At 47.0% G+C, this 1153433-nt stretch overlaps 4 protein-coding genes across 7 annotated transcripts; 3 read left to right on the top strand and 1 right to left on the bottom strand.

The window, feature by feature from the left end:
- Window positions 1-169373: 169373 nt before the first annotated feature.
- Window positions 169374-251135, top strand: sp4 (sp4 transcription factor). Of its 3 annotated transcripts, XR_005460687.1 has the most exons (7): window positions 169374-169571; window positions 169897-169979; window positions 170367-172047; window positions 213825-214062; window positions 220824-221023; window positions 245968-246066; window positions 248604-248737. XR_005460687.1 is itself a non-coding variant. In XM_038797436.1 (6 exons), exons 1-6 carry the CDS (start codon window positions 169565-169567, stop codon window positions 248852-248854), a joined length of 2460 nt encoding a protein of 819 aa, XP_038653364.1. In that variant the 5' UTR covers window positions 169381-169564; the 3' UTR covers window positions 248855-251135. The 3 variants fall into 3 exon arrangements, 2 of the variants coding, with proteins under 2 accessions (XP_038653364.1, XP_038653365.1); XM_038797436.1 differs by lacking the exon at window positions 245968-246066 and having other exon boundaries at window positions 169381-169571; window positions 248604-251135; XM_038797437.1 differs by lacking the exons at window positions 169374-169571; window positions 245968-246066 and adding an exon at window positions 169657-169690 and having other exon boundaries at window positions 248604-251135.
- Window positions 251136-322331: 71196 nt separating this feature from the next.
- On the top strand, window positions 322332-945000 carry LOC119966149 (dynein heavy chain 11, axonemal-like). Of its 2 annotated transcripts, XM_038797431.1 has the most exons (82): window positions 322332-322843; window positions 328314-328457; window positions 333972-334174; window positions 344418-344607; window positions 344773-344872; window positions 349527-349738; window positions 358774-359007; window positions 364543-364710; window positions 395834-395950; window positions 404342-404479; window positions 407362-407486; window positions 421313-421508; window positions 429216-429320; window positions 444909-445304; window positions 456469-456801; window positions 461894-462148; window positions 470608-470777; window positions 471702-471924; window positions 473092-473208; window positions 473346-473432; window positions 475589-475747; window positions 476056-476139; window positions 489715-489873; window positions 497629-497751; window positions 503149-503271; window positions 513636-513860; window positions 520511-520602; window positions 524039-524165; window positions 528114-528266; window positions 535190-535423; window positions 562310-562441; window positions 564524-564684; window positions 578355-578511; window positions 578754-578899; window positions 578990-579106; window positions 583092-583230; window positions 584817-584909; window positions 586676-586870; window positions 592413-592490; window positions 626765-626897; window positions 631005-631132; window positions 639299-639447; window positions 644973-645123; window positions 648140-648271; window positions 654869-655042; window positions 663553-663757; window positions 664891-665056; window positions 667936-668038; window positions 676359-676598; window positions 690647-690808; window positions 694164-694357; window positions 698150-698312; window positions 707811-707934; window positions 714868-715010; window positions 723886-724047; window positions 732993-733226; window positions 734033-734179; window positions 737729-737842; window positions 743993-744136; window positions 761901-762083; window positions 784879-784980; window positions 789293-789427; window positions 811999-812172; window positions 815260-815495; window positions 815622-815744; window positions 834892-835096; window positions 836280-836444; window positions 845216-845356; window positions 851890-852060; window positions 854524-854646; window positions 857278-857471; window positions 866747-866895; window positions 870821-870948; window positions 874729-874956; window positions 876118-876309; window positions 908750-908869; window positions 928705-928947; window positions 934765-934947; window positions 935471-935586; window positions 936747-936859; window positions 943105-943245; window positions 944332-945000. In XM_038797431.1, the coding sequence occupies exons 1-82, from the start codon at window positions 322619-322621 to the stop codon at window positions 944577-944579; spliced, it is 13416 nt and encodes a 4471-aa protein (XP_038653359.1). In that variant the 5' UTR covers window positions 322332-322618; the 3' UTR covers window positions 944580-945000. The 2 variants fall into 2 exon arrangements, with proteins under 2 accessions (XP_038653359.1, XP_038653360.1); XM_038797432.1 differs by lacking the exons at window positions 429216-429320; window positions 444909-445304 and having other exon boundaries at window positions 322333-322843.
- LOC119966151 (60S acidic ribosomal protein P1-like) lies at window positions 872097-872405 on the top strand. Its single transcript, XM_038797435.1, has one exon. The coding sequence runs from the start codon at window positions 872097-872099 to the stop codon at window positions 872403-872405; it is 309 nt and encodes a 102-aa protein (XP_038653363.1).
- On the bottom strand, window positions 944884-964524 carry cdca7b (cell division cycle associated 7b). The gene is made up of 11 exons (XM_038797433.1): window positions 964419-964524; window positions 962467-962571; window positions 957804-957923; window positions 955159-955293; window positions 953913-954188; window positions 951716-951790; window positions 950647-950832; window positions 950267-950395; window positions 949076-949225; window positions 947531-947667; window positions 944884-945648 (listed from the first exon to the last, which is right to left on the bottom strand). The coding sequence occupies exons 2-11, from the start codon at window positions 962569-962571 to the stop codon at window positions 945621-945623; spliced, it is 1341 nt and encodes a 446-aa protein (XP_038653361.1). The 5' UTR covers window positions 964419-964524; the 3' UTR covers window positions 944884-945620.
- Window positions 964525-1153433: the final 188909 nt, after the last annotated feature.

Here is a 1153433-nt window from a genome sequence, read left to right as displayed (position 1 = left end):
ATTCACATCTATTCCAGCCGTGTTGGTTGTGGACTCTGTCACCCCTACCCCCCACGTCCCCAACCCCCCCCCCCCCCCCCCCCCCCCCCCGGTCAAGGGCGTCACGATGGACTTCGGTGAATTTCGCCCATTATATCGGGAAAGTGGTGTGAAAGTGCACAACACGGCTGACGCCATTGTAACTGTGGCGCAATCTTGATGGCGGGCACGCACTAGAAAAAATAGCGCGCTCCGGACGTCGACCATTTTGCGCACGTGCATGACCAGTTTGCGCATGACGTCAAGAGTGTCATGATGTGCATGGGTTGTGGCCACACCCACCCAAGAAAAAAAATACCCAGCCTTTCACAAAGGCTGCGCGAAGTGCAGCAGACTAAATCAATTTGTCTCGCAGTACAGAATATCGATAAAATATCAACAAAGAGCTGTACAAGAAGTTTGCAGCATGAAACAAGAAGTAAATTTAACCAACTCTGAAAATAAAGCGGATAAACTGACATTGTCGAAGATCAATGAGATTTGGAAGATATATTCGGGTTAAATGATTCATTCTGTAATGACAGAGTTGAAAGTGTAGACAAAGGTCCACAGGAAATTTCCAAAGCTAAAAATTTAACATCAATCACGACCAATCAAGATGATTGGGCAATTCAGAAAAAGATGGATGGAACTGAAAAACAAATGGAATTGCATATAGGTGCGACATCGGATATCTGTAATCTGACAGATGATGAGCCAGATGAGGAAGTTTATGAAGGTCTATTTACTTTACTTGGCAGTAGTGACAAGATGATCACAAGTAGCATACAGGCTGTGCAGGACAACGCGAGAAGACAGTTCTCAGCTGGACTGTGCAGAGGCTGACAATGAGAGTGCAACAGTGAAAAATCAGTTGAGAGCACATCAATTGTGAACAGCCAACAGGAAACGGGAGACATCTTGGAGAAGTTGACTCCAGATGAGAAGCACAAGACTACGAAAGATAAAACAGAGAAGCCAAAGGGAACTGATCTTGACCACAAAAAGAGTAACTGCAGAGCAACAGATTTTGAAACCATAGAACAACCAGCCAACGCATTGCAATTCAATGACCATTAAGTGTTGGGACTTGCAGTCACACTTGACAAACCATGCAGGATAGAAAGCAATCCAGATAGCAACCGAGCAAGGGACTGCAGGACATTGTTTGAAGAAAATCTACCATCCGTGATAGCACAGACAGACGTGTGTGTCAACTGTACCAAGTTCACGTATGATGAAGCTAATGCCAGGAGGAAACAGAGGAAGCAAAAACATCATTCCAACAGTTAGAACAGTTGGTACTTGCTGAAAAAACAGAAAGCAAACCGTTTTTTCAGGCAAAGGAGACAAGAAATCAACACCACAAGCACAGAAAAAAGACCACTTCAGACAACAAAGACGGTTCAACAGTGGAATCAGTCAAAAACCTGATCGATTGAATTGATGATTAGCTGGTTAAGTATTTCCACAATGAATACTGAGGATGGACTCAGTTTACGAACTGTAAAAAGTTGAAAAAATTGTTAATACGTAACCATATTCATTCACCTGTATAAGAGCATACATTGCTTACCATGTATAAATGTTTGTAATGATGTGCAAACATTTTCAAAGAATGGGGGATGGAACAATATGTATATTGTTAGGAATACAAAGGGTTAACAATTTGACCTTAATACTTCTCACCAACTGATGGAGATAAGGAGCAGTCATTCAAATGTCATGTGACCCCTGGGATTCTAGGAGAAGGTGCTTCGGCTTGAGATAGATTAGATGCATTGTGTAGAGTTCTGTATTTAGAGATATCGGGCGGGATTCTCCCAACAGGAGTCTAAGTGCCAACGCCGGAGTAAAAACCGGAGTGCTTTACTCTGGCGCGGTACCCATTCCCAGACCCCTATTCTGTGGCCTCCGTGGGGCTGGCAGGGCGTGGTGCGATTTGCGGAGGCGGAGCCTCGGCACGGTGTCGGAGATGTAAAAGACGTGGCGCCTTGTGTCCCGCGCATGCGCAGTTGGGCCAGCTCAATCCTGTGCATGCGCAGTTGCGCCACGCCATCCTGCGCATGCGCGGGGAACTTCTTATGCGCGCCAGCCCCGACCCAACATGGGGTCGGTGTTCAGGGGCCGGCCACGCGGTAAGTAGTCCCGGGGGGGGAGAGGCCGGCCCGCCGATTGGTGGGCCCCAATCGCAGGCCAGACCCCATCGGAGGCCCCCCCTCCCGGTGAAGGAGATCCCTCCACCCACCGAGCGTTCCCGCAGAGTTGCCGCCAGCAGCGACAAGGGGTGACCGGCGCCGGCGGGACTCTGTCGTGTCGGAGCGGCCGCTCGGCCCATCCAGGCCAGACAATCGGCGGCCCCATCAATTCCAGCAGCCGGCGCCGCACCAAACGCACCGGCGCAAATGGTGCCAATTCTCCGCACCTCGGAGAATCGCTCGCCGGCCCGAAGCGGAGCTCGGAGAATCACCCCCATCGTATTATTTAATTTAATAATTTATACCTTGTGATTTGTTCAAGTCATAAGACCATAAGACATAGGAGCAGAATTAGGCCACTCAGCCCATCGAGTGCTCCGCCAAATAATCATGGCTAATATTTTTCTCAACCCCATTCTCCTGTCTTTTACCCCACAACCCCTGATCCCCTTATTAATCAAGAACCTATCTATCTGCTTCACAGCTCCAGGGTCCCAGGTTCGATTCCCGGCTGGGTCACTGTCTGTGTGGAGTCTGCACGTCCTCCCCGTGTGTGCGTGGGTTTCCTCCGGGTGCTCCGGTTTCCTCCCACAGTCCAAAGATGTGCAGGTTAGGTGGATTGGCCATGCTAAATTGCCCGTAGTGTAAGGTTAATGGGGGGATTGTTGGGTTACGGGTATACGGGTTACGTGGGTTTAAGTAGGGTGATCATTGCTCGGCACAACATCGAGGGCCGAAGGGCCTGTTCTGTGCTGTACTGTTCTATGTTCTATGTTCTATGTTCTATCTCTGTCTTAAAGGCACTCAGTAATTTGGCCGTCACAGCCTTCTGTGGCAAAGAGTTCCACAGATTCACCACCCTCTGGCTGAATAAATTCCTCCTCACTTCTATTTTAAAGGATTGTCCCTCCAGTCTGAGATTGTGCCCCCTGGTTCTAGTTTTTCCTATGAGTGGAAACATCCTCTCCAAGCCCACTCTATCTAGGCCTTGCAGTATCCTGTAAGTTCCAATAAGATCTCCCCTCATCTTTCTAAACTCCAACGGGTACAGACCCAGAGTCCTGAACCGTTCTTCATATGACAAGCTTTTCATTCCAGGGATCATTCTTTTGAACCTCCTCTGGACCCTTTCCAAGGCCAGCACATCGTTCCTTAGATATGGGGCCCAAAACTGCTCACAATACTCAAAATCAGGTCTGACCAGAGCCTTATACAGCCTCAGAATTACATCCCTGCTCTTGTACTCTCGCCCTCTCGCATGAATGCTAACATTGCATTCTTATTTAAGTAGTGTAAATAAATCAGCTTTGTTCATTTTCTTAGCTTGATATTCTTTGTTCAACACGATGTTCTCAAGACATCCTGATAGACACAACAGAGAACATCACAGGAGGGGCTGCAAACTCCTGGCCATGAATACAAATAAAATGAGTCTGAAAGACATATTGCATTGTCATGTTCATGTAATCCAGGGATCTTGTCTAGACATTGAATTCCGGTTCTAATTTGCATGATACATAAAATTATCTGCTAATTTTCATGGTCTGACATTTAGTAAATAACAACAGTTGTGGCAACATAAAGGAATTTTCAAATTCTGATTAATACCAACAATGGGATCATCCTGATTAACTCCAGGGCCTGAGCCTTGCGCTCGTCGAGCACTTGCAATCGGCAGGCCTAGAAAGGGACATGCATGCGCTTGTGGCCACAATGGGACTCTGACCATGAGTTCACACGAGCTGGCCAATTAACAGGCAGCCCGTGTGAAACATGTGCTGAGAAAGACTGGGCTTAGGGGGGTGGCCGGAAGGGGGCGGACACCAAGCGATTTGAGAGTGAGGGTGGGTTTTTCCAGTGAGCTCCCTGACAGCTGCTGTGGACAGCAGCCTCAGAGAGCTGCAGAATTTTAATAATGAATTCAGCTCTAACAATTATTGCAACCTGTGTCAACACTGCAAAAATCAAGCACCTGACAGCAGACCTCACAGCTCCTCAGTCCACAAATATCTACTATGTTGTACGTCACCGTGGATTTTCTATCCCACCCTGGAACGTGCTTGTTGCCAAAAAGGTGAAGGTCGCCTAGTCGTTTGGCTCAACCGCCAACCGTAAAAGTCAAAGGGCCATATCATTTTATTAAAACAGTAAACATATATACAAGGGCCAAACGGTACAAACACTAATTTTGTGTTGGAGAAACAGGGTACCCTCCCCTCAGTACCAATGTACGGGGCGTGGGAGTGGGAGGGGGGGGGGGGGGGGGGGAGTGGATACTCTGATTATTAAACCAGTTCACAACACGTTTCTACAAAAAACAAATGGTACAAGCACTAACCTTTGCACTGGAGAGACCAGATATCCTCGCCTATGTACCAACAGAAGGAAAAGGAAGGGGGTGGTGGGGAGAGAGGGGAAAGGAGAGTGGTGGGGAGGGAGGGAGTTGGGGTGTTGGGGGAGGGGGGCCCAATAGGGCTCTGCCTGAACTATCTACGGAGGCAGAAAAATAAAAGAACCTTCAATTATGATGTGCCAGGTTCCAAGTAAAATCACAATCATTGTCTCCTTAAAGGGTTTAATTGCCTGCTTAATTGGAAGCACACCCGTCGACCATAATTGGACGCGGGTGTAGTAACATCGGGACACTCGCCCAATGTCTTCTCGTGCGATTCGTGCACTTCCAGGTCGGGCGTACGTCCACTCAATCAACGTAAAATTCTAGCCCAGATAAATCTTTAAGAGGTTGCTTTCAAACATTATCAGTCAAATAAGAACAACTACTGGCTATTCACATTGGGAAGTATTAGCCCAAGCCTAATGTTTTTAGCACTTGTAAAACGCTGTAATTTTCAAAAGAATATAAGCAGCATATGCATTTTATCAAGCTGTCAACTTGTGACAAATTGCATAAGAAAGTGGCAGGAACTCATTAACATTTTATAGCTGTTCTCCAACATTCAGAACAATCCTTTAACCAACTGCAGCACTGTGTTTAATGATGCTGGATGTATTTCTGCCAACAATCTGCATTGCAAACTATGAGTGCAGCTTCCAAGCAGATTCCTGATTTTTTTTCTTTCTAAAAAGGTACATCATTCAAAAAGTATCAAATATAATTACGATTACGTGTTCAGATACAACAGTCTCAACTCCCTAATATTTTACTCTCGCTATCTTTATTTAAATAAATACTTGAAAAATGTGCAGAGTTGTGAGGAAAGAGATGAAAGTGAGTCTGATTGTATAGCACATTCAAAGAGCTGGCACAGGTATAATGGGCCAAATGGCCTCTTTCTGAGCTGCTAATTCCTCTGATTCTATCTCTGAGCGGATGTCAATATCTTTATATATCCATTCCTTCAGAAGAAGTACACTGTAGCAAGGCAAATTGTAGGTGCTGCTCTTGTTCATTGATACATCCACATCTAAGATCCTTTGGGGCCTTTTACATATGTGCCGAGCAGCAGAGAGTTGCATTGCTTTTGTGTGTCAAAAAAAAACATGGAAACAAAGGCCTCAGCTCCTGAAATAAATGTTATATAGATAATGCAAGTAGTTTAACACTTCACAATAAGGTCAGGCAATTTAGAAGATTACATGTTACGATGCCATATCTGAAGTAAATGAAAATGAAACCTCCCATAATTCTCATTTTACACAAACATGCTTGTTTTCTTTGACCATTCTGCACAGCATCCAACAGAGGGAGCTATTATCTTACACAACACGTATATATTATTTGGTTTCCTTTGCGGGAAAACAGAATGCAATCTTTCTACCTCCTCGAGACAGTTTGCACCCAACCAGATTGACCAAATCAAAGCCACATCTTTCTGATGAAAGTAGAGGGCCTTAGAGAAATTAATTTGGGTAGTTTCTGGTATGCATAAGTTCACATCATCACACTGTCTATAATTTGTCAATCTTGTTTACAGATATGACAATAATAGTTTGTGTGAAAAGCAAAAAGTTCACACAATTGCAGCGGAATAATAATTTCTTGCTCTGTTATAAATCATTTTGCAGCAATATTGCAATGGGCGAGTTTCCCTGCCAGCTCCCCCCCCCCCCCCCCCCCCCCCCCCCCGCGCCGCAGTATGCTTCTCAGTGGTGGAAGGCAGCCTGGGGGGGAGTGCTGTCAGTGGGACTGGAATATCCCACCAACATGAGCAGCCGGAAGATCTCACCCAATATAATAACCCTCCTTCTGCAAAAAAAAAGTCTTTTTGCATCAACCCAATTATTAACTAAAGAAAATTTGTAATCAACTGTTAGAAATTAAATACGCAGTTCTGAAGTTAAAACTCTTTTATACCTTGTTTTATTTTCTCAAGAAACATTGGATGGGATTTACCGGCCAGCCCGCCACTGTTTTTCCGGCGGCGTGGGCGACCCCGCCAGTGGGATTTACCGACCTCGTCATTGTCAACAGGATTTGCCAGTGACTGCGACCCTCATTGCCGGCGTGGGACCGGAATATCCTGCCGGCGTCAACAGCCGGTAGATTGCTCACATTATTCACGGTATTGATCAGTGGTAAAATGGTGTGCTTCCATTTTGTGGAGATGGTATTCATCATTTTGAGTGGTGAGTTTTCACCCTGGACTGGCGATGGTGTGCATGTGCTCCTCGTGTTGTAGGAGTTATGCTTTTATGTTGCTAATGTTGTTTCGTTTGTTAATGATTTTATTGATGTTGCACCATTTTTTGATGCTGCTGTAGAAGTCGTCTCAATTGTTCTTGATGTTGTTGCTGTTTTTGATGGTCTTTCTTGCTTCACCAGGTCGTGAGGTGGTCGAAAATGCACCCTGTTTCTTCTCATTTGCTTCCCAGTGAAGTCTTGATGATGTTGATCTTGGATTCTCAGCTTCATCAGCAAAGGAAATAGGGGGCTTTAGTGAAATTAATTTGGGTAGTTTCAGATATGCATAAATTCACACCATCACACGGTCTATAATTTCTGCACTAAAATAGTCAATCTTGTTTAATGAGATTAATAGTTTGTTTTCAAAATGGAATCCGGTGCATATACAGTTTAACCTCTCAACAGCTCAGGCAAGGATTGCACGGGCGAGATTCTCCCATATGGGGAGAAATCGTAAGGCTGGCGTCAAATCCGGGCGGGTTTGACGCCAGCCCCCCCTTCCCGACCGGGAACCGATTCTGGTCCCCGGTCGGGGCTAGCAGCCCGACGCCGTAAACTCCGGCATCACGGGCTTAATGAATTTCGTTAAGCCCGCTTGCCAGAGTTAGCGCCGGCTGACGCGTCATATGACGTCAGCCGCGCATGCGCGGATTGGAAGACTCCAACCCGCGCATACGCGGATGACGTCATCGCGCATTTGCGCGAAACCCGCGCATGCGCGGGCCGGGATGCCCCTCAGCCGCCCCGCGAATGGATACTGCGGGGCGGCGGAAGGACAAATAGTGCGCGGGCAGCGGGCCCGCTGCCCGCGATTGGTGCCCACCGATCGCGGGCCCATGGCACCCTTGGCACGGCCGTGGTACTGCCGTGCCAATCGGTGCCATGGTTATAAAAGCGAGTGTTTACGGCCGTTTTTACGAACGGCCAGACCAGGTGTGTTTGCCGTTCGTAAAAACATCCGTAAAGGGCTGGGAACTCAGCCCATCCATCAGCTGTGAATCGCTGCCGGCCGTAAAAAAATGGCGGCAGCGATTCGTGTCGGGAGTTGGGCGTGGGGTGGGGAGAATAGCGGGAGGGCGTCGGAACAGCGTGGCCGTAAAATTTTACGAGCCACGCTATTCTCCGCACCGTCGGGAGTGCGGAGAATCTCGCCCCACATGTTTGAAGTGTTAATTTCCATCTACCTGTGCATCAGTCATTTGTTGTCTTACTTGTACCTGGTTAGTTGGAGAGTGTATTTTGCTTAGCAGGGTTGTATTGTACTTTCTGCCTTTAGTAGCTCTGCAAGTGATTTCACATCAACCTTGAAGGGTGTAGCTTTGAGTAACAATAAGAAAATTTTAGGTTTTCCTGTGGGTTCTCAGCACTTTATGAGGGTCCTCTTGATTGATGGCGACACATCTTTCTATGAAACCATGTCCCAGAACCACAGACTTTTGACAGTGCAGAAAGAGGCCATTTGGTCCATTTATCTGCACCAGTTCTCCAAACGAGCATCATGACGTTTCCATTCCCCTGTCTTTTTCCTGTGCATTATTTCTATTCAAATAATCATCTAATGCCCTCTTGAATGCCTCGATTGAACCTGCCTCTGCCATACTTCCAGGCAATGCATTCTAGACCCAAACCACTCACTGTGTGAAAAAGGTTTTTCTCACATCACATTTGCTTCTTTTGCAAATCACTTTAAATCTTGCCCACTCGTTCTTGACCCTTTTATGAGTGGGAACAGTTTCTCCCTATCTACTCTGTTCAGCTCCCTCATAATTTTGAACATCCTGACCTAATCTCCTTAGTCTTCTTCTCTCAGAGGAGAAAAATCCCAATCTCTCCAATCTATCCACATAACTGAAGTTTCTCAACCCTGGAACCATTTTTGTAAACCTCATCTGCACTTTCTCCAATGCATTCACAGCATTCATGTAGTGTGGCATCCAAAACTGCCCGCAATACTCCATCTGAGGTCTAACAATTGTCTTGTATAAGTTCAGCATAACTGCCTTGCTCTTATATTGTATGTCTAGTAATAAAGCCCAGAATGCTGTATGATTTATTTACTGCTCTCGATACCAGTCCTGCCAACTTGAATGATCGATGCTCAAATGCACCCAGGTCCCTCTGCTCCTTCCACCTTTTAGCATTTTACCCCTTACTTTACACTGTCTCTCCATGTTCTTCTGAGCAAAATGCATCACCTCACACTTCTCCGTATTGAAATTCACCTGCTACCTATCTGCCCACTCCACCAACTTGTCAATGTCCTTTTGAAGCTCCACACTGTCCTCTTCACAGTTTACAACACTTCCAAGTTTTGTATCATCTGAAAAATATAAAATTGTCCCCTGCACACCAAGGTTTGATCATCAACATATATCAGGAGACATTCACCTGAGGAAGGAGCTGCACTCCGAAAGCTCGTGTTTGAATCAAACCTGCTGGACTTTAACCTGGTGTTGTAAGACTTCTTACTGTGCTCACCCCAGTCCAACGCCGGCATCTCCACATCATATATCAGGAGAAGCAAGGGTCCCAATACCGACCACTGGAAAACTCCACTACAAACCTTCCTCCAGCCTGAAAAACATTCATTGACCATTACTCTGCTTCCTATTATTCAGCCAATTCTGTATCCATGTTTCTATTGTTCCTTTTATTCCAATAGTTACAACTTTTCTCACAAGGTTGACACTCTATCAAATGCCTTTTGAAAGTCCATGTATACCACATCAGCAGCAGTACCCTCATCGATCCTTTCTGTTACCTCCTCAAAAAGCTCCAGCAAGTTAGCTAAACATGATTTCCCCTTTAGAAATCTATGCCATCTCTTTCGAACCAACACAAAGTTTTCCATATGATAACTAATTCTATCCCGAACCATTGTTTCTAGAAGCTTGCCCACTACTGTAACCAACTGGCCTGTAATTTCTGGGGCTATCCTTGCAACCTTTTCTGAACAAGGGTGTAATATTTGCAGCTCTTCATTCCTCTGTCACCTCCCCCGAGTCGAGAGAAGACTGGAAGATGATGGCAAGTGTCCATGCAATTTCTATTTTCACTTCCTTCAATATCCTTGGATGCATCTCATCTGACCCCAGTGCCTTGTCACCTTTTAGTACAGTCTATTCAACGATGCCTCCTCATCAGTTTTAAACCCTTCCATGGATGGAGTTTCTTTGTTTGTTACCATTGTCTGGGTAGCATCTACCTCCTTGGTAAAGACGGACGAAGGTATTCATTTAGGGCGACATGCAAGCATAGTGGTTAGCACTGCTGCCTCACAGCATCAGGGACCCGGGTGACTGTCTGTGTTGAGTTTGTATGTTCTCCCCGTGTCTGCATGGGTTTCCTCCGGGTGCTCAGATTTCCTCCCACAGTCCAAAGATGTGCAGGTTAGGTGGGATTACGGAGATAAGGCGGGGAAGTGGGCCTAGGTAGGTGCTCTTTCAGAGGATTGTTGCAGACTCAATGGGCTGAATGGCCTCCTTCTACACTGTAAGAATTCTATGGATTTTAATACCTCAGCCATGCCCCCAGCGTCAGTATGTAAATTCCCTTTTAGGTTGCTACTTTGCTCTATTCCTCTTTTTACCACCCTTGTATTATTTAGAACAAAGAACAAAGAAAAGCACAGAAACAGGCACTTCGGCCCTCCATGCCTGTGTCGATCATGCTGCCCAATTACACTACAATCTTCTACACTTCCTGGGTCCAGATCTCTCTATTCCCATCCTATTCATGTATTTGTCACGATGCCCCTTAAATGTCACTATCGCCCCTGCTTCCACCACCTCCTCCGGCAGCGAGTTCCAGGCACCCACTACCCTCTGTGTAAAAAACTTGCCTTGTACATCTCCTCTAAACCTTGCCCCTCGCACCTTAAACCTATAGCCCAGTAATTGACCCCTCTACCCTGGGGAAAAGTCTCTAACTATCCACTCTGTCCATGCCCCTCATAATTTTGTAGACCTCTATCAGGTCGCCCCTCAACCTCCTTTGTTCCAGTGAGAACAAACCAAGTTTATTCAACCCCTCCTCATAGCTAATGCCCTCCATACCAGGCAACATCCTGGTAAACCTCTATTGCACCCTCTCTAAAGCCTCCACATCCTTCTGGTAGTGTGGCGACCAGAATTGAACACTATACTCCAAGTGTGGCTGAACTAAGGTTCTGTATAGCTGCAACATGGCTTGCCAATTTTTATACTCAATTCCCCGGCCAATGAAGGCAAGCATGCCGTATGCCTTCCTGACTACCTTCTCCACCTGTGTTGCCCTTTTCAGTGACCTGCGGAACTGTACACCAAGATCTCTCTGACTGTCAATACTCTTGAGGGTTCTACCATTCACTGTATATTCCCTACCTGTATTAGACCTTCCAAAATGCATTATCTCACATTTGTCCGGATTAAACTCCATCTGCCATCTCGCCGCCCACGTCTCCAAACAATCTAAATCCTGCTGTATCCTCTGACAGTCCTCATCGCTATCCGCAATTCCACCAACCTTTGTGTCGTCTGCAAACTTACCAATCAGACCAGTTACATTTTCCTCCAAATCATTTATATATACTACGAACAGCAAAGGTCCCAGCACTGATCGCTGCAGAACACCACTAGTCACAGCCTCCAATCAGAAAAGCACCCTTCCATTGCTACTCTTTGCCTTCTATGACCTAGCCAGTTCGGTATCCATTTTGCCAGCTAATCTCTGATCCCGTGTGACTTCACCTTTTGTACCAGTCTGCCATGAGGGACCTTGTCAAAGGCCTTACTGAAGTCCATATCAACAACATCCACTGCCCTACCTGCATCAATCATTTTTGTGACCTCCTCGAAAAATTCTGTCAAGTTAGTGAGACACAACCTCGTCTTCACAAAACCGTGCTGCCTCTCGTTAATACGACCCCTTGCTTCCAAATGGGAGTAGATCCTGTCTCAAAGAATTCTCTCCAGTAATTTCCCTACCACTGATGTAAGATTCACCGGCCTGTAGTTCCCTGGATTATCCTTGCTACCCTTCTTAAACAAAGGAACAACATTGGCTATTCTCCAGTCTTCTGGGACATCACCTGAAGACAGTGAGGATCCAAAGATTTCTGTAAAAGCCTCAGCAATTTCCTCGCTAGCCTCCTTCAGTATTCTGGGGTAGATCCCATCAGGCCCTGGGGACTTATCTACCTTAATATTTTACAAGATGCCCAACGCCTCGTCTTTTTGGATCTCAATGTGACCCAGGCTATCTACACACCCTTCTCCAGACTCAACATCCACCTATTCCTTCTCTTTGGTGAATACTGATGCAAAGTATTAATTTCGTACCTCGCCCATTTCCTCTGGCTCCACATATAGATTCCCTCCCCTGTCCGTCAGTGGGCCAACCCTTTCCCTTGCTACCCTCTTGCTTTTTATGTACGTGTAAAAAGCCTTGGGATTTTCCTTAACACTATTTTCCAATGACTTTACGTGATCCCTTCTAGCTCTCCTGACTCCTTGCTTAAGTTCCTTCCTACTTTCCTTATATTCCACACAGGCTTCGTCTGTTCCCAGCCTTCTAGCCCTGACAAATGCCTCCTTTTTCTTTTTGATGAGGCCTATACTTATATGCCTATAGAAGATTTTGGCATGCCCCTTTATGTTGGCTGCCAGTCTTTGCACCTTCTGTATTCAAACTGATTCTCAATAGTATGGATTCTCAACTGGATTGGTTTGCCCTACTTTTCCCTTTTGAATGAATATACTTCGACTGTACCATTTCTTTTTTGGAGGTGGTCCATTGTTCAGCTACAGTTTCCCCACTCACCATTCATTCCAATCTAACTGGCCCAGCTCCATTCTTGTCCCATTGAAGTCGGCTCTCCACCAGTTAATTATTTGAACTCTGGATTGCCTGTTATCCTTTTCTGTCATCATCCTAAACCGCATGATACAATGTCATTGTTTCCTACATTTTTCCCCACTGACACTTGATCTACATGGTCCACCTCATTTTCAAGCACTAGGTCCAACAGTGCATCCTTTTTTGTTGGACTGGACATATATTGTTGGAAAGAAAACTCTTTCAGACAATCTCGGAACCTTTGCCCCTCTCCACCCTTTACAATACCATTGTCCCAGTTTACATTTGGATAGTTGAAGTCCCACATTAAAACTGCTCTATAATGTTTGCATCTACTGGCAGGTAGGCTGGAGGATTGAACTTCCACAGTCCTCTTGGGTAGAAAATTCCATGATTCACCACACTCTAAAAGATGTAATTCCTCCTCATCTCAGTTTTAAATTACCTATCCCTTTTCTGACATGGGGCAGGATTTTCCACAACCTGACATAAATCTCAGTTTTTCATATAGATCACTACTCACCTGCTGCTCCCCCAGGCTACTTATGCTATTTAGTGTTATTTAACGGCTTCTACTTTACCCCTTCATGGATTATTACTCCTGTATTGCATAAAATTGCATTTCAGAAACAACACTGGTTATTTAAATACCCTGACCTCAAATATTAAGGCAGGAGTAGTACCACATGCTAGATTGGGTAGAAGATCATGATCCTGGTATAACACTGGCACTGAGAGTTCATTTTCAAGGCAACTGTTGCATGAACACAATTCTGTTTTTGAAACGTTGACCAGATGTAAATAAGCAAAATTATTGAGAAGGCTTGCTTCATGGAGGATGAAAAGACTAGGAAAGGCTGTTTCAGTTAGAAATATTGAAATTGAAGGTTCAGGTAGAATGAGAGTAACAGGATGAAGAACAATGCACATGGAGGAAAAGAAGGAACAACATGAATTCTAGGCCTAGAAGAAGGAGAAACAGCGCCACCAAAAGGCCAAGGAGGATGAGAAAGTACACTGCAATGCTGTTGAACAGGCAGAGAAACATGCATCAGCTTTGAGTTCAGTAATCAAGACGCTGGGCTATGGGCCCCACCATGTTATTAAATTGAATCTGATTTTATATTTTGAAGGGAGAAATGATGTTGAGAGGTTTATATGGCCATTTGAATTATTAGCCAATCACCATAATTGGATCAAAAGAGAACAGGTCAGCTGAATGCGACTTTGATAAGCAGAAATTTTCTTGTGGTCATTTTTCATGTTAACCCTGTAAAGATTATAAATATTGATCTTATGATATAACAGCTAAAGCATTCAGTCTGTTCAGTACATTTAAAGAAATGGTTTAAATGGGCTGGTTTAGCACCAGGGCTAAATCGCTAGCTTTAAAAGCAGACCAAGGCAGGCCAGCAGCACGGTTCAATTCCCGTACCAGCCTCACCGAACAGGTGCCGGAATGTGGCGACTAGGGACTTTTCACAGTAACTTTGTTTGAAGCCTACTTGTGACAATAAGCGATTTTCATTTCATCAATCCAAAAGGTGCATTCGCTTACAAAGCAAATATGTAGCAGATCATGAAAGTCTCTGGTTAAGGGTTAAGGGACAGATATGTTGAAAAGTTCCAGGTAATTTAAGAAACTTGTTACTTGATCAGGAATGTAAAATTCTCAAGACGTTAGACAAACGTTGTTCATTGGGGCAGGTAGAACATCAGATCCTTTTTCATCACATGGATGAACTGCTCATTGAGTTAGTTGTTTATGTCAGACAGGCTGGTTAGAGTAGTGCAGAGAAACCCAAATATCTCAAGACAATGAAATCAGATGTTTCAGATGTTATGGGCCAGGGTTTAGAAACTCCAAAGTGTATTATGAAGCTCACCTGACCATAACTTTTATGTTGAATTTGGCTAGGGTGAGCACAAGAGCCTTCTCTTCAGGTGTGATTCATCAGACTTCCTAGGCGCTTTTATCAAAATAAACTTTATTGTAAGAATGTAGTTAACATATATAAAACACAGCAATAATTTGTTATCAATTACAAACATAAAGAAAACACAACAGCTGCAGTAATCTATGCATATAACTCTTAATGAATCCCTCTTAGTAGCTGTTCCAATTAGTACAAAATCCAATAAACCAAAACCCTTTTCATGGGCGTGGCCCAGCACACTGTAACCTCACTTGAATGGGACTGGTCTTTTCCCTGAGATCCAATCTCCAACCAGGAGATTCAAAACTCCTTCCAGAGTCTATCTTTAAAGTTACCGAAGCAGTTTGCCACACCCAATGTGCTTTCAGTTCCCTGGAATAGCTTTAAAATGAAAACAGGGAAACACTACTTCTCTTCTGTAGTCCAAAGCAACAAACCAAAACTGAAATCCAAAAACTAAACCGCCTCTCACCTGACAGCACAGACCAACTCCACCCACAAATGACATCACTGAAGCCGTGCTACAATCATGTGGTAAGACAAAACCTTTCTTTTTTTTTTTAAATTTAGAGTACCCAATGATTTTTTCCAATTAAGGAGCAATTTAGAGTGGCCAATCCACCTATCCTGCACATCTTTGGGTTGTGGGGGTGAAACCCACACAGACACGGGGAGAACGTGCAAACTCCACACGGACAGTGACCCAGGGCCGGGATTCGAACCCAGGTCCTCAGCGCTGTAGCAGCAATGTTAACCACTGTGCCACCGTGCTGCCCTTCAAAATCTTTCTTAAAGCGACACTCACATGACACCTCCCCCCAAGAAAAAAAACCCATCAACTTTAAAGATGGTTTCATTTTTGAAACCTTTTCACTTGCCCATTACTAACTCTTGACAATAAACATACATACATTTTATAAAATCAAAACAGGCAAACATTTACAGTAATGTAGTCCATTTCAGTTCTTTGTCTTCCACCATCGAACCTTCTTCTCATTATCACATTCGTGACAAAGCATCGGCTATTACCTTTTCCTATCCTGCCACATGTATAAGTTTTAAATTAAATGGCTGTAATAATAGACTCCATTGAAACAGTCTGGCATTTTAAATCTTGAATTTCTCCAAAAACGTCAATGGATTATGATCAGTATATACAATTGTTTCAGATGAATTGCTGGTAGCATAAATGTTAAAATGTTGCAAAGCCAGCACCAAGCTCAAAGTCTCCTTTTCAATTGTCAAATACTTCCTCTGATGATCATTTAATTTTTTGTAAAAATACCCAACTATTACTTTGTCGTCTTCTTGCAAGAGCACGGCACCTACACTCTCATCACTCGCATCGATAGCCAACTTGAATGTTTTTGTATAATTTGGGGCAGCCAACACAGGAGCAGGCCAGCAAATGCCTGTTGACATTCTGCCGTTAACTGAAATTTGCTACGCTTCTTCAGCAAGTCCGTCAGTGGAGCAATCACACTGCTGAAATTCGGCACAAATGTACGCTAAAAGAAATCTCATTATTTCCCTTCATGTCAAGGTTATTGGGAACTCCCCAATAATTTTTGTTTTCACATCCCGTGGGACCATTTGTCCATGCCCAATTGTATGGCCAAGGAACGTGACTTGGGCCTTTCCAAATTCACTTTTGGCTAGGTTTACCACCAAACCCACCTCCTGAAGTCGATCGAATATCTCCATCAGATGCTTCAAATGTTTTTTCCATGTCTGACTAAAAATCACCAGATCGTCTATGTACACCACACAATTAGCTAATCCTGAAATTACTTTGTTAGTTAACCGTTGAAATGGGGCGCCTTTCATGCCAAATGGCATAACGTTAAATTGGTATAAACCATTTGAATTCACAAAAGCTGAAATCTCCTTCGCCCTTTCGGATAAAGGGACCTGCCATTAACCTTTGAGTAAATCCAGTTTGGTGATAAAAGCTGATTGTCCCACTTTCTCAATGCAGTCCTCCAGCCGTGGGATAAGATAGGAGTCTGTTTTTGTAACTGCATTTAGTTTTCTATTGTCCACACACAATCGTTGGGTGCCGACCAGTTTCGGTACCATCACGATGGGTGAGCTCCACTCACTGCAACCCACTTCAATTATGCCATTTTTAAGCATACTTTAAATTTCCTTTTGAACCTGTGCCAATTTTAGAGGGTTAAGTCTATGTGGATATTGTTTAATTGGAACAGCATTTCCCACATCTACATCATGTATAACCATTTCAGTACTTCCACTTATCTCCACAAATTTGCCCATGTGATATTAACCCTTTCAGGTCAGTTTGTTTCCCTTTGGAAGGTTAACTCAATACTTTATCCCAATTTTTAAGAACATCCTCGTTATCCAATTTAATTTGAGGAATGTCACATTCAGAGTCATCTGGATTTGGTTGTTTACCTTGAGTCATAATCACTAAAACCTCTTCCTTTTGCTCCCCTTTCCTTTCAAATACCTTTTCAGCATATTCACAGGACACACTCGGTGAGTTTTCCTTCTATCTGGCGTTCTTACCAAATAATTTACCTCACTTAATTTCCTTTCAATCTGATAAGGTCCACAAAACCTTGCTTTTAAATGTTCACCTACCACTGGTAACAATACTAAAACTTTATCTCCATTGGCAAAACTATGAACTTTTGCTTTCTTGTCCACTTTATGTTCCGCTTTCTGTTTCATCACATGCTGTTGTCATGTGAGAGTACCTTTAAGAAATGGGTTGTTTATAAATGGGTGTGTATACTGTATAAATATCTGTAGTGAGAGTACCTTTAAGAAATGGGTGTTTATTGCTGCAGTGTTGTCAGAGAGGGGGTGGAGCTGGGTTGTCTGTCGGCTTTTTACTTTCGCTTTAAGTTTTTTGCTGCAGGGTGGGTTTGGTTTCATTTTAGTTTTGGAGACGCTGAAATCACAGCAGGATGAGTGTGAATTTCTGCAAGCTTATGAGTGTCCATTTTCTGATTTCAACGTGGCAACTGATCTCAGTAGTGAAGTTAAACCCGAGGTGCTTCAGTTAAAGGTTTTGTTTTAAGTCTTATGGATGTTAAAAGAAAGCTCAAGGATTTATTAGTGTTGTATTCTTTGGGAGTTGTATTTGAATTAATGGTTGCTACAATGTTCACTGTATGTTTTAAAAAGGTTACTAGAGTTCATAGAATAAACATTGTTTTGCTTTAAAAAATACTTTTCCATTTCTGCTGTACCCACACCTGTAGAGTGGGCCGTGTGCTCCCCATACCACAATCTATTAAAAGTTGTGGGTCAGGTGAACTCCATGATACACTTTGAGGTTCTCTAAACCCGAGCCCATAACAAATTTTAGTCGACTCTGGATGCCTTTGATGTTGCGCAGCAAAGTTGGAAACAGTACGCACAATGGATGTGTTACTATTTCCGGGCAAAAAACATCACCAGAAACAAGCGCCAGGTGGTCATTTTGCTCACTGCCTGCGGCCCGTATACGGTTGGGGTAATTAGGAGCCTTACGTACCCAGCTGTGCCAGACAACAAAACGTTTGATGAACTTGTGACCTTAGTGGGGCAACAGTTTAACCCAACCCCATCCAGGATAGTCCAGCGTTACCGGTTTAACACCGCTGAGAGGACCCCAGGAGAATCACTTGCAGAGTTTCTATCCAGGCTATGCAGGATGGCAGAGTACTGTGACTATGGTGAGACCTTGTCAGAAATGTTACGCGACCGTTTGGTTTGCGGTATTAACAATGCGGCCACCCAGACAAAGTTGTTAGCTGAGCCAACATGGACTTTTCAACATTTTGATAAAAGCGCCTAGGAAGTCTGATGAATCACACCTGAAGAGAAGGCTCTTGTGCTCACCCTAGCCAAATTCAACATAAAAGTTATGGTCAGGTGAGCTTCATAATACACTTTGGAGTTTCTAAACCCTGGCCCATAACATCTGAAACATCTGATTTCATTGTCTTGAGATATTTGGGTTTCTCTGCACTACTCTAACCAGCCTGTCTGACATAAACAACTAACTCAATGAGCAGTTCATCCATGTGATGAAAAAGGATCTGATGTTCTACCTGCCCCAATGAGCAACGTTTGTCTAACGTCTTGAGAATTTTACATTCCTGATCAAGTAACAAGTTTCTTAAATTATTTTAATACTTCAAATAGTATTATCCCGAGAGAGCGCAGAACCGGGAGTGCAGGAGCTACAGGGAATGTGGGTGCACGCCTTGGGGTGCAATCCCTTCCGTCCAAAAGCATCTCCCCGCATCCCTGCCGTACCTTGGGCGAGGCGACGTCTGGATCGACGCCAGTGGCTACCGAACGTTCCTCCCCGAAGGGAGCTGTCTCCAGAACCGATGGATGAGGAGCCGGCCTTCGGGGCGCCAGAGGCGCCATCGATCCGACAGAAACTGGGGCCAGCCCAGGCGCCATATCTTCCATTTGGATGAACCTGCGGTGACTACTCCCAAGGATGTGGAGATGGAGGACGACTGTCTGCAGCTGCATTGTGTGGCAGCTCCCCATGTGGCCCCCATTAAGGTGACAGTACGGGTCAATGGTCTCCCGCATGAGATGGAGTTGGACACTGGCGCAGCGGTCTCCGTGATCGCCCAGAAGACATTCGACCGCATCAAGCAGGATATACAGACCCTTACATTAACCAACACACAGGCCAGGTTGGCCACCTACACAGGGCAACCATTGGACATTGCAGGAACTACGATGACCCCTGTTGTTTATGGACGCCAAGAGGGATGTTTCCCACTTATCATGGTGCGCAGCCATGGGCCCAGCCTGTTGGGCCGGGACTGATTGCGCCATTTGTGGCTGCACATCATCCAAACAGGTTCTGGAGGGTTGACGGAGGTATGAGGACAGTACCCAGATGTATTTCAGCCCGGTTTGGGGAAAATAAAAGGGGCCGTAGCCCGTATCCAAGTCGAACCAGGAGCCACGCCGCGCTATTTCCGGGTGCGCCCGGTGCCTTACGCCTTGCTCAAGAAGGTAGAAGGGGAGCTCACTCATTTGGAGTCCTTGGGTATTATCAGGCCCGTCAGTTTCACTGACTGGGTAGCGCTAATTGTACCTGTAATGAAGCCAGATGCCACAGTTCGCTTGTGCAGCGACTATAAACTTACCGTGAATACGGCTTCCCGGCTCGACCGATATCCAATGCCACACATAGAGGATCTCTACGCGAAGCTTGCAGGCGGACTCTCATTCACAAAATTAGATATGAGTCACGCCTACCTACAGTTGGAGCTGGACTCTGCCTCCCGGCCATATGTAACTATTAATACACACCGGGGCCTGTATGAATATACACGGTTTCCCTTTGGGGTATCCTCTGCCTGCGCTATCTTTCAACGCGTCATGGAGGGCATCTTGAGAGGTTTACCGCATGTCACTGTCTATTTAGACGACATTTTGATTACAGGGGCGTCGGAGCAGGAACATTTGGAAAATTTGGAGGCTGTCTGTTATACCGTCAATTCACTATTAGACCGTGGGAACGAGTGAATATATGGTTTTCTTATCCAGGAACTCGCCTGCCAGTGTCTGCTCTACAAATGAGTGCCACCCATTTGATGGCCGGCCTATATATCACCCCGGTGAGGGTGGAGCCAGAGGCGGAGCCAACCGGGGTTCCAGTACAAGGTCATAGGTCACAGCACTATACAGACAGCATATTTAGGTGAATACATTCACCCCCTGTTAAAAAAATCAAGTCTACTGGGGGTGACGTGGGGGTCATCAAATATTCAGTCTGTCCGGAGGCCGGATAGTTCTTTTAGACCTCCTCAGCTCTGATGATACGGCAGGCACAGTTTTTGCAGGTGGTGACTCCGGGGGGGGGGGGTGTTATCTGGAGTTTGAGCTTCAGTCCGGCGTGTCGGAGGCGGTTGAGGGGTGGGGGTGGGGGGGGGAGGGGGGGTGGCGGCACTGCAGGCTCGGGACAGGACAGGAGACCCAGGGAGGCGTAAGGTCGCTAAGGGTGGCGGTCGGCAGCGGTGAGGGGGGCACGTTAGCAGGGGAACCAGCTGGCACTCGGTCCTGTCGGGAGACCGTATCTTGCCGTCCGTCCTGGTGCGCGACGTAGGCGTACTGGGGGTTGACGTGCAGCAGCTGGACCCTCTCGACCAGGGGATCGGTCTTATGGCTCCTCGTGTGTTTTCGGAGAAGGACAGGTCCCGGAGTTGTCAGCCAGGATGGAAGCGAGACGGCAGAGATGGACTTCCTGGGGAAGACAAACAAACAGTCATGACGGGTCTCGCTCGTGGCTGTGCAGAGGAGTGATCTAATGGAGTGGAGGGCATTGGGGAGGACCTCCTGCCAGCGGGGGATCGGGAGACTTCTACGTCAGAGGGCAAGAAGGACTGTCGCGTTCTCCCTCTCCACCTGCCCGTTTCCCTGTCAGGTTTGGCTCGTAGTCCTGCTGGAGGCGATGCCTTTGCTGAGCAGGTACTGACAGCTCATGAATGATGTGCCCCGGTCGCTGTGAACGTACGCAGGGAAACCGAACAGTGTGAAGATGCTGTGCAGGGCCTTATAACCGTGGCCGAGGTCATGTCAGGACAGGGGACATCGAAGGGGAAGCGGGAGTACTCATCGACGGTTAGGAAGTACACAATACGGTTGATGGAGGGGAGGGGCCCTTTGAAGTCAATACTGAGGCGTCGAAGGGGCGGGAGGCCTTCACCAGGTGGGCCTTGTCTGGCCGGTAGAAGTGCGTTTTGCACTCCGCGCAGACTTGGCAGTCCCTGGTCATGGCCTTGACCTCCTCGGTGGAGTAGGGCAGATTGCGGTCCTTAATGAAGTGGATAAGCTGGGTGACCCCCGGGTTACAGAGGTCATCGTGGATAGCCCGAAGTCGGCTATCTTGCGTGCTGGCGCATGTGCCGCAGGACAGGGCATCAGGGGGCTCATTGAGCTTCCCAGGACGATACTTCATATCGTAATTGTAGGTAGAGAGTTCGATCCTCCACTTCAAGATTTTGTCATTCTTAATTTTGCCCAGTTGTGCGTTGTCAAACATAAAGGCTACAAAACCATTGGTCGGTGACAAGAGTGAACTCCTATCGGCTAGGTAGTGCCTCCAGTGCCGCACGGCTTCCACTATGGCTTGTGCTTCCTTCTCGAGCAAGGTGTGTCGGATTTCAGACATGTAGAGGGTTCTAGAGAAAAAGGCTACCGGCCTGCCTGCCTGGGTGAGGGTGGCGGCCAGGTCGACATCTGATGCATCGCAATCTACCTGGAAGGGGACGGACCAGTCCACCGCGTGCATTGCGGCCTTAATAATGTCGGCCTTGATGCAGCTGAAGGCCGAGCAGGCCTCAGCCGTCAGGGGAAATGTGGTGGTTTTGATAAGTGGACGGGCTTTGTCCACATAGTTGGGGACCCACTGGGCACAGTAGGAGAACAGCCACAGGCATCGTTTGAGGGCCTTGAGGCTGTGGGGAGGGGGAAGTTCCATGAGGAGGTGCATACGGTCGGGGTCGGGCCCTAGGTCTCCGTTATCCACGACGTAACCGAGGACAGCCAGTCGGGTAGTGGGGAAACGCACTTCTCTTGATTATATGTGAGGTTGAGGCATTGGGCGGCCTGGAGGAACCTCTGAAGGTTGACGTCGTGGTCGTGCTGGTCATGGCCGCAGATGGTAACATTGTCCAAGTGTGGGTATGCAGCCTGCAACCCGTACTGGTCCACCATTCGGTCCATCGTTCTCTGAAAAACCGAGACCCCGTTAGTGACACCGAAAGGGACCCTGAGGAAGTGGAAGAGTAGGCCGGCTGCTTCAAAAGCAGTGTAGTGGCGCTCTTCCAGGCGGATTGGGAGCTGGTGGTAGGCAGACTTCAGATCGACCGTTGAGAACACCCGGTACTGTGCGATCTGGTTGACTATCTCCGCTGAGCGGGGAAGGGGTACGCATCCAGTTGTGTGAACCAGTTAATGGTCTGGCTGTAGTCCGTAACCATCCGATTCTTTTCCCCGGTCCGGACGACCACCACTTGTGCTCTCCAGGGGCTGTTGCTGGCCTCGATGATCCCTTCCTTCAACAGTCGCTGGACCTCCGACTTGATAAAAATCATGTCTTGTGAACTCTACCGCCTATTCCTGGTGGCGACGGGATTACAGTCGGGAGTGAGGTTCGCAAAGAGTGAAGGGGAGGAGACTTTGAGGGTCACGAGGCTGCACACTGTGAGGGGGGCAAGGGTCCGCCGAACTGTAGGGTCAGGCTTCGGTGACTGCATTGGAAGTCTCATCCAAGCAGTAGGGGGGTGCAGAGGTGAGGGAGGACGTAGAGCTTAAAACGGGCGTACTCGGCGCCCTGCATCGCGAGGTTAACAATACAGTACCCCCGGATCTGGACCGAATGAGACCCGGAGGAAAGGGAGATTGTTTGGGAGGCTGGATAGGTGTGGAGGGAGCAGTGCCTTACCGTGTCAGGGTGAACGAAGCTCTCCGTGCTCCCGGAGTCGAAAAGACAGGGGGTCTCGTGCCCGTTGACCCGGACGACCATCATCGAATTTTTCAGGTGCTTTGGCTGCGACTGATCAGGGTGACTGCGCCAAGCTGTGGGTAGCCTGTGTGGTCGGCGGTATCACAAAATGGCGGCCCCCACGAGTCGCATGTTTCAGGCTGGGTTGAAGATGGCGACCAAGATGGCCGCCCCCATCGGTCACACGTGTCGGCCGGAGTTGGAGCCGGCGGCCAAGATGGCGGCCCCCATGAATGTCGCACGCGGCTGATGACGCGTCTGAAGGAGTGTTCAGACCCTGGCCGCAGAAGTAGCACTGCGGTGCCCCGGTCTGGATGGGCAGCCGCGCGGCACAGGCCTGTGATGTAGTCGGGTCCGATGGGGGCCGCGATGATGGTGTCCATGAGGGGTTCGCCAGGTCCACAGGAAATGCACTGAGGTTTTTATAGGCCACCTCTAACGCGGTGGCTAGTTTTACCGTGTCCCGCAGGTCAGTGGTCCCGTTTTCCAGCAGGCGCTGCCTGATATAGTTCGATTAGACCCCAGCCACGTTAGTGTCCTGGATCTGTAGCTTCATGTGCTCTTCCGCTGTCACATCCCAATAGTTGCAGTTCCTTGCAAATAGGGTCAGGTTTTCCAGCTACTCGTCCAGCGATTCCCCGACGCCTTGACGGCGACTAGTGAGGAGGTGTAACGCGTTTACGGGTTTCACGAAATGCGCTTTGAGGGTCGCCACCACCGCCTCGTATGTGGCAGCTTTCTCTATCATCACGGAGATTTGATGGTTCATCCGTGCGTGGAGGAGTCGCAGCTTGAGGGTTTCAGAGGGAGGCGTTGCGGAGGAGTTGAGGTAGGCCTCAAAACAGCGAAGCCAATGTTCAAAGATCTCTTTGGCTTCTGTTGCTCGCGCGTCAAGCTCGAGTTTATCTGGCTTGAGAGCGGCTTCCATGGTGCTGTCTCTGGATAATAAATTGTTATACCGTCAATTCACTATGAGACCCAGAGAACGAGTGAACATAAGGCTTTATTATCCAGGAACTTGCCTGCCTGTGTCTGCTGTACAAATAAGTGCCGCCCATAGGTGGCCGGTCTATATATCGTCCTGGTGAGGGCGGAGCCAGAGGCGGAGTCCACTGGGGTTGCTGTACAATGTCATAGGTCACGGCACTATACAGACAGCATACTTAGGTGAATACATTCAGCACACTGTCCTTAGACGCTTTTCAGAGGCTGGAGTCCGTTAACGTCGCACAAAGTGCGTCTTTCAGGCGAAGGAAGTAGTCTACCTGGGTTATCGGGTGGACCACGAAGGTTTGCACCCCGTCGCAGGGACGGTGCACGCAATTCAACAGACCCCCGCTCCGACTGACACTTCGCATCTTTGTTCTTTTCTCGGCCTCATAAATTATTCCAGGAAGTTCCTCCCCAATCTGGCAACTACGCTGGCCCCGTTGCACCTTCTGCTAAAGAATCACACCTGAGTTTGGGGTCAGCCGCAAGAAACCCACTTTTCGGCAGGTAAAACAACAATTGTCGTCGTCTGGGTTACTAACCCACTATGATCCTGGAAAGCCTTTGCTCATCACATGTGATGCATCCCCGTATGGTATTGGGGCCATCCTGTCCCACAAGATGGAGAACGGGGCCGAGCGGCCAATAGCTTTCGCCTCCCGCACATTGACTGCAGCGGAAAAGAAATACGCGCAGATCGAGAAGGAGGGCCTGGTGGTGGTCTTTGCAGTGAAACGCTTCCACCAGTATATGTATGGCCGCCACTTCAGTATTGTGACTGATTATAAGCCTCTGCTGAGAATTTTACGAGAGGATCAGCCAATACTGCCCATTGCTTCCGCACAGATCCAGAGCTGGGTTTTGTTGTTCGCTGCCTACGAGTATTCTCTGGAGCATAAACTAGGGACCCAGATAGCAAATGCCGATGCACTGAACCGATTGCCTTTGTCGACTGGCCCCGTGTCGACCTCCACAACCGGTGAAGTGGTTTCAACCTAAATTTTGTGGACACCTTGCCTGTCACGGCATCACAGATCCGTGAGTGGACCCAGACGGAGCCAGTCCTGTCAAAGGTTCAGCACATAGTCCTGTATGGAGGGCAGCATAGACAGCTCCCAGGCTAGTTGCGGGCATTTTCCTCCAAGCTGTCAGAATTTAGCGTGGAAGACGATATCCTCTTGTGGGGGACGCGTGTGATTGTCCCGGAAAAAGGACAGGAGCCGATACTGAGAGACTTGCACAATGGGCATCCAGGTGTGACCAAAATGAAAATGTTGGCCCGGAGTTATGTCTGGTGGCCAGGCCTCGACACCAACATTGAGAAGGTGGCCCAAAACTGCTCCATTTGCCAGGAGCATTCCGCTGGTCGCGCCCCTACATCACTGGGAATGGCTTGGGTGCATTTGCATGCGAATCTTGCCGGCCCTTTTCAAGGATCCATGTTCCTTCTATCAAGCGATGCCCAGTCTAAATGGTTAGAGGTGCATAAGATGGGCAGCACGGTGGCGTAGTGGGTTAGCCCTGCTGTCGCATGGCGCAGAGGTCCCAGGTTCGATCCCAGCCCTGGGTCACTGTCCGTGTGGAGTTTGCACATTCGCCCCGTGTCTGCGTGGGTTTCACTCCCACAACCCAAAGATGTGCAGGGTAGGTGGATTGGCCAAGCTAAATTGTCCCTTAATTGGAAAAAAATGATTGGGTACTCTAACTTAAAAAAAAACAGAGGTGCATAAGATGGTAGGTACAACGTCCTGCGCAACAATTGAGAAGATGCGTTTGTCTTTCAGTACGCATGGACTCTCCGAGGTGCTGGTCACGGAAAACGACACTCCGTTAACAAGTGAGGAGTTTGCGCGGTTCATGAAGATGAACGGCATACACCATATCCGTGATGTGTTGGGCAGGTTGGTTCGATGTGGACTGCACTTGATGCAGGAAAGCTAGAAACAGACGTCTAACACTGGAGAAGATCCAACACTGTTTTTTCAACGATAGAACTGATATACATGTTCATCTGTGGGTCGACACTATACTGAACTGACTGGAGACTTTGTATTAGCCTGACCAGACTTACTAGCTATCGCATGGTGTTTGCTTTTGGACTCTGTCTGTCCAGAGAGAGCGGGAAACCTAGTGCCCTCTGGCTTTATAGTGGTAGTGTCCTGTCTGGTGATTGGCTGTACTATGTTGTTTGCTTATTGGTCGTCCTGTATGTCATTCACTGCCTGGCTGCACCTCATTATATACATGAGTGGATATTATGACATCTCTCCTTTTTTTTTAGATAAATAAATACTAGGGTGTGTGAGCGTATATATATATATGCCTGACTATATATAAAAGGTGTCTAGATGAACATATATATGTAGGAAGGTGTCAATCGTGCAGACACATGGCAAACGAAACAATATTTACAGAGGTTAAATCAATGAAGTCACAAAATGTACAAGTGTTCAGTTTATAAATTTAGTCTTTGTGGTGGGCGACGAATTCTTGTCGATCACCGCAGAGGTGGATCAGAAGCCGCCTGCACTTGGATAGGCGGGTTCACTGCCATCATGGTGGTCGCGTGGGCTGGCAGGATTGCTGGTAGATCGGTATGGGAGCGTGCCCATCCCATCGAATACACCATGGTACTGCGTGATAATGTCATCTATGGCAGCTTGCAAGTTTCCATCAGGCGAGGCCGTTGCCGGTGATGATGACATGGTGTGGACTTGCTGAACCAGGTTCAGGAGCTTGCGGGCTGTGTCAGGCCCGACGATTTCAAACCGCAGCGTTGCCTTGATTGCCTTGTTGGATACCCCTAGTTGACACGGGCCACTGGCAGCTATGGCATTGCCATTGTAGTCAAGGAGCTGGCAGGCCGGTGAAAGAATACTTGGTCTGGCGCAGATGGTATCGAGGTCGGATTTTGAGATGAGGTTCGCCATTGCGCCGGTGTCCAGTTTAAACCGGATGCGAGCCTTGTTAACTGTGAGGACAGCACACCACTTGTCGTCGGGATCCACACTGAGGTTTGAAAGGCGTTTCACCGTTGTGGTGGAAGGCAGCGCTTGCGTCGTTATGATGCCCACCCACTTTGGGGACTTGAGGCAGTCAGCATCAGGGTCCGTTGGGCTGTCGGGATCGGAATCTGGCATGCCTTCCTGTATTGAGCGGACACTTCTGCGCCACAGCTGGGATCGCTGGCTGCTGAGCGGTTTAGCAGATCTGCAAAGGGCTGCGTAGTGGCCAAGCTTGCCACACTGGAGACATCGACATGCTTTTGCCAGACATTGCCGCTTTACTTGGGCGGAGCCACAATTCGGGCACGTCATGACGCCGACGTCAGCGCGTTCCGTGTGCCATTGCGCATGCGCAGTACAGTTGGTCGACATACGCATCTGCGCAGTCGGGTTGTCGGTCTCATTGTCCACTCAGTCGTGGCGCGCATGCGAGGGACCCAGGAAAAGCACGCGAAACAGCCACTCTCCTCGATGCTCAGGCCCTGCATTTGTGCGATGGCCTGCACCCGTTCTGCCTCATGGGAGGCCAGCTTTGCAGTCTCTGCCGCCCTGATGTGGGAGTAACGATTCTTAGCATGCTCATGGACAACGCACATCTCGATAGCGACAGGGAGGGTCAACTGTTTGACTTTCAGGAGCTGCTGCCGAAGGGAGTCGGAGTGGACCCCGAAAACGATCCCGGATCATGGAATCAGCCGTCGAGTCATAGTTACATGATTGCGCTAGGATGCAGAGATGGGTCAAGAAGGACTGAAAAGTGCTTCCTTACCCTGAAGTCTCTGCTGGAAGATGTACTGTTCAAAACTCTCATTCACCTCAATGTCGCAGTGGCTGTCGAACTTCAGCAGCACTGTTTTGAATTTTGTTTTGTCTTCGCTTTCAGCCAACATAAGGGAGTTGTAGATGTGGGTGGCGTGGTCCCCGGCTGTGGAGAGAAATAGCGCGATCTTCCTGGCATCCGATGCGGATTCGAGGTCGGAGGCCTCGATGTACAAGAGGAACTTTTGCTTGCAGATCTTCCAATTGGCGCCGAAGATGTGGAGCTGCGGAGGAGGCTGGATGTTTTCCATTTCGCTGGATGGCTGCTTGCTGGTCAATGCTGATTCACTCGAGGTAGGTCTGTCAAGATCAGTACCACTCTGGTACCATGAAGTGTTTGGCAGGTTGGCTCGATGTGAACTGCACTTGATGCAGGGAAGCTAGAAGCAGACGTCTAACACTGGAGAAGATCCAACACTGTTTTATTCAACAATAGAACTGATATACATGTTCAGCTGTGGGTCGACACTATACTGAACTGACTGGAGACCTTGTATTAGCCTGACCAGACTTACTAGCTATCGCGTGGTGTTTGCACTGGCTAGCTCGTGGACTCTGACTGTCTCAGTGGCTGGAACTCGAGAGAGCGGGAAACCTAGTGCCCTCTGGCTTTATATTGGAAGTGTCCTGTCTAGTGATTGGCTGCACTGCTTTGTGTGCTTATTGGTCGTCCTGTATGTCAATCACTGCCTGTCTGCCGCTCATTATATACATGAGTGGATATTATGACAATCCGCACCGCTCCATATCACCCGGAGTCCAATGGGTTAGCAGAGCGCACAGTGCAGACATTCAAATGGGCCCTAAAGAAGCAGTCTTCCGGGTATATGGACACGAGACTGGCTCATTTTTTGTTTTCATACAGGGCCACTCCACATGCGGTGACTGGGGTAACTCCCGCGTAACTCCTAATGGGCCGAGAGACTTCGTACCCGCCTGAGCATGGTTTTCCCGGACATTGGCGCAAAAGTACGCCACACACAAGAACGGCAGGGACATGGCCTTTCTCGGCACGACCGATTCGGCAGTTTGCGCCCGGTGACCCAGTGTTCATTCAAAATTTAGCTGGTGGTGCCCATTGGTTCCTTGGCGTTATCTTTTGCTGGATGGGCCCTATATCTTACCAGGTGCAAGCCCAGGGTCGTCTCCAGCTCAAGCGGTCCAGAAGACCGTTTCTTCCAAAGATTCCCCGCCCCGGAGCTCACATCTACAGCCACAGAGACCAGGCACAGTGGAGAGTACTCCTCAAAATCTTCCTCTGGTGCTTCACTCAAAGCCTGCGCAGGTTGTTGCAAAACCGCGTGGAGATAGGGACGCCGAGATAACGGAGGCAGTGGACTCCGACTCCGGGATAGAGACACAGGATGCCTCAGAGAGGGAGTCTTCGGGCCCACGGGCCATGGATGTACAACCATTACACTGTTCATCACGGAAACGCTGTTTTCCGTCTCGTGACACGCCGCCCGATCCAGCGCCTCATGCAAATGGTGTCCGGCCTGTGGCAAAACGAGTCCAACGCCCTCCTTCGCCAGAGCCTTCGGTGGATTCCTTGGACTTGGGGGGGGGGGGGGGGGGGGGGGAGAGGAGGGATGTTATAACCTGCCTGCTTACCACTGGCTGGGGACTAATGGCAATCCCACAATCCTTAGGGAGTATGAGCTTCCAAATGAGGGGGGCGGAGAAATCATTAGCAGGTCCCTGCATAAATAAAGCTGGCCAGTATGGAACCAGCTAGAGAGTAGTGAGCAGCAAGGGAGTTACTGCTGCTGTTGTATATATCTATATATGTTATTGTAAATAAATGTTATTTCTTTCCATTCTCGTGCTGGATTCTTCGTGGCCCTCATAAAACACATGCACACTCTCGTCCGTCTCTCCCTTTCTCTCACACACACAGTCACGTCTCTTTCTCTCACACACACATACTCACGTCTCTCTCTCTCACAAGCACAGACACACTCATGTACTCTCTCACACACACCCACGACTCTTTCTCCTTCATACCCACACACGTCTCCCACACACACACATACTCATGTCTCTCTCACAAGCACACACACTCATGTACTCTCTCTCTCATACACACACACACTCACGTCTGTCTCTCACACACACAGACACACACACACTCACGTCTGTCTTTCTCACACACACATCTCTCTCCCACACACACGCGCACCCACTTGTCTCACTCACTCACACTCACCCCTCTCACACACACTCAACCTCTCTCATACACTCAGCCCTCTCTCTCATTCACATTCACATCTCTCTCACACACACTCATATCTTCCTCTCTCTCTCTCTCTCACACGTACTCACCCATCTATCTCACAATCAACCCTCTCTCTCTTATCCCTCTATCAGTCACACATCTCTCTCTCACAAACTCACCCCACTGTCTCTCTCATGCTCACCCCCCTCTCACTCAACCCCTTCTCTCACACACACACTCACGACTCTCTCTCTCTCACACACACTCACGACTCTCTCTCTCACACACACACTCACGACTCTCTCACACATGCACACACACTCACGTCTCTCTCTCTCACACGCACACTCACGACTCTCTCTCACACACACTCACGACTCTCTCTCACACACACTCACGACTCTCTCTCTCTCACACACACACTCACATCTCTCTCACACACACTCTCACTCTCTCTCACACACGCTCCCTCCCTCTTTCACACACACACTCTCACCTCTCTCTCTCACACACACACTCACTCTCTCTCACACACACACACTCACTTTCTCACACACACTCTCACTCACTCTCACACACACTCTCAGTCCCTCTTTCACACACACACTCTCACTCTCTCTCACACACGCACACGCTCATGTCTCTCACTCTTTCTCTCACACACATTCACGTCTCTCTCTCTCTCTCACACACACACACGCACAAGCTCACATCTCTCACTCTCTGTCTCACACACACACATCCTCACATCTCTCTCACAAGAAGACACACACTCATGTACTCTCTCTCACACACATACCTCACGGCTCTCCACAGACTAGCGTCTCTCTCTCTCTCTCACACACACACTCACGTCTCCCTGTCTCTCACATGCACAGACTCACATCTCTCTCTCACACGCACACACTTGTCTTTCTCTCTCTCTCACTCACACTCACTGGTGGTATGAATGGGAGCACTGCCATTGGTGCAGAGCACTGGTATCCCATTGGCTCTGGATGGTCATGTGCCTCTCATCTGATTGGCTGGGACTAGTCATGTGACTGCTCACCAATTGGTCGAGAGGCAAGTAGACCCCGCCTCTGAGGTGGGGTATAAGTACCCAGAGTTCCCGGCGGTCGGCCTTTCTCTGTAGTTGACCACCGGGCTAACAACTAGCTGATTAAAGTCAAAGTTTGGATCTTCATCGTGCCTCGCGTCCAATTGATGGTACATCAATTTAATCAGCTAGAATTGTGAAATGGAGCTACGCATCAAGCCTGACTGCCTCCGTATCAGCCCGCATGCTTCAAATGCGCCTGCAATCTTTAAACATTGGCAGGCGTGTGTCAACAGTTACCTGACAACTGCAGCCAGCAAACCCTCCAAGGAGCAGAAACTCCACATCCTCCACTCATGCGTGGGCATGGCGGTATATTCAATGATTGAGGATGAAAATGATTATGACGCGGCCATGGATATTCTGAGAGGACATTTTCTCCGGCCGGTCAACGAAGTATACGCACGGCATCTCCTGACTACTAGACAATAGTTCCCTGGTGAGTCACTCGACGAGTTTTACCAGGCCCTCACGGCTCTGGGGAGAATGTGCGCCTGTCCCCAAGTTTCTGCGACAGAGCACATGGAACTTATACTCAGAGACGCTTACGTTGCCGGCATGCAATCCTCCTCTATCCGCCAACAATTGCTGGAGAAGAACGCCCTCAGCCTAGCTGAGGCTCGGACCCTCGCAACCTCCCTAGAGGTCGCCAACCTGAGCGCCCACGAATACGCCCCCGGCTGCGCAGCAACCCCCTGGACATCGTGGCACGCGCCACCTCCGTCCTCCGCTGACCCAGACCCCCCCCAGGCCTGCGCTGCAGGACGCTCCAACAAGCTAACGGGGCCCCGCTGCTATTTTTGTGGCCTCTCCAAACACCCCCGCCCGCGCTGCCCGGCCCGCTCTGCTCTGTGTAAGAGCTGCGGGAAGAAGGGCCATTACGCTGTGGTCTGCCAGATCAAGTCGGTCGCTGCTGTTCCGCGTAGCGACCGCGGATCGCCCCCCGGGCCCTCCCAGGGCCCAGCGCTGTGCACCGACCTCTCCGGCCCGCCTCCCGGCCCCCGCAACAGGTCCACGGTCCTCCAGACCCCCGCTCCCGGCTGCCCCGACCGGCCCGCAGACGCCGCTGACACTGCCCCCAGATGCCACGAGGTTCCCACGGGCGCCGCCATCTTGGGTTCCGGACGCCACGTGCGGGTCATGGGCGCCGCCATCTTGGGGCCCCGGGTCCATGTGCAGGTCCTGGGCGCCGCCATCTTGGGACCCCGATTCCACGTGCGGGCCGTGGGCGCCGCCATCTTGGGCCAACACGGAAGCCCTGCTAGCGATTACTCTGCCACCGAGGATGATCTGGAACTCTCACCACGACTTGCTTCCATCAAGTTCGACCAGTCGCGACCACGCACACTCGCCAAGACTATGACAACGATCCAGCTCAACGGACATGAGACGAAATGCCTACTGGATCCGGGAGCATGGAAGGTTTCGTCCACCCCGACACGGTAAGACGCGCTCCCCATCCACCCAAGCATAAGATCAATTTGGCCTCGGGTCCGCACTCCGTCCAGATCACCGGGTGCTGCATAGCGGACCCCACGGTCCAGGAGAGGGTTTTCAAAAACTACAAACTTCTCATTCTCCCCCGTCTATGCGCTCCGCACTCTTGGGCCTGGATTTCCAGTGCAACCTGCAGAGCTTGACCTTCCAATTTGGCGGCCCTATTCCCCCCCTTACTGTCTGCAGCCTCGCATCCCTCAAAGTGGACCCCCCTTCCTTGTTTGCTAATCTCACCCCAGATTGTAAACCTGTCGCCACTAGGAGCAGACGATACAGTGCCCAGGACCGGACCTTCATCGGGTCCGATGTCCAGAGGCTCCTGAAGGAAGGAGTCATCGAGGCCAGCAACAGTCCCTGGCGAGCCCAAGTGCTGGTAGTTCGGACTGGGGAGAAAAACCGGATGGTCATTGATTACAGTCAGACCATCAACAGGTTTACGCAGTTGGACGCGTATCCTCTCCCCCGTATTTCCGACCTGGTTAACAGGATCGCGAAGTACAAAATCTTTTCCACGGTGGATCGTAAGTCTGCCTACCACCAGCTCCCCATCTGCGTGAGTGACCGCAAGTACCCCGCGTTTGAGGCAGATGGGCGCCTCTACCACTTCCTCAGGGTTCCATTCGGTGTCACAAATGGGGTCTCGGTCTTCCAACGGGAGATGGACCGAATGGTCGACAAGCACGGGTTTCGGGCCACCTTCCCGTACCTCGATAATGTCACCATCTGCGGCCACGACCAGCAGGACTATGACATCAACCTTCAAAAATTCCTCCGAACCACGAAACTCCTTAATTTAACCTGCAATAAAGATAAGTGCGTGTTTAGCACCGACCGCCTAGACATCCTTGGCTACGTAGTGCGGAACGGAGTGATAGGCCCCGATCCCGAACGCATGCGCCCCCTGATGGAACTTCCTCTCCCCAACTCCCTCAAATCTGTCAAATCCCTCAAACGCTGCCTGGGCTTCTTCTCCTATTACGCCCAGTGGGTCCCCAACTACGCCGACAAAGCCCGGCCCCTCATCCAGTCCACCTCCTTTCCCCTATCGATGGAGGCCCACCAGGCCTTTAGCCGCATCAAAGCGGATATCGCAAAGGCCACGATGCATGCTATCGACGAGTCCCTCCCATTCCAGGTCGAGAGCAACGCCTCTGACGTAGCTCTGGCGGCCACCCTGAACCAAGCGGGCAGATCCGTGGCCTTCTTCTCCCGGACCCTCTACGCTTCCGAAATCCGCCACTCCTCGGTGGAAAAGGAAGCACAGGCCATAGTCGAAGCTGTGCGATACTGGAGGCACTATCTGGCCGGCAAAAGGTTTACCCTCCTCACAGACCAACGGTCAGTGGCTTTCATGTTCGATAATGCACAGAGGGGCAAGATCAAGAACGACAATATCTTGCGGTGGCGGATCGAGTTGTCCACGTACAACTACGATATCTTGTATCGTCCTGGGAAGCTCAATGAGCCTCCTGATGCCCTATCCCGCGGTACCTGCGCCAGCACGCAGATTGACCGCCTCCGCTCCCTCCACACGCACCTCTGCCATCCAGGGGTTAACCGTTTTTACCACTTTATTAAGACCCGCAACCTGCCCTACTCCGCCGAGGAAGTCAGGACCGTCACCAGGGACTGCCACGCCTGCGCCGAATGCAAACCGCACTTCTACCGCCCCGAACGAGCGCATCTGATCAAGGCGTCCCGCCCCTTCGAACATCTCAGTATAGACTTCAAGGGTCCCCTCCCCTCCAACAACCGTAACACATATTTCTTGAGTGTTATCGACGAGTACTCCCGCTTCCCTTTCGCTATCCCCTGTCCCGACATGACCACAACAACCGTCATTAAGGCTCTCCTCTCCATCTTCTCCCTGCTCGGTTACCCCGCGTACATCCACAGCGACCGGGGTCCTCCTTTATGAGTGACGAACGGCGTCAATTCCTGCTCAGCAGGGGCATCGCCTCTAGCAGGACGACCAGTTATAACCCCCGGGGTAACGGTCAGGTCGAGCGGGAGATTGGCACCATCTGGAAGAACATCCTGCTGGCCCTACGGTCCAGAGATCTCCCTATCCCCCGTTGGCAAAAGGTCATCCCCGACGCCCTCCATTCAATCCAGTCTCTCCTCTGTACTACCACTAATCAAACACCTCATGAACGTCTTCTTGTTTTCCCTAGGAAGTCGTCCTCACGATCCCCTCTCCCGACCTGGCTGGCCACCCCCGGGCCCACCTTGCTCCGGAAGCATGTGCGGGTGCACAAGTCTGACCCGTTGGTTGAGCGAGTCCAGTTACTCCACGCCAACCCGCAATATGCGTATGTGGAGTATCCCGACGGTCGGCAGGATACGGTCTCGCTTCGGGACCTGGCACCTGCCGGCGTGCGGCCTTCTCCTCCATCAACACCCCCCCCCCAACCCCAATTCCCCCCAGCGTCCCCTGCACCCCACGACCCAGCACACAGACCCCCTCTTCCCGATGACAGCATCTCCACCACCGGCCTGGGGTACGGAGACACATCTACGACCGACGCTCCCGGAGGCAAGGACGACCATCGGCCCGACGTCACCGGCTCCACTGCGACGGTCCTCGAGAACACCACGGGCACCCGACAGGCTGATCGTGTCCATCTGATGCAGCCATGGGACTTTATTGGACTCTATTGTAATTTTTTTTGCATCCTAATGTAGTTAGTATTGTTCATTTTTCTACGAGCCAGTGGCAGCCCACATCTTCTCGAATGTCTCTACTCATACCACCAGTCCTCGGACCGCCCCCCCCCCCCTCTCTCTCTTCCCCTTACAACACCCCCCCGCCTTCTTTCTCCACAAGGGGTGAATGTGGTGGTGTGAATGGGAGCACTGCCATTGGTGCAGAGCATTGGTATCCCATTGGCTCTGGCTGGTCATGTGCCTCTCGTCTGATTGGCTGGGACTAGTCATGTGACTGCTCACTAATTGGTCGAGAGGCAAGTAGACCCCGCCTCCAAGGCGGGGTATAAGTACCCAGAGTTCCCGGCGGTCGGCCTTTCTCTGTAGTTGACCACCGGGCTAACAACTAGCTGATTAAAGTCAAAGTTTGGATCTTCATCGTGCCTCGCGTCCAATTGATGGTACATCACTCACCCCTCTCACACACTCAGCCTCTCTTTCACGCACCCCGACATTCGCATCTCTCTCACACACACTTATGTCTTCCTCTCTCTCCTCTCTCTCCTCTCTCTCTCACACTACTCAACCTTCTCTCTCACTCACCCCTCTCTCAGACTCACTCACTCTCACGCGCTCTCACCCCTCTCTCTCTCACACTCACCCATCTTTCTCACACACACTCACCCCATTGTCTCACACACACTCACCCCCTCTCTCTCACACACTCACCCCCCTCTCTCATACATTCTCAACCTTCTCTCACACTCACCCCACTCTCACATACACTCACCCCCTCTCTCACATACACTCACCCCCTCTCTCACACACACTCACCCCCTCTCTCTCACACACTCACCCTGTCTCTCATACATTCTCATCCTTCTCTCACACTCACCCCACTCTCACATACACTCACCCCCTCTCTCACACACACTCACCCATCTTTTTCACACTCACTCACACGGCTTCAACGTCCATTCTGATGCCCAGTCTGAGTTCTGCACTGATATCCACTCCGACGTTTGCTCCAGATTCTGTTCCAAGACCCGCTCCAACACCCGGGCCAGAATTTTCCAGTCATTGCGAATCACTTTTCGTGCCGGTATCGCACCCCCGCCCAGAGGTTTCCTGGCATCATGCTTCAATGGGAAATCCCATTGACAAGTAGTGGGAGTATAGAATCCTGATGCCAGCGAACTGCGTGCTGCCAGGAAACATGCACTGGTGTTGGGAGAATCCAGCCCCTGCTCTGCCCATCACGCTGCTGACCACACTCGCTCAGATATGGAGATTTGAGTTTCATACTGTTCCCAGCTCGTCCAATCAGAGGCTCGCTTCTGGCTTCCTACCGCATACCCTGGGAGGCTCCCACGGACCACGTGGGTTCCTTGGACCCTAGTTTGGGAACCCCTGTCCTATGTAATCCAAACTTTCAGTAGTATATGACACAGTTTCACTGGACTACAATGGGCAGCACCATCACACCAATATGTCCAAAATGAGTGTAACATTCCCATGGCAGCACGGTGGCCTAGTGGTTAGCACAGCTGCCTCACGGCACTGAGGTCCCAGGTTCGATCCCGGCTCTGGGTCACTGTCCATGTGAAGTTTGCACATTCTCCCCGTGTCTGCGTGGGTTTCGCCCCCACAACCCAAAAATGTGCAGAGTAGGTGGATTGGCCATGCTAAATTGCCCCTTAATTGGAAAAAATAAATGGGTAATCTAAATTTATTTTTAAAAAATGAGTGTAACATTCCCAACAAATAACCTTGGAGTAGGATTTCTGCAGGTTTTCCCAATCTTCCACCATTACCTCAGCAGTTATTTTAGAGAAATATATATATTTAACAATTGCCACCATTTCTCCAAGCTATGATGGAAGATCAATAGAGCCCTCTGGGAAATTACTGATTCAATTCAGTGATAAAAAATAAAGTTAAAGCCTACTTTTTCAACATTTATCCAATTTTCCAAATATATCAGTGACTTCTTCACCTTTATAAGTTGCGAAACAGGGTGAACAACTGTAATTCAGACTGAAGAGAAGCACACAATGGTGTTTCCTGGAGGAGGCATCAGGACCAATATTCTATTTAGATTTATATAAATGATCTGTACTTGGGCACCTTCTTCTTGAGTTCTCTGCCTGAAGGCAGATCCTTGGCAATCATTCATCTAAGCATGCCAGAACTTGGAGTTGGTGTCGGAGCAGAACTCACAGCAGGCAATGGAGCAGAACTCAGAGTGGGCATCGGAGCAGAACTTGGAGTGGCCCTTGGAGTGGGTTGAGTGTGTGCGAGAGAGGGGGGTGAGAAAGTGAGAGAGGTAGGTGAATCTACCTGAGCTAGTACGAGCATGCTGTTAGTGTTAATCTGAACCACATGTCAGCCATCTAAGAAAATCGGTATTTGGGCATAAAGGGTATAATTTCAAAGTTTGCAGATGACACAAAACTGAGAAACTCAGTAAACAGTGTGGGGCATAGCGCAGGAAGACACATAGCAGATTAAATTTAACCCAGAGAGAATTGTGAAGTGATACATCTTGATAGGAAGACTGAAGAGAGACAGTAAAAACTAAATTATGCAGTTTTACAAGGGGTACTGGAACAGAGAGGCCTGGGGTTGTACTTTCCAAATCATTACAAGGTGGTAGGACAAGGTGAGAGGGCTGCTAAAAACATGCAGGATCCAGGCCTTATAAAAGGAGGCATGAAGTACGAAAGCAAGGAACCTTTCTAAATCACTGGTTAAGTCCCAGCTGGAGTATTCCCTATTCTGAGCATCACACTTTGGAGAAGATATGGGGCGAGATTCTCTGGCCTCCCTGCAGCGTGTCTCTCAACGGTGGGAGGTGACCCACTGTTGGCCAGCGGCGGTATCCTCTGGTCCCTCTGCTGTCAATGGGATTTCCCATTGTATCCACCCCATGCTGCCTGGAAACCCACGGCGGGGATACGCTGTCAGCAGGACCAGGAGGTTCCCCCGGCATGAACCCCTTAGAGACTGTGCCGGGCAGATTTACATGATTGGTACTGGGGATGAAGGATAAACCAGAAAATCGGAACACTGTTCCCTTCAGAACAGAGAAGGCTGGGGAGATATTTGATAGAGATGTTCTGATGTGACCATCAATTCACTAGACACACGATTGGAAGTAAACTGGTTTTAATAGTCTTACAACTGAGCCAGCCTGCGACCAGAGGAACTGAGAGCAGGCTTACGGCTGCAGCACTTTATACATCTGGTTAGTGGGAGGATCCATGGGTGGAGCCATGGGCGGAGCCAAGGGTGGAGCCCTGTACAAGCTCCTCATCTCCCCCTATGGGCAGAGCCGCGCAACGGCTCACATACAGAGCACACAAGGACATAATACAACGCAATGCAATACAGTGTGAATTACGATGCAGTATAATTCACCACATGTTCAAAATGGTGAAGTGGTTGGAAAGAGTAGATAAGGAGAAACTGCTTACAGTGGCAGAAGGGTAAGTAACCAAAGGACATAGGTTTAAGGTATTTGCAAAAGAATCATGAATGCAGCAGGCAGAAATATATTTTACACAATGTACTTCCTGGCAGGGTGATTGAAATGAAAGTAGATTCAAAAATAACTTTCAAAAGACGGTTGCATAAAAATGTAAAGGGGAAACATCTGCAGGATTCTGGAGAAAGAGAGGGGAATGGAATGATCTGCGTAGATTTTTCAAAGAGTCCCACTTACATTGGGCTGAATTATGTGCTGTCTGATTCTAAAAGGAGCATAGAGAGCAGATATTGCATTAACTCTGGAAGTCAGCTCACTTCAATAATTATCATATACTCTCTGCACTGACTGGCACAAGCATGGAAAGCAAGCTGGATATGTAAGTGTAGGATATGAAGTAAGATCAGCAGATCTTAAAGGGACGCCCCTTTGTGATAAGGCAAAAGCAAGAATACATTCCCATATCGTGCATCCTCACTGACACAGAATGGAAGGTATTCAGGCACTTTTCAGTAGTTTAAAATATCCTATGAAAGTATTTTCATGTTTACAGGGCAGACTTCGTTCACAGAACAAAAATAAGTCTCTGAAGTCACGCATACATTTTACAAATTAGAACCAACAAGTACACTCCAGCAATCTGCCAACCACTTGCATGCTCTCTGCTCATGGAATCTACCAGCAAATGAAGGGGTGGATTTCATGAATTAGCACTCCTGCTGCAACACTTTGCTCAACAGAAGCATATATCAGGGCAAAACAGGCGGGGTCAAGGAATAAATTAAATTAAAGAAGAGGCAGGCACAAATTCAAATTGGAGCTTATGATATGGTAGTCATTGACTGAGACATGACCAGGGGATAGTCAGGACTGTGAACTTGATATACCAGGTTGTAAGATTTACAGGATGGATAGGGAAAATTGCAGAGGGGAAGTAAGTTTACTGACTAAAAACAGAATCAATGCATTGGGGAGAGAGGATATAACAAAGGGAAAGCATCCAATCGAGTCCTTGTGGGTAGAACTGAAGAACGTAAAAGGATTTAAAACTGTTATAGGCGTGTATAGATCCTGTAGCCATCTGGGATGGCCACTTATAGAACATAGAACAGTACAGCACAGAACAGGCCCTTCAGCCCTCGATTTGTGCCGAGCAATGATCACCCTACTCAAACCCACGTATCCACCCTATACCCGTAACCCAACAACCCCCCCCCCCCTCCCAAACTTACTTTTTTAGAACACTACGGGCAATTTAGCATGGCCAATCCACCTAACCCGCACATCTTTTGACTGTGGGAGGAAACCGGAGCACCCGGAGGAAACCCACGCACACACGGGGAGGACGTGCAGACTCCGCACAGACAGTGACCCAGCCAGGAACCGAACCTGGGACCCTGGAGCTGTGAAGCATTTATGCTAGCCACCATGCTATCGTGCTGCCCTTACAACGAAGAACTTACAACCAAGAACAGAGAAGGTCACAAAACTAAGCGGGAAAAATGGACAGTGCAAGGTTCAGGCAGGCTCAGAGCCTGAATGTATGTTTGCGAGTGAGGAATCCAAACGGTATCGAAACCCCCAACCGATTAGCATTTGATGGCCCATCTCCGCCAGACAAAGAAGACATTTTACAGTCCCAGACATTTTGGCACCACTCCCTGTACTAAGGAAGCATAAGCAACAGGGTCAATGACCGTTTGGGACACACCCAGCCACCAAGGCACCATTTATTGGTTCAAATCGAACACAATGATCAGGAATCACACAATTAGTGGGGTCCAAACTGAAGGACCGCCCAAAAGAGCGCGAAAACCCCCAAGAATAAAAAGAGAGTCCACCATGTGTTCGGCCTCTCTTGGACCTGGTGTTCCGGCAATGTCCACTTCCAATTGCAGCACGACCAGAAGCAAGTTCAAGTTCAACGTCCGCTACCAGACGGATGAGCCCAGTTGAGCAGCAGTTACTTCTACAGACCCGATAGATACAGAATTGAACAACGGCCACTGTTCCTCTGACCTAAGCCGGGTGCCTGAAGTTAAGTACAGGTTGTCATAGTCAACAGATGTAGTTTAACTAGTAGTGTTAATGTTTCATGATTAATTGTGTGTAAATAAAGTACCCTTGACCTTGAACCAACTAACTAGTGTTTGGCTCTTTGATCGATAGCCGGTTGAACCTTGTGGTGGTATCATTTGATGCCTGGCGACTCTGATCATTAGAATATTGATATCCAAAGGATGAGGGAAACCTCACTGTATATTTACAGTAGGTAAAAAAAGGCAACAATCCCCTGGTGGAAGCTTGGAAGTGCTAGATTGTATAAACACAGAAATTAGGCAAGAGTGCGACAAAGGCCAAAGTATTAATGGGAAATTTTAACTTTAACATAGGTTAGGAGAGGCAGTCAAGCACCTGTCAGAAAGGTAGTGAATTTCTGGAGTGTGTGTCAGGGATAATTTCCTGCAGCAATATGTCCTGGATGCAACGACGCGACAAGCAATATTGGACTCAGTAATGAGTAATGATCATGATTTAATGAGTAACCTAATTGTGCATAAACATTTATCAAATAGTGACCATAACATGATCGAGTTCAATGTAATGTTTGAAAGTGAAAAGCACAAATATAGAAATTTAGATTTAGGCAAGGCCGACATTAATGAGATGAGACGGAGGCTGTCCACAGTAAACTTGGAAGATCTGTGCATGGGTAAAATAACTGAAAAACAGTGGAAGATGTTTTAAGAAACATTTAACACAATGCAGAACCAGTTTAGACCCTCTGAGAGGGGAAAGCTGCACTTCAGAGAAAAAACAGCCATGGGGAACTGAAGAGATAAGTGACAGCATAAAACTAAATAAAGGGCTTACAAAAATGCAAAAAACAGCACAGATCTTAGCGATCGAGAAAGATACAAAGATCAGCAAAGGGCCACAAAGCAGCTTATAAGAGCCTCTGAAAGGGATTATAAAAGGAAACTTGTAAGTGACATCAAAATCAATCAGAATTTTAATAATTACATAAAAGGAAAGAGTATATTTGCCCGGTAAAAACTGAAAGTGGGGATATTGTCAATGGGGAAATGACAGATATGTTGAAGAATTACTTTGCCTCCATATTTACAGTGGAACAGGAGGATGGCTTGCCGAAGTCACAAGGAAATTAATAGTGGATTAACATGAGTAAAACATGGATAATGAGGAAATTAATAGAACTAAAGAGTGACAAATCCCCAGGACCTGACAGTTTCTATCCGAGGGTGTTAAAGGAAGTAGGGGAGCAGATTGTAGATGCCCGGACTATAATCTTTCAAAGTTCCCTGGATTCAGGAGTCATCCCTCTGGATTGGAAAATTGCTCCTGTCACTTCGCTTTTTAAGAAGGGTGAAAAAGGAAAACCAGTGATTAGAGACCAATTAGCCTAACCTCTGTGGTGGGGGAATTGATGACAGGTAGGTCCTGCCTGACAAACCTCATTGAATTTTTTGAAGAAGTGACTAAGGTAGTAGACAGAGGAATGTCGATGGATGTTATTTATATGGACTTCCAGAAGGCATTTGATAAAGTCCCATATAAGAGACTGTTAACAAAGGTGGAAGCCCACGGAATTGAGGGAAAATTATTGACATGGCTGGGAAATTGGTTGAGTGGCAGGCGACAGAAAATAGAGATAATGGGCAGGTACTCAAATTGGCAAGATGTGACTAGTGGTGTCCCAAAAGGATCTGTGCTCAGGCCTCAATTGTTCACATTATTCATTGGCGACTTGGATAATGGTATAGAAAGTGATAGACCCAAAATTGCTGATGTCACAAAGTTGGGTGACACTGTAGACAACAGCATGAAATGACAAAGGGTTTTCAAAAGATTAAGTGAATGGGCAAAACTGTGGATTTCAATGTAAGTGTGAGGTTATCTATTTTGCACCACAAAAACGATAGATCAGGGTACTTTCTAGATGGTATGAAGCTAAATTCAGTGGGTGTCCAAAAAGACCTGGTGCATAAATATTTAAAATGCCACAGACAAGTGGAGATAGTAATCGAGAAGGCTAATGGAATGCTGGCCTTTATATCAAGAGGACAAAAGTATAACGGCACAGAATTTATGCTGCAGCTTTGCAAAACCCCTGGTTAGACCCCATTTTCACTACTGTGGGCAGATCTGGGCACCACGCCTTCGGAAGGATAGATTAACCTTGGAGGGAGCGCAACGTAGGTTTGCAAGAATGATACCTAGACTTCAGGGGTTAAGTTATGATGAGCAATTATGCAAATTAGGTCTGTTTTCTCTAGAATTTAGAAGGTTAAGGGGTGATCTGATCGATGACTTCAAGATATTAACAGGAAAAGATAGAGTAGGTAAAGACAAACCATTTTCACTGGTTGGAGATTCTAGAACTAGGGGACATAGTCTAAAGATTAGGGCCAGACTGTTCTGGCAGGGTGTTAGGAAGCATTTCTACACACAAAGTGTATTAAAGGTTTGGAACTCTCTTTTACAAACAGCAGTTGATGCTAGATCAGTTGTTAAATTTAAATCTGAGATAGATAAATAATTGTTAAGCAAAGGTATAAAGGGATAATGACCAATGGTAGATATATGGAGTTAGGCCACAGATCAGCCATGATCTTATTGAATGGCGGAGAATATTCAAGGGACTGAATGGCCAACTACTGTTCCCATGCTTCTATAATTTCCTTCACACCTTAATTAACAGTATATGCTCCTCTCACATATAAGCCAGAATCACTAATTGATAACCATTATGGATCACCATTTTGAAATGATGGGGAAGCTTGAGTGCTCCAGCGATCCCTTGAGCAATGTTGTCAAGAGTTTCTTGCTTCTGGTAGGGCTGTGCATGGTGGCAAGGTCAGGGTGAGGTGTCAGATAACAGTCCAAGAAGTCCTCAATGGCAAAATAGGCAAAGGACGACCATATGTCTCGCCATCAGGAGAAGGCTGCAATGGCAAGGTGGTCCCGGTCATCATTGTTCAACATATCACCAAAGTCTGATCACAATCCCATCAAGATTGTATGGAGAATAATGGCACCCAAAAGTCCCCATGTTAAACAAAGTCATGCACAGGCTTCTACTAGGGTCCATTTGCCAAGTCCTGTGGCAATATAACATTAGCAACAGAAACAGACCTGTGAACCTGGGAGACCCGAGGCAACATTTGCACACAAGTACAGATGCAGGAAAGTCATAGGATATCTGTGTTGGAACAGAAGTTTCTTTGGAAAGCAGTATCTGTAACTGAGCAGACTTTTTCAGGATATCATCTGCTCATCCCAAATCAATACACTACCATCATCAGTGCTTATGCCCTGTCTCTTGACTCTTCACACCCCAAAATCACTCTTCTGGGGAACTTTAATGCCAGGGTTGACCGTAATTCTGATGTCTGGATAGGAACCACTGTGGAAAACGGGGTGGGAAAATCCAATGCAAATAGTTTCCTTCTGCTGGCAAAGTGTATTCAGCATGGTCTCATTATAAAAAACATCCACTTCCGCCAGGAGGAAAATACAAAACCACATGGAGACATCCTAGAAGAATACACTGGCACCTCCTGGATTATATCATTGATCAAGTCAAAGTTCAAAGTGATATCTGTATCCATGCCAGGGACTGATTCCTATAGGACAGATCATCAACTTGTTCAATCGGTGAGGAATATCCACCTTGTACCAAGACATCACAAAAACCAAAAATAGAAAAGGAAGAAAATCAATGTCTCAGCTTTAAAGCAGCCCGAAGGAAGAGAGGAACTCCAATTGCAGCTCATGACCAATTTGGAAAATCTTCACACATCGAACTCAATTTCGGAAGAGTGGAATCAAATACCATCAGCTGAAACTAGACTCTTGTGCCCAGGTCATTGGATTTGAGCAACACCATCATCAGGACTGGTTTGATTAAAACAATTAAATACATGACCTCCTGGAACAAAACGAGCAGCTTTCATTACCTTGTAGAATAGCCCAAGGCTGTGAGTGAAGAAGACAGCATTCCAACAGCTGATACCTGAAGACAAATCCAGAAGATGAAGAACAAGTGGTGGGAGGAGAACAACCGAAAGATCCAGCATAATGCTGACCGTCATGGCGTGCAAAGATTCTTTGAAGCCACCAGGCCCATTTATAGACCAAGGTCAAATGGACAAAACCCAGTTTGCTCACATGTTTGTGCCTCTCTTCTTCAGGATGACAATGGTATTTATCAACACTGAGAAGAATATTTCCAGCAACTCCTGAACTGGGGATTAACAATGGCAACTCATACTGTCCAGATTATCCCACAGAGCCTTGTGGTAGAATCCATGGGTGCACCATTGATAGGGGAGCTGCAACAAGCAATCAAACAGGTAAAATACAACAAAGCCTGTGGCCTTGATAGTATTCCAGCTGAGGTCTTCAGGGCTGGTTGGCCTTTGCACTCATCCTACGGATTTGGGACTTCAAAAGTGTAACAATTGTAACTGGCTTCAAGAAGGGAGATAAATCACACTCTGGAAACTTATATCAAGATATTTCCCTCTTTTCCATAGCAGTGAAATCCTGATACATATTCTTTCCTGTATTGCCTACTCCCTGTGGCTGAGGACATTTCAGAAAAGCAGTGTGGCGACAGACTCCCAGAGGAACCTTTGAAATGGTCTTTGTTGCCAGACCACTTCAAAAGAAAATGTCTAGAACAACACCAGTAAATCTTAACTGCATTCATTGACCTGCCCAAAGCAGTTGACTCAGTAAATCGTGAGGTTTTTTGGATTGTGCTCCAGGGATTTGGATGTCCAAAAAATGTCATCATAATTCTGAAATTACTTCATTATCCATAGAATACCTACAGAGCAAAAGGAGACCATTTGACCCATCGAGTCTGCATTGACCCTCTGAAAGAGCACCCGATCCCACTTCCCTGCCCTATCCCAGTAACCCCATCTAACCTGCACATCTTTGAACTGTGGGAAGAAACTGGAGCACCCGGAAGAAACCCACGCAGACACGGGGAGAACGCGCAAACTCCACACAGTCACCCAAGGTTGGAATTAAACCCGTGTCCCTGGCGCTGTGAGGCAGCAATGATACGACTGTCTTGAGTAGGAGATCTGAAACAGGTGTCTTCAAAATCTGGACCAGTGTCAAACAATGCTGTGTGATAGCCCTCATATTATTTACAATCGACCTAACAATGGCTATTCACCTCATCAAAGATCAACTGCCCTCTGGTGTAAGTATTAAATACCACCTAAATGGAAAACTCTTTAACCTCAGTTGCCGCCATGCCAAAACTAAGCTGACCACCTTTGACAATCATAAGCTAAAGTTAGCTGATGATTGCAGTGTAGTTGCCCACTTCTCATCAGATTTGCAAGCCACGTTGATTTATTCATTTCTGCACACAAGAGACTCGGCCTATCCTTTGAGTGTTGCCAAAACAAAACCCATGTATCAACCTAGACCTGGTCCAGCAAATATTCCACCTCCCTTATATCTTGAAGAAAATAATCTAGGGGTAACACGGCGGCGCAGTGGTTAGCACTGCTGTCTCACGGTGCCGAGGTCCCAGGTTCGATGCCTGCTCTAGGTCACTGTCTGTGTGGAGTTTGCACATTCTCCCCATGTTTGCATGGGTTTCGCCCCCACACCCCAAAAATGTGCAGGGTAGGTGGTTTGGCCACGCTAAATTGTCCCTAACTTGGAAAAAATGAATTGGGTAATCTAAAGTTATTTTTTTTTAAATACAAGATGAGAATCTGGAATCTATTAAGCATGTCCCATACCTCGGCAGTCACCTCACTAAAACGGCCACCCTTGATTAGGATAGTCAACACCGGACCTGCCGAGTCAGCTCAGCTTTCAACAAACTGCAGCATCAAGTGTTTGATAGCAAAGACCCCTGCAAGTCAACAGAGGTCCTAGTATACAGAGCAGTCCTGTCACCACACTCCTATACTAGAAGGGGACCCAGTCTGTGTATCAGCAACACACAAGAGCGTTAGAGAAATTCCACCAGCAATGCCATTGCCGCATCCTCTGGATTCAATCAGAGGACGATCAAACAAACACTAGTGTCCTTCTTATAGCCAGCTCCACACGCATTCAGGCAAAACTCCTATGATGGACTGGACACTGTTCCATGATGTCCAGAAGGTGTCTCTCCCATCCCCGCAAGGTCCTGTTTTCTCAACTCTCAGTGTTTCAGGGAAAGACAAGGAAGATTTTACAAAGATGCTCTGAAGCTCTCCCAGAAGTGCAGTAGCAATGATGTCAATGACTGGGCAGAGCTTACTACCAACCACAGAAAATGGCGACAACTTGTCCATCAGGTTACATCACTCTTAGGAGTACAAAAGCATTAATGTTGGGGTAGAGTGGTGGCAGAGAAAGAAAGAAAAGGAAGCAAATCCTGGGCCCTGGATCTCATTATCTCGTGGGATGTCCTGACCCATGTGCTCAAAAACCTTTGGGTCAAGAATCTGTCTGTTAAGTCACGTGAACACCCATAGCTGGAACACGTCGCCATCCGAGGGTCAGACGACGGCTTCCGCAAAACATGGGAGCCATTCACCCAATTGTTCCGGGACCTGTTGGTGACCAACAAACAAGCAGAAGAATAGCCAGGTAGCCAGGAACCAGGGGAAAGTAGCCAAAGCATGAGAGGGAGAGATAGACCGGAAGTAGGGGGTGGGGGAACAGCTATATCTAAGAGGAAGGGAAGGTGAACCACAGGGGGGTAGGGCAGAAGCGGGGGGACGGGGGAAGAGGGAAGAGACAGGGAACAATAGAGGAGACCCAGGGACGTGGGGGGAGGAGGGGGGAGGCAGGGAAACGTTAACAAACTTGGTATCCACAGGAACAATGAAAAAGGAGAACACAGGCGGAAGACAGGAGGGCCGGCTGAAGTGGAAGTGAGCACGAGATGACAACGGCAGCGAAATCCATCCGGGAGAAGCAAGAGACAACACCAACATCATATCCTGTGTACATAACGGCAAATATACTTTGTTCAAAAACTCAATAAAAAACATTTATATAAAATAGTTGGAACACGCAACCTGAGTAAACATCATCCTCGAATGGATGGCCAGCCGACAACAGCAACTAATTGATAAATTCTATCCAAGTCTCAGATCTAAGCATCGTGTTACACTAATTTGAACTTGCGCCGGGCGTCCTGCCATGTCTGGGGACAAATATGGTGAAATCCATTGGCTATATCTGTGCAGTGACCTTTGCCTGTCTACCAAAAATATAGATTACAATAGAGAGAGTGTGTTAGGGCAGCACGGTGGCGCAGTGGTTAGCATTGCTGTCTCAGGGCGCCGAGGTCCCTGGTTCGATTCTGGGTCACTGTCTGTGTGGAATTTGCACATTCTCCCCGTGTTTGCGTGGGTTTCACCCCACAACCCAAAGATATGCAGGTTAAATGGATTGGCCACGCTAAATTGCCCCTTAATTGGAAAAAATGAATTGGGCATGCTAAATTCTTTAAAAAAAAGAGTGAGTACTCCCAAACCATTTGCAATGAAATTTCCAGTGGCAGAGGTCCTTTGTCAGTATATCTATAAGTTTTAGTGTGTAATGAATGTTCTCATTGGGTGAGAACATTTCTCATTTCTCATTAAAAATACATTGGGTGAAATTGTAGTCCAATCTGTTATGGGCCAGGGCTTAGAAACCCCAAAGTGTATTCTGAAGTTCACCTGACCTACAACCTTTATGTTGAATTTGGCTAGGATGAGCACAAAAGCCTTCACATAGGTGTGATTCATCAGATTTCCTCAACACTTTAATCAAAACAAGGTTTATTCTAAGACTATAGATAACATACATATATATATATATAAACACAGCAATTTCTTTTTACAATTACAAACATAAATATACCACACAGCGACAGTAATCTATGTATAACACTTAATGAATTCCTCCTTAGCTGTTCCAATTCAATAACAAAATCCAACTAAACCAAAGCCCATTTTCAAAAGCGTGGCCCAGCACACTCTATTCTCACTTGAATGGGACTGGTCCTTTTCCTGCAATTCTGATACAGTTCCAAAGAACAGATTCAAACTTCTTCCGGAAAACAACTATATCTTTAAAGTTACCAAGGTAGGTAGCCACAACCAATGTGCTTTTTACTGGAACTGCTTTTTAAAATGAAAACAGAGAAAAACACTTATTTCTCCTTCTGCAGTCCAAAGCAGTCAAACTGAAACTGAAACCCCTTCTCACTTCAAAGCCACAGCTCAATGTGCTACAAGTCACATGATACAAGACTAAACCTTTCTTAAAGGGACACTCACATGACAAATCGCAGAAGGTAGGCCAGCAGTGGGCCAGGTTCCTGAAAGGTATAGGGATTGCTTTGCAGTAGCTTATTAACTCAGCCTCCTACTTAGCATTCCACTTAGTGGTTTCCCACCCAATCAGGGTAGGCGAGCATGATGACAATTCACATCTGTCAAAGGATTTCTATTTAGGGGCTGGTATAGCACAGTGGGCTCAGCAGCTGGCTTGTAATGCAGAACAAGGCCAGCAGCACGGGTTCAATTTCCGTACCTGCCTCCCTGAACAGGCGCTGGAATGTGGCAACTAGGGGCTTTTCACAGTAACTTCATTGAAGCCTACTTGTGACAATAAGCAATTATTATTAGTTATAAAGGGATCCCAGCAGAAGCTGCAATTCATCAATTCCCCAAGTGTCAGCACACAGTCCAGAACAATGATGATGGACTACCAATGGGTGAAGGTCACCATCCAGCTCTCTCACACACCCCTGGACATAATGTTGCAGGCAATAAGGAACTGCAGAGACGTGTTATTCCAGACGGACGGGAGAAATAAACCAGCATCACAGAGATGTAGCTGGAAGTTGCAGAGAAGGTGAGCAGCAAGAATGTGGCCCTGGTGGACACAGTACCAAATAGATTCAATGAATGTATTCAGACAGAAAAGGTGAGTGGCAAGGCACTTTCACCCCACACTCTGGCTTATCCAATCTTCTCCTGAACAGCACTCTTCACACTGACACACATTGCACAGCCACTCACTTTTTTCTCTCTGGGCACCTCCACGCATTACCATCTGAACAGACAACACCAAGGCTCACCCTCAGTCTATTGACATCCCATACCATCCCTCACAGTCACCATCTACGAATGTCATTCCATCCTCTCCACATTCACAACTCTCTGCTTTCTCTTTGTGCAGAAGAGACCGTAGAACTCCACAGAGAGACAGAGAAGCAGGGATGGCCCTCCAGGGATAACCACCCTGCCTGTTGCAGAGTCTGACACATCGGAAATAATTTGAGTTACGGTGTGCCTGGCCATTGGGGGTGGAAAGTTGGGGATCTCCCAGACAGCTGGGAGTGGAAAATATTGCAAGAAGTCAAAGTTGCGTTTTACGCTGATCTGAAAACTTGCTGCCATCGGCAGCTCTAACTCAATTGACATGCCTAGAGTCTAACTACACAAGCAATTAAGCCTACTCAAGCACCACTTGGGTATGTGAGTGCCACTGATTGCTGCTGAACAGTTAGTTAACCATTGGCACACTTGACTTCCATAAATGGCTAACTGCCATGGTGTGCCTGCACCACTGGCTGACCAAGCTAGCAATTACATTCCCTTAGACAGTTGGAAATGGCGTACTTCTCGAAAGAGAGCGCTCCTAACCCTTGGCTGTGTGATGAAGTGCGTATTGGCAAGTGACTCTCATAGATCAAATTGAGTGCAAGACTAGAGTGAAGCTTTGAACAATCCCTGCTTCTGAGATGAGAGCTAAGGATTAAAACTGTGTCCTCTCGGTCATGTGGTGTGGGGCAAGGGTGATGTGCAGACTTGCCCGACCATGCAAGTGAAGGACTGGGCATCAATTTGATGGTCAGGACATGACTCAACTTTTCCTGCATGAAGACAAGTGGAGAGAATGTAAGCAGGAGTTGTGCCAGGGCAGATAATTGTGATGCCTGATTGTTTGGATGGTGAGTGGGACCATCGGGGTGATAAAGAGCCCACCCAATGAGATGAAGATGTGTGCGTTAGAGTAATTGATGGTGTACCTTGTGCTGGCAGTGGGTGAGATCCCTGTGGATGTGTGATTCGTGTGTGACTTTGTGAGTTTAGGGTGATGAGAAGAGTGACTTACAATGGAAGAACAGAGGGGATCATTCATCCTCTTCCTACACTGGATGGCTGTCCTCTTGCACTGCCACCGCCTCCTAAGCTGCAATGGTGACCTTGCTGGCTGGTTTCCTTCCTGTGTCTGGGCAGAGGACATCACATCGTGCGCTAATGCATCCAAGAGTCTCTCCACAGAGGCATCCTAAAGCTTGGGGGTGGCTCTTTTGGCATCCATCACTTCTTGGTGACCTACAAGGCATGGCTGGTGCTGGGGTGGCTTTTAAATGTGCTGCTCCAATGAGTTCAGCACCAAGGGTGGGCAAATCACAGACCAACGATACAGCATGGAACCCATGAATGAAACTTTTTGGCACTAAGCACTGCATTATATGGCAGGAAAAACTGCCAGTGTCATTTGTGGATTCAATATCACTAGTAGCCCTTTACTGTGAGTCGTGGAAGGGTGTAGAAATTGTCACTTGATAATTCAATAGGTTTCTGTTTGAGGTTCATCCCCATGACAATCAGATTACATAGACATGTCTCTGAGCTAGTGTGTTTCCTGAATGTACATTTTAAAAATCTAAGTCAAAGAAGACAATGTAAAACATAACCATCTAGTAAAGTTCAGCTTGGATAACAGTATAATTGACAGACCTGGCAAACACTAGTGTGCGATAGATTATGAAAACCTGCAGATGTCATTAAGAGACCCTGAAGGGGGTTGGAGGAAAATAAATTAGGACTGCGGTGACTTTAATGGCCACTAGGAATGCATAGCCACCTGGTCCACAGGGAAGGAAATCTTGGTCCAGCTGGTGGCAAATGTCAGCAACGACTTGCCATGGGAGTCTCAGTCTCTTATTCTACCATGTCAAGGTTTGTGGTCCTCCGCCTGTGCATCCTGTGCTGAACTGCTGAGAGTATCTGAGGAGCTCTGTGTCCAACCCCTTTCTCCTGTACAGTATGCAGCCAAGAAGAAGGCAGTTGCTGCTGTTGCTCCACTTGTTCCTCATTAAGGATCCAAAGTAGAGCTGCATAAACTGTTCTCATGTTGCTGAAAAGGCTGACAGCAGAAAAATGCAGAGCAAAGTGCATAAAAGGTTGCAGAAATTACCTCCAAATTGTTGGAAATCAACCGCAATGTGATGAAAACACATTCTCAAACAATTCCTGTCAGCAAAATCCTTTCACTTGGGCAAATAAACATCTGTCCTGGATCAGTATTTGAAGGCTTTCCAGCCTGTCAATTTCACAGCTCTACTTTCCAATGTTGTTTGGTGGTTTCAATGGAAAAGTGATGAAGGAATTCACCCTGGTTAGGGTATCTTTTAACAGTGTTTTACATATGAGCTCTGCTCTTGGCAAAAGTCTGGTATGTATCCCCTGCTATTGTTTCAAAGGCTATAGGAATAGAAGTTTATGCCATCTAAAAATGTGGTCACTTTGAAAGCTACAGGCAGAATCAGCCATTTCAGGGAATTGCCGAGAGATCTGATTCATGATTCACCAGTGGCTGCCTCATTAATGAGGAGTGAGGAAAATGGCAGATCTCCTCAGATATGTCTGAAGTAGCACGACTTAATCCATAGACATAGGTAGCTGTGACAAGGCAGCATCCCTCTGTGCTCTACCGGCTATTCCCAGGAACGCACTTCGAGGCGAATATCAACTGTTGCTGCAGGACCATCAACTTGGTGGAAGATACTCTTTGGTCTGTCTGAAACTGATTGGTCTTTCAAAAACTGTCCATGACTGAGTGTTGCAGACTTGTGCATTCCAAGGTCCAGGACTGTGTGCTGAGGGACACGCAGTGGTTTGGGGCAACCTCCTCGATGGCTCAATGGGAAAAGGACATGATCTAAGGTCCACATGCCATTGTATACCAAGAGGCTGGAAATACTGCAAAACCCCTCAGACATATCTTTGCCAATGAATGTAATTTGTAAAAATCATTTATAATTGTATTGAGGTACCTCAGGAGTGCCACATGCTGTTTGGAAAAAACTTGAACTACACTGAACTAATGGTAATTTTTTTTTAAATGTTCATATGACGTGAGTGTCACTGGCTAGGCGAGTATTTTATGCTCATCCATTTCTTTTGAGAAGGCAGTGGTCAGCCACTTTTTGAACAGCAATCTAAGTAGTGTTGGTACACCCAAAGTGATGTCAGAGAGGGAGTTCCAGGATTTTGACCTAGCGATAGTGAAGAAACGGTGATATATTTCCAAGTCAGGATGGCGTGCAGCTTGGAGGGGGATTTGCACGTGGTGGTCATCCCATGCATCTGTTGCCCTTATCTTCCAGGTGGTAGAGGTTCAGGTTTGCAAAGTGCTGTCAAAGGAGCCTCAGAGAGTTTCTGCAGTGCATCGTGCAGTTGGTACACACTGCTGCTTCAGTGGGTCAGTGGTAGAGGAAATGTATGTTTAATGTGGTGGATGGGGTGCCAATCTAATGGGCTGCTTTGTCTTTGATGGTGTTGAACTATTATTGGTGCTGCACTCAGGCAGGCAAGTGGATAGTATTCTATCACACTCCTGACTGGTGCCTTGTATATGGTGGGCAGGCTTTGGGAAGTCAGGAGGTGAGCTACTCTCTGCAGATTTCCAGCCTCTGATCTGCTCTTGCAGCGTCAGTATTTATATGACTAATCCAGTTCAATTTCTCGTCAATGGTAACCCGCAAGATGTCGATACAGGGGGATTCAATGATGCTGGTTTACAATGGGGCTGGTTTAGCACACTGGGCTAAATCGCTGGCTTTGAAAGCAGACCAAGGCAGGCCAGCAGCACAGTTCAATTCCCGTACCAGCCTCCCCGAACAGGCGCCGGAATGTGGCGACTAGGGGCTTTTCACAGTAACTTCATTGAAGCCTACTCGTGACAATAAGCTATTTTCATTTTCATTTCATGATCCATTTAAATGAATACTTAACAACTTGTATTCCTGTTATGCCACACAAAGGAAATATTGAAAGGAAACTGAGGTGTATGAACTGGTCTCAAAGGGCTGTGTGTGCGTAGGTAAGAAACGGGCTGGATTATGTATCCCTGATCATCCAATCAGTGCTCACAGCATTTCCAAACAGATAATTTTCAGAAATAATATTTATTGGCAAATCCGTGGCTTGTGTTAAAAAAGTTAAAGCATTTTGTTCTAAGATATTTCCAAGGGTTCTCAGCTGCTAACCAATGGAAACATAAGAAAGGGTTATTACATAATTTTAGTTTTCAAAGTTTACAGACACATAGATCATAGCATCAAAATTAACCATATACTACTGAAATAATGAAATCCCATTCACATTAAGACATTACATCACAATGCTGCAAGTCAAAAAAATGGAAAATGAAGTGAATTCATATGTCAAATGAGGCTCATCAGATGTTATATTGTTGAATCCTTCAAAAGTGAAATGTCAGAAATGTTAACATACCATAACTGACAGTTAAAGCAAAATACAGAAGACAGGCTGAAGAGTTGACTGAAATCAGAATTATGCTAATCAAAACAGCAATGCTGCTTACCCAAACACTTTAGCATAGGAACTACTGATGTTAACTGGTCTATACAAATTGGTGCAGGCGGGGGTGGTGGTGGGTGGAATGGACAGTTGGCTTGTGATGCAGAGCGAGGCCAACAACGAGGGTTCAATTCCTGTACCAACTGAGGTTATTCATGAAGGCCCACCTTCTCAACCTTCCCCCTTGCCTGAGGTGTGGTGATCCTCAGGTTAACTCATCCCAGATCAGCTCTCCCCCTCAAAGAGGAAAGCAACCTATTGTCGTCTGGGACCATGGCGACTTTACTTACTTTACTAATTGGGGGAATTATGCTTCACTTTATTTGACCAGCACAAAGTAAAGGCTCCAATCAATGATTCAATTGGGGATCCGAAGTGGCAGCAGAGAGCACAGGGTCTCACTCTATGCAGATGACCTGCTCCTCTACATTTCGGACCCACAAAGCAGCATGGACGGAATCATCGCGCTCCTGAAAGAGTTTGCCGCCTTCTCGGGCTACAAACTCAACATGAGCAAAAGCGAGATCTTCCCAGTACACCCACAAGTATGGGGGGGGGGGCAGCATTAATGGGACTGTCGTTTAAACAAGCCCGACACAAATTCCACTACCTGGAGATCCAAATAGCACATGACTGGAAAGGGATCCACAAATGGAACCTCACCAGTCTGACGGAGGAAGTAAAAAAGGACCTGCAAAGATTGAACACACTTCCACTCTCTCTCGCGGGGAGAGACCAGGTGATCAAAATGAATGTACTGCCCGGGTACCTCTTCCTACTTAGATCCATTCCGATCTACATCCCCAAGGCCTTTTTCAAAGCAGTAGACAAACTAATCATGGTGTTCGTATGGGGGAGGTAAGAATGCTAGGATCCCAAAGAAGGTCCGACAAAAAACAAAATCCAGGGTGGGATTCTACAATTCTACCATTGGGCCCCGACAGCCGAGCGAATAAGGGAATGGATCAAGGAGCAAGAAGCCGAGTGGGTGCACGCGGAAGAGGCCTCCTGCATGGGGACCTCCCTTCGGGCCCTCGCCACGGCGGCACTCCCATCCCCACCCAAAAAGCACTCCAGCAGCCCGATGGTGATAGCCACCATCCAGTCCTGGAACCAACTATGGCAGCAATTTGGCCTGACCAAAATATCAGACAAAGCTCCCATCTGCAACAACCATAGGTTCACACCAGCGTTGACTGACACCACCTTCAAAACGTGGGGACAGGACGGAGGGATACTGATAGTCAGGGACCTATACACGGACGGCAGGATCATAACACTGGACGAACTGACAGAGAAATTCCAGCTAGCCAGGGGGAACAACCTAAGGTACCTGCAACTCAAAAACCTCCTACGAAAGGAGACAAGGACATACCCACAACTGCCACGACAGATAGTACGCAAGCATTCTAGATAAAGGAAGCTGTAGCGACATGTCTGACCGACTGGTAGAATGGGCCGACACCGTACTGGACGCAACAAGAATGAAATGGAAGGAGGACCTGGTGATTGAAATAAGGTGGGGACTCTGGAGCGAAGCACTGCATAGGGTCAACTCCACCTCCACGTGCGCAAGGCTCAGCCTGACACAACTAAAAGTGGTACATAGAGCCCACTTAACAAGATTCCGCATGAGGTTCTTCCCGGAGGTGGAGGATATATGTGAACGGTGCCAAGGAGGCCTGGCCAACCACGCCCACATGGTCTGGTCTTGCCCCAGACTTGCGGGGTACTGGACAGCCTTCTTTGAGGCAATGTCCAAAGTGGTGGGGATGAGGGTGGAGCCATGCCCAAACATGGCGGTCTTCGGGGTATCAGACCAGCCAGATCTATTCCTGGGCAGAAGGGCAGATGCCCTTGCCTTTGCCTCTCTGATCGCCCACTGTAGAATCCTGCTCGGCTGGGGTCAGCAGCACCACCCAAAGCTGCAGACCGGCTGTCTGACCTCTCAGAATCTCTACAAATGGAGAAAATAAAATTTGCTATCCGAGGGTCAGAAGACGGCTTCCACATAATGTGGGAGCCATTCACCCAACTGTTCCGGGAACTGTTTGTGTCCAACGAACAAGCTGAAGAATAGCCAGGTAGCCAAGAAACAGGAGAAAGTAGCCAAGGCATGAGAGAGAGAGATAGACCAGGAGAGGGGGGGGGGGGGGGGGGGGGGGGGGGGGGGGGGGGGACAGCTAAACGTAAGAGGAAAGAAAGACGAACCACAAGAGGGGGAGGGGGCGGGGGGGGGGGGGGAGTGAAGAAACAGGGAACAATAGAGGAGAACCAGGGAGGTGGGGGGGGGGGGGGGGAGGCAGGGAAATGATAGCTGGAAGGAGGGCACAGGAAACGATAACAAACTTGGCATCTACAGGAATAGAGAGCAAGGAGAATCCAGGCGAAAGACGGGACGAACGGCTGAAGTGGAGGTGAGTGCGAGACGACAACGACAGCGAAAGCTGTCCGGGAGAAGCAAGTGACAACATCAACACCAGACCCATTCGAGTATTGCCCTCTGTAATTGTTTCTCCGGCATCCAAATGTATACCTACCTCCCCAGTCCCCCCCCCCCCCCCCCCACCCACAAACAGATGCCTATTTATGTGTTGTAAATAATATTGCCTATTGTACAGAGTTGCCGCTGTTGAGCTGGTGTATAATACCTGACCAGTTACTTTATTTTATTTTTTATTTATTATTACTTTTTTTTTGGTATGTTTGTCTGTGCCCTTCTCTTCTATATATATATATACATACTTTTTCTGTGTACATAATGGTAAATATACTTTGTTCAAAAACCCAATAAAAAATATTTTTAAACAATAAACAATCTATGACTTCATTCCAGGCAAAGTGTGCTACACACTGTCACAGTCAGGTAATCAAGGGTGTAGAGCAGTAAACCTCAATACCGCCATAATTCAGGTGGAACCTGAATTACAGGTAATTTCACAAAGGGATGGTATGTAAATATACAACATGAGAAGGCTGGAGATAAGTCCTGGTGGATCATTTGAGTTGATCCTGTCGGTGCACGGGGAACCATTGAAAGATGTATTCTGACTACAGTGGGATTGGAATGAATAAAACCATGACGGAAGAAGGAGGGTCCTCCTGTTTCAGAGGCTGGAGTGAGGTTAACAGGTATAAGGAGGAATAAAATACTATACCACTGATGGCTTTGATCACAGCAATCTCATTGCACTGTGCGGTGAATGTATTCACCTAAGTATGAATTGTCTGTATAGTGCTGTGACCTATGACCAGGAAATGATAATACGGTCTACTTCCAGGTATTGTACTGGAACCCCAATGGGCTCCACCTCTGGCTCCGCCCTCCCCGGGGCGATATATAAACCGGCCACCTGTGGGTGGCACGCATTTGTACAGCAGACACAGGCAGGCGAGTTCCTGGATAATAAAGCCTTATGTTCACTCGTTCTCAAAGTATCGCAGTGAATTGATGGTATATCACACTGGGAAGGACACAAACTGGAGTGTAGCAATGCGAATAGGCAGAGATGTGAGAGGGGAAAACAGCTATTATGACAATGCCTTCACAAGAGAGCAAAAGAATCTTCGAAAAGTAGAGGATATTAAGGTGGCACATTTGTCAGAAAGGTCCAGACTGGAGCTTTTCACAAAGGATGTAACAATAGTGGTTTTGAAAAGTTAAAACAATGCCTTTGTAAAATATACAGATATTTGAGCATAAAGGTGATAAATTCAGTTTAGAGCTCTATTTAAACAAATCAACAAAAATAAGTATAAGGAACATGTACATATATTTAAGAGGCCACGCATGAATTTTTTTTAAATTGTGATTTACTATCATTTAAAATTTCAGCATGGATGGATGTTGCACAGGAACAGCAACAGGTTGCATCTATATATTTTTTTAAGGGGAGATTTATCATGTCCAATCCACCTAACCTGCACATCTTTGTGTTGTGGGGGTGAGACCCATGCAGACACGGGGAGAATATGCAAACTCCACACGGACGGTTACCCGGGGCCGGGATCAAACCTGGGTCCTCGGCACCGTGAGGCATCAGTGCTAACCACTGCGCCACTATGCCGCCCTAAGTTGCATTTATATAACATTAACTGGTATAAAATGGCATTACAGAAAGGGTCAACTAATATATTTCAAATTTATATTTCCAAATGAGGTATCCTCAAGATTTCAATATACTTTGACCTATGGTTTTTATTATCCTTATCAGTATAATTTGGATGCGTAGCTAGGAAAATTCATCGGAAAAATGGGACTACGAAGTGTTTCCGGAAAAAATAGTTTCTGTTATGTTTTCAGTCTGGACAAAATTGAAGGAATTCATGTAGTAGGCTGCTTAATGAGAAGGGAGGAACAATGAATCCTCAGTGGGGACGCCTCTGAAACTCTTGATTCCTTGTTCATCTGGGTCCCATTAAAAATAACAGAACATTTCTGTGTTGGCTAAATGAGCATAACAAAGACATTGCGTTGTCTTGGCTGCCTGCGGAGACAATGGTGCATAACTCCCTGTCCTTTTACAGACTTAAATTGTCCACCGCACATGTGCGGCACGGCCAACCAGAAGTGTCGATGCACGGGCATGCATGCTGGCAGCGTGCCACCTTTAAACTCCCAGTCTGGCTTTTTTCACCTGCTTTCCTTCCACTGCTTTACTGAACGAGCTGTATTAAAAATCCTGGGACAGCGCTAACTTGCCAGCTTGACCCGACATTAGGTAAGTTTTTACACTTCTTTATTTGCGTTTTTTTTGCAGTCTAGAATCACCGAGCAGCATTTTTTGGTACGTTAATGTTTTATATTATTAGCTTTTAGTGTTTTTAAATATGTTTAAAATGTAAATAAAGTGAAAGGAAGATTTTTTTTTCGAACTTTGGATTGTCATGAGGCTGTTAATTCCATTAAAATGTATTTTACTGCTTAAACTGATTTTGGAGTCACAGAAAGCGAAAGAAAGATTTATTTTACTTTGGTTTGTCATGAGGATGTTGTTCCATTAAAAGAACTAAAATGGATAGAATGGGTTCAGAGTGTATGTAATCTTTGGCAATCACTCACTAACGAGTCTGATTGTCCAGCTAAGATACTCCGTGTTACGGTCATGGGTTCTGTGGGTCCTTGCGTGGCTGATGAACCGGATCCAAGAGCTGCATCTTCAATCGCTCAGTTGCCAGGTGTTCCCAAAAGTTGGGATTGGACCGCGGATTCAAGATCAGGGTATTCCTTTCTCAGGCTCCCTTTCTGGGCCTACTCTTGCCGTTGGGTATTCCCGAAGAATTGTGTCCCTTCAATCAGGTGGTTTCTCCGAGTAGGTCTCTTCTGAGCAAGGGTCTCCCAGGCATTGACGTCTGTATTCCATTTGTCAGGGCAGGCCCAAGGTACCGGCAACTCGGGCAGTCGCCCAGGGCGCCATGTGCTAGGGGGCGCCAGAGACTCGGGTCCCGCGCATGCGCAGTTGGGCCGGTGCCAACCAGCGCATGCGCGGTGGCCGCCCTCCCCAGGGCGGCCCCCTCCGGCCGCCCCCCCCCTCCGGCCGCCCCCCTCCCTCCGGCCGCCCCCCCCCTCCGGCCGCCCCCCCCCCCCTCCGACCGCCCCCCCCCTCCGTCCTCCCCTCCGTCCCCGCCCCCGCCCCCTGCCCGCCTCGGCCCCCCCCCCTCGGCGCCCCCCCCCTCGGCCCCCCCCTCGGCCCCGCCCCCCCGGCCCCCAGCCCCCCCCCCGGCCCCACCCCCCTCGGCCCCGCCCCCCCCAGCCCCCCCCCCGGCCCCACCCCCCCGAAGGGCGCTGAAGTTCAGCTTGCCCGGGGCGCCAGCAACCCTAGGGCCGGCGCTGCCATTTGTTGAGGTAAGCCTTCAAGGTGTCTTTGAATATCTTCCTTTGTCCTCCTCTTTTTCGGGATCCTTTCTTGAGCTGGGTGAAGAAGAGTTGCTTTGGCAGTCGGGACTCTGACATCCTAAGCACAAGGGCGGCCAGCGGAGTTGGTTTCGGCTGATCACAGCCTCGATACTGGTGCTATTGACTCCTTCAAGGACACTAATGTTAGCACGCCTGTCCTCCCAGCTGATTCAGAGCTAAAGTACATTTAGATTTTGCAATGTGTTTTAAGCTCTCTTGTTTAAGAGTTTCCCTGGTATAATGTTCATCCTCACAAGCCTCAGTGATTACTTCAAATGCTTTAACAAAGTTTAATGCCTTAGTTGACTTATGCAACCCTCCGATAAGCTAATATGAACTATCTCTCTGACAGACATTGCAGATGTCTGCATTGTAGTCATGCGTCACCTCCACTGGGGCATCATGCTTATAGCTTGGCTTGTTAAAATTTTTGAATTTCTTTTGAGGCTTCGACATTGGAGCAGTGATCAAGAGAGAAGAGTCAGGCTACATCTCCAGCTGGGTAGGAAACTAATTAATTTCCCACCTCTAAGAGTGTACAGGCAAAGGACATCCCAAAATGATGTCAGAGGATATATATTCCAGGATACTGTACTTCAGTAGCTGCTTCTTTCGGACTTTGAGCTGGTAAAATTAACAATAAATATGACTAAACCCACTCTCCCGCCTCATCTCACTCCATCCCTCTCTTTCCTTCCCCGGTTCCCTCCCCTCCCATTTACAAATAGACAGAACCATTGTGTCTATGTGGAAAAATATATTTTCTTGACTGTTGTGTTTGGGTGATAAAATATATTTTATTGCAAGAAATGTGTAAAAGTTGAGGTTATCATTCCACAAAATGTCATTGTTCAGCTGATAAAATAATAATCTTTATTGTCACAAGTAGGCTTACATTAACACTGCAGTGAAATTACTGTGAAAAGCCCCTGTCGCCACATTCCGCCACCTGTTCGGGTTCAGAGAGGGAGAATTCAGAATGTCCAAATGACCTAACAGCACATCTTTTGGAACTTCTGGGAGGAGACCGGAGCATCCGGAGGAAACCCACGCAGACACTGCGAGAACGTGCAGACTCCACACAGACAGTGACCAAGGCCTGGAATCCAACCTGGAACCCTGGAGCTGTGAAGCAACAGTGCACCCCACTGTGCTGCCCTTAAGCATTAAGTTAAATGTTAATGTTAACTGGTTTGGCATTTAGATAATTAGTTTTGTTAATAAATGTTTCCATTAAACTTTACAAGCTTCTACAAATGTCTTACTGAAACATCAAAACACAACATTTAATTATGAGATAATTATAAATGAATAGGATAATTGAAGTAAACAAGGCAGAAGTATAATAACATGGGTAACATGGTAGCATACTGGTGAGCACTGCTGGCTCACAACACCAGAGACCTGTGTCAATTTGGACCTTGGATGACTGTGTGGTGTTTGTACGTTCTCCCCATGTCTGCATGGGTTTCCTCTGGGTGCTTTGGATTCCTCCCACAGACAAACAAGGGCAGGTTAGGTGAATTGGCTTTGCTAAATTGCCTCTTAGTGTCCAAATGTTAGGTGGGATTATGGGGGTAGGACATGAGCGTAGGGCTGAGCAGGGTGCTCTTTCAGAGCAGTGCAGGCTCGATGGACTGAATGGCTTTTTTCTGCAGTGTAGAGATTCTATGATTCTATAAAAAAACAATAACAACAGCAATGCCTGTATAAAAGAAAAACTGTTTTAAAATCTTCTATATACCTTATAAACACTTATAAAACTTATCTTCAACATAAATCTGCAGTTTAAATGCCTGCCCTCAATGGACGTCCTGTGGCTGCTGCATCATAAATGGTTGTGACTAAATCAAAACTGCACCATGCTGCAGCCTGCAGAGACTGTCGCGCTGGAGGCCCGAGGCTGCCGCTGGAACAGGAAAGTTCATTACGATTTCTGAGCGCAGTTTTCTCTTCAGTATCGGCAGGCCGCGGCTTTCCACCAATACCCGGAAGTTACGGACCAATGTTTCCGGTGGAATGAGACACAAAATTCTTCTAGAAAAGAAATTGGACAACCCCTGACGTTGAGCCACTCCAGATTGGCCAAGGTTCAGGAAAATAATGGCTCTGTCTTTATTATGTTCCTTCTGCTGACAAAGGAAACTAAGTGGTAGAAATGTCTTACCTATTTCAGTTGAGAGGGAGTTACATCTGCATCTGTCCCAAAGTCTTTTGTACCAATTTATTTATTTATTTTTTTAAATTTAGAGTACCCAATTATTTTGTTTTTTTTCCAATTTAGGCGCAATTTAGTGCAGCTAATCCACCAAATCTGCACATATTTGTGTTGTGGGGGTGAAACCTACGCAGTCATGTGCTATCCATTGCGCCACATGCTGCCCTTTTTGCAACAATTTGTGAGGAGATTTTATAAAACCGTTTCAAAATAACCCATGAGGATTCTCCGTTCAATTGGGACTTTTTAAAATTTAAGAGTACCCAATTCTTTTTTTTGCAATTAAGGGGCAATTTAGCGTGACCAAATTCACCTACACTGCACATCTTTTTGCGTTGTGGGGGTAAGACCCATGCAGGCACGGGGAGAATGTGCAAACTCCACACGGACAGTGACCCGGGGCCGGGATCGAATCCAGGTCCTCAGCACCGTGAGGCATCATTATTAAGGATTGGAGGAATTTTATTCAGAAACAGAGGACAGAAGGGAACTTAAGTGGTAGCTTTATCCAGTGGGATCCTAAAGTCTGTTCTAATTTTGCCAAGTATATTTTGATCCATAAAGATACACTGGATGATAACTTCAATACTGCCAATAATGGAGATAATACAGACTGTTCAGGAAGTTCCAAGACCGAAGGGAGTAGAATTCTACCCAAGGATAACCATTGTAACCATAACGGTAATAATCCAAATGTTGTCAGGATTCATCATCCTATGGATTAATTAACATGGATTCCTTGCAAAGATGTTTTTAAATATGATAAAGTTTTTTTTTTAAATCTACAATTTAATTATCTTATTAACTTCTTTGACCATCTGCAGTAAATGTGAGAAATGTTGCTTGTTATTATGCTAAATGTGAAGAAAAAAGACAAGCCGACCATATGAAAGCATTCCTATTTTCAATCTGAAAAATTAAATCTCAAAATGTTCTTAGCCAGCAGAAAAGCCTTCTTCTTGCTGCAGTGCATAATACAAAAAGATTCAAAGGTAGGAAGTCCATGTGGTCCCGAGTTGAAGCACAACTCTGATTGGAACGAGAGCTTAATGTTATGGGCCAGGGTTGCAAGAACCCAAAGTGTATCATGGAGTTCACCTGACGCACAACTTTTAATAGAGTGTGGTTATGGGAAGCATCTGCAGGTGTGATGCAACAGAGTTCTACAGTACTTTTAAATTAAAACAATGTTTATTTATGAAACCAGTTGACACTTTATAAACCCACAGTAAACATCTTCACAACTATCAACACCAATAAATCCCACAAAGAATACAGTACTCTATAAGCAACTCTTAATCTTTCCTTGCAACATCCCTAAGACAAAAAAAAAACCTTTTTACAGAAAGACATAAGGTTTAACGTCTCTACAGAAACAGGTATTATTTTTAAATCACCAAAGGATCAGGAGACAGTCTTTCGATTGCAGAGAGAGAGACTAATACACCCCACTTGCTGTGACTGCAACTATCCAGCTCTCAAAACGAAACTAAAAACACACCCTGCAGCAGACAGCCCAAAGCAAAAGTAAAAGCAGACAGACGGCCCAGCTCCACCCACTCTCTGACATCACTGCAGCCATCCGATAAACACCCATTTCTTAAAGGTACACCCTCTCCAACTATTTTATAAACACCCATTTCTTAAAAGTTACTCTCACATGACATTAAATACAAAGATTTCCACACCATTCACGTTATAATTAGCAACTAAAACGAACAGGCAAATATCCGGGAAAGGGTCTGCTAATGTAATAGAGTAGGGTTTTCCTGGAAATCAGCAAATTCCAATGGCAGGCGGGAAAAGCTGTGTTGAAGCTGCCAACAGCAATTCGGCTTTTTCCGTTATATAGTTCAACATTTAATGCCAAAGATTTTAATCCACGGCTTGCATGCCATATCGCTGGCGGAGTGGCCTTTGATCCACCTCGGCGTTGCAATTATCAGGGTGCTACATTTAAAGGCCATCCCCCGTGCACAGCAGCCACACTTCATAGGTCGCCGGGAAGTGCTGGCTGCCAAGAAATCTGCTCCGAAATTCTGTCACACCTCTCTGGAGAGACTCTCAATGCTGTCGAGGCCCATTGTGATGTTAACTACCCATGCCCAGGACGGAAACCTAGCGGCAAGGGCACAAACCCAGAATGGGAGGTTGTGACAGCAGTCATGAGTGCCAACATCCTACAGAAGAAAACAGCCATCCAGTGCAAAAAGAGGATGATTGATCAACTCTGTGCTGCCAGGGTATGTCGCTCTTCTCATCATTCTCAACTCACATATCCATAACACATCCACAGGAAGCTCACACACTGCCAGCTCGAGGGACGTCACCACTTGCTCTCCAACACACATTTACATCTCCCTGGCTGGTCGTGTCCTCATCACCTCCCTAGTCCAACTCATCATCCACATATATCAGGCATTCTTATCATCTGCCCTGGCTCGTGGCCTGCTTACACTCTACCCATCTGTATTCATGCAGCAGAAGCTTCCACACAAGAGGGGGAGAGATCCCAGATGGGTGGAGGGATGTCAGAACTCAAGGTCCTCATGGCCTTTGAGGACAGAAGCATCCAGCTGGCCGGGAAGGAAATTTACCGTTCCCGTGCTGATGGTGAGGTTGGTGGCAATAATCCAAGTGAGAATCCAACACTGCAACATCCATCAGACACGTTTCCTGTTTCCAATCACCCCTAACATGTATTGACAACCTCTCTTTTCACTCGCAGGCACATCTGGGAAGCAGCCCAGGGAGACCACCAACCAGGTCCTCAACTCCTGCTTTAACAGCCGCACAGAGGAGGGGTTCATGGATCCCAATATCAAAGAACCATCACAGCGTTCACCCACACCCTCCACCAGCACAGACACACACACCCACATACCTTTGTGGGACCTATGTCCGGAGTAGCCTCAGGGTCGCAATCTGTTGGGCAGATCACACTTTTAGATCCGATAAAGTTGGAGACGGGAACATCCCAGGGTGTCGGCATTCAGAGGATTGCTAGAGGCCAGGATTCTGCTGAGTCCCAGTCAGATGAGGAGCATCTGGATTCTGTCATGCCTCAGTTGCTGGACTCCAAAGACAAACTGGAGAAAATCAGGAGGCGATATCTCAGTTGATTGTGGCAAAACTGCAACACACCAAGGTCAACACAGCAGCTAGGGTGGCGGCTGCCATGGGGACCTTGGAGCAAGACATTTGTCCTGCACTTCAGTAGGACATGCATTTCATGGAGCAGGCGGCTGCTAGAATTCATGAGTCCCAATGCCAGCGGACGGCAGGGCTCCTTGAGCTCATTCCAGCTATCATTCTATTTCAAGAAGAAAGGCAGAGGCCCTCGGGTACCCACAGAGAGGAGGACTAGCTGTTGTACACCCCTGGGCCATCCATCGAGGTGTCTCAGAAAGTCGCCCGGCCATCGGAATCCTCTCTTCCTGTGACTGCTTCAGCTCCAGCTCTCCAGACCGCGGAGGATGACACTTCCACACAGCAGGACCATGAAAGCATGCTGGGCTCTCCAGGTCTCAGCCCTCCAGGGGACACCCACCAAGGTCATCACAGACAACAGGCCATGTCAGACAGCATGCTGCCTCCACCTTCGCTGTGGATGTTGGGGGTGCACCAAGATGTGGCGGCAGGGTTCAAAAATGAAGACGCTCTAGTGGCACAGTGTAGCGATGCATGTTAAGCTCTTGTACATAACGTTCATGTCTGTAAAACTCTCACTAATTGCACCGTTTCAATGGCTCCTTGCGCGGATGAGCTGTGTTCCTATAATCCCAACCTGAAAACTTGATTCCTGTACAAGAAAAAGGCAGAGTGCTGAGTCCAGCTCTTCCTCCATCTGCTTTGAACTCCATCACCCTCTGCGTTTGGAGAGTCACTGAAGGCCGTGATCAGGGGTGAGAGAATCGCTTATAAAGCACAATGGAGCACAATTTACAAAAGATGTGAAAGGTCCTCTCTGGGGACTGCCTTTCACACTCTTTCCCCTTGGTATCTGTGGCCATTAGCACCCAGTTTCCCTGGGTTTCTGTGGCTATAACTCATCTTTCATTCTCACTCCACAGTATAAATATTTCCCACTTTCTCTGTCTGTTAGCTTTGACAAAGAGTCATCGGACTCGAAACGTTAGCTTTTTTCTCTCCCTACAGATGCTGCCAGACTTGCTGAGATTTTCCAGCATTTTCCCTTTCGGAAATTATATCTCCTCTGCAATGTACATACTTAATGTATGCCTCTTTTCAAACCCTCAATTGTTCCCTTATGTCTTTATTCATCCTGCTAGGTTTAGTTTGTTCTCTCTTTTGTTATATTTCTTTGTTGCAGCAAAGGGAAAAGGTATGGAGGTGCCCACACTCTGGATTCTTGTAAAACGCGATTAAGACCATAATGCCCAGACTTCCGGTGACGGGGATATGCTGAGCGGGCGCACGGAAGGTAGCTCTCCTCCTCCTCCGAAGAACGTGAAAATATGCTCTTTTATTAAAAAAAGCCCGCTAAAACAGTGGAAAAATTATCCCCTCACCATCCCTAACAACAGCACAAGAGACAATGCCGAGCAACAATAACCCCAGAGGCCGCAAAGAAACAAAAAGCGGCAGAAACCAGGAGAACAAGCAGTCAAGACGGCGGACACACGAGGTGACGAAGGGCCAGCCACACCAGAACTAGAGGGACCAGCAAGTCACACACGGGCTCCCCCCTCACCAGAGGGTGGATGGAGGAAGTTCCTCACTAGAGAGCTGAAGGAGTTCAAGGAAGAAATCAAGACCGACATTAAAGGTGCGGTCAAGGTGACAGTCATGGAGGTCCTGGCTACCATACAGGTGGCCCCGGACAAGGCAAAAAGACATCTGGAGGCCCAGGGGAACAACATCAAGGAACTGGAAAAAGCCTCAACAGATCAGAGTGACAGGATCGCCGCCCTAGAGGTGAAAATAGCGCGATTGGTGGCGAGGCAAGGAAGTCTGAAAGGGAAAACAGAGGATCAAGAGAACTGGTCATGGCTAAGGATAGTGGGCCTGCCGAAAGGAACTATGTGGCCCAGATGTTGGGTACCTGGTGGGAAGGGACAACTTCCCCAACCTGCCAGAAATAGACAGAGCCCACCAGTCACTAAGGCCGAAACCCAAGGCCAGAGAGCAGCCAAGGGCAATAATCGTCAAATTGCACCATACCTGGACCAGGAGAGAATCCTGCACTGGGCCAAACAAACAGACTGGGAGGGACACCAGATCAAGATATATCAGGACATTGGGGCAGACCAGGCCAAACGTTGGTGGAATTCAACAGAGCGAAGGCAACATTGTACAAGAGGAAAATTAAGTTTGGGATGCTGCACCCGGCCAAACTCTGGGTCACATTCCAGGGCAGGGAACACTTTTTCACAACCCCTGTGGACACGGACAAATTTGTCCTGGAGAACAGGCTGGAAAAACAGCAACAAAGACAGCGGCGAAAAGATCACCCAAAGGGACTGAAATTATCTGAGAGTCACTTTGCGCTGGACTGCACCGCCTCACTCTGAACTTGGGAACCAAAACGTAGGAAGAAAGGGGGAGAGGGCAGCGTTGCACAGGAGAGGCTGAACCACATAGCGGGTGAAGGGTAGGCTCATAACGAATCCCAGGAAGAGGGCCACAACACGAGCGGAAAAGCTAGAGCCAGGAGGCACGAGTGAAGGGGGGTTGCAGTGCAATTCCCGCAGAGGAAGGAGCACCTGGCAACGGGGGGCGGGGGAGGGGAGGGGGGTGGGTGGGGGGGGGCTACGCACCACTAGAAGGGGGATAGCTAGGGGGTAAACATGGGAGGGGGAGTGGGGGGGGGGGACAATAATAGCATGGGGTGGCAGAAAACAAGGGGGGAAATAGAATCATAGGAGAAATGTAGGGACAAGGGGAGGGGAGGACAATAGGGAGCCTACAACAGGCCACACGTGGTGACATGGAACAAAATGGCAGCAAGCAGCCACTTTGAAGGTCCCAAAATGAAGGGAACCCAAGGAGTGCAGGGCTGACCCACATGGTGTACACACATTTGGTGAGTACAGTGACTGCAGCCATTTTGGATGTCCCTTAACAAAGGGAAACCCCGGAGTGCAGGGGCGCATCCACAAGATTAGTATGGTTAATCCCGCAGGAGGGGGGGGGGGGGACAAAAACCCTGCATCAGAATAGTCGTCTGGAACGCCAGGGGATTTAACGTCCCTGTAAAAAGATCCAAAGTCTTCGCCCACCTGAAAAGAATGAAAGCGACATAGTATTCCTCCAAGAGGCACACCTGAGGGAGAAGGACCGATTGCAGGTAAGAAAGGGCTGGGTGAGACTGACGTACCATTCGTCCTGTGGGACGAGAGCGGAGGGGGTAGCTATACTACTTAACAAGGGAACAGCATTTATCGTGACGAGGATGGTTACAGACCCAGGGGGTGGTACGTCATGGTAAGCGGTGTCCTGGAAGGGACACCAGTGGTCCTGGTCAACGTGTATGCTCCCAACTGGGACGGCAAGGAGTTTATAAAAAGACCATGGTGGAAATCCCCAACATAAATACCCACCAACTAATCATGAGAGGGGGGGGGCTTTAACTGTGTACAGGACCCATGGACAGACGGATCAAATCCAGAATTGGCGAAAACATCAAATATGGCAAAAGAATGAAGTGCATTAATGGAGCAGATGGGGGTTGTGGACCCACGCAAGTTCTCACACCCAGGGGAGAAGGAGTTCTCCTTCTTCTCCCAACTATACTGGGTAAACTCGCATGTCAACTTTTTCGTAGTGAGGAAATCTGTACTTCCAGGGATAGTTGTAGTGGAATATTCAAGGATCGTATTCTCTGACCACGCTCCACACTACATGGATGTGAGGTTGGTGTGGTGATCACAAGTTAACCAGATGCAACACAACTGAGCGACCACTAGAGGGAGCACGGGAGAGCCAGATAAATAGATCAGGACAGGAAGTGAGGACACACTCTTCACAGCAGGGGGGCTGGTAAGCAGGACACACAGCAAGCAAAGCTGGTAGTTAGCACTGGAAGGTAGTTCTAGGTCGAGCTCTGGAAACTGAACGAACCCACAATAAAGCATCTTCTCCACACTTGAGACTGCGAGCTTTATTAAGACACGAGGAACAACACATGGTACCTAGGAGTGATTTCAGACGCTTATGACAGGACAACTCAGCTGCAGATACAGAAAGCACAAAATGGCATGGAAATCTCCTACTGGACATTTGACTGGGGAAGACATCGCTAATTCGAGGATGTGGCATGGATACCCACCTCAGCTGGACACGACTGGTAATGTAAGAAATGTCTGGAAAAGGTTTAAACAAATGTTCGATTTTTATCTCATAGCTAATGATGTTGCAGAAGCCTCAGACAAAATTAAAATAGTAATTCTCATCGAAGGGCCTGTCAATAGGAAAGTGTATAATGGATTTAAACACTCAAAAGGTGAAGACAGGAACAGCTTACAAACGTTACTAAACAAATTTGAAGAGTACTGTGAGAAATTTGAACAGCAAGGCATGCTCACAGTCCAACCTGCACAGAGACTGAGTGATGCAAGACTTAAAAAATCACAAAAAGATCAGGAAATCGCGAATGCACAGTACAGATCAAAAAGAAGAAATAACATGAATTTTTCACAAAGCCAAAACGCTGAAATCCAGTCCAGATCGGAAAGAAAAGGTAACTTACAACTTTTAGAAAGAAAAAACGCTGAAATCCGCGATAAAATGGCGTCGGAGCACATTTTGCAGTCTCTGGTAAGCAAAGAACTACAAATCGCGTCTGCGCATGCGCCGGAACCGGAAGTTGCGCATGCGCCGGAACCGGAAGTCGCGCATGCGCCGGAACCGGAAGTCGCGCATGCGCAGTTTACAAAAGATCGCGTCGCGGATAGTTATGCGCATGCGCAAGCCGCGCATGCGCAGTCAAAAAAAGTCGTCGTCGCGGACCGTCATGCGCATGCGCAAGCCGCGCATGCGCAATGGACACCGAACCGCACAAGGAAAGAAAGCCGATTTGCGCATGTGCAAGTCGTTCCTACGCGTGACGTCATGACGTCTGAGAATCCTGACCACGCCCACTTAAAAGGGAAATGCCCGAAAATTGAAAACAAGACACTTAAAGTGGTAAAACCAAATTTTCTTGCCTCAGAACACAGAAAAACGCCTGAACTTAAACCAACAGTGAAAAACAACTTGCACAAAACCTTAGAAAACGCTGCCTTCACCACACACAGTGAAGCGAACAAAAAGAATTCCGAAACAACAAAAGATGATTTGTTTTTCGACGATTACCTCTCAGACCTGACTGGGTCAGTCGGATATGCTTATCACAGCATCAGCGACACGGTCGCAAAGCACAACACGAACCAACTCGTGGTAGATGAATCCAACCAAGATGATTTGGTTTTCAAAGAATACTACTCAGACATGGCTGAGTCAGTCGGATATGCTTATCACAACATCAGCGACACGGTCGCAAAGTTCAACACGAATCAACTCGTGGTAGAAGAATCCAACCAGGATGATTTGGTTTTCGGAGAATACTACTCAGACACAGCTGAGTCAGTCGGATATGCTTATCACAGCATCAGCGACACGGTCGCAAAGTTCAACACGAATCAACTCGTGGTAGAAGAAGCCAACGAAGATGAAATGGGTTTCAAAGAATACTACTCAGACATGGAGGAGTTATTTGGACATGCTGATCACAGCATCAGCGACACCGTTGCAAAGCTCAACACGACTCTACTCATGGTGGATGAATCCAACACCATGGTGCCATGGCAGCTCGTCGATACATTGGATGACAGCAATACCCAAGACGAAGACGACGCCACACAGAGAGCACAGGAAGACTCCACGGAGCGAGCGATGACAGGCTCCACAGTGCGAGTGATGAAAGACGCCAACAGGGATGCAAGCAAACACTCCCGGGCGGACACCAAGCATGAACAAGACCATGAAGGTAAACCCGCTGTACCTGAGCAACCGCAAGCAGACTATGAAAGTCTACCAAGCTCACAGGAACAAGAAGAAAGAGCGGACTATGAAAGTCCAACACGCTCACAGGAACAAGAAGAAAAAGCAGACTATGAAAGTCCAACACGCTCACAGGAACAAGAAGCAAGAGCAGACTATGAAAGTCCAACACGCTCACAGGAACAAGAAGAAAAAGCAGACTATGAAAGTCCAACACGCTCACAGGAACAAGAAGCAAGAGCAGACTATGAAAGTCCAACACGCTCACAGGAACAAGAAGAAAGAGCGGACTATGAAAGTCCAACACGCTCACAGGAACAAGAAGAAGACAATGCACCTCTGCCCACTGCAGGCGAAGACGTTGACAAGGTGATCACACTCAACGTACAGGATCACAGTGAGACTGACAGTTCTCAGCTTGTCTGTACCGAAGCACAGAGCGAAAACAGTGACAAGGTGCTCGCACTCGACGTACAGGATCACAGTGAGACTGACAGTTCTCAGCTTGTCTGTACCGAAGCACAGAGCGAAAACAGTGACAAGGTGCTCGCACTCGACGTACCGGATCACAGTGAGACTGACAGTTCTCAGCTTGTCTGTACAGAAGCACAGAGTCGGGCCACCCAACAGTCCAGAGAGACGATGCCGAAAGAAAACATGCAGATTTTGACTCCAGAAGAGGAGCACCTGGAGCCCAGAGAGACAACGCCAAAAGAAACCATGCAGATTCTGACTCCAGAAGAGGAGCACCTGGAGTCCAGAGACATCAAACAAAAAGAAACCATGCAGATTTTGACTCCAGAACAGGAGCACCTGGAGTCCAGTGAGATAACATCAACAGAAATCATGAAGATTTTAACTCCAGAAGCGGAGCACCAAGAGTCTAGAGAGACCACGTCAACTGAAATCATGCAGATTTGGACTCCAGAAGAGGAGCGCCGAGAGTCCACAGACACCGCGTCCAATGTAATCGAGAAGACTTTGACTCCGGAAGACGAGCACCAAGAAAGCAAAGATGCGGAATCCAATTCTCCACAACTGATTGATGTCACCTGCACCGATGCAACATCAGATCATTCGCACCACTCGCGAGACGGAATGCTCAATGACTCAAATTATCCACTCGGGACACTCATAGAGTATAACAAGAAAAACAAAAGTCAAAAGAAACACAGCAAGAACAAAAACAACATGAAGCGCGACAAGACCAACAACAATAGCAAGAAGCACAGCAGAAACGAGAACGACAACAGCAAGAAGAAAAGCAACATGAAGCGCAACAAGACAAACAACAACGTCAGGCACAAAGATAGCGACAACGACAGAGGCAGAAACAACAAGAATGGCAACAAACACAACAAAGTCAGGAACAAAGATAGCGACAACGACAGAGACAGAAACAACAAGAATGGCAACAAACACAACAAAGTCAGGAGCAAAGATAGCAACAACAACAAAGACGGAAACGACAAAAACAGCGACAAGTACGGCAACGGAAACAACAAAAACAGGAACGACAGAAACAACAGCAATGAAACAACGACTTGTACACAATGGCAAAGCACACCAGCATCCAAGGCGGATGAGACAATAAATCAACACCACAAGCACAGAAAAAAGTCCATGCCAGTCAACATCAGTGATGTGACCATGCAGACACCTCGGGATGACGCATTGGGTACTTAAGATAACAAGGAACACCAACAACATTCACAGCGGACTTGCAATATCAATATCACCACGTCATCAACAACAAAAAGAAAAAAAAAGCTCTGAACAAATTCATCAAGTTTGGACTCATAAATGTTTTTATTAAGATTGGACATATAAATACATTGGCTTTGTTAACTAAGGCAATAGCATCATCACTTGTATAGATACGCATATCATAAGTTACTGTTTTGTATAAAATTTCTTTAATGATGTACAGAAACTATGTAATGAGAAAAAGGGGGATGTGGTGATCGTAGATTGACCAGATCAAAAAAAAAAAAAAACAACAGAGCAAACACGAGCGGGAGAGCTATAAATACACTGGGACAGGATGTACAATTTTCTTTAACGATGTTCAGAAAATATGTTAAGAGAAAAAGGGGGATGTGGTGATCACAAGTTAACCAGATGCAACACAACTGAGCGACCACTAGAGGGAGCACGGGAGAGCCAGATAAATAGATCAGGACAGGAAGTGAGGACACACTCTTCACAGCAGGGGGGCTGGTAAGCAGGACACACAGCAAGCAAAGCTGGTAGTTAGCACTGGAAGGTAGTTCTAGGTCGAGCTCTGGAAACTGAACGAACCCACAATAAAGCATCTTCTCCACACTTGAGACTGCGAGCTTTATTAAGACACGAGGAACAACACAGTTGGAGACGGGCCATGCCCCAATAGAGATTGGACACGGCCCTCCTTATCAATAAGGCATTTTGTCAGAACATATAACAGGCCATAGACGGGTACACCATCAATAACCAGAATGGAGAGGTTTCGCTCTCTGCGTTCAGAGAGTCCCTGAAGGCCGTGATCAGGGGTGAGATAATCGTTTATAAAGCACAAGAGACAGGCTAAACAGGTGGCTAGGCAACAACTGGTCGACTCCATACTGAGGTGGACCAGGGATACTCCGAGGCTCCGACCCTAGAGCTACCAGCAGAGAGGAAAAAGCTACAAATGGACTTTGACCTGCTCTTCACTAGGATAGCAGTGACCAGCTCTGCAAGACATGGGGGTCCTCCTACAAACACAGAGACAAAGCCAGCCGCCTGCTGGCTCACCACCTGAGAAATAGGCAGCCACGAGGGAAAGAGGACCAGATGGGTTTTGTCAAGGGTAGACAGATGATATTGAACATCAGGCGCCTACTGAGAGTGATAATAATCCCACCCGGGGAGAGAACACCAGATCATCTCCCTGGACGCAGAAAAGGCCTTCGACAGAGTCATATGGAAGTGTCTCATGGCGGTACTGGGGCGTTTTGAGCTTGGAGCAGGGTTCATTGCCTGTACAGCGCTCCCACAGCGAGCGAGTGGACTAACACCACCAGTTCTAAATACTTCCAGCTGCATAGGGGCACAAGGCAGGGATGCCCACTGTCCCTGCTCCTATTCACCTTGGCAATAGAACCACTGGCGATCCCCCTCAAATCGGCAAAGAATTGGAAGGAGATCCAGAGAGGGGGCAGAGAGTACAGAGTCTCGCTCTATGCGGATAACCTGCTGCTCTACATCTCGGGCCCCCAAAACAGCATGAAGGGGATCTTGATTCTCCTGAAAGAGTTGGTGCCTTCTCAGACGACAAACACAACTTGAATCCGCAAGGGAGAGGGGCAGCACCGGTGAGATTGCCATTTAAACAAGTCCAAAACAAATTCCACTACCTGGGGATCCAAATTGCCCACGACTGGAAACGGATCCACAAATGGAACCTGACAAGTCTGGTCGAGGAAGTAAAGAAACACCTGCAGAGGTGGGACACATTCCCACTCTCCCTGGTGGGGAGAGTGCAGACGATCAGGATGAACGTGCTGCCCAGCTTCCTCTTCCTGCTCAGATCCATCCCGATCTACATCCCCAAGGCCTTTTTCACCACAATAGACAAATGGTATTTGTCGTGAAGGGGGGGGGGGGGGGGGGGGGGGGGGGGAGAATAACCCAAAAATCCCCAACATGGTTCTACAGAGAAAGAGAAGCATGGGAGACATGGCGCTCCCAAACCTGCAATACTCACACTGCCCACAGCAGAAAGAGTGAGGGGATGGGTAAGGGAGCCGGGAGCAGAATGGATAAGGATAGAGGAGCATTCCTGCAGAATAATGTCCCTCCAGGCCCTTCCCTCAGCAACACTCCATCCCCGCCCGCCAACCACTCTATAAGCCCAGTGGTAGTAACCACATCACTCATGGAACCAGCTAAGAAACCACCAAAGAAGCACTTTGGTCTGACGGAAATGTCCATCATGGCCCCCATCTGTAACAACCACAGGTTCACGCCAGCCACACTGGAGGCCACCTTTAAGAGGTGGAGACAGGTAGGGGGCTTTTCCACAGACGGCAGACGAGCGACGTTAAAGGAACTGATGGAAAAGTTGCAACTGCCCAACGGGAACGAACTACGATATTTACAAATCAAAAACTTCTTCCGCAGGGAGCTGATGTCATACCCATGGACACCGAGACACTCAATGATAGAGGAACTATTGTATGCGGCCACCTAGATGGGAGGAACTGCGGCACATTTCCCGCTGGACGAGGCACAGTGAAAATGGGAAGAAGAACCTGGGATAGAAATAGGGTGGAGACTCTCAAGTGAAGCACTGAACAGGACACCTTCACATGAGCAAGGCTAAACCTAATGCAGCTGAAAGTGGTACACAGAGTGCACTATCTAGAACACAAATGAGCAGGTTCTTCTTGGAGGTGGAGGACAAATGTGAACAGTGCCAGGGAGGCCCAGCCAACCACACCCACATATTCTGGGCGTGCCCCAGACTTGTCAGGTTCTGGACAGCCTTCTCTGAGGCAATGTCCAAGGTTGTGGGGGTAAAGGTGGAGCCAAGCCTGAAGTGGCAATCTTCGGGGTAACAGACCAGCCAGAACTATTCATGGGGAGGGGGCCAACGCCATTGCCTCCCTAATCCAGGGCCTGTTTGTAGCCAACACCCAATCGAGCGGGGGGGGGGGGGGGGGGGGGGGAGAAGCAGACGTGCCATGGTTAGCAAAAGGAAGAGGAGGGGGTGGAGAAGCAAAGGAGGATGTGGGCGGGTGGGTTTAAAACTCACAACAAGACCATGGGACGAGAAAGGCACAGACGTAGGGGATAAACCCAAGGGCAAAAAGAAGACTAGGGGGCATAGCAGCAAACAAGCAAGCAGAAGCCAGGGCAACAGCAGGCCATGCAGTGGAAACTGGCTGGTCAAATAAAATACACAGCCACCAAAGAGAGACGAGCAGGCAACTGTAAAGATGTACAGCGGATCTAGTCTGTTCACACTCGGGGGAAACTTGTTTAACTTTCTTCTTCTTTCTCAGTAACACTATTGGTAAATTTCCTTGTTTTCCTATAACATGTATCTCCTTTGGTTCTTTTTCTGCACAAAATAGAACCGCATCTTGATTGCATTCTGTAAAACACTAATCGCGGGTACATTAACTTAATGTGCGAGCGAGAAAATATGTAACTAGAAAATGAATTGTCAAATGTAAAATATGAAAATCCAATAAAAACATTTTTTTAAAACACGATAAGAGGTTTATTAAGGTGTTACTCATACAATCAAGATATTGATCTTCCCAAAGCTCACCTAAACATTCCGCTGACGTCACTGCACATCAGCAAGAATGTATTCCCAGGTACATAACCTCCTCCCTCTTTACTTCATTAATGCAATGACAACAATTAACATTTATACAACAGATCCCCTGATATATTATTTCTATACACATATACAATTCAATAAGACAGTATGGTGGATGTAGATCATAGGTCATGGAATTTACAGTGCAGAAGGAGGCCATTCGACCCATCAGGTCTGCACAGGCCCTTGGAAAGAGCACCCCATTTAAGCCCACACCTCCATTCTATTTACTGTAACCCAGTAAATCACCTAACCTTTTGGACACTAAGGGCAATTTAGTATGACCAATTCATCTAAGCTGCACATCTTTGGATTGCGGGAGGAAACCAGAGCACCCGGAGGAAACCCACGCAGACATGGGAAGAACATACAAACTCCACACAGTCACCCAGGGCCGGAATTGAACCCAGTTCCCTGGAACTGTGAGGCAGCAGTGCTAACCACTGTGCCACCGTGACTATTCTACTTCAACAAAAAATACTGAACAATCTCAGCAGACCTGACAGCATCTGTGGAGAGAGAAGACATTTTGAGCCTGGCTACCTATTTGCCAAAGCTAGAGAGGACTGGAAATAGGGTCAGATTTATACTGTTGTGAGGGCTGGAGGTGCGAGGAGCAATGGGGCTGGATAGAGGGCCATGGATAGTTGGAGATTGACAAAGAAGCTTTTTTGATTTGTTCATAGAACATAGGCCTGGTAGGCTGTGCCAGCATTTATTGCCCATCCCTAATTGCCCTTGAAGAGGCAGTTAAGAGTCAACCACATTGCTGTGGATCTGGAGTCGCATGTAGGCCAGACCAGGTAAGGACAGCAGATTTCCTTCCCTAAAGGACATCAGTGAACCAGGTGGATTTTTACGACAATCGACAATGGTTTCACGGTCATCAGTAGCCGATGCTAGCCCCTCACCATTAGCGGAATCAGTGCGGGGGTAGCGCCTATTCTTCTGTCCTGGAACTCCACGGATCGTCCATTGGCGTCAGCACTTAAACTCAGGAACGGAAAGTCCAGCCCCATATCTGTAAATCCCATCCAAAACCCCTTCAACCCCAGACAGACCCAAAACATATAAACATGGTTCGCCGGCCCCCGCCGTACACCACCCATACCTATCCTCCACCCCTGAAAAGAACTAACTCATCCTGGACACCACCACGTGGGCCCGGTGCACCACTTTAAACTGGATGAGATTTAGTCTTGCACATGACGAGGATGCATTAACCCTCTGCAAAGCCTCAGACCATACTCCAGCCCCCTGCGTGCCCCCAGCTCTACTTCCCACTTACACCTAATTAATTGGGAATATCTCACTTTCCACATGTTGAGTTTATACCCTGAAAAGAGACCTAACTCCCCCAAAATCCCCACGATCCTGTCAAAACTCCAGACAAGGACCAGAATATACAGCAGGAGATCATCCGCATACAAAGAAACTCGGTGTCCCCCTCCTCACTCAATACCGCTCCACTCCCTCGAGACTCTGAGCGCCATTGCCAAGGGTCAATCAGAGGGAAAAGAGCAGGGGGGAAAGCAGACACCCCTGCTTTGTCCCCTGGTGCAATCCAAAGTAATCTGAGCTGACCATGTTATACTGAACACTCGCCTTAGGCGCCTTATACAAGAGCCGAACCCAGTCCACTCTGCCCAAACCCAAACTGCCCCAGCACCTCCAATAAGCACGCCCACTCCATCCGATCGAAAGCTTTCTCTACATCCATTGCCACAACCACTTCCACTTCTCGGACCTCCGAGGGCATTACAATGACATTCAATAACCTCCAGACATTCATAGACAGCTGCTGCCCCTTTACAAATCTCATCTGGTCCTCATCTATCACCCCAGGCACACAATCCTCTACCCACATCGCCAGTACCTTTGTCAGCAAATTAGCATTTACATTCAACAATGAAATCAAGTGATACATCCCACAGTGCTCTGGATTCTTGTTTTTCTTTAAAATGAGTGATATTGAAGCTTGAGACAACGTAGGAGACAGCTCACCCCCACCATCGAATCATTATACATCTCGATTAACAGGGGCCCCAGCTCTGACTTAAACTTCTTATAGAACTCAGCTGGGAATCCATCCAGACCCGGGGCCTTCCCCGTCTGCATTAACCTCATGCAATCCTTTACCTCCCTCAGCTCAATTTGGGCCCCCTATCCCTTCACCTTCGCCTCCACCACCCTCAGGAACTCCAGCCCATCCAAACACCGCCTCAGACCCCCATCCCCTACGGAGGCTCCAGGCGTTACAATTTCTGGTAAAAAAAACCTCAAACACCCCATCCGCCTCCTCTGGCTCTGACACCACCATATCCCCGCCATTTCTCATCCTCCCAATTTCCTTTGCTGCTGCCTGCCTCCTCAACTGCTGCGCAAGCATCCTGCCGGCTTTCTACCCACATTCATATGTTGCCCCCTTGGCTCTGCACAGCTGCCCCACCACATTTCCCGTGGACAGAAACCCAAACCCCACCTGGAGCCTCTGCCTCTCCTTCAACAGCACCTCCTCCTCTCAGAATACACAAACCTAAACCTCTCAGTCCTCTCCCCCCCTCCCCTTGTGTGCCCAGACCGAGAGAAACTCCCCCCTTACCACCGCCTTCAGCAGCTCCCACAACATGGAGACAGAAACCTCCCCCATCAAATCCTGCTCCACGTAGTAACGGATAGTCACCCCTATCTTCCCATAAACCTCCTTATCCACCAATAATCCCGCGGCCAACTTCCACTGAAACTCCCCTTTGCCACCCACAAATCCACCCAATGCAGCACATGGTTAGACACCACTATCGCTGAATACACCGATCCAACCAGCCCTGCCAACAGTGCCTTATTCACCACAAAGAACTCAATCCTGGAGCACACCTGGTTTTGCGAGAAGTACAAAAATTCCTTTGTCTTCAGCCTCTCAAACTGCCACGGGTCTGCCCCTCCCATAAAACCCAGCAGCTCCTTTGCCATGGCTGACACCCTCAGGGTCTCGGACACGATTGGTCCATTCTAGGATCCCGCCTCCATAATCAGCCAGTGCATGTCCAGGTTCAGAATCTTTGCCTACACTGGCAAAGAGGGCTGGTTTAGCACAGAGGACAAAACAGCTGGCTTGTAATGCAGAACAATGCCAGCAGCGCGGGCTCAATTGCCGTACCGGCCTCCCCGAACAGGCGCCGGAATTTGGCGACGAGGGGCTTTTCACAGTAACTTCATTGAAGCCTACTTGTGACAATAAGCGATTATTATTATTATTATACCCACCTTAAAAACTTCACAACGACCCACTTTTGCGCATACACATTCACCAGCACCACGGACGCACCTGCCAACTTCCCACTCACCATCACAAACCTACCACCAGCATTTATCGCTACACTTTCCACCTCAAAAGCCACCCTCTTATTGATCAACTCTGCCATGCCATGCCATGCCCCCCCATCTTTATATCCAACCCCGAATGGAATACCTGCCACACCTACCACTTCCTCAACCTCGCCCAGTCCTCCATCTTCAAATGCTTCTCCTGAGTAAACATGTTCGCCTTCAAACCTGTAAATTGAGCGAAAACGCGAGACCTCTTAATCGGCCCATAAAGTTCCACGTAATCAACCGGCTCGGGGGTCTCCCCCTCCACTATGAGCCATAGCCAGTGGTGTGCAGGGGGGGGGGGGGGGGGGGGGGTGACGGTGCATTGGCCCCGGGCATCCATTGGATGGGGGCATCCAATCAGAGAAGGAAATAATTTTTTTTTTTAATTTAGATTACCCAATTATTTTTTTTAATTAAGGGGCAATTTAGCGTGGCCAATCCACCTACTCTGCACATTTTTTGGGTTGTGGGGGTGAAACCCACGCAGACACGGGGAGAATGTGCAAACTCCACACGGACAGTGACCCAGAGCCGGGATCGAACCTGGGACCTCAGTTCCGTGAGGCGGTTGTGCTAACCACTAGGCCACCGTGCCGCCCCAGAGAAGGAAATAAGATAGTAATTTTAAAATTTCAGCGGTGATAAATCAATTTTTGGAGGCTCACCACACTGCAGAGGCAGTTGTTAGCCCTTTATTCCTTTAACATGGTGTACCCTTTCTGTCTAGAGAAAATGGTGCTTCTCCCCATCCCCCCACACGCATGCGCATGATGTACGTGGTGCAACCATCAAAAGCAACAAGCAGACGTGGCTGTTCGTTCCTGCGTTTCCTCGAGTCATAACTCATCTTTTCTTCAGCTTTTTGTGCATCTAGATTAGTTCTTTTACCTACTCAGGTCAGTGAATAGCTCTAGAACGGGTGCAACTACGTTTTTTATAGGTTTTTTGGTGATATTTAATGAAATATTTACGTGGGATGTAGTAAGAGTGAAGCCTGGATGATCAGAGGACTGCTGTGGCATTTAATCTCGGAATAGGAGACATTTATTCCTTAACATGCTAATATTCTAATACAGATACCACTAATTTGCAAGTCTATGATATAAATTGCACAAAATTATCAGTGGAGAATCAGTGTGAAATAATTTGATACGAAGGAACAAAGAAATGAAATATGGTTTATCCGTCTGCAACTGACCGATTGTTTACCATTTTCTTCCCATTTTCTCATGCGTCTTACGGTTTTTGAGATAGAAAATGAAATGTTACGAGTATTTCGTGTACAACCGAGTGGAGCACAGAACAGGAAAAAAAAGAGGGCCAGAGTCGAAGAAGAGTCCCATCAAAGAGGGGCATTAGATGCATGGATAAAAAGAAGTAAAGAAGAAGTAGGAGAACCTGGAGAAATAAAAGATGATGTGGGTGCAGAGAAGGATTTTTCTGATACGGATTCAGCTCGGTCAGAACATAATACTCTCTCCTCAGTCTCGTTGTCAGGATGATGATCCATGTGAAGAAAATAAAGAAGATTTTAGCATATTTTTGCAAAGAAGCGATTTTGGCTGTTTGAAGAAACCGATTCCAGATCATTTGAAGATGACAATATTACAACATGGCCCTGAAAGATATCAGAATAAAAGTGGTCCATTTGCTGAGAAGGATGGGAGATCATTTTCCAAACAGTGGTTTGATAAAGTTTCCACAAACGGAGAAATTGTGGGGAGAAAATGGTTGTTATACTCTCCATATCGGAAAGCATGCTACTGTTTTGTTTGCTTTTTGTTTTCAAAGGAGTATTTGTCGTCTGTGTCAAACTTTGGAAAGGAAGACGGTTTCTCCACTTGGAGAAAATTAAATCCAAGAATACCTGACCATGAGAAAAGCCCTTCTCATAGAGCTCACATGAGGGAATACCTGAACCTCGTAGTTCGACTCCATCATTCAACTACGATAGATGCTGAACTTCAACAGCAAATGTCTGCTGAAAAGAAAAGGTGGAAAGCTATAACTGAACGGATTGTCGAGGTTATATCCTTTCTGGCAAAACAGAATCTGGCCTATCGTGGACATCGAGGAGAAGGAATATCTGGGTTATCAGAGCCAGGGGAGACAGTCAGTGAAAATACAGGAAACTTTCTAGCAACAATCAGACTTTTGGCCAAATATGATGACATCTTAGCAAAACACTTGCAGAGAGGGAAAGAGAAACCAAAAAGTGTCACCTACTTGTCCAACAGAATTCAAAACGAAATAATCAATCTTCTTGGTGAAACTGTCAAGAAAAATATAATTTCCGAAATTAAGGACGCAAAATATTTTAGCATAATGCTGGATTCAACTCCAGATATCTCCCATGAAGATCAGGTTTCTGAAATTCTGCGTTACGTTCATATTGATGAAAACAGAAAAGTAGAAATATAGGAGACATTTCTGGGATTTTTTCAAGTCAACAAGAAAGATGCAGTCAGCCTGGTAAATAAAATTCAGGAAAAATTGGAAGAAGACAAAATTTCCATGAATGACTATCGTGGTCAAGCATATGATAACGCAGCAGTTATGGCTGGAGTGAGAGGAGGTGTTCAACAAAAAATTCTTGAAGTTAACCCAAAAGCTGTGTTTGTGAACTGCGAGAACCACAGCCTCAATTTGGCCTGTGTCCATGCAAGTGAGGTGCAACCTGTTGTTGTTACATTTTTTGGCATTCTAGATAAACTCTTTACTTTTTTTTCTTCATCTACTTCTCGTTGGGAAGTGTTAAAATAATTTGTCACTCGGACTGTGAAAAGACAGTGTGACACAAGATGGAGTTCCAGCCATGATGCTGTGCAAGTAATCCACGAAGAGTGTGACAACGTTATTGCAAGCCTTCAACACCTGCTGGAAGGAGAATTTTCAAGGGAAACTAAATCTGATGCAGGATCGCTACTGAACTCTATTCAACAGTTCCCGTTTATAGCTTTATTAAATTTTTGGTACTCAGTTTTATCATCAGTGGAGAAAGTCTCAAAACGTTTGCAGGATCCGAAAATGGGGTTCCATGAAGCTTCTTGTGATCTGAGAGGACTTATTCATATCTTGAATGTGAAGAATGACAAAATTATCCACAATGCAATAGATTTAGCCAATGAATATTGTGAAAATTGGGGAATACAAATTGCACGAACAAAGAGAAAAAGAATAATGCCTGGAGAGACAGCAAGAGATAGTGGACTGACGGCACAAGAAGAAATGAATAGAGTAATGGTAGAGATTGTGAACAGATTAAAAACTGAAATTGAAGACCGCAGTGTCCGTCTTCAAAGACTCAGTGACCGATTTTCTTTTCTTCTGAACTTGAATTCAGTAGTGATTGAAGATGAACAAGAAAGAGAGAAATTAAAAAAGGAATGTTCAGACTTTGCAAATTATTATGACAATGATGTGGTTGCAATTCAGTTATATGACAAAATTATTGATTTTGTGATGCTCCTTCGAGCTGGAGGGAATAGAGTTCCCCCGGATCCTAAAGATGCTCTGGAGTCTTTACTGCAGTATGGGAGGGATGTCTTTCCGACGCAGTGTGTTTCATACAGATTACTGCTTACAATCGCATTTTCAGTCGCAAGCTGTGAAAGGTCATTTTCAAAACTGAAATTAATAAAAACATATCTGAGGTCTTCTATGTCACAGGAGCGACTGACCAACCTGGCTTTAATAAGGATTGAAAAATAATTTCTCACAGCTGATGTAAAAAGTGAAGTAGTTCAGGTGTTTTGTGACAGGAGGTATCATTTGGGGAAAAGAACTTAATAAATTTGATTGATTTATATTAAAATCGAATAAAGCGTTTATTTCATGTTTCATCTGTGTTTATATATTCAAAATGTTTTCCTTTCTCATAATATTTCTCAGTATATTAGGCCTTATACTTGAGTCTTTGGGGCATACAATCAAGATTTGCCCCGGGCATCACCAGACCTCTGCACGCCACTGGCCATAGCCTCTCTTTACCCAGCTCCTCCAGGTCCACATCTTGCTCACCCTCTGAGCCTCCCCGTGATGTCCGCCATCATCGCCCCTTAACCAACTGCACCACACCAACTCCGCCCATGCCAGCATCACCCTCCCCATCCCCTCCTCCATAAACAAAGAAACAAAAAACCAACCCACCCCACCCCCTCTCCCCCACACCCTCCCATGTCTCCAACCCCCACCGCACTCCTGTTAACTAGCCTACTTGCTAGCATGCTGGCCCCCACTCAAGATAACCATCTTAGCCCCTTCCCCTCTACCACCCCTCACCCGCAATTTCCCCAAAACAGTTGAACACACTCACCTAATCCACACCCACACATGGGAAATACAACAATCCACCCGGCATACACACCTGCATTCCCCATACTGGCATCTCCAAAGTTCAAGCCTCCTCGTCCATGGTCTCTCATAAAATTACTCACCTCCTCCAGCATATCAAAATAAAATTCCTGATTCATATAATCATAGAATTTACAGTGCAGAAGGAGTTTATTCTGGTACGTGACTCATAGACGATCAGGATACAGAACCGTGAATTTCACACCTTTCTTGGGGCCTCCTTGACCCTGTTGAACCCAGCGAGCCACCTGGCCCACTCTGTACACAAGTCCTGGTAGATATGCACCTCATTTCCTTCCCAGGTGCATTCTCTCGTCTCCCTCGCCCATCGCAAAATCCTCTCTTTGTCCAGAAACCGATGCAACCACACCACCATCACCCTCGGCTGCTCCACCGCCTTCAGCCTCGTCCTCAATTGCCCTGCACGCTCGATCCACCTCGAGGGGGCGGTCAAAGACCCCCACCCCCACAAACTTCTCAAACATCTTTATCACATACTTTGTAGACTGTGTTCCTTCAATTCCTGCAGGCAGTCCCACAATCCAAAATTCTGCTTCCCGGAGCGATTCTCCAGGTCCTCCACCTTCTCCCTCAGCCACTTCTGGCCCCCTACTATGAGCACCAACTCTGCTTCCAATGAGGCCAATTGGTCCTCATGATCCACCACCGACTTGGGCAGCACGGTAGCACAGTGGTTAGCACAGTTGCTTCACAACTCCAGGGTCCCAGGTTCGATTCCCGGGCTGGTTCATTCTCTGTGTGGAGTCTGAACGTTCTCCCCGTGTCTGCGTGGGTTTCCTCCGGGTGCTCGGGTTTCCTCCCACAATCCAAAGATGTGCAGGTTAGGTGGATTAGCCATGCTAAATTGCCCTTAGTGTCCTAAAAGGTTGGGTAGGGTTACGGGGATAGGGCGGAGGTGTGGGCTTAAGTAGGGTGCTCTTTCCAAGGGCCGTTGCAGATTCGATGGACCAAATGGCCTCCTTTTGCACTGTAAATTCTATGATTCTATGACTCCTCCACCTTCTGGAGCGTCGAACTCTGCACCTCAGCCTTTGCTCCACTCTTTCAATGGCCGATCTGTTCGGCTCCACCACCTTAGCCAGATCCTCCAAAGCCTCTTGCCTCGGTTGCTGGAACTTGCCATACAAAAAGTCCACCAATTGCTTGGTAGACCACCGGGCAGCCCACAACGCCCATATTTCCCTCTGTCGCACTCCACAAATCCTCCCGGCCAGGCTGCTGCCCCTTGCTCATTACACTCCTCACTTGGTACGCCATAAACCGTCCCCACTAGCGGAGGATTCCTGTCTCTCGCTGTCCATGCACTTTACACCAACAAACACCCCCTATAGTGGATGAAAAGGACCAAACAGCTCCACCTTGAGATGAATCCACCAATGGGCGACCACTCACTCCATGGCTGCCACCGGAGGTCTATGTCTGAGTATTTCAACATTTTGCCTGAGTAGTGGCCCGTGCAGAGTCAACAGATTTCAAAATCCCCGTTGTCCACAGCCCGTGGATCTTCGCCATGTGCATAGCCCCTGCAACCCAGACCCCATTCACTTCAACACAAGCAAGTTTCTCCGACTGTCGGTCTTCCTACTCACAGTTGCTGTCGAAAACATTTGTTAACATCAGTAGCAGTGCTTTGCCTGCATCGGTGTCTGTGCGCGCAAGCCTGATCCCAAGAATCTTTCATTGTTTCCAATGCTATCCCACAATTAGCCGACGAAAATCGTGTTTCCAGCGATATCCTCATAATCCTCGTCGCCAGTTTTCTCTCCTGTTATATTTCTTTGTCGCCGCATGGAGAAAATGTATGGAGGTGTCCACACTCTGGATTCTTGTAAAATATGATGAGAGGTTTATTCAGGGTGTTGCTCAATTCAATCAAGATGGTGATCTGCTCAAAGCCCGCGCAAACACTGCTGATGTCACTACACCTCACATGATGCAGAAGCAGCAACAATGTATCCTTTTACATAACACCTTTTAACAGAACCTATTTTTCCTTGCATTCTGTTGAACACTCTTTTAAATGTTTCTCATTATTGTTCTACATCGTTGCTTGCCATTATTGTTCCCCGCTTTATTTTCCCAAGTTCTGTTCTCAGTCCCTCAAGATCAGTTTTTCTCCAATTTATTAACTTGGTCCCTACTATGTCTAGTTCCTTCCAATGCATGGCCACCTGCCCTGTTTTATTACGGGCACTGGCGGGATTTTGCAGTCCCGCCTATTGTGGGACCAGAAAGTCCCACCCAAAGTCAACAAACTCTCCTTATTCTGTTGTCATTAATGTCCTCCCTTACTTTATTCTTTCCTGCGCCTTCCTGCCCTGTTTTGATTATGATTAGCTTGCTTGCATTTCTTGTGGATCCCTCCACTCATTTTGCGTCTGTAAAATAGTATTAAACTGCGGCAAGAAGTTTGATCACTTCACATAAGTGGCGAGTGACTTTGTCTCCAAATGGCATTTATTACTAGCTGCACTACTGGCCTGATTGTGCTCCGTACACCACACCACCATCACTCACGACTCTGAGCACATATTTATTGCTTCATCTCACCCTTCCACATTTAGCATCTTCACAAGCTTCACACCCACGTCTCACAGCTTGCACACACTGCCAGCTATTCATCTGTGATGGCCACATCACCCAAACACATTTCACCACATTTAGAGAACAAAGAACAAGGAGAACAAAGAAAAGTACAGCATAGGAACAGACCCTTCGGCCCTCCAAGCCTGTGTCAATCATGATGCCCTAACTAAAAAAATAGAACAATTTACTGACACATTTTTCTCAGTTTTGCAGGACGAGATGATGCATGGCCGCACACAGCATGAACTAACTGACAGGGAATTGGCAGTGTTCCCTCAAACTTTTGTCCGTTACGCGTGGATGGCTTGTTGCATTCTGTCGTCCCTTTAATACTGATGAACAGCTGTGCATCTTAAAGGGAATGCTGTTAATGCACAGCCTGTTAGCTCCCATGGCAGTGTGTTCTTGGTTACTGCACAGCTCCTGTGCAGCAGGAGGATTGGAGATCGGCAGGGTTGCATGCGTTTACCCCAATAGCAGAGATGATACTTTTATTTTAAAATAATTTTTATTGAGAAATTTTGATTTTATACAACAATAACGCACCTTAGTAAAATACCGAAAATAACAATAATATTAACAATCATATACATTCGCCCCATCCCCATGAACAACCCAGCATTTTAACAACAACGCAAATTAACACACTATAAAGTTACAGAATAAACACTACAATAATGCACCCCCCCCCCCGGGTTGCTGCTGCTATTGACCCAGTTACCTATCTCTGAGCCAGGAAGTCCAGAAAAGGCTGCCATCGTTTATAGAACCCTTGTATTGATCCTCTCAGGGCAAATTTGACCTTTTTCAATTTTATAAATCCCGCCATGTCACTGATCCAGGTCTCCACGCTTGGGGGCCTTGCATCCTTCCATTGTAACAGAATCCTTCGACGGGCTACTAGGGACGCAAAGGCCAGGACACCGGCCTCTTTCACCTCCTGCACTCCCGGCTCCACCCCAACCCCAAAAATCGCGAGTCCCCACCCTTGGTTTGACCCTGGATCCAACCACCCTCGACACCGTCCCCGCCACCCCCTTCCAGAATTCTTCCAGTGCTGGGCATGCCCAGAACATATGGGCGTGGTTCGCAGGACTCCCCGAACATCTGGTGCACCTGTCCTCACCCCCGAAGAACCTACTCATCCTAGTCCCGGACATATGGGCCCGGTGCAGCACCTTAAATTGGATGAGACTAAGCCTCGCACATGAGGAGGAGGAGTTGACTCTCTCCAAGGCCTCCGCCCAAGTCCCATCCTCTATCTGCTCCCCGAGTTCCTCCTCCCATGCAGAGATGATACTTGCCATCATTGAAATAACCATGACCAAAGTATGTGATCATTGGAGGGGCTGAAAACATTGAAGGTGACTGTGTACTTATACCAAATGGCCCTTCTCACATCCAATATAATGATAATAATAATTGATTATTGTCACAAGTAGGCTTCAATGAAGTTACTGTGAAAAGCCCCTAGTCGCCACATTTCGGCGCCTGTTCAGGGAGGCCGGTACGGGAATTTAACCCGCGCTGCTGTCCTTTTTCTGCATTACATGCCAGCTGTTTAGCCCACTGTGCTAAACCAGCCCCTCAATATTTCCCTCATCTTACAATCTTGCAATCTCTTTTCATATACAAACTCCAAATGGTCTTTGAATGCACCTCTTGGTTTCCCTGTCCCCCCCACACCGCATCCCTATGTTATGTCACCATCCTTTCAGACATGCATGAACTGCTACCTGGCCAGGCAGTGGTGGAAGAACAGGAAGACATTAATAAGATGAAACACTGGATTCTCCGGTCCCCAGCCACATGCTTCCCAGCAGCAGGAGGAGTTGTGCCATGCACTGGTGCTGGGGTTCTCTGTTTCCGCCCCTTGCCAATGGGATTTCCTGTTGGAGACACCCCGCACTGCCAGGAAACTTGCGGGCGGGAGTACGTTGCCAGTAGGACCAGAGACTCCCGCCGCCAGCGAATGGTCGGAGGATTCCAGGTACTGTCACTCACTCTCACACTTGCAATTAGCATTACACGCTGACTGACATCATGATCTGCCTACTCTGCTTACTTCCGACGTGTGCTCCCAGTGCCCACACAAATAATCTCACCAAAATGGGGTAAGGCACAACAGCACCAAATCTGTGGGCACACTTGATATTACATTAGTAGCACTGAAAATACGTGACCGAATTATTCTGTGAGAGAAATTTTGAATTAAGAAATGCAGGACAAAGCGTTATAAACAATACTACTTGACAAATGTTCTTTGGAGCTACAAGAAATAGTACTGATGTGTTACTCCTTGAAAGACACCTGCAATTAAGGCTTGATGCACGAGCCTTCACCATTGCATTTCTGTTTTAATTTATTTCTTATTGGCATTTTTACCCCCTCCTCTGCTTGGCTATTCTAGTCATCGGTGTGCACACTGAGGACTCTTTGCAGCTGCAGTTAAGACACTGAGGAAAAGTAACTTGCTCGTGCCTGATTTTTGGACACTCTGGGAGACTTTATAACCTCAAAATCACATCCACAGTGCCCATGCACACTTGTGGGCACGAATCACACAGACCACATGTTGGTGAGGATGTTGGCATACACGCAGTGAATATTTGCAGTGAACAAAACAGCAAGATCATGATGCCAAGCAGCATGCAACATTGTTTAGCCATTAGCAATGCCATTTGAGTTCAGTACTCCAGTTAGCTCCCCTCTTAACCTCACAGAGTGTTAAGGAACAAGAAGGAACCTCTAAATAGTGCTATTTAAATGGATCATCATATATTTAAAAGTTGGGAGCAGCATGTAGCGCAGTGGTTAGCACTGGGACTGCGGTGCTCAGGACCCAGGTTCGAATCCTGGATCTGGGTCACTGTCCGTGTGGATTTTGCACAATATTCTCCCCATGTCTGCGTGGGTTTCACCCCCACAACCCAAAATATGTGCATGTTCGGTGGATTGGCCACGCTAAATTGCCCCTTAATTGGAAAAAAAATTGGTTCTTCTAAATTTATATTAAAAAAACTATTTAAAAGTTAGTTGCTAGTTGATTTATTCTGCCTATTTCACAATTCTACAAGTGTTTGCTGCTTTCTCTAGTTTCCTCAAGTTTCAAAGGTTTCCAGATAGTGACGTGGCAGGTCCTTAATGACTTCTTTCTGACTTCAAAGCTTCTGCACAAATCTGTTGCTCCCAGCTATGAGTGCACGAGCAAGCATTCTCTTTGGAATGCAGTATGACTTGGAGAATGAACAGAAGCAACAAGAAGCAGGACAAGTGTCTGGAAGAAGGGCGGGAGAAGGAAAGAATCAAGGGCATCCAGCAGGAAGCCATAACCACCCAGAGTGTTCAAGGTAGAACTTTCCTAATTCAACCTCAATGAGGAACGATGTACGAGACATCTGTGCTGCAGCAAGGGCATCCTCAACAAAATTTGCAACCTGACACAAATATCAGACTACTGGAGGGTTGTGAAACGCTGCAAGCCCCTTTTCACACTGTAGTCTACAGCCATTATGGCAGCAGTCAGAGCTTTCATTTTCTCCCCCAATTTAGTTTGGAGACCCCGGAGGTGGGAGAGGATTAGACTGTAATTTCCCCTTGAGAACTTCATGATTGTAAAATGTTTTTCCAAGATCTCAACAGTATGTTTGATAAATTCGAGGTGCAGTATGGGCTTTGTCGTACTTGCATGCTACTCCTGTCTGTTGTTGGACTTTGGTGAAATCTGCCGTGGCTACATAGAAAAACTTTGCTTTTCTTCATGGCAGCCCTCTACTCTTCATTTTCCTTCAAATAAAGAAAGCACGATTGACTGCCTTAAAAGGAGTAATTGTGAGAGTTTCTGCATAACTGTTGGTCCACGTTGAATTTTTAAAAATCATATAAGGTTCAGCATTGTAATGCAAGGCCTGGATGGATGGTGCTGGTGTGGAGCCTCACCCATTGGACATTCATAACAGGAATTCCCTGCGACATCCTATGCCTGGAAAGATTTTCCCAACATCTGTGGCCAACAAGCATGGCCTCATGCCAATAGTGCACATTCAGAAACTGAATCCTGATGGCTTCAGCTTTTCTTACAGCCTTTCTCTTAACACCTGTTTCATCTGGGAAAGATAATACATTGCTTCAGCGTTGTTTCTACAACAATATAAGAACCACCGCTCCTCCTTTTAAACATTCAATCTGGCTCCTTGTTTAATCCCATGATTTAAGCACATTAGTAGTCAAACTTCATTTTAACCCAGCAGCAATTGTGGTTAGGAAAAATTCAGCGAGTGCTACAACACACTCAGCATTGCCACTCCTGTCATACTCCATTAGCATCAACATCATGCTTTCCACTAACAGCAATTTCCAGGCTGTCGAAAACATAACATGTCCTGAAGAGGTGAATATTCACACACCAATCTATTTTTCAAATTCTGTTGGATATGAGTGAATAATATATATGATATGATAATGATAGGATATTCACTGACCCTGGAAATCAACCATCAGTCTGCACAAACAGGTCAGGCAGAGGCAAAGCAATGAATATCTCCTGCCTTATAAACCACGTACAATCCTTTCACCTGAACTATTTTGCCTTCGGCAAACAATGCTGCGTGAAATGTGTCAGGTGGTGTTTCAAAGCTGTTTGACTCTGCTTTTCTTCCTGCATGAAGAGGGCTACGTTATAATTTTAATCTGAACATATGGCCATTTGCTTAATTTATTATACTGTGCCAGATCAACAGATGGTCTGAAATTACTACACAAAGCACTTCTTCTTATTGTGTTATTAAGGGAAAATAATTTGCGGTTTGCTGCACGCGTCATCTTGGGTATGTGGAACATTTAAAGGTTTCGAGTGTGAATTAGTTTTATCAGCAAAATCCAGGTGAAATCACCCGAACAAACACAAAAAGATTGTGGAAACTTCAGTGTAGACTACATTCTGCACTTTTACGCTAGTTTAAAAATGAGGTTGTCCAACACCAGATCAAAATAGTGAGGTTGCTTATTTTTCATTAATTGCGCCCTTTTCATAGAATCCCTACAATGCTGAAAGAAGCCATTTGGCCCTTCGAATCTGCACCAACCCTCCAGAAAAGCACCTTACCCAGGCCCACTGCCCGCCCTATCCCGTAACCCCATCTAATCTGCACATCTTTGGACACTAAGGGGCAATGTTAGCATGGCCAATCCACCTAACCTGCACATCTTTGGACTGTGGGAGTAAACCAGAGCAGGCAGAGAATGTGCAGACTCCACACAGCCACCCAAGGCCGGAATTGAACCTGGGTCCATGGTGCTGGGCCCAGGTTAATGCCCTTGGGACATCGGTTCAAATCCCACCACAGCAGCCAGTGAAAATTAAAATTCCATTAATTAATAAAAATCTGGAAAATAAAGTTTGTCTTCGTAACGATGACCATGAAGCTATCGTCAATTGTTGTAAAAGCAGGGGCGGCACGGTGGTGCAGTGGTTAGCACTACTGCCTCATGGCGCCTAGGACCCGGGTGCGATCCCGGCCCTGGGTCGCTGTCCATGTGGAATTTGCACATTCGCCCCCTGTCTTCGTGGGTCTCACCCCCACAACCCAAAGATGTGCTGGTTAGGTGGATTGGCCATGCTAAATTTCCCCTTAATTGGATAAAAATAATTGGGTACTCTACATTTATTTTTTTAAATTGTTATAAAAGCCTACCTGGTTCACTCATGCCTTTTAGGGAAGTAAATCTGCCATCCTTACCTGGTCTGGCCTACATGTGACTCCTGACCCACAGCAGTGTGGTTGATTCTTAACTGTCTTCTGAAATGACCCAGCTAGCTCCTCAATTGTTTCAAACGATGAAAGAAAAGTAAAAAAGGAATTAAACCGATGGACAACCGGGTATTGACTTAAGCACCAAAGAAAAATAATGGCACATCCAATCCTGCAAAATCCTTACTAACATCTGGATGCTTGTGCAAAATTTGGGAGAGCTGTCCCACAGACTATTCAGGCAACAGCCTCCAATACCCCAGGCACCATCTTCACCATTATGGAGTATGTCCAGCCTCACTGGCAGATATAGAGTTGGGAGGGAGTTTCCCTGGGAGGCCTCAGTATTGACTCAGGTTTCCGTGAAGTCATGGAGTCGTTTGGAGTATTGTGTTCAGTTCTGGGCATCTAATTTCAGGAAGGATGTTAAAGTCCTGGAGAGAGTGCAGAGGAGATTTACTAGAATGATACCAGGAATGAGGAATTTTAGGTACAAGGAGAGATTGGAGAAATTGGGCTTGTTCTACTTGGAGCAGAGAAGACTAAGAGGTAACCTATATGGGTGTTCAAAATGATGAACAATTTTGACAGGGTAAAGAAAGATATTCTATTTCCACTAGGGGTCACAATTTTAATATGGCCAACAAGAGAGCGAGGAGTGAGATGAGGAGAAACTTCTTTACCCGGAGAGTTGTTGGGGTTTGGAATGTGCTGCCTGGAAGAGTGGTGGAAGTGGATTCTATAGGAGGTTTCAAAAGAGAATTGGATATATATTTGAAAGTGATTAATTTAGAGGGCTACGGAGATAGGGCTGTGGAATGGGACTAGCTAGTTGGGAGCAGGTGCCGATACGATGGGCCACAGGGCCTTTTTCTGTGTTGTAAATAACAATGAATAATGGTGGACAATTAAACAAATGACAGGAGGAAAGGCTCTATAAACACTCCCATCTTCAATGATGAGGAACCCAATACAAAAGAAAAGGATGAAGCATTTAAAACCATCTTCAGCTAGACATATTGAGTGGATGATCCATTTTGACCTGCTCTTAAGTCCCCAGCATCAAAGATGTCAGAGCTCAGCCAAGTGTGGCATCAAGGAGCCCTGTCAAAATTGAAGTCAAGAGGAAACAGGGGGAAAACTCGCCAGTGGTTAGAGTCATACCTAGCCCAAAGCAAGATGGCTGTGGTTATTGGAAGCCAATCAACTCAGCCCTGGAACATCGCTGCAGGAGTTCCTCAGGGCAGTGTCCAATGCCCAACCATCTTCAGCTGCTTCATCATTAACTGTCCCTCAATCATGATGTTCGCTTATAATTGCACCATCTCCATCACTGACACACAGTGGTAGCACTATGTGATATCTATAAGATGCACTACAGCTCCTTTGACAGCACCTTTAAAACCATTGGCCTCTAACACGTAGTTGGACAAGGGCAACAGATGCATGGGACTGCCACCACCTGCAAGTTCTCGCCCAAGCCATTCACCATCCTGATTTGAAATGATATCGCCATTCCTTCATTGTCGCTGGATCAAAATTGTGGAACTCACCCCCCCCCCCCCAACAGCAAGGTGGATATACCTGCACCAAATGAACTGCAGCGGTTCAAGAAGCTGACTCACCACCACCTCTTCAAGGACAATTAGGGTTTGCAATGAATATTGGTCTCGACAGCGACATCCACATCCCATTACAGAATAAAATAAAACTTCATATTTTTCTTCAGCTGGGGCATTTCCATGGAGGATGTAGTGCTCCTCATGCCTTTCTCATGAGGGATTTCTGCTGTTTGCTCACGCACTGGCAAGGCGTGTTATCTGTCATGGTGGAGCAGAAACCTCCTGCTCTTACTGGCTGCCACGAATGGATTAGCAGATTGATTATCAACTACTTGGCTGCGTCATGGACAATCCTCCCATGGGCAAAAATCCAAGAGTGGGAATTTTAGTAACTTGAGGAAGCCGGCAAAGATTGTGCATTAATTTATTTTAACTATATATACAAAGGACTACGTGAAGCAGCATCTCGCGCCCAGTAAAATCCTTGCAGGGAGGACTAATCTGTCTCGGCCCTGCTTTGGGCCAGCTTTTATATCAGTACATAAGGAGCCCCAGACGGGTAGCCTCCGCCCCCTCGCTGGGGAGCTCATATTCGACAAGTTCCATGGGGAGATCAATAATGGTTTCCCCGTGGTCATTGTGGGGGTTATGACAGAATTTGAACACAGCAACTTCTAGCTCAGATGTAGGTGCGCTACCCACTGGACCACAAGACAGTCTCTTATGTGGTACTTCCAGAAGGGAAAAGGAAAGAATTTATATATAACCTTTCATGATTACCAGCTGTCACAAAGTACTTTGCAGCCAATGAACTTTCGAAGAGATAATTTCTTGAGAGATTATTATTATTATAATTATTGCCAGGACACTAGGGGTAACTCCCTTGCTCTTCTTCAAAATAATGTCATGTGTTCTTCTACATCCACTTAAGCAGGTAGATGGGCCTTGGTTTACATCTCACAGACATAGACATAGAATTTACAGTGCAGAAAGAGGCCAGATAGCCCACCAAGTCCACACCGGAAAGGCCAACACACCTAAGCCCATGCCTCCATTCTATCCCCGTAACCCAGTAACCCCACCTAACATTTTGAACACTCTGGGAAATTTAGTATGGCCAATCCACCTAACCTGCACATCTTTGGACTGGGGGAGAAAACCGGAGCACCCAGAGGAAACCCATGCCGACACAAGGAGAACATGCAGACTCCGCGCAGACAGTGACCCAAGCCGGGAATTGAACCTGGGACCCTGGAGCTGGGAAGCCATAGTGTTAACCACTATGCTACCGTGCAGCCCTCATCTCATCTGAAAGACAGCACCTCTGTCAGTGCAGCACTCCCTCTGTTCTGTTTTGGAGTGTCCCACTTGATTTTCTTTGAGCTCAAGCCCTGAGTGGGATATGAACCTGACGCAGTGATAGGTGTGCAACTGATTGAGCCATGGCTGACAATGATGGAGCACTGAAAGACCAAGATTAGTTGTATATGTAGTCCGTCTGTTTGAGGGTCTTGATAACGTGGTCAACTGCACAAGAAAGTTCTGTCTGATTATCGGGATTATCTTGTGGAGTCGAGGTAATGATCTGTGTGAGAATTTGGAAGGGATGGGTGCTGTTAACTTGTTCCACTTCCAACTTGTTATGAAGTTGTGTTATGTAAAATATTAATTTATAATGTAATTGGCTGGATATATGTTACTTTGTAATGTCATCAGCTGGATATATATATGTATTGAACATTTTTTGAAGGAGGCCATTCGGCGAAGGATATGTGCTGCCTTATGGACACAGTCTATGGAGTGCTCAGAGAGAGGTCGTGTGATCCAACCCTTGGTGAAAAGGTGCTGGATTTAAAAGAGTCAGAAACAGACTGCCACATCACAACATCTCGCTTTCTTCTAAAACCTCTCTTATCAAAGCTGAGCTGCTTGTGGTTTGAAAACAAAAACCCAGAAGACCTCATTGCCACAAACCAAGAGATCTTAAAGTGGAGTTCTGAATCAATCAACCACAACCGCAGATTGACTGCCCATTGTGGAAAGGAACCCTTCAGCTGTAAACCTCTGGACAATCTGTGAATAATTTGTTTTCTGACTTGTTACTTGTCCAAGCTTTTGAGATCTAATATTTTGCAGAGTTTTATTTCTTTGTGTATGCTTGGGGAAGTTGTGGGGAGGGGGATGGGGAGGATCAGTATTGTATGTGTACTGTTTCTGTAAAGTGGATAGTTGTACATATTTGTACATTTTCAATTGTTTCTTCTCTCTCATATAAAACTGCAGTATCATCCCTCTCCTCAAAAAGAATCCTTGAGCCCACACTCCTTGCAAACTATTCCCCAATCTCCAACCTCACTTTCTAAGCCACTACCATACCACCCCGTCTTTCCCACTGTGGTGATATGCATCACTATAAATACACAAGGGGTTAATGTAAATACATGCCTAGATAGACACCAGAGGGAGCACCAGAGACATGACACACAGACATTCAACCAATAGATCAGTTAGATAGGACACAACCAATGGCCATTCACGATACACACAGTGGTGACACTACCACAGGGGGGCATTACACCAACCCATATAAAAGGACACCACACATGATCTTCCTCTTTCCAGTGGAGACACTCAGTGCGTACACAGGGTTGATTCAACACATCACACCTACCACCACGTGGATTGCAGCAGACTGGTTTGTCAGTCTGAGTAGCTATAAGAGGATTAACAGTAGAGTCGAACCTGAGTAGGAGAATTGTAAATAGTTCAATAAATGTGTTGAAGTTATCTCCACGTCTGAACCTTCCTTTGGCAGCGTGCACATCAAGGAGGCCGCTTATGCTACGCCAAGAGCATAGACACCCACACTACCCCAACCCCAGCATCCCACCATCTCCCACACCACCACCACAACCCGCGATCCTATCATGTATCATGCATTGTGTCTTGCAGGATCACCTGGCAACAAGGCGGGCCCTTCTAGTGGTTCTGCTCCCGGCCAACTCCAGGACATGTCCAGCGATGAGGCAGCACCGAACAGTGACACGAGCCACCAAAAGCCAGCTTGTGACATCCCGGAGCACCAGTCCAGGGTTGACATGGTGGCACAGTGGTTAGCACTGCTGCCTCACAGCACCAGGGAGACGAGTTAATTCAGGCCTTGGGTGACTGTGGAGTTTGCACGTTCTCCCCATGTCTGCGTGGGTTTCCTCCGGGTGCCCGAGTTTCCTCCCACCGTCCAAAGATGTGCAGGTTAGGTGGATTGGACATGATAAATTGCCCCTTAGTGTCCAAAAATATTAGATGGGATTACTGGGTTACGGGGATAGGGTTGGGGCATGGGCCTAGGTAGGGCACTCTTTCCAAGAGCCAGTGCAGACTTGATGAGCCAAATGGCCTTCTTCTGCACTGTAGACATTCTATGATTCTATAGCACTAACTTCCCGTCACAGCTGTCTCCCACACCCTTCACCATCCCAAAGGCACTCACCTCGGTTGGGCACTTTAGTGAAGAGTTTCCTGGGGCACTACCTCGTGCTCACCACACACATGCAATGGTACATTAGGTAGATGTAGTAACCCCAGAGGAGGCGGACAGTTAGAGGGCACCTGACCCCAATGACTAGCCGCCATCCAGACGGGTCTCAGACATCTGGAATGGGCGGTCCGGATGACATAGTCCTTGGCAGACACAGAGCAAGGGACCACATGAAGGGTTGTCTGCGATCATTCAGCACCTGCAGATGCAGTTGGAGGAGTCCAACCAACTGCAGGGGCAGGAGGTGGTGCCAACTATGCGTGCCACCGAGGCCAACACTGCAGGAGTGACGATCACAGTGGTGGCCTTGCAGGGTGAAGGTAGCTGCCATGGGTCAGGATGCCCAAGGCCTGAGGCATTCTGTGCGGGCTGTGGCTGAGGCACAGGACAGGGCTGCCCAGTCACAGGCAGCTATGTACCAGGGTCACATGGATATTGCAGTGGTGCTCCAGAGCTCTGCCCAGTCACAATGGACAGTGGCTGGGGGTCTCGACGGCATTGCCCAGGCACTGGCTGACCTGAGCCAGTCACAAAAGGACGTGGCACAGTCCCAGAGGGAAGTGGCCCAGTCCCTGTGCTCCATGGCTGCGAGCATTGAGACCCTGGTCAAGACGAGAGCGGGCCTCCAGGACTGGCAGTGCCAGGTGGAGGGGAAGCCCCCAGAGCACACTTCGGCCGGATGCCTGTCGCATTGGGACCATCAGGTACCCTGAGGGAGGAGGAGGTGAGGGGGCCTGTGCTGGTGGCCCCCGCAGGGGAGGTGCTGGATCATTTCAGCGCTTAGACTCCCCCCTCCTGTCCCCGGTGCATCCATTGGGCAGCGTGCATCTGATGGGCAGCAGGCAGAACAAGGTGGGCACCATGCCACCTGGGGCACCTGAAAGACTGCTGGGCCCATCAGGCCCGGTTGCTCCAGAGGACAGCACCAAGGTAGACCCAGGTCACAGGGCGGTAATTGCAGCAGGCCACCTCTACCCTGATATATCACATGGGGATCCACCTAGACGTAGCATTAGGGCCCATAAGGCCAGAAAGTTAGATACCAGTTAAGTTGGCATGGGTGCAACACACAGGACTGGGGCACAGTCCTGTAGAACCACTTGTGCACAAACGTTTCAATCTGCCTCGGTGCTCTGTCAGCAGGGTCTGAGGAATGGGCTGGGGTGGCTGCAGAGAGGGCTTGAGGAAAGTGTGGCCGTTGGAGGTGGGCACAGGCTGAAACCTCCAGGTCAGCCACCGTGAACTGCCCCGGTACCCGGCCCCACTCCCATGCATCTCCACCCCAATGCTCCCCACACTCCACCTCCGCCAACCCAAGGGTTCAGTGGAACCATGTGATGGAATGGCCAGCTCACATGCAGGGATCTCCCAGGTGGACGGTGGAAAGTGCAGCAGTCAGATGTTTTCAAACAATGCGGAGCATCAGAGCTCATCATAGAGCAGGTCGTCATCATCCTCCACACCATGGACCATACACATTGCTATTGCCAACTCAGGGCCTTTCCTAGTGAGGCAGGTGGGAAGCATGGAGGGGGTTGCTTCCGGGGAGGGGGCGTGGGTTGGAGGAGGGTGGGTGGTCATGGAAGGAGGCAGTCAGCTGGGGTGAGGGGGGTTGTGGGTTTGGGATGGGATGTTCGAGCCGCCATCAGCCAGACGTCCCCTAGTCGCCACTCTGGAGGTGATCAGAGTGTCCCATACATGCCGGCCCAGGTGCACACGTTGTGCGGCCTCCTGTGCCTGACCAGGCCCCATGTCCTGCTCATCCTCGTCCTTCCCCGCATCCTCCTCGTCGGACGAGGTTTGGCATTCAACTCCCTCCTCCAGCATGTCGCTCCTCTGCTGCACAATGTTGTGGAGGACACAGCAGGCCACCACAATGTGGGAGACTTTCCTAGTGCTTTATTGGAGGGCCCCTCCAGAGCGACATAGGCACCTCAAACGCATTTTCAAGACACCGATGCACCACTCCAACACGGCCCTCGTCGGGGCATGGGCCTCGTTGTAGCAGGCCTCCGCGTTGGTCTGCGGCCTCCGGATAGGCATCATCAGCCATGACCACACGGATACCCCACGGTTGCCCAGGAGCCATTCCCTTACCTGGAGGTGCACCTCAAAGGTATCGGGAACCATTGAGTGTGCCAGGATGAAGGAGTCACACACACTGCCTGGGTATCGGGCACAGATGTGTATCTCGTGATCACACACTATCTGCATATTCATTAAGTTGAACTCCTTTCGGTTCATGAAGACCACCCCCTCATGTACCGGAGCTCGTAGGGGGATATGCGTCCCATCAATCACCCCCAGAACACGGGACATCCCAGCGATGGCGGCAAACCCCACTGTCCGGTGGCTGGCATTACCAATGCCAGCAGTACTCTCTGCAGGTCCCATCCACCGAGCGGATGGCACCCGGTTGGAGGGTGGGGCTTGGGGGTGGTAGTGCGGCGGAAGGATGAGTTGGGAGTGGGGTGGATTCACCCATATGGCCAGTGTCGCTCTATGCAACCACGGGCCATGGTTGGCGGCCAGTGAAGTGCGTAGTGGAGTGGTAGCAAGATGGCTACCTCGCAGGCCATGGTTATGGCAGTCCGTTCCTGGACACCCCAACCCCACAGGCCATCCCCTGGTCACCCTCCGCTACTACAACCCGGCCCTGGTAGACGTCCCCCCACCCCCAGTCAGCCATGCCAGAGGCAGGACCAGCAGCTCATGGTCACACCTCTGGGAAGATGACCTACCCCCATTCTCTCGCTCAGCAGCTACTGTACCAGCTTCCCGATTATTATTAAAACCACAAGTGAACCTCACCATCGGTAATTCCTCCTGGCAGAGGTGGAGCATTGCGGGAGCCCCGGAGAATACAGGGGCGGGCCCGTTATTGATTTGCCAACGGCGTTTACTGTACTTGCAGCGTAGAATGCATTCACGTCGCTGTCAAGGCAGCGGAGCATGGCATTCCACCGGGCGCCCGGCGCTGTCGAGGCAGCGTAGCATGGCATTCCACCGGGTGCCCGGCGCTGTCGAGGCAGCGGAGCATGGCATTCCACCAGGCGCCCGCGCTGTCGAGGCAGCGGAGCATGGCATTCCACCGGGCGCCCGGCGGTGTCGAGGCAGCGGAGCATGGCATTCCACCGGACGCCCGGGCGCTGGCGAGGCAGTGGAGCATGGCATTCCACCGGGCGCCCGGCGCTGGCCTAGACTTTCGGCTGATTCTCCTCCCAAGCATGGTTCCCGATTCGAGCATCAGCCGACGGAGGATCCTTCCTGAGATCTTGCCAACGCTGTTGTTCTTTGTCCTAGCATGCACCAAAACCCATTTATCTGTCACCCTGTGCTCAGAGACCTGCACTGGGTCCCAGTCAAGCAATGTCTTGCTTTTGAAATTGTCATCCTTGATTTCAATTCTCTCCATGTGCCCATCCCACCTCCCTACCTCACTTTCCTGCTTTACGACACTTGTTAGATCCTTCCTCTTTGTCCTTGTCCAAGCCTTTGTTCATCTGACTTAATATCTCCCTCTGTGGCTCGTTGTTATATTTTGTGTTATAGTGCTCCTGTGAAGTGCCTTAGGATGTTTTACTATATTAAAGGCACTACATAAAGATATGTTGTTGTTGTAATGTAGGTCAGTGAATGGAATTAAGTGTGTTAGGAAATGGACAGCAGTATTTTGGATGATAAAGTTTATGAAGGATAGAAAGTGGGAGGCCAAACAAGAGTTGTTAGATTGAGAGGTAAAATAGTAAGTTACACAGTTCTGGAAAACTTTGGAGTGAGGGGGTTCTCCATCGTACCCAACCTATGAATGAAGTAGGCAGTGAACTACTATTAAAACATGTTTCTGATGAGATTTCCTACTGTTTGGGTCCATGTGACAGCCATCTTCTGCATGCCACTCATGTCTACTTGGTCTGAAGCTTCTTCTGCTGAGCTTTGAGTATTGAATTCCGGGGCCAAATGGCAGGCCTTGCATCAGTATTTAAAAAGTGTAAGTGGCAGAAAAATAGGGTGATAAAAACCATCTGACTCATGAAAAATAAGTCCAAGGATGTTCTCACATACCCTTCAAACTTTGCCCAACCAAATTTGCCAGAGTTGGGGAGGTGGGGTTGCTGGCTGAAGGATTGGAGCTGAGGCATTGGAGGGGACAGGAGGGAAGAACTAGAAAAATATGTACCTTCTTATATCTTGCATCCTTCAGTTGCTTTTTACATTAAAAAAAACATGCAACTCCCTCTTCAATTTGCTGATACACACTGGGTGGGATTTTCCTCAGCTGCTGTGTATTGGCTGATACACACTGGGTGGGATTTTCCTCAGCTGCTGTGTATTGGCTGATACACACTGGGTGGGATTTTCCTCAGCTGCTGTGTATTGGCTGATACACACTGGGTGGGATTTTCCTCAGCTGCTGTGTATTGGCTGATACACACTGGGTGGGAATTTCCTCAGCTGCTGTGTATTGGCTGATGGGTTTGATGGTTGTGAGTGGGTGGAATTGAGGAAAACGAGAAGAAAAAGTAGTCAGACCGGTATCCTGATGTGTCTCCAGCTAACCTGGCGGCAGGTTAGTGGAGAAGTCGGGAACCCCCATGGCTGCAGTGGGAAGGCAGTTGATGCCTTTAAGGAGCAATTCAGAGAGATTTTCCCAGTGGAATTCCTCTTTCCCAACAGCGGAACAGACCTCATGTTTTGCCTCCAGCCCAGCAGTTGGGGATAGGCAAGAGCACAGCAGGAGGGACTGTAAGGCTCCAAGGCTTTGATCAGTTGCAGTGAATAGCTGCCGACATGCCCAGGCAGAGAGCAGCCCTTCTGCCAGAGGGTACTGGCATTGATTGACAGGTGAGTCCAACTCAGGGACTTTCAGCCTTTCACTCACATTCAGCTGTACTTCCTGCTGCCAGTCTGTACCGCTGTGTTATGAACAATGCATATTTTTTAAGGTGAATATATTTAATTTTGTGTGTTAAGAAAGATTAAATGGTCGGTTACATTTAAGTTGAAACAAATTGATCAATCCTTCTTGTGTTAGCCTTTCAGGGTTCCAAATGCAGACAAATTACGCTCAGATGAAGATTCTCTGGCTGCAGGTTGATAACCACACGTGGAATTTCAGTCAAGGCAGGGAGAGAATGATTTAGAGCAAACTCCCTTCTCAGCTTATTCCCCAAAACACACCGATTTCAAAAACCGCAGGTCCAAAACTTTAAATCTTGTCTCTTTCATATGATTTCCAGTAACTCACTAGCCTTCACCCAGTCTCTTTCCCCATCGATTAAAAAGATTGACGTTGAAAAGAAACAGCTCTTCTCCGTCAAGTACCATGCTGGTCAGATCATTTCTTGCAAAAGGCATGCTTGGTGACAATTCCAAGTTCAACTTATAAACTTTTTCAAAAAAAGTCAGCATCCAAGTGCCCAGATAATACAATGTCTCTTATGGGGACTGTAATGATATGCATGAGAAATTCTGTATGTTAACATGTCTCTCCATTTTTTAAAATACATTTTTTGAAAGATATCGGGCTGGAATCTCCACACCCCGACGCCAAAATCACGTACGGCGCGGGGCAGAGAATCTACTTTCGCGCATGGAATCGGGACCGGCGGCTGGTCCCCGATTCTCCGGCCCCCGAAAAGCGGCGTACCTGGGAAGTACGCCGCGCCACGTATCCCCTGCCTGCGACCGTTGCCAGAGGCCCGCCCCGCTATTCTCCGCCCCCCCGACCGGCCAAAGTCCCGACGGCGTGGATCTAATGTGGTCCTGCTGTTCGGGATATTCGAGTGGCGACTGCAGACTCAGAGGGCTGGAGGGGCCTTCTACGGGACCGGGCTATTTTTGGGTGGGAGGTCCCGGTCAGGCACGCGGCCGATCAGGGGCACTATTGAGGTGGTCCAGCTCCGCGGTCTGAGTCCGCCATGGAGCACGGTACGGCCGCTGCCGTGCGCATGGGCGGCCTCTGACCCGGAAGTGCGGGGGCCCGTATCCTCAGCTACAGTTAATAGATTCACGATTGGTCCCTGCTAGCCCTCTGCAGGGCTATGAATAGGTGACCTTTTCACGCCAGTTTTTCTGGCGTGGGAACATAGGGAGCAATTCTCCGCTCCCACGCCGGGTGGGAGAATCGCGGGAGGGCCGCTCTGGCACCCCCCGCGATTCTCCCCCCCCCAAATGGCGTGTCGCGATTTGCGACATCGCAACACGCCACTCGGAGAATCGCGGGCTGCCGTTTTTCACATCGACCCGCGATTCTCCAACCCCGGATGGGCCGAGCGGCCTGACGACCCCGACGGGTTCACGCCGGCGGCAACCACACCTGGTTGCTGCCGGCATGAACATGGCGCCTAAAGCTGGTTTGTGGCCTGTTGGCGGGTGGAGAGGGGAGTGAGCACCACGACCGTGCTCGGGAGCAGACTGGCCCACAATCGGTGCCCACCGATCGTCGGGCCGGCGTCTCAAAGGGACGCACTCTTTCCCCTCTGCCGCCCCGCAAGATCAAGCCGCCACGTCTTGCGGGGCAGCGGAGGGGAAGACGGCAACCGTGCATGCGCGGGTTTGAGCCGTCATCCGTCGTGACGTCAGCCGCGCATGCGCAGATTGGAGCTGGCCAACCTGCGCATGTGTGGCTAACGTCAGTAGGCTCGCCGGCCGCGTCATTCTCGGCGCGCCGGGCCTTGACGCCAGTGACAAGGCCACGCGGCCGAGATTTACGGCACGGCCCGCCCCGCTATTCTCCGCCCCCCCGACCGGCCCTCCTAGCCCCCCGGGGGGGGGGGGGATAGGGGGCAAGGAGCGGCCTCCGATGCCGTCATGAACCTCTCCGGGTTTCACGACGGCGTCGGGCCTTGCAGAGAATTCCGCCCATAGTCCCTGAAACAGAGAATCCACCCCATGGTTCTAACAATATATACATTTCAATTATATTTTATCACTTGAAGTTAAAAAGTTAAAAAGATGGGTTAAAAGCTCAGTGATTATGGGGATTGTAATGATATGCATGAGAAATTCTGTATGTTAACATGTCAGACCTCCAACCAGCAGGTGGCGGTTGGGATGTACCACGTGACACTGCAGCCTCGAGGAGTCTGGGGTTAGAAGTCATAGTGAATAGTTATGTTTAGAGTTAGCTTTCATATTCTAGTTATTAACAGTTAATAGTTGAGTCGTATTAGCATTGTTTTCTTCCCACGTTATTGTAATTTAATAAATCTTTAACTAGACATGAACTAGATGTTCTCTGGTGCACTGACTAAATCACTGGAACGGACTAGAACATAACAGGGATGAAGACACAAAGGAGAAAAAATCTGTACTGTTGCTTAGTGACAATGGTCCAAGGGCAGGCACAGGGAAAAATAACAGAAGTGGGTTCAGTGTGTGTCAGAGTGCAGACAGGGATTTTCAGCTCTCGAAGAAGAAAATAATATAAGGCTTTTAGGACAGTAATTGATTGAATGGTCAATATCAAACTCATCAAAGTGATCGGTTTAGCTGAGGTGCTACTGGAAGACCGAGTTCCGAGTACAGTTCTTGGGTGTCTCGGAGAGAGATACGAGATGGGTGAAAAGCATCAAATGAATGCTCAGGAATTGACTGGAAGAAACCCGTTTGCAACTATGCCAGTCTCAAGCAAGAAGCCTGTGTGTCAGGCTAGTGTTAACTCTTCACTGGTTCATGTGTCTGAAAAGATATTGCTGGGGTGAAAATTTAGTGAATATTTGAGTCATCTTGTGTTTGTATTAAGATTTTTTTCAACCACTGTCTGGTGTAATATAGTTCATTTTTAATAAATGTTTTATTCTCTCTGTAAAAAGTTCATTTGCAGACACCAGTGAATTTGTTTAGTAAATTTTTTCCAGTTTCTAAAAGGAGTTAGGATTTATCCAGCCAGTTTTCACTATGGGATCCGACTTGTCCAGTATTAACATTACCCAGGATCATAACAAAGTGGGGGCTCTTGTGGCATCAAAAATCCTTGAATTTAAGTGGGACCCTTAAAGAACAAATACGTGGAGGTACTGGGCTTAGGATCAGGATTTGCTGAGAAGTATATTACACTGGTTGGAACTCAAAAACGGCTTTGACTGTTGTTCAGAAATTTCTGGGAGTAGAAACTGTAACAGTAAATTATTTGAATTACTTGACTAAGACTAAACTGAGAGATTTAGCAGATAAATTGAAGGTAGAAATAAATGCAGTATTTGTAAGGATGGTATGGTTAATATAATTACCCAGCATTTAGAATTAACAGAAGAGAAACCGGAAATTAATGTATCACAGCTAGAGTTAGCTAAACTTTAGTTGCAAATGAAGCAATTCGAAATAGAAAAGGAAAAAGAACTGAAGCAGCTTGAGATAGAAGTAGAGAAAAGTAAAAGCTTGGACTTCAGAGGGAGAACGGAGAACAAAAGGAAAACGAAAGAGAAAAGGAAATAGAAGGGAATTTAAAAGTTTAAAATTAGAAAAGGAAGAAAAAGAAATAAAAATGTGAAAGCTTGAGCGAGTTTCAGAGAGGACGAATTCAGACTGCGTCCGGCGCAATCTGGATCATACCCGCACTGGGCGTGATCCAGATAATCATATCAATGAACCTGCAGGCTTATTTAAATATGTGTGGCCTGTTTGAGGCTGCAGTTTTCTGGCTCCCGGGAGTCACCGGCGATGCTTCACCCGGGCACCGATTAGTACTGGTCTCCACAAGTGGAGACCAGGTGTGATGGCCACTACTCTGGGTCATTGGAGGCCATTGGAGCCCCCTGGGTGATTGGTGACAGGAAAGGGCTGTGCCCTGGCACTCTTCCTGATGCCTGAACACCCTGGCAATGCCAGCCTGGTACTGCTGGTGTGCCAGGTTGGCACTCCATAGTGTATGGGGCACTGCCTGGGTGCCCAGTTGGCATTGCCAGGGTGATAGGGTACCAGTTTGGCACTGCCAAGGGCAGGGCCCTGATGGGGCCATGCTCCTGAAATGGAGGGTGAAGGGTGAGGGGTGAAGGAGGAGTCCTGAAAGGGGGAGCTGAAAGGGGGAGGGCGGGAGTGAAAGCGACTCAGCAACCACAAGCAGGGTAAGCTCATTTAGGGTGGGGAATGGTGTGGGTGTCCATGTCTTCAGAGGGTTGTAGTGATCTGTACATCTGTACCTACTTCGGCACATACACCAGGGATTGCAGCACAGATGTAACAGCCACAGCACCACTAGAGGGCAGCATCAGAGACGGGTATAAAGGGTCGAGCCCAAGGCAGGATCCGCCTCTTTGAGAAGCACAGAGCTAGGGAGCAGCAGCAGACAGAGACAGCTCAGCATAGGCAGTTTACCTTAGTCTCACTGGTCATACCTCTTGACTGTTTTACATCTAGTTCAGCTCTGTAAGCAGAACAAACCCTTTGAATAAAGTGTTTGTGTTAACTGTAAGTCTACAATGGCAGCACGGTGGCAGAGTGGTTAGCACTGCTGCCTCACGGCGCCGAGGTCCCAGGTTCGATCCGGGCTCTGGGTCACTGTCCGTGTGGAGTTTGCACATTCTCCCCGTGTCTGCGTGGGTTTCGCCCCCCACAACCCCAAAGATGTGCAGAACAACTGGATTGCCCCTGAATTGGAAAAAATAAATTGGGTACTCTAAATTTAAAAAAAAAACTGTAAGTCTACAGTCTTCATTCAGACTCAGAGAATAACATATGGTACCAGGAGTGATTTCAGCAAGCTAGCTAGACACCAGCAAGAGAAGAGGACTTAAACCAGACATTCGACCACGGAAGGCCTCGCAGCATTCGGACCCTTCAGATACCAATCGGCACGATGGACCCAATCCTACCTCCACGCCTGCTCAAGACCACTGGTAATATGCATTCCAATTGGAAACTTTTAATACAACAGTTCAAAATATATCTAGAAGCTAAGGATCTAACCTCAGCGTCTGATGCCAGGAAGGTAGCCTTGCTCTTATCCCTGGCTGGGCCGCAGGAATTAGAAATATATAATTCCTTTACCTACCTGGCAGGGGAGGACAAGGGCAAGCTGGAAATAATCATCAAAAAATTTGAAACCCACTGTCAATCTGAAGTCAATGAGATATTTGAAAGATTCAAGTTCACCAGGCGCTTGCAAAAACCGGGAGAATCTTTCAGCAGTTTTGTAACTGATTTAAAATTACTAGCTCAATCCTGCAACTTTGAAAACCTCAGTGACTCCCTCATCAGAGACCAGATAGTCAATGGTATATTTGATGAGGGACTTATTAAAACAAAAAGACCTAACCCTAGAAACAGCCATGAAAAGAAGAATATGAGGAGTTTACTTACTGGGACCAAGACCTTCACCACGAGGCCGTGCCCATCAAAATGGTGGCCCAGGCTTCCAGAAGACGCTCCTCGAACGGCAATCCCGCGCGCACGAACCTGGATGCAGGCCACACGCATGCGCAGTTCTCCCGAAGATTTGACCTGGAAGAAAGGCCTACTGTGCATGCGCGAGCGTGGAGGGACAGCGTCATGACGTGTCCCCGCTGCGGACATGCCTACTTAAAAGGGCAATGTCCAGCTTCTGGAAAACAATGTTTAAAGTGTGGCAAATACAATCACTTTGCCTCACAGTGCAGAGCTGCACTGCTAATGAAGACAACTAGACAGAAACACATGAACTTCAATGTAAAAAGCATAGATTCAACGGAGCACAAAAAACCCAATGATAAGTATTCCTCGGATGAGGACAACCTCGCTGGCAACAACTCGCTTGTTGTGGACACGATCGAGACAATCGAGGAACATGACGCAACAATCGCCAGGCCTCACCCGGTCAACAGCATTGATTCCAGCAGTGAGTGGACTGCGACTGTGCAAGTCAATGACTTTCCATTAGTCTTCAAGCTTGACGCTGGGGCCTCAGCTCACCTCTTCACTAGCAAGGATCTCCATTCGATTCCAGGAAACCATGAAATAATACCCGCTGCATATCGGCTGATGGACTACAACGGCAATCAGATCGCCTCAAAGGGATTGTGCCATCTCCGGGTGGACAGCAAGACGATACGCAAGCAGCTACGATTCGAGATTGTAGATGACAACAAATCATCACCATTAGGCGCTCAGGCCTGCAAAGGCCTGCGGCTGGTGCAGCGCATTTACATGCACACCTCGGATCCATCAAGTCTGGAAGCTAAAATCCACAGCATGCTATAAGAATACCCCGACGTATTCAAAGGCATGGGCACCTTACCCTGTCAATACAAAATCATGCTGAAGACAGACGCCAAACAAGTCATTCAGCCGCCCAGGAGGGTTCCAACTCCACTGCGGGAGAAGTTAAAAGCGGAACTCAACAGACTGCAGTCACAAGGCTTAATATCACGAGTCACACAGCCGGCTGACTGGGTTAGCTCCATTGTCTGTGTTAAGAAACCTTCTGGAGATCTTCGTATATGCATAGACCCGAAGGACCTGAACCAGAACATTTGCCGGGAACACTACCCCATCCCCAAGCGTGAAGAGATCACATCTGAGATGGCGAATGTTCGTATCTTTACCAAACTCGACGCCTCGCAGGGGTTTTGGCAGATACAGCTCGATAACTCGAGCAGATTACTATGTACGTTCAACACGCCATTTGGACGTTTCTGCTTCAATCGCATGCTCTTTGGCATTATCTCTGCGTCAGAGATTTTCCACAGGATAATGAAGCAAATGATCGAGGGCATTGAGGGTGTCAGAGTCTATGTGGATGACATTATCCTATGGCCCACCACTGAAGAAGAACACCTCTGTCGTCTGAAGAAGGTGTTTCAGAGGATTCATAAATATTGTTTGAAACTGAACCAGGAAAAACACACATTTGCGAAGGAGTCTGTAACCTTTTTGGTTGAGACCATATCATCTCAGGGTGTCAGCCCTGATGAAGCAAAAATCGTTGCAATGTGGACCATGAAGACGCCACACGACAAGCAGGCGATGCTACGATTTCTGGGCTTTGTCAACTTCCTCGGCAGGTTCATCCCAAACCTCGGATGAGGACAACCTCTCTTGCGACAACTCGCTTGTGGACACGATCGAGACAATCGAGGAACATGACGCAACAATCACCACGCCTCACCCGGTCAACAGCATTGATTCCAGCAGTGAGTGGACTGTGACTGTGCAAGTCAATGACTTTCCATTAGTCTTCAAGCTTGACACTGGGGCCTCTTCACTAGCAACGGCAGCTTTACGCAATCTCCTACAAAAGACCACTGCGTTTGAGTGGACACAACGTCACCAAAATGAATGGGTGGAACTCAAACAGCAAGTAACGAGGGCACTGACCCTTGCTTTCTTTGATGCAACCGGACCCACCAAGATCTCCACTGACGCCAGCCAGGATGGGATTGGCGCCGTTCTCCTCCAACAAGATGACCAGTCTGACTGGGTCCCGGTGGCATGCGCGTCCAGGGCCACGACCCCAACTGAGTACAGGTATGCACAGATCGAAAAAGAATGTCTCGGATTCCTCACTGGGATTCTGAAGTTCCATGACTATGTGTACGGCCTGCCCACGTTCATAGTGGAGACCGGCCACAGACCGTTGGTCCAAATCATAGAGAAGGATCTAAATGACATGACACCTCGTCTGCAGCGCATCATGATGAAGCTGTGAAGGTATGATTTCACCCTAGTATACACCCCGGGACGAGACCTTGCCATTGCCGACGCACTGTCCCGATCAATTGGCACTGACAACGCACTATCCGCCCCGATCAGGCGAATCGAGGCCCAAACACAGTTATGCATGGAGAATTTGCCTGCTTTGGATGAGAAGCTTTGCCTAATCTGACAGGAGATGCAGAAAGACGTAACCTTACGGAGGGTGCTGCACCTACTCCAGCACAGTTGGACGAGGGGACAATGTCCACAATTTCAGAATGTCAAGTCAGAACTGATTGAAGTTGACGGCCTGCTGCTACGCAATGCGCAGATTGTGATTCAGGCCATGCTCCGTGCCAAGATGCTACGTAAGATTCATGAAGGCCACCTAGGCATTGAGAAATGCAAAAGGCGAGCACGACAGGCTGTGTACTGCCCGGCATCAATCAAGACATAACGGACATGGTCATGACATGTGACATCTGTCAAAGACATCAACCCGCACAGTGTAAAGAACCACTGCTGCAACATGAACTCACAATGGCGCCATGGACAAAAGTGGGCATTGACCTATTTCATGCCACAGGGCGTGATTACGTCTTGATCATGGACTATTACTCAAACTATCCGGAGGTACTGAAACTCCATGATCTCACGTCTTCATCTGTCATCAAGGCGTGCAAGGAGACATTCGCGTGAGGTAATGTCAGATAATGGTCCCTGCTTCGCGAGCTGGGAATGGAAAGAGTTCTCAGACTGATACAGCTTCCTTCATGTAACGTCCAGTCTGTGCTACCCACAGTTAAATGGGAAAGTGGAAAAGGGTGTCCACATTGTTAAACGGCTTATTAGCAAGGCAACAGATTCACGCTCGGACATCAACCTGGCGCTGTTATCCTACCGAGCAACCCCATTGAGCTCAGGACTGTCGCCAGCGCAAATGCTCTTTGGCAGGAACATCCGGACAACCCTACCGGCGATTCAATTCCGAGACCCCAATAACGCTCTGGTACTCGACAAAATGCGGGTACTACACTCCAAACAAAAACAATACTACGATCAACATGTGATCCACTCAAGCCACTGGACATGGGCGACATCGTCAGGATCAGGGAACCAGAAGGCAGATGGTCTGAGCCAGCCACAGTGATCAGGCAGGAGGTACCGCGGTCCTACATTGTCAAATCGTCGGTGAGAGTACTCTTTCGCCGTAACCGCCGGGATCTGTTAATGCTTCGGCCTACAACGCTGGTGTTTCCCACACTGGACTTGACCAAGTCCATTAATCCACAGGACGTTCCTAGCCAGACAACATCAGACAGTACTCTTGATGACATCAAACCGTCATCCCCACCTCCACCGTTACGACGCTCCAGCAGAAGCCGTAAGGCACCCGACCGGCTGGATGTGTGACGACACTTCAACACACCCACACGACGAATATGAATATTTCTAACAATGGACTCATAACACTGTTATTTATTTCTGTAAGAAGTCTTCCAACACCAGGTTAAAGTCAAACAGGTTTGTTTCAAACACGAGTTTTCGGAGCGCAGCTCCTTCCTCCTTCAGCTGAGGAAGGAGCTGCGCTCCGAAAGCTCGTGTTTGAAACAAATCTGTTGGACTTTAACCTGGTGTTGGAAGACTTCTTACGGTGCTTACCCCAGTCCAATGCCGGCATCTCCACATCACAATTATTTCTGTATTACTTTATCATTTTCGCAGTGTGCAGATTTGCTTATTCTCACCACTTGTTCTGTACAGTTTTCTTGCGGTCAGTTTAGGAAACATATCAAATCAAAAGGGGGGGGGGGAAACGTAGTGATCTGTACATCTGTACATACATCTGCACATACACCAGGGATTGCAGCACAGATGTAACAGCCACAGCACCACTAGAGGGCAGCATCAGAGACGGGTATAAAGGGTCGAGCCCAAGGTAGGACCTGCCTCTTTGAGAAGCACAGAGCAGCAGCGCACAGAGACAGCTCAGCATAGGCAGTTTACCTTAGTTTCACTGGCCATACCTCTTGACTGTTTTACATCTAGTTGGGCTCTGGAAGCAGAACGAACCCTTTGAATAAAGTGTTCGTGTTAACTGTAAGTCTACAGTCTTCATTCAGACTTAGAGAATAACTTAAGGGTCACATTGTCAGTGAATAAGGGGTGTGGGACACCCTCAAGCTCACACTGAGATTGGGGAACCCTTTCAAAATGGCGCCCCAATCTCTGAGGAGCTGGTGTGGCCGGCGAGTTTAACTCCCCACTGCTGAAGAAATGTCTAAGTGTGGGCTTGACCAGAGAGAAACTCCCCAAACCCCCAAAAAATGACAAAGTGGGCACCATTTAATGGAAATGAAACAGAGTCAAATGTCGAGCGTGGTTAGCCGATTGTTTCCCGGTACTGGCAGCACCGAGTTCGACCCTGTCAAACTCAGCCAAAATGACACTTAAGGCAGGATCTACTTATGCACTTACACCATTACCTCGTCAACGGTCCAGGACAGGGTGCTTGCTACTGTAAGATGCTTCAGCTGTGGCTGGGACAACACCAGCTGCCTTTGCCAGCGCACTTGTCTCTCCACAGCCACCAGCCCCACCCAGGGCATGGGATTGCCATAGAGATGACAGTAGAAGGGCGCCAGACCTCCCACTGGAAGGCCTACAGGAAATAGACCAGCTCTTCCGATAAATGCGAGCACTAGTGTTTCATAAGGCTCCAGTTGGTCACTGTTGACCCCAGGTCTCTCTACTACGTTCAGATCTGTAGTCTATTACTATTCATTTAATATTTTCAGTGTTTATTTCTCTTCTTCAGTCTCATCTCCTTGGATTTGTCTGCCTTAAGCAACATTTTCCACTTGTTACTCCAATCTTCAATATTTCCAGGTGCCGCATTATTTGTTGTGTTTTTATCCTGTTATTTGTAATTACACTAGTTTTATAATGATTCCCACTAACAAATAATTTAGGTATATCACTGCATTTTATAAGGCTCCTTTCACAGCACAGAGACCCATTTGACAAGAGTGCAGATCAGATAATCAAGCACCATGGCCGATACACTCAAATCATAATACTCTAGATATGTGGTAATTGTTTCAATCATTGGAATAGTATAGCAATTGTTAGGATCAAGGCAAGAATAGTAACTTTCTTTTAAAAAGGAAATCTTCAATACACCGTTATTTACTGAAAGAATGAAACCACAAGATTCCATGGTTTAAAGCATATTTTACTGTACAAGAGTCAAACAAAGCAAACACTAAATAGTATCTTGGATAACCACCTATACTCTGAAAGACATAAACAAAAGTTAAACATGAATTAGGAGACACATTGAAATCAATTATAATCAATAGATTACAAAATAAATGCCAGATATAGCTAAGACAGATATTTAAAATTAGTTTAACAGTCTACTCAGCATATATGTGTCATCAATCACAGTTACAAGATCCTTCAAAACTATCTCTTCCTCACAAAGAATTCAAGCTCCTCTGCTTATTGGATGTAACCTGATCCCTGGCTAACAGCGCAAAACTAACCCCAGTTTCACAGCCACACTCCAAATCAAAAATTGTTAAGTCTGCCTAACCTCCTCAACTCTGTTTACCAGATAGCATAGATCCACTATTGTTATCTTTCAGTAACAAAACAGCAGCAACAACTGTATGTTTGTCTATTATTAGCTTCTGGATCAAGCCTCCATCTTCTTCAGTCTGCCTGTACTGCACTATTGTATTCATCAACTCAGCTCTGATGGCTCTGTGTCCTTCTATATGGTTTCACTCAGTTTCAGTTTTCCTAGAAGTTTTAATTTCCAATGTCAATCTTAGTTTCCTTAGAACTTGGGAGGGTCAGTTTTCTTTCTCAGTTTCCCTTTTCAATTAGGATCTGTCACAAAAAACACAAGCTTTGAAACCATGTATTCCATCACACATTTTAATTTAAAGACAAAAATAGGAGCACTAATACAATCAAACAGTACTCCCATGAGATTCATGGAGTGCATGGATAAGTCACGTCACCAATTGTGAGAATGTAGTAATGCAACTCGATTTACTTAATTCCCTGACAAGATTTCCCCCAGTAAAGCTAGATTACTGAGATTTCCTCAGCAGACTGATCGTACAATTTTGAGTCAGTGGGATATTAGTTGAGTTCATCTGCCATTGTTAAGTTTGCTTTTTGCCAGGCCAGCTTAATTAATAGGGAACTACACTAATGTAGAACACTTCATCAAGTAGAGGATGGACCACGGAAGTAAGGAAATGAATGAGAAATTGATTGTCAGCTTTCCCATCTCATATTGATCTCCTGTTGTGTTGGCCCATAATAGTCATGACAGCTGCTGTAGACACCTCAGTAATTTGATTCCGATGCTTGTCTACCAAAGGACAACGTGTCTCAGCAAAATAAATCTTCTAGAGGAAAATATAACGTAAAATATTTGTTATATATACACAGGAAATAAGAATTCTGTAATATGGTGCAGCTGAAAAATAAATTAAAATAATTAATACTAAACAAAAACAATTTTAATGTTCTTAACTATTTTATTTTAAAATAAATCCCCACACACAAGACAAGTTTATATTTTACATAAAACAACATGAACGCACAATAGTTTATCTGACTAATATTCCTTGCCCTCCCCAAAGTGGCTGGTCTTGTTTCCTTACAAAATATAAGTGTCTAATAGAGTGGGCTACCTACTATGTTTGATTCTGATTGTGATCAGCGAGGGAATAGTCTGAACCAGGCCACTCCAATCTTGAGGGAGACACCCAAAGTCCACAGACATGGCGCCAAGTCGTTCCCCGTTACTCCCCCCCCCCCCCCCACTCACACCCTCACCACCCACCCCACCCCCACCCCCACCCCCCCGGGCCTGGCAGCCACCCCCCAGCAAGCCCAACAATTTTAGTGAGTTCTAAAAACTTTTCTTACCTTCTCACTCACCCTCAACAGTCATGGCACCATGCTCCACTTGTAAATATCAATGTGCACCCACGTGATTTTCGCCTAAGAGAAGCAGAGCATCGCGGAAGGGTGAAGCATGAAGTGTCCAGGCACAATTGAAATTTAAGTCTATGCAAATGACGGTTTTGAATGGAACTTTGCTGTCGCCGCCAGCAAGGAACCGGATTGTCAGAATTGCCACCGGGCGCAAACCTCGATTTCTAGATTACCCCCAATTCTCTGCCTGATGATGATTCACATTTCCAACATCACGAAGCGGAGAATCCAGCCCAAAATAAGAAGTTTTCGAAGAACAACTGGAAAAAAGTCACTTATGTATTTAAAGTTGTTGAAAAATTATATTTTCTTAGCATCTGCATCTGATTTCGGCATAACGATAAACTAATCCCTTCATCAACACAGCTTTATAATTTGTGTTTTCTTTAACAAGAAAGAGATAATCTTATCACAGCTCAACTATAATGAGGTTGGACAAAGAATAAACAGAAGAAAATAGGAGTTATATCTTAACTGAGGCGATACGAGGCTGTTGAATTTCTAATTAGAGGAAACTGGTGCTAGAGGGTGGGTCGAAATTGAATATTTTATGCAATTTTAATAATTGATTTTTACATTTTTCTTTTAAATTCTGTCTAACAGCCCACAGAATGACAAGAAGTTAACATAAATTCCAATTCTTTAGTCATAAACATCATTTCTACATTACCCAACACAACCAAATTAAGCTTTTGTAGGGATTTTATTTATATATTAAGCTTATGTTTAACTGATTTGTTAAAATTTGGGATGGTTTTCATGTTGAGCATGACTGTTATTTTTATTTAATCATCTTTAAATTAATGTCTTGGCATAGACTGTACTCTGGAGGCTTTGTGACTTGGAAATTATTATCACAATTTACTCATTATAACTGGGTTGTATTGGAGACACTTAACAAGATTCTATGTATATAGCACCTTTAATACAGTAAAAACATTCCAAGGTGCTTTCCAGGTGAATTATCAAAGAGATTTGGTACCAAGCTTCATGAGAAGATGTTTGTGCAGATGACCAAAGGTTCTGTTCTAAACATAGGTTTTTGAGGGACAGAGCAGTTTAGGATCGGAATTCCAAAGATGTTTTAGCCCATCACACAAGACATCTTACATATTGCCTTGACTTGATTGTGTGGGACCTATTTCTCAACTGTAGGTGTATACAATTATTATGTTTCAGAGAAGACATCCCTGCTGATGGAATAACACGTGATCTGCAGTGACATCCGCAGAGTGTTTTACACAGACTTTCAGTTCTCCATTTTAGATTGTATGAGCAACATCTAATAATCCTCTCATCACGTTTGTAAAAAATCCAAGTGTGTGGCACCTCCATATCTTTTCTTTTTGTGCTGCTCAGAGATCATAACAAAAGAGAAAACTGGCGACAAGGATTGAGGCACAAAAACAAAATGGCTGAAACAAAAAAAAAGTCAGAAAGGAAAGTGGAGGCGGTGTTGTGTGCGGAGAAATGATTCTCGGGTCTGGACTCACATGTCATGAGATGCATTGAAGGTTTAAAAAAATTGAAACAATCGTGAGCAAGCAGTTTGAAAACTTGCTTGCCGTTGAAATGGGTAGAGTCGAAGGCTGCAGGAACCATGCGCATGGCGAAGTGAAACGGGGTGCGGGAACGGGGATTCAAAAGTCTTCAAACATTCTACAGGCCGCTACTCAGGAAAACTACAGTCAGGCAAAAAAGGAAAATTCTAAGCTGCATTGTGGATAAAGGGATCGTTTGTGCCATTCATCCATAGAGTCGGGAGGAAGGAAGTTGGTTGAAGTATGGGCTCCAGGAGTATGGTATCCGGAATGGGGGAAAAACAGACGCTAGGGGTGCATTTGATGAAGACTGTGAGACTTGGAACTCATATGAAGAGAGATTCCAATTAAATCTCATCGCGAATCAAACAGCAAGATACCTTAATGTTGCAACATTTCTCAGTTCAGTAGGGCATAAAACCTAATGGTGCTGCAAAACGTAGTCCATTCAGCAAAACGGGAGAAAAGACCTCTCTCAAACTAATGAAGATTTTAGAAGTGCATTTCTCCCCAACACCATTGCTGATTATAGAAAAGTTTTAGTTCCACCGCTGTAGTCAGGGAGAAGGTTAAAGCATTTTACAATTCGTAGGTACTGTAAGAATGTTGGTTAAAAGGATCATATTGCCAAAGCATGCTAGGCTCAGCAAACTTCACCAATATCAAAGAAAAAAAGCACATCTCAACAGACTAGTCATGCCTGTAAGTTTGTAGACAAAGTTGAAGACCACTCAGGAGATGATGTGCCCGAACAACATCAGGAGCTGAAACTAGGCATCTTGTCAGTACAGGGAGATCTACAACACTTCTGGTCATTCCCAAAACATGATGGTAACCAGATTAAAATGGAAGTGGATACGGGTGCAGCTGTATCATTGACCTGTGACAATTTATCATCTGAAGTGAAGCATCTGCCTTTAAAAACATCGTAAGAAGTCTTATAACATCAGGTTAAAGTCCAACAGGTTTGTTTCAAACACTAGCTTTCAGAGCACTGCTCCTTCCTCACCTCAGGAAGGAGCTGCGCTCCGAAAGCTCGTGTTTGAAACAAACCTGTTGGACTTTAACCTGGTGTTGTAAGACTTCTTACTGTGCTCACCCCAGTCCAATGCTGGCATCTCCACATCATGGCTGACATTTAAAAACATCAAACATTATCCTAAGGACGTTTACAGAAGAGGTTGTACCATTATTGAAAGGATACATTTTGGTAAAGGTGGAAGTAAATGGACAAACAGTGGAGTTGTAACTCAACTGGGGAGCAGTGAATCAACTAATGGATTCAAAAAATGACCTACGACAACTTCTGGAGAATTATGAAAAGGTATTTGAAGATTCGCTGACCTCAATGACTGGAGTTTAAGTTCAACTCAAAATTAAGCCAGACAGTAGACCAAAATGTCTCAAAGCTAGAACCATACCTTATCCCATCCAGCTAAAGATCGAAGAACTAGTCCAAACAGGAATAATTTAACCAATTGCTACAAGTGAATGGACAACACCAATTGTTCCTGTATTAAAACACGATGGCTCAGTGAGAACATGTGGTGATTTTTATAATAATAATAATCTTTATTATTGTCACAAGTAGGCTTACATTAACACTGCAATGAAGTTACTGTGAAAATCCCCTATTTCCCACACTCCAGCGCCTGTTCGGGTACACTGAGGGAGAATTCAGAAGGTCCAATTCTCCTAATAAACACATCTTTCGAGACTTGTGGGAGCACCTGGAGGAAACCCACGCAGACATGGGGACAACGTGCAAACTCTGCAAAGATAGTGACCCAAGCGGGAATCGAACCTGGGACCCTTGTGCTGTGAAGCAACAGTGATCACCACTGTGCTACCGTGCCGCATATTAACCCTATTAACAACTCTTAACCCGGTATTGTGTGCAGATCATTATCTACTACCAATGATTGAAGACGTATTTGTCGACTTTCTGGAGGGCAGAAATGCAGTAAAATTGATCTATCACAGGCATATTAACAAATAGTAATGTGGCTGCAAAATCACAGCCACTACTCACAGTCGTGACGCACTATTGTCTGTTTCATTATAGAAGACTTCCTTTTGGAATAACATGTGCTCCTGCTCTTTTTCAGAGGTCCTTGATTAAATTCTAATTGGGTTTAATGGGGTGTAATGTTATATAGATGACATTCTCATCATTAGTTCAAATGAACAAGAACACTTGAAGAACTTGGAAGCAACTCTAAAACATCTTAACCTCCAAGTTAAAAAGGAAAAATGCAACTTTTTCAAGACATAAATTGGGTCACATCAGCGATAAAGATGGCTTACACAAGCAACCAAAAAAGAAGACAGCGATCTTAGAAGCATCATGCTCTCAAAATCTAACACAACTGAAGTCATTTCTGGGATTGATCAATTATTATGGAAAATATGTTCTTAATTTAGCAACATGATTGAAGTCTTTACATACTTTATTATGTGCCAAACAGGTATGCCACTGGTCAGAAGAATGCAAATGTGCAAATAACAAGGTAAAATATGTCTCATTAGTCAGAGCTGTTGGCCCAAGCTGAAGTTACAACTTTCATTCAATGTGTCACCCGATGGAGTTGGTGCAGTCGTCGCGCACATGAAGCCTTCTGTTGAGGATCGACAGATAGCGTTTCCTTCACAAACTCTTCCTAGCACAGAAACAAATTAATCTCAACTGAGCATCATTTTTGAGATAAGGAGGTTCCATCACTATCTTTACGGATGTCATTTTACTCCTTTGACAGATCGTCGACCATTGATGACAAATATTTGGGCAGTATAAAGGTATTCCTTCTTTAGCAGCTAGTAGGTTACAGAGATGATGTTTGATATTTTTGGCACACATGTACGATGTAAAATATTTTGGCCAGGATTCTCCCCTACCCGGCGGGGCGGGGGGTCCCGGCGTGTTGGAGTGGCACGAACCACTCCAGCGAAGTCTCCGCACCTTTAGGGGCCAAGTCCTCACATTGAGGGGCTAGGCCCACGTTGGAGTGTTTCTCGCTCCGCCAGCTGGCATGAACAGCCTTTGGCGCCATGCCAGCCGGGGCCGAAAGGACTTCGTCAGCCGGCGTAAGTCCGCGCATGCGCCGGAGCGTCAGCGGCTGCTGACGTCATACCCGTGCATGCGCAAGGGAGGGGGTCTCTTCCGCCTCCACCATGGTGTAACCTTGGGGAAGGTGGAAGAAAAAGAGTGCCCCCACGGCACAGGCCCGCCCGCCGATCGGTGGGCCCCGATCGCGGGCCAGGCCACCGTGGGGGCACCCCCCGGGGTCACATCGTCCCGCGCCCCCCCCCCCCCCCCCAGGACCCCGGTGCCCACCCATGCCGCCTGCTCCCGCCATTAATGTAGGTGGTTTAATCCACGCCGGCGGGAGAGGCTAGTCAGTGGCGGGACTTCAGCCCATCACGGGCCGGAGAATCGCCGCGGGGGTCCGCCGACCGGCACGGCGCGATTCCTGCCCCCGCCAAATCTCGGGGGCGGAGAATTCAGGATACGGTGAGGGCAGGATTGACGCCGGCCCGGGCGATTCTCCGACCCGGCGGGGTTTCAGAGAATTCCGCCCCTTAAGTCAGAGCAACATGCAAATGCTGATGCTTTGTCAAAGTTACCCTTACAAGTCAAGGAAGATCCTGAAGAACATTTTAGCAGCATCCTGAATTTCTAGCGGGAGCAAGGGATGGGTTGGCCTTGTCAAATTTAATGAATTATTATTGGGCAGCAAATATAGCCATGGTAAGAAAGTGGGTAGTGGGGGTAAGATCAGGATGGGAGCGGATAGAGGCAGCCTCGTGTAAGGATACTAGTTTGGGAGCATTGACGGCACCTCTGTCGTTCTCGCCGGCCTGGTACACCACAAGTCCAGTAGTGGTGGCGGCTCTGAATGTGTGGGGACAGAGGCGGCGGCACCTGAGAATTGAGGGGGCCTTGATTTGGGCTCCAATCTGTGGGAATCACAGATTTGCCCTGGGGGAACTGGACAGGGAGTTTCAGGGTTGACGGTGGGCAGAGATTGAGCAGGGTGGAGATTTGTTCATGGAGGGCAGCTTCCCGGGTTTGGAAGGACTGGTGGAGGAGTATGAGTTGCCCAGCAAAATGGGTTACTTACAGGTGCGGAACTATGTGAGAAAGCAGGTGCCATCCTCTGCTGATCTGTTGCGCCCGGGGTTGCAGAACCAAGTGCTGTCGAGAACATGGATTGGAGAGGGAAAGGTGTCAGATATATATAAGGAATTGATGGATTGGGAGGGTGCCCCAATGGGAGTAGTTAAACCAAAGTGGAAGGGGGGGGGGGGGGGGTGAGCTGGAGGCTAGATTATGGGAGGAAGCTTTGAGGAGGATGAATGGGTCCTTCTCGTGAGCCAGGTTGAGTCTCATTCAATTTAAGGTAGTCCATAGGGCCCATCTGACGGTGGCTAGAATGAGTAGGTTCTTTTGAGTGGGTGGAGGATAGGTGTGGGCCATGTGCAGGGAGGGGGGCTCGCAAATCATGTTCACATGTTTTGGACCTGGCTGAAGTTGCAGGATTTTGGTGGCGGTTCGCTGGTTTCATGTCGGAAGTACTGGGGGTGAAGGTGGTCCCGAGTCCAAAATTGGCATTGTTTGTAAGACCCAGGGGTCCAGGGGGTGAGAGAGGCCGACATTCTGGCCTTTGCTTCTCTGATAGCCCGGAGACGGATCCTGTTGGGATGGAGGGACTTGGAGCATCCGAAGCCGGTGGGTATGGATGAGCGACCTCGCAGATTTCCTTCGGCTGGAGAAAATTAAATTTGCCTTAAGGGGGTCAATGGAAGGGTTCACCCGGAGATGGAAACTGTTCATTGACTTCTTCCAGGACAGTTTGGGCAGCACGGTAGCATTGTGGATAGCAAAATCGCTTCACATCTCCAGGGTCCCAGGTTTGATTCCGGCTTGGGTCACTGTCTGTGCGGAGTCTGCACATCCTCCCCGTGTGTGCGTGGGTTTCTTCCGGGTGCTCCGGTTTCCTCCCACAGTCCAAAGATGTGCAGGTTAGGTGGATTGGACATGATAAATTGCCCTTAGTGTCCAAAATTGCCCTTAGTGTTGGGTGGGGTTACTGGGTTATGGGGATAGGGTGGAGGTGTTAACCTTTCCAGGAGCCGGTGCAGACTCGATGGGCCGAATGGCCTCCTTCTGCACTGTAAATTCTACGTTTAAAAAAAAGTCAGCGGGGGACCTTGAGGTATGCTATGTTCTCCTGTTTGTTATCTGTTGGCTATCTTGTTTATCTTGGTTGTGGTTTTATTTGATGTGTATTTATAAATGCCTTAATAAAAATATTTGAAAAAAAATCCTGAATTTCTCTCTCCTGGATAATATACGTGTGACTTCATCTCAAGTTCAGCGATATACGAGAAACGATGCAGTGATGGGGAAGGTGATGGACATGGTACAAAAAGGAACAATGTAAGACGTTCTTCATAAAAATCCTGATCTCAGGCCCTACATCACAAAAAGACTTGAGTTGACAGTCCCTGCAATGGAATTTTATGACAGGGAATCCGAGTGATTATTCCTCCGTGCTTGTGTAATAAAGTCCTTGACGAACTGCATGAAGGACACCCTGGTGTGGTGACGATGAAGGAGCTGGCACGCAGTTATTTTTGGAGGCCAGGAATAGATACTCAGATTGAAGAGAAAATGAGGCAATGTCAATCCTGTGCAAAACTAAGAAACACTCCATCACTGTAACCATTATATCCGTGGGAATGGCCGACACAGGCATGACAGAGAATACACACAGACTACTGGTCCAGTGGAGGATCACATGTTCCTTGTGATTGTGGGTGCACACTCTAAATGCTGGGAGTAATAACTATGAAATCTACAATGACTAAACAAACTATTGAGAAGCTAGGCAAAATATTCACAAGATTTGGTTCACTGGAGCATGTGACAATAGTACTCAGTTCACTTCTAAGAGTTTGAGGATTACCTAAGAGGAAATGGTACACAGTACATAAAGTCAGCTCTGTACCAACCTGCAACAAATTAATTGGCTGAATGAATCATACAGCCATTTAAACATTCCATCAAGGCATCAAAGGTGATGGTACATTGGCAAGAAGAGTGAATAAATACTGGAACACCGCACGCACAACAATTCAAGAGTTCACCAGCAATGCTGCTGTTGAAAAGGAAACTGTGAGCACAGTTTGATACCAGCTGATACTTCAGAGATTATCAAACAACAACAGCAAGCACAGGCTAGGCAGGAACAGAACTCGAAAAAGTGAGTATTAACTCAATGAGTGAATGCTAGCCACAAGCCACACTACCAATGAGAAGTGGGTGTCTGTTGTTATCCCAGCAAAGACAGGTCCAATATTATACACCATACAGATAGATGATGCAAGAGTTTGGCAGCATCATCTACTGACCAACTACTAGCTTCATGAGGTGAAATCGCTGGAACTTCTCCAGAAGTATTTCCATTGGAAAACCTAAACGGTGATACTTCTGAACAGAGTCCAAACACCGAGACAAGTTCAGATTCTGTTTCTGAGGACTTTCCAATATCCACAGGGAGGGAGACTGGAGTAACATCCCAGGAAGTACCACCAACTGAAGGAAAAGAGGACACTTCCTAGGTCTCGGGTAGTCATGTTCCAAAATGTTGAATTCAACCCAAAAGAAATAGATGTCCACCTGAGAGACTGTCTTATTAAGTTGTATATATGTATACAGATAAGGCATAAGTGGGGCTGTTGTACAAATGTTAAGAAAGTTGTCATTGTATAAAAGAAGTAAAGAGGGAGGGGTATTATGCATTAGAGAATACATTGCTGCTGGTAGAACGTGATCTGGCATGATTTCACCAGAGTGTTTTGTGCGGGCTTCCAGTTCTCCATCTTTTTAAAAAATGCATATTTCTTGAAGTTTTATATAATGACACGAACAATATTACAAACAATCAACCAACAAAGCTGTAAAGGTACTGTCAAAAAGTTATAAATAAATCCCCAATAACATACACCAACTAAAACTTAAACACTACAACTAAACACCCTAACACCTGACAATGTCCAGATCCTTAAAAAAAAAAAATTGTTGCCTTTTAAGATAGAATTTCCCCACCAACCCCCTGATGGTCTCTTTAACTTTTTCTAAGTGCAGGAATGTCTTTAAATCGTCCAGCCAGGCAGATGCAATGGGCTGGATGGGAGACCTCAAGCCAATAATATTTGCCTCCGGGCTACTAGTGAGGCAAAGGCAACAACATCCACCCTGACCCCAGAGTGAAATGCTGGTATGTCTGAGACCCCAAATATGGCCACCAATGGACATATCTCGAGAGCCACCTGGAGAATCACTGATATAGTGTTGAGAAGGAAACCCAGGAGCTGGCAAGTTTAGGACAGAACTAAAACATATATGCGTGGTTAGCTGCCTCAAACAAATAACAGTCACACTTGTCCTCCACGTTTGGGAAAAATCCACTCATCCTCTCCCTGGTCAAGTGCATCCTGTGTAATACTTTGAACTGGATTAACTCAACCAGGTACAAGAGGATGTGGAGTTCACCCTGTAGAGGACTTCCCTCCAAGCTTCATCTGTAAGCACAGGACCCAACTCCCTCTCCCATCTTGCCCTCTCCCCATCCAATGGAGCGGGATCTGACTCATGAATATAGCCATACAGATCTGAAATAGAACCATTGGCAGGTTGAGCCAAGGATAAAACCTTCTTCAACAAGGAGGGGGCAGGCTAAAATAAAGTAAAACATTATGGGAAAAGTCACAAATCTTAAAAATAACGAAAGAGACTGGAATTGGGCAATTGAAATTTGTCAGCCAGTTCTTTAAAACTGGAAAATCCACCTCTGCTTTTGAGGAAGACAGTAGGAATGACTCACGACCCCCTGAGATAAAAATATTTCTCCTCATCCCTGACTTAACTGAGCAATCCCTTATTTTCAAACAATGACCCCTAGTTCTAGATTCTCTCACAAGAGAAACATCCTCTCCACATCCACCCTGTCAAGACGCCTCAGGATCTTAAAGGTTTCAAAGAGGTCACCTCTTACTCTTCTAAACTCAACTGGACAACTGTCCAATCATATTTCATAAGGTAACCTGCCCATTCCTGGTATTGGTCAAGTAAAACTTCTTACGTTGCATCTTTACTTAAATAAGGTGATCAATACGGCACAGCATACTCCAGATGTGGTCTCACCAATGCCCGCTACAATTGAAACATAACCTCATTTCTTTTGCAATCAATCTCCCACACAATAAATTACAATTTTCTATTAGCTTTCCTAATTACTTGCTTCACCTGTATTTTGTGATTCATGCACTAGGACACCCAGATCCCTCTGAATCTCAGAGCCCTTCAATTTCTTACCATTTAGAGAATAAGGTTCTTTTTTATTCTTCCTTCCAAAATGGAGAATTTCACATTTGCTCACATGATACTCCATTTGGTAGATTTTTGCCCACTCACTTAACCTCTTATGTCCTCTTCACGATTTACTTTCCCACCTATCTTTGGGTCATCAGCAAATTTAGTAACCATATCTTCAGTCCTTTCATCCAAGTTACTTATATAAATTGTAAAATGTTGAGACCCCTACACTGATCCCTCTGGCACACCACTTGTCACATCCTGCCAACCAGAAAAATACCTATTTATGCCAACTCTCTGTTTCCTGTTAGCTAGCCCAACTTCTAGGGCAGCACAGTAGCATTGTGGATAGCACAATGGCTTCACAGCTCCAGGGTACCAGGTTCGATTCCGGCTTGGGTCACTGTCTGTGCGGAGTCTGCACATCCTCCCCGTGTCTGCGTGGGTTTCCTCCGGGTGCTCCGGTTTCCTCCCACAGTCCAAAGATGTGCAGGTTAGGTGGATTCGCCATGATAAATTGCCCTTAGTGTCCAAAATTGCCCTTAGTGTTGGGTGGGGTTACTGGGTTATTGGGATAGGGTGGAGGTGTTGAACTTGGGTAGGGTGCTCTTTCCAAGAGCCGGAGCAGACTCGATGGGCCGAATGGCCTCCTTCTGCACTGTAAATTCTATGATCTATCCATGCCAATATATTACCCCCTACACCATGAGCTTTCAATTTCTGCAATGAGCTTTGATGTTGTGTCTTATCAAATGCCTTCTGGAAATCTAAGTACAGTACATCCACCTGTTCCCCTTTATCCACAGCAGATGTGATGTATTCAAAGAATTACTGTAAATTAGTTAAACATGATTTCCCTTTCACAAAACCATGTTGACTTTGTCTCAAACTTTCCTGAGGAAGGAGCAGTGCTCCGAAAGCTAGTGTTTGAAACAAACCTGTTGGACTTGAACCTGGTGTTGTAAGACTTTTTACTATCTCAAGTTTGCCATGGGGTATTAATAGAAAATTGGATCACACCAAAGCCAAGGGGGTTGACAATAGGCTACCGCTTATTAAAAGGGAAAGATGTCAAAACACCTCTCTATTTACAGACAGGTGGCGAGAGGAGTGATTAATGCTCTTTAATTTAAACCCCTCCTGTCGGTAACACTGCATTGAAGTGAAAATCAGCATCCTCTTGCAACGCAAACTGGAGGAACAACATTTCATCTTCCGGTTAGGCACGCTACAGCCTTCCAGCCTGAACATCGAATTCAACAACTTCAGGTGATCAGCTCTACCCCACCTCGACCCATTTGTTTTCATTTCATTTTAACTGTCTTTTACCATTTCTTTCTTTCTTAATATACATTTAAATTCCCCCCCCCCCCCAATCTTATCTACCTTTCCTTCCCCTTTCTCCTCTTTGCTCCCCTTCCCCTCCTCCCACATCTACAGTTCATCCTCTGATATTAGTTTCCCTGCTGTTTGACCTTTCACACCTTTGTCCTCTCTGGGGACTGCCATTAACACTCTTTCCCCTTGGGATCTGTGGCCATTAGCACCCAGTTTCCCTGGGTTTCTGTGGCTATGATTCATCTTTCATTCTCACTCCACAGTATAAATATTTCCCACTTTCTCTGTCTGTTAGCTTTGACAAAGAGTCATCGGAGTCAAAACGTTAGCTCTTTTCTCTCCCTACAGATGCTGCCAGACCTGCTGAGATTTTTCAGCATTTTCTCTTTCATTTCGGCATCCTCTTTATGATCTTACCAATTTATTTTGTCACTGCTCAAGGCAGTATCCCTTGGTCAAAACCTGATTGTGTCTGTAAAGTCCATTGAAGTATTCCTTCATGGAGTTGAGTGGATTGAAAACCGATGCTGGTTAATTGACTTCTCTGATGGTGTTGACTTCCCACAATGAGATAGACATGCAGATATGAATCAGTCCTGTAGGTGATTGCATAGAATGTCCAGCAGAAGCAGTGTAGATGGAGGCCAAGTATTCCACCTGGGCTAAGTTCCTTGTCTGTGAGGCTGGGTGGAAACAGGAGACAGAGTTATGTAATTCAGCAAGACAATATTACTTGTTCCACAAGCCTGAGGCCCATGTCACATGACGTCCACCGTCCACCAGGTTTTTTTTTTAAAATAATTTTTATTGAAAGAGTTTTTCCATACAAACATTTACCCCTACTAATTTTTAAATTATTTACAACACAATCCCTCTAGGCAAATATCCCTCCCTCGCCCGCCCTCTCGCGCGCACCAGTCCTCCCCCCCCCCCCCCCCCCCAGGCAACAACTTAACAAACAAGGCAGCCTACAGTTTCAGACATGAGCAGCGAGCAGACTTGCCCGCGTTACAGTCGTGCATGTCCCCCCACGGCCCTTGCTGCCCCCCCCCCTCCCCCCCCCCCCCTCCCTCCCCTCCCCACCCCCCCCGGGTTGCTGCTGCCACGACCCCGAACGTCTATCTCTGATCTAAAAAGTCAAGGAACGGTTGCCACCGCCTGGAGAATCCCTGTACCGACCCTCTCAGGGCAAATTTGATCCTTTCTAGCTGAATATAGCTAGCCATATCGTTAATCCAAGTTTCAACGCTTGGAGGCCTCGCGTCCTTCCATTGAATTAATATCCTTCGACTAGGGACGCAAAGGCCAGTATTCCGGCCTCCCTAGCCTCCTGTACCCCCGGTTCTACCCCGACCCCAAAGATCGCAAGCCCCCATCCTGGTTTGACCCTGGACCCCACCACCTTCGACACCGTCCTTGCCACCCCCTTCCAGAACCCTTCCAGCACCGGACATGCCCAGAACATATGCACATGGTTCGCTGGGCTTCCCAGACATCTGACACACCTGTCCTCACCCCCAAAGAACCGGCTCATCCTTGTCCCCGTCATGTGAGCTCTATGCAGCACCTTAAATTGAATGAGGCTCAGCCTCGCACACGAGGAGGAAGAATTGACCTTCTCCAGTGCATCCGCCCACGTCCCGTCTTCTATCTGCTCTCCCAGCTCCCCTTCCCACTTGGCTTTCAGCTCCTCCCCTGATGCTTCTTCCGCCTCCTGCATTATCTTGTAGATGTCTGATATCTTCCCCCCTCCGACCCAGACCCCCGAGAGTACCCTATCACTCGCCCCCTTACTGGGGAGCAGGGGAAACCCCTCCACCTGCCGCCTAGCAAATGCCTTCACTTGTAAATATCTGAACATGTTTCCCGGGGGGAGCTCAAACTTCTCCTCCAGCCCTCCCAGGCTCGCAAACCTCCCCTCTATAAACAGGTCCTTCAGCTGCCGTATGCCCACCCTGTACCAGCTCTGAAATCCCCCGTCGATGTTCCCCGGGATGAATCTATGGTTCCCTCTTATTGGCGCCGCCAACAGACCTCCCATTTCCCCCCTGTGTCGCCTCCACTGCCCCCATATCTTGAGGGTGGCCGCCACCACCGGGCTCGTGGTGTACCTCGTGGGGGGGAGCGGCCATGATGCCGTTACTAGGGCCCCCAGGCTTGTGTTGCCACAGGACGCCCTCTCCATTCGTTTCCAAGCTGCCCCCTCCCCTTCCATCATCCACTTGCGCACCATTGACACATTTGCCGCCCAGTAGTACCCCGAGAGATTGGGTAGTGCCAGCCCTCCACTGTCCCTACTCCGCTCCAAAAACACCCTCCTCACCCTTGGGGTGCCATGCGCCCACACGTAGCTCATGATGCTACTCGTCACCTTTTTGAAGAAGGCCCTAGGGAGGAAGATGGGCAAGCACTGAAATAAAAATAAGAACCTTGGGAGGACCGTCATTTTGATTGACTGCACCCTCCCTGCCAGCGACAACGGTACCATGTCCCACCTCTTAAATTCCTCCTCCATCTGTTCCACCAGCCTGGAAAAGTTCAACTTGTGGAGGGTCCCCCAGTTCCTTGCCACCTGCACCCCTAAGTACCTAAAGCTCTTTCCTGCTCGCTTGAAGGGGAGTCTCCCAATACCCTCTCCCTGGTCCCCCGGGTGTATCACAAAAACCTCGCTTTTGCCCAAATTTAGTTTGTACCCCGAAAAGTCCCCAAACTCTGCTAATAGTTCCATTATCTCCGGCATTCCCCCTTCTGGGTCTGCCACGTACAGCAGTAGATCATCCGCATACAGCGATACTCGATGTTCCTCCCCTCCCCTAGTCAGTCCTCTCCACCCCCCTGAACCCCTCAGTGCCATCGCCAACGGTTCAATCGCCAGTGCGAAAAGTAGGGGGGATAGGGGACATCCCTGCCTGGTCCCTCGGTGGAGCCCGAAATACTCCGACCTCCTCCCGTTTGTCACTACACTTGCCGTCGGGGCCGAGTAGAGCAACTTCACCCACTTAATAAACCCTTCCCCAAACCCAAACCGTTCCAACGTCTCCCACAGGTACTCCCACTCCACCCTATCGAATGCCTTCTCCGCGTCCAGCGCTACCACTATCTCAGCCTCCCCCTCCACTGCCGGCATCATAATTACATTCAGCAATCTCCGCACGTTCGTGTTGAGCTGCCGCCCCTTCACGAACCCCGTCTGGTCCTCATGGATTACCCCTGGCACACAATCCTCTATTCTAGCTGCCAGGATCTTTGCCAGCAACTTGGCATCCACGTTCAGAAGCGAGATAGGCCTGTAGGACCCGCACTGCACGGGGTCTTTATCCCGCTTCAATATCAGGGAGATCAGAGCCTGCGACATTGTCGGGGGCAGAACCCCCCCCTCTCGCGCCTCATTAAAGGCTCGTACCAGTACCGGTCCCACCAAGTCCACATTTTTCTTATAGAATTCCACCGGGAACCCATCTGGCCCCGGCGCCTTCCCCGCTTGCATCTGACCTATTCCCTTGACTAGCTCCTCTAGCCCTATTGGCACCCCCAGCCCTTCTACCAGCCCCTCCTGGACCCTTGGGAACCTCAATTTGTTTAGGAAGTCCTCCATTCCCCCTCTCCTCGTCGGCGGCTCAGACCGATACAACTCCTTGTAAAAATCCCTAAAGACCCCATTCACTTCTTGCCCCTTCTGCACTACCTTCCCGCCCCTCTCCTTCACTCCCCCAATCTCCCTAGACGCATCTCGTTTGCGAAGCTGGTGTGCCAGCATCCTGCTCGCCTTTTCCCCATACTCATAGACCGCGCCCTGTGCCCTTCTCCACTGCGTCTCTGCCTTCCTGGTGGTCAGCAGGTCGAACTTGACCTGCAGGCTGCGCCGTTCTCCCAGCAGCCCCTCCTCTGGTGCCTCCGCATATCTCCTATCCACTTCCAATAGCTCCCCCACCAGCGTCTCCCTCTCCTGCCTCTCCTTTCTTTCTCTGTGTGCCCTTATGGAGATCAGCTCTCCCCTGATCACTGCCTTCAGGGCCTCCCAGACCATCCCCACCTGCACCTCACCCGTGTCATTCAAGTCCAGATAGCTCTCAATGCTCTTCCGGACCCTTTTACACACCTCGTCGTCCGCTAACAGCCCCACATCCAGCCGCCACAGCGGGCGCTGGTCCCGCGCCTCCCCCATTTCCACATCCACCCAATGTGGTGCATGATCAGAGATCGCAATGGCCGAGTACTCAGCTTCCCGTACCCTCGGGATCAGCCCCCTGCTCAACACGAAGAAATCAATTCTGGAGTACACTCTATGGACGTGGGAGAAAAAGGAATACTCCCTCGCCCTCGGCCTACCAAACCTCCATGGGTCTACTCCTCCCATCTGCTCCATGTACCCCCTCAGCACTTCTGCCGCTGCCGGCCTCCTATTGGTCCTTGAGCTCGATCTGTCTAGCCCGGGGTCCAGCACTGTGTTAAAGTCCCCCCCCATGATCAAGCCCCCTGCCTCCAGTCCCGGAATGAGGCCCAATAGGCGCCTCATAAAACCCGCGTCATCCCAGTTCGGGGCAAATACGTTGACCATCACCACTTTCTCCCCCTGCAGCTTACCCTTCACCATCACATACCTACCCTCCTTATCCGCCACCACCTCCTCTGCCACGAACGACACCCTCTTTCCCACCAGAATCGCCACCCCCTGGTTCTTTGCGTCCAATCCAGAGTGGAACACCTGTCCCACCCACCCCCTTCTCAGGCGAACCTGGTCCACTACCTTCAAATGGGTCTCCTGTAACATTGCTACATCAGCCTTCAGTCCCTTCAGGTGTGAGAATACCCTTGATCTCTTGACCGGCCCATTCAGCCCCCTCACGTTCCAAGTGATCAGCCGGGTCGCGGGACGACCCGCCCCCTTCCCCTGCCGATTAGCCATGTCCTATTCCCTGCTCGCCCCGGGTCGACCCTCCCCTTCTGACCCGCTCCCCATGGCGATGGCCCCCTCCCCCCCACCTCTCCAGTCCTCCACTTCCCGTTTCTGGTCTTTCCAGCAGCAACCCGGTGTCCCTCCCTAACCCCCCCCCCCCCCCCCCCCCCCCCCCAGGCTAGGACCCCTCCTAGCCGCGATGTACCCTCCATCGTACTCCCGTAAGTCAGCTGGTTCACGCTGACCCGGCTGCTCCTGCCACACTCCGACTCCCCCCGGCTCGGGGGGGGGGGGGGCCTCCCCCCCCTTGCCACTCCTCCCTGGCCCCGCTCCAACGCGGGAAAGGTCGCCATTGCTAGCCACGCCCCGCACTCCTCCCCTCCCCCCTCCTCTGCCCCGCGCGCGGGAAAACAGAGGAAAGCCCGCGCTTTCGCCCTGCCACACCCCACCCCGCCATCTTCAGTTCCACCCCCGTCCCCGTCCATGCCTGTAAAGAACCCCCCCTAGGAGCCCATAACCCCGATCTGCTCTCCCCCCCGTCCCGCCTCCCCAACTTAACATTATAAATAACAGATAGATAACAAATAACAATGTACTTAACAGTCGCCCTCTACCAAACAGCATAAATAACCATAAATAACCATGAATAACCGCAATAACAATAACTAAGGGAAGTTGGCAAAGGGGGGAAAAAACATCAGAAGAAAAACCCAAAGCAAGAGTTCAAGATCCAAACAAAGAAAGAAGAAAAAAAAGGAAACCGTTCCAATAAGAGTTGCACAGTTCCGACCCAGCCGAAAAAAAAACCGCTTGTTCAGCTGAAAGTACCCGAGCGGCTACGGCCGTCAAGTATCCCCTGGGTCTAATTCGAGTCCAGTTTCTCTTCCTGTACAAAGGCCCACGCCTCCTCTGGGGACTCAAAATAGTGGTGTTGGTTCCTGTAGGTGACCCACAAGCGCGCTGGCTGCAGCATTCCGAACCTGATCCGTTTTGCATGTAGCACCGCCTTCGTCCGGTTGTACCGGGCCCGCCGCTTAGCCACCTCCGCACTCCAGTCCTGGTAGACCCTCACCGTCGAATTCTCCCACTTGCTGCTCCTTTCCCTCTTGGCCCACTCCAGCACTCTCTCACGATCGCTGAGTCGCTGGAACCGCACCAGCACCGCCCTCGGGGGCTCATTTGCTCTTGGCTTCCTAGCCATGACCCTGTAGGCCTCTTCCAGCTCCAGGGGCGAAGGGACGGCCCCTGCCCCCATCAGGGAGCTCAGCATTTCTGCTACGTATCCCGGGAGGTCTGATCCCTCCAGGCCTTCTGCCAGGCCCAAGATCCTCAGGTTCTTCCGCCTCATTCGGGTATCCAGCTCCTCAAAACGGCTCTGCCATTTCAGGTGGAGTGCCTCGTGCACCTCTACCTTTCCCACGAGGACCGTGGCCTCCTCCTCCCTCACAGTCATCTCCTGCTGCAGCTCCCGAATCGACGCCTCTTGGGTCGCCTGGGCTCCCATCAGCCTGGTGGTCGTCGCATTCATTGACTCCAAGAGCTCCATTTTCAGCTCCGTAAAGAAGCGCAGGAGAGCGGCCTGCTGCTCCTCCGCCCATTTCCTCCATTCCTCGGGTGCGCCACCGGCCGCCATTTTGGTCTTCTTCCCCCGCTTTTTTTGGGGAGCTGCTGTTCCTTTCTTTACCACCCCACTCCGGGTACCGACCATAAAGTTGGTCTGGTTCTCCTCAGGGAGCCTTCCCCCACCGGGATTTGTCCTTACAGCGCCGTTGGGGCCCTCCAATCGGCCCGAAAACACCTTTGTAGCAGGAGCCGCCAAACGTGCGACTTAGCTGGTCATAGCCGCAACCGGAAGTCCGTCCACCAGGTTTTTGACAAAGGATGTGTTTCCACCATCTGGATTTCAAAAGCTGCTAAATGTCTCGGCCATTAGGAATTTAAAGAAAGGATGTAGTGCTTTTGTCTCAGCAGATGATCCATCTCCTTCTGGCCAGTTTGGGTTATTAAATGCAGATCGCCTTTGTATAGTTTCCTTTGAAATTGGGCTGTGCAATCCATGAATGGCGTTAGTGACTTCTCAGAGAGAACGAGGTGCAAATTTTTCCAAAATTGCCAAGTAGCATCATGGGTCACAGATAGGCATAGGTTCAGCCATTGTAAAGGTATTTGTTCAGTTTTAACATTTTTGAACTAGCAATGAGCATATCTATTTATAAAAATATAGAGTGAGATCTTAGTCCCTCACAGTTATATTGATTTTAATAGCTAGTTCCTTGAAGAGGCTCCCAGGATTAAACCTTCCTTGGTGATGGTTCACAATGTGCAATGTCTCAACACACAGAGATCAGAAAGTTCTTGATCACTCCATAATCCCCTTCATTCCAAACTAGGACTCTTTTGTGACTCCTTCCTCCATTGATTGTGCAATTACAAAGGTCACAATCAAGAACCTGCAATTTTCTTAAGCAGGGGTTTTGAGCATTACATATGAAGGAGATGGATTTCCTCCCTGTTTACAGCTTTGTGTTAGTGCATAATCTGGGCAAGCAACTTTAGTGACAGGAAAACCATGCAGAAGTCGTTTCTGATGGTTTTCCGCTGTAATGTTGCATTTCCTAAGTTTACTTGTACTTTTTGTCTCCTATAAATTACCTGTGTCATGAAGCACACTGATGTTATCGATGAGGGCATGACAACTTGCAACACCGGTTCGTGGGGGTGTACAGTTTTCTCTTAGTGTGAGGAGACAAGTGAAACCCTAGTGAGAATTAATGGCCCAGTCATCGGATAACAATTATTAAAGATTACTTATTAAAGTAATGACAAATATACGTACATACCTGACTCCTTTGTTCTCACACGATTTAAAATGTATGAATTATTAAATACATACAGTTTCTATATATTGTACCCTTTATCACAAAATATATCTGCGATACCTGAACTCTTAACTTTCCCCAAACAACCTCCACATTGAATAACTAGGTATAGTTCCCACACAATACAGGGATGATACTCAAATCTAGGAATCGACTTTTTGCTGGTCCAGCGAAGGCATTTTAATACTACTATATTGAATATTTACTGCACTGCCTTGGCTCTAAGACTCAGAAGCTTGTCTGCTGTAAGCTTGGCCTTTAGGCTTGGTGGCTGGAAACTTGCGTGTCCACTATCTGAGACTGCTAGATGGTAACAACCTCTCCTGGCTTTCAGGGTCTGGGCAATTATGAAATGAAATGAAATGAAAATCGCTTATTGTCACGAGTAGGCTTCAAATGAAGTTACTGTAAAAAGCCCCTAGTCGCCACATTCCAGCGCCTGTTCGGGGAGGCTGTTACGGGAATTGAACCGTGCTGTTGACCTGCCTTGGTCTGCTTTCAAAGCCAGCGATTTAGCCCTGTGCTAAACAGCCCCAATTATACCTTTGTTATTCTTTGATGATGCCTTCTGTGTATTCGGCTGTCCCCTCTCAACTTCCTTGACTATACATTAACATATGTATATCTCAGGGATCGTCCCAATCGTTTATAATCTGTTTCTCCTCCATAAACTATTCACACTTGATTATTATCTAAACTATTGTTTTAAACTTGTTATCAGGAGACGCATGCCAATGGAGGTCCCTTTGAATAAAGTCTCCAGGCAGGCTCATGACACCTGCCAAATCTTGAGTACTGTAATTTAACTACAGTACGAAGTCTTACAACACCAGGTTAAAGTCCAACATGTTTGTTTCAAACACCAGCTTTCGGAACACTGCTCCTTTCTCAGGTCATTCTCTGAAAGCTCGTGTTTGAAACAAACCTGTTGGACTTTAACCTGGTGTTGTAAGACTTCTTACTGTGCTCACCCCAGTCCAACGCTGGCATCTCCACATTGTAATTTAACTAGGCAATAATAAGTAGTGGTGGTTCTGCAGCTTCATGTTCTCTGATTTTACACTCCCAATGCACTCAAGGTAAATTAGATTGAGATAGGGTGTAGTTGCTGCCAGGAGGAGCTGACAAAGGCAGAAGTGAGAAATTTAGGAAGCCAGGAAACGCATCTAATAATGACCCTTGTTTTTAAATTTCTGCTATTGTTCCTGCAAACGCGTATTTCTTTCATCATACTTCTGGTAGGATCAGACAAATTTGGCAGGAATAGATATGGAGTGCCTGTGAGCATACCTTGGTCTGTCATTGTCATGGAGGATGAAGTACAGAACGGAGCAGAGAAAAGTTATGCATCAGTTAAGGAGGATGCGGGCCAGCAGATATTTCTTTCCCCAAGCAACACATAGGTGTTACAGGCCATGCACGTGACTTTACTGAGAGGATAAAAATATTCGAATATAGAATAGAGTGTAGAATCCCTACAGTGCACAGTGCACAATAAATTACAATTTTCTATTAGCTTTCCTAATTACTTGCTTCACCTGTATTTTGTGATTTTTTTGTGATGGGGCACCGGTGGCACTAGTTAACGTGTATGCACCTCCACCTCAAGATCTTATCATTCTTGATCTTGCCCCGCTGCGTATTATCCTCCTGGCGGTCCTCCGGGCAGATTGGGAGCTGGTGGTATGCAGACTTCAGATCCACCGGTGAGAACACGAGGTAGTGCGCGATCTGATTCACCATGTCTGCAATCCGGGGAAGGGGGTACGCATCAAGTTGCGTAAATGGTCTGGCTGTAATCTACCACCATCTGGAACTTTTCCCCAGTCTTGAAGACCACCACCTGAGCTCTCCAGGGGCGATTACTGGCCTCGATGACTCCCTCCCGCAAGAGACGCTGGACCTCGGACCTAATAAATGCCCTGTCCTGCAGACTATACCGCCAGCTTCTGGTGGCTACTGGCTTGCAGTCGGCGGTGAGGTTAGCGAAGAGGGGAGGGGGGTCGACTTTTAGAGTTGCGAGGCTGCATACGGTGAGCGGGGGCAGGGATCCACCAAAACTAAGAGTTAGGCTCCTGAGATTGCACTGAAAATCGAGTCCTAAAAGGAGAGGGGCGCAGAGGTCTGGGAGCACGTGCAATTGAAAATTAGTATACTCGGCGCCCTGTATCGCTAAAGGTGCAGAAGTGCACCCTTGGATTTGTACTGAGTGTGGCCCAGAGGCGAGGGAGATTGTTTGTTGCATCGGGAATATCGGGAGCGAGCAGCGTCTTACCAGATCCGGGTGAATAAAACTCACGGTCCTCCCGGAGTCAAACAGGCAAGGTGTCTCGTACCCGTTAACCCGGACGGCCATCATTGAGCTCCTGAGGTGTTTGGGTCACGACTGGTCCAAGGTGACTGCACTGAGTAGAGGGTAATTGGCGGCGTGATTGCCGGTGCTGGGGTGGCCCCGCGGTGACTGTCCGGACAGGTCGTACGCGTCAAGTGGCGTAGCAGATGGTGGCCAAGGTGGCGGCCCGCGTTGATCAAGCGTGGCGGGCAGTGAGGAAGATGGCATCCAAGATGGCGGCCCCATGGATCGCACGTGGTCGGCCACATAGGGGAGGGTGGCCAAGATGGTGGCCCCCGTGAGTCGCACGTGTTGTGCGGAGTCGGAGTCGGCAGACATGCTGGCACATTACAGGGTCTGCGGGCCTGAGAGTCAGTGGATCGGGTCTGTGAGTTCGAGTGTTTAGGCTTGGCCAGGCAGACCTTGGCGAAGTGTCCTTTTCGCCCGCAGCTGCTGCAGTTCGCATTGCGGGCCGGGTATTGTTGCCGGGGATGTTGAGGCTGGCCGCAAAAATAGCAAGGTAGCCCCCATGATGAGCGGGTGGCCGAGCAGCACAGGCCTGGGGTAGTCTCTGGTCGGGGACCCACGAGGGAGTCGCGTGGTCGGCCGGGAACGCAGTGAGACTCTGAAAAGCGACCTCCAGCGAGGTTGCCAGTTTTACTGTGTCATCCAGTTCCTGGGCCCCTTTTTTGAGTAGGCGCTGCCTCACATAGCTCGATCTGACCCATGCAACTTAAACGTCTCGGACGGCGAGCTTCATGTGCTGAATGGCCGTAACGGCCTGATAGTTACAGTTGCGCGCGAGGGCATTGAGATCGCGCAGATAGTCATCCAGCGACTCCCCGGGGCGCTGGCGGTGAGTGGTGAAGATATGTCACGCGTAGACCTCGTTCACAGGCCGCACATAGATGCGTTCGAGTATTGCGAGGACCTCTGTATAGGAGGTGGCTTCGTCGAGCTGGGCAGAAATGCGATGGCTCACCCGTGCGTGGAGGAGACTCAATTTCTGTTCATCCATGACGGATGACATTAACGACGCGGAAAGGTAGGCCTTGAAACACCGAAGCAAATGTGAAAACATTTATTTCGCCTCTGTGGCCTGTGGATCGAGCTCCAGTCTGTCAGGTTTGAGGGCTTGATGAGACCATCAATTCACAAGACATGTGATTGGAAGTGAACAGTGGTTTTAATAGTCTTACAACTGAGCCTGCCTGCAACGAGATGAACTGGCAGCAGGCTCACGACTGCAGAGCTTTATACTTCTGGTTAGTGGGAGGAGCCATGGGTGGAGCCATGGGCGGAGCCAAGGGTGGAGCCCAGTACAAACTCCTCATCTCCCCCTATGGGCAGAGCTGCGTAACGGCTCGTATACAGAGCCCACAAGGACACAATACATATGATACAACACAATGTGAATTACTAGGTTTATAATTCACCACAGGGCTGACTCCATAGTAGTTCTTTAAGTTGATTAAATTGATGCGACCATCAATTCACTCGAAGACACATGTTGAAGTAAACAGTGGTTTTAATCAACTTACAACTTTGCCTGCCTGCGACTGGTACAATACTGAAGGCGGTACCGCAGGTCTGCTGCTCTTATACTTCCTCTAAAGGGCGGAGCCATGGGCGGAGCCCATACATGCTCCAACATCTCCCCCTGTGGGTGAAGCCACACAATGGCCCATAGAGGGAGCCCACAGGGTTAATAACATAGTATAACGTAATACAGTTTACTGATGAATTAACAGTATTTATACATTCACCACAGCACTACTAAAAGTGTTATATTGTTATATTATTCATAAACAGCTAGGATCTTTATTGTTGTTTGAATACATATCCCAGGGTGCCACTTCACTGTCACACTGCAGTAATATGCTGAGTATCAATGTATCAATCCACAAACCACATGGAAAAATGTAAGAAACACACTTGAATGAAACTCCAGCTTTTGGAATTTAAAGTGTGATCATTTCTAACTGATGGGAACAAGATGATATAGCATGATAGTAGTAGGGTGTCTGTGAGTAAAAACCCAAACATTTTAAACACATTTAATGCTCAATTAAGTTGAAAAATCAACCTGGTTTAATGCCAGTGAGAGAGAAAAACTGAGTGAATCATGCAAAAATAAAACGGCTGCTGCTACAGCAATAAACACACAGCTCCCCTCATGATGAATCAAGAGGCTGATAATGTCGTACAGACATTTGAGAAGTTTAAACCAATGTGCAGACTGACATTCTGTGACTCTCTAAAAGGTGTGAGTAAAGATCAAACGGTCAGCCACATCAACTTGGATGGCCTAGTAGCACGTGGTTAGCACAGTTGCTTCACAGCTTCAGGTCCCAGGTTCGATTCCCAGCTTGGGTCACTGTCTGTGCGGAGTCTGCACATTCCCACGTGTCTGCATGGATTTCCTCCGGGTGCTCCAGTTTCCTCCCAGTCCAAAGATGTACAGGTTAGGTGGATTGGCCATGCTAAATTGCCCTTCATGTCCAAAAGGGTTAGATGGGTTACTGGGTTACGGGGATAGAGTGGAGGTGTGGGCTTAGATAGGGTGATCTATCCATGTGCCTGTGCAGACTTGTTGGGCCTAATGGCCTCCTTCTGCACTGTAAATTCTATCATCTATGATCTCTATGATCTAACTTGGGCAGGAGAGCAAGGTTTAGGTTTGTTTTAATAGCTGGGTGCTGAGTGAAGCCGACAGCAAAAGCCCAGGCAAATTATTTGAAAAATCCAAACATTTCTCCAGCCAAAGTCAAATCATCAGATTTACTAATATGAATTTCAAGGTCTGAGGTAGGAATCAGGTGAGCTTGCAGACAGTTTCATAATAAGATTGAAAAATGCAACCAGGAAATGTGAATTTAAGGACACAAATGAAAAGCGAGGCTGCTTTATTCGGGGCACTGCATGCCCTGAAGTACAAATTGAATCGAGTGGAGAGGACAAGCTCGCAATATTGCAAGCTGTGGACACTTCCAGACTATGCGAAGCCATGAGTATTCAAATGAATACTCTGACTACCCAAACAGTTAGGACAAGAGAAAGGCAGCAGGGTCGATGCAGTGAAACAGTAGCAAAAGAATGCACAAAGAGAAATATGTGCAAGATCTGTAGATGAACACATAAAGGCAATGTCCCGCATATGGATCAAAATGTAGAACTTGTAGAAAGGCAAATCACTGGGAAATGATGTGCAGAACAAAGAAAGAAGATGATAAATGAGTTATCAGAGACAGAGCTCAATACCAGAGCACACAACACCATCCTGTTCAGACTAAACCAGGAGATCTTTCGTGAAAATGTGAAAGAAAATGGTTACCCAAGGAAGGGCGATCTAAAATGGAGTGACATCATACGAATGGGATTAGGGGAAACAGAGATTCGACAACCCAAATCAGAGGGACACACAAAGGAAAAGGTGTTAACTGTCTGTTTTATGTCACTGAAACAGGTGGGGCTGCTATCCTGGGGTTGAGCAGTTGTGGAGAGCTGCAACTTACTTCACTAAACCCAGAGATAAAATATGTACATATAAAGAACCATCACCTGGCACCACCACTGAAACTTTCTGAATATGTGATCCAGGGATGGTCTGATAAGACACAGCAAACACAATGCCAGGGACCCGGGTTCAATTCCAGCCTTGGGTAACTGTGTGGAGTTTGCATACTCTCTCCGTGCCTTCGTGAGTTTCCTCCGAGTGCTCGAGTTTCCTCCCTCAGTCCAAAGATGTGCGGGTTAGGTGAATTGGCCATGCTAGGTTGCCCCTTATTGTCTAAAAAGGTTACATGGGGTGACTGGGTTATGGGCATAGGGTGGGGGCGTGGGCCTAGGTCGGGTGCACTTTTAGAGGGTCAATGCAGACTTGATGGGTTGAGTGGCCTCCTACTGCACTGCAGGGTTTCTATAATTCAATCAACGATATGGCAATACTGGTCTATCAGAGGTGACATCTTACTAGAAAATGGTGTTCTGCTAGCTAGATCCAAAATAATCTTACCCAAAACGATGCAAGAAGAACTTTCTGGAAATACATGAGTGCCACATGGAAAACACAGAATTTCAGAATAACTGTTACAGCAAAAGGAGGCTATTCAGCCCATCATGTCTGCACCAGCTCATGAGCAATTAATTTCGAGCCAATACCCTGCCCTCTCCCCATAACCCTGAACAATGAATGTTTACAGCACCGAAGGAGGCCATGGAGAAGTGTAAGCTCAGGGCCAGATCAGCTGTGTGCTGGATAGGCATCTACAAAGACAGCAAAAGAATGTTGTTTCAGGACCCTGCTACAGAGGCAGAGGCAGCAGGGGGGGTTGGTGTTGCCAAACTTGTTTCATTATTATTGGGCGGCAAATGTGGACAAGGTGCTTCGGTGATGGGAAGGAGAAGGGGTAGAGTGGGTTAGGATGGAGGAGGAATCTTGTAAGGGGTCTAGTTTGAGGGCTGTAGTGACAGCATTGCCAATGGCTCCGAGTAGGTATTCAGGGAGCCCAATGGTGCAGTCCACAGTGAAGATATGGAATCAGCTGAGGAGGCATTTTAGGGTGGAAGGCATGTCGGTGCTAACGCCGCTGTGCGAGAATCATGGGTTTGAGCCGGGTGGGGATGGATAGTGTATACAGGAGGTGGAGGGAAGTGGGGCTGGTCAAGGTGAGGGATTTGTATTTGGAGGAAGGGTTCGCCAGTCTGGAGGAGATCAGGGAGAGGGTAGAGCTGCCGAGTGGTAGTGAGTTCAGGCATCTGCGGGTTAGGGACTTTGCACAAAAGGTCTGGAAGGGGTTCCCTAGATTGCCGGGATCCACCCTGCTGGAGCGACTACTGCTTCCGGATGTGGAAGGGGAGGGAAGAATTGGGGATATATATAAGTGGCTGGGGGAGCAGGGAGGCGAGCGGGTGGTGAAGATCAAGGAGAAATGGGAAGCGGAGTTGGGAATAGAGATCAATTGGGGAGTATGGAGTGAGGCACTGCAAAGGGTAAATGGGACCTCCTCTTGTGTAAAGATGAGCCTGAAACAGTTTAAGGTGGTGCACAGGGTGCATATGACTCGGGCGAGAATGAGTGGGTTCTTTCAGGGGTAGCAGATGAGTGTGAGAGGTGTGTGCGGGGGCCAGCAAATCATGCGCACATGTTTTGGGGTTGTGCAAAATTGGGAAGATTCTGGGTGGGAGTGTTCCCGATCCTAGCCAGGATAGTGGAGGAGGGAGTGGACCCGGACCCTTTGGTGCTGATATTTGGGGTTTCAGAGAAGCCGGAGCTCATGGAGAGGAGGAAGGCCGATGTCTTGGCCTTCACCTCTCTGATTGCACACCGACTAACTTTGCTGGAGTGCCGGTCGGCATCGCCACTGGGGGTAGCAGCATAGTTGGGTGACCTGTATGACTTCCTGAGGTTAGAGAAGATAAAGTATGAGTTAAGGGGCTCAGCAGGGGAGTTTGAGAAAAGGTGGGGCATGTTTGTGACCGTATTTGAGGAGCTGTTCGTCACAGGGGGGTGGGGAGGTCGGTGATGGGGGGGGGGGGGGGGGTTAAAAACGAGAAAAACCTGTACAAACTGTACAGTTGATTGTCGGGAAGAATGTTTCCCGGGGTGTTTATTTGCTCTAACCTACTTTGATACAAGTTTGAATAAAATGCATTTTAAAAAAAGAGAATGTTGTCTCCATGCAATGTATACCAGAAGTACAAAAATACACAACAGAAAGAAATGATAACTCCAGACGTCCTACGCAGCCCATGCCATACAGTGGGAGCTCATTTATTCACACACAATCGAGAATGGTATCTTATAGTTAAAGACTACTACTCAAAAGTTCCTTTTTTATCTGAAATATAAAAGATTTGAGAGCTACAACAATCACCTCAGCAGTATGTGTTGTTGGTGCTACAGAGTACTGATGAAAAAAGCGCATGGGGTGCAATCTAATGGCCGCTACAGAACAAAGTTGGTAAATGCCGGAGAGGCCTCACCGGGATCCCTGAGAGCCGCAACGCCTTGTGACATCTAACTGGATCTTGCGAGACGTCGCAATCTGGGTCCCACCCATAGTCTCACAAGACTAAGTGGGTTTAATAGAATTTACAGTGTAGAAGGAGGCCATTCGGCCCATCGAGTCAGCACCGACTCCTGGAAAGAGCACCCTACCCAAGGTTAACACCTCCCCCTATCCCCATAACCCAGTAACCCCACCCAACACTAAGGGCAATTTATCATGGCCAATCCACCTAACCTGCACATCTTTGGACTGTGGGAGGAAACCGGAGCACCCGGAGGAAACCCAGGCACACGCAGAGAATTTACAGAGAATTTACAGTGCAGAAGGAGGCCATTCGGCCCATCGAGTCTGCACCGGCTCTTGGAAAGAGCACCCCACCCAAGGTTAACACCTCCCCCTATTCCCATAACCCAGTAACCCCACCCAACACTAAGGGCAATTTTGGACACTAAGGGCAATTTATCATGGCCAATCCACCTAACCTGCACATCTTTGGATTGTGAGAGGAAACCGGAGCACCCGGAGGAAACCCACGCACACACGGGGAGGATGTGCAGACTCCGCACAGACAGTGACCCAAGCCGGAATCGAACCTGGGACCCTGGAGCTGTGAAGCGATTGTGCTATCCACAATGCTACCGTGCTGCCCCACTTGAAGAATCCACTTGAACGTGCTGACACCGGATCTAACCAGCTCCCGGAGAGCCCAGTCTGGTGCCGATTAGTACTGGTCCACACAAACGTGGATCAGGTGGAACGGCACCTGGTGGGTCTCTCAGGCCATTGGAGACCCCTGGGTGGTCAGGGACAGGGCAGGGTGGCTTCCTGGCTCTCCCTGTGGTACTGGGCACTGCCAGGCTTGCAGGAGCACTGCCAGTGTGCGAGGGCAGCAGTGCCCAGGTGCCAAGGTGGCACAACCAAGGGTCAAGACCTAAGGGGGGCCACGCCCATGAAAGGAGGGACGAGGGGGGCATGAAGGGTGGGGGAAGGGGTGATAGGGAATATGAAGGGGCCTCCTGAAATTTTGAGGGGGGTGAAGAGTGGGTCCTGAAAGGGGACGTGGGAGGGCCTGAAAAGGGGGACCCTCAGTGATCCTATAATGGGGTGCCCTCACTTGGGGGGGGGGGGGGGAGGAGGGATCTGGTGTAATACCCATGTGTGTGGGGGTGTGGGGGTGTGGGGGACCTTCAAGCTCACTTAGAGATCGGGGCACCCTTTTAAAATAGTGGCCTGATGTCCAAGAAGCCGGTCTAGCCAGCGACTTCAGCTCCCCAGTGATGAAAAAAACTTTGCAGTATGGGCTAGCCCAGATAGAAACTCCCCAGAGACAAAAAAAAAGACTAACTGTGGTTAGATAGTAGTGGGGCACTCGCCAACAGAACCGGGGAGAAACTCTCAGCCAACACGCCTGAAATGACACTTTTCTATAAAATCGCGCCCATGTTGTCTAAGTTTTTTGTTTTTGTTTTATACTCACCAGCAGAGACGCAGGAATGCCAAAGGAGCAACAATTTATACTACATGAGAAAAAGGTGATGATTGGTTGGCAAGTCAACACCGATTGGTCGAGGCATTGCCATGGAAAATACACCAGGGAACAATTGATAACCCTGCTTTTGTTTAATTTTAAAAAGCCGAGTTCCTGGACATGTTCCTTTTACCTGCAGAAGGAAGGTCCTTTCATGTAAATCCCAGAGGAAGCCAAAGACAATCAAATGGGACCCCATAGAAGCATTCTGGCTCTTTCCTACCCACTTTTAAAAAGAAACAACAATCTTATCTATCTTGGTCTCTTCTGACCACATTCCTATTACGAGCAGGTTTTGCTTGGCCAGGGGGACACCATTGCTTCCTGCTCCATCAGGGTTTTAAAGACCTGGAGCCCAATTACATAGTTGGATGCACATTAAAGAGGAATCTGCTGCCTCGGGGTAGGATCCTCAACACTGCAATTTAACAATAGTTGCTCAGATGAGGATAGCGAAGGAGCGATTTATTGGGTATTCATGGCACTTCTAGTGTTTCCTCACTAGCAGCCTTGCAGTGGAACAGGGCACTTTAAGAGACCGATCAGGTGCTAGCATCAGCCATTTGTACGGGCAAACGGGCAGTGTAACACAGCAGCCTGGAGTGTTAACATTTTCTAATAAAGTTCTCTGTTTGTGTGAACCTCTGAGGCCTGCAGACTTCATTTTGAGACCACCACATAAAAAACTGGCGATGAGGTGGGCGAACTCCATTTGTAGACACCCAAAAAGAAAAATAAATAATTAAAATCAGCAGCAGATGAAAGCTGGCGATGGCTGGGGTGGGGGGGACAAACAACAGGTTCTTGTAAAACACAAAAGGAAAACAGGCTGAGCTCGTGTTTGCCTTGTTTTGGAGAGAAAACAAGCAAGGTCATGCTATAAGTTTGTGGCACATCGTGCACACGCAGGTCCTTCCATAGTGTAAAATGGGTAGAGTTTTTGGTACCATGGGACTGCATGATGAGAATACTGTGGGCAGCGCGGTGATGCAGTGGTTAGCACTGTTGCCTCACGGCGCCAAGGTCCCAGGTTCGATCCTGGCTCTGGGTCACTGTCCGTGTGGAGTTTACACATTCTCCCCATGTTTGCATGGGTTTCGCCCCCAAAACCCAAAGATGTGCAGGGTCGGTGGATTGGCCTCTCCCGCTGCCAAGGTTTGAACAACCGCTGGTGGCAGCGGGATCGGCGGTGCAAGCGGGCCCCCGGGGTCCTGGGGGGGGCGCGGGGCGATCGGACCCCGGGGGGTGCCCCCACGGTGTCCAGGCCCGTGATCGGTGCTCACCGATCGGCGGGCGGGCCAGTGCCATGAGGGCACTATTTCTCATCCGCCGCCGCCACGGCCTCCACCATGGCGGAGGCAGAAGAGAATTCCCCAACGCACATGCGTGAACCGGCGAAGGCCTTTCGGCCAGCCCCGGCGCCGGGCGGTGGGCTTGAAAGGCCGCTGGTGCCAGTTTTGCCGCCTGTCGGCGTGGTGCCAACCGCTCCGGCGTGGGCCTAGCCCCCAAAGGTGTGGAGAATTCCGGAGTGGTTGGCGCCACGCCCCTACGCCGGGGCCCCCCGCCCCGCCGGGTAGGGGAGAATGCCGCCCATGAATTGGGTACTCTAAATTTATAAACAAAATGAGAATACAGAGCGATGGACCTCATACAGAGAGATTCAACTATTTTGTTCAAGCGAACAAGCTAACAGCAGTTATAAAAGTCCCAACTTTCCTGGGCATATAGGGGGAGAAACATTTAACGACCCCCCCACCCACCAAGGTGTCTGGTGCAGTTGAAAAAGCCAGGCACGGCGACTTCCGGTGGCTGTGATGACGTAGGAAGCCACACATTTGGGAGCTCCCAGTTTAAACGGACCTTTAGGCTCTTTTTAGAGCCCAAAACGGAAATTTTTCGACGTCTCCCGGTGGGGGAAGGTGTGCTGAACGACTTTCCCCGCAGTTCATGACTCGAACTCAGAGTGGAAAGGGGGAAAAAGCAGCAGCAGCTCCCCAGAAAAAACGGGGAAAGGGATCTAAGATGGCCACTGGCAGAGCTCCAGAGGAGTATAGGCTGTGGGCCCAGGAGCAACTAGATGTTCTCATGCGCTGCTTCACAGACTTCAAAGCTGAGGTGCTGAGCTCTCTGCAGGAAACAAACAGAAGGCTGTCAGAGATTCAGACCACCCAGGGTGCTGCCATCAAGGAGTTGCAGGCGCAGGCCACTGAACGAGAGGAGGAGGCCGTGGTCCTCGTGAGTAAGGTGGAGGGGCACGAAGCACTCCACAGGAAGTGGCAGGAACGCTTCGAGGAGCTTGATCACCGCATGAGGCGGAAAAACCTGCGGATCTTGGGCCTTGCGGAGGGGCTGGAGGGGTCGGACCTGACAACCTACGTGGCTATAATGCTGAACTCGCTAGTGGGGGCCGGGTCTCTCCATCTGCCCTTGGAGCTGGAGGGAGCGCACAGGGTGCTGGCCAGGAGGCCTAAGGAAAATGAACCCCCGCGTGCGGTGCTGGTGAGGTTCCACCGGTTCAGTGATCGGGAGTGTGTGCTGCGCTGGGCCAAGAGGGTGAAGAGCAGCAATTGGGAGAATGGGGTAGTACGGATCTACCAGGATTGGAGTGCGGAGGTGGCTAAGCGGCGGTCCGGATTTAATCGGATGAAGGAGGTGCTTTACAGGCAAAAGATAAAGTTCGGAATGTTGCAGCCTGCGCGCCTGTGGGTAACTTATTCGGACCGGCATTATTATTTCGATTCCCCGGAGGAGGCGTGGGCCTTCGTGCGGACGGAGAAACTGGACTTGAACTAGGGGTTGGGGGTTGCGGGGTCGGTTGTAATACTTTATTGCTGGTTTCTGCTGTTGCTGTGTTCTCCTTTTTTTTTGTACTTTTACAATTTTGATATGGTTATTTACGGGGGTGCTGCTGGTAGGGTCAGGAAGGAGCTGGTGGGGGCTGGGGGGACAGAGGTGAGGTGTTGTCGCCGTGGGAACTGGGTCGGGCAGGGGATGCTGGCCTGGGGCGGGCAGTCGACAGGCTATGGCTAGTCGACATGGGAGGGGGGCGGGACGCCCTCTGATCCGGTTGGTCACCTGGAATGTGAGAGGGTTGAATGGGCCAGTGAAGCGGTCAAGGGTACTGGCTCATCTGAAGGGGCTAAAGGCAGATGTGGCAATGCTTCAGGAGACCCACCTGAGGGTGGCGGACCAGGTCCGCCTGAGGAAGGGATGGGTGGGGCAGGTTTTCCACTCTGGGTTGGATGTGAAGAACCGGGGAGTGGCGATTCTGGTGGGGAAAAATGTGTTGTTTGAGGCATCGGAGGTGGTGGCGGATAAGGGGGGCAGGTATGTCATGGTTAGGGGCAGGCTACAAGGAGAGAAGGTGGTACTGGCTAGTGTGTATGCCCCAAATTGGGACGATGTGGGCTTTATGAGGCGTATGTTGGGACGGGTCCCGGATCTGGAGGCGGGAGGTCTGATCATGGGGGGGGACTTTAATACGGTGTTGGATCCTTCACTGGATCGGTCCAGCTCTAGGACGGGTAGGAGGCTGCCAACATACTGAGAGGGTTTATGGACCAGATGGGTGGGGTGGATCCATGGAGGTTTGTGAGGCCGAGGGCACGCGAGTACTCTTTCTTCTCCCACGTACATAGGGTCTACTCTCGGATAGATTTCTTCGTGGTGAGTAGGGGACTGATTCCGAGAGTGGAGGAGGCCGAGTATTCAGCCATTGCAATCTCCGACCACGCTCCGCATTGGATAGAGTTGGAGATGGGGGAGGTGCTGGACCAGCGCCCGTTGTGGCGGTTGGATGTGGGGTTCTTGGCGGAGGAGGAGGTGTGTAGGAGGGTCCGTATTGAGGGGTACCTCGAGGTGAATGATATGGGGGAGATTCAGGTGGGGGTGGTCTGGGAAGCCCTGAAGGCAGTGATTCGTGGGGAGCTGATATCCATCCGGGCACACAGGGAGAGGAGCGAGAGGAATGAGAGGGATAGACTGGTGGGAAAGATGCTGGAGGTGGACAGGAGGTATGCAGAGGCACCAGAGGAGGGACTGTTGGGGGAGAGGCGCAGCCTGCAGGCTGAATTTGATTTGCTGACCACTAGAAAGGCGGAGGCACAGTGGAGGAAGGCACAAGGGGCAGTGTACGAACATGGTGAAAAGGCGAGTAGGATGCTGCCTCATCAGCTCCGCAAGCGGGATGCGGCTAAGGAAATTGCTGGAGTGAGAGACAAGAATGGGAATGTGGTGCGGAACGGGGTAGAGGTGAATGAGGTCTTCAAGGACTTTTACGGGGAACTGTACCGGTCGGAGCCAACAGGGGAGAGGAGGGGAATGGAGAGGTTCCTTGACGGGCTTTCTTTCCTCAAGGTGCAGGAGGAGAAGGTGGAGGGGTTGGGGGCGCCGATTGAGCTGGAGGAGCTAGTTAAGGGGATCGGGCAGATGCAGTCAGGGAAGGCACCGGGGCCGGATGGGTTCCCGGTGGAATTTTATAAAACGTTTGTGGACCTAGTGGGCCCCTTGCTGGTGCGGACACTCAACGAAGCGTGGGAAGGGGGGACTTTGCTCCCGACGATGTCGCGGGCGCTGATCTCGTTAATTTTAAAGAGGGACAAGGACCCCAGCAGTGTGGTTCATACAGGCCCATATCTCTCCTCAACGTGGATGCTAAGGTGCTGGCAAAAATCCTGGCCACCAGGATAGAGGACTGTGTGCCAGGGGTTGTGCATGAGGACCAGACAAGTTTTGGGAAGGGAAGGCAGCTGAACACGAATGTGCGGAGATTGTTGAATGTCATCATGATACCGGCGATTGAGGGGGAGGCAGAGATAGTGGTGGCGCTGGATGCAGAGAAGGCCTTCGATAGAGTGGAGTGGGGGTACTTATGGGAGGTGTTGGGGAGGTTTGGATTTGGTGAAGGGTTCATTAGATGGGTAAGGCTGCTATATGAGGCCCCGATGGCATGCGTGGCCATGAATAGGAGGAGGTCGGAGTACTTCCGGCTTTACCGAGGGACCAGCCAGGGTTGCCCCCTGTCCCCCTTGTTGTTTGCACTGGCAATCGAGCCGCTGGCGATGGCGTTGAGGGATTCAGAGAGGTGGAGAGGCTTGGTGCGAGGTGGAGAGGAACATAGGGTGTCGTTGTATGCCGATGACCTGTTACTGTATGTGGCGGACCCGGTGGGAGGGATGCCGTGGGTGATGGAGCTGCTAGCTGAGTTTGGGACCTTTTCAGGTTATAAATTAAATTTAGGCAAGAGTGAGGTGTTTGTGGTGCACCCTGGAGACCAGGAGGAAGGAATTGGTAGGCTCCCGCTTAGGCGGGCAGGGGAGAGCTTTAGGTACCTGGGGGTGCAGGTGGCCAGGGACTGGGGGACTCTTCACAAGCATAATTTCACCAGACTTGTAGATCAGATGGAGGAGGAGTTCAAGAGGTGGGACATGCTGCCATTATCGTTGGCGGGGAGGGTACAGTCCGTCAAAATGACGGTGCTTCCGAGGTTCTTGTTCCTCTTTCAGTGCCTGCCCATCTTTATCCCCAGGGCCTTCTTTAGGAGAGTGACTAGCAGTATTCTGAGCTTTGTGTGGGCACATGGGACTCCGAGAGTGAAGAGGGTGCTCCTGGAGTGAGGGAGGAATAGAGGCGGGCTGGCGCTGCCCAACCTTCTGGGGTACTATTGGGCGGCCAATGTGTCAATGGTGCGTAAATGGGTGATGGAGGGGGAAAGGGCGGCGTGGAAAAGAATGGAGATGGCATCATGTAGAGGTACGAGCCGTTGCCGCTCTCCCCCAAGAGGTTTACCACGAGCCCGGTGGTGGCGGCGACCCTAAGAATCTGGGGACAGTGGAGGCGGCATAGGGGGGAAACAGGGGGCTCGATGGAGGCTCCACTGGGTGGCAACCATCGGTTCATCCCGGGGAACAAGGATGGGGGATTTAGGGGGTGGCAAAGGGCGGGCATCAGTAAATTGAGGGACCTGTTTACTGGCGGGAGGTTTGCGTGCCTGGGGAAACTGGAAGATAAATTTGGCCTTCCCCAAGGGAACATGTTCAGATACTTGCAGGTAAAGGCGTTTGCTAGGCGACAGGTAGAGGGATTCCCTTTGCTGCCCACGCAGGGGACGATGGACAGAGTGCTTTCGGGGGTGTGGGTCGGAGAGGGGAAGGTGTCTGACATCTATAAGGTAATGCAGGAGGTGGAGGAGTGGTCAGGGGAGGAGCTGAAGGCTAAATGTGAGGAGGAACTCGGGGAGCAGATAGAGGACGGGACTTGGGCGGATGCCTTGGAGAGAGTCAACTCTTCCTCCTCATGTGCGAGGCTTAGTCTCATCCAATTTAAGGTGCTGCACTGGGCCCACATGTCCGGGACTAGGATGAGTAGGTTCTTTGAGTGTGAGGATAGGTGCACTAGATGTTCGGGGAGTCCAGCAAACCACGCCCATATGTTCTGGGCATGCCCAGCACTGGAAGAATTCTGGAAGGGGGTGGCGGGGACGGTGTCGAGGGTGGTTGGATCCAGGGTCAAACCAGGGTGGGGACTCGCGATTTTTGGAGTTGCGGTAGAGCCGGGAGTGCAGGAGGCGAAAGAGGCCGGTGTCCCGGCCTTTGCGTCCCTAGTAGCCCGGCGGAGGATTTTGCTACAGTGGAAGGATGCAAGGCCCCCAAGTGTGGAGACCTGGATCAGTGACATGGCGGGATTTATAAAACTGGAAAGGGTCAAATTTGCCCTGAGAGGATCAATACAAGGGTTCTATAAACGATGGCAGCCTTTTCTGGACTTCCTGGCGCAAAGATAGGTACCTTGGTCAATAGCAGCAGCAACCCGGGGGGGGGGGGGGGGGGGGGGTGTTCCTTATTGTAGTTTCTATTCTGTAACTTTATATTGGGTTAATTTGCGTTGTTGTTAAAATGCTGTGTTGTGCATGGGGGTGGGGCGAATGTTTATGATTGTTAATATGATTGTTATTTTTGGTATTTTACTATGGTGCGTTATTCTTGTATAAATTCAAAATTTTTCAATAAAAATTATTTTTTAAAAAATGAAAAAGCCAGGCACGAAAACCTTAAAAATATTGCAGGGTCATCGCAGAAAGATCTAGATTTCATAAGCGTGACCAAGGAGTTGGTTTGATTGCACAATTTGTAGCAACCCTGAAAAGACTGGCTGAACATTACGAATTTGGGGATGTGTTAATCGCTAACATCAGAGATAGATTAGTCTGTGGTTTAAGGAGTGAAACTATTCAAAAGCGGTTATTAACCAAAATGAAAACTGATCTTTAGGAAAGTTTTGGAAGTTGCTGTATTCATGGAATTAGCAGCCAAAGAAACTCAACAGTTGCACTAGAGCACAAGAATTTACAATATGTCACATACACAAACTCACACTTGCCACATAGATGTGAAAGCACCGGGCACTCAGCAGCAGATTATTGGTGCAAAGACATCGGGCGGGATTCTCCGATTGCCGAAATCGCGATCGGCCGGAGAATCCACATTTATGCTGGAAAAAGGGGCGGCGCCGTTTTGCGATGCGTTTGCGTTTTCGTAAAAACGGCATACTCGGGGAGTACGCCGCACGCCGTATGGACGGCCTCAGGACGTCACCTGAGGCCCTCCACGATGCTCTATCCCCGATGAGCCGAGTCCCCGACGGCCAGTGGCGCGTGTCCTCACAATGTTCGGGAACCTCGCATGGCGGCTGCGGACTGTCTCAAGTGTCGCCACAGTCGGGGGTGGGGGGGGGAGCTGTTCCGCTGGGACGGGCCTTCAGCGGGGGCTGGGGGGACTGGTTGGGGATGGTCCGGGGGAGGCGAGGCTGGTTACGGGGGGGTAGTTTTTAGCAGGCCGGGCCCTTGTGCAGCCGGCGCCATGTTGCACGGTACAGCCGCTGCAGGCCGCCGCCGTGCACATGCGCGGCCATGGACCCGGCAATTCTCCGGCCATATCCACAGGTAAAGCTGGGGCTTTACGTGGCGTGGCTGTTTGTCTATCAGTGCCTCCCTGTCTTCATCCCAAGGGCCTTTTTCAAGAGGGTGAATAAAGTTATTGCGGGCTTTGTGTGGGCGGGTAAAACCCCGCGAGTGAAGAAAGTGTTGATGGTGCGCAGTCGGGGGGAGGGTGGGTTTGCGTTGCCGAACCTCTGCAATTATTACTGGGAGGCTAATATAGCCATGCTTTGGAAGTGGGTAGAGGGGGAGGGGTCGGTGTGGGAGCAAATGGAGGCGGCGTCATGTTAAGACGCAGGTTTCGGAGCACTGATAATGGCACTTCTTCTGTTCTCGCCGGCCCGATACTCCACATATCCAGTGGTGGTGGCGGCTCTGAGAATCTGGGGGCAATGGAGGAGATATAAGAGAGTGGAGGGAGCATCGGTTTGAACCCCGATTTAATCATCGGTTTGTCACCGGGTAGGCTGGGTGGTGGGTTCCGGAGATGGCAAAGGGCAGGAATTAGGAGGATGGGGAATCTATTTATAGATGGGAGCTTTCCCAGCTTGAAAGCCTTGGAGGATAAATTTCAATTGTCAGCAGGGAATGGGTTTAGGTATCTGCAGGTACTCAAAACACGGGTGGTGCCTGATGTGTTGGCTTGTGTAGGCTTGAGAGATGAACAGACACTACCAACACAGATGAAGGTTCAACTCAATTTTATTAACTACTTCTAACTAACACACGATGACTGTGGGTCTAAATAATGCTAACTTGAACTAGAGACCTAAGCCTTGTCCGAACCAGTTGATTCTCTCAGCACGTGTTGTGAGTCCGTGCTGGGCTGAATAAGTTCCTGTTACACTCAGAGGCAGCACCCAGAATGAGCGGGAACCGTGGTGCCCTCTGCATTTATAGTGTGTGTATTCTAACTAGTGATTGGCTGCGGTGTTTGTACATGTTGATTGGTCCCTGTGTGTGTCCATCACTGTGTGTCTGCACCATGATATATTGGTATATATTATGACAGTGCCTAGTCCAGAGGTGGCGATCTTTGGAGTGCTGGGAGTTCAGGTGGTAAAGGAGGACGATGTCTTAGCCTTTGTCTCCCTGGTAGCCTGGGGACAGATATTATTAATGTGGAGGGACTCAAAGTAGAGTGCAGAGACTTGGGTTAGTGATATGGCCGGGTTTCTCAGTCTTGAGAAAATAAAGTTTGCCTTAAGAGGGTCAATGTTTGGGGTCACCCGGAGGTGGCAGCCATTGATCCACTTTCTCAGGAAAAGTAAAATGTCAGCAGAAGCAGAATTCCAAAGTGGGGGGGTGGGGGGGGGGGGTGGGAGGGGGGGTGCAGATTATTGTTTTATGGTTGGGGGGGTGTGAAGATTGTGATGGGGTGGAAATGTTTATTGTGCCATGTTTATGTCGCTGTTATTGTTATTATTATACAAACTTGCAAATACCCTCATAAAAATATATATTTTTAAATATGCAGCAAATACAACTGGTTAACTACTATTTAATTCCATCCTAACTCCCTCCACATATAGACACAAGTCAGACAAACACAAATAATGATGTAAGTAAAAGAATAAGAGTCTTTGTTTCAGATGGATATCTTCCAGTACACATTTCTTCAATCTAGGCCTTCAGTTGGAGAGTCTGGTTTTCAGTCTGTAATGGTTTTCACTGTAGATTCATCCAGGTCTCAGGACCTCTCTGCAGGTTCAGAAAAATAGCAGTTAGGCAGAATTTCTGGAGAGAGACAGACAGACAGACAGGCACTCAAGAGCTGCTCCTATCAGCATCCAGGATATGACTGTCACTTCCTGCATCCTCTGAAAACCATCCCACTCGGGTCACCGCCTGTCGCTGGGCAGAACACAGCTTTGGCAACTTAATTGACCACCAGCCAACCAATCAAACCAGAAGCTAAACCTTCATGGCACAGTGTATCATTTTTCAACTTTTGAGTTCCTCACTCCCTCAGCTGCACTTAAAGATGTATGCCCATGGGCGGCATGTGGTGCAGTGGTTAGCACTGAGACTGCGGTGCTGAGGACCCTGCGTCACTGTCCATGTGGAGTTTGCACATTCTCCCCATTTCTGTGTGGGTTTCATCCCCATAACCCAAAGATGTGCAGGTTAGGTGGATCGGCCACGCTAAATTGCCCCTTAATTGGAAAAAAATAATAATTGGGTACTATGAATATATTTTTTTAAAAGATGTATGTCCATGAAATATCCATAGGTCAAAATGATAACTAGAAAGTAAAAGAAATGGGAAATAAAGGAATCAACAGGAAATGCCCTTACACAATCAACTTCGATCTTTCTTAGGTGTACTAGATTATTACAAAAGGTTTGTCCTTAATCTGGCTACCATTCTAAAACCCTTACACAATCTACTGTGTAAAATTTAAAGTGGACATGCATGGGTCAACATGACAGCATTCATGCAAGCTGAAGGGGTGCTACTCAAGTTAGAAGTCCTAACATTTTAATCCAAATTTACCCCTGAAAATAATGGGGCAGAATTCTCCGCTCCCGGGAAAAATCAGGAGGGCCTTCGTGAACTCGGCCGAGTTTCATAACGGCCTCGGAGGCCGCTCCTCGCCCCCTATTCTCCCCTCCCGGCGGGGCTAGGAGCGGCGCTCCGTAACTCTCGGCCGCGGGGGCGTCGCGCCAAGAATGACGCGGCCGGCGCGCCTAATGACGTCAGCCGCGCATGTGCAGGTTGGCCGGCTCCAACCCACGCATGCGCGGCTGGCGTCATGCCGCTGATGGCACGAACCCGCGCATGCGCGGTGGCCGTCTTTCCCCTCAGCAAGACGTGGCGGTTTGATCTTGCGGGGTGGCGGAGGGGAAAGTGCGTCCGATTTGGACGCTGGCCCGACGATCGGTGGGCATTGATCGCAGGCCTGTCCCCTCCCGAGCACAGTCGCGGTGCTCTTTCCTTGCTAGGCCACCTACAAGCCCCAAACGGGCTTCTCACTCCCGTTTCACGACGGCAGCGACCAGGTGTGTTTGCCGCTGTCGTGAAACGGCCGCGAACGACAGCGAAAAACGGCGAGCGGCGATTCTTCCGAGCCGGGGGGGGGGGGGGGGGGGAGGAGAATCGCGGGGGGCGCCAGGGGGCGTGAAATTTGTCAGGGGGCCCTCCCGCGATTCTCCCACCCGGCGTGCGGAGCGGAGAATCGCGCCCATGGAGTTGGGGCAGTAGTTTGCCACATAATGCCCACATGTGAGGAGGAACCGATAGCCTTCAGATCCAGGACCTTGAACAAGGCCAAAAGTAATTATAGTGTAAAGAAGCTTGAGGAATCATTTTTGGCATAAAAACAGTTCCACCCACCAATTCCTGCACTGGAGGAAATTCATTTTATTGACAAACCATCGTCCACTAACAATGATTTTTGTGCCAAAACGTGAATGACATCTCCAGGAGCAGGGAACGAGGAGGTTGGGGATGGAGGACGGGAGGAGCAGCGGAGGCGAGCGGGGGACGGTGGCGAGAGCCGTCCGGGAGAGGCGGGCGACAGCGGCACGCGACCCGGCCAGGTGTCGCACACTGTGGTTCTCTCGCCGGCACCCAAATGTATATTTGCCCCCCCCCCCAGTCCCCGCCACCCCTGCCTCCCCCACCCCACCCCACCCCCCGCAAACAGTTGCATACTTACGTGGTGTAAATAATTCGGCCAGATGCACAGAGCTGCCGCTGTCGAGCTGGTGCACAGTACCCCACCAGTTAGTCTATTTCATATTTTATTGTATTCTATGTTGGTGTGTGCCCTTCTCTTCTAAATATGTGTATATATATATATATATATATATATATAGATATATGTTTCTTATTCTGTGTACATAACAGTAATTATACTTTGTTCAAAAACCCAATAAAAACATTTATTTTTTAAAAAAGAGTGTAAGGGCGCGGGGGTTGGTTTTGGGTTTATTTTGTTTTGTAATGTGAGTGTTAAATGTAAAAATGTTAAAATTTGAATTAAAATATATTTTTTAAAAAAACAATGATTTTTGAATCTCATAACAAAATTCCATTAACGGCAGTGAGCTGGATGCAGAAGTCTGCATTGCTCTTGTCAGCACACAAACATGACCAAGTATTGTCAGTCAAGCCTTCATGGGAATGCAGATAGTTCATCGATAAGCAGTTTGTGTGGAACTTGACTTTAAGCAAGTAGATAACACTCCTATCACTGCAGGATAGGTTAAGCATACCAGTAATGATCCAGTGCTGTCAGAGGTCATGGGCATGGTGCTTCAAGGAAACTCTTCAGGAGAAAACCTTGCATTTTCTCACTTCAGTTGATTCTCACTCAAAAGAGAAACTGCTGGAAAATCTCAGCAGGTCTGGCAGCATTTGTAGGGAGAGCAAAGAGTCAACGTTTCGAGTCCAATAACTCAAAGTGATGCTCATTCGAAATGGCCTGAAGTTGCCATCATGAAGACAACATCATCGGAGAAAATAATTGAGAGATTGGGTGAAATCTTCAGCAGAATCAGTTACCCTGAAAAGCCCGTGAGTGATAACGGGCCACAATTCATTTTACAAGACTTTGTACACTACTTGAAGGAGAACAGAATTCAACACATCAGTCTGATCCTTATGCTCCTTCCACAAATGGCTGGCAGAACATTTTGTACAGTTGTTGGTTAACTAGATAACAAGGTTCCTTGTCCAAACACTTGAGCCAATTCCTGCTCACGTACAGGAATACTGCTCTCTCAACAACCCATGCTTCACATTGGAGAGGGTGAAATTTGCCCTAAGGGGATCGGTGCAGGGGTTCTTCAGGAGGTGGCAACCATTCCTAGATTTCCTGGCAGAACGGTAGAAAAAGGCCAGTAGCAGCAGCAACCCGGGGAGTGGAAGGGGGGGGGGGCGCGTCTCTTTGTTTTGGGTTGAAGGAACGTGCATAGTTATTCATTGTTAATGACGGTGTTAAGTTATTTCTTCTTTTTTGTATATACGGGGGGAAGGTTCGTTCTTTCTTTTCTTAGCATATTTTGTTTTTGATATTTTGTGAAAATTTGAATAAAAATTATTTTAAAAAAAAACAAAAAACAACCCATGTTTCTCCGGCGTTTCTAATGGTTAGACGTCAACTATGCACAGCATTTGATAAAACAACCAAAAACAAATTGACAAGAAAAAGCAGCAGGATCAGGTCATACGGAAGGAGAACGAGGCAAAACATTGTGTTTTTCACCAGGATCAAGATGTTCTGGCAAGGAACCAAGCTACAAGTGTAAAATGGGTACCTGCACCATTTTCAGCACAGACAGGATCAGCCTCCTACACTGTACAAACCCGAGATGATGTAATATGGATGAGACATGCAGATCAACATTTGGTGACGAGAACCAATCTGCCAGAGGCAGAACCGACAGAGTCCAAATCAAGCTGTGCCAAGAGATGACCTGGACCTTCCCGAGAACCTGACACTAATCGAACCAATTGGGGAAAGCAGTACCTCAGCTGAGAACCAAACACCAAGTCAACCTCAGAACACTACCTCAACTCCGGCTAAGATGACCACAGATGGCATCCAAACCAAGCTAAAGACACCAGAGGTTGCAGCAAGCATTAGAAGGCAGACACCTGAGGTTCGCCAACAGCCACATAGAGAACAATGACCTCCGGAGTATCTGCATATTGACTGTTGTTGTTGGTTGATTGTTCATGTTATACTGATTATTGTGTCCGGGACCTTTGATTTAAAGGTCGGGGTGGGAGAGCGGGGGGGGGGGGGGGGGGGGGGGGTGGTGGGAAATGTGTATGTGTATTCATGGAGACATGGTAGTCTCCTCACTAGCAGTCTTGCAGTGGAAAAGGGGCACTTTAAGAGATCGATCACGTGATGTCATCGGCCACTTGCGCAGGCAAATGGGCAGTGAACAGCAGCCTGGAGTGTTAACACCTTTTAATAAAGCCCTTCATTTATTTGAGGCCTACAGACTTAATTTTAAAAACACCCACTCCATGCTAATTGCCCTGCTGCTTGGTTTCTGTCAGGTGGGGGAAGGAATGAATGAGTTGAGTTGAATTGAGATATTTATTGAAGAAGAGCTCATATCATAAGAATAGGTGAGATAGATGGCTGAACAAAGTAGGAATTAAAGTGAGAGAAATGTAGGCACATGGAATTAGGACTATAGGAAGCATGAATGAGAAACACCAACTGGTCGGCTCAACAGCCAATTTCTACTGTGATTTACATGTAAATCTATGTAAGTGTAGTTCTGCTTTGTATTTTTAGCTTGTGTAACCTTTTATGCTTTCTATTAGTTGGAGCATTCTGGTCTAGAGTTACATCCACCACATAGACAGCATATTAAATCCAGTAAACTAATTACTGTGCTGTAATAATTGTTAACCTCTCAAGCACACATTAGCAAGGACCAAATACAGAAAAGATAGAGGACACTATCTGTTTGCTTGAGCCGATGATAAACTGTTAATGAATGGAAATGCTAAGGGATACAAGTGATGAGAATAATAAATTGAATAATTTATTTACTTTCAACATCAGAAGTCCATTGTCAGCAAATGCAGCCAAACTGAGGGATTATGATAAAAGTAAGTGGAACGTAAAGCTTTAAATCCAGCCTCAGAAAGCCACTCAATTTCTGCACGAGCAACATCTCAATTTTCTATCCAATCCCAAATTCGAGCTCCAAGAGAGTGAAATTGCCAGGCTGTGTTAACATCTAACTTTTAGTTGCTGCATTCATTATAAAGAACCTGCACTTAATTTATTTAAAACTTTGCATGTGCTAGGAAAGTGTTATTCTCCTCCACACTGTATGATTTTGAGTATTGAGTATCTGAGATATAGCCTCACAACCTAAACATTAATTTCAATGCTTTCCGAGAAAAAGTACATTTTTAAAAATAAACACAATGAACCAACGTACCAGGATTCATAATTTAATAACTGAAAAGTACTGACTGACTTATTACTTTATTTACAATCATTTACATTATATTATTGACAATCATGAAAAATTGCAATATGTGCCGCGTCCATGCATAAGTGGCTGTCTGCAGTCCACAAGTCAAAATTGCATATGAGAAAAATGTGAATTTAATTTTCTTGTACTCAGCTCCTCAAAGCCAATTGTAGTTTCCCTGCCATTATCCTGTCTAAACAGCTAATTCAGCAATGGCCTCGGATCAAACATGCAGCCCTTCTTTTTTTTTTTAAAATGGTTCCTTTATTCACTGCATAAACCTTTTGAAGATCGGGGAGCACGTTTGACTCATCCTAAATGAAAATTAAAATGAAATGAAAATCGCTTATTATCACGAGTAAGCTTCAATGAAGTTACGGTGAAAAGCCCCTAGTCGCCACATTCCAGCGCCTGTTCGGGGAGGCTGGTATCAGAATTGAACCGTGCTGCTGGCGGCCTGCCTTGGTCTGCTTTAAAAGCCTGCGATTTAGCCCAGTGTGCTAAACCAGCCCCTGGCTAAAATGGCCTTTGCATAATAAGGACCAAGAAGACAAGGAAACATTGCCATAGGCATCTTCTCATTAGGAAGCTTCAAGTCTATAACAGTGATAAAGGCCAAACTACCTTCTCACTTTACCAAATTTCCTATGATTTATGAGTATCATTTTTGTCACAATCAATCCAGCTGTAAGGTGGCATGGTGGCACTGTGGTTGGCACTGCTGTCTCAGGGCGCCAAGGGCCCGGGTTCAATCAGAGCCCCCGGTCACTATCCCTGTGGAGTTTGCACATTCTCCCTGTGTCTGCATTGGTCTCACCCCCACAACAAAAAGATGTGCAAGGTAGGCGGATTGGACATGATAAATTGCCCCTTGATAGGAATTTAAAAAAAGAATCAATCCAACTGTTACTAAATTAAGCAAATTACCTTAATAATTACCCAATAATAATCTTTATTGTCACAAGCAGGCTTACATTAACACTGCAATGAAGTTACTGCGAAAAGCCTACAGACGCCACATTTTGGCGTCTGTTCGGGTACACGGAGGGAGAAATCAGAATGTCCAAATTACCTCACAGCACGTCTTTCGGGACTTGTGGGAGGAAACCGGAGCACCCGGAGGAAACCCACGCAGACACAGGGAGAACTTGCAGACTCTGCACAGACAGTGGCCTAAGCCTCTCCTGACAAGGGGCGCAGGGAGACAGAAAGTGCATCAGTGTTAGGCAGTTGGAGGCTTGCAGCACAGGGGTGGGTAGCTGATGGCCTTTGTGACCAGGACATCCGGCATGGGCACTGGCAGGTGTTGCTTGTGCACATGGCCGACGAATAGGGTCCAGTTGCTCTCCGGGTGTGGGGTGGGGGGCAGGGTTATAGGTGTGTGGGACGAAGGCTAATTCTTTGACACTGTCCTGCCTACTCACCCTGGCCGCCCTGAGGTTGTGCAGTTTTTTGTGGCACTGCTGTCAAGTCCTGGTGGTAGGGCCCACGACCTGTCAATTGTGCACAGGCCTGCTGTACGGTGGCGGGTGACAACCCCCTACCCCCCGGGGGTACAGGATGGCCCGCCTCTCCTCTACGGTGCCCAGCAGGGTCTCGAGCACTGCGTCCGCGAACTGGTGTGCGACTCTCCGTGCTAATGTGTTGCTGCAGCATGTCAACCTCTCGAGTGTCAATCCCAAGCCTGGCAAATCCGACGCCGTTTTTCATTGGAATTGATCGTGCTCCATGTCAGGGAAATGAAGTTTGCGGACGACACAAAGGTTGGTGGAATTGCGGATAGTGATGAGGACTGTCAGAGGATACAGCAGGATTTAGATCGTTTGGAGACTTGGGCGCAGAGATGGCAGATGGAGTTTAATCCGGACAAATGTGAGGTAATGCATTTTGGAAGGTCTAATGCAGGTAGGGAATGCACAGTGAATGGTAGAACCCTCAAGAGTATTGACAGTCAGAGAGATCTAGGTGTACAGGTCCACAGGTCACTGAAAGGGGCAACACAGGTGGAGAAGGTAGTCAAGAAGGCATTCGGCATGCTTGCCTTCATTGGCCGGGGCATTGAGTATAAGAATTGGCAAGTCATGTTGCAGCTGTATAGAACCTTAGTTAGGCCACACTTGGAGTCTAGTGTTCAATTCTGGTCGCCACACTACCAGAAGGATGTGGAGGCTTTAGAGAGGGTGCAGAAGAGATTTACCAGGATGTTGTCTGGTATGGAGGGCATTAGCTCTGAGAAGCGGTTGAATAAACTCGGTTTGTTCTTACTGGAACGAAGGAGGTTGAGGGGTGACCTGATAGAGGTCTACAAAATTATGAGGGGCATAAACAGAGTGGATAGTCAGAGACTTTTTCCGAGGGTAGAGGGGTCAATTACTAGGGAGCATAGGTTTAAGGTGCGAGGGGCAAGGTTTAGAGGTGATGTATGAGGCACGTTTTGTACACAGAGGGTAACGGGTGCCTGGACCTCGCTGCCGAAGGAGGTGGTGGAAGCAGGGACGATAGTGACGTTTAAGGGGCATCTTGACAAATACATGAATAAGATGGGAATAGAGGGATACGGACCCTGAAAGATTTTAGTATGGATGCATGGTAGGCGCAGACTTGGAGGGCCAAAGGGCCTGTTCCAGTGCTGTACTTTTCTTTGCTCTCTTTGTTCTTTGTTGAATGCATGGCTTGATCTGATGGGTTTCTCTTTCCAGGAATTGACAAATGGTGCTTCCTCTGTCTGAGCCACCAGGTGTATTACCCAGGTGAGTGTTACAATAGGAGCAGCACGGTAGCATTGTGGATAGCACAATCCCTTCACAGCTCCAGGGTCCCAGGTTCGATTCCGGCTTGGGTCACTGTCTGTGCGGAGTCTGCACATCCTCCCCGTGTGTGCATGGGTTTCCTCCGGGTGCTCCGGTTTCCTCCCACAGTCCAAAGATGTGCAGGTTAGGTGGATTGGCCAATGAAAAATTGCCCTTAGTGTCCAAAATTGCCCTTAGTGTTGGGTGGGATTACTGGGTTATGGGGTTACTGGGTTATGGGGATAGGGTGGAGTTGTTGACCTTGGGTAGGGTGGTCTTTCCAAGAGCTGGTGCAGACTCGATGGGCTGAATGGCCTCCTTTTGCACTGTAAATTCTATGAAATAGTAATTTGTTTACTGCCTCTGTATGGACTGCTCTCCAGCTTCTACACATGGGTCTCTTTTCTGCGGGGCTTCCCGACAGGTTTCTCTTTTCTGGAGGGGGGCGGGGGCAGTCTGGGGTCTGTGGGGGCTCACTTTATTTAGCTGGTTGCTTTATGTACAGGGTCTTTGGTGGAAGTCTCTTTACTTTGGAGGTCTCGGAGGGGGGCCTAGTGTGGGTGGTGTTCGAAGGTCTTGCACTGTGCGGCGACAGGGGGAGGGTGGCCGTCGGATGGATCTTTGGGGCAACTCTCTTACCTCCTTATCCAAATGCGAGGTCCACAAGATCAGGGCCACTCTGGGAAATACCTGTAGTAAATCCCACCCACAGTTCCCGGCACAGTGGCAAGAGAATTACACGGGCCCAGAGAATATAATGTCCAGCCCCTCAGTGGATGCAAATGGGTCATTAAGACCCACTTATATCTTCCTGTTGGCACGTGGGTGTGAACCTCACTCCTACCGCCGGGGGGAGGGGGGGGGGGGGGGGCATCAGCAACCGGCGGCGAAACCTGATTCTCCGCCACATTGAGAACCCCACTACTGGCGCAAAGAATCCAGCCCAGGGTTGGGGCACATATTATCTCAATAACATTCCCCCCTTTTCACACTTACTTACCTGGTGGCTCATGTGTGATTACATCTCCATACCCATGACTAGCAAACTGTTTCTGCAATAACTGCTTGAAGCACAGTGGTTAGCACTGCTCCAGGGACCCTGGTTCAATTCCGGCTTCAGGTGACTGTCTGTGTGGAGTTTGCACATTCTCCCCGTGTCTGCGTGGGTTTCCTCCCACAGTCCAAAGATGTGCAGGTCAGGTGGATTGGCCATGCTTAATTGCCCCTTAGTGTCCAAAACGCTAGGTTGGGTTACTGGGTTATGGGGATAGGGTGGAGGCATGGGCTTAAGTAGGATTCTTTTTCCAAGGGCCGGTGCAGACTCGATGGGCCAAATGGGCCTCCTTCGGCACTGTAAATTCTATGATTCATACCTTGTACACTATGCTAAATTAAATCCAGTTCGGCTTCAATTCTAAGAACTGCAAATTGTCACAGCATGGTAAAAACTACTAACTCAGAGTCAGAAATGTCATCCCAAATGCAAATCAAGTTCAGAATAACCACTATTGTGTGACTCCAGGAGTTATTTCCAAATAAGATATCGAGTTATGTGGCAATGTAGTGCTCATGAAGTACTATTAGCAAGATCTGAATTCATCATATTGCCTACCAGTTTCAGTGTATCAATTTTTCTAGCCAGTATTCTAAAAGCTCTGCTACCAGTAAAAAGGATAGTTCATTATCGATGTTGGACACTCCTCATTGGGAGGGGCTGTCAAATTGCGTGTGTACAGGCCAGCTTTTATCACGAACGTAGGCTGGGTTAAATGTGGAACCCACTCAATTATCAAAAAAAGACATCGGATCATCCTGACTGCCATGTGTACATCTAAAAATGGAACTATTTCCAATATTTAGTGTAAAATTTAGTACACAATCATTCGTGGTTTAAGCCCTTAAGGGATAGGAGAGGTAACATACAAATGAAACTTAGTTTCATACAAAGATCAGAAGCATGCAGCAAAATGTATAGTAAATGACATGGGGGTCCAAAATTTAGGCAAAGTAATGTTCACTTGTGAACAGCGGCATAATGATAATTGTCAGGACTAACACAAATCTAACACATATAGCTTAGCTCACAGGGCTAAATCGCTGGCTTTTAAAGCCGATCAAGCAGGCCAGCAGCACAGTTCGATTCCCGTACCAGCCTCCCCGGACAGGCGCCGAATGTGGCGACTAGGGGCTTTTTACAGTAACTTCATTGAAGCCTACTCGTGACAATAAGTGATTTTCATTTAGGGGCTGTTTAGCACAGAGCTAAATCGCTGGCTTTGAAAGCAGACCAAGCAGGCCAGCAGCACGGTTCGATTCCCGTAACAGCCTCCCCGAACAGGCGCCGGAATGTGGAGACTAGGGGCTTTTCACAGTAACTTCATTGAAGCCTACTCGTGACAATAAGCGATTTTCATTTCATTCATTTTCAATCTATCTGCAAAGGGGCCAATCCTAAACATCCAACACCACCTCAGTTTTCAAATGAAAAGGTATCTTCAGAAGCATCCTGAGTTTGGTGTTGCAACCATTAAGGATTGACAATTGGGTCAAAGCAGCCTCCAAATGACTTAAACTAACCCACAGGAGCGTAAAGAGTTTGCATGTTCCTCAACCACAGCAGGGGAATTTGAAAAAAGGTGGGGGATGTTTGTGACCACGTTTGAGGAGCTGTTCATCGTGGGTGGGTGGGTGAAAAAAGAGGAAAATCTGTACAAACAGTAAACTGTTGATTGTTGGGAAGAATGTTTCCCAGGGTGTTTATTTGCTGTAACCTACTTTGAGACAAGTTTGAATAAAATGCGTTCAAAAAAAAACTTCAACCCCTGCCCCTCTACAGGAACATAATCCAAAACTGCATTCCATTCACACTTTATAGTACTGTTCTCCCAAATGTACACAGTAGTAAAACTGCCAATCATGTGCACACATATTTTGCAAAAAATCTATTTAACCAATCCCCTCTCTTATACTTTACAAAACTGGCTCCAACCCCATATGCATTACAAAACTGGCTCCAACCCCTCAAATGCATCTACATTACAAAACTGCATCCAGCTGCATTACAAAGGCACTTCCACCCACTACCACCTGCATTTTTAATTTGCATCCAACTGCATTGCAAATGTGCACCCACCTACTGCCATTTGCATTACAAAACTTCATCCTCCTACTTCCTAGGAAAGTAGGTGGATAGTAGGAAATTTGGCATGTCCACACTGATTCTTACCAACTTTTACAGATGCACCATAGAAAGCATCCCATCTTTCCCGCTGTTACCAGACCTCTAAATGACCCTCTTATGAGCTGACCTGATTAATACTACACTCCTGTATGCTTCACCCGATACTATATATTTACATTGTGTCCTTTTGTTATCCTATTATGTATTTTCTTTTCATGTATTAAATGATGTTTGAGCTGCAGGCAGAAAAATACTTTTCACTGTACCTCGATACACGTGACAATAAACAAATCCAAATCCAATTCCATCTGCATTACAAAACTGCATCCACCTACTTCCATCTGCATTACAAAACAATATCCACCCACTGCAACTCGCATTACAAAACTGCCTCCATCTGCATTACAAAACTGCATCCACCCACTTCAGAAGGTCGTGAAATGCTGATCTGAAGCAATGGAAGAGCTCCCGCGCGCCTGTTTGGAATCAGTGAACTGGTCTATATTCAAAAACTCAGCGGCCAACCTAGACATGTATGCCACTACCATCACAGACTTCAACAGTGTGTCGAGGACTGCATGCCAAAGAAGGTAGTACGTGAGTTCCCCAACCGGAAACCATGGTTTAAACGGGAGATCTACTCCCTATTGAAGTCCAGGTCTGAGGCATTCATGATGGGTGACCCTGATCTATACAAGAAATCTCGGTATGACCTCCACTAGGCTACACAGGGATGCCAAGAGACAATACCAGACTAAGCTAGAGCCCCAAACTAACACAAACTCTCATCAATTGCGGCAAGGCTTACACAATATAATGGGCTACAAAGCAAAACCAAGTAGAATCTCTGGCAACAGAGAACCCCTCCCTGATGAGCTCAATGCATTCTATGCTTGTTTTGAGCAGGAAGCCAACAAACCAATGTCACCTTCCCAAACACCCGTAACTACTGTTACAGCCTCAGAAGTTAGATCGGCCTTCTCGAAAGTGAATCCACAGAAAGCAATGGGTCCTGACGGAGTCCCTGGTCGTGCATTCAGATCCTGCGCGGAACAGCTGGCAGGTGTATTCACAGACATCTGAAGTGCTTTGAGAGGTTAGTCTTGAGGCACATCACCTCCAACCTTCCAGATTGCCTTGATCCACTGCAATTCACCTACCACCACAACTGGTCCACAGTAGATGCTATCTCCCTGGCCCTACACTCATCACTGGAGCATCTCGACAAGGACACCTATGCCAGACTCCTGTTCGTTGACTATAACTCCGCCTTTAACATCATAATCCCAGCCAAGCTCATACCAAACTCCAAAACCTGAGACTACGTTCCTCCCTCTGCAATTGGATCCTCAACTTCCTGACCCACAGACCGCACTCAGTAAGGATAAGCAATGACACCTCCTCCATGATTGTCCTCAATACTGGGGCCCTGCAAGGCTGCGTACTTAACCCCCTACTATACACCTTATACAAACAAGATGGTCACTGTTCATGTGGAGTTTGCATGTTCTCCCTGTGTTTACGTGGGTCACACCCCCACAACCCAAAGATGTGCAGGTTAGGTGGATTAGCCACGCTAAACTGCCCCTTAATTGAGGGGGAAAAAAATAATTGGGTACTTTAAATTTAAAACATAATACACACGACTGTGTGGTTAAATTCAGCACCTACTCCATCTACAATTGTGCTGATGACACAACCATAGTGGGTCGGATCTCAAACAATGATAAATCAGAGTACAGGAGGGAGATAGTGAACCTAGTGGCATGGGGCAACAAGAACAATCTCTCCCTCACTGTAAAGAAGACTTCAGGAAGCGAAGTGTCGAACATGCCCCTGCCTCTATCAATGGTGCCAGGGTGGAGATGGTTGACAGCTTTAAGTTCCTAGGTGTCCAGATCAACAATCTGTCCTAGTCCACGCATATCAATGCTACAACCAAGAATGTTCAACAGCACCTTTGCTTCCTCAGGAAATTTGGCATGTCTACAATGACTCTTTCCAATTTGTATAGATGCACCATAGAAAACATCCTATCTGGCTGTATCACAGCCTGGTATGGCAACTGCTAGGCCCAAGACCTTTAAAAACTAGAGTTGTGAACACAGCCCAGCCCATCACGCAATCCTGCCTGCCATCCATTGACTCTGTCAACATCACTATCTCGAGAAAACGGACAGCATAATCAAAGACCCCTCCTACCTGGGTTATTCTCTCTTTCAACCTCTTTCATCAGGCAGAAGGAACTTTTTTGATCAAGGGGTAATTTAGCATGGCTAATCCACCTAACCTACACTCTTTGGGTTGCGGGGGTGAGACCTGGGGCAGATGTGCCGTGAGGCAGCAGTGCTAACCACTGCGTCAGCATGCCACCCAAGGGCAGAAGAAACAAAAGTTTGAGAACACGCACCAATAGATTCAAAAACAGCTTCTTCCCTGCTGTTTCCAGAATCTTTAGTGGCCCTCTTATGGACTGAACTGATCTTTCTATGGTTCTTCTCTACAGTTGGAGCATTATATTCAGGATGCTGTACCAAAATACTTATGTTTATGTATTTACATTGTGTATTTACAGTATGTTCTGTGTTTTCATGTATGGAGTGATCTGTCCGGACTGTACGCAGGACAATACTTTTTGTGGTACCTCAGTGCACATGACAATAAACAAATCAAATTCCATTTGCATTACAAAACTGCATCCACCCATTCCATCTGCATGACAAATCTGCATCAACCCACTGTCACCTCCATTAAAAAGCTGCATCCACCTACTGTCACCTGCATTACAAAGCTGCAACCACCTACTGTCATCTGCATTATAAGACTGCACCCACCCACTGCCATCTGCATTACAAGACTGAATCCTCCTGCATTACAAACTTGCATCCACCCACTGCCATTTGTACAACTAAACTGCACCCACCCACTGTCATCTGCATTATAAAACTGCACCCACCCACCGCCTTACAAAACTGCATCCACTCAGTCATATGCATTACAAGACTGCATCCAACTGCATTACAAAAATGCATCCACTCACTGCCATTTGTACAACTAAACTGCATCCACTGTCATCTGCATTACACTGAATCCACCCATTGCCATCTGCATCACAGGACTGTATCCACTGCCATCTGCATTATAAAACTGCACCCACCCACTGTCATCTGCATTATAAAACTGCACCCAACCACTGCCGTCTGCATTACAAAACTACGTCCACCTGCATTACAAAAATGCATCCACTCACTGTCATCTGCATTACAAGACTGCATCTACCTGCATTACAAAAATGCATCACAAAATTGCATCTGTTCTTCCCTAAATCTGATCTAGAATTGAGGGGTCTCACAGAAACTTGGGAGAGACGGTCGACGAGAAACACGAAACCCTGGAAAATATAACCGTGCCTGTTTTAAATCGCGTACATGAAAACACCACCGCCCCCTGCACACAAAGCGCCGCCTTTGTTCATTTCCGCCCAGCCTACCCCGATGCAGAGGAGGAGAGGGGGGGAGGGGCAGCTCCGGGGCGGGCAGAGCGTCGACACACACACAGTCCATCCGCCCACCGCGCATGCCTGAAAGCCTGTCCTTGCCCCCCTCCTACCTGGGAGCTGTAGTTCCAGCCGCCGCCGCCGAGCCAGCTTGGCAGAGGGAGGGGAACTACATGCCCCGGCGTGCTCCGCGCACCGCCCCTGTCCGCCCCGCGCCGCAGCCCCGGAGCCAATGGGCTGGCGGCTGGAGCTGGGAAGGTCAAGTCTCCGGGTTCGCTGGCGCTGTCGCCGGGCTGGGAAGCCCCGCCTCCCACTACCATTTCCGTCAATCAAGAGGAACCTGATTATTCCGTCCTACGCAAACAGCCATTCGTGGAAAGAAAGGGCCAGCCCTGCCTTGTTCTGCCTACATTTTGTACTGGCCTTATTTTTTTTTTCTCCCCTTCTTAAGCAATGCAGAATGAGTGGTACGTAACCCTCCCTCTATCCCTCCCTCCTTTTAAAAAAAACAAGAGGGAAAAAGTCAATTTACCTTGGTGACAAGCTTTCTGCTAATTGATCAGCCTGACACCAAGAATCTACAGTAGTGAGTTGTCTGAGACAACCCTCTTTTGGGTGTTACTTTGTATCCACTGGGTCGGGTTTCAAACCACGTTTCTGTTTTTTCCCCTCCCCTCCCTTCCTGGGCAATTTGATGGCTTGATTGAGACAACTGTGAAAGTAGCGGGCAAGCCATTTAGAAAAAAAATGAACTTATCTTATTGCGATTATTTGTATTTTTTTTGTTCACAGATCAGAAGGAGGAAAGTATGGCCACCCTGACTGAAGGAGGGAAACCTGGTGAATATTTGCAAATCAAAACATCAGGCTCACAGGTAATGGAATCTCAAAATTTCAAATCAACACTTTTACAGTATGCGTGTGTTAACATTTTATTTTTACGCGTTTAGATGAAAATGCTTCCTGTGCCACAACTGCTGCTGTTGCTGAACTAATGTTACTAACCACTTGTCTGTGTTGCATTTGTACGTGAAGCCATTTTTTTCCTGCAGATCCGAGCACCTACTTCCTGATTTATATTTTTAAAATAAAATAAACTTAGCAATGCACGATTTAAAATTTGCTCTAAGCGATCGAAATGCAACTGTTTTTGTCGTTAATTGCTCTGTACTTCCTGAGTGAAGCCCCTTTTTGTGCTAATGTAAATTCACACCCACTCTTTCCTTTCTGAACCCGCCCACTGTGTGTGTCTGTGGGGGTAGGATACCCAGCCCTCTCCTCTCGCCCTGCTCGCAGCCACTTGCAGCAAGATCGGATCCCCGGGGCCTGCGGACGGGGCGGCCGCCGCCTCCAACGCCGTCCAGGGCGGGCAGCTTGTCCTCGACCAGAGCTCGGGAGTTGCGGCCCAGCAGCTGGAGCTCGTCACCGCTCAGCTCTCGGGGAACGGCTGGCAGATTATCGCCGCCGGCCCTGCACCGACGAAAGAAGGCGCGGCTCAGCAACAACAGCAGCAAGGGGCGTCGACGGCTCCCACCACCACCACCAACAACGGGACGAGTGGACAGGATGGCGCAGCAGGATCCCCCACCAAAGTCAGGCCCATCGTGTCGGCGGCCGGTCAGTATAACGTGGTGCCGGTGCAGAGTCTTTCCAACCCCACCATGGTGGTCAGCACGGCGGGGGGCTCGGGGACCTCGGCCGCCACTCTCCAGTACCAGGTCATCCCGCAGCTGCAGACGGTGGACGGGCAGCAACTGCAACTCAGCTCGGCCGGCCTCCAAGGCGACCTGCAGCACCGGCATATCCAGATCGTGTCGGCGGCGGGCGGTCAGACCATCATCGCCCCGCTCGGCTGTAGGGGCGGCGGCGGCACCTCCGGCAGTGTGGCGCTTCCCGGCAGCTCCCCTCACAACAGCAGCGGCGCCGTCCCCATCCAGATCAGGCCCGGCCTGTCCATCCCGCTGCAGCTCCAGGGAGTCAACATATCCGGCGCTCAGACTCAAATGCTCGCCACCTTGCCTATTAACATAGGGGGCGGCGTGACTCTGGCCGTGCCCATTAACAGCATGGCGGCTGGCAGCACCGGGGGAGGGTCCATCCAGATCGTCCAGCCTTCCGACGGCGGGGTCTCGAATGGGAACCAGGTCCTTTCCACGCCCAGCGCCTCTCTGAACAACACGCCCGACTCTCCGCCTCCTGCCCCGGCAGCCGCCGCGACAACCACCTCCTCCACAGCCACCTGCGTGAGCACGGCCTCCTCGGCCCTCTCCTGCAGCGCTTCCCCCCTGGTCAACTCCTCAGACGCCGCTCAATCCGTCTTCAGCAGCAACACCTCCAGCCCGGAAAACACCGAGGAGGAGTCGGCCTCCGCCGTTGTGCCCGTCTCCGAGGCAGAAGGCGCCAGCGCCGCCCAGTCCAATGGCTTGCAGAACCCGCCGGAGCAGGGGGCTCAACTCCAGCAGGTGCAGCTGGCTGTGGGACAGCAGCAGCAGCAGATCATTCAGACAATTCCCCACCATGCTCTTCAAACCATCCAAGGTACTGCGGTACAAGGCCACACTGTACAAACTGTCCAGCCGCATGCCCTGCAGAATGTTCAGCTGGCCACCTTGCAGAGCCCAACTCAGGTGATCATCAGGGCACCAAGCTTGACACCATCTGGGCAAATAAACTGGCAGACCATACAACTGCAGAACATCCAGAGCCTTTCAAATGTACAGCTGCAGAATGCTCAGCAACTAACTGTGACTCCAGTGTCCTCCAGTAACTCTGGTGAAACTGCTATTGCCCAAATTACTCCTGTAACTGTGACTGGTGGTACCATAAATTTAAGTGCTGCCCAACTTGCATCAGTTCCTAACCTCCAGACGATCAACATTGGCAGTTTGAGTTCAGGAGGACTCCAGGTGCAAGGAATACCAGTGGCCATCGCCAATCTAACAGGTATGACTTTACTTGGCAAGTATTTGTAAACCGATAATATAAATATGTAAACAGATAATATAAATGTGTAGAACGTTACTTTTAATATAGTTGTACTTGAGTTTATTTGTAGCATGTTGCAAGAGCTAATTTTCAATGTCTTTGGGTGAAGGGTAGAGGGAAAACAAAAGGTTATATATAATCTGGGAGATTGTGGTTTAGGTGTTTAAGTGACATCCCTGGGGGCCAGATATTTCTTATACTAAAGACTGCATTATATGTGCAATTATTTAAATTTTGCAGAAAATCTTTTTTCATAGTAGTTATGCACAAAATATGTTGGGGAAATAGAAAGTTGGTCAGTCTTCAGGAAAGTAAGTTTTAAGTCGTCTGTATTTGCTTTTGGTGTTTCCTATGTAGTTTATGTAGATGAACTCCTCCTCCACCTCAAATGGTGAACTTGTTCTTTTCCAAATGCTGGAACTCTGCCAGATCGCTCGCCCATATCCCTTGCCTTCGGCGGCTCAGTGTCCTGCCAGCACAGCAAAATCTGTCTCCTGGCTATCATGGAGGAAAAGGCCAACATGTCTGCCTCTCTCCCCACCTGTGCTCCTGCATCCTCCGACACTCCAAATAGTGCCACTCCCGACCCAGGGCTACCTCTATCCCCAAAATCGTTGACATTATGTCCAAAAACCTCTTCCAAAACCCCAACCTCGAACAACCCAAAACATGCGCAAATGATTCCACATTAGCTGGTTAAAGATGTCATCCAAATATGTAGCAAAACATTTTGTTGGGACTGGAGAAAAGCTGTGCATTAATTTCTGTTGCATTTAAGCTATAAAATGATGCTTTACAATACCAATTACATCAATGTATGTTAATAAAGCGAAAGTGTATATCACAGCACTTGCTCCTTTAAGTTGAATGTTTCTACATCAGTAGTGATATTTCTATTCCTGTACGTGTAACTGTTTGATAATTGTATTTTAATAATCGCTTTAGTTGCTTCTTGGCTAATGGGTTACAAGAATTGTTCTGCATGCTGAACAAAATAATAGGGTCAAGCTACAAAATTTAAAAGTGGATTCAGATCACTTAACCATCCTGATACTTCCTTGCGCCATATTTTAGTGAGAGATGCATTTACCAGTGGCAATGGTAAAGACTTCTGAGGATCAAAATCTCCAACCATTAATAATTTGCAGATTAAAATTTTCTAGGTACCTAATAAGAGGCCGTTTTAAAAGTATTCTCTTTTTACCTTATTTTCTTTTTCGAGACCATCACGTCTTCTAAACTATCAAAACTCTTTCTGCCTCGGGGCAGCGCGGTGGCCTAGTGGTTAGCACAACCGCCTCACGGCGCTGAGGTCCCAGGTTCAATCCCGGCTCTGGGTCACTGTCCGTGTGGAGTTTGCACGTTCTCCCCGTGTCTGCGTGGGTTTCGCCCCCACAACCCAAAAATGTGCAGAGTAGGTGGATTGGCCACGCTAAATTGCCCCTTAATTGGAAAAAATAATTGGCTAATCTAAATTTTAAAAAAAAAACTCTTTCTGCCTCGAGCTGGGAAATAACCAGGATAAATCTTGTTATCTGCCATGCTCGTGGAATGAATGGTGCCAGTTAATCAGACTTGCTGGTTAATGGAGGGTTGCATAATCTTTATTATTGTCACAAGTAGGCTTACATTAATACTGTAATGAAGTTACTATGAAAATTACATTGCTCTGGATACGCAAAAGGTGGTGTGTCCAAGCACGAAACCGACCCAATAATTTATTAATTTCATTGTCAAACCCAAAAATAACTTTGCACATTTACAACCTTGTTGTTGGTCCTTTTTTTGTTTGAAGAAAGTATTGTTTGAACACAAAGTCATTGGCTTTTTAAAAAGAAATAGACCTGTCAGAATTTCCAGTTACGAGAGAATTCCAATTGGTAGAGTGCCGGACAACAAGTTTACTGTACTTCCTAATACTTTATCTAGTCAAAAGACCGTTTCAAACAAGTTTTGTTTACTGAGATTTCTGTAACTCCAAATGCAAAGGAAATTGAAATCTCAACTGTCTTTTAGACTGAAGTGCGACTCGATACCTTATTTCAGCAAACTCTTTTTATTGTTGGTCAGTTACTGAATAGATTACACATACAGTAGGAAAATGTTCTAAATCCATGTTCTTTAAAGAAGAGATTAACTGTTCAGTTCACAGGTAACAGTCCCATAAGCAGTATACTAATCAAGGGGTAGAGATTATGTATTAAGCTCCTGTTTATGCTCCTAGTGCATCATAAGAAAATGTTGTTTCAGTAAAGCCCATTAGTCCTGAAGACAAAGGCAGATTGGCTCAAATTTAATGTGAGAAGCTCCTGCTCACTCATTGGATTATGCCATTTTTTAAAGGAAAAATTGCTCTATCTTGTGCCAAACTTTTAAAAACCTATTTCAAATAACCTCCTTGCAATGTAAAGACAATTATTATGCTTCCTAACCTTAAATTAGGAGGTAAATATAGATTGTGGTATTTCCCTGTTCAGTCTAGATTCCTAATAGTCCACTGAAATTGACTTTTGGGGGCTGAGGTGAAGTGAATGCATTTGTTTCAATGAACCTTGGAACCAACAAGAAGGTCCTTTTGAAAATACTGCATGATCAGTTTCTAAAAAATAAAATAGTTGTATTTGTACAGGTATTTCCATCTTTCAAGGTTTTTGTAGTATCCTCACTTTCATTTAAATCTAATTGTGTTCTCTACATTTAATAATTTCCCTGAGCACTCCGGTGAGTAAAAGCATTGCCCACTGTGGCACCAGACCATTCAGGCTGGAAAGGCCCCAGGTTAATTCTTGTGTTAATCTATATTGATACATCCAACTGTTGCTAAATATAGTATGCAAATTACAGATGTCACTTGCACATTCTGTAAGAGGCCAGCACATAGAGCATTAGTGCAGTGGATCCTTGTCCTGAAGTTACAATAGAATTTGATTTCAGAAATTCTCTCTGTGATTTGGGTGAATGTACTATCTTTTATATTGAGCCTAGAACACCTTGGGTTTGATCAGATAAGTTGATTTTCAGCAAGAAAGTAGTTTGGATGTGACACCTGCTTCGGTGATGCTTAGATAAGAAAGGATAAAATCATCCACTGTTGCTGTCCACTGATTGCTGCTGGAAAGTACAAAGTAAGTGTGTAGGATTTAGCTGAATTATTACATTTTGTACAGCTGAATAGTCTACCAAGGCTCCCATGTGTAGATTTAAGCAAAAAGGATGGTATTTAAGTAGTGTCAGATTACTGTGCACCAAGAACTTTAGCCCAACCAGCCTCTGCCTTCGGGTGAGGTGCAAAGAAACTGAGAGCATAACAGTTTCCTTTGCAGGTCAGAGATCACAAAGAAATCTCTTTTTTTTCCCGACCATTAAAATGAATCAATCTATTGTTCTTAAGGTATAAAAGAAAGTGAGTTGTTGTCTTCAAAAGCAACGGTTATTATGAGTGACATCCAAGTGTTGAGAAACAAAATAAGGATGTACTATATATACTTTCAAATTCTTAACTGTCTAGCTCTTGATTCACCTTGACATTTCCTGTGGCTACTGATAGAGTCAGTCACTTCAACCTTTTGATGCCCATGCCCTCAATAAAACCATATCTGCCACAATGGACCCCTCTCACCACTCCCTTAAGACCAAGGATGCAAACTTGAATTCTTCTTGTGGACAACATTCATTGTCAGATCTGGGTTGACTAATTAAAGCACTGTTGGGTCCTTCTCTCCTCGACTCATTCCAGAATTGCCTTGGAATGTAAAGATAGCTCTCTGCTTTTTTCCACTCCTGCTTTCCACCCCTTCACATTAAACTGCTGATCAGCCAGCTTCCCTGCCTGATCCCCAAGTTAATGGTTCCTTCTCCTCTGGTACTGGTTTCTCATCTCCCTGCAAAACTGACGCTGTTATCCACCTTTTAATTTAAAAAAAAATGTCTTTGATCTCTCTGTCCTTGCAAACTATTTCCCCATCAGCAAACTCTCTCTTGCCTCTGCCGAGTCCTTGAGTGTATATTACCTTCTAAATATGTGCCTATATTTCAGACTACTCCAGGTTTGAATTCCTCCAGTTAGGTTTCCACTTCTGCTACAGCACTGAAATTGATCTTATCAAGGTCACAAATGACATTCTCTGGGACTTTGGACATGGTAAACCATCTCTTCTCAACCTTCCTTGTCAACCTGTCTGCAGCCTTTGACATAATTGTCCATACTATCCTCCTTCAATGCCTCACCTTTTATCTTCTTGCTGAATGGGACTGTCTTTAACAGAGAATAGTACGGTACAGAAGGAAGCCATTATCTATCTCGTCCATAATATCGCCCATCTTTGCTTTTGTCTCAGCTCATTGTTGCTTAAACTCTCACCTGTAACTTTGCTTCCTCTTCACGTCTGTACACTTAACAGTGCATGGGATTGGCCGCATTCTATTGAGATGGATGGAAAACTGGTTAGCCGACAGGAAACAAAAGAGTAGGAGCAATAAGCAGGTCTTTTTCCAAGTGGTAGGCAGTGACGGCGGATAGGGTATCACCGGAATTGGTGCTAGGACCCCAGCCATTCACAATCTAAATATTTTAGATGAGACAATTAAATGTAATATAATCCAAATTTACAGATGACACAAAGCTGGGTGCAAAGGTGAGCTCTGAGGAGGATGCAGAGATGCTTCAGTGTGATTTGCACAAGCTGAATGAGTGGACAACTGCAAGCCAGATGCAGTTTATTGTGGATAAATGTGGGGTTATCCACTTTGGTAGCAAAAACAGGAAGGTAGATTATTATTTGAATGGCTATAGATTGAGAGAGGGGAATGTGCAACAATACCTGGGTGTCCTTGTACACCAGTCGCTGAAGGTAAGCATGCGGGTGCAGCAGGCAGTAAAGAAAGCAATGGTATGCCGGCCTTTATAGTGTGAGCATTCAAGTACAGGAGCAGGGATGTGTTGCTGCAGTTATACAGAGCCTTGGTGAGACCACACCCGGAATATTGTGAGCAGCTTTGGTCTCCTTATCTGAGGAGAGATGGTTCTTGCGACAGATGGAGTACAGGGAAGGTTTACCAGACTGATTGCTGGGATGGTTAGACTGATGTACAAGGAGAAAATTGAGTCGGTTAGGATTATATTCGTTGCAATTCGGAAGAATGAGTGGGGAATCTCATAGAAACCTATAAAATTCTAGGATTCGACAGGTTAGCTATAGGAAAGATGTTCTCGTTGAGGGCAAGTCCAGAACCATTCTGAGGATACTGGGTAGACCATTTAGGACTGAGATGAGGAGAAATTCCTTCACCTAGAGTGGTAAGCCTGTGGAATTCGCCACCACTGAAAGTAGTTGATACCAAAGCATTGTATGTTTTCAAGAAGAAGTTAGATAAAGCTCTTGGGGCTAAAGGAATCCAAGGATATGGTGAAAGGTGGAAACGGGCTATCGAGATGGATGATAATGAATGGCAGAGTAGGCTGAAAGGGCTGACTTTCGAGCTCCTATTTCTATGTTTCTAGTTGCACTCGATTATTCCAATGCTGTCCGGCCAGCCGCTCCTCTTTCATCCTTCATAAACTTGAACTGATCCAAACCTCTGCTACACTTTTCCTCACTCCGATCAAGTCCCATTCACCCATCACCACTGTACTCACTCATCTACATTGGCTCCTGATCATTCTCGGCCGCCTTTTTAATGGCATCAGACTTCCATGCATTTTCCCTTCCTGTTCTTGTAACCTCCCCCAGCCCTAAAACAGTCCACATCTTTGCTTTCCTGCATTTCTGATCTCTCACCCAACGCTGCTTTTAATCACATGACCACTGGTGGCTCAGTCTGCAGCTTTCTAGATTCTGAGCTCTGGCGTTCCTTCTCTCAACCTCTAAACTTTTCCCTTTCTTTAAACACTACATTAAACCTGCTTCACTGATCTATCCTAATGTCTCCTTATGTGGTTGGTCTGACATTTAATCTGCTTTTGCTCCAATAAAGCAACTTGGAATATTGTACTTTGATAAAGTTGCTATCGAGGTGCCAAGTTATAGTGCTGGTCTATTATGTAGCACGAATTGGGTATTAAAATGTTCCTAATGGACATATTCTATTGTACTATCATGAATATGTCAGTAAAAAAATCAGTTTGAAATATGATTAAAACGTTAGCTTATTCTAAATGGTTAATCAATGAAGATAATTCCTGTTGCTGGAACAAGTTAACTTGACTTGGAGCAGTGCACCCTATTTAGCAAGTGATTGTAGCTGGGTTTGTCTGCAAAATCAGACATAGTAAGTCATTATTTTCTCTTAATGGGTAAGGAAATATGTTATGTTTCCAAGTTGGATAGATGGCTCTGGTACTCCGATGGGTAAAAGAACCTGCCAGGTTTTTAAATTGAGTTATTCTAATTTCTAAGATCAAATTATCACGGGGAGTTCATTATGCAAGAATTGCAACAATAATTATTTTCAGCTGACTTAGAAACCCTTAATGGGGCAAGTAGTCCAAGGTGGATAGAACCTGCCAACCTGAAGACTTTATTATCCAAAGACCTGTCTCGAACAGGGTAATCAAACCATTGAAGATTTTGTTTCTGTTCAATATTTTTGCTTTTGATTGTTCCTTTGAAATGTAATTTAAATATTTTGGATATTTTAGTTAGAAACTCTGATATGTGTTTATTAATCCATAATTTCTGCTACCACTTCAAACTGGGTCAGGGCAGGTCTAGCAATCACAACCTGGGTAAACAGGAGGTAATGTAAGCCAATGGCAGCATTGGAATTGGAGGCACTTACCGAGTGAAGCTATAAATCCGAGCTAGCTACATGCCAAGGCAAGGTTATAGTGGCTCCATACCAATAGATAAAAGCAAAGCTCTATAGTCCAACCACATCCATTGAAAACTGTGTTGCTTGATTCTTCGGCGTCCGAAGGAGGAAGTTCCAAGAATAACCCTATTCTCAACCATGGTGCGGTCCAACATATGAATATAAAAGACAAAACTACATCCTGCCATTTGTGAAAAATAATGCAGTTGTAGGTTAAACCACCACACTTCCACTGGCAATGGCAAGTTTTATCAGTCTGCCACCCCTTCACTCTCTGTTGTCATATTGCTTCACTAAGCTCCAGCCACAATTGCAAAGCCTGAGGATGTTGCCATTTGACTCCTACCACAAACTCCACTGATTCCATCGTGCTTTATTCTTATTGTCACAGACATACAAACTGTTAGCAATCTTGGTGTCCTGTTTATCCTGGAGCGCAGCATCCAACTTTTTATCTGCTTCTTCAAAAAGACTGCCTATTCCCTCCTCTGCAATATCGCCCACTTTCTCGATTTGACACATTTGTTGGTCAAGTCTTCATTCATGCCTTTATCAGTGCACACTCTGCCATTTCACTGCTCCCCTGGCTGGCTACCCCTGAATTTATTGCATAGCAACCAGCCACTTAGTTCGACTGGTCTATACCAGTGTTTATGTTCCACAGAAGCATCCTCCCACCCTACTTCCTGTCTTTCTTTCTCTGTGTTGGTTTCTGGTCCCCTAACATCTTCAACCTCAAGACCCTTGACGCCCTCATCACTCCCCATCTCTAAACCTTTCCAGTACTACAGCGCCTCCAGAGCTTGTCATTCCTCTGTTTATGGCCTCTTACACATTCCACCTGTTTTATCCCACTATTGGTGGCCATGGAATTCCTTTCCTAAACCTATTCCAACCTGCCCCTGGTCCTTCATCTCGCCTTCTCTGCTTTTCTATCTCATTCTTATTGAACCCGGATCTGACCAAGCTTTTGGACACCCCAATGTTTTTTTTCCTTTGGTTCACCATCCATTTTTGTTTGATTACACCTCTGTAAAGTGCTTTTCTAGATTTAAAATGCTATATTTTTAAAATATAAATCTGGCGTATCCAATTCTTCTTTTCCAAATTTAGCGTGGCCAATCCACCTACCCTGCACATCATTTTGAGTTCCGGGGTGAGACCCACACAGACACTGGGAGAATATGCAAACTCCACACGGACAGTGACCCGGGGCTGGGATCGATTAAAAATGCGATATAAATGCATTATTTTGTCTTTGCTACATCTTCAATCCATAGTGCCAAGCAGTTCACTCTGTTCAGCCTCCCCTCAAAGCCCTACTATTTTCTAGCATTGTAAAATATTGTTCAGTCCATTCAGTCACAGAATCATACAGCCTGGCTGGCTCTTTTTTGTAGTTCTATCCAATCAACCCCATCCCTGGTCTTCACTTCTAACGCTATTATCTTCTGCTTTTGGCATTTATCCAGATCTCTTTTGAATGTTGCTGTTGAATCTCTTTTTACCAATCTTTCATTCCTGGTCACAACTCGCTGTGTATATATAAAAAAAAAAATCCTCCTGTCATGTCTGATTCTTTTGCCAACTGTCTTCTGAGAACTGATCCTTTTGCTGCTGAAAACGACAGTTTCTCTTTACACTATCAAAATTATTGATCATTTTGAATATTTAAATCAAATCTCCTGTTAACATTCTCTGCTTTTAAGGAGAGCAATCTAGCTTCTCCGCACAAATTGGGTCCCTCATATCCGATAGCTATATTTCTTTTGCACCCTCTTCAAGGTCTTAACATTGTGACACCTTTCTAAAGTGTGACACCCAGAATTAAGCACATTACTCTAGCTGAGGTCTTAAACAGTGTTTTGTAAAGGTTCAGCATAATATCCTTGCTTTTGTACTTTATTCTTCAAATTAGATTAACTGTTCATCAGAACAGTTCCATCGCACTTAAACATTTATGCTGTTTTTCTCCACAGCTGCTGCCTCATCTACTGAGTATTTCCACCATTTTTGGATTTTAGTGTCGATTTCTAGCATCTGCAGTTTTTTGTTTTTATTTTTAATCCAACACTCTTCTTTATTTCTTACTGAGCCTTGAAGCACATTAATCAAGAAAGTTGTACATATTTCTCCCTTTTCCTGAATACCTGTATACAGAAATATAGTTCCCAATACTTGCCTTCTTTGAGCTGGGTGTCCATTATTGCTACTATGAGAACTTGTGCACACCAATCTTATTTACACCACCTCGTATGTTGTTGCTCGTTCTGGGTGAGTGTGCTTTACACTCGATTTGGCTCTGTTTCGTTCCTTAGCTCTAGAGTCGCCAGGTATCGTTTAGATACCGCCACAAGTTTCAAGTTCAGACCAATAACTCCATACACCAGTTAGTAAGTTCAAACAAGACACGTTTATTATAATACAGTTATCTACTAATTATGCATATAAAACTACAAGACTAGGCTAATCCTACCACTAACAGGCCAATACTTATCTGGAATAAGGGAACTGCCGGATCAGGGAACAACGGCCTCTAGCTTTGTCCTGGATCCGCAGGCTTACAGTCGGTGTAGACTAAAGGGGTCAGGAGTGTTTACTCTCGTAGCGCGCGTTCTATGACACTTAACTTGATGGCGGCTGCTGACCAGGCCTCCCCTTCTCAAGGTCTTCTGCTGCACGGAGAGCGCTGGCTAAGAGGAGCTGGTCAAGAGAGCGAGCTGGGGTCGGGGTCTCTGTCTTATACCTCTCCCAGGGTCTCGCGTCCACCTGGGCGGACCCTCTATACGCTCGCAATCGATTGATTTGAATTTCCCCAATAACGGGGCAGTCCCTCGATCACTGGACGGTTCTTGGGGCTTATTGTTTTGGAGTTCTCTTGGCGCCGAGAAGTCTGGCCTTCTATTCAATGTAGCGATTTGAGTTAACTTGTTTCCATTGTACCTGGGAATCACCGGGTATTGCCTCATTAGTATATTAACTTGTTTTTTTCACAGTGCTGTCTGGTTTCTGCAGCAGTCAGAATACACCAGCGCTTTTGCAAGCTGCTTGCTTTTGCAACATGTCCATTTTCCCTGCATTCTTTGTAATCTTCCATTTTGTGTTGGGCAGTGGCCACCCCAGGTGGCTACAATGTTTACGTACATGCAATTCAGAACCATCTTGGACTGCTTCCCATTTGATCCCCTGTGTGATCTCATATTTCTGAATTTACTCCGTGTTTTTTGCCTTGCCCAATCCTATCTTCACTTTATTTCTCTTCTCTAATAGTTTATCCCCTTGCCAAATTTGTTTAACCCCTCCACCATTTGTCAATTAGAAATGGTTGTGTACACTGGACTCGAGGAGAGCTTGGGCCCTGTTGCCATCCTGACTAGTGAGGAAGACCAAAACAGAATATGTCACTCCCTTAGCTGAGCTAAGGTGCACCTCTGATGCTGCCATGTATCCAACATTTGGAAGACATCCCAAGTACGTTGCAGCACAAAAAATATGACTCAAAAAACTACAACCTGATCAATCTTCCAGCACGTTTTTGTTGCTTGTGTGAAAGGAGTCATTAGTAATCCATTAAGCACCGCCTATTCACAATAACCTGCTCATTGATGTTCATTATGGGTTTCACCAGGATTGATCAAAGAACAATACAGAACAGGAACAGGCCCTTTGCCCCTCCAAGCCTGCACCGGTCATGATACCACCCTTTGCCAAAACCCTCAGCACTTCCTTGTGCCGTATCCCTCTATACCCATCCTATCCATGTGTTTGTCAAGATGCCTTTTGAACGCTAAGATGCCCTTTGAACGCCACTAATGTATCTTCTTCCACAACCTCCCCTGGCAATGCGTTCCAGGCACTCACCACCCACTGCGTAAAAAACCTGCCTCGCACATCTCCTCTAAACTTTGCCCCACGGACCTTAAACCTATGCCCCCTGGTGACTGACCCCATCACCCTGGGAAAGAGTGCCTGCCCATCCACTCTATCCATGCCCCTCATAATCTTGTAGACCTCTTATCAAGTCACCCCTCAACCTCTGTCTTTTTAATGAAAACAGTCCAAATCTATTCAGCCTCCACATAACTAACACGCTCCAGACCAGGCAACATCCTGGTAAACCTCCTCTGCACCCTCTCCAAAGCCTTCACATCCTTCTGGTAGTGTGGCAACCAGAATTGTGCGTAATATTCCAAGTGTAGCCTTACCAAGGTTCTATACGACTGTAGCATGACTTGCCAGTTTTTATACTCTATGCCCGTCCAATGAAGGCAAGCGTTTCGTATGCTTTCTTTACTACCTTGTCCACTTGTGTTGTCACCTTCAAAGATCTGTGGACCTGCATGTCCAGATTCTCTGACTTTCTGTATTCCTAAGAGTTTTGCCATTTAGGTATATTTCCCCCCTTTTATGTTAGACCTACCAAAATGCATTACCTCACATTTGTCCAGATTAAACTCTTATTTGCCATTTCTCTGCCCAAGTGTCCAACCTATCAATGTCCTGCTGTATCCTCTGACAATCCTCAACACTATCTGCCACTCGCCAATCTTGGTGTCATCCGCGAACTTGCTAATCAAACCGGCTATATTTTCCTCCAAATCGTTTATGTACACTGCAAACAACAGAGGCCCAAGCACAGATCCCTATGGAACACAACTAGTCACAATCTTCCATTCAGAAAAACACCCTTCTACTGCTACCCTTTGCCTTCTGTGATCGAGCTAGTTCTGTCTCCATCTTGCCACCTCGCCTCTGATCCCGGGTGACTTCACCTTTTGTACCAGTCTGCCATGATGGACCTTGTCAAAGGCTTTACTGAAGTCCATGTAAACAACATCCGCCCTCTCCTCATTAATCATCTTTGTTACCTCCTCAAAAAACTTGATCAAGTTAGTGAGGCACGACCTCCCCTTCACAAAACAATGATGTTTATCGCTTATAGAACATAGAGTGCAGAAGGAGGCCATTCGTCCCATCGAGTCAGCACCAACCCACTTAAGCCCTCACTTCCACCCTATTCCCGTAACCCCATCTAACCTTTTGGACACTACGGGCAATTTAGCATGGCCAATCCACCTAACCTGCACGTCTTTGGACTGTGGGAGGAAACCGGAGCACCCGGAGGAAACCCACACAAACACAAGGCGAATGTGCAGACTCCGCACAGACAGTGACCCAGCAGGGAATCGAATCTGGGACCCTGGCGCTGTGAAGCCACAGTGCTATCCACTTGTGCTACCGTGCTCCCGTTTGTTATGAGTCCGTTTGTTTCCAAATGGTATAAATCCTGTCCCTGAGAATTCTCTCCCAACAATTTATCTACTATCGACGTGAAGCTCACCAGCCTATAGCTTCCCAGATTATCCCTGTTATCTTTCTTAAACAGCAGTACCACATTAGCTATTCTCCAGTCCTCTGGGATCAATGAGGATACAAAGAGGTCAGTCAAGGCCCCAGCAATTTCCTTCCTTGCTTCCCTCAGTATTCTGGGATAAATTCCATCCGGCCCAGGAGACTTATACACTTTAATCTTTTTTTAAAAACCCAATACCGCCTCCTCTTTGATGTTAACATGTTCCGGACTCTGACTTATGCCATCCGGATCTATGCATCATACTAACATGTTAGCATGATGCATAGATCCTGACGGTATAATTTTGTTTTTTTATTTGTTCATGGGATGTGGGTGCTGCTGACTTGTCCAGCATTTATTGCCGATCCCGAATTACCCTTGACAAGGTGCTGATGAGCCCTCTTAGGTGGTAGCCTTGGAGGCTATGGCTTAGTTTGTAGCACTCTGCCTCTGAATCACCAGGTTTAACTCCCACTGCAGGACAGAAATCAAAGCTGGCACTCCAGTGGAGTAGTGAGGGAGTATTCCGCTGTCTGAGGTCATGGAGAATAACAGGATAGAAAGAGGCCATTCAGCCATCGAGTCCATGCCAACTCTGCTTTGAACAATCCAAACATTAAACTGAGGCCCTGCCTTAACCTTCTTTATCCTTTGACCATGTTGTTCTATGGTATTTAGAAGGGTTCTGAAGATAGATGATATGACATGTGTGAATTGCATTACAGTAACTGAGTTGCTCATCATCCCTCTTTAGTCCACACCTGATCTATCTTGGTCCACTGGAAAGACGAGTCCAGATAGCTGGAGATGATCTGGAATAGAGTGGGTTACTGAGACATCTTCTGTGTCTTATCAAACTCTGCATGTTTTATAACATGGTGCTGAACTGGCTTCTAGTCTGTTGGACCTTAAATTAATCTCATCTGCCCGGTCCACTGGAATCAGCCTTCGCGTGCCAGGGTAGTCAAACCCCTAAGCCACAGAATGGAAACCCCAACAGCTATCCTCACCTGTCTTGGCTCGCCCATTGAAACGGTTCATTGGGGTGTGACCATTGTCACGTGCTAACAACTACTTGGGGCCACGGGTGAGACTGGGTGAAGATGAGGACCAACGTAAGATGACCCATAAGATCCCACATTGCACACCATTTAGCTCTTCCCGCTGGCACATAAAAGAGCCCAGGGCACTAATTCAAAGAAGGGGCCTCACGGTAGCATGGTGGTTAGCATCAATGCTTCACAGCTCCAGGGTCCCAGGTTCGATTCCCGGCTGGGTCACTGTCTGTGTGGAGTCTGCACGTCCTCCCCGTGTGTGCGTGGGTTTCCTCCGGGTGCTCCGGTTTCCTCCCACAATCCAAAGATGTGCGGGTTAGGTGGATTGGCCATGCTAAATTGCCCGTAGTGTAAGGTTAATGGGGGGATTGTTGGGTTACAGGTATACGGGTTACGTGGGTTTGAGTAGGGTGATCATTGTTCGGCACAACATTGAGGGCCGAAGGGCCTGTTCTGTGCTGTACTGTTCTATGTTCTAAGAGCAAGAGAGCTATCCTTGGTATTCTAGTCAATATTGGACCTATTTGTTAACTGTTATATGTTATTCATTGTGTGTTGCAGCTACTCTGCCAATATATTTTTTTATGATTTCACATGACGTGGATGATGCTAGCTGGACCAGCATTTTGACTAAGAGTCATCCAGACTCGAAACATTGGCTCCCTTTTCTCTCCACAGATGCTGTCAGACCTGCTGAGATTGTCCAGTATTTTCTGTTTTTGTTAGGCCAGTATTTTTATTGCCCATCCTTAATTGGCCTTGAGAAAGTGGTGGGGAACACTGCAGTCCATGTGATGTAGGTACATCCACTGCTGTTAGGGAGGGAGTTCCAGGATTTGACCCAGTGACAGTGAAGGAACCAGGTTATATTTCAAGTCGGGATATTGTTTGACTTGGAGGGGAAGTTGCAGGTAGGTGGCTGAGTTACCATACATCTGCTGCCCTTGTCCTTCTCTGGGATAGAGGTTGTGGGTTTGGATAGTGTTGTTGAAAGAGCCATGGTGAGTTGCTGCAGTGCATCTTGTAGATCGTTTACACTCCTGCCTCTTTGTTTGTCAGTGGTAGAGGAAGTGGGTCTTGAAGATTCTCTGGATGCCAATCATGCGGACTGCTTTGTCCTGGATGTTGATCCCGTGACAGTGACAATGATGGAACGGTTATATATTTCCAAGTGAGGATTGTGTGTGGCTTGGAGGGGAGTGTTGCAGGTAGTGGGGTTCCCATGTGTCTGCTGCCCATATCCTTCTCGGCCAGTGTTCTTCAAACTTTTTTTCTGGGGACCCATTTTTGCCAACCGGCCAACCTTCACGACCCACGCTGGCCGATCTGCGCGACCCACGATTTTATCTTGCCTTGTTTGCTGCTGACAAAAATGGAGGAAATGGTTTTGGGTCTCTTTGGACCTTGTACACGCTCTTCCAATGGAACCTGTTAGATGAAGGTGAATCCTTCTGGTGTCGGAAAGTATGGAGTCTCCATCTGTCCAAAGTTCTGCATTTTTTTCCTGAAACATTTTATCAAGTAAAACCTCCCCGAACTTGTAAAAAAATAAATAAATGAAAAATAATTAAGTGAATAAACCCCCCCCCCCCCCCCGGAACTTGTAAAACAAAAAGCTGCAACTCGATGGACCAAATGGCCTCGTTCTGCACTGTTGGGATTCTATGGTTTAGACATTTCTGGCTTCTTCAAGTCAGCTTTTTTTGTTGCTTCTTAGTCGGGCTAAAGCATCTTGAAATCCCCTGGACTCTAAATTTATTCCAGCAGCCACTTTGATTGTCACAATGTTCTTGACCTCACCATTGTAAGACGAGCAAGTGTTCGAACCTTGGGATGGAGAATGGGCATCTGTCAGTCCCATTCACACTGATCCTCTCCCTAAATCCAATAACACAGAATGTTAAGCTGTGATAGCACAGTAAAATATTTGTAAGTAGTGTTATCTGATTATTGCCACTGACCAAGGGTTGCCTTAAAGTTGCTTCTAGCAGAGAACTGCATCCACCAGATAATCTGGAAAATCCCAGAAAACTTGCAGAAGGCCAGGAAACAGTTATTTAGTGTCCTAATGTAAATGGCAAAAGGATCAATTTCAATTCAGAAGTATTCTGACGATGGGATTATTGTGAAACCTCAACACCAATTTGGTTGATTTCCTTAAAAATTACAGATTTTGGAAGCTGATCTGGCAAGGTGGGATGGTCTCCCTCTGTCACAGGCGGTTAAAATGAATATGTTGCTGTGATTCCTGTTTATTTTCCAATGCCTGCCGATTTTTCCTGCCAAAGACATTTCTTTTAGAGAGATTGAAGGGATGATTACCTCGTTCACATCTGGAAGATGGCCAGGATTAAAAAGGTGCTACTACAGAGAGGAAGGCAGTCAGGGGGTTTGGGTCGTCTGAATCTGATGTATTATTACTGGGCAGCGAATCTGGAGACGGTACGGAGCTGGGTCAGAGGGGTTGACTCCCAATGGGTCAGAATGGAGGAGAGTTTGGGTAGGGGGCCGGGATTGAAGGCGCTAGCCTTCCGGGAGTAATAGCTTCATTGAGAATTTGGAGGCAGTTTCGCCAGCACTTTAGGTTGAGGGCAGGGTCAAGGGGGAACCATAGATTTGAGCCAGGGAAGTGGGATGGAAATTTTCAGAGATTGGAGGAGAAAGGAATTTGGACACTAAAGGATTTGTTTCTTGGGGTCGGTTTTCAGATTGAAGGAGCTGGAAGAGAAGTATGGGCTGAAGCAGGGGGAAATATTTAGATACATGCAGGTTTGAGACTTTGCCAGAAAGGAGATATAGAGTAGAGCCGGCTTCCACATTGCTGGAGGAGGTGCTGACGAGAGGGGACTAGAGAAGGGGGTAGTATCGGCCCCCTAACACATACAGCCCACCCACCCCCCATTTTGGTAGAGGAGAAGGCATCACTGGAAGGGATCAAAGCAAAGTGGGAGGAAGAGTTGGGAGAGGGTATGGAGGAGGGGTTCTGTTGTGATGTGCTCCGGAGGGTGAATGCCTCCACCTTGTGTGCAAGGTTGGGGCTGATACAGCTGAAGGTGGTATATAGAGCACAGCTTACAAGAGCGAGGATGAGCCGGCTCTTTAAGGGGGTAGAAGATGTGTGTGAATGTTGTGGGGGAGGGGGGCGCAAACCACGTTCAGATGTTTTGGTCCTGTCCAAAGCTGGAGGATTACTGGAAAGAGGTTGTTAGGGTAATCTCTGAAGTGGTGCCTGTGAAACTGGACCCGGGCCTTCGGGAGGCCATATTCGGGGTGTCTGACCAGCTGGGGTTGGAAACGGATGCGGAGGCAGATGTTGTAGACTTCGCCTCGTCGATCGCCTGAAGGTGGATCTTGTTAGGGTGGAGATCAACCTCTCCACCCTGTGCCCTGGCGTGGCAGGGGAACCTGCTGGATTTCTTGACTCTTGAGAAGGTTAAGTTTAAACTGATGGGAAGGGTTCTACAATTCATGGACATTATTCATTATGCACTTTTGAGAATTGGATTACATTGAATATTAGGGTGTGGGGTGGGAGGGGACTATGTGTTAATGGTGACTATGGGAAATATTTAGATATATGCAGGTTTGAGACTTTGCCAGAAAGGAGATATAGAGTAGAGCCGGCTTCCACATTGCTGGAGGAGGTGCTGACGAGAGGGGACTAGAGAAGGGGGTAGTATTGGCCCCCTAACACATACAGCCCACCCACCCCCCATTTTGGTAGAGGAGAAGGCATCACTGGAAGGGATCAAAGCAAAGTGGGAGGAAGAGTTGGGAGAGGGTATGGAGGAGGGGTACCTGATTCCTTTTTGTCATTTGTTTATGTTAACATGCGGACTAATGTTTGGAGGTTTGGTGGGAGGATGGGATAGTTGTTATTGACATGTGATTCACATTGCATTCTTTATTGATTGTTGTTTATTGTTCGATGGAAATGTGAAAAAGGAGGAGAATAAAAATATATTTTTAAATAAATTACAGATTTGGTAGGGACAACAATAATAGGCATCTCTGGAATAAAATCCAATAGCTTCATAAAACCAGTAGGATCTTTCTGCAGAAAGATACAATTCTGGTATCTGATTTACAGCTCCAGGAAGTGCAGAAACAGATTCCATTAAAACAGAATTCTTCAAAGAAAATCTCTGCATGTCCCCACCAAACCACACCTCAAGGAATTCTGCAGTAGCCCGGCAAACGGACTGCATTCATACTCTCTCACAACTGTTCAATCTCTGATCACGGGGCCAGCAAGTGGATAATGCATTGAAAAGCCATTGCCTAGCCAGTTAAGTTAAGATGTGTGTTAAGGAGAGCCTTGGGGTGAAAATTGCACAATCAGGTGTAAGCTTGATTAGGCACCAATGAGAGGATGGCCACAAGCGGAGGTCTTCACCAAGTCACTGAATGTGGGCTACTTCTTGAGATGCTGGAAGTCCGATTTGTTCACAAAAGCCAGACAATGTCCAGTCTGTTTCACAGGTTAATGTGCCCAAGGCAATAAAAGACGAATACGGTGCAATTGTGTTCAGTTAAGGCATCATCAGAATCTCAGCAGCAACTAATGCAAAGAGGAGAAATGTACTCTTGGTTATTTTGTTTTTAAATGAAATATTTTCCGTGTTGAAGTGGCTAACACTTTAGGCTAGGCTTGTTAGTGTCATTCCTCTTCTCCCGTCACCAGGACTGCTGCTGTATGATTGAGATTAGGAATTGGAACACCTAGGAGGGACGACTGCCAGTAGAAGTACATTGTGCTGCCAGTTATAAGTATGTGTTGTTACATCTTTCAGATTACTGGTAACAAAAAATAGTATGTCTTTGCATTAGATAACTGGGTAACCCTTAAGTTATTGGTTATCTGTGAGGATGAACCATTGGCTCTTTCAATAGAGAATAGTAGTGGGGGAAATTATTTTTAAAAAATGGTAGAGGCTCCTACAGCATTGGTGGCCACTCCACTAACAGCTGAGATGCTCACAGGCATCCTAGTGGGGGACCTCTGAAACTGGGGCAGGTCTCTGATCACTAAAGAAGGATCAAGTGGTCGCGCATCAATGCTAACTACTGTGCTACCATGCCGCCCATTAAAGAATGTGGCATATGTGATGTACTTGGTCTTGGGACAAATGCAGGTATTCCCAGCACGGCCTCTCACTCAGTTGTAAATAGGACACTCTTTAACACTAAACCCTCGGTCTGTCCAGTCACCTCTGTTGTCTGGGTCTCTCCTCACCTTCCTGTTCATGCTCTGCCAATGCCAAACGGCTGCATTCATTGACCATGACCAGCTGATTCGGCCTATCGAGTGCACCAGCCCTTGGAAAGAGCACCCTATCCAAGCACACACCTCCACCCAATCCCCATAACCCAGTAACCCCACCTGACCTTTTTTTGGACACTAAAGGGTAATTTAGCATGGCCAATCCACCTAACGTGCACCTCTTTGGACTGTGGGAGGAAATCTGAGCATCCCGAGGAAACCCACGCTACACTGGGAGAACGTACAGACTCCACGCAGACAGTGACCCAAGCCGGGAATCAAACCTGAGACCCTGGAGCTGTGAAACGGCAGTGCTAACCACTGTGCTACAGTACTGTATACTATAACAAAGCTAAACTACCCTTCCCTGTTCAACCAACCCAAAAACCCAGCTGTTCTCTTTTCACCCTCCCCCCACAAATACAGAACAAGTAACAATCCAAAAAGAGAGATAAAGGCTAAGCACAGTCCCCATCCCCTCTGTCTTAAGTCCCATCTCTCATCTCCTTCCCAGTCCTTCGGCCTTCACCTGTCTCGAAGTCAAAGCCCCTTGAATTGCAGGTTGCCCGCCTCATCGCCGGGTAGACCACGCCAAACCTCACACCGTTACTGTAGAGTACTGCCGTCACTGCCCACTGGTTACCTGCTTTCTCGCCACTTCCATTGTCAAGTCTTGGTATATCTGAATACCAATGCCATCCCACTTCACCTCATGCCTTTGCTCCGCCCAATTCAGGGCCTTCTTAATGCAAAACTTATGAAATGAAAAAATGAAAATCACTTATTGTCACAAGTACGTTTCAAATGAAGGTACTGTGAAAAGCCCCTAGTCGCCACATTCCGGCGCATGTTCGGGGAGGCTGGTATGGGAATTGAACCGTGCTGCTGGCCTACCTTGGTCTGCTTTAAAAGCCAGCGATTTAGCCCAGTGTGCTAAACCAGCCCCTGAAAGTAAATTATAACTGCCCTTGGTGGCTCGTTTGCTGTCAGCTTGGGCTTGAGCCCCTCGGGCAGGCCCATGATTCGTCATTTCTGCTGCCTCGACCAGATCCTCCACCTTGGCTCTGTTGGCCTCCGCCACCCCACAACTCCTCGTCCATCGAGGTAAACTGGTCGCTGTCCTGGACAGAGCTTCCTTCACCCCATTCAACTTCTCTCCTTTTTCCTGTACCTCGGCTGATATCTTCGACACTGCCACCTTCACCGATGCAAGCGCTACCTCCACCCACTCCTTCATCTCAACCGTCATCTCCTTTCGCAGCACCTCCATGTGCTTAATGAACTGCCTCTCAAATTCTCCAGCCATCACCTCGGTCAGAGTTTCCACTGTGAAGGGAATGGCTCCACCCAGCGATCCAGCCTCCGCCACAGGTCCGTTCACTTGACGGCGGACGTTTGATCGTCCCCTTTCCAGTGGCTTTCTTCTGGGTCATCGACATCCATCTCCTTTCCTACGGTTGTCTTTACTTACTGGCTCACTTCCAACGTCTTCTAGCTGCTCCAAGTTGAATTTCTGCGCATTCCGGCAGTCCGCGGGAAACTGAATATTCACGAAAGGATCAAACATGACTCCTCCGTGCTGCCTCACAGTGAGGGCTTCCTCAAGAGCATGAAGTCAGGTAGGAGGTGGGGGAGGGAAGGGGCGTTGTGAATGGCGAGATGGGGGTGAATGGTCCCACGTTGCCTTCCAGTGCCCTCGAGGGGTGGGGTAGGGTCGCTTTGTTCTTCTTCAGTCGAGACGTTTTAATTCTGCCGCTATTAACACCTCCTTTAATAATGTCATTAACACTCCTTTTACCTCGTGTCCCTGACATCTTTGTCAAATCTATGCTGAGACCCCACCCGTACCTGACGTTCGATTTAGTCCCACCCTCCTCTCCAACTCGAGAACCGTCACATCTCCACCCCTCTTCAGCTCTGAAGAAGAGCCACACTGCCTCGAAAGGTGAATTCGCTCCACAGATACTGCCAGTGCCGCTGAGCTTTTTCAGCGTTTTGCGTCCACATTTTAGAAAGTTAACCCCCGAGTTAGCCCGCGTGTGCTTCGGAACGCAGACGGCGACAGAATGTCTGTCAGCGAGGGAGTGTGGAAACGCGGGAGTGCTTGCTCCCGGTCATGGGTGTCCGGGGTCCTTGGTGAGACCAGACCCGCAACGGGTTTGGTCTCCTTGCCTGAGGAAGGACGCACGTGCCCCTGAGTTGGAGCACAAAAGGTGGCTCACACCGTCCGAATACTGGGGGCGAGAGAGCTGCAACTCCTGTGAGGAGACCTATCGAGAGGAATAGGCCGAGTCCTCAAGCAAGAGTGATCTCTTCGTAACGTTTTGCATTTATTTGTTTCCGGGATGTGTGCGTCGCTAGTTAGTCCAGCATTTTTGCCCATCCCTAGTTGCCCCTTCAGAAGGTGGGGTGAGCTGCCTTCTTGAACCGCTGCGGTCCCTGAGGTGTAGGTACACCCACCGTGCTGTTAGGGAGGGAGTTCCAGGATATTGCCCCAGCGGCAGTGAAGGAACGGCGATATATTTCCAAGTTAGGGTGGGGAGTGACTGGGAGGGGAACCTCCATTGGTGGGATTCCCAGGTATCTGCTGCCCTTGTCCTTCTAGATGGTAGTAGTCGTGGGTTAGGAAGGTGCTGCCTAAGGAACCTTGGTGTGTTTCTTGCTCCAACGTGTTATGGGAAATGCTGTTACTGGAAAGTTCCTCGAGGGGAGACGCTGAGAGCATGTAACCCGGTGATTCTGGACACCTGGGGCTGGGTGGGAGTGCGGAAGGTGGCAGTTGGGCAGTGGGGGACAGCCATTTTGAGCTGCGATGCAAAATCTCTCTCTTCAGCATAGGGTTGTGAATCTTTGAGATTCCCACGGCTGGGGAGCCGTGGATGTTCCTTAACCAACCGTGTTCAGGATGGAGATTTATAAATCACCGAGGGACCCTGGGGGGAGGGGCAAAGAGCGTGGAATGTGCATTTGAGTGCAAGATCGGCCACCGACGTTCTGATTGTTTGGGGGGGGGGGGGGGGGAGAGAGAGACACGGTAGCATAGTGGTTAGTACAGTTGCTTCACAGGTTCGATTCCACATGAACTTCGGGCAGCACGGTAGCATAGTGGATAGCACTTTGGCTTCACAGCACCAGGGTCTCGGGTTCGATTCCCGCTTGGGTCACTGTCTGTGCGGAGTCTGCACGTTCTCCACCATGTCGGAGTGGGTTTCTTCCGGATGCTCCAGTTTCCTCCCACAGTCCAAAGACGTGCAAGGTTAGGTGGATTGGCCATGCTAAATTGCCCTAGTGTTAGATGGGGTTACGGGAATAGGGTGGAGGTGTGGGCTTAGGTAGGCTGCTCTTTCCAAAAGCCGGTGCAGACTCGATGGGCCGAAAGGCCTTCTTCTGCACTGTCGATTCTATGATCCCACCTTCCTTATGCCTTGCTGCACCAGCTTGTTCGAAAACTGCCCCTGAAATCACGATAAAATTCAAAAATTAGAGCCTCGAGCAGGAGCCATGTAATGAGCGACTACACCTACATGCTGTCACCAGAAGTTGCCCTATATCATGCCCTTCTACGTCTATTTGTGCGATGAGTTCATCTGCTTTATTGCAAATGTTCTGCGGATCAAGGCAGAAAAGCTTTACTCTTGTCTTTTTAACATTACATGTCCCGCTCCCAATATTTTTCACTGTGGCCCTATTTGAATCTGGCCCTTGTTTTTTCTGCCGATCATTTTCTTATTCCCCTTTCTGTCTTTTTTTGTCCTTGTTTTCTCCTTGTATAGGTTCCCATTCCCCTGCCTTTTTAGTTTAAACCTTCCCCAGCCAATCTAGCAAATACTCCCCCTAGGGCATCAGTCCTGGTCCTGGCCAGGTGTAACCTGCCAAATTGGTAACAGTTTCACCTCCCCCAGAACCGGTGCCAATGCCACAGGAATCTTAAACCCACCCTCTTACGTTATCTCTCCAGCCAGGTATTCATCTGATGTATCTTGCTATTTCTACTCTGACTAGCATGTGGCACTGGTAGTAATCCTGAGATCACTAATCCTGAGATCACTACATTGTGAGGTCTGACTTGTCCCTCATCAACTTTCTTCCTAACTCCCTATTTTCTTTTAGGACCTCATCACTTTTTTTTAAACCTATGTCATTGGTACCGACATGTACCATGACCACTGGCTGTTCACCCTCCCCCTCAAGAATGTCCCAAAACTGCTCCGAAACATCCTTGATCCCAGCACCAGGGAGGCAACATACCACCCTGGAGTCTTGTTTGCGACCACAGAAACACCTATTTATTCTCCATACAATTAAATCCTCTGTAACTATTGCATTCCCACACTTTTTATTCCTCCCCTCTGCAGCTGAACCAACCGTGGTGCAACGGGTTTGGCTGTTGCTGTTTTCCCCTGAGAGGCCATTCCCCTCAACCGTATTCAAAGCGGTATATCTGTTTTACAGGGAAATAGCCACAGGAGATTCCTGCACTGCCTGTCTAACTCTCTTGCTCTGCCTGGTGGTCACCCATTCCCTTCCTGCCTGTGGAGTCTGAGCCTGCAGTGTGGCCACCTGTCTATATGTGCAACGAGTTTGTTAAACTTGGTATTAAAACATTATTTTTACAAACAATTGTGGAGAATAACTTCGAGTTTTTTGAATGATTTTTGCAAACCTCATTTTTTTTAAAAAGTCAAAAGTTTTGAGATTTTCGGCTGTTTATTGCATCTAGTTTGGACGGGATTTGCAAACAGTCTCAGCACATGGCATTCACACAACACTCTTTCAGTGAGGTGGAGAGAAAATAATTTTTTACTTTTAATTCCTGTCCATAGTCACAGTTCTCAATTAGTATTTATCTCGGCTTACAATAAATTCAGCATTGTGTGGTTGGAAAGGAAGAAAATCAGCTGGGATTGTCAGTAACTGATATGCTTTCCTGGAAAGAGCATGGGAATATGGCTGTTATTTGCCCATGATGCCAACCACAGTTGAATTATTTGCTGGCATTCAGTAGCTCCTCTGACCAGGAAGAACATGGCATTTGAGCATGGCACTGGTCCATAACTTGCTGTCAAAATAATGGCGAGGTTGTAATGCTCCCTTGGGCGGCACTACAGCACAGTGGGTAGTACTGTTGCTTCACAGCGACAGGGTCCCCGGTTGGATTCCCAGCTTGGGTCACTGTCTGTGCAGAGTCTGAAAGTTCTCCCTGTGTCTGCGTGGGTTTCCTCCGGGTGCTCGGGTTTCCTCCCACAAGCCCGAAAGACATGCTGTTAGGTAATTTGGACATTCTGAATTCTCCCTCTGTACTTGAACAGGCGCCAGAGTGTGATGACTAGGGGCTTTTCACAGTAACCTCGTTGCAATGTTAATTAAGCCTACTTGTGACGATAAAGATTATTATTATTATTTCTCTGTAATTGCTAGAACACCTTTAGGCAAGGGCAGAAACATGATTAAATGTGGAAGTCTAAAAATTGTGGCCTGCAATGCCAACAATAGTTTTACATTTCAATGTCTGCCTCACCGTTGAAATATAATGAATAATGTGAAGTTGCTGTACTTGTGTGGGAGATGCGCACTAAACTTGCCCCAGAAAGTAAAGTCTTGCCTATTTCAGCCCAAGTATCATTTAACACTGTGAGTGGTTTAAAAGTACAGAGCTGATAAAAATTTAGAAAACCTGTAAATATTGCACCAGTTTTGAATATGAATGAAGATTACATAGAATTGTATAAAATTACATGCATTTGCTCTTGAGCTGTAATTTCTTTCAGCTCAACCAGTCCATTATGGTGCTTATCTCTACCAAAATAGTAATCCTAAACTTGTGCCTGCTGTTTCCGCATCCCTTTTATAGTTCCTGGAGTTCCCAAGTGGCACAGGATCTGTTTTATCGAGATTGGAGCAGCCCTGCAATTTTTATTTTGATTAGTTAACCTTGCTACTGTTAATAAATCTTACCAATACTAATAAACTATACCAGTAATGCTGATAAAGCCTGCCAATACTTAACACACCGTAGCAGTGATCAACCTTATTTGAAAATAATAGATAAAACCAGCTACTCGCTTGTTAATTATTATTAACACTTAACACTTTTTATTGTTTTAACCTGCCAGTTGTTTAGACTCCGTCCCTAAACAGCAATACTCACTGGCCAGTCAACTTGGCGACTTCCCTGTGATGTTACACCTCAATTTTTGTTTTTGAACCCACAGACTTTAAGGCGATGGCACTGCTCAGCTGCTCTAAATTCCTGCTCTCTATTAGCCCTGAACTCCCACTCCTTCACACTATTTAGGATGGCACAGTGGATAGCACTGCTGTCTCACAGCACCAGGGACCCGGGTACAATTCCAGCCTGGGTGACTGCCTGTGTGGCGTTTGCACGTTCTCCCATGTCTGCATCAGTTTCCTCTAGGTGCTTCGGTTTCCTCCCACAGACCAAAGATGTGCAGGTTAGGTGGATTGGCCATGCTAAATTGCCCCTTAATGCCCAATGGTTACATGGGATTACGGAGATAAGGTAGAGAGTGAGCTGAGGTGAGGTGCTCTTTCGGAGGATAGACCCAGATTGATGCGCCAAATAGCCTCCTTTTGCACTGTCAGGATTCTGTTTTATATGCTCTCCTCTCTCTCCTCTCACCTTGTATCCGTATTCCCTCATTCCAACCCTTCGCCCCTTCACGTCGTAACTTTAGTCAAAACACTCCATAATATTGATTCTGATGAAAACAGTTGCAACATCTTGAGTCATCTTTGTATTTTGTTATTTATGGCAACATCATGGTGAATCTCCACTGTGCCCTCTCTATTGCCCAAACATTGTTCCTGCAGTTTGGACCCCACAACTACACCGAGTATTTTGTGGATATAGGCTAACCATTATGGGGTGGATTTACGCAAAGTCGGGGAGACTCCTCAGACCTAATGATAGGCGGAGCTCTGATCGTGAAGTCAGGCTTCTAGTTCCAACAGATCCCTTTTTCGTCAATAAGGGAAAGGGAGCAAGGTATGGTTCACATACGATGGAAATCCGAACTCGGCAGGGCCATTTGAACTGCTGTGTCCAAAAAGACTCTATTTTCGCTGTTGCAAGGACCTTCATTGCAGGAATTACAAATTTACGAAAGAGATGCAAATGCTTATGATGGGCAGTTCGGATCTGTTGAGCTGTAAAGCCTGTATTGGTTAGAACTATAAAGAAATCTGGTCTAGCAGTTAGGATAGTTTTCGTTACATTGCCCCAAGGACTGTAATGTCATTGTGATGTTTGGCTGTTTTCCACAACCTACAATTATCCCAACCCCGGGGGTGTTGCAAGTTCACTGTTTGATTGACAACATAGAGTTTATTAAATTGGTGTGGGGTTATGAATACAAGTATGTTACATTTTATAATTAAGTATTTGAGGGTCTTTTAAACTTTTCAATGGATTCCATGAATGGGAGTATTTTTAACTATATAGTAAAGGCTGTAAAAGATAACTAGACATATTTCATTCACGTATTTTCAACATGGCTTCTGAGGTCAGCCCTTGGTGTATATTGGGTGAGGTGGCATGGAGAGTGTAAGGTAGTGTGTGTGGGGGCATGAGTTGACATGAGTCTGCATGGGGCTAGAAGGGATCATGGGAGTCATGAATTGGAATGGAAGGAGCATGGGGGTTGAGGTGATGAGAGGCAGGGGCCTAATATGTGGCAACAGGGACAAAGAGAATTGAGACGGGCCTCTTAACCAGCCCACCTGGGCATTTGGTAACCCCTGCAACAAACTCCAATCTGCATTGGGGCTATTGGGCCTGGCGACATTCTGCACCCTGTTACGACATCCTGGGCTAGTGCTTGGTCAATTCCAGCCCCACTGACCCTGGAGTCCCAATATAAGTGAATTAACCAATAATTTGTATGTTTCCCTAAACTCTTTGACCCTTGACTGCTCCAATGCATTACAGGCACCAGGTATGCCAGTGAAACAATTTTTAAAACTGTTTATTTGTAACAAGAGAAGATGCAATGTTACGGAAATAATAGAACAATGGTCTACTAATCTAACCATTTCCCAAACCCTGTCCCATCCTCCACATCGACACACAAGACAGACACATGGTGGAGATGGGAAAAGAATCGAAAATAGCAGGGATTAAAAGGGCATGAGATTAATCTTTGCTGCGGAGGTGGTAGTCTTTGTCGGCAACTATCATCTAAGGACACGAGTGTTGAAATCATCGGTTGTTTTGGATAATCGTATATTTCAATGAGATCATGCAGACTGTAAATTATCTCTGGGGAGTCACTTTCATTTGAACGACCTCCACCAGACTGGCTCTCCGTCTCACTGAGATAATATTAGAATTCTTCACCTGAGGGCTTTAAATAGATTTTCAATCAGCCCATTTTCCTGCAGGTGGTGCTAGACTGGATCCTCCCGCAGGTTTAACTGACTGCAGAGAGAAAGGTCTTTAAACACAGGCCATCGTTTGAAAGAAATGCAATTCAGCTCTCCAGCCTTTTAATCAGAAGTGAAACTTTCACAGGCTGGGCTGAAAAGTATTTTAACCGCCAGCCTTGGCTGGTAGAACCTGCCGCTTCCCAGGTTTTAATCAGAGGTTAAAATGTCGCAGGCCTGGTTGGGTAGAGGGTGTTTGAAAACTTCATCTGGTTGCTCATGATGTCTAAGCAGAACTGAAACTTGGTTCTGAAAGTGGAGCCTGTCTGTGTTTTTAGAGCATTCTGAAACCAGGCCCCCACTTAGAATCAAGAGCCCACCAAAGACCCGGATTTCAAAAAAGCAGATTGACTGGTAGCCAAGTCCATCAAAATTACATCACATGACCCTGCGACATAGCACAATGGATCGAGGGGTGTGCCTGGGCCAGTTCAAATAGCAGCTTGCAGCAGTGGGGGTGGGGAGTGCTGCCAAATGTCTGCAGTTTAAAAGCAATACCGGAATTAGAAAGGGTAACCAGACACGGACTTGAGAGGTTCCTTGAAGCTCCACCCGCCTCGCCACCCCCAGAATGGAAATCGGGTCTGCCGGGGCCCTTTTCCCCTGAGAGCCAAGAAATATTCCAAGCTGCGCTATGGGCTCTGGGAGTGAAACTCCAGCCCTGCATCTCGTCTTTCTTTCCATATAATTTCTACATAAATTTAATTTACTTGAATACCAGCTCAAACTTTGTTTTGAAGACCTTCACTGAAAAGTGTAATATATGGAAAAAAGCATTTGCCAATATTGAAGAATATAAACAAATTTGAGTGGTGAAAACCCAAGAAATTTGGAAAGGAAATGGATAGGTTTTTGGAAAAAGACATGGGTAACAGGGTTAAGGAGTGGGATCAGGATCAGTTGCTTCATTTGAAGAGCCCAGCACTGGAATAACACAGTGGGCTGAATGCCCATCTTCTGAGCTGTAATTTCTGTATTTTAATTGGCATTATGATCTGGAATGCACCACCTGAAGGGGAGAAGGAGCAGATTCAATAGTAACTTTCAAAATTGAATTCATTATATACTTTGAAAAGAAAAGATCTTTAGGGTTGCAGGGAAAGATGAAGTTTGGGGCTGATTGGTTAGCTCAAGAGAAAATGCAGTTTTTATGGCAATATCCAAACAGCACAGAAGACCCCTGTTGGCCTCGCCCCATCTCTCCGCCTATTTTTGCTAGCTTGAGCCCTGTTTGCTTTTTTGTCTATCCGTGTGTTGCAAGCAGAAATGTTTTAAGAATTCAACCCAGCAGCTGCTGTCTCCCGAAGAACAGATAAGGTGTCTATCTACACCTTTAAACTTCTTGACATTGAAACCAGAAGGACCACCTAGCTTAGCCTGGTTCCGAAGACAGTAACCTATAAGAACCGCATTGCTTTAATCTTTGCACTTAAAAAATATAGTTTACTCTGAGCAGCACAGTGGCACAGTGGTTAGTGCTGCTGCCTCACGGCGCTGAGGTCTCAGGTTCGATCCCGGCTCTGGGTCACTATCCGTGTGGAGTTTACACATTCTTACCGTGTTTGCGTGGGTTTAGCCCCCACAACCCAAAGATGTGCAGGGTAGGTGAATTGGCCATGTTAAATTGCCCCTTAATTGGAAAAAATTTATTGGGTACTCTAAATTTCTGAAAAAATAAATTTGTACATAATATATATATAAATTTACTCTATCCTCGCGTTGTAATCTATCCATGTAAATGTGAACCGTGTGTGTGTGTCTGAAAGTTGGTGCATTTTATTACTCGTATCGATTGAAGTACAATAAAAACTATAATTTTTCATTTTTAAAAAACTCTCTAGGAAACTTGTCTGTGTCTTTCCAATCATAGCACATAAACAGTTAATCATTTGCTGAATTGGCAAGCATCTCTTTCTCGCTTCAGGTGCCATGCCCTAAAAAAGCTTTGGCGACCATGGACTCCTGTGGTTGGTCATTGGCTATGTTTGGCAAGGTGATGGAGTGGTTTTCTGTTGCCTTCTGTAGATGACTGACCAGGAACCTCTCTTGCTTGTAACACCTCGGACAATGCTCGCTAAAACATCGAGGGCCGAAGAGCCTGTTCTGTAGGCATCTAAAAAGGTTTGCATAACAACCAAACCTTTTGACCACGTTGTGAACGCATCTTCCATTGCCAGCAAGTCCTGTCAGGGACTTCAATCCAGAGCTTCTGGCCCACAGATAGGGACGAAAGAATTCTTGGCAAGCACACACTTGTTTTAAAACGGTTGCAGTCCGAGGGGTAGGAAAAGAAGGGAGCCATCCTACTTCTCCTTACCTGATTGTAACAGAGTTGTCACTTAGTACATAGAACTAACAGTGCCGAAGGAGGCCATTCGGCCCATCGAGTCTGAACCTACCCACTTAAGCCCTCACTTCCACCCTATCCCCGTAACCCTATAACCCCATCTAACCTTTTTTGGTCACTAAGGGCAATTTATCATGGCCAATCCACCTAACCACATCTTTGGACTGTGGGAGGAAACAGGACCACCCGGAGGAAACCCACGCAGACACTGGGAGAACGTGCAGACTCCGCACAGACAGTGACCCAGCAGGGAATCGAACCTGGGACCCAGGCGCTGTGAAGCCATAGTGCTATCCACTTGTGCGACCGTGCCGCCCTTGTCAAAGGCTTGCTGAAATTTCATGGGCAATATGGTAGCATAGTGATTAGCACAATGGCTTCACAGCGCAAGGGTTCCAGGTTCAATTCCAGCTTGGGTCACTGTCTGTGCAGAGTCTGCACGTTCTCCCCGTGTCTGCGTGGGTTTCCTCCAGGTGCTCCGGTTTCCTCCCACAGTTCAAAGATGTGCATGGGTAGGTGGATTGTCTAAGCTAAATTCTCCTTGCGTGTCCAAAAAAGGTTAGGTAACTTTGGGTTATGGGGATAGGGTGGAAGTGTGGGGATAGGGTGGAGGTGTGGTAGGTAGGGTGCTCTTTCCAAGTGCCGGTGCAGACTCGATGAGCCGAATGGCCTCCTTCTGCATTGTAAATTCTGTGAATGCATCCGGTATATTTCACATATCCATCCTACCAATCACCACTTCAAAGAGCTTGAAAGGGTTTGTTGAGCATAGTTCCCTCCTCCCCCAGCCAAACATCCACTTTAGCTTCCTATTAATCTAGATGTTTTCATCTTCATGAACTTTTCCTGACTATTGAAACTAATTGGCCTGCAATTACCTGGGCTAACTGGTGATGTAGGTTCATGGATAAAGTGAGCTGTTTTTATTTTTTAATCTCTGATAAGCAGATGTGCCAATTGCAGATTGACCTCTCTTTTGTGTACACCAATCTTCCCTGGTGGCTCGGTGATGCAGTAGTTAGCACTGTTACCTCATGCCGCCAAGGACCCGGGTTCGATCCTGGCCCCAGGGCACTGTCTGTGTGGAGTTTGCATATTCTCCCGTGTCTGCTTGGGTTTCACCCCCACAACCCAAAGATGTGCAGGGTAGGTGGATTGGCCACGCTAAGTTGCCCCTTAATTTAAAAAAAAATCAAATCTTCTCTGCTGTTTGTCATCCTATTTTCACCATTATTCGAGCAATATGTTTATCTTGCCTGTGCTGCCCATCTTCTATACACTATAAACAGATATATCTATTTTCTATTTTTGTCTAGCGGTGGAAAATCTGATCCGCTTTTTCCTCCCCCTATTACTTTCTCCTCCACTTCTCTGGGTGATTATATGTTGAAAAATGTTGCTCTCTAGGGTACATTGTCAAAATATAATAATGTTGCTGAGTTCTCCACCTATGCAAAATCTATTATGTTAGATCAGAAATGTTTAGCAGAGAAGATTTAAGGAGACTTGGACTTGAACGAATAGAGGAGGACAGACAAAGGATGGCGAGCAGGGGTAGAACAAGAAGGGATACCACAGCCGTTAGCTATTTCATCTAGGTAGATATCATTGAATCTACATATTTTTACAAATGTCTAAGGAATAAAGAAAAACCTCCCTTGAATCTATGAAAAATCCTTCACTTTGAACAGTGGAATGAGAGTTAGTTTAAACGGAGGACAGCAAACACAATCTGTTAATTTTCATTAAAAAATATAAGTTGCTGCTATTTACTTTTCTAGCTTTTTTCATGTCTTCACAATGTCTCAAACGTGCATCAAAGCTAATGAATTTATTTAGGAATGCGCTTACGATTGTTATGTAAGCAAACATTTCAGCCAGTCTGTTTTGATGCTGTTGACGAGTGACAAATGATGGCCAGGACATTGGGAGAATTGCTCTTTGTGAATTGTAGTCTCACCAGAGAGTTTAAAAAATGGTGGATTCGGGCCCTGAGCTGATATCTGGGCCTACCGTCCCTGCCAGATGGAAAGATCTTCTGAATCTCAAGGTCAGAGTACGACTGTTGAGCCAAGTTGAGGTTTTGAGTGCATATGTCTTGCATTGTGGGGAATCTTTAAATGGGCCAATGTCCATTGTAGACTTCGCTCTCAAATAACTGAGTGCAGTTTATATAAGCCACTTGAGAGAATAGATTATGACAGCAAAGTGACTGAGCAATTCCTTACATAATTTTGCCGGTTTGAGAGAGAGAGAGAAATTAATGTTGCATTTGAGACAATTTGGCAGTTCCTGCAGATTCGGGAATCTGGTTGATTTGAGGAAATATAGAACTGAGAATTCAGCCCTAATTTTTCCAATCTGTTCACTGCAGCGGGATTTTGTGCCTAATTCTCAATCCCCGCTAGCAGCATTAGCGAGATGGACTCAAGACCCTACAGCGCCAAAAAAAATGAAGATTGGAGAAATTTGTGGAAACAAGAACAAAAAATAGGAGCATAGATGCAAATATGCAACTGGGGAGTTCCTCTGTTGTCATTTAATATCTACACACATTCCAAAACAGTCTGTTAAAGAAGATATGTGATGTCACCGCGGAGATTCATTATTTGGAGGTGTCCATGTATGGAATGGTTATAAAGAGGAGTTCAAGATTAATTTACACGAAAAGGCTATTGATTATGCAGGTGGTAATTTATCATGTACTTTTAGTTGTGTGTCCTAAAGGAACAGATTTTGGGGAAGGTGCAAAACATCTTAATTATGCCATGCATTTTTGTGTAATCCGCATTTAGCACAGTCTGAGTTAATTTCAGTGAGTTAATGAGTATTTGTAGGCATAGTGCACCTGTTACCAATTGTTTTTTTGACAGCGATGGAGAGTTAAAATTTGCAGTCATGACACGTGGAAGACCGTAACAAGGGTATCAAATTGCAAAGTGCATGTATTCATAAGAAAAGTTATCTATAGCCAGGTTTCACGTTATCTCCTTTACAAGGGCAACAGAAATCTCTCATTGAAGGCACTTCAAAATTGTTACACTACTAGCTACAAATTTCAATAAAAATATGGAGCCTACAGATTCAATGCTCAAATCTAAAAGTTATTACTCAGCAGGCAATTGGTGCAAATTTTCAGAGCTAGTGTTTCACAATGGGGGGAAAAGTCTATTCTTAGCATTGCTGTTTAGGAACTTGGCCAGCTATGAGAGCCTAGATAATATAAACCCTTAATTCCAAACCGAATTAATTTTAAATTATGTTTTACGCAAGATCAAAACACCAGGAACAAAGCGGGACTACATAATATCTTACTACTATTTATTATGGTATTGACTTGTATGAGGCAAGAAGATTCCTGTGCTTGCCTAGCTTGTATTAATCAGGTCAGTAGTAGGTTTCTTACCATTGGCTTCAGTATCCATACACTGAAGACGCTTCAGCTGTTTCTGCTGAATATATGTGATGTCCTCACTTTCAGGATTGGGTCTGGTTGTGGCAGTCTGCATGGCACAATGATGGAGAATGGTCACCTGGGTGAGGTTCTGGAGATTGTACACCTAGAACCATATGACTGGAAAATCAACAATATCCAAATAGGAGTATAGTGCCTTTAATGTTGCTTTTTTAACATTATTCACTATTCTGATCCTATTTGATGCTTGCCTAAGCTTTATTTGCCTTCTATTTTGCTTTCTACCTATCACAGTTTTGCTTCCCTACTACCTGAGCGCGCTCTCGGGTTCCCATTTCCTGCCAGTTTAGTTTTAACCCTCCCCAACATCACTGACAAACTTCCCTGTAAGGATGTTAATCCCAGTCCTGCTAAGACACCGCTCGTCCATCTTGTACAGATCCCACCTGCTCCAAAACCAGTCTCAATGCCTCCGAGATCTGATGCTCTCCCTCCTAAACTAATTCTCCAGCCATAATGGTGCAGTGGTTAGTACTGCTGCCTCACAGAGCCGAGGACCTGGGTTCGATCCCAGCCCCGGGTTACTATCCATGTGGAGTTTGCACGTTCTCCCCATGTTTGCATGGTCTCACCCCTCCAACCCAAAAAGATGTTCAGGGTAGGTGGATTGGCCATGCTAAATTGCCTCTTCATTGTAAAAAAAAAAATTGGGTACTCTAAATTTTAAAAATGAATTTGCTTGTTTCTATGCTCGCTAGCAGATAGGAAATAATCCTGAGATAGAATTATAGAATTTACAGTGCAGAAGGAGGCCATTTGGCCCATCGAGTCTGCACCGGCTCCTGGAAAGAGCACCCTACCCAATGTTAACACCTTCACCCTATCCCCATAACCCAGTCACCCCACCCAACACAAAGGGCAATTTTGGACACTTTAAGAGCAATTTATCATGGCCAATCCACCTAACCTGCACATCTTTGGACTGTGGGAGGAAACCGGAGCACCTGGAGGAAACCCACGCACACATGGGGAGGATGTGCAGACTCCACACAGACAGTGACCCAAGTCGGAATCGAACCTGGGACCCTGGAGCTGTGAAGCGATTGTGCTATCCACAATGCTACCGTGCTGCCTCGGAGATGGCGACTTTAAAGATCCTACTTTCAATCTCCTTCCTGTCTCACTGAAATCAATTTTCAAGACCTTATTCCCCTTCCTGCCTAGGTAATTCGTATCAACGTGGACCACGATGCCAGGATGTTTACCCCCTCCCAGAAGAATGGCCTGCAGCCTCTCTGACATCCTTGACCCTGGCACCAGAGAGGCAACATGCTATCCTGGAGTCACTTCTACAGCCACAGAAATGCCTGTCTGTTCTTCCAGCTAACGAACCCCTCATCAATATTGCTGGTCCCCTCTTCCTACCCTCCCTTGCAGCTGAGCCGCTTGTGGTGCCACACACTTGCTTGTGACTGCTCTTATCCAGTATTCGAAAGCAGGAAACAGATTAGCGAGCAGGACCTCGGGGGACTCTAGCACTACTTGTCAGGTTCTCCTGATGGCCCATTCCCTTTCTGCCTCCATGCTCCTAGCATGTGGTGTGACCACCTCTGCACATACTGTCCTTGTATCTCTCGGTCACATGCATGCACCACAGTGACACCAGCTGCCACTCGAGCTCCGAAGCCTGGCGCTTAAGGTTCTGCAGCTGTGTGACATTTCTTGCACACGTGATTGCCTAGCCCCGTGACCTCCCACATATTACAGAATGTGCCTTCCGTGCAACCAAGCTGTCCTGCCATGTCTTTACTTTGCTTCCATTAACGTTATTAAGCCCTTAGTAATACCGATAAATCCAAATAATACTTAACACACTTTGTTAGTTGCAATAGGCCGTATGTAATGTGCCCCGAATTCCTATGTGAACATAATTCACCATTCACTCAGTCCACATCTCACTCAGGAGTTCGCGATGGGCAAGATGCAGCCTGTGCTTGAAAAACTCAAAACAGTGTCCAACATTAGATGTGATTTTGCAATTGGATAGAATTGGTTAAATAATCCACAGTGTGCTAAGAATTACTCTGACAACCAATGTAGGATTGTCAGTCGGGCTCGTAGTGTGGCACATTTTTGTGTACTGGAAGATACATATGTTAATTTACAAGGCTCTGTTCTTTGCACACAAAAGTTGCACCTGTTTCACCTAAACAAAATAAGTAGCAACCAAAAGGGTGTTGTATATGATGAAGTTAGTACTTTTGTGAGGTTTTGTTTTTGTAAAACCATTGTTTATTTGTGAAATTTGAACCATGGTCCATTCTGTGTAATGTTGGCTGTGCATGGTCACAAGGTCATTCAGATTCAGAAATGTATATTCTGTTACAATTTTTAGGTGTCTTGGATTAATTTGAAAATCAGAAAAAATTGCAGAACTTCAATTGAATTCACTGACTCATCCCCTAGGGTAGGGTCAAACTATCTGGTTTTCATTTCAATCAGTGCTTGGCAGTTATCTGTCAGCCACCATCAACTAGTGCATTCTCAATGGCATCACCGCTACCACTCCGAGTCCACTTGCCAATCAATCAGCACTCTGTTCTCATGCAGTATAAATTGTTCCCCCTGAAGTAAGCTTTGAATAGAACATAGAACAGTACAGCACAGAACAGGCCCTTCGGCCCTCGATGTTGTGCCGAGCAATGATCACCCTACTCAAACCCATGTATCCACCCTATACCCGTAACCCAACCCTGCTTAACCTCATGCCTAAACTTGTCTTCAGCACCATCTACTACTGGATTTCTAAATTTAAAGGAAATTCCTGTTGCTGCCAAAATAAATCCGATGCTGAAATTTCCTGGATTAATTTATTTTCGAGTTTATTTTTTAAGTTTTCCAGATATCATCAGTGTCTTAAGTTTCAGTTTCACTACCTGGGGTTTAGTTTGTTCTTTTTCTTTTGGCTTCAATTTTATCTCCCCTTTTCTTCCTATCTACTCCTTCGGTGTTTGTAAAGACTGCAATGGCTGGAGGTAGTTTCTGAGACTCTGCAGAGGCTTTCTAACCTCTTGGCACCAACCCCCATCTGTGTTGTTATTGACCATTTTTTTATTGTATCAATCCCATTTAAATTTGACTCGTACACTTCTTTTCTCCCCTCGACCATTGGACTGCTTCAAACCTACACTTGAAATCTTACCACTGGGATGATCATTCCCGTTTAGAACATAGAACAGCACAGAACAGGCCCTTCGGCCCTCAATGTTGTGCCGAGCTTTGTCTGAAACCAAGATCGAGCTATTCCATTCCCTGTCACTCTGGTGTGCTCCATGTGCCTATCCAATAACAGTTTGAGTCTGTCTAAAATTTGACAATGGGCATTCTGGCAGTAAAAGTAGCAGAGGAAAATCTAAGTTGATGCATCAAATGGGCACCACAAGAATAAGCTGAGGTCTTTTATACATTTCCCTGCCAAGTTATTCTCCATTTCTCGGATTGTGCATTTGAAAATCAATACACCCAAGCAGAACTGGGGTTTAAAAACTCTTAGTTACTATTTGACTTCAGAACCATGCCTTCTGTGAATCCTTGAATGAAGTAGCATTCGATTCTTTTGACTTCTGAAGTTTTTGTAAAATCATGTAATTTTCCATGCCAGTGATTTTTTTTTTTTAAGTTTTCATGTTGCTAAATTGTCAAATCATTTCTCATTTGCAAGTGCCAAGAAAATTAAAAAACATCCAAAATGAAATGTGAGTCGAGTCAAAGGTGGAGAAGGAAAGCATTTATTTTCTTTCAGATCTAGGAAGACAGCTTGATGGTGACTCCTTGAGGGGATCAAATAATCCCAATTATCCTGCAGCATATGAACTCCAAATTTTACCAAAGCAAGACGATTGATTCAAGAAGCTAGACAGAATTAGCATCAGCTACTGATCATATCTGTCTTTACCTGTGTTATCCTCGAGGCTGCCCAATAGTGCCATGGATTTCACTGCAGCAAAGCTGGATAACACCAGCATTTTCTTATTGGCAATTTTTGTGAGAACTAAGTCGAGTTGATCCATTCTACAGTGTTCAGTCATACAAGGCAGCGGCAAATCCTTTGTTCTTGAAATGAGCGCCTGAAAAAATGTATCAAAAAGCAGCATATTGAAGACGTAACTGTAAAATAAAGTGCCTTATTTTATTCAGTAATAGCTGATCATACTTGGCATGGCTACGTTTATACAGGAATCATACTTCTGTGAGCAAACTAAACATTTTTTAAAAAATTATTCTTGCGACTCGCCCCAAATTTTCTTGTGGGGATGGAGGGTACTGGAGCTCTGTGGCAAGCTTCCTTCGTTTAGGATGTTAGTGATTGCTTTCAAATGAAATCATTGTTATTTAAAATGCAAATAGCCATAGCAAAGAAGAGAAAGAAAGGTGCTATAAATTCAAGTCTTTCACATCCATCAGATGTCCTGAAGCACTTTTGAAATGCACTAGTTACTGTAAGAAATGCAGCAGATATTTTGGATATCGCCAAATCTTAGAAACAGCAATGTGATAATGCCAGATAATCTCTTTTAGTGGTATGAACTGAGAGATAAATATTGATTAGAATACCGGGGATGATTCCCTTGCTCTTTTCCAAAACAGTGCCATGGGATCTTTCACATCCATTTTGGAGGGCAGTCACCTCTTAGCAGAGCAGAACATACTCTATTGGAGTGTCAGCATAGATCATTTTGCTGAAGTCCAGGAATGGGACTTGAATATACACACCCTCCTGACTTAGAGGTGATAGTGCTATTATTGATCCATGGTTAATGCTAAGTGGAAGTTTGATCTATTTAGTGTTTATGTTTAAAACCAAAGTTTGGGTTTGCTCATCATCTTGATGTTTCTTTTCAAAAGAATTTGGAGATATCATTGGTTATCAGGCAAATTGGCCTTTTAGTGAATACTTAAATTTCAAAAAGCTGCAATGTGTGTCAGCATGTTTTGATTAGGCACGTTTTGTGATCTCCTGGAATTTGTTGTGATTCCCTTAAGAGTTCGTAGATAAATTTTCTAGATTTTCATTCTATTGGCTCAGAATTTCTGAAGATTCGATTTTTACTTCCCGTAAGATCATATGACTAAGTGAGAGGATACACTGGGAGTCACAGTTATGCCTCACAGAATATGTTCCACAAAGAAAAAAAGGGTGGATCTCCATAATCTGCAATGCCAAAGAGCATACAAAGCGGGATGAGGGAAAAACAAAGCCCGTGCAGGATGCCAGCAGCTCAATATTGCAGAAAGTCGAGAAAGTATAGATAATTTTACCTCTGCACTGACGATGGAATCACAGAATGGTCAGAGTACAAGAGGAGGCCAATCGTCCCTTTGCACCCTTACCAGCTCTCCTATCCCCGTAGCCCTGCAAATTGTTTCTGCTCAGATGTGTATCCTTTTCCCTTTTGAAAGCCTCAGTTGAATCTGCCTCCTCCACGCTCTCAGACAGTGTATTCCGGACCTTAACTACATGATGCATAAATTAAGTTTCTGCTAATGTCGGCATTGGTTCTTTAACCAGTCACCTTAAATAAGTGCCCTTTAGTCTCTTACTCTTCCACCATTGGGAACTGTTTCTCCTTAGCTACTTTATCTAGGTCCCTCGTGATTTTGAACACCTCTATCCAATCTCCCTTGAATCTTCCCTTCTATAAGGACAATATCCCCAGCCTCTCCAATCTAGCCATTGGCTGAAGCTCCTCATTCCTGGAATCATTCGCGTGAATTGTTACTGCATCTTCTCTAAAGTCTTCCCATCCTGCTTATGATACTCCAGTTGAGGCCGTCCTAGATTTCTTAAGGTTCATCATAGCCCCATGCCCCCAGCCTGGTCGTCCCATGGGCCCAACCTGCCTTTATCCTCTTGGACGCCTTCCCTCAGTTCACAATACTTTATTGTGTCATCCACAAATATTGAAATTGTGCTATGTATACGAAAGGAATTTAGGAAACCAAAAAAAGAGGGTATGAAAAAATATTGGGAAATAAATTTGAGAAAACGAAGTACAAAGAAACCACTGCTTCACCTGGAAGGACATTTTGGGATCTTGGACGGTGAGCAGAGAGTAGATAAAAAGGCAGGTGTTAGCTCTCCTGCACGGGAAAGTGCTGTGGAAAAGGGTCAGGGTTTTTGGGTGACTGAAAAGTGGGCTAGGGTATTGTGGTGGCAACGGCAAGAGACAACCTTTCCTTTTACCTATTCTTCACATTGTCCAAGTTCCCAAGCACTCCTTCCAAGTAAATAGAACATACAGTGCCGAAGGAGGCCATTCGGCCCATCGAGACTGCACCGGCCCACTTAAGCCGTCACTTCCACCCTATCCCTGTAACCCCTCCTAACCTTTTTAATCACTTAAGGGCAATTTATCATGGCCAATCTACCTGACCTGCACGCCTTTGGACTGGGAGGAAACCAGAGCACCCGGAGGAAACCCACGCAGACACAGGGAGAACATGTAGACTCCACACAGACAGTGGCCCAACAGGGAATCGAACCTGGGACCCTGGTGCTGTAAAGCCACAGTGCTAGCCACTTGTGCTGCCTCAAATAAATTTAGAGTGCCCAATTCATTTTTCTCCCCAATTAAAGGGCATTTTAGCGTGGCCAATCCACCTACCCTGCAAAGTGCTTTCCTTGTACTTCTTTCAGTCTAGTGGCTGCTCACAATGTGGTCTCCTCTACATTGGGGAGACCAAATGCAGGTTGGTGAGTGTTCTGCAAACAAGAGCCTGAGCTTCTGCTGACTTGTCATTTTAATAATCCATCTTGCTCTCATGCTGACATCTCTACTCTCTGCCTACTGAACTATTTCAGTGAAGCTAAATGTAAGCTTCAAGAGCAGCATCTAATTTTTCAATGAGGCACTTCACAGCCTTCTTGGACTCCACATTGAGTTAAGCAGTTTCCGACTAAATTATTTTGTTTCCTTTTCCCCCCACATGTATCAGTTTTCTCCTCGCTTCTACTTCAGTCAGCACCACATCTGCTCTGGGCACATCTTTCGTTTCCTTGTTTCTTTTTTTCACCCGTCATCATTCTCTTTGGCCCCAGAAGAGCCATTCGACCTGTCACCCTTTCACAAACTTTCCTCCTGTCCTTGTCCCATCCATACCAGTTCACCGTGCCAGCCTCCCCGGACAGGCGCCGGAATGTGGCGACTAGGGGCTTTTCACAGTAACTTCATTGAAGCCTACTCGTGACAATAAGCGATTTTCATTTAATTTAATTTCATTCCTTGCTCAGAACTTTTCCCAACTCTGATGAAAGGTCACAACCCGAAATGTTGACTCTGTTTCTCTCTCCACAGATGCTGCCAGACCTGAGTTTTTCCCCAGCACTTTCTGGTTTTATTACATGTTTATATCCTTCTGCATTCTGTTGTTCCAGTGTTAAGCTACACTGGACCAGAATTTGCAGCAAAAATAATGGCAGGTTTAATGCTGCTTACCATTTACTACTGTGTAAACCTTCCAGCAACCCAGAGTGAGGATGAGATACCATGGGAATTGCTAATCACAAATTGGACGATTTGCACTTTCTTAACCTTGCAAAAACAACAGTTTGCCATTAATCTCCGTGTGAGTTACATGAAGTTGCTACATTTGAACTTTAAATGCCCATTAAACTCGCTACAGAAAGGTATGACTAGCACTTAACAGCGCAAGTCTCTTTTTAATGAGATTTGTGATTCTGCAAAGCTAATCAACCACTCCAGACCAGAGAGGAAACTGCTTAAACTGTGAAATGAAATGAAAATCGCTTATTGTCACGAGTAGGCTTCAATGAAGTTACTGTGAAAAGCCCCTAGTCGCCACATTCTGGCGCCTGTCCAGGGAGGCTGATACGGGAATCGAACCGTGCTGCTGGCCTGCTTGGTCTGCTTTAAAAGCCAGCGATTTAGCCCAATGAGCTAAATCAGCCCCTTGTAGATGTGTTCTCACATTTCGTTATTTTCTCCCTATCAAATATCTATTTCCCTTTTTCGTTTTCTGTACTGATTTGACTCTGATTCACCTTATTTCTTTTGCCACCATTTCCTGTTTCTTTCTGAATACTTAAAACTTATTGATTGAGGTCTAGCTGGACATACTCCCCCAATTTCTTTTGACAGATGTAATTTAAAAAAAGTTTACTTGCATGTTTGGAGGATGAGTTTGGCTGTTTTGTTGTCTTAACATATCCGACCACATCTGCGGTGTTTGAAAAGTCTAAGCATAAATGTGTAAATATAGAAATGGGGAAGTAATACTTCAATTGTACAAACTATTGGTCAGGTCACATATTGAAGGACTTTCGGCTTTGGCTTCTACACTTCAAGAAGATATATTGGCCTTGGAGGTGGAATGGTACAGCTATACCAGAATGATACTGGGGCTTGGGGGTTAGGTAATGGGGATAGGCTTCGAAAAACTATTTTGCATTCCCTTTAGTTTGAAAGGTATGGAGTGATCCAGTCGAGGTCTTTAAAATAATTCATTTGGGGAGAGACAGGTAAAGTCTTTCTAGCGAGGGCATTCAGAACAAGAATAATTTTGCAATTGGATCTAAGCCATTGAGATCTGAAATATATTTACTCCCATAAAGGTTGGTTTAAAAACTTAGACCTGTTTTCTCCAAAGGCTTTGATTGCTGAGTGAATAGAAATGGTCAATACTGAGATTCTTAGATTTTGTTTGGGTAAGAATATTGAGGAATTTGGAGCAACGCTAAACAGATAGAATTGGGATACTAATTGACTGTGTTCTGAGGCAGGCTCGAGGGGCTGAATGGCCTCCTCTTCCTGTGTTTGCTCTTCCATTATTGAAATTTGTATAAATACTCAATATGGTATTTAATCAATGATGCTTGTATTGTATCTAAGAGTATGGGCAATTGTTCAATTTGAAAATGACGTGCAAGTAGAAAGATTTAAGCATTAGACTATCATTAAATAGATGCTTTCTTTTTATGTACTGTTCAAATATGAAGAACAATTGGCTTTACGTGTAATGCTGTCTCACAGGTCAACACCAGACCCAGGATGGTGGAGATACAAAATGGCATCTGAAAGTACAGCCTGCAACTGTAACTCCAGTTACAGTAGCTGTTGGCAGCATTGCCAATGCTGCACTGGGCACCGTTAGCCCTAACAGCATCACCCAAGTACAGCTCCAAACAGCTAGTGAGCAGGATGTTCAGCCTGGCAAAAGGCTAAGAAGAGTTGCTTGCTCATGCCCCAACTGCAGAGATGGAGAAGGAAGGTGAGTGATGATAGTAACATTTCATTTGATATTTTTATTTTTACCACATTCCCTAATGCCTGAAATTTTAAAAGCTGTATTAAAAGTTACTTGGACTTAGTGGGTGTTCTGTAAAGCATAACACCAAAAGTTCACTTTAGCATGGAGAATGGGAAGGACTTATTTTTAAGTGGTATGTTTTCAATTTTGTTTTCGCCCCTATTTTGAAAACACCATTACAGTTTACCTTACATTTCCCTCGAGACTTATCATCAGTACCTTATTTCCCCCTAACAATAATGTGGAAATTGCATATCTAACTCGTGGTTGCAAATGCAAATTGGGGTTAAATGCAAGATGTTTGAAATGTTCCTTCTTTTCAGTCGGGGAAAAGAAAAATGGGTGTAGTTGGCAAAACTACTTCAAATCTTCAAGACTCACCTGCAGACATTGGAGTAAAATGGACTCCCAAGTATTTTTTTTTAAAAACTGGAATCATTTAGGAAACCATTTGAATTTGTAATTGAAGAGACAATGAGTCTTTAGGAAATAGATGAGCAAAGATTGAAAATGCTGTGTTGAAAGAAGCAGCAGCCCAGTTAAACTTGCTCTGTGGTCCTTCAGATGCGGAGCAGCAGTTTTCAAGTGCATGCAAATTTAATAATACTGTAGCAGAATTGGCTGAGGTTGGATTATTCTCTCAAGCAAATTATTAAATTGCATGATACCAGGAAGTAGTGAAATGTGGAATTCACAAACACAGTGAGTAGTTGAGGCAAATAGTATAGATGCATTTAAGGGGAGTTAGATAAGCATATGAGGGTGAAGGGAATAAAGGGGTATGCTGATAGCTAGATGAAGAACATAAAAACTAGGCTAAATCACTGGCTTTTAAAGCAGGCCAGCAGCACGGTTCGATTCCCGTACCAGCCTCCTCGGACAGGTGCCGGAATGTGGCGACTAGGGGCTTTTCACAGTAACTTCATTGAAGCCTACTCGTGACAAGCGATTTTCATTTCATTTCAGCAGCTCGAGCTTGCTCTGCCTTGCAGTATGATCAGGGGTGATCTCATCTCCACCTTCCTGCCCACTCCCCAGAACCCCTCATCCCTCTACAAATGAAAAGCTTATTTATATCCTCGAATTTGTTTAGTATTCTGTCATCGGCTGCACTGTGGGGCTGAGAATTCCACAGATTCACGACCATTTGAGTGAAGTTATTTCTCCTCATTTCTGTTTTAAATCTGCCACCCCTTAGCCCAAAAATATGGCCTCTCGTTCTAGAATCTCCCAACAAGGGGAACCATCCGCTCTACATCTACCCTGTCAATCCCCTTTAGCATCTTGTACCTCAATTAGATGATCTCAGGGCAGCATGGTGGCACAGTGGTTAGCACTGGGACAGAGTCGCTGAGGACCCAGGTACGAATCCCAGCCCAGGATCATTGCTGAGTGGCGTTTGCGCATTCCCCCCGTGTCTGCATGGATTTCACCCCCACAACCCAAAGGTGTGCAGGATAGGTGGATTGGACACGCTAAATTGCCCCTTAATTGGAAACATAATAATTGGATATTCTAAATTTATAATTTTTTTTAAAATTAGATCTCCTCATCCTTCTAAACTCCAGCAACTATAGGCCTAAACTGCTCAATCTCTCTTCAAAGGCGAGTCTTTCATCCTTGGAATAAATTTCTGAACTGCCTCTAATACATTTCTGTCCTTCCTCATGTAAGGGGACCAAAACTGCACAGTTCTCCAGATGCGAGTACGGATGGGAGGAGGCTCAAGTGGACCATAAATATCAGAATGGATTGATTGGGCCAAATGGCCTATTTCTGTGCAGTGTGGTCTATTTAATTGCATGCTATCATAAATTCAGATCAAAATAATTTAACTTTCAGCTGACTAAGTAGAGCTTTGAAAAATATCATGCAGCTGACTCTTTAAGCAAGAGCTGAAAAAAGCCCTGGACTTTCCTCAATCTTGATTCTAATTATTGTCAACGTCAACATCGAGTTGACTATTTGACTGGAGTCGGTACTCTTCAGACTGCTGATGGGGCCTCGCTTGGTTGAAATAAATGCTGTTAAAACCAGGTTCCATTGACTGGTGGCAGGCATGTCTTCTTGGAAGCTGTTCTCCACAAAATCCAGAAGTTTGCTTTTTTGTGGTCAGCTATTTGAAACCTATGCTTAGAGAACCTGGTGGCACTCGTGCAGACGTTGCACATAGAAACTTCAGGAAGAGAGAACAATCTGTTCAGCCCTATCAAGCCGCGCTCTGCCATTCCACTAGATTGTGGCTCACCCCATCCAGATCCTATTTTATCTGCCATTGCTCTAAATTCCCTTATAGCCTTAGCTAACAAAGATCTATCTCTGTCATGAATTGTCCTTACATTCTCACCCTTTGGAGGCAAGGTTTTTAGATATCTGGTACCCTTGGATGCACAACTTCTATTCCTTTATCCAAGTCAAAACATTTGTTATGGCACCCTGGGCTAGTGCACAGTTAATTCCAGCCCCACTTGACCGGAGTTGCAATACAGGTGAAATTAGATTTTATATTAATATCCATGGCTTTGTTTTGAGTTAAATTGACTACAGTCAGCAAGTTTGTAAAATGTAAACAATATGAATAGGAAGGAAATACAACTGGCTACCTACTGTCTGATTCCTAACTGCCCCCACCACCACCACCACGCAGACAAATAACACGGAAGAAATAAGGTGGTTGAGAGGTAGAGAAAATGTAATAAAATAAGATAAGGATCTTTGAATCAGATGGATGTCTTCCAGTTAGTTTCTTATGTTTAGGCCTCAGTTGGGTATGTTTCCTTCAGTTTGTAATCTTCACTGCAGACTCACATACAACTGGCAGCAGAGAGAGGAAGAAACACAGCTCCTTTTTCTTGAGGGTGTAGAGGCTTCTGGTTTTATCTGACAAGATAGTTTACTTTTTCTGTAGATTCTGAATTCTTTGAGTTTACAGCAAAGATATGCCATGCACTCACTACTTTTAGAACAAGAAAGCACCTCTTTCTACAAGTGCATTCCTTCTTGCAAGGCCTTATGCCCAACTCTCTCAAAGCTTCACACAAGAACCAATCGTAGACTATTGTCAGGCAGAGCACTGTCACTGGCCAACCTACAGGTTGCCAGCCAACCGATCGAACTGACATCCTCCAAACCTGGTTCTGTGATTCATCCGGCGCTGATGAATCTAGTATCTCCTCTCCGAAATACAAAACCTAGGAACACACTGCCCTGACAAGCACACTTCTGCTTAAAGGCACATTCTGGGTATGGGGCCTTGGACCAAAAATAATAAAATAAATGTGAACAAAGGAAATAAACTGGAAGGGCTCTTATTGAAAGTGAAGGAATTAATCTTCAACTGAAATGGGACCAATTTTCAAGCTTTGATTTCATGTTATGCCAACTCCGAAGAACTTTGTTTTCCTGATCTGGCTTGTTTATATGGGTTTGGAGTATTATATATTCCACTGAAGCATGAAACTTTGCTAAATATTACAAATATTACCAGGGGCTGATTTAGTTCACTGGGCTAAATCGCTGGCTTTTAAAGCAGGCCAGCAGCACGGTTCGATTCCCGTACCAGCCTCCCCGGACAGGTGCCGGAATGTGGCGACTAGGGGCTTTTCACAGTAACTTCATTGAAGCCTACTCATGACAATAAGCGATTTTCATTTCATTTTTTCATTGGTCACAATTATTACTGCTCTTCGGCATTTTAATATCTTTGTCTCCAGTGCATTGAGCAGTAGCCAATTATTAAAAGTTAACTTAGCCAATTATTAAAAGTTAACTCAGCAATCTAGTAGTGACATGCCAAAAGCTGGGAACATGACTTGCACTCTTGCTTTGGAGAGCAGAGTTCACATCTTGTATAGACTGGTTCACGCTGCTCCCTCTAGGGGGCAGATGTTGCCAATCATTGCTAATTTTGTAAAGGAAATTAAATATGCCATCGGTTTAATTTCTTAATACATGGCTGATGTATGTCGTTGAATAGGTTAATCTTGCAGTATTCCATTATGGGGATATTAGAGGAATTCGGCCGGTTTTTGGGATACAAATTGAATAAGGGAGAGAGTGGTGTCTTTGCGATCCAGGCGAGGAGGCAGAGAAGAGATTTGGTGAGATGCCATTCAAGGTGGTGGGAGGGAGCTTCGATATTTGGGTATCCAGGTGGTGCGGGAGTGGGAGCAGCTGCATAAACTGAATTTGGGGTAGCTGGTAGAACAGATGAGGGGGGACTTTCACAGGTAGGACATGCTCACATTGGTGGGGCGGATACAGACAGTGAAAATGACGGTCCTCCCGAGGTTTCTGTTTGTTTCCCAGAGCCCCTCAATTTTTATCCCAAGGCGTTCTTCAAAAAGGTGATTGCAGAGATCTCAGGATTTGTTTGAGCGGTAAAACCCCGCGGGTGAAAAAGGTGCTGCTGGAGTGAGGGGTTCATTAACTACTACTGGGCGGCAAATTCTGCGATGGTCAGGAAATGGGTAATGGGGGAGGGGTCAGTATGCGAGCAAGTGGAGACGGTGGGGGCACTGTTAACAGCAGAAATGCCGGCTCGGTACTCCACAAACCCCAATAGTAGTGGCAGCCCTGAGGGTGTGTGACAAATGTGGGGCAGCATATGTGGTTAGAGAGGGCGTTGTGTGGGCACCGATATGTGATAACCACTGGTTCGCCCTGGGGGGGGGGGGGGGGGTTGTTGGATGGGGTATTTCGGAGTTGGCAGCGTTGGGAATCTCTTTTTGATGAGGGTTTCCTGAGCTTGGAGGAGCGGGGGGAGGAGTTTGAGTTGCCAGGCCGGGGGGGGGGGGGGGTTCCGGTAAGTGCAGGTGAGGGATTTTATGCGAGGCAGCTTTCGACCTTCCCACACCTGCAGCAATGGGGACTGCAGGATAAGGTGGTATCGAGGACAGGAGTAGGAGAACGGACGGCCTCAGAAATCTTTAAATTGCTGATGGAGTGCGAGGGAGCACCAGTAGAGGAGGTGAAGAGAAAGTGGGAAATAGAGCTGGGTGGGGAGTTGCAGGCCGGGTTATGGGAGAAGGCCCTGAGGAGAATGCATCCTCGTTGTGTGCCAGGCTCCGCCTGATACAGTTTAATGTGGTCCACAGGGCATACATTTTATTTATTTTTTTAAATTAGAGTAGCCAATTATTTTTTCCCAATTAAGGGGCAGTGCATCGTGGCCAATCCACCTAACTTGCACATCTTTGGGTTCTGGGGGTGAAACCCACGTAAACAAGGGGAGAATGCAATCTCCACATGGACAGTGACCCAGGGCCAGGATTGAACCTGGAACCTCGGCACCGTGAGGCAGCAGTGCTAACCACTGCACCACCATGCTGCCCTGTCTATAGGGCACACATGACTGTGGCCTGGATGAGCAGGTTCTTTGAGGAGGTGGAGGATAAGTGTGGGTGCTGTGCAGGTGGTCCTGTGAACCATGTCGATATGTTTTGGGCATGTCTGAGGCTGAGGGATTTCTGCCTGGGGTTTGCTGACCTCATGTCAGAGGTCTTAAAAATGAGGGTGGTTCTGAATCCAGAGGTGGTGATCTTCGGTGTGGCGCTGAGACCGATGTTACCAGGGTGGAGGGACTCGGAGCCCCCGTGTAGGTTAGCGACATGGTGGGATTTCTCAGATTCGGAAAAAATTCAATTTGCCTTGAGGGGTTAATTGCATTGGTTTGCTCGGAGGTGGCAGCCGTTCATCAACTTCTTGGAGAAAGATTAAGCTATCAGCGGGGGAGGGCATGGGAGAGATGCGTAAGGATAGGAGAACCAACGGTGGGGTGGTTGGGGAAGGTGGCATTGTTTATGTAAGCCATGTTGGCTGGGGTCTGTGCCCAAGGGGTTTGTTAGTTATATTGTTGTTTTTTTTTTGTTGAAATTTGATATTTACAATTGTTAAAGTAAAAAAAAATCTCGGAGTCTTCCAAATTAAAGTCAAAAATGCCACCAATGCACGATCAGCATTTGAAACAAAGTTGTGATCCTGAAGGGAAGTAATTGTCCAAAATAAACCATATCAGCACACTGCTTTCCTGCTTTAATTCCTTTCGGAGAATGTCAAAAATGATTGAAATAAGGATTGCAAATAAACCACAAATGAAACTGGTTACGTTGTGGACTGATTATTGTTGTTGGAGTCCAAATGAGTTTATGCTGTGGCTGGCAGTTATAGGGTTCATTAAAATTGGTGTTTACCGATTTCCTTCTGAAATCCACGCATACCTCCTACAGAACATTCCCTTTGATTGTGGCCATGGCTCTGTGGTTGCCTGGTAGCAATTGATTAACAAAATAGCTAACCTATTAAAAAAACCATGCTGCCTGCCCCAATTATCACAAGTGTGTATATCCCTTATTATGGTTTCTTAACACCATCATCAGGTGGGTGGAAACTTTGCCCTACAAGGCTATCCTGGGGGCAAAGCAAACATAATGCCAGCACTCAGTATATCCAGCTCCAGGCCACACGAGCACCTGTGGGCTAGTGGTCTCTCACAGAATTTGTAGCAGGAATCTGCTGCAACAACCAAGCAGTTTTTTGTGCCACTGGAGGAACCTTACTTAATTTGAGCAATCTTTAATTGCCCTTACTTTTAATGCTTCAATTGAGAAAAAGCTGCTATTTATAATTAATTGTGGGAGCATTTTCACTGGCTTACAGAAAATGTTGGCATGCTTTGTAATTTTTCCCTTGGAATCTTCCAATTGTGATTTCTGTTTAAATAGGGGTCCAATTGAACCAGGGAAGAAGAAACAGCACATTTGTCACATGGAGGGTTGTGGAAAAGTCTATGGCAAAACCTCCCACTTACGGGCGCATCTTCGCTGGCACACTGGTGAGAGACCATTTGTGTGCAACTGGCTGTTCTGTGGTAAACGATTTACACGGAGTGACGAACTGCAGAGGCATAGAAGAACTCATACAGGTTCGTAAATTTCTCTTTGCTCAAGTAACATTCAAAACTTGGGTGTTTGAAAGTGAAAACTGAAATTAAAGCCTGTTTTCAATGTTCGAGCCTGTTCTCTCCTGGCTATCACATTCCTATAATCTGGGGAAAGATACTTTGAAAGAATGTTATTAACTCTGCTCTCGCCGATATCACTCCATAATCAGCCAATCGGAGATTTGAGTCGAGTATTAAGGGCTGTGTTCCAACACAGCCTCTTATCAAAAGGAAGAAAACATGAGTCGCTTGGAGCAGTTTTGAGGGGGCGTGAGGGCTCACAAATGTCCCAGTTGAAAGTGAACTTCCTATGAAAGTTTTGTGGTTTTAAAAACAACTTGCAGTCTTTATCACTGATTATCTCAAACTCAAAGCTAAGACTTAGGTACAGCATAACCATGCTAGTCTGAGTATACAATGTTCTCAGTGATCTAACTTTTTAATCCTTATCGCATGATTCTAATCCATTTTCTACCAGATTTCATTTAGAAGTATCAATGAATGTTTTGAAGTTCAATTCTTTAATGGAGGAATTTTGTGTGTTTCCTGTTCCGAATTAAGTTTTTATTGAGTGGACTGTAATGCCAAAAGAAGCTACTTGTGTCTGAAGTTGGTTGAAAGCTTCCTGATGCCTTTTTGTGCTAGTTGAATGTTCAAATTAGATGCATGGCTGAGACAATGTAAGCATACATGAATATTAGTTTATTGTGCTTTGAGGCAAGACATAAATCAGAGAAGCATTGCCATCTAACGAAGTATCCATTAGAATAACAGTTAACCAGTAACAGCGCAAAATTATTTTCTTGTTTATAGGAATGTTAGATACTGATGGCACTTAAAGTTTATATTGCAATCTTAAGTGCCAGCATGAAGGCACTTAATGTTCTTCTGTCTTTCCCAACAGAGAAAAAGATCAACTTCATAATCATTAGTTTGACAGGAAGATGTACATGTAATTTTGTTGTACAAATATATTGAACCTCGAGCAACATTGTATTTATATACTATATATTTTTAAGTGCACTTTTTCTTGAAGAGCTCTGACTTGTCGTTGTCAGTTCCTTGAATTCATGCAATTGGTATGCCTGCAAATTCCCCAAACGGAGCGGATCAGTCAGCATCTGAGAAGACAAGTTAGTGTTTGAGATTTAAACTGCTATTATTAGCTTTAGTTTACTGTGGTTTATAAAACCTCCTCTTATCTATGTTGTGCCTTTAACGTAATGAAATTGTTCAAAGCGTTTTACAGGAGCATTATGTACAACACCCAGTGTAGGTTAATGAGCACAAGGTGACAGGTGAAGAGGTCTTGCTGTGAGTTAAGACACAGGCAGCAGAGTTTTAGATGACCTGCAGTTTACAGAGGGTATAGTGTGAGACACCAGCCAGGAATGGTAATTGGAATGGTAAAGTCTAGAGGTAACAACGTCGTGGGAGGGTGAGCATTTCTACAGCATGATAACTGGAAATCTGTATGATTGGTCCAATTGTGTTGCCATTAGCTTTCATTCTGCTGAAAAATAGCTGAGAAAGATGTAACAATCAGTCAAAAGCACTTTCATAGAACCAGTGGAATCGAGCACCTCATTGACAGCTCCCCTTGAGGCAAGGGCAGCACAGTGGGTAGCACTGTTGCTTCGCAGCGCCAGGGTCCCAGGCTCGATTCCCGGCTTGGGTCACTGTTTGTGCGGAGTCTGCACGGTTCTCCCCGTGTCTGCGTGGGTTTCCTCCGGGAGGTCTGGTTTCCTCTCGCAAGTCCCAAAAGACGTGCTGTTAGGTGAATTGGACATTGTGAATTCTCCCTCTGTGTACCCGAACAGGCGCTGAAATGTGGTGACTAGTGGCTTTTATGTGCAAAACAGGGTTTTGTTTCCAGGCTATTTTACAAGGGCATTCCAAAATAATGGGCTGTGCTTTATTACAGGACAACCATAATGCTGCAAAGGTTTCATAGTTAACTGTTCCATTGCTCTTTTGGTGGTATTGGGATGTCGATAAATACATTGTTGAATTTAAATTATTTTATTTTCTAAATGTCTAGTGGCACCTTTTCTCCTTGTATTGCTAATAAATTGATTTCTCTCTAAAGAGAGCTGCTGATATCAATCAATATTGCTCCCTGTAGCTGAGATATCAAAAATATTTTTTAAATTGCCCTTTCTGTATTTGTTTTTGTCCATGATGTAACTATCTCCCTGTTAGTTGCTTCCTCATCCAATTTTATGCTAGTTCAGATTCGAGGAGCCTGCTGTTGCAAGATGACATCATGTTCATACAATGAAATCCATCTCTTGTTATCCCGGCACCAGATTTTGTGGGTCTACCATTCTGCTGTTCAAATGAGGAAACTGGATTTAGTGTTGTAAACAGAGGGAATGGTTTATTGATATGAAGGTGGGCATATTCTCCATTTCTATGTTGTACTACATTGGTCTCGATGTGCCCAGATTCTGTTGCTTATTAAAGTACTATCCCTTGGCTCAGAGGGCTTGAATATTTATGGAAAGGGGGCAATCAAGCGGCTGCTTTGTCCAGGATGGTGTAGAGCTTCATGTTGTTGGAGCACTCATCCAGGCAAATGGAGAGTATTCCATCACACTCCTGACTTGTGCCTTGTAGATGGTGGACAGGCTTTGGTGGTCAGGAGGTGAGTTACTCGCTGTAGGGTTCCTAGCCTTTACCTGCCCTGGTAGCCACAGTATTAATATGGCTAGTTCAGTTTATGATCAATGGTATCCTCCAGGATGTTGGTTGTGGGGGATTCAGCGATAATGCCATTGAATGTCAAGGGGCGATAGTTTGATCCTCTCTTGTAGGAAATGGTCATTGCCTGCCACTTGTGTGGCGCAAAAGTAACTTGCCATTTGTCAATCCAAGCCTGGATATTGTCCAGGTCTTGCTGCATTTGGACATCGACTATTTCACAAAGGAGTCGCGAATGGTGCTGAACATTATGCAGTCATCCGCAAACATCCCCACTTCTGACCTCATGATGGAAGGGAGGTCCGTGATGAAGCTGATGAAGCAGCTGAAGCAGGTTGGGCCCAGGACACTACCCTGAGGAACTCCTGCAGTGATGTCCTGGAGCTGAGATGATTGACCTCCAACCACCACAATCATCATCCTTTGTGCCAGGTATGACTCCAACCAGTTGAGAGATCTCCCCCTGATTCCCATTGACTCCAGTTTAGCTAGGGCGCCTTGATGCCAAACTCGGTCATATGCTGCCCTGATGTCAAGGGCAGCCACTCTCCACTCACTTCTGGCATTCAGCTCTTTTGTCCATGCTTGAACCAAGGCTGCAATGAGGTCAGGAGTTGAGTGACTCTGGCAGAACTCAAACTCAGTGCCCGTGAGCAGATAATTGCTGAGTAATAGATCAAAAACAGCTTCTTCCCTGCTGTTGCCAGACTCCTAAATGACCCTCTTATGGACTGACCTGATTAACACTACACCCCTGCATACTTCACCCGATGTCTGCGTTATGTTGTTACATTGTGTACCTTGTGTTGCCCTATTATGTATTTTCTTTTCTTTTATTTTCATGTACTTATTGATCTGTTGGGCTGCTCGCAGAAAAATACTTTTCACTGTACCTCTGTACACAGGGCAATAAACAAAATCCAATCCATCCAAGTGCCACATGATAGCACTGTTGATGACTCCTTCCATCATTTTGCTGATGGAGGGTAGACTCAATTACCCAAGAAAAATTGGCTGGGTTGGATTTGTCCTGTTTTTTGTGTACAGGACACACCTGGGCAATTTCCCACATTGCCGGGTAGATGCCAGTGTTGTAGCTGTACTGGAACAGTTTGGCTAGGGGTGCGGCAAGTCCTGGAGCAGAAGTCTTCAGTATTATTGCCGGGATATGTCTGGGCCAATAGCCGTTGCAGCATCCAGTGCCTTCAGCCGTTTCTTGATCTCATGGGAAGTGAATCATATTGGCTGAAGGCTGACATCTGAGATGCTGGGGACCTCCAAAGGAGACAGAGATGGGTCATCCACTCTGCACTACTGGCTGAAGATCGATGCAAATGCCTTGGCCTCGTCTTTTACACACATGTGCTGGGCTCCATCATTGAGGATGGGGATATTTGTGGAGCCGCCTCCTCCAGTGAGATGTTGAATTGTCCACCAACATTCCATGACTGGATGTGGCAGGACTACAGAACTCCGATCTGATGCCTTTGTTATGTAATCGCTTACTGCTTATGATGCCTATTGCTTACTGCTTATGATATTTGGCACACAAGTAGTCCTGTGTTGTAGCTTCATCAGATTGACCATTCATTTTTCGGTATGCCTGATGTTGCTCCTGGCATGCTCTCCTGCACTCTTCATTGAACCAGGGTTCATCCCCTGGCTTGGTGGTAATGTTAGAGTGGGGGATATGCCAGGCCAAGAGTTTGCAGATTCTGGCTGAGTGCAATTTTGCTGCCATTGATGGCCCACAGCGCCTCATGGATGCCCAGTCTTGAGTTGCTTGATCTGTTTAAGCTTTTATCATTTAGCATCCACCATGCCACACAACGCGATGGAGGGTATCCTCAATGTGAAGATGGGATTTTGTCTCCACAAGGACTGTGCAGTGGTCACTTCTACCGATACTGTCATGGACAGATGCATCTGCAGCAGGCAGATTGGCGAGGATGATGTCAAGTGTGTTTTTCCCTCTTGTTGGTTCCCTCACCACCTGCTGCAGTCTCAGTCTAGCAGATATGTCCTTTAGGACCTGGCTAGCTCTGTCTGTGGTCATTCAACCAAGCCACTCTTGGTAATTGTCAAGTCCCCCACCCAGAGCATGTTCTGCACCCTTGGCACCTTCAGTGCTCCCTCCAAGTAGTGGATGGTGGAATACTGATTCATCAGCTGATGGTGGCCGGTACGTGGTAATCAGCAGGAATTTTCCTTGCCCATTTTTAACCTGAAGCCATGAAACTTCATGAGATCCCGAATCGATGTTAAGAACTCCCAGGGCAATTCCCTCCCAACCGTATACCACTGTGCCATCACCTATGCTGGGTCAGTCCTGCCAGTGAGACAGAACATACCCAGGAATGGTGATAGTGGAGTCGGGGATATAGTCATACTCTCAGAATCTACTATATCTTACAGACAATGTCAGGCTGTTGATTAGCTAGTCTGTGAGACAGCTCTGCCAACTTTGACACAAGCCCCCAGATATTGGTACGAAGGACTTTGCAGGATCGGCAGGGCTGGGTTTGCTGCTGTTGTTTCCGGTGTCTGGTTCAATGCCAGGTGGTCCGTCCGGTTTCATTCTTTTTTTATGTTTTCATAGCAGTTTAATACAACTGAGTGGCTTGCTGGGCCATTTCGGAGGGCATTTAAAAGTCAACCACATTGTTGTGGGTCTGGAGTCACATGTAGACCAGACCAGGAAAGGATAGCAAATTTCACTAAACAATATTAGTGAACCAGATGGGTTTTTACGACAATCAGCAAATGATTTCGTGGTCATCATTAGTCTTTAATTCCAGATTTTTATTTTCATTTAATTTAGCTTCCTTCACCTGCCGTGGTGGGATTCGAACCTGGGTCCCCAGATCATTATCCTGGACCTTTGGATTGCTAGTCCAGTGACAATATCACTATGCCTCTACGCACGTCTTTGGGTTGTTGAGGTGAGACCCACGCAGGCACGGGGAAAATGTGCAAACTCCACACGGACAGTGTCCTGAGGTGGGATCGAACCCAGGTCCTCGGTGCCATGAGGGAGCAGTGCTAACTACTGCGTCACCATGCCGTCCTAAAGATCAAAATTTCTAAATATCCACCTGCTGCCTTTCAGATTCTCTCATCACCACCTTAAAATAAAGTATCTACTTGATAGAATTGATACCTTTTTGTTTTATTTCGTGAAACTAGTACAGCTCTAGTGCTTGAACTTGCCTCAAAGGACTTATTGCATTGCAAATTTGCATTTTGCACTTGAGTTTTAGAAATGCTTAACAAATATCCTGATTGTGCCTCCATATTCATAGATATACATGACCTAGATTTGAAGAGCTATGGCAATATGGTGGACATGATGCACGTTCTGAAATTGAACTCATAAAAGCTGTGGGCGAGCAGCAGAAAGAAACTGATCATGAAAGTTGCTGGATTGCTGAAAAGCCCAAACTGGCTTGCATGTACTGCAGGGAAAGGTACCTGCTGCCCCTAGCGGAGAATGAAATCCCTCTTCACACAGACCACTCTCCCACGTTGTGTGTCACTACCACTGTGGATGGAATAAATTGGAACAAACTTAGCGGTTCAAAATTAGACATCCATGAGACATTGTAAGTCAGCTTCAGCAGCAGAATTGTATTCAACCCCAATCTAATGTGGCTCAGTATATGTCATTACAATCAAGCCAGGGAACCAACCCTGGTTCAGTGAAGAGTGTAGAATGGGAGCACCAGCCAAACTCAAAATAGAGGTGCCAATCTGGTGAAGCTATATTACAAGACTAAATGTGTGCTCAACAACAGACATATGCAGTAGAAAAATTAAGCGATTCCTACCACCAATGGTATCAAATGGTATCACCATCAAAGTCCTCCAGTTTTACTGCATCCAGTCATGAACAATGATGGACATATAAAGAACAGATGAGAAGGAAGTTTTATGAAATTCACAATTCTCAATGATAGCGTGCGGGTACAAAAAATGAGGCTGAGGTGTGTATAACCATAGTCAGCCAGAAGTATCAAGTGAATGATGATCCATCTCCGCCTTCTGTGGCCCCACATTCACAAAAACCAGTCTTCACCCAATTTTGTTCTCTCCCATATAGTATCAAGAAATGACAGAGTAGGGTTCTGGATCCTAACCACATTCTGGCTGCAGTGCTGAGGATTGAGCTCCAGAACCAGCTGCATCTTGCCAATATGTTCCAGTAAAGCTACAACATTGGCAACTACTCGACAATGTGGAAAATTGTCCCGGTATGTGTGGTCACAAAAACTAGAACAAATCCAATCCAGCCAATTATCGTCCCATCAGTCAACTTTCTGTCATCAACAAGTGATGGAAGGTGCATCAGTAGTGCTAGCAAGTGGCATTTATTCTCCAATTAACTTGATCACTTGTGTTCGGTTTCATTTCAACCTGCATCACTTGGCTTGAGATCTCATTAGGGCATTGGTCCAAACATGGACAAAAGAGCTGAGATGAGAATAACTGCCCTTAATATCAAGGTAGAAGTTAGAGCTAAATGTTACATCAAATAGCCCTAGTAAATTTCAAGTTAATGGCTTTAAAAGCTCTCCTGGATACATTTTTAAGAATTCTGCTTTCTCTGAGCCTTTCACACTCTAACTATCCCAATTAATATTGGGGAAGTTGAAATCGCCACTATTGTTACCCTAATGTTTTTGCATTTTGCCTACACATCTGCTCTTCTATTGCCCCATGACTGTTTGAAGGCCTATAGTACACTCCCAGCAACATGATTGCCCCATTTAAAAAAAAAAACACCACCTATATGGTCTCAATTGAGGAACCTGCGAACATATTAGCCCTTCTTACTGCAGTTATTGATCGGTATTACGACACCACTTCTTTTAGAGGCCCCCGTCTCGCCTGACACTGGAATATTGAGCTGGCAGTCCTGCCCTTCCCTCAACCGTATCTCTGTGACAGCAATAATATCATACTTCCATGTGTTAATAAATATCCTCAATTTTATCAGTCTTACCTGTAAGATTCCTTGCATTAAAATAAATGCCATCCAGCCTTGCCATATACCATTATGCCTTAAAATTTCTATCTTTACTCTGCCTTCCAGACTGACTTGGTTTTCCTACTGTGTTTGGCTGTACATGGCCCACTACTCTACCTCCAAATTTTGACCCATCCCCACAGCACTAGCAAACTCTCTTTCCTCTCCTTCCCCCCCCCCCCCCCCCCCCCCCAAGGATATTGGTCCCATTTTGATTCAATTTGTACAGATCGCACCTTCCACAGAAATGGGCCCAGTGATCCATAAAACTAATCTCCTCCTCCTCCTCTTTCCCCCCTCCCCTCACCATCTCTTCAGCCATGCATCCGTCTGCTCGATTCTCCTATACCTCTACTCACTAAAACGTGGCACTGGGAGTAATCCAGAGATTACATACAATTTTGAGGTCATGCTTTTTATATATATATATATATATATATATATATAATATATATATATATATATATATATATATACACACACATCACGTGATATAACTTTCATAAGAAGCAAATACGAACTTACCTCCCCCCCCCCCCCCCCCCCCCCCCCCCACAAGTCCTCCAACATGCCCAGGTCCTTAAAGAACGAATTAATTGCAGCCATCTCTGGTAGAACCTCCCCACCAAGCCTCTGGTGGTATGCTTGACTTTCTCCAGATGCAAGACCGATATCAAGTCTTTCATCCAGGTCGATGTGTTGGGTAGAGATGGGAGGGGTCTCCAGTTGAGCAATATCCACCCCCTGGCTATTAAAGAGGCGAAGGACGAACATCCGCCCTCACTCCCGAGTAGAAAGCCAATGAGTCCAGAACCCCACATTTTTTTGGTTTTAAGGTTTTCCGCAAAACCTTGGATATTGTCAAAAGAGGCCCAGAATCCAGCAAGCTTAGGACAAAACCAAAGCACACAAAGCACATGTGTATGGTTAGCCGGTAAGTGAACAGCGGCCACACTTGTTCTCCTTTTCTTGAAAGAATCCGCTCATCCTTTCTTTAATCCAGTGGCACAAGACCGGTCTCTAATCTACTACAGTTTGATTTCGGATCAGACTGCTGTTGTAGGATTATCTGTATGTTGGCAGCCCAGTAATAAAACAGGATATTCGGAAGGGCCTCCCAATCCTCTGTCTCTCTGAAGCAGAGCGCTGTGGATTTTGGGACTCTTACCTGCCCAGACAAATGTTGATATTAATTTGTTGCCCGTAATAAAAAATGCTTGGGTAAAAAAATGGGTCCGTACACTTTTTGTTTTAAGGAGCACCAAGATTGTGGCTTAGGCCAAGGATGGGGGTAATGATCCCTTAGACGGTGAATCATTGAGCATGTCTAAAATTAATGGTAGTAGCTGCTCTGAGAACCTCTAACAAAATTTGGGTGGGAAGGCGTCAGGACCGGGAGCTTTGCCAGACTGCAGCCAACCGATACATTTCTGTATTTATTCTGGGTTTGAGGAGGGGCTTCCAGTTACCTGTTCCTGCGTTCCTCAATGGTCAAGATGTGGGTAAACCATCTAGAAACCTCATGTCTGAAATATCTGGAGGAGGCTCTGACTTACATGATTCACAGTAAAATGTACTGAAAGCTGCATTTACCTGGAGAGAGGCAAATATCAGGTTACCTTCTTGCTCCGAATCTGAGGAATTTCTCGGGAGGCTACCTGTTTCTTGAGTTGATGCGCAAGAAGACGCCTGCCTTCTTCCCACGTTCGTAGAGGTGCCCCAAGAACGTCATAACTGATGCACCACTTTGTTCATAAAGATCAATTCAAATTGCAGTTGCAAGTTTTTTCTATGCATCAGTAATTCTGGCGTTGGGGCAGCAGAATATTGGAGGTCAACTTCCAAGTTGGAGTCCACCAGCCTTTGTCATTCCTCTCTCCTTTTTCACAATGTGAGCCTTATATGAGATAATCCCCCTCCCCTCATGATGGCCTTTGGGGTTTCCCATAGAGTCGATGGAGAAATTGATTCTGTTTTGTTGAGTTGATAAAAATCTGCTATAGCAGCAGTCAATCGCTCATGGAATTTGTCATCAGACAATAAGATGGTGTCTAGTCTCCAGGGCGGACACTCAGGAGGGCCAAAATAAAAACAAAATTCAGCAAGATGAGGGGCATGGTCCAAGATGGCAATTGCTGAATATTCAGTTGTTCTCACCGAAGGGAGGAGGGATTTGACAACAAAAATCAATTCGGAGTAGGTATAGTGAACATGTGAATCATCCGATGTGAGTCTAAATCGTGGAGGGCGTTCACCGGGGAGTTTATGAAGCTCGTGTTGTCCAATTGAGAGCATAAATATTCACCAAAATAACCAGAGTATTTCCCAGTGAACCACAGATGATGATGTAGCGACCATTGGGGTCATCCATGATCCGGAATGGAGTAAATTTTACTTTTTTGTGGTTTGACCCACCCAATTTTTACGAAGCCTCATCTGGTCCTTCACCCCATTTGGTCTTTCACCCGTACGTGGGTCGCCTGTAGGAACACAACACCGGGTCCAGACCTTCCAAGTGTGCAAAAATCCTTGCCCCCTTCACTGGCCCATTCAAATCCCTCCCATTCCAGGTTATAAGGCGGAGAGTAAAACCTCTACCCCTCCCCCACCATGGTCAGTCATAATATCTGTAGTTCAGCAGACAAAAAACTTTGGAACGGCAAGGCACAATATCACCACGGCAGTAGTCTGTGCTGGTCCTAAAGCCAGACAAGTACAAATTAGTAGACAGCATCAGACTACCAACAATGCCCCCCTATTTTCTCTCTCTCTCGCTCTCTCCTCTTTCTTTTTTTCTCTTCTTCTTCTTCCTCTCCTCTCCCCCCCCCCCCCCCCCCCCCCCCCCGGTTAACCCTGCAATCCCCAACAAAGAAACCAAATGTATATAAAACCTAAACTCTCTAACACTAAAGCTAAAGCTCCCCCTCACTGAATATATGCGAGTGGGAGCTGCAGAATACCTATGCTTACAACCTCCCTTCTTTAGGCCTATCTCTCGCTTTAGCTGAGAGGCTCTCCAACAAATCATATTTTAAAAGTTTCATTAACATTATTCAAAAACAAGAATTTTGCATATAACAATCCTGTGGTAATAACTGCACTATAAGAACAATATATATATAACACTAACAAAATGAGGGAGGCAAGGGGGCACACTTCAAAAGTAATAACTTTACAGTGTAAATCAGCCTAATAAACAGCAATGATCTACCTTCTGAACATACAACAATTCAACTTTTAAACAACAATAGCGAAACATTTGTGCAGAATTCGATCCCTGTTTCGTAACAAAAGTGTTTGCCTCTACTGGAGAGCCAAAGAAGTGATCCTTTCCCTCGACCAAACTTTAAGGTGGGCCAGGTAAAGTAGCACTAACTGGATACCCTTCTTGAATAGGGCAGATTTTGCCCCATTGAACACCGCTCTTCGCTAATTCCATGCTACGGTCCTGGGAATGTCGGATTGAGTAACCCCCCCCATTTAACGTTGTGGTGCTCCCTGGCCCATAAGAGGATCTGCTATTTTACTTTGAAGTTGTGAAACCTCAAGATCATCACTCGAGGGGGTTCCTCTATAAGACGTCTTGGTCACAGCAGATCCGTGGGGGGGGGGGGTGTTTTAAGCACCTCACTCACTATTTTAGAGACCACGTCGGCTGTGAATTCTGTGGGGCTGTTGCCCTCCATTCCCCCCGGCAGACCCACAAGGCGGATGTTTTGCCTTCGAGACCTGTTCTCAAAGTCATTTACTTTATTCTTCAGAAACTTATTTACGTCCAGGACTGTAGACCAGTTCTGTTCCAGTGCCGTGATCCACTCACTGGTCAGTGAGGGCCGCCTCCATATTCTGGACTTTCACCCCATTCTTACATATTTCTATCCATCACCTGCAATTTGCTCGAGATTTGAGTTAGAGACTCGTCCACTGACCTTTTTATTTCTTCGGCCAAAATCCGATGGTGTTTTTTCAATTTGTTTGCCTCCGTGCGGCTGATGTCTTCACCTGATGGCCACAAGATCGCCTGGGGGGGGGGGGCAGGCAGAGGAGCATGCCGCCGCCATTTTTGTCTTCTGCCGACTCCAACGAAGCCTCCGAGTCTGAGCACGTTTTGGTTCCCTCCTTTTTTATTCTTGTTGCTTTTGGACATATTAAAGTACTGTGCCTTTCCCTGGTCTCCTGTTTAGTTTGTTTTTTGAAGCTAGCACTGCGCTTTGAGAGTCGGGTTGGAGCACGTGTGTCTCCCAGTGCTCGTCTTCTGCTTACATCTGCCACCGGAAGTCCAAATTCCCTAACTTCTTGCTGTAGGACCTCATCCCTCTTTTTCTGCCAATGCTGTTGGTACCAATGTTAACCCTCTCCTTTCAGAATGCCCGCAGCTGTTCAGTGACATGCTTGACCCTGGCACCAGGGAGGTAACACACCATCCTGTAATCACATCAGTAACTGCAGAAATGCCTGTCTGCATCCCTCACTATTGAGTCTCCTACAAATATTGCTCTTCCACACACTCACGCTCTTTCTCTTTTTCTCTCTCTCTCTTTCTCTTCTCTTCTCTCTCTCTCTTTCTCTTCTCTCTCTCTCTTTCTCTTCTCTCTCTCTCTTTCTCTTCTCTCTTTCTCTTCTCTCTCTCTCTCTTTCTCTTCTCTCTCTCTCTCTCTTTCTCTTCTCTCTCTCTCTCTCTCTCTTTCTCTTCTCTCTCTCTCTTTCTCTTCTCTCTCTCTCTTTCTCTTCTTTCTCTTCTCTCTCTCTCTTTATTTCCCCCCCCCCCCCCCCTCCTCCCGCCAGCCCTTACACAGCTGATCCACCCACAGTGCCGTGAACCTGTCTCTGGCTGCACTTTTCAGAACTGTCACTCACAGTTTTCCAACACAGAAAAGCAGTTCTTGAGTGAGATACATCTGGGGCTTCCCTGATTACCTGCCTGCCCCCTTCTGACTGGTGGTCACTCAATCCCCTTTGGACTGAACTCCCTTAAGCTGTGGGGTGACCATATCTAAAAACATGTCCATGAATCTGTGCCTCACTGATGCACCACTATGCCTCCAGCCAATGCTCAAGCTCCAAAACCCGGCTCTCAAGCTGGTCAAACCGGTGACTTCCTGCCAATGTGATTATCCAGACTGCATGGAACAAAGCTAAAAGTAGATCTGCACTGCAGCAGCAGATATGTATCTGGTTTTGCTGTATCCAGGTTGGAAAGTTATACAGAAGGCTCTTCATTCTGACACCAATTTCACATACCTTACTGGAAGTGCGCAAGTAGGCGTTTAGTGATGAAAAGATTGGGCCAGAGCTTGTCAGATGAGGTTGATAGGACTCCCAAAACTTGAGAACAAAAATCATGGTTGGCTTTCCAGTGCAGTGCTGTGGGCAAGCTGCAATGTTGCAGGTGCTGCCTTTTGGCTGAGAGGAGGTTAAACCAAGGTCTCATCTGCCTTTTGAGGTGGATGTAAAAGATCCCATGGCGCTGCTTCGAATAAATGCAAGTACTGAATAACTCCAGTGTCCTGGCCAATATCTATCCCTCAATAGACACCACAAACAGATTATCTGGTTTATCATATTCCTGTTTGTGGGAGTTTGCAATGCAAAACTAGTGGAAAGTGCATCAAGACGAAGGGTGGTCAGGAAAAGTATGCATTTTTTTTTCCTTTCTTGGCTGTGATACCACCTTTAGTCAAATAACACTGTTGAGTCTCGTACGTGAAGAAACGGTCCCTTGGATAAGGTATCAGAGATGATTGCTGGCTGAGGAACAGTTGCTTTTCAAGAGAGGAAGGCAGAAATTTGAACGTCCTTTTTTTTGTGTTTCTTCCTTTTGGGCAAAGCATCAGGGCACAGCACAATGTAGGATATTGTGATTACAATGCAGCCTCATCCACAATTCCTATATACTGAACAATGCTTTTAATTAAAAATGCCATATTATAGGAAAATAAAAACTTCTACAATGATCACCTTTGCCTGACTTGAGACCCCACAGTAATATCCAATGGATGAGAAAGAAGTTTCTTGATTTATGATGATCTGTTACATGGATCTTTGAGGAAAGTGGCAAATAGTCTGTCTCCTTCACAAATCCAGTTTAAGCATTTGGATGATTAGCAAAGCTCTGGAGTGGTAGCATGCGCATTATTTACACACAATTTATCGCCATGCAAGAAAATGTGCACGTCTGTTTTTATTTCTTCTTTTTGTCATTCAGCCAGACGGCTAACAGCAACTGCATAACTTCTGAACCAGTCAAGGAATGTGAAATTTAACAATGCAAAGACCAAAGGAAGTATTGAATGGGCAAATTCAATGTCAGATCATGTACAAAAGTTGTGGGGTTTTTTTACATTTTATATGTAACTTGTTTAAAAATCTCCAACAATTGAAATCTTTAGGAATGAGATCCCACACTTGTAAAAGTTGATTTTTATTGCCAGCGAAGTTGATTGACAAGAATTAACAACAGGGATCATGTTTTTGAAATGGTACTTAGACTGGTCGGCACGGTAGCACAGTGGTCAGAACTGTTGCTTCACAGTGCCAGGGTCCCAGGTTCGATTCCCGGCTTGGGTCACTGTCAGTGCAGAGTCTGCGCATTCTCCCCATGTCTGCGTGGGTTTCCTCAGGGTGCTCCTCTTTCCTCCCACAAGTCCCAAAGACCTGCTGTTAGATAATTCTCCCTCCGTGTACTCAAACAGGCGACGGAATGTGGCAACTTGGGGCTTTTCACAGTAACCTCATTGCAATGTTAATGTAAGCCTACTTGTGACAATAAAGATTATTATTATTATTCACTTTCTCTGCTGTGGTTAGTGCATATGTTAGTCAGCTTCTCATATTGTACCCTTGGTCGACATGAGCTCGTCCAAGCTCCTGGCTGTATCTTAACTCTCAAAATTGCATTCATCCATCATCTCTGTGCTTGCTGATCTACTGTGGCTCCTGGTTAAACTAATGTTTCAGTTTTAAAATTCTCATTCTTGTTTTCAGGTCTCTCTCATGCAGCCTGTCCCCATCTTTGTGACCTCCTCCAGCTGTGCAACCTTCCAAGATATTTGCTTTTTCAATTCTGGTGTTTTGAGGTTCCCTATTTTAATCACTCTACCATTCGCAGCCATCCCATCAGCTACCCGGCCATGAACTCTGAGATTACCTTGCTAATTACGCTGTTCCTGTCCCTTGCTTTCCTGCTTTTACGATGCTACTTAAGACCTACCTCTTCGACCAAACTTTTGATCACTTGTCTTTATATCTCCTCTGTTCCCTGTTGCCACATTTTGTTTTTTGTTTGATAATGCATCCACGAAACGCCTTGGGATGTTTCATTACGTTGAGCGCTGCATAAGTGCAAATTCCTGTTGTTATCTACCATGCATTCACTGCAACTTTGCAGCATTTAATACATTTCTCTGATGAGTCGGACAGCAAGATACTATTTTTGAGAAACCAACAGTGGATCAGTGCAACTTTAAGATATTTGAGTTTAACCATGCATCTGGTCCTTGCCTTTTGAAGTTGTTCTATGTTTTGTAAATAAATAACAGCAATCATCATTAGGCTCACTGTTACTTCACTGGAAAATCTGGGCCAATGCACCCCAGTGCAGCTTAACAAAACTTGATCACTAAACCAGGGACAGCCTCAAGATTCATAGAATAGAATCAGAGAATCCCTGAAGCGCAGAAGGAGGCCCCTTGGCCCATCGAGCTGCACCAACCCTCTGCAAGAGCAATGCACCATGCACACTTCCCCATCCTGTCCCAATAACCCAACCTACACACATTGTTGGACACTAAGGGGCAATTTAGCATGGCCAAGCCACCTAACCTGCACATCTTTGGACTGTGGGAGGAAACCGGAGCACCCAGAGGCAACCCATGGGGAGAAAGTGCAAACTCCACACAGTCGAGTCACCCAAGGCTGGAATTGAACCCGGCTCCCTTGTGACGCATCAGTGCTAACCATTGCCACCGTGCCACCCCAATTTGATTCACTTGATGTGATATCACTAAACAGCAACGGTACTGGAGACCACAAAGACTGAGAGCTCTGGCAACATTCACGCAATAGCATTGAAGACTTGTGCTCCAGAACAATTTGCACTCTTGGCCAAGCTATTCCAGGATAGAAACAACACTATCATCTTTCCAGCAATGTGGAAAACTGGCCGAGGTCTGCCCACAAAAAAACTTTTTGTTCGAAGATTGAACATTCAGTCTGAATTGATCTACTGTTCTAATATGGACTTTATTATTAATGATCCAGGTTTAAGAGATTTATTCCTTGTTTCACTTTAGACATTTGGTTTGCGTTTTTACAATAGAGTATGAATCAGAGTGGGTCTAAGTTGCATTCTGATCTAGTTGTGCTGACAAGTTCGTAACATTTTGTTGCTGTACAGCACTGGCCTTAATTAGCCTGGTGAATGGGCCATCGTTGCCAGTGGCATTTTGCCCAGAGAGTGTGCTTTGTTGCATCTGATAGGATGAAACATGGTAAATTATTAATTTGCCTCGGGGCACTGTATTCCAAATGCAGTCATATTTTTATTGGCTGAAGCTGGCTGACAGACATGTTGGTAATGAAAATATAGCAACCAAGTTGAATGTGTCTCCAAATAGTAGTAAGGTTCAGGCCAACAGCAGCAAATAGGATTCCATTGTCATGGGATTTGGGTTCAACCTTTATATGTTTCAATTAGAATTTGTGCATGGTACCCAGTAATTAGATGTGTAAACATAAATATTAAATCAAAAGATAGATTACAATAGATGACCTGGTGAAAGATGTCATGCGCACACAGTGAAAACGATTTGCTGCAAATTGCCAGAGAACCAGAGAATTTTGTGCTGGTTTTAAGGGTAGGGCTGTAGCAATGACTTATATTTAGAATTGACTTAATTGATTGAACATCTGTATATATAACTACTTAGTAGGTAAATTATTGGAGAGAATTCTCGGACAGGATTTATACCCATTTGGAAACAAACAGACTCATAAGCGATAGACAGCATGGCGTTGTGAAGGAGTGGTCGTTCCTCACTAACTTGATCGAGTTTTTTGAGGAGATGACAAAAATGATTGATATGGGGAGGGTGGTGGATGTTGTTTACAAGGACTTCAGTAAAGCCTTTGCCAATGTGCCTCATGGCAGACTGATGCAAAAGGTGATATCACATGAGATCAGAGGTGAGGTGGTAAGATGGATACAGAACTGGCTCGGTCACAGAAGGCAAAGGGTAGCAGTAGAAGTGTGTTTTTCTGAATGGAAGGTTGTGACTAGTGTTCCACAGGGATCTGTGCTTGGGCCTCTGTTATTTGTGGTGTGCATAAACGATTTGGAAAAAATGTAGCCGGTCCGATTAGTAAATTCGGGGATGACACCAAGGTTGGTGGAGTGGCAGATAGTGTTGAGGATTGTCAGAAGATACAGCAGGACATAGATAGGTTGGAGACTTGGGCAGAGAATTGGCAAATGGAGTTTAATCCAGACAGAGGGCAGCAGAGCAGAGCTACTGATCAGCTGTTCTGGGGAAATTTGCATACGTGCACTGCGGTCAGCCTAAGTTGAAGGTGGTTTGTGGAGAGGCTGTTGGCAAGTGACAGTTAAACCCGAAACACTTCGTGAGTGTTTCCCACCCTACCTCCTCCTCTAACCAACCCCCCCCCCACCCCACGGTGGTTGGGAAGCGGGAGCAGGGGCCTGTCGTGAAGGTGAGTGAGTGCCTTTAAATTTGCTTACCTTTCAGCGGGAGCAGGGTTTGAGGTAATATCAGGTAAGCTCTTCTTTCTTTTTCTTTTTCTTGTTTTTTTTAAAATCTAGAGGTGATGTCAGGGAAGGCAGTACAATGCTCCTCCTGCAGAATGTTTGAGGTGAGGGACGCCGTCAGTGTCCCTGCTGATTTCATCTGTGGGAAGTGCACCCAACTCCAGCTCCTCAAAAACCGTGTTAGGGACCTGGAGCTTGAGCTGGATGAACTTCGGATCATTCGGGAGGCAGAGGGGGTCATAGATAGGAGCTTCAGGGAAGTAGTTACACCAAAGACTGGAGATAGATGGGTAACTGTAAGAGGGACTGGGAAGAAGCAGTCAGTGCAGGGACCCCCTGCGGTCGTTCCCCTGAGTAACAAGTATACCGTTTTGGATACTTGTGGGGGGGACGACTTACCAGGGGTAAGCCATGGGGTACGGGCCTCTGGCACGGAGTCTGTCCCTGTTGCTCAGAAGGGAAGGGGGGAAAGGAGTAGAACATTAGTAATTGGGGACTCAATAGTCAGGGGCACAGATAGGAGATTTTGTGGGAGCGAGAGAGACTCACGTTTGGTATGTTGCCTCCCAGGTGCAAGGGTAAGTGATGTCTCGGATCGTGTTTTCCGGGTCCTTAAGGGGGAGGGGGAGCAGCCCCAAGTCGTAGTCCACATTGGCACTAACGACATAGGTAGGAAAGGGGACAAGGATGTCAGGCAGGCCTTTAGGGAGCTAGGATGGAAGCTCAGAGCGAGAACAAACAGAGTTGTTATCTCTGGGTTGTTGCCCGTGCCACGTGATAGTGAGATGAGGAATAGGGAGAGAGAGCAATTAAACACGTGGCTACAGGGATGGTGCAGGCGGGAGGGATTCAGATTTCTGGATAACTGGGGCTCTTTCTGGGGAAGGTGGGACCTCTATAGACAGGATGGTCTACATCTGAACCTGAGGGGCACCAATATCCTGGGGGGGAGATTTGTTAGTGCTCTTTGGGGGGGTTTAAACTAATTCAGCAGGGGCATGGGAACCTGGATTGTAGTTTTGGGGTACGGGAGATTGAGAGTATAGAGGTCAGGAGCACAGATTTGACTTCGCAGGAGGGTGCCAGTGTTCAGGTAGGTGGTTTGAAGTGTGTCTACTTCAATGCCAGGAGTATACGAAATAAGGTTGGGGAACTGGCAGCATGGGTTGGTACCTGGGACTTCGATGTTGTGGCCATTTCAGAGACATGGATAGAGCAGGGACAGGAATGGTTGTTGCAGGTTCCGGGGTTTAGGTGTTTTAGTAAGCTCAGAGAAGGGGGCAAAAGAGGGGGAGGTGTGGCGCTGCTAGTCAAGGACAGTATTACGGTGGCGGAAAGGATGCTAGATGGGGACTCTTCTTCCGAGGTAGTATGGGCTGAGGTTAGAAACAGGAAAGGAGAGGTCACCCTGTTGGGAGTTTTCTATAGGCCACCTAATAGTTCTAGGGATGTAGAGGAAAGGATGGCGAAGATGATTCTGGAAAAGAGCGAAAGTAACAGGGTAGTTGTTATGGGAGACTTTAACTTTCCAAATATTGACTGGAAAAGATATAGTTCGAGTACATTAGATGGGTCATTCTTTGTACAATGTGTGCAGGAGGGTTTCCTGACACAATATGTTGACAGGCCAACAAGAGGCGAGGCCACATTGGATTTGGTTTTGGGTAATGAACCAGGCCAGGTGTTAGATCTGGAGGTAGGTGAGCACTTTGGAAACAGTGACCACAATTCGGTGACCTTTACGTTAGTGATGGAAAGGGATAAGTATACCCCGCAGGGCAAGAGTTATAGCTGGGGGAAGGGCAATTATGATGCCATTAGACATGACTTAGGATGTGTTGGTTGGAGAAGTAGGCTGCAAGGGTTGGGCACACTGGATATGTGGAGCTTGTTCAAGGAACAGCTATTGCATGTTCTTGATAAGTACGTACCAGTCAGGCAGGGAGGAAGGGGTCGAGCGAGGGAACCGTGGTTTACCAAAGAAGTGGAATCTCTTGTTAAGAGGAAGAAGGAGGCCTATGTGAAGATGAGGCATGAAGTTTCAGTTGGGGCGCTTGATAGTTACAAGGAAACGAGGAAGGATCTAAAGAGAGAGCTGAGACGAGCAAGGAGGGGACATGAGAAGTCTTTGGCAGGTAGGATCAAGGAAAACCCAAAAGCTTTCTATAGGTATGTCAGGAATAAAAGAATGACTAGGGTAAGAGTAGGGCCAGTCAAGGACAGTGGTGGGAAGTTGTGTGTGGAGGCTGAGGAGATAAGCGAGATACTAAATGAATACTTTTCGTCAGTATTCACTCAAGAAAAAGATAATATTGTGGAGGAGAATGCTGAGACCCAGGCTATTAGAATAGATGGCATTGAGGTGCGTAGGGAAGAAGTGTTGGCAATTCTGGACAAGGTGAAAATAGATAAGTCCCCGGGGCCGGATGGGATTTATCCTAGGATTCTCTGGGAAGCCAGGGAAGAGATTGCTGAGCCTTTGGCTTTGATTTTTAGGTCATCATTGGCTACAGGAATAGTGCCAGAGGACTGGAGGATAGCAAATGTGGTCCCTTTGTTCAAGAAGGGGAGTAGAGATAACCCCGGTAACTATAGGCCGGTGAGCCTAACGTCTGTGGTGGGTAAAGTCTTGGAGAGGATTATAAAAGATACGATTTATAATCATCTAGATAGGAATAATATGATTAGGGACAGTCAGCATGGTTTTGTGAAGGGTAGGTCATGCCTCACAAACCTTATCGAGTTCTTTGAGAAGGTGACTGAACAGGTAGACGAGGGTAGAGCAGTTGATGTGGTGTATATGGATTTCAGTAAAGCGTTTGATAAGGTTCCCCACGGTCGGCTATTGCAGAAAATACGGAGGCTGGGGATTGATGGTGATTTAGAGATGTGGATCAGAAATTGGCTAGTTGAAAGAAGACAGAGAGTGGTAGTTGATGGGAAATGTTCAGAATGGAGTTCAGTTACGAGTGGCGTACCACAAGGATCTGTTCTGGGGCCGTTGCTGTTTGTCATTTTTATAAATGACCTAGAGGAGGGCGCAGAAGGATGGGTGAGTAAATTTGCAGACGACACTAAAGTCGGTGGAGTTGTAGACAGTGCGGAAGGATGTTGCAGGTTACAGAGGGACATAGATAAGCTGCAGAGCTGGGCTGAGAGGTGGCAAATGGAGTTTAATGTGGAGAAGTGTGAGGTGATTCACTTTGGAAAGAATAACAGAAATGTGGAATATTTGGCTAATGGTAAAATTCTTGGTAGTGTGGATGAGCAGAGGGATCTCGGTGTCCATGTACATAGATCCCTGAAAGTTGCCACCCAGGTTGATAGGGTTGTGAAGAAGGCCTATGGTGTGTTGGCCTTTATTGGTAGAGGGATTGAGTTCCGGAGCCATGAGGTCATGTTGCAGTTGTACAAAACTCTAGTACGGCCGCATTTGGAGTATTGCGTACAGTTCTGGTCGCCTCATTATAGGAAGGACGTGGAAGCTTTGGAACGGGTGCAGAGAAGATTTACCAGGATGTTGCCTGGTATGGAGGGAAAATCTTATGAGGAAAGGCTGATGGACTTGAGGTTGTTTTCGTTAGAGAGAAGAAGGTTAAGAGGTGACTTAATAGAGGCATACAAAATGATCAGAGGGTTAGATAGGGTGGACAGCGAGAGCCTTCTCCCGCGGATGGAGGTGGCTAGCACGAGGGGACATAGCCTTAAATTGAGGGGTAATAGATATAGGACAGAGGTCAGAGGTGGGTTTTTTACGCAAAGAGTGGTGAGGCCGTGGAATGCCCTACCTGCAACAGTAGTGAACACGCCAACATTGAGGGCATTTAAAAATTTATTGGATAAGCATATGGATGATAAGGGCATAGTGTAGGTTAGATGGCCTTTAGATTTTTTCCATGTCGGTGCAACATCGAGGGCCGAAGGGCCTGTACTGCGCTGTATCGTTCTATGTTCTATGTTCTAAATGTGAGGTAATGCATTTTGGTAGGTCTAACTAAGAGGGGAAATATTCCGTAAATGTAAAACTCTTAGGATATTGAAAGGCAGAGAGATTTGGGCGTGCAGGTCCACAGATCTTTGAAGGTGGCAACACAAGTTGACACCAAGGTTGGTGGAGTGGCAGATAGTGTTGAGGATTGCTACATTTTCCTCCAAATCGTTTGCACAAGTGGACACGGTAGTCGAGAAAGCATACGGATTGCTTGTCTTCATTGGATGGGGCATCAAGTATAAAAACTGGCAAGTCATGCTACAGTTGTAAAGAAACTTGTATAGCCTCACTTGGAATATTGCGCACAATTCTGGTCGCCACACTACCAGAAGGATGTAGAGGGTTGGGAGAGTGTGCAGAGGAGGTTTACCAGGACGTTGCCTGGTTTGGAGGGTGTTAACTATGTGGAGAGGCTGAATAGACTCGGGACTGTTTTCATTAGAAAGACGGAGGTTGAGAGGTGACATGATAGAGGTCTACAACATTGAGGGGCATGGATAGAGTGAATGGGCAGGCACTCTTTCCCAGGGCGGAGGGGTCAGTCACTGGGGGTATAAGTTGAAGGTCCATGGGGCAAAGCTTAGAGGAGAGGTGCGAGGCAGGATTTTTATGCAGAGGGCGGTGAGTGCCTGGAACACATTGCCGAGGGAGGGTGTGGAAGCAGATACATTAACGGCATTCAAAAGGCATCTTGATAAACATCTGGACAGAAGCAGAAAGCGAAAAGCAAATTACTGCGGATGCTGGAATCTGAAACGAAAGGGAAAACGCTGGAAAATCTCAGCAAGTCTGGCAGCATCTGTAGGGAGAGAAAAGAGCTAAGGTTTCGAGTCCGATGACTCTTTGTCAAAGCTCATATGGATAGGTTGGGTATAGAGGGATTCGGCACAAGGAAGATCTGAGGGTTTTGGCAAAGGTTGGTATTTAAACCGGTACAGGCTTGGAGGGCCAAAGGGCCTGTTCCTGTTCCTGTGGTGTTTTGTTCTTTGTCCTTTGTGATTTAGTTCAGGTTTTGCTTCCCTGCAACATACTTTCCTGAAGTTTGACTGAACCCGGTCCAATATCTGTAGATTGTTATTTTTGCCATTACATATCCCAAAATGTCAGCCAGCAAATGAACAAAAGAATAGATGAACTCAGCTAAATTAAGTATGCAGTGATATTTTCCTCCAATAGGGCAGTGGGCAAATGTTAAATATGAATGAATGGCCACTTATTTTTATTGCACTAATCGATGGCACAATATTGAGTACAAATTAAGTTTGTAATCTCATTAGGTTTTTTACGGAAGGGTGATAGTAAAAGAGATTTGGTGGGTGCATCTGCACTAAGTTTAAACATTCTTTCCATATGCTGGTTGCTTTGTATCTGGGGAAAACAAATACCATTTAGTAATTTTTATTTATTTTTGGGAATGCCAGTGCGCGGAGTTGGAGTGTAAAAGTTGGATATTTGGTGAGAATGGAAATTCTCTACTAAGTATTGGGTGAACATATCTCAAACTGAAATTTCCTTTAATATCTTGAATTTAACTCAGAACTCCTGTTTATTTGGTTTCTCCTTTAATGTTTAGTTAACAGAAACTGTGTCAGTGGCAGTTAATTGTCAGTTATAGTTGTAGATGATTACCTGAACGGGTGCTAATTAACGTGGGTAGGATGCTGAGTCTTGCTTGGGACATGGCTCAAAAAGGTAAACAGTATCAAGTGAAGCGCAGCATGGTTTTGAAAGGAGTGCATTGTAAACCCAGGGTAAAAGTTAGGAATTCGGTGAGAGGGCAAATTCAGTGCTGCTTTTTCCTCTGGTGTGTAAGTGTGTAATGTGGTTTGTGTAAGCTTGCATCAGTGTGTCTTTAAGGTTCTTCTCCAGTGTTTTAATGTTTATTGCAAGTTAATGTGTAGAAAAAGAGGACGAAGAAAGACGAACTAAATAAAAAGTATGTATAAATAATCCAGACTAAGATCTATTTTGTGTCTGAACTGCAGGATGGTGACATGGCACAGTAGCACAGTGGTTAGCACTGTTGCTTCACAGCACCAGGATACCAGGTTCCATTCCCGGCTTGAGTCACTGTCTGTGCAGAGTCTGCACGTTCTCCACGTGTCTGCGTGGGTTTCCTCCCACAAGTCCCGAAAGACGTGAATTAGGTGAATTGAACATTCTGAATTCTCCCTCTGTGTACCCGAACATGCGCCGGAATGTGGCGACAAGGGGCTTTCCACAGTAAGTTTATTGCAGTGTTAATGTAAGCATACTTGTGGCAATAAAGATTATTAATTAATGGTGGGAGTTTGTGATCGTTGTGACTGTACAGAATATCTCATATCTCTCTAACTCCGTGATCGAGCAGGAGCTGGACATAGAAACAAAAAATGCTGGAAAATCCTCGTGGGTCTGACCATATCTGTGGAGAAAGAACAGAACTAATGTTTCGAGTCTGGGTGGCTCTTCATCAGAATTGGACATACTCAGCCACAAATGAGGAGGAGTAGCATCTTTTGTTCCAGTCTTGGTCACACCTCATAGTGGCACAGAGTCAAAATGGGACTGGTACAGGGCAGCACGGCAGCTCAGTGGTTAGCACTACTGTCTCATGCGCTGAGGACACGGGTTCGATCCTGGCCCTGGGTCACACACTCTGTGGAGTTTGCACATTCTCTCCGTGTCTGTGTGGGTCTCACCCCCACAACCCAAAGATATGCAGAATAGGTAGATTGGCCACGCTAAATTACCCCTTAATTGGAAAAAAGAATTGGGTACTCTAAATTTAAAATTTTAAAAAAGAATGGGACTGGTAGGCCATTAATATACAGAGTAAGGGGAATCCAAGTTAGATGGAGAATGAGGAACTACAGAAACTGATCCTATCCCAATACACATGATAAACTTACTGCTTGTGAGCGTAAGGATAAGGAATTTCGGAAGGACAGATGTGATACGGACTATTGCACCTGGAAGGCTGTAAAGTGTGTATTTGAAAGGTGAAGTGCTGTTCCTGGAGCTTGCCTTCTGTTTAATTAGAATACTGCAGGGGCATAAGATCAGAGGTCAAAGCCAGGTGTATATAGAGATGTGGACTGGATACCATTGAACGTTGGAACAGGCTTCAGGAGCCAAATGGCTATTTATGTTCCTTAAATTTTAATAGCTTATGTCGATTCTGCTTTGCTTGAGGAACCCACCAATGGTATTTTGAGGTGAACCTTAGCTCATATGTTTTCTTTACATATGGTGTGCGTTTCCTTTTTATTTGATATTTCCTGTTGCATTCACAAGTTTTTACTGCAGGGTCAGCTTTAAACTATCGAAACTCTGGGAACAAAAGTGCTAATAATAGGCATAATAAAACGTAAAAACTTCACCTATGAGAGATATCAGAAAATAACAAATATGCAACACACTGATTTATGTTTTTTTTTCTGTTGCTCCCACCCATACTGAAGGCATTGACTTTAGCTGAGGTACAGTTGCTGACATACAGTACCCCTGACCTCCGATACCCCACTGAACTGATCATTTTTGTGGAAAGCTCAATGCTGAGGGTGAGCAGGTTATTTTATAGTAAAATCCATCATAATCAAACCCAATCCTGTATACCTCCCCATCCCCCACCCCTGTGAGCAGGCTGACCGGTTGTGGGAGAGCACATTAAATTGGGTGGTGTGATAGAAGGGTTACTGTTGCCTATTTGCCGCCTCGTGTATTTTATCAGCAACAGGGTAGGTAACAAGACAGTGAAGTTGTCTGATTAATCATGGCTGCAGGCTGGGGTTCCCCTCTTGTTTGGGCTCCTATATAAAATTTAACCCTATGTTTGCACAGGCTGGGAATTGAACTTTCTGTTTGTGGCAGTAAAGATTTGGGTATGCTGTAGATACCACCTTGGTACAGTGACACCAGTCTTTAATTTTGGGGAGATAACTCCCAAAGCTGCCTTTATTAGCTTGTATAACCTGAGTCAAGGGTATAAACAAAGTGCTTCCTTTCTACCTAAGCATCTTCCATTTCTCCTGATGAGTAGGCCTGATGAGTAACTATGTTGTTTAATATTTTAGTATAGTCAACGTACAGAGTAGTTACTTTGACTAGATTTGTGTAATTCAATCTATACAAAGTTAAGAATTTGGCATGTTGGTCCACTTTAGTGGGTCATCTTATTTTTGACCTTAAATAAAATAGATTCCAAGTATCCTCCAATTCCTCTAACCTTATGGCTTTTGTGAAGGGTCTGACAATTTTGTCTTCAACAAATTAACTATATTCAGTTTTCCGGTTTAAGTAGTGCTCACACTGTGTACCCTCCCACTCTTTATAGATTTCTTGACGCTATGGGTTTGCAGTGTCTCAAGCTAACAAATGACATGTGATTTGGATTGTGCCATTTGAAATACTAACTGCTTCAGCGAGATTACTTTTTCCAAAAGAAAGCTTTTAGAATCCATTGTTCCTCAAGAAATCCATCATTGGTGGCAGCACGGTAGCATGGTGGTTAGCATAAATGCTTCACAGCTCCAGGGTCCCAGGTTCGATTGCCGGCTGGGTCACTGTCTGTGCGGAGTCTGCACGTCCTCCCCGTGTGTGCGTGGGTTTCCTCCGGGTGCTCCGGTTTCCTCCCACAGTCCAAAGATATGCGGGTTAGGTGGATTGGCCATGCTAAATTGCCCGTAGTATCCTAAAAAAAAAGTAAGCGTGGGGTGGGGGGGTTGTTGGGTTACGGGTATAGGGTGGATACGTGGGTTTGAGTAGGGTGATCATTGCTCGGCACAACATCGAGGGCCGAAGGGCCTGTTCTGTGCTGTACTGTTCTATGTTCTATGGTGCTGCCTGGTGTTTGTTACAGCAAAATGTTTCTTTAAACCTTTTTCTCTGAAAGCATGGTAAGAAAACTCCTCAAATGTGAGAATGGCTTAGCACTATGCAATGCACTTTTCTAATAAGCAATCTAGAAAGCCTGCAGAAGGATTTTAATAAACTGACTAAACAGGAAACAATGAAGAAAATTGCTCAGACCTGCAAGTGTGTACTCATTTATTTGAGTGTGTTTATATTCATTTTTAAAAATAAATTTAGAGTACCCAATTCATTTTTTTCCAATTAAGGGGCAATTTAGTGTGGCCAATCCACCTACCCTGTACATTTTTGACTTGTGGGGCGAAACCACGCTAACACGGGGAGATTGCGCAAACTCCATACAGTGACCCAGAGCTGGAAACCTGGGACGTCGGTGCCGTGAGGCAGCAATGTTAACCACTGTGCCACCATGCTGCCCTTATATTCATTTGTTGACAAGAACTTAACCATTAGCATCGGCTTCGCCTTTCCTTTCCTCGAAAAATGGTCAGCATTGTGAAATGTGTTCCCTAAAATGTTTTTAAATTTAAAACGGGAAAAAAAAGAGTTCCACTTGTTCAATCACCATAAACCAATGGAAACAATTATGGACTGATAGAATTGTTGAATGTAATCTCTAAAATTCCCGTCTTACTTGTAATAAAAACGGAATTTGACTTAGTCACTGCAAACCTGTGCCCATGCTTCTACATAATGAAACAGCTTAGACTCTGAATCAACCTGCTTGGCAAGATAGAGTTCTTCTGTATGGTGTGAAATGCAATTGATGATTGTTAACAAAACTTTCAAAGTGGAAACAAGAGCCCCAAGTGTTTTTTTTTTCTCAAGCTGACTGAACCATTAAAAAGCCTATATGGCTGAAATATGAATTGGATTGGTTTATTGTCAAGTGTCCCGAGGTACAGTGAAAAGTATTGTTCTGCGTGCAGCTCAAACAGATCATTTCATACATGCATTGAAAATACATGATGGGGCAAACATAAAATGCACAATGTAAATGCATAGCCAGCAGGTGAAGATATGTGAAGAGATCAGATCAGTCTATAAGAGGGTTGTTTAGGAGTCTGGTAACAGCGGACTCCTAAACAACCCTCTTATAGACTGACGGACTTATGGACTGATCTGATCATAAACTTGAGTATTCTCCCCTCCTACACCAAAAAGGTCTAAGTGCAGTTGTGTTTTCTCAGGTATTCACTTTTAAAAATCTCATCTCATTTGCTTTCAGGTGAAAAGAAGTTTTCCTGCCCAGAGTGCTCGAAGCGGTTTATGAGGAGTGATCATCTTTCAAAACATGTTAAAACCCACCAGAACAAGAAAGGTGCTGCTGTTGTCCAAAGTGTTGGGAGCGCCTCACCAGACATGGAGGCATCTGTGGCAGAGGTTCTTGTGTCTCCAAGAATAGTCGCCATAACCACTGCCTCCCAGGATTCCAGTCCTACAATGCCAGCTATGGCAAATAGCATAGATGAATTCTGATATCTTTAACATGCAGCAGTCCAGATTCAGCACTTATCAGCTTATTTCAAAGAAGTAGAAACAATTTTAAAAATCAACAAGAGCGTCGTGGGCGATGAGGGGGGGGGAAGAAACAACTAGATTGCAATTCGTAACCTGTTGTATAGATTTGGATCTAACATTTTAACTGAACGAAGTAGCAATATACAAAATAGCTGTTCAGCACCTGCTGTTTATAAATTTATTGAGTATTGTGGTTTAAACAATCTGACAGTTTACCACTGTTTATTAAAAATGCCATTATTAGGATAATCCCTCTTGTAAACAAAATTGCTTGTTTGGCACTATCCAAACTAAGTCCATTGTTTAGATTTTAATTGTACAATCTTAATAAACAGACTTCTATTAATTATAGAGAGCTCTAATTATAGAGAGCAGAAAACTCAATTTAAAAACAATAAAGGTCTCAGAAAGCTTGGTTTCTACCATGTTTTGGGCAGAATGTATCTAATGGTCATAGTGTAGTAACCACATTGATTATTCTAGGATTACTGATCTTTAACAGAAAATTAGTTTCTCAACTCTCCCATCTCCAGAGTGGATGACAATCGAAATTTTAAAGTAATTCTATATACTAGAACCATTTGCTTTAACAAGTAACCAAATTACAAAGAATATATCTGAAATAAGTGGATCCAGATACATTGGTAAGTAGCTGCAATAATATAGAGAGGCTTAAGGTGATCCTATTTTGATTCAACCTCCCAGAGGATGATTTTATTCCAAGTTTTATTTACATGTGGAATAGATCTCAATTTGTTGTTGACATTTAATTGTGATGACCGTTTTTGTAGAAATCTGATGTCTGCAGCTGTTTAGTTATTGGAATAGCTTACTAGGATCCTATGTTGAAGATGTCAGCGAGGGAGAAATTGTGGATACAGGGTGGCAATAGCAACTCCTCTTGATGTCAAAAAGAAAACTACTTTTTTTTTGTGTAAAATATTTGTTTCGCAAACTTTTTCAATTAAACGTGTGCATGATTTTATTTTTTACTCCTATACTTTTTTTTCTTTCTCGTCTGTCGTTGTTTAGGCAGAATTTTGTTGATTTTTCTTAATATTTTCATGGACCAGTTAACTGTTGTTAGCCCTGCGGGAGAGGGTTCATTTTGTTCAAAACCTGCGAATTGGCTTTTATATGTGCGTGTGTATGTGTCTATCTGTTTTTTTTTCTTTTGTTTCCTAGCTCCACCTTCTAGGAATCATAAATTTATATACAGTCTGCTTTTCACAAAGCTATCCTTGCTAGGACATTCTGGAGATGGGCTAGGCACTGACTTGAGCTCGTGTCTCAGTAAATCTCTTCTTGGACACTCTTTCAGTGCTCATTCCTTTTTGTACAAATATGTTTATATCACCGACCTATTCGTGTATTTTGTTGGTCTTGATCCTTGGTACAGCTATATGAAATTATGATATATGTATAGTTCTATGAATGGTCAGTGTTGCCATTAGTAATACTTGTGGTTCCTTCTCACCCTCCTCCTCCTTCTCTCTCTCCCCCCCCCCCCCCCCCCCCCCCCCCAACCCGGAGTTACTGTCTGTTGCAAGTGGACATCGCTGTAGAAAATTACAGTTCTGAAATTTGCATCTCAGTTTTATTATTTATCACAAGTATTATTTACTTATTGTGTGCAAGGCCAGGAATGAAGGAGATGTATTTGTAGGTGCAAGTAAACTTGTCCTTTTGGGAAGCAGTAAAATATAAAATTATATATAGATTTTCATCAATATAGTCATTAACTACCGTATTGTAATTATACAGTTTGTTTCTGGCCTTGCAAAAGTACTTTTGCTTTAACTTATGTCTGCTTCCATTTGTAGTTATATAATCATGCATGTAATGATTAAAAATAAATAATTGCCCATCAAACTAAATTCTAACTTACAGATGTTTAAGAGTAAGAAGTACACAATTTGTGTAAAAATATTAAGAGGGAATATTGTTGATGGTAGTGTTTAGGGAAAAAAATTTTGGTTTTGAATATCAGACTTTCTACAACAAAATTATTAACCTGAATATTTTGTTACAATAATTCACTTGTAAATCTTTTTTTAAAATGTGTTTTCCTGGCATCACAAACTTTTAATAATGGATTCTGCCAGAATGGCCTTAAAGGCACGATTTGTTCACATTTTTATAATGCAAATTTGTATAAAAGAGTGCATTTTGTGGTGAAAAGTGTTTTTCACCTGCAGCAGAAAATTGAACTTGTCCATTAAAATATCCTTTAAGTTGAGATGCTTGTGCTTGTTATTTTATTGATTGAGTATTCCTGAAGGGAAGGTTTCATAAAGCTGTTCTTATATTTTCTTAACATTTTTATTTCTCTTTTTAGTTAAACGACAAACAAAGCCATTTATTTTTGAAATGAAATAAAGCCATTTCGTAAATGGAAAAAAATCACTTCAATGCACATCAAGAGTAAAGCCTGCAGTGCAAAATAGTATGAAGGGTGACTCTGAATATTGAGATCGAATACTTAAAGAAATGTCAATGTATTATAATAGAAATAGTCTGAAACACATTCCTTATGTTGAACCTGTTGATTCATTTATAGGTTTGGAAAAAGTAATGTCATGCCCAAGTTCCTTTTTATCAATAAGACTTTTTGTAAGTTACGTTTCTGCAATGTTACCTTTTGTTCTGCAATTATTTCCACCTTTGTTTGACTGTGACCTGGCACTGCTGCAGCTATCTGCCCCCGGTTTCCCAGCATTGCTTTTGTATGGCTGGTTGCTGTCCAGGTAATAATTCCCTCAGATTTCCTCCTACCCCACACCCTCCATTGTTGGAAAATATGGCCTCCTGCTTGGAATGAGGACTGATTGCTTTCGAACTTGAAGCAGGGTGATTTCCCCATTGCATTGGTACCAAGTATGGCTTCTTTTTCCATTTGCCTCTCTCCACGTGCAGTGTGATTATTCATGGAGCATTTGTTTTTTGGTCATCCCAATACGGTGCAGCTTATCTTTTACGATAATCCATGGGCTTGGTTTGATTCGCAATAATAAGTTAGCAAAGCTTGGAATTGTCTCTCGGTATTAAAATGGACTGCTTCGCTGTTCGTTGTAAAAGTTGAAGTAGAGCAGCTGTAATCCCAGCATTAAACTAAGTGAGAGGTTCTAACTCCAGTTGCTCAAGGGAGTTGTCATTTGTGAATTTTTGGAAGGCATATTTATATTAAATTGCATAGAATATACAGCAAACAACCAAGCCATTTAGCCCAACATGTATTTTCTGGTACTTCCCCAGGTTTCCTCCAATTCATTTAACTCCTCACAGCATTTTAAAATAGCTTTCAATTCTCCTATGTACTCCTACATTCCTTTTGAAAGCATCTCAGTTATTTGCGTCAATCATTTCCTGTGGTAGCATGTTCCACATTCTAACAACTCTGAGCAAAGAAGTTTCCTTTATTTTCCTTTTGGATTTATGAGTAAGAAACTACAGTCCAATTCGAAAATTTGCAGATTGCACTGAATTGAGGAGGGTAGTTAATAAAATGGGGAACAGCGACAAAATACAGTTGCGGAATAGGCATTTAATAGTCAAATGAATGTCAATATGGATTAATGGGAGATGAAGCATTTGTAGGAGAAATTAAAGCGATCACAAACTGGTTAAATGTCAAGATGAGATGGAGGCACTGAGGGATCTGGGGTGGCAGTGGTGTTATAGATAAATCACCTTACTGTTAATAAAGCCATTTTAAAAACAAGCACTGGTGCTCATTTCAAGAAGGGTAGAATTGGAAACTGAAATTTTATTGAACATTGATCTCCATACTGTGATGAATGTAAGCATTTCAGATTTATTATACGTACTTGGTGCAATAAGTGTTAGAAACGGTTTGGTGTATGTGACTGCTCCAGTCTTGTTTTAAGAGAAGTCCTGGTTTGAAAAGATGGGAGATAGGGGTGCAATTAAAGCATCGTAAAGGCTTGGGCTAATGGAATTTAGTTTTGATTGAGGGGTCAGAGTTTCTGTATGGGTCTGACAGGAGTCAGATCTTTTCTGTAAAGTAGTGTGAAGCGATAACTTTTTCTCAACATCTCTGTAAAGCAAGTATTCCTATATGCATTGGTGGTTAAAAGTGGATTGAGAGCAGAGATTTTTTTCCCTTATTTAAGTGAGAATAGAGATAGCAGTTGTAGGTATTGTATTCACTGTATTGAGTAGTATTGTTTAAGGGGTAGTATTGTTTAAGAGGTAATTATAAGTTTTCTCATGTGATGTTATACTGAGGTTACTTGTGGTGGTGTAAGGAGAGGACGCACACGAGGTGGCTCCCAGTGGATAACGTTTTGCCCTTTTACTTGGTGCCACGGGTTGTTTACCCCTTAAAAACTCATGAAAGTTTTCAGGGTAGAGTTCTTGCTTTGCTGAGATGCCCAGAAGAAAGAAAGCCAAGGAAGCTTTGAGCATAAACTCGTCAGTGGAGTCTGAAGCCTCTCTGGGCTCAAGGGCATGTAAGATGGCTGAGTCAGTTTATTTTTCTCTGTCCGCTCCACTAAGTATTCTGGCGAGGGTTTGACAAACACCGCCCAATCTCATCGTAGGATCTTAAAAGATCGATTGAAGAGGCCTTGGCCCCAGTTCGTGTGGTTCTGGAAAAAACTAGTAAGACTAGTCGAAGCACATGGAATCATGATTAAGAGCTTGGAGGTAGCTTTATTGGATCAAAGCGATTGGATTGCCACTCTGGAGACTGATCAGGCTTTGGTGGTGGAAACCAATAAATTGTTAGGAACCAAGCTGAATAACCCATAAAACAGGTCCAGGAGGCAGAACATTCAGATTGTGGGGTTGCTGAATGGGATCAAGGTCCGTACCACAACGGAATAATTCTCAAACATGTTCCTTAAAATGGCGAGTAAGGGTGGATTTGCATCCCTGCCTGTATTAGACTGGGCCCATCACTCACTTCAACCAAAATCCCGTTCTGATGATCCACCACATGCGGTCATCGTAAGATTTCACAGTTTTACAGAAAATAAGTGGGTTCTTCGATGGGCAAGGGAGCACCGCGATCACAAGTCGGAAAGCATTCCATTAAACTATCAGAACACAAGTGCGGAGCTAGCGAGTGAAAAGCTGTGTTAGGAGTGAAGGCTGCCCTATAAAAGAGTGGAGTCAGGTTCGGGATGGGCCATCCAGCTCGCCTCAGAGCCATTTGAGGAAAAGTTTTTTTTTATGATACTCCAGAAGATGTGAACTCTTCTGATAAAAAGGCACAAGTTGTGTGCTGTGTAATCTGGTTTACGGCTCTATTGACAGGCATGTTGTATTTTTTGTTTTTCCTTGTTCTTGGTAGGGTTCTGTTCTTAATGCCTTTAGTTGATTTGAGGTTCTTTACTTTTTGTTTTGTCACATTAATATCTGGGGAGCGATATGAGGCTGGTGAATAGCAGGAGAGGCGGAAATTAGAACCGTGGCAGGTGCCAAACAGTTTGCAATGCAACCAGCCCACTCCTATCGGCGAAAACGGGATCTTGCCATAGCGTGACAAAAAGCCAATTATCATCACTTAAGTCCTATTTTCATACAATTAAAGGGAGCCACCCCTTGTCCAACGGCATCCCATGATTAATCGGCCTCCCCAGCAAGTGGACACGCTGGCACCAATTTTTAAATTGGCACTCCTTTTTTAAAAAACGTGAACTTGGCAGACTGGCTTCTACAGGGAGCAGAGGAGGTGAGTAACCATCTTTGCTAACAGTCAAAATGAGCCCAGGGGTGCTTAGAACATAGAACACTACAGCGCAGTACGGGCCCTTCGACCCTCGATGTTGCGCCGACCTGTGAAACCATCTGAAGCCTATCTGACCTACACTATTCCATTTTCATCCATATGTCTATCCAGTGACCACTTAAATGCCCTTAAAGTTGGCGAGTCTACTACTGTTACAGGCAGGGCGTTCCACACCCTACTACTCTCTGAGTAAAGAAACTGCCTCTGCCATCTGTCCTATATCTATCACCCCTCAATTTAAAGCTATGTCCCCTCGTGTTGGTCATCACCATCCGAGGAAAAAGACTCTCACTGTCCACCCTATCTAACCCTCTGACTATCTTATATGTCTCTATTAAGTCACCTCTGGTGCTGGTTTGACACCCCAGTGCTCAGCAAAGGATGTGATGGGGGTGGGTGACCCTCCGTAGGGTTGGGCCGCCATGGGAGGGGAAGGGCAACCGCATGTGACACTACCATGTCGGCCTCTGGATCGTGTGTATCTATTTCAAGGGCAACCCTCGTCTCTACCCATCTGCCCCACCAACCACCCATAACCCTCACTGACTGCCTAGGCCTCGCCATGAAGCTGAAGGCTATTGCTATTGGGAATTGGCAGTATGGTTAAGTGAGCACTTCACGCCACTCGTGGTTTCCTGTGGTGGGCTGACACCATGTAGCATGTGGGAGTCATTGCCTAGTGTCCCAATCACACCTTGATGTATGGACGCTGTGCCTGACACTGTGAGAGGCAACACCACCTGCAGCAGTCAACATCCAAACACCCAGAAACGGAAGAGAAAATGCTGGAAAATCTCAGCAAGTCTGGCAGCATCTGTAGGGAGAGAAAAGAGCTAACGTTTCGAGTCCGATGACTCTGACAAAGACTCTTTCCTATCATTGATTTGTCTTTTCTCATTACAAGGTGACATAGATGTGCTCTACAGTCTGAAGCAACCCTTCTCCAAAGTCATACCTGTAACCGCACATAGTGAACACTGACATTGAAATGAGAGCGGGATTGAATTATGTGCCTGCTCGATTTTATTCACCTAAAAGAACTGGTTCAGTCCAATCTGAGACAAAGAAGGGGCCAGAAATCATTGGGAAGTTTTGATATTTACAACTTTAGATTGTTGATGACAAAGAATCATCGGACTCTAAACGTTAGCTCTTTTCTTTCCCTACAGATGCTGCCAGACTTGCTGAGATTTTCCAGCATTTTCTCTTCGGTTCAGATTGCAGGATCTGCAGTAATTTGCTTTTATCCAAACACCCAGGGGATGGGACGCAGCTCCAGGAGACATATCCATGGCTGGAGGGGTGGGTGAGTATCGGGGTGGGGACCAGCGCCCGTTCCACATAACGTTATGAGCGGTTGACCATGGTCTGGGGTCCGGTGAGGGGAGCCTGCTGCAACCGGGAGTGTATGGGCAGGGCGTTCTGAGGCGGAGGTTGGAGCCACTGCCATTTGTCAGTTTAACACCCTCTCCCAATGCCTTACAGATATTGAATGCGACGAGGGATTTTGGACCCAACAGAACTTTGCCTTGGTGGTGCTGCTGCTAAACCACGCGAGAGACAGTGGCAGCAGTATCAACAGATGCTCAAGGCAGTGGACCATGCGCCGGACCCTGCCCCACATCCTGCGAACCTGGCCATCCATCAGGCTAGGGAGGGACCCAGAGGGCGGGGGGGACCCTGCAATGGCCCAGGGTGTACAGGTGTCGCTGGCCATTCGAACAGATGACAGCGTGAGCCCCAGGAGGCTTGCCTCAACAAGGAAAGTGGCATCTGTGCCATGTCTTCAAAGACAGAACCCTTCCAGGGCTCGAGTGGGAGCCTGTTGGCATCTTGCAGCCCACAGGTGCATTCGACACATCACAGATGCCCTGTTTGCCCTGGCGGAAATCTATAACAACTTGGACCAAGCCCAACTGGAGGTCTGGGCATCAGATTTCTCTTCCATTGCCAGAATGCCTCCGGTCCAGGAGGTAGTGGATGGTATACATGTTGCCCTGTGCTCACCGGGTCACCTGGGAGTGCCTACGTTAACAGAAACTGATTCCAATCGCTGAACATGCAGCTTGTGTTCCACTATCACATGAAGATCATGGACGTGTGTGCATGCTTCTCAGGGCGTTTTCACGTCAGCTCATTCACAGTAACCCAATTGCAGTGTTAATGTAAGCCTACTTGTGACAATAATAAAGATTTTTAAAAGATTATCCTGGAGCAGTCGGTCATCCCTGGCCTATCTGAGAACCACACCAGGATGGGTCGTTGGCTCTTGGGGATAAGGGGTACCCGCTGAGGCCCTGGCCAATGATGTCAGTATGAGGTCCATGCATCCACCTGGGCTGTCTTAAGAGTGGTGCATCAGACTCCTTAAGATGTGCTTCCCATGCATCGACCGCTCCGGTGATGGGCTCCAGTACACTCCCTGGAGGGTCACCCGCTTTGTGATGATCTGCTGTGTCCTCGCACAGCCGCGGGGCAAGATGAAGGTTGGGGATGAATATGTGGCCATCTCTGAGGGGAATGATGGGATGAGGCACTGGAGGACCAGCTGGAGGCTGCAGGACAGGCGGCTCTCATACTCGCTCGATTCACATAGGACGTGGCCTGGTCCATCATCGCCACCTAACCAACTCCCATTTCCCATCCTCCTAGGGTCTGTGGCACATCACTCCAGGGTACTGGGACTGTCAGCGGGTCAACATTAAGGGCAGAGTGGGTGATAACCCATAGAGTGCTGACTGCCGGTGCTCCTCAATCTATGCTATAGTCTGGCCCCTGTCTGCTGAGTGCTCATTCACACCCATCACCTGCACCTGGTGTGCCTGGGAGGGAGGGGGAGTTGCCTGGAGAGATGGGCCAAGGGTCCTGGAGATCGGCCCGCATTGCAGGAGAAATGACAGACAAGTCATACTGGTTGTGCACAAGGCTGTTTAATGTGTAATACAATTCTCCACTCTCCCAAAGATGCTGCCCCACCCTCTCACCACCTACCTACCTCTCCCCCTCCCCCCACTTCCCTGGTGCCCTCGGTGATCCTTGATGTGCTTTGCCTTCCTGGCTCTACCGCTAAGTCTAGGCTTGTCCCCAGGATGCACATCAGAGGTAAAGGCAGCCAGCTGCTTATCTCATCCCGTGGTCTTTGATGCCCCTGGCGGACGTCCTCTGGTGCCCGAGGGCTTCGGCACACTTAGCGGCATATGCACATCCATTCCAGCCTGTTCCAAGTGCTGACTGAGAGACACGGCCTCAGCAGAGGGGTGGCACTCAGGGCAGCTGGTGGCCACTGTCGCCACTCCATTGGACTTGTCCGGGTTGGCACCTGCGCCCCCTCCCGGTCGGTGCCCATAGAGCCCTGGGGTTCACATTGGGTTGGAGGGGCAGCTGGTTCAAGCCCCAGCTGCCCCTGCATCATCTGACTCCGCCAGCCCTGGCGGCTCCCCGATGCACCATCGTCTCAACACCTACAATGCTCCTCAGTGATTGGGCCGTGCTCTGCAGTGCCTTTACAATGCCCACCTGAGACTGGGACAAGCTCTGCAGTGCCTCGGCCATTCCCATCTGAGAGCTGGAACCTCCTGAGGTTAGCCCTGAGTAGCATCCCCCAGCAAGTTGGATATTCTGCCGAGACCCTCAGCCACGGCCATCACTGACGCCCTATTTAATTCCAACAACACTTCTCTACTTTTATACTCAAGTCCTTTTGCAATAAGCGCTAACATTCCATTTGCCTTTTTAATTACATGCTGTACCTGCATGCAAAATTCATGAACAAAAACACCCGGATCCCTCTGCCCAGACAGATTTTGAATCTACTTTCTATTTAGATAATTTGCCTTTATATTTTTTCGACTAAAGTGGATAACTTCACACTTATCCGTCTGTAATATCTTAATCTCCTCTTCACTGCCTGCTTTCCCACCAATTTTAATATTGTTTGCAACACTCTCGCCTTCTGAATCAGACTTTTATGCGGCACCTTGTCAAACTCCTTCTGGAAGTCTAGATATACCACATCCACAGGTTCCCCATTATCCACCTTGCTGGTTACATCCTCCAAAAACTCGAGCAAGTTTGTCAAGCATGACTTGCCTTTCATAAAACCATGCTGACAATGGTGGATTGAGCGTTGTCTTTCCAAATGTTCAGTCATCTCCTCAATGATTGATTCCAGCAGCTTCCCCACCACAGAGGTCAAGCTAACTAATGGGTGGTACGGTAGCACAGTGGTTAACATTGTTACTTCACAGCGCCAGGATCCCAGGTTCGATTACCACTTGGGTCACTGTTTGTACGTTCTCCCCATGTCTGCATGGGTTTTCTCCGGGTGCTCCGGTTTCCTCCCACAAGTCCCGAAAAACATGCTTGTTAGGTCAATTGGATATTCTGAATGCTCCCTCTGTGTACCCAAACAGATGCTGTAGTGTGACAACTAGGGGGTTTTCACAGTAATTTCATTCTGTGTTAATGTAAGCCGACTTGTGATACTAATAAAGATTATTATTAACTGGTCAATAGTTTCCTACTTTCTGCCTCTCATTTCTGATTGGGGTGTCACATTAGTTTGTTTCTAATTCACTGGGGCCCTTCCAGAATCCAGGGCATTCTGAAATATCATAATCAATGCACCCACTATCTCTGCAGCCAACCCCCTTAATACCCTAGAGTGCAGGGCATCAGGTCCCTGAGACTATCTGTCTTTGATCTCATTAGTTTATTTAATACTGTCTCCCTAGTGTTGGTTATTGCATCAAGTGGTACCCCAAAGGTGAGCTGGGGAATCTCCCCCGGACCTTCACAGCTAAACTCTTAAACGACAATTCCCCAGAAGCACAAACTTTCGGTCTGTGCACCATCCAAAATTGTGATGTAAATCGCAAACTTCAGATGGTTCTGGCTGATATATCAGTAGTTACTGAGTAGGAGATTAAAACCTCTCAAATATCCAAGTACATATTGTAGACCAACCCCTCCCCCAGGGACACCACCTCACCCTGACTGACCAGGTGTCCTCCCCCAACCCCCGACCTGACTCTCATCTCCAACCCCACAACCAGAATCCCCCCCCCCCCCCGCAACTGGATAATCCCCATGGATCCTGACTTTTCTCTCCAGCCCCCCTCAACCATCAACCTGACCTCCTGCCCACTCCTCCAATGCCCAAACCACCCCATCCGATGTCTGACACCCCCCCCCCCCCAATAATGTCTGACCCACCCTCTACCACCCCCAAATCCTATCTGTCATGATATGCAGACACACACATAATGATATACAGACAAGCAGCTAATGGACACAGAGAACAGGACATGACCAATAAGCAGGGAGGACACTCGGGAGTGGGATCTGACTATAAAAGACACGAGGCACTCACACTCTGCCTCTTTCCACTGATGAACATCTAGAGAGTCAGTCAAGGGCGTTGTTACAATCTCACACCTCCACCACATAGCGAAGAGCTAGTCTGGGTCAGTCAAACAGAGTAACCACACTTAAGTTAGCAGAGAGTCGAACTCAGAGAACTGTGCTATTAGTTCAATAAACCTTATTGAACTAACTTCAAGGTCTGGAGTATCTTTCTGATCTAAGCTGCAGCCAGTGTTAGACCAGTGTACCTAACATGACACTATCCACTTATCTTAGGCACTTACCTTCTTCCTGGCCTTTCAATTTCAGGAGAACCTTTAAATTTACCTGGTTTACAGCAGATAGTGCTGTAAAAAAGGAGGCAGTGCCCTTCAATCTGACTCTACTGGACTGCATGGCTGGGTAGAACCAGCTGCGCTACCTCCATCTCTCACGGCCTGAGCTGGAAGTTTGGGCAAGGCCGACACCAGATAAATTAGGCACAGGTAACTGAGCATGGAGTGGCAACCCGATGCTGAATGCCACTCCAAGGGAGTTTAGGAAAAAACGGGCCAGGTGTCGGCCTCATCAGAAATTGGATGGAGGGAGGAATTACAACAGCGTGCGAATTGCACCGAACAGAGATTCTCCATCCGCTCGTGGACTACAGCTAATTATGGATGGACAGCTGAGGCAGGAGTAGAGTGGGGTAATGTTACAGAGGTGATGGTAAGTGGTCTTAGTGGTGGCACAAATGTGGTCAGAAGCTCATCTAGCAGTCAAATATGACACCAAAAATTGCAAACAGACTTGCTCAAGAGTCAATAGCTGCCAGAGAGAAGGATGTAACTAGTGGCTAGGGAAGAGTTTATTGTGGGGACTGAAAACAATGGCTTTAGCCTTACCAACACTGGAGGAAAGTTTTTTTTTAAAATAATTTTTATTCAAGTTTTTTAATAACAATAACAAATTTTCTCCCCGCAATTTAAAACAAACAAGGCGTGTTTCCACGCCAAAACAAAACAAGAAAAGAACTCTTTCCCCCCCCCCCAAAATAAATAATAACAAATAGCAATACAAGAAAGAAGAAAATAACATAACAAACCCACCGCCGCAAAACCCCCCCCCCCCCTAACCATCACCAAACCCCCCCCCCCCCCCGGTTGCTGCCGAGACCAACCACTCTCTACCCTTTCGCCAGGAAATCGAGAAAGGACTGCCACCGTCGAAAGAACCCCTGTACCGACCCCCTCAGGGCAAATTTCATCCTCCAACTTGATGAACCCAGCCATGTCGTTGACCCAGGTCTCCGAACTCGGGGGCCGCGTATCCCTCCACTGTAACAGAATCCTGCGCCGGGCTACTAGAGACGCAAAGGCCAGAATGCCGGCCTCTCTCGCCTCCTGCACTCCCGGCTCCGAAGCTACCCCAAAGATCGTGACCCCCAGCCCAGCTTGACCCTAGACCCGACCACTTCCGACAAAGTCCCCGCCACCCCCTTCCAAAACCTCTCCAAGGCCAGACAAGCCCAGAACATATGAGTGTGGTTTGCCGGGCCACCCGAACACCTCCCACACCTGTCTTTCCCTGCGAAAAATCGGCTCATCCTTGCCCCCGTCATGTGCGCCCTATGCAGCACCTTCAGCTGAATTAGGCTGAGCCGTGCGCAAGAGGAGGAAGAATTCACCCTCTCCAGGGCGTCCGACCACGTCCCATCCTCAATCTCTTCCCCTAGCTCTTCCTCCCATTTCGCCTTGAGCTCATCTACTGAGGCCTCCTCCTCCTCCTGCATCAGTTGGTAGATAGCCGAGATTTTCCTTCCCCGACCTACGTCCCCGAAAGCACCCTGTCCTGCACCCCCCTTGGCGGCAGCCGCGGAAACTCCTCCACCTGCCTCTTAACAAAGTCCCTGACCTGCATATACCTAAAAGCGTTCCCAGGGGGGAGGTTCCACTTCCCCACCAGCTACTCCAGAATCGCGAACTTCCCATCCAAGAAGAGGTCCCCAAACTGTCTGATGCCTGCCCTGTGCCAACTCTCAAATCCCCCACCCGTTCTCCCTGGCGCAAAACGGTGATTGCCCCGTATCGGGGCCCAAACTGAGGCCTTCACTTCCCCCCTATGCCGCCTCCACTGTCCCCAGATTTTGAGAGACGCAACCACCACCGGACTTGTGGAGTACTTTGCCAGGGGGAGCCGCCACCAAGGCCTCCAGACTCGCACCCGCACAGGATGCCACCTCCAGCCTCTTCCATGCATCACCCTCCCCTTCCGTCACCCACCTGCGAATCATCGCCATGTTCGCAACCCTATAATATCCACACAGGTTGGGCAGCGCCAGGCCCCCTACCTCCCTTCTTCGCTCCAAAAATACCCTCCTTACTCTCGGGGGCTTCCGCGCCCACACAAACCCCAGAATCGACTTATTCACCCTTCTAAAAAAAGCCTTCGGGGTCAACATGGGGAGGCACTGGAAAAGAAACAAAAACCTCGGGAGCACCATCATTTTAACCGACTGGACCCTGCCCACCAACGAGAGCGGCAGCGCGTCCCACCTCCTGAACTCCTCCTCCATCTGCTCCACCAGCCTCGAAAAGTTAAGCCTATGCATAGCCCCCCAGGTCCTAGCCACGTGGACCCCAAGATACCTAAAGCTCCCCTCAGCCCTCTTCAACGGGAGTTCCCCTATCTCCCTCTCCTGACCCCCCCGGGTGCAGGACAAACAGCTCGCTTTTCCCCACATTTAGCTTATATCCCGAAAAGTCCTCAAGTATCCTCAGCACCTCTGGCATCCCCTCAGCTGGCTCCGCGACATACAGCAGCAGATCAGCTGCATACAGCGACAACCGGTGCTCCCCCCCCCCCCCCCCCCCCCCCCCCGCACAATTCCCCTCCAACTCTTCGAGTCCCTCAGCGCCATGGCTAGGGGCTCAATTGCTAACGCGAAGGGCAGGGGAGACAAGGGGCACCCCTGCCTCGTCCCTCTGGAAAGCCGAAAGTCCTCTGACCTCCTCCCATTCGTCACCACACTCGCCACCGGGGAGCTGTACAGCAACCTCACCCAGCTGATGAACCCCTCACCAAACTCAAACCTCCCACAGGTAACTCCACTCCACCCTATCAAAAGCTTTCTCCGCATCCATGGACGCCACTATTTCTGACTCCCCAACCACCGGCGCCATCATCATAACATTCAGGAGCCTCCGCACGTTGGCATTCAATTGTCTCCCCTTTACAAACCCCGTTTGGTCCTCATGAATCACCGTCGGGACCACATCCTCCACCCTCCTGGACAGCACCTTTTCCAACAGCATGACATCTACGTTAAGGAGTGAGATCGGCCTATAAGACCCACACTGAAGGGGGTCCTTGTCCCGCTTCAGGAGCAAAGAGATATTTGCCCTGGACATCGTCGGGGGCAAAGCCCCCCCCCCCCCCCCCCCCCTCCCCCTGGCCTCATTCAGGGTCCTCACCCGATCCGGGCCCAGCAAATCAGAAAATTTCTTATAAAATTCCACCGGGAACCCGTCCGGCCCCGGAGCTTTCCCTGTCTGCATGCTTCCCAACGCCTCCACCAGCTCCTCCAACTCAATTGGGGCCCCCAAACCCTCCACCCGCTCGTCCCCTACTCTTGGGAACTCCAGCTTATCCAAAAAGCGGCCCATCCCGCCTGCTTCCCCGGGGGGTACTGCCCGATATAGCCCCTCATAAAAGGATCTGAACACCCCATTGATGTCCTTTCTACCCCGCACTAAGTTCCCACCCGCATCCGTGGCTCCCCCAATTTCTCTAGCTGCCTCCCGCTTCCGGAGCTGGTGAGCCAACATCCGGCTTGCCTTCTCCCCGTACTCATACACCGCCCCCTGTGCCCTCCTCCACTCCGCCTTACGGGTGGTTAAAATGTCAAACTCCGCTTGGAGACTGCGCCGCTCCCTCAGAAGTCCCTCCTCCGGGGTGTCTGCATATCTCCTATCCACCCTGACCATCTCCTCTACCAGCCTCTCCCTCTCGACCCTCTCCCCCCTCTCCCTGTGCGCCCAAATAGATATCAGCTCCCCTCTGACTACTGCCTTTAGCGCTTCCCAAACCATCCCAACCTGCACCTCCCCGTTGTCATTGGTTTCCAGATACCCCTTGATACCCCTACGGATCCGACCGCACACTTCCTCCTCTGCCAAAAGCCCCACATCCAGCCTCCACAGCGGGCGCTGATCCTTCCCCTCCCCCAGCTCCAGGTCCACCAAATGTGGAGCATGATCAGAAATGGCTATCGCCACATACTTGGCCCCCACCACTCTCGGGATCAGCGCCCTGCTAAGCACGAAAAAGTCAATCCGGGAGTACGCCTTATGAACATGGGAGAAAAAGGAGAACTCCCTACCCCCCGGCTTCAAAAACCTCCAAGGGTCCACCCCTTCCATCTGATCCATGAACCCCCTCAGCACCGAGGCCGCTGCCGGCCTCCTGCCCGTCCTAGACTTCAAGCTGTCCAGAACCGGATCCAGCACCGTGTTAAAGTCCCCACCCAGAATCAATCCCCCTGTCTCCAGGTCCGGGATCAGGCCCAGCATTCGCCACATGAAGCCCGCATCATCTCAGTTGGGGGCATAAACATTAACCAAGACCACCCGCTCCCCCTGAAGTCTCCCACTCACCATCACATATCGACCTGCACTATCCGCCACCACTTTGGACGCGACGAACGACAAGCTCTTACCCACCAAAATTACCACCCCACGGTTCTTTGCATCAAGCCCCGAGTGAAACACCTGTCCCACCCAACTCTTTCTTAGCCTCACCTGATCCGTATCCCTGAGGTGCGTCTCTTGGAGCATAGCCACATCCGCTCCCAGCCCCCTCAAGTGAGCCAAGACCCGGGATCGCTTCACCGGACCATTCAGCCCCCTCGCGTTCCATGTGACCAACCGAACCCGAGGGGCCGTCCCCGTCCCTCTACGCCAATCAGCCATAGCCCTTCCTCAACCCACCACGTGCCCGGGGAACCCCCCAAGCCCACTCCCCACGGTGGCAAACCCCCCTCACAACCCCCCCCCCCCCCCCCCACCATCCATTCCCTCACAGTCCCTGCAGCAACAACCCGGCACACCCCCCTCTCCTCCTCCCCCCCCTCCCAAGCTAGGGCCCCCCTAGCTGCGTTACCCCCAACATTATACTTCCGTGAGTCAGCTGACTTCTGCTGACCCCGGCTACAACCGCCATAACCACGACCCCCCCCCACCCGGATGCAACACAGCCACCAATCCCTCCCTCCCAGCGCCGGCCCTGCCCCCAATTCCTCCGGCGCGGGAAGAAAGCCCGCGCTTCCAACCCGGGCCCCGCCCCTCGACCCAACACGCGGGAAAAAGACGGACACATGACCCATCGGGACCCCAAACTACTCCCCAACCAACCAGTGGGAAAAACAAAAAAACCCACCACACTAAATAACCAACAGCCCCAAAGAAACCCCGAAAGAACCATAACTCAAATAGCAAAAACGGCGAAAACAAACAGGAAACAACCATCAGCAAACACAGCCATTATGGGCGAAAGGATACCCAAGAGGACACAGCCTCCAAGCAAAGTACATTTCCCCCCAGTCCTCAGTCCGAATCCAAGTTCTCAGCCTGGACAGAAGCCCAGGCCTCCGCAGGACAGTCAAAGTAGAGTTGGCGGTCCTTGTACATGACCCAGAGGCAAGCCAGCTGTAGAAGGCCAAACTTCACCCCCTTCCTGTGGAGCACTCCCTTCGCTCGCTTCCGGTGGCGGCAATGCGGAGCTAAGCCGCACGTTCGGCAGCTCCCGTTTTTTTTGGATTTTCGGGCTCTTTTAAGAGCCCACAACGGCGCTGTTTCTACTTTTCCCCCAAGGGGGAAACACAGCCAGTATGCCCAGCAGCCGGTGAATGGACTGGACTCACAGCGGAGCCGTTTAAGGCCTCACTGGACAAACTGATGGCGACGCAGATGGCTCAGGCCGGGGAGATTCGGGAGCTGCGGCACAAGGCCTCTGAGAATGAGGATGAGCTTTTGGGCCTGGCAGTGAAAGTAGAGTCGCACGAGGCACTGCACAAGAAATGGCAGGCGAGGATGGAGGAGATGGAGAACTGCTCCCGCCGGAAGAATCTACAGATTTTGGGCCTCTTGGAGGGGCTGGAAGGTTCGGATTTGGCGGCCTATGTGGTCTCATGTTAAACTCGCTGATGGGTGCAGGGTCGTTTCGTGGTCCCCTGGAGCTGGAAGGCGCCCATCGAGTGCTGCAGCGGAAGCCCAGGCCGAACGAACCGCCCAGGGTGGTGCTGGTCTGTTTTCACCGCTTGGTTGACCGGGAATGCGTGTTGAGGTGGGCGAAGAAAGAGAGGAGCAGCAGGTGGGAGAATACGGACGCTTGGATTTTTCGGGACTGGAGCGCGGAGGTGGCAAGGAGAAGGGCTGGCTTCAATCGAGCGAAGGGAGTGGAGGAAAGTTTTACCCGCCCAGTGCTGGATATCGATCAAGCAGTTTGTCAGTTGAGTAGCACTTGAGGAGTTAAGAGAGACGGTGTTGAGGTAGAGCTGGATTCTATCAGCTTACATGTGGAAACAGATGCGGTGTCTTGAGAGGCTACATGTAGATAAGAAACATGAAGAAGTCAAGAACAGATCTGTGGGAAATACCAGAGGTAAAGGTGCAGGGTCAAATAGAGAAGCCATTGCAAGTGATGCTCTGCATATGACTTGATACATAACTAGTGAGGGCAGTCCCACCCACCTGGATGATGGTGCAGGCGCGCTGGAGGGAGATGGTAAGGTCAACAATTTCAAGGTCAACCTGTAGACAGGTTGAGAAGGACAAGAGGGGATAGTTTACCACAGTCACAAAGGATGCCATCTGGGAATAAAACCCATTCAGTACTTTGGCAGCACGGAGGCCTGATTGTAGGGGTTCAAACATAGAATTCCTGGAAAAATGGATTTGGGAGGTTAGCACTCACGGATTTTGAAGAGGAAAAAGAAGAGGAGATAAGCTGGTCATTTTAAAGGACGAGGGAATCAAGAGAAGGGAGAGAAAGGTGGATTTGAAAGAGAGGGAGTCACTACTCGCGGAGAGTGAATTAGTAACAATATCAACTATAATGAAATTGAGGTATTTGGGGACCATGTTTATATGCTCCTTTTTGGCAGTTCTAATATTGGTGCTATTCCTATGTTCTATACATTTTTGAATGGTTAATTTTTAGTATTTAGTAGATTGTTTCTTGACTGCCTGAGTTGACTTAAACCTTTTTCAGTTAAACAATTAAACTGACTTAAATCAGTGTGATTTATCTAAAAAGATTTTCTGTTGCCTTTTAATATTTTAATTATGTAAATTAAAGGAACATTTGTAGGACAATTGATTCATCATAGGGCTGAGAGAGCTTAACCAGATCGAGGCGAACATATTGGATTGCTGTATTGTGAAAATAAATTTGTTCCTTGAATGAGCACCAAATCAGAAATCAGGTGCACTTTGAGATTTTTCTGTACAGCTCAGTATTGACAATTCAAAAATCCCTCATGATCACTGCACCAATTGCTTCTAAATGCACAAATTAATTTGCATGCCACCTAGCAGCTAAGTTTGACTTGTTTCAACATGCAGGGAAGGTCAATTATTGGAGAAAATGAGAGGTTTCTTTGATCCCTCCAGAGAGCCTGCAGGGAACTTGTCAAGCATTCTTCAAACGTAACTGCACCACTGGAATTCAACCCATATTGTTGCTCAAATCTTCACATTGAGGAAATGTTTTGTCGCATTCTAAATTATTGAAGCCATTTAAGTATTTTATTTCAAGAAATGTTGCAGGTACATTTATTTCCCTTTAAAAAGTGTTGATATTTTCATACTATATAGTAAATTTGATGTCAGATCTTGGTGTTAGGCATTCTGCTCCTTCAATGATCCCATCTTGCAGGTGTCTGGAGCCTAAAAGATTCATTCAATTATATCCCTATGGGAGATGTGGAGGAGCCTGATTAGTGTAAGAGAAACAAACGATTCTCAAAGTTAGTCTTCCATTTTGAATAAGGAATCTCTTCCAAGTGTTGATAATTTCTCCAGAGCACTATTGTTAAAAAAGAGAATTATGATCTGCCGATGGATAGATCTAAAATGTGAATAAGCAGACTTATTAGACTGAAGATATTTGATGAACAAATCTTTTTTGTTGCTTAGAGGTGTATTGTACTGATTTGGATAAAGCCGTTGATAAATTGAGGTACATTTTTGTAAAAATCAACTGCGTGATTAAGTTTGCATAGCTGAAAGTGTCTGCATTTGCACCTTAATATTTATTTAACTCTGATTGTAAATGGTCTGCAGACTTTAATTGAAACACTGGGCCCTAGAGATCATTATCATTTTGCTTGCACTCTTGATACCAATTCGGTAAAGAATAAATTATTTGTTCCTAGGCAATTTAAAATGCTTCCAAGAGGTACTTGACAGGTTTACGGGACTGACTAATAATTCCCTTGGTGAAATGATGTAAATCCTAAGAAACTGAAGAACACCAAAGGGAAAATTTGTATGCACCAATTATAGATATGAGAGAATTATTGGATGTTCATGAGGGCTGTACAACTACAAGTGAGGAAACATAGTTCCTATATTTAAAAAGCGTGATGAATGCGAATCAATCAAGTAAGAGTCTTATTAGCCTAACGTAGGTGGAATCAATGAAGGAGTAGAATGAGGATAACTGTTTAGCACCAATGTTAAAAACAAGAGGCATGTATATATATTAGGAAAGGGAATATTCTGCTTGAAGATCTCTGACATTAAAGAGCAGCAAATATATTAAATAGTGTAATTAAAAATGGAAAATTCTGGAAATACCTGGCACGTTAGTCAGCTAATGTGGAGAGAAAAGATAGGATATGGGGCTGGATTCTCCATTTCAGAGACTTAAGTGCTGACACTGTGACTGAATCAGTGGTGTTCTATGACCACGGAAACAGCGCAGGTCCTGGAGAAATTCAGGATGCGTTAATGCGCTAGTACTGGCACAACGTGGAACTAGAGCAATTCCAATGCAAAACGGGGTCCGATTCACTGGGGTCAGGATTGGCACGCGAGGCTGACAAGTTGCAGCTGCACATCAGCACTCCACTCCCCACACACACATTCCAGCCAATAAGATGGCAACCCGAAGAGTGGCACCGCAGTTCGCCGATGCGGAGCTCAAGACCCTGTTGGAATCCGTGGAGGAGAGGCGGGGCACCCTGTTTCCCGGTGTGGAAAAGGGGCTGCCACTCGCCGCCATACACCGGGCTTGGGTGCAGACGGCAAAGGCCATGAACGCTGTAGGCCTCACAGTCAGGACCCGCCAGCAGTGTTGCAAGAAGCTGCATGTCCTCCTCAAAGGGGCCACGGTGAGTAGCTGGCACCGTGCCCCAGGCACCAACACCTGTCCCACACATCAGTAACCACCTCCTCCTGCCCTCCCCCCTCCAGCCATGAGGGCGACCGAACTTCAGCCATCCGCCGGCATCTGTTTGCACCCCACCCTGCAGAACATGCCAACACACGTACCACCCACCATGTCGGGTGCCCTATTCACAATGGCCACCCACCAGTTGCCCACTCCCTATACTGCCCACATCCGACTGCCGAATCTGCATATTCTGTTTCCCATTCCCCCAGGGGAAGGCAATGCATAACCGCAGGGAGGGAAGGCTGGAGGGGGGGCCCTCACCGTCGAGGAGCGGCGGGCGCTGGACCTTTTCGCTGAGCCCAGGAAGAGGGCAGTCGCCAAGGCAAAGGTCAGCATTGGGAAATCAAGTGTACCCCCGCTGAGTTACAGTGTCCCTATGGCATGCGTGGCACCACCCCCACACCACCTCCCCAACCCGTGATCCAACCATGCGTCATGTCTTGGATGTCCTGCACAATCACCTGGAGATGAGATGGACCCTTCTGGTGTCCCCCACCCTAGGCTACAACCCCAGGACATATCCAGCGAGGAGGCAGTAACTGACAGCGATGCAAGTCCCCAACGCCAGTCCACGAAACCCTGTAACACCAGTCCGGGGAGACACCGACTTTTCGTCACTTCTCCAACACCCTCCACAATCCCAGAGAAGCTCACTTTTGGTTGGACATGTTGGTGAAGAGACTCCTGGAGCATTGTCCGGTGCGCACCATACACGTGCAGCGGTATATCAGGTCTTTTTGGAAGGAATCACAGAAAGGCAGAGTACTGGGCTAATGGTAAGATTCTTGGTAGTGTGGACGAGCAGAGAGATCTCGGTGTCCATGTCCATAGATCCCTGAAAGTTGCCACCCAGGTTGAGAGGGTTGTTAAGAAGGCGTACGGTGTGTTAGCTTTTATTGGTAGAGGAATTGAGTTTCGGAGCCACGAGGTCATGTTGCAGTTGTACAAAACCCTGGTGCGGCCGCATTTGGAGTATTGTGTGCAGTTCTGGTCGCCACATTATCGGAAGGATGTGGAAGCATTGGAAAGGGTACAGAGGAGATTCACAAGAATGTTGCCTGGTATGGAGGGAAGATCATATGAGGAAAGGCTGAAGGACTTGAGGCTGTTTTCGTTAGATAGAAGAAGGTTAAGAGGGGACTTAATTGAGGCATACAAGATGATCAGAGGATTAGATAGGGTGGACATCGAGAGCCTTTTTCCTCGGATGGTGATGTCCAGCAAGAGGGGACATAGCTTTAAATTGAGGGGAGGTAGATATAGGACAGATGTCAGAGGTAGGTTCTTTACTCAGAGAGTAGTAAAAGCGTGGACTGCCCTGCCTGCAACAGTAGTGGACTCGCCAACACTAAACGCATTCAAATGGTCATTGGACAGGCATGTGGACGATAAGGGAATAGTGTGGAGGGACTTTAGAAGGGTTTCACAGGACGGTGCAACATCGTGGGCCGAAGGGCCTGTACTGCGCTGTAATGTTCTATGTTCTATGAGGTAGGAATCCCCAAGGGGTCGAACAATATTGTGGAGGACGTAGCAGGCCACCACAATTTGGGAGACTCCTAGTGCTATATTCGAGGGCGCCTCCAGTATTGTCCAGGTATCTCCAAGACACCGATGCACCACTCAATCATGGCCCTGGTCGCAGCATGGCATCATTGTAGCGGGTCTCCACATTGGTGTGTGGTCTCCGGATAGGCCTCATCAGCCACGACCACAGCGGAAAACCCCTGTCGCCCAAGAGCCAGGCCCTCACCCGGGCGCGCTCCTTGAAGGCATTGTGCACACTGCACGGGTGTCAGACGCAGACATGGTTGCACACCATGGCGTGGGTGCCCGTTTTGTTTTGTGAAGATCACCCGCTCATGTGCCAGCGCTGGTCGGGGACTTGTGTCCCATCAATCACCCTGCTGGACGTGTTGCATCCCGGCGATGGCAGTGAACCCTGCTGCCTGGCCATCCTGGTGGGCTCGGTCCACATAGAAGCTGATATATTGTGCTGACTGGGCATACAGAGCCGCCGTGATGACATGAATGCACCTGTGCACCGAGGTCTGCAAGATCCCGAACAGGTGGGCAACACGGTAGGGAAATAGTCCAGGTGAGGGACAGGGCAGGGAAGTTCGTGGTAGCTCCGGATCAGATTAACAAGGCCTTTAAGGAATTCTATGAGAGGTTGTACAGGTCAGAGCCACCTGGGGGAGGCCGGGAGATGCAGGAATTTCTAGATGGGCTGGAGTACCCGAGGGGAGGGGACAGGGCTACATTAGAAGGAGCGATAGTGGAGCAGGAATTAAAAGATGCGATTGGGAGGATGCAGTTGGGAAAGGTGGCAGGGCCGGATGGGTTTCCGGTGGAATATTCTAAAAAATTCAAAAATAAGCTGGTACCGCTGATGGTGGGGATGTTTGAGGAGGCAATAGGGAAGGAGGTGTTACCACAAACTTTGGGGCAGGCATCGATTTCTCTGTTACTCAAGAAAGATAAGAGTCCGACGAAGTGTGGGTCAATAGGCCCATATCACTTTTAAACGTGGACGCAAAGATATTGGCGAAGGTACTGGCAGGTAGGTTGGAGGAGTGCCTCAAGAGGGTGATAGGTGAAGATCAGACGGGCTTTGTGAGAGGGAGGCAGCTCTTTTCGAACATTAGGAGGGTATTGAACATGGTTATGGTACCGGCGGAGGGGAAAGAAACAGGTGGTTGTGGCACTGGACGCTGAGAAGGCGTTTGACCGGGTAGAATGGGGGTACTTGATGGCAGTTCTGGAATGGTTTGGATTTGACCCAGATTTGTGAACTGGGTAAAGCTATTATATAAGGAGCCGGGGGCCAGTGTCCTCACAAATAACATCAGCTCGAGATAGTTTCATCTCCACCGTGGGAGTAGGCAGGGATGTCCTATGTCCCCCCTGCTGTTTGCACTCGCGATTGAGCCATTGGCCATCACATTAAGTAGTTAGGGGGTATGGAAAGGGATAGGGCAGGGGGGGATAGAGCATAGGGTGTCCTTATATACCGATGACTTATTATACATGTTGGAACCGGGAGTGTCAATAGGGGGAATATTGGAGCTGTTTCGGGTGTTTGGACCTTTCTCGGGGTAAAAATGTAATCTCGCCAAGAGTGAATATTTTCTGGTGTTGTGGCCAGGGGTGGGGGGGGGGGGCTGCCATTCCGTAGGGCAGGGACTCACTTTAGATAGCTGGGGGTGCAGGTTGCTCGAGATTGGGGGGGGGGGGTGGGGATCCGTGGCTACAATATTTCTAGTTTGGTGGGGAGGGTGAAAGCTGATCTGGCAGGGTGGGATAGTCTCCCTCTGTCACAGGTGGGTCAGGTACATGCGGTTAAAATGAGGGTGCTGCCACAGTTCCTGTTTATTTTCCAATGCCTGCCGATTTTCCTGCCAAAGGCATTTTTTAGAGAGATTGAAGGGATGGTTACCTCGTTCATATGGGGAAGGAAGGTGGCCAGAGTTAGAAAGGTGCTGCTACAGAGGGGAAGGCAGGCAGGGGGTTTGGGTCTTCCGAACCTGATGTAATATTACTGGGCGGCGAATGTGGAGAAGGTGCGGAGCTGGGTCATAGGGGTTGACTGCCAGTGGGTCAGAATGGAGGAGAGTTTGTGCAGGGGGTCGGGACTGAAAGCATTAGCAACAGCACCGTTCCCAACAGCCCCGGGGAGATACTCAGTGAGTCTGGTAATAATAGCTTCATTGAGAATTTGGAGGCGGTTTCGCCAGCACTTCAGGTTGGGGGCAGGGTCAAGGGAAATGCCGATTCGGGGGAACCATAGATTTGAGCCAGGGAAGTGGGATGGAAATTTTCAGAGATGGGAGGAGATAGGAATTAGGACACTAAAGGATTTGTTTCTTGGGGGTGGTGGGTTTGCAGGATTAAAGGAGCTGGGAGCGAAGTATCGGCTGGAGCAGGGAGAAATATTTTGATAAATGCAGGTTTGAGATTCTGCCAGAAAGGTGATACAGAGCTTCCCAGTAGAGCCGGCTTCCACATTGCTGGAGGAGGTGCTGACGACAGGGGGACTGGAGAAGGGGGTAGTGTCGGCAGCTTACGGGGCTATTTTGGAAGAGGAGAAGGTGCTGCTGGAAGAGATCAAGGCAAAGTGGGAGGAAGATTTGGGAGAGGGTATTGAGGAGGAGTTATGGTGTGAGGTGCTCCGGAGGGCGAACGCCTCCATCTCGTGTGTGAGGTTGGGGCTGATACAGCTGAAGGTGGTGTATAGAGCACACCTCACAAGGGCGAGGATGAGCCGGCTCTTTGAGGGGGTAGAAGATGTGTGTGAACGTTGCTGGGGGGGGGGGGTTGGGGGCTCAAATTTTGTTCATATGTTTTGGTCCTGTCCAAAGATGGAGGATTACTGCAAGGAGGTTTTTAGGGTAATCTCTAAAGTGGTGCACGTGAAACTGGGACCGGGCCCTCAGGAGGCCATATTCGAGGTGTCAGACCAGCTGGGGTTGGAAACGGATGTGGAGGCAGATGTTGTAGCCTTTGCCTCGTTGATCGCCTGAAGGCAGATCCTGTTAGGGTTGAGATCAACCTCTCCACCCTGTGCCCTGGTGTGGTGGGGGAACCTGCTGGAATTTTTGACACTTGAAAAGGTCAAATTTGAACTGAGAGGAAGGGTGGAGGGTTCTACAATCCATGGGCGTTATTCATTATGCACTTTCGTGAATTGGATTACATCGAACCTTAGGGGGCAGAGCTGAGAGGGTTCGGGGGAGAGGGACTGTATGTGTTAATGGTGATTATGGGTGATTCCTTTTTTTAATAAATTTAGAGTACCCAATTCATCTTTTCTAATTAAGGAGCAATTTATCGAGGCCAATCCACCTACCCTGCACATCTTTGGGTTGTGGGGGTGAAACCCACACAAACACGGGGGGGGGAATGTGCAAACTCCACACGGACAGTGACCCAGAGCCGGGATCGAACCTGGGACCTCAGCACCGTGAGGCAGCAGGGCTAACCCACTGTGTCACTGTGCTGCCTTACTATGGGGATTCCTGATTCCTTTTTGTCATTTGTTTATGTTAACATGCGGTCTAATGTCTGGGGTTTAGTGGGAGGATGGGATCGTTGTTATTGATGTGGGGATTGACATTGCATTCGTTACTCATTATTGCTTATTATTGCGTGTAAATTTGGGAGAAAATGTGAAAAAGCAGGAGAATAAAAATATTTTTTTAACAAGTACATCGTCACAGATACTTTTGAATGATCTGTAAACTGTTAAACACAAAACAGTGCAGGGCTATAGATAGGTAGTTGGTGATTCTCTGGAGCATTGAGATTGAATTTCCCACCTGAAATTGAGTAGTAAAGCAGAGGAAAACACTCTCATTTTATTGGCCCCGGTACTTGAACCGTGTGACAGGATTCAGTAGCCGCCCTCAGACCTCAACTTACCTGTTATTCGGTTTTTACCTCTGTTTGAAAATTTTCCAAAATGTCCAACAAATTAATTTAATATTTAATGGACAAGGAGATAACTGCAATGTCATTCTCTGGATAATGGTTCACCCTTTCCAAAGATGTGCAGGTTACGTGGATTGGCCCTTAGTGTTAGGTGGGGGGTGGGGGGTGGGGGGTGTGTCCCTCAAACATGTTAGGGATCACAGATTGTGCCAGTATGAAGGAGTCATGTACACTGCCCGGGTACCAGGCGCAGACGTGCAGGATCCACATCTGGTGGTCACTGACCACCTGAACGTTCATTGACTGGTACCCCTTTCGGTTGGTGTACAGGGGCCTGTTATCTGCCAGTGGCCGCAGGGTGCTCCCATTGATTACCCCCTGGACCCGAGGCATCCCGACGACGGCAGCGAACTCCGCTGCCCGGACATCCTGGTGGGCAAGGTCCACAGGGTACTGGATGTTCCCGTCCGCCAGGGCATACAGAGCATCCGTAACGGCACAGATGCACCTGTGCGCTGATGTCTTGGAGATGCCGGACAGGTCCCTACTGGGCGATTGGAAAGAACCTAACGCGTAGAGTTTGAGGGCCACCGTCACCTTGATGGCCACCGGTAGCGGGGGTCCTCCCCCATTCCCATGGGGTGTCAGGTGTGCCATCATGTGGCAGATGTGTACAACAAAGTAGACAGAAAGAAACTGTTCCTCTTGGGAGAAGGGTTGAGAACAAGGAGACAATGATTTAAGGTGGCTGGCAAAAGCACCAATGGAAACATGGGGAAAAACTTTCTTGTGCAACAAATAGTTATAATCTGGAATGCACTGCCTGAAAGCTTGGTGGCGAGATCAAAGGGCAATGAAGGGGAACCAGTTGGAATACTTTTGCAGAGAGCTGGCATTGCTTTGATGGGCTGAATGGCCTCCTCTGTACTGTAACTGTTCTAAGATTACATATTTAAACAGGTGACAAATTGATTGTTTGCCCAGAATCAGTGAGTTCTCTGATGCGCTGCTTTGGCTGACTTCCCACAGTGCAGAGTACCACTGACTGCACACATGTGGCAATCTGGACAGCCAAAAACAGTCAGGAATATTAATCAACCACTACAGCTTCCACTCATTAATACGCAGCTGGTTTGCAACAATGAAAAATGTTTTGTGCAGGTATACACAGCTGCCATGTTGCTTTCATCCTGCGACAGTCAAGCCCACTGATCTGTTCAGATCTGAAAGCAGGCTTAAGGAATGGTTGCCAGGCAACAATGTATAGCTACTGCAAACATGGTCCCACACACCTGTCAGTAACTCCAGCATCAAAGCCCAACAGCACTACAATGAATTCTACATCACCAACAGCTCTGTGATTGAACCGACCATCGGCATGCCAGGGACTCCAGAATGATCACGATTTACTGTGGTCTGCATAACGTTACACAACGGTGAGGGTTGGACCTGCAGGAAGGACATAAGAACATAAGAACATAAGAACTAGGAGCAGGAGTAGGCCATCTGGCCCCTCGAGCCTGCTCCGCCATTTAATGAGATCATGGCTGATCTTTTGTGGACTCAGCTCCACTTTCCGGCACGAACACCATAACCCTTAATCCCTTTATTCTTCATAAAACTATCTATCTTTACCTTAAAAACATGTAATGAAGGAGCCTCAACTGCTTCACTGGGCAAGGCATTCCATAGATTCACAACCCTTTGGGTGAAGAAGTTCCTCCTAAACTCAGTCCTAAATCTACTTCCTCTTATTTTGAGGCTATGTCCCCTAGTTCTGCTGTCACCCGCCAGTGGAAACAACCTGCCCGCATCTATCCTATCTATTCCCTTCATAATTTTAAATGTTTCTATAAGATCCCCCTCATCCTTCTAAATTCCAACGAGTACAGTCCCAGTCTACTCAACCTCTCCTCATAATCCAACCCCTTCAGCTCTGGGATTAACCGAGTGAATCTCCGCTGCACACCCTCCAGCGCCAATACGTCCTTTCTCAAGTAAGGAGACCAAAACTGAACACAATACTCCAGGTGTGGCCTCACTAACACCTTATACAATTGCAACATGACCTCCCTAGTCTTAAACTCCATCCTTCTAGCAATGAAGGACAAAATTCCATTTGCCTTCTTAATCACCTGTTGCACCTGTAAACCAACCTTCTGTGACTCATGCACTAGCACACCCAAGTCTCTCTGCACAGCGGCATGCGTTAATATTTTATTGTTTAAATAATAATCCCGTTTGCTGTTATTCCTACCAAAATGGATAACCTGACATTTGTCAACATTGTATTCCATCTGCCAGACCCTAGCCCATTCACTTAACCTATCCAAATCCCTCTGCAGACTTCCAGTTTCGCTTTACCACTTATCTTAGTGTCATCTGCAAACTTGGACACATTGCCCTTGGTCCCCAACTCTAAATCATCTATGTAAATTGTGAACAATTGTGGGCCCAACACGGATCCCTGAGGGACACCACTAGCTACTGATTGCCAACCAGAGAAACACCCATTAATCCCCACTCTTTGCTTTCTATTAATTAACCAATCCTCTATCCATGCTACTACTTTACCCTTAATGCCATGCATCTTTATCTTATGCAGCAACCTTTTGTGTGGCACCTTGTCAAAGGCTTTCTGGAAATCCAGATATACCACATCCATTGGCTCCCCATTATCTACTGCACTGGTAATGTCCTCAAAAAATTCCACTAAATTAGTCAGGCATGACCTGCCCTTTATGAACCCATGCTGCGTCTGCCCAATGGGACAATTTCTATCCTGATGCCTCGCTATTTCTTCCTTGATGATAGATTCCAGCATCTTCCCTACTACCGAAGTTAAGCTCACTGGCCTATAATTTCCTGCTTTCTGCCTACCTCCTTTTTTAAACAGCGGTGTCACGTTTGCTAATTTCCAATCCACCGGGACCACCCCAGAGTCTAGTGAATTTCGGTAAATTATCACTAGTGCATCTGCAATTTCCCTAGCCATCTCTTTTAGCACTCTGGGATGCATTCCATCAGGGCCAGGAGACTTGTCTACCTTTAGCCCCATTAGCTTGCCCATCACTACCTCCTCAGTGATAACAATCCTCTCAAGGTCCTCACCTGTCGTAGCCTCATTTCTATCAGTCGCTGGCATGTTATTTGTGTCTTCCACTGTGAAGACCGACCCAAAAAACCTGTTCAGTTCCTCAGCCATTTCCTCATTTCCCATTATTATAACTCCCTTTTCATCCTCTAAAGGACCAATATTTACCTTAGCCACTCTTTTTTGTTTTATATATTTGTAAAAACTTTTACTGTCTGTTTTTATATTCTGAGCAAGTTTACTCTCATACTCTATCTTACTCTTCTTTATAGCTTTTTTAGTACATTTCTGTTGCCCCCTAAAGATTTCCCAGTCCTCTAATCTCCCAGCAATCTTTGCCACTTTATATGCTTTTTCCTTCAATTTGATACTCTCCCTTATTTCCTTAGATATCCACGGTCAATTTTCCCTCTTTCGACCGTCCTTCCTTTTTGTTGGTATAAACCTTTGCTGAGCACTGTGAAAAATCGCTTGGAAGGTTCTCCACTGTTCCCCAACTGTTCCACCATAAAGTCTTAGCTCCCAGTCTACCTTAGCTAGTTCTTCTCTCATCCCCTTGTAATCTCCTTTGTTTAAACACAAAACACTAGTATTTGATTTTACTTTCTCACCCTCCATCTGTATTTTAAATTCCACCATATTGTGATCGCTCCTTCCGAGAGGATCCCTAACTATGAGATCATGAATCAATCCTGTCTCATTACACAGGACAAGATCTAGGACCGCTTGTTCCCTCGTAGGTTCCATTACATACTGTTCTAGGAAACTATCGTGGATACATTCTATAAACTCCTCCTCACGGTTGCCTTGACCGACCTGGTTAAACCAATCGACATGTAGATTAAAATCCCCCATGATAACTGCTGTACCATTTCTACATGCATCAGTTATTTCTTTGTTTATTGCCTGCCCCACCATAACGTTACTATTTGGTGGCCGATAGACTACTCCTATCAGTGACTTTTTCGCCTTACTATTCCTGATTTCCACCCAAATGGATTCAACCTTATCCTCCATAGCACCGATGTCATCCCTTACTATTGCCCGGATGTCATCCTTAAATAACAGAGCAACACCACCTCCCTTACCATCCACTCTGTCCTTCCGAATAGTTTGATACCCTCGGATATTTAACTCCCAGTCGTGACCATCCTTTAACCATGTTTCAGTAATGGCCACTAAATCATAGTCATTCACGATGATTTGTGCCATCAACTCATTAACTTTATTCCGAATACTACGAGCATTCAGGTAAAGTACACTTATGTTGGTTTTTTTACCTCTGTTTTGAATCTTAACATATCCAGTTTTATTCCTTTTGTTATTACTGGGCCTATTCACTGAGCTCCCCTCAGTCACTGTACCTTGTACTGTCGCCCTTTTAGATTTTTGACTATGTCTTCTCTGCCTTGCACTTTTCCCCTTACATCCTTTTGCTTCTGTCCCTGTTTTACTACCTTCCAACTTCCTGCATCGGTTCCCATCCCCCTGCCACATTAGTTTGGTGAAGAGCTCAGATTCCCCCAGGAAGTTTCAGAGGGGGAATTGGTGAGCACAGTTTCAGATTGTTACCAGGGTTGCCCTTATTAATGTGAAGTTTATTGAGGTTGCATCTATGGACCCATATCACTAGAAAATGCAACTGCCATTCTTCCCATCCATGACCCAACTAATGCCACCAAGCCAAAACGGTGCTGCAACCAGCCAGCAATCCCTACACCAGCCCCTACATTGGTTTCCATCAATTTGTGCCTTCCCATTCATCATTAAACACATTCAAAGACCGCGTACCATTCAGGACCCAATAACGGACAAGATGGGAAAGTGGTGAAAAAGAATAACATTACTGTGATTAAAATAAAGAACCAAAACCTGTCAAAATGTTTTATTCAGACACCCATGTGTATGTTATTGTGCAGCTACAAAGTATTGCAAAGCAACTCCAAACCCTTCTGCCCTTGTGAATAGTTTCTCACTGCCTACTATGTCTGATTCCCCCTGATTCTAACAGCTCTATCAAATCTCACAATCAGCGGGCAACACGGTGGCACAGTGGTTAGCATTGCTGCCTACGGCGCTGAGGACCCGGGTTCGAATCCCGGCCCTGGGTCACTGTCCGTGTGGAGTTTGCATATTCTCCCCGTGTCTGCGTGGGTTTCACCCCCACAACCCAAAGATGTGCAGAGTAGGTAGATTAGCCACTCTAAATTGCCCCTTAATTGGAAAAAATAATTGGGTACTCTAAATTTATAAAAAAAAATCTCACAATCAGCCAGTGACTCAATTTGTAGCACTTTTGTCAGAAGATTATGGGTTCAATTCCTGCTCCAGGACTTCAATGAAATAACTTTCGGCTGATGCTCAAGTGCAGCAGTGAGGGAATGCTGAGACATAGAACAGTACCGCACAGAACAGGCCCTTCGGCCCTCGATGTTGTGCCGAGCAATGATCTCCCTACTCAAACCCTATACCCTATCCACCCTATACCCGTAACCCTTAACCTTACTTTTAGGACACTACGGGCAATTTAGCATGGCCAATCCACCTAACCCGCACATCTTTGGACTGTGGGAGGAAACCGGAGCACCCGGAGGAAACCCACGCACACACGGGGAGGACGTGCAGACTCCACACAGACAGTGACCCAGCTGGGAATCGAACCTGGGACCCTGGAGCTGTGAAGCATTTATGCTAACCACCATTCTACCGTGCTCCCCACCATGCTACCGTGCTCCCCACCATGCTACCGTGCTCCCCACCATGCTACCGTGCTCCAGACGTTGAATCAATCTTTTAGCTGAGATGGTAAACAAGGTCTTGTTTGCTCTCTTAGGACCAAAATGGTTGTCAGGTTTCCTACATTCCAACAGTCACACCTCTTCAAAAGCATTTCATTGTTTGATTAGTGCTTTGATAAGCTTGGTGGTCATGATAGGTCCTGCAGAAATATATTTCATTTTTTCCCTCCTTTTTGCTATTTTGCACGGTGCAATCTATGTGGTTTCAGCAGAGGGAAAGGTAAGCTGTTCAGATTTTTACTGTCACTGCTGCAGTGGTGTTGGCTGACATCCTCTAAGTTTTGGAGTGCATGAGGGATCCACCAAAGATAGTTAGCATGTGGCTGCGGTCTGAGGGATGGGTTGTGAATGAGAAGTGGAAGCACCTTGAGCAGAATCTCCAATTCCATCATCCTTCCACCTACAGCACTATTAAGGCCAAGCTTCACCCAACTGCTGCTACACTGCTGGAGGGTACTTTGGTGCAGATCAGCACCTCATGGTCAGGCCAAGGTTAAGGATCTGTCAACCTGTTTAATGTGGCCGACATATTGACATCCAGCATCTCCATAGTGGTGTTGAAGGCTTATGTGGGCTCATTTTATTAAAGCACTTGGCATTCTGTGGCATTGTCTGGCCTCTCAAAGATGGGGGGTATCTATCTCTTTGAAACCCGATGAATGATACCCAAGAGTGCTATAATGAGCACCATGTGACTACCAAATGAAACTATCAGAAAGTTGCACATGTACTTTTAGGTGTCTGAACAGATCAGACGCTCCCTTCAGTATGTGTCAGCCATGGTCTGCAGAACGGTCGTAGTTTAAGACCAACAGATGTAGGAGTAGAAGTAGGCCATTCGGCCCACCAAGTCTGCTCCACCATTAAATGAGATCATGATCGATCTGATGTGATTATCCTCAACTCCACTTTCCCGCCTTATGCCCATTAGCCTTAATTTCCGAACTGATTAAAAGTCTGCCGACCTCAGCCTTGAACATACTTAATGACTTAACCTATACAGCCATCTACAGTAAAGAATTCCATAGAGTCACTACCTCTGAGACACAAAATTCCTCCTCATCTCAGTCTTAAATGAGTGACTCTTTACTCTGAGATTATGCACTCTGGTCCTTAATTCTCTCATCAGAGGAAACAACCTCTAGCATCCATTCTGTCAAGCCCCTGAAAAGGCTATGGGCTGGATTCTTCCACACCACCACCGCAGGACACAGACCATATAAAGGCCCGGTGACATCGGGTGGGAATTTCCAGTCCTCGGGCAGGCACAGCCGGAGATTCCCACCCTATATGTCTCAGGACAGTCACCTCTCATTCTTCTAAACTCCAATGAGTACTGGCCCAACCTACTCAAACTCTCCTGATAAAATCCTTCCATCCCTGGGATAAACTTAGTGAACCTTCTCTTGACATTCAATGGCATTACTATCGCTGTATCCCCCACAATTAACATCCTAGGGGGTTAGCATTGATCAAAAACTGAACTGGACTAGCCATATCAATACTGTGGCTACCAGGGCAGGTCAAATCCAGCCCCGAGTGAAAAACCAGTCTCCCCATCTATAAGGCACAAGTCATGAGTGTAATGGAATACTCTCCACTTGCCTGTATGAGTGCAGCTCCAACAACACTCAAGAAGCTCGACACCACCCAGGACAAAGTAGCCCACTTGATTGTTCCCCCTTCCACAAACATTCAATCCCTTCACCACCAACGAACAGTGGCAGCTGTGTGTACCATCTACAAGATGCACTGCAGCAACTCACCAAGGTTTCTTAGACAGCACCTTCCAAACCTATGCCCACTACCATCTAGAAGGACAAGAGCAGCAGATACCTGGGAACCCCATCACCTGGAGGTTCCCCTCCGAGTCACTCACCACCCTGACTTGGAAATATGTCGCTGTTCCTTCGCTGTCACTGGGACAAAACCCTGGAACTCCCTCCGTAACAGCACAGTGTACTACACCTCAAGGTCTGCAGCGGTTCGAGAAGGCAACTCACCACCACCTTCTGGAGGGCAACTAGGGATGGGCAATAAATGCTGGCCTAACCAGCGACACCCTTAAATGAATTAAATAAAAAACGGTGGGGGAGGGGGGGCAATACTGTGTTTGATGTCTATGTTGGTTTATATGGGGTGGGGGGGGGGGGGGGGGGGACTTTCACTGCCCCACTTTGGTGGGGGGAGAGCTGGTGATTTGGATGGGAAATCCAAAAGGGGATCAGAGGAAGAGGCGGGGTCAGCATGAGTCAGCTGACTTACGGGAGTGCAATGGGGGGGGGGGGGGGGGGGGGGGGGGAGGGGGGTTAAGCAGTTTCTTGCCCGGGGAAGGGAAGGGGTTGTGGGGGGGGGGGGGGAACTGGGTTGCTGCTGTGCTGATTGAGGGGGAGTTGATGATAAGAGGGAGAGTCGGGGTGGGGAGCCTCCGCCTGGGGGGCTGGATAGTGCGGGAGGCGCGGGCATGTGGCAGGCCTAAAATAGGAGATGGCTAGTCGGCAGGGAGGGGTAGCCCGCCGATCAGGCTGATCATGTGGAACGTGAGAGGCTCGAATGGGCCGGTCAAGAGGGCCCGGCTGTTTTCGCACTTAAAGGGGCTGAAGGCAGACGTAGCCATGCTACAGGAAACACACTTGAATATTTCCGATCAGACCAGGCTGAGGAAGGTATGGGTGGGACTGGTTTTTCACTCGGGGCTGGATGTGAAAAACAGAGGGGGTCACAATCCTGGTTAGTAAGCGGGTGGCATTTGAGGCGGTGGGTATTGTGGCGGATAAAGGGGGCCGATATGTGATGGTTTGTGACAGGGGGCCCGGGTGGTGCTGGGGAATGTGTCTGCCCCAAACTGGGACAATGCAGGGTTCATGAAGCGGATGTTGAGTCGGATCCCGGATCTGGAGGCAGGTAGTTTGATAATGCGGGGGGGGGGGGGACTTCAATACAGTTCTGGACCCGGCATTGGATCGGTCTAGATCGAGGTCGGGTAAGAGACCGGCAGTGGCTAAGGTTCTGAGGGGGTTTATGGACAAGATGGGGGGAGTGGATCCCTGGAGATTTGCTAGGCCAAGGGCGAGGGAGTTTTCCTTCTTCTCCTATGTACACCAGGCTTACTCGCGGATAGATTTTTTTCGTTGGAAACAGAGCGCTAATCCTGAGAGTGGAGGGGGTTGAGTATTCGGTCATTGCGATCTCGGACCATGCCCTGCACTGGGTGGACCTGGAGCTGGGGGAGGAGAGAGGCCAGCGCCCGCTGTGGCGAATGGACATGGAACGACTGGCGGACGAGGTCTGTGGGCGGGTCCGGGTGCATCCAAAGATATGTAGAGGCCAATGATAATGGGGAGGTGTCGATGAGTGTGGTCTGGGAGGCACTGAAGGCGGTGGTCAGGGGGGGTTCATTTCAATCAGGGCCCACAGAGAGAAGAGGGAGAGGATGGAGAGGGAGAGATTGGTGGGGGAGATACTGAGGGTGGATAGGAGATATGCGGAATCCCCTGAGGAGGGGCTGTTGAAGAAGCGCCGGAGCCTCCAGACGGAGTTTGACTTGCTAACCATGGGGAAGGCTGAGGCCCAGTTGAGGAACCTACAGGGAGCAGTGTATGAGTATGGGGAGAAGGCAAGCCGGATGTTGGCACATCAGCTGCGGAAGAGGGAGGCGGCCAGGGAGATTGGGGGAATTAGAGATAGGAGGGGGGATACGGTGCGGAGTCCAGCTAAAATAAATAAGGTCTTTAAGGACTTTTATGGTGAGTTATACGAGTTAGAACCCCCGGAGAGGGGGGGGGGGGGGGGGGGGGATGCCACAGTTCCTGGACCAACTTAGGTTCCCAAAGGTGGAGGAAGGGCGGTTAGAGGGATTGGGGGCTCCGATTGGGATGGAAGAGTTGGCTAAGGGGGTGGGGAGTATGCAGGTTGGCAAGGCTCTGGGGCTGGATGGGTTTCCCGTTGAGTTCTGCAGGAAGTTCTCGGAGCTGTTGGGGCCTGCTGTTGCTGAGAACCTTTAACGAGGTTAAGGAAAAGGGAATCCTTCCCCCGACGATGTCCCAGGCTTTGATCTCGCTTATCCTCAAGTGTGATAAGAACCCATTGCAATGCAGCTCCTATAGGCCAATTTCGCTTCTTAATGTAGATGCTAAACTGTTGGCCAAGATCCTGGCCACTAGGATTGAGGATTGTATCCTGGGAGTGATTCATGAGGATCAGACGGGGTTTGTGAAGGGCAGGCAGCTGAATACGAATGCGCGAAGGCTCCTGAATGTGATCATCATGCCCTCGGAGGTGGGGGGGGAGGGGGGGGGGGGGGGGGGACGCAGAAGTGGCAGCGGCAATGGACACGGAGAAAGCCTTTGGAGTGGACCGAGTGGAGTGGGAGTACTTGTGGGAGGTGTTAGGCAGGTTTGGGTTTGGGGAGGAATCCATAGGATGGGTCAAATTGTTGTACGAGGCCCCGGTAGCGAGTGTTTCGACGAATGTTGACTCGATGGGCTAGGTGGCCTCCTTCTGCGCTGTAAATTCTATGATAATCTATGATTAATCTAGGACAAAGGTTCGGCACAACATCGTGGGCCGAAGGGCCTGTTCTGTGCTGTATTTTTTAATGTTCTATGTTCTATGAACCGGCTGCGGTCAGAGTATTTCACGTTATATCGTGGAACGAGCCAGGGGTGCCCTTTGTCCCCCTTGCTGTTTGCCCTGGCGATTGAGCCGTCGGCCATGGCGTTGAGAGAATCCAGAAATTGGAGGGGATTGGTCCGTGGGGGGGGGGGGGGGAGGAGGAACACCACGTTTCACTGTATGCGGATGACCTGCTTTTGTATATTGCAGATCCGGTGGAGGGGATGGGGGAGGTTATGCAGATTCTTAGGGATTTCGGAAACTTCTCGGAATACAAGTTAAACGTGGGGAAAAGTGAGCTTTTTGTGGTGCATGCGAGGGGCCAGGAAAAGAGATTGGGGGAGCTACCGCTTAAGATGGTGGAGAGGAGCTTTTGGTACTTGGGTATCCAGGTAGCCAAGAGTTGGGGGGTTTTACACAAGCTTAATTTGGCGCGCCTAGTGGATCAGATGGAGGAGGACTTTAGGAGGTGGGATGTGTTGCCACTCTCCCTGGTGGGTAGGGTGCAGTCCATAAAAATGACGGTTCTCCCTAGGTTCCTGTTCGCCTTCCAGTGCCTGCCCATTCTCATCCCCAAGTCCTTCTTTAAGCGGGTAAACAGGAGTATTACGGGATTTGTGTGGGCAAATAAGACTCCATGGGTTAAGAGATTGTTCTTGGAGCGCAGTCATGAGGGGGGTGGGTTGGCACTGCCGAACATGTGCAGCTATTACTGGGCAGCGAATGTGTCTGTGATTCGGAAGTGGGTAATGGAGGGAGAGGGGACGGCATGGAAACAGCTAGAAGCGTTGTCCTGTATGAGCACTAGCTTGGGGCACTGGTGACGGCACTGTTGTCGCTTCCGCCGACGCGGTACACTACGAGCCCTGTGGTGGCGGCGACATTGAGGGTCTGGGGCAGTGGAGACGGCATAGGGGGGAGGTGGGGGCCTCAGTTTGGACCCCGATACGGAGCAATCATAGGTTCGTTCCAGGTAGGATAGATGGTGGGTTCCTAAGCTGGCATAGGGCGGAAATCAAAAGGATGGGGGACTTGTTTATTGATGGGACCTTTGCCAGTCTGAGGGCGCTGGAGGAGAAATTTGGGTTACCCACGGGGAATACCTTTAGATACATGCAGGTTCGGGCGTTCGTGAAAAAGCAGGAGGAGGGATTCCCGCTGCTGCCTGCCCGGAGGATACAGGACAAGGTGGTCTCGGACGTGTGCGTAGGGGATGGCAAGGTATCGGAAATATATCAGAAGCTGCAGGCGGCGGAGGAGATCTCGGTGGAGGAGCTGAAGGGCAGGTGGGAAGAGGAGCTGGGCGAGGAGCTGGATGAGGGCCTGTGGGCTAATGCCCTGGACAGGGTCAATTCCTCCTCATCGTGTGCCAGGCTTAACCTGATTCAGTTTAAAGTGGTGCATCGGGTGCATATGACAGAGCCGAGAATGAGTAAGTTTTTTGGGGTAGAGGACAGGTGTGTGAGGTGTTCAGGGAGCCCAGCTAATCATGCCCATGTGTTCTGGGCATGCCCGGCACTTACAGGATTTTGGAAAGGCTTTGCAGAGGCTATGTCCAAGATCTTGGGCACTCGGGTAAAACTGAGCTGGGGGATAGCGATATTTGGGGTATCGGAAGATCCGGGAGTGCAGGAGTCGAAATAGGCCGGAGTTCTGGCCTTTGCCTCCTTGGTAGCCCGGAGAAGGCTCTTGTTAATGTGGAGGGACGTGAAGCCCCCAAGCGTGGAGGCTTGGGTCAGCGATATGGCTGGGTTTCTCAGGTTGGAGAAGATAAAGTTTGCCTTGCGAGGGTCTCTGCAGGGGTTCTCCAGGCCGTGTTATGCTCCTCGTGCTCAATGTGGGAGTTCAGGGACGCGGCCGATGCCCCTGACTCCTTCATGTGCGGGAAGTGTGTCCAGCTGCAGCTCCTGTTAGACCGCATTACGGCTCTGGAGCTGCGGATGGACTCGCTTTGGAGCATCCGCGATGCTGAGGAGGTCGTGGATAACACATTCAGTGAGTTGGTCACACCGCAGATTAGGATTGGTGAGGGAGACAGGGAATGGGTGACCAAAAGGCGGAGAAAGAGCAGGAAGGCAGTGCAGGGGAGCACGGTAGCATGGTGGTTAGCATCAATGCTTCACAGCTCCAGTGTCCCAGGTTCAATTCCCGGCTGGGTCACTGTCTGTGCGGAGTCTGCACGTCCTCCCCGTGTGTGCGTGGGTTTCCTCCGGGTGCTCCGGTTTCCTCCCACAGTCCAAAGATGTGCGGGTTAGGTGGATTGACCAGGCTAAATTGCCCTTAGTGTCCTAAAAAAAATAATGTTAATGGGGGTTGTTGGGTTACTGGTATAGGGTGGATACGTGGGCTTGAGTAGGGTGATCATTGCTCGGCACAACATTGAGGGCCGAAGGGCCTGTTCTGTGCTGTACTGTTCTAATTCTAATACAGGTGTCCCCTGCGGTCATCTCCCTCCAAAACAGGTATACCATTTTGGATACTGTTGGGAGAGATGACTCAGAAGGCAGGAGCAGCCAGGCTCATGGCACCGTGGCTGGCTCTGCTGCACAGAAGGGCGTGAAAAATACTGGCAGGGCTATGGTCATAGGGGATTCAATCGTAAGGGGAGTAGACAGGCGTTTCTGTGGTCGAAAACGAGACTCCCGAATGGTATGTTGCCTCCCGGGTGCACGGGTCAGGGATGTCTCAGATCGGCCGCAGGACATACTGAAGGGGGATGGTGAACAGCCAGTTGTCGTCGTGCATGTAGGCACCAACGATACATGTAAAAAACGGGATGAGGTCCTACAATCAGAATTTAGGGAGTTAGGAGATAAGTTAAAAAGTAGGACTTCAAAGGTAGTAATCTCAGGATTGCTACCAGTGCCACGAGACAGTCAGAGTAGAAATTCAAGAATAGTCAGAATGAATACGTGGCTTGAGAGAGGTGCAGGAGGGAGGGGGGTTCAGATTTTTGGGACATTGGAACCGGTTCTGGGGGTGGTGGGACCATTACAAATCGGATGGTCTACACCTGGGCAGGACTGGAACCAATGTCCTCGGGGGTGCTTTTGCTAACACTGTTGGGGAGGTTTTAAACTAATGTGGCAGGGGGATGGGAACCAGATTAGGAAGTTAGAGGTCAGTAAAGAGGCAGCAACTAAAGCCAGTAATGTACTAGATAATAAACTCAATGTGACTAAGGAGAAGAGTAGACAGGGAAGAGATGATGAATGCAAAGGGACAGGTGGTCTGAGGTGCATTTTTTTTAATGCAATAAGTGTAGCAGGTAAGGCAGATGAATTTAGGGCTTGGATTAGTACCTGGGAATATGATGTTATTGGTATTACTGAGACTTGGTTGAGGGAAGGGCAAGACTGGCAACTAAATATCACAGGGTATAGATGCTTCAAGAGGGATAGAGAGGGAGGTAAAAGGGGTGGACGAGTTGCATTATTAGTCAGAGATGATATCATAGCTGTGATTAAGGAGGGCACGATGGAGGATTTGAGCACTGAGGCAATATGGATCGAGCTAAGAAATAGGAAGGGTGCAGTAACATTGTTGGGACTTTACTACAGGCCTCCCAAAAGCGAGCATGAAGTAGAGGTACAAATATGTAGACAGATTATAGAACAATGTAGGAGCAATAGGGTGGTTGTGATGGGAGATTTTAACTTCCCCAACATTGAATGGGACTCATGTAGTGTTGGAGGTGTAGATGAAGCAGAATTTGTAAGGAGCATCCAGGAGAGTTTTTTAGAGCAATATGTAAATAGTCTAAATCGGGAAGGGGCCATACTGGACCTGGTATTGGGGAATGATCCCGGCCAGGTGGTTGATTACTTTGGGAATAGCGATCAGAATTTTGTAAGTTTTGAATACTCATGGACAAAGGCGAGAGTGGTCCTAAAGGAAGAGTGCTAAATTGGGGAAAGGCCAAGTATAACAAAATTCGGCAGGAGCTTGGGAATGTGGATTGGGAGCAGCTGTTTAAGGGTAAATCCACATTTGAAATGTGGGAGTCTTTTAAGGAAACATTGATTAGAGTGCAGGACAGATATGTGCCTGTGAAAATGAGAGAAAATGAGGATGGATGTTTAAATACTCTAGGCCATGTCGGCATAAGGAAAGGGGAGGTTTTGGGTATTCTAAAAGGTATTAAGGTGGACAAGTCCCCAGGACCAGATGGGATCTATCCCAGGTTACTGAGAGAAATGAGGGACGCAATAGCTGGGGCCTTAACAGATATCTTTGCAGCATCCTTGAGCACCGGTGAGGTCCCGGAGGACTGGAGAATTGCTAATGTTGTCCCTTTATTAAAGAAGGGTAGCAGGGATAATCCAGGGAATTATAGACCTGTGAGCTTGACGTCAGTGGTAGGCAAACTGTTGGAGAAGATACTGAGGGATAGGATCTATTCACATTTGGAAGAAAATAGACTTATCAGTGATCGGCAGCATGGTTTTGTGTAGGTAAGGTCATGTCTTACAAACCTAATAGAATTCTTTGAGGAAGTGGCAAAGTTAATTGATGAGGGAAGGGCTGTAGATGTCATATACATGGACTTCAGTAAGGTGTTTGATAAAGTTTCCCACGGCAGGTTGATGGAAAAAGTGAAGTCGTATGGGGTTCAGGGTGTACTAGCTAGATGGATAAAGAACTGGCTGGGCAACAGGAGACAGAGAGTAGTGGTGGAAGGGAGTGTCTCAAAATGGAGAAAGGTGACTAGTGGTGTTCCACAGGGATCCGTGCTCGGACCACTGTTGTTTGTGATATACATAAATGATCTGGACGAAGGTATAGGTGGTCTGATGAGCAAGTTTGCAGATGATACTAAGATTGGTGGAGTTGCAGATGGCAAGGAATACAGCAAAATATAGATAGATTGGAGAGTTGGGCAGAGAAATGGCAGATGGAGTTCAATCCAGGCAAATGCGAGGTGATGCATTTTGGAAGATCTAATTGATCCTATATGGTCAATGGAAGAGCCCTGGGGAAAATTGATGTACAGAAAGATCTGGGAGTTCAGGTCCATTGTACCCTGAAGGTGGCAACGCAGGTCGGTAGAGTGGTCAAGGAGGCATACAGCATGCTTGCCTTCGTCGGACGGCGTATTGAGTACAAGAGTCGACAGGTCATGTTACAGTTGTATAGGACTTTGGTTAGGCCACATTTGGAATACTGCATTCAGTTCTGGTCGCCACATTACCAGAAGGATGTGGATGCTTTAGAGAGGGTGCAGAGGAGGTTCACCAGGATGTTGCCTGGTATGGAGGGTAATAGCTATGAATAAAGGTTGAGTAGATTAGGATTGTTTTCGTTGGAAAGACGGAGGTTGAGGGGGGACCTGATTGAGATTTACAAAATTATGAGAGGTATGGATAGGGTGGATAGCAACAAGCTTTTTCCAAGAGTGTCAATTACAAGGGGTCACGATTTCAAGGTGAGAGGGGGAAAGTTTAAGGGAGATGTGCGTGGAAAGTTTTTTACGCAGAGGGTGGTGGGTGCCTGGAATGCTTTGCCAGCAGAGATGGTAGAGGCGGGCACGATAGCATAATTTAAGATGTATCTGGACAGATATATGAACGGGCGGGGAACAGAGGGAAGTAGATCCTTGGAAAATAGGCGACAGGTTTAGATAAAGGATCTGGATCGGCGCAGTCTGGGGGGGCCGAAGGGCCTGTTCCTGTGCTGTAATTTTCTTTGTTCTTTGTTCTTTGTTCCTTGACTTTCTCGCGGAACGATAGGTAGAGGTCAGCAGCAGCAGCAACCGGGGGGGGGGGGGGGGGGGGGGGGGGGGGGGGGGGGGGGGGGGGGGGGGGGGTGTTGGGGGCTGTTTTGCACGTTATTTGTTCGGGGCAGATGCCCTATTTTGTTTTGTTTGTTAAATTCTTAGCTGGATAGAGGGTTAAGTGTTTTTTGTTGAAATATTGCTTTGTTTTCTTTGTATTATTCTCTTTTTTGTAGTGTTTTGTAAAAATTATTGAAAAATTTGGAATAAAAACATTAAAAAAAAAAAAAATCTTTGTCCCCAAGCCTTTTTTTTAGGAAAGTCAATGGAATGATTTCTGGGTTTGTGTGGGTAGGGAAGACCCACGGGTGCGGCGGACATTTTTGGAACGGGGACAGAGGGGTGGCTGACGTTGCTGAATTTGATAAATCTTTAGTGGGTGGCAAATATTGCGATGGTGAGGAAATGGGCTGTGGAGGATAGTCCGGTCGGGGGGGGGGGGGGGGGGGGTTGGAGGAGGTGTGTAGAGGAACAAGTTTGAAGGCTCTGTTGTTGTCGCCTCTGCAATTCTCGCCTGACAGGTACTCTGTGAGCCCAGTGGTGGTGTTGCTAGAAAAGGTGTGGGGACAGTGTAGGCAGCAGTTTGGGCTGGAGGGCATTTCGTTATGGGCCCCGATCTGCGACAACCATAGGTTTGTGCCAACCGAGCTGGACGTGACATTCCGGGGTGGTAGAAGGTGGGGATTGAGTATTTCAGGGACTTGTTTTTAGGGGGCAAATGCATGGGGCTGAAGGAGTCGGAGGAATTGTGTAAATTACCCAAGAGGGATGGTTTTAGGTACCTGCAGGTTCGGGATTTCATGAGGAGAGAGGTGCTGTCCTTCCCGGGGCTGCCAGACAAGCTGTTACCGGAGGACAAAATGGGGGAGGGATATTTATAAGGAATTGATGGAGAGGGAGGGTGCTCCGGTGGAAGGTATTAAGAGCAAGTGGGACGAGGAGCTGGGTGGGGAGGTTCAGGCTGGGATGTGGGCTTGCAGAGGGTGAACACGTCCTTATCGTGTGCTAGGTTAAGCCTCACCCAGTTTTAAGTGGTGCATAGGGCCCACATTACGGAGGCGAGGGTGAGCAGTTATTTGCGGGGGTGAAGGATAGATATGGGTGGTGCGTGGCGGGGGGGTGGGTGGAGGGTGTGTTGCCGTGGATCACGTCCACATATGTTGGGCGCGTCCAAGACTGAGGGGCTTCTGGCAGGGGTTCTCGGATGTGAATTCCGAGGTGTTGGCAGTGGGGGTGGTTCTGAGTCCTGAGGTGGCGATATTTTGTGTGTCGGAATACCCGGGCATCCGGTGGGGAGAGAGGCTGATGTGTTGGCTTTTGCCTCCCTGATAGCCCGGAGACAGATTTTGTTGGGCTGGATGGACTCAGAGCCACCAAAAGCGAGGGTGAGTGATCTGGCGGAATTCCTGAGGTTGGAGAAGGTCAAGTTCGCACTGGACGTGGAAAAACTTCATTGATTTCTCCAAAGAGATTTGAGGGGTCAACAAGGGGGAAGAGGGTGGGTTCGGGGGAGTAAGGGGGTATAAAATGGGGAAGGCAGGATGTGGTGAGATGTTGGTGTCAGGGGGTTGGGGGATCTGTGTTTGTTTGGTTGATGTGTTTTTCTGATATTCTGTATTCTGTGCATTAATGTAAAATGCCTTGAATAAAAATATTTTAAAAAAAGTAATATGTGCTATACACCACCAGCGGTACACATTACTGTCCTTGTTGTATGGTCTACTTAAGTTCCATGCACACACACCATGGAACTAATACAAAACAGTTCTGCAAAGAACTGAGGTTCTTTTTCATAGTCCTCCATTGTTCAGCATCAATAATAATAATAATCTTTATCAGTGTCACAAGTAGGCTTACATTAACACTGCAATGAAGTTACTGTGAAAAGCCCCTAGTCACCACATTCCGGCGCCTGTTCTGGTACACTGAGGGAAAATTCAGAATGTCCAATTCACCTAACAGCACGTCTTTCGGGACTTGTAGGAGGAAACCCGAGCACCCGGAGGAAACCCACGCAGTCACGGGGAAAACGTGCATACTCCACACAGACAGTGAGCCAAGCTTGGAATCAAACCCAAGTGAAGCCAAGGTGCTAACCACTGTGCTACCATATTACTATTAATCAATCACGCAACCAAAAAGGCTGCTACGCGCCGAGTAAGGTGGAAGAATGATGCAAAAGGATTATATTTGTGTAGCGTTCTCACAAAACAGAAACTTAACAATCCAACATTCTGAAAGAAATTCATGTGCATACCTTTGTGCAACTACAAATCTTTATTCTTCCTTTTCCAAGTCCTTCTGCATGGTATTTCACCTGTGGTTTCAAAAGAAGTCGAGGTAAGTTCCTCACATCCATACTTTGATGACTGAAATGCTCTTGGCCAATATCCCCTTGATTTGCGGGTACATAAGGGCCCCACCAAATACTGCTTAACCTGCATTTGTGCAAGGCCAAACTCAGCCAATGGAACATGAGGTAACAAGCGGTGCCCTGCTGGGAGAGGTTGTGGTGGGGCGAGGGGCCTGGGGGGAAGGATACAACAGCAAAGAGGTGCATATCCTTTGAGTCAAATCCCAATTTTCATGTCCCTACTTTCACCTGTAGGACATATGAAAGGGCCAATGGGAGATACTAGACATGCATGAGTACTGTGAAGATCAGAGCATTTAACATTTTCATTATGCACACGGTTATGTTTCATTTGCAGTTGACATCAAGTCAACATTAGTATTGTATGCATGTGGCAATGCAATATTTAATTACATCATCAGGTAGCTGGAAAGACCTTTTTTTGATAGCCAGGCACACCAAGATGCTACTAATTTCCAGTGACTGCTCCTCTGCACTTCCAGGCTGTCAGTTGGCTGGAAGCCGCCTCCAGTTCTCTGCTTCTCTCTCGTGCTCTCTGCATTTCTTTCCCCTGCAAGGTGGGAAAGAGGAGAACTATGAGGGAGAATAATGGCAAGTATTGAATGGATGAAGGCAGCACGGTGGCGCAAGTGGTTAGCACAGTTGCCTCACGGCGCCGAGGTCCCAGGTTCGATCCCGGCTCTGGGTCACTGTCTGTGTGGAGTTTGCACATTCTCCCCATCTTTGCGTGGGTTTTGCCCCCACAGCCCAAAAGATGTGCAGGATGGGTGAATTGGCCATGCTAAATTGCCCCTTAATCGGAAAAAATGAATTGGATACTCTAAATTTATAAGCAGAAAAATATTGAATGGATGGATGAAAAGCAGTGGTTGAAGGTGAGGGAGAGGCTTGGCATTGCATAGTAATGTAAGTGAGTGCCAGTGATGGAGAGACAGGTGGGAATATGAGCAGTTTCAGAGGTAGAGAGGGAATGGTGCACCTGCAAGGTAACTTGGTGTGAGCAGTAATGTTCTGGAGAGTCTTTGGAAGACAGAGTGAAGGGATTTGGGGTGATATGCACACCAGGATGTAGATCAATGTATCACTGCTTTCACATTTCCTGCACTGTTTGTTGAAACACTTGTGGCATTGGATCCGGGATTGGGGCACCATGCCCCTGATGCCGACCTCCATTGCCACCTCCCACCATGCCTTCTTGTTCTCACCAGCTGGGCTATTCTTCCTGCTGCTAGCGAACAAAACCTCCTCCAGGCCCCTGAAACCCCAGTGGTACATCCAGGAGTAAATAGTGAAGCGAGACACTGCCATGGACCTTCTACCTTCCATGGCAATCCTTATTTCTCTCTCCTTCAAACCTTCAATTGTTTCAACTTCCTTTAAATGGTGGAGTTGAAATTGCATCAGGCAGATAAACATCATGCCTGCTGCCATCCTACTGCATCTATCAAAATGCGTTTTGTACTTTACCTACAATGTTATCATGACATCAAATACATTCATCCTTCTCCATTCTCTTTCTGCTTTCTGGGAGGCACGTTGCTTGTGTGATGCTGTTCAATCTTCCATCACTTTATTGCACAAGCACTCTTCCTTGAGCAACAACAAAAATAACATACTGCATTACAAATTGTTGTCCAAGGTCCCAAAGATATTTCTATCTGAGACAGTGATTTATATCTACTTCTGCAATCCTCTAGTGTACTGTTGTTATGAAATGTGCGCTATGAAATGTGCATTAGATAACCGCTTTGCCATCAAGATTAACACAGACTCCAGAAGCAATATTTCTTCTGCCTTTTGCACTGGACAGTGATTTCACAAACTTCACACCTTAGCTGACTCTTTGTTTTTGCCAAATACTCTCAGAGTCTGGATAATAATAATAATCTTTATTGTCACAAGTAGGCTGACATTGCAATGAAGTTACTGTGAAAAGCCCCTTGGAGAAACTAGGGAGAAATTGTTCCCATTTGTGAAAGGATTTGGGAGGCAACGGCCCAGATTTAAAGTGTGGTAGAGGCTGATTCAATCGAAGTATTCAAAGGGGAATGAAACTTATATCTGAAAAGGGAGAATGTGTCTGTTTATTGGGGAGGGGCGGGCGGAATAGCACCAGCTGAATTGTTTATTCAGAGAGTCGGTGCAGTCATGATAGACTGAATGACCACCTGTGCTGTGAAAATTCTGTGATTCTATGAAACATATGAAGGTGACCAGATCCATTCAGCCTCTTCAGATGTCAGGGTGCAAGTTATGCACACAAAGATTCCTGTCCACCTCTCCTACCCTCAACAATGGATCATACAATCTCCTGAGAGAGGCAAATAAACATTGGGCTAATTTAAGGTCAAACCACTTGGCAATTCCTCATTAACCCCTGAAGATAATCAAAGAGGTTCGAGCAGGCTACTATGATGTGGTGACTTATCCCAATACACACAGGCCTCCTACATGTAGATGGTTCGGCTACGGTCAGGAATTCACCCAATTCCCCTTTTGAATGTTTGCAGTTAATGTACATTTGCTGCATGAGTTGGTCATTCGTTCTTGAGGTTGGAGGAATTAATTTTCTTTGTGAAAGGAAGAACCTTCTGGCATTTAACTTAGATCTGTGCTTAAATAATTTGTACTCTTATCCCCTGGTTCTCCCTAATTTCCCTAATTTCCTAACATGGATTTAATCCTTATATTGTTTTAAAGACCACAATCTAATCTGGAAGTTTAAATGAGCAACAATCTTTTGTAATAATAAGGGTCTTTAAAGTGGGCATCAGTCTAGTGGCCCTCCTTTAAATCCTTTATGGGACTTCTAAATCATCCATCTTTTCAGGGGATCAAAGTGTATTCAATAAGTTTTGACTAGTGGGGAAGATATCGAGAATCAGATTAGAAATTAGAGTGGTGCAAGTGCTATAGTTAGTGATAATAGGAACTTCAATGTAATCTGGGATAGTGTAGAGTATTCAGGAGAATTTTACTGAGCAGTACGATTTCGGTCAAGACTCAGGTGGGTCAACTGTCAGTCGGGTAGCTTTTAAGGAACACTAATCATAAGGTCGATTAGCTGTGAAAATGATTTAGAGCAATCTAGAATTTTTAAAAAACTTAGTTGGAGGAGGGCCCAATTTTAAGTAGTGGAGCACAAATCTGTCCCAAATAAATTGGAATCAAAGATTGACAGACAAAACTGTGTTAAGAACGTGGCTGATGGTAAACGCTGGATTATTCCAAATCCCTGAAGCAAAACTTGAAACAATTGCCCTCAACAGTAATTTGCAGTTTGATATACCGTGCGGAAAGTTTGGAAATCCAGAAAATTATGTCTCAGACATTTTGTGCTCATTTAAAATAAAAGAAATGTTTAATAAAATAAATAACAATAAACTCAACTAGAAGTACACTTCGCTGAAATAATGACTATGCACAATGTCACTAACTTTATCCAGTCTCAAACATCTTTATTTAATTACCTTCAGTGCTAATTCTCTCTCAACTTCCACAAGCTCTTACAGGTTTTTAAAAGCGAGATAAAGCGAGATAAAAATGGACATCAGGCCATCTCTTTGTTGTTGCTTCTGAGGCAAAACAAAACAACCTTTTTCAAGGAAGCCTTTCTTAACAGACATGGCTTGCTGGGAATTAAAACAACTATTCCTGCTATTGGCTGAGGTCTCAAACAGTTACCCTTGCATGGGTTGAATACTTCTAATATAGTTTTTCCCTTTTGATCTTCCCTCATCTGACCTAACCTCCTTAAAAGTCAAACTTAATTATCATCATTCTGTGAGTCTGCTTTTTAGAATGTAAATGCCAAATTCACATCTTGTCTCCTCTGAACCTCTAACAGCTTATTCAAACGCTTCATGTTCTATTCCCCATTGTTGTCAGCTTGCCTTAGGTGAACATTTGAGGAGGTTCAATTTTACAATAATTTTTTAAAAACATATCACCAGCAGAAAGCATCATTTCAAATGTATTGGATTCCCCTGATATTTTCAAGTCTTCACTCACTATTTATCCTGAAAAATGTAACAGAACAATAATCTACCTTTAAAGAAGTGCAGATAAGGTACATTCCCGTGAATGATAAAGTTGGGGCACCCAAAGCCCAAAACCTCGAGGTGGCAAGAGAGATAGAGTAAGATGAAGCAATAAAAAGAGGTGATATGACTGATGTCAGGTTGATAATATAAATGAGAACCAGACTGAATACAGCCAGTGAAGAAAGAAAGTGAAAAGAAAATATGAAAGGCAAAGAGAGAGCATGAGAAGATACTGGCAACTAAGATGAAAAGAAATATGTGTCCTCTTTGGGTATGTAAATAATAAAAGGGTAGTAAGAGGAGGGGTGGGGATGACTTAAGAGCAAAAAGGATACCTGCACATGGAGGTAGACAGCATGGCTGAGATACACATAAATACTCAGCATCTGACTTTACGAAGGAAGTAGATACTGCCAAACTCATTGTCAAATTGAAAGTTGTGCTACTGGATATACAAAATATTGATTACGAAGGGGCGATAGATAGGTTGGTTGTACTTAAAGTTGGGAAATCACAAAGATGGAATGCATCCAAAGATGCTGAGGAAAGTAAGAGTGGAAATTGTGGAGATACTGCCAAAATCTTCCAATCCTTCCAAGATTTAGGATGGTGCCAGAGGACTGGAGAATTGCAGGTAATTCAAACTTGTTTAAAAGAGGACGTAAGCTGCCGATTTTCCCGCCTAAAGCATTTTTTAGAGAGATTGAAGGGATGATTACCTCGTTCATGTGGGGAGGTGTTGCTCATTTTACTGGAGTGTGATTAACACGCCTCCGTTTAAAGGCCGTGTGCTTAACACTACTATGGCTCTGTATGTGTAATTATGCTCGGAGTCGCCAGGTGCCGTATTGAGACACCGTCACAAGTATATCAAGGTCAGGTTCAAAGTAATAAATCCATACACCGATTAGTAAGTCCAAACGATTGGTGTTTATTATAACAAATATAATAAATACACATGCATACGCTAAAGAGACTAACTTACTTCTAATACTAAACAACTAAATACTTATCTAGACAGGAACAGGCAAGGTCAGGGAGCAAGGCCTTCGTCCCGTTCTTGGTCTGTAACTTTCTGATTGGCAAAGTTGTCAAGGGCTAGCAAGGTCTGGATCACGTAGCGATCGTTGTGTTGGCACTTACAGTTCGATGGCTGATGCTCAACGGCCGGTGATGAAACTGGAGTCAGGATGCGATGTAACAGGTCTGGGCCGGAGTCTGGAAGCAACAGTTGGAGCAAACAGACCGAACCATGTGCGGGATCTATTCTTATAGGTCCCAGGAGGTCCAGGCCCCCTTGGGGCGGCTCCCTCATCGATTGGGTCTTTCGCAATCGATATCTTTCGAACTCCCCAATCCTAGGGTCGTTCCTCGATGGGTGGGGCGGTCCCTACGGCTCTTTGTTTTGGTTGCTTTGGCGCCATTCTGTCTGGGCGTCTATGGAAAAGTATCCATTGACACTTAAATGTTTCTATTGTACCTGAGTCTGAGCCGGGATCACCTCATTAATATGCAGATCTGTTTCCCATTTGCACCTTTGGCTGAAACTCTGCAACTCTTTGGAAACTGGTTTCTGTACGTGCAAAATGCAAAACAGTCTTCTGCAAACTGCTTGTCCTCACTATGACTGTTTTTCCCTGCAGTCTTAGCAGTTCTCCATTTTGTAGCCCAGTGTCCATCTTAGATGGCTACAGAGGGAAGGTGGCCAGAGTTAGAAAGGTGCTGCTACAGAGGGGAAGGCAGGCAGGGGGTTTGGGTCTTCCAAACCTGATGTGTTATTACTGGGTGGCGAATGTGGAGAAAATATGGAGCTGGGTCAGAGGGGTTGACTCCCAATGGGTCAGAATGGAGGAGAGTGTGTGTAGGGGGTCGGGATTGAAGGCGCTAGCAACAGCGCCGCTCCCGAGGGCCCCGGGGAGATACTCAGTGAGTCCGGTAGTAATAGATTTGTTGAGAATTTGGAGGCAGTTTCTACAGCGCTTCGGGTTGGGGCAGGGTCAAGGGAAATGCCGATTCGGGGGAACCATAGATTTGAGCCAGGGAAGCGGGATGGAAATTTTCAGAGATGGGAGGAGAAAGGAATTCCGACACTAAAAGATTTGTTTCTTGAGGGTCAGTTTACAGGATTGATGGATCTGGGACTGAAGTATGAGCTGGAGCAGGGGGAAATATTTAGCTACATGCAGGTTCGAGACTTTGCCAGAAAGGAGATACAGAGCTTCCCAGTAGAGCCGAATTCCACATTGCTGGAGGATGTTTTGCCGATAGGGGGACTGGAGAAGGGGGTAGTATCGGCAGTTTACGGGGCTGTTTTAGAAGAGGAGAAGGTGCTGCTGGAAGGGATAAAGGCAAAGTGGGAGGAAGAGTTGGAAGAGGATATGGAGGAGGGGTTCTGGTGTGAGGTGCCCTGGAGGGTGAACACTTCCACCTCATGTGCGAGGTTGAGGCTGATACAGCTGAAGGTGGTATATAGAGCACACCTCTTTAAGGGGTAGAAGATGTGTATGAATGTTGCGGGCGGGACGGGACGGGACGGGCCGCAAATCACGTTCATATGTTTTGTTCCTGTCCAAAGTTGGAGGATTACTGGAAGGAGGATTTTAGGGTTATCTCTAAAGTGGTGAAACTAGACCTGGGCCCTCAGGAGGCCATATTTGGGGTGTCGGACCAGGCGGGGTTATAAACGGGTGCGGAGGCAGATGTTGTAGCCTTCACTTGTTGATCGCCCAAAAGCGGATCCTGTTAGGGTGGAGATCGACCTCTCCACCCCTGTGCCCTGGCGTGGCGGAGCGACCTGCTGGAATTTTTGACTCTTGACAAGGTCAAATTTGAACTGAGGGGAAGGATGGAGGGGTTCTACAATTCATGGGCGTTATTCTTTATGCACTTTCGAGAATTAGATAACATCAAACATTAGTGGGGGGGGAGGGGTGCTGGGAGGGTTGGGGGGAGAGGGACTGTATGTGTTAATGGTGACTATGGATGATTCCTGATTCCTTTTTGTTATTTATTTATGTTAACATGCGGGCTAATATCTGGGGTTTGGTGGGAGGATGGGATCGTTGTTATTGATATGGGGATTGACATTGCATTCGTTACTGATTATTGTTTATTGTCGGGTGTAAATTTGGGAGAAAATGTGAGAAAAGGAGGAGAATAAAAATATTTTGAAAAACGAGAGTGTAAGGATAAACCCAGCAACTACAAGCCAGTCAGTTTAACCTTAGTGGCGGTAAAGCATTTTATAAATGATGATCTGAGACAACATTAACAGTCACTGGACAGGTCTGAATGAATTAAGGATTTGCTAAAGGCAAGTTACATTTAACAAACTTGATTGAGTCTTTTGGTGAGTAACAGAGGTAGCTGGTTAGGTTAATATGGTTGATGTGGTGCACATGGACTTTCAAAAGGTGTTTGATAATATACCAGAATAAAGTTGAAGCCCATGGAATAAAAGGAAAAGTGGCAGCATTGATATGAAGTTGGCTCAAGGAAGCAGGCAGTAGCAGAAAGGTTGTTCTTCAGGCTGGAAAAATATATACAATGGGGTTCCTCAAGGGTTTGTACAAGGAGCATTGGTTTTCTTCATATATTGATAATTTTGACTTGATGCACAGGGCAAAATTTCAAAATTGGCAGATGACACAAAATTTGGAAATATTGTGAACTGAGGAAGCTGGTGATCGTCTTCAAGAGGCTGTATGATCAAATATCTGAAGATGAAATTTCATACACAGCAATTCTAAGTAATAGCTTCTGGTAGGAATAATAATGAAATGCAATGTAATCTAAAAAGTACAATTCTAATTGGGCTGCAAGCACAGAGAGAACTGAAGGTACATGTGCACCAATCTTTGAAGATAGTAGGCAGATTGTGAAAATGTTTAAAAAGCCATATCAGATCATGGGTTTTATAAATAGAGGTATAGGTTACAAAATGAAGAAAGTTATGATGAATCTTTTTTGGTACGTTTGCATTTAACCTGTAGTGGGTCCAGTACTGGGCCCTGTGCTTTAGGTGTGAACGAGTGGGTTAAGAGACATTCCAATTAGATGTCTCATTGATGTTAAGTATCCAATAATTGACACTGATATGTAAAGAGGCTGCAGGTGGCCTTTGAGGAATGTGATGTGGTGATAGTGTTTTGTACAGAGTGTGTTCAAGGAAAATAAAGGTGTTTGTGTCAAGGAGCAGAACTCTTGAATCTTTACTCACCAGCAGCGGGAGGCTAACAATAGTAGCAAATTTAAAGGGTTGAAATATACAACTTTTCTAGAAGAAAAAAAAATTCTGCATCAACCAAGGAGTGAGTGAGATAGAAAGAAATATATATATATATGGCTGAACCTAAAATAAAGATGTCCGGATATGACTATCTGCCCTTATTTTCTGAAAGGGGATCGTACGACAAATGAAGAAGTGAAGTTGTCATGTGGACTAAGCTAACTGCCTTGGGAAAGAGGAAACAAGGTATGGCATTGGCTCTTTCTCTACCTTATGAGAGTAAAATCCAAAGTAAAGTGTTTTCTGAACTGGAATTGGAAGAGTTAGACTCAGAAAAATGTCTGGAGATTCTATTGCGTTTTATGGATACGATTTATCAAAAGGATGATTTCTTAAGTGCGTATGAAGCTGGTCAGAATTTGATAGATTCTGGAAAACAGAGGATATCTCTATTGAGGACTATATAATGGAATTTAGCAGACTATACAAAAGGCTGCACAAACACCCCCTGGAAATTCCACAACCTGTGTTTGCATTTAAATTGCTGGACTGTGTTAGAGTGTCCAATATGGATAGGCTCCTAATTTTGACAGGAGTTAAATTTGCAGATAATGATACCTTATTCAATCAGATGATAAAAGCCTTAAAGAAGTTTCTGGGGAAACATTCAATTCCTATGGCTGTTATGACAAAAATGGGTCAGTCAGCAAGAAAGCAGACTATGGAAGATACGCTACTGACAGGATGGCGAGATCGTACAGCTAGATACAGGTCACGAGAGTATGGGAGGAGATCGGGACCTGGAAATTATGAGGAGAGAAACCCATTTAAAACCTATAACAGGAGGAGAGACATGGAGGATGGTAATAGGAAAATGAACCCCAGAAATGCCCGGGGTATGATAAATCGATGTTTTCGGTGTGATTCTCAATACCATTATGCTTTCAACTGTCCAACACATTATATAGAGTGTTTGAAACTACACATGACACGGAAGAGTCGGAAGAGGAAAAAGATAGTGACCAGAAAGAAGGACTTTAACGAGCAGTTTTACTCCGGTAAAGAGAGTGCTGGTTGAAGAATCCTTCAAATGTGCTGTATTGGACAGTGTGGAATTGACTGGTTAAAATGTTACCTGGACTCTGCTGAAAATTGTAACAAGGTTAAGAATTTCAAAGTTCCACCAGTTTCAGGTTTGGGGATGATAATATTCTGAAGTCGCCGAAAAGAGTGGTGATCCTTTGCAATATTGCCGGAGTGAACTATTTCATTAACACAGATAATTTATCAAGTGAGATACCTTTGCTTCTGAGCAGACTGTCGACGAAGAAAGCACACATGAAACTGGATATGGAACAGGATAAGGCAACAGTTTTTGGAAAGATGGTGGAAAGATGCAGGAGGCCTCCTGCATGGGGACCTCCCTCCGGGCCCTCGCCATGGCAGCATTCCCATCCCCACCCAAAAAACACTCCAGTAGCCCAGTGGTGACAGCCACCCTCCAATCCTGGAACCAACTGCGGCAGCAATTTGGCCTGACCAAAATGTCGGACAAGGCTCCCATCTGCAACAACCATAGGTTCACACCAGCACTGACTGACGCCACCTTCAAAAGGTGGAGGCAGGACGGGGGGACACTGACAGTCAGGGACCTATACACGGACGACAGGATCGCAACACTGGACGAACTGACAGAGAAATTTCGGCTAGCCGGGGGGAACGAGCTACGGTACCTGCAGCTCAAAAATTTCCTACGAAAGGAGACAAGGACGTACCCACAACCGCCACAACAGACACTACTGGAAGACCTACTGGACACAAGTATCCTAGAGAAAGGGAACTGTAGCGACATGTATGACCGACTGGGAGAAAGGGACGAACCGTACTGGACGCAACAAGAATGAAATGGGAGGACGACCTGGGGATTGAGATAGGGTGGGGACTCTGGAGCGAAGCACTGCATAGGGTCAACTCAACCTCCACGTGCGCAAGGCTCAGCCTGACGCAACTAAAAGTGGTACATAGAGCCCACTTAACAAGAAACCGTATGAGTAGGTTCTTCCCGGAGGTGGAGGACAGATGTGAACGGTGCCAAAGAGGCCCGGCCAACCACGCCCACATGTTCTGGTCTTGCCCCAGACTTGTGGAGTACTGGACAGCCTTCTTCGAGGCTATGTCCAAAGTGGTGGGGGTGAGGGGGAGCCATGCCCGATAGTGGCGGTCTTCGGGGTTTCAGACCAGCCAGATCTATTCCTGGGGAGGAGGGCGGACGCCCTTGCCTTTGCCTCCCTGATCGCCTGCCATAGAATCCTGTTTGGCTGGCGGTCAGCAGCACCGCCCAGATCTGCAGACTGGCTGTCCGACCTCTCGGAATCTCTCCAGATGGAGAAAATCAAATTAGCCATCCGAGGGTCAGACGACGGCTTCCACAGAACGTGGGAGCCATTCATGCAATTGTTCCGGGACCTGTTTGTGGCCAACGAACAAGAGGAAGAATAGTCGGGTGGCCAAGAATCAGGGGTAAATGGACGGGAATCGGGGGAAGGTAGCCGGGGGGGGGGGGGGGGGGGGGGGCGGTGGGCGGGGGGGGGGGGGGGCGGGGGGGGGGGGCTATGGGTTCGTTATGGGGGTTTGATGGCTAGCTAAGGCCCAATACCAAACTGTAAATAATTGCCTATAAACATGTGCCTCGGCCATATTGGGGAATGTAAAATATGTATGCCAGCTAAAGGGGGCGGCCACAGTTGTTATTATGAAGATGTAAACCTGTAAATATACATGTTAATTTTTGCGTTTTTTTTCTTCTCTAATAATTTGTAATTTGTTGGATATAAAATATGAAAACTCAATAAAAAACATTTCAAGAAAAAAAAAGAAAAGAGAGTAATTCTAGATTGTGTAAAAATGGATAGGGACAGGAATGGGCCCACCAGCAAAATTTGTTACAGACAATGGGGGAGAATTTGCTACTGATGAGTTTAGGGATATGTGTGAAAACGTGAATATCACAGTTAAGAATATGGCTGCGGAAAGCCCATTTAGTAATGGTGTGTGTGAAAGAAACCATGCTGTAATAGATGACATGCTTCGGAAAAAGATGCGAGAGCATCTTGAAACCCATCGTACAAGGAACGCCCAGCTTCTGTCGCGATACGACGGATTCTTACAGAAACTCAGCATTCATAGACCAGTGGAACCAGGAACATTCCTCATCACAATGGACGCCTCGGCAATCTACACCAGCATCCTTCATTATTTAAAAAAAATATTTTTATCAGGTATTTGCAAGTTTTTATAATAATAACAATAACAATGACATAAACGTTGTACAATAAACATTTTTACCCCCATCCCAATTTTCACACACCCCAACCATAAAACAACAATCCGGCCCTCTCTTCCTCTTTCCCCCCCCCCCCCCCCCCCCCCCCCCCCCCCCACCCCCCACCCCCCTCTTTGGAATTTTGGAATACTGCATCTGCTGCCATTTTAATTTTCCCTGAGAAAGTCGACGAACGGCTGCCACCTCCGGGTGAACCCTACCATTGACCATCTTAAGGCGAACTTTATTTTCTCGAGACTGAGAAACGCACCCATGTCACTCACCCAGGTCTCTACACTCAGGAGCTTTGAGTCCCTCCACATTAATAAGATCCATCTCCAGGCTACCAGGGAGGCAAAGGCCAAGACGTCAGCCTCTTTCGCCCCCCTGACACTGCAAAGCTCGCTACCTCTGGACTCAGCACCACCTGTGTTTTTAGCACCTTGGACATTGTCTTAGCAAAACCCTGCCAAAACCCGCTAAGCTTCCACATGTCCAAAACATGTGGACATGATTTGCTGGGCTTCCCGCGCACCTCGCACACCTATCCTCTACCCCGAAAAACCTGCTCATCCGAGACACCGTCATGTCTGCCCGGTGGACTACCTTAAATTGTATTAGGCTAAGCCTGGCACATGATGAGGATGTATTAACCCTGCTTAGGGCATCCGCCCACAGACCAGCCTCTATCTCTCCCCCTAGCTCGTCCTCCCACTTGCCCTTATGCTCCTTCACCGGAGTTTCCTCCGCCTCCGAAAGCTCCTGGTAAATATCTGAAACCTTCCCCTCTCCCACCCAGGGACTGGAGACTACTCTGTCCTGTATCCCCAGTGGTGGCAGCAGCAGGAAGGCCGGAACCTGCCTTCTCAAGCAGGGAGAGGGGGCACCCTTGCCTCGTCCCTCGGTGTGGTTTAAAATACCCTGACCTCAGCTGGTTTGTACGCACACTCGCTACCGGTGCCTGATAGAGCAAACGTACCCAGTCAATGAAGCCCTCACCAAACCCAAACCTTCCCAGCACCTCCCACGGGTATTCCCACTCCACCCGATCAACAGCCTTCTCCATCACTACCACCACCTCCGTCTCCCCTCCTTCCAAGGGCATCATAATAACATTTAAAAGCCATCGAACATTGGCCTCGAATTGCCTGCCCATTACAAATCCTGTCTGGTCTTCCCCTATCACCTCTGGGGCACAGTCCTCTATCCTTGTAGCCAGTATCTTAGCCAGCGGTTTGGCATCCACATTCAGTAGAGAAATTGGCCTGTATGCCCCGCATTGCTCCGGATCCTTCTCCCGTTTCAGGATCAATGAAATCGAGGCCTGTGACATTGTTGGGGGGAGAACTCCCTTCTCTCTTGCTTTGTTAAATGTCCTCACCAGCAATGGGCTCAATATCTCTGAAAACGTCTTATAGAATTCCACCGGGGAGGCGTCCAGCCCCGGAGCCTAGCCCGACTGCATGCCCTTCAGCCCTTCGATTATTTCCTCAATCTCAATTGGGGCTCCCAGCCCCTCCACTAGATCCTCATCAACCCTCGGAAACCTCAACTGATCCAAAAACTGCCTCATCACCTCCAGCCCCGCCGGGGGTTCCGACTCATATAATTTACTGTAAAAGTCCTTAAACAACTCATTCACCCTCACTGGGTCCAGGACAGTATTCCCACCTCTACTCTTTACTCTCCCTAACTCACTGGCCATCTCCCTTTTTCTCAGCTGGTGTGCTAACCTTCTGCTTGCCTTTTTACTGTACTCGTAGATCGCCCCCTTACCTTTCTCAACTGTTCCACCGCTTTCCCTGTAGTCAACAGCCCAAAACCTGCCTGTAACCTCCGCTGCTCCCTCAGTAGTGCTGCAGCCGGGGCCTCCGAGTATCTCCTGTCCACCTGGAGTATCTCCTTAACTAACCTATCCCTCTCAGCCCATTCCACCTTTTCTCTGTGGGCCCGTATCGAGATTAATTCCCCTCTGACCACTGCCTTCAAAGCTTCCCAAACCATCGCTGCAGAGACCTCCCCCGTATCATTTGTTTCCAGGTAGTTCTGGATGGACTTGTTCACCCGCCCACAGATCGCTTCGTCCACTAACAACCCCACATGCAGCCTCCACAGCGGGCGCTGTCCTCTCTCCACACTAACCCGTAGATCCACCCAATGTGGGGCATGGTCTGACACTGTGATTGCCGAGTACTCAGTATCCACCACCTCCGGTATGAGCGCCTTGCTCAGAACAAAAAAGTCAATGCGAGAGTATACCTTGTGGACATGGGAGAGGAAAGAAAACTCCTTTGCCATGCAAACCTCCATGGGTCTACTCCCCCCATCGGTTCCATAAACCCCTTCAATTCCTTTGCTGCGGCTGGCATCCTCCCTGAGTTGGATTTTGACCGGTCCAATTCCAGATCAATGACTGCATTGAAATCTCCTCCCATAATCAGGTTATGTGACTCTAAGTCTGGGATCTTACCTAACACCCACTTCATAAATTCCACATCGTTCCAATTTGGAGCATATATGTTCCGAGTATCACGCGCACCCCCTCCAGTTTCCCACTCACCATTATGTACCTATCCCCCTTGTCTGACACAATTCTCCCTGCCTCGAATGCCACTCGTTTATTGATCAAGACCGCTAACCCCCCTGGTCTTTGAGTCTAGCCCTGAGTGGAATAATTGACCAACCCACCTCTTTCTCAATCTCATCTGGTCTAACCTTTAGGTGTGTCTCTTGTAACATTACCGCGTCCGCCTTCAACCCCCTCAAATGCACAAACATGTGAGCCCTTCTGTGAGTCAGCTGACCCAAGCTGACTTGAAAGCGCCCGCCCATGGCACCAAGCAGTCTGTCTCCCCATTGTTCTCTCCCCTCTCCCCCCACTTGGACACACATATTCCAAGCATCACATTCCCCAGTAAACAAACATCAGAAAAAACAATGAAAAAACCACACAAGGAGTTAAAAAACAGCCCCAGAAACCACACCCCTTCTCACCAGCTCCCGATAAGACAAAGATAACTTTAGCCATCAAAAAAGCCCCTCATTGCACATAACACTACTTATACAACCCAGCACAACAAATCACCACGACTGTACTATCCAAGGCTTCAGTATCTTTTAGTTCACCTCCAGTTTTTTTCTTTGATAAAAGTCCATACGTCGTCCAGTGTTTCAAAGTAGAAGTCCTTTCCTCATGTGTGACCCATTGACGGGCTCAGAACAACATCCTGAACTTCACCCCCTTCTTAAAGAGTGCCTTTTTTGCTCGATTAAACTCAGCTCGCCTCTTGGCCAAATCCGCGCCCAGGTCCTGATAAATGTGCAGCTCACAATTCTCCCAGTTGCTGCTCCGTTCTTTCTTGGCCCACCGCAGAACGTGTTCCTTGTCCAGGAGTCGGTGTAAACGTACCACCATCACCCTCGGCGGCTTGTTCACTCGGGGATTCTTTGCGAGGGCTCTGTGCGCTCTATCCACTTCCATGGGCCGAGGGAACGCCTCAGCCCCCATCAACTTCTCCAGCATGTTCGTCAATAGGCCCTCGCATCTGATCCCTCACTGCCTTCAGGGAGGCCGACAATTCTCAGATTCTGCCTCCTGGACCTGTTTTCCAGGTCCTCCAGCTTCTCCTGCATTCTTTTCTGGTGGTAATTCATCAACTCCACCTTGGTCTCCAGCACGGTTATGTATTCCTCGTGCTCGGACACCTTTTTCTCCACCCCTTCTGGGTCGCTCGTCTGTGGGTCTCTTGATTCTGCACCACCTGATCAATCGAAGCCTTGATTGGGTCCAGCATGTCCTTCTTAAGCTTGGCGAAGCAATCTTCAAAAAACTTCACCAGCTGCTCCGTCTACCACTGTGGCGTCTCCCCGCGGCCCTGCTTCTCCACCATGCTTTCCCGCGTTGCCAGCTCTGCTTGTATCTTCCTTATAGGACTTTGTCTTCTCACACGGCCACTTCTAGTCCAATTCTCCATACACTGGAGGGGGATTTCTCCTCACTGTCTCACTCTTCACAGATTTATCCCATAAAATCCGGAAAAAAACAGGGGAAAAAGGTCCAAAAGTCCATCACAGGCGGGAGCTATCAAATGTGCGACCTATTGCTCCATTGCTGCCACTGGAAGTTCACTAACATCCTTTATGATGACAGCATTGCTGCAACTGCCTCACTACTCAACACCGACAACTGCCAATCTCCAGACGCAATTCTGCAACTCATCCGCTTCATTCTGGATCACAATGTCTTCACATTCGACAACAAGTTCTTCATCCAGAGACATGGAACAGCCATGGGAACCAAATTAGCACCTCAATATGCCAACATCTTCATGCACAAGTTTGAACAAGACCTCCTCACCGCACAGGACCTTCAACCAACGTTATACATCAGATACATCGATGACATTTTTTTTCTTTGGACCCACGGCGAAGAATCACTGAAATGACTACACGATGACCTCAATAAGTTCCATCCCTCAATCAGACTCACCATGGACTACTCTCCAAAATCAGTTGCATTCTTGGACACACTCATTTCCATCAAGGACGGTTACCTCAGCACTTCACTTTGCCGCAAGCCCACGGATAACCTCACGATGCTCCACTTCTCCAGCTTCCACCCTAAACACATTAAAGAAGCCATCCCCTATGGATAAGCCCTCCGTATACACAGAATCTGCTCAGACGAGGAGGAGCGTAACAGGCATCTACAGACGCTGAGAGATGCCCTCGTATGAACAGGATATGGCGCTCAACTCATTGATCGACAATTCCAACTCGCCGCAGCAAAAAACCGCACCAACCTCCTCAGAAGACAAACACGGTACACAACCGACAGAGTACCCTTCATCATCCAGTACTTCCCTGGAGCGGAGAAACTACGACATCGTCTTCGCAGCCTACAACACATTATCGATGAAGACAAACATCTTGCCAAGATCATCCCCATACCCACACTACTTGCCTTCAAACAACCGCGCAACCTCAAACAAACCATTGTTTGCAGCAAACTACCCGGCCTTCAGAACAGTGACCACGACACCACACAACCCTGCCATGGCAATCTCTGCAAGACATGCCAGGTCATCGACATGGGTACCACAATTACACGTGAGAACACTATCCACCAGTTACGCGGTACATACTCGTGTGACTCGGCCAACATTGTCGACCTCATATGCTGCAGGAAAGGATGTCCCGAAATGTGGTAGATTGGCGAGACCATGCAGACGCTGCAACAACGGATGAATGGACATTGCACGGCAATCGCCAGGCAGGAATGTTCCCTTTATGTCGGAGAACACTTCAGCAGTCAAGGGCATTCAGCCTCTGATCTTTGGGTAAGCGTTCTCCAAGGCAGCCTTCAGGGCGCGCGACAATGCAGAATTGCCGAGCAGAAACTTATAGCCAAGTTCCGCACACATGAGTACGGCCTCACCGGTGACCTTGGATTCATGTCGCAATACATTCACCCCCCCCCAACATTTGCCCTGGGCTTGCGAAATCCTACCAACTGTCCTGGCTTGAGACAATTCACACCTCTTTAAATTGTGATTACCCCTCTCTCTGGATCTGTAAAGACTTAATTACCTGCAAATGCTCACATTCAAAGTAACGTCTTGCATCTTTGACTTTGTCTATATAGATGTTTCTGGAATCTACCTCTTTCCCTGAGGAAAGAGCAGTGATTCAAAACAAACCTGTTGGACTTTAACCTGGTGTTGTAGGACTTCTCACTGTGCCTACCCCAGTCCAAAGCCGACATCTCCACATCTTAAATTTATTGGACTGGAAATTGGACAGGCTAAGTTTGGTGCAACTTTACATCAGCAATCTTATTTGGACAGCATCAGCCCAATAGTAATTAGTTGTGGTCAGGTTTCACAAAAAGACGCAGTGGTTTCAAAGATGGAAAAAGAGCAACTGCGTAGTTTAATTGGGCAACTGAATTGGTTAGATAGACAGACTAGATCATACATTAGCTTTAGTGTCTTAGAGTTGAGTACAAAAATGAATGATCCTAAAGTGGAAGATCTAATGAGAGCAAATAAAGCATTGGTCAAACTAAAAATGCAGGAGTGTGTTTTGAGGTTCCCGGTTTTAGGTGATCTTAGGTACTTGAAACTCATAGTTTGTAGTGATGCGTCCTATGCAAATTTATGTGATGGGGTTTCAAGCGCAGGAGGTTTTATAATTTTTCTTTTGGAGAATGATGGTAAATTTTGCCCTCCTGTGTGGTGAAATAAAGAACATAAGGAGACTGGTCAATAGCACTATGGCCATTGGGACATTAAGCCTTGTAGAAGCAGTGGATATGGCCTTTTATACATCTCAAATATTGACAAGCATTTTGGGATTAGGGGATTTGGGTAACATACCCATTGAGTGTCAGATTGACAATAAATCCCTGTGGGAAAATGTGCACTCTACAAAAAGTGTGAATGAGAAAAGGTTAAGGATAGACATCGCAAGTTTGAAGCAGGTGTTGGACAGAGGGAAGATAGCAAAAATTAAATGGGTCGATAGTAGCTGTCAATTGTCTGATTGTTTTATGAAAAGAGGGGCTAGTTCATAGAAACTTTTGGATATTGTTAATGAAGGGCGCCTGTTTCTGTGGCTTTGTTTTTTTCTCTCCCAAAAATGAAAAAAAAAAGAGAGGTGGGGGGGGGGGGGAATTTTGTTTTCACCAAATTATTTTTTTTCACCAAGGAAGGGGAGACTGTTCAGGAATGGGTTAAGAGACATTCCAATTAAAGGTCTCATTGATGTTAAGTATCCAATAATTGACACTGCAGGTGGCCTTTGAGGAATGTGATGTGGCGATAGAGTTTTGTTCACGGAAAATAAAGGTGTTTGTGTAAAGGAGCAGAATTCTTGAATCTTTACTCAACACCAGCTGGAAACTAACATTAGGAAGCTAGCGAAGGTGTAGAAAAGATTTATGAGAATTATTCCATGGATGGGGGATATGGGGTATGAGGAGAGATTGGAAAAGCTAGGTTGTTCTCCTTCGAGAAGGTTGAGAAGAGATTTAATGGAGGTATTCAAAAAGAGATATAATGAGATATTCATATGGAGGTGCAGTGAGAGTCGATCCAGATAAACTGCTCCCATTCATGGAAAGGTCAAGAACCAGAGGACAGAGATTTATGGTGAATGGCAAAAGCACCAAAGACAACAAAATGCGAAATTATTTTACACAGCGAATAGTTAAGATCTGGAATACACAGCTTGAGAAGGTGGAGGAGGCAGGTTCATTTGAAATTTTCAAAAGGGAATTGGATACACAACTAAAGGGGGAAAAAATCACCATGCTCTGGGAAAGTGTGGGGGAAGGGAACAAGTTACTCTTGCAACAAGCCAGTGCAGATTGACCTCCATCTGTGCCGTAACTATTCACTGTTTCTTTGAAGTACTCTGAATACGCATGGTACCTTCTGTTGCTTTTATTCCCATTTTGGAATTATATTTAAAAAGCCCCTTGTGGCTTTCATACACTGTATTGCATTTCTCATTTCCGTTTGTTGGAGTTGGTCAACAGGCTGTTAAACGTATTTCTGTCAATTTGTGAACACCTAAACTCTGCTATTTGTTCTTTCTCCCACTCTTTGTTTCCTTCGGCATGTGGTGACTTGTTTTAGCCGGTGCTAATAAAAGGTACATCTCCACCCTGACAGTTTCAATTGTGCACGGTCACACCCAGAGTATTAACATTATTGTATATTTTCTGATGCTAGTTACTCTGCTGTCCATTTTCAGTCTTTCTTATTTTCATTTTAGATTTCCAGCATTTGCTGTTTTTTCATATGTCTCACTATCAGCTTTCCAGTCCTTAAACTTCTCAACTTCATGAGCATTTATGCAACATGTTGATTTTTTTTTTAGTTCTCATTGGATAATAGGGATCTGGAGGGTGAGGCAGCGGTCAAAGAAGTAGTTTACTTAGACATCATGGACCAGATTTTCTGATTCTGAGGCTAAGTGCGGAGGATCTGTGGCGTTTTACGCAGGAAAAACCGGCGACGCCCCTGCACCGATGCCAAGACCGGTGAGGGGCTAACAGCTGCGGCACGTAAAACACCCGGCCTCAACAACATAAACGGCCGGAGAATGGCTGGGTCCGTACCCGCACATGGGCACAGCGATGACCTGCAGTGGTTGTGCCGTAAAACATGGCGCCGACCATGGGCGGATCCGACCTGCCAGATAGTGCCCCCTTGGCCTCCCTCTGGCCACCATCCACCAATCCTCCCAGCCCTTGCAAAAGCCCCCCCCCTCCCCCCCGGCCAGCAGCATGGCTCCCGCTCAACTGCGGCGACGCTAGACACGGTCCTCAGCCACCACGCCGAGTTCCCGCATGGCTGAGATCACAAGTGAACCATGCCATCGGGAAGTCGACCTAACGGGGGCGGAGCATCGGGGGAGGGCCTTCAGATGACGCGCTGAGGCGAAATCACTTCTAACAGATCAGTTTTCCTAACATTTACGAATGAAAGAAGTCCCAGGGAGCTCTATTTCGAGGCTTCCTTATACAAATGAAATATATTGCATTTACGGCATGGTGGCACAGCGGTTAGCACTGCTGCCTCACTGTACCAGGTACCCAGGTTTGATTCTGGCATTGGGTGACTGTGTAGAGCTTGCACCCTCTTCCTATGCCTGCATGGGTTTCCTCTGGGTGCTCCGGTTTCCTCTCACAGTCTAAAGATATGCAGGTTAGGTGGATTGGCCATGATCAATGCATGGGTTTACAGGGTAGGGCGGGGGAGTGAGCCTAAGTAATGTAATAATATGTATATAGGTATGCCAGTGAAGAGTTAATTATTACAGCTCAGTGTAATTCAGACACTAGAGGGCACCACCAGTTCCCAGTATAAATATCAGACTTCAGGGAATCTTGGGTAGTGTTAGTAGAGGAGAAGTATTGATCACAGCTCAAGGAATAGTTTAGATTAGAGAAAGTTAGTATGAGGACATCATTAGTTAATACTAGATTATAGATGACCAACAGACTCAATCTTACTTTATTAGTAATTGTGGCTCTATAGTGTGTGCAAACTCTATTTAAATTAATCGTTATTCAATAAATTACTTTTGTTTCAATCTAAAGATTGGTGGCTTCTTTATCATCAATTCATCCCTCCATTCTGGATCACAAGGCAAAGAATAACGACATATTATCACAAAGTGTAATATAACAGATCGAGTGCTCTTTTGGAGGGTCAGTGCAGACTCAATGAGCTGAATGTCCTCCGTCTGCTCTGTAGAGATTCTATGGATATATTGTGCTTCAATTTTACATCTGATCAAGTCACCAGGAAGAGGCATAGGTCTAATGTGAGGATAACTGCTTGCTGCTCAGTGTACCCAGATGGGCTGTTTAGCACAGGGCTAATTTGCTGGCTTTGAAAGCAGGCCAGCAGCACGGTTCGATTCCCGTAACAGCCTCCCGAACAGGCGCCGGAATGTGGCGACTAGGGGCTTTTCACAGTAACTTCATTTGAAGCCTACTCGTGACAATAAGCGATTTTCATTTCATTTCATTTCATTTCATCAGAGATTGACCAAGTGAATAAATGAGCACACTGAGTTAAAGAGACAAAGAAAATGTTGGATTTGATCTCTAGTTTGTGCTATAATAATGTGTGAAAATGTTGTACTTCTCATCACTAAGTTAATGAGACATTGATCAAATTTAATATAAAGGTAATTTGTGGGAACATAACCTGTCAAGCGCCTTTCAGACTGGCGAGCAATGTGCCTTATGTCGCCTCGTGATTAATTCTTCAGTAACTATTTATTCATGAATAATTATTTCACGATTAATGGTATTGTGTGAGATATTAAAATAGTAATCCACACTCACCTATGTCCCTTCCTGGTAGCTCCATCAGGCTGAATCAGGCTGTGAGAGTCTTATGCAGTGTATGGAAAGGAAAATTGGGCATGGTCTTTAATAAACAAACAATCTGCTATTGTTTGCTTTCATAGGCAACAAAGTGGCACAATGTTAGCACTGGTGCCTCACGGCATTAGGGACCCAGGTTCAATTCCGGCCTCAGGTACTGGTCTGTGTGGAGTTTGCACGTTCTCCCTGTGTCTGTGTAGGCACCGAAGTTGGCCATTCCCTCAATGCAAAATGGAGGAACGCAAAGCTTGCAGGTTAAGATGGACAATGTTTGCAGCACAAGCAGCCAATGTGTATTCTGTCTGCTAAGAGAGCAGACAGCACCGAAACGAACATTCCGCATACTAATGAGGCAATCTCCGGGATAGTTAACATAGTAATGGAACGATCCCAGGGACAATGGACACAAATGGGGAAGTGATTGCAACAGTGTATGAGAAACCAGACACCCCGGCACCAGCGGGGTCCAAAAACAAAGCACCTGAAAGCCCACCCAGTAGCCAAGGAACAGCCTCAGTATTGGGGGGATTCAAACATATCGATTGGGAAGAGACCCAATCGATTCCCAGCAGGAAAAGGGTCCGCCCAAAAGGGCACAAAGCCCTTGGACCTATAAAAGACAGGTCCCACACTTAGTTCGTTCTCCTTGACCAGCCCTCCTCTCTGGACCAGCATTTCGACCAGCTTTGCCAAGAAGACCTTGAACGAGAGAGAGGAGAGGTTTGGGACAGCAGCCGCCAGCAAGTAAGTCTCACAACGATCGCTACCAGAGATAGACACTCCTGACCCCTTTTTAACCCATACCAACCTGAAGTCTGCAGACCAGAGCAGAGCAAGAGGCCTTGTCCCCTGATCCGGCAGTTCCCTTGAGATAAGTATTGGTTTATTTAGCGGTAGGAATAGTTTAATCCTCTTAGCGTGTGCATGGGTAGTATTATAATTGTATTATAATAAACTCAGTTGTTTGAACTTACTAATTGGTGTATGGTTTTATTGCTTTGAACTTCACCTTGAAACTTATGGTGGTATCTTAACGATACCTGGCGACTCCAGAGCTAAGTAAAGAAACAGAGCCAAATTGAGTGTTAAGAACACTCACCCAGAACGAGCAACATTGTGTGGGTTTCTTCCGGGTGCTCCAATTTCCTCCCACAATCCAAAGATGTGCAGGTTAGGTGGATCAACCATGCTAAATTGCCCCTCAGTGTCCAAAGGTATGCAGGTTAGGTGGGGTTACGGGAATGAAGTGGGATATGTGGGCGTGGGTGGGGGTGTTCTTTCCGAGGGTCAGTGCATACTCAATGGGCCGAATGGCTTCATTCTGCACTGTTGGGATTCTATGGATCAGATCATAGAATGGTTCCACCCCAGAAGGAAAACATTTGGCCCGTTATGCTGGCTCTCTGCAAGAGCTACTCATTTAGTCTCATTCAACAGCTCTTTTCCTATCCACCAGTGTGGTAGTGTGTCCCCTTTAGGGTGTGGCCTGCTCCACAGATCATGTGACCGGCTTGGGGTCAATCGCGCGGGAGAGTGTGAACCCCGGCCTGTGGGGTGTTTGCGTGGGGTCATGGGAGCAGGGCCCCAGCAGTTTGCACCAGGGAGTTGAAGCATAAGGACCTGTTGTATAGTTTTCTGTACCTGTGTTGTGACACCCTGGGCTAGTGAATGATCAATTTTAGCACACTTGACCTGGAGTTGCAACGCAAGTGAAATTAGATGTTATTTTTAAGATACCTGAGGTTCTTGGCTGGGCCCAATAAACTGTAACTTTAACAAAGGTAATATTTTCAGAAAAATGTAACTGACTATCTAATACCCCTTTCCCAACCCCGCCCCCCCCCCTTTCTAACTACCGCCACTCTCTATGTATGTACACGCACACACACACACACACAAACAGCACACACACACAGACAAACAGCACACACACACGCACACACAGACACAAACAACACAGAGGGGAAAGGGTGATTGAGAAGTAAAGAACATATTAATAAAAATAAAAGGAGAAAAGATCTTGGCAATGAGGTAAAAGGATTTGATCGCAGCCGTCAGTTGTCATGAATCAAGGGGAAAGGAAGGAAAAGTTGAGAAAGTAGAGAAGCTCCAGCAAGAGTCAGAATCGGTGGTCAGAAGCGTCGGTGCAGACTCGATGGGCTAAATGGCCTCTTTCTGTACTGTAAATTCTATGTCCAAGTCTAATAAGAGTAGCAATTTAAAATTGCGCTCACCAGTTCCCCCTCTGAAACTTCCTGGGGGAATCTGAGCTCTTCACCATGTCCTTCCTGCAGGTCCAACCCTCACTGTTGTGTAAAGTTATGCAGACCACAGTAAATCGTGATCATTCTGGAGACCCTGGCATGCCGATGGTCGGTTCAATCACATAGCTGTTGGTGATGTAGAATTCATTGTAGTGCTGTTGGGCTTTGATGCTGGAGTTTCTGACAGGTGTGTGGGACCATGTTTGCAGTAGCTATACATTGTTGCCTGGCAACCATTCCTTAAGCCTGCTTTCAGATCTGAACAGATCAGTGGGCTTGACTGTCGCAGGATGAAAGCAACATGGCAGCTGTGTATACCTGCACAAAACATTTTTTATTGTTGCAAACCAGCTGCGTATTAATGAGTGGAAGCTGTAGTGGTTGATTAATATTCCTGACTGTTTTTGGCTGGCCAGATTGCCACATGTGTGCAGTCAGTGGTACTCTGCACTGTGGGAAGTCAGCCAAAGCAGTGCATCAGAGAACCCACTCATTCTGATAGGTAACATTGCCCAAAGATTACATAACTGCTTGCCAGTGGCAAACAATCAATTTGTCACCTGTTTAAAATATTTCATATAATCAGAGAACAGGTACAGTACAGAGGAGGCCATGCAGCCCATCAAAGCAATGTCAGCTCTACAAAGGCAGCCCAGCTAGTCCCATTTTGCTGCCCTTTTCCCAGTGGCATGATTGAATTGGTCTCTCCACCAAGCTTTCAGGCAGTGCATTCCAGATTAGAACTATTTGTTGCATAAGAAGGTTTTTCCTCATGTTTCCATTGGTGCTTTTGCCAGATACCTTAAATCATTGTCTCCTTATTCTCAACCCTTCTCCCAAGAGAAACAGTGTCTGTCTACTTTGTCAGGACCCTTCCTGAAGTTGAACACCTCTATTAAATCTCCTCTGATCCTTCTCTTCTTTAAGGAGAACAAACCTGACTTCTCTACGTTACTGAATTTCCCTCACCCCTGGAACCAGTGCAGTAAATCCGTACTGCACTTTCTCTAAGGTGTCACTAAAGTGCGGTGCTCTGAATTGGGCACAATACTCCACCGTAAGATTTTCAATATCCATCTGAACATGCAGATTAGGCTTTGGCCTAACATCTCAAGGATGAAATTCGATATTCTACAAGGTCCCCACCTAATTCACTTTTGGCGATTTATACCATTTGAACTTTGACGTTTCACATTATGGTCTCCGCTCCAATCTTAAAGGTTACTTTTCATTGTAATAAGCACTACTTTCTATCACAAAGACCATTGGTGACTTTTTCAAAATTCCTTGTTGGAGGTGGAACTGCACATGCAGCAAATGCTATTTTGGAAAATTACAGATGAACTACCTGCAATGTTATGTTAATTTAAATCAATGGCCAGAAAATTTGGCAAGTGCATCCTTTTGTTTTGGCAAGCCCACTGTTTTGATATGAGGTTATGAGGTACATGTACCTTTAAGGATAAGTATCTTAAACTGCTGGTAATCATTGCCACTTCAACAAGATGTGATGTATTTGTCCTATGGCTTGTATTTTGTCCACAAACAGCAGGAGTCGGATAGTATAGTCTCGCAGCTAACTCTATTTATATACTGGATCTCCAAATAAAGTATCCACGTTATTAAAGATAATTATTATTTAAAAAAATATATTTTTTATTAAAGTTTTGCAAAATTTTTCATAATAAATAGTAATAATCCTAACACAGCAAAATAGAGTGAACATTAACATGGTGCAGAAAGAGAATATACAATAGCAATTAACTAGACGTTACCCCACGTCCCTCAGTTTGCCCACACCCTCCCAACGGAGCACTCATCCCCTCCCCCTATGGATCGCTGCTGCTGCTGATGTTTTAATTTTCCCCGAGAAGTTAACGGATGGTATTATGCCCCCGCTCAACAGCAGCAGCTCTGTACACTTGGCAAAGTTATTTACACGCATATGTAGGCATCCATTTGTGGTGTTGTCCCTTGCTTCTCCCGGACGGAGTTCACTGACGTTGTCGTCTCGTGCGCACTTCCGCTTCTGCGGCCCTCCCGTCTTCCCCGTTTTCTCTGTTCCTGTGGATGCCAAGTTGGTTAACGTTTCCCTGCCTCCCCCCTCTCCCTCCCTGGCTCTCCTCTATTGTTCCCTGTCTCTTCCCTCTATCCCCCCCTCTCCCTGCTTCTGCCCCCTCCCCCCTCCCCTGTGGTTCGCCTTTCCTTCCTCGTAGATTGAGCTGTCCCTCCCCCCCTCCCCTCTCCCGGTCTATCTCTCCCTCTCATGCTTTGGCTGCTTTCCCCTGGTTCCTGGCAACCTGGCTATTCTTCTGCTTGTTTGTTGGCCACAAACAGGTCCCGGAACAATTGGGTGAATGGCTCCCACGTTCTGTGGAAGCCGTCGTCTGACCCTCAGATGGCGAATTTGATTTTCTCCATTTGGAGAGATTCCGAGAGGTCGGACAGCCAGTCTGCAGCTTTGGGTGGTGCTGCTGACCGCCAGCCGAACAGGATTCTACGGCGGGCGATCAGGGAGGCAAAGGCAAGGGCGTCCGCCCTCCTCCCCAGGAATAGATCTGGCTGGTCTGAAACCCCGAAGACCGCCACTTTCGGGCATGGCTCCACCCTCACCCCCACCACTTTGGACATTGCCTTGAAGAAGGCTGTCCAGTACCCTGCAAGTCTGGGGCAAGACCAGAACATGTGGGCGTGGTTGGCCGGGCCTCCTTGGCACCATTCACATCTATCCTCCACCTCCGGGAAGAACATACTCATACGGGTTCTTGTTAAGTGGACTCTGTGTACCGCTTTTAGTTGACCCTGTGCAGTGCTTCGCTCCAGAGTCCCTACCCTATTTCAATCCCCAGGTCCTCCTCCCACTTCATTCTTGTTGCGTCCAGTATGGTGTCAACCCCTTCTACCAGTCGGTCGCAGATATCACTACAGTTTCCTTTATCTAGTATGCCTGCGTCCAGTAACTCTTCCAGTAGTGTCTGTCTTGGTGGTTGTGGGTATGTCCTTGTCTCCTTTCGTAGGAAGTTTTTTAGTTGCAGGTACTTTAGCTCGTTCCCCCTGGCTAGCTGGAATTTCTCTGTCAGTTCGCCCAGTGTAGCGATCCTGCCGTCCGTGTATAGGTCCCTGACTGTCAGTGTCCCTCTGTCCTGTCCCCACCTTTTGAAGGTGGCGTCAGTCAGCGCTGGTGTGAACCTATGGTTGTTGCAGATGGGAGCTTTACCTGACATTTTGGTCAGGCCAAATTGCTGCCGTAGTTGGTTCCAGGACTGGAGGGTGGCTATTACCACCGGGCTGCTGGATTGTTGTTTGGGTGAGGATGGGAGTGCCACCGTGGCGAGGGCCCGGAGGGAGGGCACCCTGTAGGAGGCCTCCTCCGTGCGCACCCATTCGGCTTCTGGCTCCTTCATCCATCCCCTTATTTGCTCGTCCGTCGCCGCCCAGTGGTAGAATTGTAGGTTTGGGAGGGCTAGCCCTCCCCTGGATTTTGTTTTTTGTAGGACCTTCTTTGAGATACTAGCATTCTTCTCTCTCTCTCTCCCCCCCCCCCCCCCCCCCATACGAACACCATGATTAGTTTGTCTAGTGCTTTGAAAAGGGCCTTGGGGATGTAGATCGGGATGGATCTGAATAGGAAGAGGTACCTGCTTTGTGGGTCCGAAATGTAGAGGAGCAGGTCATCTGCATAGAGTGAGACTCTGTGCTCTCTGCCGCCCCTTTGGATCCCCCTCCAGCTTTTTGTTGCTGTGAGCACAATTGCTAGTGGCTCGATCGCTAGAGCGAACAGCAGCAGGGACAGTGGGCATCCTTGTCTGGTGCCCCTGTGCAGCTGGAAATAGCGGGAGTTGGTGTTGTTGGTCCGTACGCTTGCCATGGGAGTGTTGTATAGGAGCTTTACCCAAACGGTGAATCCTGTTCCAAGCCCGAACTGCTCCAGTACCTCTATGAGGTATTTCCATTTGACTCTGTCGAAGGTCTTTTCTGCGTCTAGGGAGACGATCACCTCCGGTGTTCTCTCCCCGGATGGGGTAATTATCATGTTCAGCAGGCGCCTAATGTTCGAAGTAAGCTGTCTACCTTTGACAAAGCCCGTTTGGTCCTCTGCTACCACCTCTGGCACGCAGTCTTCTAGCCTTTTGGCTAGAATCTTGGCCAGTATTTTGGCATCCACGTTCAGTAGTGAGATGGGTCTGTATGGCCCACATTCCGTTGGGTCTTTGCCTTTCTTCGGTATCAGTGAGATTGAGGCCTGTGCTAGCGTGGGTGGCAGTGTGCCCTCAGCCAGCGAGTCTATGAACATCTCCCGCAGGTGCGGGGCCAGTGCTGTCGCAAATTGTTTGTAGAAGTCCGCCGGGAACCCTTCTGGTCCCGGCGCTTTCCCCGCCTGCATGGAATTAAAGATGATTATAATTATTATTATTTCATCAGTCCTTGTCCTGTGATTGAACATTTATGTCCAGGACTTAAAGCCACCTACTACTGTGTGTAAGATCCATTGGTGGTTATAGGCTCCGGGGGCATTCTTTGAAGTTTTGTTAGACATTTTGCAGTATGGTACTGTTGATCTCGGCATGTGATATTTTGTGTCTTTGATAAAAAATGAAAAACATATTAAACTGGATATTTGAAGAATTACTTTTCACCTTTCTGTCCATACATGAAAGTGAAATAATATGGTGGGCGTTTCAGAGATCTGACCCATGACCACACCATCAACACCCCCCCCCCCCCCCAGTAAGTGAAGTATGACACTACTATGAATTGCTTTCCTGTGAAGTTTCTCCAGTGCATGCAGGTTTGTTATTTACTCCTGTGATTCATTGTGTGCACAAGTGCTGCACTTTTCTACTCATTTCACTTTGGTAACATGTACTATCTTTCCTGATGTTTTTGCTTGATAATCGAGATATTTTTCAGTTAATGTATGTCTATGAGCCTGTCAAATTGACGCGCAGGTTTCATTGTTTACATTGATACAAACTGATACAATTGTAATTGTTACCAGTGCACCCCCCCTGGTCGTGTTGGTTTGATCCGGTGAGACTGTGTGGATCGAAGGCATCAACCTGAAGTGGGATTGTTCACTGGCGGAAGCGGGGAACAGAGGTGAACGAGAGAAAGGCTACATTTCTTTCCCATTCCCCAGGAAACCAGTCCAGAGCAGAGTCCGGTTCGGAGAAGTCTGAAGCCTTCTTCAGTCTGTAAAATGCGCAGCTTCAATCTGAATGAATCGGATACGCAGTGAAAATAAAAGTTGAGCTCCAATTACCTAGACAAAATATACATTTTGTTGGAAGTCTTAAGTGCCAAAAATCAAAGTGAATCAAATGGCCGAAGAAGATGAGGAAAACCATGCTGAAAGTTTCGCAGACGACGAGAGGGTGCAATACATCGCAGACTGGATTGTCTTCTCATTGAGACTGCGAGCTGACAAATGGGTCAAATTCATCGCGAGCAAAGAGAATGAAAAACTCTTGTCAGATTTTCTTGAAAGAGAGTATATGCTGGTGTGGTTTGTCAGCGCCACTGGGCTCCTTACAGCCTCCTGGGAGGTAAGAACAGTCAGTGTTTCCACCATCCGCTCGCTCTATCCGGATCAGTTAATGAAGATTAAACGTTGCAACAGGTTGTGTTTAACACCCCTTCCCCCGAGTACCTGGGAAAAACACTGAAAACAAAGTAAATTAATCTTTTCTCAACCTCTTTCACGTGGGTTAACTGTGCTGCAATGTAATAATATTGCAAATGCCACGAAAAACACGCTTTTCTCGAATAAAAATGGAGTAAGGTAAAAAAAAGTTAATGGACATAAATCCTGCTTGACAAATACGAAGCGTTGCTTTTTCTTTTTAAAAAGAGATGAAATGTTTTGGTTTCATTAAAATTGTATTTGAAGAAAATCAGCCTTAACAAGTTTCGTTAAAACTTCTAATCGAGAATTTGAATATTGCTGCAATCTATTTGCTTACAGCACCGAAACAGGCCATTCGGCCTAGCATCCTTGTACTTGTTCCACACGAGCTTCCTCCTTCACCCTTTGTATAAAACCCATCAACATATTTCCATATCCCCATCTCCCTCCTATTTATCTAGCTTCCCTTTCACTGGCATCTATGTTATTCACCGTGACTATTCTTTGGGGAAAAGTGTTTCACAGTCTAACCACTTTTTGGGTCGAGTTTTTCTCCAGAATTCTTCATTACATTTATTCGCGACTATCTCATATTTATAGCCCTTATTTATGATCGTGCTTTCAATTGGAAACCTCTCTGTGTATCCTGTCAAACTCTTTCATTATCTTGTCACCGCTCGGTTTTTTCCTCGAGAAAAGAGTTCCAACCTGGCAATCTGAATAGGTATACTCTTTGGGATACAGTATGAGTAAATTTTCCATTTTCTCCAGTACCTCTGTATTCTTTTTTAATAATATGGAGACCAGAGCTATTTACAATACCGTAAGTATAGTTCAATCAAGGTTCTGTGCAAGTTTAACTTTTCTAATTTTCAATTCGATCCCTCTGGAATTAAACCCCAATGGTTTATTTGTTAAATTGTTTTATTAATGGTGTTGCTACTTTAGTAATTTGTGTATCTATTGTTAACCGTAGATAGTGTTTAATTTATGTAGGTACTGAACATTAATTGGTGATTCATTTGAATTCCTTTAAATAGACAAAGACTGAAACTGTGGATGTTGGGTTATGCGTAGCTCTGTGTGTGCGTGTGTGTGTATATGTAAGCAATTTACTTTCTGGAGTATAAGTCTGTACATCCAGATCCCTCTGTTTCTCTACCCTATGTGCACAGTTATTTTCCAAGCAGTATGCGGCCATTATTCTTCCTATGGATATGTTCTACCTCACACTTATCTATATTTTTCAAATACGTGACTCATCTACACATTTATTCATGACTATCTGTAATTTAGTCCTTCTCTGCATTATTTTGGTGTTGTCTGCAAATTTTGAAATTTTAATTCCAATTCCCATGTCCAGTTGTTTATGTGAACAGTGAGCAACAGTGATCTGCATTGAATACCACTTTCGCCTTGAACCCCCTACTCTCTGCATTCTATTTTTTCATCCTGCTTGTTATCCATTCTATTTCTTGTTTTCTGACCCCACGTGTTCCGACCTTAGTCTTGGGTCTGCTATGTGTTTTTTTTATCTTTTGGAAGTCCAGTTTTATTAGATCTGCTACATTACCTGGATCTATCATTTTTGTCAGTTCTTTCAATCAGGTTGGTCAAGCATGACCTCTTTTGAAACCCATGCTACTACATTTTCTGTTTCTAGATATTTTTTCTATTATATATTTGATTAAGGATTCCGTTATCTTTCCTAATGCCAACCTTAAGCTAATTGGTTAATAGTGCTTTGACTTGTTCTACCTCCCTCTTTAAACGTGGGTGTCACACTTTGTCAGCCAGTCTTCTTAACAGTTCTGACAGTAATGACCTTTTATATACATATGTATGGTATAGTGTCTTCACTGTCTTTCCTTAATCGGTTAACCACACATATTAAAACTTATTTTTATTAACAAAGTAGACCAATGCCATTTTATTCATGTATGTACATGTTGTAGACACAATGGGCCAAATGACGACCTCCTGCGCCATAACAATTCTGTGATGTTCCAAATGCACTGTTACATGAACATACTATTTTCAAAATTAATTCTTTTAGACAACTTGTTTAAGGAAGGAGAAAAGATTAAACCGGGTTATTGCAGTGTGTAACTGACCAGATAAACTTGGGTGTTCAAATCCAGAAGTGACTGCTGCCATTCCTACATCAGAACAGTGACTACAATTCAGAAGTGCTTAATGGGATTTAAAGTGCTTTGAGCCATCCCGAAAGATGCTATATAAATGGAAGCTTTAAAAAAATAATTCCTGACGTGTGAGTGCAGATGGACAAAGCCTTAAAAAAAGCCAAAGGAATTGTGGATTTTATAAAATGGGGCCGTAGAATGCAAGAGTGAAGAAGTAACGATAAATTTGTACAAAACATTGATTAACATACATGTGAAGTACCATGCTGGTTGACATACATGTGGAGTACAGTACAATCTGTTGCAATGGCTGCTTTGTTATACAAGGATCAGTAAAGACATAAGCCTAGAAATTTGAGCCTAGCTGTTTGTGAATGAGGAGAGGGTCAAGTAATTGATTTGTGTTGCTGAATGGGGAAGTCTGTGCCTCTGGTTTCCTGGAGCCTGCGATTGTGCTGAGTGCGGATTGAAGGAGCTGGAGATGTGGGAGATCACAGGTGAGGTGTGGGGCTGAAGGAGATCAAGGGTTTGGAGCTGGCACCTTGGTGATCATAGGTTGGGAAAGGAGACTGGTATGGTTTGGGACTGGTGAGGGGGGTATCAGGAGTGACAATGATCAGAAGAGGAGTTAAATGTGGGGTTGTTTTCCACAATTAGGTAAGTTGCTTTGTTTATTTCAGGTTCTCTTGGGCTGGTTTCCCTGCGTGCAGTTCATAATAGCACTGGCTCCAGAAAGAGGGCAAGGCACCAGGATTAGTTTTGGATTGCTCCATTAAAGAGTTGTTGAAAACACAGTGGGATAAGTGGCCTCTTTCAGTGCTGTAAATAATCATGGTTGTAAAAATTATTAAAAGTTAAAACAACTTCAAAAGGCTAGACACAACCATAGAAATGTGACAGCTCTAAAACTTTCCTGAATATAGGCCTGATACTTGTAGTTCAAAAACGGGGCTGGAACTTGTTTTAATTTAAGCTGCAAATATATCCAAAATTTTACTACTTGTATAATGGAAACTTTTGACAGAAAATGTTAATATTCTTTATTTTTTGAGAAATTATGGGCTTTTGTGATTATTTACTGGTACTCTCTTACTCAATCTGAATGCTCCAACTAATCCAAGCACCATGATGAATTGAGGCACTCTTGTCCCTGCTCCTAGTTCATACAAGCATTCTTCACTTCTTCTGTTTTATTTATGCTGGTATTCATTCACTTCCCTCTCTTCCCTTGCTTTACATTGGAACTTTCCTCCTTCTTCCCTCCCCTTTCCTTCATGCAGACACTGTTGTCCCTGTTCCTCTCCGCTTCAAGTTGCACACTCCTCTCCACCTCACCCAACCAAGCTCCCTCCCTATATTAATGTTGACAATCATTTTCTCCACCCTCAATTCAAGTTGGCACAATTTAGGCTGATAGTCTTCTCTCCCTATCTACTGCACCCTCACTCAGCACACTTGTTCTCGCCACTTGAGTTCTCACTGGCACTCCTTTCCCTCCCTTATCCTCCTGGCACTTTCTTCTTCCGCACTGCTCCCGACTCTCACTAGACGATGCTCAAGATGATTAAATGATGGTGTACACTATATGCATAGTATAAGCTGTTGCTATAAGACCAACATTTATTGGTCTACCTTTGTTGCCTTCTTGAACTGCTGCAGGTACTCCCACAATGATATTGGGTAAGGAGTTCAAAGTTTGTGACACTGTATAAACAGCACTATATGTTTAACTTAGGACAGTGTGTGACTTGGATGTGAATTTGGAGGTGATCATGTTATCACATGCACCTGTTGCCCATCTTCTTGAAGGAGATCAAAGGCTTGTGAAATTGAAGAAGTTTAATTTACTGCAGTGTATCCTGTAGATAGTAGACAATATAGCCATTCAACAGTGCTGCAGGGATTGGATGCTCAAAGTGTGGAGGGATTGCCATTGAAGTGGGCTGCCTTGTCCTCGATGGTTGTACTTCTTGAATGCTGTTCTAGTTGCACCCATTCAGTCAAGTAGAGAGAAGTCCTACTCCTGACTCCTACTGTATAGGTGTTGGAAAGTCTATGGGGATTCAGGAACAATTTTGCTGCTAAGCTGTGTGAGTACGTGATCACAACGAAGTTTGGAAGGTACTGCGCATGCCTTGCTGAGTTAAATGACGTATGTTGCTGTGGCCGCACAAAAAAAAGCCACAGCATAGAAAAAATTGGCCGTTCACCACAACAAGATTGTAAGGGGAATATCAATCTGGAGGTGAGCCACTTTCCACAAAATACCCACCCACCGACCTTCTTTAGTTGCCTTAGTATTTATGTAGCTGGTCCAGTTTAGTATCAGTGATGAATGTCATGGGGAAGTGGTTAGATACTCCTGTTGGTGATGGTCATTTATGTGGCATGAATGTTACTTGCCGTCCAGCTCTTGCAGCTCATGGATAATGGACTGTTTCATTATCTGAAAAATAGTGAATTGAACTTAACACTGCAATCATCAGCAAACCACTTGTGTCTATAAAGCATTGTATGTGCTGCAGTAGAGTGAGATGCAGTCACTCCACCTCAGAAAGCATTTGAAAGCATCATGAGGATCTTGAAACTGGTCCATTGAGGCATGAGGAGCAAATGCAAATTAGCTCAAAAGATCAGGCAAGATGCAAGTGAACTTTTGTACTGATGCTAGGTGGTCATTGTGAATGAGTTTTAATTTGTCAAGACCAGTAAGCAGAATATTAGAGACGCCAAGCCTAAATCAGTTCTCAGCAGCACAATTGGGGAACAGCAGTTGCAGTGTCCGTGGCGCTATTGTGTACATAGAACATAGAACAGTACAGCACAGAACAGGCCCTTCGGCCCTCGATGTTGTGCCGAACAATGATCACCCTACTTAAACCCACGTAACCCGTATACCCATAACCCAACAATTCCCCCATTAACCTTACACTACGGGCAATTTAGCATGGCCAATCCACCTAACCCGCACATCTTTGGACTGTGGGAGGAAACCGGAGCACCCGGAGGAAACCCACGCAAACACGGGGAGGACGTGCAGACTCCACACAGACAGTGACCCAGCCGGGAATCGAACCTGGGACCCTGGAGCTGTGAAGCATTGATGCTAACCACCATGCTACCGTGAGGCCCCGTGAGAAGTGTAGCACATTGCACATTACAATATTTATGTTTAACAGCTGGCATGTAAAACACAATTAATTCGTGTAAGTGACAATGTCTAATCACATTTTAATTTATTTTCAGTTACCTTCAAATTTGAAAAGTAAAGTTGTTTATATAATCAAGAAAATGAGAGGTCCCATTCTAAAAGAGAATTACAGAAGAACTCTACTGTTTGGGCACCTGTCTGTAACTCCACTGAATCAAATAACCACGTTGGTTGAAGAGGTGAGTGGCTTCTCAGATAAATTAACAAAACTAGAGGAACCAAAGTGCTTCATTTAACACTCTTATGAGATTGCTCTTACCTTGGTTTTAGTACTTAGATAATTATCTTGCCAAATTGAATTTCCGCATCATAACGCTAAAAATGAAATGAAATGTACTATTTTAATTATATGGTCACAAAATCAGCAACTATTCTGGAGTGACTGAAAACCAGGTCAATTGTAGGCCCCAAAGACTGGGAAAAGGGTTGTACAGTTAAAACAGATACTCGAGCCAGCCTTCAGTTATAATGGAATCAATTTTTTAAAAAAATAGTTTTTTCTTAAATTTAGAGTACCCAATTATTTTTTTCCCAATTAAGGGGCAATTTAGTGTGGCCAATCCACCTAACCTGTACATCTTTGGGTTGTGGGGGTGAAACCCACGCAGGCACAGTGAGAATGTGTAAATTCCACACGAATAGTGGCCCAGTGCCGGGATTGAACCCGTGTCCTCAGTGCCGCGAGGCAGCAGTACTAACCATTGCGCCATTAATGGAATCAAGTTGATTGTGGGACAGTAACTGTTTTCCAGAGGTGAGATGATAATTTGAATATTTTAATTGGGCTGCTTGCCTCAAATTTCAGCAGAGTTTTACTTTTAATGCCCATGGGTCGAGTTTCCTATAGTTCAAGAAATGCAGAAGCTAAAGGGAGGAGAGAACACTGGATCCATCAGGTGTGGTGTCTTTACTTCTGGAGGTAATTAATTTCTTCCTCTTCTCCCAGGGGAAGTGATTCAAGTTTCCAAGTTAGCGCCTTTCATTTGTATGTCTGAATATTGAATGTCAGCAGGTTACTTAATTCGTGGGAGGTAGGGGAGCATACTGGTCCTGTTGTCACCTATTCTTGCATGTCAGCAGGAGTCCTTTCTCTGCCTGAGGCTAATTGTAGCACTTGCATTGCTATTCCTGGCTAAAATCTGCTAATTCAACATGGACCTGAGGTTCAACTTGGACACTTCTTGTTCTGTATAGTGCAATATCATATCAGGTAGTGCAGTGTCCCTCAGCACCTGAGGCAGTGCTCGTCTGATTTAAACCTTCTGTACACCTGAGGAGGGAGCTGCACTCCGAACGTTAGTGATTCAAAACAAACCTGTTGGACTTTTAACCTGGTGTTGTAAGACTGCTTACTGTGCTAGACTATATGACAGACATAGCATAGATTTGTTAGGAGGTGTTCTCTATGCTTGATGATTTTCCGAAAGTATATATTAATTGAACTTTTAATTTGGACAGCTGCCCACCCATCTTGTGCTGGTGCAATTGTGAGACACCTGTGTAGCAGAATGGGAGAAATTTAATTGATGCACATTAATGCAGTGTTAACAGGCCCACAGCCCCTGGAAGGGAAGGCGGAAATTGAGAATGAGACAAGTAAATATGCTTTCAAACACTCCATTGATTTGGAACTGTTCCATAACTAAAAAGAAAAAAATACTTCTACATCCTGTGTACTTCCTTTAAGCTTTGCTTTTCTTCCCCTGGCGCTACTGTTGGTGCACAGAATAGTTCATTGTGACTGAAGTCAACTGCATGACATAACTTGCACTCTGTACTGTTTACCTGGTATTAGTCACACCCTGAAGACATTTGTGGGTGGAGTGATTGAAAACACAACTCATCTCTGCGAGGTTTAATATTGAGGATAGATTTTGAGTTTGCATGTCATTGCCAGTGATGAAGTACCTAACCTACACTGAACATATATTGGAGAATTTCAGGTCTGCTGCCTATGATTTTCCAACCATTTGATTTAAGTTTAACCAATCTAAGATATAGATTGGAAAAAAAAGACAATGCAGCGGAAATAGAATGAAATCTCACCAGGAAGATTAACTGAAGCCAAAATAAAACTGAAGCTGCATTTGTACAGTACTGTCTGGATTCCAGGCAGGCAGTATCCAATTAAAACTAATTGACTGGACTGTTCATGTTCCACGCAAATATGATTATACATTTGTGCAAAACGTCTGTCCTTTAGTTCGCAGTTTCAATATTTAGACACCAGGATTAGCAACATCTGCAAAGACTGAACATTTACCCAGGATACTTTTTAAAAAGAACGTCTGAGGCCATTTTACATTTAAACAAAAACTCATTTGACACTTTTTTGGCAGTTGCATATTTTTGGTTAATTGTTCAGTTTTGGCTGCATTTCCTCGGCACTAATTCAGATTGTTTTGATCTACTGATTTGTAGCATTGCAAGACAATTGCCTATAGCTGAAACATAGCTTGCAGCACAGTGTTAATGTCAGATGCATAAACACCTGAAGCACCATGTCTTCACTGACTGTTATCTAAAGACCTTCATGTTGCAACAGACCTCTGTGCATTGGGAGCCGCCACAGAAATATACCATCGGCTCCAAGCTGATTTGGAGATGGATTTCTACATCAGAGATTGCTGGAAGGTTGGATCAGACTGGATAGCTCTTTCAGCCAGTATGGACACAGTGGGATGAATGGCCATCTCCTCTGTTGTCAGTTTTTCTATATGCAAATAAAGGACCTTACTTGTAACTTTACTTGCACTTTGAGCCAGTCAGAGGTGGTACATCATTATAAGATCGTTATGATGGGATAACAATGACAGATGCATAAACACCTGAGGCACTATGTCTGCATTGACTATTGCCTAAAGATTGCCCTGTCACAGCAGATTTGTGTGCACGGGGAAACCAATGCCAAGCAGCTCAATCCTGGTCCAGAAACCTCCAAGTTGATTCCTAACTTTGACCTCCTAGCTTCCCCCCCCATCTCCAGTCACACTCGGAGGTCCCTCAATGAGATGGCAGCCCCTCACATCAAGTTGGTCAGGGAGGGTGAGAAGTGAGGAGCATACAGAGATCCTTTAGTGTGATTTGGACAGGTTGAGAGGGCAAATGTATCTGAATGGTCAGAGAGAGGAACGTGCAACGAGACCTGGATGTTCTCGTACACCAGTCACTGAAGATAAGCATACAGGCGCAGCAGGCAGTAAAGAAGGCAAGTGTTATGCTGACCTTCATTGCGAGACAATTCAAGTACAGGAGCAGTGATGTCTTTCTGCAATTATACAGGGCTTTGGTGAGGCCACACTGGAATATTGTGTGCAGGTTTGGTCTCCTTATCTGAGGAAGGATGTTCTAACTATAGAAGGAGTGCAGCAAAGGTTTACCAGACTGATTCCTGGGGTGGCAGGACTTGCGTACGAAGAGAGATTGAATCGGTTAGGGTTGCATGCGCTGGAGTTCAGAAGAATGAGGGGGGATCTCGTAGAAAGCTATAAAGTTCTAACAGGACTAGACCGGGTAGATGTAGGAAGGATTTCCCCAATGGTGGGTGTGTCCAGAACCAGGGGGTCACAGTCTGAGGATACGGGTAGAGCATTTAGGACAGAGATGAGGAGAAATTTCTTCACCCAGAGAGTGAGTGGCCTGTGGAATTCGTTAGCACGGGAAATAGTTGAGTCCAAAACATTGTATATTTTCAAGAAGCATTTAATACAGCACTTGGGGTGAAAGGGATCAAAGGATATGGGGGAAAGTGGGATTAGGCACTTGAGTTGGATGATCAGCTCTGATTATAATGAATGGCACAGTGGGCTTGAAGGGCCGAATGGCTTCCTATTTTTTCTTTGATCTTACCCAGCCACTTTCACATTTAGCACATGAACAAACTTATACTGTAGTGCTTTCTGCATGACCACAAGGCCCAAGGACCAAAATCCCAGGCTTCTTGGACTTCCCCAATACTGCGAGCATTCTGTGGGTGAGGAGTCAAAAATGAATGCTACCGATGGGTGAGTCATCCAAAAATGAATGCTGCAGAATTTTGGGTCTTGCATATCTTAAAGAAAGTAGCCAGGAAAAGGAGGAGACAAAACCTGAGATGCTGCGGAGAGGATATGACAGTTGCAGAGAAATAGCGATTTAAAAAATGTGAGGTGAAAGGAAAAGCCAATTGAAATTCTACTTGGCATCAATCTGTTGAAAATTGCAAGGTAACAATGTCTGCCTCTTGGATGCCCAAGTGCAGCTCCCCTGACTACTTTGACACCGCTTACCTGTGAAGCTGCAGGATTTCCCACATCACCATTCTCTAGTCGTCTTATTAATGAATGTAACATTTTACGTCACTGCATTGCAATATAGTATTACAGCGAGTTAAAAATATACGTTTTGGTTATGCAAGTCATTATAAAGTGTCATTGTTTCTTACTGGCGAAATGTTTACACATAAATAGAACATTTTATTGTAGATTCATTTGATTATAAGCATCAAGCCTAAGACGTCACTTTCTTTGCTACTTGTTACAGAAGAAAAATATGCTTGTTTTCTGTTCCGCATTTTGTTTATTTAAGTTGGTGTGTCGAGTGGTAAAAGGAAATCTCAGTCTCCTACGCTAAACAAGATTGCAACATGTTGTTTCTTTATCTGGGCCAGATTCAGCTATTGGTTTTCTGTTATGAACAAAGCACAGCAAAGAGCTTGTCTGTTCCATCTGTTTTGTTTTATGCACTGGTAACCATGGAGTTAACAAGTAACTATCACCAATACAACCACAGCTAAACTGTTTTGTGGCTATTTGTTTATGCTTACAATAAAATATTGTGGAGAAGATTTATATGCTAGGAAGAGATCTGTGCGTTTGATAACGTAAAATCTCATGATGGTCACGGTTGAGATGCCAGAGTCAATAGCTATACTTGCTAGATATCTGTGTGCTCTAATGATGTAGTGGCAACTTCAATAGGTTTAAGTAAATTCATTGTGGGGTAATTTCCTGAATGCTCATTCCTGGTGTGATACCATGGGCTGAATTCTCCGCCGTTGGGATTCTGCTTTTTGATTCTAGTTCTCCGTCAGTGGGACAAGAAGATCCCACCAGCAGGAATAAATCTTTTAATAAAAAAATGCAACTCTTAAATGAGTTTCATTACAATTTTTCTCCAGCTTTTGTTCCAGTATTCTCCCCTTGTCCTGCTGTTTCAAAGGTGGAGGCCATTACTTGGGTAGAGTCAATGATGGTCCTCCAGAATCTCACCACACTCTGATCTTCACCTGAAAACCACGCACACACTGCCAGTTCTGGTCATTTGGATATGATCCAGAAGAGAAATCCTCTTATGATTATTTTTCTTCCTCGCTGTCATGTTGTAATTTGAAATCTTGCAAAAATATATTTTAAAATTCACAATCTCCTTATTAAGATCACTGAACTGCGCAGAGATCAAACCTGGGTCTGGCCAAAATGACCCAGTTACACACTAGATCCAAACTTTGGCCATAGATAAGAAAGGACAGATTACCACATCTGAAAGTGTTATGTGCTCGTCATGACAAAGAACACCAGCTATGTCATAACTAGGCTGTAATGTTTTGATACGTTTCCAGGTTTGGTCACATGTTATTATTACTTTGTAATTGTAGCACATATTATTAATGCAATCAATTAAACTAATGAATGTTCCCCTGACATTTCCTTCAGGTTTTGGTGCCAGTTCTTTCAAACAAGAGAAGCCACAGAACATGGCCACAGTTTATTTCACAAGATGTAGACCGTCATGTGGAAAATATGAGAAACCAGGTTTATGTTGTGAAAGGTCAAGCATTGGGACGGACTCTCCTGCCTATACCAAGCATCGTAGCCAGAATGGGAGGCAACAGTCAGAAACAGGGGAATGGGAACAAGTAAGGTGAAAAAGTTAAATACTTGTAACAAATGCAGGTGTTAACACTGCTCTCATACACAGTTGAAAGTGACATGTTGTTCAGTTAATTACTTTAGAACTTGCCCATCTATGTTAACCAGTAATTTAAGAAAACCAATTCATGGACACGAAATACACGCTGGGGTAGTTTTGAGTTTTGCTAGCCGTGCAGTAATGTGGATTACCTGCCCATCATAGAAATCATCCAGTTTGTTATCCAGTGTCACCAATGTCTGCACACTCTGGCCTGTTACAGATCAGGTGGTGCAATTCTAAATGAGCCCCTTTGTGTCTCATACACTGATAACTGTTCACAGGCAAATGGTCACAGCTGTCTAGGTGGGCTGCCTAATGAATGCTAAATACAAAGATCACCAGGGTGTGAGAAACTTTTTAATTGATTACATCTGCTTAAGACCTGGCCAGCTGTCTCATTGGTGAGAAAGATATCATGCTGAGTGTGGGCCTTGTTCTTTTTTATGAACAGTTCTATTAATATCAAATAACCATGTTGTTTCTCGGTGCTTTTGAAAGTATTTATGATTGGCACTTTTATTTATTCATTGAAAGATACTATTCATGGCTTGTATCAGTTAGGACATGTCCCATGTCAATGTTTCTTGAGTAATACCTTCACTGTGCTAGGTAGTTACTAGCCTTTTGGAACACAAGAATATTAGATTTCACCTAAGTAGCATCATAGGCATTGGTCCAAAGTGCAAATATTTTTTTTTCAAATTTAGAGTACCCAATTCATTTTTTCCAATTAAGGGGCAATTTAGCGTGGCTAATTGACCTAACCTGCACATCTTTGCATTGTGAGGGTGAATGTGCTAACGCCACACGGACAGTGACCCAGAGCTGGGTTCGAACCTGGGACCTCGGTGCCGTGAGCCAGCAGGGCTAACCCACTGCGCCACTATGCTTCACTTAAAGTGCAAATATGATGCCGCTGAGAACAGCTAGAATTTTGAGTTATTTTATTGTTTGAAACAGAGACTACACAAGGATCTGCAACATAGCAGCATGGTAGCATGGTGGTTAGCATAAATGCTTCACAGCTCCAGGGTCCCAGGTTCGATTCCCGGCTGGGTCACTGTCTGTGCGGAGTCTGCACGTCCTCCCCGTGTGTGCGTGGGTTTCCTCCGGTGCTCCGGTTTCCTCCCACAGTCCAAAGATGTGCGGGTTAGGTGGATTGGCCATGTTAAATTGCCCGTAGTGTCCTAAAAAAGTAAGGTTAAGGGGGGGGGTTGTTGGATTACGGGTATAGGGTGGATACGTGGGTTTGAGTAGGGTGATCATTGCTCGGCACAACATCGAGGGCCGAAGAGCCTGTTCTGTGCTGTACTGTTCTATGTTCTATAGCAAAACCTGCTATTTACTGTTGCTTCAGTTTGATTTTATTTATTGAATCTGCCCTGTAGCTCTCTACCCTAGGTAGAAGGTCTGCCAGAGTGATATATGTTTGTCAGTCAGAGAAATCAGTCGTTCCCTGTGGAATTTTTATTAATTAGTACCTATGCTTCAACGGCAGCAGCATTCAATGTTTGCCCTATGGCTAACTGGTCCAGATTACTTTGTGCATATTGCTAAATGTTGCATAATAGTGAATGTAGCCATGCTTCTCGAACCAGAGACTTGTTTTTTTTTACAGCCGATGCATTCAAAAGTGTTTAAATCATAATGTTCAGCATTTTTTGAAGCATGCACATACATTGCTTCCTACTTGCCAAATTGCTTAAATTAAACACTTAAGTCCTACCACAGAACAGGAACTCGGCTCCTACTTTGCAAGCTCAAGTGTGGTTTCTCACACCACTGTTGTGTGTCTGCTCCCCACTCCCATGCCATTCATTCCCTGCTATCTGCCCTTCCCGCTCTTTTTGCTGCTTTCTTTGGCCATTTTGGCCGTTCCCTGCTATTCACTCTGCACCTCCCAACCACTTCCGGTTTCTCCTATTCCCTTTATCCCTTTCCTCCTCAAGTGGGAGGGAATCGTGCTGGCAGGTGGACAATGGACTGGGAGCAGGAAGAGTGGCAGAGGGAGTAGTGAAAATAATATTCTTTCCTCTCTTTGTTTGCTCTCCACCATCGTTTTGTAAACAGCTTCCTGATCTTCTTCGGCGATCACTTGCTAATGAGTATGATCATCCACCTGAGACACTCCGTGTCACTGATAATTGGTTCTGTGGGTCCTTTCGTGACTGATGAGCCTTATCCTACAGACGCATCTTTGACCACACATTTAGCAGATGTTTCCACGACGCGGAATTGGTCTTGTACTCGAGGTTGCTGGCATTTCTTTCTCATGCTCTTCTTGCCGTCGGGTATTCTCAAAGAATTGTGTCCCTTCTATCAGGGGGTTCCTCAAAGTAGGTCTCTTCTGAGCAAGGGTCTCCCAGTCATTGATGTCCATGTTGCATTACTTGAGGTAAGACTTCAGAGTGTCCTTTGAAGCTCTTCCTTTGTCGTCCTCTGGCTCAGGTGCCTGCCTTGAGCTGGGCAAAGAAGATTTACTGTATCTGTCCTGTCCCAGTCAGGACTTTGGCATCCTAAATAATAATAATAAATTGCTTATTGTCACAAGTAGTCTTCAGTGAAGTTACTGTGAAAAGTCCCTAGTCGCCACATTCCGGTGCCTGTGCGGGTAGGCCGGTACGGGAATTGAACCCGCGCTGCTGTCCTTGTTCTGCATTACAAGCCAGCTGTTTAGCCCACTGTGCTAAATCAGCCCCTAAAGGCATGGCAGGCCTAGCGAGTTGGTTTTGGATGATGACCGCGATGCTGGTGCTCTTGGCATTTTCAAGCACGCTGATGTTATTACGCCTGTCCTCCCAGCTGATGCGGAGAGTCCGTCTCAGTGAGCATTGATGGTATCTCTCCAGGACAATGAGGTGGTGTCCATGTTTCTGAGCTGGGGGAGTTTTGCCTCTGTGTTTGTGTGGGGGATAGGCGGGTTCCCCGGTGCTTATATGTGGTGTGGTTTCCCTTCTCCATGTAGGGGAAGGGGTTGTTCAAGTGCTTGTGTGAGTTGGGGCAGGCCCCCTTATCCATGGCGAGGATTGTGGCCTCGTAGTATTTAAGTAAGTAAAGTAAACATTGCCTCAGATGACCGTAGGCTGCTTTGCCCTTTGAGGGGGAGAGCTGACTGGTGTTGATTTAACCTGGAGGATCACCACACCTCAGGCGAGGGCAAGGTTAAGAAGATGGAGCCTTCATGAATAACCTCAGTTGGAATGGGAATTGAACCCGCCGTGTTGGTTTTGCTCTGCATCACGAACCAGCTGTCCAGCCAACTGAGCTGAACCTGCCCCGTGGCATGTATGGGGGTAAGGGGAGAAAGGTTTTTTTCTGTAAGGGCAGAATGAGTCATTCATCTCTGCCAGCTCCATCAGGCTCTGCCCTGCCAGTGTGACGGCGTCAGAGACGCCTGCAGCATTTTCTTTCTCTCAAGTGCTGCAGTATTGGGCGAGAAAAGTGGGCTGTGCATGCAGGGAGCTGCACGTTGGTTTTCTTGCCAGAGCCATCACTTGGAGAAAATATTGGAAAATTTTGCCCTTTATATTGTCTCTTACCTAATTACCTACGTTAATCAACACTTAAAAGTGTTAGGTAAGTTGGTCTGAAACCCTCCATGTGTCTATGCTGCATGGTGTCTGGTTTTCGTGGTAAATAAAAACTTTTTAAAATGAAAAAATATTTTTATCTATAACACATGATCCTGTGCATTTTATACTTCAGTACAGTTTTATAGGTTTGTGCAGAGCAAAACCGAATGTAAAATACATTGCCTACAGAATATTTAATAGAATACCCAGGATCCAATCCAGGAAAATGTAATTGTGTAATTAAAGTCAGTCTTCCAACCTCTCCAGAAACATCTTATCCTTTTTTAGTATTATCCTTCTGATTCAGGTGAGGAGATTGCCGAATGAGCCAAGTTGCCAAGGTAAGTACACAAAAATACTGCAACAAATTCACCTGGTGTCTGGAAAGTACAGCTATACATGATGCGACCATCAATTCACACGAGAAGAGGATACTGGAAGTCTGCAGAGGGATTTGGATAGGTTAAGTGAATGGGCTCGGGTCTGGCAGATGGAATACAATGTTGACAAATGTGAGGTTATCCATTTTGGTAGGAATAACAGCAAACGGGATTATTATTTAAACGATAAAATATTAAAGCATGCCGCTGTTCAGAGAGACTTGGGTGTGCTAGTGCATGAGTCACAGAAGGTTGGTTTACAAGTGCAACAGGTGATTAAGAAGGCAAATGGAATTTTGTCCTTCATTGCTAGAGGGATGGAGTTTAAGACTAGGGAGGTTATGTTGCAATTGTATAAGGTGTTAGTGCGGCCACACCTGGAGTATTGTGTTCAGTTTTGGTCTCCTTACTTGAGAAAGGACGTACTGGCGCTGGAGGGTGTGCAGAGGAGATTCACTAGGTTAATCCCAGAGCTGAAGGGGTTGGATTATGAGGAGAGGTTGAGTAGACTGGGACTGTACTCGTTGGAATTTAGAAGGATGAGGGGGGATCTTATAGAAACATTTAAAATTATGAAGGGAATAGATAGGATAGATGCGGGCAGGTTGTTTCCACTGGCGGGTGACAGCAGAACTAGGGGGCATAGCCTCAAAATAAGGGGAAGTAGATTTAGAACTGAGTTTAGGAGGAACTTCTTCACCCAAAGGGTTGTGAATCTATGGAATTCCTTGCCCAGTGAAGCAGTTGAGGCTCCTTCATTACATGTTTTTAAGGTAAAGATAGATAGTTTTTTGAAGAATAAAGGGATTAAGGGTTATGGTGTTCGGGCCGGAAAGTGGAGCTGAGTCCACAAAAGATCAGCCATGATCTCATTGAATGGCGGAGCAGGCTCGAGGGGCCAGATGGCCTACTCTTGCTCCTAGTTCTTATGTTCTTATGAGACGAAGAGTTGAAGTGAACACTGATTTTAATCAGCTAGATCTGTGCCTGCCTGCGACTGCTCTGCACTGAGTGCTGCCTACAGGCTGCTGATCTATATACCTCACCTGAGGGGGGGCGGAGCCATAGGCAGAGCCCACAAGGGCATCAACATAATACAATACAATGTAATGCAATACAATGGTGAATGGTAGAAGTAATACATTCACAATACACATTATATGAATTTATATAGTTGTTTCATAAGTTGAACACTGTGTTCCTTGTCCAAATTAGAATGTCATCATAAGATTACATTATGTACTCAAGTTTTGTTTACATCATTCCCACCAGGGCAGGGGCCTCCCAGGATCATTAACTAATATTCAGCAGGAGTTATCTGGACAGTTTCTTTCTGCTGTTGTCCTTTTGAAATGCTGTATATAGCTCCGCGGGTCTCTTTTTTAACAAAAAAATGTTTCCAGTTGTTTGAGAGATCTGGCTGGTTGGCTGCTTAGCTGAGGGATCATTTTCTTGGTGGGAAACAACTTGAAAATGGGAGAGTGCTGTTCAGATTGATAATCAAGAATGACATTTATCTTGTGCGAATTAGACCCATGAGGTTGAGCAGATTGTGTACACAGGCTTGTGTTAATAGCCTTGGTTGTGCCTGTGGTTCCAGTGAACAGGTTAAGTTTATTTTGAACATTTGATAGGACCAGATTTCACAATAGAAATAATAGTAAATGTGTCGGCACTTGCCGTCTTGATTCCTCTGAAGCATGGAATCACTGACTGCAACGTCTAGAGTCCACACGTGCAGAAACTATTGTTAATGATTCTATGCTTCTCCATACAGCACACTATTGAAGTGCTCCTTGAATGCAAACAAGTAGAAATTGCTGTCTGGGTTTTTAATGATGTACGAAGTTCATGACTACTTTGTAAAAGCTAATTTCATGTCAGTGAAATGTCAAGTTTTTCACGATGCTAAAAGAAAACTCACCACTTTAACATTTCAATTAATGTTTGTTAATGATATTTTGTCATCTACCATAATCCATACGTATGTTCCAAACAGTTATTCCACTCTCTGTAAAATTTTAATGAAAAGTGGGGAAAAAATGTGTGCTGTTTACTTCCTAGCTTGTTGTCTGAGGCTGACATTTTTCACGTGGCGATGATTGGGTCGGGGGTGGGTGTTGGAAGGGTGTGGGAGAGCCTAGGGACTCCCCTATGGTGAGGTGGGGCTTGAGGGGCGGTCGGGGGTTGCGCTGGGAGGGATTGGGATGCCATTTTTAAATGGCTCCTGATCTCGCTACACTGAGGAGTTCCGGTGAGTGGAGCTTGCTGTTGACACAGGACCTTGTGTTCCCTGCTGAGACCCCTATCTAACTGGGGGCATGTTAAATTATGGGGTGTCTCTCAGCATTGTGAGCGATGGGAAACACCTGGCTAACAGTGCTTACTATGGAACTTTGTTCTCATTTGGTTAAATCGTGCCCTTGACTTCCTTGACTTGGCGCAGATTCAATTAACGTCAGAAAATCCACACCACAGAAGTTGCTGGATCTTTTGTGGGCAGTTTTCTTTGAGGTCACTGGCAAGTGATGTCCCGTTGCCGTGACCCCAATATCCAGGCTTGAGCTGACAAGTGGCAAGTTACATTCGCGCGACACAAGTGTCAGGCAATGATCATCTCCTACAAGAGAGGATCTAACCATTGCCCCTTGACATTCAATGGCATTACCTTTGCTGAATCTCCCACAATCAAAATCCTGGGGGTTACCTGTAATAGGTCCACGGAGGTAGAAGTCAAGTCACCAGAATTCCTTTTATTTACAAATCCAACAGCTGAACAACCATGACCATTCAGTCTGCTGTCTATACCAGGAGTGCAGAGGATCTGACACTCCCTGTTATATACACAGAAAGGGGTTCCTTGATTGGGCCACTAATCAGGGAACTCGTATTCTAATTGGCCAATCTCAATATCTGGCCTAAGTCATTACATTATCATTGATCAGAAACTGAACTGGACTAGCCACATTAATACTGTGGCTTCCAGGGCAGGTCAAAGGCTAGGAATCCTATGGCGGGTAATTCACCTCCTGACTCTGGGGTGGTCCTGGTGGATTGGAAATTAGCAAATGTGACACCACTGTTTAAAAAAGGAGGTAGGCAGAGAGCAGGAAATTATAGGCCAGTGAGCTTAACTTTGGTAGTAGGGAAGATGCTGGAATCTATCATCAAGGAAGAAATAGCGAGGCATCTGGATAGAAATTGTCCCATTGGGCAGACGCAGCATGGGTTCATAAAGGGCAGGTCGTGCCTAACTAATTTAGTGGAATTTTTTGAGGACATTACCAGTGCAGTAGATAACGGGGAGCTAATGGATGTGGTATATCTGGATTTCCAGAAAGCCTTTGACAAGGTGCCACACAAAAGGTTGCTGCATAAGATAAAGATGCATGGCATTAAGGGTAAAGTAGTAGCATGGATAGAGGATTGGTTAATTAATAGAAAGCAAAGAGTGGGGATTAGTGGGTGTTTCTCTGGTTGGCAATCAGTAGCTAGTGGTGTCCCTCAGGGATCCGTGTTGGGCCCACAATTATTCACAATTTACATAGATGATTTGGAGTTGGGGACCAAGGGCAATGTGTCCAAGTTTGCAGATGACACTAAGATGAGTGGTAAAGCGAAAAGTGCAGAGGATACTGGAAGTCTGCAGAGTGATTTGGATAGGTTAAGTGAATGGGCTAGGGTCTGGCAGATGTAATACAATGTTGACAAATGTGAGTTTATCCATTTTGGTAGGTATAACAGCAAACAGGATTATTATTTAAACGATAAAATATTAAAGCATGCCGCTGTGCAGAGAGACCTGGGTGTGCTAGTGCATGAGTCACAGAAAGTTGGTTTACAGGTGCAACAGTTGATTAAGAAGGCAAATGGAATTTTGCCCTTCATTGCTAGAGGGATGGAGTTTAAGACTAGGGAGGTTATGTTGCAATTGTATAAGGTGTTAGTGAGGCCACACCTGGAATATTGTGTTCAGTTTTGGTCTCCTTACTTGAGAAAGGACATACTGGCACTGGAGGGTGTGCAGAGGAGATTCACTAGGTTAATCCCAGATCTGAAGGGGTTGGATTATGAGGAGAGGTTGAGTAGACTGGGACTGTACTCGTTGGAATTTAGAAGGATGAGGGGGGATCTTTTAGAAACATTTAAAATTATGAAGGGAATAGATAGGATAGATGCAGGCAGGTTGTTTCCACTGGCGGGTGAAAGCAGAACTAGGGGACATAGCCTCAAAATAAGGGGAAGTAGATTTAGGACTGAGTTTAGGAGGAACTTCTTCACCCAAAGGGTTGTGAATCTATGGAATTGCTTGCCCAGTGAAGCAGTTGAGGCTCCTTCATTAAATGTTTTAAGGTAAAGATAGATAGTTTTTTGAAGAATAAAGGGATTAAGGGTTATGGTGTTCGGGCCGGAAAGTGGAGCTGAGTCCACAAAAGATCAGCCATGATCTCATTGAATGGCGGAGCAGGCTCGAGGGGCCAGATGGCCTACTCGTGCTCCTAGTTCTTATGTTCTTATGACCCCCCCAAAGCCTGTCCACCATCTGCAAGGCACAAATCAGAAGTGTAATGGAATACTCTTCACTTGCCTGGATGAGGGAAGTTCCAACAACACTCAAGAAGCTCAACACCACCCAGGCCAAAGAAGCCTGCTTGCTTGCTCTCCCTCCACCACTGACGAAACGTGGCAGCCATGTGTACCATCTACAAGATATACTGCAGTAACTCACCAAGGTTCCTTAGACAGTACCTTCCAAACTCACAACCACTATCATCTAGAAGGACAAGAGCAGCAGATACCTGGGAACCCACCACCTGGAGGTTCTCCTCCAAGTCACTTATCCTCCTGACTTGGAATTATATTGCTGCTCCTTCATTGTTGTGGGCCTACTGGGGAACCTCCTGGAACTCCCTCCCTAACAGCACAGTGGGTTTACCTACATCTCAAGGCCTGCAGTGGTTCAAGAAGGCAATTCACCACCACCTTACTTGAGATGGTCAATAAATGCTGGCCTAACCAGCGATGCCCACATTCTGTAAATGAATTAAAAAAAAAACAGAATCATGTTTTTTTCCCCCCATGTAGTTTTCCTTGCTCATTAACTTTGCTTGTCCTCTGTCTTTCCAGAACCGCATCCCTGAATGATTGTTTGGTTGCCTATACACTAACATTATTATTGAAACAAAAGCTTATGTTAAGAAACGTAGTAAAATCACACAAAAGCCAGTATATTTATTATTGTGATGCTGTACTACTAATTTACAAAAACAAAATTCAATTTTAATTTAAAAACAAGAAAGTTAAATACTTTTGTCTTTTTTTCTTCAATTTTTTTCTATTTTAATTTTACAATTACGTTTTTCTTAGTGGAAATGATTCGTCTTTTTCCCTTAATTTTAACTTGAATATGTGTTTGTTATTCCTGCCCTCCCCTCGATTCTGTTGTCCTATTTGGAGTTGGGAGCTATTTAAGAAATTTGACCTTTGGCTAAAGAAGAATCTTTTCCAGATTTCTTGGTCACCAGACGACGAAGATTGTTGTGTAATGAGTGTAGAACATCAGAAAATTGTAAGGCTACTGTAAGCTATAATATTCAGTTGCTCACTGTTAGCTGACAACAGCAACCACTGTAACCAACACAGAGAATTCTGGAAACAGTCGACAGGTCAGTCGTATCTGTGAAGAGAACAAACAAGTTAATAATTTAGGTTTTCGCTCTGTCAGAGCTGAAAGGCATTACAGATGAACAGCATTTTAACAAAACAAGAGGAATGGGAAAGTAGCACAAACACAGGACAAAGAGAGGATGGCTGGCAAAGTGCTTAAGTGTAAATCAGGAAATGATTGAATGACAGAAGTGATAAAAGCATGCAAAGATAGGAAGCAGAATGAGAAAAATCAAATAAATAAATGCCAGCCAAGAGATCGGGGTGAATTATCCGCCTCCCCGGCTGCGTGTTCCCCTGCAGGGCACCGTCGCTGGCAGAGGGATTCTCTGTTGCTGCTGCAGGCCAATGGGATTTCCCATTGTAGCTATGCCACGCTACTGGGAAACCAGTGGGCAGGGTGCGCTGCCGGCGGAACGGAAATTCCTGCTGGCGGAGAATTCATCCCAGCACTCTGTGGTGCTTTGGATTCCCTTTTAGTGGTTTAAGTGCAGTTTCAATTAATAATATTTAATGGAAGCTACATTTTTAGGGCTTTTCTGTCGCCTTTCTCCTTTGTGCACTTTAGGCTGGATCGTTATGACCGGTTAATAGTTCATCCAATTGAATCGATGGTAATCAAATGGACTCATCAAATTCAGGATGTACTGAAGAAGGATTCTTCGGAACCATTGCTGCAAGGATTAAATCCAGATCCAAAGACAGAGTTGGATTTCTGGAAGGCAAGGAAAGAAAACTTGCTGTGCATTCATGAACAAGTAAGTGCAGTACAAACATATATAATGGAGCACTTGTTGATTCTCACTTTACTTTCAACTTTCAGTCAGTACCATAAAGTGGAGAAAGTTCAGTTTCCATTGTCATAATTGTTTATGAATATGGGCAGGAAGTTAATCTTAATTTAACTCACATTCTTCTTCCAGCTTCAGGCACCAGTTGTTCGAAAAATGGCCAAAATTCTGGAAACAACAGAAAGCAGCTATTTTCCCACTTTCAAGCAAATTTTACAAGATGTTGTAGGTGGTAGGTACTGCTCTTACATTTTGTAACTAACGTGTGGAATATTTTCTAGAGCAAATATGATCAGTAGTGACTCTTAAGCAGTGTAAATATTAGTTCTAGTTTGTTGATATGATTGGTACTAAACATTTTGTATCCATGATTTTGCATTGTGTTGGTAGAAAACTCCTCCATGGGTGTGAAGTTGCCAAACTTGCCCTTTTTGTTTGAGAAAAATCTACAAAGAACACTCTTGCTCCACATTAGTTCCATACAGGCCACAATTGGCAGTTGCTAAGATGTAAGAACTTCTCAGGAGGTAAACTATTTTAAACTCGGGGTATGATATCCACAAGGATTCTGCTGAGCTCCAGCTTTTTATGCCATTTTCTACAGGATTTTGTTCAATCTTTTGTTGGCTGGATATCAAAACAAAGTCAACTCCAGAATTGTTGTTATCTTTTTAATATTATCGGAATACAGAACATTAAAACTGAATGGAGATTTTAATGTCATTGAGTTACGGACACCTGGGTCAGCAAGCAACTGCGACTAAGAGATTGGACCAGAACCATAATGTTTTAAAGTTTTAAAACGGTGTGGAAAGATCGATTTGTTCCAGGAGTGATAACATAAGAAATAGGGCTTGGTTATTTTATAAACAAGCTTTATTCATAGAAAAGAAAAAAAAAAAATTTAAACTTTTGAACTTCAACCCTAACAATAACAGATTACATGTAGTTTCTTAACCCGAACACGAGTTCCCATTAAACAGCACTTCAAAGTAACATGTAGCTCTCGTACCACTTAGGCAGGCATAGGTTCTACTTGCATTTATTAAACAATTTTTCTTTAGTTAGTGAAGTTACTCCAGAACCATCTTCGAACACCTGACTTCTCCCTGTGGCTTTTCAAATCCTTCTCCCTCTACCTGTTCAAACAAGATTCTTTATCTCTCTCACCCTCACACTTATTCTCTCTCTCTCACTCACTCTCATTCTCACTCTCATTCTCTCTTGAACCCATTATTGTCACTGTCTAACATCCCACTCCCGTTTCTACAAAAGAACAGAGCCAAGCTATTAATGTGCAACTAACCCCCATTTATGGACAAAGGAGGCCACCAGACTCTGTAATAGGGTCATGGTGGTCAAACAACAGAGTCCCAAAGAAAAACGATCTCGAGTGGATCATCCTGGCTGAGCAGGGGCACCCTATGCATTCCCATTAACGGGTTTAAGTCTGACTAAGACAATATAACTCCGGCCAGGTGTGGGCATATCCTTTTAATTCCTTGCTAGCAGCTTTTCCAAAAATTGCCTGCTTCATCTTTGATTCTATTTCTGGTCCTAAGTTCTTAATATTGCCCTCTCTCTTTTTAAATTAAGGGGCAATTTAGCATGGCCAATCCACCTAGCCTGCACATCTTTGGGTTGGGGGGGGTGAAACCCACACAAACACAGAGAGAATGTGAAAACTCCACACAGACAGTGACCCAGAGCCAGGATCGAACCTGGGACCACGGCGCCGTGAGGCAACAGTACTAACCCACTGCACCAGTGAGCTGCCCCATATATCGCCCTCTCTTAACAATTTAGTTTACCATACCAAACTGTAAAATTGAGCTGAATCTTTTAAAAAATAAATTTAGAGTACCCAATTCTTTTTTCCCCCAATTATGGGGCAATTTAGCGTGGCCAATCCACCTGCCGTGCACATATTTTTGGGTTGTATGGGTGAGACCCACGCACCCATACGCACAGTGACCTGCGGCCAGGATCGAACCTGGGTCCTCGGTGCCGTGAGGCAACAGTGCTAACCAGTGCGCCACCATGCTTCCCAAAATTGAGCTGAATCTGCAACTCAAGTTTGTTGTCTCAACTTTGCAAACATACTTAACAAACTACTGTGCTCTGAATCCTTATCAAAACAGATAAATCTGATTGCTAGGCCACTGTCTACAGAGGATTAAAACCTGTTGCCGGTCTGTAGCACTTGTTCTTATTTTAATGAAACAATTAATGTAGACTGATCTACGTCGAACTTGCTTGTGACACTGCAACTAATTCTACCAGTATGACCTATGTTACATGAAGCTTATACAATATTCATTTCATTCAAATTTATATATCATTAGGTAAGGATAGACACATATGACCATCGTCAGCTTTCCCCTTTTGATGGAGAGAGCTGACTGGTGGTGATTTAACCTGAGGATCACCACATCTCGGGCATAGGGCAAGCTGGAGAAGGCGGGGCCCTCATCAATAACCTCATGCGGTACAGGAATTGCTGATGGCCTTGCCCTGCATCATGAACCAGCTGTCTAGCCAAGTGAGCTAAACCAGCCCATTGCACATATTGGGGGGTGGGGGAGGGTTTTTTTCTTTTAGTGCAGAAGGAGGCACCCATATCATTAAAATCTAGTCATAACTGCACAAAAAAGTGTTATGAAAGTTAGCCACCGGCTGCAATAGCATCTGACTTACCTTGTGAATTAGGCACATTCAAATGGTGCCTACAGTGGTTCACCAATTTGTTCCTATGACAAAGTTGAAGCATCTTGGAAAATTAATGAACTATTATTTGATTTCCTGTGGCATAGCATGCAGTGAATTGGAGAAATGGATACCCACTTTTCTGCCTTGGATGTCTTCCATCTTGTCTTCCATTTCTGTTTCTATTTCTCGACACAGCTGGATATTTCTGTTGAGCTATTTTTGATTCTCTTCCTTACGCATCTGTTTTTTTCTGTCAGTATGACGCAGAAAGGTGCAACCAATCAAAGGCGAGAGGCTGGTCAGAAATTTGTTCAGGTAGTTAAGTCTAGAGGTAACAAGAATATATGAGGGTTTGATGAGCAGATGAGTGGAGGCAGTGGTGCACTCAGGCGATGTTATGAAGGTGGAACTTGGTGGTCTTGGTGATGACAAGAATTGTGGTAGGAAGCTCAGTTGAGCCAAGGTTGTGAACAGTCTGGTTCAGCCGTGGACAGTTGTTAGGGAGATGGAATCTGTATCTAGGGAATGCAATTTGTTGCAGGGACTTTGGTCTTCCCAATAGTCATTTGGTAGTAAAGAACTTGAGTATCGCTGAAAAACAGATCATTTCTGTTTAAAGCTTTTAATCATTCACTTGATCAAAATATTTGCAAGAATACAATGCAAGGGGAATCAGCAAATTTATACCATAAGAGAGTGCTGATCAGTTGGCAAGTGGACCCCGAGTGGTAGTGGCTTTGCCATGGAGAATGCACCAGTTGATGGCGACTGACCGCTAACTGTCAAGCATTGTTTGAAACTTAAAGCGGGCTGCTTGACTCTGGTTTGTCAAGGTATTGCCCTGAGGAATAAACCAGCAAGTGTAAATCCCTTATTTTGTGTTTCAGCTAATCATTACTGTCACCAGGCTAGTAATCCAGAACACCAGTGTAATGCTCTGGGGACCTGGATTCAAATCCCATCATGGCAGACGGTGAAATTTGAATTCAATAAAAATCTGGACTTAAAGTCTATTGATGACTATGAAAGCGTTGTCGATTGTTGGAAAAAAACATCTCATTCACTAATGTGCTTTTGGGAAGGAAATATGCCATTTTTACATGGTCTGGCCTACCTGTGACTCCAGATCCACAGCAGTGTGGTTGACTCTTAACTGTCCTTTGAAATGGCGTAGCTGCCACACAAATCAAGGTCAATTAGGATTGGGCAAAAAATGCTGTTGCCTGCGATGCCTAAATCCCATGAATTATTTTTTTTTAACGTGTCGGTGAGGTAGATATCAGTGTACAGGTGAAAAATAATGCTATGTTTTCGGATAATGTTGCCAAGGGACTACCTGTGGATGAGAAATAGGGGGCCAAGGATGGATCATTGGGGAACACCAGAGGTAATGAGCAGAAAGGAAAGCTATTCCAAGTGATATCCTGGCTCTGATAAGATCATTAAAGGTGGAACCAGGTGAATGCAGTCCAATCCAGCTGGACTCCCTTTTAATTTTCTCACAGGTAATAGAAATGAGATAACCCACATTTTGGTGTAATTTGTATTAACGTAATAGATTACATTCTCTGTTTTCTTTGGTCCCAATCTCTCTTCTTCCCCTTTCTTACCCTTCCTGTACTGTTGGTTTAATATACTTTCAAAAAGAAGAAATCTAAAGAATGCAAAATAAAAGTAACAGAGCATTTTCTTTTATGTTTTTCTGCCCCTGGCACATGGAGACATAGAGACTGATGGGCATGCATGCACATCCTCATTTTTAAGGGAACTACTTGGTATAAATATCGCCTCAGTAAAACATTTGAAATTTGCCCTCTTGTTTTCCTAATTATGTAATATTATGCAACTGGAGTAGAATTTTCTTGGAGTAAAGAGCTGACTGAAGCGTATTGATCCATCCAGGGAAACTAGGGACACTGCACATGTTCAGACTGCACAATCTAACTTCAGCCCATTGCTATGGGTAAAAATATCATGGCTCAGCACAGGCCAAAGCCTCCAATAAAAGCTTTAGTGAAGGCATTGAAAAATGCAAAAGGCAATTCTGTAGACACCTTTATTCAATATATTGCAAAATATGCATTATAATGTTTTGTTTTAACCTTCGTTGGAGCACTTTCCCCTATGCATCAGATTCATGTACTAATATGAATTTTTACTGTTGTAATTTTATTAAGCACTCGTGGAAGTCCAAGACATCGACCTCCACCTCAGACCACTGCGACGCCATATTAAAATTATGCAAGAGGGCGAACTTGCAGAGATTCTTGTGTTCATTCCAGCTCTCTTTCACACCATCTGTCTCATCTGGACCAACTCCAAATTTTATTGCATTCCTATTCGCATCATAGTTCTCCTGCAGGAATTCTGCAATTTGTTGATTGAAAAGGTAATTTTAAATAAGCGACAAATTGACTTGTAGCTTTCAATAAGCAAAGTGATGGTGATTAACAATGAAGCAATACCGTTTATTAGGCAGCTTTATTCAGTAAGACATGGTAGACTGTGGTTGTTAACAGCGATAGGTAGTCTAATGAAATCAGAAGGATTTGATCAAGTTACAAATGATTAAAAAAGAAGAAACCAATTAGCTTCCATGAATAAACAGCTAAGCAGTCATGGCTTTATTATCTTGAAATATATGATTATGGGTGAGATTCTCTGGCCCTCCCCCAGAGGCGTGTTTCTTGGTGGGCAGAGGCAGTCCGCTATTGGCCGACAGCGGAATCTTCTGATCCCGCTGCTGTCAATGGGATTTCCCATTGAATCCACCCCACGCCGCTGGGAAACCCGTGGCGACGGGGTGTCGTAGGGTTGGGGGGGGCGGGGGGGGGGGGGGGGGGGGGGGGGGAGACTCATAAGACAAGTCATATGGACTTGAAACATTAACTCTGTTTCTCTCTCCGCAGATACTGCCAGACCTGCTGAGCTTTTCCAGCATCCTGTATTTTAATTTTTTTTAGTTGTTAACAGTAGAAATGTACATTTAAAACTAATAGTTCAAATTCAAATATTTCTACTGTCTAGCAGTGGTCTGAGCTAGTTTATATAAAAATAATATTGAGTTTAATGACATATATATCTCCCTACATGTTTTAAAACCTTCCAATTTTTCCCCCATTTCTTCTTCCTTTCCCGTTGCTGGAGTGTGATTAGATTCACCGAAGTGTGAGTGTTGTTCAATGTTCTACGTTACCCTTTCCTTATAATCATGTAGAGGTATATTTCGGAATGAAACACCCTCAAGATTGAGCCCCTGGCTCATTTACTTTCCATAGCTCAGGAATAGTTAGTTTTGTTTTGGGTCCAGCACAATACAACCCCATTTTTTAAAAATTCTTTTAAAAAAATTTAGAGTACCCAATTATTTTTTCCAATTAAGGGGCAATTTAGCGTGGCCAATTCACCTAACCTGCACATCTTTGGGTTGTGGTGGTGAAACCCACGCAGACACGGGGAGAATGTGCAAACTCCACACAGACAGTGACCCACGGCCGGGATTCGAACCCGGGTCCTCAGTGCCATAGGCAACAATGCTAACCACTGTGCCACCGTGCTGCCCTATGCAACCCTATTTTAAGATTAGTTTTCCTTTGGTTTTTAATCTGTTACCAAACCAGCACAGCAAAATCTTTTGCAGTTGAGTGTGGCAAATTGAGATGTGAATTAATTAAACAGATTAATATGGTGATCCAGTAATGCTTTTGCGAGGTTTCAATGTATTTGCATTCACTGCAATTTTAAGATTGTTTTGAATGATCAGTCATCAGTGTAAGTTCCTTTATTATAGTTGACATGTTAGAATCAACATTTTCCAAACTTTGAAGACTTCAATCAGTAAAGATCAATGAGTGGAAAAATACTTTCAATCTGGGGCTGTTCTGTTGCCATGACAACCCTCACAATAGGATTGATTCTTGGATACTACTGCTGAAATTCTGTTGCAAACATGTGAAAAAAATATTTGCCTGTGCATTGTTACAGAATAAGAAAAAATAAACTCTATTGGGCAATTAAATAGGACAATGGCTTGAAGAGGTATATTTTCCCACGTTAAACATACCTTCTGCTGACTCCCTCCCATCACCAGACTGTTTTGTCAAATCCTTGAATTATACTTCAAGTGTATTTCTGCTGAGACTATCTCTCTCCTGAAATGCTTGATTCAGACGAGAATAAAATCAAATTGCTCTTGCATAATAGGGTTCCACATTGTGATTTAATTTTGATTAAAATCGCAATACACATATTCCTTAAAAATGAGCCACTTTAAAAATGTGTCAGCCAAAATAGATATATTTTCCTTCTATTATTTAGAATATTGCTTTAACAGAGTGCACACTGTTCCCAGTCCCGTTCATGAAAATCCTGTTCCTCCTAGTGGAGATTTTGTAGATGACATCTATTTTGCAATTTACTGGATAACAGTGGTGTCTTTTATATTGCCATATTATTCCAATATGATTTAGGTATTGTATGTTCATGCATATATGCCATATATCATTCACTACTGTACAACAAACAGGGTGTTGAGCAATGGTGTATCAGTCTGAAGCATATGGTGGGACCTGGAAATAAAAGCTCCAGCATTTTCAATCTGAAAGCATTTACTATTTTGAACTTCTGGAAATCGCAAGACATAATAAGATGGTGACAGTAGGCGGCTGTGAGTAAAATGGATGAGAAAAATCAACCCACATTAGTGCCAGAGAGAGAAAAAAGATTTGAGTAGGACGCCTCTGCAGCGAAGTGCATACTGCTCCAACTATGGATGACTTGGGTGATTTATGTCCGAGAGACATTTGAGAAGTTTAAACAAGAATGCAGTTTGATCGTTTTCTAAAAGACACCAACAAGGAGGGAATGGTCAGTTACAGCCTTCTGTGGGATGAGAGCATGAATAGATCTGTTTGATAACTGGGAGATCCGTGAGGATGAAAGTTAAAATCCCAACAACATGCTACAAATTTGAGGCATGATTCTCTGGCCTTGTTATGCTCACGCTCAAGCGAAACGAGGCCGGTGAATAATGGAAGGGGGCAAAACCGAGAACTGCGCCAGGCGCCAAACAGTTTGTGATGCAACAGGCCCGCTACCATAGGTGAAATCGGGATCTCATCATAGCGTGGCGAGAAACCAATTATCACCACTTCAGCCCTATTTCAATACAATTACAGAGCGACCCCATATCCAACGGCCTCCTGTCATTCAGCGGCCTGCCCAGCAAGTGGTCACGCTGGCGCTGATTAGTACACCTTTTGAAAATCGTGAACCCAGCAGAAGGGCTTCTGTGGGGAGCCGAGGAGGTGAGTAGCCATCTCTGTTCACGAGTAAAGAGCCTGGGGGCGCTAGGCTTGCCACCCCAGTGCTTGGTGGGGTTTGGCGGACCCTCGGCTGGGTGTGGTAGACTCGCTGCAGGGGTGGGCCGCTATGGGACTGTGAGTGGGGGGGGGGGAGACGCTTTGGGGGCAACCAGGGGGCAATCGCTCGCAGCACCAAATGCCACCCCGGATCGTGTGTGCCCGTTCCTGGGACAGCCCTTGTCCCTCCCATCTGCTCCATTGACCACCCATGGGCAGCACGGTAGCATAGTGGTTAGCACAGTTGCTTCACAATCCAGGGTCCCAGGTTCGATTCCCGGCTTGGGTCACTATCTGTGTGGGATCTGCACGTTCTCTCCGTGTCTGCGTGGGTTTCCTCCGGGTGCTCCGGTTTCCTACCACAGTCCGAAAGACGCGCTGTTAGGTGAATTGGCCATTCTAAATTGCCTCCTGCACCGTAAATTCTATGATTCTATAACCCTCACCGACTGCCGAGACCTCTGGCTGTGCGGCTGAAGGCTATTGCTAATAAGGAATTTGCAATCATGGTTATGTGAGCACTTCCCGCAACCCAAGTGGATTCCAGTGGATGGGCGGGCTATGTAGCATGTGGGAGTCATTACCTAGCATCCCAATCGCACCTTGATGTATCGACACCGTGCTTGAACACTGGGAGTCAACACCACACATGCAGCAACCAACATCTTAATACCAGGGGATGGGACACAGCTCCGGGGACATGTCCACAGCTGGAGGGTGGGTGAGTCCAATGGGGAGAGGGAGGTGCCTGGAGAGATGAGCCAAGGGTTCAGAGGTCGGCCGGCATTGCAAAAGAAAGTGACAGAGGCATCATACTGGTTGCACACAAAGGTGTTAATTGTTTTTGATAATTTCGCCACTCTCCTGATGGTTTTTCCCCCAACCCTTTTCCTGGTGGCCTCGGTGATCCTCAATGTGCTTTGCCTCCTAGCTCTACCACTACATCTAGGCGTATCCCCAGGATGCACATCTGTGGTGAAGGCAACCAGCTGCTTACCACGCCCCGTGGCCATCGATGTCCCTGGTGGGCATCCTCTGGAGTCTCTGAGGCTGGAGGGCCCCGGCACATTTGTCAGAGGCATATGCACAGCCGTGCCACCCTGTCCCGTGTGCTGACTCAGAGGCACGGCCTCATCAGAGGGTTGGAACTCGGGAGAGTTGGTGGACACTGTCGCCACTCAGTGGGACGGGTCTGGGTTGGCGCCTAGAACCCCTCACTCCTGGTCAGTGCCCATAGGGCCCTGGGGCCATCTTGGGATGGAGGGGAAGTTGATTCGAGCCCCGGCTGCTCCTGCATCATCTGGCTTTGCCAGCCCTGGCAGTTCCCCATGTTCAGCACCATGTGTTGATGCCCGTGGCAATGCTCCTCTGATTGAGCCATGCTCTGCAGTGTCACGGCCATGCCCATTGGAGAGTGTGACATGTCCCGTAGAACCTCATCAAGGTCAGCCTGGTACTGGGTGACATCCCCCAATGAGACCTTCTGTCAAGACCCTCAGACATGGCCGTCACCAACGGCTCCATGCCTTGGACACCTTCACTAATGTTGCCGACGTGGTGCACCAGGCTCTCCACTGTGGCTGCCACCCCAGCAATGTTGGCCTCGATGCCACACATTGCCAGCGACATCACCTGCGCCTGTAGCCTCTGGGACTCTTCCAGCGGCTATGGATCTGCTGTAGTGTCGCTGACATCCCCCTCTGAATGTCCCGGCCGCACCCTAATGTCTCCATCAGCTGTGGGATGACCTATTCCGTCATGCTGGGTCCTGGGATCCAGCAGACCTCCGACTGCTGTCTCACCTGGGGGTTCCTGCCTCCACCTGATGTACATCAGCAGCATTGTGGCGCTCACCAGAATGTGCCTCAGAAGCCTGATTACTAACGTTTCACACTGAGCTGCATGTATCTGCGCTGGTGGAGGTTTGTCATCTGTGACGTGGCCAGTGTGGTGGCATCCTTGGAAATCTCCTCCGAGGTGGCCTCCTGGGATGCTGGAGAGGGTGGCACCCAGGATGGGCCGGCACCATCGGCTGGAGGACCTGCGGGAGAATGGACATGTGGTAATTGGGAGGGTGGGTCATTCAGTGAAATGGGAGGGGAGGGAGCAAGGGTTGAGGGGTTGGAAGAGAGAGGGGTGTGTGCGCTCCCTTGGCCGGGGGGGGGGGGGGCGTTGGAGCCTACTCACTCATGAAGCCCGGTGTAGGTCATAGACCTTCCCACACTGGAGGTCCTCCTCGTCGCACTCCCTGACCTCGTCCCAGGCAGCACTGACTTTCCTATGACTGACCACCCTTGACCATCGAGGGAACAGGACATCCCTCCTGGCTCCACAGTGTCTAGCAGTCTCCCACGCCTACGTCCCCGAATCTTGGGGCTGGTCTCCTCGGCACAATTGTTGCGAGCTGGCTGGGGTTGGCCGAGTAAGTGCTGCTTGACCTTGCTACGGGGGGTGGCTGGCGAGCCTTTATTTGCGGCGAGAAGCCTGTGAGGCCTCATTAAGTGGACCAATTAACGTTGAATAACGTTGCCAGCCTTGCTGGACCGAGCGCCGGGACGCTTGCAGTAATTCCTGCTTGCTACAACATTTAGAAATCTTTCTGGAGAATTGTGCCTGGAGAAATTCAGCATTCCTCGCCAGCCAGAGTCAAAGCATTAAATCCATTGATATGAATTTGAAAGCCTGAGGCAGAAGTCAAGTGAGCCCATTGTGAGATTGAGGAACGCAGTCAGAAAATGTGAATTCAAAGAAGTGGATGAAGCCTGGTAGATCAGCTTGTTTGGGGCTCTGCACACCCTGATTGGAAAAGACAAGCTCACAAATCACACTGTAGACACTGCCAAGGCACGTGAAGGCACAGGTAAACAGATAAGATGCTGACAACCCAAACAGCTAGCTTTCAGTTAAGTCAAAGAAAAGGGAACCAAATTGATGCAGTGAACCAGCAACAAAAGAATGCACACTAGATGGAGAGGAAGATGTGCAAGAACTGTGGACGACCACTTGAGTTCACAGACGGAAAGAGATGTACCGCATATGGACCAAACTGCAGAGCTTATAGAAAGCCAAATCAGTGGGAAAAGATGTACAGAACAGAGAAAGAGGATGGTAAATGAATTATTAGAAGCAGAGCAATTGGGCGAATGAGAAAGAAAAGAAGCAGAAACACCCATACCCTGGAAGATGACAATGAGTTGAGGACATAATGGATAAATGAACCATAAAACTGTATGAAATTCCAGTATGCAACAGATCCCAGAGAGACGAAATTCTCTATTCAAATCACAAAGTAACTGAGACATAAGCCCACAACCATAAAGGTTGATGCTTGAGCACAGAGTAACATCATCCCGCTCGGACTAAACCAAAATTTGGTAGAAAATGGTTACCCAAGGAAAAATGTGCTGAAATCGAGCAATATCAAGCCAACTGAGGGGAACAGAGATTTGATAGCTCGGAACAACCCAAGTCACAAGGACGGATAAAAGAAAATAGGTTAACTGCATGTTCAATGTCATTGAAACAGATTGTTCTACTATGATAGGGTTGAGCAGTGTGAAGAGCTGGAGCTGATCTCTGTGAACCATGAGATGAAGAAGGTGACATTGAGGGTCAAGGTAATAGACCCATTGGTCCAAATGTATGCAAAGTATTTCAATGAGATGATTGGATGCTTTTGAAGGATTTGAGCTTCACCAGGAAAGTAAACAGTTACTTTTCACCTGTCTTCACGGAAGCAGATACAAAATCTCCCAGAAATGCGAGGCAACCAAGGGACTTGTGAAACTGAGGAATGAAAAGACATTAGCATTAATACAGAGGCAATACTTCAAACATTACCTGGATTGAAGGTTGATGAATCCCTTGGAGCTTCATCCTAGAGTGTTATATGGCCCGCTCAACTGGGAATTGCTTCCAATTCACACTAGCATTTGCATATCCTGAATCACGGAATGAATAGTGTCCCCCAGTGGATATGGGAATCGCACATTATTCAGTTGGGAGGATCCGGCGAGTGCATATGGCTCATTTTAAATATGCTGATCTGGAGCACGGCCAAAAGGGTGAGAGCCAGAACACGCCATCTCGTGAGGTTTGGTTGAATGTCGCAAGAAGTCTGGAGCGTTGTGAATCTCTTGAGGTCTCTCGTGAGATTCAGTGGTCTCGCCGAGTCACCAAGTCAGGCACGAAGAGGCCGGTAGATCGCCCAATTAGTCTCCCAATCTGAGAATCCATCCATCCATCCCAAGATGCTTTCCCTGGCAGGTGAGTCTAAAACCTGGGGATAGAATCTCAGGATTAAGGGGTAGCTTATTAAGCCTCAGTTAAGGATGAATGTCTTCATTCAGAGGGTGGTGAATCTTTGGAATTCCCTCCCCCAGAGGACTATGGAAGCTCAGTTATTGAACATGTTCAAGACAGAAATCAATAGATTTCTGGAGACGAATAACATCAAGGAAACAACGATAGTGCCGGAAAGTGGATTGATGATCATCCACAATCAAATTGAATGGCGGAGCAGGCTCAATGGGCCAAATGACCTCCTCCTGTTCCTGTGTGTTCCTACACCATTATTGATCCAGAGAAGAAACCAGTAATTCATGCACCATGTTTTCATTCTGCAGCTTTGCTATACAGTAGCAATAGAACTGAAAGAAAATCTTGAAAGAAAGCTCTAAGAGATGGAGAAAAGAAAGTGATTGCCAAAGTTACAGCACCTACAGATGGAGTAAATTCTATCATTGTGACAGAGAAGCCAAATGGAAGACTATGAATTTGCTTGAATTCCAAAGATCATAATCAAGTCATAGAGGAATTACTACCCTGTTCCAGCGTTGCAGGAGATCACACCATGCTACTATCTACGGAGCAGAACATTACACAACTGAGAGGACCACTGCATCTTAGTTCCAATGGGAACGAATGACCTGAATTGCAGCAGACTGCAAGCTTGGGAGTCATGCAAAGGGCTTTGAGCACTGACTTCTTCCCAACAGTCCTACCCAAGAATGCTGCTGTATGCCAGTGCATCGAGTTATCTGATAGTCCTTCCAGCTTTGAGCTGATAATTGAATTTGACATGGAAGTGGTGGACCAAGAAGTGGAAGAAACAAATCCATCTTCTGGAAAAATGAGCGTCTCTGATGTGAAGGGCACATGTTCTGAAAATGCGAATAGTAGCAGCATCGGTTGAGACAAGTGGAAATACATAACACAGTCTTACAGAGAGAGGTTTACCACCAGTGTGTGGGTTTTGAAACCAAACAAGACTGAATCTTGTGGGGGTTCCTGCAGAGTTCAGGTGAAAGAAAAAAAGATGGAAAGCCTTCACAAACTGAAGTGTCTAAGTGAGCATCATAGTGCCTAGAAGCCATTGCCTGAAGAGGTGTGTGTGAGTGTGTGAACAGAGTCCTCTGTCAACAATTCTGTGAAGTCACCTGTCATTTTAATGAGATTTTCAGAAAAGTAAGGCTATTTTGTGGCACCACATTAATTTAGTTAACCAATACTTGAAGTTGAAAGTTGCCAGGCTGAATATTCATTTCTAAATTCTGTTTATATTTGCATATATCTAAAGGTATGGTGCATGTTCTTATTCAATTAATTCACTTTGCAGTAAAATGAGAGGTGTGGGGTGGGAAGAAAGAGATAGTTCAAGCTACAAATTTCACATCATATTTAAAATCCAAATTGATTCAGATCAAAAAGTAATTAGTTACAAGCAAAGTTTATCCACTTAAAAAAAAAGTGGGGCGGCACGGTGGTGCAGTGGTTAGCTCTGCTGCCTCATGGAGCTGAGGATCCAGGTTCGATCCTGGCCCCGGGTCACTGTCCATGTGGATTTTGCACATTCTCCCCGTGTCTGCGTAGGTCTCAACCCCACAACCCAAAGATGCGTAGAGTAGGTGGATTGGCCACGCTAAATTGCCTCTTAATTGAACAAAAAAGTCATTTTGTTTCATTTAAATTGATAATATGACAGTTAGAAAATCAGGTATGTTATTATTTAGATTGGTATTCATGTTTAAAGTAAATTTCCATTGTGAATGTTCTCCCTTTCTAGGCCACGGTTTCTTTGTCACCAGAGGGACTTCTGAAAGAAGAGATTGAGGAGTCCGTGGAACGTGTGCAAATATCTGTTAAAATCTTCAAAGCTTATAAAGACTGTTTCTTGAAGCACAAAGAAAAGTTAGCAAACTATTATGCAAACTTGCAAGATTGCATCCTCTGGGACTTCCCATTATCAATGGTTTTCACACGCTTTGACAGGTTTTTAAATCGGCTACTACAACTTGAGGTAAACAAGCACTTTGTTCAATAATTACTTTTAACAATAGTAAACAATAATAATAATAATAATAATAATAATTTTATTCATGTCACAAGTAGGCTTACATTAACACTGCAATGAAGTTACTGTGAAAATCCCTGAGTCGCCACATTCCGGTGCCTGTTTGGGTACACAGAGGGACAATTCAGAATATCTAAATTATCTAACAGCTCGTTTTTCGGGACTTGTGGGAGGTAACTGGAGCACCCAGAGGAAACCCACGCAGACATGGGGAGAATGTGCAGAATCCGCACAGACAGTGACCCAAGCCAGGAATCGAACCCAGGTCCCTGGCGCTGAGAAGCAACAATGCTAACTTATGTGACATTTCAGGCTTTAATAATGTATAACAATGGCTACAGTTCCACATTTATATCGAATTGAAAACCTCCCATCTATAGACACTTTCTGTTTGTATGACCTGACTTTCCTGGCATGGGATGGATCCCAATGTTGGGACCATGTACAGGATCTGAGCCCATGCATGATGGCCTGCGGGAACCCTGCGGCAATTTTCGTGGCAACAGCTAATTATGTGGCTGCTGCCAATCTCACTGCCTAATTAAGGACACTTTCTGGCTCTCCACGTGGCCTTGGCATCGCCACTGGGTGAGGTGGTTACAACTGAGGCTTCAAGCATTTTTAAAGCTGCATTCAATTAAAGGGAACAGAGAGGGAGTAGGCTTGCCACGCAATCCTGAATCAGCCAATAGTAGGCCCTCCAGCTTTCGGCCCCATTCGGGTTGGGATGTGTCACCCTGAAGATGGGGCGAGAGGGAGAAGGTCAGGCATATCAATATCCTTTTTAAAAACGCAACAGCTGCCTAACCATTTTACTGGTGGGCAACCCCTCCAGGGTTTGGCTGGCAGGTGGATGAGACTGTGGCCTGACAGCAAGTAAGAGTCCTGGATGGGGGTCTTTCCTTGCCAGATCCATCAGTGCCCCCCCTCCCCCCACCTTCACTTCCCTCTCTGAGCCCACCAAATATGCTGGATATGGACCAAACTGATGTTGTCCACCCGTACTGTTGACTGAGAAACTGTTACATATACTAGCAGAATTCCATTGAGTCGCTTTGTCTTTTTGAAGTACATGCATAAACATCTGAATCAATGCAAATAAAGTTTGTTATTGACAGTACGTTAAATCTAGGTGACCAACTTACAGGTGATGAGAATATTCAGTGGGATGTGGCAAACAATATGGCTAGGCTAAGCAATGGATGGTGAAGCTTAATGTTTACAAAATGGGAAATATTGAGGGCTGGATTCTCTGTTCTGGATACTAAGTGCCCCGCCAGCAGAGACTCGCTCCTGGTCAATGCTGGCACTAGGATTGATGCCCAGGTGTGATTCCCTCTCTCTTACCATGCTAATGTATGCATGGAGGAGAGCTTGCTGGATTCTGAGGGAATCCCGGTATCAGGCTGCCATTTTGAGTGGGCAGCCCGATACCAAGGTCCCCAGGCCTCTGCCAAGACGGGGCATCTTCCACAGTAATAATGAGTCACCCCTTCACAGTACCGACACATGAGGGTGACCTGACCCCCTTCATAGTCCCCCCCCCCATCAGACCTCTGCCATCAGAGATAACAAGTGCTATCTGCTGTGAAAAAGAGGAAGTGAAAGCACTTGGCTGCTTTTGATGTGGTGAGAAACTGTCAATCATTGCAAGAGTCTTTCCAAGCATTTGTGGTTAGCATCAAAGCAGGGTGCTTGAGATGCATTCAAGCGTGAAGGGAAAGAGATTAACAATCCACCAAGCACCTGCCTCTGGAGTAATAAAACTGTCAATCACTGGCTAATGCAATATATTACTGTGTGAAATTGAAAGGAAGATTTGCATTTCAAAGGCTGTCAAGGCATTTGAAGTGTACTTGACTTTCCAGGAAGGCTCCCACAATTGTAAAAGCTGCTGCTTTAAACACTTTTGAAAAAAGAAAACTCCCAAATTCACAAATAACCTCCTCCCAAAAACAAGACAAAAGGCAGGGGAAATGACCCCCCCCCCCTTATAAACTTACAACTCCCAAGAAATTCCCCTTTTGGCAACAAAAAACAGCCACAACACCGACTTTTGGGGACTTAGCCCCTCAATCTCAAGCCACCTCTCAGTTCTCCTCCAACTTATGGTCCCTTATAAAGTTGTTCACCTCCTCTAAATAGTACTCATGACCGGTGAATGTTACCCAAAGTCTTGCCGGGTACAACACCCCAACATAGACTTGGCCTTGTTGAATCCCGCATGCGTCTTCGTCAGCTCCATGCCATATCCTGATAAATCCGGATGTGATTACCCTCTCATTCACAGACTTGCTTCAAACTGGCCCAATTCAGGATCTTCTCCTTGTCCACGAACTTGTGCAGCCATGCAATCATGCAATCACTACCCCCGGGTGCTTCCTTGCTCTTCGCCTTCTACCTCAAGGGCCTGTGCACCAATCCACTTCTGGGGCCTTGTCCAGCACTTTCTCCTCCACCAACCTGGCCAGCACCCTTGAAATGTACTTTGTGGCACTCGTTCCTTCCACACCCTCTATGCGGCATGGTAGCGCAGTGGTTACCACTGTGGCTTCACAGCTCCAGGGTCACAGGTTCGATTCCTGGCTTGGGTCACTTCGTGTGCGGTGTCTGCACGTTCTCCCTGTTTGTGCATGGGTTTCATCTGGGTGCTCTGATTTCCTCCCACAGTTCAAAGACGTGCAGGTTACGTAGATTGGCCATGCTAAATTGCCCTTGGTGTCCAAAAAGGTTAGGAGGGGTTGGGTTTCTGGGTTACGGGGATAGGGTGGAAGTGTGGGCTTAAGTGGGGTGGTCTTTCCAAGGGTCGGTGCAGACTCAATGGGCCAAATGGCCTCCTTCTGCATTGTAAATTCAATGTTCTACGTTCTCTGACAGGCGGACAATCTACAAGTTCTGTCATCTCAATCTATTCTTCTGCTGCTCCACCTCCTCCCACAGCGACTTGCATAGATCCCGCAAGATCTCCACCTCGACTCAAAAGACACAGTCTGATTGCTCTGGCCGGACACCACTTTTTCCACCTCACATATTGTCCCATGCGCTTCAAGGTATTCCTTCACCTGATCCAACGGCCACTGCTCCCTCAATCGCCTTCGACCAGTCTTTGTGCATCTCCTTCCTTTGCTGGCGTAATTCTTCCTTGATGAAGCTCATCAACTGCTCCATTTGAGGCTTTCCCACTGACCTCGACCCTTCCCCCTCCGCCATTCTCAAAATTAGTGCTGTGTCATCTCCTCCATATCCTTAGCCAGGTCCTAACTGTCTTCTGCGGGGACTGATGTCCAGTAAACATGACAATTTTGGGGAGAACCTGTCCTCCTACACCTTCTGCTCCATTTTTCTGCCGAAATTACCCCACTAAAATGTCCCAAAAACCAATGCCTTTGAGCCAGAACTAGCTTGTGTTTGACCACTCACTCCATGGCCGCCAACGGATGTCCGCCTCCTCTTCTGCCCCCTCCTTTGTCTCGCCTGAAGTTTCTATATCCAGGAATGTTGAGCTGTCAAACCTGCCCTTTCCTCAACCACGTCTCCATAACTACTATATCACAATTGCGCTTATCAATCGTCGCGCTTAACTCATCCGTTTTACCTCTAATACACATGGCATTAAAGTAGAGGCCATCCAGCCTTGTCTTACTCCCTTGAAACTTACTACTTTAGTATTCCCTCCAACTTGATTGCTTTTCTGTGCTATGCCGTGTCCCTATTCTGCTAACAGTCTGCGTCCCCTCCCCCTGCTGAATTAGTTTAAACTCTACTCAACGGCACGGGCAAACCCGCCAGCAAGGATGTTAGTCGCACACTGGTTTAGATGTAGACCGTTCTGCTTGTACAGACCCCACCTTCCACAAAAATGGTCCCAGTGGTCCAGGAATCTAAACCCCCTCCCTCCTGCACCAATTCTTAAACCACGCATTCATCTGTGCTATTCTCTTATTCCTGTACTCACTAGCATGTGGCACTGGGAGTAATCCAGAGATTACAACCCAAGAGTTCCTGCTTTTTGGTCTACTACCTAACTCCCTGAATTCCTGATGCAAGACCTCATCCCTCTTTCTACCTATATCATTGGCACCAGCATGTACCATGACCTCTGCCTTATCACACTTGCCCTTCAGAATGCACCGCAGCTGTTCAGTGACATCCTGGACTCTGGCATCAGGTAGGCAACAAACCATCCTAGAATCACATTGACGTAGAATCCCTTATTATTATTGTTCTTCCTTTCTTTCCCCCTTGACCCACTGCAGGGTCTACCACGTCCGGGCCATGCTTGGAAAACTTGCACCAAATCCCGCTGGGAGGATTCCCTGCTGCAGGGGTCGGTGCTAACCGGGTTGGGGGGGGGTGGGTGGGGCGTCACTCTGGCTTCCAGCCCATTAATCAGATGCAAATAGGAGCAAATCACTGATTTGCATTCTTCCAGTGATGCGGGGTGTGTAGCTCACTGGCGTGGAACCAGAGTATCGGAACAGAGTTAGCACCCAGTTTTCAGCCGACACTCCATTCTCTGCAGGATTGGATAACCTGCTACTGGTGTTGGGCAATGGAAAATCCACCTCTTAATCTTTTTTTGCAAAAAATTAATTCAGGTTGTTAAAATTACATATGCCTTTTTAAAAATAATTTAGAGTACCCAATTCATTTTTCCAATCAAGGGGCAATTTAGCATGGCCAATCCACCTACCTTGCACATCTTTGTGTTGTGGGGGCGAAACCCACGCAGACACGGGGAGAATGTGCAAACTCCACACGGACAGTGACCCAGAGCAGGTATCGAACCTGGGACCGCGGTGCCGTGAGGCAGCAATGCTAACCACTGTGCCACCGTGCTGCCCTGAAATTACATATGCCTTAATAAAATGCGTTAAAAAAAATTAATCTGGGATAAATTTAATCATGGAGAGCTCAGCTTTTTCTCACTTTGCATATATTTATGCTCTTGGCTGCGATCTTGAGCCCGCACTCACTGTCCACGGGTTTGGCGGTGAGGATGGAATAGCTTGTGAGAATTGGGAAACGCGATTCGCGCCGGAGAGAACGCATTTCCTGATTTCTTCCACCCCTTGCTGGCAATGTCCTGAGATTCGCGCCCAGAAAGGGTGTGAATCTCATTTTAATACATTTCAAAGTTTTTACCGGACACCCTGCCAAATGTGTTTAGGTTGGCGAGATTTACAACAAATTTGGCCAGACATGAGGCAGTCTAGGGGATCCTTGTGGGGAGGGGTGGGGTGCGTTGGCGCCTGGGGTTGGAGAGTTAAATGCCAGTTTTCTGTCTGAGCCTGACACTTTGCCAAATTCTGGTAAGGTTCTGTCCATTGCTTCTTTTTCTCGCTCACATGTAGAAGTGTACCTGTGAAAGTGCATACACATGCCCTCATACCTGTCGTTAACTGATGATCATTTTCAGAAGTGAATGTTTGCAGTCTGTTTGTTTAACCTGAAATGTTTGTCATGTTCTTTTTATTAAAGGATTTGTTTATTACCATGCTGGAATTCCAAAAGCTGGAAAAGCTGGAGTTTGGTGGCATGAAAGGGAAAATGCTCAGTGAAAACATTTCTAAAATGAACAATGAATTCTTGGAATGCTGTAAGGTTTTCAAGGAAAGCACCTATAATCCTCTGGATTATGAAAACACGGTAAAGATGATTATTTTTCTTTGGTCACAATTATATGCAAAGGGCAGCTTCAACTCTTGAAATGGTGTGGACCTGCAATTCCTCTACCCCAGCACCATAACTTTGAACCCAGCACCAAAACCCTTGGAGAAGTGACGGGTTGTTTCAAAGTGGTAGACAGGATAACCTCTCACCTTCCGGTTAGGCACACTACAGCCTTCCGGCCTGAACATCGAATTCAACAACTTCAGATGATCAGCCCCACCTCGACCCATTTGTTTTCATTTTCGCTGCCTTTTACCATTTCTTTCTTTCTTAATATACATTTAACGTACGCCGGCGTCAACGGGCCTCCTGGCCCAGTTATTCTCCAGATTTCAGGGGGCCATGTGCTGCTCCGGCGCCGAAAGCCGGCTCTGCACAGCCAGCACGGGTCCGCGCATGCGCGTGGTTGCCGTCTCCGCGCAACATGGCAGAGCCCTACGGTGGCCTGGCGCGGAGGAACAGAGGACCCCAGGACCCCCCCCGCCCCCCCTTCCAATGAGCATGTCCTCCGATCGGTAGCTCCCGATCGCAGGCCTGGACACCGTGGAGGCCCCCTCACGGAGTTGGATCCCCCCACCCCCCCACCAGGACGGTCCCCGCAGCCAGAATGCCGAGGTCCCGCTGGGTTGGACCATATGTGAACCATGCCGGGGGAACTCGGCAGGCACTCGGCCTGTCGAGCGTGGAGAATCGCCGCAGGGGAGAGTTGAAACCAAGTCGACGTTCGGAACTGAATGTAGAGGGAGGACAGGGAATTGTTTAAAAGATAGAACTGCCATAGCTAACTGAAAGAAAATAAATTGGCCATGGTAATACCACCAATAAACCCAACAAAACGCTGCTTGAGTAAGAAATTCAGACCAATTTAAAATCCTATACAGTTAAATGTAATTTGTAATGCTTTGAAAGAGTGGTTTTGCAACAAAAATATGTTAATTTACATTTAGCAGCCACTGCATCAATGTCACTTTGTACCAGATTTTATTTTTCTTGGAATACTGTGGATATGAAATCTCTTTCTGCGCACGAAGATCAGGATGCAATCATTGACATGCTATCATTTCTTGTAGCGGAATTGCTGCCTGGTGTTGTGAAATGTATCCACTTGTAGCAGTATTTTATGCTTTTGTGAAGTTTTGACAGATGCCCATGTAATCTTTAAAGTTAAAAATGTTCTTGTGCATTGTGCAATCAACATATTTATGCTGCTTTTGACAAACCGCGTTCAAGCATCCTCACATCGTTCTGGATTGCTTTGGAAAATTCTCAGCTTCATGGTTCCAAGATGAAGAAGATAGCTGCAGGATTTGGGCTTTGGAATTTGAGGATATTGGCAACACAGGGTTAATAAAAGCCGAAAGCGCTGGAAAGTCTCAGCAGGTCTGGCAACATCTGTGGAGAGAGAGAATCATCTGTGACTCCCTCCCAGAATCCCACCAGTTTTGGACAGGACCAGAACATGTGGACATGATTCGCAGGAGACCTGGCACATCCTGCACACTGATCAGCCACTTCTGGGAAGAATCGGCTCAGCCTTGCTGGCGTGATATGTGCTCTATGCACAACTTTAAGCTGAATAAGACTAAGTTTAGCACACAATGAGGATATGTTAATGCAATGCAATGCTTCTTCCCAAATCCAACCTCGCACCGTGCCTCCCAATTCTTCCTCCCATTTTTGCTGCATTGCCACCATCGAAACTCAACCCATCCTGCTCAATGCGGCATACACATTGGAGACCTTGCCCTCCCCAATATTATTCGCCGAGAGGAGCCTGTCCTGTAGACCCAATGTCTTTGGGAACAAACCCACCTCTTTACTCAGAAAGGCCCTTACCTGGAGGCATCTGAACTCGTTACCATTGGGCAATTGGTAAGCTTCTGTCAGCTCAGTTAGATCTGTAAACCTCCCACCCCTTAAACCAGGCATCCAATCTCTCTGGGACAAATTTATGGTTACCACAGATCAGGGCCTTTCTGGACATGCCCTCCAGGCCAAAATGTAACGGGCACAGATTCCACACCCTCAGAGTGGAAACCACCAGTGGATTTGATGCGTACATGTTCGGTGAGAATGATAGAGGAGCTGAAGCCAATGCCCTTAAGGAGGTCGCCCTACATGAGGCCTCTTCTACTCTGCATCACACCGACCTTTGATGTAACACCATTTCCGGACCATGACAACATTGGCAGCCCAGTAGTAACTCCGGAAAATTAGGAAGAACCTGGCCACCACCCCGTCTACCCCTCTCTAGACAAACTCTTTTAAATTGGGGTAATCTTCTCTGCCCACACAGCTCAGAATAAGCCTATTGAACTTTTTGGGCAGGAAGATTGGGGGATTCTGGAATACAAAAAGGAACCTTGGCAGGATCACCACCGACATTGTTTAGACTCTCCCGGACAGAGATACCCCCTCCAAAACCCCTCCACTCCCCAGATGCCTGAAGAGCCATTGCCCATGGCTCAATCGCAAAGGCGAAGAGCAGAAGGGAGAGTGGGCACCCCTGCCTCTCCCCACACTGCAAAGTGAAACACTTAGAGTTGACCCCGTTAGTGGAGATGCTTGCTTTTGGGGCTTTAAAAAAACAGTGTAACCCAGTCCACAAACCAGCCCCAGTTAGGGGCTGGTTTAGCACACTGGGCTAAATAACTGGCTTTTAAAGCAGACCAAGGCAGGCCAGCAGCACAGATCAATTCCCATACCAGCCTTCCCGAACAGGCGGTGGATGTGGCGACTAGGAGCTTTTAACAGTAACTTCATTGAAGCCTACTTCTGACAATAAGCGATTTTCATTTTCATTTCACGGATCCCTATCCTAACCCAAACCGCTCCAAAATGTCCAATAAATACACCCATTCCACTGGGTCAAATGCCATCTCGGCATCCATTAACACCACAACCTCGACCTCGCTTCCTCCTGCGGGCATCATGATTACGTCCAATAGCCTCCATATATAGTTCGCTAACAATCTACCTTTCACAAACCTGGTTTAGTCCTCTCTAACCACATCCGGCACACATCCCTCAATACGGGTACCCAAGATCTTCGCCGAAAGCTTTGCATCTACATTTAGGAGTGAAATTGGACGAAAAGATCCATATTGCTCTGGATCTTTGTCTTTTTTTGGATGAGGGAAATGGAAACAGGCGATAACGTGGGGGTGGGGGGGAGCACACCCCTTTACAGTGCTTCATTGTACATCCGCACACATTAACAGACCCAGCAATGTGCCAAAGCATTTGTAAAATTTGGCTGGGAATTCGTCCGGATGTGGGGCCTTCCCTGACTGCATCAAACTCCCACATCCCCACACCTCCCACTGACCTACTGAGGCCCCAATCCCTGCACCCTCGCCTGAAACTCCAACCCATCCAAGAATCTTTGTCTCAGTTCATCCCCTGGCGTCCATTCCGATTGGAATAGTCTCTGATAGAAGGACTCAAAAGTTTTATTAATCTCTGCTGGGTTCGTTGCTAATTTACCCCCGTCGTTCCTCAGCCTACCTATTTCCCTAGCAGGTGTCTGTTTCCTCAGTTGGTGGGTGAGCATCCTGCCAACCTTCTCCCCATATTGGTACACCAACCCCCACAGTTCTGCGCAGTTGTCGCACTGCCTTATCTGAGGTGACCAGATTAAACTCCACCTGGAGTCTCCGGCGTCCCTTCAACAGTGCCTCATCATGTGATTCCAGGCAACTGCGATCGACTGCTAAGATCGACTCCACCAATCTTGTTTGCTGCTCCCCCTCCACCCTTAGTCTGTGCGCCCGGATCGAGATGAGCTCTCGCCTAACCACAACCTTCAGTGCCTCCCACAGCACCCAGCAGAGACCGCCCCCGCCCTCGTGTCGTTCTGATCCATATAATTACAAATGGCCCCTTCCAACCTCTCATCCCTTATCCACAAGGAGACCAACATCCAGACTCCACTGGGGTCGACAAGGGGACGGCTTTTCAGCCCGCCACGCGGTCACACACCATGATTGCCAGGTACTCTGACCCCGCCACTCTACAAATCAATGTCTCATCTATAACAAAAAAAATCTATTTGAGAATAACACCTGGGAACATGTAATAAGAAAGAAAATCCCTCGTCCTAGGCCTCCCAAAGCGCCATGGAGCCACATCACCCATAAGCTGCATGAATCTCGACAGCTCCCCGGCCATCGCCAATATCCTCCAGGATCTGGGACATGAGATTGATTGATTCATTGATATTTATTGTCACATGTACCGAAGTACAGTGAAAAGTATTTTTCTGCGGCCAAGGGAACATACCCAATATGTGCAGAGTAGACAAAAGAATAATCGACAGAGTAGATTGACAAATGGTACATCAACAAATAGTGATTGGTTAAAGTGCGGAACAAGGGCCAAACAAGAACAGCATAGGGCGTCGTGAATGGTGTTCTTACAGGGAACAGATCAGTCCAAGGGAGAATCGTTGAGTCTAGTAGCTGTGGGGAAGAAGCTGTTCCTGTGTCTGCATGTGCAGGTCTTCAGACTTTTGTATTTTCTGCCTGATTGAAGGGTCTGGAAGAGGGCAAAGCCTGGATGTGACGGGTCTCTTACGATGCTGTCAGCCTTCCTGCGGGAGAGGGAGGTGTAGACAGAATCAATAGGAGGACAGCAAGCTTGTGTGATGCGTTGGGCTGAGTTCACCACACTGCAGTTTCTTGTGATCGTGGGCCAAGCAGTTGCCCTTCCAAGCTGTAATGCAGCCGGATAAGATGCTCTCTATGGCACATGTGTAGAAGTTGGTGAGAGTTGATACAGACATGCCTAATTTCTTTAGCTTCCGTAGGAAGTAGAGACATTGTTGGGCTTTCTTGGCTTTTGCATCAATGTGAGTGGACCAGGACCGGCTGTTGGCGATTGTGACCCCCAGGTACTTAAAGCTATCGTCCATCTCCACTTTGGAGATTAACAGCCACAGGAGAGGTGCCTGAAGATTGGAGGGTAGCAAATGTTGTGACCTTGTTTAAGAAGGGCTGTAGGGATAAGCCTGGGAATTACAGGTTAGCCTTACTTCTGTAGTGGACAAATGGTTAGAAGGTATTCTGAGGGACAGGATCTACAGGCATTTAGACAGGCAAGGGCTAATTAGGGAAAGTCAGCATGGCTTTATAAGGGAAAAGTCATGTCTCACCAATTTGATTGCATTTTTTGAAGGGGTTAACCAAGAAGGTAGATGAGGGCATTGCAGTTGACGTTGTCTACATGGGCTTTAGCAAGGCCTTCGACAAGATACCGCATGGTAGGTTGTTGCAAAGGGTTCAGTCTCACGGAATCCAGGGTGATGTAGCCAATTGGATACAAAATTGGCTTGGCGGCCGAAGCCAAAGGGTGGTTGTGAAGGGTGGTTTTTCAAACTGAAGGCCTGTGACCAGCGGTGTGCCTCTGGGATCGGTGCTGGGTCCACTGTTCTTTGTTATATATATTAATGATTTGGATGAGAATGTAGGAGGCATGATGAGTAAGTTTGCAGATGACACCAAGATTGGTGGCATAGTAGATAGTGAACGTTGGATTGGATTGGATTGGGTTTGTTTATTGTCACGTGTACCGAGGTACAGTGAAAAGTATTTTTCTGCAAACAGCTGAACTGATCATTAAGTATATGGGAAGAAAAGGGAATAAAAGAAAATACATAATCGGGCAACACAAGATATACAATGTAACTACATAAGCACTGGCATCGGATGAAGCATACAGGGTGTAGTGTAAATGAGGTCAGTCAATAAGAGGGTCATTTAGGAGTCTGGTGACAGTGGGGAAGAAGCTGTTTTTGAGTCTGTTTGTGCGTGTTCTCAGACTTCTGTATCTCCTGCCCGATGGAAGAAGTTGGAAGAGTGAGTAAGCTGGGTGGGAGGGATATTTAATTATGCTGCCCGCTTTCCCCTGGCAGTGGGATGTGTAGATGGAGTCAGTAGATGGGAGGTAGGTTCATGTGATGGACTGGGCGGTATTCACGACTCTCTGAAGTTTCTTGCGGTCCTGGGCCGAGCAGTTGCAATACAAGGCTGCGATGCAGACAGATAGGATGCTTTCTATGGTGCATCTGTAAAAGTTGGTAAGGGTTAATGTGGACATGCTGAATTTCCTTAGTTTCCTGAGGAAGTATAGGCGCTGTTGTGCTTTCTTGGTGATAGCGCGACGTGAGTGGACCAGGACAGACATTTGGTGATGTGCACCCCTAGGAATTTGAAACTGCTAACCATCTCCACCTCGGCCCCGTTGATGCTGACAGGGGTGTGTACAATACTTTGCTTCCTGAAGTCAATGACCAGCTCTTTAGTTTTGCTGGCATTGAGGGAGAGATTGTTGTCGTTACACCACTCCACCAGGTTCTCTATCTCCCTCCTGTATTCTGACTCGTCATTATTCGAGATCCGGCCCACTATGGTCATATCGTCAGCAAACTTGTAGATGGAGTTGGAACCAAGTTTTGCCACGTAGTCGTGTGTGTACAGGGAGTAGAGTAGGGGGCTAATCACACAGCCTTGCGGGGCCCCGGTATTGAGGACAATTGTGGAGGAGGTGTTGTTGCTCATTCTTACTGACTGTGGTCTGTTGGTCAGAAAGTCAAGGATCCAGTTGCAGAGTGGAGAGCCAAGTCCTAGGTTTTGGAGCTTTGATATGAGCTTGGCTGGGATTATGGTGTTGAAGGCGGAGCTGTAGTCACTAAATAGGAGTCTGATGTAGGAGTCCTTGTTTTCGAGATGCTCTAGGGATGAGTGTTGGGCCAGGGAAATGGCGTCTGATGTGGACCGGTTGCGACGGTATGCAAATTGAAGTGGATCAAGGCGTTTCGGGAATATGGAGGTGATGTGCTTCATGATCAGCCTCTCGAAGCACTTTATTACGACTGAAGTCAGGGCCACCGGGCGGTAGTCATTGAGGCATGTTGCCTGGTTCTTCTTTGGTACCGGTATGATGGTGGTCTTCTTGAAGCAGGTGGGGACCTCGGAGTGGAGTAGGGACAGGTTAAAGATGTCTGTGAATACCTCTGCCAGCTGGTCCGTGCAGGCTCTGAGTGCACGACCAGGGATCCCGTCCGGGCCCGTCGCCTTCCACAGGTTCACTTTCAGGAAGGCCGATCTGACTTTGGAAGCTGTGATGGTGGGTATGGGTGAATTATGGGCTGCTGGGGCACTCGACAGCGGATTGTTGGTTACCTGCTTGAACCGAGCATAGAATGCATTGAGTTCATCGGGGAGGGGTGCGCTGCTGCCAGAGATACTGCTCGGCTTCGCTTTGTAGCCTGTTATGTTGTTTAGTCCTTGCCACAACCGCTGAGAGTCTGTCTGTGACTCTCGCTTAGTTTGATATTCTCTCTTGGCATCTCAGATGGCTTTGCTTTTTTCTTGTATAGGTCAGGGTCGTCTGCCTTGAATGCCTCAGATCTGTCCTTCAGAAGGGAGTCAATCTCGCGGTTGAGCCATGGTTTCCGGTTGGGGAACGTACGTACTGCTTTCTTTGGCACACAGTCGTCCACACGTTTGCTGATGAAGTCTGTGACGGTGGTGACATACTCATTTAAGTTAGTCACTGAGTTCTTAAATATGGACCAGTCCATGTCTCTAAGCAGTCACGTAAGAGCTCTTCTGTCTCCTCGGACCAGCACTGCACAACCTTCTTAGCTGGATTCTCCCGCTTGAGAAGGTTATATAAGAGTGACCAATTGGGCCAGTGGGCCAATGAATGGCAGATGGAGTTTAATTTGGATAAATGTGAGGTGATACATTTTGGTTGATTAAATCGGGGCAGGACCTACTCAGTTAATGGTAGGGAATTGGGGAGAGTTACAGAACGAAGAGATCTAGGGGTACAGGTTCATAGCTCCTTCAAGGTGGAGTCACAGTTGGACAGGGTGGTGAAGAAGGCATTAGCATGCTAGGTTTTATTGGTCAGAATATTGAATACAGGAGTTGGGCCTCCACTGAATCCAGCCAACCCTCGTGGTCAGCGACAGACTCCTCCATTTTTTGGGCGCGATGTACCCTGAGCCTCTAAATGATGCTTAACTCTCTCCACTGCCGCCTTAATTGGAACAATGGCCCGTACCAGATCTTCAGAAGTTTACAACCCTCTGTTTCCGGAACTGGGCTGTTAAAAAGTCGACAAACTGAGCAGTAGACCATTGGGCCGGAAGAGTTGACTCTAAGCCCACCGCCATCGCGCCTTCAACCGCGCTTTCCATGGCCTTGCGTTCGAGGCTGGCTTGCAGCCACCCCCGCCCCGGTTGCTCTTTGTCCCGTGCACTCCGGACCCTGCGCAAAGAATTGCCAACACCTTCACCAGCAAGAATCAGGGGCTTGGGGCCGCATTCAAAGGTTTGACTGGCATTTATGGGCAGATAAGAGTTTCCTCTTGCAGGAGCCACCAAGTACACGGCTGCATGGTGCATGGCCATCACCGGAGGTCTACCGACCAATTCGTAACTAATTTCCGTCTTCCAACCGTTATGAGGTACTTATGGTACTTTGTCGCCAAGGTAGACATCATCCATCAGCTGTTTCCACTGCTTCCTCCTCACCCCATCCACCTAACTGAACCTTCTGGCATGACCTCACAGGAGGTCTGTCTATTTTTACCTGCCTTTTGTTCCTTACCTGTCTGTCCCCATGACCTCCAGCCCATAGGTGGAAATAAACCCAAGGCACATCCATAGGCACAACATCAACTTGGGCTTTTCGAGTACCTTTTACAGGCATTTAACAAAAGTGACATTGAGCACATATTAGGACAGGTGACAAAATCCTTGTCAAAGAGATAGGCCGGGTTTCTCCCCTACCCGGCGGTGCGGGGGGGGGGGGGGGGATCCCGGTGTGATGGAGTGGTGTGAACCACTCCCGCGTCAGGCCGCCCCAAAGGTGCGGAAGTCTCTGCACCTTTAGGGGCCAAGCCACCACCTTGAGGGGCATACGCAGGGGAAGGGGTCACTTCTGCCATGGTGAAGACCATGGCGAAGGCGGAAGGAAAAGAGTGCCCCCACGGCACTGGCCCGCCCGCCGATTGGTGGGCCCCGATCGCAGGCCAGGCCACCGTGGGGGCAGCCCCCCGGGGCCAGATCGCCCCGCGCCCCCTCCAGGACCCTGGAGCCTGCCCGTGCCGCCTGCTCCTGCCGGTAAGGTAGGTGGTTTGGTCCACGCCGGCGGGAGAGGCTTGACAGCGGCGGAACTTTGGCCCATCGTGGGCCGGAGAATCGCCGGGGGCGGGGGGAGCCCGCCGACCAGAGTGGCGCAATTCCCGCCCCCGCCGAATTTCTGGTGGCGGAGAATTTGGGACACGGCAGGGGCGGTATTGACGCCGGCCCCCAACGATTCTCCGACCTGGCGGGGGGTCGGAGAATCCCGTCCAATGTTTGGAAGGAACATCTTAAAGAGGCAGAAAGGTTGGGAGGTTGAGGGAAAGAATTCCAGAGCTTCGGTCCTGTGCCGCTGAAGGCTTGCCCACCAGTGGTGGAGACACAGGCCTTGAAATTCCTGTGAGAGTGGCATTCAGGTTGACTCTATAGGCACCTACTAAAGCTGTAGTAGCTCCCACTTTGGTAGCCACCATTGATATGTTCCCGGTGTCTTGATGGTGCAAGTCATGGACCACACTGATTAGTGAACCACTGTTTGCCCATAATCTAAACCACTTGTGTTGAAATCATCTTGATTGCCTGTTCCCTTATAATAGCTGTTTTGAAGATTGGGCCCTTGAGATTTGGGTACTTGCACTTCTCAGTTGAGGAGCATTTCTGTGCCCCTGTGGTTAAACATACAATTATATGAACATACATATAAACTAGGAGCAGGAGAAGGCCACTCGGCCCTTCTGCAATTCAAAATGATCATAGCTGATCTGCTTGTAATCTCAACTCCACGTTCTGACTTATCTGGGATAATCTTTCACCCCCTTCATATTAAAAATCTATCTAGCTCTGCCTTGAAAATATTCAAAGATTCTGCTTCTTTTGAGGAAGAAGAAAGACTCACGACCCTCTGAGAAAACAAAATTCTCTTAATTTCTACCTTAAACCCGTGACCCCTTATTTTTAAATAGTGACTCCTAATTCTAGATTCTCTGACAAGAGGAAACATCCTTTCCACATCCACCCTCAGGATCTTGTATGTTTCAATCAAGTCACCTCTTAACACTTCTAAACTCGAGCGGATACAGGCCTAGCCTGTCCAACCTTTCTTCATAAGACAACACCGCGCCCCCCCCGCAAACCCCATTTCTATTTTTTTTAAAGAATATATTTTATTGAAGAATTTGTAATTTTAACAGTTTAACATTCTTAAACAACCGAGTGGGCCGACACACGCAACAACATTAAAATAACATACCCTACTACCCCTCCCCACCCTATATCCTGATTACCTGTATATTAAGTTCCCTGTCCTTGTCTTACACTATCATGCCTCCCATTTTCCTCCACAGCCCCCCCCCCCCCCACTTAATTTTTTCCAGACTGAGAAACCCTGCCATGTCGCTGACCCATATGCCTGACTTTGGAGGCTCCGAGTCCCTCCATCTCAGCAAAATCTGTCTCCGGGCCACCATGGAGGAGAAGGCTAGGGCATCAGCCTCTCTCTCTCGGAGTCACCCTCCCTTCCAGGATCTCTGACATGACGTCCGCAAATCCCTGCGAGAATCCCCACAACTTCGGGCAAGCCCAGAACATATGCACATGATTCGCCAGGCTTCCCCCACAGCGTCCGCACCTGTCCTCCACCTCCTCAGAAAACCTACTCATCCGGGCCACAGTCATATGAGCCCTATGAACCACCTTGAACTGGATTAGGCTGAGCCTGGCACACAATGAGGATGAATGAACTCTCCTCAAGGCCTTTTCCCATATTCCGACTTCCAGCTCCCCTCCCAACTCTTCCTGCCACTTCCTCTTCACCTCCCCGATTGGGACCCCTTCCCACTCCATCAATTCCTTGTATATCTCCGAGACCCTCCCATCCCCAACTCTTGTTTTTGACATCCACCTTATCATGTAGTGCCCTCAAGGGGAGGCGAGGAAAGCCTGGAATCTGCCTCCGAACAAAGTCCCATACCTGCACCCGGCAACTCAAACTCCTCCTCTAATGCCGCCAGGCTCGGGAAACCCTCCTCAATGAAGAGATCCCCAAATCTATCAATCCCTTCTGATGCCTGCCCTCTGCGACCTCTGGAACCCACCATCCATCCTACCTGGGACAAACCTGTGATTGTTGCATATCGGGGTCCAGACCTATGCTCCCTCCACCCTCTTGTACCTCCTCCACTGTCCCCAGATCCGCAGTGTCTCCACCACCACCGGACTTGTGGAGTGTCATCCCCCCGTCCCTGTCCCCCCCATCGCCACTTCCTAATCATAGCTATGTTGGCCGCCCAGTAGTAGTTGCGAACGTTTGGCAGTGCCAAACCGGCCCCCGGACTGCGCTCCAACAGTGATCTCCTTACTCGCGGGGTCTTATTCGCCCATACAAAGTCTGTAATGATCCTACTCACCCGCTTAAAAAAGGCCTCCGGGACGAAGATGGGGAGGCACTGAAAGACAAACAAAAATCTGGGGAGGACAGTCAATTTCACAGTCTGCACCCTCCCTGCCAGTGACAGCGGGAGCATGTCCCACCTTTTAAAGTCCCCTTCCATTAGCTCCACCAACCGGGTCAGGTTGAGCCTGTGCAGGGCATCCCATTTCCTGGCCACCTGTATACCCAGGTAACTAAAACTTTTCTCTACCATCCTGAGCGGCAGCTCTTCCAGTCTCTCCTCCTGCCCCTTGGCCTGGATCACAAACAACTCGCTCTTTCCCACATTCAGTTTGTACCCTGAAAAACTACCAAAATCCCTCAGAATCCACAGAACCTCCCCCATCCCCTCCACAGCGTCCAAAATGTACAGGAGCAAATCATCCGCGTATAGCGAGACCCGATGTTCCAACTCCACCCGAACCAGTCCCCGCCAGTTCCTCGAGGCTCTCAGGGCCATAGCTAGTGGTTCTATAGCTGGGGCAAATAGTAACGGCGAGAGGGGACACCCCTGTCTCGTTCCCCGGTGAAGCTCGAAGCACCCCGACCTCAGCCGGTTTGTACATACATTTGCTACAGGCGCCTGGTACAGCAATTTCACCCAGCCAATAAAGCCCTCACCAACCCCGAACCTCCCCAGCGTTTCCCAGAGGTACTCCCACTCCACCCGGTCAAAGGCTTTCTCTGCGTCCCTCGCTGTTACCACCTCCGCCTCCCCTCCCTCTAAGGACATCATAACAATATTCAAAAGTCTCCGGACATTGGTATTGAGTTGTTTGCCTTTAATAAACCCAGTCTGGTCTTCCTCTATCACCTCTGGGACACAATCCTCAATTCTTGTGGCCAGAATCTTATCGCGCAATTTGGCATCCACGTTTAAAAGCGAAATCGGCCTGTATGACCCACAATGTTCTGGGTCCTTCCCTCGTTTAAGAATGAGTGAGATCAAAGCCTGTGACATTGTTGGGGAGAGGGTTCCTTTCTCTCTAGCCTCATTGAAGGTCCTCATCAGGAGTGGGATCAATATTTGCGAAAATTTCTTGTAGAATTCTACCTGGTAAGCATCCGGCCCCGGGGCTTTACCCGATTGCTTGCCCTCTATACGCTTGACAATCTCCTCCAATTCAATCGGGGCCCCCAGCCCCTCCACCAGGTCCTCTTCCACCTTTGGAAACCTCAACTGGTCCAAAAATTGCCTAATCCCTTCCGCTCCCGTCTGGGGCTCCGACTCGTATAGCTTACTATAGAATTCCGTAAAGACTCCGTTCACCCCCCCCCCCCCGGATCCAAACCGTGATACCCTCCTTATTCTTTACCCCCCTGGATTTCCCTGGCCACCTCCCTCTTTCGCAGTTGGTGTGCCAGCATTCTACTCGCTTTCTCCCCATCCTCATAGACTGCCCCTCCTTGCCTTCCTCAGCTGTGCTACCTCTTTCCCTGTGGTCAGCAGTTCAAACTCCTCCTGCAGACTCCGCCGCTCCCTCAGTAGCCCCTCCTCATGGGCCTCCGCATATCTCCTCCACCAGTCTCTCCCTCTCTGCTCTTTCTCTCTTTTCCCTATGGGATCGAATTGAGATGAGTTCCCCTCTGACAACTGCCTTCAGAGCCTCCCAGACCGTTGCTGCTGCTACCTCACCCGTATTGTTTGTTTCCAGCTAATCCTGGATGTTCCTGTCCTGCTAATCTGCCCACAAACCTCTTCGTCCACCAACAGCCCCACATCCAGTCTCCAGAGTGGGCGCTGCCCTCTCTCCTCACTAAGCCGCAGGTCCACCCAGTGCGGGGAATGGTCCGATACTGTGATTGCTGAGTATTCTGTCCCCGCCACCTTTGGGATCAATGCCCTGCTCAAAACAAAGAAGTCTGTGGGAATAAACCTTATGAATGTGGGAGAAAAAAGAGAACTCTTTCGCTCTTCCCTGTCCTGAACTTCGACCCGTCCAGCTCGGGGTCGATGACTGTGTTAAAGTCTCCCACCATGATCAGGTAGTGTGACTCTAAGTCTGGGATTTTGCTTAGCATGTGTCTCATAAATTCCACATCATCCCAATTCGGAGCATAGACGTTCACAAACACCACTCGGACCCCCTCCCACTTTCCACTCACCATTATATACCTGCCCCCCTTATCTGCCACAATTCTCCCAGCCTCCAATGCCACACCCTTACGGATCCTTACAGGCCCTTCGGCCCTCCAAGCCCGTGCCGTCCATGCTGACCAACTAAACTACAATCTCCTACACTTCCTAGGTCCGTATCCCTCTATTCCCATCCTATTCATGTATTTGTCAAGATGCCCCTTAAATGTCACTATCGTCCCTGCTTCCACCACTTCCTCCGGCAGCGAGTTCCAGGCACCCACTACCCTCTGAGTATAAAAACTTGCCTCGTACATCTACTCTAAACCTTGCCCCTTACACCTTAAACCTATGCCCCCTAGTAATTGACCCCTCTACCCTGGGGAAAAGCCTCTGACTATCCACCCTGTCTATGCCCCTCATAATTTGTAGACCTCTATCAGGTCGCCCCTCAACCTCCGTCGTTCCAGTGAGAACAAACAAAGTTTATTCAACTGCTCCTCATAGCTAATGCCCTCCATACCAGACAACATCCTGGTAAATCTCTTCTGCACCCTCTCTAAAGCCTCCACATCCTTCTGGTAGTGTGGCGACCAGAATTGAACACTATACTCCAAGTGTGGCCTAACTAAGGTTCTATACAGCTGCAACATGACTTGCCAATTCTTATACTCAATGCCCCGGCCAATGAAGGCAAGCATGTCGTATGCCTTCTTGACTACCTTCTCCACCTGCGTTGCCCCTTTCAGTGACCTATACACCTCGATCTCTCTGACTTTCAATACTCTTGAGGGTTCTACCATTCACTGTGTATTCCCTACCTGCATTAGACCTTCCAAAATGCATTACCTCACATTTGTCCGGATTAAACTCCATCTGCCATCTCTCCGCCCAAGTCTCCAAACGATCTAAATCCTGCTGTATCCTCTGACAGTCCTCATCGCTGTCCGCAATTCCACCAACCTTTGTGTCGTCTGCAAACTTAGTAACTCAGACCAGTTACATTTTCCTCCAAATCATTTATATACTACGAACAACAAAGGTCCCAGCACTGATCCCTGTGGAACACCACTAGTCACAGCCCTCCAATTAGAAAAGCACCCTTCCATTGCTACTCTCTGCCTTCTATGACCTAGCCAGTTCTGTATCCATCTTGCCAGCTCACCCCTGATCCCGTGTGACCTCCGCAGGTACAACATTTCTGGCTTGGTTCGAAGAATGAACGCAGATCTGGCACGGTGGGATGGTCTCCCTCTGTCACTGGCAGGTCGGGTACAGGCAGTTAAAATGAACGTGTTGCCGTGATTTCTGTTTATTTTTCAATGCCATCGATTTTCCTGCCAAAGGCTTTTTTCGAAGAGATTGAGGGAAGGATTACTTCGTTCATATGGGGAGGAAAGGTGCCAGAATTAGAAATGTGCTGCTACAGAGGGGAAGGCAGGCAGGGGGCTTGGGTCTTCCGAACCTGATGTATGACTACTGGGCTGCGAATGTGGAGAAGGAGTGGAGCTGGGTCAGAGGGGTTGTTTCCCAGTGGGTCAGAATGGAGGAGAGTCTGTGCAGGGGTCAGGATTGAAAGCACTAGCAACAGCGCCGCTCTCGATAGCCCCGGGAAAGTACTTGGGGAGTTCGGTAATAATAGCTTCATTGAGAATTTGGAGGCAGTTCTGCCAACACTTCAGGTTGGGGGTAGGGTCAAGGGAAATGCCGATTCGGGGGAACCACAGATTTGAGCCAGGAGGTGGGATGGAAATTTTCGGAAATGGGAGGAGAAGGGGATTAAGTCACTAAAAGATTTGTTTCTTGGGGGTCGGTTTGCAGGATTGAAGGAGCTGGAAGCGAAGTAGGAGTTGGAGCAGGGGGAAATGCTTAGATACATGCAGGTTCGAGATTTTGCCAGAAAGGCGATACAGAGCTTCCCAGTGAAGCAGGCCTCCACATTGCTGGAGGAGGTGCTGACGACAGGGGGACTGGAGAAGAGGGTAGTGTCAGCGGTTTATGGAGCTATTTTGGAAGAGGAGACGGCACCACTGGAAAGGATCAAAACAAAGTGGGAGGAAAACTTGGGAGACGATATGGAGGATGGATTCTGGTGTGAGGTGCTCCGGAGAGTGAATGCCTCCACCTCGTGCGCGAGGCTGAAGGTGGTATACACTGCACACCTCACGAGGGCGAAGATGAGCCGATTCTTTGAAGGAGTAGAAGATGTGTGTGAACGTTGCGCGGGGGGGGGGGGGGGGGGGGGGGGGGGGGGATCACATTTATATGTTTTGGTCCTGCCCAAAGCTGGAGGATTACTGGAAGGAGGATTTTCGGGTAATTTCTAAAGTGGTGCACGTGAAACTGGACCCGGGCCCCCGGAGTGGCCATAATCGGGGTCTCAGACCAGCCAGGGTTGGAAACGGGTGCGGAGGCAGATGTTGTAGCCTTCGCCTCATTGATTGCCCGAAGGCTGATCCTGATAGGTTGGAGAGTAACCTCTCCACCCTGTGCCCTGGCGTGGTGGGGAGACCTGTTGAAATCCTTGACTCTTGAGAAGGTTAAGTTTGAACTGAGGGGAAGGATGGAGGGTTCTACAATTCATGGGCATTATTCATTATGCACTTTCAAGAACTGGATAACATCGAACATTAGTTGGGGGTGGTGGGTGGGAGGGTTCAGGGGAAGGGGGCGGTGTGTGTTAATGGCGACTATGCGGGCTAATGTTTGGGGTTTGATGGGATCGTTGTTATTGATATGGGGATTGACATATTTGTTACTGTTTATTTATTGTTGGTGGGTGTAAATCTGGGAGAAAATGTGAAAAAGGAGAATAAATTTTTTTTTAAAAGTTCTGAGAAGCTTTAGTGAGGACCTGAAGGAAATTAAGATTAGTAAAGAAATGGTTTTGGGAAAATTAATGGGATTGAAGGTGGACAAATCTCCAGGGCCTGTTAATTTGCATCCCAGAGCACTTCAGGAAGTGGCCCTCGGCATAGTAGATCCACTGGTGGTCATTTTCCAAAATTCTTTGGACTGTGGAATTGTCCCTACAGATTGGAGGGTAGCGAATGTATCTCCGCTATTCCGAAAGGGAGGTAGAGAGAAAACCAGTGAGCCTAACATCGGTAGTGGGGAAGTTGCTGGAGTCCATTATCAAGGATTTCATAGCACGGCATTTGGAAAGCAGTGATGTAATCACACAAAATCAGCATGGATTTTGCTTGTGCATTAATCTAAGAATTGAAACTCTCAATACGCATCTTTTTTTCAACCCCGCATTGAAAATTGAGTTAAGAATAAACAAAAACATATGACCTTTTAAACCGTACACAGGAATATTTTTGATGCATAGGAAAGAAAATTCTGAGTTTTAACACTCATTACACCACTGTTATGAGTTTAGATTTATGTCCTCTCTTAAACTCACAGCTGAACCCGGGTTAATCAGTAGGAAGGATGCCCGCCATCTCTATTTAAAGCAATCATCAACTACTTGCAGGTTAGTTGCTAGTTGATTTCTTCCAGCTATAACTTTGATTTGACAAGTCTGGTGCTTTCCATAGTCTATGGTGCTTTCCATGGCTGTTTTAAGTTGTAAATGTTTACAGGGAGTGGTGCGGCCGATACAAGGACATTTTGCTGACTTCAAGGTGTCAGTACACACAGGCTGCTCCCAGACAGTGATGCACTGGCAGGCCCTCTTATTGGAATGGAGCTTGAGTGGGAGAATGAGCGGAGGCCATGCAAAGCAGCACAGGCTGCTGGAAGAGGGAAGGTGAGTGAATGGGGAGGCAGAAAGGCTCTCGCTGGGGGTTGTATCCACTCGGTGCTCAGGGAATAAGGCTGATTCCTGAACCTCTGCGAGGAACAATGTAGGTGTTGTTTTTATTCCTTATGGAAAGCTCTGCACCTGCTGCAGCTACAACTGTAACCTCATAAAGGGCAGGGACTGCATTGCCAGTGGCTAACCTTTGCTGGTGCTGTGTTAATGAAACTGCTGTGTACTATTATTGGCAGAGCTTTGATAACTTTTTCAAGGAAGGGGTGCTGAATTCTTACAGGGTCCTGCATTGTTGTAGAATCTGGAGGCCATTAGAAAAGACAGGCTTTTGAGATTCCTGCTCCCTCATTCCCATTTTTAATCTGCCTGCCTTGGCATTGCGAGTCATCATGGTCACATCTGAACTGCTATCAAGGCCACTGTTGTCTTAATTTTCTATTCTAGTGGATCCCTCCAAGTGGGAAGATGTGACACCGGTGACATCTCACAGTCCATTATTCATTGCTGCCTTTGGGAGGCCACATCGGCCTTTTATAGGAAGGAAGGGAACTTTATTGTCCAACGGACCAGAGAGAAGCAGAAAGGGAGGGCTTGTGGATTTGCCAGGCCGCTGACAGGTTCAGTGGTTCATGATGCAAATAACTTCAGAGTTGGCTCTGTGGCCTCACATGTTAATGGGAAGATGATCCATAACCACAAGACCTGCCTGTCTATCAACGCCCAGTTGGTGCGTGACCGTAATTGAAGACCTTTTCTATGGTTATCTGCTATCCTGGCATTCGTGCTGCCAACCTCAAATGGAATGTGGTGCACATTGCAACACCTGCACCCAAAAATGGGCCCTGATTCTTCTGTCACTCCTTTGTGCCTTGTCTTACCGAGTTTGGAATTTTTCTGGATTAAAATTTTTGATATTGGTTACGATCTTGTTTTGCTCTCCCCTTTCTGCCTTGAGGCTCTTTGTCATAATGACAAAGAGCTATTTTGCCTTTCTGATCAGAACTGGATCAAATATTTAAGTTGTGTCTGAGGAGAATCCTGTACATTTTGAGCACAATTGTCTCTAACTCTTCAAATTTGGTTCTATATTTCAACATTCTACTACATATGCATTTTGCACATGTTGAATACCAAGTCTGCTCCTATTCCTGATTTATTATAAGTTTTTCCTCTGATATATTGACACCATTCACCTGTCTTCATGGATTGATAAAATATGTCAATGATGGAAGAAACTGTTCATTTAATCTGACAGATGCATTCTGATTGAGAGATAAAGCAATGAAAAGTTGTAACTGTTTTGCGATTATGGGTAGCAGTTAAATAACTGAAATGTTAGTGATGAGCGATTTGAGTAATAACATTTGCATTTCCATTAAAATGTCATTTCACAATACCTCAGTATTCTATAAATGGGATTGCTATTGGGGCCGAGAAGAGGTGCGGGTTAGTGTCAGGGGTATGAAGTCGGGGAAGGCCCCTGGGCCGGATTGGTACCTGGAGGAATTTTATAAGGAATTCGCGACGGACCTGGCACCACATCTGATGGGGGTGTTTAATATAGCACTGGAGAAGGGGGAGTTGCCGGAGACAATGACGCAGGCAGGAATCCTACCAATCCCGAAAAAAGGGAAGGACACGGTGGAATGTGGGTCGTATAGACCCATATCACTATTGAATACGGATGTGAAAGTATTGACTACGTTGTTGATGGGGAGGATGCAGGACGGTGTCCCCGGGGTGGTGGCAGAAGATCAAACAGGCTTCGTGAAGGGCAGGCAGATCGCGAGTAATATAAGCCGGCTGTTGAATGTGGTGATGAATCCATCGAGGGCTCTGGTGGTGGTGTCCATGGACGCAGAGAAGACATTTGATTAGGTGGAGTGGCGGTACTTGTTTGAGGTTTTGGGAAGGATTGTGTTTGGGCCGAGATTTGTGGCATGGGTACGGTTGCTGTATGTGGCACCGAGGGTGAGGACGAATGATATGAGTTCACAAAGCTTTGGCTTACACAGGGGTATGAGGCAGGGGTGCCCGCTGTCGCCGCTGCTGTTCGAACTGGCCAAAAAGCCATTGCCGATGCTTCTCAGGGGGTCGGCGGAGTGGCGGGGGATTATGAGGGGGCAGAGGGGACATCAGGTGTCGCTCTATGCCGATGGCCTCTTGCTGTATGTTTCGGATCCGTTGGAGAGTATGGGAAAATTTATGGGCCTGCTGAGGAGGTTTCGAGGGTTCTCGGGATACATGCTGAATGTAGGGAAAAGCGAGTTATTCCCAGTGAATGAACTGGGACAGTGGGCTAATTCAGAGGTGATGCCATTTATGGTAGCGAGGGATTGGTTTAGGTATTTGGGGATTCAGGTAGCGAGGGAGTGGACGGGGCTCCATAAGTGGAACATAACGAAGCTGGTGGAGGAAGCCAGGGGGGATCTCAGCAGGTGGGATACACTGCACTTCACGTTGGCAGGGAGGGTCCAAGTGATGAAAATGAATATTCTGCCGAGGTTCTTGTTTTTCTTTTAGGCTCTCCCGATCTTTATATCAAAGGACTTTTTACGTAAAGTGGACAAGATCACCTCGGACTTTGTATCGGCGAGGAAGGTGCCCGGGGGTGGGGAGGACTCTGCTACAGAGGCAGAAGGGGGGGCGGGGGCGGCATTGCCGAACTTGCTTCATTGTTATTGGGCGGCGAATGTGGACAAGGTGCGGCGGTGGTGGGAAGGAGAAGGGGTAGAGTGGGTGTTAGGATGGAGGAGGAATCTGGTAAGGGGTCTACTTTGAGGGCTATGGTGACGGTAGCGCTGCCAATGGCTCGGAGTAGGTATTCAGGGAGCCCCGTGGTGAACATATTGAATCAGCTGAGGAGGTATTTTAGGGTGGAAGGGATGTCGGTGCTAACGCCGCTGTGCAAGAATCATGGGTTTGAGCCGGGGGGGATGGATAGTGTATACAGGAGGTGGAGGGAAGTGGGGCTAGTCAAGGTGTTGGATTTGTATTTGGAGGAAGGGTTCACCAGTCTGGAGGAGCTAAGGGAGAGGGTTGAGCTGCCGAGCGGGAGTGAGTTCAGGTATCTACAGGTTATGGACTTTGAAAGGTCTGGAGGGGGATCCGTAGGTTGCCGGGATACACCATGCTGGAGTGACTGCTGTTTCCGGATGTGAAAGAGGAGGGAAGAATTGGGGATATATACAAGTGGCTGGGGGAGTAGGGAGGTGAGCGGATGGCGAAGCTCAAGGAGAAATGAGAAGCGGAGTTGGGAGGGGAGATCAATAGGGGAGTATGGAGTGAGGCACTGCGAAGGGTAAACTGGACCTTCTCTTGTGCAAGGATGAGCCTGATACAGTTTAAGGTGGTGCACAGGGTGCATATGACTCACGGGAGAACGAGTGGCTTCTTTCAGATGAGAGTGAAAGGTGTGGGCGGGGGCAAACGAATCACACACATATGTTTTGGAGTTGTGAAAAAATGGGAAGATTCTGGGTGGGATTGTTCGCGGTCTTAGCCAGGATAGTGGAGGAGGAAGTGGACCCGGCACTTTGGTGCCGATATTTGGGGTTTCAGTGAAGCCGGAGCTCATGGAGAGGGAGAAGGCTGATGTCGTGGCCTTCGCCTCTCTGATTGCACGGCGGTGCATTTTGCTGGACTGACGATCGGCATCGCCACCGGGAGTAGCAGCATGGTTGGTTGATTGATCTGTATGACTTCCTGTGGTTAGGGAAGATAAAGTATGAGTTAAGGGGCTCAGCAGGGGGAGGGGGGTTGAGAAAAGAAGGCGAACCCTTCCTCCAAATACAAATCCCACACCTTGACCAGCCCCACTTCCCTCCACCTCCTGTATACACTATCCATCCCCCCGGCTCAAACCCATGATTCTCGCACAGCGGCGTTAGCACCGACATCCCATCCACCCTAAAATACCTCCTCAGCTGATTCAATATCTTCACCACGGGGCTCCCTGAACACTTACTCCAGGCCATTGGCAGCGCTACCGTCACCATAGCCCTCAAACTAAACCCCTCACCAGAAAAGGGGGGATGTTTGTGACCAGGGGCGGTATTCTCCCCTACCCGGCGGGGCGGGGGTCCCGGCGTATCGGAGTGGCGCCAACCACTCCGGCGTCGGGCCTCCCCAAAAGGTGCGGAATTCTCCGCACCTTTAGGGGCTAGGCCCGCGCCGGAGTGGCTCCCGCTCCGCCGACTGGCGCCAACGGCCTTTGGCGCCACGCCGGCGGGTGTCGGGGCTGGCCGAAATGCCTTCGCTGGTCGGCGTGAGTCCGCGCATGCGCCGGAATATCAGCAGCCGCTAACGTGACCACCGGCGCATGCGCGGTGGAGGGGGTCTCTTCCGCCTCCGCCATGGTGGAGGCCATGGCGGCGGCGGAAGAAAAAGAGTGCCCCCAAGGCACAGGTCCGCCCGCTGATCGGTGGGCCCCGACCGCGGGCCAGGCCACTGTGGGGGCACCCCCCGGGGTCAGATCGCCCTGCGCCGCTCCCCCCAGGACCCCGGGGTCTACTCGCGCCGCCTGCTCCCGCCAGCACAGAGGTGGTTTAAACCACGTCGTGCAGGAGAGGCCTGAGAGCGGCGGGACTTTGGGCTATCGGGGGCCGGAGAATCGCCGCCGGGGGCCCGCCGACCGGCGGGGCGCAATTCCTGCCCCCGCCGATTCCTGGGTGGCGGAGAATTCCGACCATGGCGGGGGCGGGATTTACGAAGGCCCCGGGCGATTCCCCGACCCTGTGGGGGGTCGGAGAATTCCGCCCACTGTTTGAGGAGCTGTTCATCACAGGGGGTTGTGGGAGGAGGAGGGGGTGTGTGAAAAAGGGGAAAGATCTGTACAGACGGTATAGTTGATTGTAGGGAAGTATGTTTCCCGGGATGTTTATTTGCTGTAACCTGTTTTGATACATGTCTGTAATAAAATACATTTAAAACAAAAAGAAAATAGTAAGTTAGCAAGAATTTTTCAATGTCAGTGGACTCCTGTCAAGGGGGAAAGAGGTGAAGTTGAAGACTGAATCGATGTAGATCTTCATCGATGGGCTAATTGAGTGGTATTAATCATAATGTGGGTTCTGTGGCACAGTGGGTACCGAGCCAGTCCTTGAGACAGACGTTCTGCATTTAAGTCCCTCTTGAGGGCTTGAAGGTTTTAGAAGGTGTGTTCATAACACAGCCAACCAAGTTGAGTATCAACTGCTAAATCCTTCTAACAGTGACAGATGGTGAGAGTGGGAGGAATTCCTGGTCAACCATGTGATGGAAAGAAATTGGAGCCTCCACCATCACTATTGCTCCAGACTACAACATGCATGTGAAAGTGCATTACAATAGCAACTCTGATTCCTTGGACTCGTTGAGCGGCTGATTGTTTCAGTTGGTTGGATGGTTGGTGTGGAACAGATTGGTGCCAACAGTTTGATCCTCATTCTCGCTGGGTGGATTTTGGACCTGCCTACTTGCTCTACCCTTGGTTCAGGTTGTGGCACTGTTGGTCGGACTAGCCTTTGGGCAAAGAACTCAAGAAGAACCATTATGAAGTAGTGCCATCTCAGTAGTCAAGAAAAGGAAGTCTGATGTAATATACAAGCAGTTCCACGTTAATTTACAAAAATGTTTAATAAGGTTTTTAAGAGCCCAGATTATCCCCTTATACCGCTTGCCAGTCTAGTTCTATATTCCCTATCTTTCTAATCTCCCTTTCAAATTCTTCACGACAGTTTCTATATTTTCTGTGGTTCTGATGATCGCAAGTTGCTTTGCACATTGAAGGAGAGAAATGCAACATTACTTTGCCTGTCGTTTTGGGTGAAGAATTAAGAATAATTTCAGGAGCATGTCCTATACAAAAGAATAGGACATGACATAGATGATGCTGATGGGGATTCAAAGAACATTGGAGGTTGAGCATTGATGAAAAAGAATACTAATAAAATGTAGCCACTTTAGATGCACATTGGTATTCAGAATGTCCTTCAAGTAATTAGTGAAGCCTGATTTTCTTCAGTGGGTTGAATCTTAAATCTATGTCCTACTGTAAGTGGAAACAATTTCACCTTATTTTATTTTTCAAAACTCTTCATCATTTTGAAAACCTTTACTAAGTCCATCTATTCCAGTGACAACCAATACAAGTTAGATTCCAGAAAGCTCCAGCATAGTTTACTTCCTGCAGGATTGGTGTACATAGTGGACTGAATGTAACACTATTTGCAATTACTGAGGTTGATGGTGCGACTAGCTTTGCAGTAGCACTTGAAAGCGATGCAGTTTATGACCTTTCTTCTGACACTTTGGCATGCCCTAGCAGTTCGCAATTGAATTATTTTTGTTTGGTCTGGTATCCTAGGATATGTAGACAGCACACATGAACGACTCCAGCATTACCTAGCCATGCAGAATCTAAGAAATTGTTCTCTCATTGTAAGTTTCCATTTGCATGCACCTTGCAGTAAATTATAGGAAAAATGTAAGCTTCAGGCAGATTGTTCTCCATATTCAAGAGTATGGTGGCTCGAGATGTACACTGAAGGCTTCCAGTAGTTAACAAAGGGGTTTAATGATGAAAGGTAAGGGCAGTCAAGTAACAGGCACAGAACACTATACAACAGTTCTTAACACTTCAGCTCACTGGTCCATACTGTCTGGGTCCTGCACCCAGGGCTCCGCTCAAATTCCCTATTGTCTGAGGTTCACACGCTCCCACACGATTGGCCTTGAGCCAGTCACGTAGTCTGCGGAGCCCATGCCCTTAAAGGCCCGTGCTACCACAAAGAGCATAAAGTAATTGGAATACATGTTTGCTTATGCGGGCTGAAAAAATTAACCATGACTTTAGATGACAAACTAAGAACCACTTGTAATCATGTGGCAGGGTGGACCGGAAGTGTATGCAACGTTGTCACCTGGCTCAATTTAATTTTGGGTTGGGCTATAGAAGTCTTCCCTCTGCGAGCATTTAGTGTCTAAGATGGCCTGGATGGAGATCTCAGAGGAGATTCGCAACCATGGAGTTGAGCCACAAACATGGATACAGTGCTGCAAAAATAGTCAGTGATCTGCCAGGGTAAGTGGAAATGTGGTGCTGCATTAAAGGCCTTCGCATGAGGGTATGAAGCAGTAGAACTTCACAAGTGGAGAGAGTGGCCAGTCTGAAAACTGCTTGGTCATTCTTATTACTGCATGGTAATAGACAACAGACGTGTGATGGTAGTGAATGATAAAGTATTTGGAACGTGGGACAGTAAGTGGAACATGGATGCACGAGGACAAGGTTAGGTATCTCTTGGACATGCCACAAGTCTCCGCCTTGTAATGCAGGAAAAAGAGACCTTCAGCTCCAAGCTGTGTCAGCGGAGGTACACAACAGTCGGAGACTGCTAGGAATCAGGCCTACGCTGAGCTCCAGATTGATGATGGTCCTCATATCCAAGCCATAATAAGCAGACACAGGGAGAGGAAAATCCCTCGTACGACACTTTGCATGGAAGGTGGGGGAGTCGAACTAAGCCATGAGTTCTGCCATGGCTGTGGCATGCAAGAGCATGAATTCTGCCAGGGAGAGGTTGGCAACTGCCATGGAAAACAAGGTCCCACATACAGGAAGACCTGAATTCTGTTCTGGCCATGCAATCAGTGCACCAGTGGATGGGCGAGTTGGGAATGAAGCATCCGGACCTCTTCCCAGGCGACCCTTCCCCCAGGGATACAGGGATGGAGGATACGAGAGGAAGGAGGCGAACCAGCCAACTGCCCCAGGGACAACCTTTTGACGGCATTCCCTGGATGCAAGGTCGCTTCTCATTCTCTCTGCCTCTAGCAGGCACAGCCGAGGAGGGTATTCCTGCAACTGTGCAGTAGTCACCAAGTAGGCAAGAGTCCTTAAAGCTTTGGGCCACCAGAGCATGGCAGTCAAGGTAACCATCTGTAATTGAGCATCACTCTTAGCAGCCTTCCTGCTCCTTAGCTGCGGATGTTGGTTACACATCAAGGGCTTAGGAGACAAATTAAAAGACATTTTGAGGGAACAATGGTGGCATGGATGTTGAGACACTGAGTGCGAATTACCCGATTGGGTGGTGAATCGCATGTTGGCCTATAAACAGGATGGGTGCCAGGTGGAGGTGGCAGACCCCTCGTGAGTCTGCAGTCCTGCCTCGCCGACCAAAACCGATCTCCTGCCCATAATTATGTAGATTCCATCTTTTCAATATCATTAGTGGGCTTGAGCTACGATGCTTAGCCGTCCCGCTATACTGCAGCTCCCTCGCAGTGGGAACGCCACAAGGCAAACTTTGGTGCAGGCTTTTACAAGTGCAGACATGCTGCGATGGACCCTAAGGGGGGGTCAAGGAGGTAAGCCCATTTCCCATATGCCCCTCTGCCACTTCCAGGCTGCAGACAGTGGGTCCCCAAGGGTCCTGGGTGTTGGGTGGGCTTGTGTTGGGGGAAAGGCTTTGAGCTTGGGGTGCTAACCCGGGATGGGAGTCGCGTGTCTGGACTGTGCCTTCTAGCCCTGGGCAACCTGAAGATCACTCTCCACATGGTGATATTTGGCAGCTCACAGTTCAAAATCATTATCATTGTTAGCTGTGAAAACTTTGAAGTGGCATTCTCACTTTGAACTGCTCTGCCTGACAGCTGATGAGCAGATCAGACAATTCATTGACGATACAATCCAGGAAGCGCCAAGTACTGTTCCTTGCTTCACATTTGCGCACTCATCCCATGCTTTTCACGCTGCAGCTTTACAAAGTCTCTGAGCCTTCCTAGAAAGCTCACAACACAAGGCTCTGAAATCCTTTGAAATTCATTGTATTCATTCAATTCACATTGCAATACCGTTAGTCTTTGATTGACAGCTTAGTAGTTTAGATACAGTAGGTTTGTTTAATCATATTTCCCTTTTGAATGCATCTGATGTATCCCCCCATTGATCCTATCCCCAGTGTTTATATCATCCTTGTTCTGATTGACATCTGCTGGCAACTTCAAAAATGCAAAGTACTTTCAGTTCCTTTTGCGTTTGCTAAGAGTGATCTTCAGTTGCCCAGGACTAGAGAAGCAGTCCAGACACGGGACCCCCATCCCGAGGGAAGAGTCCTGATCTCAACTCCTTGCCCCCAGCCCGTGCCCACCGAGGATCTTTGGGGGACCGTCCGTCTGCAGCTTAGCAATGGTAAAGGGGCACCATGGGCAATTGACATACCTTCTTGACCCCTCCTTGGGTTCCAATGCGCCAGGCCAGGCTGTCACTGCCAGGGACAGTGCACTGTTGGCAGTGCCAAGGGGTGGGACCTGAGGAGGGCCTTGGTTTGGTGGGGGAGTGGTGGCTGAGACGGGGTGGCCCGGGAGTGGGAGGTGTCGGTTGGGTCACCCTCATGTTTGTGTGATGTGTGTGTTGGGGGGGGGGGGTGACCTGTTATTTCCGTGCTGAGAGAGGCAGGATGCCCCGCTTTGCTGAGGAGTCGGGGATGCTCCTTTTGTCAGCGGGGAGGCGGGGGCTCACCATTTCCGTTGTGGGGGGAGGAGTCCTTCCTCTGGATGCTAGGACTGGGGTGCCCGTTAAAAATGGCACTGTGGGATCAGTAAGTACAAGCTGGCCGGCATGCTAGTCGCTCTGCATATTTTAGCATGCTAAAGGTGAGGGAATCCCATCTTGGCAACGCTCCTTAATGCCAGCGGGAAACACTCTGATTTTTCCTCTGGGGGGAACACTTAGTCTCTAAACCGGAGATTCAGGCTCACTATAAACTTGTAAATACCTTGCATCATAATTGTGTGCATCATGTAAAATTAGTTTTCGAAGTTGTGAAACTTCCAAATGTTGACACACTCGTACAAGGAACAGCAAAAGTTAACATGTTAGTACAACAAGGGATTAGGAAGACAGATGGTCTTTGTTGCCCGGGGATATATAAACGTAAAGAAATTTTGCTACAATTGAATAGGACTTTGTTGAGTAATGGGCACAGTTTTGATCTCCATATCTCATGAACATAAGAACATAAGAACTAGGAGCAGGAGTAGGCCATCTGGCCCCTCGAGCCTGCTCCGCCATTCAATTAGATCATGGCTGATCTTTTGTGGACTCAGCTCCACTTTCCGGCCCGAACACGATAACCCTTAATCCCTTTATTCTTCAAAAAACTATCTATCTTTACCTTAAAAACATGTAATGAAGGAGCCTCAACTGCTTCACTGGGCAAGGAATTCCATAGATTCACAACCCTTTGGGTGAAGAAGTTCCTCCTAAACTCAGTCCTAAATCTACTTCCCCTTATTTTGAGGCTATGTCCCCTAGTTCTGCTGTCACCCGCCAGTGGAAACAACCTGCCCGCATCTATCCTATCTATTCCCTTCATAATTTTAAATGTTTCTATAAGATCCCCCCTCATCCTTCTAAATTCCAACGAGTACAGTCCCAGTCTACTCAACCTCTCCTCATAATCCAACCCCTTCAGCTCTGGGATTAACCGAGTGAATCTCCTCTGCACACCCTCCAGTGCCAGTACGTCCTTTCTCAAGTAAGGAGACCAAAACGGAACACAATACTCCAGGTGTGGCCGCACTAACACCGTATACAATTGCAACATAACCTCCCTAGTCTTAAACTCCATCCCTCTAGCAATGAAGGACAAAATTCCATTTGCCTTCTTAATCACCTGTTGCACTTGTAAACCAACCTTCTGTGACTCATGCACTAGCACACCCAAGTCTCTCTGAACAGCGGCATGCTTTAATATTTTATTGTTTAAATAATAATCCCGTTTGCTGTTATTCCTACCAAAATGGATAACCTCACATTTGTCAACATTGTATTCCATCTGCCAGACCCTAGCCCATTCACTTAACCTATCCAAATCCCTCTGCAGACTTCCAGTTTCGCTTTACCACTTATCTTAGTGTCATCTGCAAACTTGGACACATTGCCCTTGGTCCCCAACTCCAAATCATCTATGTAAATTGTGAACAATTGTGGGCCCAACACGGATCCCTGAGGGACACCACTAGCTACTGATTGCCAACCAGAGAAACACCCATTAATCCCCACTCTTTGCTTTCTATTAATTAACCAATCCTCTATCCATGCTACTGCTTTACCCTTAACGCCATGCATCTTTATCTTATGCAGCAACCTTTTGTGTGGCACCTTGTCAAAGGCTTTCTGGAAATCCAGACACATCCATCGGCTCCCCGTTATCTACTGCACTGGTAATGTCCTCAAAAAATTCCACTAAATTAGTTAGGCATGACCTGCCCTTTACGAACCCATGCTGCGTCTGCCCAATGGGACAATTTCTATCCAGATGCCTCGCAATTTCTTCCTTGATGATAGATTCCAGCATCTTCCCTACTACCGAAGTTAAGCTCACTGGCCTATAATTTCCTGCTTTCTGCCTACCTCCTTTTTTAAACAGTGACGTCACGTTTGCTAATTTCCAATCCACCGGGACCACCCCAGAGTCTAGTGAATTTCGGTAAATTATCACGAGTGCATCTGCAATTTCCCTAGCCATCTCTTTTAGCACTCTGGGATGCATTCCATCAGGGCCAGGAGACTTGTCTACCTTTAGCCCCATTAGCTTGCCCATCAATACCTCCTTAGTGATAACAATCCTCTCAAGGTCCTCACCTGTCATAGCCTCATTTCTATCAGTCGCTGGCATGTTATTTGTGTCTTCCACTGTGAAGACCGACCCAAAAAACCTGTTCAGTTCCTCAGCCATTTCCTCATTTCCCATTATTAAAACTCCCTTCTCATCCTCTAAAGGACCAATATTTACCTTAGCCACTCTTTTTTATCTTATATATTTGTAAAAACTTTTACTGTCTGTTTTTATATTCTGAGCAAGTTTACTCTCATACTCTATCTTACTCTTCTTTATAGCTTTTTTAGTAGCTTTCTGTTGCCCCCTAAAGATTTCCCAGTCCTCTAATCTCCCAGCAATCTTTGCCACTTTATATGCTTTTCCCTTCAATTTGATACTCTCCCTTATTTCCTTAGATATCCATGGTCGATTTTCCCTCTTTCTTCCGTCTTTCCTTTTTGTTGGTATAAACCTTTGCTGAGCACTGTGAAAAATCCCTTGGAAGGTTCTCCACTGTTCCTCAACTGTTCCACCATAAAGTCTTAGCTCCCAGTCTACCTTAGCTAGTTCTCTCATCCCCTTGTAATCTCCTTTGTTTAAACACAAAACACTAGTATTTGATTTTACTTTCTCACCCTCCATCTGTATTTTAAATTCCACCATATTGTGATCGCTCCTTCCGAGAGGATCCCTAACTATGAGATCATGAATCAATCCTGTCTCATTACACAGGACAAAATCTAGGACCGCTTGTTCCCTCGTAGGTTCCATTACATACTGTTCTAGGAAACTATCGCGGATACATTCTATAAACTCCTCCTCAAGGTTGCCTTGACCGACCTGGTTAAACCAATCGACATGTAGATTAAAATCCCCCATGATAACTGCTGTACCATTTCTACATGCATCAGTTATTTCTTTATTTATTGCCTGCCCCACCATATCGTTACTATTTGGTGGCCGATAGACTACTCCTATCAGTGACTTTTTCGCCTTACTATTCCTGATTTCCACCCAAATGGATTCAACCTTATCCTCCATAGCACTGATGTCATCCATTACTATTGCCCGGATGTCATCCTTAAATAACAGAGCAACACCACCTCCCTTACCATCCACTCTGTCCTTCCGAATAGTTTGATACCCTCGGATATTTAACTCCCAGTCGTGACCATCCTTTAACCATGTTTCAGTAATGGCCACTAAATCATAGTCATTTACGATGATTTGTGCCATCAACTCTGCCATGAAGAGTATAATTGCCTTTGAGGTCACACAGTGATCACTGGATTGGTTCCTGGGAATAGAGGGTTGCCCCATGATGAGAAGCTGAGTAAATTGGACCTATTTTATCTCGAGTTCAGAAGAATAAGAGGTAATATCACTGAAACATACAATATGCTGAAAGAGATTGACAGGGCAGACACTGAGGTTGTTTCCCCTGGCTGTGCAATTTAGGACATGGACACAGTGTTTGCATAAGGGCCAGCCATTTAGGACTGAAATGAGGAAACATTTCTTCGCTGAATGTTGTGGGTGCTCCCTTGTTGTGCATCTTGATGACTGAGATCGGTAGATTTTTGATCTCTCATGGAGTTAAGGGACATGGGGAGGGTTCAAGAAAGTAAGATTGAGGCAGAAAATCAATCATGATTGTATTGAATGGTGGAACAGGTTTGAGCCAGCTGGTTTACTCTTTGTTTCTGATGTTATCCATGATTGTTACACTTATGGTTCATGTCTGACAGCAAGAAAACTTCAGAAAGATCTCATAATAAAGTCAAAGTTGAGGGTGTGGTATTAAAATGACAGTCACGGTAATGATGACAGATGAAATTGCCTGGAAGTGAACCAAAAGAACAGAATTCTAAAGTCAACAAATTATTCGAAAGGATTTAGTTTTGGTTTTTCAAAAGGTACATTGCTGCACCAGAAATATTTTTTTAACCTGCAGTGCCTCATCAAAAACAATGCTCTCGGCCACTTGGCAACATTTGTTGTCAGACATGAAGATTTGACTAAACAGAAGATTAAAAATTTCCTGCTGCATGGTTTTTGATATTGGTATTTTTGCAGTACTTTTCTAAAATAGACCATTCACTCAGTTTGGTTGTATTTTCTGACTATTATCATGCATTCTGCTTGACAGGATTTTGAGAAAGACTACCATGCATTTAAAGGAACCATTCTGGATTTTGATATGCAACTTGGGACCATTCTGTGTGCAGCATTTAAAGATTGCTCTGGTTTGGAGTCAGCTTTTAAGGTATGAATTTGTTTAAAGTTGACATGTAGAAACAATGTAAATAGACACAGACTGTTGTACTATGATTTTTTAAAAAAAGTCAAGATTTTTCTACTCTATCGCTTTGGTGTATAGATTTGTGTTTCCTTGCATTTAAAAACCAATTTGAATATTTACTTCTCATCAAAAAGGCGAATTGGGTAGATACACAATTGGATGAAGCTCATTGATAATTAGATTAGTAACTGGTGAAGAGCTTGAATAAAAAATTCATGTGATCACATTAAAAGTGCGCTAAAAGGGGCGGCATGTGGCGCAGTGGATAGCACTGGGACTAAGGGTCCAAGTTCGAATCCCGGCCCTGGGTCACTGTCCGTGTGGAGTTTGCACATTCTCCCCATGTTTGCGTGGGTTTCACCCGCACAACCCAGAGATGTGCAGGTTAGGTGGACTGGCCACGCTAAATTGCCCCTTAATTGGAAAAAAGAATTGGGTGCTCTAAATTTATATTTTTTTAAAAAGTGCGCTAAAAGTTGTGCTTGAGGAAACAAAATCCAAAATAATTATTTCAAGATGGAGAGGCAGGTGTTGGGAGCATGAATGCTGTCATCCTGGGACAGCATGTTGGTTCCTTGCCACTCTACCAACGCGGTATCTCATTAGTCATTGCAAGTGGTTGGAGAACAGATTGCTGGACTACTTAGATATCCTCCAAATCCCTTTGAAGATTGGTATCCAGAGCCATGATGGTAGCAATCTGTGGTCTAAGCTTACACGGCAACTTAAGTTGCATAACAACAGTCTGAGATTCCATTGCAGCACTCTGACTTTGTGGAAACTGCTTGTGCTGCGAAGTTGTTGAATTATCAGATTTGGACAAACAGAAATTTCCCTCTACTTAAACCTTACGAAGGTCGCAAACTGTGAACTGCATTCCTTAGCTACTGACTATATCCCCCTCCCTGGAAACCAGCTGAGGCTGAACCAGACTCTTCACAATCTTGGTGTCGTATTTAATCTTGCACTGAGCTTCTGACTGCATAGCCTCAGCGTCTCTAACTCCATCCTGACAATTCCGTACACTCTTGGATAACCGTGCACATTCCACCATAAACTGGAGGCCATCCAAAACTCTTGTTATGATGCCCATGGGGCATCATAGGGGCTAGTTTAGCACAGGGCTAAATAGCTGGCTTTTAAAGCAGACCATGGCAGGCCAACAGCGCGGGTTCAATTCCCATACCAGCCTCCCTGAACGTGGCTCCGGAATGTGGCGACTAGGGGCTTTTCACAGTAACTTCATTTGAAGCCTACTCGTGACAATAAGCGATTTTTCATTTCATTCATGTTGACCAACAAAGTAATAGTTTGTTCTGTAAATTTAGTTCTAAGGATAAGATTTCATGAATTAAAACTTTTACTTAACGATCAACATAAATTAAACATGAAGTAACAAGCACATTCTGGTGAATATGACCTATAAATTATATTTTAAATATGAGAACCTTTTAAAGAGGAGAATCAACAAAGTGTCTCAAATTTATCAGGCAGGCCACTGAGCACCCGTTCAGCCATGCAGCCCTTCAGAACTTTGGTTTCCACAGGTAGAGTGCCAGTTCCTTTCTCCACAAAGTAGTTAGCCACCAACTCCCTTCGGACAAATGCTCTCAACCAACCCGAGTCCCACAGGCATGGTCTTCACCAAAATGGCAGGCTCTGGATAATTGGCTTCTTTAAAATAAATGAAGAAGCAGCAGTAAATTTTACTGGTCATCCCTGCTCCTGGGTGCAGCCTTCAAATTTCTTCTTTAAACTACCCCAAACACAACTCTCCACAGCCTGCCTGCACCGCACTGCTGGACAATCTGAGCTTATGGCACTGTGCCCTTATCAGTTTCTACTGAAACCTGAGGTCAAATTATCATTTCCCAGACATGTGAAAGTTCAGCTTGCCTTTCAGTTGGAGACTGACAAAAGCAAAACAAAACAAAACAAAAAATACCTTGAAACCAGGGCTGGTGCAGCCAACAGAACATTTGAGCAGTCATCTGTTCAGACGACAGCTCGTACACATTTCTTACTGATTCCACAAACTGCAGATTCCATCACGCTTGACCCTACTGCCGCCCCCCTCCCCCTTGCAAAACCCCCTAACCCACCTTTGTGAGGGGCAGGGGTGGGAAAGAAAGCTTTATCATAATAAAGATTTATTTACAGCTTTTTGGAATACAGTAAATTCTTAACATAAACATATTGGGAGGGGTTCTCCAGTCCCCTAGCCGTTTGTCTCTCTGCAGTGAGCTGATCCCTGGTGGCAGGATTCTCTACTCCCCCTGCTTGGCCATTGAAGACCCCCCACACCCCCTGAAACCTGCAGGTGAGGGGGTGTGTAGAGGGGAAAAGAGAATCCTAACAGCCGGAGAATTCTGGCTATTATCAAAAAGCTTATTACATACTACACAAGTAACATTTTTCCTCTGTCATATTCACAATTAAACATGTCGTATTTTTAAAATTGGAAAGGCTTAACCAACAACAAAACCAAGCAATTTAACATTTCGGAGTTCAACTTCCACAATTTCGCAACTGCAAATTTCTTGCAAACAAGAGTTTGGCAGACTGCTGTTTGAATCACCGTTTCACCGTCTCAAAATTTCTCCCTGTAATTTTTGCATAATCTTTATAGTTTCTTCATGTTCTTTGTTAAAATATTCTACAGACTCTTTTAATGCATTCTCATATTTCACCATTTGCAGTTCTATTTGTAATATTCCATAGTTATCTCTTTTGCCTATACTGTGATCTCCTGCTCATCCTCTCTGTGGCTGCCTTCCAAAATCTGCTCAGGAAGCTGTGAAGTCAGGACCCCGGGGCAGCATCTGGGAAAGGGACAGAAGTCTTGCAATTTCTTTGGTCTGATTAATCTCATCAAGAACTGCAAAGTTGATAGCTGGCAGTCCATCTGGCCTCCGGGTACAGTCTGCTGCGAACAAACCCAAGGAGAAATTCCCACTCACATCACTGCTCATATGTTGACTTCTTCACTAACTCTCACCTCACCAATGCCTGTTGAATTTTCCCAAGATGATTACTCAGAACATAGAACATACAGTGCAGAACAAGGCCATTCGGCCCATCGAGTCTGCACCAACCCACATTAAGCCCTCACTTCCACCCTATTCCTGTAACCCAATAACTGCTCCTAACCTTTTTGCTCACTAAGGTCCAAAGTCCAAAGATGTGCGGGTTAGGTGGATTGGCCATGCTAAATTGCCCGTAGTGTCCTAAAAAGTAAGGTTAAGGGGAGGGGGGGGGGGGTTGTTGGGTTACGGGTATAGGGTGGATATGTGGGTTTCAGTAGGGTGATCATTGCTCGGCACAACATCGAGGGCCGAAGGGCCTGTTCTGTGCTGTACTGTTCTATGTTCTAAGGGCAATTCAGCATGGCCAATCCACCTAACCTGCACATTTTTGGACATTGGGAGGAAACTGGAGCACCCGGAGGAAACCCACGCACACATGGGGAGAACGTGCAGACTCCGCACAGACAGTGACCCAGCGGGGAATTGAACCTGGGACCCTGGCGCTGTGAAGCCACAGTGCTATCCACTTGTGCTACCATGCTGGTCAGATCCCATTTGGAGTATTGTGAGCAGTTTTGGGCCCCGTATCTAAGGTATGATGTGCTAGCCTTGGAGAGGGTCCAGAGGAGGTTTAGAAGAATGATCCCTGGAATGAAGAGCTTGTCATGAGGAACAGTTGAGGACTCTGGGGCTGTACTTGTTTGAGTTTAGAAGGATGAGGGGGGATCTTATTGAAACTTACAGGGTACTGCAAGGCCTGGATAGAGTGGACGTGGAGGGGATGTTTCCATTCGTAGGAAAAACTAGAACTAGAGGGCACAGCCTCAGACTGAAGGGACAATTCTGCAAACCGAGATTAGGAGCAATTTCTTCAGCCAGAGGGTGAGAATCGGTGGAACTCTTTGCCGCAGAAGGCTGTGGAGGCCAAATCACTGAGTGTCTTTAAGACAGAGGTAGATAGGTTCTTGATTAACAAGGGGATCAGGGCTTATAGGGAGAAGGCAGGAGAATGGGGATGAGAAAAGTATCAGCATGATTGAATGGCAGAGGAGACTCGATGGGCCGAGTGTCTTAATTCTGTTCCTATATCTTATGGTCTTATGGGAATGGCAAAGGAATTAAGGGTATTTATGACCAAAATGGTGGGGGTGGATCCTTGGAGGTTTCGGCACATAGGGGACAGGGAGTTTTGTACTTTCGCACATGTGTCGGGTGCATTCCTTCATAGCTTTTTTTTGTGGTGGGTAATTTGATTCTGAGGAGGTGGAATATGGGGCGATTGTGTTCTCTGACTATGTGTCACATTACGTGGATGTAAGGTTAGGCATGGGCCAGTCACAGGGATCCCAATTTGGAAGGTGAACTCGGCGCTGTTGGCGGATCAAAGGTTTTGAGAAAGATGGCTTTGGTAAATTAAGGAGTATATAGAGTTCAATCAGAATGGGGAACATAGATCTGAAGTTGCTGGCGACAGTATTGGTGAGGCATTTGGATGGCTGTGTGCCGGAGGTGGTGTCAATGGATCAGACGAGTTTTGTGAAGGGGAGGCAGCTGTCGAGTATTACCAGATGTTAATTGAATGTAGTCAAGACGTTGTCAAAGGTCAGGGTGCTGGAAGTTGTTGTAGCTTCAGATGCAGAGAAGGCATTTGATACGGTTGAGTTGAGTCACTTTTTCGAAGTTCTGGGAGGTTTGGGTTTGGGCCCAAGTTTATCTCCTCAATGAGTTTGTTACATGTGGCTCCCATGGCTAGTGTTAGGACAAATTTGTTTTCCTGCATGGCATGGACAAGGTGGGCTGAATGGCCTCTTTCTGTGCTGAACCTTGACTATGATTCTATGGTTTCCGGCTATACGGGTACGAGGCAGGGGTGCCCATTATCTCCACATCTGTTCGCATTGGCTATTGTGCTGTTGGCACTCCGGTCATCGGGGGGTGGTCAGGTATTTAAAGGGAGACAGGAAACATATTCTCGTATGCAGATGACTGGTTGTTATATATTTCAAACCCTTTGGAATGTATCAATAAGATTAAGGGTATATTGGAGTGGTTTGGCACTTTTTCAGGTTACAAATTGAATATGTCGAAAAGTGAAGTGTTTCCCTGGGGAGAGGGGCAGATTTGAGTGCCCTACCTTTTAAGCGAGCTAGGAGTAGGTCCAGACACCCAGGTATTCGGGTGGATCATGGCTGGGCCACAATGTATAAGTGGAATCTGGCTGGCTTGGTGGAGAAAGTGAAAGGGAATCTAAAGAGGTGTGATGCCCTCCCACTTTTGTTAGCTGTGCAGGTGCAGACGGTCAAGATGAACATCCTGCCAAGATTTCTTTTTATGTTTCAGTCATTCCCGATATTCCTGCCAAAAGTGCTTTTTACTGTGTGGACAAGTTAATCTCTGCTTTTGTATGGGTTGGCAGGATAACGTAGTTTTGGCGGGTGTTTCTACAAAACAATCGGCGGGTGGGGGGGGGGCTTGCGCTCCCGCACTTTAGAACAGTACAGCACAGAACAGGCCCTTCGGCCCTCGATGTTGTGCCGAGCAATGATCACCCTACTCAAACTCACGTATCCACCCTTACCCGTAACCCAACAACTCCCCCTTAACCCTACTTCTTAGGACACTACGGGCAATTTAGCATGGCCAATCCACCTAACCCGCACATCTTTGGACTGTGGGAGGAAACCGGACCACCCGGAGGAAACCCACGCACACACGGGGAGGACGTGCAGACTCCGCACAGACAGTGACCCAGCCGGGAACCGAACCTGGGACCCTGGAGCTGTGAAGCATTGATGCTAACCACTATGCTACCGTGCTGCCCCTCAATATTGTATTATTGCTGGGCGGTGAATATGGAGAGGGTCAGGCAGTGGTGGGAGGGGAGAAAAGTGCAGAGTGGGTGCAGGTGGAGGAGGCATTGCGTGTGTGGGGGGGTTGGTCTCTGGCTGCTGTTTCCGTTTGCTGCAGGGAGGTATACGGTGAGTCCAGTGGTGTCTTTATCTTAAAGGGTTGTAACCAGATGAGGTGGCATTTTGGCGTTCGGAGGGGGGGGTGGGGGTGGGGGTTGGTTTGCTGGCTCCTATTTTTTGTGATAATCATCGGTTCGCCCCGATGGATGGATGGATGGATGCCACATATAGACAATGGCAGAGGGAAGGGGTAGATCGGGTGAGGGACTTATTCGTGGAAGGAAAGTTTGCAAATGGTGGGGGTGGTTTCAGGAGAAATATGACATACCGATGGAGGGGAGGTCAGATGTGTACAGCTATGGGATGTTGTGCAGAAGGAGGTGCCCTCTTTCCCTCTGCTGCCAGAGCACACTCTGTTGGACAGGTTGTTATTGCCAGATGAGTTGGGAGGCAGGAGAATCGTGGACATCTACAGATGGCTGGTGAGCATGGTGAACGTGTGAATCGCGAAGGTAAAAAGGAGGTGGGAGGAGGAACTGCGCATGCTGTTGGGGTGGGGGGGTGGAGTGAGTTGCAGGTCAATGCAATGTCGTCTTGTACCAGGATGAGCTTGGTACAATTCAAGGTTGTGTATAGGGCACACATGATGCGGGCATGGATGAGTGGGTTCTTTGCAGAGGTAGAGGATAGGTGCGAGAGATGTGGTGGGGGACCGGCAAATCATGTCCCCATGTCTTGTCCGCGATTGGTCGGGTTCTGCACCTTGATAGTTGAAATCTTATTGTGGGGGTGGTGCTGTTACTGGACCCTCTGGTGGGGATAGCTAGGGTCTTGGAACTGTTGGAGGGAAAGGGGAGGATGTACTGGCTTTGCCAGGCTTAACACCCAGCTTCCAATTCTACTGAGATGGAGGTTGGTGGAGCCACCAAGAGTGTCGGCGTGGTTGGGGGAATGTTGCGGAATTTCTCAAGCCAAAGGAGGATGGGTTTTGGCCATGGAGATGGAGGCTGTTTGGGGACCTGTTTGGTGCCAGTGGGCGGGGTTTAAGAGGAAAAAGGGGGATAAAATGTCAACCTATGGGGATTGTTTTGCATTTGATTGTTTGTGTTTATGTTTATGTATGCCCTGGTGTGGATAAAAATACTTTAAAAAAAAAATTCTCTGACTCCTGCCCCATGTGCCTCTGAGCATGTATCACCTTCTTTGTCCCGAATAGCCCACCTCCTACTGCCCGCTTATTATTTTATATGCTGGGGGAAGATTTTTCAGTACTCTTTTGGTTAACTGCCATCCTATTCCCATATTCTCTCTTTCCTGTCAGCCTTACTTTCCTCTCCCGCTCAGCCTGAGTCGGAAGGTTGAGCGAGATAGGATCGCCTGCATTTCAGGTAAGAATTTTGGAGTAGAATAGCAAACTCGCTCAATTATCACTCCATCAGAAGTTACAGCCCATTGTATTTGGCCTGGTTCTGTGTTCAAGAATTCGCTTGAAATTCATTATGCATTTTTTTTGTTCCTTCATATTCTCCATAACTCACATCATTCACCCTGACTTTGGTTCCCTTGCCTGCCTTGTTTGTTGGAATATACCTGGAAAGGCCCTAAACCATCACTTCCTTTTATTACCTGAAAAGAAGAATGTGCAATAATAATAATCGCTTATTGTCACAAGTAGGCTTCAATGAAGTTACTGTGAAAAGCCCCTAGTTGCCACATTCCGCAGCCTGTTTGGGGAGGCTGGTATGGGAATTTAACCTGTGTTGCTGCTTTGTTCTGCATTACAAGCCAGCTATTTAGCCCAGCGTGCAAAACCAGGGTTACAGGTAGAAGGCAAGGGAGTGATACTAAGTGAATTGAATCTTCAGAGAGCCATCACAGATACGCCAGGCTGAGTGACTGTCTTCTATGCTGTATCCGTTCTATCTGTGATAGCACTCCATAGTTTGTGTGGTTTTTGCCTATATTCAAAGCAATACTGGATTAAGATTAGTACTGCTGCCTCACAGTGCCAGGGACCCGAGTTCAATTCCTTGAGTCACTGTGTGGAGTCTGCATGTTCTCCCCGTGTCTGCGTGGGTTTCTTCCGGGTGCTCCAGTTTCCCCCCACAGTCCAAAGGTGTGCCAGTTAGGTGGACTGGCCATTGTTAACGTGTGGGGTTACAGAAGTAAGGTGGGGGAGTGGTTCCAGTAGAATGCTCATTTGGAGGATCAATGCTGTCCCGATGGCCTACATGGCTGCCTTCAGCACTGTAGGGATTCTATGGAAGGTTTAAAGGGTTTTATTGTGTAGTGTTTTTAATATTGTGAAAATTGTAAAGATGAAATATACTAAGTAGCTTTAATCCCGAATTTGGTTTTATTGTATTGCAACAATTGAAAGCCAAAAATATTCATCTCCATTAATTTGTTTTCTCCCAAAGCTTCTTGCTGTCTTTGGTGTGTTTCTGGAGAGATCCAACATTAAGGAGATTTTTAGTCCCAAGTACTTCGCTCTGCTTGAGATGTTTGATGAAGAACTGGACAGATGTAAATGTTTATATGATAAGCATGTAGAACAGGTACGTTCAATAAAAAGATACTGGCTTGGATTCTCTGTTGCAGATTCTAAGTGTTCCCGCCAGCGAAAAATCAGGACTGTGTCCTGTTGACACAAGGAACGTCACCGGGATGCGATTCCCATGGCTTGATGATGCAAAAATATGTATGTCGTTGAATACGGTAGTTTCCCTGATCTTACTGGAGCCGGGCTGCCAGTTTGAACGGGCACTTTGATCCCAGGGACAGGCAGCCCCCCACCCAGTCACCCATTGACAAAGGGAGGACCCCCAGTCCCTCATCAAGGAGGTTCATCCTCCCTCCTAGCATCACAAGGAATAACGGGTCATTTCCACCCTCCTACACATGCACACATACACCACGCTGCATAAGGGTGACTTGACCCCCTCATTCTCTCTCTCTTTTTTCTCTCTCTGTCTCCCCCACCCTCCCCCTTCAGTACCCACCCCTGGCATTGCCAATGGTGCATTGTCCCTTGACACCATGGCTCTGACACCCTGGCAGTGACTCTCCAGCCTGGCACGATGGACCCCAAGTGGGGTCAAGGGGGTCAACCCATTGCACATGAAAATGAAATGAAATGAAAATCGCTTATTGTCACGAGTAGGCTTCAATGAAGTTAGTGTGAAAAGCCCCTAGTTGCCACATTCCGGCGCCTGTCCGGGGAGGCTGGTACGGGAATCGAACCGTGTTGCTGGCCTGCTTGGTCTGCTTTAAAAGCCAGCGATTTAGCCCAGTGAGCTAAGCCAGCACCTGTGCCCCTCTGCCACTGCCAGGCTGCAGAGAGAGGGTCGTCCAAGGGTCCTTGGGGTTTGGTAGGCTCTGGCTCTGGGTAAGAGGTTGACCCTGGGATCAGGCAGCCCTCTGTTCAAAATCATCATCCTTATCTGACCTGTTTAAACTCTGAAGTGGCTTTCTCACTCTAAACTGCTCTGCCTGACAGCTGATTAGCAGACCAAACAGTTCAGTGAAGAATCAAGCCAGGAACATATTTCCTTTCCTCACATCTGCTCCCTCAGCCCTGTGCTTTTGAAACTGCTGCTCTTTGAAGGTTAAGACTGTCCCCACAACATTTGAAAAGGCTTGAAAACCCCTGAGGTCCTTTGAAATGCTAAGCATTCATTACATTTCACAGTGCAGCATCTTTTTTAAAATATACCTGGAGCACCCAATTCTTTTTTTTTCCAATAAGGGGCAATTTAGCATGGCCAATTCACCTACCTTGCACATCTTCTTGGGTTGTGGGGGTGAGACCCACGCAGATACGGGGAGAATGTGCAAATTCCACACGGACAGTGCCACCCAACCTCACTTTTTCCTAACAGCAGAAAGCACTTAGCATTGTTGAAGTGGTTGACAGCTGTCAATCATAAGTAAGTGGAAGCAAAGTGATTGCTATGGACGGAGGACAGTTTAGATTATATTCTCAGGTATGAGCATGAATTACTCGTGAATATACCGCACTGCTTAAAGTTTGAAAAATGAGAATATGCGTTACAAATTAGATCCCCGTGCAAGCAATGCTACAAAGGTGGCAGCAGGACCACAGGGAATTGGTGTTCCAGCCTCATTAACTGTCAGCAAAAGTGTGGCTGCCAGTCGCAGCCCCAGAGGCAGCTTACTGCTCACTTGATGCAGTATGATTGGCCAATGTCCTGCGAAGAATTCATGACGGAGCAGTCAGGAGTGGGGTTCCTGGTAACCTGCACCGTATCTCCTATTGAACTTAACAGTCACTTTAAACTTAAACAGAAAAAAAAATATTTGCCTCGCACACACGCACACACACACACACACACACACACACACAACAGTATAAATCTGATCCTGTTTCCAGTTCTCTCCAGATTTGACAAACGTTAGCTCCCTTCTCTCTCCACAGATGCTGTCAGACCTGCTGAGATTGTCCAGTATTTTCTGTTTGTGTTTCAGATTCCAACATCCGCAGTAATTTGCTTTTATCTTTGTATTGATTAGACCACATCTGGAGTACTGATAGCAATTGTGGGCACAAACCATCGGAAGGATATAATGGCCTGCAGCACTCTAGAATTATATCTGGACTCCTGTGGATTATAAGGAGAAATTGCACAAGCTAGGGTTGTGTGCTCTGGGATTTGGAAGATTAAGGGACGATCTGATCAATGCTTTCGAGATATTAATGGGAGTAGATAGAAACTATTTCCAGTGGTTGGGGAATCTAGGAGTAGAGGTTTTACCTTCTCATAAATTAGAGCCAGAAATTTGAGGAGTTAAATTATGTGACATTTCTTCACACAAAGAATGCTAGAAATTTGGAACTTAGACAAATAGAAGTTGATGATAGATCAGTTGTAAAATTTAAAGCTAACACTTATAGATGTTAACAAAAGATTTATGGGAAATGGGTCAAAGGTGGCTATGTGAAGTCAGACCATAGATCAGTGATCTCATTCAATGGTGACACAGACTTAAGGAGCTCCTGTTCTTGTTTCTATAAGCTAAGCAGTCAGCTGCAATGAAACGTTACAAGGTCACTTGGAGTAAGTTTATGCCTTATAATTGAGTACACACACAAAATGCTGTATTCCTGTTTCAGTTGCATACCGTGGAACTCTAACCAACATGATGGGCATGTCATATTGAACTATTAGGCGTCCGTTGTATGCCTGCAACATGGTATCGTGTAATCCAATTTCCAGGCCGGTGTTTTTTTATTTTAGTTCACTTTGTTTTCTTTATGAATTGTCTGTGGGGTGTGCAATACAGTTTAAAAAACATTGGTGTAACAAATTTATTAACTAATAAAATATTTTAAAAACTAAATGAAGAATGTAGACTGTTTGGTAGGGTTTAAAGTCAGGGTTTATTTGTTTAATTGTATGTCTGTGTATCTGACAAACAGAAAGAAAAAGGTGCTGAATTATTGCACAAGAACATGCCTGCAACTTCAGGAAACTTAAAATGGGCCAAAGAACTCAAGGAAAGGATTCAGATACCATGGTCAAATTTCAGGCTCATTGATCACATGTAAGTTTCATGCATTTTATATATAAAACCAGAACATACTTGTATGTTTTGCATTGAAGATCCTTCATAAAATTTCTGTGCAATAATTTAATGTTAGGCCCCAATTTTCAGTAGCTTCCCAATTGTTTGTCTTCATTAAACAGAAATGCTGAAGAGTTAGTGTAGAGTAGGAGGGATAAATAGGCGGGTAGTGTCGATGGGAGAGGAGTGGGCTTGTGCAGTATGGTTTGATTGAAGTATTGATTTTACGTTGGTGTTTGCACATTTTTGCCTTTTTTGCTTTTTTTTTGTGGTTATCTGTAACTGTTTACAATGCCGAAAAATACCTCAATAAAATTGTTTGATTAAAAAAAAGAAATGCTGAAGAGAAAGTACATGAGTTACATGTGAATCAGTTGTATGGGAAACATTGGTCCTGATCCTCCACAGATTGTCAATCAGGACCAATGTTAAAAAAACCTCCCACTCCGAAAGTAACACTCGTACTTGGGAAAGCCTCCACTTGTAGTTGATTTATGGCAACCCAATGTGAATTGAATTGAATTTGATTGAATTTGTTTTATTGTCATGTGTACCAATGTATAGTGAAAAGTATTGTTCTGCGTACAGTCCAGATAGATGGTTCCATATATGAAAAAACATACACAATGTAAATACGTAGACACAGGCATCGGGTGAAGTATATGGAGTGTAATACTACTCAGTAGAGAGGATGTGATATCACTGCCTGACCTTTATGTGGGAGCAGCTGACTGCTTTGCCAGGAAAAGGGTGGAAGACTTTTATGGTATGATGAGGAGCAGCAAGAGCATAGTTATTGCTATTTTGTAGTTTCTGTGGGCCATCATTTACTATCGGTGCTCCAGGCATGTTAGGGTGCAGTGGGACTCAGAATTGAGGGAAAACTTTCAGGAGGAAAATTTTCTTCACTGTCCAAACAATGTGTTCAAAGACTTAAAGGTATTCACAACTAGAAGTCACACAAATAGTGCTTATACTTTCAAGAGCAGAGAGGTTGGAAGAAATGTTAATGCCCAAAAGTGGATGTGTTTGAGTCGGGTGGGAAGTAACAATGTAAATAAATTTCAAACATGAACCCACCCACCCTGATTGTGCCCACTTTGGTTTTAATGGAGGTGGGTTGGGGCACTACCAGGGAAGTGGGTATAGTGGCTGACTGGCCAACCTGCTCCCAGGGTCACTCATTTCAGTGTTTTCATGAGGCATGCCTCTGTTCCAGTCTGACGACTAGCCATCCAGGTTTTCTCAGGTAAATAATCTTACAATATTGCCTGTGAGCAAGGAAAAGCTTTCTCCTTGCCCACTCAGGAATGTTTCCAGCAACAAGACTCCATGATCCAGTGTCCTTGGCCCAAGATTGCTCCTGTCCTCCCCACCCCTCACAGGCAATGGCATAGTGGTATTGTCACTGGACAAGTCATCCAGAGACCCAGGGTTATGCTCTGCATTCAAATCCTACCATCGCAGATGAACGATGAAACCACTGTCAATTATCATGAAAACCCACCTGGTTCACCAATGTCCTTTAGGAAATCTGCCATCCTTACCTGGCCTCGTCTACATGTGATTCCAGGCAATGTGGTTGACTCTTGATTGTCCTCTGAAATAGCCTTGCAAGTCACTCGTTGTATTAAACTGCTATAAAGTCACTAAAATACGATACCAATTGGACAACCGAGCATTGACCTAGGCACTGGAAACGCTAATGTCAAACTCGATCGTGTCGGCCCTGCAAAGTCCTTCTTACTAACATCAAGGACCTTGTGCCAAAATTTGGAAAGCTGTCTCACAGACTAGTCAAGCAACAGTCTGACATTGTCACATTGACAGAATCATACCGTACACATAATGTCCCAGGCACTACCATCCCTGGGTGTGCCAGCAGAACAGACTAGCAGAGGTGGCGGCACAGTGATATACAGATGGGAAGGAGTTACACTGGGAGTCCTCAACATTGATTTTGGACCCCGTGAAGTCTTATGGCACCAGGTCAAAAATGGGCAAGGAAAACTCCTGCTGATTATCACACACTGCGACCCCACTAAGCTGATGCATCAGTACTCGTCCATGTTGACCATCTACTTGGAATCACAGGTTGGCAAGAAAACAAAAGTACTCTGGAAGGGGGGACGTCAATGTCCATCATCAAGAATGGCTTGATAGCACTACTATAGATGAAGCTGGCTGAGCCTGAAAGGACATAGCTGCTAGACTGGGTCTCTGGCAGGGAGTGAGGAAGTCAACAAGAAGGAAAAAACATCCTCACCAATGTGCCTGCTGCCGACACATCTGTCCATGATGGTACTGGTAGGAGTGACCACCACCCAGTCCTTGTGGAGATGAAGTCCCTTCTTCACACTGGGGATATCTTCCATCTTGCTAAATGGGATGGATTTTGAACAGAACCAGCAACTCAAGACTGGGCATCCACGAGGTGCTGTAGGTCATCAGCAGCAACAGAGTTGTACTCGGCCACAATCTGTAACCTCGTGGCCTGGCATATAAGACATAGGAGCAGAAATTGAACATTCGACCCATTGAGTGTGCTCCGCCATTCAATGTGAGCATGACTGATCTGATGTAATAATCCACTTTCCCGCCGTTTCCCCATAACCCTTGATTCCCTTACTGATTAAAAATCTGTCCATCACCGCCTTGAATGTACGAAACGACCCAACCTCTCCAGCTCTCTGCAGTAAAGAATTCCACAGATTCTCTACTCTGAGAGATGAAATATGTCCTCATCTCAGCCTTAAATGGGTGATCCCTTACACCGAAATATGCCCTCTTTTCCTACACTTTCGCACAAGGGGAAACAACCTCTCAGCATCTAGCCTGTCAAACCCACTGCAAATCCTATATGTCTCCATAAGGGCGCCTCTCAATTCTCTAAACTCCAATGAGTACAGGCCCAATTTACTTAATCTCTCCTCATAAGAAAATCCCTTTATACTCGGGATCAACCTTGTGAACCTTCTCTAGACGGTCTCCAATACCACTATATCTTTCCTTCGATAAGGGGATCAAAACTGTCTACAGTATTCCAGACACAAGAACAGAAAATACTGGACAATCTCAGCAGGTCTGACAGCATCTATGGAGAGAAATGGGAGCTAACGTTTCAAGTCTGGCTGACACTTTGTCAAACCTGAGATTGGCCAGTATCTGTTTTTGTTTCAGATTCCAGCATCCGCAGTAATTTTCTTTTATCTGCAGTATTGCAGGAGTGGTCCAACTAGTATCTTGTATAATTTTAGCAAGAGCCCCCCCTACTTTGGGCGAAATTCTCCCAAAACTGGAGAAATCGTCAAACTGCCGTAAAACCCGGGCGGGTTTTACGGCATCGCGCCCCTTCCCGACGGGGGACCGATTCTGGTCCCCCGTCGGGGCTAGCAGCCCGACGTCGGAGGCTCCGACAAGTCGGGCTTAACGAAAATCGTTAAGCCCGCTTGTCGGACTTAGCGCCGGCTGACGCGTCATATGACGTCAGCCGCGCATGCGCAGGTGGGAAGACTCCACCCGCGCATGCGCGGGTGACGTCATCGCGTTTTTGCGCGAAACCCGCGCATGCGCGGTCCGGGTTGCCCCTCAGCCGCCCCGCGTATTGATACTGCGGGGCGGCGGAAGGACAAATAGTGCGCGGGCATCGGGCCCGCTGCCCGCGATCGGTGGGCACCGATCGCGGGCCCATGGCACCCTTGGCACGGCCGTGGTACTGCCGTGCCAATCGGTGCCATGGTTATTTTTTTCCAGGTGGTCACGACGTTTTTACGAACGGCAGGACCAGGTGTGTTTGCCGTTCGTAAAAAAGTCGTAAAGGGCTGGGACTTCGGCCCTTCTAACAGCTGTGAATCGCTGCCGGCCGTAAAAAAACGGCGGCAGCGATTCGTGTTGGGATTTCGGCGGGGGGGGGGGGAGAATAGCGGGAGGGCGTCAAAAAAGTCGGGAAGGCCCTCCCGCTATTCTCCCACCCGTCGTGGGGGGGGGAGAATTTCGCCCTTTATACTCCATTCCCTTTGAAATAAAGGCCAATGTTTCTTTTGCCTGCTGAATTTGATTGCTAGCTTTTTGTGATTTATGCCCGAGAACTCCCAAATCCCTCTGTGCTGCAGCTTTCTGCAGTCTTTCTCCATTTAAATAATATTCAGCTCCTTTATTTTACCTACCAAAGTTTAAAACTTCACGTTTTCCTACATTATATTGCATCTGTAAAATTTTCACTTAACCAGCAAATATCCCTCTGCAGACTCGTGTGTCATCCTTATCACTTACCTTCCCACTTATGTTTATGTCATCCGCAAACCTGGCAATAGTGCATTCACGTCCCTTGTCCAAGTCATTCAGAAAGTTAATAATTGGTGCCCCAGCACTGATAATTTTGCCACTCCACTAGTTACAGGTTTCCATCCTGAAATCTCCCTCTTATCCCAACCCTCTGGCCAGGATCTTCCAATCCCAGTGCGCCACGCTATCGCTGCTAATGAAAATGGAGAATTTGGTGCTCAGCCAAATCTCCCATTCACTGCAGCCGGACTGGAGAATCCAGTTGGCATGAACGGTCGGAGAATCCGACCCTCTGTCCACTATCAGTTAGGCAATTCTCTATCCATGCCAATATACTACCCCCAATACCATGGGCTCTTATTAAATAACCTTTTGTGTGGTACCTTATCGAATGCTTTCTGCATCTACTGCTTCCCCTTTATCTATCCTACTCATTACCACCTTAAAGAATTCTAATAAATTTTCCAGGCATAATTTCCCCTTCATGAGCCATGCTGACAAATAAAAAGTATCACCGTTATTATTTCCACAGCCTCAGGCCCTTAAGAGAATATGCTCACTTGGGTCTGTCTCTTCCATTGTATATATTTAAGGAAACCCTTGCTGTTCATTTTTATATTACTTGCTATTTTGCTCTCAATTTTTACTGAGAGTGTTTTGTTTTGTGGCCATTTTTGTTTTTTAAAAACTTTCCCAATCTTCTGGCAGCTATTTAGGCATTGATACCCAGAGTGTGACAGGAAGGGACAGAGTGGAACGTCCGGTGGCGGCCGCGCGAGGGTAGGCTGCGTACTTGGCAGCTCCCGCCGCGAACGGACTAATGGGCCCTTTTTAGGAGTTTCAGCGGCTCCTCCTCGGTGAAATTCAGTGGGACAAGCAACGCTGGTAAGGTTCCCCGCTTCGGTTTATGGAGGGGACCAGGAGCAGAGCGGTAAAGCAGGCGAATGCTGAGAAGCGGGTGGGACGGGTGCGGGAACACAAAATGGCGGCCGGCTCGGATCAGGCAGCATGGGCCCAGTGGTTGCGGGAACAGCAGGAGTTTCTCAGAAGCTGTTTTGCAGACCTTAAAACAGAGATGCTGGCTCCGATGAAGGCCTCAATGGAGAAAATGGTGGAGACCCAGAAGATGCAGGTGAAGGCGATCAAGGAGATCGAGAAAAAGGTCTTGGATAACGAAGATGAAATACTGGGTCTGGCCATCAGCGTGGAGGCGCACGATGCCTTGCAGAAGAGGTGGCAGGAGAGATTGGAAGACCTTGAAAACAGGTACAGGAGGCAAAACCTGCAAATTCTGGGCCTCCCTGAGGGTGCGGCGGGGTCGGATGCGAGCGCATTTGTGACCACGTTGCTGGGGACTCTGATGGGGACGGGGGCATTTCCTCGGCCTCTGGAACTGGATGGGGCGCACAGAGTCCTCGCAAGGAAGCCCAAGACTAACGAACCACCGAGGGCTATGGTGGTACGATTCCACCGCTCTCAGACAAGGAACGTGTCTTGCGATGGGCCAAGAAGGAGTGGAGCAGCAGGTGGGAGAACAGCGTAATTCGCATATACAAGGACCTGGGATCAGAACTGGCCAAGAGGCGCGCTGGATTCAACTGGGCTATAATGGCCCTCCACAACAAAGGGGTGAAGGGCTGCTGCACCTGGCGAGGTTTTGGGTCATGTATCAAGACCGGCAGCACTACTTCGATATGCAAGACGAGGCGGGGACATTTATCAAACAGGAAAAGTTGGACTCGAGCTAAAGGACAGCCACACTTTGATGATACGCTCTGGTTGGGATGTGTAACACATGCTGTCCTAACGTAAGATTGGGAGTAATGTTAATCGTTTGAGGGGGCTGGGGAGGTGGCTGGAGGGAGCTATGTTATGTTGTTTCATTTTTTTGTTCCCTGTTTCTCTGGCCATGCTCTCTGCTTTTGTGGAATTCAGCCACAGAGGGAGGAGAGGGGCCCTATACCTAGGGCTGCTCTTCAGGCATCTGGAGCCGTTTCTTTTGTGGGACCGGGTTAGCGCCCGGGGTGTGTTTCTTGTTTCACTGGAGGGGGGGGGGGGGGGGGGGGATATTCTTTTGGGGGCTATTAAGGCGGTTAAATTGGGCTTTTCATAGGAAGAGAGGGGCCCGAATAACGAGGCAACAGGATGATCGGATTCAGAGGCGGGAGCTTCTGGTGTCAGCATGGGTCAGCTGACTCACGGAAGCGTAATGGGGGGAGAGTTAGTGTTAAGCTGGTGCTTGACTTGGGGGATTGGGATCGTGGGGCTGCTGGGCGGGGTGTGGTGGGATGCTGCTTTGCTGACAGAAGAGGAGCCAACTGTGGGGAACAGATGGAGAGTCGGGGGGTTGGGGCCTCCAGTGGGAAAGCTCGAGTAAGTGGGGGACGCGGGCTTGGGGCAGGCTGAAAAATGGGGGTGGCTAGTCGGGGGGGGGGGGGGGGGGAGAACCCCCACCCCCCATCCAGGCTGATCACATGGAATGTGAGGGGTATGAATGGGCGGGTCAAGAGGGCTCGCGTGTTCTCGCACCTAAAGCGGTTAAAGGTGGACGCAGCCATGCTACAGGAGACTCATCTTAAACTCTCAGATCAAACAAGATTGAGAAAGGGGTGAGTGGGCCAGGTGTTCCATTCGGGGCTGGATTCAAAGACCAGAGGATTAGCAATTCTGGTCAGTAAATAGGTGGCATTTGAGGCAGGGAGTAATGTGGCTGATAAAGGGGACAGATACATAATGGTGAGTGGGAAGCTACAGGGGACCCGGGTGGTGCTAGTGAACGTCTATGTCCCGAATTGGGATGACGTGGAATTCATGAGACGCATACTGGGAAAAATCCCGGACGTAGACTCACATAATTTGATCATGAGGGGTGACTTCAACACAGTATTGGACCGGTCAAAGTCCAGGTCAGGAAAGCGGCCGGCAGCAGCTAAGGAACTGAGGGGTTTCATGGAACAGATGGGGGGCATAGACCCATGGAGGTTCGCTCGGCCGAGGGTTAAGGAGTTCTCTTTTTTTCTCCCACGCCCACAAAGTTTATTCCCGTATAGTTTATTTTTGCTGTGAGCAAGGCGTTAATGCCAAAGGTGGAGGGGACGGAATACTCGTCGGCCATTGCAGTCTCTGACCATGTTCCGCACTGGGTGGACTTGCGACTTGGTGAAGAGAGAGGGCCTCGCCCACTCTGGAGGCTAGATGTGGGACTGCTAGCGGATGACGAGGTTTGTGGGCAGATAAAAAGGAACATCCAAAACTACTTGGAAACAAACGATAGGGGAGAAGTAACAGCGACTACGGTTTGGGAGGCTCTGAAGGCAGTTATTAGAGGGGAGTTAATTTCTATCAGATCCCATGGGGAGAAGAATGAAACAGTGGAGAGGGAGAGAGGCTAGTTGAGGAGGTACTCAGAGTAGACAGGAGCTACGTGGAGACCCCCGAGACGGGGCTACTGATGGAGCGCCGGAGACCCCCGAGACGGGGCTACTGATGGAGCGCCGAAGACTGCAGGCGGAGTTTGATCTGCTGACCACAGGGCAAGCGGTAGCACAGCTGAGGCAGATTAAAGGGGCAGTCTAAGAGTATGGGGAGAAAGCGAGCAGAATGCTGGCGCACCAACTTCGTAGGAGAGAGGCGGCCATGGAAATTGGGGGAGTCATGGGTAAGGAAGATAATACGGTTTTGGATCCAGAGGAGATAAACAAAGTCTTTAAGGTGTTTTATGGTAAACTGTACGAGTTAGAACCCCCAGCGGGAGGGAACGGGATGAAGCAATTTATGGACCAATTGAGGTTTCCAAAGGTGGAAGAGGATCTGGTGGAGGGACTGGGGGCCCCGATAGAGTTGGAGGAGATTGTTAAGGGCCTAGGGAGTATGCAGGCGGGCAAGGCCCCGGGGCCGGATGACTATCCTGTAGAATTCTACAATAAATTTTTCGAACTGTTGAGTCCACTCCTGCTAAGGACCTTTAACGAGGCTAAAGAGAGAGGGACCCTCCCCCCAACAATGTCACGGGCCTCGATCTCTCTCATTCTCAAATGGGAGGAAGATCCGCTACAATGTGGGTCCTACAGACTGATATCGCTCTTGAGCTTAGATGCCAAGATTCACAGAATTTACAGCGCAGAAGGAGGCCATTCGGCCCATCGAGTCTGCACCGGCTCTTGGAACGAGCACCCTACCCAAGGTCAACACCTCCACCCTATCCCCATTACCCCATAACCCAGTAACCCCACCCAACACCAAGGGCAATTTTGGACACTAAGGGCAATTTATCATGGCCAATCCACCTAACCTGCACATCTTTGGACTGTGGGAGGAAACCGGAGCACCCGGAGGAAACCCACGCACACACAGGGAGGATGTGCAGACTCCGCACAGACAGTGACCCAAGCCGGAATCGAACCTGGGACCCTGGAGCTGAGAAGCGATTGTGCTATCCACAATGCTACCGTGCTGCCCCGGGCCGCTAGAATAGAGGACTGTGTCCCGGGGTGAAAGGGGACGATTAGACAGGCTTCATTAAGGGTAGGCAATTGAACTCCAATGTACGGAGGCTCATAAACATTATTATGATGCTCTCAGAAGGAGGGGAGGCAGAAGTAGTGGCTGCGATGGATGCAGAGAATGCCTTTGACCGGGTGGAATGGGGGTACCTGTGGGAAAGGCTAAGAAGGTTTGGATTCGGTGAGGGATTCATAGAACATAGAACATAGACATATGGTGGGTCCAACTACTATATCAGGCCCGTGTACCAAGTGTATGCACGAACAGGGTGAGGTCGGAGTATTTTAGGCTTCACTGAGGGATGAGGCAGGGGTGCCACCTCTCCCCATTACTATTCGCCCTTGCAATAGAGCCGTTGGCCATAGCGCTGCGGACTTCAAAGAACTGGCGGGAGTTGGTTTGGGGCGGGGGGAAGGAGCATCGGGTCTCGCTCTATGTGGATGATCTGCTCCTGTATATTTCGGACCCACTAGAGGGGATGGGGGAGATCATGCAGATTCTGAGGGACTTCGGTAATTTTTCGGGGCACAAATTAAACGAGAAGAAAAGCGAGATGTTCGTGATCCAAGCTAAGGGGCAGGAAAAGAGACTGGGAGAGCTCCTGCTTAAGATGGTAGAAAAGTGCTTTCGGAAGCGAGGGATACAGATGCTCGAAACTGGGATGCCCACCACAAGCTTAACTTGACCCAGCTGGTAGAGCAGATGGAGGGGGACTTTAAAAGGTGGGACATGCTCCGGCTTTCTCTAGCAGGGAGGGTACAGACCGCTAAGGTGACAGTCCTCCCCAGATTTTTGTTTGTCTTACAGTGCCTTCCCTTCTTAGAACATAGAACATAGAACGATACAGCGCAGTACAGGCCCTTCGGCCCTCGATGTTGCACCGACATGGAAAAAAAAAAACTAAAGGCCATCTAACCTACACTATGCCCTTATCATCCATATGCTTATCCAATAAATTTTTAAATGCCCTCAATGTTGGCGAGTTCACTACTGTTGCAGGTAGGGCATTCCACGGCCTCACCACTCTTTGCGTAAAAAACCCACCTCTGACCTCTGTCCTATATCTATTACCCCTCAATTTAAGGCTATGTCCCCTCGTGCTAGCCACCTCCATCCGCGGGAGAAGGCTCTCGCTGTCCACCCTATCTAACCCTCTGATCATTTTGTATGCCTCTATTAAGTCACCCCTAAGTCCTTCTTTAAGCGGGTGAACAAGACAATTTTGGTATTTGTATGGGCAAATAAGACCCCGCGAATAAAGAGACTATCTGGAGCGCAGTCCGGGGGGCGGGGCGGTGATGGGCTGGCGCTGCTGAATTTTTGCAGCTACTACTGGGCGGCTAATATTGCCATGATTAGGAAATGGGTCTTGGGGGAGGGGTCGACGTAGGAGCGGTTAGAGGCGGCCTCATGTAAAGGCACCAGCTTCAGGGCACTCGTAACGGCACCTCTGGCCGGTGCGCTACTCCTCAAGTCCGGTGGTGTCGGTTGCACTAAGGATTTGGGGTCAGTGGAGAAGACACAGGGAGGTGGAGGGAGCCTCAGTTTGGACCCCGATACGCAACAACCACAGATTTGGCCCGGGCAAGATAGACGGTGGGTTTCAAAGCTGGCATAGGGCAATTATTAAAAGGATGGGGGACCTGTTTATAGATGGGACATTTCCCAGCTTGAAAACGCTGGAGGAGAAATTTGGTTACCTTGGCACATCTTTAACTATGGCTTGGGCCTCCTTTTCGACGGAGGAGTGCCGGATTTTGGAGGCATGGAGGGTGTGGGAAAAGAATGCCATGGGCCTGCCTGCCTGGTTGAGGGTGGAGGCCAGAACGACGGCTGATGCATCGCTCTCCACTTGGAATGGTAACGTCTCGTTGACCGTGTGCATCGCGGCCTTGGCAATGTTGGCCTTGATACCGTTGAAGGCCTGGTGTGCCTCGGCCGTCAGTGGAGGAAAATGGAGGATTGGATGAGTGGGTGGGCCTTGTCCACATAGTTTGGGAGCCACTGGGCGTAATACAAAAAGAACCCCAGGCACCATTTGAGGGCCTTGGGACCGTGGGGGAGGGGGAGTTCCATGAGGGGATGCATGCGATCGGGGTCGGGCCCCAGAACTCGGTTCTGGACCACATAGCTGAGGATGGCTAAGCCGTTCGTGCTGAACACGCACTTTTCCTTGTTATATGTGAGGTTGAGGAGAGTGGCGGTGTGGAGAAATTTGGCAAGATTGGCGTCATGGTCCTGCTGATCGTGGCCGCAGATGGTGACATTGTCCAGGTAAGGGAAGGTGGCCCGCAGTCCGTACCTGTCAACCATTTGGTCCATCTCCCGTTGGAAGACCGAGACCCCATTGGTGACGCCGAAGGGGACCCTAAGAAAGTGGTAAAGGCGGCCGTCTGCTTCGAACGCAGTGTATGGGCGGTCCGCCTTACGGATGGGGAGCTGGTGGTAGGCAGATTTCAGGTCCACTGTCGAGAAGACCCGGTACTGTGCAATCTGATTGACCATATCAGATATGCGTGGGAGGGGGTATGCGTTGAGCTGCGTGCACCAATTGATGGTCTGACTGTAGTCAACGACCATCCTATTTTTCTCCCCAGTTTTGACTACTACCACTTGGGCTCTCCAAGGGCTGTTGCTGGCTTCGATGATGCCTTCCCGAAGCAGCCGCTGGACTTCAGACCTGATGAAGGTCCTGTCCTGGCCACTGTACCATCTGCTCCTGGTGGCGACGGGTTTGCAATCTGGGGTTAGGTTTGCAAAAAGGGAAGGTGGGTCGCCCTTGAGGGTCGTGAGGCCGCACACAGTAAGGGGTGGTAGAGGTCCGCCGAATTTCAGGGTTAGGCTCTGGAAGATGCACTGGAAGTCCAGGCCGAGTAGCAGGGCAGCGTAGAGGTTGGGGAGGATATAGAGTGGAAGCCGCTGAACTCCACGCCCTGGACAGTGAGAGTGGCGATGCAGTACCCCCGGATCGCCACGGAGTGGGATTTGGAGGCCAGGGAGATTCTCTGATTGGCAGGATGTACCGCGAGGGATAGTGGATCATGAAATCACTCAGCAAGATGTATCTGAGTTGATGTTCCCCAAAGTTCTCCTTTAAACTGAAATTCCTCAGTCTTAATTTCTTCGCCTTTATTTACTCCTTCAGTCTTGGGGCTTTTTAATGCTAAGTTTGGTCCCACTTGATCAATTTTTCCTGATTTAGTCTTTTGCTTTTTAAAAAAACTTTAAATATGTGTCTTTGGGTGTGATTTAAACAAATGGAAACTATGTTCCATTGCGAGTGCCTGTAGTCACATGTTTCCCGGCGTTTGAGCGCCACAAAACGCTATCTAACGTGACTCCGGTTAGATACGGGGCCTCAGTGGGGAATGCATGGCCGAGTCTGCACTTAGTCCCTGCTCGCCGGAACTCCTTAGTGCAGGCAGGGATTTTTAAATGGCATTCAGATCTCTTGAGCCCACCTCCCCCGATCCCCAACTCGCTGTAAGGGGATCCCCGAGCCCTCCCTCACACCCCCACAGGGTACTTCCCCACCCGATCAGCGGCATACAAAAAATGCCAGCTTGGCAATGCCAGCCTGGCTGTGCCCCAGCCTGGTGGAACTGCCAGGGTGCCAGACTGGCACTGCCAAGGTGTACAGGTGGCACCATCGGTGCCAGGGTATCACATTGCCCAGAGGGCATGCACCTGGGGACCTCCAATCCCCTAGGAGACCCCCACAAGTGCCGTTTTGCGTGGTCCCTGTTTGTGGAGACCAGTACTGAATGGTGCTCCCCGAGGTCACCAGGGTGAAGGGAATAGATCGCAATGCCTTGGTTACCTCAGGGAACTTCTTTTTAGAGTGGGACTAGCTGTCTCACTCTACTATGCAGATTTGCCAAAAATAATCCCACCCACAATGGGCGGGCTTCACATCGCGACGTCTCACGGGATCGCGTTAGATCTCACGGGGTGTGGCGAGCTGGGCAGAGTCTCCTATCATTTACTCCGTCTCTCTGGGGCGGAGTCTCCTGTCATTTACCGGCCATGTTGAACCTCGGCACACTACATTTTGGACGCAGCGTGACTGGTAGATCTTTGTCTTGATTTTTCAGTTGGAAAAATCAATGACATTCATCTTATTACAATATTTTGTAATTTTCATTAAATGCCTGTAAAAATGAACTTCAAATTTTTTGCCTTGGCCGCTTATTTATTTATTTCTGCTCAAAGAAATTCCTTAAGCAAGAGGAAACTTTACACTCTGTAATGACGCATACAACAAGCTGGTGCTTTAAAAACCTAAAGATTGAAGTACTAAAGAATAACAGAGGGAGGCCATGGTGGGGTTCCAACCTCCACCAGGCGATAGGAACTAGGAGCAAATAATTGAAAAATGTTAATGTTCAGTTTAGAAGGCTGATATTTTTTTTAAAAAGAAAGGCAAACTGAAAAAATAAGCAATTCTACGATTTTGTTTGTCCAGTGAATCTTGGTTTTATGGCAATGAAAATATTAATAGGAGTGCAGAATGGAATATTTGCACCTTGGAAGAAATAATGGACGTGGTATTAATTTAAGAGATAAACAAGAATGATTATGGTGAAGAGATTTGAAATTTAACATGAGAAGAACTGCCTGTAAAATTACGAGCTTTTTCGTAGATTAATAGCAAATAAGTACAGATATAAACATTTGCCCAACTCAGGATTATTTTATAAAATAAATGTGTTCTCTCAGTTTTAGCTTGATAGATTAGTTTACAGATCTCCTGTACCAAGCACGATTCTCGGGTTATGATCCAAGCTGCTGCAAAGTCCCTCTGGAGCTCTGCAGCCAGCAAGCTACTTGTGCACAGGGGATTTCTGCTCTGATTGCCACTGATTTATGTTTTAGGATGAACCACAATGATACAATCAGGATTCTATAATAATCCTTGGAACTAGAATGACATTAATTCTAATTGATTATTCCTTTATAATGTTGTTGATATAAAATAAAATGAATTGGAATGAGTTTTTTGTATAATATCTCTTTAGAAATCTTGAAGGCCATGAAGCTGGGACGGTGTATCAAAAATATATGGAGATGCTAACTTTACTGGATGAGTATGAGGAACACATTTACTTGTCATGGACAAGTGGGGTCCATGAAATCTGCCAGTTCAACTTGGATCAGTCAATTATCAAGCGTAATTTTGAAACTGGTTTTCTCAGTGTGAACTTTGACCATCAGGTACAATACTGGTTAATATTCAGATTCAAATTTATTAAAATGAAGCCTGTAAAATTAGATGTTTTGAATTCATGTAAGGATTTCTTAGTTCTTCGTAACTTGGTGACCATTTATGTAGTTGCTGTGGGGTATCTGTAGGAACTCCCAGCAAAGTTACATCGGGAAAATACTGGTGTAAACTTTACCTTAGCATAACATGTTACTGGGTCAAACTTGAATTGTAGGGAGTGAAATTCACACCAGTTCCCACACAGCTCGGATGGGAAAGAATCAGGGGCGGGATTCTCCCATCGGGCGGCAAGTGCCAACGCCAGCGTACAAAAAGGGAGTGTTTTACTCCGGCGTCTCCGCCCGTTCCGCTTTTTGTTGACGGCCGCTCGGCCCATTCGGGCTGGAGAATCGGCGCGCTGGCCCATGCCAGCCCGGGCCGGAGAGTTGGCGCATGCCCCGACCGGCGCCACGCCGGCCCCAGTTGCCCGATTCTCTGCACTGCGGAGAATCACATCCCGGCATTGAGGCGATGCCCCCGGCGAGGGGGCCGGAGAATTCCACCCCAGAGGTCACACCAAAAGAATGCAGTCCATCCCCATAAAATTGGAAGAGTTTGTTTCTCAAAAGCTGCTTTAGGAACCTGCATGAGGATCTCAAACCATGGTCCACAACAAATACTGCTCTCAATGGCTATGAAGGAGGCCACTGTCAACACATTTTACAGAACAGGCTCTTTTCAGGCTCCAGGGGATCTCTGTGACAGGGAGATGCAAGGCCAGGCATACAAAGAATATTGATGCCATGTGTCATAGAGTATGCTCTTCATTACTTTATATATCATTGCCTGGGAACAGAGAGAAAGTCCCATAAAGTTAGAATGGAATTGGTGGCTTCCCCAAGAGCAATCAGTACACCCATATTTCATGCAAGTTGCTCAAAGTGCTGAAATAAAACTAGAAATTCAGTGGATGCTGACTGTGTAGGTGGAGGGTATTGTAGTTGGAGGTGTCTGCTGCCTTCAGCATTACCAGATCCACATGCTGCCTACCCTGGAGATAACACTGAAAAGCTAAGTATTTTTTAAAAGCTTGAGTATGGAGCACCTTTTTGATTGACTCTTGCATTAGATCCCCTCACAGCAAACCAATATTGCTGCTCCCTGCCATACTGCTGAGTTAATTAATAAATAAGTGAGGCTGGATGATCAATTGGCCGTGAACCTGCAACAGACTTGTTCAGGTGAATGCAGTGGATGCTACATCCGAATCACACCCTAACTTGGTCATGGTCCAATTTCTGAGTCCAAATGTTTTGAAACTGTGGTCGATTCTGATTTGTAATTAACTGAACTGAATAAAATATAGAAAGGTGTTAGAATAGAAATAACGTAGCCTCAATCTGCCAGAATTTTGCAAAAGAAGATACAGAAGCAAGAAAAAGAACACACGAAGCCTGAAAGCAATTTCCTGCAACATGTGTTTTTCTGAACTGTGTTAAGAACCCAGCTCACGTTAGATATGAGGGTATCCCAAAGCCCAGAAGGATAATTGGAACACCGGTCTTTAGTGGTATATATTTTCAATTTGAGATATTGTGAGAAAAGCTATGCAAACCAAGGAGGAACAGTCCAATCGTTTTATGATCAATTAATTAAGAATGTTTATGGACTTAACAGAAAAACACACGACAAGAAGGACTACACTGTAACAGTACACTTAACTACACTGATGGCTACGCACATGCTGTATCACATGAAGGACCCCTTTTTTTCCAGCTACCTACGTTTCCTGAACTCTGAGACACCCCTTTTTCCCAAACAACATCCAATATTATATAACTCTATGAGCTAAATCCAGCAGATAATTACCATGCACAGGTCCACGTTTGAGTAAACCATCTTCAGTTTCAACGAAGGCGTAATTTTCTTGGTTCGAGTTTTTGATTTTAACCAGCCGCCTTTCAGCAATAACTTGTTTTCGGGGAGACTGTTTTCATATAATTTACAGTGCAGAAGAAGCCATTCAGCCCAGCGAGTCTGCATCGGTCCGTGGAAAGAGCAACTCCACCCTCCCCACCCAACCTTTTTGAATACTAAGGCCAATTTGGCATGGCCAGTCTACCTAACCTGCACATCTTTGGACTGTAGGAGAAACTGGAGCACCTGGAGGAAACCCACGTAGACACGGAGAGAACGTGCAGACTCCGCACAGACAGTGACCCAAGCTGGGAATCGAACCTGGGACCCTGGAGCTTTGAAGCAACTGTGCTAACCACTGTGTTACCGTGTTGCCTTCTTTGCAGCTGGGTGTGGCTGTGATGGTAGCTGCTGCTATTGTGTCCCTTTCTCCAATTATTATGGATATATTATTCTTTCCCTTTGAAATTAACCACCCTGACAGCCCAGTTTTTAAGCATAAACGTGCCAATTCCCTTATTTCTCCACCTTGAAGTTAGCTCTTATACACCCCACTGTTTTCCCCTACTTACATAGATAGACACTTGCTTTTCTCACTGGTATGCCAATTTGCATATCAAAACATACCTTCAGACAGCTGCCCTTATCAATTCGCCTTTTTATTTTATCCCAATTTTATTTTTTAATTTTAATTTCCCCAATTCTTAACAAATTGATGAACGCCAAACAAAAACAGAAAACTGGATAAACTCAGTAGCTCAGGCAGCAAGGGCCTGTGGAGAGAGCAAAAGAGTTAATGCCACAGGTTGTTAACCTCGTACCGTACCAGAACTGGGAAATTTTAGAAATGTAATAAGTTTAAAACAAGTGAAAAGGGGAAGGGTGGGGAAAGGGGAAACTGTGACAGGGTAGAAGACAGGAAATACTCAATGCAACACGGTAGCACCGTGGTTAGCACAGTTGCCTTCACAGCTCCAAGGTCCCATGTTTGACTCCCGGCTTCGGACACCGTCTGTGCGGAGTCTGCACGTTCTCCCCGTGCCTGCGTGGGGTTCCTCCGGGTGCTCCGGTTTCCTCCCACAGTCCAAAGATGTGCAGGTTAGGTGGATTGGCCATGCTAAATTGCCCTTAGTGTCCAAAACAGTTTGGGTGGGGTTACTGGGTTAGGGTGGAGTTGTGGGCTTGGGTAGGGTGCTCTTTCCAAGGGCCGGTGCAGACTCAATGGGCCGAATGGCCTCCTTCTACACTATAAATTCTATGATTCTATGAAAATGAGTTGGTGGCGCAGTACCAAAGGGTAATGGGGTAGTGAAGAAAAACCACTAGAGGAGATGTGGATGGCAGAATGATCTGTAAAAATAAGAGAAAATCAAGAATAAATTGGAGACGGAGATTACTGTCTGAAATTGTTGAGCTTGATGCTGAGTCCTGAAGGCTGTTAAGGGTCTCATCAAATAGAATCATAGAGTTTACAGTGCAGAAGGAGGCCAATCGGCCCATTGAGTCTGCACCGGCCCTTGGAAAGAGCAGCTCACTTAAGCCCATGCCTCCACCCCATCCCCGTATCCCAGTCACCCCACCTAACCTTTTGGACACTAAGGGATAATTTAGCATGGCCAATCCACCTAGCATGCACAGCTTTGTGAGAGGAAACCTGAGCACCCGGAGGAAACCCACGCAGACACGGGAAGAAAGTGCAGACTCCGCACAGTCACCCGAGGCCAGAATTGACCCCGGATTCCTGGAGCTGTGAGTCAGCAGTGCTAACCACTGTGCCACCATGCTGCCCTTGTAGAGCAGACCTCATTGTGAACAGCAAATACTGTATAATATATTGAAAGAAGTTCAAGCTAATCGTTGTTACATCTGGAAGGAGTGTTTAGGGTTTTGCACGGTGAGGAGATAAGAGTTATAGAGTAGGTGTTTTGTCTCCTGTGCTTACATGGAAAGATGTGGTGGGAAGGGGAGGGTGCATGTACAGTAGCCTGAATTTTGAGGTTTTAATGACCTGAAACTGTCGGCGTTGCCTTAATTGCTCTGTGAAACTGACAGTAACTTCTGGCATCAACGTACTTGCAGTTAAATCCATTAATAAACACTGATTTGACATGAATTTCTATTTTATATTATGCCTGCTGTTAAAAGTTACACTTTGTTGAGTAAACCGTCACTGGGTTTTTAACAACATATTAAATCATGGATGGTCATGATGTGGAGATGCCGGCGTTGGACTGGGGTGAGCACAGTAAGAAGTCTTGCAACACCAGGTTAAAGTCCAACAGGTTTGTTTCAAACACGAGCTTTCGGAGCACTGCTCCTTCCTCAGGTGAATCTCTCTAACAGCATGAAGTAAAAATAAAAATAGAAGTCAAAACTACAGATATACACTCACCCAACTCCCCTTCCACAGTCTACAACACCTCTTCAGTCCCATTCTTCACTTCTGCCCAACCTTTCTGCCTTCACAAACGCCTCTGCCGCCTCCACGTCTCGAAATAGAAGTCACTGGCGTTGTAGGTCACCCTCAGCTTCGCTGGATACACCACTCCAAACCGCACCCCACTGTTGTACAATGCTGTCTTCACTTGTCCAAAAGCCGGTCGTCTCCTTGCCAGTTCCACCGTCAATTCCTGGTAAAATACGAACACCAGCACCAGCCCACTGCACCTCCCGGTTCTGCTTTCCCCAGTTCAAGACCTTCTCCTTCATGTGATACCTCTGAAAACAGTTGATCACAGCCCTTGGCGACTTGTCCAACTTTGGCTTAGGCCTCAGTGACTGATGAGCTTGGTCCAGTTCATACCGAGAGGATTCCTCTCCCTCCCCCATCAGTTCCTCCAACATCGTGGCAAAGTACTCTGTCGGCCTCGAGCCCTCCACCCCCTCGGGCAGGCCCACGATACTCAAATTGTGCCGCCTCGAGCGGTTTTCCAAGACATCCAGCTTTGCTCGCAGCCCCTTATTGGCCTTGACCACTTTCTGCAGCTCATCTCCCATCGAGGCGAGCTGGTCACTGTGCTGCGACATGTCCTCCTCCACTCCCTTCATCTTCTCGCCCTGCTCCCTCACCTAGACTGATGTCTTCGACACAGCCACCCTCACTGGGGCAATTGCCTCCTCCACCAACGCCTTCAATGCCACCGCCATCGCCTTTCTTCGCACCTCCATATGTTTTGCGAACTGCTTCTCCAACTGTTAAGGACATCACCTCAGTCATCTTCTCTGCCGTAAAATGCGACCCCACCCAGCAGCTCAGCCTCCACCATCTTGCCAACTCCCGGGCTGGCCCTCCCACTCGACAGCGAACCCTCACTCCCTCCCTTCACGACTGTTTTCCTTTGACTTTTTGACATTCTTTGTCTTCTTTATACTTTCCTACACCCAATCGTTCACAAATTGACCCCAGGACAGGACATTAAAACTCTTAAAAACATGCCTGAAGCAGGAGCCATCCAACATGCGCTTCCCCTCTACATGCCGCCACCGGAAGTTGTCCTTTATATTCTAACCAATGACAAGCTTCCCGCTGATTCGCATTGACTCCAGTTTTGCTGGAGGTCCTTGATGCCACACTCGGCCAAATGCTGTCTTGCTGCTAAGGACTGTCACTCTCTACCTCACCTTCACCTTCTAACTTCTATGTATTTGCATGTATATCCATACATACTAGAAATACCCTGGAAGAGAGTGGAAGCTTGATGAAGGAAATGTGAAAGAAAACTACATTTGTTCTGCTATTTCACTAGTTTCTTTAAAATTGACAAACTATTGAATAAAAACAGGAAAGAAGTCCGAGTTTTGATAAAAGCTTCCTTTGCATTGAATGACAACAGTAATCAGATCATATAAACTAATGGGCAACCATTTAATAAAAATGAATTCCAACAGCTTGTAGATCAGAAATAAAAACAGAAACCGCTGGACAAACCCAACAGGTCTGGCAACATCTGGTCCAGCCAAAGTCTGCGCCATTTTGTGTGGCCTATCGAGAAACCCAGATAGTAGGGCAGCATGGTGGCACAGTGGTTAGCTCTGTGCTTCACAGCTCCAGGGTCCCTGGTTCGATTCCCGGCTTGAGTCACTGTCTGTGTGGAGTCTGAACGTTCTCCCCATCCCATGACTGCGTGGGTTTGCTCCGTGTGCTCTGGTTTCCTCCCACAGTCCAATGCTAAATTGCTCTTAGTGTCCAAAAAAGGTTAGATGGGGTTACTGGATTATGGGGATATGGTGGCGGTGTGCGCTTGAGTAGGGTGCTCTTTTCAAGGGCTGGCGCAGGAACAATGGGCTGAATGGCTTCCTTCTGCACTGTAAATTCTATGATTCTATTCTATGCTAAATTGCCCTTAGTGTCCAAAAAGTTAAGATGGGATGACTGAGTTACGGGGATAGGATGGAGGTGTGGGCTTAAGTATGGTGCTCTTTCCAAGGGCCAGTGCAGACTCAATGGACTGCATGGCCTCCTTCTGCACTGTAAATTCTATGATAGTGGGTGGAAGTTGCCTTCAGCGGGACGGGCCAGTAAAATCCCATCCTGTGGTAGCATTTCAAGTCCAATATTTCTTCAGAGCAGCCTGCAGAACGGTATGAGCTCAGTCAAATTGTTGATCGCCAAGGTCTCCGCAGACGATAGACACCATCAACAACCAAAGTGAGATTTGCTGAAAACAATCATTATTTGGAAAATAACTTAACAGTTTAGTTACATGCTCTGTAACTTTGGACAAGCTATGTTATGGGCATGTGAATCTCCCCCCTCCATTTTTTTTATCATAGAATTTATAGTGCAGAAGGAGGCCATTCGGCCCATCGAGTCTGCACCGGCCCTTGGAAAGAGCACCCTACTTAACCCCACACCGCCACCCTATCCCCGTAACCCAGTAACCCCACCTAGTCTTTTGAACACCAAGGGGCAATTTATAAAGGCCAAATCCACCTAATCTGCACATCTTTGAATTGTGGGAAGAAACCGGAGCGCCCGGAGGAAACCCACGCAGATACGGGGAGAACGTGCACACTCCACACAGACAGTTACCCGAGGGCGGAATTGAATCCGGGACCCTGGAGCTGTGAGACAGCAGTGCTAACCACTGGGCCACCGTGCAGGGCTGGAGGAAAAGGCAAGTTGCCTCGATACAAAGCTTTCTTGATTTTATGTGTCCGGATATTGTTTTGACTGTAGAATAATCATGGATATTATCAGTAGAAAAAGAAAGGGCAACTTCGCTAATATTTTTATAGCTTTCACCAGAAACCAAAGGCTGGTTCAGGTATTTGCAATTGCAATGTCTACCTCAAGGCTCTGGGGCCTGTACCTGTGCCCTCAATTTTTAATGGCCTCAGTCTTGTATTTCTCATATTACTGCTGCGGTATTACCACTCTTTAATGATTTGGTTTATTTATTGCATATAATGAAGTGTTGATGCATTGCAGCCCCCGTGAATGGGGTCACAATTGCAGCATTTTGCCATTTGACACCCATTTTCGGGTTGCAATGATTTTAGGCCCATTGTGTTCACTTAAAAACCTCGTGGCTCCTTTATTAATTCTTTAACGCCCTGAAGTCTGATTCCTCAAGTTGACTATTTCACGGGCTTACAACACCGGGAGGCTGGGGGATTGTTCCCTGCTTTGTCCAAAAGAAGCTAATCAGCTGTAGAAATAAATAAATAGTAAAAGATTATAAAACAAACCAACTATTTAGAGATATTTACCTGTGGTGCACAATGCTGTGACATTAATTATTTAAGAATTTTCTAACTAGTTGTTGTGCAATATTTTTTGGTGGAATGTTGTGTTGCAGCTTGTTGCTGTATTGCGAGAGGTGAAGTACCTTCAGATATTGAACCAATCCGACATCCCGGAGGCAGCTGCCACCATCTTTGAAAAGAGAGAAACGTTGACCAAGGTTTGTCTTTTCCAAGAGTACTTTAACCCGTGGGAGGTCACATTTTTAATTTTAATTAATAACTCAGACATACTGACTTCCTTTGCAATAAAATGCCTTCATTCAAATTCATGATTAATTCATGTATATTTAATGCAATATCTCCTTTCAAGCAAATGTAAAAGAAGTGTTCTTCTATTTCTCTCTTGGTTTTATGTTTTAGAAAAATGTACATCACTAGCATAGGGGTAGGAAGGCCAGAATTGGGAGGCGGGGTGGTTAGCACTGCTGCCTCATGTTGCCGTGTACCCAGGTTCGATCCCGGCCCCGGGTCACTGTCCATGTGGAGTTTGCACATTCTCCCCGAGTCTGCTTGGGTCGCACCCCCACAACACAAAGATGTGCAGGGTAGGTGGATTGGGCACGCTAAATTGCCCCTTAATTGAAAAAAATTTAAAAATAAAAAAAAAGGAAGGCCTGAATTACCTCTCGTTGCATTTACGTTTAATACTGCAATTTTAAAAAATAAATTCCACACAGGCAGTGACCTGGGGCCGGGATCGAACCCGGGTCCTCTGCTCCGTGAGGCAGCAGTGCTAACCATTGCACCACCGTGCTGCTGCAACAAGGTAAGTAACTCATCTGAGCGTGGAGCCATGAAGAGAAGGAGTGAAATGAAATGAAAATCGCTTATTGTCACGAGTAGGCTTCAATGAAGTTACTGTGAAAAGCCCCTAGTCGCCACATTCCGGCGCCTGTCCGGGGACGACTGGTACGGGAATCGAACCGTGCTGCTGGCCTGCTTGGTCTGCTTTAAAAGCCTGCGATTTAGCTGAGTGAGCTAAACCAGCCCCAGCTGCTCCTCCTTACTCCTTCAGCTTACCAAAGAGCTGAAACTATCACAGACAACAAGTCTGGTAAGTGAGACACAATTTGAAATGAGTTTAAATGATGCCTCCATTAATGTGCATAGTGTTAAGTCTGCTCTCCAATGTGTTTTGACTTTGAAAACATAAAAGCTGACCTGTTTCTGCAGGAATACGGAAAACCCCACTTCACCACACATAGGCTACGGTCACAGTTGTGCTCCCATGGGCCATTGATCTGGTCAGGAGATAACGATTCCTGTTCCTCTAGCCTTGGTATTCTGCTGTGGAGGTAACTTTGCCATCTCCAGAGTTAAGGAGGTGGTGGGTGACCATTTCCTCATAGCAGAAAAAATGTACAAAAGGGCTCTGCTGTGGTTGTGTGAATGACTCGGCTCAAAGCAGAAAGTGGCTGGCTGTCCTTCAGCGACTCCACTTCTGCAGGTAACATCTTCTAGACCAATTACTTTAGCCATTGACTTCAACCGCGTCGTTGATGTGGCTCGATAGTCCGGCAGAGCGGTCACAACTGGACAGGGGCCAAAGGTAAAAGATAGCAGGATGCATGATGCCTTGAGCAACCCTGCAGATGGAACGCTGTGCAGATACACTTGGTTGAGGCCAGATTCATCTCAACTTCCTGTTTCCCAGTTAGATCCACCGATGTCAAGCCAGTGTTCTCCTCTAAGCACTGTCACCTACAGGAGGAGCAGAGGGTTGACAGAGGAACATGGAAGTTCAAGGTGTAATTGTTGACCCCAGAAAACATTGAGGAACTCAAAAGGGATTACAAATGTTGGGGAAATTTGAGTCCCTAATGCACACGCTGGGGGGAAGCAGTTAAGGTGACCATCAAGAGGATCTTCATCCTCAAAAGATGTTCAGAAGGTGAGAGTGAGAAAGACGAAAATGTCCCAACTCTAGAAAAACATGCAGAATAAACCCCTGTCTCAGCCATGAAGTGCAATATTGAGGAGGAGCTCCAAGAGGTGAAGAGCCAGCAGGCCTCACTCTTTGCTGTGGAAGCCTCCAAGATTAGGTTCTGGCCTAGAGTCTACTCCGTGGAGCCGAATGAGACCTTTTTACATTTCCTCTTCCAAAAGGTACAGAGAGAAGCCTGAAGGAAGAAAATGGCTTGGTAATGTTGTCGCAGTCTGACATGCCAAATGTCAGCTGAATTATAGGACATGAAGCCCACAGACGACGTGGCCCTTCAGTCCTTTTTTGTCTCGGAAGACAGAACATAGGAGAATCTGGACAAACCATTAACTCTAGACGAACTGTCAAAGGCTGCCAGGTTCTTCGAGACGAGTCAAACTTCCAGAAGCAATGCCTTACCTTTTGGAGTTGTTTTGACTCTATAGGACTGGATCAACCCAGGAATTGCTGTAAGTGTATGAGAGTATACTTCTGACCAAAAGCACGGCAGATTCCATGAGGAAAAGCATCATCACCATCATCTACAAATGAAATGGGAGAGGAGAGGAAGGAAATCATGAATTGATGATCGATTTCACTGTTTGACATGGAATACAGGATTCTATGGATGTTGTGTTCCACCCAAATCAGAATTGTTCTGTACCCGACAGGAATGTCTCTGATAGCCTTGTGCTAAGCAAGAATATGATCTCCTACTTACAGGACTTGGGGATTGGGGGGGGGGGGGGGGGGGGGGGGGGTGGACATCTGTCTCTGTATGTTGTGCAGGTCTGGCTCATTCCTTACTCGTGCGCCATTGTAATTACGTGAGCCGTCTTTGGAGATTGAAAATTGACAATGTCCACAGGGACATGATGTACAAACCTCTAGACAAGGTAGGGGAAATGCAACCAATGTTGCCCTCATCACGATGCCCATCTTTTGTGCAGTTGGCTCAAACTATGTGTAGACTCTTGGTAAGCAAGCATCAGTTGTCACCACTTGCTGAGGTTCTATCTGCCCCTGGTGTTGTGAAGGACACGCTTGGTCACGTTTCATTCAGTCACACCATGCCATACCATCTATGTTTATGCAGCAAAGTATCTTTGACCACAAGTTCATCAAGCAGTAGTCCGCAAGTAATGTCCTCAAGGCCATGGGAGAAAAGATGTTGTTGGACCCTGTTCGATATTCCAGGCTGGAATAAGATGCAGTGGTGTTTGTTGAGGTTCATCCTGAAAAGCCTGGTGATGCAGTTTATGGGCTGTTCCCAATGATGCGCTCCAAAACGAACTCTGAGACTGATGCTGAAGGACTATTAATATGGTGAATATGCTCTTTCGCCTGGCCGAAACTTCTTGGTCTTCAACTGCAAAGAGTTGTCCATGTCCAAATGTTGCAGGTTCGCACATTTCAGGTCCAGGACTATGCTGAGAAATGCACTAAAGCTGGGGGAAAATGCTACAAAGGTTCAATGGGGGGGGTGTTGCACGTTTTACTATGGGCGTAAAACGCGTTTATTGGAGTGTATTAACACGCCTCCGAGTTCGACGTGTGCTTAACACTGCTAGGCTCTGTTCTATGTAATTATTTAGCTCTGGAGTCGCCAGTTGCCGTATAGGCAACGTCACAAGTATTCCAAGGTCAAATTCAAAGTAATAAAGACGATACACCGATTAGTCAAGTTCAAACGATCAATATTTATTATACAGTTAATAATAAATACTCATGCACACACTAAGAGACTAAGCTATAACTAAACTTAAGCAAACAGAATACTTATCTAACAGGAACAGGCAAGGTCAGAGAACGAGGCCTTCGTCCTGGTTTTGTCTGCAGCCTTCAGCAAGCGTTCTGGCACTTGGGAGTCTAGTGGGCTTGGATCGCGTAGCGAGCGTTGAACTTACGGTTTCGGCGGCTGGTGCTCAACGGCTGGAGTCAGGATACCAGGTGTCAGTCGGAGCCGGAGCACGGGTTTAACAGACCGGACAACACGAGGTCCCTATCTTTTATAGGGGTTCCGTTGTCCTTCCCTCTTCTCGGGCGGGCTCTACCTATTGGATCAATTTCTTATCGATACTGGATTAATTCCCCAATGCGAGGGGGTCTCCGTGATGGAGGGGGCGTTTCTTATGTCCTTTTGTTTGGAGGTTTCTGGTGCCTCGATGTCTGGGTCTTGATTGGAATGTGTCCATTCAGAACCAAATGTGTCTATTGTGTGGGTGTTCAAGTCTGATGGCCTCATTAGCATGCAAAGCGTTTTGCCATTTGCACCTAGCTAAGGTCTTTTCACCTGAGCCCAAACTGGTTTCTGCTGCTGCAGAATGCAAACTGCTCTTTGCAGACTGCTGTTCTGGCTGAACTGTCTGTTTCCCAGCAGCCTTCCATTTTAGTTTGGCTCAGTGTCCATTTTGCGTGGCCAGCATGGCTACATTCCCTCCTTGTGATCCTCACAATCATACTATTGTGAAGGATCACCTATGTACTTTGCCTCCTTGTGTTCTGACCTCTTGCCAGTTCCTGTTCTACTCTGTTCTAAACTATGGGAAGAAGAGAAAAAAAATTTTAACTAACATTTCTACTTGGCCCTATGTCAAAGGGACATGCATTACTACAACTGGGAACCTCTACCTATCACTATTAACCTTAACCTTAACTTAAACATTTAATCACTCTAAAATCTTAACCATTCACACCACAACATCACACTTCCCAACTCGGCAGTCGAGTATGGAACAATATAATACATGGCTGAATTTTATTTACAGAGTGTTGTAATCAGTGAGGGGTTGAGGGGTTTGGTGGAATCCGAAGATGGGGGATTGCACTCTATAGATGGGTGAGGTGCTGGAACGAGAGGCTCTCCTCTTCCATTTCCTCAACCTGAGGGTCTGCACTAGGATGGTGAGGATCGCGATCACCAACAGTGATTCGATTATGTAGGACATGGAGTACCACGTCATGAATTTAGTACACCAGGTCTGAACCTCGCTGATCAGAGCTGAGCACTGGGGGTTTGCTGTAATGGAAACATTTACGGTGGGGGTTGTGGGGGAAACGTGTCTTGTTTCCACACATATACATATGACATTAAACAGTAATAAGTGGGCTTCCATCATTTTGCTGTTCTTCTTCTTTCTCTTCCTTCTTCCTCCGGTATTGACAATCCTGGCTTCGACCTCTGTCTCGTCCTTTGAAACCTTTGGGATCAAGCACAGTATCTGTCAATACACAGTTTAAGACCTTTACTTGTTAGTGCATCTGTCTTTCAAAACCCAATTGACCCTTTAAAATGACTGGCTAAGTCACACCCTGTGACTCCCCTCATTTTTTTTTTCAAAAAGCGAATTTAAAGACCAGCATACACCTAACAATCCTTCCTTCTGCGAGCCGTCTCGCAGGCTTTGCTGATTTACCATCCGAATGTTCCCGGATGTAAATAGCATGTGGGATGGTGGCCGAAGGGCTACCTAACGTAAAATGAAAACAAACTTGGAAACAAACATCCGAATGAGTTGCGTATGGGCCGCTACGGGTACGAGTTGGATGGGATCCCCGGGTAGGGCGTGCTGTGCCATACCCGAGCTTGGCTGACCAAGGGTTGGTTCTCAGACAGGGCGGGTCCTCAGTGCCGTTTGTCCACTGCCTGAGTAACCTGGAAAAAACGGGTACGAATGTGTTTACCATGACTTGCAGCCTCTATTTCGCCGAATAGAGGGGCACCTAAAAAAAACCAAGGGAGCCAAGATGCTCCAACTGAGGACATCACTGAAGTTCTCAGAGATATCTGCGGACAAGCTATTTGGCGTGTGGCCTTACAACTTTGGAAAAGATCTCCAATCAAACCGAAGGTCTCAAAAGTTTCGGCAGACAAGCTAACGTGTATGTGAGGTGGTCACAATCTTTTCAGCTGAAAAGAAGATGTCCATCCTCCAACTGAAACATTTACATTGCTGAAAACAAACAAAGATAAAACGAAGACAAACATACGTGCAGGTTCCATCAGAAAGGACATCGTTTCCCTCAAACGATTCCTGTCTTACATCATCTGGACACCTCACTTTGATTCTGCCTCTGTGAACAGGGTCACAAAGGGGTTGCCGTGTCGGGAGTCAGACACCGTGTCGTCCTGCTCTCCCGGATCCCACACCCTTGTGTGGATCAGGCATGCTATTTTGGAGTTGTGTGACCGGGGGTCACTCTCGTCATTGCGGACAAGTCTGTAGGAATTGTCCCTGTGCCATTGTGTAGTGTCGAGTGTGTTGTCGGGGTAGTCGGGGTCGGGTGGTGGTTCTGGGTTTTTAAGGTAAGTGACTTCCATGGGGTCACTGGAGTCGGGGTCGTAGTTGGTGCAGTGTGGGCTGTATGGCTGTGTGGTGTCGCTGTCTTCAGAGTCAGTGTCTGTCCTGCTGTCTCTGCTGTGGCAGCTTGTGGGCGTGTCGGGGCGTGGTCTGTAGTGGTCTGTGGGCGGAGTCGTGGGCGAGTCCGTTGATGAACTGGTCTGTGAGGGGGATGGTGGAAAAGTGTCTCTGGTGGGCGGGGTGAAGTGTTCTGCTGCATCCAGCAGGACATGGTGAGCATGGTTGGCCTGTGTTCCATATGCCTTTAACTGGTTTATATGGAACCACGCGGTCTTCCCATTAGGATACTTTATCCTGTAAACGGAGGGGCTAATTTTGTCCGAAATTGAGTAGGGACCGGAATATTTTGGAGCCAAAAAACTGCTGGGGTTATAAACAGATAACATTACCTGTTGCCCAACCTGGAATTCTGTGGTGTGTACGGTCTTATTGAAACAGGCAGTCCGTTGCTGTCGGCGTTTCCCTAGCTGGACTGCGGCTGCGAGCTGTGCAGACCTCACAGTCTCAACTAGATTTTTAACTGCCTTTTCATGTGTGAGGGCCGTCACTTCGGGGCTTGTCATGTCCAGTCCTAAAAGGAATTCTGTACCTTTCATAGGGCGTCCGGTCATGAGTGTGTGTGGTGTGTATCCTGTCGATGTGGAGACAGAGTTCCTTATGAACATAAGTGCAAATGGGAGCACTGAATCCCATGTGGAATTATTCTCCTGAACCATTTTCCTAAGGGTAGTTTTTAGGGTCCGATTCATGCGCTCCACAATCCCGCTGGACTGTGGATGATACGCAATATGGAAGTTCTGTTTGATTCCGAATATTGTCAGGACGTTCCTCATGACCCGTCCTGTAAAGTGAGATCCCTGGTCCGAATCGATACTTCGGGGTAAACCCCATCTCGTGAAGATGTGGTGGGTCAGGATCTTTGCAGCTGTCTTAGCTGTGTTTGTTCGCGAGGGAAATGCCTCTACCCATTTGGTAAAGGTATCTATCACCACCAGAACGTATTTATAGCCATTCCGACAAGGGGGCAATGGACCTATAAAGTCGATCTGGAGGTTTGTCCAAGGGCCGTTAACTGGGCGAGTATGCCGAAGTTGTGCCTTCTTAGAATACCTCTCCGGGTTATTCTGAGCACAAATCAGGCAATTCTCTATGTAGTGCGTTACATCATTCCTGAGATTAGGCCACCAACAGAGTTGCCTGAGGTGCCTCGTTGTTGCATCAATTCCCTGATGCCCGTGTCCGTCATGGAACAAGGCAATCATCTGATTCCTGTCCTGCTGTGGGACCACATAAAGTTGGTCCTTAATGATCACACCCTCATGTGTGGTCAGTGCGTGTTTAAAGTGCTCGTAAGCAGGCACAAAGTTTCCCTTGAAAACCTCCCTGAGGTCTCCGTCCTGTTTTTGTGCTGCCACGAGATCTTTAATATCAGTCTGTGAGACTTGGACTGCGCTCACAGGGGCGCTAGCTGGTGCGCTAGCTGGGGGGGTCCATAAGTGTCCTCTCCTGGAACCTGCCTTAGCCAACGCGTCGGCTTTTACATTCCCAGGGGGTGATGACCTATGGTGGCTTCGAACTTTTATAATGCCGAAGGTCCTGTCCTTCGCTTTCTCTAGGATATGCTGGAGTAAGGGGGCTGATGGAAGGGGTTTTCCGTCTGCGGAGACAAAACCTCGTGTCCTCCACAGGGGTAGAAAATCTGTCAAGCTATTACAGACATATAAGCTGTCTGAATATATGTCTGCTGGGCTGGGGAAAGAATCGGGGTGGTCCACTATATACGCTATGGCTGCGAGCTCTGCTGCCTGCGCGCCTAAGTGACCTGGTAACTTAAGAGCGATTTCTTCGAGAGCGCGCCCCTGCGCGTCCTCTACATAGATGCCGCATCCTGTGATACGCTCACCATTTAAAACTGTGGAGGAACCGTCTACATAAATCCTCAAGGGTCCACACGTGTCTGTGGGCTGGGGGCTTTGTTTTGGGTTCCCTATCTTCCTGGGGGGTGTTTTGGCTAAAAAGGGTCCTGTGTTATGCAGGGGAGCTACAATTTCACAGTCATGGGGCTGTCCGGGGTATTGGAGGTTGTCTGCTAAGTATGTGTGTGTGCGTGTCCGTTTTACAGTAATGTCCCGTCCTTGTAAAAGTAGGGTCCACCTAGCTGCCCTAATCTGGCTAACTGAACCGTCCTTCAGTCGACCGTCTAGTAGTAGCTGTGTGGGTGTGTGTTCGGTTAGAATGGTGATGGGGTTGAGTCCGGTGATGTATGAGAAATACTGTACTGCCCAGAAGACAGCAAGGAGGTGCCTCTCACAGGCCGAAAATCCTTGTTCTACTGGGTCTAACAGTCGGGAGGCATAAGCCACTGGTCTTAGCTGCTCGTGCCGTTCCTGAAGCAACACGGCCGAGAGGGTCAGATCGGTGCTCGCTACCTCGATTGCGTACGGTGAAAGTTGGTCGGGGACTAGCAGCGCGGGTGCTGCACTAAGGGCTTGTTTCAACTCTTCCACAGCGCCTGTATGCTGCGGAAGCCATTCCCAGGGGGCTCCTTTCTTAAGGAGGTCTGAAAGTGGGGCGGCTTTTGTCGCGAATCCGTCTATGTGGTTCCGACAATAGCCAACCAGTCCTAAAAACGACCGGAGGGCTGATACATTCTGGGGAAGGGGCAATTTGACGATCGAATCAATTCTTTTGAATTCGATCTCGCGTTTGCCGTGCGTGATGACTGATCCCAAATACATCACTTTACTTTCCAATATTTGGGCCTTTTTCGGGTTAACTTTACAGCCAATTTCAGTTAAGAGTTCCAGGAGTTCGGCCAGAAGCGAAATGTGCTCTGCCTTTGTGTCTGTCTGCAGTAGTAGGTCGTCTACATACTGTACCAGACAATCGGGTCGGGAAAATTTCTCTAATCCACTTGCCAGCTGTCGGTGGAAAATGGAGGGTGAATTGTGGAATCCCTGTGGGAGGCATGTCCACGTGTACTGCTGTGTTTTAAAAGTGAATGCGAATTTGTATTGGCACGCTTTTGCCAATGGTATTGACCAGAATCCATTACTGATGTCCAATACCGTGAAGTACTTGGCGTTGAGACCCTGCTTGAGCATGGTCTCGGGACTAGTAGCTACCGTTGGGGCTACTGCGGGGGTTACTTTGTTGAGTTCCCGATAATCGATGGTCAGACGCCATGATCCATCGGGCTTCCTCACTGGCCAAATAGGGGCATTGTTGGTGGAGGCTACCGTTCTCAGTACACCTTGGTCCAACAAGCTGCCTATAACTTTTTCTATTTCCACCTCTGCCTCGAGGGGAAATCTATACTGCTTTTGCGGTCGGGGGTCCTGTCCGGTAACATGAACTTGTCCAGTCATTCTGCCACAGTCATGACGGTGACTTGCAAATGCTGTCCTGTGTTTGTTTAGTAGGGCCTTAATTTGTCGGTCGGTGTGGAGTGTAGTCAGGTCGAATGAGTACTCTCCTACTGCGCTAATCCGATTAGCGTAGTCTCCTACTGTGAGGGTGGCTGGGGCTCTGTCTGATCTAGCCATTCGCCAGACACACTGGTTCACTGGGTCGAACGACAAGCTATGAGCGTTCATAAAATCTATCCCCAGGATGTGCTCGGCTGTCCGGGGAAGATTTACTAAAACTACGGGGTGTCTTGTGCTAATGTTCCCTAGCTGGATCGCTACGGGTGCTGTGATATGTCCCTGCTGCGAGTGTCCGGTGAACCCGCTAAGTGTGATGGTGGAGGTGGTCGGCCACGTGTCTGCGTGTGCCGTGGTTGTGGAGTTAATGGTGGTGCGGGATCCTCCTGTGTCCCACAGTAACTCTATGGGCTTCCCTTTGACTTTTGCCGTGACTACGGGCCTCCCTGATGAGTCCCATAGTGTGTCACAGACCCAAGTGGGGGAGCCCGAACACCGTCAGTTCGTCTCGTCCACATTGGTGGGTCCTGACTGTACTGCTACATTGTGGATGGGTTTTGCTTTGTTGCGGTTCAGAGTGCCTGTCTGCTGGCCTCTCTGAGATCGCTGGGGTGCTTGGCACTCTTTTGCCCAATGCCCTAACTGTCCACAGTTATAGCATTCCTGTCCTTTCTGTTGAGGGCTGCTCTTGCCTTCATTTACCCATGCGGGCTTCTGGTGCTCTCTGACTGCTTGGATATCTGCAGCAGCCTGAGCCTCTTCTGGGGATCTAACCTTTCCTTTTGCCTGAAGCGATTGCTCCCAAGCGCGGGACAATCTTTTCAGGACCCATTTTTCATTATGGGCCTCTTCTGAGGGGTCGTAACTATTGCAAGCGCTCTGTCCTGCTTCTGTTGCGTGTGAGATAATTGTGCGCGTCCACTTAACCATGTTTTCGCGGGTTAAATGCGCTCTATCTAGCTGTCCGAAAACTGCGCTGAAATGAATCCACAGCCTTCCTGCGAATGCTGTGGGGTGTTCGGATCTCTTCTGCCTGCACTTATTCAATCCTTCTACGGGGTCACCTCTATTGTACCCGATGGCATCTAAAATGGCAGTGTGCATCTCCTCTAGGCTGCCTCCTGCCACGTTTTGTGGGTCGGGGAGGGCTGCCACTACACTCTGGTCTAAGCTCAGCACGGTGAGCTTAACCTGCTCTCTCTCATCCAGGCCGTACATGGTAGCCTGCTGTTTTACTTTAGCAAAGAACTGGTGGGGGTCTGCGGTGGGGAGGAACGGAGTGATCTTTTCACAAGCGTCCCTTAGCTGGGTTACTGTTAAAGGGGTGGTGTAAGTTATGTCTGGGGCGCCTTCTGATTCGGCTTTCCTCTGTGTGGTTACGGGATTCATGGGTGCGGTTATGGTCTGAGCTGTGGGGGGTTGGGGTGCCTGTCGTTTCTGCTGAGCTGCGGGCGCACATGTTCCCTGAACATAACGCTGCGCTGTCTCGCTTAATTCCTGCCAATCTGGGGCATTTTCCCCATCTAACTGAGCTCCAAAGGTGCTTTGGAAGCCATTCTGCACCGAAAGCAGAGATTGCAGTTCCGCAATCTGTTTCCTGCATTTCGCGTGGTCAACTGTGCTTTGTCTTTGTTCGGTCGTTGCAGCGTGGAGTGCTCTCAAAGCTGCTTTGAGATCGGAACATTGCCTCTGCAATGCCTCCACCTGCTTTTCCGATTCCTGTCTTATCAGAACGGCACGTTGCACGTCCTGATAGGCTTTCTCATACTGGGTCTGGGAACTGTTCAGATGAGCTAGACAAGACTGGTGAGCCCTCTTGGCATCATCCACCTCTCTACCCTTCTCTGCCAACTTCCCTTTTAATTCCAGGTTTTCTTTCTCGATGTCCCTGACATCGACCTTACTCATTCGGTTCCTTTCCTCTAAATCTGTCCGGAGCGTCCTGATGACCTCCTCTGCGCCTCGCAACTGTGCCAAACAGGACACAATCGCCATCGGCTTGCGTGCTTTACCTAAACTCTTTTTGTGTATTTGAGAGAGGTTCTCCCACCAAGTATGACCTATACTTCCGGGACCTGTCTCCTCATTTGCACAAAACTCTTTCCAAAGGGGCCATCCCTTTCCCTGCAGATATTTGCGGAGTTCCAGCTCCCACGTGGGACACTGGCCTACCCTGCTACTGCTGCTGGTCGCTGCGACCACAAACTTTGCTGGATCCATCAGACGTTCCATTGCCTGCATGGCCATTTCCTCTGACTCTCTTTTTATAATTTGGAACAGGGGGTTGCTGGGGTGGTGTTTCGAAAAAAGGGTACGGCTTACGCTATTTTCCGTTAACAAAACTACCGAAAGTTTGTCGCAACAAAAAGCTTTCAGTTTTACCTTACAGCCCTGTTAGTACGCATGCACTAAAACACACTTCCGAATTTCGCTTATTATTTTGAACACCTTGAATACTTGTGATCTCTTTATTTCTCTGCAATTTGGAGTTCCAATTCAAATTTCAGGGTCCTGGACACTGTGGTGTTTCCACTTACAACAGGGTCCCATCAGAGTCGCCACTAAATGGTGCACGTTTTACTATGGGCGTAAAACGCGTTTATTGGAGTGTATTAACACGCCTCCGAGTTCGACGTGTGCTTAACACTGCTAGGCTCTGTTCTATGTAATTATTTAGCTCTGGAGTCGCCAGTTGCCGTATAGGCAACGTCACAAGTATTCCAAGGTCAAATTCAAAGTAATAAAGACGATACACCGATTAGTCAAGTTCAAACGATCAATATTTATTATACAGTTAATAATAAATACTCATGCACACACTAAGAGACTAAGCTATAACTAAACTTAAGCAAACAGAATACTTATCTAACAGGAACAGGCAAGGTCAGAGAACGAGGCCTTCGTCCTGGTTTTGTCTGCAGCCTTCAGCAAGCGTTCTGGCACTTGGGAGTCTAGTGGGCTTGGATCGCGTAGCGAGCGTTGAACTTACGGTTTCGGCGGCTGGTGCTCAACGGCTGGAGTCAGGATACCAGGTGTCAGTCGGAGCCGGAGCACGGGTTTAACAGACCGGACAACACGAGGTCCCTATCTTTTATAGGGGTTCCGTTGTCCTTCCCTCTTCTCAGGCGGGCTCTACCTATTGGATCAATTTCTTATCGATACTGGATTAATTCCCCAATGCGAGGGGGTCTCCGTGATGGAGGGGGCGTTTCTTATGTCCTTTTGTTTGGAGGTTTCTGGTGCCTCGATGTCTGGGTCTTGATTGGAATGTGTCCATTCAGAACCAAATGTGTCTATTGTGTGGGTGTTCAAGTCTGATGGCCTCATTAGCATGCAAAGCGTTTTGCCATTTGCACCTAGCTAAGGTCTTTTCACCTGAGCCCAAACTGGTTTCTGCTGCTGCAGAATGCAAACTGCTCTTTGCAGACTGCTGTTCTGGCTGAACTGTCTGTTTCCCAGCAGCCTTCCATTTTAGTTTGGCTCAGTGTCCATTTTGCGTGGCCAGCATGGCTACAGGGGGGGGGGAGGATATGACCGGTCTATCTGCCATGCTCTATCCAAGGGTATGGAAACTGTAAAACCCTTTGGGCAGTATCTTTGTCAAGGAATGCATATTGTAAATATCATCTGTAATTGCAATTGTATTCAGGCACCTTCGAGCATCACAGTCGGTATGAAAAGAACATGAACTGTATTGCACTTTTGGCAATATACAATTTGAACTGTTACAGAATTTAATATCTTACATTTTTATGAATGAAGAATATTTTGGGAAAATACAGTTACGTTTAGATTACAATTGGAATTGTACAGAACTTGCACAATGCAGACTCTGACCTATTCTGTAAGCAACGGAAGCAAAATAGCCCAACAAAGGTAAGTGTCAAGTTAGTTTTTGAATCCTGGAGCAGCTGGGCTGGCAAAAATCATCTAGTTGCTGCTGCCCCTTTACCCCACCCTCCAGCTAGCTGGCTCCAGGATTGATGGGTCGACTTGCCTACTTGTGCTCCTACTTCTTATGATCTATGGACACATAATAATAATTTCTATTGTCACAAGTAGGCTCAGATCAACACTGTAATGAAGTTACTGTGAAAATCTCCTAGTCGCCACATTGCGGTACCTGTTCGGGTACATCGAGGGAGAATTCAGAATGCTATTTCATCTAACAAGCACGTCTGTCAGGACTTGTGGGAGAAAACTGGAGCACCCAGAGGAAACCCACGCAGATATGGGGAGACCGTGCAGACTCCTCACAGACAGTGACCCAAGCCGGGAATCTGACCTGGGATCCTGGCTCTGTGAAGCAACAGTGCTAACCACTATGCTACTGTGCCACCCTAAGTTTGGCATCCCACAGCATTCTGCGTTTAAATGAAGCTGTGACTTCAAATGTTGCAGGAAACTCTTCAGCTGTGGCCTAAAATTTGGCTCCATGTTTTGTAAGTACATTGCATCGCTGAACTATAGAATGGTGTTGTGGATTGGGTTTCATGAATTGGCTCTCAATGCCTCTGATAAGTACTATTTGCAGCATCACCATGAGTTCAACACCCATCAGATAGGGGTCAAATGCTAGCTACCTATCACTGCTCTGGTGTGTCATGCCTGCACATGTGACTGCCTTTCTCTTCACTGTGGCTAGTCACTGATTTATCCTTTACCACTTCCATCTTGGCAAAGGCTGTATTAGAACAGTACAGCACAGAACAGGCCCTTCGGCCCTCGATGTTGTGCCGAGCAATGATCACCCTACTCAAACTCACGTATCCACCCTATACCCGTAACCCAACAACTCCCCCTTAACCGTACTTTTTTTTTAGGACACTACGGGCAATTTAGCATGGCCAATCCACCTAACCTGCACATCTTTGGACTGTGGGAGGAAACCGGAGCACCCGGAGGAAACCCACGCACATACGGGGAGGACGTGCAGACTCCGCACAGACAGTGACCTAGCCGGGAACCGAACCTGGGACCCTGGAGCTGTGAAGCATTGATGCTAACCACTATGCTACCGTGCTAATTTGGCTGAATTACCTTCTGAAACATTTTAAATGTTTGTTCCTCATTGTGACCCTTCCCTTTAATTGTTTCCATCTTTTAAAATTTCAGTCAGACATTTTGCCTCTTCTACTGCTGGTATCCCTTGAACTGTCAAAATTTTCACTGAGTTGTAAATAATTATGCAAATTAACTTAAACTAGAGAATTGAAGGCTATTTGCAATTGACTTGAGGCAAGTGTTAAATCAGTTTGAACCAAATTGGAGCCAACCCACACCTGAAGCCAGAAACCAGCTAATCTCTTTTACATTGCAGTTTGATGGATTCAGTGCTAGATTGTGGCAGCGCAAAATCTAATAATGATTGTGAGAAACAGCTGTAGCTGTTGCTACTGACTCAGGACTTCTGCTGTTTTAGCATCTTTTTTGAATAAAGCAGATTGAGATCCTGTGCTCCTCCATCCTCCTAAAGAATAATTTGGTCATCGATAAATACTACAGTATGTAAAGTTAGGTGATAAAATATATTGCTAATATATACACAGTCCGATAAAGGCACACCATCATTACAAGAAATGTTTGACAACTTTTATTTGTTTATGAACACACAAGATGTAATCATGTATCGATTCTTCATTTCCATGTGATAATACTGAAAATGGTGTGTGTTTTCACTGTCCTGCCACACCCCCGCCATTAGAAAAATGTTAAATGCCTTTCAGTGAAGATTGTACTTGAACAAATCATTTAAGAAACTGATATATGGGAATAGAATTCTGGATTAGTCATTGGTCAGGACCCACCCCACTCCCCCAAACCCCGTGGTGAGTTTTGCATGGTTCCCTGCCTTTCTGCCGGGGAACACGCTGCATGGGAAGGCCTACACTGGCAGGATCTGAAGATCCGACTGGCAGGAAGGGCTGGTAAATCCAGCTCATTGGTTTATTCATTCATACGAAAAATGCCATTCCTGCATCTGGTGGAAGGTTAATATGTGTGAAGTGTGTTGCTAATTATTGTTTATAAATGATTTAGTATGTAGGAACCATGGAGTTAATGGTGAAGTGGTACAATAAGCTGAAACAGACTGTCTTGGAAGTGGAGTTCCCACTGATATTTAATAAGCTGGAAGCCATTGACGAACAGCTGAAGGCTGCAGAGGAGACCATTACCTGGCAGAGTGAAAACTGCTGGAGCTACATTGTGCATATGAAGGACACGGTGAATGATCTGGCCAGCAGGGTTCAGAAGACAAAGGAGAATGTGGAAACTATACAAACACTTATGAAAACTTGGAGTGAGTGTGCTATGTTTACGAGGAAAGATAACAAAAAAGATTATCTGCTGAACCTGGAAGACCGAGAAGACAGAGTAGCCAAGTGGTACAAATTGATACGGGACGATGGTGTGACGATTCACACGTTGGTTGAGGTATGTCTTAAGAAAAGAATAAACTATAATGCAATAACCTTGGCAAAATATCATTGCCAGCTGAAATATTTTGTAGAAAGTTTTAATATAGTGAATGCTATATTCAATGTGCTATAACTAGAGTTCTTGATATTCAAATTCTACTGATGCAATTTTTCCAGCTATTTTTATTAAAAGTTTTTCATGTGAAGTGCACTTCCTGTTCACAAACCTACCGTCAGCTTTGGCTTGGTGATAATGTCCTCACCCTTGAATAAAAATGTAATGGGTTCAGGCCGCCCTCCAGAACCTTTAACAATTAGTGCGCGATTCTCCCAAAAAAGTTAATTTGTGGCGGATTTTTCACAGAGTTTCCCACCGGTCTGCCGGCTAGTTCCTCACTGCTATTCAACGACAAAGTCACTTTTTTGGGCCCTGGGAGGTTTCCCACCGGTTTAGTCCACACTTAGAATTTTATTTGGTACCACACACATGGACACTACCTCCCCAAGTGAGGACACCCTGCTATGGGTTTCCTGGTGGTTCTCTACCCCCCCCCCCCCCACTTCAGGCCCCCGCATGCCCCCTTACAGGCCCGTCCCCTTTAGGACCCCCACCCGTCACCCCCAGCCTCTGAGACCCTTACTTACCTGCCCTGTACAACCCCATCCTTCAAACCCCCCTTCCACCCTCCTTTCATGGGTATGGCCCCCCTCAGGTCCTGACCCTTGGCAGTGCCACTCTGGCACCCAGGCACCCTTGCACTGGCACCTGGGCAGTGCTCCTGCTGACATGGCAGCGCGACCTGATCACCTTGGCAGTGCCAGATTGGCAGTGCCAAGGTGCCAGACTGGCAGTGTCAAGGTGCCTACATTCCAGAGAGAGGGCCAGGGGGCCACCCTAGCACAGACCCTATGCACAGTTCACTGATGGCCCAGCAGACCCCCCTGGCACCGTCCCGCCTAGCCCACGTTTGCGTGGACCAGTACTGAACAGCGCCCGGCTGCAGCCTCGCTGGGGAGGCTGGTGGATCCCGTAATGCCGATGGATACTGGGTAAGTGTGGCAAATCCCGCAAGGCGTGAAGACTGCCAGGAAGCCCACGAGAGGGCTCTCCCGGCCGCACTGCTTCAAGTGAGAACGCAACATGACTGGTGGATCACACCCTATGTGATACTATGAGATGAGCTATTTTGCATTTTGTTAAGTTTTATGTTTTTACGCTGACTGTTATCGTGCATGCCCTCTCAGAAACAGCGCTGCAAGCAGAATCTACAATAATGACTTTTAAAAGGGAAGTGGATAAATATTTAAGTAGGAGGGTGGAGTTAAATTATAGCTCGTTTGGCAAGGCAACACAGACATCTATCGTCAAAATGTTACAATTCTGAGAAAATATTTGCTTATAAAATTATTTCTCCTATTCTGTTCACCCAGCTCTTGCCTTGTTGCCAGACAGCGTTTTAAAAATATATATCTTATCGTCCTGCCTCCTAACACCCATCCTAATTCTGACTCCAAATATTTCAACTTGCTGCATAGACTAAAAGGCTGAGCTCACAAGCTGAAACATTTCAGAGTTCCCTTGAGCGAGAAATATCTTAGGCCTTATCTGCATTCATGGAACATGTTGAAATTTTGCACATAATTTGAATTAAAGTCAATATAATTGATCAGCAATACAGTGGTAGCCAAATATATTAAAAGGTATGACATTTGTCCTTTAGTGAATGAATTTCAATCGTTACTGTATGATGGCATTCATTTTGTGATTTACTAAAACCTGTTGTTGATGGCTCCCTTGTGAGTAGAAATCAGTACTGTTTCTGGAACACATTGTTGTAGGTTTTGGTTTTGATAGATAATATGGAGGTGTGCAAATCCCCACCCGCCAGCCCCGCAGTGCAAAGAGGACCTGTCTCGGCCAAGTTCTTCACACATGCACCCCATATCATGTCCCACTCACATCTGCCTTGCAGCCCTGTGCAATTGGATTCCGGTCCAAACTTGAAAGATGATGTAGATCTTGATTTTTCCACACCTTTTCCACCAGTCACAGATTTTTTAAAAGCAGTAGATTCTGGACAGAAGCAGAGTTTTACATTTTTTCTAGTCTAGTCCAATGCAGAAATGTGGTCCACCAGACTCCTGAAGCAGTTGCAAAGGTGCAGCATAGTTACCATCAACAGTGTTACATTGCTGTTCCTCGTGGGCATTAACAATTACGCAATGACAGCGGCAGTGCCAAGGTCTCCCAATCAAATAAGTGAAAGAGATGAAACATTGCAGTAAGATCCTCTCTATTTTTACCTCTTGGCAGAGCACACATTTGCTTCTTCAACTCAGCAGTCTTGATCACAGCTAGATTCCCATCTCACCAAAACAAACCAGTTCTTGCCAGAGTTCCAATAGACCGCTTCTAATTCAAAAAACAGCTCGAGAATTTTTCTGTTGTTTGCTGAGGTATTTTCACTTAACCCATAAAATCAAATGTTCTCACTTTAATTAAAAATATATAGACAACAGATTGAAATATTGTAATTTTCACATGATATTTTCTTCAAAAAGTAACTTTGTTTTTTTAATATTATTTAAGATGAGATTCTAAAAGGACGTCATAGGATAAATACTGGGAGGATGTTTCCACTTGTGGGAAACTCTAGAAGTAGGGGAAACAGTTTAAGAATAAGTCCAACGCTTAAGATGCAGATGAGGAGAATTGTTTTCTCTCAAAGGGTATTAGTATGTGGCATTTTCCCTCCTGAAAGCAGTGGAGGCTGGTCATTGAATTTATTCAGGGCTGAGTAAGATAGATTATCGATAGATAGGGGAATCAAGGGTTATGGGGGGCAGACAGCAAAGAGGAATTAAGATCACATCCAGATGAGCCATGGGCGCGGGGTGTGATTCTCTTGCTATGTTGCTCTCAAGAGAATCCCAGGAGAGGCCTCCAGCGGACCCCCCCCCCACAGGCTCTGCACCTTGCGAGGTTCACCGGAGTTCCGCGAGGCGTCAGAGTTGGAACTCTGCTCAAAATGAGTGGACCAAATGATGGTTGCGGAAGTAGGTCGTAAGCCTACTTACGACCGACCTGCCCAGCATCCACCGACCTCCGTTGATTCTCTGACCTCCCCAGGGAGGCTGCAGCCAGGCGCTGATCAGTGCTGGTCCACACAAATGTTCCAGGCCCATCGGAGACTCCTGGGTGGTCAGGGTAAGTTCAGGGTGGCTCCCTGGCTCTCCCCTGGAATGCGGGCACCTTGGTACTGTCAGATGGCACCTTGTCACTGCCACCCGGTACTGCTGAGGTGCCCAGATGGCACTGTCAAACCGGTAGGAGCACTGCCTGGGTGTCAGGGTAGCAGTGCAAGGGTGCCCGAGTGTCAGGATGGCACTGCCAAGGGTCAGGGGTACCATGCCCATGAAATGAGGATGGATGGAGGTTTGAAGGGTGAGAGAGTGCAAGGTAGATAAGTAAGGGCCTCCGGGAGGTTAGGGGGTGATGGGTGGGGGTCCTTGAAGGGCGGGGGCACTGTAAAGGGGCTTGGGGGAGACTGGAGTGGGGAGAACCCCACTTGGGGGTGTGGGGTAGTGTCCATGAGTGTGGGGTAAACATTGCCCATGGGTAGGGGGTGCCGCAAGCTCACTTACAGTTTGGGGCACCCTTTCAAAATAGCGGCCCGATTTCAGTGTGGGCTAAACTGGTGAGAAACTCCCCAGGGCCAAACAATGGCTAACATACTGGACTGAAACCCCAATATTTTATATTATTTTTTAAGACCGCGCAGAAAGAATACTTCACTCAAGGAGTGAACGCACAAAGAAATAGGGATTTGGTATTTTAAAACACAATTTTATTGTTAACAAACTATTAGACTCTTCAATATCACACCCGAAAATAGCTTACAATTACCTCTTAACAATACTACTCAATACAGTAAATGCAATAAACTTAATTACTATCTCTATTCCCAATTAAACAACAAGAAACAAAAAAGGTATATCACTCAATCCCTCCCACATCCCAATGGCACAGATTAATACTTGCTTTCCAGAACCAATTTGGCTCCTGTTTGAACCCCTGCAGACTCCGGCTGATGTCTTCAAAAAGCTGTTTCAACTGGATTGTTTCAGCTTTTCCCTTGTCCTCAGACAAGTCTGCTCGGCTTTAAATACTATTACTCTTTTTAACTATGCTACTGTGAGCAAAATACCTCATTTGTGGTCCAAAAGGTTAGTCAGATCACAACTCAACTCAAAAAACTTTCTCAAACTGTCTGAATACTTTAGCTCCACCCAGCAATGATATCATCTCCCAAGGTGAAAACAAATTAACTCCCCAGGCTGAAAACACAGTGGGCTGGATACTCCGTCCCGCCGCACCCGTTTTCCAGTGCAGTGCACCCCCACCGGCAGTGGGATCCTCAGTTCCGTCACCTGGCCAATGGCATTTCCTATTGTGGGCACCCCCATGCCATCGGGAAATCCGCTGGCGTGAGTGTGCGGATGGCGAAGCGGAGGATCCTGCCGGCACAGAATCCAGCCCATAGACTCCCCCTAGTCAAAGAACAGTGCATTAGCCCAGGCTTGTTACTCTCGTTAATTTCACCTCTGGCTCCCAAAAGCTTTCTGGTCTTTCAAAACAAGATTATTTCTTAAAAACATAACTACTGCAGTCAAACACATTCTAACCCCAGGCTTTTAACCATTAAATTGCCAAATATTTATAATCCAATATATCTAAATTCCTGCATTCCTCACATTATCAAACGGCTTTGTTGGAAGCACGAAGAGGTGGTGTTGAGGTGTAGAAGAAAGCCCACAAACCTCCAAACAACTCATCTGTCTGACCCTCTGAAAACCACGTGCAGGGTGAGTGGTGCTCAATATGCAAATCATGCATAGGACCTAACACCCATCTCGGAACCCATCAAACCAGAGTAGAAGCAAGGACTGCGGAGGAAAAAGATGATGATTCTAGTAGACAATTATGGAGATTTTTTAAAAGTTCTCGTATGTGACCGTCACTGACAAGGCTGGCATCAAAAAGAATGTGGTGATGGTGAGCCTCCTCCTTAAACTGCTGTGGTCTCTGTGGTGTTAGTAAGGGAGTTCTAAAGTTTTGACACAGTGACAGTGATGAAACAGTCATTTGGTTCCAAGTCAGGATGGTGAGTGGCTTGGAGGGGAATTTGCAGGTGGTGGTGCTCCCATGCATATCTGCTGCCCTTCCAGATGGTAGAGGTCATGGTTTGGAAGGCGCTGTTGCATTAGCTTGATGTGTTCTACATTGCATCTTGTAGATGTTACCCACTGCTGCCAATGTAATGAAATGAAATGAAAATTGCTTGTTGTCACAAGTAACTTCAAATGAAGTTACTGTGAAAAGCCCCTAGTCACCACATTCCGGCGCCTGTTCGGGGAGGCTGGTACGGGAATTGAACCGTGCTGCTTGAATTGAATGTGCGTCAGTGGTGGAGGAAGTGAATGTTCAAGATGGTGGATGGGGTGCCTTTCACGAATGCTGCTTTGTCCTGGATTGGGTTGAGTTTCCTAAGGGTTGTTGGAGTCTCCTCATCCAAACAAGCGGCGAGTGTTCCATCACAGAGTGAAAGCAGAGAGTGGAGAGGATGAGGCCTGAGTGCGAAGGAACCAGTGCTACCTTGGGATTTTGCTGCAGGTGGGAATTCAGTGCAGGGACGGAAGGCGGTGCTCCTTTCTACACCCGAAAGTAGCTGTTGACGAAGCAAAAGCATTAGGTGAACTGGTAGCTGATAGTTTGGTGAGTTTGAGATTTTATCCCTCTCACCTGAGGAAGGAGCTGTGTTCCGAAAGCTAGTGATTCGAAACAAACCTGTTGGACTTTAATCTGGTGTCATAAGACTTTTACTTATCCCTCTAAATGGGAGCAGTAGTTTACATTGGTACTATAGAGATTAAATATTGCATTAAATTTATAGCTTAAATAGTTAAACTGCTCATAACTACAGTTAAGAGTTGAGTGATATTCTAAACTTGATGGCGTAATGGTATTGTCACTGGCCTATAAATCCAGAGATTCAAGGTACAGCCAATTCAAATCCGATGCAGATGGTGGAATTTCAGTCCTATAAAAGCCGAAATTAAAGATTACAAATAAGCATGAAACCATTGTCGATTGTCGTAAAAACCAGTCTGTAGCACCTGATAAGGAAATCTGCCGTCCTTACCTGGCCTGACCTATAGTGTGTAATGCCATAAGACCATAAGACATAGGAGTGGAAGTAAGGCCATTCGGCCCATCGAGTCCACTCCACCATTCAATCATGGTTGATTTCAACTCCATTTACCCGCTCTCTCCCCATAGCCCTTAATTCCTCGAGAAATCAAGAATTTATCAATTTCTGTCTTAAAGACACTCAATGTCCCGGCCTCCACCGCCCTCTGTGGCAATGAATTCCACAGACCTACCACTCTCTGGCTGAAGAAATTTCTCCTCATCTCTGTTCTAAAGTGACTCCCTTTTATTCTAAGGCTGTGCCCCCGCGTCCTAGTCTCCCCTGCTAATGGAAACAACTTCCCTACGTCCATCCTATCCAAGCCATTCATTATCTTGTACGTTTCTATTAGATCTCCCCTCAACCTCCTAAACTCCAATGAATATAATCCCACGATCCTCAGATGTTCATCGTATGTTAGGCCTACCATTCCTGGATCATCCGTGTGAATCTCCGCTGGACCCGCTCCAGTGCCAGTATGTCCTTCCTGAGGTATGGGGCCCAAAATTGCTCACAGTATTCTAAATGGGGCCTAACTAGTGCTTTATAAAGCCTCAGAAGTACATCCCTGCTTTTATATTCCAAGCCTCTTGAGATAAATGACAACATTACATTTGCTTTCTTAATTACGGACTCAACCTGCAAGTTTACCTTTAGAGAATCCTGGACTAGGACTCCCAAGTCCCTTTGCACTTTAGCATTATGAATTTTGTCACCGTTTAGAAAATAGTCCATGCCTCTATTCTTTTTTCCAAAGTGCAAGACCTCGCACTTGCCCACGTTGAATTTCATCGGCCACTTCTTGGACCATTCTCCTAAACTGTCTAAATCTTTCTGCAGCCTCCCCACCTCCTCAATACTACCTGCCCCTCCACCTATCTTTGTATCATCGGCAAACTTGGCCAGAATGCCCCCAGTCCCGTCATCTAGATCGTTAATATATAAAGAGAACAGCTGTGGCCCCAACACTGAACCCTGCGGGACACCACTTGTCACCGGTTGCCATTCCGAAAAAGAACCTTTTATCCCAACTCTCTGCCTTCTGTCTGACAGCCCTTTGAAATTTCCCAGCAAATCACTCAATTCAAGGGCAATGGGCAATTAATACTGGCCCAGCCAGTGATGCCCACATGAATACAAATAAATGAGAGCAGGATCTGTAGGGCGTATGATGGAATGGTCATTTTGTTCCAAATATCACACCAAAGTTGCAAAAAGGAATTTGTTGATCGTACCGGACTGTCTGATTAGAGAATTGATGCTGTTGGAGAGGAACTTCGAATGGGAGGGGAAGGACCCAGTGCATGGTGCATGACATAGGTAGGACTAAGAAAGAAGTTCTGTGAAGGGAGTATAAGCTTCTAGGGGCTAAATTAAAAGGAGAACCATGAAGGTAATAATCTCTGGATTAGTAATCTCTCTTGATCTCTGCAATGAGCAAATGGGAATAGGCTACATTAAATCAGAGTTGCCTGTGTGGGTCAAAGATTCATGTGGAACTCTTAAGACACTTCAGCCCAAGCCTGGCATGACTGGATGGCTTGATTCAACCCTCACTTTCTCACAAGCTAGAGCTGTCTCCAGGAGGTCTTCCACATAAATACAACACCCCAAAATCAGCTCAACATCTCTCCTTACATATCCATTTTTCCGCTTTCATCCTCAATTCTGTTGTTTTCAGCCCTTCTTTGAAGTTAAATTTTCCAATATATAAAATTTTTTAGGCCTTTCCTACTGTTCCCACTTTTGGGATTAATTAAAATTTAATAACTTTCCCTTGTTTGCTTATGATACCATTACATGACATAGGTAGGACTAATTACAAACTCATTACAAGTGCATGCATTTAGCACCTTAACGTCTTTCATCCTCAACTCTTCTGGATAAATGCTTAAGGGAAGCAAACGGAAAAGTGAAATTGAAGTCTAAGATCAACCATGCTCGTATTGCATGGCAGAGAAGGCTCAAGGGCCATATAGTGCTCTCTTGACCCTGTTTCTTGTGTTCTTATGTTCACATTCCTGACTGCACGTTATGCATGGTGGATAGACTTTCGGGAGCCAGGAGATGAGCTCATTCGCTGCAGAATTTCCAGCCTCTGACACCTGCTCTTGCAGTCACAATATTTATATGGTGGAGATTGTTAAGTTTCTGGTCAGTGGTAAACCCCAAGATGTTTACAGTGGTGTATTCAATGATAATGCTATTGAATGCCAAGGGGTGATGGTTACATTCTCTCTTGGAGATGATCACTGCCCAGCACTTGTGTGGCGTAAATGTTACTTGCCACTTCTCATCCCTGGCTTGAATGTTGTCCAGATCTTGCTGCATATGGACATGGACTGCATTAGTATCAGAATGGTCATAAATTATAATGTCCACTGCACAATCATAGAACATAGAACATAGAACGATACAGCGCAGTACAGGCCCTTCGGCCCTCGATGTTGCACCGACATGGAAAAAAACTAAAGGCCATCTAACCTACACTATGCCCTTATCATCCATATGCTTATCCAATAAATTTTTAAATGCCCTCAATGTTGGCGAGTTCACTACTGTTGCAGGTAGGGCATTCCACGGCCTCACCACTCTTTGCGTAAAAAACCCACCTCTGACCTCTGTCCTATATCTATTACCCCTCAATTTAAGGCTATGTCCCCTCGTGCTAGCCACCTCCATCCGCGGGAGAAGGCTCTCGCTGTCCACCCTATCTAACCCTCTGATCATTTTGTATGCCTCTATTAAGTCACCTCTTAACCTTCTTCTCTCTAACGAAAACAACCTCAAGTCCATCAGCCTTTCCTCATAAGATTTTCCCTCCATACCAGGCAACATCCTAGTAAATCTCCTCTGCACCCGTTCCAAAGCTTCCACGTCCTTCCTATAATGAGGTGACCAGAACTGTACGCAATACTCCAAATGCAGCCGTACTAGAGTTTTGTACAACTGCAACATGACCTCATGGCTCCGGAACTCAATCCCTCTACCACTAAAGGCCAACACACCATAGGCCTTCTTCACAACCCTATCAACCTGGGTGGCAACTTTCAGGGATCTATGTACATGGACACCGAGATCCCTCTGCTCATCCACACTACCAAGAATTTTACCATTAGCCAAATATTCCGCATTCCTGTTATTCTTTCCAAAGTGAATCACCTCACACTTCTCCACATTAAACTCCATTTGCCACCTCTCAGCCCAGCTCTGCAGCTTATCTATGTCCCTCTGTAACCTGCAACATCCTTCCGCACTGTCTACAACTCCACCGACTTTAGTGTCGTCTGCAAATTTACTCACCCATCCTTCTGCGCCCTCCTCTAGGTCATTTATAAAAATGACAAACAGCAACGGCCCCAGAACAGATCCTTGTGGTACGCCACTCGTAATCATAGGAACATAGAAAGTAGGAGCAGGAGGAGGCTATTCTGCCCTTCGAGCCTACTCTGCCATTCATTATATTCATGGCTGAAAGTCCATCTCAATAGCCTAATCCGGCTTTCCCCCTATATCCTTTGATTCCCTTTGCCCTAAGTGCTTCTTGAAAACATACAATGTTTTGGCCTCAACTACGTCCTGTGGTTACAAATTCCACAGGCCAGTAACTCTGGGTGAAGAAATGTCTCCTCAATCTCTGTCCTAAATGGCCTACCCCATATCCTCAGACTGTGACCATAAGTGTTCATAAGTGAACATCATCAAATCTGACCGAACGATGGAGAGAAGCTCATTGATGAAGCAGCTGAAGATGATTGGCCCAGGACACTACCCTGAGGAACCCCAGCAGCATTGTGCTGAGGCTGGGATAATTGGCCTCCAATCGCCAGAACTATTTCCTTTGCGCTAACCTGTGGACTCTTTTACTTCTGATTCTCATTTAATTTAATTTTACTCAGACTTGTTGATGCCACTCTCTTATCAAATGCTGCCTTAATGTCAAGGGCAGCCATTATATCCAGCACTCTTCCCCCCCCCCCCCACTCACTCTTCCCAATTTCAGCAGGTCTTGTGTCTCAGTTGTGATGGTTACATAGGCCTCAGTATTGAATACAACTTATTGGCATTCTACTTACATGCTTGTGGTTTCTGAAACACTGCAAGTTTATCTATTGCAACTGATTAGATTCCACTGCTGGGGATCTTCTCCCATTCTATTTAGAGTGCAGAACACAGGGAAAATGTACAGTGATTGCAATTATAGAGAGATTTCATATCCATTACTAATTATTTTAGTACTAAACTATTGAGGTATTGAGGTCAAATCTTTGCTTGCAATAAAGTGTCCTGCACGTTGTGAATGCACATCAAAAAATTGTGGTCCTGCTGCCAACAATTTTCTATACATTGGTTTTAATCAAATGGGAAAGATGACCTTATAACCATTACATACAAAACTACAAAATAATTAACATTTAGAAGCAACATAACACATAGAGCAGTTTTTCAAAACTCTACTCCTCAAATAAAGCTTTGACTACTGGGAGTAGAAATTGAGATTTCAAGGCTTGCCCCTATACGATTTTCTGTCCCTTTATTTTAATGAATTAAGGATGACCGGGAGTGACCCCCAAATTCACTTCCCACAGGCAAGGTTTAGTGCACAGCATGCAATTTCATAAAATTGCACCAATCATTCCAGTTAGGATGTCAATGTAGTGATGGCAAGCCAGCTTTCACTCCTCTGTTAGTTCATTTTCACCACTACAGTTTCAATATTTAAAAAAAAAATGGTATATCATGTGTTAAATGATAAATAGATCAGGATTCTAATACATCTCAGGCCCGTGACAAGTAATTCAAATTACAGTTGGTTTGACTTAACTTGAATTATGACAGGTTATTTTGTGAATGAAAAGATTAATTTTTTTTTTAAAGCCTTAGAAGACCTCAGATAATACTTTATCTTAATTTGTTTTTAATTAACAGGAGAATCTCAGACTTCTGAAAGCAGACCCAGATACTGAATCATGGAAGACCTATTTGGAGTACATTGATGACATGGTTTTAGATGGTTTCTTCAATGGTATTTCATGCTCTCTAGAGTTTTTCTTTGAGAATACTGAAGCTACTTTGAAACCTTCACCTTTGTTTGTTTCACAAATGATCTTAAATATCCCTGAAATTGTATTCAAACCTTCACTGGATAAAGATGCCGCTGATGGATTCTATGATTTAGTTGAAGAATTGATAAGTGATGTTTACAAAATGGCTGCACAGGTGAAACGAGTGGCTGATCATCTTGAGTTTGATAATTACCAGGTAATGAATATGAAATTTAATTTTAATAATAATAATAATAATAATAATAATCGCTTATTGTCACAAGTAGGCTTCAATGAAGTTACTGTGAAAAGCCCCTGGTCGCCACATTCCGCCGCCTGTTTGGGGAGGCTGGTACGGGAATTGCACCTGTGCTGCTGGCCTTGTTTTGCATTACAAGTCAGCTGTTTAGCCCACTGTGCTAAACCTGCCCCTATACAGAGAGAAAATTTGACATTTAAAAAATAATCCATGTTGTTATTCCTGATGACCACAAAACTGAAGTATACAATTCCTTGGCTTTTCTTTCTCTTAAAGTTGAATCTGCAATTTTTGACCCAAATTATTTATCTATTGCTGAAAAGCGTGGGGCGGGATTCTCCCCTACTCGGCGGGCCGGCGGTCTCGGCGGCGAGGAGTGGCGTGAACCACTCCGGCGTCGGGCCGACGGAAGGTGCGGAATCCTCCGCACCTTCAGGGGATAGGCTGGCACCGACGGGGTTGGCACTGCGGCAACCGGCGCGGAAGGGGCTTGGCACCATGCCAACTGGCGCCGAAGGGCCTCCGCCGGCTGGCGCGAGTTGGTGCATGCGCGGGAGCGCCAGCGTGTTCTGGCGCCATCCCAGCGCATGCGCAGGGGGGTTCGTCTTCGCACCGGCCATGGCGGAGGTCCACAGCAGCTGGTGCAGAGGGAAAGAGTGCCCCCACGGCACAGGCCCGCCTGCGGATCAGTGGGCCCCGATCGCGGGCCAGGCCATCTTGGGGGCACCCCCGGGGCCAGATCCCCCCGCATGCCCCTGAGGAGCCCGAAGGCTGCCCGCAGAGCCAGGTTCCGCCGGTAAGTACCAGGTCTAATTTACGCTGGCGGGACCGGCCTAAAACGGGCGGCCACTTGGCCCATCGCGGGCCGGAGAATCGCCGGGGTGTCCGTTCCCAGCGGCCGGCGCAGCGCGATTCCTGCCCCCGCCAGGAATCCTGGCGCCGGAGAATTCGGCAACCAGCGGGGGGAGGGATTTATGCTGCCCACCGGAGATTCTCCATCCCGGCAGGGGGTCGGAGAATCCCGCCGATATGTGCTGTCAAAGCTTTTCATCTTGCACACATCTGGGCTGGGATTCTCCCCTACCCTACAGGGCGGGGGAGGTCCCCGGCATGTTGGTGTGGCGTGAACCACTCCGGCATCGGGCCGCCCCAAAGGACGTCTCCGCACCTTTAGGGGCCAAGCCCTCACACTGAGGGGCTAGGCCCGCGCTGGAGTGGTTCCCGCTCTGCCGGCTGGTGTGAACGGCCTTTGGCGCCACACCAGCCGGGGCCGAATGGACTTCGCCGGCCGGCGTAGGTCCGCGCATGCGCTGGAGCGTCAGCGGCTGCTGACGTCATCCTGGTGCATGCGTAGGGGAGGGGGTCTCTTCCGCCTCCGCCATGGTGAAGACCATGGCGAAGGCGGAAGAAAAAGAGTGCCCCCACGGCACAGGCTCGCCCGCCGATTGGTGGGCCCCGATCGCGGGCCAGGCCACTGTGGGGGCACCCCCCGGGGTCAGATTGCCCTGCCCCCCCCCTCCCCCCCCTTCCCCCAAGGACCCCGGCTGGTCAGGTAGGTGTTTGATTCCGGCCGGCAGGAGAGGCTTGACAGCGGCGGGACTTCGGCCGGAGAATCGCCGCGGGGGGCCCACCGACTGGCGCGCCGCGATTCCCGCCCCCGCCGAATTTCTGGTAGCGGAGGATTCGGGACACGGTGGGGGCAGGAGAATCTCGCCCCAGATCAGAAGGAACAACAATTATACTGCATGAGTAAAGGATGCTGATTGATTGGCAAGCCGACTTTGGTTGAGGCTTTGCCATGGAGAATTCACCAGGCAAGTATTGTCTCTCAGGCTTTTGTTGAATACAAAAAGGCACACAGCCTTTCGCTGGCAGGGACAGGTTTCTGCGTATAAATATATGCAGCTTCAAGCAAACATAAGTGAGCCACATTGAGATCCTGACTGATAATCTTAAATTGCTTTGTCAGTATAATTCTTAGTACACTAGGTTGCTCAGCGAGTGTAATCACGGAATCACATCTAACATTTGCCTTTAAATTCTGAAACTAAAAACAAAGTGCTGGCAGAACTCAGCAGATCTGGCATCATCTGGGGTCAGGCAAACACAGAATTAGCATTGAGTCTAAAACTCGACTTCAGAACTGAAGAGAAGTAGAAATAGGATGGATTTTACACCATTGAAAAAGTGAGGGAGGGGGAATCAAGTGGAACAAAAGGAAAGGTCAGGGAAAGGTTAAGAGGACAGGGAGGAGATTAAATACCGAAGGTGCCATGGAACCAATGGGCAAAGGGAGTGGTAATGGTAGTAGTAAAGAGGCAAAGCATTGTCCCAGAGTAAGTGTTTATAGTGGACTAGAGGTCAGTACTGAAAGCAAAATGTGAAAACAAGGTACAAACTGGGACTTGGGGAAGAACAGAATCAAAATGGAAGAGTTGAACTCATCTGGCATTGCTCTGCCACTGGAATTCAAATACTACATTCCTTTTTTTCCAAAGCAATTACTCATTACTCAAGCCAGAAAATACATTCTGCCTATCACACAAATGAGCAATGTGTTATATGAATGTGTATGAATATACCAGTGCAATTGCTGGTTCATAGACCATGCGTCCCAAAGTCAGCTGATAGTATCAAACAGCAAGTAACTTTGGGTATTCGCAAAAGGCAGAGTGCTGATTGTACTCAACCAGCCCGTGTTTGCAAAAATCAGAACTTAAGCAATAGATGTGATTCCATGACGAGAGCACTTTTTAAACAATCCCCAGTGTGCTAAGAATTACATTAACAATCAAATTAAGGTTATCAGGGTATAAATATATGCAGCTTCAAGCAAACGTAAGTGAGCCACATTGAGAGCCTGACTGATAATCTTAAATTGCTTTGTCAGTGTAATTCTTAGTACACTAGGAGTTGCTCAGCGAGTGTAATCACGGAATTACATCTAACATTGGCATAATTGGGCTTTCAGTTTGGCTCAATTATGCTTGCTAGAAGCTATCTATGTTCGTTCGCTGAGACCTGTCCTCAGCTGACAAAAGAAACATTCTCAGGAATTGCGCCTTTAAATTAAACAAAAGCCTTGCGGGGGAGCAGCCATCCTCTGGTGCACTTGTCAACCAATCAACCCCATTTTTCTCATGCAATATAAATTGTTGTTCCACCGGAAATTTGGCATTCTTGTATCTGTCCTGATGAGTGCAAGACAAAAATCTTTGACTGCATCTCTTTTTTTCAGCAACACTCAAGTTTCTTCTATGTTAATAGGGCCTGAACCTCAAATGTTAGCTATACTGCGGCTGATCACATGGGGAAAATCTGTCCACTGTGTCTGTTATCAGAAGTCCTTGCGTCTCAATTGCGCTCGGTGCGGGGACGGAGAATGGGCGTTGATGTCAAAATTCAGCGCGACGCAGCTCCCGCGGTTCATCTGGTCACCGGAAAATAGCCACCAATTGCGCACGTGCGGTCGACGCAACGCCGGTCGGGGGTCATTGAAAGAGGGCCCCACGGCGATTCTCTACCGGCAACTGCTCGAGTTCCCGCCAGTGTGGTTCTAAAATGGTTCCACCCGGCGGGCACTCGGGGCGTAGGCTGCAGACTCAGTCCACGGCCGTCCTGGTAGGGGGCGGGGAATCCGTCACCCGGGGAGGGGAGACTCCAGGACGGCCAGGCTTGCGATTGGGGACCACCGATTGGCAGGTGCGTGCGATCTGAGGGGGGCCTATATTATCGGGCGATCCGCTGTGCGGGTCCGCCATGTTGCGCGGGGACGCCGCGCGCATGCGCAGGCCCATGGCTGGAAGTGCAGGGCCCCGTATCGGCAGGCAGAGCTATGCAGAGCACTCTGGAGCCCTGCTGGCCCCCTATGGGCTACATAATCGCTGGGCCAAGGGGACTGTTGATGCCGGCGTGAAACGCTACGGTGTTTACGCCGGCGTCAACACTTAGTTACCGTTTTGGACAATCCCGCCCATGGAATTCCATATTGAGTAAATTTGGTAGTATGTAAATTGACTGAAAAATCCGACATATTTAGATGTTCCAAATGAAATCAAGGGTGGAATTCTCCGCAATGGCCGCCGCTGTCGTGAAACCCGGAGTGTTTCACGACGGCGTCGGAGGCCGCTCCTCATCCCCTATTCTCTCTCTCTCTCTTTCTCTCTCTCTCTCTCTCTCTCTCTCTCTCTCTCTCTCTCTCTCTCTCTCTCTTCCCCCCCTCCCCCCCAGGGGGCTAGGAGCGGCGTTGCGGAGAACTCGGCCGCCGGGCCTAGGCGCTGGCGTCAAGGCCCGGTACGCCGAGAATGACACAGCTGGCGGCGCCTAATGACATCAGCCGCGCATGAGCAGGTTGGCCGGTGCCAACCCGCGCATGTGCGGTTGCCGTCTTCCCCTCCGCTGACCCACAAGACGTGGCGGCTTGATCTTGCGGGGCGGCGGAGGGGAAAGAGTGCGTCTCTTGGAGATGCCGGCCCGACGATCGGTAGGCACCGATCATGGGCCAGTCCCCTCCCGAGCACGGCCGTGGTGCTCAATCCCCTCTCTGCCCCCCACAGGCCCCAAACTCACCTTTCGCGATATGTTCACGCTGGCAGCGACCAGGTGCGGTTGCTGCCGGCGTGAACAGGTCGGGAACGGCAGGCCGCTTGGTCCATCCGGGCCGGAGAATCGCAGGTCGCCGTGAAAAACGGCGACCCACGATTATCCGAGCTGCGACACGCCATTTTGTGGGGGGGGGGGGGATGTGGGAGAATCGCGGGGGGTGCCAGAGCGGCCCTCCCACAATTCTCCCACCCGGCCTGGGGAGCGGAGAATCGCGCCCCAAGTGTTGGCCTTTTGGTTGATTTAGTTTTAATTTGTTCATGAAATATAGACACCACTGACAAATTAGTATTTATTGCTGACATTCGTTGTCTTGAGGCTGTTGAGGGTCAACCACAGAGGATGAGATTAACATTAAGACTGTTAGGTTGCTGGTCTAATATTATGACCACTAGGCTAACCATTGTGGCTGCGAGGAAAATATAAAATGGGCTGTTTCTTCACACAGAGTGACATGGAAGATATCCTTGACCTATCAGAGATACGGCAAGAGGTCATGTATAGGGTAACAGAGGTCATTAACAAAGCTGTGGAATACAAGAATTCATTTGACATACACTCTTACCTGTGGGTCGATGATAGGATAGAATTCATGAGGCAGTTCTTGCTATACAGCCATGTGTTGACTGCAGAGGAGATTGAAACTCATGCTGACGAAGGTGTTCCTGAGTGTCCCCCTACTACAGAACAGTTTAAGGAACAGGTAAGAATAACTTTTGCTAAACTATAGTCTTTATTCATATGAAAAACAATTTTTGTGAGATTGTAATATTAAAGCATAATTAAATTAAACTTCTGGGTTCCTAGTATTCCATATGTGCGCTGTGAAACACAAAACGGACCAATTGGATAGTCCTGAAAATGGATGCAGAGATCACAGTGCAAGATTTTACTTTCTGTTCATGGAATGAGTGTCATTCGCAAGGTCCAGCATTTGTTGTGTATTCCTAATTTCCCTTGAGAAAGTTAGTTTACAGTTGTCGCCTTGAATTCCTGCCGTTCCTGTATTGTAGGTACATCTACAGTGCTGTTAGGGAAGGAATTCCAGGATTTTGATCCAGCAACAGTGAAGGAGTGCTGATATACTTTCAAGTTAGGATGATTTGTAATTTGGAGGGGAATTTGCACGTGATGGTGTTCCCATGCATCTTTATACCCTTATCCTTCTTGGTAGCAGAGGGTTTAGGTTTGGAAGTGCTGTCGCAAGAGCATTGGCAAGTCACTGCAGTGCATCTTTTGGATGGGAGACACTGCTGCCAGTAATACAGCTTTGTGCTGCCTGATCATTTAGATGCTCTCTCTGCCCACCTCGTGCTAACCATGCTGTTTATTGGATGGACATATTAGCAAGGGACAATATAATTAGTGATCCGCACCATTAAAGCTAGGCTGCACTGCTTAAAGGTAGTCTGTATATCCTTACAAGGCAGACATTTTGTTGGTGTTGGTTTGGGAATCGTGGATGGAGAAAATTTGACCTGGAAAAGAGTGAGGAATGACAACAGAGGATGTGTGGCTGCAAAGGGTTTGGAGGTGGCACTGGAGGTCTTGCTGCAGGAGATGGAAAGTAGAGATATCCTGTATCTGCAGCAAGGAAATTCTCCAGTCACTGATTTAAAAAAAAAACAATTAAGCAGGTAGACTGCCAGTGCCACGAGTCAACCCTAATGGATCTGGATGCAGTGACAGAGGTTCAGCTGCACGGTGTTTTTTGAAAAATTCATTTATGGGATGTGGCCGACGCTGGTTAACAAACAAAAACAAAGAACAAAGAAAAGTACAGCACAGGAACAGGCCCTTCGGCCCTCCAAGCCCGTGCCGACCATGCTGCCCGTCTAAACTAAAATCTTCAACACTTCCTGGGTCTGTCTCCCTCTATTCCCATCCTATTCATGTATTTGTCAAGCTGCCCCTTAAACGTCACTATCGTCCCTGTTTCCACCACATCCTCCAGCAGCGAGTTCCAGGCACCCACTACCCTCTGTGTAAAAAAACCTGCCTCGTACATCACCTCTAAACCTTGCCCCTCGCACCTTAAACCTATGCCCCCTAGTAATTGACCCCTCTACCCTGGGGAAAAGCCTCTGAGTATCCACTCTGTCTATGCCCCTCATAATTTTGTAGACCTCTATCAGGTCGCCCCTCAACCTCCGTCGTTCCAGTGAGAACAAATTGAGTTTATTCAACCGCTTCTCATAGCTAATGCCCTCCATACCAAGCAACATCCTGGTAAATCTTTTCTGCACCCTCTCTAAAGCCTCCACATCCTTCTGGTAGTGTGGCGACCAGAATTGAACACTATACTCCAAGTGTGGCCTAACTAAGGTTCTATACAGCTGCAACATGACTTGCCAATTCTTATACTCAATGCCCCAGCCAATGAAGGCAAGCATGTCGTATGCCTTCTTGACTACCTTCTCCACCTGTGTTGCCCCTTTCAGTGACCTGTGGACCTGTACACCTCGATCTCTCTGACTTTCAATACTCTTGAGGGTTCTACCATTGACTGTATATTCCCTACCTGCATTAGACCTTCCAAAATACATTACCTCACATTTGGTTAGGCCAGCATTTATTGCCCATTCCTAGTTGCCCTTCAGAAGGTGTTGGGGAGTTGCCTCTTGAACCTCTGCAGTCCATGAGGTGTACGTGCACCCACTGTGCTGTTAGGGAGGGAGTTCCAGCATGTTGCCACAGCGACAGTGAAGGAATGGCGATATACTTCCTAGTCAGGGTGATGAGTGACTTGGAGGGGAACCTCCAGGGGGTGAAGAACTCTGGTATGTGCTGCTCTTGTCCTTCTAGATGGTAGTGGGTTTAGAAGGTGCTGTCTAAGGAACCTTGGTGAGTTACTGCAGTGCATCTTGTAGATGGTACACATGGCTGCCACTGCTCGTCAATGGTGCAGGGTTTGAATGTTTGTGGAAGGAGGAGCAATCAAGCGGGCTGCTTTGTCCTGAATGGTGTCAAGCTTCGTAAGTGTTGTTAGACTTGCCCAGTCTTGAGTTGCTGGATCTGTTCAAAGTCCATCCCATTTAGCACGGTGGTAGTGCCACACAATTTGATGGAGGGTATCCTTAATGTGAAGACGGGACTTTGGCACTTCTACCCACACTGTCATGGACAGATGCAGCTGCAGCAGGCAGATAGGTGGGGATGAGGTCACGTATGTTTTTCCCTCTTGTTGGTTCCCTCACCACCTGCTGCAGTCCCAGTCTAGCAGCTATGTCCTTTAGGACCCGGCTAGCTCTGTCTGTGGTGGTACAATCAAGCCACTCTTTGTGATGGATATTGAAGAGTCCCCACCCAGAGCATGTTCTGCGCCCTTGCCACCCTCCGTGCTTCCTCTAAGTGGTGTTCAACACAAATGACTACTGATTCATTAGCTGATGGTGGCTGGTACGAGGTAATCAGCAGGAGGTTTTCTTGCCCATGTTTAACCTGAAGCCATGAGACTTGATGAGGCCCAGAGTCAATGTTGAAGACTCCCTCCCAACTGTATATCACTGTGCCCCTACCTCTGTGTGCATTTACGACCCTGACCTTCCCGTGCCATTTTAACAAAAGAGCCTGCTCCCATGCCCACATGTCTGTCCTTTACCTGCTGTAATGTTCCAGTGAATCTCAACGCAAACTGGAGGAACAACATCTCATCTTCCAGTTAGGCACGCTACAGCCTTCCGGTCTCAACATCGGATTCAACAACTTCAGATGATTAGCTCTACGCGACCTCGACCCATTTGTTTTCATCCCATTTAATTTCACCTCTCTTTACCATTTCTTTCTTTCTTGTCTTTCTTTATATATATTTACCCCCCATCTTATCCACGTTTCCTTATCCCTTTCTCCCCTTTGCTTCCCCCTTCCCCTCTGCCCACATCTCCATCTGTCACAGTTTAGCCTCTGATGTTAGTTTCTCTGCTGTTTGGCCTCTCACACCTTTTGTCCTCTCTGGGGACTGCCACAAGCACTCTTTCCCCTTGCTTTCTGTAGCTATTAGCACCCCGTTTCCCTGGGTTTCTGTGGCTATGACTCACCTTTCATTCTCACTCCACAGTATAAATATTTCCCACTTTCTCTGTCTGTTAGCTTTGACAAAGAGTCATTGGACTCGAAACGTTAGCTCTTTTCTCTCCCTACAGATGCTGCCAGACCTGCTGCGATTTTCCAGCATTTTCTCTTTCGTTTCAGATTCCAGCATCCGCAGTAATTTGCTTTTTATCAGGTGATGCCTTTCCTGCTGGCCAGAATGGTGGGATTTCACCTCATTAATTATGCACAGTCAAGTTTCCCTGCGAATCATCAGGCAGGCTGGCAATTTATTTGCCTGCCCGCTGTCGGCTGGCAGGTGGTAAGGTTCTGGCGTGATATTTAAACACAAGTCCGGCACATTCACATCACCCTCCCTAGCTGACCTACCCTTGCCAGACTGTGCAGGATGTCAGTAACCCAGAGGCAAAATGCTCGCAGCCTCAAGAGGTCTGTTCCTCGATTCAACCACCCTCTGCCCTTACCCTACTTGGATCTCTACCCAGAGTATCTGGAGTCTTCGTGCATCCTGTTCCTGTAAATGAATTGGCACCCTTTGACCCCCCCTTGTTGGTGAGTTTTTTACGTAGCCTTCTTGGGGGCAGCTTCCCTCCCCTCGGTGTTCTTTTGTTTTCCATTGTTCATCATCCTCATCCATCTCCTTGTAACTCTGCCTGCCATCGTGCTCTCTCGTCATTCCACCCCTGTTCCTTGCACAGCCCTGATTCCACAGTGCCCCCCTCTTGTCATTGTCAGCACTCTCCCTCAGCTTGCACCCCATCCCCGGCCAAACTCTGTACTGTTGGAGTGAAGGGTCCATGATGAATCCCGCAGCACAGTGCTGTCCATGAAGACCAGCTTGGCACAGAGCCAGAGGGATTGAACTGGTCTGCCCCAGCAGAGTGGCGTTCAGCTCAATAGGAGTGGCACAGTGCTATGGCAGGCACGCTGTGTATACTGCACTCATCTTGAAGTCTCGAGTGAACTGAAGTCCAGCGGGCGCTATTCCCCCCACCCCCCGCTGGGTGGGAGAATCGCCGGGATGCCGCCCCGACCCCCGCACGCGATTCTCCCACCCCCCCCCCCCACCGAAACCAGCACCGCGAGAATCGCGCCGGGCCGCTCGGAGAAGCGCCGCAAACGGTGAGCGGTGATTCTCCGGATCGGATGGGCTGAGTGGCCGCTCCGACATGACAGGGCCCCGCCGGCGCTGTCCACCCCTGGTCGCTGCCGGCGGGAACTCTGCGGGAGCGCTCGGGGGGCGGCCTTTGGTGTGGGGGGGGAAGGGGGGCTCCTTCACCGGGGGCGTCCGAAGGGGTCTGGCCCGTGACCGGGGCGCACCGATCGGCGGGCCGGCCTCCCCACCCCCCGGCCTACATTCCGCCGCGGCCGGCCTCTGAACACCCACACCATATTGCATCGGGGCCGGCGCGCGTAAGATGTTCCCTGCGCATGTGCGTGGCGTGGCCCAACTGCGCATGCGCAGGATTGAGCTGCCCCAACTGTGCATGCGCGGGTTGGCGTGGCGCTCATTTGGTGCCATGCAAGGACGCTGGAGTGGCGTGAACCGCTCAAGCGCCGTGCTCGCCCCCTATGGGGGCCAGAATAGGTCATGCCCGGGCCTTTTTCATGCCGTCGTGAAACGCGATGGTGTTCACGATGGCGCGGGCATTTGGTCCGCGGAGTTGAGAATCGCCCCCAGCTTGTGCATGCCACTATTTTTTAAATGGGTCTAATGCCAACATAATTTCCCACTGCGCCACACAAGATTGGAAGGCATAATGAGATTTTGACACCCCCCCCCCGCAAAATAAAAAGACCATGTGCCGTCTCCTTCACTGAAAGTCAGCAGCCTTCCACTAGTCAAGAAGCATTCATTCATTGAGCACTGCAAAGGCACATCAGGACAGAGAAAGGTATCCAAAAGGTAGACACTAAAGGAACATACAAGAATGATTAGTAGATGTTTGAATACAACAAATACAACACGGCATGTTTGCATTTTTTACTTTTTGATTGCTTATTTTATGTCTTAGTATCGAATCCTTTAATAATCTTTGTCATCTTGGGATGCTGTGTAAATGTTTACAAAGTACAAAAACATTCATGAAATAGTTCAATTCTCCAAGAAAGGGAAAGAATTCAGAATCTCCAAGGTGGTGCAGTTGGAAAAATTAAATTGGATTGACAACTTATATAGAGGCAGAGGAGGCTATTAAGTATCTTGGGACCCTGAACAACCAATTTTCTCCAACAACCCTAATGCCATCACTCAATCCCACCAATGTTGAGCAGTTGGCGGATTTCCAGTTGCGTAGGACAAGTAGATTCCAACAGTCTGGCAGTGCATTGCCTTCTTGCTCATCTCAGACACTATGGTTGAATCAACAATGGAGGTGAAATCCAGCTTAATATCTGTAATGAACTCCAATTGGCTTTATTGGTTGGCCAATTGGAGTATGAGCTCCCTCAATGATAGCTCATTGAGGGGGCCCATTTAATCACCTGTGTATGCTTTGTGAGCAGTCTTAAATTGACTGGACTGCTAGCAGCTCTGTTTGTAGCTGCTCCTGTAATATCGTTATTGTAAATAAATATTGGTGTGGTGACGGAACTCCTGCCTCCTGTGGATTACTACAATATCTGAAATTACACCTGTGGTTTTTTCAGGATCTTCAGGCTCAATAGTACATCGCTACCCTCCTCCCACTCCCCAACACCCAGCTGCCCAGAACCATCCACTAAAGGAAGCTCATAACTGAAGAGTTAGCAAGCTCTCTATCAATACTGAATGTTAGCTCAGGTTTAGAGTGGCCTAGCTTTACTTGACATTTCTCCCTCCAGGCATGTCTGTTGTGGGTTCTCTGCCTTCTGCAGATGATGCACTCACAATCACAGACACTCTGAATAATTTTCATATGTAATTGCTGTATTGCTTATCTCAATATTAACTTGGTGAATTTGTTTTTCCTAATCTTCGAGCATACCGAGGCACAAATGTCACCCCCCCCCCCCCCCCCCCCCCCCCCCCCCCCCCTCCCCCCCCCTCTGGATGTGAACCTTCATCTCCCCCCCCCCCCCCTCTGGATGTGAACCTTCATCTTTCTCTAGTATCTCTCATACCTCTCCTCATACCCTGTCCAAGTTCAGCCTGTTCATGAGACCCAGCAGTTGCTGCTCTCGCTCCAGTGTTATTGATTACCCAACTGTCTCTCTCGCTTCAGTGTTATTGATTACCCAAATGGTCTCTGCTCAAGTGCTTCCCTGTCGTGAGTCAGCTCAGATGGAGAATTCACGAGTGTAAATCTTGACTTTGTGAAAACCAGGGGCGAAATTCTCCCATCGGGAGACTTAGGGCGGGATTCTCCGACCCCACGCAGGGTCGGAGAATTGGCGGGAAGCGGCGTGATTTCCGCTCCCGCAGGTCTCCTAATTCTCCCGCCGGTAAAAAACCGGCGTTGTGCAAATCCCGCCGGCAGCCTGTGAAAACAGCTGGCGCCGGCGGGATTTCATTTTTTAAAAACTCACCTTTAAATCTCCGGCCCGGATGGGCTGAAGTCCCGCCGCTGGGAGGCCTTCTCCCGCCGCCGAGGTGTACACCACCTCAGAAACGGCGGACTCAGCGGCGCGAGCGGGCCCCCGGGGTCCTGGGGGGGGCGGGGGGCGATCGGACCCAGGGGGGTGCCCCCACGGAAGCCTGGCCCGCGATCAAGGCCCCCCGCTCACTCCGCGGGGCAGTGCCGTGGGGGCACTCTTTCTCCTTCCGCGCCGCCACGGCCTCCGCCATGGCGGACGCGGAGGAGAACCCCGCATCGCGCATGCGCCGGCAGTGAGGTCAGCGGCCAGCTGCCGCTGACGTCACTGCCGGCGCATGCGCCGACCGCCGAAAGCCTTTCGGCCAGCCCCGCTACCGACTACGCCGGGTGTTTGCGCCAGTCTACCGGTGCAAACTGCTCCGGCGCGGGGCTGGCCCCCAAAGGTGGGGAGAATTCCCCACCTTTGGAGGAGGCGCGACCCCTGAGTGGTTGGCGCCACTCCCCTACGCCGGCACCCTCCGTCACGCCGGGTAGGGGAGAATCCCGCCCTTAAGTGCTGACGCCGGAGTGAAAACTGGAGTGTTTCAGTCCGGCGTCGGAGGCCACTCCTCGCCCCCTATTCTCCCACCCCCAGGGTCTAGGAGCGGCGCCGCGTCAATTTCGCGCGCCAGGCCTTGGCGCCGCATGAAAGCAGCGGCGCGTAAATTACGCGGCCAGCGCCGCGTAAATGACGTCACCCGCACATGAGCAGTTTGGCGGGCGTCAACCCGCGCATGCGTGGTTGCCGTCCTCCCCGCGGGTGCCCCGCAAGACATGGAGGATTGATCTTGCGGGGCGGCAGAGGAAAAGAGTGCGTCCTTTAGTGGGCACCGATCGCGGGCCAGACCCCTACTGAGCGCCCCAGGTGTTCGACCCCCCCCCACCACAGGCCGCACACTCAGCGTTCGCGCGCTGTTCACACTGGCAGCGACCAGGTGTGGTTGGCGCCGGCGTGAACCCGTCGGATTGGGCAAGCTGCTGTGCCCATACGGGCCGGAGAATCGCCACTCGCCTGCTGCAAACGGCGAGCGGCGATTCTCCGAGCGGCCTGTCGTGAAACGCGGCATGCCGTTTTGGGGGTGGGAGAATCACGTGCGGATGCCAGCGCGGTGTGGCGGGAATCGCCCGGCACTCCCGCTATTCTCCCACCCAGCGTAGGGGTCGGAGAATTGCGTCCCAGGTAAGGGTGAATAGGCAGCCAATTTTGCGTCTCCTAATTTTTATTTATTGAAGTTAATGGAAACAAAAATTGGGAGAGGACTAAAAGGGGCTGTTGATTCAATATTATCGATTTTACACTATCGGACAAAGTCAAGATGCATATCATTGTGTGGAAAATTCTAAGGCAAGCTAGTATTCCACCACTTTATAACGCAGTTAAAAATCCAGCCTGTTTTAATCAAGTTTTATTTTACAATGTTTGCAAAACTGTTTAATGATTTTGAACATAGAACATACTATGCTGCAAGTTATGGTTTGCAAGCGTAATATTCCAATGCGAGCTTAAAAGAATAGAAATTCTTTTGGTTAATTATTAACTTTGTGTTTTGTTTTACAGATTGATATCTATGAAAACCTGTATATTCAGATCAGCAAATTTGAAGACATTCGAGTCTTCGATAGTTGGTTTAGAGTTGACATTAAACCATTTAAGATGGCATTGTTAAATACGATCAAAAAATGGAGCTGGATGTTTAAAGAACACCTCATGCATTATGTTACTGATAGGTGAATAACTTCCCATTTTGGGGATTTGAAAATAAATATTTGCAGTCTACCTTCAGGGGTTCCCAGATACACTAGTTGCTCGCATTTATGTTTAATCTTATGGACTGTATTATGTTGCCCTGCTGGTCGGGGAGATTTGCTGCAATATACCAAATCATTTACTGAAGCTATAAACGAAGAGGAAAATGCACAATGTGAGATATATGTGCTTAGGTGATGGCAATTACTCAGAATTGGCTAATCAGCTTCATTTGTATTATTCCACTTTTCTGGTAAACACCCACTTTTCTGGTAAACACCCACTTTTCAGGAGGCATGGTAGCACAGTGGTTAGCGCAGTTGCTTCACAGCTCCATGGTCCCAGGTTCAATTCCCGGCTTGGGTCACGGTCTATGCGGAGTCTGCATGTTCTCCCCGTGTCTGCGTGGGTTTCCTCCAGGTGCTCCGGTTTCCTCCTACATCCAAAGATGTACAGGTTAGGTGGATTGGCCATGCTAAATTGCCCTTGGTGCCCAAAAAAAGGTTGGGTGGGGTTACTGGGTTACGGGTATAGGGAGGATGTGTGGGCGTGGGCTCTTTCCAAGGGTTGGTGCAGACTCGATGGGATGAATGGCCTCCTTCTGCACTGTAAATTCTATGATTAATAAAGCTAACATTTTACAGCGGGTAATGTTCACAAGGCCCAGGAGGGTACGACCAGCAGTGCTTAGTTATGGAACGAAAACGTCAGCTTCTAAACGACAGAACAGAATTCTGCCATTGCTGTTTGTTACTATTCTAAACAAAATCTGAAAACCATTAGACAAGGGCTGGAAGTTATAGTCCCCCATCAGAAATTTGGCAAGAGTGCACATTTTATTATGTTTTCAATTTTAACCTGTTCTCACAAGAATTAATAGTTTTTGACTTTTTCTTTCACAACAGCCTGAGTGAACTTGAAGAATTTATAAAGGTGACAGATAAGGGACTTAAGAAGAAAGTGAAAGAAGGAGACTATAATGGCCTTGTTGATATAATGGGACATCTAATGGCCGTGAGAGACAGACAGACCACCACTGATGAACTTTTCGAACCTTTAAAAGAGACAATTACTCTTCTTGAGAGTTATGAACAAAGCATTCCAGATCAAGTTTACATGCAGCTTGAGGTAGATTTTTTTTTCTTTGTTCACATATACTTTCTGTTAAGTTTATTGAGAAAACTGTATTTGATTTTAAAAAGAATGGAACTTTTGCGAAATAAAATGGCTCCTTGTTTTGATCGTTGAATTTTAACATTGGACGTTTGAAACATCCACCTCGGATTGGTGGACACATTGGGCGAAATTCTCCGACCCCCCACAGGGTCGGAGAATCGCTCGGGGCTGCCGAAAATCCCGCCCCCGCCATGGCAGAAATTCTCTGCCACCCGGGAATTGGCGGGGGCGGGAATCGCGCCGCGCTGAGCGGCGTGCCCCCTGCGGCGATTCTCCGGCCCGCGATGGGCCGAAGTCCCGCCGCTGGGAGGCCTCTCCCGCCGCCGTGGTTTGAACCACCTCTGGTGGCGGCGGGATCGGCGGCACGAGCGGGCCACCGGGGTCCTGGGGGGGCGCGGGGCGATCGGACCCCGGGGGGGTGCCCCCACGGTGGCCAGGCCCGCGATCGGGGCCCACTCTTTTTCTTCCGCCGCCGCCACGGCCTCCACCATGGCGGTGGTGGAAGAGAATCCCCAGCGCGCATGCGCCGATGGTGACGTCAGCGGCAGCTGAAGCACCGGTGCATGCACGAACCGGCGAAGGCCTTTCGGCCAGCCCCGGCGCCGGGCGTCAAAGGCCGTTGTGCCAGTTTTGGCGCCAGTCGGCGTGGTGCCAACCTCTCCGGCGCGGGCCTAGCCCCTCAATGTGAGGGCTTGGCCCCCAAAGGTGCGGAGAATTCCGCACCTTTGGGGAGGCCCGACGCCGGAGTGGTTGGCGCTACGCCGGGACCCCCCCGCCCCGCCGGGTAGGGGAGAATCCTGCCCCTCATTCCAGCAGCTGTCTTTGGATGGCCTTCAGTCCTTGAAAATAATTTTTACATTCACTGTCTGCGCAGTAACCCGGCACAGTGGGTCACTAGCCAGCTGTAGAAGCCAACCTCTCTTTGATCCACTAAAATCAATGTAACAAAAATATGGCACAGGTGGCAAAGACAATAATTATCCGCCTCCTCCACCACTGCATGTAATTCCACAGGGGCTCAACTCGTTTTTATGAATAACATTTGCTTTCAAAATGAAAGTTAAAGGAGATTCGGTGAAAGTATTTTTTGAAGCAAACAAACTGTTCAATGATCAATAGGAATTACCAGAAAAGTGGAATAATACAAAGAAGATTGCTGTTTCTGTGAAGCATGAAGTTGCAGCCCTCCAGACTGCAGAAGTGTCACTCATCAGAAAAAGATGTGTAGCATTTGATGTAAGTGAGATGTTTTTACTTCTAAAAACCATTGCAACCAAAGTTGATTTGATTCACTTTGCACTTGAAAAATCATGTAAGTCATGACATTTGAAAAACTCAGAGGGAATTGTGTATATTTCTTTTTCTTTTAACAGGCTAACCAAATAGAGTTTCGAGAAAAATTCCAAATGGAAGCACCTTTCACATTTAATTCTGTGAACCCGTATGCATTATTAGACAAGGTAAGGGCAAAGTCCTGAGAGTTTTGATGGAAACGCTCCTAAGGTTTGATATGGCATATCAAAATAGACATTATAAAGATGTCAATGGAATACACTAATGCTCTTGATATATGTTATACTGTTTGAAATATGAAGACTATAACCATATGGATGTGCTTTTCAAGGGCTGTGGTCTTTCAAGTTCATTTGCAAAATGGTAGTTATTCAAAATCTGTTTCTAAGTGATTCCACAATGAGAAGCCATTGAAAGATGCATTGTTCCAGGTCATGCCTCATGCACCTCATTTCCACATGACAGCCTATGCCAGCATTGCTCCCCTTGCTCACGTTATAAGGACCAACTTTGACACTTGTTTAGATGAGAGTAAGTAAAACGCTGTGAAAACCCATCAAGAATTTATAAGCGCTGCATTGTACTTAAATTCAGGACAGGCCATTATAACGTAAAAATTATTATTAGCAATATTAATGTATCGTTAATTACCTCCACCTGATGTGTGGTGCACACCAGATAATGTCCCAGGAGCCTCTTCAGTAACATGTCCAACTGAGCTAAGTGTCTCTGCGATGGCGGAGGGTGTTGGAGACAGTTGTGATGGGAAGTCAGTGTCGTCCCAGACTGGTGCTCCGTGGTTTCCCGGGCTGGCTTTTGGGGGTTTGCATCACTGTCTGTTGCCTCCTTGTCACTGGAATTTGCTTGGGATTGTGGGACACCAGAAGGACACCTCATCGCCAGATGATCTTGCAAGACACAGACGTGGTTGGATCACGGGGGGGGGGGGGGGGGGGGGGGGTGGTGGTGAGGGCCGTGTGGGCCGTGCCACGCATGCCATGGGGAGAGGGAAATGGAGACAAAAAGCGCACTGTCGGACACGGGCAACACAGGGAGTGGACAGCTGGTGGCCTTTGTGGCGGCTGGTAATGGGTGCTACTTTGTGGTCCAGGGTGGGGACCGCGCACACTGCCAGTGGGTAAGGACCAAAGTGCAGAATCCTTCGCACCTTCAGGGGCTAGGCTGGCGCCGGAGTGTTTGGCCAGCCAGGGCGAGTTGGCCCATGCACGGGAGCGCCAGCACGGCACAGGCCCGCCCGCGGATCGTTTGGGCCCCGTTCGCTGGCCAGGCCACCGTGGGGGCACCCCCGGGGTCAAATCCCTCCGCGTCCCCCGGGGACTCTGCAGGCCGCCCGTGGAGCCAGGTCCCGCCAGTAAGGACCTGTTGTGATTTACGCCGGCGGGACCGGCCGAAAACTGGCAGCCACTTGGCCCATCGCGGGCCGAAGAATCGGCGGCCGGGGGCCCCCTCTGCCAGCGGCCCCCGACCAGCGCGGTGCGATTCCTGCCCCCGCCAAAACCCCGGGGCTAGAGAATTCACAGCCAGCGAGGTGTCGGAGAATCCCGCCCTATATCTTTGATACCTCAAATCTGTAAGTTTCCCCCAAAATCCAAATCGAATACCCTGCTGTAGTCCCTGCAGGGATGAGACTCAAATTTGGGAACCGTCATTTTCCTGGTCCAGCGAAGACATTTTAAAACTGCTGTGTCAAATATTTACTACACTGCTGTGGTTGTAAGACTTAGAAGGCTACTTGCTTGGCCTTCAGGCTTAGTGGCTGGGAACTGGCCTGTCCACTTTCTGAGACTGCTCGATGGTAACTGCCTCTCCTGGCTTTTCCGCACCTGGGCAATTATACCTTTTTTTGTCTTTGATTATGCCTTCTGTGTTCAGCTGTCTGTCCTTCAACTTCCTTCACTCTGCATTAACATATGTATATCACAGTGACCTTCCCAATTCTTTATCATCTGTTTCTCCTCCATAAACTATTTACACTTCATTATTATCAACTGTCATTCTAAACTCGTTACTGGGAGATGCCCCTTTGCACGCTGTCTACTGCTGTCTCTAGGCAGGTTCATGACACTTTTTAAATTACTTTTTATGCTTATTATTCTTTGACAGTGGTCATGTAAATTTTCCAATCTTTGCAAATTGTTAAGCTTTCTTTTTTAAAAAAAAGTATAATGCTGCTGCACCATCAGTAACAAAAGTCAACACTGCTGTGAATTGTTCCTTCTGATTCGCTAATATTAACTCTGTGGGCAGTAGAAATAACAGTCCTGCTAGAATTCATTGAACTCTTTTCAATTCTGCCATTCAGGCGAACCAGGAGCTTAGCACCCTGGAAGAAATTACAATACAAATGCAAGAATCAGCCAACCTGTTTGAGGTGACTGTCCCGGAGTACAAGCATTTAAAACAGTGTCGCCGAGATATAGTTCTGCTCAAGCAACTCTGGGATATTATTGTATATGTAAAGGTAATGCATCCTTTTTATTCTCATGTCATTAAAAAATTTGTTTGTCATTATTTTTCTTATAGTTTTCATTCCTTTCTATTGGTACTCTTTTTCTATTCCTTCACACTGGGAAATAACACTGTTCAAGCTGACTACCCCCCCATAACAGTCATAATTAATGTTACCCTGGGACTATACAACAGGGGCTGCATTTTATCAAGGGTAAAACCAGCATGACTGTCTTTTCTTGCCATATAATGAAATATTCTACTACTTCATGAGAATGCAATTTTTAAAAAGTTTGAATGTGTATATTTTCCATTTAACAGACTAGTATTGATGACTGGACCAAGACTCAGTGGAGACAAATCAATGTGGAGCAGATGGATGTGGAGCTCAGGAGATTTGCAAAGGCAAGGCAGCTTCCTGCATAGCATTGGTGTCTTTTCTGTTTTAGCCAATTCAGCAACAGCTTAAATCTTGCTTTCTCGTGCACTAGAAACTTAAACACCAAGAGCTGTATATTGCTGTGCTGTTCTATTTCGTACAACATACAGTGCAGAAGGGGGCCATTCGGTCCATCGAGTCTGCACCAACCCACTTAAGCCCCCACGGTTAGGGGCTGTTTAGCACAGGGCTAAATCGCTGGCTTTGAAAGCAGACCAAGCAGGCCAGCAGCACGGTTCGATTCCCGTAACAGCCTTCCCGAACAGGCGCCGGAATGTGGCGACTAGGGGCGTTTCACAGTAATTTCATTTGAAGCCTACTCGTGACAATAAGCAATTTTCAATTTTCATTTTCATTCCACCCTATCCCCGAAACCCGTCCTAACCCCTCCTTACGTTTTTGGTCACTCAGGGCAATTTAGCATGGCCAAACCACCTAACCTGCACGTCTTTGGACTGTGGGAGGAAACCGGAGCACCCGGAGGAAACCCACGCAGACACGGGGAGAATGTGCAGACTCCGCACAGACAGTGACCCAGCGGGGAATCAAACCTGGGACCACTTTTCATTGTTAGGGTGTCAACCCCTTCTCTGATTGTCTGTTTACAATTCCAGTTGTGTTTGACATTGTTCCAAGGGGCTGGACAGCTTTGGAGTATTCCTGATTAAAGCTTCCTTCCTTCTCCACTCTTCCTCACTCTCTATTTTCAATTAAAATTCAAATAACTTTGATCACAGCATCATATTAATGACTACACTGTTGCTAATTAGTACTAAATCAACAGTCTCATTTGGAGGTCATAAATGTGGCAAGGGTGACACATGAAAAATTCACACTACACTGCAGCAATATTGAAGGCTCTTGTGTGCATGATTTCCTCAAGTTGCTTTCTCTTGTAAATAAATTCAAGATTTATTATCATAGAACATACAGTACAGAAGGAGGCCATTCGGCCCATCGGGTCTGCGCCGACCCACTTAAACCCTCACTTCCACCCTATCCCCGTAACCCAATAACCCTCCCAACCTTTTTGGACGCGAAAGGCAATTTAGCATGTCCAATCCACCTAACCTGCACATCTTTAGACTGTGGGAGGAAACCGGAGCACCCGGAGGAAACCCACGCAGACACGGGGAGAATGTGCAGACTCTGCACAGACAGTGACCCAGCGGGGAATTGAACCTGGGACCCTGGCGCTGTGAAGCCACAGTGCTTTCCACTTGTGCTACCGTGCTGCCCGTGTTTATGATTTGCATGGACTGCCGAAAGGAAACTGCCTTGAATTTATTTACAATGTTTCTGCATATGGAGATGAGGAAATCATTCCAAGGAAGTATTGTTGGACACACTTGAGCAGAGCAGAGGCTGTACCTCAGTAAGTCCACCCCTAGCCTGTAGACCTAGTGATCAAGTGAGATCGTGATCCATTGAATTCCTATAGTGCACAAGGAGATGAGGTCACGTGGTGGGAGTCATCCCTGGGATCTCGGACAGAGCACAAGTACTGTGTGCAGCTGTTGAGCTTGGTAATAAAATATGTTTGTTTCAAGTCTGTGGTGTCAGTGATTTGAGGAACTCCCAAAATTCCACATGGTGTCAGAAGTTGGCAGTATGGCACAAGGACTTTGCCGCATTGATCCATTCGTCTTTGATGCAAATAGTTTTGAGAAGTTCCAAAAGGAGTGGTGTCTTTACTGCAGTACTGCATTGTCTGACTAGTTGAAAAAGTGCAGGCATTCATCCTGTTGAACCTCACGAGCCCCAAAGCCGTCAAAAAATTAGAGTAGTTTGTCTTCCAGACAGAGGAGGAAAAAGAAGATAAATAATCCTGAAAATATTAGAGAGCATTTGTCCCAATCTTTCACTTAATCTTTCACTTCCGGTTGCGGCTATGCCTGGGTAGGTCACACGTTCGGCAGCTCCCGCTGTGAACGGACCTTTGGGCCCTTTTAAGGAGCCTCAACGGCACTTGGTCGACGGTGTGGGAAGACGGCAGTGAGGTTCCCCCAGCACTGTATGGAGTGGACCAGGAGCGGCGCGGTCAAAAAAGGGGCATTAGAGAAGAGAGGAGAACGGGCGTGAAAAAGCAAGATGGCGGCGGGCGGAGATCAGGCAGCGTGGGCTCAGTAGTGGTCGCAGGAGCAGCAAGAGTTTCTGAGAAGCTGCTTTGCAGGCGGAGATGTTGGCCCCTATGAAGGCGTCGATGGTAGAGACCCAGAGGATGCAGGGGACAGCGATTAAAGAGGAGCAGCAGAAGGTTTCTGATAACGAGGACGAGATCCTGGGCCTGGCGGTGAAAGTGGAGGCGCACAAGGTGCCACATAAAAATGGCAGGAGAAATTCGAGGATCTGGAGAACAGGTTGAGGAGGAAGAATTTGCGGATTCTGGGGTCTCCCTGAGGGTGGGGATGGGTCGGATGCTGGGGCGTATGTAGCTATGATGCTGAGTATGCTGATGGGCGCGGGAGCCTTCCCGAGGCCCTTGGAGCTGGATGGGGTGCACAGAGTCCTGGCGAGGAAACCGAGGGCGAATGAGCCGCCGAGAGCTGTGGTGGTGAGGTTTCACCGTTTCACCGACAGGGAGTGCGTCTTGAGATGGGCGAAGAAGGAGCAGAGCAACAGGTGGGAGAATGCTGAAATGTGCATTTACCAGGACTGGAGCGCAGAGCTGGCCAAGAAGAGGGCAGGATTCAATCGGGCCAAGGCAGTTCTCCACGGAAAGGGGGTGAAGTTTGGGCTGTTGCAGCCCGCGGGACTGTGGGTCACATATCAGAACCGACACCACTATTTTGATACGCCGGACGAGGTGTTGACCTTTATCAAAAATGAGAAGCTGGACTCAAATTAGTGGTCTGTAGCATGCTTTGGGGGATGTTGGGGAGTGGGAGGGGACGATATTTGTGTTTTCTTTCTGTATGTGTGCTGGTTTGGGAGGGGTTATTCCCTGCGTTCGGTGGGGGGAGAGTGGGCCGGGGACCCTGAGCCTCTGGGGATTGGGGCGAGGTTGCAGGAGAATGGAGCTGTGCCATAGAGGGCGGGGTCGGCCCAGGCAGGGAGCGCGGGTTTTCTTTTACCATGGGAAGGGAGGGGGCGGGGTCTGACACGGAGGGTGGTACTGGATTAGAGTCCACATTGGTTTGTAGGGGGAGTGGAGGGGGGGACTTGGGCTTTGGGGGGGAATCCAACGGGGATCGGTGGCAGAGGTGGGAGCGGCCGGGGTCAGCAGGAGTCAGCTGATTTACAGGAGTGCAATGGGGGGAGCAAGGGAGTTAAGCAATTGCTTGGCCGGGGGAGGGGGGGTTAGGGTGGGGGTACTGGGTTACTGCTGTACTGACCGAGGGGGAGCTGGAGATAAGAGCGAGAGTCAGGGCGGGGAGCCTCCGCCTGGCGGGCTGGAAAGTGCGGGAGGCGTGTGCACATGGCTGGCCTAAAAAAGGAGATGGCTAGGAGAAGGAGGGGAGGGGGGAGAGTTCCCCGATCCGGCTGATCACGTGGAATGTGAGAGGCCTAAATGGACCGGTCAAGAGGCCCCGGGTATTTGCGCACTTAAAGGGGCTGAAGGCAGCCATGTTACAGGAGAAGCATTTGAAAGTTGCGGGTCAGACCAAGCTGAGGAAGGGATGGGTAGGGCAGGTCTTTCACTCCGGGCTGGACGCGAAGAACAGCGGGGTAACAATTTTGGTGAGCAAGTGGGTGACTTTTGAGGTGGTGGGTATTGTGGCGGATAAAGGGGGCAGTTATGTGATGGTGAGTGGTAGGCTGCAGGGGGCCCGGGTGGTGCTGGTGAATGTATATGCCCCAAATTGGGACGATGCAGGGTTCATGAAGCGGATGCTAAGTCGGATCCCGGATTTGGAGGTGGGAAACCTGATTATGGGGGGAGATTTCAACACGGTACTGGACCCGGCAATAGATCGGTCTAGGTCTAGGTCGGGTAGGAGAACGGCTGACTGGGTTTATGGATCAGATGGGGGAGTGGATCCGTGGAGGTTTGCTAGGCCAAGGGCGAGAGAGTTCTCCTTTTCCCACGTGCACAAGGCCTATTCACGGATAGACTTTTTCGTGGTGAGCAGGGCACTGATCCCGAGAGTGGAGGGGACGGAGTATTTGGCCATTGCAATTTCGGATCACGTTCCGCACTGGGTGGAGCTGGAGTTAGGGGAAGAGAGGGGCCAGCACCCGCTGTGGCGCATGGACGTGGGATTGTTGGTGGATGAGGAGGTCTGTGGGCGGATCCGGGGGTGCATACAAAGGTATATGGAGGCCAATGACAATGGGGAGGTCTCGGTGAATGTGGTCTGGGAGGCGCTGAAGGCGGTGGTTAGAGGGGAGCTAATCTCCATCGGGGCTCACAGAGAAAAGAGGAGGGAGAGGGATAGATTGGTAGGAGAGATACTTAGGGTTGATGGGAGATATGCGGAATCCCCTGAGGAGGGGCTGCTGAAGGAGCGCCGGAGCCTCCAAACGGAGTTTGGCTTGTTGACGACGGGGAAAGCTGAGGCCCAGCGGAGGAAGGTACAAGGAGCAGTGTATGAATATGGGGAGAAGGCGAGTCAGATGCTGGTGTATCAGCTGCGAAGGCAGGAGGCGGCTAGAGAAATTGGGGGAATCAGGGACATGGGAGGGAATACGGTGCGGAGTCCAGCCAAAATAAATGAGGTCTTTAGGGACTTCAATGGGAACTTGGAAAAATCAGAGCCCCGGGGGGGGGGGGGGGGGGGGGGGGGATGCGGTAGTTCCTGGACCAATTGAGGTTTCTGAGGGTGGAGGAGGAGCAGGTAGAGGGTTTGGGGGCCACGATCGGGATGGAGGAGCTGGTTAAGGGGTTGGGGAGTATGCAGGCGGGCAAGGCCTTGGGGCCGGATGGGTTCCCGATTGAATTCTATTGGAAGTTCTCGGAACTGTTGGTTCCGTTGCTGTTGAGAACTTTTAACGAGGCGAGGGAAAAAGGAACTCTTCCCCCGACGGTGTTGCGGGCTCTGATCCCGCTTATTTTCAAGCGGGACAAAGACTTGCTGCAGTGTGGCTCGTATAGGCCGATTTCACTCCTCAATGTGGATGCCAAGTTTTGGCGAAGGTCCTGGCAACTAGGATTGAGGATTATGTTCCGGGAGTGATACATGAGGGTCAGACAGGATTTGTGAAGGTCAGGCAGCTGAATGCAAATGTGCGGAGGCTCCTGAATGTGATCATGATGCCCTCGGAGGGGGGAGAGGCAGAGGTGGTGACGGCAATGGAGGCGGAGAAGGCCTTTGACCGGGTGGGGTGGGAGTACCTGTGGGAGGTGCTGGGCAGGTTTGGGATTGGGGAGGGGTTCATAGGGTGGGTTAAATTGTTAAACCAGGCCCCGGTGGCGAGTGTATCGACGAACCGGTTGAGGTCAGAGTACTTTAGACTGTACCGTGGAATGAGGCAGTGGTGCCCCCTGTCCCCCCTGCTGTTTGCCTTGGCAATTGAGCCACTGGCCATGGCGCTGAGGGAGTCCAGAAGCTGGAGGGGTTTGGTCCGGGGGGTTGGGTGGGGGGGAGAAGTACCGTGTCTCACTATATGCGGATGACCTGCTTCTGTACATCGCAGATCCGGTGGAGGGGATGGGGGAGGTTATGCAGACCCTTAGGGAGTTTGGAGACTTCACGGGATACAAGCTTAATGTTGGGAAGAGCGAGCTCTTTGTGGTGCATGTGAAGGGCCAGGAAAAGAGGTTGGAGGAGCTGCCGCTCAAGATGGTGGAGAGGAGTTTTCGGTATTTGGGTATCCAGGTGGCCAAGAGTTGGGGGGGTCTGGCGTGGTTGGTGGACCAGATGGAGGAGGACTCTAGTAGGTGGGACATGCTATCACTCTCCCTAGCGGGCAGGGTGCAGTCTGTCAAGATGACAGTCCTCCCTAGGTTCTTGTTTGTGTTTCAGTGCCTGCTCATCCTCATCCCTAAGGAGGAGTATTATAGGATTTGTGTGGGTCAATAAGACCCCAAGGGTTAAGAGACTGTTCTTGGAGCGCAGTCGGGGTGGGGAGGGGGGTTGGGTGGGATGGCACTGTTGAATCTGTGCAGCTACTACTGGGCAGCGAACATGTCGATGATTCGGAAGTGGATGATGGAGGGAGAGGGTAGTTGTGTAGGTACTAGCCTGGGGGCACTGATGATGGCACCGTTGCCGCTTCAGCCGACGCGGTATACCACGAACCCGGTGGTGGCGGCGACGCTGAGGATTTGGGGGCAATGGAGGTGGAATGGGGGGAGACGGGGGCTCAGTCTGGTCCCCATTACGAAACAACCATAGGTTTGCTCCGGGCAGGATAGATGGTGGGTTCCGAAGCTGGCATCGGGCGGGAATTAGAAGGATGGGGGATTTATTCATTGACGGGCCTTTTGCCAGTCTGAGGGTACTGGAGGAGAAATTTGGGTTACCCCCAGGAAATGCATTCAGGTACATGCAGGTTCGGCTGTTGGTCAGGAAGCAAGTAGGGGAATTCCTGTTGCTGCCTGCCCGAAGGATACAGGACAGGGTGATCTCGGGCGTGTGGGTCGGAGGGGGTAAGATCTCGGAAATATACCAGGTGCTGCAGGAGGTGGAGGAAGCCTTGGTGGAGGAGCTGAAGGGCAAGTGGGAAGAGGAGCTGGATGAGGGCCTATGGGCTGACGTCCTGGGCAGGGTCAATTCCTCCTCATCTTGCGCCAGCCTCAGCCTGATCCAGTTTAAAGTGGCACACAATGCGCATATAACAGGGCCGAGGATGAGTAAGTTTTTAGGGGTGGAGGTGTTCGGGGAGCCCAGCTAACCACACCCATATGTTCTGGGCATGCCCGGCACTTACGGAGTTTTGGAAGGGCTTTGCAAAGGTTATGTCCAAGATCTTGGGCACTTGGGTAAAACTGAGCTGGGGGATAGCGATATTTGGGGTATCGGAAGATCCGGGAGTGCAGGAGTCGAAAGAGGCCGGAGTTCTGGCCTTTGCCTCCTTGGTAGCCCGGAGAAGGCTCTTGCTATTGTGGAGGGTCGTGAAGCCCCCATATGTGGAGGCCTCGGGAGCGTGGCGGGGGGGGGGGTGCTGATTTATTTTCCTCTTTGCAAAGGGCGCTTGCCCAATTTGTTTTGAGTTGGATGTTAATTTGTTAACCTGTTTAGTGTTTAGTGGGTTAAGCTATTCGGTTTGGTTGGCATGTTGCCCTTTTTTCTTTGTATTATTTTCCTTTTTGGAGTATTTTGTAAAATTATTGAAAAACTTTGAGATAGTCATGCGTTCAAATCTATGAAGCAGAAAACCGACAAGTCAATACAATCATACACATCCTAAAACTAGTGGCAAAAAAATGCCTTACAGAACTCGCTGAAGACCTAATCAAATATCACTTAGTTTGTGGAATACATATCAATTTTGTCCACCAGCAGCCTCTGTGATAAAAAAGGACTTAATGTTACAAGCAGCCATCAATATCAGTATGTTAAATGAACAACCTGAGCAATGAAGCAAAGATTTTTTGGAGGAAACCAAAGTATTTGTAGTACAGATGGTGCCTTGCTTCAACTGCAGCTGCCAGCACCCTCTGAACAAAAACAGCTTGTTTTGCATATAGCAAAAATGCAATAAATGTGGGAAATGGAACCATTTTACAAAATGCTGCAGATCCAAACCACAACAGCCATCAGCAACATGGCAGCAGCTTGATCCTTACGGTTAGAGCACCAGTAAGATGAACAACTTCAACCAAAGCAGTGAAGCTACAGAGCCAACAACAATGCTATTGCAACGGTGTTGGAAACATCACAGAAAAGAGTGAGATTTCTATCACCCTTAACACCATTAACAGCAACACCAGATTTAAAGTTAAAACCGATACTGGAGCGAAGGATAATGTACGCTGCAGCAAAAGCTTATGGGAAGTGGACCCATATGCAGCAGAAGTCTCAGTACCCAGATGCACTTTCTGGCTATGGCAGACAGACAACCCACGGTGAAGATGTGATAACCCTTCGCTCCACACACGGAAGTTTAAAGTTCCATGTAGTTGACAGGAATTGAAAGCCTTTATCAGGCCCTCGGGACAGCATTGTTATTCACAACCAGGGGTGACAGCGCAAGAATCAATCCAGTCTGGTCTTTTAGGTTCATGCCTGGATTAGTGTGAGAACTTTCATTCAGCGACTAACACACATAAGCTCTCACCCCAAAGTGTTCCAGCTGCCTGCATTTATAGGATAATCAATGTTTAACTAGCAGTTCCCGTAACAAGGTAATTATACACCGCGATTGATGGCACATTGACAGGATTGCATTGGAGCTCATTCAACTTGGTCCAGAAGTGCATGCTCTACATCTCCAAACCCCAGAAATGACAACATACCTTTTCAACTGTGACATCATTGGTAAACGACCATCTGAGAAGAGTACCAGTAGCCATGAAGCAGAAAATAATTGATGAGGAGGCAGTGGAGTAGCGGTATTGTCACTGGACTAGTAATCCACAGATAGGCCGTGATCTGGGTTTGACTCTCACCAGGGCAGATGGTGGAATTTGAATTAAATAAAAATCTGGAATTAACAGTCTAATGATGACCATGAAACGTCTGTTGATTGTTGTAAAAACCCATCTGCTTCACTAATATCCCTTAGGGAAGGACATAGGTGATCCTTACGTGGTCTGGCCTACACGTGACTCCAGACCCACGGAAATATGGTTGACTCTTAAATGCCCTCGGGGATGTGCAATAAATGCTGGCCCAGCCAACAACACCCACATCCCATAAACCAATAAGAAAAGTTACATTGAATGACGGCACCAGGTGTCATAACTCCTGTAGATGAGGCCATGGAATGGGTTTCAGCAGTATAAAAGGATGGCATGATCAGGATATGTATTGACCCAGTGCACTTGAACAAAGCACCACTCAGACCATATTATCGTATGAAGACAGTGGAACAGATGATTGCCGACATGCCAAATGCAGGTTCTGTTGGATCACATGAAATGAGAAATCCTTGAAACTAATCACAATCATGTCTTCGATAGGCATATGTTGTCTTCTTCGTATACCCTGTGGGATCTCCACTGGCAGTGAGGTCTTCCAGGGTGCAATAACTGTTTGCAGGTCAACTGTGCAAGATGTTGATGACATCCTTGTTTGGGGTTGTACAATGCAGGAATGGCTGGGCGTCTTCATCTCGTCCTTGACAAAATCAGGACAATAAAATTAAAGCTGATTCAGGGTCAACCAATTTCCTTATGTGCGCTATTTACTGCAGACTGTAGTATAAAACCTGATCCAGACATGACGATGGCTATACGACAAAGGTCATTCTCGTGGACCAGCATGCTTTACAGTGTTTCTTAGTGTGACAAATTATCTTTCTGAGGTCATCCCATGTTATATTGAGGTCACTGGACCTCTTTGCCAACTTCTCCACCAGGATGTCAAAGGTGCTGGCAAGAGCTTTCAATAGACTCAAACAGACACTCATAGACCCACTGTTGCTACAATACTTTGACATTTGATCACCTGTACTCAAATGAGCAAACTCCTCCCAGCACGGACTTCGCAGTCTGCATCCAGAATGGCAGCACAAAACAGGGCTCTTATTGACACAGACTCGTTATGCACAGATCAAAAAGGAAAGGCTTGCTTTAGTCTTTGTCTGTCAGAAATTTTAGGACTTCATATATGGTTGTCCTGCAACTGTTGAAACAGATCATCAGCCACTCATAATTATCTTCAAGAAGTCTCTTCACACTGTGTTTGGACAGCTGCAACGCATGATGCTAAAGTTGCAATGCTATAATCTCAGCATCATCTGCAAACTTGAAATGGAGCTATACTTTGCTGACGCCCTCTCCAGAGTTTAGAATTTTTTTTTTTTGGAAATGTTTTTTATTGAGTTTTCATATTTTATATCCAACAAATTACAAACTATTAGGAAAAAAAGACAAGCAAACATTGACATGTATATTTACAGGTAAGCATCTTCATAATAACAACTGTGGCCGCCCCCTTTAACCGGCATACATATTTTACATTCCCCAATATGGCCGAGGCACATGTTTGTAGGCATTTGTTTACAATTTGGTTTTGGGCTAAGAGGCAATTTATTGTGGCCAATCCACCTACCCTGCACATCTTTGTGTTGTGGGGGTGATACCCATGCAGACACAGGCAGAATGTGAAAAATCCACACGGATAGTGATCCGGGGCTGGGATTGAAACCGGATCCTCAGCTCCTTGAGGCAGTAGTGCTAACCCGCTGTGCCACCATGCTGCCCACCTCCAGAGCTTTCTTACCCACCACATATCAGGCAGATTGTGAGGAAGACACATATCATGACAATAGAGGTGCTGTCCTCTCATTTAGATCGGATTTGTTTGTTTATTGTCACGTGTACGGTACCATGAAATGCATTTTTCTGCAAGCAGCTCAAACAGATCACTTAGTACAGGGGTGGGCAAACTTTTCCGTGCAAGGGCCGCATTCAGAAATTCACAATTCACAAAGGGCCGCATAGTATATTAAGTAAAATAATTACGTCACCCGGTTATGATTCTGGGCGCCTCATATAGAACATAGAACAGTACAGCACAGAACAGGCCCTTCGGCCCTCGATGTTGTGCCAAGCAATGATCACCCTACTCAAGTCAACGTATCCACCCTATACCAGTAAGTAACCCAACAGCCCCCCCACCCATTAACCTTTAAAAAAAAAATTAAAAAAAAAAAAAAAATTATTTAAAAAAAAATTTTTTTATTTTATTTTTTTAATGACTTGGTGGGCCGCAGAAATACCTTTGGCGGGCCGCATGCGGCCCGCGGGCCGTAGTTTGCCCACCCCTGACTTAGTACATGAAAATAAAACAAAATACATAATAGGGCAACACAAGGTACACAATGTAAATACATAGGCACCGGCATCGGGTGAAGCATGCAGGAGTGTGGTATTAATCAGATCAGTCCATAAGAGGGTTGTTTAGGAGTCTGGTAACAGCGGGGAAGAAGCTGTTTTTGAGTCTGTCATGCGTGTTCTCAAACTTTTGTATCTCCTGCCCGAAGGAAGAAGTTGGAAGAATGAGTAAGCCGGGTGGGAATGGTCTTTGATTATGCTACCTGCTTTCCCCAGGCAGCGGGAGGTGTAGATAGAGTCAATGGATGGGAGGCAGGTTTGTGTGATGGACTGAGAGGTGTTCATGACTGCAGCTTCTTAGAGTCTTGGGCCGAGCAGTTGCCATTCCAGGCTGTGATGCAGTCAGATAGGATGCTTTCTATGGTGCATCTGTCAAAGTTGGTAAGAGTCAGTGTGGACATGCCAAATTTCCTTAGTTTCCTGCGGACGTATAGGCACTGTTGTACTTTCTTGGTTGTAGCATCGACGTGAGTGGACCAGGACAGATTTTTGGAGATGTGCACCCCCTAGGAATTTGAAACTGCTAACCATCTCCACCTCGGCCCCGTTGATGCTGACAGGGGTGTGTACAGTACTTTGCTTCCTGAAGTCAATGACCAGCTCTTTAGTTTTGCTGGCATTGAGGGATAGATTGTTGTCATTACACCACTCCGCTAGGTTCTCTATCTCCCTCCTGTATTCTGACTCGTCGTTTATCAAGATCCGACCCACTATGGTCGTGTTGTCAGCAAACTTGTAGATGGAGATGGAACCAAATTTTGCCACGCAGTCGTGTGTTTATAGGGAGTATAGTAGTGGGCTAAGTACGCAGCCTTGCGGGGCCTGTTATTGAGGGCTATCATGGAGGAGGTGTTGTTGTTTATTCTTACTGATTGTGGTCTGTGGGTCTGAAAGTCGAGGATCCAGTTGCAGAGTGAGGAGCCAAGTCCTAGGTTTTGGAGCTTTGATATGAGCTTGGCTGGCATTATGGTGTTGAAGGCGGAGCTGTAGTCAATAAATAGGAGTCTGATGTAGGAGTCCTTGTTTTGTTGTCGGGATGCCCCAGAGATGAGTGTAGGGCCAGGGAGATGGCATCTGCTGTGAATTCAGGAACTAAAACAGGCCTCACAGGCGGACATCACATGGACGTCACATGTAGACAATTGCATAACATCATCATGAGGGGCCCATTAGAATCCTCATGAGCTCTGCATATTCTTCGCCATCAGAGTTGGGCTGACTGTTCAGAACGGATTGATACTGTGTGGCCAGAAATTCGTAAGCCCTGCAGTACTCCAGAGGTACTACACACAACAACTACTCCAAGGGCACCCTGAGTTGGAAGCAAGCAGGTACAGGTCCATGAACGTCAACATGGAAAGAGAAATCTCCAGATGTGCACCGTGCAATGCACTCAAGCCGCAGCAAGCAAATGAACTGCAGCATCTATATGAGATCCCAGACCTCCCATGGTCGTTCATAGCAACTGACTGAGTAGAATGGTAATCGACACTTAGTTTTAGTTGATTCGTATTCTGGATGGTTTGAACTCGACTACTTGCCAAACATGACGAGTAAAACAGTCATGATCAAATTCCAGAAACACTTTGCCAAATATGGCATCTCACAGAGACTCATGACAGACAACACTCGCCAATTTGTTTCCGCTGAATTTCACAACTTTGCACACACATGGGACTTTGACCATATCACAAGCAGCCCCCTATGTCCACAGTCAATGGTTTTGTGGAAGGCTCAGCCGAAAAATGTAATGGGATCGCACAGACTACCATGCTGCACCCCTTAGTTTGTGAAATCTACCACGATAGGGCCTGTCCTCGTCAGCACAATTATCTTTTTCAGGGGAAGCCTAAAGCATATATGGGTCCTGGGTGAGTATGTGGCCATTCTGCTGGACTCCCATCTGTCTAGATTTTTGGGGTGTAAAAGTTTTCAATTCTGCTTTTTTTAAGGAACCATCTTGAAAACACATGAAAAAGCATCAGCCACCATCTCATTTTATGTGGCTATGCTGAAGATAGCAGTACAAAACATGTGCTGTAATAAATTTGGTGGTGAGCCTGTTTTGGACTTGCTTGACAAAGGTTTGCTCACCTGTAACTCAGCCCAGAATTTATCACTACTTGTAGTGTTCTGTGCTTTGGCTTAATGGGCCTAGTACCCAGATTTGACAAAAAACCCCTTGGCCTGACTGAGGTTTCTCATCGCAGACATAAACTGGCAAAATCAATCCGACTATAGCGCAACATAGTGGCATTATATACGGGCTTGGCAGAAAACAGAAAATGCATCGGCACCAGGGTGTAAATTCATTAGTTATATACTCTCAATTGACAATTAAGGTCAAAGGGAGCTCAGGTCAAATAATTGGCACAATAGGATTGTACCCCGAGTGCTGACATGCACAGGCTCAGCGAATTTAACTCAATACCTTTAGGCACAAATCAATTTCTCCCGCATTCGGCATCTTGCATAACGATCGATTTTTAGTGTTGCATGAATGTGTTTGTTTCCTATGTGCTATATATTCTTTTACATTGTTTTGCAATACAGAAGCTTTTCATTTTTCTCGTCACTCATGTGCGTGATAAAATAACCTGAGGTGTATTGTTTTTCGTAAAAAATCACATTTCATGTTGCTTTACACCTTGTGTAGGAGATCAGAATGTTAGACAAAGAAGTGCGTGCTTGGGACGTATATACCAGCCTGGAATCCACTGTAAAGAACCTGCTGACATCTCTGCGAGCAGTGACAGAATTACAAAACCCAGCCATCAGGGACAGGCACTGGTACCAGCTGATGAATTCCACTGGGGTCAGTTTGAAATAAATTACTGCAATAATTCAAGATTCTGTACTAATTTAGCCTGGAAAAAAGCTTGTTTTACTTTATATCATGGGCGGAATTCTCTGACCCCCGCTGGGTCGGAGAATCAGTGCTGCGCTGCGCAAATCGCGTCACGCCGCCCCGATGCCGGGACGGAATTCTCTGCAATGCGGAGAATCGCCGCCGGCGTGGTCGGCACGGCGCCAGTCGGGGTATACGCCGACTTCCGGGACCGGGCCGGCGCGCCGATTCTCCGGCCCGGATGGGCTGAGCGGCTGTCAACAAAATGCCGAGTCCCGCCGGCGCCGTTCTAACATCCTCTGAGCTGGCGGAACCTCGGCGTTGAAGGGTCCGGGTGCGGCCTGTGGGGGGGGGGAGGGGGGTGTCCGACCCCAGGGTGGGGGGCCTCCGTAGTGACCTGGCTCACGATCGGGGTCCACCGATCGGCAGGCCAGCCTCTCTGCCCCTCGGCCTCCTATCCTCCATGCTGGCTCCTGTAGCCCTGTGCCATTTGGCGTCGGGGCTGCTGTGGGGAAGAAGGCCACTGCACATGCACTAGTTGCCGCCTGCCCAACAGCGCATGCGCAAGTTGGCGCCGGCTCAACTGCGCATGCGCGAACCCCGCAGTGCCGGGTTCAGGCCGGGATCGGCAGCTGGGGCGGCGGAGGCCGTTCCAGCGCCGACCTAGCCCCCTGTGGGCCGTAGAATGGGGTCCCGGCATGGGCGCCGACGCCAGAGTAAAACACTCCCGTTTTTACTCCGGCTTCGGCCCTTAGCTTGGGAGAATCCCGCCCGATATTCTTGATATAAAGCCAGATCCAATGTACAAAGGACTAAATCGAAAAGATACTTAGAATTTTGTTTAAGGTCAGTCTAATGATTAAATATCTCATAATATAGTTCCTGATATCTACTTGAGGCTGAGAAAGAGTGGTCGGATTTTCGAACAGGAAAACCCGAAGCAAGAGTTTCTTGCATGTCCAGCTGTGAACTTCAGCAGAATTTTTTTGTGTTCTGGTTTCCTGCCCGAAAGCCAACCTGTATAACAGATCATGGCGGCAGGGCAGTCAGCATGAGTGTGGTGGGTCAGTGATAAAGATAATGAAGAGGTATGCTTGCAAGGCCAGGAGGAAACCTGCTGCTTGCTCCTGACCCACATGCAGTGCTGTAAATACACCTGCCTTAAGAATCTGGATCTTCTTTACTCCATTTGCCGACCCTTTTTCCCAAGCCCAACGAAGCCTGGCTGATTTTACTGGCCTGGATGGCCTTCTGCCACTTCTTTTACCAGTTCTAGCACAACCGAAAGAGCTTGAACCTTGGGGCTGCCATGCCATGGGTATCAGTTTTCTGCCTTTCCTGCTCGTCACTTCTCCCTGCCACAATAATGGTAGCTACCATCCCTTTAGATTGGGCCTACACCTTCAGATTTGCACCTTTCCACACCCTCCGCTGCTAATTGGCCACCAAACCCACCCTCCAGCCAATGAGGACCAACATGCAGGAAATTGGCATCCTGGGACTAGTTTCCCCTTGGAACTGGTGAGGACTGGGAAATTATTTTAGACTCAAAACAGAAAGTCCTGCCTGTGGTGTCCAGAAGGGAGTGTAACCAGAGCTGTAACCAGGGCAGCACGGTAGCATTGTGGATAGCACAATGGCTTCACAGCTCCAGGGTCCCAGGTTCGATTCCGGCTTGGGTCACTGTCTGTGCGGAGTCTGCACATCCTCCCCGTGTGTGCGTGGGTTTCCTCCGGGTGCTCCGGTTTCCTCCCACAGTCCAAAGATGTGCACGTTAGGTGGATTGGCCATGCTAAATTGCCCTTAGTGTCCAAAATTGCCCTTAGTGTTGGGTGGGGTTACTGGGTTATGGGGATAGGGTGGAGGTGTTGACCTTGGGTAGGATGCTCTTTCCAAGAGCCGGTGCAGACTCGATGGGCCGAATGGCCTCCTTCTGCACTGTAAATTCTATGATAATTTATATAACTATAACAAAATATCACCTTTTGTATTCCAACACCATTGAGGTAAAGACACCATTTTATTAGACTTTTGAATTATTTTTTACATAGAAGCATACATAGAAAATAGAAGCAGGAGTAGGCAATTCGACCCATCGAGCCTGCTATGCCATTCATTACGATCATAGCTTGATCATTAAATTCAATACACTGAGCCTGCCTTCTCCATATACCCCAAGAGCTATACCAATTCTTTCTTGAAACCACACAATGTTTTGGCCTCAACTACTTTCTGTGGTAGTGAATTCCACAGATGCACCACTATCCGGGTGAAGAAATTTCTCCTCACCTCAGTCCTGAAAAGTTTACACCTTATCCTCAAACTATGACCCCTAGTTCTGGACTCCCCCACCATCAGGAACATTCTTTCTGAATCTACCCTGTCTAATCCTGTTAGAATTTTACAAGGTTCTGTGAGATACTTTCTCACTCTTCTAAACGCCAGTGAATATAATCTGAACCAATTTAGTGTCTCCTTATATTACAGCCATCCCAGGAATCAACTTTCTATCCAATGTGGACAAGGTACGGCGGTGGTGGGAAGGAGAAGGGGTAGAGTGGGTTAGGATGGAGGAGGAATCTTTTAAGAGGTCTAGTTTGAGGGCTGTAGTGACAGCATTGCCAATGGCTCCGAGTAGGTATTCAGGGAGCCCAATGGTGCAGTCCACAGTGAAGATATGGAATCAGCTGAGGAAGCATTTTATGGTGGAAGGGAGGTCGGTGCTAACGCCGCTGTGCGAGAATCATTGGTTTGAACCGGGGGGGGGATGGATGGTGTATACAGGAGGTGGAGGGAAGTGGGGCTGGTCAAGGTGACGGATTTGTATTTGGAGGAAGGGTTCGCCAGTCTGGAGAAGATCAGGGAGAGAGTAGAGCTGCCGAGGGGTAGTGAGTTCAGGTATCTACAGGTTAGGGACTTTGCACAAAAGGTTTGAAAGGGGTTCCCTAGATTGCCGGGATACACCCTGCTGGAGTGACTGCTGCTTCCGGTTTGTAATAAAATGCGTTAAAAAAAACACTTTCTATCCATCTCAAGACACTACCCGCAAACCTTTGCTCTTTAACTTTACATAGTAATCTGCTATGTGGGACCTTGTCGAAAGCCTTCTGAGAGTGTAAATAAACAATGGGCAACCCAGTGGTTAGCACAGTTGCTTCACAGCTCCTGGGCCCAGGTTCGATTCCCGGCTTGGGTCACTGTCTGTGCAGAGTCTGCACATTCTCCCCGTGTCTTTGTGGGTTTCCTCCAGGTGCTTCGGTTTCCTCCCACAGTCCAAAGATATGCAGGTTAGGTGGATTGGCCATGATAAATTGCTTTGTGTCCAAAAGAGCTAGATGGGGTTACTGGGTTATGGGGATAGGGTGGAGGAGGGTGCTCTTTTTAAGGGCAGGTGCAGACTCGATGGGCCAAATGGCCTCCTTCTGCACTGTAAATTCTATGATTCTATGAACATCCACTCGTTCTCCCTGGTCAATTGTACTAATTACATCTTCAAAGAAATTTGTCAAACATGATTTCTCTTTCTTAATCCATGCTGACTTTGTCTGATCACACCACTGCTTTCCAAATGCTGTGCTATGAAATCCTTGATAATGCACTCCAGCAACTTCCCTACTAATGACGTTGGGCTCACCTGGCCTATGATTCCCTGTTTGCTCTCTCCCTTCCGTTTTGAATAGCGGGGTTATATTAGCTACCCTCTAATCTCTAGGAACCATTCCAGAGTCCAAAGAATTTTGGAAAATGACCACCAATGGATCTACTATTTCTAGGACCACTTCCTTAAGTACTCAATTCCATTAATTTCCCCAAAATCATTACTCTATGAATTCTAATTTCCTTCAGTTCCTCACTAAAGCTTTTGTTTCTCAGAACCTCCGGTACATTTTCTCTTCCTTTATGAATGGAGATTCCTCAGCCATTTCTTTGTTTCACGTTATGAATTCCCCAGTTTCTGACTGAAAGGGGCCTATATTCGTCTTTGTCAAACTTTTTCTCTTTCCATACCTTTAGAAACTTTTACAGTTAGTTTTTATGTTCCCTGATAGCTTACTTTCATATTGTATTTCCCCCTTCTTAATCAATCTCTTGGTTCACCGTTGCTGAAATTTAAATTGTTCCCAGTTCTCAGGTCTTTTGCTTTTTCTTGCTAATTTGTATGCTTCTTCTTTGACTCTAATGCTATCTCTAATTTCCTTGTAAGTCATGGTTTGGCCACAGTTCACTTTCTAGTCTTGCGACAAATAGGAATCAACAACTTTTGGAGTTCACCTATTCGCTCCTTGAATGCCTTCTATTGCCTGCCACTGTTGTTCCTTTCAGTAATGTTTCCAGGCCAACATAGTCAACTCATGTCTCATATCATCATTGAGATTCAGGATTCACTGGTCTCAGAATCAACTACCGTACTATCTACCTTGATAAAGAATTCTACCATATTATGGTCACTCATCCGCAAGGGTTCTCTCACAACTAGATTACCAACTGCTACCCAATCCAAGATGGCCTGTTCCCTTGTTGGTTCCGCAACATATTTTTTATGTGTCTACTAATTTTTATTGATTCCTGTACTTGGACCTAGAAAACACCTGATCCATTATCTTTGTCCCAAAATGAATGACCTCACAATTCCCCACATTAAATTCCATCTGCCACAGTTTTACCCAATCATTAGTCTATCAATCTATCTAGGGAAAGAATAGGGCCAGTTGTGGACCATATGGGTAATCTATGTTTGGACCCGGAATTCGTGGGTACTGTTCTCAATAAATACTCTGCATCAGTCTTCACAATGGAAAAGGACAGCGCAGGTATAGTCATCAGGGTGAAGAACTGAAATATTAGAGAAAATTAGAATGGAGAGCGAGGAGGTACAAGCAGGTTTAGTAAGTAGATAAATCCGCAGGTCCGGATGTGATGTATCCCAGGCTGTTGAGGGGAGGCAAGGGGGGAGTAATTTTCAAATGCTCTCTGGCCACAGGTGAAGTGCCAGAGGACTGCTAACATTGTCCCATTATTAAAAAAGGGAGGCGCGGATGGACCAGGAAATTATAGGACAGTCAGTGCAACCTCAGTGATGGGGAAGTTATTAGAAAGAATTTGAGGGACAGAATATATTTACACTTGGACAGATACAGATTAATTGGCAATAGTCTACATAGATTTATTAAGGGAAGGTCGTGTTTGACAAGTTCAATCAAATTTTTTGAGGTGGTAACCAGGAGTGTTGATGAAGTTAATGCCTTTGATGTGGTCTATATGGACTGTAGCAAGGCTTTTGAAAAGGGCTCCCATTGCAGACTGGTCAAGAAAGTAGGATCTCATGGGATCTAAGGCAAAGAGGCACATTGGATCCAAAATTGGCTGAGAGGCAGAAAGCAGAGGGTGATGGTACAAGTATGTTTCTCTGATTGGAAGTCTTTTTCTAGTGGGGTTCCGCAAGGCTCGGTGCTGGGGTTCTTGCTATTTGTGTCATTAATGATTTGGAATTAAATGTAGGGGGTATAATAAGTTTGTGGGTGAAACAAAAATTGGTAGGGTGGTAAATAGTGAGGAGGATAACCATTGACTGTAGGATGAGATCAATGGACTGGTCATGTTGGTAGATCAGTGGCAAATCGAATACAACCTGGAAAAATGTGAAGTAATGCATTTGGGGAGGGCTAACAAGGCAAAGGATTACATTATGGATGGTAGGACCCTGGAAAGAGCTGAAGGTCAGAGAGACCTTGGAGTGCATTTCCACAGACACCTGGAGGTGGCAGGGCAGGAAGAGAATGTAGTTAAGAAAGCATAAGGGATACTTGCTTTTATTAGCCGAGGCATAGAATACCAGAGCAGGGATAATAATAATAATCTTTATTGTCACAAGTAGGCTTACATTAACACTGCAATGAAGTTACTGTGAAAAGCCCCTAATCGCCACATTCCAGCACCTGTTAGGGTACACAGAGGGAGAATTCAGAATGTCCAAATTGTCTAACAGCACTTCTTTCGGAACTTGTGGGAGGAAACCGGAGCACCCGGAGGAAACCAACGCAGACACAGGGAGAACATGCAGACTCCACACAGACAGTGACCCAAGCATCGAACCTGGGACTGGTGGATGTCATGCTGGAACTGTATAAAATACTGGTTATGCCGCAACTGGAGTACTGTGTACAGTTTTGGTCATTACATTATAGGAAGGATGTGATTGCACTGGAGAGAGTACAGAGGAGATTTATAGGATGCTGCCTGGGCTGGAGGGTCTGACCTATGAGGAACAATTGGATAGGCTGGGGCTGTTTTCTTTGGACCAGCGGAGGTTGAGAAGGGACCTGACAGAAGTGTATAAGATTATGAGAGACATAAATAGGGTGGATCAGAAGGTACCTTTTCCATTAGTAGAGTGGTCAACAACCAGAGGCATAGATTTAAAGTAAGAGAAGTGAGGAGAAATGAGGGTAGTGAGAGTATGTCTAAAAGAATGGTTGAGTCAGAAAATCTCGTAGGCACACTCCAAAGATGTGCAGGATAGGTGGGGTATGGGGATAGGATGAGGAGTGGGCCTACGTAGGGTGCTCTTTCAGAGGATTGGTGCAGTATTAATGGACCAAATGGCCTCATTCAGCACTGTAGCAATTCTATGGTTCGAAGTATTTAGATGTTCACTTGCGCTGCCATAATCTCCAAGGCCATGGGCATCGTGCTGGAAAATGGGATTAATGTAGTCAAATCTTTGGTGACCAGCATGGACACGATGGGCCAAATAGCCTCCTTCAGTGCTGTAAACATTTTTGATTCTATGATCTCTGCTGCCAGCAACACTATTAACTGTGCTACTTAATTGGTGCCATCAGAAAATTTTGCGACATAGGTCTGTATTCCTTCATCAAAATGATTTATAAATATAATTAAATAGTCACATTCTATCAATTTGAGTATTTACCCATTCTTCCCACTGTCTAACTCTTTACGTCCTAACCACTTTCCTATCCAAGCCAACAGGTAGCCTCCCAATTCCATGAGCTCCCATTTCTGTAACCATTCATAGAACATAGAACATAGAACAGTACAGCACAGAACAGGCCCTTCGGCCCTCAATGTTGTGCCGAGCCATGATCACCCTACTCAAACCCACACTATACCCGTAACCCAACAACCCCCCCTTTAACCTTACTTTTATTAGGACACTACGGGCAATTTAGCATGGCCAATCCACCTAACCCGCACATCTTTGGACTGTGGGAGGAAACCGGAGCACCCGGAGGAAACCCACGCACACAGTGGGAGGACGTGCAGACTCCACACAGACAGTGACCCAGTCGGGAATCGAACCTGGGACCCTGGAGCTGTGAAGCATTTATGCTAACCACCATGCTACCCTGCTGCCCCAAATGTGAAACCGTACTAAGGTCCATGTAAATAACATCCATAGACATGAACACATCTACACATTTGTTACCTCTTCAAAAAGATCAATTAATTTTGTTTGAGATCACTTGCCGTTTACAAATCTACATTGACTATCTCTGATCAGCGACATTAGCCTTTATAAATATGAGAAATTGAGAAGCCATTGCATGCCAGAGCGAAACCTGCGCACTTGTTTCATTTTCTTTGCGCCTCAATAATATTTTCATGCAAAAGCTGCAGAAAAATGTCAGATAATTTTCACTATATATGTAGTGTTTGTATTTTTAATAAAGGATTGATTTTGTTTCTTACCTTGTTTTTCAGGTTACGTTTGTTATGAGTGATAATACAATCCTGGCTGATCTGTTAGCTCTGAAGTTACACAGAGTGGAAGATGAAGTCCGGAATATTGTGGACAAAGCTGTGAAGGAGTTGGGAATAGAGAAGGTTTTTGACTTTTCCATTTCTGCAAGTTTTTTTGGTTCTGGCTTAGAAAACATAGTTCAGTTCAACTGAATTTGTTCAAGAGCAAAATGGTATAAATGCTATAAATCTGAAATAAAAACTAAAAATGCTGCAAATACTCAAGGTCTTTCAGCATCTGTGGAAAGTGAAGCAGAGAAAGGGCAGAATCTTGTGCCCTCCCATGTGGCAGGTTTGGTGACAGTGTGTCAGCTAATCAGGTGGGTGGTAAGCAAGTGGACACTTGCTGTCTTACTACTTCTACCTCAGTTAAGCGGTTGGCAGGAAGGTGGTTTGAGGACTGCATCCTGCCGCTGCTGATATTAACCAAATAGTAGGTAGGGGACTAGTCACGTGGGGAGCTTGACAAGCAAGCTGTGACTTATTTATTTGCAGATTTCCATAGGGAGTCCCTTGTTCAATGGCACTTAGCGCCTGATCGAGGAACCTAGCATCGGGAAGGAGGGGACCCGCTGAGAGCCATACACCCTGCCCTTGCATGATGGCACAAGGCAAAAAGAGATGATAAAGGAACAAGTAAAGAAACAAAAGGTGTGTCTAGAGGAGGTGTAAATGTGAAAGCAGAATCACCACTGACAGCTGCCACCAAAAAGCAGCAGAAATGATGATCTGAAATGATTGAACTCAATTTTGAGTCCAGAAACCTAATCGAAGGATAAAGTGCCATTACTTCATCTTACATTGGTTTTCATTCAATGGTGTAGGAAGACGAGGATAGAAACGTGGGAGTGGAATGGAGAGTTAAAATAAAAGGCAACTTGAGGGTAGGGTCATATTTCCAAAAATAATGGTGGTGTTCTACCAAGCAATCAAAACTCAATCTGATTGAACAAAACTCAATATATGTTTGGTCTCCCCAGTGGAGAGGAGAGTCAGTGGGTTGATAGTGGATATTGGTCATAAGATTCAGCTGATCATTCTCTGCCATTTCCGAAAAGACTTTTCCCTCTGTAGCACAGGTCTTAACATAATTATTCCCAAAAGCTCCTCCCCATTTCACAACACCTTCCCACAGAAGAGCAAGAAATGCAACATCTGCCCTTTGACTTCTTTCTTTCTCACCATCCAAAGTCCCAAAAACACATTCCAGAGGAAACAGTGATTTACATGTACTTATTTCAATTTAATCTACTGTACTAACTGCTCACAATGTGGTCTCCTTTCCACTGTGTTGACTAAACTCATATTGGGTGATTCCTTTGTAATCTTGAAGGGTAACCCTGAACTTCTGGTCACATATCTTTTTAATTCACCATCCCAATTACATACTGACCTTTTTGGCCTTGGCCACCTAAACAGTTCCAGTCAAGGAACCACATCCCATCCATCAACGGGGCATTTTATAGCCTTCCAGCCTTACCATGAAGTTCGACAATTTTAGATCATAACCTCTTCTTTCTCTTTTTTTGATGTGGCGATGCCGACATTGGACTGTGATTGGCACAGTAAGAAGTCTTACGACACCAGGTTAAAGTCCAACAGGTTTGTTTCGAATAACTAGCTTTCGGAGCGCAGCTCCTGCCTCAGGTGAATGAAGAGGTGGGTTCCAGAAACACATATAGACAAGTTCAATGATGCAAGACCATACTTTGAAAGCAAATCTTTGTAGGTAATTAAGTCTTTACAGGTCCAGCTGGAGTGACTGGAGAAAAGGAAAAATCACAGGAGAGAGGGATAACTTGTGATTATCCATCTTTAACCTCGTGTTGTAAGATTTCTTACTGTTCCCTTTTTTGACATTGGTGCAGGTGTAGTTTCTGCTTTTATGCCTCCTCTCAAAATTGCTTTTCTTCCTTCACCTGCCCCATTACTATCCATTTTTGCCTTCACTCTCATTCCTATTGTAGACCTTACCCTGCCTGGTTTAAAAACAGTTACATATCCTAGCATGCCTGGTCTGCCAAAGGATCATTGACCTGAAATGTTAACTCTGTTTCTTTCTACACAGTTGTTGCCAGACCTGTATGTTTGCTCAATATTATTTTCTGGCATGCATGTCTGTTTACATAATCCAGAAAGATTTTACAGACAATTTGGTGATCTAACTCTGATGGTGCAGGCGGGAGGGATTCTGGATACCGGGGTTATTCGATGTTGTGGCCATTTCGGAGACATGGATAGAGCAGGGACAGGAATGGTTGTTGCAGGTTCCGGGGTTTAGGTGTTTTAGTAAGCTCAGAGAAAGGGGCAAAAGAGGGGGAGGTGTGGCGCTGCTAGTCAAGGACAGTATTACGGTGGCGGAAAGGATGCTAGATGGAGACTCTTCTTCCGAGGTAGTATGGGCTGAGGTTAGAAACAGGAAAGGAGAGGTCACCCTGTTGGGAGTTTTCTATAGGCCACCTAATAGTTCTAGGGATGTAGAGGAAAGGATGGCGAAGATGATTCTGGAAAAGAGCGAAAGTAACAGGGTAGTTGTTATGGGAGACTTTAACTTTCCAAATATTGACTGGAAAAGATATAGTTCGAGTACATTAGATGGGTCGTTCTTTGTACAATGTGTGCAGGAGGGTTTCCTGACACAATATGTTGACAGGCCAACAAGAGGCGAGGCCACATTGGATTTGGTTTTGGGTAATGAACCAGGCCAGGTGTTAGATCTGGAGGTAGGTGAGCACTTTGGAAACAGTGACCACAATTCGGTGACCTTTATGTTAGTGATGGAAATGGATAAGTATACCCCGCAGGGCAAGAGTTATAGCTGGGGGAAGGGCAATTATGATGCCATTAGACATGACTTAGGATGTATAGGTTGGAGAAGTAGGCTGCAAGGGTTGGGCACACTGGATATGTGGAGCTTGTTCAAGGAACAGCTATTGTGTGTTCTTGATAAGTACGTACCAGTCAGGCAGGGAGGAAGGGGTAGAGCGAGGGAACCGTGGTTACCAAAGAAGTGGAATCTCTTGTTAAGAGGAAGAAGGAGGCCTATGTGAAGATGAGGCGTGAAGTTTCAGTTGGGGCGCTTGATAGTTACAAGGAAGCGAGGAAAGGTCTAAAGAGAGAGCTAAGACGAGCAAGGAGGGGCCATGAGAATTCTTTGGCAGGTAGGATCAAGGAAAACCGAAAATCTTTCTATAGGTATGTCAGGAATAAAAGAATGACTAGGGTAAGAGTAGGGCCAGTCAAGGACAGTGGTGGGAAGTTGTGTGTGGAGGCTGAGGAGATAAGCGAGATACTAAATGAATACTTTTCGTCAGTATTCACTCAGGAAAAAGATAATATTGTGGAGGAGAATGCTGAGACCCAGGCTATTAGAATAGATGGCATTGAGGTGCGTAGGGAAGAAGTGTTGGCAATTCTGGACAAGGTGAAAATAGATAAGTCCCCGGGGCCTGATGGGATTTATCCTAGGATTCTCTGGGAAGCCAGGGAAGAGATTGCTGAGCCTTTGGCATTGATTTTTATGTCATCATTGGCTACAGGAATAGTGCCAGAGGACTGGAGGGTAGCAAATGTGGTCCCTTTGTTCAAGAAGGGGAGTAGAGATAACCCCGGTAACTATAGGCCGGTGAGCCTCACGTCTGTTGTGGGTAAAGTCTTGGAGAGGATTATAAGAGATACGATTTATAATCATCTAGATAGGAATAATATGATTAGGGATAGTCAGCATGGTTTTGTGAAGGGTAGGTCATGCCTCACAAAACCTTATCGAGTTCTTTGAGAAGGTGACTGAACAGGTAGACGAGGGTAGAGCAGTTGATGTGGTGTATATGGATTTCAGTAAAACGTTTGATAAGGTTCCCCACGGTCGGCTATTGCAGAAAATACGAAGGCTGGGGATTGAGGGTGATTTAGAGATGTGGATCAGAAATTGGCTAGTTGAAAGAAGACAGAGGGTGGTGGTTGATGGCAAATGTTCAGAATGGAATTCAGTTACGAGTGGCGTACCCCAAGGATCTGTTCTGGGGCCGTTGCTGTTTGTCATTTTTATAAATGACCTAGAGGAGGGCACAGAAGGTTGGGTGAGTAAATTTGCAGATTACACTAAAGTCGGTGGAGTTGTAGACAGTGTGGAAGGATGTTGCAGGTTACAGAGGGACATAGATAAGCTGCAGAGCTGGGCTGAGAGGTGGCAAATGGAGTTTAATGTAGAGAAGTGTGAGGTGATTCACTTTGGAAAGAAAAACAAGAATGCGGAATATTTGGCTAATGGTAAAATTCTTGGCAGTGTGGATGAGCAGAGGGATCTCGGTGTCCATGTACATAGATCCCTGAAAGTTGCCACCCAGGTTGATAGGGTTGTGAAGAAGGCCTATGGTGTGTTGGCCTTTATTGGTAGAGGGATTGAGTACCAGAGCCATGAGGTCATGTTGCAGCTGTACAAAACTCTGGTACGGCCGCATTTGGAGTATTGCGTACAGTTCTGGTCGCCTCATTATAGGAAGGACGTGGAAGCTTTGGAACGGGTGCAGAGGAGATTTACCAGGATGTTGCCTGGTATGGAGGGAAAATCTTATGAGGAAAGGCTGATGGACTTGAGGTTGTTTTCGTTAGAGAGAAGAAGGTTAAGAGGTGACTTAATAGAGGCATACAAAATGATCAGAGGGTTAGATAGGGTGGACAGTGAGAGCCTTCTCCCGCGGATGGAGGTGGCTAGCACGAGGGGACATAGCCTTTAAATTGAGGGGTAATAGATATAGGACAGATGTCAGAGGTAGGTTTTTTACGCAAAGAGTGGTGAGGCTGTGGAATGCCCTACCTGCAACAGTAGTGAACTCGCCAACATTGAGGGCATTTAAAAGTTTATTGGATAAGCATATATGGGCATAGTGTTGGTTAGATGGCCTTTAGTTTTTTTCCATGTCGGTGCAACATCGAGGGCCGAAGGGCCTGTACTGCGCTGTATCGTTCTATGTTCTATGTTGTTGACACTTCAGTTGAGGCTGGAAATTTAGTGCTGGCTTTTTACGTATTTCATGAGTCAGAAGATACTTGACATTACAAAGACTATGCAATGTTAATGCTTCTGCCTCTGGCATACCGTAACTTCAAAATACCTGCATGTGTAACAGCAGATTACTTTCTATCCAACTACCTTATACATGCTGTGGTGGAAAAAGAATAGTGGTCCTTCAAATTATTGTGATTATTGTTATTTAATGTTCTGAACTTGACTGATTAATGCTGAAGCTGGACTTGGCCTCATCGGTTCAAACAGTAAGGAAAATGTCATGACCCTACTAATTTGCTTATTTTACATGTATCTAAACGAGGAATAAAGATTTCAATTCAAGGTAGATTATGTGAACAATGAAAGATTAGAAACCATAGCAGTTAAATGGTCAATTTCAAAACTAATTCACACAATTAGATAATGCTTTTGAGCATATCTTAAATGAATATCCAATTATCTCCAATTTTCAGGTCCTCACAGAAATCAGTTACACATGGACCACGATGGAATTTTCATATGAGGAACACCATAGAACGGGTACCCCTCTGTTGAAGTTTGATGAAGAACTCATTGAAATTTTAGATGACAGCCAAGTATGATTCTCTAATATTATCTGTCTTATTGAAGCAATGCTATCACTGATGGTACAAGTGTGGTTTTTGAGGAGTATGGATGTAATTTTAACCTAACTCAAAGTCTATGGAAACTGAAACTGGATGTAAAATGGGTGACCGATCAGATTGCATCAGTTTTACCACAGGTACGTTAGGTTAAACTGACCTCCCACAGTAGAGAAATTGGACCATGCTACAACCACATTTTAGGGTGTAAAATGGAAGAATTATTACAATTTCACAGTGCACTCTGAAAATGCAAATGCATCCAATACATATTTAATTGAACAATATTTAGCTGCCTTAGGTGGTCTGCAAACCATGCATTGGTCACCTTGTATATGTTAATAAAGGACCCAATATCTGTTTCAGGACCTCTCTTAGAATTCATAATGACTGAGAGGAGCATGTACAACTCAGATTTCTGGATTCTTCTTTTTTTTTTGAAAATAATTTTTATTGGAATTTTTTACAGAAAATATAACAACAAACAATGAAATGCAACAAAATAACCCCATAATAACTGTAACACCCCCAGGACCGTATCAACGCATGTATCACATCCCCCCCTCTTCCCCAAACCCAGTGAACAACAAGAGAACTTAAAAATAAATTAAAATTAAATAAACAAACATAGTCATCGTCCCCCCCTCTTCCTGCCCCCCCCCCCCCCCATCTTCCCCCCTTCCACCCCCCGGGTTGCTGCTGCTGCTGTCCCAGTACCCTATCGTTGAGCCAGAAAGTCGAGGAAAGGTTGCCACCGCCTAAAGAACCCTTGTACCGATCCTCTCAGGGCGAATTTGACCTTCTGTAGCTTAATAAAACCCGCCATGTCATTGATCCAGGTCTCCACGCTTGGGGGCCTCGCATCCTTCCATTGTAGCAAGATCCTCCGCCGGGCTACTAGGGACGCAAAGGCCAAAACACCGGCCTCTTTCGCCTCCTGCACTCCCGGCTCCACCCCAACCCCAAAAATCGCGAGTCCCCAGCCTGGCTTGACCCTGGATCCTACCACCCTCGACACCGTCCTCGCCACCCCCTTCCAGAACTCCTTCAGTGCCGGGCATGCCCAGAACATATGGGCATGGTTCGCTGGACTCCCCGAACACCTGACACACCTGTCTTCGCCCCCAAAGAACTTACTCATCCTAGACCCGGAGATGTGGGCCCGGTGCAGCACCTTGAATTGGATAAGGCTAAGCCGCGCACATAAGGAGGAAGAGTTAACCCTCTCCAGGGCATCAGCCCATGCCCCGTCTTCGATCTGTTCCCCCAGTTCCCCCTCCCACTTAGCTTTCAGATCCTCTACTGATGCCTCCTCCACCTCCTGCATTACCTTGTAGATATCAGATATCTTCCCCTCTCCGACCCAGACCCCCGAAAGCACCCTGTCGCTCACCCCCCTCGTGGGAAGCGAAGGGAATCACTCCACCTGCCGCCTAGCAAACGCCTTTACCTGCAGATACCTGAACATGTTCCCCGGGGGGAGCCCAAATTTCTCCTCCAACGCCCCCAGGCTCGCAAACCTCCCATCAATGAACAGGTCCCTCAGCTGTCTGATACCCGCTCTGTGCCAACCCTGGAATCCCCCATCAATGTTCCCCGGGACAAACCGATGGTTCTCCCTTTAAGGAGCCTCCATCAAGCCCCCCACTTCTCCCCTATGTCGCCTCCACTGCCCCCAAATCTTGAGGGTAGCCACCACCACCAGACTCGTCGTATACCTCGTAGGAGGGAGCGGCCACGGCGCCGTTACCAGGGCCCCCAGGCTTGTATCTCCACAGGACGCCCTCTCCATCTGTTTCCATGCTGCCCCACCCCCCTCCATCACCCACTTGCGCACCATCGACACATTGGCCGCCCAATAATACCCCGAGAGGTTGGGTAACGCCAGCCCCCCCCCATCTCTACTCCACTCCAAGAAGACCCTCTTCACCCTCGGGGTCCCATGCGCCCAAACAAAGCTCATGATGCTGCTAGTCACCCTTCTAAAAAAGGCCCTAGGGATAAAGATGGGCAAACACTGAAAGAGAAACAAGAACCTCGGGAGAACCGTCATTTTGACGGACTGCACTCTACCCGCCAACGATAGCGGCACCATGTCCTACCTTTTAAATTCCTCCTCCATCTGCTCCACCAGCCTGATAAAATTAAGCTTATGGAGAGTCCCCCAACTCCTGGCCACCTGCACCCCCAGGTATCTGAAACTCTTCACTGCCCTCTTAAACGGGAGCCTCCCAATTCCCTCCTCCTGATCACCCGGGTGTACTACAAATACCTCACTCTTGCCTAAATTTAACTTATAGCCCGAGAAGCCCCCAAACTCCGCTAACAGCTCCATCACCCCCGGCATTCCCCCTTCTGGGTCCGCCACATACAACAGCAGGTTGTCCGCATACAGCGATACCCGATGTTCCTCCCACCCCGCACCAGACCCCTCCACCTCCCTGACTCCCTCAATGCCATAGCCAGAGGTTCAATTGCCAATGCAAAGAGCAAGGGGGACAGGGGGCACCCCTGCCTGGTCCCACGGTAGAGCCTAAAGTACTCCGATCTCCTTCCATTGGTAACTGCACTCGCCATCGGAGCCGCGTAGAGCAACCTCACCCATTTGATGAACCCCTCCCCGAATCCGAACCGCTCCACCACCTCCCACAGGTACCCCCACTAAACTCTATCAAACGCTTTCTCTGCATCCAGCGCCACCACTATCTCCGCCTCCCCCTCCACCGCCGGCATCATAATCACATTTAGCAATCTCTGCACATTCGTGTTGTGCTGCTGTCCCTTGACAAATCCTGTCTGATCCACATGTATCACCCCTGGCACACAGTCCTCTATCCTGGTGGCCAGGATCTTCGCCAGCAACTTAGCGTCAACATTGAGGAGCGAGATAGGCCTGTATGATCCACACTGCAAGGGGTCCTTATCCCGCTTCAGGATCAGAGAGATCAGCACCCGCGACATCGTCGGGGGCAAAGCCCCCCCCCCCCCCCCCCCCCCCCCCCCCTCCCATGACTCATTGAAGGCTCGCACCAACAGGGGGCCTACCAGATCCGCATACTTTATATAAAATTCCACCGGGAAAACCATCCGGCCCCGGCGCCTTACCTGACTGCATTTGACCAATCCCTCTGACTAGCTCCTCCAACTCTATCGGCGCCCCCAGCCCCAGGACTCCTACCCGTCCTTGAACTGGACCGGTCCAGTGGGGGATCCAGCACTGTGTTAAAGTCTCCCCCCATGATCAGGCCGCCTGCCTCCAAGTCCGGAATGCGGCCCAACAAGCGCCTCATGAAGCCAGTATCATCCCAATTCGGGGCATATACATTAACCAGCACCACCTTCTCTCCCTGCAGCCTACCCTTCACCATAATATATCTGCCCTCCTTGTCCGACACCACCTCAGCCGCCTCGAATGCCACCTTCTTCCCCACCAGAATCGCCACCCCCCGGTTCTTCGCGTCCAATCCTGAGTGAAAAACCTGCCCCACCCACCCCTTCCTCAGACGAACCTGGTCTGCCACCTTTAAGTGGGTCTCCTGGAGCATAGCCACGTCTGCCTTCAGCCCCTTCAGATGAGAAAATACCCTAGTTCTCTTAACTGGCCGATTCAGCCCCCTCACGTTCCAGGTGATGAGCCGGATCAGAGGGCAACCCGCCCCCTCCCCCGCCGGCCAACCATAGCTTATCGACTGCCCGCCCCAGGCCAGCTCGCCCCGCCCGACCCGTTCCCCTTGGCGATAACGCCTCTCCTCTACCCCCCCGGCCCACACCAGCTCCTTCCTGGCCATTCCAGCAGCAACCCGGTATTCCCCACCCCCTCCCCCCCCCCCCCAGGCTAGGACCCCTCCTAGCCGCGACGCACCCTCCATGGTACTTCCGTTAGTCAGCTGACTTCTGCTGACCCCGGCAGCTCCCGCCAAAACCCATCCCCTCCCGGCATGGGGTCATCCCCCTCTTGCCACACCTCCTTGGCACCGCTTCAGCGCGGGAAAGAAAACCAGTAGAGGCCACGCCCCCACCGCCAGCTCCACCCTCCCGCCCGGCAGCACGGGAAACCAGAGGAAAGCCCGCGCTTTCATACTGCCACACCCCACCCTTCTGACGCAGCTCCCCAAAATCCAGTTTCACCCCAACCCCCAGCCCCGTACAGAAGGGAACATAAAAAACACAAACCCCGAACATTCCCCACATAACCCACAACCATACCCAACAGACAGACCCACCCGGAAACAGAGCAGAAAAAAACCCAGCATAAAAAACACATGTCAACATTGCAAAACAGCAACAGCGAAAACAGCAACGGCCATAGTGTGTCCCCAGACCCTAGTTTGAGTCCAGCTTCTCCGCCTGTACAAAGGCCCACGTCTCCTCCGGGGACTCGAAGTAGTGGTGCCTGTCCTTATATGTCACCCACAGACGCGCAGGCTGCAGCATTCCAAATTTGACCTGCCTGGCATTCAGCACCGCCTTCGTCCGGTTGAACCCGGCCCGCCGCTTAGCCACCTCCGCACTCCAGTCCTGGTAGATTCGTACCACCGAATTCTCCCACTTGCTGCTCCTCTCTTTCTTGGCCCAGCGCAGCACACACTCCCGGTCGCTGAATCGATGGAACCGCACCAGCACCGCCCGCGGGGGTTCATTTGTCTTGGGCCTCCTGGCCAGCACTCTGTGGGCTCCCTCAAGCTCCAGGGGCAAATTGAAGGACCCCGCTCCCATCAACAAGCTCAACATCGTGGTCACATAAGACGGAAGATCCGACCCCTCCAGGTACTCCGCCAGGCCCAGGATCCTCAAATTCTTGCGCGTCGTGCCAACGTCCAGCTCCTCCAAGCGGTCTTGCCACTTTTTGTGAAGTGCCTCGTGCAACTCCACTTTCCCCATGAGGACCATGGCCTCCTCCTCCCGCTCAGCAGCCTGCTGCTGCAACTCACGAATGGACACCTCCTGGGCCGCCTGGGTCTCAAGCAGCCTGTTGGTAGTCGCATTCAGGGAGTCCAGCAACTCAGCCTTCAGCTCCGCAAAACAGCGTAGAAGAGAAGCTTGCTGCTCCTGTGCCCACTTCCACCAGTCCTCGGGTGTTCCGCCGGCCGCCATTTTGTCCTTCTTCCCCCGCTTTTCTTGGGGAGTTGCTGCAGCCTTTTCCTTTGCCCCACTCCGGGAGAGCACCATAAATTGCGGGGAATGCTCCTCCAGACACCTTCCCCCACCGGGATTTGTCGAGACAGCGCCGTTTGGGGCCCTCAAATAGGCCCAAAAGTCCTTAAGTAGCGGGAGCTGCCGAACGTGCGGTTTAGCTCCGCATAGCCGCAACCGGAAATCTCAGATTTCTGGATTCTTCAGTGGCATAACCATCGATCCTTGAAGGTGGAAGTTGCCACCTAAAGGTTTTTAGAAAATTAGCTTCAAGTTGAGCCACAGGGACTGATAACATTGCTTCCTACTTAACAGCACTCCTTGGCTTCTGACTTGTTCTGCCACATTGTTGATACGTTTTATCAAAGAATATGGAGAGACAATACATGTTGGATGGTACAATTTTAAAGGGCGTAAAAGAGCAGAGAGGCCTTGTTTATGAACTAACCTTTCAAGGTGCCAGGGTAGGTAGATAAAGCATAAAGGATTCTGGACTTTATAAATAACGGTATAGATTACAATAGCCACAATGTTATGCTAAACCTATATAAAACACCCCAGTTGGCCCAAACCGGAATAATGCATTCAATCTGTGAACTTTATACTAAACAATATGTGAAGGTTTTGGAAAGGATACAGAAGAAATCTACAAGAATGGTTCAGGAATTACAGCTATCTAGAGACACTGGAGAAGCTGCAGTGATTCTCTTAGGGGCAAAGAAGGCTGAGAGGTGATTTGATAGAGGTGTTTAAAACCACAAAGGGTTCAGATGGGGGAATCATAATGAGAAACTGTTTCCAACGGTGGATGTGCCAGCAACCAGAGGGCATATTTTAAATGATTGACAAAAGAACCAGTGAGGAAAAACATTTTTATGTAGTCGTGATTAGAAAATCTTTTTAAAAAATTTAATACAATACAAAGGAAACAAATCTGTGCAAACCAAATACAATTTACAAAACCCAAACATAAGAAATAACCCCAAAACCCAAACCCCCTTTCCCTTTTTTATTTTTGACATTTTGATTGGAATTTTAGCAGTTTTATACATAGTTTACAAAAGGTGATTATTGTGTATTTACATATGCATAGTTCTCCCCCTTCCCCGCCCCGGTGTTCCCTTGGCGTCTTGGTGTATCTTGTATTATTTGCTTGTGCCAGCTTTTCAAGACCCTCGGCCCTGTAACTAGCTTTGTCAGCCTGCTGGTTGGTCTGGACCTTTCCGCCAGAGCGGGGCGGGGGCTGGGAACTGGGGAAAGAGCAAGGAACTGGGATTGTCTGAATTTCTGCATAAAAGAGCTGATAGATGTGATGGTCTGAATGGCCTCTCCTGTATTGTTCTGTTATTTCATGATTCCTGTGTTAGCTGAAATAACTTGGAAAACCATTTGTTTTAAAAGATGCATTTTCTTGAATCGACAGTAGAGTGTATTAATGGCACTATGGGCGGAATTCTCCGCTCCCCACGCTGGGTGGCAGAATCGCAGAAGGGCTGCCACGACACGCCCCCCTGGCGCCCCCCAGGCGAATCTCCCACCCCCCCCGCTTGGAAGAATCGCCGCTCGCCGTTTTTCAGCGGAGGGGAAGACGGCAACCGTAGAGGCAAAAGTAGACATTGGGCCGCTCAGTAGAAGACATGAGTAATATCCCAACAATTCAGGAAAGTCAGGGGGCAGAGTTGAATATGGTTGCCATCACAAAGGAGAAGGTGCTAGAGAAACTAAAAGGTCTGAAAATTGATAAATCTCCGGGCCCAGATGGGCTACATCCTAGAGTTCTAAAGGAGATAGCTGAAGAAATAGTGGAGGCGTTAGTTATGATCTTTCAAAAGTCACTGGAATCAGGGAAAGTCCCAGAGGATTGGAAAATCGCTGTTGTAACCCCCCTGTTCAAGAAGGGAACAAGAAAAAAGATGGAAAATTATAGGCCAATTAGCCTAACCTCGGTTGTTGGCAAAATTCTAGAATCCATCGTTAAGGATGAGATTTCTAAATTCTTGGAAGTGCAGGGTCGGATTAGGACAAGTCAGCATGGATTTAGTAAGGCGAGGTCGTGCCTGACAAACCTGTTAGAGTTCTTTGAAGAGATAACAAATAGGTTAGACCAAGGAGAGCCAATGGATGTTATCTATCTTGACTTCCAAAAGGCCTTTGACAAGGTGCCTCACGGGAGACTGCTGAGTAAAATAAGGGCCCATGGTATTCGAGGCAAGGTACTAACATGGATTGACGATTGGCTGTCAGACAGAAGGCAGAGAGTTGGGATAAAAGGTTCTTTTTCGGAATGGCAACCGGTGACAAGTGGTGTCCCGCAGGGTTCAGTGTTGGGGCCACAGCTGTTCTCTTTATATATTAACGATCTAGATGACGGGACTGGGGGCATTCTGGCCAAGTTTGCCGATGATACAAAGATAGGTGGAGGGGCAGGTAGTATTGAGGAGGTGGGGAGGCTGCAGAAAGATTTAGACAGTTTAGGAGAATGGTCCAAGAAGTGGCTGATGAAATTCAACGTGGGCAAGTGCGAGGTCTTGCACTTTGGAAAAAAGAATAGAGGCATGGACTATTTTCTAAACGGTGACAAAATTCATAATGCTAAAGTGCAAAGGGACTTGGGAGTCCTAGTCCAGGATTCTCTAAAGGTAAACTTGCAGGTTGAGTCCGTAATTAAGAAAGCAAATGTAATGTTGTCATTTATCTCAAGAGGCTTGGAATATAAAAGCAGGGATGTACTTCTGAGGCTTTATAAAGCACTAGTTAGGCCCCATTTAGAATACTGTGAGCAATTTTGGGCCCCACACCTCAGGAAGGACATACTGGCACTGGAGCGGGTCCAGCGGAGATTCACACGGATGATCCCAGGAATGGTAGGCCTAACATACGATGAACGTCTGAGGATCGTGGGATTATATTCATTGGAGTTTAGGAGGTTGAGGGGAGATCTAATAGAAACTTACAAGATAATGAATGGCTTGGATAGGATGGACGTAGGGAAGTTGTTTCCATTAGCAGGGGAGACTAGGACGCGGGGGCACAGCCTTAGAATAAAAGGGAGTCACTTTAGAACAGAGATGAGGCGAAATTTCTTCAGCCAGAGAGTGGTAGGTCTGTGGAATTCATTGCCACAGAGGGCGGTGGAGGCTGGGACATTGAGTGTCTTTAAGACAGAAATTGATAAATTCTTGATTTCTCGAGGAATTAAGGGCTATGGGGAGAGAGCAGGTAAATGGAGTTGAAATCAACCATGATTGAATGGTGGAGTGGACTCGATGGGTCGAATGGCCTTACTTCCGCTCCTATGTCTTATGGTCTTATGGTCTTATGCGCGGGTTGGAGCCGTCAGCCACGCATGCGCGGGCTAGAGCCGGCCAACCTGCGCACGCGTGGCTGACGTCACATAGGCGCCGCCGTCGCGTCATTCTCGGCGCGCCGCCTTGACTCAAGCGTCAAGGCCCGGCGGCCGAGATTTACGGAGCGCCGCTCCTAGCCCCCCAGGTGGCGGTGAATTGGGTGCGAGAATCAGCCTCCGAGGCCGTCGTGATACTCGGCCGAGTTCACAACGGCCTTCCCGATTTATCGCGGGAGCGGAGAATTTTGCCCGAGGTGCAAGGAGCGGCCTCCGAGGCCATCGTGAAACTCGGCCGAGTTCACGACGGCCTTCCCAATTTATCGTGGGAGCGGAGAATTCCGCCCTATATGTGTCAGATCTAATTTTATAGCACCCATCAAAATAGAGGTGTGGCATTAATGTTTTCTTTTTACTTCGCTATAAGGTCTTATCCTAGACAGCTCTGTGGGTAGCATCATAGCATAGTGGTTAGCACTGTTGCTTCACAACGCCAGGCCCAGGTTCGATTCCCGGCTTGGGTCACTGTGCAGAGTCTGCACGTCCTCCCAGTGTCTGTGTGGGTTTCCTCTGGGTGCTCCGGTTTTCTCCTATAAGTCCCAAAATGCGTGCTGTGAGGTATTTTGAACATTTGGAATTCTATCTCAGTATACACGAACCGGCACCGGAGTGTGGCGACTAGGGGATTTTCACAATAATGTCATTGCAGTGTTAATGTAAGCCTTCTTGTGACACTAATAAAAGAGTATTATCTTTTAAAAACAAAATACTGAGGATGCTGGAGATCTGGGGCGGGATTCTCCAACCCGCTGCCGGGTCGGAGAATCGCTGGGGGGGGGGGCGGCGTGAATCCCGACCCGCCGCTCCGACGCCAGCTGCCGAATTCTCCGGTGCCGGTTTTTTTGGCGGGGGCGGGGATCACGTCCAGATGGTCGGGGGCAGTTGGCAGTGGCCCCCCCGGCGATTCTCCGGGCCTTGATGGGCCAAGCGGCTGCCCGTTTTCGGCCGGTCCCGCCTGCGTGAAACTGACGAGGCCCATACCGGCGGGATCTGGCTTTGAGGGCGGCTTGCAGAGTCCTCGGCGGGGCATGGGGGGATCCGGCCGTCGGGGGGGGGGGGGAATGGGGGGTGTGGTGTGGGGGTGGGGGGGGTGGGGGGGTGTGGGTGGGGTGGGTTGGGGGGGGTGTGGCTGGGGTGGGTTGGGGGGGGTGTGGGTGGGGTGGGTTGGAGGGGGGTGTGGGTGGGGTGGGTTGGGGGGTGGTGGGTGGGGTGGGTTGGGGGGGGGTGGGTGGGGTGGGTTGGGGTGGGGGGTGCCCTGCGGTGGCCTGGCCCGTGATCGGGGCCCACCGATTTGCGGGTGGGCCTGTGCTGTGGGGACACTCTTTCCCTCCGCACCAGCCTGTGTAAAGCTCCGCAATGGCCGGCACAGTGAAGAAACCCCCTGCACATGCACAGGGATCACGCCAGCAGTTCTGCGCAAGTGTGGAGGATTCCGCACCTTCCGGGCGGCCCGACGTCGGAGTGGTTGATGCCACTCTTTGGCGCCGGTACGGCACGCCCCGCTGATTGCGGGAGAATCCCGGCCCTGAAATAAAAACTCAGCAGGTCTGGCAGCATCTGTGCAGAGAGAAACAGAGTCAGCTTTTTAGAGTTCAATATGACTCTAAGAACTATTAAGTGTTCCGAAGAAGTCATCTTGAACTCAAAAGTTTAAACTTTGTTTCTCTCACCACTGATGCTGCCAGATCTACTGAGTTTTTCCAGCACCTTTTGTTTCTAACTACGTCCTCTCACCCTTGTAATATTAATCATGAATGAGAATTCCTCTTTGTTTTAGAAGTTATTTCTTCTTGCTTTCTAGGTGCAATTACAAGTTATACTACTGAGCAAATATGTGGAGTATTTTATTGAGCAAGTCTCAACCTGGCAAAAAAAGCTGACAGTGGCCGACTCTGTCATCTTTATCTGGATGGAAGTCCAGCGCACATGGTCTCACCTAGAGAGTATTTTCATTGGATCTGAGGACATTCGAAACCAACTTCCTGAAGATGCGAAGCGATTTGATGGAATAGATTTGGACTTTAAGGTTGAATTATTATTTAGTTTTGTTTAATTTTTATGGTAGTATGTCACTTTTAAAAGTCTTAAGTCTGGATTTTCCTCATTGCAATAATGCTGCCAGTAGACTAGTGGAGAATCGTTATAGCACAGAAGGAGGCCATTCGGCCCAATGTGTGTGCACTGGCTCTCTGAATGAGCGTTTCACCTAGTGCCATTTTCCTGCCTTTTCCCCGTAACCCTGCAGATTGCTTCTTTTCAAATAATCTAATTCCCTCTTTAATGCCTCCACCACACTCTCAGGCAGTGCATTCTAGTCCCAATCCAACTAACCTGCACATCTTTGGGTTGTGGGGGTGAAACCCTGGCAGACACTGGGAGAATGTGCAAACTCCACACAGACAGTGACCCAGGGCTGGGATCGAACCTGGGTCCACAGTGGCATAGGCAGCAGCGCCAACCACTGCACCACCGTGCTGAGCAACTGGTCTGTAGTTACTGGGCTTATCCTTAGCCCGTTTTTTGAACAGGGGTCTAATGTTTGCAACTTTCGAGACCTCTGGCACCTCGGAGTTGAAGGGAGACTAAACAATTATGGCCTGTGTATCTGCATTTCCACTCACTTCTCACAGCATTCTTGGATGCATCTCATCTAGTTCTGGTGCCAATCCAATCCTTATCAATTTAAACCCTTCTAGTGACTGAGTTTCCTCTTTCACCATGACTGGGATTCATCTTTTGCCTTGATATGGATGGATTCAAAGTATTCATTCAATATCTCAGCCTGCCCCATGCATCCATGTGTAAATCCCCTTTACAATGTAAGCCTATTTGTGACACTAATAAAGATTATTATTACTTCTTCTTATACCATAAGTCAAAAGAAGGCTTTGGTACTCCCTTTTATGTTGGTTGCCATCCTCTTTTCATGCTCCCTTATTTGCTTTCTCATCTCTCCTCTGAACCGAGTGTATTTAGCCTGGTATTCATACGTATTTTCTACACATTCGCTCCTTTACCTTAATTTCCACCTCCTTTTTCATCCAGGGGCCTCATAATTCCTTTGGTGGGGAACTTCAGACTCAGTTTTGGTTGACCAAAGTGAATTTGCTCTAATCAGACTAATTGGAATATTTCTGATTGGCTCGCACTGGATTCTTCCCTTTGTGAGGAGCTCACCTTCGAAGACAGGACAGAGATAATGCAGAAAGCATGCAAGGCTCGTAGTTGCTTCACTCATAAATTTCTTGTATTACAATCCCGAACTAGACTCCAACATTGGCTAGGATACCCGACAGAAACCCCAATATTTATTTTAATTTGTAAAGTTGTGAGGATGGATACTTCGCTCCATTAATGACTCCACACACAAATAGGGATATGGTTTCTTAAAACAAACTTTCTTATTACCACAGTATTAAACTAACCTTAATACCATAAAAGAACTAGCTTACACTTAACAGTTAAACAATTCTTAACAATGAAATTAAACACTTTAACTCATAAGTACTTTCTTTATCTCCAATCAAGCAAAACCCATCACAGGTCAAAAGCCATTTAGAAAACACAGGAGTAATTGCTGTATAGAGATGTCTTGGAGAGAGAGATATATCCTCCAGGAAGCAGTCTGTAGGTTCTTGGTTGTGTCAAACCACTGTTTAACTTGACAACCTTTTCCAAAAGCTGCTGTTCTGTTCACAGCCAAATCTCAACTGACTGACTCAAAACCTGACTGCTTCAGCCCTTGGCTCCTCTCATTAATTACATAACCCTTATCTCACTCAAATACCAAGACCTGATTATTTAAGTTTGACCACAATCTCTCTAATTATCTACTCCCCAAAAATCATAAAAATCCATTAGACTAGTCGTTTTACACATAAGCATGGTTTGAAATAAGGATGATATCATTTTTAAGATGCCTTAATTACCCTTTCTATAGGCACAGTTTCTACCTGGCCTTTAAACTAGGATTTTAAAAAACCTTCCTGCAGCAGATACATACATACATTAACCCACGCTTTTAACTGTTTAACTGTTAGTCTATCCATCACTGTCAGAATTCTATATGTTTCAAATATACATATAATACAATATACATCTGAAATTACTATATTCATCGAACTTAGTTTGATGAAGGGGCAAACCTAATGATGTGTAATTGTTGCTCCTTTGTGACTTGGCCAATTGGTCATCCCTGTTCAGATCTTTGCATGCAGGATATAGTTGCACACTCTCTGATAAAGAGGCGGCACGGTGGCACAGTGGTTAGCACTGTTGTTTCAAGGCACAATTTAGTTGCACACCCTCTGACAAAGGGGCGGCACGGTGCCGCAGTGGTTAGCATTGTTGCTTCACGGCGGCAGGGACCTAGGTTCAATTCCAACCTTGGGTGACTGTGTGGAATTCGCACGTTTGTATGTTCTGCTTGTGTCTGCATGGGGTGTCCGGGTGCTTCGGTTTCCTCCCATTGTCCAAAGATGTGCAGGGTAGATGGATTGGCCATGCTATATTGCCTTCAGTGTCCAAACGTTAGGCCCATCGAGTCTGTACCGACCATCTGAAAGAGCAGCCTAAACTAAGCCCACTCCTCCACCCTACCTCACAATCCCACCTGATCATTGGACACTAAGGGGCAATTTAGCATGGCCAATCCACCTAAGGTCAGAATCGAACCCAGGTTCCTGCTGTGTTAGGCAGTAGTGCTAGCCACTGTGCACCATGTCGCCTTTCTCAACACAATATTCCCACATTCCCCCCATACCCCTTGATACCTTTTTAGTCTGGAAAATCTATCTTTTTCCTTCTTAAATATATTGAGTGACTTGGCCTCCCCAGTCTTCTGTGGTAGAGAATTCCACAGGTTCACCATCCTCTGAGCGAATAACTTTCTCCTCATCTCAGTCCTAAATGGCCACCTTGTATCCTGAGACTGTGTCCCCTTGTTCTAGACTCCTCAGCGAGAGGAAATAACATCCCTGCATCCAGTCTATCCATCCCTGTCAGGATTTTATATGTTTCAAATATATACCCCCCTATTCTTTCAAATTCCAGTGGATACAGGCTCTGTCAACCAAATCTCTCCTCATGAATGAAATTAAATGAAAATCGTTTATTGTCACGAGTAGGCTTTAATGAAGTTAAAAGCCCCTAGTCGCCACATTCCGGTGCCTGTCCGGGGAGGCTGGTACGGGAGTCGAACCGTGCTGCTGGCCTGCTTGGTCTGCTTTAAAAGCCAGCGATTTAGCCTAGTGAGCTAAACCAATCCTGCCATTCCAGGAATCCATCTAGTGAATCTGCCCTCTATTGCAGGTATAGCCTTTCTAAGGGAAGGAGACCAAAACTGCGTACAATACTCCAGGTAAGATCTTACCACGGCCCTGTACAGCTGCAGTAAGACACACTTGTTCCTGTACTGAAGTCCTCTTGCAATGGAGGCCAACATACCATTTGTCTTCCTAACTGGTTGCTGTACCTGCATACGTGCTTTTAGTTACTGGTGTACTAAGACATCCACATCCCTTTTTATGTCAACCTTTTCCAATCTATCACAATTTAAATCATATTTTGCCATTCTGTTTCTCCGTCCGATGTGTCAAACTTCACATTTATCCACTTTATATTGCATCTGCCTTGTGTAAATCACCAAAATCCTCTTAACATCCTCCTCTCCACCACATTCCCACCAATTTTCATGTCATCAGCAAACGTGGAAATATTACATTTGGTTCCCTCATCCAAATCATTGACCTATGTTGTGAATATCTGAGTCCCAAGCAGTGATCCCTGTGAGACACCACTAGTCACTGCCTGCCACTTTGGAAAAAGACCCATTAATTCCTATTCTCTGTTTCCATCTGCGAACAAATTCTCAATCCATTCCAATATATTACCCCAATCCCATGTACTTTCATTTTGCACACAAACCTATTAATCAGACTTTGATGAAAAGTTTCCTGAACATCCAAATACACCATACCCTCCAATCTGGCTGGACTGTCCCAGAATCTACAGAACTCTGGAAGGTGACAACCAACAGAACTATTATTTGCATGGCCACCTCCTTTAGAAATCTGGGATCTTGATTATCAGGCCCATGGGATTTATTGGCTTTCAGTTCCATTTGTTTATCCAGCACTATTTATTAGTAATAATAATTTGCTTCAGTTCCTCCTTCTCTCACAACCCTTGATTCCTTAATGTTTCTGGGAAGTTATTGTGTCTTCCTCCATAAATACAGAACTAAAGTTGTTGTTTCAAAGACTTAAAATATTAGACAATCTTGGTCCAGTATTTTCTGTCTGCTTAGATTCCAGCATCTGCAGCAATTTGCTTTTATTAAAGTAGTTTTTTAATTGCTCTGCCATTTCCTTGTTCTCTATTGTAAATTCTCCTATTTTGGGCTGTAAAGGTCCTAATTTGTCTTCACTAATCTTTTCTTTTTATATACTCATAGAAGCTTTTACAGCCTGTTTTTATGTTAGTTGCAACTTTTCTCTCATACTCTATTTTCCCCATCTTAATTTCTTGGTCCTCCTTTGCTGAATTCTGAACTGCTCCCAATCCTCAGGTTTCCAACGTAATACTCGTGGTCGGTAGTGTCTCCTCCGACGCTCCGCCATCTGTGGCCCTACTCCCGGAAGTTCAATGGGCCCTACCTCCCTGTCCTCTGCAGGGTACTGTTCCTGGCGCGTGCAGCGGCACGCCAATGTCGCTGCTGGCTGATCGCAATCAAAAGGTCTGCCAGCCCGACTGGCTCCGTGATTCTCCAGAATCATAAACTGAAAGGAAGAAAACATCAAAGTGAGCGATGAGAAGTCCTCATAACGCCGTAATCCACAGCCCGCTCAGGATCTGGGACATCCACCCAAGCTCCCCCTTTCCATAAAGTCGCGCTCCCTCCACTATCACACAATAGCCACTTCCCTACAGTTATCCCTCTCAACTCACTTCAATGAAGTTCGTTGACCCTTGACAGCCTCAGCAGGCCATGTACTCCCCATGGGTGAGGAGCTAGGGCAGTTGAGTGCATTCACTGGGCCTGCGTTCTGACCCCATGGGGGAAACAAGAAGCTGCCCCCTATCATATCCTGAACGGGGTGACTGATGAGCGACTTTACCATAACTTCTTGCATTATGTTAATGTGACTATGAACCTTGGAGCTCAATGCTGCACACCAACCAGTGGCACGCTCAAGCATTGCAATACTGAATAAATGAGCAGAATTGACTGGTCAAGGAAGGGTCAGGGAGCTGATTAGGCAACTGGTTTCCTCTAGTCAGTGGAGGGGTATCAGTCATGATGGGATGGAGCATCGGTTGTCTCTATGTGGATGACCTACTTCCGCCTCGTGCCCCTGCTTGGTTGGGCAACTTAATGCCACTCCTACACTTGGAGAAAATTAAATTCACCATCGGGATGGATGGAGAGGTTCTGTCCAAGATAGCAACCATTTTTTTTTTTTTTAAAGGATTTAGTCACCGTCAGTTTTTTGGGGGTTTAGGTTAATTTTACTATTTAAGTTAATTATGTATTATGTGTTTTGTTTTCGTCTTACTTTTATATTGGCTTATATTTTCTTTATTCTCTAATGTTCTGCTTTCTGTTGATTATTATGAAAACATTTGAATAAGTATTTTTTTGAAAAAAGGACACTGGAAGTGCTGCCTGCAAACCAAACACCAGACACCTTTTAACCTCATGAAGGGTTGTGGGACCTGCGAGCGATCCCACCACCCAAGATTCCGAGACTGAACCCCTCTCCCCTGCTCCGGGTTCAACTTAATCAAAACACTCATCCTCTCCGCTGCTCCCTCTGCGACTGGCACCCTGGAGGGTGATGCTGACCTGAGCACTCCTCTCCCATATTCCCTTCGAAAGTGAGGTTGGCAGGTTCTTGTTTTTACAGAGCTGTTGTAAATAGTGTAAATTGTGGATAGCACAATGGCTTCACAGCTCCAGGGTCTGAGGTTCGATTCCGGCTTGGGTCACTGTCTGTGCGGAGTCTGCACATCCTCCCCGTGTGTGCGTGGGTTTCCTCCGGGTGCTCCGGTTTCCTCTCACAGTCCAAAGATGTGCAGGTTAGGTGGATTGGACATGATAAATTGCCCTTAGTGTCCAAAATTTCCCTTAGTGTTGAGTGGGGTTACTGGGTTATTGGGATAGGGTGGAGGTGTTGAACTTGGGTAGGGTGCTCTTTCCAAGAGCCGGTGCAGACTTGATGGGCCGAATGGCCTCCTTCTGCACTGTAAATTCTATGAATTCTATGATCTATAAATCACGCCGGCATGATGACATGCCAACAACCAATAATATTCATTGCGGGGGGCAGGCTTACTAATGATATTATAATGTATTAAAATTAGGTTCTGCCATTTTTCTCTTTACGCATCGGCGATGGACCTGGAATATCGGGAAAAGTGATCTCGCTGGCCAGAATTGTGTTTTCCGATTTGCGCCAAATTTTCTACCCATGTCACCATTCTTGTTGATGGCGAATACAGGCACAAATCCCTCCCCTCTCTCTTTTAATGTTCACCAGGCAGGGGTATGTCTGAAATTAGTTTTGAAGGGGGTCATATCATTACTGATGGACCTTAACCCTCATTCATCCTGTTACAATAGTTATTACTTCAAATCTAAACAATTATTGTTGCTCTCTTTTATTTTAAAAAAAGGAATTAATGTCTGAAACAGCCCAAACAAAGAATGTTATTGAAGCAACAAATAAACCAAAATTATATGAAAAACTTGAAGCTCTCCAGCAAAGGTAAGATTTTAAAAGTGCTGTGTTTAACACATTTGGCTGTGTATGCTTACATGCAGCATTGTCTATAATTTCCTGACGATCTGGACTCCTTAAACTTAAAATATAGATTATTGGAGATAATTGTTTCACCAATGAGAAATAACAGTTCTCTTCTTCAATAAAACATAATTGTTCCCCCTGATAGTCTTATGGACTGAGCTCTAAGGATACATCTGCACCACTGAAACTCTACCACTGCAAAACCAGAAATGCATTGATTACGGTGGAATGTTTGCTGGCTTGAGTCATAACTGGCACAAAAGAGGATGGTTGTGGTAGTTAGAGGCCAGTCATCTCAGCTCCAGGGCATCACTGCAGGAGTTCCTCAGGAGTAGTACCCTAGGCCCAACCATCTTCAGCTGTTTCATCAATGACCTACCTCCCACCATAAAGTTAGAAGTTGGGATTGCGCAGTCACCAGCGAACATGTTCAGCATCTCAGACACCGAAGCAGCCCATGTCAAAATGCAACGTGATCTGGACGTTACCCAGGTTTGGGCAGACAAGTGGCGAGAAACATTTGTGCCATACAAGTACCAGGCAATGACCACCTCCACAGGAGAGAATCAAATTATCGCCCCATGACATTCAATGGCATTATCATCACTCACCATTGACCAGAAACTGAACTGGACTAGTCATATAAATGCTGCAGCTCAAGAGCAGGGCAGAGACTAGAAATCCTGCAGCAAGTAACTCACCTCCTAACTCCCCAAAAACTATCCACAATCTACAAGACACAAGTCAGCAGCGTGATGGAATACTCTCTCCTTGCCTGGATGAGTGCAGCTCCAACAACACTGAAGAAGCTCAACACGATAAAGTAGCCCGCTTGATATGCTTTTTCACATAGCCCATCGACAATCATTCACTCCTTCCACCACCGATGCACAGTAGCAGCAGTGTGTACCATCTGCAAGATTAATGACAGAAGTTCACCAAGGCTCCTTAGACAGCACCTTCCAAACCCACAACCATCTAGAAGAGTAAGGGCAGCAGATACATGGGAGTTTGTGTCCAAGCCACTCACCATCCTGACTTGGAAATATATCGCCATTCCTTCAATGTCACTGGTCAAAATCCTAAAACTTCCTCCCTCGCAACACTGTCTGAGTACCTACATTACATGGATTGCAGTGGTTCATGAAAGCAGCTCACTACTACCTTCTCGAGGACAATTGGGGAAGGCAATAAGTGCATGTCCTATGTAGCACCCAAAGGAGAAGGAACTGCATTAAAGAACAGAGGAACAGAGTTAAGTTGAATGTTAACAGCTTAGAATAAGGCCATATTTGACGAAAGTAGCTGATGTAAGGAGGGTATATAAACAAGCTGATAAATGCACTGCATTTTGAATGTTATAGTTTCCAGAACCATTTTAGTAGCTTTGGGACAGAGAACACACTTCCAGTTACAGCATCAATTGTCTGATTTCTTAATCTTTTTGCATCCGTTAAATACATTATCAAACAATTTTCGAAATGCATAATAATTTTAAAAAGACATTTAAAGACGAAAAGAAAAACTAGAGATTCTGGAAGTAACAATTGGAATTAGAAATTGCTGGAAACATACTTCCAGCCTACCAGCATCTGGAAAGAGATGGGAATCTTGTTGATTCTGTTGAAGAATGGCCGTTAAAATTTTGTTTCCTTTCTTTCTGAATATTGTTAAGTCTGCTTTCCTTAATTTTTAGGGGCATTTTCCGTTTTTCTTTTAATATGTCTGAGGTAATGGGTTTCCAATCAGCTCAATAGAACTGTTCGATGAGTGTTTAACGACTAAAGACTGGGTTAACCGGACTTTGGGGAACCCTACAGCTAAAGGGACCTCAGGCATATTGACGAGTTTCGATGATTTGCTGCCCCTATTATCTCAAAATATTATTAACTCAACATGTTTTCTGGGCCCTTTTTAAAACTGTAAATTAATGACAAAGATGGTTTTCCTGTCCAGTGTGTTTGAGTGTCCTCGTGCCCAAGGACCAAGGGGAAATGAAAAAAACAGGTCTCCGTTGCTTTGGGTTATCCCATGAATTTTGGGGCTTCTCTCCAAATTGGGTGACATGCCAAATTGGGTGACAAATAGGATTCTAACAACTCGAAAGGGAACATAAGTTGGAGGACATTGTCCCTGTCTTTCAGTCTCATCTTCCTTCACATGTGCCAGAAGGGAACTGAAGGGCAAAGGCATTGGAATAACTTGGTGATGGACCTTTCATCTGGATTCAAGTAGAGCAAAATATCTGAGGGGGGGTGGCAGCAAGGCTGTGGAAGCCTAAGAAGGTAAGGAAGTACCTAGGTCTGGAAGCATTCTGCCCAGAGGCAGGTCTTCAGTGAAGTTGATTATGCATTCTAATGATCTTAACCCAAAAATATGATGGGTTTAGGTTTCTGCATATAGAATGCACTTTGGTATGCTCTGTGTACCAGTGCCCAGGGGCAGGCAAACTTGCAAACATGCCTCCTTGTTTCTCATTCTGAATCCTCAGATTCACCTGAGGAAGGAGCAGGGCTCCGAAAGCTAGTGTTTGAAACAAACCTGTTGGACTTTAACCTGGTGTTGTAAGACTTCTTACTGTTCTCATTCTGAAAGCACATATAAATAATACTCAGTCCTCACTTTGAAGGTATGGTAAAGCAATAGAATTATATTGAAAACATTTAATTGTAACTTAATAACAAATAACTTGCATTTACATAGCACCTTTCATGTCTTCAGGATATTTCAAAATATTTCACAGTTGTATCCCGCAAAAATACTTTAAAAACAAGTGTTTCTGACAAGGACATTTATTGCCCATCCCTGATTCTCCTGGAGAAGGTGGTGGTGAGCAACCTTATTGAACAGCTGTAGTCCGAGTGATACAGGTACACCTAAGCGCTGTTAGGAATGGAGTTCCCAGATTTTGGCCCAGCGACAGTGAAGGAAAGATACTATAGTTCCAAGTCAGGATGGTGTGTGGCTTGGAAGGGAACTTACAGGTAGTGTTCTTCACGTGCATCTTCTACCAATGTCTTTTGAGTTGTAGAGGTTGCGAATTTGGAAGATGCTGTCGAAGGAGCATTGGTGAGTTGCTGCACTGCATCTTGTAGGTGGTACATATAGCTGCCACTTGCCACCAGTGGTGGAGAGCGTGAATGTTTATGGTGGTGGATGGGGGTGCCGATACAGAGATTGCTTTGTACTGGGTTGTGTTGAGCTTTCTGAGTGTTTTTGTAGCTGCACTCATCCAGGCAAGTGGGGTGTATTTCATCACACCCTTGACTCGACCCTTGTAGATGTAGACAGATTTGGAGAGTTAGAAGGCTTATTGAATAGTTTTAGTATTTTTGAGATGTGGTCACAGTTCTAATCAAGGGAAATGAAAGTAAATTGAATCTCTCTTTCCCTACAGGTTAGCCCTATGTGAAAAAGCATTAGCCGAGTATCTGGAAACTAAGCGTTTAGCTTTCCCAAGATTTTACTTTGTGTCCTCGGCAGACTTACTGGATATCCTTTCCAAAGGAACTCAGCCTGGACAGGTATGCAATCAATTCATTTTGACGTTTTTACTATTAAGAAAAAACTATAAGAAAAGCTACAGAATAGTAACATTTTCTGCATTGCAAACATCAGAGGACTGATCTTGCAAGTTTGTGCAGCTTACAGTTGAGATTCCCTGCCAACAATGCACACTCGGCAAATAATTAGCATATTGAAAAATATGTCAAAGTCAAAAGTAATCCATGCAATTACTTCTAAAGAATAGATTGTTTGTAACAGGTCTGGGCCAGAGCCATTATTTCATTTTTGAAACTGCCAGCCAAGAATATTTATATAATTGAAGCATTGTTTGAACTTTTCACAGTTTGATTTCATGGCGTCAGGGAAAGGTGATGAGGGTTCAATAGGCGTTGCTCTTTTTTTGAATGTCGGTCTCCCGAGGACCGCAGTAGTATCATCCAAAAGTATCCACTGCTGAAATACAAAATTTCCAGGACTTAATAAAAGGCTAAAAATGTTTTTGTAATATTATCGTGCAAACCCTCAACAGACTTGTATCTCTCTCAACTTAAAGTCGCATTGATCCATTTATTTTGATATTAGTGAACAGGCTGGATTTAGTGTTGTCAGGCAAAGGTTTCAGTAAAACAAAAATCACCAAATATGCTAATAGATCAATGATGTGAAAATGTAAATTCTCTTGTTGTAAAAATACAATGGGCGCGATTCACCGCCCCCCACGCCGGGTGGGAGAATAGCGGGAGGGCCTCCCGACATTTTGCACGCCCCCCCGCTATTCGCCACGCCCGACCCACGCCACGAATCGGCGCTCGCCGTTTTTTTACGGCGAGCGGCGATTCTCCGAGGCCGATGGGCTGAGCGGCCGGGCCTTCACGCCCGTTTCAACACGGCAGCAAACACACCTGCTCGCTGCCCGTTTGGGGTATCTGGGGGCCCGATTGGCACGGCAGTACCACGGCCGTGCCAAGGGGGGCATAGGCCCGCGATCGTGGGCACCGATCGCGGGCCGTGCAACGGACGCACTCTTTTCCCTCCACCGCCCCGCAAGATCAAGCCGCCACGTCTTGCGGGGCGGCTGAGGGAAAAGACGGCAACTGCTCATGCGCGGGTTGGCGTTGTCCAACCTGCGCATGCGCGGCTGACGTCATCGGCCGTGTCAGCCGGCGTGACGCTTGACGTGCGGCCTTGATGACCGTCGTCAAGGCCGCGCCGCCGTGACGCACGGGGCCGCGCTCCTAGCCCCGCCCGGGGGGGAGAATCGGCCCCTGGAAGTGGGCGTGAAGGCTGCCATGGGTCACGGCCTGTCCCACGGCAGCCTTTACGATTCTCCGCATTTGCGGAGAATCTTGCCCAATGGGTGCGATCTAAAGGAAAAAGTGTCATTTGTGGTGGGTTTTGCTGGGAGTCCAGAGAGTTCCCCACCCGTATCTAATTCCACTTAGCCACTTTTTGGGGGTTTCTCACTGAGTTAGCCCATACTTCGAATTTTCTTCATCACTGGGGAGTTGAAATCCGAGGTTGGGCTGCTATTTTGAACCGGTACCCCAATTTCTAAGTGGGCAATGTCACCCCTCACATACATGGGCATTACCCAACACCCCCAAGTGAGAACACCCCACTATGGGGTCCCTGGGGACCACCACTCTTCAGGCCCACCCACAACCCCCCCCCCCCCTTCCAGGACAACCCCCCCCCCACAACCTCCCAGAGGCTCCTACCTATTTGCCCTTAATTCCCCACACTTCATACTTCCCCTACAACCTCCTTTCATGGGCCCCCCTCAGGCCCTGACCCCCAATAGGATGATCGCGGGCATCAACCGATCACAGCGAGGGAGAGACCACATTACAAAATTGTTTCAAGAGCTGGGGTGTGGGCGGCGGGGAAGAATTCTGCCCCTGCCCCCCACTCGCCACAAATTGTTCCCTCTGCCGCCTACCGCTGGCCTCGGCCCTTTAGCTGTATGGTTCCCCAAAGTCCGGTAAACCCAGTCTTTAGTCGTTAACTTTAAACGGCTCTCAAAATATGAGCAATGGAGCTTCATTTAAATATTAAAATCACTGATCCGTCTCTCCAGCACCGATTGCTCAGCTGACCCTCCATCTTCTGCAATCAATCCTGAGGTAAGTATGTTCATGGTGGAGTTGGGATTCACGGTTTTAAACCATTTTGTCTTTTCTGTCCCCTTCCAAGACCCTTTACCATCCGCCATGGGCCAACGGGGGTTACATTTTCCTGACTGAGACCCATTATACTCTCACTGACTCCAGGCTGAGCTCAACTATCTTATGACAAACTAGAAATCAAACTGAGAAACATTTTGCTCTTTCATCCAGTCTGCCTTGACCAAATGTGCTTTCAGAGGCAAATTACTTTAAAAAATATTTTCACATTATCTTCTTTATGGACAGCATTACGTTTGGTGTAGTTACTACATTCTATTATAGCATGGTTTAAATATTTGTATTAGCCTAAAACTATATATAGGTGTTGTCTGTAAACACTAGTTAGTTGCAGCTATTTGAATGGTGTGAGCACTTTCAAAACAACCATCTTTTTTACCAAGCAGGCATTGTTTGTGAATTTCTGTTCTGCCATGACAATTTAATTGTCTAAAAAATGCAAGTGCACAAGGTGGCTATTATGTTTCTAATTGTTTAGGACAGTTCCTCTGCAAAAGGTATACACTGCAGCGGTGAAATTTTGTACAATAATTAGTTTGTTATTGAAGTAAATATTTGTTTTTAGCTTTCTTCATTTATGATTGTAACAAATGGTAGCAATTTATTTTCCTCAGAATTTTGATTTTCATTATTTTGTTACTGTGATCAGATTTCGAGTTCCTGACTGCTCGCTCATGCAACAGAGCAATTCACTGAATCCACAGCCTTCTCACCTTGTATGCTGGATTTGTGCGTCAGTGCAGACCTGCCCTCATGCTTGAGCTAAAAAGCTGTGGGGATCGAGCCTGCCCATGACCTCTATGCCTGCCCCGCAACAGTGTATCACAGGGGCTGGTTTAGTACAGGGCTAAATAGTTGGTTTTTAAAGCAGACCAAGGCAAGCCAGCAGCGCGGTTCAATTCCCGTATGAGCCTCCCCGAACAGGCGCTGGAATGTGGCGACTAGGGGCTTTTCACAGTAACTTCATTTGAAGCCTACTTGTGACACTAAGCGATTTTCACTTTTTTTCATTTCACTGTAATGCTGGAGTCTGCGTTAATAATATTAAGGTGGAACCTCTGACTCTTCCTCGAAAAGAAGTCTAGCTTCCGGTCAATCAGAATGGGTCGGGGTCTCAGCCAGTGGGGCTAGGAAGATCGGGAGCCGAGTTCCAGAGACTGGGGGAAGGTTAAAGGAGGGTACCAGCGATGTACCTTGGGGATCCACAAAGGAGTTTCCCTTCCCCCTGGCCTGACACCAGCCCATGTTGCTAAGGTTGCTGGGCTTCCTGCATAGTGTGAACCTTTCTCTGTCGCAGGTACAATCCTGGCCAGGAGGGGGACTCACACCCTTAAAGGGTCATTAATTGCCTATTTAAGGGCCTTTATATGCCCAAGGGTAGCTTGGTTGCCCCTACCCCTAGTAAAATTTCAGACTGGTTGGGGAGTGGACAGGTAGGTGGGGGGAAGGCCACCTGCTGGATTTTAGGTGCCTCCCCACCTTCAAACCCTCTGACAGGGGAGTGAAAATCCAGCCTATTTTGTTGAAGAATTAGACTGCACAGTTGTCGATCTTTGTGCTGGGACAGCAGGATGAATAAATTTGCTTTTAAGAGGCTTCTACAACGTAGGCTCGGATAGCAGCATCGCTGCCTATTTTTATAACATTATAACAGCAAAAAAAAAATTGTTTCAATTAATGTTTTGCCATAAAATTGCTGACATAATGAACTACACTTTCTATCCTGAGCTTGTCTTTTTAATCCCTGAACCACTGCCTAATTTTGAAAATATTGCTCTTTAGGTTACTCGCCATCTTGCTAAACTCTTTGATAACATGGCTGATCTTAAGTTTGGAGAAGATGGAGAAAAGGAAGTAAATAAGACTGCAACAGGAATGTACAGTAAAGAGAAGGAATATGTCCCATTCCAAGCAAAGTGCAAATGCATTGGGCAGGTAAGACATAAAAGACTTGCTGTTCACAACCTACACCGGGACGCCTCAAAGCCTTTTTTGATGTCTAGTCACTGTTGTAATGCAGGAGACATGGCAGTGAATTTATTCATATCAGGGTCCCACAAATAGCGATGTGATAATGACGAGATACTCTGTGTGTTAAATGTGAATTAGTTTTTGCAATTTTTGAAAATAATTACAAGAGCACTAAATTTGTCTTTCCTTAGAGATCAGTTTATTTACAGTTAATAATAATCTTTATTATTGTCACAAGTAGGCTTAGATTAACTGTGCAATGAAGTTACTGTGAAAAGCCCCTAGTCACCACATTTCGGCGAATGGGCGGGTATAGTGAGAGAGAATTCAGAATGTCCAATTCACCTAACAAGCACGTCTTTTGGGAATTGTGGAAGGAACCTGGAGGAAACTCACGCTGACACGGGGCGAATGTGCAGACTCCGCACAGACTGTGACCAAAGCCGGGAATCGAACCCGGATCCCAGCCGCTGTGAAGCAACAGTGCTACCCACTGTGCTACCATGCATCCTATTATACCCATTATAATGGTGCCAGCAACTCCAAAAACATCCAGCAATACGCTGTGTGATCAATTAACAAACTCTTGAGAGATACAAAGAACAAGCAATGTTACAGCTGTGGAATGGAGAAAGCAAGGTATAGAAGGAACAGCATTATGTGACAATAGGTGGTATTCAAGAAAGGTGAAATGTACTGTACAATGTTGATGGGCACAACTTGAAAAAAGCGAATGTGAGAACAGGGGGACATAATGGGAGGGGACCTGTAAATACAATGTGAGAGACTTTGGACAGTCTCAATGCAATGTGAGAGACTCTGTTTTTGGAAAACTGTTGCAAAAAGGTGCCCAATTAAATAAAAAATACACACCAATGAGAAATACTGTCAATGATCTTATACCTAGACATATAGATTTCCAAGGATACATGTGTCTGTGTTTCACAAATGGTATTCTTAACCCAAATCCATTAGTCTGCTGGAATTGAAACACAAAAGTCATCTCAGGTGAATGTAACAGATGTACGACACCAGAGTAAAAATAAATAGACAAGTGAAATGGCAGCTGACAATGATTGCCAAACTTTTATGCACACCCAAAATTGGACATTTTCCGCTTTCAGTTCAAACTGTAACTATCAAAGTAGTACACATTTTGTCCCGTTATGCTTATATAAACACACTCCCATAAACTGGTTCAAATCTTTCCATGATCGCTCTAAAATATACTTTTGTAACCTATATTAATCTCTCTTCTTCAACAATTACTTTGGAGAAAAGACTAATTGTGACATGTAACAAGTGAAGATCTTTACCTTCCATGAAGTTATAATGGCGTTTACATGCTAACTAGAGATGTGCTTTCAATAACATCACTAACAGACGATGAGCAAATAAATTTCTTTCTCCCCCCCCCCCCCCCCCCCCCCCAAAACCCCTGTGTCCTTGCCAACTAGCATCCTATTTCCAACCCCTATTTACTGTCCAAGGTCATTGAATGGGCTCTCTCCTCTCAGATGCATGTTCTGTGTTTGTGGAACTTACAAAGAAAGCAACCTGTACCAAAGTCACGACTAGCATAGGAGATCGAAGATACTCTGCTCTGCTGTAAGTGATGAGATGCCCGTTTTGTGCCTGCTCCTCCTTACTGGTTCCATTTAAGTGAGATCCACAACTGAAACCAGCTTTCGATAGAATGCCTGTAGTGCAGAAGGAGGCCCATTGAGTTTGCACTGACCCTCTGAAAGAAGATCCCATCTAAGCCTGCTCCCCCACCCTATCCCTGTAACCCCACCTAACCTGCACATCCTTGGGCACTCAGGGGAACTTTTAGTATGGCCAATCTACCTGACCTGCACATCTTTTGACTGTGGGAGGAAACTGGAGCACCCAGAAAAAACCCATGCAGACACTGGGAGAATGTGCAAACTCCACACAGTTATCTGAGGCCGGAATTGGACCCGGGTCCCTGCGCAGTGCTAACCACTGGGCCATCCTCTTAGGACAGGCAGTATCACTGCTCAGCCAACTTCATGTTCACTTTGGAGCAGAAATTAAAAATCCTACAGCACCCCAAGACATTCCTTGGGTCTGCTTTTTTATTGGGGGATGGGGTGGGTGGTGGTATTAACTGAAAGTAAATAGACTGACATTCAATAAACTAGGAAAAGAGTATCATACATAGAATTTACAGTGCAGAAGGAGGCCATTCGGCCCATCGAGTCTGCACCGGCTCTTGGAAAGAGCACCCTACCCAAGGTCAACACCTCCACCCTATCCCCATAACCTAGTAACCCCACCCAACACTAAGGGCAATTTTGGACACTCAGGGCAATTTATCATGGCCAATGCACCTAACCTGCACATCTTTGGACTGTGGGAGGAAACCGGAGCACCCGGAGGAAACCCACGCACACACGGGGAGGATGTGCAGACTCTGCACAGACAGTGACCCAAGCCGGAATCGAACCTGGGACCCTGGAGCTGTGAAGCAATTGCGCTGTCCACAATGCTACCGTGCTGCCCAAATAATTTCTGATTTTCTTTGCTCTCTCTCTCTCTCTCTCTTCCCCCCCCCCCTTCACACTTCACTCTTTGTCACATCTTCCGCTGATTTTCTGTCAGACTAAGTCTTTTTCTGAAGTTTATAGAATATAAAATAAAAGATACGAAAGGCCTGAAATTAGTCGATTGTCGCATTTTCCCTGTCACACTAAGCCATACATTGGACAATCTCATTTATTAATAGCACTAAATTTTGGCACAATCAAGAATTTTTAATTTGGCCTCTTGTTTCTCAAAATTATTTGAAGAGCAGCTGCTAAGCAGAAATAAAATGAAGCCGAAGATCAATATTACACTTACGCAGCTGAGTGGGTGGCACCGATCTTTTTAAAAATTGAGTTGATAACTTCAATTATTTTATGAATAAATGCTGGCATAAGAATGTACAATGGCAGAAATTGACACATGAGGGGAGATTTTCCTGGGTCCAACTGCAGGCTCACTGGATCATATGGTTATAGCAAATTATGGGAAACTGAGGTGGATATGATACATGATTGTAAATAAAACCTGCTAAATTATCTTCACGTTTAAAGTAATGGAGTGAAAATGGGTTTGATGTTCCCAGCAGCTCCTCAAAGAACGAGGGTCAACTGTAGAAACGTAGCTTGATGTGGTGCCACCTATGTACTTCCCCCTCGGTATGGTGGACTGTCGACACTTGAGCTTCACCAGCTAGCCCCTGCTGTTCTGGGTCCGGTCCCTATTGTGCAGGGGCTTCCCTGGGCTGGCACTGATGTCCTCACCAATGGGCACTCGCGACGGCAGCAGCAGCCAGATAGACAGCTAGCATGGCAGGCTGATTTCCAAATTCCATTGGTGGGATTCTCTGTTGCCCGATGCCAAAATCGGGGCTGACGCCAGGTTGCGATGCTTCGCACCTTCCAATCGGCGTCATTGGGATGCGCACCGTGCGTAAATGCAACCCCATTGGAATGTCCTTGGCCGGCCCACCTATCATAGAACAGTACAGCACAGAACAGGCCCTTCGGCCCTCAATGTTGTGCCGAGCCATGATCACCCTACTCAAACCCACGTATGCACCCTATACCCGCAACCCAACAACCCCCCACCCCCCTTAACCATACCCTTATTAGGACACTACGGGCAATTTAGCATAGCCAATCCACCTAACCCGCACATCTTTGGACTGTGGGAGGAAACCGGAGCACCCGGAGGAAACCCACGCACACAGGGGGAGGACGTGCAGACTCCACACAGACAGTGACCCAGCCGGGAATCGAACCTGGGACCCTGGAGCTGTGAAGCATTTATGCTAACCACCATGCTACCCTGCTGCCCTGATGCACCTGTGATGCTCCACCACCGATGGGCCGTGTCCCCGACAGCGCAGGCCACGTGTGGCTGCAGGAAGGGAGAGAAGGTGTATGGATAGCGTCCAGCACCACCATACTCTGCCGAAAGCCGTGCCGCTGGCCGGGGGGCTTCTGCCAGGGGTGTGGGAGTGGCCAGGAGGTGGACTGTGGGGTCGGGGTGGGCGTATACGCTGTCCAGCATGGCTGGCGCCATTTTATGTGGGGTGGCAGGGTAGGCATACGTGCGGCTGCAGCTTGTCAGCCCTGCACATGTCACATGTGCAGCACGGGACCCGCCGATTCTCCAGCCATTTTCCGCATGTTTCATGCGGTTTCGGTGCTAGCCCCTCACCGGTAGCTTAATCGGTGAGCTTTTCGTGCCGATCTACCCGTCGCGAAATGCCACAGATCCTCCGTTAGCATAGCACTTAGCCTCAGGAATGGAGAATCGAGCCCCATTTCTTTGGGGGTGGGGGGGCGGTGGGACACAGAGACCATCATCAAGGTGATGCTTCCCTTGCCCATCCTGAAATCCCCCCCAAATTACATGATCATCCTGAGTTTGACTGCTCAACTACCTTCCTCCCCAAGACCCTTCGTGATCATGCACTTGACACTGCAGCCCTGTCCCCATCAGTTACTTGCACACAGCCCTTGATGTGCAAATCTTCTAAACTCTCCACCCATCCCTACTAAATGGGTTAATAATAATCGCTTATTGTCACAAGTAGGCTTCAATGAAGTTACTGTGAAAAGCCCCCTAGTCGCCACATTCCAGCGCCTGTTCAGGGAGGCTGGTATGGGGATTGAACCCGCGCTGATGGCCTTGTTCTGCATTACAAGCCAGCTTATCCCACTGTGCTAAACCAGCCTCTTGGTTGTGACAGCCACCAGGTTACTGGTGGCTGTCACACCAGATGTTAGCATTGGGCCCTGAGGCCCCTGTCCTGATTCTCCCAGTGGGGTCTACTGTGGGTGTCCTTAATGAATGAACCTTGTGCCTTCCCCCAGAACAGTGGTAGCTGATTGTGTGGTGGAGATTCTCATACTGTGCAGGAGTGCGGTTCTATGCTACAAGACTTGTGTGCAGGCACGTCCTACAGATGGGGGTCACTGCATGATGTGTGTCTTTGCTGGGAGTTTGGCTGCAGTGTGATGTGGAGCCTGGGTTCAACACTGAGGCTGTGAAATGTTTCATGTTTCCTGGGTGGGTCTGGGATCCATACACTCCTACCGTGATGCCAATTTGGCGCGGTTGACCTGTGGGGCCTGGAGAAATAGTCTGATCCTTAGGACTCTGTTGGCTGATAGTCTCACTAGTGAGGCTGTTACTCTGAGAGGGACTGTGTGCCAGGGAGGGTTCCAGTGCCCACTGGTGCATGTGTCCTTTGTGTGGGGTTAGCTCTGTTAATCCCCTGCTTCCACTGCTGTGGAGTTGTGCATCTGAGGAGTGCAATGAGGAATCCTAACACCTGGTGGTTCAGCGATTGAGCATGGCCAAACTCAGCCCCTTGATTTGAGTGTTGATACATGATGGTTTCCAAATGGACGAGATCAGGAGATCTCAGAGCATTTCCAGGATACTGGCAGCAGTCAACAGTTTAAATAATAAGGTGCCGAGAAGTAATACCTAAGGGGTGAGTTGCTGATCTTTTACAGCAGCAATGCGAGGTTCAGCCAAGGCACCCTGATCCCAAGAGGAACATCCCAAGTCCACACTCTAGCCACCAAGTTGGTCCCAACTAGTCCCAGAGCTCCAGACATACACCCCAACATAACCCCGAAGACAATTAGACAGGTACTTGCCTCCTAGCTCCCCCTTAAAAGCCACAGTGCCAGGACCCTATTTGTAAATACTTGCACCAAATCAAGCCTGCGAGACTCCTGGCTGGGAAGAGTGGAGCATAATGGACAGGGCGGGGTGGAAATTCAGACTACCAGCCCGTTAATCGCATTCATATTCCCGTCTGCCATAGCGTGCTTCCTACTGCTGGCGGGACTGAGTCTGTGGATGGGCCTGGCACCGACCTGGTTTTTGGGCTGAGGCGGGATTCTCAGCCTGATTGGGATTCCCAATTTTATCAGTGGGGAGCAGAGAATCCCGCCCAGAGATTTGCAGCAGATTCCCCACACTGCTTGTTTTATTTGGTTAATAAAGCGACATGAGGTTTAATCATCTGAACCATACGGGACTAGAAATCTGCAGATTGATTCTGCTAACACAAGTGTAGCTGTGCAGGTGCTGATACTGTCCGACACCTGACTTTTCCAGGTCGGGTCCATTTAATTTGAAGGCCAAGATTATTGTGGGTGTTCTCCAGAGGGAAGTAGGGGGCAGGGCATCCTTTGTCAAAGCAGCACCAGTTGTGCATGCATTCTGCCCCTGGTGAACCTGGTCAGAACAATTTTCAAATCACTACGAATTGGCCTAATTTATAAGCCTGGACCTCACTTAAGCCACCGAGCAAACCTGTTTATTCTTTTATGCTGGGGTCCAGGTCACTCAGCAATACGGTGCTTGGTGCCAAGGAAATTCAAAATGTGGGAATTCAGTCCCCTTGGGCTTCCCGTTCTGACATCGAGGGCCAACTTTGGAGAGAGTGGAAGTTGCTCCTAGATTCCTGCATAAGCTGCAAGTCAGGAATCTGAGGGTAGTCTGGCCGTTTCTGTCAGGCGTCGCGACTCGGTAAAGTTGTCTGCATCCAATTTGTGCTGCAGCTCAGTGTTTTCAATCCCAAGGTATTCATTCATTTGGTGTAAAGAAATTATTGCTAGCGATAAACATACTTCATCAAAAGTAACCTATGAATTAAACCTGCCCAAATCTATTGAGAGTTTTATGACTTGTATACCTGATGGTGTGACTAATGCAGCAGCGTAAATTAATATCCAGTGAGCTTTTAACATAAAAACCAAGGTACCACTTTTTCACCATTCTGACTACAGTTGATTTAATGCTTGCTCAGATGTTCAGATAAAAACGGTGCTTCCTCTGCTTTTTTTAAGGTTGAAACTTGGTTAAATCAATTGGAGGAAACTATGAAAGAAACTGTCCGTCATCAGATTACAGAAGCTGTCGCAGCATATGAGGAAAAACCAAGAGACCAATGGATTTTTGACTATCCAGCTCAGGTTGTGCTCACCAGCACACAAATATATTGGACCACAGATGTAGGAATTGCATTTGAAAGACTCGAGGAAGGCTACGAAACAGCACTGAAAGACTATAACAAAAAACAGGTATACAAAAATATTATATAGGGCAACAACTTGTATTTATGTGGTTCCTTTATTGCAACAGAATGTCCCAAGGTGCTTCCCAGAGGCACTATGAAGCAAAATATAACACTGAGACACACAAGGAGATATTAGGGAAGCTGTGTCGGAGAGCTTGATCAAAGACATAAGTTTAAAGAGGTCTCTTAAAGGAGGAAAATTAAGTTTTAAAAAAAGGCTGAGAGGTTTAAGGCAGGGAATTCCAGAGCATTAGGGCGTTGCTAGCTGAACATACAGGGTGAGATTTTCCAACCATATTGCGACCGGTGCAAATCCCACTATGTCGGGATAATACAGGAGTGCCAGGTTGGCACCACCAAGGGGCGGGGCCTTTGGGAACCTCATAATGGAATGTCGCTCACTTGGCCCGGGTGGGAGGGGTGATCCTAATATTTGGTGGTGTGGCGGTTTCCTGTCTGTGGCTAAGGGTTGGGATGTTATGTTGCCTCCAGGGTGTCACAATGTCCGTTTGGGAGGGGGGGGGGGGGGGGGGGGGGGGCACACTTAAATTTGAGTTTGTGGCGCCCTTTAAAAAAGGCACCCCGATCTCTGAGGAGCCAGACTGCCACCATGTTTAGGCCTGGTCCTTCTCTGTGACGGTGTAAAACACGCCCCCTTACAAAAAACTAACTGCAGGAAGATCGGGATTGTTTTGCGTCAGGACTGGCAGTGCCATTTGCACTGATTGTTGCGCTCAAAATGACACTCAGTCATTTTTTGGGAAACTTCTGCCCACAGTTATCATTGGTGGAGTGATTAAAATTGGGAACAGAATTGGAGGGTCACATATATCTTAGAGATTTTGGAGCTGCAGAAGTTGGCAGTGATAATGAGGGACAAAGTCAGGAAGGAATTTAAAACCAAGGATGAGAATTTTAATCTGAGGCTTTGCTTAACTGGGAAGCATGGCAGTGAGAACAGGGATGATAGGTGAATGGGATTTTGTGAAAGTTACGACATTAACAGCAGGGTTTTGGTTGACTTCAAGTTTATGGATGTTAGGATATGGGAGGCCGACTAAGAGTACGTAATAATCAAGCCCGGAGATTGAAGAGGCATGAATGAAGATGTCAGCATGAGGTGAGCTGAGGCATTGGTGGAGCCGGCGATGTTATGGAGGTGGAAATAGGCAATCTTAACTGGACTTGTGGATATATCATTGAAAACTCATTCTGAGTGACACCAAGGCTGCAAAGACTCTGGTTTAACCTGACGATGGTCGTCTAAGAGAGGGATGGAGCTGGGGCGAGGGAACAGTGTTTGTGGGACTGAAGACAATGGGTGGGATTCTCCCGTACCCGGCGGGGCAGGGGGTCCCGGTGGGACGAAGTGGCGTGAACCACTCCAGTGTCGGCCCGCCCCAAAGGTGCGGAATCCTCTGCACCTTCAGGGGCTAGGCCGGCGGCGGAGTGTTTGTGCCCCACCAGCCGGCGTGGAAGGCCTTTGGCGCCACGACAGCCAGGGCCGAAGGGACTCCGCCGGCCGGCAAGAGTCCGTGCATGCACGGGTGCGTCACCGGCTGCTGACGTCATCCCCACGCATGCGCATTGCGGGGGTCACCTACGCGTCGGCCATCGCGGAGGCTGACACGGCCGACACGTAGTAAAAGAGTGCCCCCATGGCACAGGTCCGCCCACCGATCAGTGGGCCCCAATCGCGAGCCAGGCCACCGTGGGGGTACCCCCCCGGGGCCAAATCGCCCCACGCCCCCCAGGACCACGGAGCCCGCCCACGCCGCTAGGTCCCGCCGGTAAGGGATCTAGTCTAATCTACGCCGGCGGGACCAGCAAAAAACCAGCGGAACTTCAGCCCATCGCGGGCCGGAGACTTCGGGCAGCCCCGGGGCCCACTGAGTCGCGCCGGGCCCCGCCACTTTCCGGGGCGGGCGGCGCGACTCACGCCTCGCCGACTTTTGGAGGGCCGGAGAATTCGACGGCCGGCAGGGGCGGGATTCACGCCGACCCCCGACAACCCGGCGGGGGGTCGTAGAAATTTAAAATGGAGTCAATGGCATTGTTGGATTTTGCAATAGTGCAAAAAATATATAATCTGGAAGTGAAAAGAGATGATTAAATGCTGGCAAATAATATGACAGGAAATAGAGCAATTTAAAAAAAAAATCTTTTTATTGGCTTTTCTCATATTGATAAACAGTTGTTACTTACATACATTACATTTTTCTGCCCCCCCCACATTGGTTTCAGCACCCTTCCTCTTCGCTTGTGGTTTCCCCATTTTCTCCCCCCCCCCCCCACTTCCCCCGGAGAAATTCCGAGAGGTCAGCGAGCCAGTCTGCAGCTTTGGGTGGTGCTGCCGATCGCCAGCCGAGGAGGATTCTCCGGCGTGCGATGAGGGAAGCGAAAGCAAGGGCGTTGGCCCCCTTCCCCATGTGTAGCTCTGGCTGCTCTGATACCCCGAAGATTGCCACTATTGGGCATGGCTTCACCCTCACCCCCACAACCTTGGACACTGCCTCGGAGAAGGCTGTCCAGAACCCAGCAAGCTTGGGGCAAGCCCAAACATGTGGGTGTGGTTGGCTGGGCCCCTCTGGCACCGTTCACATTTGTCGTCCACCGCCGGGAAGAACCTGCTCATTCGGGTTCTGGTCAGGTGTGCTCTGTGCACCACTTTGAGCTGCATTAGGCTTAGCCTTGCGCAGGAGGAGGTGGAGCTCACCCTGCTCGGTGCTTCACTCCAGATTCCCCATCCTACCTCTGTCCCCAGTTCGTCCATTTTTGTCTGGTCCCGTCCAGTGGTATTCGGGCTCTGTCCAGTAGCTGTCCGTATATTTTCCCACATAGCCCCCCCTTCTCGCTGCTTGTGCCTATCAGGTCCTCTAGTAGTGTGCTTTCTGGGGCCCCGGGGTACCCTACTGTCTCTTTGCGGAGGAAGTGTTTTATTTGGAGGTGTCTCAATTCCTGTCCTCTTGCTCGTTTCCACTTCCTTGTCAGTTCGGCCAGTGTCGCCAGTCTGCGCCCTACGTCAAAGTCCCTGACCGTCAGTGTGCCCCCATCCCGCCTCCACCTTTTGAAGGTGGTATCTAGCATGGCTGGGGGGAATCTGTGGTTGCCGCAGATGGGGGCCATAAGGGACATTTTGGCTATCCTGAAGTGTTGTCTCAACTGGGTCCACGTTCTCAGCGTGGCCGCTACCACTGGGTTCGGTGTGTACCTTATTGAGGAGGATGGGAGTGCTACTGTAGCCAGGTTCCAGAGGGTCGTTCCTTTACAGGATGCCTCCTCCATTTGTACCAATCTGTGTTGGGTTCTTGTACGCACCCCCTCACTTTTTCTGCCGTGCTGCCCAGTGGTAGTATTGTAGGTTCGGTCGAGCCAGGCCCCCTCTGACTTTCCCTCTTTGCAGTGTGGGTTTGGGAATTCTCGGGTTCTTGCCCCTCACCGCCCCGCCTTGATTAGCCTGTCTATGTTTTGGAAAAAGGCCATGGGGATGAAGATTGGGATGGATCTAAACAGGAAGAGGAACCTTGGCGGGACATTCACTTTGATCGTCTGCACTCTTTCCGCCAGGGAGAGTGGGAGTGAGCCCCATCTTTGAAGGTCTTTTCTTACTTCCTCCACCAGGCTGGTCAGGTTCCACTTGTGGATCTGTGTCCAGTCTTTGGCTATTTGGATCCCCAGGTAATGGAATCTGTTCCGGGCCGTTTTGAATGGGAGCCCCTTCAGCTCATCCCTCCCCATTTTGGGTTCACTGGGAATGTCTCGCTGTTGCCCAGGTTAAGTTTGTAGCCCGAGAAGGTTCCAAACTATTTCAGTATTTGCAGTATTGCCTTCAGTTCCTCCCGTGGCTTCTAGACATAGAGGAGCAGGTCACCTGCATGGAGTGAGACTCTGTGCTCTCTGTCTCCTCTCCAGATTCCCTTCCAGCTTTTTGCATCCCGTAAGGCTATTGCCAGGGGTTCGATCGCTAGCACGATCAAGAGTGGGGACAGGGGGCAGCCCTGTCTTGTTCTTCTCTGTAGCTGGAAGTATTCGGAGCTGGTGGTATTAGTTCGGACACTCCCTTTGGGAGCGTTGTATAGGAGCCGCTTTCCTCGTGGATAGCAGATTAAAGTCCATTTGCAGCTTTTTCCTCTTCACCAGCAGCTCTATTTTCGGGGCCTCGGAGTATTTTCTATCGACTTCCAGAATGGAGTCCACTAGCTGTTGCCTGGCCACCCTCTCTTCCCTATCTCTACTTGCCTTGTAGGCTATGACCTCTCCTCTGATCACGGCCTTCAGTGCCTCCCAAAACGTGGAGGGTGAGACCGCCTCGTTTTGGTTGTTACTAACGCAATCGCCTATGGCCTCCGGAATTTTTTGGCAGGTCTGTGTCCAGCCTCCATGTGGGGCGCTGGGCCCAGCCTGTCTCCAACCTCACATCCATATAATGTGGAGCATGGTGGGAGATAACGATTGTGGAGTAGTCAGTTCCCGTTAACCCTGGTTTTCCTCGCTGCAAAGAAGTCGATACGGGTGTATACCTTGTGCACCTGCGAAAAGAACGAGAACTCCTTTTCTCCCGAGTGCAGGAACCTCCATGGGTCCATCGCCCCCATCTGTTCCATGAAGGCCCCTAGCTCCCTAGCCATGCCAGACGTTTTCCCCGTTCTGGGGTTTGACTGGTCGGTCAGTGGGTCCAGCACGCAGTAAAAGCCACCCCCCATAATCAGTCGGTGTGTGTCAAGGTTGGGATTTCCGCCATGGTCGTCTTTATGAATTCTGAGTCGTCCCAGTTGGGAGCATACACATTTACCAGTACAACAGGTGCCCCTTCCAGGATACCCCTGACCATGACGTACCTTCCCCCTGGGTCTGTAACTGTCTTGGTTCCTGTAAACCTCGTCCATTTGCTAATTAATATTGCTACCCCCCTCACCCTCGTCAGGTAGCATGAGTGGTACGTCTGTCCCACCCAGCCCTTCCTTACCAGCAGTTGGTCCTTCTCCCTCTGGTGCGTCTCTTGCAGGTAGATTATGTCTGCTTTTAGGCTTCTTAGGTGGGTGAACACCTAATCTTTTCACTGGGCCATTGAGCCCCCTTACGTTCCAGGTAACAATCCTGGTGGGGTGTTTCTGATCCCCCGGTCCTGCGGGATCACCCATACTTACCTGGTGGACGTGTCCCTGCTCTCCAGGGTTTCCCTTTGCTCGGGGGCCATCCAAAATGGCCAGGGTCACCGCTCTCACCATGGGGTTGATTTCCCTTTGCCCAGGGGATACCCAATGTGGCCACCAGCTGTGTGTACGCCACACAGGTGCCCTTCGGGGTCTCCCTCCGCCCTGATGCCCTCTCGAGTGGCTGTTTGCGGCGCCCGCTTGGTTCCTCGCCCTGCTCCATGCCCGCTGAGGCCTACGCCTGTACTGCTTCACTATCTCACCCTTCTCTTTGCTTCTCTTTTGCTCTGCATTCTCCCCCAGATTCCTCTCCCCCCAGTCCCTGTCCCTTTGTCCCCCTGCTGCGTTCTCCCCTCCCCTTCTGCTCCCCCCTCCCCTCCTTGTGCCAGGTGCTCCCCCTCCCCTGAGAGGGGCTCCGTGACCCTCCTTCCTTCCTGCCCTCCCATGCAGACCCTCCTCGTTAGTACGGTGGCCCTCCTCCCAGTATTCGCCCAGTTCTGGCCCTGTTTAACCTTTCTCTGACTGGCCTTTGTTTCGCCCTCCTGTTTGCTTTCCTCACCCTCATTTCCTTCACTCCACTCTCTCCCCCCCCCCCCCCCCCTCCCCCATTGCATTGAGGGAGGAGACAAGCTCTGAGACAAGGCAGCACAGTCCCGCGCCAGGCATAACACACATGTGCACAGTTCATGAATCCATTGTCCTTGTTTGCAGTCTGTCCTCCGCTCTGTGTTCTGGTTTTCCCTTCCTTTTTCGTCCCCATGTCTTTTACTGTGGTTGTGTGTGCTCCTCCCCCAGATTGTTCGCTCTAACAAACTCATCAGCCGCCGCTGGGGTGTTAAAATACAGTTTTTTCCCCTCAAATGTTACCCAGAGTTTGGCCGGGAATAACATCCCAAATTTTACCTTGCTTTTGTGCAGTGCTGATTTCGCCTTGTGGAATTCAGCCATTTTTTGGCCAGGTCTGCCCCAATGCACTGATACACCCTTATGGTCTTCCCTTCTCACGTGCTCTGTTTCGTTTGCCTGTTTCGTGCGGGGGACGGGCGCCGCCATTTTGTCCATCCCCGCCATGTGCGACCAGTGGGCACACCATCTTGGATTGGCTCTGAGGACCCCGGTGCGGGTGACTACGCACCGCCCGATGACTACTCCGATCTTCTGCCACGAGTCGCATCAGTCACCTTGGACCAGTCTCGACCCCGCACCCTCTCTACGACGACGATGAAGGTCCTGCTCAACGGGCACGAAACGTGCCTGCTGGACTCCGGGAGCATGGAGAGTTTCATACACCCTGCCACGGTAAGACACTGCTCTCTTCCTGCCCATCCCGTAAAGCAAAAAATCTCCCTGACCTCTGGCTCCCACTCGGTTGAGATCAAGGGGTTTTGTATAGCGGACCACACGGTCCAGGGGAGGGAGTTTAAAAATTACAGGCTCTACGTCCTCCCCCACCTCTGCGTGGCCACACTCCTGGGGTTAGACTTCCAGTACAACCTCCAGACCCTAACATTTAAATTCGGAGGCCCTATACCTCCCCTCACTGTCTGCAGCCTCGCGACCGTCAAAGTTGATCCCCCGTCCTTGCTTGCAAACCTCACCCCTGGATTGCAAACCTGTCGCCACCAGGAGCAGACGATACAGTACCCAGGACCAGATCCTCATCAGATCCGCGGTCCAGCGGCTTCTGAAGGAAGGGGTCATGTAGGCTAGTAATAGCCCCTGGCGAGCACAAGTTCTGGTGGTAAAGACCGGGGAGAAGAATAGGATGGTCATAGACTACAGTCAGACCATCAACAGGTTTATGCAGCTGGACGCGTACCCTCTCTCCCGTATATCCGACCTGGTCAACAGGATCGCACAGTACAAGGTCTTCTCCATGGTAGACCTGAAGTCGGCCTACCACCAGCTCCCCATCCGCGCGAGCGTTCGAGGCGGACGGGCGGCTCTACCACTTTTTAAGGGTTCCCTTCGGTGTCACAAACGGGATCTCGGTCTTCCAACGAGAGATGGACCAAATGGTCGACAGATATGGTTTACGGGCAACTTTCCCATATCTCGATAATGTCACCATCTGCGGCCACGATCAGCAGGACCACGACACCAACCTCCGCAAATTCCTCCAAACCGCAAGACTGAATTCGACTTATAACAAAGAAAAATGCGTGTTTAGCACCGACCGCCTAGCCATCCTCGACTACGTAGTGCGAAATGGAGTGATAGGCCCCGACCCAGAAAGCATGCACCCCCTGATTCAGCTCCCCCTCCCTCACTGCTCCAAGGCCCTGAAGCGCTGCCTCGGGTTTTTCTCTTATTACGCTCAGTGGGTCCCCAACTACGCCGATAAAGCCCGTCCCCTCATACAAACTACCACTTTCCCCCTGTCGACGGAGGCCTGCCAGGCCTTCAGCTGCATCAAAGCGGATATATCGCAAAGGCTACGATGCGCGCCATCGACGAGTCCCTCCCCTTCCAAGTCAAGAGCGACGCGTCTGACGTAGCTCTGGCAGCCACCCTCAACCAAACGGGCAGGCCCGTGGCCGCCTTCTCGCGCACCCTCCATGCTTCCGAAATCTGCCACTCCTCGGTCGAGAAGGAAGCACAGGCCATAGTACAAGCTGTGCGGCATTGGAGGCATTACCTGGCCGGCACGAGGTTTACCCTCCAACAGACCAACGATCGATGGCCTTCATGTTCGACAATGCACAGCAGGGCAAGATAAAAAACGACAAGATCTTGCAGTGGAGGATCGAGTTATCCACCTACAACTATGCCATCTTGTATCGTCCTGGTAAGCTAAACGAGCCTCCCGATGCCGTGTCCCGCGGCACCTGTGCCAACGCACAAGTGGAACGCCTCCGAGCCCTCCATGAGGACCTCTGCCACCCGGGGGTCACCCGCTTCTTCCATTTCGTGAAGACCCGCAACCTGCCCTACTCCATCGAGGAGGTCAGGACAGTAACTAGGGAATGCCACATCTGCGCGGAGTGCAAGCCGCACTTCTACCGCCCCGAACAAGCGCATCTCATAAAGGCTTCCCGCCCCTTTGAACTCCTCAGCATGGACTTCAAAGGTCCCTCCCCTCCAACAACCGCAACACATACTTCCTCAACGTGATTGACGAGTACTCCCGTTTCCCGTTCGCCATCCCCTGCCCCGACATGACCACAACCACCATCATAAAAGCCCTACACACCATTTTCTCCCTGTTCGGATTCCCCGCTTACATACACAGCGATAGGGGGTCCTCCTTTATGAGTGACGAATTGCGTCAATTCCGGCTCAGCAAGGGCATTGCCTCAAGCAGGACGACCAGTTATAACCCCCAGGGTAACGGGCAGGTCGAGCGGGAGAATGGTACGGTCTGGAAAACCGTCCTACTGTCCCTACGGTGCAGAAATCTCCCAGTCTCCCACTGGCAGGAGGTCCTCCTAGACACCCTCCACTCCATCCGGTCTCTATTCTGCACTTCTACTAATCAAACTCCTCACGAACGCCTTCTTGTGTATGTGGAGTACCCCCCCTCCCCCCCCCCCCCCCCCCCCCCCTCCCCCCCACCGGCCGCCTAAGGGTGTTGAAACCTCCACCAAGGACCGGATCATCGCTCCCGGAGTCATGGACGCCTGCATCTCCATCAAAATGTCTGCCGAAGCTCCGTTGGTTGCAGAGGACGTCCAAGGCCCCCTATCGTCTGATCGATTCGATGTGAACTCTTAATGGAGTTTTTTTTTCCTGTCTCTGTAAACAATTACGGGCCAGTGGGCAGCTGCCGGTCGAGAGAGGTATAGTCCCATATCACTAGTCATACTACCAGTAAATTATCCCACCCGCACCGGACTACCAGTCATGGCTGGACGCCCGAGCAGTCCCCCCCCCCCCCCCCCCGCCCCGTTCCTTTCTCAACAAGGGGTGAATGTGGTAGTATGACTAGAGGTACTACGGTACCTGGGTGTGTGAGCTACCATTGGTGGAGAAGGCTTGCTGTTCATTGGCCCAAGTGTTTGCATTTCATTGGTCAGAACGCAAGGTAGCTCCACCCAGTGAGGCGGGGTATAAGAACCCGTGTTTCCCAGCAGCCGGCCTCTTTCTGTACTCGAGCTGCTGGGGAAACATCTTGTTGATTAAAGCCTTCAATTTGGACTACATCCTCGTTTCAGTAGTTATGAATGAAATGAAATGAAAATCGCTTATTGTCACAAGTAGGCTTCAAATGAAGTTACTGTGAAAAACCCCTAGTCGCCACATTCTGCCGCCTTTTCGGGGAGGCTGGTAGTTATTGATCGCGCATTATGTATTATTCTCTTTCCTTTCTGTGATCCCCCACCCTTTAAATTTGCTATTTTCCCATCTGAGTTTGCACCTGGAGCAGCTATGCAACTTGCGTTAGGCTTGAGAATTGTGTCCTCTTTGCATTGGAATTCTGACAAATTATAAAGCATTGTAAATCAAGTTAGAACTCTTCCTCCCATTAAACATTGTGAAGACCAGAACTATTGTCTTCAGCCACATCAACAAATATGTTACCTTGCCATCAATTCCACCCCTCCTTCCCTAGTGTTAAAACCCCACGAGGCCCACAGGAAAACCGTAATGGACCTCCCCGTGAGGCTCGTGGAATACGAGATTCCCCGGTAGTGATTGGAGGCCGACTCAGCTGGGGCTCATAAGATAGAGTATAAACGCTCGCCCAAGCGGGGACCGACATTCTGGTTGTCCCAACGGGAACTGTGAAATGTAAATAGTTGCTGCCCTGGGAAGACTTTATGTTAAGTTATTTCCTTTGTTATTCCTACCTCTGGCTTCATTAAACCTAGGCATTTGTCCCATGTGGAACCAAACTGTTTTTAACTTTGACATGCTATTTAAAATTGGATCACAAACACATATCCTGTGTATCATAAATGCCGCTCGCTTTCACTTCTGTAACATCACCTGTCTTCCCTCCCGCACCCCCACATGGTCTTTGGCTCCCTTGTGGATTGAAAAACTGTCTAACCTAGCCTCCACTGTGGGGTGGAGAATTCCAAAGATTACTGTCCTTCTGAGAGATTAAATTCCTATTTATCTCCACCTTAAGGGAGATCCCTTATTCTGAAATAAGGGGACCAAAATTGTACCGAGTACTCTGGTGAGCTTTCACTAACGCCCTGGACGGTTAACATTCCATGCCCCAAACAATAAAGGCCAACATTCAATTTGCCTTTCTATTTACTTGCTGTATTTACATGTTACCTTTTTATGATTCATGTACAAGGAAACCTAGGTCACTCTGTACCTGACCATTCTATGGTTTCTCTACATTTAAATAATATTTGGATTTTCTTCCTACCAAAGTGATTAACCTCATGTTTTCCCACATTATAAACCATTCACCAATTTTTTGCCCAATCATTCAACCCATCTGTATACTTTTGCAGACTCTGAGTCATCTCACAACTTGCTTTCCTACCGATCTTTGTATCATCAGCAATTTGGCTTCAATGCACTCTGTCCCTTCATCCAAGTCATTGATGTACGTCCCCAATAATTCAAATGTAAACTTCCTATTTTCATGTAAAAATTCCTTTATAGTCTTTCCCCATCCAATCGCTTTAATCTTCTCTGTCCCTACTCCCTCTAATGATGCTGCATTCTTCCAGCTCTGGCCTCTGCTGTACCCCTTTAACCTCTTTGCCCCATCATTGCCATGCTTTCAGCCTACTAGGCTGTAAATTGTTGAATTCCCTCACAAAACAGCTGCACTCTCCTCTCTTACTTAAAGACACTCCTTAAAGAACATGGGTGGAATTCTCCGACCCCCCGGGGGGTCGGTGAATCGCCTGGGGCCAGCGTCAATCCCGTCCCTGCCGTGTCCCGAATTCTCCGCTCCCCCGAGATTCGGCGGGGGCGGGAAGCGCGCCGCGCGGCGAGCCCCCGCGGCGATTCTCTGGCCCGCGATGGGCTGAAGTCCCGCCGCTGACAGACCTTTCCCGCCGACGTGGTTTAAACCACCTTTGGTACCGGTGAGATTGGTGGCGCGGGCGGGCTCCGGGCACCAAAAGCCGTTCGCGCTGGCTGGCAGAGTGGGAACCACTCCGGCACGGGCCTAGCCCCTAAAGGTGCAGAGAATTCCGCACCTTTGGGGAGGCCCGACGCCGGAGTGGTTTACGTCACTCAGTCCCGCCGGGACCTCCTGCCCCGCCGGATAAGGGAGAATCCCGGCCCATCTCTTTGGTCAAACATTTTGTTGACCATCCCATAATATTGCCTTTTTTGTTAGATTGCAGGTTTGTGAAATGCAATGAGAAGTTTTTTCTTTGTTATGAAACTACAAAAATTTAAGTTGTTAGTTGTTAAATTTAGACATAAGAACATAAGAACTAGGAGCAGGAGTAGGCCATCTGGCCCCTTGAGCCTGCTCCGCCATTCAATTAGATCATGGCTGATCTTTTGTGGACTCAGCTCCACTTTCCGGCCCGAACACCATAACCCTCAATCCCTTTATTCTTCAAAAAACTATCTATCTTTACCTTAAAAACATGTAATGAAGGAGCCTGAACTGCTTCACTGGGCAAGGAATTCCATAGATTCACAACCCTTTGGGTGAAGAAGTTCCTCCTAAACTCAGTTCTAAATCTACTTCCCCTTATTTTGAGGCTATGCCCCCTAGTTCTGCTGTCACCCGCCAGTGGAAACAACCTGCCCGCATCTATCCTATCTATTCCCTTCATAATTTTAAATGTTTCTATTAGATCCCCCCTCATCCTTCTAAATTCCAACGAGTACAGTCCCAGTCTACTCAACCTCTCCTCATAATCCAACCCCTTCAGCTCTGGGATTAACCTAGTGAATCTCCTCTGCACACCCTCCAGCGCCAGTACGTCCTTTCTCAAGTAAGGAGACCAAAACTGAACACAATACTCCAGGTGTGGCCGCACTAACACCTTATACAATTGCAACATAACCTCCCTAGTTTTAAACTCCATCCCTCTAGCAATGAAGGACAAAATTCCATTTGCCTTCTTAATCACCTGTTGCACTTGTAAACCAACCTTCTGTGACTCATGCACTAGCACACCCAAGTCTCTCTGAACAGCGGCATGCTTTAATATTTTATCGTTTAAATAATAATCCCGTTTGCTGTTATTCCTACCAAAATGGATAACCTCACATTTGTCAACATTGTATTCCATCTGCCAGACCCGAGCCCATTCACCTAACCTATCCAAATCCCTCTGCAGACTTCCAGTATCCTCTGCACTTTTCGCTTTACCACTCATCTTAGTGTCATCTGAAAACTTGGACACATTGCCCTTGGTCCCCAACTCCAAATCATCAATGTAAATTGTGAACAATTGTGGGCCCAACACGGATCCCTGAGGGACACCACTAGCTACTGATTGCCAACCAGAGAAACACCCATTTATCCCAACTCTTTGCTTTCTATTAATTAACCAATCCTCTATCCATGCTACTACTTTACCCGAAATGCCATGCATCTTTATCTTATGCAGCAACCTTTTGTGTGGCACCTTGTCAAAGGCTTTCTGGAAATCCAGATATACCACATCCATCGGCTCCCCGTTATCTACTGCACTGGTAATGTCCTCAAAAAATTCCACTAAATTAGTTAGGCATGACCTGCCTTTAACGAACCCATGCTGCGTCTGCCCAATGGGACAATTTCTATCCAGATGCCTCGCAATTTCTTCCTTGATGATAGATTCCAGCATCTTCCCTATTACCGAAGTTAAACTCACTGGCCTATAATTTCCTGCTTTCTGCCTACCTCCTTTTTTAAACAGTGGCGTCACGTTTGCTAATTTCCAATCCACCGGGACCACCCCAGAGTCTAGTGAATTTCGGTAAATTATCACTAGTGCATCTGCAATTTCCCTAGCCATCTCTTTTAGCACTCTGGGATGCATTCCATCAGGGCCAGGAGACTTGTCTACCTTTAGCCCCATTAGCTTGCCCATCACTCCCTCCTTAGTGATAACAATCCTCTCAAGGTCCTCACCTGTCATAGCCTCATTTCTATCAGTCGCTGGCATGTTATTTGTGTCTTCCACTGTGAAGACCGACCCAAAAAACATGTTCAGTTCCTCAGCCATTTCCTCATTTCCCATTATTAAAACTCCCTTCTCATCCTCTAAAGGACCAATATTTACCTTAGCCACTCTTTTTTGTCTTATATATTTGTAAAAACTTTTACTGTCTGTTTTTATATTCTGAGCAAGTTTATTCTCATACTCTATCTTACTCTTCTTTATAGCTTTTTTAGTAGCTTTCTGTTGCCCCCTAAAGATTTCCCAGTCCTCTAATCTCCCAGCAATCTTTGCCACTTTATATGCTTTTTCCTTCAATTTGATACTCTCCCTTATTTCCTTAGATATCCACGGTCGATTTTCCCTCTTTCTTCTGTCCTTCCTTTTTGTTGGTATAAACCTTTGCTGAGCACTGTGAAAAATCGCTTGGAAGGTTCTCCACTGTTCCTCAACTGTTCCACCATAAAGTCTTAGCTCCCAGTCTACCTTAGCTAGTTCTTCTCTCATCCCCTTGTAATCTCCTTTGTTTAAACACAAAACACTAGTATTTGATTTTACTTTCTCACCCTCCATCTGTATTTTAAATTCCACCATATTGTGATCGCTCCTTCCGAGAGGATCCCTAACTATGAGATCATGAATTAATCCTGTCTCATTACACAGGACAAGATCTAGGACCGCTTGTTCCCTCGTAGGTTCCATTACATACTGTTCTAGGAAACTATCGCGGATACATTCTATAAACTCCTCCTCACGGTTGCCTTGACCGACCTGGTTAAACCAATCGACATGTAGATTAAAATCCCCCATGATAACTGCTGTACCATTTCTACATGCATCAGTTATTTCTTTGTTTATTGCCTGCCCCACCATCTCGTTACTATTTGGTGGCCGATAGACTATTCCTATCAGTGACTTTTTCGCCTTACTATTCCTGATTTCCACCCAAATGGATTCAACCTTATCCTCCATAGCACCGATGTCATCCCTTACTATTGCCCGGATGTCATCCTTAAATAACAGAGCAACACCACCTCCCTTACCATCCACTCTGTCCTTCCGAATAGTTTGATACCCTCGGATATTTAACTCCCAGTCGTGACCATCCTTTAACCATGTTTCAGTAATGGCCACTAAATCATAGTCATTTACGATGATTTGTGCCACCAACTCATTTACTTTATTCCGAATACTACGAGCATTCAGGTAAAGTACACTTATGTTGGTTTTTTTACCTCTGTTTTGAATCTTAACATCTCCAGTTTTATTCCTTTTGTTATTACTGGGCCTATTCACTGTGCTCCCCTCAGTCACTGGACCTTGTACTGTCACCCTGATGGATTTCTGACTATGTCTTCTCTGCCTTGCACTTTTCCCCTTACTTCCTTTTGTTTCTGTCTTTCTATTAGCGTTGAATTCACTGCTCCCACCCTTTGAGGAATACATGCTTTGAAGAAATGCTTTCTTCCTCTCCAACAGGATTTTTGTGAGGGCCACGAAGAATCCAGCACGAGTTTTCAGGATACAAAGAAATAACATTTATTTACAATAACATATATACAGCAGCAACTCCCCTTACAGCTCACTGCTCTCTCTCTCTCTGCTGGTTCCAAACTGGCCAGCTAATTTATGCAGGGTGTCTGCTAATGATTTCTCCGCCCCCCCCTCATTGGGGAAGCTCATACTCCCACAGGATTGTGGGATTGTCATTAGTCCCCAGCCAATGGTAAGCAGGCAGATTATAACATCCCTCCCCCCTCAAAGTCCAAGTAATCCACCGAAGACCCTGGCGAAGGAGGGCGTCGGACTCGTTTTGCCGCAGGCCGGACACCATTTGCACAAGGTGCTGGATTAGGCAGCGTGTAACGAGATGGAGACCGGTGCTTCCATGATAAACGACATTCCCCCTCTGAGGTGTCTTGTGTCTCCATCTCGTAGTCAGAGTCTGCTGCCTCCATCATCTCGACGTCTTTATCTCCACGCGATTCTGTCACGACCTGCGCAGGCATTGAGTGAGGCACCAGAGGAAGATTGTGAGGAATACTTTCCATTGTGTCTGGTCTCTGCGGCTGTAGGAATGAGCTCCTGGGGCAGGCAATCTTTGGCAGGGATAGTCTTCTGGACCGAACATGGTCTACATGTTTGCGCTGGAGACGCCCCTGGGCTTGTACCTGGTAAGAGATAGGGCCCGTTTGGCGAAAGATTACGCCAGGGACCCACTGGGCACCACCAGCAAAATTCCGAACGAACACTGGGTCACTGGGCGTAAACTGCCGAATCGGCCGATGCCGAAAAAAACCATGTCCCTGCCGTTCTTGTGTGCAGCGTACTTTTGCGCCAATGTCCGGGAAAACCATGCTAAGGCGGGTGCAAAGTCTCCGGCCCATTAGGAGTTCTGCGGGAGCTACCCCAGTCACCGCATGGGAGGTGGTCCTATATGAAAACAAAAACCAAGCCAGTCTCATGTCCATCGACCCAGAAGACTGCTTCTTTAGGCCTCGTTTGAATGTCTGCACTGCGCGCTCCGCCAACCCATTTGAAGCCGGGTGGTATGGGGCAGTGCGGATATGGCGTATGCCGTTCATCTTCATGAACCTTGCAAACTCCGCACTTGTGAACGCAGTGCCATTGTCCGTGACCAGCACCTTGGGGAGGCCATGCATACTGAAAGACAAACGCATCTTCTCGATTGTTGCGCAGGACGTTGTGCCTCCCATCTTATGCACCTCTAGCCGTTTAGACTGGGCGTCGATTAATAGCAGGAACATGGATCCTTGGAAAGGGCCGGCGAAATCCGCATGCAAGTGCGCCCAAGTCCGCCCTGGCCATTCCCAGTGATGTTGGGGCGCGACCAGCGGAAGCCTCTGATGCTTCTGGCAAATGGAGCAGTTTTGGGCCACCTTCTCAATGTTGGTGTCGAGGCCTGGCCACCAGACATAACTCCGGGTCAACATTTTCATTTTGATCACACCTGGATGCCCATTGTGCAAGTCTCTCAGTATCAGCTCCTGTCCTTTATCGGGACAATCACACGCATCCCCCACAAGAGGATATCGTCTTCCACGCTAAATTCTGACAGCTTGGAGGAAAATGCCCGCAACTAGCCTGGGAGTTGTCTATGCTGCCCTCCATACAGGACTATGTGCCGAACCTTTGACAGGACTGGCTCCGTCTGGGTCCACTCACGGATCTGTGATGCCGTAACAGGCAAGGTGTCCATAAAATTTAGGGTTGCAACCACCTCACCGGTCGTGGGGGTCAACATGGGGCCGGTCGATAAAGGCAATCGGCTCAGTGCGTCGGCATTCCCTATCTGGGTTCCTGGTTTGTGTTCCAGAGAATACTCGTATGCAGCGAGCAACAAAGCCCAGCGCTGGATCCGTGCAGAAGCAATGGGCGGTATTGGCTTATCCTCTCTGAAAAGTCCCAGCAGAGGCTTATGATCAGTCACGATAGTGAAGTGGCGGCCATATACGTACTGGTGGAAACGTTTCACTGCAAAGACCACTGCCAGGCCCCCCTCCTTGATCTGCGCGTACTTTTTTTCCGCTGCTATCGGCCGCTCGGCCCCGTTCTCCATCTTGTGGGACAGGACGGCCCCAATACTATACGGGGATGCATCACATGTGACGAGCAAAGGCTTTCCAGGATCATAGTGGGTTAGTAACCCAGAAGACGACAATTGTTGTTTTACCTGCCGGAAAGCGGTTTCTTGCGGCTGACCCCAAACCCAGGTGTGATTCTTCTTTAGCAGAAGGTGCAACAGGACCAGCATAGTTGGGGAGGAACTTTCCGTAATAGTTTACGAGGCCGAGAAACGAACGAAGACGCAAAGTGGCAGTCGGGGCGGGGGCCTGTTGAATCGCGCGCACCTTCTCTGCAACGGGGTGCACCCGATAACCCAGGTAGACTACTTCCTTTGCCTGGAAAACGCACTTTGTGTGACGTAAATGGACTCCAGCCTCCGAAAAGTGTCTCAGGACAGCCTCCAAATTTTCTAAATGTTCCTGCTCCGACGACCCTGTGATCAAAATGTAATCTAAGTAAACAGCAACACGCGGTAAACCTCTCAAAATGCCCTCCATAACGCGTTGAAAAATAGCACAGGCAAAGGATACTCCAAAAGGCAAACGTGTATTAATCGTTACATATGGCCGGGAGGAAGGGTCCAGCTCCAACTGTAGGTAGGCGTGACTCACATCTAATTTTGTGAAAGAGAGTCCGCCTGCAAGCTTCGCGTAGAGATCCTCTATGTGAGGCATTGGATATCGGTCGAGTCGGGAAGCCGTATTCATTGTAAGTTCATAGTCGCCGCACAAGTGAACTGTGGCATCTGGCTTCATTACAGGTACAATTGGTGCTGCCCAGTCAGCGAAATAGACGGGCCTGATGATACCCAAAGTCTCAACGAGTGAGCTCCCCTTCTACCTTCTTGAGCAAGGCGTAAGGCACCGGGCGCGCCCGGAAATAGCGCGGCGTGGCTCCTGGTTCGACTTGGATACGGGCAACAGCCCCTTTTATTTTCCCCAAACCGGGCTGGAATACATCTGGGTATCGTCCTAGCACCTCAGTCAACCCTCCAGAAACTGTTTGGAGGATGTGCTGCCAGTGCAACCGCAAATGGCGCAACCAGTCCCGACCCAACAGGCTGGGCCCATGGCCGCGCACCACGATAAGTGGGAAACGCCCCTCCTGGCGTCCATAAACAACAGGGGTCATCGTAGTTCCTGCAATGTCCAATGGTTCCCTCGTATAGGTGGCCAACCTGGCCTGTGTGTCGGTTAATGTAAGGGTCTGTATACCCTGCTTGATGCGGTTGAATGTCCTCTGGGCGATCATGGAGACCGCTGCGCCAGTGTCCAACTCCATCTCAAGCGGGTGACCATTGACCCGTACTGTCACTTTAATGGGGGCCACACGGGGAGCTGCCACACAATGCAGCTGCAGGCAGTTATCCTCCGTCTCCACGTCCTCGGGAGTAGTCGCCGCAGTTTCATCCAAATGAAAGGTACGGCCCCTCGGCTGGCCCCAGTTTCAGTCGGAACGACGACGCCTCTGGCGCCCCCAGGACAGGCGTCCGCGACGTGGTCGGCGCCTACAAGTCTGACACGGACATGGCTCCTCATCCATTGGTTCTGGAGAAGGCTCCCTTTGGGGAGGAATGTCTGACGGTCACTGGCGTCGATCCGGACGGAAGGGGTTGCGCCCCAAGGCACGCACCTCCATTCCCTTTAGCTCCTGCACTCCTCGTTCTGCGCTCTCTTGGGACAATACTATTTGAATGGCCTGTTGAAAAGTCAATGTTGGCTCGGCTAACAACTTTCTCGGGTGGCCGCATTGTTAATACCGCAAACCAAATGGTCGCGTAACATCTCTGACAAGGTCTCACCATAGTCACAGTGCTCCACAATCCTGCGTAGCCTGGATAGAAAGTCAGCAAGGGATTGTCCTGGGGGCCTTTCAGCGGTATTAAACTAGTAACGGACTATCGTGGATGGGGTTGGGTTAAAATGTTGCCCCACTAAGTTCACAAGTTCATCAAATGTTTTGGTGTCTGGCGCAGCTGGGTACGTAAGGCTCCTAATCACCCCAAACGTATGCGGGCCGCAGGCGGTGAGCAATATGACCACCTGCCGCTCGTTTTCGGTGATGTTGTTTGCCCGGAAATAGTAACGCATCCTTTGTGCATACTGGTTCCAGCTTTCCAGCGCAGCATCAAAAACATCCAAACGTCCATACAGAGGCATGGTGTAATAGAAAACAACTTCCAACCTGTATCCAACAAAAATCCAGGGAGGTGGCTTCAGCAGTGTTGACAGCTATTCACTTTAACCCTCGTCGCCAGTTTTGTGAGGGCCACGAAGAATCCAGCACGAGTTTTCAGGATGCAAACATACATACATACATACATACATACATACATACATACATACATACATACATACATACATACATACATACATATATATATATATATATATATACAACAGCAGCAACAACTTCTCTTGCTGCCAAACTCCTCTCTCCCTGGTTCCAAACTGGCCAGCTCTATTTATGCAGGGAGTCTGCATAATGATTTCTCCGCCCCCCTCATTGGGGAAGCTCATACTCCCACAGGATTGTGGGATTATCATTAGTCCCCAGCCAATGGTAAGCAGGCAGGTTATAACAAGGATTTTGACTTTTTGCTTTTACCGTGTTCACTTTCATTGCTTCCTGTTTCTCTTCTAATGTTTGATCAAGTATCTCCTAAATCACTACCATCTCCCCTCCCAAAGCAACTGTCTCCAACTCTGACTTGTACTTCAGGAATTACAACTGGAATTCCAGATGTTTTGGATCCGCCCATGATTACAGGTATGGCCAAGCATACAAGTGTGGTGACGCTCCGGTGGTTTTCATGAATTGTCACGGGCAGTTTCTTTGAGGAATATGGAATTTCCTAGGCCCTTTAATCCCGCCCAGACTGGATTGTTGTATACTGCAATCTTTCTGCTGCTTCTTGTTTTGTGTTAATTTTGTGTAAAAATGGAAAATCTCCAATAAATAGACATTAAAAAACTATAAACCCTCCCATCCCTCTTTCTGTTAGGATTCTATGCCATGCTTCCAGTTCTTCTGTCCACATTAGATCTGTTCTGATGACACCATCTTTTTTCACTTATCCAATTGCTAAACTCTTTTATCATCTATTCTCTCCTACTTTACACGTTATCACTGACCTTCATTCTATTTCATACCTTCCTTTCCCCCATTTGTTTCCCTGCTTCTGTATTTGCTTAAAACCTGTTTCAACTCTAACTTTTGCTAGATCAAGGGCAGCACGGTGGTGCAGTGGTTAGCAATACTGCCTCACAGCGCCGAGGACCCAGGTTCTACCCCGGCACCAAGTCAGTGTGGAGTTTGCACATTCTCCCCATGTCTGGCGGCCACACCCCCGCCCCACAACCCAAAGGTGTGCATGGTAGGTGGGTTGGCCACGCTAAATTGCCCTTTAATTGGAAAAAAACAAATTGGATACTCAAGTTAAAAAAGCTTTTGCCAGTTTTGATGAAAAATTCATGAACTGAAATGTTGGGCTAGATTTTACTCTTCCCCACACCAGGAGCGGGATTCTCCCCTACCCGGCGGGGCGGGGGTCCCTGCGTAGCGGAATGGCGCCAACCACTCCAGCGTCGGGCCTCCCCAAAGGTGCGGAATTCTCCGGGTGGCGGAGAATTTCTGCCACGGCGGGGGTGGGATTTTCGGCGGCCCCGGGCGATTCTCCAGGTTTGGAAACAGGGCTATAAAATCTCCACCGCATGGTGTGAGGCAAGGTGGTGGACCTCCTTTGCTCCTTGGGCCTTTGGTCCATCCCCATCATCCCATTTAACCCTCCCACTAGACTCTTCAAATTAGCCCCCACCCCACTCTTCACCCTTGCTGGGACCCCGACCCGAATTGCTTGGGCTTTTAAAAAAATAAATTTAGATTACACAATTATTTATTTTTGTCCAATTAAGAGGCAATTTAGCGTGGCCAATCCACCTAACCTGCACATCTTTGGGTTGTGGGAGTGAAACCCATGCAGACACTGGGAGAATGTGCAAACCCCACATGGACAGTGACCCAAGGCTGAGATTCGAACCCGGATCCTCAGCACCACAGTCCCAGTGCTAACCACTGCGCCATTTTCGGCTGATGCTGCTAGGTATACAGACGGCTTTTCCTTCCAAGTTTGGGGTGGAAGTCTCCCTTTAAAGCAATTAATGCTGCTGCCGGCATTACATTTCTGCTGGGCTGCCATTATGATCGTGGGAAAGGGAGAGAGTAGGAAGCATTGCACTCAAGAAATTCAGCTATTTTTCTCTGTAGATGCTCCCAGACCTTCTAAATATTGCCAGTATTTGCTGTTGATGTCTGTATTTGCAACCCGAACACATCTGCTACAATGTGAGGGAAAATTGGAGTATCTTGGGCGCGATTGTCCTGCTATCGGCGGGCGGGCCATACTGGCGCCAAAGAGTGGCGTGAGCCACTCCGGCGTCGGGCCACCCGGAAGGTGCGGAATCCTCTGCACTTCCCGTGGCTAGGCCGGTGCTGGAGTGTTTGGCGCCGTAGGGCCTCCGCCGGCCGGCGCGAGTTGGCGCATGCGCAGGAGTGCCTGTATGTTCTGGCGCATGCGCAGAACCGCTGGCGTAATCCCTGCGCATGCGCTGGGGATTTCCTCTCCACACCGGCCGTGGCGGAGCCTAACAGAGGACAGCGCAGAGGGAAAGAGTGCCCCCATGGCACAGGCCCGCCCGCAGATTGGCGGGCCCCTATCGCGGGTCAGGCCACCGTGGAGTCCCCCCCCCAGGGCCGGATCCCCCCGCGCCCCCCCGAGGACTCTGCAGGGTATGGACCTTGTCTAATCCACGCCGGCGGGACTGGCCGAAAACGGGCGGTCGCTCGGCCCATTGCGGCCCGGAGAATCGCGGGGGAGGCCACTGCCAACGGCTTCCGACCGGAGTGGTGGGATCCTCGCCCCCGCCCAAAAACCGGCGCCGGAGAATTCGGCAGGCGGGGGCGTGATTCACGCTGCCCCCCGGCGATTCTCCGACCCGGGGGGGGGGGGGGGGGGGGGGGGGGTCGGAGAATCCCGCCCTTTGTTTATCTTGAGACCCATTTCTACTTCTGTCTTCTAGTTCTGTGTATTTTAGTTGAAAAACATTCTACTAACATTGAAATTCTACATTTCTTTTAGGCTCTTGTTTCTCTCCGTAATCATTCTTGTTCGTGCTATATTTGGAGATGGGACAGATTTTCCTATTATTCTACTAGGCATAAAGAATCACCGGGACACAGAGCAAAACAAGACTGGGAAGATAATGCCCATAGCAGGTTTTCCATCCATTTAAACTAATGGCTCAAAAATCAGCAGGCTTTATCTCTGCCCAGTTTTCTCTGCAGGTGCCCGGGCGATACTACACTCTAAGCGCAGTAATTGAAACAATTTGTGTTCAGCAGGATCATCTTCGCAACTCCAGAAGCATCTACCCTCTTTAGTCTTCACAATTAATGTTTCAATGTACTCCGTAAAGAGACAAAAGACTACCAGTAGAATTTGAGGAAAATGTAATATTTCAGAGACAAGTCGGCAATAGTTAAATTAATTGAGTTGACACATCTTCATTCGGATACCTTAATGAGAAATGATGAAAAGCTTCAATGATTGTGAAGCTGTCAGGATTATATAAGTTACATTTCTCAGAGATAATTTATGTGAGCTTTATAATTTTCTTTGAAAAAGCTTTTAAATAAAATGTTGCGCATCCTCTATCTCATTCTGTCTTTGTCCTTGTAGAGAATTTGCACTTTTCAGAGTGGATATGAGCTGTCAAAGGAAGTAAGGAGTTTGGTGATAGTCTACAAGAACATCATATTTGCTTCTTAACTACATTCAGTCTTCCAAAAGATGTCAAAATTACATGCTAATTTGCTGAATGTGCTATTCTTTTGGAATACTAAATGAAACAGACAATGTGCTTGAACTCGCAGTTGACTGAGTTTCCAGTCATTTGACAGTCTCACTGCTAAATAATTGTTCAGTATGTAAACTTCACTCTTGAAATCCATGCTCTAAAGTCAAACATATTCTCACTTTATCAGTTCCATTACCTCTTGTAAATATCTGTAACAACAAAGTATACTCAGACGTTTTGGTTATCTTTGTTACCTGCAGAAATTGTAATATATATTGTATCATAACTAAAGAGTTTTCATTTATATAGTACATTTTGCAATCTCTTAAAGCAATTTATAGTCAATCAAGACCCTTTGAAGTGCAGTTGCTGTTGTAACATAAAGAAATTAGTACAAAAATGTTGTTTTCAAAACTTTAATAAAAGTAATTTGCATAGTAAAACAGTAAGCAGGGTGGCTTGCAATAGTTACAGAGTGTCATTAGAAATTGTCTTATGCTTTCTCTGGGGTTTTTTAATAAGGTGATTAATTCCACTGTTGTCCCAGTGTAAGGATCAAAAAACAGACTGTTGTTTTTGGTTGGTAATATTATATCAGGTCCCATTTGCAAATTAATTAGACTGCACATGATTAGAAAACATTTAGATGCGGGAGAAACGTACTTGAATATGCCTGTTTGTACTCCTGTTGGTGTGGTGTAAAGATTAGGGCGGCACGGTAGCATAGTGGTTAGCACTGTTGTTTCACAGTACCAGGGACACAGGTTCAATTCTCGGCTTGAATCACTGTCTGTGCAGAGTCATAGTGTCCCTATAGTGCAGAAGGAGGCCATTCGGCCATTGGGTCTGCACCAGCCCCACACTACCTAGGCCTAATCTCCTGCCGTACTCCTACAGCCCTACCCTAAGGGGCAATTTTGCATAGGCAATTCACCTAAGCTGCATGTCTTTGGAATGTGGGAGGAAACCGGAGCGCCTGGAGGAAACCCATGCAGACATGGAGATAACGTGCAAATGCAACACAGACACCCGAGGTTGGAATTGAACCCGGGGTTCTAGCGCTGTGAGGCAGCAGTGCTAACCACTGTGCCATCGCATGGAATCTGCATGTTCTCCCCGCGTCTGCGTGGGTTTCCTCCGGGTGCTCCAGTTTCCTCCCACAAGTCCTGAAAGATGTGCTTGTTATGTGAATTGGACATTCTGAATTCTCCCTCAGTGTACCCGACATGTGCCGGAGCGTGGCAATTAGGGGATTTTCACAGTAACTTCATTGCAGTGTTGATGTAAGCCTATTTGACACACTCATAAAGATTATTATTATTACAATACTGCAAGGAAGCATTTCCGAGTTATATCACAAATCAAAATGCATAATATGGATGCAGGTTCTCGACAGTACGGTGTAACAGGTCCCAACTGGTAAGCTTGCAAATTTGACTTTAGAGCTACCAGTACCTCCATCTTCAATCCAGTGAGTTTCATATTCTTAGTTATAGTGGTGGATTATTTTTATGCAGTCGTTATAATGACTTGAAAGCCACTTAGCTGAGGAATCTGTTACTGCCCACCGGTACCAACTGGCATTGTGGGAATAAATGCAAACACATTTTGTTTCTGCATGACTTAGAAATGAACCCTTTAACATGGTATCACTGTTCCCCTAAGGTTTCTGCTGATCACCTGTAAGAGAACCCTTGTGGAAATTCCAGATAAGTCTTTTCAGCTGGAGAAATGTTCAGGCATGACTGGCGGGATTCTCTGTTTGCCGATGCCGATATTGCAAAACGCGATTGGGCAGAGAATAGGTTCCGACGGTGAAATCGTGGTGGGCGCCAATTTGACACCACATCACGATTCTCCGTCATCTCGACAGCGCCATCAATGCATTCCGGAATGCACGTACAGTGGACACCGTTTGCATATCATTAGCGGGCCTGACCCGGTATTCTCTGGGGGCCTCTGCGATGCTCTGCCTTCGATGGCCCGAGTTCCCGACGGCGCAGTTCACTTGTGTTTTTAGAAATCGTGAAACAGACTTGGTAACTGCTGAGGTAGAGAGAGGGGGTACCGAAAGTGTCCAACATCACCCTAGTTTGCTGACAGTTGTGCCGCTGGTCGGGGGGCTTCTGCCAGGGCCACGGGGAGTAGCATGAGGTGGCCAGAAGGCGGGCTGTTGGGTCGGGGTGGACAGGCACGGAACGGCATTGCCGCAGCCGGCAAGGTGGCCATGCAGCTGCGCATACCCCCCCGGGCCACCCCCCTGTGTGCCCTCTGGCCCCAGCCGACTCATCCGCTGTATGGGCATGCTCTTGCACAACCAGTGCCATCATATTGGCTGGGATGAGTGTGTGTAGGGATTATAACGTGTATATGCGGCTGCAGGTTGTCAGCCTCCCGAGTGTCAATCACAAACCTGGCGAATCGATTTTCATTGGAATCTATTGTATTCCATGTGGCGCCGGTGCTAGCTCCTTAACATAATCAGTCCAGATGTGGCACCAGTTTTGCAGTCTTGAAAATCCACAGATTCTGCGTTGGCGTCAACACTTGTTCTCAGAAACGGAGAATCCCGCCGATGGGCATTCCTATAATATAGGAGTAGGAAAACATGCAATGTAATATTTGCAATCATTGGTATGTAAGATGCCTGATAAGAATTTCTCTGGAACCTCTTCAGATGTCCTACCATATTGAATACATGCAGAACCACTGGAGAACCAGGGCTTCCCCAATTGCTCTACATTTCCACCAAAGTTACAGTAGGCGATTGAAAAAATCCTTGCGGTAATTTTGCAGAAGCAAACCATGTGTACTTTTTTTTATTGGTGTACAGAAGATACTGGTCATTTGACAAATGAAGCATGTTCAACAAGTAGGACTTCCTTCATATTTAGTTCCATAGATGTGTTATTCAGTCGACCTTTGGAGCCTTAAAGAATTCTTCCAAAAACGGGGTGTGACTGATATGCAGAGTATGAACTGTCATTGGCATCTAACACAAAGATTGGGCATGTCTTCAACTTCCGCACATCTTTGCAACATAGTCCGTACTGCATGCTTGATCCCTTGCATCCAGTTATAAGGTACCGTGAGGTAAAACATCCACTTGTTGGGTGAAAAATTGAGGCTGACTACTGTAGAGAAAAGGATTAATGTGAATAATAACTACTGAGCATGTGCATAAGGAGTCACAGTGATGTCACTCACTGAGAGAAGATGCCTGAGAAGCATCTTAGAGAGTAGTTCCAGTTATGTCTTGGTCTTATTTAACCTTTATAAATAGTATGTAAGTAAATGTGTTTTCAACAAAAGACCATTAGCTCTAACAAGATCTGGAGTAAGAAGCCAGCGAATTCTGAGGTTAAACCACGATAACAACTACTATACCATGTCATGTGAAAAACAGCATCAACTTATATGCAATACTATGAATTTTGGGACTGGGAAAATGGGATAATCTTATGTGCCAGGTTGATTTATATGTCGTAATTAACAGTATTCTGGTGAAGTCAGAGATGATGAATTCCGTGTAGAAACAGTGGAAGCACAACATCAAGCTGTTCTGCTCTGATGCTGCATGTACCATGTTACATAAAATAAGGGAAAGTTCTGGGAAAATTTATTAGAGAAATTTTCATTTTTAAAAATCATCTGTAAAATGGGCACGGCTGCTATCCAATTTTAAGCCCTTTATTTTAAATTTAACATTAAAGTTAACAATTTTGGAATAAAAATTGCCAGACAACAATCATGCCAGGAATGGAGGTGTCATTTGTCAATCTATCTGAAATCTAGCCACAAAATGAAGTTAAGTGTTGTGAACTTTCTCTGTGTTCCACCCTATCAATTATTATAACATGGTGGTTAGCATCAATGCTTCACAGCTCCAGGGTCCCAGGTTCGATTCCCGGCTGGGTCACTGTCTGTGTGGAGTCTGCACGTCCTCCCCGTGTGTGCGTGGGTTTCCTCCGGGTGCTCCGGTTTCCTCCCACAGTCCAAAGATGTGCGGGTTAGGTGGATTGGCCATGCTAAATTGCCCGTAGTGTAAGGTTAATGGGGGGATTGTTGGGTTACGGGTATACGGGTTACGTGGGTTTAAGTGGGGTGATCATTGTTCGGCACAACATTGAGGGTCGAAGGGCCTGTTCTGTGCTGTACTGTTCTATGTTCTATGTTCTATGTTCAGTTTGAAAATTCTGTTTATTTTCTACTGGTTTTCCATGCATTGAGTTCCTGTGACTAAAATGGAGTATTTATTTTTAATTTACAGGTTGTGCAGTTGAATGCTCTGATCAACATGTTGCTGGGTGAGCTGACATCAGGTGACAGGCAGAAGATTATGACTATATGCACTATAGATGTCCATGCTCGGGATGTTGTTGCAAAGCTCATTGCTCAAAAGGCATGTTATTTTTCTTTTTGTGAGGAGGTTACTTTTCTCTCATGCTCCCTTTCTTCTTGTAACCTGTGTGCTGTTCATGCATTTTTTACTAAAATATAAAACACTGCCTTTAATTAGGACATTGTGGCTTGGATTTCCGTGGAGCTCTGCCGACTCCGCGGACCTTCCAAAATGGTGTGCACAACTCCGATTCAGATGTTCCATCCCAATTTCTGATTGATCCAGTTTTTTGCCACGAGAGGAAAAGGGGAAAGGGCAACTCGCATGACGGGTAAACTAAACTCAGCTGTGCCATTTAAACTCGATGCTGAGTTCCAACAAACCCCATTTTCGCATTAGCAGGATTGTTAACCCACAATGTGGCAATTAGGAATTTTTAGAGTAGAAGTAAATGATCTTGAAAAGCAGAGAGGGACCGTAGAACTGTCAAGTTGTAAAGTTATTTAAATCCCCAGCACTAAGAAAATAAAAAATAAAAAGCATGCCTCTTGTCAGTGAGAGGTAAAATAAAATGGCCTGGCAGTTACAATAATCGTTTGTTGACATTGCCCTCAGGATTATCATTCTGTCAATATTAATACTTGGCTGATTTCCATTACCTACAATTATCCCAGCGGTGGAGGGCGGGTTATAGATTTACAGTTTAGCAGCTCGGAGGTTATTAAAGGATTATCTTTCTTTGAGTACAAGCCTGTTTTATAAGGGATTAAGTATTTGATGGGATTTAAAAGGTTTGAATGGGTTTCGTAAATGTCATTTTCAATATAGTGCAGTCTGTATTAGGACGTTGTTTTATTTCATCCCATCATAGTTCTTAAGTTCTTCCCTGGTCTGATGAATGCTGCTGAATTGACTTGGAGGGTGGAAGGGAAAAGGTTAATGGGTGGGTTGGTATGATTGGCCATCAGTTGGTATTAAGTTGGCACTGGGGTTATTGAGACCATCGGGGTGTGTGGAAAGCATGCGTTTGCATGGACGGTGGGGTGGGCCATTGAGGATGAAGGGGTGCAAGGAGTTGGCATGGAAATAGATGAGGGGAAGAGGGTTAGAGGGCCGAAAATGTATGCAGGCAACTGGGATAAAACCGCAGAGAACTAAGGCAGGCCTTTTAAACAGCCGACTCATCATTTGGCAACACCTGAGCTACCTTCGACCTGAGTCTGGAGTGTCGGCCTTGACACTCTGCCATTTTGGAAGAAAGTTCCAATGTTCTACCGCACTTGATAAAAAGAAAGGTATTCTAATTTCACTCCTGCCCTGAATGCTCTGAATCTAATTTTTAGTCCATGCCTCCTAATCCTAGGCTCCCCAACCAGCAGAAATAGTTTATCCCAATCTACCCTGTCTGTTCCCCTTACTACCTCGAAAGATTTTATTAAATCACTCTTTAACCTTGTAAATTCCAGGAAATGCAACTTTAGTTCATTTAATCACTTATTATAGCTTGGCTCTTAGAGTTAGGTTATCATTCCAGTAAATCTGCATTGCACTTTCTCCAAGCATCTGGAGGAAACCCACACAGACACGGGGAGAACGTGCAGACTCTGCACAGACAGTGACCCAGCGAGGAATCGAACCTGGGACACTGGCACTGTGAAGCCACAGTGCTACCCACTTGTGCTACCGTGCTGCCCATAAACCCGAGGTTTATGGGGACAGACAGGAAGGTGGAGTTGAAACCACAAACCAAATCAGATATGATCTTGTCATATGGCAGAGCAGGCTTGAAGGATCGAATGGCCACCTGCTCCTAGGTTCTATGTTCCAATGACTTCACATTTGCTTTCGTTGAAATCTATTTGCCATATTTTCCCCATTCGCATAATATCAATATTTCTAATTTTATATTTTCCATTTAAACTCTAAGAATGCTGATTATCTTTTTGTTGTCAGCAATTTTGGATACATGGCTACCTATTCCATCATCTTAGTCATTAGCGAATAGTTGAGACTCCACCACAGATTCAAACTAGTCACATTTTGCCTATTAATGTATCTGGCAGTTATCCCTCCTCTTTGTTTACTTCCACTCAGCCAATTTCCTCATCAGATGAACATAAATATATTTGGCTTTTCTCTCAGGTTTCGAACGCCCAAGCCTTTGCTTGGTTGTCTCAATTGCGCCATCGTTGGGACAATAACCAGAGTCACTGCTTTGTCAACATATGTGATGCTCAGTTTCAGTACTCTTATGAATATTTGGGCAACACTCCACGACTGGTGATCACCCCTCTGACTGACAGGTAAATACTACTAACTCACTTTAAACTCAAAACTTCAATCTTAGTTTAACAAATTTTTCAGATGGCAGGTGCTGCCCTCTGGCCATCCGAAAAGTTAGCGTGAACATATCTCCACCGATTCCGATTGTCCCGCAGCCAATTTACGTTCCAATTAGTGTTGATTGGCTGCAGGCGGGACTTCTGCCTCTCACACAGGAGAAAATTCCACCTTAAAGAGGAATTCAGAATTTCCAATTCATTTAGCAAGCACATCTTTCAGGATTTGTATGAGGAAACCAGAGCACCCAGAGGAAACCCAGGCAGGCACAGGGAGAACACATTTTATTCTTCTGTAAAATCTCCTTAAATGGGTGTCCTCTGATTCATGATCCTTTGCGAAGGAAAATGGTTTATCTCTATCTGTCTAGATTTCTCAATGTTCTAAATACCTTCATCAAATCTTTCTCTACTAAAGAGAACAACTCCAGCTTCTCCATCTATTCTTCTGACTGGGCGGCAAGGTGGCACAGTGGTTAGCACTGCTGCTCACAGCTCCAGGGTCCCGGTTCAATTCCAGCCTCGGGTAACTGTCTGTGTGGAGTTTGTACTTTCTCCCAGTGTCTGCATGGGTTTCCTCTGGGTGCTCTGGTTTCCTCCCACAATCCAAAGATGTGCAGGTTAAGTGATTGGCCATGTTAAATTGCCTCTTAATGTCAAAATGGTTAGGTTGGGTTACTGGATTACGGAGATATGGTGGAGTTAAGTAGGGTGCTCTTCCCAAGGGCCAGTGCAGACTCAATGGGCTAAGTTGCCTCCTGCACTATAAATGCTATCATACCAGGAACCATTCTTGTAAACCTATCCCCCGCCCACTAACGCCTTCTCATCCTTCATCAAGAGCAGTACCCGGACATGGACACAATACCCTAGCATGCTATGTCTTTGCTTACAACGCACAGGATCCCATATGCCTTTTAACCACTTTCCCATTCTGCCCTGCCACTTCAATGATTTGTGCACATTTACCTGCAGGTTTCCTTGTCCTCAACCTGTTTTATAATTGTACACTTTATACTCCCTTTCTGTATGATGTTTACTCTTTGAAAAATAATTGGGTGTTACCACAAAGTTAAACTTATGAAGTTACTTGAAAGTTAACATAATCGGGCAGCATAGTGGCTCAGTGGTTAGCACTGCTGCCTTACGGCGCCGAGGTCCCAGGTTCGATCCCGGCTCTGGGTCACTGTCCGTGTGGAGTTTGCACATTCTCCCTGTGTTTGCGTGGGTTTTGCCCCCACAACCCAAAGATGTGCAGGGTAGGTGGATTGGCCACTCTAAATTGCCCCTTAATTGGAAAAAATGAAATGGGTACTCTAAATTAAAAAAAAAGAATGTTAACATAATCCATCCAATCAACCAGTCAGGATTTAGGTGAAACCAACATGGTTGGATTTTTAGTTTTGATTAAGAATTTAATATGCTACGTAACATTACTAGTTATGCCGCAACATAAGACTGTAACAAGTGGAGAGTACTGGCCTGGATCGGGCAGGGTGGCCGGCCTGGATCGGGCGAGATGCTGGCCTGGATCGGGCAGGGTGGCCGGCCTGGATCGGGCAGGGTGGCCGGCCTGGATCGGGCAGGGTGGCCGGCCTGGATCGGGCAGGGTGGCCGGCCTGGATCGCGCAGGGTGGCTGGCCTGGATCGGGCAGGGTGGCTGGCCTGGATCGGGCAGGGTGGCTGGCCTGGATCGGGCGAGATGCTGGCCTGGATCGGGCAGGGTGGCCGGCCTGGATCGGGCAGGGTGGCCGGCCTGGATCGGGCAGGGTGGCCGGCCTGGATCGGACAGGGTGGCGGGCCTGGATCGGGCAGGGTGGCTGGCCTGGATCGGGCAGGGTGGCCGGCCTGGATCGGGCAGGGTGGCCGGCCTGGATCGGGCAGGGTGGCCGGCCTGGATCGGGCAGGGTGGCCGGCCTGGATCGGGCGAGATGCTGGCCTGGATCGGGCAGGGTGGCCGGCCTGGATCGGGCAGGGTGGCCGGCCTGGATCGGGCAGGGTGGCCGGCCTGGATCGGGCAGGGTGGCTGGCCTGGATCGGGCAGGGTGGCTGGCCTGGATCGGGCGAGATGCTGGCCTGGATCGGGCAGGGTGGCCGGCCTGGATCGGGCAGGGTGGCCGGCCTGGATCGGGCAGGGTGGCCGGCCTGGATCGGACAGGGTGGCGGGCCTGGATCGGGCAGGGTGGCCGGCCTGGATCGGGCAGGGTGGCCGGCCTGGATCGGGCAGGGTGGCCGGCCTGGATCGGGCAGGGTGGCCGGCCTGGATCGGGCAGGGTGGCCGGCCTGGATCGGGCGAGATGCTGGCCTGGATCGGGCAGGGTGGCCGGCATGGATCGGGCAGGGTGGCCGGCCTGGATCGGGCAGGGTCGCCGGCCTGGATCGGGCAGGGTGGCCGGCCTGGATCGGGCAGGGTGGCCGGCCTGGATCGGGCAGGGTGGCCGGCCTGGATCGGGCGAGATGCTGGCCTGGATCGGGCAGGGTGGCCGGCCTGGATCAGGTGGGATGGCTGGCCTGGATCAGGTGGGATGGCTGGCCTGGATTGGATGAGATGGCTGGCCTGGATTGGACAGGGTGGCCGGCCTGGATCAGGTGGGATGGCTGACATGCATGACCAGCTCTTTCTTTCTTTGTTTCTTTCACTTCTATTCCCAGTGCCTAGGTCTTGACTTCTGGAACCCCTCAGGATTGTTTGACTAGAGATTTCCTTCAGAGACCTTTTCAACCATGCATTGCAAAGAACCCTCCGAAAGTCTCTTTCTTACTATATTTTTTCATTGGTTAATGCTTTGATGGATTATTAGCGTGACCTTTTGGTCCAACAAAGATTTATTTTATCTCAAAATATCATAAGGGTGTCAAGCTCTATAACTAAACTTTGGGTTGAGCATTCCACTTTTGATGTCATTCACCTTCCGTTACTCTTTTGATCTTCATGCATATCATGTGGTCATATTGGGTCATCCTTAACTCATATCCGTAGAATCTCTACAGTGCAGAAGGAGGCCATTCGGCCATCGGGTCAGCACTGATCCTCAGAAAGAGAAATTTGCGTAGGCCCACTCCTCTGCCCTAACTCCGTAATCCCACGCATTGAGCATGGCCAATCAACCTCACCTGCACATCTTTGGACATCTTCCTTATCATCTCCAGAGCTGTCTTTCCTAGATGTGTTACATCCTCCCATAGCATTCCATCTCTGGTGCCTTACTAATTCCACATAAAGGTTTTATTTCTCTCACTATCATTTATTTGTGTTTAGGTCTGTTCATATGATTTACTAACAAACATTCACAGTGGCCATTAAGTGCAGCTGTTCTTAGTTAACATTGTTAGCTCAGTTGGCTGGACCGCTGGTTCATGATGTGGAGTGAAAGCAACAGCATGGGCTCAGGTCTCGTACCGGCTGAGGTTATTCCTCTCAACCTTGCCCCTCACCTGAGGTGTGGTGACCCTCAGGTTAAATCACCACCTGTTAGCTCTCAAATGAGCCTGTGGTTCCTCTGGGACTGTGGGGACATTTATATTTTTATACCCATCAGCTGCAGCATTGTTGTCATTGACCCTTTGTTTACAATCAAGTAAGTTATATGCAAATTTTCTTCAGCGAGTCTGTGCTGGCGTTCCTTAATTAATCCGTATTTGTCTATGTGACTTAATTTTGTCCCTCATTATCGTTTCTAAAGGTTTTCCCACTACTGAGGTTAAACTTACTAGCAATTAGTTGCTGGGTTTATTCTTGCTCCCTTTTTGAACAAAGAGTGCAACATTTGTGATTCTCCAATCCCCTGGCACCAACCTCGCATCCAAGGAGAATTGGAAAATGATGACTGGTACCTCTGCAATTTCCCACCCTCAGCATCTTCAGATGCTTCTTATCCAGTCATAGTGAATTGTCCACTATAATCAGAGCCAATCTTTCTAGCACCTCCCATTTAGGCCATTTCTACTACCTCCTGCTTTACTATGATTTGGTGGCATTTTCTTCCTCAATAAAGATGGATACAAAATACTTATTTAGTACCTCAGCCATGCCCTCAGCCTCCATGCATCAGTCTTCTTTTTGGTCTCTTAATTGGTCCCATATCCTTTTACTTCCACCTGTGGAAGATGTTTGAGTTAGCTGCCAGTCTCTTCTTATACTTTCTCTTTGCTCCTCTTATTTAGTTTTTTATCTGAAATTTCTTCCCTTGTATTATCAAACTGACACTTGTCATATGCACTCTTTACAGCTTCACCTTATTCAATATCTCTTTTTTTTATTCTTTCACGGGATGCTGGATGATAGACCAACATTTATTGTACATCCTTAATTGCCTTCGAGAAGGCGCTGGTGAACATCCAGGAAACTCTGGCTTTGATTACCTTACATTTCCCCCTCAGAGGAATGTCCTTCGATTGTACCCAAACCACCTTAAAGGCAGCCATTGTTTGATTATAGTTATGCCTTCCAATCTTTAAATCACAATTTAACTGGGAGAGGCCCACTCTCAATCTGCTGAAATTCGCCCTCCTCCAATTAAGTATTTTTACTCTAGACTGGTTATTGCCCTTTTCGACAGCTAATCTAAACCTTATGATGCTTAATGTTCCCTACATGTTCCCTACTGACACTTGATTCACTTGATTCACCTCATTACCCAGAACGTGATCTAGCAATGCTTTCTTCATTGGGACAGAAACATGCTGTCAAGAAAATTCTCCTGAACACATTTCAGAAATATTTTTCCCTCTCTGACCTTTTACACTATTACTATCCCAGTCTATATTAGGATAATTGAAGTCCCCATTGCCACTACTCTGTAGTTCTTGCACATCTCTCTGATTTTCCTTCAAATTTGTCCTCTGTATCCTTCCCATTAGTTGGTGGCCCATAGAATACACACAGAATGGCATCACTATTGGCATCACTGTTGTTTCTTAACCGTATAGATTCTGTCCTTAATTCATCCATGATGTCCTCTTTCTCCAGCACTCTAATATTCTCCCAAATGACTACTACCACCCCTTCTTCATTTTTTCCTAAACATCTTGCCGCGGATTTTTGTCTCGGGCTGAGGAAATGTGAGTCGGGCTAGTTTCCGACTTGTGATGCCCAGGCCTGCCACTGAACGCCTTTCCTTGCCATATTTTTTATCTCTGAGAGACGTGTGCTGGAAGGGCTCAGGTTTTATAAGTCGGGATATAGTACAGGAGGAGTGTGAATGCAGAGGCAGGGCGGTTAGAAGTTCACCTCAGTTCTCGGGGACAACAGCCCAGAACCCAACTGCATTTCTATGCTCCTCAAACCTCACCCCACACACTGGCCATGCACCTTTATCTCCCTATGTAACCCCATGCACCCTCTATGCACCCTCATACTCCCCATGGTCCTTTGCCTCCTGCATGCCTGACATGTGTACTCCATAGCCACTCACCCAATATCCATGATGGGCAGACCTCGGGATGCTTTTGAAATTGAAAGGGCCCTTCCTGTTGATTCCCTTATTTCCCGTTTCTTTATTTTTTGCCATTATCATTTTGATCCATGGATATTTAATGGACATATATCTTTAAGTTGAGCAGAGGAAGTGAGGAACTCAAAAGGTACAACATAGCCTTTGGACAGCAGAACTCAGACATTTTGGGTTCAGCTTTACTGGTGACTGTAGTTATTGGGCAACCAAGGGCCAAAGACTTTGGATGTCAGTTGTGTTGTGACTCTGGGACAAGTGGGGCTGGAATTGACCATGCACTAGCCCAGGTGGTCGTTACAAAATGAACATTGAAAAGTCAACTTTTAAGGGCAGCACGGTGGCCAAATGGTCAGCATTACTGCCTCACGGTGCTGAGGTCCCAGGTTCGATCCGGCCCCAGGTCACTGTCCATGTGGAGTTTGCGTGGGTTTCACCCCCACAACCCAAAGATGTGCAGGGTCGGTGGATTGGCCAAGCTAAATTGCCCCTTAATTGGAAAAAATGAATTGGGTAGTCTAAATTTATTTTTAAAAAGTTAACTTTTCACAATCTAATTGAACTGCCATTCAAATGCACTTCCTAATGAAAAAAATCTCACTCATAAAAGCCATTCAAAAATCTAAATGCACCAAAGTCAATCAATCTGTTGTAAAAACACTTCATTTACCAAATCAAAGACAGGTCATTTAGTAACCTTCTTAAACTTGATCAAAATGTAAACTTGGCCGCTGCTGATTAAATTAGTTCTGTTGCATTTGAAAACTCAGTCTAGCATTCATAATGGCCTCAGCCAACAAAATAAACCACAAAGAGTGATACTGAAAAAACAGATTGTGTTTCATTTCCACTTCAAAGCAGACTGCATGCCAATCTAGGGTGTGGAGTAGATGGTTAGATTTGTTTTGAACTTTTAACAACAGGTCATTTTTTTCAAAGTTGAAATATCTCCTGAAATTTCAGTCACAGTATTCCCAGCATATTTTTCTAGTGTTTCAAATGCATTATGATATTTTTTCCAAGGGTACTCTAATGCATCTCAATGCTTAACCAATGCTTGTCAACGTAACAGTCAATTTATCCTTTCATAACAGAGTCATATGAAGTATCATTGAAGTTAGAACATATACATTATAATATAGCATCAAATAGTGACACCTGAAGTTGTCAAAATATTTAACACTTATCTATCAGTGTTGCTGACTCCTCAGAAGCTTCACCCAGTGGTCATGAACTCTCCAACGAGGTTTTTTTTTTAGACGTTCCAACACTCACACCGACACATGAAAATATTTGTGGGGGGGGGGGAGAAAATTCAAATTCTTTGGGCTGGCAAAGACAACCTCAACCTCAAAATGACGTTGTGCTGGTTATGACACACAGCTTTCCCAACATGGGAAACAGTCACACAAAAATAGTGCAAGAGGCCTTGATGTAGTTGCATTGTCACTGGACTAGTAACCCAGAGACACAGGGTAATGCTGTGGGGACTCAATTTCAAATCTCACCAAGGCAGAAGATGAAATTTGAATTCAATGAAAAAGAAAAGCTGGACTCAAAAGTCCGATGATGACCATGAAATCATTGTCGATTGTCATAAAAACTCATCTGGTTCACTAATGTCCTTTAGGGAAGGGAATCTGCCACCCCTACCTGGTCTGGCCAACATGTGAGACAAGATCCACGGCAATGTAATTGCCTTAAACGTCCTCTGAAATGACCTAGCAAGCTACTCAGTTCATCTGAGAGTAATTGGGGATGGGCAATAAATGCTGGCCCAGCCAATGCCATCCACATCCCATGAATTAAAATGAAAAATTGAAATCAGTAGAAAAAAATTTAGGTTTTGTCCTTCCCCACCCCATTCCTGCTTATGTTACCTGGTGAAAATCTGTCTCTTTGTATCCAGAAATATTCAGTACCAAATTCTGCCTTTCGTTTGAGCCAGGTCTGTTCCCCTCATCATTATGGCAATCATGCATACAGTGATATGAGGCAGGTGTTCCTACCACTCATACTTAAATATGCTCTTTCCTTTCAAAGATGAAACTGACCTATGGTCATTAGAAAAGCACCATCACCTCTGAGAAACAAACTTCGAAGAAAGCTGGCTCAAGTTGATAACAAGGTGGACTTCCGTAGGTTATTTTAGGGTCTTCTAAAGTTGGCAACTCCACTGGTGACACTCTGACTCTGGTATTATAAACCACCTTGGCACTGAACAGGTTTTAACAAGGAATGAAGGAGAAGCTGCACATATGTAACTGCAATATCTGCATGGGTGTGTCAGAGACAACAATTGTAACTACCTGCATGTGGGCAATTCTTACTCTTCTGTGTCAGATCATGCATAGGATATACCAAACATCCACACCATTACAAAGAAAACATGTGAATGTACATGTTTCTTCCTTATGTAATGCTCGATTTCCATGTCCAGAGGTTTAGCTGATTTCCGTATAATTTAAGAATTAACAGTAGCCACCTAACTGAATTTTCCCCACATTCTGAGCTGTACACTATTTGTACCATACAGTATTTTTAAAATTAAGTAATCAATTCAAATTTTAAACCATCTTTCTTATGGGCGATATCTCAATTGATAGGAGAGATGTTCACTTTGACTCCCTATCTACTCGGATTTTACCAGGCAGTAGAAATTAACTTCTCCCTTGGCTGTTACATTTACTGGTTAAGTAGCTGTTAGCCACCTTGAAACCAACATTTCGTAGCTAAGTGAAAATCAGCCAGATGTCCAATGTCCATGCTAATGCCAAAGTGATGAAAGATTGTGACACGGGGAAAGCATGTCATTTCCTGAGGGCATTTGCTTTGTAAAGCTGGGCATTAGCATTAGTAAACCTGGAGTGAATTGGTTTAGTAATGCTTCAAGAACAGAAAATTAAGGCAGCTTTGATGTCAATTCACAAAACACGTGGTTGGAAGTGAACAGTGGTTTTAATAGTCTTACAACTGAGCCTGCCTGCGATGACATGAACTGGCAGCAGGCTCACAACTGCAGATCTTTATACTTCCAGTTAGTGGGAGGAGCCATGGGTGGAACCATGGGCGGAGCCAAGGGTGGAGCCCAGTACAAACTCCTCATCTCCCCCTATGGGCAGAGCCGCGCAACTGCTCGTATACCGAGCTTACAGAGACACAACACATACAATATAACACAGTGTGAATTACTAGGATTGTGATTCACCACATTCACCCCCTGTAAAAAAAATCAAGTCCAGCGGGGGTGATTGGTCTACAAATTGAGTCGGTCCGGTGGTCGAGTCGTCCTCTGAGATCTACAAAGCACCGGGGTTGCAGCCTCTTCTGGTGGCCGGGTGGTGGCTGTTGGCGAGGGTACCATGGCAGACTCCGGGGGTGATTCGGTCTGAGCTTCGTACCCAAGATGGCGGCCCCCATGAGTCGCACGTGGCCGGCCGCGTGGAGGGGGATTGCCAAGATGGCGGCCCCCTTGAGTCGCATGTGCCGGGTGGGGGCGGAGTCGGGGTACAGGTCGCAGCATTTCGGGGCCTGCGGGCCTGTGAGTTTTGGAAACGAGTGCTCTGGGCTGCGCGAGAGTTTGGAGAGGGGGATTTCTTCGCCAGGCAGACCCGGGCATAGTGTCCTTTGCGACCGCAGCTGCTGCAGGTCGCGTTGCGGGCCGGGCAGTACTGCCGTGGGTCCGCAAAAATGGCACACTGGGGCTGCGTAGTGGGTGGGTGGCTGCGCGGCGCAGGCCTGGGGCAGTCGCTGGTCGGGGGCCCAGGATGGGGTCGCTTGGTCCGCGGGGAACGAGGTGAGGCTGCGGAACGAGACCTCCATGGTAGTAGCCAATTCTACAGTGTCCTCCAAGTTCTGGCGCACATAGTTTGACCTGAGCCCTGCCATGTACACATCTCTGATAGCGAGCTCCATATGCTGTTCGGCTGATACAGCTTGGTAATTACAGTCCCGAGCTAAAGCTTTTAAATCCCGCAGGAATTCATCCAACGACTCCGCGGGGCGCTGGCGGCGGGTCGTAAACATGTGGCGCACGTAGACCTCGTTGATGGGCCTCACGGACATTCGATCGAGCATGACTAGGGCCTCCGTATACGAGGTAATATTGTTAAGTTGAGTAGAGGTACGGTGGCTCACCCTTGCGTGCAGTAGACTGAGTTTCTGCTCCTCTGTAGTTTCTGATGTGCTTGATTCAGCCAGGTAGGCCTTGAAACATCTGAGCCAGTGTTGAAAGATTTCTTTCGCCTCTGCAGCCTGCGGGTCGAATTCTAGTCGATCAGGTTTGAGGGCTGATTCCATCGTCGTTTTCTTCAAGTTTCCTAAGACTATTAAATTGATGTGACCATCAATTCACAAGACACGTGGTTGGAAGTGAACAGTGGTTTTAATAGTCTTACAACTGAGCCTGCCTGCGACGAGATGAACTGGCAGCAGGCTCACAACTGCAGATCCTTATACTTCCAGTTAGTGGGAGGAGCCATGGGCGGAGCCAAGGGTAGAGCACAGTACAAACTCCTCATCTCCCACTTTGGGCAGAGCTGCGCAACTGCTCGTATACCGAGCTTACAGAGACACAACACATACAATATATGTGAATTACTAGGATTGTGATTCACCACAAGCTGTTTCCATTTCTTCTTTGACTGCAGCGACAATAAAATCTGCTCTGACCTACAAGTATTGCACTGCTTACTCTCTAAGACAATAACACAGTAACACTAGATGGCAGTGTCAGTGGTTGTTACATTGCTAATTCTAAGATTTGTTGCAAGGGAATTACTGAGCTATACTTTTCTCAAATGGCAATCAGCATCAGATTGCCACTATGTGCCAATCTAATTGAGATATATAAGATGAAAAAATTAATGATAAATTAGACGTGGGGCAGATGCTTCCTCTTGTGGAGCAATGAAGAACAAGAGGTCATCGATTTAGGATTAAGGGGAGGCAGATTTAATAATAATAATAATAATCACTTATTGTCACAAGTAGGCTTCAATGAAGTTACTATGAAAAGCCCCCAGTCACCACATTCCGGCGCCTGGTCGAGGAGGCAGGTACGGGAATTGAACCCGCGCTGCTGCCTTGTTCTGCATTACAAGCCTGCTGTTTAGTCCACTGCTTTTATTTCTTCTGAATTTCAGAGTAACGATGACTGTAAAACTGGGATAACTATCCGAAGTTAACAATTTAACACACTTTGTCGGATGGTTCCCAGTGCAGCACAATTGTCCAGGGGAAGTTAGCACTTCTGGACAATTGCCAGGTAAACCCTCACCTGGTCCAAGAGGGATTCACCAGCACATCTTTGGGGTACCCTCCCAAATCTGACGCTGGGGAGCCAAGGCGTTAGGGCCCGTTACCTCTTAAACTGCCACTGACTGCAGTCATTTTCACAAGTCATGTGAAGCGTATTTCCTACATATAATCTGTAAGTGATTATAAAGGTGTTAAAGTAAACATCAGAGCAAAATAGTAAATTGTACTGAACAGGATGAATTCTATGGAGTAAATTGGATAGGAAAATAAATTGGAGCGGGACTTTAAAATAAAATATGACGATTACACAAATGGCAAAGGTCCAAATTCGTGAAAGAAAACTGTAAAGACTGATGTGAGATAGTTCTTCCTGCAATGAGGAAGCAACATGTGAAGTATATTTCTGGCCATGGTGTTGCCCGAGAATCAATTTGATAATAGGGCTGCAGTTGGTTCTTATTTATAAAATATATCGGCAATTCTTGATTCACATTTTATCTTTTATCTTGTGAGACATTACGAAAACATGTTGGTACTAATTCAAGAACATATTTAATTTTGAAGATATCCAGATAGTTATTTTCTCATAATTTATTTTTGAAGATTTTGTTTAGAGTTCCTTGGGAGAAACTAAAAAATTGTATTTCATAATTGGTCTGGAAACAGTCTGCCATCAGTGATGTATGGGAAGCACATGGACATGTTCTGCATTTAGTAATCAGAATGTCTACACAATGATTTATTGAGTAAATGTTCTCGCGAGAAATCTCTTATTATAAGTGTAATTACTTTCAAAACAAAGTTTTATTTAATCCATTTAGAACATGCCTGGCAAAAAATGACAATACAAAATAGATCTAACACAGATAAAAACATTTCAAAAAGGATTAGTGATGATAAAAGGGATAATTTTACAACATTTCACTGCTGGTATATAGCTTTATCTAGCAGTAGTGAATATGAAGAATTTGGAGGCACAGTTCTGTCCAGTAGATTATCATCTGTAGATTAGCAAATTAGTAAATACCTGTCATAAAAATAGCCCTAAAACATTTTTTGAAGATGCATGATATTTTATCAGTAGTGTCACAGAATTTTAAAAATAAATAAGTTAATGGAAGACTGAAGGCATGTATTTATCTCTGAGGAATTATTTGGTTTTATTCTATTACAAACTTTATATCTGTATGCACTTCCTGTCTGTGCTACATAATTTCCTGTTGTCAGATTTTTTGCCTCACTTGTGCCAATGTTTTGCATTATATCTTCCTGTGTTCTACATGTAGCATTGATAGTTTTGCCTATGTGAACTCACCACTTTGCTCACATAGTTTAGCCACCGGGTTTCCACAAATTGCTAAAGATGCTGTCTAAAATTTCCCTCATCTCTTTTTTATTATCAGTAAAAAATATTTTTATTGTCGAAGTAAGCGTTTAGTCAGTGTAAACTTCAAAAAAGGGGCTATTAACTATAGAAATCACAAATTTGTCCATTTTGTTATCTCTTGTGCTTTACAATTCCTTCATTAAATTTCTTAGTTGATATTGCGGCACGGAGGCGCAGTGGTTAGCACTGCTGCCTCACGGTGATGAGGACCGGGTTCGATCCCGGTTCTGGGTCACAGTCCGTGTGGAGTTTGCACATTCTCCCTGTGCCTGCGTGGGTTTCACCCCCACAACCCCAAAAAGATGCGTAGGTGGATTGGCCACGCTAAATTGCCCCTTAATTGAAATTTTAAAAATACGTTCTTAGTTTTTGCCTTTGAGACTCCCTCAAAAGCCTAGGTTTGGATTCTGACAACAATTCAGCTGAATTTATGCATTTGAAGCGTGTCTAAATTCTCAAAATCCCAGGATATACACTTTCAGTCAGTAGTTTCTTCGCAAATTATTTCGAAGTCTGAAATGACAAAATTCAAATGCTTCACTGAGATAAAATCAATGTTTGTTTTAAAAACTAAGACAAGATATACATATGTATGAATGAGTATGTGAGTTGAAAAATGTCAAGTGCACTAATCGTATGCCTGTTGTATTTCTTGTTTTGTGTTGTATAACCTTCAGAGGGTATAAATCCAACGGATTGAGAGAGGTAGAGGATTATTTGACTTCCTTCAGTTTTTGAGAAGGAAACCGTTGCATTTAAAACCAACTAATTATCCCACCTGTGTTTTTTGTGCTAATTACTAATACCTATGAGATCAAAATGAAGGAACAGAGACATAAGGCGGGGTTCTCTGGAATCGGCGCGATGGCCCAACGCCGACATCAAAAACGGCGCGAACCACTCCGGCGTTGGGCCGACCGGAAGTAGACCCCCCCACCCCACACCCGAGGACTGCCCTAGCCGACTTAGCTGCCAGGTCCCGCCATGTGGGACATGTCTAACCCACGCCGGCGGGACTGGCCAAAAACCAACGGCCGCTCGGCCCATCGGGGCCTGGAGACTTGCCCGGGGGAGGGGGAGGGGGGGGGGGGCACTGCCAACGGCCCCCAACCGGCGTGGCGTGAACCCTGACCCTGCCCGAAAAATAAGCGCCGGAGAATACAGCAGCCGGCGGCGGGGCAGAATTTGCGCCGCCCCCAGGCATTCTCCTACCCGGCAGGGGGGGTTGGATAATCCCGCCCATATTGTGTGATAAGGAGAGGGGGAGGTTGGGAATAAAGAGTTAAGATTAAGAAAAGTATAAAGACAAAGACCCCTTTTCTTTTTTGTATATCATGTTAAGTTCTTTAAGCAAAGCTTCTTTGAGGGGAACAATAGGAAGCAAACATAGGAAGGCAAAGAGAAGTCAAACATCTTACAAGCTCAGAATTAAACATTGTATGTGGCGTTGTTAAAAGCTAATGTAAAAAAATGCATCCTTTATTATACTTTTCAAGCTGTTGTTAAAATTAAGTAATTATAATGTTTTCGGTTTGAAGGTGCTATATTACCCTCACACAGTCTCTTCACTTAACCATGAGTGGAGCACCTGCAGGTCCTGCTGGGACAGGCAAAACAGAGACGACTAAAGATCTTGGGCGTGCCTTAGGTGTAATGGTGTATGTCTTCAACTGTTCTGAGCAAATGGATTATAAGGTATGTTTGCTAGTGACTGACATTGTGTGTCTAACCCATGTCTATAAAACAAAATATATGAAGACTACAACAATACAAGAGCAAAATACTGTGGATTCTGTGAAATCTGAAATAAAAACAAAGAGTGCTGGAAATGCTCAGGTCAGGCAGCAGCTATGCAGAGAAAGAGTTAACATTTCTGCAGGTCAGCAGAACCTGGTATGCATACTACTGTATATGAATTCAACTTTTGCTTTGTCCAGTCCATAGGAAATATCTACAAAGGTTTGGCACAGACTGGTGCTTGGGGCTGCTTTGATGAGTTTAATCGGATCTCCATTGAAGTTTTATCAGTTGTTGCAGTGCAGGTCAAAACAATACAAGATGCCATTAAAAACAAGAAAAAGAGGTGAACTCAAAAGAAGTAAAGAATAGTTTTGTTGTCATCATTTAATAATTAACACTAATTTAGACAGTTTATCTTATTTATTGTTTGCAGATTTGTCTTTCTTGGGGAAGAGATTTCTTTGAAACCTGCTATTGGCATATTTATAACAATGAATCCCGGTTATGCTGGTCGAACAGAGCTGCCAGAAAATCTTAAAGCACTTTTCAGGCAAGTGAAAATAGCTCTTTTGAGTACTGCTGATACAGATATCAACTCTTAAGTACTATGACAAGATCACTGAGATCTCCATTGGACGTGCTATCCTGAAGGAATCCACCCAATAACATTACTGTCTGATACATTTTAAAAACTGGCCCATATTCTGTCAGGCCGATAGGGGTCTCTCCCAATGATCGGAGAACTGTCCGGGAATCCCCATGAGTTTGTGGGACAGATCCAACATGCATTTAAATGGCCACGGTCTGGTCTTCCCCCGATTGAGATTCCTGGTGCCGGAGGTCCTGCCCACCGACAGCTGCCAGCCAACCAGAGGCTAGCAGCTCCTCATGCCACCAACAGAATCAACAGAATCAAGGGCGGGGGGTGGCTTTCAACAGTTTACACTCCCATCTATGCTGAGTCCCTTGTTTGGTTAGTTAAAAAAGAAACATTCTTTGAATTAGTCAGCAAGTGGCTAATTCACTGGCTCCAAGTGAGCGCTGTATTGGCTGCAGCTTTCTAGCTATGGAACAACCGGAAATTGAAGATCCCCTCCTGGGTCAATTGGCAGATCAGGCCTGGGGGAAGGTCCAAGAAAGGGCCAAGCACCAAGTGACAGTGGACTACAATATTTGTAGAGTACCCGAGAGGCCGCTGGCAAACCCGTCAAGGTTTTCTGGCAGCCTGCTGAGACTGAGGGAAAACTGCAATGGGCTTAGGGATAACAGGTGTTCATTGGCTCATTAATGAGCGTAATTGGCATCCTGCCGCTGGCAGCTAGGAATCTCACTTCTACCCTCCGACTTAATCAGTGGAGGTTTTGCCGCAGCTGGATATTAACGTGGGACCCCTCCCATGATTAAGTGATCCCAGCCACTATGTTTTTACTGCAGTGCGCTGTGTTCAATCCAGCCCAATATCCTTTGATAGAAATATTGGACACCAAAACACTAAATGCATCAAGTAAAAGCTGCTTTAACAAAAATAGATATAATCTTTGTGTCCAAAATATAACCTGCTTTTAATGCAAACCATGCACTTTGGGAGGTAATTTTGTCTTCCAGTGATAGTGTATCAGAGGTGATATCGGATCAGCCCCTCGTTATAAAACACTTCTGATTTCCATTTCACCGGGAGAGCTGTGAAATGGGTAGCTGATTCTCTGTTAATCAAAGTGAGAATTATTCCCTTTGAGCATTGCGTTTTGTGACTCTGAACAGAAAGACCTTTCCAGTGCATTAACATTGCTAAAAATTATATATTGAGTATTAATTGTTGATGCATTGCATTAGTCACTGGCCTTTCACCTCTCTGATTGGCGGAAGGACCATCCTCTCTGTATTCTGACTGTAAGGTTTTCACATCAGATGAACAGGGATTATGCCTGCTGCAGTTGCACTGCCATTAACTCTACAAATACTGTAGCCCACTGTCCATATGATGCTTGGATCCTCTGGATCAGCTCCAACTCCCCAGCCAGGCCTGACTGTCAACTGGCCCAGAATGATAACAGTTCTTCCACAGTTGGAAATCTGCAGTGCGGCATTCATTTGTAGCTGTAGTTTTCTGCCTACATTAAAATAAGTGTTTTGTTTCAATTAATTTGCCACTGGTTTGCCTGTATATATTATGATCCCATGTAAATCTCTAACTTGTGAGCATGACAAAAATAGATTTGTGCTAGATCATGTTCTGGCTTCCATGCACTGCTAATTAAAGGTAAACCACGCGAGGACAAATTCGGTAATGGGAACTCCTACCGCTAATTTAATAGCCAGGATTTTTAAAAGGGTTCGGTGTCCAGACCAGAGGAGGGTGGTGAGCAATTTGGTGCCGTTGACCTCGAGGCTAGATTCCTGCCATGATCCCAACTCCGAGCCCTACTAAATGGGGGTTCCTTGGGGTTGAATCAGTTAAATTTATTCCAGGCGAACATGGTAGGCTCAATGTGGGGGGAATGCGCATTTGTGGGTATCACAGACCCATAATGGTCAGCAAGCCACAGCTGCGACTACTAGACATCCCCTGAGCGTTTGCCCTTCACAGATTGCGGCCAGGCAGCTGTGGCGTTTTAAAAAAGTAAACATGCCTTCACTGGGAGTGTCATCGTGGCACAGTGGTTAGCACGTCTGCCTCATAGAGCAAGCACCCGGGTTCAATTCCAGCCTTGGCTAACTGTGTGGAGTTTGCACATTCTCCCTGTGTCTGCGTGACTTTCGTCTGGGTGCTCTGGTTTCCTCCCACAGTCCAAAGATGTGCAGTTTAGGTGGATTGGCCATGCTAAATTGCCCCTAGTGTCCAAATTATGTGCAGGTTAGGTGGGGTTATGGGTATACAGGGATAGGGCAGGGGAGTAGGCCAATGTAGGGTGCTCTTTCAGAGGGTTGGTGTAGACTCGAAGGGCTGAATGGTCTCCTTCTGCCCTGTAGAAACTCTAAAGATAGAGACTTGTCTCTATCTTTACATAGCAGCCCCCAGATTGGCCAGTGAGGCTACAGATATCCGGGTACTGGACATCCTCCCATTGGCCTTCCAGTGTCAGCAGCCTGCCTGCCAACAAATCATTTACTGCAGACTGAATGGCAATGCCACAGAAATTAGGCATTTTGAAACTCACTTTAGCACATTGAATGCTATTATATGTTAATAATGGTTACTTTAGTAAATACGGGGTAGGATTTACCGGCTACTCACGCCGGTGGGAAATTCTGGTCCCACGCCGGCGTTTCCCGGTGAAGAGGGGTACTGTCAGCGCAAAATCCTGTTGACAATGGCGGGACCGGTAGATATCGAAAAACACATGGTGGAGTGGGTGGTAAATCCCGCCCATTGTATAGAATTAATTAGATACACAACACAAAAACTTGCTATAGAATCAATTAGATAGACAACACAGAAACTTGCTGGTCGGCCCAACTACTCTTTGTTGGTGTTTATACCCAACATGGGTCTCCTCCCATTCGATCTGTCTCATCTCAGTTTTTCAGCGTATCTTTGTATTCCTTTCATCTCATATACTCGTCTAACTTCCTTCTGATAAAAACTTAATCTGTTTGCGTTGACCATTTGCTGTGGCAGCGGGTTACGCATTCTATCCATTTTCCAAGTTATTTCTCCTTATTCCCCTGTTAGTTTTTCTTGTATTTATGGCTCTAATTTCAGATTGACTCACAATTGGAAATATTGGGCGGGTTTCTCTGGTCCCCCAGCCGCGTGTTTCTCGATGGTGCGCCATTCGCTGGTGGCAGGATTCTTTCTTCCCACTGCTTGTCAATGGGAATTCCCACTGAAGCACCCCGCGCCGCTCAGAAACCCGTGGGTCAGGGTTTGCTGTCAGGGAAAAGAGAAACCCAGCGGAATTCTCTCTTTACCTACCCTAAAGATCTCAAATGGTAAAGATCTCAATCAGCGCATCCTAATTCTTATATTTTTTAGGGAAGAAAAACCCCATCAATTGTTGCAAATAATATGTCAGGTCTGATACCATTCTTGTAAAAATAAGAAATTCAACTTTCTTCAGTGATTCTGTGTCCTTTTTATAGAAAGTGCATCAAATCCACTTTTAGAACACTATGGGTGAGTTCTTCCGGCTTTTCATGCTGGCTGGATCTTCGGGTCCTGCCGATGACATACCCCTGCGGTGGGTTTCCCGGCGGTATGGGGTGGATTAAATGGGAAATCCCATTGAGAGCGCCAGGAACAGAGGAACCTGCCGCTGGCCAATGGTGGACCACTGAAAATCACGCTGCAGGGAGGCCAGAGAATCTTGTCCACTGTATATCTAACAAGTGCGAAGTTGATACTGTATTGAAATAAAGTGCATAGCATAAAGTAAACATGCAGCAACTGAGTAAATGACTCATGTATAAATGGCTTACTGAGATAGTGCATGGATATATTTGCAATATGTACAAATTCCATGGTTCCAGTTGACTGTTCGTGTGTACAGTGGACTTGCTATTAACTTTGTCTCGTGTATCTTGCTTCTTTTTAGGCCTTGTGCTATGGTCGTCCCTGATATTGAACTGATTTGCGAGATTATGCTGGTTGCTGAAGGGTTTTTAGATGCCAAATTGCTGGCCAGGAAGTTCATCACTTTATATAGTCTTTGTAAAGAGCTGCTTTCAAAACAGGTTTTTGAAAAAAATTCTTTGGCTGATACTGTTTTTCACAATCATTGTTTGCTTACAAAATCTGAAATTCAATATTTTGTGTGAAAACGCTCTGAATTTGACACGGCACGCATGTTAGAAAATCGTCTGCAATGTATACCAGAGTTTCCGATCTGTTCCAGTTGATGAGGTATCCTGCTGACGTTAGAGAGTCTGAAAATTACTTCTTTATCGTACCACATTTTAATGTGAAACCATATACATCTGATGCATATTTAGGTCAGGAATCTTTCATCCATAGTGTAACAAATCTGATAAAAGGGGCTTCACCGCACTTCTGAAATTACGATGTCAGTGTGGGAATGTGTCAGAAGCAAGTTTTGACCTAAGTCTGTACGTATTAATAGTGGTATATCCTGTCAGCAGCCATTGTAGGTTAAATCAAGATATTTTAAAGGTCAACTGACACCGTATCGTGTTTTGAAACAATTGATTTATTTAAAATACGTGCGTGACCAGAGGTCGTCACATTTGTTTTCTGTATAACATCGCCCAGAATAATGAAAGAGAGTGAGAAAATGTCATGGCAACTGCATGCTTTCATTGCCCACAATGAAGCTGTCGGTACTCATGATGTCATGTATTATAAACAGGAAATTAGATGAAGATTAAAAATTCCAAAAAGGGAAAAGATTTCCATTAGTACTAACCGCCCACCATCCTGATAATTATATAGAACTAAAATGTCAGCCTTGTCAGCAAGCATTTAAAACCAGAATTCCAGCAACAAAAGACCTCAGTCTGGCAGTGTTATTTGCTATGTCCCTGAAGTATGCTTCGGTATTTTAGGTATAAACTAATCATCAGTGGAAAAAGACTGCATGAGTGGTAGAGAAAAATAATTGCCAGTGGTGTGGAAAAGCATAAGATAACCCAGTAAGACTACATTGCTGTTTTAACTTTGAGAGAACAATACCGTCTCCCTTGAGAAATTCCTTTTTGGGTTTCCAGAGAATTATAGAATAATGTGACATCAAGCTCATATTCAATGTGCATTTTTAAAAAAAATTGTGATGGGTAACTGAGTGATACAATACATTGGAACCTTTGTTTTCCTTTTGCTGTATCCTCGTAGTGTTGAAGTCCATGATTTGTCCATATTTTGAGGACCAAATTGCAGCCCCGCTATCAGAGCAATTTGCTGAGGTGATTTCCAGTTGAGGGAAAGAGAGTTCAGAGTTATCTGTACATTATATCCTTGAAACATGAACGCTTCAGCTCTTGCCCTTCAACCACAAATTCACCAGTTTAATATGGGACTCGCTTGCTTTTCAGCATGTGAATTCCCTGGACTCTCAGTAGGTCATTTCAGGAAATTCTGTGTAAAACTGAGGTGTTCAGTCTCAGACTGGTGAGGGAGGGGGTGGCAGTGGAAGCTGGCACAGTGAGTCATGCTTCACTGCTGGACAAAAATTAAAGTTTACCACCTCTTTATTTTTCGCTTTTTGTTTGCTGCAGTATGTTTTAGAAATGCACAACAATCACAAAGAAAAAAGACAATTTGTTGCTGTTGCTTGCTCATAAGATTCACTTTGTTCCCTGTTAAGGACCATTACGACTGGGGTCTTCGTGCAGTCAAATCTGTTTTAGTTGTTGCTGGTTCCCTTAAGAGAGGTGACAAGAATAGACCAGAAGATCAGGTAATTCAAAAATTAATAAGTCATGCAGCCACATTCAGCCTATTTTAAATTCTAAATCAGCCAACAAGTTCAGAGAAATTGCAATCTTATTGGGTTGGCAGGCTTTTGTGATTTCTAGTTCATGTACTGTGATTTGGAAACAAACAATTTTGTCGTTAAGTTATTCAAGCATAAAGGTTACCTTTATTACTCTAATATTAACCCAAAGTTAAATATTGCATTTAAAACACAGTCTTGTACAAAAAAGTAAACACTTCACATATACTTGCTCCATTTTATCTTGCCCTCCATTTCTCTACTGTTCTCTCCTTGCCCTATGTTTATTCACAATTTAATTGGCATTCATAATCCAACTGATAGACTTGACCTATGTAATTTAACTTTGTCTAATCATTACACACAAATTTATACTTTACCTCAAATGTACTGCTGCCTTCTATCCAAGGTCAATCGGCCAAAAAGGTTTAAAGGTCATTTTCTTTAATTGAAAACAAGATTCCATACGCTGTGTCCAAAAATAAAATGCTGCTGCCACGTCAGCTTCTCGCATGAATGAGGCTGAATAGGCATGAGCAAGTAATTCTGCAGAGGTGCTCAAATCTTTATGCAACTTCACATACTGAAAGAAAATTACTCCAGTGGAAAATTGTTCTTTATTTTTCTGACGCCCATGATATTTAAATAAAACAAGTAGCCTGGATTGTTACACCAGCAGAACTACAGTAGGGCAGGGCTAATGTCAGTTGTAAGGTTGTGGCCCTGACCCTAGCTGATACAGGTTATGGGTCACCTAAATAATTTTTGGGGCTCTCTGGCTTCCTTTCACGCGAGGATACTCCTCGAAAGCGAGACCAGGAATTTGAACAGATGGCTAAGCAGTCCTCTCGGGAATTCAGCCTACTGCATGAAGAAACCTTTATTCTTAAGGTATGCAGAATAGAGTCCCCATAACCTACTAGGCCGGTTTGAATTATTAGTAAAAATATATTGTCATGATCTGCACTCATGCACATAATGAGATACGGGCAGGCTGTGACAGAACACCCAGTACAGCCAATCAACACATAGGACGGAACACAACCAATCACCAGGCAGAACACTAGAGGGTGGTTTCCCACTATAAAACACATGAGGCATCAGCACTCTGCCTTTTTCCACTGGCGACAACTGTAGTGACAGTTGTATATGCCAGTTAGACAAGGTGTATATGCCAGTGTCCACCCACAGCAAACTGTGTGCACTGCTCAAGAAGTTCAATAAAACGTATTGAACTAACATCAAGGTTTGGTGTCAATTTTCAAGTACAACTGCATCCAGTTGCAGTCCGTGTTACCCCAGGGTGAATAATGCAACATATATAATTTAAAATAATATATAATATATAGTATATACATATGTCTACATAGAGAGATATGGAAATATGCAAACACACAACCTGCTCATGCTATAGATGGCATTGGATATTTGGCCCTCTAAGATGTAAATACTCTCTCTGCCACCCATTGTATATTAATAAATCTGCCTTTGTTTAGGCAATAGTTGCTATGTCCTCTGTTAACTCATCTCTTCGATGAGAAATTTGGAAGTGGAAAGGATAAGTAGGGAACTGCCAGAGTACACAGGGAATAAACCTCTGCCACATTTAACCAGAATTAACCCAGCTCTCCAGCATAACTTCCAGCACAAATGTTGGGTCTTCTCTTTTTCTTGTATCACTGTGATGAAAATGACATAATTATTTTGTAACAAGTTATTTCTTTTCCAAGGTGTTAATGCGTGCTTTAAGGGATTTCAATTTACCAAAGATTGTGACAGATGATGTGCCCATTTTTATGGGACTGATTGGTGACCTGTTTCCTGCCCTGGATGTTCCTAGAAAGCGAGACCAGGAATTTGAACAGATGGTTCGGCAGTCCACTCTGGAACTCAGCTTACAGCATGAAGAAAGTTTTATTCTTAAGGTCTGAAATATTTTGTCTTAATAAAAACAACTTTTTGAACCCTTTCTTTGGTTGAACTAGGAAAATTACACAGATCGATTGGTGAATCGTGCCATGCTAAATCTGTCTGCCAAGTCACAATTTTCCTCGGATATTAGTGTTTGCATACAAATGAATAAGAGGTTAATTTCTACCTTTTTTGAAAAATCAGGTGCTGTTTAGTAATGCAGGAGAAATGACTGCAAAGCACAAGAAAGCTGTCAGTGACTATTTATTTCTGTGTTAATGTTTTTGTTTAATGTTAGAAAGAGTTGGATTTTATAGGGTCTATAAGACAGGAAACATGAATGGGTGGGGTGACTTAATTAGGTGAGAGCTGAAATTTCCCAGTGGCACTTTAAGATGCAGTGATTAAGTCAGCAGTGTGGCAGTGACAGACCTCATGCCATCCAGTATTCCATGAATACTCAATATTTAAATATTTTGTGATCATGTCCTACCTTCAAGATTAAGTCAGTGGTGCACAGGAATTTTGTGATGCCCAGTTCACAATTTTTAAAATGTGGCTTGCAGTTTTGTCTGAGGTGAGCAGTTTTCTTTGCTGAACTCTGCGGCACAAGAGAGGCGATCCAAGAGAGAACCGATTGTAGGATCGGGGGCTTGGCGGATTGAAGTCGGAATGAGCTTGGCGTCCTGGGTGTGGTGTGGGTGGTGACAGTCAGTCAAGGGAACAAAATTGAGAGGCTTAAATGGCAGAGTCAGTACTGCCCACATGTGGATCCAACACACTGGTATTTGGCAGAGGGGACATTCACACGTACATGGGGAGGTTGATTCGGTCGGGAGGCAGGTCCATTCTGAGGTTGGGATAATCAAAAGGTCATGGAAACTAACAAAAACTCTTCAGGGTTTTTAGGGGAGGGTCTAGGATCAGAAAGAGAATGATAATGGGGACCAATGTAGGCTCGGGGGGGGGAGGGAAGGCATCTCAAATTTGGGTCCACGATAATGGGGGGCGAGGGGCAGGGGTTGATGGGTTACAATTGTATAGGTTGGTGAGACTACATCTGAGTATTGTGTCCAGTTTTGGTCTCCTTATTTGAGAAAAGAAGCAGTTCAGAGGAAGCACGATCTCCCTAATGTTCCCAGCAGAGTTCTGGGTGCTCCTGATGTAGCTGGGCGTGAGTCAGCAGAACAAGGTTTGCCAGGACAACTGGCTCACTTGATGGCACTCAAAGAAAGCCGGTCACGCTAGAGTAGGGGAGGCTTGGGGGGGTTTGAGGTTCCTGGGATGGAAACTCTAACTGATTGTTGGTCTATTTCCTCCAATTTCGTACAGGTACAAAAATAGTTGCTCGTGTCGATCCTGCAGTGGCTGCCGTCACATTTCTGCTGGCAGCCGAGGCGGCCATCAAGCTGAGGAGGGACTCAGAAGGGGAGGCCAGCGATGGCCTAAGGAGTACAGGCATTGTTGCTCATTCGATGAGCTGACAGAGAGCATGTGCTGCAGAAGACTCTGTCTCAGAAGAGGGTCAGTGCGGCACCTGTGCCACGTCCTCACGGATTGGCATCCTGTGGAGGAGGACACTATCTCCCGAAGGCTGTGACGGTCCCCGATGCCTTCAGCTTTTACGTCACTGGTTCATTCCAGGGCTGGAGCAGGGGCTTGTGCGGCACTTCACAATCTGTAGCCCACAGTTGCATCCGGGAGGTGACAGATTATTTGTTTGCCCGGACATCAAACTTCATCACCGTTGATCTGGACCAGGCCCACCAAAATGCTTGGGCCACAATATTTTCTGCCATCGCCAGGATGCCCCAGGTCCAGGGGGCCATTGATCGTATGTACGTCGACCTGCGTTTACGGGGCATCAGGTAGTGCCCTATAGTAACAGGAAGGGGTTCAGATCATGTGCGACCACCGCCTCCATATCATGCACGTTTGTGCCTGTTAGCCAGGGAGTGTGCATGATAGCTACATTCTAGTGCACTCTGCGATCCACAATGTCTTCAAGAACCGACCCAGGATGACAGGTTGGCTCTTAGGGGACAAGGGATACCAGATGAGGTGATGATAATGATGCCGGTGCAGAGGTACCAGACCGATGTGGAGACCCTGTACAATGAGATCCAGCGCACCCCCTCCCCCCGGGGATTTCCCGCTTTGTGGTGGTGTGCTGTGCCCTCTACAATCTGGCACAGCAGCAGGGTGACATGCTGGAGGAGGAAGAGGAAGGTCACGCGGCCTTGTCTGAAGAGGAGGAGGCAGACCAGGACGGGCTGGAGGACGAGCCCAAGGAGGAACCGGAGGATGGAGGACAGGCGGTGTCGGCAAGGCTCCAACATGCCTGGAGGGCTAGGGAGGCCCTCCGTGTCTCCAGATCCTCGTAGGATGAGGCTATGTCCATCTGGTCAACCCCCCCTCCCATTTCCCTCTCCTTTCCCCTCCCCATTTTCCCACAACCCCCCCCCCCCCTCCCCAACCACATTGTTCCACCCTCCAAGAGTATGAAGGGTATGTGTGGCATCAGTCCAGGGTGATGGGCCTGTTGTGACACTGTCACCGGTCACTATACAAGGCAGGAGAGTGACAATAACTTTCTGTAAGGAAAGCTCTGGTGCTCCTCAGTTTCTGCAAAAGTCTGACTCCTGTCTTTCTGCCGACAGCGCACATCCCCTGAACAAGGTCTGCATTGGGGGCGTTTGATCATGGATCACTGTGCCCAGGAGGTGGGGTGGGGGAAAGTGGAGGGCAACAGGTGGTGGGGGTGCAGGCATGCCCGCTGTAAGATTAATGTGACAGAGGCTGCACATGATTCAGGTGTCACATGGTTTAATAATGAATATTTTACATTTCCATTCACCCTAACTACAGATAGTGAACCACCCAGTGCTCCTCACTCATGGTCTTGCGCTACGTCTAGGTGTGTCCCCAGGATGCACATGAGAAGTGGAGGCAGCCTGCTGCTCTCCATGCACTTTGGCCTTTGATGCCCTTGACAGATGTCCTCTGGAGGGCATGGAGCCAGAGGGCTCTGGATGACTTAACGGTGTCACCGTGCCACCCTGTTCTGCTGCTGCCCTTGAGATGCATCGGAGTCGGGACGGAGAATTCGGAAGAACTGGAGACTGCCATTGTCTCCTTGGTGGCAGGCTCCAGGTGGCCTTCAGCACTTCCTCTTCCCTGACGGTGGCCGTAGGGTCCTAGGGTCTCCACGGGTTGGGGGGCAGCTGGAGTGAGTCCTAGCGGCCTTTGAATCATCTAGCTCTGTTAAAGCTGGCGCCCCCATCGTCTATACCATGGTTCCAACGACCTCAGCAATGGTCCTCATTGACTAGTCCATGCTCTACAATGCCTCAGCAATGTCCACCTGTATCTGAGACACGTCCCTCAGCAACTGGAACCTGATGTCGAGGCCCTCAGCCATGGTCGTCACAGACTGAGCCATGCCTTGGACACCATCACTCAAAATGCAGACATGCTCCAGGTTTTCCACTGCAGTCGCCACCCTATCAGTGTTGGCCTCAGTGCTACGGATTGTCGTGGTGCAGCTCAAAACCTTTGAGACTCCTCCAAACAGCTATGCAGTCGCTGGAATGTCATTGACATCCCCTCCTGAATCTCACAGCTATGTCCTGTCATCTGCATCATCTCTGGGATAACCTTATCCAGAGATTCGGCATCTGACAGGGACCCAGCTGAGTCCTGGGATCCAGCATACCTCCGACTGCTGTCTCCCTTGGATCTTTGTGACTCAACCTGATGTACATCACCAGCTGTGTGTGCTCACCAGTTTGTGCTCCCAGAAGCCTGTCCATTAATGGCACCCACCGAGGTGTGTGTCTCTGTGTTGGTGGAAGGTAGGGGTGACAGCTGTGATGCCTCAATAGTGGTCTCCTCGGAGCTCTTCTCCAAGGTGTTCTCTTGGGGGGGGGGGGGGGGGGGGGTAGTTGGGGAGCAACTCGTCCAGCCTCATCAGATGGAGACCCTGCAAGAGAACGGACATATGGTCAGTGAAGGGAAGGATCATTTTGTCTTGACATGAACAGCTCGCTTGAGACAGGTCATCTGGGTGTAGGGGCAGTGGATCCTCACCTCTGTGGCGCAGGCCAACCTCACCATCAGTGACTGCCCTCTCCTTGGAAAACCCCGCAATTTCAAGGGCCCATTCCACATTGAGGTTGAGGTCTCAGATCTCTGGCATCCCGCCCACCGTCTTGGCCCTTTCCCACTTATTTTAGGCTATCTTCTCCTGCAGGGACAAAAAGAGGGTCAGTGGGATCTATAGCAGGTGGCATGTGTGGGCAATGCATTTGGACATGATGGGGTTGTGTTCTAGGTGCCAGAGGGTGCTGAGGGACAAGCACGAAGATCGGATGTGGGGAGGGTGTGAGGTGTCAACCATGATTTGTGGTTGTGGGGCATGGGGGAGTGATGGGAATTTAGGGGTGGCAGGCAGAACTAATGCCAGGAGAGAGGTAGTAACTTACCCTTGCAGCTCGGTGGAGGTTGTTGGCCTTTTTCTGGTTTTGGACACTCGTCCTCTTGGCCATGTTGGCTGCACTGTCAGCCACTGCCACTAAGCCGGCATTTCTGACTGTGCAGCTGGTCCTCTGAACCCCTCAGGGGAACAGGGTGGCCTGTCTTTCATTGACGATGTTGAGAAGTCTGGCCAGGTCGGCATATTCACAGTGAGGAGCAGGTCTGTGCGCTGCCATGCTTGTGTATTGACTGGGAGTGAGTGGTGAAGGGAGTGTTTAAAAGCAGCTCCTTCTCGTTAATGGCAAGAAGCTGAAGTGTGAGTCAGACGAATTAGACAGCGAGGGAGCCAGTAATGTCGAGAATGTCGTCTAGGCTACTTTTTGGCACTAAGTTCTGTTGAATACGAGCCACGATCTCGTAAACACGGTCATCAAGAAACACCTCGGCAAACACTCCCAAATTGACACTTAGAAATGTTTCCATTGAATCCCGTCCAAGATTTTCTTCTTCTGTCCCAACAATTGGCTAAACTCTAAACGTGGATGAGTCCTTATTAGTTTATGGTGTAAATGTCTCCATTTCCAACCAATGCCAGCTTGTCTGAGTGTGATTGGCAGTATTTATTTTAGGTTATTTTTAGATCCGGGCCAATTTTGTGCCTTGGGCCTTGCGTTAAGGAGAAACCGAGTCAGATTTCCAAAATGCAAACTGGATAAAAATTCTTGGGTTAAGAATTGATAAAGGGGTGTGATAAAGCACTATCGTTTCAGGTGAAAATGGGATAAAAGTTATTAAATTACAATGGCCTGCTAAAGTATTATAATATTACAGGTACAGAAACACAAAGCTTGGTTACATTGAAAAAATGAAATGAAAAATGAAAATCGCTTATTGTCACGAGTAGGCTTCAATGAAGTTACTGTGAAACGCCCCTAGTCGCCACATTCCGGCGCCTGTTCGGGGAGGCTGGTATTGCTAGATATAAGTGGAATTTTTCAAAAATAAAAATGCCAACTGGTGTATTCTTCTGACCAGTTCCTTCAGTTTAAATAATTGTTGTCAATGTTATCTTTAACCCAGGTGGTTCAGCTGGAGGAGATGTTGGCTGTCCGTCATTCAGTCTTTGTGGTTGGAAATGCTGGGACAGGAAAGAGTCAGGTGAGCATCCACCATCTGCCGAGCTGTAAGGTTACTCAAGTAACAATGGCAACATATGTTAAATAGCAGATGAACTGAATGGTGTGTTAGAAAAACTGCAAACCACCATTTGTTCCAATGCAATTTGTCGCCAATAAAGGTGTGTTGAAGTGTAGTCATTCTAGTAACATTAGGAAATCTGGCAAGCTCCCATGAACAGCGACATGATAATGGACCAGATAATCTGTTTCTTTTGATGTTGATTGACATCAGAGAGAATGCAAAATCCTTTCCTCTCCTTTGAAATAGAGCCATAGGATCCTTTATGTCCACCTGAGAGATCAGGAAGGGACTGGGTATAACATGTCGCTCCAAAAGTGGCACTTCTGACACCTCAAAACTCAGCTCTGCACTGGAGTGTCAGCCTGGATTTGTGTGCTCCGGTCTCCTGAGTGGTGAGTGGGGCAGAGTCTGCAACCATCGGTCTCAGAGGCAAGCGTGCCAGCAACTAATCCGCAACTGATTTGGTTGAGCATGGCATCAGCTTGTGGGCAACACTGTCAAGTATTGCCCATCCTGGTCCCCCGAAAACTGCTGCGTGCCTTGTGATGATGATTCTCCCACAGCTGAAGGAACAGGAAAATATTTGCAAACCAGGATGCTGTGTAATTTGGAAGGGTACCTGGAGCTGATGGTGCTCTTGTCCTTTTTAATGGTCGAGGTCACGGAAGCGATGCGTTGTGGAGGTTTGGTAAGTAGGTGCACTGCATCTCGCGACTAGTATGTACCTCAGTCAGAGCTGGTGCTGCATATTGAGCTCAGCGTCTGAGGTGTTGTTTAAGCAAACTACTTGATCTCAAACTGCGGAGGCATACTTGCAATGAAACACACAACGCTGAAGAGTGAGGCCCCAGCCAATCTCTGTGTGTGGGGGTGGGGTGGGGGAGGTGTATCCTGAGAGGTGACTGGGAACACCAAACAGAGTCCTGGTAGCTCTGAATTTGTTGATAGCCTCATTCGAATTTCTCGAGCCTGATGAGGCTATCAGCAGGCAATGCAGAACAATATTCAGGCTCTGATCGGTCCTGTTAGAGTGGGAAAACATTGTCCCTGACATTGAGAGGTAGTGGAGACTTGAGAGCAATCTGGACGGATCTCCTGATTGTCCGTTGTGAAGTTTCTGAACTTCCCATTAGTGAAACAGCAGCCAGATTTTTGACATTCAGACCTAGTGGTCTGAGGCAAAAGTGAGGTCACCTACCGTGCATCAGGGTGTGAGCCTGCAAAGCCTTCAGCAAGACCTGAGGAGGAGGTGCTGGCCAATGGCCGTCGAGGGAAACAACAGGGTGACTATTGACCTCCAGGCCAGGGCTGAGGAGTGCAGGTGGGGAAATAAACGACCAAAGAAAGAACATAGGCCGGGAGGGTCACCTGAAGAACAGGTGAGCAGCGGGAGGTGTGAGGACCAGGCAAGCGGCAACGTGATTTTCGGGCAGCAACGAGGCGACTCGACTAGAGACCAGGGTTGAGAGTGAGGAGGACGGGCAACCGGGCTGGCGAGGTCTAGGCTGCCAATCGAGGCCGAGAGTAGAGGCCAGGGCAGACCAGATAGAGCCAGTAGCAGCTAGGCAGTCTCCAGGAGCACACCAGGTCGTTGTGGCCCGGCCACCCAAACAAGAGGTGTGAACAGTCAGAAGGTGCAAGGGCCAGGCAGCCGCCAACATGGATTTTGGGGAGCAGAGGGTGGACTCGACCAGAAACAAGGGCTGAGCGTGAAGAGGGATGGACAACCGGACCAGCGAAGGTGAGAGCTGAGGCCAGGCCACAGAACCAGCAGCTGCAGCCAGGCAGCCAATGAGCCACCAGAACACCTAAAAGCTGTTCAGGAAGGCAAAGAAGCCTGCTCTTTCTGAAAATTCACATTTGTTGAAATCAAGACAGATCAGTCAGTATGAAGAGACATTTGGAATCTCGCAGTCAAAAATGCAGAAAGTTGAAGGTAAGGCAAGAGGACAAAGCTAGGCAAAATGACGGTTTGGCAGTTTACTTTAAAAGTTTGAATTATTGAGCAGTGCCCAAATTGCACATTCATCCTCAACAACAACATCCATCAAAAGTTTTGGTGACTTGTCTGATAAGTTCCACCTGCTGCTTTCTGAAGGCAACACATCGTCTGAAAAACTTGAACAAGAAATCGACTCTGAAATGGGAATGGAACTATAAGATACTGCTCAAACTCATTGTTCTGCAGCTGAAGTGAGCGCAGAAGTCTACCCTGAAAACATTGCCTTTTGGTCAAAATCTGTTCCACTGGCTATAATTGAATATTTTGTGATAAATAGACCAGAGAACATCATGGAAAATTTGAGAAAGAGTTTGAGGTTCAAGCTGAAAACAGTTTCAAAGTCTTCATGAATCCCATTTTCTGAGGGTGAAGAAAAATGGCATGACGGAAAGGAGAAATGGATTGAATTTTGTTTCAGAAATCTCTTAAAGCAGTTTACCGTAAAGTTCGCAAATTATTCATGACCCTAGTAAAGAGAAACAATCTTTTGCCGTTGGCGAATTACTGCAAAATGTTGATACAACTTTATTGAATGCTTCACTATTGTTAGCCTCAGTTAGAAATCATGAAAGTTCGAAATGACTATACCTCAGTAGAAACAAAGAAACTAACATTAACAAAGAATGCAAGTCCCTCTGGTGATAAGAAGTGTACATGACACAGGTAGTTATTTTTTAACTAAACTAGAGACAACTAAATCACTTTAAAAGGAAAAGAGAAGATTATCGTTGAGTGTCCGTATTATTTGTGACACAATAATGGTACAACTGCAGAATAGAAGTGAATCTGCGAACAAAACTGTTGAATTATTTTGTATGCTTTTCGACAACAGTTTGAATTATTTTGTATGCTTTTCGACAACAGTTTGAATTATTTTGTATGCTTTTCGACAACAGTTTGGAAGAGAATGCTAAGAGCTGCTGCATTAAGAGTCAATTGAATTCTCCCGGGAGGGCACAAATCCTTTTGAAGATGAAGTGAAACAACGCGTTCATTTAATTGATAATGATCAGCTCTGTGCTTCGAGAATTGTACAGACTTGTACATGATGGTTTGCTTGCAACCTTTCCAAATATGGAAACCATTCTGAAAATATTTTTAACAATACCTGTCACAAATGCTTCAGGTGAATATTTTTTCTCTGTGTTGAAAAGAGCGAAAAATAACCTGTGAAGTACAATCAGCCAGGAACAATTGACAAGTTCAGCAATACTGACAATTGAAATTGCATTCTCACAAGATTTTACTTACGATGATGTGATTGATGAATTTGTGAAGAAAAATGCAGAAGAAAAGCTATCTAAATTACCATGGATTGCAAACAGCTGATGAAGCAAGAAAGTCTAAAACAATCTGTCCCTTTACCATGTTTTTTAGTCTAAATTGTCTTCAAAAGAAAACATAAGCTGGTCTGATATAATGGCTGGTGATTGCGTGCAGACCGTTCTAACCGGTGAGTAACTGCCAACCCTTATCACTCTCAATACTTCTTCCGAAAGTCTCTTCTGGACAAAGAACAGACTCCTGCCAGACAGTTGCCAGCAAAACCATTGATGTTGGACCAGTCTTGGACTGGACACTCCACTTCATTTAGTATTTGCTCCTGTACTGGACATTTTCTGGCTCATTCTGTCCTGCACTGACCTGTGCTGTGATGCCCTCATATCATTTGCTGATTTCACCATCCTATTGCTCACCAGCCAGTTCCATGTTTGCTGAACTGCAGACACATATATCGCAATGTTGACCATCTCTAATGCATAGATACATCGATGATAAGAGCAGGAGGAGGCCTTTTCGCTCTTCGAAATTTATCATGATCATGGCTGATCATCGAACTCAATAGCCTAATCCTGCTTTCTCCCCATAGCCTTTGATCCCATTCGCCCCAAGTGCTTTATCTAGCCGCCTCATGAATATATTCATTGTTTTAGCATCAACTATTTCCTGTAGTAATGAATTGCAGATACAGGTAGGCTTTGATTTTAATTCAACAGGGTTGTTTCCATAAGTTAAAAAGCACTGAAGCAGTGATTTGTGTACATTTTTGCGGTTTTTGTGGCTTATGTTGTGGATTTCACTTAATCAATTACAGGTTTGTTTCCATAAGTTAAAAAGCAGTTAAGCAGTGATTTGTGTATTTTTCTGTAATTTTGTGGATTGTTTTGTGTGAGTGGAAGATGAGCATGGTCAGGAGGGCATTGGCATCATTGAGGGTTTTATTTTACATAATTTGCGGCAGGACTTGATATCATTTGGGGCAGGCTGCCATGTCACTCGAGGGTGGAGGGTGACATGCGGGACCCCGCTAAGCTGGAGAGCATAGAGCCCCCAAAAGTGCAATCCCCCTTCTGCCTGGATGAACATTCGTACAAACATACAAATTAGGAGTAGGAATCGGCCACTGTCTTTTGAGCAGGTTCCACCATTTAAGAAGATCATGGCTGATCTAATTTAAACGTCAACTTCACATTCCTGCTTACCTAAGATAACCTTTCACCCCTTTGCTTATGAAGAATCTATCTTGCTCTGCCTAAAGATATTCGAAGACTCCGCCTGAATTCTATTTTGCCGTAGAGAATTCAAGAGTCTTAGAATCATCAGAGAAAAAAAAATCCTCATCTGTCTTCAATGGGCGACCCCTAATCTTTGGATTTATATAGCAGCTTTAATGCAACAAATTATCCCAATTAGCTTCACAAGTGTGTCATTCATCAAAATTTGATATTGAGCGGCAGAAAGAGATATCGGGCTAGGTGACTAGAAACTTCATCAAATAAGTAGTTTTAAGACGCATCTTAAAAGAGGTGCAGAGGGGAGAAGTTTAAAAAGGGAGTTGCAGAACTGAGGTCCAAAGCACATGAAAAAACAATTCCCAGGAGCAAAGCAATTAAATAAAAACAGAAAATGCAGAAAACTCAGCAGGTCTGGCAGCATCTATGGAGATTGGATTGGATTGGATTGGATTTGTTTATTGTCACGTGTACCGAGGTACAGTGAAAAGTATTTTTCTGCGAACAGATCATTCAGTACATGGAAGAAAAGGGAATTAAACAAAATTCAAGAAAATACATGAGAATACATAATAGGGCAACACAAGATATACAATGTAACTACATAAGCATTGGCATCGGTTGAAGCATACAGGGTGTAGTGTTAATGAGGTCAGTCAATAAGAGGGTCATTTAGGAGTCTGGTGACAGTGGGTAAGAAGCTGTTTTTGAGTCTGTTCGTGCGTGTTCTCAGGCTTCTGAATCTCCTGCCCGATGGAAGAAGTTGGAAAAGTGAGTAAGCCGGGTGGGAGGGATCGTGGATTATGCTGCCCGCTTTCCCCCGGCAGCGGGAGGTGTAGATGGAATCAATGGATGGGAGGCAGGTTTGTGTGATGGACTGGGCAGTAGTCACGACTCTCTGAAGTTTCTTGCGGTCCTGGGTCGAGAAGTTGCCATACCAGGCTGTGATGCAGCCCGATAGGATGCTTTCTATAGTGCATCTGTAAAAGTTGGTAAGGGTTAATGTGGACATGCCGAATTTCCTTAGTTTCCTGAGGAAGTATAGGCACTGTTGTGCTTTCTTGGTGATAGCGTCGACGTGAGTGGACCAGGATAGATTTTTGGTGATGTGCACCCCTAGGAATTTGAAACTGCTAACCATCTCCACCTCGGCTCCGTTGATGCTGACAGGGGTGTGTACAGTACTTTGCTTCCTGAAGTCGATGACCAGCTCTTTAGTTTTGCTGGCATTGACAGAGAGAAACAAAGTTAATGTTTAGAGTCTGTATGACTTCTTCAGAGTGGAAGAGAGGTAGAAATGTCGTGGATTTTATGTTGTTGACAAGTGGGGAGGGGGTTGGAAGTGGAGCAAAATAGAAAAAGCAGAAGGTCAGGGATAGTTTGGAGGTCAAGAGAGATAAAATGATGAAGATGTCATGGACACAAGACAAAGGGAGTGGTAATGAGAGTATTAAAGATTGAAGTAGGTGTTAATAGTGGCATGAAGGCCAGATAGCAGAATATGTTAATAGCAGAACATGAGAACAAATTACAGATTGGCACTTGGTGAGGCTAAAAAAAAAAAATCAAAATGAAGGACAGAGTTCATGATCTGAAGTTGTTGAACTCACTATCAAGTCTGGAAGGTTCTGAAGTGCCTAATCCGAAGATGAGATGATTTTCTTGCAGTTTGCATTGGACTTCACTGGACCATTGTAACTGGCCGAGAACTGGAATGTGAGCACGAGAGCAAGTGACGACCAACAAGAAGTCTGGGGGTCATGCTTGCAGATTAATTGAAGGTGTTCTCAAAGCCGCCATCCATTCTGCGTTTAGTCTCCCCAATGTAAAAAAGACCTTGGAATTCTTTACCTCAAAGAGTTGCGATGCTCCAGTATCGAATACATTTCAGGATGGGATGGACAGATTCTTGGTCTCTGGGAATCCAGGGGTACGGGAAGTAGACCGTAAAGTGGAGTTGAAGCCCAAGATCAGACATGATCGCATTGAATGGTGAAGCAGGCTTGATGGACCATTTGATCTACTTCTCCTATCTCTTGTCTTTTCTTGTGCGTGTGAAGTTTGCACAATGGTTTACAGACGTCCCTGTGGTGCAGGGTGCCGGTAAATGCAAATTGATTGCTTTGGGGGAATTGCATGTCAACTCTGCCATGTACCAGAATAAAAAAGGGATTCACTCTATAGCTTAGGCAGCACATTATGCAGGTCAGTGCAAAGTATCCTGGCAGCAGTCAAGGGTATTTACATTCTACAGCAGCCTGCTGTACCAGCTGTATTTCAGCCACCATTAAAAGAACAAAGAGTGGCTATCAGATGTCAAGTCAATCTGCGGAAGATATGGTTAATGACTCCAGTATGCAAACAATGCATGCACAGCGTGCATGCAATGAGAGCATGCCGCCACACAAAATGTGATGGAGCTGATCAATGGCATGCTAAAGCAAATCCCACTGCTTGAACTACATTGAAGGATCCCTACACTACTCTTGCTGGGAAGATTGGTGGTGATAAGCTGTGTGCTGCACAACCGTGTCATCATTAGGCAAGAAGCTGAGGAGCAGGAGCACGTGGAGGAACAAAAGGAAAATGTGGAACAGGAGGAGGCAAGATTTCAATGTAGACATCTTCTTTCTGCCTGGGTTGTTTGTTAAGAACTAAACCAACTGGAATACCAGTAATATTCTAGCTGGAGAAATTAATGCTTTGTGGAGTTTAAAATCTTTTCATTTTTCTCAACAACTGGAAGTTCTTAAAGTGGAACAAGGAAACCATTCGAGGAAGCCATGTTTTTGATCAACCAACTGAAACCCAGAAAAGCAAGCTCCTGCATTTGGACAAAATAACATTTTTTATTTATGATTGGAAAGGGAGAAGAAGGATGCAAATCGGAGAAGGGTGAGTGAGGTAGTGGAGGGATGGGTTTAAAAAGCGAATAGGATTGCTCCTCGAGCTGCAGGTATTGAGTGATGTACTTGTGCAACTCATACAGTGCACAGTCCTGGCCTCTGAATTTCAAAAAGGACATTGAAACACTAGCGAGGAGAAAAATTAGATTAATACAAATGATATCAGAACTGAGAGGATACAACTTCAAGAAAGGCTAAGCAAGGTGGATTCTCTTTTATAGAAATTAGAAGACTGAGGTGTGACTGAATAGAGGTCTTTAAAATTATTTTTAAAAAATAATTTAATTCTAAATTTAGAGTACCCAATTCATTTTTCCAATTAAGGGGCAATTTAGTGTGGCCAATCCACCTACCCTGCACATCATTGGGCTGTGGAGGAGAAACCCATGCAAACACGGGGAGAATGTGCAAACTCCACAGGGACAGTGACTCAGAGCCGGGATCGAACCTGGGACCTCAGCGTCGTGAGGCAGCAGTGCTAACCACTGCACCACCATGCTGCCCTTGGTTCATTAAAATTATGAAGGAATTCCATCGGGTAGATGTAGGGAAGAGGTTTCCGGTTGTAGAGATCTAAAACTAGGGACATAAACATAAGATAGTCACCAATGAACCGAACAAGTAATTCATGAGAAATAGGTGCTGAGACTGTGGGCTCATTACCACCTCAAATGATTGAGGCAAATAGCATAGAAGTATTTAAGGCGGACCTGGATAAATATCTCGGAGCGACTGCAGGACATTCTGGAGGGGGAGGGTGAACAGCCAGCTGTTATGGTGCATATAGGCACCAACGATATAGGTAAAGAAAAATTGATGAGGCCCTACAAGCTGAGTTTAGGGAGTTAGGAGATAAACTAAAAAGTAGGACCTCAAGGGTAGTAATCTCAGGATTGCTACCAGTGCCACGTGCTATTCAGAGTGGGAATGTCAGGATAGATAAGATGAATATGTGGCTCGGGTGGGAGAGATTCAAATTCCTGGGACATTGGAACCGGTTCTGGGGGAAGTGAGACTAGTACAGACCTAAAGGTCTGCACCTGGGCAGGACTAGAACCAATGTCCTGGGGGAGTGTTTGCTAGTGCTGTTGGGGAGGGTTTAAACTAATATGGCAGGGGGATGGGAACCAATGCAGGAAGTCGGAGGGAAGTACAGTGGGGACACAAACAAAAGGCAGTAAGGGGAAAAATGAAAGGCAGAGAAACCAAAATCAAAAAGGGCCACAGTACACAGTACAGGGACTGTGGAGACCTCAGTGAATGGGTCCATTAAGGCTATGAGAAATGAAACATAGGGAGAGTGTACAAAACATGACCGGACAGATGGTCTGAGAAAGCAGTGCAGAGAACAAAGGAAGTCTAGATTAAACTGCATTTATTTCAATGCAAGAGGCCTGAAGGGCAAAGCAGATGACTCAGGGCATGGATAGGTACATGGCACTGGAATATTATAGCTATTAGTGAAATGTGGCAAAGGGAGGGGCAGGGCTGGCAGCTCAATGTTCCAGGCTACAGATGTAATAGGAAAGATAGAACAGAAGGTAAGAGAGGATGGGGAGTTACATTTTTGATTAGAGACAGTATCACGGCAGTACAGAGAGGGGATATATTTGAGGGTTCACCTACTGAGTCTATGTGGGTAGAACTGAAAAATAAGAAGGATGAGATCACTTTGACAGGACTGTAATATAGGCCCCCAAATAGTCAGCGGGAAATTGAGGCGCAAATATGTAAGGGGATTACAGATAGTTGTAAGAAAAAAAGGGTGGTAATAGTTGGGGACTTTAACTTTCCCACCATTGACTGGGAAAGCCATAGCATTAGGGGCTTGGATGGAGAGAAATGTGTTGAGTGTATTCAGGAGGAATTTGTCATTCAGTATGTGTATGGCCCGACTAGAGAGGGGGCAAAACTTGACCTCCTCTTGGGAAATAAGGAAGGGCAGGTGACAGAAGTGTCGGTAAGGGATCATTTTGGAACCAGTGACCATAATTCCATCAGTTTTCCATTAGCTATGGAGAATGATAGGTCTGGCCCAAAAGTTAAAAGTATAAATTGGAGCAAGGCCAATTTTGATGGTATTAGACAGGAACTTTCAAAAGTTGAGTGGGAGAGTCTGTTGGCAGGCAAAGGGATGTCTGGTAAGTGGGAGGATTTCAAAAGTGTGTTAACCAGCGTTCAATGTAAGCACATTCCTTTTAGAGTGAAGGGCAAGGCTGGTAGAAGTACGGAACCCTGGATGACTTGGGATATTGAGGCCCTGGTTAAAAAGAAGAAGGACTATGGATGCAGAGGCAGCTGGGATCAAGTGGATCCCTTGAGGAGTATAGAGGTTGTTGGAATAGAGTTAAGAGAGAAATCAGGAGGGCAAAAAGGGGACATGAGATTACTTTGGCAGATAAGGCAAAGGAGAATCCCAAGAGCTTCTACAAATATATGAAAGGCAAAAGAGTAATAGGGAGAGAGTAGGGCCTCTTAAGGATGTACAAGGTCATCTATACCCGGATCCACAAGAGATGGGTGAGATCCTAAATCAATATTTCTTATCGGTATTTACTGTTGAGAAAAGCATGGATGTTAGGGAACTTGGGGAAATAAATAGTGATGTCTTGAGAAATGTACATATTACAGAGAAAGAGATGCTGGAAGTCTTAAGCGCATCTAGGTAGATAGCCAGGACCTGATGAAATGTATCCCAGGAAATTGTGGGAGGCGAGGGAGGAAATTGCGGGGCCCCTAGAAGAGATATTTGAATCGCCGACAGCCACAGGAGAGATGCCTGAAGATTGGAGGGTAGCAAATGTTGTGCCTTTGTTTAAGAAGAGCCTCAGGGAAAAGCCTGGGAGCTACAGACCGGTGAGCCTAACGTCTGTGGTGGATACGTTGTTAGAAGGTATCCTGAGAGACAGGATCTACAGGCATTTAGAGAGGCAAGGACTGATTAGAGACAGTTAGCATGGCTTTGTGAGTAGAAATTTATGTCTCACGAATTTGATTGAGATTTTTGAAGGGGTCACCAAGAGGGTAAATTTGGCGTTGCCTACATGGACTTTAGCAAGGCCTTTGACAAAGTAGGTTGTTGCATAAGGTTAAATCTCACAGGATCCAGGGTGAGGTAACCAATCGGATACAAAATTGGCTTGACGACAGAAGACAAAGGGTGGTTGTCGAGAGCTGTTTTTCAACTGGGGGCCTGTGACCAGCGGAGTGCATCAGGGATCAGTACTGGGTCCACTGTTATTTGTTATTTATATTAATGATTTGGATGAGAATTTAGGAGGCATGGTTAGTAAGTTTGCAGTTGACACTCAAGATTGGTGGTATAGTGGACAGTGAAGAAGGTTATATAAAATTGCAATGGGATCTTGGTCAATTGGGCCAGTTGGCCGATGAATGCCAGATGGAGTTTAATTTAGATAAATGTGAGGTGATGCATTTTGGTAGATCGAATCAGGGCAGGACCTACTCAGTTAATGGTAGAGTGTTGTGGAGAGTTAAAGAACAAAGAGATCTAGGAGTACAGGTTCATAGCTCTTTGAAAGTGGAGTCGCAGGTGGACAGGGTGGTGAATAAGGCATTCAGCATGCTTGGTTTCATTCGTCAGAATATTGAATACAGGAGTTGGAAGTCTTGTTGAAGTTGTACAACTTGTAAGGCCACACTTGGGATATTATAGAAAGAATATTATTAAACTAGAAAGAGTGAATCACTTCCAGTTGCGGTGATGCGGAGCTAAGCCGCACGTTCGGCAGCTCCCGCTATCAAAGGACTTTCGGGCCTGTTTCAGGGCCCCAAACGGCGCTGTTTCGACGATTCCCGGTGGGGGAAGGTGCTTGGAGGAACATTCCCATCCCCAGAAAAAGCGGGGGAAGGATGACAAAATGGCGGCCGGCGGAGCACCCGAGAATTGGTGGAAGTGGGCGCATGAACAGCAAGCTGCTCTTCTGCGCTGTTTTGCGGAGCTGAAGGCTGAGTTGCTGGACTCCCTGAAGGCGACTACCAGCAAGCTGCTTGAGACCCAGACAGCCCAGGGGGCAGCCATTCAGGAGTTGCAGCAGCAGGCCGCTGATCGGGAGGAGGAGGCCGTGGTCCTCATGGGGAAGGTGGAGATGCACGAGGCACAAAAAGTGGCAAGACCGCTTGGAGGAGCTGGACATTCATACGAGGCGGAAGAATTTGAGGATCCTGGGCCTGGCGAAGGGGCTGGAGGGGTCGGATCTACCGTCCTATGTGGCCACGATGCTGAATTCGTTGGTGGGGGCGGGGTCCTTCCATCTGCCCCTGGAGCTTGAGGGAGCCCACAGAGTGCTGGCCAGGAGGCCCAAGACAAATGAACCCCCGCGGGCGGTGCTGGTGCAGTTCCATCGGTTCAGTGACCGGGAGTGTGTGCTGCGCTGGGCCAAGAAAGAGAGGAGCAGCAAGTGGGAGAACTCGGTAGTGCGAATCTACCAGGACTGGAGTGCGGAGGTGGCTAAGCGGCGGGCCGGGTTTAACCGGATGAAGGCGGTGCTGCATAACAAGCAGGTTAAATTTGGAATGCTGCAGCCTGCGCATCTGTGGGTAACATATAAGGACCGGCATTACTACTTCGAGTCCCCGGAGGAGGCGTGTGCCATTGTGCAGCCGGAGAAGCTGGACTCGAACTATGGTTTGGGGGCTGTGGGGTCTTGTGTTATTGCCGTTTTTGCTGTTGCTGTTTTTGTAATTTTGATATGTTTTTACTATGCTGGTTCTTGCTCTGTTTCCGGGTGGTTCTGTTGGGTATGGTTTTGTGTTATGTGGGGGATGTTGGCGGTTTGTTTTTTTTCTGTACGGGGCTAGGGGATGGGGTGGAGCTGGAATTTGGGAGCTGCGTCAGAAGGGTGGGGTGGGGCAGTGTGAAAGCGCGGGCTTTCCTCTGGTTTCCCGCACTGCGGGGTGGAGCTGGTGGTGGGGGCGTGGCCTCTACTGGTTTCTTCCCGCGCTGGAGCGGTGCCAAGGAGGAGTGGCAGGAGGGGGGATGACCCCATGTCGGGAGGGGTCGGGTTTTGGCGTGAGTTGCCGGGGTCATCAGAAGTCAGCTGACTCACGGAAGTACCATGGAGGGTGCTAGCCGTGGAGGGGGGATACCGGGTTGCTGCTGGAATGGCCAGGAAGGAGCTGGTGTGGGCCGGGGGGGGGTAGAGGAGAGGTGCTATCGTCATGGGGAACGGGTCGGGCGGGGTGTGCTGGCCTGGGGCGAGCAGTCGATGAGCTATGGCTAGTCGGCGGGGGAGGGGGGCGGGGTGCCCTCTGATCCGGCTGATCACCTGGAACGTGAGGGGACTGAAGGGGCCGGTTAAGTGGGCTAGGGTATTTTCTCATTTGAAGGGGCTGAAGGTGAACGTGGCTATGCTCCAGGAGACCCACCTGAAGGTGGCGGACCAGGTTCGTCTGAGGAAGGGGTGGGTGGGACAGGTTTTTCATTCAGGATTAGATGCGAAGAACCGGGGGGTGGCGATTCTGGTGGGGAAGAGGGTGGCGTTCAAGGCGTCTGAGGTGGTGGCGGACAAGGAGGGCAGGTTTGTTATGGTGAAGGGTAGGCTGCAGGGAGAGAAGGTGGTGCTGGTAAACGTGTATGCCCCGAATTGGATTGACGCTGGCTTTATGAGGCGTACGTTGGGCCGCATTCCGGACCTGGAGGCGGGGGGCCTGATCATGGGGGGAGACTTTAACACGGTGCTAGATCCCCCACTAGACCAGTCCAGTTCAAGGATGGGTAGGAGGCCGGCGGCGGCCAAGGTGCTGAGGGGGTTTATGGACCAGATGGGAGGGGTGGATCCCTGGAGGTTTGGGAGGCCGAGGGCGTGGAAGTATTAATTTTTCTCCCATGTGCATAGGGTTTACTCCCGAATAGATTTTTTCGTTTTGAGCAGGGGATTGATCCCGAGGGTGGAGGAGGCCGAGTATTCGGCCATAGCAATTTCAGACCATGCTCTGCACTGGATCGATCTGGAGATGGGGGAGGTGCGGGACCAGCGCCCGCTGTGGCGTCTGGACGTGGGGTTGCTGGCTGATGAGGAGGTGTGTAGGAGGGTCCGGGGAAGTATTTAGGGGTACCTTGAGGCCAACGATACGGGGGAGGTCCGGGTGGGGATGGTTTGGGAGGCTCTGAAGGCAGTGATCCGGGGGGAGCTGATTTCCATCCGGGCCCATAGGGAAAGGAGGGAGAGGGAGAGATTGGTGGGGGAGCTCCTGGACGTGGATAGGAGGTACGCGGGGGCCCCGGAGGAGGGATTGTTGGGGGAACGGCGTAGCTTGCAGGCCAAGTTCGACTTGCTGACCACCAGAAAGGTGGAGACACAGTGGAGGAAGGCGCAAGGTGCGGTTTCTGAGTATGGGGAGAAGGCGAGCAGGATGCTGGCCCATCAGCTCCGCAGGCGGGATGCGGCTAGGGAAATTGGTGGAGTGATGGTTAAGGGTGGGAATGTGGTGCGGAAGGGGGCAGAGGTGAACGAGGTCTTTAGGGACTTTTACGAGGAACTGTACCGGTCGGAGCCACCGGTGGGGGGAGTGGGGGGGGATGGAGAGCTTCATGAAGAGGCTACGTTTCCCAAAGGTGCAGGAGGAGCTGGTGGAGGGGCTGGGGCGCCGATTGAGTTGGAGGAACTAGTCAGGGGGATTGGTTAAATGCAGTCAGGGAAGGCGCCGGGGCCGGATGGGTCCCGGTGGAATTTTATAAAAAGTATGCGGACCTGGTGGGCCCCCTGTTGGTGCGAGCCTTCAATGAGGCATGGGAGGGGGGGGGGGGGGGGGGGGGGGGGGGCTTTGCCCCCGACGATGTCACAGGTGCTGATTTCTTTGATCCTGAAGCGGGATAAGGACCCCCTGCAGCGTGGATCATACAGGCCAATCTCGCTCCTCAATGTGGATGCTAAGTTGCTGGCGAAGATCCTGGCCACCAGGTTAGAGGACTGTGTGCCAGGGGTGATACATGAGGATCAGACAGGATTTGCCAAGGGAAGACAGCTTAACACGAATGTGCGGAGGTTGTTAAATGTTATTATGATGCCGGCGGTTGAGGGGGAGGCAGAGATAGTGGTGGCGCTAGATGCAGAGAAGGCCTTTGATAGATTTGAGTGAGGGTACCTGTGGGAGGTGCTGGAGAGGTTTGGATTTGGGGCGGGGTTCATCAAATGGGTGAGGTTGCTTTATGAGGCCCCGATGGCGAGTGTAGCTACTAATGGAAGGAGGTCAGAGTACTTCAGGCTCTACCGTGGGACCAGGCAGGGGTGCCCCCTGTCCCCCTTGCTCTTTGCACTGGCAATTGAACCTCTGGCTATGGCGTTGAGGGAGTCGGGGAGGTGGAGGGGTCTGGTGCGGGGTGGGGAGGAACATCGGGTATCGCTGTATGCGGACGACCTGCTGCTGTATGTGGCGGACCCAGTGGGGGGAATGTCGGGGGTGATGGAGCTGTTGGCTGAGTTTGGGGGCTTCTCAGGCTATAAGCTGAATCTGGGTAAGAGCGAGGTATTTGTAGTGCACCCGGGTGATCAGGAGGAGGGAATTTGTAGGCTCCCGTTTAAGAGGGCAGTGAAGAGTTTTAGGTACCTGGGGGTGCAGGTGGCCAGGAGTTGGGGGACTCTCCACAAGCTTAATTTTACCAGGCTTGTGGAGCAGATGGAGGAGGAATTTAAAAGGTGGGACATGGTGCCGCTATTGCTGGCGGGTAGAGTGCAGTCCGTCAAAATGACGGTGCTCCCGAGGTTCTTGTTCCTTTTTCAGTGCCTGCCCATCCTTACCCCTGGGGCCTTTTTTAGGAGGGTGACTAGCAGCATTATGAGCTTTGTTTGGGCGCATGGGACCCCGAGGGTGAGGAGGGTCTTCTTGGAGCGGGGCAGAGATGGTGGGGGGCTGGCGTTACCCAACCTCTCGGGGTATTATTGGGCGGCCAATGTGTCGATGTGCGCAAGTGGGTGATGGAGGGGAAGTGGGCAGCATGGAAAAGGTTGGAGATGGCGTCCTGTGGAGGCACAAGCCTGGGGGCCCTGGTAACGGCGCCGTTGCCGCTCCCTCCTACGAGGTATACCACGAGTCCGGTGGTGGCGGCTACACTCAAGATTTGGGGGCAGTGGAGGCGACATAGGGGGGAAGTGGGGGGCTCGGTGGAGGCTCCGCTAAGGGGGAACCATCGGTTTGTCCCGGGGAACATCAATGGGGGGTTCCTGGGGTGGCACAGAGCGGGCATCAGAAAGCTGAGGGACCTGTTCATTGACGGGAGGTTTGCGAGCCTGGGAGAGTTGGAGGAGAAATTTGAGCTCTCCTCGGGGAACATGTTCAGGTACCTGCAGGTAAAGGCGTTTGCTAGGCGGCAGGTGGAGGGATTCCCTTTGCTGCCCGCGAGGGGGGTGAGGGACAGGGTGCTTTCGGGGGTCTGGATCGGGGATGGGAAGGTATCTGATATCTACAAGGTAATGCAGGAGGTGGAGGAGGCGTCAGTAGAGGAGCTAAAGGCTAAGTGGGAGGGAGAGCTGGGGGAGCTGATCGAGGATGGGACATGGGCGAATGCCTTGGAGAGGGTTAACTCTTCCTCATGTGCGCGGCTTAGCCTCATCCAATTCAAGGTGCTGCACCGGGCCCACATGTCCGGGTCTAGGATGACTAGGTTCTTTGGTGGTGAAGACAGGTGTGTCAGGTGTTCGGGGAGTCCAGCGAACCATGCCCATATGTTCTGGGCATGCCCAGCACTGGAGGAGTTCTGGAAGGGGGTGGCGAGGATGGTGTCGAGGGTGGTAGGATCCAGGGTCAAGCTAGGCTGGGGACTCGCGATTTTTGGGGTTGCGGTGGAGCCGGGAGTGCAGGAGGCAAGAGAGGCCGGTGTTTTGGCCTTTGCGTCCCTAGTAGCCCGGCGGAGGATCTTGCTACAGTGGAAGGATGCAAGACCCCCAAGCGTGGAGACCTGGATCAATGACATGGCGGGTTTTATTAAGCTGGAGAAGGTCAAATTCGCCCTGAGAGGATCAGTACAAGGGTTCTTTAGGCGGTGGCAGCCTTTCCTCGACTTTCTGGCTCAGCGATAGGGAACTAGGTCATCAGCAGCAGCAACCCGGGGTGAGGGGGGGAAAAAGGGGGTGTTGACTATGTTTATTTTATTTAATTTATTTTCAAGTTCTCTTGTTGTTTACCGGGGGGGGGGGGGGGGGGGCTCGATATAGGCGCTGCTACGGTCTTGGGGGGTGTTATGCTTATTATGTTGTTTTATCGCTGTTTATTACTGTTTGTTGTTATATATTTTGTGAAAAATTTTCAATAAAAATTATTTAAAAAAAACAAAAAACTAGAAAGAGTGCAGAAAAGACTTACTAGGATGCTACCGGGACTTGATGGTTTGAGTTATAAGGAGAGGCTGGATAGACTGGGACTTTTTTCCCTGAGGCGTAGGAAGCCTTGGGATGATCTTATTGAGGTCTATAAAGTAATGAGGGGCATAGATAAGGAAGATAGTCAATATCTTTTCCCAAAGGTAGGGGAGTTTAAAACTAGAGGGCATAGGTTTAAGGTGAGAGGGGAGATATACAAAAGGGTCCAGAGGGACCCTTTTTTCACACACAGGGTGGTGAGTGTCTGGAACGAGTTGCCAGAGGCAGGAGTAGGAACGGGTACAATTTTGTCTTTTAGAAAGCATTTACACAATTATTTTGGTAAGATGGGTATAGAGATATGGGCCAAATGCGGGTAGTTGGGACTAGCTTATGGTAAAAACTGGGTGGCATGGATAAGTTAGGTCGAAGGGCCTAAACCTAAATGCTGTAAACCTCTATGGCCCTTTAAGTAAAGAAATAGAATGGAATGGTGACAGAATGAGATTAATAGAGTGACCGCAGGGCTTGTATTGACATAAATAATATCAACAAACCAAATGTTCTGTTTCTGTGCGGTAAATTCTTTGTGATTAATATACACAAAGCGATTCCAAATAGATTCTCATGCAGATCTATAATTCAAAAATATTAATAGTAATCAAAGTAACCATGGAGAAAATGATTCCTATAGCTGTGACATAATACACGTTTTCTCAGTATCTTAATTGAAATTATATATGCATTTTACTTGCAATGCGCCACAGATAGCAAACAGATCAATTCTTCTCCCCTATATCATCACATACTTTAGCTGTCAGTAGCTATCACTGTTGCCCTTACTTTTGCATATATTGATTTTGAGTTGCAAAAATCAATTTAACAAAAATAGGATGGTTAAGTGCAAATGATTTTTAATCGATTGTAAGTCCCAGATATGTGCTCTGACAATATGAATACGTTTGAAAATTCCTGTCCTCAAGAAAGTAATAATCTCTGTTCATGAGCACGCACTGAATGTAACTAGACATGTAATTGCATACTGGAATATATTATCAGGTAGCATGTCTTGAATTGAAAATGCTTTGTTTAAAGAAAGGCAGTAGTGTAAATGACTTTGTGATTACTCTGTTATTAAAAATGAACTGTGAGATACTTAAGGAACTTTGCATTACAACTGAGGAAAAACAATAAATTGATGAAGTGTAATTTACCTAATTTATCTTCAAAATTATTAAAAAGTTTTTAAAGGAGTAGAATTTGTAAAATAAAATAATAGTTTTCACAGTTGATTGACAAGTATAACTGTATCTATACTGTCAACAGGCACTTCTGAATAATTTGAACTCATAGATAAAAGCACCAAAATATTCCTTATGTTTGAATTTTCATTGTTTATCCATGGTTAAAATATAGAACGTTCATGCTGAAATGCTGGTGAGGGTTTTCCCAGGCAATGGGGTAGGTAGGCTTGAGTTCATGCAGGAAATTAAATCCCCTAACAGTGACATTGGAATGGGATCCCGCATCATTCTACCCCCAGTTTTCACCTGGGCGGTTTTCTGACTTAAGTGCGGAGTCTCTGTCCAGCAGCCAGGAAAATGATGACACAAGCAGCCAATTAAGTCTGCCTTTAAGACCCTGCATTCTGACTTTTAAGTTCCAGCAATGGGTTCCACATTTTCATCAGGATAGAAGAGGTGAGTGAAAATTGGGATGTCATTGCTGACTGAAATGTACCTGTTTGGAACACTATTAAGGCTGAAATTGACAAGCTTGTGGTCAGCCTATCACTGAAAGAATTAGTTATGTTCATGACTGACATTGCTGATTTCAGAAGGAATTGCAGCTTTGTGCAATAACTTTCCAAGTGCTTTATTTATCTGGGATTGGATTCTCCGCCACCCGCTGTCGGTAACGGAGTTCCCTATGCGGTGGAGATCCAGGTTTGGCAGAAAAATAGTATTGGCGCCATCCGTTTGCGATGCTCCGGTCCCCCACTGGTGACAGCATTGAGGTTTGCGCTGCGCGCCAGTACAAATTGGTCATTTAACAACAAGGCTCGACATCGGATTCTCCATGCCTCCGTGATGCTCCGGCCCTTTGTGCCGGAAATCACATGGGCGTAGAGTGGTACAAGTATTTGCCATTGTGGCCCTGATGGTGGTGGGCCAAGGGTAAGTACTTAAGATAGGTGCCCCCCCCTCGGTATGGGAGTGGATGGAGGCAGCCTCATGTAGGGACACGGGTTTAGGGGCACTGTTAACGGCACCTCTGCCGTTCTCGCCGCCGGCTCGGTACTCCACAAGCCCGGTAGTAGTGGCTGCCCTGAGGGTGTGGGGACAGTGGCGGCAGCACATGGGGCTGGAGGGGGCCTCGGTGTGGGCACCGATCTGTGGCAATCATCAGTTTGTTGTGGGCGGGTTGGATGGGGGGTTCCGGTGGTGGCAGCGGGCAGGGATCGAGCGGTTTGGGAATTTATTTATTGATGGGGGCTTTCCGTGTTTGGAAGAATTGGAGGAAGACTTTGAGCTGCCCGGTGGGAATGGGTTCCACTACCTGCAGGCGAGGTACTTTGTGCGGAGGCAGCTACCGACTTTCCCCACCTACTGCCTCAGGGGCTACAGGATAAGGTGATGTTGAAAGAGGGAATGGGGTAGGGGAAGACATCGGAGATCTATAAGGAGCTGATTGAATGGGAGGGAGCTCCGATAGGAGAAGTGAAGCAACATTGGGAGGAAGAGCTGGGCAGGGAGCTGGAGGCTGGGTTATGGGAGGACGCCCTGAGGCGAGTCAATGCATCCTCGTCGTGTGCCAGGCTTAGCCTGATACAATTTAATGTGGTCCATAGGGCGCACATGACTGTGAACTGGATGAGCAGGTTCTTCGAAGCGGTGGAGGATATGTGTGGGTGGTGTGCGGGTGGGCCTGCGAATCATGTCCATGTGTTTTGGGCACATCCAAAGCTTAAGGGAATCTATCAGGGATTTGCTGACGTCATGCCGGAGGTGCTGAAGGTAAGGGTGGTTCCAAGTCCAGTGGTAGCAATGTTTGGTGTGTCGGAAGACCCGGGGGTCCACGGGGTGAGAGAGGCCGATGTCTTGACCTTTGCCTCCCTGGTAGCCCGGAGAAGGGAATTTATTGACATGGAGGGACTCGGAGCCCCCGAAGTCGGGGGTGTGGATCAGTGACATGGCTGGGTTTCTCCGACTCGAAAAGATTAAGTTCATCCTGAGGGGATCGATGCTAGGGGATCAATGTTAAGGTTTTCCCGGAGATGGCAGCCGTTTATCGACTTCTTTGGGAAAAATTAAGCAGTCATCAGTGGCGGGGGTGGGGATGGGGGTGTTAAAAAAGTGGAGGCATGGGGGGGGGGGGGGGGGTTGGATAAGGTGACGAAGGTCAGTGGGGTAATTGGGATTGGGGAGTCGTTGATGTAAGCGATGTTGGCTGGGCCTTGTTATTGGTTGTGTGTGTGTTCATTTTGTTACTTTGATATCTTGTTGCTAAAATTATAATATAAATGCCTTAATAAAAATATTTAAAAAAAAAGATAGGTAGATACCCCCCAAAATCCATCGGAGGGCCCCTTCCCCAAAAATGCAATTTCTGCCCATCCCTCCATCAGACCGGCTTCACCAGACCCCCATCAGAGACCCCCACCAGTGGCCCCCATATCAGAGCCCCCACCCCCATCAGTCACCACTGTCTGGATGCTGAAGAGCAGTCCAAGCAAAAACTGTGAAACAAAATCACTGCTTTTCACTCACCTGCCCCTGGCTTAGGCAGATGTCTAGAAAGCAGTAACTGTAACTTTATAGAAAGCGAAAACCACATCACAAGGCTTTAAACCACCTCAGATCCTTGATCTGCAAGACTCCTATTCACTTCAAAGAAAAATAGCTTTCAGTAGGATGTAATTGACAGCTTCCAGACAGCCATATGTCTGGATTGTTTATTTTTATTTCCCTTTACACTTGAATGGATCTCAAATAGCTGAATGTGAAACTAACCACAATGTTTATAAATATCTAGGAGCCAAGTGCTTTCACTTCCTCTTATTCTCATCATAAAGCACTTAACTGCTTTTCATGTGGTAATGAGTTGTCAATCATAACTAGATGTTTCTAAACATTGTGGTTGGTTTCACAGCAGGCCAGGAACCTTTAGGATTGTTATAGTCCATCCTTAAGAGGAGTGGACCTGACAGGAGTAATAGGAGTGCTAGGCATCCAAAGAGGAGGTTGGGACCTGCCGTTTATGGTGCCCACAGCCACATACCTGGCTGCCAGAGAAGCCTGTTATGAACTCATCCAGGGCTGCTTCACTTGAGTGTGCTTGCAGAAACATAAGAATGCCATCAAAACCACTGCATCACTACTCCCATCCCCAGCACACCTCATTTATACAGTCCATCAGCCAATCATCTCACTCACACCCTTTCCACCTCATCAAGATTGATTATTCCATTCATCAGATGCAAAATGATTAGTGTTAATGGGACATTCAACAAAGTAGAAGCTAAAGAATGTGAAGTTCACATGGACTGCTGCTTCCATTGAAATAAAGATTATGATCAAAACATTAACATTGTAATAAGCACCCAAGAATCCTTTCGTGCATCTTAGATGCTTTTCACTACTTCTGCGTGGTGCAACACCAAAGGTTTCGGCAGAGCTGGAAGCAGGATGTTCGTTCCCCAACTCCGACATGAAAGGTGCCTGCCACAGATGTCTTCTCGGATTTGGAGCCCATAGCAATCCTGCAAAAGACTGTTCCACCTTGCCTCGGCACCTCAGTCTGGTGGTTGAGGCTCAAGGGATGAAGAGTGGGAGCACCTTGAGAAGAGTCGTACTACCTTGTTCCCTTTCTCCATCTTCCTTCTCTGGCCCAGCTGCACCTCTCTGATGGTCAAGTGTTGGAACACTATGCTGCATACCACTGAGCCTTTGAACTGCCAAGGTGAGGCTTTGCTCCATTGTCTGCAAAGTGGTAGTCAAAGTCTGCAGGCCATGGCTCAGGTTCAGCATGCACTTGGAGGCCCACAACATTTGATTCTCCATGCAGCAGCCATACTTTCCATGGAGATGAACATAATGCAAATGCCCGAGATATCCTGGCCCTATAGGTTCAGATGGACCCCTCAATTCTCTCTCCAGTTATGTGCACTGTCTCTGGAAATGTTGACAGTAGCATATGCATTTCATGTTGCTGTTCCACAAGTTCCTTGCATCTGTGTACACCTCATTCCCTATTTCCATTGTGAGCCCTGCAGAGATCCCTTTAAATTGAAACCTTTCATTGAATGATTTGGCGCGTCATAAAAAGGAGACCTCTTATTTTTAAACTATGTCCACTAGTACTTATTGCCCCCTCACGAAGAAAAATCCTCCTTGTATTTACTCTATTAAGTCCCCTCAGAAGTTTATATGTTTGAATAAGATCTTCTAAAATCCAATGGGGATCGGCCCAACCTGTTGAACTTTTCTTCATAAGTCCTTCCCAGGAATGAGTGAAGTGAACCTTCTATGTACGGCTTTTAACTGGAATTATATCCTTTTCCAAAACATGAGCCTAAAACTGTACACTGTACTCCAGATGTCTTCCCAAGGCCCTGGAAAGCTGCAGTAAAACATCTACACTGTTATATTCCATTCCCCTTTTAATAAATGCCAACATTCCTAATCGCTTTCTGTACCTGCATGCTAAAGTTTTGTGATTAATTTACCAGGGTACCTAGATCATCCCTCCAGCCCTGCAACATGGTTGGGTAATTCAAAATTGGCTGGTAATATCGTGGCTAAGTCCATGGGGAGTTTGGCCGGGTTCTGTCTTCCTAATGGTCCTGTCATTTTGGCAGGGACTAAGGTGACAAAATGCTGTCCACTATAACCTGGATATCCACTATGCTCTTACAAAGATAATTTCCTGTTAGATAACTTATTAAATTATAATCATGCTCAAAACTATATTCTGGAACTTCCGGTGGCGGCGATGTCCGAGTGAGCCGCACATTCGGTGGGCTCTCACTCCGGCGGGCCTGAACAGCTGTTTCCCCGCGATAGCGGGACCACGGAGGCGGCAGAAAGGCTGCCGGGAATAGAAGAGGAGAGCGGGCTGCAGAAAATGAAAGTGTGGGAGGCCAGCAGGTGAGGAGGAAGGAGAGAGAGACGGTGGTAAGGAGGAAGCTGACCTGCAGGGTAAGATGGCGGACCCACGGACCTTCCTTCCTCCAGGACAAAGGGAAAAAGAAAAAGTTTGGAGTTGCTGAGGAGGGACAGCTTGGACCCACTTCAGATGCCCAGGAGGTAAAATTGAAGGAGCTGGGTAAAGGAAAGCGGCAGCGAAGGCGCTGAGGAGCGGGCTGCGGCATATGGAACAGCGGGATTCCAGAAGGCAGAAGAAGAAGGAGAAAAAGGGACAGAGACAAGGACCGGAAGAAAATTACCTGGGACCTAAGATGGCGGACACACGGACCCCGGACTCAGCAATCCAGCTGGCGCTGGATAACATGCTCCAGGTAATGAAGTCCAGTTTTGAAGCGCTGAAGCGGGACAGCTTGGACCCAATCCAGAAAGCGGTGGATCAGCTGAACCAGAGGCTGGACGCCCAGGATGTTAAAGTTAAGGAGCTGGGAGAAGCGGTGGAGGAGCAGGCGGATGCGCAAACGGTTGCAGCGCTAGAAGTGGATGGCCTGAAAGAGCGGCAGAGAAGACTGCTGGACAGAGTGGAGGAGCTGGAGAATAGAGTCCGTAGGAACAATCTGAGGATGGTCGGCCTCCCGGAGGGGGCGGAGGGAGCTGATGCTGCAGCGTTTGTAGCAGACCTGCTGAAGCAGCTGATGGGGGCCGAAGCCTTTCCGCGACCGCTGGAGCTGGAGGGGGCACACAGGGTGCAGGCAAGGCAGGGGCGGCTGGGTGGACCCCCCCGCCCGATGGTGATTAGGTTCCACAGGTTCGTGGACAAGGAGCGGGTGCTGCAGTGGGCAAAGAGCGCCAGGAGCAGCACGTGGAATAACAGTGTTCTCCGCATCTATCAGGACCTAAGCCAGGAGGTGGCTCGGCGGCGAGCAGCCTTTAAGAATGTCAAGGAGGTGCTGTTCAAGAAGCACGTGAAGTTTGGTCTGCTGTTCCCAGCTCGGCTATGGGTCACGCACCAGGGTCAACACCACTACTTTTCCGAGCCCGAAGAAGCGATGGATTTTGTGAGGGACCTGGGGCTGGTCCCGAAAGGAGGCCCCAAGGACGCGAGTTAGGGCCCGAGGATTTCTGTGGGGAGGAACGCTGAATGTGCCTGGACTGCTGCTCAACGATTTGCTGGGCCAAAGGGGCCAAGCGGAACATTTGAGACTCTTTCCTTTGTTCATGGACATTTATGTGCTTTTTCTCTTTTTTCTATGTTTTTTCCCTTTTTTTTTTTTCCTGTTTGGGCTTTTTGTGCAGCTCGCGGAAGACACTGGAGCCGGCTTGCCCCAGTGGGTGGGGAAGAGGGCGGGGAAACAAGGGGAATGGGACAGGAAGGCGCCGGAGTGTTGAGTCACCGGGCTAGCAGATTGGCTAGTCAAGGAAGTCAGATGGGGGGGGAAGTTACAGCCAGTAGATGGCAGGGGTGGGGGTATCGGGGGATGGGGTTAGGGGAGGGGGGGGGTTGTTCTGCTGACGGGAGAGGGACTTGAAATAGGCACTGGAAAGGAGGTCGAGGGTGGAGGCAGCTATAGGGCGGGCCAGGAAGGGCGCGACGCACGGGTCAGGGGCCGGCCCGAGAAAGGCTATGGCTGACCGGCGGGGTGGGGGGGGTGGGATGTGCCCCCCGACCAGGCTGATCACCTGGAACGTCAAGGGACTGAATGGGCCGGTTAAGAGGGCGAGGGTGTTCGCGCATTTGCGGGCCCTGAGGGCGGACGTAATTATGTTGCAGGAGACAAATCTGAAAGTGTCAGACCAGACCAGGCTAAGGAAGGGCTGGATTAGCCAGGTCTTCCACTCGGACTTGGACTCGAAGTCCAGAGGGGTGGCAATCATGATCAACAAGCGCGTGCAATTTGAGGCAGAGGGCATATCCGCAGACAGGGGGGGTAGATACCTGATGGTACGGGGCAGGCTGGAGGGGAGAAGAGTGGTGCTGGTGAATATATATGCCCCGAACTGGGATGACGTGGACTTCATTAAAAGAGTGCTGGGGAAGATCCCGGACTTGGATTCTCGCAGGCTAATAATGGGAGGGGACTTTAACATGGTCCTTGACCCGACTTTGGATCGGTCGTGTCCCAGAACGGGTAGACTCTCAGCAATGGCAAGGGAGCTGAAAGGGTTTATGGAGCAAATGGGGGCAGTGGACCCCTGGAGAGAGGGACAGCCAACAGGAAGGGGCTACTCGTTTTACTCGCACGTCCACAAAGTATATTCCAGGATAGATTTCTTTGTGCTAAGCAGGGACTGTATGGGGGAGGTAAAGAACACGGAATACTCAGCAATTACCATTTCAGACCATGCCCCGCATTGGGTGGACCTGCAGTTCGGGGGAGCGAGTTATCAACGCCCGCAATGGAGGCTAGATGTGGGACTGCTGTCGGAGGAGGGGATCTGCGAGAGGCTTCGGAAATGTATAAAAAATTACCTGCAGGTGAATGACACTGGGGAGGTCTCAGCGGCGACCGTGTGGGAGGCGCTAAAGGCAGTAGTGCGGGGGGAGCTGATTTCAATTGGGGCCCATAGAGCCAAGGCAGACCGGGCAGAGATGGATAGATTGGTCAGGGAAATGGGCCGGATAGATGAAGAGCACGCGGAGTCCCCGGGGGAGGTTTTACTCAGGGAGAGGCAGAGGCTACAGGCGGAACTGGGGGCACTATCCACGAGCAGGGCCGTGGAACAGCTTAGGAAGGCGAGGGGAGTGGTGTACGAGTATGGGGAAAAGGCTAGCAGACTGTTAGCGCAGCAACTTAGGAGGAGGGAGGCGGCCAGGGAAATAGGTAGAGTGAGGGACGAGGGGGGGCATAAAGTGGAGGATCCGGCAGAATTGAATAGGGTATTCCGGGACTTCTATCGTAAGCTGTATACTTCGGAGCCGCCAGAAGAACCGGAGGGGATGAAAAGGTTTCTGGATGGGTTAACATTCCCAACAGTTGGGGGGGGGGGCGAGTGGAAGAGCTGGGGGCCCCGATTAGAGTAGAGGAGGTATTGGGGGGCCTAAAGGCCATGCAGTCGGGGAAGTCCCCGGGGCCGGATGGATACCCAGTAGAGTTTTATAGGAAGTTCTCTGAGCTGGTGGGCCCGGTCTTGGCGAGGGTTTTCAATGAGGCAAGGGACAGAGGGACCCTGCCGCCGACGATGTCACAAGCCACCATATCTCTGATATTAAAGCGGGGTAAAGACCCGGAGGTGTGCGGGTCCTACAGGCCAATCTCCCTGATTAATGTAGATGCCAAGCTCCTGGCAAAGGTACTGGCGGGTAGAATGGAGGACTGTGTACCGGAGGTGATTGGGGAGGATCAAACGGGGTTCGTGAAAGGTAGGCAGCTGGCGGCCAATCTGAGGAGATTGCTCAATGTGATAATGATGCCCCCGGCGGGTAGAGAGGTGGAGGTAGTGGTGGCTATGGACGCCGAGAAGGCCTTTGACCGGGTGGAGTGGGAATATCTATGGGAGGTGCTCGGACGGTTTGGGTTCGGGGAGGGATTGGTGGATTGGATCAAATTATTATATCAGGCCCCGAGGGCCAGCGTCAGGACCAACAGAGAAGTGTCGGAGTACTTTAGGTTGTACCGAGGGACCAGGCAGGGCTGCCCGCTCTCCCCGCTGCTGTTTGCGCTGGCCATAGAGCCGCTGGCGATTGCGCTGAGAGCCGCAGAGGGTTGGAAGGGGATGGTGAGGGGCGGGGTTGAACACAGGGTTTCTCTTTATGCAGACGACCTGCTCCTGTACGTGTCGGACCCAGTGGCCGGGATGGGAACTATACTGGGAATGCTGAGGGAGTTCGGCCAGTTCTCAGGATACAAATTAAATACGGTCAAGAGTGAAATGTTTGTGGTACAGGCAAGGGGCCAGGAGAACAGATTGAGAGGGCTACCATTTAGGTTAGTTGAGGAAAATTTCCGGTATTTGGGAATCCAGGTGGCACGAGACTGGGGCAGGCTGCATAAGTTAAATTTGGCCAGGGTGGTGGAGCAAATGAAGGGAGAGTTTCGGAGATGGGATGCACTCCCGCTGTCGCTGGCAGGGAGGGTGCAGACTGTAAAGATGACAATCCTCCCTCGATTTTTGTTTATTTTTCAGTGCCTCCCGATCTTTATCCCACAGTCCTTCTTCAAAAGAGTTAACGGGCTGATCATGAGCTTTGTCTGGGCGGGAAAGTCTCCGCGGGTGAAGAAGGCGATGTTGGAGAGGAACCGCAGCGAGGGAGGGCTGGCGTTGCCGAGTCTGGTCAATTATTACTGGGCGGCCAACATCGCTATGATAAGGAAGTGGATGGTGGGTACGGGGTCTATTTGGGAGCGGGTGGAGGCGGCTTCGTGCAGGGGCTCCAGTTTGGAAGCCCTGGTCACGGCTCCTCTACCGCTGCCGCCGGCCAAGTACACCACCAGCCCGGTAGTGGTGGCGACCCTGCGGATATGGGGCCAGTGGAGGAGGCATGTGGGGGAGATGGGGGCGTCTGTCTGGGCGCCAATCTGCGACAACCATCGGTTTGCCCCCGGCAGTATGGATGGGGGGTTCCGAGTATGGCGGCGAGCAGGGGCGGGAAGGGTGGGTGATATGTTCCTGGAAGGGAGCTTCGCGAGTTTGAGGAGCTTGGAGGAGAAATTTAGGTTGGTAAGGGGAAATGATTTTAGATACCTACAGTTGCGGGACTTTGTTCGTAGACAGGTCCCATCTTTCCCGCGCCTCCCGCCAATGGGGATCCTAGACAGAATAGTCTCTGGGAGGGACGAAGGGGAGGGTAGAGTCTCGGGTATTTATAAGGTGCTCATGAGGGAGGAAGGGTCCCAGACAGAGGAACTGAAACTTAAATGGGAGGAGGAGCTAGGCGGGGAATTGGAGGATGGGCTGTGGGCAGAGGCCCTGAGTAGGGTAAACTCGACCGCGACATGTGCTAGGCTCGGGCTGATCCAATTTAAGGTCGTTCACCGGGCCCATATGACGGTGGCTCGGATGAGCAAATTTTTCGGTATAGAGGACAAATGCGCTAGGTGCGCGGGAGGACCAGCGAACCATGTGCACATGTTTTGGGCATGCCCTGAGCTGAGGGGGTACTGGGAGGGATTTGCGGGGGTCATGTCCCAGGTGCTAAAAACAAGGGTGGTGATGAGTCCAGGGGTGGCAATTTTTGGGGTTTCGGAAGACCCGGGCGTCCAGGGGGAGAAAGCGGCCGATGTGCTGGCCTTTGCTTCCCTGATAGCCCGGCGACGAATATTATTGGCGTGGAGGGACTCAAAGCCCCCGAAGACTGAGTGGTGGCTTGCGGACATGTCAAGTTTCCTGGGGATGGAAAAAATTAAGTTCGCCTTGAGGGGATCTGTGCAGGGGTTCACCCGGAGGTGGCAACCATTTATTGACTTCTTTGCGGGAGAGTGAGCGTCAGCAGGGGGGTGGGGGGAGGGGGGGGGGGTAGAGTAGAGTAGGAGGGAAAATATGGCGGGTAGTACGGGTGGGAGGGGAGCGGGCTTGTGCAATACGGTACGATGGAAGTATTGAAAGTACGTGGATGTTTGCACATTTTTGCCTTTTTTGCTTCCTTTCTGATGATGTCTGTAACTGTTTATAAAGCCAAAAACTACCTCAATAAAATTGTTTATTAAAAAAAAACTATATTCTGCCAAAAAGCTTCTTGTTTAGCGAAGGTCCTTTTTTCCCCTACATTAATTAGTTTCACAGATTGATTTAACAAAATTGTTTCAAAATTCCTTTGGGAAAACCATGGCCGGGATTCTCCGATCCTGGGGCTAAGTGTTGAAGACATCGTAAACGCTGGAGCGTTTTACAACGGCGTCATGTGGCCCCTAGGATCAGCGATCCTGCGGTGCACAGGGGGCCAGCACGGCACTGGAGAGCCTCGCGCTGCTCCAGCTGCTGATGCAGGCATCAGCGCAGGTGCTGCGGGTCCGCATATGCGCGCCATGGCTGGCGCGAGTTCGCGCATGCGCCCCATGGTCGGCGCAAGTTCGCGCATGTGTGTGGGCCGCCGTCTCCGCGTCGGCCCCGACACAACATGGCGGAGACCTACAGGGGCCCAGCGCGGAGGAATATAGGCCCCCACCGGGATAAGCCCCCCACCGATCGGTAGGCCCTGATTGCAGGCCAGGCCACCGTGGAGGACCCCCCCCCCCCCCAACAGCATGAACATCGAGGTCCCACCGGGTAGGATCACACGAGCATGACACCGGCGGGACTTGGCGGACACTCGGCCCATCGCACGGGGAGAATCACCGGCGCGGCCCTCGACCGACGGTGCGTCAATGGCGTCAGAGCGGCGTCACGTGATTCACGCCCCCCTGCCCCCCCGGCGATTTTACGACCCAGCGCGGGGTCGGAGAATCCCGCCCCATATCTACATACAAGCTTAAATAGGCAGTCTATAGAAACAAAAGCAATTACTGCGGATGCTGGAATCTGAAACCAAAAGTGAAAATGCTTGAAAATCTCAGCAAGTCTGGCAGCATCTGTAGGGAGAGAAAAGAGCTAACATTTCGAGTCCAGATGACCCTTTGTCAAAGCTCTTTTAGTCATTGATGTATCGGTAAAGTAGTTGTGGCAGAGGACCTGGGTAGGCCTGGAACAAGGAATGTTCGACATACCCCATAAAAAGGGAAGCGTAGCTCGGACCCATGCGGGTACCCATTGCTACACCTTCGATTTGGAGAAAGTGGGACGAGTTAAAAGCAGAAGTTGTTGAGAGATAGAACGAGTTCAGCCAGGCGGAGGAGAGTGGTGATGAACGGGAATTGTCCAGGCCTTTTTGCGAGAAAGAAGCAAAGAGCTCTCAGGCCATCCTGGTGTGGGATGGAGGTATAGAGAGTTTGCACATCCATGGTGAATAGAAGGCAGTTAGGGCCTGCGAATTGAAAGTGTCAATATGATGCAGGACATCAGAGGAATCCCGGATGTAAGTGGGGAGGGAATGGACCAGAGGAGTGAGGATGGAGTCAAGATAAGAGGAAATTAGTTCGGTGGGACAGGAGCATGCTGACACAATGGGCCTGCTGGGACAGTCCTTTTTGTGCATTTTGTGAAATAAGTAAAAGTGGGCTGTCCGGGGTTGGGAGACTATGACGTTGGAAGCCGTAGGGGGAAGGCATCCGGAGGAAAGGAGGTGGCTAATGGTGTTGGAGATAATGGCTTAATGGTCAGTGGTCTGGTCATAGTCCAGGGGGAGGTAGGAAGAAGTATCTGACAGTTGGCGCTCAGCCTCTGCAAGGTAGAGGTCAGCACGCTAGACGACAACATCACCCCCTTTGTCAGTGGGTTTGACGACAACGTCGGGGTTGGACCTGACAGAATGAAGAGCAGAAAGTTTGGAAGGAGAGAGGTTGGAATGGGTGAGGGGCGCAGAAACACTAAGACGGCCAATGTCCCGTTGACAGTTCTCAATTAAAAGATCGAGGGTAGGTGATTGTCCCAGCGGGGTGTCCAATTTGAAGCAGAATGTTGGAGGCACATGAAAGGATCGGTGGAACGGGGGAGGACTCTTGCCCAAAGAAGTGGGCAAGGAGGCGAAGGTGACGGAAACAGAGTTCAACATCATGCTTGCATTCCTTAACATCTGCAAGAAACAGGAAAAGTTTATTTTTATGGCATCGAATGATGCAAAGGATGTGAAGAATGAAATGAAACAGAAGAGCTCCTACGTGACTGCTTGGAGACAATGGTCTGGTCCATAGTTAAGAATTCAGCGACCAACTTAAATGAGTATGCCACCACGTCACATACTTCATCAGCAAATGTGTGGACAACTGCGTGCCAAAGAAAGCAGTACGTACATTCCCCAACCGGAAACCATGGGTCAAACACGAGATTGACTCCCTACTGAAGGACACGTCTGAGGTGTTCAAATCAGGCGAAGCCTTCCGGGATGCCAAGAGAGAATATCAGACCAACTAGAGTCACAGACTAGCGTTACAGGTTCTTGGCGGTTGTGGCAAGGTCTAAACACCATAATGGGCTACAAAGCGAAGCCGTATAGTATCTCCAGCAGCAGCGCATCCCTCCCCGATGAACTCAGTGCATTCTATGCTCGGTTCAGGCAGGAAACCATTGATCCACTGTCGAGTGCCCCTGCAGCCCATAACACACCCATACGCAACGTCACAGATGCCAAAGTCAGATCGGTCTTCCTGAAAGTAAATCCTCGGGAGGCGATGGAAGGGACAGGATCCCTGGTCTGTGCGGACCTGCTGGCAGATGTGTTCGCGGACATCTTTAACCTGTCCCTACTCCGCTCTGATGTCCCCACGTACTTCAAGAAGACCACCATCATACCAGTACCAAAGAAAAACCAGGCAACATGCCTCAATGACTACCATCCGGTGACCCTGACATCAGTCGGAATTAAGTGCTCTGAGAGGTTGGTCATGAAGCGCATCAACTCCATACTCCCACAACGCTTTGAGCCACTCCAATTCGCATACCGTGCAACTGGTCCACAGCAAACGCCATCTCCCTGGCCCTACACTCCTCCCTAGAGCATCTCGACAACAAGGGCTCCTACATCAGATTCTTATTTATTGACTACAGTTCTGCTTCCAACACCATAATCCCAACCAAGCTCATATCAAAGTTTTGACAAAGGGTCATCTGGACTCGAAACATTGGCTCTTTTCTCTCCCTACAGATGCTGCCGGACCTGCTATGATTTTCCAGCATTTTCTCTTTTGGTAAATAGGCAGTGTGTTGGGTTTCAACCAACCTGATGAATTGCATACAGGCTGCATAAGGCTCTGGTCAGACCCCATTTGGAGTATTCTGAGCAGTTTTGGGCTCGTATCTAAGGAAGGATATGTTGGCCTTGGAAAGGGTCCAGAAGAGATGTACAAGAATGATCCCCAGAATGGAGGGAGAGCTTGTCATATGAGGAGTGGTTGAGGACTCTGGATCTGTACTTGTTTGAGTTTAGAAGGATGGGGAGATCTTATTGAAACTTAGAGAATATTGAGAGGCCTGGATAGATGGCGTGGAAAGGATGTTTCCACTAGTAGGAAAAACTAGAATCCAAGGGCACAGCCACAAACTGAAAGGACAATCCTTTAAAACTGAGACGAGGAGGAATTTCTTCAGCCAGAGAGTGGAAAATCTATGGAACTCTTTTTGATGCAGAAGGCTGTGGAGGCGGTGAGTTCTTTAAGTCAGAGATAGATAGGTTCTTGATTAATAAGGGGATCAGGGGTTATGGGGAGAAGGCAGCAGAATGGGGATGAGGAAAATAACAGCCATGATTGAATGGTGGAGCAGACTTGATGGGGCGAATGACCTAATTCTGCTCAATGTTTTATGGTCTTATATACTCACCTGAATATAGAGATTGGGGTGAAATTCTTTACATGTAACAGAGGTCGTGCTGCTGTGACAATTTGAGTACCTCCCCACTTTTCCTACTCCTTGTCTCCTATTGCCCTACTTCAAACACCTCTAAATATGGCAATCACATTCATCAGGCACGACCTTCCCTTTACAAATCCATGCTGGCTCTCTCTGTTGAGCTCAAAAATGTTAATGTATCCAGTTACTCATGTTTAATTGTAGACTCTAGCAATTTCCAACAACAGAATTAGACTAAATATTCTACAGTTTCCGTGTTTGCCTCTTCCAATTTAAAGTAGTTGATTAGTGTGGGCAATTTTCCAATCTAAAGGAATGGTTCCTGAATTGTTAAAACTTTGGTTCGGGCACCTGCAAGACTCTCACCTACTTCCTTTAAAATCTTGGGGTGGGAACTATTTAGGGACATGTAACTCTTTAGTGCAATTATTTTCTTCATTATATTACTTTTTTGTGTCCCCTATCCTGAATCAATATTAGTTTCCTTGGCATGTTTGGAATGTTCTGTTGTAAATATTGATGCAATGTAATCACTAAACTTGAATGCCATTTTCTTATTTTCATTGGCAATATTACCATTATCTTTTTATAAGCAACCCATATTACTCTCGATCACACTGTTTTTGTACTGTTGCTCGTTCTGGGTGAGTGTGCTTAACACTCAATTTGGCTCTGTTTCTTGTTCTAAGCTCTGGAGTCGCCAGGTGCCGTTAAGACACCGCCACAGGCTTCAAGGTGAAGGTCAAAGCAATAAAACCGTACACCAATTAGTAAGTCCAAACAACTAGAGTTTATTATAATACAATTATAATAACTACCCATGCACACGCTAAAATGATTAAACTTACTCCAACCGCTAAACAACTAATACTTATCTCGAAGGAACTGCTGGGTCAGGGAACAAGGCCTCTTGCTCTGCTCTGGTCTGCAGACTTCAGGTTGGTATCAATTAAAAAGGGAGTCAGGAGTGCCTATCTTTGGTCGCAGTCGTTGGGAGGCACTTACTTGTTGGTGGCTGCTGTCCGAAGGCTGGAGTAGGAGACAGGAGCCAGGAGACTGAACCATGTGTGGGACCTGCCTTTTATAGGTCCCAGGGGATCCGCGCCCCTTTGGGCGGACTCCCTTACCTGCTTGGAATCGATTGGGTCTCTTCCCAATCGATTATGTTTGAACCCCCCAATCATGGGGCAGTTCCTTGGTCACTGGGGCGGTTCTTGGGACTTATTGTTTTGGGATTCTCTGGCGCCGAAAGTCTGGCCTTCCATAGAATGTATCGATCTGTGTTTTAACTTGTTTCCATTGTATCTGGGGATCGCCCGGTATCGCCTCATTAGTATGTTAACTGGTTTCTTTTCACAGTGCTGTCTGGTTTCTGCAACAGTCAAAACTGGTTTCTGCAGCCGTCCCAATATACAAGCGCTTTGCAAGCTGTTTGCCTTACAACATGTCCATTTTCCCTGCATTCCTTGCAATCTTCCATTTTGTGTTGGGCAGTGGCCACCCCAGGTGGCTACAGTACACTGAGAGGCCCCAGGTCTCTGTGTTTAACTTGATGTTAGAGGGTAGTTACTGGAACTTTTAGCGCCCTCACATTATCAACCTCACAGTGTTGTGTGAAAGTAGAATAAGTGCCCCAGAAAACAGAATCAGAATCGGTTACGGTTTTAAAAGGGAGAAAGGTACTTGGTGAATAATGTTATGAAGGAATGTGGGGGGAATGGAAGGGAAATTGGAAATCTTACAATGGAACCAGCATGGCAGACCTGGCCTATGCAATGGTACTTTAAAGTCTAGGATGCTCACCGGAAATAACCCCACCGATGATTTTGCAGTGTCAGAAATCAGGATCAGTATTTTTTATGTATTTCTTTGATTTTGAATTGAAAAATCAAGTGACTTAACAATGAAAATTGTGTAATGTGTTCCACTTTGACAATTAACATGTGAATTAATATTTGTTCTATGTATAGATATTAAAGACTATGTACAGGACATATGTAAATATGAAACGAAAGCCCATCTGGAATGACCTCAACCCAAAGGCCGTCAGCACAGATGAGATGTTTGGTTTTATACATCCTGCGACCCGAGAGTGGAAGGATGGCAAGTATACCAAATACAGTATTTTGAACAGCCGTAGCTCTGCTGATAAAACTGTAGTCAGGATTATGGGTGAAGGCATTCATCTGACTACATAATTTGCTTATAAGCAGCACCTTACTGCTGCCAAATATTCAAAGGACTATTAAATTGCAATCCATGTTCACTTCTCAACTTTATCAATGAAAATAGGTGCATAAAGTACATAAGTTGGCAATATCCTGCAATAGAGCAACATTTTAAATCTTTTGCCATTTCATTTTTATAATCATCAATATGTCAATATTGGGGAATGAAATACATGTGAACTTTTGAGAATTTAGTTTCAGTATCTGTAGAGTACAGTCGCATAGTTGTTACATTACACAACTGGAAATCCAGAGGCCTGAACTAGAGATCCAGAGGCATGAATTCAAATCCCACCACAGCAGCTGGAGAATTTACGTTCAATTCATTAAGTAAATCTGAAATAAAATATGCTACCATCAGGACCGGGGTCCAATGCAACTACCAGATTGTTGTAAAGATGCATCTGGTCCACTAGCATCCTTCAGGGAAGTAAATCTGTCGTCCTTACCTGGTCTAGTCCGTTCATGCATCCCGACCGGCAACAATGCAATTAACTTTTAACTGCCTTCTGAACTGACACTGAAGCCACAGTGAAAATACCTAATAATAAGGCAAAGACAAGATGAATCACCTGTCATTGACTGAGGCATCAGACACAGCAAAGACACACCCAACCCAGCTTATCCTGCAGAGCCCACATGAGAACATAATGTAAGAAATAGGATTAGGAGTAGGCCATTCAGCCCTTGGAGCCTGCTCCACAGTTCAGTGAGATCATGACTGATGTTCTCTTCAACACCATTTTCCCGATCTGTTCCCATATCATTTGATGTTTTTAATCTGTAGAAATCTGTCAATCTCAACAACTCACCCAGCCATCATCCATTCCCAGCCAACATGGCTTAGACTCACAGTTTCCCAGGACAGCTTGACAGTTCTAATGGGTTATGTGTAAAACGTGCTTAATCGAGTTTACTTTTAACAAATCCAGAGGGTGCCTTACATCTCCCAACGGTGTCCTGGAACCCTTTCCAAGGGGTACCTTACCCCTCCAAAGGGATACCCTAACCACCCAAACACATCGCCACATTCAGACTTCCTCTTTCCTGTTCGGAACTGTACAATTGGAATTCCACACTCCTGTTATTCCAAAGTCCCATGTCAGTGAAGGCATCTGGTAATTTAAATGTTCAACTGCCTCTGCAAATTGCACATGCATTGCCCCGACCCAACTCCAACCTCACCCCTGTGAAGATGGGAAATTCCGTGTCCGGTGGCGGGAATTAAAATTTTTGTCCATTCCTGGCATGACGGAGAACCTCACTGTCATGGTGCAAATCTGGGCGATAGACACACTCAGAATTTTACCTTCAAGCCAATATTTAACAATCCTCCATCAGCCTCTCTGTGTATGTCTTGTCTCACTGGAGTTGGGAGAGAGTCATCTGAGAGTCTGGACCCATGAAGCCTCATGGTATCAGGTCAAAAATAGGCAAGGAAACCTCCTGATGCTTGCAACCTACTGTCCTCCCTCAGCTGATAAGTCGGTGACGCTTCTTCTTAAACATCTTTTGGAAGAAGCATAAATGGCAGCAAGAGATCTGGGCAAGGGACTTCAATGTCAATCACTAAGAATGGCTCAGTCGCACCATGGTTGAATTTGCTGGCAGAGTACTGATGGACATATCTGCCAAGCTGGACCTACACAGGGAGTGAGAGAGCCAGTGTGAACGTAAAACCTACTTGGCCTTGTTTTCATCAACCTAATTGTTGTGGAGGTGTCCGTCCATCACAGTATTGGTAGGGCTAACCACCACACAGTGCTTCTGAAGATGAAATCACGTCTTACGCTGAAGATATCTTCCATTATATGGTAGTACTTACTTTCCTAGATGTGATAAATAATTGTTACAACTTAGCAACATTTGTTGTGCTATGTTTATCTCTACTGGGCATAAGTTGCTGCAATTAATGGGTGGAGTGCTCCGCCCCGCCGCGCCACATTTCTGCCTCACCACGCCGGCGGGATTCTCCGCTACGCCAGCCGGTCAATGGGGTTTCCCATTGTGGGGCAGTCCCACGCCATCAGGAAACCCCCGAGCTGCAGGCAAAACGGAGCATCCCGCCGGCAGAGAATCACGCCGAATATCTCAAGCCTCTTCTAGCAGACAGAAAGAAGGGAATTTTGTGTCATTAAATGAAATTGGATGGGCATTTGAAGGAAATAAAATTGCAGGGCCAGGATGATTGACTGAATGGACAAGTGGATTGCCCCCTGGGGAGCTGGCATGGACTCGATGAAGCAATTAACCTCCTTCTGTGCCGTAAATGACTCTAAATCCAGGTTCCAAAGCAGAATGAACTGCACCTTAATCCTGTGATCACGTAGTCTTTATTAACTTGGAAAAAGCTGGCAATTAAAGGATTTCGAATTAAAACAAAGTAGCCATATCACCGACTGGATCCAGTACAGTTCATTACAGTTGCCTCCCATCTAGCATCTCTTATGTTCACGGGATTACTTTCATCAGCCATGCAGAAAAGGGAACAGGAATTTCTACTGCAAACCTGAGCTCCATCACTTTGCCATGCCATTTACATGCACCGGATTGAGTGACGGCTGTCACTGGAAGCAGCGGTGGTGGAGAAAAACTTCGGCAGTGAATCTTAGTGTACGGGATTTAGCAGAAGATCTCCTTTTCACATCTGCCTCTGTTTTGAATCCTGGAACCCTAATTATTGGGAAGTGGCAATCAGAAAAGTGCCCCACCTGTCCCCAGTTTTCTAAATATAGCCCATCTATCCAACACTTTTCCACCTGAGAGAGTTTAATAAGCAGCGTATTATTGCAGTGATATGGAGCATTTTGCTCTTAAGTGCCAAATTATCTTAGATGAACTCACCCATATCTCTAAACCAGAGTGCTGTGGTTACAAAATCTATTGCAAGGAGTTAAGCACATAATCTAGGGTTGCACTTCAGTGCAGTCTTGAGACAGTACTGCAATATTTGAAGGGCCATCCTTCAAATGAGATGTTAAACCAAGGCTAATGTGACCATTCAGATGGATGTTCACAAGCTAAGAGTCTCAATCAAACCATGATAAAGTGGTTTTGGGATACTCTCACTAATTCCCTCCCATCAGCCTGCATCATCAAAAACAAGAAATTATCAGTCATCTCATTATTTGTGGGAGATTAAAATAGCTACCGTGCTTGCCTGCATAACAACAGTGATTGCGCTTCAGACATGATAAAGTATCAGTTGAATCAGAATCCCATCTTTAAGTGCCCAAAAGATAGGGGGCAGAATTTACTGCCCACCCCTGTGGTGAGTTTGGTGGTGGAGTGAGATTTAATCAGATGGGAGAGTGATTGTTGGGAACCCCGCGGCCTGTCTTTAGAAGCTTCCCCACCTTCGACTTAAGCTGGTACATTTCAAGTTTATCCCTCTCTTTTGTTTTGAACAGGGATGTAACATTTGCAACACTCCAGTCCTCTTAACACACCCGCATCCAAGGAGAATTGAAAGATTGTGGCCCAAAACAGCCTTACTTCCCTCAGCAACCAAGGCTATATGCCACCTAGATTGGGTGATTTTCTTCCCCCTCTAAATTGAGCACTGCCAATCAAATATACCTTGTCAAATCCTGCCCTGTCTCATGTGCATTTACATATGCACACTATGGGAGGTATTGAGGGTCAGTCATCTGGGGCAAAATAATTTTTCTATTCACTGGTTACTGGTGCTTAGACTAATTATAGCAACTCTAAAAATATCCCAGGTAAAAATATGTTAACTCAGCACAGGCCACACTGTTTTGTATAGCTCCATGCCTTAATACTAAGTACATTGAAATTACTTACTACATCATTGAAAAACAGCCAGCCGTAAAATCTAAATGGTCATCACACCCTCATCTTTTACATACTGTAATTTTTTGGCAGGCAGAAAAATCTTGAAATATCGTTGAAAGTTTGTTTCAGTAAAGCTGTCCATAAACTGTAGTTCTCCTATATTTGCTGTTTCTGTTGTTTGCAGGTCTTTTTTCTTCTATCATGAGAGAACAAGCCAACGTCACTCACGATGGTCCAAAATGGATTGTGCTGGATGGTGATATAGATCCCATGTGGATTGAGTCATTAAACACAGTTATGGATGATAATAAGGTAGCTAATACTTTCATTAGAGAATGGAAAAGCGTGTGTCAGGAACCATCAAAATGCTTGAGGTGGACACTTATCATCTGAAACCATTGATTAAACTATTCCAAAAATATACATGTTTCTCTGTTCTCTTGTAACTCCTGGCCATCACACGAATGCGGAGATGCCGACGTTGGACTGGGGTGAGCACAGTAAGAAGTCTTACAACACCAGGTTAAAGTCCAACAGGTTTGTTTCAAACACTAGCTTTTGGAGCACTGCTCCTTCCTCGGGTTTCCTGAGGAAGTAGCAATGCTCCGAAAGCTAGTGTTTGAAACAAACCTGTTGGACTTTAACCTGGTGGTGTAAGACTTCTTATCATCACACAAATGCTCTAATAGTCTGAAGCATCCCTACTTAAATTCTTTCATTTCATTTTTAAATCCATTGTCAATGCTGCTAAGCAAAATCTTATTTTTATCTATCTTTTGCTCCCACTCTTGCCTTGATAGTCGAAGCAAAGATCCTCTCTTCTGTTCTGTTCATACTATTAGAACTACACCAATTTTTACCCCATCAGTTCCAATCTATTCTTTGCTCGCCATTAAGGATTCCATTAAGAACTCTGGTGCTGTTGATACCTTAATGTATAAACATATTTTTGTTCTGTGCCATCTGTTTGCCTCTGAATTCTGGAAACATTTCTGGAAATTTGTGTTTTGTCCCCATGAAAGATGTGGTGAAATTCTCCCAATCCGCCTTTGGTGTGCTTGATCGTTAGTGTGGGGGGAGATTATGCTCAGATGCCCAGAGATGTGGCTCACTCCGGCGTAATCTTCCACTGATGCCCGGCATGGCAGGTTGGAAAACCCCACCCAGAGGCCGACGTGAACCTCATTTCCATGTCATCAAGGGGTGATGAAGGCCTGACACCCCCACTTTAGGCTCTCCATGGAGCCGGTGGGAAAACGTGCCGGCATGAAACACATTCACAACAACGTGGCATGCAGATGTTAGGACTTATGTGAGCAATGCCTGGGACTGCCTTTGGAGTTCGGGTTGAAGGCCGCCCGCAAACCAGGAACACCACAGCAGTGGGTCAGGAGAGCATCTGCAGGTGGACATTCCAGGCGAAGTATCCTGGAAGGGTCCATTTTACAGCCTCAGAATATTCCTGAAGATCCATCTTTGTTCTCAGGTGATCCACTTTCCGGTCTCAGAGTGCACACGGAGATCTATCTTCATTTTCAGGAGAACCACTTGCTTTCTTCAATAGTGGGTCCATAATGTTGGACGCCTTTTGAGTATTGGGTCCGGACATGACAGCGGATAGTGCGCTATGCAGGCCTATCTCGCCACTGAATACAGCATAAAACACCCTAGTGCATAATTAATGAGGTCGGATCTGGAGGATTTGATGTATTTTCCTGCTGGCCGCCCTAGTGGGAAATATTCCACACCCCTGCGCTTGCCGTGGCACTTAGTCTCAAATTGGGAAAATTCCATCCATGGTCTTTTCTCAACTTCCTCAAATAATGAAAACTTTTTAAGCTAAATTGCACGCAATCACCAGACATACATTGTAATGGCTAAATCACTACATCTTAATTTGCATCCTTTCCGTTTTGATTTATTTTTTCACGGGATGTGGGCGGCGTCACTGGCTAGGCCAGCATTTATTGCCCATCCCTAACTGCCCTTGGGAATGTGGTGGAGCGTCAACTTCTTGAAGCGCTGCAATCCATGTGATGTAAGCACATCCACAGTGCTGTTTGGAAGGGAGTCCAGGATTTTGACCCAATGACAGTGAAGGAGCAGCAATATATTTCCAAGTTGGGATTGTGTGTGAATTGGAAGGGTAAATTGCAGATTATGGTGTCCCCATGCATCTGCTGCCCTTGTCCTCACGCCCCACCGCTTGCAGCATAATTACTTTAAGAAAAATCCCACCTGATTCTCCCCAATTATCTCCAGGACACAATCCTCCATTCGAATGGCCAGGATCTTTGCCAATAATTTGGCATCTACATTCAAGAGGGAAATTGGCCTGGACGATCCACAGCTCTCTGGATCCTTGTCTCGCTTCAGGATGAGAGAAATTGATGCCTCTGATAACGTTGTGGGGAGTACTCCCAGCTCCTTGGACTCATTAAAAGCCTTAGCCAGGAGCGGCCCCAGTAACCCGGAGAACTTCTTATAAAATTGCACTGGGAATCCGTCAGCTCCCGGGGCTTTACCCGATTGCATCGCCCTGAGTCCATCTATCACCTCCCCAAGCCCAATCAGGCCCCCCAGGGCCTCCACCAGCTCTTCATTTACCTTTGAGAACTCTAGCCTCCCCAGGAATTGATTCATGCCCTCCGCCCCAACCGGAGGTTCCGACTCGTATAGCTGGCTATAAAATTCCCGGAACACTTCATTCACCGCCCCCGTGTCCGTCACCATCTTCCCCCTCATATCCTTTATTTTCCCTATTTCTCTCGTCGCCTCCTGTTTCCTCAGCTGATGCGCCAGCATCCTGCTAGTTTTCTCCCCATGCTCATATATTGCCTCTTTTACCCTCCTCAGCTGACCCTCTGCCTTGCTTGTGGAAAGGAGCCCAAACTCCATTTGAAGACTCTGACGCTCCTTCAGGAGCTCCTCATTTGGAGACTCTGAATATCTCCTGTCCACCTGTAAGATTTCTCCTACCAACCTGTCCAGCTCCGACTGCGCAGTTTTATCCCTGTGGGCTCAAATCGAAATACATTCCCCTCTAATAACCGCCTTCAGTGTCTCCCAGACCACCCCAGCCGCAATCTTTCCTGTATCATTGATTTTTATGTACCTCCAAATGGCCTCTCACTCGCTCACAGATCTCCTCATCCGCTAACAACCCTGTATCTAGTCTCCACTGTGGGTGCTGGGGCATTCCCGTGCCTGCCCTATCCAGTGTGGTGCGTGATCTGAAACCACAATTGTTGAGTACTCAGTGGCCTCAACCCCTACTTAACAGTATTTTATCTAGCATGAAGAAACCTATCCTGGAGTATGCCATATGTACATGGGAGTAGAATGAATATTCCCTGCTCCTTGGTCTCTCAAATCTCCACGGATCTACCCCTCCCATGCACTCCATGAACCCCCGCAGTTCCTTTGCCACTGTTGATAGTTTCCCTGACCTATCACGCGACCGGTCCAATCTCAGGTCCAAGACCGTATTAAAGTCACCACCCATGATCAGCTGGTGTGAGTCAAGGTCTGGGATCTTTCCCAGCACCTTCCTGACAAACGTGACATCATCCCAGTTTGGGGCATATATATTCACCAGCACCACTGCCATTCCTTCTAGCTTCCTGCTAACCATAACAAATCTGCCTCCTGGGTCTGCCTCTATCTTCCCCACCTCGAATGTCACCCTTTTGTTAATCAGGATAGCCACCCCCGTTGTTTTAAAGTCCAGTCCTGAATTAAACACTTGCCCAACCCATCCCTTCTTTAATTTGATTTGGTCACCCAGCTTCAGGTTGTCTCCTGTAACATGGCCACGTCCGTTTTTAACTGTCTCAGGTGTGCGAACACACGGGCTCTCTTAACCAGCCCATTTAGTCCATGAACATTCCACGTAACCAATCTGGAAGGGGGCGCCCTTGCCTGTCGATCAGCCATGACCTTTCCTAGGCCAGCTCCTAGCCCGTGTTCCGCACCTCACTTGATCCACCCTTTGGCGGCGACCGCCATCTGATCTCCATCTCCAGAATCCTAGCTGTCCCTTACCCATCAGCAGTATCTCCCTCCCACCCCATCCCCCCCGCCCACTTTGTGTTTCTTCAGCTCTCCCCCCACTTTACTCCCGTGAACTAGCTATCCAGCTAGCCCATCAGCTCCCACCCTCTAGAGTCAAAAAACCTGCCATCTGCCAGATTCCATCCCCCCGAAACATAGCACAACCACTCAACACAATAACAACACAATAGCAAACACACCATTCCCCAACGCACAGGCAACCTATCCCCCTTTAACCGATTCTTATCAGTCCCATCACCTTCAAACAGAATCAAACACAATAGAAGAAGCTTCAAGCAGCTTAAGCAAAATTATGCATGCAAGAATCAACCATCTTTCTTACAGAAAAGATAACCCCCGTCATAACTTAAAAGTTTTTTCCTTTGAAACCCAGTACATAAAGCAATAAATCAAAACCAAATTGCACAAGAAACAAAAAACCTTTTCTTCCTGAACCTCGCGACTTAACTCACAGAATTAGAAAGATATAAATTTTAAACACGACAAAACAAAGCATAGAACTATTTTTCTCTCTCCCCACCCCGCCCCCACTTTATCCCTTCCCCCAAACTCAATCCACCACAGTTTGAATTTAAAAGTCCTTAAGCCAGATTATTGTCCTTCATAAAAGTAGCCACCTCTTCGGAGAGTTGAAGTACAGCTCCCGGTTCTCATAGGTCACCCAAAGACGAGCCGGATATAGCAGTCCAAATTGAATGTCTTTGGCCTTAACTTTGTTGAAACTTGCTCTCCTATTTGCGAGTTCTGGTCCCCAATCTTGGTACACCCGGATCTTTGATTCTTCCCACGTGTACCGTTTTGTTTGCCTGGCCCACTTCATAATACGCTCCTTGTCGAGGAATGGATGTAGCCTCACCACCATGGCCCTCGGGGGCTCACGACCCTGGGGCTTACGTATGGGCACCCTGTGTGCCTGGTCCACCTCCAGCGGCTTGTCAAACACATCGGCCCCGACCATCTACTGCAACATATTCCCCACTTACGTACCTGCATCTGATCCCTCCTTTCCCTCTGGCAGCCCGACGATTCGGATATGTTGCCTGTGAGACCGGTTCTCCAAGTCTTCTACTTTATCCAGCAGTCGTTTCTGGCTGTCCTGTAATATGCTAATTTCCAAAGCCATTGCACTGAACTCCTCCTCTCGTTTAGTCGCCTGCTCCTGCAACTTTTGAATCTCCTGTCCCTGGGTCGTCATTTTCTCCTCCACCCAGTCAACTACCTCCTTAATCGAGGCTATCATCTGGGTTACATCTTCTGCACACTCATTACGATGCCGGGTAAACTTCTGATCCAGTTACTCGACCCATTGCTCCATCGACCAGTGAGCTGGTGTGGACACGCTTTGTCTCGTTAGCATTGTGCTCAGTGGCCTCAGAGCCTTGCTTTTACTCATCTTTTGGTTTCTCCTTTTTCGACTCTTATTTGGACACAATTCCATGAATTGAGGGTCACCTCCTTTTCATCTCCCTTTGATCAACTTATGTTGAGACATTTCCTGAAAAATCCTGCTTAAAAACCATTAAAAAAAACACTAAGGGCGAGAGCTGCTGAATGTGCGACTGTTTAGTCCATGGCCTCCACCGGAAGACCACACCTCCCAGTTGTTGGGGGACGTGTCCCAGTCCCAGGTGGATCTTGATGAGGCATGTCTCAGTCTCAGATGGGCATTGCAGAGGGACTCCAGAGAATATCCCGGTCGCTGGGGGGTGGTGTCTCAATCGCAGGTGGGCATTGCCAGGATGCTCCAGAACATGTCCCAGTCACTGAGGAGCATCTCTGAGGGTGGCGACACCATGCTACAGGGGTAGCTAGGGCTGGCAGAGCCAGATGACGGAGGGGTAGCCGGTGTTCGGCCCAGCCTGCCCTTTTATCCCGAGGTGAACACCAGGGCCCTATCGGGACTGACCAGGAGGACGGGGCGCTGGGTGCCAACCTGGAGCCACCCTATGGAGTGGTGACAGTAGCCACCAGTGCTCCAGAGTTCCACCCCCCCACCCCCGTCTCTGACAACGGCGCATCTCGGAGTCAGCCCCCGGAACACTATGGCACGACAGGGCATATACCTGAGGTCCTGAATCTCCCGTTGCAGTGCCAGGTTGTGGAGGGTATAGGCAACCCTCTGAGAGGTGTACTGCATTTTTGAGGAGTACGACACACTGCTCAATGACAGCCAGGTGACTGCATGGGCGTCGTTGTGTCGGGTCTCTGCATCGGTCACTAGGAAGTTCCCTATCAAGCCCTGGAATGATCCTGAGGCACAGAGGTTCAGATCTTGATGGCTACCAAGTGCAGGTACCGCCTCCATGAGGTGCCAAGTCCAAGAAGACATGGCACAGGTGCCACACTGTCTCCTTGTTGAGGCGGAGTCTCCTGTGGCACATGCTTGCCATCATCTGTTTGAAAGCCCAGCAACGCCTGTACACCTTAGGCAGGCCTGGGTCACTCTCTGGCCTGATGGGTGGCCGGGTCCTCAGGATGAGGGGTGGGGCCCTGCACATGGGCCGCTGCCTTGTGCTGCTGTCGACACTGCTGCTGCCGCCTTCAAAGCTACCTGTCCTGCCAGCAGCATTACGAGGGCAGCCTTCATGGGGTCCAAGATATAATCCAAAAGGAATTGGACAGGGTATGAGACTGACAACCAGCGATATCCTCCATTCCGGGATCCTCCATTCCTCCCACTCCCCTGCCAACCGACACGCCCATCCCATGCACCGGCCCTTGGTCACCGGTCCCCACTCCCTGTACCGCAAACACGAACACGTAACATTACCAGGACTGGGAGCTGGTCCCCTCACCGGTGCACACATCCACCCTCTGGTCGTAGAGATGCCCCCCCGGCTGGGGCCCAGACCCTGGATGTTCAGATGTTGGCCGCTGGGTTAGTTGTGTTGCTTCCTGCAATGCTCAGGCACAGTGAATAGGATCCACGTATCAGAGTCTGATTGGGGTGCTAGGCAATAGCCCCCACATGTCACATGGCACGCCTATCCACAGGCATCCACTTGGGAGCTGTGAAGAACTAACTTAACTATGATTGTCAATTCTCTTTTAGCAATAGCCTTCAGCCATGTGGCCAGAGGCCTCCATGGTCAATGGGAGTCGTGTGTGATTGGTGGGACTGACAGGCGGGGCACATAATCCACGGGGTGGCATGGTGGATCTGCAGGAGCTGAGACACACACACCCATCCCCAGCCCAGCCCCCAACCCCCAATCGCCACCACCGATAACAGCCCACCCTGACCGAGGCTTGCTCTCTTGGAGACTCCCATCAGTGGCCTACCTAATGTGTTACATTAGTTAATTTGTATTTCGGACCCCAGTATAAAACACAAAATCCAATTTACCTTCTTTGGCTTCATCTACCCAACCATCAAAAGAGCCTTGAGATAAAATCTTTGACTTCACCACCTGGATTGTATCCAGACAAGCTGGATTACTTGTTCATTTTAGAATCCAGATGATTGTCATTCTGTTGTCAATGGAATGAAAATGAAGTTGCTTCCACAATGAGAAGGTGACCCAACCCTCCAGACTATCAGCCAGGGTGCTGAGGATAAAATTCTTCCTCTATGATCTTCACCTTAAACACCTGGGGCTGGATTTTCCACTCCCCGACGCTGAAATTGCGTTTGGCATAGAATCCGTTTGGTGCCGAATTGGGAGCGGCGCCAGTTTCTGAATTCTCCACCCCCTGAAAAGCGGCGTACTCTGGGAGTATGCCACACTGATTATCCACCGCCTCAGACCACTGCCTGAGGCTCGCCGGCGATGCTCCGTTGCCAACCAGCCGAATTCCAGACGGCATGGCTTACGTGTGCTCACACGTCCGGGATCCTCACGTGGCGGCTGCGGATTCAGTCCAGGACTGTCACAGTTGGGGGAGGGTCGTTCGGCAGGCAGGGGGGGCTTCATTTGGGGCTGGGGGCAATGTGGGGGGCGGTCACGAGCGTTCGGAGGAGGGCACTACTTTGGCGGTCGAGGTCTACGGGCTGAGTCCGCCATGGAGCACGGCCACATTGCTGCAGGCCGCCGCTGTGCACATGCGCGGCCACGGAGCTGCAAGCTCTCCGCTGCCTCCCTGCTAGCCCCCAGCAAAATGGGGAATCGGTGGCCTTTTGATGCCAGTTTTCCTGGCGTAAAAGACAACTGTTTTCATGCAGGCGTGGGGTCTTAGTCTCCAAAACGGAGAATCCAGCCCTTGTTCCTCCACTTCAGAGAAGTTGAATTTCTGTTTGGTATTTTATAGGGTTTCCACAGCTTTCTCTTGGTTTCATAATACACCTATTTGTTTTGAAGAAAAATATATTTTTTTCTTTCATTTAAAACGTTGAGCTTTAACTATTTTACTGTTATTATAAATTGTGGTATGTGTTGATAATATTTTTGGGGCATTTTCATGCAGGTCCTGACACTTGCCAGCAATGAACGTATTCCACTTAATCCTTCTATGCGCCTTTTGTTTGAAGTGAGCCATTTAAAGACAGCTACACCAGCCACTGTTTCCCGAGCGGGCATTTTGTATGTTAACCCTCAGGACTTGGGCTGGAATCCGTGAGTTTTTGAATTTTTTTTCTGCTGGTGACAATACAAATGTCTGTCCATATTTTGCATCACACCTTTTAGTAGATGGATTTTCTTGCGTGTTTCATGTTCGCCATGGTGCAGTTAATAGCACTCTAAATTCTGATTGGAGGGTTGTGGGCTTAGCTCCTGCTCCAGAGACTTTTTAAAAATGAATTTAGAGTACCCAATTCTTTTTTTTCCAATTAAGGGGCAATTTAGTGTGGCCAATTCATCTATCCTGCACATCTTTGGATTGTGGGGATGAGACTGGGAGAATGTGCAAAATCCTTTCGGACAGTGACCTGGGGCTGGGATTGAACTGTAATGCAGCAGTGCTAACCACTCTACCACTGTGCTGCTCCCCCCCCCCCCCCCCCCATAAACTTAAATGAACACTCCAGTGCACTAATGGTATGCTGCACTCTTGGAGGTACGTGTTTTGGATGAGACATTAAACTGAGATCCTGCCTGGTATCTTGGGTGGAAAAATCACATGGCACTATTCCAAAGAAGAGCAGGACAGTTATACCCGGTGTCCTGGCCAATATTTGTCCCTCAACCAATATTACTAAAACAGCCAATCTTATCAGTAACACTTTGCTGCTTGAGGACTGTACACAAATTAGCTAACATGTTTCCTAAAACAGTGCCATTGCACTTCAAAAATAAAGCATTTTAGAACGTCCCAAGATCCTGAAAGGTGCAACGTAAGTGCAAGTCTTTTTTTTGGTTGAGACATAGTGAAGCGACCTGTTACTGTAAATTGAAGGATAGGTAGCTTTATACATAAATGGAAGCATTATATTTATAGTCCCTTGGTAGTACAGAACCTGAGAATTGCTGAAAAAGGAAACATGCTGTTGAAGCTTTTCACTTTGCATTCATCAGACAAAAGCAAGAATACCAAACTTGGAATTTTCTTTCAGCAGCGCTCAAGGATTATATAGTAAAACACAATGACTGAGAATATTTTGGAGCTGGTTCAAAGAAATTTCTGGCCAATTGTTTGTTTTGGAATGGGAACAGCAATTTGAATTTATATAGTATTTTCAATGAGAAAACTGACTCAAGGATTTTTCGAGAGATGTAAAAAGATAATAAGTGATGCTTCAGTCAATTAAGGAGCCATTAGTGGGGTTGATCATAGGAAGTCATAAAGGTGAGTTTTAAGAAGGGTCTGAATGGAGAGGGAAGTGGTGAAACAGCAGGCTTTAAAATTATTGTGGACCGTGAGCAAGCCAGCAATGGTAGGCGAAAGGAATAGTGGGGGTGACAAAAAGGTCCAGAGTCAGAGGAACTATTGTTCTCCAAGGGTGTTGTAAGGCAAGAGGAATTTACAGAGAAAAGTTTGAACAATGACATGAATGGATTCAAACATGATGATGTACATTTTAAATTGGAGGTGTTAGAGGACTAGGAACAAACTCTGTGACGGACATCCAGAGTTATGGGGGTCAGCTTCCATGTCTACCATGATGACACACAGTTCTACTATCAGTATGTTGTTGATAGACGAGTGTGAGGTGGTGTAGTACAGGATACAGGCAGGAGAATTATTGATGAACTGACATTTAGAGAAGGTGAAGGATTAGAGACTGGACAGGAGAGAAATGGAAGAGTTGAGTCTAGAAGTGACTTGGGCACACGTGAGAATTTCAGCAGCAGATGGATGACAGTGAGTATAATGATATGTCGACAGACATGTAACTAAAGGGTTAATCACAACACTTAGCTGTAACACTAACACTAGAGGGCATTACAAGATCCACTGTATAACTGAGCTCCCAAAGGCTCCTGGGCTCATTTCACACGGGAGTAGCCAGACAGCAGTGATATAGCAGAGTCAGATCACAGCCTAGCCACCACGTGTAGTTCAGATACAGTTTATATAATTATAAGACCATAAGACATAGGAGTGGAAGTAAGGCCATTCGGCCCATCGAGTCCACTCCGCCATTCAATCATGGCTGATGGGCATTTCAACTCCACCTACCAGCATTCTCCCCGTAGCCCTTAATTCCTCGTGACATCAAGAATTTATCTATCTCTGCCTTGAAGCCATTTAGCTTCCCGGCCTCCACTGCACTCCGCGGCAATGAATTCCACAGGCCCACCACTCTCTGGCTGAAGAAATGTCTCCGCATTTCTGATCTGAATTTACCCCCTCTAATTCTAAGGCTGTGCCCACGGGTCCTCGTCTCTTCGCCTAACGGAAACAGTTTCTTTTCATTATTTTTCATTATTTTATTTCTAGAATTAGTTCAGTAGAGTGTCAAACTTATTTATTAATTTTATCGTTACTTAACAAATTTGTTTACATCGAGGACTCGTGTATTCTTCAAGATCATCTGCAACCAGTAACAAGAGATATTACTTTAACCAAGTAATACAACATGGTACCAGGAGTAGCAATATAATATAACAGTGAGCAGCGTTTCAAAGGTAGAGGAAGGCAGGCATTGGGATGGAATGTTTCGGGAATCAAATAGAATATTATGAACAAGCTGAGACAATAGACAGCGAGGAAAATGGAATTTGCAAAGATTAGAGAGTTTATGGTCAGGTCAGACGGGGTATAGAAGGATACAGGCGGTTGGTCTAGATAGGACACGTGATTGGCACAGGTCTGGAGGGCCGACGGGCCTGTTCCTGTGCTATATTGTTCTTTGTTCTTTTGTTTGTCTCAAAATGATGGTTTCAGTCTCCCCAATGTTCAACTGTGAAAAATTGCAATTCATCAACATTGAAGAAAAGACGAGCAGTGTGTCAACGCAGAGCTAGTGGAGGGGTCAAGAGAGGTACTGATAGTAGAACTGTGTGTCATCATGGTAGACATGGAAGCTGACCTCATGACTGTGGATGTCCGTCACAGAGTTTGTTCCCTGGCCACCAACTCCATTCCTCTTCCTGGCAACAGTTTGAGGCTGAAGCAGATTGCTTGCAAACTGTGAGTCCTATCTGATCTTGAGCTGATCTTCCAAACTCCTTTTCTCTCCATTTGCCAACTTCCACCTCGGTAACATTACACATTAGGGCAGCACGGTAGCACAAGTGGATAGCACTGTGGCTTCACAGCGCCAGGGTCCCACGTTCGATTCCCCACTGGGTCACTGTCTGTGCAGAGACCACACGTTCTCCCCGTGTCTGTGTGGGTTTCCTCCGGGTGCTCCGATTTCCTCCCACAATCCAATGACGTGCAGGTTAGGTGGATTGGCCATGATAAATTGCCCTTAGTGACCAAAATGGTTAGGAGGGGTTATTGGGTTACGTGGGTCGGTGCAGACTCGATGGGCCAAATGGCCTCCTTCTGCACTGTATGTTCTATGTTCTACATTTCATTCCCCGCCTCAAGTCATATGCTATGGCATCCTCATCGATAGCATTGTTGCCTTTTGTATCAACTATTCCAATGTTTTCCTGGCCAATATTTCAACTTATACTTTTTTGTAAACTCGAGGCTGTGAAAGCTCTGCTACCTATATCCTAATTCACTTCAAGTCCTGTTCACCCATTGACCCTATGCTCACTGACCTACATTGGCTTCTGGTTCTTCAATACCTCAATTTTAAAACACTCAGCCTTGTTTTCAGTTCATGGAGAGATGTGATTTATGAGCCTTGCTTGTGATCTCGTGCTTGAAAATACAAATTTCATGATTTTGGCTTTTTTGTGTAAATGTGTACCCATGTGCCCATGAAAGAAGCCAAGCCTTTTCCCAAAGTTCACCAGATGGAAGCTTCAGCAGTTGTGGGACAAACATCTTGCGTTGGGTTGTGGCTGACTAACTATCACTATCTCCTGTAGCTAGCCAGTCTGCTAGTTACCAGAACTCCATGGATTTTAAATTTTGTTGAACTTTGAACAGATTTTATTTACTTTTTCTGACTCGTTTACGTTTTATGGTGAAGGTTAGCGAAAGATTTATAGGGCACAGGGTATGCACATTTTTAAGATAATTCAATAAGATGCAACCACCTAATATTTTATTCAGACTGAGAACCAGTCCATACAGGGGAAGGCATTTGTGAAAATAATAGCCATTTGCATTCAGCACACTTTCTATTGAATTCTCTTCTTCCAGTTCAGTTTAACCTCTATGGGATCAATAATCCCAGGAGTTTGTTAGATTTTCTGAGACAGAAATTTAACTTCTTAAGTATTCTTTAATTTACATATTACTTATTACTATGATTTTTCCCACAGGGCAGATCTGGCCATTGGTACTTATGCAATTAATATTTAATAGATTACAAGGAGATATGTTTTCCTTTTTGACAATTCTATATCTTTTCAGTATTTTCCTCCATCTTAGTTTTAGTTCCATTTTGTTTTTTAAAAAACAACATATGATTCACAGAGCAAATCTCTTGTTTTTTTAAGTTTGTAGCTTGATTTATGAAATAGTGGGGTGTCCCTTTCAGCACTACAGTCTTCTAAGATCTCTTAACTTCCAATCCTGAACTCTTGAGCATCCCCAAATTTAATCCCTCTACCATTGGTGGCCATATTCCAGCCATTTGGGCTCTAAGCTCTGGAATTTCATCTTTAAACTTTTCTGCCTCGCTTTCCCTTGTCTAAGAAGCTCTGTTGGCCTATCCCTAACTGAACCTTTGGTCATCAATTCAAATATCTTATTTTGTGGCTTGTTGTCAAATTTTGTTCACGAATGCTCCTTTGACGTGTTACATGGATAATGGTGCATGAGTTGTGCTTTGTTGTTGCTCTGGGGCAGTACATAGATGAGGAACTCCTGAGGAAACAGTTTGGGGATAGGAAGAAAAACAGTTGCTTGAAATTCTCTGACAGTGAAAGGATAACCCAAGAGTGGAAATAAATGACTCAGCATGACAACAGCGGAGAGGCATTGAGGAGGTTGATGTGATTGACTGTGTCAAAGGCTGCAAAGCAGTCAAGGAGGAAGAGGAAAGAAAATGTACGTTGGTCACAGTCACAAAGGATGTCTTTAGTGGTTTTGTTTAGGACGATTTTAACAATATGGCGGGGCCACTCACCCCCACACCCATACCTGAGAAAACCAATCCCGACTCCTCTGTCTTTGCAAATTCCTGTCTTGTCCCCTCCAACCCTTTCCTTTGCAACGTTCCAAATGTGACCTATGGTTGAGACATTCTGGGAAGGTTCCACCCCGCAGTACAGAAATATGGCTGCTCCCTCATCCTAAGTCAAGAAACAGATTTAAAATGTAAAAGAAAACCTCACCTCGACACACCAAGCCTTAACACTGTCTGGACATCCATCCACCATTCTCAGTCAGGGTTCGAGTTGACTCTATCCCCTTCAATCGATGACCTTGTCAGTGCAAGCCGAAGCTCCACCCTCACAGCCCAATAAAGAAAACCTTCACTTAAGGCAGGAACCTGACATATGCCCAGATCACAGTCAAATCTTCAGCCATTATGGCAGGCCTCTGTACAATCCCAGGACCTGTTTTTTTTGCATTTTCTGAAAGAAACATTGCATGTAGCATAACATTTATGATTCTTAATACACAGATATGTAACCAGCTGGATTGACACACGGATTTATCAGTCAGAAAAAACCAACCTGACCATTCTCTTTGATAAATATGTTCCTTCATGTCTGGAGCAGCTACGATCTTCCATAAAGACCATCACCCCCATTCCTGAAAATAGCATGGTACAGGTACTGTCACATCTACTCTCTCCCATTGTCTTATTTCTAGCGATTGCTGGTTTTCACACATCACCTAAATACGAGAAAATTACTGCTGCTAGTGATAACTTTAAATTATTTTTTTTATCATGTCACTGCAGTAATTGTTAACACTTTCAATATTTTTTACTGAGGAGAAGGAATCAATAAATCTAATAATAATAATAAACTTTTATTGTCACAAGTATGAAGTTACTGTGAAAAAACAGGGATCATGTGTACGGAATCTCAGCTGCCTGGTGTGCATGGTAGAAATTTAGTTGCAACTGCATGATTTTCTCACCATTTAAAATAACAGCCAAAACATTTTGTGTAGCATGTGTTCAAACTTCATTTTGGACACCAACAGGTGAGGTTTCCCAGGGGCAACATGCAGTCAGAAGGTTACAATGGTCATGTGATGAAATTCCAGGTGGTTCACTTAAGAGGTTGCCAGTAACCATCAACCAGTCTAATGCATGTACTGCACATGGATTTTTGTCTGAGGTCTCAGAAACCTTAGAATCCCCCTGTTCCTTGGCTTTGAGGAAGAAATGGTAGAGCATTAGGAGGGACTGCAGGGATGCCAAGATTATGGTTTGCAGTTTATGGTTCTGTTTTAGAAAATATTTTTATTGAGGCATTTATAATTTTAAACAACTAAGAAATCCAACACATACAAAAACACCACAATAACGCACCCAACCCCCCCCAGCACTAGATCCTAACTACCCATCCATTAGATTCCCCCGCCTTATTCGTCACTTCCATGCCTCCCCCCCCCCCTCCCTCCTGCTTGAAGAAGTCGATGAACGGCTGCCATCCCCAAGCGGATCCCTGTAATGAACCTCTTAAGGCGTACTTAATTTTCTCTAACCTAAGAAACCCTGCCATGTGACTGACCCAAACCCCTGACTTTGGAGACTCTGAGTCCCTCCATCCCAGCAAAATCCGTCTCCGGGCCACCAGGGGGGCAAAGGCCAAAACGTCAGACTCCCAGAACATGTGCGCATGATTCGCAGGACCTCCCCCACACCTGTCCTCCACCTCCTCAAAAAACCTGCTCATCCAGGGGCCACAGTCATATGAGCCCTATGGACCACCTTGAATTGGATCAGGCTAAGCCCGGCACATGACGAGGATGCCTTCTCCCACACCCCGACTTCGAACTCCTCTCCCAGCTCTTCCTCCCACTTCCTCTTCGCCTCCCCAATTGGAACCACTTCCCACTCCATCAGTTCCTTGTATGTTTATGAGACCCTCCCCAACCCCTGTTTTGACACCACCTTATCCTGTAGCCCCCTTAATGGGAGGCGAGGGAAGCCCGGGATCTGCCTCCGAACAAAATCCCGTGCTTGCAAGTACCGGAACTCATTCCCACCGGCAACTCAAACTCTTATTCTGTCTATTTGTTTGACAATCTTTATTGTCACAAATAGGCTTATATTAACACTGCAATGAAGTTCCTGTGAAAAGCTCCTAGTCGCCACATTCCAACACCTGTTTGGGAGGGAGAATTCAAAATGTCCAATTCATCTACAGCACATCTTTTGGGACTTGTGGGAGGAAACCGGAGAACCCAGAGGAAACCCACGCAGGAATGGGGGGTGCATACTCCGCACAGACAGTGACCTAAGCCGGGAATCGAACCTGTGACCCTGGCGCTGTGAAGCAACAGTATTAATCACAGTGCTACCGTGCCACCCGGGTATCTTTAATGTTAAAACAAACTTTAATGTAAACACAGAATTAACCACATTAACATTAAAGTAATAGTTTTACAATTAATGGTTAAACAGTTCTTAAATAAAAGGAAAAACTTTAATTTACTATCTGCACCTGCCACTGTATATATTCAACAAAGCAACCTAATACAGCTCAGAATCCACTCATACATCAAGTTAGCAATCTGGGTTACTTGTTTATCTGTGCAGACGTTTGGGGAGTTCGAGAGAAAGACCCTTTCAGGAATAACCTGAAAATCCTCTGTCTGCTCAGACTAAAATCCTATGGCAAATTTCTAGCAGACTGCAAAGCCATAGACAGACCTGGCTCCATCTATTAATGACATAATTTGCATCCAACTAAGCTGCCCCATGACCTGCTTACGTAGGACTAAACACCATTCCCTCATAGATTATCTACATCCCATGGAGTCACCTGCAACCACAACAATATTCCATTAGCCAAAGCTCTGTAAACAAGTAAATGGTTGAAATCAATCATTATGGCACCTTTTACGATTCTTTTATTATAACTTTAGTAGACACATGGCCTGTATGTATTTTAAATGGTTCTTAATAACATTATTGCTACAAATATGAAGTACAATGGGTGGGATTCTCCATTGGTGGGATTCGCCGTTCTGCCAGTAGTGCACCCACGCCATCGGGTTTCCCGGCGATGTGAGGAGGCCACAATGGGAAGCCCATTGTCAGGTGGTCGGACGGAGAATCCTGTGAATGGTGAGGATGTCCTGCCAAGAAACACACAGCTGCCGGATCTGAGAATCCCACTGAATATATCTAAATTCTACATCCATCACAGTACATTGTATTTTCAACATTGCAATAAATTTCTGGCAAGTATCTCTCTGTCTTCACTCGGTGCTCACAAACGTGCTTCTGGCAATTGAGTCAAGAGAGTAGATTTTGACCTTGTGCGATAGCAAATCAGTGGCACCTTTTAGATCACACCCAATTTTAATGGAAATTAAAATTGGAAGAAATATCACATGGCTGCCAATTCCCCAGTGTCCATTTTACACAATTCCGCAAAAATAAAAGCTACCCTGGCAGATGAGATTGTGTTGGAAACAGATCTGTGCACCAAATCTACTGCTACTTTGGCTAACTCAACACAGAGCAGATTACTCTAGTCTGTAAAGTGTCTGACACTGAAAAAAATAAACAAATCTGGTGGGCTCTTGTGGGAATGAAGCTGTAACTTTTAATTCCATGTTTTTATCAATTTTCTGTGCTAATCTAAACATGTTAATACCATTTAGACCCTCTGTTCCCTTTTGGACTGCCTACTTACTCCAAAGAATGTGCCTCCTGACTCTCCACGAGAACTTTATGAACTTTATTTTGTCTTTGCCTGCATCTGGGCCTTCGGTGGAGCAGTATATCAGGATCAGGTTGGTTCTTGCCTATTCTTAGTTTGACTCTTTGAAATTCATTTGCATAGTTCCCCATTTGAGTGAAGCTGAGTAGATTTATGTTGATTCCTTGGAGGCAGGTAGTGCCAGTAGGTCGCTACCTGCACAGTCAGCTTGGCATTTCTCATCGATATCTTTTGACAGTGATGTACACCGCTGCCTGTCCCTGGGGAATCAAGTCAAGTCTGCAATTGGCATAGATTTATAGTGTTTTGAAAATGGCTATGACCATTCATGTTGTACAAACTTGTTTTGCTGTGAGGTGATTTCACTAATGAGGAGAGGGTTCTGATCCTTGAACAGATTTCATAGGTCTTTGGTTAGACACTGTTAGGGGTCAATAACATTTTGTATATAGTAGACAAAGTTTGTGATTAAGTCACTTGCTTAATGAAGATAGCCACAAGATTCTACAACTTTTGAACAAAAATAAACTTTACTATACAAGATAAAGGAAGATAAAACAATTTACAATATCTATCTTGTACTCTAACATTCATGGTAAGTATGAGGTACATGTAAATTAACAAGCCTACTGTGGTCAAACATACCACTCTGCACAATAAATGGCAGATTCGACCAAGGCATGGATTTCTCAACAACCCACCAAGATATCAGTAACACGGTGAATCAGCCAATCTCACTGAAACTGTTTCTCTCACGAGTGATTCTAGTCTTCACCTTCAAAGCTCATGCCTTGGAGTTACCTCAATCTTGTCTCCTGAGATTCCGTTCTCCTGGATTCCTGAGTATCAAACGCTAACTCACAAGCAACGTCAGCTCTTCAGCTTTACCAAACAGAACGCAACTGCTCCAAAGGGATAACTTCACCCTAACGGCTTGGAGTCACTAACCTTGAGTCTACTCTCCTCGGCCGTTTTCCGATTTGGAGCCTTTTTCTCTGCTCTTCTCGTTTTTTCCTTAACTATGACCGGTTTCTGTCCCTACCTGAGACTTCCATTTTGGGACCTCTCCTGTTACTTCTCTGCTATTAAGGACCTCTCCCTGTCCCCTAATTGGGAAACCTGCCTGCCATGGTACATCTCTCCTGGTCACCTACTGTGGACTTTTATGTACCATTCTTCTTCTGCACAAGTGCACTGGGCCAAAACAAAATTTTAAATGTTGATCTGTGCACGTGCAGCCCAGTCTCAGTCTATACAAGCGCAAAAGCTCCAAAGCCTGTCAGGAGTTCAAGTTCCTGACCTTTGTGCTCTCCAACCAGGTAGGTTTGGGTTTTGTAACAGAGAGAAATAGTTAGCTGCTGTGGTATAAAGCATGGTTTCCATCAAACCTCCTGCACTCATCCCCTGCACCATGATTCTGTGGGACCAGTGACAAAGCTGCCAGTTTTTCATACTGCCAGAGGGAGAAGTGGCAGGCTGCTAGCAATGCACCCACCAGTGGCCTGGGATCAAGGTTTGAGTGAAGGCAGGATGGGGAGGTTGGGAGAGAAGGCATGGCAAAGGTGTCGGCGGCAAAGGCAGTGGGGTGACTTTCAGTGAAAACCCCTCTGCTCCAACATGCGACGATCAATTTGCATAGCGTGCCTGATAGTGACGGAACCCCAAAGCCCCCCCAACCCCGTGAGGCCATTGACATGATTTGTTGGGCTTTCCAAGCCACAGGAAAACGATAAATTGTGATGGGCTGATGCATAATAGGAACCAATTAATAATAGTAAAATAATAATCGCTTACTGTCACAAGTAGGCTTCAATGAAGTTACTGTGAAAAGCCCCTGGTCATCACATTCCGGCGCCTGTTCGGGGAGGCCGGTACGGGAATTGAACCCGCGCTGCTGGCATTGTTCTGCATTACAAGCCAGCTGTTTAGTCCACTGTGCTAAACCAGCAGCTCATTAATGAGCCTAATTGGCATCCGCTGGCATCGGTCGTGAATACCATGTTAGCCCCATCCGCCACCTGACTGGTCGGGAATACTATGTAAGCTCCTTCTGCTCTCCAACTTAATCATGGGAGGTTACCTATCACCGGAAGATTAATGTGGGGCCTCTCCTGTGATTAAGTAGGCCTGGCTGCCTTGTTTTCCTGCCATGACAGGCTGCATTAAATCCTGTTCATTGATACTGTAGTCAATTTTCAAAGGAACCACAAAGAGTTTCTTGCTAACACGGGTGAAAATTACTTCTGCCGTGGCTTTGATTTTGGCGTTTGTTTACAATACACTGGATTATCCTGGTCTGAGAACTGATTTTTATTTAGGAATGTAAAATTGAGATTTTTCGATATCAAATGTTCAACTATAAGAAATCCTACACTTGTATTCATACACTTGTCCTAAAAACTACTCATTTATAGAGAAGGCGAGGGGAAATGTTTCTTCAACATTTTTTGCAAAGGAAAATATAGTAAGATGATCAGGTAAGTAGGAATGTGTACTAATAACAGCACTTGATGATTTTCTGTCCATCCCTAATTGCTCCTCTGCATTCTGCCCTTGTGATTACCTGAAGTTATGGGAAATCTGCCACCATCTATTTGTAGAAATCACCCAACATCAGTAAGTAAAAGTTCTTAAAGACCTAAGAAGAGCAGTAGACGAGCCCTTAGGATCATCATAGTGGCAGGAATGCTCAAAGCCCAGTAGGTGGTACATGCACACTGTTCATCGCACACCATGTGAAATGGTATTTGATACATTATCGTGAAGTGTGACCACTTTGACTGCATTATGCAAGTCACTTCGAGATTTCTAGATTGCACACTTGAGGGCAGATTTATCGCTAGCATGTTTTCGTACCCACACTTGTGAAGGCAGTAGCCAGGAATTGCTTCTCGAGCTCAACGACATGGTCATCCAAGGTGACCTGTTGGTGCCAGTTGTGCCAAAGTAGGCAACTTTACCCACAAGCTATCTGTCTAGCTGGCAGAAGGTCTCCGATAAGTTCCGGATAGGGGCAGTGTGGGGGGGGGGGGGGGGGGAGTTTCCAGGACTGTGAAATTGGGAATAGCACATTTGACTCTGCAGAAAGATCTTGTTCCAAAAAAAAATCTTCATTGCAGTTTGCCGCCTGCGAAAGAACCTCCAGCAAAGCAGGCCCAAAGCCTGTTCTGCTCAATGGCAATCGATCCCGAATTAACGTATTCAAGGAGCCTAGTATCTGTTTTAGATGGTTGTCCATGGCACCTAAACAAATATGGGCCGCACAAATTTAGTCGTGGGTCCAATGACTGTCCAGCCCAGTGCCAGATTCATATTTCGCACACCTATATTATATCAAAAAATGGGGACAATGCATCAATCGTTTCTCTCTGTAATGTTAAATTTTACAGAAGTCTGGCAGCCCAGCTTTTTTAAAGTTCCCAGGCTGTAAAAGGCTGTCTTGAGGGAGTCAGTGGTGCATACTGTCCATGGATCAACAATGCTGCTAATGAGTTTGAATTGATTGCTCATTGGTAGTTCTTATGGAGATATAGGTCATATAATACCTCTGTATGGTTTTGAATGCCACAGACATAAGCCAAGGTCCCACGTCTAATCTCCAGTGCGGGGGTTGCCCCCCCCCCCCCCCCCCCCCCCCCCCCCAGTCCAGTTGCAAGACCACCTAGTACACCATGTGGTCAGAAACCACAATCGCCGAGTACCCTGAGTCAACCACCCAAGCCAGCAGGATCTTATCCACCACAAAGTGAGCCCAGGTACGGTATCTTCCCCAACACCCACCTCATGAATTCTACATCAGCCCAATTTGGGGCATAAACATTCGCCAAGATCACTGGCATCCCCTCCAATTTCCTGCTCACCATCACAAACCTTCCCCCCAGATCTGCCACTTTGTTCCTCACCTCAAACACTACCTGCTTATTTATTAGCACAGCCACTCCCCGCATCTTCAAATCCAACCCCGAATGAAAAACATGTCCTACCCACCCCTTCCTCAGCCTAGTCTGGCACCCAATCTTCAAGTGTGTTTCCTGTAGAAATACCATACCGCCTTTTAAGAAAAAATCTTTTATTGGCATTTCTCATATTTATAAACAGTTGTTGTGTATATACATTACATTTTTCTTGCCCGCGCTAATTTACTTAATTGTACAGAGAAGTTTATTTTGTCCTTCATTTAACTGACTCTATGTACATTCCGTTGCCCTCTGGATCGATCTACCGTGTCCCTCCCCCCCGGGTTGCGCAGTCCATCGGTTCCTCATCTATCTTGTTTTTTTATTCTTAGCTTACTCCTCTTTGCTGTCCTCGAACAGGCACATTTGCCTTTTAACTCCTCAGGTTCAGGTGTGTGTACATGCGTGACCGTTTTACTGGCCCATTCAGCCCCCTCACAAAAGGTGCAATCATCCTTCACCGTCCTCCGGCCTCTCACCAAAGAACTCCATGAAAAAGCTAAACAGCCCCTAAGAATAGAAACGTTCTGCCCTGGCCATCACCCAAACCAAAATAGCCCAACACAATGCAACAAAAGAGGGGCATGGAGAACCAGCACCACCTCACACTTCCTCCAAAGTTCATTGTCCTCCCTCTCCTGTCAGTTCATTGTCTCTCAAAAACTCCATTGCCACCTCCGGGGTTCCAAAGTAGTAATCACAGCTGCTGTGAGTCACCCAAAGGAGGGCCGAGTACAGCATCCCAAACTTCACCCCTTTCTTCAAGAGGACAGCCTTGACCCAGTTGAATCTGGCTCTCCTCTTTCCCAGTTCTGCACCCAGGTCCTGATATGCCTGAAGCTCACTGCCTTCCCAGGTACATCTCTTTGTCTGCCTGGCCCACCGCAAGATCTTCTCTTTGTCCAGAAACCGGTGTAGCCTCACCACCATCATCTTCGGTGGCTCTTTCGCTTGCGGCCTCCTCATAAGCGCCCGATGTGCCCAATCGACATCCAGGGGCCGGTCGTGGGCCCCCTCCCCCATTAGCTTCTCCAACGTCTTGGCCACATAAAAGCCTGCGTCCACTCCGTCGATGCCCTGCGGCATCCCCACTATCCTCAGGTTCTACCTCTGGGAGCGGTTCTCCAAATGCTCCACTTTCTCCTTGAGCCGCTTCTGAGTCTCCCTCAGCATCCAAACTTCAGCCACCAACGAGGTAAGCTGCTCCTCGTGCTCCCGCACCAGCTCCTCCACTTTCTGGATCGCCTGGCTCTGGGTCTCGAGCCTCAGCTCCACATGGCCGATCTCCGCTTTCAGCGGGTCCTCCTGAGCCTCCCTCCTCTGATGGCTGAATGCTTCGTTCCAAAAAACAACCAATTGTTCCGTCGACCATTGGGCTAGGAGGGCCGGCCCCTTGCTCTCTGCCATCTTCCCTGTGTTGCACAAAGACTTTCTAGCTCCCGCAGCTCCTTCTCAACCCACTTCTGATCTGCGGATCCATCCACCGACCTCACCAATGGTCTATAGCTTTCCTTCAGCATCTCTGCACTTTTTTCCTCCAAAACATCCACTTGCCAACCAGTGAAAAGGACCAAAAAAAAAAATTGCCTCAAACAGGAGCTGCCAAATGTGCGACCTCTCACACCATGGCTACCACCGGATGTCCCTTAGGAGTAGGTCTCACCAGCGAGTTCAGCTCCCCAGTGTTGGAAGTGTGGGGTTGACCAGGGAGAAGCTTCTTAAGGCCCAAAAAAATAACAAAGTGTATTTTTAATAGCGGAATGGATCTCCCCCAAAAAGCCAGCAAGTAACACCCCGCAAAACTCACCCAAAAAGACACTGAGAAATGTTTAGGTTGAATCACAGCCAATGTGTGAAAATTCGAGGTAGTGATTTTGATAAAATTTCTTGAATGTGAATTTTAAGTTAACTTATGATTTCAGTACATATTTCATTTGATATTGTTATTGGCGTTGAATATGCATTGGCAGTAATCTTGGCAGTTATACTGGGACTGCACCCAATAGTACTCTCCTGTGCTGTCGCCATCAGAGTATGTAGAATCAGTGGGAATGCAACTCTTCTGTATACAAAATAGGGGTACCCATGCTTTTAAGGTTAATCTCAGGCAACTGTCAACCACGTAAACTACAAAATGCAGTTCGTAGTCAACCGGTTGGTACCTGGGAGTGCCTGATTCCCCACCTGGATAAATGTTTCTTCCGCTCTTTCAATGATCTATGTGAGGGAGTGAATCTTTTTTTAAATGTTTTAACCGAACAATTCCTCCAAGGTCCATACCTTTTTCTTCCCTCTCCTATTTGTCCTCTTGTAGACCAGTGCAACTGACCAGATTGCGTGTACTAGCCTTCACCCTTGTCCAGAGGCCCACTGAGATTAAGGGAACATGAACTCCGAACATAGGGCCTCCTTGCCCCTGGTCCCACCCTGACCAGTTCGGGAGTCTGTATTTGGCGTGGATGGGTTCTGCTTCAGATCAGACCTGCTCAAAGGAAAAGCTGACATCAGGATTGTCTTGAGTTCTGGCTGATTTTCAGAGCCTTTCATTGCACTTCTGCCAGTTTGGCACTCCTGTTCTGTTAGGTATTCTGCATCACAGAAATCTTTACTAAATCAATTTAAAGAATTATGTAAAGGCAGTGGCTTTAGTCTTGCTCCAGTCGTAACTTCGACCGAATGAGACAATAAACATGATTGTTGACTATCTTTTTCAGCTGGTCGATTATCGAGTTGAATTCAGTCATTGGTGGTGCAAAGAAATGAAGGCTGTTAAACTTCCATCCCAGGGAACTGTCTTTGATTATTACCTTGACCCTGAAACAAAAAAATTTATTCCTTGGTCTGAAAAGATACCAGCATTTGAAATGGAAGCGGATAGTCCTCTGCAAGTAAGTATACTCCTGCTTATTCAGATGGAAAGAATAAAAAGCTGCAAATGCCAAAAATATCAAAATAGAAAATAATGGATTTACACAACTTATCCATCAGTAGCGGGAAAGAGAACAGGGAGATTAACATTTCAGACATGAACATTCTTAGATCATCATTGTCAGTTTCCCTCCGTTATCGAAGTTGGTAATTTCTTGAATGCGTAAAATCATCTGTTGTTGGAACCTGGTTGTGGAGCCTAATCGCAGACCTCCATGGCTTTCTACTGCGGGCAAAGGTGAATTATCTGATCTTGTTGGGACTGTATGATCTTTCTAGTTGAGAGTACTGTAGATTCAAAACTAAATGTGAAATTTTAGATATTGACGGATATATTAGAAATGTGTCTTTCTAAAGGTTAAGCCCCCAAACCTCACAGGCAATGGGCACAGGTTTAAAAATTGGGGTCTGGCCTCATGACCTATTTGAATAGAACCCGATTTGCAGTTGGCTGATTTGGGGACAAAAGCGTGACTGTGGACAGCCTAATTTCAATATTAAAAGCCCCTTATTAAAGGCCCTATGCTGGTGCTTTGAAGCAACACCCAACTTGCAAACTGTGCCCAGAAAAATAGGCACAGGGCTGTCTGAGGACTTCATTTCAAGGTGCATTTACTGTATTTTTATTTCCCTCATACTGCAGTTCACTTTAATGTATTATTTAGTTTTTGACGTTTTGTTTATTTATTCTTGATATGTTTGCTAGCTTTTAAAATGCTTCGTACAAAAATTAAGAGAGAGGAGTTTATGAAGGGCTAATGTCCCAAATTCCCTTTCATCCTTTGGTCATTTACGTCACAATATGGTGACCTATGATCGCCTGGTCACATCACTGCCTGGATTTACGCTCCCAAGTAAATAAATAAATAAATTTAGAGTACCCAATTCATTTTTCCAATTAAGGGGCAATTTAACGTGGCCAATCCACCTACCCTGCACATCTTTGGGGTTGTGGGGATGAAACCCACACAAACACGGGGAGAATGTGCAAACTACACACGGACAGTGACCTAGAGCCGGGATCGAACCTGGACCTCAGTGCCGTGACCCAAGTCCTTTATAACCACTTGGAGCTGTCAATCAAACTGAAAAATGACATACCTCCCAATGTGATAATGATAGGCTGTGGAAGCAGTTAGGTAGCACTGATACTGTAACAATAGCCTTCAAGAGAAGATGGTGGCATCGTGGTATTGTCTCTGGACTAGCAAACCAGAGTCCCAGAGTAATACTGTGGGACCCAGGTTCAAATCCTGCCATTGCAGATGGTGAAATTTGAATTCAATAAAACTCTGGAAGTAAAAGTCTAATGATAATCATGATAACATTGTCGATTGTCATAAAAACCCATCTGGTTCACTAATGTCCTTTAGGGAAGGAAATCTGCCGTCCTTACCTGGTCTGGTCTACATGTGACTCCAGATCCACAGCAAGCTGGTTGACTCTTAACTGATGCCTCTAGGGCAATTAGGGATGGGCAATAATTTAACTATTATTTATTTATTTAATCAATAAATACTGGCTCAGTCTGCGACGCCCACGTCCCAAGAACAAATTTTTTAAAAAGTTTGTGTCAACAAACAGCTTTTAAAGTTGCAAACACTGATTTCTTTTTTCAACTGAGAGGGGCAGGTTGGTTTTCTTCGGAATTTAAAGAGCAGGAGATTTAAATGACTTATTCACATTTTACGCACATTATCATTTACTCTTAATGATCCCAAAGTGGCATCTCGAAACAACTCCAGGAACTTTAGGCCATTTCCTCATAAAGCCCGCAAATCATGTTTCAGAAAGAAAATTGCTTCTGAGTGAAGGTAGCTGCACTTTTACATGTTCCAGCATACCGCTGTCAATGATACATGTATGAACTACAACCCACTCTGATTTTCCCATTATGTTAAGACTTTATGTTCTGAGAAAATTGGCACTCAATGCAAGTTGTCCGTTCTTCACAATATGGTGAATTAATGGTCTAGCTCCGATTTATGATCATCATTATTCCATTTGATGCTGCAGGGTCTGAAGCCTTCCTAAGAGATGTGCCAGAAAAGAGGGCTGAATATCACCTGCCATTAAAAGGACTTCTGATAGTTACATGGCAACTGGAAAATTACACACCCAAATGATGCCACTTCTGTTGTCATTTTGTGTGGATGTATATACTCAGGTTTTTTTAAAAAACACACCAAAATCATTTTAAAATTGTGACAGTTTTTCATAGATATTGAAACTTGGAAACCATTAATAATAAGGTGACTTTTGTAATGGAAACTTTATTCTGTTTGCATCTCATCTCTGAGTCACAAAGTTCAGGGTACAAGTGAATTACGCGTGATAAATGCACGTCTTCTATTCCTTTTTTTAAATAAATATGTTTATTGAATTTTACATTTGTACATGATGCAGGAGATGATTAAAACGATTATTATTTACAATTAACATGATTTTCCTTTTTGATACCTTTTCTCCCCCCCCCCCCCCTTATGGATCCAAACAGGAAGAGGAACCTTGGCAGTACATTCATTTTGATCGTCTGCACCCTCCCCACCAGGGAAAGTGGGAGTGTATCCCATCTCTGTAGGCCCTTTTTAACTTCCTCTGCCAGACTGGTCAGATTCCGCTTGTGAATTTGTGTCTAGTCGTGGACTACCTGGATCCCCAGTTAGTGGAATTTGTTTTGTCTATTTTAAATGGTAGACCTTCCAGCTGTGTCCCTCCCCCATATGGGTTCACCGGGAATACCTCGCCCTTGCCAAGGTTGAGTTTGTAGCCCGAGAAGCCCCCAAGCTCTTCCATGAACTTCATGACTTCCTTCAAACCGTTCTGCGGATTTGAGATGTAGAGGAGCAGATTATCCGCATAGAGTGAAACTCTATGCTCTCTGCCTCCTCTTCGGATACCCTTCCAGCCTCTTGCGTTTCGCAGGGTGATCGCCAGGACATCAATTGCCAGGGCGAACTGGAGTGGGGACAGCAGGTATCCCTGCTTGTGTCTCTGTGCAACTGGAAGTATTCAGAACTGGTGACAACGCTTACCTTGGGGGCGTTGTACTGGATTTTCACCTAAGAGGTGAACCCCGTCCCCTGCCCAAACTGCTCCAGTACCTCAATGAGGTACTCCCATTCGACCCTGTCGAAGGCCTTTTCTGTATCCAGAGAGGTGATCACCTCTGGTGTTCTCTCCCCGGATGGGGTCAGTATCACATTCAGCAGTCGTCTGATGTTTGTAGTTAGCTGTCTACCCTTCTCAAAGCACGTCTGGTCCTCTACGACCACTTCTGGTACGCAGTTCTCCAGTCTCTCGGCCAAGACTTTCGCAAGTATTTTCGCATCTACGTTCAGCAGCGAAATGGGTCTATATGATCCGCCATCTTTGTCTTTTTCAGCAATTGATGGCCTATGTTAGGGTAGGAGGCAGTGTGCCCCTTGCTAGTGTTGCTTGTTATGCTTTCCTTTAATTTGCACTGTTCTAATTACCTTTGCTTAAGAGTCACCAGGTATCTTTCTGATACCACCACAGGGTTCAAAGCCGAATACTGATCAATGACTCGATACACCAGTTAGTAAGTTTGAAATCAACACACGTTTATTTACACACACAGTCAATTATTACTCATGCATAAACTCTACTCGCTAAACTACAACTACTACTAAAAGCCTATACTTAGCTTCGAGTGGCCCACTCAGTCAGAGGAATAATGGCCGTTGTCCGGTTCTGATACTGCTGGCTTTGAACTGGTACGGAATAGTAGCTAGGAGCGCCTATCTCGTAGCGTGCATTGACCTTAGACTTACTTGGCTGGTGCTTGGGGGCCTCTCGTCGCTGAGAGCCAAATGCCAAGGTGAAGGTGAAGTGGAGTAAGAGATCTTTCAAGAGCTTCCAAGAGAGCGAACTGACCTTGGGGACTCTGTTTTATAGCCCCCAGGGTTTTCACGCCCTTCTGGGCGGACCCCGGACTTGGTCCCAATTAATTGGACCATGTCCCAATCGTTCGTATTGATTTTCTCCAATAACGGGGTTGTTCCCTGATCGTTGGGCGGGCCCTATGTAACCGTTGGCCTGCCTTTGTTTTAGCTCCCACTGGCGCCGGGATGTCTGTCCTGGCACCGATTGTTTCAATGTTTCTTTTTGTCCCCGGAGATAGCTCATTACTATGCTAATGGCTAGTAGTTTCAGTTCTGTCTGGGTTCTGCAGGTCCTAATACACAGGAAACCTTGCACCTGCTTGTTTTTCTAGTGCTGTCCATTTTTCCCTGTACTCTTTGTGAGTGTTCATTTTGAAATCGGGACGTGGCCACCCCAGGTGGCTACACTAGCAAGTCTGCAAATATCTCCTGTAGGTATGGAGCTAGTGCCAGTGCAAATGTTTTGTAGAAGTCCGCCGGGAACATATCCGGTTGCAGCGCCTTTTCCGCTGAGTGAAGTTGAAACTCCCCATGATCTCACCCAGTCCAATTGGTGCTTCCAGCTCCATCAGTCTATCGTCCCCCACGACTGCATGTCCAGTCCATCGAGGAACCTTTAATCCCTGAGTCCCTGTCGGGTGAAGATTCTGCATCTTTTCACTGGGAAGTTAAGTCCCCTGTCATTGCAGGTGATAATCCTGATGGGGGACTTGTGCGCTCCCCCCCTGTTGTGGGATCATCCATACTTATCTGGTGGACACGCCCCTGCACATCGGGGCTTCCCTTTGTTAGGGGGCCGTCCAAAATGGCCATGGTCGCCGTTTTCACCATGAGGCTTTCTCCTGCACTCTGGGGTTTCCCTTTGTCCAGGGGGCACCCAACATGGCCGCCTACTGTATGTACGCCACATGGGTGCGCCCCTGCACTGGGGGATTTCCCTTTGTTTAAGGACCCTCCATAATGGCTGCTTTTGGTGCCATCTTGTTTCCTCAACCTGTACCTTACTTGCTGAAGCCAATCTGAAGCTCATCCCTTCCTTATCCTTGTGGTTCCATTGTGGTCCCCCTTTCCCCCCTCTGCCTCACTTTCTATCCCACCCCCCGAGACTGCCCCCTCCCTATTTCCCCCTTATATTCCCCATCACCACCCCGTGTGGTCGCTCCCACTTGCCAGACGCTCCCTCCCTGCCGAGAAGCGCGACGCAACCCCCCCCCCCCCCCCACCGCTCCTCGCTCTCATGCTTCCTAGCGCTTGCATTCCCTGCTCGTGTGGTGGCTCCCGTCGTGGGGCTGATCTTTCCCTTTTCCAATGGATAGCCGTTCCCTCTGTCTCCTCTTCACCCTCTCCCGTGCTCCGCTGCCCTCGCCCTTTCCTGTGACCTAGTGTTTTTACTGAATGCGAGGCAGTACTGTTTTGCGCCCACGCAAACATTGTTCAAGTCCATCACAGTTCTTTTCACTTTTCTTTCTCTGCTTTGTCTTCAGTTGTCTTGTCTGCCCTATGTCCAGGCCATTCATCCGTGCAAACTCGTCTGTCTCTGCCGAGGTGTTAAAATGGCGTTCCTTGTTTTGGAACATAACCCAGAGCCTGGCTGGGAACAGCGTTCTAAATTCTACTCCACATTTGTACAAGGCTGATTTTGCCAGGATGAACTCGGCCCTGCACTTTGCCAATGTCCTGGTGCACTCATATTCTATGTCCTTCCCGGGTGCTCGCTTTTGTCTGCTTTTCCCACCGCAGGATCTTCTCCCTGGTATCTGTTTTGTTTGGTGATTATTTCCCTTGGCTGCTCCGGTTGGAGCGACTTGTGTGCCTTGTCGATCTCCGGCAGGTTGGGGAAGCTGTGTCTCCCCCCCTAAGGTGCCCAGCATCTGGACCACATAGCCTGTCAGTCGTGTTCTGCCCTCACACCCCTCTGGCAGGCCCACACTCGGATATTCTGGTGCCGAGACCGATTCCCTGACCCTCGACCTTCCCCTTCAGGCTTCCCTGGGTTGCCACCAAACTTTTTATTTGGCCACCAGAGCAGCAAACCTTTCGTTCTGGTGCTTTAAGTTCTAAGATCGTCTTCCACTGAGTTCCCAGTTTCTTTCCCATTCCGTCTATCACCGTCTGCATGGCGACCAACACCTCCGTAACGACCGCCTGGATCTCCACTTTAATTTCCTCTCTCATCACCGTCAATTCATTCATCAGGAATGTCTTTCATCCATCTCCAGGTTCAGGGAGGTGGGACACCTCACCTCACCTCGTGGATCCGCCAACCCACTCACTGCTCTTGATCTTTTCCTCCGCTTCTACCTCCTCCTTCCTCTTGAGCTTCCATCCGCTGGCAAACTGGCTCACAACACAATCCTGATACGTATGAGTGCTTTTGAGGAAATTGTGTCCCATGATTTTCTGTTTAGTAACTTTAATAAGCATGAAATGTACTTAAAGTTGAAGATAGCCACTGGCTGATATGAAGTGGCAGTATACCATGTATTGTCTTAAGCGGTTTACTGAAGTTTGAGTTGCCGTTGCTCCGCATCACGAACCAACTGTCCAGCCATATTTTCAGCAGTAATTATGAACTTAGTACACTGTTAAAAGTCCATTTACTCCTTGTTCAACTAGGTGTAAAGTTTTGCAACAGTACTAATGGCATTCCAGGGATGGTGGGACTGTCATATGAGGAGAGATTGACTAGGTTAGGATTGTTCTCGCTGGAGTTCAGAAGAATGAGGCGGGATCTCATAGAGAATTATAAAATTCTAAAAGGACTAGACAGGGTAGATGAAGGGAAGATGTTCCCGATGGTGGGTGGGTCCAGAACCAGGGGTCACAGTCTGAGGATTCAGGGTAAACCATTTTGGACAGAGATGAGGAGACATTTCTTCACCCAAAGAGTGGTGAGCCTGTGGAATTCACTCCGCAGGAAGTAGTTGATGATAAAACATTGAATCTATTCAAGAGGTAGCTGGATATAGCATTTGGGGCGACTGGGATCAAAGGCTATGGGGAGAAAGCAGGATTAGGCTATTGAGTTGGATGATGAGCCATGTTCGTCATAAATGGCGGAGCAGGCTCTGAGGGCCAAAAGGCCTCCTCCTGCTCCTATCTTCTATGTATCTATGTAGGCAAGTTCTTTTAAGTTCAGTGATTTCTAATTGATTGGAGACTGAGGGACCCTCAACAATGCACTTAATGATGAAGTGTAGGATCACTGACAGCTACTTCCTGATTTAAGCATTTAACTGCATATGTGCAGACCTCAAATGTTGCTCAGTTTCATGGTGATGATGGCGAATGCTGAAAACTTTGGGGTGGAATTCTCCGATTCCCTGCCGAGTCGGAGAATACTCAGGGTGGTGTGAATCCCGCCCTGACGCTCCGACGCCGGCTGCCGTAGTCTCCGGTGCCGGTTTTTGTGCGGGGGCAGGGATCATGCCACGCTGGTCGGGGCTGTTGGCAGGCCCCCCCCCCCCCCCCCCTCCCCCGGCAACTCTCTGGGCCCCAATGGGTTTCTGGCCAGTCCCGCTGGCGTGGATTGGACATGGTCCCACACGGCGGGACCTGGCAGGTAGGTTATCTGGTGTTGTCCTTGGGGTGGGGAGGATCCGCGTGGCCTGGCCCACGATTGGTGCCCACCGCGCCGGCCCCTGTAGGGCTCCGCCATGGCCGGCGCAGTGAAGACACCCCCGTGCACATGCGCCAGAATACACCTGCCGGTCTGCGCATGCCCTAACTCGTGCAGTCCCTTCGGCGCTGGCTGGCACGGCGCCAACCCCTCTGGCGCCGGCCTAGCCACTGGAAGTGCGGAGAATTCCACTACTTCCGGTCGGCCCGATGCTAGAGTGGTTTGCATCGTTTTTTACACCAGCGTCGGCCCATCGCACCGATTCGGGCGAATGCCACCTATGGTGTCATTACTCTCAAAATATGGGCCAATTTGCAAATGAGCTGACCGTGCAATATTGTTCAAGATTAGCTGAATAATAGTAATCTGTTTTTAAACTAATCTTTATTCTCACAAGTAGGCGTACATTACCACTGCAATGAAATTACTGTGAAAAGCCCCTTGTCGCCACATTACGGCGCTTGTTCGGGTACACTGAGGGAGAATTCAGAATGTCTAAATTACCTAATAGCACGTCTTTTGGGACTTGTGAGAGGAAATCAGAGCACCCGGAGGAAACCCACGCAGACACAGGGAAAACGTGCAGACTCCGCACAGATAGTGACCCATCCGGGAATCAAACCTGGGACCCTTGCGCTGTGAAGCCATAGTGCTAACCACTATGCTACTATTGCTGCCCTGCAGATGTGCAGAAGGTCAGGAGTTCTGCCACCATTATGGGTTGTATCAGTGGTTGCAGCATAGATGAGAAGTAACATAGAAACATACCATTGTCCAAGCAGCTGTTCCAGGATCTATCCTACTTGACAACTTTATACCAGAGTGGTATTGCACCATTGTTATTAAACTGGGTAAGCTATGGCATTGGTCTGGAATAATTGGAGTTCTGTGTTAATGCTTTTATTAATTTGACCTGATGACAAAAGTTGCTCTCTGTTCATTGCAGGCAGTCCTTGTCCCTACAGCTGAGAGCACCCAATTACAATACTTTGTAGATTTGTTGCTCGAGAAAGGGAAGCCAGTTATGCTTGTGGGAAATGCTGGAGTTGGCAAAACGATCCTAGTGCAAGACAGACTTGCTAATCTGTCAGAAGACTACATGGTGTCCAAAGTACCTTTCAACTACTACACCTCTTCAGTGATGTTACAGCGTAAGTTATTTGTGTTTCATTGACTATTTCACAACTCGCGTTGTTGTCTAATGAGATCTCATGAGATCAACTCCACTCAGAATATGGTAAATTGCAGCTAAAGTGAGTTTAGATAAAGTTGAATTCAAACATATTCTCAGTCCTATGTGAGAGAATTCCTGCACAGCTTCGTAAATGATGGAGCCTCTGCCTACTCCTTACCAGGTGAGGGCGGGCATCACCATGAATTCCTGCATTCTCAATTTTTAAAAAAAATTTAGAGTATCCAATTCATTTTTTCCAATTAAGGGGCAATTTAGCGTGGCAAATCCACCAATCCTGCATATCTTTTGGGTTGTGGGGGCGAAACCCATGCAAACACGGGGTGAATGTGCAAACTCCATACGGACAGTGACCCAGAGCCGGGATCGAGCCTGGGACCTCGGCTCCGTGAGGCAACTGTGCTAACTACTTGCCCCACCGTGCTGCCCTGAGTTCCTGCATTCTCAATCATTCGAGGAACTCAATTCAACATTGCAATAATGTTCCAATAGTGTAAGTGGGATCCATCTGGTGGTTTATGTTAGAATTGTGAGCTGGACGCATCAAAGAAGAGGTTTTTTGTGAATGATTTGTATCTGGATCCACACTAAGAGGGCACTAGGGACTGATCTCAGTTCCTTTGGAGGGGAGGTGGTTGCAGGAAGGTGGAATACCTGGTCTTTCCTCAGACCTCACAAGTGGCATGAATTTCTGGCCTTTTGGGATTGGCAGGTACCCCAGATATACCCCAGTGATACAGATGCCCATCAATGGGATGCACATAAGGAAGATCACACCACCGTCAAGATGAACTTTGGGTGGGTCAGTGGTGGAAAGTACCGTCACTGCCGCAATGCCCTTGGAATTTTTGCCCCAAATTTGTTTTTGTCTAATTAATTTCTTGAATCTCAGCAAATGATACTTTCTACCCATAAAAATTAATCGATGGAAAATCCTCTGCAGAACCCTGATTGCATCAGAATATTTCCAATATGTCTTTCTATTTGAATGCACATTCATAAATTTTACACTAATCTGTAAGACATATTTATCCATTTCCAATAGCGTGATAATTACAGTTACATGTTTTTATTTCTGTGAATACAAATCAGGTATTCTGGAGAAGTCTCTTGAGAAAAAGGCTGGTCGTAATTATGGACCGCCCGGAAATAAGAAACTCATTTATTTCATTGATGACATGAATATGCCAGAGGTAGACACTTATGGAACAGTTCAGCCTCACACACTTATCCGCCAGAGCATTGACTACAAGCACTGGTACGTATAACATTACGCACATCCAGCGTTTGATGGGTGTACATCTCAAAGTTGAGATATTAACTATGTATAAATGGATTATTTCATGCAGAGTGCTCCTCGCTGTTTTCGTACATAAATCCGAAAAAAATTCTTTTTTTTTTGTTGCAATGTTGAATTCTGTTCTTTTCTGTAGTAAAGAAAATAGAAAGAACAAGGACTTGCATTTATATAACACTTGTATCTCAGAACATAAAGTATTTATGATCATGTTTTGAAATGCTGACACTGTTGTGTAGGTAAATGCTGTAGCCAATTTGTATTCCATAAACTTTCACAAACAGTGAGATAATTGACAAAATTATTTTTTTAAATAATATTAATGGTTGAGGGATCAGGAAATCTCGCTGCTTATCATTGAATAAGTCATACGGGATGTATTACATTTATTTGATGAGATAGACGAATCTCCATTTAACATCCAAAAGATGGCACCTCTAGCAAGTAGCATTCTAATACTGCACTAAACTATCAGCTAAGTTTAAACCTTGTAGTGGGGCTTGAGTCACAGACATCTAAGTCAGAGGTGAGAGTACAATTTGAAAAAAATAAAATGTACAGTTGTGCAAATCGGTAGGGGCAGCACGGTAGCATTGCGGATATCACAATCGCTTCACAGCTCCAGGGTCCCAGGTTCGATTCTGGCTTGGGTCACTGTCTGTGTGGAGTCTGCACATCCTCCCCGTGTGTGCGTGGGTTTCCTCCGGGTGCTCCGGTTTCCTCCCACAGTCCAAAGATGTGCAGGTTAGGTGGATTGGCCATGATAAATTGCCCTTAGAGTCCAAAATTGCCCTTAGTGTTGGGTGGGGTTACTGGGTTCTGGGGTTATGGGGATAGGGTGGAGTTGTTGACCTTGGGTAGGGTGCTCTTTCCAAGAGCCGGTGCAGACTCGATGGGCTAAATGGCTTCCTTCTGCACTGTAAATTCTATGAAATCCCAATCAATACTGACTTCAACTTTGAGAATCTCAGATTCTGAAAGGGTTATGGCCACAGATCATGCATAAGTGGAACCATTTATCTTCTAGAAACATGGGTCTTGATATTAAATGCCTGATACCACATTGAACTATTTCAACTTGTCTTAGTATTTTCACCATTCTGACAAACATAATTTCAAATTTGAGGCTACATTATTGAACTTTAGTAATTTTGTGTCACAGTACAAGTTTGAGAGATTTTTGTTTTAGTTATTTCGATAAGGAGCTAACATTCAATCGGGCCATTGCCAGAGCCTTCGTGGGGCAGAGGGGTGGGGGAGAGGGGGGGGGTGGGGAGAGAAGCGAAGACCATGCCCCGTGATCTGTTTTTTCTGGTTTTATGTTTACGATTGTTTTATTTAATTATTTGTTTATTCCAAAATTGCAGCGACATTTTTTAAAAAATGTGTTGTGGGTTCTCTTAAATCGAAGAACTAGAAGAATTTGCCTTTGTATTTTATTTGTGATAAAATGCAGAGAAAGTCATTTGAAACTGTTCGAGGTTCGAATACCAACTGTATCTTCTAAGTTTAAAAGATTCCTAATTTCTTTGAAGGTTCACTTTATTAACAGATTGAGCATTGAAAGCACTGGTACCGTTCAGTGGGTAAAGAACAGAAAACTATTTTGTTTATTTTTGGTAGGAGTAGGGAGGTTCTTTCATATCCGCTAATTAGGAAGAAAAAAGAAGAAAGGAAGTAAAGTCATGTCTTAATGCAAGTCATAATTGTTGAATTTACCTTTGGCAGTATAATTATAGTGGTGTTCACACCTCAGATTTTTGTCAGCTGTTCATGTGTATAAGAATGGACTTCGGACTCTTGAATATGTTTTACTTGCATATAAATGCAAATTTGCACATATGAAAGTGACAACAATTCCAACAAATAACAGAAGCATAAATAAGGAAAAAATACAGTACTTCATACAGAAGTAGATTTTACATTTATCAACTTTATTTAAATATGGATTCATTGTATAGAGTTAAACTAATAAATCACGAGTGTCCATAGAATCCCTACAGTGCAGGAGACCATTTGGTCCATCAAGTCTGCACTGGTCCTCTGAAAGAGCATTCTACCTAGGCCCACTCCCCCACCCTATCCCTGTAACCTAGCCTGCACATCTTTGGACACTTAAGGGCAATTTAGCATGGCCAATCACCTAACCTGCACATCTTTGGACTGTGGGAGGAAACCGGACCACCCGGAAGAAACCCACGCAGACACGGGGAGAAGTGCAAACTCCACATAGACAGTCACCCGAGGCTGGAATCGAAACCGGGTCCCTGGTGTTGTGAGGCTAGCAGTGCTAATCACTGTGCCGCCTGTGTTGCGATTGTTAGTTTTAGGCTCTAATCCTAGTTTCATTTTTCAAAATGAAAGAATCTGTTGTAACACAGTAAATACTTTTTTTTTTTAAATCCAATTAAGGGGCAATTTACCTACTCTGAACATCTTTGGGTTGTAGGGGTGAGACCCATGTAACACAGTAAATACTTACCAAAGCACATATGTGAATACATTCAGAATATGGTTTTATTTTCCCTAAAACAAATACAACAATATTATATAATAATAAATCCCAAGCAGCTAACTTGGTTGTCATGAAGCTAAACAGGGCTTCTTGTTAAATGTGAGAGGTGGTGAAATTGGGATATGGTGATAGCACATTCCTGTTCTGTAAAATAAAAGTAGTGAGAGGTGCAGGGTAGGCTGCTGATTAGTTGTCACCCATTTTACCACGACTGCCTAAGATCAGTTTAACCTCATGAAAATTCTGGTTACTTTTTATTCAGATTTTATCAATTTGGTCAGGTGCTTGATTCTATTCTCAATTCTTCATATTTAACAATGATCAGGTATGATCGACAGAAGTTAACCCTGAAAGAAATCCACAACTGTCAGTTTATCAGCTGCATGAACCCAACAGCAGGAAGCTTCACGATCAATCCTCGGCTTCAGGTAAAGATGAATCACAAGACAGCTAGGAATGGATGTCAAATAAGACAAAATTTTCTGACAATACACCTATTCATTTTGATATGAGTGATAACAGTTCCAGGATTACGGGTTTCCATTCTCCCAACCAAGGTCCTGTCAACTGGAAAATGACAGTAGGTTAGGATGAATTAGTAAATAAATGGATTACTTTGTTTGAACCACATTCAGCTTGGTTTATTCAGCACATGTATCTGAATAGAGAGAGGCCTGATTTTTTGCTACTGGGTCGGAAGTCCAAAGTCAGGACAATTATTGATTCTGCAAATCTGAACCAGGAAAATGCGCCCCTGAAGGTCAGAGTTTTGGTCTTTGGGGATGATGGGTACAGATGAAAATGAAAATCATGGCGGGTGACCGTGGAGAGAGTTTGGAGGTTGCCGGCTCAGAGGCAGGCTGAACGGAGGCCAACCTCAGACTACCAGCACTTTGTCGCAGTAATGAAAACAACTAATAAACAAAAAGCATCCCTCCAACCAGCATCCCTCACCCCCCTCCCCTCCCCTCCAAACATACCTTTGGCCCTATGCATACCAAACCATGCCACTTCAGACCCCTTCACCCACCATACGTACAACCTCAATCCACTCCATGCTAACCTATGGCCCTTTGTACCACCAATGTCAACTTACTGCAAACTCATGCAAATCAATGCCTTCTATCCATCATCCTTGGCCCTTACACCTATCATGTCAACTCACCCAGTATCCACCATGAGCAGACAAAGTTACGTGTCTATTGATCAATTCACTATTTCAAAAGAAAACTTGTCATTTATAAAAAACATTCATCATATTTAAATTCCTTTACTCCCTTATGATAATAAGCATTGGAATCCGCAGTCCCACTTAAAACAGTTTATAAACACTTGGAGTTGTCAATTAAACTATGAACTGACAGGCACTCCGCTGCGATAATGGAAGTTTGTGCAATTAGCTAGTAGCACTAATCTGTTAATGATAGCCCACAGGCTATCATTATGTGAGCAGACAGAGTGAAACAGCAAGCAGCTTTTAAAATACTGCAAATAGTTTTATTTCAATTATTTAAAAGGCAGGGGATTTAAATGCCTTGTAAACTGCATTGGATAGCCCTCTTGACAGTTCTGTTGATAGTTCCAATGGATTTGACTGTTTCAGTGAACCAGGCAATTCCAATGAAGTTTGACAATTCTAATGAATGTATGCACTTTTTACACAGATTCCTGCCTACTGTTAACATTCCCAAAGGGCAGCTTACCTCTTTCAAGGGCATGTGTCGTCCCCCAGAGGTCTGCCAGGTCCATTACCAGAAGGGTACATTACCTCTCCAAAGAGCTCTGGCTTTAGACATTCTTCTATGAATAAAATGCACAGGCTAAATCAGATATGACTGGGACAGCTGCATTTTAACATGCGCAGTTACTTCTGTTAACCATAGATGTGCAACTTATAACTGCCTTAGTTACACCACCCCCCCCAACCCCACACCCCCTGTGAAAATAGTAGGTGCTGCGCTTGGGACATGACTTTTGGATTTGGGTTTATGCAGCCATTTTCGTAATGGTGGAGAGGCCATGTGTCTCTATGAAAATTCAGACCTGAAGCAGCTTTTCTCTTATTTCAGTGAAAAGAGCTATTTTAATATAAAATTTGTATAATTGTACATTTCCTATCAATCCATTATATGACTCGTATCACCCCTGCAGATTTAGATTTATTTGGCAATCTTGCAATTGATTCACTGAAATCTGTTAAAAGCAGAATCATAATAAAACAAAGATTCACAGCTGTCTGGGAATTAAGTGTGCCCATGAACATATTGCAACCAATGAAAAAATGATTTCAAAAGTGCTTCCAGTCAAAAATTGTCAGTTAAGCGATAGTTTCAAAATCTTTGTTTGATGTCTTGATTCCTCAGTAAGTCGATAACCAAGTTAGGCAAATGAACCTTCTAAGACTTTAAACAAAAATAGGAAATGGTCAGAGCATTATTATTAAATTTTCTTTAGGAAATAGCTTTACAAGAATTCAAATACATAGGGCGCGATTCTCTGCTCTCACGCCGGTTCGGAGAATAGAGGGCCGCGCAAATTTTCACGGCGACGCCGGTCCGACGCCCTCCCGCTATTCTCCGAACCCCGCACAAACTACACGTCGGCATTCCCGGCAAAGGCCTCGAAAGACCCCCCGACACAACCAGGATCCCAACTTATTGGACCCCCGCTATTCTCCGGCCCGGATGGGCCGAAGTCCTGACATCATCACGCACTGTTTTCACGCCGGCCAACACACCTGCTTTTAAAGTTCGTCAACCAGTCGTGCTGGCTGACGAGAGCTTCAAGGAGGTGAGCGCACCGCTCAGCGCACCGCTCAGCGCACTGCTGGAGTCTGGCCACAACGGGGAAGGCATCCCCGAGAACGGGAGGGGGTCCAGAGTGGGGGGGGAGTGGGGGAGACGGAGGGGGGAGTGGGGGAGGCGGAGGGGTGGGAGTGGGGGGGGGAGGGTAGGGAGAGAGTGAACGAGTGACCTGTCCAACCCCGGTTACAAAATGTCTGCCACCATGCCATGGCGTGCCGGTCACAAGGACACGGCCGCTGGTTGTCCTGTGGCTTACGGCCACAGGCCACTGACGCACCGGTGAAGAGGACGTAGTTAACTGCCCGTTGGATGCAGAAAGTGACCAGGGGTTAAGCTGCCCGCGTGTCAGCAGTGTGACCAGGCCACCAGGACACACAGGTATCCCGTGGCAGGCGGCTGCCGAGGTGTCGACTAACCTCCGTCTAACATGTCCCGTTTCTCTGCCCCCCACCATCCTTCTGTAGGTTAGCACAATGTCTGCGAACAGAACGGCTATGTTCTGCGCAGTGGTTGGGGCCGCTGCACTGCATTTGGAGATGGCGCAGTATCCACAGCCACAACCCGCAGTGGATGCAAGGCCAGCTGCAGCAGCAGAGAGAAGGGCCGAGGAGTTGCCAGTCGTCGAGCAGCATGGGGGGTAGGAGGAGGAGGAGAGAGTGAGGGTGCAGCCACGGCACCAGAGGCGACGACCAAAGCCGAGGGTGTACCGTGTCCGGATCTCTTTCCTAACAATGCCGGACATCACCTGCAGGAGAAGACTCTGTCTGAGTAGGCGGACGGTGATACATATCTGTCACCTCGTGGCGCATCTCGCCCCACGTGGAACGGGGGGAGGACACGCGATCCCGGTTGCCATCAAGGTGACGGTCGCCCTTAACTTCTATGCGACCGGCTCCTTCCAGTCTCCGAGCGGGGACCTCTCCGGGATCTCCCAGTCATCGGTCCACAGGTGCATCCGGGATGTGACCGACGCCCTCTATGCCATCGCGGACCGCTACAGCACCTTTCCCGAGGACCGAGCAACTCAAGACTCACGAGCTCGTGGATTTGCCAGCGTGGCCGGGATACCAATGGTGCAGGGGGCAATCGATTGTGTTCACGTCCCCATGCGCCCGCCTGCAGGGGACAGGGAGGTGTTCACAAACAGGAGGGGGACATAGTCCATGAATATCCAGGTGGTATGCGACCCCCACATGACGTTCATGAACGTCTGTGCAAGGTTCCCAGGGAGTGTGCATGACTCCTACATACTGGCGCAGTCGTACATCCCTGCGATGTTTGAGGGACGTCCTCCCCGGCTGAGGGGCTGGTTGCTAGGCGACGGGTTATCCGCTGAGGTCTTGGCTGATGACGCCTATACGGAGGCCTCAGACTAATGCGGAAACACGATACAACGAGGCCCATGCAGCAACCAGGGGTGTGGTGGAGCGCTGCCTTGGCCTCCTGAAGATGAGATTCAGGCGCCTGGACCGCTCCGGAGGGGCCCTGCAGTACCAGCCCGACAGGGTCGCTCGCATTGTAGTGGTCTGCTGTGCGCTGCAAAACATCGCGATGCAAAGTTGAGATGACCTGCTGCAGGAGGCGGAGGGAGAAGCAAGTGGCAGTGGTGCCAGCACAGAGGAGGAGGAGGAGAGGGAGGAGGATGCTGGCGGAGTGGCGGGCGCAGCACTCAGACACGACCTAGGTGCTGGTGATGTCCAGGAGGCGGCACGACGGACCCGGCAAGGACGGCGGGCATGCGACGCCTTGGTGGCAGCACGGTTCACGCGTCGTATGTGACGTCCCCGCTGAACACCAAACCACCACCTGCATCGCTAGTCATGCAGCAGAGGGTCAACAGACAACTGCCACCACCACAACCACAACCCCCCCCCCCCCCCCCCCCCCCCCCCACACACACACACACACCCCTTCTCAGTGTACATTGCTCCACTTCGACATCACCCTTACCACTGGATCCAGACGGTATGGCACAACATTGATGGCTGTGTCAGCGGGTGTGATCAGTGCCATGTGGAATGATGACAGCCCGCTCTGCGATGAGCTGTGAGCTCAGAATCGTTAGAGAGAGTCTGACCCATGGCAATAGCTGAACCATCCACCTTGGTGGCCGCTGAGTTCGTCACGGACACTCCATCACGTGCCCGCATGGGCTAACTGTGGGAGAGGGTGGGGGGAGGGGCAGGGACTGCACATCCGGCACCGATGTTTCACCGCCCGTCACCCCCAGCGACACTCGGTCACCATCACGATTCCTGTGGCTGTGGAACAATCACACGGTATTACAAGTAAGGTGGAACAGTGCGTTTAATGTTAACAATAATTTACAGGTGCCCTAGCCCCTACAACTAAACTGTGCCCTTCACCCGTGCCAACTTACTCAGTGTCTCTCTTTGTTGCCTTACGGGCCCTACCACTACGTCTAAGTGATTCCCCAGATGATACAGCAGGAGTGGAGGAGGACTGCTGCGAATCGCCCCCCTCGACTCGTTTCTCCTTCGGCAAGCGTTTCCTGGGGCGATCAGGCCTTGATGGGCCAGGCTGCTCTGCGGGCGTCTCGGGTGACGTTGTGCCACCCTGCTCTGCCTGCTGCCCACCCGATGCACCAGGGATGGGACGGGGGGGAGGCCGAGAATTCCGGGACGTCCAGTTAATGGGACGGGCCCCGAAACCACCTCCTCCCTCGGGGAGCCCGGTGGCCCCCGGGCCTCACTTTGGGACAGAGGTGCGAGCGGGGAGGTGCCCCGACACCTGGCGCTGCCAGTCCTGGAGGCCTGCAACGGTATCCAGCAGGATCCGAAGGTTTGCAGAGACGGAGTCCAGGGAGTTAGACATTCCTGCCAGGGACTGTGCGATCTCAACCTGTGAGTGCACAACGCCATCCAGCACATGTGTCAGGCGGTTGATGCTCTCCGCGACTGACTGCTGGGACTGTGCCATCGACTGCTGGGACTGTGCCATCGACTGCTTTGACTGTGCCATGGCGTGCTGTGACTGGGCCATGACCTGCTGAGACTCGGCCAAGGCCCGCAGCGCGCCGGCAATGTCGTGTTGGGTCTGGCGCATTGCTGCCTGTGAGAGGGCAACCCTGTCCAGGGCCGAGGATGACGCGTGCACATTAAGCCCAACGCCTTGCATAACCTGACCCATTGCCTCCACCGCGGATGCCACCCGTGCGGTGTTGGCCTGGGTTGCTGCCATGAGCGGCACCACTCCCTGCCCGTGGACGCGGTTCAACTCCTCTAACAGCGTCTGCAGAGTCTGGAAGACAGCCCTCATCCCGTCATTGTGTCCCTGGGTTTCTTGATGCATCGGCTGTGCGGGTGGGTTGTGAAAGTCCAGGAACTCGGAAAACGTCTGGGAGCCAGCTGCATGCTGGTCCTGGCCTGCCCTCCGCCAGTCCGGGCCTTCGGCTGCTCCGACCTCCACCTGCTGTAACTGCTCAGCTGTGATGTGCGACCCAGACTGTGACCCAGGAGCCTCATCACTAAATAGGCAATCCGGGGTGAGTGTCTCTGGGATGGTGGATGGTGTGGGAGATAGCTGTGCCGCAAGCTCGAGGTCGTCTTGGGTGGACGCCTCCTCGATGTCATCGGCCCGCTGAGAGGCCGCAGGGCGTTCGCGGGCCATTTCTCTCTCTTGCTCTCTCGCCGCCCTCTGGGCGTCCTGCTCCACAGATTCGGGTGGGGAGGATGGGACTCCCCGCTGATCGGGCACCCTCTGTCGTGCGGCCCTGGGTGAGGTGGGGGCAGATGCCTGTGTCCGCCTGGAGGCAGACGGCCCTGGTCGTTCGGCATCACGTCCTAGGGAAGAGAATGAAACGGGTTATTTAGAGACGCTCGGCTGGGCGCTGGACGGTCCCAGTGGGCAGGGTGTGAAGGGACAGAGGATTGGGGAGGTGTCCAAGTGGGCAGGGTGTGTGATGGGACAGAGGATGGGGGAGGTGTCCCAGTGGGCAGGGTGTGTGAAGGGACAGAGGATGGGGGAGGTGTCCAAGTGGGCAGGCTGTGTGAAGGGACAGAGGATGCGGGAGGTGTCCAAGTGGGCAGGGTGTGTGAAGGGACAGAGGATGGGGGAGGTGTCCAAGTGGGCAGTGTGTGAAGGGACAAGAGGATGGGAGAGGGGGGGTGTTTGTCATGCAGGGTTGTCTCACTTGTTGCAGCTCCGCCAACCTCGCATTGCGCGATCTCCCGGGTGTCAGATCCCCCAACAAGGTCCAGTGCCCTCTGCTCAAACGTGGTGAGGGGGTGCAGGATGGGCGAACCCCCTCCAGTCTTGTTCCGCTCACGAGTGTTGTGAGCGGTCTTGTCCTGTTGGGGGAGGGGGCATAGGTAGATTGTTACAACACGGCAGGTATCAGCAGTCCGTTCAGATACTGGCACAGTTTGGGGGTCAAGTTGTAATAAGACCATTGCATCTCTCCACGGGGGCCAGAGCGCTGGGTCTGTGACTACTTTGTGAACCACCCTCAACTCACTCTGCCCCAATCCCCCTCCACCCCCCGTGCCGGGGGGGGGGGGGGGGGGGGGGGGGGGGGGGGGGGTGGGTGATTAAGTAAAGGGGGGAGGGATGGTTGTGACCCGGGGACACCCTCTTGGCACTTACCCTGGCAGTCCTGGTGAGGTCGTGCATCTTCTTCCGACATTGCTCTGCAAACGAGGGGTCTGCCCCACAGCACTGATGGCAGCAGCCACCTTACGCCAGGCCTGGCGCACCGCGCTGGCAGGGTGGCGATGCCCTCTACGCGGGCAGATGATGCCCCTCCCCTGCTTGATTGATTCGAGCAGCGTCTCCACGTCAGCCTCCACGAATCGCGGGGCTGCTCTCCTGAGCTCCGACATCCTGGCCACAGTTTCTGTGCTCGCCCGCGCCTTTTTACGACGTCGGGCGGCGTCACGTGGGCGTGTTCGTGTCGTCGTCGCGTTCCGGCGTCATCGTGCACGTGATTGACGCGGCCCCGTTCCTAGCCCATTTCCCGGACGTGAATATGTCGGGAACTGGGCCGTGTCGGGCCGTCGCAAAAGTCGGCTGTGAAAACGGCCGACTTCGCGATTTTCCGCGGGTGCGGAGAATCGCGCCCATAGGGTCCCCAAACGGGGTTATTTCACAGTATCCACCCATGACAACCAAAGTTCAATGCTAGACTTGCAAATTCTTAAGTTACTTATAGAGTTGTATTTTGTATGTTTGAACGTTACGCACCTTTAGGCCATGATTTTCTGTGAAGCCTGGAGATAGATTTCAGGACACAAAGATACAGAACCCTTTCATCTGGACATGGGGTCAACCCTTTGGGAACATTCACTGTTGACCCTGCCATAGTCTGAGGGGGTGGGGGAAAATCCTTCAATTTCATAATCCCAGTGTGCACCCACGCCACAAGGCCCACAGCACATCGTAGGGTGTTTCAGGGGAAAATAGCAGAGGGCTACTGCCATCCAGCTTGACATGAGATTGAAGTTTCAACGCACCTTTTGTACAAGGGTCTGAATGAGTTTCACTACTCACTTCTATCTTTTGAATATGCAACCTGAAACACTAGATGGAATCCACTATGCCTTGCCATACCAGGTGTCCTTGGAGCCCAGCTGAAAGGACAGTAATTCCAAAGGGAATTCTTCCCCAGTTTGTATTTTCTCTGATTTGTAATAGAGGTTCATCTCGAACAAGGTAAACAGCTGCTTGCTGCTGGGACCAAGACGGAGTACATCTAACTTAGTGTGAAAGTGCGCAAAAAAGGTCTATACATACTGGGGGCCCAGAAGTCTCCAGCATTGTTACTTGTTTGGATGAGTTTTCAAGCTTTGTTTAACTCTCGATGGGCTTTTCATTGATGTGAGGCCTCCTTATAGTAGACAGCTAATGTGTGATTGAATCCTATAATTCATGGGGCACCTTGATTTTCTAACAAAATTGATTTTGTTTTCATTTTTCCCTATTTTAGAGACATTTTACAGTGTTTGCGGTCAATTTTCCTTCAACCGATTCCATGGAGATGATCTACAGCAAAATTCTAAGTTTTCATTTTCAACATTTGAATTTTGCAGCATCAGTAGTAAAGACCACACCTGCGGTGGTCCAAGCAGCTATCTGGCTTCAACAAAAAATGACCCACATGTTCTTGCCAACAGCCATTAAATTCCACTACATTTTTAACCTTCGTGATCTCTCCAATATTTTCCAGGTGAGTAAGGTTGCAGATAATATAGCTGCAACTTGTTTTATCTGATTTCCGTTGGAAGGAAACAGTTGACTGGTGTCTGCATTTTTCTGGAATAAATTCCTATTCTAGTGTGCAATGGAAATAGAATTCAGAACATTCTGTGTTCTGAATTCAGCACGGTAGCATGGTGGTTAGCATAAATGCTTTACAGCTCCAGGGTCCCAGGTTCGATTCCCGGCTGGGTCACTGTCTGTATGGAGTCTGCACGTCCTCCCCGTGTGTGCGTGGGTTTCCTCCGGGTGCTCCGGTTTCCTCCCACAGTCCAAAGATGTGCGGGTTAGGTGGATTGGCCATGCTAAATTGCCCGTAGTGTCCTAAACAGTAAGGTTAAGGGGGGGGGTTGTTGGGTTACGGGTATAGGGTGGATACGTAGGTTTGGGTAGGGTGATCATTGCTCGGCACAACATCGAGGGCCGAAGGGCCTGTTCTGTGCTGTACTGTTCTATGTTCTATGTAATTAACGTGTAACACAGTGAGAGATTGGGTGATAGACCTAGATTCGACATTGCACTTTCCTGTTGTGACTTGAACGCATCAGAACGTTTGGTGAAAATCTTCTCTTCCTTTGCTGACTGACGCTAAATTAAGTGAGTTTGGACCATCTCACTCCAGTTAATCCCAATTCCTAGTATGTGTCCAGAGCACAAACTGCTACAACTTTAGCATTGATTTGTAATTTTTCTCAGAACTTCCTTTCCACAGTGTTAGGATCCCCATAGAGATAGATAACTTTCAAAAAGAGATGAATTTCCCAAGCACCTAATGGTAATAACCAAAGGACATTTCCCGTTGCAAGGCTTTAACTGTATCAAACAAACAAAAGGCAATATGAATCAAGTGTTACGTAACAGGCAACTAACACATCAAACTAAAGAAAAAGTACACTTGCGTTAGCTAAAGCAATTGAAATACATCTTCCAACTTCTTTCCCTGTGTACCACATTCCTGGCAGATGTGTGTAGGATTGTAAGATAAAGTCAAATCCAGTGTTACTCCTAGCCCTCCAGCAGATTCACTTCTCTCAGCCATGATAGGTTCAAACTTCCCATGTCCTTCAAACGCCATTGCACTTAGCCTGAGTTTCCAGTTTTGACTTTTACCATCAAAGCCTACCTCGGCGACTCCTTGTTCCTAAATCTCTAAAATGTAATTTGTTCTATTTCCTTCCTTGCGAACAGAAAACAAATCCTGACTAGTATTCTCCTCTACAGTAGTATCTATCCTCTCTCTCTCCCTCTCTCTGCCTGTACACCTCACAAAGGAGCTTACCTCTTTAAAGTAAGTCACTGCGGAAAGTTGTGAAACAGTCACTTGATTTCAGTACATTTTCGGATTCCCAATTGTACCTTGTATTTAAGGAGACAATTTAAAATATAACTGTCTTGTAAAATCCATTATTCATGACAATAGCTTTTTCCCTGGTTCAGCTATAGAGATTGGGGAACTTATTCTAGGAAAACATTGAGTGATACCCCATGGTGCTGGCAGTGGTATGGCACATTAGTGCAAAAGTGAGCTACTTGCCAGATTGACTATGTTCTATAATTATAGTAAACTATTTCTGAACTTTATGCCGTTGTCAGCTTGGTTTAATTGGTAGCACTCTTTCTTCTAAGTCACTTGGGCTATTTGTACAAATCACACTCCGGCAGCTGAACTTATAGGGGCCAAGGATGGGTGAATCGAGGTTGGATGGAAAGTTAATTTTAAAAATTGAAGTAGATCTCAACATATCTCGAATCCATTGACTTCAAAATTTATTAGAGGTGGGTCAATGGGCAGGAAGCCTACCGAAGCGCACTAGATTGGTCAGTCACCAAAATTTTAAAAAGCGGACAATATCTCCTTTTTGAATCTCCCTGTGATAGGCTGATCCTCCTTATTCCCTCACAATAGGCTGAGTATAGCCCCCATGCAACCAACCCCATTTACAGCAATGTCCAATTCACTTGATCTCACCCTCGCTTGTCCTACAATGTCAGAATTACCTGAGATCTGTTCCTCAGCTGCTTTCTCACTTCAACAATCTGATAAAACGTCATTCAAACACACAACTATTGATACTGAAGAAAAATCCCATTGAAAATAGTTAAATCCTCTCAAGTAATTATTCAAAAGCAGCTATCCTGTAATCACAGAAGGGACAGATATTCCTTTAATAACCTCTTAAAACCGCCAATCAAACTGTGTGCGCAACCACCTGCTGAGTGAAGTGTATCAGCAGCTTTTTTGAAATTCAGACAAACATTCATAACGGGGCACAACTTTTAAACAAACCATTACAGCTTCAAATGATGGAAGTTATTGGAGCTACAAGAACGGGTGGCTAGTTTTTTTTTAAATTACACCGGCAGACCCCTCATTTAAAGAATTTCAGGAGCAGGTGATGGTGAAGCCCAGCATGTTAGTGCAAAAGATGAAGCTGAAGCATTTACAACCATTTTCAGCTAGAAGTACCAAGTGGATGATCCATCCCTATGCCCTTCTGCATACTCCACACTTGCTTGGATGAGTGTAACCAATAACAATGAGGAAGCGCAACACCATTAAGGACAAAGCAGCCCACTTGATAAGCACCTATCCACCATCTTACACAATCAATTTTTTCCACCACTGCAGCGCAGTGGCAGAAGTGTGTACCATCTACATGAGGTATTGCAGTACCTTGCCAAGGCTACATCGACAGCACTTTCCAAACCCACGACTTCTACCACTTAGAAGAACCTGGCAGCAGATGCATGGGAGCAACGCTCCCTGAAGGTTCCCCTCCAAGTCGCACACCAGCCTGACCATAAACAATATTGCCATTCCTTCATTGTCACTGGGCATAAGCCCTGGAACGCCATTCCTAATAGCACTGCGGGTGTATATACAACACGTGGCTTACAGTGGTTCAAGAACGCAGCTAACCGCCACATTCTCAAGGGCAATTAGGGATAGGCAATAATTGCTGGCCTTGCCATTAACACTCACGTACCATGAGTGAATGATAAAAAAGACTACCAAATAGACAGAAGAAAAATGTAAAGGCGCCCTGCAGTTAATTTTTTGCAGCACATCTGAGACACCGATTCTTCCAGACCTCCCGTTTAAAAGTCTTAACAACTTCGCCCTGCTCTCTTCTCGGCCCTGAGTAAATAACGGAGTCTCAACCTTGGCTGACACCTATTGACAGAGTGCTATACAATTGGAGATACTGCCGTAGATATGACTTGTTCAGATATATGTTAAACATTTCAATTCTACCCACCATCTCTCTTGACTCTTCCATTGGGTGTGATTTTCCCACCACGTCATGCCCGAGTGAATTGCGGGAGAACCCCAAATCTGGCTCCACAATGGCCACGAAACATGAGTCACCTGACTTGCGGTGCCCAATGCGAGGGTGTGATCCAGGTAATATTTAAATGAGCCCTTAGGTTATTTAAATATCCGGATGCCGTAATCTCACAGCACCAGGTGGTCAACAGCCATGCCTGCGAGGCCTCAACTGGCCGACGTTTAGCACTGGAAACCACAATCGTGAACTAGCTGTGATGGCACCTCCAGGGTTGTTGGGGGGGGGGGGGGGGGGGGGGGGGGGGGAGTTCCGCAGGTCATTTGGGCCCCCCATGTGGCCAGGGACCGGACAGGGTAGTACTCAGGCACTCCGCCTGGCACCTGGGCAACCTGACAGTGCCAAGCACTGCCAGCATGTTCAGTTGGCCCTGACAGTGTGCCAGGAGCATTTCCATGGTGCCAGGCTGGGATGTGCCCAGGTGCTAGGCTGCCCAGTGTGCCCACCCGTGGTAGGTTGGCACTGCCAAGGGTCAGTCCTGGGGGCCATTTCCATGAAAGTAGGCGGCTGATGGGGGTGGGGTTCAGGGGGTCAGAGAAAGATTGGGGAGGGGGGGTGAAGGGATGTTCCTGAAAGGTGGGTGTAGAGATCAGGACAGCCTTTCAAAATGGCGCGCCACTCGGTGAGGAGCAGGTCCTGCTGGCGAGCTCAGCTCCCCAATGCAGGAAAACTCCTACGTGGCCTCGATGAAGAGAAACTCCCCCAGGACCAGAAAGACAGCAAAGTGCCATCTAATAGTGGTGTCACTCTCAACACTGCAGCCGCCGGGAAACACCTGCCAAACATGCCAAAAACGGGACTCGGAAATCTTTCCAATGAATTGCACCCATTGTCTCTAAATCGCGACATTGTTTGTCCAACATCCAATACTGAATGTAAATTTCTTCAAACTAAATATTGGGAAGACCAAAACATTTTCTTGAGTTCCTGCCACAACTGCGTTTACAAGCCACTTCATCCATTCCTCCCCCTTGTCAAATGCCTGAGGCTGAAACAAATTGTTCACATCCTTGCTGTTGTATTTGGTACCAACATTGGCTTTCTCCACACGTGCCATCACTAAAACTGCCTCTTTCCACCTCCATAGCACTGCCTGATACCACTCCTGCTGAAGCTCTGAAACCCTCATTCATACCTTTTTTTCCTCTAAACTTGACTATTCTGGATATCCTCTCTGCTGCCTGTGTACCAAATTCTGTTCACCCGAAACCCCTGTGCTCACTGAACTGCATTGTCTCCTGCTCAAGCAATGCCTCAATTTTAAAATTTTCATTCTTATTTTCAAATCCTTCCATGGCATCAACCCTCCCGATCTGTAATTTCCTGCAGCTACACTGTCCTCTGAGATATTTTAGTCCTTCAATTTTGGCTTGTTAATCATCCTAAGTTTAATTGTGATGCCTTGGGTTTCTTCAGCTCTATTTGCCACTCCTAAACCTTTCTACCTCTCTATTTCACTTTCCTCTATTACAGAGACTCATTAAAACCCACCTCTTTGATGCAGTTTTTGGTCATGCGCTCTAATTTCTCCTTGTACGTTTGGGTGCCAAATGTTGTTTGCAAAGGCCCTAAGACATTTTGCTACATCAAAGGCATTATTCTAATTCAAGTTGTTGTAACCTCTGGTACTACCTGAAGAAGAACCAGGGGCTGGATATACCGCCCTGCTACGCCACATTTCTGTTACAGTACGCCGCCGGGATACTCCGTTACGCCCGCCAGCTGGTCAATGAGGTTTCCCATTGTGGGGCAGCCCCACGCCGTCTGGAAACCCCTGGGCTGCCGGCAAAATGGAGCATCCCGCCATCGGAGAACCCAGCCTCCAGTGTTCTATTGTCCTGGCTAACCATCTTCTCTCAGATGATAACTTGTGATTCATCTCATTAACTGCGCTTCCTATATTATAACAGTGACTATACTTCAAAAAGTACATCATTGGCTCCAAAGTTTGTTTGAGATATTTGGTGGTGGTGAAAAGCGCTGTATAAAAGCAAGTCTTTTATTTTCGTGTTAAGGGCATCATTCATCTCAATAATATTAAAGCAGAAAATACTAGTAATAGTCAGCAGGCCTAAACAGCATCTGTGGAACGATGGGCGGGATTGATTTTTGACCGTTCCCGCCTGTGGGATCTTCCTGTCCTGCCGGCGGTGACTGTCTCCCTGCTGCCACTGGATCCCTGGCGGCGGAGAGTACAAATTGTGGAAACCCTGTTGACAGCGGCGGGAATAGAGGACTCTGCTGCCGACCAGTGGCGGAGCGCCTCTGCCAGTGTCAAACAGGCTGCTGGGAGGTTATGGAGATTCTGCCCAATGTTTCAGGTTGATGACCTTTCATCAGAACTGGTTGTGGGAGATCGATATTGGTTAACCAAGTAGAAAGGCAAGGGATAGGTGTTTGTTTGTGGAGGGCTAGATGAAAGAACAAATGGGAGAGAGAGAGAGGGGTGGATGGCTGAGTAATTGTACGAGGAACGTTGAGGGTAGAAGGCAAGAAGAGTGGTAATGGGAACAAGTAAAGATGGGATTGGAGGAGTTGTTATCTGGTTACAGGAGAAAAGCAGAGGAGGATGAGGACATGGAAAATCTGAATAAATAAGAAGGCTCCCAGAGGTGAGGAGTATTTATGTAAAACAGGTAGACCACCTTGCCAGCCACGTAACAATTGTAGATTACCCACCCTCTGCATGAGCCCACACCATCTTCATTGCTAATGTTTGTGCAACCATTCTTTATCACCAGCAGCCACTGTGGAGAGACAATAGGGCAGGTTTTTAAAATTTAATATCTAAAATTGGAATTTGACAATCTTCAAACTCAGCCACCATTTCCTCTTTCTTTTCCCTGGCTCTGTGCTTGCCTATGAACTTTTTTGTTAATAAACATTTTATTGAGGTATTTTTGGTATTATAACAACAACAAAATAAACAATGTACATGAAACTATAAACATAATGCAAAAGCCGTCTCCCTCCCTTACAGGTCCCACCTATATTAACTCCCTACTCTAAGCTAAACTACACCCCCCCCCCCCCTTTTGCTGACGATTAATTTTCCGTGAAGAAGTCGATGAACGGTTGCCACCTCCGGGTGAACCCTAACAGTGACCCTCTCAAGGCGACCTTGATTTTCTCCAAACAGAGAAAGCTAGCCATGTCCGATAGCCAGGTCTCCGACTTCGGGGGCTTTGGGTCCCTCCAAGCTAATAGCATCTGTCTCCGGGCTACCAGGGAAGCAAAGGCCAGAACATCTGCCTCTTTCTCCTCCTGGATTCCTGGGTCTTCCAACACCCTGAAAATCGCCACCTCTGGACTCAGTGCCACCCTTGTTTTTAACACTGTGGACATGACATCTTCAAACCCCTACCAAAATCCCCTAAGCTTCGGGCATGTCCAGAACATGTGGACATGGTTCACTGGACCTCCCGCACATTTTGCACACCTGTCTTCCACACCAAAGAATCTGATCATCCGGGCCACTGTCATGTGGGCCCGGTGAACGACCTTAAATTGTATCAGGCTGAGCCTGGCACATGCTGCAGACATGTTGACTCTACTCAACGTGTCTGCCCATAGCCCATCCTCTATCTCACCTCCCAGCTCCCCCTCCCACTTGCGCTTCAGCTCCTCGGTCTGCGTCTCCTCTGACCCCATAAGTTCCTTGTAAATGTCAGAGATGCTCCCTTCTCCTACCCACCCTCTGGAAACTACTCTGTCCTGAATCCCCCTTAGGGGTAGGAGCGGGAAGGTTGACACCTGTTTACGTAGGAAGTCCCGCACCTGCGGATACCTGAATTTATTTCCCCTCACCAACCCAAACTTCTCCTCCAGCGCCCTCATACTTAGGAAAGCTCCCCTCTATAAACATATCCCCCATCCTCTCAATCCCTGCTCTCTGCCATATCGAGAACCCCCCAACCATACTTCCCGGGACACACCGATGATTATCACAGATTTGGGACCAGACCGATGCTCCCATATGTCTCTTACATTGCCCCCAGACTCTCAGGGCCGCAACCATCACGGGGCTGGTGGAGTACCGTGCCGGCGGGAACAGCAGAGGTGCGTTACCAACGCCTCAGACTGGTGGCCTTGCATGAAGCCGCCTCCACACGCTCCCATGCTGACCCCTCCCCCACCACCCACTTCCTGATCATGGCTATATTCGCTGCCCAGGAATAGTTACAAAACTCTGGCAGCGCCAGCCCGCTCTCTCCCCAACTCCGTTCAAGCATTACCTTCCTTACTCGCGGGGTCTTGCCCGCCCAAACAACCCAGAGATCACTTTGTTGACCCGTTTAAAAAAGAACCGCGGAATAAAGATGGGAAGACATTGAAACACGAACAGGAATCTCGGGAGGACCGTCATCTTCACCATCTGCACCCTCCCAGCTAGTGACAACGGTAGCGCGTCCCACCTCCGAAAATCGTCCTTCATTTGGTCTACTAGTCGGGCCAGATTTAATTTATGCAGCCGGTCCCAGTCCCGCGCCACTTGAATGCCTAGGTACCTAAAGCTTCCCCCTACTAATCTAAACGGCAGCTCCCCCAATCGCCTGTCCTGTCCCCTCGCCTGGACCGCAAACATCTCACTTTTCCTCATATTTAGCTTATACCCCGAAAACTGACTAAATTCCCCCGGAATCCTCATGATTTCTTCCATCCCCTCTATTGGGTCCAATACATACAGAAGCAGGTCGTCTGCATAGAGCGAGACTCTGTGCTCCACATTCCCCCATCCCCCCTGACCAGCCCCTTCCAGCCCCTTGAGGCTCTCAGAGCAATTGCCAATGTCTCTTGCTTGCGCGAACAACAGTGGGGAGAGGGGGCATCCCTGTCTCGTCCTTCGGTGCAGTCTAAAATAGTCTGATGTTGTCCTATTCGTACGTACGCTCGCCACAGGAGCCTGATACAGCAACCCGACCCAGTAAATGTAGCCCCGCCCAAATCCGAACCGTCCCAGTACCTCCCACAGATAATCCCATTCTACCCGATCAAAAGCATTTTCTGCATCCATTGCGATCACTACCTCCATCTCTCTACCTCCTGGGTGCATCATGATCACGTTTAACAACCTTCTTACATTGGCCACCAACTGCCTACCCTTAACAAACCCCGTCTGGTCCTCCCCAATGACTTCTGGAACACAATCCTCAATCCTGGAGGACAAAATTTTGGCCAGCAGTTTGGCGTCCACATTCAACAAGGATATCGGCCTGTGGGACTCACACAGCTCCTTAGTTCTTGTCCCGCTTCAGAATTAGCGTAATTGTGGCCTGTGACATCGTCGGGCGCAGCACGAATCTCTCCCTTGCCTCATTGAACATCCTCATCAACACCAGCCCCAGTATCCCAGAGAACTTTTTATAAAACTCCACTGGGTACCCGTCCGGCCCTGGGGCTTCACCCGCCTGCATGGCCGTCAGACCCTCCACTATCTCTTCCAACCTGATCGGGGCCCCCAGCCCTTCTACCAGCTCCCCGTCCACCTTTGGGAAATTCAGCCCCTCCAAGAAGTGCCTCATCCCCTCTGGCCCCGTAGGGGTTCCGACCTGTACAGCCTACTGTAGAAATCCCTAAACGCATTATTCACCCCTGCTGAATCTCCAACCAGGTTCCCATCTCCGTCATTTACTTTCCCTGTCTCCCTGGCTGCCTCCCTCTTTCTAAGTTGCTGTGCAAGCATTCTGCTGGCCTTCTCTCCATGCTCATAAATCGCCCCCCCCTCGCCTTTCTCAGCTGTTCCACTACCCTCCCTTTGGTTAACAAGCCAAACTCCATCTGTAGCCTCTGCCATTCCCTTAAAAGCCCTGCCTCTGGGGACTCTGCATACCTCCTATCGATCTGTAGTATCTCCTTTACCAGTCGGTCCGTCTGTACCCTGTCCACCTTCTCCCTATGGGCCTGTATCGAGATCAGCTCCCCTCTAACCACCGCCTTCAGTGCTTCCCAGACCACCACTGCTGAAATTTCTACCGTGTCGTTGACCTGCTGGTAGTTCTGAATACATTTCCTCAGCCACTCGCACACCCCTTCGTCAGCCAAAAGTACCACATCTAACCTCCAGTGCAGGCGATGGTTACTGTCTTTACTAACCTGCAGGTCAACCCAGTGCGGAGCATGGTCTGAGATTGTGATCGCCGAGTACCTCGTGTCCACCACCCCTGCCAGTAAGGCCCTGCTCAAAATAAAGAAATCCATCCGGGAGTACACTTTATGCACGTGTGAGTAGAAGGAGAACTCCTTCACCCTCGGCTGCCCAAATCACCATGGAGCCACCCCCCCCCCCCCCCCCCCCCCAATCTGCTCCATGAACCCTTTTAGTTCCTTTGTCTTTGCTGGCACCCTGCCCGTTTTTCAAGCTTGACCGGTCCAAACCAGGGTCAATAACTGTGTTGAAGTCCCCTCCCATGACCAACCTGTGCGAGTCCAGGTCCATTATCTTCCCCAGCATCCTCTTTATAAACTCCACATCATCCCAATTTGGCGCATACACATTTACTAATACCACCTGCACTCCCTCCAGTTTCCCACTGTACCGGCCCCCCACATCCGAGACGATTCTACCCGTCTCAAACACCACACCGCTTATTGATCAGGATCGCAACCCCTCTATTCTTTGAGTCTAGTCCCGAGTGAAAGACCTGACTGACCCAGCCTTTCCTCAATCTAATCTGGTCAGTTACTTGAAGGTGCGTCTCCTGCAACATTACCACGTCCGCCTTCAGTCCCCTAAGATGCCCGAACACACGTGCCCTCTTGACCGGCCCATTTACCCTCGAACATTCCAGATGACTAGCCTAGTTGGGGAGTTCATTGCCTCCCCCCCCCTTTGCTGATCAGCCATACCCTTTTTTGGGCCCGCTTCCAGCCCATGCTCCACGTCTCCACCGGCCCACCCCCAGGCAGCCTCCGGCCCCAACTTCCTCTCTGTCCATTTGCCCAAGTCCCTCCCTCGTCAGCAGAAACTTACCCCCCCCTCCACCCAGTAACAACACTCTGTAACCCTACCCCTTTAATAAACCAAACATATGCACACCCCCACTGCGCTTCCGTGAGCTAGCCGGCCCAGCTAGCTTGGCGGCCCCATCCCTGGTGCCGAATAGTCTCCCATCTATTGTTCCCACCCTCCCCCCGCTCATTCAAACATACTCCAACATCAAACAATCCCCACACAATTGCCCGACAGAAAAACACCAAGATCTGAACAAGCACACCTCCATCCCCCAACAGTGTAAATGAAAACCTTAACCCTAACTAAGGGCTGCCGCTCGTCCCAAATCAATGCAAAAGGCATTACAAACAGCTTCCACAAAACGAAAAAGGAGAAACTTTTTTTTAGAAGAACAGAAAAACAAAAAAAGAACATGAACATTGCAGCAAAGTTCAAAAGTTCTCAGTCCACCACCAGCCCTTTCCTTTTCACGAAGTCCAGTGCGTCTTCAGGCAACTCGAAATAAAAGTGCTGTTCCTCATGCATGACCCAGAGAAGGGCCGGATACAGCAGTCCGAACTTCACCTTTTATTTAAAAAGGATCAACCTAATCTGGTTGAAACCTGCTCTTCTCCTGGCCACCTCCACAATCAGGTCCTGGTAAACCCACAGGATACTGCTGCCCCACTTACAGCTCCGTGTCTGCTTGGCCCACTGTAGAATACGCTCCCTATCCAAGTACCTGTGGAATCTCACCACCATTGCCCTCACGGGGTCTCGCATTTGCGGCTTCCTCATGAGTGCTCTGTGAGCCCTGTCCACCTCTAAGGGCCGGGAGAATGCACCATCCCCCAGCAGCTTCTCAAACATATCTGTTTGCCCCAGCGATGTATGCCCCAGTGTCAGCTCCTTCGGAACCCTCAGGGAGCCCAATGATTCTCAAGTTCTGCCGGCGGGTCCTATTCTCTAGGTCTTCCACCTTCTCCAGGAGCTTCTTCTGCTGGTCTCTCATCATCCCCACCTCCAACTCCACCGCAGTTTGATGATCCTCCTGCTCAGCCAGCACCTTCTCTTCCTTTTGGATCGCCTGATTTTGGCCATCCAATCTAACCTCCAGCCCAATTGACTCTTTTATTGGGTCCAAGCAGTCCCGTTTCTGCTTAGCAAAGCCTTCCTGAATAACTTGCAACAGCTGCTCCGTTGACCACTGGGTCGACAAGCCAGAGGTCCGATCATCCACCATGCTCCCTCCCGCTGCAGCTTCAACCCAAGCCTTCTCTGTCTTTCTGTTTCTACCTTTACTAGCACTTCTCATCCTTCTCTCCATGCACCGATGTGGGAATTCAGTACACAATTGTCAGTGTCATTGGTTTTACAGTTCAATTCTGGTAGAAAATCGGGGGAAAAGGTCCAAAAGTCTGACCAGAGCGGGAGCCACCAAATGTGCAACTTACTCCTTCATAGCCACCACCAGAAGTCACCTATGAACTATTAATCTGCAGTGTCTTCCATTTCTAATGAAAGATTATTAACCTGTTAAATATATTTCCCTCTCAACACATGAGGATTAATTTTTGCTCCTAAGATGGGGCCACAGAGTCGGTAAAGTTCCCAACTCCACATAACCTGGCTTGGAAGAAAGTGTAAGTTGTATTTTCGTCCTGAGATGGATTTATGATTGGAGGTGGCATAGCTAGTAACTGGAGCCGGGTCTGCCGTCTCCAGAAAGATTGGGGAGGCAGCCACAGGTTTCAAAGGCTCACTCATGTCAACCAATGACCCCCACACCCACCATCCTTTACTTTTGCATCCTCCATACCACCTCAGCCATTGTCCACCATGGGCAGACCTCGGGAGTCATGATGAGATCAAATAAATAAAGTTTTAAGTGTCTATTGATGCCTTCATTATGTTTTTTAAAACAACACTTGAGCTATTTAATTTCTTATGAAAACAAGCATTTCACTCAAGTACTTATTCCCTATAAAAACAAGTATTTGTATTCATAGCGCCATAAAAAAACTTTACAATCACTTGGAGCTTTCAATCAAACTCTGAATTTACAGGGACCACCCCACAATGATAACAATGTGCTTTTGAATCAGATATGCAGCACTGATGCTTCATGACATCCCTCAGGCTTATGTCAGTAGGCACGATGAAATTGCAAATGGCCAAAACAGGCTGTTTTTAAAAAAATTTAACCTCTTGGTCATTCAAATGCCTTGACATATTGACAGTACCAATGAGTTGATCCATTTTTTACACACATTAATGTTTGGTTTCAACAATCCCAGAGGGAAAAAGACCTCTCCCCCAAAAATAATTGGACCTGACCAAAAGGGTCCCTTACCTCTCCAAAAGTGCATTCTCGTTTATCAAATGACTCTGGCAGCTTCAAATCTTTTGTTCAAATGTCTAAAGCATGTGATTTGTGTTTTGCATATCCTACTAATAAAAATTAGATTTGCTTGAAGACAGCTTTGCTTTTACATATTCCGTGAACCACAGATATACAAGTTATGAGCACCACCCACCTCCGTCTTCCCTGGTGCCGGCCCCACCCACCAAGTGAACTGGTGACTGCTGGGGTCAGGGGTAGAAAATTCTGGAATCGGGGGTGTGGTAGTCGGTATTAGGGGTATTACGGTACCCAGGTTGAGGCTGTAAGACCATTGGTGTGGGAGGTACCTGAGACAGCAAGCTCATTGGTGAAGCCTGCCTGCTGGTTCCGCCCAGTAAGGCGGAATATAAGAGTCTGTGTCTCCCCAGCTGCTGCATTCTGTACCTGCGCTGCTGGGGGAAACATCTAGTCCAATAAAGCCTTCAATTGTCATCCAATCGCGTTTCTGGAGTCATCACGGGGCTCTGGTGCCATTTTAGCTAAGTTGGAGATCCCTTGTGTTCCTGTGTATATCAGGTCATATTGTCTGACTTAGTCAGTGTTTTCCAGAATTTACTGTTTTTAATTTTGATTTGCAACATTCACAGGATTCGAAAAGAAATTCATCAATCCTCTCTGGTTTTTATGAAACCTTGCTGTTTGCAAAAACAGGATGAGTGCCTGCATTTCAAGCAATGTATTTTATGTTGAACCTTCTCATGATGTTTCTGAGGGACAGTAAGACGCTACTAGTTAGATGTGTTCTTTCTTGTCTTGTTTTGAATGAGAAATACTGAGAGCATTTGCAAATTTTTCCTCTGAAGTAAATAATATTAGAAATCAAAGATATGGAGGTAAAAATTGCTATGCACTCCACCTATTTGTTAAGGCTTTGATCCCATTGCCAAATCATTGAGACCCATTTGGTTGGTACCCTGGGTAAAAGCCGAAGATAGGCAATGGGTTTCACCATGTTCACAGTGCTTTGGTGGCTGCGATGCGGCCACCAATCAAATGTAATGCTTGACAACTTATTTCAATTTTAAACACTTCTGTCAAAGGAGGAGTAAGTGTGCTGGCCCTTCTCCAATTGCCTGCTCCCTGGAGCCCACTACAGCCCTCTTCTTGCCACTTATCTGATGGGTTCTTCTGGCCAGACAGGTGGAGCTATGTTGGTTCTTCTTGTCAAGTGAGCTAGCAAATAGATTAGTTCCATGTATTTTAGGAATGTTCCCTTGTTTATGTCCTTAGCTTTAGTCCCTATCTAATATCACTATTTGTATTGAATCCAACTTTTTATTTAAACTTGTTGAAATTGATTGCTGAAAAGTTCTAAACAATATTTTGTTTCATTTCAGGGAATCCTGTTCACACTTCCCGATTGTTTAAAAAAGCCAATGGATTTGGTGTCGCTCTGGCTTCATGAATCATCCCGTGTCTATGAGGACAAGCTGGTACAAACACGAGATTCTGAACTCTTCCAGAAAATACTCTTGGACACTGCCAAAAAATTCTTTGAAGTAAGCCTATTGTCACAGATTCTTAAAATAATACAGTACCCGAGGCGATTGAACTCAACATAACTGCTGTTCTCTGAAAAAGCTTTCCAAATTATCCCATTCCTCCTGATTTTTCTCGACAGCCCAGAAAATGTTTGCACTTCAAATATTTATCAAATTCCCTTTTGAAAGTTACAACTGACCCTGTTTCCACCATCCTTTCAGGCAGTACGTTCGAGATCATCTAACATGCTGTGTAAACAATCTTGTCATGCCTAGTTCTTTTGCCAGAGACATTAAATGGGTGATTTTTTAGTAATTGACCCTCCTACCACTGAAAATAGCTTCCCAATCAAACCTTTCATGATTTTGAACACATCTACCAAATCTCCTTTGAAACCTTCTGACCTCCAAGGAGAAAAAGTCCAGTTTCTCCAATCTCTGCACGTAAACTGATTGCTTTCTTTCTGAGCATCATACGAGTAAATCTCCTCTGTACCCTCTCCGAGGCTTTGATATTTCTCCTAAGGTGGGACTAAAGGGGTGGGATTCTCCCCCACCCGGCAGGGCGGGGGGGGGGGGGGGGTCCCGGTGGGATGGAATGTTGTGAACCACTCCAGCGTCAGGGCCGCCCCGAAGGCGCGGAAACCTCCGCATCTTCAGATGCTAGGCCCGCCCCAGAGTGGTTGGAGCCCCCGCGGGCAGGCAGGAAAGGGGCTTGGCGCCAACCGGCGCCGAAGGGCCTCCTCCAGCCGGCGCATGCGCGTGAGTGCCAGCGCGTGCTGGCGTCATCCCCGCATATGCGCAGAGGGATTTGCTTCCGCATCGGGATTGGCGGAGGACCATGGCCTCCGGTGCGGACCAATAGAGTGCCCCCACGGCTCAAGCCCGCCCGTGGATCGGTGGGCCTCGACCGCGTGCCAGGTCACCGTGGGGGCACCTCCCGGGGCCAGATCCCCCCGCGACACCCCAGGAACCCAGGAGCCCGCCCGCGCTGCCAGGTCCCACCGGTAAAGGACCTACTCTAGTTTACGCCGGCGGGACTGGCAAAGAAGGGGCGGGACTTCGGCCCATCGCGGCCCGGAGAATTCGGTCACCCCCGGGGCCCATTGAGTCGCGCCGGACCCTGCCATTCTCCGAGACGGGCATCGTGACTCATGCCGGGGCAATTTTTTGGGGGGCGAGAGAATTAGGAGGATGGCGGGGGCAGGATTCACGCCACCCCCCAGCGATTCTCCAACCCGGCGGGGGGGGGGGGGGTCGGAGAATCCCGCCCAAGGTCTGCACTATGGAAAATAGCCAGCAGATGCTGAAAATTGCCCGTGGTACTTTCTTTAATTACAGAACTAATCTGTATTTTGTACTATTCATCTGCTACTGTAATTGACATTTATAAAATGTCTCAAGTAGTAATTTTTTTTTGTATCTGACGATTTTTATGAATTCCTCAAAAATTGCCTAAGCGGCTGATCAAGGTCAAATAAATAATCTTATTTTGTTGTTCCACTGAAAAATTGTTTAATATGAAAACTTGATTTGCTTTTAAATTAATTTTTTTGAATCATTTTGAATTAGATTGTTTGACTTAATTCGAGATGTTAATTTTGGAATGGGCGAAAATTAAAACATATGTGAAAGTGCCCATTTCTGCCCTCGCCTTTTCCCTTTCCTCCCCACTGCCCAGAGCCACAATAAGCTCTCCATTGTCTTCAGCTTCCACCCACCAGACTCCACGTTTATCAGATGCTCCTCCGCCATTCCTGCCGCTTCCAACCTGAAGCCATCACCAGTCACAACTACCTCTCTCCTTTCAGCATTTTGAAGGACCTGTTCCCTCTGAGATATCTGGTCCATTCCTTAATTGCTCCTTCCCACATCACCTTTCTATGCAAATACAGAAGATGCAATACTTTCCCTTTTACCTCCTTCCTTATTACCATCTAGGGTTCCAAGCACTCCTTCCAGAGGAAACAGCAACTTATTTGTACTTCTCCCAATTTAGTATCTAGTATTGCTGCTCAAGATTCCATGTTGGCAATACTTGAGAGACCCAACACAGATGGATGACCGCGTTACAGAACACCTCCATTCAGTCCACAAATGTGACCCTCAGTTGCCAGTCGCCTGTCAGTTTAATGCTCCACTCTACTCCTGTTCTGACATTTCTGCCCTCAACATCCAACACTGCTTCAGTGAAGGTGATCTTTCATTCGGACTCGACACCAGGTTCATCAATTTCAGATCATAATCATTGCCTTCATTTTGCATATCAGTAGCTGCTGAGAAAGTAAGACACGTTGTCGAAGATTTTTGTCTTGCATTCATAAGAACAGATGCGGGAATGCCAAATTTTAAAGAGAGCTGCAATTTATATTGCATGAGAAAAGTGTCTTGATTGGTTGGCAAGCCTACTCTGATTAATTGATGTGTTGCCATGGAGGATGCTCCAGGGAGCTATTGTCTCCAAGTTTTTGTTTAATTCAGAAAATATGCAATGCCTAGATATGGTCCATTGGCCCACAGAACACAAGTGCCTGCCTGCGAATATATAATTTCCAGCAAGTGTAAGTGAATCACATTGCAAGCCCGACTGATGATCTTAAATAGGTTGCTAGTTAATTCCTACATGCTCTGGATTGTGGGATACATCTAACATTGGACATGGGGTGAATTCTCTGCCGGTGGGATTCCTGATGCCAGTGACGGTGTGCTGGCGAGGAACATGTGCCTGGGGAGATGGAGAATTCACCCCATTAGAACATAGAACATACAGTGCAGAAGGAGGCCCATTGACCCACTTAAGCCCTCACTTCCACCCTATCCCCTTAACTCCAATAACCCCTCCTAACCTTTTTTTGGTCACTAAGGGCAATCTATCATGGCCAATCCACCTAACCTGCATGTCTTTGGACTGTGGGAGGAAACCGGAGCACCCGGAGGAAACTCATGCAGACACGGGGAGAACGTGCAGACTCTGCACAGACAGTGACCCAGCGGGGAATCGAACCTGGGACCCTGGCGCTGTGAAGCCACAGTGCTATCCACTTGTGCTACCGTGCTGCCCGTTTGTTTTGATGCTGCCCCATTATGTTTTGAGTTTTGACTGCATGGGCTGGTTGAGGAAGATCAGTATTTTGCCTATTGCGAACAGCAGAATGGATCATAAGGGAGCAGAATGTCCCCAAAAATAGCAATTGCAGCAGTTTGAATAATAATTTTAAAAACTTGGCTTGTCGTAAGTAATTACAGATGTATTTTTTTTATGTTCTCAGCATTGGAAAGGAAAGAAATGCAAAGGTAAAAATCATGAATCTTGATCAAGTGTTCCCTTATTCAACTTGGTTCTAAGAGGAGATTTCCTTCTTTTATATTTCAGGGTGTTGGTGATAGTATTTTACTGCAGAAACCATTGATTTATTGCCATTTTGCTCTTGGAGTTGGTGATCCCCATTACATGCCTGTAAAAGATTGGACGATCCTGAAGAAAATATTGACTAACACACTTGACAATTATAACGAGCTCAATGCTGTGATGAATCTAGTTTTATTTGAAGATGCAATGGAACATGTGTACGTATAAATAAAGGGTTAATTATATAATTTATTTATTTTTCATTCATTCCTTGCTTCTAATAAAAAGACGCAGGGAGTCAGCACCATCATATTCCACAGAAAACGCACTTGGAAGCCTACATTCTTGACCAATAACTGCTAATTTTACCCTTAACAGCTCTCACTTACCCCTGAAATTTCAGTCCCGAGTTGGGAGCACCACAAATCTGACTTTGGGAAAAGTGCACCAGATATTCTCATTTTCGCTTTGGAGTGGGGGGGGGGGGGGGGGGGGGGGGGGGGGGTGGCTATTAAAAGAAACTGGGCCACTGCCCTGGAAACAGGGTGGAGGCATCCACAGAGGCTCCTATGTGCTGAATAAATGGCTAGCCTTGGTGATCCAGAACTTGTAAGAGAAAGAATAAAATAGAAAAACAGCACCCTGACCCTCATACTGAACACCCCTTACCCTCAGCCCAACCACTCCCTATCTACCATCCATGCCAACAGATGTTATCTCAGCCCCAACCCCCCCACCCCAATCTCCCTTGCATGGCCTTTCATGCCCTCCAAGTAAATTCGAAGAGTAATATTGCCATCATTATTTAAAAAAAACACTTTCATTGATAAAAACACATACACTGCACTTAAATGTCTCCAATTAATTAATCCATTTCAAAACAAACATTTCATTGAAGTACTTAATCCCTCACGAGAACAAGTATTTGTATTCATAGTCCACGTCAAAAATGTTTTAAGCACATGGAGCTGCCAATCAAACTGTGAACTGACAGGCAATCCATTGTGATAATGATAGGTTGTGAAATCAGTCATGGAGTGAAATCCTATAATTAAACCCGCAGACTTATGTTTATGAGTAAAATAGAAATAGAAAGAAACATTTTCTTAAAACTGCAACTTTATTTAAATTCAGAGGTCAGGAGATTTAAATGTCTTAACAACTTGACAATTCCAATGCGTTTTTTCATCTTTTATACCCATTTATGATTACTTTTAACAACTCCAAAGGGCACTTGACCGCTCCCAAAGGGCACTTCACCTCTCTCAAAAGGGCACCTGGACCTTTCCAAGAGGGTCCCTTATTTCTCCAGCAGAGTACCCTACCTCTCCAAAACTCTGATAAGCTGATATGTTCTGAAAATTGCAAAGTCCGCAAGTCATGTTTTGGACATCCCACCAATAAAACTTGGATCTCTTTGAAGGCAGCTGCACTTTAACATGTGCAGCTGCCTCCCTGACCATGGATGTGCAAACTACAATCTGTCCCCATTTATCTGCTGGTGAAAATAGATGGTTCTGGATTCAGGGGCAGGGCTTCCAGAATCAAATTTGCTTCCGCTGCCAAATTGGCAAAACCATAAACCTTTTCACTCTCCGGGAAAATTCACCCCTTGGTTATAATTGATTTTAGCACTTACATGTAGCTGTGATATCTAACATTCCATACGGCATGAAACCTTGGAATTTTAAAAATAATTTCCTTTTTGGGACTGTCTACCTAATTGCTTGCTGCACCTGCATGCTAAACGTCTATGTTCCTTGTATGAGCGAGTACACCCTTCTGGACATTATCATTTACAAGTTTCACACTAAAAAAAAATATTTTCTATGCTGACTACAAAATGATTAACCTCACACTTCCCCATATTACAGTCTATCTACCACCCTGTTGCGCACTCACCTAACTTGTCGATATTTCTTTGCATCCTCTTTCTGTCCTCTTCTCGGCTTACATTCCCACTTAGCTTTGTATCAGCAGCAAGCTTGGGTACGTCACTCTTTACATCTTTATTCAAGTCAGTAGTATAGATTCATAGAATCCCTACAGTGGAGAAGGAGGCCATTCGGCTCATCGAGTTTACACCGGCCCACTGAAAGAGCACTCTACCTAGGTCCCCACCTTATCCCAGTAATCCCACCTTCACTTATTGACACTAAGGAGCAATTTAGCCAAACCATCTAACCTGCACATCTTTGGACTGCGGGTGGAAACCGGAGCACTCAGACGAAACCCATGCATCCACAGGAGAATGTCCAACTCCACAGTCACCTGAGGCCGGAATTGAACTCAGGTACTTGACACTGCCACCTTGTAAATTGTGAATAACCGAGGCCCCAGCACTGATCCTTGAGACAATCCACTAGCTGCAGCCTGTTAGTTTGAAAATGGCCATTTATCTCTACTCTTTGCTTCCTGTCTGGTAACCAATCCTTTATCCGTGTTAATGTATCACCTCCATTTCCATGAGCCCCTGTCTTCCGTACTAATATTTTGTGTGGCATTTTATTGAATGCCTTTTGGAAATCCAAGTATACTACATCTACTGGTTCCCCTTTATTTTATTCTTCTATTGACATCCTCAAAAACAGTTAAATAGATTTGTCATGCCTGGTTTCCCTCAGAAAATCATAGTAAAATCTGAAACCAAAGGAGAAAATGCTGGAAAATCTCAGCAGGTCTGGCAGCATCTGTAGGGAGAGAAAAGAGCGAACGTTTCGAGTTTGAGAAAGGGTCATCGGGACTCAAAACGTTAGCTCTTTTCTCTCTACAAATGCTGCCAGACCTGCTGAGATTTTTCAGCATTTTCTCTTCTGGATTCAGATTCCAGCACCGCAGTAATTTGCTTTTATATAGTAAAATCAGACGTGGTTTGATTGTAAAGTCTTCCTTAATAATAAATTCCCCCAGCATTTCCTGATGATTGATGTCAGACTTAACTGGCATGTAGTTCCCTGTTTTCTCTCTCGCTCTTTCTTGAACTTGTTTTTATTCATGATGTGGAGATGCCGGCGTTGGACTGGGGTGAGCACAGTAAGAAGTCTTACTGTGAAGAAGGAGCCGTGCTCCGAAAGCTCGTGTTTGAAACAAACCTGTTGGACTTTAACCTGGTGTTGTAAGACTTCTTACTTGTTTTTATTCATTCAGGGCATTTGGGTGTCACTAGCTGGGCCAGCATTTATTGCCCATCCCTAAATGCTCTTGAACAGAATGGTTCACCAGGCCATTTCAGAGACCATTTAAGGGTCAATCACATTGCTGTGGGTCTGGAGTCACATGTAGGCCAGACCAGGTAATGGTGGCAGATTTCCTTCCTTACAAACCAGAGGGTTTTTTACAAACATCAACAATGGTTTCATGGGCATCATTAGACTTTATTGCTTTGGTCAGTTGTCTGAACAGCTGGTTTGTGATGCAGAGCGATGCCAACAGCTTGGGTTCATTCCTTGCACCTGGCTGGAGTTATTTATGAAGACTCCGCCTTCTCAACCTTGCCCCTAGCCTGAGGTGTGGCGACTTTTATTTGAATTCAAATTGCATTATGCTGGATTTCTGAATTACTAGCCCAGCGGTAATACCACTACACCGCCACCTTGAATAGTGGTGATGCGTGTGCTAACTTCCAATCTTGTGGGACCACTTTAGAATCTTCAGGACCTTGGAAAATTATAAGCAGTGCATCCACCATAGCTCTTTTCAGGTTGCCTTCAAGGCTCGGGATGTATTAGGGTGTCTCCTCTTTGTGGCTGCCGCCATTAGTGTTCCCACTTGCATTCGTGTTGCACAACCTTGATTCTGGTTAGGTGTAGAGGAAATCTGGGTCAGGCCAGAACTTGTTTCTGGTATATTCCACCCAAATTATTCCTGGACAACAGCGGACAATAATATTATCCTCAGAATGCCTGCTTAGTTCTGTAATCAGTTAAAGTACATCTTGTGCAATTTTACTTGCTGGCATTAGAAGATACTTATCACACACAATTTTAAAGGTAATGTTTTATTTGTTGCAGGTGTCGGATAAATCGAATATTAGAGAGCAGCCGAGGATATGCTCTACTGGTAGGGGTTGGTGGCAGTGGGAAGCAGAGTTTATCCCGATTGGCTGCTTACATTAGTTCTCTAGAAATATTCAAAATCACACTGAAAAAAGGCTATGGGATGTCAGATTTGAAGGTAAGTGTGTTCCATTTGTAATCCTGCGTTTCTCCTTGCTATGTGCTGACATTCTGATTGGTGCCTAAGTTGCTCTTCCAATGTAGCTGTATAGCTTTTCCGAACCCAAAAACTGGCACAGATGGGAAAGATACTAAGAATGGCAAAGAGGGACAGAACAGCTAGTAAGAGCTACTAAAAGAGTTGGCAAAGAAACTTGCAAGGGGCATCAAAGCCATAGCCAAACAATTTTACAATTATTATTAGGAAAGAGAGGGTGATCAATAGTAATGTGGCCCCTTGAAACTTGGTCATGGTGGCATTGCCAATAAAATAAGGAAGTAGCAGACATGGTGACTTGTTACTTTGGGCAAGATTTTAACTCGCTCAAAGCCGACTCATAGAAACAGAAAATAGGAGCAGGTGGAGGCCATTTGGCCCTTTGAGCCTGCACTACCATTCATTGTGATTGTGGCTGATCATCTCAACTCAATAACCCAATCCTGCTTTCCCCCCCATATCCTTTGATCCCCTTCTCCTAAGTGCTAACATGGGAGTGTTTGGTGTGGCGCAGTTGGGAAGGGAGAGATGGTGGCGGACATCCGAGGGCGGGCCTGGAGTGGTGCGTGGCACTCGCCAAGGTCTGGTTCAAAAAGGGGTATGGCTGAACGGGAGGGGAGCAGGGAGCACCCATACTAGGCTGGTCATATGCAACGTGCGAGGGCTGAATAGGCCAGTTAAAAGGTCACGTGTGCTCACTCATTTGAGGAATTTGAAGGCGGACGTTGTATTTTTGCAGGAGGTGCACCTGAAGATGGGGGATCAGACGAGGCTGAGGCAAAGATGGGTGGGGCAGGTGTTCTACTTGGGGATGGATATGAGGACGAGGGGGGTGGCAGTGTTGGTTAATAAGAGAGTGGCGTTTAAGGTGGTGAGCATTGTGGCCGTCCCGGATTTTAGGTATGTGATTCTCAGTGGGGAGTTGGAGGGGATGCCGGTGGTCCTGGTAAATATTTATGCTCCGAATTGGGAAGACATGGACTTCATGAGGCAGGTATTGGGGAAGATTTCAGACCTGGACATGCATCGGCTGATCTTGGGGGAGGAGGGGAGGGGGGGGGGGGGATTTCAATACGGTCCTGGAACCGGGTTTGGATCTTTTGAGTCCTAGGTTGCCGAGGGTTTCGGTGGTGGCTCGGAAGTTGAGGAGGTTCATGGAGCTCATTGTGGGGGGGGGGGGGTTAGCGGCCCCTGGAAGTTTGGGAGGCCAAGGGCGAAGGAGTTTTCATACTTCTCCCATGTGCACCGGGTGTACTCCCGGATTAATTTGTTTGTGATGGACAAGGCACTGCTGGCAGAGGTGGCCAACTTGGAGTATTCGCTACTTGTGGGGCGGAATTCTCCGCTCCCAGGAAAAATCGTGAAGGTTGTCGTGAACTCGGCCGCGTTTCACGTCGGCCTCGGAGGCCGCTCCTCTCACCACATTCATCCCCACCCGGGGGGCTAGGAGCAGCGCTCCGTTATTCTCGGCTGCCGGGCCTTGACGCTTGCGTCAAGGCGGCGCGCCGAGAATGACGCGACGGCGGCACCTATGTGACGTCAGCCGCGCATGCACAGGCTGGCCAGCTCCAACCTGCGATTGCGCGGTTGACGTCACATAGGCTGACGGTTCAAACCCGCGCATGCGCGGTGGCAGTCTTCCCCTCTGCTGCACCACAAGACGTGGCGGCTTGATTTTGCGGGGCGGCGGATGGGAAAGAGTGCGTCGCTTTGAGACGCCGGCCCGACGATCGGTGGGCACCGATCGCGGGCGAGTCCCCTCCCGAGCACGGCCGTGGTGCTCACTCCCCTCTCCGCCCCCCACAAGCTTCAAACGGGCCTTTGCCGCCCCTGTTCACAATGGCAGCGACCAGGTGTGGTTGCTGCCGTCGTGAAACGGTCGCGAACGGCAGGCCGCTCGGCCCATCCAGGTCGGAGAATCGACGGTCTCCGTGAAAAACGGCGAGCGGCGATTCTTCCGAGCGGGGGAGGGGGGGGGGAAAGAGAGGCGCTAGGGGGGCGTGAAATGAGTCGCCCGGCCCTCCCGCGATTCTCCCACCCGGCATGGGGAGCGGAGAATCGTGCCCGTGGTCTCTGATCACACACCGCATTGGGTGAATTAGCAGGTGGTTCAGGGGGAAGCCCAATGGCCGCAGTGGAAGCTGGATGTGGGGTTGTTGGCGGATGAGGAGATGTGAGGGCGGTCATTCAGGGCTATGTGGAGTTAACGACACGAGGGAGGTCACAACTACTAGGCTGTGGGAGGCACTCAAAGCGGTGGTCAGGGGGAGAATTTATTTTGATTCTAGCGCACAGGGAGAGAGTGGATTGGGAGAAGAGAGCTGGAGGATGAGATTCTGAGGATGGACTGAAGATACTCCATGCACGCGGAGGAGGGGTTGTTAAGGGAGCAATAGAGGCTCCAGATTGAATATGGATTAGTGTTCTCGGGAAAAGCAGTAGGGCAGTTGCGGAGGGCCAGAGGGGCAGTGTGTGAGTAAGGGGAGAAGGCGAGTAAGCAGGCAGTTGAGGAAGCAGGCAGCTGCGAGGGATATCAGTAGGGTGAGGGACGGGAAGGGTAAGGTGGTGACGGACCCAGAGGGGGTCAATGAGACATAGCACTGGTTAGTGGTTAGCACTGCTGCCTCATGGCGCCAAGGTCCCAGGTTCAATCCCGGCTCTGGAGTGGAGTTTCCACATTCTCCCTGTGTTTGCGTGGGTTTCGCCCCCACAACCCAAAGATGTGTAGGCTAGATGGATTGGCCAGGCTAAATTGCCCCTTAATTGGAAAAATGAATTGGGTACTCTGAAATTATTTTTTAAATGAGGCATTTGAGGTCTTTTATCAGAGGCTATAAAGGTTAGAACTACAGGTACTTGGGTATCCAGATGGCACGGAGCTGGGCCCAGCTGCATAGACTGAACTTGGCTAAATTGGTGGAGGGAATGGAGACAAGTTTTAAGAGGTGGGATGTGTTGCCGCCAAAGCTGACTGGGCAGGTGCAGAAAGTGAAAATGACGGTGCTGCCCAGGTTACTGTTTGTGTTCCAGAACCTCCGTTTCTTTGTCCCTAAAACTTTTTAGGAAGGTCAATTGAACAATTAGGGGGTTTGTGTGGGCGGGGAAGGCCCTGCTGATAAGGCGGGTATTTTTGGAACGGGGGTGTTGCCGAATTTGATAAATTATCATTGGGCAACGAATATTGCGATGGTAAGGAAATGGGCTGTGGCGGAGAGTTCGGTCTGGGGGCGGATGGAGGCGGCTACATATAGGGAAACGCTTTTGAGGGCTCTGTTGTTGGCACCTCTGTTGTTCTCGCCGGCCAGGTACCCCGTTAGCCCAGTGGTGGTGTCAGCGTTAAAGGTGCGGGGGCAGTACAGGCAACATTTTGGGCTGGAGAGCATGTTGCTGTGGGTGCTGATTTGCGACAACCATAGGTTTGTGGCGGTGGGGCTGGATGTGAGGTTTTGTGGCGAGTGGCAGGTGGGAATTGAGTATTTTGAGGACATGTTTATCGGGGCAAATTCACGGGGTTGGGACCTGCAGGTGCAGGATTTTGTTATTGCCTCCCTGATAGCCCAGAGACAGATTTTGTTAAGTTGGAGGGACTCAGAGCCGCTGATGGTAAGGGGGTTAAAATGGGGAAGGCGGGATGTGGTGGGGTGTTGGGGATCTGTCGTTGTTTGTTGGGTTACTGTCTTCTTCTGATATTCTGTGTATATATGTAAAAAGCTTTGAAGAAAAATATATTTTTAAAATCCTTTAAACTTTGTTTATTTATTTCCTGATAGTGCTGGTAGCCTTCTATGAGCCTGAGCTATTATTTTTGCCCAGTTAATGCTCCTCCATAAACTTGGACATGAGAAATTTTCCAACGTCCAGATCACTTGGTTGCTCAGAAGGCAGGAAAACCTAGAAATCAGGCAGCTGAAGCTGTACCACCCACTATTCCACCCAACACTTCCCCCCTACCCCAATCCAATCCTTCAACTTTACCAGATCTCTTTCACATCTTTGTTCCCAACTTTCCCCCGAGTCTCCCAGACAGATCAAGGGCCTCATTACAATGTGTCCAAAACTAGCATCTGAAATGTTTAATTGGTTGCCACAGGATAAACTTTCTCACTCCGCAGCAATGGCAGATACTCACACATGTCGGATGAACATTGCATCATAAAATAAGCTAATTGCTGTGTGCAAGGTTTGCAGATGGGAAGAGGGCTTGGAAAATGTATCAGTACAGATGATTATTTTCAGTTCTGTCCCTAACCTTGTACCTGTCATACTTTAGAGAACTAACCTGCAGTTATAATTCTGTATGGACAGACTCACCAGGACAGGTTTAGCACAACCATGTTACATTGCAGTGAGTGAAGAACATAAAACCTTTTAGAAACAAGAAAAGACTTGAACCAATCAAAGTGTTCTTTTTTCAATACATTCTATAAAACTCCCTGATCATTGAACTTGCTATTTGAAATCCTCTCCATAAAGAGTTATTTGTGTGAATCATTTTGGTTGTCTCCCTTCAGGAGCTTGAAGACTTCACTGTTATCCTTGGAAGTTCTTCTCCAAAGCAATCTAGCCCAGCTCCTTAAAGTTTCTTCATCACATAAATTGTTGATAACAGTGTTCTTGTCTTTCTACCCTCTAAACAATAGTAATATTACCCTCTGATCATGGAACATTTTAGCATATGGTACACCAGAGGTGTTTGACAGTTAACATAGTCTCATATTATTTTGATTTGTAATCTGTCCATTTGTTAATACAACCTATTGACTATGCCGTTTCTACTGAAGCTAAGTATTATGCTGGTGATTTTGCCGATTCCCCCACTATAATACCAAAGTCTATTTTGTAAGTAGCATTCTGATCCACAGCTCTTTTCTCATACCTTGGTCTCATGCTAGACATTTATATTAATGTAAAATTTTACGTTCCAACCATTGGCCTACTTACTAAATAAAATCAAAATGCTTATGATTCTGTATATGCTTGTTATATGCTTGGCCATCTATTTTAATCTGTCCCACTCATTCAAGCCAATTATATATATATAGAATTACATAGGTTTCGAGGGTGACTGCTTGCCCCATTCATAACCTTCTCCAAGCCTGAAAAATCCTCCGTTATAGTAACACACTTCATTATTTTTGAGGCAATATTCTATTGAAAGCATATTTGATCTATTTCTTGACTTTTCACAACTCTCATGAATCACCATTAATTGACCCAAGCTAGGATCGACCTCGGGTCACAACGCTGGGGACCCGGGTTCGATTCCCGGCCTGAGTCACTGTCTGTACGGAAACTGCATGCTCTCACCGTGTCTGCATGGGTTTCCTCCGGGTACTCCGTTTCCTCCCACAAGTCCTGAAAGACGTGCCTGTTTGGTGAATTGGACATTCTAAATTCTCCATCAGTGTACCCAAACAGGCGCCGGAACGTGGCGACTAGGGGCTTTTCACAGTAACTTCATTGCAGTGTTAATGTCAGCCTACTTGTGACAATAAAGATTATTAATATCAATAATATGGAACCTTCTCAAACGTTTCTTGAAAATCTAAGTGTATAGTGTCAAGAATAGTTTCCCCCACCACCAATCATGTCATTTAATGTCTTCAAAAATATCTCGCAGGTGATTTCAGCCTGATCTTCATTTCCTAATTTTGACATTCCAAACTTTGTTTTTCCAGGAGTTAACTGATAGATCTCTGAAGATTATTTGAAGTATTTTCCTGCAAGTAGTGTTAAGCTCACTAGTCCAAATGCCTGTGGCAATTAAATAATTTAATAATATGAATGTAATGTCGACTGAACCTCATGTTATGACTGTTCCACCTACCCTATTGCACTTATTTCCATTAGACTATGATACCCTTCTATTCTATCTTATAAGAAGTGTTGCAGTTTAATGTGTCCTCAACTATTCAGGAACATTGGGTGACACAGTGGTTAGCACTGCTGCCTCACGGCGCCGAGGTCCCAGGTTTGATCCCAGCCTTGGGTCACTGTCCGTGTGGAGTTTGCACATTCTCCCTGTGGTTGGGTGGGTTTGGTCCCCACAACCCAAAGATGTACAGGGTAGGTGGATTGGCCACGCTAAATTTCTTCAGCCAGAGGGTGGTGAATCTGTGAAACTCTGCCGCAGAAGACCGTGGAGGCCAAATCACTGAGTGTCTTTAAGACAGAGATAGATAGGTTCTTGATTAATAAGGGGATCAGGGGTTATAAGAACATAAGAACATAAGAACTAGGAGCAGGAGTAGGCCATCTGGCCCCTCGAGCCTGCTCCGCCATTCAATGAGATCATGGCTGATCTTTTGTGGACTCAGCTCCACTTTCCGGCCCGAACACCATAACCCTTAATCCCTTTATTCTTCAAAAAACTATCTATCTTTACCTTAAAAACATGTAATGAAGGAGCCTCAACTGCTTCACTGGGCAAGGAATTCCATAGATTCACAACCCTTTGGGTGAAGAAGTTCCTCCTAAACTCAGTTCTAAATCTACTTCCCCTTATTTTGAGGCTATGCCCCCTAGTTCTGCTGTCACCCGCCAGTGGAAACAACCTGCCCGTATCTATCCTATCTATTCCCTTCATAATTTTAAATGTTTCTATAAGATCCCCCCTCATCCTTCTAAATTCCAACGAGTACAGTCCCAGACTACTCAACCTCTCCTCATAATCCAACCCCTTCAGCTCTGGGATTAACCTAGTGAATCTCCTCTGCACACCCTCCAGCGCCAGTACGTCCTTTCTCAAGTAAGGAGACCAAAACTGAACACAATACTCCAGGTGTGGCCGCACTAACACCTTATACAATTGCAACATAACCTCCCTAGTCTTAAACTCCATCCCTCTAGCAATGAAGGACAAAATTCCATTTGCCTTCTTAATCACCTGTTGCACTTGTAAACCAACCTTCTGTGACTCATGCACTAGCACACCCAAGTCTCTCTGAACAGCGGCATGCTTTAATATTTTATCGTTTAAATAATAATCCCGTTTGCTGTTATTCCTACCAAAATGGATAACCTCACATTTGTCAACATTGTATTCCATCTGCCAGACCTGAGCCCATTCACTTAACCTATCCAAATCCCTCTGCAGACTTCCAGTATCCTCTGCACTTTTCGCTTTACCACTCATCTTAGTGTCATCTGCAAACTTGGACACATTGCCCTTGGTCCCCAACTCCAAATCATCAATGTAAATTGTGAACAATTGTGGGCCCAACACGGATCCCTGAGGGACACCACTAGCTACTGATTGCCAACCAGAGAAACACCCATTTATCCCAACTCTTTGCTTTCTATTAATTAACCAATCCTCTATCCATGCTACTACTTTACCTTTAATGCCATGCATCTTTATCTTATGCAGCAACCTTTTGTGTGGCACCTTGTCAAAGGCTTTCTGGAAATCCAGATATACCACATCCATCGGCTCCCCGTTATCTACTGCACTGGTAATGTCCTCAAAAAATTCCACTAAATTAGTTAGGCACGACCTGCCTTTTACGAACCCATGCTGCGTCTGCCCAATGGGACAATTTCTATCCAGATGCCTCGCAATTTCTTCCTTGATGATAGATTCCAGCATCTTCCCTATTACCGAAGTTAAACTCACTGGCCTATAATTTCCTGCTTTCTGCCTACCTCCTTTTTAAACAGTGGCGTCACGTTTGCTAATTTCCAATCCACCGGGACCACCCCAGAGTCTAGTGAATTTCGGTAAATTATCACTAGTGCATCTGCAATTTCCCTAGCCATCTCTTTTAGCACTCTGGGATGCATTCCATCAGGGCCAGGAGACTTGTCTACCTTTAGCCCCATTAGCTTGCCCATCACTCCCTCCTTAGTGATAACAATCGTCTCAAGGTCCTCACCTGTCATAGCCTCATTTCTATCAGTCACTGGCATGTTATTTGTGTCTTCCACTGTGAAGACCGACCCAAAAAACCTGTTCAGTTCCTCAGCCATTTCCTCATTTCCCATTATTAAAACTCCTTTCTCATCCTCTAAAGGACCAATATTTACCTTAGCCACTCTTTTTTGTCTTATATATTTGTAAAAACTTTTACTGTCTGTTTTTATATTCTGAGAAAGTTTACTCTCATACTCTATCTTACTCTTCTTTATAGCTTTTTTAGTAGCTTTCTGTTGCCCCCTAAAGATTTCCCAGTCCTCTAATCTCCCAGCAATCTTTGCCACTTTATATGCTTTTTCCTTCAATTTGATACTCTCCCTTATTTCCTTAGATATCCACGGTCGATTTTCCCTCTTTCTTCCGTCCTTCCTTTTTGTTGGTATAAACCTTTGCTGAGCACTGTGAAAAATCGCTTGGAAGGTTCTCCACTGTTCCTCAACTGTTCCACCATAAAGTCTTAGCTCCCAGTCTACCTTAGCTAGTTCTTCTCTCATCCCCTTGTAATCTCCTTTGTTTAAATACAAAACACTAGTATTTGATTTTACTTTCTTCTTATGGGAAGAAGGCAGGAGAATGGGGATGAGAAAAATATCAGCCATGATTGAATGGTGGAGCAGACTCGATGGGCCGAGTTGCCTAATTCTGCTTCTATATTTTATGGCCTTATATTCTAAATTGGCCCTTAATTGGAAAAAATGAATTGGGTATTCTAAATGTATTTTTTAAAAAACTATTCAGGAATATTGCAGATTCCTTCAACACAAACTTGCATTCTGAAACTTATTTCATATGCTCCCATTGTTAGGATAAAATACACAGCTTTCACCGTCTCTTTTATTGTGTCTCTGGGATTACTGGGTTACGGGGATAGCTTGGAGGTGTGGGCTTAAATGGGGTGCTCTTTCCAAGGGCTGGTGCCGACTCGATGGGCTAAATGGCCTCCTTCTGCACTGAAAATTCTATGATTCCTTATTCCCATTATTTCCCCTGCCCCCCCCCCCCCCCCCCCCCCCCCCCCCCCCCCCCCCCTTCCCCGCATACATGCAAACACACCATTCACTGTCCCTGATGGAATTGATGACTCCGGGAGTGTGTATACTTGCCATCTGTTTATATGACGAGCAATTTAAATTTGATTTTCTATTCAGTTGAATCTATGGACATCCAGAATTTGTGCATACCTGGAATGTAAATCTAACATTTAAGTACATGAAGAGAGGGTCGTCACAGAATTCATGAATTTATTTTTAGGTATTTTATCCCTTTTTTACATACTGATCTGCAGCTCAGAGAAGAGCCAGGTGGTCATAGGTCTCTGCCAGAGCACTTCTGTGACCAGCTGTTGAGGGCAATGAAGGTCAACCTAATGCGCATCCCTTGCACAGTTACCCTTTTCCCTATTGGTTAGACATGCGCTGTGTTTCAAAACTTGCTGACTTTCAATTCTCGTTATCATAGTCTTCTGTGCTGCTCTCTTATGGATTGTGGCATTGGGTCCCTCCTTTTTAGTAACATTGTAATGTTTCACCTTCTGCTCCATTTAGGTTGATCTTGCTAATTTGTACATCAAGACTGGAGCCAAAAACCTGCCAACAGTCTTTCTCCTGACAGATGCACATGTTCCAGATGAACGTTTCCTGGTCCTGATCAATGATTTGCTGGCATCAGGTAAAGAAACTAATATTGCGGCACCGGTTCCATTTCCAAATACAATCGGTGTTTGCGAAGTGTAGCCAGGCCTCTGACGGTGCATTGAGAATTTTGAGACAGCTACACCTTCACACAGGATTTCCCTCTGATAAAGCCAGCCAAGATTGTCAGTCTACAATATGGTGAACTGTGTCAATTTCAAACTGCTAAATAAATGACTCTGTGAAAATGCCAATGAAGGGTCAATGGTTGGTAACTGAAATAAAACACTCTTTGTCCTACCTCTATCCTCACTGAATTGAAAGTCAAACTTATCACACATTGCTGAAAAAAAGAGATGCTACCTCAGCTTTTCATCTCATCAGGATAGCCCGCAATAAATTGTAATGGGGAACAACTATTAATACTGCATGTGGTAAATGAATTTCAATGCTGGTGTGATGCCAGGAGTATAGGCTGCATGTCCCAATGATTGGCAGATCATAACACACAGCACATCCCTTCGGCAGTTTGTAAAATGCAGAGCACTGACTGTACCCAACCAGTCCGTGCTAGTAAAACTCAAACGTAGGCTGTAATTATGCGCCTGCGTTCAGCGTATGTGCAAATGGCGATGTGGACAGAAAATATTGTGACACTTGGAAAACGAAAATCTTGCTGGTGAGGTTTTGTTTTTCCATTCTTACTGCCCCCCACCAGGGATGTTACGAGGTTCTTAACCTTAAATATAATGAGCGGGCTTCCCTGCCACAATACCTCCCCCCCCCCCCCCCCCCCCCCCAAAATTTAGAATTCCACAAGATTTACAACTGCTTTTTGAAAATGGGAACTAGGTGAAGGAGACCAGCTGGAGGAGCATGGTTAATAATAATCCAAGATGGTGGGGGGGAGCATGTACATGCCCAGGTAGTACCTTGACACTGCACCCCAGCATTGAACGCTGGCACAGCCACCCACCAAGGGACAGTCAGGGGTGCCCCTCTAGACCGTTCTATTTGGGGGGGGGGGGATTTCCCCGTGTCCATGGGGTGGGAGAGAAGTTCCTCTGCTTTCAAGGAAGCACTTGAGAGCGGAGAGGCAGACTCATAAAACAATTGCGCCCAAGAAAACATCTACTCCCCTGAGTTAATAGATCCCTACAGAGCTATAAAAATAAACAATCTGATTCACCCCTTTGAAACTGCTTCGACCTATCAATCAGAAAGCTTTCAGCAGACAATGGGGCATGAAACTGAATGTAAACAAAGCAGTTCAAAGCTCCCAGCCTTCTATGCATACACACTTCTATACTTTCGAGGGCAGTGAAATTAACTGCAAAGGCAGTTCAAATATTTCCATCACTTTAAAGGGATTGCTTTTATCTTCATCTCATAAAGCATTAAATTTGGCATACCGGCAGATATTATAAAGGCTTCCGCCCCCATCCATGGGAATTTCCTTTGAAGCCACCCTGCTCCACTGCAATACCTGCGGGTGGGTGTGTGCTCCTGGCAGGACCAGTGAATCCCATTGCCAGTGAATGGCAGGAAAATTCCACCTGTTTGAATGGTATAGGTGTACAGATGAGAACACTTTTACTTTATTATAAGAAATTCTAATTTTTACATACTGACTAATTGTTAAAAGTGTTTAAAGGCTGCAGAAATGGAGAGAAGCCAAAAGAACACCATCCCAGGAACGAACCCCAACCTGAGCCCCTCCAGTCCAGCGCATGCCCCCCTGACCCCACCACCCATGAAGGACATCCCTCAGCATCTCGAAGGCAATTGTTGGGAGGGTACTTACTACCTAGGACTGCAAACTGTCAGGTCCATGTTCCGCAATGCTTGCACCAAATTATGGCTGTGTGACTACTGGCTTGGGGCGGAGGGGAGCATCACGGGCGGGAGCTGAATCGGGCTTTCAGCCCGCTAATCACATTCAAGTGAATGCTTTTTTAAAATATATTTTATCCAAGCTTATGTAAAAGGATACAAAACAGAAACAATTCAGGGAGCAAACTCCCCAACTCACATCTATACAGCTTTTACAAATGTTTCCCTTTTTCGGGTCATATGTACCCTGTGTACCAATTTGAGCTGTATGAGGCTCATTCTTGTGCACGAGGAGCTCACATTTACCTTTCATAGTGCCTCACTCCATACTCCCCAGTTTATCTCCCCTCCCACTACTCCTTAATCTTGACCATTTGCTCACCTCCCTGCTATCCCAGCCACCCATATATATCCACAATAGTGCCATGCCCTTCCACATCCGGAAGCAGCAATCATTCCAATAAGGTATTCCTCGGCAACCCGGGGAACTCTTTCCAAACCTTCCACGCAAAGCCCCTTACCTGGAGGTACCGAAACTCACTTCCTCTTGGGATCTCTACCCTCTCATTAGTTCCTCTATACTGGCAAACCCTTAACCAGACCCACTTCTCCCCACTTCCTATACATACCATCTATCTCCCCCTGCCGCCCCTGCTCAAAACCGTGGTTTTCGCACAATGGCACCAGCACTGACATCCCTTCTCTCCTGAAATGCCTCCTCAGCTGGTTCCAGATTGTGGATTGCACCACCGGGCTCTCCGCGTATTTCCTTTGTGCTATTGGCAATGCTACCGTCACCATAACCCTCAAGCTGGAGACCCTACATGATTCTTTCTCCATCCTAACCCATTCTGCTCCCTCTCCTTCCCATCACCGCCGCACCTTCTCCACATTCGCTGCCAGTAATAGTGTAGCCGGTTCGGCAACGCCAACCTTCCCTTCTGCCTCTTTCTCTGTAACAGGATCCCCTTAACCCTTGGCACCTTCCCTGCCCATCCAAAGTCTGAGATAATCACATTCAGTTTTTGAAAGAAGGCCTTCGGTATAAAGATTGGGAGTGTCTGGAATATGAACAAGAACCTCGGAAGAATGTTCATCTTCACCACTTGGACCCTCCCTGACAGACTCAAGTGCTGCATATCCCACCTCTTCAGATCCTCCTTAACCTCCTCCACCAGTTTTGTTAGGTTCCATTTATGTTGCATAGCCCATTCCCTCGTCACCTGAATCTCCAGAAATCGAAACCTGTCTCCAGTCACCTTGAATGGCAACCCCCCTAGATTGGCTCGCCAACCCAACTTGTTCACTGGGAACACTTCACTTTTCCCAACATTTAGCTTATATCCCGAAAACGTCCCAAACTTCCCCAATATGCCCATGATCCTTTCCATGCTCTCCAGCAGGTCCGAAACATACAATAGTAGGTCGTCAGCGCATAGCGATACCCGGTGCTCCCTTCATCCCCTCGTAATCCCTCGCCACTCTGTCGACCCCTTAAGAGCCATTGCCAGAGGCTCTATCGCTTGCGCAAACACAGCGATGACTGCGGGTACCCCAGTCCTGTTCCCTGTGCAATTCAAAGTTTCATGAGCCCATATCATTGGTCACCCCTCCACCCCTACGGCCACCCCTCTTGGCCTTCTCCCCAACCTCACTTCCATTCACCAGCATTACCTGCCAGCGTGGCAACTTCTGCCCAAAGGCTCCTCCTACTAACCCCCCCCCCCACCCACCCTTACCTCTTTGTTCTGTGAAGAAGGTTCCCCACTGACCTCGCATTCCTCCACCCAAACAAAGACTCATCTCAAACCACAGTTCACCTTCCTCAAACATAAACAAAAAGGAAAAACAGCCACAGGCAGCAGAACGGCGGAGGGGCGGATTGGGGGGTGGGGGGGGGGGGGGGGGGCGTGGGGGGAAAGGGGACGGCCGTCTCCTTACAAACTTTTCACCCCAGCTAACCTTTGTCAACCCAACGGAATAAAGAAGAAAAGGACTCCACATCGGAGGAAAAGAAAAAAAAAACCTCCCCCCAACCTCTACTCTACCCGTATTCTCCTTTATTCCAGAGTGCCAGCACTTCCGTCTCCCAACATTGTTCAGTTCTCTCCCAGTTTGTTCTCCTTGATAAAGTCATTGGCCACTTCTGGGGTCTCAAAATAATATTCACGGCCTTCATAAGTCACCCATAGTTTCGCTGGATTGAGCACCCCAAACCTGATCTGCCATTGATATAACACTGCCTTGGCCCTGTTGAACCCGACACGCCGTTTTACCAGTTCAGCTCCAATGTCCTGGTAAATTTGGACCTTATTCCCCTCCCATTCGCAGTTCAGTTTTTCCCTTGCCCACTGCAAGATCTTCTCTTTCTGACAAATATGTGGAGTCTCACGATTGCCGCCTGCGGCGGCTCCCGAGCTCTTTATTTCTGCCTCTGACCACCTCAGGGACCTTGTCCAGCATGCCCTCCGCCACCAGCCCCACCAGCATCCTCGAAAGGTACCTCATGGCACTCGTATCTTCCACTCTTTCAGGCAGGCCAACTATTCGCAGATTCTGCCTCCTCAACCTGTTCTCCTGCTCCTACATCTTTGCTCTCAATGTCTTGCAAAGGTCTCCTAAGAACCCACCTCTGCCTCCAGTGCCAGCATTATATCGCTGTATTCAGAGATCACCCTCTCAATCTTTCAGATCTGCGACCCTTGAGCCTCCAGACATTTTTCCACCCTCGCCATTGAGCCCTTCAGGGATGTCACAGTCCCTTCGATGGCCTTTGATCGATCCTCCTGCATCTCCTTTCTCTCCTGGCGGAACTCTTCCTTGATGAAGGCCATCAACCTTCCCACCTGGGACTCTCTAACTTGCCCTGACCCTTCCCCCTCCGCCATCTTTCCACTGGCTGCTGCGCCACAAGTCTTTTCCAATTCCGTGGCCAGATCTTTTACCTTCTGCCGGGTTTGGTAACCAGCAGACATGCCTCTCCCGGGTCCGACCTTCAGTTACACTTTTCCGTCAAAGTTGCTCCATATTTTGGGTAAAAGGAGCTCTTTTCTATGCCTTCAGGCAGGAGCTGCCCTGTGTGCGACCGCTCACACCGAGGCTGGAAGTCTCCAAATGAATGCTTATTAGTGCTTTGCATGTTCCTGCTAGCGTGGGGCGGGAATCCCGTAATGGCCAGAGGGGTGGGCCCGGAAACTCGATTTTGGGCCAATGCGTTATTCTGTGGCTGATGGCGAATCCCGCTTCTAGTGGATGGACCCGGAGAACCTCGGCCATAGTTCTGTAAACATTCTAATTGAGCAATATTTGGCCTAATTTAGGTATTTCCCCCTCACACTTCTGTGAATCATCTGCCATGATGTTTCAAACAGAGGGAGATTTTCCTCCACCCATTTTCAGTGGGCAGGAATGGTGGGGAATTGTGGGGAGTCCTACAATGGCTTTTACACAGCAGGAATTCTCCAGTCGATTGTCCCTGCCTCCAACCAGTGACTTAATGGGGTTCCTGCCATGCAATGACAGGAATCACATTGGAATACATTGTAATATAATAAGCAGGCTTCCCCGCTGTAATACTCCCCAACGTAGGAAAGTTCATCTCTTCCCAGTGGCGTGGTTTACAACAGGTTTTTAAAAACGGAACTGTCGAGAACAGGAAGTAAAGCCCCAGGGGAGAGAGGGTCATGCCTGGGAAGTACCCCACCACTGCCCTAGCACTGCACCTGGCACTTGCCATTGGGAGGTGCCGGGGGCTCTGTGTCAGTGGGGGCTTTCTTTGATTCTATTATTATCTTTTAGACATCAGGGCACCATTTCAGTCAAGAGCCAAGGTTGCTGGAGGGCGGGCTCTGAATGTGCCCATCCCGCCAGCATGATGTCATGGGATCTGCCTTCTTGATTCTTTTGGCTATTTTGACTGTGTCAAAACATTTGGCAGAAATGTTTTTCCCACCTGAGTTGACACTTGGTCAAAAATTATAAAATTCTGCCCCTCGTCCAAAAATGAGAAAATTCCATCCTATAGAAATGCTGTGTGTGCTTTAGGGAGAGACGGACAACAAACAACACAAATGTAGATTAACAGTTTACGATGTGTGGTTAACAGACAGCTCGAGAGGGAGACAAATATGGACTTTATTGCTGTGCTTTCTGCTGGCTCTTGATTTTCTATCCACTTCAGTCAATTGGTGGAAAATCATGTGCTCACAGGAATAGATGTAAAAACCTTAGTCTGTAATTCTGTGCACTCTGACTTCATGCTATGGAATTTTGTACTGACTCTCACTTGGCAACACAATTAAGTGAAACTGGTTTCCTCCCTTGTAATGCACCACATTGTACTGCTCTCCTCGCAGTCTGCATCCAGTTGCAAATCAGAGAGGTGAATTGGCAAAATTATTAACAGATTATACTTAATGATACTATGCCATATGCCATCACTAATCATTGCCAAATGATTGCTATGATCATGCTGCATCAAGTATACTGTAGTTGGCAGAAGTACAAATAAATGGCTTTAGCTGTAAAGTAGAATGGATTTGCATGAACAAGCAGGAATGTTGTCGTTTTGACTGATCTCATTATGAGTCAAAATGCAGTGAAACGATTTCTTGTGTTCTGAGTTGGGGTGGCTGCAATTCAAGAGACTAAGAGGGCATTTTCAAAATGTCATTTTGGAAGCACTTGAGAATGAAACAAAATGCAAATTGCTCTTTTCACTGTAAGGCCATCTTCCAGAATTTTTAAAAAGAAAAGAAAGATATAATGATGATAATGTGCTTAAATTAATATTTAAAGAATATAATCAAGTTTTCTTTTGAAAATATTGAGGCCGGGATTCCCTGGCCTCCCAGCCGCGTGTTTCTCGGTGGCAGGAGGCTGCGTGCTGTTTGCTGGTGGTGAGATTCTCTATTCCCACCGCTGTCCACGGGAATTCCCACTGAAGCCATCCTACACCGCCGGGAAACCCGCAGGGTATGGGGGGGCTGCGCCGGCGGGACCAGAGAATCCCGTCACCAATGAACAGCCAGAGAATTCCGGCCTTAGATTTCATCTCTGCCCGAAATATCAGCGGAAAGGTGATTGTCACCTTTTTGGTCAGATTGTCAGAATCAAGATCCTGATTTGTTTTAAACAGGTGAAATTCCAGATCTGTTCAGTGATGAAGAAGTTGACAACATCATTGGTGGTATACGTAATGAGGTCCGCGGCCTAGGGTTATTGGACAACAGGGAAAATTGCTGGAAGTTCTTCCTGAACAGAGCCCGACAGCAGCTCAAGGTATTTGTGCTCCACATGATAAAACAAAAAGCACAGCAAGTTTTCTTTTCCCTTTTTAAAGAAACTGCAGAGAATTTTTTTAACTATCAACTTAATACGCTCATTCCTAATCAAGTAATTTTTGGAATTTTAGATTAATTTTTAGTTCACTTTCAATTGGAAAATAGATTTTTAATCCAGTTGCCTAGTTCTGTCTTCCTGCAGGTCAGCTGGAGTCCCGGCTCAACAGCGAGTCGATCACAACCTGTGTCTCATGGAAAGTAAAAGCATGATTGTAATAACCTTACTACCAAACCCGAGAAATCATTGACTTCCAGTTCTTATTGTGAAAGTATCTAATTTGATGCTTGTTAAAACATGGCATCAGCTGGATACTCCATTTCACGACGCTTCAAAGAACATCGGAGGGTCAACATTGGAGGGTTAACTCCCCCCCACCCCCCCACAATGCAAGACCTGCCCCCCCCCCCGCCCCCCCATAAGAGAGACTCCCATCAGAAACCCCCCCTATTTTGAGATCCCTCACCAAAAAACTCCATTACAGAGACCCCCCCCAGCAGAGACACCCTATAAGAGAGACCTCTGCCTGGAAGACCCCATGAGAGAGACCCCTGCCTGGAAGCTTCCCATAAGAGAAACATCTGTCTGGAAGCCCCTGACTGTAAACTAGAGAGCAGTTCAGACAGAAGCCGTGAAAACATCACTGCTTTAAAACTCACTTGTGCAATACACCTTGGGCTCAGAAGAAGCAACACCTGTCAATTCCTGGAGAAGAGAAAACCAGTCAGCTGGGTTTAAACCCCCTCAGATCTTTGATCTGAAAGTCTTTCATTCATATCTTTTTGATTCACTAGGCTTTGATTGACATCTTCCACACACACAGCTACCTACATTGTTTCATTCATTGCCCTTCACACTAGAGTACCCAGCTGTAAAACTAACCTCAATGTTTATAAACATCTAGCTATGATTGATAGTCTTCTACCACATTAAAGACAGTTAAGTGCTTTCTGCAGAAAAAAAAGGATGCGAGAGCACTTAACTGGGGCTACCAGGCAGGGTTTTCTGACTTGTGGGGGTCTCTCTTACCGGGGTCTCTGTAATGGGGGAGGGTGTCTGGTAGGAGACTCTCTCATTGGGGTCTCTTAGTGGGTTGGGTCACCCTTGTACTATGGCGGGAGGTACTAAATTACATTGCGGGGTGGCGGATGGCCGGGCCGCCAGATCTCGCTATTAGGATGCCCGCTCAAAATGGCGCCCAATAGCAGGATTCATTAGAGAATCCCTTGCAATCCCCACTCTGCAGAAATTTGCGTGGCTAAGGATTGTGAATCACTTCCGGATTTGCTTTCACGCTGGGAGTGCAAATCAAGTACAATTCAGCTCCAGCAGGAGAACATAATCTCCCAAACAGAAAATTCCAGCCAAAGTGGCAGATTCTGACTGAAAACCAGAGAAACAGTCAGTTTTCCATCGAGATCTTCCCACACTATACCATTTATTTGAAGGCGGATGCATGTTTTACACCATCATTCTGGGGCAGGGCCTAACGACACCGGCAGACCAGGCTCCACCAAGGTGAGGGTGCCCAATCTCAAATTGAAGTTAAAGACCCTCTCCCGACGGTCATTGGGACCACCCGCCCAATCAGTGATCGCTGCCATCAACCGCAACCCAGGTCCCTGCAAGGATCGGCAGCATCAAACCTCTCCCGCAAGGATCTCTGGCATCGGGGCTTTCCATGGCTCTCCCTTCAGGCCCTGACCCCTTCAGCTCCCACTCCCTTTCTGCCCCACCTGCTCTGCTGTTCCATGTTTCTGACCACCCAAGAGGTACCACTGGCTTCCAAGCCAGTGAATCCAGTGAATTTTAAAATAAATTTAGAATACCCAATCTTTTTGTGGAAACCGGTAGTGATTCGTGGTGGCATTCCATCACGCTGGTGGGTGGGAACATCTGGCGTTCCCGGCAGATTCCGGATAAAGTCGATTTTGAGGGGGTGAACCTAATTACGTCGCTGGCAGTGAGTGAGAGAGATCTCATTATGAGATCTCCCTGTCGCAAATCCCGCTATGGCCCTCTCATGAGAGTTTCCGGCATAATGGGATTTGTGCCGGGGCAGGAAGGGGCTGGAAAATCACCCCCAAGGTTATGCATGTAGGTGTGATAAACCTGCTAAGACAACATTTTGTACCACGTTTCGGCATGATTTAGTTCCTCACAGAGTGCCTGAGTTCAGCATTGCCTTCAGCAGCGATGCCTAAAGAATCCAGTAACCTCACTGCATAGAGGACAGATTAGAGTCTGAATCAAGCTTCACACATCTCATCATGGCCAGTCCATGAGTGTTTGTAAGTCCTGGGAAGAGTTTATCAAATAAAGAATGGTATGATTCTTTGAACTAATGTGAGGAGATATTATTAAGAATGGAATTTAAAAGATGGAAAAATAAACTGCTGAAATTTCTTTCTTGCATAAAACACTTTGTGTTAGTTACATGCATGTGGTTTGAAAACGTTCTCTGTTTTTTAAAAATAAATTTAGAATACCCAATTAATTTTTTCCAATTAAGGGGCAATTTAGCATGGCCAATCCACCTACTCTGCACATCTTTGGGCTGTGGTGGCGAAACCCACGCAAACACGGGGAGAATGTGCAAAGTCCACACAGACAGTGACCCAGAGCCGGGATCGAACCTGGGACCTCGGCGCTGTGAGGCAACAGGGCTAACCCACTGCGCCACCGTGCTGCCCGATCGTTCTCTGTTTTTGTTGGGAGCCAGATACCTTTAATATATTGACAAAGGTACTGGCTAACCTGGGGAACTGGCAAAATCTCTCTTGCAGTGTAGCCGTGTCTTAAATCCAGTGGGGGTGTCGAGGAAGGATCACAGGGAAGGCCAGGACCTGGAAACATGGAGGGTAGTTTAACTCCCCACAGCCAGGTGGGTTTGGGTTGGTTAGCAAGTTAGAATATTAAGAATTTGAAACAGGTACAAAACTCACCTCAAACCTAGCATTTTCATAGAGCTCAGATGAGGAGTGGGTGACCAATGTGCTCCCAGGAAACTGATCAGTCATTGGGACCTTTTGAGTCTGCTCACCTCCAATTTGACAGGATCTCAATGTTTAACTACAGCCAAGCTGGCTTCCCTGTTGACAAGTGAAAGTAAGCTTTCAAAGTTCATTTGTAGTGGGCTGTTTTGTCAGAGAGTTCTCCACCATTATCCAATGACGCTTCGTCACTTTTTCGGGCCCTGGGGAGTTTTCACCTGTTTAGTCCACACTTAGGGCGCGATTCTCCTGAAAAAGTTAGAAGTGTGGTAGCGAGTGGAAATTGCGAGTTTCCCGGCGCTCTGCCCAGCAAGGTTGGCAACACAATTCAACATCAATTGGTCCACTTATCGAGACCTCACGGGCTTCTCGCCGCAAATGATGACTCGCCAGCTGATTCGCTGGATCTGTGCTCGCCAGCCCCCCACTGACGAGGTTGAGCATCACTTAAGCTGCACCTGCAGAGCCAACCCCAGCCAGCTCGCAACAATGTCGCCGAGGAGACCGGCCCCAAGATTCGGAGATGCTGACCTGGGGAGGCTCCAAGACACAGTGGAAACTAGGAGAGATGTCCTGTCCCCCCCGAGGGTCCCGGAGATTCAGCCATAGGGCAGCCAGTGCTGCCTGGAAGGAGGTGGCGACAGCTCTGCATTGCCAAGGTGCTGCAGAGCATGGCCCAATCACTGAGGAGCATCGTCAAGGGCGTCGACACAATGGTGCAGACCATTGGGAATCGCCAGGTCTGGCAGAGCCAGATGATTCAGGGACAACCGCGGCTCGAACCAGATGCCTCCCCATCCCAAGGTGAACCTCTGGGCCCTATGGGCACCTTGCGGAAGGAGGGAGCGCTGAGTGCCAACCCGAACCCACCCCATGGAGTGGTGACCGTGGGCACCAGCTCCCCCGAGTTCCACCCCTATGATGAGGCCGCATCTTGAAGTCAACACACGGGACAGGGCAGCACAGCTGTGCATGTTCCGCCGACAAGTGAGCCGGGGCTCTCCGACCTCAGAGCTCCCAGAGGCTGCCCGCCAGGGGCATCGAAGACCACGGGACAAGGTAAGCAGCTGATTGCCTCCACCTCAGATGTGTATCCTGGGGAAACACCTAGACATAGCGGTCGAGCTGGGAAGGTCGAGCACATAGAGGATCACTGAGGCACTGAGGGAACCGGGGGAGGAGGCATGGGGTTGGGGGGAAGGGTTTGGGAGTGTGTGGGAATTGTGAGGGTGGGGAGTGGGGGACGGCACCATCGGGAGAGTGGGGACTTGTATTACACATTAAATACCCATGTGCATAACCACTATGATGCCTCTGTCACTTTCTTCTGCAATGCGGGTCGACATCCAAACCCCTGGCCCATCTCACCAGGACACATCGCGTGCAGGTGATGGATGTGAGCGAGCACTCAGCAGGGGTCAGACTATAACATAGATTGAGGAGCAGTGGCGCTCAGCTCTCTGTGAGTTAGTGATCTGCTGACGTTGCCGACACAGTCCCTGCACCCTGGAGTGATGTAACCCAGACCCAGGGAGGGTGGGAAATGGGAGTAGCGGGCGACGGACCAAGCCATGTCCTAAGTGAATCGGGCAAGTATGAAGGCCTCCCTGGCCCTCTGGGCATTGCTGGACCTTCAACGCTGCCACCTGTCCTGCAGCCTCTGGCTGGTCCTCAGGTTCCTCCCCGGCCTCGTCTTCCAGCCCCTGCTGGTCCGGTGCCTCCCGATCATCCTTGTCCTCCTCCGTGGAGGTGGCCACATGTTCCTCATCACCAACATCCAGCTCATCACCCCGCTGCTGTGCGAGGTTGTGGAGGGCACAACAGACCACCATAAAGTGGGTGACCATACAGGCGGTGTACTGGAGGGCATACCTCTGGTAGAGGCATCAGAACTGCATCTTGAGGAGTCCGATGCACTGCTCAATGACAGCCCGGGTGGTCACATGGGCCTCATTGTACCGGTTCTCCGCTTCGGTCACCGGCCTCCACACGGCTCCATTGCCAGGTCCTCAGCTGGTGCCCCTTATCCCCCAAGAGCCAGCCACCCATCCTATGGTGCTCCTCAAAGAGGCCAGGGATAACCGACTGCCCCAGGATGTAGCTGTCGCCCACGCTCCCCTGGAAGCGGGCAGACTGGTGCATTATCGTCATCTGGTGGTTGCTCACGAGCTATATGTTGAGGGAGTGGACAATGTAGTTTTCTGCCCGGGCAAACAGGGCATCTGTGACATGTCGGATGCACTTGTGGGCTGTGGCCTGTGAGATGCCACACAGGTCCCCACTTGAGCCCTGGAATGATCCTGAGGTGTAAATGTTCAGAGCTGCTGTGTCCTTGACAGCCACCTGGAGTGGGTGTTCCCCTCCTCCATATGGTGCCAAGTCCATGAGGACATGGTACAGGTGCCGCACCATCTCCTTGTTAAGGCGGAGCCTCATGTGGCACGCGCTGTCTGTGTTCTGTTCGAATGACCAGTTACGCCTATACACCCTGGGTCGATGTGGGACTGTCCCTCTGGGTCCCTCCCTGGCCTGATGGGCGGCTTGGTCCTCAAGGTGTGGGGCAGAGTCCAGCATGTGGCCCTCCGCATCGAGACTCTGCAGCCGCTGCTTCTGCTGCCTTCTCCAGAACCTGGCTGCCCAGCCCAGCAGCAGCACCACTAGGGCAAGTTCTGCATCCAATGTCCCTGCCATAGTGTTCAATATCTGTAAGGAATTGGGAGAGGGTGTTACGCTGACACACAGCGGTGGCTTCCAAACCGGGACCCTGCATTTCCCAATTGATCTCTCCACCCCTACCCTCCGACCATGGACATGTCCCGGAGCTATGTCCCACTCCCTTGGTGTTCGGGTGTTGGCTGCTGCGTGTGTGGTGTTGCCTCCCGCAGTGATCAAGCACAGTGTCCAGGCATCATGGTCTTAGATCTCGAAATTTTAAGTACAAATGCATTCCGCATGTTTGAGTTTTGTTATCTTTTGAACTAATTTTAGAAACCCTTTACTGGAAGTTGGCCCCATCCACAAAATTGGCCATATTCCAAAAGTGAAATAATTACTACTTTGAGTTTCTGTTAATTGCACTAATTGGCCTTATTCCTGGTGATTGACATCAATTTCACTGTCTGCCACACTTCCAATTTTGGCACCATTGGCAAATTTTGAAATTTTACTCAGAATCCAAGTCAATTCTATGTGCCACTGAAACATGGGGGAATCCCACTCTACTATGCACCAGTTTGAAAAACAACCATTGAACATAAAACATTGTTCTCTATACTTAAGCCAGTATTTTTTAATGCAGGTTTCTATTAATGCTCCTATTTATGAACCTCAATTTTGTTAACCAACTTTTCATGTGGTAGAATCTCATAGAATTTACAATGCAGAAGGAGGCCATTCGGCCCATCAAGTCTGCCCCGGCTCTTGGAAAGAGCACCCTAGTTAAACCCTCCACCCTATTCCTGTAGCCCTGCAACCTCATCTAACCTAAGGGCAATTTAGCATAGCCAATCCACCTAACCTGCACATCTTTGGACTGTGGGAGGAAGCCAGAGCACCCGGAGCACGTGCAGACTCCGCACAGACAGTGACCCAAGCCCCAAATTGAACCTAGAAACCTGGTGCTGTGAAGCCGCAGTTGTAACCACTATGCTACCGTGCTGCCCCCTACTTTGTTAAATGCTTTCTCAAAGTCTATATCGGCAACATTTATTGCATTTCCTTCAGCAATGTTCTCTTGTTAGCTCAGCAAAGAATTCAAGCAGATTAGTCAAACACAATCTGCGTTTTATAAATCCCTGTTGGCTTGCCTTAATAAATTCAAGCCTCTCCAAGTGCCTGTTGATTTTTTCCCCCTAGTTATTGATTCCAAAACATTTAACATTTCCAAGGTGTGTAACTTTCATCACTTGGCGGAACCCAGAGGTACATTCCTGGTGGCACAGATACCCAACCAAAGTATTTAAGTGAAGTAACTCGCCCCTTATTCCCTTCCTACCCATTGACAGTCTGCTTCTGCCTCTCCACTCATCTCTCTCCTCCAAGCTCCCTCTCTTCTATCCCATTATCTCCTTCAATACCCTCCTTCACCCAGATCCTGTACTTAACTTTGTCCTGACACAATCTCTTCCCATTCCCTTTCTCCTTTCACATCTATTCCTGGCCACTCTCCAACTCTTCTTCCCCATTTCTGCCCACCTTCCCCTCTTCCTTCCCTCCCTTCCCTCTTCCTTCCCTCCCTTCCCTCTTCCTTCCCTCCCTTCCCTCTTCCTTCCCTCCCTTCCCTCTTCCTTCCCTCCCTTCAACGTCCTTCCACCACCTTCTATTTAGCTCCATTCCCTCCTCTTATCCTTGATCCAGTTACCTCCCTGCTAGCTTAACACTGTTTGAAATGAATATTGCACTTGTCCTTGCCTCCCCATAAGCAAAGGTGGAGGACATTAATTAGTATAATAATAAAAGTGACTATCCTTGGGAAAACAATATAGTCCAGAGCAATGCTCTTAATATCATTGCTCTTGTCACAAAATAACCTTGTTTCTGTGGTCTCCCACTGCAGTACAACCTATTATTAAATTCTGTATGACATAGACACTGCATACTCAATATTTAATCTTAGTTAAAGAAGAACCGCGTCTTCTGTAACAGTCACCAAATTGGATCAAATATTTATTTATTATTTACCCAAACCTTTACAACTTAAACATGTAATTTTCTACTTCACTTTTATCTTTTGATAAAGAGTAAGAATTTACAGTTCAAACTTTAATCTTTACCATTCCTTTTATAGCATTCATTTATCTACATGCCGTTATAAGCATCAGTTTCTCACAAGGATATTCGGGCTCACCCTACAAGCACACACACACATAAGGGCAGCACGGTAGCACAGTGGTTAGCACAGTTGCTTCACAGCTCCAGTGTCTCGGGTTCGATTCCCTGCTTGGGTGATTATCTGTGCGGAGTCTGCACGCTCTCCCCATGTCTGCATGGTTTTCCTCCGAGTGCTTCGGTTTCCCCCCACAGTCCAAAGATTTGCAGATTAGGTGGATTCGCCATGATAAATTGCTCTTAGTGTCCAAAAAAAAAAGTGAGGTGGGGTTACGGGGATAGGGTGGAGGCGTGTGCTTAAGTAGGGTGCTCTTTACAAGAACTGGTGCAGACTCGATGGGCCGAATGGCCTCCTTCAGAGCTCAGTATGCCCAGTAGGAAAAGGTGTACTCACCACTTTGCTAATGATATTGGAGCTCACCTGGGATTTGCCCTGGAACAGTCATATTCCGTCTGATTTTTGGAAATATTGCAGGTAAAGTTCCCAACATGTATACCTAGTAGCACTGGCATCCATCAAAGTCACTGAAATGTGTTGCCCCATCACTGACTCCAAACAGTCCGATGGTTCAATGTCAGGGGTCATAAGTAGGATCAATCCCAATTTAAATTGCTGGGATCATGACCTGTGGATTACCAGGCAACTTTCTCACCATAACCAAAATAACCTTTCTTTAAAAAAATAACTATTCAGAATTCATGAATATACAAGGCTGTGGAGAAATTACAATTCACTTAAAATGTTGTTTTAAACTTTCCTTAAGAATAAATATTTTTGCTTTGAATAAGTACTGTGCTTTTTAGTCCATTCAGAGCAAAATAGCCTTCTGCTAAAGTAAATTTGACCCAATACTTAAGTAGCTTAGTGGTTTCTTATCCATACTTATTGGAACTCTGATCCACTAATAATCTTCTCATGTGATCATAATTCACCCTGAGCACTTGCTTTAATCAAGGCTATTATATGGTTATGCTTTTAATCTTGTCCCCTGCAGGTTGTTCTCTGTTTCTCCCCAGTTGGTTCAACCTTGCGTGTGAGAGCCCGGAAGTTCCCAGCCATAGTTAACTGCACAGCTATTGACTGGTTTCATGAGTGGCCACAGGAGGCCCTAGTGTCTGTCAGCAGGAGATTCATTGAGGAGATTGAGGGGATTAAGGTGCGTATCTTATCAGTGTCAGTCAATGCAGAAATGCATCAATGTATGAGACTTAAAGGACGCTCTTACCTTAGTCATATTGTTTTAAGTGAAAATGATCATTGAAAGATCTTTCTACTAACTAATCTCGGAAATTGAAATTTTCCTTATAAATGAGAAGTACTTCAGAAATCTCATTGCTGTGACTAATCACAGGACTATGATGTGCACAATACATGTCTTTGAGGAATAATTTTCAGTCAGGAATTTGAGTTGCAACATCCTGCAAATACTAAATTCGGCATACCTTTATACGTTTACTAAAACATTAATTTCACAATATTGCAGTTTTACCATGGGGCAGCACGGTAACACAGTGGTTAGCACAGTTGCTTCACAGCTCCTGGGTCCCAGGTTCGATTCCTGGCTTGGGTCACTGTCTGTGTGGCGTCTGCACGTTCTCCCTGTGTCTGCGTGGGTTTCCATCGGGTGCTCCGGTTTCCTCCCACATTCCAAAGATGTGCAGGTTAGGTGGATTGGCCATGCTAAATTGTCTTTAGTGTCCAAAAAGGTTAGGTGAGGTCACGGGGATAGGGTGGAGGAATGGGCTGAAGTGTGGGTCCTCTTTCCAAGGGCCGGTGCAGAACTCGATGGGCCGAATGGCCTTCTTCTGCAATGTAAATTCTATGATTCTATTCATTGTAATGCCCACAATCATTTAGCAATTTTATTTATCGTCTTGGTAAAGATATATTAATATTAATATCAACTGAAAAATTGATTTTGGATGTAATTGATAGGAATTTCTAAAGTCCCCCCCCCCCCCCCCCCCCCCCCTCCCAAGGCATGGTTTCCGGTGGTAGAGGTGGCTCTCCATTGGCTGGCAGCGGGACGTTCCAGTTTTACATTGTTGACCGGCCACACCACCGGGGGACCTGCCGCAGGTGTCGCCATGGGCTGGACTGGAACATTCGGTCAGTGGAAAGGGCATGAAAATTCAGCCCAATGTAAAATGTCACCGAGTGATTTCAAATGTTATTTGTTGCAATTATTAATAAAGCATGATTAGTAGAATTTTGGGCTTCAAGTATTAGTTGAATATTGGCTGGAAATCAGTAACAATGTTGCTTTGACATCAGAAGGAACAACAAAGCTGTTTCAATTACATGGGCCAGTTAGTCCTGGACTTTATCGAAGATTTTTATCAAGTCAAGGAGTCAATTACATTGATTTTGCATTTATAGTTTGTTTTTAAAAGGGACTGCTTCAAATATCTATACACAGAAACGTCTCTTAAAAAAATATATGGGCTGAGAAATTGAATCGCATGTAAATTGGTCCAAATGAAAGTGGTGGCTGGAAGAGAGAAAATTGTTCCGCTGACTCGCAGCTACCATTCCTAGCCTCAAAAGCAGCCCCAGGGTTGGGGGAGGGAAAACAAGACAGGTTGGCTCAGATGCCAAATGAGGACCTGGGGGGGGGGGGGGGGGGGGGGAGAATGCGTGGGTGATGCGGTGGGGGGCAATTGGCTCCACAATGGCATAGATAAAAACAAAATCTTTGGGTGGCAGACTCCATCGATCCTTTTCAGAACCATTTGTTTGGCTGCTGGTTGCCTGAAATAACTGACTACAGTATGGCCGGCATATGCCCTGTGTTGAGTCATCAATTTTCATATGCAATGACCGGAATTCAGGTTTCAGGCGTGCATCCTGAGCACCTATCGAGACGCCTCCTCTGATCGAGTAAGTGACGCATTTCCAGTGCAGAATGAACACCTGCATAACATCCACCGTATTGGCCCTTTGGGCATCAATTTAACTCCTGTGAAGCAAGTGTAACAGGATTGACTTTCACAGAATCACAGAATTGTTACAGCGCCATTCGGCCCATAGTGTTTGCATTAGAATTTAGAGGCTATGCTGTTCAGTTATAGTTGTGAAAAATAGCCTTAAGTGGTTTATGCAGGTAACTAAACAGAATTGTACTGTTTGCACATTTATTACTTTTAATGTTTTCAAGTTCCGTTTGAAATCTGTAGAAGTTAATTATAGGCATTAATGATCATAGCAGTCAGAAGCTCACGTTCTGTATTGTGGTAACTACTGATAATTCCATAACTGTTAATGTCCGGCTTTTTTTTGTGAAATCCCCAGGAAAATTTAAAATTATTCAGCCAGTAAGAAGTTTCTTTTATCCCTTGTCCTGTCTGAAACTTGAACATAGATTCAGAATTAGTAGTAGGAGAAGCAGAATGTGTTTTCTATTTTGGGCAATCGGAATTATATTCATAACCTCAACATTTTAGTTAATTTGGCTCACGCAGTATCTCATTAGTAATCATGCAGAACTTCACAAATCAGTGTAATTGTGTTAAAGAACAACTTTACACAGCTGAAGGAAAATGCCACAATCTTATTTCCTCTTGGGTTTTTATATGTTTACACAGTATCAGTCTAATTCATTTTCACACGTTTGCTAAATTTTTTTTTCTCACAGTTTTTCTTTGAAAATATCCCTAGTTATTAAAGCTATGGACTCTTAACGATAAAATAATACTCCTGGTGCCAAAAACAAAATGTCTGAGCAAAGATTTATCTTAAGTGAGATTTAAGCACATTAAGACGACAATTTCATCTTTCAAATCCCAAAAAAGGACGATTGACGCTTCTTTTGACATAAAACAAGGGCATTAGTTGCATGCATCACTGCACTGTGCTCACAGACAAATGCAAAGAGGATGGTGTTGAAAAAAATCATAGCGATCAATCATTGGCAGGACAAATAATTTATGCTAATGAAATTACAATAATTAGTAGTCACACAATGACCCTTTGAGAAGCCACAGCTGTTAAAGTCAGGAAGTGCTGTCACCACTGAGCTTATCTGAACAGACGGGACAAATTGTGAATGAAGGATAGAGCAGTCATCAAAGAGTTCTGTTCTGGGGCGATTATCGTTATCTGAAAGCAGTGTGAATTACTACCAGCTGCTCTCTGACTGACTGCGTCCTCCATGCTGTGCTGTTTTGTTAAGTTAATGGCAACTGCCGTTTTACCCCTTGAGAAGTGTCTTCTCAAAGAAATTTTAGTGGCTCCGAAGATACAGGTTTAGCAAATTGGCTTCCGGTGCAAGCGTTTTGAATTGGATGTGCTACCCCCAACAAAGATTACATTAATGTATTGTATTGGTATATGCAATCAGTTTTACAGAGCTTGAGACACTTTGACAAGCAAATATTGTACCTTTCTTTAATTAGAGAGGTATCCCTTATTCCAAATACTCTCACAAGCATTGCAAAAAATGTGGCAAAGGCACACACAGCCCAGTCAACCTTGCAAAGTCCTCTTTGCTAACACATGGACATTTGTGCCAGATATGGGAGAGCCATCCAGTAACAAGTTAACAAACAGTCTGACACAGTCACACTTACAGATAGTCATCCATCAATTGATAAATCAGTATTCCACCATGTTGAACACCACTTGGAAGAAGCGCTGAACGTATCGAGGACACAGAACGTACTCGAGGTGAGGTGCTTCACAATCCATCACTGAAGGTGGTTCAGTAGCACTATTCCTGAATGGGCTGGCCGAGACCTGAGGCACATACCTGGCCCTGTGGCTGGTTGGAGAGAACCAACAAGTGTGAAAAACTGACTTGATTTCATCCCTAATGACCTACCTGACATTACTGATGCGGGTCATCATGGCACCGTCCTTGTGGAGCTGAAGTCTACAGTGAGGACATCCTTCGTCATGTGTGGCTTCACCAGTATACTGAATGGGATAGATTCACAACATATTTAATGTCTCATGAGGATCTGTAGGTCATCCGCAGCCGAACTATATTTCAACTACAATCTGCAACCTCAAGGCCTGTCATGCCCTTCATCATACCATTGCCATCAAGCCACAGGAGTAGCCCTGGTTCAATGAGGAGTGCAGGCCAGAAGCACCATGCGCATACTGAAAAAAGAAGCACCAACCTGGGGAATCCGTAAGACAGGACCACATGCATGCTAAGCAGTGGAAATGGCATGCTATAGACAAAGCTGAAGCAATCCCACAACCAACAGATGAGATCAAAGTTCTGCAGTCCTATCGCATCAAGTCATGAATGGTGGACTATTTGACAATTAATGGAGGGAGCAGACTCCCTAAACGCACTCATCCTTATCTGCAGAGCGCAGCAGATGAGTGAAGCATTTGTAACCAGCTTCTGCCTGAAGTGCCGAATGGATGATCCACCTTGGCTTGCTCTTGAGGGCTAAGCATCACAGTAGCCAGTTCGGCTCACTCCAAGTGAGATCACAAGAAACACCCAAGCGCAAAGGCTTGGATACAGCAAAGGCGATAGGCCCTGACAAAGTCCTGGCTGTGATGATGACAACTTGTGCCCCAGAACTAGCTGCACCTCTGTACAAGCCATTTCAGTAGTTCCAGCACCTGCTCACGGACAGTTAGGGATGGCTAACAAATTCTGTAATTGCCTACGATGCCTGCATCCCATGAATGAAAAATAGACTTTGCTGGAACTTTCCAGCTGTTCATGCCAGCAGGATCTTCCAGTCCTGGTGACAGTGCATGCCTGCTGCAAGTTATGGCAGCGAGGGGTGCATTTAACGGGTTGTACGGAACATCAGGCCCATTATTTATGCAAAGGAGTCTTGCTATGGAGTTCAGTCTACTGTGCTTGACACATGAAAATATGGAGTATAAAGAATAATGGGGTACAGAGGAAATTGGTGCTATTTTAAACAACAGTTGGAAATCATGTAGGCGGCTCCCAAATTCCAGGGGCGGAATTCTCCGCAACGCCCGACGCCGTCGTGAAACCCGGAGTGTTTCACGACGGCGTCGGAAGTGCTCCTCGCCCCCTATTCTCCACCCCCCCCCCCCCCCCGGGGGCTAGGAGCGGCGTTCCGTAAATCTCGGCGCGCCGAGAATGACGCGGTGGCGGCGCCTAATGACGTCAGCCGCGCATGCGCGGTTGCCGTCTTTCCCTCCACTGCCCCGCAAGACGCGGCGGCTTGATCTTGCGGGGCGGCGGAGGGGTAAGAGTGCGTCCCTTGGAGATGCCGGCCCGACGATTGGTGGGCACCGATCGCAGGCCAGTCCCCTCCCGAGCACGGCCATGGTGCTTGCTCCCCTCTCCGCCCTCCACAAGCCACAAACTCACCTTGGGCGCCATGTTCACGCCGGCAGCGACCAGGTGTGGTTGCCGCCAGCGTGAACAGGTCAGGAACGGCAGGTCGCTGGGCCCATCCGGGCCGGAGAATCGTGGGTCGCCGTGAAAAATGGCGACCCGCGATCGACCCACGATTCTCCGAGTTTCGCGACACGCGATTTTGGGGGGAGGGGGGGGTGGCAGAAACCCGGCCTGGGCAGCGGAGAATCGTGCCCCAGATGTGCATGGCACATCTCTGTGCCATGCAACTCTCTGTGCATGGCACTCTGCACAGGGATTTCGCATGACAACATTTTCCCTTGTAGATTAGAGAATGCACTTAAAATCAAAACGTTCATTCCAACTGAGCAAAAGCACAACCAATGGGAAGTTTTTAAAACACTAGATGGAGAGTTGGAATTTAAACAAAGCTTTAATTTGGTACAACTATCTGCAGCATCAATAATTTATCTGTCCATATCTAAAATCAATTATGCCTGACTTTTATCTAAAGGTGCTAAGCATCTAATGACAGTGTGATGGTGAATTATGTATGGCCTTGCTTAGTGTTTGTGTACCTCATTTAATTCATATTAATTGATTTTTGGGCATCTGTTGATTAATTAAACTAGCTACATGTGTGCAAGATTCATTAGATCAACCATTAGATGTGATGTGATATAAAATAAAGCCAAACAAAGGACATCAAGAGGACGATGTGGTTTAAAAAAATCTGTAGGTGACTCGAGCGTTAAAGGAGAATGTAGGCACAGTTACGGTTGCAAGGTTTTTCTTGTTCCTAAACTAGTAATCCGAAGGCCTGCACTACCGGTGTGGAACCTGAGTTCAAATCCCACCATGGCAGCTGGAATTTAATTTAATTAAATGAATCTAGAATGAAAAAATAATTGGGATCATGAAATTACTGGAATGTTGTAAACAAAAACCCCATTTGCTTCATTACTGCCCTTTTGTAGAAGAAAATGTGTAGGGTGGAGTATTACGACCCTTCCCGTTGGCAGGATCCTCTATCCCGCCAATGTCAATGGAGTTTTGAACGGCTCGTCGCAGTGTACAGCCCCGCCATGACAGGGCAGTAAAATTCCACCCGTAGTCTTCACCTGCTCTATTCTGTTTCTGATACCAAACCCACGAGGATGTGGTGGACTCTGCCGAGCAAGCCACTCTCGTGTACTAAACCGCTACAAAAAAGACCAAGAATAAAACTCGGACAGGCCACTTGGTGTTGAGTCAGGCACTGCACATGATAGACCGACAAACAGCCCATTCAACCCTGTAATGTCTTCCCCATTAAAATCTTAGTGCTAAAATTAGGAGAGTTGTCCCATAGGCTAACCAAGCAACACAAAGTCTCAATGGGAATTGCCCAGGAAGTTTGAACTTCCGTTGGGCAATTCCCCTACTCCTGGGACCCTCCAATAAAGTTTGCCAAAGAGCTACAGACTTTGGACCATTCTGACTCACCTGAAAATGTTAGACAGGAAAGAACCAAGCCTACCATCTGGGTACTTACGCAACCGGCCCCAATGACTCACATTTGCCAGCTTTCCCCAACTAACACCCCCCTCCCCCACCACCCTCTTCCCTCACACACCTTATCCCCTTACCCATCCCATCCACTTACCTTACACACTTCAAAAGATCTGGGCCTATAGTTACAAACGCATGTCAGAAGTTGGGAATTCTCTTGACAAATGACTCACCTGCTGCCCAGCGTCCCACCACATGCACCTCCCCCACCATACCCCCACCCCTGACCTCCAAAGCTTTTCCACTATTTGCCAGACACAAGTCAGGAGTACAGTGGAATATTCTGCACTTGCTTGGAAGAGTGGGGCTCGAATAACATTCAAGTAGCTCAACAAGACCATCCAGGACAAAGTGGTCCAATTGATTAGCATCCTATCCACTACCGTAGGGCAGCACAAGTGGCTAGCACTGTGGTTTCACAGCACCAGGGTCCCAAGTTCGATTCCCCACTGGGTCATTGTCTGTGCGGCGTCTGTACGTTCTCCCCGTGTCTGCGTGGGTTTCCTCCGGTGCACCAGTTTCCTCCCACAGTCCAAAGACGTGCAGGTTAGGTGGATTGGCCATGATAAATTGCCCTTAGTGTCCAAAAGAAACGTTAGATGGGGTTATAGGGTTCTGGGGATCGGGTGGAAGTGAGGGCTTATGTGGGTTGGTGCAGACTCGTTGGGCCAAATGGCCTCCTTCTGCACTGTATTTTCTACCTCCGCCACTGACACACAGTGCAATGTGTACCATCTAAAACATGCACTGCAGCAATTAACCAAAGCTCATTTAACAGCACCTTTCAAATCCATGACCTCTACCACCTATAGGCTCAAGGGAACATCACAACCTGCACTTCCCCCACCAAGGCACGTACTATCCTGACTTGGAAATATATTGTCACTCCCTCATTCTTGCTGGGTCACAATCCTGGAACAACCTTCCCAACTTCACAACGGATGCTCCTATGACATACACTGCAGAGGTTCAAGAAGGCAGCTTGTCATCACGTTCTTAAGTGTAATTAGGGATGGGCAACAAATGGAACATCCATACCTCATGAATGAAGTTTTAAAAAAGTGATGGGAAGTGTTTGGAGTATTTGTAAAACTTAAATCAGTCCTCAAGGATCATTAAACTGGAAGTTTAATTATTAAATAGGTAATTTTACAACAGAGTCTCTGGCCAGCTTTCATCCTCTCTGCCAGGCAAGGATGTGGTGACGTGGCAATGAAAATTGCCATGCAATATTGACTGTCTCATTTATGTGACCACTGCCCTCTACAATTTTGCAGGGTGCTCGTAAACAGTAGAGTGTTGCCATCCTAAAAAGATGTGAACCTACTAAATATATGAAAGTCGGGGTTCTGTGACTTACCCTGATAGAATTTGGGCTACCACTGAGCAGACAGCGCTGTGTAAGCCTCACCTCATAGAATCATAGAATCCCTACAGTGCTGAAGGAGGCCATTCGGCCCATTAAGCCTGTACCGACCCTCCGAAACAGCACTTTACCCAGGCCTACACATCTTTCCTATCCCCATAACCCCACCTACCCTTTTGGACAATAAGTGACAATTTAACATGACCAATCCACCTAGCCTGCACATCTTTGGACTGTGGGAGGAAAGGGGAGCATCCGGAGGAAACCCACGTAGACATGCGAAGAATGTGCAAACTCCACACAGACAGTCACCTAAGGTCAGAATTGAACCCAGGTCCTTGGTGCTGTGAGACAGCAATGCGTGCCACTGTGCCGCCCTCGTGGAATTAAACAGCCTAACCTGCTTTCCTGAAAGACTATTGGTGATCGCCAATGGGTGAGACCCTTATCGTGCCAGCTGGAGTGGGCAGGGAGAATGGGAAACTGAATAGCCCATTTTGGGACTCTCGCACAATTCTCCCAACATAGCGGGACTTGGGCCGGGAGCAACCCAGCTGGATAATTGCCCCATAGAAATGATTCAGTTCTCAAAATATCCCGCAAATAACAAGATGGTGCATTATAAAGATACAGTAAAGGCATACATTGCTTTAGATCACAATTTCTTCCTGACTCAATATTGCAATTTCAGAAGGTTTAAAACGTTCAAATGTACCTCTTAGTCTTCTGTGAATATCTGTGCCAGTGCTTTCAGTGATAAATGAAGTCATTCCTGATTAAATGTCCATTGTATAGTATTTAAATTACATTTTGCTGAGAACAAAGTAAGATTTTATTTATAATTAGATTAAAATACCCTCTCTTCTTCATTATTTCAAAGCCAAATTTGCAAGATTCCATCAGCTTATTCATGGCTTACATTCACACCAGTGTAAATGAAATGAGTAAAAATTACTGCCAGAATGATAAGCGATACAATTACACAACTCCGAAGAGCTTCCTCGAGCAGATCACTCTTTACAAAAACTTGCTGCAGAAAAAACAGAAGGAATTAACGCAGAAGATGGATCGCCTTCTTAATGGTATCCAGAAACTAAAGACGACAGCGTCACAGGTAAACGTGGATTTGAATGTTGCTGCATTATGTTAAATTTTATATTGTTCACTCAGTAAAAGGATGAACCTGGTGTTAATTGTAACAAGGACAAGTATCTTATGGGATGCAGGGAGACTCAAAAAATTGTACAGGATATCATTAGGCATGTTATTGTTTTCTCAGCAGGCTTAGTACATGCTAGAGCAATTTGATTCAGAGATTTAATTTTAAAAAGGCCGCACAAATTTAATAGTGGGACTAACACAAATAGGCTGAGTTGCTGAGCTTTACACCAACTTTACGCCAAAAACCTTGGATCCATCTCCCATATGGAACTTTGAATGGCAGATATCCGCACACAGCTCTCCAGCAAATCAGAGAAAAGCTAGTAATATAGTAATCTATTTAGAGTCTAACATTTTTGCCTGCCATGTATATGGTTTGGTGTCATGCGTTTATCTATAGTTTTGTTTCTGTACCGATTTTTTGATTGATTTAAACAGAATAGCTGTGAACCAGAATTGAGTAGGTAAAAGTCAAAAATAAGTAAAGAGACAGGAAAACAACCAATTGGAAACTACTAAGTACTCATGAAAGCAAAGAATCCCAAACGACTCTCATACAGCATTTTATCATGTCTCAGAAACATCTTGAATACTTTGCCACGCAGTGAATTACTTTTTGAAGCACCGAATTTCTGTTCTTTGTTCCCTGTGTATCTGAATGCTCTCATTACAATTTTGAATAAAACATTGCACTTTTAGAAAGCAAGGTGCATATGTATTGAGCAGATATTTACTCGACATGGTTATTCTATTGGCCAGGTGGAAGATCTGAAAAGCAAGCTTGCCTTTCAAGAGGTTGAATTGAAATTCCGAAATCAAGACGCTGAAGCTTTAATAACTAAAATAGGATTTCAAACAGAGAAAGTGAGCCATGAGAAGGCAATTGTCGATGCTGAGGAGCAAAGGGTCTGTATTTATTTTCTTTTCCAGTTGTCTCCTCTCTTCTAACTTCACAAGCCCTGGAATTCTGACCAGAGCTTTCTTAATTAATCAGTTAATTGTCAAATTGAAAAATGTAATTGTTCTCTTCAATTGCCATAATTTTACATAAATCCCCCAAAACAAACAGGTGCTTTTTAACCCAAGCTCTACATTCAGTTTGCTTCTGCTTGTAAGACCTGATTGAAAGACCTTGGATGAAATTTTCTGGCTGCCTTCGTCAGATGGTCGAGTTTACTGCCTTGTTTTCTTGTCTGTAACTTGATGGTAATGGCTGCTGTAGCAAACATTGTGTTTTTCCTGCTGCTGTCACTGCCTATAATGAAATATTGGCAAAGGGACAGGGTAAGGTGATTACAATGAAAATAACAAGTCCTTCTCACTGTTATCACAGGCTCACCAGTGAAATGAAATAAGTAGATTGTGGTCATCACCATGTGTGCTCTCTCTGCCCTTAGGCAGGCCCTTGACTCAGAGTAGTCTTCCATTCCTGCAGGAATTTCAGCCACTTTTCCAATTTTTATCTTATTTATTGCTGCCCCTTATGTGAATAATGGTCAGTGGGATGGAAGTTTTTTATTGGAGGGTAAATAGGCAGGTTCAGATGATCTACTGTAAATAAGGGTTTGAGGGGGAAAGGGGCAATTGAACAAAAGCATTGGTTAATAATCTGTTATTTTACAATTTTATCTGTAGGTTGATGTTCCCAATCTGTCCCACCCACTAGTACTGGACATGTGTGGCATTGAATGATTACTATGCTAAAGTACATGAAAATAGTATTCCAGCCTTATTGAAATTAGGCCCTCTGGTTACATGCATGGATGAGGCTACAATTAATTTCCAGAAAGGTCTCTGGATGCCTGTGTTTTATTTAGATAGGTGAGAGTGGAGCCAAAGCAAAAACCATGCCATTCATCTGGAAACTATGTCCTCTGTATATCTTGCCTGGGAATAAAATCCAGGACTGCCAAAGCAGCTGATAGGGTTACGGTGGTCATTTTATATCTTTAATCGGGGCGCAATTGAGCTGGGTGCGATAGGTGAACCTAGGAGAACCCCAAATCAGGCTCCACGCTGGGTGCGAAACCTTGCGCCAGTGACCTGACTTGCGGTGCCTAGTGTGATCTGTATCACTTCCTCGAGCATAATTCAGATAATGATATTTGAATGGCTCATTTAAATATCCTGACACCATATTTGCCCAGCACCCGGGGTCACAGCCGCCCCTGCAAGGCCTCAACTGGGTGCTTTAGCACTGGTTTTCACAATCATGGACCAGGCGTTATGGTACCTCGGGGGCCTCCCAGGTCATTGGAGCTCCACGGTGGTTGAGGACAGAGCAAGGGTTGTCCATTGGCACTCCCTTGCCATTGCACCTGGGCACCCTAGCAGTATCACCCAGTTTCCAGGCTGGTAGTGCCAAGGTGGCAGTTTTGCACTGCCAAGGGTTGGTGCCCAGGGAGCCATGCCCTTGAAAAGAGGGTTTGAGGGGCAGCAGGTAGGTTGGGGGGGGGTTGAAGGGGGGCAGGGGTCCTGAAAGGGAGGGGTGGTGTAGAGATCGGGACAGCCTTTCAAAATGATGCCCCGATCTGTGAGGAACAGTTCCTTCTGGCGAGCTCAGCTCCCCAATACAGGAAAACGTTCGAAGTATGGCCTCGAAGGGGACAAACTCCCTATGGATCAAAGAAATGGCTAAGTGCCATTGAATAAAGGTATCAATCTCGGCGCTGCAACAGCAGAGAAATGCCCCGTCAAACACATCTGAAACCGGACTTTGACATTTTTCTGTGAATCGCACCCCAGGTTGCTTAATGCACTATTCAGGTCAGTGCTGCTCCAAGGGGATCCAGCCACAAATTTATATAGGGCAGGTTTCTCTGCCCTCTCAGCCATGTGTTTCTTGGGTACAGAAGGCGGCGCTCCATTTGCTTGCAGCGAGAGTGTTTGTTACCGCCACTGTCAATGGTATTTCTCATTGAAGTTACTCCACGCTGCCTGGCAAACCCGCGGGCGGGACCAGAGATTCCCGCCACAAGTGAACAACCAAAGGATAATCGTCAACTGAGATGTTATTGGCTGTTATCTGGCAAAGGAGAGGTTTTTTGGCTCCAGGGAAAAGAAGCACAGGAAAGGCCAGATGAAGACTTTGGCAATGGGTACCACCTAGCACCCATTGAGGATTGCATTCTGAAATCTGGGTTACGCTCCATAAGTTGACTCATATAACGCCTTCTTAATATTCTACTTTTTTTCTTAAAAGAGTAGCTGATAACTAAACACAAGGAAGTAGAGCCTCAAACCCAAAAGTGGCTGCTTCAAATCATTAATCAACCAGCATAGAACCTTATGCTACAGATGAGAATGAAGGGGCCAGAACAGTAGGCACCAGTGACAGCAGTAATGACTTAAATAATAAGTCGATAGTCAAATCTGCATATCAGTGAGATCCTTCACTGATATGCAGAATGATTTGAGGATATCTCAGGAAGTGCCAACATAGCAGAATGATTCTGAGATGGGAGCCTTGGTAGTTCTTTAGGAGAGCTACGTGTCGTTGATCAGCTGAGTTGACTTTGTTGCTATAAGGGCATCATGATGAGAGGGGATTTGACAGTGGTCCCAGGTTATAGTTAGCTGAAGATCCGCACATTGGGCTAAATCGCTGGCTTTTAATACAGAACAATGCCAGCAGCGCGGGTTCAATTCCCGTACCAGCTCTCTCTTCCCTTCCCTCCCCCTCCCCCCCCCACCCCCCCCACCCCACCCCACCCACCCACCCACCCCCACCGAAGAGGTGCCGGAATGTGGTGACTTGGGGCTTTTCAAAGTAACTTCAGTGAAACATACTCGTGACAATAAGTGATTATTATTATTATGAAATGTCGGATAATTGGCACACTCAGTTATTGCTTTGTGAGTGATGTACGATCAATTGCACAAAGACGAGAGTTGGATACAACTGAGGCTTTATTGCTCTAAGATGTGTGGCCTCCCACAGCAGCTGGCGAAATGGCTGCAGCATGGACGACACACATATTTATACTCAGCCTACTGGGCCGAGCTAGCAGGCAGTGACTACCAACGTACCTGTAGTACAGGTCCTACCATACATCCTCTAATAGAGGTGCAACAGTGGTTTACCACAGTGAGGAAGGTGACGCCTTTTGAAACACTCTAGAGATTCACCATGAAGTAAACTGCTGCATTCTCACTCGACCCACAGCCTACCATTTGCACGAGGGGAAGTGAGGTTAGAATATAGTGGCTAAAAATGTCCAGCTCCCGGCAGGTGTTGAGGAAAATCTGTTTCGAAACAGGAACCCAGATGTGGCCATTAATACCCACCCTATCCTCTAATTTACCCTCATGGCAGCTCCAGGTACAAAATAAAATGTGGGATCTAATGGAGGAAAATCCAGCCCCAAGTCTCAGGAAGTTCTAAAATGCATTCAAAAAGAAGGAGTCAAGACTACGGAATTATCGTTAAATATATAATAATATTATTTGTTATAGGTAGCAGCAATCCAGGTTGAAGTAGCTTTGAAGCAGAAAGAATGTGAAGACAACCTTGTCAAAGCTGAACCGGCACTGGTGGCAGCTACTGCTGCTCTAAATACCCTGAATAAGGTACGGTTACATCGTCACGCCTATGCAACATTCAAATGATAAATGGTATTTTTTCAGTCTGAGGATACTTATTTAACGAGTCGTGAAAACGGCCAGATCCGTGTAGTCTTTTCCTTTTTGTGTGTGTCATTACCACAGTGGGGACTTGTGGTTCCGGGGCTTTGAGTGTCGGGATCCTTTAGCATTACAATCAGGGTAGGTGGACCAAAATTTGGGCGGGTCCTTGTTCCAATGGGCCCCCAAGCTTTTATTTATTGTTGGAAAATTCAGTTAAAAATGGGTTCGGCCTGCGGCCTGTATCACCCAGAAGAGGAAGAGCAGCACCCCCTCCTAAGTCAAACATCATCCTGACTGGGAGAAAACACTTAATTGAATCCTTGAATTTACAGTGCAGAAGGAGGCCATTCAGCCCATCGAGTCTGCACCGGCCTACCTGATGCACAATCAATGGACATGAAACAAAGGAATAGTCCAAAGCAAAGGCTTTAATTAGCAAGAAGTGTGCCCAGCAGCAGGAGTACAGAAATGACCTGGCTGCTGGGGAACACAGGTTCTTATGCCCCGCCTCGTAGGCGGAGCTACCTTCCTCTCGACCAATGAGAATACAGAGGACACAATACTTGGGCCAGTGGGCAGCGAGCCATCTGCACCAATGGCAGCTCACACTCTCAGGTACCGTAATACCCCTAGTCATACTACCACACTACCTAAGCCTATACCTCCACCCTATCCCCGAAACACCACCTAACCTTTTTCAGACACTAATGGCAATTTTTTGTTTTAATAAACATTTTATTGAGGTATTTTTGGGATTACAGCAATAACAACATAAACAATGTACATGAATCTATAAACATAGTGCAAAAGCCGTCTCCCTTCTTTACAGGTCCCACCTTTATTAACCCCCTACTCTAAGCTAAACTAACCCTTCCCCCCCCCCCCCCCCTTCTGCTGACGATTAATTTTCCGCAAAGTAGTCAACAAACGGTTGCCACTCTGGAGGAACCCTAACATTGACCCTCTCAAGGTGAACTTGATTTTCTCCAAACAGAAAGCTAGCCATGTCAGTTAGCCAGGTATCCGACTTCGGGGGCTTTGAGTCCCTCCAAGCTAATAGTATCTGTCTACGGACTACCAGGGAAGCAAAGGCCAGAACGTCTGCCTCTTTCTCCTCCTGGATTCCCGGGTCTTCTGACACCCCGAAAATCGCCACCTCTGGACTCGATGCCACCCGTGTTTTTAACATCGTGGACATGACATCTGCAAACCCCTACCAAAATCCCCTAAGCTTCGGGTATGCCCAGAACATGTGGATATGGTTCGCTGATCCTCCCGTACACTTTGCACACTTGTCTTCCACCCCAAAGAATCTGCTCATCCGGGCCACTGTCATGTGGGCCTGGTGAACAACCTTGAATTGTATCAGGCTGAGCCTGGCCCATGTTGTGGATGCATTGACTCTACTCAACGCGTCCGCCTATAGACCATCCTCTATCTCTCCTCCCAGCTCCTCCTCCCACTTGCTCCTCGGTCTGCATCTCCTCTGACCCTGTAAGTTCCTTATAAATGGCAGAGACGCTCCCCTCTCCCACCTACCTCTGAAAACTACCCTGTCCTGTATCCCCCTTGGTGGTAGGAGCAGGAAGGTTGACACCTGTCTACGTAGGAAATCCCACACCTGCAGGTACCTGAATTCAATTCCCCTCGCCAACCCAAACTTTTCTGCCAGCGCCCTCATACTCTGAAAGCTCTCCTCTATGAACATATTCCCCATCCTCTCAATCCCTGCTCTCCGCCATATCCGGAACCCCCCCATCCATACTTCCTGGGGCAACCGATTATTACAAATTGGGGACCAGCCCGATGCTCCATTTTCTCCCACATGTCTCCTCTATTGCCCCCAGACTCTCTGAGTCGCCACTACCACGGGGCTGGTGGAGTACTGTGCCAGCGGAAATGGCAGAGAAATGGTTACCAACGCCCCCATACTGGTGGCCTTGCATGAATCCGCCTCCATACGCTCCCATGCCGACCTTCCCCCCCCCACCACCCAATTCCTGATCGTGGCTATATTTGCCGCCCGGTAATAGTTACTAAAATTTGGCAGCGCCAGCCCGTCCTCTCCCCGACTCCAGTCAAGCATTAGCTTCCTTACCAGCGGGGTCTTGCCCGCCCAAACAAAGCCAGAGATCACTTTGTTGACCCGTTTAAAAATGGCCCCTACTCCCAATCGCCTCTCCTGTCCCGCACCTGCCTGGACCACAAACATCTCACTTTTCCCCATATTAGCTTATACCCTGAAAACTGGCCAAATTCACCTAGAATCCTGTGCTCTCCCCCCCCCCCCCCCCCCCCCCCCCCCCCCCCCCCCCACCTCCCGGGAACAGCCCCTTCCAGCCCATTGAAGCTCTCAGAGCAATTGCCAACGGCTCTATAGCTAGCGCAAACAACAGTGGGGAGAGGGGGAATTCCTGTCTCGTCCCCCAGTGCAGACTAATGTAGTCCGATGTTGTCCTATTCGTCCGTACGCTTGCCACAGGAGCCTGATACAGCATTCTGACCCAGTCAGTAAAACCCCACCCGAATCCGAACCATCCCAGTACCTCCCACAGATAGTCCCATTCTACCCGATCGAAAACCTTTTCTGCATCCATTGCGACCACTACCTCCATCTCCCTACTTTCCGGGGGCATCATGATCACATTTAGCAACCCTCTTACATTGGCCACCAACTGCGTACCCTTAACAAACCCCGTCTGATCCTCCCCAATAATGTCCAGACCACAATCCTCAATCCTGGAGGACAACATTTTGGCCAGCAGTTAGACATCCACATTCAACAAGGATATCGGCCTGTCGGATCCACGCAGCTCCGGGTTCTTGTCCCGCTTCAGAATCAGCAAAATCGTGGCCTGTGACATCGTCGGGGGCAGCACCCCTCTTTCCCTTGCCTCATTGAACATCCTCACCAACACCGGCCCCAGTATTCCAGAGAACTTTTTATAAAACTCCACTGGGTACCCGTCTGGCCCCAGGGCTTTACCCGACTTTCATGGCCTTCAGACCCTCCACTATCTCTTCCAACCCGATCAGGGCCCCCAGCCCTTCTACCAGCTCCCCACCCACCTTAGGGAAATTCAGCACATCTAAAAAGTGCCTCATCCCCTCTGGCCCCGTAGGGGGCTCCGACCCATACAGCCTACTGTAAAACTCCCTTAACTCCTTATTCACCCCTGCTGAATCTCCAACCAGGTTCCCATCTCCGTCATTTACTTACCCTATCTCCCTGGCTGCCTCCCTCTTTCTAAGCTGCTGTGCAAGCATTCTGCTCGCCTTCTCTCTATGCTCATAGATCGCCCCCCTTGCCTTTCTCAGCTGCTCCAACGCCCTCCCTGTGGTTAACAAGCCGAACTCCGCCAGTAGCCTCCGCCATTCCCTTAAAAGCCCTGCCTTTGGGATCTCCGCTCACCTCCTATCAATCTGTAGTATCTTTACCAGTCAGTCCGTCTCTGTCCTGTCCACCTTCTCCCTATGTGCCCGTATCGAGATCGGCTCCCCTCTAACCACCGCCTTCAGGGATTCCCAGGCCATCGCTGCTGAAATTTCCCCCGTGTCGTTGACCTGCAGGTAGTTCCGAATATATTTTCTCAGCCGCTCGCACACCCCTTCGTCAGCTAAAAGTCCCACATCTAACCTCCAGTGCGGGCGATGGTTACTGTCTTTACTAACCTGCAGGTCAACCCAGTGCGGAGCATGGTCTGAGATTGTGATCGCTGAATACCCTGTGTCCTCCACCCTGTCAGTAAAACCCTGCTCAGAGTAAATAAATCAATCTGGGAGTACACTTTATGCACGTGTGAGTAGAAGGAGAACTCCTGCACCCCCTCCAGTTTCCTACTGACCATAATATACCGACCTCCCATATCTGAGACTATTCTACCCACCTCAAAACCACCCGCTTATTGATCAGGATCACGACCCCTCTAGTCTTTGAATCTAGTCCCAAGTGAAAGACCTGACTGACCCAGCCTTTCCTCAATCTAATCTGGTGAGCTACTCTAAGTTGCGTCTCCTGCCACGTCCGCCTTCAGTGCCCTCTTGACCGGCCCATTTAGCCGTCGAACATTCCAGGTGAAATGCCTAGTTGGGAGGTTCATTGCTCCCCCCCCTCGCCGATCAGCCATTTCCTTTTTTGGGCCCGCCTCCAGCCCATGCTGCGTGCCTCCACCGGCCCGCCCCCAGGCTGCCTCTGCCCCCAACTTCCTCTCTGTCTCTTAGCGCAAGTCCCTCCCTCGGCAGCAGAACATTCCCCCCACCCCCAGTAGCAACACAATGTAACTCAACCCCTTTAATGAACCTAACCTATGCACGCTTCCGTACCCCGCTCAGACATACGTACTCGAATAACAAACAATCCCAACACAATTGCCCGTCAGAAAAATCAGGAAGAAAAAAACAGACGCTAAGAAAGATCAAGTAAGAGATCCAAAATCTAAACAAGCACACCTCCATCCCCCAACAGTGCAAATGTAAACCTTAACTCACTCAACTCTGCCACTGGTCCCAAATCAATACAGAAGGCATTACAGACAGCTTCCACAAAATGAAAAATTAGAAACTTTAGAAAAAAACATGAACATAGCAGCAAAGTTCAAAAGTTCTCAGTCCACCACCAGTCCTTTCCTTTTCGCGAAGTCCAGCGTGTCCTCAGGCGACTCAAAATAAAAGTGCTGTTCCTCGTGCATGACCCAGAGACGGGCCGGATACAACAGTCTGAACGTCACCTTTTCCTCAAAAAGGATCGACCTGATCTGGTTGAAGCCCGCTCTTCTCCTGGCCACCTCCGCACTCAGGTCTTGGTAGATCCGCAGGATACTGTTGTCCCATTGACAGCTCTGTGTCTGCTTGGCCCACTGTAGAATGCGCTCCTTATTCAAGTACCTGTGGAATCTCACCACCATTGCCCTCGGGGAGTCTCCCTTTCGGCTTCCTCGTGAGCACTCTGTGAACCCTATCCACCTCCAAGGGCCGGGAGAATGCCCCATTCCCCAGCAGCTTCTCAAACATGTCTGCGATGTATGCCCAGTGTCCGCTCCTTCGGACCCCTCCGGAAGCCCAACAATTGTCAAGTTCTGCCGGCAGGACCTATTCTCTAGGTCCTCCACCTTCTCCAGGAGCTTCTTCTGCTGGTCTCTCAGCATCCCCTCCTCTAACTCCACTGCAGTTTGATGTTCCTCCTGGTCAGCCAGCGCCTTCTCTACCTTTTGGATCGCCCGATCTTGGCCATCGAATCTAAGCTCCAGCCGCTCAATTGACTCTTTTATCGGTTCCAAGCAGTCCCGTTTCTGCTTAGCAAAGCCTTCCTGAATAACTTGCATCAGCTGCTCCATTGACAAGCCAGAGGTCCGGTCCGCCGCCATACTATCTCCCGCTGCAGCTTCAGCCCAAGACTTCTCTGTCTTTCAGTTTCTGCCTTTATGAGCACTTCTCGTCCTCCTCTCCGTGCACCGATGTGGAAATTCAGTACACAATTGCCTTTGCCATCAATTTTTCACTTCAAGTTCTGGTAGAAAATCGGGGGAAAAGGACCCCGAGCGGGAGCCACCAAATGTGCAACTTACTCCTTCATAGCAGCCACTGAAAGTCCTAAGGGCAATTTAGCACAGCCAATCCACCTAACCTGCACATCACAGTGGGAGGAAACCGGAGCAGCCGGAGGAAACCCACGCAGACACGGGAGAACGTGCAGACTCCGCACAGACTCTGACTCAAGCCAGGAATCGAACCTGGGACCCTGGAGCTGTGAAGCAACTGTGCTACCGTGCAGCCCTCCACTTATGCCTCCACCACTGTGGGGTCAGAATCATGGAAATCCCAATCTAATTCCTTATCACCAGCGTTGATGCTCATCACTGAACTGCACTAGTTCAAGAACAGGGTCCAGCACCATTTTGCCAGGGCAATTAGAGATGAGCAAAAAATGTGGCCTTTCCAACTTTACTCACAAATTAAAAAAAAAAATAATACTGACATTTATTATGAAAAATGGAGATGTGCAAATACAGTCATTTATACTGTAACAGTAATGTTGAGCTCATGTGGACACACATGTGTTGTAAAGTATAACATTTTCTCCTATTTCTATTCCAGATGAATTTGACAGAGTTGAAAACCTTCCCCAATCCTCCTGTGGCAGTCACGAACGTTACTGCAGCAGTTATGGTGTTGTTGGCTCCCAAAGGCAAAGTACCTAAAGACAGAAGTTGGAAAGCTTCCAAGGTGTTCATGGGAAAGGTAAAATCATTTTACTACTTAAAAATTGTTCCTTGGTAGCCATAATTTAGATGCAAAAGGCTTGACGAGGCCGAGCCAGTAAATATCAGAGTAAAATTAAAATCAATCAAAGGGAGGAACTTGATGTAAGTTAAGATATTTGAAGGAGAAAATAATGAGAGGCAAGATTTTTTAAAAACTCCAGAATCTGGTGGTTTCCACATCAGGGTATTAAAGAAAGCAGTTGTGGATATTGTAAATATATCAGTCATGATCTTTCCAAACTGTCGATTCAGGAATTGTGCTCTTGGATTATGAAAATGCCATTTGGGAGAGACAAAACCAGGAAATTATTGACCCATTAGTCCAACATCAGTTGTGGAGAATGTACTAATCTGTTACTAGGGATAGAGTGACTGAACATCTGGAGAAAGCTGAACTGATCAGAGAAACCTTTGTAAGGATTTGTATAGAGTAAATCATACTTAACTAATCTAGTTGCATGTTTTGAGATCATTAACATGGTAGATGGAACTTCCGGTGGTGGCTATGAAGGAGTGAGTCGCACATTTGGTGGCTCCCGCTCGGGTCGGATTTTTTACCGGACTTTATTTGAAAAACCAATGACAGAGGCAATTGGGTACTGGATTCCCGCATTGGTGCATGGAGAGGAGGACTAGAAGTGCTCGTAAAGGCAGAAACAGAAAGACAGAGAAGGCTTGGGCTGAAGCTGCAGCAGGAGACAGCATGGCGGATGACCGGACCTCTGGCTTGTCGACCCAGCGGTCAATGGAGTAGCTGATGCAAGTTACCCAGGAAGGCTTCGCCAAGCAGAAGTGGGACTGCTTGGACCCGATGCGCGTCTGGAGCTTAGATTAGATGCCCAAAATCGGGCGATCCAGAAAGTAGAGAAGGCGCTGGCTGCCCAGGAGGAACATCAAACTGCGGTGGAGCTGGAGGTGGGGATGCTGAGAGACCAACAGACAAGGCTCCTGGAGAAGGTGGAGGATCCAGAGAATGGGTCCCGCCGGCAGAGCTTGAGAATTGTTGGGCTCCCGGAGGGGTCCGAAGGAGCAGACGCTGGGGCATACATAGCGGAGATGTTTGAAAAGCTGCTGGAGGATGGGGCATTCTCCCGACCCTTGGAGGTGGACAGGGCTCACAGAGCTCGTAAGGAAGCCGCGAATGGGAGACCCCCTGAGGGCAATGGTGGTGAGTTTCCACAGGTACTTGGATAAGGAGTGCATTCTACAGTGGGCCAAGCAGACATGGAGCTGTAAATGGGACAACAGTATCCTGCGGATCTATCAGGACCTGAGTACGGAGGTGGCCAGGAGAAGAGCGGGGTTTAACCAGATCAGGTCGACCCTTTTTAAGAAAAAGCTTAAGTACGGACTGTTGTATCCAGCCCATCTCTGTGTCACGTACAAGGAGCAACATTTTTATTTTGAGTCAACTGAGGAAGCGCCCGACTTCGCGAAAAGGAAAGAGCTGGTGGCGGACTGAGAACTTTTGAACTTTGCTGCAACGTTTATGTTTTTTAAAAAAAGTTTATATCGCTTTTTCGTTTTGTGGTCGCTATATGTATTGCCTTCTGTATTGATTTGCGGCCAGTTGCAGAGCTGAGTGAGTTAAAGTTTACATTTGCACTGTTGGGGGATGGAGGTGTGTTTGTTTAAATGCTGGATCTCTTGCTTGATCTTTTCTTTGTTTAGCTTTTTTTTTCTGTCGAGAAATTGTGTTGGGGTTGTTTGTCATTTGAATATGTGTGTATGGGGACTTCGGGTGGAGGCGATGACGAAGGAAGCCGCACATTTGGGTGCTCCCGTTTCAAACAAACTTTTCGGCTCTTTTTAGAGCCCAAAAACGGAAATTTTTCGACGTCTCCTGGTGGGAGAAGGTGTGCTGATCGACTTTCTCCGCAGTTCATGACTCGAACTCGGAGTGGAAAGGGGGAAAAAAACGGCAACAGCTCCCCAGAACAAACGGGGGAAGGAATCCAAGATGGCGGCCGGCGGAGCTCCAGAGGAGTGGAAGCAGTAGGCCCAGGAGCAACAAGCTGCTCTCCTGCGCTGTTTTGCAGATTTCAAGGCTGAGGTACTGAGCTCTCTGCAGGAAACGAACAGAAGGCTGTCGGAGATTCAGACGACCCAGGGTGCTGCCATCAAGGAGTTGCAGACGCAGGCCACTGAACGAGAGGAGGAGGCCGTGGTCCTCGTGAGTAAGATGGAGGGGCACGAGGCACTCCACAAGAAGTGGCAGGACCGCTTCGAGGAGCTTGATCACCGCATGAGGCGGAAAAATCTGCGGATCTTGGGCCTTGCGGAGGGGCTGGAGGGGTCGGACCTGACAACCTACGTGGCTACGATGCTGAACTCGCTAGTGGGGGCCGGGTCTTTCCATCTGCCCCTGGAGCTGGAGGGAGCCCACAGGATACTTGCCAGGAGGCCTAAGGACGCGTGCAGTGCTGCTGAGGTACCACCGGTTCAGTGATCGGGAGTGTGTGCTGCGCTGGGCCAAGAAGATGAAGAGCAGCAACTGGGAGAATGGGGTAGTACGGATCTACCAGGATTGGAGTGCGGAGGTGGCTAAGCGGCGGTCCGGGTTTAATCGGACGAAAGAGGTGCTTTACAAAAAGAAGATAAAGTTCGGAATGTTGCAGCCCGCGCGCCTGTGGGTAACTTATTGGGACCGGCATTCTTATTTTGATTCCCCGGAGGAGGCGTGGGCCTTCGTGCGGACGGAGAAACTGGACTTGAACTAGGGGTTGGGGGTTGCGGGGTCGGTTGTAATACTTAATTGCTGGTTTCTGCTGTTGCTGTGTTCTCTTTTTCTGTACTTTTGCAATTTTGATATGGTTATTTATGGGGGTGCTGTTCTGTTTTTTTTTTCTGTGGGGCATTGTTTGAGTTTTGTATCTTGCGGGGAGGGTTGGGGGTGTTTGTTGTCTTCTATGTTGGGTTGGGGGTATGGAATGGGGCTGGTATTTGGGAGCTGCGTCAGAAGGGTGTGGTGGGGCAGTGCGAAAGCACGGGCTTTCCTCTGGTTTCCCGCGCTGCGGGGCTGGGAGGTGGAGATGATGACGGGGGGAGGCGGGGCCTTAACTGGTTCTTCCCCGCGCTGGAGCGGTGCCTGGAGGATGGGGGATGATCCCACTTTGGGAGGGGTCGGGTTATTGGCGGGGGTTTCCGGGCTCAGCAGAAGTTAGCTGACCCACGGAAGTACAATGGAGGACGGTTTGCGGCTAGGAGGGTTCCTAGCCGGGGGGGGGGGGGGGGGGGGGGGGGGGGGGGAGAAAGGGGAATACCGGGTTGCTGCTGGCAGGGTCAGGAAGGAACTGGTGGGTGCCGGGGGGACAGAGGTGAGGTGTTGCCGCTGTGGGGACTGGGTCGGGCGGGGGGTGCTGGCCTGGGGCGGGCAGTCGATGGGCTATGGCGAGTCGACGGTGGAGGGGGGCGGGACGCCCTCTGATCCGGTTGGTCACCTGGAATGCGAGAGGATTGAATGGGCCGGTGAAGCGGTCGAGGGTACTTGCTCATCTGAGGGGGCTAAAGGCAGATGTGGCAATGCTTCAGGAGACCCACCTGAAGGTGGCGGACCAGGTCCGTCTGAGGAAGGGGTGGGTGCGGCAGGTTTTCCACTCTGGGTTGGATGTGAAGAACCGGGGAGTGGCACTTCTGGTGGGGATAAATGTGTCGTTTGAGGCATCGGAGGTGGTGGCGGGTAAGGGGGGTAGGTATGTTATGGTTAGGGGCAGGCTACAAGGAGAGAAGGTGGTACTTGCTAGTGTGTATGCCCCAAATTGGGACGATGCGGGCTTCATGAGGCGTATGTTGGGACGGGTCCCGGATCTAGAGGCGGGAGGTCTGATCATGGGGGGGGGAGGGGGACTTCAATACGGTGTTGGATCCTTCACTGGATCGGGCCAGCTCTAGGATGGGTAGGAGGACGGCGGCGGCGGCCAAGGTACTGAGAGGGTTTATGGACCAGATGGGTGGGGTGGATCCATGGAGGTTTGTGAGGCCGAGGGCACGGGAGTTCTCTTTCTTCTCCCACGTACATAGGGTCTACTCTCGGATAGACTTCTTCGTGGTGAGTAGGGGACTGATTCCGAGAGTGGAGGAGGCCGAGTATTCGGCCATTGCAATCTCCGACCACGCTCCGCATTGGATAGAGTTGGAGATGGGGGAGGTGCGGGACCAGCGCCGGTTGTGGCGGTTGGATGTGGGGTTGTTGGCGGAGGAGGAGGTGTGTAGGAGGGTCCGGGCAAGTATTGAGGGGTACCTCGAGGTGAATGATACGGGGGAGGTTCAGGTGGGGGTGGTCTGGGAAGCCCTGAAGGCAGTGATTCGTGGGGAGCTGATATCCATCCGGGCACACAGGGAGAGGAGCGAGAGGAATGAGAGGGATAGACTGGTGGGAAAGATGCTGGAGGTGGACAGGAGGTATGCAGAGGCACCAGAGGAGGGACTGTTGGGGGAGAGGCGCAGGCTGCAGGCTAAATTTGATTTGCTGACCACTAGAAAGGCGGAGGCACAGTGGAGGAAGGCACAAGGGGTAGTGTACGAACGTGGTGAAAAGGCGAGTAGGATGCTGCCTCATCAGCTCCGCAAGCGGGATGCGGCTAAGCAAATTGCTGGAGTGAGAGACAAGAGTGGGAATGTGGTGCGGAAGGGGGTAGAGGTGAATGAGGTCTTCAAGGATTTTTACGGGGAACTGTACCAGTCAGAGCCAACGGGGGAGAGGAGGGGAATGGAGAGGTTCCTCGACGGGCTTTCTTTCCCGAAAGTGCAGGAGGAGCAGGTGGAGGGGTTGGGTGCGCCGATTGAGCTGGAGGAGCTAGTTAAGGGGATCGGGCAGATGCAGTCAGGGAAGGCACCGGGGCCGGATGGGTTCCCGGTGGAATTTCATAAAAAGTTTGTGGACCTAGTGGGCCCCTTGCTGGTGCGGACGCTTAATGAAGCGTGGGAAGGGGGGACTTTGCCCCCCGACGATGTCGCGGGCGCTGATCTCGTTAATCATAAAGAGGGACAAGGACCCCCAGCAGTGTGGTTCATACACGCCCATATCTCTCCTCAACGTGGATGCCAAGGTGCTGGCAAAGATCCTGGCCACCAGGATAGAGGACTGTGTGCCAGGTGTTGTACACGAGGACCAGACAGGGTTTGTGAAGGGAAGGCAGTTGAACACGAATGTGCGGAGATTGTTGAATGTCATCATGATGCCGGCGATTGAGGGGGAGGCAGAGACAGTGGTGGTGCTGGATGCGGAGAAGGCCTTCGATAGAGTGGAGTGGGAGTACTTATGGGAGGTGTTGGGGAGGTTTGGATTTGGTGAAGGGTTTATTAGATGGGTGACGCTGCTATATGAGGCCTCAATGGCGTGCGTGGCCACGAATGGGAGGAGGTCGGAGTACTTCCGGCTTTACCGATGGACCAGGCAGGGTTGCCCCCTGTCCCCCTTGTTGTTTGCATTGGCAATCGAGCCGCTGGCGATGGCGTTGAGGGATTCCGAGAGGTGGAGAGGTTTAGTGCGAGGTGGGGTGGAACATAGGGTGTTGTTGTATGCCGATGACCTGTTACTGTATGTGGCGGACCCGGTGGGAGGGATGCCGGGGGTGATGGAGCTGCTCGCTGAGTTTGGGACCTTTTCAGGTTATAAACTAAATTTAGGCATGAGTGAGATGTTTGTGGTGCACCCTGGAGACCAGGAGGAAGGAATTGGTAGGCTCCCGCTTAGGCAGGCAGGGGAGAGTTTTAGGTACCTGGGGGTGCAGGTGGCCAGGGACTGGGGGACTCTCCACAAACATAATTTCACCAGACTTGTAGATCAGATGGAGGAGGAGTTCAAGAGGTGGGACATGCTGCCATTATCGTTGGCGGGGAGGGTGCAGTCCGTCAAAATGACGGTGCTTCCGAGGTTCTTGTTCCTCTTTCAGTGCCTGCCCATCTTCATCCCCAGGGCCTTCTTTAGGAGAGTGACTAGCAGTATTTTGAGCTTTGTGTGGGCACATGGGACTCCGAGAGCGAAGAGGGTTTTCCTGGAGCGAGGGAGGGATAGAGGCGGGCTGGCACTGCCCAACCTTTTGGGGTACTATTGGGCAGCCAATGTGTCAATGGTGCGTAAATGGGTGATGGAGGGGGGAGGGGCGGCGTGGAAAAAAATGGAGATAACGTCATGTAGAGGTACGAGCCTGGGTGCCATGGTAATGGCGCTGTTGCCGCTCTCCCCTAAGAAGTATACCACGAGCCCGGTAGTGGCGGCGACCCTAAGAATCTGGGGACAGTGGAGACGGCATAGGGGGGAAACAGGGGGCTCGATGGAGGCTCCACTGGGTGGCAATCATCGGTTCATCCCGGGGAACAAGGATGGAGGATTTAGGGGGTGGCAAAGGGTGGGCATCAGTAAATTGAGGGACTTGTTTATTGGCGGGAGGTTTGCGGGCCTGGGGGAACTGGAAGATAAATTTGGGCTTCCCCAAGGGAACATGTTCGGATACTTGCAGGTAAAGGCGTTTGCTAGGCGACAGGTAGAGGGATTCCCTTTGCTGCCCTCGCGGGGGACGATGGACAGAGTGCTTTCGGGGGTGTGGGTCGGAGAGGGGAAGGTGTCTGGCATCTATAAGGTAATGCAGGAGGTGGAGGAGTCATCAGTGGAGGAGCTGAAGGCTAAATGGGAGGGGGAACTTGGGGAGCAGATAGAGGACGGGACTTGGGCGGATGCCTTGGAGAGAGTCAACTCTTCCTCTTCATGTGCGAGGCTTAGTCTCATCCAATTTAAGGTGCTGCACCGGGCCCACATATCCGGGACTAGGATGAGTAGGTTCTTTGGGGGTGAGGACAGGTGCACCAGATGTTCAGGGAGTCCAGCGAATCATGCCCATATGTTCTGGGCATGCCCAGCACTGGAAGAATTCTGGTAGGGGGTGGCGGGGGCGGTGTCAAGGGTGGTTGGATCCAGGGTCAAACCAGGGAGGGGGTGAGTTCCTTATTATAGTTTCTATTTTTTTTTTCCGCTACGGTTATGTAATTTAACATTGTGTTAATTTAAGTTGTTGTTAATATGTTGGGTTGTTCATTGAGGAGGGGCGAAGGTTCATGATTGTTGTTATTGTTGGTATTTTAGTATGGTTTGATATTGTTGTATAAATTCAAAATTTTCAATAAAAATCATTTAAGAAAAAAAAATAATATGTGTGTATGAGCGGGGGGGGGGGGGGGGACAATAAGTGGGAGAATGTCTGGCGCCAGGAGTGAGGGCCACCAAGCTAGCTGATCAGGCTAGCTTACGGAAGCATAGTGGGGGTGAGCAGATGATGTTAGACTTATCAAAGGGATCGATTTACATTGTGCTGTTACTAAAGGGGGAGGGGGAAAAAATATTCTGCTGATGAGGGAGGGACTGTTGCTGAGTGACAGAGAGGAGGACGGGGGTGGAGGCTGCCTGGGGCGGGGCGGTGGAGGAGCGGGTCGCGGGCTGAAAACTGGCCCAAGAAAGGTGATGGCTGATCGGAGAAGGGGGGGGGGAGCGATGACCCCTCCCCAACTAGGCTGATCACCTGGAATGTCTGAGGGCGAAATGGGCCGGTCAAGAGGGCACGCGTGTTCGCGCATTTGATAGGACTGGTAAAGGAGATACTACAGGTCGACAGGAGGTATGTGGAGACCCCAGAAGCAGGACTATTAAGGGAACGGCGGAGGCTACAGGCGGAGTTCGGCTTGTTAACCACAGGGAGGGCGGTGGAGAGCAGCTGAGAAAGGCATGGGGGGGGATTTAGGAGTATGGAGAGAAGGCCAGCAGAATGCTTGCACAGCAGCTTAGAAAGAGGGAGGCAGCCAGGGGGATAGAGAAAGTAAATGACGGAGATGGGAACCTGGTTGTTGACTCAGCAGGGGTGAATAACGTGTTTAAGGAGTTTTACAGTAGGCTGTATGGGTCGGAACCCCCACCGGGGCCAGAACGGATGAGGCACTTTCTATGGGGGCTGAATTTCCCAAAGGTGGACATGGAGCTGGGTAAAAGGGCTGGGGGCCCCAATCGGGTTGGAAGAGATAGCGGAGGATCTGAAGGCCATGCAGTTGGGTAAAGCCCCAGGGCCGGACGGGCACCCAGTGGAGTTCTATAAAACGTTCTCTGGGATGTTGGGGCCGTTGTTGATGAGGACATTCAATGAGGCAAGGGAAAGAGGGGTGCTTCCCCCAACGATGTCACAGGCCACGATTTCGCTGATCCTGAAGCGGGACAAGAACCCGGAGCTGTGTGAGTCCTACAGGCCAATATCCCTATTAAATGTGGATGCCAAAATGCTGACCAAAAGTTTGTCCTCTAGGATTGAGTTCCAGACGTTACTGGGGAGGATCAGACGGGGTTTGTTAAGGGAAGGCAGTTGGTGGCCAATGTAAGAAGATTGCTAAATGTGATCATGATGCCCCCGTAAGGTAGGGAGGTGGAGGTAGTGGTCTCAATGGACGCAGAGAAGGCCTTTGATCGAGTAGAATGGGCTGCATCGGGTGGTGCGACAGGGGTGCCCCCTTTCCCCACTGTTGTTCGCATTAGCCATAGAGCCGCTGGCAATTGCACTGAGAGCCTCAAGGGGCTGGAAGGGGCTGATCCGGGGGGTGGAGCACAGAGTCCCACTTTGTGCAGACGACCTGCTCCTGTATCGGACCCAGCAGAGGGGAAAGAAGAAATCATGAGCCTGGGGAATTTGGCCGGTTTTCGGGGTATAAACTAAATATGGGGAATAGTGAGATGTTTGCTGCCCAGGAGAGGCGACTGGGGGAGCTGCCGTTTAGGGTGGTAGGGAGAAGCTTTAGGTATCTAGGCATTAAGGTGGCACGGGAATGGGAACGGCTGCACAAACTAAATCTGGCCCAACTAGTAGACCAAATGAAGGATGATTTTCGGAGGTGGGACGCGCTCCCGTTGTCACTAGTCGGGAGGGTGCAGACTGTGAAGATGATGGTCCTCCCGAGATTCCTATTTGTGTTCCAGTGTCTCCCCATCTTTATTCTGCGGTCCTTTTTTAAACGGGTGAACAAAGTGATCACTGGCTTTGTATGGGTGGGCAGGACCCCACGAGTAAAGAGTGGGATGCTTGAGCGGAGCTGAGGAGAGGGCGAGTTGGCACTGCTAAACTTCAGTAACTACGATCGGGCGGCAAATATAGCCACGATCAGGAAGTGGGTGGTGGGGGGAGGGTCGGCATGGGAGCGTATGGAGGCAGCTTCATGTAAGGGCACCAGCTTAGGGGCATTGATAATGCTGCCTCTGCCGTTCTCGCCGGCACGGTACTCCACCAGCCCCGTGGTGGTGGCGGCCCTGAGATTCTGGGGGCAATGGAGTGGGCATGTGGGAGCAGAAGGAGCATCGGTTTGGTCTCCAATTTGTAATAATCATCGGAGATGGCGGAAAGCAGTGATTGAGAGGATGGGGGATATGTTTATAGAGGGGAGCTTTCATAGCTTGAGGGAGCTGGTGGAGAAATTTGGATTGGCATGGGGAAACAAATTCAGGTACCTGCAGGTGCGGGACTTCCTACGCAGGCAGGTTTCAAACTTCCCGCTCCTACCACCAAGGGGATACAGGACACGGTAGTTTCCAGAGGGTGGGTGGGAGAAGGGAGGGTCTCTCACATTTACAAGGAACTTATGGTGTCAGAGGAGATGCAGACTGGGTAGCTGAAGCGCAAGTGGGAGGAGGAGCTGGGAGGAGAGATGGAGGATGGGCTATGGGCGGACGCGTTGAGTAGAGTCAACGCGTCCACAACATGGGCCAGGCTCAGCCTGATACAATTCAAGCTCATTCACCGGGCTCACATGACAGTGGCCCGGATGAGCAGATTCTTTGGGGTGGAAGACAGGTGTGCAAAGTGTGCTGGAGAACCAGGGAACCATATCCACATGTTCTGGGCATGTCCGAAGCTTAGGGGATTTTGGCAGGGGTTTGCAGATGTATTGTCCACGGTCCAAGGGTGGCACTGAGTCCAGAGGTGGTGATTTTCGGGGTGTCAGAAGATCCAGTAATCCAGGAGGAGAAAGAGGCAGACGTTCTGGCCTTTGCTTCCCTGGTAGCCCGGAGATGGATACTATTAGCTTGGAGGGACGCAAAGCCCCCCAAAGTCGGTGACCTGGCTATCGGACATGGCTAGCTTTCTCTGTTTGGAGAAAATCAAGTTCGCCTTGAGAGGGTCACTGTTAGGGTTCACCCGGAGGTGGCAACCATTCGTCCACTTCTTTGCGGAAAATGAATCGTCAGCAGAAGGGGGGGGGGGAAGATTAGTTTAGCTTAGAGTAGGGGGTTAATAAAGGTGGGACCTGTAAGGGAGGGAGACGGCTTTTGCATTATGTTTATAGATTCATGTACATTGTTTATTGTGTTGTCGCTGTAAAACCAAAAAATACCTCAATAAAATGTTTATTTAAAAAAAACAGGGTAGATGGGAGTGTGTATGGATATTTTTTGTATAAACTTCGAGAAGGTATTCCACAAATTTCCAACCAAGACTGTTAGGGAAAAATTGAACCTTGTGGAATTGGAGGCAACTGAAGGAAGAGAACTAGTTTGAAGGTAGGAAATAAAAAGTGAGGATAATGGACTTTTCCATTTGGCAGAATGTGGCTAGTGGTGTTCCCCAGTGATTCATACTGAGGCCTTAGCTTGTCAGAATGTGTAGAAAGCACTGAGATGATTAATTACTGAACTCCAAGTTTGCTAATGGCAGGAAGTTAGGTAGCACAATAAACAATGCACATTGGAGCAGAAAGTTTCAACGGGACTATTTTGTGAGTAGGCAAAAAAGTGGCAGATGCAGTTTAACGTGGGAGTACAAGGGCCAGGATTCTCCAATCCCGTGGCCACGTCCTGACGCCGGCGCCAACCACTCTGGCGTCAACAGTCCCCGATAATGAGGAATGCTCTCCTTCCTAGGGGGGGCTAGGTCGGCGCCGGAGTGGTCCCCGCAGATCCAGCCGGCGCTGAATGGCCGGTGCGAGTTCGCGCGTGCGCGGAACAGCCGGCGTGATTCCGCGCATGCGCGTTGGTCCCTGTCTCTGCGCCGGCCCCCGGGCAATATGGCAGAGCTCCTACAGGGGCCAGCGCGGAGGAACATAAGCCCCTACGGAACTGGCGCACCCGCCGATCGGTTGGGCCCGATTGCAGGCCAAGCCACAGTGGAGGCCCCCCCGGGGTCAGATCCCCCCCCCGCCTCTCCCGCCCCTTCGAGGACGGCCCCCACAGACACAGCTTCCAGGTCCCATCGTGTGGGACCTGAGCAACCCACATGGGCGGGACTGGGCCGAACTCGGCAGCCACTCGGCCCGTCGATGCCCGGAGAATTACCGGGGGGGGGGGGGCCATTTTTAATGGCCCCCGACCGGCGCGGTGGCAATCCCGCGGGCGCCCGCGAATCGGCGCCAGAGAATCGGTAAGCCGGTAGTGGGGCCCGATTCTCGGGACAGCTGAGGTCAAGGATGCCCTGTTTGCAAGGGCAGCCGACAACATAAATTTTGACCTGGACCAAGCACAACAAGAGGCCCGGGCAGCAGGATTCTCCGCCATTGCCGGGATGCCCCAGGTCCAGGGGTAATAGATAGCACAGGTGTGGCCTTAAGCGCACCAGGTGGCCCAGGAGTGCCCTTCATCAACAGGAAGGGTTTCCGCTCCCAGAATGTCCAACACGTGTGCGACCACCACCTCAAGATCATACACGTGTGTGCACGCTTCTCCAGGGAGTGTGCACACCAGCTACATCCTGGGGCAGTCGGTGATCCCGGCATCTTCTAGGACTACCCCAGGGTGACTGGTTGTCTCTTGTGGGGATAATGACGCTAATACGGAGGCCGGAGACCCGATATAACAAGGCCCATGTGGCCACTGGGGCTGTCATTGAGTGGTACTTCAGACTGCTTAAAATGCGATTCCAGTGCCTAAACTGCTCACTGCTCTTGTGCTGCACTGCAGTACACCTCTTCGGGGGTTGCCCGCTTTGTGGTGGGTGGTCTGCTGTGATCTCCATAACCTAGCACAGCAGCGGGGCAATGTGCTGGAGGTGGAGGAGGAGGCACATGCAGCCTCTACACAGTCTCTACAGAGGAGGAGGACGATGAGGAGCCGGGGCTGGAGGACGTGTCCAGGGTGGAGCCAGGGGACCAGCTGGAGAATGGAGGACTGGCGGCGGTGAGGGTTCGGCATGCCCGGAGGACCAGGGAGACCTTCATTCTCACCCACTTCTCATGGGACATGTCTTCATCCATCATCTCTCTCCCTTTTCCCATTCCATCCACCGTCGTCCTCACCAGTGCATCCCCCACCTGGTCCACCTGATACTCCCCCTCCCTTACCCCTGACCATCCACCCACACAACCCACTACCCGCCCCATCATCCTATTCCATTTCCACATGGGTCTGTGTCAGCACTGCCAGCGGGTCAATGTACAAGGCAGGAAGGTGATGATAACCCGCTGTGAGCTTAGCTCTCGTGCTCTTCAATCTACGCCATAGTCTGACTTCTTTCTGTCTGGTGGCAGGGTGCTCACACCTACCACCTGCACATGGTATGTCTTGGGGGAGGGGGGGGGGGTCTAGGGCCAGCGAGCCGGTGACTGGGGGAGGGCAACCAGTAGAGGGGGGTACAAGCCAGACCGCAGTGCGGAATAACCTGATGGAGGCTTTACATGTTTCGTGTGTAACGTGTTTTAATGGTATACAATCGTGATCTCCAACTGTCCCTAGCCCCGATAGTGCCGCACCCCCCCCGCAGCGATCCTCAAACTGCTCAGCACTCCGTGCTCTACTGCTACATCGAGGTATGTTCCCAGGTTGCACATCAAAGGTGGAGGCAGCCTGTTGCTTCCCATGCCCTGTGGCATTTGAGGTCCTGGTGGGCATCCTCTGATGGGTCTGGGGCCGGAAGTCCCCGTCCGACTTGCCAGGGCCACAGGTTTTACTGTGCCACCCTGTTCCCCACGCTGACTTCGAGACTTGCCGTTGTCCAAGGTAGGGTGGCTCCGGGTTGGCCTCCTGCACCCCCTCCCGGTTGGTGCCGATAGAGCCCTGGGGATCACCTCGCGATGGAGGGGCAACTGCACTGAGGTCCCGATGCCCCTGCATCATTTTGCTCTACCAGCCCTGGCGGCTCCCCATTGTCTGCACTATGGTGTTGATGCCCTCAGCGATGCCTCTCTGTGACCGGGCCATGCTCTGCAGTGCCTCACCAATGTCCACCTGTGTCTGGGACACATTCCTCAGCAACCAGGACATGTCGGGCAGCAGGGTAGCATGGTGGTTAGCATAAATGCTTCACAGCTCCAGGGTCCCAGGTTCGATTCCCGGCTGGGTCACTGTCTGTGTGGAGTCTGCACGTCCTCCCCCTGTGTGCGTGGGTTTCCTCCGGGTGCTCCGGTTTCCTCCCACAGTCCAAAGATGTGCGGGTTAGGTGGATTGGCCATGCTAAATTGCCCGTAGTGTCCTAAAAAGTAAAGGTTAAGGGGGGGGTTGTTGGGTTACAGGTATAGGGTGGATACGTGGGTTGAGTAGGGTGATCATGGCTCGGCACAACATTGAGGGCCGAAGGGCCTGTTCTGTGCTGTACTGTTCTATGTTCTATGTTCTATGTTCTGGAGTGCCTTGGAAATGCCCACCTGAGAATAGGACATGCTCTGCTGTGCCTCGGCAAGGTCCACCTGAGACTGGAACGCGTTCTCCAATGACGGGACGTGCTTTGGAGCACCTTTGCAATGCCCACCTGAGAATGTGACATGCTCCGCAGCACCTCAGCAAGATCCACATGCGTCAAGGACACATTCCCCAGCAATTTGGACATGCTGCTGAGGCACTCAGCCATGGCCATCACTTACTGAGCAATGCCTTGGACATCATCACTAATGGTGCTGATGTCGTTCTCCAGGATCTCCACTGTGGTTGCCACCCTAGCAGTGTTGGCCTCGGTGCAATGCATTACCGGTGCCACCTCCTCTGCCCATAGTCTCTGGGACTCCTCCAATCAGCTATTGACCCGCTGGAGTGTCGCTGACATCCCCCTCTGAATTTCACGGCTGCACTTTTGTGTCTGCATCAGCTCCGGGATAGCTTGGTCCAGAGGCTCAACATCTGACTGGGACCCAGCTGGGTCCAGGGATGCAGCAGATCTCCTATTGCTGTCTCCCCTGTACATTCTTGCCTCCATTGTTGTGCATCTTCAACTGTGTGGTCCTCACCAGATTGTGTCCCAGAAGCCTGTCCACTACTTTAATCCACCGAGGTGTGTGTCTCTGCACTGGTGGAGGCTGGGGATGACAGGATGGTGGCATCCTCAGAGCTCTCCTTCGAGGTAATCCCTTGGGCACCGGGGGGGGGGGGGGGGGGGGGGGGAAGAAGATGAGCCAGCACTGCTAGCTGGAGATCCTGTGAGAGAATGGACATGTAGGGGGGAAGGACCATCATACTGGCATGAACAACACATCTGTGACATGACATCTGGGTGCGGACCGGTGGATACTTACTTCTGCGGCGCCAATATCGACATTGGTGTCAGATCTGTCCTCCACTGCAACCGCCGAGGCCCATTCCACAAAGGGGGTGATGGTTCTGATATCCTGCACCCTGCTATCCGTCTGGGCCCTCTCCGGTCGGTTATGACCAACTTCCCTGTGGGGACACAGCCAGGGGATTGTGAGCGGCACGCTGCATGCTTCGCAGTGGGGGAGGGGCATGGCGGGGGACAGGCATTACAGGGACAGGCTTCGGCACCACAGCTGGGTGTGGGTGGGGTATGCTGGTGGGTGCCAGGGTGTGTTAGGGCATGGCGCCACATCAGGGTTGGGGAGGGGAGGTACAAAGTGCAGGGTTATAGGGTTATTGTGTGGGGGGAGGTTCCGGGGTGTTGACAGGCGGCATGGTGTCATGGGCCCGCTGCCACCTCATTTGTGTGTCCATGTGGAGGTAGTTTTGCTTCTTACGGCACAGGGTGGCAGTCCTCCTGCTGACACTCCTCGAGCTGACGGCCACTGCTCCTGCCACCCAGGCTGCGGTGGCTTCCCTGTAGCTGACTCTCTGACCCCTTTGGGGGAACAGGGTATCCATTCTGGACTCCCATTAAGTCCATCGGTCTGGCCAGGTCGGTAACCCCGGATTGTGAAGCTGGTCAGCATTGTGGCATGGCTGCATCCTGTCTGGGGTTTGCTCTGTGGGATCGGTTTAAGAGCTGCTTTCCCTCGTTAGTGGGGAGCTGCCAAGCATTTGCGGCAAATCAGCTACCGGCCTAGCCTTTTCTGGCATGAAACTTGTGGGGCTACATTAAGTGACCTAATTAACATTAGATCCCGCTGACGGCTTCGGGTCAGCTGTCGGGAAACACCCGGCTGCTCCTGGTCCCCACAACATTGAGAAACGTTTCCGTTAGATCGTGCCCTCTGTTTCTCTCCACAGTTGTGGCACAATCTACTAACCAATTCAGCCTTTTCTGTACTTTACCTCTGATGTCTTTGTCTAACCTGAATGCTCGTTAGTTATATGTTCACATAACTCCTTTCACATCTACAGAGAATCCCAATGGGCTTCACAGCCAATGATTCCTTCTGAAATTACAACAGTGCCTACAGTTCAAAACCTACTATTGGCTGTGAAATGCTTTGAGCTGTCCAGTAGCTGTGAAAAGCTCAATATAAACGCAAGTCTTTTAAAATACAGCCATTGCTGTTCTGGGACAAAAGGAGCAGCCAATTTTCAACGTCCCACACACAGGAAATATATTAAATGACCAGGTAATTTGCCTTAACTAGTTAAGGGATACATGTTGCTCAGAAAACAGGAAGAACTCACTGTTCTTCTTTGAATAATGTTAGAAGGGCTGGAATTCTCCGGCCGTTTGCTGACAGAGGGATCCTCTGGTCCCGCCAACAACGCACCCCCCCCCCCCCCCCCCCCCCGCCCGGCGCGGGTTTCCCAGTGGCATTGGGTGGCTTCAATGGAAATTCCCATTGACAGCAACGAGAGCAGAGAATCCCGCTGCCAGCGAACGGCGCGCCACCCCCCACTAACAAGAGACATGCGGCTGGGACGCCGGAGAATCCCGCCCATGATCTTTTACATCCATTTGAGCAAGCAGAGAAGGGTCTCGGTCCAATATCGCATCCGTAAGTCAACAAGCTGTGATGGTGCAGCAGCACAGCTGTACTGCATTGAAGTGTTGACTGAGATTGTGTCATCTGGTCTTTAGTGTGGTTTGACTTCTAATATCCTTATTTAGTGAAAACATTGTTTGCAAAACAAGTTAGGCTGACACGTAAAGGAAGGATGAGGTTAATGGGTTTAATTTATTTGCTTGTTTTTATGATGTAGGAGAAGAGCAGTGAGCAAAAGTATTTTTTATATGTTGCATATTATTTTGCATCCACTGTAAGTAATCAGTTGAGGAAAAGATAACCTAGAAGGAATACTATAAGGACACAGGACAAAGTCACTGTACATCATCAAACAAAGTGTTTCTCAAAGGCTAGGCTGTTTTGAATGCATCACAACACAATTCTGTTCTGAGAGTGAAATAATGTCAATCATGACCAACCAGTCCATTCTGTTCGGAAGCGCCACCTTTTGTATAAGACATTATTACAAAGCCCGGCTTACCCTTCAAGCGAATGTAAAAGATTCCATGACACTATTTTGTGGAAGAAACTGGACCTTCTCCCCAGTGACCTGGTCAATGTTTATTCCTTAATAAACACCTAGGAACTGTTAACAACAGTTAACAACATGGGCAGCATGGTAGCATGGTGGTTAGCATAAATGCTTCACAGCTCCAGGGTCCCAGGTTCGATTCCCGGCTGGGTCACTGTCTGTGTGGAGTCTACACGTCCTCCCTGTGTGTGCATGGGTTTCCTCCGGGTGCTCCGGTTTCCTCCCACAGTCCAAAGATGTGCGGGTTAGGTGGATTGGCCATGCTAAATTGCCCATAGTGTCCTAAAAAAAAAGTAAGGTCAAGGGGGGGTTGTTGGGTTACGGGTATAGGTGGGTGATCATTGCTCGGCACAACATTGAGGGCCGAAGGGCCTGTTCTGTGCTGTACTGTTAGAAATATGGTGAGATGCAGTAAAGTAGGAGGAGGTTCATAAGGACTATAATAGAACATAGAGTGCAGAAGGAGGCCATTTGGCCCATCAAGTCTGCATGCCCCACTTAAGCCCTCACTTCCACCCTATCCCCGTAACCCAATAACCTCTCCTAACCTTTTTGGTCACCAAGGGCAATTTATCATGCCCAATCCACCTAACCTGCACGTCTTTGGACTGTGGAAGGAAACCGGAACACCCGGAGGAAACCCACACAGACACGGGGAGAACGTGCAGACTCCGCACAGACAGTGACCCAGTGGGGAATCAAACCTGGGACCTTGGTGCTGTGAAGCCACAATGCTATCCACTTGTGCTACTATGCTGCCCAACATAAGGACCAGCATCGATCTGTTGGTCCATAATGACTTGTTTCTGTGCTGTATAATTCTATGTGATAATGGGGGCAATTTTCAATTTATTGCTAGAGCATAAACCAACACAAAATAAAGGGAGGGAAATTAGGGGAATTCCATAATAGGTATTCCCATCCAGATTTTCTTCCCAACTATAAATTGAAGTTGATCGAAAATAATTTTAAAATCTTGGCTTCAAGTTCCTCGGGTTTGCATATAATAATGGTTTGGTTTTAAAAGGAGTTGGTCAGAGAATTTAAAGTTTTTATTTGATTTTGTTTTCAGTGCAATAATGACAGTTGTGTTTTGTGCTGTATCCATCAGGTTGATGATTTCCTCCAAACGCTGATAAATTACAATAAAGAACATATCCCTGAAAATTCATTGAAAGTAGCGAAAGAACAATATCTACAGGACCCAGATTTCAACCCTGATCTGGTTCGCACAAAGTCATTTGCAGCATCAGGTCTCTGCGCCTGGGTTATTAACATCATTAGATTCTATGAGGTGAGAGATATTTTTTAACCAGCATACCGCTGTTTCAGTACTTTGAAACAAGTATTTCATTGGCAGAAAAAATATTCATGCATAAAATAATAGTAATTATTAGCTTATTTTGAATTATGTAATTATGAACGTATGAGAGTTTGTCTGTCATGTATCTCAATTTTTTCTCCCATCTATTAATTAAATAATTTAGACAGTCTGTGGCTGTCGGGAAAGCAGTTCTATATAAACTTAATTATATTGTCCCAACAGTAAACTACAAAAACAGTTTTGTTGAGCGAGTAAATTGCAGATTTTTTAGTGATAATTTGAAAAGCTCTCTCGATTCAAACGTTGTGCCTTTGGGTTGGAAATTTTAAAATATCTCTTCATTATTCAGAAGAGAGGAAAAAAACAGGTAACTACTGATTCATTAGTTATGGGAGGTTAATGGAATCCATCTTCAGGCACTTGGCAGGTGCCACTTGATCAAAGAGAGTCAATATGGATTTGTGAAGGCTGTGTCATGTTTGACTAATCTACTTGAATACTTTTGAGGAGGTAATTAACAGATGGTTGGAAGGAAAACATCTGAATGTTGCCAATATGAATTGCTGGAATGCATCTGATAAAGCTTTCCAATAGAGATTATTTAAGGTACCCATGGGCAGGGTTGGTAATTCAATGGAAGATGGCTGTGGGGCGGGGTTTGGTGGCAAAGTGCTCATTCTCTGATCGGGGCACTGTGACAAGTGGTGCCCTCTAGGTGTCTGCATTAGTGTCTAAGCTCTTCATTCGATATATAAATGGTTTGGAATGAAAACATTGTGAGTTGTAAAGCCTAGTTTGGACATAATGGGCTGGATTCTCCCAAAATGGGACTATGTCCCCATGCCGGCGTAAAAACGCTGGGGTTTTACTCTGGAGTTTCCTTCAACAAAGATCAGCTAATTCAATGCCCTGCAGGGGGCTAGCAGGGACCCGGAGTAATTCACGTAGCTTTAGCTGTGGATACGGGCCCCCGCACTTCCGGTTTTGAGTCCATGCATGCGCACAGCGGCGGCCTACAGCGGCCGTGCCGAGAGCCATGGCGGACTTGGACCGCGGAGGCAGACTGAAAACTTAGACACCCCCGATCAGCCGCGCCCAAGAATCTGACCGCGTGGATATTAACCCCGGCCACCTAAAAGGCCCCTCCCCGGTGTCCGATCCGCCCGCCCCCCCACCAAGGCGACCAAGGACTGAATCCGCAGCCGCCAAGTGAGCATCCTGACTGGCAATAGGTGGTTAGAACCACGCTATCGGGAACTCGGCCGGTCAGGAGCAGAGGATCACTGGGCAGGCCTCTGTCAATGGGCCCCCAGCCGCGCGACATACTCCGCGATGACATCGATTCTCTGGTCCCAGAGAATCACCGGGCACAATTTCAGCATGAAATTGGATTCTCCACCCCCGCACCGAACGCTATTTCGGCACGGGGCTGCGGAGAATCCAGCCCAATAAGTTTGGAAGGATGGTGGGTTGTGTAGATGGGAGCAAGAACTGTAAAAGGGGCATGGGCAAACTAATTCAAAGTTAAAACCTTGGCAGATAGATTAAAGTGGGCAAGTGTCATTCACCGTGAATTAGAGAAAGACAGATTGGTTTTCATTACGAGACACTAAGAGCTGTGGAGAAGCAAAGGGATGTAGCTGTTCATGTGCACAGAATACTCAACGCTAGTGCACAAGTACAAAACATTATCACAAAAGTGAATATGATGTTACCATTTATCTGAAGTGGACTGGAATACAAAAATGAGGATGTGGTGCTTCATTACAGAGGTTAGGTCAAACCCCATCTGCTGCACTGTATTTAGTTTGGGGCACTGATCCTCAGGAAAGACGAACTGGCCTTAGTGAGGGTCAAGTGCAAATTCACCAGAATCATACCAGACATTAAAGGGTTAAATTATGAGAACAGGTTGCATGAAATTGTCTTTGTTTATTCTCTTGAGTGTACAAGTTGGAATAGGTCTTCCATCTCATAACATGATGGTTGTGCCAGCGTGGTCAACACTGCATTAAGCGTCGCCTGGTGTGACTTAGGAACCCCACTTTGGCATGGCAATCAGAGCAACGTTTACTCAGAGGAAATCAGAGGGCTGAGAAGATGAACATTTCTCTGGTCATTGTTTTTATCGGCCATTCCTTGACCAGCTGAACTTTTAATTTCTGTTTGCTTCTTCGATGCCTCTCCAGTTAACCTTGAACACTCACGGGCATTAGTAACTGTCTCCAGTTGTCACTGTCAATGTTGCCATCTTCATATCTTGTGTGCAGCTGTTGTTGTAGTGGAGATATGGACGGCCAGGAGGTTGGGACCCAGTGGTCAATTCGCTGTACAGAAGGTCTTCAGGTATACGGCTGTCATCCATCTGAAGAATGTGCTTGAGGCAGCACAACTGTCATTGGCTTGGCAATGAGTATATTCTGATGGTATTGGCATATTCCAGGAACTCTGAATTGGTAACCTTGTCCTGTTAAGAGGTGTTAAGAATACATCGGAGTTAGAAAAGGTGGAAACTGCTCAGGCTTTTCTCCTGCCCAGCACATGTTATCCAGGTCTCACAATTGTGAAGGGGTGCGCTGAGGAGACTGATTTGATAGAGTTTGGTGTTCTCAGTCAGGTTGCTTTTGTTCCATACTCTCTTACTCAGCTTGGACATAACAACTGCAGCTTTTGTGATACGTGTGTTGATTTCAGCATCGAACAACAGATTGTTGATGATTGTGGAGCCTAAATATGTGAAACGATCAACAATTTTCAGCATTGCAGTGTCAATGCTGATGGATGCAGTATGGCAACATCCTGGATCATGATGTTCATCTGCCTGATGCTGATGGTCAAACCAAACTCTTTACAGGCATAAAAGCGAATTCTGTTTGTCGCTGAAGATGTTCCTCAGTATAGAATGCTAGTGCAGCATCATCAGCATTGAGCAACTGTCCGATGAGGACTCGGCACACCTTTGTCTTGAATCTTAGGCGAGCAAGGCTAAACAGCTCATCTTCCAGTCCTTAAACCACACTGGGATCCAGGGGAGATGCTTTCAGGCTCTGCAGTCTGACAAGGGCAACATAGGCAAATATCATACATTCAGTAGGGATTTCCCTCGATAGTTGTTAGAATGATGGTGGTCACCCATTTGCTTGTACAGGATCACAATCTTTGCATCACACATATCCTGGGTCACTGTCTACCCCATGCAGCAGAGACATGGGGGGATTCTCCGCCTCGCTTTGCCAACAACGCGGATTGCGATTGGGTGTCCGGCCAAAATCGAGGTTCGAGCTGGGCGCTGAACCGACCGCTATACGCCGCTGGCGGTGGAATCAGTGGCACCGTGTGCCCGTCCGCCAGTGGGAGGGTAATTAGTGGACCTGGCACCAGAGTCAACATCTGGACCTTTGTTCATGGCAAGCAAGTCAATATCTTAGCTATGTTTCTCCACTGTGGGTTCTATATTCAGTTCTGTCGTGGCAGTCAGTCTTTCTATGTCGTCCAAAGCTTTTTCGGGGGCTGCGTTCTACCTCGAGTACAACTCGAGGTAGTGTTCCACCCAACTCAACAACTGTTTATTATAGTCGGCCATGAGCTCCCCAAACTTTGTTTACAATGGATCCTTTCTCTTGCTGACAGACCCGTTCCCTCTTTGGTACCTTCTTACGTACCCCTAGCATTCTATGTGTCAATAGATACCTGGATGTTCTGGCAAAATTGAAACCAGTAGTTACTGGGACACCAGCTATCAATCTGTTGAACTTTACTTTGAACAGCTCTAAGTGATTCAGAGACTCCATGCATGGATCTCTCTTTTAATTAATGAGACCAGTGAGCTTGGCTTCAATGACATGCCATGTCACAGTGACATTAGCCTTGAACCAGTCAGCACTGCACTATCGTAGATGGATTTGGATTTGATTTATTGTCATGTGTACCGAGATACAGTAAAAAGTATTGTTCTGCATACAGTTCAGATAGTCGTTCCATACATGAAAAAACATCAGACATACATAAATACACAATGTAAACACACAGGTAAGCATACAAAGTGCAGTACTACTCAGTAGAGAAGATGTGTGAGGATATCAGTTCAGTCCATAAGAGGGTCATTCAGGAGTCTAGTAACAGCAGGGAAGGAGCTGTGTTTGAACCAGTTAGTGCGTGTTCTCAGACTTTTGTATCTCCGCCCAATGGAAGAAATAATAATCCAGATGGGAAGGGTTCTTTGATTTTGCTTCCCGCTTTCCCAAGGAAGTGGGAGGGTCCCATGGAAGTGGGAGGTGTATATAGAGTCAATGGATGGGAGGCGGGTTCGCTTGATGGACTGGGCTGTGTTCATGACTCTCTGAAGTTGCTTGTGTTCTTGGGCTGAGCAGTTGCCATACCAGGCTGTAATGCAGCCAGATAGGATGCTCTCTAAGGTGCAGCTGTAAAAATTAGTAAGAGTCAATATGAACATGCCAAATTTCCTTCATTTCCTGGGGAAGTATTACCACTTTCTTGGTCGTAGTGTCAACGTGGGTGGATCAGGACAGATTGATGGCCAAGTGCACACCGAGGAATTTGAAGCTGTCAACCATCGCCACCTAGGCACCATTGATGCAGACACTTTGTGTGCAATACTTTGCTTCCTGAAGTCTGTGACCAGCTCCTTAGTTTTGCTGACATTGAGGGCGAAATTGTTGTTGTTACACCACTCCACTAGGTTTTCTATCTCCCTCCTGTACTCTGATTCATCGTTGTTCGAGATCCGATCCACTACGTTTGTGTCATCAGCAAACTTGTAGGTGGAGTTGGAGCCAAAGGTTTGCCACACAGTCGCGTGTGTATAGTGAGTATAGAAGGCAGCTAGGTACGCAACCATGTGGGGCCCCGTTATTGATGACTATCGTGGAGGAGTTGTTGTTGTTTATCCTTACTGATTGTGGTCTATGGGTCAGGAAACCGAGGACGCAGTTGCGGAAGGAGAAGCCAAGTTCTAGGTTTTGGAGTTTTGATATGAGGTTGTTTGGGATTTTGCTGTTGTCAATGAATAGGAGTCTGATGTAGGAATCCTTGTTGTTGAGATGCTCCAGGGATGATGTAGGGCCATGGAGATGGTATTTCTTGTGTTCCATTTCACGTTTGCACACTGTGCAAAACAAAGCTCCTGTTCAGACGAGTCGAGGAACTACTGTTTTTTATCTTGGTGGGCAGTCTGGTTGACATTGATAACTTTTAAAAAAACTTCAGAGGTTGCATCCTCATATTGGTGGACATCAAGGAATGATATGTATCATTATCAGCATTGTAATAGCTGCATGAATTAAGAATGCTGTTCAGGGAGTCATATTTGGTGATGGTCAGATCAAGCTGGTTCCTATGCCCTAATCTGAAATGTCTTTAGGACACCTTATGAAAGAAAGGGTTAGTTACCCAAAGTTTGTGATGATGCCAAATCTCTGTCCATTCTCATTTTCTTTCCCAGGAAATGATGTCTAAGGCAGGAGAATCATGCACCGTAGTCCAAACCCATTCTTGCATTGAAGTTCCCCAGTAGGTAAAGGTATCCTGACTGACATTCTACTGATAGAATGTCAAACTCACCATAAAAGCTGATAAAGATTATATGTCCAGCGACGCTGGAATCGCGAAACGCGATGTGGTGGAGAATTGCACGTGTGACGAAAATCGTGGCCGGCTTGGGCACCTGATGGATTGCCATGCTCCAGTGCCTCGATAGCGACGTCAATGCATTCTATTTCGCACATTGAGCAAACGCCATTGGCATATCATTAACGGGCCCAATCCGGTATTCTCCTAGGCCTCTGCGATGCTCCACCTCTGCTAGGAGGAACTACTGATGCCGATGTCCACTTGTGGTTTTAAAAGTCGGGAAACAGGCGCATGGCAGCTGGGAGAGAGGATATCGGTCACTTTCCCAGAGACATGGCCATGGGCTGCTTGTCCTGCCGCTGGAAAGGCTGGTGGGGGGTATCTACGAGGGACCGGGGTGGGAGTAACAGGGGGTGACCAGGGGATGAGCCTTTGAGTTGGCAATGGCAGCCTTCTCCACCATATACTCCAGGATTTAGAAAAAAAAGTTAAAGGGGGGAGTTAGGAATTCGATAATAGTTAATAGTTGCATTTGCTGCATATTTAGTTATACTTATTGTTATCAATAAAAATTAACTGTGTTTAAAATTATAAACCTGATAGGGTTCAGAGTATACTTATTGGGCAGCCAAAGACTAGAGACTTTGGGCATTTTTTAAGAATTATTTGTTAATTTCAATTGTGTTGTGACCCCGGTTCAAGTGGGCCTGGAATTGACGTGCACTAATTCAGGGGGTCATAACATAATTTGGGGGCTCATCCAGGATCTTTGGTACAGTAGACAGCGACGTTTTGGATACAGTATAAATTAAGTAGAGGGACCAGATTGGTAGTAGAATAATAGGATGACTGGAGGCTGCTAAGGTTTTTCTTCAGGTGGACGACTTACCTTTGGTTTATTTACAAGGGCTTCAAAAATACATGCTAATCGAATTGTCAGGTAAATTGAAAACTGAGGTGCCAGCTAAAACTAGGAAGGCAGATATGCACAATATATTGGTTAAATGCTTGGGTCTGTTAGAAACACAGGAGTGCAAACAAGTAGTGTAGCATCAAAGACATTTTCTGGCGGGGAAATGGGCTGGAGAGAATTTGGTTGCAGTTCGAACACGAGAGGGAATTTTTAAAAATGGGGGAAAAAATGGAAATGCAGCAAAAAGAAATGGAAATTGGAATTAGAGAGTGTGGAAAAAGAGAAAGAGAGAGAGTTCCAGCTTAAGGCATTGAAAATTAAAATGGAGCCAACAACAGCTAGAGGAGAACGGAACCCGAGAACGGAACCTAGTGGCAATATGTTTAAATTTATACAGGCTATCCCAAAATTTGAAGAAAGGGAAGTCTAAACCTTTCTTAGGGCATTTGAGAAAATAGCAACTTAAATGGAGTGGCTGAAAGAAAAGTGGACATTACCTATGCAAAGTAAATTGAAGGGGCGGGCACAGGAAGTATATGCTCCCCTATCAGAGGAGGTGTCTAATGATTATGATAAGGTCAAAAAGGATATTCTGGGTGTAGATGAATTAGTTCCTGAGGAAAGTGTTTCGGAATTTAAGGAGACAGCTGGGGTAGACGTATGCTGAATTTGAAAGTTGTTATGGACCTGGGTTTCGAGAACCCCAAAGTGTATCATGGAGTTCACCTGACCCACAACTTTTAATAGATTGTGGTATGGGGAGCAGACGGCCCACTCTACAGGTGTGGTACAGCAGAAATGGAAAAGTATTTTTTTAAGCAAAACAATGTTTATTCTATGAACTCAAGTTAACCTTATTAAAACATACAGTTAACATCTTAGCAACCATCAATTCAAATACAACCCCCAAAGAATACAACACTAAGTAATTCTTACTTACATTTCTCTACGCCTCGGCATTTCTCTTTAAAGTCAGATACTTTAGTTCAATCTGAACACAGAGTCCCTTGTAATTTTCCAACGCAGGAGCATTGGTTATCACAGCTTTCAGGCAGTTAAATGACTGTTGAAAGTCTGCTGTCCATTGAAATCTTCGACGTTTCTGCAGCAAGTCCATCAGTGGAGCAACCACGGGACAAACATTTTTCACATTCTTCGATCAAATCCACTCATGCCAAGAAATTGCATTATTTCCCTTCGTCTTGAGGGTATCGGAAACTCCTCAATAACTGTTGGTTTCACATCCTGTGTGACCATTTGACCCTGTCCGATTCTATGGCCAAGGAAAGTGACTTGGGCTTTTCCAAATTCACTATTGGCAAGGTTTATCACCAGACCCACCTCCTGAAGTTGATCGAATAACTCCATCAGATGTTTTAAATGTTCTTTCGATGTCTGGTTGAAAATTACCAGATGTATACCGCACAATTGGGGAATCGTGAAACAACCTTGTTAGTTAACCATTGAAATGTGGCTGGGGTGTTTTTCACGCCAAATGGCAGAACTTTGAATTGGTATATACCATCTGGAATCACAAAAGCTGTAATCTCCTTCGCCCTTTTAGATAAAGGTACCTGCCAGTAACCTTTAAATAAACCCAGTTTGGAAATAAAAGCTGATTGTCCCACTTTCTCAATGCAATCCTCCAAATGTGGGATAGAATAAGAGTATGTTCTTGTAACTGCATTAACCTTTCTATAGTTCACACACAACCGTTGGGTACCATCTGGTTTAGGTACCATCACCATGGGTGAACTCCATTGGCTGCAACCCACTTCAATTATGCCATTTTTAAGCACACTCTCAATCTCTTTGTTAATCTGTGTCAATGTTAAAGGGTTAAGCCTATATGGATGTTGTTTGATTGGAACAGCATTTCCCACATCTAAATCATGTATAGCCATTTTAGTATTTCCCAATTTATCTCTACAAACTTGCCCACATGATATCGATAACTCTTTCAGGTCAGTCCGTTTTCCCTCTGGAAACAATGTATACCAATTTTTAAGAACATCCTCATTTTCCAATTTAATTTGAGGTATGTCAAATTCCTGTCATCTGGATTTGGTTCGTCACTTTGAGTTAGAATCATTAAAACCTCCTCCTTTTTCTCTCCTTCCCTTTCAAAGTACCTTTTCAGCATATTCACATGACACACTCGGTGAGTCTCCCTTCTATTTGGTGTTTTTAACCACATAATTCACCTCACTTAATTTCCTTTCAATCTGATAAGGTCCACAAAACCTTGCTTTTAAAGGTTCACCTACCACTGGTCAGAACACTAAAACTTTATCTCCACTGGCAAAATTACGAACATTGGATTTCTTGTCCGCTACCCACTTCATCACATTTTGTGCAACTTTAAATGTTGTCTCGCCAGTTCACCTTCTCTATTTAATTGTTCCCTAAAATTTGACACGTAAAGCAATAATGTAATTTCCGATTTCTCATTCACCAATTTTTCCTTAATCAATTTAAGTGGTCTTCTTACCTCATGACCAAAAATTAGGTCAAAAGGACTGAAATTGGTTGACTCATTAGATGCATCCCTAATTGCAAACAGTACGAGTGGAATTCCTTTATCCCAATCCTCTGGATAATCATAACAATAAGCCCTCAACATTGTCTTTAATGTCTGATACCACCTTTCTAATGTTCCCTGCGATTCTGGATGGTACGCAGTTGATTTAAATTGTTTTATTCCAAAGCTATCCATAACTTCTTTGAATAACCTTGAGGTAAAATTTGATCCTTGATCTGATTGTATTTCTGTGGGTAGTCCATATCTAGTAAAGCATTTAAGTAACTCTCCACAATCTTTTTAGCTGTAATATTACATACTGGAATGGCCTCTGGAAACCTAGTAGACACATCCATTATAGTCAAAAGATATTTATTCCCACTTATCGTTTTGGGAAACGGTCCTACACAATCAATTAGGACCCTTGTAAAAGGTTCCTCAAATGCTGGAATGGGTATTAAGGGCACTGGTTTTATCACTGCTTGAGGTTTCCCTATCACTTGACATATTCGTCCTTCAACACTTCAGTTGTCTGATTTTCCACTGGCTTATCAACCACAGTAGGCATCACTCCCTCTTGCGATCCAGCTATATCATTACCCAAGATAAACTGTATCCCTGGACAAGATAGTTTCTCTATTACTCCTACTACCACTTCACCACTCTTCACTGGACTTTCCAACCTTACCTTATATAATGAAACACTACTCCTCTCACTCTGAATTCCACATATTACCACCTTTTCTGGCAGCATTCTTCCTAAATTACATAACTCCTCGTCTCTTACCATTAAAGATTGACTAGCTCCCGCATTTCTTAAAATTGTGACTTCTTTACCTGCTCCTCCTGATACACGTGAATAAACTAGTATATTACAGTGAAAACATTTGAAACTTTCCATGTCTCTTCCACCCTCCTTGATTTCTTTTTTTAATCTGAGGTACACTCTCCTTATTATCTCCCATCAGATCACCTTTACCTTTACCACTTGAGCATTTCTCATGTCCCTAGTTTCTATCCCTCACAGGCTGAAACTGATGTCGGAAACCAAGCTTTGATTTATGATCATCTGCCATTTCTGCTGCTAATCTCACAGCTTTAACCCTCTGCTGTTCCACATGAGTTCTCAATACATCAGGAATTTAATTTTTAAACTCCTTCAAAAGTATAATTTCTCGGAGAGCTTCATACGTTTGATCTATTTTCAAAGCCCTTCTCCACCTATCAAAATTCCTGTTTGCGCCTTTCAAATTCCATGTATGTTTGACCAAATTCTTTCCTTAAACTTCTAAACTTTTATCTGTAAGCTCAGGCACTAATTCATATGCACCTAAGACGGATCTTTTCACCTCCTCATACGTCCCAGATACCGCCTCCGGTAGTGATGTAAACACTTCACTAGCCCTACCTATCAGCTTTGTTTGAATTAGTAATACACACATGTCCTGTGGCCAATTCATTTGTTTAGCTACCTTCTCAAAAGAAATGAAAAAGGCTTCTACCTCCTTCTCATCAAACCTTGGCAATGCTTGGACATATTTAAATAGATTCCCACCAAGCCTTCGACTTTGATGCTCTTTCTCACTATCCTCATCACTATCCACCAACTGTATGTTTCCCGTTACGTCTGCCAATTTTAACTGACTGTCATGTTTCTTGGCCATTTTCTAAAGTTCAAACTCTCTCTCTATCTTTTTCCCCGATCTGTATCTCCCTTTCTCTTTCTTTTTGTTCTGCTCGGGCTCTTCCTTCTTTTCTCCTTTCTTCTCTTTCCTTTTCTTTTTCCTCTCTATCTCTTTCTTTTTCCTCTCTTTCATATTCAAGCTGCTTTAATTCTTTCTCATGTTCCATTTGTTTAATTTGTAACTGTATTTTTGCCATTTCCAATGAGTCAAACTGTATCTCAGGCAACTTTAAATGCTTAGCCACCGCCAAAATTACCTTATCGTTTCGCATTTTGTCAGGTAATGTTAACTGCAATGTTTTTGCCAAATCTAACAGTCTGCTTTTAGTCTCTGTACATAAGGTACTGCGTGTGACTGTCTCCACCCCCACAAACTTCAGAGCCTCTGAAAGAGCCATTGTCCACTTAAACTGGAATACCACACCTGAAAAGCAACCACAATATGCTCACCCCTCACTGTCTTTAACTCACTAAGATCATCCAATAGATAGACTTTTATCCCTTCGAGCCCCCAATTTGTTATGGGCCAGGTTTTGTGGAAGCATTGGAAAGGGTGCAGAGGAGATTTACCGGAATGTTGCCTGGGATGGAGGAAAGATCTTATTAGGGAAGGCTGAGGGACTTGAGGCTGGGTTCATTAGAGAGAAAAAGGTTAAGAGGTGACTTAATTGAGGCATACAAGATGATCAGAGGATTAGATAGGATGGACAGTGAGAGCCTTTTTCCTCGGATGGTGATGTCTAGCACGAGGGGATATAGCTTTAAATTGAGGGGAGATAGATATAGGACAGATGTCAGAGGTAGGTTCTTTACTCAGAGAGTAGTAAGGGCGTGGAATGCCCTGCCTGCAACAGTAATGGACTCGCCAACACTAAACACGTTCAAATGGTCATTGGATAGGCATATGGATGATGAGGGAATAGTGTAGATGGGCTTTAGAGTGGTTTCACAGGTTGGCGCAACATTGAGGGCCGAAGGGCCTGTACTGCGCTGTAATGTTCTCAGTTCTAGGGTTTATAGAATCCCAAAGTGTATCATGGAGTTCACCTGACCTACGACTTTTAATAGATTGTGATATGGGGAGCACACATCCCACTCTACAAGTGTGGTACAGCAGAAATGGAAAAGTATTTTTTAAAGCAAAACAATGTTTATTTTATGAACTCAAGTTAACCTTTTTAAAACATACAGTGAACATCTTAGCAACCATCAATTCAAATACAACCCCAAAGAATACAACACTAAGCAATTCTTACTTTCCTTCTAACATCCATAAGACTTAAAAACACCTCTTAACAGAAAGACATCAGGCTTAACTTCACTACTGAGAACAGTTACCACGTTGAAATCAGCAAATGGACACTCATAAGCTTGAATAAATTCACACACATCCTGCTGTGATTGCAGCTTCTCCAAAACTAAAAATGAAATCAAACCCACCCTGCAGCAAAAAGTCTAAAGCAAAAGTAAAAAGCTGACAGACAGCCCAGCTCCACCCACTCTCTGACATCACTGCAGTAATAAACACCCATTTCTTAAATGCACTCACTGCAGATATTTATATATACACCCATTTATAAACACCCATTTCTTGAAGGTACTCACACATGACAAAGGGTTAAACAGTATAACAGGTGGATACGAGCATTGGGAGTTGAAATTACCAATACGGCTCTGAGAGAGGTAATTCTCACAGAAGAATTTAAGAATTCCCTACCTTCTGTGATAAAAATCCACGTTGAAGGCCAAACGGTTATGACTGCTAGACAAGCAGCAATAATGGCTGACAATTATGAGCTGATCCATAAATTTAAACCTTTGTTCCGTCACCCCTGTAATTTTAAAAAGGATATGAGGTGGGAGAGTGAAAGGAAGGCAGGTAGCCACGGTAAGGAATGGATAGCTGGGAATATTCCGAGATCCCCTCTTCAGACAAGAAGAAAGGTACTGAGCGTGAAGATGAGACTCAAAGATCAAGGTGTTACCCTTGCCATAAAGTGGGACATGGTAGTTCAGCATGTTGGAAGTTGCGAAGAAAGCCTATGGGACTTTAAAAAAAAATCCAATTAAGGGGTAATTTATCATGGCCAATTAACATCATTGGGTTGTGGGGCTGAGACCCGCGGAGACACGGGGCAAATGTGAAAACCCACATGGACAGTGACCCGGGGCAGGAATCAAATCCAGGTCCTCAACACCACGAGACAGCAACGCTAACCATTGCGTCATCATGCCGCCCCTAGCCCATGGGACTTGAGGTTCATAAGGAGGACTCTGAAAAGGGAACTGAAGTGGAGAATACTACAGGGCAGACTGTAGCTCAAACTGGATTTAGGAAACCTGAGGTAAACACTGCTGTGGGAACAGGTGCGATGAATGAGTTGGTTGAGAGACATGCGGGGTTTTGTCTAAGAGGATGATCCATCCCATTTTCATCAACTGATGTAGCCAAACCCATTTCTATTTTAAGGGACACAGGTGCTATGCAAACTCTCTTACTGGACAGGGATTTGGTTTTCCCTCCAAAGAGTTGAACAAATGCTGAGGTATTAGTGAATGGATAAGTGGAGATTATATCCCAGTTCCACTGTAGAAAGTACAATTGGAGTGTGATTTGTCAGGTCCAGCAGTTGTCAAATTGTTTCAGCAGTTATCAGTGGACGGAGTAGACTTACTTTTGGGGAATGTTTTGGCAGGAATGAGGGTTGTAGCTTCATCCATAATTACAGAGAGGCCAAGAGAAGATAACGAGACAGAACAGTTACAGGAACAATTTCCAGATATTTTTCCGTTTGTGTGGTGACCAGGGAAATAGCTAAATAATGTTCACCACCAGAGATTAAAGTCATGCCACAATCAGATGGTAGAGTAGCTGAAACTATCCTTGAGAATGAGCATAACTCCAAGGGAGTGTTTGGTAGGACTTCATTAATTGAGGCCCAGATCCAGAGATACATAGATTAGCAGTCAGCTCTCACATACATTGAAGCTGAGGGGATTCCAGAGTGCCGTTGCTTTAAGAACGGAGTGGAGACATCCTCATAGACCTGCAGATGAGGAATGGACAGTTGTTCATCTGATAGTGGTACCGTTCAAATATCACAGGGAAATGCTGCGGATAGCATGGGAGGTACCAAAGTAGGACAGGTGGGAATTCGAAAATCTCAAGCATCAGTCAACAGGTATTTTTCCTGGCCAGGAGAGCACCAGGGTGTAGTGCAATTCTGTAGAACCTGTCATACCTGTGAGGTAATAGGTAAACCACAACACGTGCTTAAATCCGCATCATTAATACCCATAACCAGTGTTTGTAGAACCACTTAGTTGGGTATTGGTAGATGCATAGGACTGTTGCCTAAAATTGAGGGCAGGCATCAGTACATTCTTAAAGGTCATGGATATGACCATCCGATTTCCAGAAGCTATACATTTGAGAACAATTACAGCTAAAGAAGTAGTGGAAACGTTGACGCAGTTTTTCACACACTGTGGCCCACCCTTAGAAGTACAATCTGACCAGGGTTCCAACTTCAGGTCTAAACCTTTCCAGGACATAATTGATAGTTTAAGTATCAAACAATTAAAATCATTCCCCATCGTCCACAAACTTAGGATGCTTTGGAGAGATATCATCAGACTCTCAAAACCATGATTAAGGCCTAATGCCATGAATATCCAAGAGATTGGGACAAGGGATTGGATTTTTTATTATTTCCACCACTGATTCTCCGGACTAATGTACTGGGTTTACCCAATTTGAATTTATGTATGGCCATGAAATATGGGGTCCAATAAGCTTAAAGAGAAGTTTCTAAAACCACCCGACAAATCCTCAATGTGGTATTACGTGTCCATATTTCTGGAAAGACTCTCAGGAGATTGTCAGGCTGCCCAAGACATTTAAACGTTACAGGAGCAAGAATGAAAATGGGGGCAGACAAACATGCTAGGTCCAGAATCTTCCAGGCTGGAGATGAGGTATTAGTATTGTTGATGTTGCAGGGTGAACCTCTGAAAGTGAAATTCAGTGACCCCTATAAGGTGATTCGGAGAGTGAGTAAAGGTAACTTACATTATCGATACTCCAGACCTGAGGAAGAAGGACTGATTATGCCATGTAAATATGTTAAAGAAATACCATTGTAGGCAAGAGGGTAGGAAGGTACGGTGTTACGTGGTATAAGTAGTGGAGGAAGACAGAAATAGGAAGATTGAGGTAGGAGAAGACTTCGACAGTTCACAGAATTACCTTTCTGGTGGTACGAATACAGACATCTTAGAGCAATTATAGGCCAGGTTTGCCTATTTAGGAGAACAACAACAAAAAGATCTAATAAAAATACTCAATAAAATATGAGCAGATTTGTGGGGATGCACCAAAGTGCACTCTGTTAACTAATCAAGATGTAGACGTAGCAAATTCTGAACCAATAAAGCATCATCCATCTCGACTAAACCACTGAGACTGGCTCGAAATCCGGGGCATGTTGGATATATTGCGGAAACGAGCAAAAACGGTGTGGTCCACAGACTGCCAAGCATAGTTTGACAAGTTGAGGGCTGTATTAATAAGCGAACCGGTGCTGGCTGCCACAGAGTTTTCCAGACCTTTTAAAACAGCCACGGATGCCAGCGACCTGGGGGTAGGGCCAGTGCTACTACAAGACGACAATGCAGGAATAGAGTGGCAGGTGAGATTTTATGTTAAAATCTAAGTCAAAGAAAGTTTTCAACCATTGAATTGGAAACTTTCGCCTTGCTACTAATCATTCAGCACTTTGAATTATCTGACATGACAATAAACAAAGATTAAATTATATGGACCATAATCCGCTTGCGTTTCTAGAAAAGTTTACAACCCGGAACACATGATTATTCCTTTGGATTTCATTATTATGACAGTTCAATGTTAAAATTGTAAGATCCCCAAAAAGGATAATGTGGTCTTGGATGCTTTGCCGTGGATTTAAGGGCTGACTAGATCCGAATGTAGGAACTGGGAAGGGAACCTATATAATGAGGATAGATGATGGATATGTGTTCGTGATGGGTGGCACGGTAGCACAGTGGTTAGCACTGTTTCTTCACAGCATCAGGGACCCAGGTTCAATTTCTGGCTTGGGTCACTGTCTGTGTGGAGTCTGCACGTTCTCCCCGTGACTGAGTGGCTTTCCTCCTGGTGCTCCGGTTTCCTCCCACAAGTCCTAAAAGACGTGCTTGTTAGGTGAATTGAACATTCTTCCTCTGTGTACCTGAACAGGCGCCAGAATGTGGCGACTAGGGGTTTTTGCACTAACTTCATTGCAGTGTTAATGTAAGCCTACTTGTGATAATAAAAATTATTATTTCTGTCTTGCATACCTCATAATGAAGCGTCCGTGCCCTGACGTTCCATTCCTTTGAGTGAGGGAGGTATCTCATGGCCCTTCCTGTTGATTTCCTTATTTCCCATTTCTTTTACGTTGATGTTATCATTTTGATCCATGGATAATTAATGGGCATATACCTTTAAGTCGTGCAGAGGAAGTGAATGGAAGGAAAGGCCTGCTAGTGATTCCTCCGAGATTGAGTGACTGAGCCCTCGCTCCGGCCCTGTGTTGAACTTATCTGTGTCCTCCACATCCTCTTTGATAAACCCTGAGCAGTGAAGAGCCTGAAGAACCATGGCTGCCTGAGCACTCGCCTCTGATATCCCCCCTCTGAAATGAGGCTGCCAGGTTCACACTTTTGTAGATCTGTTGTAAATGACGCCTGCATGACATCACGCCAACTCCCAGTGAATATTCCGTGAAGGGGGGAAGATCTGGAGACAGTGCTTGCTAATGACATGCTAATGTATTAAAATGTGGTTCCCGAGCATCTGTGGAGCGATTAACACTACTCCACCAGAGAGTCGGGGGTGAAAATACCAAAATCAAATCACACCAGAGAGAATTGCATTTTTTGATTCTCTCTGGATTTTGAGCCTGTGTCGAGTTTCTCACAGGCATAAAGTGCGGGCTCAAAATCATAGAACATACAGTGCAGAAGGAGGCCATTCAGCCCATTGAGCCTGCAGTGACCCACTTAAGCCCTCACTTCCACCCTACCCCCGTAACCCAATAACCCCTCCTAACATTTTTGGTCACTAAGGGCAATTTATCATAGCCAGTCCACCTAACCTACAGTCTTTGGACTGTGGGAGGAAACCCACGCAGACACGGGGAGAACGTGCAGACTCCTCACAGACAGCGACCCAGCGGGGAAATCGAACCTGGGACCCTGGTGCTGTGAATCCACAGTGCTATCCACTTGTAATACCGTGCTGCTCCCTCAGGCCCCCTAGGATTCTCTGTGATTAGGCAACTCACACAGCTAATCAAAAAAATATGTTTCATTGGTTTGCCTGTTATCAATACAACCTATAGGATGAGTACACACCCAGAATTGTTTATTCAGCCACGCTTTAATTATTTTCATGTTTCCAGTTTGGAGCTGTGGTGACTGAGTAGAATTAGCAAGGGACATGCAGTTCGACACCAAAGTACAATTATTTCACAAACTGATAATCTCACTGAAGCTTAATCAGAACCAAATTGTCAGGTGTAAACAGTTAAATGCAATTGAATACATTTCTGTGCTGCATTTTCAAATAATCACTTTCTGTTCATACTTATTGTAATAATCCACAGGAGGCAGGAGTCCCGTCACCACACCAATATTTATTGCCAATAATTATATACAAGAGCAGCTCCAAACAGTGCTGCTAGCATTCCAGTCACAAAGCCTACACAGGTGCTTATATGGGCCCCCTCAATGAGCTATCATTGAGGGAGCTCATACTCCAATTGGACAACCAATAATGCTAATTGGAGGTCATTACACCCCTCCCACCCCAAGGTCTGAGGAATTCCTGCCAGCTGGCATTCCTCTGAGCTTCTTCCTGCTCCTCATGTCCTGGTCTGTCACCTCTGTGTCGTCCGCCGGGTCGTTCTCCGACGTGGGCGGGGTGTACCTTATAGGTGCCCGTCTTTTTCTTGACGACCTCCTTAGAAGTTGTTCTTCCTCCTCCTCGGGGAGGGGTGTCGCGGCGGCCTCGTCGAGTGTGTCCATCTCCAACTCTGACGACTGGATAACGGGGTCTGGAGAAATTGCTCGGGGCAGGGGTATCTTTTCTGTCTGGGCTATCCCAGCTTGAGGCGGTCCTGCTTCCCCTGCCTCCAGGTGTGGATCCGCTGCCCTTATTTGGTCTAGGTGTTTGGCCCTGTTTGGGACTCTACCGTGCCTTTGACCCAAGTTGGTCCATTCCCATAATTCTTGACCCAAACCATTGCCCCCACCTGGAAATGTCTCTGCTGCCGACTATTATCATGCCCCCTGCGTTGGGCCTCCTGTTGTTTCTCCACTTTCCCCGTTAAATTTGGGAATAGGAGACTCAACCTCGTTTGTAGCCGCCTTCCCATTAAGAGTTCAGCTGGCGGTATGCCCGTTGTGGAATGCGGTGTGGTCCTGTAATCAAACAGCCAGCGGGAGAGCTTTGTGTCCACAGACGCTGCCGGCTGCTTCTTGAGTCCCGCTTTTAGTGTCTGGACCGCTCTCTCTGCCAGGCAGATGTTTTGATGTGGCAGACTCGGGTTTTCTTTTAGGAATTTTCCAAATTCCCCACTTGTGAATGCCGTTCCGTTGCCCGACACCAATACCTCCGGAAGTCCATGTGTTGCAAACGAGGCCCTGAGCTTTTCAATTGTCGATGCTGTGCTTGCCGTGTTTACCTGGTGGACGTCCAACCATTTGGAGTGGGCGCCCACTATCACCAAAAACATTGAGCCCATGAAAGGGCCGGCGTGGTCAATATGCAGGCAGGTCCACGGTCTGCCTGGCCATTCCCACGGGTGCAATGGCGCAGCTGATGGCACTCTTTGCCCCTGTTGGCACTCCTGGCACCGACGTACCAAGGCTGCTATGTCTGTGTCCAATCCTGGCCACCAAATGTAGCTTCAAGCTAGCATCTTCATTTTAGACACAACTGGGTGTCAGTGATGTAACTCAGTTAAGATTGCCTGACGGCCCCGAGCTGGGACTATTACCCGGGCTCCCCATAATAGGATATCGTCTTCTACGGTTATTTGGTCCCTTCTGCTCCAGTATGGGTGCATCTGGGGCTCCACTGGTCTTTCCAGTTCCCGTTAGCAGTAAATGCTTCATCTTGGCTAAAACTGGGTCTTTTTGCGTCCACAACCGAATATGTTGTGCGTCCACTGGTAGGGTGTCCAAAAATTTAGAGTCATTACTGTCTCCTCTACTTTCGGTATTAGCGGCGGGGTGTCCGGGAGGGGAAGTCTGCTCAAAGCATCTGCATTTGCCACTCGCTTTCCTGGTCTGTGCTCCAGAACGTAGCTATACGCCGCCAGGAGCAACACCCAGTGTTGGATTCTAGCTGATGTGATCGGGGGTATTGACTTGTCTTTTTTTAATAACCCTAATAACGGCTTATGGTCCGTCACTATGGTGAATTTCCGCCCGTACAGATACTGGTGAAATCTTTTTACTGCAGATATCACCGCCAGTCCTTCCTTCTTGATTTGGGCATAATTCCTCTCCGCCATCGCCAAGGTCCTCGAAGCATAGGCTATTGGCCGTTCTTCCCCATTCCTTCCTCTATGGGCTAAGACGGCTCCTACCCCATAAGGGGATGCGTCACAAGTGACCACCAACTCCTTCCTTGGGTCATAATGCTCTAGGACATTTTAGGATGACAGCTGTTCCTTAATGTCCCTAAATGCTCGGTTTTGGCGGCGGACCATTTCCATTCTTGCCCCCTTTTTAGTAGCCTAGAAATGATCGTAGCTCCTGGACCGTGGTGGGAGCTGGGGCTTCTTTTATTGCCCTTACTCTGTCTTCCAATGGGTGTAAGCCCGACTCGTCTACTTTATATCCTAGGTACGTCACTTGTAGGGCCAGAAAAACACATTTTTCTCTTTTAAGCCGTACGCCTGCCTTTGTGAAACGCCTGAGCACTTCCTCCAGGTTCCTCAAGTGTTCCCTGTTTGTCCTACCCGTGATTAAGACATCGTCCAAATAAATCACCACCTGCGGTAGTCCCTGCAGAATATTTTCCATCGTACGCTGGAATATAGCGCAGGCTGATGACACTCCGAAAGGTAGCCCACTGTAACGAAACAGGCTCTTCAGGGTGTTGATCGTAGCGAACTTCTGGGAGTCCTTGTCCAGTTTTAACTGCAGGTAGGCCTGGCTCATGTCCAGTTTCGTGAACAAAAGCCCACCTGCCATTTTGGCATATAGGTCGTCTATTTTCAGGATCGGGTATTTGTCCAGCAGTGCGTATTTGTTTACCGTCTGTTTGAAATCTCCACAGAGACGTATCGAGCCGTCTGGCTTCAAAATTGGTACCACCGGTGCTGCCCATTCCGAGAACTGTACTGGTCTGATAATGCCGTCGCGCCGTAACCCTTCTATTTAGACCGCTACTTTCTTCCTTAACTCGAAAGGTATCGGCCTGGCCTTACAAAATTTCGGAAGGACTTCTGGGTCCATGTGCAAAGTTGCTTTGGCGCCTATGATTTCCCCCCGGTAGCATGGTGGTTAGCATAAATGCTTCACAGCTCCAGGGTCCCAGGTTCGGTTCCCGGCTGGGTCACTGTCTGTGCGGAGTCTGCACGTCCTCCCCGTGTGTGCGTGGGTTTCCTCCGGGTGCTCCGGTTTCCTCCCACAGTCCAAAGATGTGCGGGTTAGGTGGATTGGCCATGCTAAATTGCCCGTAGTGTCCTAAAAAAGTAAGCTTAAGGGAGAGGGTTGTTGGGTTACGGGTATAGGGTGGATATGTGGGTTTGAGTAGGGTGATCATTGCTCGGCACAACATCGAGGGCCGAAGGGCCTGTTCTGTGCTGTACTGTTCTATGTTCTTGGAAGACCTTCGGGTATTTTTGGAGTACTCCACTCAACTGCCCGCTTCCACTCTGGAAAATCTTCATCCAATCTAATTTTAGGTCTTTCAGCCAGTTCCGTCCAATTAAGCTCGGTCCGGAGCCCTCAACTATCGTCAACAGTAATCTGAGCAATTGTTTCTCATATTCCACGGGTACATGAGTCGTGCCTAGAACTTCCAGGGGTTCCATCATGTAGGTTTTAAGTTTCATCGATGTTTTTGTTAGGGTTAGTGGCTGGAGTCCATCTTTGATTTTTCTAAATGCTGCCACTCCCATTACTGATACGGCCACCCCCGTGTCTATTTCCATTATTGTCGGCCAACCGTTCACCCGTGGGGTAATCTTAATAGGTTCTGCTTTCTTCATCGCAATATTATATAATTGTTCCCCTTCGGAGGAGGATGGGGCGTCTAGGTTGTATACTTCCCTGCGTCCCCACCTGCTATTCCTCTTTTGCCACCTCCTTCTAGGGTTTCTGTCGTTGTTACCCCACTCTGTCTGGTGCCAGAAACGGTCCTTCTCTGTTGGGGGAGCCTCAGCCGGTACTTCCCTCTGTCTCCAGTTAGTCCTAGCAGACTTGGGGGCAGTTCTGGGGTTTTCCTTTGGCCCTCTATTCCTCAGGCTTTTCCTAAGAGCGGCTATCTGGTAGCAGGACCCGTTGTGGTAGTCCCTCTCACAGGCGTGCCCTGTAGTTCCTGCGCCCCACTTGCTGCCTTTTCCAGAGACAGTGCGAGCTGTAACGCCTGCCTGCAGTCTAGCTGCGTTTCCGCCAACAGGCGCTTCTGTATTGTGAGGTTGTTTATACCACACACTAACTGGTCCCGAAGTATTTCATTTAGCGTCAGGCCGAACTCACATTTTTCCGCCAGCCTTCTCAGTTCGGTCAAGAAATTTGTGACCGACTCACTGCCTTCCCTCTTCGCTGTGTAGAATCTGTACCTACGCAAAATGAGGGGGGGATTTGGGTCGTAGTGCTCTTTCATCAATTCCGTTAATTCTTGAAAAGAGTTCGTTTCTGGCGCATCGGGATAAGTCAGACTACGTATAATGGCGAAAGCTGAGGGTCCGCACGCCGACAGCAGGATAACCCGTCTCCTTTCGTCCGTAATTATATAATTGGCCCAGAAGAAGTAACACATTCTCTCCACATACTGGGACCAGTCCTCAATAGTCGGGTTGAATGCATCTAACCTCCCAAAAAACGGCATTTTTGAAATAGCAAGGCTTACCCTCCGAGTGCGGCAGCTGGTCTCCGCAAAGTTCTTTGTTTACCTCGTCACCACTGTAATAATCCACAAGAGGCAGGAGTCCCGTCACCACACCAATATTTATTGCCAATAATTATATACAAGAGCAGCTCCAAACAGTGCTGCTAGCATTCCAGTCAACTTAAGACTGGATCACAAAGCATACACAGGTGCTTATATGGCCCCCCTCAATGAGCTATCATTGAGGGAGCTCATACTCCAATTGGCCAAACAATAATGCTAATTGGAGGTCATTACACTTATCCTATAGTTTTGGATTAATTAATGCCCAATCTGATAGTTTCCTAATAAAAGCAAATTACTGTGGATGCTGGAATCTGAAACGAAAGAGAAAATGCTGGAAAATCGCAGCAGGTCTGGCAGCATCTGCAGGGAGAGAAAAGAGCTAATGTTTTGAGTCCGATGACTCTTTGTCAAGCTTTGACAAAGAGTCATCAGACTCGAAACGTTCGCTCCTTTCTCTTCCTACAAATGCTGCCAGACCTGCTGAGGTTTTCCAGAATTTTCTCTGATAGTTTCCTATTTTTATATTTAGCATTTCTACCCAAAATCGCAACTTCATCAACTTTCCATTTGTCACAAAATAAATTATAATCATGAATCGGTTAGAGTTTTTTTTAGATTAATGTGCAATTTTGCACTTGTGCTCCCATTGCCACGGTTATAAAGCTACAAAAACAATAATTCAAGCAGTACCCCCCCCCCCCCCCCCCCCCCCCCCCCCCCCCCCCCAACCACCACCACTACCTTCTCAGGCTAATTAGGAATTGGAAATAAATGTTTGAAAAAAACTATTCAAAAATTGCTTACATTCTGGGAACAAATTTTGAAAAATTTACAAATGCATTTTGTTATTTCTGCTAGGTGTACTGTGATGTGGAACCTAAGCGACAGGCTTTAACCCAAGCAAATGTTGAGTTGGCAACAGCCACTGAAAAATTGGAAGCCATCAGGAAAAAACTTTCAGTAAGTACTTCAGAAAAACATACTCAAGTGACATAAGTAATCTGTTGAACAAACAAAAACAAGACTTAATCAATCAAACCCATGTTCAGTTTGCAGTATTCAGGACCAAAACTCATTCCGATTTGTAAGAGAGACAACTAATCAGAGATAAAAGCTTCAAAAGGATAATACCCTTCCATGTCCCTTGAGAGTGAAGAGAATGGGAAGAGGTGGGTGGTGCATTGGAGGAGGAAGAGATTGGGATAGATTGGGAAGAAGCTAGGAACGAAATTCAGATGGGACAAACCTGATAACAAAGAAGAACAAAGAAAAAATACAGCGCAGGAACAGGCCCTTTTGGCCCTCCAAGCCCGTGCTGACCATGCTGCCTGACTAAACTACAATCTTCTACACTTCCTGGGTCCGTATCTCTCTATTCCCATCCTATTCTTGTATTTATCAAGATGCCCCCTATCGTCCCTGCTTCCACCACCTCCTCCAGCAGCGGGTTCGAGGCACCCACTACCCTCTGTGTAAAAAAACTTGCCTCGTACATCTACTCTAAACCTTGCCCCTCGCACCTTAAACCTATGCCCCCTAGTAATTGACCCCTCTACCCTGGGGAAAAGCCTCTGACGATCCACTCTGTCTGTGCCCCTCATAATTTTGTTGACTGACACAAGGAGAAGTGAGAGCTCCACTAAAGGGGCAGAAAGGCCACAAAAATCACATTAAATCTTTCACTTACGGCTTTGCCTGAGTTCAAGATCTGGGAAGACGGCAGCAAAATATATATTTTTTGTTTCCTAAGATGGGGCTTTGACGAAGCTTTCCTGCTACCACCGAGACTTCCTCTAGTGCTGAGGTTTTCTGCCCATTGTTTGAATCGATTTACTATCGTGGCCTGTGTGTGTACAGTTTCCCAAATGGTAATCCCAGAAGGCAAGCATGCGACTGGAAAATATAGCTACATCTTATTAGATGATATGCATAGGGATGACTTTGAATGTTACTGCAAAACTCGAGTTGAATCGCTCGAGAGGTATAGTACTAACAGAAAATCCGACTGTGGACAATCTTTTGATTACTTTTAAATACGAGCAAGTGTTGGCAAAAGAAAAGTGTGTGTGTGTTAAGGGTAGTATTGAGGGACAATGATCCTGAATCTACAGTTAGTAATACCAATGAAACATTGAGCATGTCTGTTGATTATCTAAGGAATGTATCCGTAGGTATAATTATGATACATTTTCACAGTGTGTAATCTCTACAGATAATCACAGCTTTTCAGTTTTACCATTAAAGCCTTGGTGACTAAATTAGGTCAGGTACTGCTGAGTCATAGATGTTTTCTTCTTTATGTAACTTGAGAGTCTAATTAACAGAAAGTAATTTTGACTTTTACATTTCGGGGTTGATTTTCCTTTTGACTGCAAAGGAAATGGAATGAGATCTACACCCACTACTTGCCTCTAACTATGACCTATTTCCTGAGCTCAATGTCTTTTACACTTTGAGAACGGACACTGGGTTACCTTACAACAGCAGTGTCAACTAAAGGGGGAAATAGTTTAGAAACACGTCACATTTTTATAAAACTCCCGTTTTGATTCAACCTTCATGAAAGCAAAATAGCACTTACATTTATCCACTCCCGCACCAAACCCATGACCGATGTGATTGCCAGGCTGAAAAGCTGAAACTGCTTCTTGCCAGTAAAATAGAGTTTCCCGCAGCAATATAATGCTAATCTTTTTGAAATTGAACAGAAATGAATGTCAGTATTCGTCAACTTACTCTGAGAAAATTAAAGTGGTAGAAATTAAAGTGGTAAAGAGGTAGAAATCGAGGGAAGTGGGGGGAGGGGGGGTGGGGGGGGGGGGGTGCTAGGCTATTGCCTTACAGTTAGGGGTGCGCAGAACAGGATCAGGATGGAATTGTTATATGTACCATGTTTATGTTGCTGTTATCAGTATTATTATAAAAACTACAAATACCCTAATAAAATGTTTTTATTTTTTTATTTTACATCAGTAGATGATTGCATCTCATAATCATGTTATATGCACATGTAGCTGCATTTCTCTTATCAATGTTGAATGAATAGACAATCTTTTGACAAGTTAGTTTGTAATTGAAGGTGATGGATCAAGCCATTTAAGCAGTTCACCTCTTGGACCCCCTATTGTGCTTTCAAAAGCACACACTTTGTTGAACCAATTGCACACAACTTATTTGGTCTCTGAATTTATGTTTTTTTCTTCGAGAAATACCGGGCGCGATTCTCCGCCCCCCACGACGGGTCGGAGAATAGCGGGAGGGCCTTCCCGACATTTTTCCCGCCCTCCCGCGATTCTCCCCCCCCCCCCCCCCGCCCAACTCCCGACACGAATCGCTGCCGCCGTTTTTTACGGCCGGCAGCGATTCACAGCTGATAGATGGGCCGAAGTCCCAGCCCTTTACCCTGTTTTTACGAACGGCAAACACACCTGGTCTGGCCGTTCGTAAAAACGGCGGGAACAACTCGCTTTTTATAACCATGGCACCGATTGGCACGGCAGTACCACGGCCGTGCCAAGGGTGCCATGGGCCCACGATCGGTGGGCACCGATCGCGGGCAGCGGGCCCGATGCCCGCGCACTATTTCTCCTTCCGCCGCCCCGCAGTATCCATTCGCGGGGCGGCTGAGGGGCATCCCGGCCCGCGCATGCGCGGGTTTTGCGCAAATACGCGATGACGTCATCCGCGCATGCGCGGGTTGGAGTCTTCCAATCCGCGCATGCGCGGCTGACGTCATATGACGGGGACCAGAATCGGTTCCCGGTCGGGAAGGGGCGCGCTGGCGTCAAACCCGGTTTGACGCCAGCCTTACGATTTCTCCCGTTTTGGGAGAATCGCGCCCACCCTTTTTTACTTGGTGTTAACTCCTTGCATGCGGTTTTTATTAATACAAACTTCAAGTGAAAAATTCAGTGCAGAGAAAATGTCTTACTTTAAAGTACATTGGATTGGTTTTCCTTCCAAATGTTTTCTCCATTTGACTTTACCTCTGGTCTGAGTTAATTATCTTTTTTGCCTGCTCTCAACATTTGTGAAACACAGACAACACTACTGCTGTGCTGCACCAACATCAGTCTCTAGCCTGATCACTGCCAAATTGGTCTCTGACTCAGAAGAAACACTCCTACCCATGTACATGACCACTTGTCTTCATAGGTTTTCTCAGGGTCACCCAGCTAAGAGAGGTTTTAATTGATGTTTCTTAATTAGTTTGATATATTTTTCAGTTGGCTCCTCAGAAAAGGATTAAAGCAGTCAAAATCCCGAAGAGATCTACTCTCACATTAACAACTTATAATTGCAACAAGGCGTGCCACAATGGTCCCAAACCTTTTGAGAAGGATAAAGAGTTGAGAAGGAAAAACTTGGGAAGGCTGGGGAACTGACGTTCTGCCAGAATTAAAGGGAGGACCTTGTTATGAGTTTATTAAATTCCATTGTCCTCCAATAGCCAGACAAACTGGAAAAATAACAATTGGAGAGGGAAGGACGGAGATATCAGGCCATGTTGTTGGGGGTGGGGTGGGAGCAATGAGGGCCATGATTGGCAACGGTGAGGTTGAAGGCCTCTTTGGGGGTGAATGAGGCGAACACCTTCTTGAACTGGCAGCTCCTGTCTACTTTTTTCTGCTAGGTTTGCCGAGTCCTATGAAACTCAGTCACAACTGCCAATGTATTTAGAAAAAATTGTTTTCAAAAATCTTAATCATAAAATATAATTTCTTAGCATTTTTACAGTGTAATGTTTATAACAGACAATGAATTATATAATACACTTGCAGCCTTGTTATTTATGTGATGTAACAGCAGAACACTTGTCAGCTATCCTCAATCCCTTGGAGTTAAGCATAGCCACTTGTCACTATTTTTTCTCTCTGTAAATTGAGACAAATTGTAATTGTTTAATGAAGCACGGACAATTAGGATGACTACTGCATTACGTGAGAGATAAAACATTTACTCTATTTGCTTCTAATTTCTATTTACTTTGGCTTTATATTTGAACGTAAATTGCTGTAATTCATGAGATTGACGTCTTTGATTTAGCGCCACTCAATCAAATGAGGATATGAATATTTTTTCTCACTTCCTATATACTCCTGTTTAAGTCATCCCTCTCCTTCATCGTAATACATTTTTAAAAATTAAAAGAAAGATCAGATCTAAAGTCTTATCCTTAAATAGACATGAGTGCAGAGCTTTCAATTACTGCTTCAACAGCAAATCATCTACTTTCTGTAGGCGAGCACTTAATTTTCCGTTTTCTGTGTAGGATCTAGATACTAACCTATGCAAACTCACTGCCAGTTTTGAAAAAGCCACAGCAGAGAAACTACGATGTCAAGATGAAGTAAATCGAACCAACAGGACAATTGAACTAGCAAACCGACTTGTCAAGGGGCTTGAGGTAAGATTAGAAAATAGAATTTTTTGGAACATAAAAAGTAATTTAGTGCAAGCAAGTCTTAATTTTCAGTCACGTCTACCTCCTCCTCACATCCCTCAATCCCTTCTCTCCTAAAAAAAGATACAGTTGTCTTTTTATCGTCTGATTGTAGTCTACTCCAATAGCTTCCGTGACATGTTTACTATTAGGATGTGCACAACACTGGAAGGACAGTTATTTTTGCCATATCTAGTTCTCCTGAGGGCACTGAAAGCTAATCACATAAGCCCCAATCTTAACCAGGACCAGGAAATCAGGTGGGTGCGCTGCAAAGCAAACAACCTCAACATGGGCAGTGTGAAACTCGGCCTCATGAGTAGTGGCGCTGGTCAGCATCCTACCTTCAGTCATGATGTGGAGATGCCGGCGTTAGACTGGGGTGAGCACAGTAAGAAGTCTTACAATACCAGGTTAAAGTCCAACAGGTTTGTTTCAAACATGAGCTTTCGGAGCGCTGCTCCGAAATTCACCTGAATTTCGCCACTGATTCACCTGAGGAAGGAGCAGCGCTCCGAAAGCTCGTGTTTGAAACAAACCTGTTGGACTTTAACCTGGCGTTGTAAGACTTCTTACTGTCCTACCTTCAGTGGCTATGAAGCAGCAGTTGTCTGGTGGGAGTGTGTGGTAGGAGGTCACAAGCCTGCACCACAGGCAGGCTCACCAGCCTTAAGGAAATTCAGAGGGTGGGATGGGGAAGTGTTCAAATTTGCCTTGTGAAATCCAGAGGATTCTAGCTTTTCCTGTCCCAACAGTTAGTGAAGATACTTATCTGTTTGCACTTCCACTGGTGCTAGGTACTCTTCCCATTATCTTCACTTGTTAGGAAATCCGAAAACAAATTTCTGATCAGACACAGTTAAGATTGTAGTTTGTTTTCGAATGAAGACATGGGACCCTGATTGGCATATTAAAAGGACACAGTCGGCTTGAGAAAGATGACCCTGCCACTGTTCAGGAGGAAGTCTTACAACACCTGGTTAAAGTCCAACAAGTTTGTTTCGAATCACTAGCTTTTGGAGCACTGCTCCTTCCTCAGATTCACCTTTGGAGGAAGCAGTGCTCTGAAAGCTAGTGATTCGAAACAAGCCTGTTGGACTTTAACATGTTGTTGTAAGACTTCTTACTGTGCTCACCCCAGTCCTGGCATCTCCACATCATGGCTGTTCAGAAGAGCAGATGGTGATGGTTTCTGCCAGTTGCAAAGGTCTTATGGGTAGAGTAGGTATGGGCTGATCATTGTTTTCTCCGAAGGACATTATTGAGCCATCTCAGATTTTACAATAATCTGGTTACTTATGTGGTTATTTTCCTGCTGCAACTCATATATTATTACATTAATTGAATAAGAAATGGGAGCAGAGGTAGGTCAAAAGGCCCATTGAGCCTGGTCCGCCATTCAATATGACCGAGGCTGATCCTGGGCTTCAACTTTTTCGCTCCCGCCCCAAACCCCTTGATTCACTGAGAGAACAAGTATCTGTCTATCCTCAGCTTAAAATGGACGAAACAATCACAACCCTCTGAAGTAGAGAATTCTGGAGAATTTCAAAGATTTAAAACTCTTGAAAGAAGTCATTTCTCCTCATGTCAGTTGTAAATGATTAACCCCTTATCCTGAGACAGCGTGTCCGTGGTTTAGATTCCCAACGAGCTGAAATAATCTCTCAACATCCACTCAAGTCCTTTCAGAATCTTGTATGTTTCGATGAGATGAATGGATCAATTTGTTTATTGTCACCTGTACCCAGGTACAGTGAAAAATATGTTTCTGTGAAGAGCTCAAACAGATTATTTAGTATATGAAAATACATAATAGGGCAACACAAGGTACACAATGTAAATATATAGACAGGCATCGGGTGATGCATACAGGAGTGTAGTATTAATCAGGTCAGTCCACAAGAGGGTTGTTTTTGAGTCTGGTAACATCGGGGAAGGTTCTGTTTTTGAATCTGTGTGTGTTCTCAGACTCCTGTATCTCCTGCCCGGTGGAAGAAGTTGGAGGAGTAAGCCGGGTGGGAGGGGTCCTTGATTATGCTGCCCGCTTTCCCAAAGCAGTGGGAGGTGTAGATAGAGTCAGTAGATGGGAGGCAGGTTTGTGTGAGGGACTGGACTGTATTCACGACTCTCTGAAGTTTCTTGCGGCCCTGGGCCGAGCAGTTACCATACCAGGCTGTGATGCAGCCAGATAGGATGCTTTCTATGGTGCATCTGTAAAAGTTGGTAAGAGTCAGTGTGGACATGCCGAATTTCTTTAGTTTCTTGAGGAAGTATAGGCGCTGCTGTGCTTTCCTGGTGGTAGCGTCGACGTGAGTGGACCAGGACAGATTTTTGGTGATGTGCACCCCTAGGAATTTGAAACTGCTAACCATCTCCACCTCGGCCCAGTTGATGCTGACAGGAGTGTGTACAGTACTTTGCTTCCTGACGTCAATGACCAGCTCCTTAGTTTTGCTCACATTGAGGGAGATATTGTTGTCGTTGCACCACTCCGTTAGGTTCTCTATCTCCCTCCTGTATTCTGACTCGTCATTATTCAAGATCAGGCCCACTATGGTTGTATCTCCAGCAAACTTGTAGATGGCGTTGGAACCAAATTTTGCCATGCAGTTGTGTGTGTATAGGGAATATAGTAGGGGGCTAAGTATGCAGCCTTGCGGGACCCCATTATTGAGGACTATCGTGGAGGAGTTGTTGTTGTTCATTCTTTATGATTGTGGTCTGTGGGTCAGAAAGTCGAGGATCCAGTTGCAGAGTGAGGAACCAAGTCCTAGGTTTTGGAGCTTTGATATGAACTTGGCTGGGATTATGATGTTGAAGGCGGCGCTGTAGTCAGTAAATAGGAGTCTTTTTTGAAAAGAAATTTGGAGTACCCAACTATTTTCTTTCCAATTAAGGGGAAATTTAACGTGACCAATTCACCTAAACTGCACATCTTTGGGTTGTGGGGGTGAAACCCACACAGACATGGGGAGAATGTGCAAACTCCTCACGGACAGTGACCCAGGGCCGGGATTCGGATCCGGGTCCTCAGTGCCGCAGTCCCAGCGCTAACCACTGCACCATGTGCCACCCCAATAAATAGGAGTCTGGGGCGGCATTCTTCCCTACCCGGTGTGATGGAGGGTCCCGGAGTAGGGGAGTGGCGCCAACCACTCAGGGGTCGGGCCTCCCCAAAGGTGGGGAATTCTCCCCACCTTTGGGGGCCAGCCCCGCGCCGGAGCGGTTGCCACCAGAAGACCGGCACAAAAAACCGGCGCCCCCGGCAGCGGGGCTGGCCGAAAGGCTTTCGCCGGTCCGCACATGCGCCGGCAGTGACGTCAGCGGCAGCTGGCCGCTGACGTCACTACCGGCGCATGCGCGATGTGGGGTTCTCTTCCGCTTCCGCCATGGCAGAGGCCGTGGCGGCGCGGAAGGAGAAAGAGTGCAGCCAGGGCACTGGCCCGGAGTCTGAGCGGGGGGCCCCGATCGCGGGCCAGGCCACCGTGGGGGCACCCCCCTGGGTTCTATCGCCCCCCGTCCCCCCAGGACCCCAGGGGCCTGCTCGCGCCGCTGAGCCCGCCTTTCCAGAGGTGGTTTAAACCTCGGCGGCGGGAGAGGCCTCCCAGCGGCGGGACTTCGGCCCATCCGGGCGGGAGAATCACCGCAGGGGCCTCTCCGATCAGAGTGGCGAGATTCCTGCCCCCGCCACTTCTCGGGTGGCGGAGAATCTCTGCCACAGCGGGGGCGGGATTTTAGGCGCCCCCAGGCGATTCTCCGACCCTGCTGGGGGTCGGAGAATTTCGCCCCTGATGTGGGAGTCCTTCTTTTCAAGTTGCTCTAGGGATGAGTGTAGGGCCAGGCAGATGGTGTCTGCTGTGGACCGGTTGCGGCGGTATGCGAATGGTAGTGGATCTAGGCTTTCTGGGAGTATGGAGTTGATGCCCTTCATGACCAACCTCTCGAAGCACTTCATTACGACTGAAGTCAGGGCCACCGGATGGTCGTCATTGAGGCACATTGCCTGGTTCTTCTTTGGCACCAGTATGGTCTTCTTGAAGCAGGTGGGGACCTCGGAGCCTAGAAAGGACGGTTGAAGATGTCCGCGAACACGATCGCCTCTCATTTTTCTAAACTCCAGAGAATATCAATCCAATCTACTCGGTTTCTAATCATCGGTCAGCCCTCCCATCCTAGGGACCAACCTATTGAATGTTTACTGTGCTGCCTCTAATGCAAGTATATCTTTACTTAAATATGGAAACCAATACTGCACATAATACTCTAGGTGTGGGTTCAGAAAAATGCTGTATAATTGTAGAAAGACTTCTTTATTACTGCTGTTCAATTTCTTTGCAATAATGGTGAAAATGCAAGTTGCGTCCCTAATTATCTCTCCTTCCTGGGGCCTCGGAGCCAGGCTGTCCTACCCGGACCCTCACAGCCAGGCTCACCTTCTCGGGGCCTCGCACCCAGCCTCTCCTTCTCGGAGCCTCGCTACCATTCTCTCCTTCCCAGGGCCTAGCATCCAGGCTCTACTACCCGGGGCCTCGCAGCCAGGCTCTCCTACCCAGGACCTCACAGCCAGGCTCTCCTTCCCGGGGCCTCGCACCCAGCCTCTCCTTCTCGGGGCCTCGCAGCCAGGCTCTTCTTCTCGGGGCCTCGCACCCAGCCTCTCCTTCTCGGGGCCTCGCAACCATTCTCTCCTTCCCAGGGCCTAGCATCCAGGCTCTACTACCCGGGGCCTCGCAGCCAGGCTCTCCTACCCAGGACCTCACAGCCAGGCTCTCCTTCCCGGGGCCTCGCAGCCAGGCTCTTCTTCTCGGGGCCTCGCACCCAGCCTCTCCTTGGGGTCTCGCAACCATCCTCTCCTTCCCAGGGCCTAGCATCCAGGCTCTAATACTCGGGGCCCTGCAGCCATGCTCTCCTTCCCGGAGCCTCGCACTCAGCCTCTCTTTCTCGGGGCCTCGCAGCCAGGCTCTCCTTCCTGGAGCCTCGCAGCCAGGCTCTCCATCCCGCGTCCTCGCAGCCAGCTTCTCCTACCCGGGGCCTCGCAGCCAAGCTCTCCTTCCTGGGGCCTCGTTGCCAGCCTCCCCAACCCGGGCCTCGCAGCCAGGCTCTCCTTTCCGGGGCCTTGCAGCCAGCCTCCCCTTCCCTGGGCCTAGCAGCGAGGCTCTCCTTCCCGGGCATCGCAGCCAGGCCCTCCTTCCCTGGGCCTCGCAGCCAGTCTCTCCTTCCCTGGGCCTCGCAGCCGGGCTCTCCTTCCCGGGACCTAGCAGCCAGGCTCTCCTTTCAGGGGCCTAGCAGCCAGGCCCTCCCTCCCTGGGCCTCGCAGCCAGGCTCTCCTTCCCTGGGCCTCGCAGCTGGGCTCTCGTTCCCGGGGCCTAGCAGTCGGGATCTCCTTCCCTGGACTTCGCAGCCGGGCTCTCCTTACCGTTGCCTAGCAGCCGTGCTCTACTTCTTGGGGCATCGCAGCCCGGCTCTCCTTCCCGGGGCCTCACAGCCAGGCTCTCCTTCCCTGGGCCTCAAAGCCAGGCTCTCCTTCCCTGGGCCTCGCAGCCAGGCTCTTCTTCTCCGGGCCTCGGAAAACAGCCTCTCGTTCCCGGGGCCTCGCAGCCAGGCTCTCCTTCCTGGGGCCTCATTGCCAGCCTACCCAACGCGGGGCCTCGCAGCCAGTCTCCCCAACCCGGGCCTCGCAGCCAGGCTCTCCTTTCCGGGGCCTCGCAGCCAGGCTCTTCTTCTCCAGGCCTCGCAAACAGCCTCTGGTTCCCGGGGCCTCGCACCCAGCCTCTCCTTCTCGGGGTCTCGCAACCATCCTCTCCTTCCCAGGGCCTAGCAGCCTGGCTCTCCTACCCGGGGCCTCGCAAACAGCCTCTCCTTCCCAGGGCCAGGCAGCCAGGCTCTCCTACCTGGGACTTTGCAGACAGGCTCTCCTACCCAGGGCCCAGCATCCAGGCTCTCCTTCCCGGGGTCTCGCAGCCAGGCTCTCCTTCCTGGGGCCTCGCAGCCAGGCTCTCCTTCCCGGGGCCTCGCAGCCAGGCTCTCCTTCCCAGGGCCCCCAGCACTCTCTTCCTATCCCACCACCTCGCCTGAAAGAAAACCTCTTTTTCCCCAGCAAACTTAATGCCACTTGTGTTTTCCCACTACGTTTGCTGCTGATCGGCCTGTGATTGGGGGAGCATCACCTTGCAGAATCTGTCATCCCAATTAATCTGTTTGATTTGCATTTTGAAAACTGGCCACACAGATAAATTGGGGAGGCCAGAGGTGGTGGCCAGGTGTGGGAGCCAGCTGCGGCCCACGGGATGCACTTTGGACAAGCCTAATGCTATTCTTAACTTCCCGGCACCGGATGGGACTTTCCTGCTATGTTTTTGTCTTTTAATGCAATGTATTTTAGTTGAATATTTTGAATTGTTTATTTCATTGTTTCCCTTTGTTTAGTTATCTCCATACTTTTTAGTCTATTTACCCAATCAACCTTAGTTGTTTTTCTCCAGATATTGATGTAATTGGCTGTGTAATTCACAGCGTGTGATGAGAATTGGTAGCCCAATACTACAATTTGTAGGCTACAGTATCTTTTTTTGTTAAGTTATTCTACATATCTACCACTCTTTGCCTGACCCCCCTGCCTACTTTGAAATTGTTGTTGCTATTTCGGTATTTAAACTTTTCACAGTGTTGAGCAATTTATTTGTATCAATTCTGTGAATTCTTTGTGATAGCAAAAATATTATTTGGGCCCCGTCAACATGTTATCCATATGCGTGCTGTGAACTCCATTCCCTAGTCACCGATTCCACCCCCCTCCCTGGTCACTCTTTCAACCTGAAACGGACTGTTCGCAACATCCCTGTCCTATTTGACTGACCTGAGCTTTCAAAACCATATAATCATCGCTAATTTCTCCTATTTCCACCTCTGTAATATTGCTCGTCTCCACCCCTGTCTCAGCCCCGCAGCTGCTGAAACATCCATCATGCTTTCTTTGATCTCCAGACTTGGATGTTTGGTGTTCCGCTAATCAGCCTTGTATCCTGACTTGCTCCTAGTAACCCTTGAACTTGCTGACCCAGTCCACCAACAACTCAAATTATGATTCCCGAGATGGGGAATGTGACCCAGTACCAGACTGACCTTGATGTGATTCTGTGGGACATGTCCAGCTCTCAAACGGACATAGCCGAGGCGCTGCAGAGCATGTCCCAATCACTGAGGGGCATCACCGAGGGCGTCTGCTCGATGGTGCAGATTATGGGGAGCCGCCAGGGCTGGCAGAGCCAGATGATGCTGGGACCCGAACAAGCTGTCCTGTCCATCCCAAGGTGAACTCCAGGGTCCTATGGGCATCGACCAGGAGGAGGGGGCAATGGGTGCGAACCCCGATCCATCCCATAGAATGGCAGCAGTGGCCACCAGCCCTTCCGTGTTACGCCCCTCTGATGAGGCCACATCTCGAAGTCAGCACATGGGAAAGGGCGGCACGACTGTACATGTGCCACCGACAAGTGAGCCGGGGCCCTCCGGCCTCAAAGCCCCCACAGGACGCCCGCCGGGGCATCAAAGCCACAGGTTGAGATAGGCAGCTGGCTGCCTCCACCTCAGATGTGCATCCTGGGGAAACACCTGGACATTGTGGTGGAGCTAGGAAGGCAAAGCACGTTGAGGATTACTGGGGGAGGGGGTGGGGGTGAGGCACCATCGGGAGAGTAGGAAATTGTAAAACACCTTAAATACCCTTGTACACAAACAGTATGATGCATCTGTCACTTTCTTCAGCAATGCGGGCTGACTTACGATCCCTTGGCCCATCTCTCCAGGCATCTACCCATCCCCTTAGCCCCCACCCACCCTCTGGCTGTGGATGTGTCCCCGGAGCTGTGTCCCATCCCCTGGCTGTTCGGATGTTGGCTGTTGCTTCTGTGGTGTTGCCTACTACAGTGTTCATGCACAATGTCCAGGCACCAAGGTGTGATTGGGGTGCTAGGCAATGACTCCCACGTGGTTCGCCCACCCACAGGAATCCACTTGGGTTGTGTGAAGTGCTCACTGAACCACGATTGCCAATTCCCTATCAACAATAGCATTCAACCGCATGGCCAGAGGCCTTGGCAGTCGGTGGGCAGCCAGGCAGCGACAAGGGTTGCTCCTGGAACGGATAACCAATCCAGGGGTTGGCATGGTGGTGCCCCTCCTCCTATGATGGGCCACCCTGCGGAGGTTCCCCAAGCCAAGGTTCCCCCGCACCCAACCAAGCACTGGGGCGGATTGCGCAACACCCTTGTGAGCAAAGATGGCTACTCCCCTCCTCGGCTCCCCACAGAAGCCCTTCTGCCAGATTCACATTTTTCAAAAGGAGTACTTATCAGCGCCAGCGTGAATACTTGCTGGGGAGGCTGCTGACTGACAGGAGGCCGTTGGATATGGGGCGGCTTCCGTTAATTGTATGGAAATTGGGCTTAAGTGATGATAATTGGTTTCATGCCATGCTACGGCGAGATCCCGCTTTCACCTACAGGAGTGGGCCGGTTACATCGGCAATCGTTTGGCACCTTGGCACCCATACAGTGCTCCTGCCAGCTCGGCAGAGCCACCCGGGCACCTTAGCAGTGCTAGGGTGCCAGTGCCAAGGTGCTAGCTGGGCAGTGCCAAGGTGCCCATATTCCTGACAGAAGGCCAGTGGTCCACCCTGCATTTACCCTGGCCACCCAGGGGTATCCGATGGCCTGGGAGATGCCCAGGTGCCATTCCACCTGGTCCACGTTTGTGGGCCAGCACTGCAGCCTCCTTGGGGTGGCCGGAGAATCGATGGAGGCTAGTGGATAAGAGAAAGGTAGGTCGTAAGTCGGTTTAAGACCTACTTCCAGGAATGTCATTTGGTCCCAACCCTTTTGGGCGGCGTTCTGACTCCAACATCTCGCAGGACTTGGGTGAATCCTGCAAAGCGGTGAGGCTGTCAGGAGATCTGCTGGAGGCCTTTCCCATGATTCTCCAGCCTCTTTGTGCTTTCATTTGAGCCCAATGCGGCAAGAGAATCGCGCCCTTGATCTTGATGATTTTCATCTGGGGAGAGTTATTAATGTTTGTGGAACCAATGTTGACTTTCATCTTGAGTACACAGTAAGTCAGAAATGGGTCATTCTCTCTGTTTACAAGTCCCCAAAAGTCTTTGTCTCTTGGTCTAGCTTTCAGCTCTGTATCTTTTTGCTTGGTGGTGGTTGCCAAGTCTGATGCACTATCAATTACGAAGAGACAAGAGTAGAGAGTAATCGAGGCTTTATTAAGCAGAGATGTGTAACCTCCTGCAGCTGCTGCCGAAATGGCTGCAGCTCGGTGAGCCCACACATTTATACTCCGCCTACTGGGCGGAGCCAGCAGGCAGGGATCTACCCCTGTACCTGTAGTCCGGAGCTTTACCGTATTACACCTCATATGTGATATGTATACAACAGTGGTGACTACCACATTCACACCCTATTTAAAAAAAAAGAGTCCAGCGGGGGTGGTGGAAGATTTACATGCATATGTTAACATTTTAGGGAAAGTTCACAAATTAAGACGATCGGGTGCCTTGATGCTCCATGCTGAGCACCGCAATCCCGGTGGCGATGCAGGCGTCGGCTCGGTTGCCGGTGACTTCGGGAGCATGTCGACCTCATCTTCATCCCCGGGTGGGACCAAGGGGAGGGTGGATCGTCCTGGAGCGGGGGCTGTGTTGAGGTACACTGGGGGGAGGAAGAGTGGCGCCGGGGCAGAGGTGGGGGAGTGGGGACCCAGCTACTGCCAGGTCCCTGAGGGAGACTGTGTCTTGGCGGCCGTCGGGGTACACCACGTAGGCATACTGCGGGTTTGCATGGAGTAGCTGTACCCTCTCGACCGACGGATCCGCCTTGTGGAGCTGCACGTGCTTGCAGAGGAGAACGGGTCCTGGAGCTGCCAGCCACGTTGGGAGCGAAACCCTGGAGGTGGACTTCCTGGGGAAGGCAAGGAGATGTTCATGGGGGGTTGCGTTAGTCGCAGTGCAAAGTAGCGACCGAATAGAGTGAAGGGCGTCGGGGAGGACCTCCTGCCAGTGGGAGACTGGGAGATTTTTGGACCGCAGGGCCAGATGGACGACCTTCCAGACCGTCCCATCCTCCCGCTCCACCTGCCCGTTTCCCCGGCGGTTGTAGCTGGTCATCCTGCTCGAGGCAATGCCCCTGTTGAGCAGGTACTGACGCAGCTCATCGTTCATAAATAAGGATCCCGGTCACTGTGGATGTAGGCGGGGAAACCGAACAGAGCGAAGATGGTGTTGAGGGCTTTGATGACGGTGGCAGATGTCATATCGGGGCATGGGATGGTGAAGGGGAATCTGGAGTATTCGTCGACCACGTTAAGGAAATACCTGTTTCAGTCGGTGGAGGGGAGGGGCCCTTTGAAATCCACGCTGAGGCGTTCAAAGGGACGGGCAGCCTTCACTAGGTGCGCTCGGTCTGGCCGGTAGAAGTGTGGTCTGCACCCCGCGCAGACCTGGCAGTCTCTAGTGATTAGCCCTGACCTCCTCAATGGAGTAGGGCAGATTGCGGGCCTTTATGAAGTGAAAGAGCTGGGTGACCCCTGGGTGACATAGAGCGTCGAGTAGGGTCCGGAGTCGGTCCACCTGTGCGCTGGCACATGTACTCGGGATAGGGCATCGGGGGCTCGTTGAGCTTACCGGGGCGATACAAAATCTCGTATTTATACGTGGAGCGCTCGATCCTCCACCTCAAGGTTTTATCATTTTTTATCTTGCCCCACTGTGTGTTATTGAACATGAAGGCAACCGACCGTTGGTCAGTGAGGAGAGTGAATCTCCTGCCGGCCAGGTAATGCCTCCAATGCCGCACAGCTTCTACGGTGGCTTGGGCCTCCTTCTCGATGGAGGAGTGCCGAATTTCAGAGGCATGCAGGGTGCGTGAAAAGAATGCAACGGGCCTGCCTGCCTGGTTGATGGTGGCGGCCAGAGCGACGTCTGATGCATCGCTCTCGACTTGGAAGGGGAGGGACTCGTCAACTGCGTGCATTGTGGCCTTGGCGATGTCGGCCTTGATACGGTTGAAGGTCTGGTGAGCCTCGGCCGTCAGTGGGAAAACAGTGGGGTGAATGAGTGGGCGGCCTTGTCCGCATAGTTAGGGATCCACTGGCCATAGTACAAGAAGAATCCCAGGCACCGTTTGAGGGCCTTGGGGCAGTGGGGGAGAGGGAGTTCCATGAGGGGGCGCATGCGATCGGGGTCGGGCCCTAGAACTCCATTTTGCACCACATAGCCGAGGATGTCTAAGCAGTTGGTGCTGAACACACACTTCTCCTTGTTGTAAGTTAGGTTGAGGAGTTTGGCGGTGTGGAGGAATTTGGAAAAGTTAGTGTCGTGGTCCTGCTGGTCGGGGCCGCAGATGGTGATGTTATCCAGGTACGGGAAGGTGGCCCGCAGTCCGTACCGGTCAACCATTCAGTCCATCTCCTGTTGGAAGACCGAGACCCCGTTAGTGACACCGAAGGGAACCCTAAGGAAATAGTAAAGGCAGCCGTCCGCTTCAAACGCGGTGTACGGGCGGTCCGCCTTGCGAATGGGGAGCTGGTGTTAGGCAGATTTCAGGTTCACTGTCGAGAAGACCCAGTACTGTGCAATCTGATTGACCACATCAAATATGAGTGGGAGGGGGTACGCGTCGAGCTGCGTTTACTGATTGATGGTCTGATTGTAGTCAACGACCATCCTGTTTTTCTCCCCAGTTTTCACAACTACCACTTGGGCTCTCCAGGGGCTGTTGCTGGTCTCGATAATGCCTTCCCGTAGCAGCCGCTGGACCTCAGACCTGATGAAGGTCCTGTCTGGGCACTGTACTCAGCTCCTGGTGGCGACGGGTTTGCAATCCAGTTTGCAAACAGAGAAGGTCGACCTTAAGGGTCGTGAGACCTCAGACAGTAAGGTGTGGTAGGGGCCTGCCGAATTTCAGGATTAGACTTTGAGGTTGCACTGGAAGTCCAGGCTGAGTAGCAAGGCAGCGCAGAGGTTGGGAGGATGTAGAGCCGGAAGTCGCTGAACTCTACCACCTGGATGGTGAGGGTGGCGGAGCAGTACCTGTGGCGATCCGGAGGCCAGGGAGATTCTCTGGTTAATGGGGTGTTGATGCACTATCAATTACGATGAGATGAGTGTAGAGTGTAATCGAGGCTTTATTACGCAGTGATGTGTAGCTTCCACAGCTGCTACCGAAATGGCTGCAGCTCGGAGAGCCCACTAATTTATACTCCGCCCTTGGGCGGAGCCAGCGGGCAGCGATCTACCCCCGTACCTGTAGTGCAGGGGCCTTACCGTAATACACCTTATATACGATACAACAATACAACAGTGGTGACTACCACAGGCGTACTGTGAGGGAGCTGGCCTTACCATATCGGGGTGGATGAAGCTCTCAGCGCTCCCAGAGTCAAGAAGGCATGATGTCTGTGCCCATCAAGCTTTACTGTCGTCGACGCGGTCGCGAGGTTGTGCGGTCGGGTCTGGTCGATCGTGACGGAGGCGAGACCCGGCTGGTGTTGGAAGGCCCCTGGCTGGTCGGCGGCGGTTGCAGGCGATGAGCGGCCCGATGAGGTGCCTGATGAGCAGGGGTCCTGAGGCGGAGAAGATGGCGGCACCCATGTGGTGGGCGGTGATAAAGATGCCGACGCCCACAGGCCGCACGAGGCCTGATGGGGGGAAGATGGCAGCGCCCACGGGCTGCATGTGTCCCGAGGCGAACAAGATGGCGGCGTCCATGGGCCGCACGTGGTCTGAGGCGAGGAAGATGACAGCGCCCACGGGCCGCACGTGGTCTGAGGTGAGGAAGATGGCAGCGCCTATGGGCCGCATGTGGGTTGCGGGGGCGGAAATGGCGGCGCCCACGGGTTGCACGTGGGGGATGCAGGGACAATGACCCTGTTTACAGCGGCAATCGAGCGGCCCTGGCACACAGCAGCAAAATGTCCTTTCTTCCCGCTGGCCTTGCAGAGCGCCGCGCCGGGCAGTGCTGCCGGGGCTGCTTTGTTTGCTTGCAGAAGTAGCACTTGGGTCCCCCGTGGTTGATTGGCTGGGGGCAGTCGCTGGTGGGGTCCATGAAGGGGTTTTCACTGGTGGGGTCCATGATGTCCAGGAGGGGGGCCCTGTGTGGTTGGGGGCGTACGCTTTTACATTACAGGAGGCGACCGTTAGTGAGATCGCGAGTTTCTTGGTCGCTGCAAGGTCGAGGGTAGCCCCTTCTAAGAGGCGCTGGCGGATGTACGCCGACCCTGTGCCCATAACGAAAGCATCCCTAATTAGGAGTTTGGAATGTTCAACGGCTGAAACGTCCTGGCAATCGCAGCCCCACGCCAGGGCATGCAGGGCATGCCAGAAATCTTCCACAGACTCACCGGGGAGTTGATGCCACGTGGACAGGAGGTGCCTAGCGTAGATTTTGTTGGTCTGCTGAGTGTAGTTCTCTTTCAGTAGCGCCATGGCCTCAGCGTAGGTAGGTGCATACCGGATGAGGGGAAAGATATCGGAGCTTAGCCACGTGTACAGGATCTGGAACTTCTGTGCCTCTGAGGGTCGTTCTGTCGCAGATCCGATGTCGGCTTCAAAGCAAGCTAGCCAATGTGCGAAGGCCGACTTGGCGTTGTCTGCTTGAGGGTGCAGGTGCAGGCGATCCGGCTTGATGCGGAGATCCATCGTTGTAAAATCTCTGCTTAATAAATTGATGCACTATCAATTACGACGAGACGAGAGTAGGGTGCAATCCAGGCTTTACTAAGCAGAAATGTGTAGCCTCCCGCAGCTGCCGCCAAAATGGCTGCAGCTCGGTGAGCACACACATTTATACTCCGCCTACTGGGTGGAGGCAGCAGGCAGGGATCTACCCCCGTACCTGTAGTACAGGAGCCTTACTGTATTACATCTCATATGTGATATATATACAACAGTGGTGACTACCACAATGTGAAGATCAGTGCTTTGTTCAAACACCTGCTGAAGTTTGTCTGTCAGTTCACCTATGTCTACTTGAAGAAAAGGATTTGACAGTAACAAAATGGTTTGTTCCATCTTGCCTACCTCCTGAAATCGTTTGTTGAAGTCCTTTTCCAATTTGTTCAGGTGGTCACAAAATTTGTTTGGATTAGAACATAACATTTACAGCGCAGAAGGAGGCCATTCGGCCCATTGAGTCTGCACCGGCCCTTACAAAGAGCAACCCCACTTAACCTTTTTGGACACTAAGGGCAATTTAGCATGGCCAATCCACCTAACCCGCACATCTTTGGACTGTGGAAGGAAACCGGAGCTCCCGGAGGAAACCCACGCACACACGGGGAGGACATGCAGACTCCACACAGAGAGTGACCCAGCCGGGAATTGAACCAGGGACCCTGGAGCTGTGAAGCAATTGTGCTAACCACGATGCTACCGTGCTGCCACCCTAGGGTTAGGGTGGAAAGCCCAGCTTATTCAAAATTTGGGCATGGTTTAACAATGAGAAATGACAACTGAACAGTGGCCGCAGCAGTTCAGTGACAGTGTCAGAGGTGGATAATTGCCTAGTTTAAACATAAAGAATTTCTGATTGATCTGTATACCAACTTCTGGCTTTTAAAAAAAAAAACCGCTCCAGCAACTTGCACTTGCGCCTCACGGACTCCACAGGATAAAATACAACCGCCATACAGAATCTCCTGTTCAGTGTATATATTTTTCAAAGACTGTTCAGGATTGGGATCGATCTGTCAATTGTGATTAACTGGTTGGAGACCACTGATTTAGAGTACTCAAAATGTCATTTTACTTTTCGCACTATTTTCAAGTTACCACCAAAACCACCATTTGAGCTCCTCGTATTCATATGAGGTTAGTGCTGTTTGTTTATGCCCTCGTCAAAATGTGCAATATGTTAGATGATAATAAATTAACTTCACAGCCTCTGTTTCCTTTACAACTAAGCTAAAACTAATCTGTGCATGCCAAGCATTCCATATGTGCCAATCAGGCTGGGTGACAAAGCTTCCAAGTTGTGTACAGGTATCCAATGGAATTCATCTTTAGTCAGTAATGCCAATTATATGAGGAATGAGTTTGCAGTAAGTATGATGGAGGTACAGTCAGCTTCTGTTCAGAGTACATTATTCAGAGTACATATATTGAATAATACAATTTGACCACTGGTAAATTTAATAATGTTTCTAATTTGTTTAGATTAGTTGGCAGACTACTAACGACTCAGAACATTAATTATGGAGCTAGTTTGAGAGACATAGCACATTCAATGATTTCAAGACAGATGATTTTGTCTATATATCATGGGAAAGCATTTGGGTAATAAATCACATGGATGGACCCCAATATATATTTAATCATTAACTTACTCCCAGGCCGAACAGCTGCTGAAAATTAGAAAGGGTCACCTTAGACTAAATTACATTATGTGCAATCTATAACACATTAGGATAAAATTATAGTGATTTTTAACTGTCTAAAATTTTATTGCAGTACATGAAATAGCTTCTAAACCCTTGTTGCTAAAATATCATCAGTGATAAATTATGTAAGGATAACATGTTACAATTATTACAGCTCTAACCAGAGCCCAAATTGATGACCAGTGCATATTTTCACAAAACTCCCAATGCCATTTACAATATCAGCGTGTATACTTTGTTATAGCCCACCATCCAAAGATGAATGGAGGATGGATTAACCAAAGTATATCTTTTACAAATTAATTGCTTCATAGCAGGATTGATCATACTCAGTGATTTATTGAAAGAGGATATTGTACATATAAAAATAAAGAAAAGGATACCAGAGGAGATATTTTCTGTGGAATTACACAGATAGTGATTTACTATATAAATCGTTTATTTAATTTTTGTATTCCAAGACAAATAAAAATTACATCTGCACACGCCAGTCCCAAAGTTAGCTTATTTTTTACAATTTATATAAATTACTCGAATGAAGGGACTTAAGGTATTGTTGCTAAATTTGCTGATGCCACAATGATAGGTAGGAAAGTGAATTGTGAAGAGGGCATAAGAAGGCTACAAAGCGACATAGATAGGTTAAGCGAGTGGGCAGAATCTGGCAAGAGGAATATAATGTGGGCAAATGTAAAATTGTCCATTTTGTCAAAAATGACTATAATTTTATCCTAATGTGTTATAGATTGCACATAATATCATTTAGACATCTTCAACCTCTCATTACAACAATCTGAGGTCCCTATCTGCTTCAAGAAGACAACCATCATCCCTGTACCAAAACTATCTGCGTGGCCTTGCACTCTACCCTGGAACACCTAGATAACAAAGACACCTATGTCAGACTCCTATTTATCGACTACAGCTCAGTCTTCAACATCATCATTCCTACGAAACTCATCTCCAAACTCCGTGGCCTTGGCCTCGGCTTCTCCCTCTGCGACTGGATCCTGAACCTTCTTACCCACAGCCCACAATCAGTAAGGATAGGCAACAACACCTCCTCCACAATCATTCTCAACACCGGTGCCCCACAATGCTGTGTCCTCAGTCCCCTACTATACTCCTTGTACACCTATGACTGTGTGGCCAAATTCCGCTCCAACTCGATTTTCAAATTTGCTGATGACGCCACTGTAGTGGGTCGGATTTCAAACAAAAGCGAGACAGAGTACAGGAATGAGATAGAGAATCTGAAGTTTTTAAAATCTCCCACTCTTGTAACATGAAAAAAACAAGCTTAAACTTTAAGCAAGTTTTTTTAAAAAAACAAGCATAATCTGCTGGACAACTTTGATTGACAAGCTAGTGTAGTTTAGGAAAAGAATAGCCATCTGTTCCCGCAATTTCAATTATTAAAATCTTTGTTGACATTTCCCAAGAGCTATTGAGCCATTATGAATGTGTGGCTGAGTTTAAAAAGTTATGATAATCTCAGGGGATTCTGAGTTCACAGCTTGAGTGATAGTTCAAAGATGTTTTAAAGGATGTGGGGCGGGATTCTCCGACCCCCCGCAAGGTCGGAGAATCGCCGGGGGGCGGCGTGAATCCCGCCGGCCGCCAAATTCTCTGGCACAGGAGATTCGGCAGGGGGCGGGAATCGCGCCGGTCGGCGGCCGCTCACAGCGGCCCCCGCCCCCCCGGCGATTCTCCGACTCGCGATGGGCCGAAGTCCTGCCCGTTCTTTGCCAGTCCCACCGGCGTAAATTAGACTAGGTCCCTTACCGGCGGAACCTGGCGATGCGAGCGGGCTCCAGGGTCCTGGGGGGGGGGGGGGGAGGCGCGGAGCGATCTGGCCCCAGGGGGTGCCCCCACGGTGTCCTGGCCCGTGGTCAGGGCCCACCGATCTGCAGGCGGCCCTGTGCCTTGGGGGCACTCTTTTCCTACGCGCCGGCCGTGTGGACATCCGCGACGTTCGGCGTGAAGGTGAACCCCCCCGCGTGCTCATGTGCGGGGATGACGTCAGCAGCCACTGACGCTCCCACGCATGCGTGGACCCGCGCTGGCCGGTGGAGTCCCTTCAGCCCCGGCTGGCGTGGTGCCAAAGGCCTTCCACGCCGGCCGGCAGGGCGCAAACCACTCTGGCGCACCTTTCCGCACCTTTTGGGGCGGGCCGACGCCGGAGTGGTTCATGCAACTCCGTCCCGTCGAGACCCCCCATCCCTCTGGGTATGGGAGAATCCCGCCCGTGGGGTCTGAGTAGAAGTTTATTTTTAGAAGAGATTATTTAAGATTGAAAACCTGTTGATTGAATTTCGTGAATGGGAGACTTTTTACCATCTTGTGTAGGAATGAGAGCTGTATTACATTGTTGTAAATTTATCTTTTTGATATCCTTATGGCCCCTGAGGTTTGTTCATGGTAGATCCTGAGTTGCTGGCTTTGGAGATGGCATGGGGACTATAAGGGGGAATTGGAGGTAGGTGGGGTGCATGTGATATTGTGGCAGTAGGTGGAGATGATGGAGGGATGTGATTTACAGTGCAGAAGGAGGCCATTCGGCCCATCGAGTCTGCACTGGCTCTTGGAAAGAGCACCCTACTCAAGGTTAACACCTCCACCCCATCCCCATAACTCAGTAACCCCACCCAACACTAAGGGCAATTTTGGACACTAAGGGCAATTTATCATGGCCAATCCACCTAACCCGCACATCTTTGGACTGTGGGAGGAAACCGGAGGAAACCCACGCACACACGGGGAGGATGTGCAGACTCCACACAGACAGTGACCCAAGCCGGAATCGAACCGGGGACCCTGGAGCTGTGAAGCGATTGTGCTATCCACAATGCTACCGTGCTGCTGTAGTTTATGCCATTTTTAGAATGATTAAATTTCTAAGCTAACTTTTTTTTCCAAAAATGTCAGCTGCTCCTGCACGTTCAATAGTGCAGAATTATGGAGGATAAATAGGCACCAAACAAAGACTAGGTCTGGGGTTAATCAACAGTCTTTGGAGAAGTAATAGAACTAAAAGTAATGAAGCTTTGGTTAAACATCACAAATTAATTTTCCCCCTCGCTCAAAGCCGTACACCGAAATCACCAATTCAAAATCCATTTTCTTAACCCACTGGAAAGCAAAACTCATTAAGTACGAGATTTTATTGTTCAAATTTCCGTCACATTAAGTTTGGTGATGAAGTGAAAGTAGACAAAAAGTTTGGTCTGTTTATGATTCCTTTTTAGTTTTTTTTTAAAAAGATTTTATTATTTTAATGAGTAATGCTGAAGTGAAAGATAATAGAAATTGTGGATCATGCAGCTTTAATAGTACTTAATGACAGTACTTAATTCTGTAAGGGTGTCATCTACAGCTGTTTATAGTGTTATGGGAAACTAGATCATAACAAGTATAAGACTATCTCCATTACCCTAGCAACGTGGATAAAACAATCAAAATATCTTGCAGTTTTCACATAGTGTGGGGGGCAAATTATGGGTTTAGTTTATGGACCCAGCTTCAATATGAGGTGATTATGGTAAGTATTTTTTCTTGATAAAATCCAATGGATCTACCATAGATAAACTACATTTCTGCTGTTAAACCCCCTAAGTACATGACTGATGATAGTGACTGCATCATTTTTGTCATATATATCCAGCAATGTCAGAGTTGTCATTCTGCTGATCAGGTGAATCTGTACCCCTTTAAGACCACAAAGTCTAATTGCTATTCAGAAAACTCTTGCATTTAATATTCACAGCCTTCTAACCTAAAAGCAAAAGGCCCACTAACTGACTGAAGCTTACAGTGAACCTCTGTGTCTACAATGGGATGCATCCTAATGTCACATTATTTCCCTTATACCCCTGTTTATATGCATCGGATTATATAATCATATTTTCTTTTTGATTATGGATTGTCTTGAGTTTAAATCCATTCAGTCTGGCATGCTTTGATCATTCTAAAAAAAAAACATTTATGTCTAGATGAGTTTGAGAGAACTCGGACAGGCATGAGTGGGAAATGGGTCAGGAACATATTTTGTCAAGGTTCCCATATATTTATCTACTTTCCTACTGGAGATGCATTCTTGAGCATCCATTTTATAATAAGCAAATTATGTAAAATATTTTACCTTCTGCAGTTCTATAATTTGCTTTAGAAGAAGGCTTCATAAGAGACAGCTGTTTGTCCATGGATTGCATCATTGGAATGTTCAGCAGAAAGGGAATTTCAAGTTGATGGGACCACTTTATTGTACATCCTTCAGCAGCCATAGAAGGGTTTCTGGTTGCTCATAAAACACCCTAATTTTATTTTTACAGTGAAGTCTTTAGAGGCACAAGTGTGGTTCAGGAATAGGTGAGCTTCTTAGATTGAGATGGCTTTTCAATGAAAAAAAAATGTACTAGTTTTGAAGTACCTGTTTTGAATGGCTGCTGGATATCCACAATGGCGCTCAAGGCCCCCAGTCATATTATGAGAAGCATCCCTAATTTAGATGAAATTCAGGACTTTAAAAAGTCCAGTCATAGCCAAGCATGCATCATACGTGCTAGGGTATTATAGCACACTAGGTAAACAGAATGCCGTGGAGGCCACAGGGTGAAGCTGTCTGATGTGCATCCGTATTATGGTAATCAAGCATGCATTCTCAATCCTGCAGAGTTCACATAATGCCGCAGAGAAGTACCCTTGGCACGAATAAATGACCTTATCTTTCTCATCGGGAAGGAGGGGAGACTCCGTAATTGTGACCATCTTCAAAAAGGATACAAGACTGACTGTAGTATATACAGAGGGGTATTTGAAGGTCTTTGCCAGTTACATTCCGCCCATGGTTGAAGAGCTCCTACTTGAGTCACAATGTGGATTCTGTCCCATCAAAAGGCACAGTGGGCATGATCTTCACAGTATGACAAGTCCAAGAAAATGCAAAGAGCAGAGCATACTCTGTTCATGGTCTTCATTGACCTCACAAAGGCCATCAACTCTATCAACTGGGATGGATTGTGGAGCATCCTTCTCACATTGGCTGCCTGCAGAAATTCATCACTAAGCTCCAGCTGCTGTATGATGATATGCTAATCAGCCATGTTGGGCCCATCACATCATGCCTAACACAAGACTCAAAACAAGCTCTTTACTCCGAGCTTTGTCACGACAAACAGTTTCCAGGAGGGAAGAGGAAACGTTTTAAGAATGTCCTCAAAACCTCCATGAAAAAATGCAGCATCCCCACGGATATACGAGAACCTCCTCTTGTTTGAGACCATCCAAACTGGAGAAGAAGCATCCGCAAAGGTGCCAACTATTTTGAGCATCTTCATCAGACCCAGGTGGCGATCAAATGCAAACAGTAGAAGGAGCGTACCAAAATCTAAGCACCTCATTGAACATTGCCCACCTGGACAGCGCCCTGGACCCCGCCAGACGCAACCACCTACCTTCCACAAGGGCTGACGTCTCCCATCGGATCCCAGGATCATCCAGCAGCAGCCGCCGACCGAGGAAGCGAGGGAAACGCAGCGGTCTGCAGGTTAGACTGAAGCAACGCGGTTTCAAGACCCCTCTCCCCAGCATACTCCTGGCAAACGTCCAAGCAATTGAAAACAAGCTGGATGAACTTAACGCCAGACTTACCTCTCACAGGGAAGTAAGAGACTGCTGTGTGCTCTGTTTCACAGAGACATGGCTCACCCCCGCCTCACCGGACTGTGCCATACAACCTGAAGGCTTCTCTATTCACCGGGCGGACCGCACGGCATCTTCAGGCAAAGCGAAGGGTGGAGGGGTTTGCAGAGATCCCGAAGGACTGCCTAAGAAGAAGAATGTGGGATCAGTCACCAGTTTGACAATGGACAATCAAGAATTGAATTGTATCCACTGCAAAATTGTAAAGCCACATTTCATTGCTGGTCACAGATACATCATTATGAAGAGATTTTTCATTACCTTATCAGAAATAAGAGAGGTAAAGGTATACACAAGACTGGATAGCCTTGTAACTTAGTTACATATTTATACAGAATAGAAGTCAGAAATCAGAAGTTTTTTTTTAATTGTGCTAAATTTGGTCATTTGGTGAATACATATATTGTCAACTTCACGTAACAAGTTTTATGTGGAACTCATTCCTGGAGAAACGATTAATATTCTTTTAACATCCACCTTTATTAAAAATGTTGAAATTGAATGCTGTAGAAAATTGACTTCGGCAATTTCAACATTATTGAATGATTTTGAAATTGAATGCTTTAGAAAATTGACTTTAGCTATTCCGACATTATTGAATGATTTTGTGATATGTTATAAGAAGGCATTTGTGTGCGAGTGTACTGTTCTGTTATACAGTAACGTTATACTATCCAATCTTCTATCACTTCACACTCAGTTAAATGTGACTGCTTCATATTAGTTCACAGTAAGTTAGCTGTAGAGAACTGTCATTACAACACATGAAAATGCATGTACCCTACAGATACTAAATGTATCGTCCTAGTAAAAAGGGGTAGGAAGAATTATGTAATTGTTGATTAATACAACAAATATATGAAGTTATATTGTATAATAGTGGAAATGTAGTTCTGTTTTTAACATTTTTTTGAGCTGTGTATTGTGCAGTTGAGTTATTTTTTATCATTGCATTGTTATTAGCAACATATTACACCAATAACATAATATTTTGTTGTTAACATTCAAGAGATCTCCAGTAATAAAAGAATGCAGATTCAGAATTGCTATTAAAATTGTAATAATTGAATCTTCATCTTGTTGAGTTTTCTGCCTGAGGGCAGGTCCTTGGCAATAATTTACTGAACCACGGCAAGTTGCTGTGATTTTTTTTTAATTGCAAGTAGGGCGCGGAGCCAGGTCCCAAGTCTGCCTCCCCCGAATGGGAATCGATCCCCCATGCTATTGCCGTTAGTCGAATCCACATGCTAACCATTGAACCAACTGCCCCCCCCCCCAATAGTTATTAGTATTACATTTTTTCTGATGTCTTTTCCAAATTGACCAATCTCAATAAGAAGTAAATCAAACCAATTTGTGTTTGCATTAAGATTAATTGAAAAAATTGTTTATTTCCTTAGTCAGAAAATGTCCGCTGGGCTCACTCGGTCCAATTTTTTGAAGCTCAGGAAAGGACGCTATGTGGAGATGTGTTGCTGACAGCTGCCTTTGTGTCATATGTTGGATCCTTTACCAAAGGATATCGTCAGGAATTAGTTGCGGGCATGTGGCTTCCTTTTCTGAAATCATTGAAGGTTTGTTCTCTTTTCTCTCTTCCCACCTACTCCTTTTGCCAGTTCTTAACTATGTCCTCAGTTGTTTCGGATAATTATGTGAAATGAAATGAAATGAAAATCGCTTATTGTCACGAGTAGGCTTCAATGAAGTTACTGTGAAAAGCCCCTAGTCGCCACATTCCGGTGCCTGTCCGGGGAGGCTGGTACGGGAATCGAACCGTGCTGCTGGCCTGCCTTGGTCTGCTTTAAAAGTCAGCGATTTAGCTCAGTGAGCTAAACCAGCTCAGGCACCATTATTGTCAGTGATACTATTATTTACCACGGCAGAAAATTAATACATTTCAGTTAGGAATGTGTCACTCAAGTGAATTTTCATTTTGAATTTCATGGAGGTGATGCCACGATTAAGAAAACGTGTCTTTGAGAAAGAAGAAACAATCCACAGTGAAACCAGTGGCACAAGTTAACAGTCAGCTTCTCAACATACTTTGCATTTACAATCTCACATTTCTTGTGATTCTGTTCATTTTATTTCAATGATTTGACTAGCTCAGAAGATAAATCATATAATGCAGAGCTGTAAGATGCTTGTGTTGTTGCTACAGCTCAAATGCAGAAGGGCACATTGTGCATATGAAAACGATTACAGTTTAGAGTTGTCATTTTATTCTCAGCATTTGCAGCAGAATGTGCAATACTTTATTCGCCATTAACCCTTCATAAAGATGAGCAATAATAGCAAAATGGAAAGCTTTTCAGATTGTTAGTGGAACCCGTTTAAACTGATCACATATAGGTAAGCATTACGAAAAGTGAGTTCTTAAGATGTAAACATAGTTCTTTTATTGCTTTTTTTCTTTCTCAGGGGGAGGAGGTCATTCTATTTTGGTTGATCTACACGTGTATATTTAATTTATGTCATTACAAAAGCAATCAAAAACTAAATTGCCCACAAGATGGCCAGAAAACTATTCATAAATAAATACCAGCAGAACAAGAATATCCATAGAGAGGGAAGGACTGGCCAAGTAGCTTCTGTTTTCAAACTCCAACTCCTTCCCACGGTGTGACGAGACATCCAACAGGTCATTACAGAATCTCAACCTGTTTGATGAGACAATATTGAATTAACAATGGGAGTTTATTTTAATGTCCATAATAAAAACATAAGAGGTTAAAAAGGTTAAAGATAAAAGATGGTACGCCAGTGATCGGTACATCTGTAGCAGAGTCAGCAGCTTAGATCTATCATGTCACAAATCCATATTTTCAAACCCTGGGTGCACCTACTTGGCAATGATTGAGGATAACCCTTCGAAGGCTCCAGCTCCAAATCAGCACAAAGACCATTGCAGAGCTGTGCCTTCTGCTGCAAAGAGACTTTCAGTCAACTTTCACAATGGATAGATTATCTATATACATATATATTTACACAAAATACAAAGTGGTCAATCTCAATGATGTCTTGCTCCACCCCTGGCAGCACTATCTCCCCCATATCCATCCCAGAAAATGGGTATAGCTACAACAAACCTAATACAGCAATGATAGAGATAAGTTGGACTCTTTTGTAGCAGATGAGCAATTTGTTTATAGCGCTTGACACTAACCTGATTTTTTTTTTTAAATGAATCATTTGCTGTAGAGAAATCAGCAATGTTTTTCATTATTTTGATGAAATATTATGGACTAAAAATTGTAGCTGTAGGGGCCACAATTTCCAACCTCCTCACGCCTGTTCAGGTGAATGTGGATAGCATATAAATTTGGTGCTGCCCCCTCATTTACCTGATTGTGGGGCCAAACATTGCCTGTGAACAGTTATCAGCAGGGAGCCGAGCAGCATTTGCTAATAACATAGTGTGCATCCAGCTTTATCTTCTTAAAGAGGAGGCTGCTGCCAAATACTATTTCTGCAATTCTTAACAAGGAAAATCAAACACCAAGGCAAAGAATGGGCTCCAGGACCAAGCATGAGCTAGAGGTGGACAAGAGGAGAGATGACATGGTTCCACAGGGGCCAAGGAGGCATTCAGAAGAGATAGGAAAGCCATGGAGATCAATTCCTGGCATTTGTGCTGAATAACCTTAAATGGATACAGCACAAGTCCATCATTCCATCACATCTGCATAAGCAATGTTGGAAAGACTTTAACATGTGAATCCTGGGGCTGGGGCTGGTTTAGCACAGTGGGCTAAATAGCTGGCTTGTAAAGAAGACCAAGGATAGCAGTGCGGGTTCAATTCCCGTACCAGCCTCCCCGAACAGGCGCCTGAATGTGGCGACGATGGGCTTTTCACAGTAACTTTATTTGAAGCCTACTTGTGACAATAAGCGATTTTCATTTTCATTTCCTGTCTTTCTCATTTCCCTTCAGCCACCAGGTTTCCCAAGTGCTGGAATGCCCAGCTCAGCTCGTTATATTTAAAATATATACTTGCAGCATCATTAACATTTGGGGCAGCACGGTAGCACAGTGGTTAGCACTATTGCTTCACCGCTCCAGGGTCCCAGGTTCAATTCCGACCTCGGGTGACTGTGTGGAATTTGCACGTTCTCCCCGTGCCTGCATGGGTTTCCTCCGGATGCTCCAGTTTCCTCCCACAGTCCAAAGATGTGCAGGTTAGGTGCATTGGCCATGATAAATTGCCCTTAGTGTCCAAGAAGGTCAGGTGGGGTTACGGGGATAGGGTGGAGGTAGGGTGCTCTTTCCAAGGGCCGGTGCAGACTCGATGGGCCGAATGGCTTCCTTCTGCACTGTAAATTCTATGATTCTATGATAATAGAGAAAAATCTGAAGTGGGCACATTCCAGGCAGGTTGCGTTATGGTTTCAGATTTTTGAAATTTTAACCTAACCCACTCTACCCTGCCCTCTCCTGCCCATTGTAGGATTGTTACCCCAGTGAACTGAGCAGGCAAATGGAGAGATTCATGCTGTTCCTTCACAAATACAACCTTGAGATCTACTTTTGATGTATGACACTTTCTTGATTAAAATACTGCTATCAAAATAATCTAACTTGCTGCGCAAACTAATGACCTAATAGAACAATCAAGGAAAAGCTTGTATTGAAAAGTACAACTTCTTTACTGATCTCTCAGGTTTCCATACCAATAACAGAGGGCCTAGATCCTACGTCAATGCTGACTGACGATGCCACAATTGCAACCTGGAATAATGAAGGATTGCCCAGTGACAGGATGTCTACAGAAAATGCCACCATTCTGACCAACTGTGAACGCTGGCCACTCATGATTGATCCACAGCAGCAAGGGATCAAGTGGATTAGGAACAAATATGGAAGTGAGCTGAGAATTGTACGCATAGGACAAAAAGGGTAAATAGTCTGAAGATATCTTAAATGGCTGTCTTTTTTGTAAAAGTTTTTAATTGAAGCATGCTCATTTTAGTGTTCTTGCAAATTAATTTGAACACCAACTGTGCATTCTGATTTTTTTTTAAGTTACTTGGACATCATTGAACGTGCACTATCATGTGGTGATACCATACTGGTTGAAAACCTTGAGGAGACCGTTGATCCAGTTCTCGATCCAGTACTTGGGCGAAACACGATTAAAAAGGGAAGGTGAGTGCTCTCGATGGATAAATGATCAACTAAATTACTTAGTAATAATCAGACAATAGCTCATAGCACGTCATCTGCTATTATTTGTTTGCCATTTTACATCTGCGATTTGATGTGGTTTTTTTCTCTCTGCTTTTTACCTGCAATATGTCTATTGCCTGTGCGTAAAGCAGAAGTAAATGGGGCAGAGACCAGTTACAGCAAGTTCCTACCCTTTTTCATTTAACATGCAATTTGATAAGTTTTCCAAAAGGGAAGAGCAGTGAAATTGTGCCTGCAATAGAAATATTAGTCAAAAGTCATGTTAAAGCAATGAAAGCATAGGTGTAGCAGGTCGAGTAGCTATACTAAGTTTTCATAATGAAGCAGATATTGAGGCTATGCCAGCCATGTTCGCAGAGCTCTCACTTCTGAGTCATGTGGTTGTGGGTTAAGTCCCACTCGAGGGGCCGGCTTTTCACCTAGTTGTGGAGATTCCAGAGACCTTTAAAAACAACTGGATCTGGAAATCCAGCCCCCATTTACGACACATCCATTTTCATAGCTTTGGGAACTGGGGAGGGATGTGACTTCCACTTGTGGGAAACCCAAACTCAGAAGAGCGTCACTGCCCGCATTTGTTGCCCATCCCTGATTGTCCTTGAAACTGAGTGACCTGCTGGGCCATTTCAGAGGGCTGTCAAGAGTCAACCACATTGCTGTGGATCTAGAGTCACATGGAGGCCAGTCTGGATAAAGATTACAGATCTCCTTCCCTGAAGGACATTTGTTAATCTGCTGGGTTTTTATGTCAATGGTCACCATTACTGAGACTAGCTTTATATTCCAGATTTTATTGAATTTAAGTTTCACCAGCTGCCATGGTGGTCTTTGAACCTGTGTCCCCAGAGCATGAACCTGGGTCTCTGGATTTCTGGTGCACTTCCCCATCGTATCCCCATTTTAGGAAACATTACTCTATTAACCATCCTTGAGATATGAAAAATAAAGTAGGTTTCTGGTAAATCAGTAAATGAGACTGTCGGAGCTATGAATAGGTTTGTTTTCTGGGTGTACTGGGAAGAGATAGAGTTTACAGGCTACAGACGGTGAATGAGCACTCTATAATGAGATTCTATAATACATTCACATATGGGCGACAAGGACCTGTAACAATACCATAGAATTGTATGGTACAGAAGGTAATTTGGCCTGTCGTATTGATGCCGGCTCTCTGGAGGAGCAATTCGGTCCCCACCTTTTCCCTGTAGCCCTGCAATTCTTTTTGCTTCAAATAATTATCTCTTGTGAAGGCCTCGATTGAATCTACCTCCACCACACCTTCAGTAAGGACATTTCAGACCTTAATCACTTTCTGCGTTAAAACGCTGTTCCTCATATCACTATTGCTCTTTTGCTATTCACTTTAAATCAGTGACCTCTGGCCCTTCTGCAAATAGGGACTATTTTTCCCTTTTGCACTCTGACCAGATCCCTCATGATTTTGAAAACATCTTATTGTAATAATCCACAAGAGGCAGGAGTCCCGTCACCACACCAATATTTATTGCCAATAATTATTTACAAGAGCAGCTCCAAACAGTGCTGCTAGCATTCCAGTCAACTTAAGACTGGATCACAAAGCCTACACAGGTGCTTATATGGGCCCCCTCAATGAGCTATCATTGAGGGAGCTCATACTCCAATTGGCCAACCAATAATGCTAATTGGAGGTCATTACACTTATCAAATCTGTTCCCTAGGGAGAACATTCCCAGCTTCTCATCTGTCCAAGTAACTAAAGTTAGTCATCCCTGGAACTGTTCCCATAAATCTTTTCTGCATCCTCTTGAATATCTTCACATCCTTCCCAAAGTGTGATGCCTAGAGTTGGACTCAATACTCTAGTTGAGGCAGAACCAGGGCTCTATACAGGTTCACTGTTACTTCCTTGCTTTTGTACGCAGTGCCCCTATTTGCAAAGCTCATGATCCTGTCTGCTTTATCTTTTTTTTTCTTGCTTATAAATTTAGAGTATCCAGTTATTTTTTATTCCAAATTAAGGGGCAATTTAGCGTGGCCAATCCACTTACCTTGCACATCTTTTGGTTGTGGGGGTGAGATCCACATAGACACGGGGAGCACGGGCAAACTCCACACGGAAGTAACCCAGGGCTGGGATCGAACCTGGGACATCGGCCCTATCTGCCTTATCAACCACTTTCTCAACCTTCCCTGCCTCCTTCAATGGTTTGTGTATATATACCCCCAGGTCACTCTGGACCTACATTCATTTTAGAATTGTCCCCTTTATATTGTCTCGTCTCTTATTCTCCCGACCAAAATTAATCTCTTCATCTGACACTTGTCCACGCATTCGATCAGCCTGTCGAAGTCGTTCTCATAGTTCACGACACTTGAAAGTGCTGTGTCATCTGAAAATTCTGAAATTGTGCCCATTAGAAGGTCATTAATATAGGTCAATAAAGGATGTGGACTTAATACCGACCCCAAGGGACCCTTGGAGGCCCCCTGTGCCAATCAGAGGCATTATCTCCCCTGGTCTGACCCCCATCCCCAGTTTAATCCTCTCCACCTGGCCCCTCAAACCTTGCTGAGACTTGTCAGCCAGTTCCAGCTAATTCCACCCCTAGAACCCAACCAATCACACAATGAAACATTACCCTCCTGTTAACTATCTGTGGTGCATGTATTCACCTAATGCATGAGCTGTCAGTATGATACTGTAACCTATGACCTGGAAGTGGTGATACGAGCTACTTCCAGGTCCTGTACTGTAACCCCGGTGGGCTCCGCCCTCACCGGGGCTATATATAGACAGGCCACCTGTGGGTGTCACTCATCTGTACAACCAACTCTGGCTAGGTAAGTTCATGATTAATAAAGCCTAATGGTCACTTGCTCTCTCAGTTTCTCAGTGAATTAACGGTACATCAATTTATTAATCATAGACAGCACCATGGAAGCCGCTCTAAAGCCAGACAAGCTCGAACTCGATGTGCGCGCGTCAGAAGCCAAAGAGATATTCGAACATTGGCTTTGATGCTTCGAGGCCTACCTCGACTCCTCCACAACGCCTCCCACGGAGACCCTCAAGCTGCTTCTCCACGCTCGGGTGAGCCATCGAATCTCAGTAATGATCGAGAAAGCGGCCACGTACGAGGCGGCGGTCGCAATCCTCGAGGCTCATTTCATGAAGCCCGTAAACGAGGTGTTCCCCCGACACCTCCTCGCTACTAGCCGTCAACGTGCCGGAGAATCGCTGGACGAGCACCTGGAAACCCTGACTCTACTCGCAAGGAACTGCAGCTATCGAGATGTGACGGCGGAGGAACGCATGAACTCACAGATCCGGGACACCTACGTGGCTGGGGTCCGTATCAGGCAGCGCCTGCTGGAAAACGGGACCTCTGGCCTGCGGGACACGGTAAAGCTAGCTACCTCATTAGAGGTGGCCGACCAGAGCCTCAGCGACCCGACAACGTCACAGGCCTGCGCCGTGCGCCTGCCAGCCCAGCCCGGGGAACCGCAGTGCTACTTTTACGGTCAGGGTCAACACCCCCAGCAGCATTGCCCAGCCCGCACAGTGACATGCAGCGACTGTGGGGAAAAAGGGGCACTTCACTAGAATCTGTCTGGGCCGACCTAAGGCCCAGAAATCGAAAACGCACCAGGCCCGACCCATGGACTCGCAGGCCCGCAGACCCCGCAATGGGGCTGCGTGGCTGCCCGGAACGCCCCCTTCAGACGCATCATCAGCCTCGTGCGACTCGTGGGGGCCGCCATCTTGGCCGCCGGCTCCAACACGACCAACAGGTGCGACCGATGGGGGTGGCCATCTTGGTCACCATCTTCGCCCCAGCCCGACATGTGCGACTCATGGGGGCCGCCATCTTGTGACTCCACCGACCACATAGGCTACCCGCAGCTGGGCGCAGTCACTCTCGACCAGTCTTAGCCAAAACAGCTGAAGAAATCCATGATGGTCGTCCGGGTCAACGGGCACAAGTCCCCCTGCCTTTTCAACTCCGGGAGCACGGAGAGCTTTGTCCATCCCGATACGGTAAGGCGCTGCTCCCTCCCAGCCTCCCAAACAATCTACCTTGCTTCCGGTTCCCATTCAGTTCAGATCCGGGGATACTGTATCGCCAATCTCACGATTCAGGGCGCAGGGTACGCTTGTTTTAAGCTCTACGCCCTCCCCCACCTCTGCGACCCCCCCCCCAACTGCTCGGATTGGACTTCCAATATAATCACCGAAGCCTGACCCTACAGTTTGGTGGACCCTTGCCCCCCCCCCCCCCCCCACAGTATGCAGCCTCGCGACCCTCAAGGTCTCCACCCCTTCGCTCTTTGCGAACCTCACTTCCTACTGTAAGCCCATAGCCAACAGGAGCAGGCGGTACAGTTCGCTGGACATGACGTTTATCAAGTCGGAGGTCCAGCAACTATTGAGTGAAGGGATCATCAAGGCCAGCAACAGCCCCTGGAGAGCGCAAATGGTGGTCATCCAGACCGGGGAAAAGAATCGGATGGTTGTGGACTACAGCCAGACAATTAACCGGTTCACGCAACTGGATGCATACCCCTCCCCCGCATAGCGGAGATGGTTAACCAGATCGCGCAGTACTGTGTGTTCTCCACGGTCGATCTGAAGTCGGCCTACCACCAGCTCCCAATCCGCCCGGGAGAACGCCACTACACTGCTTTTGAAGCAGCCGGCCGACACTTCCACTTCCTCAGAGTCCCTTTCGGTGTCACTAACGGGGTCTCAGTCTTTCAGAGAACGATGGACCGAATGGTGGACCAGTACGGTTTGCGGGCTACATACCCGTAATTGGACAATGTGACCATCTGCGGCCATGATCAGCAGGACCATGACGCCAACCTTCAGAGGTCCTCCAGGCCACCCAATCCCTCAACCTTACATAAAACAAAGAAAAGTGCGTCTTCCGCACTACCCGCGCTGGCCATCCTCAGCTACGTCGTGGAGCACAGAGTCCTAGGGCCCAACCCTGACCGTATGCGCCCCCTCACAGAACTCCCCCCTCCCCACAGCCTCAAGGCCCTAAAACGATGCCTGTGGCTGTTCTCCTACTATCCCAGTGGGTCCCCAACTATGCGGACAAAGCCCACCCACTTATTCAAACCACCATTTTTCCCTTGACGGATGAGGCCCGCTCGGCCTTCAGCTGCATCAAGGCCGACATCACCAAGGCCGCAATGCACGCGGTGGACGAGTCCATCCCCTTTCAGGTAGAGATGATGCGTCAGACGTCGCACTGGCCGCCCCACTCAACCAGGTGGGCCGGCCAGTAGCATTCTTCTCTAGGACCCTCCATGCTTCCGAAATTTGACACTCCGCGGTCGAGAAGGAAGCATAAGTCATAGTGGAAGCCATGCGGCACCGGAGGCACTACCTAGCCAGTAGGAGGTTCACCCTCGTCACCGACCAGCGGTCGGTCACCTTCATGTTTGACAACGCACAATGGGACAAAATAAAAAATGACAAAATCTTGAGGTGGAGGATCGAGCTCTCCACCTACAACTACGATATCAATTATCGTCCTGGGAAGCTCAACCAGCCCCCAGATGCCCTGTCCCGCGGCACATGCGCCAGCGCTCAAGATGACCAACTTTGGGCAATCCACAATTACCTCTGTCACCCGGCTTACCCACTTCATTAAGGCCCGCAATCTTCCCTTCCCCACTGAGGAGGCCAAGGCCATGACCAGGGACTGCCAAGTCTGCGCGGAGTGCAAACCGCACTTCTACCGGCCAGACAAGGCCCGCCTGGTAAAGGCCTCCCGGCCCTTTGAGCGCTTAAGTATTGACTTCAAAGGGCCCCTCCCCTCCACCAACTCTAATATATACTTTCTCACCGTCACTGATGAGTACTCCCGCTTCCCCTTCGCTGTCCCCTGCCCCGACATGACCTCGGCCACTGTAATAAAGACACTGCACAGCATCTTCACACTGTTCGGTTTCCCTACCTACGTCCACAGCAACTGGGGCACATCGTTCATGAGCGATGAGCTACATCAGTACCTGCTCATCAAAGGCATCGCCTCGAGCAGGACTACGAGCCATAACCAGCAGGGAAACGGGCAGGTGGAGAGGGAGAACGCAACGGTATGAAAGGCCGTTCTTCTGGCCCTCAGGTCTAGATGTCTCCCGACCTCCCGCTGGCAGGAGGTCCTCCCCAAAGGCCTCCACTCCATTAGGTCGCTCCTCTGCATAGCCACGAACGAGACCCCTCACGACCGTTTGTTTGCCTTCCCCAGGAAGTCCATCTCCGGGGTCTCGCTTCCATCTTGGCTGACGACTCCGGGACCTGTCCTTCTCTGGAGACACATGAGGAACCATAAGACCGACCCCCTGGTCGAGACGGCCCAGCTGCTGCACGCCAACCCCCACTACACCTACATCGCGCACCAGGACAAACGGCAAGATACGGTCTCCCTACGAGACCTGGCACCAGCTGGTTCCCCTGCCAACACGCCCCCCTCTCTGCTGTCCACCGCCACCCCCAGCGCCCCGTACGCCCCCCCTTGATCTCCTGTATTGCCCCGTGCCGGCACTGCCGCCACCCACCAACCCCCACCACCCCCCCCCCCCCCCCCCCCCCCCCCCCCCCCCCCCCCCCCCCTCCGCCTGCCCCCAACCGTCTCCGACATGCCGGACTGAGGCTCAAGCTCCAGACACAATGCCCCTGGAGTCACCACCTGCAACAACTGTGCCTGCCGCACCACCAGAGCTGAGGAGGTCTAAGAGAACGATCCGGCCTCCAGATAGACTGAATATGTAATGACCCCACGTCACCCCCGCTGGACATGATTTTTTTTAACAGGGGGTGAATGTGGTGAATGTGTTCATCTAATGCATGAGCTGTCTGTATGATACTGTAACCTATGACCTGGAAGTGGTGATACAAGCTACTTCCAGGTCCTGTGCTGTAACCCCGGTGGGCTCCGCCTCTGGCTCCGCCCTCACTGGGGCGATATATAGACAGGCCACCTGTGGGTGGCACTCATCTGTACAACCGACTCTGGCTAGGTACGTTCATGATTAATAAAGCCTAATGTTCACTCGCTCTCTCAGTCTCTCGGTGAATTGACGGTACATCACTATCATATGCACCTTATTCTGCGTTATCTTACCTCTTACCCGCATGGAACTCACAGAATTGTGAAGCAGAAGGAAGTTATTTTGCCCATCTTGCCTGCACCAGCTCTCCAAATGAGCATTGTGACTTAATGCCATTCTTCTGCTTTTTCTCCGCACCCCTGCACACTGTTTCCATTCAAATAATCATCTAATACCCTCTTGAATGCTTTGATTGAACCTGCCTCCACCCTATTTTCAGGCGGTGCATTCTAGGCCCGAATCACTCGTTGTGTGAAAAACGTTTTTTTCCACAACACGTTTGCTTCTCTTGTAAATTACTTTAAATCTGTGCCCTCTCATTCTTGATCCTTTTACGAGGGGGAACAGTTTCTCCCCACCTGCTTTGTCTAGCTTCCTCATGATTTGAACACCTCTATCAAATCTCCTCTTTGCCCTCTATCCCTCCAAAGGAGAACAGTCCAAACCTCTCCAATCTATCCTCATACCTGAAGTTTTGTATTCCTGGTACCATTCTTGGAAACCTCTTCTGCACTCTCTCCAATGTGTTCACATTCTTCCAAAGTGTGGCACCCAGAAGTGTCCACTATACTCCAGCTGAGGTCTAAGTTCAGCATAACCTTTGTGCTCTTGTACCCTTAGCCCATATTAATAAAGCCCAGGATACTATATGCTTTCTTACCTGCTATCTCCACTGGTCCTGCTGCCTTGACCTATCTATGCATATATACACCCAGGTCCCTCTGCTCTGACACCTCCTTAAGAATTGTACCCCTTATTTTATATTGTCTCTCTATGTTTTGGGGTACATGCTACCAAACCTGTGCCTAGATATAGAGGAGATTAATAGATTACATGTTTACAAGCCTTGTTTATTGAATTTTATTAGAACTATGCTGTGTGTTCCTATGTGGCTCTGAATAGCTTCTTGTGTACTTTCTAAAACAAAAATGCTGCCAAAATAGTATGGAAACATTGCAATTGTGTTACTTCACTAAATAATAAATACAAATACTTCCTGCTAAGTGTTTCACAAGTAGTTATTTAGTAATCACAGTTAATTTAGCCGAATAATATCACATTAATTTGTAGTTAGTCAACGACAAATATCTTTAGTAAACTGAACTAAAACTATTAAGTGGAGAAATTGACTCGTTTCAATGTAGGTTTTTTAATGTAGAAGAAATATCAAGTATATTAATATAATTGTATATTTAACAAGCTTGGAGGAATACATTTACCTTTCTCCCAGACATACCAATACTTTAACTGTGAATATTAAGTGCACATAAAAATAAGATAGAACATTTATTTAGTATTTATCAAAGCAGGCTCACATTTCATCATCTCCAGGCAGTCTGTCACAGCTGCTGATGTGACATAATTGGACTAACTAGGTGTGAGGTACTCTAGAAACGGTTAAGCAAAATTACTACTTAAAGTTACCTTTGGAAGGAAAGGGGTAGAAAATAGCTTTGTGCTTAAATAAATACCACTGATCTTTTTTACATTTCTCGCAAGCTCTGATTAAAGTATCTTTTCCCATTGTTTCCTAGGTTCTTTCCAACCTCCGTGCTGATCTTCTGCTTTCCACTTTATTTTCTTTCCTGCTTTCTTGTATGCTCTCTTTTTCCACAATCGTCCACACCAAATGTTTCTTTGGAATAGGAGTGAGGTTAACATCTAAATGTAAATTGGATGACATATGTCCACATTTATAGGACTGCACATAAAAATAAGGGATCGAGATACTGGGCGCGATCTACTGGCCATGTCCCGCTGGAACCGAAGCGGGACACGGCTGGAGATGCCGGGACAGGCCTCCCCGGTGCTTCCCGACAGCCGTTACACCTTGCGAGATCTAACCAGGTCTTGTGAGGCATTGCGATTTGTGGACGGGCTCAGTTAAGAGCTCACTTAACTATGCTGATGCCGGATCTGACTGGCTCCCGGAATCCATCAGCCTCCCCAAGGCGACCCCAGCCGGAAGCCTTCGGAACGGCACCCAGGGGGTCTCCCAGGCATTTGCCAGCCCCTGAGTGGTCAGGAACACGGCACCCTGGCTCTCTCCTGGCACCTGGGCACTTCCAGGGTGGAACTGCACAGGTGCCAACCTGGCACTGCCAAGGGTCGGAGCTTGATGGGGGCCATGCCTACGAAAGGAGGGCATGAAGGATGGAGGGGGGAAGGACAGGTATGAAGTGGCCTCGCAAAGGTTGAAGGGGGTTGTAGAGTGGGAGTCCTGGAAAGGAAGAGCGCTTGGAAGGGGGCGTGGTAAGGCCTGAAAATCTCAGCAACCCCATATTACGATGTCCTCACTTAGGGGACAGGGCTAAATTGCTGGCTTTGAAAGCAGACCAAGGCAGGCCAGCAGCACGGCTCGATTCCCATATCAGCCTCCCCGAACAGGCGCCGGAATGTGGCGACTAGGGGCTTTCCACAGTAACTTCATTTGCAGCCTACTTGTGACAATAAGCGATTTTCATTTTATCAGAAGGGTGGGGGGTAATGCCCATGTGTGTGTGTGTGTCACTGAGAGATCGGGGCAGAGATCGATCCAGTGATAAAAGAAATTCTAAGTGTGGGCCAGCCAGGAGTGAAATACCCCAGGGCCTGAAAAGGTAACTTAAGTGTGGTTAGATAGTGGTGGGGAACTCACCGTCAGAGCTGTGGAGAAACTCCCAGCCAAACGCTACTGAAATTACACTTGGAAACTTTTCCGTTAAATGGCGGCCACTATCGGCAAAATTTAAGAGGCTGATATGTTTACTATTGCTACGGAAGCAGTGAATAGATTGCTGATGTTTGTTTTAAGTTAAAAGGTTTGGCCAAAGTCCTGCAGAACTTACAAAACCTCTTTCAGATAGGCAGTGAAAAGACATTACAAAGGCAAACGTGAAGTAAAAGTGATTCCAGACTTGAGGGGAATTACGTGGCTAGGCGAAACAGAAAATGTCCAATGTTTGTCAAGTCACTGTTTAGGCCTGTGAGCTACGAAATTCCAAGGAGAAGAAAGAGGTACTAAGATAAATTTGGTGAAGAAAGGTGAATCTCATCGTACAGTTTCTCACTCGTTATAAATTTGCACGGGAGAATCAGGCAAGTTTAATGCACATCTTAATTTCTGACAAATTCACACTCTGTTGCAAATTAGATTCATAAAATTACCCATTATATTTATAGTTTCACAGATAAAACACTGAGGTCCAATTATGACATAACAATAATGTTATATTTCAAAGAGCACTTCTTCTGCTCCAGCAATGAATATGCAGACAGAAAACCTTATCTGCATGTATAACCATGAGGCAGGATTCTCTGTCGGCCAACGCCGGAATCAGGAAATGCGATTGGGCGGAGAATTGCGGGTCAGACGAATATCGTGGTTGCCTTTACCCTGGCCGCCGCAGCCCTGGGGGATGCACTGAGGCTGTACGAGCAGGAAAAAAGCAAACTACTGCGGATGCTGGCATCTGAAACCAAAGAGAAAATGCTGGAAAATCTCAGCAGGTCTGGCAGCATCTGAAGGGAGAGAAAAGAGCTAATGTTTCGAGTCCAGATGACCCTTTGTCTGTACGAGCAGGAGCTGCTCGAGGAGGACCCTGCAACAGCGGAGCCTGCTCCAGAGGAACAGGAGGCAGCCAGTTGACCAGCTGCCCAACAGGCCAAGGTGGAGGTTGGAAGGAGGCGCCACAATAGGCCTCGTGTGTACCGGCGGCACCTATCATTCATGGATCTGCCGGACCGGGCATGCCGTCGAAGACTCCAGCTGAGCAGGGGAACCGTACGGCATATCTGCAGGATGATGGCGCAACTGGAACCGCGGAGATGTGGGGGAGGCCACCCGTCCCCGATGGCCATCAAAGTGAAGGTCGCCCTGAACTTTGACGCCATGGGGTCCTTCCAGACACCGAGTGAGGATCTACCTGGAATGTCACAGTAATCGGTGCACTGGTGCATCCATGCCGCCACACTCAACGGTACCGACACCTTCGAGGCACATCCCCAGGTGAGGGGTTGGATCTTGGGGGACGGGTTATCCACTGTGGTTGTGGCTGATGTTGCCTATCCAGAGACCTCAGACCGAAGCGGAGACCCGCTGTAACGACGTCCATGCAGCGATCAGAGGCATGATCGAGCAGTGCATCAGCATCCTAAAAATGTGATTCAGGTGCCTGGATCACTCTGGAGGGGTCCTCCAGTATGGCGCTAGGAGAGTGTCCCACGTTGTAGTGGCCTGCTGCGTCCACCACAATATTGCGCCAGCATGTGCGCCAGGGCCAACTCACACAGGGCGCTCCAATCGCCTCCAGGTTCACCGGTCAGGGAGTCTGGCCAACGGCACAAACGTCCCAAACCACCTCCCGCTCTCCACCCCTCTCATGACCATCCGTCCTCAACAGCACCCCAACCCACCCCCTGTGAGTCCTGCCCACCTCACTATGGGGTATGGGCCCTGGGTTAGCAGCAACAGTGGGTTTGGTCCATGGATGGACGACCTGCTCTGCGGTGAGCTCTGGTGCTCCACAACATGTGACTCCTGCCCATGGTAGCATTTTCCACCATCTGCCTGGTTGATCCCTGCATGTGAGCTGGCCATTCCACCCAATGGCCCCACCAAACCCTTGGGGTTGCGGCGATGGGGTGCATGGGGGTTGGGGCTGTGAGAGGGGGGCAGGGTCCCCTCCCGGCCTGTGATCGCCTCCACTGTCTACCCATCTTCTCTGCGTTCCCCCCCCCTCCCCAAATCCTCCGCGCCCCCTCTTCAGCCAGCCCAGCTAATCCCTCACACCCTTCTGACAGAGCACCGAGGCAGATTGGAACTTTTGTGCACAGGTGTTTGTTTTGAAAATAATATGTGAACATCTTTATAAAGGTTTTTGCCCTCGTCCCCAACGCTATCCTGTGTGCTGCCCCCATGCCAACGTAACTGGTGTCTAACCTTCTGGCCTTATAGGCCCTAACACTCCATCTAGGTAGATCCCCAGGCGGTACCTCACGGGTGGATCACGGCCTGCTGATAATCCCGCCCTGTGGCATGGGTCCCCTTTAGTGGCCATTCTCTGGAACAACCAACCCTGGGTGGGCCTGGCAGTTGCTCGTCAGTCCGAAGTGGTGTGGTGCCACCTTGTTCTGCCCACTGCCCATCGGATGTGCCAACGACAGGAGGGGGTAGTCTGCAATGCTGTGGTGTTCCGGCACCTCCCCTACAGGAGTCACCGGCATGGACCCTGCCACCTCCTTCTCCCTCGGAGTGCCCGATGGCCCCCGTGGGACGATGTGCGACCGGAGTGAACTCCAGGGGTTCCCTTGGTGTCGCCAATGCTGGAGGCCATGGAGCACAGGGACTGTGCCACATCACTTAGTAAATGTGCCATTTGCCTCCAGGCCTGGCACAGGTAGCCAGCATCCGGGCAATGCTGGCGATGCCTTCAGCCATAAACACTTGTGACTAAACCAAGCTCTGGAACGCCGCTGCAGTGTCCAGGTGGCCCAGCTACATAGCTGCCTGTGACAGGGCAGTCTTGCCCTGTGCCTCGACCACTGCCCGCACAGAGTGCCCCAGGCCTTGGACATCCTGTCTCATGGCACATGGCTTCACCTCAAGCCTCCACCATGGATGCCACCCATGCGGTGTTAGCCTGGGTGGCATGCATTTTTGGCACCACCTCCTGACCCTGCAGGCAGTTGGACTCCTCCAGCTGCACCTGAAGGTGCTGGATGGTTGCTGATAGTTCCTCATGTAGTCCCTGGCTCTGTGTCTGCATCTCCATTATCAATGGGACGCCCTTTCCAGAAGGCTGAGACCCACCTGGATTGAGCTGGTCCCTGGAGTCAAACCGTCCTCTGTCTGTCCGCCCCCTTGGAGATTCCTGCCTCCACCTGATTTACAACAGCACGTGTGTGGTACTCACCAGATAGTGCCCCAGGAGCCACTTCGCTAAAGTCCCATGCCGCGAGCATGGAGACCTTTGTTGAGATGAGAGCGGGACTCCAGGATTGGCAATGACTGGGGTGTCTCAGGCTGGCATTTGGTGGCTCATGTCGCTGTCCGTTGCCGACTCCTCACTGGAATCCGCTTGTAGTTGGGGTCGAGGTCCACCAGAGAGGTCTACCTTTTCACCACGTGATTCTGCAAGACACAAGACGTGACACGTGATTAGATCATGGGTTGAGGTGGTGGGGATAAGAACATAAGAAGAACATAAGAACTAGGAGCAGGAGTAGGCCATCTGGCCCCTCGAGCCTGCTCCGCCATTCAATTAGATCATGGCTGATCTTTTGTGGACTCAGCTCCACTTTCCGGCCCAAACACCATAACCCTTAATCCCTTTATTCTTCAAAAAACTATCTATCTTTACCTTAAAAACATGTAATGAAGGAGCCTCAACTGCTTCACTGGGCAAGGAATTCCATAGATTCACAACCCTTTGGGTGAAGAAGTTCCTCCTAAACCCAGTCCTAAATCTACTTCCCCTTATTTTGAGGCTATGCCCCCTAGTTCTGCTGTCACCCGCCAGTGGAAACAACCTGCCCGCATCTATCCTATCTATTCCCTTCATAATTTTAAATGTTTCTATAAGATCCCCCCTCATCCTTCTAAATTCCAAAGAGTACAGTCCCAGTCTACTCAACCTCTCCTCATAATCCAACCCCTTCAGCTCTGGGATTAACCTAGTGAATCTCCTCTGCACACCCTCCAGCGCCAGTACGTCCTTTCTCAAGTAAGGAGACCAAAACTGAACACAATACTCCAGGTGTGGCCGCACTAACACCTTATACAATTGCAACATAACCTCCCTAGTCTTAAACTCCATCCCTCTAGCAATGAAGGACAAAATTCCATTTGCCTTCTTAATCACCTGCTGCACTTGTAAACCAACCTTCTGTGACTCATGCACTAGCACACCCAAGTCTCTCTGAACAGCGGCATGCTTTAATATTTTATCGTTTAAATAATAATCCCGTTTGCTGTTATTCCTACCAAAATGGATAACCTCACATTTGTCAACATTGTATTCCATCTGCCAGACCCGAGCCCATTCACTTAACCTATCCAAATCCCACTGCAGACTTCCAGTATCCTCTGCACTTTTCGCTTTACCACTCATCTTAGTGTCATCTGCAAACTTGGACACATTGCCCTTGGTCCCCAACTCCAAATCATCAATGTAAATTGTGAACAATTGTGGGCCCAACACGGATCCCTGAGGGACACCACTAGCTACTGATTGCCAACCAGAGAAACACCCATTTATCCCAACTCTTTGCTTTCTATTAATTAACCAATCCTCTATCCATGCTACTACTTTACCCTTAATGCCATGCATCTTTATCTTATGCAGCAACCTTTTGTGTGGCACCTTGTCAAAGGCTTTCTGGAAATCCAGATATACCACATCCATCGGCTCCCCGTTATCTACTGCACTGGTAATGTCCTCAAAAAATTCCACTAAATTAGTTAGGCATGACCTGCCTTTAACGAACCCATGCTGCGTCTGCCCAATGGGACAATTTTTATCCAGATGCCTCGCAATTTCTTCCTTGATGATAGATTCCAGCATCTTCCCTATTACCGAAGTTAAACTCACTGGCCTATAATTTCCTGCTTTCTGCCTACCTCCTTTTTTAAACAGTGGCGTCACGTTTGCTAATTTCCAATCCACCGGGACCACCCCAGAGTCTAGTGAATTTCGGTAAATTATCACTAGTGCATCTGCAATTTCCCTAGCCATCTCTTTTAGCACTCTGGGATGCATTCCATCAGGGCCAGGAGACTTGTCTACCTTTAGCCCCATTAGCTTGCCCATCACTCCCTCCTTAGTGATAACAATCCTCTCAAGGTCCTCACCTGTCATAGCCTCATTTCTATCAGTCGCTGGCATGTTATTTGTGTCTTCCACTGTGAAGACTTACCCAAAAAACCTGTTCAGTTCCTCAGCCATTTCCTCATTTCCCATTATTAAAACTCCCTTCTCATCCTCTAAAGGACCAATATTTACCTTAGCCACTCTTTTTTGTCTTATATATTTGTAAAAACTTTTACTGTCTGTTTTTATATTCTGAGCAAGTTTATTCTCATACTCTATCTTACTCTTCTTTATAGCTTTTTTAGTAGCTTTCTGTTGCCCCCTAAAGATTTCCCAGTCCTCTAATCTCCCAGCAATCTTTGCCACTTTATATGCTTTTTCCTTCAATTTGATACTCTCCCTTATTTCCTTAGATATCCACGGTCGATTTTCCCTCTTTCTTCCGTCCTTCCTTTTTGTTGGTATAAACCTTTGCTGAGCACTGTGAAAAATCGCTTGGAAGGTTCTCCACTGTTCCTCAACTGTTCCACCATAAAGTCTTAGCTCCCAGTCTACCTTAGCTAGTTCTTCTCTCATCCCCTTGTAATCTCCTTTGTTTAAACACAAAACACTAGTATTTGATTTTACTTTCTCACCCTCCATCTGTATTTTAAATTCCACCATATTGTGATCGCTCCTTCCGAGAGGATCCCTAACTATGAGATCATGAATCAATCCTGTCTCATTACACAGGACAAGATCTAGGACCGCTTGTTCCCTCGTAGGTTCCATTACATACCGTTCTAGGAAACTATCGCGGATACATTCTATAAACTCCTCCTCACGGTTGCCTTGACCGACCTGGTTAAACCAATCGACATGTAGATTAAAATCCCCCATGATAACTGCTGTACCATTTCTACATGCATCAGTTATTTCTTTGTTTATTGCCTGCCCCACCATCTCGTTACTATTTGGAAATGTGAGGGTTTGTGGTGGCGGTGTGGAAGCGTAGGTTGGGTGGTGTGGGAGAGGTGGGGTGATCATAGAATCATACAATTTACAGTGCAGAAGGAGGCCATTCGGCCCATCGAGTCTGCACCGACTCTTGGAAAGAGCACCCCGCTTAAGCCCCACACCTCCACCCATTCCCCATTACCCCAGCTAACCCAAGGCTAATTTAGCATGGCCATTACAACTAACCTGCACATCTTTGGACTGGGAGGAAACCGAAGCACTCTGAGGAAACCCACACAGACATGGGGAGAACGTGCAGACTCCGCACAGACAGTGATCCAAGCTGGGAACCTGGCGCTGTGAAGCAACTGTGCTAACCACTGTGCTACCGTGCCGCCGTGATGGGGAGTTGTCTGGGGCAGGTGGTGCGGGGGTCATGCCATGCATGCCATATGTGCCATAGGGACAATGCAACTCAGCGGCTCACTTGGTTATCGATGCCAACCTCCGTCTCAGCAACTACCCTCTCTCCGGGCCCACCAACCAAATCCAGTGTCTGCTGCTCCGTGTTGGTGAGGGCCGTAGGTCTGGTGGGCCCTCTCCAGTCCTCTCTCTCTCTTGTTATGTACTGTCTTCTCCTGGGATGGGGCAGGGGGAGTAAACAGAAAATGCATAGTGTTGGACAGCACAGTGGGTGGGCAGCTGGTGGCCTTTGTGAACAGGGCACCCGGCCATGGTGGGCGGTATGTGCATTGGCATGTAGTGCAGTGTGGGGAGCACCGCACACTGCCGGTGGACGGGATTCGGTTGCCCTTTGGAGGGGGGAGGGGAGTTATGGGTGTGTGGGACAGGGATTGGTGCCGGGGCACAGTATTGGCACCTTGCCCTGGCCGCCCTGAAGAGGTCATGCAGCTTTTTCCTGCACTACTATCCGGGCCTGACGGTGGGGCCCATGGCGCCCTGGCCCGGTGCACGGCGGCTTGCGGCAGCCTCCTTCCCTACCATGGAATAGTGTGTCCCGTCTCTCCTCCACGGCATCCAGAATATTCTGTGTCCGTGAACCCGGGTGCCGCTCTTCCTGCTGCCATCTTGTTGGCTGGGAGTGTGGGGAGTGGTGTGCTAAAATGCGGCAGCAAATCGGAGTCCGTTTTTCGTTAGAATCGATCGAGTTCCACATGGTGCCGGTGTTAGCCCATTAACAAATCACGAATTGCTCCGGGACAGGCGCCAATTTAGTTGTTGTTGATGTCCATCGACTCAGTCCCTGTGTCAACACTTAGGGTGGGGTTCTCCGATTGCTAAATTCGCATTTGATGATTGGGTGGAGAATCCCTTTGCACGCCAAAGTTGGGGGCGGCACCTAGTTTTCAGATGCTCTGCTCCCCTCCAAAACGGCATCATCGTTGAGTACATCGCACGCCATTGGGACAGCCTCATGATGTCACCTGAAGGCTCTCCCCCGATGCTCCGCCCCCAATGGGCCGACTTCCCGATGGGTGTAGATTACTTGTGGTCTGAGGTTTCGTCGACCTCGCGTGGCGACTACGGACTGTGTCCAGCGGCGCCACAGTGGGGTGGGGGGGGGGGGGGGGGGGGGGGGGGGGTGCTGTTCCACTGACCGGGCGGGCTTCGGTGGGGGCTGGTGGTGGGGTGGTCCGAGGGTAGCGAGGTGGATTACAGGGGGGGGCACTATCTGGCAGGCCCGGTCCATGCGTGGCGCCACGTTGTACGACGCGCGCGGCCACCGACCCGGCAATTCGCCGCCCGTTTCTGTTGGGAATGCTGGGGGTTTTAAGTGGCACGGCTGCTAGCGCCCCACCAGGTGGAGCATTGGTGCAGGGGCGCCGCCGACTTTTTCATCGTAAGACTAGACACATGCTCCAGACATAGCCTCAAAATCAGAGAATCCAGCCCTTAGTTTCTGAAATGGAGAATCCCGCCCATGGGTTTCTGCCGTGTGCAGAGTGAGCAGCCGTGAAGAAAGTTGGGCTATAATGTTATTGTAGTTTGTCAATGTTTTAAGTTTTTTATGACCTCATCTTAAATGTTTTTTTTATATCCCTGTTTTTGCCATTGCTGCGTCTTACTTGTTCTCTGATTCGTAATAGCTACAGAGAGGTTGGTGATGGATTTTGCAGTCTACAAATTGAACTTCATTAATAATTGGAATGTTGTAGAGTGTGAAGTAATGAATACAAATTATTCCTTTCATGTCTTACAGTACTCTGTAGGCCAATCCATCAGCAGAGATTTTAATTTGCTTTAGTAATGTTCTATCAATAGTGCATTAATTCTGTTTTGAGAAGTGATGCAGTTGAATGTGTCCTATCAGGGCCAATTTGTAGTTAGTGACTAAACCCACTCAATTTTGAAGCAGTGGTAAGAGAAAAACCTGTCCTGAAAAAATATTTCTGTGAAGTGAATTATGTCAAATCCTGCCTAGAGTCAAACAAGGGAGCAGTAATGCAGAATTGTTCATTTAAGTTACAAGAAACAACCTTGACATTTGATCATGTGACGTATTTAATGCATTGACCAGTCATAACACTGACAAGTTAAAGTTGTGAAAAAGAGTCAATGTTGAGGGCTCTCTTCATTAGGGTGGTGACAAATTGGGGGAATCGAATTATAAAAAGTTCTGAGATGGTAAATAATGAGGAGCCGACTGGTGACTTAATAATAAAGAAGCACAGACTCCAGATTGTCACTACAAGATTGATGGAGAAGTTAGAATCATGGGCTGGATTCTCTGCCCCGCTGCGCCACATTTCTGTTTCACCCCGCCGGTAGGATGCTCCGTTACACTGGCTGATCAATGGGGTTTCCCGTTGTGGGGCAGCCCCACGCTGTTGGGAGACCCCCAGGTTGCTGGCAAAATGGAGCACCCCACCGGCGGAGAATCTAACTCCATATTTCTGCTGAACATGGTATTGTCACATCGACGATAACGTCATTCAAAAACCAATTGATATTGAAGAATTTAAAGGGAAGGACAGGATGAAGAGTTGGAAGAGTTAGCTGTGGCAAGATCAGATGAATTATAAATTCTAAGAATTCAGTTGTGCATTATTATTCCGATTTGCACTGCGATACAATGGCTGCATAGAAATGTATAGTATGGAGGGCAGCCATTCACCCAATCATGTCCATGCCAACTGATACGAAGCCATCCAACCTAATAAAACTTTCCAGCTCCTGTTTCATAGCCTTGTAAGTTATGCCACATCAAATGGGTTATATTTGTCCGTCTAACAAACTATTGATTTATTTCTCAGATACATAAAGATTGGTGACAAAGAGTGTGAATTTAACAGCAGTTTCCGACTCATTCTTCACACAAAGTTGGCCAACCCTCACTACAAACCGGAGATGCAGGCTCAGACTACACTCATTAATTTTACTGTCACGAGGGATGGGCTTGAAGATCAGCTGTTGGCTGAAGTGGTCAGCACTGAGAGGCCTGACCTGGAACACCTGAAGGTACTTTACTTGTGAGGTGAACATTTATGGGAGTTCGAACAGAAACAACTGTTAACCCCGTTAGGTGCAATTGCAAAAGAATTTCAGGCTCCTTTTCCATTTTTAATAAGGTATGATTCTGTTAACTTTACATTTTGGGAAGAATTTCAATCTCCAGAGCTGATGAGACCAGAGCTGGACAGGCCCACAGTTTCTCAACGTCAGCCAGCCGTGCCCACCTTGTAATAATAATAATCTTTATTATTGTCACAAGTAGGCTTACATTAACACTGCAATGAAGTTACTGTGAAAAGCCCCTAGTCGCCACACTCCGGTGCCTGGTCGGGTACACAGAGAGAGAATTCAGAATGTTCAATTCACCTAACGGCATGTCTTTCAGGACTCATGGGAGGAAACAAGAGCACCCGGAGGAAACCCACGCAGACATGGGGAGAACATGCAGACTCCACACAGATAGTGACCCAAGCCGGGAATCAAACACAGGACCCTGGCACTGTGAAGCAACAGTGCTAAACACTGTGCTACCATGCTGACTCCTGCTGGCATGTTCCTGCTTCCGGGTCATTTCGGATCATGCTAGTTCGGGTGGGAAAAAGCAAACCTCATGCAAGTGGTCGGTAGCCAATTACACATATTAATGGGCCTATTCAGGAGCCTCTCTGGTTGTCAATTTGAATTTTCCAGTTGACAGATGATGCCCTGAACTTCCCGGTGGCTGCAACACAGCTGGAGGGATGGAGATCGCCTCCTGGCACCAGAGCAAGGAAAGGGAGGGTAGAGGGGTGAGGGGAGGGGGGGGGGGGGGTCAGTGCTTCAGTTGGCTATTTAACTTCCCCCTCCCCAATGCATTTGCATTTTTTAAATGACCACAGAGGAAGGGTTTCCTTAGACAAGTTTTACTGAAGAAATGTTATAAATTTGGAGAAGACTCCTGGGCCCTTTCAAGTTGAGACACCCTCTTTTTCTCTGTTACCTATATTGATAGTGCTCATCTCTGAATGGTGGGGGTGCCACTGACCCAATGCTGAATGTTAAAAGCTACGCTTGAGACTTACATTCAGCTAGATCCAAACAGGAAAAAAACATATTTTGCAACCATTTAAAAAAAAAAGTAGCATGTACTTATGCTGATTCTGGAGTTCAACTATTCCAATGCACTGAATATGTTGTTTTCTGTGCACAGTCTGAGTTGACGAAGCAGCAGAATCATTTTAAGATCGAGCTAAAACGACTTGAGGATGAGCTGCTTACCCGTTTGTCTGCTGCGGAGGGCAACTTCCTTGGTGACACGGAGCTGGTGGAGAGGCTAGAGACAACCAAGCTGACTGCAGCCGAAATTGAGCAGAAGGTAAAACAATGTAGTCTCATTACCGGTATTGCCTTGCACAAATTGTATTCCGAAACCTAAAACGTATATGTCAAATTCAGCTGTCTGCAGGAGTGGAAAAGAACTTATTGTTATAATGGCACAGAATTCCCATTACAATAAATATTGCCAGAAAATCTTCAATTCCACAGCAGCAGTCATTTGGAAGAGACATGGCAAATTTGTGGATTCAGGCAGGATTGGATTATAAATTTGTCTTGGGCCTCAGAGCAAAATGCACAGTGGCGAATCCACAGCCTAGTTTAGATTCTGTTTTATTTTCCATTCATTGAAGGGAGTATCAGAGAGGTTCACTGCTTTGAATCACAGTAACAGTTGCTGGCACCATTCAGAATGCATTTGGTGCTGCTTCTAAACAGCTTCCTGCTACAAAATCTAATGAAGGGGTCTTGGGCATCTATATAACATTTAATATTTGGTATTTTTGCAACAGACCCATCAATTGCATTGCCTTTCCAGTCTTTGAGGAAACGTCTTATGTTAAGGAGTATGCTAGCAAAGTAGAAGGAGTTGAGGAGAGAATTCCAGTGGCATATAGTATCTATCCATAAGGTTTCTAGAAGCTGGAATCAGATGTAACGGTATTCCAATTGAATAAAGGTAACTACAAAGACATGAGGGAGGAGCTGGCCAGAGTTGATTGGAGGAGGAACCTAACAGGGAAGACAGTGGAACAGCAATGCCAGGGGTTTTGGGGATTATTCGTGATGCACAACAGAAATTCATCCCAAAAAGGAGAAAATATGCTTAAGGGGAGGACAAGGCAACCTTGGCTGATGAGGAAAGTCAGGGACAGCATTAAAGCCAGAGAATTGGGACGCCTTTAAAAGCCAGCAGAGGACAACTAAAAAAGCAATAAGGTGTGATAAGATGATGATATATAAGTGTAAGCTAGCTAGTAATATCAAAGAAGATTGCAAGAGTTTTTTTCGATAAATAAAAGAGAGGCAAGAATGGACATTGAATCACTGGAAAATGAAGCTGGAGTTGGAGTAATGGGGAAAAAAGAAACGGCAGAGGAACTGAATGGGTACTTTGCATCAGTCTTCACGATGGAAAACAGTGGCATACCAGAACTTCAAGAGAGTTAGGGGGCAGAAGTGAGTGTAGTGGCCATCGCTAAGGATAAGATGCTGGAGAAGGTGATAGGTGGACTTCTGTTGGCAGCCATGGTGTGAGTGGTTGTAACCAAGGTAGCTCCTGCTTGAAGGCATACAAAAGAGCTCTTTTTACCCGAGATCGGGTGTAACTTTGGCGGAAAAGTGTACCTGAAGGGCTCAATGACGTTCCCCCTGGAAGTGTATGTCTGCTGGTTACAAAGCCTGGTATAAGAAAGTGAAAGACCTGGCCAAGGAGTTGTAAGAGACCTGTGGCACAGCAGTTATTGGAAAGATGGCGGAGGAGGAAAGCCCCAGATGGAACAGTTGATGGCCTTCATCAGGGGAAGATTTCTGTCAGCAGTGGAAGGAGATGCAGGAGGATCACTCGAAGGCCACCGAAGGGGCTCTGGCACCCCTGAAGGGCTCAATGGAGAGGGTAAAAAAGTGTCTGGAGGCTCGGGGGTCGCATATCCAAGAAATCGAGGGGTGATCTCTGAACATAGTGATAGAGCGGTGGCACTGGATGCGGAGGTGGGGATCTTAGGAGACCTTTGCAAGACATTGAGAGCAAAGGTAAGGAGCAGTAAAACAGGTCGAGAAGGCAGAATCTGCGAATAGTTGGCCTGCCTGAAGGAGTGAAAGGTGCCAGTGTCACGAGGTACATCTCGAGGATGCCGACAGGACTGGTGACAGAGGGGGTGCTAGACAATGCCCCGCATGTGGACAGAGCGGAAACAGGTCTCTGAGGCAAAAGCCAAGAGCTGTGGAGTGACCGGGCGGTGATCGTGAGGCTCCAAAGGTTTGTGAAGAAAGTGAGCCTGCAGTGGGCCAGGGAGGAGCGGAACTGCGAATGGGAGGGGAACAATGTCCGAATATACCAGGACATTGGAGCTGAATTGGCACAACGGCCGTGCCATGCTCAACAAGGCCAAGGCCGTGTTATATCGACGGCAGATCAGGTTTGGGGTGATCTACCCAGCGAAACTATGGGTGACTTGTGAGGGCCAAGATTATTATTTTGAGACCCCAGAAGCAGCCGATGGCTTTATCAAGGAGCATAAACTGGGGGAGAAATGAGCAATTTTGGGAGACGAAGGAGCCAGCACTCTGGAATAATGACATATTCGGGTAGAGTGGGGGTTGGAGGGAGTTTTTTAAATTCTTTTCCTCCGATGTTGAGGGATTTTATTTTTTATGTTTGGTCGACAAAAGGGATAGCAGGGGTAAAATGTTTGTCAGGAGGCAGCTGTTTCTCTCTTCTCCCCGCCCCCCCCCCCCCCCCCCCCCCCAACCCCCCCTCTCCCAACCACTTGCTGCCTGTGACTGTGTTTTTCTTTATGTTTGTCTTTGGGGGAGGTGACCTGTGGTTTGAGATGTGTCTTTATTTGGGTGGGGGAGGGGGAGGTCCGCGATAAGCCGCCTTCATGGTACAAAGAATTGGGGTAGGGGAGGTCAGTAGAAGGAACCTTTGGGCAGGAACTACCACGCTGGCTGGCAATGCTGGTGAATGGATGTGAGGTAGAGATAAGGCCGCGAGCGAGGTGGCCATGGGGGGCAAGGCGAGGGGTGGTACGTTGTGGCGGGATTGGAGATGAAGTGTGGTCCGGGGCGGAGAAGGGGGCCACCTTGGAAGTGCCAGGTCCAGGGTGAAATTAGCGGGGGTTGAGCCAAAAAGGGAGGATGGCTGATGGTAGAGGGGAATGGAGGCGTAAGCCCCTGGTAAGGCCGATAACATGGAACGTGCGAGCGTTCAATGGACCGGTGAAAAGATCTTGGGTTTTTGCGCACCTGAGGAGTTTAAAGACGGAGGTGGTCTTTCTGCAGGAGATACACCTCGTAGTGAAGGACCAGGTTAGGCTAAGAAAAGGAATGGTTGGGTCAGGTATTTCACTCGGGGTTTTATTAAAAGTCACGGTGGTGGCCATTCTGAGGAGCACGTAAACGGTGTTTGTGAGCGTGAAGGAAGTGAGGGATCCGGGTGGGAGATATGTGATTGTGAGAGGGATATTGGAGCGGACGCCGGTGGTGCTGATGAATGTATATGCACCAAATTGGGATGATGTAGATTTTATGAAGGGGTTGCTGGCAGCGATTATGTAGATTTGGCCACACACCGGTTGATCATGGAAGGATTTCAATTGCGTCTCAGAGCTGAGGGTAGACTGATCGAACCCCAGCTCAATGGGCAGGATACGAATGGCAAAGGAGGTGGGAGGGTTCTTGGAAAAGATGGATATGGTGGACCCGTGGTGCTTTAAGAACCCAGGGGGAAGTGAGTACTCCTTTTTCTCACTTGTTTATAGGGTGTATTCAAGAATCAACTGTTTTGGGGCAGCACGGTGGCGCAGTAGATTAGCCCTGCTGCCTCACTGTGCCGAGGTCCCAGGTTCGAACCCAGCCCCAGGTTCGATCCCGGCCCCAGATCACTGTCGTGTGGAGTTTACACATTTTCCCCGTGTCAGCGTGGGTCTCACCCCCACAACCCAAAGATGTGCAGGGTAGGTAGATTGGGCACGCTAAATCTCCCCTTAATTGGGAAAAAAAATGAATTGGGTACTCTAAATTTATTTTTTTAAAGAATCAAATGTTTTGTGGTGAGCTGGGAGGTTTTGGTTGTGGGGGAAGGGGGTAGGGGACACGGGGATAGTAATCTCAGACCATGCGCCCCATTGGCTGGAGATTGGGCTTAGATCGGACGGGAGCATAGGCCAGGATGGAGGCTCAATTCGGGGTTGTTGGCAGGTAGAAGATTTTGTGATAGAGGGGTGATTAAGGATTATGTAGAATTCAACTAAAACGGGCGAACAAGGCAGGGGAGCCCTTTGTCGCCGCTGTTGTTTGCGGCTAGCGATAGAGCCTCTGACAATGTCTCTTAGGGGGTCGACAGAGTGGCGAGGGATTACAAGGGGGAGTAGGGAGCATCGGGTGTCGCTATATGTCGATGACCTAGTTTTACATGTATCAGACCCACTGGAGAGCATGAAGAAGATCATGGGCCTGTTGGGGAAGTTTGGAATGTTCTCAGGATTCAAGGTAAATGTAGGGAAAAGTGAAGTGTTCCTAGTGAATGAGCTGGGTCAGCGGGCCAACCTAGAGGAGCTACCATTTAAGGTGGCCAGAGACAGGTTTAGATCCTGGGGATTCAGGTAGCGAGGGAATGGGTGATACTACATAAATGGAATCTAACAAAGCTGTTGGAGGAGGTTAGGGAGGATCTGAAGAGATGTGACACGTTGCATTTGACTTTGGCAGGGAGGGTCCAAGTGGTGAAGATGAACATTCTGCCGAGGTTCCTGTTCATATTCTAGACACTCCCAATCTTTGTATCGAAGACCTTCTTTCGAAACTGGATACGATTATCAGACTTTAGATGGGCAGGGAAGATGCCAAGGGCTAAGAGAATCCTGTTACAGAGATGGAAGGGAAGGTTGGCGTTGCCGAACCTGCTGCACTATTACTGGGCAGCGAACGTGGGGAAGGTGAGGCGATGTTGGGAAGGAGAGGGTGCCGATTGGGTTAGGATGGAGGAAGAATCCTGTAGGGGATCCAGCCTGAGGGCTATGGTGACGGCGGCATTGCTAATGCCAAGGAAATAAATGGAGAGCCCGGTGGTGCAGTCCACAGTAAAGGTCTGAAACCAGCTGAGGACGCATTTCAGGGTAGAAGGGTTGTCAGTGTTGCTGCTGCTGTGCGAAAACCCATGCATTCGATCCTGGAGGGAACAAATGGTAAGTATAGGAAGTGGAGAGAAGTGGGGCTGGTTAAGGTGAGGGATCTGTACCCGAAAAAGAGGTTTACCCGTATAGAGGAACTGAAGGAGAGGAAGTGAGTTTAGGTACCTGCAGGTGGGGGACTCCGCGCGGAAGGTTTGCAAAGAGTTCCCCAGGTCACCGAGGTACACCCTGCTGGAGTGATTGCTGCTTCCGAATGTGGAAGGGGAGGGCAGGATCGGGACAAATGTGGGTGGCTGGGAGAGCTGGGAGGTGGAGATTAAGGAGAAGTGGGAAGGTGTGCTGGGAGGGGAGATAAGCTGGGGAGAATGGAGTGAGGCACTACAAAGGGTCACTGCGACCTCCTTGTGCGCAAGGATGAGCCTGATACAGTTCAAGGTGCTACATAGGGCACATATGACCTGGGCAAGAATGAGTGGCTTCTTCGAGAGGGTGGCAGGCGAGTGAGAGAACCTGAAAATCACGCACATCTGTTCTGGGGTTGCAAAAAGTACGGGAGTGTTTGCAGCGCTAACAAGGATAGTGGGGGAGATGTTTGGGCTGGACCCTTTGGTGGCGATATTTGGGATTTCGGAGAAGCCATAGCTGATGGAGGGGAGGAAGGCCAACGTTGTGGCCTTCACCTCTCTGATTACCCAGCAAAGATTTTTATTGAAATGGCGGTCAGCAACGCCGCCAGCAGCCTGACTGGGGGAATTATATGACTTTCTTCGACTAGAAAAGATCAAATCCGAATTATGGGGTTCATCTGAGGGCTTCGAGGCAAGGTGGGGGATGTTCATGGCCGTGTTTGAGGAAATGTTCATGTGGGGGGGGGGGGGAGATGAAAAATTGGACAAATTAGTACAGACTGTCTAGTTGGGTGATGGGGAGTTTGCTCCAGGATTGTTTATGTTTTGTAACCTTTGATATAAGTTTGGAATAAAATACATATTAAAAAAAAGAAAACCTGAAAGGTCTGAAGGTGGATAAATCACCCAGAGTAGATGGACTACACCCAGGGTTCTGAAGGGGATAGCTGAGGGGATTGTAGGGACATTGGTGGTGATCTTTCAGGAATCACTGGAGTCAGGGAGGGTCTCAGAGGACTGGAAAGTGGCTAATGTAACACCCTGTTTAAGAAGGGAGAGAGTTGGGATTGGGGACAGGGAAGTGGGAGGAGGGGGACTTTTGTTCTTTGGTTGGTTGTTTTTTCGGTATTCGGAATGGTATGGGAAGTGGGGGGGAGGGGAAGTAGGGGGGGGGGAAGTGGGGGGGAGGGAGGTAGGGGGGAGGGGAAGACTGCTGACAGTGATGGTTTCTTTGTTCTTGTGTTAACTTTATAGGGGGTGTGGCGGTCACCTTGGGATCTTGGGTGAGCCCGGAGCGGCACAGACTGAGGCACCGCTGAATGATTGCCTCACAGGGTGGATATAACTGATCCTGGGTCGGGGGAGGGATTCAGAGGCCCCCTGTATGTTTGATAAGTTGGAATGTAAGGGGGTCAATCGGCCCAGTAAAAAGCGCCCAGGTTTTTGCGCACCTGAGAGGTTAGAAGGCTGATGCGGTCTTTCCACAGGAGACCTATTTGAGAATTAAGGATCAAATAAGGTTGTGGAAGGGATAGGTGTCGCATATATATCATTCTGGTTTTGATTGTAGGGCGCGGGGAACCACTGTGCTGATGATATATGTGTTAAGGGGGTAGCTTTTACTGCAGTTAATATATTGCCAGGCCCAGGTGGGAGGTACGTAATCATCAGTAGGTCGTTGGCGGGGACACCGGTGTTATTGGTCAATATGTACGGACCAAACTAGGAAGACAAGGCATTCATCAGCACGGTAGCATAGTGGTTAGCAAAATTGCTTCACAGCTCCAGAGTCCCAGGTTCGACTCCCGGCTTGGGTCACTGTCTGTGCGGAGTCTGCATGTTCTCCCAGTGCATGCGTGGGTTTCCTCCAGGTGTTCCGGTTTCCTCCCACAGTCCAAAGATGTGCAGGTTAGGTGGATTAGCCATGCTAAATTGCCCTTAGTGTCCAAAATTGCCCTTAGTGTTGGGTGGGGTTACTGGGTTATGGGGATAGGGTGGAGTTGTGGGCTTGGGTGGATACTCTTTCCAAGAGCCGGTGCAGACTTGATGGCCCGAATGGCCACCTTCTGCACTGTAAATTCTATGAATATGGTGCTGGCTTATATCCCAGGTCTGGATCCACATCAGCTAACTATGGGGAGGGAACCTCAATTGCGTTCTGAATCCCAAGGCACTGAGTCCATCAGGGGTAGCAAATTAATTATTGGCATTCATGGAACACATGGAGGGGGGGCAGGCCCATGGAAATTTAGGTATCCAAAGGGTAAGGAGGTTTTTGTTCCCCACGTTCATTGGGCCTACTCCCCAATTTACTTCTTTTTGGTGGGTAGGTCTCCTCCCTCGGCTGCGGGGTGCCCGAGCGATTGTTAGCTTGGATCATGCTCCACATTTGGTGGACCTGATGTTGGAGCCGGGAAACTCTCAAGTGATCCCTGTGGAGATTGGACATGGCGTGGCTCGTAGATAAGAGATTTTGTGCGTGTATATCCTCCACCATTGGGGAGTATTTTGAGTTTAACAGGAATGAAGTGGTCTTGCTTTCTAACTCCCTGGGAAGCCCTGAAAGTGGTCATTAGGAGGGAGATCATCTCTTACGAGGCGCATAGGGATAATTCTGAAAGAGTGCAGAGGCAGCGACTGATGGATTCCATTCTTGGGGTGGACCGCCAGTACTCGATTACCCCGACACCGGAGTTGTTGGTGAGCAGAAAGAAATTGCAGACGGAATTCCAGTTGTTGTCAAGGCAGTGAACCAGCTGCGATCCTTGAGGGAGACCTTTTATGAATATCGGGAGAAGGCCAGTCGTCTGTTAGCTCACCAGCTGAGACAGCAGGCTGTTCATGGGAGACATTGCAGATCAAAGACTCGAGCGGCGGTTTGGTTTCCGCCCCAGAGAAGGTTAATGAATCATTCGAGGCCTTCTACTGAGAGCTGTAAAAGTCAGTGCCACCAGAGGAGAGGTCATCAATGATACAATATCTGGATGGGTTGATCTTCCCGGAGGTGGAACTGGAGAGAAGGCAGGAGTTGGAGGCATTGATAGGGCCAGAGGAGGTCATAAACTATGTTTGGTTAATGCAGACGAGCAAAGCACCGAGTGCGGATGGATTCCCTATCGAATTTTACAAACCGTTTTCAGGTCAGTTGGTCCCACTTCTGCTCTATGTATTTAATGATTCCATGTCCCACAGGGTGTTGCTGATCCTGTTGGCGTAGGCATCGATTTCCTTGGTCCTGAAGAAGGACAAGGATCCCCGGAATGTGGTCTTACCGACCTATTTCATTGTTGAGCGCTGACACTATGCTGTTGGCTAAGATGTTGACAATGTGTTTAGAGTCCTGTCTGCCTGGGGTGATTTTGGAGGAGCACACTGGTTTTGTTCAGGGCCAGCAACATTAGGAGATTTGGGGGAGGAGGGGAGGGTTTGAGGCTTAAAAAAAAAAGGAGGTAGGGGAGGTGGAGGGTAGCGGCAGGAAGGGTGGATGGTGGAGTATTGGTTAATTATTTGCTATGTAAATTCCTGTTTGCTTCCTTTTTGTTGTGGTTGTGGTTGATATGTATACAATGCCTTAATAAAAACATTTTTTTTTAAATGATGAAATGGCAGAGCAGACTCGATGGGTCAAATGGCCTAGTTCTGCTCCTATATCTTATGGTCTTATGTTAGTCTTAATTTACCAAGTTCCTCAGCGCTACTCAATTCAAAATCCTCAAGAAACTTTGCCAATATACAATTCAGTGCTTCCTGGATATTAGGAGTGATTAAAAATGTGGATTCACTTGTATTAGCCTTGTAGAGTAATTCACTGAGAATCTGTTGTCGTACAGGTGAATGAAGGAAAGGAGAACGAATTGAAGATCAACGAAGCTCGCGAGTGTTATCGACCAGCAGCAGCAAGAGCTTCACTTCTTTATTTCATCATCAATGATCTCAGAAAAATGAATCCCATTTACCAATTTTCACTCAAGGTACTAAATTACACACAAAACTGAATGAGTCATTTTCCACAGAAGCAAACAGGACTGAAAGTAGCATGCAGGTCACTTTGGGCTTGACAGAATGCAACAAGTAGGGTACTGCAAGGATCAGTTATTGAGTTTCTGCTATATGTATATAATAATGGCTTAGATGAAGAGATTGAGTATTATATTCAAGCCTACTCGCATTGCAAAGTTAAATGTGCGAGTAAGCTGCAAGGACGATGTAATGTAGCTGCAAACAATTAGGAAGGCATCAGGTGTATTGGCATTGATTACAAGTGATTGGAGTAAAGGAGTGCAAACGTCTTACTGCAACTGGAGTACGGTACACAGTTGTGTTCTCCTTACCAAAGGAAGAGTATACTTGCCTGAGTGGGGGTAGTGCAACGAAGATTCACTACTCTGATTCCTGGGATGAGGAGAGATTGTGTAGATGATAGGAAATAGGAACAGAAATAGACCATTCGGCCCCTCAAGCCTGCTGTGCCATTCAATTAGATCAGGGTTGATCTACCTCAATGCCATTTTCTCGCATGATCCCATATCCCTTGATATCTTTAATATCTAGAATCAATCTGTCTTGAATGTACTCAATGACTTGGCCTCCACAACCCTCTGGAATAGAGAATTCGAGATTCATCACCTCTGGGTGAAGAAATTCCTCCTCATCTCAGTTCTAAATGGGGTACCTCTTATTCTGAGACTGTGCCCCCTGGTTCTAGACCACCTACCTGCTCCCACACCGACCCTTAGCCATGGGAAGCATCCTTCCTGCATATACCATTAAGTATGCAGATGCAGCAGGCAAATGGTATATTAGCCTACATTGTGAGGATTTGCATACAAGAGCAGGGATGTCTTGCTGCAGTTATTTTCTTTTGATTCAATCATGGGACGTGGGCGTCACAGGCTGGACCAGCGTTTATTGCCCATCCCTAATCGCCCTTGAGGGGCAGTTAAGACATTAGTGAACCAGATGGGTTTTTATGAAAATCGGCAATAGTTTTATGGTCATCATTAGACTTTTGTTGAATTTAAATTTCACAATCTGCTGTAGCGGGATTCAAACTCGGGTCCCCAGAGCAATAAGTCCAGTGACAATACCACTATGCTGCTGCCTTCCCATTTAGAGAGCCTTGGTGACACCACGGGCGGGATTCCCCCCACCCTCGCTGGGTGGGAGAGTCGCAAGGGCACTGCACAAATCACGCCGACCCCCGCACGCAATTCCCCCCCCCCCCCAAAACCAGAACCGCGCCAGGCCGCTCAGAGAATCGCCGCAAATAGCGAGCGGCGATTCTCTGGCCCGAATGGGCCGCGCGTAAATGGCCTAGTCCCACCGGCGCCGTCCACACCTGGTCTCTGCCAGCGGGTACTCGCCACGAAGGCCTGGGGGGGCGGCCTGTGGGGGGGAGGGGGGCTCCGATGGGGCCTGGCCCATGATCAGGGCTCACCGATCGGCGGGCCGGCCTCTTTCCCCTCCCCCCCGGCCTACTTCCTTGCGTGACCGGCCCCAGAACCCCGGAGCCATGTTGGTGAGGGGTCGCAGTGCACCGCGAGGTTACCACACATGCGCTAGTTGTCACCGGTCCAACTGCGCATGCACGGGACCCAAGGCGCCGCGTCTCTGACGCCACTCCGAGGTGCCGCCCCTGTAAATCGCACAACGCCCCTGCTAGCCCCACGGAGGGCGGAGAATAGGGGTCTGGGAATGGGTGCTGACGCCGGAGTAAAACACTCCGGTTTTTACTCCGGCGTCGGCACATAGACTCCCGTTGGGAGAATCCTGCGGCACACCTGGAATATTGAATGCAGTTTTGATCTCCTTGTCTGACGAAGGATGTTCTTGTTATGGAGGAAGTCCACAAAGGTTTACCAGACTGCCTGCTGGGATGGCAGGACTGATTTATGAGGAGAGATAGAGTCAGTTAGGATTATATTCTCTGGAGTTTAGAATAATGAGGTGGGAATCTCATAGAAACCTATAAAATTCTAACAGGACTAGATAGGGTAGACCATTTAAGATTGAGATGAGGAGAAATTTCTTCACCCAGAGATTGGTGAGCCTGTGGAATTCTCCACAACAGAAAGCAGTTGAGGCCAAAACATTGATAAAAAGCAATTCACTGCGGATGCTGGAATCTGGAACAGAAAATACTGGACAATCACAGCAGGTCTGACAGCATCTGTGGAGAGAGAAGGGAGCGAACGTTTCAAGTCTGGATGACTCTTTGTCAGAGCTAGCGAGGACTTACAATGGGGTCAGATTTATACTGTTGGGGGTGGCATGGAGCGATGTGGCCGGATAGCGAGCCAGCGATAGGTGAAGATTGACAAAGCAAAGACAAAAGGAATGTAAATGGGGGTTATTAAGGCTAAGAAGGGTGCTGATAACGGCACATAAAGAGATTAGAATGTGTTCATTGGAGAACATAGGTGAGCAGCGTGTTAAAGGGCAACTAGAAACAGATGGCCCAAGTGGAGGAATGGGGAACAATGGTGAGGGAAAAACAGATCATTGGAAGAAATTAAAATTAATGGATGGAAATAAAAAATGGGGTGAATGTGGAGGAGAGAGTTCACAGAGAAGTTGTTGAACTCAGTGCTAAGTCTGGAAGGCTGTGCCTAATTGGACGATGCAGCCAAAGCACTGTGTGTTTTCAAGAATGCTTTAGATATATATATATATATATATATAGCTCTTGTTGAAAAGGGAACAAAGGATATGGGGGGAGATGGGGTGGGGCTATTAAGTTCTATGATCAGCCATGATCATAATGAATGGCCAAGCAGGCTGAACGGACCGAATAGCCTCCTCCTGTCCCTATTCCAGATATTCTGCTTACGTTAATCACTTCCAACAGAGCTAATGGGAAGCTAGAGAATGCATTATCTTAAAGGAGGCTTGGGCAACTTCAGATAACCAGTGAAAAGGTAGGACACTAGTGTGAAGCACGGGAAATTGGATTTTATTTTTACAAAATGGGATGGGGCAGTAAATGGTATATTTTTAATTTCAACATACTTTATCAACATTAGAAATCATTTGGGATTCTCTATTCCAAAACTGATTTAATTGGCAGCAGAATCACTACCAGCAATATTAAATTAAAATACATTAGGTGGATTGGCCATTCCCCTTAGTGTCCAAAAGGTTAGATGGGGTTACGGGATTGGGATTAGGATTGGCGTGGGGATGTGGGCCTAGGTCGGATGCTCTTTCAGTGGGTCGGTGCAGACCCGATGAGCCGAATGGCCTCCTTCTGCACTGTGCTGATTCTATGATTCTATATCAGGTTTATGTCTCATTTGAAGCAGACTTTTCTCCTGTTGAACAATATTGGTCACCATTTTGAATGTAGGCAAATGACTTTTAAATTTGGAGGCAGATCCATTTTTCAAATAATTATAACAGCAGGCAGCAAAGGATTTACTTTATGAATATGGATCTCGCCCATCAAAAGCATATACCTGGAAATCATTTCTTCCATTAATTTAAATGGGCAGAAGATTAGAGCAAACCTACTTACAATTTGTCTATATTGCACTTTCCATGAGGGAACATGCATTTGTAAAATGGTTCTTCAGAAGCTCATCTTTTTGCCTTATCTGGAGACAAAGGAGAGGTATGACAGGAACAAAGATTGAAAAGTTAATGGATTGATTCCATATTCTGTTGAGAATTGCGAAATCATGTACAAAAGTGATTACAAAATTAGTAACTGCAGCAGTGGTGGACCTACATTTTTGGGGCCCTGAACTGTTATGGGGGCCCCTTCGCCACCAGCAACGAGGTCTGGGTAACCACTGTTATCTTCTTCAATGGGGTTGTTCCACGACAGATCACCACAAATTTTTTAAAAATTTAACCACTACATCTCAGATTTTGATTAAAATTGCTGTCCTGGATTATCTCACATGTCAAAGTCACGGGTGTGAATAAAAATTTCCTATGCCTTATAGTTTTCGAGTTATGGGGGGTGAAAATTAGGGAAATGTTATATATATGCATGATGCATCATAGAATGATGAAATAAAACATAGAAAAGACCACAGTCAATATAATCTTTTATGAGAATACATACTGCATGAAGCACATTTTACAAAATACTCTTTTTTTCTGTTTTTTCTATCAACATATTCACGTACAGTTTTGTCATATGAGAGCTTCCTTGCAATGTCGTTTTCTAGAGACAATATGCATAAAGAATTTAAACGCTCTTCAGTCATGGTCGACCAAAATTTGTTCTTTATAAAGCATAGCTTTGAAAAATTCCTTTCTGCTTCACAGCTCGTGATAGGCATTGTCAAGTACAGCTTAAGTGCAGTAGTAATATTGGGGAACACTTCAATTAGGTGTTGCTCACAAATAAGCTGAAGAACTTCTGCGCATTGCATTTTAGATGGCGTGTTTTCTTCTGTGTTCTGGGATTTCCTAAGGTGCAAATATTCTTTGAACTGATAATACTTGTTTACTAATTTGTGGTCAATATCATCTTTGTAATACGATATTATAAGTTTAATATTGTCCTCATCAATTTCAAAATTGTTCACCAATTCTGAGAGGAACTTGAACCTTTTTGCAATCTGCTCATTTGGGTCAATCCTCTTGCGTAACTGGATTATCAAGCAGTTATAGAGTTGATATAGAACTTCTATCCTAAATTTGTCAGCTCCTCTCACAGAAGCAATACCACTTGTTCCATCTGAAAATTTTCTTGTAACAATGCGTTTGGAAGCATGAGAATAACTTGAGGTGATATCTTCACACAAACCTTTTGCTTCTGATTCATAGTGTGCAATCCTATCGGCTGAATTTTCTCTGAATTCTTTAACAAACGAAAGTAAAGATGATAGCAGAAGATAACCTTCAAATACATCAAAACCAGGGGTTTGGAGTTTCTTACTTGTTTGTTGAAACGCTCCAGCACTTCTTCCCAAACGACTGTTAAAATAGCATATTCCAGCTTTACCAACTTGTGGTATAAATTCTTTGCATCTCGTTTACATTCAGGCTTCTCTTCTGAGTCTTCAAAAATATGTTTGAGAGTTTGTAAAATACCCATATATCCATTTTTAATTGCCCAGACTGCTTCATAGTGTGCAGGCCATCTAGTTACACTTAAGCTCTTTAGAGAAAAATGTAGATTGCCCTGTGTGTTTAAAATCCCCCATCTTCGTGGAAATCCAGAAAATAAAACATACAGCTCCTTCAGGTACAGTAGACACTGCCTTTTCTCCAACAAGGTTAAGTGAATGGGCTGCACATGGTACATAGTCTGCGTACCTGTTAATGTTTTTAAAGAGTGCTTGCAGCCTTTTCTCCGAGCCCTTCATGTTAGATACATTATCGTAGGACTGATCACGGATATTTTCAAGTGAAAGTTTATATTCACCCAGGACTTGTTGTATTTTGTTGAACAAGGTCGTGGATGAATGTTTTTCTATCGGTAAAAATGTAAAGAATCTCTCACAGGGTTTTCTCAGAAAGTAAATCGCCATTTTTAAAGATTTATAATAAGCTAATTAGGCTAAACTAGGCTATGTTCAAGCTAGCCTACGCTAAGCTAGACTAAGCAAGACTAGGCCACCAAAACTCATAGGCTAAGGTAATGTAACACAATTTGACCATTATTTGAACACTTTTCATAATAAACACCTGTAATTTAACACAAATTCAGCCTTTTATTACTTTTTCATAAATACTTGTAATATAGTATTAGCCTAGGCTATCCAGTCGTAGCCTACCTTCCGTTCACCTCTTCATAGAAAACAATAGGCTTCGACTATTTCACCTTTATTACTTACCTTACTTTTCTAAATATAACATTTATTTTTGAGTAGGGGTAAGTAAAATATTGTATCCTTATGAACACTTTATTGAAAAAAATTATTGTCTAGATCGTTATCACGAGTGCTATCACGTTGAAAATTCACGATAACATTGTGATTGCCTTTTCAACGGCTCCCCTTTTTTGTTACGACACGTCATCTACTGTTTGTATTTCTGTCATAAATGTTAATAGTATTTTAAATTATTTATAATTAGTTTATATTAAATATATTTAGAATGAAACATCCTTCATTTGAACGTTTCTTCGTTTACGGCTAGCCTACATGATACTTTAATAACCTTTTAATTTTTATTTTAACTATTATTTTGTATTGAATTACACTATATTATTAATATTATTATTTTTTTTAAACCCCTTCTCATACAGTAGACCCAAAATTTTTAAGCAATGTGGACTAAAGTCGCTTCTGGGGCCCCTCCGGGATTAGGTGCCCTGAAGTTTAAGTTTCATTAGTTTCATAGTAGATCCACCCCTGAACCACAGTTTAACAGTGCTGTGCCATGAAGAAGAATGGAGTATTGGCCATGTGCTGTTTCACAGGAAGGAAGAGAAAAACAGAGAAAAAGACATGCCAAAACTATACTCCCTACACCTCAAGATGCCATATAGATTGGCAATCACAATAATTCCGGTTGAATAACTGAATTTTCCTTTAATTTCCTTTAGGCCTTTAACATTGTATTTCGTAAAGCTATTGAAAGGACAGAAAAATCCGAGGATCTGAAGGAGCGAGTAGGAAACCTTACAGACTGCATCACATACTCTGTATTTCTTTATACTAGCAGAGGCCTCTTCGAAAGGGACAAGATTGCATTCATTTCTCACACAACTTTCCAGGTGTGTAATGGTATTTTTCAATGCGGATTGACTCTGGTATTACAGTCATTCCAACTGTCCTGTTGCCTGTTTCACTGCATTTCCAGCATAATCAATGACCAGTAAGGTGTTGCAATCCACTTTCCAATGGCAGGATAGATTATCAAAACCTTTGTGCCTTTATTAATAACACATTTATAGGAATATCTAACACAGGCTGTTAATTATGCCACCATTTGCTCCTAATGATGTTGTTAATGAGATTACCCTATATTCAGTCAGTAACTTTCTTGTTTGTAACTAGGAAATCCTGGATGTCACTGGTCCTTTAATATATTTTGCCAACAAGCAATTTTTTTTTACTACAGGAAAAATATGTTTTCCATTATAACACATTAGCAGAAAATTGTGAATTGAAAGCTAGGTTTACAAACATGTTGGACTACGATGAAAACTATTTGGGATCTGTAGAAATTGGAACTTCTTTGCAATTACATTATGAGATATTATCCTAAATATTTAATCTTGACAAGTCATTTGCAAAAATAATTCCATTTTTGATTACTGTTGTGTGTTGAATGGTGATCATATGGTTTTATCGCCGTTCTGAATACCTCGATGATAGTGAAACAAGTTCGGCCTAAGTGCTGTGGAGACTTTGCAGAGTATCACAAACAGAAATGCACTAAACATTTTCTATTTTACAATTGAGTACTGCGATTATTATTTTTGTTCTTTTTGAAATGTTCCAGTGTAAATTATTTTTGAAAGGACAGTAGAGAAACAGGAAGACGTTGTGCAATTTCCACTTGGGGTTCATGGAAAATTCATGTCCAAAATGTTCCCAATCAATGTTACTCACAATTTGTTGTGACCACGATTTAAACAAGGGCTGTGAAATTCTGTGAGGATTCTCCCAGTCAACCACTGTAACTTCATCAGGACACTGATGAGACTGCCACCTGACCCAGTAAAGAGAGGTGACCTTGTACAATCTACAATTTCAATGCCAAATTATTAAAGTGAAATTTGCTCGAATATTCCCGTTACAATTGCACCTAAGATTAATTTTATTCTTTTACTCTTCCTTTTATATTTGTTTTTTAACTCCTGTTTTACTCAATAATAAATATTTACCTGCAGAATTTCTGCCCTTACTTGCATCAAAACACTCTCCTTTTATACCTGATTCTTTATATTGGAACTTCTCTGAAGAAGGATCCAATAGCAAGTTTTGGATGTTATTCCAGGATATCGTGGATTAGTGTATGAAATACAATAATAAATGTTTGTCATGCCAAGGACCAAAATGAAATATTTTCTCAAATTTTAATAATACATGAGGGGATAATTTTGACTATATGCAATAGTGTAAAATAAGTGATAGCAAATCTGCAAATTACATCAGTAGAAATAAAGATCATGAACTGTGGGTTGGTTATCATGCATTTTGCACTATTGCTCAAAGTTATTCCCAAATTAAAAAGAAACTGTGTTCAGAAGTCATGTCCACAATATATCTAAATACAATATTACCAACACAGCTAATCAGACTAATCTCTGAGGAGATAATTTGAGTAAGGAACGAAGACATACAGTTCAAAGACAAATAACTGTTTATTTTGTTCATATCTGTGCACGGCTGACAGCTGCTTTTGAATTTACTTAATAGTTGTTAAAATCCAAGGATCCCTGGCAATAGGGATTGCATAGGTAGCCTGCAATGTTCAAATAAAAGAAAGTGATCAGTTTGAACAGCAAAGAGTCCAGATAGTGAGTTAATATTTTGGTAAAATTAAATATTTTTTACTGTTATTACTTATTCATCTCAATTTTATTTGCCAGTTAAAGTCTTTCATTAAGTCAGCTTTTAGTCTGACTTTGCCAATTTTCTGTGGAGCTTGAGGATAAATTCAGTTACTAACAGGTTTTCTGTTATCTTGGACTTGCTGTCAGAAACATATCTGTAGTGACCTGTAAGTCTGCTGGTATGTAAAGGGTTAACAACTGTATCATAGTATTAGACAACCACTAGATGGCAACACTAGATTCAGGTATATAAACTGAACTCAAAGGATCTTGGGTCTCTTCAAACCAGTAGTGACTAGACAGCAGAGTATTAGAGAGATATAGCATAGTTAGCACGTGTAGTTAAATATAATTAATACTTCTTCTGATTTGTTTTATCATCAGTTATAGTTCTGTAAGAATGAACAAACTCATTAGTTATTTAATTCGTTATTCACTAAATCTATTTTGCTTTGAATTGAAGATTGGTAGTTTCATTGAAATCTAACCACGACCATTCTGAAAGTAAAGCAAAGAGTGACGACATATTACGATCACGTAATATAGAATATTGAGATATCAGATCCAGTGAAATGTCAATAAGGAGCTAAAATCTACCCATGAGAGTTAATCTAACATATGTAAGAAGATTGGAAAGACCCCAAACACGGCATTTAAAATTGATTTATTTTCCAGATCCTGTTGATGAACAATGAAATAGATCTGGAGGAGCTGGACTTTTTCCTGAGATTTAATGTTGAACAAACATACAAGAGCCCTGTTGATTTTCTCTCTACACAATCTTGGAGTGCCATCAAGGTAATTTTCGCATTTTTCTTTGGTCCCTTACACTTGTGTAAAATAACTTCAAGTGTTTCCTATGATAAGAGCCCTACATAAATACAAATAAAAGTTGTGTATGATCAAATTAGAATAAAATCTAGCATATGCCAAATTGGCCTGCTAAATTAATAAGATAGTTTTAGACTAAAGCAAATCTACATGATTTGAATCAGGACCCCCTATTCTTGCTCTGAAACAAAAGTGGATTGTGTTTATTGTTGTCTTCACACTTGGGCAGAGATCATTGCCTAGATACAAAGAAGATAAGAAAATTGGACAGGAAGGAACATGTGCCTGTCATAGAGCCTGCTTAATATTTCTTCCATGTTAAATTTTCTGTTCTAAGAGGAATTCACCAATTACTGTGGCTACAAATACAGTGCAGTTTTCCAGTAAATCTGCTAGAATATTCTTTATTTCCCTGCTGCCCCTCAGAGACATCGCCAAAATCACAATGACACATGTACAGTGACAATTCTCAGCTTTGCCTCATCCGCAGCTCTCTCAACCCCTCCACTGTTCCTCATTTTTTTTTGTGCTGCTTGTCCAAGATCCAATACTGGCAGAAATTTCCTTCCAGCTAAATATTGCGAAGACCAAAGCTAATGGGCGCGATTCTCCGCTGTCCACGCCGGTTGGGAGAATAGCGGGAGGGCCTCCTGACATTTTTCACGCCCTCCCGCTATTCTCTCCCCCCCCCCCCCCCTCACTCGACCCACGTCACAAATCGCTGCTCGCCATTTTTTATGGCAAGCGGTGATTCTCCACGGTCGATGGGCCGAGCGGCCGGGCCTTTACGCCCGTTTATTCATGGCAGCTAACACACCTGCTTGCTGCCGTCGTAAAAATGGGCGCTGGATGCCCGTTTGGGGCATCCAGAGGCCCGTTTGGGGCGGGAGCACCACCGTTGTGCTCGGGAGGGGACAGGCCCGTGATCGGTGCCCACCGATCGTCGGGCCTGCATCCAAAATGGACGCACTATTTCCCCTCCGCCGCCCGACAAGATCAAGCCGCCACATCTTGTCGGGCGGCGGTGGAGAAATGCGGAACCGCGCATGCGCGGGTTCCGTCAATGGCGTGATGACGTCACCCGCGCATGTGCGGGTTGGAGCCGGCTCCAACCTGCGCATGCGCGGCTGATGTCATACAGACGCCAGACGCGCGCCAAAATGACGCGCGGCCTTAACGGCGGTGGTTAAGGCCGTGATTCCTGGGGTCCCGCTCCTATCCCCGATTGGGGGGGGGGGGGGAGAATCGGGTCCCGGGAACGGGCGTGAAAGCTGCCGTGAAACACGGCCAGTTTCACGGCAGCCTTTACGACTCTCCGCATTTGCGGAGAATCTCGCCCAATGTCTCTGTCCTGCCGTAACTTCATCCTCCTTCGCTGCCCTCCCAGACCATTGTCTGAGGCTTAACTTGACTGTTTTCAATCTCGGCATTCTATTTGTCCCTGAGATGAGCTGCCAACCCTGTTTTCTCTACACCACCAATACCTCTGACTTCCATCTCCATAGTAACCCCCATCTCCACCCTTGTGTCAGCCCATCTTTTGCTATTATTCGACTCAACTATTCCAATGTTGCCAATGTATTTCTTGCCAGCCTCTAATCTTTCACCCCTGTAAACTTGAGCTCATTTAAAACACAGTTGCCCAAACCTAACTCACACCATCCCATCCACCCATCGGAAAGCCGTAAGGTGTAAAATACTTATCCTTCTTTTCAAATCCTTCCCAGGCCTCGTGCCTCCCAGCTCAGTAACTTCCTCCAGCCTTGTAATCTTTGGCATTCCTCCCATTGCTAGCTCTTTTTTGTCATTTATTTCAAAATTATTAGGGCAGCACGGTAGCACTGTGGATAGCACAATCGCTTCACAGCTCCAGGGTCCCAGGTTCGATTCCGGCTTGGGTCACCGTCTGTGCGGAGTCTGCACATCCTCCCCGTGTGTGCGTGGGTTTCCTCCGGGTACTCCGGCTTCCTCCCACAGTCCAAAGATGTGCAGGTTAGGTGGATTGGCCATGCTAAATTGCCCTAAGTGTCCAAAATTGCCCTTCGTGTTGTGTGGGGCTACTGGGTTATGGGGATAGGGTGCAGGTGTTGACCTTAGGTAGGATGCTCTTTCCAAGAGCCGGTGCAGACTTGATGGGCCGAATGGCCTCCTTCCGCACTGTAAATTCTATATGCTATATAAAAGCCTTCAGAAAGTCCAAATAAACCACATCCACTGGCTCCCCTTCATCAATTCTACTAGTTACATCCTCCCTAAACCTCTCCACCTCTCCTCTCCTTAAAGATGCTTCTTAAAATCAATGCATATGACCAAGCATTTGTTATCTGTCTTCATATGTATCCTTATATAGCTGGTATGAGATTTGCCTGATGACACTTGGTGAAGTGTCTTGAGATGTTTTTCCATGTTAAAGATGTTTGCAGATGCGAGTTGTTGCTGAGCAGGCAAAAAGAGCAGATAAAAGCACGGTTGTTAGAAGTGCACTAATGGTGAAGTGAAGGAGGATGCATGAACAAGAATGTGTTCTCTTTTCCCACGAGTAGTATAAAATATGTAAAAATAAAAATGATCCAAGTGTTTGCTTTTGAATGTTTTTAGACAATGGCAATGATGGATGAGTTCCGTGGGTTAGACAGAGACATTGAAGGCTCAGCCAAACGCTGGAAGAAATTTGTTGAATCAGAATGCCCTGAGAAGGAGAAGTTTCCTCAGGAGTGGAAGAAGAAGAGCTCCCTCCAGAAACTTATAATGCTCAGAGCTTTGAGGCCTGACAGGATGACATATGCAGTGAGGTAATTGCACAAAATCATATAAGGAAGATGTGAGATGATGTGAGGGCTTCATTGCTAAACTTTCTCAACACACCATCTTCAAATAAATCTATCATTAGAGATCTGCATTGTTGATCATTATTGGTTTCCACCAAAACGTTAGCGTGTATTTTTTTCTTTACCTATCTGATTTTTCACACATTTTGTATGTCACCATCTTGGATTTCCAAGTTTTAAATCGACATGAGCCACAAGTGCTGATTTTTCTGTAACAGAAAGCTGCTCTTGTGGGTTTAGGTACAAATGGTTGGCGAGAGTTAAAGACATCAGAAACGTGATTACATCCAGGAGACAGTTCCTATGAGGCAGCATCCAAGTTTAACACATGTGACTTCAAGGCCAGAATTTTACGTTGCTTGAGCAAATGTGCACCAACCGAAAGTGCATGAAATTGCGGAAGACCTCGGGTGCAGGACCCAACATCATTATGAACCCGCGCGATATTTTGGTTGGCGGGCGCGCACCCACTGACAATCTAGAAAGCAATTTAACCCATAAAGGGTCCAATTGAACACAATTTTACGTGGCCTGTCTGCTTTTATAGTTGCCAGGCAGGCTGATTGGCCTGGTGAGTTTACGTTTTAGCTGCAATCTCACAGGTCGGCGCAACGTCGAGGGCTGAAGGGCCTGTACTGCGCTGTAATGTTCTATATTCAATCCAGGGTGGGATGAAATGTCAGGGCTGAAATAAAACTTAAAATGGTGTCTGGGGACTGAGGTTCATGTTTGAATTTGCTGCCGAGACACAGTTTGCATAGTTTTCCCATCACAATTTATTTTTTATGATTCTGCGGCTCTCTGAGGCAGCCCCATAGTGGCTGTCCTGAGGGACCACCGTGAAAGCTCCAGCCAACGCCCTCCTTTTTTCTTGGTGCCCCCCTCTCCAACAACACTGAGCCTTTCCCAGCCCATATTTCACACTGACTCCCCATTATGTGACCACTCAGCGTGAAATTACATTGCAGGGCCAATAGCAGCCGGCAGCGTGTTTCATGCCCACCTCCGGGCCAGTGGAGTGCACATGGACAATGATGAAAAATCCAGACCAATGTGCGCAACCCCCTGTAGAGAAGCAGTTTGGTGATTTGAAAATGTTGATCCACGAAATACAACAATATTTTACTGTATATACACCAAATTTCTGGGTTTCCTGAAACTTGCCATTGAAACCAAGCCAAGAAGAGAATGGCAATTTATGGGGCTCATTAAAAGTCAACCACATACAGCAGTAAATAGTGCAAATATTCCCTGTAAACTATGCAGATATATGGCCGCATAATAATCTGGTAAAAAAAAACACACTGGCTGCTCATAAGTAGTCACCTCTAAGATATTTGACAAAGGGTCGAAAAGTTAGCTCTTTTCTCTTCCTACAGATGCTGCCAGACCTGCTGAGATTTTCCAGCATTTTCTTTTTGGTTTCAGATTCCAGCATCCACAGTAATTTGCTTTTATCTCTAAGATATTGTTCGATCACTGCCACACAGAAATATTTAAAGTGAACAGGACGCATCCAGTGAAAAGAAATTTGGAAGGGAATTTGGCCCATGCTTCTGACTGATTTCTTACCATTGGGAAAGGGTTTGCTCGGAGTACTTGTGCTGAGAGGTTAGTTTCTGAATTTTGTAGATATTGAGCCTCAAAATCAGGATTGGTAGTGCCATAGCTGCATTAGGTTGGACTTTGGACAAAAGAAGATGATGATCGGTGGCTGCAATAGCCTGCTGTGGTGATACCTACAACTCGTCAGCAGAGAGGGGAGCAGCAGACGAAGGGTTGTGGTTGCCAAAGTCAATATCTGCATAACAGGGTGTACAGACTCGGTTGCCTTCATCTCTCAGAAGAGCAGTGTGTCAGATGGCTGAGCTTGTCGTGTTAGTTGTAACAGACATCTGCAACTTCCCAAAGAAAACCCGCTCCCTGCTGGACTTGGTGTCCACACATTTCCAACTACTGTGAAAGTGACCACTCAAGTGTTTTGCCTCTGCATGCACTCAAGACAAATCCAGGATCCGCCAGTTGGCTGAACAAACGTTCATAAAGCAATGTCGCTGATTTGATGATTGCCAATGCCAGCAGTTATATCAACTTTGCCTGTGATGATGCAAGACTTTGGCACCACGCCAGCCGGGGTCAAAGCAACTTCGCCGGTCGGCGGAAGTCTGCGCATGCGCCAGAGCGTCAGCGGCTGCTGACGTCATCCCCGCGCAGGGGAGGGGGTCACTTCCGCTTCCATCATGGTGAAGACTATGGCGAAGGCGGAAGGAAAAGAGTGCCCCCAGGGCACAGGCCCGCCCGCCGGTCGGTGAGCCGCGATCGCGGGCCAGGCCACCGTGGGGGCACCCCCCCCCCCCGGGCTAGATCGCCGCGTGCGCCCCCCCAGGACACCGGAGCCTGCCCGCGCCACCTGCTCCCGCCGGTAAGGTAGGTGGTTTAAATCACGCGGCGGGTGAAGCATGACAGCGACGGGACTTTGGCCCATCGCGGGCCGGAGATTTGCCGGGGGGGGGGGGGGGCGCGAATTCCCGCCCTCACTGAATCTCCAGTGCTGGAGAATTCGGGATACGGCGGGGGCGCGATTGACCCCCCTGTGGGGGGTCGGAGAATCCCGCCCGTGGTTCTGAATGAATATTTTACACATATTTTCAAGGGAATGAAGCAGATATTGGCCTTGATTTCCGTTGAGTCGAACTGACTCGGGAGCCCTGTGAAAATATCAGATGGGACACTATTCTGGGATTTCCATTCTATGCAGGGGTGGGTAGTTTAAACACCCCTGTAATTTTTGTGGAGATGGCCCTTTCAGTAAGTAGGTGCATTTTATGGCTATTCAGAGGAGGCATGAACCAAGGGGGAGCCCCAGTTTCAAGTGGGGAACAAAAAGAAAACAGTCACATATTCCTGGAATTCTTTCATTGATTATATTTTCCGAGGTTGGTTATTATAGGGAGTCTGTTATGAATACGTGACTGAGTTTCAAAAGGTCCAGAACCACTTACCTTAGCAGGGGCTGAATTTACATTTTGATTGACAGTTTTAAAATGATGAGCTGTCTTTGATATTGTTAGTGAAATTGATGTATATTTGTTTTACACAGACTGGCCATTGAGGGGAGTTAATATTTTTAATCAGTTTTTTAATGAATGATTTTTTTCAATATCATGTGTGTTTGAGTGCGAGCTCCATTTGATTGTTAGAGAAGTTTATTTTTTTCTCATCTCCATTTCAAAGACATGGGGCGCGTGGGAGAATCGCGGGAGGGCCAGGCAACTCACGACACACCGCCCCGGCATGGCAACCGGCGATTCTCCGGCCCGGATGGGTCAAGCGGCCTGACGTTCCCGACCGGTTCACAACGGCGGCAACCACACCTGGTCGCTGCCGTCATGAACATGGCGCCAAATGCTCGTTTGTGGCTTGTGGGGGGCGGAGAGGGGAGTGAGCATCCCGGCCGTGCTCGGGAGGGGACTGGCCCGCAATCTTAAATGCCCACCGATCGTCGGGCCGGCGTCTCCAAGTGACGCACTCTTTCCCCTCCGCCGCCCCGCAAGATGAAGCCGCCACGTCTTGCGGAGCAGCGGAGGGGAAGACAGCAACTGCGCATGCGCGGGTTGGAGCCGTCGTGTTGTTAGCCGCGCATGCCGTTGCGTCATTCTCGGCGCGCCGCCTGGCGGCCGAGATTTACGGAGCGCCTCTCCTAGCCCCCTGGGGGTGGGGGGGGTGAATAGGGTGCGAGGAGCGGCCTCCGAGGTCGAGTTCACGACGGGGTTCCCAATTCCCCGCGGGAGCGGAGAATTCCGCCCCCATGACTCCTGAGTTCTGCCAGTAGTGGATACTGGTGAATGGAGGACACTCGGGCATGGAGAAGGCATTGGGAATTTGAGGGAGCATGGTGGTTTCGTGGAAGCATGGCGATAACATGGGGAATATAAGGAAGCATATGGGGTCATGAGGAAATATGGAGAATATGAGGGAGCGTGGGAAATATAGAGTATCATGAAGGCGGGCTGGGGAATATAAAGGGGAAAAGTGGAATGGGGGCATAGAGGATGCATGGGGAATATGAAGGCACATGGAAGGGGCAAGTGGGATATGGGGGCATGAAGCCGGCATGGGGAATATGGGGGGGGCATGTGGTGTCATTAAGGGGTGTGAAGAGTGAGTGTTGAAGGCCTGATATTCATCATTAAAACTGGGAGATGTCCCAATAAATGGAGCCAATGTTGCCTTCAGAGTCAGCAGGCCTCTCACACAAGAATATGGCAAGCGATGGGGGCCTTTTTGAAGGGGAGGCGTCTGCCAGATCGGGAAGTGTCCCGTCTCAGCCTTCCCGCCTCCTCCATGAAACCATGTCCCTTCGTAGTTAAGGAGGAGTGTGAAATGTTGATGGGATAAATACAGTTATGAAGGAATGTTAAGATGTTTAGCATCCTTGAACATGGATGAATTACCAAGCCGAGATAAAATGTAGTTTAGGTTGTTGAGAGAAACAAGGAAATAATTGCAGGGGCTTTGACAAACATTTTCTAAGTCTGTGGTTAAAGATATGGGGCACAATTCTCCGACCCCACGCCGGGTGGGAGAATTGCGGATGTGCCGGGCGAATTACACATGCCGCCCTGGCACCCGCACGCAATTCTCTCACCCCCACAAAACGGCGTGTCACGTTTTGCGACAGGCCGCTCGGAGAATCGCCGCTCCGGTTTTCAATCCGGCATTGGCACTTTGTCTCCCTTTGGGAGAATTTCGCCCTAGATATTTTGGGAATGTTTCCTTTGGAACAGAGTAGAACGATGGCAGATTTATGTAAAGTGTATAAAATTATGAAGTGCCTAGAACGAGCAAATAAAAAGAACCCATTTCCATTAGCAGAGGGGTCAACACCTGTGGGGTGTAGATTAAAAGCAATTGGTGGTAAAATTGGACAAGAGTTAAGATGTGAAAGAGTGAAACACTCAGCCTGAAAGGCTATGATTCAGCGGACTCAAAACAAAGTCCAGTTTCGGGCACATTTGACGGGGTGATTCTTGGCTGCTCCACCCCTGAGAATCATCCCACTATTCAGTGGCTCTTCACCTTTTTTTTGCCCTGGTGGGCTTTCTCCCCACCGAGGCTGCACTTGGGAGACTTCCTGCTGGCGAGCTGATCTCACCAGCAGGAATAACTGTTCGCAGATTGGGGCACCATTTTGATCGCCAGCCCCGATCTTTCTCCTCCACCCCTCCAGGGTGGCACTTCTTTCATTCCCAGGTGCCAGTGCCAGGGTGCCTGGTGGCACTGACAAATGCCAGTCTGACAGTGTCTGGTTGCCAGGTTGGCACTGCAAGGGTACCATCATGCCCTGTCCCCGACCACCCAGGAGTCTCTGATGCCCTAAGAGACTCCCCCGAAGTGCCATTACTCCTGGTAATTTGTGCGGACAGGCACAGCCGGTGAGTACCAGGCGCTGGGTAAATCTAGCGTCTGGGTGTTTAAATTAGGCTTGTTTAAATATGCAGATCTGAATCTTGCCCAGTAAGAGCGAGATCCAGACCGTGCTGGGTTCAGCCTGGCGCGGAGCCAGATTTGGGGCTCTCGACAATTCACCCATTGTTCCTGGATCCACGCCGGTCGCAACATGTCCACTGAATCACACCCCCTCATCACATTTAAACAAAATTTGGATATGTACTTGAGGCGGTATAATCGACAGGGCTATGGACCAAAAGCTGGAAGGATTAAACTCAATGGCTCTTTCTCAGTTGGCATGGATATAATGGATCAAGTGAACTACTGTTGTGCTGTAATTTTTCTTGTGTTTTCAAAGCAACTTAAATGCTCTGTTTAATTCTGGCAAAAACAGCTGTGCTTAATCACTAATCTTGAAATAGTCTATGTACTGTCTTCCATTTCTCTTCTGATTTGCACAGTATTGTGAAGAATGTAAGTGCTTCAAAACTGAACACTTCCCCAGGCGACATTAGTCCCCCCCTTTCCCTGGACCAGGCCTGTGCCCACACCCCGGGCCTTTGCAACCCGGTACATCCCTCCTCTTTCACCAGTGAGGCCTTCTCTCTTGGCCCTGCCGAGAGACCCCTCGACTTAACTTCATCCTGGGTTTTCTACACTTCATTCTGTGTGGCACAATATTGCCCCTCCCTCCCCACCCCTCACATCAATATCTTTGCATTTCTTTATTTGCTTGAGTTGGTGACTTTTAAGCAAGCGGGTGGAGTTTTCTTTGCATGTCAGATAACCAACTGGCCACAAATATAGTACAAAATTATCTGAAGTTGTCCGTAACTAATGCAACTGTGCTAATTTGTTGTTACTTTACTTTTTATTGCATACCACTAAACTTGCACAATACTAAAACTACATACAAACGAGGTATTAGTGGTTTTTGTCACAGTTTATACTGCTTAAGCTGCCATCTTTAGGTACGTTGGTTGGAGGGAATGATCACAATTTGAGCTGCTGAAGGGTGATTCCTCCTGTGTTCTTGTGTTCTAGTAAAGTTTATAATTACAGAAAAGTGGATTTTTATTTGCATTGCTGTGTGTGTGTTTTCTTTAATTTATTTATAAAATAGCATTTAAGACACATGTCTGTGACTGTTCCACATATAAAGATTTTATGAACAACAGCACACAAAGCTTGCGTGCCAACAAATGTCAAAAATGCTCTGTGATGTTAACTGTTGCTAACGACATAAAATTGATAAGCATATGTGCGTGCGCGCTTCTGCGCATACAACTACAAATCTGTACATTTGTCAGCAACCAGTACAAGTTTGATTAATTCACGTTAATTAAAAGTTTTAATAAAACAAAGCTATGGAGCAAGTAAAAAGCTTATTAAAGAGCTCAAATAAAAAGTATTCACACTTTGATGTTTTATATAGGTACCCATGTGTTTTCAAACTTTTGAGGCTTGGATATAACGTCCAATAAGGCAAAACAACTGATTGTGTAGTTTTCATAAACTAATCAGAGGCCTGAGTACTGGGTGGTGCAGCATTCTGTAACACTGCTCTTTCAGCTTTATGTCGTTCTCCCTTTCTCCATGGCCTTCATAGGCAGTTGGCTGTTTTGGTACAATGTGCTTTTTAAGTTTGCCAAAAAAGTGTTTTTTATTATTGTCGTAAAGTCACTGAGGCGGAGTGTTAATGGCTGTTTCAACAGATTCCTGCTGTAATCTACCGGAAGAGATGCAAATTCAGCTGAACCCATGTATTCCTTGTTTGAACACAGAGCAAAATGTTCTGTATGGCATCATAGGAGCAAGAGTCGCTTGTCTCTACCAGGAAGTAAGAAGTCTTACAATACATTCTCCTGAGGAAGGAGCTGTGCTCCGAAAGCTAGCGATTCGAAACAAACCTGTTGGACTTTAACCTGGTGTTGTAAGACTTCTTACTATGCTCACCCCAGTCCAACGCCAGCACCTCCAGCACGTCTGCCAGGCAGCTGATGTCAGAGACAGCAAAGCGAGAGGGCACGTTTTGACAGGGGGAAAAAAGATTCCCGTTTTGGGTGCATTTAGCGGGTGTTTCTCGATGCTTGCAGGAACACCCTGCCGAGGCTGCAGTTACCTCGCTTCCTGCACTGACAAGCTCGGGTGCCCAGGTGGCAGCAGGAGTGCCAGGGACAATCCTGCCGAGAGCCCAATATCTGGCGGCCTCTGATGGGTGACCTCCATAGGTGCCGTTACAGCTGGTCCACATTCATGGCAACGTCTCCTAGACATGGAACACCCATGTCACAGTAACAGCCTCGGGAGAATCGGGTGCCGACATATTTAAGTGAAATTAACTAATCACTTAAATACCTAAATCTGCCGCGGATTTAACCCAATCTCTTTGATCAAGCATTTAAGTATCTACCTTAACATCACCTGATTTGGGGGCAGCACGGTGGCGCAGTGCTTAGCACTGCTGCCTCACGGCGTCGAGGACTCGGGTTAATCCCGGCCCCGGGTCACTGTCCACGTGGAGTTTGCACATTCTGCGCATGTCTGTGTGGTTGCCACCCCCACAATGCAAAAAGATATGCAGGATAGATGGATTGCCCACGCCAAATTGCCCCTTAATTGGAAAAAAATAATGGGGTACTCTTTTTTTAAAAAACACATGTAAATCCACTAGGTGAGATCCAGATCACAATGTCACGCGAGATCTCGTTAAATCTTGCGAGGAATTCGGAGCGTTGCAAATTTTAACGGCCTCACCGAGTCGGGTGCGACAAGGCTGTTCGATTGGGCCCAGAGAATTTCCTAAATCAGGAGTTCCTGCGCGCCTGCTTTCAGTTGGGATTGTTATACCTACCGACGGGAGGTTGTGGAATCCAAATGGAGGCCAAAGCCAATGTTGGAGACTGGACTGTGGCGGTGAGATGCAGAAATGTTGTTTTAATAGTACAAGTAGCCCCCTAATCAGGAAGCAGGGGATACCCTGTCCTCCCCTGGAGACCTACATACATCTGTCAGACTTTCCAGTCACTTCCGTGTGGGACCATCCCAGAAAAAGCCCCAGTCCAGCAGTGGCCCAGTTCCACAGATCGTTTTCTGCTGACTTTGAGGACCATTAGCAGTGACTGCAGGTGTGTACATCCAGGTTCTTGAGATGGGATGTACCCTCCCACTTCCACAGACTTTCGGATCACGATATGCCAGGTACATGTTATATTGTTGTGTTATTTGAGTAACATATGTCACTATGAACCGTAGACAATGTTGAAAGATACTCCAGTCCTTGAAGTAAGTTGAAAGTATTTATTTAGTAACGACAAAGCTATTAGTTTAGTTTGACACTCTGCTGATCTAACTCTAGTAACACAGTGAACTTGACTAGCTGTCCAAACTGTATGTCAGCCACATGTGGTGGCATGATTGTGATCTATGCTACACTCCTGTTGTTACCCCAGTCTCTGCTGGATGAGTGAGGCGGAGAGCCTGTGTGTATTGTGTTTTATAGTGGTCGTGTAATGCCCTGTAGTGGTGATGCCACAGCTGGGTGTTCTGATTATCCATGGTTACATGTCTAGTTCTGATTGCCCATTGGTTACATGTCTACATATCATTACACATGTATTCTATTTAATTTTTCCAACATTTTTGACTGACACTGTGTGCTATCAGCAGGCAAAATACACGCGAAGCGTTATTAGCAAGTTCCAAATTACATTCATTTTCAATATATGAATAGAAATTAGTGAAGTAACTTCAATCACTGAAAGAAAAACTCTTCTCCTCTGTCACAGTAACTTTGTTGAAGAAAAGTTAGGACCAGCCTACGTCGATGGTCTGCGGATAGACTTTGCAAAATACTTCGAGGAAAGTAACCCAGCAACTCCCATGTTTTTCATCCTGTCCCCTGGTGTTGATCCTCTTAAAGATGTTGAATCACTTGGTATGAATCAATGGAATACTGAATATTTTATTTTTAAGCATTAATGTTACAAATCTTCAACCATGTATAATTTAACCATGGCAGTTTAGAGTTAAACATAGGTAAAATTTACACATCTTATTATCTGAATTTCACAGTAACTTTACTCTTGGAATGAAGCTATGTGCACTTGAAATGAACTTTCGAAGGATCGCAAAAAAAAACGGCAAACAAAATAGTCATTAGTTAAATTCTGGAAAACCTCAAAACTATTTAAAGTTGGTTAAAAATTTAGACAAGTATCTTCATTAAAAATCTTGACAGTTGTCCTAATAAAAGCAAATTACTGCGGATGCTGGAATCTGAAAACAAAAGAGAAAATGCTGAAAAATCTTAGGTCTGGCAGCATCTGTGAGGAGAGAAAAGAGCTAACGTTTCAAGTCCAGGTGACCCTTTGTTAAAGCGCCGTCTTCAGCTTCAGCTTTGACAAATGGTCATCTGGACTCGAAACGTTAGCTATTTTCTCTCCTTACAGACCTGCTGAGATTTTCTAGCATTTTCTCTTTGGTTGATAGTTGTCTTGCCTGCTATGCTTTGTTCCAATCTATTAAAAGGATTTATTATATCAAAAGCTGTGAATATACCAAGGGCGCGATTCTCCGCAACCACGATGGGTGGGAGAATAGCGGGAGGTCCGCTCCCGCACCTCCCGCTATTCTCCAACCCCCCCCCCCAAAATGGCGTTGCCGGTTTTGCGACACGCCGCTCGGAGAAACGCGGGCCACCGTTTTTCACGGCGACCGGCGATTCTCCGGCCCGGATGGGCCGAGCGGCCTGCCGTTCCCAACCTGTTCACGACGGCGTCAACCACACCTGGTCGCTTCCGTCATGAACATGGTGCGCCACGTAAGTGTGGGGCCTGTGGGGGGCGGATCGGGGATCGAGCACCACGACCGTGCTCGGGAGGGGACGGGCCCGCGATCGGTGCCCACCAATCGTCGGGCCGGCGTCTCAAGGGGACGCACTCTTTCCCCTCCGCCGCCCCGCAAGATCAAGCCGGCACGTCTTGCGGGGCGGCTGAGGGGAAAGACGGCAACCGCCCATGCGCGGCTGACGTCATTAGGCTCTGCCGCCGCGTCATTCTTGGCATGCCGGGCCTTGAAGCCAGGGACTAGGCCCGGCAGCCGAGTTTCCCGGTACGGCCCTCCTATCACCCCGGGGAGGGGAGAATAGGGGGCCGGGAGAGGCTTCCGACGCCGTCGTGAACCTCTCCGGGTTTCACGACGGCGTCGGGCCTTGCGGAGAATTCCGCCCAGGAAGTAGGAGCAGGAGTAGGCCATCTGGCCCCTCGAGCCTGCTCCGCCATTCAATGAGATCATGGCTGATCTTTTGTGAACTCAGCTCTACTTTCCTAATGAAGGACATATCAATCTAACATATATTACATATCAATCTAATATATATTACAAACGTTGCATGGCTTTAACATTCCAATAGTATCACACAAGTATGTTGTGTATATGCAATATTCATTGACATATTGCAATGCAACAATGCCAAAGGAAAAAGTAATAACTTAACTCACTTTTGAAAGTTCTCTTTTAGTCCCCAAATCAAAAAACCGATCCCATTCCAACCATCAACACAACCCCACTCCCTGTTGAAGGAAAGTTATGTCTTTGCACTCCTACTTTCCACTAAGAAAAACTCAGACATAACCCATTCCCTGTCCCTTTCACCTCTCCCTGACACCTCATTTTTGTCTCTCTTGACCCCCACCCGACCCCATTCCTAATCTCCTCCCACATGGGCAGCACGGTAGCATAGTGGTTAGCACAGTTGCTTCACAACTCCAGTGTCCCAGGTTTGATTCCCGGCTTGGGTCACTGTCTGTGCAGAGTCTGCACGTTCTCCCCGTGTGTGTGTGGGTTTTTTCCGGGTGCTCTGGTTTCCTCCCACAGTCCAAAAATGTGCGGGTTAGATGGATTGGCCATGATAAATTGCCCTTGGTGTCCAAAAGGTTTAAGTCGGTTTACTGGGTTACGGGGATAGGGTGGTGTGGGCTTAGGTAGAGGGCTCTTTCCAAGGGCTGGTGCAGACTCGATGGGCTGCATGGCCTCCTTCAGCACTGTAAATTCTATGATAAACTTCACCTCCTGCTTTCCTCTCTCCTTCTCTACACTCCCTCTCTCACCTCTCCTCCTCGCCAATCTCCCCTCGTTCTCCTCAACCCTACAAACTGCAGTAAAGAAGTTGGGGGAGTGGAAAGGTAAGTTAATACAGTGCCATCTTCCTCTCCTTGCCTTAGTTCACTTATCCCTATGCGCTCTAATGCTATTTATTGTCTAAAGTCCCTTTGGGCATGAGGGTGGCTTTCAAGGTGCAGGGTATTGTGACAGACCCAGGGGGGTAGGTTTGTGATGGTGAGTGGGAAGCTGGAGGGGATGCCGGTGGTGCTGGTGAATATATATGCCTCAAATTGGGACGATGTGGAATTTCTGAATTGGATGTTAGCAATTTGAGGCATATACATTCACCAGCACCACCAGCGTCCCCTCCAGCTACCCACTCACCATCACAAACCTACCCCCCTGGGTCTGTCACAATACCCCCCACCTTGAAAGCCACCCTCTTATTGATCAATACCGCCACCCCACTTTGTCTTCACATCCAACCCCGAATGGAATACCTGCCCCACCCAGCCCTTCCTGAGTTTGGGGGGGGGGGGGGGGAGGGGAACAAAGACTCCTCCCCACCAACTTCTCGAACATATTCATCACATGCTTTGTGGCCTGCGTTCCCTCAATCCCTTCAGGAATCCCTCTACTACCCTGTCACTTAAGCCTGCCACTTTCCAACCCTGCTCTTCCACATTTTGCTTCTCTTTTCAGCTGCAGCCAAGTTTATTTTTAATTGCCAGCTAACACTCTTTTGATGCTTTAGCCTTTTCTTTACCCACCCTTCCTTCACCTTGTAAATTTGTTTTTTTCTAGAAAATATTTTATTGCATTTGTAATTTTCACAGTTTGACAAATTAACGTAAATTTGTTTCATTCAGTCTCTGCTCAACCGCATCCTCAGCTTCCAGTCCATTCCTAAACTGTTTTTAAAAATTCAGGACCCTCACTTCAGCCTCCGACTCCGTTTTCTCCTGAAGCCCACTTAAATATTAAGTGAGCTTCAGCCTCAGCAGTTATTGCCTCCTCCTGCTCCATAGCTCCATTTTCCCTCAACCAGTCTGAACGCTAGCCTCAGCCCCTGGCCTATTCAAGTGCCAGCCTTAACCATCATAACCCACCTGAATCGTGACCTCTCCACACTATTACCCTCACCATGTGTTTTTAATACCAAAGCCTTCCTGACAGCATCCTAATCTTCTAGTTGCTACAAGGGAGCAGCAGCCAGAGGGCCCCAAGTCCAAAGATCATGCAGACCAATTAATTTTCTGTCATTGCTCAATATTTTTCCATCATTGATCTTCAAGGTCTCCCCAGGACCACACAGTAACAACACTGGCTCGACTAACAGGTTTTTGAGACAGGATTTCTACCCTACCCCACGGTGTGTTTTCCGATGCTGGAAGCTGTCGGTGGGATCTTCAAATCCCACCAATGTCTACACCATTTCATGTGGCTGGCCTGTCCCACTGCCAGAAACCGGCTATAGGGGGGGAAAGCTGATTTGACCTTTCACCTATCCAGCATACTTTCACCAGCATCCATACAATTGAGAAATTAAATATATTTATTGGGGCTTTCTGAAAAGTCAAAGCATCCAAAAAGCTTCTTGATGGTTTCAAATGAATGGGGTTGCACCTTTGATTGCCAAGCCATATTCCCAAATCAACCATCGCTGTTTATTCCAAAGAAAAATTTAAGAACTGATGACATGTCTGTGACCACAACATGTGAAACTGGTGAAAAACTAATCTTTGTTTTCTTTTCAGGTAAAAAGCTAGGATTCACCATTGATTCTGGAAGATTTCATAATGTTTCTCTGGGTCAAGGACAGGAGGTGGTTGCTGAAGCGGCTTTAAAAAAAGCTTCCAAGGAAGGCCACTGGGTCATTTTGCAGGTACACTAAAGAACATTAAAAACATAATGATAGTCAAATTTCATCAACATATAATTCCGACTTGTCTCAGATGAAAAAAGGAGCATTTATTTGTAAGTAACTTTGTAATTTTACCCCCCTACCTATTAGGCCCGTGGGCCTTTACAGTAGAATGTCACATTCTCCTTTACTTTGCCTATTAGGTAGTCAACTTTTGAGTGCAGAGGTTGGGAAAGAGGACAGGTGCTATTTCTATTCTTTTCCCATTTACTGGTCTTTCCATGCCATTCCAAACATTTGATGTGATTTCTCCATCCTGAATTGACCATAGATCAGGTATAACGCAGTAGCTCTTCCTCCATCTTCCATATTGATGGAAAAGTACCTCGTCTGCATTTAATTATAGCTGAGACATGGCCCTAAACTTTACAAGCCCTCTGCTGGTGTATATAAAGGCAGGGGCTCTGTAACAAAAAACAGTGACCAGCCTGCCACCCTCCCACCCATCTCCCATAACAGTAGGCAGGTAAGGCATTAGGCAGCCCACCTGCCCTTGGGCCTCTTGAGGCCCTAGAGTGGCCAATTAAAAGCAGGAGAAGGTGGCAGAAAGGTAGAAGCCAAGAAGCTTTCATTACATGGGTTGTGGTGGGGCAGCGGTGATGGGGTTAGTGGGGTTCATCATTTGGGGCCTTCTATGCCCATCAGAAGCATCCCCCAAGATCTTACCCCTTTTTAAGCCATCTCCTGGCCTCTAAAACAGTGATCTTCAAAGTGGGGGCACGACCCGCGGGTGGGTCATGGGCATGTGTCGGGAGGGGCACGGAGCTGTTCGTCGTGACGCTCCCGATTGCGCAAATTTGGTCGTAACAGCCACGTAACTATTCCGGTGTGCGAGCGCCCTTTTTACCACATAAAAAAAGTGCGGCAGCACTGCGCTTGCGTGCCCGCTCATGGGTGCGCATGCCCAGAACTCTGTGCATGCGCACCGATGAGCAGGCATGCACGTGCAGTGCGGCTGCATTTTTTTTATATGGTAAAAAGGCTGATCACAGGCGGCATAGTTAAAAGCCGGCTGCTGCTCACTCTGCCCAGTTCTGAAGTGCTCGGTTCTTCTGAACGAAGCTAAGGCCAAGTTTCCCCATCGGATCCACCCGCAGAGATCCAGCGCTATGGCCTCCACCTCGGAACTCGCCTGTATCTACAGCGCGCTCATCCTGCATGACGACAAAACCACTGTCACCGAAGACAAACTCAATGCCATGATTAAAACAGCTGGTGTGACCATTGAGCCTTTCTCGCCCAGTCTGTTTGCCAAGGCATTGGCTAATATTGACGTCATTAGTCTGATCTGGAACGTTGGTGCTGGTAGCAGTGCCCCAGCTGTTGCAGCAGTTGTTTCCACCGATGCCCCTGTTGCTGCTGAAGAGAAAAAGGAAGAGAAGAAACAGGAAGAATCTGAAGAGTCCGACGATGATTAAACGTGCCGTACAACAACATTGTTACAATTTACAAAAAATAAATTAAAATTAACTATTAAAGCCGACTGCTGCGGTTGAAGCCCGCGAATTTGCGCAATCGGAGACGCAGAAGATTTTTTTTTAAAATTCCATGTAATCGTCCTGCCTGACGGAGGCAGAGAGCAGGACAAGGCCCCGAACATTCCCATCACGTGCTTTGGGCGTGATTGCGATTCCTCCATTTGGCAGCAGCAAACGAGGTAAGAGAAAATGGTGGGTCTGAAGGTCAGCCGGCGTGGGTCATGAAGGTCGGCTGCCGTGGATCGAGACGGTCGGTTGCCGTGGGTCCCGAAGGTTGGCCAGTTGGTAAAAATGGGTCCCCGGAAAATAAGTTTGAAAAACACTGCTCTAAAACAAAACTCCCCAACCCTCTACTCATTCTTCTCTCTTACTGGCTTCTGTAAGGCAGTGCCATCCTAAATCCCCAGACTTGACTGAAGTCTGGAATCCATGCCACTTTTGAAGAACTGCCTGTAGACCCACTGTGACCACTCCGTAATCTTGGTGCTGCTGGGTCTACAGAGCTGCTGGCTAATCGGATTAGTTGGCAGCTCTCTCAGGCAGGACCTCCCAGGTGGGAGTGGAAATCTCACTCCATATTAAGGCTAAACAAACATAATTTTGCTGCAAGGCAGCCAGGTTTTGGGTGGGTGGACTTCGCACACATTTATCAATTGAGAGGGAGGCAGAGGAATATTACTTCCCCCCCCAACTTCCAAAATCCAGCCAATGAAGTATTCAGAATAATAATGCTCTAACGTACTGTGTTAATCTTTATTTGGCATCAGCAGAGGTAGTGCGGTAACAAATTTACAGCTCCCCTAGCTACTGCCGAAACAACTTGTGTAGGATTCACAATATTGATTTTAAATGTACTTGTGCCAGGTAGGTATTTGGATCAGACAAAAGTAATGATGTTTCTGGCAGTTGGCATACTCTCACCAGCCCTGCCTTTCTTTCCTCATGTAAGTGAAGGATTTGCATTTAAACCGTGCATTTTGTAATGTAGGAACGTAAGCAAAAATTTTCCCATCAATGAGGTGAGGAACTGTCAATCATAGTAAGAGTGTTTATAAACATTGTAGTTTAGCATCAAAGCAAGGTACTTGAGATGCATTGAAGCATGAAGGGAAACATAGATTGACAATGTACCGAACACCTGTCTCTGGAGTAATAAAACTGTCATTGACTGGTTAATGCAATGTATTGCTGTGTGAAATTGAATGGAAGATTTGTATTTCAAAGGGTTTCAACCCCTTTTTCCGACCGACCGCTCCATTCTCCTTCAGATTGGGAAACCCTCTAACAGCATTGGGAAATGGAGAATCCACCCCACTATCTGTTCCTGGGAGAGTTCCAATTATCTCCTGCCTGCTTCTCAGCAGCAGCTTTGTCCGTTCTGTGAGCTTCTGTGAGAGGTGCTAGAAAAACTGTCGATCGACACCTCAAAGAGTTTCTATCCTGTCACGTGGTCATGAGCTGTCAATCATAGTAGCTGCTAAAAGCAGTGATTTTTTTTCACTGTTTCTGTCTGGACTGCCCTTTAGCTTCCAGGCAGGGGTAACTGATGGGGAGAGTCTCTGTTATGAGGAGCTCCCAGTTGGGGGTCCCTGGTGGGGGGATGGCTGCTGGCAGGGTCTCTGGTGTGGTGTCTGGTGAGGGTTTGAGGGGTGGGGTGTGTAAGATTTGCATCATGGGGGGGGGGAGGGGAAGGAGTGTCCTCCGATGGACTCGAGGGGCACCTCCCTTAAATACTTACCCCCTTTGCCCACAGTGAGGTCCACTATGTCAGGGCCATGTTGAGAAATACTTGTAACAATCGATGGGCATGTAAATCCCAGCCCAAAGGTCCAGAGAATCATGATGTGGAGAATCCAGTGCCCAGCCTGTTAATAAGAATAGGTCAAGGAACAAGGGAATCTAGAGAAATATGTAAATATTCATACTAATATTGTGTCTTATAAAATATAATGGACTACATGATGAGATTAATTGTACATATTAAAAGAAGCTATAGAATGAAGTAATGCCCCATGCAAGGCTTTGTCAGGAAAAAGTTTAGTAATTCATAAATTGCGAATAGGAGTGTGAAAGTTTGTGATGGAGGAGCAGTCCGAGAAACTTTATTACCTCTAATTAAGGATTACCATTCTTTTTACTTCCTTTCCATTTAATGAAATGAGGTATGTTGTCACTCTCAGCATATATTAAATGCACAAATTGTTCTACAAATTAATTACCGGATTTTAAAAACCAAAACTCTTGTGCATTGCCTTATTTCCAGAATATCCATCTCGTAGTGAAATGGCTGGGAACCCTAGAAAAGCTGCTAGAGCAATTCAGCGAGGACAGTCACCCTGACTACAGGGTCTTCATTAGCGCTGAGCCTGCCGCAACCTCAGAGGAACATGTAATTCCTCAGGGAATACTGGAAAGCTCAATCAAGATCACCGATGAGCCACCTACAGGCATGCTGGCCAACTTACATGCTGCCCTCTATAACTTTGACCAGGTAGGAGATGGACACTTCGCAGATTGCTTGCACTACTTTGTCTAAATGTCAAGCTTACTTTCAGTCAAGGAAGCTTTGAAAATTTACAATAATTTTTATCCAGTCAGAAAAGCAAAGTGACTAGAACTGAAACATGCAGTCCGTACTATTTTTATTATGTTTTGTTTAGAGAACTTACCAACATACAACTGGTAACAAAATCTGATGTTGTGTCAGGATTAAGAAGCCATGACAGTAAAACTTATGATTGCTAATTGGATGCCTTTTTGAAAGATTGCTGTCACTATAAATACAAAACAAACAGACTGAAACTTGAATGGGTTCGCTGGTATAAAATGGGTGATTCTGATCAGCCGCTAGTTATATACTCTGATTTCCCTGTCAAGTAGAACAATAAGAAGTCTTACAACACCAGGTTAAAGTCCAACAGGAATGTTTCAAATCACTAGCTTTCGGAGCGCTGCTCCATCCTCAGGTGATTGAAGAAGTATGTTTCAGAAACATATATATAGACAAAGTCAAAATGCAAGACAATGCTTTGAATGGGAGCATTTGCAGGTAATTAAGTCTTTACAGATCCAGAGATAGGGGTAACCCAGGTTAAAGAGGTGTGCGTTGTCTCAAGGCAGGACAGTTGGTAGGATTTTGCAAGCCCAGGCCAGATGGTGGGGGATGAATGTAATGCAACATGGATCCCAGGTCCTGTACTCATTTAGGCCGTACTCAGGTGTGCGGAACTTGGCTATAAGTTTCTGCTCAGCGATTTTGCATTGCCGCGCGTCCTGAAGGCCACCTTGGAGAACGCTTACCCAGAGATCAGAGGCTGGATGCCCTTTACTGCTGAAGTGTTCCCGACTGGACGGGAACATTCCTGCCTGGCGATTGTCGCGCGATGTCCGTTCATCCGTTGTCGCAAGTAGAACATGGTGTTGAATGGACAGCTGATTCAGTGTCACTCACAGCATTACTGAAAATTAAACTATTCCCAAAGTGCCTAAGCTAGGGCAGACTTACCTGATTTGACCCAATTAGGAATTATTTTGAGTTTATGATCATGCCTCGCTGTGTAAAATATTGATTATCATGCAATGCAGTCATTACAATAAACTTTATAATTTAAGAGCATTGTAACTGATACCTTTTTTCTATTACATCTTACAGAATATCCTGGAAATATGTTCTCGAGAACAAGAATTCAAAACCATTCTCTTCTGCCTCTGCTACTTTCATGCATGTGTTGCAGAAAGACGTAAATTTGGCCCTCAAGGTTGGAACCGAAGCTACCCTTTCAATGTTGGAGATCTCGCTATATCTGTCAATGTCCTTTATAATTACCTGGAGGCAAATACTAAAGTAAGAACAATAGTTTTGATTATTTATTACAACTAATAACACAATAGACATTTATCCAGTAGAGTACAAATTAATGCTGAAAGAAGTTAACATTGAAGGGCACAAAACAGGATGGTGGGCAAGAAAGGTTAGCGGTCACTGAAAGTATAGACTTGAATCTGTCACCTACATACCAAGGTGGAAGAATGTATTGTTGCTTATTTTAACCCGTAAATTGGGGTAATGGGGATAGCGTGTGGGCCCAGGCAGGGTGCACTTTTGGTGGGTCGGTGCAGACTCGATGAGCTGAGTGTCCTCCTCATGCACTGTAGGGATTCTATGATTGTATGAAAACGAGAAACAGTTCACGTGTATAACTTAAACATTATGGTCTGCACGCAAAACCCATAGGGTGCAAAACTAGATAGCTCATGAAAACAGGCGTGGATCATGATGCTTGATGAACATAGAAAATAGAAGCAGGAGGGAGGCCATTCAGCCCTTCGAACCTGCTCCGCCATTCATTATGATCATTGCTGATCATCAAGTTCAATACCTTGATCCCGCCTTCCCCCCATACTCCTTTAGCCCCAAAAGCGATGTCTAATTCCTTCTTGAAATTACACAACGTTTGGCCTCAACTACTATATGTGGTAGCGAATTCCACAGATTCACCATTCCCTGGGTAAAGAAATTTCTCCTCACCTCAGTCCTAAAAGGTTTATCCCTTATCCTCAAACTATGACCACTAGTTCTGGACTCCCCCATCATCGGGAACATTCTTTCTAAATCTACCCTGTCTAACCCTTTTAGAATTTTGTAAACTTCTATGAGATCCCGTCTCACTCTTCTAAAACTCCAATGACTATAATCCTAACCAATTTATTAGTCTATCCTCATGTGAGAGTGCGCCATCCCAGGAATCAGCCTGGTAAACTTCGCTGCACTCTCTCCATAGCAAGAGCATCCTTCCTCAGATAAGGACACCAAAACTACACACGATACTCCAGGCGCGACCTCACCAATACCCTGTACAATTGCAGTAAAATAGATGGCACGGTGGCGCAGTGGTTAGCACTTCTTCCTCACACCGCTGAGGACCCGGTTCATCCCGGCCCCAGGTCACTGTTCGTGTGGAGTTTGCACATTCTCCCCGTGTCTGTGTAGGATACGCTCCCACAACCCAAAGGTGTGCAGGGTAGGTGGATTGGAAACGCTAAATTGCCTCTGAATTGGAAGAAAAAGAATTGGGCACTTTAAATTTGTAAAAACAAAATAATTGAAGTAAAATATCACTAGCTTATACTCAAATCCTCTCGCTGTGAAGGCCAACATACAATTTGCCTTCTTTACTGTCTGCTGTACCTGTGCACTTACTTTCAGTGACTAATGCACGAGGACACCAAGGTCTCACCAAGTATCCACCTCTCTCAATTTACACCCATTCAACTATTTTTGCTACTGAAGTGGATAACCTCACATTTATCTACATTATACTGCATCTGGCATGCATGTGCCCACTCACTCAGCCGTTCGAAATCCTGCTGAAGCATCTGCATCCTCCTCACAGCTCACCCTCCTACCTAACTTTATATCATCTGCAAATTTGGAGATAATACATTTAGTTCCATTGTCCAAATCCAAATTCTCTGCAACGGCCGACGTCGGAGTGAAACCCGGAGTGTTTTACTCCGGCGCCGGAGGCAGCTCCTCGCCCCCTATTCTCTCTCTCTCTCTCCTCTCTCTCTCTCTCTCTCTCTCTCTCTCTCCTCCCCCCCCCGGGGGGGCTAGGAGCAGCGTTGCGGGAAACCCGGCCGCCGGGCCTTGATGCTTGTATCAAAGCAGTGCGCTGAGAATGACGCGGCCGGCGGCGCCTAAGTGACGTCAGCCGCGCATGCGCAGGTTGGCCGGCTCCAACCCGCGCATGCGCGGTTGCCGTCTTCCCCTCTGCTGCCCCGCAAGACGTGGCGGCTTGATCTTGCGGGGTGGTGGAGGGGAAAGAGTGCGTTGTTTACAGACGCCAGCCTGACGATCGGTGGGCACTGATCGCGGGCCAGTCACCTCCTGAGCACGCCCGTGGTGCTCGATCCCCTCTCCGCCCCCCACAGGCCCCACACTTACCTGTCGCGCGCTGTTCACGCCGGCAGCGACCAGATGTGGTTGCCGCTGGCGTGAACCCGTCGGGGTCGTCAGTACACTCGGCTCATCCGGGCCGGAGAGTCGCTGGGAAAAACGGCGAGTCGCCGATTCTCCGAGCGGTGTGTCACAAAACGCGACGCCATTTTGGGGGGGGGTGGGAGAATCGCGGGGGATCCAGAGCAGCCCTCCCACGATTCTCCCACCCGGCGTGGGGAGCGGAGAATCGCGCTCAAATGTTTCCTGTCTGCTAACCAGCTTTCAGTCCATCTCGAGGCACACCCATAATCCGATGCACTTTAACTTTACATCGTAATCTGCTATGTGAGACCTTGTCAAAATCCTTCTGAAAGTCTAAATAAACAACATCCACCAGATCCCCCTGGTCAACTCTACTAGCTACATCTTCAAAGAATTCTAGTTGATCTTTCAAGCATGATTTTCTTTTCCTAAATCCATGGTGACTTTGTCTGATTACACCACTGCTTTCTAAATGCTGTGCTATGAAATCCTTGATAATAGACTCCAGCAACTTCCCCACTACTGACGTTAGGCTCACTGTTTTCTCTCTACCTCCCTTTTTGAATCCCTACCCTTTCCTTCTAGTGTGTACAGCAAACAATCTTGGGGTGTTTCATCGAAGTATTTAATTCCAATACATCAAAACTAGCCATTAGGTCAAATCTGAGAGCACAGGCAGCTCAACTGACCCATCAAGTTTCACATTGATTCCTTTCTCTAGATCCAATATTGCTTTTCTGTGATGATCTATTACGAATTACCAGGATGGGAGTAACATTTCTTCAATAGGATTGTCGATTTAAAGTTAATATCATACCTATTTTACTTAATGTAAAAAAAGTTATACATTTAAAAGCCCCACAAGCCAGACTTCCAATTTTAAATTTTACCCTAATCTTGTTAATAACACATTTCTAAAATTCGGCAGTGCCATCCCAAAAGAAATTGTAACGGTGCCTGAAACGTTTCCTTCATGAGGCCAATAAAACGTAGTAGGATCACTTTCAGCAAAGTAGATCTTATGACAAATACCAAAAGCATAATTCGGACCACAGGGTCTTCTGTTCATTTCTCAGTTTTCTTTCTTCATCTGCTGCCACTTTGCGTGGTTTCAGAAACACTTTTCTAAATCTCTAAACATTGTCAACCTGCAGATATGTGGCTTTCATACCCTAAAGAACCAATAAATAGCCTTCTAATCTTTGTGTCACAAACAGAATGCCTCATTTTGTACGTGAAGACTGACTGAAGGGAATGTTTGTTTCCTCAAGGTTCTTTTTTTGAAGCTACAAGTATCAAAATCTCCTCCGAGAACTATTCGCCAGTAACCAGTTGTGTATCCATATGAGACACCTTAGCACAGTCTACTAACTTAAACATTGAATTTTGTTAACCTTTTGTGCAGTTTGCTGATTTGCATGATTTATTTTTCTACGGAATTACCTTCCTTCCGTTTTCCAGTATCTATCAAATTCTGGCCAGCCTCATCTGCATTAAATAAGTTATTGTTGTTGGGGCGACACGGTGGTGCAGTGGTTAGCACTGCTGCCTCACCACACCTGGGACCCTGGTTCTATCCTGGCTCTGGGTCACTGTCCATGTGGAGTTTGCTCATTCTCTCCGTGTCTGCTTGGGCATCACACCCTCAACCCAAAAATGTGCAGGGTAGGTGGATTGGCCACGCTAAATTGCCCCTTAATTGAAAAGAAAAATTGAGCACTTTACATTTTTTTTTTAAGTTATCGTTCTTGTAGATTTCATCCAGGAATTCTATTAGAAGATCCAAACCTTCATCTCTATCCAACCGGCTGGCATCCATCTCAGAAAATACTGTACCTCTGATTTACTTCATGCAAGAACTGATAAGGCCATACCTTGCTTTCTCTTTGTTAGGGTGTCAACCAGTACCCACACTACAACCTCATTCTTCCATTGGTCACATGGCTCAGACTTCCAAGAACATTCAGAGGGTGATCGTATCCCATCAATAATGCTCACTTTCTGCCATTTTACACATTGACCGCCAAGATTTTCATTTTATAGCCGAGGAAAAAATAATTGCTATATCCAACCTTAATCTTTAGAAACCATCTTCTGCTATAGTACTACTGTATGCACAGTTCCTGAAGGCAGTTGGCCATTTAAATCATTAGCTGCCTCCGCAGAAGTCAGATTTTTGTATTGCAGGAGTGTGAACCCAAAGTATGTGGCGTAGACCTGGGAAAGGCAGGCCTGAGCTTTGTGCGTTTATTTGGATAGCCAGGTTTCCTCCTTTGGAGAGGTATGATGCTACTTTAGGGATGGTCCTGGGATACCTATGAGAGGAGTAAGGTATCCTTTGGAATTGTCATAGTAAGCATATGTGCAATAAAAGTGCACAGACAAGGGCAGCACGGTGACACGGTGGTTAGCACTGCTGTCTAACACGCCAAGATCCCAGGTTCGATCCCGGCTCTGGATCACTGTCCGTGTGGAGTTTGCACATTCTCCCCATGTCTGCGTGGGTTTCGCCCCTACAACCCAAAAATTGTTCAGATCGGTGGATTTGCCACACTAAATTGCCCCTTAGAAAAAAATGAATTGGGTACTCAAAATTTTTTTTAAAAGTGCACAGACTAATTTACTGTCAAGTCCATTGGAATTGGCAACAGACCTGACAATATCAACTGTCAGGAGAAAATGTCAAAGGGATTTGTCAAGTTATTGAGGAATTTAAAAGTCCTTCCCTTTTAATCTTTAAAAATATCTAAGTGTTTAAAAAGTCATTGTTTGATGTTTCACTCTGCTGACATAGCCTGAGGGCTTATACTACTGGATTGTGCTGCATGACTGATTTTGCAACCATCCATTATCACAGTATGGTGCTAGCCATTTAACAGTGATTAACTGTTACAAGTGGGTATAGACTTTTATCAGTGGAACTATGAATTCCAATGCTTGTTGTTATGATGCATTGTGCACATGAACCATATGCTTTTTGTTAAGGTGCTATATAGTTGAAGGAATGCAAACAGTATTGTTTTTTATGAACAAGTGTTTTCAATAGTTTGAAGTCTGCAATAGACACTTTATTGTGTAGAACCCATCTTCACATGGGCCCTGCATTCTTTCCATGGTTGAGTTGGCATGGTTATTTAAGGGCAATGGGTGGGGAGACATGGATTGGCATTAGTTGGCAGTAAGTTTGCATCGCAGTTATAAAGGTCTATTGGAGTGGATACAAGGGAATGGGTTGGCATGGATGCTATGAAGAGCTGTGGGGATGATGGAGAGTATGCAAGGAGTGTGTGGCGGGCTGTGAGGGCTAAAGTGATGTTTTGCTTACATTTGGACATCGTTCTGGAGCCCTGATGCTCCACCCATCTCTGCATCAAGCCTTCTCCTCTCTACTTCTGGACTCACCCGCCTCGACTTCTGATATAGCCCACTCCCAGACCAAGAATCTCATGTTTAGGCAACCATTTTTGACAGTCAGGTATGTGGAACCGGGAATTCTCTCAACCCGGAGGTTGACAATATTAATAGAAGCTATAAAACTATCCACATCAATTTGAATCTCTTTTTTTTCAACTAATGAAATATTTAAACACTTGCATATTCTATGTAACTTATTTCAATTACTTTTTCCTGACTTGTCTCCCTTCTCGCTATTTATTTTCCAAAGCAGAGACTCACAAGGTAGATATATGTATGGATGGTCATTTGTTCCCATCTGTGCTCAGCATGCAGGCAATCTCTAGTCACAGCACTCAACAAATGATTCAATGTGTTTTTTTTTACCTTCACTACCCTACTCGGGGATCTATTTAATTGGCTAATAGGATCTCCAACTTTGGTTGGCCATATCCCTCAATACCATCACATGACCTCCTGCACCCACTCACCCTGCTAACTCACCTACTGCTGATCGCTCGACATGTCCATCCTCATGGCTTACCCCTCTCCCATGCCCATTAGAAAATCAATAACCTCTTCATTATCTGATTCGATGATTCCAGCTAGATGTCTGTTTTTCTATCTTGAAGTATTTTTATACTTAATGAATAAGTTTATTTCTCATAAGGCACTAATTTGAACACTATGGTTTTACTTCTGGGTTGCAGTACTCTCAAGTTAAGCCTTTCATTCTTGGAGACAGGGAAATACTGGAGGGGGAGCAAGCTGACACATTGAACACACTGTTGTGTGAAGAGGATTTCCTGGTATTAGTCCTAACTGTGCCTTTCAACATATAGGACCAGTGCCACCATGTCCTGTAATGGTTGAACTTGGAAGTCAACCCACTGATCCATTTGGGCGACTGTTCAAGTTTGCACCGCAGCATCAGGTTAATTTATTTTGCCAGCATGGCTATTCCTTAAAGTCCCATTATTTTGGATGAACTTTGATTTTCCTCTGGCTTGCCATACACTGTTTCCACCTCCCCAAACAAAACACTGAATGCTTTTTTTCTGTCAGATCCGCAAAAGTCTTTTTATTGGTTTTGTTTAAGCTGTGTAATGTGTTTTGGTATTTTCCCATCATCTGCTTTTATTAAATTTTGTAAAGACTTTAGGCCTAATCCTCCAAGTCAATCTGTGGCTCAACCATAAATATATCTCTGAAGATTGGAGCTACTTCTTTTGAACTGAAGTGATTGCCCAAAAATAATAATCTTTATATTGTCACAAGTAGGCTTACATTAACACTGCAATGAAGTTACTGTGAAAAGCCCCTAGTCGCTACATTCCGGCGCCTGTTCGGGTACACAGAGGGAGAATTCAGAATGTACAATTCACCTAACAGCACGTCTTTTGGGACTTGTGGGAGGAAACCCACGCAGACACGTGGAGAACATGTAGACTCTGCACAGACAGTGACCCAAGCCCGGAATCGAACCCGGGAATCAAGACAGATTTTTTAAAATGGCCTGCCATAAAACAGTTTCTCTGCATTTCTTGGAACTGTTGGCTCCTTCAGAAAATAGCTTTCAGATGATGTGGTAATTGAACACAAGCACTTCACTCAATTGACTGGCAATTAAACATAGGTGTAAACTCCCATCAATTAGGGATGATGATGCTGGGATTCACTCCTGGAAAGGTGATGGATGGCATTTAAGTATATTTTAAATTTTTGGGGTTAGTGCTTATTTTTACACATTGAATGAGTAGGCAGCACACTAGTTATGCTGTTGGATGAGTAACTCAGATTCCAGGGATATTAAAAAGGAGGCACAAATTCCATGGAAGTGAGCTTTCAAATCCAATCACCAGCAGTTGGAGAATTTCGTTCCAGTTAGTTAAATAAATCCGGAATAAGAAGCTGGAATGATGGCTATGAAACAACCCAACTGGTACACAAATATTCTTTAGGGAAATAAACTTGCCATCCTTCCCTTTTGTATATGTGCTTAACTGCTTTAGAAATGGCCTCGCAAACCATTCAGCTGTATTGAACCTGCTACCAAAAGTTTAATTCACTTGGACTGCCGCAGTTCTAGAAGACAGCTCACCGCCACTTTCTAAAGGAGGAAAGATGGTAACTCTTGGCCTTGCCAACGATGCCCACATTCTGTGAATGAATAAAAAACAATCTTAATGTATAAATGTTATCATCCCCAATTCTTTTGAAACAATAATCTTGCTGGTCATGTGGAAAAATCTAATAGTGTGTGGATACACATCCAGTGGTGTACCTCGGTGAGCTTAATGCCGACTGGAGTTGCTGTGAGTGCCAAGGAACAGCTGTTTGCTGCTCATCTTGCATACAGATGCCCAGAATATTTTTTGTGACTTGATCAGTGATGGTTCCTAATGATCCCCCCCCACCATCCCACCATCCCATTGAGTGGTGTTCTCTACATGGAATCAGTGGCATCAGTGAATAGTTCAAACAGGAGCAAGGTTCATTAACCAATTGGATTGAAGAATCCTGACTGAGATACGTAGCTGGCAACAAGATGTAAAAAAAAACATTTAAATCAGCATAGAGGGAGCAGAACAAAGATTGGAGCATGAAAATGGGATTAAGAGAGAGACATAAAAGAGAAAACAGAAAAAAGCTTCATTTTTAAGAAAAAGATCTGTAACATTAACTTTCTTCTGAGAAAATGGGGAGAGGAGAGCGGTTACTGAGGGAGGGAATACCGATGATACCTCGGAGGGGGTGGGGTGAGGCAATGCCGGTGATGATTGTCGATACCTTGGTAGTGAGCGGAGGGGGTGTTATATTTTGTTTTCTGTGGAGCTGGTGGCTACTGGCTCTATCAGACCCCTCTCCATCAGAGTGGTTGTGTAAACCACGTCCACTCGTTTTCTTTGAAGAGGTGCAAGATCTGGAAAGATAACTGGTCTGTGCAACTGAAGAGTTACACATCATTTTTCAGCCTGATACCTTGCCAAATTCTGGTAAGAATCCACCCAAGGAGACTGCATAGTAAAATACATTTTTTGGGGCCAGAGAAGCTGTCATCAGTAATTATTGCATATTACATGGTTTAAAAGATCCCTCGCTTCTGATTGCAGCAGTTCTAACTTTTCCAGCTGACATCAGCACAAACCTAGTGGTTAATTAGCCCTTCTTCACAATGTTAAAATAACTTATGTACAAATTCCAATTGGACAAAGCTCTGCGGAGGAATGGATTATTGCTGACAGCAACTCCTGGATTTCTGCATTTAACTATCCATGTATGGACACTACAACTTGCTATTCATTTATCCGATACAAACAAAGTGTTGACAGCCCCACCGTTACTGCTACAGCAAAGTTTCATTGCTCTGAAAACATCAGAGTAAAAGGGTTTGTTTTTGTTTTTGCTTTCCTTTTAAATTTTTAACACAACTTGTGTATATACAGTTAATGGAAGAGTACATTTTGACTTTCCCAATCTGGCTGCAAACATTTTCCCGTTAGAGCCGGAGGTAGGAAAACTAAATCAGCCTCCTATGGGAGTGAGTTGAGAAACTTTCAAGTTTCCAATTTAGGCATCTTACAATAATGGTTCACAAAGAATGGGGAAATAGAAAAGGTAGTCATCTTAATTTGAATGCTGTGATAGAGTTGTGATAACATTCTAGTTAAAACGCACAAGAGTACTTTTGTGAGGGCCATGACATAACATTTATTTACAATAACATAGATTTATACAGCAGCAACTTTCATGCTGCTCACTCTCCTCTAGCCAGTTCCAAACTGGCCAGCTCTATTTATGCAGGGAACCTGCGAATGATTTCTCCGTCCCCCTCATACTCCCAAAGGATTGTGGGATTGTCATTAGTCTCCAGCCAGTGGTAAGAAGGCAGGTTATAACAAGTACTTTAGCTCGAGGCAAGGTAAATAAAAGGTCTTGTGATGGATTTAACCAAAAATGAATGTTCGAGGACTGGTGCGCCCTTATCAGGAGTAAAGATAAAGTAAACTCTGGTTGAAAGCACTTTACAATTTGCACAGGGAATGTGAAAAATCATGTTTTCTTTTTGAGTTTGAATGAAGAATATTAAATCTTGCAAAGAGGGCTCCAATAGCTGCAAACATTTTAACAATTTCCCTTTCAAAATGTCTCAACTTGCAAGACCTTCTAAAGCAATATTTGTATTAAAAAAAGGTAATTACAGTTTCTTTAAATGCCCCAATTGCTTTGTCGTGGTTTCTCCATGGTGTACACTGAAAACTGCACATACGTTTCAAGGCTGTGAAAAATATATTTTAGCATTTTTCCAAGCGATACGATGTGCTCCTTTTGTAAAATGAAATGCCTGTCCAGTCGCATTCAGAGATAATAGCCAGAATCTTCCGCTCTGAAGTGATTACGGGCATGGAAATGCAACTGATTGCCGCTGCAATTGAGATGGCTGAACATACAAGTTCTTGCACTATTCAGCTAATTACTTATGACTCTGTTTGGAAAACAGCAAATGTCGTGGCGGCAGACAGGAAGTCCCCCTCCCCACAGTTACCTCATTGGCTCGAAGGTCCATGTGCCATATTTAAAAGGCACCCAGAAAACCTCACCTCCTCCCCCAGCCACCCACCCCGTTAGGCTGCCTCTCCCATGTCCAGCTCTGCTCCACACTACCACCTTGCACTACTCTTCTAGCCTTGCCAGAGTTTGTGCTGCCTGTACTCGATATGAGTGACGTTATAAGCAGTCCCCAGAGAGCCAAAAGTGGCATCTACAGGCCTCAAAGCTTGCTAGTGCATGCCAATTATACACAGTCATAAAAGGGATGGTATGGTGGTACAGTGGTTGGCATTGCTGACTTACAGCGCCAGAGACTGGGTTCAATTCCGACCTTGGGTGACTGTGTGGAGTTTGCACGTTCTGCCCTTGTCTGCGTGGCCTCCTCCGGGTGTTCCGGTTTCCTCCCACAGTCCAAAGATGTGGGGGTTAGGTGGGTTGGCTGTGATAAATTGCCCCTCAGTGTCCAGGGATATGTAGGTTAGGCTATGGGGATAAAACAGGATGGACAAGGGTAAAGTGCCCTTTTGATGGGTCGGTGCAGACTTGATGAGCCAAATGGACACCTTCTGAACTGTAGGGATTTTAAATATTTCTAACCCAGGTAGTCAGCCAGTGAAGCATAAAACTGGAGTCTAGTCATTTTATCTTTTCAATCTTTTATTTAAGAAGACATTTTACACATTGTACATCTCCAACTGATAACCACACTTATCGGGCGCAAGGATAAATGCCAGACGAGGCTTCCCCCGGGCATCCCGACATCCGTAATGTCTCACGAGGTCTAGCGAGATCCTCTGAGGCATCGTGATCTGGATCCAGCCCACAATGGGCAGGACCCAGACGCCCATGGCAAAGTGGGTGTAAGAACACCCTTAACCATGCTGACGCTGGAACTAACCGGCTCCTGGCATCAATCAGCCTCCCCAGGGAGACTCCAGCCAGGTGCCGTTTAGTACTGGTCCACGTATCCAGTGGCACTGCCAAGGGCCCAGGCCCATGAAAGGAGGGGTGGGAGGGTATGAAGAGTAAGGGGTATGGAGTGGGTGTGAAGGGTCTTCTAAAGGGTTGAGGAAGTTAGGCGGCCCAAAAAGGAGGCATGGGAAGGATTAAAAAGGGGGGGGCCTCAGCAGCCTCATAGTGGTGTGTCCTCATTTGGGGGATGTGGGGTAATGTCCGGGGGAGGGGGGGGGGGGGGGTAACATTGCCCGTGGATGGGGTGTTGGTGGAACCTCAAGCTCATTTACAGATTGGGACACCCTTTCAAAATTGTGGCCCGATCTCTGAGGAGTAGGTCTTTGACCAGCGAGTTCAGCCCCCAGAAATGAAAATCATGTGAAATGAGGACTTGACCGGGGGGAAACTCTCCAGGGCCTGAAAAAGTGACTACGTGTAGTTGGATAGCGGTGGGGAACTCACAGTCTGAGTGGGAAGAAACTCCCAATCGAACCTGCCTGAAATCCCCCACCTTTCCGTTAAATTGCGCCCATAGTCTGCTCTTGTACATACGAATGTAGGTGACTCCCCAGTTAATGCTCACCACCTGAATACAATTAACCCGGAATTGATATGAATTTAACAATCTATCTGAATCTAAAATCAGGATCACAGGCGGGATTCTCTGGCTTCCCAGACATGTGTTTCCTGGCAGCGCGCCATTTGCTGGAGCGGGGATTCTCTGCTCCCGCTGCTGTCAGCGGGAATTCCCATTGAGGCCACCCCACACAGCCGGGAAACCCACGAGTGAGAGTGCACTGCCAGCGGGACCAGAGAAAATCACCGCCAGCGAACGGCTGGAGAATTCCAGCCCACATTATAATTCAGTTTTCCGCCTGCTAGCCAACCAGGTTGACAGGTTGGCTGTCTGCCTGGTGGGAAATCCAGTAGAAGGAGGATGCAGCCAAGGATCTTGGGGATGGTCCTGACACTTGGGAAGGGGAATGGTCAGAGATCAGAGCTTGTGGGGATGGAGAGTGTTGGCCACAATCACAGTATAGAGACCACTGGAACTTGCAGGTGATTGAGGTAGGAGGAGAGAGAGAGAGAGAGAATCTACAATCAGCAGAGGGGAGGCTGATGGCTTTGTTAACAGCCTGAGGAAAGGCACTGTGAAATCTGCAATACAATTGTTACATTTAAATTAGGCTTCTAATTGCGCTATGCAAGCCTGATTTAAATATATTATGAAGTGTTCCGCCTCTCCATAGCAGGACATTCAAACGCTATGTAAATTTAATGCCATGCTTTGATAAGGCAGACATGTAGGCAGCAGGTTGGGGTCATGCTTCAGATTTTTTTTTAAGGCCCCCCCTCCCCAAACCTCCTCTTTGCAGCATTGGGAAACCATGGATGTAAACATCAAGTCAACTCTATTGGCAAGACAACTAAATGTTATGGATGCTGCTTGTTAAATTGTACACAGTGTGCATGTTAAGACAGCAAGATCTGCTTTCTAACAGCGTTGCAGCTCTGGACAAAATTACAAATCTCTGCCCACATTTTGAAAGAGGCTGAGGCCTTCAAGCAAAACTTTATTAAATAGACTTAAAAGACACAGGACGTGAAATTCAATTTAAGCAGGTGCATCGAACAGGTATAGTGGACTGACAGTCCACTATACACCAAATTCACTTTTCATTTGCGATGCAAAGGAAAATCAGGTGGGGTCCATGGCAGGCAGGCAATTTGCTGCTTCCCATTTTGCACCCCGACTGAGTTTGAGTTTCAACTTTTGCAGGTATAAATGCTCATTGAGTAAAATTAATTATGTTACATAGATATTTTGATTTTGTTTAAATCCATAGAAGTTCCTACATCAGGGAGTTGAAAATGGTCCATGATGGTAGTGTAAAACAGGCTTTATGAACCAGCGGCTGATTTATACCCCATCTGATTATCTCTTTTTGAGTTCATTGCTAACATCCTGCCTGAAAATGCCTGTGGTGAATTCCTGGAGAGTTGATAGATTTCAAGTTGTTGTAATCTCATCTCGTGGTAATCCTGGACTGGCGATTAGAAATTTGGCATGTTTTTTATTGTAATCGAATCCATTATAATCTCAATTCTACATTTGGTAAGGATCGTATTCAACTACCATGTTACTTCCTCAAAGTCAAGTTTTTGCCTTTTTAAAAGAAAAACATGTGGATTTATAACGTGCCTTTCAGAACCTGAGAAAGTCTCAAAGTGTTTTGCAGCCAATTAAATATTTTTCAAATATAGCCATGGTAAGGCGCGATTTAGTCACTGCGTTGAGTCTGGTATGGAGCTGGGCACGACAAGTGAATCCCGGGAGAGCCCCAAATCGGACTTGGCGCCGGTCGATCATGCGTCACCCGACTTGCTACACCCGGTGTGATCTGCTTCACGCTGTAATGATATTTATCGCTCATGTAAATATCCCGACACCACATTCACCCGGCACCCAGGGGTTAGCGGCCGCGCCCATAAGGCCTCTACCAGGTGCTGATCAGTACTGATTTCTGCAAGAGTGGACGAGGCATGATGGCAACTTGGATGGGGGGGCCCTCAGAGGGAGCACCTGGGTGGCTGACAACAAGGCAGAGTAGTACCCGGGCACCTTGGCAATGCCAGGGTGGCTGGTTGCCACTGTCAGGGTGCCCGGTTGGCACTACCAAGGGTCAGGGCCTCAACCAGTGGTAGGTAAACTCCCAGATGTACAAAAAAATGGCTCAGTGCCGTTGAAAGCAGTCTCAATCTTGGCATGGCAGCCATCATGATACACCCTGTCAAACGCTCCCGGAACCGCGCATTGAAATATTTGCGTTGAATCACGCCCTCAATTCAGGATTAAGGTTCATGGCTTGCCACTTTGCGAAAGATGTTACCCACCTCAACAGCCCCTTCCTGATAATAAAGGTCATGTCAAAATCAGTCAAATTCATCTTTTGTGTTTTCTGTTCCAGTTAAACTGCAAATTACTGACCAGCATATCTGGATTACAGTCTGTCTAATATTTTACAGGGATCAAGAGGCTAATTTCTTGTTTATTAATATGCTAAACCCTAATTATTATGCTTGGGCTCTGATTAGGTGGCTTAACATCCAACCGGGCAGGAATCATGCTGCTTATTCGAAGCATGCTGCATTCCCACCAGAGTGACACCTTGCATTTAAGATAACTGTGTACTGTAAAGGACTCTAATTCTTGACTTTTTGAAAATTACCATTGTATTCCTATGGGAAAACCCCAGGTCATGTGGATCGTAAAGAAAAAATGCCCTTCATTATGTTAACCAAACATGGTTTACATGTGAATATACACAAAATTCATTAGGCAGGCAATGAAGCATTTGAAGAAAAGTAATTGGATACAGTGTATCTGACAGTTTGTTGCACCGAATGAGGAACATCAACAATTAGTTATGATGATGGTAGCTATTTAGAACTTGTCAGATGTACAAATGAGTCTATATTTTCCGATATTTGTCATTATTATGAGTTTAAGCTTCCTCCTTCCTTTGACTTTCTCAGTTCTGATACTTCACATACATTTTAACAGATGTATATCACTTAGTGAATCATGTTTTGATTGTAATCGAGGTTGATTAAAAGTAATTAAATCTGTCTGAGACCTTAATGGTTCATGTAATTTGAATCTGAAATGTGAATAAGTAAACAATCCACAGCATCTAAAGTGTAAAATATTTTGTGCTGATTTGATTTGAGCAATTTGTATAATTCTAATATTTAATTAAAACAAAGTAGTTAAACAAAATGCATTCTAAAGTAGATTGTAATTTGGAAGATAATTAATTTCACATCCTCCTGGCTTGATAGTGCATTTTTGTCAGTAAAATCTGGCAAGTGCGAATGAATACTGTATGATATTAACCAGAAGCAGATTATATTCATTAGCCAAACCCAACTTTAAAAGTGATGAAAGAATTTAACCCTTACAATGCTAAATGTGCTTGTCCATAATTTATAAAACATTTACTTTTTCAGATATGTAATTTGCATAGTTACTTTGTATTAACTTCTAGCTGTGAATGATGTGCTGTGAATGAATCCTAAAATACATACATAAATTGGAGGTGAATTGTTCAGGAATGTTTAACTAATAACGTGCACATCTACCAATTTACCATTAGCAAAACAAGAAAGAAAAATAAACTTGAGATACGCATATTTCAGAATGGGTGCAGAAACATCCACAGCTGCTGTGTATTGTTGTGAGTCTGAAGAGAGGCTTGATCATTGTTGAAGATCACATTAGTTGCCAGATATCTGCTGTAAATGGGACAAAACTGATCTTCTAAGTGCACTTACTGGGAACAGACTCAGAGCCAGAACAAATTATCACCAGTCTCAGCCAACTCCACCACGAGAGCAAGATATTGTCCCTCTAATAAAGAAATCCTACCTCACTCAGCAGTGCATGTTCCATTTCTTCCAAATCAAGCACTTCACCCAGGAATCTTGCATCGTCCACTCCAACAAGACCTCCCCACAACTCCTGGCATAGTTTAGGCTCTAACATAAATATCACATACGTACATGTCCACACTCGGGGTAGCCTGTCCACCTTCATGAAAACAGACTCCATGGAAGAATAACAGAGAATTTTGGTGCAAAATTAAATAACTTTGAATTGAAGAAATAAATATGAAACAAATCCTCATAATCACCACATGTGTAAAATACAAAAAAACCAACTCATTCTGCGAAATAAATCAAAAAACACCTATAATGAGCTCTCCAGTTGATGTTTGCTGAGAATGCAATGTCCAGCCTGGAGCTCCACATATTTTACGTATCATACAGTCTTCCTCTCAAATTAAACCGTTCTGATCAATGATATAAACGGCGATGGCCGGCATTATATGTTTCCTGCTATGTGGGCACGCCCCACGAGATTTGCAAATACAACTTGTGATACACCTGATTTAAAAAACTACAAGCTATAGCATGTGAAGCACCACCACAAAAATGTGGGACATATTCCAGGTGGAACAGGTGCTCTACAGCCATGCTTAAAACTGCATCAATAGATTTCCTCTTCAACTCCAAAACACATCTCCATAGGGACGGACAAGTCGATATAAGAGAGATGGCAGTGTAAGATATTAGGCATTACCCTTCGGCAGCCCTGAATGCCGTTCTATCCAAAGCTACGTCAATCCTGAAATATATATTATTACCATACCAATCTACATAATTATGAAAACAGACTTATTACATCAATATAGGTTCCTATAAATGTACAATTGCACAAAAGCAGTCTTAGCATTTTTTTAATTTAGAAAAATATGTCTCATATGCCACAGTAATGGCTATCTTTGGGAACAATATTAATTTTTTAAGGATGAAATTGTTTGCTACAATTCATGTACACAAGTGTTTTACTCATAGTTGAACTTATATTAGACCATATAATTTTGACAAGGACGTAGAATAAATATATTCAAAATAGTTATCTTTTGAAAATAATTATATGATTGCATTTTCACATTCAGGGTTGCAATGAATTGGTGGGTACAAGGTGAAACACATGCACCAGAAACAGTGTGTGTTTGGAATGCTAACAATCTCTCCTGTCACATTCCCTAATAACTGAATTGTAACTGGTACGGTTGCACTTAATGATTAAGAGATTAGATTGGAACAGGGTTTTTCTAAGTGCAGGTTGTGACCCACGCATGGGTCGCAGGCGAGTGTTGGGAGGGTCACAGAGTGATCGGTTGCTCCAATCCCGCGATTGCCCCAGTCGCAGGAGAAGCACTCAATGGCCACGACCGGCTTTCAAGCAGCTGCCTTTTAAATGAAAAGTGGAAGCAGTGGGAAGGTCACGTGCCCTACACATACACCTGACATCAAGTGCCCTCTATGTACGTGCTTTTGCCGCTAAATCAAACTTCTGGTAAGCAAGGCAAGAGGACTGTGAAGATGGATCACGTAAGAGACCACCAGAGACACAAATAGGCAGTGTACCTACTGGACAGTATCTCATAACTGAATCTGCTGGAGAAAGCTGCTTAGGGGAGTCCAGGGCAGCACAGAATAGTGCTAGTGTTAGCTCTGTACAGAGCTTCAGGACTTCAGGTTAACAACCTATGAAGAAGAAACTTAACTCGGGAACAAAGCAGTATAAAGATAATTTCTTGAGGTATGGTTTTATCAATTGCGCCAATGCAAATAAAGATACATAGCCCATGTGAGTTAAATGCAAGGAAGTACTGGCAAATGAGAGAATTTTCAGATTTTGAAAGAGAACTGATGATTAGAGAACTAATTTTTGAGATTGAGACCCTAGAGTCAGTTATTGACTTACAGCTGACTCCAAACTAAAAGACTACAGTGCTGTACCTGAGCTGTGATACCACATTAAAAACATTTCAAAAGCCCATGAGGCTGTCAACATTCTGGAGTAGCATCTCCCAGGAGTATCCTGTGCTGAGAAAAACAAGCATTTTGTTGCTATTGCCCTTCACAACGACCTACATGCGTAAGGTTGGATTTTCCGTTTTCACAAAAATGAAGACTGCACAAAGGAACTAGCTGAAGTCGGCACCTGATATGCGCATTGCCCTCTCCTTTGAACCTGATTCAAGTGAGATTGTGATGTACAAGCAGGCTCCTCTTTTGCATTAAAGGGAAGCAAACGTGGCATGAGTCGCGAAGGTCGGCCTGCGTGGATCCCGAAGGTCAGCTAATTGGCAAAAGTGGGTCCCGGGGGAAAAAAGTTTGAAAATCACTGGATTAGAGGACTGTCAAGGCTGATTTCAACTTTGCCTGCTCAGCAGGGTATGGTAGCGTTGGTTGATTTTGGGGGGTTAAAATGGAATCCAGGCTGAAGCCTCGACATTTCTGCCCAACATTTTAACTTCTGGGCTTTCAGGAGCACTAGCTAAAAACAGACCACAAGAAACAGGCTGGGGCCTCATAACTATTCAAATGACAGAGTGAATTTAAATCTCCCAGGCCTCTCTCCCTGGGGAACTGAACAAACCCCATTCAATTCAGTCTTCACTCAGTTCCCACCCTTATTTAAATTTGGGGCTGTACTGTCTCAGAGCTTATATTGAAAATTAGTGATGCAACCTGCTAAATCCTGAGTAATTAAAAAAAAAAATTATGTAGTAGTCCATCTATTTGACTAACCACCACCTTTCCAAAAAAGAAAAAAGATCAATGACCCACAAATAAGACAGTGGGTCAACACTTTAGATGCCACTGACTAAGTTGATACATTATTATTTCATAACATCTCATTTTTCTTTACTTGTTCATGGGATGTGGGTGTCACTGGTTAGGCCAGCATTTATTGCCTATCCTCAGTTGCCCTTGCGAAGGTGGTTATGTGCTACCTTCTTAAACTGCTGCAGTCCACGTGATGTAGAAACAACCACAATGCTGTTAGCAAGGATGGTGTGTGACTGGGAGGGTAATTTGCAGTAGGTGTTGTTCCTCCCATCTGCAGCCCTTGTCCTTCCAGATATAGAGATTGCGGGTTTGGAAAATGGTATCGAAAAATTTCCTGTTTACTACTAGCTAATAAGAGATTTATTTCATTAATAATAGAAATCTTTTTTAGTGTCACGAGTAGGCTTACATTAGCACTTCGATAAAGTTACTGTAAAAGTCCTCTAGTTGCCACATCCCGGCACCTGTTCGGGTACACAGAGGGAGAATTCAGAATGTCCAATTCACCTAACAGCACATCATTTGGGACTTGTGGTAGGAAATCGGAGTGAACGGAAGAAACCCACGCAGACATGGGGAGAACGTGCAGACTCACACAGACAGTGACCCAAGCCAGGAAGTGAACCCGGGTCCCTGGCGCTGCAAAGTAACAGTGCTAACTATTGTGCTACCATGCCGCTCACAAAACATTTTGATTCTGAATTAGGGGTGGAATCTATGAAATCCATCCCAGTTATGGTATGTTTAGTATGAGTTGTGCTTCACACATTGTGCGCGATGGAACGGCTACGTTGTGCCTAAAAAGCAGCGCACCACAGTGCAACGTGGTCGATAGAAGCCGGGAGACCCCGCTCCCGGGAACTACCCGGTTCACAAAGCCTCGTGGGATCTAACATGATCTCACGAGATGTTACAGTGTGAATCCCACCCATTGTGGGCGGGATTTTGTCAAATCATCATATTACAGCGAGACAGCTAGTCTCACTCTAATATGCATTTTTCCAAGGCACCCGAGGCGTTGGGATCCCCTTTGCCTCGGAGACTTTGGGCAAGGCCTTTCAGTACTAGTCTCCACAAGCGGACCAGATGAAACCGCACTCATGGAGGTCTCCCAGGTGATCATAGTCCCCCAGGCGCTTGCCCTCTGAGCAGGGTGGTACCTGGCACAAAGAACAAAGAAAAGTACGGCACAGGAACAGGCCCTTCAGCCCTTCAAGCCTGTGCCGACCATGCTGCCCGTCTAAACTAAAACCTTCGATACTTCCTGGGTCCGTATCCCTCTATTCCCATCCTATTCATGTATTTGTCAAGATGCACCTTAAATGTCACTATCGTCCCTGCTTCCACCACCTCCTCCGGCAGCGAGTTCCAGGCACCCACTACCCTCTAAAAAAACTTGCCTCGTACATCTCCTCTAAACCTTGCCCCTCGCACCTTAAACCTATTGTGGTGGTATGAATGTGAGCACTGCCATTGGTGCAGAGCATTGGTTTCCCATTGGCTATGGCTGGTCATGTGCCTCTCATCTGATTGGCTAGGACTAGTCATGTGACTGCTCACCAATTGGTCGATAGGCAAGTAGACCCCGCCTCCGAGGCGGGGTATAAGTACCCAGAGTTCCCGGCGGTCGGCCTTTCTCTGTAGTCGACCACCGGGCTAACAACTAGCTGATTAAAGCCACAGTTTGGATCTTCATCGTGTCTCGCGTCCAATTGATGGTACATCAATTTAATCAGCTAGAATTTTGAAATGGAGCTACGCATCAAGCCGGACTGCCTCCGCACCAGCCCACATGCCTCAAATGCGTCTGCAATCTTTAAACACTGGCAGGCGTGTTTCAACAGTTACCTGACAACTGCAGCCAGCAAGCCCACCAAGGAGCAGAAACTCCACATCCTCCACTCATGCGTGGGCACGGCGGTATATTCAATGATTGAGGACGAAAGCGATTATGGTGCAGCCATGGAGATTCTCAAAGGACATTTTCTCCGGCCAGTCAACGAAGTATACGCACGGCATCTCCTGATGACTAGACAACAGTTCCCTGGTGAGTCCCTCGACGAGTTTTACCAGGCCCTCACAGCTCTAGGGAGAATGTGCGCCTGTCTCCATGTTTCAGCGACTGAGCACATGGAACTTTTAATTAGAGACGCTTACGTTGCCGGCATGCAATCCTCATCTATCCGCCAACGATTGCTGGAAAAGAACGCCCTCAGCCTAGCTGAGGCACGGACCCTCGCAACCTCCCTGGAGGCTGCTGACCTGAACGCCCACGCATATGCCCCCGGCCGCGCAGCAACCCCCTGGACTTCATGGCACGCGCCACCCCCGTCCTCCGTGGACACTGACTCCCCCAGGCCTGCGCTGCGGGTCGCTCTGACAAACTAGCGGGGCCCCGCTGCTATTTTTGTGGCCTCTCCAAGCACCCCCGCCCACGCTGCCCGGCCCGCTCCGCTCTGTGTAAGAGCTGCGGGAAGAAGGGCCACTACGCGGTGGTCTGCAGACCAAGTCCGTCGCTGCTGTTCCGCGCAGCGACCGCAGATCGCCCCCCCTAGGGCCCAGCGCCGCGCACCGACCTCTCCGGCCCGCCTCCTGGCCCCCGCAACGGCCCCACGGTCCTCCCGACCTTCGCTCCCGGCTGCCCCAACCGGCATGCTGACATTTCCCCCAGCTGCCACGAGGTTCCCACGGGCGCCGCCACCTTGGGGCCCCGGCTCCACGTGCGGGTCCTGGGCGCCGCCATCTTGGGACCCCGATTCCACGTGCGGGTCCTGGGCGCCGCCATTTTGGGCCAACACGGAAGGCCCTGCCAGCGATTACTCTGCCACCGAGGATGATCTGGAACCCTCGCCACGAATTGCTTCCATCACACTCGACCAGTTGCGACCAGTTGGGGTGGGGGCACTGGCAGTATCCGCCATGTGCGGGCCATGGGCGCCGCCATCTGGGGCCCCGGCTCCACGTGCGGGTCCTGGGCGCCGCCATCTTGCGACCCCGATTCCACGTGCAGGTCCTGGGCGCCGCCATTTTGGGCCAACACGGAAGGCCCTGCCAGCAATTACTCTGCCACCGAGGATGATCTGGAACCCTCGCCACGAATTGCTTCCATCACACTCGACCAGTTGCGACCACGCACGCTCGCGAAGACTACGACAACGATCCAGCTCAACGGACACAAAACGAGATGCCTGCTGGACTCCGGGAGCACGGAACGTTTTGTCCACCCCGATACGAAGTCGTCAGGATCCCCTCTCCCCACCTGGCTGGCCACCCCCGGGCCCATCTTGCTCCGGAAGCATGTGCGGGTGCACAAGTCCGACCCGTTGGTTGAGCGAGTCCGGTTACTCCACGCCAACCCGCAGTATGCGTACGTGGAGTATCCCGACGGTCGGCAGGATACGGTCTCGCTTCGGGACCTGGCACCCGCCGGCGTGCGGTCTTCTCCCACTACATCAACACCCCCCCCCCCAACCCCAATTCCCCCCACGACCCAGCGCACATGTCTCCCCCAATTACAGCGTCTCCACCACCGGCCCGGGGTACGGAAACACATCTACGACCGACGCTCCCGGAGGCAAGGACGACCATCGGCCCGACGTCACCGGCTCCACTGCGACGGTCCTCCAGAACACCACGGGCACCCGACAGGCTGATCGTGTCCATCTGATGCGACCATGGGACATTTTTTTGGGAATTTGTTGTTATTCTGTTGCACCTTAAGTTAGTAGTAGTAGTATTTTTGCCACGAGCCAGTGGGCAGCCCACCTTTCTCGATTTTCGCTGCTCGTACCACCAGTCCTCGGATCCTCCCCCCACCTCTCTTCCACTTACAAACCCCCCCCCCCCCCACCCGCCTTCTTTCTCCACAAGGGGTGAATGTGGTGGTATGAATGTGAGCACTGCCATTGGTGCAGAGCATTGGTTTCCCATTGGCTCTGGCTGGTCATGTGCCTCTCGTCCGCTTGGCTGGGTCTAGTCATGTGACTGCTCACCAATTGGTCGATAGGCAAGTAGACCCCGCCTCCGAGGCAGGGTATAAGTACCCAGAGATCCCGGCGGCCAGCCTTTCTCTGTAGTCGACCACCGGGCTAACAACTAGCTGATTAAAGCCACAGTTTGGATCTTCATCGTGTCTCGAGTCCAATTGATGGTAAATGACCTATGCCTGCTAGTAATTGACCCCTCAACCCTGCGAAAAAGCCTCTGACTATCCACTCTGTCTATGCCCCTCATAATTTTGTAGACCTCTATCAGGTCGCCCCTCAACCTTCGTTGTTCCAGTGAGCACAAACCAAGCTTATTCAACAGCTCCTCATAGCTAATGCCCTCCATACCAGGCAAATCTGGTAAATCTCTTCTGCACCCTCTCTAAAGCCTCCACATCCTTCTGGTAGTGTGGCGACCAGAATTCAACACTATACTCCAAGTGTGGCCTAACTAAGGTTCTATACAGCTGCAACATGACTTGCCAATTCTTATACTTAATGCCCCGGCCAATGAAGGCAAGCATGCCGTATGCCTTCTTGACTACCTTCTCCACCTGTGTTGCCCCTTTCAGTGACCTGTGGACCTGTACACCTAGATCTCTCTGACTGTCAATGCTCTTGAGGGTTCTACCATTCACTGTATATTCCCTGCATGCATTAGACCTTCCAAAATGCATTACCGCACATTTGTCCAGATTAAACTCCATCTGCCATCTCTCTGCCCAAGTCTGCAAACGATCTAAATCCCGCTGTATCCTCTGACAGCCCTCATCGCTATCTGCAATTCCACCAACCTTTGTGTCGTCTGCAAACTTACTAATCAGACCAGTTACATTTTCCTCCAAATCATTTATATATACTACGAACAGAAAAGTTCCCAGCTTTGATCCCTGCGGAAGACCACTAGTCACAGCCCTCCAATTAGAAAAGCAGCCTTCCATTGCTACTCTCTGCCTTCTATGACCTAGCCAATTCTGTATCCATCTTGCCAGCTCACCCTTGATCCCGTGTGACTTCACCTTTTGTACCAGTCTACCATGAGGGACCTTATCAAAGGCCTAACTGAAGTCCATATAGACAACATCCACTGCCCTACCTGCAACAGTCATCTTTGTGAACTCTTCAAAAAAGTCTATCAAGTTAGTGAGACGCGACCTCCCCATCACAAAACCATGCTACCTCTCGCTAATACGTCCATTTGCTTCCAAATGGGAGTAGATCCTGTCTCGAAGAATTCTCTCCAGTAATTTCCCTACCACTGACGTTAGGCTCACTGGCCTGTAGTTCCCTGGATTATCCTTGCTACCCGTCTTAAACAGAGGAACAACATTGGCTATTCTCCAGTCCTCCGGACATCACCTGAAGACAGTGAGGATACAAAGATTTCACTGCTGGTGCCACCTGGGCACTCTGGCACCACCATCCTGGCAGTACCATCTGGGTGCCAGCCTGGCACTGCCAAGGTGCCCAGGTGATACTGCCAGGGAATCAGTTTGGCTCTGATAAGGTGCCATGCTGGCATTTTCTGTGTGGCAGCGATTGGGCAGGTGTGCCCTGCGCAGGTGTAGGGGGGGTTTTGGGAGTGTGTGGGGGGGGGGGGGGGAGAAGGCCCCTTATAGTGAGTTGGGGCTTGGGGGCGCGATCGGGGGGTGCATTTTGGGCACAGAAATGGCTTCCCGATCTCTCGCTACACTAAGGAGTTCCAGTGAGCTGAGCTTCCCAATGCAGAAAACCGGTTTGATAGCGTGGTGTTTCTCAGTGCTGGGAGGAAGGGATGAGAGCCATGAATTACAAGGATAGATTGCAGAAGCTGAGCATGATTCTCTATTTTTAAAAAAGGAGACGGTTGAGAGATGATTTGACAGTTGTTCAAAATAATAGGGAGAAATACCTCTCGTCGGTTGAAGGATCAAGAACCAGAATGCATTGCCTGAAAATGTGGTTAAATTATGTTCAATTATGTTCAATCATGACTTTAAAATGGGACTAGGATAATTATCTGTAAAACAATTTGCAGGGCTACAGGGAAAAGGCACGGGAGTGGAAATAGCTGATTTGCTCCTGCAGAGAACTGGCAGAGACACAGGGCGGAATTCTCCCAAAGGCCCGACGTCGTCGTGAAACCCAGAGAGGTTCACGACGGCGTCGGAGGCCTCTCCTGGTCCCCTATTCTCCCCCCGCCGGGGGGCTAGGAGGGCCATGCTGGGAAACTCAGCCGCGGGGCCTTGTCGCTGGCGTCAAGGCCCGGCGCGCCGAGAATGACGCGGCCGACGCGCCTAATGACATCAGCCGCGCATGCGCAGGTTGGCGTCTTCCCATCCACCACCCCACAAGACGTGGCAGCTTGATCTTGCGGGCCGGCGGAGGGGACAGAGTGCGTCCCATTGAGACGCCGGCCCAACGATCGGTGGGCACTGATCGCGGGCCTGTCCCCTCCCGAGCACGGTCGTGGTGCTCAGTCCCCTCTAGGCCCCCCACAAGCCCCAAACAGGCATCTCACACTGTGGTCACGACGGCAGCGACCAAGTGTGGTTGCCGCCGTCATGAAACGGTCGGGAACGGCCGGCCGCTTGGCCCATCCGGGTCCGTTTTTGACGGCGGCCCGCGATTCTCCGAGCAGCGTGTCGCAAAACGTGGCACGCCATTTTGGTGGGGGTGGGAGAATCGCGGGAGGTGCGAGAGCGGACCTCCCACGATTCTCCCACCCGGCGTGAGGAGCGGAGAATTCCGCCCACAATGTGTCGAATGGCATCCTCTGTGCTGTAACCATTCTATATTGCTGTGGGTGGAATTTAATGGACTCCTGGGGGAAGAAGCAGACAGGGAGGTGAGGGAGGGGCTGTATGGTGAAGTGGGCAGGAGGGGTTGGACCATGTTGTGTGGGCAATCTGGTGGACATGCCTGAAGTGGGATAGGTGTTATGGGCCCCTCCTGTTCAGGCATTCAGTACCCAATGGATGGACCCACTAGCACCAAGGGCTGCTCCCACACAAAGACCCATTCCCCCCCCCCACCCCCGCATCCTTTACACCAAGCCCCCGCCCGTCCCTACTCCTCCATCTCACTGGGACCTGTCTGACTGGTCCTGGTGAGCCTGCTCCATTTACCAGTGGTCTGAGGCTCCAGCAATAGCCCTTCTCCAGGGACCCATAGCAGTGCAGGTGGTAGCCACCGTTCCTAATGGCTTTGCTGGTTCCGATGAGCTGCCGATCTCTGATTAGCCAGAAGTGCTTGATGACAGGACATCTGTCTTCTAGGACCCAGGAGCTCCAACACAGCCAGCAAACTGCCTGAAAGGCTTTTAATCACATTGAGGGCTCCTGGAAATAGCCACAGAAAGGTTGCTACCCACCCTCCAGCTATTAAACAGACAATCTACACCAGCCGTTACAATCCACCCTATGATTCATTCACATCCTCAAAGAATTTCCTATCTTGATGTGTGCAAGAAATGCTATGGCAGAATATCTATCCTGAGTTACCAATCTTCCTTGACCATTGCCTCGATTGACTTTTGTTTTGTGAGTGCTTCACATGACAAATTATTATTTTATCTAACTGCTTTTTTATTGGCTGAAGCTCAGAAACAAAATGCAATAAAAACAAAAATTGTCCAAAATATGCAGCAGATGCATGACTTTGGTGCATTTTCCAACATTAGTTTACCCTTTGCAATATAAAAGAATATTTTAATAAGCTTTAAGAGCTGTCTCTTCGTAATTGTAGGCAGCATGCATATACTTTTGGCCTCCATTTGTTGTTTTCCTCCGTTGTACCTGGGTTTGTACAAGTCAGCTGGTCTACAGAAAATTATTGTCAGGAGATGACTCTTGGATACCAGGCTCCCAGAATCCAAATTTTAAATGACTAATATGAAAGGCCCTTTTATATTTAGTTATTCTCAAAAATTAACTTTCTTGCCTTTTATTCTCAAAGTCTTAAGAATGATCTCTGTCCAAAATGTTGACTTGCAATTTTAGCATCTTCTGTTCTTATTTTATTTCAACATTTGTAGATTTTTGTTTATCAAAACTGCAGCAAACCGTAAGACATAGGAGCAGACATGGTCCATTCAGCCCATCGGGTCAGCATTGTCATTCAGTGAGATTATGACTGATCTGATGTGATAATCCTCAACTCCATTTTCCCACATTATCCCCATTGATTCTCTTACTGATTAAAAATCTGTCTCTCTCGGCCTCAAACATAGAATCATAGAGTCCCAACTGTGCAGAAGGTGGCCATTATTGTTGTATTTCCGAATGAGAGGGGCCATATTGTTGTATTTATGAATGAGAGGGGCCATATTGTTGGAGAGGACAGTGTGAAACAGACTGGTAAGCTCTAGGAGATACTTGTTAGGAAGGAAGATGTGTTGGGCATTTTGAAAAACTTGAGGATAGACAAATTCCCCAGGGCTGACGGGATATATCCAAGGATTCTATAGGAAGCAAGAGATGAAATTGCAGAGCGTTTGGCAATGATCTTTTCGTCGTCACTGTCAACAGGGGTGGTACCAGGGGATTGGAGAGTGGCGAATGTCATGCCCCTGTTCAAAAAAGGGAATAGGGATAACCCTGGGAATTACAGGCCAGTTAGTCTTATTTCGGTGGTAGGCAAAGTAATGGAAAGGGTACTGAGGGATAGGATTTCTGAGCATCTGGAAAGACACTGCTTGATTTGGGATAGTCAGCACGGATTTGTGAGGGGTAGGTCTTGCCTCACAAGTCTTATTGAATTCTTTGAGGAGGTGACCAAGCACGTGGATAAAGGTAAAGCAGTGGATGTGGTGTACATGGATTTTAGTAAGGCATTTGATAAGGTTCCCCATGGTAAGCTTATGCAGAAAGTAAGGAGGCATGGGTAAGTGGGAAATTTGGCCAGTTGGATAACAAACTGTCTAACTGATAGAAGTCAGAGAGTGGTGGTGGATGGCAAATATTCAGCCTGGAGCCCAGTTACCAATGGCGTACCTCAGGGATCAGTTCTGGGTCCTCTGCTGTTTGTGATTTTCATTAATGACTTGGATGAGGGAGTTGAAGGGTGGGTCAGTAAATTTGCAGATAATACGAAGATTGGTGGAGTTGTGGATAGTGCGGAGGGCTGTTGTCGGCTGCAAAGAGACATAGATAGGGTGCAGAGCTGGGCTGAGAAGTGGCAGATGGAGTTTAACCCTGAAAAATGTGAGGTTGTCCATTTTGGAAGGGCAAATATGAATGCGGAATACAGGGTTAACGGTAGGGTTCTTGGCAATGTGGAGGAGCAGAGAGATCTTGGGGTCTATGTTCATAGATCTTTGAAAGTTGCCACTCAAGTGGATAGAGCTGTGAAGAAGGCCTATGGTGTGCTAGCGTTCATTTGCAGAGGGATTGAATTTAAGAGCCGTGAGGTGATGATGCAGCTGTACAAAACCTTGGTAAGGCCACATTTGGAGTGTGCAGTTCTGGTCACCTCATTTTAGGAAGGATGTGGAAGCTTTGGAAAAGGTGCAAAGGAGATTTACCAGGATGTTGCCTGGAATGGAGAGTAGGTCTTACGAGGAAAGGTTGAGGGTGCTCGGCCTTTTCTTATTAGAACGGAGAAGGATGAGGGGCAACTTGATAGAGGTTTATAAGATGATCGGGGAATAGATAGAGTAGACAGAGACTTTTTCCCCAGATGAAACAAACCATTACAAGGGGACTTAAATTTAATGTGAATGGTGGAAGATATAGGGGGGATGTCAGAGGTAGGTTCTTTATCCAGAGAGTAGTGGGGGCATGAAATGCACTGCCTGTGGATGTAGTTGAGTTGGAAACATTAGGGACCTTCAAGCGGCTATTGGATAGGTACATGGATTACGGTTGAATGATGGGGTGTAGATTAATTTATTCTTAATCTAGGACAAAAGTTCGGCACAACATCGTGGGCCGAAGGGCCTGTTCTGTGCTGTATTTTTCTATGTTCTATGTTTTTCTATTAGGCCCATTGAGTCTGCACCGACCCTCTGAAAGAACACCCTAACCTAGGCCCAATCCCCCACCCTATCCCTGTAACCCCACCGAGGGACAATTTAGCATATCCAACCCACCTAACTTACACATCTTTGGACTGTGGGAAGCAACCGGAGCATCTGGAGGAAACCCACTCAGACACTGGAAGAATGTGAAAACTCCACACAGCTGTCCGAGGTCGGAATCTAACCTGGGTCCCTGGTGCTGTGCGGCAGCAGTGCTAACACTGTGCCACCGTACCGCCCCAACATACTTAACATACATAACATACTTAATGACCCAACCCCTACAGCTCTCTGCGGTAAAGAATTCCACAAATTCACCACCATCTGAGAGAAGAAATTACTCCTCATCTCTGTCTTAAATGGGTGATCTTTTATCTGAGATTATGCCGTCTTGTCCTCGACTCTCCCATAGCATTAACTCTGTCAAGCCCCTTAGAATCCTTTATGTCTCAATAACGTCATCTATCGTTCTTCTAAACTTCATTAAGTACAGCCCAACTTACTCAACCTCTTAAGAAAATCGCTCCATACCAGGGATCAACCTAATGAACCTTCTCTGGACTTCCTCCAATGCCAGGGTATGTTTCCTTAGATAAGGAGACCAAACTGTTCACAGTATTCCAGATTTAGTCTAACCATTGCCTTGTATAGTTTTCGCAAGACTTCCCTGTGTTTATATTCCATTCCCTTTGAAATAAAGGCCAACATTGTGTTTGCCTTCCTTATTATCGCTGAACTTGCATGCTAGCTTTTTGTGATTTATGCACGAGGAACCCCAAAACCCTCTACTCTGCAGCTTTCTGCAGTCTTTCTCCATTTAAATAACGTTCAGCTTCTTTCCTACCAAAGCACATGACTTTACACGTACCTGCATTATATTCCACGCGTCAAGCTTTTGCCCACTCACTTAACCTATCTGTATCTTTCTGCAGACTCTTCATAACATCCACACCACTTGCCTTTCCACCTATTTTTGTCATCCACAAACCTGGCAATAGTACATTCACTTCCTTCGTCCAAGTCATTAATATATATTATAAATAATTGTGACCCCAGCACTGATCCTTGTGGTATTCCACTAGTTACAGGTTGCCATTCTGAAAATGTCCCTCGAAGACAGCGCGTGGTAGTGGATGGAAAGTATTCCGCTTGGAGGTCGGTGACTAGTGGTGTCTGTTCTGGGACCTCTGCTCTTTGTGGTTTTTATAGATGACTTGGATGAGGAAGTGGAAGGGTGGATTAGTAAGTTTGCCGATGACATGAAGGTTTGTGGAGTTGTAGATAGTGTTGAGGGCTGTTGCAGGTTACAACAGGACATTGACAGGATGCAGACCTGGGCTGAGAAGTGGCATATGGAGTTCAACCTAAATAAATGTGAAGTGGTTCATTTTGGAAGGTTGAATTTGAATGCTGAATATAAGGTTAAAGGCAGGATTCTTGGAAGTGTAGAGGAACAGAGGGATCTTGGGGTCCACGTACATAGGTCCCTCAAAGTTGCCACCCAGGTTGATAGTGTTGTTAAGAAGGCGTATGATGTGTTGGCTTTCATTAACAGGGAGATTGAGTTTTAGAGCCGTGATGTTTTGCTGTAGCTTTATAAAACCCCAGTTAGACCACACTTGGAATATTGTGTCCAGTTCTGGTCGCCTCATTATAGAGAGGGTGCAAAGGAGATGTCCCAGGATGCTGCCTGGATTGGAGGGTAGGTCTTATGAGGAAAGGTTGAGGGAGCTAGAGCTTTTTTCACTGGAGCGAAGAAGGAAGAGAGATAACTTGATAGAGGTGTACAAGGTGATGAGAGGCATGAGCCAGAGACTTTTCCCCAGGGCAGAAATGGCTCTCATGAGGGAACATAATTTTAAAGTGATTGGAGGAAGGTATAGGGGAGATGTCAGAGGTAGGTTCTTCACACAGAGAGTGGTGGGTGCATGGAATGCACTGGCAGCAGGGGTGGTGGAGTCAAGAGTCATTAGGGACATTGAAGCGACTCTTGGACAGGCACATGGACAGCAGTAAATTAAAGGGGTGTAGGTTAGGTTAATCTTAGATTAGGATAAATGGTCGGCACACATTGTGGGCCGAAGGGCCTGTACTGTGCTGTACTGTTGTATGTTCTATGTATCCCAACTTTCTTCTATTAGTTAGCCTATTCTCTAACCTTGCTAATATCCTTACCCCCCACCCCCAACACCATGGGCTCTTATCTTATTAAGTAGCCTTTTGTATAGTACTTTATTGAACACGTTTTGGAAATCCATGGTACCGTTGCACATGGTCCTGGTTACAAAAATGGCATTCACTTTAGTTGCATGCAAATATTAGTCCAAATTTGAATATTAAAATATGATGAGTACAGATTGATATTTTTAGTTGAATAGTGCGGTATTGAAGCTCTGACCAGCAATATCACAACAAATTTATTTTGATTGTTAGGATTTGAAGAAAGATTGTAGAAAAGTGACAAGTTGCTTTTCAGTGTAACTTTTTAAAGCAAATTATAACATTAAGAATACCAAAGGAACCATAGATACGTTGATATTACAAAGAGGAATCTCGTGGTTTTAATGACCTGAATAGCTCTGGTAAGAAGTGAAAAATGTTGGATAAGTACAAAGGTCATGGATCTGCTCTGTATTTCTAGCAATTCCTGCTTTTTGAGTCACTTTGTACTTTTATTAGCCTGAGCAACTTACTTCTCGACACCGATGTTTGCTTGGACTATTAACAATCAAAAGAATTTCCCCATAACACCACTGGTTACAGCTTCAGAGCCTCACAGCAATTTAGGTTGTTAATTAAGCAAAAGAAAACCTAAGATGCAGGCATAAATCTGCGGGCAAGTGACTGAGCAGTCCAGCGCATGACTGCCTGTTTGATTGCTACCGAAGTACAGTTGGTGCTTCAGGAGGTAGTTGTAAGGAGGACTGCGTCTGTGCCACTGCACAGCAATATCCCCATAAATTCCAATCACAGGAAGGCCTGGAAGGTGGTGGGAACAGACTTGAGGTTGATGCTGATTGGTCGTATCATTGGCGGTGCCTCCCTACATTGTGTACTGGCAGTAGGTTGTTTTTACATCAGATTCCGTGTACATGGTTTCCCTTGACCTGGATCCTTTGAAGATGATTCCTACTGTTGGTACCAGGTAGGTGTGACAATACCTGCAACCCTCGCCGATGGAACCTTCGAGGACCAATCAGATCAGGATTTGCTAACTGATGATTGCCCTTTCAAGCAGCACTATATACTATGGTGGGGGTGTTTCCAGTTTAATATCTACCCAAAACCATTGCACACATCAGTTATCTGCTTGAGTTTCAATCTACCGTGAGAATTGGACCCCCTGTAGCACAAATCGCCTGAGTTATGCTCACCTCTGTTATGGATATGCAGACATTGGTAGGTGGACACAGAGCTCATCTTGTGATTACCTGGCTTCTTTCTGATCCTCCACCTCTCCTCACAAGCTCATTAATTTGAGGGCTCTCAATTGGGAAAATTTCTACTTTCAATAACGATGCTGGGAACAAACAAGAATGAGAACAATCAGCACATAAGTTCATGAGAACCTAAGTACCTACTGAAAATCAAAAAAGGTTGAGGGAAAGTGGGGTAGAAATGATCTAAAATTGCTGAGTCAACAGTCTATTAAACTATTTAACACTTACCGTTGCAAGCAGCTTCGTTCCTAGCAGCCCAAAGCACTCAATCAGGTAGGCATGATTTGAAAACAGTGGGAGTTGGTATTATGTCGCTCCAGCAGCATTTGAAAAGTTTTATCAAGCTCCTGCCATGAACCTCCTGCAACCAGCGTGCAGAAAAGGGTCAGTGTCCTGGCATACTTTTCCCCCACAAGCTGACCTCAGCTTGCAGGGACTTCAGAAATACAGTGATCTGGGGCCTTACCCATATTATATTTGAACAGGGCAGTAAATTGTCAGGACACTTCCAGATGTAGACCACAGACCTTCACTCTGATAATGCAGAGAATTCGCTCCTGAATTACAGGAATAGTCAGGATGTCTCAGAGCACACTTGCATTTATCATGTCATTGTAATGAATTGCAAAACCTGATCAATTCAGTGGATGTTATTCATCATATATGTGAAAAGGCAGTTTCTGATTTTACAATATGAATTTTAATATGACAAATTAACCTTGAGTAACATAGCTACAACTGGGAATAATTTAAGTGCTTTTCTGTTGCTGCAGGTGCCTTGGGAAGACCTGCGATATCTCTTTGGGGAGATCATGTATGGAGGGCACATTACTGATGATTGGGATAGAAGGCTGTGCCGTACGTACTTAGAAGAATTCATGCATCCAAACATGGTAAGTATTGTAATCCTCTAGATGACTTTGACACTGATTCTAAAAAGGATACTTGGAAATGAGGAAATGCCAGAACAAAAGGATTACATATACTAGATAATTTCAAAAATTCATGAAAATATATTGAAGCCTCATTGGTATTCGGGTTGTCCACATAAAAAAAACACAACAAAAAGAAATAGTAGAAAGATTACACCATGGCAATGAAATTCCATCACTCACCATTCAACAAAGACAAGTTGCTGACAGAGGAACAATACGTTCATCAGTAATTAAACTCCTTTATCCAGGAATTATCCAGGAATGAAGTTATGTCATTGAAAACCTTTCTACCTCGTTTTCTTTTCTCAACCTCATTTGTCCTTCAAACAATATCTCTTCAGGCTAGGAGAGTGAGTGGGCGGGTAGCTTGTTATTGGGTCATTACCAAAAAGCCTTGAACTAATTTTATTTTTCTTCACCGCTTTGATCAAAGGACATCGGGATTTTGTGGTGGACACATGGGGCAGGATTCTCCGATTGCCAACGCCGGAATTGCTTTCGGCAGTCAGCCAGAGAACCCATTTTTACGCCGAAATAAGGGCGACGCCGTTTTCCCAATGCTCTGCCCCCTCAAAAACGGCATACTCAAGGAGTATGCCGCACATGGTTGGGATGGCCTCAATGTCACCTGAGGCCCTCCCCCGGTGCTCCACCCCCAATGGGACGACTTCCCGATGGCGTCAGTCGCATGTACTCTGAATTTTCGGAAACCTGGCATGGCGGTTGCGGACTGTGTCCAGCACCGCCAAGGAGGGGGGGGGCTTCAGTGGGGACTGGTGAGGGGTGGCGAGGTGGGTTACAGGGGGGCAGTTTTTGCCAGGCCGGGTCCATGCACGGCGGGTGCCATGTTGTATGATGCGGCCACGGACCCGGCCATTCTGCGTCCGTATCTGCGGATAAAGCCGGGGCCTTTACGTGGCGCAGCTGCTAGCCCCCCACCAGGCGGAGCATTGGTGCGGGGGCGTCGCCAAAATTTTGGTTGTAAGACCAGACGCATCCTCCAGACATAGCCGCAGAATCGGAGAATCCAGCCCATGATGTATGCCATAGAATGCAGGTACAGAAGGAATTCGGAAAGCTGATTGAAAATTATAATTTACTGCAAGGGGAATTGAATACAGAAGTAAGGGGTTTACGCTCTAGTTATGCAGAGTACCAGTGACACCACATCTCGAGTATTGTGTACAGTATTGATCACCAAGAAACTTCAGATAGTCATGAACACAGCCCAGTCCATCATTCGAACCTGCCTCCCATCCATTGACTCCATCTACACCTCCCGCTGCTTGGGGAAAGCGGGCAGCATAATCAAAGACCCTTCCCACCTGGCTTACTCACTCTTCCAACTTCTTCCATCGGGCAGGAGATACACTCTGAGAACACACATAAACAGACTCAAAAACAGCTTTTCCCCCTTCTGTTACCAGACTCCTAAACGATCCTCTTAAGGACTGACCTGATTAACGCTATGTATGTTTCACCCGATGCCGGTGTTTATGTAGTTACATTGTGTACCTTGTGTTGCCCTATTATGTATTTTCTTTAATTTTAATTTATTTTCATGTACTTAATGATCTTTTGAGCTGCTCGCAGAAAAATACTTTTCACTGTACCTCGGTACACGTGACAGTAAACAAAACAAACAAAAAAAAAAGCAAACAAACCTTATTTTAAGAAAGGATATAAATGCATTGGAAGAGTTCAGAGAAGGTTTATTAGATTAATGCCTGAAATGGGTGGGTTGTCTTATGGGGAAAGGTTAGACAGATTAGGCTTGTATCAGCTGGAGTTTAGAAGAATAAGAGATGACTTGATTGAAACATAAGATCCTGAGGGGTCTTGACAGGGTGGGTGTGAAGAAGATGTTTCCTCCTGTGGGAGAATCTAGAATGCGGGATCACTGTTTAAAAATAAGGCATTGCCCATTCAAACGGAGATGAGGCAAAATCTTTTCTCGGAGTTGTGAGACAATAGAACTCTCTAACTGAAAAGACAGTGGAAGCAGAGTCTTTGAATTTTTTTAAGGCAGAGGTGGAATCGATTCTTGGTAAACAAGGGGGTGAAAGGTTATTGGGATAGGCGGGATGCAGATTCGAGGTTACTATCAGTCAGCCATGATCTAATTAAATGGCAAAACAAGCTCGAGGGGTCAAATGGCTTACTCGTGCTCCTTGTTCATGTGTTTGAATGACACAAACAATTGACGAGAAAGTAGCATCAATTAATTAACATTTAACATAAAAGTTTAAAAAAATACATAAAAACCTGGAATCAAAGCAGAGTTTGCGTTTGTTGTATGGTTGCCCCATTGCAGACATTCAGTGTGTTGGCTGCATCCAACCAGGGTCGCTGCCTTATTGATGATGGGAATAGCCATGCAGAGATCAGTCACATAGCACCAGAGCAGATTAGGCTGAAATTTATGTCTGCCTGGACTGACCAACATTGCCAGTAATGGCCAGTTAGAGAATTGAACCTGCTTGGAGACCTGTGCAATTGTGTATGCTGCACAGGCGGCCCTATGTCGAACCAAAGCATAAACTTCTTTATAGGAGAATTTAATTCATCATTGTCAATAGTGGGACTTCATAATGAAAATACCACCTAACCCGTAAATTGAAGTGTTGCCTAATAACAGAGTGGAAAGAGAAAGAAATGGCAAACAAAAGTACATAAGGACACATGAATCACTTTTTATAACCTTTAATATTATTTGGCAATTCTGATAAATTACAATTTCATCTACAGTGTGATTGCATAGTAACAGCAAACAGAAGGTTGGACAACAGACCCTATTTGAGGATAGATAGCTTGTTTGGAGGACTTGACCTATGTTCTTGTGTTCTTCAATTGAGTAATCTATTAATTCCAACCTCTTGCTTGCTTTTGTTCTATTTATTGCTTTCACCTGTAAAATGTCTCAGCTGCAATCACTATCTACAGTACTTGGATTTAACATAAGATGATTAATAAAATGTTGCAAGAAGCCCCAGTCAACCTGCTCATGGTTTTGTACAGAAAGTAACTGAAGGATATATCTCAGCATTATTTCAAGAACTTAATTCCAAATTCCTGTTTTATTTTTTAGATGATGGCTCCTTGGATAATATTTCCACATATGAAAATGAAACTGGAATTCTTCCATTGATATGGTTTACAATATATATTTAAAAACATAAATAAGGGCAGCACGGTAGCATGGTGGTTAGCATAAATGCTTCACAGCTCCAGGGTCCCAGGTTCGATTCCCGGCTGGGTCACTGTCTGTGTGGAGTCTGCACGTCCTCCCCGTGTGTGCGTGGGTTTCCTCCGGGTGCTCCGGTTTCCTCCCACAGTCCAAAGATGTGCGGGTTAGGTGGATTGGCCATGCTAAATTGCCCGTAGTGTCCTAAAAAGTAAGGTTAAGGGGGGGGTTATTGGGTTACGGGTATAGGGTGGATACGTGGGTTTGAGTAGGGTGATCATGGCTCGGCACAACATCGAGGGCCGAAGGGCCTGTTCTGTGCTGTACTGTTCTATGTTCTATAAATAACCTTCAGATTCCACACCAGAATGTATAGGGCTCTTGGCACCCTCTACTGGGAGGTCAAGAGAAATACATCACAGCTCTTTAAAATTTTCCTTGCTTCAGCTGTTAAATATCAGTCACGGCTATTTAATGGTAGTTCAAAACACTTAAAACTTCTGAATTACTGTGTCAAAACTTCATATCAAAGTTGCTTAAGCGCTATAACTGACATATTCAAGGGAATATTTTCAGCCTAAAAAAACACTTGGGTGAAATTCTTTAAAAAACGACTAAATGACATTTTGGGCGGGAAAACAGGTGAGAATCCCGCAAGCTGTTCCGTATATAGAAACGTACATTGGGCGGAATTTGCCAGCTGTTCAGGCCGGCGGGATATTCTGGTCCCACTGACGGTGCCTCACGTTTCCTGATGACGAGGAGTGCATTCAACGGGAAATCCTGCTGACGACGATGGACTAGAAGATCCTGCTGGTGGGCCGCCACCGCTGCCAAAAAACACACGGCGGGTTGCACAGAAAATCCCACCCATAGAATATATAAGCAACAGGAGGCCATTGGACCCTTTGAGCTTGCTTCGCCATTCATTATGATCATGGCTGATCATCAAGTTCAATACCCTGATCCTGCCTTCCCCCCATATCCCTTGACCCCTTTACCTCCAAGAGCTATGTCTAACTTTCTTTTTGAAATTACACAATGTTTTGGCCTCAGCTGCTTTCTGTGGTAGTGAATTCCACAGATTCACCACTCTCAGAATAAATAAATTTCTCCTCACCTGAGTCCTAAAAGGTTTGCGCTTTATTCTCAAACTATGACCCCCTAATTCTGGACTCCCACACCATCAGGATCATTCTTTCTGAATCTACCCTGTCTAATCCTGTTTGAATTTTATAAGTTTCTATGAGGTGTTCCCTCTCACTCTTCTAGACTCCAATGAATATCATCCTCATCGACTTAGTCTCTCCTCGTATGACGGTCCTGCCATCCCAGGAATCAGCCTGGTAAACCTTCGCTGCACTGCATCCATAACAAGAACATCCTTCCTCAGATAAAGACACCAAAACTACACACAATACGCCAGGTGTGCCCTCACCAATGCCCTAGACAATTGCAGTAAAACATCCCTATTCCTATACTCAAATCCTCTTGCTATGAAAGTCAATATACCATTTTGCCTTTACTGCCTGCTGTACCTGTGCGCTTTCAACGACTGATGCACGAGGACACCAAGGTCTCACTGAGTATCCACCTCTCTCAATTTACACTCATTCAAATAATAATCTGCCTCCCTATTGTTGCTACCAAAGCAGATAACCTCCCATTTATCTACATTATACTGCATTTGCCATGCATGTGCCCACACACACCACCTGTCCAAATCACACTGAAGCATCTCTGCATCCTCATCACAGCTCACCCTCCCACCTGACTTTGTATCATCTGCAAATTTGGAGATAATACATTTAGTTCCCTTGTCAAAATCATTGATGTATAATGTGAATAGTTAGGATCCTAGCCATGCGGAACTCCTCTAGTCACTGCCTGCCAATTAGAAAAAGGCCCATTTATTCCAACTTTTTGCTTCCTATCTGCTAACCAGCTTTCAATCCATCTCAAGACACTACCCATAATCGCATGCGCTTTAACTTTATATAGCAATCTGCTGTGTGAGACCTTGTCAAAAGCCTTTTGAAAGTGTAAATAAACCACATCTACCAGTTCTCCACTAGTTACATTTTCAAAGAATTCCAGTAGATTTGTTGAACATTTTATAAATCCGTGCTGACTTTTTCTGATTACACCACTGCTTTCCACATGCTGGGCAATGAAACCCTTGATAATGGACTCTAGCAACTTCCCTACTAATGATGTTAGACTCGCTGGTCTGTTGTTCCCTATTTTCTCTCTACCTCCCTTTTTGAATAGCAGAGTTATATTAGCTACCCTCCAATCTGTAGAAACCATTACAGAGTCCAAAGAATTTTGGAAAATGACCACCAATGGATCTACTATTCCTAGGGCCACTTGCTTAAGTACTCTGGCATGAAGATTATCAGGATCTGGAGATTTATCCACCTTCAATTCCATTAATTTCCCCCAAACAATTTCAATACGGATACTAATTTCCTTCATCTCCTCCCTGAAACTTGTGTTTCTCACAGCTTCTGATGCATTATTCATGTCTTCTTTTCTGAAGACAGAAGCAAAGTACAAACTTAATTCTTCAGCCATTTCTTTGTTCCCTATTATGAATTTCTGACTGTAATGGGCCTACATTAGTTTTTATCAATCTTTTTCTCTTTAGATACCTAAAGAAACTTTTACAGTCAGTTTTTTGTTCCCCGCTAGCTTACTTTCAGATTGTATTTTCCACTTCTTAATCAATCCCTTGGTCCGCCTTCGCTGAATTTTAAACTGTTCCCAATCCTCATTTTTTTTTACTAATCTGTATGCCATTCCCATCGCAATTCACCCATACTTAGTCATTTTTTTGGAATTTGGGGAGATTCTCACTAAATTATCCCACACTTTGAATTTTTTCTGGAGTAGGGAACGAAAGATGCCGGCAAGACGGGCTCCTCAGGGATCGGAGCGCTCTTTTTAAAGAACCTCCCCACCCCCCAGGCCTGAGGGTGACCCAGCCCCATCCATCTTGTCGTCTTCAGAGCATCAACTGGTCCCTCCCCCCTGAGTAAGCATCTCCTGCTATGGGGTCACTCAGGCCCCCCCCCCCACATTTAATGCCAACCCCCCTTTCAGCTCCCCCCCCCCAACTTTCAGGACACCCGATGCACCTGCTTCAGCACCCCTCCTTCTCCCCCCCCCCCATGCTTAATGCATCCCTTCATACACCCCTTCATACCACATTCACACCCCTATCCTTCATATACCCCTTCAAGCCCCCCCCCATATGCATCCCCTCATGCCCACTTCAACTCCCCTTTCGGGTGCTCCGGTTTCCTCCCACAGTCCAAAGATGTGCGGGTTAGGTGGATTGGCCATGCTAAATTGCCCGTAGTGTCCTAAAAAAAAGTAAGGTTAAGTGGGGGGGGGGGGGGTTTGTTGGGTTACGGGTACATAGTGGATACGTGGGTTTGAGTAGGGTGATCATTGCTCGGCACAACATCGAGGGCCGAAGGGCCTGTTCTGTGCTGTATTGTTCTATGTTCTATGGCCATTGCCCCCTCAAGCCCTGCTCCTTGGCACCCTGGCACTGCCCCTAGCACCCGGGCAGTGTCAACGCCATTCGCCGTTGTGGGCGCAGGTGGCAGAGGCGGTCAGCGCCGTGGGCAACATTGTCCAAATGGCACGCAGTGCCAGGAAAGACTGCTCCACAACCTCAGGGTGGCCAGGGTGAGTCGTCTGCTCCATGCTCCTGGCACTAACCCCGCTCGCCCCACACACCCTTAACCTTAGGCGCCCTATGGGGCGAGCCGCGCAACGGCTCATATACAGAGCCCACAAGGACATAGTATAATACAATGCAATACAGTGAGAATTACAATACAGTATAATTCACCACAGGCTGTACAGGTTGCTTGATTGGAGTTCTATTGTCCTGGAAAAATGGGCCATTAAAATGCAAACGAGTGGGGGGGGGGGGGGGGGGGGGATTTTGATCAGGTCTGGTTATCTGTGTTTCAGATACACAAAGGCTATGTATCTGTCTGAGTCCTGGGTTGGCCATAATTCCCATGGTCCTTTGCAGGTGGCCATCTTAGATGGCTACATCGCCCTCATTTTCCTTGCCATCTCCACAATCCTGGGTTGGGTTTCAGTTGGTTTAACTGGGGTTGGCTGCTGGGGCTCATCAGTCATCAATTCCAGCAACCACTATGTCACCAGCGCAATTGTCCTGTTATAATATAATAATCTTTATAGTCACAAGTAGGCTTACATTAACACTGCAATGAAGTTACCATGAAAAGTCCCTAGTTGGCACATTCCAGCGCCTGTTCAGGTACACGGAGAGAGAATTCAGAATGTCCAAATTACCTAACACCACGTCTTTCAGGACTTGTGGGAGGAAACCGGAGCACCCGGAGGAAACCCACGCAGACACGGGGAGAACGTGCAGTCTTCTCACTGACAGTGACCCAAGCCGGGAATCGAACCTGGGACCCTGTCGCTGTGAAACAACAGTGCTAACCACTGTGCTACCATGCCACTTGATACACAGCTCTTCCGTGTATTCCGTGGAGATCAATGCTCATACTCTGAACAGACAGCTCTAGGTGACCGGTTCTATTGTTTTTTAACTAAAGAGGGGAATGCTGACAAAATATCAGTGGAAGCGGAGATGGTGGAGACAATGGATGAGATGAAAACTGTTGGGCAGGATTTACTTGAAAGGCTGTGTTTAGAGTGGATAAGTTGCCTGTTCTGATGGCTTGTATCCCAAGCTGCTGAAGGAAGTGGGAGTGGAGACTGCAGAAAGTCTTGCCATAATCTTTCAATCTTTCCTAGATATGGAAAGGCGCCAGAAGATTTAAAAAATGATAAATGTGAATTTATTCAAGGAATGTGTAACGGCACTCCTAGTTACTATAGGCCAGCGAGTTTAACATCAGTGGTGGGTAAGTTTCAAGAAACAATAATCAAGGGGAAAAATGAACAGGTCCTTCGAGAGGTCTGAATTAATTAAGGAGAGCCAGCATGGATTTGTAAAAGGCAAATAGTGCTTGACTAATCTAATTAAATTTTTTGATGAAGTAACACAGAAGGTTGCTGATCATGATACTGTTTATATGCAATTCAAGAAATCATTTGGCAAACTACCAGATAAAAGGCAACAAAATTTAGTCTCGTGGAAAAGGAGGGTCAGTGTCAACTTGGATTTCACAATTATCTGAAGGGCAGAAATCAGTGAGCTGGGGTAAACTATTGCTTTCCAGACTAAAGGATAATGGACAATGGTGTTCCCAAAGGTTCAATACTGGGACTGCTGTTTTGTTTTAAATTTGATACATATATTAACAGAGTAAAATTTCAAAATTTGACAATGATACCAGACTTGGCAGAGAGGCAAACAGTGAGGATTGACTGCCACAGGACATAGATAGGCTGGCAGAATGGGCTGACAGGTGACAGATGCAATTTAATACAGAGAAGTGTGAGGTAATGGACTTTGGTAGAAGAGACAGGGAGAGGCAATATAGACTAAATGGCACAGTCCCAAAAAGAGTACAGGGAGAGAGGGATCTGGGGATCATGTTCAATGATCTTTGAAGGTGACAGTATATATTCATAGAGAGTAGTCAGCAAAGTATATGCAATCTTCATAAATAAAGGTATTGAGTACAAAAACAGAGAAGTTATCTTGAACCTTAATAAAGCTCAGGTTAGGCCACAACTAGAATATTGCATCCAGTTGTGGTCATCACAGCTCAAGGCCCTTGAGAGGGTTTACCATAATAGTTCCAGTGATGAGGGAGTTTGGCTCAAGGTTAGGTTGGAGCAGCCGGTGTTCTCTTTGGAGCAAAGGAGATTGAGGAGAAATTTGATAGAGGTTTATAATTTATAATAATCTTTATTATCACAAGTAGGCTTACGTTAACACTCCAATGAAGTTAGTGAAAAGCCCCTAGTCGCCACATTCCGACAGAGGAAAGGTGTTCGCATTAGCTGACGGTACAAGACTAGGGGACACAAATTTAAGGTTTTGAGCAAGAGATATGGAGAAGATTTTTTTTTTAGGCAGCAAGTGGTTATGAACTAGAACTTGACGACTATGAGGATGACAGACGTGGAAATGTGATTGATTTTGAAAGGGAATTGTCTGAGCACTTTAAAGCAATAAACTTGCAGCGCTGCATGAATAGTGGGGGAATGGAACTGATTGGATTACTCTGCAGAGAGCTAGCATGGTCCCAATGACTTCCTGCTGTGCCGTTATCACTCTATAGGCTGGATTTTATCAATCCTCTGGGGAGGCCTGATATGCAAGAGGAGGCCATAAAATAACTACGGAAGGCTTTCCATTCTCATCATCCTCCCGCCCTGCCCTCCTCACCACCATGCCATCTTGTCAGCGGAGACGGCCCTGCCAGACAGAGGCCTGTTGAGTCACTTATGGATGATTAAGGGTCTCTTCCTGCCACCACTGACATTTTAACAGTGCAGGTAAGCAAAGGCAAACTTCCTTCTGGGACAGGAGAGGCCTCTTACACAGGCACTCTCACCCAAAGAGTGACCCCTTAACGGCAGCAGCCACGGCACAGCATTCCTGCCCTCAAACCCCCATCCCCTTACTGGGCCTTCCTGACTGACCCCTACACCCCAGACCCCACCTACCTAGTTGCGAGGGTGGACAACCATGGCTACATCCTCCTCCTCTGGGTTCAGTCCCAACATTGGCCACTGAGGGCTGTTACGGGTCGGTGCCCATTCTTAATAAGTACAATTACCCTAACTCTGGGAAGATGGGGCTCCAGGTTGATGTGATAGCTAGTGTAGGCTTGAGAGATGAACAGACACTTCTAACACTGATGAAGGTTCAACTCAATTTTATTAACCACTTCTAACTAACTAACACACGATGACTGTGGGTCTAAATAATGCTAACTTGAACTAGAGACCTAAGCCTTGCCCGAACCAGTTGATTCTCTCAGCACGTGTTGTGAGTCTGTGCTGGGCTGAATAAGTTCCTGTTACACTCAGAGGCAGCACCCAGAATGAACGGGAACCGTGGTACCCTCTGCCTTTATACTGTAGTGTGTGTATTCTAACTGGTGATTGGCTGTGGTGTTTGTACATGTTGATTGGTCCCTGTGTGTGTCCATCAGTGTGTGTCTGCACCATGATATATTGGTATATATTATGACACAGGTCAGGCTGACTATGCAGACTGGGTTGCTTCCTCTCGCCAACACCAAAGCACCGCTCCAGCTCACTCCCCCCACCCCCCGCTATCTGGGCAGCTGGTGAGATGCCCATGCTCACTATTATATTCAGTTCCTTAACTCTATTAAATACAGTGATCCCTGAATGGATTGCCATGGAAGTCCACCGATTGCTCTTTATTTGCAGGCAAAGTATTTTCCATTTATCACCAGCTCCTGCCTTCATCACTGGAGCTGTGTTTAAACAACTCTAAGAGCCAACAGTATCTATAGGAACACTCTAGTTTAGTTTAGTTACTCCCTCAAGAGCTCCAAACGGTTTATAATGATTATGCTTTCATTTTCTAAACAATGATGACTCCCAAATAATACCCTGTAATAAGCTACGTTAAAATCCAAAAAGATGAAAGGAAAAAGAGTACATTTATGCCACTTTTGTACTGAAATGGGATGTAGAAACAACCATTTTTATTAGAGTTGTAAAAGTAGAGAGCTGCGTTTTTATAGCTCATTCACATCACCCTGGGAAAACAGGGCTCAAACTGACAATGTTAATTTATAGCATTGCACAGAATGCCTTCAAGCTATTTTCCACTGTTGATGTAGGTTAACTGACTTGTAAATAGTAGGATTGTGCCTTTTTCTATCTTTAAATATTAGAACTTTAGTTGCCCACCACCAGTGCTCAAAGTACTTTTTCATAACATGTAAAGCTGTGAAAAATATCAAGTAAAAGAGCATTGATCATTTACTCATTTAATTCCTCAATAATGTTTGGGCATATCCTATTTATTCCTGGAGCTTTATTGATATTTATTTCTTATGGGTTATGTATACTATGTTCTTGGATATCAAGTATCTGAAATATTCATGATATATGATTTTTTTTTAATCCAACATGGAGGTGGGGGCGGGTTGGGCAGGAGGAAAAAGAGGGGATGGGGGGGGGGGTAAAGAGGAAGAGGGGCTGACAGGGGAAAGAGGGGATGCGATGGGGGGGGGAAAGAGGAAGAAGGGATGGGGAGTTGGCAAGTGGGAGGAGGTAAGAGGTCAAGGGATAAAATGGAGGGCAAGATAAGGAGGGAATTAGATGGGACAGTGGGGGAAGTGAGGGGCTCTGGGGTGGGACTATGAGTGGGATAAGGGGAGAGAGGAATAAGATGGGGAAGATTTGGGAATAGACCTGGTAAGTGGGGAGGTAAGAGGGGTGGAAGATTTGGGAATAAGCATGGTAATCATAGAATTTACAGTGCAGAAGGAGGCTATTCGACCCATCGAGTCTGCATTGGCCCTTGAAAAGAGCACCCTTTTTAATCCTACGCTCCACCCTATCTCAGTAACCCCATCTAACCTTTTGGACACTATGGGGCAATATAGCATGGCCAATCCACCTAACCTGCACATCTTTGGACTGTGGGGGGAAACCGAAGCACCCGGAGGAAACCCACACAGATACCGGGAGAAAGTGCAAACTCCACACAGTCACCCTAGACCAGAATTGAACCTGGGACCCTGTAGCAGTGAGGCTGCAGTGCTTACCACTGTGCCACCATGCCATCCAAGTGGAGAGGTAAGAAGGGTTGAGAGTAAGGGGGATAGGGGAGAGAGAGTAAGAGGGATGGAAAGAAAGAATAGAACAAAGAACAAAAAAAAGTACCCATGATGTGGAGATGTCGGCGGTGGACTGGGGTGAGCACAATGAGAAGTCTTACAACACCAGGTTAAAGTCCAACAGGCATGTTTTGAATCACTAGCTTTCGGAGCGCAGCTCCTTCCTCAGGTGAATGAAGAGGTGGGTTCCATAAACACATATATAGACAAAGTCAATGATGCAAGACGATATTTTTAATGCGAGTCTTTGCAGGTAATTACGTCTTTACAGGTCCAGACGGAGTGACTGGAGAGAGGGATAATCACAGGTTAAAGAGGTGTGAATTGTCTCAAGCCAGGAATTTAGCGTGGCCAATCCAACTAACCTGCACATCTTTTGGGTTGTGAGGGTGAAACCCACACAGACATGGGGAGAATGTGCAAACTCACTCCGCACGAACAGTGACCCAAGGCCGGGGTTTGAACCCGGGTCCTCAGCGCCACAGGCCCAGTGCTAACTACTGCGCCACATGCCGCCCTGTTAGTCTTCATCGATGATGTGTTGAAGGCTGCAAAGAAGATGGTGTAGGTTCAGGGAAGTACTGGATGATGAAGGGTACTCTGTCAATTGTGTCCCGTGTTTGTCTTCTGAGGTGGTCGGTGCGGTTTTTTGCTGTGGCGCGTCGGAACTGTCGATCGATGAGTCGAGCGCCATAACCCGTTCGTACGAGGGCATCTTTCAGCATCTGTAAATGTCTGGTGCGTTCGTCCTCGTCTGAGCAGATCCTGTATATACGGGAATGGCTTCTTTAATGTGTTTAGGGTGGAAACTGGAGAAGTGGAGCATCGTGAGGTTATCCATGGGCTTGCGGTAAAGCTGAGGTGACCATCCTTGATGGAGATGAGTGTGTTCAAGAATGCATCTGATTCTGGAGAGTAGTCCATGGTGAATCTGATGGTGGGATGGGGCTTATTGATGTCATTGTGTAGTCGTTTCAGTGATTCTTCGCCATGGGTTTAAAGAAAAAAATGTCATTGATGTATTTGGTGTATAAAGTCAGTTGAAAGTCCTGTGCAGTGAGAAAGTCTTGTTGAAACTTGCGCATGACGATGTTGGCGTATTGAGGTGCTAATTTGGTCCCCATGGCACAGCACAGGAACAGGCCCTGCAGCCCTCCATAGCCTGTGCCAGCCATGCTGCCCGTCTAACCTAAAACTTTCTATTCCCATCCTATTCATGTATTTGTCAAGACGCCCCTTGAATGTCACTATCGTACCTGTTTTCACCACCTCCTCCGGCAGCGAGTTCCAGGCACTCACTACCCTTTGTGTAAAAAAACTTCCCTCGCATATCTCCTCTAAACTTTGCCCCTCGCACCTTAAACCTATGTATACTAGTAATTGACTCTTCCACCCTGGGAAAAAACTTCTGACTGCCCACTCTGCCTCAGAATGTAGGGAACAAATGGCAGGGGCAAGAGGAAGGGGATACAGGAGGTTATCGGAGAGGACATAGGGTAGTAAAGGGGACAGGGTGGAATAGAGAGGGGATAGCTGGATAGGATTGTTGTGGCTCAGTGGCACAGTGGTTATCACTGCTACATCACAGTGCTAGGGATCCAGGTTCGATCACAACCATGGGTGATTGTGCGGAGTTTGCATGTTCTCCCCGTGGCTGCGATAGTTTCCTCCGAGTGCTCTGGTTTCCTTCCGCCCTATAAAGATGTGTAGGTTAGGTGGATTGGCCTTGCTAAATTACCCTGAGTGTCCAAAGGTTTAGGTCGGGTTATGGGGACAGGGTGCACTTCCAGAGGGTTGGTGCCGACTCGATGGGCTGAATGGTCTCCTCCAGCACTGTAGGGACTCTATGATTCTACATTCTTATAGTCCGAACCAGCACTTAGTCATTGTTTAAAAATGTATTTTATTCCAAACATATTCAAAAATATAAAAACATAAATAATCTGAGGAACATTCTCCCCAACTCACTATTTTCTAGTCTGGACATGTTTTCCCCCTTTGGCCCCTGCGACAAACAATTCCTCAATCATGGTCACAAGCAATCCCCACCATCCCTAAAAAGGCCTCCTCTGAACCCCTCAATTCAAACTTAATCTTCTCCTACCAGAGGAAGTCGTACAGGTCCCCTAACCAGGCCACCACCCCCGGTGATGTTGTCAATCTTTATAATCGTTATTGTCACAAATAGGCTTACATTGCAATGAAGTTACTGTGCAAAGACCCTAGTTGCCACATTCCGGAACCTGTTCGGGTATACAGAGGGAGAATTCAGAATGTCCAAATTACCTTCCAGCATGTCTTTCGGGACTTGTGGGAGGAAACCGGAGCACCCGAGGAAACTGACACAGATACGGGGAGAACGTGCAGACTCCGCACAGACAGTGACCCAGCCAGGAATCGAACCTGCGACCCTGGCTCCGTGAAGCCACAGAGCTAACCACTGTGCTACCGTGTGACCCATTCCTGCAAAATTCTTTGCTGGGCAATCAGAGAGGCGAAGGCCACAACATCAGCCTTCCACCCCTCATCAGCTCTGGCACTTTCCGATACCCCAAAAATCACGATGTGGAGATGCCGGCTTTGGACTGGGGTGAGCACAGTAAGAAGTCTTACAACACCAGGTTAAAGTCCAACAGGTTTGTTTCAAACACTAGCTTTTGGAGCGCAGCTCCTTCCTCAGGTGAATCACCACCTAGGGTCCGGCCCAACCTCTGCCCCCACAATCTTTGATAACATCAATTATAGGTTTATATCTGGAGGGGAGGTTCGCAAGTCTGAAAAAGCTGTGGGAGAGGATAGAGCTCCCAAAGGGAAGTGAATTTAGGTATTTACAAGTGAGGGACTTCGCACGGAAGGTGCGGGAAGGATTTCCCAATCTGCCGAAGTATGCCCTATTGGAACGGTTGCTGCTTCTGGACCTGGAAGGGGAGGATAGGATTGGGAACATATACAGGTGGCTGGGGGAGTGCAAGTGGTGAGGATAAAGGAGAAATTGGAGGAGTGGGGACGGGGGAGATAGGTTGGGAGTGTGGAGTGAGGTACTGCGCAGGGTGGATTCAAGCTCGTGGTGTGAGAGGATGAGATGATTCGGTTTAAGATGGCACACAGGGTACACGTAACTCAGGCGAGGCTTAGTTGGTTCTTTCAGGGCGTGGCGGACGAGTGTGAGAAGTGTGGGCGAGGACCAGCAAACCACGCGCATATGTTCTGGGGCTGTGAGAAGCTAGAGAGATACTGGGAGGGGGTGTTTGGGATAGAACATAGAACAGTACAGCACAGAACAGGCCCTTCGGTCCTCAATGTTGTGCCGAGCTTTGTCCGAAACCAAGATCAATTTATCCCACTCCCTGTCATTGTGGTGTGCTCCATGTGCTTGAAAGTTCCTAAAGTGTCCGACTCCACTATCACAGCAGGCAGTCCATTCCACACTCTAACCACTCTCTGAGTAAAGAACCTACTTCGGACTTCCCTCCTATATCTCCCACCCCAAACCTTGTAGTTATGCCCCCTTGTAACATCTACATCCACCTGAGGAAATAGTCTCTGAACATCCACTCTATCTATCCCACTCATCATCTTATAAACTTCTATTAAGTCGCCTCTCATCCTCCTTCGCTCCAATGAGAAAAGCCCTAGCTCCCTCAACCTTTCCTCATAAGACCTATCCTGCAAACCAGGCAGCATCCTGGTGAATCTCCTTTGCACCCTTTCCAATGCTTCCACATCCTTCCTATAATGAGGTGACCAGAACTGCACACAATACTCCAAATGTGGTCCCACCAGGGTCCTGTACAGTTGCAGCATTACCCCATGGCTCTTAAACACAAACCCCTGTTAATAAACGCTAACACACTATAGGCCTTCTTCACGGCTCTATCCACTTGAGTTGCAACCTTCAGAGATCTGTGGACATGAACCCCAAGATCTCTCTGTTCCTCCACATTCCTCAGAACCCTGCTGTTGACCGTGTGATCCGCATTCAAATTTTTCCTACCAAAATGAATCACCTCGCATTGATCAGGGTTAAACTCCATCTGCCATTTTTCGGCCCCGCTCTGCATCCTATCAATGTCTCTTTGCAGCCTACAACAGTCCTCCACCTCATCCACTACTCCATCAATCTTGGTGTCATCAGCAAATTCACTGACCCACCCTTCAGCCCCCTCCTCCAAATTATTTATAAAATTCACAAATAGCAGAGGGTCCAGCACTGATCCCTGTGGTGCACCGCTGGTAATTGGTCCTAAATCTACTTCCCCTTATTTTGAGGCTATGCTTGCTAGTTCTGCTTTCATCTGCCAGTGGAAACAACCTGGCCGAATCTATCTATTCCCTTCATAATTTTATATATTTCTATAAGATTCCCCCCCCCCCCACCCCCTCCCCCCCCGGCATCCTTCTAAATTCCAAAGAGTAGAGTCCCAGTCTACTTAATGTCTCCTCGCAATCCAACCCTCTCAACTCTGGGATTAACCTAGTGAATCTCCTCTGCACACCCTCCAGTGCCAATATGTCCTTTCTCAGGTAAGGAGACCAAAACTGAACACAATACTCCAAGTGTGGCCTCACTAACACCTTATACAGTTGCAGCACAACCTCCCTAGTCTTAAACTCCATCCCTCCAGCAATGAAGGACAAAATTCCATTTGCCTTCTTAATCACCTGTTGCACCTGTAAACCAAATTTTTGCACCTAGGGAACTCGGGTCCCTCTGCACAGCACCGTGTTTTAATATTTTATAATTTAGATCATGCCTTTTGCTGTTATTCGTACCAAAATGGATAACCTCACATTTGTCAACATTGTATTCCATCAGCCAGACCCTAGCCCATTCACTTAAACTATCCAAATTCCTCTGCAGACTTCCTGTATCCTCTGCACTTTTTGATTGACCACAATAGTACGGTGATTGCGCAGTCGGACAATCCCAACCTGGAGCAGTACTGGTAGAGAATTAGAAAGAAAATTCAAACTATTGCTCCTGTGAGTGTGGGAGTAATTGACCATGGAATGAACTTGTCTTCATTTTCGACATTTGTTCTGATAAGGCTTTGTATTTATGTTCTCCAACCAATGACCATTCTTGATAGTCTGAGACCACCACTCTCTGATGGCATCAATGACAGAGCCGCAATGCGCAGTTCCCAATTTTAGAAATCAGCTAATATGGTAAAGTAGGAGCAGTAGTTTGCCTCTTTCTTTTGTGGACGAGTTAACTATTTCAGCACTTTACGCCCCCCCCCCCCCCCCCCCCCCCCCCCGTTTGTTTGATAAAGAGCAGCACGGTGGCACAATGGTTAGCACTGATGCCAAGGACCCAGGTTTGATCCCGGCCCGGGTCACTGTCCAAGTGCAGTTTGCACATTCTCCCCGTGTCTGCGTGGGTCTTACCCCCACAACCCAAATAATATGCAGGGTAGGTGAATTGGTCACGGTAAATTGTCCCTTAATTGGGAAAAAAAGTATCAGGTGCTCTAAATTTATATTTATAAAAAAACAAGTTTTTAACGTAATTGTACTGATCAGGGCCAAAATGAAGAATACACAAAAACAAGCATACTTTGAAGGAATGAAACTGGTAAAATGTGAAATCTGATTCCTTACTTGAAATGTGCATTTAACAGGTTACACTATGCTATGCAATATGGAGAAGTTCAAACTGGGTCTCCAGATTCAAGGCACTGTACACTGTTATTTTTTGTCTGATATGTTATTGGCTGGTTAAGAAATATGAATCAGATGCAGGTTTCTGGGTGTTAAACCTGTCCCATCACTGATGTACAGTTAAATGGACTTTTATTTTGTAGCATAAAGGTCCCTGAGACATTCCTCTACATCAGGGGTGGGCAAACTTTTCCGTGCAAGGGCCACATTCAGAAATTCACAATTCACAAAGGGCCGCATAGTATATTAAGTAAAATAATTACTTCACCCGGTTATGATTCTGGGCGCCTCATATAGAACATAGAACAGCACAGAACAGGCCCTTCGGCCCTCGACGTTGTGCCGAGCAATGATCACCCTACTCAAGTCGACGTATCCACCCTATACCAGTAAGTAACCCAACAGCCCCCCCCGCATTAACCTTAAAAAAAAATTTAAAAAAAAAAAAAAAAAAAAAATTTTTTTTTTAAAATTTTTTTTTTAATGACTTGGTGGGCCGCAGAAATACCTTTGGCGGGCCGCATGCGGCCCGCGGGCCGTAGTTTGCCCACCCCTGCTCTACATCTTAGTGCATCACATGGGGATGTATTACAGTCCTATTATTTTCTAAAATCACTGTGGCAATTTCAAATAAACATTATGTAATATATATATTTCTGAACATCACGGCCGGGATTCTCCGAAATCCCGGCCAAGTGATGATGCCGGTGTCAAAACCGGTGCGAGCGATGCCAACGTCAACGGGCCTCCAGGCCCAGTCATTCGTCCCGTCCTCGGGGGCTAGAATGGCGCCGGAGTGCTGTGCGCTGCTCTGGCGCCGAAAGCCGGCCTGCCATGGCCGCCGTAGGTCTGCGCAGGCCGCCACAGCCGGCGGGGGCTCACTCATGCGTGGCACGGCCACCACGGGTTCGCGCATGCGCGCCACAGCCATCTCCACGCCAGCCCGCAGGCAACATGGCGGAGTCCAGAGGAACATAGGCCCCCTCCGGAATTAGTGCGTCCGCCAATCGGTTGCCCACGATTGCGGGCCTGGCCACCGTGGCGCCCCCCCCCCCGGAGACGGTCCCCCCACAGCCTGAACGCCGAGGTCCCACCGGGTAGGACCATACGCAAACAATGCTGGCGGGACTCGGCGGGCAATCTGTCCTCGACCGGTGCCATGGCGATCACACAAGCGCGATTGGCGCCGGTCGCCAGAGAATCGGCGGCCCGGTGTCAGAGCGGCTCGGAGAATCCTGGCCCACATTTATCTTGTTCAAACTCATGTCTTAAAATATGTTGTTTATTAAAGTCCAGTTTAACTGGATATTATACACCAACATCATTTAACTTGAGTAGGACAGTTTGCAAGAATACCAATAGTAAAGGGATCTGCAGTTTATACTACTTGAGAAGACAGTATGCTGCATGAGAAGATAGTGCTGATTGATTGGCAAGTGGACTCTTGATTGGTAGAAGCGTTCCCATGGAGAATGCATCAGGGAACAGTTAACTGCCAAGCTTTTGTTCAAATTCAAACGATGCCTCTACCAATCCAAGTCCACTTGCCAACCAACCCGCACTCTCTTCTCTTCCAGTATAAATTGTTCTTCCTTGTCGTTTCCTTTGATATTGGGATTTTTGCGAATGTCCTGATGAGTGCAAGTTGTAAAGCTTTGACAGCATGTCTTTTTTTTCAGTAATACCCAAGCTCTGTACTTCCAAGCAACTATAATTTAGCTCTATAATATTTATCAACTTTTATCTTCAATTAGAATCAGAGAATCCCAACAGTAGAGAAGGAGGCCATTCAGCCCATCGAGTCTGCACCGACTCTCTGAAAGAGCACCCTACCTAGGGTCAGGCCTCCACCCTATTTCCATAACCCAACTTTTTGGACACTTCAGGGGCAATTTAACATGGCCAGTCCACCTAACCTTCATCTTTGGACTATGGAAGGAAACCGGAGCACCCTGAAGAAACCGACACAGACGCTGGGAGAAAGTGCAAATTCCATACAGTCACCTGAGGCCGAAATTGAAGCCAGGTCCCTGGCGCTGTGAGGCAGCAGTGCCACTGTGTCCTTTAATAAAATCTTGAAATTGTGCAATTTTCTCATTATTTATCAAAGTATGTTTTCTGAATGCAAATTTTTTGTCTTAATTTAGCTTGAAGGAGAGCTGACACTGACACCAGGTTTTATTGCTCCTCCCAACTTGGATTATATGGGTTACCATAAGTACATTGACGAAATGCTGCCTCCTGAAAGCCCAGTGCTGTATGGGCTGCACTCCAATGCTGAAATTGAGTTCCTCACAGTGATGTCAGATAATCTCTTTCGGACATTAGTGGAGATGCAGCCGAGAGATTCATCTATTGGAGAGGGATCTGCACAGACTCCAGAGGAAAAGGTCAGATTTACTGTACAATTGTATAATAAGGAATTAATTTTTCTAATATATTATAATGTTAATATACAAAAATTGCATTATGTCAGAGTTGATTTAACTTGTATTTTTCTTAATGTATATATAAAAATGAACAGAGTGAAAATACCGTTTTTAAATTAAAACAAAACACTAGTGGTGCACAGCAAATCAATCGGCATAGAGAGAATATCTCTTGCAATTGTATAATGTCTTTAATATAATAAGACACCCCAAGGGATTTCACAGGAACTTTATCAAACATAGTTTGTGGAGTCACATAAGGAGATAGTAGGACAGAGGACCAAAGCTTGGTCACAGAGGTTTGTAAGGAGAGGGGAGACTGAGAGATTTAGGAAGTGAGTTCCAGAGCTTATGGACTAGGCAGCCGAAGGTATGGCTGCCAATAGTAGAATTATTACAATTGGGAATAAAATGGGGATCAGAATTAAAGAAGCACAGATATGTTGGGGGGAGGTGGGTTTAGGGCTCCAGGAGAATAACGAAGAGTTGGGGGGGGGGGGGGGGGGGGGGTGCAAGGCCATGGAGAGATTTGCAAACAAACATGAGAATTTGGTGTTGCCAAAATGGGGGCCAATGTAAGTCAGCAAGCACAGGGCTGATATGTTGGTGAGACTTGCTGTGAGTTAAGATATGGCAGTAGAGTTTTGGATGAGCTCAAATTTACGGAGGGTGGAAGATGAGAGGCCAGAAATAACAGTATTAGAATTGTTGGCGCAACTTAACCACTTCATTGAGCCTAGCACGGATCTGAGAGTGCCGGTTAAATAGTGGGAATGGCCAAAATCGAGACTCGTGCCAGGCGTGAAACGTTTGCTATCTAATTGGCCTGGACCCAATGGCAAGTTCCAGATTTCGCCCAAATGTGGCAACCATATCATTGACCCTTATTTGCATTCATTTGAATATCATTAGCAAGATTGAAGTCAAATGCAACAGCCTCTCCAGCAAGAAATCACACAGGCATCTTTTTATACTTTTTTTAAAATGTGAAGTTGTCGCAATGGCTGCTGAGGGAAACTGAGGGGGCGGGTAGCCATTTCCATTTTCCAGCAGGCAGCTCAACAGCATTGGAGCTGCTGGCCCAGTACTCGGGGGAGGGGACCCCGACCCCCCCCCCCCCCCCCCTCAGGCGGGTTTGGTCAGGGCGCTGAAGTGTTCCAAGTCAGTGGTGGGAGCACGCATATGGTCAGTGTCATTCTGTGCAGCCACAGAGGGTATTCAGTGGAGTGTGCAGCAAGATGGCTGCCTTGCAGATCGCAGCAATGGCTGTTTGTGCCTCGATGTCCCGGTCCTGTAAGGGTCCGCCCCAACCCCTCGACGCGCCCCCTCATCACCCCCCCCCCCGGTTGCTTCCTGCCCCTGCCAGACACCCCACCCCTACCCTCCCGGCCAGCCCATGGTCGCGCCTCTGCATGGCTTACCCCTCTTTCTCTCTCCTTCAGGAGCTGGTTTAGCACAGTGGGTAAACAGCTAGCTTGTAATGCAGAACAAGGCCAGCAGCGCGAGTTCAATTCCTGTACCAGCCTCCCGAACAGGCGCCGGAATTTGGCGATAGGGGCTTTTCACAGTAACTTCATTGAAGCCTACTTGTGACAATATTATTATTAGCCACGGTTGATTTTCCCGATTTTTAGGACCACAACTGAAACTCTCCGTCGATAATTCGACCCGGCAGAGGCAAAGCATCGCGGTGGCCCCGGAGATTACCGGGTCAGGCCCACTAATGATACGGCAATGGCCGATCCTCCGCCCAATCGCCTTTCCTGGGGCGAAATTCTCCGACCCCACGCAGGGTCCGAGAATCGGCCGGCGGCGCCGTTATTCCCGCTTCCGCCATGTAAGGAATTATCCGACCCGCCATAAAACGCCGTTGTTCAAATCCCGCCGGCCGCCAAGGAGAACAGCTGGCGCCGGCGGGATGTCATGTTACTTTTAGGGTGAATAATTCTCCGGCCCGTATGGGCCGAAGTCCCACCGACGTGGCCACGGGTCACGTCGGCGAAAATCAAAGTAGGTTTATAACGGCGTCAACCATTGATGATGGTTGACGCCGTTCAGTAACCTACATCGAGTGCGCGGGGGGGTGGGTAGTGGCGTTGGAGAGGGGTGGAGAGCGGTGGGGAGGGGGGGTAGCGGCATTGGGGAGGGGGGTAGCGGCGTTGGAGAGGGGTGGGGAGGGGGGGTCGCGGCGTTGGAGAGGGGTGGGGAGGGGGGTAGCAGCTTTGAAGGGGGGGTAGTGGGGGTGGGGTGGGGGGGGCTGGGGGGTGGGTTGCGGCGTTGGGGGGTGGGTTGCGGTGTGATGGGGCATGCAGTGTGACAGAGCCGGAAAGGTTGGCTCCACAGGGTGCCACCTTTAATGGGCACAGCGATCTGAACTAGAAGTAACTGCCCACCCTCACCCTCCAATGGATACAGAGGACAAGCATCAGGGTCTCTGCCCCCCACCCCTCCACTCCCACCGCACAAGCATCAGAGGGACTCAATTCCCTCTCTTCACAGCCCCCCCCCCCCCCCCCCCCCCCCCGCCCCACCATGTCACGATCATCAGGGGCTCCCCACCACCAGAAAACATAATGGGAACCCCCCCCACCACCCACCCTAAACGGGGCTCCCCAGATGATCCGCACCTGCACTTCCCCCGGCACAGGTTGATACTGCCAGTTTGGCCTGGCTGGGGCAAGCCAACCCATGGCACAGTGGGTAGTCCATGGCACAGCCCGGTCATGTTTTCCCCCCGCCCCACTCCCGGGCTGGGTTCTCATATTTACCATTGCTCCCCTGGGGGGATCCCCTCGACTGATTCATGCATGTCACGTCAGCGAGGTAAGAATATTAAGTGAGGGGTTTAATGCCACGGGGAGCTCAAGGGCGTGAATCTGATAACCATATTGATTAAATTTAAATAGCTTAACGCTGTTGTTTCTGGGGTCGAAGGAAGTTTCACCTGCCAGCGTCAGGGACTCGGAGGTGAGGGTAACATCCGGGCTTTGAGGGACATGGCCCGGCAATGCCCTGGCACAGCCCCATGGCACCCTGGCAGTGCCAATCAAAGGGCAGTGCTGGAGCAGTATCAGGTTTGATGTGCAAGAGGTGGTGTCAGGTTGGTGGTGCAAGGGAGGCTCATGGGCAGGGCCTCTCGGGAACCCTGCTGTGGGTGTGGCGATGATGGGGGGAAAGGATGATGCTCCCCCCCCATGCCGCAACCCACCAACCCCCCCTCCAACGCCGCTACCCCCCTCCAACGCCGCTACCCCCCCTCCAACGCCGCTACCCCCCTCCCCTTCCCCCCCTCCAACGCCCCCTTCCCCCCTCCAACGCCGCCACCCCCCCCTTCCCCCCTCCAGCGCCGCTACCCCCCCTCCAGTGCCGCTACCCCCCCCCCCCCCCCAGCGCCGCTACACCCCCCCCTCCCTTCCCTTCTTCCCTCCAACACGCCACTTCCGCAGCGGCTGAAACTGACACGTACAGCGTCACTCCGCTGCTGGCCCTTTCGGGACGGCAGATTTAGGCCTTAAAAGCAGGCCCCGATGCCGGAGTCACCAGCGCCGCTTTTGCCCGCCGGTAATGGGCGTCATGTAGGTCTTCGGTGAATTTCGCCCCTTATTCCGGCGTCAGCCGATGGAGAAGCCCACCCAAGGTATCTCTCCTTTTTTCCACCACTTGCATCAGTCCTCCATTGCAACATGCCAGAAGTAAGACCCCCTGCCTAAAGCATCTCTACACAGCTTTCCTCCCCCCCCCTGAAAAGGGACCCTGTGTGGAACCTGGAGAGCATTCCAGACAGAGGCTGCGGGAAGCATTATAGCTGTATTATTTACCTTGCAGCTCCACTTGTCCATTCCTCGAAGGAGGGCAGCTGTATCTCTGTCTGGTTCCCACAGATCCATTATCTGCAAACCATTCAAAGCTTTCCAGTAGTGGTCTGTGATTGACAGCTAGTAAAAACCATCTGCAGCTTTGATCCATTCATATCCTTTCAAGCTTCAGAGGCCTAAGTGGTGAAGCCCCAATGTTTGTAAACATTGCCCGCATTAAAGAGAGGTAAGTTCAGTGAAATCACATGCTTGAGTGATTGGAATGAACTTAGTGCTTGGAATGCACTTACATGGAGCTGCAATATTAAGTATTACAGCTCTAATGCTTCCCAATGTCCCTGTCTGGACTGCTCGCTAGCTTTCAGACATGGGTCCCTTTTCTCCGTGGGTGGGGGTGGCGGGTCTACCTATTACAGGGGTCCTGGGGGGGGGGGGGGGGGGGGGGGGGGCAGCTGCGGGACCTTGTTATTGTACTTCCCGCTGAAGATGGTAGCCCAAAAGCGGGATTGCCTGTGATTTCCTCGTATTCCATGCCATGCCTAAATTTGCAAGCCGTGAAAACTGAATTGCATCCTGCTTTATGATCCAAAGGGGATCGAAAAACTGGTGCAATTCAGCTCCGGCGAGAGTACATAGGGTGGGATTCTCTGTGGACAGGATCCTCTGCTTCGCCGGCAGCACACACATTCCCGTGGATTTCCCGACAGCGTGGGAATGACCACAATGGGAAACGCCATTGGCCGGCTGCTAGGACGGAGGATCCCGCTACAGGCGGGGGTGCGCCGTGCCAGAAAACTGGTTTGGCGGGACCTAGAATGCAGCCCATAGTTTCCCAAACGGTGAATCCAGCACCACATCTTTTCTGCAATCATAGAATTTACAGTGCAGAAGGAGGCCATTTGGCCCATCGAGTCTGCACCGGCTCTTGGAAAGAGCACCCTACCCAAGGTCAACACCTCCACCCTATCCCCATAACCCAGTAACCCCACCCAACACTAAGGGCAATTTTGGACACTAAGGGCAATTTAGCATGGCCAATCCACCTAACCTGCACATCTTTGGACTGTGGGAGGAAACCGGAGCACCCGGAGGAAACCCACGCAGACACGGGGAAGATGTACAGACTCCGCACAGACAGTGACCCAAGCCAGAATTGAACCTGGGACCTTGGAGCTGTGAAACAATTGTGCTATCCACAATGCTACATTGCTGCCCTATGCTTAATCGACAGGTTTTTCTAACAATGTTCTCTTTGACTCTTTAGAAAGACATCTCAGTAAGTTACAGGGTGGCTGAAAAGAAACGGGTGAAAACAAAAAAATCGGTCTAAGAGAAAAGTCTCAGGAGGCTTTTTGGAGATAGGAAGGAAGGAATGTGGCAAAACAAAAATGATGTGGAGGGTAGTGGAGGAGCACAAATTGGTGACGCACCTGAAATAACTAGTTGGCTGTAACAATTATTCACTTTCTTTATCTGAAACAGACCATTGCTCAGGATCATATTTGTGTTGGCCACATAGAGATTTATTAGTTTGAAATATAAATGAATTGGTGAAAGGCTATCAAAATTAGATGTCAGGAATCAACAACATCATGTTGAGTCATGTGACCAATTTGGCAATTTGTCACACTTAACATTGAATTGTTTCATGCAGTGCTGAACTTCATCAGTCACACCATTTATAGTTTTGTACTTTAGTCTGATTTAGTGGCATGCACGCTAAAATAGACAAACATAAAAGATGAGCACAACAGGAGTACTTTAAGAGTCACTGAGTCATATATACACATGGGAGGTGAAACAGAAAATATTCATACGGTCTGTAATCTAAGTTCAGATGTATGTCTTGTTCACCATAAATTGTTTCAATGATTCATATCACTGCCAAAAAATAATTAAACATATTTGAAATGAAAAGCAATTATCTGTGCCACAGTTCTAACTCTGCACTAATTTCCTTCAGATGAAGAATATTCTGGATGATATTTTAGAGAAACTTCCTGAAGAGTTCAACATGGCAGAAGTTACAGCAAAGACAGCAGAGCGTACTCCTTATATTCTTGTTTGTTTCCAAGAATGTGAACGTATGAACATACTTACACGAGAGATCAGGAAATCACTTAAAGAACTGGACCTTGGACTGAGGGTAAAGTTATTTCACAATATAGTATCTTGAGGAAATGTAATAGGCGCTGACACACATTTTTAACTGGTGGGCTGGTGACAAATCCAGATCAGACTGATCCAACAAAAGCCTTGACTGTGTAACAGCTTTTAAAAGTCTCTAGATAAAACGAGTCTGAGCTGTCTCAACCTAGGTCCCAATGATTAGGAGCCAAGAGAATAAACATACTGAAACACTAAATTGCTGCTCATTATCCGACATGCTGCAAGAATAGTTGGCATGCAAATTGAAATGTCACATTGGTACAGTTGGGAGCTCCTTATATTTAGGACGAAGCGCGGTTCTTGTGGAATGTAAAATGAACTTTACCCTGAACTTCATGTCAGCATTTAAAAATATCTAAAACAAATAATGGAAATGTGCAGGTTCCCAATTAGGAGAGTGGAACAGAACAGATAGAGACATATTTTCTGTGTGAAATTCAAGATTAGAAAATATAATTAACAGAACTAGATGAGATTTTTCTGTTCCTCTTTGTACACAGGGAGAGCTGACTGTCTCAGCTGAAATGGAAGCATTGCAAGCAGCATTGTACTATGATAATGTTCCTGAAATGTGGAGCAGAGTTGCATATCCATCTTCATATGGACTGGCACAATGGTAAGAAAAATTGGCTTCATAAATGAATCACTTACTAGTTAATTGTACAATTCAAATGAACAGCTAGGAAAAATACTTTGAATAGTTTTTTTGAAGTTTTTAAAAAACTTTATTTTAATTTCAAAATCAGCATTAATTTATTAACACTACGCATCTAATTCCATTTCAAAGTTAGATTAACATCCCCTAGGGCTGCACTGTGGTTAGCACTGCTGCCTCATGGCACCAAGGACCCGGTTCGATCCCGGCCACAGGTCACTGTCTGTGTGGAGTTAGCACATTCTCCCCGTGTCTGCATGGGTCTCATCCCAAAAAACAAAAGATGTGCGGTTTGGATTTAGCACACTAAATTGCCCCTTAATTTTTAAAAAAGAATTGGTTGCTTTAAATTTATAAAACTAAAAAAATGTTTTTAAAACATTTCCCGGGACAGAGTGGAATATAAATAACAAGGAAATACTTCAAAAGGAGTCATCTTTCAACTTCAGACTTCCAAATGGGGAGCCGATCCCTCCAAGTGCAGAGATTAAAAACTCAGGCAAGGTCTGTGCATGAGTTCCATCCTGTTCAGTTAGATGGTTGGAAAATCAAGGGCAGTGCATGGATTTGCATTTCCTGCTTGCAGTAGGAAATTAGATTGCATCAGATATTCATGATAGATTAAAGATGATGCTTCATAGCTATTCCCAATGAAAGACGGCTCTATGAATGCCAGATTATGAGATATTATTTGACATTTCATTTTTAAGTGTCACTGCTCCCATGAGCACATTTAAGGTATTTTAACAAATTTACACGGCCAGCAGACGCGCTCCTTGAAGGATTCACCCCTGTCGGAGTACATTGCAATGAATCTGATGGATCAATGAGGCTCCCAAAGGCACATTGGAGGTCTCTAACAAAGTCGAGAAATTGCACAGGCTACCACAGATCTTTCATGGCAACTTCACTGGGAGGACAGCAAAAAACAAATTACATTAAAGACCACTTACAATAATTGTCTTTCTACTGAAATTACGGCAACAGCTTAGAGGAAACAGAGAATTTGAGGCCCCAAATTATAGAAAGAATTCCCATTTGTAAAACGTCAGACGTGTTGCTTGAGTTGTGGGAATTCTGATGTACATATTTTTGTTGCAACGTACCTCTTTGTTTCGGAGGTTCAATGATGTTATTCTACGTTGCCGTGAACTTGATACTTGGACTCAGGACCTTGGACTTCCTGCTGTTGTCTGGCTTTCTGGTTTTTTCAATCCTCAATCTTTTCTTACTGGTAAGTTTAACTGGTGCATAAGATACAGGTAAGAGCCATTACTATGTTCCAATATCACAAAAAGACATTTGAAAATATAATCTAACGGGATAACAAGGCCCTGAAATTCAGGGGACCTCACAGAAATTAAAATCCAGGGGTTCTTGGTGTACTCAAGTTGGGGTTACAAAATTGCTAAGATTCATTCCAAAGTGAGATTCTCTTTACTAGTTTCACATAAGAGTCATCAACCATTGGCATCTTCCAGTATTCAGAAAATAATGTGCTGGGTTGTTCTTTTCAGCAAACAAGTCTCAAGTTCTTTACGTGGCCATGCAATAAAGCAAAATAAACCAGTGAAGCCAGAGGGTATGAAGCATAAATTGAAGCTATTCAGCAATATTATTTATCACATTTATTTGCCACATCATGAAACTGTCTTTACACTGCACTTTTTAATCATCAAAACAACTTTCATTTCTATAGTGCCTTTAATATTATAAAATGTTCCAAAGCCTTCTACAGAAGCTATTATCAAACATAATGGAGCGGCACAGTGGTTAGCATCGTTGCTTCACAGAGCCAGGGAGCCGGGTTCAATTCCCGGCTTCGTTCACTGTCTGTGCAGAGTCTGCACGTTTTCCCCGTGTCTGCATGGGTCTTCTCCGGGTGCTCTGGTTTCCTCCCACAATCCAAAGATGTACGAGTTAGGTGGATTGGTCACGCTAAATTGCCGCCCCTAGTGCCCAAAACGTTAGGTGGGTTGCTGGGACGAAAGAGAAAATGCTGGAAAATCTCAGCAAGTCTGGCAGCATCTGTAGGGAGAGAAAAGAGCTAACGTTTCGAGTCCGATGACTCTTTGGCACATTCTCTGTCCGCATATCTTTGGACACTAGGGGGCAATTTATCATGGCCAATCCACCTAACTTGCACATCTTTGGACTGTGGTAGGAAACCCACGCAGACACGGGGGGGGGGGGGGGGGGGGGGGGGGGGGGGAACCAAGAGGTGGGCTGTGGAGTGGACAGGCACAGAACCCCATTGCCACAGCCGGCAAGGTAACCATGCAGCTGCATCTGCTGCTATCAGCCCACTGTGAACGCACGGCCACGGGTCGTATAGGTGTTCCCCCCGCCCCCAGTCAACACATCAACTGTATGGGTGCGCTCCAGCACAACCAGTGCCATCTTGTATGGGTAGTGCAGTGGTTAGCACTGTTGCTTCCTAGCGAGACCGTCCCAGGTTTGATTCCCGGCTTACGTCACTGTGTGGAATCTGCACGTTCCTCCCAGATGTGCCAAAAGACGTGCTTGTTAGGTGAATTGGACATTCTGAATTCTCCCTGTGTACCTGGACAGGCACTACTTGGGGATTTTCACAGTAACTTCATTGCACTGTTAATTAAGCCTACTTCTGACAATAATAAAGATTATAAATAAAGATTATTATGAGTGTGCGTAGGGACTGTAATGTGTATATGCAGCTTCAGCTCGTTAGCCTCCCGAATGTCAATCATGGACCCAGCGAATCCCACGCTGTTTTTCATTGGGATCAATTGTGCTCCAGGTGGTGCTGGTGCTAGCCCCACCACAGTTGCTGAATTAATCCAGGTTCAGTGTGCTTTTCTGGCTTGAAAGTCCACAAGTTCTGCATTGTCTCAGAAAAGGAGAATCCCGCCGCTTGTATCTGTCTTCACTATAGAGGTCGCATGTAACATCCCAGAAATAGCTGTAAATCAGGAATTGAAGGGGGGGGGGGGGGGGGGGGGGGGGGTGGAGAAACTCAGGAAAATTACAATCACCAGACAAGTGGCAGTAAGTGAAATTGTTGGGTCTGTGGGCTGACAAATCGTGTGATCTCGCAGGGCTTTGCCCAAGATTTTAATTTACCAAAACTTCCTAGATTCGGGGGAAGGTTCCATTAGATTGGAAGTTAGGAAATGCAACTCCTTCATTAAAAAAGGGAGGAAACTACAGGCCTGTTAGTCTAACATCTGACATCAGGAAAATGCTGGAAGCCATTATTAAGGATGTTATAGAAGGGCACTTGGAAAAATTCATGGCAATCAGGCAGTCAGCATGGTTTTTGTGAAAGGGAAATCATGCTTAAACAATTCATTGGAGTTCTTTGAAAGCAACAGGTGCTGTGAATAAAGGGGATCTAGTGGATGTACCGTATATACATTTCCAGAAGGTATTTGATAAGGTGCCACATCAAAGGTTATTGAGGAAAATAAAAAGCTCATGGTGTAGGGGCAACATAGAGGATTGGCTAGCTAACAGGAAACAGTTGGCATAAATGGGTCATTTTCTGGTTGGTAGGTGTGGAGAAAGGTGTGCCACAGGGATCAGTCCTGGAGCCACACCTTTTTACAATTTATTTAGAATACTTGGATGAAGGGACTGAAGGTATTGTTGCTAAATTTGCTGATGACACAAAGATAGGTAGGAAAGTAAATTGTGAAGAGGATGCAAAGGAACACAGATGGGTTAGGTCAGTGGGCAAAACTCTGACAAATGTGGTTGCTGACCGAGAATGGCTCTGGGTTAATAAACTTGTTGCATTTTTTTTAAATTCCTTATTTTGAAATTCCTCCATGGCCTCACTCAACCCTATTGCTATAATCTACTCAAACTCAACTCTCAAGATATCTGCACATATCCAATTCTGATCTCTTCAGCACACCCAATTTGTATTGCTCCACCATTGTTGATCATGCATTCAGCTGTCTACACCATATACTTAGGAATTTCCTTCCAAAAAACATACTTTTCCTTTAAGATACTTTTTTACCCAAGTGGATAATTCTTTTAAGTGTCTGCCTTAACATAACCTGATTTGCTCAATGCTGATGAGGATTTTGGGAGATTTTACTTCATTCACTTGGTGTTTTGCGACTGACACCAGCTATGGCTGAAGAGATGGGGATTGAAGTTTCTCAGATTCTTTCAAGCACTGTGACTGGGATGGAGTGACAAGTCCACTACACATGTTTTCCTGGCCCCGCTGAAGTATTTAGTATCTGGTTGACACAATGCCTGGCTAGATGCAACAAGATTATAACAAGGATAGAAATTGTAATGCGGGCCAGTTGGTGAGCTGGAGATGGGGTGGATAGTGGTTGGATGAAGTAAGGAGCATGACCAGAATTTTACATTCCCCTGCTTCCAGGTCTATAGGTGAAGTGACGATAAGACTTCTAAGGGCCTTCCCACTGGATTCCCTTCTGCCCTGCGCTTAGCAATTGTACTCTGCGTCGAGTGAGGTCTAGGTCAGCCAGCCTTTGCCTCAATTGAAGCCCTTAAGTGCCCAATTATTAGTCACATAAGGACCATTTCCACCAGTCTCACTTTTCAGGTGAGTAGGAGTTCAAGGGAGGCGGGAGGCGGGCGGGGGGGGGGGGAGACCCTGTTAAAGCTTTGGGGTAGTGGGGGTTGTGTATCCATCAAGCAGCCTTTTAACATCAGATGTCCCCCGTCCCCCAAAATGGTCAAGCCAATGCAGGGACTCCTTCATTCCCCATTTCCCTTCCCCAGCCTTTCTACTGACCCTATCAGGCAGTAGAGTCCAAATCCTAGTGTCACGACTTCCTGGACTAGTGTGCAGTAAATTCTAGCCCCACTTGACCCTGAGATCCAAGATTTTATTTAGAATACCCAAAGTCCTTTGTTAACAAACTCCAGTCACCAGGTTTGTAACTTCAACACAAGTAACCTTTGATTATGTACAGTAAACAGACATTTAAGGATCTTTGATGCACTGGGATGACTTCTAGTTAGTGTATTTCTGGAGTTAATCTTTCATTTTGGTACTTCCAGGCTTGAGATGTGTTTTTCTAATTCCACCTATATGTTTTAGAATTCCCTTTATACCAAAGACCTTAAGGGCCAATATTCTAAAACGGCGAACAGGGAACTCCCTCCCTGACTCCAGTACAGGCCTCTGTGAGTGCTATTCGGGTCAAACTCTCCTTTCAAGTTATCCCCCGGTATAACTCATACCTTCACTGAAGAATTTTACTTACTTACCCCTTAATGGCATCGATGTCACGGGTCCTGCGTTCTTAAGGAAGTGAAGTAAGCTAATAACCACTTTTTCAGGTTAAATTATTTTATTATTAACATACTCTTTTCTATTTCATTAAATTAAAACATTATTTACTTTTGGATGTTGTCTGGTTGGTTGTTGAGGCCTTCAGACTCTCTCTCTCTCTCTTTCTCTTTCAAGTCTCCTGGTCATCTCTCCTGGTGCAGTTTTCTCTTTTTCTCCTCTTCTTTCTTCATTGGCTGCTGCTCCTGCTGCTGGGCCGTCTTCCTTCTGGTCTGGTCTGCCGTTCTGCGTCTTCCTTCTGGGTCTGGTCTGCCGTTGGGCCGCTTCTCTCCTGGGCCTTCCCTCTCCTGGGCCGCTCCGCTCCTGCTGCTGCTTCTGGTGTCCTTCTTCCTTCTTCGGGTGCCGCTGGTGTTCTGCTCTGGTCCCTTTGTTCCTGCTTCTTGCCTCGTGGGGAGAAAGAGGAGGAGTCTGAAGCCCGCGCTGGTTTCTTTGTTTTGGGGTTAGTTTCTTTGGATTCTGCTTTACCTTCACAAGTGGTTTTTGTGCCCAATGTTCAACCACTGCAAATGTTTCCTTCTTCACTCTCATTTTGGCATAATGCGTAAACACAGACTTTATAAAGCTCCTTGGCAAAATTGGTTTCTTTTGTTTCTGCTGTTCTGGAAGCCCGCGCTGGCTGATCTCTGGCGCGAGATCGGGACCTCCGATAAGGATCGGACTTCGGGTCTTAAAGGGGCAGTCCATCACAATTTTCCAACAACACAAAGAGATTTTTTAAAACTTTTTCTTTTCCCTTTCTCTTGCTGCAGGTTGTAATAACCATTCTGATGGACTGAAATTGCTGCCCACAGTTTCTGTGCCCTTCAGCTGCCACCAACCTCTTGTGGGATCTTTCCCTGCACTCTCCCCGATCAGATATTGGCAGACCTCTATGTTTCAAATGACACATTCTGTATTTTCCAGAACAGATGATTTTCTCTGTGGCAAGGTTTTTTTAACTTCCCTGCAGACTCCACATAATTTCAAGTTCACAGCAAAGGATGGGTCAGGCCGTGGCTACTTTCAGAACAATAGATCAGTCCTGTCACTTCAGCAAGCATGAAAGTCTAAATGCCCAGTTCTCTCAGAAAGCATCCCGCCAGAACCAAACACTGACACCAATCAATCTAACTCCATCCAAAACTGGTTTCTAAGATCCACCATGTGCCAAGGACTATAAACAAATCCTGGGAACAGTGTCCCGACAACAGGCTGTTTCAACATCAAGTCTTCTGCTTAAAGGCACATTCTGACTGACTAAAATATAAAACATAAAATGAACTGAAATAAACAGGACTCTTACACTAGCCACATGTTCAGGCTTTTCCTCACATTGTTCATGTTTACTGACTCTCCAGCCAGTTTCTGTTTACCGCTTTATAATTCTAAACACCGCTATCAAATCTCCATATCATTTTCTACTCTTAAGAACTCAGTTTGTGCTTACCATATCCTTTTACCTGCACCCAGAATTGAGACACACTACTCCCACTCGGGCTGAATTAGTGTTTGAAATAGGTTTATCAGTAACTTCCTAACTTTTATACGTCTATTTATGGAACCCAGGAACCTCAAGGATTTATGCAGCCCCCCCCCCCCCCCCCCGCTAATTGACACTGATCGTTTGTCCCACCTGAGCTACGTTTGATCCTAGTGAAGGTGAAAAGTTAGTGATTACAATTTCAAAATCCGATGGAAAAGCTCGTACTGGTCCGAAGGCAAAAGTTATGAATGTTCGCTGTTGACCTGTGCATAAGTGTATATATATAATGATAAAACGTCAGCAGTAAATTAGCACTCTTCACAACGGAATCAAGATCGAATTCACTGATATGATGGACGTAACTTTGGCTGTAGAAGACCAATTCACAAAGTTTGGGCTGTCTCTACTTAATAGGCTTGATCTATAACTTAGCAATGGCTGATATTGGAAATTTTAAAAAATAGGCTTTGTGCAGGGTACTGTAATAAAGTTACAACAATGCCTGGTGTTTGACTAGAGTCCCAAAAAAAAATTTAAATTCCAGTCACACAAATTCAAATCAGGAATGCAGTGTTCTCAACAGCTCAGGCAGCATGTGAAGCGAGGAAGGCAAGAAGTCATGACAAATACAAGTCATCAAAAATATAATACTAATTCTGAAGGGGGAGAGAACTAATTGTGTTACATTTTTAAGCAATTATGCAGAGCATAGCCCGAAAGAATGAGTGGCCTTTGGATAAGATGTGCCTGTCTGTGGATGTCACCAAGAAGACCAAAGAAGATTACGGTCACCCACCGAGAGAAGGTGCCTACATTCATGGACTCTTCTTGGAAGGTAGAGGTGAACATTTCTATTTTAACAAAATTGGAATCTTAAATTGTCACCCACATAAAATGATAAGTGTTTTGTTACAAATTCTTTAGCTAGCAGGTTTAGTTTATACAGGGTGATGCTTGAACAACCATTTATTTAGCAGGAAGTAAGGTAGTCAGACTATTATCCTGACACAACCAATAAAATTGAACTACATTTCCAAAATAGTAGAATACAACAAAGAGGAAAATATGACCAAACAAATCACACCTTAAATTATATCAGTTCTTGTCATGAAGATATTAAAAAAAAGAGCCACAAGGCTGCCCCTGGGGACTTTGGGTGTGAGAAACTACTGGAGAAACGTGGGCTTTGCAAAATGGAACAGAAGGACCAGAGAGATTGTGGAAACTATATTTTGCAGTTATATAAAATGGAATAAAAAGATGCATCTGGTGTATTACTTGAGTTAAACTGGTAAATATGAAATATAGATTCAAACTAGACTTCATTCAAAGAACAAAGAAAAGTACAGCACAGGAACAGGCCCTTCGGCCCTCCAAGCCTACGCCGACCATGCTGCCCTTCTAAACTAAAATCTTCTACACCTCTGGGGTCTGTATCCCTCTATGCCCATCCTATTCATATATTTTCTTCTAAATACCATGTTTCTATAAGGGGGGGGGTACAAGCCTACTGCCAGCCAATTGCAATTCAAAATGGGTAAAATTACCACGCAAGATATTCACTGTCAAAATTATAAAACTTCAGATGCTTTGCTCAATCTTGATAAGAGATAATGGTATGGATTGCCAACATCTAGGAACACCGATCGTAGGGTTTTTGAATAAAAGAAAATAAAATTAAAGCCACTTATGACAGGTACTTAATTGAAGCAATTTAATTTATTAGTTAAAACTGATATCAAGCAAATTGTAAAAAGGGAAGCTGGGGTGGGCTAACAGCAGTGTTTCGTAGAGTATCTTTTACGTATTGAAATATTCACTGTTAATGCCAAATATACAGTTAGATTGATGGTTTACCCCAGGGGATGAGAGTATTTCCAAAATGTATTAAGATGCATTTTTATATTTGACACTATTTTAGGTGCAAGATGGGACATTCAAAGTGGCATAATTACAGAAGCACGTCTTAAAGACCTGACTCCCTCAATGCCAGTTATCTTTGTACGGGCCACTCCAGCGGACAGGCAAGAGATTAAGAACATTTATGAATGTCCAGTTTACAAGACCAAAACCAGAGGCCCTACATATGTCTGGACTTTCAATTTGAAGACCAGAGAGAAGCCTGCCAAATGGATTCTAGCTGGAGTAACATTGTTGTTATCTGTTTAGACACAAAGCATTAACCTACCAGCATTTAATATGTTCTTGGAACAGCATTTACCAAAAAAGCCTTTTTATTTTGCTGGACTTTACCAGAGATTTATGTAATCAGTAGGCAACAGTCCAAAAAGGTGTGACTCTAAAATTGGTTTCATAAATTAGGAATTCACAATAGGGTAGGTAACTAATCAAATGGATTGCAGATTACTCACTTGTAAAATGCCTTATTTATTATACTAGAAAGAAAATTAATTATCTGGATAATGGTGCAAAGTCTACAAGCTAAAATATGAAATGCAAAGTCCACGGCAAGTTTATTTTTAACAGTTTTAATGAAAGATTGTGCATATATATTGGTATTTTCTTCCATAAAATGTCAACAGAAATTGTAACTTCCATGCAGCATATTAAATTTTTTTTAAATCCTAAATTTTCTGTTTATTCAGTTTAACATTTCTTTAGTCAAAAACCACTAATGCTTTCAAGGATTCTTGAATAAACAGAGAATGGATTACCAAAACTAAATGTAAAACCATGCATCAACACCAGTTTGCTTGACCCATCTCCTTGTGCTTACATTGTATGCAACGAGACACAAAACAGTAGTTTGCATCTGCGCTGCTGCGTAACACACTGGAACAGGATTTAGTGTTGATGTAGTCCATGTAAACATAACATTACCTTAGAATCGCAATAATAAAAAATACTTGCAATATGTGTGATCCCTGACATTGCAATTAACATGGACTAGATTCTTTTAAGATTTAACAAAGGATTTGAATGAACAAACAGCCAAAACCCAAACGTTTCAATTATTAAGAAGTTTCATTTTACATTTCACTACCGACCGCATTTACATTATTTTTGCTAATTATTTCCAAGTTCTGGTAATTACCAGTAATTGTAATATTAAAATAAAATGTGCTTTTTATACATGTTGCTTAACAAAAACTCCAACGGCCATTTTACTAAACGAGCTGCAAGAGGCTTCTTAATTCTTTAAGGGTCTTGCATTTTTAAACCTGTTTACAGACCCCAGTAGTTGCTGTTTCAATCTTCAGTTAGTTGCTTCTGTAAGCTAAAATAGAAGACAATAATTAAAAAGTTGTCAATTTCTAGTCCTCATTAACTGATGAGTTCTTTATGGAGGTTATATTTTACAACTATACAAGAAACTTAGTTACCAAAATTGAACAAGTCAGTCAACTTTGTACTATCATTCTGAGACTTTTGGGACTAAAGGTGACACGTTTGCATTATCTCAGCTGGGATTACATGCTTCCGAGATATGATCCCAATTTACTCCCTATATGATACAGTATACCCGAGATTGCAACTCATTATAGGAATGAGTATCCTATCACACTCCCAGCACACACAAACAGGCCAGAATTTTCCTTTTAAAATTCTTCATCGTGACCTGTACAGACCAAATTCAAGCCGCTGTTGAGTAGGCTAATCTTAACCAGAATGTTGGTAGGGTTTCTGCAAAACATCCTCATTATCCATAGAACCATACAATCCCTGCAGTGCAAAAGGAGGCCATTCAGCCTATTGTGTCTGCACAGACCCCCTGAAAGATCACCCTACCTAGGTCCACTCCCTCGCCTTATCCCCGTAATCCTACCTAACCTGCACATCCCTGGATGGTAGGAGAACATTTTAGCATGGCCAATCCACCTGACCTGCACATCTTTGGACTGGGAGGGGAAACCAGAGTGCCCAGAGGGAGCCCATGTAGACACTGGGGGCGAAATTCTCCCAAAACGGGAGAAATCGTCAAACTGCCGTAAAACCCGGGCGGGTTTTACGGCATCGCGCCCCTTCCCGACGGGGGACCGATTCTGGTCCCCCGTCGGGGCTAGCAGCCCGACGTCGGAGGCTCCGACAAGTCGGGCTTAACGAAAATCGTTAAGCCCGCTTGTCGGACTTAGCGCCGGCTGACGCGTCATATGACGTCAGCCGCGCATGCGCAGGTGGGAAGACTCCACCCGCGCATGCGCGGGTGACGTCATCGCGTTTTTGCGCGAAACCCGCGCATGCGCGGTCCGGGTTGCCCCTCAGCCGCCCCGCGTATTGATACTGCGGGGCGGCGGAAGGACAAATAGTGCGCGGGCATCGGGCCCGCTGCCCGCGATCGGTGGGCACCGATCGCGGGCCCATGGCACCCTTGGCACGGCCGTGGTACTGCCGTGCCAATCGGTGCCATGGTTATTTTTTTCCAGGTGGTCACGACGTTTTTACGAACGGCAGGACCAGGTGTGTTTGCCGTTCGTAAAAAGGTCGTAAAGGGCTGGGACTTCGGCCCTTCTAACAGCTGTGAATCGCTGCCGGCCGTAAAAAAACGGCGGCAGCGATTCGTGTCGGGATTTCGGCGGGGGGGGGGGGGGGGGGGGGGGGGGAGAATAGCGGGAGGGCGTCAAAAAAGTCGGGAAGGCCCTCCCGCTATTCTCCCACCCGTCGTGGGGGGGGGGGGGGGAGAATTTCGCCCTGGGTGAACATGCAAACTCCAGTCACCCAAGGCCGGAATTGAATCCGGGTCCCTGGCGTTGAGAGGCAGTAGTGCTAACCACCATGCCACTCCGTGTCTCTGGGGACAAAGGAAAAAAAATTAAAATCCACTTCCAAATAAATTCAGTAATTTGAATTTTACTTGGGTAGAGTAAATAAATTATAGTTCTTATAGTCAAATAATCTACCAAATGTAGGCTCACGGAAGAAGTGGCCACTTAGAAGAATGTAAAACGTTCATTCCAAGGGCTCACATTCTATTTCTGTAAATCTGACCAGCACCTTTTTCTTCCTTGAAGTAGATTCTAATGGTCAACAGGTTGGAGAATGGAGTGGTAATGATACAATTCCCAATTATTTCCAGTGGTTGTTCCAATGTCCTGCCATAATTTCTGAAAATAAAAGTTAAATATCCAGTTTTCAAAACCAAATTAACTTCACTCGCCTACCTTTCCAAATAGGCTTGAACATTGTCATATCCATAAAATTTTGCCAAATGAACAAGGATGCCAGTAGCACAGCGTCCATCCCGACGACGACAGAAGCTGCAGTTACAGATCCCTCTGCAAGGAGGGCAGACCCAGTCCTGCGCAAAGCAAAAAAAAAATATTAAGCGGTGTGCATGATAAAAATAATACTTAAACTGTCTATCTGGCAAGATAATCTAAGACTGAAAATCCTCTGGGTTTGAGATCCTCACATATTGTCAGCTCAAATAACAGGACTTGCCTTCTTGGGAACTCGGCCATTGGCCCCACTAAGGTTTGGAGTGTCAGTGGGACATCTGTTGATTTGCATGTGATTTACTAGTTGCTGCGGTAGGGGTCAGCAGGCTTTCGCCCCTGGTTTCCACCCAACCCCTGAAAGAAATCTGGAACCCCTTCAGTGACTCCTTTTTACAAGGAAGAACATTTCTGAAAAAAAAACATTGCTTCCACATTTGAGAATTCCTGCCCTGGGCAGTTGCCGTTGTGCAGGTAAGGTGGATCGGCCATGCTAAATTGTCTCTTACATGTCCAAAGCTGTGCAGGTAAGTGGGTTTACGGGGTTACAGGGAAAGGGCAGAGGAGTGGGCCTGAGTAGGGTGATCTTTCAAAGGGCTGGTGCAGACTCGATGGGCCAAATGGCCTCCTTCTGCACTGTAGGGATTCTAAAGGACACAACTTCCACCATCTCTTTAAGACCCATAGAAATCCCAGCATCTCTGGTTCCCAACTCAATCTGGGCCATTTTCACAAGAATTAAAGCGGGATTGCATTTCCTAGAATTTGATGGGAAACAGAATTTCAACACTCCTGCTTAGGCAAGAGTACAATATCAACTCACGTTGACCGCTGACCTACAAATCCAAATCATGTATGCATGTTCTACTGGATTCAGTGGTACAGGATCAATGTCCAATTGAACAAACATTTAGAGGTTCAATCCTGATTAATTTGTTCACAGGACAGAAAAGTATGTTATACTGTTACGTAAAAGCAATACAACCGGTTTAAGGATTCTCAAGTATGTTGCCTTTCAGGTGTTACAAAATAAAGTTCAGTTTAATATATTTTAAATGAAATAAAATCATAATAAATTGGAAGAAAACAATGATGTGATTCAGCGGAAAAAAGTTGAAGTCTGCTTTTGGGCACATATACCCACTGGCATTTTGCTGGGGTCTTTTTGCCCACCCCCCACCGGCCCAAACTCCCCTAGCACTGCCGGCTTGGCACCTGGTCAGTACCACCCACGAGACCCCCCCCCCAGGTGCCGTCACACCTGGTTCACATATGTGGAAACCGGTACTAAGCAACACCTTGACAAGACCTCGCTGGAGTGGCCGTTGACTCACGGTCTGAATTGTGCCCTGTATCTCTTCCCAATTGTAAAAATAACCAACAGTTAAACCCCAGATGCGTTTCTATGTAAAAAAGGATGAGTCATTAATAAAAGTTGCCCAGGCCAACCAAAATGGATCATACAGTGCTGTTAAATATGTACAAACTTACAGGGTTTAGAAGGGCTGATCTCACATTTTCACCATACCGATTGCGCAGACAGGGTCCACAAAATTGTCCCCTCACGCCATAGCAATCTTGACTACGGCATATTGTTTTTGTATCTATTGTTTTCTGTCGGCACTGATGGCAGGTGCTGCCCTACAAGTAGAAAGGAACAAACATTTTTCTATCAATATGACAGTGGAAAAAATGTTTTAGTGACAGACTAACTCAATAGTAACAGTCAGAAATGTGGTAGTAAACAACAGATTTCTCAGTGCGGCGGGCATTTCACAGATTTCATAATCAATTGTCACCCATGCAACGATATAAATTACATTATCTGCACAGATGTTCATTCACACTCGGAATTAGTAGCTGTAACTAAAAGGAGGATGCAAGCTTTTTTGGAAGGATTTACAATTAAACGGACTTTGAATTAGTTAATATGTTTGTGTGGAACTAGCCATACTATTAGCCGCAAGATAAAAGCAAATTACTGCAGATGCTGGAATCCGAACCAAAACAGAAAATATTGGCCAATCTCAGCAGGTCAGACAGCATCTGTGCAGAGAGAGGGGAGCCAACGTTTCAAGTCTGGATGACTCTTTGCCAAAGCTGTAGAGAATGGGAAAAAGGGTCAGATGTATACTGTAGTGGGCGTGGAGCAGTGGGGCTAGATAGAGAGCCAGCGATAGGTGGAGATTGCGAAGTAGTCATGGACAGAAAGACAAAGGGAATGTAAATAGGGGTGATCAAAGCTAAGAAGAGTGCTGATAATTGCACATTAACAGATCAGAACATGTCAATAGCAGAACAACTGTAAGCAGTGTGTGTCAAAGGTCAACTCGGACCTGAGAACAGATGGTCCAAGAGGGTGGGGGGGGAATACAATGGTGAAGGAAAAACGGATTGATGGAAGAAATGAAAATTAATTGATAAAAATTAAAATGGGCTAAAGGTGGAAGAGAGTTCACCGAAACTGCTAAACTCAATGTTAAGTCCAGTCAAACATTAGCCATGACGGATGAAAAATATCAGCCTTCTAATTCCAGCAATACAGCCTCAAAGCTATATCAAATCTCACAATTATGAAAGCAACTAATAAACAATTTTATTTAAAGTCGAACTCTAATACTGTGGTTTGAAAAGACGTTATTAAAACACCGAGGGTCAGTTGTACTCAAAGATATGAATTACCAAACAACGATCATAAATTTTATCTTTAACGGTGATGGCAACATTTTCCAAATCCTCTTCGGTTATGTCATCGGCAGGCCTTGGCTTGCCTTTTGAAGATCTTCGTCTCCTTTTGCTCAAATTTCCATCCTGTTAAAATACATCACTACTTAAAATTTCGAACACAACTAACATGAAATTTGACAAATAGTCCAATTGCTGCTTAAAAAAATAAAGTTCAATAGCTTTGTAGCAGCTAACTTATTTCAGAACACTATGGCTACAAGTAGAAAGGGGGAAGGATTTTGCTGTATTTCATTCTACAAGATTACATTTGCATTGTCTGGGACATTTCCGTGCAATATATCATAAAAATCAATTTAAAAGTATTTTATAGCTACCTCAACAAAACAGTTTGTCAGATCAGCTCTCATGCGGAACTTTTTCACTTGGTTCATAAGTTTCGTTGGAGAAATTGCAAACTTGTCAACAAAGAAACCCTCGGGGGGCCTTGCATTTCTGGTTGGATTGACACGGCGTTCAACCTTGCCTTCAGCAAACGTCCTCTTTGGAGTCCGTTTTGGTTTCTGGAAAGAAAGGGTGCTACATTTAAGAACAAAGAAAATTACAGCACAGGAACAGGCCTTTCGGCCCTCCAAGCCTGTGCCGACCATGCTGCCCGTCCATTTAAATATGGATCAACTAATAAATATTGTGTACATGGTCCAAAATAAGGTTGAGTGTTAAAATACAATAATAGAAACTGTTGACTGTCAATTAACCACCATTTACCTCTGTTCTAACATGGCAGTTGAGTCCTTGGGTTAACAACTAACAGGAACATCAGCATCTCCAACACTGCAGCACTCCCTCAGTTGAATCCATAGAATCCCTACAGCAGAAGGCCATTCGGCCCATCGCGTCTGCACCAGCCCTCTGAAAGAGAACTCTAGCTAGGCCCGTGCCTTGGATCATGACCAATCCATCTAACCTGAACACCTTTGGACTGTACAGAAGTGCCAGCCTCGATTATATGCTTATACGTTAATTCAGTGGAGGTGAAACCACATATTTCAGACTTGAGAGGAAGGATGCTACTATTAAGTCACTACTGACATTTACATAGTTTCACTAGTCACATGGCTGCTTTCATTTCGACATTTTAATTGGCCCAGCCTGATGTGACACTTTTTAAGTTTCTGTTCAAACAGTCAAAGATACTGAGTTTGTATATGTTCCTTCTATTAAGAGTAAACGGCTTTAGTGCACAGAATTTCTGTAGTTTGTTCAGTTTCTAAAGAAAACCATAATTCCGAAGTCTTGATAGTTAAATTTGACTAGATTACAAATTATCCAATTACTAGAATCAATGATGAATCAAGACCACATTTTTTAAAGTTGCAATTTCATCAAGAGGTGAAAGACTATACAACATTATAATGTACATTAGACAATACAAATTAGACTTACTGGAGGTGATGAAGTGCATACTTTCATTGGAAAGAGTCCTGGCATTGTTTTTAATTCTGCCATTAGTTTAGCGAGCTAAAAAAAATTAACAGATTGAATTGTCATTTAAATAACATAGCACCAATAAATAGGAATCCATAAAGCAATCACCAGAACAAAGACTTTAAAAGCACAATTTGCAGGAACATGAAAGACTGAGAATGATCACAGCAATAGGCTCTACTCACCAAAAGATTATAATAGTCGGACAGGCAATATTAGTATATTCCCCAATCACAGCTTTCCCAATTGTAATGGAAACACTACTAATGACACTACATCTCTCGTGTCCCACGGTTATCCGATTTCATTCTTATTTCACCAGGCTAAGCAACCTCCGCAATAGCTAGCACTCAAAAGATACCCACGCACAAAACAGTACAATGTTTAGCTCAAATTTCACTGCTTTTTGTTTTAAAAGAAAAACAGACGGTGAAGGAAATTTAGGCCAGTTAAAGTAAAATCTGAAATGGATTTAGGAATGGTTCAAATCCAAGAGTGAATAAAAGGTGTTTGGGTTTCAAAACTCAGTGTTAATAGCTACAGTATGTTTTTGATAAATGTAAAATATTACGATTTAATACATCCACGGAGCAAAAGTGTAGGACTTTAAAAATTTAGTCTGAGTCTCTCATCGTATAGATTAAAAATAGCCTTAAAAAAAAGGAGCTGCCTTACAACCACACTCCTGCTATAAATCAAGCAGAAGACTGATAGAAATCAAGCAGAGGTCGAGGAAAATGGATCCCGATTACCAAGTAATACACTGTATTCACAGTTAACAAGTTCTCCCCTATCTAAGAAAGCAAAGCCAGGGAATAGATTCCAAGGCCGCTTTGATCTACAAGATGGCCGGTATGGAAGAGGATCTTGAGGCACATTGGCAGATGGAACTCTAGACATAGATTATGGTCTGGACGCCCCCCACCATAGAAATATTCTTGTTCCTGACCCACTATTTTTGTGGAGTGCAGGCAAGTTACCTGAAAAATTCAAATAATGCCACTGATATCCAAAACGGGAATCTCCAACTGACACTAGAAGGTTGGGCAGTCAACATTGGAGGTTTCCAGCGGGAATATCCTGACACTTGGATGTCTGCCCTGCATTTTTCATGTCTCATATATAGATACTGTGCTACAGACTGGCCACATGCAGTTTCACATCAATTGTTTCCTACACCTTGTCATTAACAGTCTATAATATATATAAATAATATATATATATATGGATATTACTGGGCTGAGAAGCTATTTTCACCACAAGGAACGAGGTATGGAAATACGCTTAGTTCACTCGCTGTTGACTAGTAAAAACAGCAAGAAAAGTCAAGTTATACATTCACAGACCTTTAATCATTTTCCTGGAGAGGGAGAGTGAAGGGAAACCACTGAAGAAATATTGTCGGGGTTTGTCAGCTGTCAAGAGAACTCTGTTGCCTTTTGTGCCAATTAAATAGAAAGGCTGCGTTCTGGTGATACCAGTCTGAGGCAAGTCAAACTCCAGTGCAAGGAAGGTTCCGGCAGTGGCAACTTACTTAGAACATAGAACATGCAGTGCAGAAGGAGGCCATTCAGCCCATCAAGTCTGCACCAACCTACTTAAGCCCTCACTTCCACCCTATCCCCATAACGCCTCCTAATCATTTTGGAGACGAAGGGCAATTTAGCATGGCCAATCCACCTAACCTGCACGTCTTTGGACCGTGGGAGGAAACCGGAGCACCCGGAGAAAACCCACCCAGACACAGGGAGAACATGCAGACTCCGCACGGACAGTGACCCAGCAGGGATTCGAACCTGGGACCCTGGCGCTGTGAAGCCATAGTGCTATCCACTTGTGCTACTCTTGTAAGGCTTGCTTAAAAACTTTCACGTCATTTCATTAATCTTTGAAACAGGCATATTATTACACTCCAAACAGTGGTTGCAACTATATGCTCTCCATTTGAAGTTTTAGTAGTGTTTTTATTTGAAGCTATGCTGTTGAAAAAGGGTGCTGGAAAAGTAACAATTTGTTTTTATACAGCAATGTTAACATCCTAAAACATCTCAAGTGACTCTACAGGTGTAACCAGATAAAAAGGCAGCATCATCATTTCCCATTAACTGTCCATCAATTTCAAAGCTAAAACTAAGATGTGGAAAATACTCCTAACCATTTCTTTATTTTCTTTGATGTTCATGGCCCTCTTCAGTAATACATTAGAGCTTTTCTTTCTGGACCCTAAATCATCATCTGATTCAGACTCAGAATCCTGGATCTCTTGCTCTTTTCTTTTCACTGGTCGCCTTGTAGGAAATTTAAATGCCACACGCAGTCCAAAATGGCCTTTCTTTGGTGTTGCTTCCATCTCACTTTCTACAGAAGATTCATCACCTTCATCATATTCAGTGAAGCCTTCATCTTCAGTCTCCATTTCCGAACTCTCAGACTGGAAGAAACACAAATTAATTACAAAAAAGCTCACAAGAACAAGGCAAGCAGTCGGCGATTTGGCCCCTTGCGCCTGCTCTGCATTTAATAAGATCATGGCTGATCTGATAGGAACAAATATAGAGAGGCGATGGCTTTGTAGTCAATAGACTAGTAGCCCAGGGGCCGAGGCTAATGCTCTGGGGATTGGGGCTCAAGGAATCCCACCACGCCAGATGGTGAAATTTGAATTCAATAAAAATCTGGAATTAAAAGTCTAATGAGACCATGAAACCATTGTCGATTGTTGTAAAAACCCATCTTGTCCTCTAATGTCCTTTAGGGAAGGAAATCTGCCATCCTTACCTGGTCTATATTCTTACATGCCCTTTGCAATGGCCTAGCAAACCACTCAAGGACAATAAGGGATGTGCAATAAATGCTGGACCAACCTACAATGCTCTCATCCCATTAAATAACTTTTAAAAACACATTTACAATGGAACACAGAAAGGTTCAAGACTGCCTCCATGTAATTTTGTGCTTAAATTAGACTTGATAACAAGATTTCTTCATGTTGCGTTTGGTATGGAGATGGAATTGCATTTTCTTTAACTGATGCTAGTTACCTACATCAGACCCAATACCTGCTCTTCAGGAAACAACTAATCTCGCAATACTCATTTATGTTCTGGATTGACAGTGGTAATTTTGGTAGAACTCCCATAGCAGGAGCTGGTTTAGCACAATGGGCTAAACAGCTGACTAAACAGCTGAACAAGGCCAGCAACACGGGTTCAATTCCCGTACCAGCCTCTCCGAACAGGCGCCGGAATGTGGCGACTAGGGGCTTTTCACAGTAACTTCATTGAAGCCTACTTGTGACAATAAGCGATTATTATTGTTATTATATGCTAATCCCCCAAGACGGGAAACAATATACACAGAAAGCAACTAGATATTAATTTAAGTTTTATTGCATTTCTTACCTTCAAATCCGTATTGCCATTAGATTCAACAGTACGTTCAGGGAACCCTTCAAAAACATAATCAGTTGACCAACCATCTTCAGTGAAAATTTCAATAAGCTCTTCTGTAATAAACTTGGACTGGAAACTGGGAGCCTGAGTCAAAAGAGAACAGAGAGCAAGAAGTCCAAATAATTAAATTTGTTCAAGCTAGTTTTGCAACTTTTAACACCAACTTTGAATATTTAACAAGGATCTCTGCTTCACTTTTCAAATCCAGTGCCATTCCTGCAGCTCTAAAAGATAAACCATTTGGATTTGGAGCAGGTTTTAGAAAAGGGAAGTGGTCACTAACCTCATAGGGAATTCTCAGTTGTTAAGCATTTGTATTTTAGCTATGCTTAGGTGGTGGTGTTGGGGGGGTGGGGGGGAAAGAGAGAAACTCCTGCTAGCAGGGTGCAAGCCAATGAAGAGAAGCTGGCCTGTAGCATTCTAGAGCCAGCCACCTTTCCCATTTACTGTACAAGATTTGAAGCAGGTTTCAGACGATTGTAGTCAAAATGAAACAAGAAGATTTGGAGTGTACAATTTTGAGCGTGCTGTCTCGGTTCACAGGCATGTTTCAGGCACTGACTGCATAGCTCAGCATTTAGTTTTGGTTCTTTAAGATAGTTCATCACTAGGTTTTATAATGTTTGGCTTCCTAGTTGTCAAATAGAAGAGGAAAGACGTTGTGGAGGCAAGTCGGCGATCTCCTTGATTAGTTCTCGGGTGCTCTATGGATCACAAAGCCAAGATCCTACAGGCGGGGCAAATTGTCATGGGGTGAAGTGTTGTAACACTGCAGCAGAAGTACTCTTGTGCAGTTGATTCTGAGTCATGTTATCTGGCAAAGACAAAGCCTGGCTATACCGACTTGGGAACGGTTGATAATACATTGAGCACCCAAAATCAAATACACTATTCCCAACAATTGAAATACCTCACCGAGGGGAGCACAAATTTAATATTTTAAGAATCATTAACAAGATAAAGGTTATGAGGGTTGTTAAGAATGTTTTCCTACTTTGACTGGCTGAGGTAAATACCATGAAGTCCTTTAAGAGAAAATAGTATAAACAAGGGGAAGATAAAAGGAACAGACCAATTTGGCTCCATCACTGTGGAGCTGGATGGGTGACCTCCACCTGTGCGGTAAACTCATTATGGTTCTAATTCTTGTAGGAAGGAGTTAGTGATTTGGAAACAAATTTTGGAAAGTGAAACAAAGTGGGATCAGTCTAGATGACAAACAAAAATTTCTGAAAATGCACGGATCTGATAACAGCTGTTGAGAGAAAGGATATATCAGGTGTAATCTGTTGTCAGGGGGATTTGAACTCCAAGTCCAAATGGATTTGATGAAAATCAATCTGCTGAGTATTACAAAGCATTGGGTTCAGCCACATTGTTTTACATGAATCCAAATACTAAGGTACCAAGACTCTCACCACATTGTGATAGTACGCTGTGGCCTCACTTACCACAAAGAGGAATGGGCCATGTGGAAATGACAATAACAAACTCAAATCTTTCTTGGGAGGCAGGAAGAGAAGATCACGGATTTTGAAAATTTGGGGTCGGGGTTAGAGGGGAGAAGTTAAAATCCGATTGACTTCTCCACATTCTTAACATGGAAGCAACCATCTGGCTCGATGGTCTTATCTACTGGATGCTGGAAACCGTCAAGTCTTCAGAGTGCTCAGTGGAACTGCCAGGGCAGTTTACTTTGCAAAAATGTTTTGTTTTTGTAATTAAATTTAAGAGTACCCAGTTATTTTTTCCAATTGAGGGGTAATTTAATGTGATCAATCCACTTAACTTGCACATCTTTGGGTTGTGGGGGTGAAACCCACGCAGACACGGGGAGAATGTGCAAATTCCACATGGACAGGATCGAACCCGGGTCCTCAGCGCCATACATAGGCAGCAGTCCTAACCAGTGTGCCATCATGCTGCCCGTTTACTTTGCAAAATTACTTTGTGGATATTAACACAATTATTTTATATAAGATTTTCAATGCAAAGAACAAAGACACCATTCAACAGATTAACTAAATATCAAACAAGTGAACAAAAAGTATGAGGAGGGGGTACAATGGTGCAGTGGTACTGTCACTGCAATCCAGAGACTCAGGGTAATGCTCTGAGGACCCAAGTTTGAATCCCACCACAACAGATCTAATGTGATTATGAAACCATTGCTGATTGTGGTAAAAACCCATTTGCTTCACCAATATACCTTAGGGAAGGGCTTACTGCAATGTGGTTGACTCTTAAATGCCCTCTAAAATGGCATAGCATGCAAGGATGAGTAGGATGGGCAATAAATGCCAGCACACCCAGCGATGCCTACATCCCATGAACAAATATAAATAAATGCAATATTTTTAATTAAACTACTTCACACAACTTGTCCCATTTATTGTATCAAAACAAAATTACTATACCTTCAAAAGCAGAGGTACACTACTTCACATCAAGGGTGGAAGAGGTATTTATTTATCTTGCCAATCACATTTTAAACCAAGCTAAAATCAACATTTTGAGAAAATAAGAGGCAGGGAAGGAAACTTTCCAGAAAAAAGATTCAAAACTTTTTATAAGTTCCATTTACGTCAACTTACACCCGTGCTCTGGTTCAGTTCATCAGCATCATCATTAGGTGTTGTGGATTCAAGATCTTGAAAACCCCAAAATTCATCATCACTTGGTGCCTCAAAGATGTCTGCTATTAATTTTGGTATCTGTGAATATAGAGGGAAAATAATCAAACAGAACTGCCTCAAAGTGGCATGCTCAAGAAATGTATCTTGATTGCAGCTTTACTCTCTTCATAATGACAATTTATTTACAGTAACCTGCAGATCTTAATGGAGTTAGCATTGGAAACATTAGCTTGCCGCAGGATGCCTAGGCAGGAATAAAGAGGTTAAAGTGCATTTGTGGATGCTAGGTATGAATGGGGTTGCACTTAGGTGAATGTTAACATTGTTGAATAACCTGCAGAAAACCATTAATCTAGTTCACAAAGAATGATCTTTTCCTTAAGTGAGGTTAAGTTTCCCAGCATATGCTGTTGCTATTGGAAATTGAAGAAAATTGGTTGGAAAAATGTATGCACAAGTTGCCCTCTGGATCTGCACAACATGATTTTAAAGAGAAGAACTTACATTTATATAGGACTGTTCACAACTTCAGGACAATCACTTTACAGAAAGGCCCAGAAGCAGCAACAAGATACTAATTATATAATCTATTAGCAAGTCTTGACTAAACCTGCATGTCATTAAAATCGATTACCATAGCGAACAACGTCAACATAATGCATACACACTTGATGTTTCTAATGTTCAGATCTCTAAACCAATAGCAAGTATAAATGTAAACTTTTGTATTTCTATTCTAAATTATGTTTTTAAAGTCACATCAACCCCAAAATACGTTTGTTTAAAAGTGTATAATAATTCTGCAATCTCAGGAACCTGTAACAATTTCCATTGATTAAATTATACAACTCAGCACTTCCAGGGACGTCAGAGAAGAGCAAATCCCATGAAAATTGGATCCTGGCTGGGTCTATGCTTTTGTTGCCTTTTACCCATTTTTGCAGGGGAGTTTGATGACCACACGCTTGCTGTGGGCTTAGGGAACTGTAACTCGACGGAGTCATGTCGAAACGGCTGACAAAGAAGCCTAACTTGAAGAAGGCTCAAGAGAGTAGCCCGGCGAAGGGCGATGAAGATGGGAAGATGGTCGCCGCACCCATTACTTTAGCCACATTGGCTGAAGTGATGGTGCAGGAGCTAGAGAAATCCGGCAAGCAAATGGATGGGCAATTTGAGCAGCTGGCAAGGAGAAAAGAGAAAATGAAATGAAAATCGCTTATCATCACAAGTAGGCTTCAAATGAAGTTACTGTGAAAAGCCTCTAGTCGCCACATTCTGGCACCTATTCGGGGAGGCCGGTACGGGGATTGAACCGTGCTGCTGGCCTGCCTTGATCTGCTTTCAAAGCCAGCGATTTAGCCCTGTGCTGAACCAGCCCCCACTATTGAGGAGGCACTGAGTCTGGTTCAGGAGCAGGTGGCAAAGAGGTTGAGCGAGGTTAAAGCACAGGGTGAGACTTTGAAGGGTGTGGAGGAAGCCCTGTCACAGTACGAGGATCGGCTAGCCTCATTGGATGCTGAGATTGCAATGGTGGCAGATAGCGACAAAGGCCTGAGGCTGGCGAGGAGGGATCTGGAAAACGGGTCAAGGTGGTTTAACCTCAGGTTGGGGGAGCTGCCGTAGGGACTGGAGGGCTTCAAGCCGGCTCAATACTTTGCAGAGATGTTTTCTCGGTTGGTGGATGGGGATGAGGTATTCCTCCTCCAGAATCAGATAGAGGTCACCGGGAGCTCAGGCAAAAGCCAAGGCCGAATGAACCGCCCTGAACTGTCATTATCCACTTCCAGAATTACCAACAGAAGTAGCGGGTCTTGGAGAGGGCAAAGAAGATTCGGAATATCGATTGGGATGGGCACACGGTGCGGATCTATCAGGACATTGGGACCAAGCTGGCGAAGAGGCAGGCTGCATTAAACATGGCAAAAGCTGTTTTCTACAGTGAGGGCTTGCAATTTGGTTTGCTGTACCCAGCAAGGTTGAGGGTCATCATGGACTCAAAGGATCACTTCTTCAGTACACTAGAACTGGCAGAGGCCTTCATCAGAGAAAAGACGTTGGGGCTGCTGCGAGATGTGCTGTTTGGGACTCTTGGTACGAGGGGAAATGTGTGTATTCTGTGTTTATACCTTTGTGGGTTAAGTGCTTTTGGTCTTGTTTTGAAGGGGGGGGGGTTAATAAAGGAGACGGTCTGGTGTGTTATAGAATTTACAGTGCAGAAGGAGGCTATTCAGCCCATCGGGTCTGCACCGGGCCTCGGAAAGAGCACCCCACACCTCCACCCTACCCTCGCAACCCCACCGAACCTTTTTGTACACTAAGGACAATTTAGCACGGCCAATCCACCTAACCTGCACGTCTTTGGACTGTGGGAGGAAACCGGAGCACCCGGAGGAAACCAACGCAGACACGGGGGAGAACGTGCAGACTCCGCGAAGACAGTAACTCAAGCCGGGAATCGAACTTGGGACCCTGGAGCTCTGAAGCAACAGTGCTAACCACCATGCCACCTGCAAGTGTTCTGGAGGGGAAAGAGGCTTGTTAATGATTCTGGGGTTTGAGTATGTGGGTGGAGAGTTTGAGCCAGAAAGGAAAGGGTATTTGTTTTTGTGGGGGGCCATGGCTGGGAGCCACTTGGATGTGCTGAGAGGGGAGGCTAGCGAATGTGAGTGGAGTTGGGGAGGTGGCTGTGGTTTGCTGGGTGGGCTACAATGGGCGTAGTTGTCTTGTTGGGGGGGGGGGGATTAATAATCCTGTCCAAGGTTTATTCTTTGTCGCACCGCAGGGTGGGGCCGGTTGCCATCTTAGGTGGGCCTGGGATTTAGGCAGGAAGGACAAGTCACGCTGCCGATGGCTGTTTCGGGGGGTTGGGGGACGGAGAGAACCCTGACAAGGTTGATCACTTGGAACTTGCGGGGCCTAGTAGGGGGCAAGGGCTCGGCTCCCCTCCCCCTCCCCCCTCCCCCCATTTTAAAGGTTTGGGGCCAATGTGGTGGTCATGTAAAAAGCTCACCTTCGGGTGCGGGGCCAGATCAGGTTGTGTGTGAGCCAGACTTTTCACTCAGAGTTTGATAGCAGAATTCCCTGCTTGGCCAATGTGCCTCATACAACAACCGCACCACGGTCAAACCCAAAAACTTCCCCAGAACCGTAAATAAGTATCTCCATTCAACCCTATCGAAGGCCTTCTCTGTGTCCAATCACACAATTATCTCTGGCTCTCACCCCACTGCCAGAGCCATGTTGAGTAACTGCCTCATGTTAGACAACAGCTTCTTGCCCTTCACAAAGCCCGCCTGGTCCTCTCCCACCACCTCCAGGAGGCATAGCGCTGACCTTAATGCCAAAACCTTAGCTAGAGGTTTTACATCCACATTAAGCAAATAAATCACCCATCAGTTATGCCCCCTCCGACTTCCTGCCCCCAGAAACCCTATAAACAAATTACAAAAGGCACATTTAACATTTCTAAGGCATTCCACAGGAACATCATCAAATAAAATCTGACGCTGATGTACACAATGATTATTTCCAGCATTTTCTGCTTTGAGAGTAGGCAACGTCTGTTGACAGAGAATTCTGACAAAAGGTTTTAAACATTAACTCAGTTTCTCACACCCCAGCTGCTGCCTGACCTATTGAGTATTTCCAAAATGTTGTTTTTATTCCAGATTTCAACATCTGCAGTGTATTGCTTTCATGCATGAATACATTAGGAGGCAATCAAAAGCTTTGGCATGTCCATTTTATGGAGTATCCCAAAAAGGGGTGCAAAGCAGTGAGCATTAAGGAGATAATTCCACAGTTTAGGGCTGAGACAGCTGAATGCACAGGTACCAGCAATGGCAAAATAATCAGAAATGTTTATCAGAATTATCAGAGCACAGAGACGGTGAAAGGTTGTAGGGTTGGAGAAGATATGGATGAACGAGGTGAGAAAGATTCGGAAACAAGGATGAATTTATTTTTAAATGAAGGATTTGCCAATTTGGAAATCAATGGGGATCAGCGAGCACAGGAGCAAGAGGTGAATGAGACAATCCTTGGTGAACTCTGCATTTCCCCAACTTCAGCCTGTTATTCACCCTCCATATATTTCACTCTACCATTAGCAGCTAGGTCTACTGCTCTGAAATGTTGCCCCAAACTCTCATTTCATTAAACCACGCTATTTAACCTTTGGTCACCACCCGTGTCTGCTTCTTTGGCTCAGTGTCATTTTTTTTTTTTGAATGGTTATATTCCTGCGAAGTGCCTTGGGACATTTACTATGTTAAAGGCTCTTTAGAAATAAAACAGCATCCTTTTATAAAGATTTTTCCTTCACTAATTCAGCTCAAAAAAGCGACTGATCCTAGTATCAACTTGCCACAAGTGTGCACTATGTTTTACTGGTTAGAGCAAGTAAGATTCCTTAGTTTACGGCGACTTGCCAGCTTCTGGTGAATTCATTCCATTGCTTCATTTTCACATATTCTGAACCAGAAGCATCCGTCACTTCGACAAAATGTATAAAGATGTAGTCAGAACATTAAGATAGCCTAATACTTCAGTGAAATTGTTGACAAAACAATTCAATGGAAAAGTTCCTTATTCCGTATTTATTTTTTTATTGTTTACTTACATATTTAAGATGGTCACATCTATTCCTAAAATCAGCTTCTTGAAAACCCATAAATTCTTCATCATCACTCTGAGCATTAAAGATATCTGCAACCAATTTTGACATCTGTGAATGAGAAAAGGGACAAACTGAATTTTTCCTTTAAGCTTTAAACACAAATTAACTTTATAATCCCTGGAAATATCTACTACATCATTGCTGCCTACGGCGCTGAGGACCCGGGTTCGAATCCCGGCCCTGGGTCACTGTCTGTGTGGAGTTTGCACATTCTCCCCGTGTTTGCGTGGGTTTCACCCCCACAACCCAAAAGATGTGCAGGATAGGTGGATTGGCCATGCTAAATTGCCCCTTAATTGGAAAACATTGGGCACTCTAAATTTTAAAAAAATATATCTACTACATAAAGGATATATTAAATTTTTTTTAATGAATTGAGCTGCAATTTTTTTTAATAAGCATGGAGAAATGCAAATATAATTCTTATAATGGTTCCTTGTCAAGGACAGGTCTCTGCATATGAATATGTAGCTTCTAGCAAGCTTAAGTGAGCCCCATTGCGAGCCCAACTGATAGTCGTCAATTGGTTATTAGAATAATTTTTAGCACATGTAGGATTGTTTAGCAAGTGCTCCCAATCGCAGATTATGTTTTGCAAGTACAGGTTGGCACCCCAAGATTGGCTTCAATGGTAATTTGATAAATAAGACCTGAGCCACTTGCTCAGCACACAACCCTAACGTCAAATTAGGCTGATTCAAAGCTATCCTGTGGGTTAATGGTTACCCTAATCAGATTACCGGTCACGCAAACTCATGAATGCACCCAAGGCTGCCACTCTCAGAGTTGAAAGTGCCCAGTCTACCTCAAATTACTCTGGAAGGTATTTCAAAAATTTAAGGAACAGGTGAAGCTAGCCCTTTACATTGCTATGCAGTAGTAATACGGGTACAAGTTGTATTTTCCACTAACAAGATGCTTCCATCAGCCAAAAGGATGTCCTGCCTATCACACAAAACAAGTAACGTGGTATATGAATCAATGCCAGCATGATGCCAGGTATGTAGTTCACACATCCCAATGACCAGCAGATCATTTCAAATGGCAGGTCCCTTCGGCTTCTTTCAAAAGGCAAAACACTGACTGTCTTCACAAAATATTCAGCACAGAACATCTAATGTTAGATATGATTCCACAATTAGGCAACACTTGCTGAACAATCCTGTGTATGCTAAATATTACACTTACACCCAATTTAAGATTGTCAGACTCACAATGTAGTTTATTTACACTTGTTAGATGTTGCATATATTCATATGCATATACATGAAGCTGTGCTCTGCCAGCAAAAGAAACATATCCATACATTGCATCGTTTTGTAAAACAATATTCAGAAAAATGATATGGGTTACAAGCGAAACAAGTTAAAATCAACTGAAAAGGAGCTTCCTGTTATTAAAACTTGCGGTTTACAAACACAACATAAACAAGAAAACCGACTACCCAAGACCAAAATAGCCCGCACTTTACTGAGCTGCTGCAGATTGATAAAAAGCATCAGTAACTGACAGAACACATGCACAAGTCTCCAAATGCAAATAATCAGGCATCTTGCTGCGCTACTGCAAACATACTTAAATCTGGCGAGCGCGCGTTTTAAATGAAGTGTGCTCCCACGAAATAAGGTTTAATTTTTTTTCATTGTAATTTTAAACTAGGTCCCGAGTGCCAATCCAGTCGCTAGTTCACCGGGGCTCTTTGTAGAAGAGGCGTGAACATTTCGCGCCAAACCAGCCAGTCCACCCCCCACCATTGTTTACAAAACAAAACGCAAAAACAGATTTAACAAAGTGAGGAAAAGATATCAAAACTGTTGTACGGGCCGACCACTCCCCGAATGACAATTGTAAAGCGGTCGCGGGGTTGATGCTGCACAACGAGCTCCTGCACTCACCCTCGCTGCTGGTCCTCGGAGACTGCAACAATCAGGGACACCTGTATAACCTTCACTCCGATACCAAGACTGAATGGAACCCCGCGGGACAATAGGAATGTTCCATCAGCGGAACGAGAGGGGGGGGCAGAGCAAATACCAGCTCTCAATCCTCGCAGAGACGGCGTTACTAACGTTACTGTTCGCTGCACGCCGATCCGTCTTTTCCTAAAGTTCTACCGGCTAATTAATTTTATGACTGACGGAGTTCACATTATATGCCACACTAATTGTTGGATGACTTGACTCCCCTCTGATGCGCCAATGGTGCGGCCCTGCTGCAGGAACGCGCGCTTGTCTTTTTGGCGCGCTCAGCCTGGTCGCTCTGACTCAGTGAGTGAGGTTTGCAAGTGGGCCGGCAGGAAGAGAACTAGGCTTGTGGTTGTGAGTGAGAGTAAAGGGAAAGTTGTTGTTATTTTTCAACACTAGTACTTCTGGCCCAATGTAATCTCCAGGCTGGTCACTGAGGTGGCGATCCCGGTTTTATTTTCAGAAAAAGGATAGCTCATGCTGGAAATTCTGGAATTAAAAATTGAAAATGCTGCAAATACTCAGCAAGTCAGGCAGCATCTATGGATGCCAAATTTCGACCTTCTCTCCAAGGAGAGCAGTCCTATCTTTTCCAACCTCTTCTCTTTTTTTAATAAATTTGAGTACCCAATTCATTTTTTCCAGTTAAGGGGCAATTTAGCGTGGCCAATCCACCTAGCTTGCACATCTTTGGATTGTGGGGGCGAAACCCAGGCAAACGTGAGAATGTGCAAACTCCACACAAACAATGACCCAGAGCCAGAATCAAACCTGGGGCCTCGGCGCTGTGAGGCAGAAGGGCTAACCCACTGCGCCACCTTGCTGCCCTCAATCTATTCTCTTAACTGAAGTTTCTGATGTCTCTGTTTGCGGTGTTTCCCTCTTTACGTGAACCATATCGGAGCTCAGTCTCGCACACAACGATGTGGCGTTCACCCTTCACACTGCCTCACTACATACTCCTCCAGTATTGGCCCCAATTCCTCCACACATTTAGCCTTTACCCCCTTCCGCCAAACTCAACTCTTCCCCTACCATCAATTGATACATGCCGGATGTACTGCCCTCCTCTGACCCCAAACAGGAGAGAATCCTCTCCTGTAAGGATGATGGTGGCATCACTGGGAAATCCGAGAACATGCTCCTGACAAAGCTCCGTACCTGGAGGTAGCTAAACATGAGTGTTCTACACCAGTTTAGTATAACCTGGCATTTATGCTCAATATCCCTATTGATAAAGTCCAGGATGCTGTAAACTTTATTACCCACTCTCTCAACCTATCCTGCCATCTTAAGTGACAAATGCGCACATATGTGCAGGTCCTTCTGCTCCGGAATCTCCTTTAGAATGATATTATTTGATATTTTCTCCCGAGTTCTTCCGACCAAAATAGGCCACTTCACACTTCTCTGCAATAAATTCCATCTGCCGCTTGTCTGCCCATTCCATCAACCATCAACCTGTCTACGGTCCTTTGGATTTCTACACTATCCTCACAGTTCAGATTGCTTTAAAGTTTTGTTTCATCTGCAAATTTTGAAATTGTGCCCTGTACACCAAAGTGTAAATGATTAATGTATATCAGGAAGAGCAAAGATCCAAACAATGACCCCAGGGGAGCTCAAATACAAATTTTCCTCCAGTATAAAAAACACCACTCTGTTTCCAGTCACTGAAACCAACTGCATATCCATGTCACTACTATCCTTTTATTCTAGGAGTTATAATTTTGCTCACAAGTCTGTTGTGTGGCACTTTATCAAATGTCTTTTGGAAGTCCACGGACACCACATCAGCAGCATTACATCATTTGTCCACTGTTACTTCATTAGAAAACTCCAGCAAGTTAGTTCAATACAATTTGCTTTTAACAAATCCATACTGGTTTTATTTAATCAACACATTAATTTTACTTGAATTATTTCAGCTTCCCCACCACTGAGGTGAAACCGGTGGGCCTGTAATTGCGGGGCTTATTTTTAACATCCTTTTTTTGAACAAGGATATAATATTTGCAATTCTCTCATCCTCGGAATCCACCCCGAGTCTAAGGAAGACTGAAAAAATATGGCCGTGTTTTTGCAATTTGCATTCTCTCTTCCCTCAGTACCTTGAATGTATCTAATCCACTCCTGGTCCCTCGTCAATTTTAAGTACATACAGCTTATTCAGTGCCTTCTCATGATCAATTTTAAATCCTTCAGGTGTCTGAATTACCTCCTCTTTCATCATGATCTGTGCAACATCTTCCTTGATGCAGTCTCCTATGCATTGGGGACCATATACTGATCACTTTGCTGAACTCTTCTGTTCAGTCCCCAAGCTTTACCTTGTTCTTCTGATTACTGGTTTCTTCAATGTTTTATCTCACTGTAACCCTCCGCTTTTCCAATAAAAGTAAATACAAGTTTGAAAAATACCACCTAATTTTTCTACAAGGCCTTCCGTCCTCAACATTAAGTTTTACCAATCGAGAGCTTAATCATCACCCCCAATTAACAAAATTGAAGCTTGTAGGTGGGATAGCAACAGCTTGGATAAAAGAGTGGCTTAAGGACAAAATCAGCCAATCATGGTAAATTCTTATTTTTCCATACTGGAGGATGGTAGACTGTGATGTTCCCCAAGGGTCAGTGCTGAGATCGCTATTTTCCTCCCCAGGGCTGGAGAGGAACTTGGAGTGGGAGGAGAAGGATCTAGTTGTTGTGGTCCACATGAGTACCAATGACATAGGTAGGATGAAGGAAAAGATTTTGCTGAGAGAAAATGAACAGCTAGGGGCAAAATTTAAAAGCAGAACCACAAAAGTAATCATCTCTGGATTAATACTTGAGGCACAAGCACATTGGCATAGGGTAACTACAATCAGACAGTTGAATGTGTGGCTCAAACATTGTCGTGGGAGAAATGGGTTTTGATTCATGGGTAACTAGCACCAGTACTGTGGAAAGAGAACGCTGTACTGTTGGGATAGCTTTCACTCAAACTGCACTGGGACCAGAGTACAGGTAAATAGTATAACTAGGGCTGTAGAAAGGACTTTAAATAGTCATGGGGTTCATGGGAGGGAATATTTACAAAGTTAGCAAGAAAGAACAAGGCAATGGTGCAGGGTCAATATACAAATAATGATAACCATAGTGTAATAGGAAGGGACAGAACTTATAAAGCAGAAAATAGGGTCAGAGTAACAACATGGATGAATTGACTGCACAAATTGAAATAAATGAGTATAATATGATAGACGTTACAGAGATGTGGTGCAAGGTGACCAAACCTGGTAACTGAATATTCAACGGTATTTGACATTTCAAAAGGATATAAAGAAAGGAAAAGGAGGTGGGGTAGGTCTGCTCAGACAGAATGTAAAAAGAATAGTAATGAGATATTATCTTAGCCTAGCTGTTGAAGATGTAGAATCGGTTTGACTGGAAATAAGGAATAGCGAGGGAAAGAAGTCATTAGTGGCAGTGGTATGTGGGCCACCTAGATGTAGCTACACTGTAGGAAAGAGCATCAGTCAAGAAAAAATGGGGGCATGTCAGAAAGGTACTGCAATAATCCATGGTGATTTTAACCTTAATATAGTTTGAAGAAATCAAATTGGCAAAGGTAGCCTTGAGAATGAGTTCTTAGAATGTAGTCAGGGCATGTTTCTTAGATCAGAACATTCTGGAACCAACCAGAGAAAGGCTATTTTAGAACTGTTAAATATGCAATGAAACAGGATTAATTAATTGTCTTATAGTAAAGGATCCTCTAGGAATGAGTGACCATAGCATGATGGAATTTCACCTTCAGTTTGAGAGTGAGAATCTGGACTAAAATTAATGTCTTAAAATTAAGTATAATGTCAGAGTTGGCTAAAGTGGACTAGGGAAACAGTTTACAAGGTTATCAATGTATTATTAATTACATGTTAAGATTTAATGGAAATGACATGATTAAACAGGGGATGGGTATTTGTATACCTATAAATGAGGAAATCCCCCACTCCTGACCGACAGGCACCTGATGCGGAAAGGGATGGGCAAGGAGGAGGACCTCCTCGTGAACCTGCTCCTGGGTCTGCCAAACTCACCATAAACAGGTCCAGACAGTGAACAATTAAGGGGGAATTGAGCAGCTACATTTGGGGCTGGGTGTCCCTGGAGAGGGAGCACGGGATGTCTAGCAGCACTGTTGAGGCATTCTGTGCCCTGGCACAATGACAATTCCTCAAATTTGGTCACCAGCAATCCATATTGTGCCACAAAGCCCTCCGCTGAACCCCTCGATTCAAACTTAATCTTCTCCAACCGGAGGAAGCCGTACAGGTCCCTTAGCCAGGCCGCCACCCTCAGCGGCGTTATCAACTGCCATTCCATCAAAATACTTCGCCGGGCAACGAGAGCGGCGAAAGACATCGGCCTTACTCCCCTCCATCAGCTCCGACATTATGATACCCCACAAATCGCCACCATAGCGCCCGGCCTGACCCTATATGGGGCTGTTATAGAATAGAATAAAATCATAGAATCTCAACAGTGCCGAAGGAGTCCATTCGGCCCATTGAGTCTCACCGACCCTTGGAAACAGTACCCTACCTTGGCCCAAGCCCCAACCCTATTCCCGTAACCCAGTAAACCCACCTAACCTTTTGGACACTAAGGGGCAATTTAGCATGGCCAATCCACCTAAACTGCACATCTTTGGAAACCAGAGCACCTGGACAAAACCCATACAGACATGGGGAGAACGTGCAAACTCCACACAGACAGTCATCCAAGGCCGGAATTGAACCTGGGTCCCTTGCGCTGTGAGGCAGCAGTGTTAACCACTCTGCCACCATAAAACCCCCCTCAGTTTATTTAATTTAGTTTAATTGGTTATTCCATTTATTCAAAAATGGAAACAGGTCCAGGCAGCGGGTGATCAAGGGGATCGTCCTGCCCACTGTCTGCCCCTCTACTGCCCCTCTATTTATGTCCGAGTTGGCATCCCGAGAAGGGAGCACAAGGTGTCTGCTGGCACAGTCAAGGCCTTCCATGTTGGCACCGTGCGAGTGGGGTGTTTTATCAATCGCATTAATCGCATTTTTGTTTTAATGTTTTAATTTCCTTTGTGATTTGTTTTTGTTTGATGCAGTATCCCTTTAAGGAACCAATCTCCTGATTTGGAATTGATCTATTGATTTATCCCTTTGTTTAATTTAGATTAATTGGTTATACTAAAGAGCATACATGGGGAAAGGCCCCAAAAGAGTATAAATGGGGATAGCTGAGACACTGCTATGTTGGAGTAATGTTGACACTGAACTATTTCTATAAACTCTTTCCAGCAAAGATAATTACTGTGCCTTAGTTTTAACTTCACCAATTGGTGTGGATCCAGTTAACAACGTTACGATGGTGATTTACATTAAAGGAGATATTTCATGGGGCAGCACGGCGGCACAGTGGTTAGCACTGCTGCCTCACGGCGCCGAGGACCCGAGTTCGATCCCGGCCCCGGGTCACTGTCCGTATAGATTTACACATTCTCCCCGAGTTTGCGTGGGTTTCACCCCCACAACCCAAAAGATGTGCAGGATAGGTGAATTGGCTACACAATCTTGCCCCTTAATTGGAAAAAAAAAATTGGGTACTGTAGCCATGCTGGCCACGCAAAATGGACACTGAGCCAAACTAAAATGGAAGACTGCTGGGAAACAGACAGTTTAGCCAGAACAGCAGTCTGCAAAGAGCAGTTTGCATTCTGCAGCAGCAGAAACCAGTTTGGGCTCAGGTGAAAAGACCTTAGCTAGGTGCAAATGGCAAAACGCTTTGCATGCTAATGAGGCCATCAGACTTGAACACCCACACAATAGATACATTTGGTTCTGAATGGACACATTCTAATCAAGACCCAGACATCGAGGCACCAGAAACCTCCAAACAAAAGGACATAAGAAACGCCCCCTCCATCACGGAGACCCCCTCGCATTGGGGAATTAATCCAGTATCGATAAGAAATTGATCCAATAGGTAGAGCCCGCCCGAGAAGAGGGAAGGACAACGGAACCCCTATAAAAGATAGGGACCTCGTGTTGTCCGGTCTGTTAAACCCGTGCTCCGGCTCTGACTGACACCTGGCATCCTGACTCCAGCCGTTGAGCACCAGCCGCCGAAACCGTAAGTTCAACGCTCGCTACGCGATCCAAGCCCACTAGACTCCCAAGTGCCAGAACGCTTGCTGAAGGCTGCAGACAAAACCAGGACGAAGGCCTCGTTCTCTGACCTTGCCTGTTCCTGTTAGATAAGTATTCTGTTTGCTTAAGTTTAGTTATAGCTTAGTCTCTTAGTGTGTGCATGAGTATTTATCATAACTGTATAATAAATATTGATCGTTTGAACTTTACTAATCGGTGTATAGCTTTTATTCGTTTGAACCCTTGAGGACCTGTGTTTCGTGCAACATTTAGTGGCGACATCCGCCGGGACCCTGTTGTAAGTGGAAACACCACAGTGTCCAGGACCCTGAAATTTGAATTAGAACTCCAAATTGCAGAGAAAGAAAGAGATCACAAGTATTCAAGGTGTTCAAAATAATAAGCGAAATTCGGAAGTGTGTTTAGTGCATGCGTACTAACAGGGCTGTAAGGTAAAACTGAAAGCTTTTTGTTGCGACAAACTTTCGGTAGTTTTGTGATCGGAAAATAGCGTAAGCCGTACCCTTTTTACGAAACACCACCCCAGCAACCCCCTGTTCCAAATTATAAAAAGAGAGTCAGAGGAAATGGCCATGCAGGCAATGGAACGTCTGATGGATCCAGCAAAGTTTGTGGTCGCAGCGACCAGCAGCAGTAGCAGAGTAGGCCAGTGTCCCACGTGGGAGCTGGAACTCCGCAAATATCTGCAGGGAAAGGGATGGCCCCTTTGGAAAGAGTTTTGTGCAAATGAGGAGACAGGTCCCGGGAGTATAGGTCATACTTGGTGGGAGAACCTCTCTCAGATACACAAAAAGAGTTTAGGTAAAGCACGCAAGCCGATGGCGATTGTGTCCTGCTTGGCACAGTTGCGAGGCGCAGAGGAGGTCATCAGGACGCTCCGGGCAGATTTAGAGGAAAGGAACCGAATGAGTAAGGTCGATGTCAGGGACGTCGAGAAAGAAAACCTGGATCTTAAAGGGAAGTTGGCAGAGAAGGATAGAGAGGTGGATGATGCCAAGAGGGCTCACCAGTCTTGTCTAGCTCATCTGAACAGTTCCCAGACCCAGTATGAGAAAGCCTATCAGGACGTGCAACGTGCCGTTCTGATAAGACAGGAATCGGAAAAGCAGGTGGAGGCATTGCAGAGGCAATGTTCCGATCTCAAAGCAGCTTTGAGAGCACTCCACGCTGCAACGACCGAACAAAGACAAAGCACAGTTGACCACGCGAAATGCAGGAAACAGATTGCGGAACTGCAATCTCTGCTTTCGGTGCAGAATGGCTTCCAAAGCACCTTTGGAGCACAGTTAGATGGGGAAAACGCCCCAGATTGGCAGGAATTAAGCGAGACAGCGCAGCGTTATGTTCAGGGAACATGTGCGCCAGCAGCTCAGCAGAAACGACAGGCACCCCAAACCCCCACAGCTCAGATCATAACCGCACCCATGAATCCCGTAACCACACAGAGGAAAGCCGAATCAGAAGGCGCCCCAGACATAACTTACACCACCCCTTTAACAGTAACCCAGCTAAGGGACGCTTGTGAAAAGATCACTCCGTTCCTCCCCACCGCAGACCCCCACCAGTTTTTCGCTACAGTAAAACAGCAGGCTACCATGTACGGCCTGGATGAGAGAGAGCAGGTTAAGCTCACCGTGCTGAGCTTAGACCAGAGTGTAGTGGCAGCCCTCCCCGACCCACAAAACGTGGCAGGAGGCAGCCTAGAGGAGATGCACACTGCCATTTTAGATGCCATCGGGTACAATAGAGGTGACCCCGTAGAAGGATTGAATAAGTGCAGGCAGAAGAGATCCGAACACCCCACAGCATTCGCAGGAAGGCTGTGGATTCATTTCAGCGCAGTTTTCGGACAGCTAGATAGAGCGCATTTAACCCGCGAAAACATGGTTAAGTGGACGCGCACAATTATCTCACACGCAACAGAAGCAGGACAGAGCGCTTGCAATAGTTACGACCCCTCAGAAGAGGCCCATAACGAAAAATGGGTCCTGAAAAGATTGTCCCGCGCTTGGGAGCAATCGCTTCAGGCAAAAGGAAAAGTTAGATCCCCAGAAGAGGCTCAGGCTGCTGCAGATATCCAAGCAGTCAGAGAGCACCAGAAGCCCGCATGGGTAAATGAAGGCAAGAGCAGCCCTCAACAGAAAGGACAGGAATGCTATAACTGTGGACAGTTAGGGCATTGGGCAAAAGAGTGTAATGCACCCCAGCGATCTCAGAGAGGCCAACAGACAGGCACTCTGAACCGCAACAAGGCAAAACCCATCCACAATGTAGCAGTACAGTCAGGACCCACCAATGTGGACGAGACGAACTGACGGTGTTCGGGCTCCCCCACTTGGGTCTGTGACACACTATGGGACTCATCAGGGAGGCCCGTAGTCACGGCAAAAGTCAAAGGGAAGCCCATAGAGTTACTGTGGGACACAGGAGGATCCCGCACCACCATTAACTCCACAACCACGGCACACGCAGACACGTGGCCGACCACCTCCACCATCACACTTAGCGGGTTCACCGGACACTCGCAGCAGGGACATATCACAGCACCCGTAGCGATCCAGCTAGGGAACATTAGCACAAGGCACCCCGTAGTTCTAGTAAATCTTCCCCGGACAGCAGAGCACATCCTGGGGATAGATTTTATGAACGCTCACAGCTTGTCGTTCGACCCAGTGAACCAGTGTGTCTGGCGAATGGCGAGATCAGACAGAGCCCCAGCCACCCTCACAGTAGGAGACTACGCTAATCGGATTAGCGCAGTGGGAGAGTACTCATTCGACCTGACTACACTCCACACCGACCGACAAATTAAGGCCCTACTAAACAAACACAGGACAGCATTTGCAAGTCACCGTCATGACTGTGGCAGAATGACTGGACAAGTTCATGTTACCGGACAGGACCCCCGACCGCAAAAGCAGTATAGATTTCCCCTTGAAGCAGAGGTGGAAATAGAAAAAGTTATAGGCAGCTTGTTGGACCAAGGTGTACTGAGAACGGTAGCCTCCACCAACAATGCCCCTATTTGGCCAGTGAGGAAGCCCGATGGATCATGGCGTCTGACCATCGATTATCGGGAACTCAATAAAGTAACCCCCGCAGTAGCCCCAACGGTAGCTACTAGTCCCGAGACCATGCTCAAGCAGGGTCTCAACGCCAAGTACTTCACGGTATTAGACATCAGTAATGGATTCTGGTCAATACCATTGGCAAAAGCGTGCCAATACAAATTCGCATTCACTTTTAAAACACAGCAGTACACGTGGACATGCCTCCCACAAGGATTCCACAATTCACCCTCCATTTTCCACCGACAGCTGGCAAGTGGATTAGAGAAATTTTCCCGACCCGAATGTCTGGTACAGTATGTAGACGACCTACTACTGCAGACAGACACAAAGGCAGAGCACATTTCGCTTCTGGCCGAACTCCTGGAACTCTTAACTGAAATTGGCTGTAAAGTTAACCCGAAAAAGGCCCAAATATTGGAAAGTAAAGTGATGTATTTGGGAACAGTCATCACGCACGGCAAACGCGAGATCGAATTCAAAAGAATTGATTCGATCGTCAAATTGCCCCTTCCCCAGAATGTATCAGCCCTCCGGTCGTTTTTAGGACTGGTTGGCTATTGTCGGAACCACATCGACGGATTCGCGACAAAAGCCGCCCCACTTTCAGACCTCCTTAAGAAAGGAGCCCCCTGGGAATGGCTTCCGCAGCATACAGGCGCTGTGGAAGAGTTGAAACGAGCCCTTAGTGCAGCACCCGCGCTGCTAGTCCCCGACCAACTTTCACCGTACGCAATCGAGGTAGCGAGCACCGATCTGACCCTCTCGGCCGTGTTGCTTCAGGAACGGCACGAGCAGCTAAGACCAGTGGCTTATGCCTCCCGACTGTTAGACCCGGTAGAACAAGGATTTTCAGCCTGTGAGAGGCACCTCCTTGCTGTCTTCTGGGCAGTACAGTATTTCTCATACATCACCGGACTCAACCCCATTACTATTCTGACCGAACACACACCCACACAGCTACTACTAGACGGTCGACTGAAGGACGGTTCAGTTAGCCAGATTAGGGCAGCTAGGTGGACCCTACTTTTACAAGGACGGGACATTACTGTAAAACGGACACGCACACACACATACTTAGCCGACAACCTCCAATACCCCGGACAGCCCCATGACTGTGAAATTGTAGCTCCCCTGCATAACACAGGACCCTTTTTAGCAAAAACACCCCCCAGGAAGATAGGGAACCCGAAACAAAGCCCCCAGCCCACAGACACGTGTGGACCCTTGAGGATTTATGTAGACGGTTCCTCCACAGTTTTAAATGGTGAGCGTATCACAGGATGCGGCATCTATGTAGAGGACGCGCAGGGGCGCGCTCTCGAAGAGATAGCTCTTAAGTTACCAGGTCACTTAGGCGCACAGGCAGCAGAGCTAGCAGCCATAGCGTACATAGTGGACCACCCCGATTCTTTCCCCAGCCCAGCAGACATATATTCAGACAGCTTATATGTCTGTAACAGTTTAACCGATTTTCTGCCCCTGTGGAGGACACGAGGTTTTGTCTCCGCAGACGGAAAACCCCTTCCATCAGCCCCCTTACTCCAGCATATCCTAGAGAAAGCGAAGGACAGGACCTTCGGCATTATAAAAGTTCGAAGCCACCATAGGTCATCACCCCCTGGGAATGTAAAAGCCGACGCATTGGCTAAGGCAGGTTCCAGGAGAGGACACTTATGGACCCCCCCAGCTAGCGCACCAGCTAGCGCCCCTGTGAGCGCAGTCCAAGTCTCACAGACTGATATTAAAGATCTCGTGGCAGCACAGAAACAGGACGGAGACCTCAGGGAGGTTTTCAAGGGAAACTTTGTGCCTGCGTACGAGCACTTTAAACACGCACTGACCACACATGAGGGTGTGATCATTAAGGACCAACTTTATGTGGTCCCACAGCAGGACAGGAATCAGATGATTGCCTTGTTCCATGACGGACACGGGCATCAGGGAATTGATGCAACAACGAGGCACCTCAGGCAACTCTGTTGGTGGCCTAATCTCAGGAATGATGTAACGCACTACATAGAGAATTGCCTGATTTGTGCTCAGAATAACCCGGAGAGGTATTCTAAGAAGGCACAACTTCGGCATACTCGCCCAGTTAACGGCCCTTGGACAAACCTCCAGATCGACTTTATAGGTCCATTGCCCCCTTGTCGGAATGGCTATAAATACGTTCTGGTGGTGATAGATACCTATACCAAATGGGTAGAGGCATTTCCCTCACGAACAAACACAGCTAAGACAGCTGCAAAGATCCTGACCCACCACATCTTCACGAGATGGGGTTTACCCCGAAGTATCGATTTGGACCAGGGATCTCACTTTACAGGACGGGTCATGAGGAACGTCCTGACAATATTTGGCATCAAACAAAATTTTCATATTGCGTATCATCCACAGTCCAGCGGGATTGTGGAGCGCATGAATCGGACCCTAAAAACTACCCTTAGGAAAATGGTTCAGGAGAACAATTCCACATGGGATTCAGTGCTCCCATTTGCACTCATGTTCATAAGGAACACTGTCTCCACATCTACAGGATACACACCACACACACTCATGACCGGACGCCCTATGAAAGGTACAGAATTCCTTTTAGGACTGGACATGACAAGCCCCGAAGTGACGGCCCTCACACATGAAAAGGCAGTTAAAGAACTAGTTGAGACTGTGAGGTCTGCACAGATCGCAGCCGCAGTCCAGCTAGGGAAACGCCGACAGCAACGGACTGCCTGTTTCAATAAGACCGTACACACCACAGAATTCCAGGTTGGGCAACAGGTAATGTTATCTGTTTATAACCCCAGCAGTTTTTTGGCTCCAAAATATTCCGGTCCCTACTCAATTTCGGACAAAATTAGCCCCTCCGTTTACAGGATAAAGTATCCTAATGGGAAGACCGCGTGGTTCCATATAAACCAGTTAAAGGCATATGGAACACAGGCCAACCATGCTCACCATGTCCTGCTGGATGCAGCAGAACACTTCATCCCGCCCACCAGAGACACTTTTCCACCATCCCCCTCACAGACCAGTTCATCAACGGACTCGCCCACGACTCCGCCCACAGACCACTACAGACCACGCCCCGACATGCCCACAAGCTGCCACAGCAGAGACAGCAGGACTGACACTGACTCTGAAGACAGCGACACCACACAGCCATACAGCCCACACTGCACCAACTACGACCCCGACTCCAGTGACCCCATGGAAGTCACTTACCTCAAATATCCAGAACCACCACCCGACCCCGACTACCCCGACAACACACTCGACGCTACACAATGGCACAGGGACAATTCCTACAGGCTTGTCCGCAATGACGAGAGTGACCCCCGGTCACACAACTCCAAAATAGCATGCCTGATCCACACAAGGGTGTGGGATCCGGGAGAGCAGGACGACACGGTGTCTGACTCCCGACACGGCAACCCCTTTGTGACCCTGTTCACAGAGGCAAAATCAAAGTGAGGTGTCCAGATGATGTAAGATAGGAATCGTTTGAGGGAAACGATGTCCTTTCTGATGGAACCTGCACGTATGTTTGTCTTCGTTTTATGTTTGTTTGTTTTCAGGAATGTAAATGTTTCAGTTGGAGGATGGACATCTTCTTTTCAGCTGAAAAGATTGTGACCACCTCACATACACGTTAGCTTGTCCGCAGATACCTTTGAGAACTTCGGTTTGATTGGAGATCTTTTCCAAAGTTGTAACACCTGTGACAGCCTGGTGAGCAGCTCACCGTATCGTCTAAAATATCTGAAGACCAGCTCATGTCCTCAGTTGGAGCATCTTGGCTCCCTTGGTTTCTTTTTCAGGTGCCCCTCTATTCGGCGAAATAGAGGCTGCAAGTCATGGTAAACACATTCGTACCCGTTTTTTCCAGGTTACTCAGGCAGTGGACAAACGGCACTGAGGACCCGCCCTGTCTGAGAACCAACCCTTGGTCAGCCAAGCTCGGGTATGGCACAGCACGCCCTACCCGGGGATTCCATCCAACTCGTACCCGTAGCGGCCCATACGCAACTCATTCGGATGTTTATTTCCAAGTTTGTTTTCATTTTAAGTTAGGTAGCCCTTCGGCCACCATCCCACATGCTATTTACATCCGGGAACATTCGGATGGTAAATCAGCAAAGCCTGCGAGACGGCTCGCAGAAGGAAGGATTGTTAGGTGTATGCTGGTCTTTAAATTCGCTTTTTGAAAAAAAAAATGAGGGGAGTCACAGGGTGTGACTTAGCCAGTCATTTTAAAGGGTCAATTGGGTTTTGAAAGACAGATGCACTAACAAGTAAAGGTCTTAAACTGTGTATTGACAGATACTGTGCTTGATCCCAAAGGTTTCAAAGGACGAGACAGAGGTCGAAGCCAGGATTGTCAATACCGGAGGAAGAAGGAAGAGAAAGAAGAAGAACAGCAAAATGATGGAAGCCCACTTATTACTGTTTAATGTCATATGTATATGTGTGGAAACAAGACACGTTTCCCCCACAACCCCCACCGTAAATGTTAGTACAACAAACCCCCAGTGCTCAGCTCTGATCAGCGAGGTTCAGACCTGGTGTACTAAATTCATGACGTGGTACTCCATGTCCTACATAATCGAATCACTGTTGGTGATCGCGATCCTCATCATCCTAGTGCAGACCCTCAGGTTGAGGAAATGGAAGAGGAGAGCCTCTCGTTCCAGCACCTCACCCATCTATAGAGTGCAATCCCCCATCTTCGGATTCCACCAAACCCCTCAACCCCTCACTGATTACAACACTCTGTAAATAAAAATTCAGCCATGTATTATATTGTTCCATACTCGACTGCCGAGTTGGGAAGTGTGATGTTGTGGTGTGAATGGTTAAGGTTTAGAGTGATTAAATGTTTAAGTTAAGGTTAAGGTTAATAGTGATAGGTAGAGGTTCCCAGTTGTAGTAATGCATGTCCCTTTGACATAGGGCCAAGTAGAAATGTTAGTTAAAATTTTTTTTCTCTTCTTCCCATAGTTTAGAACAGAGTAGAACAGGAACTGGCAAGAGGTCAGAACACAAGGAGGCAAAGTACATAGGTGATCCTTCACAATAGTATGATTGTGAGGATCACAAGGAGGGAATGTAGCCATGCTGGCCACGCAAAATGGACACTGAGCCAAACTAAAATGGAAGACTGCTGGGAAACAGACAGTTTAGCCAGAACAGCAGTCTGCAAAGAGCAGTTTGCATTCTGCAGCAGCAGAAACCAGTTTGGGCTCAGGTGAAAAGACCTTAGCTAGGTGCAAATGGCAAAACGCTTTGCATGCTAATGAGGCCATCAGACTTGAACACCCACACAATAGATACATTTGGTTCTGAATGGACACATTCTAATCAAGACCCAGACATCGAGGCACCAGAAACCTCCAAACAAAAGGACATAAGAAACGCCCCCTCCATCACGGAGACCCCCTCGCATTGGGGAATTAATCCAGTATCGATAAGAAATTGATCCAATAGGTAGAGCCCGCCCGAGAAGAGGGAAGGACAACGGAACCCCTATAAAAGATAGGGACCTCGTGTTGTCCGGTCTGTTAAACCCGTGCTCCGGCTCTGACTGACACCTGGCATCCTGACTCCAGCCGTTGAGCACCAGCCGCCGAAACCGTAAGTTCAACGCTCGCTACGCGATCCAAGCCCACTAGACTCCCAAGTACCAGAACGCTTGCTGAAGGCTGCAGTGCCAGACCAGGACGAAGGCCTCGTTCTCTGACCTTGCCTGTTCCTGTTAGATAAGTATTCTGTTTGCTTAAGTTTAGTTATAGCTTAGTCTCTTAGTGTGTGCATGAGCATTTATTATTAACTGTATAATAAATATTGATCGTTTGAACTTGACTAATCGGTGTATCGTCTTTATTACTTTGAATTTGACCTTGGAATACTTGTGACGTTGCCTATACGGCAACTGGCGACTCCAGAGCTAAATAATTACATAGAACAGAGCCTAGCAGTGTTAAGCACACGTCGAACTCGGAGGCGTGTTAATACACTCCAATAAACGCGTTTTACGCCCATAGTAAAACGTGCAACAGTACTTTAAATTAAAAAAAGATATTTCATAATTCTCAATAAAGATATATTCCATTGAGAAAGAAATACTTTATGAGAAGGGTGCACCGTAGAATATGAGAGTAAATTAGCAAGAAGTATAAAGCAGAAACCTTCCACGGCTATATAAAAAACGGAAGAGAATAGCTAAAGTGAGCATTGGTCCCTTACGGGATGAGACTGGGGAATTAATCAGGAGAAACCAGGAAATGTCTAAGGTTTTGAACACATATTTTGTATGTGTTCACTGGAAAAGAATCAAAACGTCCCAAGAATAGTAGAAAATCAAGGCAAAAAAGGGAGTAAAGAACACCAGAGAATCCCTACAGCGCAGAAGGAGGCCATTCAAAATATCCAGACGACACCCACCCTCTGAAAGAGCATCCCACCTCAGCCCACTCACCCACCCTATCCCTGTAATCCTGTAAACTCACCAAACTCGCAAATTACAGGATCCTAAAGGACAATTTAGCGTGGCCAATCCACCTAACCTGCAGATCATTGGACTGTGGGAGGAAACCGGAGCACCCGGAGGAAACCCATGCAGACACGGGGAGAGTGTGCAAAATACAAATAGACAGTCACCCAAGGCTGAAATTGAACCCAGGTCCTTAGTGCTGTGAGGCAGCAGGCTAACCACTCTAACACAGCCACCCATCCAACCAACTGCACCCCCACTCCTCACCAAGGAGTCCAATTGCTGTAGAGACAAACATTTTTACATGCATGTTGTCGCCTGGTGCTATGGATAGTGATGGTAGAGGCTGTGATTTCTTTCCATCACATTGCTCAACAGGAATATCACCCACTCCTATCACTGCCATTGTCCTATGTTGGAAAGACTTACAGACTGATGTTCAACCTGAATGGCCATTTCATGAATGCACCTTCCTTGGCCACCAAGTCCTGGCGTGGGAACTGAACCCAGAGCTTCTGTCGCAGGGGCAGGGACGCTACCGACTGCAGAACTAGACCTCCAAAACAATCATTAACACTACAGAAAAGCGGGCCCTAAAAGGTGGGATGCACTGCACCTGACATTAGCGGGGAGGGTGCAGGTGGTGAAGATGAACATACTGCCAGGATTCCTGTATGTGTTTGATTTGTGTTTGTGTCCCGATTTTCCTCCCCAAGGCCTTTTTTCGGAAGGTAGATGCGTTAATCTCAGAATTTGTGTGGGCAAGGAGCTGCCTTTGTTCCCTCAGGTACCAGAGTATCCAGTTTTGGAGAAAATGTTGCTCCCGGATGAGGGGGGTATAGTAGTATTGAAGATATATGGGTGGTTGGGGGAGCAGGGCATGGTCTTAGTGAAAAGGATGAAGCAGAAGTGGGAGGAGGAGTTGGGAAGGGAGATAGGATGGAGACTTTGGTGCGGAGTAATGCGGCGAGTGAACTCAACCTCCTCCTGCGCAAGTGTGAGTCTTGTACAATTTAAGGTGGTGAACATGGTCCACATGACTCAGGCCCGGATGATTGGGTTTTTTCCAGAGGTAGCGGATGGGTGCGAGAGGTGTGGGACGGGAACGGCAAACCATGCCCATATGTTCTGAAGGTGTGAGGAGTTGGAGAACCTTTGGGAGGTGGTGTTCAGGAATATATTGAGGATCATGGGGATTGAGATGAAGCCGGACCCTTGGTGGTGATCTTTGGATTTGGATGTATTGTCACGTATTCTGAGGTACAGTGACAAGTATTGTTCTGCATACAGTCCAGATAGATGGTTCCATACCTGAAAAACATAGGACATATGATACAGACATCAGGTGAAGCATACGGAGTGTAGTGCTACTGAGTAGAGAAGATGCGTGGAGAGATCAGTTCAGTCCATAAGAGGGTCATTTAGGAGCCTGGTAATAGCGGGGAAGGAGAGCGTTTGAATCTGTTAGTGTGTGTTCTAAGACTTCTGTATCTCTCCTGCCCAATGGAAGAAGTTGGAAGAGAGAATAACCCAGATGGGAGAGGTCGTTGATTGAGCTGCTCGCTTTCCCAAGGCAGCGGGAGGTGTAGATAGAGTCAATGGATAGGAGGCGGGTTCACGTGATGGACTGGGTGGTGTTCACGACTCTGTAGTTTCTTACAGTCTTGGACCGAGCAGTTGCCATACATGGTTGTGCTGCAGCCAAAGAGGATGCTTTCTATGATGCATCTGTAAAAATTGATAAGAGTCAGTGAGAACACGCCAAATTTCCTTTGTTTCCTGAGGAAGTATAGGCTTTCTTGGTCGTTTCTTGGAGTGTCAGAGGTGCCGAAGCTGCTGGAGGGGAAAGGGACCTTCATGGCCTTCGTCTCTCTGATTGCCCGATGACGGATACTTTTGACTTGTAGATTGGCCAGGCCGCCAGGGATAGCGGCATGGTTGGGAGACTTGTACGAGTTTCTCAGGTTGGAGAAAATCAAATTTGCCCTTAGGGGGTTGAAGAAGGGCTTTGAGGTACGGTGGAGGCCGTTCATGGCTATATTTGAGGAGCTGTTTGTCACGGGGGAGGGGGGAGTAAATGGGGAGAAATGTACACACTATTGGATGTTAAAGTTGTGTTATTATACATAGATTACATAGAATTTACAGTGCAGAAGGAGGCCATTCGGCCCATCGAGTCTGCCCGACTTCTGGAAAGAGCAGCCTACCCAAGGTTAACACTTCCACCCTATCTCCATAACCCAGTAACCCCACCCAACACTAAGGGCAATTTTGGACACTAAGGGCAATTTATCATGACCAATCCACCTAACCTGCACATCTTTGGACTGTGGGAGGAAACCGGAATCCCGGAGGAAACCCACGCACACACGGGGAGGATGTGCAGACTCCGCATAGACAGTGACCCAAGCCGGAATCGAACCTGGGACCCTAGAGCTGTGAAGTGATTGTGCTATCCACAATGCTACCGTGCTGCCCTGTTGAATATGTTTGGAATAAAATAGCTTTAAAAAATACTACAGAAAAAGCATGATGAAACCTAATGGGACTAAAAGTTGACAAGTCACTTGGACGTGATGGCCTGCATCCTCGGATCTCAAAAGATGTGGCTGTAGAGAAAAAGGATGCATTGGTTATGTTATGGGACAAGGTTTAGAGAACCCCAAAGTGTATCATGGAGTTCACCTAACCACAACTTTTAATAGATTGTGGTATGGGAGCACACGGCCCACACTACAGGTGTGGTACAGCAGAAATGGAGAAGTATTTTTTAAAGCAAAACAATGTTTATTCTATGAACTCAAGTTAACCTTTTTAAAACATACAGTGAACATCTTAGCAACCATTAATTCAAACCCCCAAAGAATATAACACTAAGTAATCCTTTAAGCTTTCCTTTTAACATCCATAAGACTTAAAACACCTTTTACCAGAAGCACATCAGGTTAAAGTCACTACTGTTATTAGTTTTAAATCACCAGGATCAATTTACAGTCTTTAGGTTACAGAGAGAGACTCTAATACACCTTCTGGCTGTGACTGCAGCTATCCAGCTCTGAAAACAAAACTAAAACACACCCTGCAGCAAACTGCCTAAAACGAAAGTAAAAAGCTGACAGATAGCTCTGCTCCACCCCCTCGCTGACATCACTGTAGTAATAAACACCCATTTCTTAAAGATACTCTCACATGACAGTTATAATCTTCCAAAATTCCCTAGATTCTGGAAAGGTTCCAGCATATTGGTAAATCACTAAAGTAGCAATTCTATTCAAGAACAGGGACAGGCAGAAAACTATATGCCAGTTAGTCTACTGTCTCATTGGGAAAATTAAGAAAGTCATAGCAGGACACTTAGAAAATCATAATACAGTTGTTCAGAAAAGAAGAACAGGATAAAATTATTTCCCTTGGTGGAGAATTCTACAACCAGGGGACACAGATTCAAGATAAGTGGCAGTGTAGAGAGGACATGAGTAAAAACGTTTTTACACAGAGGTTACTGGGTATCTGTAATTCTCTGTCCAAGTTGGTGATGGAGGCAGAGACCCTGAACTCCTTTTTGTTAAATTTAGAATACCCAATCATTTTTTCCAATTAAGGGGCAATTTAGCATGGCCAATCCATCTACCCTGCACATCTTTGGGTTGTGGGGGTGAAACCTACACAAACATGGGGAGAATGTGCAAACTCCACATAGACAGTGACCCAGGACCGGGATCGAACCTGGGACCTCGGCACCGTGAGGCAGCAGTGCTAACCACTGCACCACCATGCTGCCCTCGACCCTGAACTCTTAATAAGCACCTGGATCTGCACCTTATGTGTTATAAACTACAGGGCTATGGAGTGGGTGCAGGAAGGTGGGATTAGAAAATGCACCTGGGTGTCCTTGGGCTGGCATGGACTTGATAGGCCCAATAGCCTCCTTCTGTGCTGTAACCATTCTATGGAGAGATAGCAGTGTAATGGTAATATCAGTGGACTGGTAATCCAGTGACCCAGGATAATGCTCTATGGATTGTTAAGGAATGGGTTAAGAAACATTCCAATTAGATGTCTCATTGATCCAATAATTGACACTGATATGTAAAGAGGCTACAGGTGGCCTTGGAGGCATGTGATGTGATGATAGAGTTTGGTGCTGAGTGTGTTCAAAGGAAAAATAAAGGTGTTTGGGAAAAGGAGCAGAACTTTTGACTCTTTACTCAACAGCAGCCTGAGGCTAACAGTGGGAGCAGAGAATGGTTGCTGTGCAAATGTAAAGATACTTTTCCAGGAGAAGAAAAAAAAAATCTGTATCAACCGAGGAGTGAGTGAGAAGGAAAAAAAGAAAATATGGCTTAACCTAGGATACAGATGTCCGGATATGACGATCACCATTATTTTCTGAAAGGGGATTGTACGACTAATGGAGAAGGGCAGTTGTTATGTGGACTAAAGTAACTGCCTTGGGAAAGAGGAAAAAAGGTATGGCAGTGGCTCTTTCTCTACCTAATGACAGTAAAATCCAGAGCAAAGTATTTTCTGAACTGGAATTGGAACAATTAGACTCAGAAGAAGGTCTGGAGACTCTATTACAGTTTATGGATAAGATTTATCAAAAGGATGACTTGTTAAGTGCGTATGGAGCTTGGTCAGAATTCGATAGATTCCATAAAATAGAGGATATCTCTATTGAGGACTAAATAATGGAATTTAGCAGACTGTCTAGAAGACTGCACAAACACCACCTGGAATTTTCAGTCTGTGTTGGAATTTAAGTTACTTGACTGTGCTGGAGTGTCCAATATGGATAGGCTCCTGGTTTCGACAGGAGTTAAGTTTGCGGCTAATGATACCTTATTCGATCAGATGATAGAGACCTTAAAGAAGTTCCTGGGGAAACATTCAATTCCTATGGCTCTTATGTCACAAATGGGTCAGTCAGCAATAAAGCAGACTATGGAAGATACACTACTGACAGGATGGCGAGATCGTACGGCTACAAACAGGTTACGAGAATATGGAAGGAGATCAGGACGCAGAAATTCTGAGGACAGAAACCCATTTAAAAGCTATAATAGAAGGAAGGACATGGAGAATGGAAATAGGGGAATGAACCCCAGAAATGCCCGGGGTATGATAAATCAATGTTTTCGGAGTGTCTCTTAATACCATTATGCTTTCAACTGTCCAACACGTTACAATAGAGTGTTTGAAGCTAGACATGATGCGGAAAAGTCAGAAGAGGAAAACGATAGTGACCAGAAAGAAGGCATTGTCCTATTAACAAGCAGTTTTACTCCGGTAATGAGGGTGTTGGTTGCAGAATCCTTCAATTGTGCTGTATTGGACAGTGGCTGCACATCTACTGTGTGTGGGATTGACTGGTTAAAATGTTACCTGGAATCCTTCAATGCTGAAAATCGTAACAAGGTTAAGGAATTTGGAAATTCCACAAGTTTCAGGTTTGGGCATGATAATACTCTGTGAAGTCGCTGAAAAGAGTGGTGATCCGTTGCAATATTGCCAGAGTGAATCATTTTCATTAGCACGGATGTTGTATCAAGTGAGATACCTTTGCTTCTGAGCAGACCGTCGATGAAGAAAGCACCCATGAAACTGGATATGGAACAGGATAAGGGAACTGTTTTTGGAAAGACGGTGGACTTACAATTTACACAGTCGAGACACAAGTGTATTCCATTATTGCCAAATAATATTTCAGATACAGTTGTTAAGAATGTGTTATCGGCAGCTGGAAATGGGACTTTAGCTGATAAAAAGCTTGTTGTATTAAAACTACATAGGCAATTTGCGCATCCGTCACCTCGAAGGCTGAAAAATGTATTAAAGGATGCAGGAGGAAGGGGTGAAGACTCTACTAAGCTGATAGAACAGGTTAGTGATTGCCGTGAGGTTTGAAGGAAGTACAGAAGGACACCATCACGACCGATAGTAACCCTAACTTTGGCCAGGGATTTTAACGATATTGTGGCCATGGACCTTAAGATCTGGGATCAAGCTAGCAATATATTTATTTTGCATTTTGTGGATTTAGCAACCAGATTTAGTCAATCAACCATTGATCATGGAAAAATGGATAGGAACAGGAATAGGCCCACCAGCACAATTCCTCGCACACAACGGGGGATAATTTGCTAATGATGAGTTTACGGATATGTGTGAAAACATAAATATCACAGTTATGAATACTGCTGCAGAAAGCCCATTTAATAATGGTATGTGTGAAAGAACCCATGCATTAATAGATGATATGCTCTGGAAAATTTTGGCAGATAGACCAAATTGCAAGTTAAATTCAGCCTCAGCATGGGCGGTACATGCAAAGAATTTGTTGCAGATGGTTGGGGGCTATAGTCCTTGTCAATTAGTGTTTGGTAGAAATCCTAAAATTCCATCCATTTTGGATGACCAGCCTCCAGCTTGGGAAGGGACTACAATTAGCTCTGCCTTTGCTGAGCATTTAAATGCTTTATATAGCAGTAGAAAAGCTTTTTTGGAAGCAGAAGTCTCTGAAAGAATTCGCAGAGCTTTAAGGCATAATGTATGGCCATCCAATACCGTTTTTCCAGCACGGAGACATAGCATACTATAAGAGATACAATTTTAATGAATGGAAAAGCCTAGCGAAGATCATAGGCATAGATGGCAAAACAATTATTTTGCAACATGGCATTCATCAAGGATAATGGGTACAGATTACAAATTTTCAAGTTTGGACAGAGCAGTCAGACATGATGAGGAATCAGGGTCATCTGGTACGCATGTGTTACAGAAATATGAGGACCAGTTAACTGATAAAGACAGGGTTTCTGTAGAGGAACACAATACTTCTGATGAATTAGAACAGACCATTTTTCTGAAAGGACAACTGCCAAAAGTTGGTACAAAAGTGACATACTTGCCTGAAGGGTCTAGTCAATGGAAGGATGCAACTATTATTAGTAGAGCAGGGAAGGCCACTGGAAAGTATAAACGCTGAACTAGTGATTTTGAAGCTATTGTAATCTCTGGGTTGGGGAAAGAATTCAGGGTTGGAAGTCAGGCTTCCGGTGCATTTAACTATATTGGATTGGAAATCAGACAGACTAAGTTAGGGCAACTTTATATCAACAATCTTATTTGGAGAGCATCAGCCCAATAGCAATTAGTCGTGGTCGTGTTTCACAAAAAGACGCAGTGGTTTCAAAAGATGGAAAAAGAGCAACTGCAAAGTTTAATTGGGCAACTGAATTGGCTAGGTAGACAGACTAGACTGACGTTAGTTTTGATGTCTTAAGAGTTGAGTACAAAAATGAATGCTTCTAAAGTGGAAGACATAATGAGAGCAAGTAAAGCATTAGTCAAACTAAAAATGCAGGAGTATGTTTTGAGGTTCCCTGTTTTAGGTGATCTTAGGCACTTGAAACTCATAGTTTATAGTGATGTGTCCTATGCACATTTATGTGATGGAATTTCAAGCACAGGAGATTTTATAATTTTCCTTTTGGGGAACAATGGTAAATGTTGCCCTCTTGTGCGGGAAACAAAGAAAATAAGGAGAGTGGTCAAAAGCACTTTGGCTGCTGAGACTTTAAGCCTTGTAGAGGCAGTAGATATGGCCTTTTGTATATTTCAGTGATTGACAAACATTTTGGGATTTGGGTAATATATCCATTGAGTGTCACATTGACAATGAATCCCTGTGGGAAAATGTGCACTCTACAAGACGTGTCACTGAGAAAAGGCTAAGGATAGACATCGCAAGTTTGAAGCAGAAGTTGGACAAAGGGGAGATAGCAAAAATTCAATGGGTCAACAGTAGCTATCAATTGTCTGACTGTTTAACGAAAAGAGGGGCTAGTTCACTGAAACTTTTGGATATTGTTAATGAAGGGCACCTGTTTCTGTGACTGTTTGCTTTTTTTCTCCTTTCAGAAAAAAAGAGAGGGGGGGGGGGAATTGTGTGTTTTGAGTTTCTTGAAATTTTGTTTTCACCAAATTATTTTTTTTCTCCAAGGAAGGGGAGATTGTTAGGAATGGGTTAAGAAACATTCCAATTAGATATCTCATTGATCCAATAATTGGCACTGATATGTAAAGAGGCTACAGGTGGCCTTGGGGGCATGTGATGTGATGATAGAGTTTGCTGCTGAGTGTGTTCAAAGGAAAAATAAAGGCGTTTGGGAAAAGGAGCAGAACTCTTGACTCTTTACTCAACAGGATCCTGAGGCTAACATGGATATTGGTTCAATTCCCAATGCAGCAACTGGTGGAATTTTGAATTCAATTAATAAAATATGGAATATAAAGCTAGTCTCAGTAATGCTGACCATGTAATGCCGACCATGTAACTATTATCAATTGTTGTAAAAACCAACCTGATTCATTAATATCCTTTGGGAAACGTAATCGACAATTGTTACCTGGTCTGGCCTACATATTATTCCAGATCTACACTAATATTATTACATTGTAAACCACCCTCAAATAATCTAGCCAGCCACTCAGTTCAAGGACAATTAGGGATGGGCAACATGTGCCGGCCTTGCCAGTGACGCTTAAATCCCATGAAAGAATTTTAAAAAAGGAATCAACATGGTTCGATGAAAGGGAAATCATGTTTGACAAATTTAGTAGAGTTCTTTGAGGATGTGATAAGCAGGGTGGATAAAGGGGAACATGGAGATGCTGTGTATTTGGCCCATTCAGCCCATGGAGTCTGCACTACCACCCGAAAGAGCACGCTACCTAGACCCACTCACCTGCCCTTTTCCCTTAACCCAATGCATTGATTATGCCCAATATTCCTAACCTGCACATCTTTAGAGTCTATGGGCAATTTAGCATGATCAATCCACCTAACCTGTGCAGCCTCCTGGTAAATCTCCTTTGCACCCTTTTCAATACTTCCACATCCTTCCTATAGTGAGGTGACCACAACTGCACACAATACTCCAAATGTGGTCTCACCAGGGTCATGTACAGTTGCAGCATAACCCCATGGCTCTTAAACTCAAACCCCTTGTTAATAAATGCTAGCACACTATAGGACTTCTTCACAGCTCTATCAGCAGATTGAAAATTGTTAATGTAAACCTGTATTCAAGAACAAGGGGAGGCAAAAAGCCTCCAATGAGGGCAAAGAGAGCTTCTTGCTCAGCAGGGGGGAGGACTTTAAGATTAGGCACTCCTCCACAGGTCTTTGTCCTTTTCTTCAATTTACTGGACTCCTTGTCTTGCAGGAGAAAGTGAAGATGTAATGACTTGACAAATGTCAACGGATCACCTGATCTGCACACATCTCCATCACACATACTATTCCAATGTGTTAGTTTAAATCCATTTGCTCACTCAAGCCAAACTGTGATGTAGTCCAGAGGCTAATCATACAACCCCCCACCGAGCCTAGCTGCATACTTGTACAAATGTGCAGCCTAATCTCCTCATGAGAGGCAATTCCATGACACCCTACCACTTTACCAGCCAAGTCAAAGGAGGTAATTGACACTTTACTAACGCCCCAACCATGATCTTGGTTGGACCCCTTGGTTGCTATCTTCTATCCAAGTCACCTTTATCAGATGGGAGGGTCTGTTGTTGCCAGCGGTTGGGAAGAGCACCTCCCATATCACCTGGCACTGGACCATGAGGCTGGTCCAGGTATTTGCTCTGACATATTTTGCCTTGGATGTGTTGGCGGGATGGGGGATGGGGGATGGGGGGGGGGGGGGGGGGGGGGGGGGGGTGCTGAGGATAATGGATTTAATGAGTGAGTGGGAAGTGGGGCATTAATTTGAAGGCAGCTAATGGTTAATACGGGTTGAAACCAAGTTTGATTGAACTAGAAAATGAATAGAGGCAGAGTTGCCGGTAAGGCCTTGATGCAGACCTTTCCTGAATGTCCAAGTGGCTCTTTTGTAGCTTACCTGGACCTATCGCCCAATGTCAGGTACTCCAATGGAAAAGCAGCTCTGCCACATGTTTCAGGGGCACATCACCAACCCTATAAATATTTATAGGAGTCACACGGGTGCTGACTTCCAACACAAGTGGAAGTGGCACCCACTTCTGGTTGCATCGTCAGGATCGGTGCATCGCTGGCTAAATTACTCATTTAGAGAAAGCATTGAGGTTGGGACTGTACATGATGAGCCAATGGAAATATGGGCTGGGTTTCTCCGAGCCCGCGCTGGGTCGGAGAATCGGCGGTGGCGCCGGAAATTCCTGCCACGCCGCTCCGACATCAGGACGCGATTCACAAACGACCTGAGAATCTGTGCCAGTCGTGCATGTGCGGTCGACGTTGAAAACGGCCCCCACAGCGATTCTCCGCGGTCGACCGGCCGAGTTCCGCTGCCATGGTTCAAACCTGGTACCACCCAGCGGGAGCTCGGACCCGTTGCCATGGTGGCCATGCTGGTGTGGTGGTGGGGGGGTTCAGACTCCGGGGGAGGGGGGGGGCCTGCATGACAGCCAGGCCCGTGATCGGGGGCTACCGATTGGCAGGCTCACGCGATATGGAGGGGGCCAACCTCTCGCGCGGGCCCGCTGTGCCACTATGCCATGTTGCGCAGTGCTAGCGAGGAAATGGCCACGACGCGAATGCGGCAGAACGGAAAAGGCCACCATGCTCAGATCCGCGCCGGCAGTGCGGGTCCGCGTAGTGGTGCCAGAGCAGCGCGCAGCACTCCAGCGCCGTGCTGGCCCCCTGTAGCTCACTGAATCGCTGGGCCAAGAGACCCACTCCAGTGTTTACGCCGTGGTAAACACTTGGCTGGGATTTTGGAGAATCCCAGCCATGTTTTCAGCAGCCAGGTCAATGTGAGCAGAGGTGCCAGTTTACCAGACTGTGTGGTCACACACATGTTGTGCTGCAAGAGACTCACATGAGCACAAATGGGGCAGTGTACTGAAGAATGCTGATGGAAATACACAACAAATATCTTGGTTCATTCATTGGAAAGGCTGCTAAGAATCCTGCAGTCAATGTTAAGGAGCATGGAAAATCTGGCATCGATTGACATGGGGCTTTGTGCAGAGCTTGGAGCCCAACCTTTCCAGTGTGGAAATGGTGGCAAACTGCATTCACACACTTGTGGACCAAACCAATATGGGCGGCACGGTAGCACAGTAGTTAGCACTGTTGCTTCACAGCGCCAGGGTCCCAGTTTCGATTCCCAGCTTGGGTCACTGTCTGTGGGGAGTCTGTACATTCTCCCCGTGTCTGTGTGGGTTTCCTCCAGATGCTCTGGTTTCCTCCCACAGCCCAAAGATGTGCTGTTCAGTAATTTGGACATTCTAAATTCTCCCTCAGTGTACTCGAACAGGCGCCGGAATGTGGCGACAAGGAGCTTTTCACAGTAACTTCATTGCAGTGTTAATGTAAGCATACTTGTGACAATAAAGATTATCATTATTATTAAGATGCAAGGTCTGACGGCTGCGAGATCTCCACTTCCTTTGCGCAGGGGCAGCTGCCACCAGAAGTCTAAGTGCCACAGTGGAAACTCAGACTGAAGTTATTCAAAGTCAACTTGCTGCCTTCATGACTGGATAGTGTTCAAAGGGGCTTTCAGGATGCCACATCAGTCCCGCAATCTGTCCTCCATGAAATCAGCTGTCATTGTTGGACACCTGCCACGCCACTATTGCTCTTGTTTGGTTGAGGGTTAATTAAATTCAGATGTGTGTAAACTGGGGAGTCACCTCTGTTCATTTGTATAGGAGCAGGCTGAAAATGTAGTTGTTGGCCAAATGTGCAGAACATGCGATGTGTGTCCCTGTAAATTAAAGCTTGTCAGTATTTTAAGGTTTAGATTTAATCCTTCCTTCCCTGGCTGTTCATATTCTAACACCCTTGATAGTGCCTATCAACCAGACAGCCTAAACTGCTACTGCTGCATTCTAGGCTAAAGCTGTTCAAGGTCAAGCTACAACTCCTCCACTGAGAGTTGTGTTGTTCCTCGTGTCTTAATAAAGCTCGCAGTCTCAAATGTGGAGAAGATGCTTTATTGTGAGTTCGTTCAGTTTCCAGAGCTCGACCTAGAACTACCTTCCAGTGCTAACTACCAGCTTTGCTTGCTGTGTGTCCTGCTTACCAGCCCGCCTGCTGTGAAGAGTCTGTCCTCACTTCCTGTCCTGATCTATTTATATGGCTCTCCCGTGCTCCCTCTAGTGGTCGCTCAGTTGTGTTGCATCTGGTTAACTTGTGATCACCACATCCCCCTTTTTCTCTTAACATATTTTCTGAACATCGTTAAAGAAAATTGTACATCCTGTCCCAGTGTATTTATAGCTCTCCCGCTCGTGTTTGCTCTGTTGTTTTTGTATCTGGTCAATCTACGATCACCACATCCCCCTCTTTCTCATTACATAGTTTCTGTACATCATTAAGGAAAATTATACAAAACAGTAACTTATGATATGCGTATCTATACAAGTGATGATGCTATTGCCTTAGTTAACAAAGCCAATGTATTTATATGTCCAAACTTAATAAACACATTTATGAGTCCAAACTTGATGAATTTGTTCAGAGCTTTTTTTTTTTTTGTTGTTGATGACGTGGTGATATTGATATTGCAAGTCCGCTGTGAATGTTGTTGGTGTTCCTTGTTATCTTAAGTACCCAATGCGTCATCCCGAGGTGTTTGCATGGTCACATCACTGATGTTGACTGGCATGGACTTTTTTGTGTGCTTGTGGTGTTGATTTATTGTCTCATCCGCCTTGGATGCTGGTGTGCTTGCTTGTTCTGGAGCAGACGTGAGTTTGTGCGATTCGTTGTCATCCCATGACATGTTTGTAGTCTTGTTATCGTTTTGCAGTGTGCTGTGGCATCGTCCATCATGTGCCAAGTAGTGCCATTGTGTACAAGTCGTTGTTTCATTGCTGTTGTTTCTGTCGTTCCTGTTTTTGTTGTTTCCGTTGCCGTACTTGTCGCTGTTTTTGTCGTTTCCGTCTTTGTTGTTGTCGCTATCTTTGCTCCTGACTTTGTTGTGTTTGTTGCCGTTCTTGTTGTTTCTGCCTCTGTCGTTGTCGCTATCTTTGTGCCTGACGTTGTTGTTTGTCTTGTTGCGCTTCATGTTGCTTTTATTCTTGCTGTTGTCGTTCTCGTTTCTGCTGTGCTTCTTGCTATTGTTGTTGGTCTTGTCGCGCTTCATGTTGTTTTTGTTCTTGCTGTGTTTCTTTTGACTTTTGTTTTTCTTGTTATACTCTATGAGTGTCCCGAGTGGATAATTTGAGTCATTGAGCATTCCGTCTCGCGAGTGGTGCGAATGATCTGATGTTGCATCGGTGCAGGTGACATCAATCAGTTGTGGAGAATTGGATTCCGCATCTTTGCTTTCTTGGTGCTCGTCTTCCGGAGTCAAAGTCTTCTTGATTACATTTGACGCGGTGTCTGTGGACTCTCGGCGCTCCTCTTCTGGAGTCCAAATCTGCATGATTTCAGTTGACGTGGTTTCTCTAGACTCTTGGTGCTCCGCTTCTGGAGTTAAAATCTTCATGATTTCTGTTGATGTTATCTCACTGGACTCCAGGTGCTCCTCTTCTGGAGTCAAAATCTGCATGGTTTCTTTTTGTTTGATGTCTCTGGACTCCAGGTGCTCCTCTTCTGGAGTCAGAATCTGCATGGTTTCTTTCGGCATTGTCTCTGTGGACTCCAGGTGCTCCTCTTCTGGAGTCAAAATCTGCATGTTTTCTTTTGGCGTTGTCTCTCTGGGCTCCAGGTGCTCCTCTTCTGGAGTCAAAATCTGCATGTTTTCTTTCGGCATCGTCTCTCTGGACTGTTGGGTGGCCCGACTCTGTGCTTCTGTACAGACAAGCTGAGAACTGTCAGTCTCACTGTGATCCTGTACGTCGAGTGCGAGCACCTTGTCACTGTTTTCGCTCTGTGCTTCGGTACAGACAAGCTGAGAACTGTCAGTCTCACTGTGATCCTGTACGTCGAGTGCGAGCACCTTGTCACTGTTTTCGCTCTGTGCTTCGGTACAGACAAGCTGAGAACTGTCAGTCTTACTGTGATCCTGTACGTTGAGTGTGATCACCTTGTCACTGTCTTCGCATGCAGTGGGCAGAGGTGCATTGTCTTCTTCTTGTTCCTGTGAGCGTGTTGGACTTTCATAGTCCGCTCTTTCTTCTTGTTCCTGTGAGCGTGTTGGACTTTCATAGTCTGCTCTTTCTTCTTGTTCCTGTGAGCGTGTTGGACTTTCATAGTCTGCTTTTTCTTCTTGTTCCTGTGAGCGTGTTGGACTTTCATAGTCCGCTCTTTCTTCTTGTTCCTGTGAGCTTGGTAGACTTTCATAGTCTGCTTGCGGTTGCTCAGGTACAGCGGGTTTACCTTCATGGTCTTGTTCATGCTTGGTGTCCGCCCGGGAGTGTTTGCTTGCATCCCTGTTGGCGTCTTTCATCACTCGCACTGTGGAGCCTGTCATCGCTCGCTCCGTGGAGTCTTCCTGTGCTCTCTGTGTGGCGTCGTCTTCGTCTTGGGTATTGCTGTCATCCAATGTATCGACGAGCTGCCATGGCACCATGGTGTTGGATTCATCCACCATGAGTAGAGTCGTGTTGAGCTTTGCAACGGTGTCGCTGATGCTGTGATCAGCATGTCCAAATAACTCCTCCATGTCTGAGTAGTATTCTTTGAAACCCATTTCATCTTCGTTGGCTTCTTCTACCACGAGTTGATTCGTGTTGAACTTTGCGACCGTGTCGCTGATGCTGTGATAAGCATATCCGACTGACTCAGCTGTGTCTGAGTAGTATTCTCCGAAAACCAAATCATCCTGGTTGGATTCTTCTACCACGAGTTGATTCGTGTTGAACTTTGCGACCGTGTCGCTGATGCTGTGATAAGCATATCCGACTGACTCAGCCATGTCTGAGTAGTATTCTTTGAAAACCAAATCATCTTGGTTGGATTCATCTACCACGAGTTGGTTCGTGTTGTGCTTTGCGACCGTGTCGCTGATGCTGTGATAAGCATATCCGACTGACTCAGCTATGTCTGAGTAGTATTCTTCGAAAACCAAAGCATTTTGGTTGGATTCATCTACCACGAGTTGGTTCGTGTTGTACTTTGCGACCGTGTCGCTGATGCTGTGATAAGCATATCCGACTGACCCAGTCAGGTCTGAGAGGTAATCGTCGAAAAACAAATCATCTTTTGTTGTTTCGGAATTCTTTTTGTTCGCTTCACTGTGTGTGGTGAAGGCAGCTTTTTCCAAGGTTTTGTGCAAGTTGTTTTTCACTGTTGGTTTAAGTTCAGGCGTTTTTCTGTGTTCTGAGGCAAGAAAATTTGGTTTTACCACTTTAAGTGTCTTGTTTTCACTTTTCGGGCATTTCCCTTTTAAGTGGGCGTGGTCAGGATTCTCAGACGTCATGACGTCACGCGTAGGAACGACTTGCACATGCGCAAATCGGCTTTCTTTCCTTGTGCGGTTCGGTGTCCATTGCGCATGCGTGGCTTGCGCATGCGCATGACGGTCCGCGACGAAGACTTTTTTTGACTGCGCATGCGCGGCTTGCGCATGCGCATAACGATCGGCGCCGCGATCTTTTGTAAACTGCGCATGCGCGACTTCCGGTTCCGGCGCATGCGCGACTTCCGGTTCCGGCGCATGCGCAGACGCGATTTGTAGTTCTTTGCTTACCAGAGACTGCAAAATGTGCTCCGACGCCATTTTATCGCGGATTTCAGCGTTTTTTCTTTCTAAAAGTTGTAAGTTACCTTTTCTTTCCGATCTGGACTGGATTTCAGCGTTTTGGCTTTGTGAAAAATTCATGTTATTTCTTCTTTTTGATCTGTACTGTGCATTCGCGATTTCCTGATCTTTTTGTGATTTTTTAAGTCTTGCATCACTCAGTCTCTGTGCAGGTTGGACTGTGAGCATGCCTTGCTGTTCAAATTTCTCACAGTACTCTTCAAATTTGTTTAGTAACGTTTGTAAGCTGTTCCTGTCTTCACCTTTTGAGTGTTTAAATCCATTATACACTTTCCTATTGACAGGCCCTTCGATGAGAATTGCTATTTTAATTTTGTCTGAGGCTTCTGCTACATCATTAGCTATGAGATAAAAATCGAACATTTGTTTAAACCTTTTCCAGACATTTCTTACATTACCAGTCGTGTCCAGCTGAGGTGGGTATCCATGCCACATCCTCGAATCAGCGATGTCTTCCCCAGTCAAATGTCCAGTAGGAGATTTCCATGCCATTTTGTGCTTTCTGTATCTGCAGCTGAGTTGTCCTGTCGTAAGCGTCCTGAAATCACTGCTGGTACCATGTGTTGTTCCTCGTGTCTTAATAAAGCTCGCAGTCTCAAATGTGGAGAAGATGCTTTATTGTGAGTTCGTTCAGTTTCCAGAGCTCGACCTAGAACTACCTTCCAGTGCTAACTACCAGCTTTGCTTGCTGTGTGTCCTGCTTACCAGCCCGCCTGCTGTGAAGAGTCTGTCCTCACTTCCTGTCCTGATCTATTTATATGGCTCTCCCGTGCTCCCTCTAGTGGTCGCTCAGTTGTGTTGCATCTGGTTAACTTGTGATCACCACAAGAGTCAGCATCCTTTCGCCACTCATACTGCAACTATGGAGGTAACATTGCATAGGAACACTAGGCAGGCTAAGGCACACAGAAGACAGGCAGGACAGTGAATGAACAAAGGTGATTAGTTGACTTTTGGATGCAATACACAATGATTTGAGTTGTAAATTTTGTTTGTAATGTTTATTTTGTGATGGCTTTTATTTTTATACAGTGGCCAAGGTAACAGAGTGTTATCGCCCCACAAGGCCCACAGGGATACCTTGGTTGACCTCCCCGTGGGACTCATGGAATACGAGCATCCACGCTAGTGGGCACAGGTCCGCCCAGCTGGCATTCATAATTATCTTGTATAAAGGCCGGCCAAGACAGGGACCGGCATGTTGGAATGGGACTAATACTGTTGTGTATTTACTGCCTTCGGACAGTTTCTTTTGACCATGAATGAACCAGCGTTTACCCAACTACTCAGCCACCTGGGTTTTTATACTGGTGATGAGATTTTAAAAACTATGATTCTCACTCAGGATGTCCCGGTCTCACCAGGATATTACCGTGCAGCAAAGCGTTGGACAAACTTTTGAAAAATTCCACTCTTTGGGAATTTAGGCACCTTCGATGCAGGCCTGGAAGATTGGACCCAGTACACTGAGCAGATGAGATACTTTTTCCACACTAACAGCAGCAGTGGAGAGGACCAACAGAATGGCATCCTCCTGACTGCCTGCTGGGCCCCAACCTTCATAATATTTAAAAGCCTCATGCACCCAGCTGCCCCGGATTCAAACTCTTTTGATGAATTGTTGGAGTTGGTATCTAGCCACTATGACCCCAAACTGTCCGTAATTATGCAATTGTACAGATTCAATACTGTTGTGTGGACTCCTGGGAGCCAGTTATCGACTTTTTAGCTCAACTCGGAAGACTGGCTGAGCATTGCGAGTTTGGTCCATCCCTTTCGGAGATGTTATAGGACCGGTTAGTGTGCGGGATTAATAATATGGCCACTCAGAGGAGGCTGTTGGCGGAGCCTACACTTGACTTGAAGAGAGCCATCGAACTAGCCCTGTCCCACAAAATGAAAAAATAAAAAATTAAAACGGCTTATTGTCACAAGTAGGCTTCAAATGAAATACTGTGAAAAGCCCCTAGTCCCCACATTCTGGCACCTGTTCGGGGAGGCTGGTACGGGAATTGAACCGTGCTGCTGAAACCGTGAAAGCCAGCGATTTAGCCCTGCGCTAAACCAGCCCCTAAACACACACACCCCCCGTTTGCTCTCCCTTCTCCGCTACTCTCGTACCCTCGTGCTCGGGCCTGGTTTCCCACCTCTGGCGGTTCATTGGGCAGCGGTTTGCTTTTTGTTCAGGGTGCACTCGCCATGGTAGGGATGGCGGTGGGGGAGCCTGGCGTTACCTCCCCCCCTCCCCCCCCCGTTGTTGCCCCTTGCCAGGGGCCCCGTATTTCTGTCCTCGCTGTTGGTTTTCCAGCCCGTGTTCCTCGATGAACCTCCGCGATACGAAGGCCAGATTGGTGATGTATACTGGGGAACCAATGAACATTGTTGGAACCATTTGACCCCGATGACCCACGGGCAGCAAACAGTCTGACTGCGGCTAATAGTGGCACAGGGGCCGGGATCCCATCTGTTGGGCCGTGATTGGCTGTGAACACTTTGCTGTGATTGGCAGCAGATTTTCTGGGATAGGCACCGGCAACCTATACAAGGCCCTTGGGAAGTATCCGGAGGTATTCCAGGAATGCCTGGGAAAAATAAAAGGGGCTACGGCGCGAATTTACATTGATCCAGAGGCCCAGCCCAAATACTTCAAGAGCATTGCCATTCTCCTACACCTTGTTCACAAAGGTGGAAACTCAGTTACACTGCCTGGAGAGTTTAGGCATCATATGCCCAGTGTGATTTGCAGAGTGGGCTGCACCAGTGGTCCCAGTGTTGAAACCAGACAAGTTGGTTTGCCTCGGCAGGTATTATAAAATGACCGTAAACAGGGCCTGGACCGTTATCCCATGCTGAGTGCGGAGGATTTGTCGCAGGTGGCTCAGCCTCTCCAGGGAGATGGTGACAGCAATATTTCACATCATAGGTCCCAAAATCTAGCAATGGCGACCTTTCCCGCGCTGGAGCGGGGCCAGGGAGGAGTGGCAAGGGGGGGGAGCCCCCCCCCCGAGCCGGGGGGAGTCGGAGTGTGGCAGGAGCAGCCGGGTCAGCGTGAACCAGCTGACTTACGGGAGTACGATGGAGGGTACATCGCGGCTAGGAGGGGTCCTAGCCTGGGGGGGGGGGGGGGGGGGGGGGGGGGGGGGGGGGGTTAGGGAGGGACACCGGGTTGCTGCTGCAAAGACCAGAAACGGGAAGTGGAGGACTGGAGAGGTGGGGGGAGGGGGACATCGCCATGGGGAGCGGGTCAGAAGGGGAGGGTCGACCCGGGGCGAGCAGGGAACAGGACATGGCTAATCGGCAGGGGAAGGGGGCGGGTCGTCCCGCGACCCGGCTGATCACCTGGAACGTGAGGGGGCTGAATGGGCCGGTCAAGAGATCAAGGGTATTCTCACACCTGAAGGGACTGAAGGCTGATGTAGCAATGTTACAGGAGACCCATTTGAAGGTAGTGACCAGGTTCGCCTGAGAAGGGGGTGGGTGGGACAGGTGTTCCACTCTGGATTGGATGCAAAGAACCGGGGGGTGGCGATTCTGGTGGGAAAGAGGGTGTCGTTCGTGGCGGAGGAGGTGGTGGCGGATAAGGAGGATAGGTATGTGATGGTGAAGGGTAAGCTGCAGGGGGAGAAAGTGGTGATGGTCAACGTATATGCCCCGAACTGGGATGACGCGGGTTTTATGAGGCGCCTATTGGGCCTCATTCCGGGACTGGAGGCAGGGGGCTTGATCATGGGGGGGGACTTTAACACAGTGCTGGACCCCGGGCTAGACAGATCGAGCTCAAGGACCAATAGGAGGCCGGCAGCGGCAGAAGTGCTGAGGGGGTACATGGAGCAGATGGGAGGAGTAGACCCATGGAGGTTTGGTAGGCCGAGGGCGAGGGAGTATTCCTTTTTCTCCCACGTCCATAGAGTGTACTCCAGAATCGATTTCTTCGTGTTGAGCAGGGAGCTGATCCCGAGGGTACGGGAAGCTGAGTACTCGGCCATTGCGATCTCTGATCATGCACCACATTGGGTGGATGTGGAAATGGGGGAGGCGCGGGACCAGCGCCCGCTGTGGCGGCTGGATGTGGGGCTGTTAGCGGACGACGAGGTGTGTAAAAGGGTCCGGAAGAGCATTGAGAGCTATCTGGACTTGAACGACACGGGTGAGGTGCAGGTGGGGATGGTCTGGGAGGCCCTGAAGGCAGTGATCAGGGGAGAGCTGATCTCCATAAGGGCACACAGAGAAAGAAAGGAGAGGCAGGAGAGGGAGAGGCTGGTGGGGGAGCTATTGGAAGTGGATAGGAGATATGCGGAGGCACCAGAGGAGGGGCTGCTGGGAGAACGGCGCAGCCTGCAGGTCAAGTTCGACCTGCTGACCACCAGGAAGGCAGAGACGCAGTGGAGAAGGGCACAGGGCGCGGCCTATGAGTATGGGGAAAAGGCGAGCAGGATGCTGGCACACCAGCTTCGCAAACGAGATGCGGCTAGGGAGATTGGGGGAGTGAAGGAGAGGGGCGGGAAGGTAGTGCAGAAGGGGCAAGAAGTGAATGGGGTCTTCAGGGATTTTTACAAGGAGTTGTATCGGTCTGAGCCGCCGACGAGGAGAGGGGGAATGGAGGACTTTCTAAACAAATTGAGGTTCCCAAGGGTCCAGGAGGGGCTGGTAGAAGGGCTGGGGGCGCCAATAGGGCTAGAGGAGCTAGTCAAGGGAATAGGTCAGATGCAAGCGGGGAAGGCGCCGGGGCCAGATGGGTTCCCGGTGGAATTCTACAAGAAAAATGTGGACTTGGTGGGACCGGTACTGGTACGAGCCTTTAATGAGGCGCGAGAGGGGGGGGTTCTGCCCCCGACAATGTCGCAGGCTCTGATCTCCCTGATATTGAAGCGGGATAAAGACCCCGTGCAGTGCGGGTCCTACAGGCCTATCTCGCTTCTGAACGTGGATGCCAAGTTGCTGGCAAAGATCCTGGCAGCTACAATAGAGGATTGTGTGCCAGGGGTAATCCATGAGGACCAGACAGGGTTCGTGAAGGGGCGGCAGCTCAACACGAACGTGCGGAGATTGCTGAATGTAATTATGATGCCGGCAGTGGAGGGGGAGGCTGAGATAGTGGTAGCGCTGGACGCGGAGAAGGCATTCGATAGGGTGGAGTGGGAGTACCTGTGGGAGACGTTGGAACGGTTTGGGTTTGGGGAAGGGTTTATTAAGTGGGTGAAGTTGCTCTACTCGGCCCCGACGGCGAGTGTAGTGACAAACGGGAGGAGGTCGGAGTATTTCGGGCTCCACCGAGGGACCAGGCAGGGATGTCCCCTATCCCCCCTACTTTTCGCACTGGCGATTGAACCGTTGGCAATGGCACTGAGGGGTTCAGGGGGGTGGAGAGGACTGACTAGGGGAGGGGAGGAACATCGAGTATCGCTGTATGCGGATGATCTACTGCTGTACGTGGCAGACCCAGAAGGGGGAATGCCGGAGATAATGGAACTATTAGCAGAGTTTGGGGACTTTTCGGGGTACAAACTAAATTTGGGCAAAAGCGAGGTTTTTGTGATACACCCGGGGGATCAGGGAGAGGGTATTGGGAGACTCCCCTTCAAGCGAGCAGGAAAGAGCTTTAGGTACTTAGGGGTGCAGGTGGCAAGGAACTGGGGGACCCTCCACAAGTTGAACTTTTCCAGGCTGGTGGAACAGATGGAGGAGGAATTTAAGAGGTGGGACATGGTACCGTTGTCGCTGGCGGGGAGGGTGCAGTCAAATAAAATGACGGTCCTCCCAAGGTTCTTGTTTTTATTTCAGTGCTTGCCCATCTTCCTCCCTAGGGCCTTCTTCAAAAAGGTGACGAGTAGCATCATGAGCTACGTGTGGGCGCATGGCACCCCAAGGGTGAGGAGGGTCTTTTTGGAGCGGAGTAGGGACAGTGGTGGGCTGGCACTACCCAATCTCTCGGGGTATTACTGGGCGGCAAATGTGTCAATGGTGCGCAAGTGGATGATGGAAGGGGAGGGGGCAGCTTGGAAACGAATGGAGAGGGCGTCCTGTGGCAACACAAGCCTGGGGGCCCTAGTAACGGCACCATGGCCGCTCCCCCCCACGAGGTACACCACGAGCCCGGTGGTGGCGGCCACCCTCAAGATATGGGGGCAGTGGAGGCGACACAGGGGGGAAATGGGAGGTCTGTTGGCGGCGCCAATAAGAGGGAACCATAGATTCATCCCGGGGAACATCGACGGGGGTTTTCAGAGCTGGTACAGGGTGGGCATACGGCAGCTGAAGGACCTGTTTATAGAGGGGAGGTTTGCGAGCCTGGGAGGGCTGGAGGAGAAGTTTGAGCTCCCCCCGGGAAACATGTTCAGATATTTACAAGTGAAGCCATTTGCTAGGCGGCAGGTGGAGGGGTTCCCCCTGCTCCCCAGTAAGGGGGCGAGTGATAGGGTGCTCTCGGGGGTCTGGGTCGGAGGGGGGAAGATATCAGACATCTACAAGATAATGCAGGAGGCGGAAGAAGCATCAGGGGAGGAGCTGAAAGCCAAGTGGGAAAGGGAGCTTTTTGAGGATTGAGGGTGATTGAGGGTGATTTAGAGATGTGGATCAGAAATTGGCTAGTTGAAAGAAGACAGAGAGTGGTAGTTGATGGGAAATGTTCAGAATGGAGTTCAGTTACGAGTGGCGTACCACAAGGATCTGTTCTGGGGCCGTTGCTGTTTGTCATTTTTATAAATGACCTAGAGGAGGGCGCAGAAGGATGGGTGAGTAAATTTGCAGACGACACTAAAGTCGGTGGAGTTGTAGACAGTGCGGAAGGATGTTGCAGGTTACAGAGGGACATAGATAAGCTGCAGAGCTGGGCTGAGAGGTGGCAAATGGAGTTTAATGTGGAGAAGTGTGAGGTGATTCACTTTGGAAAGAATAACAGGAATGCGGAATATTTGGCTAATGGTAAAATTCTTGGTAGTGTGGATGAGCAGAGGGATCTCGGTGTCCATGTACATAGATCCCTGAAAGTTGCCACCCAGGTTGATAGGGTTGTGAAGAAGGCCTATGGTGTGTTGGCCTTTATTGGTAGAGGGATTGAGTTCCGGAGCCATGAGGTCATGATGCAGCTGTACCAAACTCTGGTACAGCCGCATTTGGAGTATTGCGTACAGTTCTGGTCGCCTCATTATAGGAAGGACGTGGAAGCTTTGGAACGGGTGCAGAGGAGATTTACCAGGATGTTGCCTGGTATGGAGGGAAAATCTTATGAGGAAAGGCTGATGGACTTGAGGTTGTTTTCGTTAGAGAGAAGAAGGTTAAGAGGTGACTTAATAGAGGCATACAAAATGATCAGAGGGTTAGATAGGGTGGACAGCGAGAGCCTTCTCCCGCGGATGGAGGTGGCTAGCACGAGGGGACATAGCCTTAAATTGAGGGGTAATAGATATAGGACAGAGGTCAGAGGTGGGTTTTTTACGCAAAGAGTGGTGAGGCCGTGGAATGCCCTACCTGCAACAGTAGTGAACTCGCCAACATTGAGGGCATTTAAAAATTTATTGGATAAGCATATGGATGATAAGGGCATAGTGTAGTTAGATGGCCTTTAGTTTTTTTTTTTTTTTTTCCATGTCGGTGCAACATGGAGGGCCGAAGGGCCTGTACTGCGCTGTATCGTTCTATGTTCTATGTTCTATGTTCTATGGGAGCTGGGAGAGCAGATAGAAGACGGGACGTGGGCGGATGCACTGGAGAAGGTCAATTCTTCCTCCTCGTGTGCGAGGCTGAGCCTCATTCAATTTAAGGTGCTGCATAGAGCTCACATGACGGGGACAAGGATGAGCCGGTTCTTTGGGGGTGAGGACAGGTGTGTCAGATGTCTGGGAAGCCCAGCGAACCATGTGCATATGTTCTGGGCATGTCCGGTGCTGGAAGGGTTCTGGAAGGGGGTGGCAAGGACGGTGTCGAAGGTGGTGGGGTCCAGGGTCAAACCAGGATGGGGGCTTGCGATCTTTGGGGTCGGGGTAGAACCGGGGGTACAGGAGGCTAGGGAGGCCGGAATACTGGCCTTTGCGTCCCTAGTGGCTCGACGAAGGATATTAATTCAATGGAAGGACGCGAGGCCTCCAAGCGTTGAAACTTGGATTAACGATATGGCTAGCTATATTCAGCTAGAAAGGATCAAATTTGCCCTGAGAGGGTCGGTACAGGGATTCTCCAGGCGGTGGCAACCTTTCCTTGACTTTTTAGATCAGAGATAGGCGTACGGGGTCGTGGCAGCAGCAACCCGGGGGGGGGGGGAGGGGAGGGGGGGGGCAGCAATGGTCGCGGGGGGACAAGCACGACTGTAACGCGGGCAAGTCTGCTCGCTGCTCATGTCTGAAACTGTAGGCTGCCTTGTTTGTTAAGTTGTTGCTTGGGGGGGGGGGGGGAGGGCTGGGGCGCGCGAGAGGGCGGGCGAGGGAGGGATATTTGCCTAGAGGGATTGTGTTGTAAATAATTTAAAAATTAGTAGGGGTAAATGTCTGTATGGAAAAACTCTTTCAATAAAAATTATTTAAAAAAAAAAAAATAGGTCCCAAAATCACTTCCAACTGTCTGGACGGTCACCCCATGCCGAATGCTTGGAAGGTCACTTTGGTCCTCAACTTCTACGCCTCCAGTTTCTTTCAGGGCTCTGTGGTGGATCTGTATGGCACCTCTCAATCAGCTGCACACAGTTGTGTCAAGCTGGGGGCTTCCACCATCTTTAGACACATCCGCACATTCATCAGCTGCCGGACAGATGAGTGCAGCCAGGTGGAGAGCACAGGGGTTCAGTGTGATGTCCACATCCAGGATGTAATAGATTGCACTCATGTGGCTATCAAGGTGCCAGCAGGTGAGCCAGGGGTTTTCAGCAACAAGAAGGAGTACCACTCGGTAAATGTTCAGATTGTTTGTGCGGATGTGTCACCTGAGGAAGGAGCAGTGCTCCGAAAGCTGGTGATTTGAAACAAACCTGTTGGACTTTAACCTGGTGTTGTAAGACTTCTTACAGATTGTTTGTGACCACAGGACACAGATTCTCCACCTTGTGTCCGTTATCCTGGCAGCTCACTGATTCTTACACCTTGCGGCACTCAAAGGTACCAAGGCTGTTCGTGGATCCGACACAATTGGATGGATGGTTCGTGGGTGACAATATCCCTTGAAGAGGTGGCTGATGACTCCACTCCGTCACCCAAGAACTGAGGCAGAAGAGAGACATATCAGGAGCCTCCTCAGGGGTGGTGGAGAGACCCACAGGGCTGCTGGAGATGCACTTCAGATGGCTGGGTCGATCCAGGGGAGCACAGCAGCATCCTCCAGAGCGTGTCTCCCTCATAGTTGCCACATGCTGCACCCTGAACGATCTGTCTCTGGCAAGAGGGGACTCAGTGGAAGCTTAGGAAAGCGAGGAAGCTCCACAGGCTGGGGGTCAGAGGAAAAAAACCTATGGATGCGCATGGTGAGGACATTGAGGCGGATGACAGGAACATTCAGGGGGGCAGTGACACGAGGGATGCTTAGATCCAGTGAACCTTCAGCTAGGCATTCAAGGCTTTTTTGATCCAATGGTATGGTCTCCTTTACAAAAAATCAGTAAATGAGAGCCCAGCCCAGAATCCCGGCACCACACAACACCCCGCAGTCCCCCCAACCCCACCCCCTCCCCACCTTCGCTGCTGGCTGTAGCATTGGGGGCAGCTTCCTGACCTTTCTTTCTTTTAAATATTTTTTATTCTCCTCCATTTTCACATTTTCTCCCAAATTTACACCCAAAAATAAACAATAATCAGTAACGAATGCAATGTCAAACCCCATACCAATAACAACGATCCCATTCTCCCACCAAACCCCAAACATTAGTCCGCATGTTAACATAAGCAAATGACAAAAAGGAATCAGAAACCACCATAGTCACCATTAACACACACAGTCCCCCTCCCCCAACCCTCCCAGCCCCCAGCCACCCTAATGTTCGATGTGATCCAATTCTCGAATGTGCATAATGACTAACGCCCATGAATTGTAGAACCCCTCCATCCTTCCCCTCAGTTCAAATTTGACCTTTTCAAGCATTAAGAATTCCAGCAGGTCCCCCGCCATGCCAGGGCACAGGGTGGAGAGGTTGATCTCCATCCCAATAGGATCCGCCTGCGGGTGATCAACGAGGTGAAGGCTACAACATCTGCCTGCGCGCCAGTTTCCAACTACGGCTGGTCCGACACCCCGATTATGGCCTCCTGAGGGCCCGGGTCCAGTTTCACATGCACTACTTCAGAGATTACCCTAAACACCTCCTTCCAATAATCCTCCAGCTTTGGACAGGACCAAAACATATGAATGTGGTTTGAGGGCCAGGCCCCCCCCCCCCCCCCCCCCCCCCCCCCCAGCAACTTTCACACATCTTCTACCCCCTCAAAGAGCCGGCTCATCCTCGCCCTTATAAGGTGTGCTCTATATACCACCTTCAGCTGTATCAGCCCCAAGCTCTCACACGAGGTGGAGGCGTTCACCCTCCGGAGCACCTCATACCAGAACCCCTCCTCCATACCCTCTCCCAACTCTTTCTCCCACTTTGCCTTGATCCCTTCTAGCGGTGCCAACTCCTCCTCCAAAATAGCCCCATAAACCGCCGATACTATCCCCTTCTTCAGTCCCCCTGTCGTCAGTACCTCCTCCAGCAATGTGGAAGCCGGCTCTACTGGGAAGCTCTATAACTCCTTTCTGGCAAAATCTCGAATCTGCATGGATCTAAATCTTTCCCCCTGCTCCAGCCCATACTTCGCTCCCAGCTCCTTCAATCCCACAAAACGACCCCCAAGAAATAAAACTTTTAGTGTCCTAATTCCTTTCTCCTCCCATCTCCGAAAATTTCCATCCCACTTCCCTAGCTCAAATCTATGGTTCCCCCGAATCGGCATTTTTCCTGATCTTTCTATCTTGGTGGCCGTAATGACTGTGGTGGTTGTCTTCTGGCTGCAGGAGCCTCAGTTGGGAGTTGGAAAGGGGTACCGTAATTTCCGGACTATAAAGCGCACCTGATTATAAGCCGCACCCACTGATTTTTAAAAAAAATTGTTATTTTGAACATAAATAAGCCGCACACGTATATAAGCCGCAGGTGCTTACCGGTACATTGAAACAAATGAGCTTTACACAGGCTTTAACGAAATACGGCTTGTAACAAAAATAAAAAATTAGCGGTAAAGAATAGCCTACCACGAAAGTCATTGGTCACTGTGGAGCGAAATCAATCCGATTAAGCTCTTAAGATTAACATAGAATCATCAGTTTGAAACATTAAAAATATATAATAAAAATGAATAAATAAATCATGTGTAAAAAGAAGTCTTTTATTACTGATCGTAATCAAGATATCACCAACCCAGGTGATCACAGTCACTATCCTCCTCTTGTGCACTGAAACCACTGAAGTCATCTCCTTCGGTGTCAGAGTTGAATAGCCTCAGAATTGCTTCATCCGATGTTGGATTGTTTTCATTGTCGCTCTCGTCACTTTCATCCGGAGGCAAATTTCCCGCTGAGCTCATGCTGCCCTCTTCAACACGCAGCAATCCAGCTTTTCGAAACCCGTTGATGATAGTGGATTTTTTAACAATGCTCCACGCTGTCAGGACCCACTGGCAGACTTGACCATAAGTTGCTCTTCGCATGCGGCCCGTTTTAGTGAAGGATTTCTCCCCACTTGTCATCCAAGCCTCCCACTGAACACGAAGCGCCACCTTAAATGCACGATTTAAACTGATGTCGAGTGGCTGTAAATACTTTGTTGTGCCCCCAGGAATCACAGCTGGAATTGAGTTTGTCCTCTTGATGGCTTCTTTCACAGAATCTGTTATGTGGGCCCTCATGCTGTCCAAAACGAGCAATGCCTTGTTCCTGTGAAAGAATCCTCCCGGTCGCTTGCCGTAGCACTCCGTATGCCATTCATGCATTAGGCTTTCCGTCATTCATCCTTTCTTGTTGACTTTCACAACAATTCCTGTAGGGAATTTTTCTTTTGGTATCGTCGTGCGTTTAAAAATCACCATCGGTGGAAGCTTTTCTCCCGATGCCGTGCAACTCAGAACACAGGTGAAGTGCGTTTTTTCATGCCCAGTTGTTTTCAGCATGACGGATGATTCACCTTTCCTGTTGACAGTCCGAGTGAGAGGCAGGTCAAACGTCAGAGGAACCTCATCCATATTTATGATATTGTGCGGGCCAATGGAATGCTCTGCTATCTTTGCATCAGTGAATTTGCGGAAGTTTGAAATTTTTTCCTCGTAGTCGGGAGGGAGCTGCTGACACAAACTCGTCTGTACCCTGATGGACAGGCCTTTACGTCTCATAAATCTGAGACACCACGATGGTCCACCTCTAAAATTCTCAAACTTCATTGCGGTGGCGATTGTTTTGGCTTTCAGTCGGATCTGTACAGTTGAAACACCTCGGCCGTCTGCTCTCTGCATGTTGACCCAGTCTTCAAGCTCATTTTCTAGTTCGGGCCATCTGCTTTTCTTCCCTCTGAAAGCTTTAGTTGTCTTTTTGCACTGAGTCAATTCCTCACGCTGCTGTTTCCAACGTCTTATCATCGACTCATTAAGACCAAGCTCTAGTGCAGCAGCTCTATTTCCTTTTCCAACAGCCAGATCGATCGCCTTCAACTTGAAAGCTGCATCATATGCATTTCTCCGTGTCTTTGCCATGATGAGGGTGACAAAATGACTACCGTAATCAGAATGATGGGATGTTTGAGCGCGCTCAATTTAATCTAAACAGTAAACTAAAAAGTTACATTGTTTTACCTTAACCCGTTACGCAATTTCATTGGTTTAGTGAAAGCGGGAAAAATCCATAAATAAGCCGCGTCGTTGTATAAGCCGCGAGGTTCAAAACGTGGGAAAAAAGTAGCGGCTTATAGTCCGGAAATTACAGTATTTAGTTCCATGCTGGGTACTCTTCAATCGCCGCAGCATTTTCAGATGCAGCGGCTACTGGCAGAGGAGCGAAGGGTCTGTTGCCCTCATCCGAAGTGCCCTGAATGGAGCCCACAGAGACGACACACAGCTCGTCCACCAGCACGAGGTGCGATTGTATCTCCCTGCTTACATTGACAGAGAGCACCTAGCAGGGAGACTAGGTGTGTCATCCATCTCTAATACTGGCAGCAACCTCCTGAAACCACCACTGGTGTGTTGGATTGTAGGTCTGAGTGCGACCCATGGAACCCCTGATTTTGCTCCTGGAACTGCTTCTCCATGAGAGTCACTGTCTCTCAATGGAACAGGACGTGTGATCGGTGCTCAGGCTCAATGCAGTGTTCAGGTTCTGCATGGATCCATCCATGACAGAGACCATGGTATGCAGACCCTCTATGGATCGCTGCCAGATCTCTCCATCTATCCTATAGGACAGCCAGCATCTGTTGCCTGATGGACATCTCCAGAGGCTCACCATCTGCCTCAGACTCAGCAATGTCCTGGTCTCCAGCAGTGATCCTATTGTTGACACCCTGGGACCTCTCTGCCTCTGCCTCCATCTCTTGTGAGTGTGATGTGCCTTCATCATTGTACACTACCTGCAGTTATGATGCTGTAATGCATGGGTTTATATGTGGATTTCTGCACTGCTGCCTGGTTCCAAGAGACAGTGTGACGCAGGTTCAGTGACAATGTCATCCTGGCTGCTTAAGGAAGGGTCCTCTGGGTCGTCTGCATCTCCTGCAGGTGACGGATCTGCGGAAGGAAGGCACAACATCTGTAAATTCAATCATCATTGTCACGATACATGCTTGGTGGTCTGATGAGACAACGGAGTTAGCTGCATGGTGTGAACTCATTGGAGCTTTACTGGGCACTCTGGTGGTGACAGTTCACTTTCTGATGAGAGGAGCCCGCAATGTTTCCCATACCTGCAGTACACACATCTGTGACCTGCACATTTACCTTCACCCCAGATCCCCGCCTCACGATGACTGGAGGAACGAGCAGATCAGTGGTACTCCAGCCCTAGAGGATCACTTTCATTCTTTGTGAAGACAAGTAGATTTAGGATTACCCCACCAGTTCAGCAGTGTTCTGCTGCATTGTGACTTGTCTCTTCCTGACAGGGAACAATAGAAAGTGTCATTGTTGTTCGATGTTCTTTAAGGTCTATTCCAGATGCCCCCTCACCCCACCCGAGCATTAAGTGGGACATTTCACTCTGGCATACCTGCTTCTCCAATGCACTGAGGCCTATTGTGTTAACATGCTAGTCTTGGTAGGGCAGGCTTCAGTGCTGGTTAGTATACTCAGGCACTGAGTGCACAGGGTAAAGGGCACCCGACTACAACTCTCCACACAAGTCAATGCTATCTCTGCACTTACCCTTGTCGTCCGCAGAAGAACGTTGAACCTTTTACGGCATTGAAGCCAGGTGCAGCACATGATGCTGAGCCCACAGACCTGGGCGGGATCCTCCAACCAGACCTTCTTTGTCAGGTGGTGCAGCCTTCTCTTGCCATCCTTGGGTATCAGAATGTGCCACCTGGCATTGATCTCCTGCACTAGGGCACCCAGGTACAAATAGATGAAAATAGGAGCACATGAATGCCTGGTGTTAATGCCATTACTGTTAACTGAGCTCCTTGCAATTGTTGAATTAAGCTCCCCAACCTCTCCTACAACTACTGGCAGCCTTCAGGGAGCTGCCTCCTCTTGTTTTAAAACTCCCCCCCCCTCCCACCAGCTCCTCATTGGACCTTGCGCCTGATGCGTTTCCACCCCTGCTCAGAGCGAGCGCCATTAGCAGAGGTGTTACACGATGGGCAGGCCTCAATTGGCACCCAGCATGATATTTCATTAACTATGTGATCTCAGGCGGATGTGGGTTTCACATCCACTTCCTCCCACGCCAACTTGGGGCGCACCCCAAATTTAAAATTCAGTTTGAGAGAACTGGAAATAGGGTCAGATTTATACTGTTGTGGAGGGGGGTCAGAGGGGGCAGGGGGTGTGGAGCAGTGGGGCTGGATAGAGGGCCAGCAATAGGTGGAGATTGACAAATATGTTGTGGACAGAAAGAGAAAGGGAATGTAAATGGAGGTGATTAAGGCTAGGAAGGGTGCTTATAGTGGCACACAAAGAGATTAGAATGTGTGAATGGCAGAACAAAGGTAAGCAGTGTGTCGAAGGGTAACTAGGAACAAGGAAGAGATGGTCCAAGTGTGGTAGGGGCAAGGGGGGGACATTGGTGCGGGAAAAGCAGATTGATGGAAGAAAGGAAAATAAATTGATAGAAATAAAAATGGGGTGAAGGTGGAGTAGAGAGTTCACGGTCAGAAGTTGTTGAACTCAATGTTAAGTCTGTGTGGTGAATGTAATATATGTTAATATATATGTTAATTCACACTGTTGTTGTAAGCGCAGTAGCGCTGTCCTACCACTAGAGGGAGTAGCACTGGGAGCACTTAGGAACTTGTACTGGGCTCCACCCTTGGTTCCGCCCACGACTCCTCCCCCTAGTGCAGCTGTATAAGTACCCGTTTCCAGAGTCAGCCTGGGTCACTACAAGTTCATCGACAGGTAACAGGCTGGCTCTGAAGTAAGTCGATTAAAGCCTAGATTCACATCGGAAACACGTGTCTGGTGAATTGATGGTTCCATCAGTCTGGAAGGCTGTAATAGAATTTTACAGTGCAGAAGGAGGCCATTCAGCCCATCGAGTCAGCACCAGCTCCTGGAAAGAGCACCCTACCCAAGGTCAACACCTCCACCCCATCCCCATAACCCAGTAACCCCACCCAACACTAAGGGCAATTTTGGACACTAAGGGCAATTTATCATGGCCAATCCACCTAACCTGCACATCTTTGGACTGTGGGAGGAAACCGGAGCACCCGGAGGAAACCCACGCACACACGGGGAGGATGTGCAGACTCCGCACAGACAGTGACCCAAGCCGGAATCGAACCTGGGACCCTGGAGCTGTGAAGCGATTGTGCTATCCACAATGCTACCGTGCTGCCAAATTGGAAGATGAGGTGGTGTTCCTCCAGTTTGCATTGGGCTTTAATGATTCACTGGGCTTCGCTTCATCCAGACCCGAAACGTTGGCTCCCTTCTCTCTCCACAGATGCTGTCAGACCTGCTGAGATTGTCCAGTATTTTCTGTTTTTGTTTCAGATTCCAGCATTCGCAGTAATTTGCTTTCAGCTTAAAATTCAGGTCTATGTCTCAGCAAATATTTTTGAGACTGAAAGAAGACAGCCCTTATTTGAAATGGTCTTTAAGTAGGCAAATATAGTGCAATATTATAGTGCTTACCCCTATAGTTACATTTCAGTTTTAATTCAAGAAAGTTTTTCAACGACTGAGAACTGTATTGTTTCAATAACCGTTTTGGTGTGAAAATCAGCTTCCCTTTATTCCGCTTCCTTGCATTGTTTAAAAGCGAAAATTTAATGATGTGTAAAAGAAATTCTCAGCAATGAAATACTACTCAAATTGAAAAGCCATTATTTTTTGAATAATTTATAGCAGCCCATGTAAACACAAAGCTTTTGTGTTGGGATTTATTGCCATGTTTCAACTTCTCTTTGCAGAATGGTAATTGCTGCAAAGATTTATGGTAACTGGGGCAGGTTTCTTAGCACAAAAGAATTTCAATTTTCAATTGTTGCTCCCAGAATGGAGAGTCAAAAGCTGCTGTCGCTTAACATTTTCATCCTTATATGTCTACAAACACTTAACTTTAATTGCAACAGTTAGTTTTAACCTCAGCCAGCAAGCTCTGTGCTAACCAAGACCCTGTTTTTTTTTAACATGGGTGTCTGATCCAATCCTGGTGACAAATAATTCTGCAGTGTTAATCTAAACCGATATTTTCAAAATATAGAACTTCTTGCATTGAAGATGTTTCAGTATCTCAAGAAATATCTCAGTTTATTGAACAAATATGATCCAGAAGCAAATAAATCAAGTTTCAATTTTCTCTCCTTTTCACCCTTTTTCCTTTCATGAAGAATGTAGATCACGTTCGGGTACAATTTCAAAGCTGCTGGCTTGAAATACTATACCCCTTCATGGGTTAATCGAAATGCAAATGTTGGCAAGTTACGCAACTTGCCGGGTAATCACATTTAAGCCCCATTGAGTTCTTGCTCAACATTCATAAACATTTTCGTCTTTTAAGGTTTAACTGGGCATGGAGCAGGAGCATTAGTTGTTTTTCTTGCATGCTACCAGTTTTACGTGCTTCACCCCAACCGCTAAGGTACATTAGGTGACTTTAATTGATCCCTATTATCTTCCTGGCTACGACCTTTTTGATATGTATGGCTTCAGTATTTCATAACATTTACCCATTAAGAGAGAGACATAAATTTCATTAAATTCCTGGAAGTTCGCTGCGATAGTCAATTTTCTGATCAGAGAATGGTATTATACGCTCAAGTAAAATCTGGGATCTCACAAAGGAATGAAGCAACATCATTCTTGCAAGCAATGCCACAGCCAACTAAACGTCTGACACTTATATTCTCTCCATCACAAAGATTGTAAATTTTCATTTCCACAAGGCTGCCCGCTTCACCCTCTCCTTCAACTCATCTCTTGCTGAAACCTGCACCCAGGTCTTTGATACGGTAGACACAATTATTCCAACGCCCTCTTCACGGTTTTCTCGTCTTCTACCTCCATTAACTGCAGGTCATTCAAAGATCTATTGCTTGTATCTTATCCTGCACCATTTTGCTCACCCATCTCACTTGTCCTCATTGACCTACACTATTCTCCCTGTCTCCCAAGATTAGATTATTACAAAACCACTGCTGGAAGTTACTAGTGTAAAATTAAAATGTTATTAACTAAAATACAGATCCAAAGATTGAAATACAGATAAAGGTACTTAAAGATGAAGGGGGTGATCATACAGCTTCATTCAGCCTGACTCAGGAAGATCTCGTGACGCTCAGGACACCTCTCGAGATCTAACGAGATCTTGCAAGACGTCACAATCGGGATCTCGCCCTCACTGGGAGATTTGCATATTTAAGTGGGGCACTTAATGGGGCAGCACGGTAGCATGGTGGTTAGCATAAATGCTTCACAGCTCCAGGGTCCCAGGTTCGATTCCCGGCTGGGTCACTGTCTGTGTGGAGTCTGCACGTCCTCCCCGTGTGTGCGTGGGTTTCCTCCGGGTGCTCCGGTTTCCTCCCACAGTCCAAAAATGTGCGGGTTAAGTGGATTGGCCATGATAAATTGCCCTTAGTGTCCTAAAGAAGAAGGTTAATTGGGGGGTGGTGGGTTAAGGGTATGGGGTGGATATGTGGGTTTGAGTGGGGTGATCATTGCTCGGCACAACATCGAGGGCCGAAGGGCCTGTTCTGTGCTGTACTGTTCTATATCTATATCTAAGTGAGCAGTTAGTCTCACTTAAATGTGTCTTCACTGAAATCCCAGAGGCCCAGGATCAAACGCCTGCGCATGGGAGACATTGCCATGGCGCCGTTTAGCACAATTATGGACCAGATGTAACGGCATCCGGGGGGGTCTCCCAAGCCATCGGAGGCCCCCAAATGGGCAGGGTGGCACTCTGGCACTCCTGCTGCCACCTGGACACCTTGGCATTGACAGCATGACACCTTGACACTGCCACCTGGGTACTCTGTCAGTGCCATGATGGCAATGCCTGGGTGGCAGATTGCCCGTTTCAGGATCGGGCCCAGTGGAACCCTGCCCTTATGAGGTGGGGTGAGGGGGGTTTGAGGATTCCCTAAAAGTATGTTGGGGCATAGTGGGGTCTGCTGTAGGGGGTTGAGAGATTAGGGTGGCATTAATAAATGGCACCCCGATCCTTCCTCTGTTGAGGGGCAGCACGGTAGCACAGTGGTTAGCACAGTTGCTTCACCACTCCAGGGTGCCAGGTTCGATTCCCGGCTTGGGTCACTGTCTGCGTGGAGCCTGCACATTCTCCCCGTATCTGTGTGGGTTTCCACCGGGTGCTCCAGTTTCCTCCCACAAGTCCAAAGATGTGCAGGTTAGGTGGATTAACCATGCTAAATTGCCCTTAGTGTCCAAAACCGTTTGGGGTTACTGGGTTACGGGGATAGGTTGAAAGTGTGGCCGTAAATGGGGTGCTCTTTCAAAGGGCCGGTGCAGACTCGATGGGCCAAATGGCCTCTTCCTGCACTGTAAATTCTATGATGAGCTGAGCTCGTCAGTGCAGGAAATGATGGTAAGTGCAGCCCGAGCGGGGTATTCCACGCCGAGGCCAGAAAAACAAAAGAGTCCCGTTTGATAGCGGGGTCATTCTCGGTGCTGCAGGCACTGAGAAACACTCCGCGAAACACGCCCAAAACAGGACTCTTTTCTTCCCATTAAATCGTGCCCGAGATTTCAAATCTCTCTGTGGGATTTTGTTGTGGGCACATTACTTGAAATCCTCCTTTCCAAGTTGAAGGAGTTAAGATTTGAAGTTTAATTTAGCAGATGTAATGGCTTTTGAAATTGAATAGTCAGTGCTTTCCTTTGCAGGTGTACTCAATAAGTCGTACAGATGATGGGAGAGGGTAAAGGCTTCTGTCCTTACTGGAAACTGCTGGTATCTACACTTTAGGTTTGCCTGGTTTCTACTCAGGAGACCAGAGATGATTTTCTGGGTGCCTTACTAACTCCTGATGATAGCAAACCCCAGCTTTCACATGCGGCCCAAGGCTGGTTCAGTTGAGAGCTGTGCATAGTAGTGCTTCTCACACGGACACACAAAATTGGTTCTTATTTCCTCTTATATCCAGTTCAAAAGTAGGGGTGCCATGGCAGCACAGTGGTTAGCACTGTTGCTTCACAGCACCAGGATTCTGCACGTTCTCCCTATGTCTGCGTAGGTTTCCTCCAGGTGCTCCAGTTTCCTCCCACAAGTCCCAAAAGATGCGCTGTTCGGGGATTTGGACATTCTGACCTCTCCCACCGTGTACCCGAACAAGCACCGGAATGTGGCGACCAGGGGCTTTTCACAGTAACTTCATAAGAGTGTTAATGTAAGCCTACTTGTGATAATAAAGGTTATTATTATTGTAAAAACATAAAATTGGTTGCTATGTCAAACTGTTGGATCATGCTTCCATATCAGCAGAGGTGATGGAGTCAGAGTCATTAGGGACATTTAAGCGACTCTTGGACAGGCACATGGATAGCAGCAAATTGAAGGGGTGTAGGTTAGGTTGACCTTAGATTCGGAAAAATAGTCGGTACAACATCGTGGGCCAAAGGGCCTGCACTGTGCTGTACTGTTCTATGCTCTATCTATGTTCTATATTAGTTATTTGGTTAGCCCAGGTCTGGGGGCATAATCCCATCCATTGCCTTTTAGCTGAGATAATTATAACCTTTACCATTAACTTGAATGACTCCTATTATTCCAGAATCCATGAGATAGGGAAAAGCTATCACATCTCCATGGAATCCATTATCGATTAGTTTCTGTTTGTTCTTTTGGAAATCTGCTTTGAATTTTAAATGTCGTCACAAGTCTGGCTATATCTACTTATGATCCACTTGAAGCCTTCCAGAAGCTTGACAAACAGTTTTTTAAATTGGGGTGGCAGTGGCACAGTGATATTGTCACTGGACTAGTAATTCAGAAACCCAGAGTCATGCTTTGCAGACCCGGGTTTGAAACCCACCATGGCAGATGGTGAATTTTGAATTTAATAAATGTTGACCCAGCCAGCGACGCCGACATCCCATGACCAACTTTTTAAAAATAGAAATAAATGTTACAATTGTTATTTACCTAACTGGTGAATGGGAAATATTACATTGGTGATGAAGGTAACATTTTTAAAAAGCGTTCCCAAGATCATCAGATATGCTCTTATTCTGATGGATAGATCCTTTTGATACTTCTGTGAAGGATTTGGCACAATACATTGAACATTTGGGCTATTGTTTCCATGCCAATGAAATTAAGAAGGAGGGGAAGAGAATTCTGAGCACGTGTGGGAACCAGGCCTATGATTTAATACACAGCCTCTCATCCCCAAGTACTTCCAACTCCAAGTCATCCATTGAGATGTTTGAATTGATAAAAAACACACTACCACTCAAAGCCATTGATAATATTACAATGATTTATACCTCTGGGGAATCTAATATTCACTTATTTTACCAAGTTAAGACAAAAGCACTGCAACTTTGGAACCACTCTCAACAATATGCTGCCGGACTGTTTTGTCTGTGGGGTCAATAATGAGGCCATCAAAAGTACGCTATTAACAGAGGCAGATATAAATTTTAAGATAGCTGGAGATAGCATTGGCAATGGGAAGCATTGAGAAGGGGGTACAGGAGATTCAGAACACGCAAAGTGGCACGGCCCACCAGTTAGGGCAGAAAGCTGCTATCAGTAGTGGCACACGGGAAGCAATTTCAGCCATGAATAGAGCGAGAGATTTAAAAGAGCGAATCAATCACCTAGGATTGAAATAGGGAGTTACGGCAGGGGTAGTCTGAAGCTCCCCTGAAGTCTGCCGATATAAAGAGGCTGAATGTTTTTTCTGCCACAGGAAAGGTCATATAAGGCACAAATGTAAAAGTAAGTTAAGTCTACCCAATAATAGAGTTAGTAATACATCATAATTATTACTTAAGTGGAAAGTAGATTCGAAATGCATCTGGACAGAGGGATCTGGGTGTCATTGTTTATGAATTGCAGCAAGTCGGTATGCAGGTACAGCCTGTAATAAAAAACGCAAATAGAATTTTAGCAAACAGACTGGAGTATAAAAGTAGAGAAGTGTTACAATTGAATAAGGTGTTGGTGACACCACATCTGGAGTATTGTATCCAGTTTTGGTCTCCTTATTTGAGGAAGATCTGGTGGCATTGGAGACGGTTGAGAGGAGGTTCACCAGATTGATTCCGGGGATGAAAGAATTAATGTATGAGGAGAGATTGAACAGTTTGGGCTTATACTCGCTGGAGTTTAGAAGAATGAGAGTGGATCTGATTGAAGCACATAAAATACTAAGAGGGATTAATAAAGTAAACATAGACCAAATGTTCCCCCTTGTGGGGCAAACTAGAACACAAGGTCATAGAGATAGGTTGAGAAGCTGTAGATTTAAAATTGAGGTAAGAAGGAACTACTTCTCGCAGAGGGTGGTGAATTTGTTGAACCTGCTGCCCCATAGTGTGGTGGAGTCAGAATCATTAAATGGTTTCAAGAAGTAGATATATATCTGATTTTAAAAATGGATTAAAAGGAAATGGAGAACAGGCAGGGAGGTGGATTTGAGACCAGAAAGAGTTCATCCATAATCTGATTGAATGCTGGAGCAGGCTCAATGAGCTGAATTGCTCCTAATTTCTATGTTCTTATGTCCTATGTAAGTGCCTAGTATAGAAGAATCCAGTACTGCGGATTTAAATGTTCACTCATTGTTCAATGTGAAAGCGGGCAAAGTAGCCCTCATCACTGTGATGCTTTTGATAAATGACAGGCCCTTAAAGGTGGAAGTTGACACGGGGGCCTCTGCCACAGTGATAGGAGAACGCACATTTTAATATTGACAAGAAGGAGTCCAGCCCCTTTGGACCCTTGGCCCCTTTGCATATGCTACTAAAGAAGCACCATCGTTGGGTTTGGAAGATGTCCCAGAGAAAAGATTTTAACAGTAAATCCATTGTTACATTCATCGCATTTATTGGTGCATTTTGACATGCCTAAGGAATTGGTTAACCTGTGATACCTCTCCAGATGGCATTGGGCATGTTGCCAGTTTTGGTGCAGATAACCAAGTATTGGACCAGCAGGGAACCGCTCTTGCCCAAAGTGAGGCAGAGGATACCACGAAGTTGAGCCAGTGAGCCAGTTTCTGAAGAGATGAAACCATACTATATATGAAAGGTTGAATTAAGTTGCAAAGTTGGCATCATACAATGGTGTGTCAGAATAGTCGCCCTTGTACCAAGCAGGGAGTTGCTCCTTGTCAAATTGCATTGTGCCCATCCGGATATATCTAAGATGAAGGCGTTACATATGATGGCCTGACATCGATGCTGACATTGAGAGTGGTGAAGCGCTGTGAACAGTGCCAAATGCAACAAAGGTTGCCTACTGCAGCCCACCACCCTTGGGATTGGCTCTGCCGGTCATTGGTACAAGTTCATGTTGGGGCCATTCCTGGGCACAATGTTTTTGCTCCTTGTTGATGCCCATTCAAAGTGATGGAAGTATTTGAAACAAGTTGCAATGTCACACACCAGAATTGAGAAATGTGCCAGTGTTTTTTGTTTTCAGACAATGCTCGGCACAACATCGAGGGCCGAAGGGCTTGTTCTGTGCTGTACTATTCTATGTTCTATGAAGCCATAGTGATGGATAATGAACAGTCTTCGCGAGTGCTGAACTTCAAAATTTCACCTCCTTAAATGGTATCAAGCACATCGGGACGGTGCTTTACCACCCAGCATCCAACAGACTGGCTGAAGGATGGGCTATAGAACCACTCTGCACTCTACAAAGCGAGTGCCATCAGCAGACTTGTTGATGGGCCAATGTCTTTGGACCAGACTAATTTGGTTTTTACAAATTTTACGGGAGGATCGAGGCCAGTCAGTGCAGTCAGAAGAAAAATCATAATGCAGGCAAATCAGCAAGGTCGTTTTCAATGGAGAAAGCCATGTGTGTTAGAAATTCTGGAAGTGGCTCGGGTTGGGTTCCAGGAGTTCTTGTATGAAAACAGGAGTCAGTACCTGAGGAGCTGTCAGATTCAGTGGTTTCTGCAGAAAGCACCCCCGTGGATGTACCCTTGACACAGGAGATACACTGCTCCATTAGAAACGGGATACTACCTGAAAGACTCAATTTATGATGGACTGATTGCATATGTTTAATGTTTTAATTATTGGGGACTAAGTAATTGTTATCAATGTATAAAATAACTTTAGAGAGAGAGGGATGCAGTATTTTTCCCCTTGAAGGGCAATGTGCCAAGAGGGTCATGGGACCCAGGTAACCAATCAATGACCAGGGTGAGGGGATCACCCCAGCAAATGCGGCTTTTCTGTACCAATTCGATCCTGGAAGTTGAATTACAGCCATCTGTATTGTAGTTATATTTAAATAAAAGTTGCAGTTGTTATTTACCTAACTGGTGAACTGGAAATATTACACTTTAAACAGAGACTAATGTATTTGTCTGAAATTTCTTTCTCTGCATATCTAGTAATATCGAAGAATTTCAGACCAACTTGTCCATATATTTATACCTGAGGGTGTAATTTCCACATTTTTGTCTGAAAAATATATGCAAAACTTTAAAATATCATCCAGCATAAAATGCAAAGGAAAACAGTCAGTTTGTCCACCAATGATTTAGTTATACCTCCTGTAGCCATCTAAGATGGACACTGGGCTACAAAATGGAGAACTGCTAAGGCTGCAGGGAAAAACAGTCTTAGTGAGGACAAGCAGCTTGCAGAAGACTAATTTGCATTCTGCACGTACAGAAACCAGTTTCTGGCCAGGTGCAGAGTTTCAGCCAAAGGTGCAAATGGAAACAGATCTGCATAGTAATGAGGTGATCCAGATCCAGACCCCGCACAATAGAAACATTTAAGTATCAATGGATACTTTTCCGTAGACGCCCAGACAGAATGGCGCCACAGCAACCAACACAAAGAGCCGTAGGGACCGCCCCACCCATCGAGGAACGACCCTCAGATTGGGGAGTTTGGAAGATATCGATTGGGAGAGACCCAATCGATACCTGGCAGGTGAAAGAACCGCCCCAAGGGGGCACGGACTTCTAGGACCTATAAGAGTAGACCCCGCACATGGTTCGGTGTGTTGCTTTGCTCCGGCTCAGGACTGCTTGCTTGCTCCGGCCCAGACCTGTTACATCGCATCCTGACTCCAGTTTCATCACCAGCCGTTGAGCCTCAGCCATCGAACTGTAAGTGCCAATACAACGATCGCTACGTGATCCAGACCTTGCTAGATCTTGACAACTTTACGATTCAGAAAGTTGCAGACCAAGAACGGGACGAAGGCCTTGTTCCCTGACCTTGCCTGTTCCTGTCTAGATAAGTATTTAGTTGTTTAGTATTAGAAGTAAGTTAGTCTCTTTAGCGTATGCATGTGTATTTATTATATTTGTTATAATAAACACCAATTGTTTGGACTTACTAACCGGTGTACGGATTTATTACTTTGAACCTGACCTTGATATACTTGTCAATGATTTTTTTTTAAATGTTTTTTTATTGAGTTTTCATATTTTATATATGACAAATTACAAATTATTAGAGAGAAAAAAAGAAAACACAAAAATTTAACATGAATATTTACAGGTAAGCCTCTTCAGAACAACAATTGTGGCCGCCCCCTTTAGCCAGCATACATATTTTACCTTCCCCAATATGGCCGAGGCACATGTTTATAGGCATTTATAGTTTGGTTTTGGACCTTGGCTTGCCATCAAACCCCCATAACGAACCCGTAACCCCCCCCCCCCCCCCCCCCGGCTACCTTCCCCCGATTCCCGTCCATTTTCCCCTGATTCTTGGCCACCCGACTATTCTTCCCCTTGTTCGTTGGCCACAAACAGGTCCCGGAACAATTGCATGAATGGCTCCCACGCTCTGTGGAAGCCGTCGTCTGACCCTCGGATGGCGAATTTGATTTTCTCCATTTGGAGAGATTCCGAGAGGTCGGACAGCCAGTCTGCAGCTCTGGGCGGTGCTGCTGACCGCCAGCCAAACAGGATTCTACGGCGGGCGATCAGGGAGGCAAAGGCAAGGGCGTCCGCCCTCCTCCCCAGGAATAGATCTGGCTGGTCTGAAACCCCGAAGACCGCCACTATCGGGCATGGCTCCACCCTCACCCCCACCACTTTGGACATAGCCTCGAAGAAGGCTGTCCAGTACTCCACAAGTCTGGGGCAAGACCAGAACATGTGGGCGTGGTTGGCCGGGCCTCTTTGGCACCGCTCACATCTGTCCTCCACCTCCGGGAAGAACCGACTCATATGGTTTCTCGTTAAGTGGGCTCTATGTACCACTTTTAGTTGCGTCAGGCTGTGCCTTGCGCACGTGGAGGTGGAGTTGACCCTATGCAGTGCTTCGCTCCAGAGTCCCCACCCTATCTCCATCCCCAGGTCGTCCTCCCATTTCCTTCTTGTTGCGTCCAGTACGGTGTCGTCCCTATCTACCAGTCGGTCATACATGTCACTACAGTTCCCTTTCTCTAGGATACTTGCGTCCAGTAGGTCTTCCAGTAGTGTCTGTCGTGGCGGTTGTGGGTACGTCCTTGTCTCCTTTCGTAGGAAGTTTTTGAGCTGCAGGTACCGTAGCTCGTTCCCCCAGCTAGCTGAAATTTCTCTATCAGTTCGTCCAGTGTTGCAATCCTGTCGTCCGTGTATAGGTCCCTGACTGTCAGTGTCCCCCCGTCCTGCCTCCACCTTTTGAAGGTGGCGTCAGTCAGTGCTGGTTTGAACCTATGGTTGTTGCAGATGGGAGCCTTGTCCGACATTTTGTACAGGCCAAATTGCTGCCGCAGTTGGTTCCAGGATTGGAGGGTGGCTGTCACCACTGGGCTGCTGGAGTTTTTTTTGGGTGGGGATGGGAGTGCTGCCGTGGCGAGGGCCCGGAGGGAGGTTCCCATGCAGGAGGCCTCCTCCGCACGCACCCACTCGGCTTCTGGCTCCTGGATCCATCACCTTACTCGCTCGGCTGTTGCCGCCCAGTGGTAGAATTGTAGATTCGGGAGGGCTAGCCCCCCCTGAATTTTGTTTTTTGTAGGACCTTCTTTGGGATCCTAGCATTTTTACCCCCCCATACGAACGCCATGATAAGTTTGTCCAGCGCTTTGAAAAAGGCCTTGGGGATGTAGATCGGAATGGATCTGACAGGAAGAGGAACCTGGGCAGTACGTTCATTTACCTTGATATACTTGTGACGGTGTCTCAATACGGCACCTGGCGACTCCGAGCATAATTACACATACAGAGCTATAGCAGTGTTAAGCACACGGCCTTTAAACGGAGGCGTGTTAATCACACTCCAGTAAAACGAGCAACACTCCCTAGGTGACTTTTGAACCAGAAAGATCAGGTAGGCCAGGTGTCCAATCTCTGGCTTGTGTTTAGTTTGCTGATCCATGTCGGAACAGGAATGATGAAAATTAAATGAAATGAAAATCGCTTATTGTCACGAGTAGGCTTCAATGAAGTTACTGTGAAAATCCTTTGGTCGCCACATTCCGCCACCTGTCCGGGGAGGCTGGTACGGGAATCGAACCGTGCTGCTGGCCTGCTTGGTCTGCTTTAAAAGCCAGCGATTTAGCCCAGTGAGCTAAACCAGCCCCATATAGTTCATATAGATCATATAGTTCTCAGCATCTCTGAGGCAGGGAGAAGACACCAGGGTTCCTGCTGCTATATATTCCAGCATTTGCAAAGTGAATGTGTGCCACAAATCTGCGAGGACCAGGTAGGATTCAGCTTTGATGCCTACCAGAGTTGAATAGTATACGGCACTTCAAGGAACAGCTGAAACCTGATATAAATTAGCATCGCAAGGAGAGGAGAAGATGCAGGAGTGAGAAAAACAATCAGATCAGAAGAAGCTTTAGTACAGATCTGTGTGCTGAGGAAACCGTTATCTATGCAGGAAGCATGCACCTTGCTGAGGGAAGAGCTGTGAGGTTGATACACGACGCATGAAACTGTTCAGTGACTAAGCTTCACCTGCTTTATTGGTTTCTAACAACCTCATAATAATGTTAAATAAAGTGTCTTGAAACCTGAAATATCAGCTGCGGTTCATGAAAATTCAGCAAGGTTTTAGAAAAAGAACAAATCTAATCCATTCCTGCCATTAAAACAAACTGTCATTATCAAATCCTCGTCTTATAATATCTGCTGTGAAACTATTGAAAGTTATGGCTTGCCTTAGGTATTTTATATTTCACATTTATGCTTGTCTAGAAAGCAGGCGAGAATCATTGAGCATAGGGAAAGATTGGTAATCAGAGCCTCACACTCTGTCATCCATGCTTGTGAAGAAGATTGATCAACTAGATAACTGGACAGAACTGTTTTGTTGTCTGGTGGTAATGAGGCAGAACCTGAATCCATGTAATACATCTAGTGGCAGGCTGCCAGACAGACCTTGCAATTCTTTTTCCTTCGGAAGGCTCGCTTTAAAAAAAATAGATCAATAGCAAAATATGTGAACCATGTTTTTAAATGCAAAGCCTGTAATGGTACCAATATCAAATGGGTCATTTTTACCACCAATGCAGGGCCTTGTCAGTATATGATGGACTAACTTCGACTGGAGTTCCCATAAATGCTAATTACATTATCATGAGACCTGTATGTAGATTCATTGCAGTTTCACTTTCTTACAACCTTTCTGGACTCTGTTTTATTGATACTTCACTGTGGTTATTGATCCAATGAACTTTCTGCTCTTGTTTCTTCTAAGTGCCAAATGCACTACTCTTCAAATACTTCCTCTTCCTTCAATCCTCACTATGTTCAGATCAAAGGAATCATTTTCCAACTTTCTCTTGTCAGCAGGGAGCTGTGCGTGTTAGAAACTTAGGCATGCTGCAAGTGATTTTCAACTACAGTCAGAAAATACTCATTAACGCCCACAGGTGCTGATTCTGGAAGCATGGGAAATTAGCCATGGGATCACAGGCTAGCATTCTTCCTGTCAATGTGCAACAAGCACAACATTGAATGCAGTTTCCCCCAACTCTGGGTCACGAGAATTGATAAAAGGTTCTCTGGCCTGAGGCAGAGTGCCAAGGTACAGTTGCCTATAGTTTGTCAGCTGAAATGAAATAACTACCTGTAAAATAAGTGCAATACACACTGAGAGCCTGACAGGAATGCAGCCACTTCTGCACACCTTACTCAATCAAACCACCATGTCAATAAATGTTTGGCTGGAACTTGGTGGCTTACAAAGGGAAAGATTCAATTTCTTAAATAACCATTGCATGCTTTGTCACAAGAGGAGCAGAAAGAGAACATTCAGCCCATTGAGTCTGCTCTGCCATTCAATGAAATCATGGCTGATCTGATACAATCTCCAACTCCACTTTCCCACCTTATCCCCATAACCCTTGATTCCCTTACTGATTAAAAATCTGGCTATCTCAGCCTTGAACATACTTAACAACCCGGCCTCGACAGCTCTCTGCGATAAATAATTCCATATATTCACTACCTTCTGGGAGAAGAAATTCCTCCTCATCACTGTCTTAAATGGGTGGCCCGTTACTCTGAGATTATGCCCTTTTGTCCTAGACTCTCCCATAAGGGGAAACAACTTTTCAGCATCTGCCCTGCAAGTTCCTGAGACTTCTACATGTCTCACCAATATCGCCTCTCATTCTTCTAAACTCCAATGAGTACAGGCCCAACCTACTCAACCTCTCCTGAGAAAATCTCTCCATTTAACCCTCACCCGGGATCAAGCTAGTGAACTTTCTCTGGACTGCCTCCTATGCCAGTATATCTTTCCTTAGATAAGGGGACCAAAATCTGTTTATAGTATTTTAGGTGACCAAATCTAAATAGTACCTTAAATCACTTGCATGCATTTAGTCATTCTTCATACATTACGCTATGAATTAGATGCCTTACAGTGTACCTTGTTGCACTGCAGTGTTAAGAGCATATATTCTTTCAGTTTTAAAGCAGATCACAACCCTGAGAAACATGATTTGTATTTGGCATCTACTTTTGGCTACACAGGCAAACGTTTCTGCATTCCAGTTACTATATTTATTTATTTCCTGCTGCTTGCTGCTGTTTTTCTGCAATTCAGCGCTCCTTCAATGCAAATCTTACATAGCAGCCTATCTACAGATGAATTAGGAACAGGAGTAGGCCATTCAGCCCCTCGAGTCTCCTCCACTATTTAATCAGATCATGTCTGATTATAACCTCAACTCCACATTCCCACCTACCCCCAATAACCTTTCGCCTCCTTGCTTATCAAGAATCTACCTACCTCTGCCTTGAAAATATTTAAAAGCTCTGCTCCCACTGCCTTTTGATGAAACTTCTGTATAAAGTCGGCCAGTTTGAGTACTGACATAGAGGAGAGACCCGGCTGGAATCTTTCATGCCGAGTAAATAATAGTTATTACAATAAAACTTTATTTCTTTCTGCAACTCGGTGTGGACTCCCTTCATGGTCCACTAAACAGCCGGCGGCGAGGTTCAACTGGTTTTCTGTCAATACTGCAACTCTGTCGTTCAAGCCACCCCACCAACCCTGCTGAATACAGGTTGGAGTCATTTCATTTACCATGCTGCTGTTCGGAAGATTAGATTATTTGATGTCAATGTGAATGACTGGACTCAGTATGCAGAAAGAATGCGCTACTTTTTCAGGGCCAATAGTATCATGGAGAACGATCGCCAGACAGTCATTTTGGTAATTGCCTGTGCCGCAGATACCTACGGTGTGATACGGACCCTCACCTATCCTGCGGCGCCTGACACTCATACTTTTGAGCAACTAATAGTGCTAGTGGGGCAGCGTTTTAACCCAACACCATCTGTAATTGTGCAGAGATATTGCTCTAACACACAGGAAAGGACCCCGGGGGAGTCCAACATGGAGTTTTGTCGAGATTACGAAAGATAGCCGAATTCTGTGAACATGGTACATCTCTGTCGGAAATGCTGCATGACCACTTGGTATGCGGCATTAATAATGTGGCTGCTCAAAGTAAATTGTTAGTCAAACTGTCCGTAAATCTGCGGCAAGCTGTGCAAATTTCCCTACCATGTGAAAGTGCTGAATCCAGAGAATAGAAGTGAACGCTTTAGGGCACGCCCCCTCCCGGCGATCGACCTCCCTCCCCCCCCCCCCCCCCCCCCAAACTGGCGGTAACCCGCCCTGGGCCAAGCGCCATGAGTATACCTTTCAGCATGTCATCGGCCTGTGCTATATTCCAGTGGGTACTGGAGAACATCCTGTGTGGGTTACCACGTGTAGCGGTATATTTAAACGACGCATTGGTCACCAGAGCAACTGAGCAGGAGCATCTGGACAACCTGCCGTATTTCAAACTCTGCCGTCCGTCTATGAAGGGCCAAGTGTGTTTTTCAAGCCAAAGAGGTTGTGTATTTGGGCTATCGGGTAGACCGTGAGGGCTTATATTCTGTTACAGAGAAGGTTTGCACCATTCAGCAGGCCCCTGCCCTTACGAGCGCCACAGAGCATCAATCATTTTTAAAGTTCGTGAACTATTATGGCAAGTTCAACCCGAATCCCGTGACAATTCTGGGACCCCTGCATCTATTTTTGAAGAAGACCAAGAGTGGGAGTGGCACAGGTCACAGGAAACGGCTTTCAAACAGGTGAAGAAACAGCTTTTGTCTTCCGAGTTGTTGGCTCACTATGATCCCGCCAAGCCTCTCATCATCACGTGCGATGCGTCGCAGTATGGCATGGAGCTGTTCTCTCTTACAGGGTGGCAGATGGCAGGGAGCAGCCGCTTGCTTTCGCCCCGCGGACACTGGCTGTGGCCGAACATAAATACACACAGATAGAGAAGGAGGGCCTGGCGGTGGTTTTCGCAGTCATGAAATTCCACCATTACGTGTAGGCCACCATTTTATCCTCATCACCAACCTCAAACTGTTGCTCGGTTTATTAAAGGAGGAGAGGGCCATTCCTCTTATTACATCCGTGAGGGTCCAGTGGTGCGTCCTTTAGTTGGTCGCCTATGAATGCTCATTTGAACATAGGCAGGGCACTCAAATTGCGCACGTTGATGCGTTGAGCCGGTTGCTCTTGCCGACTACCCCCCATCTCTTCCCAGGGTGGATGAAATTGTTGCCACCCTGAACTTCATGGACTTGTTGTCGGTCACTACGTCTAGGGTCCGTGAGTGGACCTTAACGAACCCCATTCTTTCCAAGGTTTGACATCTCATGTTATATGGTGGACAACATCATCAGCTCCCAGATAAATTACGGGCTTACTCATCCAATTAAATGTGGAGGATGGTGTCCTGCTTTGAAGGACCCTGGTCATCGTCCCGGAAAATGGCCATGGTTTGATCCTGCAAGACTTCCACAACGTACACCCGGGGGTGTCAAAAATGAAAATGTTAGCGCGCAGCTACGTCTGGCGGTCAGGCCTGGATGCTGACATTGAACGATTGGCCCAACAATGTTTCATCTGTCATGAGCAGAGAAGTTCTCGCCATGTGCGCCTCTCCACCCTTGGGAACGGCCAGGGGGACCATGGGCTGGGCCGTTTCAGGGGTTAATGTTCCTCCTCCTAATCAACACCCATTCCAAATGGCTGGAGGTCCACAAGATGGGGGAGCGGCTGCCTCCAGGGGAAAAGCTGCTTTTGTCTTTTTGTACCCATGGCATAGCGAGGTACTAGTCATGGACAATGGCATACCTTTTACGAGTGAAGAGTTCTTGGAGTTTCTGAAGGCCAACCGGGTATGGCACATTTGGAAAGCCCAGCTTCGAATGGGCTAGCAGAGAGGGCTGTCCAGACTTTCAAACGTGGATTACGAAAAAAGTCTTTAGGATCAATGTACACTTGGCTGGCCATGTTCCTGTTTTGTTACAGGACTACCCCACATACTGTGACTGGGTGGCCCCAATTGAGATGCTGATGGGATGGAGATTTCGGACCTGCCTTAGCATGGTCTTCCCTGACATCAATGGGAAGGTGCGCCACAACCAAGACCTGCAAGGGCGTTGCCTCTTCAACGTTGAACGCCCAGGCTCTTTATACCAGGTGACACAGTGTATGCCAAAATTTTGCATCAGCCGCTCAGTGGATCTCCGGGACCGTAGTCTGCCAGACAGGGCCGGTTTCCTACCAGATACAAGTCCAGGGTTGAGTAATGTGTAAGCACGTGGATCACAATAGGTCCAGGCGACCAATTGTTCGTAAAATTCCTCATGAATGAAAAGCTCTTGTCTAGCCGAACCTGATGCCTGAGGTGAACTCCAAAGGGGCCAAGACGCCGACATGAAAGAGGTCGTTGACACAGAGGCAGAGATGGAGACCCAACTGTTGGTTGTCCACAGTGCAGCAGCCTCCGGCAGAGACTTCGATTTGGCATTCCAGTCGGAAGCAACGTTTGGCTTCCCGGTACACAATCACCTGATCTTGCACCATAGTTCCACGGTGCACAGCTGGAGAGGAAGCAAGTACAGCACACTCCATCGCCATAATCATCAGAAAATTCTTTGGACTTTATGGGGGAAGGGAGTCATAACCTGCACAGGACTTACGAAGTGGCAATGATTATCCCCATGAGCTTCACTGTATATGAGCATCCCCCATTAAAGGAGGTGGGGAACCCTAAACCATGTATAGCCAGTTTGGGTACCAACATGGAGGTGAGACCCGACTGGGATATTTTGTGCCATATAAATAATAGTTATTGTCATAAAACTTTATTTCTTTCTACAATTCGGTGCGGACTCCCTTCGTGGTCCCTAAAGTCTTGTTTTCCTTTTCCACTCTTCCTGCCTTTCCGCCAACCAGCCCAGGGCAGTGACTCAAAAACCTCCTCAGGGTGGCCAGGGTGAATAGCCAGCAGCATGCCTCGGCACCAACCCCTATCCCGCACATCCGTAAGTTCCCCCCCCCTCCCCCCCCCCCCCCCCCCCCCCCCCCCACGAGGACAACCCCAAACCACACATGCCTGCAGTCTGCCCACACCCCACCCTGCACCACATGCCAATACCCATACCGCCCACCATGGCAGGGTGCCCTGGTCACAAAGGCCACCAGCTGCCCACCCCCTGTGCTGCCTGCGTCTGACTGCCTAACACTGCGTGTCGGCCCTGTTGCACACGTTGCACCAGAATGATAGACACCAGTTAAGTTGGCATGGGTGCAGCAGACGCGATAGCTTTAGGGGCTAGGGCACAATCCTGGACAAACATGTTCACCTGTTCACAATAAACACCTGTTCACAAATGTTCCAACCTGCCTTGGTGCTCTGTCAGAAGGGTGTGAGGGATGAGCTGGACTGGGCTGCCTGCAGAGGGGACGCTGGGGAGAAGGGTGGGGATGGGCAGCTGTTGGAGGTGGGCACGGGCCAGGGCTTCCAGGGCAGCTACTGCTCGCACCCCGGTACCCAGCCCCTCCTCCATCCCTCTCCTCCCCAACCCTCCTGCTCCATCCCCCCCCCCACTCCAGCCCCACCTCCGCTACTCCAAGTGTTTGATCGACCGTGAGACTGAATAGCCAGCTCGCATGCAGGGATCACCAGGTGGACGGTGGAAAGTGCGACTGTGGACTGGATTCAGACGTTGTCAAACGATGGGGAGCACCAGAGCTCATCGCAGAGCGGGTTGTCATCATCCTCCATCCCATGGAGTAGACCTGCTGCTACAGCCAACCCAGGGCCCGCACCCTGTAATGAGTCAGGTAGGAATAACAGGGGTTGGGTGGTTACAGGTGTGGGTGGGGGAGGGGTGGGGTTGATGCTGGGAGGGTGGCCACTGGAGGGGGTGGTTTGCTGGGGGAAGGAGGTGTTATGGGGATGGGACAGGATATTCATGCCACTGTCGGCCAGGTCCCCTAATCGGTGAACCTGGAAGCGATTAAAGCGACCCATGCGCGCCAGCCCTGCTGCTATGCGTTGCTCAGCTCCTGCGGCTGCCCGGGCCCCATGTCCTGCCCATCTTGGCCCTCCTCCACATCCTCCTCATCAGGCGAGGCCTGACATCCATCCATCTCCTCCAGCTAGTCGTTCCTCTGCAGGCCACCACGATGTGGGAAATCCTCCAAGGTATACTGGCGGGCCCCTCCAGAGCGGTCCAGGCACCTGAACCGCATCTTCAGGAAGCCGAAACACCGTTCGATTATGCTCCCGGTTGCGGTATGGGCGTCGTTGTAGCAGTTCACGGCATTGGTCTGTGGCTTCTGTGGTGTTATCAGCCATGAACACAGCGGTCATCCAAGAGCCAACCCCTCACCCAGGGTTGCGCCTCGAAGGTGTTGGGAACTGTTGAGTATCCCAGGATGAAGGCATCGTGCACACTGCCTGAGTATTTGGCCCATCGTTCATGATGTGCTCCTTTGTGGTCACAGACCAGCTGCATTCATCGAGTGGAACCTCATTCGGTTTGTGAAGGCTACCCCATCATGCACTGGAGCTCGTAGGACAGTGCCCATTGATCATCCCCTGAACCTGGGAATTCCAAGGATGGTGGCAAACTCCACTGCCCGGTTATCCTGGTAGGCTTGGTCCAAATTGAAGCTGACATATAGGGCCTCTGTTATGGCATGGATGCACCTGTGCACCAAAACCTGCAAGATCCTTGAGAGGTCCCCACTGGGCACCTGGAATGACCCTGTGGCGAAAATGTTCAGGACAACCGTCACTTTGATGGCCACCAGGAGCAGGTGTCCTCCCCCATATCCCGTGGTTCCATGTGCACCATGATCTGGCAGATATGCTGCACAGTCCACATGGTCAGCCGGAGTCTTCGACAGCATGCCCAGTCCGGCGGGTCCTCGAATGATGGGCACTGCCGGTACACACGAGGGCTAATGTGGCGCCTCCTTCCCACCTCCTCCTTGGCCTGTTGGGAGGCTGGCACATGTTCCTCTGAGGCAAGCTTCGCTGCTACAGAGTCCTTCCTGAGCAGCCCCTGCTTGTACAGCCTCAGTGCATCCCCCAGGGCTGCGACAGCAAGGCAGGTGGCAACCATTCCTTGTTGGATTCCAAAATCTATCGCCTGCAGGGGGTGAAAGGCAGACATAACAGTAATCTTTATAATAATCTTTATTAGTGTCACAAGTAGGCTTACATTAACACTGCAATAAGGTTACTCTGAAAATCCCCCCGTCGCCACACTCCAACGCCTGTTCGGGTACACAGAGGGAGAATTCAGAATGTCCAATTCACCTAACAAGCATGTCTTTCGGGACTTGTGGGAGGAAACTGGAGCACCCGGAAGAAACATGGGACAACGTGCAGACACCGCACAGACAGTGACCCAAGCTAGAAATCGAACCCGGGTCCCTGCCACTGTGATGCAACAGAGTGGTAACCACTATGCAACCGTGCCATGATGCATACCCCCGTGCCAACCAGGTCCAACAGGAGTACTAGTGGCTGGTGCTACTCATGCCAGCTAAACGCTCTGTGGCTCCATCCGGCACCCCCCGTGTACTAGCTACTGTGGCCGTTCCCCTTTGGTGGGCCGCATGATACCCCGCCGGCGTATGGCGCCCGGTTGTGGCTGGGGAGGAAGGGGTGGGTGTGGTTGTTGGGGTGGTGGTGGAGTAGGTGTACCCATATAGCCAGTGTTGCTCTATGTAACCATGGCAGTCAGTGGGGTGCGCAGCAGGGTGGCTGCCCTGCAAGCCCAGGCAATGGCGGTCCGTGCCTGAACACCCTAGTCCCAGGGAGACATCCCAAACGCACGGACCATCCCCTGGTCACTCTTCACTACTTCTCCCGGCACTGACAGACGCCCCCCAGCCCCCAGCCACGCTCGCAACAGAATCAGCAGCCCAAGGTCGCGCCTCTGGGAACATGACCTACCTCTGCTTTCTCCCTCAGCAGCCAATGCTCCTGTTTCCTGATTTTGAAAATCACAAGTGAACCTCGCCGTTGGCAATTTCTCCTGGCAGAGGTGGAGCATCGCGGGAGCCCAGGAGAATACCAGAATGGACCCATTAATGACGTGACAAATGCATTTATTGTACATGTGGCATAGAATGCATTCACGCCACTGTCGAGCCACTGGAACATCGCATTCCATCAGACGCATCAGGCAGACCTCAATTTTTGACTGTCGCGTGATTCTCCGCCCGATCGTGCCTTGCGATTCCAGCGTCACTGGATGGAGAATCCCGCCCAGAGCCTTTAGTTTTGTCCTTTTATAATTTTTGTAATCTCTAGCATTATCTGCTGATTTACACTTGAACTTGTACTCTGTCCCTTCCTGGCATAGTCTGTTTATCATTTCTCCAATTAGTACCTTACTCTCTTGCCTTGTCTCTACTCTTTGATTTAACACATCTCTGCAAATTTGATCCTTTGCCCCCACCACTTACTTTCATGCCCCCTCATGTCCTGTACACAAGAAACAGGACAAATCCAACCCAGCCATTTACCGAGCAGTCTACTCTCCATCATGCACTAAGTGATGGAAGGAGTCATCAATGGTGCTATAAAGACGTACTTACTCAGCAATAACCTGCTCACGGGTGCTCAGTTTGGGTTCCGCCAGGTTCTCACTCAGCTCCTGACCTCATGGATTCTTGATTTGAACATGGACAAAAGAGCTGAATGCCAGATGTGAGGTGAAAGTGACTGCCCTTGACATTATGTGTCAGCTCCAACAACACTCAAGGTAGCATTGGACCGAGTATGGCATCAAGGAGCCCTAGCTAAACTGGAGTCAATGGGGTTATCATTGATCAGAAACTGATCTGGACTAGCCATATTAATACTGTGGCTACCAGGGCAGGTCAAAGGCTAGGAATCCTACGGCGGGTAATTCACCTCCTGACCCCCCAAAGCCTGTCCACCATCTACAAGGCACAAGTCAGATGTTTAATGGAATACTCTCCACTTGCCTGGATGAGTGCAGCTCCAACAACACTCAAGAAGCTCTACACCATCTAGTGTAAGCAGCTCACTTGATTGCTCCTCCTTCCACAAACATTCAAACCCTCCACCACCGATGAACAATGGCAGCCATGTGTACCATTTACAAGATGCACTGCAGTAACTCACCAAGTTTCCTTAGACAACACCTTCCAAACCCACGGCCACTGCCATCTAGAAGGATAAGAGCAGCAGATACCTGGGAACCCCACCACCTGGAGGTTCCCCACTAAGCCACACACCACCCTGACCTGGAAATATATCGCCGTTCCTTCACTGTCCCTGGGGCAACATCCTGGATCTCCCTCCCTAACAGCACAGTGGGTGTACCTACACCTCATGGACTGCAGCGCTTCAAGAAGGCAACTCACCACCACCATCTGAAGGGCAATTCTGAAGGGCAGCTAGGGTTGGGCAATAAATGCCGGCCTAACCAGCGATAACCACATCCCGTAAATGAATTTTAAAAAACTTCCATGTGTTATACGGCTTGCTAGAACACCAGTTCCAGCACGGTTTAGGTGCAGACCGACCCAATGGTACAATCTACACTTTTCCCGGTCCTGACACCAGTGCCCATGAACCAGAACCTACTTCTCCCAGACTAGTCTTTGAACCACACATCTCTCTAATTCTATGTGGCCCATGCCAATTTGCACAAGGTATAAGTAATAATCCAGAGATCATTACCTTTGAGGTTATGCTCTTTAATTTAATGCTTCATATTCCTCATGCACAGAAGTGCATTTAGCAGACTTCAAATCATATGGAAGTCTAAACAGTACTGTCTAAAGACCAAAATCAGAACCTACAACAGGAATGTAAATTCAGGTGGCACGGTGGTGCAGTGGTTAGCATTGCTGCCTCACGGTGCCGAGGTCCGAGGTTCGACCCTGGACCCAGTTCACTGTCCACGTGGAGTTCGCACATTCTCCCCATGTATGCGTGGGTCTCACCCCCACAACTCAAAGATGTGCAGGGTAAGTGGATTGGCCACCCTAAATTGCCCTTTAATTGGAAAAATTTAAAATGGCATGTCAATTCAGGGACATTGTTGTGGCCTTGTGTCCCACTTTAGACAAGGAGGATAACTAACAAACTAACTAGCCTCATCCTCTTCATGCAGAATCTCTTTCCTAGTTATGTTTATGTTATTGTACCTACATGGACCGCAATGACTGGATCCTCCCTCTCCCATTGCAAATTCCTCTCCAGCCCAGGGCAGATATCCTGGAAGGCATCACAGCTGCTGCAGAGAACAGAGTCAATCCACCTGACTCTATTGTCCCCTACTACCACTACATTCCTTTTTGTTCCCCCCACTTGAATAGCTTCCTGTACCCAGATGCCATGGTCAGTTTACTCACCCATCCTGCAGCCCCACCCCCCCCCCCCACCCCCCCGCCCCCCCACTCTCATCCAAACAAGCTGAAAGAGCCTCAAACCTATTGCACATTTGTAGAGGCTGACACTCCTGCTCTCCTGCCCTCTGGGTCCCCTTACCTGCCTCACTCGCAGTCACACCCTCCTGCGCCTGACCACTGACCATATCAGAAGACCCTGGCCGGGATTCTCCAAAATCCCGGCCAAGTGTTGACACCGGCGTCAACAGGTCTCCAGGCCCAAGCATTCACCCCTTCTTTGGGGGCTAGAACGAGTCCGACCCGGCGAGGGCTCAGAGAATCCTGGCCCCTATCTTCAGGGTTGTGACAGCCTCCTGGTACAAAGCATCCAGGCAACTTTCCCCCTCCCTGATGTCTCACAGTGTCTACAGCTCGGCCTCCAGCTGAATGACACAGATCCAAAATTCTTCGAGCCGCAAACACTTATCCAGGCATATTTACCCTGGATCACACTGTTACCCAGGAGCTCCCACATGCTGCAACTACAGCACATCATCTGTCCTGCCATCCTTAATAGGTTTTAATTAACTATGTGATTAGATTACTTAATTATTTATTTTTCTTTCTTTCTACAATTGATAAACTTACCACCAGTTCTGTACTATTTTAGACTTTCAGAATAGAAAATACCTTAACCACTTACCAGATACTTACCAAACATCTATCCTTGTGTTTGGGTAAGAACAAGGTGAAACAGTTAGTAAAAGCAAAGTGACACCTCCTTCCCCTCCTCACCTCACTCCCCCACTCACCAAACTCCCAGGTATACACTCAGTTCCAAACTGCACTCATTTGCAAGGCTGCAATAAAAAACCCTGAGTTTATGTTGAACTGAACTGCAGTTATGAAAACCAGATGAAACTAGTTAGCTAACTAATGACCCAGCTCTCCCAGTAGAGTGTGTTTTCTTTGCCTTAAACTGGCAGAAACCTACTCTACTCACTTATTTACACTGTACTTTTCAGTTACAGATAATTCCCTCTATCATAAGGTCAGGGGTGGGGTTGTTCGCCAATGATTGCACAACATTCAGTACCATTCATAACTCCTCAAATACTTACGCAGTCCATGCCCGCATGCAGCAAGAGCTTAATAACGTTCAGGCTTGTGTTGATTCGTGCCAAATTACCTTTTGCACCAGACAAGTGACAGGCAATGATCATCTCCAACAGAAATTAGTCTAACTGCCTCCCCTCGACATTCAAAAGCATTACCATCACTGAATTCCCCCAACACCAACATTCTGGACCAGAAACCTAACTGGACCAGCCACATAAATACTGTAATCACAGGAACAGGTCAAAGGCTGGGTATTCTGTGTTGAATGACTCACCTCCTGACTTCCCAATGCTTTTGCTCAACCGACAAGGCGCAATCTCGGAGCATGACAGAATATTCTCCAGCGCACCTCCTACAGGCCTCAAGAAGCTTGACACCATCCTGGACAAAGCAACCTACATGAATGACAGCCCATCCGCCTGCTAAAACATTCACTTCCTCCATCATCGGTGCGTCATTTTAGAAACCAGTATTATTTATTGAGGAACACAACAGCTGATCGGGTAATTTAGTTGTATCGTGTTTATTATTGTAAACTTAATAGTTATTTGTAAAAGGATGCAAAACCATTTGTCCTAAAGGAATAGTCATTTGCCTTAGCCCGTTGGCAGACAGACAAATATTTAAGCAAAATAAATAGCATAAGCCTGCCAGCCTGAGAACAGTATTGGGAAGGTTCCACTGATTCCAACACATGAATCAATATTTCAAGCAATGCATCTCTGTACGATCAACACATTTGTTTTACACTTCATGCTGTATCTTTCTTAGTTACATTCTTTAATAAAGAAGCTATTTCCTCTCGTCGGAATCCAGAACAAGGGAACATGGTACTAAGATTAGGGTTAGAACATTCAGGAGTGAAATCAGGCAGAAAATATTCACACAAAGGATAGCGAAAATCTGAAACGTTCCCTCCTAAAAGCTGTGGATGGTGGGGAACTTGTAATTTTCAAGGCTGAGATCCTTTTTCTTCACTCTTGTCAGCTAAGCGTATCAATGGATATAGAATAATGGTGGGAAATACACCATTGAGGCACAGTTCAGCCATGATCTAAAACAATGGTGGAATAGGCTCGAGGGTGTGAATGGACTCGTGTTATTCCTATTCTTCCATCGAGCTACTTACTGGAAGTGGCTTTAGTTTGTTCTTAAGTTTTCCAATTAAGGGACAATTTAGCGTGGCCAATCCACCTTTACTGCATATCATTTGGGTTGCAGAGGTGAGGATGTGTAAACTCCACACTGACAGTGTCCCGGGACCAGGATCGAACATGGGTCCTCGGCGTGAGGCAACGGTGCTGACCACTGAGCCAGCGTGCTGCATGGAAGTGGCTTTAGTGATGGTGTGGTCACACCGGCTATAACCAATTGTTTCACTTGTATCGAATCATAGAATTTACAATGCAGAAGGAGATCATTCGGCCCACTGAGTCTGCACCGGCCCTTGGAAAGAGCACCCTCCACCCTATCCCCGTAACCCAGTAACCCCACCAACCCAACCTTTTTGGACACTAAGGGCAATTTAGCATGACCAATCCACCTAACCTGCCCATCTTTGGACTGTGGGAGGAAACCGGAGTACCCGGAGAAAACTCATGCAGAACGTGCAGACTCTGCAGACAGTGACCCAAGCTGGGAATCAGACCTGGGACCCTGGAGCTGTGAAGCAACTGTGCTATTATGCTGCCCACTTTTGTACTTTTGCACTTTTATCTAAAACAACCATTGCCACTGGGTTACCAATATAGATGTGCTAAAGGGTGATGGATCACAAGTTAAATAATTTGTACATTTGCAGACCATCTCTCAGGAATTTCCTCTGTGAGAGTTAACATGCGAATACATTGTATTTAGAGTTAAGTTTTTATAAGGAGTATATATAGCATGAATAGAATGAGACGCCTGAGTCAGCAGGGTAGTGCAAACAAAGAATGGGGCACTAGTTGGTGGGAAAATGCAAATATTGGGGTGAGTACAAGTAAATGGGTGGTTAAATTTACAAAGGAATGACAACAGCAGGAGCAATGGAAAATTTCAACTCCGCTGCATTTTAAAACTAACAATACAAATAAAGACGTTTTGTGTAGTCACTTATGGAATTCTCTCGATCCATCCACAGCAGGTTTGGTGGCAGGCGGGAGCAGAGACTCTAGTAAGAGGCAAAACCTCGGAAATCCATCAGCGTAAAGTCACGCTGCAATTCTCTCAATGGTGGGATAATGACGGGTCACTCATCCCGCTGGCAGGTGGTGCATGCCTTTTGCGTTCATTTGTATCTCATGAATGCTCATTAAAACAACTGCCTGCCAGAATGCTGGCAGGCCTTCCAATCTTGCGTCGAACCTGATTCATAAAGGCTGGTGTGCACAAGACAGTCCTCAGTTCATCAGAGACATTGAGGCGAGTGTAACATGCAAAGCCTACCTTCCACCGTGCTGCGCTGCTCCTTATGCACTGGACACCACTCTGCCAGGGCACCCCAGTTCATGCCCTCCATCTCCATGCTGAGCTGGTCTTCATTGACAGCACCTTTTTCTGGCCCAAGGACCCTCCTGCGTCACCAACTCGGATCAGTACTGGGCCTGGGGTTGCAGAGTACAGAGATTCTCGTTGCACCAGTGCCACCCACTAGTGCCTACCTGGATAGCACTGTGCCTAGAGACACACGTGCAGTCAGTGCGACAAAGGGGCTGTTTAGCTCACAGGGCTAATCGCTGGCTTTTAAAGCAGACCTTGCAGGCCAGCAGCACGGTTCGATTCCCGTAACAGCCTCCCCAAACAGGCGCCGGAATGTGGCGACTAGGGGCTTTTCACAGTAACTTCATTTGAAGCCTACTTGTGACAATAAGCGATTTTCATTTTTCATTTTCATTTTCACAAAGGGTCAAAGTTCGTCCGGGGGGTGGGTTACAAGGTGATGGCGTGGGTTGAGAGTGGTCAACAAAGACAAGGGGAGCAATGTAAAAGGTGGGCAAGGATTGGGGTGTGGGAAGGGTGGGGGATCAAAATGGCAGGCAAAAGGGCAAGGAGGTGCATGAAGAGGACAAACAATGGAAGGCAATGGGAAGACCGAGGAGAGTGAAGCTGAACTCCGACAAGGATGCATTTCATGCAGACAAAAATGGAGGACTATGGGCTAACAACTACAGGAAGGGGATCCATGCTGATGGCAGATTATGGGGTGGGTCCGTGTTAGTGTAGCACATTAAGAATGGAGACAGTGCAGAAAAACAGTGGCCATGCAGCAGGAATAACCATTGAAAGCATGGTGTACCCTAGCATGCTGGGAGTGTCATGTGAGTACATTTCAAAGCTGGGTGTTTATCAAATAGCTACAGTGATGTCAGAGTGTAGGTGGAGCTGGGCTGGCTTTAGTTTTCACTTTAGTTTTGGAGCAGGCAGCTACACTGTTTTAGTTTCGTTTTCAGAGCTGGATAGCTGCAGGCAAAGCAAGCAGCTGTGGGTCAATGTCCACCATCATAATGGCAGCATCCAATATTAGTGGGGGAGGCAAGAGAATAAGAGGTGGCATCTCCACCTGCGCATGGTAAGGCTCAAGGTAAGTGGGAGGCCGGTGGACAGTGTGTGAGGCAGGATTGAACTCCATCCTCGAATACAGACGTCGTACAACCATCTTGACACTCAGGTAAAATGGCGTCTTCTAAAGTGAAAGCAAGATTGGTTCTGTCTGGGAGGGGCGTGGTGAAGTGTGGGAGGGCCGCAGAACTGGCCTCTGTGGCTCCTTCTTGCCATGCATACTTAATTGTCACAACAGTGGACAGGGTCCAGGTCAATTATATCAAACTCACTTGCTCCGAAAGGACCTGACGCCATGTGGGGTTGGACATTGCTTCCTGCTAGTGGCCCTGAGGTTGACGGCAGCATTCAATTTGTTTGCCTCTGGATAATTCTAGGGAGCAACTACGGACCTGTGGAGCAAATCACAGTGAGCAACACATTGGTGCATTCAGGAGATGACCAATGCCATTTACAAGAAGGCCCATTATTTTGTGACTTGGGTGTGGACGAGTAGAGCCAGGCTCAGGGATTCACTGGCTTCACAGCTATCCCAAGTTTCTCTAGGTTACAGGGAGGAATAGACTGCAACCATGTAGCTATACAGGCTGCCTGGCAGCGGCCCTTGATGTTTATCAACCGCAAGAGCTTCCGTTCTCTAAACATGCAGTTGGTGTACGAATTGCCGTGACTGAGGACTCCTACATCCTCAGTCCTCCCAGGTGCCTGGGATGTTCGAGGGGCCAGAAAGTCTACAGCAATAGCTTCTGGGGATAAGGGCTACCCACTTGAACATTGACTCTTGACTCCGGTGGGTTGCCCTCAGATACCAGCTGGGGAAAAGTACAATGCTGCTCATGTCGCCACACACTCCCACAGAGAGCAGACCACAGGACTTCTGAAGATGCATATCAGATGCCTGGTCAGCTCGGGTAGCTCTCTGTAATACGCACCGGAGAGTGTTTGCCGCATGATTGCAGTTTGTTGTGCCCTTCACAATCTGGCTATACAGAGGGGTGAGGCCTTTGCCAGAGGGGGAACTGGAGGAGGAGCGTGCCTCAGAAGATGAAAATGCAAGAAGCCCGGGGGAACCGAGGGACAGCAAGAACTTACTGATGCCCCAGAGAAGGAGACGTGGGTGGCATGCCTGTGATACTCCGATCGTTGAAAATTTCCAACAATATTAAAACTAAGGCCAATCATCAGGAGACATCTCCTTTAGCCATCCAAGCATTTTGTGACTTCTGAAGGAACAGTGAACCATCACTGAAAGGCTAGTCCTGCATTTACTCTTGGGCCTTAAGAGATCACGACTCACTCGGGTCCGGTTTTGGCTCTGGTCATGGTGTCCTGGTCATGTGCTCCCTCTGTCAACTTAAAGTCCAGCAAGAAAGAACAGTGATGTGAGCTAAGGCTGGACGTTTCCCATGCCATGCAAGGATGTGAATACTGCCGCAAAGGGAATGTAGACCAACGTAGGGCTCGCATCCTAAAGTATCCCATGTCTTGGTTTGTGACACTATCCCTCATGAGCCATTACTATCCCTTGAGGACTAATGATTGAGAACTCACCCATCATACACTCTTGATAAAGAATTGCACACATCTCCCAGACAACACAAGGGTCTGGTAATAAGTGGTACTGAGATTGTCATCACATGAATTTTAATCTTAAAAGCGGATACTCTGAGTGTGAGAAATGTTGGGCAGGAATCCTTGTTGGCTGATGCCGAATTATCAGGAAATGTGATTAGGTGGAGAATCGGTTCTGACGCCGAAATTATGGCAGGCGGCGATTTGACACCAAATCACAATTCACCGTCAACTTGACAGCGGCGTCAATGCGTTCCAGAACGCACGTACAGTAAACACCGTTTGCATATCATTCGTGGGCCCGACCCGGTATTCCCTGGGCCTCCACGATTCTTCGCCTCCTATTGGCCGATTTCCCGAAGGCGAGGTTCACTTGTGCTTTTAAAAATTGTGAAACTGGCGTTGTGTCTGATGAGGGAGAGAGAGGAGGTAGGACGCAGAGAGGAGCAACTGTGGTCTACCGGGCTGGACACTGCCTGGGTTGGCTGGGGTGGGGGAGGCCCTGTCAGGGTTCTGGGGGAGGGGGTGTGGCCGGTGGGACCCCTCACGGGACAGGAGCGGTATCCAGTCACAGACTGCCATTGCCGCGGCCTGCGAGGCAGCCATCTTGCTGCACACCCCACTGACCACCCACCTTGGCTCCTGGTTCTGAAGAGTGACACCGGCCGTATGGGTGTCTCCACCCCCTACCCCACCCTCTGCCATACACCCTCCCCACCCGGCTGTCACCCACTGGTGGGGCATCAGGCAGCTCACCCAGGACAGTGCCCACAGTAGCCCCAGGGGGGTGCCGGGTGGGGGCCATGGAGCGTACTGTGGGCATGGGCAGTGCCAGCCAATGGTACCTCTGCAGACAATGGACATTGGAAGTCAACCAGCAAAGATGGCCTTCTTGCTAGTCGCAGCAGCCCTGGGGGATGCTCTGTGGCTGTATGAGCTGGAGCTGCTCGAGAAGGAGGAAGCTGCAGCAGTGGAGCCTGCCAGAGGAACAGGAGGGAGCCGCCCAGGATGGAGAGCCGGCTGCCCAACAGGCTGAGGAGGAGCAGGTGCCAAGGAAGCACTGCATGTGGACTAGCATTTAACCGCAACACCTGTCATTCAAGGACCAGCTATCCTGGGAATGCAGTTGAAGACTCCGGTTGAGCAGGGGGACAATGCAACATATCTGCCAGATCATGGCACACCTTGCACCACAGGTGTATGGGGAGGATACTCGCTCCCGGTGGCCGTCAAGGTGACAGTCGCCCTGAACATTTCGCGACATGGCCCTTCTAGCTGCCGAATGGGGTCCTGTCTGGGATCTCACAAGCCTCGGTGCACAGGTGCATCTGCACCATCACAGTGGCCCTATATGTCCAGTCGGCACAAGACATCGAATTCACTGTGGACAGATCCCATCAGGTTGCCCAAGCAGCGGGGTTTGCCACCATCTCCGACATGCCCCGGGGCCAGGAGGTGATAGATGGGATGCATGACCCCTATGAGCACCTGCAGATGACAGGCCTCTCTACACAAACCGAAAGGGGTTCCACTTGATGAACATGCAGCTGATATGTGATCATTAGCTGCGCATCACACATGTCTGCGCCCGATACCTGGGCAGTGTGCACCACACCTTTAGCCTGGCACACTGATGATTTCTGACATATTTGAGACGTTCCCCCGGCTTGGGGGTTGGCACCAGGGAGAAGGAGTTATCCACTGCGGCCTTGAACTATCTGGACGCCACAGACTGATGCAGAGACCTGCTACAACAATGCCCATGCAGCGACCATATGCATGATCGAGCAGTGCTTCGGCATCCTATAGATGCAGTTCAGATGCCTGGTCCGCTGAGAGGGCCAACTGCATTGTGGTGACCTGCTGCGTCCTCAACAACATTGTGCAGCAGAGGTGTGATGTGTTGGAGGAGGAGGTGGAACTCCAGGCCTCATCCGACAAGGATGATGCAGGGGTGGAGGAGAATGGGGGAGACATGGGGCCCAGGCAGGCACAGGAGGCTGCATGGCGTGTGCACCAGGGCCATTGCACACGGGACGCTCTGGTCACCTCCAGGTTCACAAACTGCCCGGAGGGTGGGGGGAAACTGGCCGGGGCACAGACACCCAATGGGCATGGACACATCCTCCTTCAGGGTACCCAATGGCGCCCGGGCTACTCCATGGGACAGGGGTGTGAGGGGAGCTAGCCCCTGAGGCTCCTCCGCCACCACCCTTGTGGCCATGGAGCACAGGGAGTGGACCACCTCCGTCTGGGACTGTGCCACATCATGCTGCAACTGATCACCACCCTCTGGGTCTGTGTCTCATCAGCCAGTGACTGTGTCATCTCCCTCTGGGACTGGGCCACTTCCCTCTGGGACTGTGCCACCTTTCCCTGTGTCTGTGCCATGTTGACCAGCGCCTAGTCAATGCCGCTAATGTTCCCAGCCATGGCCTGCTGAGACTGGGCCACGCTCAGGAGCGCCACAGTGATGTCCAGTTGGCTCTGGGACATGGTCGCCTGTGAGGCGGGAACCCTGTCCTGGGCCTCGGCCAACACCTGCAAAGAAGGCCCCAGGCCTTGGGCACACTGATCCATAGCCAAAACCATTGCCCCCAATGCCTCCACCGCGGACGCCACCCGTGCGGTGTTGGCCTGGGTGGCACACATGGCCAGCACCACCCCCTTATCCTGCACGCGGATGGACTCCTCCACCTGCACCGGAAGGTGCTGGATACTCGCCGACGTCCCCTCATGTGGGTTTGGCTCTCTGTCTGCACCTGCACTGTGGTTGGGACTGGATGTTCCAGAAGTCCGGACATGTCTGGATTGCAATTAGTTCCTGGAGTCGGCCTGCCCTCCGACCGTCCGCCCCCTCGGGAGTTCCTACCTCCACCTGCTGTAACGAATGCAACATGTGGTGTGCACCAGATAGTGTCCCAGGGGCCTCTTTGCTAATGTGCCCAACCGAGGTTAGTGTCTGTTGGATGGTGGAGGGTGTTGAAGGCAGCAGTGAGGGGAAATCAGTGTCATCCCTGCACTCGAGCTCGACAGTGCCCTGAGTCTTGGGTCGAGGGTTGCCCTCCGAGCTGCTGTCCTCATCAATGATCGGCTGGTGGGGGGGGGGGGGCCTCCGGCTATGCCACTGACTGGGTGGGGGGACACCGGACAGACCCACCCCATCACCAGCAGATCCTGCAAGACACAAGACAAGATGCATGATTAGACTGCAGGCTGGGGTAGGGGCAGTGGGGTTGGTGGGGTGTGGGAGGTGTGAGGGTGAGAGTGGTGTCGGGGGGTGGTGAGGGTGGTGTGGGTGAGGGTGGGGATGAGGGTGAGACTGGTGTGGGTGATGGTGAGGGTGGTGTGTTTTGTGTTATGTTTCTTCATGTAGCATAAGCTGCTTCCTTGATGTATACTCTGACAAAGGAAGGTTCAGACTTGGAGATAGATTTAACACTTTTTTGAACAGTTGACAATTCTCCTACTTGTGTTCGACTCTCCTGCTAATCTAACTATAGTAACTCGATCTCATTAACCAGTCTGCTCTAATCCATGCGGTGGGTGTGATGCTTCTGATCTGCCCCTGTCTCTCTGAGTGTCGCCTATGGAAAAGAGAAAGAGCACGTGTGCCCTATCCTTTTATATGGGTACCCCCCTTGTGGTAGTGTCGCCTCTGGGTGTGTCTTGACTACCCATTGGTCGTGTCCTATCTTATTGACCTATTGGTTGAATGTCTGGGTGTCATAATGTCTCTGGTGCTCCCTCTAGTGTTTATTTAGTTCTAATGTATTTACATTAACCCCTTGTATATTTACAGTGCCCTAGTATATCTACATTAACCCCTTGTGTATTTACAGTGATGCATATCACCACAGTGTGAGGGTGGTGCAGGAAGCGGGTTGACACAAGTGTCACAGGGAACCGCAACTCAGCAGCGTCTCACTTCCTTGCCCGCAACTGACCTCCACCCCAGTAACCTCCCTTTCCTCCGGCCTCCAACCACATCCAGGGCCCTCTGCTCTGCCATGGTCAGAGGCCACAGGTCCGGTGGTCCCCCTGTCGTTTTTGGTGGCTTCAGTGGCTAGGGCACCCGGCAATGGCGGCCGGTATGGGTGCCGGCATGTGGTGCAGGGTGGGGGTTCGGCCGCCCTCCAGGTTGTGGGTGGGGTGGGGTAGGGTTATGGGTGTGTGGAATCGAGGTTAGTGCCAGGGACACAGTGCTGCCTACTTGTCCTAGCCACTCTGAGGAGGTCGTGCAGTTTCTTTCAGCAAGTCTGGACAATGTTGCTGACGACGCTGGCTGCTGATGTGTTGGGCAAGCTGCGAGGACTGCGTTTACTGCAGCAGTGAGAGAGACAGGCTTCCAACACTTGAAGAAATGCAACTCGATTTTATTGAACTCAGCTATCATACATACTTTAACTGTGGATTGACACTATGCTGACTTGACTGGAGACCTGAGGCTAACCTGACCAGACTATCTTATTACCACATTGGTGGATGTTCTAGTTGTTGCTCACAGGCTCTGACTGTCTCAGAGTTGGATCCCAAGAGAGCGGGAAAACTAGTGCCCTCTGGCTTTATAGTGGCCGTGTCCTGTCTGGTGATTGGCTGCTGTGTTCTGTGTGTTCATTGGTCATCCTGTGTGTCAATCACTGCCTGTCTGTGCACCATCATATACTTGTGTGTATATTATGACAGCTGCCTCAGTCACCTGCGCCCAGGCACGGCGAACGGCAACCTCTTTCCCGGGTCGGGGTACAGGGTCAACCACCGTCCCTCCAACGCGACCAGGAGGGTCTCCAACTCGGCGGCAGTAAACCTTGGGGCTACTCTCCTCGCTGCAATCTAGTTGGCCGGGATGGTGTGTGTGGGGAGTGTAATGTGTATATGCGGCTGTAGCTTGTCAGCCTCCTGTGTGTCAATCCCAGACCCGGCACCGTTTTTCATTGGAATTGATTGTGTTCCACATGGCACCGGTGCTAGTTCCTTAACAATAGCTGAATTGTTCCGGGTGTGGCTCCAGTTTTGCTGTCATAGAACTCCACGAATTCTGTGCTGGCGTCGTCACTTAAGTCTCAGGAATGGAGAATCCCCCTGTATGTTCTCCTGCTGAAGTTGAATTGCACAAGTTTTATGATCCATTTGTGGTCTTCAAGCAGGATGCAATTCTGTATTCATTGCCATGCAAATTTGTGCATGGCGAGGAATATGAGAGGATTTGCAGGAAATCTCAATATTGGGCCGCCATCTTGAGCAGCCACCAACTCTCCCCTCCACCACAAATTGGCCGAGACCCCCCCCCCCCCACCACACCATAGACCAGCCACAAACCCCCCCACACACACACGCACACACACTGCATGGCAGACCCCCACCCCCAGATTGCTAGTGTGCCAACCCCACCCCCAAGTATGGGGTGACGCAACCTGTCACCCCCATGGACCCCTGTAATAGGAGGACCCCTGCTGAGGCCGCACTTACCTTCCTTTCCTCAGTTTGTCAGTGCAGGAAGAGATTGGAGTGCCATTTTTAAATGCCCCCCCGATCCCCCATTCTCTGGACCCCCCCAGTGCGGCTAACAAGCACGTCTTTGGTCTGTGGGAGGAAACCGGAGCACCTGGAGGAAACCCACGCAGACACAGGAGAATGTGCAGACTCCTCACGGACAGTGACCCAAGCCGGGAATCGAACCTGGAACCCTGGCACTGTGAAACAATAGTGCTAACCACTGTGTTACTGTGACGCCTCTATGTTCCTATGTTCACTGGCAGAGTGACAGGTTTATGCCTGAATTCTTAATTGTTGAAAGTTTGTTTGTTTTCCTGTTTCCATTTGTAATCTATTGTTTGGTATTGATTGCCTTCTTGAAATATTTAATAAGAAACCAAAATCATGTATCTGCACTTACTGAGTCAAAAGTTTCGATTCGAGTGATGTGTATATTTTATGAGACCGTAGAAAACATTGAAGTGGGGCGCCTGTCAACGGATTCTGATTAAAAGCCATCGGCCAAAAGCTATTTCTCTGTTCCTCTCTCCACAGATACTGCCAGGCCTGCTGAGTATTTCCAGCACTTTCTTCTTTTCTACCTAATAATAATGACCTGTTTAAATGATGATCTCAGAGTTTCGCACACACCTTTTGTTGGCAGCTTCTCAAAAGAAATGTGTCATGTTGTACCACATGGTGCTATAACGGGTTCAGAGTGCTGTGACAAATTAGAAAACTTGCAGAAGAACAAATCAAAACACAGGTATCTGCTGCTGAAACCAATGATTATCTCAACTTCATCCACGGCAGTCACTAGTACCACAGAGGCAAGTGGATTAATGAAGTTCATTGAGCATATTGGATCTTCTCATTGTAATTTGTAATGAGTCTTTAATCATAACTTACTTACTTCCACCACCTTGTGATGATGAATCGTTTTTTTTATATATGCAAAAGGTTTGCAACAGCCCTTTTAACAACAACAAACTGCATTTATATGGCAACTTTAATGTACAAACCATCCCAAGCTGAGTGGGCAATGAGTAGGGATTAGGAGCAAAGTAACGGAGTGAGCAAAGAAAGACATCTCAAAGAGATAAGTTCTGAGGAGGCCTTAGAAGGTGGGGAACACTAAGACAAGGCAGATGGGTTTAGGCAGATCTGCAGAGTACAGGTTTGTGGTGGCTGAAAGCTTTGACAAAGAGTCATCCAACCTCGAAACGTCAGCTCCCTTTTCTCTCCACAGATGCTGTCAAACCTGCTGATATTTTCCAGTATTTTCTGTTTTGGTTGTTGAACATAGATACAAAATTGGCTGAGTATTAGGAAACAGGGTAGTGGTTAAAGGATGTTTTTCATGTTGGAGGAAGGTTTGTAGTGGAGTTCCCCGGGAGTCGATGTTAGGATCCTTGCTAATATATATTAACCATCTAGACTTTGGTGTTTGGGGCACAATTTCAAAATTTGAAGATGATATGAAAGTTGGAAACATTGTGAACAGTGGGGATGATAGTGTAGAACTTCAAAATGACATCAAAGGGTCAGTAGAATGGATAGAGTAGTGGCAGATGAAATTTAATGCAGAGGAGTGTGAAGTGATTCATTTTGTAGAAAGAACATGGAGAGAAGAGGCAGCACGGTGGCGCAATGGTTAACACAGCTGCCTCACGGCGCTGAGGTCCAAGGTTCGATCTTGGCTCTGGGTCACTGTCCGTGTGGAGTTTGCACATTCTCCCCGTGTTTGCATGGGTTTCATCTCCAAAACCCAAAAGATGTGCAGGGTAGGTTGACTGGCCACACTAAATTGCACTTTAATTGGAAAAAATTAATTGGGTGCTTTAAATGTATTAAAAAAAAGAAGAACATGGAGAGACTATATCAAATAAAGGGGAAATTGTAAAGGGTATGCTGGAGCAGAGAGACCAGGCTGCATAAGCACATTTGTGACTAAAATTTATAGGGCAGGTTGAGCAGTTAATAAAACATAAAGCATCCTGGACTTTATCAATCCTGGACTTTATCAATAGAGGCAGAGTACAAAAGTAAGGCAGTTATGTTAAACTACATAAAACTCTGGTTCAGCCTCAAATGTGTCCTGTTCTGGGCAGCACACATTAGGCAGATGGTGGGAACTGAGGCACTAGCATTGGGAAGGCTGCAGATGAAGCAAATGTAACGTCAAGAGATCTACAAACAAGAAAGGAGATTTTGAAACCACGGCATTTTGAGGATGGCAGGGGCTTGAGTTAAAAATTGAGGCTGGGTGGGAAATTGCCACTTAAGGACCTCAAATGGGATAAGAACGGGTTTCCTGTCTGAGACCTTGCCTGTCCCAGTGTAAATGTGCTGCAAGGTTGGGTGGGCATGACCCTGTGGGGGGGGAGTCCCGTCCCTGCAATTTCACACTCCCCCCTGCCTAAAAACCCATCCGAGGAGGAGTGGGGGTGTGTAAAATTCTGGTCTTGATGAAGGTTTCAGTGGAAGTGAAGTAAGGACGGAGACAGGTGATATTAAGATTCTTAGGTTCATGATGCACCATCAATTGGACTCGAGTCATGAAGTAGTTCCAAACAACAGGCTTTAATACACTAGATGTGTGCCCGGCAGTAGACGTACAGAGAAAGGCCGACTGCCAGCCGGTACGGGTTCTTATACCCCGCCTCGTAGGTGGAGCTACCAACCTCTCAGCCAATCGGCGGGTAGTCACATGACTAGCCTCAGCCAGCCAATTGGCAGAGAGGCACATGACTTGCCTGGGCCAATGGGCAGCGAGTCTTCTGCACCAATGGCAGCATGGTTCTAAGGTACCGTAGAGGGACAGCCAATGTGAGAAACCATTGGAGGAGGTGCACTTTCTATCGCTGACATGCTAAAACCAAAGCAATCAAAGGGCAGGGCAGTATCACAGAGGTGCATCATAAAAGTAAGGAAATTAAATAGTGGACTAGATTAAAGATCAATGGAGGTCAATGAGGATCGATGTGACATGTGCTGCGGTGACAGTAACACAGGATATTGGTGTTGATTTTAACTAAGGCAGCCTTGGGTCACAGGCCGGTTTTGTTACGGGATTGCTATTTGCCCGGAATTATCTACCTCTCCCACTGCAAGGGATGGTGTGAAGGTAAAAACACAATAAACGGATATGATGATTGCATTTTCAAAAACACTCATGTTTATCGTGCAAAAAGTGCACTATGAAATATGCACTATTTTCTTTCCTTCAACATTCAGAAAATCCATTTCGCTTTTTTAAAAAAACTCGTCTTACTTCATAATCATTGCTTAATGTTACTTGTGCTTTACTCGTTCTAACATTCTAGAAATGAAGCTTAACCATTGAACCCAATGTTGGGGGACCCGTGCAGTATTTGCAATGCTGGATTGCCTGATACGCCAACCGATAGATTGCATGTCACTCAAATCCACTCAGAATAATTGGTGATATTTCCTCAGTTAGCAGACAGCTCACGAAATAAAGCACTACATGGTGTGGCACTGTGCCAGTTGTCGTGCCATGCAGGAATGGAATGATTAATGCTTGGTGACTCAGCCAGCCTGGATGGTGCCTCTTCCTGCTCAGACATAAAACATAGTTTCAGCATTGTCGTGCCCGAGTTGAAAGGGATGTGTGCTGGCATCCATCTTGTGAGATGGGAGAAAACAAAAAATCCTCTTTTTACAATTCAGCTTTCAAATACCCTCATCATTTATCCCTCATTATAAAGAGAATGTGGAATAGCTTCTCACCAGAAGCGACGACTGCTGTGTTGTTAACTGCTTTTAAAACAGCTAGAGAAATACCTGGTTAGGAACAGGATTGAAGATTACAAACATAAGCACAGGCTATCGAATTTTCCAGTGACACTGTGCTCCTTGTTCCCATTCAGTCTCTGCGGAATAGAGCTGATCAGGACTGAGAGATGTGGGATGTCGGGTTTGGTTCATGTTCTAGAAATTTTCATTCAATTATCTGGAGGTTGAGGAAAAATTCCACAACTTGTTCAGATGATTGAATCGATTCTTGATTCAGTAGATGGGGAGGAAGTGGGCAGAGGGAGGGGCTGCAAGTTCAAAACATCTATGGGGTTTGTTTATTAATAATCTTTATTGTCACAAGTAGGCTTACATTAACACTGCAATGAAGTTACTGTGAAAATCCTCTAGTTGCCACATTCTGATGCCTGCTCAGGGAAACAGAGGGAGAATTTAAAATGTCCAAATTTCCTAACAACACGGGCGGAATTCTCTGCTCCCCACGTGGCGTGGGAGAATCGTGGGAGGGCCTCCCAACATTCCCCCCCCCCCCCCCCCCCCCCGGCGCCCCCAGCGATTCTCCCCCCTCCGCTCGGAAAAAATCGGCGCTCGCCGTTTTTCACGGAAAACGGCGATTCTCCAAGCCCGATGGGCCGAGCGGCCGGCCCTTCATGCCCGTTTCACCACGGCAGCAACCACACCTGGTCGCTGCATTTGTGAAACGGGTGCCAGATGCCCGTTTGGGGCATCTAGGGGCCCGATTTGGACGGGAGCACCGCGGCTGTGCTCGGGAAGGGACAGGCCCGCGATCGGTGCCCACCAATCGTCGGGCCAGCATCCAAAATGGACGCACTCTTTCCTCTCCGCCGCCCGGCAAGATCAAGCCGCCATGTCTTGCCGGGCAGCGGTGGAGAAAGACGGCACCGCGCATGCGCGGGTTTGTGCCGTCTGCGCGATGAAGTCATCCGCGCATGAACGGATTGGAACCGGCAACCCGCTCATGTGCGGATGACTTCACATTCTCGGCGCGACAAGGTCGCGGCAGGGAAAGACGGAGGCCCGCTCCTAGCCCCCCGGGTGGGAGTGAATTATGTGCGGGGAGTGGGCTCCGAGGCCGTCGTGAACCTCGGCCGAGTTCACGACGGCCTTCACGAATTCAGCCCCCTGCAGAGAATTCCGCCCCACATCTTTCGGGACCTGTGTGAGGAAACCGGAGCACCCGGAAAAAACCCACGCAGACACGGGGAGAACATGCAGACTCCGCACAGGCAGCGACCCAAGCCTGGAATCGAACCTGGGACCCTGGCTCTGTGAAGTATCAGTGCTAACCACTGTGCTATCGTACCGCCCAATGGTGTCAGATGGTGTTAACTGTTCCTCAATTTCTTATTTTTCTTGGCCATGTAGATGAACGCAACATTTTCTGTGTGCTACTGTTTGATCATGTGGGCAAAGGGCAGCATTTAGCCATCTCCACTGGTCCTAGCAGCAGAAAACAGGGATCCTGCTGAGAATGGGGTTGGGAATGGGAGAAGGTGTGGAGGAGGGAGGTGGGCCGGGGGGTGGGGGGGGGGGGTTGGTGGTGGGGCGAGATACCAGGGTGAAATCAGCAAGAGTCCCATTCCAGTTATCTCCGAGTGACTGGGACAAGGGCAATTCTACTGATCAATGGGAGAACAGATTGATGAAATGCTGTATTGTCCTTTTCAACAATGGTATCCAGAGCCATGATGATCAAAAGTATGTCAAAGTTCGCTCACCCACAAATGGGTGTGAAATGAATCACACACTTGACATTTAAATATTCACAAAGTTGTAATTGTTTGGTTCTCTGAATACTACAGCTCTGAAAAATATTTATTTTGGTTGCATAATGGTGATGCAATATCTTGTGAAATCTGTAAATGTTTCTATGGTGAAAATACAGTATCATAATATATAATTACTGGTAATGTACCCTTCCTATCAAACATAACAACATGCCTGGACAAACTGGATGTTGATAACCTCACAATATTTTTGCTCAGTGACAATGAATACCACATACATCGTGACCACGGCTGGCAGCTCTCCAATCACCTGCTGATATTAGTTCATCCTCCACAGCTGCCAGTTTAACAAAGACTTGATCCTGCTGCCAGTTTCAACAGGAGAATGTGCTTTTTGAAGCCAATTTTCAAATGCAGAAAATCTTAATTTCTTGAGCGTGTGATGTTACTCCAGAGAGGGAGCTACCTGCACACAGAAATTTAGCCTCAATCCGGGACGATGTAGATGCCAAGTTCAGCCAGTACCAACTGTGATTGGTGTTCATGTAATCATTGTAATTGTTTTAAAATACACCTCCATTATACAGAGTGACAGGAGGTATTTCATATATGGATATGCAGTTTAGTCAGCTAATTGCAAAACATATTTTGTATGTAAATGGTATGTGGGCGAAGGTACTAACGTAATGATTTAATCCATCAAATGACATCATAAGTCATAAAATCAAGTTGTTTCTAAGCATTGCTTGTATCTTCAAAATTAATTTTTACTGTGTGTTAACTTTTGTCAATTCATAAATTTAGATTTAAAAATACACAAATAGCCTTTGATTCTTTGCATTCATAAATGCAAATCAGAAATTAGTCTATTTCACTTTTATCAGTTAAATAGTTTGGCATTATAGCTACAGAATAATAACCATGTAGCCCGGAGGAATATGTGCAATAAGGGAATTATTTTGCACTTGCAATGCAAAGTAACAAAACAGTTAATAACAACTCTGTTTTAACTGGAATTGGTTTTATCTTACACTTTATTTGTATCATTTTGTGAATAACTTTAAAATGCCCACTTAGTGTTAATAAAAGGGGTGACCAGTTCCTACAAACTGTGAAATTCAATAGTTGCCATCACTGAACTAAAGATACTGCCACCAGGGTGATCATATCGAAAGGATCAAAGTAGGAGTCTGTGCTACGGGTAGGGAATCCCAGCAACGATGTATGTCTAGGGCTTGCAGTTTTCCAGCCAGTAATAGTCTGTAAGTCATGGGCAATGGACAGCCAAATTTCTGATACGCATGTCTGGCAGTTTAGACTCATAAAATGACCCTTTGCATCTGTCCATTCTCCACCAAGTGTTGTATTATTGATGTATAAGAATTGTGCTGTTGAAAACTAGACTTAGTGTTAAATTAATTATAACATATACACATGAACTGTGTGTTTTCTCAATAAACAATTGTTGACTATTACTCAGTAATATTGCTGCAACTATGCAACAAAAGCTCAGTGTGGACATCATCACACATCAAATGCAGGGAGATTCTTGCCTGATGATGTCTGTTATGACATCTGCCACGAGCAAACAGAGAGGCTACATCCCAGTGATTTTAAGACAGTAATCTCATCTCAGGGTTCAGTTGAGAGTTATAATTATCATCAAATCATGTCCAAGTATCCATGAATTCCTATTATGAAAGACTACATCATTAATATTGGGTTAAACATTCAATTTACTTTATGAAAGTGGAAGAATGCCGCTAGTGCATTTGTATCGTGATAAACAATTTTATATTTGTATTTTCCTCAGTGAAATTAAGATTGTGATTTGAATAAATGTAAGATTGGCACAGTGGTTAGCACTGCTGCCTCACAGCGCCAGGGACCCAGGTTCAATTCCTGCCTTGGGTGACTGTGTGGAGTTTGCATGGTCTCCCCTTGTCTGTGTGGATTTCCTCCGGCTGCTCTGGTTTCCTCCCACAGTCCAAAGATGTGCAGGTGAGGTGAATTGGCCATGCTAAATTGCCCCTTAGTGTCCAAAGATGTACAGGTTAGGCTAAGGGGTTATTGGGATAGGACAGGGAAATGGGCTTGTGTGGAGTACTCGATGGGCCGAATGATCTCCTTCTGCACTGTAGGGGTTCCATGATTCAATGATGAGGTGAAATTGGTCTCCAGTGGTATGGGGGATAGTGAATCGACAACATGGTTTACACTCTGCTTGATTTTCTTTTCTATTGGCTTCAACCAAATTAAATGTTAGACATGGTACAAAACAGGCTGCTAATTTGCCGTTGCCTGTTTTGCACTACCACCAAAGACCAATTTCACCAAAGACCTCAGTGTGTGGCTTTTTGTTAATTTTTTATGTGCTTGACCTAGTGAGAAAGCGTGAAGGATTTTCAAATCTTTGGAGCAGTTAAATATCTGAAGTAGCCTCAGGAACAAATCTCACAGATACAGTAAATTCTTGATAAAGCAAAACAAAACACCGGCAAGGATTCTCCGAGCCCGCGCCGTGTCGGAGAATCGGCGGTGACACGGAAAATTCCCGCCATGCCGCTCCGATGCTGAGACGTGATTCTCCGGCAACCGGAGAATCGGCGCCAGTCGCGCCTGCGCAGTCGACGTGGCGACAGTCGGGAGCCGCTGAAAGAGGCCCCCACGGCGATTCTCCGCGGTCGGCTGGCCGAATTCCCGCCGAGTCCCGTCGGCATAGTTCCAACCTGGTACCAGCCGGCGGGAGCTTGGGCCCATGGCTTCGGTGGCCGCCCTGGTGAGGGGGGGGGGGGGATCAGACTCTGGGGGGAGGCCAGCACGACATCCAGGCCTGCGATCGGGGGCTACTGATCGGCGGGCGCCCACGATCTGGAGGGGCATTCCTCCTTCTGCGCGGGTCCGCTGCAGGGCTCCACCATGTTATGTGATGTCAGCGAGGAAACCATGCGCATGCGCCGGTGTGGAAACGGCCACCGTGCACATGCGCCGGCACGTAAACAGCCGCCGCGCGCATGCACGGACCCACGCCGGCAGTGCAGGGCCGCATATTGGCGCCAGACCTGCGTTGTGCACTCTGGCGCCCTGCTGACTCCCTGAGAGCTATTGAATCACTGGGCCAGGAGGCCCATTGACGCTGGCGTGAAACACTCCGGCGTCAACACTTACCCAGAATTTCGGAGATCAAGCATCCGGAAACCTCATCTGAAAATTGCAGTGTAAAATAGAAAAGATACAATACAACCAGGAAATCAATGTTCTTTGGAGGTATCCTGCAGCTTATATTGCATATACAAAGATAAGGGCAGGAAAACGTGGATAGGAAAAAAACATCAGATTCTGAATGGAGGGATAAGTCTAAGATTTGAAATAGATGGGTTTATGTTTCCAGTGTCAATGTCACATCAGAACATAACTAAATTGTCACATTTGCTTGTTTAACAACAGTCATTACTCACAGGTTGTGAACTGTTTTTGGAAGTCCTTGGACTATGAAACCTGCTACATGAATGCAGGCTCTTTCATACATGTAAGGAAACAATGTTCTTGATTGAAGAGGGAGATAAGCAAAAGGTGTTATTTTATTATGACAACACAACACAAAAATGACCCAATGATAGATTTTATCTCAATTTGCATTATTCTGTCATGCCAATGGAAACTTATTTGCTAAAGATTGTTTTATGAAGTGGGTGCCATTTTCCTTCTATGGATTCAATTTTAAACATCCAGACACAAATTTGACTGTGTATCCATTACACCCACATGGAAGCATTGAATGATGTGTTGGGTAAGCTGGGTCTGCGAGGACTGCGTTTACTGCAGTGATGAAAGAGACAGGCTTCCAACACTTGAAGAAATGCAACTCGATTTTATTGAACTCTTAACTATCATACATGCTTTAACTGTGGGTTGACACTATGTTGACTTGACTGGAGACCTGAGGCTAACCTGACCAGACTATTGGGCATTGAGAGCCTTTTTCCTCAGATGGTGATGTCCAGCACGAGGGGACATAGCATTAAATTGAGGGGAGGTAGATATAGGACAGATGTCAAAGGTAGGTTCTTTACTCAGAGAGTAGTAAGGGCGTGGAATGCCCTGCCTGCAACAGTAGTGGACTCGCCAACACTAAATGCATTCAAATGGTCATTGGATTGGCATATGGTCGATAAGGGAATAGTGTAGAGGGACTTTAGAGGGGTTTCACAGGTCGGCGCAACATCGAGGGCCGAAGTGCCTGTACTGCGCTGTAATGTTCTATGTTCTAATGTTCTATGTTCTATCTTACTACCACATGATATTTGTTCTAGTTGCTGCTCACAAGCTCTGACTGTCTCAGAGGCTGGATCCCGAGAGAGTGGGAAAACTGGTGCCCTCTGGCTTTATAGTGGTCGTGTCCTGTCTGGTGATTGGCTGCTGTGTTCTGTGTGTTCACTGGTCATCCTGTGTGTCAATCACTGCCTGTCTGTGCACCATCATATACCTGGATGTATATTATGACGCTGAATATTTTAGTTAAGCACTGGAAAGTTTGCTGACTGTATTCTAAGAAGACCCAAACCATTTTCAGGTCGTTGGCAGTGAAAGTAGGGAGGCGGAGGGGATGTTCAGTGCTAAGGCACACTCTGCTGAGAAGAGTGAGGGAGTTTTGATTACACAGGAGCCGGCAGTGGGGCTTGGAATGCCTCTCCTGGCTCCACTTAAATTTACCCAAAACAGGTGAAGTATATTTTTGGAGCAGTCGTACCTTTCAGGGCTGCTAGTATAGGCTGCCCACTGTTCGGTACAAATGGACGGAGCTTGCAAGTAAACAGTCTTCTTATTTACTCTTCAAAATTGCAGTGGGTAAAGAGCCCCCATTGCCATATATAAATAACCTGTTTACCTCTTTGTGCACAGCAAGGTCTTACAAACACAAATTAATCTGTTTTTGGTGGTGGATGTGGGACATTGGGCAAACTGCCTGCTCTTCTTCAAAATAATTCCATGTAATCCTTTACAGCTACCTCAAACATGCTGAAAGGGTCTCCGTTCAGCATCTCATCAGGGTGGCCAATACCCCTGACAATACCACATTGTGTTAAATCATCAACCTGGATTGTGTACTTCAAGCCCAGGGATTTGAACTTGAATGCTCAAGCGTCATGGCTCAGAGATGAGAAAATGTTTAAATGGACCAAACTAGCACTTGAGATGAAGATAGTGCACTTTCCAAATGGAGAGTTTGATGAAATGTAAGTTTCAACATTTCATAGGTCTTGTTTTGTTATGATCTTGACGAAGCATAAGCTGCTTCCTTGATGTACACTCTGACAAAGGAAGGTTCAGACTTGGAGATAGCTTTAACACCTTTATTAAACTGTTAACAATTCTCCTACTTGGATTCAACTCTCCTGTTAATCCTGCTGTAGTTACTCAGACTAACTTACCAGTCTGCTACAAACCACGTGGTGGGTGTGATGTGTTTCAATCAACCCTGTCTGTACTCATTAAGTGTCTCCACTGAAAATTACACTCCTTTCCAAATGTATTAGGGGACAGCATAGGTCAGTGTTCTGATGGTGCGGTTGCTTGACTCGGCTAGGTTTGAACAACAGACTGTTCCTCTTCAGGAACCTCTGACCTGGCATTCCTTACAATGTCCCAGGGGTTGCACAATCTCTCTCAATACAGTTTAGATATGTGAAAAGTTGTTAGAAAATTAATCCGAGGAGTGATGTTGTGTTACCAGTCCAGTAATCCATGGGTCCAGGTTCATACTCTGGGTACGTGCATCCTCATTGTTCCCTGGCAGCTGGTGGAATTTACATTTAATAAATAAATCTGTGAAGGTGACCATGATGACTATTATCGATGATCATTAAAAACTCATCCAGTTCACTCATGTCCTTTCGGGAAGGAAATTGAGCATCCTTGCTTAGTCTGGCCTCCATGTGACTCCAGACACCCAGCAATGTGGTTGTCATAATATACACATCAGTATATAATGGTGCAGACACACACTGACTGACACACTGCAAGACCAATCAACACACACAACACAGCAGCCAATCACCAGTTAGGGCACGCTCACTATAAAGCCAGAGGGCACTAGTTTTCCCGCTCATTCGGGATGCAGCCTCTGAGAAGGACAGAGCTCACAGCTAGTAGCACAAACCTTCACCATGTGCTAACAGTTTAGACTGGTCAGGATAGGCAAAGGTCTTCAGTTAATCTAACATAGTGTCGACCCATAGTGCAAGTATGTTCAACAGTTCCTAGCTTAATAAAATAGTGTTGTACTATTACAAGTGTTGGTAGCCTGTCTATGTTACTGCTAAGGTAAATGCAGTCTCCACAGATCCAGAGTACCCAACACATCAGTGGTTAACTCTATTATTACTCTGAAACGACCGAGCAAGCCACTCAGTTCAAGGGCAACCAACTCTCACATCCTGTAAAAGGTAGTGTTAACTCTGTGTGTGTCTTGACTGCCCATTGGTCGAGTCCTATCTTACTGGCCTATTGGTTGAATGTCTGTGTGTCATGTCTCTGGTGCTCCCTCTAGTGTTTATCTAGTCTAAGTGTATTTACATTAACCCCTTGTGTATTTACAGTGATGCATATCACCACAGGTCTCATTTGACTTACCTTGGTAATGAATAGTGCACAAATTGTATCTGCCTTTCGCAATTGTAAGTGATCAGGGATCCAACTCGGTGTCTTTTCCTTCATACAGCTGAAGAATGGAAAATTAGTTGCGGTTCTATGACAAATAAAAATCTTTGCTTTAAAATAAAGATAGCTCAGCTGGTTTATTCAGTTTAGCAGTTGGACCATGCAAATTCAGATAGTCTATGGTTTTACACCTGATCTATGTCGAGTTAGCTGACTTTAGCTGAGCTGATGGTCAGATGCTCTCAAATAATGATAAGGAAACAATTTGTCTGTCCCTGTGTGCCTTTCAAAACCTTAGGATGTTCCAGAGCACTTCACAACCAAGAGATGATATTCTTCAGGGAAGAACCAGCCATCCTTATTCATTCAGGCCATATAGATGTGTATAGCTCAACACATATCTTATATGACCTGAAATAGTCGCTCAAACTGATACAGTGGTTAAAGAAGAAGGCCCACCACTACATTTTCAGGGTTAGTTGGGAAATAATACCAGCTTAACATTTGGAGAGATATAAGCATGGGTGCAACTTGATTTGCAAGGTTTTAAAATGAACAAAGCTTTTTATTATTATTCATTCATGGGAAGTCAGCATCGCTGCCTAGGCCAACAGTTGTCCACACCCAATCTTTATTGAGGAGGTGGCGGTGAGCCACTTTCTTGAATCACTGCAATCCACCTTGCAAAGGTACACCAAACGTGCTATTAGAATCATAGATTCTCTACAGTGCAGAAGGAGGCCATTCAACCCATCAAGACTACACTGACCCTCCCTGAGGAAGGGAGTGCCCAGACAGTGAAGGAACAGCAATATAGTTCCAAGTGAGGATGATGTATGGCTTGAAGGGGAACTTGCAGGTAGTGATATTCCTATTGATCTGCTGCCCTTGTCCTTCTAAGTGATAGAAGTCATGGGTTTGGAAAATGATTTCAAAGGATCTTTGGTAAGTTGTTGCTGTGCACCTTGTAGATGGTACATACTGCTGCCACTGTATGCCGGGGGTGCTAATCAAGTGAACTGTTTTGTCCTGGATGGTGTTGAACTTCTTGAATGTTGTTGGAGGCAAGCACATCCAAGCAAGTGGAGAACATTCCATCATATGCCTGACCTGTGCCTTGTAGAAGGCGGAAAGGCTTTGGGGACACACTGCAGAATAACTAGCATGTGACCCCTCCTTGTTGCCACAATATTTAAATGGCTAGTCCAGCTAAGTTTCTGATCAATGTTAACCTCAAAGATGTTGATGGTGGGGGAATACAGTGATGGTAATGCCGTCGTTTGTCAAAGGGAGATGGTTAGATTCCAACTTATTGGAGATGGTAATTACTTGACACTTGTGTGGCGCGGATGTTACTTGCCATTCATCAGCCCAAGCCTGAATATTATCCAGGTCTTCCTGCATATGGGCATGGACTGCTTCAGTGTCTGAGGAGTTATGAATTGTATCAGTGAACATTCCTACTTATGACCTAATGATGGAAGGAAGATCATCCATGAAGCAGCTGAAGATGACTGACCCTCGGGCACGTAACATTTTGCACACTTAATGCATCAGAAACTGTATTGGTTAGTTAGTTTTCTTCCTTGTCCGGGGTGGGACATTACACCATCAGAAATTGTATTGCTGTTTGGAAATTTCTGCTTTAGAGAGCTGTTTCAAATGATTAATATAGAGGTGAGAACAAGCAGAAAGCACTTCACAATAGTAAGATGGCATATGAAGCTTGAGTGCCATCTACTGTGAGAAACAGGCGTTACACTTAGTCACAATATAAATTTATAGCCAGAGCTTGCAAATTGACTTCTGTTTCCTACTGTAAATTGCACAACTTTACTATGCAACTGTTCAGAATTTTTCCAGATCTGGAAAAAGTGTGATTCTCGAACCTACACATGAACATTCCAACATTTATAAAGTAGCTAAAAACTATGAAGTTGAATTTAACCTTACCAGTTTAGTGAAATCTAGATGGTATAGAAGTTAAAATGGAGTCCCTGCCAATGTCTTAAGTGAAAGTCAGAATCTTACATTTTAACCTTGGTTTTATGAGCAGTGTCAGAGTTGAGGGGGGTGTTCTTCTTTAAATATGCAGAAAGGTATCTGATGACACAATTGGGCCTCCAACAACCATTCCAACTCAGACCTGTGTGGGGAAGCTGCTACAGCATTCCCATCAGACGAGCTGCAACTGGAAAAGGATCGGAAGCTTATCCCCTGGAATCAACAATACTACATGAACTTCTCAACAATAAGAAACATCAGGGCCACAATTTAGTGGCCTCGCCAGCCATATGTGCAAATCCCGTGAAGGCTGCGAAATCTTGCATGAGGCAATAAATAGGATTTGCACCAGCGAGAATTCCGTATGTAATCTTCCCAGCCCCCCTCTGTTAAAGCAATCAAGTTCATGCCCAGGAAGGGCGTGAGCCTTATTCGCATATATTCTAATATATTTCAATATCATTAGCGGGCTTTACACCACTGCTTCCGCCCTCATCGTATCTTCCCACCTAGCCGACCTGATGTCACATCGGCACGAATCACTACTGGCTTCCATTTTTGAAAGCCAATCCTGATGAATAAGTCAGGGCGTACAGATAAGTATAGCCCCCAGGCGGTGAGGGACATGTCCTGCCACTGCCCTCTGGCAGTGCAAGACTGGCACTGCCGGGCTCCCCTCTGAGAGATGGGAGCTGATGTCTGTGAGGGAACATGCACCGATGCCTGTGAGGGGGATGTGATGCCTGTGAGGATGTATGTCCCTAACGCCTGTAAGGGGGAGGGTGTGATTCCCGTGAGGAGGTGCGTCCCTGCTGCCTGTGGGAGGAGGGGGGGAGGAGTGTGATGCCAGTGAGGAGGTATCCCCCTATCACTGTTGGGGATGGGGTGGTGCCTATGAGGAGGTACACCCCCAATGTCTGTCATTGGTGCGATGTCTGTGAGGAGATAGGCCCTTGATGCCTGTGAGTTGGGGTGCGGTGCCTGTGAGGATATATGTCCCGAATGCCTGTGGGGGAGTGTGTGATTCCCGTGAGCAGGTGCATCCCTGATGTCTGTCTAGGGGGGGAGGGGAGTGCGATGCCTGTGAGGAGGTATCCTCCTGATACCTGTGAGGGGGTGCGTGATGCCCATGAGGATGTACGTCCCTGATGCCTGTCGAGGGGGTAGGGGGGAGTCGTTTGCCTGTGAGGAGATAAGCCTCCTATGCCTGTTTGGGGTGGGGTGGTGCCTGTGAGAAGGTACACACCTGGATTCTCCCCTATCCGGCGGGGCGTGCCATAACGGGGCCTAGGAGTGGCGTGAACCACTCGGCGTCGGGCCGCCCGGAAGGTACGGCATCCTCCGCACCTTCAGGGGCTAGGCCTGCGCCAGCGGCGTTGGTGCCGCGCTAACCGGCGCTGAAGGGCTTCCGCTGGCCGGCGTGAGTTGGCGCATGCGCGGGAGCGCCAGCGTGTGCTGGCGTGATCCCAGTGCATGCGCAGGGGGGTTGTCTGCGCCGGCCATGGCGGACGTTTACAGCAGCCGGCACGGAGGTAAAGAGTGCCCCCATGGCACAGGCCCGCCCGTGGATCGATGGGCCCCGATCGTGGGCCAGGCCACTGTGGGGGCATCCCGGGGCCAGAACCGGACGCGTACCCCCGAGGACTCCGCAGTCCGCCCGCAGAGCCAGATCCCGCCGGTAAGGACCTTGTTTGATTTACACCGGCGTGACTGGCCGAAAACAGGCGGCTACTCGGCCCATTGCGGAGCGGGGGGTTGCCGGGAAGGGGGGGGGGGGGCGGCACTGCCAACGGCCCCCAACAGGCGCAACACGATTCCCGCCCCTGCCAAAAAACCGGCGCCAGAGAATCCAGCAGCCGGCGTTGGGGGGTCGGGCGGGATCCACGCCATCCCCCGGCCCTGCGGGGGTCGGAGAATCCCGCCCCTGATCAGCCATGATCCTACAGAATGGCGGAACAGATTCAAAGGGTTGAATGGCCTACTCCTGCTCCTAAGTACGATCTTCCTGTGTTCAAAATAGTCTTTGAAATTGCAAACACTGATATTTTCCAACTCATTGACACAGCACGCTATTTTTTTCCAAAATTAAAAGAGGAGGGTACTTAAAGAGCTTGACAGCTCCAGAGACCTTATCCACCCATAACACACTTTCATGTCTACTCTTAAAAAACATGAATCAGATACTTCTGGAAAGGGACCTCACGCAAAGAAAGGTTGGGATTTATTTAAACTCAGCAATGAGTCCAGTTGACCCTGCTGAGTTTAGGTTCCCCCCATGTGTGATCTTTCCCCGACCAGCAAAAATAGGGTCCATTGGCAATGGTAGCGGGACTTCCAGAGCCAGGGTCCTGGTGCCATTTTGGTTAAGACACAGAGTCTCCATGACACGGTGAAAATCTGGGCCTCAATTTGGGTTCACCCAAGGCCACTCAGCTCCTGATCTCATGACATCCTTGGTCCTAACATGGACAATCTAGCTGGACTCAAGAGGTGAGGTAAGAGAGACTGCCATTGACATTTGACCACGTGTGGCATCAAGAAGCTGTAGCAAAAATAAAGTCACTGAGAATCAGGATGAAAAATTTCCACCGGTTGAGTCTTAAGTAGCACAAAAGAAGATGTTTGTGCTTGTTGCAGTTCAATCACTCAATTCCAGGACATCGCTACAAGAGTTCCTCAGGGTAATGTCCTAGCCATCTTCAACTACTTTGTCAAAGACCTTCCCTCCATCATAAAGTAGGATACAATCTGGGCAGTATTGTATACCATTGAGGATACAATCTGGGCAGTATTGTATACCATTGAGGATACAATCTGGGCAGTATTGTATACCATTGAGGATACAATCTGGGCAGTAATGTATACCATTGAGGATACAATCTGGGCAGTATTGTATACCATTGAGGATACAATCTGGGCAGTATTGTTTACTATTGAGTATACAATCTGGGCAGTATTGTATACCATTGAGGATACAATCTGGGCAGTATTGTTTACTATTGAGGATACAATCTGGGCAGTATTTATATACCATTGAAGATACAATCTGGGCAGTATTTATATACCATTGAAGATACAATCTGGGCAGTATTTATATACCATTGAAGATACAATCTGGGCAGTATTTATATACCATTGAGGATACAATCTGGGCAGTATTTATATACCATTGAAGATACAATCTGGGCAGTATTTATATACCATTGAAGATACAATCTGGGCAGTATTTATATACCATTGAAGATACAATCTGGGCAGTATCGTATACCATTGAGGATACAATCTGGGCAGTATTTATATACCATTGAGGATGCAAACCAAGGGCACAATGTTCCCAAAATTCATCTTGAGTGTCAGGTTCAGACTGAAAACCAGCAATTATCTCTCCACGGTACAGCCCTGTTTTCTGTCCATATTTTGTGGTTCCACCCTCCCCCACCACCACCACCACCTCCCGCCTCACAGGCATCAAGGGGGTACCTCCTCACAGGCAGCACCCATCCTCACAGGCATCAAGGGCATATCTCCTCACAGACATTGCAACACTGACAGACATCAGGGGCGGGATTCTCTGACCCCCTGCCGGGCCGGAGAATCGGCGGGACGGGGCGTGAAGCCGGCCGTGGCACCCTGACGATCCGGCGGCAGTTTTTCGGCAGGGGCAGGAATCGCATTGCGGCGGTTGGGGGCGTTGATTCTTCACCCTACGATGGGGCGAATGGCCGCCCGTTTTCGGCCGATCCCGCTGGCGTAAATTAGATCAGGTCCTTACCGGCGGGACCTGGGTCTGTGGGCGGCCTGCGTAGTCCTTGGGGTGGGGCGGGGGCGTAGGGGGATCTGGCTCCGGGGGGGAGCCCGACGCCGGAGTGGTTCACGCCACTCCTCGGCGCTGGTACGTCCATTCCCGCCGGTTAGGGTCGAATTCCGCCCCTCATTCTTAAACTTTGCCCCCTGGTTCTAGTCTCGCCCACAAGTGGTATCATCTTCCCAGTGTTTACCCTGTCAAATCCACTCAGAATTTTACATGTTTTAATATGGTCACCTCTCATTCTTCTAAACTTCAATGGGCATTGGCCCAACGTGTTCAACCTTTCTTCATAAGGTAAGCCCCTCATCCCAGGAATGAGTTGAGTGAACCTTCTCTGCACTGCTTTTAATACAATTACATTTCTTTCAAATAAGGAGACCTAAACCGTACCCAGTATAATGGATGTGGTCTTACCGAGACCCTATTCAGCTCCAGTACAACTTCCCTCCTTTACTTTTCCATTCCCCATTCACTACATGCCAACATCCCTTTTGTCTTCCTAATCACTTGCTGTACCTGCATACTGACATTTTATGATTCATGTAATGGACACCCAGATCTCCCCCGTACCGTTGAGTTCTTCAATCTCTCTGTATTTAAAAAATATATATTTTTATTCTCCTCCTTTTTCACATTTTCTCCCAAATTTACACCCGCCAACAATAAACAATAATCAGTAACGAATGCAATGTCAATCCCATATCAATAACAACGATCCCATCGTCCCACCAAACCCCCAGACAACTGCCCGCATGTTAACATAAACAAATAACAAAAAGGAATCAGGAATCACCCATAGTCACCATTAGCACATACAGTCCCCCTCCCCAACTCTCCCAACACCCCCCCCCCCCCCCCCACCTTGATGTTCGACGAAAATCAATTCTCGAAAGTGCCGAATGAATAACGGCCATTAATTGTTGAACCCCTCCATCCTTCCCCTCAGTTCAAATTTGACCTTTGGAGGAGTCAAGAATTCCAGCAGGTTCCCCTGCCACGCCAGGGCACAGGGTGGAGAGGTTGATCTCCGTCTCAACAGGATCCGCCTTTGGGCGATGAACGAGGCGAAGGCTACAACATCTGTCTCCGTGCCTGTTTCCAACCCCGGCTGGTCCGACACCCCAAATATGGCCTCTCGAGGCCCGGTTCCAGCTTCACGTGCACCACTTTAGAGATTACCCTAAAAACCTCCTTCCAGTAATCCTCCAGCTTCGGAAAGGACCAAATCATATGAACATGGTTTGCACCCCCCCCCCCCCCCCCCCCCCCCCCCCCTCCCCCCCACTCCCGGCAACATTCATACTCATCTTCTACCTCCTCAAAGAGTCGGTTCACCCTCGCCTTTGTGAGGTGCACTCTATATACCACCTTCAGCTGTATCAGCCCCAACCTCGCGAGGTGGGGGCTTTCACCCTCCGGAGCACCTCACACCAGAACCCCTCCTCCACACCCTCTCCCTACTCTTCCTCCCACTTTGCCTTGATAATCTCCCTGCATTTTAATAGTATACTGTTTGCCTAATCTTTGTGCCGCAGTGGACAAGTTCGCATTTCTCACATTATGCTCCAACTGTTATTTTCTTGTCCACTCACTTAACCAGTCTGAATCCCTTTGCAGAATTTCTATCTACTCTTGACAACTTACTTTCCCACCTACCTAGGCGTCATGGGCAAATTTTACCACCATACATTCAGTTCCTTCATCCAAATCATTGATGTAGATTGTAAATAGGTGAGGTCCCAGCTCCAATCCCTGTTGCAGTCCACCTATTACAACTTGCCAATCCTCCCCAAAAGACTCATTTAGCTCTACTCTTTGCTTTCTGTTAGCTTACCAATTTTTTTACCCATGCTAATATGTTACCGCCTACACCATGTAATCTTATCTTGTGTGGTCTTTGATGTGACACCTTATCAAATGCCTTCTGGAATTTAAAGTACACCACATCTACCCTTTGATTCATCTTGTTTAATATTTCCTCAAAAAACTCTAATAAATTAGTTAAATAAAATTTCTCTTAACAAATCCATGCTGTGATCAAAATACGATTTTCTAAGAAGCCTGCTATAACTTCCTCAATGTTAATTATAGCAATTGTAGTAATGTCCGATGTTAGTGGCCTGTAGATAGCTGTGTTCTCTTGTTTCTTGAATAAAGGTGGAACATTATCTATTTTCCAATCCACTGGAATCTTTCAGAATTTAAAGAATTTTGGAAGATTATAACCAATGCATTTATTATCTCTGCAGCCACTTCCTTTAAACCCTTGATTCAGACCATTCGGTCCTGGGGACTTACCAGGTTTTAGGTCTAATAGTTTCCCCAGAAACCTTTCCCCAGTGATAGTGACTGTCTTAGGTTCCTCCATCCTGCCACCTCTTGATTTTCAAGTATACTTAGGATGTTCTCTAAGTCTCCAACAGCGAAGCCAGACTCAAAATACCTGTTCAAGTCTCTGCGGTTCCTTGTTTTCAATGATCAATTCCACAGACTCAGTTCCCCATGATCATTGTCACCTAGACCCTCCTTTGCTATATTTTAAAAACATATTTGTAGATGAGTTGTGGGCATCGCTGGCAAGGCTGGCATTTGTCACCCACTCGTAATTGCCTTTGAATTGAATGACCTACCAGGCCATTTCAGAGGGCAGTTAAGAGTCAACCACAATACAATGGATCTGGAGTCATGGCAGGTAGGCCAAAAGAGGTAAGGATGGCAAACTTTCTTCTCTAAAGGACATTGGTGAACCAGTTAGGTTTTTATGACAATTAATTATAGTTTTCATGGTCACCATTACTGAGACGAGCTTTCACTTCCAGATTTTATTCATTAAATTTATGTTCCACCAGCTGCCAGTGCTGAATCTCTGGGCTACAGGTCCAGTCACATTATCAAAACACCACTCCCTGCCCCAAGGAATTGATTAATCCTTTCTCATTGCCCATTACCAGCTCCAGGATAGCCTGCTCCATGCTGACACTAGAAGGTGTTGCTCTCAGAAATTGTCCCAAAAATCCCAAATATTCTCTATGAACTCACATTCTGGGTTAACTTTGCCAATCTGATTCACCCAATCTACGTGTAGATTAAAGTCATCCATGATTATTGTGGTACCTTTCTTACATGACCCATTTCCTGCTTGTATACCCTATCTTGACTTGTAACTACTAATAGGTGGCCGATAAACTACTCCCACAAGTAACGACTGTAAAGACTGTGAACTCTGTCCTCCACCTTCACTCCATTTTTATTTCTATCGATTTATTTTCATTTCTTCCATGCCACTACTAGCACCCTTCTTGGCCTTCATCACCCCCATCTGTAGTCCCTTTGACTTTCTGTCCACGACATCTTTGTCAATCCCCACCTATCGCTGGCCCTCTATCCAGCCTCACTGCCCCCCACTCCCCCCCCCCCCACTATAGTATAAATCTACCCTATCTCCAGTTCTCTCCAGCTTTGACAAAGAGTCATCCAGACTCCAAATGTTAGCTCCCTTCTCTCTCTCCACAGATGCTGTCAGACCTGCTGAGATTGCGCAGTATTTTCTGTTTTTGTCCCATAAGGAACCTCTTACTTTTACTATTTATTTTCTTTATCCAAACTGACTCGACCTTGTGCCACGGTAGCATGGTGGTTAGCATCAATGCTTCACAGCTCCAGGGTCCTAGGTTCGATTCCCGGCTGGGTCATTGTCTGTGTGGAGTCTGCACGTCCTCCCCGTGTGTGCGTGGGTTTCCTCCGGGTGCTCCGGTTTCCTCCCACAGTCCAAAGATGTGCGGGTTAGGTGGATTGGCCATGCTAAATTGCCCGCAGTGTAAGGTTAATGGGGGGATTGTTGGGTTACGGGTATACGGATTACGTGGGTTTAAGTAGGGTGATCATTGCTCGGCACAACATCGAGGGCCGAAGGGCCTGTTCTGTGCTGTACTGTTCTATGTTCTATGTTCTTTCAAGCTATGGTCATCTCTCCCTCCTGTACTAATGACATCCTTAAATTAAAAAATATACATTTTATTAAAGATTGTCATAGATGACACACAATCTCAAATGCAACATAATTCAGGAAATGGCTCGTACATGGCACTTACCGTGCTAATAACACAAAAAAACCAAAGGTCACACACAGCCACGCTTATAACCACTTTGTCCCATAACTATACCTTACGTCCTCCCAACAGCTGATGGTAATTAATTCCTTGAAGCATGAGATAAATGCCACCACCTGAAGTAGGACCCTTCCACTGACCTCTGAATGGTGTACCTGACCTTCTCCAGGAATAAAAACTCTATCAGGTCACCCAACCAGGCCGAGGCACTAGGTGGAACGGACGGTCTCCGTCCAACAGAACTTACCTCCAAGCTATCAGTGAAGCAAAGGTGAGAGCATCCACCTTCACCCTGGTTTGCAGCCCTGGTGAGTCTGATACCCCAAACATGGTCACCGCTGGACAAGGCTCCAGATCATTGTTAAGAACAGCTGAGAAGGCAGCCCGGTGGCGCAAGTGGTCAGCACGTTTGCCTCACGGTTGCCTTCGATCCCAGCTCTGGGTCACTGTCTGTGTGGAGTTTGCACATTCTCCCCATGTTTGCATGGGTTTCGCCCCCACAACCCAAAAGATGTGCAGGATAGGTGGGTTGGCCACGCTAAATTGCCTCTTAATTGGAAAAAATGAATTGAATACTTTAAATTTATATTAAAAAAAAGAACCACTGAGATGGTGCTAAAGAAGGAGACCCAAAAGCTCACCATCTTTGGACACGCCCAGAACATGTGGGTGCAATTAGCTGGCCCACAAGATTGCCGTTCACACCTGTCCTCTACCTCCACAAAAAACCCGCTCAGCCTAATTTTAGTCAGGTGAGCCCTATGAACCACCTTGAGTGGATCAGGCTACGCACAGGAGGAGGTGGAATTCACCCTGCAAAGGGCCTCATTCCACACATCCTCATCTAGAATGGGTCCCAACTATGCCATTCTTAACTAACAAAGCTACCCTACCACCTATTCCTAGCTTTCTTTTTGAAATGTTAAATACTCTTTCAATATTTAAGTCTCAGCCTTGGTCTCCCTGCAGACCTGTCTCTGTAATAGGTATCAGATTCTACATATTTACTTCATCCATTTTGTTATGAATGCTGTGCATATTCAGATACAGGTACTGGGTGGAATCTTCCCTGCAGTGCATAGAGTGCTGGCTGAGGTGACAAAACTGACATGCAGCTCTTCAGCTACACAGCCGGGTTTTCTCTCCAAATTTTAGTGCACCCTATGCGGAAAACATCTGGGTCCGTGGTTTCCGCCATCACTGTGGAAAGGGTGGGACCTAGTAGAACCGACAACGCTGGCTCCACGGTGATTGGGGTACCATCTTTAAAGGACAACCCAATCGGCATTGGGAAAAAACATGCCCTCACCCCGCATGCCCTCACCCCACCCCCCGCCCCACAAGCGCTGGGGCACCCCCCAACAAGCATTGGAGCATGACCCCTCACACATAAGGGCAATCCCCCAGACCAATCAGCCTCCCCAGAGGGCCCATCCTGGCATAAGCCCCTGGCACTGCTGCCTTGGCACTGTCACCTAGGCACAGCCAGCTTGGCAAGGCAGGGGGCAGTGCCAGGGTGCAGCGGATAGTGCTAGGGCACTGGCTCGGCATGTCCCTCTTTCCTGGGAACTATAAGCGGTGGCACGTTAACACAGTGGTTAGCATTGTTGCTTCACAGCTCCAGGGTCCCAGGTTTGATTCCCGGCTTGGGTCACTTTCTATGCGGAGTCTGCACATTCTCCCCGTGTATGCGTGGGTTTCGTCTGGGTGCTCCGGTTTCCTCCCACAAGTACCGAAAGACGTGGGGCTGGATTCTCCGTCCCGCCGTGCCACATTTCTGTTTTACCCCGCTGCGGGATTCTCCGTTACGCCAGCTGATCAATGGGGTTTCCCATTGTGGGGTAGCCCACACAGTCGGGAAATCCCCGGGCTGCCGTCAAAATGGAGCATCCCGCCGGCAGAGAATCCAGCCTGTGCTGTTAGGCAATTTGGACATTCTGAATTCTCCCTCAGTGTACCGAACAGGCGCCGGAATGTGGTGACTAGGGGATTTGAACAGTAACTTCATTGCAGTATAATGTGAACATACATGTGACAATAATAAAGATTATTATTATTATACTGACCTTTGCACCGCGACAGGTTTCCCTTGACAGTTTCAAGTTTTGCAGAAGCTATTATAAAGCTTGCAAGCATCATGTCACGTCGGGAAGGGGACAATTCCCTACCTGGGGGAGCATATGGCGGGAAATCCCTTTAAATACATTTACATTAAGTTAAATGTATTGAAAGTTCAGCGGAAGAAATTCTTAATACAAAGGTTGGACAAATGAACTATTTTCTGTAATAAACTGTGGCAGTAAATCCATGAATTATTTTTGAAAGGAGTTACATTAAAGGAATTTGGGATTTGAACAGGGGAATGGGATTACACTTAAAAACAGAAAATACTAGAAGTAGCCAACAGATCTGGTGGCAGCCTCTGTGCAGAGAGATACAGAGTTAACTTGATGTTGGGCAAAGCAGGTGAATCTTGCGTGATTTGCGAGTCTCGAAACGTCTCGCCAGATTTAACGGGGTCTTCGAGATGGCGCAATCTGGATCCCGCCCTCACTGGGCATGATCCAGATCAGCATAGTTAAATAAGTCATTAGGCTCATTTAAAGATGCGTTTGTGGGACTCTTCTGACGCACGGGACCTAATGGCCCTACCTGGGAGACCTCACCTGTGCACCATTTAGTACTGGTTTCCACAAATGTGGACCAGTCGTAATGCACCTGGGGGGGATCTCTCAGGCCATGAGAGACCTTGGGTGGTCGGGGGTAGGGCAGGGTAGCACCCTTGCACTTCCTTTGGCACTCAGGCACCTTGCCACTGCCATCCTGGCACCCTGGCAGTGCCACCTGGACACCCTGGCAGTGCCACCTGGACACCGTGGCAGTGTCACCTGGACACCATGGCAGTGCCACCTGGACACCATGGCAGTGCCACCTGGACACCCTGGCAGTGCCACCTGGACACCCTGGCAGTGCCACCTGGACACCCTGGCAGTGCCACCTGGACACCCTGGCAGTGCCACCTGGGCACCCTGGCAGTGCCACCTGGACACCCTGGCAGTGCCACCTGGACACCCTGGCAGTGCCACCTGGACACCCTGGCAGTGCCACCTGGACACCCTGGCAGTGCCACCTGGACACCCTGGCAGTGCCACCTGGACACCCTGGCAGTGCCACCTGGACACCATGGCAGTGCCACCTGGACACCCTGGCAGTGCCACCTGGACACTGTGGCAGTGCCACCTGTACACCTTGGCAGTGCCAAACTGATAGTGTCAAGGTGCCCAGATAGCACTGCCAGGCTGGAAGGGTGCCACGGTGGCAGTGCTCGGGTGCCCAGGTACCAGTACCAGGTGAAGAGGAGGTAGAAAATGGGGGTGGGGGGGCGGATGGGACTGAAAGGGGCAGAGATCGGGGCAGCCAGACAAAGTGGCATTCGATCTGCGAGGAGCCTATGTCTCTCAGCGCGGCCTCGGCAGAGAGAATTTCTCCGAAGCCAAAAGAAACAGCAAAGTGCTGTTGGAGTGCCGGTTGTTTCTTGGCACTGCAGCTGCTGAGAAAAACCCCGCTAAATGCTCCAAAAACTGGACCTAGATTTTTTTTTCCGGTTTGATCGTTCCTAACGTTTCAGGTCAATAGGCGCGATCCATTGGCCACACTGTGCTGGAAAAGAAGTTCACAGCGGCGCAGCGTGGCCAATGAAAGCTGGGAGACCCCGCTTACAGGGTCTAACTGGCTCGCCAAGACTCGCGAGATCCAACGCGATCTTGCGAGACGTTGCAATGTAAATCCCACCAACAATGGGCGGGATCACTTTTTGGCAAATCTGCATATTAGAATGAGGCAGTAAGTGAACCTCTGGCTGGTTGTTTTGAGGAGACAACTGGCCACTGGAATGTTAAACAGGACTAAGTCCCCACTGCAGTTCCCAGTCAACAACCAATGATTCCTGTTGCCTCTGTGTCCAAGTGTTAAACTCTTTCCCCGGAGTTTGGATCAGTTAGATCCTGCAGACCCTGAGAGATGTTGTCCTGGAGCTGTTTCCTCTCCAAATGGTCTCCAGGGCCTGAAAGTCAGGGGTCAAAGCATCCATTTAGGATGCACTGGAACCTCACTTTCAGGGGAGCGAATGCAGTTGTTAACAGCGTGTCCACTCATTGCTGACACCATTGTGTTGTGATGGACAGCTCTCAGATGTTAGCACTGAGGCTGGCATTAAACTTTGCTGTTACCTTTTGTCCTCTTTGACCTTCATGGGCACCCAGCGCCCAAATCTCTAAATTCTTGTATTTATTTAAAAACTGCTACAGTTTTCCTCCCCTCTGTAGCCATCTTGAGCAATATTCTTTTACATAATGCTGCTATATGCTTCTCTTTCCTTTACCCCTCCTTTGGTCACTTTGTTTTCAGGCCCAAAACTCAGAAAATCCACCCCTGAGCTCTTCTGTCCCTTCACCTCTCCATAAGATTCTTGCTAAAAATCCACCCTTCAAAGTATCCCTACTTTTGATTCAGCGTCTTTTTTTGGCTTACATCTCTGTTAAGCCCTTTGGCAAATTTCCATGTTAAAGGGCCTTCCATATGCAAGTTATTACTGTTGAAAAGTTAGGAGAAGGCAGTAGCTGCTCTGGTGAGATCGTTAGCCTTTTTCCTGCACTGCACAGCCAGAATTCCTGGGGTTCAAATAGATGATGTCCACTGAACATCCTCCACCCACCACACACACAATACTGCATTCTTTGTGACTCAGCTCAACTTAACCCAAAACAATTTATTTCCCTCTATCCATAGATCCCTTAGGAGGACATCTCAGGTCAGACTTCCTGACTGCTCTTCTTTTGCCTCCTACCGCCAGCTTTCTCACGCAGGTTGCCCGCTTCTTCCAGTGCCTCCAGTTGGCCCTTTATGTAGAGAGAGATTTCCTATGGTCCTGCTGCACCAGGTCTCAGTCTCGTCCCCAACAATTCCCCTCCATCTGACAAACAGCCAAACTTGTGCCAAAATCCCCACCTCAATCCCAATTTTATATCCCCTGGGATAACTGGGGCATTGCGGGCTGGATTCAGATATCGTCCGACATCTCTCTATGTGTAAATGAATGAATCCCACAATTTATAGTCTGGTCCATGTCAGGACCTCACATTGGTTGGGGGAAAGCTTATCCCACCTCACTCCTGGTGGAGCAATGATTCCTACGGATTTTCATATCCCGTTTTAAACGGAATCCGAATCGTTGGCAGCGAGCTCAATAGGAAATTTACTCCGAAGCTCCAGAACTGCTTGATTGCAGTGGATGGACTTTGTTGCAGTGCGGTACAAAGAACAAAGAAAATTACAGCACAGGAACAGGCCCTTCGGCCCTCCCAGACTGCGCCGATCCAGATCCTTTATCTAAACCTGTCGCCTATTTACCAAGGATCTACTTCCCTCTGTTCCACGCCCGTTCATATATCTGTCCAGATGCATCTTAAATGATGCTATTGTGCCCACAGTGAGGAGGTGGAAGAGATCGAGCTCCGTGGGCAGCTTTCCCCTTCAATTCTAACAAATGAGAAGAAATTACACCAAATCATCCTGAGTCCTATTAAAGAGCCCACCAGAATTAACATGAAGAACTCCTGCTGATTTTACTTTTACAGAAACAGTCATTCTTTTTTTGTTTCAAGAGTACAAGACTTAACTCTTTGAGTACCAAATAAAAAATTCAGCAAACAGTGTTAAATTATAGAATTCTACACTTGGTATTACATGAGAAGAGGGGGAGAGCAGTGAAGGGAATCATCAAACAGATTTTACATGAACAATATTCTTCAAGAATAAACAACTGCAAAGCTATTATTTTTGAGGTAAGTAACATAAGAACAGCTTGAAAAGAGTTAATAGGAGGTTGACAAAGCTGAAAGTGTGACAGTTTTGAGGTGGCATTTCCAGAGGCTGCTCTTGCAGGTGGCTTCAGTCGATATTGGCTGCGATACAGATGGCAGTTCGCCTGGAATTTTTTCTCTCTCTCCAGGAATGCATGCACAGATGCAGTGGCCCCAGATATTCTCTGTGAAGATGGATGGAGTGCTGTGTGCACCAGCTTCCTTTCACGGTCACCTACTTCCATAAATGCTGTAAATGGGGAATCAGTTCTGAGCTCCAAATGCTTGCACATTAACTCCAGGAACCCTCACTCAGTGTATGAAGCACAAAGAATTATTACATCTGTTCAGGGCTTTAGCTCCACCATGCTGCCAAGTGTGCTAAAAAGAGGATTGGTTTAACTCTGTCTAATTGTTCCTTCTCCCCTCCCACTTCAGCTTTCTCCCTTTCTCCTCCGAAGATGTTGACTCGTTGTAAGAATGGTTTCACCAGAGGTTGGGTGACCTCTGGTACTTGGTCCAAATGCGACACTCACTTTCCAGTGATAACCTTTGGCCAGTAATCACAATGGGAACCAAGGCTGGCTTGTCAGTCTAGGTGCAGTGCCCCTGCTGGTTACAGCTTCAATCAGCCAACCTGTCTTTGTCACTGAGGCTCCCTTACTCTGGAAAATGCTTAATTTGCATCCTACTTTTCTCAATTGTTTTTTCTTTCATTTGCACGCTTCCTAACTTTCCCCTTTCCCCAGGAAGTTCAGACTCTGCGAATCGCTAGCTGCTCTGTTGGCTGTTATCAACCATGGCATCAATATAGACCGGAAGACGAGCATTCTTGAGGATTAAGGCCGGTAATGCAGTGAGATTTGTAATGCTAGTGCCTGTCTTGAAGCTCAAAACACCATTATTGTACTGCTCCTTTTCTACTGATCTATTTAGGAGCTATAAAACATACCCGACGAAAGCATTAAAACCTGTAGAGTAAAGACACAAAGCGGTGTCACAGACATAAATAGGGCTGAATTTAATGGCAGTGGCCCTGTTCATTGTCTGAAAAGCTGGTGGCAACCCAACTGCAGCCATTTCCAGGAGCCTTGATGGGATTAAATGGCAATCAGGCAATCAACTGCCCGCCGTCAAGGTTCATGTGCTTTTAAAGGTGAGGAACTGGCTCCAGGAGTTGCTGATCAATCACAGGGCCAGCAGCTTTTCAGTTCCAGCACTCTCACTGGGTGTGCTGACCAATGCTGTGACTGCAGAAAGCTGCAGGGGAACAGCCATGAAGCTCACCCCAGAAGAAAGGTGGGTGGAGTGGTCAAAAGATGCACTTTCAGAGTTTTTATTGGTGAACAGCAAAGGATTTATTTACAAGGATCAACAAGAGCAGCAGCGTGTCTGCAACTATTTTTCGAATGCCTCTTGCCTAAGAGAAGTCCTCCCCCTGGGGTGATTCTCCACTCGGAGTCCCGATTGGTCACCCAGACTAGGTGACCTGAACTCTGCTGTATTGCCCTAAAAGGGACAATCACCACAGGTGGATTTGCCAACGCTAGTCAGGCGGGTCCTGGCAGGGGGTGGGTTCATTGTGGAGGAACCATTCTAGAGGACTTGGTACTTGTCATCGGGGGAGGGGGCACTCCTTGTCCCCTTTCTATGACGAAAGCCTGCAGATGCCTACGGGCTCCTCGCTGCAAACGAAGGCTCGCCAGCCGATTCGCTGGCACCGCTCTTGCCAGCCCTAACGCTAACAAGGTCGAGTAGCACTTCAACACCAACTTGATCAGCCATCCTCAGCCAGCTCACAACAATGGCGCCCAGGAGACCAGCCCCAAGATTCAAGGATGTAGACCTGGAAGGCTCCTAGCTGCAGTGGAGACCAGGAGAGATGTCCAATTCCCCCGAGGGTCCCAGAGGGTCAGTCACAGGGCAGCTAGTGCTGCCTGGGACAAGGTGGCGGCAGCTGTAGGATCTGGGGGTATGACCAGGAGGACTGGCCTCCAGTGCAGGAAAAAGGTCAATGATCGATGGCACCGCCCTTCCCCCCCAAGACTTTCCTGACACCACGCAGGCATACACCCCAATCCTCGATGCAGCCCCCAACCTCCTTTCATCCCCACTCCCTTCAACCCCCCCAACCCTCCCTCCACCTCCCTCTCCCTTCAACCACCAAAAATCCCTGCACACACCCCCTCCCACCACTGTGAACCACACATGTGGCTAAAAATGCCCTCTGTGTGTCTCCTCAGGAAAAGCTCTCTCACCATCGCCAGAAGAGACAGCGGGGTGCCAGGCGTACAAATCCTCACCTCCTTCGAGGTTCCCTGGAGGTGACTGGGGTAGCCAAGGACAAGGCGGTCACCCACGTGGAGGTTGGCGGACGCCGCAGAGGTGAGGAACCACCGGGCTCCACCCGGTGAGCTGTTCTGTCCTTACAGACTGACCCATCCCTACCACTGACCACATGTCCATTCTCCAGCCAACGACGCCGGCCCAGCCCAGAATCTCAGCAGACCACCTTGGAGGGGAGAGAAGAACGTTAAGCGGAGATTTAATAGAGATGTTCAAAATCACGAGGGGTCTGGATGATAGGGAGAAACTATTTCCACTTGTAAAAGATTCAAGAACAAAAGGGCACAGATTTAAATGATTTCCAAAAGAAGCAAATTATGATGTGAGAATTGTTTTTCACACAGCGCGTGATTTGGGTCTGGAATACAGTGTCTGGAAGTGTGGTGGAGGCAGGTTCAATCGAGGCATTCAAGAGGGCGTTAGATATTTATTTGAATACAAACAATGTGCAGGGATACGGGGAAAAGGCAGGGAATGGCACTAAGTCATGATGTTTGCGAGGCAGTGCAGACATGATGGGCCAAATGGCCTCCTTCTGTGCTGTAACAAGTCTGTAATTCTGTGATTCTGAATCCTCTGGCTACAAGATTCTTGTAGGTCCATTTTGACAGTGCAAGTACTCTGTATCCAAGCTCTCAAGTGCCAGAGACTGAATTCAGAATTCCAGGCACTGGGCCATTTGCAAGGCCAAGGGAGCCCCACCGATAGCGATTATCAGGAGCTCCGAGCCTCATCGTCCCATGTAAAGTAGGGCCACTTCACCCAAGGATCATGGACAGAATGAAAGAAAATAGACTTTATGTAACTGTCAGCTCCAAAAGGCAAAACCCATCGGCAAAATAATGAATCCACATCAGATAAAAAGTGTGGCCTCTCAGCTTGGGAACTAGTGGGTTAGAGGGGGGGGGGGGGGGGGGGGGGGGGTGTTGGCTGGGATGATGGGGATTGGAAATCCAATTTTGACTTTGGGATTTTCCATACCTTGTCCGACCCATTTACACCAATTGACTTGCAGGGATGTGAAAGCTCTGCCATGCAGGAAATTCACATTAAGACTGGATTCTGGAGCATCTCCCACTGATTAGAGTCACACTGAGCACAAAGGAAGATGGTCTGGATGTTGGAGGGCAATCACCTCAGCCCCAGGACATCACTGCAAGAGTTTCCCAGGCATCTTCAGCTACTTCATCAATCACCTTCCCACTATCATAAGGTCAGCAGTGGGGATGTTCCTTGATGATTGCATAATGTTCAGCACCATCCATCACTCAGATAATGAAGCAGTCTATACCCATATATAGCCACACCTGGCCAACATTAAGGTTTTGGGCTGATAAGTTCAATGAACACTCGTGCTACACAAGTGGTATTCCCTCCCTAACAGCACTAAGGGTACAGCTACACCACATGGACTTCCAACGGTTCATGAAGATGGTTCCCCACCACCTTCTCAAGGGCAAATAGAGATGGGCAACAAATTAGGACCCAGCCAGAAACACTCATCCTATGAAATAATTTTAAAAATGGTCCCAGATAAGGTTGTGACCATTCTGGTGGGCTCCTATTGGTCTTATAGTGGGGGCTTCAGTAAACCAGCCTCAGGGTTTTTTCTTGTTTAGCCTCTCACATGATAACTATTAGAAAATAGCAAAGGTTATTGACAGTTACCAAAACTCTACAGCTTGAAAGCAATTAGGAATATAGGTATTGTTATGACTTCTGGTTCCCAGAAAATAGAAATAATCAGACGTTAGACTCACTTCATTAAGTGGATTTGTTGCATCTATCTATGGGGCTGGTGGATTCATCAACTGATACATTGTAACTTTGCACGTAACTGCAGTGTAACAGTAAATATAGCAACCTGGTTAGTGAGGTTGCTGCTGATCGTGTTGGTGTCTTGCTGGTTAGTGAGGTTGGTTGTGATGGTGTTGCTGTCTCACTAGTTAGTAAGGTTGCTGGTGATGGTGTTGGTGTCTTGATGGTTAGTGAGGTTGCTGGTGATGGTGTTGCTGTCTCACTGGTTAGTGAGGTTGCTGGTGATGGTATTGATGCTGTCTCACTGGTTAGTGAGTTTGCTAGTGATGCTGTTGCTGTCTCACTGATGAGTGAGGTTGCTCGTGATGGTGTTGATGTTGTCTCACTGGTTAGTGAGGTTGCTGTCATAATATCCATTCATGTATATCATGAGATGCAGACAGGCAGTGATTGACACACAGGATAACCAATGAACACACACGGCACAAAACAACCAATCACCAGACAGGACACAACCACTATAAAGCCCACAGGGCATCCAGGCTCTCCCTCTCTCACAGGACACTGCTAAGGAGATAGTCACAGTGCACAGGCCAATGAACATCATCACCATGTGATAGAGAGCTAGTCTGGTCAAGCCAGTAGGAGGTTATCAGTTAGGTTAATAGAGTGTCAACCCACAGCAGATTATGTACAGCAATCAACAGGTTCAATAAAACAGTGTTGGACCATCTCCTGTGTTGGAAGCCTGTTTCTCATTTCACTGCATCCAGTTGCAGTTGATGTTAGACCAACACAGATAACACATCAGTTGCTGGTGATGGTGTTGATGTTGTCTCACTGGTTAGTGAGGATGCTGGTGATGGTGTTGATGTTGTCTCGCTGGTTAGTGAGGTTGCTGGTGATGGTGTTGCTGTCTCGTTGGTTAGTGAGGTTGCTGGTGATGGTGTTGATGTTGTCTTGCTGGTTAGTGAGGTTGCTGGTGATGGTGTCAATGTTGTCTCACTGGTTAGTGAGGTTGCTGGTGATGGTGTTGATGCTGTCTCACTGGTTAGTAAGGTTGCTGGTGATGGTGTTGATGTTGTCTCACTGGTTAGTGAGGTTGCTGGTGATGGTGTTGCTGTCTCGTTGGTTAGTGAGGTTGCTGGTGATGGTGTTGATGTTGTCTCGCTGGTTAGTGAGGTTGCTGGTGATGGTGTTGATGTTGTCTCACTAGTTAGTGAAGTTGCTGGTGATGGTGTTGATGTTGTCTCACTGGTTAGTGAAGTTGCTGGTGATGGTGCTGATTGTGTCTCGGTGGTTAGTGAGGTTGCTGGTGATGGTGCTGATTGTGTCTCGCTGGTTAGTGAGGTTGCTGGTGATGGCGTTGATGTTGTCTCACTGGTTAGTGAGGTTGCTGATGATGGTGTTAATGCTGTCCCACTGGTTAGTGAAGTTGTTGGTGATGGTATTGATGTTCTATTGCTCGTTAGTGAGGTTGCTGGTGATGCTGTTGCTGTCTCACTGGTTAGTGAGGTTGCTGGTGATGGTGTCAATGTTGTCTCACGGGTTAGTGACGTTGCTGGTTATGGTGTTGATGCTGTCTCACTGGTTAGTGAGGTTGCTGGTGATGGTGCTGATGTTGTCTTGCTGGTTAGTGAGATTGCTGATGATTGTGTTGATGTTATCTCGCTGGTTAGGGAGGTTGCTGGTGACGCTGTTGCTATCTCACTGATGAGTGAGGTTGCTGCTGATGGTGTTGCCATCTCGCTGGTTAGTGAGGTTGCCTGGTGATGGTGATGTTGTCTCACTAGTTAGTGAGGTTGCTGCTGATGGTGTTGATGTGGTCTTGCTGGTTACTGAGGTTGCTGGTTATGTTATTGATGTTGTCTCACTGGTTAGTGAGGTTGCTGCTGATGGTGTTGATGTGGTCTTGCTGGTTACTGAGGTTGCTGGTTATGTTATGATGTTGTCTCACTGGTTAGTGAGGTTGCTGGTGATGGTGTTGATGTTGACTCACTGGTTATTGAGGTTGCTGGTGATGGTGGTGATGTTGTCTCGCTGGTTAGTGAGGTTGCTGGTAATGGTGGTGATGTTGTCTCGCTGGTTAGTGAGGTTGCTGGTGATGGTGTTGATGTTCTCTTGCTGGTTGGTGAGGTTGCTGGTGATGGTGTCGATGTTGTCTCGCTGGTTAGTGAGGTTGCTGGTGATGGTGTTACTGTCTCGCTGGTTAGTGAAATTGCTGGTGATGGTGTTGTTGTCTCACTGGTTGTGAAGTTGCTGTTGATGGTCTTGCTGTCTCGCTGGTTAGTGAGGTTGCTGTTGATGGTCTTGCTGTCTCGCTGGTTAGTGAGGTTGCTGTTGAAGGTCTTGCTGTCTTGCTGGTTAGTGAGATTGCTGTTGAAGGTGTCAATGTTATTTTGCTGGTTAGTGAGGTTGCTGGTGATGGTGTTGATGTTGACTCACTGGTTAGTGAAGTTGCTGGTGATGGCGTCGATGCCACCTCGCTGGTTAGTGAGGTGGCTGGTGACGGTGTTGATGCTGTCTCGGTGGTTAGTGACGTTGCTGGTGATAGTGTTGATGTTGTCTCACTGGTTAGTGAGGTTGCTGGTGATGGTGTTGGTGTTGTCTCACTGGTTAGTGAGGTTGCTGGTTATGCTGTCTCACTGGTTATTGAGGTTGTTGCTGATGGTGTTGATGTTGTCTCGCTGGTTAGTGAAGTTGCTGGTGATGGTGTTGATGTTGTCTCGCTGGTTAGTAAGGTTGCTGGTCATGGTGTTGCTGTCTCTCTGGTTAGTGAAGTTGGTGGTGATGGTGTTACTGTCTAACTGGTTAGTGAGGTTGCCGGCGATGGTGTTGATGCTGTCTCGCTGGTTAGTGAGGTTGCTGGTGATAGTGTTGATGTTGTCTCGCTGGTTAGTGAAGTTGCTGGTGATGGTGTTGCTGTCTCACTAGTTAGTGAGGTTGCTGGTGATGGTGTTGATGCTGTCTCACTGGTTAGTGAGGTGGCTGGTGATGGTGTTGCTCTCTTGCTGGTTAGTGAGGTTGCTGGTGATGGTGTTGATGCTGTCTCACTGGTTAGTGAGGTTGCTGGTGATGGTGTTGATGCTGTCTCACTGGTTAGTGAGGTGGCTGGTGATGGTGTTGCTCTCTTGCTGGTTAGTGAGGTGGCTGGTGATGGTGTTGATGTTGTCTCACTGGTTAGTGAGGTTGCTGGTGATGATGTTGATGTTGTCTCGCTGGTTAGTGAAGTTGCTGGTGATGGTGTTGATGTTGTCTCACTGGTTAGTGAAGTTGCTGGTGATGGTGTTGCTCTCTTGCTGGTTAGTGAGGTTGCTGGTGATGGTGTTGATGTTGTCTCACTGGTTAGTGAAGTTGCTGGTGATGGTGTTGATGTTGTCTCACTGGTTAGTGAGGTTGCTGGTGATGGTGTAGAACTTGTCTCACTCGTTAGTGAGGTTGCTAGCGAAGGTGTTGATGTTGTCTTGCTGGTTAGTGAGGTTGCTGGTTGTGGTTTGGTGTTTTTTCACCGGTTAGTGAGGTTGCTAGTGGTGGTGTTGACATTGTCCTACTGGTTAGTGAGGTTGCTAGTGGTGGTGTTAACATTGTCCTACTGGTTAGTGAGGTTGCTAGTGGTGGTGTTGATGATCTTTTCTGATTTTCCTGCTCAAATGATGATCGAATACGGCCTCTGCTCTTTCTCATTTGCACCCTGGTTTGGTCTCAATAATGTATGACCTTGGACCCAACAATGCTTTCTCGGTTTCACGTTTTCAGGTTTGGATTCTGTTCAAGTACAACTCATGGAAAGATTTGGCCTGCTTGTTGAAGTGCCAATCTCCTTTTTCTGTGCAACAGGAGTCTCGCTGGTTAGTTTCTCATGGTCACTTGAAGATATATCTTGCCTGGCAGAGTTGTCTTATTTTTGCCTTCATTCATAACCTTTGCAGGTGATTTGATGTCAGCATTGAAAGGTGTAGACTGGAGTGGCAATAAGGCAACATTTGGGTCTTTGTCCCTCGGAATTTAATGAGCACAGTAATAAGTCTTACAACCACCAGGTGAAAGTCCAACAGGTTTGTTTCAAATCAGTAGCTTTCGGAGCACTGCTCCTTCCTCAGGTGAATTGGGAATTTAATGAGGGTTTGTTTGACTGGCATCTTGAGGTGTTTTTCTACAAATCCATGTTCCATTGGGCGATGTAGTGATGAAGTGATGTGGAATCCATACTGTTCAGCTAATTCCTTAAACTCTGTAGAGGTGAATTGGGTTCTATTGTCCTATATTTTCATTCATTGGAAGGATCTATAAGGCAACTCTGCCAAGTACGATATTCACTTCTCGTGACTCTTTCCGGAACTCCTTGCTCAACAAACAGAATTTGTACTGCTGGTTGATCGTGTAGCTCTCAAATCTTTCACCCTTCAAATAAAAGGGAATTTTGAGTAGTAGTCTGCAACTATGAGATACCATTCTCGATTATGTATCGGTAAATCAGCTCCCACAGTTTCCAAGGTCCAGCTGGCACTTCAGTAGCAATCATCTCCTCTTTCTGCTGTGCATTTGTGTATTCCTTGCATACATCACATGTCAACACCATTCTTTCGGTGCTTTTGTGGTTGCCTACCCAATTCACCGCTGATCTGACTTTGAGTTTACACTTGCCCATTCCCACGTGATGTTCTTGTATCTTCTGGCGAAGTTCTCTTGGCATCATTTTGAATATGATTATTTTGAATCCAATTAGCAGAATACCATCTTCTAGGGCATGACATCTCTGATAGCCTGCCTTATTTCTGGCTGTGTTTGTTCAAGAGAACATTTGCAACTTTTCATTTTGGATGATCTCATCTTTGATTTGACTCAGTTTTGGTTGTGTTGCACCCACTAAGTGATGGATATTTACACTTTGATCTTCCATCTCATTTTTCTTCTGTAGTGACAACCGAGTTATCATCTTATTATCTGTTAGCATCTTATTTTTTCCATACTTCTATTTCATAGTGAAATTGTAACTCTGAAGTCTCAGGAATGACCTCTGTAATCTTGCTCTATACAGATGTTTCTTGTAGATCTCCTCCTGTGGATGATGATCACTTCCCACCGTGAATTTTCTCCCAAAGCGCTGTGCATGGAATTTCTCACATCCGTACAAAACCACCAAAAGCTATTTTCATGTTGGTATACATGGTCCAAGCTGATGTTCGAGCTTTGGTTTTGAATGCTATTGACTTTCCCTCTTGTACCAGGGCTGCTTTCAGTCCTTTTGTAGAAGTATCCATTTGCAAATTGACAGGAATCCCTCATATTCCATGGCATGTATAAATTTGCATGGAAAGGATCGCTAAATTGCTTGCTGGTTTGCGCTCCCAAGGAGATTGTAAGCTGGTTGCAATTCACCTCTGGTGGGAGAACATAATGGTCTCTCAAACTGAGAATCATGACCCATGTCTTTCCCATCACCATAATGAATCTGGATATCATCAGCTATGCTGAGAGGTATGTCTCGTCTACTTTCTGCTGTAACACATCCTGCCTCCCTTTAAGGTCAAAAGGTAGACACATGAACATGTATGGGCAAAGGGTGTATTGAATATTGTCTACAGTGAAGATTCCTTGTCAAGCTTCACATTCCAGTAGCCACATCTAGCATCAAACAGCAATCATTTGGTTTCTCTCTCACCAAAATGGAATTTAGCCAATTTGCAGGCTTTGTTACTCTAGCAATTACCTTCCTTTTTTCCATCACTTGAGATTTCTCGCTAGCTTTCCTTTGAGTTTTATTGATACTTTACATGGAGAATGAATCACTGGTTTTATCACTGGGTCAATACTGATGTTTCACTCAAAATCCTCAAAGCACCCAATCATTTCATTGAAACACTCCGGCCCGAATGGGCCGAGTGGCCACGCGGATACGACAGTGTCCCACCGGTGCCATTCACCCCTGGTTGCTGTCGGCGGGTACTCTGCGCGAAGGGTCGAGGGGAATAGCGCTCCTTCACCGGGGAGCACCGATCGGTGGGCCGGCCTCTCCCCCCCCCCCCCCCCCCCCCCAGGCCTACTTTGTTGCGCGGCTGGCCCTTGAACTCCGACGCCATGTTGAGTCAGTGCCGGTGCGCTGAAGAAGTCCCCCGTACATGCGCAGGTTGGCGCGGCCCAACTGCGCATGCACGGGTTCGCGCGGCACTCATTTGACACCGGGAAGGGAGGCTGGAGTGGTGTGAACGGCTCCAGTGCCGTGCTGGCCCCTTGTGGGGGACAAAATCGGTCGTCCACATGCCCGTTTCACACCGCCGTGAAACGCGACGGAATTCACGACGATGCGAACACTTCGTCTCCAGTTTGGAGAATCGCCCCCCAGAACTTCCTGGCTTCTGACCAAAGGGTGCTCTTCAACTGGTGTACTGCCGTTAACCCTCAATGTCATCTCCTTTACGTCAGGGTTTACTGAGATAAGTTTCAGCTCTTCACAACTGCTCAACTCCAGGATAGCAGGATCGTCTGTTTCAGTGACGTAGAACATGCTGTCTTTACCTTTGTGCGTTCCTCTGACCTGGGTTGTTCCTAACTGTTGAATTTCAGTTTCACTATATGCCTTAAGCATAGCTAATTTTCGGAGCACCTTTCGTTGAGTAACCATTTTCTTTTACATTTTCAGGCAAAACCTTTGGTATAATCTGAGTGAGATGATGTTACTCTGTGCAGCGTGTTGGAGGTGTCTATCTTCAGCTTCAGATTTATGGTTGTGGGCTTATTTTTCACTCTCTCATTTGTCTGAAAGATTGTGTGTGTTTCTTTAACCTGTAATTGTCTCATCCAGTCATTTTATGCAGTTGCATGGTTTTGATGCCTATTGTGTCAACAAGCTCATTGTCACCTCCTAGGGTATGGATGTCTTGGTTCTCTTCACTTCTCATTTGGGAGGTATTTTAGAGCAGTCGGTAGTGTCCCTGAATTGGAGCGAGAAACTTTGCGGTTGATTCCCACCCCAGGACTCAATGGCCAAGGAAGGTGCATTCATAACGCAGATTAGCAGATTGAGTATCAATCTGCAAAACCTTCCAACACGCCAATGGCAGGCAGTAAGAGCAGGAGAAATTGCCGATCAACCATGTGATGAAAAGAAAATTGGAGCCTCTACCATTACTAGCTCCAGACTGCAACAAGCATGTAAAAGTGCATATTGCCATGGCAACTCAGGCTCCCTGAGTGAACTCCCCCACCACTTATCATTTGCTCTGTCTCTGATAACTTGAAAATCTCATTCTTTCTTTGTTCTGTACATCTTTTCCAAGTGACTTAGCTTTCCACAAGCTCTGCATTTTGGTCCCTATGACGGACATTTCTTACTGTTTGTGAGCTCATGTGGTTGTCCATGGCTCTAGCACATCTTTCTCTCTGTCAAGTATGCATTATTTTGTTTCTGATTCACTGCATCCACCCTTGTCTTAAGTGGAAGATAACCGTTTGGATAATCAGTGTCCGCATCTCTCTACTCATTGCATCATGTGCTCTGGCAATAAACAGCTTGTAATATTGTGAGCTTTTTCTTTCCAGTTAATTCTTTTTGTACATCTTGGTGGACAGAGCCCCAGGTGAGTTGATTTAGCCTAGTATTTATATTTTCTGATTGCATTTTTCAATCTAGTAATGAAGTTGGCAAGAGGCTTACCTGATTGCAGCCTCAGGCCTTTAAATTCATATGGGTAGGCCCGATGATCTGACTTTGGTTGAACTTGTGTGCTGAATGTTTCAAAAAACTTTGTCTGGCATTTCTGCTGCTGTCTTCACTCAGCTTCCAGCTATTAAAGAAATGTAACCCTTTCTCTGGTTTGCTTTACCAATTTAAATATTTTGATTTCCCCATAAAATTTATAATGTAGCTTTATGGTTTTATAAAAATTCTGTGTTGATGACTTCATGAAGGCTATTTAATTAAATATTATCACACAGATGGACACAAGTCTCTCACAGAAACATACTTACAATCACTGCAATGTGATATTAACCTGTAATATATAGCACATCAAAACCTTGAATTTGGGAAATTCAAAGTGCAAGTGTAGTCGTTTCAAATGCTTTTCTAAAACATTGTAAAATTAATCCTTCATTTTATATATGTACATATAGTGGAGCCTTGCATGTTAAACACTTAGCTTCCCATATGAAGATATTTATCACATCATTGCTGGCCATGACATACCCTCTACTTATACAAAATTATTGTATTTGCTTTGATTATAACTCACAACAACAGAATTATATTGCATGAGTGATTGAGACAGAGGGGAGTCTGACATATTTGATAATAGCAAGCAAGCTGGATGACTACTGAAGATTTCAAGTTAGTTGTCAACAGTCAATGCGTTTAGTGAAAACAGATTGTCACATGAACTACATATCAGCATTCCAGCCATCTATATAATTGTGCGTCAAACATTTTACCTTCCCCCCCTCTTGCAGCATAAGTGCACAAACAGAAAACTTTCTTTATGAATGAAGCACCTCCACAGTTGAATGGAATAAAAATGAAAGAAAAATGTTTACCAATATCTTTGGATCAAATTTACACCCCAGTCTAATACTCCATTATCCATAATTCTATTAATCATGAGAATTTTTGCAGAGACTACTATGAGACCTTCCTTCTTTTGGGTCATTTGTTCATAGAATAATTAAATCTTACAGAGTAGATGGAGGCCGTTCAATCCATTATTCCTATGTTGGCTCTTTGAAAGAATTGCATATTATTCCCACTCCCCCATATTCTCCTCAGCCCAGTTCTTCATGAATAAAACTGTCTGTTTTCACGTGGTTGCCCTGCACCATTCCCATGCCTAAGATCATAAGTGTTAAACCATATTTTGAAAGATCTTCATTATCCACTGAGTTCCATTGTGCAGGAGGGAGGTCTCCATCTTTAAGGCAAATAATGGAGGTTGCACCATAAGCACAACTCAATATTAAAGAACACAAAGACCCCGTCCCTCATTTTAAAAATCATGCTTTTGACTACTTCAGGAAAGAATTTAGAGCACAATCTGAAATGTCAATGACAAATTCGCTTAAAATCATGTTTTGGAAACTTTTGCCTCACAAAGGTAGAGATGTTAGAGGGTTGAGAATTTGCTAAACAAAACTAATATGAGATTTTAAAAAGGTGGCGGAATGATATAAAATTAAATTGAGTGCACAGCACCAAATAAGGCCATTCGACCCAATAGGTCCATTTCAATGTTTTGTACTCCACCCAAGCCCATCCTTCTTCATTTCATAGATTATCATAGAATTTACAGTGCAGAAGGAGGCCACTCGGCCCATCGAGTCTGCACCGGCTCTTGGAAAGAGCACCCTACCCGAGGTCAACACCTCCACCCTATCTCCATAACCCAGTAACCCCACCCAACACTAACGGCAATTTTGGACACTAAGGGCAATTTATCATGGCCAATCCACCTAACCTGCACATCTTTGAACTGTTGGAGGAAACCGGAGCACCCGGAGGAAACCCACGCACACACGGGGAGGATGTGCAGACTCCGCACTGACAGTGACCCAAGCCGGAATTGAACCTGGGACCCTGGAGCTGTGAAGCAATTGTGCTATCCACAATGCTACTGTGCTGCCCTAACCAAATCTAGGCCATCTCTAGCCAAATCCTCTATTCCCTGTACTATCAGTTTTCACAGGGAGGTTATGCTGGTACGGTATAAAATGTTGGTTAGACCACAGCTAAAGTACTGTGTGCAGTTCTGAAATCCACATTATAGGAGCGATGTGATAGCACTGGAAAAGGTGCAGAGGAGATTTACCAGGATGTTGCCTGAGCTGGAGAGTTTTAGCTATGAAGAGAGATTGGATAGACTTGGATTGTTTTCCTTGGAGCAGAGGAAATTAATGGCGGACATGATTGGGATGTATAAAATTGTGAGGGGCATAGATTGAGTAGTCAACAAGAAACTTGTCCCCTTGGTGGAGGGATCAATGATCAGGGGGCAGAGATTTAAGGTAAGGGACAGGAGGCTTAGAGGGGTTGTGAGGAAAAACATTTTTATCCAGAGGGTGGTGGGAGTTTGGAATTTGCTGGCTGAAAGGGTGGTGGAGGCAGAGACCCTCATATCATTTAAGTAGTATTTAGATGTGATCCCGAGTCATACAAGGCTATGGACCAAGTACTGGGAAATGGGATTAGAATAGTTAGATGGTTGATTTGACCGGCGCAGACTCGACAGGCCGAAGGACCTTTTCTGTGTTCCATGACTCTATGACTATGACAGTCTCGCCACTCTCTAAGTAAGGAATGTGCAGATGAATTAAATATGAGGCGTGATTCAATGAACTTGAGAGTTAAAGTCTGCTGATTGGCATGTTTAGCGAGGTGTTTCTCAGCACCTGCACCACACAAATGTGGACAAGTACTAAACACCACCCCGGTGAGGTATCCTAAATGTGGCCATTAAGTCCCGGGCGCTGGGTGAATCTAGCCATATGGCTCATTTCAATATATTGATCTAGGTCAAGACCAGTGAGGGCAAAATCCAGATCTTGACATCTTGCGTGACTTAAATCTCCCGAGATGCCTTTCGCGATATTTGCAATGCTCGAAACATCTCGCGAGATTCAACGTAGTCTCGTGAGACATCATGATCTGGATCTCACCAAGTTGGGCGTGACGAGAATGCTGGATCATGCCCAAGGTGTTTCTTGGTGGCAGTCTAATGTTGTTTGCCCCTAGTTATGCTCTCCCCACTAGTTGAAATGTTATATCTGTGTCTGCCATCAAAAAAAGCAATGGCCAAATGAAGACTTGCTGGATTCTCCGTTTTGGGGACTAAGTCCGCACCCCGGCGTGAAAACGGTGGTCTTTTACGGCAGGAAAACTGTTCAAAATGGCCGCTGATTCACCGTTTTGCTGAGGGCTAGCAGGGAGGCAATGTAGAGCTCGCAGCAGCCGCGCCGTGCTCCATGGTGGAGTCAGCCCGCGGACCTGGACCGCAGAAGTACTGCCCCCCTTCTGCCACTGCTCGCCCACAGTGCTCCCAGCCCCGAATGAAGCTCCCTCTGACCACAGATTGGCCCTTTTCCAACTGTGGCGGCCCTGCACTGAGCCCGCAGCTGCTACGCGGGGTTTCCAGACTGTCTGAGCATACATAAACTACGCCGTTGGGAAGTTGGCTGGTCGGGGACGGAGCATTACGGGTCGGGCCTCAGGCAATGGCCTGAGGCTGTAGATAATCGGCGTGGCGTACTCCTTGAGTGCTTAAAACCGGTGCCGCTCCTGATATTGGCGTCAAAACGGATTCTCCGCCCCATGGCCGAACGCGATTTTGGTGTCTGGGAGCGGAGAATCCAGCCCTTGAAACTTGGACCCACCGATCAAAATGTTCCACTGACTGAACATCCTAGTTTTGTGACCGTATTTTGTGCTCACATAAACAGGTGTATATGAAAGATTGGTCAGCATGCTTAGTGCAGACCTTACTTGAGCTGGCTTTTGAGCCAAGAAAATGTGCACTCATGTAAGGAGGCATAAAGGCATAAAATACTCTTATTGCTCAATATAATTAATGTATATCCCTACATCCTGAACAGGAGTTGCGGCATTAATAGTTGAAAGTGATTTTTGTATATAAGAAATGCCTCAAACAAGGGATAGGCAGGATGTATTGGAAAGACTGGCTATGCTTAGAGTGGATAAATAAACTGGCCCAGATTGCTTAAATACCAGGTTGCTAAAGGAACTGGGTGTTAGGAATAATTGAATGGCTTTCCAATAATCTTCCAATTTTCCCTAAAGACTGGGCAGTGTCAAAAGATTGCAAAACAGCAAATGTTACACGCTTATTCAATGAAGGTTGTAAGGACAGTCCAAATAACTACAGGCCAGTCAATGTAATATTTGTGGTAGATAATGTTTAGGAATCAATAATCGGGGGAAAAATTAACAGGCACTTTGAGAGGTTTGAGTGATTTTTTTTTTAAAATTTAGAGCACCCAATTATTTTTTCCAATTAAGGGGCAATTCAGTGTGGCCAATCCACCTAACCTGCACATCTTTGTGATGTGGGGTGAAACCCATGCAGACACGAGGAGAATGTTCAAACTCCACACGGACAGTGACCGGGATCAAACCCAGGTTCTCAGTGCCGTAGGCAGCTGTGCTAACCACTGCGCCACCGTGCCGCCCAAGTGAAATAATGAGAGTCGGCGCAGATTTGTAAAAGACAGATCATTCTTGACTGATCTTGGATTGGATTTGTTTATTGTCACGTGTACCGAGGTACAGTGAAAAGTATTTTTCTGCAAGCAGCTCAACAGGTCATTAAGTACATGGGAAGAAAAGAGAATAAAAGAAAATACATAATAGGACAACACAAGGTACACAATGTAACTACATAAGCACTGGCATCAGATGAAGCATACAGGGTGTAGTGTTAATGAGGTCAGTCAATAAGAGGGTCATTTAGGAGTCTGGTGACTGTGGGGAAGAAGCTGTTTTGAGTCTGTTCGTACGTGTTCTCAGACTTCTGTATCTCCTGCCCGATGGAAGAAGTTGGAAAAGTGAGTAAACAGGGTGGGAGGGATCTTTGATTATGCTGCCCCCTTTCCCCAGGCAGCGGGAGGTGTAGATGGAGTCAATGGATGGGAGACAGGTTCGTGTGATGGACTGGGCGGTATTCACCCTCTCTGAAGTTTCTTGCGGTCCTGGGCCGAGCAGTTGCCATACCAGGCTGTGATGCAGCCCGATAGGATGCTTTATATGGTGTATCTGTAAACGTTAGTAAGGGTTAATGTGGACATGCCGAATTTCCTTAGTCTCCTGAGGAAGTATAGGCGCTGTTGTGCTTTCTTGGTGATAGCGTCGACGTGAGTGGACCAGGACAGATTTTTGGAGATGTGCACCCCGAGAAACTGCTAACCATCTCCACCTCGGCCCCATTGATGCTGACAGGGGTATGTACAGTACTTTGCTTCCTGAAGTCAATGACCAGCTCTTTAGCTTTGCCGGCATTGAGGGAGAGATTGTTGTTGTTACACCACTCCACTAGGTTCTCTATCTCCCTCCTGATCTTATTGAACTTTCTGAATAAGTAAGAGAGAAGGTTGATGAATAAAATCCAATGGATATTGTCTGTATGTATTTTATGAAAGTGTTTGACCAATTACAACATAAAAGCTTCTTTGTCAAAATTGGAATGGAAAGGGCAGTGTCAGTTTGGATTTTTTTTTAAATTGACTTAAGGACAGAAAGTAATGCATTGTAGTAAATGGTTGTTTTTCAGACTGGAGGATGGTAGACGGTGGTGTTCCTCAAGGGCCAGTGCTTTTTTGTGATCAATAAATTACTTGGGTATTGAAATGCAAGGTAAAGTGTAAAAATTAATATTGAGGTGTGGCAAACAGTGAGAATGATACCAATCAACTGCCACAGAACATAGATGTGCAAGCAGAATAGGCAGAGAAGTGGCAGATGGGATTTAATACAGAGAGTGTGAGATGATGCATTTTGACAGAAGAGTATTGGAGAGGCTATAATTAATGACACCGTTCTAAAGACTGTGTAAGGATAGCGGGGCCCAGGCTTAACATGCATGAATATATGAAGGTGGCAGACTACACTATTGTGAGACTAGTTGGGAATGCATAGGGGATCTTGGGTTTCATAATTAGTGTATTGAGTAGAAAATGCAGGAAAGTTATGCTAAACCTTTATAAAACCCTGGTAAGGTCACAACATAAGTATTGAACCCAATTGTAGTCACTATACCTTCTAGGATGTGAAGATCCCTGAGAGGAGATCTCAAAGGAGATTTACCAGAATGGTTCCAGCGATGTGAGAACTTAGCTACAAGTTTGGGTTGGAAAAGCTGGGGTTCTCCATGGTGAACACACCATAGGAGATTGAGGTGAAGTCAGATAAGTGTACACAGTTATGACAGGTTTAGATAATATGGGAGGAGGTCTGTGGGTCATATTCCTGTCTCTGAGCCATAGCTCCAGCTCATGCCCCACTCTAGCACTTGATGGTCAAGAAATGTGTGTTAATAACATGGTCAAACAGGTTGATTATCGACTTGTAATTCCTTCCAACATATAGCAGACAGCAAGAGCAGGAACAATTTCTGGTCAGCCATATGATGGAATAGCTCCAGTCTACAATAGGCATGTAAAAGTCTATGTTGCTACAGCAACTCAGAGTCCTTGGGGGCTGATTGGGCTCCAGTGGCTGGTGTGGATCAGCTTGGTGCCAACAACATGGAGTTTGATTCCCATTCCAGCTGGAATGGATTTGCCTCCTTGCTGTACCATGGTGGAGATTACATTACTGTGGGTTGGACCTGTTTTTGGGCAGAGAACTCAAGAAGGAAAAGAAGATAAGCGAAGTCCTTCCTCTGAATTCATGTTACAAAGACTCAGGCCACAAAGATAAAGTTTTAGGAAAGTGATGGATTCGATGAAGAATTTTGTTGCTGAACAATTGCTAATGACTATGAAGATAGTCACTTAAAGGAAATAAACTTGTAGGGCTATGGTTGGGTGGGGTGGTGTGTGAATAGGACTGACTAGATTCCTTTGCAGAGAGCCAGTATAGACTGAATAGTCTTCTTCTGTGCCATAAAGACTCTATGACTATAACAGATTGCTCCAGAATCTCAGATGCAGTTGCTGCTCCACCCAGCACAAAGGTGAACTTGTGTTTCATTAGACTAACCTGATGTAGTTTCAACTATTAAAATCAGGGAGTCAAGATGAAGAGTTGTCCAAGAGTTGGCTGTGGTTCATGCCTGAAAAGTGGATGCAAATCTAAATGTGACTCAAGCAATTTCCTAGGTTTCCATGGATCTTCCATTAAAGTTGCAGAGGACAATTGGAAAACCCACATGGGACACCTAATGGTAAGCATCAGTAATTTGGAATATAGTTAATTTCCAAAAGTACCATACAAACACATCTTTCCAAATAAAATCTGGATGTACAGTTTTGGTTGAAAAACATTAAATGTGTTGCTGATAAATCAGTATCAAACTTTGGATTTGAATATTTAACCCCACAAACAACAGACTGGGGAGGGCTGAGGAGAGGTCAAACTTAAAGCAACCCCAAGCAACCACGTGCGCACCTTCCAGTCTGCAACCTGCTCTTGAGAGTTGGGACTGTCCATGACAATATTTTAATCAGACCCCACAGAACAATTGGCTGATCAGTGGGCTTCCCAGGACCCAGGCAACCTGGCAGAGAAATGGAGACCTGAGCAGCCAGATCAGCAGGTAAGTACTTTTTATATCATTGCTTCAGAGCCACGGTACTCCCCAAGTCCCTCAGGTAAATCTCTACCGATTGCAGCCTCTGGTCACTGAAACGATCAGCAAGCACTCCATCCTCACTACTGTGTTACGAGCCACAATGGCCTCCCCCCTCCCTCCACCACCCCCCCAATATTTTCAGTTGCTAGGGACCAAATCTGACTTTGGCCTTACTGTTGGCTATTGCTCGGGCACCCTGCCCTTGTGTTAATCTGACTTGTTGCCGCATAGGGGGCGGGATTCTCTAAAATGCAGACTAAGTGTTCGCGCCGTCGTGAACGGCGTCGCATTTCACAACGGCATGAAATGGGCGCAGGGACTACCGATTCAGGCCCCCACAGGGTGCCAGCACGGTGCTGGAGCAGTTCACGCCGCTCCAGCCTCCCTTCCCGGCACCAAATGGATGCCGCGCCAACCCGCGCATGCGTGGGGGACACCTTCAGCGCGCTGGCCCCTACGCAACATGGCGTGGGGGTTCAGGGGCTGGCCGCGCAACAAAGTAGGCCCGGGGGAGAGAGGCCGGCCCGATCGCGGGCCAGACCCCATCAGAGGCCCCCACCGGGGACGGAGCCCCTCTCCCCCCCCCCCCCCCCCCCGGCTCGGAGAATTGCACCCAGGGAATGTCATAAATAAAAGATGTACTGCCGTCGTTAAACTCGGCAGGACCTCAACATTTCTGGGATCTCAAGGACCCCTCTACCAACAAACACAATCCCTTTTTCCCTCCATACCTTTTCGGGGTCTTTTGATTTAGATTATTTGCACTTTGGTTTGACCAATGAATCTTGCTAAATTTAAAAAACAGTATTCCATATCAATAGGAACTTTTCCAGATATGATAATAGTTAACTTTCCGACTGAAAGTTTCCAGATTTTTATTTTGTACGTGGGTATAAAACGAAAGGTAAGAACAGACTATTCGGAACAGCAGCGCTCATCCTATCCATTAAAGGACATTGTCTCAAGGACTATCCCTCTATTGGTACATGCTACCGCTTCCATGTAGCACAAAAAGAAAAAAAACCTGTGGTAATGTCAACTCAGTACCATTCCAGCTTGATTTTATAAGACAAACAAGCAAACTGTATCGGTGAACACATTACAAGATCTACTTAATTAAATACCACCAATCCCTTTTATACCTTGTTGTTGAACTTATGAAGGCTGTTTCTCATCCATCATGTTAGTCCTGATGACCACAAATGCACAATCCCACTTCACCCTTTTTATCATTTAACAGCTTTTCTACAAAATGTATCAGTCACAGGTAGTTAATCCCACCTAACAATGCAGTTACCCCTCTTTATACTCTGTTTTGGAGTGGTGTTCATCACTATAACCCATGTTCAAAGGGGAGAGGGCAGTATTTTGTGTCAATTAATTATAATTTCCTCAGCTTTGTGCTCTGTTCCTCAACCTATACTTCCTGAGATCCTATACTTCCTGAGATCCTATACTTCCTGAGATCCTAAGTTAGATTCTACAGTCCTCATTTGGGACCACACAGAATCAATGGGAGAATAAGCTGGGCGCTGGAGAATGAATCCCACCTCTATCTCCATCCTCAGCTGTTGGCAGTGATGCTGGAAAGTGGTGGGGGGGGGGGGGGGGGGGGGAGTTGTGGAGGGGCTGCTGATTGTTTAGAAGGTCCCAGCATCATTCTGGAACTGGACTTTTTAGAACTTTTGAAATTTTGTTGAAGTGGCTCAGCTTTAGATGCCTTTCTAAAACACACTTGGAATAATAGAGATGTGAACCAGCAATTGGAAAGGGGTCTAAAAGGTGTATAAAAATGTTTTTTTCCCCTTTACAGTTCATCATAAAATGCTGTAGCCTGAGTAATATCTATTTTTAATATAGTGAGTTAAGGCAGTGATCTGATTGGAAAAGGTAAGTGACCATTAAATAAAGTGGTTGCCAGGTTGTTACTTCAAAAACTGATAAGATGTCAGGTGAAAGAATAGCATTAGTGAAAGGTCACCCACTGGATAAAATGCCATTCTGAATTGTACAGTGTGGGTTGTGTAACACAGTGTGAGATTAATAATTAATTCTTTAAACTGTTCCTGTGGTTTTCATTCATTCTTTTATAAATCTCAGTCAACTGTTTGGCTCTTTGAAAGCTTTGGCATATGCCTGAACTTTTGGCTATCTTCCAAACCACTAATGGATTATGCACTGCAAGGTTTGTTTACACAGCTGCCCAGAGAAGTGTCAGTTTGATAGCTTAGCTGCCTTTCAAACCACTTATTGATTCTGCAGTGCGGAGTTCGATTACACAATTGTCCAGGGGAGTGTGAGTATGCTTATTTAAACATATTTACAGATTTCTAAATGATAATGGCAAGTGCCTTTTCACGGGACGTTTATCCATTTTGATAGATTTATGACCTTTTCAAAGACTTCCAAATGTTATTATAGTGCATCTGAGTTCTGTTTAAAAAGTGGACACTAAATGATTGAATGCAGGGGGGGGGGGGGGGGTGCGGGGGAGGAAGGTGAAGAGGGAAGTGAGGGATGAAGAAGGGTTGAAGAGGAATGAGGGAGGCTAAGGGAAGTTGGGAGGGTGAGGTGGGCTTTTCACTGGTCTGCAGAACTGGGCAGATGTCTCAGCAAATGGAACTAACCCTGTTAACTTGTTGTCTTAGCTCCAGTGGCAGTCCTGGCTTCAGGTCATTCCTGCTCTGCCAGATAAAAACCTAGGTTGGAGATAAGATCAGGACATTAGGAAGATTTCTGATTCCTGATTCTGCTTCGATGGACACAATCCTGCCCCTTCTTTATACTTCTGGCTACTGCTGTAAATTGTATTGATAGTTCACGAGTATTTTACATTCAGAACAATAAAGTATTCTCCTGTGTTATTTTTTGTAGTGTGTCTCTATTTATTTTGTCTGTTTCCCCTACTCAACTGCATAATTTGATCTTTCTGTACAGGTTGATCCAATCTCCCAACCTGTCCCGATTTCTCTGAAACATTTATATTACATTATATAGAAATTACAACATGTCATCAGGCCATTTGTTCCAGTCAGTCCCTGTTGGTATTCATCCTCTATATAAGCAGTCGTCCTACTCTCATGTACCTGCCAGTCTCCTATATCCAATCATTCACCTATCCAATTTATTCTGAAGAATTGATGTGGGGAGGGGGCTGAAATTCATTAACTTCAATGGAAAGGAAAATCAGAGGCTGGTGGAGGGTGGGTTATAGAAAAAGTGGCCGATTTGATAATTTAATCTTTATTGTCACAAGTAGGCTTACATTACCATTGCAATGAATTTACTGTGAAAAGCCCCTTGTTGCCACATTTGGGCGCCTGTTCGGGTACACAGAGGGCAAATTCAGAATGTCCAAATTCCTAACAGCATGTCTTTTTTTTTATAAATTTAGATTACCCAATTATTTTTTCCAATCTGCACATTTTTGGGTTGTGGGGGCGAAACCCACGCAGACACGGGGAGAATGTGCAAACTCCACACGGACAGTGACCCAGAGCCGGGATCGAACCTGGGACCTCAGCGCCGTGAGGCGGTTGTGCTAACCACTAGGCCACCGTGCTGCCCTCTAACAGCATGTCTTTCGGCTCTTGTGGGAGGAAACTGAAGCACCCGGAGGAAACCCGCGCAGACACAGGGAGAAACCGGGAATCGAACCTGGGACTCTGGCGCTGTGAAGCAACAGTGCTAACCACTGTGCTACCATGCCTCTACCATCCAGTTTGTATTGTGGAAGTGCTGAAGTGAATTTCACTGCCATGATTTCTGCTTCAATCACTTCATTTCACAGCACACTATCGCAGTGTAAAAATGTTTCTCCTGCTCCTTGCCCTAAATCTTCTTACGTTTAATGCTGTATCTTTACTTCATTGTTCTACACCTCTTAACTATTAGAAACAATCTATTTCTATTTGCTCTATAATTTTAAGCAACCCTATCAAATCCGCCCAGAATCTTCTCTGTTCTGACAGAAACCGACCTTTCGTTGTGTTTGTATTTCCTCCTACCAAACAAAATCCATCCTTTGTATTGCCCCAGAATTATTCCTATGGTGTTCAGCACAAAACTGCTCAAAGTATTCCAAATGGGAGCTTTGCTAGAAATTTATATAGATTCCCTGTTGTATATTGAATTTTATAAAATCCTCGTGCATAAAACCCATTTGCATTAGCACTTTGTGACTTTTTTTCCATTTGAGATGCGGATTTTAATGTTTTTTTGTACTTGAAACCCCAACGCTCTCTACATCAAACAACCTAAAATTATTGAAAGTGTATTTATTTGATTTATGAACCATACTGTATCATCTCACACTTACTGGCAGTTCCAATTTCTATTTTCTGCTTATTATGCTATCTCATCAATGGTCCCTTCAAGCATCTTTTGGTCCACTGGATTATTTACAACATTTTCTATTTTAGTATTGCCTGTAAATCTCCAAATCATTGGTGTTAGGTCTACTTGCTCACGATTGTTTGTTTCTCTCCAGCCTTCGTATCATGGAGAAAAATTGGGAGCTTTGTTACTGAGCCCTCCCCCAAATCATTTGTACATGTTGGAAATAATAATGGCTTGAAAACTGATTGTGGTACACCCTGCTAGTTACCCTATTCTTAAATATCACAAACAATCATAACACCCAGCTGAATTAAGAGCAGGATTTGACCCGTCAGTTTTTGGCATTAGCAATGGAAAGGCACCGTGAAACCCCAGATTGCCACAGAACCTAACTTGGCTCATTCGAGGGAAAACATACACCAGAAATACATGGACTATTCTCCTTATATTATTGACTGTTGTGATACAGTTGGGCAACATGGAACAACTGATTCAGCCTAGAATTTTTTTTTTCCAAATTAAAGGTGTTTACTTAAAAAATGAACACATTGTCTGCTAAATGGGCTTCAAAGAATTCGACAGAAGAATAAACAACAAATCATAAGCACCCATCTGATATCCAGCACGAACCAATATGCCAATTCTTCTAAGTCAGGATAAAGACAGCTGAATACTTATCCTGTGAATCCACTGTATAGATGATGGCTCACGATGAGTATCTTCTTGCACAAATAACAGTTTTTTACACTTAATTTTCTGCTAAATTGGAAGCTAACTACTTCCCACATTGTTTTCCGAACACCTGCAGCTGCGTTGAATCTCTGTGTTCTGTTCCTTTTAGGTAAAACAGCATTGCACTTCCGTCATCTCTTTATTATGCTTATCTCTTCTTTTCATTACACTGCAGAGCTAATGACTCAGACAGAATGGTCAGTCATTAAGTGACAGGCAAATGATACCATTTGCATGCGTGACTAATCGGTCTGAATAAATGAAATCACAGACTTTCATTCTCATCATTCATTTTACAAACATCGACACAGGCGCACAGCAGGTAGTTTGTTAGAGCCAGCCTTGTAAAACAAATTTGTTGCAGCTGCTTAAGCATGTTAAGTTTGATTTGTAGGTTTAGGATCTTTTTTCTTTTAAATTATAAGCTACGGCTAAGAGAAACAGAGAAGAATGCAATTGAGTTCTTGCTTCTACAGCATATCTTTATATTTAGTAATTTAAAATTATTTCTAAAGGTGGAGTATGCTGCAAGTGATCATAACTTATTCAAAATCCACTTGTTTCAATTTTAAAAAAACTATACTGGTACTTTTGGATGACTCTTTTGTGTTTCTAATCTTTGCGATATGGCTTAAGGTACCAGCCTTGATTCAGTGTGATAACTCTTGCCTCTGAGCCGGAGAGTTGTAGGTTCAAGTCCCATTCCAGAAATTTGAGGATATAATCAACATTGATACAATTGAAGAACTGCTGCACTGTCAGAGGTGTTGCCTTTTGGATGCCATGTTCAGCTAAAAAAAAGTGGATGTAAAAAATTTTGAAGAAGAGCAAAGGAATTCTCCAAGCTGATATGTATCCCTCGACCAGCATAGAGTCGTGGCACCGAGGGAGCCCATTTTGCCCATTGAGTCCATGCCGGCTTTCTGTAGAACAATCCAGCCAGCCCTAGTGCTACTTAGGGGAGGTGGTGGCTTAGTGGTATTGGAGACCCAGGGTAATGCTCTGGGGACCTGGGTTCCAATCCCAGCATGGCAGATGGTGAAATTTGAATTCAGTAAAAAACTGGAATAATGAAACTATTGTCAATTGTTGTTAATACCAATCTGGTTCACTAACGTCCTAATGAAGGAAATCTGCCGCCCCTACCTGATCTGGTCGACATGTGACTCCAGACCTGCAGCAATGCGGTTGACTCTTAAAAGGCCTGCCTCAAGGTTGATTAGGGATGTGTCGACTCAGGCCCATCACTCTGGGGTAATGTTACACATACCCTGGGAGGGTGGAACAGGGTGTGGGATGTTTGGGGGAAGGAGGGGAATGGCTTGGGGAGGGGTGAGCTGTTAGACAAGAGAATCGGATGAGAATGAGGACCTCCCTCGTCCTCTGGGCATGCCAGACTCGCGCTGTCGCCTGACCTCCATCTTCCAGCTCCTCCTGCGGCTCCACCCTGGGCTCGTCCTCCATCCCCTACTGGTCCACCTCTTCCTTAGACGAGGCTGCATGTCTCTCCTCCAGAACGTTACCACGCTGAATGTCACCACCAGACTGTAGCCATGATGTGGAGATGCCGGAGTTGGACTGGGGTGGGCACAGTAAGAAGGCTTACAGCATCAGGTTAAAGTCCAACAGGTTTGTTTGGAATCACTAGCTTTCTGAGTGTCGCTCCTTCATCAGGTGAGTGAAGAGGTAGGTTACACAAACACAGCATATATAGACAAAGCCAATGGTGCAAGATGATGCTTAGAATGTGAGTCTTTGCAGGTAATTAAGTCTTTACAGGTCCAGACGATGCAACTGGAGAAAGGGAAAATCAGAGGTTAAAGTGGTGTGAATTGTCTCAAGCCAGGACAGTTGGTAGGATTTCACAAGCCCAGGCCAGATGGTGGGAGTTGAATTTAGTGAGACATGAATCCAAGGTCTTCCTCCTCTTTCAAGGGGTGCCAAGTCCGCGAAGGCATGGCAGAGGTACCACACTGTCTCTTTGTTGAAACAGAGCCTCCTGCAGCACATGCTGTCCGTCATCTCCTCGAAAGACCAACAATGCCTGTATACCTTGGGCCATCGCTGGCGTCCCCCTCTGGACTCCTCCTCGGCCTGATGGGCGGCCAGGTCTCCAGGGTGTGGTTCGTTGCACATGGGGTGCTGCCTCCAGCTTGTTTTGCTTTCTCTGGCATCTGGCCGCCTGGGCTTCCGCCATCACCACGCGGGCATGTTCTGCCAGGACTGACACCACCATCCATTTTGGTCTCTGTAAGGAATTGGAGAGAGAGCGACAATCTGTTTGGGCTTCCACCCCGGGACTCTCAAATTCCCCCAGCCTCCCTCACCCTTCATGTCCCGCCTTCTCTCAGAGTGCCATCCAGTGAGTCAGTTGTGCTGTCAAACCTTGCTCTGCACACTTACCCCCAGCCAAGGTGGAGCCCCTACGCCCAAACCCCTGCCGGGAACATTAGGGAGTCCGTGCTCAGCTGTCCTCCCCTGATTCACACATTTACGTTTGGTCCTGAGGATATTCCCAGTGCTGAAGTCCAGTTCTTGAGTGTTTAATTGTTGGTGGCTGCCTCTATGGGTGCTGATGCTTCGAGAGTCCAGGCAAACTGTCAAGTTTCAAGGTGTGATTGAAATGCGACGCAATAATCATTGTCTGAGACATGGCATGTGTACCCACGAGAAGCCACATGAGAGCTGTGAAGTGCTCTCACAACTAACAAGGCCAATTTCTTATTATTCAGCATTCAGCTGTGAAGCTAGAGGCTGCTCACAGTCGAAAGGAGTTAAAGTAACCGTCAGCACAAAACCAAGAACAGGGCGCAGTCCTGGAGGTTTTTGGTAGGACAGACAGGCAGCAGCTGTAGTTGCCCCTATTATGGGTCTCCACAATATTTAAAGCTGGCTTGAAGTCCTCACTGGCAGAAATCTCTTCACCCTGCCCCCCCAACACTCCCCCCCCCCCCCCCCCCGGCCCAGGGGTGACCCCTGAACCTACAACACTTCAGACCCCTGACCAACCCCACTCTCCCTGAGAACTGGGGAAGCAGCTCCAGTGCCCTTGAGCTGCATGTCTGAAAATGGAAATGGCTGCCCACCTCCTCAACTTCCCTCAGTAGCCATTGCGCCAGAATGGAATGCTAAACGACGCACGCGTGATTTCTTACTGACGAACCGGTTAATTCCGGGAAGCTTTGCATTCTACTTCAGTCTTGCTAATGAGATGGAAACTAATGTAAATTAGGGTTAATGATTTCTCGCCATATTTGGCCGAGCTCTGGAACTCACCATTGGGAGCGGGCAGGTTAGATAGCAAACTGATTTGCACCCTGCACAAATGTTGATTTAAGCCTTTCCCGCTATGTAACCGATGTGCCCAGATCCGCGCAGGGCACAATGCAGTGGTTAAATCTCACCCATAGTACATAATCAATATGGAATATTAAATACTGAGATCAACTGGAAAATCAGAGAATCAATGTGGAAGTCAACTATAACTGCTATGTATTACTCCTGAATTTCCAATCATTGGAATTAATTATCAAAATATTGGAAGTAGACATCCAGTTCTTCAATCTGCATTGATGGTGAGTGCGATTGTGTAGTGGTTTGTGGCATTATTGTTCCTGCAATCTCTCAAATAGCAATAGCAAACTCAAGTAATGCATTCATAGTGAAATAATGTTCATATAGGCAACAGTGCAGCTCCTATTTCTTAGCATAGAATTTACAGTGCAGAAGGAGGCCATTCAGCCCATCGAGTCTGGACCAGCCCCTGGAAAGCGCACCTCATCTAAGCCCATGCCCCCATCCCATCCCCATAACCCAGCAAACCCACCCAACCTATTTGGACACCAAGGGCAATTTAGCATGGCCAATTCACCTAACCTGCACATCTTTGGACTGTGGGAGGAAACCGGAGCACCCGGAGGAAACCCACACAGACACGGGGAGAACATGCAGACTCCACACAGACAGTGACCCAAGCCGGGAATCGAACCTGGGACCCTGGAGCTGTGAAACAATAGTGCTAACCACTGTGCTACCATGCCACCCAGTTACGTTCATTTGTTCTTATAAGTCCCCACCTATAATGTCACTGAGCTCTTGCAGCTTGGCAGCATTTGACTTTTAACTGCATTTGACAACATGAAAAACATGCACCTGCCAAGAATGATAACCTTTTAATAAAAAAAGAGACTCCCTCTAGATGAATCGACAGTTCCCTGAAATCCAGATCAACTCTCTGCACCCAACACCAAGAATGCCCTTCAACACCAGCTCCGCTCCATCCTAATACCCGTATTTGACTGTGGAAATCTTTTTAAATATGCATGGAATTACTTTGTGAAGAAACATACTTTACAAAGCCTCAAATTCTGGGTATTAGTTGATAAAACTAATTTTGGGTATTAGTTGATAAAACTAGCCGCCAAGCAGACCTTGAGCTCCAATATTTGCACAGGCGTTCACAGATCACATGAAAACATGGAGAGGGGCTTCCGCAGACCTGTAGATCAGGTTGTCAAGGCACAGCCGGGAGCAAATGGTGGTTGTGCCATGGGAGAGGCCCTCCGTTTGATAGCTTGCCTGCTCAAGCAGAATCTCCTCAATCAATGTCCACTCTGGTGCCAGAAAGCCTTCAGGGCCAGACTGCCTTGCCAATAGTGAGATGATGCAGTCTGTAGCATGAACCGCTCAGGTCCAAGGTTCTCAATGTCAATGAAGAGTCAGAGGGTCAGTATTGGAGCCTTTCCCATCACTGAAGCCCCCAAGGTTGCATCATGTAGCAGCAGCAGAATAAGTAAATTCAGGCACTGGGACCTTTGGCCACGATGATAATTGATTTATGGATATGTTAATGTTCCTAATGCAGAATTTTACAGAATTCTTGGGGCGAAATTCTCCGACCCCCCGCTAGGTTTCTCAGTGAGGTAAACAAAGAACAAACAAAGAACAAAGAAAACTACAGCAAAGGAACAGGCCCTTCGGCCCTCCAAGCCCGTGCCGACCATGCTGCCCGACTAAACTACAATCTTCTACACTTCCTGGGTCTGTATCCCTCTATTCCCATCGTGGAAGGGGCATTTGTCAAGATGCCCCTTAAATGTCACTATCGTCCCTACTTCCACCACCTCCTCCGGCAGCGAGTTCCAGGCACCCACTACCCTCTGTGTAAAAAACTTGCCTCGTACATCTACTCTAAACCTTGCCCCTCGCACCTTAAACCTATGCCCCCTAGTAATTGACCGCTCAACCCTGGGGAAAAGCCTCTGACTATCCACTTTGTCTATGCCCCTCATACTTTTGTAGACCTCTATCAGGTCGCCCCTCAACCTCTGTCGTTCCAGTGAGAACAAACTGAGTTTATTCAACCGCTCCTCATAGCTAATGCCCTCCATACCAGGCAACATCCTAGTAAATCTCTTCTGCACCCTATCTAAAGCCTCCATATCCTTCTGGTAGTGTGGCGACCAGAATTGAACACTATACTCCAAGTGTGGCCTAAGTAAGGTTTTAGACAGCTGCAACATGACAAACAAAATAGAAAAAAACCTCAATAGTGTGGCTGACCAGTTCACTCGTTAACTGGCCCGTTATCTTCCTCAATCTCCATTGATAGCTCCCTACCACCAGTGTTTAGAGGTAGAAGGTAAATGAGAGAACTGGCAGCATTTCAGAACTATCACTACTTCCATCTGGAGATACAGCTGAAGATAAAGCATGTCCCTTTTGTTCAGCAGTTGACCTTCCAGTGGTCATTTCAGAGCTCTATATGCTATTCAACACAGTAAGTTTATTGTTTCGTGCCCTGTTTGAATTTTAACTCCAGCTATTTGATTTCCTAAAACACAAATCTGGAGAGTTATAATTTAAACCTATTGTGACTTATTGAGATATTCTCCCTTGTAAAAAAATCCCAACTCATAAGCTATTTCACAGCTCAAATCAACTTCAACGGCAGGGTGGTGGGATAATTTCAGAATAAAGCTGGAGTAAATAGCTGCGCTGATTAGGTGCAAGGCTAGTCAGCAATGTAAATTGCAAGTCTGCAAGTCCCACTACAGTTTGTTAGAATTTACACAGAATGACGATAAGCCGGAGCCTAACCTTCATCTGCAGAGCAATATATTTACAACTGTCTTAGGGCAGGAATAATTAGAACACTCGGTAACTAAGAAGTCCTATTTATAATGATATCCAGAATCCATGTGGCATTTTTCTCGAGTTAACACGGTAACCCCTAAATATGTACTCGATGTAATTTTTGTTAGCAAAACCCAGTTTCAAAAAACATGCACTTTGCAAACAAATTTTAATTTGATGACTTGCAGGCAGACATCTAGTGGCATGTATTTAATCTGATAATAGATGCTGGCAGGATAATGAGCATTTAGCCATCTGAAATGGGCACACTGAGTCATGGTGCTCTATACATGAACAGATTTTTAAAACTGTTTTGTTGCCAGGTGTTTCAGAGGCTGTTGGTAAGAGTCCAAAAGCAGTAACCCTTTGTATAAATGGAGAATAGCGTTTTCCAAAGGCATTGATATTTCTGATCTATACGGAGTTTGTTAATGTGACAAGGGGCGGGATTCTCCGTAACCCGACGCTGAAATCGTAATCGGTGATCGGGCGGAGAATCGGGCGATGGTTGGACGCTGGTTTCCGAGTCTCTGCCCCTCCGAAATGGCTTCATCGTATTGCGCACCGCATGCCATTGCAACGGCGTTGGCACATCATCAGAAGACCCTCACCCGATCCTCCACCCCTGATGGGCTGCGTTCCCAACCGCGCGGTTGACATGTGGTCTGAGCAGTGGGGGGCCTGGCGTAGCAGTTGCGGACTGTGTCCAGTGCTGCCACCCCTGGACGGGAGCCATGATGCTGCCGGGGGAGCTTCCACGAGGGCTGGGGGGACTGGTGGGGGTGGCCAGGGGGTGGCCGGGGGTAGCCTGTGGGGTCGCATTTGGTGGATCAGGTCTGTGCATGGCTGGCGCCATGTTGTCCGGCACGACCGCTGGAGGTCGTCGCCATTCTCCGACCGTTTTTGACGCGGAAGCTGCGGTTTCACCCGGCGCTGCTGCTAGCCCCTCACCAGTCTCGGAATCGGTGAGGGTTCGGCGCCGATTCTTGGCATTGTAAAACGCCCACGAATTCTCCGGTTCAGGCGGCACTTAGCCACTTAATTTCACAGCCCTTTATTTTTCTTGTTTTTTTTCCTCAATAGGGAGAACTGCATTTTCCAATATGTGTGCTGGCGTTGAAGGTTAATCAACCTTTCTAAGAAAAACTATCCTGAGTATGCATTCAATCATTTGATTACTGGGCGGGATTCTCCAACCCCCCCCCCCCCCGCTGGGTTGGAGAATCGCCGGGGGGCAGCGTGAATCCCACCCCCACCGGCCGCCAAAATCTCCAGCACCGGAGATTCAGCGGGGGCGAGAATCGCGCCGCGCCAGTCGGCGGCCGCTCGCAGTGGCCCCCTGGCGATTCTCTGATTCACGATGGCCCGAAGTCCCGCTGGTTCTTTGCCAGTCCCGCTGGCGGAAATTAGACTAGGTTTCTTACTGGCGGGACCTGGCGCCGCGGGCAGTCTCCGGGGTCCTGGGGGGAGGGGCGCGGGGCGATCTGGCCCGGGGTGTTCCCCCACGGTGGCCTGGTCCGCCATCGGGACCCACCAATCCGCGGGCCGGCCTATGCCCTGGGGCCACTCCTTTCCTATGCGTTGGCCGTGTCAGCCTCCGCGATGGCCGACACGTAGGTGAACCCCCCACCCCCCGCGCATGCGGAGGGATGACGTCTGAAGCCGCGGACGCTCCCGCACATGCGCGGACTCGTGCCGGCCGGCGGAGTCCCTTCGGCCCTGGCTGGTACGGCGCCAAAGGTCTTCCACGCCAGCCTGCGGGGCACAAACCACTCCGGCGCCGGCCTAGCCCCTGAAGGTGCGGAGGATTCCGCACCTTTGGGGCGGGCCGACGCCGGAGTGGTTCAAGCCACTCAATCCCGCCGGGACACCCCGCCCCGACAGTTACGGGAGAATCCCGCCCAAGGTATTTATTTGGCAGTTTTCAAACATCTACAAAATTGGATCTCCAATTCTAGGTATTTATAAAGTAACAATGCTTTAAAATAACAACACAGAGGCTGCAATTCCAGAAAGAAAGAAAATTCCGGAAGTAATTCACTGCAGACCACTCACATGCCACCTTGTGGTGGACTGAGATCTGATTGCGGACGGCCAGTCCATCTTCTTTCATGGACTAGGATACATGCCACGTGAGGGGCTCTTAGAATGGGGGAATTAAAGGGCTGGTAATTAGGCTATCGGGCACAAAAGGGCTGCTAATTGCACCCGAGAACCACAGGAGTTTCCGAAATGAAGAAAGTTAATTTGGCCCATCTTGTCTGTACAAGTTCTTTGTTTGACCAATTTAGAACTGACCTCTTCCAATGACCTGGTAACTCCGTCCATTTCCAATGTTTATCTACCCTTCCTTTAAAAATACTGGGTCAGGAAATAAAACTTCAGAGCACCTATTTATTGGATGCAAAATCAACACTGAGCATTAGTGAATTTTAGGTTACAATCACCCTGCACCCAATCTCCATAGGAGTTTGTGACGTCCAGGAATGCAGAGTGTTCATGCTTTAGGCATTCCAATTATGTAAGTTGGGGTCCGAGCGGCATTTGTAGGACCTCAGTGCATACTTGGGATGAAACTTATCCGATGTATCCTCAACCCAATTGTTCCCCGTCTTCAGTGACCTCACTAGTGGTCCTTTAGCCACCCACAAAAACCTTTTTTACAGTTTAATTCCTGTGAAATCACAAAGATATGCTCCTTCAGGCTCCACAAAAACACTGTAGGCTGCTGCTGGCCCTGACTTGACCCCTCTGCTTCATCTCCTCCTCCCAGTTCTTGGATAACATTTTTCTGACAAAGTAAAAGAACAAATTACACACTCCTGAAAGTGATGCATCATGGGAATTATAGATTCTTCTGAGGAGTTATGGTACCCAGAAAGCACCATAACAATCAACGTCACTTGAGGATCAGGCGTAATGATGGGAGCAGTGGCAAAAAATGCACAGAAAGTTATTTTTGTCAGCATTTTATTTTTTTTTTATAATTAATTTTTATTGAAATTTTTACAAAATACAAAATATAAACATCTTAACTCTATTAACGTACAACCGCGGTAACACCCCATAAACAGTGCCCCCCAGCTTCAAGAGCAACTTCAAACAAAAGGAAGAAACAAAAACAAAGAAAAAGAGAAAAGAAAAAAAAACAAAGGAGAGAGATAGCACCCTCCACAAACCCTTGTGCACAGTTCTCCCTCCCCCCAATCCATACCCCCCCCCCCCCCCCCCCCCGGGTTGCTGCTGCTGTCGGCCTGTTTCCCTACAGTTCCGCCAGGAAGTCCAGAAAGGGATGCCACCGCCTGAAAAACCCTTGTACTGATCCCCTCAGGGCAAATTTCACCCTCTCCAATTTAATGAACCCTGCCATATCCGAGATCCAGGCCTCCACGCTTGGGGGCCTCGCATCCTTCCATTGGAGCAAGATCCTCCGCCGGGCTACTAGGGACGCAAAGGCCAGGACCCCGGCCTCTATCGCCTCCTGCACTCCCGGCTCCACTGCAACCCCAAAAAATTGCGAATCCCCAGCCTGGCTCGACCCTGGATCCCACCACCCTCGACACCGTCTTTGCTACCCCCTTCCAAAACTCCCCCAACGCTGGGCATGCCCAAAACATATGGGCGTGGTTCGCTGGGCTCCCCGAGCACCTAGCACACCTGTCCTCGCCCCCGAAAAACCTACTCATCCTTGTCCCAGTCATGTGGGCCCTATGCAGCACTTTTGTCAGCATTTTATACAATTCAGGTTACCAAGGGTGTGATTTAATGGCTGCAATGTGCTTAAGTGAGTGCGCGACGCGGTTGTTAGATCGTGGGAGAGGCTGAAAACGAGAATAGCGCTGAGCGACGATTGGTTTGCGATCTAACTGGCCCGCTCTCGTTGATGAAATCAGGATCCTGCCGTAGCATGGCGAAAATCCAATAATCACTTAAGACAAATCTCCATGCAATTAATGGGAGCGACCCCCTAACTAACAACTTCCCCTGATCTAACCGTCTCTCCAGCACGTGGTCACACAGGTGCCGCTTAGTAACCCTTTTTATAAACTTGAGGCTGATGGAAGGGCTGCTGTGAGGATCCGAAGAGCTGAGCAGCCGTCTTCGTTCCCGGGCAATGAGCCCAGGGGTACTGAGCATGCTGCTCCGGTGCCTGGAGAGAGGGGGTGGGCAAGCATATGGGTGACCGGTCTTAGTCAGGGTGTGATGCATGATCAGTAACTCCCGAAGCGACATTGTAGGACAATTGAAGGCTTTATTGAACTAGATGTTTCCCCCAGCAGCGCAGTTAAAGAATGCAGCAGCTAGGGAAACACAGATTCTTATACCTTGCCTAACTGGGCGGAACCAGCAGGCAGGCTTCACTAATGATCTTATAGCATCAGGTACCTCCAACACCAATGATCTTATAGCATCAGGTACCTCCAACCTAGCTACTGTAATACCCCTAATACCAACTACCACAGCATGTACCGCCATTGATGGTGGGGGGGGGGGGGGGGGGGGCGTTGTGGAGCCAGGAGGGTGGACCTGCCCATGGCCTGGGGGAATGGGGGGTGGGGGGGGGGGGGGGGGCGGTCCGCCATGCCACCCCCTGGAACATGTGTTACCATTCCGGGGCAAATCGAATCCCTGCCTGTCTGCCCCACCGACCACCCATAACTCCCACCGACCGCGGAGGCCTCTGGCTGCATGGATCAAGGCCATTGCTAATAGAGAATTGGCAATCATAGTTAAGTGTGCACTTAACAGCTCCCAAGTGGATTTCAGTGGGTAGGCTTGCCATGTAGCATTTGGGAGTTTAAAATGTTTTAAAAATTCGTTCTTGGGCTGTGGGCGTCGCTAGCTGGGCCAGCATTTGTTGCCCATCTCTAATTGACCTTGAACATTTCAGAGGCGAGCAGTTCATAGAATTTACAGTGCAGGAGGCCATTCGGCCCCTTGAGTCTGCACTGGCCCTTTAAAAAGCACCCTACTTAAGGCCACACCTCCACCCTATCCCCATAACCCCATCTAACCTTTTTGGACATGAAGGGCAATTTAGCATGGTCAATCCACCTAACTTGCACACCTTTGGACTGTGGGAGGGAACCAGAGCACCTGGAGGAAACCCACGCAGACATGGGGAGAACGTGCACAGATAGTGACCCAAGCTGGGAATCGAACCTGGGACCCTGGAGCTTTGAAGCAACACTGCTAACTACTGTGCTACCCTGCAGCTCTGCTAACCACTGTGTTGCCGTGCTGCCCAGTTAAGAGTCTACTGCATCATTGTGTGGGTTTGAAGTCACATATTGGCAATGGTTGCATGGTCGTCATTACACTTTTGATTCCAGATTTTTATTGAATTCTAATTTCACCATCTGCCATGATGGGATTTGAACCCACGACGTCGAACATTACCCAGGGTCTCTGGATTACTAGTCTAGCGACAATACCATAACGCCACTGCCTCCCAGGAGTTATGGGCGATCGGTGGGGCTCTACATTTGCTATACATTTTTAAGGCTCTACAACTCCCCCAATTCCCCGATGGTGCCGCCCCACCTACCCCACTCCTCCCAACCCTCTCCCCCCTTACACCCCTCGCCCTCCGTGTCACCCCACCTATCCCACCCCTCCAAACTCTCTCCCCCTTACACCCCTCCCCCCGCCACCCCACCTACACCACCCCTCCCAACCCTCTACTCCCTTACACCACTCCCCTACTGCCACCCATCTACCCAACCCCCCCCCCCCACACGTACACACCTTCCCCTGTGCCACCCCACCTACCCACTCCTCCCAACCCTCCTCCCCTTACAGCATCCCCCCCCCCCCCCACTCCGGTAACCTCTCAGTCATCCTCAACCTGCTTGGTCATCCATGCTCTATCGCTGTGCCTAGGTGTATCCCCAGGATGCACATCAGAGGTGGTGGCAGCCTGCTGCCTACCGCACCCTCTGGCCTTTGATGCCCCTGGCGGGCGTCCTCTGGGGGCTCTGAAGCCGGAGGTCCCGGTTCATTTGCCAGCGGCACATGCCCGACCATGCACCCTGGAGTTGCTGACTCCAAGTCGTTGTCAGGGGAGTCGAACTCTGGGGAGCTGCTAACTGCCATCGCCACTCCATTGGGTGGCTCCGGGTTGGCACCCAGCGCCACCTCCTCCAAGTCAGTGCTCATAGGTCCCTGGGGTTCAACTCAGGCTGTAGGGGCAGCTGGTTCGAGCCCCGGCTGCCCCTGAATCATCAAACTCTACCAGCCCTGGTAGTTCCCCAGTATCTGCAACACAGTGTCGACGCGCTCGGCCATGCTCCTCAATGACTGGGACATGCTCTGGAGTGCCCCCTCAATGACCGCTTGTGACTGGAACATGCTCCACTGCGCCTTGGCTATGCCCATCACAGACTGGGACATGCTTCACAGCACCTCGTCAAGGTAAAACTGGGATGGGACACATACACCAGCGACTCAGACATGCTGTTGAGACCCTCAGCTGTGGCCATCCCTGACTGTGCCACACCTTGGATGATTCCATTTATACAGCCGACGTCGTGCTCCAGGTTGGCTACTGCGGTCGCCACCCTCGCAGTGTTGGCCTTGCATTGCCGGTGCCATCTCATACAATTTACAGTGCAGAAGGAGGCTATTCGGCCCATCGAGTCTTCATCAGCTCTTGGAAAGAGCACCCCACCCAAGCCCACACCTCTACCCTATCCCCAGAACCCAGTAACCCCACCCGACACTAAGGGCAATTTTGGACACTAAGGGCAATTTTAGCATGGCCAGCCCACCTAACCTGCACATCTTTGGACTGTGGAAGGAAACCGGAGTAACCGGAGGAAACCCACGCAGACACAGGGAGAACGTGCAGACTCCGCACAGACAGTGACCCAAGCCGGGAATCGAACTGGGACCCTGGAGCTGCGAAGCAATTTTGCTCACCACTTTGCTACCGTGCTGCCCTCAATCTCCTGCGCCTGTAGCCTCCCGGACTCCTCCTATCGGCTGTGGACCCGTTGGAGTGTCACCGACACCCCCTGCTGAATCTCACAGCCACACTCTCGTGACTGCATCAGCACCGGGTAAACCTGGTCCAGAGGCTCAGCATCTGACTGGGACACAGCTGGGTCCTGGGATCCAGCAGACCTCCAATTGCTGTCTCGCCTGGGCTTTCCTACCTCCACCTGGTGTGCATCAGCAGCTGTGTTGTGCTCTTCAGAATGTGTCCCAGAAGTCTGACCTCTACTGTCACCCAACGAGGTATGTGTCTGATCTCGTGGATCCCGGATGGGTCAGCATCATCGGATGAGGATCCTGTGGGAGGACAGCCATGTGGTCAGTGGGAGGGATTGGTTAGTGTGTATGGCATTAACAATTCACTTGTGACGGGTCATTTGTGTGGGGGTTGGTGGAACCTCACCTCTGTGCCATATGCCAACCTCTACATCAGTGCAGATGTGTCCACAGCCACCCCTGCGATCTCCAAGACGCGTTCCTCATCGGGGGTGAGGTCTCTTATGTGCGGCAGTGCTCAGACACTATTGCCAGTCGGCTGGATCATTAAAATGACTATTTCCTCAAGGTGTTGGTTGTTGGAGATGTTTCTGTTCAGCACTAGTCAACGGGCGTGTCAGTAAAACATTTGAACTAAATGGGAACAAAATGTATTTCATAGTCATGTTAACAGCTGGCAAAAGAAAGAAGATTTTGGAGAGGGAGGAGTGAGCAATAAACAAATAAGCAAATATTTAAAAAAGCATAAAGCACAATTTACAATGTAAATGAAAGATTTGAATGAGAAAAACAAAGAACTTAACTGCATCGTACGTAAATGTTGTAATATAGCAGGCAAATAGGTGTCATTACAGCCCGTCAATTTTATAATGGGCAGGTCAGAAACCTGGCAGTCATAGATGGGCTGCCTGATCTTCCTTTGAATTGACTTCAGCGGAAAAGTGTACATGACAGGTGACATGGTTTCTACCTCCCATTGCCCACTGAAATTTAAAATTGACACGTTTCTCAACATTTTGCAATAATGGTATGCACTTATTATATATTTATGTTGACAGTAACTAATATCACAAGGCCTTCTGCATTGATTTAACAATTATATCAGATAACCTTTGTAAATCACAAGTCAGCACACAGAATTATTTTCTGCACTTGAAATGGATGAATTAATTATTGGTTCTGTAATCTGAAACATATCTAATATTAAAAACCTACAGTTCATTTTAGTGGAAATTATTTTTGTTCAAGACACAGACATTCTGAGGCTTCACAAGAATATGAATATAAGGATTGTTAGTGGCATTGTCATGGAGAATGCACTAGTTGATGGTGACTGACAGTTAACTGCCCAGCATTGTTTGAAATTTAAACCAGGCTGCTTACATCTGATTGGTCAAGGTATCTTACTTAGGATGAATCAATTAATGGCTGTCACCTATTTTGTTTATCTGAAACAGACGCAATGTGCACGTTCTTTCTGTCGGCAAAAAACAGGGCTCTGTGTATTAAAAAATGTAGATTTCAGTACACATGGTTGCTCCACACTGTGAGCCCAACAGACAACATTAAATTAAATTGGTTGTCAGTCGAATTCTTATCACACTCAGGATTATTTAGTAAGTGTTGTCCAATCGTGGAATTACATCTAATGATGGATATTGTATTTCAAGTTTTGCAAACAGAGGCTGGTTGGGTATGGTCTGCACCTTGTCCATTGTGAACAGTGCCTGGGACATGTTGGGCGTAATACTCCCAGAAAATTACTAAGTGTTACTTTGGACGGGAATCGTGGGGTGATTTCCGCCAAGTGTATGGACGCTATTGAGATTGCGATTCACCCACAGTTAGTAATTTCTTTGAGGCTTGGGGAGATTTCACTGAAATGCCCCACATTTTGAACTTTTCTTAATGGGGAATTAAAGACTCCAGCAAGACCAGCTCCTCTGAGATCAGGGCGTCCTTTTTAAAGGGCGCCCATATCTCAAAGTTAAGTTGAGGGTCCCCAAACCCAGCTTCACGCTGCGCCGCTGGGCCCAGTGAATCTCCAAACCAGGAGACTCTGACGTCTAATGGGCTGCGCATATTTAAATTACTTTTAAGACTCATTTAAATCTGCCGACCTGCATCACGCCCAATGAGGTATGATGCAGATCACGTCCGACACTGGGGGTCGGGAGCATCATGATTGATTCGGCACCCTGCGCGAAACCTATTTAAGGGGCGGAATTCTCCGCTCCCGTGGAAAATCGAGAAGGCCATCATGAACTCGGCCGAGTTTCACGACGGCCTCGGAGGCCGCTCCTCTCACCTTATTCACCCCCACCCGGGGGGCTAGGAGAGGCGCTCCATTATTCTCGGCCGCCGAGAATGACGCGGCTGGTGCACCTAATGAGATCAGCCGCGCATGCGCAGGTTGGCTGGCGCCAACCCGCGCATGCGCGGTTGCCGTCTTCTCCTCCGCCGCCCCGCAAGACGTGGCGGCTTGATCTTGCAGGGCGGCAGAGGGGAAAGAGTGTGTCCCCTTGAGACGCCAGTCCAATGATTGGTGGGCACCGATCGCGGGCCAGTCCCCTCCCGAGCATGGCCATGGTGCTCACTCCTCTCTCTGCCCCCCACAAGCGTCAAACCAGCGTTTGGCGCCATGTTCACGGCGGCAGCGACCTAGTGTGGTTACCGCCATCGTGAACCGGTCGCGAACGGCAGGCCGCTTGGTCCATCCGGGTCGGAGAATCGGCGGTCGCCGTTTTTCACGGCGACCAGTGATTCTTCCGAGCAGGCAGTGGGAGAATCGCGGGGGGCGCCAGGGGGGCGTGTCGTGAGTCGCCCGGCCCTCCTGTGATTCTCCCACCCGGCGTGGGGAGCGGAGAATCGCCCCCAAGGTCTCTCCTGCTATTCTCCAGGAACAGCGGGATTGGCACTGGGTGCAACATGGCCAAAGAATCGCATCCGTTGTTTAATAAGATCTGTCAGTCTTCGGGAAATACAGCCTGCATATCCGGCATCACACTGGCACTGAACTTCATATACTACATTATTCATTTGTGTGATAGGCCTGATTTTGGCTTGATGGCAGCATTCTGTTAGCGGTGAATACCACTCATGTTGTTACTGCATTGTAACAATGCGAAACAACTAGCTTCACCTATTCCTCAAATGTTTGAGATACCTTGCCCTTTCAGGCTAAATCTAAGGTGGAATGGGAACCTTTGAGGGTTGAAAGTGATGGCCTTAGGCCCATTCATGAATTTGCATAATATACAGTGCAAAATCATCCAATCAGAGTAGCCATGATCCTGCAGGTCCATAGATCCTTAAAAGTGGCAGCACAGGTGGAAATGGTGGTAAAGAAAGCATATGGCATGCTTGTCTTCATAGGACGGGGTATTGAGTATGAAAGTCTGAAAATTATGTTACAGTTATATAGAATGTTGGTTAGGCCACATTTGGAATACTGTGTCCAATTCTGGTCACCGCACTACCAGAAGGATGTGGAGGCTTTGGAGAGAGTACAGAAAAGGTTTACCAGGATGTTGCCTGGTATGGAGGGTATTAGCTATGAGGAGTGATTGAATAAACTGGGATTGTTCTCTCTAGAGAGACGGAGACTGAGGTGCGACCTGATAGAAGTTTCTATCATTTCAGTGGGGATGTGCGGGGAAAGTTTTTTACAGAGGCTGGTGGTGGCCTGGAATGCACTGCCAAGTGAAGTGGTTGAGGCAGATACGTCAGTGACCTTTAAGACTTATCTGGATAGGCAAATGAACAGACGGGGTATAGAAGGATACAGGCAGTTGGTCTAGATAGGACACGTGATTGGTGCAGGCTTGGTGGGCCGAAGGGCCTGTTCCTGTGCTGTATTGTTCTTTGTTCAATGACAAATGAGCACATGGACATCGTATTCCTATCGCTATGCAAGACCTGTATGCCTATCGCAAATCTGGAGGAAAGGAATTTGAGCAACAGTTGCTAGCTGTTTCACATTGTTACTATGCATTAGCAGCATGAGTTGTATTCACCACTAACAGAATGCTGCCGCCAAACCAAAAAGATGATATGCCTATCACACAGATGCATAATGTGGTATCTGAATTTCAGTGCCTGTGTGATGTTAGGTCTGTAGGCTTTATGTCCCAAAGACTGGCAGATTGTATCAAACTGCATGTCCCAGCTGCTGTCTACAATTGGTAAAGTACAGACCATACCCAATCAACCTGTGCTTGTAAAACGCAAAATGCAATGTCCAACATTAGATGTGATTCTGTAATTGAACAACACTTGTTGAATAATCCTCAATGTGATAAAATTACACTGACAACCAATTAAGGATTGTCAGTTGGGCTCACGGTGTGGCGCAATTGCATGTAATGAAAGCTATATGTAGTAACACACGGAGACCCTGTTCTTTGTAGACAGAAAGAGCATGTTCACATATTGCGCCATTTCATCTAAACAAAATCAGTGACAGCATTCACTGACTCATTCCACAGGACAAAGCCTTGACCAATCAGGATCAAGCTGCCTGGTTTAAACTTTAAACAATGTTTCACTGTTAACTGTCAGTCACCATCAACTGGTGCATTCTCCATGGCAATGCCTTTACCAATTCGAATGCATTTGCCAACCAATTAGCACTCTCCTCATAGAAACACAGAAACCCATAGAAACAGAGAAAGTAGCCTACTCCACAAATCAATATAATCATGGCTGATCATTCAACTCAGTAACCTGTCCACACTTTCCCCCAATACCCTTTGATCCCTTTAGCCACAAGAGCTACATCTTCCTCCTTCTTGAAAGTATACAATATTTTTACCTCAGTTGTTTCCTGTGGTAGTGAATTCCATCGGCTCATCACTCTCTGGGGGAAGCAATTTGTTCTCATCTCTGTCCTAAAAGATTTACCCCGTATTCGGAGACTCTGTCCCCCAGTTCTGAACTCCCCCATCATCTGGAACATCCTTCCTGCATCTATCCTGTCCAGCCCTGTTAGAATTTGATAGGTTTCTAAGATATCCTCCCTCATTCTTCTGAACTCCAGTGAATATAATCCTAATTGACTCAATCTCTCCTCAAAAATCAGTCTTGCCATGCCGGGAATCAGTCTGGTAAACCTTCACTGCACTCCCTCTATAGCAATAATTTCCTTCCTCAGATAAGGAGACCAAAACTGCATACAATATTCCAGCTGTGGCCTCATCAAGGCCCTGTATAATTGTAGCAAGTAATCCCTGCTCCTGTACTTTCACTATGACGGCCAACATACCTTTTGCCTTCTTTACTGTCTGTTGCACCGACATGCTTATCTTCAGTGACTGATGTATGAGGACACCCAGGTCTCGTTGTACATTCCCCTCTCTTAATTTATAGCCATTCATGTAATAATCTTCCTTCCTATTTTTGCTACCGAATTGGATAACCTCACATTAATCCACATTATACTGCATCTGCCATGCAATTGGCGACTCACTCAACTTGTCAAATTATGCTGAAGGATCTTGTGTCATCTGAAAATTTGGACAGTAAGAAGTCTTACAACACCAGGTCAAAGTCCAACATGTTTGTTTCAAAGACTAGCTTTCGGAGCACTCCTCCTTCTTCAGGTGAATGAAGAGGTATGATCCAAAAACATATATATAGTCAAATTCAAAGATGCCAGACAATGCTTAGAATGCGAGCATTTGCAGGTAATTGAATCATTACAGATCCAGAGATAGGGGCAACCCCAGGTTAAAGAGGTGTGAATTCTCTCAAGCCAGAACAGTTGGTAGAATTGTGAGACAATTCACACCTGTGCGCATGGAGTACTTGGCCAATGAGAATGGCTGAGTCACCGTCAAAAGTGCCCCCAAGCTTACAAGAGATTGCCTCCATCCGCTCCGACATTGACCCCTCTCACACTACCCACTTCCTAACCATGGCTATATTCGCTGCCCAGTAATGGTTCATTATATCTGGCAAGGCCAGCAACGCCCCCCCCCCCCCCCCCCCCCCCCCCCCCACCGCCCCCAGCCTGTGTCCACAACAGCGGGACTTCACTGCCCACACAGATCCCAAAAACAGAGCATTAATTTTCCTGAAAAATTATTTTGGAATAAAGATCGGAAGGTTCTGGAAAACAAAAACGAACCTCGGGAATACCATCATTTTCATGGTCTGTACCTGCCACGGCCGTGACAATGGGAGAACATGCCATCTCTTAAAATCCCCCTTCATCTGCTCCACCTACTAGCCCAAATTCAATTTATGCAGTTGTTCCCATCCCCACGCCACCTGGGTGGCCAAATACCTAAAGCTCGTTCCCACCACTTTAAACAGCAGCTCGCCCAACCTCCTCTCCTGCCTCTCTGTCTGGATCGCAAAAACCTCACTCTTCCCCATGTTTAATTTATATCTGGAAAATTGGCCAAATTATCTTAAGCTGTTCATGAGGCCCCCAATATCTCCCAGTGGATCTGATATATAAAGCAGCAGATTGTCCGCGTATTAGCGAGACCCTATGCTCTCCCCCCCCCCCCCCCCCCCCCCGCACTATCCCTCTCCAAATCCTTGACACTCGAAGCGGCATTGCCTGTGGCTCTATCACCAAGGTGAGAAAAAATGGTGACAGTGGACATCCCTGCTTTGTCCCACGGTGTATTTCCAAGTGCTCTTCTGTAAAATGTTTGATAATGGACTCTATAATCTTCCCCACTACTAATGTCAGGCTATTTCCTATTCCATCAAAACCAACTCGCGACTCATATCAACATAGTTTCCTTTATTAAGGTTGAGGACCCGAGTTTCAGAATTAACTACGTCACTCTCCAACCTGATGAAAAATTCTTTCATATTATGGTCACACATCCCCAAGGGGTCTTGCACAATTAGAATCCAGTTACTCCTTTCTCATTACACAGTACTCAGTCTAGTTCTCTAGTTGGTTCTTCAACGTATGGGTCTAGAAAACCATCCTGTATACATTCCAAGAATTCATCCCCTACGGTATTGTGACTAAATTGATTTGAACAACTGATATGCAGATTAAAGTCATCCATAATTACAGATGCTCCTTTATTGCATGCATCTCTAATGTCCTGTTTAATGCCATTCCCAACATCACCACTACAGTTTGGGGGTCTATATACAACGGCCACTAACATTTTATGCCCTTAATGCTTCCCAGCTCCACCTATACAGGTTACACATCGTCAGAGCTAATGGCCGGGATTCTCCGATCCCATGCCTGGGCGAGAATCACGCCGCACAGCTCCGACGCCGGGCCGACGATTCCCTGGTGACAGGAGAATCGGCAGCAATCGCGCCCGCAAGGTCGATGCGGCGCCGGTCGGGGGTCATTGAAAGCGCCCCCCCCACCCCGGCAATTCTCCGCACTCGATGGGCCGAGTGCCCACTGAGTTCCGCCGAGTCCTGCCGGCGTGGGTTACGTATGGTCCCACCGGCGGGACCTTGGAGTTCTGGCTGCGGGGGCCATCCTGGTGGGGGTGTGGGGGGATCCGACTCTGGGTGGGGTGTCCACGGTGGCCAGACCCACGATCGGGGCCTACCAATTGGTGGGCGGGCTAATACTGGGGTGGGGGGGCGCTATGTTCCTCCACGTCGGGCCTCTGTAGGGCTCCGGCATATTGCTCGGGGGCCGACGCGGAGACGGCAACCCACACGCATGCGTGGACCCGCACCGGCCGTGATGCGTCGGCTTTCAAGTGCACAGCACTCCAGCACCATGCTAGCCCCCTTGGGCTAGTGAATGCCTGGGCCTGGAGGCCCGTTGACACCAGTGTTGCTCGCGCCGGTTTTGACACTGGCATCAACACTTGGCCGGGATTTCGGACAATCCCAGTCAATAGCTTTCCTCGCTATTGCTTTCATTTCGTTTTTAATCAGCAGTGCAACCGCACTGCCTTTTCCTTTTTGTTCTTCCTAAATACGGAATATCCCTGGATGCATACTTCCCACCCCTGGTCACACTCCAGCCATGCCTCTGTAATCCCAACTATATCATACCCATTTACATCTATTGGCATGATTAATTCATCCACTTTATTGTGAATGCTCCATGCATTAAGGCACAAAGCCTTGTATTTATAACATTACTTGTCCCATTTACACAATTTGTCACTGTGGTCCTGTTTGATTCTGGCCAGTGATTTATCCGCTGATCAGTTTTCTTATTCTCCTTTTTGTCTTTTGTTCTTGTCTTTGATCCCCCCTCCTCTAACTCCTTGCATAGGTTCTCATCCCACTGCCATTTTAGTTTAAACCCCCCTTAATCACTCTGGAAAATATAGCCCCTGGGTCATCAGTCCTACCCAGGTGTAACTCATCCAGTCTGTTCTGGTCGTACCTCCCCAGAACTGGTCCCAATTTCCCAGGAATCTGAAATCCTACCCCTCAAACCATCTCTTCAGCCACATATCCATCTGATATATTCTGCTATTTCTACTCTGACTAGCATGTGGCACTGGTAATAATCCTGAGGTTACTACGTTTGAGGTAATATTTTTCAACTTATTTCCTAACTCCATATATTCTGCTTTTAGGAACTCATCCCTTTTTTTACCTATGTTGTTTGTACCAATGTGTACCATGACGACCGGCTGTCCACCCTTTCCCTTCAGAATTTCCTGTAACCGCTCCGAGACATCCCTGACCTTGGCACCAGGAAGGCAACATAGCATCTGGAAGTCTTGTTTCTGACCAAAGAAATTCTCCTTACAATTGAATCTCCTATAACTATGTATTTCCACATTTTTTACTCCTCCCTTGTGCAGCAGAGCCAACCATGGTGCACCAAATCTGGCTGTTGCTGCTTTCCCGAGAGGCCATTTTCCTCAACAGTATCCAAAGTGGTAAATCTGCTTTGCAGGCAAAAGTCCACAGGAGATTCCTGCACTGCCTGCCTAATCTTCTTGTCCTGCCTGGTAGTCACCCATTCCCTTTCTGCCTGTGGAGTCTGAGCCTACCTCTCTATACATGCTATCCACAATAATCTCCGCCTTGTGTATACTGAGAGTATCCCCAGCCACCATTCCAGTTCCAAAACATGGGCTTCCAGGAGCTGCAGCTGGCGACGCTTCCTGCACACGTGCTTGTCCTGGGCACTGAAAATGTTCCTGGCTTCCCATATGGGGCACAAGGAGCTAACCATGGCTTTGAGCTCTCCTGCCATGACTTACCACTTTAAATTAAACCTTTTAAAGATACTTAATATCACATCAATTACACTAGGGCCCTTCTTTCCTGGTCCTTGTTACTACAGTATAGCCCTTACAAACTATAAACCACAAAAAGACCTGACAAACTATAAGCGATAAAAATACCTGATACTTACCTGACCTTACCTACTACCTACCATTCAGCTCTCTCCCTTGTACCCTACTGCTGCAGCAGGATCAGACCACTCTCTGCAGCTTTAAAAAGTTAGAAAGCAAAGAAAAAAAAATTATAAAGCACCACTTTCCCCTCTGCACCGAATTCCCACTGTGCTCCAAATTCCCAATATCCACCCTCATTCTGGCTGTATCTCACCCAGGGTGTGCTCTCTCCCACCGCTTGTGCGCAAAGCTCACAATATACATTGTTGTTTTCTCCTTATATTGGTATTCCTGCAAAGTTTCCTGTGAGTGCAAGACAAAAAGCTTTGGCATGTCCCTTTTTTTCAGTAATACTCATGTTCTGTACCACCAAATGACTATTTGAAAAGAATTTCTTAGCCCCATGTCTAAATCTTCCACAACCAAGGTTTTGGGGTGACCCCAAGAAGCCGTCACCATTTTAGTTAGACATAGAAATTGTATTTAAATGGAATCTGTTCACATTATCGATTCTGTTGACATTATCAATTCTGATAATATAGAGACCCAGACCATTTATTTCTTTGTAACAAAAATAGAGAATGGGTGAAATACATAGCAGGTTAGGCAGCATCTGTGGAGAGAAGTTTCAAGTCTCCACCTCCAGTGGGGCCAAGCCACCAGCATTTTCAGTTTCTTTTTAATTCTTCATTTTTGTTCTTTTTTAAAAGCATTATTATTTCTCATATTTATTATATTTCATGGCATCACACATCATTCCTCAACAAAACAAGTGGTCAGTGAAATCATTCCCAAACCAGACCAAGACATCTCAGGACTGGCTTCTTGAAGATGATTAGCTCTCAGTTTATTTGCTTTGTGATCTTCCATTGCAAACAAGAGCCTTGTTACCACAGGAGAATTTGTAACCTTAATTAACCATATCCTTCCACCCTGTGAGGAGCTTGTTGTTTATTAAGTTTTAACTGTGCCTTTTCCAGAACTGCAGTGCGGTCATCAAAGGGTTAGAATTATATTCATGAGGAATCTTGTGGCGACTCATGAAAAAAGTCATGGAAATATTTAAATTTCAAAGTAGAGCTCATTAAAATGACATAGAACAAAAACTACAATGAAGTTACCATACATATAAAAGATAGAATTTGTACCTAATTTTAGAGATATCAGTCTGTCTTATTTTCTGACTTTATATTTTTAAGTTCTTGCCAATATGTGTAAACCTTTTAAACCATCAGGTGACTACATTATCTTTCTATTGCACATGACTTCAGATAAATATGTACCTAATTTAAGTGTAATTTAGCTTTGTATATAGAATTGCAACGTATCAGATCACTTACATTTCACTTTGAGAATGATCCAAACATATTCCATTTAAATACAATCCTGATCTCCGCACACAATATCCTCCAATTATCCACGTTTTAATGTTGCATACACCGATTATGTATAGTCCCCTGGCAGATTTAATTTGGAGATAACAACAGAAGCCTGCTCATTTCCTGTAAAATGTGTAACTTTCGTTCAGTATTTTCTGTTGGATTTGTTTGAAACAAAGTGTTAAATGAATATTCAGTGGGCTGTGGTAGAAAGCTGTGCTATTTTTATCTGCATTTTGTAGATATTCTGATCCAACTCCAATCTTCATTCAAGCATAAACTGTCTCTGAGGACTAGTTACTTGTTTATCAGGATCTATCTCTAGCCACACAGAGTGCACACGCGGTACAATCTGAAGAAGATCCTTATGTGACTGCTAACCGAAGCTTAATTCAATTAATATGCTCACAGCAGTTTTAATTCTCAGTCATCAACAAGGGGCAAGATTTTGCTGTCAAAATAATGGTGAGAATAATGACACTCATTGATATTAATGTGCAAATGTTACAGGAGTTTAAAGCAAGGGTCAGATGAGCAGTTAATGCAAATATACAAAAGTTGCCATGCAAGTTGTGCCGCTCTGCTGTTGCTTTGTGTAAATGGAATTGTGCTGTCTGTCTTTCTCACTGAAATGCATTGAATGTCGTGAGGTTGGTATATTTGTAAAGTAAACACAAACTAAATCTGCCACACATATTGGAGCTAGTACCCTTTAATGATTTTAGCAATTGCCAATGAACTATATTGAAGCCAAAAATTAACTATTGCAAGCGTGAGTCTCATTCTTTGAGCTTTTAAATTTTTCATGGAGAATTTTTATTAGATTCTATTTCTGTCTCTTGCTTCATCCAATATTCCGTTCCCTCTCCTTTTATTTATTTTTCTCTACCTCATTGAATATAAATTCGTCCCCTTTAATTCACCCTCCTTTTCAGTGCTGCCATTATTCATTCTCCAATGCTTAAATCTCATTGGTTAAGGAGGTTGGAAGATTGCCCTGTTCACTCAGGCTTTTTCAGCAAATTTGGGGACCATTTGTTGAGCTGATAAGCGTATAGAAGTCAAAATAGTGGCAGATTGGTTATTTGCCCTCCGATAGCAAAACTGCCTTATGCCATTGAGTGGGCTTCTTTGTTCCAAATATTTTGAAGTCATTTTGCAGAAAATCACAATAAAGTAAATGGCACAGGAATCCTAAAGAGAGAAACCAAAATGTTTTAAACCTGTGCAAGAAATGTAAAATTTAAAATGAGATTTTCTGTCATGAGACTGACTTTCAATTGAGGCACCAGACAGGATTATCTCTTTAGCACCCGTGTGGCAGGCACCATTACATGGGGAATAAACAATACCCTCCAAGTCTTCTGATATTACTGTTCTTGAATCGATCATTGGCAGACATGTGAAAGCGTCATAGAGTGACTCACCCTATAATTTTTGCTCCTTCTCTGTCAGAAACCCTTAGTCTCCACTCAGCATGTCCTCAGATAACACAGCTGACATCTGGACTAATATTGCACTTCTGCCATTAACATTCTGACAAATTATAATACATACGCATTACAAACTATTGACCTTTTATAAAAAAATTAACTGATGCAATTCTCCTACCCTGCTTAGATCACCATTTTGCATAGAGACTGGGTAAAAGAAGTACAACTACACATTTTTAGCTGCTGGTGGTCTGCTCCAGTTTCCCAAGCAACCTATGGCACAGGGCCAGACGTGTTAGATCAATGTCAATCTGATTTGTGGATATGGCAGATTTAATTTGGCATGTTGGGTTAACGTACACACACACACACGTAACATCTGAGAAAAAACAATTAAACCCTCAGGAGGAATTAGGATGTAAATAAAACGCAATTGCTTCAAATTCTTTCTATGTCGGTGGTTCCAATTTCTCTTTGATTGGTGAGTGAACTTTTGACTCTGCCCCATTGCTGTAACCATGGTGAAGCAGGACATCAATCTTTCTATTGGAATTTCAGGAGTCAGACATGTAATGGGTGGGCACTGTAGCTTGAACACTCTCTCAGCCAGGATAGTGGAGCAGAAATTGGAGATGGAGGGAAACCATTGGGTATTCAATGCCAATAGGCTCACTGGAAGGTGGAGGAACTACACAAACATTGGACAGTGCTTCTTCAGCCTCGTCACCTCCAAACAACAAGGTGCTCCCACAGGGGTTAGTTCTCGTAGCAACTCTCTTCAACCAGTGACCTCTCTCCCACAAGGTTGCGGCTGATGACTTAACCCTGGCTTTCCAGGCTGAAGAACTTCAGGACATTAAGAGAACTCTCACTGAAGATTAATATTCTCTGGAAGCTCATTTCAGAAAATGGAGACTTCAACCAAAGACCGGCAAAACTGTTGTTCCACCAGAACAACCCGAAGGCCAGGGAAGAACATTATGTCCAATTCTGTGGCTGATCACTCAACCACGACCCAATACCAAAATATGTCGGCATCACTCTTGACAGGTCTTCCATTTCATGGCACTAGCACTGGGTAAGGAAGGAACTGTACCATTGGGACTGGGTCCATCTAAAATGGGCTGAAATTGGATCCCAGTGGAAAGAATAAACAGGGCAGTCACATGGGGTGGGATTCTCTGTTCCACGACACTGATTTTGTAATTGGCGATCGGGTGGAGAGTCCCTTTCGATGCTGAAATTAAGGGCGGTGCCTGTTTGATGCAGGCTTTGCATGCTCCGCCCCCTCTGAGATGGCGTCATTTCAGCCATTTCGCCCCTCGCCCCTCACCAGTCGCAGAATCAGTGAGGGGTCAGCGCCGATTTATTTGACGTAAAACGGCACTGATCCTCCACACTTAGGCTCAGAAACGGAGAATCCAGCTCTTAGCCTCAGGTGTGGAGAATTCCGCCGCTTACACCTGTCCTCATTTTAAATGCTTGCCTGAGAGCCCAGACTCGCAAATAGAACTCTGTTTTAATAGCTGGAGAGAACTATTAATTTTATTTGATTGTATTGGATTTGTTTATTGTCACGTGTACCGAGGTACAGTGAAAAGTATTTTTATGCGAGTAGCTCAACAGATCATTAAGTACATGGGAAGAAAAGGGAATAAAAGAAAATACATAACAGGGCAACACATGGTATACAATGTAACTACATAAACACCGGCATCGGATGAAGCATAGAGGGTGTAGTGTTGATGAGGCCAGTCCATTGGAGGGTCTTTTAGGAGTCTGGTAACAGCGGGGAAGAAGCTGTTTTTGAGTCTGTTCATGCATGTTCTCAGACTTCTGTATCTCCTGCCCGATGGAAGAAGTTGGAAGAGTGAGTAAGCCGGGTGAGAGGGGTCTTTGATTACGCTGCCCCCTTTCCCCCGGCAGCGGGAGGTGTAGATGGAGTCAATGGATGGGAGGCAGGTTCGTGTGATGGACTGGGTGGTGTTCACGATTCTCTGAAGTTTCTTACTGTCCTTGGCCGAGCAGTTGCCATACCAGGCTGTGATGCAGTCAAATAGGATGCTTTCTATGGTGCATCTGTAAAAGTTGGTAAGGGTTAATGTGGACATGCTGAATTTCCTTAGTTTCCTGAGAAAATATAGGCGCTGTTGTGCTTTCTTGGTGGTAGCGTCGACATGGGTGGACCAGGACAGATTTTTGGTGGTGTGCACCCCTTGGAATTTGAAACTGCTAACCATCTCCACCTCGGCCCCGTTGATGCTGACAGGGGTATGTACAGTACTTTGCTTCCTGAAGTCGATGACCAGCTCTTTAGTTTTGCTGGCATTGAGGGAAAGATTGTTGTCGCTACACCACTCCACTAGGTTCTCTATCTCCCTCCTGTATTCTGACTCGTTATTCGAGATCCGGCCCACTATGGTCGTATCATCAGCAAACTTGTAGATGGAGTTGGAACCAAGTTTTGCCACGCAGCCGTGTGTGTACAGGGAGTAGAGTAGGGGGCTAAGTACGCAGCCTTATGCGGCCCCGGTATTGAGGACTATTGTGGAGGAGGTGTTGTTGCTCATTCTTACTGATTGTGGTCTGTTGGTCAGAAAATTGGGGATCCAGTTGCAGATTGGGGAGCCAAGTCCTAGGTTTTGGAGTTTTGATATGAGCTTGGCTGGGATTATGATGTTGAAGGCAGAGCTGTAGTCAATAAATAGGAGTCTGATGTCGGAGTCCTTGTTGTTGAGATACTGTAGAGATGTGTGTAGGACAAGGGAAATGGCATCTGCTGTGGACTGTTTGCAACGGTATGCAAATTGCAGTGGATCAAGGATGCAAGATGATGGCGCCGGAGCGAGGCGACTCTCTGCAAGCTCTCCCCAACAGATCCACTTTTAACTTTATTTATACTCGTTCTAACCTTTTCTCATGTATTTTCTTGAATTCTGTTTAATTCCCTTTTCTTCCCATGTACTGAATGATCTGTTGAGCTGCTTGCAGAAAAATACTTTTCACTGTACCTCGGTACACGTGACAATAAACAAATCCAATCCAATCCAATCCAATCTGGGAGAAAGGAGGTGATGCGCTTCATGATCAATCTCTCGAAGCACTTCATTACAACTGAAGTCAGGGCCACCAGATGGTCGTCATTGAAGCATGTTGCCTGGTTCTTCTTTGGCACCAGTATGTTGGTGGTCTTCTTGAAGCAGGTGGAGACCTCGGAGTGGAGTAGGGACAGATTAAAGACGTCTGCAAACACCTCTACCAGCTGGTCCGCGCAGGCTCTGCGTGCACGACCAGGGATCCCGTCCGGGCTCATCATAAGTTTGTGAATGGTTTTTCTCAGAGCAGTTCCATAAATACCATTGTTACAAGAGAGCTGATCAATTCTGTACAGTGTATACTGGGTGAATAGGCATGGATGGACTATGAATTGGCATGGGGAATATAAGAGGAATGAGGAGGGGGCCATGGGAGCTATCAGGGACTGTGGTGTCGGATGGTGGTCCCTGAGTTGGCATGGAGGGTATGGGAGGTCATTGGGGGGGGGGGAGGGTTGGAGAACATGACTTGGTAGTGAGCTGGTTTGGGGCTGTAAGGTCCATGGGGTTGGATGGGGGGACGATGAGTTGCATGGAGTGGACAAAGGGGTGGATGGATAAGACCTTTTAAACTTAGCTTTTAAAATGCAGCAGGAGGTGTAGATGTAGTCAAATGGATGGGAGGCAGGTTCGTGTGATGGACTGGGTGGTGTTCACAACTCTCTGAAGTTTCTTGCGGTCCTGGGCCGAGCAGTTGCCATACCAGGCTGTGATGCAGCCAGATAGGATGCTTTCTATGGTGCACCTGTTAAAGTTGGTATTGTTAATGTGGACATGCCGAATTTCCTTAGTCTCCTGAGGAAGTATAGGCGATGTTGTGCTTTCTTGGTGGTAGCGTCGACATGGGTGGACCAGGACAGATTTTTGGTGGTGTGCAACCCTAGGAATTTGAAACTGCTAACCATCTCCACCTCGGCCCCATTGATGCTGACAGGGCTGTGTACAGTACTTTGCTTCCTGAAGTCAATGACCAGCTCTTTAGTTTTGCCGGCATTGAGGGAGAGATTGTTGTCGCTGCACCACTCCACTAGCAAAAATCCCAGAATTGTTTCCCACCCACTCTTCTTAAATGGCTCCAGAGTCACTTTGACTGTATGAAACTCCAACTCATAGAGTTATTTAAGGAAAAGGAGAAAGTCATTCAGCCTATCAAGACCATGGAGTAATCCAGTCAGGCCCACTTTCCTGCTTGTTCCCTGTAGCCCTTCAAGTTTAAAAAAAATGTTAAATTGTTTTTTGCATTTGACTTGTAACAACATTGCTGAAAACGATTTAAATAAAAAAGAAAAGAGAACGCAAGATCCAAAGGCAACACACAGTATAAAACAAAACGAAAATGGGGAAACCAAGTGATCCGAAGTAAATAAAAAGGAAACATATACCAAGGCTGTAATGATCTCAGGAGCTGAGTGGCCCTGGCAGAACTCAAATTGAATGTCAGTATGCAAGGTAAGTATGATTCCATGAGTATGACTATGTCAGACTATTGCTTAATTAGTATGTGGGACAGCTCTCCAAATTTTGGTATTAGACCCTAGATATTAAGAAGGAGGACTTTGGAGGGTCAACAGGGCTGGGTGTGCAGTTGTCATTTCCAGTGCCTACGTTGAGGATGGTCCACCTGCTTTCATTCTTATAAGACCTCATAGCGGTTTGATATAACTCAGTGACTTCTTAGGTTTTTAGAAGGGCATTGTGAATCGGGAGTTACATCTAGACCAGACCAAGTAAGGACGAGGGCGTTTACTTCTCTAAAGGGTATTAGTGAACCAGATGGGTTTTTAATGATAACCAACAATGGTTTTATGGTCATCATTAAATTATCTTTTAATCCCAGTTTATTAATTGAATTTAAATTCCACCAGCTGCCATGGTGGGATTTGAACCCGTGTCCCCAGAGCTGTATCCTGCGCCTTTGGATTACCCGCCCAGTCACACTATCACTTCACCACCAATTCCCCATGATGTTTCAAAATGCAATGGATGTTTTCGGTTTCAATGCAATTGATAGTTTTTTAATTTATTCATTGGTTATGTTTGGTTATAATATTTTATGAAGCAACTTTACACGAGAGGTTGTAATTCTATTCCCTGTGTTAGTCTTAACTCTTTTAGCAGCGATTCCTGTAACTGTCTTCCACTCGGGCAACCAAAAATCTGGAAATCAGCATGCAGGGGCATTCATAGATTTCCGTGACAAATTCCGAGGTTTCCTCAAAGAAATATTCAAGATTAAATTGCTCTAAAATAATAATGTTTGACACAGTGACTAACGTTGCAATTAAGCAGAGATTTGTTATATCTACACATTTGGTGGGAGCTCAAAAATATTTGCGTTCAAATGGTATGAAAGATGATGAGAAAATATGTATGTGCATGAAAATATTGTTTATAAGGGCAATGCACAATAATTCAACAAAGTGACCTCAAGTTTAAAAGAAATTGGGATATTGGTCTCAACATTATTGCTCTCAGATCGAGTGGGAGAGAGCCAGGTGGTGTGTGTGGGAAGTATAGTTAAATTGTCAAATGTATGAAATTCTAGCCTGCTATGTACATATCCATTGTTGTTTTTACGCTGGCAAGTTTCATGACATTTAAGTGCTGGAGAAGCTAGACACTTCATTTACGTATTTAAATTTGGCATCCAATTGGGAGCCTGACTAAATTTAAAAGTTGCTTCATAGGCTTCCCTGGGCTGGAGATACCCTGTAGTTATAAGGTCCAACTGTGGGCTCGAGAAAATAAGTGCCTTTTTCAGCACTTCTTGTGGGCTATAAAGAGCAGAAATGCCCACCACAGATCCCTCAATGAAGCCTTTGACTTGTCCGAGCCCAAACACTAACTTCCCCTCACCCTAATGTCCCTTCGTCTTCTCACCTGACAGAAAAGTTGAACTTCTGTCATCCTGACATGCTGGGGACCATGCCCATGTTTCCCTGGCTCTGACCTCCTGCCGTTGTTTTTACCTTCCAACCCCTGGCCAGCCTGTGAACTGAGCCAACAGAGGAGTGTGAAATGGGTCCAAGGAGTGATAATGAGATCCTGTGGTTAAACTTGGCAGGATTTCTGAATCCCCGAATTTTCTTGGCTCTTCAACCATTTTGAGCTTCCCTTGTATCCTCTCCCCTCAAAAATATTGGGGACACTATGTGAGAACAAAATGTCAATATACTGGATATTAAAAAGTAGACCATTGTATCTTCCATCAGTGAGTTGGCAGAAGTCACTAGTACTGAAATTAGTCCCTTTGGTGATCTGACAAGCTTTCATGAAGAAGTTGACTCTATTTAAAAAGCAAACAGTCACGGCTCGCAGTTATGAAAAGTATCAAATAGTGAGCAGCCACATTGGGTGGGATCCTCTGCACTTAGTCCTTGCCAGAACAGTGAAACTCATTTTCAAGGTAGGAACTCAATTTCCTGATGGGTGGATTATGCTGAGGTATTTTCCCCCCCAGAACCATACCATTAGCATCCTGATTCCGGGTCCCCTGACTAATTTGTGAGGCAGCGGGATGACACATTCATTTTATCAAAGGAAAGATTTTTAAGTAAAGGGGTCACAGCATGGTTACCAAGGGCTCGACAGCAGCTGGATTTTTGAAGCAGCAGGAGCCACAATAATGGAGAGGACACTGGGGAAGGCAGCTCCATAGACCTCTAACTCTTACCTGGAGTACGTGCTGTGGGATCGGAAAGCTGCAATGAGGGGTGCTCCCCCAAGATTGGGAGAAACAGTACAGCCCTTCAAAGCAGTGTATGAAGGTGGCTGAGGAGGCCAGTAACAGGAGTATGGTCTCCCCAACCTGGAGACAGTGCACCATGAGGATTCAAAAACTCAGAAGGGTATGATAGATGAGTGGTGTTTTCCTTTCAGGTAACTACGCGCTCTGACTTGTTTAATTTTCTCCCGAACAGCCCTCCTCAAGAAAAGTCACTTTGCAGCTCCAATCATTCCTCACTTCCAGGTATGCCAGCTGAGCAACTGATCAACAGGAGATTCTCTGGATCCACCGTATAGAAATCAGTAATAATTACTTTCATTTTCTCGTTGTATTTCAGAATCACTGGGAGCACGGTCACTTTTCCCAACAAAATGCTTCCCTTTATACTGCTCTGCATCAAGTTTCATCTGCCCAGTGTCTGCCCACTCCACCAGCCTGAATATCCTCTTGAAACAAGTGACCACCCTCCTCACAGTTCACCAAACTTTGAAGTTTTGTGTCACCCACAGATTGTGACGTTGTGACCCATTCATCAAAGTCTTGATCAAGAAAAACAGTTGTCCTAATATTGTCCCTGGGGAACACCACTTCTTCACAACTTTCTCTCGTTTGAGAAGAAAATTAGTGACCACTGCTCTGTTTCCTGTCACGTAAGAAGTCTTACAACACCAGGTTAAAGTCCAACAGGTTTGTTTCAAACACTAGCTTTCGGAGCACTGCTCCTTCCTCAGGTGAATGTTGGACTTTAACCTGGTGTTGTAAGACTTCTTACTGTGCTATCCTTCCACCAGTTTGAACAATGATGCAATATTTGCCATTCTCCAGGCCTCAGGCAATCTCCTATGTCAAAGGATTGCAGGACCAAGGCCAGTGCCTCTGCAATTTCTACTTTTACTACCCTCAGTATCCTGCAATGCCATTGAGTTGACCTGGTGACTAATCAACTTTAAGTACAGCCAACCTTTGTAATACATCCTCATCATCAGTTTTTAGCCCATCCTGTGTCTGAAAATACCTCTTTCACTATAACTTTGGTGGCATTTTCTTCCTCAGCAAAGACGGATGGAAAGAATTAAGTTAGTACCTTAGTCATGCCCTCTGCCTCATGCATAGATACTGGCCGGGATTCTCCGAGCCTGTGCCGGGTCAGAGAATCGGTGTTGACACCGAAAATTTCCGCCAAACTGCTCCAACACCGGGACTCGATTCTCCGGCGACCAGAGAATTGGCGCTAGCCGCGTGCCCATGGTCAACGAGGTGCCGGTTGGTGGCCATTGAAAGAAGACCCGCGGCGATTCGCCACGGTTGGCTGGCCGAGTTCCCGCCGAGTTCTGCTGCCGTGGTTCACATATGGTACCACCCGTGGTGGCCATCCTGGTGGGGGGGCAGGGGAATCAGACTCGGGGGGGGGGGGTGCTCCGATCGGGGGCTACTGATTGGCCGGCATGCGCGATCTGGGGAGAGCCCACTTTCTATTGCGCGGGCCCGCTGTGTCGCTACACCATGTTGCGCGGCACGGAAACAGCCACCACGCGCATGAGCAGTGCGGAAACGGACGGAGCACGCATGCGCGGACCCGCGCCAGCAGTGCAGGGCCGCGTATCGGCGCCAGAGCTGCATGGAGAGCTCCGGCGCCGTGTTGGCCCCCTGTGGGCCACTGAATCGCTAGGCCAAGATGCCTGTTGACACCAGCATGAAATACTCTGGTGTTTACGGCGGCGTCAACACTTAGCCGAGATTTTGGAGAATCCAGGCCACTGTATTTGGTCCCTAATCAACCTGAGCCCTCTAATTACAGGAATTTTATTATTTATATGTCTACTTTTGGATTCCCTGCCATCTCTTCTCATATGTACTCTTTGCCTCTCTGATTTACTTTTAAATTTTCATTCTGAAATTTCCATATTCAGCCTTGTTCTTACTTGTATGACCAACCTGATATCTATCCTACACACCCCTTTTATAAGGTAGACTTAGAGAAAATGGGGCAGCACGATAGAACAGTGGCTAGCACTGTGGCTTCACAGCGCCAAGGTCCCAGGTTTGATTCTCGGCTGGGTCACTGTCTGTGCGGAGACTGTATATTCTCTCTGTGTCTGCGTGGGTTTCCTCCCACTAGTCCCGAAAAACGTGCACTTAGGTAATTTGGACATTCTGAATTCTCCTTTCGTGTGCCTGAACAGGCGCCGGAATGTGGCGACTAGGGGCTTTTCACAGTAACTTCATTGCAATGTAAGTCTATTTATGACAATAAAGATTATTATTATATTATTATTAATATGTCCATTTGCAGGTCAGACTGCAACTAGGGACCTCAAATATAAGGTACGGGATTCTCCGACCCCCGCTGGGTCGGAGAATCGCTGGGGGCGGCGTGAATACCGCCCCCGCCGACTGCCGAATTCCTCTATTCCTCCGCGCCGGCCGTGTAAGCCTCTGCGATGGCCAGCGCGAAGGGAAACCCCCCCGCGCATGCGCGAGGATGACGTCAGCAACCGCTGATGCATGGACCCACGCCGGCTGGCGGAGTCCCTTCGGCCCCAGCTAGCGCGGCACCAAAGGCCTTCCACGCCGGCCGGCGGGGCGCAAACCAATCCGCCGCCGGCCTAGCCCCTGAAGGTGCGGAGGATTCCGCACCTTTCAGTCGGCCCAACGCCGGAGTGGTTCCCGCCACTCCACTGTGCCATTTCTGCTCGTACCGCCGAATCCCGGAGAATCCCGCCCAAGATAATCATTATCTTTTTTTATTCATTCATGGGACATGAGCATCGTGGGCTGTGCCAACATTTATTGTCTATCCCTAATTGCCTTTGAGGGGGAAGTAAAGGTTAACCACATTGCTGTTGGTCTGGAGTCACATGTAGGCCAAACCAGGTAAGGATGACAGATTTCCTTCCATAAAAGACATTAGTGAACCAATGGGTTTTTATGACAATTCACAATGGTTTCATGGTCATCATTAGATGTTTAATTCCAGATTTCTATTGTGGCGGGATTTGAAGGTGGGTCCCCAGAGCATTACCCTGGGTCTCTGGTTTACTACTCCAGTGAGAATACCACTATGCCACCACCTCCCCATAACTTACAATAAATTACAATAGGGAATTCAGAAGAAACAGCTTACTTCAAGAGTGGTTAAAATATGGAACTCCCTATCCCAAAGTGTTTTCAAGGTGAATACTATAGGTGCATTTAAGAGGCATCTGGATAGGTACATAAACGAGAATGGAATAGAAGGATATGTTGATGGAGTTATGTGAAGGAGTATGGGTGGAGGCAGGTGTGGAAGCATCAGCTTGGGTTCATTGTCCTATTGACCTGCTGTAAGTATCTGACCAAGAAGAGAAATTTGTAACATGGTTCATGGCCGCAACGTGATAAGAATCAGAAACTATTTAATTTTACCTTCACTATCTCCAGGATGTTGAGCCCATTAGTTGCAAGTGGACTCACCCTGGAAAAGGTCAATAAAGGCAGCACAGATTGAGGACCAATCTGGATTGTTCCTCAGAGTGCAGCGAACAGTGAGTGAAGTTGGTAATTTGGTAAGTGAGAGAGTTTAAGGGTTAATCGCTGGCCTTAGAATCTAGTACTAATTGCAGCTGGCTGTGTGATTTAAAAATAATAAATTTAGAGTACCCAATTTTCTTTTCCCAATTAAGGGGCAATTTAGCGTGGCCAATCCACCTACCCTGCACATCTTTGGGTTGTGGGGGTTAAACCCACACAGACATGGGGAGAATTTTCAAACTCCACACAGACAGTGACCCGGGCTGCGACCGAACCCGGGTCCTCAGCGCCGTAGGCAACAGCGCTAACCACTGCGCCACTGTGCTGCTCTTCACTGGTTCTTTGATAACATCCACTGTTTAGTAGGGTTTAAATTCTAAAATCTAGAGAGTTAAGTATCTTTAGGGCTGAGTAGATGGGAAAACAGTCTCTCCAAGTGTGTGGGGCTGCTGCAGCTTGAATAGTTCACGGGGGCTAACAGGTGAAATGAAATGAAATGAAAATCGCTTATTGTCACGAGTAGGCTTCAACGAAGTTACTGTGAAAAGCCCCTAGTCGCCACATTCCGGCGCCTGTTCGGGAAGGGTGGTACAGGAATTGAACCGTGCTGCTGGCCTGCCTTGGTCTGCTTTAAAAGCCAGTGATTTAGCCCAGTGTGCTAAACCAGCCCCTAAGTAATCTGGTTTAAACCAGTTCCTGAAACATCTGAGGCAGAGTTTAAATCAGAAGGCCTCAGTGCTTCCCAGTACAGAGTGCAGCGAGCAGTGAGTAGAGTTGGTAGTTCGGTAAATATGGGGTGGTGGGGAGGGAAGTTTTCTCTTTCTTTCTTGCTGTCTTGTTTTCGTAACTACTTTCACAGGTCAGAAGAGGCAGTTGCAGACTAGACCTAAAAAAATGGAGGATTATTAAGGGATTAACTGAGAAGCAGCAGGGATAAGTAAAAAGTCAGAGACTAAGAGAAGGAGGCTATAGTGAAAGTAAAGGGAGTATCTTTAAGATTAAGCAATTAGCAAAGTTAGCACATAGGACTAAGTAAGCCAAAGTTTAAGTCATGGCAGGTGAGGAGAGCTGAGTGGAATGTGTGACCTGTGTCAGGTGGATGTACCTTTAAGAAACGGGTGTTTACCAAATATCTGCAGCGATGTCAGTGTGTGGGTGGAGTTGGGCTGTCTGTCTATCACTTTCGTTTTGAGCTGGCAGCTGCAGTGTGTTTTTGGTTTCGTTTTCAGATGTGGATAGCTGCATTCAAAGCAAGCAGCTGTATAATGATCTCCCTCTCTACAAGCTAAGGAATGTCCCCAAATCATTGATGATTTCAAAGTCATACCTGTTTCTATGGAGCACTTGAACCTGCTGTATTTATTTTAAAAGGATTTACCTTATGGATGTTGTTTGGGAAGCTATTATGGGTTACCTATAGAATATTGTATTTGGGGAAAGTATCAGTGTTTGTAGTTGACACAATGTTTACTGTGTGTTTATAAAAAGTTAACTGGATTCATAGAATAAACATTGTTTTGTTTTAAACATAATTAAGATCTCTGTTGCATCACACCTGGAAAGTGGGCCCTTGTGCTCCTCATAACCAGAATCTGTTTAAAGTTGTAGGTCAGGTGAATTCCATGATATACTTTGGGGTTCCCTAAACCCTGGCCCATAATACCTGTCATATGTGGGAAATTACGGACCCTACCAACATTCTAGATGGCAACATGTGCAGGAAGTGCTCCCGAATGCAGAAACTTAAATTCCGAGGTTTGGAGCTTGAGTTGCGACTAGAGATACTTTGGCACATCTGCAAAGCTGTCAGTTGTGCCAATAGGACATTTAGAAAGGTGGTCACACTGCAGCTCAAGGAACTTGAGGAAAAAGGAGAATGGATGACCACTAGGCAAACACAAGAAAGAATCAAATAGTGCAGCAGTCCCCTGGAGTCCCGCTCACAAATCGGTTTGCCATTCTGGAAGGAGATTCATTCAGGAAGTGCAGACAGAGCCATGCTCTGGCACCACAAGTGACTTGACTGTACTGGAGGGAAGGATGAAGAAAGCAGGAGCGATAGTGGTAGGGGGGTCATTAGTTAGGGGAACAGACAGGCATTTCTGCGGCTGCAGACGCGACTTCAGGATGGTGTGTTGCCTCCCTGGTGCCAGGGCCAAGGATGTCACTGAATGGCTGCAGGGCACCCTAAGGGAGACGGTGAGAAGTCAGAGGTTGTGGTACACATTGGTACCAACGATATAGGTAGAATGAGGGATGAGGCCCCGTGTCAAGTATTTAGGGAGCTAGGCAGTAGAGTAAAGAGCATGACCTCAAAGGTTGTAATCTTTGGATGACTCCCGGTGCCACGAGTTAGCGAATACAGAAAGAGGAGAATGAGCAGATGAATTTGTGACTCAAGAGTTGGTGTAGAAGGGAGGGGGTTTAGATTACCGGATCACTGGGATAGTTTTTGGGGAAGGTCTACACCTGAACCACAATGGAATGGACATCCTTGCAGGTGGTTTGCTATGCTATTGGGAGGGGTTTCAACTAGTTCAGCAGGAGGAGGCGGCACAGAATGTTCATGCAATAGTGACACAGTATGTCAAGCTTCAAGGGAATAAGGTGAAGCTGGGTGGCTTCTATTTTAATGCCAGGACTATCATAGGTAAGACAGATGTGTCACGAGAGTGTATTGACGTGGAGTTGTGATGTTGTTGCTATCATAGAGACGTGGTTGAGAGAGGGAAAGGACTTGTAGCTCAACATTCTGGCATATACAATCTTCAGACAGGACAGGGGAGAATGTAAAAGAGGAGGTGGTGTTACATTATGAATTAAGGAGTCTGTTACTGCAGTCAGGAGGGATGATATCTTGGAAGGTTTTTCTAATGAGTCTTTGTGGGTAGAGTTTATGAATAAAAGGGGGAATCACAGTGCTGTGAGTGTATTATAGACCACCAAATAGTCAGTGGGCAATAGAGGAGCAGATTTGTAGACAATTCACTGAGGTATGTAAAAACAATAATAGAGTAACTTTTTTAGGGGATTTCAACTTTTCCAACATTAATTGGGAAAGTCATGTTGTAAAAGGTTCAGAGTGAGCAGACTTCTTGATATGTATTCAAGAGAGCTTCTTATAACAACGTGCAAAGGTCCAACAAGCGATGGTACAATGCTGGACCTAGCTCTGGGGAACGAAGCTGGACGGGTATTTGAGGTAGCAATGGGGAGCATTTTGGTGACAGCGACCACAACACCATACATTTTAAATTTGATGTGGAGATGCCCCCATTGGACTGGGGTGGGCACAGTAAGTAGTCTTACGACACCAGGTTAAAGTCCAACAGGTTTGTTTCGAAACACTAGCTTTCGGAGCTCAGCACCTTCCCACCCCAGTCCAACGCCGGCACCTCCACATCATGGCACTCACCTGATGAAAGAGCTGCGCTCCGAAAGCTAATGATTCAAATAAACCTGTTGGACGTTAACCTCGTGTTCTAAGACTTCTTACCATTTTAAATTTGTCATGGCAAAGGAAAAAAGTGCTCTGCAAAATAGTGTTTTGGATTGGAGGAAGGCTGATTTTATTAAAATAAGGCAGAATTTGGGCAAAGTAGACTGGAACAATTACTTCTTGGTAAATCAACAGCAGAATAGAGAGGGGGGGAGCGTTCAAAATTGAATTGGCGAGAGTACAGGTCCACCTTGTTCCCTTTAGGGTGAAATGTAGGAGCAAAAAGTCCAGAGGACCCTAGATGTCTGGAAATATTTAGGACTATATGGAAAGGAAAAGAAAGGCTTTTAACAGTTACAAAGGGAGCAGATCAACATCAGGTATCATGGAGCATAGAAGGTGCAGGAGGGGAACTCAAAAAAGCAACTTGAAGAGCAAAGAGGGGCACTGGCGGGTAAGATTATTGAAAGTCCCAAGATATTCCATCAGTATATCAAGGGGAAGAGGAAACCAGGGCGAAAGAAAGGATCAAATCTGTGTGTCAAGCCAGTTGACATTGGTAGGGTGTTAAACAAGTACTTCACATCTGTCTTCACTTTGGAGAAGGAGGATGTGGGTACAGAATTCAGACAGAAGGACTGTGAGGTTCTTGAGCAGTTTGAAATAGGGAGTGAGGAGGTACTGGAAGTTTTGGTGTGGTCGATGAATTCTCTAGGTTCCCCTTCGCCATCCCATGCCCGGATATGACGTCTGCCACCGTCATCAAGGCCCTTGATTCCATATTCGCCCTGTTTGGTTTCCCCGACTATATCCACAGTGACAGGGGATCCTCGTTCATGAGCGATGAGCTGCATCAGTTCCTGCTCAGCAGGGGTATCGCCTCCAGCAGGACGACCAGTTACAACCCCCGGGGAAACGGGCAGGTAGAGAGGGAGAATGGGATGGTATGGAGGGCTGTCCAGCTGGCCCTACGGTCCAGGAACCTCCCAGCCGCTCGCTGGTAGCAGGCCCTTCCTGACGCGCTCCATTCCATTCGGTCACTGCTGTGCACCTCAACTAACAAAGGGCAGCACGGTGGCCTAGTGGTTAGCACAACCGCCTCACGGCGCTGAGGTCCCAGGTTCGATCCCGGCTCTGGGTCACTGTCCGTGTGGAGTTTGCACATTCTCCCCGTGTCTGCGTGGGTTTCGCCCCCACAACCCAAAAATGTGCAGAGTAGGTGGATTGGCCATGCCAAATTGCCCCTTAATTGGAAAAAAATAATTGGCTAATCTAAATTTAAAAAAAAACTAACAATACACCCCATGAACGTGTTTTTGCCTTCCCTAGGAAGTCTACATCCGGGGTGTCGCTCCCGACTTGGCTCGCTGCTCCAGGGCCAGTCCTTCTTCGTAGGCATGTCTGGCACCACAAGGCAGACCCCCTGGTGGACAAGGTATGCCTGCTCCACGCAAAACCCCAATATGCCCACGTGGAGTTCCCCGACGGCCGCCAGGATACAGTCTCGCTCAGGGACCTGGCTCCCGCGGGTGCCGATCCCATGCCCATGCCCCTCCCTACCCACGCGTCACCCTCCTTTTCCCCGGCGCCCTCGAATTCAGCCCCATCAGATCCATCCCTCGTCCCCCTGCCCACACTGGAGGACATGGAGGATTCCGGCTCGCTCCCGGAGTCATCCTGCCACTGGCCAGCACCAACACCGCCAGCACCTACGCCACCGCCTGTGCAGACGTCGCCACCACTACTGCGTCGCTCGCAATGGAACGTTTGACCGCCGGTCCGACTCACTGGGTTGCCGATGGACTCTTGATCTCCCCCCCCCCCCCCCCACCCTCTGTAATTATATCACTTCTATGTATTATAGTTTCACGTTACCCCGTCGGACTCATTTTTTTACAGGGGGTGAATGTGGTGATCTCTACCACTGTATATATGAGTGTGTGTGCATTAGGGGATGTATGACAGTACCTGTATTACAGGTTTGCTGGTAAGCCCCTGCCGGCTAGCTCTGCCCCCAGGGAGCATTATAAATATGCATGAGCTTCACTGAGATACCATCCTACAGCTGCAGCCAGAGGTAAACATCTCACTGTAATAAAGCCTCTCTTGTACCTTTATCGAGTCTTTTGTGTGCAATTGTTAGCGCCACAATCCCCGACTTGGATTCGTACAAGTTGATTATGGGTGGGGACTTTAATACAGTCCTCAACCCCGACCTCGACCGGTCGTGCTCCAGAACGGGCAGGGTCCCGGAAATGACAAGAGAACTGAGAGGGTTCATGGAACAAATGAGAGGGGGTAGACCCCTGGAGAATCAGCCGGCCGACGGGGAAGGAGTTCTCATTCTATTCACATGTTCACAAGGTTTATTCTCGTATTGACTTCTTTATTATGAGTAGGGACATTTTGGAGGGGGTGAGGGATACTGAATACTCGGCAATCACTATTTTGGACCATGCTCCACATTGGGTTGACTTGTTGGTCTGCAAAGAAAGTTACCAGCGCCCACAATGGAGGTTAGAGGTGGGATTGTTGGCAGAGGAGAGGGTGTGTGAGAGAGTGGGGAAATGCATGCAGGACTATCTGCAGGTCAACGATACAGGGGAAGTCTCAGCAGCGGTGCTCTGGGAGGCACTGAAGGTGGTGGTGAGAGGGGAACTGACCTCAATCCGAGCCCATAGGGACAGAACGGACAGGGCGAAGATGGACAGACTGGTGCAGGAGATGACACGGACAGATAGGGAATATGCGGACTCCCCGAGGGCAGAGCTACTTAGGGAACGACGGAGACTGCAGGCGGAGCTGGGAGCGCTATCCACTGGGAAGGCCGTAGAGCAACTCAGAAAGGCCAGGAGCGCGGTGTATGAGTATGGGGAGAAAGCCAGCAGAATGCTTGCGCAGCAACGTAGGAAGAGGGAGGCAGCCAGGGAGATAGGGACGGTAGTGGACGGGGCAGAGAACCGGGTGGGAGACCCAGCAGGACTGAACAGGGTATTCAGAGACTTTTACAGTAAGCTGTATACCTCGGAACCCCCCCATGGGGCCGGAGGGGATCAGGCGCTTCTTAGATGGGCTGACCTTCCCAAAGGTGGGCAGGTGGATGGTAGAGGGGCTGGAGGCCCCGATTAGAGCTGAAGAAGGGGGCCTGAAGGCCATGCAGTCGGGTAAAGCCCCGGGGCCGGATGGGTATCCAGTGGAGTTCTACAAAATGTTTGCGGGTATACTGGGGCCGGTGCTGGTTAGGGTGTTTAACGAGGTGATGGACAATGGGGTGTTACCCCCAACAATGTCGCAAGCCACCATCTCGCTGATATTAAAACGGGATAAGGATCCGGAGGTCTGTGGGTCCTATAGACCAATCTACCTGATTGATGTAGATGTTAAACTGCTGGCCAAGATCCTGGCGTCCAGAATCGAAGACTGCGTACCGGACGTGATTGTGGAGGACCAAATGGGGTTTGTTAAGGGCAGGCAGCTGGTAGCCAATCTAAGAAGGCTACTCAATGTGATTATGATGCCCCCGGAGGGCAGAGAGGTGGAGGTAGTGGTGGCAATGGATGCCGAAAAGGCTTTTGACCGGGTGGAGTGGGACTATTTATGGGAGGTGTTGGGATGGTTTGGGTTTGGAGAGGGCTTTGTGGACTGGGTTAAACTGCTATATCAGGCCCCGGAGGTTAGTGTAAGGAAGAACAGGATGACATCTGAGTATTTTAGACTAAACCGCGGGACAAGGCAGGGATGCCCCCTCTCTCCACTGTTGTTTGCTTTGGCCATAGAACCGCTGGCAATTGCTCTGAGAGCGGCTAGGGGATGGAAGGGAACGGGCAGGGGGGGGGGGGGGGGGGGATAGAACACCATCCTGGGATTTGTTTGGGCGGGGAAGTCCCCGCGGGTAAAGAGGGGGATGCTGGAACGGAACCGTAGCGAGGGGGGACTGGCGTTGCCGAACCTACTACTGGGCGGCTAACATAGCCATGATAAGGAAATGGATGGTGGGTATGGGGTCGGTTTGGGAGCGGGTGGAAGCTGCTTCGTGCAGGGGCACCAGCTTGGCAGCCTTGGTCACGGCTCCCCTGCCGTTCCCGCCGGCCAGGTATTCCACCAGCCCCGTAGTGGTGGCGGCTTTGCGGATTTGGGGCCAATGGAGGAGGCATGCAGGGGAAGTGGGAGCATCGGTCTGGTCCCCAATATGTGATAACCACCGATTTGTCCCGGGGAAGATGGATAGCGGGTTTCGAGCGTGGTGGAGGGCGGGGGTGGGAAGGATGGGCGACTTGTTTCTGGAAGGGAGCTTCGCGAACATGAAGGCGCTGGAGAAGAAGTTCGGGCTGGCGCGGGGAAATTACTTTCGGTACTTGCAGGTGCGGGATTTCGTACGTAGACAGGTCCTGTCCTTTCCACGCCTTCCACCAAGGGGCATCCAGGACAGGGTAATTTCCAGGGGTGAGGTAGGAGAGGGGAGAGTCTCAGATATTTATAAGGTGCTCATGGGAGCGGAGGACACAGGGACCGAGGAACTGAAACTTAAGTGGGAGGAGGAGCTTGGTGGGGAGTTGGAGGGAGGCGTATGGGCAGACGCTCTGAGGAGGGCAATTGCAACCGCAACATGTGCCAGGCTCGGCCTGATTCAGTTCAAGGTGGTTCACCGGGCCCACATGATGGTGGCCCGGATGAGCAAATTCTTTGGGCTGGAGGACAAGTGTGCTAGATGTGGGGGAGGACCAGCGAACCATGTCCACAGTGTAGTGTAGAGTAGGGGGGAAGAATAGGCGGGTCTATTTGTGAGAGTGGTACTGTTATTTGCACTATTTTTTTTGTAATTGGTATCTGCACACTAATGCATATTGTTACTGTTTACAATGCCAAAAATACCTCAATAAAATTGTCTGTTAAAAAAAAACTACCTACTCTGTAATCAATCAAAGGTCTAATGATCAGAACAGGGAAGACTCTAATGACACCTTCCTGATATTGGAGTGGACTCCTTTTATGTGCCGAGTCCAGCAGCATTGTGGGGTGGGCCTCCTGGCGGCTGTCCAGGTAGTCACTGGGGCCAAAGACATCATGCCCCAATGATAGCCAAAGGCCTCACTCGTGGCGCAAACCAATCCTCCTTAGGGTTTTCTGCTCTGATCCCAGGGGCTTTGTCCCTCCTCATTTTGAAATATTATGCACACTTCTGAGGCTGCATTTGCATCGAAGAAGCATACGCTCTTCATTCTGTCTGATGAGCAGTGTCCAGCTCTTCCAACGAGGCTGTTGGTCCATCCAAAGCTGCAGACCTTCCAATTGGACTTCCAGTCTCGAGAACCCACCTGTCAAACTTAACTGGATGGCGGCACGGAGGTAATCAATTAGGAGGCCACCTCTTGGTTGGCCGGAGAGGGCACTGCAGACCCGCGCAGTGTCGGGATCCAGAAATAGTCCTGAATCCTAAAAATAAACAATCACTGGAAGATTGCTCTCCTAAATTCTGCTTCTGTCTGCACAGATGTGGTATCTCTGCCTTCTTTGTTTTTATTTCAGATTGAGTGACAGCCTACTGAACTTGCTGACCTTGATAGGTTCCTCTCTAGGGAGCACTGGTGAACACAATTCCAGCATAACTATTGGTGTCCTGTGGATTTCAAAGACTCATTTTAATTCTCATTCAAAGCTCTGCCTTCAAAAACCAAAAGTGATATTTTTCAGTACAGCCAAATATACACTGTGCTATGTTGCCAAAAAATGAGCATAGCCTTACTCCAAAGAGTAGGTACATTGCCTCCCCTAACCTCCACGTAGCCCGGCAGATATTAATAATATTGTTACTTTAAAAGTAGGGCCCATAGTTGATTGAAGTGAAAACTACTTCAATCTGCCTAAAAAGAGAAAATTCAAAGCAGAGACAGAGTGATTTTGTGTTCTGCATCATCATAACAATGTAGGCATAGTCTGCTAACCTTTACTACACAGGAGCTGAATTTGTGCATTTGCTCCACTGGATGGTGTGGTGTTTTTTGAAAGCAGACACTGTTTACTGCTAAGTTAAGCACTAGATGGTGCTACACTTCAGTATAACAAATGTACATCTAAAACATTAGACTAGTTTGAATTTAGTCTGGTATTTTTTATGTGGACAGATGCTTCGCAGAATATGTGAATCGAGATGCTGTGAGGTGCAACAGGAGACATTTTGTGCTTTAATTTAATATGAATGTTGGCTACCATTGTCTTTGCAAATTGAAGAAATGAGTTAGCCCTACCTTTTGGGCACAAGGGTTACAATGTGAGCAGTTCACAGCCATTAACTGATATGGACAACACAAACATATTGTGTTGGCCTGAGCAGCTGCTGCGCTGTTTTCTACTTCTGAATGCTGCCCGTGGCTCCTGTGCACAGCAGGAGGGTCTGGCAGTGTTGTTTGCAGACTACATGGAATAGCTAACCTCCTTTTAAAGGCAGGCTGTATCTTGGGGGACATTACACAGAAATATTGCTGCTTTGTTAATAATCGCAAAATGAACATGAGGTCAGAGGGTTCCTTAATAATGGACTTGGTACTGGACGTATCAGTGGTGTCGATGGGCTGGAGAAGAAGCACCATGGGCTGGATTCTCTGCCGGCTGGATTCTCTGTTGCGCCGGCAGAGCAAACATGCCCATGGGTTTACCAGCGGCTTGGGGTGGCCAGAATTGGAAATCCCATTGGCAGGTGGCGGGAATGGAGAATGCCACTGCCGGTGAAGGCGCGCCACCCAGGAAACGTAGCTGGCGGACTGGAGAATCTCATCAAGGACCATTTGTGAAGGGATTGGGGTCAGTAATTCGGAAGGTCAAATTGCAGAGGCAGGGTCTGAGGACCAGGTAGCAGTGTCACAAGATATCTAATAATCTCACATGGGTGGTACACATCAGATAATGTATCCTCTTATGACACCTCCTACCCACCACAGCCTCTTGGACTGATTAATGCAACACATTCTCATCACTCACCGAACAGCAGTTCCTTGGAACTCAGGACTAACACCTAACAACCAGATATTCCACCTCACACACATTCCAAAGATGCCAACCTCACAGCCTCTCACTGCCTCCATATACCTCCAGCTATTCAGGTATGACAGGCACATCACTTGAACATGCTATTACATAACCATTGACATTCAACTTCATTTCTTGCAGGACCTGGTTCTCTGCATAATAGGGCTGGCTGTGATGGGGGTCAGTGGCATCTAATGCCACTGATAACATTCAGAATAATGTCATGTTTCAGCAGTATGCCCCATCTCAACTCGTAGCTTACCCTCATCCTACTGTAGGACATAATGAGTAAGCTGCTGATGGTGTGACCATGGATCTCCTGCTACCCACTCCAGTTCCCTTGTCCTCACACCAACCTTCCCCTTCCTGATTTTCTGCATTCAGACACCAGATGAATGCCTGGGCCTGGGGGCCTGTTGACACTGGCGTCGCTCGCGTCGGTTTTGACGCTGGCGTCAACACTTGGCCGGGATTTCAGAGAATCCTGGCCAAGATCTTTTGAAACAAAATAAAGTAAGCTAAAAAATTACTCTAACCTCAAATAGTGGTTATTACAAAATAGTCAAAGTCTATTTTACTAAACCTCAGCAAGGCAGGACCCAGGATCGAAGTTACTGAGTGGTAAAGTAGATAAAACCTTCTTTGTAGATATAGGTTATACAGGGAATAACTTGAAATATTAGTTTGACCTGAATAGCACCTACTTAAGTCTGCAAAGGAGTCAAAGAGTGAAAATCCTTGGACACAATCTAAAGAATCTTTTTGACCCTTTTTGGTTTAGGGGGAGATTTCTAAGAAAAGTGGTGGTATAAATACATACGATAGTGGCGTTTAATTGGCATCTAGACGAATATATGAATAGGGTGGGAATGGAAGGAAATGGACTCCGTAACTGCATACGGTTTTAGTTCAGGCAGGTACCATGCACGCGCAGGCTTCGGGGGCCGAAGTGCAGGGCACTGTTCCTGTGCTGTATTGTGCTTTGTTCTTTGTTATCCCCTGATACAACACCCCACCACTTAATAATAATAAAATCTTTATTATTGTCACACGTAGGCTTACATTAACACTACAATAAAGTTACTGTGAAAAGCTCCTAGTCGCCACATTCCGGCACCTATTTGGGTACACAAAGGGAGAATTCAGAATGTCCAATTCACCTAACAAGCACGTCTTTTGGGACTTGTGGGAGGAAACTGGAGCACCCAGAGGAAACCCGCACAGATATGAGGAGAACGTGCAGACTTCGCACAGTGACCAAGGCTGAAAATCGAACCAGGTCCCTGGCACTGTGAAGCAGCAGTGCCAACGACTGTGCTACACATCCTGCCTTCCCAATTTTTGCCCCCATATCTCCCCCCCCCCCCCAGGTCCCCCAATCACCCCCCCAGCCCTCTCACCTTACCTGGACCCCTAGATCTTCCAACACACCAAATATCGCTACCTCCACATTCTGGGCCACCTTGGAGAAATCCTCCAAGGCCTCTTTCCTCTGCTGCTGGAATTTGCCATTCAAAAACTCCACCAGCTACTCCATTGACCACTGAGCGGGCAGCACTGCCCCCCTTGCCCTCCACCATCTTAACTTGTGTCGCACCACAAAAACTTTCCTGCTCCAGCTGTTCTCTCTTTCTAGTGGCACTTCTTGTCTGTTGATCCATACACCAACCTCACCAGAGGAGTATCACCTTCTCTGGGCATTAATTATCTTTTGCCCTCAAACACCACGCCATTCAGGTGGGAAAGGACTGAAAAAAATCCACTTTCAGCGGGAGCCACCAAATGTGCAACCACTGACTCCATGGCTGCCACTGGAAGCAACTATGATGTGCTTGGAGATAGCCCTTCTATCTTGGATTCTAGGCTTGGGGCTTGGTTAGTAGACAGACTGTAGACACACTGGTATCTGCTAAACATCTATTTAATTAGTACTACTTTTAAACATGTTACACAGTAGGAATGTTACTCCTAAGCATGGTTTCAACCTCTCTCTCTCTCTCTCTCTGAAATCCAATGCATGACTGGCTGATGTCAGTATTACATCATCATCGACATCATACACTAAGAAATCCCATTGCGTTAGCCCTTTATACTGCATGATGGACTGGACATGTGTCTCGATGGTCAAAAAGCAACTACCATGCCAGGTCCTGTTTTCCCAAGTGGCCAGTGTTCCAGGGGAGGACAAAGAAAATACTACAGAGATAATCTGAAGCTCTCCTTGGAGTGCAACAGCATTGCTCTTAATAACTGGAAGGAACTAGCTACCAATTGTTCAAAATGGTGACACCATGTCCATCAAGCTGCATCATGCTTTGCGTCTCAACCCCCTTAATAATAAGGCAAAACAACAACAGAGAAGGAAAGAAAAGAAAGCAAATCCTGCACTCTGGATCCCACTACCTCATGGGATATTCTTCCTGTACCGTGTGCCCAACGATTTGCGGATTGAAAATCAGTCTGTTCAGTCACATGAAGTCCAATGGCAGAGATCTGCAAGCCTGAATTGACATTTTTGCATCAAGGGACAGCCATCGATGACTTAATATGATATTTGCACTTATTATGAGCCAGGGTTTAGAGAACACCAAAGTATAGCATGGAGTTCACCTAAACCACAACTTTTAATAGATTTTGGTTATGAGGAGCACAAGGGCCCACTTTCCAAGTGTGATGCAACAGAGATCTTAAGTATTTTAAAATAAAACAACGTTTATTCTATGAATCCAGTTAACATTTGATAAACACACAGTAAATATCTTATCAACTACCAACACTGATACACTCCAGAGATACAGTACTCTATAGGTAACACTCAGTAACCTTCCTAACAACATCCATAAGCCAAACACTCTTTTTTCCTACAAAAAACATAGTTTTGCATTCATTACAGAAACAGGTATGACTTTGAAGTTATCAAGTGATCTGGAGACATTCTTTAGCATGCAGAGAGGGAGACCAAAATACACCTTCTTGGTTTGGATGCAGCCCCCCAAATGAAAACCGAATGTAAAACTCAGAGACAAAAACAGTTTCCAGCTCAAAACGAAAGTAAAAGGCAGTTCCAGAGCCCAGCTCCACCCACACAATGACATCAGTACAGCCGCTTGAGAAGACAAACATTTCTTAAAGTGACATTTCCATGACACACTCATCAGTGTCGACACTGGCACTGGAGGTTAGTAAAGAGGTGGGATCAGCACGAGGTGAGTCATATGAGCAAGAGCCGGCTACAGCTAGCCCAAGCTCACTAGAGGAGCCAGATAGCAGGTGGGTACAGATGCAGAGGACTCAATGGGGCAGCGCACTGGAGTGTATTGGTAACCATATACCTTGTTGCTGGGCACATTGGCTGGCCTACTGGGAAACCTTCTGTCACTGTCACGGAACAAGGGCAATGCTATTTCAATTTGGCAGTGCGAATAGCGCAGTGTTTGGCTTCTCCTTAGCCTCTGCTCCATCTCCCTGTCGTGCTGCCAACACAGTGCAATATATTTGGAGCAGGCAGAATACTGCTTTAGCTCCGTAGGAAATGACCTGTGGCATGGACATTGTTCAAACAGTGCAAGGGTTGCATAGTGTCCCGACAAGCAGTGATACTGGAACAAAATACAAGTCACTTATTTTCTGCTTAAGCTTCAGTCTATTGGTAATGAAAACATTGGTATGAATATTACAGAATGTTCGAATTCCAAATGTTTTAAACATAAGGTCATAACATTTTAAATAGGATTCTCCGACAATGGGACAACGTAGGTATCTGTAATGAAAACTAAACTGCTGTCAAATCGATTTCATTAAGATTATTTAATTGTACAGCAGGACACCTCTATATTATCAAAGATCTGCGTAGTGACAATATGTGACTGAATTTCCACAGGGTTTCTGCAAATTTCCCACTATAATTCTTTGGGCTTTGAAATGCAACAATACCACATTCCCTATCTGTGGCGTATGCAATGAAAGTGCAGAGACTGACTAGTGGAACAAACAGTTGTTAATGCATGAGAATAATGGGTGGATAGTGGGTAACCTGGGTAACTCACAGTTACACATGATTATGGATGCAAATTTTTCTTGTTCATTATGAAAAGAGGAATGTTTGAGTTTTGAAGTGCAGCAATGTCCTATCTGCTTTACCATAGTCATCGGACTTACACCATGAGGCAGTCTTTCTGTAAGCAGACATTTTACATCAGTCCAATAAAGGCAACAGAAAACACTGCTGTCTTTGAATATGAAACAATAATTTCAAAAAAAGAAGCCAGGAAGAATCTCGGGAAATGCAAAAGTGCTCTTTGCACCATTACTCTGTTTTTCCGCAACTCTGCCACTGAATTTACAGCATGATCAAACCTGTTAGGTTTCTGACCTGTGTATATAGCAGCTAAAATATGGGTTGGAGAATAGGCCAGATTTCTACACGATGCATCAATATACAGGCAGAAGGCTGTAACTGGGAGCACCACTAGGTTTTGTTGAGAATTCCACCTTTCACTGAGCTGCAGCCAAGCGAACAAAGGGGTGGTAGTGCTTTTTTGCTGGCCTAATACCCAAAGTGAATTGATTCAAGAGGAGATTGATTACTTTTAGAGATAACCAAGGTGAGAATTTTTGAAGAAACGTATTTCCTTGGCTCACAAAAGCCTCCATTGATGGAATAGGATATTACTTTGATTGACCATCAGGTAGTTATCGTTGTAAAGTGTTGGGCATAGTTTGGTAGTTTAATTAAGATAGTCATAGTTTTAGGCAGTTTAATGTAGGTCAATTTAATAAATTAAGGAAGCCAGCGGTAAGAGAATTGAGGTTTATTTAACTATTTACAATATTCTGCTCAATATTCTGTTTGTATGTACAGTTCTTGCTGGCAGAACTAACTACACCAGGCCCTGCTTTGGGCCGGCTTTTATGTTAGTCTGTAGCGAGCTGCAGCTGGGTGGCCTCTGGCCTCAATATGGGAAGCTCGTACTCCACGAGTCCTACAGGGAGAACAACAGTGGATTCCCTGTCCTCGTGGGGGCTATACACCCATCTCACCCAAAGTCCATAAGTTCTCTTCAACTGCCAACATTAGGGCCTTCTACGCCGCTGGCCTGAGGCTGTGCTTCCTCTTGTGGTGGTTCTGGGCCAGGTGGGTTATTTTGGTTTGTTGACTGCCATTTCCTGGTTGACCTCCAAAGAGTTATCGCTGGGACCTCAGACACACATAGTTCGCAGGTATGGACACTTCCGTGTCCATCTCCGATCTGGAGCCATCCTCCTCCTGTTGGACCGTGCGGTGATCCAGATTTCTGGGCCTCTCGGCTGAGGTCTTGGCATGAAGAAGATATCAACACTGCTGGATGGGCTTTGTGAAGTGCGTACTCTCACTTCTTCAGGTGGTCCAAGTGCTTTCACTGAACTTTCCCCTAAACTTGGAATTTGTACGAGACCAGGAGCGGAATTCTCCGACCCCCCGCAAGGTTGGGGAATCGCCCGGGGCCAGCATAAATCCCACCCCTGCCATGGCCAGAATTCTGCGCCACCCGGGAATCAGCGGGAGTGGGAATCGTGCCCCGCCGATCAGCGTGCCCCCCACGCCGATTCTCCGGCCCGCGATGGACCGAAGTCCCGCCGCTGTCAGGCCTCTCCCGCCGACGTAGTTTAAACCACCTCTGTGCCGGCGGGATTGGCGGCGCGAGCGGGACCCCAGGGTCCTGGGGGGGGGCGCGGGGCGATTGGACATGGGGGGTGCCCCCACGGTGGCCTGGCCCGAGATCGGTGCCCACCGATCGGCAGGCGGGCCAGTGCCGTGGGGGCACTCTTTTTCTTCCGCCGCCGCCACGGCCTCCACCATGGCGGAGGCCGAAGAGACCCCCTCCACCAAATATGCGCCGGTGTTGACGTCAGTGGCCGCTGACGCTCCAGCGCATGCGCGGACTCACGCCGACCGGCGAAGGACTTTCGGCCAGCCCCGACGCCGATCGGCGTAGCACCAAAGGCCGTTGCCGCCAGTCGGCGGAGTGGGAGCCACTCCGGCGCGAGCCTAGCCCCTAAAGGTGCGGAGAATTCCGCACCTTTGGGGAGGCCCGATGCCGGTGTGGTTGGCGCCACTCCGCTACGCCGGGACCCCCCGCCCCGCCGGGTAGGGGAGAATTTCGCCCCAGATCTGTTCTCTCCAACATGACACCTGGGAGCCAAAGTGTCCCATCACCAAAGTTGCAGGCAGAGACTGCGTCCCTTGAGTGAAATGCCACCCTGGCATCCTTAAGTGATAGTGCTGCTTTTGCACCTCCAGTTGCAAATTCACTTTCCTGCCTATGTTGGAAAATGATAGACTAAACCGGGTTCTAAGCCGTCGGCCCTGCAGCTCTGCAGGAACGATTCTCGTTGTCACATGTGGTGTCCGGTAGTTAAAAGGAACTGTGCCAGCCCCATGTCCATGGCCCTTTTGAAGGTCTGGACCGCTCTTTCCACCAGGCCTTTGGAGGAGGGATGATACAGGGCAGCTGTAATATGCTGAATGCTGTTTCACTTTGTAAATGCAGTGAACTCTTTTCAAATGAATGACATCACATTATCTGTTACCAGGACCTCAGGGATCCCATGGGTGCGAAACGAGCCCTGGAGCTTTTCTATCGTGGCCATGGACATTGCCTCGGCCATCTTGTACACCTCTAGCCACTTTGAGTGGGCATGCACAATGACGAGGAACATGGACCCCATGAAAGGTCCTAGGACGTCCGCATGTGTTCACACCCATGGTTGTCCTGGCTATTCCCATGGATGAAGGAAGGCTGCATTTGGGAGCTTCTGATTCTCCTGGCATGCCAGGCAGCTGCGCATGATCCTCTCAATGTCCTCATTAATGCTGGGCCATCAAACATAACTATGTGCCAACATCTTCATCTTAGAGGTGCCTGGGCTCCTGCTCTGAAGGCTCGACAGCAGGCTTCCTGACCCTGCAGCGTGATGTCTAACTGAGCTCCCGACAATGTAATACCAATTTCCATGGCGAGTTTCGAGAACCTTGGCGCAACAGGGTGGAGAGCTACTGGAAGGATGCCCTTTTCTCTGCCGCTGAATAGCACGAGGTGAAGCTTCACCAATCCTGGATCCCGCTCCATCCATGCACGAACCTGAGTAGCCGTCACTGGAAAGGTACCCATTAAGTTGAGAGTTGCAACCACTTCTTCTGCCACTGGTGGGGATGGAGCACTCACGGGCAATGGGGGAGGCGGTATGGTGTCTGGTGGAGAGGTTTGGAGGTGGGGCAACTTGGTGGTGAGCACTGGCTGAACTGGGGTCTCAGGCCCAAGCCCACCCCCAATGTCCACCCATCTCCCCCACCCCCACCCCCCAGCAGCCTCTCTGCAGCCCGTCCAGCTGAGGTCATCCCTCACACCCTTCTGACAGGGCACCAAGGCATATTGAAACGCCGTGAACAGGTTTTATTGTGAAACGGTAATTATTTATGTTCAGGTTTGTGTCCGAGCCCCTAACACTATCCTGTGTACTGCACCTGTGCCAGCATAACTGGTGTCTACTTTTCTCTCCTTACTCCTTGGGACGGGGATGTGAGCGGAGCTAACCTCTGAAGCTGCCCTCACCACCTGGCCCTCACCACCTGGCACTGCCAGTCCTGGAGAATGCTACCATCTCAACCAGGGGCTCAATGCTCATGGCCGTGTGGACCACATCCCTCCGGGACTGTGCCACATCAGCCAGTCACTGTGCCACCTTCCTCTGTGCCAGTGACCAGGCAATGCCACAGACACCCTCAGCCATGACCTGCATGACTGGGCCACACTCAGGAATGCCGCTGCAATGTCCAGCGGGCTCTGATACATGGCTGCCTGTGACTGGGCAGCCCTGTCCTGTGCCTCGGTCACCGCCCATACAGAGTACCCCAGGTCTTGGACATCCTGACCCATGGCCGACACCTTCGCTCCTCAAGGCCTCCACCGTGGATGCCACCAGTGCGATGTTGGCCTGGGTGATACGCATTATCAGCAGCGCCTCCTGCACCTGCAGGCACTGGTTGATTGCTGACAACCCCTCATGTAGCCCATGGCTCTATGACTGTATCCCCACTATCGATGGGACCGCATTTTCCAGAAGCCCAAAACTTGTCCAGATGACATCTCGCCCCTGGGGTCAGGCTGCCCTACGACGTCCGCACCCTTGGGGATTCCTAACTCCATCTGATGTACCGCAGTAGTGCCTCTTTGAAATGCCCATCCGAGGTGATTTTCTCTTAAAACACACAGTGTTAGACTGTCGGAAGCGGGCAGCTCAGAGGTGGGCATCTGGCGGCCTCCATGGCCAGGGCACCTGACCTGTGTATGAATGCTGGC

Source organism: Scyliorhinus canicula, chromosome 5, assembly GCF_902713615.1.
Source record: "Scyliorhinus canicula chromosome 5, sScyCan1.1, whole genome shotgun sequence".
NCBI lineage: Eukaryota > Metazoa > Chordata > Chondrichthyes > Carcharhiniformes > Scyliorhinidae > Scyliorhinus > Scyliorhinus canicula.
The sequence above is the reverse complement of the archived record's forward strand: the minus strand, read 5'-3'. Positions and strand labels throughout refer to the sequence as shown.

Bases quoted from the DNA above. Each gene is read 5' to 3' on its own strand.
- LOC119966151 (XM_038797435.1), top strand. From the start codon at position 872,097: ATGGCCTCCACCTCGGAACTCGCCTGTATCTACAGCGCGCTCATCCTG.
- sp4 (XM_038797436.1), top strand. The intron at 169,980-170,366 runs GTAATGGAATCT...CTGTGGGGGTAG, and splicing joins TCAAAACATCAGGCTCACAG to GATACCCAGCCCTCTCCTCT. The intron at 172,048-213,824 runs GTATGACTTTAC...GCTGTCTCACAG, and splicing joins GGCCATCGCCAATCTAACAG to GTCAACACCAGACCCAGGAT.
- LOC119966149 (XM_038797431.1), top strand. From the start codon at position 322,619: ATGGCCGAAGAAGATGAGGAAAACCATGCTGAAAGTTTCGCAGACGAC. The intron at 520,603-524,038 runs GTAAGATTTTAA...CTTTCCCTACAG, and splicing joins CTTGAAGCTCTCCAGCAAAG to GTTAGCCCTATGTGAAAAAG. The intron at 665,057-667,935 runs GTACGTATAACA...AACAATGATCAG, and splicing joins AGCATTGACTACAAGCACTG to GTATGATCGACAGAAGTTAA.
- cdca7b (XM_038797433.1), bottom strand. From the start codon at position 962,571: ATGTCAAAATTGGTTGCAGATATCTTTAATGCTCAGAGTGATGATGAA. The intron at 955,294-957,803 runs GTAAGTTGACGT...CTTTTGACTCAG, and splicing joins AACTGAACCAGAGCACGGGT to GCTCCCAGTTTCCAGTCCAA. The intron at 950,396-950,646 runs GTAGCTATAAAA...GTATTTTAACAG, and splicing joins TGACAAACTGTTTTGTTGAG to GATGGAAATTTGAGCAAAAG.